The sequence below is a fragment of the Rhyacophila brunnea genome, unplaced genomic scaffold (assembly GCF_057557595.1).
Source record: "Rhyacophila brunnea isolate RB1 unplaced genomic scaffold, BYU_Rbru_1.0 scaffold_4, whole genome shotgun sequence".
Lineage (NCBI taxonomy): Eukaryota > Metazoa > Arthropoda > Insecta > Trichoptera > Rhyacophilidae > Rhyacophila > Rhyacophila brunnea.
The window spans coordinates 6,179,343-7,269,227 of record NW_028233068.1 but is presented as its reverse complement, the minus strand read 5'-3'; the positions used below and the strand labels follow the sequence as shown (position 1 = coordinate 7,269,227).

At 33.7% G+C, this 1,089,885-nt stretch overlaps 10 protein-coding genes and 2 long non-coding RNA genes across 20 annotated transcripts; 7 read left to right on the top strand and 5 right to left on the bottom strand.

Annotated features, from left to right (window-relative positions):
- Nucleotides 1-15,867: 15,867 nt before the first annotated feature.
- ImpL2 (Ecdysone-inducible gene L2) lies at nt 15,868-91,150 on the bottom strand. 5 transcript variants are annotated; one of them, XM_085954204.1, is made up of 7 exons: nt 90,889-91,150; nt 27,530-27,668; nt 21,560-21,723; nt 19,895-20,069; nt 18,062-18,288; nt 17,012-17,134; nt 15,868-16,014 (listed from the first exon to the last, which is right to left on the bottom strand). In XM_085954204.1, exons 1-7 carry the CDS (start codon nt 90,907-90,909, stop codon nt 16,003-16,005), a joined length of 861 nt encoding a protein of 286 aa, XP_085810330.1. In that variant the 5' UTR covers nt 90,910-91,150; the 3' UTR covers nt 15,868-16,002. The 5 variants fall into 5 exon arrangements, with proteins under 5 accessions (XP_085810330.1, XP_085810329.1, XP_085810326.1 ...); XM_085954203.1 differs by having other exon boundaries at nt 27,530-27,699; nt 90,889-91,147; XM_085954200.1 differs by having other exon boundaries at nt 27,530-27,699; nt 90,710-91,120.
- Nucleotides 91,151-119,911: 28,761 nt separating this feature from the next.
- Nucleotides 119,912-148,692, bottom strand: Pu (GTP cyclohydrolase punch). 3 transcript variants are annotated; one of them, XM_085954196.1, is made up of 7 exons: nt 148,405-148,692; nt 137,586-138,026; nt 130,031-130,138; nt 129,389-129,490; nt 125,332-125,497; nt 123,640-123,756; nt 119,912-120,183 (listed from the first exon to the last, which is right to left on the bottom strand). In XM_085954196.1, the coding sequence occupies exons 2-7, from the start codon at nt 137,926-137,928 to the stop codon at nt 120,054-120,056; spliced, it is 966 nt and encodes a 321-aa protein (XP_085810322.1). In that variant the 5' UTR covers nt 137,929-138,026; nt 148,405-148,692; the 3' UTR covers nt 119,912-120,053. The 3 variants fall into 3 exon arrangements, with proteins under 3 accessions (XP_085810322.1, XP_085810325.1, XP_085810324.1); XM_085954199.1 differs by having other exon boundaries at nt 148,470-148,572; XM_085954198.1 differs by having other exon boundaries at nt 148,418-148,551.
- Nucleotides 148,693-221,532: 72,840 nt separating this feature from the next.
- LOC147066764 (uncharacterized) lies at nt 221,533-234,895 on the top strand. The gene is made up of 13 exons (XM_085954969.1): nt 221,533-221,614; nt 221,976-222,074; nt 223,213-223,330; nt 223,423-224,799; nt 225,475-225,516; nt 225,917-226,017; nt 229,540-229,750; nt 230,410-230,560; nt 230,736-230,948; nt 231,606-231,768; nt 233,656-233,827; nt 234,127-234,238; nt 234,359-234,895. Exons 1-13 carry the CDS (start codon nt 221,599-221,601, stop codon nt 234,479-234,481), a joined length of 2,898 nt encoding a protein of 965 aa, XP_085811095.1. The 5' UTR covers nt 221,533-221,598; the 3' UTR covers nt 234,482-234,895.
- Nucleotides 234,896-250,008: 15,113 nt separating this feature from the next.
- On the bottom strand, nt 250,009-901,722 carry LOC147066763 (heterogeneous nuclear ribonucleoprotein L-like). Of its 2 annotated transcripts, XM_085954180.1 has the most exons (14): nt 901,609-901,722; nt 869,186-869,299; nt 387,753-387,838; nt 359,332-359,428; nt 307,099-307,150; nt 279,714-279,803; nt 262,486-262,527; nt 255,240-255,328; nt 254,438-254,650; nt 254,014-254,135; nt 252,697-252,847; nt 252,374-252,492; nt 251,483-251,571; nt 250,009-250,794 (listed from the first exon to the last, which is right to left on the bottom strand). In XM_085954180.1, the coding sequence occupies exons 1-14, from the start codon at nt 901,669-901,671 to the stop codon at nt 250,580-250,582; spliced, it is 1,542 nt and encodes a 513-aa protein (XP_085810306.1). In that variant the 5' UTR covers nt 901,672-901,722; the 3' UTR covers nt 250,009-250,579. The 2 variants fall into 2 exon arrangements, with proteins under 2 accessions (XP_085810306.1, XP_085810307.1); XM_085954181.1 differs by lacking the exon at nt 262,486-262,527.
- Nucleotides 901,723-910,120: 8,398 nt separating this feature from the next.
- LOC147066762 (uncharacterized) lies at nt 910,121-913,928 on the top strand. Its single transcript, XR_015071491.1, has 2 exons — nt 910,121-910,568; nt 911,173-913,928. It is a non-coding gene; the product is annotated as an uncharacterized LOC147066762 (long non-coding RNA).
- A 446-nt stretch (nt 913,929-914,374) lies between these two features.
- LOC147066759 (dynein regulatory complex protein 8-like) lies at nt 914,375-944,811 on the bottom strand. The gene is made up of 6 exons (XM_085954207.1): nt 944,143-944,811; nt 943,911-944,024; nt 923,765-923,888; nt 922,281-922,407; nt 921,011-921,094; nt 914,375-915,032 (listed from the first exon to the last, which is right to left on the bottom strand). Exons 1-6 carry the CDS (start codon nt 944,162-944,164, stop codon nt 914,979-914,981), a joined length of 525 nt encoding a protein of 174 aa, XP_085810333.1. The 5' UTR covers nt 944,165-944,811; the 3' UTR covers nt 914,375-914,978.
- Ada2a (Transcriptional adapter 2A) lies at nt 923,755-933,434 on the bottom strand. Its single transcript, XM_085954184.1, has 2 exons — nt 931,822-933,434; nt 923,755-923,888 (listed from the first exon to the last, which is right to left on the bottom strand). The coding sequence occupies exon 1, from the start codon at nt 933,058-933,060 to the stop codon at nt 931,825-931,827; it is 1,236 nt and encodes a 411-aa protein (XP_085810310.1). The 5' UTR covers nt 933,061-933,434; the 3' UTR covers nt 923,755-923,888; nt 931,822-931,824.
- LOC147066761 (uncharacterized) lies at nt 925,632-927,887 on the top strand. Its single transcript, XR_015071492.1, has 3 exons — nt 925,632-925,897; nt 926,224-926,316; nt 926,429-927,887. It is a non-coding gene; the product is annotated as an uncharacterized LOC147066761 (long non-coding RNA).
- Nucleotides 944,425-1,007,644, top strand: LOC147066758 (uncharacterized). The gene is made up of 26 exons (XM_085954146.1): nt 944,425-944,669; nt 951,618-951,769; nt 952,590-952,756; nt 952,937-953,336; nt 960,823-961,135; nt 963,966-964,186; nt 965,409-965,507; nt 967,291-967,441; nt 970,919-971,055; nt 971,323-971,413; nt 971,559-971,671; nt 971,837-972,074; nt 972,336-972,460; nt 972,776-972,980; nt 974,322-974,475; nt 976,077-976,206; nt 983,293-983,415; nt 983,712-983,840; nt 986,540-986,708; nt 987,559-987,846; nt 988,087-988,291; nt 988,893-989,118; nt 989,340-989,475; nt 993,154-993,374; nt 999,928-1,000,104; nt 1,004,954-1,007,644. Exons 1-26 carry the CDS (start codon nt 944,543-944,545, stop codon nt 1,005,014-1,005,016), a joined length of 4,560 nt encoding a protein of 1,519 aa, XP_085810272.1. The 5' UTR covers nt 944,425-944,542; the 3' UTR covers nt 1,005,017-1,007,644.
- A 24,675-nt stretch (nt 1,007,645-1,032,319) lies between these two features.
- LOC147066757 (RNA polymerase-associated protein CTR9 homolog) lies at nt 1,032,320-1,043,433 on the top strand. The gene is made up of 5 exons (XM_085954458.1): nt 1,032,320-1,032,571; nt 1,041,249-1,041,343; nt 1,041,645-1,041,770; nt 1,042,685-1,042,922; nt 1,043,141-1,043,433. The coding sequence occupies exons 4-5, from the start codon at nt 1,042,785-1,042,787 to the stop codon at nt 1,043,279-1,043,281; spliced, it is 279 nt and encodes a 92-aa protein (XP_085810584.1). The 5' UTR covers nt 1,032,320-1,032,571; nt 1,041,249-1,041,343; nt 1,041,645-1,041,770; nt 1,042,685-1,042,784; the 3' UTR covers nt 1,043,282-1,043,433.
- An 8,238-nt stretch (nt 1,043,434-1,051,671) lies between these two features.
- Nucleotides 1,051,672-1,066,012, top strand: LOC147066756 (cofilin/actin-depolymerizing factor homolog). Its single transcript, XM_085954134.1, has 4 exons — nt 1,051,672-1,051,807; nt 1,063,659-1,063,849; nt 1,064,121-1,064,252; nt 1,064,941-1,066,012. Exons 1-4 carry the CDS (start codon nt 1,051,805-1,051,807, stop codon nt 1,065,059-1,065,061), a joined length of 447 nt encoding a protein of 148 aa, XP_085810260.1. The 5' UTR covers nt 1,051,672-1,051,804; the 3' UTR covers nt 1,065,062-1,066,012.
- A 4,551-nt stretch (nt 1,066,013-1,070,563) lies between these two features.
- Nucleotides 1,070,564-1,089,379, top strand: LOC147066755 (uncharacterized). 2 transcript variants are annotated; one of them, XM_085954176.1, is made up of 13 exons: nt 1,070,564-1,070,589; nt 1,071,020-1,071,465; nt 1,071,612-1,071,895; nt 1,072,027-1,072,126; nt 1,072,832-1,073,018; nt 1,077,751-1,077,993; nt 1,082,936-1,083,020; nt 1,083,234-1,083,351; nt 1,085,998-1,086,172; nt 1,086,780-1,086,902; nt 1,087,396-1,087,579; nt 1,087,933-1,088,227; nt 1,088,480-1,089,378. In XM_085954176.1, exons 2-12 carry the CDS (start codon nt 1,071,246-1,071,248, stop codon nt 1,088,218-1,088,220), a joined length of 2,007 nt encoding a protein of 668 aa, XP_085810302.1. In that variant the 5' UTR covers nt 1,070,564-1,070,589; nt 1,071,020-1,071,245; the 3' UTR covers nt 1,088,221-1,088,227; nt 1,088,480-1,089,378. The 2 variants fall into 2 exon arrangements, with proteins under 2 accessions (XP_085810302.1, XP_085810301.1); XM_085954175.1 differs by lacking the exon at nt 1,087,933-1,088,227 and having other exon boundaries at nt 1,088,480-1,089,379.
- Nucleotides 1,089,380-1,089,885: the final 506 nt, after the last annotated feature.

Here is a 1,089,885-nt window from a genome sequence, read left to right as displayed (position 1 = left end):
GTATTGAGGTATCATAATTGTTACAATAAGTTAGCCGTCTAAACTATCAAAATTATCTATCTTACTCTAAAAGTTGACACAGCTAAGAGGTGCTGTTAAAACATAGCACTTTTTGACAGTTCAGACGGTTAATTTATTGTAGCAATTAACTGCATCAATACATAAATTTGATAAACTACCCTCGATGGCAGCCTTGTATATAGAATAGAAGCGCTGTGAACATTTCTGCTTCCATATTATCAAAGAAACGTATACAACATTTCTCTTCATTACAGGAAACCCCAAACACAAGTTAATTTACATTTAGGACAAGATAGTGTTTTCATGGGATACGTATTGAACTATCTTTTATCTGTTGAAGTCGTTATGCCGCTGTAATATGTTATTTTATGTCCAGAACCATACGTAATTCAGAATCACTGAAAATTGAGATATCTTTCTTTGGCCTAAAGGGCTGATTTATTACTCGCCAATGGTGATTCAAATTTGCAATGGTCCAAGCATAAAAATGAGCTTTGCAGGTAATATTTTATTTAGGGGCGGCAGGTTATATGAAAGTATGGTGAAGCAGGCTGGTATGGTGAAAAAGTATGGTGAGGCGGGCTGGTAATCAAGTTATTTATATCAATTTCCACGTTAACATTATATTATATGGGTACGTTATAATGACCAAAGTAAATCCTCCGTGATATCCTGCATTCTTTTTTTATCGCGTCGCTATTTCTCGTAAGTTGTCGGCTATTGTTGGCCTGCTTCATTCAGTTGTATAAGAAAGTCGATTTCTTGCCCCTCTTTTTATTTAATACCTCTATGTATTTTATACTAAACTTTTAAAATTCATTTCTTTAGTTTCACTTTCTATTAGGTTTCAATGTAGGTATAAAGACAGTAAGTATAAAACAAAAACAACTGCTTCTTACATGGTGTGGGCATGTTCGCCAGTTGCTCCGCACATCTTGCAAACGAGACTCATGAGCACAGGACAAGTAACATTGTTCTTGCCGTCCTTCAGTAAATGAGATTCGTACACTTCCGATCGTTCCCCATTTGTCCTGCAGAATTTACAGCTGCGGCGAACCGTGGACGCTGGTTTGGGCAACTCCAACTCTGAATTAGTTCTGATACCCATCTCCCTCACAGTGATAGTTGGAGGGCATTTTTTCATGTCATACATGTCATACACAGGAACCATATTCTGTCTGATATCATTTGCCTGTAATAAAATTTGTATAGTATAAATCGTCACTGTTCTGGCAGAAGACACTAATTCGAAAAAATGACATATTGAGTTAGTTATACCAAAATGTTCCTTATTTCAAACTTTACCGTCTGGAAACCTTCTTGATAAATAAACAGTCTTTATTTTAAAGCCATAATTTGTACGATTACTTAATAAACTCACATGATAGACCATTTCAAACATTTTAACAACTTCAAAGTCAAATTACTCAAAACTAGTATTCTCCAGTTAGTGCGTTCTGCCAGAACAGAGACGAAATATAAACATGTAATGTAAGTAAATACATAAAATATTACTCTAGGATTTTTTATATTTTCCACTTAACCAAACATTATAATTACTCAAAATTGGCAGGTATAAATGCATAGAATGACACCAATCACTTAACACATCAGCCATTATTCCGGTAATTAGTGTTTAGTGTTCAACTGGATCTATGTCACAAGTACAGTTACGCGCTGTAAAATTCCGTGCGCATGAGGCGAACCGTAGAAAATTAGCGTGTATACACGCTGTCTTTACACTCACTATACTAGCCCCGGTCGATTGTTTAAAATAATTTAATTTATTATACGCACACTGCCATCTCTTGGAATCATGGTAAAATACTTAACCAAAATATAAGTCTTTATGATTAATACCAAAAAAGATAATATCATAATAACATAATATTATGTTTATAAAGCGCGAATCAAATTGAGGTGCATGTCGCCTACTGTCACTCCGTCGTGATGACAAATTTAGTCTATGGTTTCGTCATTTTGCAGAATATTTTGAATGAGCACCATCTCCGTAAATTAACTGAAGAATGATACTGATGAAGAGTGCCAATTATAATGTATTAGTAATTTGAATTATTATTAATTATCCATGCTAATTTCAATTAATTTTAACAGTTTCTACGTGTGCGTACGTTAAAATGACTTCCGACATGAGATCCATAGATAATATTTTGAACAGAACCCTACCTGCAGACCATAGATAATAGACAACATTCTTATGGAAAATACGTAGTGCCGACCGCTAAAAACAAAAAAGCGTGATTTTGACATGACAGTTGAAAAGTGTAGGCATGAAGAAAATGATAAAAATGTTCATTGAGTCATGCAGGTGTCGATGCAGTGCAATTCAACTTGAGGTGACCTCATTGTTGTTCTGATGATTTCGACACTACTGACAATGTTAGTTTAAAGGTTCAAAATGTGCTACGGGATGGGAGCATCACTTTGATAACATTTTAAACACCAAGAAAAATGAAGTTGTACACTTTTTTCCCGTAGCGGCAGCTTACTGTGACGTCACGTGACAGTCCGCGACATGCACCTCAATTTGGTTCGCGCTTTAGGTTTTATTCTTTCTTAGAAATTCGCGGACCACTAGAGGCCTCCCAGCATTAATTTGCAAATTTAACAGCTGTCATTCTTTTAACCAGACATCATCTATGCAGTTTTTAATGTTGGTTAAGTTGTTTTTGACAAAGGAAAAGTATTTTGAATACCAATTAAGTATACAGATACAAGAAACACTAGCAGTATTAAATGTCTTATTACATTATTCACTCTGTTGACATGTGCATAAATACATAAAACAAGAAGATTTAGGCAAAAGCCGGAAGGCGCTGTTGTCGACTAAATGGGAGAAGCTTGTTAGTTTATAATGGAATTGCGGTAAAAATGGGAGGAGCTTGTTAGTTCACAGTTTTAACACGTAGCCAAGAAGATGTTGTTCGAGTATAGACACCATCTTAACAATATACAAATGAGAAGACACTGTTAATTGAATAGAAGGATCACAGATACTATATTGTGTAATATAAGACAGTTGTTGTATTTGCATACGCACCTATATAATTGGTAATCAAAATAGTGTTGCTTTGTTGAAAACAAGTATTTATTTGATGTCTGGTTAAAATATGTACCCAAGGTACAACTATTATGACACCTGTCAGATTCATCTCACTCTTTGACGCTAGTGGTGTTACGGCCCACGTTACCTGTCACGCGCACATCCCATTATACCCAATTTGCATGCGCACTGGTCTATTAAACATTATTTAACCGTATAATGACTGATTAGTATTTAGTTACTCAATGCATCTTGACCCTAGACATTTTTAAATTTGAAAAAATCTCGCATTATTTGCTTTGTATTTTCCTACCTAATCTGGGAAATTTGACAAATCACAAATAAAAAGGCAGGCTATGTACACATCCTCTGAGGGCAAGAAAAGAACCAGACGAAACTGAGATGACTGGTTTACACCGTGTGAGATTTAGGGATGCGAAAGCAACTGGAAAGCATCGGCACTGAATTTTGGAAAAGACCAAGACTCAGCCAAGGATTGTAGTGCCAGAAATGACGATGACAATTGTAATATCGTTGTGCGAAAGGAAAGAAGGCTTTAAGTCTAGAATCGCTACTTTTCAGGAGAGGCAAAAGAAGATTGCTTTTTGGACCATTTTGTATGAGAACTCCAATGTTCCTATATGTAATTCAGATAATATAATATATAGATAATATAATATATAATTCGCCAGTGAAAGACTTATGCGGACCGGAATTTCTATGAATTTGTTTCTACTAACCTGCGTTATATATCCTGATTTATTAGAAAGTTGTTGAAAGACAGAAAGTCTCTCTTTGTGGGGAGGGACGCACAGAACAAACTTGTATATTTCCTCAATATTTAACTCCAGTAGTGCGTTGAATGCCATAGTGATCTGGAAAATAAAAAATATACTTACTTAATTATTAATTAAACAGTAGTTATTTCTAACCTTAGATCTAATTTACAAGAGCGGATAATCGTTAATATATAAGTAAACATATTGAAATAAAGATACAGCAAAACCTCGATTTTGCGGACCTCTATTTAATGATCTTCAGATTTAATGGTCAAAATTTCATGTCTGTATTCTGCTCGTAAACAATGTTCAATGCATGATTATCACAGCATGGATTTACTGGCAGCAATTATGCATATTTTAAACTATCGTGACAATAACTGTTTACATGTAAAGGTGCTGACTATCTCTCCAATCTCATTTTTCAAGAGTAAGCGAGACACGGTACCATTTTATGGTACTATTTGACAGGTCGTAAACATCAGTCACGGTGTAGTTTGTTTTTGCCGGCAGGTTCAGCATTATCGTTCTCTTGCGCAGGCGCAGATCGAAAAATCTGTCGCATGAAAATTTAGAAGCTTACGAACTTTTTTGATTCATGAATTCAATCTTGCAATTGCAGGATAATACATGTTTACAGGTACATTTTCTAGTTATGGCCACGATAATACTTACTTTTCAGCAGTAAATCCATGACCTGTCAAATAGTACTGAACAATGACAACATCGCGTCCCGCTTACTCTTGAAGAATGAGACTGGCGAGACAGTCAACACTTCTACATGTGAACAGTTATTATCGCGATAGTTTAAAATACACACTATTGGTGCAAGCAAATCCTTGCACGTGTACAGGCGCTATTCTATCGAGTACAATAAACTAGAAAAAAAACAACACCAACCCATGAGAACTTCATAAATCCTTGTTATAGAACAATTTAACGGATATGTGCAGTCTAGTGCGCGGTGCAGCAATTATGCAGGGCAGATGTGATTATTGTTACGGTTATCAGTATTACCATCTTTTTCTGTGCTAATTTTAAAACTACTCAATGTCAAATAGCAGAATTAAAAAGAATTGAAGCGAAGTGGAAAATCAATTGAACATACTTATATTGAAGTATGTAGACATAGATAGGTATAGAATAGATATTCAAGAAAACATTTGTCATTTTATATTAATATTATGTCTTACAGAAGAAACCACGAAATTAAAAGTAAGGAATGAAAGCTTTTCCGATAAAAAAAGCAATGAAAATATCAACTCGATTAAGTATCTATATAATTAAAAATTATAAAAATTTCTAGTGAACTGTTCTTACTTATACTATAAATAAAATATGGAGATTTCAAGACATCAAGTTTTGCACTGCCAATTATCCTCCTGACCCCCTCCTGACCCCCCCCCCCCGTTAACCGTTTTTTGGTGTGGTACTTATTGCACCTTATCGAATCTTCACTTACACACTCCAATAGCATGTTATTTCACACATATAGCGGACGAACTCAATGGAAAAGTTTTCACAACATACACACAGGCAGAGGCGATTTTCTTTGACGCAGATGACGCAAATCAATTCGTCAAGAGATATAAAACGGGGCCTCGAAACGGTGCACACCGGCCACACAATTAATAAACTATCACCAAAATCTTAAAGGGATGGGTATTTCTTACAAATTGAGTTATACTAAATATGGGTGGTAGATCATACCCAGGGAACCGATCTCGAGTGTGGAAGAATATGGGATAAACAAACACCTATCAAGAATACGTCATTCTAAACATGTCCTTCGTTCTGACAGCTGCTCTCTGTTTATGCACTCACGCTCATTCAGTATCGGTGTATTCGAAAGTTGCAATACACACTGCACTTGCACGTCTATAATACTATCGTTATCACACATTCAAAACTGCGTCAAAATGTAGTGTATTGGGGATAGCCAATCTATTTTGTGAGCATACCCAATCCCTGAAAATAACATCAAATGGGACCATTACGTAGGTAGCCACTTATAGATACAAACAGCTAGGTAGGTACGTATTTGTACAGAAAAAAAAACAAATAAACCACTGTCTCATCACACTCATCACTGTCATCCCTAATGAAATATTATCAATTATTTTAGTAAAAGCTTGAGATTTGTGTTTTCAATTATTATTCTTCTACATTGGGGGCTCAGGGTGAGTGGGTGTGTCGGGCCTCCACGTCCATAAACTCGCCATAATATTAATGTGACAAACCATGCCCGATGCTAATAAGATCATAATATGGGCCTCCAGAGTGGAGGTTTGTATAAACAGATTTTGTTCGTCAGCCACTTGCTCAACCTATTAGGTCCATATTCTGGCTCTAGACAAATTAAACAGACTACCTATAAAACTTATTCAATATGTAGACACGCTGAGATTAAATCTAAAATCTTGTAATTCACAAGATCACGTGACTCCCACGCGCCCTTGTAGGGCGTAGATGGGTAATTTGCCCAACTGAAAAACATTCAGGTGCCTAAGTACGTACCTAAATGAATTTATCAAGGTATCTACTTACATAGTTTAATAAAATTATGATATGATTCTATTGTAATAGTTGAATGTGTTCAAACTTACCAAATTGTAATGTTCAATAGGTCAATTTATTATATCCAAACAAACTAATCACTAATCAGTGACCCAAACAATGGACGCAGGTAACGAGACTTCACATGTCTAGATGCGATTTGCAACTGTTTTTTTAAGGGAACAACATGGACTAGGGAGAGGGGGTTAAAAAAGTATAGTTACTTTATAATTTAAAAAATATCGATATCGATTCTTATCTTTCGATACGGCATTGGTATTTTGCGATCTTTTTTTGATTAAAAAAAGCTCTCGTGGACAATGGTCATTTGAGCTTAAGTCAATTATTATAAATTATATTACTCAGATATCTACTTTAATATACTCAGATAACTACTTCGATCCTTTGATATCGAAACCAGCACTTTGCCCTTTTTCTTTCTATTGACATCCTAACAAAATTAATCATATCAAAACACGCGCCAAAAACTGATTACCTACTTAACCCTTCCCGGTCAATAATTATTTATCATGTTTATTTTTTAAAATAATTCTAATAAGATTAGAATTGATTACAGAACAGATTAATAAATATAATTCAGATATACTACATTATGAAGAAAGGTTTTAAATATGTGATACTATTATAGACGTGCAAGTGCAGTGTGTATTGCAACCTTCAAATACACCAATATCGGATAAGCGTCATTGCATAAACCGAGAGCAGTTGTCAGAACGAAGGACAAGCGTATTATTAACAGCCAACAGGTATTCAAGTTTATCCCATATTCCCCACAGTCGAGATCGGTTGCCTGTTACTCCACACCCGTTAGATATTTCAGTTCACATTAATTATGTGTTCCTTGGTATTGTGATTATATAGATACAAAATCGTTTGAAAATTGTTTTAAAAAAACCTTGGATTTTGTTTTACGAAGCAGATAGGAAACAAGACTATTCTCCCCTTATTGTCCACTGCTTCTCTTAGGGCACCGTGAAGAATACCGCCATTCCACAGTAATTAATACACCTTCTGTCCGACAACAAGATCTCGTCGATAACCGGAAGTCGCTGTAGTCTTCTGCGGCAATGCGTGTTTAAATAATGTATCTGCTCTCTTTTTAGAAGCAACTCCTTTTCTTCTTCGCAATAAACCAAAAGTTTACTAATAATATTGTTAATATCATTCCTGATCGTTTTATATATAATATCTATGTACTTATTATAAAACGCATCAAATTACGTAAATGGATTGATCCGCACACCACGGAAGCATAAAGTGAAATGATAAATTTAAGGGCGTTCCTCATTTGAAACGGAAGTACGGTAAATTGCATAGGAGGGGCTTGTTAGTTCACAGTTTTAACACGTAGACAAGAAGTTCTTGTCGACAATACACGGTGATTGAAATCTATTTGGATTTTACGCGATATTACGCCATGTCACCGCCATCTTTAGATTAAAAAAGCCTGAGCATAACTTTTTGCACAAGCAACGAGTGGTCTACTGTCATACTATTTATCGATAATGTACTTTCAAGCCGATTTTGGTATTCTATAATGACTGAAGAGTATAAATAAGTTATTAGTTATTGTCGTTTAGAATCGACTGTCACATTGACAAACGTCCTAGTGTATTATGATAATATTATTATATACAGAAGAAGTTTACTTCCTTTGATCGTCACTTCCAATTATTAATAACACTTAACCACTAAATCAGATAAACTCCAAGGTCTCCAAGATACGTTAAAATAATCTGAGAGAAATCTGAAACTAAGAATACTCCGACAAGTGAACACGACAGACGCGTCAGTATGAGCACTCTATAGACAATGGCAGGCAATGACATGTCATCCATAGACAACGGGAGGGGCGTAAAGTAGGACCAGTCGTGTAATGTATGGGCTTCAGTGGGCAATGGCCATGTTCAATGGCCTACCCCTACTTCGCGTCGGGTAGCATAGATAATATCAAAACTCTATATACCTCCTACATTCATACTGGGTACATATCAATTATAATATGTGGCACGACTTTAAGGGTTCAGTAGCCGTGGTCGACGCTTCTTCACCCCGCAGCAGTGCTACAAAAGCGATATAACTAGAAGCTGCAGGTCTCATGTGCGTGCGCGTGCTGATAGGGAGGGTGGCTTGAGACTGAAGAAATTATTTTCCTTTTCAAACAAATCAATTTGAGGGAAAACCTCCCCCGGCCCTCATCAAGAGCCGGCTTAAAATCGCACACATAGTACATTTGATACAAACACACCCAAGTAAATTCCAACAAACCTTTACCACAAGGGGATAAGAGGTTTAAGCTCAGGTGCCCCATAAACGAGGATTATCAAAAGCAAAGCAAGCAGGTCTCACATGACGTGAAACGTGGCGCTGGACCAATGAAAGTGGCGAGATCTCACGCTTGAAGAGTGCGGTAGGTAAGTATTTTATGATTGTTATTGCAATGGGATACATAAAACATGGTTTTGCACTTCCATTTTTTCTCATATGTTTAGAATTTTGACAACTGACATCATACCACCCCACCGTCCATCACCCAGTAAGAATCATGTAACTATTGTCATATTATTTTCGTATTAAATGGAAAAATTACAATTCATATTGGTATCCAATTATAATTATAATAATTATGGAAATGTGGTAATAGGTGAGTATTTATTATAACTCGACTCATAGCGGTTTTCTACGAAGTAGGTGAGATGAGGAAAGAAAGCATCTTAAAAGGTGCGTATTTTCCATAATCTGGATGTAAGAAATCAATCGAAGAGTAAAATTAAAATGAAAATATAACTATAATACATATATGTTAATAGCGCCTGTATGCATGCATGGATTTTCTGGCAACATTAGTGTGTAAATAATAAAACTAACGCGATTATAACTGTTTACACGTCTGTCTCACCAATCTCATTCTTCAAGCGTAAGCGAGACGCGTTGTTGTTATTATATGCGCATCTATTCTATACACAAGACTACTTTCGGTCGCTAAGGCAGCTATATAGGGTAGATTTGTATCGAAGTATTAGGACTTATTCTAAAAATTACATTATGTTTTAACAGCACCTCTCTTGGGTGTGCTAAATTTTAGAGAGAGAGATAGACAGTTTTGACGGTTTAGGTTTAGACGGCTAACTTATTGTAATTGCTACAATAAGTGCTAATACTTCGATACAAAACTACCCTCGATAGCTGTCGATAGCGGCCGATAGCAGTCTTGTGTATATAATAAATGCGCTGGAAATTCAACACCTTTGGTCAAAACCAAAACTAAAATTAATATAATATTTTTTTGACATATAAAGGGTTGATGGAAGATCAGGTGGACACGGCGTGACATAACAACAGTGGTGTAACAGTGTTGCCATGTCTACTGAAATTTCAGTAGATCTACTGATATTTTTTGCCAATATACTGAATTTTTGATTTTTTTTCGAAATTCAAGAAATCTACTGATATTTGTGTTTCTCCATAATTGTAAGTTTACTGATGATTATTTTAATAATAAACTTGAAATGATTTACGCATGATCTTTTTTGATGTGTTACACTTCTAAGTTGACGAAGAAAGCATTGTAACTCTACCCAAGAGCCCCATTTTACCCATTAATATCATCATTGTTCACAATAAATTAATATTATTAGTTATTTTTATCCTTATTAGTCTTAAATTATATCTAATATACTACATTTTCCAAAATCTACTGAAATTTTAAACTTTGACTTGGCAACACTGGTGGTGTATGAGAATACAGTCATAATAAAATGAACAGACGCGTGCTCAAAGAAAATAACATAATATTCTCCCTACAATAATACAAGTATCGTTAATATCTGAATTAACATAAAATAAACGATAAAAATAACTAAGGCATCGAATAACCAGTAGTGCACTAATCGGCAATGCTATTGTATTATTTTATTAGTCCTTGTTGGTTTATCAGCAGTGCTTTTTTTAATCGCGCAGACTATTTTTTTAGTTCTTTGGCGGTGCGCGGGAAATAAACACACCCTGTGGATTGAAATGAGGCACACGTCAATTTGGCGTCATACATATTAAAATCAACGTGTATAAATCGTCGCAAAGATAAAAATAATATCCGATTGCAAATTATTGAAACATGTTATTTGAATCTGTTCGACTTGTTATCGAAAACGAGGTATGTATGAACATTCGGAATACTTAGACCAGGCCCTATTAGATTGGCGCCAAGAAATCTATCTAAATGAGCTGTTATATTTTTTTTTACAAATAATGGTAAAGCTGCTGATTTTTTCAAAATTATACAAATTCAAGATTACAAATGTGAGGCCAGTAACATTTTTAAGAAAAATCTACCTTTTAAGATCTCAATAGCTCGTAGATTAGTCTAGACCAGTGGATTTTGCTGCAGCCACCAACATCATTTTCAGTATCAATTTAAATTAAATAGTTAAGATTAAGGTAAGATTAAATCAAATCGAAGAGTGACTGGCAGTATAATATTAATCAGTGTTGCTTTCTTCATAACTGTATCTACTTTCTTTTTCTTCGTACTAATTGTATTTAACAAACACCTACTAAAAGTCAATTTTTGTCATTCTTGTAAAGTTTTTAAATAAATAATTATCAATAACTGATATGGTTTATATTACTTATTGTTTCGCGTTTGTTTAAGTAGGGCCCGATCCAAATCCTTATTTTATTTTAGATTTGTTTATGTGATTATTTAGGACGAGATATGGTGCAGAAACTTCATTGCCGGCCATTATTGTCACGTGTACGCAACAAAATACATCAGCCTCACCCGACACTGATGACGGATCATACATTGCCCAACAACTGTGCAATAGTTGCATCATTTTTTTGACAATTGTATCGGCAATATGCAATTTTTGATGCTCGTTTACGGGCCCCTTAAGGTGCCATGATTCGCTACCGCAAAGCAGCACCGTCAGACTGCAAGCGTCGAATAGGCTACATTTGATTTTGGCCGAGTACAATCGTGAGTCCCTGACACTCCGCATCGAGTTGAATGTTGCTCGGCCATTTCCATTCGGATAGCGAGCTCTCTCTGCAAAATGCCATGTCCCGTGATGTGTAAGCTATAGACGCTCTAGATGTTTTTAATATATATTTAATATGTAAGTACTTACATATAGCGTACGATTTTTTCACCGATTGATGTCATTTTAAATATTTTAAAGTAGCCAAATAATATGATTGTATACAATATACATATATTTCAAATTTGTTTCTTCACTAGTTGAAGCGATTTGCATCAACCAACTAAAGATTGCAGAAAATTAATATACCTACCTCACATCACCCCTGTGCACACCTGCATGCAATATCACGCACTCTGACCAAGGACACGTGAAAATCAGAAAGGATCAGCCAAATATTGCGTATACTTAAAGAATCACGCGACCCGCGTAATGTCTAGTTAAATTGAAGATATCGACTACTTTATTCTAAATAATATGTTATAATCATGGCCATGGCCCCCACATCATGAAGCGGGCCCCAAGGCTAGGATCTTTGTCAGGCCCCCCTACCTATCCCAAAGGTTAAAGGCAATGTGACGCTTTATAGTAGCGTTTTCCAAATGCCGTTCACGGTAAAATTAAGGGTGTTATTGGAGTTATTAAGTAATGACACAATTAAAAATTACATCACACAATCACATATTCTAAAATATAACCACTGTGAAAGGAAAATAGCGCCGCAGGCGACTTTTTTTACTATTACAGCAAATTTTTCGTGTGTGTGTTTATCTCACTTATTTGGTCGACTCGCCACGCCGGGCCCCCAGGCTAGAGCCCTGTCAGGCCCAGGCTGGGGCCATGATCATGGCCCTCACAAGGGATGGCTGACAGGGCTCTAGCCTAGGGGCCAGGCGTGGCGGCAAGATCAGATATGTGAGATACACACACAACACAAATTTGCTCTAAAAGTTAAAAGAAAAGTCTCTCACTAGAGGGATATTAACAGTTTAAAAATGAAGTTGTAAGATGCAAATTTTTATTATTTTGAGTTGATACTCGACAACTTCATAGATGTATTAAAATTACAAAAAATCCCTAAGAATAAACCGATGGCCCTTACTTTTACCTCTAACACAATAATTTCGGAAACACTTTCCATTGAAGTTGAATTGTGGGGGCCATGGTGATAGTAATCTAAAATCACTTGCACCACCTAAGGTGTTAGTTTAATATACATTAACTCCAATGACCATCTAGTACTTATCTATAACTATACTGGTGGCGGTCATTGAAGTTAATGGCTCCACCAAATCACAGCCGCCCCGCACCACACTGTTTTTTATCGAGCGTATCACGAGACCCTACGTTTGCTGTGAAGCATCAGTATAATGCCCATGGGAGATAGGAGCATGTAGGTAGACTGTAGAGGCAAATAATTGTAATACGAAACATATTATGCTAGTAGAAAACTGATGAACAATCTAAGTGAAGAGATTTTCATATTGACAGTATGACTCTTGAAACATTTTTGATTACTATCACGAGGAATGCTTTCCAATCCTGGTGTCCATCCCGGCGTCCTGGAGAATTTAAATTTATAATCGTCTGTCATACCTACGTGGTGTCTATTCTGGGTCAGACTGTTTCCTCGTGTCAAGCCTACCAGGCACCATTAGCGTCGGGTGTAAGACTTAACTTGTCAATGAGCTACTCAAATGCATATACATTTTCAGTGATGTGCTGTGTATTTTCTTTTTGAAATTTTATTTTACTGCATAATTTTTTTTTTCATCTCTCTGGTGAGGGTAATATTTGTTAAGTATGTCTAATTAAATCTCATGTGAACGTCCTGAATTTTGATTTGTGTTATGTCCACAATGTTTTGTTTTCATAGGTACTCCAATCGGGCTTTGCAGTTCCTAGGGCAGCAATAGTCAGGAATAGTGGTTGAAAAGGGATACTGGTGCTTGTGTAGTAGGAAAATAAAAACATTGAGTAGTTTTATATTCAATTTTATTTATGATTAAATGTATGACATAAAAAATATAACATAAAATACTTCTGACTAGGTAAATGTAAAACTGCACTATGTCGATGAAATATATAGAACGCTGTATGATTTACATAAAATAATTCTTCCTTGGTAAATTGTTGGGCCCAAAGCTTATCTGACGGGTGGGGGGAATTTACACGAAGCTACAGCGTGAAATATAAAAAAAAACTACAGCTTTACGTTAATAAATTAATTTAATTATAGCTTAAATGAAATGGTATCTAAATTTACATCCCTACCTCACTGCTTCAACTGAATAATATGACATAACCTTAAAATATTGTGACGTATGTAAACAAAAACAACTGACAGCAGGGAAATTGTTAACTTGTTAATTTCTTTCATGGTGTTAACTACTAACTGTCAATTTTCATGGTCGAAATGCATTGTATTAACTTATTAAGTAAGGACATTCAAGAACAATACAGTAATGTATAATAATAATTATCATCATTCAAATTCTACATTTCAATTTATACCTTACTATAAAATGTTATATTATATGTACCACGAGAGCTCGGGGTTTTAGTGAATATAAATATTTTTCATACAATCTTTCGTTTGTTTACGGTTATAAAAAGCGCCTTTTACTCGCATTAGGATAAAAAATTAAACCAAAATGTCATTATAATAATTACCACGAAAAGTTTTCTTAATCATAAAACGAAAAATTAGCAGCAGGTGAAATATTTAATATCCCGGTGTGGACATTATTATAAAAATGCAATGAATCTAAATATATATTGGGCCCCTAAAATAATTATAATACTTGCAACATTCATTCGTGTAGGAATTTTCATTCAGGTGGTATCATTACTTCTAATACCATAATTTAAATCCTTTCAATGATAACACAAATCATTATTGTGTTATAATATTGTATTATTTCGTCCATTTACAAGGTGGGTTTCCCTCGAATAATAACTATTAAGTTTCAGGCCGTCGTTCAAGCATGTGTCATGAAAATTTGAAATTCTATTCTAATGTCAAAGGAAAAACTTCATATTAAAAAAATTTATAGTTTCTAATTATGGAGGTTAATAAAATTATTATATTGGCATCAATGGCGAAGGGCGGCAAACACTTTTGGATAAAAAAAAACATAAGAAAATTAAACATTTATAATATAAAATACTTAAAGATATACCACAGACATAAGATGGTTTTAAACAATCTGAAATATTCACCGGAAAATTTTTCTATTAACATTCTTTAATATAAGAATTAAAATCTGTCATTTTTTCTGAAAAATATAGTTATACCAGAAATGTTGAAGTAACCTTTCTTATGGAGATAAACGCTCCCCCTTAGAACAGAACAAGCCTAACTGATTTTTTGACATTTTACAGGAGAGCAATTTTAAACTTTTTATGTTATTAATTAGAAAACTGTAAATATATGAATATTGATTTAAATATATGATAATGCATTAGTTAAAAGCATTATTTATGTGAAAAAAAATTAAAAGTATATTCTGTTACATATTTCGTCAGATAACGTCAGATAGGTTAATTAGTATGTTCCAAAATGTTTTTAAGATTGAAGTTAAGCTTGGAATGATCTTAAGTTTAGAATGATCTAAATTGATAACTTTTTGTTATGTTCATAATTCAGATACCATTGTTCTGACTCCAAATAGAGAACAAAAAAAGGAATTTTTTCGTAAAGTAAAACTATTTTCACAAAAAATCAGTTAGGCTTGTTCGTTCTAAGGGCACAAACGTATGAAAGTGATGACAAAAACGGACCACTGGGAATACTTATTTTCATACAAACCCTGATAAATTATCTTAATTACATTTTTGCATTCAAAAGTGGCAAGTGGTTTTAGATAAAAAAAAAAATACATCTGTATCTGTAAAAAGGTTCAACATCTTGAAATGAAAAAGTGTTACAATGTGGATTCGAATTAATTATTTAGATTTTTTTTAAATTATGTCATCAAAAATAAAAAGATTTTCCATGTTCCAATTTTAAAATAATAATAATTTAAAAATTCAACTAGTGAACATCCATTTTATATCGTATACATACTAGGACACCCAAAATCGATGATATTTCAGAGATACATAATAATTAATATAGGTATTCCTTAATACTTAAACATTCATTTCTATAACATTATATTCTAATTATAAAATATGTTATAATAAATATATATATATTGAGATATATGTATAATAAATGTAGGCAATATATTATCTATTAATTGAACGATAAGCGCCGAACGAAAATGTACAATTATTGTTGTTATTAATGTATTTTTAATATAGTAAATGTATGGTTAATCGTACATAATAATAGTACTTATGTATATTATATTCATACTGATAATATAATATATTATGTTTTATTTTAAGCTAGATGGAAATTAATATACCGAGATATAAACGAATAAATTAGTTTAAGTGGAAACACTTGATCGATTAACAGTAGTTACATCAAAAAGATGTTTTATTCTAAAAAAAATGTTTTTTTTGTCGACCAATAAGAAGTCGGTCTGCTAAAAGGTTGTGATTCGCCTGGGATTGGTGTAGTGTGGAGAAACTAGTTTTCATTCTGTAACAAAAGAAAATTATTCTATTATGAAAAAGAAAAATTTTATATTATATTAAATAAAAAAAATCAAATTTAAGTTCCGTAAAATGAGGGGTGTATTTTCAAAGTGAACTTATTCCACTACTTGACGAAAATCAGTTAGGAATGCCAGAATGTAAAGAATAAAATTTTGAACAAGTATTTTTCGTATAGAATAACCTAATAGCATTCAATCTAGTATAAAAATGAACTTCAATATCGGTGTTAGTTACAAAAGTAACTTGTTCCAATACTAAAAACATATGTAACATCAACACCGTAAACAGTTTCTTGGCTTTTGCCAACAATTTCCTGAAGTGGAATAAGTTCACTTTGAAAATACACATCTCAAATATGGATATCCTAGGACTTTTTCAGTTACCAACCACAGCCTACATTCCTTCATCAGGTAGCCTTCGGCGATGGTAGATATTTGTTGTTAATATTATGTTTCCATCATAATATTATCACCATTGTTGATTTTTAAAAACACTGTCTTTAAATGGGTCTAGGAAAATTTGGCGCTGGGATAACTGGGCGCCACGCAATCGAATGAAATTTGAAAATTAATAAGACGTTCGTGAATTTTATTATAGGTACTTTTAAAATATATATTTAGTATTTTTATTTTTATTTAAATTATTATATTATTATTTAATACTTGGTGAGAATTTAAAAATGTACACGTAAATAATGATTTAATTGTGCATATGTTTAGGTTCCAACGAGAAGTGAATTCTTTTATTTTTATATAAAGGCTTATAAAAACAGTATGTTAAGAGCAAAATGAATTAAAACTACTAAGTAGTAGATAGAAACTGATTAAAATTCCTCGTCTTATTTCTGTGTAACGAACGTAGATTTATTCCATTCGACAGTGCGGCGCCCAATTGTCCTGGCGCCCAGTCGTCCCATTCCTCTTTAAGCAAGGTTTTAAGATTAAATAGTACACGTGGATAGTGAGTTGTAGTATACTAACCAACAGTGGATATACGAATGTTGTGATGGAATCCTTTGCAATGGGATTCCTGGCGACGCAGGTGTAGCCTCCCATGTCAGCCCAACGAAGCCCATGGATGGTCAGCTCTCCGGAAGACATTATCTGTAATAATAATAAATGTGTGATATTTTCAAATTCTACTGGCACCGGCGAATTCAAAGGATGGTTTTATAAAAAAAATACTTGAAAGAAAAACAATAAAGTTAACAGGTAATGATTTGAGGCGCAATTCAATTAATTTGCATGTTTTTTTTTCCTAAGTTCTTGCAGTTAATCAATTTGTTAATTATCATTTTATATTTATTAAGTAATTTCCGACTGTCTGAAGCAGGGCCTAAGTAGATAGTGGAAGTGGAAAAGCTGTCTAGCACCGATGTATTCGTAATAATATTCAAAGCACACCATGTAAGAACTACCACTATTTTTTCAAACAGTTAAAACCACCCTTACAATAATTATTAACGTATTTTTCATTAAGTATAAAATATTGGCCAAAGCATAACAAACATACTTCAACTAACTATCAAACAGATACGTACATGTACCTACACAAAAAAAACAGGCGAAATAATGGTTACTCCGGTTCGTATCCGGAAATTTATACGTATGCAGTTCGCTGTATCCACACTTCACCGTGAAATGTTGTATCGGAAATATATGGTCGTATATTAAAGACCTCTTTGGGTCGTATAATACTAAGATAAAAACATGTCTAAATAAAACACGGTTCTTGTCGGTTTACCGTACAGGAAGCCAGCGGTAAACAATTTTTCAAAATAGCCGATATACTGGATTATTTGTTAGGTTAGGTTTTCATTCTTGAAATCATGAATTTTGCCAAAATCGGCTATCGAAATGCTCCACGATCAACGCTTATTTTTTGATAAGAAAGCTCATGGCGAAATGTACTACGGTGAAATGTAATACGTACAATTTACATGTAACCACTCTGATTACGTATGAGTACATATTAAATAACATAATTATTATGTATGCTACCTATGTGAAGTTGAGAAAAAATGTGTTTACCTTCATCCTAGGATCTCCGTTGTTGTTGATAACATTATCTTCATTGTCCATCCAGATGAGCTCTGGGCGGGGGTTGCCGACGACCTTGCAAGGGATGACCAGAGTGCTTCCGATGGTTTCCATGACGACGCTGTAGTACAGAACTATCCTTGGCTTGGCCGGTGCTGCGAGGACTTCGCGGTTCAGCATCAGGTATTCGGTGAAGTTGGCTGGTTTCCCTAATCCACCTGAAAGAGTCATGAGTATCAATGATTTAGTTAATTAGTTGAATAATATTTATATATTTTCAATTTGGTAGTGATTCGCGCATATAATACTATAATATCTACCTCCTTGGAAATACAAGTGAGTATAGTCCCAGGAAATACAAGTGAGTATAATCCTGGGTCTGGCAAGTACACATATTGTTTTTCAATTTGTGTATGAGTCAGAGTATGGACTTAACTGGTTGAGTAAGTGGCTGACATCCATTTCTCGTAAAAACAAAATCTGTTAATACAAACCTCCACTTGTGGAGGAGGCCCATATGATCTTATTAGGATCGGACATGGTCAAAATAAGAATAGTATTTGAACCTTCTTTCTTTCTTCTTTCGACCATGTCCGATAATGATGTGATAATGATAATGATAATGATGATCCTAATAGGATCATATGGACCTCCACAGAGTAGAGGTTTGTATTGAAAGATTTTGTTTTTTTGCGAGAAATGGATGTCAGCCACTTGCTCAACCTATAAGGTCCATACCCTAACACCTACAAATTGAAAAACAATATGTGTACTTGCCAGACCCAGGATTCGTACCTGGGACCCACGGCGTTATAGTACAACGCTTAATATATATAATTATTTTTGGTCGTGTTCTATGTACGTCAGTGAGTGTACTTGTATGATAAAAGCACTGTAGTAAGCCAGAAGACCTAAAAAGATCCCAACTGTTCAACTGCAGATGCTCATTTTTTTTCGATTGACAGGTCAGTAGACCTAAAAAGGTCTCCAAACCAAAGACATTCAAAACCTCCTTAAATTTAAGCAAAAAAGGACCACTGGTTCACAGATTAAATATGCTACCAATGACTTCGCATTGCAGGTTCATTATATTATGTGTAAATACATTTACTACTGATATGGCATTTATTTGTCGAACTTTCAAGGCGTATAAAAAGGCAATATAATAATACTACACTTCAGAATTATTATTTAGTTAATAAATCCTCTAAAACCGTTTAAATTTAAAAAATAATAAGTTAGTTTATAAAATAAATATATGCATATTATGTAGATAGGTAGGTAAGGCCCAGAGGCCCAATGATAGTAACAGTAGTGTATTTAGTAATTGAAGTGAAACCATCACAAACACCCGGATGAAAGACCAGCGCCTTAAAGTGCGGCCACACCGGCAACAAGTCGCGCGACAACTCGTTAAATTTTACGATAATTATCATAATTGCTTAAGAAATTTTACGATAATTATCATGCTTATCGTAAAATTTAACGAGTTGTCGCGCGACTTGTTTTCGGTGTGGACCCGGCATTACGCACTGCACCTCGAGTTGTTCCTTCACACATTTTACTCATCGTCACATTTCGCTACATAACCTTTTATCCCCTCCTGTATATATCAAGTCACACTTTGTGACGTCATATATTCTCTTATCCTCCCCCCTACAGCGTGACGTCATACGTGGACAGCCCCTTACATTGATATTAAATTTAATTATTATTCTGTGTATTCTGTATTATCTTTATTATTGTACTGTTGTAATTTATTTATTTTCTTTCATAATATATGCATACGCTGTTTAAAAGTAAATATAATTTGACATGTCTTACTATGTGAGGTGTAGACAGTAGTTGTAGCATAGGCAGTCTTTCCGCCCGCTCTTGCCACGCATGTGTATACGGTGGTCTCCGAAGGCAGGATGTTGTTGATGATAAGACGGGAGCGGACGCTGGCCAGCTCACCTTCGGTTCCAGACGGGATATCGTTGTTTTCATAGTCTTCCTCCTGAAAATCACGAAAAAAACCGTCCTTAAAAACCTATTTAATACCTCTATGATTGTCGGCTATTGTCGGCTATTGTCGGCCTGCTTCATTCAGTTGTATAAGAAAGTCAATTGCTTTGATAAAAACTTTTCCTACTACCATTTATTATAATATTACTTTGATTCGGATCCATCCATATCTACAGTAACATACCTGAAACATGGCAGACACTCACGTCCCTAGACAAAATCTCGCCCCATTTTTATACACTATTTTTTATCATGCGTGCACGTGTCGTTTCTGGTCACCATGGACACCGAAAGGCAACGGAAGTGAACTAGACATCGCAAAATCGACAAAAAAATACAGCCCTGTTAAACCTTTTATGTTAATTAATATATTTTGTTTCCAACCACTCAGCTGATTTTTTAATGGAAAGATATTTTCGTCATTACTATGTTTGGGTACCTAGCTCAAATGATTCTACTCGATTTGCCGCCCTCAAGCGACGCTCAATCTGCCTACCTCCACGGGACGTCACTGCAGAAACTTCACGACTATTTTGATCTGGTCAGAGCTATCGGAATGTCTGAAGCTTGCTTAGCCAGTGGCGGTTTTAGTTTGGAAAACCGCCCAGCGAAAATTTACTCTATGGGATAAACTACCATTTAGTAATAATTATTATTGAATGCACAAGGAAGTAACCGAAACTATACGATGTAATTAAGTTTACCATCCAATAAACGGAAAAGGGATGCACAAAAAATCTTGCAGATTAATAATTCAAAAAAACACCACCGATAGGTGAGGTTGGTTTGACTAAATATTAGTAATTTAGGTATTGCAATACCGGAATTTCAAAACCGGTATTCCAGTATTTTTTCGATACCGGTAATACTGGTATTCAATACGAAATACCGGTATTTTCATTGGTGGAATTACATGGCGGCGAAGAACAAGTAATCGATAAAACTGGAGATGGTTTGAGTGCCAGCAGTCGATTGAAACAGGCTATGATAATAATGATGACTCACAGACTATTCGCATCCTGCAATTCAAACGAAAGCAAAAGCTTCTAGCATTCCGTTTCCAGCAGAGCTCGAAATGGACCGGAGCGCACCGGAGCGCCGTTCCGGTTCGTGAAATAAGTAAAGTTTTCGTTCCGTCTCGTGGAAAAAATAATTTGACCGTCTGAGCTAAATAACAAAAATCTAACAAAATTATTTTTATAAAATACACATAAATTTGATCACTATGTTAATATCTTCAGAAAATTGTCGAGCGCTCCAGTTTGTAAACTTTTCCATTTCGAGCGTTGGTTTCCATTTAAACCATTTAAAACATATAATTATTCATTCATCTGCAATAAGCCATGGAAAAATTATTATTCACAACCGGTGTTGATCTAAATTTATTTAAAATTATGACGATTTAAAAAAATGCGAAAGCGGCCATGGGGAATTTTCTCGGTGAAAATGAATGGTTTTGATGTTTATGTAGGTATTACTTACTTGTGTGATGGGTGCATTGTCTCGAAGCCAGACCACAGTGGGCGCGGGTGAGCCGAAGGCGTCGCATTCCAACTCTAAGGTGGTTCCAGGAGTCCGTCTGGCGATGGTGGGAGGAGGCCGAGAGATTCGTACCCAGGTTGGTTTCGCGACCCAATCTGCTTCGCCTAGTAAGTAAAAAAATAAGAAAGGTAAAAAAGTGTTATATTACAAGAAATTGTCGTTGTAAAACGATCGTCGCCCTCCCTTCATCATTGATTCGATTTTATGTTATAGAAAGAGAAGTACAGCTTCAATTTGTTATTGCACAAAAAAAACAGATATTAAAGCAACGAATTTGCCATCATCTGATCATTAGCACGGTGAAATAATAACAATTGGTTGAATAACAATCCTGCCATTCTTGGTAGTATTGACTTGTATGTCCCTGATAACTATCTTAAAAATAGGGAGCATCAGTTGTTTGTACTCCCGAGGAGCAGACTTAACCTGCCATTGGTAATGCCAATTGGGAGAGCAATAACTCTGTTCAACCAAATCGCTTCGGATGTTGATATATTCCACCTACGTGAGAATGAGTATAGATGGACGTTGTTTTATAAACTCTTACAATAGGGTCCACTTAGCTCATTCGGTGTAATTACTTGTATCTAATTTATATTTTTTTGTATTTACACTTTTCTACTGTTTAATAACTTAATACTGATTTATTTTTTTGCTATTATTATTATTATTATTATTCTCTATATTCTCTTCTTCTCTCTTGTGAGGGTAATATTTGTTATAATCTAAAACGTGTACGTCTTGAATTTAGATTTGTTATGTCCACAATGTTTTGTTTCCTTAAATAAATAAAATATTTTTTTTTTTATATAATACTGTTTTAATAATATTTCTTTGTCTCTAAATGCGATGTTGTGGACGTCTTAAATTAATAATTTGTAATATTCACAATATGTTTCAAAAAATATATATAAATACCTATATAGTTAAGTATAGATAAATATTAGCCAGCGAAATCCGTGAAAATTATAATTCAATAACTTCTTACGCCGAGCGTCGAAGAAAAATGAAAAACGCCTAATGTTAATTTGAATTTTTTCACCAAAACGCATTTAAATTTATTTAAATGCATTCACACGTGCAACATTAGTTACTATGTATAGCCTAAAATGGTAATATACGACACGTCTTGTATGTATTCGCATAAAAATCTATGCCATTGATCTGTGCGGACATTCAACAATTATTTAGACGCAAGCCGCGCATGTGAGAACGCAATCAAATTGTCACGCGACAGCCCGCATACAATATATTTTAGTAACTCAACCAAAATCTACATTTTTGTGAGATCACTTGCAATGGATTTATACAATAGTAAACTTCGTAATATATTGTAAGCATATTGTATGTACACCAGTGGCGAAGGATCGAGATATGCTGTTACTATCCGCCATTAAAAGTGCACACTAAACTTTGTTAGTCATACGTATTTATTTTCAATAAACCATTTCTTTTATTCAACGCATAATTCACAAGATTTTGAGAATGTAACATTCTATATATTGAACATACATAACTTGAAAACACCTCAGATATATACCGAATAGATAAAATCACATTTGAAAGGACAAACGGATTCTTTCCTTTATGATAATGAAATAAAAAGAATTTTCCGACTAGTTTTCTTCTGGGTATGCTATCAATGCAATCTTTGTCCACCCAAAGAGTGTGATGTTTCATGATGCTGTGTATCGTGCGATTAACTTATTTGACGGCGCCATAAAGGTTGATTTATTTAAACTATATCATGTTTGTGGACGTGTTAAATATATAATTGTATTATTTATCATTTTACTTTAATATCTACATAACCACATACTATAATACACATGTAATATTGGTTGTTATTTGTAATTAAATCATTTTTATAATTTGTATTTATTATGTATTATGGCGCATTAGCCAATCGCTGTAATGCCATAATACTCTATAATACCATAATACTAATAATAATATTAATATAAATAAATACATAAATAAATTTGAAAAAATACGACGCTCGACGGGCTTTTAACCCGTATAATCACTGGTATCGCGCCAACTGTGCATTAACCAATATTATACTACGCATGTCCCCAACAAGGGGGGGGGGGCTGACAGTGGTCTAGCCTGGGGGCCCGGCGTGGTGAGTCGACCAGATATGTGAGATAAACACACATCACATATTTTCTTTAACAGTGAAAACAGTCGCCTGCGGCGCTATTTTACTTCAATAGTGTTATTATATTAAAATATATGGTTGTGTGATACAATTTTTCATTGTTTGTCAATTACTCGGCAACTCCATTATAATTCAAATGGATGTATTAAAAATACATACTAATTTTACCGAAAACACCATTTAGAAAATACTACTGTGACTTTACCCTTAGCAATCAATAGATAGGGGGTCCGCCAAAGATCCTAGCCTGAGGGCCCGCTTTAGGATGTGGGGGCCATGATGCTACGAGCCTTCTATCTACTTACGACAATTTAAACTGGTAGATCATCCATGAAATGCTTATCAAATGGCGCTATTATTGACTATCGGTTTTTGTGTATTAAATCAAGGTCAATAGTAATAACATATATAATCATAAATATCTGAGGTGTTTTCAAGTTATGTATTCATTTTCATTAAAATAAGACTACAATTATTTACAGATAGTGTTGGTTAGTTTTTAAAATTTAATTATACCCTGCGAAACCAAGCCATAATAGATAATAGTAAAAAAATGCAAAATATTTAAAACTATGCAAATAACTTTGGATAGGTATTTTATAGATATAATGCTATTTTTTATCTATTGTAGTTTGGTTGGGCAGGGATAAATGAATAAAAAATGAACCAACAATATGTAATCTTAATCTTCGAAAAAAATAATTATTAATGAAAAAGTGTTCACAATTTTGTGCACAAAGTGTACCAAAACTAATATGGTTTGGTTTGGCAACGATTTGATTGATTTTTCAAAACTAACCAACATCATCAGCTATAAATAGTAGTTCAATAAAAACAAATACGTTTGACTAAACAATGTTTAATGTGCACTATTTATGACGGATCTTAACAGCCTACCTCCGCCCTTTGCTACTAGCACCTACTATGTACCAAATACACTGTATTAGAATACCACCCTTCGCCACTGGTCGGAACTGACCTTTATACATAATATGCGTGTAGTTTTAATAATTTAATATACTTGCTATTGTCATACGTATTCAATTTGGCATATTAAAAAACTGTTTATAGTACATACCTACTACTACCTACTTACCATAAAATAATTGTATATAATTAGAATGTTACCTACATTCTACTTTGTCAGTCATTTGTTTTCTTTGAAATAAAACTACAATTTACAACTGATGTTGTTGGTTAGTTTTTAAACTTCAATTAAGCCCTGCGAAAATCATGCCATAATAGTCAAAAAATACTCGTCTGTCTATAAAATATCTAAAATTATGCAATTACATCATACAATACTGTGAATATTTTCTAGGTAAAACAATATTTTTTATCTATTATAGTTGAAACTAATAAGTATAGAATAAGTGTGCACAATTTTGTCGTATCGCCCAAAGTATACCAAAACTATTATGGTTTGGCTTAGGCAGGGTTTAATTGATTTAAAAAAAAAACTAACCAACACCATCTGTAGATTGTATTCTTAGGTTAATAAAAACGAATACATACGTATGACTAACAAAGTTGAATGTTCACTATTTATAGCGGGTTAGCTATTTATGGCGGGCTCTGCATGTCGCATGGAGGTCAGGCTGTATTCTGTGAGGACCAAATGTCGTTTGTTTAACGCGTGCGTGCTACCTGTGCTCCTGTATGGCTGTGAGAGATGGCATTTTACTAAGCTTCAAGAGTCTCGGCTTTTGAGCTTTGAGAATCGATGTCTCCGCCGAATCTTAGGGGTACATTGGTACGACCGCGTTACAAACACCCGAGTTCGTGAGCAGACACAACAGCCTTCGGTGATTGAAGTTATCACGAAGAGAAGATTTACGTTACGGGACATGTATTCCGAATGCCGCCAAAGAGTGCGGCACTTCGTACCCTTGTGGCACAGCCTCAAGGTTTCCGTCGCCGTGGCCGGCCCTCCCTCATCCTGCAGCGATACTACAAAACCGACCTACGTGCTGCAGGTCTGACATGGCGGGAGGCGCAGGAGTTGGCGATGGACCGAGGGAAGTGGCGCCAACTTGTGCTTGCCCTATGCCCCAACGTTGGGACGTGACAGGGTGAAAGAAGAAGAAGAAGATTTATAGCGGATCTTCAGCCTACCTCCACCCTTCGCTACTAGCACCTACTATGTACTAAATACACTGTATTACCTACCGTACCTACATATAGCTTTAAAAATATATATAGCTTTAAAAATACATTTATGTTTCCCGTGATTCATTCATTTAGTTATGATATACCCAACCGAGACAAAGGTTTATACTTATTGATTTGTATGGATTTATTCAAAAAGAACTGTCGTTTAAAAATCATGTGACCGATGTTATGTTTGCGGAGATATTTCCGAAATTCCCGAGAAACTATTTCCATACATAATTATTCCGGAAAGAAACTTTATGAAACCAATGTAGTACCATTGACCATTCATAAGGACAGTGACTTATCAGAATTTGAATGAAATCAATAATCTATTTTGAATTTTCAAATTTCAACTCCATATTCTTTATTTTGTAGGTATCTCGTAGGTACCTACTGCATCTTACAGCAGCGAAGGGTGGAGGTAGGCTGCTAAATCCGCCATAAATAGTGCACATTATACTTTGTTAGTCATACGTATTTGTTTTTATTGAACTAATTGGTTAGTTAACTATTTCTATTATTTAACGAATAATTCACAAGATTTTAAGAATGTACCATTATAATATATTTAGAATGGTACATTCTTAAAATCTTGTGAATTATTTGTTGAATAAAAGAAATAGTTAATTATATATTATTAGCAAGTTCAAGTAAGTTACATCATAAAAAATATTGGATAAATACACGACGTCGGTTAGTAATTGAAATAATAGGTATCTACTTTGATTTAATAAACAAAAATCGATTGCCAAAGTAGCTTGACTTTGAAGAGCGCTGATGAGTGGGTATTAAAAGTGGCCAATAGTTAAAATTTGTCGCAATTAGTATGTCACTGCGTAGCATAGAGGTAATGCGCGGATGGGGCAGGGCGTAAACCCGGGAGATGCAGGGTTCGATTCCCTGCCGGGGTGGCTTTTTGAAAGATTTTTTCTATTGGTTATAATATATTTTCTCAGAAAGTGTTTTTCAAAATTATGTATGTTTAATAATTGGTTAGTTTTTAAAAATCAATTAAACCCTGCCTAAACCAAAACATAACAGTTTTGATATATTTTGGGTGATATGACTTTGTGCATTTTTGCACACTTTTTTATTCATACTTATTTGTTTTTGTTGGATTAAGAATGCATATTACACATATTGTTGGTTCATTTTTTCAAAATTCAATTCAAAGCCATGCCTAACCAAACTATAATAGATAAAAAAATATTATTTTATTTATGAAATATTCAAAGTCATGTATGATTTAATTGCATAAATTTAGATATTTTCTAGATATACTAGTATTTTTTTACTATTATCTATTATGGCTTGGTTTCGTAGGGTTTAATTGAATTTTAAAAACCAACTAACACCATCTGTAAATTGTAGTCTTATTTCAATGAAAACAAATACGTTTGTCTGAGAAAACTTAGTGTGCAATATTTATGGTGGATCTTAACAGCATACCTCCACCCTTCGTCACTGGCATCTTATGTGATCAATAAATTAATGCTAAATATTATCAATTTGATAACGTACGTAGTAATAAACATCGCATTCCAACTTCCAACGACTGTCAGTGATAGATAATTAATTTATACAAAACTACTCACTGTTTGGTTCGAGGGAGTTGTCAACCTGTTGGCTCCTATCCCGCGAGAGGCCCAAAGGGTCAATCTTGGATGCGAAGCCGCGCTGTATCGACAGTAGCGCCGCTACGGCAACTGCTACACTTATTGGCACCATCTTGTTCTGTGGTTGGTGATTGAAAGACGAAGGAAATCTGCAACAAGAGAGTAAAAAATATTAATAAACAATTTAGGTACACATTTACTGGACAAAAGACATCTATATTAATATTCATTTATTAAGCTAAATTATCACTTATCAATTAACACTTTTGATTGTCATATTACATACCGTCACCTTACTATTAAAACCTAGTAAATCTGTTTGAGAAGAATGTTAAGGGAAACGTAATAAAACAATATTTTAAACACCTCTCTCTAATCGATGAATCTGCTAACACTAGTTTTGAAATGCGAGGTTTTAATTCCATGTTTGAAACCACGAGTTTTCAAAATTTATCGATAGGTGGACAGCATACAAGTCTAGAGAACCGAGGTTTTGATATGATTTAAAACGTTTTTTTTTTTAAATTTTGTTGAACAAACTTCATTTTTTCATAATATCGGACTTACGAGGTCTTAATAGTAAGGTGACAATACGTCAAATATGTGTAAATGTGTGATGTTACCATTAAAAACGAATTCATTATAGTGATAGGGGTTTTTAATTTACATAAATTCTTTTCGCACGAATTCTTATCACGTTCATTATTATTTAGAAGTTTAAAGTAGGTATTATAATATATTATCGATGAATGTAGATATATGAAGCAATGTATACATAAAAATTGGAGAACTGTTCATTTTATAAGTACTTGTTTTTAAAAAAATACATCCAATAAAAGCAAACATTTTTCAAAAATACCTTCACTTACGACATTGTTAGTAAACTGTCGTTTTCTTAAAAACTTAGAATAGTCAACATGGTGTCGTCTCTAGAGGTAGAAATTATATTAGTTCAAAGTAAAATCCATTTAAATATGTCATATAATATTTTTAATTGTAAGCATACGAACTAGGCGTCTAAATTGTCAAAGCAAAAGTTAATAATTATGTTTTTTGAATAACTTTACTATATATTATAATAACAGATTAATAAATGAAACTCATTTGTTTCATGTTTAGAATAATTACTAAAGTATTATGAAAATATATACTGTGGTTTTTAATTACAATATAAGTATATTTTTTTTATAAATCTTAGAATTGAAAAGTAATTAATATATAATATCAAACTCACAGAAAAATATTCCAAGCGAAAAAATCACTATTACGATATATTCGCGGCACAGACAATGGATGCAAAATAGAGGTCCAATCATCAATGGGGACCCTATAAATAGGCCCCGTGACTATTCATTTGCATGAAGCCTACGTGAAAAGTCATGAATACTGCAGTGGCGTGCATGCGTGCCGGGAAGGGGATTCTCTATTCCGCACTCTCTCGCCAGAGACGTAGGCAATATTTTATCTTGATTTAAAAAAATCTTTCAATAATAATTGAGACTCGAATACATTCAGCGTATGCTTCCAAATGCCACGTAAAAAATATTCATAGCCTCGATAGTCTGCTTATGATTCGTTTGGCACGAGCTGGAGAAGATCATGTCATATCTATACAGATAGTTTCTTTGCGGAGAGACTAAAAAGTTACCTTCATAATGCTTAAATAAAGGCATTTATCCAGTGTAAACTCATAGTTCTATTGCAGTGCGATATATAAGCATAATTCAGAGTTCACAGAATTCACGAGGGAAGTCGATTGTCATTCGACCTCTGCACATTTATCTCATGGAACCTACCGCGAGTGGAATGTATAGCGACGGGGTTATTGATTTGATATTACCTGGGTTACTCTGGGGCTTAAATGATAAGTTTTGGTCTTATTTTAAACATTCATTGCCTTTATCGTTAAACTATTCTCCTATTACGAAAATAGCCTGTCACATTGAAAATATACCTAATCAAAAATAGGTATAGGGATGAGAAATTAGATAAAGACTCAAAATTGATTTTCTTTTTGGGCTTTACATTTTTTTGACTCGGCCACTTTAACCTTGACCTCGCATATGGACGGATCTCTTTGCTGAACAATTAACCTTGACGGTTACCGCTCGGACGGCATCTAACTTTAAATTTAGTATGATGGGTAGCTTCATTTGGATTTTGTATAGAATCAGTGAATATCAAAGAATGTCCATATGAGTATCTATGTGGGTATCCATAATGCTCATAGATCATAGATAACGATACACTTCTAGTCTAGGCAATTACTTAGCGTAACCATGGTAATAACAACTCATTAATCCCGTCCCAATACATTCCACTCGCTCTGAGTACAACGGAATAAAGACAGGTCTGTCAACAAAATATATATTATGTGGGCAGTGTATATCAGGATACAGAAAGGGTAAATATGTCACGATAGATATACTATGAATTATTTTCTCATATGGATGTAGTATGTGAAAAATAAAATGACGTCAAGCTCAAAAAATAAGTATATTATAATCCTCTTATACAAACGTTATTCTTTCGTAATAAACAGATAAATACAGATGAAAGTAACGAAAAAGTGACCTGCATTGTATGTAATCGTAATACATTTCAATTTCCAAACCAAACTAATTTGTATACCTACGTCATTGTCGTTTTTTCGCCAATGTGCATCTTATAAATACATGCATGACAATGTTCTTAAAACACTTTTAGGTATCGAATTTCGTAAGTATTTTTCAAGTATTAAGAAAAAAGCTTTGTTGTAGAGTTTATTAATGTGGATTAAACCTAGTAAAAAGATAAACGTGCAACAAAATGCAAATTTATACTAAAAACACATTTAAATAAAATGATTAGAAATATAATATAGTGGGAATAGCATGGTCTGTGATAAATTCTTTATCTGTTATACACGTGTAATTTATTCTGTAATACATTAATTATTGTAGGATTGGAGAAGGAAAGAAATCAATTATACCAAGGGATTGCAATACCGAATGAATATATCAATACCGGTATTTCGGTATTTCTTAACGAGCACCGGTATTCATCAAACATAATATTATAGAAACAAAGAAGTACTTATCAATAAATATAACTAATAAAATCTATTTCAAACACTATTTTATAGCAACCTGAAGTATCTGCCTACATTAATTATTCTGTTGAAAGTTGTAAATATATAAAAATCATAATATTTTAGATCTGCTAATTTTTACAAAAGTCCGGGTACATAAAAATCTTTCTATATGTTATAGAATAATTGGAAATATTTGCCACGAATGTTTTCTTTTTCTAAATATGTGAATTCACGACAATTCTATAAGTATATATTTTGAGGGATGTTGTTTTAATTTTATTTAATTTTTGTTGATTTCAGTCGATATATTTTGAGTTTTGGCAGCATAAAACTTATAAACTAAATTAATTATACAATATAGCAATAAAAGTAATGAAAAATAACATTAAATTCATTTTTGAAAAACGTATACATGTATGTATGTATTGTGTTTTTGCTAATTACTTTTCAAATGCAAATTAACACGTTAATTACAAAATTAATTAAAAGGGCCCGTAAGCATTGTGTTAATACCGAAAATACCGGTATTTTGAATGTTTTAAACCGGTATTTCGGTATCGATAAATAATTGAATACCGGTTTTGAAATACCGGTATTGCAAGCCCTAATTATACCGATATTGGAGTTATTGATTTACGTGTAATTAATAGGGAGAATAAAAATAAAAGAACTCGAAGGATATCGATTGCTTCCATTTAAAACTTCCAGAAATTTATAATTTCAAAATTCAGGCTTACGCCCAATATGTATGTGAGCAATTAAATTTTGTTTAAATATACCTATGAGGCCCCAATTGGTGGTGCTGATAATGTGATGTGAATAAATAATCAGAATTTCTTTTAATGTTACTTATCTTTGATACTGAAATCAATGATTATTTCCCGATTTTCTGCTTATTCTCTAATAGTATTATTTCAAATATATATATTATAAGACATTGATTATTGATTAATTTTTGCAATGATTAAGTAAACATAATATAGCAAGTAAGGTTACTTAGCTGAATATTTAACATATTAATTAATTTAATCTTTAATGATATCTAGTTATTTCTGGTTTATCACTGCATCCATATTATGTTAAATGCGTGGTGACATACTTGTAACTACATAACATACTGACATAGAATATAATATTTATAATTGAATTTCAACCTAGGCCTCGACTCTAAAGCATGTTTATTTATCATTAAAAAAAAAATAACAAACAGAATTTGAAACGGGAAAAGAAAGCTGCTGACCTTGATCTGAAATGGGAACTTTGAAATTAATTCCCTGACGAAGTGGAACGGATTTTTTTATTTGCCAGTAAAAATGGCAATTTCTATAATTGGGCAAGAAAAACAAAGAAAAGCTCACAGCTTTGAATCCGAACACATTTTTAAAAAAAAATTCACCAGTGGGATTTTTTTCGGTAAGAAAATCTTAAAAAAGATTTTATCTCAAACGTATTCTTAAAATTATTTTTCGAGAACTCTCAAATTTCTTAAGAAATTAATAAACTAATCTAAAATTCGCGAGAAACGAAAAAAATCGAAAAATGACAATCTCTAGAGTTTAGATTAAACAGTGACTGAACCAGAAAAGGATTACTGACGAAATATCATTCCCGTCTGAGACTACCTCTGTTTTCCCACCACCACCCGCCATGTATGTACAGCCGTGGATAAGCACGGCCGCCTTCCATGACGCTATAAACTTGTCTGAAACTTCTTTCAAGTGCTCATTCCATCCCGAAACGGAGCTGCACGGGACTGATGCTACAACCATGCACCGTAGTGCTTAAAGAAGTAAGTTAAGAAAGGAAGTTAAAAAAAAAATCTTTTTAGACTGGCTCTGCTTTACGCTGACGTTAAACCCCCTATGTATCCGCATACTGAGTGTCACGAGTTGAAATGGATGAGTCTACAGAGGAGTCGGGACTATCCCGCTCCCCATACGACGCTGCAAATTTCTCGAATGCCACAAAGTTAACCTCGGTTGCTGTCAAATCTGCGTGGCCAATTATGGTACCCCAACGAACCATTTTAAAATGCTACTATAATATTACATAAAATATAATCATAATAAATAATGAACAATATTTTCTATCCGCGGATGAATACAAAGACATTTGTGTCAAAACAATTAAAAAGTTTTGATATAACTTTCGTACAGTTTCGAACTGTGTTCATTATATACATTTATCTTGATCTAGGCGTATAAAGAATAATGAATTCAGAACAGTGACAATGAACGTCACATTAGCAAAAGAATGCAATTGTAATGGAATGGGAAATTTCCGAAATGTGTACTTATTTAAATTTTTCGTAAGTTAATACACCCAAGGCGTACATTTTCCTCACCGCTCGAGTTAAGTTATTCAGAAATCAGTATGGATCGAACGCGACGTATTATGGCGAAACGAAGCTGCAGCTACAATATCTGGACGTGTACGGAGTCCATCTCCACTCTCCACTCTTCAGGCGCTGCGCCGCGTACGGAAAAAACAAGGAAAAGTTGAGGTCATTATTATCGCGTTCACGGTAACAGGGACGTACTCAGACATAGAACAATATTGACGCTGAAATAGGTAACTTTTAATCAGTGGCGAAGGATGGAGGTAGACTGTTAAGATCAGCCATAAATAATGCACACTAAACTTTGTCAGTCATATGTATTTGTTTTCATTGAAATAAAACTACAATTTACAAATGGTGTTGGTTAGTTTTTAAAATTCAATTAAACCGTGCTAAAACTAAGCCATAGTAGATAATAGTCAAAAATACTCGTCTAAGCATCTATAAAATATCTAAAATTATGCAATTAAATCAAACACCACTTTCGATATTTTATAGATAGAATAATAGTTTTTATCTATTATAGTTTGGTTTAGGCAGAGCTTAAGGAATTTAAAAAAGTGAACTAACAATATGTGTAAAATGTATTCTTAATCCAACGAAAACAAATAAGTATGAATGAAAAAGCGTGCGCAATTTAGTCGTATCGTCCAAACTATACAAAAACTATTATGGTTGTTCGGTTTAGGCAGGGTTTAAACTAGTTTTAAAAACTGACCAACGCCATCTGTAAATTGTAGCCTTGGTTCAATAAAATCGAATACGTATGACTAACAAAGTTTGATGTGCACTATTTACGGCTGATCTTAACACCCTACCTCCACGCTTCGCTACTGCTTTTAATTCACCATAACAATATAATATTTATAAAATACGACATTTACCTAATAAATTACCACAAAAGAATTTGTTCTTTAAATATAAGAAATCTTACATTTTTTATTAGGAATATTGAACGCAGTTCGATTTAAAAATCTAACGATTGAATTTGTGGTTGTATTTTTATTACCACGTTTTTCTTAGCTCGTATTCTTGTTTGTCCGGTGGTTGTTTATTCAGTACAAATCTTGCAATCGATTTTTAGCTAACAAATGGACTAGCTAGACATTTGAAACTTTTAGAATATATTATCAGAACACGATGCCAATGCATTCTTTTAATACTTTTAGCCATCTATCTTTAAGTAGAATTGAATTCATTATCAGTTAACTCTGTTTTGTATGAAAAGTTATTTCGGAAGAAATCCGTAATCCAATCCACTATTATTGGTTGCTAGGGGGGTCTGGGGTCCTAGCAACAAAATTATTAATATATACGTGCGTTACTATGGAAATCAAGATGAAATGTCAAAATGACATTTCAGTATTATTTTCTATTAAGTACAAATTTTTTTGATCGTTTAAGCTAGTCTAGTCAAGTTTATATGATTCAACAGAAAATTTAAAAACGATGTATATAAAAAGTTCTTTTTATCTTGTAATTATGTATACTCAAAACACCTACCAAATATAAATCTTAGGTGAATCAAACTTTATAAGTAAACATTAAGGCGAGAAGAGGCCGAAATTCTTTTGTTCATATGGACTCTCGTCCGATGGATTTAGATCTATATCGCAAATTCTTATCAAATGCAGTAAAGCAGACAAAAAACTCCCCATTGTTGTATTGTATTTCATCGCCTGAGTTCTTTCTTATGCAATTATTATTATTTAAATCTGTATTTTGCGAATAATCACCGATCCGACCGTGTTTAGTCTCTATTCGATTATAAAACTAAGCGAGACTATTTCATTGAAAAGAGAGAAAATTATGCGGGATGGATTGGGTTCAATGTATGAACGGATGGACCGCTATGTAAAAATATTCGAGGCAATCGTAATAATTTATTTGTGGTCACACTATTTCACGACATACTATAATAAGGGTGATGCAAATAATAATTTATTATATTCAATCCGATTTTTATAAGAGGGGTCAGCGAGTATCTTTAGGGTAGGTTGTCACGTTAGGAACTTGCAATTATTCTGCTCGAATTTGGGATTAATAACTTTTATAATAAATGTACGTATCAAAATATTGTCTTATTGTCAACTAAATAAACGGGATTAACAACATTATACTTAACTATGAAACGTCTTATATACTCGTATTATGTTTGTAGCAGGTGTGTGAGGTCTATACATGCCTGTGGCGAGGGGCGGAGGTAGGATGTTAAGATTCGACATACATTGTAAAAAACTGAGAATACAATTTGCAAATGGTGCTGGTTAGTTATTAAAATTAAATTGAACCCTGCCTAAACCAAACCATAATAGTTTAGGTATGATATGAGTGATTTACGTGCTTTACGCTTTACGTGGCTGGGACACGTATTCCGGATGCCGCCAAAGAGTGCGGCACTTCGTACCCTTGTGGCACAGCCTCAAGGGTTCCGTCGCCATGGCAGCCCCTCCCTTACCCTGCAGCGGTGCTACAAGAGCGACCTACGTGCTGCAGGTCTGACATGGCGGGAGGCGCTAGAGTTGGCGATGGGCCGAGGGAAATGGCGCCAACTTGTGCTTGCCCTATGCCCCAATGTTGGGACGTGACAGGGTGGAAGAATAAGAAGAATATGAGTGATCCGACAGAATTGCGCACACTTTTTCATTCATACTTATTTGTTTTTTAAAATTCCTTAAGCTCTACCTAAACCAAAAATATTCTATCTATAAAATATCTAAAGTGGTGTATGATTTAATTGCATAATTTTAAATATTTTATAGATGCTTAGATGAGTATTTTTGACTTTTATCTACTATGGCTTGGTTTTCGCAGGGTTTAATTTATTTAGGAATACATATTATTGCAGATGGTGTTGGTTAGTTTTTTTTAAATTCATTACGAATTTCATTACCTGAAAAAAAATATTCTTCTACTCATACTTATCTAAAATTATGCCGTTAAACCATATTATTTTAGATATTCTATAGATAAACGAATATTTTTTGACTATTATCTACTATGGCTTGGATAAATCAGAGTTTAATTATTGAATTCAATTGTACTCATAGTTTGATGAAAACAAATATGTTTGACCGACAAAGTTTAGTGTGCAGTATTGATGTCGGATATTAACAGCCTTCCTCCACATTTCACCACTGATACATGCTGTAAAATGAAGAGCATGCTCGTAAATAATCAGTAAAGTATTACGCAATAATATTGTGCAAGTCTATAGTTTATTTTACTTAGCGAATACGTACTTTTTTCAATAGAATCCTACAATCAATAATCACCACACGCCAAAGTATTTTGTAGATACCTACTAAAATCAGCGCATTCATTCCTGCCTTCCTACCTATATTCATATTTATTCATTTATTTATTTAAGAAAACAAAACATTGTGGACATAAAAATCTAAATTCAAGACGTGCACAGCATGAGATTTACATTGCGTCTACGTCTTTCGAGAGCTCGTTGACTAGTCTTGCACCCGTCGCTAATAGTGCCTGATAGGCTTGATACGAGGAAACGGTTCCGATCCATAATAAATCATGCCTGTGACCACGTAGATAATTGATAGCCGCATGTAAATTCAAATTCATTAGGACACCAGGATTGGAAACCATCCCTCGTGATGACAGGCAAAAGTGTTTCAAGAGTATAAGGCCTGTTTCAGACGGGACATCGGTGTCGCGCTCGTATATAATAAGGAGGCCTTTGTATTCGGATGTAGGGGCCTTTGTATTATGTTTATGAACGCCCCATAGATAATGAGTCAACGCATGTCCGATACTCTTTTCCGTCGGCCGCTACATTCTCAAGCCGCCAATACACTTGTTTTTATTACCGCAGCCAGTTTTATGTTCTAATTTATAACGCGCAATTATGCGTTGATTCATTAGCTCTGGGGCGTTTATAAACATAATGCAAAGGCCTCCTATATTATATCGAGCGCGACACCGATGTCTCGTCTGAAACGGGTCTAAGAGACCCAGGAGATTCAAGAGAGTGAAAAGTAAGAATGCCTTGTAGAAAGGCAGTCGGAAAATAATCATTTGACGAATTATCGAAAGGAAAATAGTTATGTCTTAAAATAATAATATTATAACGACCAGGGGCGGCTCTACCTCAAGGGTGCGTAGGGACCATCCCGACATCATTATCATGTCATTGTGATTAAGTAATGACTCAGATAATCGTTTCATTTATTCAAAAAAATTACTCATTTCCTCATTAATAAAATCATATTATTATAAATAGCTTCGTAGATAGTGCATAATATGAGAAAGTAAGTAGGTGTGTATATTTAATAATTAATGGATAAACCCCACCACCTAGAAAGTTATTGAGCCGCCACTGATAACGACTTTTTTTGCGAAATTTTACACGATTTTGTCTAATCCTAAGCTTTGTGGACTCCAAAGATTAATAATTTTGAAATTGGGAAGTTGTTGTCACGCCACTATTTCTACATGCCAAAATATGATCATACATTATTGTTAATACATCCCAGGTACGTTAGTATGTAAGTATATTTTGAAGTTACTTCATTCCTGTCGTATTAATCGCTCCAATTATATTTAATTGCCATCTCAACTATCCAGATGGCAGAAGGAGCTTATATTCATACCAATTAATTATAATAAATTACTAACTATCTCAGATATCTCGAGCACGCATCTTCACAATGTAATATTATATCAACTAAACTTTATATTATTTTAACGTTGAATCTATTGGTAGGTCCTACGTAGAAAAAATTGTACACGTATATTTAATAAACGAAGTAAGATTTTTTTTTAGGCGGTATATAGATTCGTACTTTGGCCTTAAAGATCAGCAGTCGCGTAGACTACCGATACGCTATTGCCGCATATTGCGTTACTTTACACATTTAAAATAATAAAAAAGTATTCGTGTTCGATATTATTTTTAAATTATTAGATTGCAGAGACACTATCTATAAAAACTGTTTTTGAAGTTATACTTATTTCGGGGCGTTGGGTAGAGAGTGAAATTGAGAGCTGCGCGCGTACATCGTTACGAAAGTGCGCGACAGTATGAAGTTAGCTGCGAATCAGTCAGCTGTATACAAACGCAAGTTTGATAGTAGAATTGTTTTGAATTTATTAGAGTCGGCCGTTTGCAATTCCTTACGTAAACAAACAATTAAACGTCAGAGTGACAGTTGTTACTTTAAAAATAAAAACAATGATAAATAATCACATAATTTCGTAATATATGTTAAAGTGTATAGAAATAAACCAACGGTGCTCCAATAAGCGGCCCTTTTCCCTTTTCCTATTCTTGAGTGTCTAATTTAACAAGATAATTAAGAGCTAGTCGAAGAATCTAGGTTATCACAAGTTTTTGTTGTTGTTGTTTTGTTACGCCAAAGAAGTATAACTTCTAGTTCTAGTACATGTTAACTACTTCTTTGAGGCTATGATAAAACCATACCGTTTATTTACATACAAAAAAAAACTAGATCAACGTTTGGTATTATGTAATTATGTGATTATATTGTAAATATATCCATGGCCCCCAAAACCTGAAGCGAGCCACCAGGCCAGGATGTTTGATGGACCCCCTTGGATACCCTACAATGTGATGCTCTACAGTAGTGTTACCAAAATGCTATTCCGCGGTAAAATTATGGGCATATTGCGTTGTCGGCATTAAGCATCATATTATGGAGAACTGATCGCGACAATTTTGAGGGAACCAAGTAACATACGACCCTTCGCCATATTGGATAAATGGCAACTTTTATTAGACAGGAAACAATACACTGAAAATAATTCTACGTGTGAATTATCATTTAATTATATCACATCAAATTGCAACACACATTATATATTAATATTCTCCAAGTGAAATAGCGCCGCATGCGATTTTTTTTTACTAGAGTCAATTTGCGGTCTGTCTTTATCTCACTTAACTGATTGACCCACCACACCGGTGCCTTTCCGAAGCCTGGTTCCCCAGGCTAGAGCCCTGTCAACTCCCACCTCTGGTGGGTGCTATGCCTATACCAATTATTGTAATAAGTATTAAAGATTGCTGTTTGTTATTTCTGAGATATAAATTAAGTAAGTAAGTATATTAAAGAACTTTGTTTTTAAATTTTTATCTTATTTATTGAATATAAAAAATCTGAGAATGAAAATATAAATAATATGTTATATTTTAATGCATTAATCGTTTCCGGAAGTGCCTATAATTGATTTGTATGTACAAAAATACTTTTTATTATCTTTACCAAAAATGTTATTATTGCTTTATTTTGCATTCTTAATACACTAGTGTGTAATTAAAATTTTTATACGCAAATTCGAAAAGATGTAGGTATATTCAACATTTTAGTTTTTCCACAGTGAATAATTTATTTGTGTAGACTTATAATATCATATTAAGCTACCTTTAATCTATATCTAAATTTTAAACTCTATAGAAACTTGACAATAATTGCTTTATCTATATTTTAAAAATTTTAAAAATCTAAAAACAAATCCCGAACACCCACGATCTTCGCGCGGTTTAAGCGTCGGCCTATTGCGTCGTGGGTCCTAGGTTCGAATCCTGGGTCTGGCAAGTACCTACACATATTGTTTTACAATCTGTGTATGTAGTGTAGTATGAATGAAAAAGTGTGCACAAATTTGTAGAATTGCTCATAACATACAAAAATGATTACGGTTTAGTTAGGTTTAATTGCTTTTTAAAAACTAACCAACACCATCTGTAAATTGTAGTCTTAGTTCAATAAAAACAATCCCGAATGACTGAGAAAGTATAGTCTGCACTATTTATGTCGGATCTTAACAGCCTACATCCACCCTTTGCCACTAGGCCACTAGTGGGGGGGGGCTAACAGGGCTCTAGCCTGGAGGCCCTGCCTTAAGGTGAGCCCGACCTGGCGAATTAACCACTCAAGTGAGAAAACACACATAACAAAATTGCACTAATTGTAAAAAAAATTACTCCTGCGGCGCTATTTCACTTATACCACAATTAAAATTTTTAATTATGTGGTTGTGCTATGCAATCTTTGATTATTATTTGTCAATATTTGATAACTCCATAATTCAAGTGGGTGCCATTAAAAAATATTAAAATACACTAATTTTTTCTTCGAACACTATTTGGAATATACAACTGTAGATAGTCAACTGCCTTTAACTTTAGCGGTAGGTAGGGGGGCCCTATTCAGGATGTGGGGGCCATGTCACTAGGTTATACATTAGTTTCTCCTTCGAATTGACGGAGTCAGCACTTATAGGAAGCCGAGGCGAGCGTATAATATACCACATCCTCGCGCTCGGCCCCTCTCGATGTGTCTCGGCGAGAGTGCGTTCGGCATAATAATATTATTTATTATATCGCTGTTTATAGAAGGTCCCTTGACAACTATGGACCACCGAGAAGGCATTATAAACATCAGTAAAACAATTGTAATAACGTAATAAAAAATAATCATTAATATTTACTATCGCACAATTATAACTGTAAAGGGGCCGCATTTTGTAATTTATTTATTGACCAATCGGCATGAAGCTGCGATAAGTACGTACGTTGATTTATATTATAATATTGTTAATAAATGCGAAATAGTTGAGTGATACTGATAAAAGACTTGATAAGAATTGATTTATTGGAGGGGTTAAGGAGTTCATGATTGAGACGTTGAGTACATTGGGGCGCGGGCTGTAACAAAATCGTCTTTTACGATAAAAAAAAATATATATGTAAACACTAATTATTACTCAAATGACGGAAGCAAGAGTAAAATAAAATTACATTTATAGATATTTCGATTATAGAATGGAAATATCAGTGGCATACTATGTTATACTATTTCATGGCGAGTAGGGAATCTAATCCCGAGTCAAAATTCTGATCCCGGGATTTCGGGATTACAATTTGACAATCCCGGGATCCCGGGACTAGTCCCGGGATTGGCTTTTTTTTCCATTGTTAATATAAAATTTTTATATTTACAAATAACATTGATAAAATAGGTCAAAAATAAATCTAGTGCAATTTATACTATTTAAGACATATATTGTTAATATTGTATACGTTCAATCTTGGAAATACATAAGTTTAATGGAGTAAATAATATTGTAATATAAATAATAATGTGAATTTAATATGAGTTTCCGTTTCTCAAAGTAAAGACTCAATGAATGGGTTAAAGAGATTTTAAATAGTAAAGCAATTCTACTTCATAAATCTAATTATTAGTCAGCCAAATATGAAACTGCCGTGAAACGTATAAGATCATGGTGGAATTACCTTAAGATGATGTCTCTAGGTAAAGTTGTTATCGAAAAATAGCTAGAAAAGTTTATTAATCGGTAAATATATATTCAAAAGTAATGAGAAAAATAAAATAAAAAATTATAAAGCATCATGGAGTTCTTTATTCCAAAAATACGTGTCAAATTCGGTACATTTATATCGGGTGGCAAGAATGAATGACGTAAGATTTATCATCAAAATTACGATAAAAATGTACGTAAATTTATTACCTAGGAAAACGCTACACGAAAATTGGAATTTATTATATCCTTATATCTTTTTTTTCAAATTTAAAAAACATCGATTTAGAGGTTAGAAAGCATGTAATTAAAATCGAAAAAAATCGGTTTGTACGCAATAAATGAGAAAAAACGTTAAGCGTTTCTATTAAAAATATTATTTATTATTTTTTAGGGTATTTATTTTAATTTAATCTTGTATTTGTGTATATTAACTAATCGATTGTAGTGATAACTGCCCAAATTGGCCCGAAATAACAACAGTTGTTCGTGAGGTGCTGCCAGAGCGGAAATAAATGGAACCCAAAATACACACACACATTGAAAATAAAAACACACTCACACATAGATAAGACGTATGACAAATAACATTTTTTCAAACAATAATAATATTTTCTGTTTGGAGATATCGACGATAGGCAATGGACTATCATATATCAACCTACACTTTTTGACACAGTGTTGTATAATTATTTCAGATATTTATTACTGTTTTGACGTATCTACCTTTTATAAAGCGATTTTAAAATACGTATAGTTTCATAATAATATAAAGAAAGCATACGAGCGAAAATGCCTAAGATACTTCTGACACACATCAAATTTAATCTTTGTCTAGTAACTGTACAATTTATCCCTATTTATGTTTAAGTGTTTAAAATGTTATAAGTAAATAAAATTCGTCTATTCATGCGGTAGTTGCAAAAATTATGAACAATATACAATGTTGAAAATAATAAGAATTGTTAAAATTTCTAGTCACAATATTATTCAAAGACAAATTAACCCGATCAAAACAGTCTCGACAAACTTCCGCTTTACTAACTTTTGTTCTATATGTTTATCCTGGAAACAGCGGCAAACACATTTTGAAAATAGCCGATATACTGGACTATTTGTTAGTTTGGGTTAGTTTAAGTTAGATTAGGTAATCCTAACAAATAATCCAGTATATAGGCTATTTTCAAAATGTGTTTGCCGCTGTATCCAGGATAACCGACTTGTACCCTAACTTTAATTACATACTATTGTACTATATTTGGGCCATCAAACGTTCATTCCTACCTACGATGGCCGCGTGGCTTAAACGCAGGTCTATAGAGTCGAGGGTCCCAGGTTCGAATCCTGGGTCTGGCAAGTACACATATTGTTTTTCAATTTGTGTATGAGTCAGAGTATGGTCCTAATAGGTTGAGCAAGTGGCTGACATCCATTTCTCGTAAAAATAAAATCTGTTAATACAAACCTCCACTTCGTGGAGGCCCATATGATCCTATTAGGATCGGACATGGTCGAAAGAAAAAAGAAAATATAGGGTAAACAATTCAGTGAATGAACACATAAGAGATGAATTTGAAAATAAATTAAATTAAAAACGATTAAATGAACTAAGAAAATTATAACAATAGGTAGGTACAATAAATTGTGTATAACCATGGTATTACTAATTTTATGCCGTGATGCTTTGATAGTTGAACTTTTCATAATATTTGGATCACTATTTAGTTGCTCATTTATCTGCTACATCATAAAGTCGTAAATATTGTTTTTTTTTATGAAGCAATCATAAATACAAAAAATTAAGATCTACTTTTCAATCATAGTAGATACCTAGGAATATGGTATAGGTGTTGATATTTTTTATTATTTATTCGAGATCTTCAGGGAATTACAAAAGTCCACACCTAGAAACCACTGGGCCAAAAAGATTTCTTTTTATATCTCCAAATCCATTTCACTTACACATTTATAGGTAAAATAAATATAACTATCTTTTATTTTATCTTGCACTGTTCGTTAAAATCGACATTAGATTTTTTCAAAGAAATAACGTTCTGTCTTTTTCTTAGAATATTATGTAATCAGTGGTGCACTTACCTCAAATTCTAAATTTTTTTCTTACGTTTTACATTTTTTTTTTAATTTGTCACTTATTTTGTCTTGGGTTTGCTTATCAAGATTTGTTCGCATGTTTATTTACGTTTTTTCTTACCTCCAACTTCTTTTTTATTCAATTCGTTGCGTGTCTTACTTTATTCTCATCTCAGATATAGTTAGTTAGTTAATACAAACCGTCCACTCTGTGGAGGCCCATATGAACCCATTAGGATCGGACATGGTTGAAACGAAATGAATTGGGATGTCTATATAATATCGACTATGTCATAATTATAACTACAGTCGAACTCGGTTATTACAATCTCGGACATAGCGAGATCTCGGATGTAATGAGAAAACAATCGTTGACATTTGGTATATGATTTTCTCCTTACATTTTTTTCACTGTTATAACGAGAAACTTATCGGATATACCGAGCTAAAATACTGTTAATGTGTTGATCGTTTAAAAACATTTCGACCCTAAGCAATAAAATCCGATCGGACAAGATGCCGCCGGGGACGGATTACGTTTATGACACTAGTTAGGTGTCTAATTGTTGTTTTCGCCGACAATAAAAATACCTATTCTCTGATATAACGAGTACCGCTTATAACGAGCAAATTCAGCCGGTATAACCTTCCTCGTAATAACCAAGTACGACTGTATATTCCTTATTTTGTTTAATAATATTTCGAATGGCATTTGTTTTGCTATTCATTTAATATCCTTTTTTTATTCAACATCTAGAAATTCGATGTAAATTGTCAATTGTTCAAGATTAAACTCAATCTTATAAACATTTGAACTTAAATGTTCATTTACTACTATAAATAAACTTTACTGTAGAAAAATATTTATATTAGTATTGACAACGTAAAAAAATCTGGTTCATTGACTGGAGAGGTTACCCTTTATTGCCAGTGTAAAAAAACTACGGTAAACAAAATGAAAAAATCATAAACACTTTAAATCAAATCAAATAGACATGTGAGAATTGTTAATATTTTATGGGGTTAATATTAATTGTAAATATTTTTACATAGGTAAGTAAAAATATAATAAATTTAAATGCATTTTTATCAAGCTTATGATTTTTAATATGTGGCGACACTCAACATTTTATTTTAAATTTTATTGCCATCTGGTTGCGATCGACCAAAGTTTTTAGTAATCATTTTTATAAATTCATGGTAAGACGCCTTTAGATGGCGTTGAAGTCACATTTCATCGTAAATTGAGCCAAAGGATTCACCTTAGTGCTATGCATTGTTTTTTTTCAATCTTTCTCATTTTTATTAATTTATGTGAAAGAATAAAATGAATCGGCAACTTACACATGGGTATAAATATAAATCAAACTTCATTCAAACTCAGTTTGTTTCTAATGTAGTTATTTGTTATTAAAAGTATTTTTTCTGTTATATTTTCATTTTCGGGATTATGTTTATCAATCCCGGGATTCATAGGAATCGAAATTAGCTCGGGATCCCGATATCCCGGGATTGGAATCCCTAATGGCGAGTGTCTATCAAGGGAATTGAAGCAAACAAGATATTAAGGACCTAATTTTGATATAATTTCGGTAATATTTTAATGTTATTAAATCATGAGTGTTCGATCATATTAAATTAGCCCAACCTCCTTTCTACTGATGTGCGAAAACCTAATACCAAATGGTAGTTTTGTATGAAGTAGACATCGTTAGAAATTATGTAAAAATGTGTAAAAAAACTGGAATCAAACCTGTTGTTTTTAAATAGTTTTAATGGTAATAAACCATTTCTTATACTCAAATGAATGATTCACAAGATTTTGAGAATGTAACATTCCATATATTGAACATACATAACTTCAAAATATACCCACTAGAAAAAAATAGTTAGCATGTTCAAGTAGACGTTATAACTAAAAATATTTTGCGAGAGTCGGGCGTCGGTTAGTAATTAAGGTAATTAATACCCCTTGATTTAATACACAAAAACCGATAGTCAATAATAACGCAATTTGATAAGCATTTCATGTATGACCTACTTGTTTAAATGGTCGTCATTAGATAGGAGGCTCGTAGCATAATTGGTTAATGCACGAATTGGCGTGACACCAATCGTTATATGGGTTCAAATCCCGTCGAGTGTCGTATTTTTTCAAATATATTTTTTTCTAGTGGGTAATATATCTGAGGTGTTTTCAAGTTAAGTTTTAATGGTAGTTTATCGCATACGTAAAATGTTCGCAAGGGGGCCTCAAACCTTGTCAGTACCTCGTGCACCGCAATTGTCAATACTGGATATCTATTTTAGAATTCATCTAATATTGTGTAAAATATTTCCCCAAAACTCTGAAAGTTCAAATAATAATAATAATAAAAATACTAATAATAATAAAAGTAAACTGCTCTACATAATATGAAAAATTTCCAATACGTACCTCGATTAATTTTCTTGATATTATTGAAAATAGAAAAATCACTTCTCTTACTAACATCAAGTTTACCAATAATAAATTATGTTTTCTATTAAAATATTACATAGGTACATGTAATACTGTATTAGTAAATTATAATATAATTAAATGTCACAGATATTCGCTTACGTATCATTAATATATTTCTCTATCAATAATGTAAATAAATTCATAATTTAATTTGAAAAAACTGTATTACAGTAGCGTACATTTTGCATTTAAAATTATAAATAAAGAAATAATATAATATGTATATATATATTCTTTTTACCACTATAACAGACCATGAGGCCCAATGAAAGTATTGTAAAGAAACGGTTATGTAGTAGTAAACGTGAAACAATCACAAACACTCAGACTTTGAGAAAATGTCGAGTAAATGTATTGTGACATCGCCGGGATCGAACCCGGAGTCTCTGAATAAAAGGCCAGTGCCTTACCCACTATACTGCGAGGGTTAATAATGATAATTTTATAATTGTGTAACTATTGACGTCAATGTATTTTCGGAGAGCCAAGCAATCCGCGACAGGTACATTTAAGAATCTAAAATATTATGTGGCGTGCCATAAGTAGAGTTGGGTATTTCCCGAGAAAATATTAATAATCTCGAGATTCGGATTTCCAGAAAAGAATTCTCGAGATATCGGGAAATTTTAAAAAAAAACCTGTAAAAATCCTTAAATCAGTGTAAAAAATATGATTTTTTTTAAATTTATGTAAGAAGACAGACAAAATAGAAGTAGGAAAACAAAAATAATTCAAAACATTACTTATTAAAATGGAATTTCAAAAAACACATACTGTCAATCGCTGCGTCTGATAATCGCATACGCTTTTGAGACACAAAATTCCCTGATGTTGCAAAAATTGCGATCATTTCGAGTCGACGTTGGTTTAATTGTGTTAAATGCCCCGATCAGTCTTTGAACGTTTTGTGGTTTCTGTCCACTTTTTTCATATAGAAAATCGTTTTTTCAATTAATATTTGATGAGAAATCCCGAATCCAGAGAAAATATTCTCGAGATTCGGGATTTCCCGAAATGTTAAAAATTTCAATTCTCGAGATTCGGGATGAAAAATCTCGAAAAATTCTCGAGAATTCCCGTCGGGAAATTCCCGAGACCCAACTCTAGCCATAAGGGTCTAGAAGTGAATATAGGGAGGAAAACTTATGACGATGCTTCTTAAAAACCTAATACACAAATGGCCCTAACATTAAATATTTGGTAGTCGCTATCTTGAAGAGGTGCACGATTTGTGTAAATAGGATCGTTAGTAAATTTAATATTGAAAATAAAATCGATAAAATCAATCGAATAGTATTAATTGTCGTTAATGGGAGCTTATAGTTTCTGCCGAAGAAAACCAAGAAGCGGGTGTTCAAAACTCTCGTGAGGATACATAGTCTCGGTACTCCACCGATCATGGCCAGAAGGGGGGTAGAGGCTGACAAGGCTCTAGCTTGGGGTCCCAGGCCAGGAGAGTAGACCAGATAAGTGAGATAAACACACATCACAAATTTGCTATAATAGTAAAAGTAATAGTTATATAAAATGATGTGACTTCGTTTATAGTGTTAACTTTGAAATCATGGTGGAACTGCATTGTATTATTTGTATAATTAAACAAATAATAATCAAATAATAAAATTATGTGGTTAAGTCTACGATTAATTATTAATTGTGTATCGATACTCGACTACTCCATAATTCAAATGGACGAAAAACACTAAATAAATATACACATTAATTTTACCGCGTACACCATTTGGAAAACGCTACTGTAGAGCATCACACTGTCTTTATCCTTAGCGAAGGGGGTCCGCCAAAGATCCTAGCCTGTGGACCCGCTTCAGGACTTGGGGGCCATGCCACCGATTTTCAGAAACTGGTGGTGTTTTAACGCAGGTGATTACAAAATATTCTTGAGTCATAATGTGAAAATGAATTAATCACAACCTGCAACAAACTGGATATCATCAAATTTATCAGATGTATCTAACACACGTCATATTGTATTTTTGTTAGATGCGGGAATGTCTCGCACACACGGTTTCAGAGTCAGATGCTCCGCATTCAAAGAATATGTACGTCTATATTCTATAAGTCTCTAGTAATAATTTTTGTCTTGAGAATTCCCTATTGTGTCCTAACAGACGTAATGATTCCATATTATACTTATAATAAAATTAGTGACACGCCAAGTTAAAATTATTTTTGCAGACATAATAGAATAATTTCGAATTCATATTTTAGATTCAATTTTATTCCTGCCACTGGTATATTTAGGTATAATATATTTTAATATGTAAAGCGAAATTGTATTTGGAGCATAAAATTGTATTTTAAAACAAGCGTGTGACGTCAATAAGTAAGTGACATGGTCACCAAGTGCTTCTAATCGCAATGTACGTATTCGAGTTGATAATGTATTTATGTTGAGAAAAAAAATCACATTCATATATTATGATTAGATTTTCTTACCTATCCACATTATGTTACGTATGTATAATATTAATTTAATAGAAATGACCATCACCGATTTAAATAAATTGAGATGCTTTTCATATTATTATGTAGGTAGGTGCCACATAGAAAAATATTAGTATGTACAGGCTACTAGAATTTTCTAAAGTTGGATAAGCTTCCATCTTGCTTCCATCTGTATCTACAATTAAACATATTGATTTTTTTTAAATTAAATGCCATGGTAAAATTGTGTAAAATGCACAATATGAATTGAATGATTATTAATTAATAGTTATGTGGGGGTCATTGCTGTGGGAGCCATAGTGTGATGGATGAGGAAGTCGTCAGAAGGAGAGATGAGAAATCGAGATTTGGTGGTTGCTCCGATGGATGGAGGAGCAAGTTTTATTTGCAGCTTAAACATTCGGTACAAGAGTATGTTACAATACTTATGATACTGTTCCGAGGTCCGATCTCGGTAGAATGAGATGTTGTGCGGAGCTATTCCCAGACTGAGATACTAACAGACCGGGAACTTATATTCGAGTGACATGTACAATGAATAGTACTATTCTGTTACATAATAATCGAAGACAATGTTTAAAATGGAAAATACGGCATATTGTAATAATGTGACGACATATACGCCACCTGCATGTTGTTTGGTATACTTATATGTATGTATAGGAACATCTCTTGCATGAAAATGATTTTTTGATATTATCACATTGTTAATGTGAACGGAAAATCTGATGCATTATGACGTCGCTGTTTTGATATTCATCTTTACGTTGAAATATGGCATCAGAGATGCGAGTAGAGTTCTCACAATATCAAGATGTTACATCTCGAGAATTCTTGAGAAATAATAAGAAAATATGATTCTCGATTCACTACAAAACAAATAATAATGTTCTTTATTCTAATTTCCCGAAAAATCATCAATGAGAATCTCGACTTTGATTTCAAATGAAATCTTTTAAATTCGCCGCTAATAATTTTATTTTCAAATGTATCATACTTTATTTAAAAAAAAATTACATTAATTAAGCATTTATTATGAAGGTTCGAAATAATGTAAGTAATAAAATGATCTATAGAGTCAGAGACAAAAATTTATATGACGTATAAGAAGCAATGTAACCTATATAGGTACCTACGATGACCATCCGACCTTTATTTGAACGTGGTGACATTTAGATTTTTTTCTGAAAATCCTTCCGTCCTTTGTTTTCAAAATTTTACTTTATTTTTGTCGGGTGCCAGATGAAATTCCTCAAAATAAAATTTGATGTATCCAAATTAAAAAAATAGATAAAATTCATTAAATTACACTGCAAACCGGCTAGACAACTTTTTAATAATACTGATAAAAATTATTATCTTTAAGTATTTTATTATAAAAAGGTTATTCCGGAAAATAAAATCTGTTTATTATTGTTTTTTTATTGTCAGAATTAATCATTGTCTGTAGTATTTTCATGCCAATTATTCCGGATAATTGAGGTTCTACAAGTTACACAAGTCTGCTTCAAGTCTCGGGTTCGAATATCGGGTGAAGTAAATTCATAAATGTCGTTTTTCAATATGTTTTTAGATCCAGAGCGTGAACCTATATGTAGAGCAGGTGGCTAACATTAATCGTAAAAAAATATATGTTACAAGCCCCGTCATAAATTAAGTTAATTGTATTAATTAATATGCATAGAAATCACTGAAATCAGTATGACAATACTCTATCTCTAGATGTTTTTCTTACGCTATGATAAGAACCAAAATTTGCTAATAAAGAAACTCCATATTACAAATACATTAGCATATTTTCTTACAACACTCAGGTGTCTAGCTGTGGTTCTTGAACTAAATACATACCATATCATCAATTGACCTAATTTGAATCGTAGTTTAATATACTGTTTACAGTTGGTTACCTATAAAATATGCCATTGATTATTCTTGTTTCTTAAAAACACATAACCAAGCACCGTAGGTAGAATATAGAAACAATTGTTGAAAAAAAAGTAAATTGTTTTAAGATTATTTTACGCACACAATATTATATTTAGGTAGGTAGGTACTTAACTTAATATAGCTAGGTATATATAAAAATAAATAAATTCTTTGCAATCTTCTATCATAAATATCCATATGTTTTTAATAATATAGGTACGTACTTGTGATAAATAAAATAACTAACCTAATCCTTTCTCACAAGAGTTGAATGACATTAAAGTTAATGGCCCTACCAAACCACATCTGCCCCGCACTACATCCGATCTTAATCGGGCGTATCACGGGACCCTACGCTTGATGTGAAGCATATTTTTTTATTACTAGGAATATCTCAGCAGCAGTAAGCCAAGACTAAGGTCGCCATGCACTCAAGAGATAAGCACGTAGAGGCAATATTAAAAATTGTAGTAAGTAACAAATTAAATCTAATACAAAAATGCAGAAGAAATCTTCACGTTGGCAGTATGACACCGCAAATTTTCTAAATGCAATAAAATTTTCCTTAGTGACGACCAGGTCGGACGGTCTGATGTGCCCAGCTGGTTGAACCGACTTGAGCAGCTCTTCCCTTTCCGTACACATTTTAGGACATTTCCAGAGGATGTGGTTTGCATACAGTTGAATGACAGATTAGTCATAGATTGTCTTAGAGCCCAATGCAGAGATGTCTATACTAAGTAGCCATTCTAATAAGTAAATAATAAGAAACACGTCGGATGTTCTTTCTCACTTCCACCAGAGTGTTCTAATCATCACGTGTATTCGTGTTTACCTTTGGTCAGGACTATGGTTGAAAGTATTTTTAACAAATTTAATTACTTGACTACATAAAACAATATTTCAATGGTAGGTATTAACAGGTTAATGTATTACCTATGTTATAATTATGAATATGTCATTCATTGTTGTTTATTAATTACAATTAATTAAAATTTTAATCTTAGATAATATTATAATGTCTTCAAACATTAACATGATTCCATTAGCTACGATCATTTAATTTGTATAGAATAACCGATCGCTACGTTATTTCGTTGTTCGTAGAAAATTATCAGTCTTTAGATCAAAGTCCAAGAGGGATGTAATCTTTGAGTTTTACAAAAAAAAAAGTGTGATATTTATATTCCTACAATGTGCCCGCTCACTTACTCCTAGATAAGAGAAACCGGTCCTTGACCTATGTCTTAAAATGGCGCCTAGACATCACTTTATTAAGCACCATATAACTTATGAGTGTACAGCCATTAAGGCAAAAAACTATTAGTACAGACCTACAAGTTTATCTAAAGAATGGATGGAGGAGCCACTGACAAAAACTACTCAATCGAGACTCGCAACTGGACAGAATCTGACATTTGAATGACGTTTTCAAAATGGCGTCCATGTGGTAGTTCGTAGTTCCATTTTGACCGCTCTTTAGAAAGTTTGTAGGACTGTAAGTAGGTATAATATGTAAATATTCAAAACTTTAATTTTTGATTTTTCGTAAATTCACGAACAGTAACGGTTGCCTAATAATTCCTTAATTCAATATTCTTTCAAAATCGTTCATCCATGTCCATCGTCCATGTATGACGTCATACTCTAAGGCCATGTTTGAACCTCCGAAGATCATAATATGGGCCTCCACAGAGTGCAGGTTCTATTAACACCTTGACGTGTTGACTTGTTATTGGTTAGTTAGTTAAGTTCAGTGCTATTTTAAATATGATTTTCCATCGAATCTACTGATATTGGTACCACTGTTTTATGGGTGACTGGAAACTGAGAGACCGGGAGATTAGCATGTAGCGTCTCTTCGGTTTCGGTCGCGGACGTTTTGAAACTGAGAGATTCCAGTCTTGCCGTCAGCGAGCCGCCATTGAAATACATTAGCTGGATACCAGTGGCGAAGGGTGTAGATAGGCTGTTAAGATCCGCCATAAATAATAGTCCAAATTAAACGTTGTCAGTCATACGTATTTGTTTTCATTGACATAAGACTACAATAATGTACAGATGGTGTTGGTTAGTTTTTAAAATTCAATGAAACCCTGCGAAAACTAAGCCATTACAGATAATAGTCAAAAAATACTCGTATATCCATAAAATATGTAAAATTATGAAACTAAATCTAACCCAAATTTGGATATTTTATAGATAGACTAATATTTTTTATCTATTATAGTTTGGTGTAGGCAGGGCTTAATGAATTTAAAAAAATGAACCAACAATATGTGTAATATGTATTATTAATCCAACGAAAAAAATAAGTATGAATGAAAAAGTGTGCACAATTTTGTCGTATCGCCGAAAGTGTAAACTCTTTATCACGTAACCTTGCCATTTGGAATAGATGTTTTTGAATGAAAACGTGAATAAACCAATCGAATGCTTTGAATTTACTAATACAATTATACGGCGTACGTGTGTAAACCAATCGAGTGCCCGGCTTTTACTAATACATTTACACGGTTGCGTATACACACAAATCCTTGTCACTGTGTACAATGGCAAGGTTACATGAAGGATAGTCTACCAACACTAGTGTGGTTTGGTTTAGGCAGGGTTTAGCTGATTTTTAAAAACTAACCACACCATCTGTAAATTGTAGTATTCGTTCAATAAAGACAAATACGTGTGACTAACAAAGTTTAATGTGCACCATTTATGGCTGATCTTAACAGCCTACATCCACCTTTCGCTACTGTTGGATACATTGTACAATGTACAATGTACAATGGCAAGGTTACATGAAGGATAGTCTACCAACACTAGTGTGGTTTGGTTTAGGCAGGGTTTAGCTGATTTTTAAAAACTAACCACACCATCTGTAAATTGTGGTATTCGTTCAATAAAGACAAATACGTGTGACTAACAAAGTTTAATGTGCACCATTTATGGCTGATCTTAACAGCCTACCTCCACCCTTCGCTACTGTTAGATACTTGAGTTTCAGTCTTGTCTTTTTCGAGTATTCACGTGAGCGGATGGCCTTACATAATCCAAAATAAATTATGTATTTTTGTAGTATTCATGACGGACCAACACCTTTTTCATCAAAAATTTAAAATAGCTGTGTAAGTCTATAAATAAGTAGTGCAAAGCCTGCATTTGAATACGGTTCAATGTGTATTTATTTGAGCAAGTGCCTCAGATAATCTATAATCTATAATAATAATAATAATAATAATAATAATAATAATAATAATAATAATAATAAGATAATCTCAGATAATCTAATTTAATTCAAAATGAAAGATATTCGAGTCGGCGTGCATTAAAACTGCACCGATTGTGTAACCCAGGGGTAGTCAACCTGGTCCCTACCGCCCACTAGTGGGCGTTCCAGCTTTCATGGTGGGCGGCAGGGGTTTTAAAAACATTTTCATTATGTTGAAACATCGAAGTAGAAGTCTCCATTCATCATCAACTATAATAATTCGACCCGTAAACAAGATTAAATCCAATTTAAAAAAAATGATAGAATGTTTCGACAGCTTTGCCAGGACAATAATGGAGATTTTATTAGGTTACTTTTGCACACAGAAGTTTGGTGGCTGTCAAAGAGTACATCTTTCGCTCGTGTTGTAGCATTATAATTATGATAGTGTTATACAACTTTTAGAAAGTAATAATGAGACCAATCCGTGTCAACAGTTTAAACCAGTAAAGAATGATGCCTTTTATTTGGCAGATATTTTCAATTTTAAAGTGAAGTTACTTCCCTACTTTATAAATCACCATTACTGTGGAACCGGTAGGCGGTTAGAAAATTTTACTACTAATAGAGATACAAAAGTGCGCTGTAGGTATAAAAAGGTTGACTACCCCAGGTGTAACCCATCAGTTATACGGAAAAGGATAGCTGTACTTATGTGAAATAATTTTACATAAAGTGCGAACGACAGGGTTCATTAATAAAATAAGAAATCGGCCTCTTTAATTTATATATTTTTTATTCATGATAACCTGGTGTCGAATAACTGAACCACGATAGAGGTAGGTAGATGACAATCATCTAACAACACGGAAATGGATACAATAATGGCGACATAGCCATGCATATTTTCTGGGTTTTTATTATTGTTTTTACCAATCTATGCGCAAAATTCATGCATAAATGACAGATCGCATTGTATAAAAAGCATTTTTAATTTGACGTTTAGTGTAAGTCAAGTGTAAGGCCCATTTCAGACGGGACACCGGTGTCGCGCTTGATATAATATAGGAGGCCATTGTATTCGAATAAAGGGGCCTTTGTATTATGTTTATGAACGCCCCAGAGCTAATGTAGGTACTTTAAAAATAAAAACAACGAGAAACCATTATATAATTAAAGTTAAAGTGTATAGAAAAACACGCGTACGTAAGTACACACACCGATTTTTTTAAATTAATAAATACGATTTTACTTATTAGATTTAGGTCCACAAAATCTGCGTAGGTAGATACCTAGTATTTATTTTTTATAATATCTTTTGAGCCACTTATACTAATTATCCGAGGCAGGCTGTTTTTATAATATTATAAGAAATTTTATTAATAATGTAAGTACCTACGTTGATATTTCTTGGTATGATTTTTTTTATTACGGATAATGTGTTACTATGTAGGTATATTAATTGTTTCACAGGTTCGGTGCGTGGGACAAACACCCACTCGTAAAAGAAAATCCCAGCCGTATGTAATTCGTGACATTTTTATATATTGTACAATTACTGTGATCTTTCATGTTAATCTCTCACTGTGGCGACGGCGATATATTATATTATAAGCATCTGTACAGCGCTCTAGTTAAACCAGGGTATGGCAAGAAAAATAACTAAAAAAGAATGAAACTACAAGAAAAAAATTGTTTTTTTATTTGAATCAAATAATATTTTATTAAAATTTTAAAACGCGTACTAGAACGTGAGAAAAATTTGACCACAGTATTCATGAATGTGTTTCTAATTAAGATATTCAGGACTATTGACTCAGCGCTAGAAATGGAGTGGAACGCACCGGAGCACAGGTCCGGTTCGTGAAATCCTCGAAACTACTGCTCCGTCTCGTGGGAAAAATAAAAATAGCGCTCGCGTTTGGAAATTATTATATTATTATGTATTTTTTTACAAAGTATAATTTATAAAGCTTAGCACTTGGTGCACACATATTTCTACAAACAATAAAAGTATAAAAGTACTATTTTTTTGCGTTTTATTAAATTAAATTAATAACACAATGCATTTCCACCACAAATTGACAGTTAAAGTACCTACGTTTATTTTGAAATATTTTTTTTTATGATTTACAGGGCTTTAAATGGACCAGCGCGTCGTTTCGGTTCATAAAATCCTCAAAATTATCGCTTTTTCTCGAGGAAATATTAATTTGGCCGTCTGAGCTAGATATGCCATTTAATAAAAATCGACCATACTTATTTTTATAAAATGCACATGCAATTAGATAACTATGTTAATATTTTCATAAAATATCAAGCGGTCCGGTTCGTAACATTTTCCATTTCGAGCGCTATAGAGCTTTCGAGTTTTTAGATACTTATTGATTATTCAGAATGAAAGTTATCAGTAAATGGTATTAAATGGTAATTTACTTGTCCTGTCGCTAGAGGCATTACCTTTAATCAATGTGCAAAAACTGCACACTACAGTCGCAAAGTAGAAAAAAATCAATGCCGCTTTTATTATGCAGGGGTATCTAGGACTATTTCAATTAATTAACACGTATTAAAGAATCCAAAAACGCACAATATAATACTATCTACTATGAGAATATAGTCAGCGTGAGATATAGTTGCCACGATTTAGACAATATTATATAATTATCTACTGGATAGGTGGAAACTCGAAATACCTACATAGTTAAATAAATATATATTAAATGAATTCATATGGTATGTCGGAGTAAATCACCATTTTTACTAAAATATGGACCTAGGGTTATCTTATTAAGAAACTTGTAATAAAGATTGATAGTGAGCCACTCGTTAATAATGGGAGAGAGAAAAGGGAAAATGTCATAAATTCAGAATTCAGATACACATTGATCAGTTACCTAGAAATTTGTAAAATTATCGCTCCGTCTCGTGGAAAAAATATGTTGACCGTCTGAGCTAGATAGGCCATAGAATAGAAAATCTGACACTCTTATTTTTATAAAATACACATACGATTTGATGACTATGTAAATATCTTCAGAAAATTGTCGAGCGCTCCGGTTTGTAAACTTTTTCATTTCGAGGGCTGCATTCAACGTTTTAACGTGGGAAATATTTATTTAAAACTTAGTCTGTTATATTTGTTGAATAACAATTTTATTCAATTTTTTAGGTTCAAAATGCAATTAAAAGTTGCTTCAAACACATTTGTTATGATTTAACAATAATTTAGAATTAATGATCTTAGCTTTTACGATTTTTTTATATTAACTACAGATTAAAATAATCTAACCATGTATAGTTTTACTAAACATTAAAATTTATTGGATTTCTACTAATTTAATAATATACCTACTTTGAATTTAAAAAGATTATTAACTCCATAACAATTTATACCGAATCACACAACACGAACACCATACCATTTGTTGACCATAATGAGGAGAAATTTATAGGTTTATGATAATTCAGCGCCGCCGACTAGACGCCAGGATAACTGGGCGACGGGACAAATGTACGATGGACAACTGGGCGGTGCATGAATTAAATACGCGAATAAATGATAAGTAGACAAAAAAAAATTCAATGTAAAGTAACTACCCACCTATAATAAAGTGATATTTTTAGGGCTATATTAAGAATTACTGACGTCCATAGTGTGCTTTCACATTTTAATATTACACTGAATAGCAACAATATTGCGCAACAATTTATAGAAATACATAAATGTTTTGTCAATTGAGCAATATGTTTCAACGAATTGTCTATTACATAAAACTTTCATGTAGCGAGCAAACCATTAACAGGATTGAGCTCCAGTCGACCATGCCCAATCCTAATAAGATCATATTATGGGCCTCCACAGAGTAGAGGTTTGTTTTAACAGATTTTGTTTTTACGAGAAATAGATGTCAGCCATTTGTTCAACCTATAAGGTCCATACTCTGACTCATATTCAAATTGAAAAACAATATATTGTGTACTTGCTAGACCCAGGATTCGAACCTGGGATCCACAACGTTATAGACCGACGCGGCCATTGTAATTGTAATTAAGTAAAAATATGCAATAGAAAGCATAACGGTATTTAAAACTTCTTGAAACAAATTTTCATATAGTTACGTACATTTTAAAGTAAAACTTACCCAAGTATTATATTCCTTCTTTGACGGATTCTTGGAGACACAAAATATTTTAGTTTAAAGAAATTATTATATTTGAGTTTGTAAAACTATTATGTTTGGTATTAAATATATAAATATATGGAGTTTATTATGTAATATATATTAATGAAATTGGGATTATTCGATATTTATTCATTAATGACTATTATAATTATCAATGTTAACCGAGCGTTATTTTATTGTACAATAATAAATTATATTTCGATTACACGTCGACATTTTGAAAATTAATTGAATTCTCCACCCTTCCTTTTGCTTTAGTACAAAATCTTTTGTTGGTATAGTCACTCAACAAACGACGCCATGTTTAGAAAACATTATTAAATGGTTTTTAAAAGTATTGATTAAATAAAAAAAAACGTAACACGTGAGTGTTATAACAGAAGATGAACTGGCGAATATTTTAATTCAAAATACTCGATTAATAAAATTCGGTGAAAATATTTTTATTTCGAATCTGCGACGTAAAACCGTGTAGATATTTTTAAGTGATGATAGTTTGACCGCGTTTATATTATTTATATAATTATTTTATTGAAGATAGTGTGGTACGTTATGGGTGCTACTCTGTTGATTGTCGTTGGTAAACTGAAAGGTTTGTCACATTTAGATTTAATTTGAGGCTAAAATTATTATTATCTCATATGCTTGAAAGTTGTGTGACAGCAGTTTACACTGGAAATTAATGACATATTTTATTTTATAAAGAATTCAAAGAAACGAGATAAGAAAGGAATTCTCAAAGCGTGAAGCATCGTGTTGCAATTTCGACGTATAACTAATAACATATAGTGGCGAAAGTTAGTACTGATTTCAGCCCTGTATGAACTCATATTACCTTCTCGGCAAGAAAATAATATTTCTTTTTAATTTACTGATCCCACGCGTATATGATTAACATCATACATATATTTATCTACACAGGTAGAGTACATGCTTCATAACTATGCACTCTGGCGCTACGATGAAAATGATGCAATATGTTCTAAAAATATTTGTTTTACATTTAATTATTTAATTTATTTATTACTAGATAATAATATATTACCTAATACAAATGAATATCATTTTGTTCTAATTATATGCGAGGTAATCAGGCAAAGAGGCGTATCGATGTAGTAAAAAGTGCAAAGTTATAAAACGTATATCAATAATGATTATGAAATATAAAGTACAGACATACAAAGTTCTCTGTAGAATGGCCAAAAATTGAACTACAAACTACCATAGGACGTCATTTTGAAAATTCAATTTGAATGTCAGATTTTGTCCAGTTACGAGTCTTGGTTGGGTAGTTTTCGACAGTGGCTCCCCATTACATTCTTCAGATAAGTTTGTAGGTCTGAACGTTTATTTTTTCTTTCCATTTTTAATTTTTTACCCCAAATTAAGAGAATGTTTGCTTATTTTGGATTCAATTTTATTTGGTGTTCTTTTGTTTGACTATTATTGCTGGCAGAATTATTCTTATTTTGACATATCGGATACCTTATTTAAACAGTTACCTACCTATAATATTGATATTGGAAAAATTTATCTAATTATTATTGTTTTGTTAAGAAAGATACATTTTATATTCATCAAGTCGTGCGAAGCTGGGCACTTCAGCCAGTTGCTTATAAATTATTAGACTATATAATTATAGTACGTAATAATAAGCAAAAGCATTTAATCCCCAAAATTTAATATTGATGTGTACATTCGATTACAGCACAAGTTTTTCACCTTTTTCGAACGCCTACGTCAACTAGCAAAGTTCATTATTTTTACATACATGTAGTGAACTTCATCAATTATAAATTCAAAACGTTCTCAATGTGACATGAAATATTACAAAATAAAAAGAACTTTTTAAATACAACGTTTTTAAATTTTCTGTTTAATAAATAATTAAACGATCATAGAATACTGAAATGTCAATATGACATTTCATTTTGATTTCCATAGTAACGCACGTATATATTAATAATTTTGTTGCTAGGACAATCCGCTTAGCAACTAATAATGGTGTCGAAATAACTTTTCATACAAAACAGAATTAACTGAAAATGAATTCAATTCTACTTAAACATGGCTAAAGGTATTAAAAAAATGCATTGGCATCGTGTTCTGATATATTCTAAAAGTTTCAAATGTCTAGCTAGTCAGGAAGTTAGTTAAAAACCGATTGCAAAATTTGTACCGGACAAATAAGAATACGAGCTAAGAAAAACGTTGTAAAAATCAACAGGTAGTAACAATATCAACAATATTTATAATAAAAACCGGCGTAATTAGATGACTAAAAATGAACAATCATTTAAAAGTATATTATATACACCAAATGAGCTAAATAGATCCCTATTTTAAGCTTAACGAAAACTAAAATTCACGCAAGTGGAATATATCAATATTAGAACGGATTTTTGGTTAAGTACAGCTATTGTCCTCCCAATTGGCATTAACAGTGACTGGTAAGTACTGCACTTTAGGATAACAACCATCTATTCATCAGAATCACCGCGCTACAAATAATTTTCCAGGGTTTTTGCATGTCGGTTTCATAGGCCCTGGCCGAATTCCAAAATTCCATTATCCAAAAATTGCAGAACTATTATTTACATTGCGTATAATATCTACCTCGTATATGAAAAAAAAACAATCAACCTGCGGCCCTCTGCTACATTTTCATTAAAACAATGGGTATGTAAAGAAAACATATTATTACCTACATTAAATTATGGCCACCATCTTGATTTATCTGTCAAATCTGCGAAGACATCTCATGCGCATTTCACGTTTCAATTTTAGGATACAAAAATACAAATATAAGTTATCACCTAGAACCGGTTGAGAACCCTCGTGCAACAGATGTTGATAGTGTGTTTTATTCTCTTCACTCGTTTCACTTATATTTGTACTACACACATAGATAGACGCAATACAATACAATACAATTATTTGTAGATTATAAATACGTCTATAATACGAAAGACGGAAAATTGGCGCCATTTAAAATTGAATCGAGGGGTTTTTTGAGAAATATGATGAAATATATTAGCAAATGTTGTAAGGTATATTAATATTCTGAGAATAGTTTTTGAGTACTTTTAAGCAAGAAAAATAACTAGGTGACACAATTATTATATTGAAACAGCTTATCCTTCTTTCTGCCATTGAAATAATTCATTTTCATAACCACAGAACAGATTAATAAATATAAATCAGAAACATATCTACATAGCTTGAAAACACCTCAGATTTATACGTGAAACCAAACTTTGTACCATCGCGCGTCGTAGCGATTCTAATTATGCACAAAACTCCTTTATTCGGCGCTCTTATTTAAATTACAATATGTATTTCTCCACCGTTGATCCTTTTAATAATTCACCGGTTTCATTTAAACGCACTATCTCCAATCTGCCAGAATAGTGACGATATATACTCATATATTTAAAAAAAAATGTTACATTTTTGTCTACATAATATAATTAATTATTCATTATTCTTCCTCATTTTTCTCATGTAATTTTCTTATTTTATTTATTTATATTTATGTTATTCTTACTTTCTGTCTTGTTAGGCTATATTAAATACCTATATTAAAATTTATATATGGAAACTTTGCTGGTTGTAATAACTTTTCATTATTATTAAATCTTTGTAATCAATGTGTAACTGATTGTTTCCTTAATAAATAAAATAAAATACCCACTAGAAAAAAACATATACGAAACTCGACGGGATTTGATCCCGTATAACCATTGGTGTCGCGCCAATCTGTGCATTAACCAATTATGCTACGAGCCTCCTATCTAATTACGACAATTAAAACTAGTAGGTATGCTTATCAAATTGCGTTATTATTGACTATCGGTTTTTGTGTATTAAATCAAGGAATATTAATTACCTTAATTGCTAACCGACGCCCGGCTCTCGCCAAATATTTTAGTTATAATGTATACTTGAACTTGCTAACAATTTTGGTTATACGGGTTCAAATCCCGTCGAGTTTCGTATTGTTTTTCAAATATGATTTTTTATAGTGGGTATATAATATACCTATCTGAGGTGTTTTCATGTTATGTACGTTCAAAATATTATGGAATGTTACATTCTCAAAATCTTGTGAATCTATTCATTAAATAAAAGAAATGGTTTATTAATAATTCAGAGAGGCTATAACCCCAATACTCTACATTTTGAAGCAGGGTTTTGAATGTGTGAGTATTCTACGTAAATGAAACACACATTATAGACATGCAATAGTGTGTGTTGCAACCTTCAAATACAGCAATATTCAATGAGAGTCAGTGCATACACCGAAACCAGTTGTCAGAACGAAGGACAACCTTAGAATGACGTATTCTTGACACGTGTTTAAGTTTATCCCATATTCTTCCACACTCGAGATCGGTTGCCTGTTAATCCACGATTTGGCCTGACGCGACTTGGTATCTACTCGTCGAGGATTGATTGTAATATATTATATCAAAATATGAATCACACACACTCTAGTGCATGCCCAAGGTCTCGGGAAGTAACTCCTGGGACACTCTCGACACAATACTGAAGAAGGTTTAACGTTCGTTACGCCATGGTATACGCCTGCATAATGGATGTGTAGACGTAGCGGAGAGTAAAATGAAAAGCAAGTCTTGCTTGATGGATTCTATGTGCAGCTCACTGTATAAACATAGTTGGATCAACTGCAATGGAAGGTTGAAGAATGTCGCAAAGTCAACATTAAATTGAAATTACACAATATGACCTACAGTGTTTATATTTATTATTTTGTGATTATTATTAATGAATATTTAAAAATAAAATTGGCAGGTATTACTAATTTTGGATTTTTATTTTTGTTTTTGTTTTTGTTTTTGTTTGCTCACCTATTTATATATTATTCAGGTGAAATATTGAACGCAGTAGGTACCAATTTGCCCTAGTTTATTGCACCGTATGGGTAAGGCGGGCCTGAACCCACCACTAGATGGTTGCTCCCGAAACCTATACCTACAATTAATTAACGAAGAAATATTATATTTTTTATATTATTGCTGTTAGAATAATATATCTTGTATATCTCTTATATTCAGTGATCTAAGCAAACCTTCAATTTCTGCTACGATTTCCAATGTAGTTCATATAATAAAGGTGTCCAGCAAGGTAATACAATCTCACCCAAACTATCCACAGCGATTCTGCAAAATTTATTGATGTGACTTGACTGGAGATCCGACATAAATACTGCAGACTAAGCTTTGTCATTCATACAAATTGCAGATAGTGTTAGTTTGTTAGTTTGTATACCAAGCCATACTAGATAGTAGTAAAAAAATATTCGTCTATCTATCTAAGCATACATCATTTTGAATATATTATAGATATAAGAATAGTTTTATTTATTATGCTTCAGTTTTAGGTAGGATCTAATGAAATTTATTTAACTAATAAACACCATTTGTAATATGTATTCTTAAGAGCATACTTCAATGAAACGGCAAATAATTTTCAACCATAGGTGCGACGAAATTTTGGACTCGCTGGCAATCGGAGAGCGAAAGTCGAACTGTGAACAAGTCAATTTGTCTCGTGATGGCGACGGGGGTATTAATTCTTAAATCGTGTAAAGATGACTAAAAAACTTTACCCATTTACTTGAAAAAGAAAACATGTCAATGAATATATTATTATTGTTACTAATAGAACAATAAACAAAACATTAAATGGACGGATGTTGAATTTTTATGACAAATTATGTTTTGTTCTGGAGGCGTCGTTTGCACAAACCTCCGGTCACGTAGTCACGATCATTTTAGACCGTGCCCCAAATAAAAATAAATAAGTAAGTATGACTGAATTTGAACACTACTATTCGGATCGTCCATAGCATACTAAAACTATTATCATTTGGTTGAGGCATGGTTTAATTTATTTTTAAAAACTATCAAACACAATCTACAATTAATTTATGTGTAATATTAGTTCAATGAAAACAAATACGTATGACCGACAAAGTTAAGTGTGTACTATTTATGTCGGATCTTAACAGCCTACCTCTCCATCCTTCGATACTGTTGTCATTGTACAAGTTATGATGGACCTCTAGGACAGGATGCAGGAGTTCTAAACTGATAGACACAGAGTACCTAGTATCACAAATTATCTTTTCGAAAAGTAATGATAAGTTGCTCGGCTGACCTAGAAGCAAATATAATCAATCAAATTTAAATTGAGCAGGTCAACAACTGCGTTTGTACGTAATAATGAATGAGATTGTCCACGCGCATTGATCGATTAAAAAATATTTTCAAAAATAGCCTCTCATTGTTATTAAATCTTCAAGTATTTAGCCAATGTGTGCTACAATTAATAGTGCTCACATATACAAGTAAAACATGAAAGTGTTATGTAGAAGCAATGACATTAATATGGACGAAGCATCTGAAAAAAAAATGACACTCACTTTCTTGTCTGGTCTGCCGAATGGCATAATCTGCTCTAACGCCATTACAATAAAGGTGATATTGCTATAAATTCCCGATGCGTGATATCGCATAATGGAAATTGCATGACGTCTACCTATACATATGCGAATGTCGCTATCCGCTAATTTACTTACTAGCTACTGTACTGAGTGCGTTGTCCATTAATAATGTCATTGTGTAGAAGAGATCCACAAAATGCAGAGTAGTGCAATGTGACATAGAATATCAACTGTGTGGAACTGTTAGCTAACAGAACTCTAGCCTGGGGGCCCGGCGTGGCGGGTTGACCAGATAACTGATATAAACAAACTTCGTACGCTTGCTCTAACATTAAAAGAAGTCGCTTGCGGCGCTATTTTACTTCAAAAATATTACTACTTTAAAATAGATGGCTGTGCGATGCAATTTTAGAATATGTCGATATTCGACAACTGACAACTCCATGATTCAAGCAGGTGTAGGTATTTAAAAATACACTGAATACCTACTTCGAACACCATTTGGAAAACGCTACTGTAGAGCGTCACACTGGCTTTAACTTTACGATAGGTAAGGGGGCCCTCTTCAGGATGTGGGGCCATAGGAATGACCATATAAGCCAATAGATACGTGATATGAAAGATGTCACAAAACTGATTAAATAGTGATGATAGGTACGTGAGATGGTAATAACAGGTGGATCAATTGGTGGTAAGTGTCCAATAAATACTTGTCTATGAAGTAATTCAATCTGGTCTAAATGTGTGACAGTTAAAAAATAAGGACTGATAGGGATGATGGAAGCATGGGAAGATTGTCATCCACCAGCTACCTTTCATACACAATCATTCAGTGACGTCCCTAGACAAAATGCCCCCCCCTAGGCAGTGTCAAAATGCCGCCACATTTTTTTATACAGTACTTTTTATCACCTTTCATGACTCAAATATCTAAGAAATGTGTTGCATGGATACATTACTAACAAGATAGGTATAATTATACCATTAAATCTAATTTAAATGCTATCTCTACGTCAACAGACAATAATGCGAGTCTACAGTTTCAGATACTTAGGTAAATTTAAAAATACACCTGACAACTTCCAAACTCACGAGTGACTGGCAAACATAGGTATTTGGATAGTTTTAAAATTAGGTATGCACGTGTCATTGCTGTTCACCAATAACGTGACGTCCAAGGATAACGGACGTAAACTAGACATCGCGAACCCAAAAAAAATAATGTCCTGTTAAAACTATAGTAGGTACCTAATTAATATATAATTATTTTGTTTCCAACCAGTAAGCTGAATTATTTAATGGAAAGATATTTCCGTTATTACTAAGTTTAGGTGGCTCTCTAATATAATTATATTCAATGATTCTTCTCGATTTGCCGCCCTTTGGATAACTGCCACCCTCAAGCGACGCTCAATCTGCCTACCCCCACGGAACCTCACTGCAATCATTAATTCTAATGAATATCTTATCATATAAATTCGCGTAGGATCGTAATCAAGAACTATTAAAATAAATTTAGTATTATAACGACGTGGTAAAGTCAGCTTTCATTTCGAATACGTTATGTCATATTTATATACCTACTAACTATGTGAGATAGTCTGGCACCACATCCTGTCATTTAAAACTATTGAATAAATAATACTTACCAGATAAGTTGTCAGCGCGTCGATAACTTATATTTCGATAACAGTGTAAATACAAGACTTGGTAATAAAAAAAAATATCAGTTCATATTCCATGCTCTGGTCTGATATCCTTTTTTTGATAACTAATCTTTTTTATATCATATATTTAAAAAGTATTCTAAAAATAAAATAGAATCATAATATTATGCATAACTCATTTTCAGTCTTTCTTGGCATTTGTCATAATTCTATTATAGAGGTTTTGTTACGAAAATTGATTTTCATTCTGCAGAAGGCACTTGTGGGTCATCCCATAGAACGAAAAACAGTCTGACCTCTTTACTAACAATACAACTGAACTGAACCAGTCGCTAAGTGAAAAGAAAGCAACCAACCCCCTTGGTATATTTTTAGAAGCACCGTTTTAAATCACTAGAAATAACCTTAAATAAATACGAAAGGGTGAACCTTTTTTACATAACTTGAGGTAATAATATTATGTAACGTTAAATTACATTTCAAATTTGTTTATTTATTTGACCAAATATTACAAATTACATATACAACAATATTTTCACTTATGGTATGAAAAATATAAAGTATAATTACAAGATAAAAATAACTTTTTAAAACAACGTTTTTAAATTTTCTATTGAATCATATAAACTTGACTTGACTAGCTTAAACGATCAAAAAAAAATTGTACTTGATAGAAATAATACTGAAATGTCATATTGATTTCCATAGTAACGCACGTATATATTAATATTAATAATTTAGTTGCTATGACCCACTTAGCAACCAATAATAGTTTTACTTTTTACGGATTTCTTCCGAAATAACTTTTCATACAAAACAGAATTAACTGAAAATGAAATCAATTCTACTTAAATATGGCTAAAAGTATTAAAAAATGCATTGACATCGTGTTCTGATATATTCTAAAAGATTCAAATGTCTAGCTAGTCGGGAAGTTAGCTAACAATCGATTGCAAGATTTGTACCGGACAAATAATAATACGAGCTAAGAAAAACGTTGTAATAAAAAGAAAGCTCTTTCAATAAATTCTAATGGATTTAAGTTTTTTACTATTCCATTTGAGTCGTTTTTTGCAACCCGGGTTTCGTCTTTCGGCATCTTCAGGCACTGTGTACACTCACCAAAAGGCAAACACACACTAACAAAGAACACTATTAACTCTAACTTATATAACAAATCAATACAATAAAGTAGGTACACATTTTATCACAATAAAAAAAATATAACAAACCAACTATGAATAGTTGTTTGTATTTATAAAAAACCCCTACCTTATCATTTACCAATAATAATACACTCTATAAGCGTATCATAAATCGTCAAAACAAAACCTTGTAATAGATCATTAGTAATAATTATAAACAATGAAAATACTACATACTCTTTCAATAAATTAAGCTACGGGCATCCAACTTAATTACGACGAATTTAACCAGTAGTTATTATATGAAATACTTGTCAAATTGCGTTATAATGTAAGCTATCGGTTTTTGTATATTAAATCAAGGTAGGTATTAGATGTTTTCAAATTATGTATGTTCAATATATAGAATGTCACATTATCAAAATCTCCTAAATTATTCGTTGAATAAAATAAATTGGCTATTAAAAAGGACGCTATAAAAACAAGTATTATAATATGTTTGTACAAGGGAGTACACCGAGTAATCTAAGTAAACAATCTATTTATGGTTATCTAAAGAATTTATGTCCATCTTAACTCACTTCACGCATTCGTCACCAATCAGCGATTACCCTAACATTTGGTTTCACTAATTGCAGGATAGTTCTGCACTTTGGAAGAACAAACTACTGATGCTCCCAATTTCTTAGATAGTTATCATTCAGTTAAAACCGATCTACGTAGCCAAATAAACATCCCTTATAACGTATGTCTGTGTATATGTGTCTAAATTGTGTAGGGCTATTTCTAAAAATGCGTAAATAGTAAATTACCATTTAAGTTTCTGTAATAAATAAATTTAACTTGCAAACATAACAAAAAAAATTGTGTGTGTACTTGTGTACGCGCGTTAGAAGTTATACTTCTTTGGCGTAACAAAGCGAAAACAAAACTTGTGATAAACTGGATTCTTTGACTAGCTCTTAATTATCTTAATTACACACTCAAGAAAAAGGATCGCTTATTGGAACGACGCTGGTTTATTTCTATACACTTTAACTTATATTAATAACTGACGTTTAATCGTTTGTTTACGTAATGGCCGACAATAATAAATTCGCTGCCTAAACAACGGAACAATTCTAAACTATAATATTATACTGTATAATCGTCACGATTGCAGTATCATACTGCGGCGTAAAGGTAGTGCATTCGGCTGATAACCGAACAATCGCTGGTTCTCGAATCCAATCGAGTGCGTTTTTTTTCGTGTGAAAAAATAAATGATATGTAACACGCCAAAAATACACTCTGATCTGATTTCCCACACGTGCCAAAAGAAGTATAACTTCAAAAACGATCATAATGTGATTAACATTTATTTGACAATTCAACAACGAGAAAATACAAAGTAAAAAAGAAAAGATCGACTTATTTTAGGTGCCCTACTAGCTAACTTTGAAATCAAAATATTTTATTACTACGATTATTTTTAATGTACTTATATCAATATAATGATTATTTGTATCCGTACATATTATCATTATTTGACATTTTTATAAACATTCGATGCCTACATTTATTTGATTAGAGATTTTAGATATAAAATTGAATGAATGAATGAATGAATGAAAAAGATAACGAACGATCCATTGAGGAGATTCTTCGTCAATGGGAAATGACTTGACAAAATTAGTCGTTTTTGTACAGTCTGTTTTAATTAAACAATTTTGTTTCAACTTTCAACATAAAATTCGATCTTAACTTTAACAAAATTTAAATATTATTCGAAACAAAAGGAGGTCATGGACCTACCACATTGGCGTATTAAAGATATTTCAAAAGATATCATCAATAATTACAAGATAAAAAGAACTTTTTATATAATACCACGTTTTTAAATTTTTTGTTGAATCATATAAACCTGACAATTCTATGTATTAATAATTTAGAACAAATAAGGCAATTATCAACAAACCATTTTTTTGCTATTTTGTAACAAACAAACAAATATAGAATACTGAAATGTCATTTTGATTTCCATAGTAACGCACATATATTAATAATTAAGTTGCTAGGACCACCCCCTTAGCAACCAATAATAGTGGATTGGATTACAGATTTCTTCCGAAATAACTTTTCATACAAAACAGAATTAACTGAAAATGAATTCAACTCCACTTAAAGATGGCTAAAAGTATTAATAGAATGCATTGGCATCGTGTTCTGATATATTCTAAAAGTTTCAAATGTCAAAAGAAGTTAGTTAAAGATTGATTCCAAGATTTGTACTGGATAAACAACCACCGGACAAACAAGAATACGAGCTAAGAAAAACGTGGTAAAAATAATATTTTTTCAATCATATTATAGTAAGTACATAATATTATTATTGCTATAAACAAGTATACGGCTAAATAATAATACGTTTTTATTTATTTATTTATTTATTTATTTTGATCTAATGTACTACTTCCCTAAGTAGTATTCAAACTGTGCGCCGGGCGCTCTTGGGTGCATCAAACTGTTATGTAATTCCAGATAATCTTAATAAACGACGCGCCGATGCATGACAATGATAGATTCCATTGGTGCACTTCCAGTGCTTCTTATCGCGAATAAAATTGTTTTTGAACATAACCTATCGCACCTTAGCAACTGGTTTCAAAAATACTTTCAGGAAGATAATATTATGGAGAAGTTCATATAAAAAGATAAATGTAAATAGCTGTAGTGACGTCCCGTGTGGCTTGATGGGCATGCGTTGTTTGGGACGGTAAATTAGAAAAATAATACGCTTTTTAAAATAAGGTACGGCCTGTTTTAGTCTTTAATGCCTCTTGTCTAGGTGATGGTGAAATCAGTAATACGAAAGATGATTGTCCGAATGGTTCACACATACTTAACGAACGCCCCGTCGACGTGGCTTCGCCGCCTCAGTCACCCTACTATACTAATACACTACAGTCCTACCTACAGTCACTAATACACAAACAAAGGTCATCAAAGGCTGGAGCAGAGTTTACTCAGATAATATAATTTCAAACAACAAATAATACGGTATATTACTTTTAGTCTCTTAAATTCAGCACTTTGTCTGGGTATTTTATGCTTGAAAAAACTATGTGGAGAGCCCCGCTAATTAGTATTTTAGGGCACCGTGAACAAAATTTTAGACATAAAAGATATGTTACTTTTAGTCTACTTAGATGCGACATTTTGCCTAGGTATTTTATGGTTGAAAAAACTGCGTGGATAACCCCGGGATCACCTATTCCACTAATTAGTATTTTTAGGACGCCGTGAAAAAAAACTTTAGACACAAACGAAATATTTCGAAAACGTTAAAATATGTTAAAGGCTAAAGCAATCTTTTATTTTAATCTTGATGAATGAATCCCTTGTGCATATGTACGGTAATATTGTAAATTAACATAGTACCTACGTTTAATATTGGAATTTAATATTAGTATATTATTAGAAAATAACTGTTAAACAAATGTTGCCATGCGACGATTGAATACGCCACTGACAATCCAGTTTCTCTCAAGATATAATATTAATTATTCGCGGAAATCTATTAAAAACTGCTACAATTTCTTATGGGCAAGATATAATTTCTTAATTAAGAAAAAGCCGTATCGAGTTCTTTATTGCCCTTTTAATTTAACGAATCTTTCGATAAAATGGCCTAATTACATACTCTTTAAATATTTATACTCCCATATTAATTTCCTCTTTTTCCAAAGACTTTCTTACAATTTTATTGTCATTCTATGTATTTTCGCTTTAAATCTGAACTAAATATTACCAATAAGCTTTAAAAATAGATTACTATAATAATATATTTTTCAACGGAATAAGGAAACACTAGAACAGTCCCAAACCTAGAGTCGTGATTCTCAAGGGGTTGCCAACTAACTTTTATTAATGATTCTTTTTATTTAAATGTAATTTTTTCTAGTTTTCTTGCAATCTATTTCATGAGTGATAAAAAATGTAAATAATATATGAAAATATGTAGTAGCATGATAGATTCTTGCTACTTTAAAAAATGTGTGTTGAAATAAGCCACTAATTGTGACTAGAGTTGGGTTTCGGGAATTCTCGAGAAATTTTCGAAATTTTCAAACCCCAATCTCGAGAATTGAAATTTTTTATTTTTATTTTCGGGATTTCTTATCAAATATTAATTGAAAAAAAGATTTTTCATAATCTTCTTTCTGTCAATGGAAATATTTGAATATTGTAGAGCTAACAAAAACTTTGTTTTTAAAAATTGAACATAAAAGGGTATGTGGTGGCGGTTTCATATTTAACATTTTATTCCGAGATTAATGTGATAAATTTAAATTGAGCTGAGATGCCTTTTCTTGATATTGCCCACATCAGTGTGTACTATAATTTATAGAAAATTTGTATTTTTTGACGTTTTAGCCTATCATAATAACTTGGAAAATTATTAATAAGTAAATAATATGTTTCTGTGAACCTTTCGCTCTTTGTGAAGGCAATATTTGTTTAGGCAGGCGTAACATTGATATAAATTAAATTGTGGCTCAATTTGAATACGTATTCAGAAATTCAAACACTTATTTTTTTAAATAAATATTTTTTCACTTTAAAGTCGACAATTATTAGAGACAGCTGCATAAAGTAACGCTAGTAAAATTCTTCGTAAGTTTGTATGACGCAAGTTCTTTTGACAGATTTTTCTCTTGAAGATTGATTATTTCCACATGTGTACAGAGTGGAAATAGAGAATGAAATAATTGATGAATGAATATAGGTACATAATATTAATTAATTAATTACGGTGAATCAATTTAAAAAAAATGCTATCGTAAAATTCGTCACCCTCAAAAAATTTATTTTTATTTATTGAATTTTTACAATGTTAAAAAAGAAATTCATCTTTAAATTGATTAGAATAAATACAGAGAATACCTTTAAACTATTGTTTGAATTTATTTTTATGTAGGGTAGAGAGTTAAGGCGAAGGATGATATCAAATCATCAAACTCACAAAGATTTCACTGCCTCCCAAATCAAAGCGCCTTTCTCTCTTGTAATTAAATAGTAACGGAAAAATGGGAACTCTGACCAGAGAGATTGTAATGATTTAAAATCTTACCAATTATTTTTATCTGTGTATCAAAATTTGTAAAAAAAAAAAAAAACTAACCCTTCCAACGTCACCATACGTGATTTCCGTTTATCAACGTCGATGCCTCCCAACCGCTATTATACCTAGTATGTATACAATATTATTTGTTTGCGTAATATGTAAGATATAAAACTATGAATATAATTCAGTGGCGTGCGGTTCATGTGCTGCGAATGCGGGGCACGCCTTAATTATTCAAAAATATTTAAATAAATTCAATACCGGACATACTAGGTACCGGGTACTGCTATCTATGAGAGAAAATGTGCTGTGGCGTGTGACTAGCTATTAAGTTTGGTAGAATCTTTTTCATGCTTTGCAAGTAGTTCACCATTATTTTGATATAGTATAATTCCTAAGGAACTAATGACAGCACCACTATATTTATTTGTTTTGATAATCTGTCTAATCGAGTATTCGGTAGAAATAGTGTATTTCAAGCAAGTCTGATTTCAAAACGCCATTGGTATAGATATTATTGTATATTATACATAGTACATAAAACTAAAAACTCAAAAAAAACTATGAAATGTTGATTTGAAAGCATTTATTTCGTTTTGTTGACCGGAAACGCTGAAAAAAAGGTCACAAATCGAAATTTGGAAGGCAAAATCTTTGATTGGCCACAAAAATAAATAAAAATGTCTCAAATGTGGTGTCAAAATGACAATTTTCAATTGCCTGCACAAAAGATGGAAAAAAAAATTGGTTGCTGTAGAAAAAAAAAAATTGTAATCCCCTAAGAATTCCACATAAACATGTTCGATCCGAAGAGAATCATATGGGCCTCCAGAGTGATGACTGTTTTAGTCAGTTATGTATACGAGAAATGGATGTTAGCCACTTTCTCAACTTATTAGGTTCTTACTGTGATACTAAACGCAAATTTAAAAAAATATGTCAATTTGCTAAACCCGGGACTCGAACACGTTTCACATAGTGGGCGTACAAATAATGCGTACTCTATTGTTTGCGGAAATATTATAATGTTTGTAAAATGTATTTTGATTGTGTAACAAAGATGATTGATAACACTACCTCCAAATTAGCTCCAAATAGTTTTAATATTGTCATTCGATTTTAAATATGCCAGGCGCGCACAAAAGGTAGGAGGTCCGACCCCCGCCACGAGGAACTAAAAAATACTAATTATGTATGTAGGTGAATTGAATAACACCTTTTATTCGTCAGGACGTCGTGACGACTTCTTTATGGGTTTACCTAACTTCTCACGGCATTCTACGATACGCAAGGCCCGTGTCAGTAGAAGATTCGTGGCACTCATGAATTCTGTGGTTTATGGTAAAAGTGCTAAAGTCAGTTTGGTAGCAACTGAGATAATCGGTTTTTAAATTAATTACAGTTTTCAAAATACTATTGCTTAGAAGTTAATTGGTGTATCTTTTTCTATTTCTTTTACATTATTTATGTACTAATAGTACGTTTTTATATTGTGTAATATTCAAAGTTTTGAATAACTAATTTTACTTAACATACTTGCATAATTTTGAAAAAAACTTCTGAGAAAATATAAATTACAACCAATAGAAAAAATCTTTTTGAAAAAAGTAAGACACCCGGAAGGAATATGTTCAATAATTAGAATGGTACATTCTTAATTCTTGTGAAATATTCGTTAAATAAAAAAAATAGTTAGCAATTAAAATAATAAAAATTATTAGCATTTACGAGTAAGTTACAACATAAAATATTGGAGAAATCCGTGACGTCGGTTAGTAGAAGTAGTAGGTACCTACTTTGATTTAATAAACAAAAACCGATCGCCAACAGTAGCTTGATTTGGAAGAACGCTGATGAGCCAATAGTTAAAGTTTGTCGTCATTAGTATGTCACCTCGTAGCATAGTGGACAATGCGCGGATTGGGGAATAAACACAGGAGATGCAGGCTCGATTCCTATTATTCTATAAATAGTTAATTAATAATTTTAGTTAAAGTTAAAATAATTACAAGATAAAAAGAACTTTTTATATACAACGTTTTTAAATTTTCTGTTAAATCATATAAACTTGACTTGACTAGCTTAAACGATCAAAAAAATTTGTACTTGATAGAAATAATACTGGAATGTCATTTTGAGATGTCATATTGATTTACATAGTAACGCACGTATATATTAATAATAGTGGATTGGATTACGGATTTCTTCAGAAATAACTTTTCATACAAAACAGAATTAACTGAAAATGAATTCAATTCTACTTAAAGATGGCTGAAAGTATCAAAAAAAATGCTTTGGCATCATGTTCTGATATATTCTACAATTCCCTAGTCGGGATGTTAGTTAAAAATCGATTGCAAGATTTGTACCGGACAAAGAATCTCCGGACAAATAAGAATACGAGCCTAGAAAAACGTTGTAAAATAAAATAATAATTTTCTCAATTATTTAAGCTAAATTTATCTAGAAAATAAAATATTGATTTATTTTGTTTTGGTGTGACAAAATCTGTGATACACAAAAAAGAACATACTTATTTACACACATTGGCATTAAAATCTTAAATTCGTAAAAACGCGACAATATAAGAACTTTACCCTGCAACGCAATACAATTTTATCATAAATATATTTCAAAATTAATGGTTAACATTTATATTTTGTTCTTCCTTTCTAATGAGACACTGTGGGGGACGTATTGTGGATTTAATGATGTATTAAAAAGTCGTATTTGAATTCTTTACTGATGGTTAAAAGCTAATTAAGAGATTTCACTTAATTTATTATCCATCAGTTAGCAGTTCGCTCAGACACGCGGTTCTATACACGTGTTTAGACAGTATACCGAGATCTTTGAACAAGATTTGACAAGTTTAAATATATTGCGTCAGACTTTTGAGATAAAAAAATACAAATACATACTGATAAATAGTCAGACCACACGCTGTGAAATTTTTCACGGTATCACGATAAACGTTATCATTATCACCATTCCCTGCTAGGTTCGTCACTCGAATAGACATCCAACCACCATGCCACGGCTTAGTGGACATGTGCACTAAAACACATGCAACGATGTAAAATTATAATCATTTCTATATGTAATATTACATATTTCTATATTTCAGTATTGTACCTACTTGAAATTATGTAACTATATCGGCGTTTAATGGGTTCATTGAAAAACCTGGGTCTCGAGTGCAAAAATTAAATTTATTAGATATAAACAATTACTAAACAATATAGTACGCTCACATATATTATATATCAGTGGATATCACGCTACTGGCCCAACAATTCACCAGACAAATGTAATAAGATACTTCTTCGATAGGTACCTAACTAGTAGGTATAATCCCATGATTACCCTTACAAATTCGGCCTTGCTTCATACCCATAATAACATAACTTACAATATTAAACGTGTAGATACGGTACCTATTTTAATCGTGTGTGTATGGTTATCGTAAGATTTTCCTACGATTCCGATCCTTCTACGATATGACGCTTGAGAAGCTTCTATTACGTAGGTCATTAACATGTTTTTAATCATCACATTTTCCCGTAGATTCTTAATAAAATACAACACGCAAATATAGCAGTCAATTATTGTCATTTATCAAACATTTATGTAACGTCGGGGCCAATGATCGCTGGCGATGACAAATAATATATCAATGCCTACAGAGCTATAATTATGCTAGTCTTCAATGAAAATTCCACAGTTTTATTATTTAGAAGTGAGATAAAATAATGATTAGATTATATTTATAAATGAAATACTTTAAAGATCGCTTTTTAAATGGGGTAAGGAGTAAGGACTGAGGAGAGGTACTGACTGACATCAGCTTACTGTCTATTAATTAATGATGGTAGAATGCATATATTAATTTAAGTGCTTACATTTTAATGTAGTATGTACGTATGATGTAGGTATTGTAATTATTGACGGTACTATTATAACGACAAAGTTATGAATCCTTTTTAGGTGCTAAAAAATGAATAATAGGTACCTAAAATATGTAGATATAATTCGAAAATATGTGCTAAAAAACAAAAATAGGTGCTAAAAATTTAAATTAGTAAGTATTACAATAAATCATATATATTTCAACAGTTTAATATATTATTTATTCACAAACAGAAAACGCTTTATTGCAATAAATAATAAAATAATGCTTCAAATTTTCGAAAGTGAACCTTTGACGATTTGATCTTAGCAAATTTTTATAAATGGACTTCTTTCCACTTCTACAGATGTTATTATTGAGTATCTAAATGAGACTATTTCTGAAGTAGAAAAAATTGAAATATCTGAGGCATGTGATGGATTTTCCAAAAGAGCTTTAATATTCTGCAGCGTTTGAAGTCCAGTATATTTATTTAAAACACTATTTAATTTTGTACGTATTTTTATTCCAATTAGTCCAGGAAAATTTCTTATTTTAGCAGCAGTATTGTTTAAAATATTAATTTGCTCCACTAGTGACTTTGTAGATGATTCTAACATTTAAACTGTGTTCCCTCATTAGAAAAAATAGTTTGAAATCAGCGCATAATTCACCTTCCTAGAATCTCAATGAATCATTCTACTTATATGATTTTTGAAGCAATGACTGCGATAATCAGAAGGCAAGCTTAAATGAATATTGACACAGATTGAACCATGCCAATATTTAGTTAGTTTAGTTTAAAGTGAGTCATTCATTTGATTACTTTTAAACATTGATGAAAATGTATTTAATAACTTATTAGTTATTATTGTATAAACTAATAATATATTATTGCATTTAAAGATGTCATAGTATTCAATTACTTAACATAAATTAATCATGTTATAATAATATTGTAAAATAACCGAGATGATGTATAGATATAATCTCAAGTAGGTACAGTAGGTATTACACAATATTGTCTTTTATTTTAATTAATACAATATCTCTCCACCAAGAATTGAGAACCACCATTAAAGTGAAACATACATACCTAATTACATAAAATTAGGTGATATTAAAATATAATGCCCAATTTGGTTTTTGTGGTTATATTTTTATCATAAAATATTATTATGAAAACCGAAGAAAAATTCGCGCGAAATTTTTGATGTAGAGATTGTACGATAATAATATGACCAGAGGCTGCTAAATATCAGCCTAAATGCTTGTTTACAATTAACATGGTAATTAGTAATAAGTATTAGAATTCGGCCTGTTTACAATTGTCGGTATTAGTGCGAATAGCGAGTACTAATGATTAGTACTAAGACTGAGATGTGTCGATCAACGCCGCACGTAGAATAGCAAAATGTTGCATAGTTGCATTTGCAGATGCTGCTCTGCGGTCAACACAAACATAGACCCCTCCAAACCAACCCACCTCGCACCACACTCGGTCTTAATCAAACGTATCACGAGGCCGAGCGTTTGTATGTGAAGCATCCGTTAACTGAGTTTACAAAGACTTAATCTAATAAAAAGTGCTAATGAGAGAGAGGAGCATGGTGAACTAACAACAAGCGAATGATTTTGATTATTAAATATATTATAGTAAGTATAGAAAAAATAAAGCTAAAACAATACGGGCATACAAAACTATATGAAGAGATCTTCACGTGCGCAATAAGACGACGACTTTTTAAACGTAACATAATTGGCCTCTGTGGCAACCAAGTCGGACGGTAGAGTAAATGTTTTATAACTTTTTTTGCATATTTTACTACACTAATATGCCTCTTTGTTTGATTTCCTCGAATAAAAATAGATAATTTTTTTAATGTTATTCACTTATGTAGTAATATATAAATATAGATAATATATGTAAAAAAAAATTTTTTTTTAAATATTACATCATTTCCTACATCTTAGTGCCGGAGTGCAAAGTTATGAAGCGTGTACTCTACTAGCAACAGCTGGTTAGGCCGTGGTCAGTGATTGGTTTCGGCTAACCACGTGATGTCACTGTCACGTCATAGTCCTGTCTGTGTGCGCGGGAGAGTGTTGCAACAGTGCCAGCAGTTCTGATTTGTGATCATCAGTGGAGACGATTTTTTATGTGTGACCGGGCAAAAGATACTAGCACTATTAATTGTTAAGGGATACATTTCACCGATATACGACACAATGCATAGAGAAATGATAATAAATTCTATGTTAGTTGTACGTTTGAAAAAAGAACAATGTAGATAATACATCACTGTGTATTATATTCGATTTTCATAAATAAAACAACTTACCACTAAATCTATGCATATAAAAATGACTTTAATACGAATTAGTATTAAGAGGCACGCAGCGAAATTGAATTTTGAGGTTTTGATTAAAAACATTTTTTCTGCTTTACACAATTTGTTTGTGAACCTACCAATTATCCTGGAAACAAATTTAAATAAAGCTTCTTTAGTTTACCCGAGTGTGGGGTGAATAAACATAATTATAGTATTATTAATAATCCTTTGAGAGAGTTGTATGTATTTCGGGCCGTGGCTATTTTTTTAGCTGGCGGGGCGAATGAGAATTTAAATAATGCCGCCAAATATACTTTTTGGTAGCCGCAATTTACTACAAGAGCCTACTTAAATACAACGCTTGAAATGGAATATTTTACGAAAATATTAATATAGTTATTTAATTATATGTAGATATTTTTTTTAAATACGTGTTAGGTATTATTATCATTTTTGTTATATGGCCTATTTGGCTCAAACGAACAATATAATTGTTCCACGAGATGGAGCAATAATTTTAGTGATTTCAATAACCGGAACGGCGCTCCGGTACGTTCCAGACCATTTCGAGCCCTGCTTAAATATATAATTATATAGACAACATAAAAAATTTAGACAATCAACACTGATAAAAACAGATCTTATTGAGATGACAGATCACATATTCGTAATTCCATATAGGTAATAATAACTTTCCACAGCGTTGATTTTTTTAGACGCATATGACGTAATCGATTCGTCAGAAGATTTAAAATGGCGCCTTGAAACAGCTCAAACCAGTCAATTATTAAATTATACCACAGGTTCATAGTGAGTATTTCTCAGAAATTGAGTATAAAATATTAATATAACATAATCCTCGCAATAATATAAATAAAATAAAAAAATTGATGGAATTTATAGTTTTTAATTTATTTTTAATCATGTGGGGGGGACTCAAAGACAGTCAGTACGTTGGGCTTCCGCGTCACTGAGTCCACCGTTGCCTACCCATATTTATTTAATTTGTGGTGTAACTTGTTGTGCTACTGAGCTGGATAAAAGGCCTAAAAATGTGTTGCGTGATTTATTAAGTATAGTCAGACCGTGACACGAAACTGTACTCTTCGACGGTAGTGCTAGTTATTACTAACACTTCGAGTGCAATATGGTAAACTGTATGTAAAAAATGATGATTACAGCATATTGAAATAACTAGTAATAATTTGAACGAAATAAGATGCAATCTAAAATCTTTATTTATTGCAGACAAGTTGACGCATTGGATTCTATAATAATCAATAACTAGCACTACCATCGTAATTCGCCATTCGGTGCCATGGCCCGAATATAGCCTTGTATTTATTATCTTAGAGAAACTTATACGAAAATAATACGACCCCTATATTACGTACTTATGTACATAATCCAAGTATGGAATAATTATATAAGCTTTCATTTAAATTAAGCACTGTCTTGATAACATCATATATATTTGATATCATAGATTTGGAGTCCTAATAGGTCCATCCACACAATTAAGTTGGATCGTGTACACAATAGATTTCTTAGATTTCTCTACTTAATAACATACGGGCTCTTTCCTTATGATAATGATAATAAAATGAATTTCCCGACTCGTTTTCTTCTGGATATGCTATCAATGCAATGTCCAACCCGAAGAGTGATTGTTCTTTTAAAGCATTTTTTTTACTTCTTCGTGGGTTCATTTACAATCCGTATATACTGGCAAATATTAATTTTCATGTTCCCACCAATATCACTCGTAACTCTACGGTCTTCAAGATACCTCGTCGCAGGACAGATGTTATGTTTCATGATGCTGTGTATCGTGCAATTAATTTATTTGATGGCACCATAAATGCTGATTTATTTTTTATTAACTATATAATGTTTGTGGACGTGTTAAATACGTTACATTTATAATTGTATATATTAACATGTTTCTTTAATATTTACATATACACATGCTGTCTCCTACTCTTCTACTTTCTTGTTATATTAGTTGCTATTTGTAATTAAGATATTTTTATAATTTTGTATTTATTATGTATTATGGCGCATTGGTCAATCGCTGTAATGCCGTAATACTCTTTTTCTAAATAAATAAATATTCTTTCAAAGATTTCTGATTGTAAAAATATTAATTATTTATTATACGTGATGAATGAAGAAATTCGTCAACGTGTCATTGAACTACCTACTATTTAAATATTTGATTTGAATGAATGAATTTACTTAAAATCAAACGAATGAATTTACGCGTTTCGGAGATAACATAAAATGGTCCAATCTTTAATGTAAAGGGTTTTGAGTAGTGTCAATATCCTTTTATTGTTATTAATAGAAGGTTGTTCGAACCGGAAATGGTATATTTTATGTTTAACTTATTTGTCCTTGTTGGTTTTTGATTTATAGAATTTATTATATAGGTATAAGAATTGTTAAAATATACAGTTTTACCGAAAGTGGATTGATAACTCAAAACAGTTGTTAACATAGATAACTCAAGTATCGTAGAATTTACACAAAACAGCACTCGAAATGGAAAATTTACGAATAATCGATATTTATTTACAAAAATATTTACATATATAAATATATAGGGTACCTACATAGTTTTCTAATTTTATGTGTATTTTATAAAAATAATTGTGTTAGATTCTATATAATATTGTTGTTTAATTTAATAAAACGCATTTTCAGAGAGACATTTTCAAGTTGATAATGTCCCTGTGAGGCGGACGAAACCGGTCCTAATTTATTGATTAAAAGTGGAATAAGTACTACAAAAAAAAATGCGTTTTATTAAATTAAATAACAGTACAATGCAGTTCCACCGTGAATTGACAGTTAGCAAAATAAAAGAAATTCTATATAATGCTTATCTAAATCAGACGGTCTAATTAATTTTTCCACAAAACAGAGCGATAATTTTAAGAATTTTATGAATCGGAACGGTGCTCCGGTCCATTTCGAGCCCTGTTTCAAAATCAATAATATAATTTTAACTTTTTCGCAAAGTAATAATGATAATAATTATTGAGATAGTTATTATATACCTACTATTGAACTAGGAATTTTGAATTAATATTATATGACACGTTTCTTTTTATTGCGGGGAAAATTGCCCCGCCTGAAAATATAATATTATGTAAGCCGTCTCTATTAATGAGGTAGTTTTATAGGTTAGCGATTATAAGTCTATATAAAATTTTTCAAAATAAATATGTAGATAGTTTATAAGTTATAACTATATCCCACCGCGAGATCGTAAGAGAACTGGTCTAAGTGCGAAAACCACATTTCCACTAATTATAACGGGAGAAAATCATATTCAAAAATAATATCATATTGGTTCGAATCCTGGGTCTGGCAAGTACACAAATTGTTTTTCAATTTGTGTATGAGTCAGAATGTGGACCTAATAGGTCGAGCAAGTGGCTAACATCCATTTCCCGTAAAAACCAAATCTGTTAATACACACATCCACCCTGTGGAGGCCAATAATAAATGATCTTATTACGATTGGACATGGTCAAAAAAAATTATAGGTTGTTAAAATTTATTAAAAATCTATCCAAACCTATAATATTAACTAGGGAATACAATACAGCTCTCAATTGAAGCTATGCTAATAATAAACTATAATCGACGAATAGTTCAGAAGATTTATATAATATGGTAACATTCTTTATAGAACATACATAATTTAGAAACACCTCAGAAATATATAGACTGTCTTTGCGTACTCTAATATTCGAGAAAATCTTGAAAATAAAATACAAAATTACAAGATAAAAAGAACTTTTTATATAACGTTTTTAAATTTTCTGTTGAATCGTATAAACTTGAGAATTCTTCGTATTAATAATTTAGGACGAATAAGACAATTGTAAACTAATCTTTTTTTTGCTATTTTGCGACAAACAAACAAATATAGAATACTGAAATGTCATTTTAATTTCCATAGTAACGCACGTATATATTAATAATTTAGTTGCTAGGACCACCCACTTAACAGCCAATAATAGTGGATTGGATTACGGATTTCTTCCGAAATAACTTTTCATACAAAACAAAATTAACTGAAAATGAATTCAATTCTACTTAAAGATGGCTAAAAGTATTAAAAGAATGCATTGGCATCGTGTTCTGATATATTATAAAAGTTTCAAATGTCTAGCTAGTCGGGAAGTAAGTTAAAAATCGATTGCAAGATTTGTACCGGATAAACAACCACCGGACAAATAAGAATACGAGCTAATAAAAACGCTGTAATAAACTATCCTCCAAACCAATATTAACTTGGAAATACAGCTCTCAATTGAAGCTATCCTAATAATTAACTATTTTTTTAATCGAGGAATAGTTCAGAACATTTATATAATATATGGTAACATTCTTTATAGAACATACATAATTTAAAAACACCTCAGAAATATATAGACTGTCTTTGCGTACTCTAATATTTGCCAAAATCTTGAAAATAAAATACAAAAATGATGCAAAGTAAGGTTCTGTCCAGCGCAATATTATTTTTAAAATGTTTTAAAATATGTATGAGATTTTCCAAATTATTATAGACCTTCGTAAGTATTTTTCAAGACTTTGAATGAAACATTAAATTTATTTTTACCTTTGTATTCATATTAAAATTAAAATTAAGAGTATTATCGGTTTGTGTTGGGAAAGCTTGCTCAAAAATCTAACAGCCATTGTTGTTCAATAAATCATTTTATTAATCATGATTAAAAATATTATCGTTGGTGCAAATTGTTATATTGAGACTCGTATAGTATATTAGCCTTGAAGCACAAAAAATAGATGCACTATTAACAGACACGTGCCACGCGTCGATCGCGGAATGGATTTTGATCGATTGCAATTAATGAAAATGTAAAACGTGTACATGCACGTGTACACATTCCGTTGGGATTTTCAAGCGGAAGCATTAACCATTCCTGTATTTATTTCCTTAACCAGTTTGCAAGTCGTTTTCAAAATAATCTAGAGGAAGTCCGCGTGGCCTCGTCGCGACGTATTATTTGAGACCTATTCATACACTCACGACCTGCCAAATAATTGAAAGAAAGAGAATATTATGTAAATATCTGCACATTAAACTAAGTCGACGATTCTTTACATAATAGTAGAATAATTTGACGATTCGTGCAATGAGTGCCCAAAAGAAGATCACAATTTGCACGAATACTAAGAAATTGAATATGTATTTGTTTTGATTTAAGTAGAAGATAACTACCGATTTTTATAATGGATAAAAGATCACAACTGGACATGCCTGCACTATAATAATTATGATAAAGATAACCCACAGAACAGATAATAAATAGAATTCCTATAGGCTATATACCAATACAGTAAATTTTGACGTAGGTTTTTGAATGTGTGAGTGTCCTACGAAAATGAACCACGCATTATAGACGTGCAATAGTGTGTGTAATACACCAATATTAAATGAGCGTCAATGGATAAACCGAGAGCAATTGTCAGTATTCGACGTATGACGTATTCTTGACACTTGTTTAAATGTATGCCATATTCTTCCTTACTTGAGATCGATTGCGTGCTTCTCCTTACCCGTTAGGTATTTTAGTTTATATTATTTCTGAGTTCCATGAGATAAACCAAAAGTTTAAATTTAAATATAAACATCGTTAAAAAACCTGCTTTGAGTAAAAAAAATGCAAATTACTTTTAATTGATATCCGAAACACAGTTCAAGTACCCACTTAGTTCCAAGATATTTTTTGTATAATTTTCATTATAATGCCAAGATGACCAAAAATTGGTGACAGTGAGTACAGGGGCACGCAGGTGCAATATCAGTGCCCCATCATAATTAGACAGGGGACACAAAAAAATGGGATGTAGCTTACCTAATGAGTGTGGGAAACAGATCAACTTAAACACGTGTTGAAGAATATGTTATTTTTTTTATAGTTACTTCTGTCTCATAATATGCATTAAAGATTATCAACTAAACATAATGCACATTCAATATTTCAGGATAGTCGGCGTGCTTTGTATTCATTGGTTTTATGGATTACAGTAATACAGCGAACCTTGCTTCAAAACATTTTGTGATCCCTGTATTTAAACGTTAGATCAGCAATGGATCATAATGGCACCCGCAAAAATTCTGTTGGTGGGTACGCGAAAGAATCGTAGAACCTAAAAATTAAAGGGCATTGACCATTCTTTCTTCTGACCATGTCCAATCCTAATAGGATCATATGGGCCTCCACAAACTGGAGATTTGTATTAACAGATTTGTTTTTACGAGAAATGGATGTTAACCACTTGCCCAACCTACTAGGTCCATACTGACTCAAACACAAATTGAAAACAGTGTGTTATTTGCCAGACGCAGGATTCGAACCTGGAACCCACAACAATGCGTAGCATAAAAGTAGTAAATCTTATGGGATATAAAAAAAGTTTTAGAAAGAGAAACGTAAAACAAGTCCTCGATCTGAATTTCCCACGAAAATTTACATATAGAAACTATTATTTAGACGGAAAATGTTGGAAAATGAAAACTATTTTTTTTACTTTGGACATACAATTTTATTTGTTTAAGAAGCAAAAGGTCTTGACCTAGATTTTGGACAGAATTTTTTATTGTATATATAATACATTGAAACTTGGATAGGAATGCTAAAAAAGGCATCGACATGATTTAAAAAAATCCTTGACACTCACTATTATAAATATTTTTTTAGTTTTCAAACACTAAAATTCACTACCCCTGCCTTAAACGATTGATTGTTATACTTAGTATCTATTTAAATTATATCAGCTTAGTATCTATCTAAATTATATGCTACTACTTTCATATACCTGCTTAATTCATTTATGTACTACCACAGGTATAAAACCATCCAATAATTACTTTCTGTGTTCTGTAATCACTGCAGATTTTAAATCATTATTTAAATCTATGAGTACGTTGGGAAGAATATATAAGTATTATTTAATTACTCAATAAGTACATAGAACTGTTAATTGCAGAATAAATGATAATTATATTAATAATCGGTTCATATTTAATCATTATGTATTAATTTCGGCATGGTAATAATAGCATATTATTATTAAATGGCAATTTATTTAAATTTCATTAGTGATGTACTGAAAACCGACCAAGCCAATTTACTAAAGATATCGTTATGTAGTTACATATAAATCTCTCAAACAATTATAAAGCTATTACAAAGTGACATTCTGGCACGTATAAGCAGTAAGAAATTTAATGTCTCTCTTTGTGGTAAAAGAAATTCTTATAAGTAAAGAATTTTCATCATGTCAAAATTAAATTAATAGTTGACTTAAAAATGTAATATCTCCTGTGAGCAAATGAAGTCATTTCGCCGCCTACTTTCTTTGTCAGCTACGTCAAATTTCAATTTAATGACAATATGTCAAATATTTGCTTTATAAATAGAATAATATTATTTCTTAAGTGTTCTATATTTTTAGTAAAATACGACAAAATAGAACATCACATTATAAAACGTGTGATATATTTTTTAATGTAAATTAATTAGATAATACTGTATGTTTATTATAACAAAAATGATTTTAAGTACTAATGTAATGGCGTTTTAATAAAAAAAATATACTTAAATAACTTATAGCGGTACATTTGTCTAGCTGTATTTGTTTTAAATAATTATTGACAAAAAACATAAAAATATTTTTATAATAAAGTCCTTATCCTCGTCGGAACTTTTATTTAGGTTTATGTTTAATATTTTGACGGGGCGTGTAGAATAATTAAAAAAATATTTAATTTCAATTGATTGTGATTCCAGCTGTTATTAGTTTTCCTGAATACACTTTGATGTTTGTAAAACTTTTACCAACTAACGTGATTCAATAGTATGTACAATTTGTAATCGCCTGACTGTATTATTTATAGTAGGCGTGATTTAGTGCTTGAACCTTGGATCTCTCGATCCCAAAGCAGAAGCTTTCGTAGAACATTATAACTATCTATAAAAATATGTAATTAATTTACCTTAAATTTTCCTCGTGTGTCCTTATTTGACGTGTATGAAAGCAACAGGCAAACTTGTCTAAGTTTTCACTTGTAATTTAACTATCAGCAGTCACTTGTACACAAATGATAACTTTTCCGCTTGTCCGACGCTTATATAGCGACGTCGTTTCCACCCTCGGGCGTCGTTTGATACTGCCTGTGTCAAAAGTAAACGCAATTTTGGGAAAAAAGAATAAAATAAATAACCATCATTTTTATTACCTACTACATTTCCGATTGAATATTATTTAAAAGTAGTCATAAATATTATTAATTATTTTATGTATCTTTATAAGATATTAATTTTTTTTAAGAAATAACAGAATTATTTGTACATTGTTTTTTCACTTTATTTTACCGCTAGTAATACCTGAACCATAGTATTATACTTGTATAACTAATTTAGTACTATTCCAAAACCATTATATTATTATATCTTGACTACACAAACACGCCCTCCAAACCAAACCCGCCCCGCACCACACTCGGTCTTAATCAAGCGTATCAAGAGGCACTACGTTTGATATAAAGAATATGTATAGTTGTTTACACCTGGTAATGTACCAGGAGCAGTTACCAGAGACTGAGGTCGCCAAGCTCTCAAGTGAGATTTGACTGAGTTTACTGATTTTACTCTAATGCAAAATATTGGGGAGAAAAAAAGCATAAGGAAATTAACAGATAATAAATGAATTTAATAAATATAGCAAAACAAACGAACATCTTTACTGCGATTTTATATTATTATAATACTTAGGTTGGGGAAACTATACTTGAAAGTGTAGGATGATTCATAGTTTCGCAGATCGCCACAAAGGCGTCCGCATACATGATAAACTGATCGTTTATTTCAATTGTTTGATTTTTTTTTTAATTATTCATAACTATGTCCTTGGTTTTTCGTACAAGGTGGTTGTAAGTAATTTTGAAGAATTACTAACACCGAGGCTTTGAGAAACCACATAAATATATTGTGTTTTCACCGAGATCGAACCTAGAGCTTCCGGATTGAAGGCAAGCGCCTTACGCAGTGCACCACGAGAACCGCTCAACTGTTTGATTGTAGATATGCGCAAGAAGAAAGTAATGTCAGTGGCGAGGGGTGGAGGCAGGCTGTTAAGATTCAACATAAATAGTGCATACTAAACTTTGTCAGTCAAACGTATTTGTTTTCGTTGAATTAAGAGTATATAATTTATAACAGATAGTGTTAGTGAGTTTTTTTTTAAATTCTGTCTAAACAAAACAACAGTCGATAAAAATATTCTTCTATCTATAAATTATCTAAAATGATGTATGGTTTAATGGCATAATTTTAGATATTTTAAAGATAAACGAATATTTTTTACTATCATCTATTTATTGCTTTCATTGGGCAGGGTTTAATTAAATTTTAAAAACTACCAAACACTACCTACGCATTGCGGTCTTAGTTCAATGAAAACAAATACGTTTGACTGACAAAGTTTAGTATGCATTATTTATGTCGGATCTTAACAGCCTACCTCCACCCTTCACTAGTGGGTAATATTAACCGTGATATTATAAACGTTTTATCGATAATAAAGACATGATATTATAAGGAAGGCAGGCCCGGTCTTAAGGTCAAATCGGGCCTCGCGTTTTGGGTAGGGGAGGGGGTAGTAGATTAAAGTTGGTTTTAAATTTCAATTGATTATTTGAGTAAGTACCTATATATAAAAAACATAAAATGCGAGGCCCCTATGCAATAGAATCACTGAATTTTCGGGACTATTCGAGAATTAAGTAATCTATAATAATATATTGTTAGACGGAAAAAACAGGCATTGTTTTGCCGTCTTGCGGTTTTATCTGTTTATGCTAATTAATCATTAATGAAAATGCTACTAGTTATTTATAAGACAGGAAACAGATAAACTTGATTAGGTAGTAAATGGTTTTGTTATATTATCAAAATATCCGGTAAATTGTTAAAATACAGTTATCAATAATAAGCATTTTTTTTAAGTGGTGTTTATAAGTTATGATTTATCTAATACTATTCCGACCACTCCAACTGTGGTAACATCTTTGGAAAGTCGACGTTCTCTATCTGATCAATATTTTCTTTTCAAAATTATTGGGTGGGTTTCCACTGTCCATCAAGATTTACGCGAAACCAAGCTGTGTACCATGTCAGTCGTAGCGATTCTAATTATGCACAAAACTCTTTTATTCGGCGCTCTTGTTTAAATTACAATATGTATTTCTTCACCGTTGACCCTTTCGATAATTCACTTGTTTCGTTTAAACGCGCTATCTCCAAAATTTTGTATACATATATATTATATATATATACTTATATATTAAAAAAAAATACTCTTTCTTATCATTATTCTTCCTCATTTTTCTTACGTAATTTCTTTATTTATGTTATTCTTACTTTCTATCTCGTTAGGCTAAACTATATTATAATTTATATATGGAAACTTTGCTGGTTGCAATAACTTTTCATTCTATTTACAACATTTTTCTATTTTTACAGCATTTTTATTAGCTCGTATTGTTGTTTGTCCGGTGGTTGTTTATCCAGTACAAATCTTGCAATCGATTTTTAACTAACTTCCCGACTAGTTAGACATTTGAAATTTTTAGAATATATCAGAACATGACGACAATGCATTCTTTTAATACTTTTAGCCATCTTTAAGTAGAATTGAATTCATTTTCAGTCAATTCTGTTTTGTATGAAAAGTTATTTCGGAAGAAATCCGTAATCCAATCCACTATTATTGGTTGCTAAGGGAGTGGTCCTAGCAACTAAATTATTAATATATACGTACGTTACTATGGAAATCAAAATGATATTTCAGTATTCTATATTTGTTTGTTTGTTTGTTTTTTTATTTACTTCATATCAAGCACAAGTTTGAGCATATCGAGCATAATAATTAAACAGAAAATTTAAAAACGTTGTATATAAAAAGTTCTTTTTATCTTGTAATTATTTAAACATATTTTTTTCCCTTAATAAATAAAATAAGTAAAGTTTTTACAGTGATAAGCAACCCTCCACCCGAAAGCAGTTTATGAGGGAAAACTATTATAGATAGGGCCCACGCTTAGATGCTGAAAGGAAACCTTCTTATAGTAATAATTACTTCATAAGAGTGCCTGCGATAAGTGCACAAATATACCACAAAAAATAGATATAATAATATTAAGTGCATTAATTCACCCCACTTGGCAATTTTCCCTTGTAGTCAATAACAGTTAATTTTCAAAAGCTCTAAGGGTCTAAAGCTTCGAAATATATTACGTAATATATTCTAAAATTGTAAAGATTTGCCGAACATTACTTTTTTTATGGGGGAGTTCCGGAATGTAACCTCACATACATACAACACATTATCAAGTACTGCAGTGACATTAAAAGCTGTAACTAAATTCAGAAAACATAATATTATGCAATGAGTATAAAAATTATATAACATTTTATAATTGAGTAGGTTAAAAGCAAAAGAGCTTTTCTTCGTCACTTAAACATTGAGATATGCGCATAAAAATAATGACATCGTTCTGAGAGGTTTTTAGGTACCTAAATACATTATAAATTATGTTATATATTATTATATTGATATTTAATATTGTATTCTGAACTACTTTGACCATGGCCCCACATCCTGAAGCGGGCCCCCAAGCTCGGATCTTTGGTGCCCCCCTACCTATCGCCAAGGATAAAGGCAGTGTGACGCTCTACAGTAGCATTTTTCAAATGGTGTACGCGATAAAATAAATGTGTATATTATTTAGTGTTTTTTTGTACCAATATTTTAATACATCCATTTGAATTATGGAATTGTCGAGTATTAATTAAAAAATGTATCGTACAATCACATAATTTTAAATAATAATATTATCGACTTTTTTTACCCGTGAAGCAATCTATATAATAGTAATCTATCGCCGGGCCCCCAAGATAGGCCCTGTAAGCCCCCCCCCCCTTGTGGGGGCCATGACTTTGACCATTGATTAAATCAAACATGACATTGATATTTAGTTTTATTTGAAAATTTGTTGTGAATTTTACAAATAGAGAGAACCCTTTTAGCTTATAATCAACTCAATTATTTGTACAATGTAGGTATCTCGAGTTTCACTTAAAATAATATTAAGGGGATATTTTGATATATGATCAAATTAGATATGTCATTTAATAATTATTAATTATGTACATATTTAAAATCAGAGAAATATATTATAACAACTAGAAAAAATCTTAAATACGACACCCAGCGGGACTCGATCGCGCGTCCACCGGATTCGTATCAATTTGCCTTTAAATCAAATAAAGAATCTTACATTCTAAATTATTGTGAATTATATGTTAATTTAAAAATAGTTAATTATATTGTATATTCACTTACCCATAATTAAAAATCATCAAAATGTTCAGTTACCGCAATGCCAGAATTAAGACAATAATTAATTACTCTTAAGTATTTTGATTACTGTTATTTTTTTAGTGCAATGTACTACTTAGACTTAACTTGAAAAAATATCATAATAATACATAGATATTACTGATATGTCATATAATACATACGTGTGTAAAGTTACACCGCATAGAGGTTTAAAGTACACCGCGTTCACTTATTCAGACTTTTAATTAATCACACGTCAGCACATGTATAACTGTTTTAATTCCTAAGAAAATTTATTACCATCTGCACTTATTTAAGATATTCATTAGTAATAAATCAAAAAGTTGCTCATTTCCGTTATAACAAATTCGTTAGACAAGACGAACTAGGTCTGTTGAACATTTTTTTACAATCGGCCTTGAAAACGACTAAAGACACAGTGGTATATTTCGTAAAAATGATTCCTTATATAATATGAACAACAAAAATATTATTAATATAGAACGCAATTTCACCTTTAATTCATATATTTTATTTCGAGATTATTTATTTTGCTAGCAATGACCCGTCGCAAGTGAACCCATTCATTTTGGCGGGTCGTGATTAAGTAAATTTGCACTTTTTTAAAAGTTTTATAATAAAATTCAACTCCATAAAGGTTTCTAACCCTTTAATAATTACAAAAAAATCACAAACAGCCGTTAAATGCTATTAATGAGAATCTATTGAAATACAACGGAGTAATTTGCATTACCTATATTTAGAATGCTATATTATAATGTAGAAATCGAGTCTGGGCTTAAAATTAAGATATATATATATATAAGAATATTATGTTTTATTTAAAGTCAATCTATCTAAGAAAATTCTCTTCTCTACGTTACCCTCTACAAATTATCCGACGGTGACAACCGATGATCTTGAAAAGTCGGTTAGTCGGTTTTATCAGTGTAACTAATAACGACTTGCATAAAGTGTTGATGAGGAACAGGAACGGGGTGGATTCCAAGTTGTAGCGTAGAACGGTGCTTATTTGAAAATCAATGGTACACACAGCGTAAGGCCTACCGCGCATGAACGATTTACTATCGTACGGTCAACAATCGAGGAGTTGTAACCATCGTATTGCAATGCAACCCCGCGCATGGACGATCGAGCGAACGGCCGAATGGAAAATCTGTGTTCAGACACAAAATTTTACACCGATTCGAACCGGCCGGGGTCCCATTGGCAATGCTTGTAAATGAGAGCCCGCGCATGACAAGTCATGGCAGGCCGAGAGTACACTCATACATGCACGCACAAGTGACGCGGTCGTATGGAGCCCACGCATACATAGAACCGTTATGAGATCCACATTTGACTTGACAGTTCATCGATGCGTACCTATTGGCTTTGCATGCGCGTACCAGTCCCATTTTTTCAATTTCTTTCTTCATAAATTAATAATATATACACCCACATTTTAAAACAGTTTGATAATCTATACAAAATCTCTATATATTATATAATATAAGCTCTTCAAAATCCATGTTGACGTTTCTTATATTGCGTCCGCCATTTTTCGGTGCGGACGCATATCTTCAGTGCGCGCGTATTGCCTCCGATCTATATATCACGCCATGCGCGCTCAAACATACTGGCCGGTAATAATTTGGATCATGCGCGAGCAAACCAACGATTGTCCGAATGCTACCGGCCGGTTATGTAATCGTCCATGCGCGGTAGGCCTAAGTCTAGAGTTGTGAAGCCGAGCAGGTATGTGTGATAGAATGACGATTTATTTTGGAACGTATTAACCTATTCCAGTACAAGATAGCACGACTTGGTAATTACAGCCTGCCTTCTCGGAATTGAGAACTGACACGCTCTAGACAGGCAATCAAACTAATGCACATAGTTATGTTCATACAACAGATTAAACTTAATACTTATTTCAAATTGCAGTTAACTCATGCTTAAGAGGACGCTCAAAATGCATGTGTCAATATCATATCGATGAGTGGTATATATTTTAGTAATTACTTCTTGGTCTTTCTCTCATGGATGAGGATCTTGACCACCTTGGAATTTTGATTTATTGAGCTACCGAGACTTTCCACCACTCATGATCTACTGCTTTTCTCATGCCAGAGTGAATGCTGACCTTAGTCATCTCCTTTACTTGGTCGCTTCATCGCGCTGACGCTTTTCCTGGATGCCACGAAAAACTACAATATATCCAAAATACTGCACAATGCATTTCGGACATATTGTCGAGAGTCACTAAATGAAGCACCCCGACAAAAAAACCGCCTAGACATTGGCGCTAAACTAAATGCGCTCGTACCTGTGCTCATAAATACCGCCCGGACAAAAAAATATATTTATATATAAAACAAGTGCTTTTTTAGTTTTTTGAATCGCGAATCGATCGAAATTTACATACTGAAGATAATCAGTGTAATATTAGATTTCATCCGTTGCAACTGTTAGTAGAGTAATACCTTAAAATCATCAGCTTTTAACACTTAGTACTAAATACAAATAAACGAAAGATTGCATGAGTTAATGCCTTTGTATGGTAGTATTTTTAATTTATAATATTTAAGAAGGTTAGCACACAATTTAATTTGAAATAATTTAATTTTTTGTATCTTATTTTTAAATATCATTATTGGTGTTTTTTTTGTGCATCTAAAATATAATATTATGTCTCATTTCTAAATTGTTTTGGGCGGTTTTGGTTCTGGCGGTTTTATCGGGACCCCTATTTTAAACAGTGTAATATGCTTATGTTCTTAATTAATTATAAATTTACTCATTGATATTCAATTTCACATAAATTCTGAACCAATAATAAAATTGTATATTTAAATTGCCAAATTTTATGGGTTTCATAGTTTGCATGCGTCGAGTCACAAATTTGGTATTTTAAGTATATTTAAAAACCAATATCAGTTATTTTTAACCAGACGTTATTGCAATTTTATTAACTATTATATTATTTTTTGATTGTTAATTAATTTATTCTTGAGGGAATGGCTGAAAACCGGTTTTGAAGTAAAATTTGTAGAGATGGAACAAAAAATAAAATATATTTAAGTATTTAGGTAAACCTCGCCTACTTTAATGAATTTATAACATCTATTTTATGATTTGGTCATCTGAAAGCTTTCTTCACGGCTTGGCTTCACCCCTCTCTGCATTTAGCAACATACAGGGCATTTGTCAGTGTGAAACCTATAGCATTCTTTATTTGTTCTATACATCGAGAATATTCTTCCTCATCCTAAATTCATCTTCTTTTTTTTTCGACCATGTCCGATCCTGATAGGATCATATGGGTCTCCTGAAATCTGAAAAGTTTTGAAGCAAAGTATTGTTTATTAATTTGTTCTTTATCTGAGTTATGAAATATGTTGACAGCTGTTTACAACTGCTAACAACATAAATAACTCAAATAAAGTACATAGGTAGAATAATTAACACAAACATTAGTTTTATATATAAAATATACATAGTAAAATTCTTAAAATAGTAGGTCCACTTAGCTCATTCGGTGTGCTTCCATGCTTTATAATTTATATTTTTTATAATTTTTGTACCATTTACTTTACTTTTCATACCTACTGTTTTTGTGATACTGCATATATGTATTTCTTCTTTACACTGTCTTTGTTTTTAAATGGCATATTATTAACGTCTTAAATTTATAATTTGTAATGTTTTCTTCTTGGCCGTACACTCGTGACTGAGGATCGTGACCACTTTTAAATTTTGTCATCCTTTGAGCGACCAAGACTTTCCATTGAATAGAATTTGAATTTGAAATCACAATATTCGTATGTATTGATGTCATTGTGTCACTTTTAATATTGCACTACTCTTTCACTACACTACTGTCATTGGTACTCGTGGTCTGTCGTATTAAAATTAGTTTACCTTATGTACATAAAAAATATCACTATTAAACATATTAATATTAATATTGCACATATTTCTTAGATACTCTGTAGGTTTGCGTGCGTTTTCAGTTTAATTTGTCCAAATTAGAGAAGATTAAGTGGAGACGATATTGTTTTGTTGTATAAAAAGTATTCAATTAAGGAGAAAATTACAAGACAATATCACCCATTAGGGGTGACACATTTCAATATTTCCGAAGAAATGTTTTAATGACTTATAATAAACTAACCATTTAAAAACAGTGAAATTCCGTAACCATAATATAATACAATATTCTTCACTGATATCCTCCTGATCCTGCTGCAGAATATTACCATTTGCCATGGCGAAGTTACCATAGAGTATGACCCGCCCCACTCCGAGTCCTGGACCGGTATTTAATATTATGAACCGATCGAATTAATGTTGTTTTTTTGAAATTGTCGATAAAACAATCGAAGTTATTTTGGAATTGTTTTTAATAATCAATTTTGACCTTTACTACTTAACATTATTTTATAAACTGACATATATTTATGTTTAATTGTGTTATTTAAATATATTATATCACAATAAAAAAATATGACAACCTTGACATCAATTTAGGTATATTGCAATATACTTCTAGTGTATAGGTCAGTGGTGACGAACCTATGGCACGCGAGTTGATTTTGCATGGTACGCGTTTGAAGAGAAAAAATACCTACATTAATAATATATGACAGAACGAATTGTATAAAAAATAGTAGGTAAAGAATAAGTATTGGGTTAATGTAAATATATAATTGTATAGGTTGGTCCTTAGGCTTTATGCATCACATACAATACTATCGAACTAACCTCATCAGGTGGCGGGGGATGCCGTGCCGCGAACCTATAATTTTGATCGATTTACAATGCTTGAGACCACTGTACCGAAAAAAATGCTTCATCTGATCGTAGCAATTTGGGCGTAAATAACCAAACTAATTAATATATTAAAAAACAATTTCATTTCTACCCACAAAAAATGACTGCACCAAATAAGAAACAAAAACTTGCTGACCGAGATGTATGGCGTAAGTTATAAAGCTGTATTATGACGTGTGCTATGTTATGTGAGTGGTGTCAAGATTCTAGGACATCATCATTTTTTAAATAGAATTTTAAAAAGATATTGGTTTCCCCATGAAAAACTGCTCGGCACGTCAGCGCATATATTCTAGACACGAGGCTGCTTTCGGCCTTTACGGCAGCTAACTATAGTAGGAAAGTATCGACATATGAACACTTATTGTAACAATAACAATAAGTTGGCCGTCTGAACTTTCAAAACTGTCTATCTCACTCTAAAGTTTAGCACACCCAAGAGAGGTGCTATTAAAACATAGCACTTATCGTAACAATTACATCTAACTTATTATAATTGATACAATAAGTGCTAATACTTGGATACTTTCCTGCCCTAGATTGCGGCCGAAAGCAGTCTTGTGTATAGAATAGATGCGCAGACAGTCGAAAAATAATATTTGGGAAACTTTGGCACGCATACGTAAAAAGGTTCGCTAACCCTGGTATAGATCATAGATATACAGTGTGGCTATTATTAATTAGTTCTCGATTCATGTCTCAGCTCTGTATAGCGACAGTATCGATTCCAAAAGAGCTCTATTTTTAGAGAGAAATGAAACGTGAAGTACTTTAATTCATTAATTTAATAAAATTTATTAGATATTTATATTATGTTTCCAGTTTTAAAAAGTTTTTTCCTGTTTTATGTGTAAAAGTGGAATCAAATGTTAAAAGTTTTTAACATTTTATTCCTTATAGGTATGAGATTGCACTCTATTGTTTTCATATCAATACGTTGCTAAGGAAAAAAAAATCATTTAACAAGCACAATATCTAATTTGAATGTTTTTGTATACCATAATTACCTCTCAAACAATAATAATTACAAGATAAAAAGAACTTGTTATATACCACTTTTTTTTTAAATTTTCTGTTGAATCATATAAACTTGACAATTCTATGTATTAATAAATACTTTTGTTTGTACTTGATAAAAATACTGAATAAATATAGAATACTGAAATGTCATTTTGACATTTCATATTGATTTCCATAGTAACGCACGTATATATTAATAATTTAGTTGCTAGGACCCTTAGCAACCAATAATAGTGTTTTACTTTATACGATTTTTTTCCGAAATAACTTTCCATAAAAGCAGAATTAACTGAAAATGTATTCAATTCTTCTTTAAGATGGTTAAAAGTATTAAAAGAATGCAATGTCGTTGTGTTCTGATATATTCTAAAAGTTTCAAATGTCTAGCTAGTCGGGTAGTTAGTTAAAAATCTTCAATCCTCCAATACAAATCTTGGACAAACAAGAATACGAGCTAATAAAAACGTGGTAAAAATACTAATAAATAAATATAAAGAAATATCAATATTTTCCTTGGAATAGTAATAATAGATCATTTTAGAACAATCATTCATAATTAATTATTAAAGAATGTTAATAGTGATATATCTTGAATTTACAATCGTATATATTTAACACTGAAGTCAATTTATCCTGTTTAAATCCCTATGCATTTGGATAGATATAAATTTTGAAGAAATTACCGTATAATTATTTGTCTAGAATTATCTGTAACGCATGAAAGAAAACATATGAAAATCCGTACTTCCTATATTTGTGAAATGTTTTTCTAAATTTAAAAAATCAGAGAAATCGTATATTTAAATCGGGTCGTGACAAAAAATAAATGATACTCTTAATAGTTCCGCGTTAATAGCATATCGAATGATTAGAGTATTAAGAAATAATTGTGTAAGGTGAACACCCACGGTATCACGCCGTGGGTCTCAGGTTCGAATCCTGGGTCTAGCAAAGTACATATTATTTTTCAATTTGTGTGTGAGTCAGGGTATGGACCTAATAGGTTGAGCAAGTGGCTGACATCCATTTCTCGTAAAAAACAAAATCTGTTAATAAAAACCTCTACTTTGTGGAGGCCCATAGGATCCTATTAGGATCGGACATGGTCGGGGAAAAAAAGGTGGATAGGGAACTTTTTGAAGTTGATAGTCCCCACCAAACAACCCGCCCCGCACCATGCCCGGTCTTAATCGGGCATATCACGGGACCCTACTCTGTAGATATAAAGTTACCCATTACTTCAATCGCCATGCACACAAGTGGATAGAGAACTGTAACTTACCGTAACCTTAGGTAAGATACACAATCAATCAAAAACTAGAAACATGATGGATGAGGATAAACCATCAGCTAAGTGTCGCCGTTTGATAAATGATGAGTTCAGCGATGGCGTACTCGTAAAATTCAGGAGACTCTACAAAGACGAATACAGACAATCGTCAGCTGAATGAAGAACTATTCTAACTATGGCCCCCACATCCCGAAGCGGGCCCCCAGGCTAGGAACTTTGTCAGGCCCTCTACCTATCACTAAGATTAAAGGCAGTGTGACGCTCTACAGTAGCATTTTTACAATAGCGTTTTAAAATTAAGAATATTCAAAGTATTGTAGCGATTTTTTGTGTTTATGAATTCCCTTCAATTATTGAGTTGTCGTGTATCGAGCCAATAATTAAAATTTTATCGTACAAACTCTACTCTTGAAGTAAAATAGCGCCTCAGGAGACTTTTTTTAAAACTATTTTAGTGGAAATCTGTGATGTGTGTTTATTTATCTGGTCGACCCGTCATGCTGGCCCCCCTGGCGTCGGGCCCCCAGGTTAGAGCCCTATCACCCCCTCCTTTCTTGTGGGGGCCATGATTCTAACTCACATTTGAAATATCTTAGAAGGGAGTTCTGCTGAACAATTGAGTCAAAAAAATATAATGGTAAATTTGGTCTAAATGTACCTAAATGTGTGTGGTTAATACTATACGGTCTCCAATTTTATTATATTCAATATGAACATTAATTCAATTTTCATAGTTGATTTTGGCAAAATTCAGAAATTAGAACCTAACCTAACCTAACAAATAATCCAGTATATCGGCTATTTTCAAAATTCGTTTGCTGCTGGATACCTGTAAAGTGTAAACCGACAAGAACCGCGTTTTATTCAGACATGAAATTTATGTCGGTAATATACGACCCAAAGAGGTTGGACGGTCTTTAATATACGGCCATATATTTCCGACACAACATTTCATGGTGAAGTGTGATTCGGCGAACTGCATACGTACAAGTTTCCGGATACGCATCCCGAGGTGCGAGGCCCGATTTGGTTCAATCGGTCCAATTGCCCTAAGACTCGCCCTATATTTATCCGTTATTAGAAAGTACCAAGATTTTGAGTGACTGAGAACATTGGGAAGCAATTATATCAGTATCTTATTAATAGTACTATAACGAAAGTATACTTGTTTATTTTTAAATAAGTATATACTTATTTATAAAAATACTTTAAAAATTATTACGACTTTGATAAAAATGTAATTATTTCTTAAAAATAATATTTAGATTTATGTTTTTTAATTGCCGAAATGTAAAAAAAGCTTTCATTTAGTAAAATTGCGAGATGGTTGTTTATTTTATAGAGAGTAGCATAACTGTCTTTATGTACATCCAAAATGATATCTTAAAACAAAAATACAAAAAAAAATAATTTGTTTCAAAGAGAAATACAATTAATTTTGAAGTATTTTTGGCTTTTCAATTAAAGATTTTTCAACGCAGGCATTGACCATTGACTATACCGAAGTGGGTAAGAACCAAAAAGTTACGCCAACAAGTTCGTAGAATAAAACTTAAAAACAATAATTAAAAGAACAGCTTTTTTTATCTCAACACATTGTTTTAAAATTCGCATATATTTCCCACAATAAGTCAGGAACAGTGGTGGATTGAGGCATGAAGAGGCTCGAGGCACCGACTGATTTTGCCCCACCGTAAAAAAAATATGAAATCCATAAATCACATACTTCAATTAAAAATAATTATTTTTGACGATAACAGTGATGACAAATTATAATATTAGTGGTTTATTTGTGATGTACAAGTAAACATCTATTTGAATGCTTATGTAATAAAACCCTTTGATGATATTTGCGGGGATAATATTTATAGCTTTAAACTTGTATTATACTTTCTAATTCTATGACCGGTTTGGACTGTTTTAAGACACCGTTTTAATCATCTGACGAGTCAATACCGTTATCTGCATAAAAAAACTCCCTTGTACTCGAGTAATTATTGTAAGAAAGGGACATCGTGTGGAAAGAACGGACGCCAACTTTTGAAGTAAACATGTCCAACGCGTTGATCGCACCATAATTTCACAATTTCATAAGACGCAGTGAAATTCTGCACTGATGAATTGGTTCAACTTATTTGTATGAATCTGCATTTTTATATAATAAAAACTACGAAGAGTTAACAATGTTCGAACATGATGTTTGAACACCTTCCAGGGTAGGGCAGGATAGGGCGGTATACGTACTGCACGTTGGTCGCCTTCGATAGAAGACAGCACATAATCATTCTTATTTACTAACTATAATTACACAGTTTTGAAAGCTTCAAACCACAAATACATTCATTTTAATAATATTATTACCTCTAAAAATAATTTAATTCCTAGAACTGTTTGACCTATCCATACATTGAACTTCTTCTATTGAACATTAAATTTTTGATCAGGAATATTTCCGGTTCAAATAGTGTAATATTATACTCTAACATAATATATATATATATATATATAGGTATTGAGTTCATTGACATGCGAAAAACGAAAAATATAAGTTATCCTTCCAATAACCTTGACATGCGTAATATTTTTCCTAGGGTAATAAGCCTTGTTTATCCAAAAACAGAAGATGAAAAGAATATAATAATAATTACTTGGTTATGTATTATTCTGAGAGCTCGCATTTTTCCCCATCACCCTCCATATCTCTACACCCTTTATGCGGGCGTATACTGTGGCATTTTTTTAAATTTTGAAATCATCACACCTATACCGTAAGATAGTAATAATTACTTATATGCCGAATTGTATCTGTTACTTTGTTTAACTAATTTTGATACACATCTTATCAGTTTCTACAGTCCTATTTCTGTTGGATTATGTTGAGGTAGGTAGATACTATAGGTAATTTACTTAGTCATAAACCAGACATTCCAGTTTAGATACACGTACCTACTCTATATTAGGGTTTCCCAAACTTTTTCTGCAATGCAACACTTCGCAAACCCGGAAATTTTAACGGAACACTCAGTTTATTTTGTAAGTTATTTATTAGAGCAGCTAACCGTTCTGCCAATTTTGGCAACTGTCGTTAAACTGACAAGACTTGTCAGCCGGTCAGTTAAAAACAATATACCCCATCTTTTTCATGCGCACGGTGTGAGAAAAGATGGTCCTCCGCCTGCAGCCCTATGTTCTAACTGGTGATATCAAGTCACCCGACGACATGACGTAATTATGACGTCAGCCAATACACGCTCGAGGTAAGCCGCCCAACACACACTGCTCACCATAGATATTATTACGCTGAAACTCCTATTTGTGTATGGGGACAATGAATAACGCCACCATTTGACTAGCGTTATTTTCTCGAATGCTATTATCACTCCGGTAGTACGTCACAGTGATGTCATATGACGTCATGTCGACCGGGCGACTACAACTCGTAAATTCTAACATAAGGCCCCTGAACCTAGATCATGGCCCCCACATCCCGAAACGGGCCCCATGCTAGGATCTTTGGCGGGCCCTCTACTTATCGCTAAGGTCAAAGGCAATGTGACTGTCTACAGTTGCATATTCCAAATGGTGTTCGAGGTAAAATTAAGGGTATTTTTTGTATTTTTAATACACCCACTTTCATGTTGATAAATGCACAATTATGGACATGTCAAATATTGACAATAATCAAAAATTGTAAGTATGGCAAAACCACATACCATTACTTTTATTATTACTTTTACTATTACTATTAGTCCATGTTTGTGATGTGTGTTTATCTCACTTGGCTGGTCGATCTCTCACACCGTTCCCCCCGTAAGCCCAGTCCTCCAGGCTAGAGGACTGTCAGCCCCCTCTTGTGCGAGCCATGACCTATCGAGATACTTGACGTCATAAACATCAGTGGAGATTGATCATCACTCGCCTTTCAATATGAAGTAGATTCTTGAATTGTTTTAGTTTTACTTATTTTACTTCTACTTAGTAGAAGATTTTTAAATGTGTTGCAGTGTATAAAACCTTTCCAAATAGTCCCGGAACACTGGTGTTCCGCGGAACATAGTTTGGGAAACCCTGCTCTATATACACTAATTAATACATAATGCTTGTATTCTTACAATACTATTTAATATGTAAGTATATTAGAGTAATTAGAGATTATTATTAATGCGAATGTCATATTATTTTAATGTGAGCGGCTATTCCAATAAATATTTTAAAATGTGCCTTAGGGAAGATATTCATCATGCTTTCGACAGCTGCTCAATATAAAATGACACGATATCCAGAGAATAATATCAATTCTATTATGACATACACATAATATAGGTACTTTATGCATAATAATAATAGTAATAAATCATTGCGATGTATATTGTAACAGGGGACGTTTTAAGACTTTCGTAGGCCCTACATACTTTTACTTCTAGAGGCCTCGATCGGAAATCAATAATATTATTACTTGACATTGTTGTGTACATTTTATCGTAAATGCTATGCACACGAACATCTCTCAACTTCTTCTGGGTCTGCATTTCATTCGCTGTATTATTTTGTAATCGACGGATTCGATACTAAGTTGATAATAATTACAAGATAAAAAGAACTTTTTATATAGTTACAACGTTTTTAAATTTTCTGTTGAATCATATAAACTTGACTTGACCAGCATAAACGATCAAAAAAATATGTACTGATAGAAATAATACTGAAATGTTATTTTGATTTCCATAGTAACGCACGTATATATTAATAATTTAGTTGCTAGGACCCCAGAGCCCTAGCAACCAATAACGGTGTCAAAATAACTTTTCATACAAAACAGAATTAACTGAAAATGAATTCAATTCTACTTAAAGATAGCTAAAAGTATTAAAAAATGCATTGGCATCGTGTTCTGATATATTCTAAAATGTCTAGCTAGTCGGGAAGTTAATTAAAAATCGATTGCAAGATTTGTACCGGACAAAGAACCACCGGACAAATAAGAATACGAGCTAAGAAGAACGTTGTATACGTGAAAGCTTATAAAATTCTATGCGGAAGCTGTAATTTCCAATGACATTATTAATGGACAACGCACTCGATACAGTAGCTAGCAAGTAATTCGTAATTCGCACATATTATGTAGACGTCAGGTAATTTCCATTATGCGATATCACGCATCGGGAATTTATAATGGCAATACCACCTTTATTGTAATGGCGTTAGAACAGTGTTTCTAGTGTCAATGTTCATTTGAGCGAACCCGTTCGAACCGAACCATTCGGCAGACCGACAAAAAGCATCGAGCATTTATAGCAATCTCACCTTTATTTTAAATGGCGTTAGAACAGATTATGCCATTCGGCTGACCTGACAAAAAAGTGAGTGTCATTTTTTTTCCAGATGCTTCGTCCATATTAATGCCATTGATAATTTCCTACTGGGAAGATACACGTGTACAAATGAAGTCATTCATAAAATAAACAGATAATAAATATCCACCGAATATTGAAGCGTTATTACTATTTTTGAGAATGTATGATGATATAAAATCTACAGCAGATCATTTCTGCTCAAATTGGCGATATGCTTTTAACCATTTTCAACCCCCACCCCGCGGCGGAATTCTTAAAATGAAGTCATGTAAATTCAGTCAAAGCACGTTTGGGTGCATGGCGACCTTAGTCTTGAGTAACAGCTCCTGAGACATTTTTAGTCATAATAAAATGATGCTTCACATCAAGCATAGGGTTCCGTGATATGCCCGATAAAAGATTTTTAAAAAATATATCAAATCAAACAATAATGTAGGTACTAAAGGCGATACCTCTACCTACAAGAGGCACTCAGCGAAAAAATACGAAGCTAGCAATTTGAGACATTTTTTTTGATAATTTACAATTTAAACTGTATTAATTAATAAATAACTAAGATAAAGTTATACAAAACCCTCATCAGACCCATATTAACCTATGGGTCGAATGCTGGGCTTTATCAAAAGAAGATGAGAGGATGCTGGATATCTTTGAAAGACAGATATTAAGAAGAGTCTTCGGAGCTGTATGTGAGGAGGATGGTACATGGCGAGGAAGGTATAACCATGAACTATATGCGTTGTATGAAGATCCCGCTGTAGTCTCACACGCGAAAGTGGGGCGACTTCGTTGGGCAGGCCATGTCTCAAGGATGGAAGACACCCAACCACCAAAGAGGCTTCTCTTCAACAGACCAGAAGGACGGTCGGGAGACCTGGACTGCGGTGGCTGGACTGTATAGAAAGATACACAGCATCCTTGAGACAACGGCGGTGGAGGGAGCTTGCGGCAGACAGATGGGAGTGGAAACGTTTCCTGGAGGCGGCCAAGACCCACAATGGGTTGTAGTGCCGATAATGATGATTAATTAATAAATATGTATATTATGAAAACATTAAAAAGAAAAATATATTTTATTTTAAATCAAAGATAAACTTACAAACTATAAAAAATGTTATAAAATGTGAATTTGTCAAATAACCCCATCTTAATATTACAATTTATCATATTTTATTAAGTTTTCTATGTTTTGTTGTAGAGGTTTTTGACTTATTCATAGCTTTAATATGTTTTATATTTATTTAAAAAAACATCGATTTTTATAAAAATATAAATCTGTATAACTTGAAATCATTTTTATTTATATCAAATTAAGCTTCTATATGGGACCATACCTAAATAAGATTTCATTGATTATGGTGTATAGTGACTTCAGTCTTGGGTAACTGCTCCTGAGACATTCTTAGTCATAATAAAATGATGTTTCACATCAAGCATAGGGTCCAGTGATATGCCCGATAAAAGATTTTTTTTAAATATATCAAATCAAACAATAATATAGGTACTTAAGGCGATACCTCTACCTACCAGAGGCATTTTTTATATTTATTTAAAAAAAACATAGATTTTTATAAAAATATAAATGTGTATAACTTTAAATCTTTTTTATTTATATCAAATTTAGCTTCTATATTGGGACCATACGTAAATAAGACTTATTTGATTTAAACGCATTGATTTTTAAATAAAACTGATGTAATAAATATTCTTGCTTTCATAATAATGTGTCAATAAACTATAGATTTAACGCCATATACTACATGCATATTTTGCAAGCTATCTCATATTATGCCTCCTGAAAAATACTAGATCTGGCAAGAAAAATGCTAATTCGTCAATGTGGGCCAAAATCAACGCAAGGTCAAAGCGCCAAGAAGGAGATAGTCCAGGATCCCATTGACTTTTCGTATACATAATATGCGGAACGCATTCTGACAATTGGAATATGTTCTAGGGGTCACAAAAATATATAATGTCGATGTTGCCAGGCGATATTAGTGGTATTTTTTTTTTATTGAGGTTTAAATTTTATTTCTTATAACCCAACAAAATTTTTTCTGAGTTCTTCAATAAAACCAAGACCGAATCAGGGATTGATTGAAAATGCAATAATTGTACCGTGCCATCGGCATGGTCGTAAAATGGTTCGTCCCATTTGAAAAATAAAAAAGCGGGTAGTGCAATGTGTTCAAAATTATCGATTCTTAGGATCCTCCTTGGCTTAAATTATTTTATTTAGTAGCATTTTTGTATAGAATCACCCAGATTGGTTTCTTTACTATATCTATGCATATAACATTAGTTTTAGTATTATGGTTAATAAACACTAAATATCTCACATTCCAGACACTAATTTTATTATTATTATATTAGTGATCACTTGATCAGTCTAAACATCAATTTATTTAATTATCAACAAGCCTATAAACTGCATTATAAATGACTCAATGCAATTACACTGTGTCGACTTATGCATAATTATAGAAACAATAAAAATACAAACATTCACAGAAGACAGCAATAAAATAAATAACAAATAAATTGTTTTAATTACAATATTGAATGCAGTATAATATAATAGTGAAGTATGCAGTTATGCTTCCTTTCAATTAAACAAGTGTTTTAAATGATTACATTCAACATTCAATGTATTTTAGAAAACTACGATAATATAATAAGTATATTATAATAATATGAGTAATTTCAAAACACATTTGACTAATCAAAATCAAAAACAATAATTTATTATTGTTGACATTTTGAATCATAATTACATGACTATAGATTGTAGAGTATTGCGTCTGCCGTACAGCATGTCCGCCACAAGACGTGCTGACAGTGCTCTAGACCAGTGCTCTTCAACCGTTGGTCCGCGGACCGGCGCCGGTCCGCAACAAGTTATTACCGGTCCGCGAAAGCTTTCACCATGCTATCAACCGACTACCTATATCGCTACACTGGGAGCATTTTTGAATGCTCCTGATGTCAACCAGAAAGTTATATTCAACATAAAAGCGTTAGCTGAAAACTTTAATAAAATATTTCTCTGTATATTAAGATCTAGGTAAAGGCGGACCTCTAACCTCTGGATTAACAATCCCTTTTTGGAAGATATTAAATCATGCGCACTTGTTCCTCGTGAGAAAGAAAAGCTGATCGAGTTATCTTCTGATGTCACTCTGGTGTCCAGACATAAAATGCAATCATTGTCTCAATTTTGGATATCCTTTATGATAGGTAAGTTATTGGTAATTTTTTCAATTTATTTTTTATGTGAAAAGACTTTTTTTTATCTATGTCAGTAATAAAAACCAAACAGAGGAATCGAATGGATGCAGCGCTTTGCTGCAACCACGTATATCAAATTTGCTTACAAAGAAGCAGCAGCAGATGTGATACTAACCAAAAGTTATAATTTTAAAACGTAAGCTTTAATAAATAAAATTCTATCTATAATGGTTATTATTTATGGCTAATACCGGTCCGCGAAATATTTCTCATATGTTCACCGGGCCGCGGATGTTAAATGGTTGAAGAACACTGCTCTAGACTCAGCGTGTCAAATCAGCCAGCTAAGTGAAAATCGTCTCGACTGGCATATAGTCGTAAATAAAAACTGGGCGCAACATTGCAACCTTCTCCCGTGCGCATAGGCCACTCCATGCCGGGACAATGACGTCACTCGGTTAGTCAAAAAGAATTATTACGAAGTGCGACATTTTGGTATTATACCTGCATGTTGGATGAAATTTTTTGCATGTGCAGCAGCTGTTTTTTTTTCAAACTAAAATGTTACAATCATGCGGTGTGCGGCAGTAATGCTCATCTCTCGCATGGGTACCCTTAACTTAAAGTTATGTATATTCAGTGAAAGCACATTAACTGCTCCTAAGACATTCCCAGTCATAAAAATTGCTGCTTCACATCCAAACGTAGGCTTCCGTGATACGTCCGATTAAGACCGGGTGTGGTTTGGTGAGGCCATTAACTTCAAGTACGTTTTTCAGTTACAAGTGTTTTGTGAATGTCAAAAAAATCACATCGAATGTTATATAATTTTGAAAAATACTTCTGAGAAAATATATTATAAGTTCTTTATATAAATATTTTTGAAAAAAGTAAGACACCCGGCAGGGATCGAACCTGCACCTCTTGGGTTCCCCGTCCATTGTCCACTATGCTACTAGGTGATATACTAATCACGACAAATTTTAACTATTGCCCTTTTATAATACCTGCTCATCAGCGCTCTTCCAAATCAAGCTACTATTGGTGTCTTACTTTTTTCAAAAAGATTTTTTCTATTGATTATAATATTATATTTTCTCAGAAATGTTTTTCAAAATTATGTATGTTCAATAATTAGAATGGTACATTCTTAAATCTTGTGAATAATTCGTTAAATAAAAGAAATAGTTAATTAAAAATCACATTCACAAATTCGACTTGTTGCAGTTGTGATAAGTTTGCACATATTATGAAACCTGGCTAACAAAAGGACAAAATGCAACTTTATAAAATATTGACTTTTGTTTCGTTCGTCCAACAATAATTTTATTAGACGCAATCATCCCTTCATCCCTTCATCGTACCGATTTTTTTTCTCTTTGTGATTTATCACCATTCATACATACCCCTATTTTTGACGGGGCAACACGTGCCTGTTTGGATACATTTAAAAGAAAATCAATCGCTTTTGTGGATCGAAATTGATTCAGCCAAGGAAGTTATTTTTAGTTAAAGAGCGTACATAAGTGAAACGGCAAATAATTGTCAACAGTATGTGGGACGTAATTTCCACCGCGTTACCAGTCGGAGAGCGATAGTCGACCTGTGAGCACGTCAATTTGTTTTGTGATGGCGTCGGAGGAAAATATTCTTAAATCGTGTAAAGATTACTAAAAATCGTTCCGCATGTACTTGAAAAAGAAAACATGTCAATGAATATACTATTATTATTACGAATATAATAATAAAAATAACATTAAAAGGACGCATGTTGATTTTTTATGACAAATTATCTTTCGTTCGGCTCGCGTCATTTGCACAATCCGCGCATCGCCTAGTCATGATCTATTTAGACCATGCCTCACCTGGGGCCCTATGTTAGAACTTGCGAGTGCCAGCTGCCCGGTCGACATGACGTCATATGACTACCGGAGTGATAATAGCACTCGAGAAAATCACGCTACTCAGACAGCGGCGCTATTCATTGTCACCATACACATATAGGTGTTTCATCGTAATAATTGTTTACGGTGAGCACTGCGCGCGGGCGGCATGCTTCGAGCTTGTATTGGCTGACGTCACAATTACGTCATGTCGTCCTGGTGCCACACGAGTCGATAGTTAGGAAATCGGGGCCCTGAGGTATAGCCTTAGCGGGTCGCGGGTGTAAATGACGCATGCCGAGCAAAGTATAATTTGTCATATAAATCCAACATGTGTTCATTTAATGTTCTGTTTATTGTTCTATTAGTAACAATAATAATATATTCATTGACATGTTTTCTTTTTCATGTAAATGGGTAACGTTTTTAGTCATCTTTACACGATTTAAGAATTAATACCCCCGTCGCCATCACGAAACATATTGACGTATTGACACCTCGACGTTCGCTCTCCGAATGCCAGCGAGTCCAAAATTTCGTCGCGCCTATAGTTGAAAATTGTTTGCCGGTTCACTGATGTATCGTCTTAAGTTATTAAAAAATGTACGTCAACCAAACCTAGAAGAAAATAATAAGTTCAACTATGTACGATCATGAGAAGATCATATGAGCCTCCATAGGGTGGAGGTTGTATTAACAGTTTTATTTCACGAGAAATGGATGCTAAGCCAAATGCTTAACCTAATAGGTCTATAGCTATACTTTGTCCAAACACACATGGAAAAACAATATGTGAATTTTGCTAGATTCTGATTATGATTTAATTAACTGATGAATAAATTATTGCCAGCTTAATTAATTTTCCGTGAACCCATTCAAGTACGTAGGTATTAAAATATTTAGGAAATATCTAAAAATGCTAATCGTTGTAAAACAAAAATATTCTGTAGTTCTAAACATAATAGAATAATATGCTTATGTAAAAAATAACATAGATAATAGCATAATTGTTGCCCCTTCTGTTATATTAGAATTGTTGGGACCAGTGGAGAGAGGTGGAGGTAGGTATTCAACATAAATAGTGCACACTAAACTTTTTCAGTCATAGCTACTTATTTGTTTACGTTTATCTTAGAATAGAATTTGCAAATGGTTCTGGTTAGTTCTCAAATTCAATTAAACTCTGCCTAAACCAACCCGTAATAGTTTTGGTACGCTCTGGGCGATCGAACAAAATTAATGAACGCTTTTTCAGTCATATTTATTTTATTTTCATTAAATTATTAATATGTACATATTATTACAGATTGTGTTGGTTAGTTTTTTTTTTAAATTTATTAAGCCTTGCCTAACCAAATCATAATCGACAAAAAATATTCTTATATCCATAAAATATTTTAAATTATGTATGGCATAATTCATTGTTGTTCATTCTTCTTCTTCTTTATTTTGGAGTCTTTTAAGCCAAGGTTGGCAGTCATTGTTTCATATTTCTCATCGGAATACGCAGATATGAAATATACAAGGAATGTAACTACTAGCAGACTAGCTCAATAATAATAATGATTTTATTTGTGCGGAGCATCCCCGCGGAGAAATCAACAAGCTCAATGGCAGCAACATCTTAATTCGTTTTCCAATTAATAGATGTCAGTAGGAGGCCAATCAGATCCCCTTCAAGAGAGAGAAAACTCTGGAGGCGAATTCATTTATATCGGTACTTACTGAAAAAAAATATTGTATTCATGTTTCCAGTAGCGTAACATTTGCTAAATAAATATTTTGGTGGTGAATTTGTATCAATAAATACATATTGAAAAATTATAATGCCGTACATACATGAATTTTTAACACTATGTACAACATGTCATGAAGCCCAATAGTGTATTCAGTATACTGTGGAAGAATTACAAATACGACCTGAGAAATGCACATAACTATGTTGTGACCTGACTAGGATTCGAACCTAGAGCCCTCCGAATGAAAGACCAACGCCTTACGTACTGAACTACAAGGGCTGCCAACTTTACTAATCCACTAGGCATGGCAGGATTTATGCTTGCAGGGGCCCTGGGCTATTTTTAACATATGCTTTATTGACATTCTTCTTATTATTGTGCCATCCCCTAACGGAGGTCGACCACCAGCAATGCGATTTTAGCTTTGTCATTAGCTACCCGGGATAGTTCAGTGGAGCTGCACTCGTACCAATCACGGATGTTCTTAAGGGGGAGGCTTGTACCTACCAGTTTAAACACACATAAATTTTCTCTAATGGTAACAAAGTCGACTGCGGCGCTATTTTACTTGAAGGATTGTAATATTCTAAAATATGTAAGTGGTTGTGTGATGCAATTTTTACTATTATGTGTCGATATTCGAGTGTATTTATTAAAAAATACAAAAATCGCTAAAAATACACTGAATGCTAAATATTACAAAAACGATTTCAATCGTTTTTTTGTATGCTTAAATATATTAAGTACGAGTAGGTACATTCACAAACATTTTTGGTCCTACCACTGACCGCGTAGAAATTATATCAATTTGCCAATGACTGACGTCAACGATGGACACACGAATGGCGAACCTTTTTCTACAGATCTGTCTAAGTACGTACATGGTCACGTGCCAACAAATTTGTCAAGAAATAGGATGTTCTATATTTTGATTAAATTTTCACAATATATTAATAATTATTGTTATGTACCTACTAAAGTGTTGCGAATTCATTGATTCTAGATTATAATAACTGGAAAGTTTTAATCCTACCCATGCTGAACTCAAATCATTACAATGGAAATTTCTTTAATTCTACTTGATTATGTTTGATGTAAAGTAAATGCCTTATTAATGAATGTAACATTAGACTTTTTTGAGCACTGCCTAGAAATTTATTTAATATTTAATTTATTTAGCATTTTCCAGATATATTCCGTACATGATTTTATTTCAACTAGCAAACTACGACTTAGTGACCAAACGTTACTTATTATACATGAATATTCCAAAATATTAAGAGCATTTATGAAATTTATAATATCTAACACAACATAACGGAATTTACTCTTTCTCAGAAATCTAACAAAAACTGCTAGCCGCACCCATTCTATAGTATCCGTACACACAAAGACAAAACGAGTACATTTTACTTGTTTAATAATTTTAAAATAGCCTACCTACCACTGGTGAAGGGTGGAGGTAAGCTGTTAAGTTAGTGCACACTAAGCTTGGTCAGTCATACTTATTTGAACTAAGAATATAAATTGCTGATGGTGCTGGTTAATTTTTAAAATTAAGTTAAACCCTGCCTAAACCAAACATTAATGGTTTTAGTATACTTTGAGCTATACATCAAAATTGGGCACACTTTTTCATTCATACTCATTTGTTTTCGTTTGATTAAGAATACATATTACACATATTATTGGTTCATTTTTTTAAATTAATTAAACTCTGCCTAACCAAATAATAAAAAAAGATTATCCTATCTATAAAATATACAAAGTTATGTATAATTTAATCCAATATTTTTAGATAGACAAGTATTTTTTGACTATTAGTTTATTATGCCTTGGTTTTCGCAGGGTTTCATTGAATTTTAAAAATAAAACCAACACAGTCTGTGAATTGTAGTCTTTTTTTAGTGAAAACAAATACGTATGACTGACTAAGTTTAGTGTGCACTATTTATGGCGGATCTTAACATTCTATATCCGCCCTTCGCCACTGATATATAAGTATATAATAATATAAATGTCATATTATAATATGTATTATATTTCATCCATTATCGTTATTTTTAAGTTAATATGAAGATAAAAGAATACTATTAAATAAGATTTAATAACAATAAACAAAAATGCAAAAAAAAGTGTTAAAATTATATTTTTTTTATTATAAACTTGGTCACTACAAAACAATGTTTTCTTGTATGCATTTGATTTTGATGATATTCATTTTAGCTCCATAGTATAGATCCGACCAAACTAGTGTAGGTAAAATTTATCAGTCATAGGTACTTAATTGTTTCCATTGAATTAAGAGGACGATTTGCAGATGGTGTAGACCAGTTTTTTTTAAATTCATATTACGCCTAAACCAAACCACAATATTTTTTGATTAATATGATTTGGTTTACGCAGGGTTTAATTGAATTTTAAAAACTAACCAACACAATCTGCAATGTGTACCTATTCTTAGTTCAATGAAAATAAATACGTATGACAGGCCAATTTTAAAGTGAACTATTTATGTCGGATGCTAACAGCTAACCTCCATCTTTCGCCACTGCAGTACCTACTCAACGTTTGCATAAAAAATTACAAATTGTGTGTCACGCAAATATGGCCAGCGTGCAATGGGTTTGTGACCCCTGCATAAGGCTTTGCTACATTGTGGAAGGAGAATTTTCGAGTAAATAGAGCTTAATTTTTATCAACAACATTGGTCTATCTCTATGACGTATAATATAGAATAGAAATAATTATTGTTGATAGCTATTTTCTTTAAATTATAATGGATACAAGTATTAATAAAATAAGGTATATTTTAAAGAAAACAACACATTTTAAAGTATAAAAATATAAAAATTTATTTTTTAAATCAATAGATATACATAATCGAAAATTACAGGAAAAAATGTAAATAGGTGCCATACTTAGGTGTAATTTAGACGGATATAAAATAATGTTGCTTATTTTAGGAAACAAAATATTGATACGAATGAAATATAGTAAATAGTAGTAGGTATAGTAGATTTATCACATAAAGCTTGACTCCTCTTTGAAATGCAGGGGTGGTTGGTGGAGTAGGGACGTACCTTTGTGAGATAAATACGCTATACCTTATCCGCTTCAAGATTCTAGTTCGTCAATCTTAGAAGTTTATATTGAGCCAAAATATCTACAAAAATGTTGGAAATTGACCAACTTTTATTAAATTTTAGCTCAAAATAAACAGCGGATTCTGTATTAATGTAAAATGTTATTTTTTAACAAATTTCAAATAAAAATTACATATTAAAACATTTTTATATAATGCCCAAAATAGTTGTCTTATAATAATATAAGTCAATAATTCCAACACACATAATTCAAATCTCTTCATTAATTAAGCAAAGTAGAGAATTTAAATCGAACAAAATTTTCCCATGGTTAGAAATAAAATTCTCAAACGTTTGTTCAGGTCATCTATGGCCAAACTACGACATAATAAGTATCCTATGAAGCTCATTTCTGTAATATTTAATTATAATGTTATGTTTTATATTTTCATTAATTTAAATAAAAAATCTGTATTAAAACAAATCAACAGAATTTTATATTCCATTTTATTTCGCATTTTCAATATTCATTACATTTATTTTATTTTTAATAAGTATAATATTTTGTAAACGCATCGAAAAAATATATCATTTTTCAAGTAGGTAAGTACCTAACTGATTTTCAATCATTTATTATTACATAACCAACAATATATTATATTTTAGTTAAATTTCAGATTTTAATACATTTCATACATTAGTGATGTTTCACTATCACTTCGTTTTTAAATTTTCCAATCACCGATCGAATTTATTATATTTTATAATGATTTTAGCACACATTTTACATGCCACATTTTTGAAAAGTAATTGAATTACAATATTTTACATGCGTCTCAATTTATAACTACTAAAAATGTCAAAAAAATGTTACCTTCTCAATAATTTAATATTCGGTTCTTTCCTGTAAAATATGTGGCAAAGACAATGCAGGCGTTATAAAATAATAGATTTTTTAAAATCTAATATGTCAAACAATCAACTATTGGGAGCATTGCAATAACCATATTTTTCTACACCAGAAATTATATACTAAGGAAATATTTTCAGCCATTTTTAAAATACTTCAAAGTATAAAATTTTGTGGTGGTGTTCTTTTAATAGTAAAACTTAGATGGAAAAAAATTCATGAATGGGATTAAAAAAAAACTAACACATTATTACTATATAAAATTTTTCATGTATTATTAATCAGGTGTTTCAAAAATATTGGATTCCACTGAGCTTCACGATTGTGAATGAGAATATAGAATATATACTTTTATGCCTACTGATAACATTATGACATTTTAGGGCTCAGACACACGATACTGCAGTTTCGTGTCGTTTGTCTTTAGTTAGTTTGGCTGTTGCTAAGTTGCTCAGGCTAGCGGTTATGCGTCCAGAATTTCCCGAATTTATGTAGGTACTAATGAACTCAGTTGGCTTATGGAGTTTTAATGTTTAGATTTTTAGATTACTTTTTGTATAGCAGTGATGTCTCGTGGTGGTAGGCAGGTCATGCGTTACTTAGGGGAGGCAAATGAAGGAACGAAAACGATCATTATAACTCTTGAAAGTGGTAGACGATGCGGTCGCTTCGTTAGAAAATAACGAGAAATTAGTTTTAAAAAACCACAAGGGAGCTTCCAAACATGTCAGCGTCGCAGACCTCTATGTACATAAAACCACTGCTGTTTTCCAATAAATTTCGTAGTAATGCTCTAATTTTCAGTACTTGATATGTACCTATGTAATTTTTCCAAGATTCATGGTGGGTATATACCAAACAACTTTGCATACAGTTTGAGATTGATAAAGAAAGTATACGGCTTTCTAATGACACCATTTTGGCTAGGTACATCACTGTTGTGTAGAGTCCAGTGTCTGATACTTTCACCTCCCTATGTATAATAGGATAAATAAGAGATAAGAACGAATAAATTCATCTAAAAAATACTGTATACTTATGTCAAAGAGAAATGGAGGGAATAAACATATTATTTAAAACATATTGAATAAGTTCAAAATACAATATACATATTATATTATTTAAGCAGTGTAAATAAACTAAAAAAATATCATTCATTATAAATATTATGGTAAACATCATAGGTTTCTACCTGTATAACATGTAATATTGCGCATTGAAGTAAATTTTCATGATTTATTTTATTATTTATTGAACTCACATCAGCCATTTTTATGTGAGTCATCAAATATTTTTTTCTATATACATCTGAAATATATATATTACATGGTATGAACAGGTTGACCTATAATCATATAAAGACGAAGTTTTACAGAGGAGAGAAGGAAGAAAGAAAAGAGAAACATAAATTATTAACCAAGAATTGTTTAATTTTCCAAGCTTAACAAAAATAGAATTATTGTTATAATATTAAAATATGCATTATAATAAATAGAGATAATGATTAAAAAACATACATACATTGGTATAATATAATTAAAATATATAATATAATTATGTAAAATAAAATCTCACAAATTCTGATTAATATTATTGAATTAATATCAATAATCAAACCCTGTTATTCAGGTCCGATGTTTATAAATACGCCAATAATACGTGTTTAAATTCTGATATATTCGCAATCCTACACATAGACCAGTCACGCCGTGTATCTCGCAAAGTTATACTTTATAGTCATTTATATTTTCTCGAAATTATATCAAAATCGGATGTTAAATTGCCCTTAAATTCAACAGGATTGAAAATCACTGCTCTACATAATATATTATATTGGCTTAAAAGCCATAGACAAAATATATTTAGATATATAGGATAATAATAATTATTATGTTGATTTTATATTTTATATTATCATCAGAACATTATTTTAAAATTAAATATTTTAGACAGAGGCATCTGTACAATGTTCATAAAAGCTGTAATTTCAATTGGTGAAACTTATAACACACTTTGGTCACATTGTTATTATTGGTCCTCTTAATTAGAACAATAAAATGTAAACCCATCCTTAATAATAATATTACAATGGTTTATTATGAATCGAAGATTTATTCAATATTACTCATTCAATTTGTAAAATACGTGGACGGCAATCTGCTCGTCACAATCATCTGATTATAAATGATTGGATACGAGGGTGATGGTAAAACAAAATAAATATTGCATTTCATCAAAAATATGCATTTACATTATATTCCAATAAATTTCTTTAAATTGTATAAACTTTTCCCTGTTAATCAATTGTAATAATATTTAATAACTCGTAAGCTAGGTAAATGAAATTTTAATCAAAAAATAATTTAATATGAGGATACTTTGAATGAATTAGCCCCGAAGACAGTGCAAAAACGTCATATTTAATATCGTTTTTTTTTAAGAAAATCATTTTCTTACACAATAATTAACTGTCCTAAGTGAACGTTTTCCAGTGTGGCAGATGTAATTATTAGAATATCTCATTAACACAATTTCTAATTATTATTTATAAAAGTTGCCAAGATGTAAAAACCATTTAAACAAATATAGTTAGTTATCTTCAGAGATAAAGTAAAAAAATAACCCTTGAAATTCTCTCTTGAATAATATTTTTTAGCTATCAAAATTTGATTATTAGGGTGGTTCTTCAGTTAATAAATAATCCAGTGAAAACATTTGATATAAGAGATCAGTGGAATTCAATAACATTCATTTTTATCTTAAAAATAAATGAAACTGTCTTCCAGTAATATTTTTGTTTTTGTGGTATTCCAAAAAGTCCTTGATTTATAAAGATAGAGCCTAAATGTACAAAAGTGAAGCAGAAAATGGAGATCAGTGATCTATTTATTTGTTAGCTACTGACCAATCTCACAATTTTCCCAACTGGACTGAATACCCAAATTTCTGTAATTCTAAACGCATTTCAACACAATCACTGATGAAGTTTTAATTAAATTTTAATTACCACATTTAAATAACACTTTCATTATAGGGCTATATAACAAGGCTGTACATATATACACCATGTCAAATTTGAATACTTAAAGTTTGTTATCCATCTATCATTATAGGAAACTGTGAAAGTAATAATATATAATATATTTTTAATGATAATAGAAAGTAATAATATAATATAATATATTTTAATGATAATAAAAAGTCTTGTTAATATAATATATATATTAAAAAAACACGAATTAATTATAAGCTCTGTTTTAATATAAATTAGGTACACACGGAAACTACTTAACAATTAAAATATCACCATTTTATAATGTTTATTTTTTTTTTTGTAAGTAAGTATGTATGTAATAAAAAAGATAAGGTTTTAAAAATAATTTAATTATAATGACCTGTATCATAAAAACGAAAAAATATCTGTAATATTACAATGCGCATAAAATTGAATCTAAATAAATCTTAGTTAGGGTTAGTTAATTAGGGAAGGTTAGAAATTTGATTCATGAAAAATATATTTGATTTTTCATAATCATAGTTATATTGAGTTATACTGATGATGCAGAAAGTCAAAGCCGGGGTGGGGGTGTGTCTATATGTAAATATTTCGTCTGAATAATTAGATCAAACATAAAAATAAATAATATGTATCTAACAGGCATATATTGTATTATTTAATATACCTAGTACATATGTCTTTTTAAGTGTCTTTGAATGTGTGTGTTTCAAGGTGCCATAGACATAGTTTTAATAAAATAAAACATTTAAATTTGCCATGCCAACGAGAATTTTGAACACCATCATAAAATATTCATGGAGATTTTCAATTTTATGATATTTTTATTGAAACTAAGTAAAAATGTTGTTATTCAGTGTGTGTTTGGATCCAGAGTATGGACTTAGTAGGTTAACTAATGGCTAACATCCATTTCTCGTAAAAAAAATCCGTTATTCTAACCTGCAGAGGCCCATATGATCTTCTTAGGATCGAACATGATTACAAAATATATAGTCAAACGAGTAATTCATAAAGATTTAAGAATGTAACATTCTTTATTGGTTATATAACTAAGTACGCGTGGTATATAAAAAAACTTACGACGGCAAAATCTTTTCTTCTTACAAAAAAATCTTTTTATAAAAAGCGGCCTCGTCACTAATTTTCATGGAATAATTGAAACTTCTAATAATATGTGTTTTGACAATGCAATTAATTATTCTCGTTAGTTTTATTACAACTGGCAATTACAACTTGCTGAGACCCGCTTCAGCAATTTTGACAGGGAAAATACTTAGGTTCCACCTTAATTTCAATATCTTTGAGTGTTCCATAATAGACATAAAATGTGTTTTTTCATACCTAATAGAAATACTCTATTACTCTCTGCTCTGGAAAAAAAATCTTTAAAGTTTGTTTCTACATTTTGACATGTGCAAATAACTATATATATACGATTAACTATCAATTTACACAAGATAATGTTAGTTTTATAAAAATGTATTGTGATGGTGGACACAATTTGTTGTTTCCGGGACTATTTAAATAGATTATAACAATCCAATTTTAAATTGGAAAGTCAGATAATATGAAAACAAATTATTTATACGAATGGAAAAACTAAGTTACCAATAAATAATATTCTTGTTTTATTAATAGTGATGTTTATAATAATCGTATACTAGCGATACGATTTTTTTTCAGGAAGAGTAAGGTTTGGTTTTATATATTTTTTTCGCAAAAGAATCTTTCTCTCTAGTATACCAACATATTATTTTATTCAGTTTACTGGTAACCATATTAAATATTTCAATATACATATAATATTATCATGTAAGGTAAGTACTCATATATTAAAAATGTATCTGACATCTACCATATGGATCGATAGTTTTATATTGAATTGTCAAGACTGGGTGTTCATGGTCCTGAATAAAGACATAATATTTTGTTTCTCGTTGTCACAATATCATGATCAATTACATAATTTTAGGATATATTCCTTGATTTAAATTCAGAGAAATGCACTCGAGTGATTTAGTGTAAATAGTACAAAAATATCACCATTCTCAAAATCTCACATACAAAAATAAACATAAAAAGTATTTTTATAATGATTTATTCATTTCAATAAATAAAATTTGTCTAAGCTAAAATAGTAATAAACCTAACTATGCCATATTAAAAGCAGCCATTTCTTAAAATATAGCATAGAATTGTGGTCAGCCTACGAATAATAACAGTTTTATTTTATAGATAATCTCCAAAGTAAGTAACTTAATATATATAAATAAATTATGTTAAAACCTAACATACTTAAACAAAATAATTTTAATTATAAATAATAAACACTCCATATCATTATGATTTGTTGAAATAAAATTTTAAATGTTTCCTTTTATTTTTCAGGATTTTTTTATCACCCATTTTAAAATACACAGTGAATCGTAACACCATGTTAATTATATTTCAACAATTCATAATATGCATACAGTTTGTTCCCGTCACACATCAAACCAATTGTCTCTCGTCAAATACTTGCAATTTTAAATTAATCCTGTGTCCTATAAAGTATCTATAATGGGCATGGTCAAATAAAATGCCTCTTTATCCGAATAAATTCATCATTACGCAAAGCAGATCTCAAGATTATCACAAATTCTTAAAAAACCGTATATAAATTCTGTTACACACATACGATTAAGATTATACATTTTGAGTAAATACATTTTTTTATATTGACCGAAAATATTACATGCAGCTCTTGTATTCATCTTTATATTTGATAGACAGATGTTCTCAGTATTTTATATATATATATACATCAAATATATATATATACGTTATTATTTGATTACAAATACGTAAGATAGCAGTGCGAACGACCTATTAATTAATGAGAATACAATGTGTAATGATGAAGTCATTTCGTGTATAATATAATAATATCGTGTGGGTGTTTAATGTGATATCTCAGCTGTGTTGGTAAAACTGGAAACTGTTCACTTGGAGTGGACCAAATTGAGAAACTCTTCCCTGGTCTTGGGGTCGTCCCGGAAGACTCCCAGCATGGTGGAGGTGACGGTCTTGCTGTTGATCTTCTGGACTCCTCGCATCACCATGCACATGTGCCTGGAAATTCAAATACATCAATTAAAATCATAGGAGAGTTATATGTATAGGGCCCAGTGTTGCCATCTTTTTCTATGTTGATTATAGTACAAAAGGGTAAAAATTATAGTATTTCTGAAAAAACTATAGTATAGGAACATTTTTCGTCTCGAATCCTTCAAAATTATAGTATTTTTGTGCTATTTGCGTAAACTTATAGTATTTTACATTTTTCGCGGATTCAAAATTATAGTATTGTACTATAATTATAGTACGGTTGGCAACACTGATAGGGCCCCATATGGGGGGGGGTCTGATAAGGCCCTATTCTAGGGGCCCGGCGTAGCGGGTCGACTAGCTAAGTGAGATAAACACAGATCACACATATATTCTAACAGTAACCTATATTAACGTTCTGAAAATATGTAGTTGTACCTCGCAATTTGATCTGATATTATGATGTTTGATTTACATGATAATTCACATGTAAATATAATTTTATTTTATAGCTATTAATTTTCAGTGTGTTTCTTAATAACAATAAAAATGGCTATTTATCCAATACGGTGAGGGTTTGCATATTTCTTGGTTACTACAAAAGGAGGTCGCGATAAATGTTTCATAATTATGATGTCAAGTGCCTACAATACAATAATCGAATTGGATTTATTTAAAAATACAAAAAAAACATTCCATTGGGGTCCCACAGAATACCATTCGGGAAATGCTGCTGTAGAGCCACTGCCTTTACCCTTATCGATATGTAGGGGGGCTCGGTAAACATCTCGGCCTGGGAGTCCACTTCAGGGTGTGGGGGCCACGATTGTATGTAATTTACTACCTATCCGAAATGTTTGCAAGAAACGTACATGGTATAGGAAAAAAAATATTAAGTATTATAAAAATATACTTATCCGTTTCTAATCTTTGCAACATCTATTGCCATTGTTTGAAAGCAATTTAAAGCTATATTATTATATTTATTATAATATAATAGTAGATATAGTAATAATTATAAATGAGTTAATGCTCTTGTATATTAGACGCAATGTTAAGTAGGTCCCTACATATATTTTTATTATCACAATGTTGCAAGTTCTTACGCTATCAAATGGAAGAAATCATCTTCAAATCGAAGGATTCACAATCGAAAAGTAAATTAATCTTAATCTTTATTCAAAGATCATACAATTTTTGAAATTTAAATTGGCAGAGTAGCTCAAAGTAGATTTATTAACTTTGCACCTATTTGTGAGTGGTTATGATTACTCAATTTCGTTCGACTGGATATAGTCCTCACACTGACACGAGTGGCGAAGGGTGGAGGTAGGCTGTTAAGATCCGCCATAAACAGTGCACATTAAACTTTTTCAGACATATATATTTGTTTTCATTGAAATAAAACTACAATTTACTGATAGTGTTGGTTAGTTTCAATTAAACCCTGAGAAACCAAGCCATAATAGAAAATAGTCAAAAAATACATGTCTATCTATAAAATATCTAAAATTATGCAATTAAATCATACATAACTTTGAATATTTTATAAATAGAATAATATTTTTTATTTATTATATTTTGGTTTAGGCAGGGCTTAATGAATTTAAAAAAATAACCAACAATATATTGTGTAATATGTATTTTAATCCAATGATAACAAATAACTATGAATGAAAAAGTGTGCACAATTTTGTCGTATTGCCCAAATTAGACCAAAACTATTATGGTTTCGTTTAGGCCGGGTTTAATTGATTTTTAAAAACTAACTAACACCATCTGTAAATTGTAGTCTTAGTTCAATAAAAACAAATACATATGACTAAAAAAGTTTAGCGTGCACTATTTATAGCGAATCTTAACAGCCTACCTCCACCCTTCGACACCTCTTGGGCCATAGTCCCCACATTCAGGGAATCAATCCAATTTAATGTATTATTATTATGACTTATGTAGTTTGTAATATATGCTTTCTCTGGAAGAGTTTCAACACTATACCAGAGTGAAACAGAGGATGTTGCGTGTATTGACGCCATTCCGGTTTTACTGTAACTTTTTATGTGATTGATTTTGTGATTTAATTGTCTGTTGTATTTTCTGTTTTTATCCAATTTTATATCATGTTATCTATACTGAAAAATATACTGAATACCAATTCTCAAGAGATTCATACCATATCAGTTAGCCATCGATTCTCGCCGACAGGAAGGAGTTGAAATTCTTTTGTTCATATCAGTCATTTCACATTATCAATTCTCGCCAGACGGAAGTAATTATGATTATTTAGATCTTTATCGCAAATTCTAATCAGAAGCAGATATGCAAATCTGACCAAACCGGTGGCTCTCTTGTATTGAACGTTAAACCGATAACCGTTATATTGTATTCTTACTTATAAAATTATTATGTGATTATAACCTATGGGATTAAAATACATGAACTTTATTATTCATTAGTATGTATCATTTTTAATATCCGTAAACCCATAAAAGTCAGTATATCATATATTATATATATTTTATATAAATATAATTATATTATGTCAAAAAATTCATTAAAACGTCAATCTGAGGCGAAAGATCTTGCGATAATTTTTGATTCTTCATTATCTTTTCACTCGCATATAACTTCCACGGCTCTACGTGCGAGTAAGCTTCTAGGATTCATCTTGCGACAATCCAAAACATTCAAGAATCCAAATGTATTACGTACACTCTACGGCTCATTAGTGCGTAGCATTCTTGAATATGGGTCGATTATCTGGTGTCCTTATGAGGTTTCCTATAAGCTTATTTTAGAACGCGTCCAGAAGAAATTTCTTCGATGTCTTTATTTTAAAACATTTAACTATTTTCCTTTCGATAATTCGTCAGATGATTACTTTCCGATTGCCTTTCTACAAGGCAGGCTTTCTTTTCACTATCTTGAATCTCGTCGGTCTCTTCTGCTGTTGAAACACTTATGCCTGTTATCGCGAGGGATGGTTTCCAATCCTGGTGTCCTAATGAATTTGAATTTCCATGCGCCTGTCAATTACTTACGTGGTCGCAGCCATGATTTATTCTGGATTGGAACCGTTTTCTCGTGTCAAGCCTATCAGGCACCATTAGCGAGGGGTGCAAGATTAGTAAATGCGCTCCCTAAAGACATATACATTTTCAATGATGTACTTTGCATTTTGTTTTTGAAACTGTATTTTTCTGTATAAAATTGTATGTTTTTCGTTCTCAAAAATCATATTTTTCTGTATTAAATTGTACTTAAGTATGTTTTGATTATTTTTTTTTTTGGTTACTACTATTATTATTATTGTTATTATATATTTTTTTTCTATATTCTCTTCTCTCTTGTGAGGGTAATGTTTGACTTATAATGTAAATCTCATGTTGTGTATGTCTTGAACTTGTTATGTTCACAATGTTTTGTATTCTTAAATAAATAAATAAATATTTTGAGATAACAGAAATGGGGAAAACTTACACTCCCTCTACAACAACGGCGACACCGGCTGGCTGAACTGCTTTTGTCACAGCGATGGCAATCTGCTTCGTCAGCCTCTCTTGGACTTGGAGACGCCTCGAGAATATCTCCACGATCCTAAAATTCAATATAACTCTTATATTAGGTAATGATTCACACAGTTTCTATATTTTATGGGAATTACGATAAATTATTGTCAATCTTTCCACTATGTCGTCACTTATACTGTGATTTATTTTATATCTTATAATATTAATAAATAATACATGCAAATAGTTTTGACAGAGTGAGGGGGATTCATATTTAGATTTTTTTTTTCATCACAACATTTCACAGAAATTCAAGAACAAGAAAAGTTGGCATCTGTAAATAAAATTGGCGACTTTCTGTTGATAGTTCATTTCTGTTACTTGTGCACTATTATTGTCAATTTACGTGATTGGCCATCTAAATAATGATAGCTTTTTTAATAAAACTTGTTTTTACCTTGTAACATTAATTCAAAGTATTAAATTTGCAAATTGAGAAATGAATTTACACGGATACCTACCAGTTTGATTTTAGCTACAACTTATTCTGCTATGTGGAAAGTTTTGCAGCTAGCGTGATCATTAGCCTTAGTATATTTTTTTCATTATCACTGAAAATATTCAGGTTTTATCATGGTATAATATTTTCTTCAAAATCTACATTGGATTTATTTGGATAATAATTGGAAAACTATAATAATAAATAATTACTTACCGAAATACACACGAAGTATGTATGTATCTATTAGTATGTATGTAACTTAGGTTGTGGTCGTGAAATCTCGTCTCGAGAATTATCGAAAATTAATCAGAAAATGTCAATTTGAAATCTCAATAAATATATTTTCCGAATTGTCATTTCTCGAGAAATCATTAATAAGAATACGATAAATTGTTACTAGGCAATAATAAGAAAGAAAGGTTGAAATGGGAAAATAGAGCTCCTGACTGCAATTGGAATTTGAAAAAATCGTCAGTTAAAAAAATGACGCATATAACTTAAAAACCCTCGACTTTGATCCTAAAAATAATATAAGTATTAAATTTCTCAGTTAAAATAAATGGCATGGAGATATTAAAAGAAATTCTCCAGAAAACCAAAACTCTTGACCTTAAATCACAACCTCTACTTTAATTATATAATTATAATTTCCACATTGTCCAGAAACAGCTATTACAACTAAAATTTTATTATATTTAATTTATATTTTATTATATTTCTTTTGTTTCATTTCACCCACATGTTTAATGATTTTTTAAAAAATCATTAAATGCTTAGGAATTTGAGGGAAGTAACTTTAGGGAAAAATCAAGGGGGTGTGACGTAAAATTCTTTGCTTAAAGCCTCAAATATAAATAGTTAGTACCTTATAAGTGCAGGCTCGATGAAATCGACTATCACTAGAAAAATCTAATTATTCACCCGGTATAAATAGTAATAAGTATCCGAAATGCTTGGTAACCCAGCTCACAGGACAAATTTTATCCGATTGGAGAGGTTTGTTCCAGTCTAATTGTGAGAAGTAATGAAAACCTTTTTTCATATTTAAGTAGATAATTAGGCAGGTATTTCATTTGAAATCTTTAGCACAAAGTAGATAATCTTCAGACTGTTCATAAAATGTTCGCCATGCATATTAAATAAGTGAATCTCAAAACACACCTTGCAAGCTTACTCAGTCCCAGGATTTTCTTGCAAGGCAGATAGCCGATGGAAACTTTCCCGTAGAACGGCACGAGATGATGCTCACACATGGAGAACATCTCGATGTCCTTCACCACCACCATCTCGTCGTGGTCTTCGTCGAAGATGGCGTCGTTCAGTACCTCTGAAATATTCATAAAACACTATTCTTTAGAAACTATATTTTTAACATTAAAATACACAAGGTAACTGAATCTCTCAGCCATAATAAAAATGCTTTATTCTAAAGACGATATGGTTGTAGGCACGTAAATTAGTTTTTAGTAAAATAAAAATAACCATATGAATTAATTAAAGTGGAGTGTTTGTACTTTTCCATTTATGTTAGGTTATAACATTGATGAAACTTATAACATTGATTGAAAATTGCACGGCTAATTGATTTTCTAAAACCTTACAAAAAATAACCTTTTTGTTAATATATTATTCTGAAACCTTCACGAATGATGCGTTGTCTATTTATTTTTCGAGCTAATTGATTTTGAATATTTAATTTTTCCATATCTCATAATAAACTATCGATTCTCGATATAATAATATGTTATTAGAAAAGTCAACAACGAAGGATGTAAAAAAAATGATTCGCCTTAAATACTGCCAGTACCTACGTATACTACTTCAAAACCGGTATTTCGGTATTGATAAAAATCTTTAAATTAAAAAAGTTTTAAAAATCCAAAATAGCGGAATTGTCGGTATTAAGAAAGCACACTCGTTTACGTTTATGAAAATGAATTATACGTTATGTGCTGCTAAAATGCAAATATATTGAATGTATCCAACAGAGATGAAAAAATAATAAAACAAATTTCATCAAATATATTTATATAAGTAATTGTCGCGATGAATGATCATAATATTATTTCGAAATAGAAAACATCCATGACAAAAATGTTCAATTATTCTATAATTATTGATGACTGTACAAGCGTTGAACTTAAGAAGCTTTTCCTGCAACCGGACTTATTTGCACTTCATGAACTTTTGAGGGCTTTTGTTAAAATTATGAATATATTCAAATTATTTGTAAAAAATCACTACCTAGTTCTACAATTATTTAAGTGTCAACATAATAAATATAGGTATGTAGGTTTTTGCTATAAAATAATATTTTTAAAAGTTTTTAATAGCTATATTTTTATTGATCAGCACCTACTTCTGTTTTTTTTTAATGTTTAAGAAATATCGGTATTAATGCCGGTATTCAATAAGAAATACCGAAAAACCGGTATTAAGATTTTCATTCGGTATTGCAATCCCTACATAGTACCCTAAGATATAGATAAAGCGACGATTGCATGCATACACCTACACTACACTTCATCATAACACATATCTCTTGATAATGACCTCTGCACCGAGATCGATACGTTGAGAAAAGAAGGAAGAAGTACACGCGGTGAAAACCCAAGAGTCTATTACGATATGGTATTACTACTCTGTGCTAAGTAAAAACCCTGTCGAGATTAGACCCGTCGTAGGAGATAGAACATCTCTGTTACGACCAAAATAATGTTTAATTTGTTTATGAAATCTAAATATAATAATAGTTTTGATTGACTTTATAATAATATTCACTACTTAATTTATAATAATAATATTTACTTGTGTGTCATATATTGTTATCATATCACTCTTTATACGTTTACGTAAAAACTGGTTTTGATTAGTTTGCTCTTCAACGGGTGAGACTAAATAAATCACTACAGTCTATCAGTCAATTCAAACCAATTGTTACGAATCGAATACATAATAATATTTATTATGTAATTTATTTGAATGCGAATAAAATACTTCCAGTCAAGTGATTGTAAGTACACACGTAATAATGTTTCATGATCACACATTTTCTTTACCACTTTTCATATCGATAGGAATAAAGTTGTCTAGCATATCAATTTATCAAACAGCCGTAGTAATAATTTAATTGTAACCCACGTGTATTACCTATGGTTACGTTCTTAATATAAAATGTTAGATAAGAAAAATGAAATGAACACGATTTACGGTTTGACTACATGAGTTTTGAAAGCAATTAAAAAATAAACTAATGTTCTGTCACCAAAGTCACGTATTTTATAAATTATTATTGAAATCGCGTTTACGTGAAATAATGGTTTTAAAATAATGTGTTCTGTATATTCTACGATATTTTAATTATCTATATTGACACATTATTTCTGGCTATAAACTAGAGGTGAGTTGGAAATACTGTCACCAGTTTGTGTACTCTAGTCTCGGATGCAACTACCCATACTCAGTACGTGTGGCCCAATAAACTTGTTCCAAAAAACTTCGAACGCATGCGATGAGATCATCGCGAGTCGCTTACTAGTTGGTGGACTTTCAAATATATTTTAATTTGTTAGTCTATGCACTCGAATGACAATGTATGAACAATAGGTCATACATTTTGCGTAATTGGCAGCACATTCCCTAGGGAATGTAGTGACGGCACAGGCTTGTTATGACAGCTCAAAACATTTTAAAATAAAAAAAAATTATATATTCATTTTATGTTAACAAGAACACTATTAAAAATAACTCTATTTATATTTATATGATATACATACATTTTATAATAAATGGGACATTTCGAAAAGCCAATGGAATCAGTTCAACGTATTTTTAGCGATTCTATTAAAGCCGATATTTCAAATACTAGTAAATATTTTGGAACAAGTTTCGATACTAAGTATTTTTATACTAGTAGTAAGTATACTTGGTCTTCAAAATCGACCAGTATTCCCACCTCTATTATAAACCCATCTTCAGTATGGTTCTAAGATAAGTTAGTTTATTATGAAGACTTTGTTATATAAGTTTGTAGGTTACGTTCAAATCTTAGTTGGAAAAGTAGAACTTTTGTACATAAGCATGCCGTCTTTTTTAATATATTAAACCTCTTCAGAATGTTCTCAAAAACCACTAAATTCCAAAATAGCGGTGATATTTTTTTATAAATACCGTCTGATATTATTGGTTTTCCGTTTAGATATATCGGTACCTCACTTCTATAGGGAAACAACTTAAAATACCTCGCTCGAAGAAAATTTTCCACAAATTCTCATTTCAATATTAAAGCCTTGGTTTTTGAAGTAAATGTGTCTATTTTTTATTTGGTTGAAATTTTACAGTTTAAAAATAATCAACCCAGACATTCCCGTCTATAATTGAATTAATGATTAATCCCATAAAGTATTAGTACTTTTGTCGAATTATAAAGAAAAGACCTTTCTACATCGAATCGCATTATTAACTAAAACCTTGAAATTTTGTGTTGTTTCCCTATAGAAAGAGGGTATCGATATATTGTGTGATGCTGAAAACTGATTTGAAGTTTGACTCGATATTTTCGAATTGGAATCTCATAAAATACCAAGATGGTGCCCGTTTACGACTTTGTTTTTGAATTAAAAGATTTTATAAAAAAAAATCATAGGTCTTTCGATGGGTATAATATTAATTAATTGTCAATATTAGCGGCAAAAATCGGAAAATCTAATGAATATACTTGTATATGAAAGCGTGAACTTTGGCAAACAGTCAAAATACCTTCAAACATCTCCACATCATTGTTCAACTCTTCCAATATTGCATGCATGAAATAAATGGATATAAATCAGTTCAAAGCTCGATTGATTTTCGGTTATAACAAAAATCGATAACATAAATTATATTATAGTATAATATGTCAGTATCATATTTATTTCTATAAACCTAGACAACCTTTATAAAGATTTAAGCTTCGTCAGCAAATATTCTGATAGATACATAATGTTAAGAAATTTTAATATAGTTTTAGTTACAATGAGTTTACAATCAATCATAATATAATTTACCATTTTTTATAACCATATATCTTTCGTGAATATATTATTATTGTAAAGGAGTTTTTTTCCACAAAAAAGTTAATCGAGATTCGAACGTGATGTATTATAGAAGTAGATACAAATGAAAAAGTTACTATATTATTATTATACTATGAAATGGTAAGATATATAATTATATGAACCTTCCAAGCTTTGATCGTATCCTTTGGTGAAGAAGAGCATTGCTTTTGCAGCTCTTTCGGGAGTCTTCAGAAGTCCTTGACGGTCTGGATCTTCCCCAAGTCCTGAAATTTAACATACATGTGTAGGTAATTACAATAATTGCAATGGCTTTTCTAATCCAAAGTTTTTGGTGATGGAACTTAGAGCATGTGTATTTATAAAGAACAAGATAAGTGAATGTTTTAAGGTTACATGTAAATTATCGTACGTATTACATTTTGCCAAAGTACAGTGAATTGTGGAGCTATCTTACCGGGAAAGGTGGCCGTATAGCATTGAGATCAAAATAATACCCATTGTTCGTGGAGCATTGTTGAAATTTTCCAATTTTATTAGATTCATGTAACATTCTTTTTTTATTGCGTTGTTTAGTAAAGTTGCTTTTTTGGATTTACAATATGACGTATTAACACAGGGGCTCCAAGGCTTAACGTAGGTATATTTAAGTTTATATATATCCCACGGAGGCGTCAGTTCCTCGTTTGATTTTGGATGTTTTAGTTTGGGTGGTGGTTAGTTTTGTGAGATACATAAATGTCCATTAGCTATTACTATTCTGAAGTAAAGTTTATTTTTGAAGAAAGTAGTCAAATTTGACTAACCTGACAGCAGGAGCCTGTATGATCGCGTCATGTCGGGAAGAAGTGCTTCTCTGGTCGGAGGCCTGTGGTCCAGCTCCAAATCGTGGTGGAACGTGCATTTTTCATGACCTATAACAAAAAAAAAGAATTCATTTTTAGTAAATATTATGACATAAAGAGGGTATGAATTCCGGGATTTGTGTATTTTCGTGAAACTTATAAAATACACAATAGATATACAATAATAAATAGTGACACACTTTAATATTATGTATGTTTTGTTGTCAAAACAAAACAAACAAAGTGACGGAAGCGATTTCAGCATTTCCTCAATCATAACCTAGATCAATAATTGTGTCCTTTATGATTTGATAATTGCGACAATGTATTTGTATAAATAACAAGGACGATCCGCAACTCGCGACTCACATCGAGTCCATCACTCGGCTCACTACTCATCTCGAGTCCGTTCAACCGTCATTTCACTCGAGTCCAGTCTCTTGGTTATATTAACATATCGGTACATCGCCAGTCAGTTCATTTACGAGTATATAGTCAATCTCATCAGTACATCTGTACCCCCGACTATAACATTACTCTGTCATCTTTATCATTATATTTATTAATAAACTCTCCCCTCGGAAATTCCAAGCAATGATGACTTTATCTCTACACCCTTATCATCCCTAAATAAGTAAACAGCTATGATACCTACTACGATATTAAAATAATTTATTAACTTTATAATTTAACTCATTATAATCTGGCAAAATGGCAAAACTGTTTATTTTCCCGCTTTTATCGCCAAGTTATATAGGACGAATATTAGGGTTCAAAACTAAGATAAAGATGTTCTAGAAAAATAATATTAAGTACGTGGTATCTACTTTTATCAATCCTGGGATCGGGTTCTAGAATAATTATTCCAAAATACTGGGATTGACATTCCACCAAGTCAATAATAATAATATAATTTTGTTAAATTGGCAATAATAATCCATCTCTCACATCTATCTAATCTAGCTTAATTTATTGCAAATTGGCCTGCGTGTATTTTTTTTATTTTGGACACAAAAAAAGGTTTTTTTGAGTTTATTCAATTATCTCAGAATAAACATAAACATTGTTTTAAAACCACATATACGCAATTTAATTTAATATTCAAATAAATTATATTGATATCTAAAACAAATACTAACTAATAATAAAAATAAAGTAGTATAATCACAATACGTACTTTCTTAATTTTCCGTGATTATATTTTAATATGAATAACTCGTGCAAGATTTTTTTAAATGATAAACATGAAAAATGTATTTGTTAGAAATATGTAAGTTTTAACGTCACATTAGTGACAATTATTTTAAAATGTTATTTAAAAACATATTTTTTCTATTTCATTTGAAAAAATATTTTTTATCGCTTATATCATACGTGAAATAGTAAATATTATATTTATACTGAGAAATAAAAAAAAAACACCATACTAATTTACAAATATTTCGGCGTATTTGTTTATTATATTTCTTGTTTATCTTAGATTATTTTTAAAAAAATCGCTCATAGTCATGGTAGTGAAAAGAGATGATTGCATATAAATTGTACGTAATACAATTCGCCGTCGCACAGTTCAGCTATGGTACAATACGAGCTGTCTTACCGAAAAGAGCTGGCAGTATGGCACTGAGATCAAAAAATATCTGAAAATAACGCCATTATCAGGCATTTGACAGGTACAACTTGATATTTAGCAGTAGCTACCAGACTTTTATATTATAAATATATACGATGTTAGTATTGTATTTTTAATTTACTTGCCTACAAATTTTCTTTTGTCTTTTGCTAGTATTCCGATGGTTCATATCACGTTTTTTTAAATGTTTTATTTAGACATAAATTTGATCTCGATACTATACGGCCATCTATTTCTGATACAATAGGTCACGATGAACAATACGATCACCTGTATATATACAAATTTCCAGACACGAAAACAGATATCCGCTGACAAAACAAAAATAAATGTCCAACTGTTTGATTTCATTGCTCTTTATATTTGTATACATTCATACATCAGTAGGTCAATTCTATACACAAGGTGGCTATCGACGGCTAAAAGTGATAAATATTATCACTTTATCATTTTATTTCTATATTGAGGTATTATAATTGTTACAATAAGTTAGCCATCTAAACTGTCAACACTGTCTATCTCGCTATGAAAGTTAACACAGCCAAGAAAGGGGCTGTTAAAACATAGCACTTTTTGACAGTTCAGGCGGTTAACTTATTGTAACAATTAACCGCCTCAATACATAAATATGATAAACTTCCGTCGATAGCAGCGTTGTGTATAGAATAGCTCCACAAAATAATACACAATAATATTATATCCATGGCCCCCACATCCTGAACCGGGCCCCCAGATTTTTGGCGGCCCCCCTACCTATCGCTAAGGATAAAGGCAGTGTGATGCGCTACAGTAACGTTTTCCAAATGGTGTTACCGGTAAAATTAATGTGTGTATTTAGTGTTTTTTTTTTGTATATTTTAATACATCCATTTGAATTATGAAGTTGTCGATTATCGATACACAATTAAAAAATTTATCGTACAACCACATAATTTAAAATAATAACACTAAGGAAGGAAAATAGCGCCGCACGGGACTTTTTTTACTATTAAGGCATATTTGTGATGTATCTCTATTATCTGCTCGACTCGCCTCGCCGGGCCCCTCCTGAGCTCGGCCTCCCAGGCTAAAAGCCCTATCAGCCCCCCTCCCCCTAGTGGGGCCCATAATTATATCCATATTAATCAAAATTGAAAGTAGGTATATAATATTTGCGTACAGTATAAATAAATTGTTGTCAATATGCGGGTTGAATATATTTTAAACCTTCGCCGTTCTTGATAACGCACATTTAATGGGTATTTAGTATAATCAATTTAAAATGAACTCTAGGGTCATTAACAAACTACACACTGATATATTTTTATTATTTTGTTAGCAATCGTTTATAACTGACAAATTTGGTATTCTGATAAATCGAGAATATATTTTCGGTACAAATGATGCTCAATATTATTGTACTGTAGTGAGAAATGGGATTCCAAATTAAGAGTACAAAGAAGAATATATTATATGTTATAAACATATCACACTAGCGTGAAGATCGATAGTTTTGACAGAAAATATAACATAGTTAGAGCGACGCCGAGCGAGAGAAAACGATGCAATAGGTTTCATGTATGAGCAATGACATTATTAATGGACAACGCACTCAGTACAGTAGCTAGAAAGTATATTCGTGCATAGCTACATTCGCACATGTAGACGTCACGTGACAAAATTTTGCAATTTCCATTATGAGATATCACGGATCGGGAATTTATAGCAATATCACCATTATTTTAATGGCGTTAGAACAGTGTTTCTTGTGTCAATGTTCATTTGAGCAAGTGATATTGATATTAAAATATGAATTATGCCATTCGGCAGAACCGACAAAAAGCATCGGGAATTTATAGCAATATCACCTTTATTGTAATGGCGTTAGAGCAGATTATGCCATTCGGCAAACCCGACAAGAAAGTGAGTGTCATTTTTTTTTCCAGATGCTTCGTCCATATTAATGTCATTGTGTAAGAGCAATCGTAAATAATGATGGTAACAATACTTAAATGTACCACCTGCAATTCGTGTGCAGTAGAAGAAATCGCAATCTGCGCAGTTTCAATGTTAAATTGTTCCACAATAGCAGCGATGGTGAACCTTGTTATGCTTACAATGGCTAATATTGGAGGTAAATTATAAGAAAAACCGCATGATGTGATAGTAAACAATAAAAACATAAAAAAACAATTTTAAATGCGATATTTGTTTTTGTGCATTAATATGATACATATTGGTGAAACCTCAATTAAACGCAATATTTCTTCTTATACAAGCAGAAGATATCCTTAGTTATATAATTATTATTAGTTAAACACACATACATATTCATTAGAAAAACCGAGGAAAAACCGCAACAAATACGATATTTCTGACTTTACAAGTAGAAGGTATAACTACCCAAAAACACCATGCTGGTGAGAAAACTGATGATAAACGATTTCAAATTCAAGGTTATTGATTTTTACATACTTACAGTGAACACTACAAATTATAAATTTAAGACGTTCACAACATGACATTTTAAAACAAAAAAATAGTATTAAAACAGTGTAAAAAAGAAATAGGTAGAAAAATTTAAAATATATATATAAACCATGGAAGCACACCGAATGAGCTAAGTGGACCCTATTTTATGAATTTATAAAACAACGCCCACCTATACTCATCCTCACGTAGGTGAAATATATTATCAACATCCGAAGCGATTAGGTGGAACAGAGTTATTGCCCTCCCAATTGGCATCACCAATGGCACGTTAGTTCTGTCTTACCTTGAGAGAATGAACTAGGTACTGATGCTCCCGATTTCTAAGATAGTTATCAGGGACACACAAGCCAATACTACCAAGAATGGCAGAGTTCTCATTTACACCACGTATACGTCGAAAAAAATACGTGGCCAAATATTGATTTTTCAAAACTAACCAACACCATCTTAGTCTTGGTTCAATAAAAACAAATACGTATGACTAACAAAGTTTAATGTGCACTATTTTTGGTGGATCTTAACAGCCTACCTTCACCCTTCACTACTGATAGTGTCAGTCGCGTGGTTACTATTTTATAGCTGCCTCATAATTAAATTCCTACCTGCTGCCTATTAATTATTTATTGTTCGGTATCTTATAGATATATGGATTGATCTCGGCAAATATTTAGAATGGTAAGGTAGTCTCGATAAAACTGACCGACCTTGTGTAAAATTATTTCCGTTCGTGATTACCTATAAGAAATCGAATAAATTGATTCAATTCTGCTACAATACATGACATACGCCACGACAAAGAAAGCAATTTTGATTCAATGGTAACACATTGTATGTAGTGATACCAAATAATATTTATTATATTATCATAATGCCTAATTCCCCCATCAAAAATCCTCCAATTGACAGAGTTGGGAATATAATGATATTATTGTAACTGTAAACGAGTCAAAGCTAGACTGCACGCACAGCTAAACAAAGAAAAAGAAAATTACCGTTATCTGTATCTGGGCGGACGAAGGGTTGAGGGCAGGTACGGCCAGTCGGTTACCACCCTTGAGCCTTGAACGTCGCCTCTAAATACGATTTGCTACCTTTTTCGCGCCAAAGCGTGCGTTTACAAATGTTGTTAGTAATTAATTGTTACTTGTCAAGCGAAATATACTTAATGTCCCTGAATCAGTGTTTTTAATAAGTGAAAAGTATAAATCAACACCCACATAAACCCAGACCTATCAGTAGGTACATATACATTAAACATAATCAATACTACGTATATATCAGTGATGAAGGGTGCCTGTTGAAGGTAGGTAGGCTGTGGTAAATAACTAAAAAAAGTTCTAGGATAGGCATATCTATAGTACTTACCTACTTACTTGAATTTGATTTTTTTCATCTTCAGTATTTTACTGAACAAAAAGTATTATTACTTTCTATTAACATGGAAAAATATACAACAAACACTAAAATAGATATTTGGACTGGAGCGCCTATTAGGCTTAAATACCTACAGCCTCAGATCACGTGGTAATATGACAATGGTTTTGCCATTTTGTGTGTATGTTTTTTTACATCACGTATTTAATCGTATATTGTGTGTGTTGCACCAAATTAGTTGAAACCATTGTTAGTGAATAGCTGCATACGTATTAGTGCCAATAGTACATGTCCGTCTTGTAACTAGCCCGTAGTCAATTTATATTGCATATCTCCAGACAGATGTCGTTGGCAAATTATATCATTTTATAGAATATAAATTTAAGATTATTTACATAGTTAATAGTTAAGTTCATTATTGATCAGATGGTAGGTGTAGCGCCCCTAGTAGACTATATCGGCACTGGATTACCCTAAGAAAAAATAACCTCGTGTTTAGGGCATCACGAGAAAATATCCAATTTTTTAAATGATAAACTTATATTGTGCATTTAATTTTTGAGACCAAATAAAGGTTGAGATCCACCAAGTTTGTGACTTTATGGTGCATTTGTTGCGCTTTAAGCTCCCCTGGGTGTCCATATAACTGTCTTCTTATTAATGTTAATGATGCTATCAATTCCAACATGGACAGTTTTTGGATATAAATAAATGCAAATAAACGTGGGCGTCATCGATTGATTTTTCGAGATAATTGGCATTAAACATAAATAATTTAATGATATATCAAAATAAACTCTCGATTTTAAATATCTCAAAAAGAAAGAAAATAAATTTTAAAAATAAATAAAAAAATAAAACGCACATTAGATAATAAATAACATGTAGTCCAGTCATTACGTGTCAAAAAACGCGTTTACGTAGAAAGTTTCGCGGGAGTTTTTAAACTTTACTATTTTTATGTAATTTGGGGTGATTTTTTGAATTACGACATTATTGGCTTAAAAGTAGGAAAATAAATACGTACTTTAAACAGATTTCTGACTCTAACTCTTTTTTGATGTACGTTATGTAGTAAAACAAACAGGATAAATCCTATAATTTACATCCTAATATATTTTTACGTTAGGTGAATACCACTAGTTGTACATCAGATATTATGTATTTTTTTACCAAATCATAGAACAATCGCACATATTATAGTAATTAATTCCACTCGCCATAATTATTATAAATAATTATGTTTAATTATCTAAATTCTCATTAGTATTTAATATATTTACCAATTTAATAATAAATAATGGAATGGAATAATACCGGCATAACAATTATTAAATTGTTAAATTAAAAACCCCAAGGAGAGAATAATGCCATTTATTTTTATATCTATACGTATATTATGTAACACGTTACTGAAAAATCTAGACGGGTTAATTTACTGGTTATCTGTAAATTACACAGAGCTCGAAATGGTATAAAGTGCACCTTAGCGTAGTTCCGGTTCATGAAATACTCAAGATTATTGCTCCGTCTCGTGGAAAAATTAAAATAAATATTAGTTCACGAATTATTAAATTCACCCACTTTATATAAATACTTTTAAAAGTTCAATATGAAACTTGTCGGATTGATGTTAAAAACAATAATATCGGCATATAATATACAAACCCCGTTTTTTGCCTGCGGCGCTTACAAACTTTCCACAATCTAATCTTACATGCCACAAATACAAATACTGTTATTCCTTTTAACCGTTTGAAGTAGGTTCTGAGGTAGTACAATAAATCTAACACGCTTAATTTTTTATACCTAATAAATTAGAAAATACATACATAAACTGTTATAATATAACATATGTTAATTTTGAAAATTTATAACTTAAAAGCGCTCCGGTTCGTAAATGTTTTCAATTCTAGCGCTGACTAACTTTCAGCAGCAAAATAATATAAATATATATATATATATAAATCCGGTTTATTAGTTAGACATGGTGGGACACTATGCTTAAAAAATTAAGCAAGTGTAATAATTTAATACCTGGCGTGGTGGATGTCCTGGGTGTTTTTGGAGTCCCGGGAACTTCTAAGTCACTTTCCAGAGGCCAGCAATTGGTTCGCAATGATAGTGGTTTCCGACGCCCCTGGCTTCCACCATCATCATCAGTAACCGGTGCTTGGACCTTTCTTACGCAACTGCCCACAGAAGCCTTTCTGGTTGAGCATTCAGAGTTTCCATTGCTTGTCAGAATATCGTCTTGAATGTCGTCATTGGCGTCATCCCCGTTTTTGGTGATGTTTGAGACGGCTTGGGCTCCATTTGCAATTTCCTGTTTGTGATTTGCGACGTCCATTTTCGCAACGGAAATATGTGTCCCGTTCATAACTTTCACTGACTCTGTGTAGGCACTGACAAAGTTCCAGATGAAAATTTCACCGCAAACTTTTCAAATAATTATATACTCAAATTGTACTGATGCACCTATAAATAGGATTTTCTATTGTAATAATTTGCTTTATTTATTAAATTATCTAACAATTATTTCAATGCGAGCTTTTTATCGTGAAATTTAAATGATGTAATTTGTTTAAAAAAATTGAAATTAAGTAAATCTGGATTCGAAGAATTTTAGCAATGTGCCTAATAATCACGTGAAATCTAAAATCATTATATGTGTTGCATTTTGAGACAATAAATAAATTTGATATCTTATTAATTACTTTTTTTTATTCAAATAATAATTCACAACATTTAAGAATGTAACATTCTAATTTTTGAAAACAATTCTGAGAAAGTATATTAAAACCAATATGTAGAAAAAATCTTTTATTTAAAAAGTAAGACACCCCACCCCGCAGGAATCGAACCTGCATCTCTCGGGTTTCGTGCCCACGCACATATACCACTATGCTAAAGGTACTATATTTAATAATGACAAATATTAACTAATGTCTCTTATAATACTCTATGAAGCGTTTTCTAAATTGAGCTACTATTGGCTATCGGGTTTTGAATTTTAAATCAAAGTAGGTATTACTTTAATTACTAACCGACGTCATCTATTTGTCGTAATTATGTATGGTACCGTTAACATAGTGGTCTATGCGCGTGGAGGCAAAACCCGAGACATACAGGTTCGATTCCTGCGGGGGAATGTCTTACTTTTTTCAAAAAAAAATCTATTGGTTTTAATATATTTTATCAGAAGTGTTTTCAAAAATTATGTATGTTCTATAAATTGACGCCCACGGTGGCCGCGCGGCATAAGCGTTGGACTATAAAGCCGTGGGTCCCAGGTTCGAATCCTGGGTCTGGCAAGTACACATATTGTTTTTCAATTTGTGTGTGTCAGGGTATGGACCTAATAGGTTGAGCAAGTGGCTGACATCCATTTCTCGTAAAAAACAAAATCTGTCAATGCAAACCTCCACTCTGTGGAGGCCCATATGATCCTATCAGGATCGGACATGGTCGAACAATAATAAATTGATAATATATTGGAAAAGAATCCAAAATTGTAAAATGGAATTCTATCCTTAGTTTTGCAATTTATTTTGCTAGTTTAGAAGAAATTATGTAATACCATGTACGGTTAAATAATACCAGATAATTTTCAAACAAGGAACATTATTTATTAATGGGTCTAACCAGTCATAATATTGATAAGAGAGTGTTATGATAGTTTTTTTTTTAAATTAAATAACGTGTATTATAGCACGTACGAAATATTCAGAAAATTCGAACAAAAAAATGATAATATAATATGCTTATCATCAAATAAACGATAAATATTGTGAAAAGCACAATATAGATAATAGTTATTTTGAAAATTAGATATTATTCACAATGCGTTAGCTACCTGTATACTAATATTAACGAATGATTAAACATACCAAACGGTTAAATTCAATGCAATTAAATTAATATAACTTACTTTATTATAAATTAAAATTCGGTTGACGACGCAATAGAATAATTAAAAAATATTCAGTTATCTCGCAATATTCCACGGTTCAATTCAAGTGAACACACCCAAATTAATATTTTGCATTTATATAATAATTAAAAAATGTTTATTTATTTAACGAAAGGTCACGGAAAATAACAAACAACTCTTTCCTACATCATACTTAATTGCAATTAAATTTAACGGACCGCAGTGTGTATGTATAAAATTTAGATTTTTAAATTTGTAAACGAAAAACAAAATCTCTAAAGTCTATACCGGATATAAGAATAGATGGATCGCAGTACAGAAAAAAAAAATACTTAATATCTTTGGGAGCTTATGAAGAATACGTCGTAATTAAATTAAAATATATTTGTCTTGATTTATCAGTATGTAACGCCTATAAGTTGTCTCTTTATGATGTACGTAAATTTCCATGCGTATTTGTTGCGCGATCGCAAAAATCTAACAACAATATAGCATCCGTTACGTGCGCGCTGTATTTGATCACTTATTCGCTCACATGCTTCTTAACCTTAATCTATATTGTTATTCAAATCTAAGCGTTCTTTAGCTATGAATATTGATACTCTATTTCTTACTAGCTAAATAGTACTACTAAACGCATCAGCAATAATGTTGACAGGCAGCACTGCCACCTGGTATTTTTTTCTAGTTTGCTAATGATTCATAATTCGCGTTTATTTTTTCTATTTTATTCGGCGACATAAAGTTAGACATCTGTCTAAAATCATGCATATTTCGTGTGTCATTGTACATTATCTCGATTATAATCAACATAAATAAAGAAGGAAATGAATTTAGTAAAACATTATCGCAGAAACAAAATTAATAAACATAAACAAATCACTGTCATGACCGAAAAACTAGTCTTGACCGCATTTAGTCCAAATTTGATTCTAATCAATTGCAACTAACTATCACAATCCGGTAAAGAAACTTGTGTTGTATAATAACATTTATTATATTTATCAATTCACTAATCGCTATAATTATAGATATCATGTTGTGAACGTCTTGAATTTAGATATGTTATGTCCACAATGTTTTGTTTCCTTAAATAAATAAATAGACAAATGATATATTTTAATCAGCACACGACATGATTGGCGATCTACGAATTTTAACAGTTAGATAAAGCTCATTGTCCCCATTAATTGATGAATTATTTATCTATAGCGGGTAGGTATTATAATAGTGATGTAATGAATCGATACAATGTTCAGCGATAGTTATCGGTATTAATTTATCTAGCATTTATGTAGTCTACTCTCTAGACAATTTCAAAGCTTTTTTTAATATTAAACTTTCGTTAATTGAAAACATACTTAATTATACCAATACGGAATTGATAATTATTAGTAAATAATTTAATTATTATTCGTTTTCTGATTGATTATTACATATATAATGAATATTCAATAGTTTTACACTTAGATATAAACATTTCAATAAAAACCCGAAACAGTACATAATGGATAATAAATACCGCGATTATACCTAGACCTACTTATTACTTTTAATCCGACCAGATCAGTTTTATTATTAGTAATAATTGGTAATTAATTGTCTGCTGCAAGGCGCTTTGAAATCAGCTTTTATAATGTTTAAAATCAACTTGGAAAAGTGCATTTTAATGGAATTATTGCGTGAATTGAAAGCGATTTCCGTCTGATAATAGTTAATACAATTAATTCGTAGCAAGTATATAATTAAATATTAAACTGGGTGGAATTTATAAAATACAATGTACAAACGGACCACATTCTTTAGCAGGCGTGTCCAATGTCAGCTAACACAATGTGCACAAAATGACAACAGTTTTCCGCAACGACAAACTGACAAAAATTATTTTCTTTTGAAGTTATACCTAGTTCCTTTGGCGCGTTTAGGAAATCAGATCAGAGTGTATTTTTGGCGTGTGACATGTAACACATAATTTATTTTTTCACACGAAAAAAACCGCACTCGATTGGATTCGAACCACCGATTGTTCGGTTATCAGCCGAACGCACTACCTTTACGCCACAGTTACTCCAATTGTGACGATTATACAGTATAATATTATAGTTTAGAATTGTTCCGTTGTCTATTATTTTTCGGCCATTTGCAATTCCTTAAGCGTCAATTACATTGAGCTTCTTTAAGAGCTGTTTGTTGGCGAATTTATAATCTGCCTGTAAAGTCGCCCGGTGTAATCATCGAAAAAGCTAACAAGCAGGTTGTAAACACTCTACAGAGAAAAGTTGAAAGCCGGTCAACTTTACATGCTACACGCCGGCGTGTGGGCCTACTGCGTCTGCCGGTAAAAAAAACGAACTTTGTTCTGTCAAAATAGTCGCTGGCTTGTGGCTTCTCAACGAATGGAAAATTTTGTGTGTAATCATCAAATCGCAGTAGCTGAATCGCCCGCTTTTAAATTCACCATCAAACAGCTCGTAAAGAAGCTCAATGTAATTGACGCTTTACGTAAACAAACGATTAAACGTCAGTTAGTAATATAAGTTAAAGTGTATAGAAATAAACCAACGGCGTTCCAATAAGCGGTCCTCTTTTCTTGAGTATGTATTTTAACAAGATAATTTAGAGCTAGTCAAAGAATCTAGTTTATCACAAATTTTGTTTTTGTTTTGTTACGCCAAAGTATAACTTCTAACGCGTGTACATAAGTTCACACACCGATTTTTTTTTCTTATAATTTCGCCTCTTTTCCATATTACTTACGAATAATAATGATATTGGTGAAAGATAACATCTTTGACCAACAGCATTTACATAGTTAACATTGCAATTTCCATCAAGCACCCTGATTCGAGTATACTATTTTTAAAAGAATTACGATTGTAATGTACCGGCATTGTAACGAAATAAACGATGTTGACAGCTATTTTAGCAGCAGTCGGTATTTTTAAATCCCCGATGTATATGTGTATGTATGTGTCAGTGGCGAAGGGTGGAGGTAGGCTGTTAAGATTTTACCTACATAATGCACAATAAATTTTGTCAGTTAAAGGTATTTGTTTTCATTGAACTAAGACTACTATAAATTATATATTTATAAAGTGTTGTTGGTTTTTAAAATTCAATTAAACTCTGCCTAATCCAAGCCATAGTAGATAATAGTAAAATAATATTCGTGTATCTATAAAATACATATTATGCCATTAAAACATGCATAATTTTAGATAATTTACAGATAGAAGAATATTTTTTATCGATTATGGTTTGGTTCAGGCAAGGATTAATGAATTTAGAAATACTAACCAACACCATCAGCAAATTTAATAAGTATGACTGAAAAGTGTGCGCTATTTTTGTCAAAATGCCTATAGTATACATAAACTATTATGACTTGGTTTAGCCAGGGTTTAATTTAATTTTAAAAATTAATCAGCACGATTCACGAATTATATTCTTAGTTCATTGAAAACAAATAAGTATGACTGACAAAGTTTAGTGTGCACTATGTATGTCAAATCTAAACAGCCTACCCGAAACCCTTGCCATCGGTATTATGTTCATACATATGCGTACATAATATGTGTATATTAATATAGAATAAATAATGAACAAAATAAAATTGAAAAAATTAATTAGGATAATATTATAAGAGGACTACACCACTATTGTGAACAGGGAGGTTGAAAAAATCGGTATTAAGGTACGTATTGATATAAATATAGGTATCATCTCGCTCTATCAAAATCGTCTGAGATTGGAAACAGGTTGCACGAAACTCCAACTTTTGCCCGAATCAGCTGTCGACGTAAATTACTCATGTAGAATAATTACAACGTTGTTATTAGCTCGTATTCTTGTTTGTCCGGTGGTTGTTTGTCCAGTACAAATCTTGCAATCTAATTTTAACTAACTTTCCGACTAGCTAGACATTTGAAACTTTTAGAATATATCAGAACATGATGCCAATGCATTCTTTTAATACGTTTAGCCATCTTTAAGCAGAATTGAATTCATTTTCAGTTAATTCTATTTTGTATGGAAAGTTATTTCAGAAAAATCCGTAAAAAGTAAAAGACTATTATTGGTTGCTAAGGCGGTGGTCCTGGAAACTAAATTATTAATATATATGTGCGTTACTATGGAAATCAAAATGAAATGTCAAAATGACATTTCAGTATTCTATATTTGTTTGTTTGTTTGTTTTTTTATTTACTTCATATCAAGTATAAGTTTGAGTATATTGAGCATGATAATTCAACAGAAACTTTAAAAACGTTGTACATATATAAACAATTCTTTTTATCTTGTAATTATTTATTAATCGTATTATAGAAACTTCTAATATTTTAGAATAGCTATAGTACCTACACATAATATAGATGGCAGTAATTGTCTGGTTAGAGAGGTATTTTTATGTTAAATAAATTAGTTGTATCAATATGGTATTTACCGATAATTGGTGCACTGGTTTGTAGAGTCTCATTTGAAGAGAAATTAGCTTAAGCTTATACTGAGGCTAAGAACAGGTCACACAATGGGTAAAAGATTTGATCTCCTCGTGAGAAGAAGCGATTTGCAGCTCTGCGATGAATGTGATGTTTTTGAGGGCATTGTACATACAGCAGTACAGTGCCTTAAATATGAAAGACACAGAGTACAGCTGCGAATTGCGAACATCTTTGAGAATGTCGACGAATTGAAAGGTGCCCTTGTGGTGGGCGCTTGGAAAAATTGTAAAGTTCTTTATAACAATTGGAGTGAGGACCTGGTCGGCAGATCCTCTTCTAGATGAGAAGAGGCGATATGACAGCGAGTTGCAGTCAAATCCTCGGTAAAATCATGAAAAAAAATATGGTATTTACGGTGGAAACGTTCATTTTAAATAATGGTCACATTTCTAAAGCAACATAATCATACTAAAATCATAATGTACACGTTAATAATTTGTGATACATACGTGTTAAGATTTAACTATGTTAATACTTAAAAACTTTCTATAGTCCATATAATAAGTACTTTCTAATTAGATTTCTTGTTAATTGTCAATGTTGTATTAATTTTGACAATAATTAGTGAAAACGAATAATACTAATTTCAATAATTTTAATAAAGTATCGAATATCATTGGTAAATATACAAGTGGTCAATAGTTTAAATATTATGATAAATAATTACTATTAATCAAACTGAAATCTGAAATGATTTACCGGACCTGGTCAAACGCAAAGTTTGTTCGTAAGTAGTCAAGAATATTGTTTCGATATTTTATTACAAGGACATGCCAATAATAATTGCGTTCAGTACACTGCCTCAGTGTTATTTTCTTCATCTAAATAATATTATTTAAACGACATTAAGTATTTATTTATAAAATAAAACCAATAGTGATATTTAAGAGCCGGTTAGAGACCGTGACTATTTCACTCGGTGGAAATTGATTTATGATTTTTTTTTTATTTGTAAAATAACATTTACATGAGTTTAAATTTAATAAAATACGAGTAAACATTATAATATTAAATGATTTCAAAATGAAACTTCAAAATGGGAACCTACTTTCCAGTTGCAAGGTCGAAAATAAGCAGTTGTTGTTGCTTTTTTTATTATTTGTTTAAATACAAACAATAATTAGTAGGTACCCGGAACATACCCATACAAGTTGATTTGATTTTTCAAATATACTGTAGACGGTGTTGTCATTATCAAAGTTATGCCAGATAGGATACGAAAATAAAGTAGTGGGCAGAAAAAAATGTTGGATTTTCAGCAATTAAAAACAATATTCAGAAACTAGTATTTAAAAAAAACAGACGCAATTATTAACATTTTTAATGTTTCGTACAACCACACATTATTGCAGTTACGAAATTTGCTCTGTAAGGCCCGTTTCAGACGGGACACCGGTGTCGCGATAGTATTAATAAAGGAGGCATTTGTATTATGCTTATGAATGCCCAGAGCTAATGAGTTAACGCGTGTCCGGTATACTTTTCTGTGGGCCGCTACATTCTCAAGCCGCCGGTACACTTGTTTTTATTATCGCAGCCAGTTTTATATTCTAATTTATAACGCAAAATTATGCGTTCACACATTAGCTCTGGGGCGTTCATAAACATAATACAAAGGCCCTCTTATTCGAATACAAAGGCCTCCTTATTATATACGAGCGCGACACCGGTGTCCCGTCTGAAACGGGCATAAGACACAACATACAAAAGGCCATTGAGTACATTTTCAAGCAGAGTTTATACATTTAAAAAAAATCGCCATATTATGCCAGATGCGTTAAACTAAATAACCATTAAAAATGCTATATCTGTCACAAAACTGACATTCATTGGTTTATCAATTAAATAACATGAATTAATACGAATATATTATTATACTTAGGTGAATATACTAGTGTCGCTATTTTAAGTTTGACTGTGTGACTGAATAAAATAAATATTTGATTCTGGTAAATCTGTTGGTTATTTTAGCATAAGTAAATATCTATTGTAGTGTTCGTTTAATCAACCGGTAAACGACAAACGTAGAGTTGTCAAAAAACAAGAAAGTTTTATATATCTCAAACATTTATTCAATTATGTAGATATCGTAAAATATTATTTAGTAATTACCAGTATGAAATCTTCATTTCTTTGTGACGGTATTGTAAAGAAAGTTAGCACTTTCTCCCGAAACGTATTATCATGTAATTACTATTTTCTATTTAATGAATTCTTCATCAATTTATTGCATGATTAATTGGCATTTATGATTTTGCTGTAAATATTAATAGCTACTTATTAATAATAATCAGTACTATTTAAACGGGGTCGAATTTACCATAAGGCTAAATGCGGCTTATAGCCTAGGGCTCCCAAATTGGTAGGGCCTCCGAAGTCAGAAAAATAAACTGAAATAAATATCTAATACTAGAAATACATCCTGCACTAACAATGGCACATAAAATTACACATAAAATTAAAATGGCACAATGCACATACAATTTATGGGCGAATCAAATAACTGAGGAAGCTGTGCGTTACATTTTAGTAAAGTTTTTATTTTGACAACTTGAACACGCGTAATAAAAAATACTAAAAAATATACTAACAATATTTAAAAAAATATTAAACATGGAACATGCTTTGCCTACTGATTTTCTGAATGCTGGTTGTCTAAGTTTTAAAGTAACCGAATCCAAAGAATTCAAACAATGTAACTTTTCTGAAAATTATGTATTTACAATAATACAACAAAGAAGTAATATTAAACAGAATGTAGGCTAATGAGCGTAAAATGAAAATAATCGGCGCGCGTAAGTAACCAAGGCTGATGCGTAAAATGCAATAAATGGCAATGAGTAAAACATGTTCCATGTTGAAAATATAACGGTTTTATTTTTTGAAAAATTGGCCCGGTGCCCCTTCAAGTACAAATCCGCACCTGTATTCATTTCATTGAAGTGAAATCTGGACATATTAATTATTTTTATTAATAAATCTATCTATAATAACCAGTATAGGTTTAGAGGAACTTTGACTTTAGGGAAAGCAACAAAATATTATATTATGTTGTGTTTATAAAACTATCTACACAATTTTAAATTTAATTTTTAATTATGACAGAAGTGCATAGTTTAATACTAAAAAGCCATTCATCCTAAAAATTCTTATAAATTTACAATATTTCTTACTTATATTATACAATATACCCATGCAGTGGCGTAGCTAAAAATATTCGACCCGAAATATATAGGTACCGTACAACAAGCAAACCCCCCTCCCCCAAAACAATGTTTGTGCCCTCGATGTATGCACCTAACTAAAATTATTATATTTTTGCAAAAAATAGCCGTTTTGTAATCTAAATACAATGAAATATAAATCGATTAGGTCAACTGACAACGAGATACTAAATGTAGTGTTGATATCATAAAAGGACATTTTTATGTCGACGTATTTTCGACTAATAGGTATATTCGATTTAAGTCGCAATATTCACACCACATTTACTTCCGTAGGGAGTAGTACCTGGCAGCTAGTATAACATTATATAAATATTTCTATAAGATAGAGAATAACTAGTTGTATAGCCATTGTTATGAAAAAATAAATTTGACTTGGAACCGATCGATTTTGTAAATGTAAAATAAAGAGTTTACATTGAAACAAAAATAATCTATCCATGGAATTAATTGACGATGCATACTTGAATAGTACGCCACTGAATTGCACTAATAAACTAAACCAAAAATCATCCATAAATGGTATGTTTATATTGTCCAGGCCGAAATGATATGCATACTTTTGCAAAAAAAGTATGTACGCCGATGGTTTTATGATCAAATTGCCACAATTATTACTAAAAACGATCATGTGGTTGTAAAATAATATTGATACGGTATTAAACTGTTATTGTAAAATTAAAATGCTCAGTTGAGGAGATACAAGGTTTTACCGCGAAGCTTTTTGCTACAAAGTATTTATTGTTGTTATCTGGTAGATTTAATAGTGAATAGATATTTACTTTATATTATAGCAATACCACATAATATTATGGGTCAATTATAAACTGTTTAGTTGATATGGAAATTACAATAATATTGTTAATTTTAAGAAACCTCGTGTAAATTAGGCACATACTAATAAATTGTTATTTTGAGTGTATTTATCTATACCTATGTAAATATTTTTTTTATATAAGCATAGTTTGCTATAGTAATTTTACATTTCAATGTTATCAGATTATTTAAGTATCTTTTGATATAAAATACAACCTGTGGATGCGCTTGACATTGTTTTTGTTTTGATTTGAACATTCGATAGAATTGAATCGCTAAAATTGATACATACTTAATAAGATATACATACATACTTAATATAATATTATAAAGCTCAAAAAATAATATATAATTGTCAAATAAAGCAAAATATCACAAACCTAGGACACCTACACATATAATATACCAAATTGCAAGAAAATGCAGTACAGCGTATGACACTCACATAAAACCAAGTGAAATGAAAGAAAAACGTCGAAAAAAATATTGAAACACTGTTAATAATTTAATATATACGTAAAAAATCGAGTAAATCGATGTTTTTGTTCATAAATGCGCGGTGAATAAATAAAAATCATTAACGAAAAACTGGGAAAATTGTGCTGTTAAAAACGTGCAACGAAGAGCGTGCACTCCCCTTTGCGATTGAAAACGTACTGAAGTGAGCCGAGATTTGATCGAATGTTGCCCTATATATACGTACACTTTGTATTGTAAAGTGCGAGAACGAGACATATAACGTATAATATTATACTCAAGTGGTCAGAATACCGAGTAAAAGGAAAAGCTGTGGAAATACTTTGATCCTAGAACGAACGTCATAATATCTTCTCAAGAACATAATACTATGTTAACTTATTTGGTAGGTATTTATTGAAAATTTGACTGATTTTTAAATGTGTAAAACACATTATCCCATTATGCATTCTGGTTGTAAGTAAAAAAAATAGTTAATTCATTGAAATTTAATAAAATATGAATTGTAGCGCTCGAATTATTCAAACTTTAGAACAATACATATAAATATTTTTTCAATACTTCGTAAAAAAAACTTGAAATTAAAAAATAAAGATTTTATAGTGTTTCAATGGATATAATATGAATAATGTATTATAATTCCTTATTCAGAGTCATTAGTCTCCAAATTTACGAGTAAATATAGAAAAATAATAAATAGTAAAATAAAAAATAAATAATAATGAATACAGAAGTTATTATTGATCATACAAATTAATTTAGTTACTTAATAAGTACCAAAGTAAACGTACAAATTAAATCAGCTGATATTAAAAATATCCTTCACATTTTAATTTCAATTTGATTTACTATATTCGATGGAATAATAATAAAATATCTTTAGTTCGTCTGTTTTTAGATTCTAAGTAGTAAATATCTATTTAAAACAATTGATAACGTTTAAATTTATTGTGCTACGTAAGTAATAACATCTAGTTATTGTAGATCTTTTAATATTAAATGTCTAGTTTTATTCACCATAGTCATCTAAAGTCATACGCTGACTCTGATCTAAAGTAGATTATCAAAGTATCATAATAACATATTATTATATTCATAAAATAACTCGATGTACTTTTTTTTAAATCACGTCAATATTTATTTGGAAATCCCATACTTCTCCATATTAGTCATGTTTATTTTTAAAATAACGGATTCGCATACTTACGTATTAGTAAAAAAAATCGATAAAAAATTTAGTCAATATGTCGGTGGTAAACAGCGTCGACAATTTAGTGTTTTTCTTACCAGATCTAGCATTTTTGAGTAGACATCGTTTTTCGATACCGCAAACAGCAATTTACCACAAAAAGCTAGAATATTTCACCAATTTGCTTGAAAATCAACGTACTGACCTCTTGTGCCTAATAATATTTTACCATTTCTCATAAAAAAGCTAGAATGTTTCACCAATTTGCTTGAAAATCAACATGATGATCTCTTGTATAATAATATACTTAATAATATTTTACCATTCATTAAAAAATGTACCATACTATATTTTTAAATTTTGTACCTGATTATTTTTCTTTGTTACAAATCTTGCAATCGATTTTGAACTAACTTCCCGACTAGCTAGACATTTGAATCTTTTATAATATATCAGAACACGATGCCATTGCATTTTTTAAATACTTTTAGCCATCTTTAAGTAGAATTGAATTCATTTTTAGTTAATTCTGTTTTGTATGAAAAGTTATTTCGACACCATTATTGGTTGCTAGCTAGCAACTAAATTATTAATATAGACACGTGCGTTACTATGGAAATCAATATGACATGTCAAGTACAATTTTTTTTGATCGTTTAAGCTAGTCAAGTCAAGTTTATATGGTTCAACAGAATTTAAAAACGTTGTATATAAAAAGTTATTTTTATCTTGTAATTATTTCGTATTATTTATTTAACTTTCTTACATTCTAGAATGATGCCAATTCAAGACATCTAATAATTGAAAAAGATACATCTTCATACATTCAAATTATCCCGCGTTGGGAAACACTATTAGACATTTAATAATTATAAGAAAATCCAACGTTTTATACCCTATCTGGCATATTTTTGTTTATGACAGTTGACAGCACTGGTGGTAAACTTATGATACGTATGTTGGCGCACCCGAAAGCATTGTAGAATCGACGATACGTAGGATTTGATAAAAGTGGTAAATCCACTCGAATTCTGGAGAGGTGAAAAAGAATTCTAAAAAAGCCCTCGATTTTTTATAATTAAATAGAGATTACATTTTTTTTTTGAAAAAGCGCTCGGCCGAAGTTAAAAAAACTGTTAATTAAAAAAATCCCTTGGCACGCCACCCAATATTACATGTTTTTGGACCTACACACGAAGAGGTTTGCCATATCTGTTAAAATAATTCATTAATAATAATTTGTCCTTTTTTATATAAGACAAATTTAATAATCGTGTGACGCCACTGCTTGTAGCATGAAAAACGAATGTTTTATAGTTAATATCGTTACGTTAAAAGGATACTGTACACCATTTACATAAATTATCATTTGTGATCGACCGGATAATAATGTAGGTAGATGGTCATTACAATTATTTACCATTATAAGGAGGTTAAATTTAATATTTTGCGGATAAACATGTTTATGTTAAGAAAATATTTAAAATAAAACAATACTCACCATAAATCGATAAATATTTAGAAACAACATCCTCATCCAATAATAATAATAATAATAATAATAATCAAAAACAATATAGTAATGATTTTCCTTTTTAAGAAAATTTATAATACAAACAGACAATTTCAAAAATGGTTGAGTAGGTGTCACAATAAACTATATGAATTTTACTTTTCAGTAACTCATTAATGCAATTATTCCCAATCAATGTTCCGCGAGAATTGTCGAAATATTGCAACCATAAATTCAATTTTCAACTGTCCCGAACTGTTTCCTCCATGTTTACTATCTTCTCTCTTTATTCTTCAATACCAAGGATTCATTTCCTTTCTAACAGCTCTTATATGACGGGTGTATTTTACTACCTTTTTCTTAGCTCGTATTCTTATTTGTCCGGTACAAATCTTGCAATCAATTTTTAACTACGAGGGTGGGTCAATAATTACTTAGAAAAAAGCATTAAAACAGTTTTTATTTTTGTATTTTTTTTTATTTCTCAACATAATCTCCTTGGAGCTCAATACACTTGGTTAGACGTTTCTCAATATTTTTTAAACCGTCAGAAAAATAAATTTTCGGAAGGTCCTCAAAATAAGCATTTGTCCGATCGATGACTTCTTCATTTGAAAAAAAACGTTGTCCACTTAGCCATTTTTTTAAGTTTGGGAAAAGGAAAAAGTCACTGGGGGCTAAATCTGGCGAATACGGTGGGTGGTCGACCAATTCGAACTTCAATTCTTCAATTTTAGCCATTGATCGTAAACATGTGTGAACACGGGCATTGTCCTGATGAAAGAGGATTTTTTTCCTGTTTAAATGAGGCCGTTTTTCTTCAATTTTGTTTTTTAGCTGGTCCAATATAGATGCATAATAATTCCCTGTTATTTTTTTTCCTTTTTCCAAATAGTCAACGAAAATAATTTCACGTGCATCCCAAAATACAGTAGCCATAACCTTACCAGCTGATTTTACGGTTTTCGCCTTCTTTGGACATGGTTTGCCTTCGCAATCCACTGCTTTGACTGTTCTTTCGTCTCGGGAGTATAGTGGTGTATCCATGTTTCATCTACAGTCACAAAGCGACGAAAAAATTCATCCGGATTGCGTTGCATGAGCGACAACAGGGCTTTAGAGGCCACCACCCTATTGCGTTTATTGTCGACTGTGAGCAAACGCGGCACCCACCTTGCAGAAATATTTTTCATGCCCAATTTGTCATGTAAAATAGAAATGACGCTACCTTTTGAGATCCCTGTAACCTCAATTATCTCACTCAACTTTAATCTTCGGTCACTTAACAGCATATCGTGGATTTTATTGATCATTTCTGGTGTAGTCACCTCTACAGGACGTCCTGAGCGTGGTTCATCCTTTGTTGATGTACGACCACGTTTAAATTCATTTAACCAGTTATAAATAGTTGCAAGTGAAGGAGCAGATATGCCGTGAACTAAATCCAACTCATTTTTTATTTCCTTTGCTGTTAACCCTTTTATATTAAAATGTTTAATAACAGCTCTAAACTCAATTTTCTCCATTTTCCATTTTTCCATTTTCCACAAGCAAATTTTTTTTTTAAATGTACGAGAAACACACAACAACCCGACCAATCTGATTGAAACTTCGCAACATACTGAATCGGTAGTGCCGCTGCATGAAAACAAACCGCTTACAGTACTAGTCGCGCCACCTGTCGGCTTTTCTAAGGACTTATTGACCCACCCTCGTAACTTCCCGACTAGCTAGACATTTGAAACTTTTAGAATACATCAGAACACGATGCCAATGCATTTTTTAAATACTTTTAGCCATCTTTAAGTAGAATTGCATTAATTTTCAGTTAATTCTGTTTTGTATGAAAAGTTATTTCGACACCATTATTGGTTGCTAGGGGTCTGGGGTCCTAACAACTAAATTATTAATATATACGTGCGTTACTATGGAAATCAATATGACATTTCAGTATTATTTCTATCAAGTACAAATTTTTTTGATCGTTTAAGCTAGTCAAGTCAAATTTATATGATTCAACAGAAAATTTAAAAACATTGTATATAAAAAAGTTCTTTTTATCTTGTAATTATTGAAAGTGAACTTATTCCACTACTTGATGAAAATGAGTTATGAATGCCAGAATTTAAAGTATAAAATTTTGAACAAGTATTTTTGAACCTAATAGCTTTCAATCCAGTACAAAATTAAACGTCAAAATCGGTGTTAGTTACGAGTACAAAGGTAACCTATTCCAATACAAAAACAAATGTAAGATCAACATCGTTAATCGTTTTTTGGCTTTCGCTAAAAATTTGTTGAAGTGGAATAAGTTCACTTTGAAAATATACGCCTCATATTGACATGTTCAATACCTTCATTCAGAAATACTTAGTTAAATAATTATAAACTAGAAATTAGTTACACGAGAAAACATAAAATATTTAGATACTTATATCAAACTACTTTACTTAACTCCTTTTGCCTGAAAGTTTATAATTATACATATTATTTAAAATATCTCAATAATTTTATGAAAAATCGGAAATAAACAAAAATATTAAATCTTCTTCCAGATGTAGCCTTTTGTCATTACCATGTTTTTATTAGCTCGCATTCTAGTTTGTCCCGTACAGATTTTTTCTTGTTTGTCCAAGATTTTTAACTAACTTCCCGACTAGCTAGACATTTGAAACTTTTAGAATATATCAGAACACGATGCCAATGCATTTTTTAAATACTTTTGGCCATCTTTAAGCAGAATTGAATTCATGTTCAGTTAATTCTGTTTTGTATGTTTCGGAAAAAAATCGTTAAAAGTAATATTTACTACTCACTATTGTTGGTTGCTAAGTGGGTCCTAGCAACTAAATTATTAATATACGTGCGTTACCATGGAAATCAATATGAAATGTCAAAATGACATTTCAGTATTCTATATTTATTAACACATAGAATTGTCAAGTTTATATTATTCAACAGAATATTTAAAAACGTGGTACACAAAAAGTTCTTTTTATCTTGTAATTATTTTTTCTAAATAAACTGCACTTCACTGCATAAAGACAAGTGCACTTTTGTAAACATAAACAATTGATGTGATATTTTATCAGGGTTTATATAATTATAAATAAATCATCGTACTGACCTTTTCTGGTATTATTTTCATAAGATTTGGTTCCATTTCTATATAACGAGGTGTTTTTTCAACATATTATTTGCATAGTTTTTTTTCTTTTATTATACATCGTGATAACATTACTTTCATCTCACAATATAGACGAAGAATAATTATACTACACGTGAATACAAACACAATTCGATAATGTAACATACTACATTTAAGTAGTTAGAAGAGTGCAGATAGAAAGTTTGATAGAAATAAAAGCGAGAAAGATATATAACTCTCAACTACGCATGTGTGCGAGTAGGTACGCACCGACAGCAAGAGACGGAAAAATTTCCCAAGCGGGTTTTCCTAAAAACAAAACCTCAGAATATTTTTTCATTCATAAATATTTTATGAGAATTTTGCGGTGATTCGGTTATATAAGATACTTTATGAAAAAAACATTTAGAACAGACTAGTGTCTTGTTATTATCACAAAAAAACCTGTTTGTGTTTTTCCCATACACCATTTTTTAATAATTTATACATTTTTTTTATTCAGAAAAAAATCCGACTGGAATCAATTATTATTAGTTTATAATTGGCACATTATACAAACGTAATAATATATACTCGTATTTTAAGCATCACATTTACATACAAATTTTTATTTAATCATTATTACTATAATTTGCAGAAAGTTGACGGATAAACGAGTTTTATTTATTACAATAATACGGTTTAAGATTTTGGGAGACCTTTTTAATTACGTCATCCAAAATAATATATTATTTAAGAATAAACTACGAGGCGACAATCAACAGGTACTTTCATTGTGTTCTCAAAATCTGATTTTTATGATTCGCCAAATCTCTTAACTTTTCGACCCTTTCCTCCGTAAAATAATCATCTACTGAATAAAAAATGTTCTAATTCTTTTAAAATGATTGATACGATCTAATAAATGAGAGCCATATAAAAATTTGAAAATTTATTTATTTACAATAAAAAAAACACGTAGGATAAAGTAATTCACACGAAATATTTGTTTTTGTAGTATTAAATTTTGAAACTGGGGGATCAAAAGCGGCAAGCCATATTGAGAAATATTATGATTTTTTACGTTTATTTTTGATTTTCTTAAACCGTGTTGTCAACCATACTTACTATAATTACTATAGGATTATACTTTACTTCTTCTTCCTCTTCGTCAGAACCTAGTGTCATAGGATCGTGTCTCAGATAATTTAGCTATTGAAAAGCCTTTTCAGGGGATTGGCTCCACTCTTGTTATCATTCTACGACACGTAAGGTATGTGGTTACCAGAAGACTATTGGCCACAGAAGGCATTGATGAATTGGTGCGATCATCTGAGGCATCCAATGGTTGCTTTAATATTCTGATGCCTAAAAGACAAAACAGCGTGGAGGACACCAACGGACACTCACGATCCTAATAATTACGACTGATGGGCTAAACGCATTCGATAACCGCTTGTGAATGTGACAGCTCGGAATAACTCGTAGGTGAGCACCCTTAGTTATACTTGAAGGCAAGATGTTTAACACTAGACACAAACTAGAGAGTCTGGGTATGGAGAATGTACCCGTAAATGCAGGGATATATGATTGAAGCGACGAGAAGCTGTACATAGGAGGCTGAGTAAATGTAGAAGTCAATTGCTCCTGTTAGATTTAGTTTTAAAAATCAATAATAAATTATTATGGATAGTTTTTCGAAGTAGAGCCCCCCCCCGCAGACTAATTTTCTTTGTACGCGCATGTAGTGTAACTATTAGAATTAATTTAGGGGTACTATCTAGGCCTTCCCCATCGCATAACGTTTTCTGTTTTGTTTTTCTAAAAAACATATGTTTGCATTTATCCTGGGGGCTAGGTTTTTCATTCAAGTCATCAAACACCGATATAAAAATGTGGTTTTCGCATAATTTGAAGTACCATACAATATAATATAACATTGTACGTAGTGCAATAGATACTAAGTATATATTTTTCCCACTTTTTGGGATTTCAATTAATTATTGTTAGTGTATAATTAAGATTTTTTTAAAGATTCAGAATAACTGCTAATTGAATGCATAATCGGACTTAAACGAAATAATTGTTTTTACGTTTAATACAGCTGTCGGAAACCCAGACCAAATTATTTGAATATTTTATAATATACTAGGTTTGAGTATTTCACGGTTTTTTATTATTGTAATATATTTTTAGGTTGTCAACGCATGTTAAAAAAAATAATGAACAACGCCTTTGTAACGAGCGTCAAAAGAAGTAGGAAGAACGTAATATGGTGAAAACCCAATTTTTAAACCATATGGGTATGGTTAAAAAACGCTATCCATTTTTTAGTTTTATTAATTTTACAAGTGGTGCGCTGTGATTTCGCTTTAATATTTCTTTTCTCGGAATGCCACTGAACAGCTTTAATGGTAAATAAAACACCACCCCTTTACAGAATCCCGTAAAGAGAGTTAGTAGAATAAAAGAATATATGATATACGTACTGAAGTATCAGTTTCGTTTCTTCCATTCAAACCGTAATAGACGCACTTCGACAAAAGCTTAAAGACATCGGTCAATATACTTGAAATAAAAGCTTTCGCGTGTTTCGTATTGTACCTACTAGTATCCACTAAATTGACCTTCCTTTGGGAATTAGGCCAAAACCGACCGCTGATAGTCTCGCAGCTAGGAGTAGCTTCAATTTAATTAAACATATTAATAAGTTGCATATTTTTAAACATGTACCTGCATTGCCGACCGTTTTCGAAAAAGCAACCGATATTATAAAGAACCTGCATACTATCCTACGTCGCCTGAATTATTAATACGTGGCCGTGCTATTATTCTACGGAGCTCCAGGAATGATGAACACTTATAAAACTCGGATTTTATTCTTCAACCAACTAAAATTTGCGTCAGCTGTATTCTGAATAAAGTTGTACGCTGTCTGTATCCTTAGTAGTTAAAAAAGCTATTTATACTAATTTTAAATGTAAACTATGAAAAATGACGAATTCGACTTTTCAATTCATAGATAGTTTCTGTATTGAATTATTGTTCAATGGAATTAAGTTAAATTCATTAGTTTCTCTTATGTTGAACTTAACTTAACTGGATAATATAAAATTTAGTAGTTTTTATTAGTGGATAAGTATTTTTCAGGCGTACAATAAATTCTACTCGATCGACAATCGCATTAGCAAAGAACTTGATACCGAGAAGAATAGAAGGAGCTGGAAAATGCGTTTATCCAACAGAGTAGTTATAATGGTGACAATCATGAGCCAGCGTTTATTCCCTAGCAACGGTAGCAATTATGAAAGTCTAAGCCGGGACAGGAACGGGGTAAAGGGTAAAGAAACAAATTTAACCATTAAAACTTGTTTTATTACCTATTAAAAGTGGTTACATTTAAGTTTCACGTATGCAGTTGATTGTGGGACACTTGTTCGTGCGCCGCAGTACGTGAAACATGAGTTCGTATAATATTTTATCAAATGACGAGTTCTTCGTTGAACATTTAACCGTGGAATACATTTGTACATATCTTACAAAATGCGGCGATAGTTTCCAAATAGAACAGTTCTGATTAGATTAACCCTAACCTAACTTAACCTAGTAAAGACATCTCCACATGTTGTAGCATACGTACAAATGTATTCCACGGTAAAATGTTCAACGAAGAACTCGTCATTTGATTAAATGTTACACGAACTCATGTTTCACGTACTGCGGCGCACGAATAAGTGTCCTGCGGTGAACTGTTTACGTACAAATTTCCGGATACGATTAAAAATATGTACAAAAAAAGAATGCAGAAGGTCTCCTGTAGCATACATTTAAATTATTTTATATATTTATTGTACCAGTCGTACTTCTCTCTGGAATGAACTTTTCACACCCTTCCCCACTATCCCATCACATATACGTACTACGTATGGATTGCAATACCGGTATTTCAAAACCGGTATTCTAGTATTTATCATTACCGAAATACCGGGTTTAAAAATTTAAAATACCGGAATTTTCGGTATTAAGAAATCACACTCGTTTACGTTTATGATAAGTTGTATGCTGCTAAAATTCAAATATATTGACTGAATCCTACAGAGGTGAAATAATAATAAAACAACATTTATATATAATAGTCTCGATGAATTCTCATAATATTATTTCGAAATAGAAAATATTCGTGAAAAATTTTCAATTATTTTATAATTATCGATGACTGTACGAGCGTTGAATTTAAGACGCTTTTCCTGCATCCGGACTTATTTGCACTTGATGAACTAGGCGTCTTTTTGCGGGTTTTAGTTTAAATTATCAATATATTCAAATTATTTGTAAAAATCACTAGTTCTACAATATTATAATCAATACATATTTTTAGATGTCAACATAATAAATGTAGGTAGGTGGGTTTTGGCGAAAATAATGTTTTAAAGAGATTTTAATAGCTATACTTATTCATTGATAAGTACTTCTGTTTTTAAATGTTTTAACGAATACCGGTATTTACATTTTCATTCGGTATTGTAATCCCTATTACTACGGCCAATCATGACTTATTTATAATTGACAATCATTCATACGCGGAAGAACAGCCGGGACCAATGTGTAAAACCGGGACGTATGGTAAGCCTATTAACACAATGCTTACGGGCCATTTTAATTAATTTCGTAATTAACGTGTTCATTTTCATTTGAAAAGTATAGCAAAAACACAATTTTGTGCGGCCCGTAAGCTATGGGTTAATAGGCGGCTTTTGGCAATAATGTGTAGTTACTATTACTATGAGATAACGCATATTTTCTATTACGTGATAGTCATTTTAAAACAAGAATATTAAGGTAACGTTATAAAATCATAGATTTATTGTATTGTCTGAAAAAATTCCTAAGGAAGTTGGAGCACTCTGTTTATGTAACAGAATGATTACTTCGTATAGAAAGTTTATGTCAGAAATACTTGATAAGCCTCATTGGTTCTGATCTATACAATAAATGACAAGAAAACTATTGTGGATAATTTTCCATAGCATATCTACGCAGCGTAAACTAAGCCTGAGCACAGGGCCGGTCCTAGCAAGTGCAAGGCCCGTTTGGAGCATGGAGTGAGGTCCCCAATTATGGGGTTCGAATATTGTATTTTTCTTCTCACAAGCATACCAACATTATTGTTATTAGGTGTACATTTAAAAAATTCAGGAAAGTGCTTGATCTCTTTTGTTTGCCTTAATATATTGTATCTTTCAAAAAGCTTATTTTCTAAGAATTTAAAATATAGTGGAAAATTTAAATAATATTCAAAATATCTCTGTACCTATACTATTTTAATATACCTAATATAACTTACAATGCATCTAAAAACCTTTTAATACTGTGTCATTATTTTTATGCATATATCTCAATGTGTAAGTGATAGAGAATAGACCTTTTGCTGTTGACCTAATCATTTTCTCGTAATTCAGGGAATCACTCCTCTTCTTATCTTATTATTGATGGTCGATCAGTGAACGTCTTGTCCAGGACTGTGTTAAACTAGCAGCGGCTTTTAAAACAATAGGGAAGCACCTACCCGAGAAGTGAACACATACATATTAATACAGCCTACGGCATGACCTCACGATAATGTCGAAAGTAACAAACTGTCAATGTGTCACATAAACAAGGATCGATAATTAAAATGACAGGCGTCACGCCTGAAAATAACTTCTGTATTATCCATAATCTATTCTGATATTGAAACTATGTAGCAAGTCATGAGAATAATGGTGATCGCTCGCTATAAGATAATATCGATTGGAGTTTTTCTAACAGAGAACAGGGTTGTCAGAAATCAGGATAATATAGTACATGAAGATGATTTATTAACAAATTCATATAATATATTATACAATTTTACATTTACATTTACATGAGCAAGTGATTTTTTAGAGAAAACAATGATTTCTCAGGATTTATGAATCATATTTTTGGCCCTGGATACATTGAATAAGTCATACATTCTCAATTACCTACCATATCTATCTATTTTTTTTTATTTCGGCAGCACGATTACTGTATTTTGTTAATATATTATATGTTTACAAAAAATAATAATAAAAAAATGTCAATGGATACGTGGTTAACCCTGAGTATTGTTTAAATTTGGAAAAGTTTCTGTTTTATTTTTGAAATCTTCGTTTTCACAATAATTAACGTTGTTAATTTATGTGTACCTTTTTATTATTTAGTTTTTAATGTAAAAGGGTAATTATTTTTTTAACAAAATTATTGCGTAAAGGACGAGTGGTATCATTTGTTTAATATGTGATTAAAATTTCAAGAATTTGTCGCAGGCTAATAAAAAAATAATAAAAAAGATCATCAGTTTATCGTTTGTACATATTAATATTAAATGATAATAAAATGCAAAAGGCAAAATTAAAACTGGATAAATGCAGTTTGAATGATTTTAAAAGGGTAAATAAGTACCTACCTTCTACATAACAATTTAACGCTTCGTATCTCTACACGTATTTTAAAGATATGATAAGTAACGCGTAGGCTTTTAATGTCGTGGGTCCCGAGTTTAATTCCCACGACGTTGTGTGTTTGGACCCAGAGTATGGACCTAATAGGTTGAGCAAGTGGCTAATATTTCTCGAAAAAAAGAAAAAACTGTTAATACTATCTCCACTTGTCTTTATGGTTGTCCATAATATTATGATCTTCTTAGCATCGGACATGTTCAAATAAATCTGATTGTGGACGTGTTTATTTCGTCAGTGGTTTACACAATGTATTTTTTTAAACCATGTCCTGCTAAAAGTTGATAAGTCGATAACTTAGGTATTTTGAGTTAACAACGGATTATGTGTCTATATATAAATATGTATGATATAAAAAAATCAAGGTCATCCGATATATAAAACATGCACATAAAGCACAAAGAAATAAGCATTATGCCTGATTTTAAAGGGCATGTCAAACTTTAAAATGCAATTCCTCCATAACATGATTTCGAGATTTACCAAATTTTGGCAGTACCCCACCATATGATCATTTATGGAGGTTTGTATTAAAAAAAATTGTTTTTACGATAAATGGATGTTAGCTAAATGCTTAATCGACTAGGTATATAGGTACTCTGACTCAAACACAAATTTAAAAACAATATGTGTACTTGCCAGAACCAGGATTCAAACTTGGGATCCACGCCGCTATAGGCCGACGCTTAAGCCGCTCGGCCATCGTGGGACACAATAACGTATAGAGTAGACTAATCAAATACCAATAACTACTTACTAAATAAATATATAATAATAACAAGATAAAAAGAACTTTTTATATACCACGTTTTTAAATTTTCTGTTGAATCATATAAGCTTGACAATTCTATGTATAAATATATATTTTTTTTTGTACTTGATAGAAATACTGAATAAATATAGAATGCTGAAATGTCATTTTGACATTTCATATTGATTTCCATAGTAACGCACGTATATATTAATAATTTAGTTGCTAGGACCCCCTTAGCAACCAATAATAGTGTTTTACTTTTTACGAATTTTTTCCGAAATAACTTTCCATACAAAGCAGAATTAACTGAAAATGAATTCAATTCTGCTTATTAAAGATGGCTAAAAGTATTAAAAGAATGCATTGGCATCGTGCTCTGGTATATTCTACAAGTTTCAAATGTCTAGGTAGCTATTCGGGAAGTTAGTTAAAAATCTTCAATCGTCCAATACAAATCATGGACAAACAAAAAAATTTTTTTACTGGACACACAAGAATACGAGCTAATAAAAATGTGGTAATAAAAATGATTTAAATTGTTTCAAATAGTTCTAAGTTAGTTATTAAAGTCAACATAGCATGTTCTTGAGAGGATATTATTGTGTTCGCTCATGGTTTAAAAAAACGTACGTAATTCTTTCTTCACCTAACTTAAAAAATATTGATAAAATTATTTCTTACAAAAAATGTATTTAATTTTATTGTGTGTAAGAATATAAAAAGGTAGTATTTATTGTGTTGACTTTACATACTAATAACAATATTTTAATAAATTATGTGCCATATTATTATAAAAGAATGTTGATAATTATCGTTTTAATTGCGGCTTTTAAAAATGTTTCCATGCTTTGATCCACCAATAAATGCATCTTCCACCTTCCCTTATACTTATTATATTATTTTATATAACAAAATTACTATCAACCTATTATTTATATCAGGTATCTAAGTAGATTTATGATTTGTCATTATTAAATACCTCATCCAAGCATTTTACAAATGTTTTTTTTCTCTCACAAAACAATGATGTGCTCTATTGGTTTCTATAACTACATATACATTACAAATAGTCACTGAAGTGCACAAAATTCCTCGTCTTGTAATTGCCTGCCAACGATCGAACTGAATAATGTTAGGAATATAAAAAATAAAAACAACCGGTTGTCAACCTTGGAAGTGGTGGAACCGCGGTGTGTATGACTTTTTCATAGTCTATATGTCAAGGTTACAATCATGCTGGACAATTGCTTGTCAAACTTATACCTACTCCACATTTTTTTCTATTTTATTTCCACAAATCCACATAAATATATATCTAGACCGAGTTTACGATCACACCCTATTTATTAAGGCTATACAGCAGTTGATGGTCTAAAAAGATCGTGGCTAGGCGATACGCGGATTGTGCAAATGACGCGTGCCGAACGAAACAAAATCTGTCATAAAAATCCAGCATGCGTCCATTTAATGTTATGTTTATTGTTATATTACTAATAATAATAGTATATTCATTGACATGTTTTCTTTTTCAAGTACAAACGTAAAGGTTTTTAGTCATCTTTACACGATTTAAGAATATTTTCATCCAACGCCATTACAAAACAAATCGAGGTGCGGACACCTTGACTGTCTGTCTCCGATTGGCGACTAGTGAGAAATTTTGTTGCACCTACTGTTGAAAATTATTTGCCGTTTCACTGAGGTACGCTTTTAACATTTAATTTTAACTTCTGCTATTTCATTCCACTCGGGTTTAATGATCAAATAATAAAATACTGTTCATACATATTATGTATCCTGTTAATAAAACGGAATTAAAGGGAAACAGTAAATTATATACTTACTCATATCGGAACAGATTATATATATAGGAATAATATACATCTGCTAATAAGGTACTTTTTTTTTAAATGTTGAGAATCGTTGTAAATATTTGCATTTTTTTAATCATTATAAACTAGTGCAATTGTTAATATATTTATCGTCATGTTGCGATCGATCAATGCTTCCGGAAACACTGTACATTATAAATAATAAACAATTGCAACAAACATAATTCAATTAACAAGTCTGTATAATAAAAACGGCAAACAATTATGTTTTACGTACATACCAAGTTTGATAGAAATATTAAATTTCCGTTTAATAATTAATCCACATTACGTATATCCCCATATTCAATCCTAAGCGAAGGTTGGATTCTTGTTTTTACGATAAACGGTATGCTAGCCACTTGCTCAACCTATTAGGTCCATACTCTGACAACAAAAACAAATTTAAAAACAATATGTGAATTTTGTCACACCTATAAATCAAAACCGGGACCCATGACATTATAAGCCGACACGTTACCGGTCGGCAATCGTGAGCGACCATCAATCACATCAATTAAACTATTTTTTTATTGTATTGGCCGATTGTCATTAAAGACAAAATAATGACAAGATTCTTTTTATTTTCAAAAACTCTTTCTTTAAGCACTAAGGTGCTTGGTTGCTACATCAGTCCCGTGCAACATCGCTTCGGGACAAGGAAGTGTGGCATTAAAATCTTTTCATTCTGACACGTTTATAGCGTAATGGAAGGCGGCCGTGCACAAACCGCGGCTGCATATACATGGCGGGTGAAGATGTGGAAACTCAAATCCTATCAACTATGTACCTACTCTATGATAATTTATTTAGGAAATAAATATTTCTGGACGTGTTAAGTAATGTCGGTTAATCAAAAAGCTGTTCTTGCAATCGAGGTATTATCATATTATTTATAACGTAAACGATTTTAAGTGAAATTAGCTGCCTGACACTGGTCTATATGGGGGCAAATGTGGAGTGATGTGGGACTTCCTATTTGGTAGTGTAAGATTAAGTCGGTACTTCAGTGAAACTGCAAATAATTTTTAACTATAGGTGCGACGAAATTTTGGACTGGCTGGCAATCGGAATCGAAAGTCGAGCTGTGAACACGTCAATTTGTTTTGTGATGGCGACGGGGAAATTAATTTTTAAATCGTGTAAAGATGAATAAAAAAAGCGTTACCCATTTACTTGAAAAAGAAAGCATGTTTTTAGTAATAGAACAATAAACATAACATTAAATGGACGCATGTTGACTTTTTATGACAAATTATGTTTTGTTCTGCACGCGTCATTTGCACGATCTTCGCGTCGCGTAGTCACGATCGTTTTAGACCGTGCCCCAGCTGAAGTATAAGTCTTAAGGCATACATAATGGTAATTTTAAATTTTCGTTTTTATATGACCTACGTAAAATATTATTATCATAGTAATTAATGAAATGTACCTTGCCAACTATAAGGGCTAGCACATTATACGGATGATACTAAATCCTTGGTAGGTACTTAAATTTATTCATTTGTTTTTAAAATCTTGTACAAAATGAGTACTTACTTATTTAAATAATATATAAAATTACAAAATAAAATTGGCATTTTCGGCGTAACATCTCTAACTAACCCTTAAAATTTTATTATAATATGATTAATAAATAATGATATACCATAACAATTTATAATGACATTGTTTTCGTATTCCCCTCAACTTAAAAAATAGGTAGTGATGTTATATTAATTAACTTTTATAATGTATTTATACAACGTTTTTCTTAGCTCGTATTCTTATTTGTCCGGTGGTTGTTTGTCCGGTACACATCTTGCAATCAATTTTAACTAACTTCCCGACTAGCTAGACATTTGTAACATTTAGAATATATCAGAACACGATGCCAATGCATTTTTTTAATGCGTTTAGCCATCTTTAAGCAGAATTGAATTCATTTTCAGTTAAATCTGTTTTGTATGTTTCCGATCAAATTCGTTAAAAGTAATATTTACTTCTCACTATTATTGGTTTCTAAGTGGGTCCTAGCAACTAAATTATGAATATATACATGCGTTACTATGTAAATCAATATGACATGTCAATTACAATTTTTTTTTTGATCGTTTAAGCTAGTCAAGTCATGTTTATATGATTCAACAGAAAATTTAAAAACGTTGTATATAAAAAGTTCTTTTTATCTTGTAATTATTTTATAATCATTTGTTATAATATTGTTCTGCCTGTTGTGGTATGAAAAATATTGTCCACAAATATATTTCTACATGATACTCGTAAATTCTACAAAAATATTACACAATACGTTCAGAAAAAGCAACTCTTAATTTAATTAATGTATATGTAATGATATTAATCCGCCTAGACTTAAAATTTAAAATCCCAACCACAAAACCAACTAGCTGGAATATAGTTTCAAATGACATAGCATATAAGAAAATTATCACCATAATTCTCGTGAGAACGTGGAAAGAGGATACTGGGCTGTGGTTAATAAGACATACAATATTAAACAGTTTAATACAATACCTTCAGAAACAGGTTTTAAATTTGTTACTTTTATTGTTCAAATTCAGGAGTGACCAATATAATAAAAAATTCATAAATTATATTTTACAGTCATATCCACTTCAGGCGAAGCATACGGGCGCCCAAAATATTCAGATATGCAAACAAACACTGTGTAAATATAAAAGTGAATTGAAAATAGAGAATTTCGATTTTTCATGCTACAATCTTACATGCTACTTGTAGTTAAAGACTGCTCTTTAATTTGGCCGTCTAAGTTAGATGTGATTATTCTCCCAAGGTGCAGAACCAACCTGCCAATGGTAATGTCAATTGGGAGGGTGATAACGACATGTTCAACCAAATTGCTTCGGGTGTTGATATATTCCACTTGCGTGAGGGTACCTGTTAGCACGTAAATTTGTTTTGTGATGGCGTCGGAGGAATTAATTCTTAAATCGTGCAAAGAATATATTATTATTACTTAAATAACAATAAACATCACATTAAATGGACGCATGTTGAATTTTTTTAACAAATTATGTTTTGTTCGTCACGCGTCGTTTGCACAATCTATGCGTCGCGTAATCACGATCGTTTTAGACCGTGCCTCAGCTGAAGTATAGCCTTAACTTTTTGAATCAATCAACACTGTTGCCATTTTATTTCCTGGTTTTATCGGACCTTATAATTAACCAAGGTTGGATTACCATATTATGTGGATATTTCTATAAAATAGATAAAGATATGTTTGTAAACACAATGCAAATGATTTATTAAATGTTTGACATAACTAAACAACTGGATGATAGAAAAGCGATTTATAATACCTATAGGTATCGATACGATAATTTTAGAATTATTACAAATAATGACCTAAAATCTTATCTAGATAAATATTTTTTTATAATTATTTACCATTTATCATAAATATCAATTTTTGATAGCTATAGAGTCTATATAATACAAGTGGCAGTGGCGAAGTGTGGAGGTAAACTGTTAAGATCTGACATAAATAGTACCTACACATTAAACTTTGTCAGTCATCCGTTCTTTTTTAAACTAAGACAACAATAATTTATAGATGGAGTTCAATTCAGTTCAGTTCAATCAATTAAACCCTGCGTAAGCCTAACCATAGTTTTGGTATGCTTTGAGCGATCCTGCAGAATTGTGCACACTTTTTCATACATTCTTATTTGTTTTCGTTTAAGGCGAAGTCTTCACTGAGCCTTTTTAAAGAGGCACCTAGCGGAAAAATACGAAGCTTGTAATTTGAGACATTTTTTTGATAATTTACAATTTCAACTATATTAATGAATAAATATGTATCTGAAAACATTAAAAAGAAACATATTTTTTATTTTAAGTCAAAGACAAACTTACAATTGTAAAAAATTTAATAAAATGTGAATTTGTTGTATCGGACCGCACCCTATTATTACATATATTTTATGGTCATATTTATTATTAAAAATTAGTTTATTAAGTTTTTTAAGCATCACCTAAGCGATTTTTGACTAATTCATAGTTTTAATATTTTTTCTATCTACATTAAAAAACATCGAAAAAACATCCTTTTTATTTATATCAAATCAATTATTTTTATAAATATAAATAAAATATTAAATAAATATAAATAAAAAAGATTTCAAGTTTTACACATTTATATTTTTTATAAAAATCGATGTTTTTTAAAATAGATATAAAAATATTAAAATTATTAAAAAAATATTCTATCCATAAAATATCCAAAATGATGTATTATTTAATGTCATAACTCTATTAGTTATCTATCTATTTTATAGATAGACATATATTTTTTACTATTATCTGTGATTGATTGGTTTTCGCAGGGTTTAATTGAATTTTAAAAACTAAACAACACCATCGATAAATTTTAGTCTTAGTTAAATGAAAGACTTGCGTTTAATTGACAAAGTTTAGTACGCACTATTTATGTCGGATCTTAACAGCTTACCTCCACCCTTCGCCACAGGCAGGTATATAATATATTATGTTTTATTAAATAAATGAATAACGTTTTTATTACCTATTACTTTTTATTAAAAGGTAAATTTCCATTTATTAATTACGGATACAGTGGAACCCCGATCTACGTTTCTCGCATAAGTCGTTTTCCCGCACGGATCGTTCATTTTTGAAAGTCCCGCCAAACACCCATAAGAACAATGTTAAATAATCCCTCATTAACCGTTCCCGATTTATCGTTTTCATCGATCTATCGTCTAAATATTATGGTCTCGTCACAAATATTATCCCAATTGACCGTTTTTGTTGAATATTTTTCATTTCGCTTTCGTAGAATCGTTTATGATACATATTACATACAGATTATGATAGGCTTGCCTCGCATCTCATATCACGAATTTTTATAATATGCAACTAAAATGCCCTCCATGGAGAAAACTAGAACTCTAGCTGAGAAACTAAAAATAATTTAGGACGTCGAAAAAAATCGAGGAGAAAAACGAGTTTTAAAAAAAAAATGTTTTTATATATCCCGCATTTATCGTTTTTTTCTTTAGGGTCCCTTGAAAACCGTAAAATCGGGGTCTCCCTGTATATTAATTATTTAAAAATAACTTATTCTATATTATGATTATTTTATATTATTATGTACTTATACATTTTGATGTCGCCGTAGGACATGCTGATTTTCGGTTGAAATTGACCGGTTATAGTTATATAACAGTCAAATGAAATAAATTCAAGATGTTGCATCAACTTTTTCAATGAAAAAACTGGATCAAATTATTGGTTTAACCATAGATGAAAAAATAAAAGCGTAGGTTTAAATAAAAATATACAGTGATCGGTCACGTAACATCTTGTTTGTTGTAAAAATACCTGTTTTCAATCATATTCTATTGTTGAATCTACCTATATATATTTTTTTAATTAAACGAAATTACCATGTTAACAAGTATAATATTTTTTTGCTTAAATAATAATTCGATCTATCACTGTATGGCAGTGATCGACAAACTTTTCAGACTAACACGTTCTTAAAAATTCTAGTCACGCTATCGATCGTTTATGAATTTGATTTGTGATATTTTGGTGTAGAAAAGTTTTATAGATTTTTTAAAACAGTTTTTTAATTAAAGAAAAAATATTCGAGTAAACTGACATACAACAAAACTAACAGCGCCTGTACATGTGCATGGATTTACTTGCACCAATAGTGTGTATTTTAAACTACCTTTTACTTAAGGTGACGCATCAGTGAAACGGCAAATATTTTTTAACTGTAGGCGCGACGAAATTTTGGACTCGTCGTCGAGAAGGTCGAGCTAGAAACACGTCACTTTGCTTCGTGATGGCGACGGGCCAATTAATTCTTAAATCGTGTAAAGATGACTAAAAACGTTACCCACTTACTTTAAAAAGAAAACATGTCAATGAATATATTATTATTGTTACTAATAGAACAATAAACAGAACATAAAATGGACGTACGTTGGATTTATATGACAAATAATAATTCGTTTGACAGGCGTCATTTGCACCCGTGACCCGCAATCTGCGCATCGCCTAGCAACGATCTTTTTAGACCGTGCCTCAACTGATGTACTTGCCTTAACACGTGAAAGTGCTGACTGTCTCGCCATCAAGAATAAGCGAGACGCAGTGTTGTCATTGTATGGCACTATTTGACAGGTCGTGAAAATCGGTTAACCTCAAAACAAGTCCCTTTAATTCTGTGTAATTCATTTTTTAACCGGCAGGTACGCCACTATTGTTCTACTGCACAGGTGCAGATATCGCATAGTCCAATTTTCGCGTGAAATTTCAGAAGCTTCTGAACTTTTTTGATCAATGTATGCAATCTTACAATTATTTGTATTTAATTTAATACGTGCTTACACGTGTATTATTTTGTTATGGTCACGATAATAATACGTCTGTCAGCAGTCAAAAAAGTAATTTCTTGTGATATTTTGTCCGAGCTAGGTGGCTAATAATTATTGGTAATAGTGATTTTAAATAGTAAAGTTGTCACAATTGTCAGTAGCAGCGAAAATATTTATATTTTAATGTCTGTTTTCTCGAAGAACACAATGCATCCTCAATGATGTCGGTCTAGTTTCATTAAATCGTGATGTCTTCCTAAAAGTATTCTATATTATCATTTACAGAAGGAAACAAAACAAATATTGCAATAATTGTTACTATATGACACGTGGTCCTCAAACGAAAGAACGACTTAAGAAAATGACGAGTACATAGTTTTAATTGAACGTAGTTATGCAAAATGTAGCCAGTCCACAATAATTTCGAGCTGAGATAATGGCACTTTAGCAACAACGTGATATTAAAAATGTATGTAAATTGTAAATAGTATTTTATTTCAAGAATATTTTTTGCGGCTTGGTTATTTTCAGCAGAACGTAGAGAAAACCTTCTCGCATCTGTTCTATATCATATATCATTTTTTGTGAACTGGCTACTTTTTGCATAACTATGTCCAATCAGCGATTTTTATTTTTGTAATATCTTACGCGATCAACCAAAAAAAGCTTCTGCAGCATGGTATTGTAGAAAAGATTTTTATCAATTAACATGTACCTATTTATCATTCGATATTCACCACATCCAAAAATATTATCATCCGTTACGTGTTTCACTTTGTGAGCTTTATCAAAACTTCCTCATCGTGCGTGAGTAAAAATAGTCGTAAAATATGTTTTATGTGGTGAATACTAAGTGATAAAATGAACATGAGTTACTACTGAGAACCTAAATGCCCTTGAAAATATGATATTAATATAATATGTTAACACTAATTTATTGATTGTATGCTTCCATTTTTTAAATAATCATTACTTATTGCATTGTTTTTCTTGCCACTAGATTGTTAATAATAAATTACTATATTACCGACAACTAAAAGTCAATAATTGTTAGCGAACACTATTTTACAACGTTTTTATTAGCTCGTATTCTTATTTGTCCGGTGGTTGTTTGTCCAGTACACATCTTGCAATCGATTTTTAACTTACTTCCCGACTAGATAGACATTTTAAACTTTTAAAATATGTCAAAATACGATGCCAATGCATTTTTTAAATCCTTTTAGCCATCTTTAAGCATAATTGAATTTATTTTCAGTTAATTCTGTTTTGTATGGAAAGTGATTTCAGAAAAATCCGTAAAAAGTAAAAGACTATTATTGGTTGCTAAGGGGGTGGTCCTAGCAACAAAATTATTAATATATACGTGCGTTACTATGGAAATCAAAATGAAATGTCAAAATGACATTTCAGTATTCTATATTTGTTTGTTTTTTTATTTACTTCATATCAAGTACAATTTTGAGCATATTGAGCATAATAATCCAACAGAAAATTTAAAAACGTTGTATATAAAAAAATCTTTTTATCTTGTAATTATTTTTATATTTGAATAAGTAGCGTTGCCATCTTTTACATAGTAAAAATGTGTCAACATCAAAATGTACATGAAACATCCTGCAAAATAATTATAGTAGATTAAAGTAATTATTTTATATTTTTCGCAGAACAACAATTAATGTATGGAATACACGGTTTAACATAATTATTGACTAGACTAATACCTAATTGAGATAAGTAGTTAGATAGAATGATACATTATTAAAAATAAGTAACAAATCCTATAAAATTGTACTACAACAATACCTAAAAAATGATTAATAATAACTTTACTTTAATTTAACCATTATTTAATGATTCCAAAACGTTTTTATTCTGATCGAATTAGTAACTATAAAAAAAGTGTAGTCTCTATGTTGGAAATATTGTACGCAATGTATTTTAATAAAAATAAAAAATTATGGTCTACCATTGACGTCATGCCTAAATTACTACTTAATGTTATTTGCGATTATAAATGATTAATTTTTTTACCATGTCCATAAATGGGCATGAACTAAAAGTTTTTATTAACAGTTTTTTTACGAGAAATGGATGTTAGCCACTTTGCTTAACCTACCAGGGTATGACAGTGTCACTAGATTTCAAAATCAACTAAGTCCATAATGGATGAATAGGAGAAAAACAGCTTTTTTCTTTTCTCAAGTACACAGCCACAAGGGTGAAAGTTTATATTATTTCGAGTAAGTATAGAATATTTAAAATTAATAAGTTCCACATTTCGATAATGCAAAAATGTTAGAAAGCAGTAGTTCTTCAGCAAATAAAGCAAAAAATCAAACATACCTAAAGATGGACTTTGAATTGATTTTGAAATCTAACGACTCAAAAATGCCTGATCCAGTATTTGAACCTGGAACCGACGACATTATAAGCCGACGCTTAAGCTGCTCGGTCTTCGTGGGAGTAAATTCATTTATGATGTTTTATTGTAAAATCTCACATGAATGCGTCACAGTCTAAATCTTGGGTACCTAGTTGGTCCTGTGACATTCCTAGGCATGAAAATGCAGCATGCATCTTTCTCACCTATTGCGTGATGCATCCCGATTAGACTTGGTGGGGGTGTGGTAACTTCACATTTTTATAATATGTAAAAGCTCAATCTGTCTAAAAAACTCTTTCTTCAACATATTATATTTTGTAAATTTTATCCTTAATTTCCAAACGAGAATATTTTACCATTAAATTCACATAATTTTGGTGTTCCCTGATTAAATCAAACTTTTGCATTTTATGTAGGTAATTGACTATCTTGAGTTTTACAAGTTTAGTTGTTTAACATTTAGCACGTGTAATATTTCAATGTTTTTAATTTGCTTTATGATATTTTGACAAGCCATTTTTAAACGTAACTATCTGTCTAGCTGACATATTGCTAGCTAGCAATATGTCCATAGCAGAAGCAAAGGGTGGAGGTAGTCTGTTAAAATGCGCAAAAAATAATAGTGCACATTAAAATTAAATTTGTTAGTCAAACGTATTTGTTTTTATTGAACTAAGACTACAACTACTACTTACAGATGGTTTGTTAGTTTTTAAAAATCAATTAAACCCTGCCTAAGCCAAAACATAATAGTTTGGGTATACTTTGGGCGATACGACAAAATTGTGCAGACTTTTCATTCATACTTTTATTTATTTTCCTTGAATTAAGAATACATATGACACATATTGTTGGTTATTTTTTTTTTACATTCAGTGAGTCCTGCCTAAACCAAACTTAATAGATAAAAATATTATTCTATCTATAAAATATCTAAAGTTATGTATGATTTAATTGCATAATTTAGATATTTTATAGATATACGAGTATTTTTGACTAGTTTTTTATGGCTTGGGTTTTAATTTAATTGAATTTTAAAAACTAACTAACACCATCTGTAAATTGTAGTCTTATTTCAATGAAAATAAATAGGTACATATAGCCGACAAAGTTTAGTGTGCACTATTTATTGCGGATCTTAACAGCCTACCTCCACCCTTCGCCACTGGTCCATAGCCATTTTGTATTAATTAATTAATATACACAGATAAAATCTTAAATTATCGTAGCAATGTGGGAATTTATTCATTCAATAGATATCACGTTGACAAAATACATTTGTTCTTCATATACCTGGGGCATAATGATGATAATTAAATATATAGGGGTACATTATGCTCTTTCAGTGCCATGTTGTGCTTAGTTTTTTGCTTGATCAACAGACAACTTAAGAATAGAAATTATAATATTATGGAAAGTGACCGGAATTTTATGAGTTATTTAGTTTTTGTACATATTAAAAAAATACTCATTTCCTTGCGTATTACAACGGGCTCATTTATAAATTGTTTATAACTGTCAGATATAACAATTTTTGTTGGTGGTTCAATATTATGCAACGAAATTTCAATTTCTTCCGTATAATAATCATTACATTTATGTTGATCAATTTTAAAAACATGTTAAACAATTTTACTCATAGCATTACATATTCTGTAAATGATCCAACGACAGATATCATCAGAATGTATAATTAAGACAATTGTGGTAATATTTTAACTAAAAACTAACTAACTAAATTAAAAAAAAATACCTAAGGGGAGGCGTAACGCTACTAACGGTATCTAGCGACAGAGTATGCAATACGTATGTACGTATGAAGTACGAAGCGAGAGTGTGCAATTTCATATAATTTTCTGGTAATTCACATTTTAGTATTTTTTAATTATCCAATACAACTTGAAAATATATTTTTTTTTATTACATATTTACATTGAACAGAGTCTAATTATTGTCTTCATACATTCATATATTATGATCGATTAGATATACCTAAATGTAACCCAAACAGATTTCAGGTAACATAACGAAATATGAACTATTCAAAAACCCTCAAAACAATTTATTAAACTACTTTTTAATGTTTTACGGATGTTCAACGAACGCTCATTTTACAACGATTTTTTTAATTGAAAGTTTTTCTTTGAACTGATGAAAAATGTTTTTTAATACCTACGTATTGAATAATTATTAACACAATTCAAATTGTAAATTAACATATAGGTACTTGCATTACATGCATGCTTCGTATTTTGTTGCTAGATATCGCTGTTGGTACTATCGTAGTACTGCATTTCGCTTTCACTATATTAATAATTAAGATAATTAAATTAAAAACTAAAATTTTATAAATTTAATATTGTACATAATAATATGTATTTATTTTCCATACATATCTACATCTTGGTTTTCTTTCTTTCTAGATAAATGATTATTTACAGTACACTGGATATTTTTTCTGATACCCAAGTAGGTACTTATTTTCTAAGAACGGAAAACTATTTATGACTATCCATTGCATTGAAAATATCAATACCAGTTTTTCGGTATTGCATATTGACCGCAGGGACGGCTCTAGTAAAGGAGCAAAGTGTGCACTGCACTCCCATCATCGATTAAATAAAAATATATAATATACAACCTCCATGTATTCCGAAAAATGCGATATCGGAAACTTATACGAAATCAATCATTTTGAATTCCGCGCGTATTCGAACATGTGATTTCGACGCGCCAACGCCACCGTCTACCAATACACACGTAACTACACCAATGAGACGCGACCAATACACACATGCCTCCATCGGTGAGACATGCCAAGGAGCAAAATTCAAAGTGTACCTTAAATTTGCACTATTTTTCACGCATACATTTAAAAATTTAGATCGACAAATGAGGCTAGTAGAATCAAAACCAACAAAGTTCTATAAGACTACATGAATCTTCGTTGGAAATGATGTTTTCCAAGTTAATTCTTCAGGAGGTTGCCTGTACCTAATGCCATAGCACACAAAGCTTAACTCGGCGTTCGGACAATAAGATCATACACTGGCCGATATAAATATTCCAACACAAGCGCTTAGGCCACGCGTCGAGATATAGTTGGAAACCTAATTATTGATGACTAATGTCATGTCGATGCATGCAGTGCAAAAATAGAAACATACCTATTCCCGACTTATTTATCAAACGGTTAGTTTAGTAAGTTTAGTTTAACGTGAGCCGCTCCCGGTTTCACCGATTTCGCCGATATTATTATGCTAACGTTGGTGGATTAATTTTTTTATTTTCATTTTGAGATTGCCCTATTACTATTAGTGTTTCAATAGGTAGGTATCTTAAATTTGATGTACACACAGTTCAGTTCAGCTTGTTAATTTGGTACTTATGTCCATTATGATTTTAATCAGGTGGGTATTCCACAGAAAGGCTGTTATTGAGAATAAATAGGTACTTAGGTGTAGAATTGTAGACGTAGGTGGGTGGGTAGCTTTTAACAATTAATTAGCCTAGTGTTTGCCGCATTGAAGTAGGTACCTAGTTACATAGGACTTATAATATCTATTATTACGTTTATTTTGTACAGATAGGTAGGTAGGTATCTATTCAATAAGAAGGAACGTGGAGCATAGGTACTGTCGTTGAATGAGAATTTTACAAGTGAAATTATTATTGTTCATCGTTATTTTAATTAGCGATTCACATCGAGACGGATGACAGTTTACATTGGCCGACATTATTAGCTCAGCCAAGTATTCATTCATTGAACGGTACCTACCTACCTATTTATAATTTTTCTTATTTGAAACGATAATGGGGCCCTATTTCGTGGTCGATTTGAGATTAGGTGGTACCTATTTTGATAGGTAAGTAAGTACGATAAAAAGGCCCCATTTCTTTTGTGGTCATTTTGAGATTAGGTAGGTATCATTAACCTTATCATTAGGTAGGTAATTGTGTAGGTAGTATGTTGATAACTACCCACTGTCCTATAGTTTAATGGGAATTAATTTTCCGAGTCGAATTCATGAAGCAATTATTATTCACATCGGCGCATCATCTATTCTATAGGTGGGTAAGTATAAAGACTGCTTTTGGATCACAATAAGTGCTAATACTTCGATACAACCCTACCTTGGATAGCTGCCGTAGCGGCAGAATGTCATCAATGGGAATTTAGAGCATAAATTGACGATTCAATTCAATAACGTCATCGTAGGTATCGTGAAAATGCATTCATTAAACGAAGTTGCGATTTTATATAACAGATCACAGCACTGTCGTGTCGCGGGAACGTTCTGCGATTTGAATCTGACATGGGCTGATTTTAAAGAAAATACCGAAGATATTAATTTTTTCACTCAATATCGACGTTTTGGCTTAAATATGTTCAATAAGCATGTCACTCATCATGTTAAATGTGCCGAAATTCCTTCGTTGCAAAGTATATATCATTTTTTGCAGTTCGACGTTTAACATAGGGGCAGATTGGCAATGCGCGGAGGTGACATTTATTTTTTATAACTTTTATTATAACTATCTTATTACTCGATGGACAACGCTAAAACTTTGGAATATGTAAATATGCATCATCTGAAATATATCTACAATGCGGCCGCACGCAATGAATTTTTAAAAATCAGCGGTCACAGTTAGAGTTCCGTAAACAACGCGACCGAATTATGCCAAATTATCAGCTATGTTTCGCATTAATCATTTCAAAATCATATGTATATTTAAAATGTGTACTGAAGAGAGCTAGCCGCCTACCTAGCCGGCTGGCTTTATATTTTAGTAAATGATTTTTTTTAAATCGGGTAATTTAATACTTAATTATAAATAATGAATAATTATTATTAACGTGACAAATTTAAACTTAAAAATGAACTAATAGTCTTATACAGTAGAGAATATTTCTACGTTACTGTTAGAGCATTATTGATACTTCAACTTTTCACTAATAATAATTTACTGGAAGTATTTGGCAAAAGTGTTACCCTATTAAAAATAATTTGTACAATCCCGATGATTTCAGTGGGAAGTGAGCGTTGTTTCTCAACTTTAGAAAAGATTAAGTCATTTTTGAGAAATACAATGACTCAAGACAGGCTAAATGCTCTTGCGATGTTAAGTATAGATGTTCGTCTTATCGACGTGTTTTCAAAATCGATGGAAGATGGACTTCTTGTATAAATAGGTGAGTTTTTTTTGCACTCCCTCATATTCTTGTCACCGGCCGCCACTGATTGACCGGTATTCATTAATAACATATCAAGTCATTTTTTTCACGAGATTCTATTTTTTTTCTCATTGCCTTCAATTCTTTTGCACAGTGAAATAAAATTCCGTCCACAAACCGAAATCGACAGGATTTTTTAAAGGCTATTCATGCTATAAAAAAATATTTCATCCAAAACGAAAGTTGAGAGTTTTTTCCGGCCAAAATAAATATGTGGTGTATTTTTTTTATTACTCAACTTTTATCGGATGATTCAGAGTATTCTTAATTTATATTCTTTTTTAATACTGAAAATACCATTATTTTCCATGAATAGCAAAATCCCGGTTTCCAGAACACCGTTATTCAAATCCATATTCATTGCATACACAATGAGGATTTAATTTATGATCAGTTACCTATTTAAAAATTGTTCATGAATGCACTTACTTTTCTTGCAGACATGTTGCTTAGAATTTCCATTGAACGTGACCACAGCTGATACGTTGTTGGTGTTGCCATTTTGCTCCTTGATCTCTCCGTTTCCATTTTTCTGGAGCTCCTTCATGTTGGCTGCACTTGATATCGAATTCAAAATTATGAAATTTACGGACACGCACTAAACGCCGTATATTTTAATATTGTGAACAGTTCCTTGATTTGAAATTAATCACTAGTTGGATCACTTCGATTTGTGGTGGAGAAAGCACTTGGCGCTTATATCCTTTGATATCTGAAAAAATAAAGACATTTTTTTAAAAACTCGCAATTTTAGTTCCAATCTCCAGTATCCAAATCTCCCTAACATTATTTTACTACATATTTGAAATTATTAGCTTCAATGCTTTATTTTTGACAAAAGTTTTGGATCTATTTAACACGTATTAAGGTACGTCTGGAAGTGTAATATCTGTTTATAATTGGACCAAATTCTGTAATAAAAATTAAGTGACATATCCAAGTAAAATTGTTAGTTAATATTAATATCATCCATCAATAATTATTAAGATACTTAACACTCAAAAATATTGATTAATGCCACTTACACTTCACTACAGAGGAGTTTTCATTGTGTACCATTGTACCAAAGAGTCATGATAAAAAATGAAACCTATTTATATCATTTAGAAAAAAATCGTCACATGATAATATATGAATGTATACTACTATACTACAACTATAAAATTAAAATTCTACAAAAGTTGGATATATATGTGTGTTGATTTATCTGCATGTAACATATAATAATCTGTCTCTCTGTGAAGTACGTTAATTTTCAAACAAAAGGGTTGGCATCTTTGTTGCGCGATCTCGTAAATTGAACACATACGGTGCATATCTATCATGTGCGGTGCATTTAATCGCTTAGCTTATGCATTTAGCTATTAATATTGTCGTCCTATATCGCTTTATTTATTATATAAAAATATAATTATTGAGAGCATCGACAAGAATTTAGACAGGTCGTACTGCAACCTGGTAATTTGTTTTAGTTTTATAATATTATACATTCATACTACAAAATAGCATGGATGGACGAGTGGCAGAATTTCCGCTTTTAAAGCCGTGGGTCGTGTAAGTTCAAATTCAACACCAAGCATTTATATTAAGACATTGGCCAATGGTCTCTTAAGAAACTTATCCGGTCGGCGCCCAGGATCCACAAAAAGTTGTAGTTTTGATAATATATAATATGTAAATATAACTATATGTAGCGGTGGCGAGGGGTAGATGTAGGCTATTAAGATTCTACATAAATAAAGCACACTAAACTTTGCCAGTCATACTTATTTGTTTTCATTGAACTAAAAATATAATTTTCAGATGATGCTGGTTAGTTTTTAAATTTCAATTAAACCCTGCTCAATCTAAATCACAATAGTTTAGGTATGATATGGGCGATATTACAAAAATAGTGCAAACTCTATCAGTCATACTTATTTGTTTTCGTTGAATTTAGAATATATTGTAACAGATGGTGTTGGTAAGTTTTTTTTAAATCCAATAATCTTTGCCTAAACCTAATCACAATCGATACAAATATTCTCCTATCTATAAAATATCTAAAATTATGTTTGGTTTAATGGCATAATTTTAGTTATTTTATAGATAAATTCATATTTTTTACTCTTATCAACTATGGCTTGGATTAGATAGGATTGCATTGCAATTTTAAAAACTAACAAACACTATTGATACATTTCAATAAAAACAAATACGTGTGACTGACAAAGTTCAGTGTACACTGTTCATGTCGGGTCTTGACAGCCTACTTCCACCCTTCGCCACTGATACTTACTCATCGATAATAGTGTTTATACTTATTTATAATACATCGTGCATACGAGGTTTAATAGAATATATTTAATATGTTTTTATTTTACACAAAATAATGTACCCACATTTTTCTACAGTTCCAAAGAAATTCTTCGAGAAAAATACTACAAAATAAGATAAATTATTATGAACGTATAGCGAATATTTTATTCTTACATATTGTTAGCAGAACATATTATGACGATAATTATATTTCCTTACATTGTGTAGGAATAATAATAATAATACTTGAGTCACTGAATTAATTTTCACTGTTACATTCAAAGAAATAACAACATATTTTAGTGTTTACCAAAGCAGAACAAAACACGTAAACAGCCTTAAAAGCCTTATGAAAAAAAAGAAAAACAAACCTCAAACACGAATCGTTCCAGATTTGAATTATTTGTAACAAAATAATTAGGCGCGTGCCAACCTGACGAGTCGCGTTCCCGCCTCTTTTTGACAGGTGATTTGTTAAAATGGCGGCACTTATATAAGAAATCGGCTCACTTTTTAGTTTGATTTTTTTTATATCCTTTATCGGATTGTTTTTATAACAGTTAACACAGTAAATATAGAATAAAGCTGACTGAAACTTGGCCTTATTAGATCGCTTGAGCAAGGTTCTCTCCGCTCAACGGTCAGTTTAATAATGAGACGCTTCCGACAATTGACCTTATATATAATAATGCTTGCGCCGGACATACTATATTATTTTAACGTAACTATTGTGTTTGGGTATACAAATATACCCAAGCATTATTACTTGAGGGAAGATCTTGAAGTGATTATTTGCTCTACATTCATCCGTGCGCCCCTAATTTGATTTCTACGTCAGACAAACGTCTAAGAAAATGAAGGCCTCGAAAAAAATCAGCATCACGACGCGGTGTACTGTTCATTATTCAAAGCGGCTGGTCAAAAAAATAGGCATCGAATTTGGTTAGCTAAAATATAAACTAATTAGCAATTGACTAGTTATTATCATCCAATATTAGTTTGTCAGTAGGAATAGAATAGATTTTTATTCAACGAATAATTCACAAGATTTTAAGAATGTACCATTCTAATTATTGAACATAATTCTGAAAACACTTGTGAGAAAATATAGCCAATTGAAAAAATCTTTTTTGAAGAAAGTAAGACACCCGGCAAGAATCAAACCTGTGTCTATTGGATATCGCATAGTATCTTGGGTGTCGCATAACATATCGGGTAATGCACAGGATGCGATATCCAAGAGACGCAGGTTCGATCCTGCCGGGTGTCTTACTTTTTTCAAAAAAGATTTTTTCTATTGGCTATATTATTTTCTCATGAGTGTTTTCAGAATTATCTATGTAGAATAGACATTGTTTGCTTACGTATGATAACGTATTTATTGTAGTAGGTACCGTTGTAAGTATATAATTGAACAATAGGTCATGGCCCCCACATCATGAAGCGGGCCCCCCTACCTATCGCTTAGGACAAAGGCAGTGTGATGCTCTACAGTAGCGTTTTCCAAATGGTGTAGATGTAGGTATGCGGTAAAATGAATGTGTATAGGTATTTAGTGTTTTTTTGTATATAATACATCCGTTTGAATTATGGAGTTGTCAAATATTGATACAAAATTAAAAATTGTATCGTACAAGCACATAATTTTAAATAGGAGGTAATAACATTAAGTATTGAAGAAGAATCGGGCCGCAGGTGACTTTCTTTTTTACTAGTGAAGCAAATTTGTGATGTGTTTTTATCTCACTTATTTGGTCAACTCGCCTCGCCTGGCCCCCAGGTTAGGGCCCTGTCACCCCCCCCCCCCTTGTGGGGGCCATGCAATAGGTGTAGCGTTTAGGACATTTCTACATACTGACGTAGAAAAAATAATGATTATCTAATTTAATCGAGTGTATTATTATTATAATGCTTACATACTTAGCTACACCTCATTAAAACAAAATAATCATACATATTATAAGTAAATCGAAAATACAAACGAAGATCTGATCGAACTCATACAAGATGGAAGGACAGTGTCGAGTCGAATTGAAAGACACTGAAAGTTCAAAAATGAGGAAATTCAGTTTTGGACAGACTTAAATGGAGGATGCTGAAGGAGGCGAAGACCACAATATAATAATATGGTTCTAGTACATAGTACTCATAATCAAGATTGAGAAAATTGTTTGGAGCAAAAACAGAATGGATTTCAATCATCCATCCATACAGCTCTTTCCAGTTAATAAAATAACAAAACAAAATCCCTGTATCGCATTTTTTTGTTTTTTTTTTTTGTACATAAAATGTTTATTCTGATAAAGCCAATCTTTGTGATATGGTTGCCAACACAAAAAAAGAAGATTTAAATTCAGTACCTATTACAGAATATTATTACAATAATAAATTTTTGGTCTTTTTTGTATTATTTTCTCTGTACCTACTTATGTATTATTATGGTGCTGAACAATCTGAAGGTAACAGCGACGACAATCGAAGCATTTCTATTAAAAATGTGGATGTACTGCCGCACAAATATGGTACACACTGGTGCGCCACGATTATCTTTCTAGCATGTCGTTATTTTTTTTAAACATTTACCAATATATTATAACATCTAACAATCAACACACACAGATGTTGTCATGCCAATGATTAACATAATATAATTATTAATTATGTAACTAGCAAAATGCAATTAAATTTTCATTGATTGGCAGCTCAACTGCACGTATGTTCAGCACGACTATCCATCAGAAAACTGGCTACTCTTAAGATCTGGGTATCGTCAGAATCTTCGCCGTGTCCTGGTCGAGTAGTGTTTATAAGAAACGTTTTGTTTTAACATGGATGTTTGACAGAGGGTAAAATGTACTGCTTCAAAATTCTTTTCGAAATATTGTTAAGGCTGGTTCGGACTGGACGAGTAATTTAGTCGAGTGGCGAGTAATTTAGTAACTAAACGTGTATGAACAGTCAAATTTAGTCGCGTAATTTAGTAAAATCACTTATTCGAGTCGATCCATTTTATTCTATTTTTTCGTTCGAGTAGCAACCCCTGCCACCTCTCACTAAATACTAAACAAACCACGAGACAAGTCTGAACATGTTATGTTTAGTCAAGTTCATTAGTTGCTGTAGAATTTCTTCCTCCAATTCTTCTAATATGAAGTTATCAAAAAAAAAATTTTATTATAAAAATTTCAATAAAAAGAATGTTATATTTTTAAATCTTGTGAATTAACCGTTGAATAAAAAAAATAATTCATTTTTGCTTTGTTACTTTATGCTCTGTTCATGATACGTCACTTACTAATGTACTGTGTTCGGACACCTTTCAGTTACTAAATCACTAAATCACTCGACTAAATCATTCGAGCAGTCCAACCCAGCCTATATTGATGAAAGGTAACCAATTTATTGTCGTTGTTATTGATTAAATTATTCCACTTTTTTATTTAATAAATTTGGACTGGTTTCGTCCGCCTCAAAGGGACGGAATAAGTACAAAAAAAATAACAAAAATGCGTTTTATTCAATTAATCAATAATACAATACAGTTCCACCATGTATTGACAGTTAACACAATAAAAGAAATTAAGTAGGTACCTATATTATCTCATAGTTACCAATATATGTTTTGATAGAAAATTAATTCAGATGATAAACAACAACTGACAAGGAAGTAAATTAAGTTCTAGCTCTCAATTATTACAAATGGAATTTATATTTTAATAAAATAAATAATTAAGTTATGTATTATTTTTAACACTATATTATAGATAGAGGCTTTTTATTACCTACATATAATTGAAACGGCGATAAACCAATTAATTTTTTTCTATAAACAGCAACCAACAAACAACATAAAATGTTTTCTATTGTAATAATATCATTCAATTATTTTCAATAATCACAGTAGGTACTGTATTGTAATAAAAACCTCCAACGATATTAATTTACCCAACACGTTTTTTTATATTATGTAGGTATATAAATATTATCAATATTAAAAAAAATATTGAAATTTACAAAATATAAATTCTAGACGTTCACGTCGTTACATGGCGGAAAAAAACAAAAAAAAATAAGTTTAAAAAACAGCGTGATGTGAAAGAGTAAAATACAATCATTAAAAAACTTCCTAAATATAATTAAATACCAACACAGAATGACCTGAGTAAACCATATTTGTAAAAAATTATATAATTACGTATTACTCATGCTCACGTATGTGGAATATATTATCAATATCCAAAGCGATTTGATTGAATACAGTAGTTATTGTCCGCCCAATTGTCATTACCGATGACAGGTTAGTTATTTCACATTGGGAGAACAAACAACACTGATGTTCCGAGTTTAGTAACCCTTTTTTGTTTTCTGTGGTACTATTTGACAACCCACATAGGTCAATACTACATTCTATCTGATCCATACAGGCATACAATTTCTCCCAATAACGTAATTTCTTAAAATAGGATCAACTCAATTCATTCAGTGTTGGTAGATACTCAGATGTAGTTTTTACTCTTAACTCGTCAGATAACGTACCTACGTGGTTTTTGTACAAATATTTCTTTGTTTTTTGACGACTTCAATTTATAATTACAAATCTAATAAACCTTAAATACCTTATTTATTATCAACTCTTTGTTTTAACTATTACTTTTCGAATTGATCACTTTTCATGTTTAATATTATTATAAACTAACAGTGGCACCTGTGAATAAAAACTATAATTATTTTGTCAACATACTTTGTCAATTGCAGAGAACTGCAAGTTTGTAAATAAAATTTCATTTGCACATGAAAATATAAAAAAATAATATAGTCTTTTGCTAAAAGGTAACACCATGCAATTAAGGGTTAAGTCAATTATCCTTTTCGAGTGACGACCAGAATGCATACACACATAATAGAATAGAGCCTAAAAAATAAAACAGAATACTTATGGAGGCATCAACAGTTTGGTTGTAATAATGATCATACATTTAAATAAATTCTCAGACGGTTAAAAGTCATTGATAACTAACCACCTTGGTTTGATTATTATCAACATGATTTCTGAAATAGTTGGCATCCATTTTTCAATACAATATTGATCCAATATTCCTTTTATCACTGGCAACCTTGTTGAAATGCAATTATTATTAATTTCACTTTTAATGTGGGGTCCTCGACACTATGACATTGGTCGATATATTAAAAAATGATAGACCTTGAATATTTTTATTTCCTCGCAATACGCAACGAGCAAGTTTTATAATCGAATGATGACATTCCTAATGCAGGAGTCGGGGGAAGTATACAATAAAAAATAAAAGATTTCCCTAAAGAAGAATCCGCGAAGCACTTTGAGGAAAATTTGGCCGGGAACCCTCGCGAACTTTACACTGCTGGTTCAAAAATATCGCTTATTAAAAATATGAACAACGGTTCAGATAATTGACGAACACCAAATTTAATATTTATGTTTTTGTTTGATGAAATCTATTGGATAAATTTACTCTAAAAATTAGACCATAACGTATTAACGACCGAAAGACACTAGACGTGGCGACGACTAAGAAAAACGGGTTGAAATTGCCTTTACCTCGAGATAGGCGTATGACAGGGTATTAGTAAATAGTACCTATTTATAAATTTTCTACATTACTCGGCCAGTCATTCTTAATTGACACAATTTATTATATTGGTTGTGAACCATTCGCCTCCTTACTAGTGGTGGGGTTAAAGATTTTGGGCCCGAGGTACTGATTATTTTTGAAAACCCTACGATAAAAAATAAAATAATCATAATTCCAACTACCAACGTAGTAAAAATATCAATCTCTTTCCGATGGATATACTACATATCATAAATCGTCCGGTGTTCGAATTTAGAACTAAGCTTATCACAGTATAAAAAGTATTGAATTTTACGTCAAATGTTACCATGTGGCGCCCTTACTCAGCGGACAACTTATGCTGGTGGAACTTATAGAATTACATCTCGTAGGTAACTAAAAATATTTATTATTGAAGGTGACAATGTTGACACATACGTAATAATATTGGCAGCTTATTTTGTATGTAGGTACTATATATTCTTTTTAACACTATACCCGGCCATTTCTCCAAATTACAAGTAATATAAGTGAAACAAAAACAAACACTCAGAATTTGAGGAAATCACAGATATTGTAGACCTCACCGGAAATCGAAACCGGAGCTCCCGGATAAAAAGGCAGCGAATTACGCACTGAACCACGGCGGCCTGCTCTGTATTTTTTTACTGGTTATTTTATAGGCCTCTTTGATGCAATGAATTTTCTCAAATCATAAAAGTCATATTTTCAACTGTTTCGAGGTCGATTTTTCAAATTTTCTTATGAATCGAATGCGTCTTCAGTGTCAAAAAAATCGCCTTCTATCAAAAATAGATTACATACCAATACGCAAATAATTGTCGGTGTTGCTAATAATTTGCGCAGTGAGTGTACACTAAAGATAAGTAATAATAATTATGATGATACAGTGTGCAATAGGTATTTTATTTAGAATTATTTCAGATCGAATTCTATGCAATAAAATAATTAAATAACACGGCATTATTTATTTTCAAAATACGGGTCGATGAGCACATTTTTTATATTAATATTAAGTACATTTGTTATCACGGGGAATATATTATACACACACTCTTTATCAAGTCAGGATATACCCGATCTACTCATTTTCGATATGTTATTGTTAATAATGATTCATTGTTTATCGTTAATTAATATGCAGTCTCGACACAGTACGTGTCGTTAACACTAACAAGCAATTTGTGGATATATACATCTAATATAATCTAAATATAATCTAATATATTATTCTATGTTAGGTACCTACCCAAGTAGGTACCTGTATGACATATTAAGTGATGATTTGTAATATTAAGACGATACATCAGTGAAACGGCAAATAATTTTCAACTATAGGCGCGACGAAATTTTGGACTCGCTGGCATTCGGAGAGAGAACGTCGAGCTGGAAACACGTCAATTTGTTCTTAATTAATTTTTAAATCGTGTAAAGATGACTAAAAACGTTACCCATTCACTTGAAAAAGAAAACATGTCAATGAATATAGTATTATTGTTACTAATAGAACATACGTTAAAGTGCCCACCACCACCCGTCATATATGCACAACCGTGGATATCATGTGGATATGCACGATGTTACTAATAGAACAATAAACAGAACATTAAATGGACGCATGTTGGATTTATATGACAAATTATATTTCGTTCGGCATGCGTCATTTGCATCCGCAATCCGCGCATCGCCTAGCCACGATCTTTTTAGACCGTGCCTCAACTGAGGTATAGCCTTAAGTACCTACATATTTGAAAAGACATGTACAGTAGAACCTTGATATTATAACGGATTTTGGATAACGAAAAAAATATCCTGTCAAATGTGAAAATTGTTAAAAACATTTTTAACTAATAGATTTTTTTAAATACAAAAGCCGATCACCAATAGTAGCTCAATTTGGAAAACGCTTCAAGAGAGTATTTAAAAAAAGCCGTTAGTTCAAATTTGTCACAATTAAATATGACTCCTTTATCATAGTGGTATATGTGCGTGGGTGCGATACCCGAGAGATGCAGGTTCGATTCCTGCGGTGTCTTACTTTTTTTAGAAAAAGATTTTTTTCTTTTGGTTATAATATATTTTGTGTTTAAGTGTTTTCAAAATTACACATGTTAATGTCATGCAATGCACAAAAACCATAAAAACATATAAAAACACATGCGCAATATAGCGCACAGTCATCAACTGTCACTGTCAACCTTCCAATTCCACACTCTTACGCTGTTTCTGTCTTGCTCATGTGTCTTTTTCTTTTCTAAACGTTTCCCTATTAAACCCATTTACTAAATAATTTTGATGCCCGTTTTAAGTATTTTTCGGTATAAATTACATTCGGATAACGAGCACCCCCTGAACATGTTTAAATCCATGTGTCTAATAATATTTATTGACTATTCGTCAGATAACGAAATTCAACTAAGTATATTACAAAAAAATCGTAATTTTAGAGAGATTATAAAAAAACAGCAGTCTTCAAAAGTACAAACAAAACTTGTAAGTATTTTTCTTTCAAAACGAGTATTACTGAAAGCAAGCGCGTCAACATCGACCATTAACGTCACTGCACAAGTGGTGTGCCTGGATATATCATCCGAAGACGAGTAAACTGTATTTTATTTTTGTTTTTATATAAAGGACTTTCGGCCTTAACGGACAACCCTTCAAGTCCGTTATATCGAGGTTGTACTGTATTGACAGTGGATCTGTCATGAACGTGCTTGACCAAACAAATTTACGTTTATTTAATATTCAGCGGGGATTTTTTGACGCATCAGAAGATTTAAATGGAAATCATGAAACAGTGCAAACCGGTCATGCAAATCAAAAATATAATTTATTATTATACAAAAATTAAAAAAAATGTTTACTTTAATTCAAATTCAATTATTTTTTTTTTAACATATAGTGAACATTACAAATTATAAATGTAAGACGTTCACAACGTGCCATTTAGAAACAAAGAAATATTATTAAAACAGTATCATATATAAAAAAAAGAAATAGATCAGTATTATTATTATTAAACAATAGAAAAGTGTAAATACTCGTACAAGAAAGTACACCGAATGAGCTAAGCAGACCCTATTTTAATAATTTATAAAAACAATGCCCACATATACGCATTCTAACGCAGGTGGAATAATATGTCAATATCCGAAGTGATTTGGTTGAACAGAGTTATTGCCCTCCCAATTTGCATTACCATTAATATAAATATATCCCTTCTACAGGGGGCCATAACATAACCACTCAAATATATAGGCACATAAAACCTACTTATACCTACACAAAAATAAACTACTTACTAATTTATTAAGTGTCGTCAGTGTTGTCCTCAATAATAATTAGGTACCTATTGCTAGTCAATAAATGTGACTTAGTAATAGAATATTCTTTTTAATCTTAGGAGGATCTCAAAATCGGTTTATGCATTGGACCACCACGTCCATAAGCCCAGCCCGCTATTAATATTTTTTATATAATTCGCAATAAAGTAACGGAATATATTTATAAAGCAGCTATTTTGAGCAAGGAATACAGCATTATGACTAGGAAGTGACGTCGATCACGAACACGTGATACACGTGACGATTTCAAGGTACCCGCTTGGATATTCAGAAAATTTTGATTTCTTTTCAATTATAACGAAAATATTAATTAATTGTTCTATTTTTTCCCCGTTGTAATCACATTTGCTTACATTGGCAAAGGGTTGAGGTAGGCTTTTAAGATCTGACATAAATAGTGCACAATAAACTATCTCAGTCATACATACGTTTTGGTTTTTATTGAACTAAAACTACAATAATTTATAGATGGTGTTGGCTAGTTTTTAAAATTCAATAAAACCCTTCGAAAACCAAGCCATAACAGATAATAGTCAAAAAATACTCGTATATCGATAAAATATCTAAAATTATGCAATTAAATCATACATAATTTTGGATATTTTATAAATTGAATAATATTTTTTAACAATATAGTTTGGTTTAGGCAGGGCTTATTGAATTTAAACAAATTAACCAACAACATGACGTGTAATATGATGTATTTTTAACTCAACGAAAAAATTAAAAAGTGTGTACAATTTTGTCGGGTCGCTTAAAGTATACCATAACTATTATGGTTTGGTTTAGGCAAGATTTAATTGAGTTTTGCAAATTACCAATACCATCATGTCAGATCTAGCCTACCTCCACACTTCATCACTGTTTGCTTATATCATGTGTATGTATATAAATTCGTTCTGTTCTGTAATAAGGTAAAAAGTGTACAATGAGATGCATCATAATGAATCTAAATTTGACCCGCGAATTAGGGTTTATTATTATAATTTTAATGCACTGTGGAAAAGGATTAGCAGTATTAACGAAATTGGAAAGCAGGCACACTGGATAGGGACATGTGAAAGGAGCTGTTGGAGGAGGCCAGGACCCACACCTGGTTGTCGTGCCCCTGATGATGATGATGATGGAAAAGGATTAACAATCGCTGGACGAGAGAATCAAAATATGATGGGAACGTAAGCTGATTCAATATTGTGGTCATGGAGGCATGGTCATCCTCTTAGCTTTGACGATTACGTCCCTAATCGCTATTTTTTTGTGATTTGAACAATTCAACGTTTAATCATCTATATTAGGTATATAGGTACTAGAGATAATCATTTAATTTTTTTTTGTACCTCGTATTCTGTAGAGTTCAACAAAAAAAATGTTTTTCTTTCAAATTATTATTTATATTACAATACTTTTTACTCCGTTAAATCTATGTATTTCCAAGATTGAACGTACACAATATTAAGTAGTAAACAAAAATAGTATAATGTATAGGTACTAGACATTTTTGACCGATTTTATCAATGCTTTTTGAATATATAATAATCTAATATATAAAAATCAATATTTCTTTGTTTGTTTGTTTGTTCGTATTTTATGCGCTGCCATACCGTTCATCCGATTGCGATAAAACTTTATCAACTTATTGCTTGCACTTGCGCGAAGAGTATAGGCTATATCTTATATATAAAAATGAATGTCTGTCTGTCCCGTATGCGTTCCTATACCATTCATCCGATTGCGATGAAATTTTGGTAAGTGGTTGTATGCACACCCAACAACCGCCGACAAATAAGAATACGAGCTAAGAAAAACGTTGTAAAAATTAATATCAACTATAGAAAAAGTGCCAATCCCGGGATCTAAATTTTGGCTCGGGAAGAAGTCAGAGATATTTTCACTCCTCTGGAGGACACAGCGAAAAGGTTGAACCTACGAGTAAATGTGGGAAAGACCAAGTATTTGAAAATGACAAGAGGCATTGAACCCTCTGGAAACATTGGAATAAGAAACTCCTCGTTCGAGAGAACCTCTCTCTTCAAGTACTTGGGCTCCAACATTACCTCTAAAAATGAAATGTCCCTAGAGCTCTCTGACCGACTGAGAAGTGGAAATGCAGCGTACTTCGCGCTGAGTCGTCTGTTCAGGTCCAAAATGCTGTCCATCAAAACGAAATTCCGGGTGTATAACGTGGTCATCAAGCCAATCGTCATGTATGGATGTGAAACGTGGGGTTTAACAGAAAAACAAGAAAAGGCGCTCCAAGTGTTTGAAAACCGAATCCTCCGGAGAATACTTGGACCCGTCAATGAGAACCACCGGTGGCGCATCCGCACAAACGCTGAGCTCTTCGACCGATACCAACCTAGAATCACTAATATTCTGAGGTCAAGAAGGCTCAGATGGGCGGGCCACGTTGTACGATCTGAAAGATCTAGAACTCTCTATAGGATTTACAAAGGCACACCAGTTGGCACTCGACCTCTTGGCCGCCCTCGACGGAGATGGGCGGACAACATTCAAAGGGATGCGGAAAGGCTGGGGATAGTCAACTGGGAAGAGAGAGCGCTGGACAGAGATTCCTGGAGAAACGTTGTGCAGTCGGCCATGGACCTGAACGGCCCCTAGCGCCAGTTTAATAATAATAATTAGATTCCCTACTCGTGACTACGAGATACGACATCTCTCCAATAACACAATAAATGAAATATATTTTCCAATAACAAGGGGTTGCAAAAAATTAAAAAAATTAAAAAAATGACAAACAAATAATAAATGTTACGTGGAACTGACGCCATTTCAGTAAACTACGTTACATTATTACGAGTTTATTATCCAATATTATAAAATAATAATCCAATGCCTGTGACGTAAGCCTGTGACGTAAGCCTGTGACGTAAGCCTGTTCTCAAAGGTCCACGTTTTACAGGGCACTTATTAAGTAATAAAATACTAAGTGTTATGCCTTATACCTGTATTTAATAAATTAAAAATTATACAGACGCATTAAGGAGTACGCACCTACCAGTGACGTACGGTAACCTTTGCTTGTAGGGATGCTGTACAAAAAAAAATGCTAATTAGTTATTAAGTATCTTAACATATTTAGATATGACGATGTATATATTGAACGTAAACAGAAGGGTTTTCTTCAAACTAACTGTATCTTGCCGGGTGGCCAATAAAGTGATAGTATACGTCGTATTTTATTACAACGTTTTTCTTAGCTCGTATTCTTATTTGTCCGGTAGTTCTTTGTCCGGTACAAATCTTGAAATCAATTTTTAACTAACTTCCCGACTAGCTAGACATTTGAAACTTTTAGAATATATCAGAACACGATGCCAATGCATTTTTTTATTACTTTTAGCCATCTTTAAGTAGACTTGAATTGATTTTCAGTTAATTCTGTTTTGTATGAAAAGTTATTTCGAAACCATTATTGGTTGCTTGGGATCTGCGGTCCTAGAAACTTAATTATTTATATATACGTGCGTTACTATGGAAATCAATATGACATGTCAAGTACAAATTTTTTTGATCGTTTAAGCTAGTCAAGTTAAGTTTATATGGTTCAACAGAAAATTTAAAAACGTTGTATGTAAAAAGTTCCTTTTATCTTGCCAATTCAAGACATCTAATAATTGAAAAAGATACATCTACATGTAACGCATTTGAGTCGCCTTCAATACGTCATAAAACACAATAATGTGTGAAACAATTGATAGGATAATATACTTAGAACTTGCTTCGTTTGTTTGTAAACATTGTGAATAATAATATATACCTACATATTTGCATTTAAAAATGGGCCCACTTGCACCTTGTAGTTCCGCCACTGCATTGGCGCATCTCAACGAATTGGCCCCTAATTGACGACGAACACATTAAGTTAATTTTACCGTATACACCAGTGTTTCTCAACCGGTGGTCCGCAGATATTTTCTGGTGGTACACGAATTTTAGGCGTCCAAATGCATTTACTGAAAATTCCAATAAAATCTTTAAAACCCGCTGACATGTTGATTTAGTAAGACACAGGAAGACTGGCGGGGCACAGTGATATTCTTGGAGGCGCCGATGAGCGGATATGTTCAAAAACAAACAAAAAGATTTTGTTAGTGAGAAGATAATATAAAAAAAAATCTTTTCTAAGATGTGAGGGTGTTTACAAAATTGCCTCTCCGAAGTAAAAACCTCGCTAGTTAGTTACTTTGACGCGATATCTCTAATCATGTTCAATTATCAAAAGTTGTAAAATACCTATGTCATGGGTCTTTTTTACTGCATTACGAAAAAGTATATGCAAACTCTCACGGAGCTCCAGGATTCTTCGGAACCCGGTTGGGAATCGCTGGACACAGTGGTATAATAATTGTTAATTCGTTGTGCCGATTTATTCAAAGGTTATTATAAGCTATTCTCATATAACACTTGTTTTGGGCATAATTACCAAGCGATTACGAAGGTAGGTCCTACCTTCGCGAGTATACTGACGTTGTTCTTCGTCATAAAGATTGCAACACTGATTCTGAGTAAAAAATAATAAGCTGTTAATGTGATTGATTACTTCACCTACTGAATGAATACAAATCTGATTTGAATGACCCTTGCAAGGCATATTATTAGCATTGGGAGTAAGCATTCTACATGATATTAATAAAACGTGCAGCTCGATCACAAAATATAGCTTTCATTTATCATTTATTTTATTATCGTGAAATTTATTATAATACTTCATTAATATTGCACATACATCCAATATTGTCCTATTTTTGTATTTACAATAATTGTATTTTTTATATGTTATTTGGTTAAGTTTACAATTTGTTTACTCGTATGTAAATAAATTGATAATTAACTATGAATACTAGACATACATAATGTTTGAGGCTTTCGCGGTTGTTTTTGATCGTAGTAGATTTTTGGGTTTCCACCGTGTGTTCTTCTTCCTTCTTTACTCGACGTTTCCGGCTCGTAGCAGAGGCCATTATCAAGAGATGATAATGTAGTGTAGGTATGTGAATGTAAACATTGCTCTAAGAATGTCAAAAAGAATCCGATTAGCTAAGAGCAAACGTTGCTCAGAGTAATCTGTCAATCGTTACGACCAGGGATACCGGCTCAAATATTGGATTTTGCTGATAGTGCCAGAAGCCATGACGTTTTTAACCGTAATCCATCATCCCATATTTTCAGAAAATATTAATAGGGATGATGAGTAAAGAAGGAAGAAGGACACACGGTGGAAACTCAAAAATCTACTACGATACTAGACATACATTTTGATTATTTTTAATTGAATAGTTACATACCGACCGCAGGCTGTGTATCACTGGTTTAAAGGATTCAATCTTATTATTATATGATATTTTATATGGTTATGTTTATATATGTACAAAAAAGAGTTTTGACAAATTCATAGTATAAATGCTTTTTATATTTATTAAAAAAAAAAACAACGTATAATATAGGTACTTGAAATCCTTTTTATTTATATTAAATTTATTTTTTCAAAATATTGCGTTGTGTATTTAGTTTTTGAAATTGTATTAATGTTTTCTTTAAGATTATTTTTTGTTTCATATCTTTATTCTAACTTGATTTATCTGTTATTTTTAAATTAAATATCATATTATGAACGTCTTAAATTAATAATTTGCTTTAAACAGAAAAAGTTTCTGAAATGAGTAAATAGAATATATAATGTGTTTTCTCCTTTAAAAAGTACCTACATAATATGTCATAGACTAGGTGCAATTTTGGAAAATAACCACATAATTATTTATTTTTGAATTATACAACAAACCGGTTACGTATAATAAAGTTCTAATACTTTTTAATACCTATTCAATTCCCGTATAAAAACTATAGCTTCTCGGTGTAGGGTGTTACTTGTTGAAAATGTGTTTAATTTTATTATTAGTTTAATAATAATGTGGTAATTAATTATATAGAAGTGGCGAAGGGTGGAGGTAGGCTGTTAAGATCCGCCGTAAAAAGTGATACATATTAAACGTTGTCAGTCATACATATTAATTGTTTTCATTGAAATAAGACTACAATTATTTACATATAGTATTGGTTAGTTTTTAAAATTCAATTAAACCCTGCAAAACCAAGCCGTAATTGATAATAGAAAAAAAAATACTTGTCTATCTATAAAATATTCAATATTATGCAATTAAATCATACGTAACTTTGGATATTTTTTAGATATAATAATATTTTGTATATATTACCTATAGTTTGGTTTAAACAGGGTTTAATCAATTCAAACAAATGCACCAACAATTAATAGGTATGTATTCTTACTCCGACAAAAATAAATAAGTATGCATGAAAAAGTGTGCACAATTTGGTTGTATCGCTTAAAATATTAATATATTAAGATATAATGGTTTGGTTAGGCAGGGTTTAATTGATTTTTAAAAACTATCCAACACCATCTATAAATAATTTAGTCTTAGTTCAATAAAAACAAATACGTATGACCAACAAAGTTTAATGTGCACTATTTATGGCGGATCTTAACAGCTTGTATCCACCTTTCGCTACTGTTATATAGTTAGGCACCAAAGCGTGTAAAAAATCATAATTGGCAAAAAAAATATCATTGATAGGTACTATAATATGGTTAATTGTACATTGTATAGCTACTCCCTAGCTCTAGAGCATATTTTTTTTTCTTTGCAGCGATAGGTAGAGAAAGGACATATACTTCTAGCATTCGGCCACGACAAAATCACTTTACAATGGTGTTAGTGTCATTCGAAAGTAACGATACCAACACCTAAATGAGTCGCCTGCACTCTGCACTGCCACGAGAATTTGATACCATTATACCTAATAATATTGCATGTATGACGTCACCCTTTAAGAGGAGGAAGGGTCTGATATAATTTGAAAACATCTTATGATTCTTATGTATATTAAATAAAAAATCTTTTTGAAATCTTGTTGGTAGGTATATACCTACATAGCAAGACGTTTTCAAATTATGTATGTTTAATACCTATATAGAATGTTATATTCTCAAATCTTGTGAATTATTCGTTGAATAAAAGAAATAGTTTATAATGTGATACTGGTGATATAAAATGATAAAGAAAATAGGGGTGGTTGTAGAAAATTTGACCTCGCAACCAACAAATTTTTAACTCTTTTCCTGAGAATAAAATATTCCTTATACTGGGTGTGTGGTAGTTTAACTTTTGGAGTAGGTACATACCGAGGAAATAAGAGAGCGAATCGTGAAGCCTCTCATCAAACTGAAAGTGAAGAAAGGACGTTCTAACTGGCTCGACCACCTGCTGTGGACGTCTCAAGAAAATTTCAACCCGGCGTGGCTGTTTTTAAAACCACCGGATTTCGGCATCCTGGAAGGCCGCTAAATACCGTCCAGAATGTACATGACAAGATTACGAGTAGCTGACATGACCTGGAAGGATGTAAGAATACTGTCGAGCTCATGGAATTCGTGGAGACGCCACGAACTAACAAGCGGATATGTTCAAAATAGAAAAGAAGAAGTGATGATTGGCGGAGGTAGGGATTGCATGCTGGTATTTTAAAACCGGTATTCCAGTATTTATAAATACTGAAATACCGGTTTTAAAAACCAGAATACCGGAATTTTCGGTATTAAGAAAACACACTCGTTTACGTTGTTGAAAGTGAATTATAAGTTATGTACTGCTAACATGCAAATATATTGACTGAATATAATAGAGGTGAAATAATAACAAAATACAATTCATCAAATATATTTATATAATTGTAATAGTTTATATAAAATATGAATTATCATAGTATTATTTAGAAATAAAAAATATCCATGACAATTAATGTTCAATTGTTCTATAATAAAATTATTCATGATTGTATAAGCGTTGAATTTATAAAGCTTTTCCTACAGCCGGACTGATTTGCATTTTGAATAAAATTGAATGCTTTAGTTAAAATTATCTATATATTGAAATTATTTTTAAAAATCACCGGTTCTATAATATTATGACCAATACATTTTTTTAAATTTTAACATAATATAATATGTAAGTAGGTAGGTTTCTGCTATAAAATTAAGTTTTAAAGATATTTTAATATTTAAATTTACTGATAAGTACCTACTTCTTTTTTTCGTTAAAATTCGTTAAAATACCGGTATTCAATATTAGAATACCGAAAACCGGTATTGACATTTTCATTCGGTATTGCAATCCCTAGGCGGTAGGATGGATACCGCGTGAAGATCTTGTAACGTGATCCCCTTTATAAACTGTGGATAAAACCAAACATTGTTTCGCCCTTTCGATAATTTATCAAAATATTTTCAAAAGTCACAATTTTAAAATGAATTGAAAGCCGAAAGAATTATAAAACGGTGTAATTTACTTACAAATTGTTCCCGTAGTGGTTGTTATGGTGAAATATATTGTAATTAATATCTAGAATATATGGAAAATAACAGACAGTATTGTAAAAAAAATCTTGTATATTGTAACTGCCTTTTTCGATTTATTAAAAGCATGTACCTATCTAGTGCCGCGGCTATAAGTGGTAAGCTTTACTTTAAAATAAAACATCAGCTGTTACATTTTAACTGCTCGTAAAAAATCAATGTCAATCATTTGTGAAATCGAATATATCCAATAATAATAAAACATATTATATTTATTTTGCAACAGAGTAATATTATTTAGAATATATTATGTGTTACAAATCGTGAAAAATACACATACATTTGGTTCTAATCGGATTCTCGGTCAAGCGAGAATTTTTTTTTTTTTTTACAAATAACATTATTATTTTTTAGTCAGTTATTTTATTACCTATCGTAGTTTAACCTTCAAAATATTCGTGCCACAGTGCTAAGTTTATGTAAGAAACCGAGGTCTAGTTTAAGGTGTAATTGATTTGTATTTTTGTATCTGTCAGAATAAATTAAAGGCGATTATAAATAATCACTGTCAAACAAATATTAAAATACCATAATAATAATATAAGTCACTATCGATTGGAGAGATCATCGACTTCTTATTGAACAAATATTGATACAACATTGAAGTTAATGGCCCCTATAAACCACATCTCCCCGCACCACACCCGGTATTAAGCGAGCATATCACAAGAACCTACATTAAGGCGTATCCGGAAATTTTTACGTAAACAGTTCACCGCAGGACACTTTTATTCGAGCCCCGCAGTACGTGAAATATGAGTTCGTGAAACATTTAATCAAATGACGAGTTCTTCGTTGAATATTTCACCGTGGAGTATATTAAATTTGTACGTATGCTACAACATGTGGCGAATTTTATGAGATGTCTTTACTAGGTTCGGTTATGTTAGATTAGGTTAGGTTAGGCTTTGTAAGATACGTAAAAATGTATTCCACGGTGAAATGTTCGTCATTTGATAAAATGTTATACGAACTCATGTTTCACGTACTGCGGTGCACGAATAAGTGTCCCACGATGAACTGCATACGTACAACTTACATGTAACCACATTAAGGATATGAATCATAAAGTAGTTTGTATGACAGGAGCAGTAGCCTAAGATTTAGGTCACGTGTGCTTTGACTTAATTTTCATGACTTTAAGTTAAGAGTGCCCAAAGGAGAGAGAAACACATTTATTATGTAGAGGCAAATTTAAAAAAGGTAAATAACAAAAGGTAATATAAAACTTATAATAGAGGACTTCGCGTTGACAGACAGTATATATGCAACACAATCGGCCTTTGTGACGGCCAGGTCGGATGGTCCGATGGAAAGAGAACAGCTTGTTGAATCCACTTAAGCAGCTCCTCCGTTTCCGTACACATTTTAGGACATTCCCAGAGGATATGGTGTGCATCAATATGTACAATAACGTCGTGGGTTCCAGGTTCGAGTCCTGGGTCTGGTAAGTACACATATTGTTTTTCAATTTGTGTATGAGTCAGAGTATCGACCTAATAGGTTGATGAAGTGGCTACCATCCATTTCTCGTAAAAACAAAATCTGTAAATACAAACCTTCACTCTTTGGATGCGTATTTGGTCACATTAGGATCGGACATGGTCGAAGCAACGCATGACCTGCTTACGTCCACGGGACGACACCGTATAAATATATACAAGTACCCTTGAACTAATTACACGTATATATAATATTATTTCGCTAATGAATAATAAGATAATAATTAATTAACAAGATACACTGATCAAATATTTATAATTAAGTACCTATCTGCCTATATAATTTAAAAAATATATATTTAATTACCTACATTTTCAGTTGAATTTGTATTGTATCAATTAAGTTGTAAATATTTGTTTAAACGAATTAAACCAAGCACAATCGTTATTGATTTACATAAATTTTGTCCCCACTTGTTACCGAATTTAAAAAATGTTTTATAATATTATCAATTCTATGAATTTTAATTTAAAATTATGATAATTACGAAAAGTTAATATGCGTGGTTATCCATATAATATTATTATCTTATCTTCTAAGAAGTTTTATTTCCATAGATATGACATAGACAGCTGATATTAGTATGTGAAACACTCTTTCCATAAATATTTTCCTGCTCATAATTTTTGGTAGATTAAATTTTTGTATTATTTTTCCTTATGTGTTAGCAATTACCGTAATCATACGTGCCTACAGTAGCAATGTGTATTTCCTTTTTCCTCTCGGGTAATCCCTTTTTAACAAGAAAGCCATTAATAAATTTACTTATAATTTACATTATTCATGCTGCCCTCTAACTTTAATTTGTACACAAGTATTATGTTTATATTATTATTGTAAGCCAACTGTATGCATAGGTATTTTTGTTACGAATACGGAACATCCAGATGATTCCGATGCTTCCCACTAGGCCCTAGGGATTGCAATACCGAATGAATACATCAATACCGGTATTTCTTATTGAATACTGGTATTCATTAAAACAAATTATAGAAAATAGTAGCGTAGGGTGGAGGTAGGCTGTTAAAATCAGCTATAAATAATACACATTTAACTTTGTCAGTCAGACATATTTGTTTTCATTGAAATAAGACTACAATTTACATACGGTGTTGGATAGTTTTTTAAATTCAATCTAACCCTACGAAACCAAGCCATAATAAATAATAGTCAAAAAATACTCGTTTATCTATAATTATGTAATTAAATTATACATAGCCTTGGATATTTTATAGATATAATAATAATAATATGTATTGTCTATTATAATTTGATTTAGGCAGGGCTTAATGAATTTTTAAAAAGTACCAACAATATGTGTAATATGTATTCTTAATCCAACAGAAACAAATAAGTATGAATGAAAAAGTGTGCACAATTTTGTCGTATCGCTCAAAGTATACCAAAACTATTATGATTTGGTTTATGAAGGGTTTAATTGATTTTTAAAAACTAACCAGCACCATCTGTAAATTGTAGTCTTATTTCAATAAAAACAAATATGTATGACTAACAAAATTTAATGTGAACTATTTATGGCGGATCTTAACAGCCTACCTCCACCTTTCGCTACTGATAGAAAATATAAAAATCTATCAATAAATATAACTAGGTATTAAAATATATTTAAAACACTATTTTATAGCAACTTACCAATTATGTTGACCTTTTTAATGTGTATAAATCATAATATTTTAAAACTGCTAATTTTTACAAATACAATAAGTCTGGGTGCAGGAAAATCTTTCCCAAATTTAACATTTGTTGGATCTACTATCATTAGATCAATAGTTATAGAATAATAAAATTGGAAATATTTGCCACGAATGTTTTAGTTTTCGAAATAATATGTTAATTTATCGCGACAATTAAGTATATATGAGAGATTTTGTTTTCATATTATTTAAATTGTGTTGGTTTCAGTCAATATATTTACTTTGCGGTAGCACAGCATTCACACATTAAATGTAATATGCAATATAGTAAGTGATGAAAATAAACATTAAATTCATTTTCTAAAAACATAAACGTGTATGCGTTCTTAATGCAAAAAAAAAACGATAGATATTTTCTATTTTTGAAACCGGTATTTCGGTATCGTTTAATAATTGAATACCGGTATTGCAACCCCTACTTCCCACGCTTCAATGAAACCTCTCTGACTACATAATATAAGCTTTCCATACATTCCGATTTGACCAGGATTGTCCCGTTTTGACGATAGGTTCCGAAGTCTCCGCCGGTTTTTTTTATTTTATCCAGGTTTATAATGTTATAGTAGGTACCTACGTATATCTTTACCAACACACAAGAGGTCGATAATTTGAAACCTAAAACGTCATCTTATGTATTGGGAAAAAAACAATATTGATAGTAGGTATCATGGCCCCCACAGAGGGGGATTGACAGGGCTCTAGCCTCAGGAAGGGCCCGGCGTGGCGAATCGACCATATAAGTGATTTAAACACACATCACATATTCTCTCGAAAAGTAAAAAAAAGTCGCCTGCGGGACTATGTATCTACAATATTAGTATTATTTAAAATTATGTGGTTGTACGATACAATTTTTGATTATGTATCGATACTCGACAACTCCATCATTCAAATAGATGAATTCAAATATACAAAAAAACACTAAATATAGGTAGCCATTAATTTTACCGCGTACACCATTTGGAAAACGCTACTGTAGACTTGTAGAGTGTCACAATGCCTTTATCTTTAGCGATAGGTAGGGGGGGCCTCAATGATCCTAGTCTAGGGGCCCACTTCAGGATGTGGGGGTCATGGTAGGTATACCTTTTATAGATAGCATTACCATATCACAAAAAAAATATATGAATTTTGATATACCTAGTTATGTCAGTCATCGACATTGCAAAAATTAGGTTGTGGAAAATTTTTGTTTAGTCTTTAACATATTATATATTTTAAAATTGAAGAAAATCGTAAAATTTTCCATTTCGAACGCTGCCGCAATCCTAATTTAATGCGGGTTTTTAATCGCTTGGGCATTCTGGGCGAACAGTGTGACCATTTAACCACCGCAATCTTATTAAATCATTTAGAATTATTAGTAATAACCATCGATAAGACGCAAAATTGTTTTACTCAGACCGGCGCCATCTTCAGATTAATAAAGCCTGAGCATAATATCTTTTTGCACAAACAACGAGTGGTCCACTGTTCAGCTGTCAAAATCAGATCCCAGATTGCTTGACATACTGATTCGCCCTTTCTCGTTTCAAATTGAATTATAAAAAATTCTCAAATCAAATATATTTATTATCAATGTTATTAATAAATAATATACATTCCTGTTATCAATCAGCTGTTAAAGTCAGACTCAGTCACACAAAAACCGATGGTAATATCGATTTCCAAAAAATATGTAGCATTGATCTATGCATTACATTTGTAGAAGGTGTGTTAATACTAGTGTATCATTTATCATGTAATTTATCTATCCAAATCAAATCATTCCCTGTGACAGACGCGTCAGTATGACCACTCTATAGAACAATGACAGATCATCCATATACAACAACGGGAGGGGCGGAAAAAGTAGGTCCAGTCTTTGTGAATGTATCGGCTTTCTACTTGAGTCGGCCATGCTCAGATATAATAACAAAAAGTTACTTTTGAAACGCTCTCCTGAACAATTCGCCATTTGTTAGTTAGGCCAGTTCTGCATTATATAGGTTATTATATTACTGAGCGCGTTGATCTCACATAGCATCCTTGGACTCAAGCCGTTGCCGTTGACTACATTGTGGAAAAGGTAGAGACGAAAATCATTAAGCTGCATTCAATGTAAATATCTACTTATTACGAGTAAGACAACTACGATTTTAATCAGCATCGTTCTGAAAAGACCTCATAAACCAGATTTGCGGAGCCGCGTGGTGGCCTTGCGTGTCACAACTCACGAGTTCAGTAGGTACCCAACGTCAAGTCATGAATAATACCGGCTAACATACCGGACATTAACTTCAATTTCATTTTTATTAACAACCTGCAAATACATTAAGTATTTTTATTATAATCTAATTCATACTATGGGTGGTTCACAATAATTATGGATCAAGTCCAACTTTCATAAAATACATTTTTTTGTTTCATTGGCTAGATAAGACAGATTTAATTAATGTGTGTTAATATTACACTCGTAGCTCTACAATTTTCCGTATAAATGGCAATACTAGTATTGATAAGACATCAACAATTGAATGTGAATCATGTCCATTTTGACAGATTCCTTCAGTGGTATAAAGAGGTGCATATTTGCTAATATTAATGAAGCCTGAATATACTGTCTTTCTGTTTCGACTATTTATTGTATTTTATTATTGTATGCCCACGGTGCCCGCGCGGCTTACGCGTTGGACTATAACGCCGTGGGTCCCAGGTTCGAATCCAGGGGCTGGCAAGTACACATATTGTTTTTCAATTTGTGTGTATCAGGGTATGGACCTAATAGGTTGAGCAAGTGGCTGACATCCATTTCTCGTAAAAAACAAAATATGTTAATACAAACCTCTTCTCTGTGGAGGCCCATAATGATCCTATTAGGATCGGACATGGTCGAAAGAAAAGAAGAAGAATTTATTTAAATTGATCCATGTACTATCAAAAAATGGTAAGTATGCAGTGAAAACATTCCTGAATTTTACAAAAGGAGTTTATCTTTAGGTCCAAATATCGCAGGATCCATTTTGATGGACTTGGTCCATAATTATTGTGAACCATCCATGTAAGTAATCATTAATCAAATTATAATATATCTGCCTGTAACGACTGCGTTGTCTCTCTTTGACGCATGCAAATTTGCATGCGAAAGAGTTTGTATCTTTGTTGCGCGATCGCATAAATAGAACACCCAAGTTGCACCCCTCCCGTGCGCGCTGCATTTAATTGCGAAGTCACGTATATGCATTTCGCTTACACCTTTTTTAACTAAACTGAAATAAATAAAATTCATCTAAAATACACCGGCATTGTTGAAATAGATACCTACCAAACTATCGACGCGTTCTTTAGCTATGAATATTGTTATCCTGCATTGCTTTGCTTATGATATTATTGTTAGGTAAATATTCGCATCGACAAGAATGTTGACAGGATGGTACTACAATATAAAATGATAGAAGATAACATAATAGCAATGAAATTTATTTAGGTTATTAAGTATATTATTTTTAAATATGAATATTACAAAAGATGTTGAAAAAACCCTTATTCTATAAAGATGGACCATAAATGTATAAAATTTAAGCAAAAAAGGGCCTCGTCGTCTACTGATTAAGTTAGCAATAGTCGAACAATATCTTCATGGCTACGTGTTAAAACTGTGAACTAACAAGCTCCTCCCATTTAGTCAACAACAGCGCCTTCCGGCTTTTGCCTTAATCTTCTTGCTGGAGAGTACAAGTAAATCTCGCAAATTCTTCAACAGGGGTGGATTCAGACAAAGTTCTGCATGCCCTATTGAAGCATGAAAAATCTAATACCTACATTAAATTATTTTTTCTCAATAATTTTGTTAGTTAAAATAAAATTATTCATCATGGGAAAACCAAGGTTGTAAATACCTACACACTTGTTCTACACTCAAGATACCGTTCACAGGGAATTAGTTTATTGTAAATTAAAAAAAAATCAATCGTAAATATAGTTTTTAAAGATAAAAAATAGTATTTCAACTGCTGATCCCGGCTGTCAGAATTGAATAAAAATTATAAATAATTTATATCTCAGAAATGAGAAACATAATCATACTATTAGAATCTAAATTTTAAAGGTTTGATTAAGAGGTAGGTATGAGATGGAAATTGAATTAGTACCATTGAACCACGTTTCATTTTACGTTATCTATGACCCTTAGGTTAGACCCATGGTAAATAATTTGTAATATGTATTTTTTTTAAGTGCCGATAGTTTTGCCTATTAAAATCATATGAGTTTGTCTCTGCTATTAACTTTCATTGAATATTTCAAATGCCAAAATAACATTGTTTATTTGTTGCATGGCAACTGGGAAATAAATGACAAACTGATTTTATTTTGCTTCAGCTATCCTAATCAAGAAACCAATGAATGCTCTATCTTCTTTAAAGCCTCAATTACATTGAGCTTCTTTACGAGCTGTTTGTTGGCGAATTTATAATCTGCCTGTAAAGTCGCCCAGTGTAATCATCGAACATGTTAGCTTGTTCGATGATTACACTGGGCGACTTTACAGGCAGATTATAAATTCGCCAACACACAGCTCGTAAAGAAGCTCAATGTAATTGAGGCTTAATCTATATGCATTTTTGAATATTACTGTATGTAGGTAATCGAGTACCTACCTAATTATTTAGCTCAATGTTCACAGTTTTGATTGACAACGGAAATGATCAGAATTAACCACAGCGCAAAATGTATATCCTAAATGACAGTAGGCAATACATATTACTGAGGAACCTATACCTAATATAATAGATAGGTACACATACTGCGTACCTTTTACTGATCGTTTCCTCAATCCTTTTGTACATTACTCATTACTGAAGGTCATTATTTGCATGTAACAAGAACATTGTTCATAATGTATGTATATTATGCCATGACATATTGACTGTTAAATAAAAGTACTAATGTATTAGGTACCTACTACCTACATTTAATTTTATTTTACCCCTTTTTTGCGTTTGAAATAAAGAAATTTATATAACTAAATATAAAAGTGTAGATACTTACTCGTTTTTTTTGTTAGATACCTAGCTAACTAACTCATTTGGACGGACAAATAGTACAATAAGCATTGTTTAAGTATGTAAAGTAAATGAATTTTATAATTAATTTTCGATCCAGAACGCAAATTAGTTTTTTGGTGCAACTCGGTTTACGGGAAGCATTTGGAAGATTTTGGCAAAATTCATGAATTCAAAAATGTAAACCTAACCTAACTTAACCTAACCGAACCTAACAAATAATCCAGTATATCGACTATTTTCAAAATTTGTTTGCACCTGGCTTCCCTTAAACCGACAAAAACCGTTTTTTTACTAGACGGAGGGTGATTGTGAGGAGGATTTCATGAACCGGAGAGGCACACTGCACTGGTCCACTCCGTTCCAATTCAAGATCTGCCCCTCTCTAAATGATTTAACTGTATGATCAATGATATGAGATTTTCACCTATGTGGGTATTATCAGACGCCATTTTACTGACCTGACAATATTTCTGAAAAGGAAAAAGTAATCTTTTAATCTAGGGCGTTTACTTGGTAGCAATGGCGAAATGGAGGTAGACTTTTAAGAACCGACATAAATAGTGCACACTAAACTTTGTCAGTCAAGCGTATTTTTCATCATTGAATGAATACTTCAATGTGTAAAATGTAGATAGTCACCAATGACATTATTAATGGACGACTCACTCAATACAGTAGTAAGCAAATAAATTCACGCATAGCGACATTCGCACATGTATGGGTAGACGTCACGCAATTTCCATTATGCGACATCACGCATTGGGAATTTATAGCAATATCACCATTATTGTAATGGCGTTAGAACAGTGTTTCTAGTGACAATCATCATTTGAGCGAACCCGTTCGAACCGAACCATTCGGCAGACCCGACACAATGCATCGGGAATTTATAGCAATATCACCTTTATTGTAATGGCGTTAGAACAGATTATGCCGTTCGGCAGACCCGACAAAAAAGTGAGTGTCATTTTTCTTTCCAGATGCGTCGTCCATATTAATATGTTATTGATAGTCACACATACTTATCATTCTGTTCCTATTTCATATTTTTGAGGGATTTATTTTATTCCAAAAATAGCTGGCCTACAAGTGTCCAGCTAGTAAAAATTAGCTGGCAGTGAAAACTTTGCGTAGGGGCGTCACTGTCGTTCATCATAATATAGAAGTATTAGTAATATATTAAAATTAACCAAGAAATTAGACAGTAAATTAATACAACTTATTGTAATATATTATTTAAGGAGAGTATTTAATATTAATAAATTAAGAATAATATTATGTATGTACATATTTCTTTATTCAAATTAGATTACCATCGGATTTCCTGATTATCTAATAGTTGGTTAAAATTTAACTGCGGATGTGTTCCAAGTGCATCAGATAATATTTAACATTTATGTATTATGTACCTATTTACATTGCTAACTTTAAAATTAGTTATCTCAATAAAATTATGAATTTCTAACTAATAATGTATCATAGAAGTTGGTTAAAATATTATTACCTATTATAGGATATCGCTGATGGTGTAAGTAGGGATTGTAATACCGAATAAAAATATCAATACCGGTTTTTAGGTATTTCTTATTGAACACCGGTATTAATACCGGTATTTCTTAAACATTAAAAAAACAGAAGTAGGTGCTTATCAATAAATATAGCTGTTAATTTTTTTTAAATATTATTTTATAGCAAAAATCTTCTAAATGTATTGATAATAATAAAATTGTAGAACTAGTGATTTTTTACAAATAATTTGAATAATATTCAAATTATTATATTATAATATATTAAGATTAATAATTTTAACTAAAGCCCTCAAAATTTCATCAAGTGCAAATAAGTCCCGGCTGCCGTAAAAGCTTCTTAAATTCAACGCTTGTACAGTCATCAATAATTATAGAATATAACATTTTTGTCACAGATGTTTTCTATTTCGAAATAATATTATGATAATTCATCGCGACAATTACTTACATAAATTATATTTGATGAATTTTTTATTATTATTTTTTCACCTATATTGGATTCACTCAATATATTTGCATTTGAGCAGCACATAACTTATAATTAATTTTCAAAAACTTAAACGAGTATGCTTTCTTAAGGGCGGACATGCTCAGCGTTGGTCAAAATGGAGCTTTTATTGCATTTTCAAAGCATGATCCTGGACATTCTTAACGTTGTAGATAATCTATTTATATAATTTTGACGCCTTATTATCCTTTATATTTATTTTAAACATTTGATGACTGCATAAAGTATTTTTATTACATAAAATAGTATTCTTTTAAACCTCTCGCTCTAATGTATTAGAATATAGTCATATTGCAGTACATGCATATGCAGTGGTGTTAAGATTTTTTACATTTATTAATTTTTAAACGCATTTATAAAACCATTAGTATAATTTATGTCGACATTATTATATTGAAATATTTACGATAAAAAATTATATTGATAATCTCTGTGATCCCAAATTTGACAAGAATTAGGCATTTTATTATTCAAAAAATGGGCAAGATTAACACATTTGAAGATAATTCCAAAGATACTAGATATAAGCTATGCCTTTGACCATTCAATACTACGAATAATGATTGCTTTATAATAATTATTGACCTAAGAATAAGGTAGTGTTTTTTTGAAATACGCCATTTCTTTTGGCATTCCCCAGTGCTTAAGCTACAACATACGGCCGTAGTCATAAATTGACAAACTAAAACTGAAGTAGAGAGTAAGATGATAATAACGCGCGTGTTTGAACATGTACCTTTTAAAAAAAAATCGGTTAGGTTAGTCCCTTCCGGTACTTCGGATTTTTAAAACCGGTATTTCGGTATTGATAAATACTTGAATACCGGTATTGCAATCCCTAGGTGTAAGTAGAGCGGAAGTAAACATTATGAGTTTTGTTGTAAACGGCTGGTTATTAAACTATGTGTAAATTAATATAAGGAGATTTTTTTATTTTTGTAAGTATATACAGGGCTCGATTTTACCTAAAAGGAGACTAGTCTGATACATATCTATTGTGGTCCCAAATATCATATAGAAATATGCCTATTTAATTTTTTACTAATACTTCCCTTCATGAATTGATTTACACTTGAGACTCTGCGATTGACTTATCAGCCTTCGTAGTCCAGTGCGTAAGGTGCTAGACTTTCGTTCGAGGGCTCCGGGTTTGATTCCCAGTGAGGTCACAATAATATAAATATTTATTTAATGTTATCAAAGACCCGGTATTTGTGATTGTTTCATTTTTACAACGTTTTTATTAGCTCGTATTCTTATTTGTCCGGTGTTTGTTTGTACGGTACAAATCTTGCAATCGATTTTTAACTAACTTCCCGACTAGCTAGACATTTGAAACTTTTAGAATATATTATCAGAACATTATAAAAAGAACTTTTTATATACAAAGTTTTTAAATTTTCTGTTGAATTATTATGCTCAATATGCTCAAACTTGTACTTGATATGAAGTAAATAAAAACAAACAAAATATAGAATACTAAAATGTCATTTTAACATTTCATTTTGATTTCCATATTAACGCACATACACATACACGTATATATTAATAATTTAGTTGCTAGGACCACCCCCTTAGCAACCAATAATAGTATTTTACTTTTTACGGATTTCTTCCGAAATAACTTTTCATACAAAACAGAATTAGCTGAAAATGAATTCAATTCTGCTTAAAGATGGCTAAAAGTATTAAAATAATGTATTGGCATCGTGTTCTGATATATTCTAAAAGTTTCAAGTGTCTAGCTAGTCGGGAAGTTAGTTAAAAATCGATTGCAAGATTTGTACCGGACAAGCAAGCATCGGACAAACAAGAATACGAGCTATTAAAAACGTTGTAAAATGTAGATAGGCACCTAATGTAATTTTTTCATTATATGCTTATTAAAATCTTTTATATATGTTATTTTCTTATTTGTAATTTATATACTTACTCAAATTGTAAAATGATTAAGTGAAATGCAATACAAGACTTCGTCAATGTATTTGTTTTGCCTACTAATTGTATGTGTTTGAGCATGTGATTTAAAGATATACGAGCGGCGTCTGATATAGTATTGTCGAGATTATGCACGGAGGCATTTCCTCAGTTTCGAGGTTTCTCATGGATGTTTTTCAATTTATTACTCGGGCTTGGGGCACCTACCTATCGAGGGTCCTGTGCAGGGAACTGAGAACTAAAATACCTAACGGGTGTGGTGAGCAACCGATCTTGAGTGCGGAAGAATACGGGATAAACTTAATTCAATGTTTACGAGGCGCACAAAATTGTGTTTTAGCTAATTGATTTTCAAATGCAAATAACACGTTAATTACAAAATTAATTAAAAGGGCCCATAAACATTGAATTAAATACGTGTCAAGAATACGTCATACGTCGAATACTGACAAATGCTCTCAATTATTTATGCAATGACGCTCATTTAATATTGGTGTATTGAAGGTTGCAACAGACACTATTGCACGTTTATAATGCGCAGTTCATTTTCGTAGGACACTCACACATTCAAAACCCTGCGTCAAAATGTACTGTATTGGGATATAACCTATCGGCCCTCCTCTCTTAGCTTTATGTTAGAAAAATCCCTTCTTATCAATGATCTAACAAATAATTTAACATACATAATTTTGAAAACACTTCTGAAAAAATATATTATAACAAATCGGTTAGTAAGTAAAGTAATACCTACGTTGATTTAAAATACAAAAGCCGATAGCCAATAGTAACTCAATTTGGAAAGCGCTTCAGAGAGTATTAAGAGCAATTAGTTAAAATGTGTCACAATTAAGTATGGCGCTTATAGCATAGTGGTCTATGTGCATGGACGCGAAATCCGAGAGATGCAGGTTCGATTCCAGCTGGGTGTCTTACTTTTTTCAAAAAGATTTTTTCTATTGGCTATTGGCTATTCAATTTGTGTGTTAGTCAGGGTATGGACCTAATAGGTTAAGCAAGTGGCTGACATCCATTTCTCATAAAAAACAAATTTTGTTAATACAAACCTCTACTCTGTGGAGGCCCATATGATCCTATTAGGATCGGACATGGTCAAAAAAGATGCTATAATATATTATTTTGTCAGAAGTGTTTTTAAAATTATGTAGGTATGTTCAATAATTAGAATGTTACATTCTTAAATCTTGTGAATATTATTCGTTTAATAAAAAAAAATAGTTATTGAAAATAATTTAATATTCAGACACTATTATTATTCGATGAAATAAACATGATCGATGTTTACCAATGGTGTTTCTAATTTATAGCAATTTGGAAAAAAACCTATCTTTTCCCTCGAAATATAATTTTCTACCCACTAAGGTTCTGGCCTGGAAAAAGCTCAAAAATTCTGTCCATGCCACAAAACCAGTAAGTACCTACTATCCCTGCATTATCGCAAGCTGTTGAACGTTGAAGTGGGTACTTATTCAAACTTATGAATACCAGGATATCTGTAAATCTAGTCCAGGGTTGGCGAACCTTTTTATGTACGCATGCCAAAATTTCCCAAATATTATTTTTCGACTGTCTGACGTGCCGAGCAGTTTTCATGGAGAAAAAAAGAACAAATATTTTTTTTTTAATTCTATTGATAAAGTTATAATCTATTCGCCACGTTTCTAGCTTTTCTATATTTTTTATTCTATGAATAATTTTTTCCATGTTCAAGGAGATTGTGGAAGCATTTTATCCAAGCTTTCTCCATATTATATTCTTCTTTTCTTCTTCCATTTTTAGCGATTATGTTTGAGGTAAAATAACAATCAGCTGTTTGTATTTGAATGACTGCCTTTAAATTTCATCAGGTTTTTTGATTGAATATTTTAAATTTTAATTGCCTGATTGGTCTCAAGCATTGTAAATCGATCAGGTTAACGACGCGGCTTCTTCCGCCGCCTGATGAGGTCAGTACGATAATATTTAATAGACCGACCTATAAAATTATATATTTACCTTAATTTTACAAACGTAATGCATATTCTCAAATTATTTAATATTTAACTGCTATTTTTTATAAAATGCGATCTCTCATTTTTTATACATTTCGTCGTTTCCGTTTGCGCATCGATTGGTAAATATTTTTCGTAAAAATAATATTAAAAACCCAAGAAAATACGCGTGGCTATGTTGTCATTATTATGTATAAGTACTTATGTTTATTTATAAAACTCTTTTGTATTTTTTAATGAGTATTTTTTTTCTTCAAAATAAAACATTCGCGTGCCATAGGTTCGCCATCCCTGATCTAGTCCATGCGGGATTTAGGAAAATACTGTATTCATACAACCGTCAAAAGATAGCTTTTAACTTGCTACGAATACGTTTATTGTAGTTAAACAATTATTAATACAATGAATATATTACGCCATGTTAAATCGTGACTAACGGCCATGAGTGTGTTAAGACCGTGAATTTTTATAGCAGAGCTCTTTGATAATAATATTTTCCTGTAAAAAAGTACATAACCTTCTGAATATATTTTAAGTACACAATAGTGAATAGTCATACATTTTTTGCTAATTTAAAATTAACCTTAAAATTAGAACGGCTGCTCATGACCCAATTTTAACGGCAAATACCTGTGTCATTATCTTCTTGTAATATTATTTATAACATTATTCAAAATCAAATCAATATTCTTAGAAACTTCCGGAATGATGAAGATCAGGAACCGTTAAGGCTATACCTCAGTTGAGGCATGATCTAAAAAGATCGTGGCTAGGCGATGCGCGGATTGCGGGTCGCGGGTGCAAATGACGCATGCCGACCGAAATATAATTTGTCATATAAATCCAACATGCGTCCATTTACTGTTCTGTTTATTGTTCTAAAAAACAAACATTTTCTTTCTTAACTTTCTTCTTTAAGCACTACGGTGCATGGTTGCAGCATCAGTCCCGTGCGGCTCCGTCTCGGGACGGAATGAGCACTTAAAATCACTTCTTTCAGACACGTTTAAAGCGTCATAGAAAGCGGCCGTGCATATCCACGGTTGTGCATATATGACGGGTGGTGGTGGGCACTTTAACGTATGTTCTATTAGTAACAATAATAATATATTCATTGACATGTTTTCTTTTTAAAGTAAATGGGTAACGTTTTTAGTCATCATTACACGATTTAAGAATTAATACCCCCGTCGCCATCACGAAACAAATTGACGTATTGACACCTCCACGTTTGCTCTCAGACTGCCAGCAAGTCCAAAATTTCGTCGCGCCTTGTGGTTGAAAATTATTTGATGTTTCACTGAAGTATCACCTTAAGGCATTCAGAATATAGTTATACAGCTACAGAGTAATTCAGACAGTAGAACGATCATTTAATCGCTTCCATTCTACGTCTTGCCGTCTACCGTTGTGTAACCGAAGGTTGGCTGTCATTTTTCAATTTATTTTAAACATGTTGTGGACATTACAAATTATAAGTTCAAGACGTTCACAACAGGACTACATTATTATAAAGAAAAACTAATAAAAATGAAAATATAATAATTACAAGATAAAAAGAACTTTCTGTTGAATCATATAAACTTGACTTGACTAGCTTAAACGATCAAAAAAATTTGTACTTGATAGAAATACTGAATAATGAAATGTCATTTCATATTGATTTCCATAGTAACGCACGTATATATTATTTAATAATTTAGTTGCTCGGACCCCCTAGCAACCAATAATGGTATCGAAATAACTTTTCATACAAACCAGAATTACCTGAAAATGAATTCAATTCTGCTTAAAGATGGCTAAAAATATTAAAAAAATGCATTGGCATCGTGTTCTGATATATTCTAAAAGTTTCAAATGTCTAGCTAGTCAGGAAGTTAGTTAAAAATCGATTGCAAGATTTGTACCGGACAAATAAGAATACGACCTAAGAAAAACGTTGTAAAAATAGAACATACAAAGGCAGTGAGTTTTCTAAGGAGACCCTATTTTAAGAATTTATAAAATATCGTCCACCTAAACTCACCTCACGCAAGTGGAATATATCAACACCCGAAGCAATTTGGTTGAACATGGTTATCGCCCTCCCAATTGGCATTACCAGTGGCAGGTTGGTTCTGCACCTTGAGAGAATAAACAACTGATGTTCTCTATTTCTAAGATAGTTATCAGACACACAGGTCAACACTGCCCAGAATGGCTCAGTTCTCATTAATTTATAAGCCGAAAAAAATACGTAGCTAAATAAAGATCTCTTGTTCAACTCTTTCCTATGCATTGCAGTTCCAGAGATTAATTATTATTATTTTTATCGGTTGGACCAGTGATACAGATTTTTCAGTCTAGAGCAGACAAACATATTTGTTCTATCCTAATATCTAATGGCGATTGGAGGTAACCAGTTCGACTTTTAAAAATAGGCCCCACAAGGGGGGGGGGGGCTGACAAGACTCTAGCCTCAAGGCTCAGGCTTATGGGTAACCCGGTGTGGCGGATCGAGCAGTTGAGTATGACAAACGCACACCTAAAATGTGTTGTAATAGTAAAAAATGTGGCTATACGATGCAGTTTGATGTGCTCTGATGATTGATACAATTAAATGATATTTATAATCATTTTTAGTCTGTTTTATGACTAATAAAATGGCTTTTAATCCCAAATGGCGAAGTATCGCATGTTACTTGGCTACCACAAAAGGGGATCGCGATCAGTGCTTCACATGATGTCGTATGCAAACAACTCAATAATTCAAATAGATGTATTTAAAAACACAAAGTACCCCTTGTCAAAAAAATGCATTTTTATATACCTAATACCTATTTTTTTCTTCTTTTAGTACATAAACAAAATAATTGATAAACGAAAAATAAAATTCATTCATAATAAAATATACCTAAATAAAAGTTATATTAATTATAAAGAACATTCGTTATAATCAATGAGAAGATTAGAATTGTTTATGTTGAGACAGATCATCATAATTTGGTTCCCTGGTTGTTAATTTTAATCTATCACATCCAAAAGCCTGTAGTTTTTTTGACGTAATATCTATAAAATGATAAAAAAGCAACTTCACATAGATATGAAGTTGGAAAAGGCAAGACGTATTTCAGGACTTTCTCTGTTAAAACGGGAATGGGACGATTGGCCTCCGGACAATTGGACGCCGCACTGTCGTAGACACGTGTAGACGAGGTATTTTAATCAGTTTCTATCTACTACTTAGTAGTTTGAATTCATTTTACTCTCGACATAATGTATTCTTTATCTCGGATTGAGAATTACCATGCCTAAGGCTTTATATAAAATAAAAAACTCTTTTTTCGTTGGAACTTAAACATATGCACGATTATATCATTGTTTACGTCTGCATATTGACATTCTCACCAACTATTAAATCATAATATAATCATTGAAATATAAATAATAATATTGAATATTTTTTTTAAAATACCTATAAGTACCTAACGTCTATTTATTTTCGAATTCCGTGGCGTCCAGTTGTCCGGTGCCAAATCGTCCTAGACCCGTTAAAACTGGATACTTACACATGTTGCATTTGCAACCAGAATGATGTTAAAGTACCTACACTGCTTATATTTATTTTTCAAGAATCCGTCTGAAGCTAATTCCAACAATTGCTCTTCCTCCGCATGCGATAAACCTAGCATGTCGTATTAATGCTTGTTGCACCAGGCGCAGCCAAAGCTCGGTGCACCAAGTGCCCTCACCAAACTCTTCCCGTACCCGTACGCGTACCACACTTTGGAAAACACTGCTGTAGAGTATAACTCTTCCCTTAACCTTAGCGATAGGTAGGGTGGCCCGCCAAATGCCCTGGCTTGGGGCCCGTTTCAGGATTTCGGGGCCATTCTCATAATCATCACACCAGTCAATTCTTGACTAGGAACGATGGATTCGCTGCCAAGCTCTTTGAGTTTGGACTTGTCACCCGACCAACATGCCCTTGCGGCGGATAACTACACGATGCAAACCACACCCTCTGGGAATACCCGAAAATGTGCTCTGAAAGGGAAGAGATGCTAAAGTTGGTCCACCCAGATGTTGGACCCATCGGGCCGTCCACGCTGGTCGCCACAAAGGCCAACTATAAATGGTCAATTACATAATTACAATCATTTATTTTTGTTAATTCTTCGTGCTCCTCTCTCCCATGGGCATTTTTTATTAAATCAAGCCTCAGTAAACTCAATGCGTGGCGATCTAAGTCTTGGGCATCTGCTCCTGAAACATTCCCAGGCGTAAACAACTGCTTATGTTTCACATCAAATGTAAGGCCTCGTGATACGCTCGATTAAGATCGAATGTGGTGCGGGGCGGTTTGGTTTAGACTCTAGACTTTAGAGGGAACTATTAGTTAGTCAAGAAATGCGTCTTCTTCCTGGTTTTCTTGATCCTCTATCTTCCCCTGGTTGATCAACTGAAGTAGTGTATATGTGGCCAATGAAATCAAATTTCCGTTACAATTATTTTTTTCCGAAATCCTGCGTTTGTGGAAAGTTCATTTAAAATTGTATTTAATTTACAAATAAATAAACGTAATCGATAAACTGAAAAGAAGTCAACCATTTATTGTTACATAATCATCGGCTGGGCTCGATCCACTGCTGGATGAAGTTATTCTCTAGCTCCTTCCACCTCTCTCGGCCCTTAGTTCCTCCTTTGAACTTGTCGAGTTAGTCGATCCAGCAGACATTAATTAACTATATTTGAAACAGTGACGTCTTGTGGGGGTAGGCAGATTGAGCGTCGCTTGGGAGCGGCAGTTAGTCGAAGGGCGGCAAATCGAGGAGAAATAGCTACCTAAATAATAAAAAGTAATAACGAAAATACATTTCCATTACAAATTCAGCACTGGTTGGAAACATAATGTATTAATTAACATAAAAGATTTAACAGGACTTTATTTTTTGTTGGGTTCGCGATGTCTAGTTTACTTCCGTTGCCCTTCGGCGTCCTTGGCGACCAGATATGACACGAGCAGATTTGCGAATAATTATAATCTATATTTTGTTAGTAATGTATCAATACAACACATTTCTTAGATATTGGAGTCATGGAAGGATGATAAAAAATACTGTATAAAGAATGAGGTGGCATTTTGGCGCAGCCTAGGGGCGGGCCTTCTGTCTAGGGACGTCACTGATTGGAAAGCATACTTAAAATAGATTTCACAATTTTCATAAGCGTTGAAAGTATTTTTTATGCTATTAATAAATATATCCTTTGTTTTAGTTTACTTTAAGCCAATAGTAGGAATAGGAAAACTCACTTCAGTTTTATTTTTCTCACTCTCGATAATGCTAAGGTATATTATAATATATATACGTACACCTACATAAATTAATTGTAGGTAGGTACCTATAATATTATTTTAACGGTCAACTATGGGTTCCACCAGAAGCCTTAAGAACGGGAAAGCAATCAAGAGCAGCTTTGATTAATTTGTGATGCTCTGGTGCAGAATACAGAGTTATGTAGGTATCTAGCCTATTGTGCATAATAACTAAAGCCATAAAAAGCAAACAAATGCACTCTATAACCAGATAAAGTAAGACTATCACAATAATTTGCTACCTACATAAATTTAATTGTCTATCTATAACATAGGCTTAGAATCAGCGCTCGAAATGGAAAATTTTACGAACCGGAGCGCTCGATGATTTTACAAAATATCAACTATATTATACAATATTATTATATATTATATACTACATTAATTGTAAATGTGATTTATAAAAATAATTGTTATTTTTTTTATTATATGAAATATCTAGCACAGACGGTCAAATTAATACGATATCCATATATCCTATATCCACGAGACGGAGCGATAATTTTGTGGATTTTATGAACCAGAACGGCGCTCCGGTGCGTTCCGGTCCATTTCGAGCCCTGTTTAGAATATAGACTCTATGTTCTAAGCTTTATAGTTTATATCAAGGGTTCCAAATGTATGGGCAGCGACATTTGTTGTATTTATATTTATCTGACACTTAGACCTTATTAAACATATTAATATAATATTCTGAATTATAACATGAAGCAACGCTCGAAATGCAGTGACGCCCCTAGACAAAATGCCGCCCCTAGGCAGCGCCAAAATGCCGCCCCATATTTTTATCATCCTTTTATGACTCCAATATCTAAGAAATGTGTTGTATCGATACAAAATATATACTACTAAAATATACACAATTATATTTAGACGTAAAAAGCGAATAAATATGATGTTAGACTCCCAAATCAACAGAGTCTGAGGCCTTATTTGGTTGATATTTCTGACACATTTTGTTTGTACCATTTATCACACAGAGTTATTATTTTCATACTTACCATTATATAATATACATATTATTGTACAACGTGAAAAAAATAATTTTAGCTATTTCTATATACGTATCATATTATTTCTACATATTCCAAATGATTCTCCTCGATTTGCCGCCCTTCGAGTAACTGCCGCCCCCAAGCGACGCTCAATCTGCATACCCCCACGGGATGTCACTGTCGAAATGACAGGAGCGCACCGGAACGCAGCCCGGTTCGTGAAATCGCCAAATTATCGCTCCGTCTCGTGAAAAAATTTAATATTGTTTTCCGGTTCGTGAAATATTTAAAAAAGTAATTAAATTGATTTTTTATATATATACATACATAGGTAGGTACCTACATATTTAAAATTTAATACGAAACTTATCGGATTCTTGGTAGAAAAAATAATATTTATGACGTTTCTACGTGTGACGTGAATATACCTACATAAAATTAGATAAAAGTGTTAATATTTTCTGATTTTTTTTGTGTTATTTCGACCGCTGACATGATGTGATTTGAAACGACCAATACTGATGGAGCACAAAAGCACAATGTATGCACAATGAGTAAATTAATAATATTGTATTTTTATGACATGCTATAAAATCACTTTTTTACCGTCTGTGAAACAAACGTATGAGATAATTAATTGTATTGTCATTTTTATAAAAAGAACATTTTTGGCGCCATTTTGTCGTAGGTAAAAAGATCTTTTTTTAGGAACGTTTTATTTATTATTATATTGCACTGACACCTTTTTGTTTACAGCTTAAAATGGCGAATGCATTTAAAATGAATACCTCCTAAATAAGAATATAGGTGCCTAGGTACGTACTTAATAATATGTTTATATTTCGCGTTAATTGCCGCCCTGTGGCGAGTGACACCCTACAAAGTAGGCAACAATTATGTACTTATATACCTTATTGTATTTTATCATAAGATACAATTTTCGTTATTGAATAAAACATATTTTTAATATAATCATTAAACAAATAGATACGTTTTTTGGTGCAATTATATCTCCCTAAATATTAATATTTTTACTAAGATGTTTCAACTATTCTCTACTTAAAAGTATTGATTGTGGTTGTGTATACATTATTTTATGAAAAAATACCATAGTAATTTATAAATCAAATGAAAACAAAATTTGGTATTTGTATCAAAGTGCCACAATGCCGAGACGTGACCTGACCTGACGTGCCGTGACGTCCGTAGACAAGATGCCGTCATATTTTTGTACACAGTATGATTTATCATCAGTGCACGCGTCGTTTCTGGTCACCATGGACGTTGAAGGGCAACGAAAGTAAACTATACATCGCAAACCCGACAAAAAATACAGTCGTGGTTAACCTTTTATGTTAATTAATACATTTGATTCCAACCAGTGAGCTGCATTTTTAATGGAACGATATTTTCATTATTACTAAGTTTAGGTAACTATTTCTATATACAAAATGATCCTTCTTCTCGATTTACCGCCCTTCGAGTAACTGCCGCTCCCACCCAGTGCTCAATCTACCTACCCACACGGGACGTCACTGGATTGATACACCTAGTACTTATAATTTGTTTTTACAAAGTGATAATACTTATAATAATTGTTGGAATCAACGACTAATGTAAGTTGTCAGTGTACCTAAAATGTAAGTGTTAAATGAAACAAATATTTTTACATAAATGAATAAGTAAATACTATACTTATTTTTATACTTTGAAAAACACATTAAGTACATATTTCTACTGAACTGCTCGTATTCCAGGTAGTTACCTACCTAATTCTTCTCATTAATATTCGTTCTCTTGATTTTTTCTATGTACGTACCTATTATTGATATTGACGATATTGGTCCGGGCTTAGTAATACAATAATATTGTATTAATAAATTATATTATTATATGTTATTGGGGTACATTGATAATAACGTACGTACCCCGGCACGTACATCTAATTAAAAAAATATTTATTCACTCTACAAAAATATAATTTTATAAGACCTGTAGGTATCTTAAATATCGGTTACTTAAATAAACGAACTAACCAACAAATTATTGACTTTGGTGGTTTTATAAGTGGAGAGAGTTATTTGAAGGCAGTTAAATTTGAAACTTTTGTAGTAAAATCAATAGGCACCTACCAATATTTGCCTACTGGTAAAAATTTCAACCTCATAGCAATGCCAATACTGGATATTATAATATTACAATATGTGAATCAATGTACCTCGTGTATCAGTGTACTCCGTTTCATCCTATTTTTACTGAATTCTTCGCCCCAGATTTAGGATCAAAACACTGCTGCTGTCAATCCTCGGAAATGGATCAGAATATTGGGTCATCAGCAACAATTAGTCTAAAAACGGTCTTTTGACAACTAAAGATCCTGAGGCGATATTTGGAGCAACTAATAATGAAGGTGGAGCGTGGTGTATACGTCACAACCGCGAAATCTACGGGAAATTTAGGGAACCCAACATTATCAAACTCATCAAACTTTCTCTACTAAAATGGGCTGACCGACCAGTGAGGAAGGTTTTTGATGTGCATCCTTCTGGCCGGAGGAGTATAGGAGGACCCAAGTTGCGGTGGTTGAATTGCGTGGCTCAGGTTGCATGAGCGATTGGAATACCGGATTGGAGGAGGGTTGCGTAAAGAATGATGATGATGATGAGAAATTGTGATGATTCATAGTTTTATTCACATGTATGCTTTTATTTTATCTCTACTTACATAATTTTGTGTGGATGCCAATTTACTATACAATTTTATGCAAACCAAATCCTCTGGTACCTACCTAATGCTCTAGAATGTGTACGGAAAGGGAAGAGCTGCTCAAGTCGATTCAACCAGCTGTTGGGCCCATCGGACCAATTACCTGGTCGCCACAAAGCGTCGCTATAGGATTGGTTTGCCAAATATCCGTTTTTGTCGAAATCGACCTTTTAATGCAGAATGTTTTTTGTATCTAAATGAACCAGAACCATCCTTTTATTGAAATTACTTGGTAATGGTAATGAATACATCATTCATATGCTGTAAAAACAACAATTTAAATATCTCCATGTATTTAAATATAGGATTATGAAATTTGTTTTTCGTCTCCTGAACATTTGGTCTATTCGGGAAACCAATCCTACAGCGACGAAAGGTCAATGGGAGGAGTCCAATATCTTTGGATATATCCGATTAAAATCGGATGTGGTGCGGGGCAAGTGTGATTTGGTAGGGGTCAACAACTGTGCAGTTTTATGGTTAATTTAGAATTTAGGTAGGTAATTAATAATGGAGAATAATTATTATGTCTCTAATAATTCTAAAATAGTAAAAAACTGGATGGGTATAATATAATATTATGATATAGTATACCTAGTATTATTTCTATATATAATATAGTATTATTTCAATAGCATTCCTGCAACCAAAAGTCGCGGCACGCCTTTGGTTGGTACCTTCACCTACCTATGCAAATATTGAATTAATTTTTGTAGGTATACCTATGTACTAAAATATCTATTTAATTTTTTAGTGTATTGTGATTATTATTTACTAATGAGAATTTTTCCATGCCGCAAATAACCACGTAACAAATGGAAAATTCTGTAGATTTAAATTAAGTGCTTTTGTAAGAAGTGGAATGTTTATAACATATATCCCCAATAATAATTAAGTATACATAACAAAAAAATGCACAGCGGATTGTTAATTTTATTAAGTTGAACACTTTCACTTTCAACCATAATGGCAATACCAGTTATTTCTGTGTTTTGTAGCTTCATTCTTGTCTTTTGGTAAATTTCTTTTTCTCCTGGCTTTGAAATTTAGGATATGGACGAAGATGCAGGTTAATATAATTCTTTTGTGTTAATATATCGAATATTTTGTTGTCACCCTTTTCTTTATTCATTCATCTTTTTAATGTCGCCCGATAAACTTGACAGACTAATCGATTGATGTCGGCTATGCAACCTAACCTATTTCGTTGACAAAACGTTAAATCTTTAACAACAGAATCAACATTATTATATTTTTAATTTGCTAATAGTATGTGGCAGAACTTCAGCTTATAAGCGTTTGTGTTGAATTAGTGCACTAAGTCATTGAAGGCATAATATTTTATGTTTGGTTTTTATGGCGTTTAAAATTCGGCGTCAGCATTGATAGATAATATTGTTATAATGTGATTGTTTTTTTTTTTTTTTAAGATTCTGGTAGCGAAATGTTGAATAAATCAGGTTCAACGGGCTCCAGATCTTCAGAGTCCAGGTCCAGATCACGAAGTTCAAATGCAGCGTCCAGAAATGGTTTGTGATATCCAATATTATCTGTTGCACCTTCAAACATTCCAACATATTTACCTGTCATAATACAATTATATGAATAGAGTAATGTTTGACATATATTACCATCACTTCACGTGAGCGACATGAGCCCATGGTAAGCTCGCACCACGGGCAAAGTGTGCCATGTCATTTTACTTGGTATTTACAATCTTATTAGACAGATGCTTTCATCCCATAGCACATTTTGAGCTGAAAACGAATAGTGCCAGCAAAATCTGCAAAACTCTTTCAGAACCACACCAAGGTCAACTCACACATGCCACGCCACATCACCAACCTAATGCGCTGTAAAAAATTTTTTTTATGCAAGTTTACTCAATCTGAGTCACTCATGTATTTTTTATTTTAGTGGTTTGGAAAGGAGCTACAGGTGACAGGAAATGGCCTGAACCAGCACCATCTTTAAATTAATAAAGCCTGAGCATATATTTTTGCACAAGCAAGGAGTGGTCCACTGTTCAGCTTTCAAAACCAGATTGCTTGACATATTGATTCGCCCTTTCTCGTTTCAAATTGAATTATAAAATATTCTCAAATCAAACATATTAATAAATTATACATTCCTGTTATTCATCAGCAAGTCAGACTAGCCCTTCACACCAAAACCGGTGGTAATATCGATTTCCAAAAAATATGTAGCGTTGATCTATGCATTCCATTTTTGTAGAAGGTGTGTTAATGCTAGTGTATTATTTATCATGTAACTTATCTATTCAAATCAAACCATTTCCTGTGTGAACACGACAGACGCGTCAGTATGAGCACTCTATAGAACAATGACAGGTCATCCATAGACAACAACGGGAGGGGCGGAAAAAGTAGGACCAGTCGTTGTGAATGTGTCGGCTTTCTACTTGAGTCGGCAATGCCTGAACATATTACCATTAAATCTATTAAAGCTATCTCAGCATGACAGCACATTACGTGATAGTAATGTGTTGGGGCCATAATTGACACTATGTTTTTGTAGGTTGGCAGCTTTTATTATTGAATGTTCTGATGGATATAGCACATGAGATCACGTAAAGTGATAGTAATATATTTATAACATAACGTAGGTACCTATTAGAATTAGTTCATTAAAATTATTTTTCTCTAGGGTCAGTGTCGCCTGTTAACTCCAATCGCTCCAATAAGAGTGGCTCAAATGGACCGGCATCTCCTGCTAGATCTATATCTGTGTCGAGATCTGCTTCGCCCACTTCCGTTAAATCCAAGTAAACAGACAAAAATTATTTCATATTATATTGACATTCAATGTTCATTCAACTTGTGTATTAACCATTTTCGTTTCACATTTATTTTTCAGATCGAGATCAAGATCCGGTTCTGAACGTTCCCTCAGTCATACTAACAAATCCAGAACTGGTTCTCCAGCATCTGTGAGATCTGGTACTGCGTCTAGACACTCCAGGTCCGGTTCTAGAAAATCGGCATCAGGTTCTAGGCATTCATCGGGATCCAGAAAATCTCGATCAGGATCTAGAAAGTCACGTTCCGGATCGAGGCGTTCCCGTTCCGGATCCAGAAAATCGAATTCCGGCTCCAGGAGATCTCGTTCGGATTCCAGAAAATCTGGTAGCCAAGCTTCTAACGGGTCCAAAAATAGCAATCATTCTGGTTCCCAAAAATCTCCCTCCAAGTCCCCGGTCGCCGATACCCAAAGAACGGTTACTTCTCGATCTAAATCGCGTAGTGTCAGACCAAGTAAGTCTAGAAGCGGATCGAGAAAATCATCGGTCCGATCGCATAAATCTGCTTCACTGAAATCCAGGTCCAAGTCTGGCTCCGCCAAGTCAAGATCTCATTCGGCAAAGTCTAAATCAAAAAGTCGCTCCCCAAAAACTATTTCGGCCGACGCTGCAGCACGAGTGTCCGCAAATAGTGAAGATGTTGACACGGAAAAAATAGAAAATAAAAATGGCAAAACACCTCCTGAAAGATCTCCTAAGAATCGTACGAGAACTTTACGTTCCAAATCGAGGTCCATCGAAAGAGATGAAGATACTGAAAAAAACACTTCCCCCGTAATAAGGTCTAGGAGTGGGTCGAGGAAATCTAATAGTGTTAGAAAATCAAGAAGTGGATCGAAAAAATCACGTAGCGGTTCTAGAGTTTCCAAGGCTGCCTCTAGAAAGTCACGAAGCGGTTCCAGATTATCAATCGCCAGCCCTGTAAAATCACCCAGCCGATCTGTGAAATCAAAAAAAGTGGCAAGAAAATCAAGAAGCGGTTCAAGGAAATCTATAAATGGGTCCAGGAAATCTAGAAGTGGTTCGAGAAAATCCAGAAGCGGTTCCAAAAAATCTAGAAGTGGGTCTAGGAAATCCAGAAGTGGTTCCAGAAAATCTAGAAGTCGTTCCAAAAAATCTAGAAGCGGCTCCAGGAAATCCAGAAGCGGTTCCAGGAAATCCAGAAGCGGTTCCAGAAAATTTAGAAGTCGTTCCAGAAAATCTAGAAGCGGTTCGAGAAAATCCAGAAGCGGTTCTAGAAAGTCCAGAAGCGGTTCCAGAAAATCTAGAAGTGGTTCAAGGAAATCAAGAAGTTGCTCCCGAAAGTCGCGATCTCGTTCCGGTTCAAGAAGGTCGAGATCCGGTTCGAGGCGATCAAGAAGTGGATCTAGATCCCGGTCAAGGTCTGGCTCAAGGTCAAAGAGTCGTTCCAAAAGCGGTTCAGCTCGTAGCAGGTACATTGTTTTTTTGTTTACTTGTATAGACTCTAGAATCTAGAGATATATTTACACTAAAATACAGTTTTTTTGCACAATTGCACCCAATTCTGGATGGATCCCTATACGCATTTTGACCCCCATTCACTGTGCCGCTTTTCTGTATTACAGTAGCGTGCTTAGGATGTCCGGCCAGCAAGGTAAATAACAAAACGGAAAATTCCATCTGCATATTGAGATTTATTTGTTTTTTTTTTTATCCAAATGACAATATTTTCTTTTGAGGTTTGAACATTGGACACGAATTTGACAAATCAATATACTTAAATCATTTCATATGTTGTTTTCACTTGCATTATTGTGATAAAGTCATATGGCTGTCCATTTATTGTGTAATGATCCGTAATACATCGCCAACACAGATTTATGAATGTAAAAATTTATGAAAACATGGCGTGTCAACCTATTTTGGTGGACCAAATGCAATCTAAACATAGTTTCTTATTGTTACTTTCATGCTGAGGCAAATATAGGTTGTAATTTTATTAAGCATAGAGTTAGGACGAGTTTACACTTAAATATATGTATTCTTTGTATGCATATAGCAATAGTTGTTGTTAGCTCAACATCTTCCTATTTTCTAATGTTTTGTTGTTTTGAAAACTTGTTTTCACTTGATTTTTTTTCCTTCAGGTCGGGCTCTCGCTCAAAATCCAGAAGCAGAAGCAAGTCGAGGTGGGATTATAATATAATATTAATTATTATCAACTATCATTTCTCTAAATATCTATATTGTTTTATTTATTTATGTATAATAATACACAAACAAAAAAAAATCTTGTAACTCACAAAGCCTGTCTGAAATTTAATATCTGTGCTGGTATTATTGTATTATTTATTATAAGAATAACTTTTAATATCATATTACGTGTTGTAAATGAAATACTATCTTTCATATCTACATTTTACATTATTATTAATTTTAATTATCGCATTTCATATGACCAATGACTTCTGTGAAAATTTCAATTAGCGAACTGTTACATATTAAATTTATCTATTCTTTAATTGTTAACATTTTAACAGGCACATTGATTATCCAGGTGCATACTAAATAAAATTGCTCCGGTTTCAGATCGCGCAGCGGCTCACGTCGATCCAGCAGGAGTAAGTCGGGATCCATTGGAAGAAAGAAGAAAAGGGTTAGAGAAGTTCTCTCGGACTCAGAAGCTGAAGGTAAAAAAAAATCACAGTCGTCTCCATATATCTTAAGTAGAATAATTTTACAGAGCAATAAAATTATCTTGTTATGTCTATCTATGAGGGCTGTTCAAAATGTATCTGACTTTTGTTATTCCGATGCCTCAAGTCTCCTCCGTGGGATGTGGAGGCTACCTTAATGTGCATATGTGATTTTTTTTCCATAAGACAGTCGCACGTTGGCTGCCTAGGAATGAGGGAGACATGAAACGATTTGAGCAGCGGTATTGCATCAAGTTTGGTAAAACCCAATCGGAAACTATTCAGAAGATTCAGCAGGCTATTCATACATATTAACACTTAACGGTCCGGGAACGCCACATTGGCGTCCTTATCGAGCCGAACGTTACGATCCGGGGACGCCAACGTGGCGTTTTCACTTACGCATATCTTTACTGTGAAAATTAAATATGAAATTTAATATTTGGTTGCAAGATCTATCGACAGATGGTTGAATGACATGTGCAAGAAGTAAAAGCACGATGGAAAAAAAATATTTCGCGGTTTTTACAGAGATGGCGGACGTAATACCATTCAGTATTTTTTTGTACGTATACCATTTTTTTAATTAGTTACAAGCCCGTTTCTAGGCGGGTGAATCACGAGACATAAACAAAAAAGGTAATAAACACTCAATGTTATATTCCAGTGTCGTCACTTCAACTTCGAAATTTTATTGTCGACCCTTTTCAGTGGTAGTCAACCATTTATGAACCTGCATTCTTTTTTTTTTAAATTAACGCGATTTTTATCTATGAAATTGCGTGCTATTTGATATTTTGTCTTTAATGGTTTACTACCCATGAAACGTCCACCATGCTTCATCATCCATGATAGAAATTTTATCTTGAAAATGAGAACAGTTATAAATGTGAACTTGTATCGCGTTGTTATTTTCGTTCGCTTTTTTCGGGAGATTATTGCTTGTGTAACTGCATAAATAATAGCTATTATTATTTATATTTGTTGCACTAATTTCATTGAAAAAATAATTAATCTAAGTATATTTTAGCTAGAATATATATTTTTTATTAGTTTTATCTCCAAAAACACTTTTTAAAATGGAGGACCAATCGTTTTTAGAGGAAAACTATGCGGATTGTATGTCAGATATTCCCAGTGACTGTGAAGATATCGGAGATTTTAGTGATATTGAAACAGATTCATTTGCTCCTTTGAGAACACGCCCACGTACAACATATTTCGCGAGTGATTCTGAGGATCTCCGCCGAGAGAGAACAAGCTATTTGAAGGATTATCAGGAGTAACATTTGACACTGATAATTTAAGTCCTGAAGCTAAATCTAAAAAATGAGTGGACATAACCATGTCGGAGTTAAAAAAGTGGTTCGGGTTGGTGATAATAATGGGAATTGTCAGAAAAGCGACTCCGTCTTATTGGTCGACAAATCCACTTATAGAGACTCCCATATTTTCTAAAACTATGCCACGTAAGCGGTTTTTCAAATATTGCGATATTTACAATTCACTAATAATGAAAAATGAAATTTCACGATTTTTTGTTGAACATAAAGTTTGGATCGAGGATATACAGACATCTGAATCAATTGATGTTGCGGAAACGCATGCACCTTCTATATCTTCTGAGACAGATTCAACCCATAAAACCAGTTCACCTACTTCATTACAAAGTATAGGCAGTATAAAATTACATCAAATATCTCCGCAATTTTCAGTCACAATCAAATATTTCCGCAACTAATAAACGTTTAAGAAGAAAGTGTGAAGTGTGTTCCTCACATAAACTTCGAAAAGAAACTATTTACATGTCCAAAGAGTGTAAAGTACCTCTACATCTACATATTGGTAATTGCTTTTCTTATCATTTAAAAAAGTGTATTAGTTGTTAGTTCATTTTACATTCATAGTTTTATAAACTATTTCAAATAATTACAGCTTTAGTATTTGATTTGTTTTAAATCTACTCGTACACTATATTATTATGTGCCAATAATTATTTCGTGCCTAGCCAGTTATCTAAAGGTATTATCCATAAGATTGAGTGTTCATTCAAATATTTTTGTGGAATATAAGTAGATTTTTGTTTTACAATTTATTGCTCATAGATTTTGTTATATGATTTTTTTACGCACGCCTCTGCACTGTTATTGGATTGTCTCGATTCTTACAAAAATACCAAATTGTAATAAGCTGTGGGAATGTATATGCGTGCATTTTATTTAATTGAATTTACTCGAAAATATGCACGCCACTGCACTGCCTCAGCCATAAAACTCATAAAACCAATAAATCAGTCATTAGTGTTCTTTCGGGAATGAATGTGCATTTATTTTAAACACTTCACAGTTTGTGTGAAGTCTTTGTTATTTTATTATATTTGATAATCAGAGATATGAGTAGCTAGCGCTAAAAATGAATTGATACGTATTCTATAGCCTTGTAAAACATTTTGTATTTGAATATTTTATTACATTTTTTAATTAAAAACTAATATATTGTGATTGCTTTATATATCAATAGGCTGTTTCCTTTACATTATATTTAACAAATTGAACTAATCTAATAACATATAATAAACAATTTACGAAAATTTACAAATTATATACTTTACCTTTATGGAACGCGGGCCAGAGGTTGACAAGTGTTGAATAAATGACACAATTTGATGCATTGATATATTTTAAGTATTTTCTGAAAATTTTATTGAAATATATCAATAGGTTCAAAAGTTATATCATTTTTAACTTCGCGATCGAAATTTGTTGATTTTCATTTAAAAATACCGGATATTGGTGTAGGTACGTCGCGAAAATTCGCGGACCGTATAGTGTTAAGACTTCGTACAGCTGGTTTAAAGAAGACTGCAACCCTACCCGCGGTAGACCCTCAACAAGCTGAAATAACGAGGTCGTTGATTTTGGTCATGCAGGTCGACAACGCACCAACTGATCACATATGATCCAGACTTTCTTGGCCGAATATAGCACTTATATGGTTTGTCAGGGCTCTTCTCCCGACATGGCTTTTTATGATTTCTGGCTGTTCTTTAAGCTGTAAATACCGCTGAAAGAGATCTGAAATAGTCACGAGGAGATACCATGCGGAACACGGTAGCTGAACTGTTCTCCATTCCGATAGAGACGTTCCAGAAATGTTTCCAATGTCTGGGTTTCAGATCACCACGTGTAATTTTATTTTTCTCTGTTAAAGATCCGATACTTTTTGAACAAACTTCTTATCTATATCAACTTATCTATTTCATATCTATCCATTCATGACAAGCCGGTGGGACTTTGACCAGAGAAGAAATGCAGAGGATTTTTAGTCAAAACATTTGGACGAGTCACTGCATCAGTTCTCTCTTTTATTTGTCATGTAACATTACAGTTAGCGAAAATGTGTATCCATGGGCCACAACCCTGAAACACGCAATAACGCTACTTTCGCCACAATGTTAATTTTAATCGGTGATGTAGCATCAAATATATAATATAGCAATTGTTGAAAATGATACAGGTGAAGCGCCAAAAAAGAAGATAGCGACTGGTCTGATAGACTCTGACAATGAGAATGAGAATGAGAAGGAGGAAACAGAAGGGGCAAAGGCGGAGGTGGAGGGAGCGGCCGCTGAGAAAGTTGACGGAGAAGTGGCACCTGAAAATGAAAACAAAGTCGTGGATGATGGAGACTCTGACGACGGTTTGGAGCCAGATAGAGATCTCAATAGGTATATTGAATCGTTTTTATTAAAAAAATATCAATTAGAATTTTCAAATAATATTTGTATTGGAAGGACCCATTAGTAACTTCTTCTTATAAACTCATCACGGACAACTGGACATTTGTAACATGTATAATGACACTTCAAAACAATGTACTGACCATAAAATATATGATTTATCTAATAATGTATATTATATACTAACTGTGATACTGTGCAAACATGAGCCGAACTGGCAAAATAACAATGTAAAGTATATAGCTTTGGTCACCGTAACTGGTTACATGGTAATTTCGGCCTCAAAGGATAAGATTCTTCTCTTACTCATTAAAAAAATGCAAAATGCCAAATAAAAAGCAAAAAAGCACGGTTCGCGGAGATGCGAGTCATTATATAAAAAAAATGTTTAGTTACGCTGAGCATGAGACACCCACGATGGTGGAGCAGTAATTTGTTGGCATATAATATCATAGGTCCTGTAAAAATTATATGTTGTTATTTTTCAATGTGTTTGGACCCGACAGTTTGAGCAAATGACTAACATCAATTTCTTGTAAAATAAAATTCTGTTACGAAAACTCTTCTTGTGGCTGCCAAGGTCCACATTGGATTGTAGAGCTAATTTTTACAAAATTTTTATCCATTCCATCTGTACATTTTTCTAGCCGTGAAGCAGGCATGTCTGACTTCGAGATCATGTTGGCTAGGAAAAGAGAAGAAAAGAGTCGCAGAAAGAAGAGGAGAGACATAGATATCATCAATGACAATGACGATCTCATCGCTCAACTTTTACAAAACATGAAGACAGCGGCGGAGGTTTGTTTTAATTCAATTTGATGTAACTCTTTACTTACATGATTGTATAAACATTTTTCTTTTCTTTTTGTCATATCACCATCCTCCGTTACTTGGATTATTAAGCTTTTTTTTAATCGATCAAATCTGTTTATTATAAGTGAAAACGATGACTATGTCGGATGAATGTTTACAGGACGATAGAGAATTGATAAAACAAAACCAACCGGCTGTGAAGAAGATATCTATGCTGAAGAAGGCCATGTCACAGCTGATCAAGAAGGACCTACAGTTGGCCTTTCTGGAGCATAATGTACTCAACGTCCTCTGCGATTGGTTGGCCCCCATGCCCAACAGAGCTCTGCCGTGCCTGCTCATCAGAGAGAGTATTCTCAAGTTGCTGCAAGATGTAATGATGTCCATTTTTATTTGAAGCCATTTAGCACTTTAATGAACGCCTGCATCTCATTTCATAGTATATTGTAAAAAGATTGGTCTTGTCCTCTTCATATATTGTTTTAATACTCAAAGATATTTAAATCCATTTGAGTATTTAACAAAATAGATGAAGACTTATAGGTAGACCATCATAAATTGTCCGGTATTCAGATTTAGAATAATATATATTTCAGCGTAATGCATCTACCACTTAAACAATCCAAAAATTACATAGTATTTAAAGGTGTCAGTCACTAGGTTCTCACACTGATTTCATTATGAAACAGGTGGAAGAATAAATAAATTCATTTTATTGTTTTTATTATGTTTAGAAAATTCTGAGAAGAGTCGAGGTAAACATTAAATATATAAATATGTATGGTCTTTTCCGCTATTCGTGATATATGTATATATTTTGTAACATAATTATATACGTGTTTTGTTAGTTTGATTGAATGTGCATCAAATGGAAAATAGAATGATTAGCATGATCGTATTTCATCTCATGAATAAATTCAGCCATATTCTAAGTCATCTTCAAAATTAAAACTTTAAGCCACATCATTTTTATGACACAGTAAATAATTGGTGTACATATTGGATATTAATATTTCTTTGATATTTTCAGTTTCCAACAATAGATAAGTCTTACCTGAAACAATCAGGTATCGGTAAAGCAGTCATGTACCTTTACAAACATCCAAAGGAGACGAAACAGAACAGGGAGAGGGCCGGAAGATTGATCTCCGAGTGGGCGAGGCCAATATTCAACTTGAGTGCTGACTATAAAGGTACTGTCCACTAAAGGAAAACCAGAAATTATATTTCCTCTTTGTTACATTAATCTAAATGTGTGATGAATACTGCCGAACATAATATTTGAATTCGTATAATGCCATTACCAGTGTTGTTATTCTGTCCACAGTCAAAATCGAAACGGGGAAATCTATTTTGGTCTACAGCGTACAATTGAGCCCATATAAGGAAAACGAGCGTTATCATGATAATGCTGTTTTTCACTAAATCAGTTCAAATTACGCGGCATACACCTATGCATGCACTCACCAAATATTACTTAAATATTATATATTCTAACAATAGGTGGCAGTAGACAGTCCAAACTGACCACGCGAAGTACGCTGTTTATCCGTACACCATAATATCTATGTCATACGCGACTTATACACAATTCGTACTTGCGGGACGGTCGCGTCATTTCCATTTGTTATTGCGATAAATTTTTTTTACTCTTCAGAGTATAAAATCTCGATCTATTTGTTCTAATAAAGGCGTGTCTAATGAAACTAATTATTACGTCAAAAAGGAATAGTGATCAAAGTTATAAAACTTTTAAAGGAGAGATTATCAAGCTATAAGTGCTGTCAAAAGGTGTGCAATACAATATTTTCAGCCGTTGAACAAATTAATTTAATTAGTTTAATTTTAAGTTTTAATTTAGTTTTGGGAAAAGGGAAATAAAATTCAAAGAGATGCAAAGAAAATGGAAGACATTTAGTCTTGTTTGCCTTATGTGAAGCCAACAGAGTGCTGATAGGTTAAAAAAAATATTGAAATTTATCCCAATAAATGTTGAAAATGGACTACTGATGAAGACATCACTTCAAGTGACTGATTAAAAACTTAGGATAAAGGATGTTACCGTCAAAATCAGTTATACGGTTGTTTTATTAAAAATTTTTTTGTATATTTTTTATAAACAATGGTTTATGCTATAAAGTTTTTTTGATTAATAAACCGTGTTCTCAATTACTCAAACTACTTTATTCATCAGAATTAAATATTTTTGATAATGGGTATCTCTATAACAACCGACTGACATATTTAAGAGCCAATATCTCTGAACAATGTTTTCATGATACTTTCCGCATAAGGGCTAATTAGTATTGTGTAAACTGTCCAGAGTCATAAAAATGTGATCAGTCGAGGGCAACAATTACAATATCATTTTGAAAGGAAAATGGGTAAATAATTCTGAGTACTAATGGAAAAGAGGGATGTCTAAAGTCACTGTTTCAGGAGAGAGGAGATGATTTTATGTGAAATTTACTAGTTCAGTCGTTGCTTCGACTCATACCTTTCCCATCTATGCATATTATGTGCATTATGGTTAATTTCGAATATGCAACTAGTTTTATTCAACAAACGGTCAGATCAGAGGGTCTCCCATGACTTGTCAGAAAAATTTATGTTTGAAATTGTAGCAGTCGTGACGATACCTTCAGTGTCCTGGCATATAAAAATATTCAATAAATCGTAATAAAGTACACTATTTCATGAGCCAGTCATTGAAAATTGTGGCTTTTCTTAAAACATCATAAATTACTTATTTTAAGAACGTAATAAAAATAATCTTGACGTTTTATGACCCATTAACACACACAGAACCCGAAATTTGGTAGGCACAGCGCTGATCGTAAATGATATTAATAGCGCTGATCGTAAATGATATTAATGAAAATCAAAAAAAAAAAATTATGTTTTTCCCCATACATTTCATAATTCGTAATTCAAATTTTTTTTCGATTTTCGGTCCCGTGGAATTCATATTAACGAGGTTTTACTGTATCTTTTTTAATGCTACAGATAACTTATCGCTGTTTATTATTCAGTCGATTTTAATTCCAATATAACATAATCATAATCTTAATTTTGTTCAGCTTTGACTCGTGAGGAGAGACAGGAGAGAGATTTGGCCCAGATGTCGGGAATTGCGAGAAAACGAGTGCGCGGTCAAGATTCTGATGAAGATGATGACGCTCCCACCGGAAGCGGAAGCAGGAACAAGAAAGCAAGCAAGGACCTCATCGGCGGTGGAGGGTCTGACGAAAAGTAAGATAATCTGTATTCTACACTCTGTAGTCTGTTACTTTCACCCAGTGCATAACACGTACATTTTGTAAATAATGTTATCTACCATATGATTTTTTCAAACTCTCTATTTTAATTCATCATACCTACATGAAAAATTAATATTATAAATTATTTAGTATGTAAATATTGTTATATTTTTTGAATATTTCCTCTAAATTGTATGCAACTGTCAATTCCACGGCTTCCAAAATATGATCCAACCATATTTATGTAGACATGTGATCAGGGTTATATTAAAATATTATTGTAACTTGCAGAGCCTTGCGGCCCGGCGACAAGGGTTGGGTAGCGAGAGCCAGGGTGCCGATGCCTTCCAGCAAAGACTACGTCGTCCGACCTAAGTCCACCTGCGAAATTGAGATGTCCAGGGTGAGTGTTCAGTGTTAGGGTGACAAACAAAATTTCTTTAAAACATTACCATTCCTCGCCTTTCAACACTTTCTCCTATTACGAGGATAAGATAACTAAATTGTGATTTTCGACTTGCAGGTGACAAAGAAAAAGATGACGAGATATGAAAAACATATGAAGAGGTTTATTGACCAGAAGAGACTCAAATCATCCCGCAGAGCCGTTGAAATATCCATTGAGGGAAGGAAGATGGCGTTATAAATTATTTCTATTATATCTTTTACATTACGTATTATTATGTTGTACTCATAAGCACTTAAAATAAGTTTAATATTCCTTGAATTGTTTTGAAGCATTTTTCGAACCCTGCTGAAAATATTTTGTCTTATTCGGTGTACATTTCAATTCATATCTCGATTTATGCAATAGGAATATAAATTTTAACGTGTAAATAAAATTTATGTGTTTTACTTATCTTAATTACGTCTTTGCAAAAATCTGCACCAGCCCATTTGTGAAATAGGTGTGTATTTAATTTTAATAAACCTTTCATGCTAATTTGAAACTTTTGTGTAATGAACAAACATCTGGTGCAGTTAGTCTAATAATGAAATGTAATTAATATTTTTAAGTATTTTATAAAGTAGGAATCAATTTAATAAACAATTCAAGACAAATGAGTTTTATTCATTACCTACGTTATAGGTTAGTTAGGAGCTATCTGGAAAGCATGTTTTCACGATTTGCTAAAAATGATCACCCGAACAAAGAGCTTATAAATAATTACAGTAAAACCTCGCTAATACGAATTCCATGGGACCGAAAATCGAAAAAAAATTCGAATTACAAATTTTTTTTTGATTTTCATTAATTTCGTTTCTGATCATAGATGTGCCTACCGAATTGGGTCATAAAATGTCAGGATTATTTTTTTTACCATCATTGCATAAGTAATTTTTGATGTTTTAAAAAAAGTCCGTCATAATTTTCAAAGACTGGCTCATGAAATAGTGTACTTTATTACGATTTATTGAATATTTGTATATGCCAGGGACTCTGAAATCATTTCGAATTGAAGGTATGGTTTCATATGAAAATAATGTTCAAGGGACTTTTTTTTCGGGAAAATTTCGAATTATCAGTGTTCTTACTAATGAGGTTTTACTGTATGCATACAAAGAAATGAAGATAAAGAAAAGTTTTCAATTATTGAAAAAGCTAAATAAACCATAATATCGCCTGTATACGTGCTTGGATATACTTGCACCAATAGTGTGTATTTTAAACCATCGCAATAATAACTGTTTACACGTAAAAGTGCTGACTGCATCACCAATCTCATTCTTCAAAAGTAAGCGAGACACGATGTTGTCATTGTTTGGCACTATTTGACATTCTATTGTGCAGGCGCAGACATTGCACAATTGTCGCGTGAAAATTCAGTAACTTCTGAACATTTTTGATCTCTGCATACAGTAAAACCTCGTTAGTAAGAACACTGATAATTCGAAATTCGCTGTAATTCGAAATTTTCTTCAAATTACATCGTAATAATGTACACTATTTCATGAGTCAGGGGCGTTATGTTGTAACTTGCGAGTTGAAGTTGCCCGGTCGACATGACATCATTGTGACGTACTACCGGAGTGATAATAGCATTCGAGAAATTAACGCTACTCAAATACTGGCGTTATTCATTGTCCCCATACACAAATAGGTGTTTCAGCGTAATAATATCTATGGTGAGCCGTGTGCTTGGGCGGCTCGCCTCGATGCGTGTATTGAAGTTACATCATTTCGTTGGGTGACTTCATGTCACAAGTTATAACATAAGGCCCCTGTCATTGAAAATTATGACAGACTTTTTTTAAAACAAATAATCCTGATATTTTATGACCCAATTTGGTAGGCACATTTATGATCAAAAACGAAATTAATGAAAATCAAAAAAAAAAAATTTATATTTTTCCCCCATACATTTCATAATTTGCAATTCGATTTTTTTTCCATTTTCAGTCCCATGGAATTTGTATTAATGAGGTTTTACTGTATCATTTATAGCCGCAGTCATATATGCCCAATTAGAAAAACCTATGTCAGGTTTTAAGGTGTCTAAAGATAGGCTAATCCTTATACTAAGTGGAAATGCTGTTGCGGATTGCAAAATCAGACCACTTCATTAATCAATAATGTTTTCTTAAATGTGTATAAATGCAGGTCCATTTTATTTTCACCTATCCTTTGAAACCAACACATATTATTTAAAAAATTGCATTATTTTAAGTTTTATTCAACTTACGCGATTTTTCGACTTACACGAAAATATTGGGAACGAATTAACCCATTGCAGACAGAATTAATTTTTTAGGATCACTTAAAAAGGCATACTGATTACTAAAATTGATATAACTCATGTATTATTCATTCAATTCAAATAAATCTTTTAAATATTTATAGGTTTTGAATTTTTCTATTAAATATTTACATTTTAAGTAAACTTTGTGTATAAGTGGAATGAAAAAAACATGTCAAATATAGTTTTTTGGGTTTCTTTAGCCTTTTTTTATACAAAATGACATTGATAAAAAGTCCATGATAGAAGTAAATAATAAAAGGAAGATATACTAAAACTGGAGCCAAATATAATACTCTTCAAGATATTTAGAAGATGGAGGGCCATTTTATGTTTATTACTATCTCCAACACCTCATATCTAGGGAACTGATGATTATTTTGACAAAATTTAAATAAAAATAGATTTTATAAATCAAATATTTCTTCAAAAATATATTGGACTGTATATAACTAACATCATAAAATGATAGCTACATATATTGTTAAGTAATTTCAACTTTTAAAAAAATCAAAATATGATTAATTTTTTTTGATTTTTATCATGTCCTGCATCCTGTAACACCGGCGCCGATAAGGCACGATGGGTTAATCACGTAAGTCAAGGAAGTACTATATTTAGATTACAATTTATAAAATTGTTGAAACAGGAAGGTAGGTATACAGTAAAACAATCGTATAGCACTGTGTCTTTATTTTTTTTCAACTCATTTGGCATACTCTTCAATTAATAACTAATAATTAATATGTATACATATCCGTAATTACATAGCACATTAAATATCTTTTTTTATTATTTATAATTTGTTGCTGTCCTAGTTAAAATATCTACAAAAATTGCTCAAAACACTTAGATTAATTAAAATTTACAATGCAGACAGATCACAAGTAGTTATTATATTACACATATAACATAAAACATTTCCTAGAAGCGAATGTCCACATAAAATGACTAGGTACCGACAGTGAAAATAATGCTTCAAAACCAAATTCTTATTTTCTTCAGCCCGCCCAGACGATGATACCACTCTTACGAAATCCGAAGGACGGTGCAAGTATTTTGTAGTTTTGCCATTGTCCTCGTGAATTAAGGAATCAATTTATATCTGCGCCTTTGAGATATCTGAATAAATAATAACGGAATCTAGAATAAGGTGGTACAGATCGATCAACATAGCGAAGGCGTCCCATGTCATTTTCAGATGATAATCCTTGCAAATAATGTATAGTAAATTTATACTGGAACCATTATATCTTGGCTACGATTTTATAGTGGTATAAGCAGTGTTAAGGACTATTATAGCCCCCAACCTTCACTATAGTAGCGAGGGTTGGGGGCGTAGATTTATACCTGAAAGTGCGAGGGTTCTGTAGTTCCCCATATAACCGTTATGACGTCCATAGCCAAGATATAATGGTAAAGGTATAGGTTCCAAAAGTGGAAGCATTGCTATTTTGATTGATCAGTAAATGAAAATTTTCTTCCATTTGAAAATTACAAATAGCATTAGAGCAAACTTTCTTTGACATTTCCTATGTATCTACCTATAAAAATGTAAGCGGCCATTTTACCAGAGCTATAATTTATTGTCCAAAATATAGAAGTGAATTTAAATTTACCGTGAAAAACACGTGAAATTGGAATAAAAGCGTACTCATTTAATTACTTAGAACCTATGCAGTTTCACTTATGAAGAAATTAGTTGTGAATATTTTGGAATCGGTCTAATACTGAGATCATTTTAATTTGCACCAAACGAGTAATATAAAATTTGTGTTCATCGGGTAATTGTCAAATTGAAAAATGAACATTTCAAAAATTTACCTCTCGATTGAGATGTCATGGCAATCACAGAGCTGTGCCTGTGAGGAAAACGGTATATATGTACACAGGTATGTGCGTATGTAGAGTTGGGTATATCCCGAGAATATCTCAATCTCGAGATTCAGGATTTCATGAAAAAAAGTCTCGAGATATCGGGGAAATTAAAAAAACCTGTAAAAATCCTAAAATCAGTGTAAAAACAGACAAATTCCAAAAAATATGATTTTTTTTAATCATGTAAGAAGACAAACAAAATAGAAGTAAAAAAACAAAAATAATTCTAAACATTACTTATAAAAATGGAATTTCAAAAAACAGAGACTGTCAATCGCGTACGCTTTTGAGACACAAAAATTGCGCTCATTTTGAGTCGACGTTGGGTTAATTGTGTTAAATACCCCGATCAGTCTGAACATTTTGTGTTTTCTGTCTACTTTTTTCACATATAAAATCGTTTTTTCAATTAATATTTGATAATAAAGAAATCCTGAAAAAAGATTCTCGAGATCTGAGATTTTCCGAAATGTTAAAAATTTCAATTCTCGAGATTCGGAATGGAAAATCTTGAGAATTCCTGTCGGGAAATTCCCAAAAGCCAACTCTATGCATATGACATGTGTATATTATATACATCTCCATTCTCAAATTTTGGCTAAATTATTTATTATCAGAGCAACAAAAAAAAATGCTTTCTGTCACGTATTTTATATACTCATTTAGAGCTTAAAACTGATCGAGTAAGGGGTAAGTGCTGTTAATAAGTTAAAAATTAAGATCTTTGTGTTTACGACTGAACAATCTGTAAACTTTGTAGAAAAGATATTTACGTTATTATGACATCCTATCTTTCCATTCCATATGATGCATATCGTCGTTGCGCCTTCAAAATCGGCTGTGTATTTTTCAAAACTTTGCAGGAGAGGCTAAAAACAATGCGATGTACAATGCCTGTCGCCTACAACATCGAAATATTTTTAAAGCAATTCCAGAATACCTTTTTTTTTCCTTAAAATTTTTGGTGCAAAAAACCTGTTATGTGAAATTAAGCACATAGCTGATTTTGACAGTGCAACAATGATATATGTATGCACAATGGTCACACAATATAGTTGTGTATTATAAAACAGTATTATTTAAAACTTATTTTTTGTACAATTTAGCATATAGCCATATTATTTCGGTACAATATCTGCAGTTTTTGAACTTTTTCAAATACGTTTTTTGTGAAACAGCGCATCCTAGATTGAATTTTATTTCAATCTAATGTTGATTTGTCAAATGTCATGCAACTTTTAATTGGAATTTATCAGAGACTTGGAACGTGCCATTTGGTAGGAATTGCAATATCCATATTTTCTGATGAGTTAGCATATTATTCAAGAGATGCTCCAACAATTAAGAGAAATATCATGTCATTTTCAAGTTCCGCCTTGATATTAGTGTTTCCATTAGTCAACAAAATGGCGATGGAACATCACACGTCACTACAAAATTATATCAATCACATACCCCTTAATAATTAATAGGACTATGTACACAAGATATACGAAAACGGTAGAAGTAATTGACAAATTATTAAGATAATTGATCATCCAAATCATATTTTTTTTCCTCATGATTGACTCAACATTTAAGTGGACAATTTTACTATTTTAGTTGCTACTGTATGTTATGCCATAGGTACAAACTTTTGTTGACATGCGATAGTGGCAACTAGTGGCTTTTTGGGACAATGGCCCCATCTAAGGGTACTTACTATCTTGGCCTCGCTCACTCGTTTAGCCTTTAGTTTTTGTAATAAATTTTATCTTTGCACTCATCTTGGGACCCAGGTATTTCATTCAAGCCATCAAACACTGAAATAGGTTCAGTGGTTTTCGTATAATAAGTACATCACAAAATTTATTATATATTGTCATCGAGCGGTTAAAACCTCCGAAATGATAAATTTACGCAAAAATTATCATTTTTGTCTCTGAATAAATTGATGTATCTAATTAATAGGTAGCAAGGACACATCATCATTGAGTGTTTGTAATAATTCCGATGTGATGATATTATTAAAATGAAATATATTACAATTTTGGTGGTACATATATTGAAAATTGAAGATTTTTCTAAAGTACATTTTGCGGTCGGAACGTTCGAAGTTTTAAGTGCTCGATGACAATATACTGATAATCAAGAGTATATTAATTTAATCGAAAACCGAAATATACATTAATTAGATTATTTACAATAAATAGACAATATTATTTATTTTATGAATTGAGATATCCATTGTACGCTGCATGTCGCTTTTATAATAATATACATTTTAGTATAATTTATTGTTTAATTGTAAGGTCCAACAATGTTTTCAAAATTATATAAATATTTTTCTATTCGCTTGGAAACGATACTTAGATTATTATGTAGGCAATTAATCTAGTATTGACTGTTTTTTTTAGTAGAGATAGATGTATTATATGCTTATAATATTTTGATTAAAATGTCATATATAATTTGATATGTCAATTTGCTTCAAGAATTAAACATATATTATATAACTGAATAAACTGTATATAGGTAGTGAATATGGTATTTAAGTACTATGTAATGCGATTACGCTGTGTGGTATGTGTTGATTAAACTATAAATACTTACGTGCCAAAGTTTGCGTTGATATAATGTAGTCAAAAGTAATGCAATATAAAAAAAAAATGCAAGTGGAGTTGAATCTTGATTATCCGAACTAATTTGGGTATTAGGTATTCCGGGTAATCGAAAAAAATAATAACATTTTTCATACCACTGCTTGAAAACTACATCATTATCCATGACATTTTCCGATGACCATACCAAAATCCGGATAATCGAGGTACTACTGTATAAGGGATGGTCGATTTAAATGATTAATTTTGTGAGAATGAGTTTATCATGTTTTCTCCCAACTTAAAATATTTATTTACATGACAATTATTGTTCTAATACCTGCAAATATTTTTATCAGTTTCTTCACTGATATAAATTGTAAGTAACAGGAGCAGTCAAAGACAAAGCAAATAAAAATTATGAGCTCCGAGAATACATTGTTTTGACATTATGGCTTTGATATCGTTAACTGCACAACTTGACTGCGTTGCACTTTCTCTTCTCTGTGACAACTGAGCGATGCTATCATTTTCTTTCGGTCATCATTACATGTGTGCATTTTATTATATGTCAGATTCATATTTATTATTAACAATTTTATTTTGGTCAATAATTTCATTATTCATTCAATTTGATAGATTTAATATGATGGGAAATCATTTTAAAAAATCATTATAAGAGTTAATATTATTGACACTTTAAATACTTCAAATAATCTTCATTATCATACATAGATTGCCTTATTATAAATCTGTATATTGATTTCTGCATAAGAGTGTGTTATAATCAGATCAGTCTTAATATCAGTTAAACCGTGATTTAATCGGTGTATCATTCTGATAATGTCAAAAATACTATCTACTAATAATTCTGTCGTTTCAGGGTAAAAGTGCTTGATTATCTCAGCTTGGTTGCAGATGAGATAATAGGTTTTGAAATAAATCACAGTTTTCAAAATATTCTTTCTTAGAAGTTCACTGGTGTATCTATTTTTATTATTATTATTACAACGTTTTTCTTAGGTCGTATTCTTATTTATCCAGTACAAATCTTGCAATCGATTTTAAACTAACTTCCCGACTAGCTAGACATTTGAAACTTTTAGAATATATCAGGACACGATGCCAATGCATTTTTAAAATACTTTTAGTCATCTTTAAGTAGAATTGAATTCATTTTTAGTTAATTCTGTTTTGCATGAAAAGTTATTTCGATACCATTATCAGTTGCTAAGGGGTCCTAGCAACTAAATTTTTAAATAACATATACATGCGTTACTATGGAAATCAATATGAAATGACATTTCATTATTCAGTATTTCTATCAAGTACAAATTTTTTTGATCGTTTAAGCTAGTCAAGTCAAGTTAATATGATTCAACAGAAAATTTAAAAACGTATATAAAAAGTTCTTTTTGTCTGGTAATTATTTCTTTTACATTATTCATGCAATTTACAATACACAAAAAAGAGCATAATTCTTTACACACATTGGCATTAAAATCTTCATTTTCTTAAAACGCGACATAAGAAATTTTACCCTGTAACTATAGAATTGTAGATAACAGATCATTCTGTCATTCAGAGGATCGACAAATTCATTGAAACGAGAGATTTAGTTTGAAGTAAATATCTGAAGACTGCACAGTATTCTGAATCACTTCTATGTATTGGCTATTCTCTGTTGTGGGTACTGCCTGCAGTGGATGATAGTGGATAAAGTTAATGTAAGGATTGATCGTGGATTGTGGTGAGGTGTTTAAATGAAAGTTTTCAGTTTGTATAGTGTTTCCATGTATTTTATTAATAATTGGATTATAATGTTTGATAATATGTTTTAGTGTGATCATAAACACTCAATAATGTTTTCTAATAGTACTAAACAGACTGCTAGAAGACAATCTTGAAAATACACATAGAGTTACAATGCTATTTAATTGAATTTTCCTTTCAGCTTACTGCTTAACTAACTAAAACAGAATCAATTTACACATATTAATTATTGTATCTAACAGTAAACTCGCATTCTGATTTTTTGCACATTCCACTTATCAGGAATTCGATAAACATGAATACACTTATTAACGGCGATATCTAATTTTGTTTTTGACAATATTAATACGTAGCTGTTTACCTGCCTACAAGAAATACTCAAAGAGATGTACTTTAAGTACCCTTTGTTTAAACAACTGCACGGTATGTTGTCCTTTATTGTATTGTTTCATAAAAACGAGCTTCTGTGATAAGCTTCATTTTTAAAACGACAACAGTTACGTGCGTCAGTAGGTATTCTGTAAATGTTATCATAATATATAAATCGTTTTGAAAGTAATGTTCAGTGAATTTGAAATATTAATTCCCGATTTGTCATTTCAATAATCATCTAATATTCTAACGTAGGTACCTATGTCACATGCTCACACGCACACATTGAAAGCGGTTCCTATTATTACCATATTAACATACACGACATGTAAGTAAAGTGTCATTGTAGCTTTCAATGCAGGAAACATAATAATTAAACAATCCAATTTTTTATTTTTGTCGGATGTGAAATTATTTAAATGCAAGATCGGCAAGCGAAATACTGTCGGGGCATCTCAGAGGAATAATGAAAATTTAGTACATATCTAAAAAGATAAATTACAGGTTGAATATCGAATCATAAATCTATGTATGCATTTCTACACGTCACCTCAACAAACATTCTTTTACCAACATACATGTGAATGCCTTCATTTTCATTTGATCCAGTATGAAGGTATTGGAAAACCTGATCGTCCCGTGTATGAATTATGAAAACCTTTATGAACCAAACTGTTTTCTTATAATAATAATGAAAAAAAAAACTTCTTGCATGTATCAGTACAATTGTTACTTCATTAGTGCCGTTTAATACATAAATATTTCAATTTTATTTTAATATAATATCAAGGGTGATTTATCTAATTTATTATGATAGCCTATAATAATTCTTGGCTCATGATTTTATTCTTCGAATGGGTATTAATATAATATAAGATAATATGTTACAGATGAGGCAATCGTAGCAAATTATTATATGTTTTTATAGTACGATTTGACACTCAGCAATTGCGGCGATTAACCGGTGATGAATCAAACTCAAAACAGATTATTTGGTGTCGACTTTGCAAACTATTTTCAGTATAATTACATATTGGTAAACTGTTAAACTATACATTGAAATGCATACAAAATAGTTGAATTCATTATTCGTACAGGACTATGTAGAGTACAAATTGACTAGAAAACATGAATCCAGAAATATTATTGAAGGCTCGTTACTGTGTTTTTGTTATATTTACGTTTCTTGGTCATTCTTGAGAGCATCCATCCATTTTAACAACTACCAGCACTCCATTCAACACGTTTACAATTAATAATGTTCACAAGACATAGTCAAGAATCCTGTAAACAACATCTTATAAGAGGATCTAAAAATAGTAATATTTTGGAGGAGAACTGTAGAAAATCATAAATTTCATACAAAGACTGCAACGTACTTATCATTATTACAACATTTATAGTTTCTATATACTTCAAATAACACTGTTTTTAAATTCTGACCTCTACAGAGTGTTATCTAATAATGTTTCATTTCAAATATGTGTTAATATGAAAGAAAAGAAAACAAAAATATAGATACATATTATGTAAAAGTATAATGATACAACTTTCTTCTTTTGAATGTCATAGTAAAGAAACATAGTGGACATTTAAAATATTTTATTTACATGAAATTAAATAAATTTCAGATCAGATCAGTAAAACTATTTCAAGTGAAAACATATTGTCCAATGTTTGATTGGAACCGTATGTAATGCTGAGAATTTGTTCAACTAAACTATGAGATTAAACCTATTGAAATAAAAAAGCGAAATTACCATTATCTCCTCTGAGCTAAATGAGTTACCACAGTCAGCTTATGTTAAAGGGATTTTTTAACAAATTCATTCACCCAACCCAATGAATGGGTTCTGGATTAAAAACATGTCAATTTATCAAAACTGGAATTCGAGCCGGCAATCCGTGACATGAGAGGCTCTGTCACTGTTCCACAGCAAGTTATGTTCAATTATCCGTACATTTTTAATCAATTCAGGTAGTTTTAAGTAGTTGCCTACATATTTAGTTTGTTAAATTAATAATAATAAATTTATATTTCATGTGCACACTTCAAGTACAAATTAGCCTCATTAGTTAAATCTTTATTTGTACTGATCGAAACAAATGAGATGTTTATGAGAATATTTTAGGAGAAGTAAACCTTAGTCTTTTCCTAAGTTATTTACAATTCAAAGTATTAGTTAGTGTAATGATTTTAACACATATTTGAAAATGATACTTTGTAAGCGGATTTACTAATAATTTGAAATCGACAATGGTAGCTGCTCACACCTTCGGTTCAAATATTACACTAAACAGTTATAATAAAATTGTATCTTCGTAGAGAAGAAGGGGGGGTATGCCGTAGACAAAAATACTTCCAGTACACTTTACTTCACTAAACAGGGTTAACTCAATTTTTGAGAAACTAGCTAAATACAATGTCCTATCAACGACTCTCTAAACACAGAACACGGCTAGTTTAGTTTGTTTAGAGATAAAGGTTCTTAGATAGTTTTCTTGTTAGTTTATGTTTAGTTATAAGTAATATAATTGACTTTTCCGATCACCTACAGATTTATTTATGTAAGCGAAAACTTATCATACTATTCATCTTTATTTCAATTATTATTCCATTGAAAATAAGATATTTTGTGTATTTCTACAAAGATTGACTCGTATTATTATTGTACCAAAAAAATAGGATTATTTTGATTAATAACCTTTTGATATAATATATTACTTTAAAAATCAGGCTTACATCTTCAACACGGAATTTGTGATGGCAAAAAAATTACCAAACTAATTTGTGAAGCGGTACATTTTTTTTTTGACTGCCTTAGGAAAAAGAAATACATTAATCAAATACCTACGGTAAGCGAAATTTGACCATTAAATAACATTTTCATTAAAGCAAAGATATGTTCTTATTGGATATTGTTACTTATTTTATGATATATATAATGAGAAGTTAACATTTGAGAGATTCCCAAGCAATTCAAAATTAATACAATAGCATACATAACAAAATAAATACATGCAATAAAAATATAGCCGGCAATTTACTTTATATTCCAAGAGATTAATATTATCAGGAACCGAAAGGGGTAAAAACATTTGTATTATTTTTATGTTTAATAAAAAATCAACAATAGAACAATTTACACAATGAGCGCATTAATATCAAAAAGAAAAAATAATTCGATGATTTTAATTGAAAAAATGTGCACTTAAATATACATTGATGACAATTAAATCCTTTGTGATTTATACTTTAGGCAATATGTGTAATTGACGTTCAACAAAATGATAAACCTGTAATCTAAAAATTACAAATAGAAAGTTTTTAAAGAAATATAAAATAAATAAAAATATTCTCATCACTCCATTTTGAAAATGATACTAATATATTCTTCAGTGTTACTTTATATATCTCATAGCAGGGTCTCCGAACCTTTTGAGTCTATTGAAAGTGTTACAGTAAAAATTTGTAACATTGTTTCTGTTTCCGATACAATAATTTCTTTCAGACTAATATGTGGTGACTATAATAATTCATTCTTCGAATTAGTGGAAATCTCTATTATTAATTGTTTTTATGAATTCTGGCAAATATTTAGATTTACAGCAAATTTCGAATTAGCTGTGTTTGTATTAACGAGGTTTTACTATATTTAGGCCAGATTGAAAAACAATCGTACATTATTCTATAATAATTAGTTTTACGTAGTAAAGATAGTTAAAAGTATTTTTTTCACAAAGAAATTAGTTAAATATGTACCGAAATTTAAAAATAAATGTTTTTTGGTTTACTAAACTTTCTTAAGGATTTTTATTTGTAATTAATTTCCCTCGATGACTTTTGAGCTTCTCACTTTGTTTCTCAAATTATTTTTTTGTCAAAGCATCCACAGACTGTAGTTTGGAAGTTTGAGTAATTTTTGAATACATCAGAGCTAGTACTACAGTTGACCCTCGATTTATTGAGGCCGTGTTAAGTGGGCATCATGACAAAAAGGGATATATAAACACATTGATTAAAATCATCATTTTCGCTCTTCGAATGATTAAATATGCTGTACTTTTTATGCATTTGAATTAAATTTTGTGTTTGTGGTAGCTCTACTGAGAAGTGCTAAGTGATACGCCATTATTAGTGTTATATTTATGTCGGTGACTCATTTCATGGGCAGTTTTGAATATTTTCTTTGAGTTTAGGATTAATTGGTAAATTGAGAGTCAACTAACTATCTTTTAGATTACTCGAAAATAAAATATTTTCTTTTTTCTGTATGTACGGTATGGTATATTTTTTTTTCATTATTAGGGGGGGTATAAAATATCTACTTATTAAAATGTGTAGTGGAGTTAAAGTGAATAAAAATAAGAAAATAAAATAAAACAAATCATAATGTATGCTGGACCATAATATTTATTCAATAAACTCAATATGTAATTAAAGAAAATTAAGAATACTGGACATAACAAAATTCGTGTCACAATACTAATTTACAAAAATAATCAAAATAATTAAAGAAATGGAAGTAAATAAACATATTAATATTATGTCTTGGCTAAAACAATTATTGTTATATTTATGATGAAAATAAACCATAATAAAACTGTGAACTTGCAAAGCTATCTTCCCAATAAAATATTTTAGATATTCAATTATCTATAATGAATAAATATGTAACCGCATTTAATAACCTCTAAAGCAAAATTTAATTAATAGCTACTCAAGAAAATTGTATTTAATTTACATACAATGGTTTCCAAGATTTTAATGAAAGAGTTGAAAATTATCTTTAAAATCTGGGATATATTATGTATTTTGCAAGACACAGTTTTAAAAATAATTGATAATACAACTAATATTTAACTACATGCTACACTAAACAATACAATATTCCTACTAATAAAAAAACACTTGTCTTTTAAATAAATGTTTACCTAACAGATATTATCAATATGCTAATATAAGTTTAGTCTAACGTAGGTCTACAGCGGGGGGGGTTCTTAACCTTTTTTGTGCCACAGACACCTTTGACAGTCTATGGTCACATTCTTAGATGTTAAAAAATGCATGCATTAGATACTAATAGAGCACTTTGTCGCGCCCAACATGAGACCGTCAAGTCACTTCATGCAAAAACAAAACACTGCCATTTGAACAGTCATGTTCACATCATCGATAATATCACATTTTTCCAATTATGATAAGTCAGTTGTGCATCAAACTTTTTGTTTTTGTTCAACCAAAATGAAATATCTGAACAAAAATATATATGAATTTGGAGAGCGCGAAGGCAATGGTACATGCACAGCTCAGAAACAATAAAGTGATCTTAAAATAATATAATTACAATATTAACACGAGACATTGCATTCATTATTGTGGTTAACAATAAGCAAAAGGCATATATTACAAAGTATAGTTTTTTTCCCCCATATATCTGCAATTTTCACCAATCTCATAGACCCCCACAGGGTACGTGGTTTATAAAGTTAAGAACACCTACACTGAGGGATCATTTTTCTTTTGTTCGCTACAACAAATTAGTAATTTCGAATTACAATAAAATTATTAAACGAAGATATGTTGAATCTATGGTAGAAAAACACACATACTATAAAGATTTTTTTTCGGATGATACCAAATAAATTCTCATACATCGGTAACAATTAAAACGATATAATTTTATAAAGGCCCCTAAAACGAGTGCAAATAATAAATTGAACATTCAAAATAGACATTATGCACTTCTTATGACACATTAAAATTAAAATTACTATCGACAAATTTAATGCAAATCGAACAGTAATCGATTGACCAGTTTGAAAAATAATGAAATATTTTATTTATTGTTATTCATAATGGCCCTAATATTAATAAAGAACCACTATTAAACAGAGGACAATGTTTATCCATCAAGACAAAATAAATGCCAAAATTTGATTTGCGGAAAAATATGCCTACTGTAAATTTAATATAATGTATGTAGATACTTGATCAATTCATAAATCAATTTAGAAGATGCTGCTATTTATTGAAATTCATTGCTTCGCCGCTGTCTTATAAAACAAATATAATATATACTGAGAGTAATGTCAATTAAAAATTTGTCATCCGATACCCTCTATAAAAATAAAAGAACTAAAATAATCTTTTTGGTACTTACATGTTGCTTTGCATAAAGCATTATAGAGCATGCTTCTGTGATCTAATTCTAAATGGTTCAGAGCAATTTGTATATAAATCGATTATAAATAAAATTCACATAACATTTCGGCAAAAGAAATATCCCAAGCGCGATAATTTAAAATGGACAGTTGGAAAATGTAGCAATCAATATAAGAAACTGTAAAAGTAAAACAAACAAAATCATAGAAAATCTCTCAAACATTTTTAGTGGGTTTTATAAATTTTACATTAGGATATTCATAATCCCCGAATTGTTGCTGAATACAAAATTACAACCTAAGAAAAAATTCTTAAATAAATATTTATACATATAAAATGTATAGATAATTTTTCAAAACGGACTCAGCCAGGAAAGACTGTGACCATCAAAAAATTGGTCAATTTGTGTTAGTTACATTTTTTTTAATTATATATAATAATATAATGTATCAACATACATACATACATGTACACCCATGCATCCATTTTACGCCTTAAATTATTAATATTTTATAATAACATCTTTGTGATTAAACAGAGTCAAACGCAAGGAATTACAATTAAATCAACATTTGGCGGACACATTTTAAAAAAGATTCATCCAATCAATAGTGAGTGTTAGGTTAATTTATTTACACAAAAATAGATTTTTAAATATATTTTTTTTCACTTTGAGTTTAATATAATATTTTTAAGTGGGTGAAAAAAATAAAGAGAAGTTTCAACCGTCTGTAATTGATCGATAATTTATATATCATTATAATCTGAAGAAATCGTCGGCGTAGGGTAAATGATATTATAAATTAATATTGAACACTGATGAGAAAAAAATGCCAAACGCGGAAACATAAGTATACACAAATTGAGATTGAAATGACGCACGCCACACAAAGTGGCTCACTTCACCAAGAATTGAATGAAATTCATTAATATACATTGTAACGAAAAAATATTGGCCAATTTCATTCCTCATACAAAAAATCCTAATTTGGTTTTCAACATACTAAATTACGTTTGCGCCGAATTCAAAATTAAAAGAACACTATAGAATAAGGAAACGACGCCATTCATTAAATCGAACTAATAAAATTTTTCTCCTCAGACAACCGCACAATTATTTTTATTATTACAAATCCACAAAAACAAAAGGGTGGCGGAAAGGAAGTTCCCGTGGCGCGCCCCCACGTCTCTGTTTGCGCTCAACTGACCGCTCGACGCTTCTTATCAACTAGCGCGCCTCAATAGTCGCTGGAGTGGTCCATGTCATCCTTGGCGTTGTCGGACTGAGTGGAATTGTTGGCAGCGCCGTTGTTGTTTGCGCTGTTGGCGGGGGCGTTCCCACCCGACGAGCCGCCGCCTGGCGAACGCCTCCCCGCACCGCTTCCACCACCCAGCGGGCCGATGGCACGCGCGCTCGAAAAGCACAGCTTCATCAAAAACGGGAACTTTGCACCTGAAACCATGACGTTTCAATATTTAGTATTTATTAACCGGATGTATGCCACAAGCGCTTTTACGCGCTCTACAAATCCATGCATGCAAGGCTGGCCATAGAAAATGAGTGTGTATACATGCTGTACAGACCTACAAACTTATCTGAAGAATGAGATGGGGGAGCCACTGTCGAAAACTACCCAATCACGACTCAAAATATGATATTCGAATGACGCTTTTCAAAATGGCGTCCTATAGTAGTTCGTAGTTCCATTTTTGGCCATTCTCCAGATAAGTTTGTACGTCTGTACGTTACACTCACTACACTGGCTCCGGTCGGTTGTTTTAAATAAATTAATATATTGTACACAATATACTGCCATCTTTTGTAATCACGGTGACATTCTTCTGATATATAAGTCTTATGATATACTTTTGATATATTTCTAAATAAGGGTGTTTCTAAGGTTTTATTTTTTCATAGAAAATTCGTGGCCCGCCAGGCCGGGAGGACAGACAAAGAGGACAGTTTCCAATAGAATGACTCGTAATTATAATGTTAATCAAAAACAAGAATCTTTTGACTCATAATTGCCAATTAAATTATCGTAGAAACTCAAGTTTGTTTGTTTCATATTATTTATTTTCCTCATCTTTTCCATTTTACACAATCGTAACATAATAAAAGATAAAAGAAAGGTACGAACCGGGATGCATGATGGTGGCATGATTGCAAGCCATTATTGCCGTCACCGCCTGTGAAATGTTTGAGAACTCCATCAGTCCGGAAGATGACCTAAAAACATAATAATCCTTGTCAAGTTGAATAAAAATTTATTAGTTTTTCAGTTTGTTTATTTATTGTTGTTTATAATAAATTTGTAATCTTAAGTAAATATGCAACCTTTGGGATTTTTTAAATGTTAGGAAGTGTCGTTGATGCCGAATTCTCCTTAAGTTTGAGGGAGATCATGTAAGAGATAGTTATAATATGTATGTTATATAAATATTGGTTTATAAAAATAACAGATGTTATGACCTACATGTCGAGAGCTTCGTAATATGGAAACGTCGGATTTATTAATTTTTTCATTAACAAGCGGATGCTTAGAGATGTGGATAATTATGGATAACTTTAATATCAAATTCAATGATTTAAATAATAACTTAGTTATTTATTCAGTATGTTTTCTTTTGAAACCAGATTTTAGACGTAAATTGCGGAAAATAAAAACGTTAAACGGGAAATTAAATGTACTTCAATGCATCGAGACCGCACAAAGCACGTTCCACTGTTATTAAAAGAGAACCGAGCAAGATAGAGCAATGCAATAAGCTTCATGTAAGTAGGTACAGTCGACAATATCAACCATAACAATAATAACATTAACCTTGTATAATTCCTGCGCACAGAAAGAAATTGCATCTGCGCTTATTCTCAGTTATATGATTCCACTAAAATAAAAAGTTGCAAAATGAAATCGCCTTCACGTTTCATAATTCTTTTGCCATTCAACATGTTTTGATACTTATGATATGTGGTGGTGTGCTATCTATCATCCGTTCAGTGTATTGGATGTAAAATGTATGGTACAAACCTGTCACTCTTGAGCGGAAACTGAGAGATCTGGGTAGGCGGCGTTACATTGTAATCATTAAACACTTGACGCAGCTGCTCCACGGTCACATCAGGGGGTGTGTTAAAGAAGTGAATGATCTGTAACGTCAATAATGGAAAATATTTATTAAACACATCATCAATAATAATTACTATTCTAATCTATCTAAAATTTGTACTATTCCATTTGAAATGTCTTTAGCGAGCTGGGTTCCACCTTTCAGTATCTTCGTAATACAAACATGTTTGAAAAAGGTCTCAAAGTTTTTTGGGGAATATAATACGATGATGAATAGAGCCTACCTTAGATGGTGGCTGTATCCTATTCTTGTGTATGGAGGCAGGGGTGAGGAATCTGTTGTTCTTATTGCCCATGTACTCCTTGAACGATGGACTCTTGTCAGCCAACGGATAAGGGTTGATCACTTCTGACAGGAAAGTCTGCTTAGAGAATCTGTAACAGAAGAAAAAAAATCAATAAATTTCACTAGCCGATGAAGGTCTCTTCTTGTGTAGATGTTTGTGTTGGAATATTCTATTATCTAGTGATATCAGTGAGGAGAATTAATCTTAAACGTACCAATTTAACAAAATGCATTTTTTTTTTAAATATTGATTAATCATAATTAATCACGTTTGGTGAATATTAAAATATGTTATTGTAAGCGTTTATTGCTTTATATTTTGTTTTATGTTAATAATTTAGAATATTTGGTTTAGTGTCCTTAATTGAGGTATTATGAAATATTAATATCCGATTTCATTAATTTTAATTTAATTGGTATTGACATAATATTATTTGATGGATAATTCAATGTGTTGGTAGATTATTTGTGTCACATTTTGAATTTGTTTTAATAAATGCATGTTACATAAAAATTATTTAGTTGAAAATGTCCCTCTGAGACGGATGAAACCGGTCAAGATATAATTAATAAAAGTGGAAAAACTACTATAAAAATTTGCATTTTATTAAATTAAATTAATAGTACAATGCATTTCCACTACATGAAAATTTTATCGCCTCTTTCAAAAGCTGCTACGATTAACTGTCATTTATGAAACAAAATCAATGTGACTATCAAATCCCGCTATAACACTACTGAAACATTCAAAAACCTTTTTAGTTCAAAAAGTTTTTATTGATTTTCTCAACATAATGAAAAAGTGTTATAGCGGGTTTTGAAACTCAGCGACACAATTGGCATTTAACCAATGACATTAATATGGACGAATCATCTGGAAAAGAAAATGACACTCACTTTATTGTCGGGTCTGCCAAATGGCATAATCTACGCCATTAGAATAAAGGTGATATTGCTATAAATTCCTGATGCTTTTTGTTGGGTCTGCCGAATGGTTCGGTTCGAACGGGTTCGCTCAAATGAACATTGACATTAGAAACACTGCTCTAACGCCATTACAATAAAGGTCATATTGCTATATATTCCCGATGCGTGATATCGCATAATAGAAATTGCGTGACGTCTACCTATACATGCGATTGCACGAATTTACTTGCTAGCTACAGTATTGAGTGCGTCGTCCATTAATAATGTCATTGCATTTAACACAAAAAAAATTGAGAATTAAACTGATACATTGAGAAGTGGTACTTACGCAAGGGTCATTGTGTGGTCATTGACAGTAACATTATTAAGGTTCTGTACGCATCGCTCCACCGATAATGAGTCGCCCATTTGAACCATTGCAGTTCCTTCTTTGGTCTTCAAAAACTTCACCTGAAAGAATAATTGAAATGAACTAAGTATAGATAATTTCATTAATTTTGTTGATCATACTGAGATCATTAATTTAATTGTATTATATTCACTGGTTATCAAAAATTACCGGATGAATTCTATATAAATACTGCCCGATAACATCAACGTACAGTGTATTGTAACAAGAGGATAGAGATGTAAATCTGAGTGCAAGGGATTGTATTTATGAGATAGTCAGTCACTGTGATGTGTTGGCCGGAATACAAAAGTAGTAATGTACACATAGATAATAAACTGGGGGGAAACATGATGACACTCACCCTAGCAACGTTCCCGTAGAGACAGACCAAATTGAAGAGCCTGTCGGTATTGGCAGTATTGGGATCTAGTCCATACACCATCATGACCGCACCGTGATGGTGGGGCGGCGGGGGAGGTGGGGGAGCAGCATGATGACCGCCCCCGCCCCCACCGCCTCCACCTCCACCGCCACCGCCGTGGTGACCGCCTCCCCCACCGTGGTGAGGACCGCCCTGGAACAATAAATATATAATGTGTAAAAACCAAAAATATTGATGAAAATCCTGTGCTTTTAATATCAAATGAAAGTGAACCAGAAAATAGTTATTAAGGGTAATGATTAAATTAGCTGCATTGAAGATTTCTTTGTAGTAAAATTTACACTTATCACGTTTTCAGGCTTATTTTCCAGATACTGTAATAAAAATGGGTAGGATTGGTGCTACAAGACTAAAAGGAAGTTTTGTATAATTATAATCAATTGATCACATGCTTTCTTTCTTATTTACAATACTGACAACATATTAATATTAAATTATCAATTTCAACCATACTAGAAATGTTTGAAAACTTGTGGGAGGGAAACAATGAAAATATAAAAATAAATTAAGTGGTTAATTTAATCGTGTAATCGGTACATTATGTCCAATAATAAAAATATACAATGGACTCTATGAACCCCTAAGGTAGAGCCGCCCCTGCAAATGACACAACCCACAGGCAAATGAATTTCCTCCTCTTCTTGTGAAAAAAGTTTCAAACATATACCTACTAATATAATTTTTAATAATTGAGAGATTTTACAAATGCAAGAAAATTTACCTGATGATGGGGTATTCCACGGTGCCCCCCTCTCGGATCCTTGATCAGGCCTGGCCCTTGGTTCATCCCTCCACCGCCGTAGTCCATATCTGAAAATACATCACATTCTTTTAGAAGACACACTACACAAGTCGGTGTAAACAATACGGTTAAGACTACCATTTTTATTGGGAAAAGGCATTCGACACGGTGAATATTATTACCTGATATGTTTACATCGGTCAACGATACAACATGACTTCATATTTCGTAAATATATTAAGTAGTTTAGATAGCCAAATGATACAATCAATACCTTTTCCCAAAAATGAGCATTTTAATTTTACAAAAATGTTAGCACGAATATTATAATACTAATAATATACCCATATATATGCACATTAGTGTTACCAATCAGGATACCCACACCACACTCAGAAAGTTGTTAGTTTTGCGTCAACCAAAAGAAAAAAATCACCACTCAACACACACCACTGAAAAATACAGATAAAATCAATCCTTCGATTGATATTATGGAAGATTTTTATATTATGTTAGAATCGACCACCACAATTATTACATTGATATAACTCGATATTAGTATACTGTTAAGAATAGTATTCGTCTTTGAACATGCTCTAGTATTTTGCCATCGGCATTTAAATTGAATCTTATTTAAACAATTATATTATTTATAACATAATTAGGAAAGTACTTAAAATAACAAAATAATATTATATAATCCTCTCGGCAGAAGACGAAACAACGATATATTCATGCATATCACATTTTGGATATGGTATTTTATCAATTTTATTGATATAGGAATCACAAATCCAAAATCAGTCCTGATTATTTTTGATGTATCTATCTTGCGAGCAACGTTACATGACATAAATTAATAAAATTAGCCTAGCATCATCTAAACCGTAACTACACATGACCAAACATATTAATCTTGCGTGAGATGTACTAATAGGATAACACAATGAGTTTATTGACATACTTATAGTGTTTACATTCATATTCATGGTAGACTATGAAGATTTTCTAGGGAAATTAATTAGTTGTTGGCGTGACAAAACAATCCCCGCAGGACAAAATTAAAATATCAAGGGAACGTTCCGGAAAGTTGTCTCAATAAAACAAACTTAAAATAGGGAACATGAAAAATGAAAAATATTGGTGGGGAGAAGAACTATGTCACATTTGTCACTGAATACTATTGGAACATTGGGGAAAATGGATACTGAAACATTAATCCGGATCCGTACCTATATTTAGTAGGCAATAAAAAGTTCACAAATCCCTTCAATTAACAATTTAGCATCTTAATAGGTGGGTATGGGTAAATCACTTTATAGTGGCGATTCGCAAGTGTATTTGCATTGTTTGGTAATAATGCCTATTTCAATGCTAGCAAACAATACCGTTACAACTGCAAATTGCTTTACCCGTACTCACGGTGGCACTGTAGAATGATGTACCTCCACTTTAAACTGTCTGATTGGTATAATATTCTATTTTGACGCAAGAGACAAATAAATTAATACACTTGGAGGAGTGTCCGGTGTGAAAATATAAGAGGTAGAGTAATTCGTCTTCGGGTGGATCGACAATCGACATGCTGTCGTACATTCCGGCGTTGTCATCTGTCAAAATGTGTCCTATTAATTTTTATCGATGACATTCGGGCCACGTTCCTTTCCACAAACGACAGGATATTAGAGAACTTTAAAAATCCGTGTGAGGTTTCGGGGCAAATTAAAAACTCACCGTCATTTTGCGTGCTACAGTCGTCGCAAGAGGAAGAACCCCCCCCACTTTGGCCTTCCACGCCGCTCTCTGTTTGGTACACACATTCACAACCATTATCATATTATCAATGAACATTGAGAATAATTATTCTCTTGTGATGACCATAGAATAAGTTGCGCATTGTCCCAACAAAATTGATATATAATATATAGTTAAATAAACTGAACCTATCTATCCTTCCAAAAATGTCGTTGAGACCATCGTCAATAAAATTCACAGCTGATAAGTGATTGTGAGTACACACATTAGCCATGTGTTTCATATTGTTTTGTGATATTAAATCTCATCCACGACAATGTTTCTCATAATTGTGTGATTTACATTTAAAGATATATTTTAATAGTCAGTATAGACGTTTATGTTTTGTGTTTAGGCATTAGTAAATTCGTTATAAGTATTTTATAAAGTCAGTTTGTCAGTGTTTTAGTATATTGTTTCAAGATATCATTGGAGATTAGAGCTTGTGATTTTTCAACTTTTTTCAATTCTCGAGAATTCGAGATTGCTTTTCTAATTTCTCTAGATCTCCAAAATTTTCGAGAAAAAATATTTGTTTTATTTAAATTAGATCAATTTCATTTATAATATAAGTCAAAATTTTTCGAATTCTCGAAATTCTCATTATTTCTCAAGAATTTTCGAGACGAAAAATCTCGATCACAACCTCTATTTGAGATGATAAACACAAAGAAGTACCTACTATAAACTCGAATCACATACAACGAGTTATAGTTTATTCAGTATATACAATTTTTTAAAGTCAGTTTAGGCCACCTAAGAATTCTGAAGTATTCGAGAAGATTTCGAGACATGTGATTTAATTGTTATTGCATTGTTTGTGTTACCTTATAATTAATGCTACACTAAAGTACACATAGCGATGCTTTAAGATTGACACCTCGTATCTAACATTCAATATTTTCGATAGGGGGAATTAAAATGTTATTTAAAAAATCAGATAATCCAATTACTATGAGTAATTTTGTTTTTATTTTATTTCATTTAATAATTTTTGTATAACATTTTAACTGCCCCATGTCAAAAATATTGAATGTCAATGTTAGAACAACGATAGTTGGATTGTAGGTAATTTTAAATCATTTCAATTAGTAGTTTTTTTTTATAAGTGTACCGACCTTTTAAAATGTATCATACATTTTTCATCCCTGTTTATAAAAACGACTGTGTGTTAGGGAAAAAAAACAAGATAGGTACAACGTAGTTTCTAAATAGTTGTTCTAGTTATCTCAGAATAACGGTAAGAAAGTTGTTATTTGCAAATGCAGTGATTGAAATTTATATCCCCAAATTTCCCAATTCTCTTCTGATAATTTACTCCACTTCGGTACGAGAATAAATTAACAGGGGTAACGAATTAAAATGAGTCCCACTGCTATTACCACCCTGACCGCAGGGGAAGGTTAACCAATATTTACATAATATTTATTAACGAAACGAATACCGAACTCTAAATTAATTTGGACTACTAGTATACTAATTAATTATACCTAAATGATAGAGCAACTAAGAACGTATATATTTATTTTTTATACTTAACAATTATTGCATTATTATTTTTTCATTAATAATAATATAAATTGATAATTTTGTTATTTTTAGACATTTTTTGATAACCATAGTATATTAATTAAAATAAAATACAATATGTAATAGTAAGCTCACTTTGTTTAATATTAATCATGACCGGTTTCGTCCACTTCAAAAAGACATTGTAACTGGCAAAGAATATGCAAAATTTTATATTAATCGTTTTATGCAGCTTAAGTACATACATACGGTTGTAATATGTTTTAATTGATTTATTTTTGAACAGAGAATTTTATTTATTTATTGTAGGATTCTTTACCAGTTGACAATGTCTTTATGTTTTATTTTGATTGATTCAATGTATTTCCACCAAGAATTTACAGTTAACACCATAAAAGAAGAAGAATGCCTTTTATTTAAGAATTAAAAACCAATGCCTATAAATTAAAAGCGAACTTATAACGGAAATAAAATCAGTATTAATAATAAAATATAGTGAATAAGTATAGCGCTTTATAAAATATAAACAGTTTGTACACGTGATTTACGTTTAACTATTTTCAGATCACAAGTTAAGTGTGTGTGTATGTATGTAAATCAGTGGCGAAGGGTGGAGGTAGGCTAATAAGATCCGCCATAAATAATGCTCAATAAACTTTGTCAGCCATACGTATTAGTTTTCATTAAAATAAGACTATAATTTATAGATGGTATTGGTTAGTTTTTTTAAATTCAATTAAACCCTGCAAACCAAGCCATAATAGATAATAGTCAAAAAAAGTATGATATCTAAAATTATGCAATTAAATCATACATAACTTTTTTATCTATTATGGTTTGGTTTAAGCAGGGCATAATAATTTAAAAATAATGAATCAACAATAGGTATGTGTAATATGTATTTTCAATCCAACGAAAACTAATAAGTATGAATGAAAAAGTGTGCATAATTTTGTCGTATCGCCAAATCGGCAGGGATTATTTGATTTTTAAAAACAAACCAATAAGTACCATCTGTAAATTGTATGTAGTCTTATTTCAATAAAAACAAATACGTGTGACTAACAAAGTTTATTGTGCACTATTTATGGCTGTTGGATGTTAACAGCCTACCTCCACCCTTCGCTACTGATGTAAATAAATAGTTTGGTTCTTATATAATGTACCTACTAATTGTTGAGATTGCATTGCAAAAAAAATCCCAATGTTTGTCACATGATCATTATTAAAAAATAATTTACTTTAAATAATGTGGATATATTTATGCATTTATTATATTATTTCTCGAATATCTACTATATTATCCACACGAGTACAAAATGTTTACAATTGCGGAGGTTGGGGTGTAATGATACCTCTAAATAAAAGCATGCTGAAACAATAATAAATGATAATACTGGCGAGATAAAACCATGATTTTTATAATAAAAAAAAAACCACTAATGTATCTACGGAAAACAATAAACACAACATCCAAAAAACCCACCACCAACACTGTGTATCTTTCGACTGGGAGTTCGTGGCACTACTGTGAAATAAATTTCATAAAATATGTTTTACAAAACAAATAATAGAAAAAAGAGAAGGCCGAATGATAAAATGATGATGATGAATACAATGATAAAAAAAATGCAATTTTAAATTTTTTTAAAAATTATTTTGTCATATTTCAAAAAGTTTTCCTTCAAGATGTATTAGATACATCTTCACTTTAGTACACTCACTGCCCAAAGAGTAATAGCGGATGTACACGTGCATGGATTTACTGGCAGTAAACTATCGTGACAATAACTGTTTACACGTAAAAATGCAGACTGTCTCTCCAATCTCATTCTTCAAAAGTGAGCGAGACGCGATGTTGTCATTTTATGGTACTATTTGACAGGTAGTGTAAAATAGGTTTACCTCGCGCAGGCGCAGATCGAAAAAATCCTCGATGCATGAAAATTAAGAAGCATCCAAACTTTTTTGATCCATGCATGCAAGCTTGTAACTGTATAATAATACATGTTTACCCATACATTTTCTTGTTGTGGCCGCGATAATACTTACTGTCAGCAGTAAATCCATGCACGTGTAAACGAAGTAAGTTAAATAATTAAAATTGAACACGTGTCCTTATTTAATTAACAATAAAAAACTTTAATAGAAAATCGTTTAAAAAAAATCACTCATTCAAATATCAACCCTGTAATATCTACACATTAAATAATATATTATTGTAAACTAGTAATAAAAAAATAAATATCAATTCTTCATGATTTCTCATTACAATTTTTTACCATCTTCGATAATAAGAAGCTATCATATTGGCATCCATACGGTGGGGCTTTGTATAAACAGATTTTTGTTTTTAACGAGTACTATTATAATAATATGTGAATTTACCAGACCGGGGATTCGAGCTCGGATCCCACGACATTATAAGCAGACGCGGTAACCGCTCGGTCATCGTGGGCGTTTAGTAATTAATATAATATCGACAATCTCGCTTCGAAAAATATCTCGGACCTCGGCTAAGTGCGAATTGGTAAACAGATTATTGTGTTACGTTTTCTGTCTGTTTAATCAACTTTATGATCGGCACAATATTACGTATTTTTCTTTTTGCTATCCAAATAATTTAAGGAATGTTCACTATTTTACGATATCAATATCTGTAACGCGTAAACATATTAAGTTTCTTAGTTAAAAGATAAACGCTAAAGGGGATGGAAATCGCTAACGATATTAAGATTCGTATCGAATATTTCATTTATTTAATTATTTTATTTATTCATTCGAATCGCATAATATTCACTAAAATCGGTAGGTAATCCATAAAGTTTAAATAATATTTATCTAACAAAAAAACTATTACCTACATTAACCGTTCCCAATATGTCCGTCCGAGGATAAAGACACGCGCGCCCATCAATACGCGAATAAATTATAAATAAAATGTAGTTAACTTAATTATTACAGTGCATCTATTCCATACACAAGACTGCTATCGGTGCCTATCGAGGGTAGTTTTCATATTTTGGTATTGAAGTGTTATAAGTTTTACAATAAGTTAGTTGTAATTGTTACAATAAGTGCTATGTTTTAACAGCACCTCTCTTGGCTGTTTAGACGGCTAACATATTGTAACAATTGAAGGATTGAAAGTCTATAGGGTCTAAGTGCCAAAAAATGTGAAACTGATATAACAAAAAAAAAAAGAATAAAACCAAACATATATTAAAACTTACAGTTTTATATTTTTACAAAGTTACAGAACAACATCAGTATAATATGATAAGTTTACATAATTTTAAAGATAAAATAAACAAAGGAAGAATAAAATATTTAAACATAGGCAATATTGAAACGTTCTATGTAGGGGCACATAGACCCCGCCCATATTTCAATGTATTTGTGTGACAAAAATAGTAGAGTTAGGAACTTAGACCGTTCAGAATATCGATAGGCTTGGCATATAGATTGTATTGAAGTAAAAAACTTGTTATAGAATTTTTTGGAACTTAGACCATTTATAGACTTTCAACCCTTCAATTATAATATCTCAATACAAACATATGATAAATTACCCCCGCTGGCTATAACCGCCGATAGCAGTCTTGTGTATAGAATAGATGCGCAGGAGTATTTCGTATAGAATAATAGTTTTGTCGTCCAGATTTGATTTCATACATATGGCAATATTAGCGTTTGGGCGAAAAGCAAAATACCTACCTATATACTCAAAATATTTTCCATTTTTATGTATATTATGTTATTATAAATCTGTTCGAATTCCTCACATTCATCTCATATACAGTTCACACACAAATACTTTGTAACGACATTTACATTTAGGGAGGATTTGTAACAAGGAATTGTGGATTAATCGATGATAAGGTGTTATATTGTGACGTACCTCTGAAGAATCGTTCTGGGGGCCGCCGGTGGTCTCCGTCACCTAATCACAAGGGAAAGACACAACACAACATGAGGAAAGGTGCACGGTCCGACTGCCGGCCGTGTAGTCGACATCTTTTAAGGGTCCGGCCACATTAGGGTGATTTAATTATAAATTACGTCACATTAATTTCTCAAGGGTTTCATCATAATATGCTCCGTGAGAGTGGATACAATAAGATATTATATTAGTAGTATGAAGTCACGTCGTCATGGCAACCATGGTAAATAAATCAATTCTAATTCCGTAAAATCGCGGTGATATAAGCTGAAGTAAAACAATCACAATCACTAATGTGGCACCGGGCCCCGAGATGGTCCACTTTTGAAAGTTCCACTACAGGGACGGGAGGTCGGAGTACAGGGAAACACGATCAGAAAATACTTAAAGGAATTACATAAGTATAACAATGAAAATCGTTTATTTGAGTCATAAATAAATTTAAAACCAATACAAATAAATAATGCTTTACACATATTGATAATACAGTATTGACAGTAAACTGAATAAGGTACTTATTATGATTTTCGAGCTAACACACATAAAAAGCTTCTAAAAGCTTTTGAACAAAGAAAACTCTTGTTTCAACAAGACATAATAATGTAACAGTGATAGTTAAAGTTATTCCAGATATTCTCCCGTAAAAAAACTTTCGATTGTACTCGTACAATAAAATTGTACGTATTTTCTGATCAGGGTTCCTCAAACATAAAAATACATATCGTGCAGGGTATTCATAAAACAAAAAACATAAAATATAAATAAACATAAAAAAAATCATAAGAGGCTTGTTTGGTTCTGAGAGACTTTTGCACTTGAAAACTTCGAAAGGTATTAAATAAAAAAATAAATAAAAGGAAAGATTATCGGAGCAAAGTTTTCCATACTCGCATATTATGAGGTGTGAAAAATTGGAGAACGAGAAAAACTGAGCGAAAATATCACAACTAGACGTCAAGTAAATCTATCATATTTCAGGCACCTATCCAGTAAATTGACGGATGTCTTCGTCTTGTAATGTGAATTTTTGTTCTCAAATGTTTTCTTTGAATTTATATTTATTTCGTTACGATTCTTAAATGATGAATGAATATTCCTACAAAAAATATCTAAATAACAATATGATTTATTCAATCATAATTTAGTACCTCAATGCAGCGGCGAAGGGTGGAGGTAGGCTGTTAAGATCTGACATAACCAGTGCACATTAAACTTTGTCAGTCATACGTATTTGTTTTTATTAAACTAAGATATAATCAAAAAAAATGATCAATTAAACCCTGCCTAAACCAAACCATAATAGTTTTGGTATGATTTGGGGGATCCCACAAAATTGTGCACACTTTTTCATTCATACTTATTTGTTTTCGTTGAATTAAGAATACATATTATTACACGTCATGTTGTTGGTCAGTTTTTTAAAATTGCTGCTTAAACCAAGCCATAATATATAAAAAATATTATTATATCTATAAAATATCAATTATGTATGATGTAATGTCATAATTATAGATATTTTATAGATAGACAAGTATTTTTTTACTATTATCTATTATGGCTTGGTTTTCGCAGGGTTTAATTGAATTTTAAAAACTAACCGATATCATCTGTGAATTGTAGTGTTGGTTCAGTGAAAACAAATACGTATAATTGACAAAGTTTAGTATGCACTATTTATATCGGATCTTAACAGCCTACCTCCACCCTTCGCCGCTGTCTCATTGTCATCGTATTAGTGAGATGAGGCAGACGTGGGCGCGCAGATGTTAGATAATTTGACTTGATTGTATCAAATTTCGTAAGAGGTTTTCCATTGCCGGTGTTTATAAATCTAATTAAAAACGCCTGTTATTATTTTAGTGGTAGCAGCTCATTCGGAAGCTAATTAGAAAGCAACCCTAAACCACCGCCCGGGGTCAAAGAACACCAACGCGGCCGACCCTCTTGAATATGAATGATAGCGTCGTACGCCCATACACTTACTTAAATACGAAGGTACCCCCCCACGAGAAGGAACCAACATAATTTGGTATCATGGAGAGAATCTGAGGAGCAAACATACAAAGTTCGCGATGCCAAAGTAGCGACCTTATTCCAATGTTCACGCTATTTCACAGTGATACTGAACTATGAAGTGGAAAGGCACTTTTGTAATAAGAATGTCGTTTCTGAGATTATTGAGTATTTTCTCGCGAGGATCACGGCCAAATTAACTCATAAAATAATTTGATTTCAAAGTCATTTAATAAATAAATAACACCAAAATATTATTTTTATCAAAATTAATCATTAAGATTGCAGACTCTTATCAACATTATGCCGGGTCCACACTGGCAACATGTCGCGCGACAACCTCTTGCTTAAGAAATTTTACGATAATTATCATACTTATCGTAAAATTTAACGAGGTTGTCGCGCGACATGTTGCCAGTGTGGACCCGGCATTAGGGAACGTAAAGTTAATTAATCGATTTTGGCCAGGTTTTGGAAGGTGTTTACTTAGAATTAGGTATATAGTTTCTACAAATTAACGGGAATGGGACAACAGGACGCCAGGACAATTGGACGCCGCACTGTAGTAGACACGTATACAGAATGTAGACGAGGAATTTTAATCAGTTTCTATCTACTACTTAGTAGTTTTAATTCATTCTACTCTTAACATAATGTTTTTTTATTGTGGATTGAGAATTACTATGCATAAGGCTTTGTATACAATAAAAAACTCTTTTTTCGTTGGAACTTAAACATATGCACGATTAAATTATTATTTACGTGTGCATATTTAAATTCTCACCAACTATTAAAGCACAATTATAATATAGTAAATATAAATAATAATATTAAATTTTGTTTTTAAAAGTATGTAAGCAGGTACCGAACGTCCATATAATTTCGAATTGCGTGGCGTCCAGTTGTCCCGGCGCCAAATCGTCCTAAACCCAAATTAACACACCTACGCCATTTTTCAAGTACTATATATATACATAGGTACTTAAATAGAGCTATCGATTCATTGAAATCCATTATTCCTCGTGGATTTTTTTCAATTTATGTTGTGTGCCTGATGCCCCTTTGGCCCTATTATAAATCATTTTATTCATTCGATTCGTAGACACGGTTACATTAAACGCAATTGGGTATATTCGTTCTGAAATTAACAAATTTGATACCTAGCAATGCAAAATATAACTTAATTTATGTCGTATTCGGAAATTTATACGTATGCAATTCGCCGTATCACACTTCACTGTGAAATGTTGTATCGGAAATATATAGCCGTATATTAAAGACCAACCTCTTTGTGTCGTATAGTACTGACATAAAATTCATGTCTACATAAAACACGGACCTTGTCAGTTTACACTGTACAGGAAGCCAGCAGCAAACACATTTTGAAAATAGCCGATATGTTGGATTATTTGTTAGGATAGGTTTTCATTCTTCAATTTTGACAAATGAAAATTGAATTAATGTTCATATTGAATCTAATAAAATTGGAGACCGTATAGTATACGGTCATCTCTTTCCGACAAGAAAGCTCACGGTGAATTATTTTACGTATAATTTACATGTAATCAATTTATGTTATATTCAGAAATATATTATGTTTTGTGTTGATTATATTTTGTTGTGCGCGTGGGCACTAAGCTTCGGCAAAACCAACGCTAATGACGTTATAGTTGACTTATCGAACGCATTTCATTGGTCACTTAATTTGATCACAGCTAACAATGATGTATGACCAGCCGAAATATAATCAAACTCAAAAAATGCATAGTTACTAACACAATACAGTATTTGTATGTCTATAACTCTATATAGTCCCAATAGTGAATAAAGGATAAAGTATGATATCCACGTTTATCGGTGGCACAAAAGTTGTCGATAACTGGCAACTCGAGCAGAGATATCCCGCAAAGCCACCGACGGGCGCGGACTCATTAAATCCGCTCGGAAACGAGTAAATAATTTACAAATTCGACCGAAAATCGATCATTAATTGAATTTCGCATCACGAGATTACGATCTGAAGGGTTAAGGGAAGATGGCATGCTTGCAAAGTTCAACAAGTTTCACTAAGTATTTCCTAAGAAAATATGTTCGATTCGAGCTGCACAAATGCCTTATCTTCAAACCCACCAGAATAAGCAATAGGCACGAGCCACTGGGGGGGGGGGGGATTTTTAATACGAAATTAAATAAGGGCTGGTCTACAGTGGTAACTTACTTACGTGTTTATCTCGGTTGACCTATTATTTACTGCACCTACTCTAATTAGTCGATCTATAGCTCATACCAGTGGCGAAGGGTGGAGGTAGGCTATTAAAATCCGCCATAAATGGTGCAGACTAAACTTTGTCAGTCATACGTAATTGTTTTCATTGAAATAAGACTACAATTTAGATATAGTGTTGTTTAGCTTTTAAAATTCAATTAAACCCTGCGACAACCAAGCCATAATAGATAATAAGTCAAAAAATACTCGTCTATCTATAAAATATCTAAAATTATGCAATTAAATCATATTTAACTTTTTATAGATAGAACAATATTTTTTATCTATTATAGTTTGGTTTAGGCAGGTCTTAATGAATTTCAAAGAATTAACCAAAAATTCGTGTAATATTGTATTCTATCCAACGAAAACAAATAAGTGTGAATGAAAAAGTGTGCACAATTTTGTCGTATTGCCCAAAATATACCAAAACTGTACGTATGACTAACAAAGTGTAATGTGCACTATTTATAGCGGAAATTAACAGCCTAGCCACACTCTTCGCTACTGGCTCATACTAATTGATAAATGTTACGTAATAAACATAATTAGTATGATAAAGCACTACTGACAATATATTCATTAAATTTTGTTCATGTGATTATAATTGACTATTTCTTTTATTCAACGAATAATTCACAAGATTTAAGAATGTACCATTCTAATTATTGAACATACATAATTTTGAAAAACACTTTCTGAGAAAATATATTATAACCAATAGAAAAAATCTTTTTTAAAAAAGTAAGCCACCCCAGCAGGGAATCGAACCCTGCATCTTCCGAGTTTTCCGCGCATTACCTCTATGCTACGCGGTGACATACTAATTGCGACAAATTTTAACTATTGGCCACTTTTAATACCCACTCATCAGCGCTCTTCTAAATCAAGCTACTTTGGCAATCGATTTTTGTTTATTGAATCAAAGTAGATACCTATTACTTCAATTACTAACCGACGTCGTGGATTTCTCCAATATTTTGTTATGATGTAACTTACTTGAACTTGCTAATATTTGATTTAGAAGAGCGCTGATGAGTTTGTCGCAATTAGTATGTCACCGCATAGCATAGAGGTAATGCGCGGATGGGGGGCGTAAACCCGGGAGATGCATGGTTCGATTCCCTGCCGGGGTGGCTTAATTGTTTCAAAAAAGATTTTTTCTATTGGTTATAATATATATTTTTTTTTTTAAAAGTGTTTTTCAAAATTATGTATGTAATGTAATTATGTTGATTCCAATGTAAAAAAAAATATACCAGGTAAATGTACTACTTACTACTGAGGTACTACTTGTGTGCAATGATAAAACTGCTACGAATGCCTTTTTATAAGGCAAGATTTATGGGAAGACGATTAATTTTATTCAAGGGTCGCTTTCCCCTAATTCAATCAATCCTGAAACCCTCCCATAGAATTTTCCTCTGTTTACTGCTATACCATCTACTCTACGTATTGTATGTGCGCAGTGCCGACCTACTTAGACTTCTAATCCACTGTTCCATGAAAGCCCATTAAATTACTTCAAAGAACACTCAGGTAGAGCGACATTGTAAATCTTTATTTTTTACAGGCTTTAACAAAATCATATCTGCCTACAAAGATCATTATTACGTATGTACAATATAATAAAAGAGAATAATAAAAAGAAACGATGAAATTGAGACATCTGGCGCGGAACAAAGGAAGCGTGCGATGCGGCCTCGTAACATTAAATTTGACGATCTCTGACAATTGTTTCTAAGAATAACGTTTATGGCAATGTGAGAGGAAGAGATAACAACAATATGACACAACGCCAGGGGAGAAAAACTCACACAGATACAATGTTATTCAGAAAAAATAACCCGTCATTAATTTCAAATTACTTTTAATATAATATGGGGACCGAATTAGAGACAACAACGCCTAAAAACCGTTCATATTATACACACTTATTGATGAACGAGTTTGAGATAATATATGTAGCGTAATATATTATAGCAAACCCAATTAATTTTTCTGTTCAGGTGATATGCAATAGGAATCACCGACGAAGTAGATACTAAGAATTGCAATTAGTATTCTCGATTTCGATCCTGAGTACAGATTACCATATTGTCACTAAAATACAGAGGTACTAAACAATGTTAATCCATACAATATTCATATGATTTTTTTATTATCATAATTGAGTACCCGTACATACGAAAATTATAGCGCCTATACACGTGCATGGATTTACTTTCACCAATAGTGTAGGTATATTTTAAACTATCGCGATAATAATTGTTTTCACGTAAAAGTGATTACTTTCTCTCCATTCTCATTCTCATTCTTTAAGCGTAAACGCGACGTGACGTTGTCATTGTATGGAGCTATTTGACAGATTCATAAATAATCAGTAAACGTCAAAATATTCTTTGAGGTGTAATTCGTATTTCTTCCGACAGGTTCGCCACCAACGTTCTACTGCGCATGCGCAGCAATTATTGCGGGAAAATTCTGAAGCTTCTTTGCAAGATAATACGTACTGTCAGCAGTAAATCCATACACGTGTAAACGTGGTATTATGCTTATTTGTCTTATTAATGTCTGCTAAATTTTATATAGGTAGGTCGCAAAAATAATATATAACAAATCCTTATTTTGCTATAAATAAGAAGTTAGGAGTTAAACTGCAATATGAACATAATTGTTATTTTTTTTACTTATAAACTTGTCACTCTCTTTCAGTTATATATTTTATAGTTCACGAACATACGCTATTTTTTATTTTACAAAAACAGCGAAATTAGGAAATCGAGCATGATCCCAAAATTACAAAGCTTGATCCTCGTAAGAAATCATGGCACATGAAAATGCGATTGATGTGAGCTTCATAATATCGAAATAATTGCTATCCTACTTGAATAATAGGTATGAAGACACTTTTTGATATAAACAGGTAGCCACTTAAATCAATCTAAACATCGCGGTATGCTGGTACCTACACCTTATCCCAAAAGCATGACAAAATGGTCAAATTTAAAATCTATTTATTGTAATAAGAATCAATAAATAATATGAACAAATAATTTAGGTACCTGTGTAATGTACGAATGTGTAGGGCGTATGCATACGTGGAGAGAATATAAATAAAACGTGGAAATTCATGAAAAAATAAATAAAAAATGAGTTTTTTTTACAGCGCGATCTGATTTAGTCATCTAGTGCATGGCACACATGAGAATAAATTGGTGATTTTGTGTATTATTCAGAAACCGCGAATACAGGCGAACAAGACAGTGGCTTTATTTGCAGTAAATCACGAGAAGATTTCCGACACTGTGTCGGCAGGCACAATGTCATATATCACCCATGACAAAACTCACAATGTGGACATTGCACGCACAATTTCGAATCTAATAATTAATATAATCTCGGCCACAAAATGACTGGAACACGATTATATGGGTAAACCTAAAACAGAGGTATTCAAACTGTGCGGCGCAGCTACCAGTGGCTGTTAGAAAAAAAGAGTTGCTGCAGGATCACAATGTTAGATCCTATTGTTTTGTTGCACGAGTTTTTTACCTCCAATGTTTCATATTCTTACAATAAAAAACCGTGTTTGAAATGCTATTGCAACAGGTCTCAGAAATACAGGAATATAATAATACGGAGAAGTACAAATAATTTCAAGAGAGGGGTGTATGTATTTTGATTCTATGATTTGAGAGCACGTTCACCTATCCCACTATTTGATATTATAGGGCGCCACGAGATGTAAAGTTTGAAAACCACTGAAGCGTTCCATTTCATAAAAAAATATTCACGGCTTATCAATAGGTAGGACCATTTTACAATTGCATAATTCACTTAACGAAAAGCGGATGACATCGAGAAGATAGTAGAATAATTTTAAAAAGAAATCCCCCTGTCATCTTGTGTATTAAGTAGAGGAAGAACTTACTGATTCTTCGGGCATTGTGGCCACGACGAAATCACTTTGAAATGGTATTAGTGGCATTTGAAACTAACGACACCAAAACCTAAATGAGTCACCTGTACTGTCACAAGAATCTGACATCATTCTACCTACCTTACATTCTTTCTATATACCCAGCAGTTTATATTTTCAAGTCTCTTATGTGAGAAAGCAGTTTAATAATGTATATTAATGATAATTTACATTTTCTGAGTTACAGTGTTACTGGATACTCATATTAGTAACTAGTGCGGTGACATTTCCCAGGAAATGTACGGGAAAATGTCCGAAATAATTGCAGGGATGTTGTGACAGTTCTTGGCACATAACAGAAAATATATCATTTATATCTCAACTGAAATAGCAGTAATTGGTTAATAATGAAACTGTTATAAAATAAGACACCAATTTATAATTTCAAGTATTATGGATCTGTAATTTTTTTTTATAAGAACGCAAATTGATATTTCACGCGAGGGTATGTAGATATCGTATGTATATTGTATTTATGTTTATTTTATAGACCAAGTATATCTATTCAAAAAAATAAATAACAAATAAACATTTTTTATGATAGTTACATTATTTGTCTATTAGTATGTAAGAAACCATTGGAAATTCAGATCTATTCACAAATGACAGAAAAGCATTCTAGTTGAATGGAATTTCCATTTGTGTCAGTATTTTATCGAAGCGGCAATCTGTACGAATTTAAAAACAAAAAATGTAAGTAGCATTTATTTGGAAAAACGACAATAATTGAAAATTAACTCGAAATATACACTTGATAATAATTACGATGAGTAGACACTTTTTTATCATTAAATCGTTTTGAATTCTTCCAGAACTTACATTGTAATATGATTTTCTTTATTGAAAATTGCCATAAAATAAGTAAGTAGTATAGTGTTTATTATGTAATTCAAATTAATATCTTTTGTGGTATATTCTAAACGGAACACTGTTTTTAACCAAACTTTTCCTGTGATAGAAACAATCCTGAAATTTTAACGGAACATCTTGTTTATTTTGTGGGGCAGGTAAATACATACGATCAACGATAGATTTAATGATAAAAAATAATACTAACTTAATTGATTATTTCGTAATTATTTTTAAAACATAACGCATAAAAATATGAGTGAATGAAGATCTTAATATCATCGCTGATTTTGGGTCCTTGAATTCTTATATCCTGCTTCGCATAAATATGTCGGACACCTAGTAAACAAAAGTTAAACAATAATACTCGTAGCTTGTTTTAACAAACTGTGGGGTACTCTTCTGATAAATTTGCGGAACACTGCAGTGTTCGGCGGGGCATAGTTTGTAAACCCCTGCTATAGGGCATCAATATTAATTGTTTGCCAATGATTTCGTGAATTTGCCTGATTTCTGCTAATTTTTCTTCGTAGAAGTGCTGTCATGTAACCATATCATTTTCAATACTAGTATACATAATAATTATAATTAGACTAAACAAGAAATTAGGAACTAACAGGAGCGGAAAACTATTTTTCACTTTTTAAAGAGACACGACGTCGGTCGCTTTTGATTACGACAGGAAATGTTGAATTAAAAAAAAACAGGAAAATAAATTCGAAGAGATTACGCATGGCTTAAAATGTTCACAGCGTAAGCGTTTTAAAATAGAAAACATAACATCATTATTATGATTGGTAATTATTATTGCATATTGTGTTGCAAGAGCCGAATAGGTGTTGTATGTAGATAAATTAATAATGGACAATAATTTGGGATTTTCGTCGTAGGCGAGAAACATATGATATTACAAACGTGTATAATTAATTATTATACTTAATCCTTTATTCACTATTGGAATTCATCAGGTTTTACGTTTAATATACAATAGACATATAAATAATACTGTATTGCGTTAGTAACCATCCATTTTTGAGTTTGAGGATATTTGGGTTGGTCATACCTATATCGTTGCTGTGATCAAATTAAGTGACCGATGAAATGCGTTTGATAAGCCAACTATATCGTCACCAGGGAAGGGATGGTTTTGTCGAAGTTTAGGGCACATATTTCTGCATATAACATAATATAAATTGGTTACATGTCGATTGTAAGTAAAACATTTCGCCGTGGCACAGTTCGCCGTGAGCTTTCTTATCGGAAAGAGATGACCGTGTCACCGTATACTATACCGTCCCCAATTTTATTAGATTCAATATGAACATTCAATTTTCATGGCTGATTTTGGCAAAATTCATGAATTCAAGAATGAGATCCTAACCTAATCTAACCTAACAGATAATCCAGTATATCGGCTATTTTAAAAAATTGTTTGCTGCTGGCTTCCTGTAAAGTGTAAACCGACAAGAACCGTGTTTTATTTAGACATAAATTTTATGACAGTACTATACGACCCAAAGAAGTTGGACGGTCTTTAATGTACGGCCATATATTACCGATACAACATTAAACGGTGAAGTATGATACGGCGAACTGCATACGTACAAGTTTCCGGACACGTGTAAAATTACAGTCGTCCAGTGAGAAAACTTACTTATTTTACAACGTTTTCTTAGGTCGTATTCTTATTTGTCCGGTACAAATCTTGCAATCGATTTTTAACCAACTTCCCGACCAGCTAGACATTTGAAACTTTTAGAATATGTCAGAACACGATGCCAATGCATTTTTTAATACTTTTAGCCATTTTTAAGTAGAATTAAATTCATTTTCAGTTAATTCTGTTATGCATGGAAATTATTTCGGAAGAAATCCGTAATCCAATCCACTATTATTGGTTGCTAGGTCCTAACAACTAAATTATTATTACATATGTGCGTTACTATGGAAATCAATATGAGTGTCAAAATGACATTTCAGTATTATTTCTATCAAATACAATTTTTTTTGATCGTTTAAGCTAGTCAAGTCAAGTTTATATGATTCAACAGAAAATTTAAAAACGTTGTATATAAAAAGTTATTTTTATCTTGTAATTATTTTTAATTGTGTTCATCGATGAGAATGTATTTAGAATGCAGTGCCTACTGGTACTTCCAAAATAAATAAAAACGTATCGTTGTCTTCATTTCCTCAGGTTTGTGTAGTTTTCAATTGGCAAGATAATCTAGTATTTAATATGTTGACTTCCTCATAATTATATTTTACATGACACCTACGACATTAAGCAAGCGATGTTGCAACGGCAAGCGGCAGGTGATAGACAACAAAATTTCAGTTTCAGAAAACTCCCTACATGGTTTTATGAAGGTATTTTCACATAGCACTATTTTCTTAGTCACCAAAAATAGGCAAAGTGCCACATGTGGCTCGCGAGGCGCTACCTTCGTATCACTGAGCTAGTGGATGCCAGTCAAAAATGTAGAAAAGCTACAATGTGGCTGGCAAACGCTATATAAATAAATATTTTCAAGGAAATACGAATAATATTGTCAGTCATACTAATTGAAAAACGACACAGCAGAATTGCTATTACATTTATATGCATCTCGAATGCAGTGGCGGACCAAACAATCGTCGGTAAATACCATAACAATTATAATAGATACGTAATTATTATTATATCGTACATCGTACTCTACAATATAAAAAAGATAAGCAAAGAACGGGAACGTTTTTGGAGGCGCCAAGATCCACACCGTATCGATTGTAGATCCTGTGAAGATTTATATAATATAATATATAATGTCTTCTCCGGCAGAGCAATAAACTAAACAGTCCGTTGGTCTGCTACTTTGTGGATTACGAGAAGGCCTCCAACTGTCCGCACTGCTCCTCTCTGAGGATACTGGAAACATACAGGATCAAATCCTGCATGAGAATAGCGAATGCTGTGAAGACACTGTTACGGAATGGTTCGGGATCACAACCGGAGTCAGGCAGGGTCGTATTCTTGCTCCGTTTATTTTCATCACCCTCTTTGACTTCATACTACAAAAGTCAATACCACCTGACCGACGTATAGATGTCACCCCTACGGTGAAGCTGTGCGACATGGTGTACGACGATCACGTTGTCCTATCGAAGAACTCAATCGAGGGTATTAAAGTTACAACCGACATGCTGCATAACAATTCGTCTCGCGTCGGTTTAAAAATCAACGCTATGCAAACTAAATGACGTTTGCATTCTGATGGTGTTGCTTTACGGTAGCGAGTCATGGCAACTTACGAAGGTTCAGAGCATGCGTATACTAAGCTTCGAGATTGTGACAGATATTAGGTGTGCGCTTGTATAACTTTAGGAGCAACGAGGAAATATGAAGGTGAACCGAGCAACCTCACATTATGCTGAGAGTGGACGTCGTTGGAGCTAGCTCTACCACGTGCTCTGGGTGCCTCAAAAGAATTTCAACCTGACTTATTCTTCAAGCCAACGGATCCCAGCGTCCTGGAAGGCCGCTAAATACCAGAGTGTATACGGTTGAGCTACTGGTTGCTAACATTACTTCGTAAGAAGAAATAAGGACATGGACTCTTAGAGAAGCCGTGTGGTGTCTATATGCCCCAAACAAGGGGTTTTTTGCCAACTAAAGTCACATACAAAAACTTTTAGACAACGTTTTCTTTATACCTAAGTAATCCACTTGGTACAAGGCGGCTCTCGTTGTGCAGTGCGTAAGTCGCTGGCCTTCCACCCGATAGTTCTGGGTTTGACACAATATTTATGTGTTTTTCTCAAAGCCTTGTGTTTGTGATTGTTAAAAATGACTAACAACCACCTTGTACGAAAAAGCAAGGACATGGTTATTAATAATTCAAAAAAAAAAAAAAAAAACATTTGGTACTTGCTGCGCCATGGAATGGAGGACGGTATCAAATTTAAATGTATATGAATAAAATTAATAAATTAGTTCATACACTGACATACCATTTATCTTAAATATTAGGACGCCAATGTTATGGCACAAGATTTAAAATAATAAACAGTTTGTTGGAATGCGAGTACGAAGTAGCGAGAGGTGAATGAGAGGTGAGAAGGGAGTCGGGACATTGAGGCATCATCAATCACGGGGCGGAGCGAACCTTGGCAATACCACTTACGACTTGTGACTAGGAGTAGACACTGACATTAGCAATGCAATAACACTTGTGAAATAATGCCAAACTTTTGCTCCAGGGGGCCCGCTCTTGTGCAAACTGGAATAACTCTACAAGTTCTGAGCCTACTAGCCACACCCGGCTTATCGTTTTTTTTAATTCGTGCAAATAACCGCTTTGGCAAAGTATTTCTGCTGATTTTTATTCGATTTGATGAATTCGAGCATTCTAATGCGTACAGGTCATGTTTTTGTAGAAATAACGTATAAATACACCCAATGAAAAACCTTGTTGTCATAACAAGTAATTTAACAAAAACTAACACCCTGTGTAATATCCTACAATAATAATAATTTGCATTTGCATTTCATAATTGTATACGCCTGATTTCCCAGCATAATATCATAACACAACATTCATAAATATTCAAAAAAACATATAAAGTACATTGTATAGTTATATTCAGGGAACTCAGAAATGATGGTAACTGAAATACCTAACGGGTAAGGAGAAGCAGGCAACCGATATCGAGTGAGTATACGGGATAAATTTAAACACGTGTCAAGAATACGTCATACGTCGAATACTGACAACTGCTCTCGGTTTATGCATTGACGCTCAATTAATATTGGTGTTTTACACATAGTATCGCACGTCTATAATTCATTTTCGTTGGACAGTCACACGTTCAAAACCCTGCGTGAAAAATTACTGTATTGGTAGATATATAGCCGTCTATCGGAATTCTATTTATTATCTGTTCTGTGTATACGCCTGATTTTCCAGCACAATATTCATAAATATTCAAAAAAACATATTAAGTACATTGTATATTTATCTTGAATGATCTGTCTATCTGTAATGCAGCGCGCACACTCGCTATGTCTGTCAAATGTAACACAGCTAACAATAAGCTGTCTCTCTCTAACGTACGTAAATTTGCATGCGAAAGAGTTTGCGTGAATGTTGCGCGATCGCATAAATAGAACGAATACCCACATTGCATCCTTCTCATGCGAACTGCACATCAATCGCTTTTTACGTACTTATATGCATTTCGCTCACACGCTTATTAACCAATACCTACCAATCCATATTGAAATTTAGCTATGGAAATTGATTTGTTTATCTTATGATATAAAAATAGTTATTATAATTAACTATTTTTTTTCTATTCAACGAATAATTCACAAGATTTATGAATCTAATTATTGAACATACATCATTTTGAAAACATTTCTGAGAAAAAATATATTATAACCAACAGAAAAAAAACGTTTTTGAAAAGAGTAAGTCACCCAGAAGATATCGAACCTGCATCTCTCGGGTTTCGCGCCGATGCACATATACCACTATGCTATAGGCGCCATACTTAATTGCGACAATTTTTAACTAATGGCTCTTAATACTCTCTGAAGCGCTTTCCAAATTGAGTTACTATTGGTGATCGGCTTTTTTATTTTAAATCAAAGTAGGTATTATTTAAATTACTAACCGACGTCACGGATCACTCCAAGATTTTTTATTGTAACTTACTTGAACTTGCTAATAATTTTTAATTAACTATATTTTTATTCAACGAATAATTCACAAGATTTCAGAAAGTAACATTCTTAAATTGGTTATAATAAATTTTCTCAGAAGTGTTTTCAAAATTATGTATGTTCAAAAATAGTATTATTTAGCGAATCAACAATAATGTTGACAGAAATGTGGCAGTTAATATTTATTACTTGATACATCATGTCAAAAATAAATTAGCGGGTGTAGAAATATTTTCACAATTTACTCGTATATTATATTTATATATTATATCCAAGCGGAATAATAATAAGGTTTTAAGTATATTTTCAGTCGGTTAAAATGATGCCGATGTTGTGTAAATGTAATTAAAATAAATATAGTAGTGAGAAATAGGCCCGTTTCAGACGGGACACCGGTGTCGCGCTCGTATACAATAAGGAGGCCTTTGTATTCGAATAAAGGGATCTTTGTATTATGTTTATGAACGGCCCTAGACTTAATAAGTCAACGCGTGTCCGGTACACTTTTCCGTCGCTACATTCTAAAGCCGCCGATACACTTGTTTTCATAACCGCAGCCAGTTTTATGTTCTAATTTACAACGCGAAATTATGCATTGACTCATTAGGTCTTGTGCGTTCCTATATTGTATCGGGCGCGACACGGTTGTCCCGTCTGAAACGGGCCTAGCTTTGGTGACTGGATACTTAATTTAAACCGGCGGCAACGATCCTTCGTTCTTTTGTTTGTTCGAGCTGATATATTACAGGTGTTGCGACAAAGAAAGCAAATAAATTAAACGAATCTAGAGACCATTTAACATCACGCTGTTAAAATCTGGCGTTTAATAAATTCAAGAAAATATTATTATGATTCAGAGGAGGGGTGCGTGGGAAGCGAATACTTTGGGATGCGTCAATTGGACCGCTCGCATAGATTTGAAACGGGTAATTGACTTAAATATACAAACTGCACATTTTGAATATTCTTTTAATTATTCTCGTCGGTTGCTAAATTTCAATTTTAATTGACGTTAGAGTATTTTGCCTGTGGTTATTTTGAATTGCATGCATCTTTCAGTATATACATAGTCAGCGTTGCCAACTTAGCGTTTTTCTTGCCAGATCTAACGTTTTTGAATAGGCATCTAGCTTGCAAATATTGCATCTGACGTATGGCGTTAAATCTAGCGTTTTTCTATACCGCAAACAGCTTTAAACTTCTCATAATAGAGGCAGAATATTATACCAGATTTGCATAAAAATTATCATGTTGGACTACTGTACCTTATATAATATTATAAATGTGACATACAAAATGGTGACTAAATTTCTTACCTGCATTAATTTTGAATTATATTTTAATATTCAAATAGATTTAAGTTTTGTACTATTCCATTTGAGTTGTTTTTTGCGACCCGGGTTTCGCCTTTCGGCATCTGCAGGCACTGTGTACACTCACCAAAAGGTAAATAAACACTGACCACGAACTACTAACTCTAACTCATACAACCAATCAATACTCAATCCGAAATTATTTTTCGATCTTTATTTTGTTAAAAGAAGATTAATAATTAAAAAATATTAAAAAAAAACAAAATAGTTTCAAGAGACTTTACGAGTTTAGAGAAAATCTAGAATTTTTCTGCCATCTGGCTTATTTTCTTACCCTATCTGGCATATTTTTTGAATGTACATAGTGTCTGTAGTGAGTGTACAGAATATATATATTGAACAGAAAAGATATACGGAATGTAAGTATGTTGTATATATTATTAACGTGAGAATTTTTAGATTCTGACATAAAGCCGTTATAAAAAAAACGCTAAAAAAATGTAACAATAATACAACAAAGTGTCTTTTTTGTTTGGCTTGCAAATCCCAGGAATAACATTTTTTTATTTCGAAAAAATTGCAGATTGGATTCTCCGCGAAAAATGATTTTCCAAAACAGAACCATCAATTTAAAGCTGCAAGGCGATCGTCATAATAATCATATCCAGCAAACGCCAAGCCTGCTAGTGCTAGACGGCGTTACAATTTCAGCCCATCTATTCTATATTTACAAGACTGCTATCGGCCGCTATCGGCGGTTATTGAGGGTAGTTTATCATATGTGTGTATTGGAGTATTATAATTGTTAAAATTAATTAGATGTCTAAACAGTCAAAACTGCCTATCTCGCTCTAAAATTTAGCACATCTAAGAGAGGTGCTGTTAAAACATTACACTTATTGTAAAAATTACAACAAACTTAATGTAAAACTTATAACACTTCGATACAAAAATAAGAAAAACTACCCTTTTAGCGGCCGATAGCAGTCTTGTACATATAATAAATGCGCAGGTGTAATTAATTATACAACTAATACAGATATTTAGCGGGGTACTCACTGTAAGGCTGTGGTCGTCCCCCGCTGAACTGGGGCGACTGCAACAGAGGTGCAGACCTCTGCTGATGCTGGGGCGATGACTCTTCTTCAACTAGAAAATGTCAAATCGACAAAGCGTTGTAGAAAATACTTTGATCCGCGTGCTGAGTATTCACAGGTAGATACGGAATTTTATTTAAAGAGAATAATTATTTATACAAAATTATTAACGTCAATCTTATCACGGAGTGGAGGACCGTGATGTGAGTTTTAAAAAGTTGCGTTCATCGGTTACTTATCATTGTAAGTAATTGTGATTTAGGTGGACGACAAAAATAATATTGTTGGTGATTTATAAAGCTATATCGATTCACAGACCGGACAATTAATATGACCGAATTTGACTTATTCCGAAATGGTACGACCAGTGCAGCTTGCTGGCTTGTGGCGTTTTTACTAGCGTTTTTTGATGCCTACGACAACTTTAAATGTGTTAAAAAAACGCTCGATATTTAGTTTATTTATTTTATTATGCGCATCGAATTTCTGACCATCAGATAGGTCGATAACTATTTTAGTGAGAAATAAAACACGATGAAACAATTCTTGTATATTACTCCGAATTTCCGCGTATATAAAATAATAATTAAACAATAATTATTCATCTAAAAGGTATGTTCTTTAATCCTCTATGTCAGACAGACTAACAAGAAAGAAGCTCTCGTCTTCAAACATAAAACGAAACTTGAATGCCGTTGACACAATATAGTTAAGAATATGTTGTTAATTTTGAAATATATTGCTGTTGAAATATTGTGTGGTTTTTACACGTATCGACAATTTTTTCGATTTTTAACTATTTTTTTCGATATGCGAAAGCAAAGGTATTGACTACGTTCTTGGTAGAATAAGTAAATTTACTTGCAATATTATTTTCACAAAATCTAGCGTTTTTTTATGCCAAATAGCTTTTTTTCATACCCCGTCTGGCATGTTTTTGTCAACCACAGTTGGCAACACTGGATACGACAGATTATTTCTTCGTTGTCTTAGCATAAAATTAAATTCTAATAATAATTTTCAAATGTGTTGTTTCATTATGGTTTCGACGGTAAAGACAAGTTATATGTAAGTATACCTATTATTACATTGTTTTGCAATGTGTAAATACGTAGGCCGCAACTGTGTATGTAAAATTTATGGCGAATTGCGACAACAATCAAATACAAAAAATAACATAATATTCATTCTCGATTAAAACATTGACGAAAACAACCCACATATTAAGACTAATCAGTACAAAAACCTCACTTACCTCGAGGATTTTGTAGATCTTGGATACAAGACACAATGCAACCACTTAATGTTTATAATATGGATGAAAAGGGAAGTGTAACATGTAATATTAAAAAAATCTCCAATAAAAAGACTTATCCTTTCGCAGATTTAATGGTGATCCTTTCTTTCATCGTACGGCGGGTCTGTCGTGTCGTGAGTGGTCTGTGTGTCATGAAGCGAACAAATACACACCTGGAACTCACCTGCAGCGATTGCTTGGCCTCCTCCGCCTCCTCAACCGCCGGCGATTGTGCATCACCATTGGAGATGGCATGGCGCCGGAGGAATCGGCGGTCGTTTTAAGATCATATGGCGCCCCCCTTCTCTCGCTCTCATATTCGCCGCAATGGCGGGACGCCTGCACATACAAAGACAAACACACTCTGATTGAATCGCGATACTTTCCAGCCACCATTTTGACAAAACCCAACAACCACGTCCGGCGGCTCACAATCCGGCCACTTTGCTTTATCAAAGTGAGAATTTTGACGGTCAAGCGAATTTTCCCCGGCAAGTTACTGGCTTATTCATAAAACGTTGCACTCACAACAGCTGATCCACTAGGACTTTTTTCGAGTCATATTCAGTTTTCAAAGCCGACAAATCTTAATGTGCGATGAATTCTAACAGTCAGTTAGAAATTACTTAAATATGTAGTCATTGAAAAAGCTTATGTACATTTTAGCCGCGGTAAGAAGCACTTATAACTCGCCGGGGTTATTCAATGTATCTTCCTAATAATATAGTGCAAGAATCCTATACTTTCAATTATTTTTCCAATACAAGATCAGCAGCAGTAAGAAAACCAAGGCATCATATCATATAAACTACCCACGAGTCATCAACACTCAATACAGAACCAATCAAATATATAAATATATATATTTTATATATAAAGAGAGCTACTATTAATTTGCTTCAGCAGTCCAAAATTTTAATATTAACACAGAAGTCGTGTCGTGTTGTGCAAGTAATAATGTGTTGAAAATCGTTTCGACTGCGATTCATTATCATTTTTCTTTCGTGTGGTATTTGTTCTCCTCTGGGTATAGAAAGCTCTTAGTTGTAAGCAATTATTGTTGTTATTTTGTTCTGTGTGTCGGTTTTCAATGCTTGCATTTTGTTAGTATGATGACCTGAACCGGGCGGTTGATCATTTTGAAATTAGGTTCTCCGGTGTGTTCGCATACATTTTTGTATAATAATATATTGACCGTTCGGCTTGGTCATCTGTTTGTCTGAATGTTGTACGCATGATTTTGGATTAATACTTTGCCACTGGCTGAAAAACTCCATGCAATATTATTGCTTTGCATTTTGATAGTTACTGGTTTTGTTATATATGTCAGAAATTGCGAAGCATTTTGCGTGGTGCGCTGTCGGTTTACGAATCATTCTTTTCAAGTAAGTGATGCACAAACGAATGCTGTTATATTTTCAAACAAGTGATCTTTTGATTGGTTGGCATTATAATAATTTTGTCGTGTTGTGTATGTGATGTTTAAATAATACTCTTCAGAGTAACTACATTTTAGTTGAATTGTACTTTGAGACTCTTTGGTCTATTTTGCTCTTGTGACGTTTTTCACTGACGAATGTCTTGTAATCGCTACATGTTTCTGCTTTAACTAATTTCAGTAAATATAAAACATCTACATCGATTCTTCGTAAATATACGATTCAATTATATAAACGAGAGTGTGTTTGTCTTTGATTTATATATTTTATATGTGCTTGAAGAAATATATATTATTGAGATTATAGAGCGAGAGATATAGAGAGGAGGCGGTATATGAGAGAGTTATAAGGTTAATTAAAATAATACAATACAACAATAAGTTAGGTACGAAGTTTTGAAAATCATTTAGAGCAGTGTTTCTCAATCTTTGGCAATGTCTCATAGCAAACAATAAAATTATATATTGACGCTCAGTCAATCATTTGTTTTCCATTGTCAGTGCTAAACAACAAACAACAATATTTTAGTAAAGCAATTAATAACTGACAAACGGAAAATAGTTTCACGAACTCACAAACTGACGAATATTATGACCGACTCAGTGACAAAAATAAGCTTGCTATAAGTTTGAGATACACTGTCGTAAGAGTAATAATAATATATAATGTAAGTTCATACAACTCTTGACTTCAGAGACGTTGGATTTAGCATTATTTTTTCAATATTGTAAAACGAAAGATATAGTAGATCATATAATATATTTATATAACATAGACAAAGATTAGCGATAAAATTATTTTCCATAATTTCCATTATGTAAAATGAAATTATACCAAGTGAATGTTTACTCAATTAATGAAATAAAATTCTTCTCTGAAATAATTTTTAACCGATTATATATATTAAATATCTAATAAAAGCTTTTATTAAGATTTTTCTTGACAACATGATAAGAGTTAAATGTATGTATAGTAGCTAAGAAACTCAACAGTTTCATATATGTATAGAGTTTTAAAATTTGACGGTCAATGTAAAGACAAATAAATAGTTACTCAGTCAATTCGAGTTGTATGAAATAATTACATAGAACACACATGAGAAATCATCACAAGGTACGTACCCGAGCCCAGACAGTTTGTAGATGGTGGTGATGATGATGTTGTTGTAGTAGTAGTGGTGGTGTATTGTTTCCGCGTAAAAGCGAAATGACATCAACCGGGTGTTCAAGCAGCGATGAGTAATAATTATTACTATAGGTTAATACGAATATACTAGGTGGCGCCCAATGCGTGGGGCCGATTGTTTATTCAAATAAAAAAATGTTACCAAATCTTTATGGCTGATAGTGTGAATGTATAGCTAAGTACAATATATATAATATATATCAATTTGGACGTGAGTGTTCAGAAAATGAATGAATTATATAAAATTTGTTTAGAAAGCTAGTACTAATGGTCTACTGAAGCCTACATAGGTAGATAATATGAACTACTTAATAATAGCAATCAATACCACAATACACGTACCCATAGAATATGAATTATATTATACGATTGTACTAAACCAGTGAGTACACATTGATACTGATGAACAGATTGATATAATACGCTACATCTGATCTTGGTATGTATGTACAAATTATATATATATATATATATATACAAAATACAAATAATTAGACTCCAGGTTAATGTTACATAAGTTTTTGATAATACATACGTAAATAAATATAAAACACAACGAAAATAAAAAAAAAACTTAATAATTAAGCTTTAACAACAAAGCGCATGCATTTTGATTACAATAATATATTATGTCAACTATGAAAATTATTTTTTAATTAATAATATGGCCATTTCGCATTTCAAATCATTAGATAGGAATTACAATAATATATACTTATTAAATAATATTATAGTCATTTCGCATTTTAAATCATTAGGAAGGTAAGCACGTCGAATTTTAAATTATAAAGGTCAACTCAATTTGTATCGTCTTTCTATACATTCAATAGAATTCAAAGAAATGTCAGGGAGTTGAGATTTTACATATTTTATATCTACAATTTTAATAAGCATAAGTCGACGGGCGAAAAACGTCAATTTTAAAAATTGGCAGTCACCAAACTTCTAATGTCTGATAAGAATATGAACGAAAAAACAAAGGGCTTTGTTGCCACAGCGACAGCTGTTACGTGAAATAAATTCAATGAAATAAGTTTACTTTCGCTCCCATAACAAGCGTTGAAAGGGAAAATATAGAATAATAAAAGAGAAATATGACGGAAATGTAAAACAGAAGAATTTCCGAGATGAGGTAATCAAATAAGACAAAACATGAATTGCAAACGAGCGGCATTCGAGACCAACTGACACATAGGGGCCCATCCATGGACTGAAACCGTATGCGGTTTAGATCCGTGTGCCATACTAAACTTATGATTTTTGTCCATGAAAATATATTTTCACTAAATTTGTAAGTGTAAGTGTATGGTATAAACGGATACGATCAGATGCTTATAATATACTTTGTGAAAATATATTTCCATGAACAGAAAAGATAAGCTTTAGTATGGCACACGGTTCGAAACCGCATACGGTTTCAGTCCATGGATGGCCTATTAATTGAAACCGAACTTGTGTTTATTATTGTTAAATGTTTTTGTATACCACCTACCAACAATAAGGACGTATTTTTATGAATTATTGGAAAGTAACGTATTTACTTTGAAAATATACCCTTAATTATCAAATGTGAGAGAAACACAAGTCTTAATAATTTAAGAGCGTACAGTGAAACGGCAAATAATCTTCAACAGTAGGTGCGACGAAATTTCTCATTAATTGCCAATCGGAGACAGACAGTCGAGGTGTCCGCACGTCAATTTGTTTTGTCATGGCGTCGGATGAGAATATTCTTAAATCGTGTAAAGATCGCTAAAAAAAACCTTGCGTATGTACTTTAAAAAGAAAACAAGTCAATGAATATACTACTTATTATTATTAGTAAAACATAACATTAAATGGACGAATGTTGGATTTTCATGACAAATAATATTTCGTTCGGCACGCGTCATTTGCACAATCCGCGCATCGCCTAGTCACGATCTTTTTAGACCATGCCTCAACTGAAGTATAGCCTTAACACATAGGTAACTAAGGAACGTAAGTATTTATTATATTATTAAAAAGAGATTATGTCAAATACCTGGGTAAGAAAACACGGCATATTAAAAAAACATACGAAAAGGGATGTTACTTGATATTGTGAATTTTTAGGGTAAGCCACTTTCTATGTAGTTAAATATGAAATAAAACAGATATAGTGTAAAATATTTTGCCAATAATCACGAGGGAGAAAACTACCGAGAGATTACACCACCTCTGCTGTAGCTGAAAGATAAAGAAGCGACCCCCCCTGAACTCCAGTGAGCCTGTCGCACGCTCTTTTATGAATATAAATAACCCCCCCTTGATATTATATCACAAAAGCACAAGTGGAAGATGACGAGAGAAATCAGAGAGAAAAAGTGAAACGCAAGTAGAAACCTGACGTGGTTTTCGTTAGCGATGACGGCTCAGACATTTTTTTAGTAATGCGATGCGATGAGATACCTACAATGATACAAAAGGAGGTATTATTGCTTTTTTTGCTTTTAATGCTACTTTTGACTTGATAAAGCCGTATTTTTATATATACCTATTTTATTCTTAAAATATACTTACTTAATTTACTTGTGACTGCGCGTACAATGACTAGACCGGCATTATTTAAATAGTTCTTTCCTTAATGGGTAACCCACGCGATTGGTAAAAGAGGAATTTTAAAGAAAACAAAAATACATAATACTCAATACACAAATCATCATCACGGGCTATAACAGTGCTCCTAAACCTGTTTACACCTGCGGGCCGGTAAAAATGTTAGAAATATTTCGCGGATTTAATTGAAATAATCAGAAACCCATCAGTCAATGATTATAGAAATTTTGAGAAAATAATAATATTTTTTTTAATAGAGCGAGATCTGCCTGCTGCATCTTTGCTAGAATAATGTATAGCCATGCCGTGGCCTCAGTGTTGTATCTTAGAGATGAAGCGCAGCATTTCCATCCAACTGATTTGGTCTGTTTCATTTTTATGACTGACAAAACCAAAAAAAGTCTTCTCACATGAATAGGTAGCTGGTAGGTAGTCAAAAATGCCGACAATAATTTGAAAACTTTATAGGTTAGAGATGGATATTCTAATTCAGTGATATCCAAAACTGAGAGACACTTTGTATTCTGAACATCAGAATGACATCAGAAAACAACAAGATGTCATTTATCTCGAATATTAAGTGCGCATGACGTGCGTCCTCCATGAAAGGATTATTAAGCCACAAATTGCATTTTGCGAGGAGCCCTGTTTTCATGCTAATAGTGACGCCCTTAATTTTTGACTTACTATATTCACAATGACTTTCCCCGGTTAATGACAGCTACAATTAAAAATTACTTTATAAAAGTGAAAACATTTCTATATTATCTTCCTTTTGTAGTAGTTTCTTGTTTCCGAAAGATGCAAATTCTATCTTACTATGGCAATACATGGAGGAAAAAAAATATTTTCGGACCAGCACAAAACTTACTAGGGACGGCACCGGTCCGCGAACCGACGATTAGTAACAATGGACTAAACAATATGTCCACGGTGCGACGGTGTAGCACCAGAATGCTCGTCTCATAAACCATGGGGATGGGTTCGAATACAATATCTGGCAGAAACCACACTTATTTTCAAAACTTGAAAATTAGGAATGGCATATTATTGGCGGAACTGTCGTAACGGTATAATTAAGATCAATATATTAATTTAATGAGGACGACCGACACACACCAAACAATCGTTAGATGAGTAAATAAACAATTTGCTTAGGCAAATTGTATCGCAGAAGGCAGGTAGAGTGAACGAGATTGCGCAATTTAATCCCGATATGACCCGTCGTTAGCAACGGGCCGTTACAATCCGTTAGTTAGTTGGGTCGTTACACCATATTTACGATTCGACCTTTCTGTGAGAGCTGGGACAAATAACCATTGGCTAGAAAGTCTATGGAAAATTTAACGGGCGATCAAAACAAAAATATTAATATTCCATGGGTAGGGTAAGTACTATAATACCTGTGTAAATGTAATAGCTACATTTTGATTAAAGATAACGCTTCTAGATTGAACATACATGACCCAGACCCGATGCTTTTGCTTTTTTTGTCACTTGCTTAGGTGAGAGTTGCCATGGAAGATCCATTTTTAAGAAATTAAAAAAAATATGATGAAAATTAAGGAAAAACAAAATAGCTACAATGAAGAAATCTTCATTATTATCTTTTAACATTATAAAATCAATAAACGGAGAAATTTCGATCCGAGTATATTAATTTGTAAGTGAAATAAATTGGACGTCAGCTCATTCATAAACATGGGGTATTGAAAGAGTCAGTTCTCTTTCAACAAACTAAATTTGAGGAATACTTAGAAATATTGAATATTAACAAAATAACACGTGTTTTATTCTTATTACGATAGTTAACGAGATGTCTTCTTGGAATTAATACAAATTGTTACACACACACGGAGATAAAGTCATCAAATCACCGTAACCAACAAACCACCATAATTGGCGCCACTACCAAATAGTGTCAGAGGAAACACGCACGTGGAATCTGTCAACACAGTCAAGCATATCGCGCACATAATTTAAGCATATTATTTATATATCAAGTAGGTACCTATTTCGTTTATTCAAACAAAAGCTAAACGTTACCTGAATTTAGATTAAAATCAAAACGAAGTAATATAATTGCCCTAATTATAAGCTTGATGCATCTGCACGGACATCGACAAGCCACATAAGGGAAGAAAATTTGATGGAATCGTATTGCTCTGCGGCAAGGGGGTCTTTAGATAGAAATAAATTTCAAAATCAAGTCTCCATCGCATTTTAAGTTGTATCATTAAAAAACTTATATTCCAAAAAGAGTCTATCCCATCTCAATGAAAATTATCCGGACCGAGAAGAGCAGCTTTGCTAGTAGTATTTGGCATGATGTGCTATAAGAGCTTATTTTGACGAGAATCTGCCAAACAGACAGATTTGACGGAGAGGTTCATTAGAATAATCTCTGCATTCACGAGACCTCAAACCACTGGATTTGTTATGGTATAAGTACATAAAAGATATGATTTACGGTACAAAATCGGCAAACGTCTAAAAATTGAACGTGGCTAACGCACAAATTCCCAATGAAATGATTCTTGATATTTATTCCATAGTTTCGCGTTGCAAGCAATGTTTGAACTACAGCAGCGATCAGTGTGAAAACCGGTGTAAACAAATAAAATATTAATACCATTATCTATTTGTAATTTTTGAAAATGAGCTAAGTGCACATATCTTAACTAAAACTGACTTCATCATGTTTATTTATTTTTTAGGTCATCGTTATTTTATAAGTGCATGTACGTGTAGTCGTACATAGTACGACTATCCATGTGAAGCAAACCATCGGAAATATGCAAGTAAAATATTCAATTAGCAGCATTTGCATCGTCTTAAGTTTGCGTTGACAGCAGGTCTGTTGCATAATCACAATCCATAATGCAGACGGCGAAACTAGTACACGTGGAAACTACGGCCCCCTGATTCGCCTGATTAGTGTCATGATGTGCACTCTCTCCGTTTGGCGTGGAGCCACTGCACCGTCTCGCTGCATCCAGATGTGCAGTAAGCGCAATGTGCATTATCTCGCGGGATGGTTTACTCGCGCTCAAAGAAACTGCATTCAAAGTGCATCATGCTACAGCATAAGTAGTTATAATTATTATATTCTCCGCTGCAGTGATCGAACATGCAAATTGGAATTGCAGGAAAATAAATAGAACTGTGCATAAAGCAGTCTTAAACGCAATAACCACGTGACGTTTCACTCCTGCAATTAATTATTATCTATTCTAAATCCGAAGGTCGCGTGTTCTAATCGTAGGTCTGTTTACCAATGACGTCTCCGAATTTAGATTCCATGCGTGTAGGTACCTACCTAATAGGCTACAACTAATCCTCGCATTATGTAAACTCGGTTAGGCCTCTTCCTGAGGCGGTCAATATACAGACTATATTGCAAAGTTTCTAAAAAAGATAATAGTATTTGTAGCATTTCAATTACCTTTTCGAGAATGTAAATAAACAAAATATTTGAATATTGAAACTAACAAGCCATCCATAGACTGAAACCGTATGTGGTTTTGAACCGTATGCCATACTAAACTTATGATTTCTGTTCATGGAAATATACTTTCACGAAGTATATTATAAACATCAGATCGTATCCATGTATATTATTTATACCATATGCTTACACTTACAAACTTGAAAGTGAAAATATATTTTCATACGGTTTCAGTCTATGGATGGTCTCTAAGTCGAGAAATGAAGTATAATTTCTAGATACTGAACATCGAAAGGATGTCATTCATTGTGAACAATGTTTGGTTTTAAAAAAACGTCTCCTCTATAAGAATTTGGAAGGACAATAATAAAGCAAAAAAGGTTTTTCTTACACCTTAAACTTGATAAGAAAAAAAAAGTTTAACATTATAATAATATATTGTCCCGGATTAAAAACATAGAATATGGTAAGCTTAATTATAATGCAAAACAATATTACTTATTTCAAATATAATAATTAATAATACATCATATATTTATTTACATGGTCAATTCGTGTTAATGAAAATGCCCGCGTATATTATTTAAATAATGAATTATACCTAGCTATTACATAAAATACGAGTTCATCTTCGTAAAATTATTTATCATAATAAGAAAATGATACTCGTCGTAAAATCGAACAGAAAAAAGCCGCTAGACAAATTAAGACATTTTAAAATGTTTACATTTAAAAGTATGTGATTCACTTAAGCATTACTAATCTTTGGGGAATGAGAGTATACATAGCGATTAGTTCGACAACAGATTGGGAGCATCTTAACGATAATGACCTAATGACTAGAGTCCCGGAAAACCGGCATTTTTAATGAACGAAAATTAATGACTAATGACACACTGATTCTATCTCAGATCATCTTCCAAATACAATCACATCGTAATATAAAGTAACACTGAGAAGATAGGTATATAATATCACGAGCTTACAGATAAATATATCAGTCTATCTATAGTCATATTGCTAATATAATGTTGCAATATCTGTTCGTTAAAGCAACGGTAATAAGTTTGTAAGTTATGGCTCGATACTGCATCGCATTGCAATATTGTGTATATAACATCTTCAAGAACTTTTCAAAGCGATCGGGTTGCTTGATACTGCTCTGTCAACACAAATAACGCAGACGCAAAGCAGTTGCAAATATTATATCCATATATATAGACATTATTGACTGAGATGGCATTTTACTTGTTAGAGTTAGACTAATAATATTATACTGTTGTATTCTATTGCTGACACACATTATAGAGATGTGTGTATAAATATACCTATTTAACCAAGGCCTGAACAAAAATTAAGCATAAGTGCAAGTGAGAAAGCATTAGGCACGCTTATATCTCCGCAATATGCGTTAGACGTTAGAGTAAGATATATTTTCTACAGCTGAATTAAATATTTTTTGTAAACGTCGCCCGCCACTCGCCGGTAAATATTGATTTGAATGCCTACAATCATTTAAAAACTGCGAGCACGTGTTGCTGATTTTTTTTGTTTTAGTGTTAAATATAAAGTTAGTGGTAATTATTTTTAGTTAATTTAGTAGAAAATATGTTTAACTATGTTGTGTTTAAATTTGGTAGCCGCACTGAGAAGCAACATGATGGTGTGGTACCTATAACGTTTCATAGGTAAGTTAATAATAATAAAATTGAGGTTATACGCAAGAAACACGGCTTCATTTTGCCACTATCTTTATATTCAACTATAATACCCAGCAAGCTAAAAGGGTTTGAAAAAATGCAGAGTTCGTGAAAAGTAAAAATACATGAATGTGACAATATAGTGTCCTAACCGCCCCGCCGGTCCGCAGAATTTTTCAACTGGTTCGCAAACAGTCCCCCCATTTAAAAATGCATGGGTATTATGCCAAAAATTCTAAGCAAATCCACATTCAAAAAAAGTAATCCGTTTATGAAGGACGCCAATCCATGCGCAATTAATACTCAAGAATAAAAAAAACCTAATCGTGTTGTCTTTTGATGCCACATTGGTATCCAGACATAAAATACGACAATGTTAATAATTACAAAAATACGTTAAATTATCTTCCATACTTTCGAGTACCTATTCATGTGAAAAGACTTTCCGGCCATGTCAGCAATAGCAACGAAACAGAAACCGAATGGATGTCAATTCGTCTCTTCAAAACAATACTTAAGCCGTGGTTATTAAGGCCATGCATTAGTTGAGGCACGGTCTAAAAAGATCGTTGCTAGGCGATGCGCGGGTGCAAATGACGCTTGACAAACGAAATATTATTTGTCATATAAATCCAACATACGTCCATTTTATGTTCTGTTTATTGTTCTATTAGTAACAATAATAATATATTCATTGACATGTTTTCTTTTTAAAGTAAATGGGTAACGTTTTTAGTCATCTTTACACGATTTTAGAATTAATTGACCCGTCGCCAACACGCAGCAAAGTGACGTGCTTCTGGCTCGACATTCTCTCATTGAATGGCAGCGAGTCCAAAATTTCGTCGCGCGTACAGTTGAAAATTATTTGGCGTTTCACTGATGCGTCACCTTAACTATTCCAGCATAGACGCAGCAGCAGATTTCTCACTATCTTTTAATACTTACTAAATAGGTACAGTAAAAACGAAACAATGATGCGGTTCGTCGATTGTATGCGTACGTATATGTACGAATATGCGGTCATCGGCTGCCAGGTATTTATTACGACTCCCCATACGCACGCACACTATCGACCAACCGCATTGATTCGTTTTTAATGTACATATTACTTTCTAAAATTTACAGAAGTTCTATTATTAACAATTTATTTGCTGATCGGTTTCTGATTATTTTAATTAAGTAACAATAGAATTTTCATGGTATTTTTCTGTATTCGCAATCAAACTGTAATACTTATGTCTTATGTCTGTTAAAACATAAGATTAAAAAACTAATAAACAAGTAATGATAAATTTGTGGTAGTGGTCCCCGAAATATTTTTCATATTTTGCCGGTCTGCATCTGTAAATAGGTTGAGAGCCTCTGAATTCCAACGTGTTCCAAGCTGGTTACAATAATTTATAAAATAATTCGTACGTCACAATATTTATTGAAGTAGTTATTATTAACAATCGAATTGTGCCCAACGTGTGGTTTTGATATTTAAAATAAAATGCTTATTTTCAAGTATTTGCAGGTTTATAAAAAATCCTTTGAGACAATTTGCTCAATTCAAATTCTGAATAGCAATTCACATGAGTGACTTTACACGATACATAAATCAAGATACCTATTTGCTTTTGAAAAGTAAAATACGGCAACAGGTTCATCAATATAATACAATATTATGATGTAACGAATTCCAAACCGTAATATTAAATTTCCACCCCTATTTGCCGAGACAGTTTCAAAGGCTTGTAAATGCCTGCTGAATAGAAACTTTAACGTTTCCACAAATGTTGTCGGTAGTTGGAATAAAGATTCACTATATAACTTTAGATGGTGTAATTTTAACATTCGTGAGTGAACGCAGAACCATTTATTAGTCGTGTATGAATTCAATCAGCAATATGGAGGGTAAGAAATCATATCCATATAGATCTGGCTATATATAAAAAATCGGCTAGTAAAAATACACAATCGTTGAGATATTGTATAAAAAATATCAATATGACACGGAAGTGCTTTGAAAATTTGAAAAAAGCGAGCTTTAACAATGTAAAATTGAAAGAACAGGCTAATATCAAATCATGAAGTCTTTTCTTTAGTTTACAAAACTAATACATTGATTTAGAGAATAATATAATAGACCAACATATTTCTAAATAACCTTTTTGTATCGAAAGAGAATTATTAAAATTTAACTAAAAACTCTGGATATTCGTTGGTTCAATACTGCCGCAACTTCTTACGAAAATAAGAACAAAGAGGTTATTAGGAAAGATATCAAATTACACAAAGAGACATCCAAAGATACAATTAGATGTTATTATATACTGATGATATCGATTCCTTTAGCTATCCTAATTGTTATAGAGTATATAAGAATACAAATGCTGATTCAAAATGAAATCAGTCCGGTAGTGGTGCATAATTTAAAATAGGTACCACTCTATCTTACACGTAATCGATAATTACATTGGATCCAAGATAATTAATAAATAAATATAAAATATATAAATACATATATGACATATAAAAACCCATGTAAAAGTATTTAATAAATTGCGTTCCAACAACATGCTTTCAAAGTGTGATATTAAGATCGGTATCGGAAAGAGTAAAATAAATAATTTTAACAACAAAACAAAATAATCTAATGTAAACATGTCTAACTTCAAGTAGGGTGTGATCTACTATCATATACCAAAACTATCAGTGATCTACGACTTTCTTCATTTGACAAACGTTTTACATTTAGCTGAGAACACTGAAGCCGTAATACATAAAAAAATATTCAATTTCTTATTCGTTGTGAAATGAAAAGTGTTGAGCATTCATTGTACCTACTCTTCGTCAAATTATTATGCTACTGGGCAAAGAACACACTGTGCGACGATAATACAAACTTCACCTCAGTTTAAAGCGCAGGGATTCACATTTTATTTTTGTCACACTCCTGCGACTTTCGGGGAAATAAAACTAGGAATGATTAATATGTCTACTTCAAAATCTCAAAAAATCATTACATTACAACCACGGCACAATGTATAATATGTATCAGTGGCGAAGGGTGACTTTTGGAAAGAGGTAAGCTGTGGAGATCAGAGAAAAAGAGCACACTTGTCAGATAACTTACGGGAAATAAGAAGACAATACTTACGATATTACTACTGATGAATAGGTGCACACTAATGACAACGACACACTGGGCATAGGTTTCACCGCTGAATTTGTCAAATTATTTAAATCACTTATGGCAGTAGAATTCCACGCATACTTTCTTTACCAAACAATACGCATCGCCAACAAAAAAGTTTGTTTAATGTATAACTGCCAGTTAAAAACAAATATTTATCATATAAATTGTTGTGAAAATGTCTAATATAAGTTTTTTTGCTGTATTCAAATCTAAATGAACCCTTGGAAGGTCAAGCTTTGATAATTTTTAAATGCAATCGTTCGCACATTTTCTACCGGGACACTACACAATTTAATAAATACTTATATATTTAAAGCACTGGCGAATGATTTCGGTACAATATGAGATAATTTATCCACATTCAAAACACAGTAACACAATGAATTTTGTATTATAAAATAAACCTTTATCACCGCTTTGAAATGTCAAAATGACATAAACTGTGAATAGCATGCTATGTTTGTCTATGACTGAAGTAACCTAAATAATAATCGCGAATTAATACAATATTTATTTTTAATAACAATTTATAAATTATATGTGATCGAACACAATAGTTATTATTTTTTTTAATCATCCTTATTATTTATTATTTGCTTTTAAAGATAAGCATAGACAATAAACAAATCAACATTTCGAATAAGCTTGTCTGTTTACGCTTCCGAGTCTCGAACAAAAACGCAGACATGCATGAAGTTGGCAACTGAATTGCGGTAGAAAATTCGGCTTGGATTATCGTTGAAATAATTCTAAAAATAGCACTCACGTTGTGACATTCCGTCATTTATTTTTGATTCGAAACTTGACTAAATTAAAAGCTCTACTTATAAATAACGACGATAGATGGCAATCAATATTTTTATTATAATCTACAATGTCCTACAATATAGATATATATTTATATAAATTAAATACTTGAAAATAGAAGGTAAGCTTTAAATAATCGCTTAGTATGGAACCTTCGCCACTGATATGTATCTATAGGTAGAAACGACTAATATTCATGCGATCGATGCGTTGGATATGCCTGGTCTAATATACCTACATATTTAAGAGATTCAGCGATAATTTTATAAAAAAATATTTATGACTAAATATTATTCACCGCATATTACAACAATTACTATTTACGAGACGTCTTGTTTCGTTCGTATAGTAAAACTTATGAAATCGGGCGATTTATGTAGTAATAATTAACAATGCTATGAAACGGGGGACGATCTATATAATGTGAGAAATAGACAACTTGTAAATTTCCGGAAAACAATTGATGAGAGGGCGGGTTAATTAAATATAAGCAATTAGAATTTAAAACACTGTTAATATAATATTTTCATTTATTTCTACGAATTCAAAATTATTAATTATTAAAGCAGGTTTTTTAGCATATTTAGGTAATATGCGGTATTCGGATTTTTCTCAGAAATAATTCTTCGTATATATAGCGAATACCATTTATAGTGTATACTGATATAAAACAATTTAATGTTGATCAACTATGGATACTTTTATGTATAGTTACGTTCTGTAGTAAGTATCTAGTTAGTCCCCTTTTCCAGTGATACTCGTACGTGACGTAAAGCGCAACTAAACAGAGAAGCAAGCGCCTGCAAACGATTTTCCAGAAAGCGTTCGACACAAGATGCAAGTTTTCCGACGTCGGCGTCGCGACGCAACTTGATTTTGCGGTCTAGTTTAGATCGTGCAAAATATCAAGCAAGGCTGTTCTACAAATACGTAATCTATAACTATATTATGTAAATGTAAATCACCAGGTACCTAATTAAAATACATTCCATAAAGTTATTGACAACTAATTTATTTTTTATAATAAATCGGATTAAAACTGAGAATAAAATGCAACGGTTAACACCAATTAAATTAATCCAATAGTGTTATTAACGTTACTTATTCAGGTCAAATAAAAATGTAACCCCAAAATAATGTCACTTTATAATAATCAGCAAAAATCTTACAAATCTGACTACTACTGTATGAAACCTACGGTATCTTAGGAATATATACGTAAAAATTCGGAAAATAACCAGGCAAACTATTACTAGCAAAGGCGAAACTGCACCAAGTCATTGTTCTTTATTAATTCATCAACAAAAAGGTACTATGAATGGTAACAATGTATTAAGGACGAAAAGATAGTAAGGCACACAGAAAAATAATACAATTATTATTGATTGCACTAAAAAATATTCAATAATAGGCGACATAATCTTGTTGGAAGTCTAGAGTTATGTCGCAAAGTTTAAAAACACAACATTGCTACAAACGCCCATCTCATCGTCAACAAGTGTCATGGATCTAATAAAATACAAACTGGTTTTTGTTACAGTTGGAAACCCTTAAGGCGTAGACACACGACGTTGCAGTCGACGCAGGTCTTACTTGAATCCAATTGCATCAGATTAGAATCAACAATTGGGTAAAACAAATCCAACTAGTGCTTATTATAATCGGATGTAATTGGAATCAAATAAGACTGCGTCAACGCACGTCCACTGCAATGCCGTGTGTATGCAGCCTTACTCGTAGTAATTCATTTATTTAGTACTATGTTAACTAATGTTCAACTTCAACCTGAATGTACTTTCGACAAGCTGTGGCTCTAAAGTAAACCTGATAACTATCTTAAAAATCGGGAGCATCAGTTGTTTGTTCTCCTAAGGAGCAGAACTAACCTGCCATTGGTGATGCCAACTGGGAGGGCAATAACTCAACCTAATCGCTTCGGATGAGTACCTATAGGTGGACGTTGTTTTATAAATTCTTAAAATAAGGTTTACTTAGCTCACTCGGTGTAGGTACTTCTTTTTCCTTGTATCTATTTTTTTTTTGTATTTACACTTTTATACTGTTTATTAACTTAATACTGATCTATTTCTGTTTTATATAATACTCTTTTATGTTATGAACGTTTTAAATTAATAACTTGTAAAAAATAAATAAAAGTTTGAAAGAAAAAAAACATGTTCCAGTTGTGGAAAAATAACTATCTCCATTGGCGGACATCGAAATCGTATAGCGTATAGACATCGAAAAGGTTACGGACAAGGGGCGAATTGGAAAAGCATACAGCCCGTTTATAGTTTACATTAGCATTTTCTATTAACAACTATTACGACGGAAAATATAGTATCTATAATAAAAATATTCTAGAAAAGCAACTGTGGAACGTGTCTAAAATTTACACAGTGAATATATTACAAAGAACAAATGATATTGAAAACACTAAAGTTTTCACAAAGTAACAATGCTGAAAGCTATTAAAATCCAGCCATCCAGAGCTTTTATTTTCATTTGACGCGATCAAGCGATACAACAGAGAAACAGCAATATTTTCTTAAGATATTTAAAACGATAAATAAAATAACGGTTGTTATTTTAGATCTTGTTTGACACAATGCCACGGTAGAACCTGACAAAAATAAAATAACAAAATAGCGAAAAGTCTACCGCTACAAGCGACAGACGTCGGTCAATCATTTTAGAAGGTTAATGACAGGTAGTGTGACCATTATTAGGGTCATCTAGCGATCTATTCTGGTGGAAGCATAAAATAAAAATAAAATAATGAGAAAACAATTTCGGAAAATTATTGGGATGAGAAGTTAAAGCAGTCGATGCCCATTGACCTTAATTTGAAAACGATTTGAAAAAATGCCATTTAAAAAGATTTTTTGCCGCACACAACGAAATTAACTGTCAATATTAAATAATGTAGAATTACAAAAGATACGACGGTGAAAACGTATAAAAAGTACCCACGTGTTAGAACGTGTATTTTGTAAAGAAAGGAATGTGTATAGGTTTCTATAATATTTCTTGTTTCACCAAGTCCAACGTGGATCTTGACCGCACCCCGAAAGAGGTTTAATACATCCAAATACGCATTGAAAAACATGAGAGAAAAACACAAAGACATGAAATTGCCAGATGCGGGATCCGATGCTCCGACCCACGGGGTAGGTATTGAAAAGCAAAATACTGCAATTAAGTGGGTGCTACAATACTATAAAATGTAAATTTCATGTTCATTGTAATTCAGTTGCAAGGGAGATGTGTTGAAAACGAATTAGACAAAATATATCCGATAATGAATTCTCTTCAAATGTGCGTAATAATCCAATTTGTCGATACATGCACTCTAGGGAATCCAATCCCGAGCCAAAATTTTGATCCCGGGATTTCGGGGTTACAATCTGACGATCCCGGATTTGGCGTTTCGGTAGTTAATAGGATTTTTTTTTATTTCAAATAGCATTGATAAAATAATAAGTGTAATAATGATAGAAATACAAGGATTTAATGGAGTAAATAATATTGTCATGTAAGTAGATAATAATGTGAAAGTAAAACAGATTTGTTTTTAATTTACGAGGGTGGGTCAATAATTCCTTAGAAAAAAGCATTAAAACAGTTTTTATTTTTGTATTTTTTTTTTATTTCTCAACATAATCTCCTTGGAGCTCAATACACTTGGTTAGACGTTTCTCAATTTTTTTTAAACCGTCAGTAAAATAAGTTTTCGGAAGGTCCTCAAAATAAGCATTTGTCCGATCGATGACTTCTTCATTTGAAAAAAAACGTTGTCCACTTAGCCATTTTTTTAAGTTTGGGAAAAGGAAAAAGTCACTGGGGGCTAAATCTGGCGAATACGGTGGGTGGTCGACCAATTCGAACTTCAATTCTTCAATTTTAGCCATTGATCGTAAACATGTGTGAACACGGGCATTGTCCTGATGAAAGAGGATTTTTTTCCTGTTTAAATGAAGCCGTTTTTCTTCAATTTCGTTTTTTAGCTGGTCCAATAAAGATGCATAATAATCCCCTGTTATTGTTTTTCCTTTTTCCAAATAGTCAACGAAAATAATTCCACGTGCATCCCAAAATACAGTAGCCATAACCTTACCAGCTGATTTTACGGTTTTCGCTTTCTTTGGACATGGTTCGCCTTTCGCAATCCACTGCTTTGACTGTTCTTTCGTCTCGGGAGTATAGTGGTGTATCCATGTTTCATCTACAGTCACAAAGCGACGAAAAAATTCATCCGGATTGCGTTGCATGAGCGACAACAGGGCTTTAGAGGCCACCACCCTATTGCGTTTATTGTCGACTGTGAGCAAACGCGGCACCCATCTTGCAGAAACTTTTTTCATGCCCAATTTGTCATGTAAAATAGAAATGACGCTACCTTTTGAGATCCCTGTAACCTCAATTATCTCACTCAACTTTAATCTTCGGTCACTTAACACCATATCGTGGATTTTATTGATCATTTCTGGTGTAGTCACCTTTACAGGACGTCCTGAGCGTGGTTCATCCTTTGTTGATGTACGACCACGTTTAAATTCATTTAACCAGTTATAAATAGTTGCAAGTGAAGGAGCAGATATGCCGTGAACTAAATCCAACTCATTTTTTATTTCCTTTGCTGTTAACCCTTTTATATTAAAATGTTTAATAACAGCTCTAAACTCAATTTTCTCCATTTTTGTAAACAAGCAAATTTTTTTTTTAAATGTACGAAAATAAAAAACAACAACCCGACCAATCTGATTGAAACTTCGCAGCATACTGAATCGGTAGTGCCGCTGCATGAAAACAAACCGCTTACAATACTAGTCGCGCCACCTGTCGGCTTTTCTAAGGACTTATTGACCCACCCTCGTATCTAAGAAAAGATAACATCCACAAAATTCTGCGAAGAAACAAGTGGCTGCCTGCACGTCCGAGGCACTGGCGGTTAGACGCCGTTCGCGTGCTAGAACGTCAGTGGCGTCTAGCTGGTTAAATGAACGAATTTACTATTTTTCTGATGTTCTCACGATTGCGTATGACAACAAAAAAAGGTTATTTATTATCCGTGAGCATGTGCAGGTACATACATTTCATTAACAATATTTTGTACATATACTAATTGATTGTGATTGATAAAAAAATCAATCCCGAAGGTTTCGGGATTATGTTTACTAATCCCGGGATTCATAGGCATCAAAAATTTTCCGGGATCCCTGGATTATTGTATTAGCTGTCAATTCATGTTGGAAATGCATTGTATTATTAATTTAATTTAATAAAACGCAAACTTTTATAGTCCCTTTTCCACTTTTAATCATTATATCTGGACCGTTTTCGTCCGCCTCGGAGGGATATTTTCAACTAAATAACCTTTATACGACAGGCATTTATCAAAACAAATTCAAAAGATGACACTGCATTGAATTATTAATTTAATTTAATAAAACGGTAATTTTTACAGTACTTATTCCACTTTTATTAATTATATTTGGACCGGTTTTGTCCGCCTCAAAAAGACGTTAAAATGAACGGAAAGTTGAAAATATAACGTAACTAACAGTGACCAAAATAAAAATCTCGATATTTACTGAAAGAATTACTGAGTATGCAATACATACACTATACACTATTCATGTACAAATGTAATCATTCAAAAATTTAGATTTACAAATAACATTTTTTTGTCACAATAGATGCAGATTTTCGTCATACTTCTAGAATATTTACACGTAACATTATTTGAAAATACCGAAGTAATACTGTGATGTGTGAAAACCAAAATATAAATGATGACATCGCATTCCGCGATATTATTGAATGAATTTTTACCCGAATATCTAATAATATAAGAGCAGTAATGCATGTTTACTTTGGCATGAACGGCCAGGGCAGGTAACCAGAGATCCCGGCATGTGGACTATTACACCCATTTCCGGCAGGTCCTGGACACTGTCCAAAGACTGAGGACGATGCATTAACCATTAACGCTGAACGCACGGAGAAGAGAGCTGCCGTATGATTGATGGCGCAACGGACACGTTAGAAGCTGACGACGGAATTATCACTAATAAACGAAATACTTGTACTTTTAGTTAATTGCAAGTGAAATTGGATTCGCCAGAAGTTCGCGGAATAGCTATTGGAAATGTAGAGTAAGCTGACATTTTGGACGCCAAAATAATTAACGTAGTACACAAGCCCGCGCCAAAATTAGATTCAAATGTTATCGAAGAGAACTTCCTGAAATAAAATGGTGTTAAGTAAATTAATTAATTGTGGTAATTAATTATTAAAGCCACGCCTATTTCCCTTGGGATATTAAATACAATTTATCTACATCTAAGTATCACAATGAAATATGAATGAAATATAAACGTGGGTATAATAGAATATTATATTAGTAGTATATTGTATTTGAGTTATTGAGGGTTGAACGAAATATTTAGAATAATAACTGTTTGAATATTATTGGAAAAGCATTAAAATAATATGATTATATCAGTCTATATTCAAAGCTAATAAATACGAAACATGTGAAAACAAAGTTGTTCGAAGCTAAGAGAAATCCTTGTTTATTGAATCGTTAACTAGTAACTACCTATGATTGTCTCATCAGACGCTTAATAAGAAAATACGTATTCAATGTAAAAAGACAAGCTCGTTGTAAATGCGTCATCTGATAGATGAGGATTTTTTGCTGATTGCATCAATGTAGACTAAAAATTGACTACACATAATATGAGGGACGCAGTTTTTTAGGGATTATTCAACAATGAGACATTACTCTAGGAACAGCTGTCGTATGATACACAATAATTATTGGTGAGTGGTCAATCGTGAGTTTCGGAGATTACACCATTCTTCTATATTGCTTTATGCATGTTGTAAATAAGATCAACGAATATTCTATATATGTTATGTTTATGATGTTAATACATATTTAAATATTTAACGGGATCTGCGCATATACTCTATACACAATGCTGATATCGGCGGCTATCGAGGGTGGTTTATTATATTTATGTATTGAGGTAATATAATTGTTACTATAAGTTAGCTGTCCAAGCTGCCAAAACTGTATATCTCGCGCTAAAAGTTAACACAGCCAAGAAAGTTGCTGGTGCTGTTAAAACATAGCACTTTTTGACAGCTCAGACGGTTAACTAATTGTAACAATTAACTGCATCAATACATAAATATGATAAAAAACACTCGATAGCAGCCTTGTGAATAGAACAGATGCACTGGCCAGAAACTGGCTGGCAACATGCATATTCTTGAATCCAATGGTCGTCTGCCTGATTTGCCTGCGCTGAATTCACCAATTTTTTGGTCATATACCTATCACACAGGGAGGGTAACAATTTGGAAAAATTAAAAAAAAATGATATTTTAAAAGGTAGAAGTTGAAAAGGACGAGGAAGAGCCATATGGATTGATCAAATGAGTGCCACGTGGGTTTTCAATTGATACAGGCTCTGAATGCTGCTGTATGTCGAGAGTGGTAGAGCCGAACCGTGGGTAAGGCTTCTGCCCGACGACAAAATCACCCGGGTCATGATCCTGAGCCATTGAGGATTAAGAGTGATGTTATCAAACAACATGTACTCACTAACTAGAATGGCAACTTCGCCGCCAGACTCCATGAGTTTGGCTTGATAGTAAATGGGCCGGGTTGTACCTGCGGGCATGACCACCAAGATGTTGAACACATCCTCTGGGATTGCCCGCTTATGGAACTCGAACGAGCGGAGCTGTTTGCCAGGGTTCGTCCTCACACGGGCCCAATTGGTCTTGGAGATCTGATAGCAACCGAGGCCAACTTTGCGGCATTCGAGAAATTTGCAGCGTCGTATGGGGAGGGGGATAATCCCGACTCTTCTGTAGACTCATCCTTTCAGTTCGTGACACTCAGTATGCGGGTACATAAAGCGCTTAACGTCAGCGGAAAGCAGAGCCAGTCCAAAAAACAAAAAAAAACTTTCTTAACTTTCTTCTTTAAGCACTACGGTGCATGGTTGCAGCATCAGTCCCGTGCGGCTTCGTCTCGGGACGGAATGAGCACTTAAAATCACTTCCTTCAGACACGTTTAAAGCGTCATAGAAAGCGGCCGTGCATATCCACGGCTGTGCGCTTATGAGGGTGGTAGTGGGCACTTTAACGTAACTAGAAGTCAACGTGCGTATACCTACTATCATAATATGACACGTATGAAAGTGATTGCACGCACGCCGAACCTTTCACATATCGAGTTAAAGAGGGTGATAAGTGGATACAAGACCATTTCCGGGCCAATATAGGTATACTATCGACTCGGGTAGACTAACCACAAACGAAGCTGCGTCCTTCAAATTATGACGTAATACTCAGACCCACTGTGCACCTTGGACTAAGTGGGTTGAAATGATATTTTACAACGTTTTTATTAGCTCGTATTCTTGTTTGTCCGGTGGCTGTTTGTCCAGTACAAATCTTGCAATCGATTTTTAACTAACTTCCCGACTAGCTAGACATTTGAAACTTTTAGAATATATCAGAACACGATGCCAATGCATTCTTTTAATACTTTTAGCCATATTTTCAGTTAAATCTGTTTTGTATGGAAAGTTATTTCAGAAAAAACCGTAAAAAGTAAAAGACTATTATTGGTTGCTAAGGAGGTGGTTCTAGCAACTAAATTATTAATATATACGTGCGTTACTATGGAAATCAAAATGAAATGTCAAAATTACATATCAGTATTCTATATTTGTCTGTTTGTTTGTTTTTTTATTTACTTCATATCAAGTACAAGTTTGAGCATAATAATTCAACAGAAAATTTAAAAACGTTGTAAGTATATAAAATGTTCTTTTTATCTTGTAATTATTAATATTTTGAATTTAACAAGTGTAAACGAAAAATAACATATTATACATACATACATAGTCCAAGTAACATGAATATACCGTTAGTAAAAAATCACTGATTTTTGAATTGCAGGCATATATAATATTATTGTATGTGTTCTACGGTTGCATTTTTATTAAGCACGTAATTTTGTATGGCAATACAAAATGTTATCAAATCACGTCGAGCAATGCATACGCTTTCATGTGTCAAAGTATTGGTGCATCGTTCCAAAGTTGCAGCTTTAAACTCGACAGACAGACATAATATGCCGGCTTGAAAATTGTTCACCAGAACGTAATTGGAGGTTGTGTATCTAGCTTTAGCAAATCAAATCAGTGTCATAATTACGACACTCGTGCTAAGTGGATCGGATTGGCTACTTCAACTCGATTTATCACAATACCGTTACTTACCAACCAACAGTTGGAAAGTATGTATGCATGAGTGTAGATTGCTAAAACATCCCGTTGAATTAACAGCAGAAATAAAATCAATACTACACGTTGTTGAGGGAATACTATTAAAATTTGATGAAATAATTGACTCTTCACCATTTATTTTATTGTAACATACACGGTCAATATAAAATGTAGGTAATGTTCTAGTGGCGAAGGGTAGAGGAAGGTTGTTAAGATCCGACATAAATAGTTAACATTTAACTTTGTCAGTCAAGCGTATCTGTTTTCATTGAACTTAGACTACAGTGTGTTGATAGTGTTTGTTAGTTTTTAAAATTCAATCAAACCCTGCATAATCCAAGCCATAATAGGTAGATAATAGTCAGAAATATTCGTTTTTTTATAAAATATATATGTTCCCTTAAACCATGCATAATTTTAGATATTTTATAAATTAGGCTAATAGGTTGAGCAAGTGGCTGACATCCATTTCTCGTAAGAAACAAAATCTGTTAATACAAACCTCTACTCTGTGGAGGCCCATATGATCCCATTAGGATCGGACATGGCCGAAAAGAAAAATCAATTAAAAAAAGACTTAGCAACACCATATTGTAATATGTATTATTAATTCATTGAAAACAAATAAGTATGGCTTAAAAATTGTACAGTATTTTCACCGGATCGCCCATAGCATACATAAACTATTGTGGTTTGGTTTAGGCAGAGTTTAATTAAATTTTAAAAACTAACCAGCCCCATTTGCAAATTGTATTCTTAGTTCAATGATAACAAATACGTATGATTGACAAACGTTTCGTGTACCTACACCATGGGCCCCACATCGGGAAGCGGTCCCCCAGGCTAGGATCTTTGGCGGCCCCCCCTACCTATCGCTAAGGATAAAGGCAGTGTGACGCTCTACAGTAGTATTTTCCAAATGGTGTACGCGGCAAAATTAAAGTGTATGTTTATATTTTAATACATCCATTTGAATTATGGAGATGTCGAGTATTGATACACAATTAAAAATTGTATCGTACAACCATATAACTTAAAATAATATTATTATTGATGGAAAATAGCGCCGCAGGCGACTTTTTTTACTATTAAAACAAATTTTTGATGTGTGTTTATCTCACTATCTGGTCGTCTCGCCTCGCCTGGCCCCTCCTGAGCCCGGGCCCCCAGGCTAGAGTCCTGTCAGCCCCCCCCTTGTGGGGGCCATGACCTACACTGTTTCATGTCGAATCTTAACAGCCTACCACCACCCCTCGCCAATGTAGTGTACCTACTCGTAGACTCATTCGTTACAATAATATCAACTTCGAATGGACAGACATGCCATTTGATATATAATATTTTATTATATATTAGCACATTTTATTGATTTTAATCAATTAGAGTAAGTACCTATATAGTATGTTTAATCATTGAAACCAGGAACGAAATAATAATAATGTATAACATTTCAATAAATGCCTTTTTTCATAGGCGACCGATTTTATTGTATACTATCCCTAAATTACTGGTATTCATTTGTATTTATAGGTAAATCAGTACACAGTGGCACGATGGGCACGGGAAAGCGGCTTGCGGTTGTAGTGGTATTGTTTTCTAGTATTGAAACAGGCATTGCAGCAAACAATTCCAATACACATTAGAATCGCCTATGGTGCCACCATATATCTACTGATTTAACTATACGTACCTAGAATTTTATTGTATATAGCACATGCGTTAGTGAAAACAATTAATTTTTAGCATGAACACAGTTAAATGAATTTTAATTAACGAGAGTTTTGTCCTATTATATGTGTATCCGTTCAGAGATCCGGATTTCGCTTTATCCTCACGTAATCAACCCACGGAATGTATAGAAATGATAAAGAATAAAGTTTGTCATTAGTTGTTTTAATATATTTATTATCTTGATCTTGGTAACTATTCCCGAAAAAAATTCTTGATTGCTAAGTAATTTTATTGTGATATCATAATCGATTTGCTCTGATGACCATAATATATTTTAATTGAATTTCCAGTATCCTCAGTACAGTAATAATTATTAAAACTCATATATATATATATATATATATATAATTAACACAAATAATAATGGATAAAAAAGTATAAATATTAAGTCACGTACATACTGGAGTTGACAACAAAAAACAGCATCCCGGGCTGAAAAGCCCACAAAAGTCGGAGCAAAGCTGTTAGTATTTTATGGTGTTGCCAACCTTTTCTGTGTGTACGCGGCTTTACAGTCTTTTTTATGTTACTCTTGTAAAACAAGACACGAATCATATTCATGCACCTAAAACATGCATTTTATTGCTGGAGCCTTTCTTATAAATTATTGAATTATAATATTGTTTATACGCATATTGTTTTATTCAAATGTTGTACTCACTCGTGTAGTCCCAGCTTTCCTGGTCATTTTTGAATACGTTCAGACGCTCGGGCTGTGGAAAAAAAAACAGAAAAATGATTTACTTTTCAAGATAACCAAAGAAAATAACTTGTTTTATTATATTTCATCCACCCATTTGGGGTCGTGGCGGCCTACAGGTAACGCCTTTAATCCCCCTGCCTGCCATAAGCGCCATAAGATGTAGTAGCTTACGACACGGTCCCCTTTCTTCCGGTACATTAATTAGAGTTAGACTATCGAAGATATTTTATTAAATGGTTTTCTTTTACAATACGAGAGGCCATAATGTAAAATGTTAGTTAAAAAACGGATACGTAACGAATATAATATGTTGGCAAGTACGTACACGTATTCAGTCATTTATTTCTATTTTTGTAATCAGGGTGGCGATTATAACCTATAATATTTGTCGAAGATCTTTATATTTTAAGTCTTTTGACAATCACACATGATAATGATAACAAGGAATCAAATTCGTGGTTCAACCATCCCCTCCTGAACCCTTCCTCTGAGTACTTAAATACTTGCAGATGTATATATCACCATAAGTAATATTATCAACCATTCAACCAAAGATGTGTCTTGCATAGAACAACAACACTGACGATAGAAGAAAATGCAGTCCCAAGAAACTATTTAAACCATTCGAATCTTGTTTACACAAAATAAATCTACGTCCGACTTTAGATGAAAGCTTTGGATATATAATAATATATTGGCTCACTGTACACCCTACTGTATTGTGCAAATACCTACATATTTAGCAGCAGCTGCTAGTGCATACCATTGAATATTCAATTGGAACGTGACGCGTCGTAGCAGGGAGGTGACATCGACCGTCGATTTTCTATTGAGGTGTCCGCACTTCTGATTGCTGCTGCTAATTGCGAGCACCTGGCCGGTTCACATGGACGCCGCAGCACATAACCATACTACATAATATATGAAATCTATCTTTGTTAAATTAAAAGGAAATCCCCCATTATTTAGAACATGTATGCTCTTTTCTCACGTTAGTAATATTAATAATATACTAACTAATAAACTAGAGATAACATTAGTCAACTTAAAAATTTACATTTTGGTAAAGGAAAAAAAAGAAAATTAATCGCAAAATAAACAAATGGCCCCACAAAAAGAACTCGCAGAGATGCTATACCGAGTAGAAGAGGGTTGCAAATTCGGCCTACTTATTAATAGGAATAAGACCAAGTTAACGTTTATCGATCGGGCTAACCGTCTACTCTCAACAAGTACCTACATTCCGTGATATAAAAACAGTGAATGAGTTTTTATACTTATCTGGCAACGACCAATAGTGAAAAAGGCGGATGTGAAGCAGAGATTGCGAAAATTTCTTACCACTGTATGAAAAGAACGAAAAATTTCAATTGCCACGAAAATGATGCTTGTGCAAACAGTAGTGCTCTGCATAGTTTTGTACGGTGTCGAGTTATGAATCCTGAAGGCAAGGGAGCGTAAGGCAATTGAAACCTTCGAAATGTGGTGTTGGCGTGGACCTGGTTTTCTTGGACTTGTGCTCTACAAGTCAATCATTTAGATTCTAGATATTATAGAGACACCAGAAAAATATCTAAAACGCATTCTGCAGTTTTTTGGAGATATTATTCCGCACGGATCAGATAACGTGGAGACAGGTGGTTTTGGATAGCCTCCAAAGAAGATGAGGAAGAATGGTTAACTTTAATTCTTGCAATGACATAAAGATCAACCTCCCACAAGTGATAGAGACGAATGTTGCATGCAGGTAGCTACTAGGTCAGGGTTGAGGGTGATAACAGTTGATAAAGTCAAAGATGTTGAATCTGCTTCCAGAAGAAGCCACCTTTGATTACCATATCATTTAAAGTAATTTCAGTTTGATGTAAGTGCAACCTTTGTATACAAAAAAAAGTACTTATGTTATCAGAGTTTTTATGAACATTAGTTGCCCTAGTGGGCATCAATTTTATTTAATACATTTAGTGTACATCTCTATACAAGAAGAATATCTTCAACATCTCTGGCATGATTAGGTCCATTATTCAGTAAGAGAATCCAACACCTAACAGTTAGTCAATGTAAGTATAAAATATAATATACGAAAAAGGATTAAAACAACAAAGACGCACCAATTATGTTAAGTATAAATTTAACATATTAAACGATATTGCAAACTATCCGTGTATATATCGTTTAAAATATTATATACATCATATTAATAGCGAGCAATAAAATGCAAGAGGATTCTGGCGGCAGTAAAATATTTCAACATTACTTACTAAGCACATTCTCACTCTGACTCTGGCGTCCACGCCGTCATGAATATAATCTACCAATAAAATTGCAAAGGTAATCCAAAACGGTAAAATGTAGCGAATGCCACGATTAAAGTATTTTTATTCGCCGGATTCAAAAACGATTTCAACATACAGGCGGCCCTCGACTTACGAACGTTCTACTTTCGCACAATTCGCTATTTCGTATATTTCTTAAAATTTCGATTTTTGTTGATAATTCAAAAACTGTACGCTTCCATCTCCGCTCCCCGTCACCTTCTCAAATACCTACATAAAATAGTAGTATTTAACTATCTTTTGATAAGTTTATAAAAAAAAAAACACCTGATTACCCTCGTTAACTTTATTAGAACCATTGATAAATAAATATTTTTAACATATATTAATTTAAAGAAAACACTTTCTGAGAGAGTATATTATAACCAATAGAAAAAATCTTTTTTTTTTTTGAAAAAAAGTAAGTCACCCCGACGGGGAATCGAACCCTGTATCTCCCGAGTATAAAAGATATTAGTATATAATATATATAATATATATCCCAAAAAAAAGATTTTTTCTATTGGTTATAATATACTCTCTCAGAAAGTGTTTTCTTCAAGATATATGTTCAATAGTCAGAATGATATATTCTTAAATCTTGTGAATTATTCGTTGAATAAAAGAAATAGTTAATTATAAATATTTTTAAGTTCAATAATTGATTTTTTTTAAATTTCTCTACTTCCGAACATTCAACACATTTTCAGGAACTTACGTGCGAAACTCGAGGGCCGTCTTATATATTTTATGCAGTTACTTACCTTTGCACATTTTTACGCTTTGGGCAAGATTATTACGTAGTTACTTGGAGGCGAATAGAACAACGTACCTAATCAAAACGACGTAAACAAAATAATCGAAAGTATTTTTTGTAAAATTAGATGCCGGAAGCCCGGAAATAAAAGCGAGTACAAATTTTATGAGTGCAGTTTCCAGCCGTAGCGTAACGTATCTCGTATAATGATAAATATATTTAATTCTAATTTTTCATGTTATGGCGACACAATGAGAGCATGGAAACGAAATTGTACAGATGTACTGTCGAGCAACATCTTTTTGGCTACGTGTTGAACCTGTGAACTAACAAGCTCCTCCCATTTAGTCGACGACAGCGCCTTCCGGCTTGTGCCTAAATCTTCTTGTTCACAGTACATATTTAACATAATGTGTGTGTAAATTTTTGTTGTTGTAATAATGTAGGAATTGAATTGTAATGGCGGATCCTTGTAAAGAACTTCGGGGGCCCAGTTTGAGAAGCACCGTTGAGAATCGTAAATAAAAATCAGTTTTCGTTCTCAAGCCAACTGCATTCGATAGTATTATTTACATATATCAATAATTTTATTCCAGAAAGATTCCTCGGCGAGTATTATTTATGCTGCCACATTTTTGACAAAATTTATATTTTATCTATTTCCAAAAAATGATATATCGTTTGGGCAATAACTAAGAAACAACTAGTTCGGTCAATTCGTTGGTTCACGGTTCAAGAAACCCATAGAACAAAAAATCGCCCACTCGCAGTCACCGAGAGAGCTTTTATAATAATATCGTCATTTTATAAGCTGGGTAAAAAAAACATGATAATTTCGATGAAAATTGGCGGTCAAGATCAAGCGATCAAAATTTCTCGCGATTGTTGAAACACATCCGGTAGAATTTTATGTATTATACTTTGTATTTCGGTAATAATTAATTACATGCTTATAATGTTAACATCCACTCTGCTGAGATGTGAATTATTGTGATAAGAATACATTTTCTATTATTCGATTGGCTATTTTTAATATACATACATATGAAGTGATTCTGATCAATTCTAATGTGCAGTATGAAAGCTATTAGGTATATTATGTTTATAATCCTTCAGCAGATTTATGGTACGATTATACATACTTTTCATTAAGTAAATATTATGTAATTAATATCAGAAATTAAAATAAAATATGTAATATGTATTGACGATACATAATTGGATAACTATCACGATTGGTTTCGTCTGCTTAGACTCAACGGGACATTTTACAACTGCTGTTTTACATACCGTTTTAAAGGTTAACCCATATAGATTAATAAGGTACTTTATATCTATCTTGATATATATCATTAGATACACTCTGAATTTCTGTCATGTTGTTATAGATTGTTGAATGTGAAGCGAAAATAGTGGATGTAGAGGAAACACATATTCTTCTGGAATTGCGGCCACGACGAAATCACTTCGCAGCGGTATTATTGTCAATAAACCATTTCTTTTATTCAAATGAATAATTCACAAGATTTTGAGAATGTAACATTCCACATATTGAACATACATAACTTGAAAACACCTCAGATACCTACTAGAAAAAATTATATTTGAAAAAAATACGAAACTGGACGGTATTTGAACCCGTATAACCATTGGTGTCGCGCCAATCTGTGCATTAGCCAATTATCCTACGGGTCTACTATTTAATTACGACAATTTAAACTAGTAGGTCATACATGAAATGCTTGTCGAATTGTGTTATTATTGACTATCGGTTTTCGTATTTTTTTTCTAATATGATTTTTTCTAGTGGGTATATAATATCTGAGGTGTTTTCAAGTTAGCAGTTATTATTGTCATTTATCATCTACATTGCCAGAAAATTGAACACAATTCTACATATGTACCTACCTATATAATACACGACTGATATGGTTACGAAAATTAAAGTCATCAATCAGTATTTCACTGTGCATAGTAAAATAGACAAATTCGCCGGATTGTAGGTACACGACAATGGATGCAAATCTAAATAAAATTGGCATTTCTACAGTATGCCGAGGGGTTATATTTGTAATTGTGACGGGACATGAACCTGTATCTACTGGATTCGCGCCAGTATGATTTCTGTCCCGTTAGGCGTCGTATTTTCTATTAGGTAGGTATATAATAAATATATGAGCTGTATTCTATAAATAATTCTCAATTTTCTAGTTTTTACGTATTGAATATAGATATTATACACACACAGGTACATACTTGTAAAACGGTATGTGCCACATGACAGAATAAAAAAAAATACCCATACTTAGATTACTTACATTCTTGCAGAATAAATATATTTTATCTCAATATTGGTGTTAGTTTATTATTCAGCTGACACAATAACAAGCCAAAATGATAGTACGACATTTTCCTTTCATCGCAGACAGTAAGCTTTTCATCTAAGAAAATCTGCAGATACATTGGGAGGATCCATATCTCCAGCGGAGTGTGACGGCCGATTATATTTCAGGGATCCTTCTCCCCGTCGGCCGGCCGATGTCTTTTTCTCCCAGCTCGCACCGGTTACTTTTGAAATATGGCTGGAAAAATATCCTACGGCTCAGTGTAGTTACGAACTGGACCGACCGAGGGGCTTTCATGTTTAACCGAGCGTAAGACGGTCCCCATAAACAGAAAGTTAGCGGGAATACAGGACGCTGCGAATTTAACCAATCGCGTTGTTAAACAAAATAATACTAAGACGCATATAGTATATAGATACATTTTAATTAAATCATTATTAATACGATATGGCATAATAAAGCAAATCAAACTGAAATAATAAAACCTAAAAGAGACCCATAAATGGCGCTACCCATTGACTGGACGCCGCAATCGCTATGTAGAAGGATGAGGATTTAAGTCTATGTTAACCAGTCAGCTTAGTCTGATTAGCTATGATCCTTTTGATATATATAGGTCCTTTATTTTGAAACTAAGCACCTTACACTATCGACATTCGATTCTAGTGATAAGTGTGGTTTCTAGTTGTCAAATGTGATACTTACGTGAACTGAACTCGAGTGAGTCATCTTATCTTGTTAATTTATTTTCGTGTACTGTTGGAAGTATTCTCTGTTATTGTTGATTAAATATCTGTGAAGTCTGAATAAATACTAAAACCGGGAGTGTTTCTATTTTATAAATAAAACCATCCCATAAACATAAACCGTGATATTTACAATTGTATAATGAAATATTGTTTTGCAGAATCTACAAAAATCCTGCAGAGAAAAAAAAATATAAATCGTTAGAATTCAAAGTGTATGCCACAATAAGTAATATTTCAAGACAATCTTAGTTTAATGAGCTGATGAACGATCATAACTGTGTCGTTACATTTCAAAACCAGCCAATTCCACCTTTAGGTAAAGTTGACATTTTTGTGAATTGCTGAAGAACTACTGCTTTCTAACATTTCTGAATTGTCAAAATGTGGAATTTATTAATTTGAAATATTCTGTACTCGAAATAATATAAACGTTCACCCTTGTGACTGTGTATTTGAGAAAACAAAAAGCTGTTTTTCTCCTATTTCTCTATTATGGACTTGGCTGATTTTGAAATCCAGCGACACAACTATAGATACGTACCTAGTGTGTCTTGTTGGCTAATTTATTCAGGCGACAACAAAATGAAAATACATTTTCCTTATCGCCACTGTGACTTTTTTTCATTATATTAGGGGACAAGCCTTTATTTTAGCGCTGTGTCCTTTATATTTATTGACTTTAAAAAATGTGTATTTCGCCAATACTTTGAAATATTTACATAATTTTATTGGGACTATTTTTTTTAAAGCGGAAAAGTACTCAAAAAATGCTGCGTATAGATCGATACAAAGAAAAACCCCTGTGTACCCAATTCCAATACGGATACCTTCGATTGGCAACTCGTAAAAACGAAAAATAGGATCTGATCCAGAAGACAAAAAATTCAATTTACATTTTAAAATAACTCTCGAATCCGGCTCGAAAGAGAAAATCTTCAATCGGCAGCTTACGCAGTCTAAAGAAATGTCTCTAAGCTGATTGTGAAGGTAAAATTTTCAATTAGCTAGGTACTTTGAAAGGTTTAAAAAAAACTCTAGAATCTGATTAAGGTGGGAAAATGTCCAATTTGCAGTTTAGAAAATCTAAGAGTTCTCTAATCCGATTTTGGAAGGTAATTTTCAATTGGATGCTCATGACATTTTTAGGGCGCCGTAAGATGGAAAAGTTTGAAAATAACTGGTAGGTAGGTATAACCAAATTAACAACAAAATCTATAATATTAATATTTGATAAAATATGGAGCTGAGAAAAATATTGAAATATTATTGTTTCAATCCAATATTTCTACACCTAAATATATAAATGTAAAAATATCTTAGCACAAAGTTGCAATTATTTTTCCGTTAAGTTTTTAATGAACAAAATACGGTAGAACATAATATTATTATAAAAACAGACTTTCGTAATAGACTGTATGATTTGCGGAATAACTATTGCCAAAAGTTTCTGCGAATCTGTTCGTCCGTACAATATTCCGATAAACTAGCGATCTGACAAATTTACGTTCATATAATAATGTGTAGACATGCTCGGGATCATAATACAAGATTGAGAAAAGCCTTGGCAATAGCGACAGAATCGAATATAGATTTAGTTTTGTTATACTTTTTTAATTAATATATCACAAACATTAAATATGACAATTAATATGAAATCATATTATTATTGTAGTCTAATTATTGAAAAAGCTGATAACATTATATTACTACTTGTAAATGAAGGATATGAGCTGATATTAACAGACTTTTACGATGCTGAATTCGGCTTCAGGAACGAAGTTCTACATTATACTACTACTCCACCGTCGATCAAAAATATATTGGTTTATAAGTTGAAAGTCTTGCAAGTAAAGGTGAAGTATACGTAATATATTACTATACATCACAGCTTGAATAGTAGATATCTTTAAAAAAAACCTCCCATTGAGTCTTAAACGCAAAATATTCAACGAGTGTGTGCTACCAGTGCTCACGAATGCAAGTGAAACATGGATCCTTAATGTTAATTAAGTTAAGAGAAATTTAGACATTACCCACTAGAAGCGCGACGTGGCATAGAAAGGTACATGGTGGGTATAACGCGTAAAGAACGTAAAATAACCCAAAGGATAAGGACGCAGACAAGAGTAAGCGATGTGAACGCCATCAAATAGTGTTACCCAAGCAGTAGGTACTAAAAAACCATAAAGACGCCCGTTAGATAGACAAACTCATAAAGTTCGGTGAATGTACGTGGCAGCAAACAACTACAGACTGAGAAGAGTGGAAGGAACTAGGGGAGGCCTACATCCAAAAGTGAATCGACTCCGGCTGATAATGATGACATCACAATATAATGATGATATATTTTAACCACTAAGTATTTTGAAAAAACTTCAAATATATAGATATTAGTAAAAATCATTTTGAAAAAAATACGACGCCCAGTCGGACTGGAACTCGGATCCACTGGATTCGCGCCGGTGTGCTTAATCAATGGGACCATATCAAACTATACAAAAGATTTATTCTAGTAGGTATCTACAAAATTTTTTGTGGTATTTTCAACTTATATAATATAATCTTCAATAAAATAAGAATGGTAGATACCTATCTTAAATCTTTTATTAAATCCGTTATGAATTATTGACTAGTAAGCAATGCTGAATTAGCATAAACTGAAAAATATGTTTTTTTATCTTTTCATTTCCTTATCTATACATGCACCAGTTAGGTACTAGGAAAGTAGGTGAGTAGTAGAATTGGCCAGAGTATTTTCACTGCAGCAACTATGTTTTTCAACGAAATATTGAAAGCGCTTTTCTGCCAAACATGAACGGTTCCATGTTTCGCACAGTGAACTTAACAACTTTAACCCACATAGGGACGGAAATTATTGAAAACGTAAGAGAATATTAAAAACAATTCTAGTGGAACCAAAAAATTTTCAAATACAATGAAACTGCATGCCAAAAATGTTGCACAGACGAATTCGAAATGTGTAATGTAGGAGCGCTTTAACAAAAAGTTACGTTCAATAATTGAATCAAAGGTTTGCATTTGTCAAAAAACTACTTATATACTTATGTTGAGTAAACATATTATTATATGGATTGAAAACCAAGTAAGTAGGTACCTATGTTTGCAGTATGCCAATTGCATTTACTGACATATAACTGTAACAAATTGACCGTTATGAAACAATATCACGATAAACCATCATCGGCACTGAAAAAAGCAGCTGGTGTCGGAAGAAAGAATTTAACTTGACATGGGATGCAGGAATAATTATTCCAAAATGTTGAACTGGCACATGTGCAGAGCGTCTTTTTTATTCGTTTCGTGACGCCACTGTCCCGGCATGGCCTAACCTTTGCGCACGGAAGATTGCGCCCAATTTTGATACCGTATCCCAGACGAGACGATTTTCAATGTGCGATAGTGCTTAGAAAGGCTTTGAAACTCATTACAGATTATTACACGGATGCGCAATTAAAAATAAGCGAATTCTAATTATTTAAATCTAATCGAAAAAATATTATATACAGACTAAAGTGCCTACTAATACGCCTAATAGAATTGATAAAAATGTTTTACGGGAAAATGGAGATTATTCTACCAAAATATACAAGCTCCGCTAGAAAAAATCTCGTAGACACGACGGTCAATAAATCAAAACCACAACAATGTGGCGCGCGAACGATTGAGCGAGCAAGCCGGTTTGTCAGCGAACACAGAGAATTAGGTGCGAACCTCGCGACATGACGCTAATGCCTTTAGCGGGCACTGTCGAGCCAGAACATGACGTCTTTAAAAAAAGATTTGCGACCGACAACTTGTGGGTAACTAACTGCATTACCGTAAATAAGATGGAAATTTTATTGCTATCCAAAGCGTCTGGGATTTGTCAGCAAAGTATTATTTTATTCAAAAATAAGACACTCGTCGCTTCGTCTGAGTTTCACAAAGAATTCCGCTAGTATTTTTCTTATGAAAAACAGACAGTTTACGAAATTACAATAAGAATCGCGGACATGTTTTTATTTGTGATAATATTTCCAAGACCTACCTATATAATTTCAGTTTATAAAGTAACGATATTTGGCTTTTAAGTTAGCATTGAGATACATCATCGATACAATAGTGATAGGTATATAACACACTTCTATCGGATATCACACTTACATTTTTTTGTCTTTTTCATCTAGGCTCTACCCGCTACCGAAACAACGATAGAAATGAAAACATGAATCCTGCACATTTTATAACTAAGATATTAGGAAATTGGTTATAAGTCTGTTTACAGGAAACGAGGCGTGAATCGCGCTAATTTTCATAGCAGATTTTGACAAAATTCATGTATTTAAGAATCAAAACTTAACTTAACCTAACCTAACCAATAATCCAGTATATCGGCCATTTTCAAAATATTTTGTTCGTCGCTGGCTTCCTGTAAAAGTGTAAACCGACAAGAACCGGAAGTTCTTCTCGGTGCAATTGCGTAATGCCATGATATACGCACGAAAGGATTTAGCGACATGGCGGGTGTGGGATGGAAAATGTGCACTTCGTTAAGTTCTCTTGGATAAATCCTCGATTGTGCCGATGTTAAATGGTGATATGTTACAACTATGAGATGAGGTGACTGCTGAAAATCATAACGAGAACGTAAAAAGGTCAGGGAAACAAAGAAAACTCGTGATTATAGAAAGATACGTGATTCAGTTAATGCCGCTTTCTTCGTGTATTTTAACTGCGCTGTGGAAAACAACAAGAAGTGTAAATCCAGTTAGTAAAGACACACTTTTCAAAAATATGGTAAACTCCAGCATCAAGTAACTATACAAGCCGAAGTGTGAAATGGATGAATCATAGTTGACAGCTTTTGACTAGTGACGCCGGAGCTGCTAAATAAATTGATAATGCTGAATTATATGATCGATATTGTGTCATAATGGGTAGTGTAACATAGTAAAGTAAGTTTCACTTTTCCACTCCCAGATAAATGTACTTTAGCGAAAAGCGTGTCTCTTATCTGGGCCTACCTAACAAAGCGTCATATAAAAAGGAAAACGTCAAATCGTGAGTATTTTTAGAATTGAAAACGTGACAATTTTCGACGAGTTTTTCAGGCGTATTTTATTAAAAAAGAAATTTGGTTATGCCTACTTTCATTCTACCTACATACATCTGCGTTTTCACTTCTCGCAATAGACCATGTACAAAATAGTTAGCTTCATCTATACATTATTACTTATTTTTCTTGCTAAATATTTACGTTTTTATCGGTATTAGATTAATTTACTGTGAAAATTTCATACTACACTTTTCTTATCGGTTCAAAAACTATGTAAACCACAAAAATTAAATATATAAAATAACTTCATCATATTTATTCGAATAACAGATAAACAGAAAATGTCAATATATAAAAGAATGCATATTCTAAGTAAATTGATAAAACCTGAAATCCATCTAATGTCTAATAAACACCTGACAGCCAGAATATAATGCTATATTTATTATTATTAATACGTATACTAACTAATATTAGTGAAACAGTGTAAATATAAATAACTATTAGTTGTATAGTTAATATATGAATCAACGTAGTGAATAAGCGCAATTAAATTCTGATTAACAGGTATTTATAATTCTGAAAAACGCTAGAAAAAAAATTGGGCTAAATAGAAATCGAATTGACACCTTTCAATTTTGTAGGGTGAGTGCTCATACCTTTAAGCTACAGGTCTGATATTATTCGCACGAATTATTTCTTAATAACTGTATTTTATCCGAGATACTTCACTACTTTACACTCCCCACATCTTTGTAATCAATTAGGTAAATGACATAGGTACTAACTTAATCGGTACCGATTCTATGTTTTTATTATTGACGATCTTTAATTGCGACTAATGAAATTACTATTTGATTTGTAGGTACACACAGTGCATAGTTTAATGTTAGATTTTTTATTATTATACAAAATACCTACACAACATTGAAAAACCTCAATAACATAAATAGGAAAAAATAATAGAAACAGTTTTTCTTGGATTAGATTAATTAACGATTTCACGCGACAAGGAAAATTTTCAAAGTTTAGTTCGGATATTTAAAAATTGAAGAAATTTACAAAAAAAAACAAATTATGCTACAAATTATAATGTTTTCAACTTTCACGGTTGTTATTTTATCGTAATAGATTTTTGAGTTTACACTGCGTGTACTTATTTCCTCGACGTTTCGGGCTCGTTGCAGAGGCCATTATCAAGAGATATGTACAAACGATGTTTGCATTTATACATCTACACTACACTTCATCATAACACATAATATCTCTTGATGATGGCCTCTGCAACGAGTCTGAAACGTTGAGGAAAGAAGGAAGAAGTACACTCGGTAGAAACCCAAAAATCTATTACGATATGCTACAAAATCATTACGAAATGGGTAAGTATATTATTATACACAATGGCTGTTCTATCTACCAGATGTAAAGGGAAAATATTGGTATTTGTATACCCCTATCAAACCTAATATGTCAGCTACGTAAATACATGCTTTCCAGACATGTGTATGTACTTTAGGAGATCCTCAAAGCTGGGCGTCACTGGTTTGCAACCGTGTATTAAAATATAGGCGCGTTATTTTACAAGTGTACCATTTCCATGTAATTAATTGGCAGCGCTGAGAGTTCCACTTTTAGCCCTATTTCTTCATTAATTTGGTATTTCTCCTTCGCGAATAAGGTCCCAGCCGCGCAGAAATCTGTCAAACGGTCCGATTAATAAATCTAGATGGCGCAATAAATCAGCGCGATGGTGCACAATATGTCTCTGGGCGCTGCAGCGGGGCGTTTAAGAACCGTACAGAATGCGCAATTAATGTCGCTCATGTGACTTTACGCACCAATTAATTGATATGTAAAGCGAAAACATCGCGGACAGGTGTGTAGAAATTTAACAGTTTAAGAAACTCAATAGATCATTGCAGACACGAATATGTGCATACAATCAAACATTACGTACAACGTTACAATAGTAAAAAATCTTTTACTGTCTTAACTGTCAATTCACGGTGGAAATGCATTACATTATTAATTTAATTTAATAAAACGCTCATTTTTATAGTACTTTTTCCACTTTTATTGATTATATCAGCGCATCTATTCTGTACACAAGACTGCTATCGGCAGCTATATGTTTTTATCAAAATATTATAATTGTTACAATAAGTTAGCCGTCCAACAGTCAAAACTGTCTATCTCGCTCTAAAATTTAGCATAGCCAAGAGCGGTGTTGTTAAAACATAGTTAGTGTTAATACTTCGATACAAAAATTTCACAAACTACCCTCGATAGCTGTTGATAGCGCGCGACAGCAGTTTTGTGTATAGAATAGATGTGCCGGACCGGTTTCGTCCGCCCCGAAGAGACGTTTTGAACTAAATAATCTTTATACGACAGGCATTTATCAAAACAAATTCAAAAGGTGACACAAATAATCAACTAATACATTTAATTATCCATCCAACAATATTATGTCAATAACAATTAAATTTTAATTAATGCAATTGGATATTAATATTTTCTATACCTCATTAAGGCCACTAAACCAAATATTCTAAGTTATTAACATAAAACAAAAATATAAAGCAATAAACACAATACATTTGATTAATAATTCTTTCGTTTGTTTGATGATATTAATAAAAGTGGAAAAACTACTATAAAAACTTGTCTTTTATTAAATTAAATTATAATACAATATAAAGTAAGTAAACATAATAAGTAAACCGGAATAGGGGCAATCGTATAAGCAACATTGCGTATATATACTGCTCAAACTGGGGATGGCAAATCCAATAGACAAGATCTAGGTCCCGTTGTCACCGAATTAGATAGTCTGTTATATTTTGTGATTCTTAAAGCTAATCAAATAAATATGTAAATATAAAATAGTATCCATCATAACTTAATTGCAGCCAACTAATGGTTATAAGACTGTCAGAAGGTAGCTTTGGCCTAATCCCCGAAGGGATGTCTGTAAATAGTTAATTGGGTAGATGTCTAGAAGAAAATTGTAAAAAAAAAAATACTGCATTACGAAGTCTACTGAATGATGGACCATAAAGAGGATATATTATTATGCGCGAGGATGTATCAAAATAATGGTTGAAAGAACATAGCGTAAAAGTAAAAAGTTCTCGAGTGATTTGCGGAAGAGTGCATAATATAATGCCTTGCTGGTTTCAATAGCTGCGCACCAATCTTTATCGAGAATATTATAAAAGATTTCCTCAGGAAAACTAACACGATATTTCCAGCTTATATTTTTTTTTATTCAGTGCCTAGTTTATCGTCATACTACATTATTTTAACAAAATTTTACTCAGTTACGATCAGGTCAATTATTAAATAAGATATCATTAATTATAGCACCTACAACTTAACTAGTCACGTCGTGGATACGAATACCATTCTCGCTTTCCTTCCACGGAGTATTTAATAATATAATATGTCATGGGAAAAAATGATTCTACATTATTTAAAATCACCTATAGTATTTTATTATTTATTCTCATCATGAACCAGAGATAGAACATCCGTTTCGACAATAATTGACATGCTATACAATTCCATTTTAAGCTACACATTTTGGTTATACCACCATAATTATCATGATTGATAATCCCTGTGTTTACTATCTAATATCATTGTATTCCTTACTCTTGCGTTGGCAACATAAATAGAGCCCTCTCCTCCGTCATTCCCCTGATCTCCAGAAAATTCTGCACGCTAGACAGCTCCGACGCGTCTCCCCCCTCACTCCATAGACCCATCGGGACCGTTGTCTTTCTACCTGGCGTTAGATAAGGATTATTTCCGGAACCCAGTTATTTGGTATACAGTGGGCATATCCTGCCCACCTGAGCGATTTCATATGGCTGGGATGCTTGGGTTTATTGTATAATGTTCTACAGCTCATTATTGTTTTATTCTATGTGCTTCCGCCTTCTTCAGAACTCTCCTTACAAAAATGAATCCGGAAAGAAAAATCACCAACCGGAATCGATCCGCTACTAGATAAAGGTTCACTTAGCTCATTCCACTCTTCTATTCAGCGGTTTTTATACAGTCTCTGTGGTCATTTAGCGTCCCACGGGTACCATTATATGGCTTGTCATTATTTTGTGATCTTTCCGCGTTGTGCCCAACATGCACGTTTACAAGCAACGTTGCGCAAGTCGTATTTATTTTGATTCTTCTTACATTAGATATTAAATATTATGATTATACAAAATAAATAATGCCATCGCATTTAATGTACTCAATAGACTCATTTATAATAATCGTATTCAGAAAACTATAACGAGATTGTTATGTTATAATCAATAAATTATATAATATTATTTAGTTAGAAAACAAACTGACGAATGACTTGGGGAGTTACTCTCAGTGATTCAAAGTTGAACAGTCAAAGCTGAAAGAAACTCGCACCTAATACATGTAACACCTCCCCAGCGTGAAAAGGAAAGTGGATAGGCCAATGGGGAGAGGCACCTGCAGAAAAAAATCAATTCCCCGAGCGGAAACTTCCCTGGCTTTGCGAAACTAAAGGGGCGGCCAGGAAATGGCGCTTAGAACGCGGCCCCCGTCTAGAAGGCTGGAGCGATTTTTTTCGCAGGCTCGCGTGTTTTATGGCGCGTCTAAAACATTAACCGGCAACACTAATGCCCGCCCGGGGCGCCAACATCATCACTGCCAGAGGCACGCGAGGGTTAATTATTCAATACTATTGAAGAGCCAGCCGCTCGATCGTAATGCTACCCGAATTATTAACAACTTCAACTTTTTAATTTAACCCTCCGATGCCAAAACAGTACCTTATTTCGAAACTGTTTTACATTTTATAAATAAATAGTTAACCCAATAACACCAGGAACGCGACAACCCGAAGGGGGTGTCATGTGTGTCGTGTTTAGCGTAAATTTTTTGCTGTCATTGATTGGCTTTTTTTCATTCATGTTCAGGTCTCGGTCATTTCGTTAGCCAAAATCGTGAAACAATCATTGATCAAATAATAGCCACACTGTATATTATATTTTACTGTAAGTGTGTACAATTCTTTACATTATTATTCATTATTGTGAATATTGTATTTGTTAGGTGGTAAATACAATAATTATTGATGGTCTTACAATAGTGTGAATATTAAAAATAAAATTAAATATTTCTAATTCAAAACGAAGAGTGTATAATTTTAAATCCCTAAATAATACAATATAATATTATAGGTCATCCGAACAACATGTAGGTTCAAATTGAGAATTAATGTACCAACTTGTACGTATTTACCTACCTACGCATTTATATTTGCGGATTCCATCTTCAATATTTGCTAATAATACAGAAACGACAGTGAGTTTTAAATAGAACAGGCTTGAGTATCCATTGGCATTTTCAGATTTATAAATGTAGATAGGTATATAATCTATAGATACCAGTTTAAACGACGCAGGTTTCGCTTTTCGGTAATTTCAGATCGTGTGTATACCTACCACTGGCGAAGGGTGGAGATTAAAATCCAACATAAACAGTGCATACTAAACTTTGTCACTCAAAAGTTTTTGTTTACATTTAACTAAGACTACAATGTTTGAGTAGATAGTGTTTGATAGTATTTACAATTCAATTAAACGCTGCCTAATCCAAGCCATAGTAGATAATAGTCAAAAAATGTTCGTTTATCTAAAAAATATCTTAAGTTATGTCATTAAACAATACAAAAGTTTAGATATTCTATAGATTGAAGAATATTTTTTATCGATTATGGTGTGGTTTGGACAGGGCTTAATAAATTTTAAAAACCTAACTAATGCCATCTGTAATAATACGTATTCTTATTTCAACGAAAACAAATAAGAATGACTAAAAAGGTCTGCACTATTTTTGTCGAATCGCCCATAGCATACCTCAACTATTATGGCTTAGTTTACGCAGGGATTAATTTAATTTTAAAAACTAACCAGCAGCATTTGCAAATTGCATTATTTGTAAATGAAAACAAATAAGTATTACTGACAACATTTTATGTGCACTATTTATGTAAAATTTTAACACCCCTCGCCACTGATACCTACCAACCTGTGTATGTATACAATTATTTTTTGAAAAACAATAATTAAAAAAAAAAACGAATACAAGTAAGTTGTACACTGTTGAGTAAATTTCACGTTAGCGGATATTGAAAATGAACGCCCCATTTGCTATCGCAAACAAATAATGCGGTGACTAATTTAAATAATCAGACGTTAATGTTCAATCAACAACACGGATCATTTAGTTTAGTCGAACGTTCGAGATTATTACATGATGGGTTAGATTTGCGGAATGTAATTCGACAAATAAAACTTCTCGTCAGTCCTCGCATCATCCATCAATCCGGCGCAGCAGCACTCTGCGAGGCAGGCGATAAATCCCAACAATCAAAAGGTTCCAATAGTAGCCGACACAAAAAAATATCTATACACCCCGAGGGCGCCAAGTTCGACTCAAAGAAAACTCAACGAGTCTTCGTTCACATTGAAATACCACGTATGTCTAAATCACCAATATGTCATGTACGTAGACATCAATAGTTATGTATTATTTCTAACTTAACAAGTGCCTACTGAAGATATAACGTTGTAGTTATGTTAAGTACTTAGACAATGCACTATAGGTACATTCGAGGAAGCGAACTGGGTGCGCCGTTGAAGACCTGGTAGATAAAAATGGAATACCTCCTGTCCACCAATGGCAGATACACATGTGTTTTTTTTCTTTCCGAAATATCAAATGTTGAATGGAGATAACCGCTTTGATTACGGACCATTAGACTAGTCATTTCTTGACTGGGCATGGTGGCTTCGATGGCAGGCTTTATAAACTTAGTTTTGTCAGGCGTTCACCACTATCATGTGGCGGAGAAATATAGGATGCAAACCACATCTTTTGGCAGTTTTGTATTAGCTTATGTTACTTATTACAATTTTCTTTTAAGTGCGCCTTTCTACTATTGGCACCCTTCACTTAAAGTCATGTAAATTAAATCAAACACACATGAGTGCACGGTGACCTCAGCCGTGGGTAACTACTCCTGAGACATTTCTTCTTATAAAAAACCATGCTTCCCAATCAAACGTAGGGTCCCGTGAGACGATTAAGACCGAGTGTAATGCGGGGGGGGGGGGAATCTAAGTGTAATCAATCAAAATAATATCGACAAAGCGGTAGGTAAATGATGGATATTGAATTTATAATTAACATATTGAATAACGTCTTGCTTTAATTACTTAAAATAAAATATCAGTCGTATACAAATAGTAATGACTAATGAGCTTAAAAGTTTAGTGCTTTCCGTTGCACACTGGCAGGATGTAAATGGTGGACATAACAAAGATAATATACAGAAGTATAACCGTACCCAACACAAAATCACTTCTTATATAGAAACCCATTTGGTTTATCAGTAGAATGTCCCCTTGAAAAAAGACACACGGTTTGCAGGTCTCAATGATTTGAACAGTGCTTCAGATTTTTCAGTACTACAATTAAAGCTGAGTTCATCTAGGTTATGGGTGATATACACACATTGAAGTGTATACATGTACCGGCAAACTGTATATACGGTGTCTAAAACGAAAAATGCGTTTAATCGATTTAAAAAACGAACACAATTTATCTTTATATAATATACTAAATTTTTTAAGGCGACACTTACACTTTTATGATAAAATTTGCAGATAGGCGGCATTGCCATCGGCACTCAGAATGATAAGGGTATTTTTTGCAAACATCACGTAGACGGCAGTGGCAATACACGACCGCGCAGTTTATGAGCTCAAACCTGCCCCCGGGCGCCCGTTTTCAAAAGGCGCCGATAAACGACGACGCTATTTAGGCGGCTCAAGTAAGATATTTATTTATCGGCGACGAGTGTCAACAACTCTGTAGCAGAAGACAGAGTACCTCTAACCTTCATAGCATTGTATGTGGGCGATTAAGAACGTAGCTGTATTTTTGCAAGCCTCCCCTATCGATTATAATTATAAAGCAGCCGTATTATAGCTACCATTAAGCTAAAGTATATATATATAAGCTAATAGGCCATCCATGGACTGAAACCGTATGCGGTTTCGAACCGTGTGCCATACTAAGCTTATCTTTTCTGTTCATGGAAATATATTTTCACAAAGTATATTATAAGCATCTGATCGTATCCGTTTATACCATACACTTACACTTACAAATTTAGTGAAAATATATTTTCATGAACAAAAATCATAAGTTTAGTATGGCACACGGATCTAAACCGCATACGGTTTCAGTCCATGGATGGCCTCTAAGTAAGTCGAACTTGGTTATTTTATTACGCTCACGGCAATAGCGAGATCTCGGATGTAATGAATCAACATTCGTTGACATTTTAGTTTATGATTTTCTCCATACATTTATTCACTTTTATTATGAGCTCATTCTCGGGTATACCGAGCAAAACTTTTAATGGGTCGATCGTTTAAAAATAATATTTTCGACCCTAAGCAATAAAATCCGGCTGGGCAGTTAACTAAACCGATGCCGCCGGGATCGGATTACGATTATGACACTAGTTAAGTGTATAAGTACCTAATTGGTGTTTTCGCCGACAACATTGAAAAAGTATCCACGCATATGGTGGAAATTGCATGTAACAAATATAAGCTTTGTGAAGTCAGTAGGTACCTACCAGCGACGGCGGCTCAGCACTTCATTACAATAAACAACTTCTTTTGTAGTTTATGAATGCCATTGTTTGGGGGATTTTTACGATGGTTTTCAGATTTTTTATGTTATATGCTTAAATAGAATGTGGCGCGAAAAATGTTATATAACGATATAACGAGTAATGATAACGAGCAGATTCAGTCGGTCCCATCTTCCTCGTAATAACCAAGTTCGACTGTATACAATTTTGAATAAGTAAATGGTACGCAGGAATTAATAATGAATGGTACCTAGTTAAATTTGAGTCTCTGGAAAGATATTTAATCACCCCTTAGACGCCTTAGAGAGGCAGTAGGTAACATAATTATATTAACAACAGTTAACATAGTACAATAATTGAAATGTAGTATATACATATATAGATAAGTAGGTACCTAAGTTATTAATTGCCTTCAAGAGAGCATACTTTTATTATAAAACTTATGAAAACTCGAATTCAGCTAAATTTAGAAATGATGCAAGCGATGATCTTGACGTAGAAAGTAGTTTTAAACAGACAAGTAATAAATGTATCAAAATTAACTGGTACAAATCGGTTACATGCCGGGTGGTCTTGGCATAACATAAAAGAATTGTGAGATATGGAAACACGTGCGCCCGTGAGAATAATTATGTTTACTACTAAGTTGGAATAATTAAGGCTTGTGCATTTGACAGTCACTAAAACAGTTTTGTGAAGTCATTAAAATAATGGTTCTTAAACGTACGCTAATCAAGAAACTTAGATAAAACACCACTTTGAAATAATTGGAATGGTGAAGAATTCTTCTAGATTTTACGTAGTCATGATTCAGCGAAGTTATAACGCACGTAAATCAAACTATTTTTCGATCGGCTTCGTTTTATTGCATATTGGCGTTGCGAACATAACGACCCGAAAGTGGCTAGCAATAAAAAGCGATCCGCAAATAGGAGTATCCAATTTTATTCACCTTTGTTGAGATTTATATTGTTTAGAACTACGTCACTGGTGTATCAAACATTTTCAAAAACAAAACACGGCGATGCCAAAGATTTTGAGAGATCCAAGTACGTGTGCATTCGAAAGGGCAAGTTGAAATAAGAAGTATTATGTTATCAAATTGTTTTCGTGGCATTATGTTTAAATATTATTTGAAATATAATTTACCTTTGTGGAATTATTATTTGAACAAGTCATTATGACGTACGTTATTATACTGGTATTAATTTAAAAGAATTACCAAAGCGAAAAATAAGATTTCGCTCCTTTCTGTAAATAATATTAACGTAAACAAAGTCAAACCGTTTATTATTGTAGTCTTCGACAATCGAAACACTTTTTGATTAATAACACGATAGGTTACCTATAGTTTACTATAACTAATATTACAATATTTCATTTGGGTCGAAGGAAAAAGTTAAGTGGCATATTATAATGACACGGGTTAATTAAAAATACATCGAAATTTATAAAATAATATGCAGTTTCATTAAACGTTGAAATTCTAGGATGAATTGGAAATCAGTACATAGGTTAAGTAAGTAGCTACTGCAATATCTGTGTTATATAAAGTTCTAATCTGCAGAAAAGGAGGAAACCACAGAACAGATAATAAACAGAATTTCGATGGGCTATTATATATCAATACAGTAAATTTCGACGCAGGGTTTTGAATGTGTGAGTGTCCTACGAAAATGAACCACGCATTAGAGACGTGCAATAGTGTGTATAATACACTAATATTAAATGAGCGTCAATGCATAAACCGAGAGCAGTTGTCAGTATTCGACGTATGACGTACTCTTGACACGTATTTAAATTTATTCCGTATCTTTCCTTACTCGAGATCGGTTGTCTGCTTCTCCTTACCCGTTAAGTATTTCAGTTCCCATTATTTCTGAGTTGCCTGGAGAAAACAATTGAAAACTCGGCTTCAATAACCGAAAAAATACATATACCTACCCAATTTACATTACATTACACCACGTTAGAATATAAGATGATCAATTTATAAGGAGTATGTTTTAACAGATAAATGACAAGTGATGACAAATGGATGTTAATCACTTGCTCAATTTATTATGTTCATACATACTATGGATCCAAATACACATTGAAAACCATCAAGTGAAATTCCAGACACAAGATTCGAACACGGGTCTAACGACACTATAAGTCGACACGTTACCTTTCGACTATCGTGGCCAGTAATTATTTACCTACTAAAAAGGCATCGTTCAATATAAATAAAAATACACATGACGTGTGGGTACCTATTTTCAATGACGCTACTGCACAATTAAGATTTTTTGTACTGTTCGGTTATATTACATACAGCAGAAAACACATTTTGAAAATAGCCGATAAACTGGATTATTTGTTAGTTTGGGTTAGTTTAGGTTAGGTTATCTTGGGTTAGGTTAGGTTCGGTTACGTTAGGTTAGGTTTGGTTAGGTTAACATAACAAATAATCCAGTTTATCGGCTATTTTCAAAATGCGTTTTCCGCTGTATGAACAGTACCAGATTTTTTTAAATAACGATATTATCTGAAAATATGTACGAGAAATTCATATGCAAACAGTGTTTCCCAGCGTATCAATAAAAAAAAATGTTCATTTCCGATGCGCTATGAAGAATATAGAGTAAGAATATTTTGATATCGGATGATGAGATAAGCTTTCACAAAAGTTGTGACGCATTCATCATTCGCTGGCACAAAATGTAGGCGGTTACCTAGTGAACTAAAACACGACTTGACGTGTTCCCGACTAGATACACAGCGAGCATTCACTCGAAAGTCTTCAAATAAATCTGCTCCTTTCAGTGGCGAAGTCAGTTCGCGCGCCTCGGGGCGGGGATGGCCCGCTTTCATGCTTTTATGGGACAAGTTTTCCGCGTCGCAGGGTATCTGTTTTTGCTCTCAGAACAGTACACGGCGAGGGAAGGTGCGCCGCGCCTAACACGCCTCACCCTCCCCAAAGTTCACATAACATATTACAATAATTTCCATGTCACAATATATAGGGTTAATGTATATACCTAAATATTGATGTAGTCTATTTGAAATTGGTCATATTATATTTCTGGTTTGATTGATTGAATACACAGTTTCTGTTCTTGTCATTATTTGTTGCTAGATACAAAAATAGTAGGTACATATACGAATCACTTAAAAATTGCATAACACAATAATTATGCTGATACGCATAAGGTATTGGCTATACCTACTTCAGTTGAGGCATGGTTTAAAACAGCGATACTCAACCTGCGGCCCGCGGGCCACATGCGGCCCTTTAAGCTTTTATGTGCGGCCCGAAACACATTTATTATCAGGAACATAATTTTTAATTTTGAAATAAACGCTTGGATACACATTATTTTTGTTTATAATTTTTTAAATCTCAAAAATGTTTTGTAAAAAAGGGGAGGGGTTTCATGATTTTTTTCGTCACACCATTAGTGATGCGGCCCGCGTTACTTTACAAATATATGTATTTGGCCCGAAGAAAAAAAAGGTTGAGTATCATTGGTTTAAAAGGATCATGGCTAGGCAATGCGCGGATTGTGCAAATGACGCGTGTCGAACGAAATATTATAATTTGTCATAAAAATCCAACATGCGACCATTTAATGTTATGTTTATTGTTATATTACTAATAATAATAGTATATTCATTGACTTGTTTTCTTTTTTTAAGTACATACGTAAAGTTTTCTAGTCATCTTTACACGACTTAAGAATATTTTCATCCGACGCCATGACAAAACAAATCGACATGCACACACATCTACCGTCGGTCTCCGATTGGCGGCGAATGAGAAATTTCGTCGCACCTACTGTTGAAAATTATTTGCCATTACACTGAAGTACGCTCTTAAGCAGGGAGAACAGAATCAATGTGAACTGAAATACCTAACGGGTGTGGAATAACAGGAAACCAATCTCGAGTGTGAAAGAATATCGGATAAACTTAAACATGAGTCAAGAATACGCTTGTCGTTCGTTCTAATAACTGCTCTCGGTTTATGCTTATTCAATATTGGTATATTTGAAGGTTGAAACACACTATTGCATGTCTATAAGGCGTGGTTCATTTTCGTAGGACACTTCAAACACATTCAAAACCCTGCGTCAAAATATTATATATATGCTATATTATCTATTTATTAATCTTTTCTGTGATATTAAGTCAAAAAATAGTGTTGATTATAGACGTACCGTATATACCTACGATATTACACACAATATTCTTTAAAAAAATGATTAACAGGTGAGTTGTTGATATGATACATAATTATTGAATTAATATTCTAATTGGCATGAGTTTCAGGTAATATATTATACCTTTGCAATTAATTTAAAAATCAATATTAATTCTGTAAGAATCAGTATAGTTTACCCTGCTTAGTCTGTATATAGTTACGTACTTATTATGTAATATTTACTTACTGTCAAATAATCTGATCGTACGCGCGTGATCCACTCATTTTGACGATTCCCGCACGTGGCGTATTACAAAATAAGTGTAGGAAATTTTCTTTAAATCGATCGCAATACGGCAAATTCGCAGTTGCGGGGAACATCATAAATTAGTACAAATCACTTTAATGCTGCTTCTATAAAGCGTTGGATTCCTTTGTGGACTCTTTTATATGTAGTATTATGAGTATGTTGATAATGTAATTATGTTAGAATAAATAGTACACAACTGAAGAAAAAAAAACGGTGTAAAACAATTGTAACACATATGTTAATCGTAAATAAAACGATAAACAAAACATATGTAAATCACAAAAGACCACTGGAAGAATTAATAGAAGCCTACAACTAAAAAAATATATTTCAAAAGACTTACTTTACATGTATGGGGGAGTATCTATATCAGACAATTATAGGTTTCTGAGCTAAGATACAGCTATATTTGCTCATTAAATCAATAGATACGATTATCGTATCAAAAAAAGTTATGATTAATGTAGGTGGTACCTACATTTTAAATGTAAACTAATGATAATAATCACTACACGTACGGCATCGTCATATGTGAGGAATTTTAATTGTTTATTGCAAGAGTCGATTAAACATATGGAATAAACTCGTGGAATTTACGTAAATTTAATTCTGAATTGGCGATGATTTCTGATCGAGAGCATTAAGTTAGATTTTGAAATGTTGTATGGGGACCACGTGTGTGGAGTCACTGGATCACCTTCAATATTTAATATAATGTAATTATCACAGCATTGGCATGTTACTGAATACCGAGTACCTAGATGGAAAACATGTGAAAAAGCTGTTGATAATTTGAAATTTGATTTATTTATATAGAGCGAAAGTGAAGTTAATATAAAGTGAATAAAGATCACATGATGGCCGAGCGTCGAGGGTCTATCAAAACTCACATGTTGTTTTTCATTATGTGCTTGGACCCAGAGTGTGGGCCCCATAGGTAGAGCAATTGACTAACAATCATTTCTCGTAAAAAAATGAAATTCTGATAATACAATCTCCCCATAAGATTTTCTTATGATCGAACTTGACAAGAAAAAGTAAAATTATCGTACTTAAGATAGTGGATACTGGAAAGTTTAATAATAAAATACTTGCAATAAATATTTCACACTTTCGGAGCTTTCAGAAGCTTTTTTTCCGATAAATATAGGGGCAGAACAAGGGGTTCGCTTTTCATATGTCAGTAGAGAACAGGTACATAACACGTCCTCGCGCGAATGCTTCTTGTAAAGATGGAAACTTTTAAAAGCTTCTCATGTGAAACGGATATATTGTTTAAGTTATTGAATTTTAAAAGGCAAGTTTTGTCAAGTTCAACAGGAAAAAAGAGTATTGCCATTCGATTTATACGACTCCATATATGCACGATCCTGCCTGCAGTAAACGGTTTTATTGGAAATTTAATACACAAAAAAAGAATAGTCATGTTCACAGGTCCCTAGAAAGTGTCAATCTTCGTCTGGTACATAAGTACCCTTCGTAGATGAGATTAATTGATAAGTATCAGCAAGCAATCAGCAGAAATCAAATGTACATTGGTGTATAAACTGTCTCGAAGGAGTATAAAATAGATTTCTAAAGCAAGCCAATTTTGTAGCTTATTGTTATGATTATCTTATCTTACTATTTCAATCACTGCATCTTTCATGTTACCATCTTTCTATCTGACAAGTATGTATGTTATTTTCTAAATTGGCAATGGTTATGTTAACTCGCCAAACTTACTCCAAAGGGTGGGTTTCCATTGCCGATCAAGATTTACGCTAAACCATGATTTGTACCGTGTCAGTCGTAGTGATTATAATTTTACACGAAACTCTTTTATTCGGCGCTCTAGTTTAAATTATGATAATTATTTCTCCATAGTAGATTCATTCAATAGTAATTCACCTGCTTCATTTAAACGCGCTTCTCCAAGTTTGTACAATTGACACTAATCGAATTTCAAATGTACCTACCTATGTATATTCTCTTTTTCTGTTCTATCTTGGACAACGCATATGTTTAAATATGAATAATATTATTCTCAACACGCATAATATACATAATATATATATATATTATAAAAATGTTATCTTTTTATCTATAATTATGAAATATTCTTTATTATTTTTACCTTGTTTTTATTAGCTCGTATTCTTGTTTCGGGTCGGGTACAGATTTTTTCTTGTGTGTCCAGTATAATTTTTTTCTTGTTTGTCCAAGATTTGTATTGGACGATTGAAGATTTTTAACTAACTTCCCGACTAGCTAGTTAAATCAATATGAAATGTCAAAATGACATTTCAGTATTCTATATTTATTCAGTATGTATTTTAAGTACAAAAAAAGTATTTATTAATACATAGAATTGTCAAGTTTATATGATTCAACAAAAAATTTTAAAACGTGGTATATAAAAAGTTCGTTTTATCTTGTAATTATTTTCATATACTATTGTCAATAATTATTGTCATAAAAGCATTCTTCCTAAATTTCTATTGTGTCCATGCGAAAGATATGACAAAAATTTCCAATACTCGTCTTGGCCACTGTTATGGCATATATATGTAAAATAAAACCACACTTTTTAATTCGCTAGACTCACTTCGTGAATACTATAATTATCACCTACAATCAAATAATGTGTGTTAATATGATTAGAATTACTTATAATGTGACCGCGCATCGCTATACCGTCATTTGCGCGATTAAGAAAAGCAACATGTTTCTCTTATTTTAAAGTGGTAATATAAGTTTTATACAGAGATGCTTAAATAAAACCCATTATTTCAATGGTATTAGAGTAAACGGGCAAGTGCATCGCGTTTCTCGTCCAAGTTTAGGAGTCTAGTTAGTATTTTGGCAGATGAAGCGATCCACACACAGCGTAAGTACCCGCAAAAGCAACTTAAAGTAAGCAAGTAGCGAATAGAAGTCAGCTGTGGAAATTATTGTTGTTATTACGGCTCCAGCGGAAGGCGCCTCGAAGAAACAAACTGAAACACATTGCCGCCACTTCAAGTGGAATGAAAATACTCCCGACAGTGGATATAAACTGAATGACTTGCATTTAAAATATTTGTATTATTATTATTTCGTTTCAAGAAGAATAGGCAAGTATGATTTTATTTTCTCTTATAATAATAAACAGGGAACTCAGAAATAATGGGAACTGAAATACCTAACGGGAAAGGCGATAGCAGGTAACTGACTCGAGTAAGGAAGAATCCGGGTTAAACTTACACACGTATCAAGAATACGTTGTACGTCGAATACTGAAAACTGCTCTCGGTTTATGCATTTACGCTAATTTAATGTTGGTGTATTATACACACTATTGCACGTGCATAATGCGTGCTTCATTTTCGTAGGACACTCACACATTCAAAAACCCTGCATCAACATGCGGCGTATTGAAGATAACCTATCGGTATTCTACTTATTATCCGTTCTGTGAATAATAAACGTGTCGGGCAATCCATCTCTGCAATTCACAATAAAGATGGAGTATGCAACAGATACAAACCTCGAAATAACATCATTAGAAAACACAAGTGAAGGTTAAGAGCATACATAAGAAAAACGGCAAATAATTTTAGGTTTTACAGTAGGTGGAACGAAATTTCGCAGTCGTCGCCAATCGGAGACTGACAGTAGAGGTGTGAGCACGTCAATTTGTTTTGTGATGGCGTCGGAGGAATATATTCTTACATCTTGTAAAGATGACTAAAAAACGTTCTGCATGTACTTGAAAAAGAAAACATGTCAATGAATATACTATTATTATTACGAATATAATAATAAACATAACATTAAAAGGACGTATGTTGAATTTTTATTACACATTATATTTCGTTCGGCCCGCGTCATTTGCACAATCCGCGCATCGCCGAGTCACGATATTTTTAGACCATGCCTCAGATGAAGTATAAGCGATGGTGCCCACAGAACGCGTCGAGCGCGCGAAGTCCGCGTATGCAGTGTTTATTCATAACCATAATCACACGTCTCATGCCGCGCATTACCCTTCACCTATGTAATAAGCGGCCCAAGCAGCACAAAATAATTTTTATTACAGCGCCTCTCATAACAAAGCAATAAAAATATTATATTATTTCGGGGCTTGTCATTAATATTTACGACGACATTATTCAACCAGCGATAAACTGAACACGCAATAAAATTAAACAATGACTTCTCTGTAATTAAATAATTGCTTTTCGCCCGTCGATCGACGAGGCCTCAAGCAGCGTAATTTTGGTAGCCGTGTTCAATGAATGGACTTCTTTGTATTTTCATTAAATCGTATCGCCGAGAAGCGAAAAACGGTGACTCATGCGGCACACGGGGCGCAAGGCATTGTGAAGTCCAGTGGGCGCTGGCGTATTTGATTACGTTGTATTTTTGATGATTTACGCGCCACTTGTAGAAATTTTGCGCGAGCGCCGCACTCGCTGCGTCAATGGGCTTTATGCCTAAGCCTTAAGCAAAACAATAATAGCTGGAAGAGTTAATTAAACCATTATTTTGAATCAATCCCTACTCTTCTAACGTCTACGTTAACAATATGTAATACATAAAATACTAATCCATTATTTAAAAGTTTCTAAATTACCCAAATCGTAGAATTGTCATTTATATTAGAACGTCGTAACGAACGAATGACGTAACAAATATGGTACTTAATTTACTATACCTACATCCTAATTTATACGCACTACATATTGTTATGGACCGGCTAGATCATTTTCATATAAACACCTTTTATATTTTAAACGGATTTTATTTGAACCTAATTAATATAATAATAAGATATAAAGAAGATTACATTTTCGACAACTTGTTACAGTATGGTTTGATACAGTGAATGCAGTCGATACTGCGGTTGAATTTAAACTGAATAAAGAAATGTAAAGCTATTTTGATTAAGAATATTATAAAACTAACATTGACATTCTCAGTCAACAATATCCATTGGAAGAAAGTTTGAAAAAATAGGCGATAAATCATTTATTTTACTGCTTATTAACATTTAACACAACATAGGTAAGTGAGTGTAAAACAGAGAGGAAGGATAAAAATGTAGTTAAAATATAGTCATATATAGTAATAATGCGATACATATATGTACCATTGCGTTATATGCAACTGAGATACAGCCTGTAGACAAATATGCGGCCGTATGCATTGCATTATTAATGGCCCTGTCCTCCGTTCAATGGTCTCGGGATTTAAAGCCTGACCCACTTTCCACGTAAACCGACGCCTTTACCACTGCGACCGACGCTGGCGTCCGCCAAACACAAGACGCCGCTGGATTTAAACGGGGAAAATAATCCTCGAATGAAAACACTACAGAATAATTTAAATTCAAGATGTATCTTTGTACACACACTAAAACTACAACAGTGTTATCCAATATTGTGGAAACCGGGCCGACAATTTTATCTTTCAGCATAATAATTGGTAACCTACGATAATTTATTAATGTGTCTTCTACACGTTACATTACAAAGTACTAATTTATATGGCAGAATTTTTTAAAAAGAACAAGATGTGAATTCAATTTCAATAGAATGACTCAGCATTCCCTTTTTGCGATAAAACATGTTTGTTGAATTGAGAGGATTTGGAATGACATCAGCCAAGCCAATAACATCCCAAAGATGCAAGACAACAAAGCGAGTTGTTATTATTATTTGTTCGACATGTGAACCATTACTCTGAAGACGTTCCCCAGAGACAACACGATAGTACAAAAGAAAATACAGAAAATGGAGAGATGGGCCGCATTACGTACAACGTATTGCAATATTGAGCGACAACATTAATCTGAAGAAAGTATTGAGAAATGTTTAATATCTATTTGTATTAAAATTTATTGATCAGCGATTCCAAACCGTTTTATGTACTACACGTCCTAGCTATTTTTATTATAACGTTTTTATTAGCTCGTATTCTTATTTGTCCTGTGGTTGTTTATCCAGCACAAATCTTACAATCGATTTTTAACTAACTTCCCAACTAGCTAGACATTTGAAACTTTTAGAATATATCAGAACACGATGCCAATGCATTATTTTAAGCTTTCTTTAAGTAGAATTCTTTAGCTATCTTTAAGTAGAATTGAATTCATTTTCAGTTAATTCTGTTTTGTATGAAAAGTTATTTCGGAAGAAATACGTAAAAAGTAAGACACTATTATTAGTTGCCAGGGCTGGGGTCCTAGCAACTAAATTATTAATATATATATATATATATATATATATATATATATATATATATGCGTTACTATGGAAATCAATATGAAATGTCAAAATTACATTTCAGTATTCTATATTTATTCAGTATTTCTATCAAGTACAAATTTTTTTCATCGTTTAAGTTCAAGTCAAGTTTATATGATTTAACAGAAAATTTAAAAACGTTGTAGGTATATATAAAGTTCTTTTTATCTTGTAATTATTACCTACTTAGCAGCCTGTTTTTCATTTTGACATGTAACAACGAAAGATCATGTAAATTATAAATCATCATCGGTGGCCCAGCAACCCATAGTCGATCCAAAGCTTTCACAAACACTTATATGTATACAGGTAGTTATGTATATGCTAGATATATAGCAGTGGCGAAGGGTGGAGGTAGGCTGTTATGATCCGCCATAAATAGTGCGCATTAAACTTTGTCAAAAACTAAGTGGACGTATCAATTGTAGTAAATATAAACTACGCGATTGGTACCTACTGTAATAATATCTTAAGCTGTAAAATAATATTATAACTTTAATTTGAAACAAAGCGAATATAATGAGTGAGAAGTCGTAAGTAGGTATGTATCTAAGTAGGTAGAGCGTATACTGATGACGACTAACCACACAATAAGTTTCATACTATTATCGTTTTTGCAATTGAACTAGGTAAACTATTTACCGAGCAAATAGCGTCTAAAATTTTGTCAAAGCATAGTTGAGAAACTTTCGGCTTTATTTTCAAACTGAAGATATTCCAGTCCAATTTGAGAGTTTTATCTACGTGGATTCCAAGCGTCACAATCATTATGAAAAATGAGTTATATTCTGAATACTTCTAAACTTAAAGAAAGTTGGATGCCCGTTCTATTCACTTAAAATCGACTGTCTTCGGCAACTTCCTGGTTTACTTTTTGTCCTCTATTTTTTCTTGTAATTTTTATTATTAAGGCTATACTTTAGTTGAGGCATGGTCAAGAGCCTGTCCATATGGCGCGATTCCCATCGCGATTTACGCTCGAGAACCAGAAATGTCAACCGTCCAGATGCGGCGTAGTTTGCGCGTTTGAAACAATTAGGTGACGTAATTCATTTTTGAATCGGCATACAAAAACAAACGCGAGTGTAACACGATGGTGATAGTCGGTTTCTATGAGATTTTGTATTTCGCGATTACTTCCAATACCTATTTTCAGCACTTTACAACCTAGGTGACGTAATTTATTTGGGAGTAGCATGTGGTCGTATGTCATTTTTTAATAGCTGTAAACGCCGCGATTGTCCAGAGTCTTGCGTCTGCAGGCGATCGTTGCGCGAGAGTCGTCACGCGCGACTGCTTGTGGACTGCTGAATTGGGCCACATGTACCTGGAGAACGCGCGATTTGTCACTTGTGCGTAAAAACGCGCCATGTGGGCAGGCTCTAAAAAGATCGTGGCTAGGCGATGCACGGATTGTGCAAATGACGCGTGCCGAACGAAATATAATTTGTCATAAAAATCCAACATGCGTCCATTTAATGTTATGTTTATTGTTATATTACTACTAATAATATTATATTCATTGACATGCTTTGTTTTTTAAGTACATACGTAAAGTTTTTTAGTCATCTTTACACGATTTAAGAATATTTTAATCCGACGCCATGATAAAACAAATCGACGTGCGGACACCTCGACGATCGATCTCCGATTGGCGACTAGTGAGAAATTTCGTCGCACCTACTGTTGCATTGCATAATTTGCATAATTTGCATAATTTGTCATTTCGCATGATGTGACAAAAGAATTCAAGTTATCCTTTTCAAGCGATGACTAAGATTCATTGTCTTTTTGCGTACTTATTTTGGGAGTAAAACATGACATTATCCACGTGAAAGAGAGAAAAAGAGAACTCTGGCGACAGATTTCTAATCTAAATTATTTGTAGCACAAGCATAGGTAAGTAAATTCTTGCCATATTTGTCAATAAAAATATTCAAACTGGCAAAAACAGTCTGAAAAAAATATACTGCTTGTAAGTACGACAATAAATTATCGGCATATCGTAGGTAATTATTTATTGCTGATCACTTAATAAGAACATTCACTATTTATATAAAATATATAAAATGCCGTGCTTCATCAAATATACCTTCCTAATAGACAACCCCTGCTTAAATTTTCTCAAAAACTGTTGATTCTAGTACAAGTTATACCCTACACAATACGAATATCTTTACATTAAATTAATACAGCTATGTCAAAAAGCTTAATTTAATTTGTGGTTTTTACAGCAAGCACATAATATACAGCGTAGTTGAATCTGACTTTAAATGCTTAATAAAGCATCTCAGGTGCGGAAGACAAATCGTACATTTTTGTTGTTTTCTTCTGATTTTTACGCATAGGTACAATATCTTAGGTTTGATTCATATCAGTAACTTCAATTCCAATCTGTCCAATAATTTATAGGTCAAATCACCACAGTAATACAAAATAATATTTAGTAATTTAACAGGAAGAAGTAACGTGATACAGACTGAAAGTAGTAAAACTAACGTCTATATCTAGCGAAATTTAATGTCTCAAACTACAGAAACTATGGCGGGAAATATGAGATTATTACAATTATTCACGATGGTACCTATGTAAACATATTATGTAGTTTATTATGCTACGATACGTTATAATTTTGCTTGACACATTTACTGTCGCTTATGATAACTGAAAAGGGATGAGAGTATCACTGATTAACAAGTACGTAGTAGTTTTGTTACACTTAGATCAGCATATAGTCATATTAGTTAAATTATGTTTGAATAGATAATTAACGAGAAAAGTTTGCGGGTGAATTCCAGGTACGTATTACTTTCGCTGGGATTCAAGATTAACTTCAGCCACTGAATAATAATATTACCTAAGTCTTAGGTACCTACAGCTTGCGGTTGCGTTATTAAACTTTATACGATCTTTGATATAACTACTAACAAGCTTTCTCGGACAAGCTTATTAAAAAATGAAAGCATTTCATGTTCACGGAATTGAAAACAAACCCGTCCATCTTCTTTTATTAAACCTCTGTTTTGTGGTGGTTTGTTGTAATTAAATTTGATTACATATTGTTGCGTGCGTACGTACTATATTATAAACTATCGGATTAAATATATTATATTGATTAATCGCTAATGTCCCCTGGATTTCGAGACATTTGTGGTTGAGATCGGTTGTCGTTTGACTGATAAAACAGGTGAGTGCCCGAGACAACGAGTAATCATAGAAATACAAATAGATATTGCAGTCCCTGTTTTGGGTAGTGTTGAGGTGTAGGTACCTACAGGGGACTGGATGAGATATTTTATATACCAACTAGGGCACACCTAGGATATTTAAAGTTGTATAAATATAATATTTTATATATCAATGGCCTAATGTTAATATCCCGTATCTGACTGTTAATAATTCACACATGTTGTAAATACATAGAATGCCAATAACCCGTAACGTAAAAAGTGGTAAAGAAAAGCACATAACGCCCAATATAATGATAATATCCAATTAAATGTGATATATTATATATTTTGAAGCTGAATTCAACACACGTCATGCCACACGCTTTACAGCTTAGGCGTAAAACCCACTTAACGCAGTAAGTGGGGCTCTCGCGCAAAATTTCACAAGTGGCGCGTAAATCATCGAAAATACAACGTAATCAAATACGCCAGCGCACACTGGATTTGACGACGCATTATGCGCGCCCGCCCCATGAGTCATCGTTTTTTGGCTTCTCGGCGATACGAATGAACGAAAATACAATTCAGTCCATTCATTGAACGCGGCGAGCAAAATCACGCTCTGGAAGCGTCGTCGATCGACGGGCGAGAAGCCATTATTTAATAACAGAGAACTCATTGTTTAATTTTATTGCGTGTCCGATATTTCGCTGGTAGAATAATGTCATTGTGAATATTAATTACAAGCCCCGAAATAATATAATATTTTTATTGCTTTGTTATGAGAGACGCTGATAATAATAATTATTTTGTGCTTCTTGGGCCCCTTATTACATAGGTGAAGAGTAATGCGCGGGTGGGAGGGGGCCTACTCAGTAGTGAGCGCGTCGAGCGCCGCGTTGGTGGGCTTTATGCCTTAGAGGCAAGATACGGGCTATTACAGGTTTATTCCTGCAATGTCCAGATACGGGAAATTACTAAAATGGCTGTATCATTTTTTGTGAAAATAACTACAGATACGGAAATTTCGCAGGCGATGGGCAGTATTTGTGTTGTTTTAGTTAATTTTAGTACCTACACCAAAGTCATTTTCGTCATATTGGTCAGATACGGAGTATTAACATTACACCATCGATATGCTTAGATAGGTACATTCATTTTACATCATTACTCATAGCAATATTGTGTAACCGATTTTATTGCTCTGTGCAAGCATATTATGCAATACTAAATAATAATACATGTTATATAAAATAATTGTTTTAAAATCGCTATATAAATGCAATCTGAATTGTTTGTTCTTTGCAAATTTACGTCATCTTTTAAAATAAATCGAATGTTAAATTAAGTGCGATACTACCGTCTGTTCTCATCGACAAAAGCGCAATTGAAACGAATCTTAGACAACTACATTTGAATGAATTAACGACGGATTTGTGCCTGTAATTACCTACAAATCTAATTATTATTTGTACTCCAAGTAAACTAGAGTGTACAGGCCATACGAAATTGAGACAATTATAACGGCATAATATGCCGGACGAAGCGGAAGAGTTGAAAGAAGCTGGCTTTTTTGTTGCGAACATTTCCGCGAGATAAGCCCGTACCTTCGAGTTAAGGCGAAAAGTTAAAATTCCTTGTGACTGGCGTGAATAGCAAGTTATAAAGTTAAATTGGCTGCCCGAAGGATGGGAATCGAAAGGTCGGATGCACGCTACACTCTGATAGATGCTCTGACTACTACGCGGCAGTGGCGAAGACTTGCTATTAAACGATTAATATTTAAAGATGTCCTTTGAAAAAATATGTTGAATTACATGGTGATAAACAACTCAAACCATGTCAGCATATTGATCGGTATTAATATATATCGATATTAATAATATCCATTTCCCGGAGTGTCCAATTATTGTAAGCTTACCGCAGATTATTTCCTCGATATCCATTTTTCCACATAGTCAACTATATCCGATGACGCAAACTCCATATTATAGTAGCCGACTCAATTATATTAATTATTTCCTAAATAGTCTTTTCAAGATATTATTTTGATTGTGAGTACGTCGATAAATAGTCGATCATAAATTCATTGGACATATCAATCGAATATAATTTCCCGGTCTGTTAGAATCTCAGTCTCTATATCGCTCCGCACAACATCTCATCCCACCGAGATTCGGACCACGGAACAGTATCATAAGTATTGTAACATAACTACTGTACCATACTCTTGTACTGACTGTTTAAGCTGCAAATAAAACTAGCTCCTCCATCTATCGGAGCAACCACCAAATCTCGACTTCTCATCTCTCCTTCTGACGACCTCATTATCCACAACACCATGACTACCCAACTCGATGACCCCCACACATATCTATAGCTAAAAACCTTAAATAGCGGAAATCGGTTAATTAATTACCTGTGTTTAGTTTTTAAAACACCTAGAACACTGGCGACATCTATAATATATAGCAAGCAAAAAATCGAATCATTCGTCACCATCAATTCTATGTTTTTTATTGAGCAATAATTGTATTTCAATGTTGCATGACAATAATTCCTACCGTAATTCATACGCCCACTATGGCCGAGCGGCTTACGCGTCGGCCTATAATGTCGTGGGTCCCAGGTTCGAATCATGGGTCTGGCAAATACACATATTGTTTGTCAGTTTGTGTTTGAGTCAGAGTATCGACCTAATAGGTTGAGCAAGTGGGTATCATCCATTTCTCGTAAAAACAAATATATTTTTATAAAAACATCCACTCTCTGGAGGCCTATATGATCTTATTAGGGTCGGACATGATAAAAAAATGTATTTCAACGGCATTGTTATGTTCTACGACCTACGTACTGATATTTTTAATGCAGAACAGTTCATGTAAAAAATGATTTTTATGAATTATTTATGAGATTATAACATTTTATTAAAAACTACTTATCGAATTAACATCACGTAGAATAAATAATTGAAAGTCATACATTTGTTTTACTCATTGATTGCCAACCTAAGTTCAATGTTCGCCACTGCTATACAGAGATGGTCAAAGGTAAAAACATTTCTAATTTTCGACTCATAATATTGTGGAGTAAATAATAAGTAGGTAATACAAAGGCACGTTTACATTGATGGCGTGTTTCAAATATTCTTTGATCCAAGTATTAATAACGATTATTTATTCAGAAAGTATGCAAACATCTTAAAATAAGTTACTTTAAAGGGAACAGAGTCCTTTGAGAGTTAATCTAAATTTAATCCGATGGCTATTTTCAGATGGGTAATTGTGAAAGTAAAAAAGTTAAACGATATCCTAGTAAGTATTAATTATTTTAAATAAATAATTTTATTCAAGTCAAATAACACGGTAAACTTGTTCACGAATTATTATGGAAATGTGTATAAATAAATGGATAAGTAATATATAGTAATAATTAATATAAGTAATATAATTAATAAAGTAATATTCTTCAGCTAGGTTAAAAAATCCCATGTATGAGTACTTACATAATTACATAACTTCCCGCGTAGTCGCATTCCTAATTATGTATTTCGATATGTTTCAATAAAATTTGTGAAAAGAAAAGCTCGTTTTATTGTTGAATTTGGCGCGAAATATAACGCAGAGCTTTTTGAAAAATGTCAAATGGCAATTGCATTGCAATCGGCGCGCATTCAAATCGGTCATAAATAACGAATACCACGACAGACGTAATAAACTTTTCGGATTCACGTGGAAATTCAGCTTTTTTAATAAAATAATATTATGTTATTCGAAAAGTTGAATAAGAGAGTAGATTAGACACTTAACCATTGGTGATCAATACTGATGCGGTTTACTCAACTCTACAACCGACTTATTATTGTCTGTGGTCATTTGTATAGCATTGACAATAATACTAAGCGGAACTGAGAGTAAACAAATCAGTTGTATTTTCGGCCTAGACAGTACAGTCAAATATTCACTCGCAACTCAGTGAATATCCAATTCAATCAAAATCATATTGTAAATCTTACGTAACATAACATCAACACCAATGTGTCATCATTCTTTAATGCCGCGCATCAAACATCTATAATTTAAAATGTAGTGCCACAATATAAACCCAAGAAAATACATCAATGTGTGTCATTTCTATAGTGCCCCGAACATATAATATCACACATACGACGCAACCTTCTTCATACAATTAATATATGTTATATCTCACAACCAAACAACTCAAGATCATACATCTATATAACCAATTAAAAGCCTATCTCTACGTGATGTACCTACGTCGGGTTTATTCACTGTGTTAAATTTAAAATGGTTGAAATTAATCTGAATTAATCTTGATTAATCTAATTCGGAGATAAATTTATCTTAGAGTAGAAACTACTTATCAACTTTCTTCATTTATAATATTAGTTTTAAAAAAAAATGACAAAAAGCTATTAAGTAGGTAAAAAAAGTTGAGTTATATTAGTAGAACACAGATTAGATTTTAAGAATATTTAAGAATCCATATAATTTTAGAAGTTCGTCGACCAATGGTTGCACGACCGATACCAACACACTCAGCACTTTGACAAATTATTCGATTACGCGAAATTGAACCCCAGCCTCCCCCACCATCATAATAATCTCCCTAGCCGGAAAAATCGACGACCGGCGGAACACATTTATTATTTAATTGCATTAAAAGCGGCAACGGTCCACACGCCGTATGGACGGCCATTGTTTATTACCACTTATGAATATTATTTAAAATTTAATGATTCATTGGATCATGCAAGTAAATGAGAGCAAGAAAATGCAATAACGTGCATCATCAATTGAAGGGTTGAAAATAGGGTCTAAATGCCAAAATTTTGAAACTGAAATATAACAAAAAAAAAGAATATAGCCATACATATCGCACCGTGAGTGTAAAACCAAGGCATTTGCAAATTTTTCAATTTCAAGATTAAATGCAAAACAACTGCAAAAGTCGTGAACTTGATAATGTAAAAGTGAAGTAACTGAAAGAACATGCAATATAATGTAGATATAAACCAAATATTATGGTTTTTTTTAGAAACTCTATTTCATCTAACAAAACGAAGACTTCAAACCCTAATATATCTAAAATATGTCTTTTGCAGATGCCTTGGTTTTACACTCACAGTGCGATATATGAAAACTTACATTTTTATATTTTTACAAAATTACAGAAAAACATCAGTATAATATGATAAGTTTACATAATTCTAAAGATAAAATAAACAAAGGAAGAATAAAATATTTAAGCTTGGACAATATTGAAACGTTCTATGTAGAGGGGTATGTAGAGGCACATAGACCCCGCCCATATTTCAATGTATTTATGTGACAAAAATGGTAGAGAAAGGAACATAGACCCTTCAGAATATCATTAGGCTAGACGTATAGATTGTATTGAAGCAGAAAACTTCTTATCGACTTTTTTGGCACTTAGACCCAGACTTTCAACCCTTAAATTTGGAAAACAGGAGTATTAATTAAATTTATCCGGCTTGTATAGTTCTATACTTAAACGTCACATGGAGGGCCGTCTAAATATAAAAAAGGTATAAACTGCTATGATATGCAAACTGCATTTGAGTCGTTTTTTGCGACCCGGGTTACGTCTTTCGGCATCTTCAGGCATTACAATACACACTGACAACGAATACAATTAATTCTAACTTCTATAAGAAATTAATACAATAAAGTAGGTAAAAACTTTATCACCTACATATTCAGTCAATGATCACAATACAAATATACTTGAATACACTTGAAGAAGTATACACAAACACTTCATTCATAATTAAAATTTTTACAAAAAACATTCATAATTTGTTGGTTATATTTTTATTGTGATCGTTGACTTAATAGGAAGGTAATGAAAGTTTCTACCTACTTTATTGTATTAATTTCTTATATAGCTAAGTTAGAATTTGTATTCGTTGTCAGTGTGTATTTACCTTTTGTAAAGTGCCTGAAGATGCCGAAAGGCGAAACCGGGTCGCATAAAACTACTCAAATGGAATAGTACAAAACTTAAATCCGTTTGAATTTAAATTCGAATTCCATCAAGTACATTCGGTCTATGGTATTAATATTATTATAAGTTATATAAAAAATGTAATAGTCAATAAATTTAAATGTTAAACATTCAATATCACGATGTTCATTGTTGAAAAAGTAAAACCTTTGCCCACCTGCAGGATCGATCAAAGTATTGCGAAATAATTTTCACAGCAGAGCTTTAAAAAAAGTTTTAATTAGCGTGAGAGCAGTGGCATGAAAAACACAAAAATCAGTATGACAAGGGTTCAGTCGCGATAAAATATTCACCACTTCCCCCAGTTACCAGCGAATCATACCCAAAACTTTTCTAATATATTATAATAACCTGCAAATGATGGACACAGGCGCCAGACCCCTATGACATGACATCACCCGCCATATCAAAACTATAGGGATGATTATTACAAGAAGATTCTTATTAGCGGGGGGTGAAAAAGTTCACAAATTTAAGTAATTGACTACTAACGCAGAGATTTTATTTTTAAATTCGATGATTTTATATGGCCTGTCACACGTTCACCGGTGATCGATTATACAGATTACGATAGCGAAGGGTGGAGGTAGGCTGTTCAGATATGACATAAATAGTGCATGCTAAACTTCAGTCAGTCAGTCAAACATATTTGTTTTCATTGAACGAAGCCTACAATGTGTAGGTATATAGTGTTTATTAGTACATCTATGAAATATCTAAAATTCTGCCATTAAGCCATCATCATTTTAGATATTATATAGATAGAAGAATATTTTTTATTGATTATTGTATGGTTTCGCAGGGCTTAATGAATTAAAAAAACTAACCATCGATCCAAAAATATGCACTATTTTGTCGGAACGCCCATAGTATACCAAAACTATTATGGTTTGGTTCTGGCAGGGTATAATTGAATTTTAAAAACTAGCAAGCACCATCTGCAAATTGCATTCCTAACTCAATGAAAACAAATACTAAACTTTGTCAGTCAACAAAAATAAATAATAATGTAAACAAATAACTATTAAACATATATAATTTAGAAAAACACTTTCTGAGAGAGTATATTATAACCAATAGAAAAAATCTTTTGTGAAAAAAGAAAGCCACCCCGGCCGGGAATCGAACCCTGCATCTCCCGGGTATACGCCCCATCCGTCGCATTTAACCAATATGCTACGGCGTGACATACTAATTGCGACAAATTTTAACTATTGGTCAATTTTAATACCTACTCATCAGCGCTCTTCCAAATCAAGCTATGCGACGGATGGGGCGTATACCCGGGAGATGCAGGGTTCGATTCCCGGCCGGGGTGGCTTACTTTTTTCAAAAAAGATTTTTTCTATTGGTTATAATATACTCTTTCAGAAAGTGTTTTTCTAAATTATATATTCAAATGTTCAAATCTTAAATCTTGTGAATTATTCGTTGAATAAAAGAAATAGTTAATTATAAATAACTATTAGATTCGCATGCACGACAAATTTAAGGTTAAGGTTTAAATTTAAGGTAAAACAAAATGTTACATTCATACAATGCCACTCACGGACTACGGTAATTTCATGTAACAGTTACGGGTAACCTTTATTGTACCCAATTAGGGTAATACGATCATTAAAACGGTGGATTTTAGTTATGGTATGAGCAGAAGGAACCCTTAACACATTAAAACTTTCTCAGATTATGCAAACATACAAACATACTTATATGTCCAATAAACATTACTGTTTCGGTACAGGTAATATAACGTAGGTAGCTTAGGTACAAGGCCACATATCCAACTTGGTGCAGCGCAAGGGTGGCTGAAAAGGTGACAGCACTTCAGGATGCTCGTGTTTCTGATCCATAACGGACAAACCGGGAACAGACAAGATCGATGTTAATAAATGCCTAGTGTAGAGAATCGCACATATTGATGTTATGTCTTTATAATTTTCGCGATACATTTCAACAAAAATGAATACAAACAACAAAACATATAAATAGTATAATATGCTAATGTTCATGATTAGCGATAAGATTAATAATTTAAAAAAATACTTTTGGATATTTCAACATATTAAGTCGTAAATAGACTACAACTAAAAAAAACAATTCTAAACTATAATATTATACTGTATAATCGTCACGATTGCAGTATCATACTGTGGCGTGAAGGTAGTGCGTTCAGATGATAACCGAACAATCGGTGGTTCGATTCCAATCGAGTGCGTTTTTTTTTTCGTCTGGAAAATAAATTATGTGTTACATGTCACACGCCAAAAATACACTCTGATCTTATTTCCCAAACGCGCCAAAAGTATAACTTCAATAAATTGTGTTGTATCGGCGCGCGCCAAATGCGTTACATCGGCGTCGCACGCCAAAAATACACTCTGATTTGTTTTCCCAAACGCGCCAAAAGAACTATAACTTCAAAAATATATTAATCGTATTGTTTCGTTTAAATATAGGTATAAATTAATTGAATGAATGTTTGCAGCGATTTGTTAATAATTATTTCTTTACAGAGTTATTAATTATGTTCATTTATGTATCAGAGTTATAAAATATAATCAAAAATAAATTATTTTTAAAACGATTGGATACAGATTATTCAAAAATAATTAACTCATTCGCTGCTGACTATATAAAGAGATTTTAATTAGCACCTTTAAAATGCACGTTAATTACATCGATCGGCCGCCTGGTCATTACGCGCATGTGCGTCTTCAGCGTCCAAAGTATTTATTGGTTTCTATCTGACCATTACAATATTTATTATTACATTATAATTAAATACGTTAGAATTTTAGTCCTGGCTATAAATTGAGATGAAATCAAACGAAGGCTACTATTTCTCTTGCATTAGTCAAGATCATGAGTCAGGGTTCTAGAAGATTAATCTAGACAATGTAATAAGTCACGCGTATGTCAATGAACAAGCCACTTAGCTCAAAGTTTTGCATGTCAGCATTTTGGAGAGAAACATAATATCATATTTGTTTTTCATTACAGGGTTGAGAACATTCTAAACATTCAAAAACATGCTTCTTCACAGTTGTTCGTTTTGTCAAAGTTATTAGTCATATTGCAAACAATATTATTATTTTTTATATCTCGATTTAGGGTCGAATGCATAGTAAGTATAACGTGTATAATAAATAAATTACAACGGGTGTGATCGTGCGTATGGCAAGTGTAGGTTGCACCGCTGACAGTGAAACATTGATTGAACAAATCTGATAGCTGTCATTTTGCTAGGTACGTATTTTGATTAGAAATAAAATGAAAACTGTTTTTAATATGTCATTTGTTTCCGAAAATGCAAAAATTAATTTGATTACCGATTATCAACGCAAACACGAAAGACCTGCAGTATTATTATATCATATTATGAAAACCAAGGGCGACTATAAACAGGCCGGGGCACTGAATTACGAGTTACGACTATATTCGAATGCAATACGGTAACCTGTTCGAAGTAAATGAAGATTTTCGATTGTATGTGTTTATATTTATGTTTAGCTCAAATCGATCAACGTATTATCATTTATTTCAATATGAAACAATCATCATTTTCAACAAGCAGTTTACCATATTGCACTCTAAATTGTATCACTACGTTCGAAATTTATAGTTCAGTATCATGTCCTTAATATAGTGGGCTAACTCTTGATTGTATCAACTGGCGCCATTATAAATTATAAATAAAATATCATTAGTGTATGAATAAAAAAATAATTACAAGATAAAAAGAACTTTTTATATACCACGTTTTTAAATGTTCTGTTGAATCATATAAACTTGACAAGCAATTGTCTACAAATCATTTTTTTGCTATTTTGAAACAAACAAACAAATATAGAATACTGATATGTCATTTTGATTTCCATATTAACGCACGTATATATTAATAATTTAGTTGCTAGGACCACCCCCTAGCAACCAATAATAGTGGATTGGATTACGGATTTCTTTCGAAATAACTTTTCATACAAAACAGAATTAACCGAAAGTGAATTCAATTCAACTTAAAGATGGTTAAAAGTAATAAAAGAATGCATTGGCATCGTGTTCTGATACATTCTAAAAGTTTCAAATGTCTAGCTAGTCGGGAAGTTAGTTAAAAATCGATTGCAAGATTTGTACTGGATAAACAACCACCGGACAAACAAGAATACGAGCTAAGAAAAACGTGGTAATATATACGACTGATGACGATACTGCACAGTGTATGCTGTGTTTGCGTATATTCGTCAATTTATTCAATCCACCACTATTAAAGCAACCAAGCTGTTAATTAAAGTTTACATTGTGTTAATTTAAAATTATTCAATGCATTATTGTGAGTTTGTATATTAGTTTGTACTTTTACTATTAGGTACATTATTTCATTATTTTTTAAAGACATATTTTCGGGAAATTGAAATTTAAAAAAATACTACAATTTTGATCGCGGAAAGCAACGTTGTCCTGTTCAAGCTTTTGTCGTTACTTACAAAACGTCAAATTCTATATATTCTTTTTTTTCATTTTAATTAACTAAATATATGCATATAGGTATTATATTCTTTTTAACACTACGACAAGCCATGGGGCTCAATGGAAATGGTGTAGGGCAACAGTATTATATTTACTAAATACCATTTAGTAATAGAACAGAAACAATCACAAACACCCAGGCTTTGAGAAAATCACATAAATATATTCTGAACTAACCGAAAACTGAACTTAAGGCTCAGTAGAAAATATGGAAAACCTGTAACACGTTATATAATTTGCCTAGCCAACAGTTAGTACGCCGAGTATACATTTTTGAATTGACCACAGCACCGATTACCAACAACTTATTACTGGATGAATCTCCATCTGCAATAGGTCAAATATGAAGTTTATAAATCAATTGGGATAGGCAATCCTTCAAAGTAAGTTGGATCGAGCCGCAGAGTGATCGGGGGTTAGTTGGCTAGTTACTATAACGACGCCACTCGGCACAGCTTACGTTTACGCTCCCGGCCATCCGACGTAGCGTTAATCGAAGGCTTCGGGTAATTAGTGGAGAGAGCACAGGTATCAGAACGGTATTGATCGCCCAATTATGGATGCCCACCTGCACGCTATTACAGAATTAGAGATACAGATCGGCGTGTGACTGTGATTTGTTCCGCAATTAGATGCTGTCGGAAATCAGCACAGAGTGTTTATAAGGTGTTACGTAGCTACTCATCCAATTATTTTCGGGACAATGAGAATTAAAATTATACTTTAAAATTGAGAACGACAAGAAGCAAGATTTACAATATTGTTCCTAGTGTTGTTCGTCAATATAAAATTATAATCTATATCACAGAAGGTATGCAGGTAGGTATACACAATTTAGAATGACATCCGAAACAATTATATGAATAAAACTTAAAACTTGAACCCGCATTCATCACAATGCAGTGCTGGCGAGAGTACACATATTATATTGTAGTACATACATAATTTTGAAAAACACTTCTGAGAAAATATATTATAACCAATAGAAAAAAAAAGTCAGACAACCGGCAGGAATCGAACCTGCATCTCCTGGGTTTACACCCCAATCCGCGTATTATCTACTATGCTATGAGGTGACATACTAATGACGACAAACTTTAACTATTGACCTTTTAATACCTGCTCATTAGCGTTCTTCCTAATCAAGCAACTATTGGCGATCGGTTTTTGTTTATTAAATCAAAGTAGGTACCTACTACTATGTATGTTCAATAATTAGAATGGTACATTCTTAAATCTTGTGAATTATTCTTTGAATAAAATAAGTAGTTAATTAAATATTATATTGTAGATAATTAACTAATATTTTATTACAAATCTAATTGATTTACTTATTGCTTTGTATTTAAAAGTACAGTAGCAATTCTTCAGAGAGATGTATAATATAGCGTCTTCTTATCGTGACATCCCTTAACGGAGGTCGCCCACCATCAGAGTGATCTCTATTTATCATCAACAGTCCAGTGGAGCTTCGCTCGTACTAGTTACGGAGGTTCTTCACGAAACGCGGTGTTGATCTTTCTTTGGATAATAAGTTGGAGAATGCTGTACTTCTGTCCTCTGATAATGTGGCCGTCGTACTGTACGTTTCTGGTTTTGATACCACGCAGAACTTCTCGGTCCTTTCCAATCCTATTGAAAACGTCAACATGTATTTGTCACGCGGTCAGTCGAAAGAATTTTGACGATACGTTTAAACTGCCACAACTCGAAAGCTTCAATTGTTCGTGACATCTCTTCGATACAATAAAGAAGGATAGAGAGAAAATAACAACGAACACAATACGCAGTCTCAGACTTAGTTTAAGGTATCGATTGCTGAGGTGTCTCATTTTGAGAAAGTGCCTCCTTGTGATCTCAATTCTAGTTTTTATTTTCTAAGACTAATCCTATTTCTCATTGACATTCCTCATTATTTATAGTGGGTCACACGTTCAATCGACTCGCTATTAATAACGTGTCGGTGTTTGGTGTCACTATTTTTGATACTGTTTATAACTTTGTTTTCTAGATGTTCATTTTCTCGAGATAAGATTTCTCGATCACAACTTCTAGTCGTAGACCTAACGGACCTATGTTACTTGTTAACTGTCAATTCATGGTGGAACTGCATTGTATTATTTGATTAATTATTTGTAATTAAATGAAACAGCAAATAATTAATTGCTGTAATTGTATTTTAATGGTTATTGATTATTATGGGCGTTCGTTGCAACGTATTGATAGGTATTTTATCATTTTTATGATTTGTTTGATAAATAGATATTTTAAATTTTTTATTATTTAGTTGATAATGTCCCCTTGAAGAGGACGAAACCGGTACAAAAATTTAATTAAAAATTGGAATAAGTACTAAAAAATTGTGTTTTATTTAATTACAAATAATTAATCACATAATAGGACCTATGTTATACGGGAAACCAATAGTTGGTAAAATTACGAATTAGAACTAAATAGAGGTGGAGTAAATTTTTAATAGGAATAAATAAATGGGGTAAAATTAGGGTTTAAAATGTTGTTATATAATATGTCTGATAGCAATACAATATATTAAATACTGATGTCTGGCTCACGATGTGAGCGAAATATGTGTCATAAAATATTCTTTATTTTTGGTGATTATAAAGTGACAAACTCATTTAATGAAATAACTGGATTTAGGTAGTTGATTATTGTGTGAAACAGTATAATGATAATACGAAACATTTGAAGGAATAACTCGAAATTGTAATTAAAACATTTTGTCCGGGGTCGCACAGATTTGATATAAACAAGCATTCAATAATTTCCAATTATTTGCAACATGCGTGACAGTTATAACGAGCATTGTGTCAAAGCATTTATAAAATATAACCGCTCGCACCGGCGCAATTAAAACAGAGAACGACGGCGCGGCATTATTTCAACGTCGATACTAACTAAACCACAACATTGTTCGGGTTAGATAATACATCTGTCGGTCATTTACGTAGAAAAGTGCCATTCCAAATTGTTCAAAGGGGTGGTGTGCTATGGCCACACTTTTCCGATGCAAAGTAAGAAATCGCGTTATAATACCTATGTCACTTGTTACACAATATCAAATAGGTACCTCGGTTACCATCTACCCCAGTACTTCTCAAACCAGGGGGTGCGGCCCCCTAGCCTGGAGCTCCTGACAGGGAACCCCGAAATATTTCAGTATTTGAAAAAAATTATAAAAATGTGATCACTGACGATACCTGATACAAAACAGTCAAAATCTCGATGTCGAATTTTCGCACTATCACAATACTTTCTCCGATATGGATAAAATAATCTACTATTTATAAATTATTTAGATTTTTTAGTTAAGCAAAATATTATACAAAAATTATATTGACCTAATTGCGACATCGTACCTGTGCGAAACAGCATTTTCATCATTACTGGTAATAAAAAATAAACACAGTCGTGTCTTTCGACGGTGACTTTGGAGCAAACCCTGCGAATTATCATATTATGTAGCTGAGAATTCGTTTAAAGTTAATTTTTGTATTTTATTTTTAATTTTTTGCTTAGTAACTGAAATGTTCTATTATTTTTAATAAAAATGTACTTATAATAATAATGAATGGTAAATAAAGTACTGTTGGTTACTAAAGACTAAAATTTTTAGGGAGAAGAGGATAGGATTTTTAATTTCTGATATCGGGGGCCATGGTCTGAAAAAGTTTGAGAAGCACTGAATTCTACGCTATTCAAAATATGTAAACTACAGCAAAAAAAAAATCATTATTCGGTACCTATAATAACCTACAAACTAACAATGTTACAAAAACTACGAAAAATTACGTTAACCACCTCATGTTAAAAATTTTCTCAATATACGAGGGTGGGTCAATAAGTCCTTAGAAAAGCCGACAGGTGGCGCGACTAGTACTGTAAGCGGTTTGTTTTCATGCAGCGGCACTACCGATTCAGTATGCTGCGAAGTTTCAATCAGATTGGTCGGGTTGTTGTGTGTTTCTCGTACATTTAAAAAAAAAATTGCTTATGGAAAATGGAAAAATGGAAAATGGAGAAAATTGAGTTTAGAGCTGTTATTAAACATTTTAATATAAAAGGGTTAACAGCAAAGGAAATAAAAAATGAGTTGGATTTAGTTCACAGCATATCTGCTCCTTCACTTGCAACTATTTATAACTGGTTAAATGAATTTAAACGTGGTCGTACATCAACAAAGGATGAACCACGCTCAGGACGTCCTGTAGAGGTGACTACACCAGAAATGATCAATAAAATCCACGATATGGTGTTAAGTGACCGAAGATTAAAGTTGAGTGAGATAATTGAGGTTACAGGGATCTCAAAAGGTAGCGTCATTTCTATTTTACATGACAAATTGGGCATGAAAAATATTTCTGCAAGATGGGTGCCGCGTTTGCTCACAGTCGACAATAAACGCAATAGGGTGGTGGCCTCTAAAGCCCTGTTGTCGCTCATGCAACGCAATCCGGATGAATTTTTTCGTCGCTTTGTGACTGTGATGAAACATGGATACACCACTATACTCCCGAGACGAAAGAACAGTCAAAGCAGTGGATTGCGAAAGGCGAACCATGTCCAAAGAAGGCGAAAACCGTAAAATCAGCTGGTAAGGTTATGGCTACTGTATTTTGGGATGCACGTGAAATTATTTTCGTTGACTATTTGGAAAAAGGAAAAACAATAACAGGGGATTATTATGCATCTTTATTGGACCAGCTTAAAAACGAAATTGAAGAAAAACGGCCTCATTTAAACAGGAAAAAAATCCTCTTTCATCAGGACAATGTCCGTGTTCACACATGTTTACGATCAATGGCTAAAATTGAAGAATTGAAGTTCGAATTGGTTGACCACCCACCGTATTCGCCAGATTTAGCCCCCAGTGACTTTTTCCTTTTCCCAAACTTAAAAAAATGGCTAAGTGGACAACGTTTTTTTTCAAATGAAGAAGTCATCGATCGGACAAATGCTTATTTTGAGGACCTTCCGAAAACTTATTTTTCTGACGGTTTAAAAAAATTGAGAAACGTCTAACCAAGTGTATTGAGCTCCAAGGAGATTATGTTGAGAAATAAAAAAAAAAACAAAAAAAAAAACTGTTTTAATGCTTTTTTCTAAGGAATTATTGACCCACCCTCGTACCACATATTTTTGTAAGTCGTTCTAATTACATATTAGAATTAGGCGTTTTATAAATTCTTTGCTGGACGACACGGTCTACTTCTGTAATAAGGTGGATACCTACGAAGTTACTATTAGAAAACTACCCAAATTTTCTTGTTCCTTTTTCATAATATAAAGCTCAATACGAATAAGCGAACACCAATGCGAATGAATATTGTATTAGTTTGGACAGCAGGTATGACAATGTGATTATGGATAAATGCATTAGAAAATATTAATATAGCTATTTGCAGTGCAAGCATTTTAAAGAGAGTTCAAAATATGACAATACAAAATTATAGCATTATCCTCGGGTTCAAGGACATGTAGCCCGAGGCATCGACTGATTTTGAGGCGCTCAACCATAGAAATAAAAACAAGAAATTCAAACTAACAACTTAAATAGTGAAAATATTAATGTAGGTATCCCTTTCTTAAAATCACATCCGGTATGTAACTGTGACTAATTATTAATAAAAATGTCTGTGATATTATTGATTTATTTTATATTAATAAAACGCATTTTTTGTACGTATTCCACTTTTTTATTTAATAAATTTGGACCGGTTTCGTCAGTGATATGACATAATAATATTGGCGGTTCATTTTTTTGTGTATGAGAACGTAGCTGTTTGAGGGATTTTCATATGGTTTTGATAATGTATGAGAAATACACACCTTTTTAAGGTTTTGGTATAATGTAATAAATTGATGACAGGTGTGCACTGTTTCAAGGCCCCCATTTACAATTTCTAAAGAGTCTATTACATTACATGACTCGCTGCATGCATTAGATAAGCGCGTGGGAATTAATATTTTACGTAACAAACAAAATAAAAACGATCGAATTAAAAACAAACCACGGAATAAATTTAAAAAAAATGGATTGCTCGCAATATTGTGGAATCAATTTCACTTAAAAATGTTGATACGGTAAACAAATCACAACGCACTACTAACTACGCCCTTGAGACCAATTGACATTCTGCACTTACCGCTTGACGATATTGGATTAATTTCAACTTCCAATTTAAGTTGAAATGCCAATAAAATGCAACACTGCAGATTGCGTACAAAACTGCAACTAGTAGAACGGAAAACAAATTATAGAAACGACTGCATTAAGTTTAACGATAAAATAGTTTGGACATAACTTCATGTGAGATAGATCATAGCCTATTAATATAATGCAATCGCATCCCATGAAAACATAAACATAAAAAAGCTTCGGTTGTCTTAATGGCGGGTACCTATGTGATTAACCTCAAGAGCTTTTAGCGTATAATTTATGCATCGGACATGAAAATGAACCAAGAATAAACTAAGGCATTACGTGATAAACCTCTTTGGGTCAAATGGAATTATTGCCCGCAATATGAGCCCATCAATTCGTAAATAAACTTTAAAGTGGATACTAAAAACATCGATTCTCTTAATGCGTACGGAAAATGGTTTAGCCAGTAAAAGAAAATGACGTAAGATCGTTCACTGCCAAAGAGATAAGGATCCGACGCTCAGCGGCAACACTACACGCCTTAAATTTTCATTCTAATTGCTAACACAATACGTCTTATCAACAAGTTTTTTTCCTACTTTTTTTGTGGAAACAAAATATTTAACGTAGGTATGTATTAAATCACTCAAAATCCTCAAAATTCCTTGGACTGACCGCGTGACAAATTTTGAAGTAGTCAATCAAATGGGGAAGTACCGAGAAGTTCGGCGTAGTATCAAAACCAGGAAACTACAGTACATCGGCCACATTATGAGAGGACAAAAGTACAGCATTCCCCAACTTGTCATTCAAGGAAAGATCAATGGTAAGCGTAGCAGAGGACGGCGCCGCATTTCGTGGCTTAAGAACCTCCGTGATTGGTACGAGTGCAACTCCACTGAACTGTTCTGGGTAGCAGATGACAAAAATCTAAGATCGCCTTGATGGTGGCCGACCTCCGCTAAGGGATGGCACAATAAGAAGATTAAAATCACTTCTATGAAGTCTGATCTACGCGCATCTCCACTTCGATGACTTCACTCTTTGTATTATGTCATATAAGTACCTGTTTGCTCCCTTACCAAAGTATACATTTTTCGATACCTGTCCATTAGGCCCAGCATACATCGTTACATATCGTGTATATTTTGTTTTACTAAGTGTTTAAAAATCATTTGAATCCAAACTTAATGTTTCGTACCAATACATTAGTAATGGGATAATAAAGTAATTAAACATTAATTAAGCAAATTAGTATTGGAGAATTCATTCGTTGAATTGTTGAAATATCAGTCGTAGTGTCCCTGAGTAGATACTAAGATTTCGAGTTTCGTACAAATTTAATTTATAAAGTTTAATCAAATTAATAAAGGCAACACCGCTCCAACAGACACATAATTTAAATGGCACATATTTTAGAAATGGTTGTCATTATTAAAATTATATATTTTATTGAATTTGTGGTTAAGTATAAAATTTTCACCCCACGAATACACAACGAATGGCGGTAATAAGATAATATATCTGGGGAAATTACCCCGAGTGTATGCATAGCGAAATAGAAGATTGTTTCTTACCTTGGCATATTCAATTTTAAGGGTGCAGCATCCTGAGTAAATGTCGGCTCCTTGCAGGGCATCTTTCGCGCGGGTCGCCGACTCCAGACTCTCGAACGTGCGTCAAATAGTTAAGGGTTTATTGCAAACATTCATAATTACACAAAATAAATCACTAGACAATCAAGTAAAGACAATAATATTTACAATATTTTTCATGGTACTGTAAAACAATTTTGTAATGAGACAAATCATAACATTAAATGAATAATAAATTAACAATTAAAATAATCAAAATCCATAGAAACCTGAAGAGTCCGTAACCATACTCGGGATGACTCATATAAATATCAGCATGGTTGACTACGAGACATAACAATATCTACCACCTAAGCAATTTTACAGTCACCCTTTGATAACTGGCAGCATCAAAATTTAAGGACAACCGTTTTCAGCCCTTAATATATTATAAATTCTTTAATTTCTTATACATTAATATTAGCATCATTACAAGTTATAATTAATCATAAAACAAAGCCAATATCTTATGATTATATCAGGCGTTAGCCAAAAATGATAATATAAAATTAATTATATACGATCAGCAAGCAGTAATTCTATAAGGATGTGAGTCACGAAAGCCTCGGCAAAAGACTTAAGGCCGTGCATTAGTTGAGGCACGGTCTAAAAAGATCGTTGCTAGGCGATGCGCGGATTGCGGGTCGCGGGTGCAAATGACGCCGTCATATAAATCCAACATACGTCCATTTTATGTTCTGTTTATTGTTCTATTGGAAACAATAATAATATATTCATTGATATGTTTTCTTTTTAAAGTAAATGGGTAACGTTTTTAGTCATCTTTACACGATTTTAGAATTAATTGGCCCGTCGCCATCACGCAGCAAAGTGACGTGTTCCTGGCTCGACATTCTCTCACTGAATGGCGAGCGAGTCCAAAATTTCGTCGCGCCTACAGTTAAAAATTATTTGGCGTTTCACTTATGCGTCACCTTAAGTATTATAAAATAAAAATCATGTATAATATTGTGATCCTTATAAAAACCACTAAACGCAATACGAAAATTTTAATTTCGATCGTAGTGCTAATTATTGCTTATACTTCGAATGAAATAGTGTCAAATTGTTAGTAGAAAATAATGATAATTTCATATATAACAAATGACATTACGTTCATTAATATCAATGATATAATATGCAATCGAAAATTTTGATAATCACAATTTATGAACAAATAAAGCAATAACTAGCACTACCATATGAAATAACAATTTAGTGCTGCGACCTGACTATTGACAGCCGTGTAATTTACTCTTTAAGATAATATTCTCTCTGTACATGTATGTCCATTATATGCAGATTATTTCTTTTCACTATGAAGTCTCAGCTGAGGCTAATTTAGCTTATACACTAGGTATATTTGCATAAGTATAAAAACAACAACAAACACATATTATTCATAATGAAAAGGTACATAGTTTTGCATGTTGGCATCAATCATGTGGCATTAAAAGTTATGCTAGCCGTTTATATTCTCTCAGAAACGTTTAAATACAGATACAAGCTTTGATGTTTGGCTGAGCTGTAAGCATCCCAAGATTAAGTGGTAACTGATAATGTTGACTTCTTAAATTTTCAAGGAGCTTTCGTCTTTGGCTATCATAAAGCGTGATTTATATCGTTATTTCCGCATTGACATTTACAATTATTTATTATTCGGAAATCTCTTTAAATTAAGACGTATACTAAAAATAATAGAGGTTATTGCAACGGTAGTCTTATTGAGAGTGCAAATTGCAGCCTATTAGCTACAATATCTAATATAATTATGTGCAGAGTGAAATCATTTTCTCGAAGATCGTGGCAGTTACTTGCACCCAACACGAATTTAATCATAATGCCACTTTTACTGCAAATAGGATAGTTAAGCTCAGAGAAAGCAATTTATTATATTAATGTGCATACTTGTGCAGAAACGCCAGAGCCCTAGCCCTATGGCTAAAAACGTCTTAAGAAGATAAGAGGAAAACGGTTTGAATATCAAATTAATTACGCAACAACAAAAACTACATTTGCTGAAACAATATGTTAAAATACAGTTCTAACTTATTAATTTATTACGATTATGTTCTATAAATCTGAATAAATAAATGCATTGATTATAATTATACGTAATATTTCAAAAAAATCCCAAATAATATCAATCTGTTTTATCTTTTAAACTACTGTAATAAATTATAATAAAGAAAATTAACCAATAGTGGACAGCATGTGCGGTCGCATGCGGCATGTGAGTATAGATACCCACTATTATCAGCAGTAGCGAAGGGTGGAGGTTAAGGCTGTTAAAAAACATCATATATAGTGCACACTAAACTTTGTCAGACATACGTATTTGATTTTATTGAAATAAGACTACAATAATTTACAGATGGTGTTGGATAGTTTTTAAAAATCAATTAATCCCTGCCTATACCAAACCATAATAGTTTTGGTTTAAGATAATGGATGATACGACAAAATTGTGCAAAAATATTCAAAGTTATGTATGATTTAATTGGATAATTTTAGATATTTTATAGATAGACGAGTAAATTGAATTTTAACGCCACCTGGAAATTGTAGTCATATTTCAATGAAAACAAATACGTATGTCTGACAAAGATTAGTGTGCACTATTTATGGCGGATCTTAACAGCCTACCTCCACCCTTCGCCGTTGATTATCAGCAAGAGATAAAAAATGATCTATAACTAAATTTCAATATGTAAACCTTCTAGGTATACTTACGAGTTACCTACATCATCTTTTATACTGACAACACAAGGCTAACCAATAACAGCATGAAAAAAAAACAATCAAATATCTATATGCATGTCTTTATTTTTTGGAAGTGTATTTATAATATTAATGCGAAGTGAAAGATGGACAAACTACGGCTCCGCTGGATCGATGGATACGGGATGGGTTAGAGCTGCTTGGTGTATGGGACTGACAGGATTTTGCTAGAGACCGAGAGGAATAGATGAAGAAAATTGAGTAGGCCGAGGCTCTATTTGGCTTGTGGGCCATTGAAATTACTATTTTGGCTGCTATTAATTGTACCGACAACTTTTGCTCTATATTTATGGCATAATGAATTGCAACTATTTGAAACCAAAGATCAGTTTGTTATTGAGTATGGTTTTAATTTAAAATACGAAATATTGTATCTTCAATCTAACTGTAAAAAATGCCGAAATTATAATAAATAGTTTAATCAAGCAATACAAATTGTTGACGATTCATTATCGACATTTTCATATAGGAAACAAATTAGCGAGATGATAATGTATTAAAATGTGTGTTAATGTCCCAAAGTTTTAAGTTATACACGATTGAATTTGATACACATGTCACATCAAATACTATATTTAAAGACAAAGTAATAATTCATTGTATATGCCCTAGAACGGGTTAGATCAAACTAAATGAAAGATAAAAATAACAAACTAGATACATAATATACAATTAATGCATCGCTGCACGAAATGCACTAGCCGGGGCCAGTACAGCGTGGCCAAAAATAACTTTAATGTGGCCGACATATTTTTAGAAATGCACTTAAAAGAGATTTTTCGCTTTGCTAAATAAAAGATTTTATATAGAGCGACTGCTTTGCAAATGAAGTGATTAAAAGTTGTTTTAAACTGATTTATCACTTTGGTTTCCACCACGTGTTTTGTTCACATATAAAATTATTTTATCAAGTGCTTAAAATATCATTTTTATATTGGTTATAAATTATAACAGTACGAAATTGTGTTGCATATAACTATTTCAATATCATCGCCGTGATAGTCTATGAAAAATGTTGGAAGTTAATAGATGTAATTAATTGTTTGAGATTAATGTGATTTTAATCTAGGATATTTTAACAAGGATTGTTCACATTTTGCGGTGAAGCTCTGTGCTGTGCTATATTAGGATAGTTAAAGTAATAAATGAGACAAGTGCTTTTACAAAAATACCAGGCAGTCTGCACGGAGCCTAATCATAATCCTTGCAATGCATCTAGCTACAAAGTTCAACCTCACAAAGTTAGATTAAACTGAAAAATCCTAGTCTAATCTCTCTGGGCGGCATATAGCTTTTAATCTTTTCACAGAAAGTTCTGAGCGTTGGTAAAAGGAAAAGTCAAACAGCTTATGTTATTATAAAGTAAATTTCAACGCCCTTTTTAAAAACAAATGTTTTACACGTAAATATGAGGCATAATATAAATGAAGTTTCTTAAAATGGTGTTGATACATTAATCTCGTTTCGTTTTCAACAGTCGCGCTCATTACGTCTTTACACTACGGCCATATACTGTGGAGTGACAAACGATACGTGCCGATTTCGATTTGAAAGGCGTATAATAGCGTGCAAGACTCGCATTTAAATATCGTCGGTGTTTTGTAAAAAGGTCGAATCAACCATTTTGGCGAAATCGAGATATTAATGAAAATACAATATGTACCCCACTAGCTTTGTTGTGTAAAAACGGCGAATTTTTATCTTTACAGGAAAGTACTTAAAAACGATAATCGACTAAAATTAAATTAATTAAAATTACGAAATAAAAAGCAAATGTGACATATTAGGCCTTTTAAAATATAATATATAATAATACCTATTATAATGACAGTACTCTTTCTAAGCTTTATTATAAACTTGTTAGATATTTATAATCATCTACAGGTAAAAAAACAAATAAATGTCAAAAGTTAAAAATCCTCCTCCTGCAAAGTAGCATTTTGGTTGATTCGCCCTTTTTACAAAACACCGACGATATGTATTGTTACTTTAGCCAAGCGTATAGTCGCAAATTTACTGAAAGCTCCTTACCGTGAAAATGGAGGTCGTAATAGCCGATCGGGCCAACTGAGTGTAGGACAGCCTTAATAACTATCTTATTATCCCATGTGGAATCTGAGCGTATAATTCGCCACATAAGCATCAATGGGACTCTTTCATTGACGTAGTATGAGTCGGTACCACGTCTGTGAATAATTATTCGTTGAATAAAAAATATAGTTTATTAAATTATTAGCTAGTGCACGTAATTAAATCGAGGGCTTAGTGTCAAACAACACTATCTACAAAAGTGCAACTTTACAGGAGAGCCAAAAATCTTTATTTTAGATTCTTGTAACTCAACAAGGGGAATGTTTATTTAAAACCTAATGTTAATATTTTATAATTTATTGTGTTTTGTACATTTATCTTGCTTATGATGATGTTAAAATTTATAGGGATAGTTTTAAAAAAATATGAAAACAAGGGTAACTTATGTAGTTAGCGTTAAACTTTACTGACGATTTAATAAGAAATTAGAAAAGATTGACATAACGTTGTTTGACTATCATGTAGCCGTAAATGTAAAATAACGATACTTATCTAAAAAAAAAAAACACTATTTTGTAGATAACGTTGTCTGACTTTAAGCATTGCTTTAAGCACTCGAAATATAACTAAAATTTGCAGAGATCCTGACATCGGTTAGTACGAGTATAAATATATATATATATATATGAGGTGTTTTCAAATTACTTACTAGTTAAATTATATACATCACTTTTGGATGAAGGCCTCCTCCCCTAGATCCCTCCACTCTTATCAATCTATAGTTTTTTTACTGCCACGTATATCTGAGATGTTTTCAATTTTTTTTCCACATTTTCGTAGTAAGATTGTATAATTTTATGCGCTGTACGGTGGCAAAACGATCAATTGTGATAATAAGTGGACTTTCAACTAACGATATGTAAAAAATACGCGCGAAATATTTGACAGGTAACAAATGACAGGAGTGTGAAATTCGTAGCACGAGTTGGATTGGATATCCCTGAATAACCAAATATTTGTTGATACAGTAGTTATCGTAACACTCTTAAATTAGAAATATTATGCCGTGTCAAGGACAAAAAGTGTGCAATGTCGTTTCAATTGGCTTTATAACTTTGCACTTTATATACGCCTCTTTGCCTGATTACCTCGTATAAAATTAGATCCAATGATATTCACTTGTATTCATATAACACAAAGTAATGAATAAATAAATACTTAGATAAACTAAGTAAAAAAATATTTTTAGAATAAATTACATAATAAATATTCATCCAAAACTGGATTGCAAAGTTATGAAGTGGCAACTCAATTAAAATGTATCAAAACCACACCGAAGTTACCTCACTTGTATCACGTCGCACCAATACGTCATTGCGTCGCACCACCAAACTCACGCGCGGTAGAACGTTTTTATTTTCTGTAAAAACATGTTCGAGCCACGTGATATAACGCAGTGGTCCCCAACCTTTTTATCGCCGCGGACTGGCCAACGTTTGATAATTTTACCGCGGCCCGCTGAGGGCGAACGTTGATTGTTTATATTTTATATTGTTTTGATTTAATAATTTTAATTTAATTGTATTTAAACATGCCTTCAAAATAAACTACAGTTACACCAAAAAATGAATATAAAGTGCTTTAACATTTTAACCCACTAGAACGCTAAATCAATGAGAACCCTGAGCTTGTTTCTTTGCAACGAGACTGTTCCATCTGGGGGTAATAGGAAACAATGACACTCGAAGTGTGTTGTTTATGTACAGTTTATTCCGTTGTTTTGTTTTGGTTGCAGTCATTGCAGAAATCGCTTCACACAGATTTTTTTTTTCGACCATGTCCGATTTTAATAGGATCATAATATGGCCCTCCACAGAGTAGAGGTTTGTATTAACAGATTTTTTTTACGAGAAATGGATGTCAGCCACTTGCTCAACCTATTAGGTCCATACCCTGACTCACACACATATTGAAAAACAATATTTGTACTTGCCAGACCCAGGATTTGAACCTGGGACCCACGGCATGATAGTCCAACGCTTATGCCGCGCGGCCACCGTGGGTGTATTATATTATCACACAGATAGGATGTCGGAAATGGCAATAGGGATTTAAGTGCTGTGGTGGCAATCTCAGGATATTCCGCCATGACTTTAAACACCGGCAGAGTTGTTGTCTCAAACCTAGTTTTAAGGCCGCCGTCATTTGCAATCTCCAGCAGTTGATCTTCATCTTGCATAGACATGCTAGATTCACCTGGTTTCTTGACAAATGGCTCGCGGATCCATTCCTAAAATGGAAATAATTTAATGTTACCGGTACCGGTCCGCGGACCGGGGGTTGGGAACCACTGATTTAACGTATATTTGTTTTTAGTGGTTTCGATGGGAGCTCTAGCTATGAATAACAAGAAAAACATTTTTTTGTAGGTTGTCAGTTTTTATTATTGAATGTTACGATAGTTCTAGCACATTATAAGTTCACGTGACGTGATAACAATCAATTTATGGCCTTACATTTTCGCCACTACAACGTTTGGAATTTCCTGGGGAAAAATAATAGTGTCGTCGGTGCCAAAAGATAGGTTAGATTTTGGAACGGCAGTTATATTTCATTGTACTTTAGTGATGCACGCATCCCTTCAATATTGATGGTTCGCATCTGCGGTGCGAATTAGGTATGGGACTACCAACCGGCCACTGGGGAATTGAAAATCCATTCGTGCGATGGGGCAAAATTCAGAAAGGCTGATTGCCTCGGTACATGCACACCCACTAGACTACTCCTACCATCTCTTCGAGGCGTTACTCGAATAATGGATAATATTCCATGCATAGTTAAATCATGATCAGAGATATATTCATAGAAATAAATTAATAAGATATAATGTATTTTCTTCCTTATTCTGAAGATAAGCTATACCACGCCGAGACTTATCTGTAAAACTTAAGAGCGTACATAAGTGAAACGGCAAATAATTTTCAACAGTATGTGGGACGTAATTTCGGCCGCGTTGCCAGTCGGAGAGCGATAGTCGACCTGTGAGCACGTCAATTTGTTTTGTGATGCAACTGAGCATGGTCTAAAAATATCGTAACTATGCGACGCGGAGATTGAGCTAATGAGGCGTACCGCACGGACAAGATTTGTCATAAATATTCAACATGCGTCCATTTAGTGTTATGTTTATTGTTATATTAGTAATAATACTAATATATTTATTGACAGTTTTTCTTTTTCGAGTACAGGCATAACGTTTTTTAGTAATCTTTACACGATATAACCATATATCTTTATGCCGCCATCACAAAAAAATAACGATATACTGACGTCCAAAGCGTTTGCGTGACGAACTGCGGTCTGACGAATATCGACTGAGTATGGTATTGTGATGATTTACCGTTTCACTTATGTATGCTCTTAAAGATGATAAAGGAAACGGAGTATAAGAAAATAGTACACACTCCGCACAATCAAAACCTACAATACGATATACGATATATTATCATATTTATAATATTGCTGAACAGCACCGATTGTTGAAATATGAGCGTTACACCACCGAACCGCAAAGGCAAAGCGGTAGGAAAATCAAATTTTCCACGATGGATTATCCACAATAGCGACCCATTTTACCAGACTTTTTACGGGGATTGGTTTTTAAGGTGCGCCGTATAGAAACACAACATTCATCAGCACCACAACCCACCCTGTGACGTTTAACCACAAGGCTAATATTAATATGTACACCTCATACTTGTAGGATGCGTAGCTACCTACGTGTGAACTTTACCCAGCTGGTGAGATTCGGGTCTGCGAGTCAGTTTTCGTTTCATGACGCTTTACAAAGATTTATTTACGGCGCCCCAAAAAAACTAAATAGTTCATAGACTATAGATACATCTAGACGCCACCCGTTGCATTGCTAAATGAAGCTGCGTGCCATGCGTTTGGTTTGTGAGCGAGCGAACGCATTCGTCTACAAATGTTCGAGACCATAGACCATTTCGGTAGTGCTCGCCCAAAGTGCTCGCACTAGACGCTCAGAATTTAAATATAATTTTCTATTTTTTTACGTTATATAGTATTTTTAAGCGGTCAAAATGCAACCATTAGGTAAAGATATCCATAATTTAAGTTATTTTAAAGAAACACTAGGTCACTGATATTAAAATATACAATAATAGACAAATAAATTATCACGAGCATGTATCAACTTACCTATGAAACGTAATACCATCTTCTTGCTTATCAGTACGGCTACCATATTTTAATACAACACACAAAACCATCTTTCCTACTTAATTAACTAAAAATATTTACCACTGACTTTATGTTTAACACAAAAAATAGCAATTTAGCAACACGAGCTACGATGCTACCTGAAGCGATTCACCACGATTTGTCGGCGATATATTTGGAAACAAACGAAAACATATGTAGACCTTTTATCTTACTCTAGCGCGTGTCGCAGAGATTATAAGGGTGCCGAATACTTTCTCAGTCGCACTCATGCATAGTTTTTGTTCAGGCCTTGATACATCATATAGTTGGATGAGTAAGCCCTAGGCAAATTGCCACCCTTACGCAGAATTAAAAGGTTATTTCCTTCCATTTTTAGTTTATACGTTATCAGGTATTTTGCTGAAACAATATTGAGTATTTTTTCAATGATTCTATATATAATCTATGACTATTTATACACTAATTTTAGTATCTAAGAACTGAATAATTATGGGTTGGGCAAGTCTGGTTCTGGGCGACACATATATAATCCTACACAATAATTAAGTTATGCCATTATCGAACTTAAGATTCTGGTTAAAATTAATTAGTCAAAATTATATTATAGGTACGTGTGATTTTCACCACTAAATGATATTGTAAAAAAAAACTTTTATATTTAAATAAAAGGTTTTGATATAATAGCATTAAAACATGACGATTAATGTTGTACCTCACGAAAAGAACAACAAATATTATCCGTAATGCTTACCAATTATTCCTGAGCATTACATGATATAAAGCTCGTTTGAAAGTTTCACACAATAAACGTTAAGACAACAGAAAACTTGCTTCCATGTTTTTCAATTAATTTCCAACGCCGAAATAAACAAGGCAACCTCCGCACGCTTAAGCATGACATGATTACATAACATCGCAAACATGGTCTGTTCCGACGATATTCTATTATAATTTCATTCGAGTGGTTTTTGGTCGGGTGACAAAGGATACATAATACTTATTATATACTAAAAAAAATATGAGGACGAATAAAAAATGATAACATATAGATACAGGACAAATTTCATGATACAATGAACTTATATGTTGATGATTCAATAATGGTTATGCCGGTTATGTGATTTATTAGGGGTCCACGTGCATTGAAGGGGTTAAAAGAAATAATAATAACGGTTATATTTCGGAAGCTTAGTCTGAACAATCTTTGTAAAAAAAATGTAGATATATTATGTCATTATTATGCCTTATATTTTCACATCCCAGAATGGAAGAGAGTGGCTATTGGTCATGAGATGATAATAATATCTATATTACTACTACATAAATCAAAATGTTATAATTTTTCCAAAATTCCGTGTCAATTGCAAACACCAGTGAGAAGTTTACCGAATATATTTTTTAAACAATATGGCTTTATAGTGAAATATAATTATTTAATGAGTGCTTAGGTATGTGACACCAGTTTGACGATTATCGGAATGACACGAAACGAAACTTGAACGCCGTTGACACAATACAGGAATTTGTTGTCAATTTTGAAATATATTTCTGTTAAAATGTGTCGTTGTTAGACATTTTTTTTCGATACGCGAAAAGGAAAGGTAGTGACTTCGTTCTTGGTAGAATAAGTAAATTTACTTGCAACTTTATTTTCACAAAATCTAGCGTTTTTTCCTGCCAACTAGCATGTTTTCTTACCCCGTCAACGACAGTTGGCAATACAATACGGATATTGACTACGCCCAAAGCTTATGGTAATTGGACTTAGCCGCGTATGTCGCAAATACATTAAGTTCATTGAATAAAAATACAGTACCAATGTTAATGCGCGTATAAAATCAACAATATTGGTAAATTCGCAGAAATCATGTTGCAATATTCTTCCTTGTCGCAATCTATAACTACAACAACATGTTGTACGAGAACACATAAACAAACGGGCAGCCAGTAAGCCGAGAGAGATCTGGCAGTGTTTCAGCGTGAAAGGTGTATCCGGGGGTCAGGAGAGAAGGCTTCGGCGGGCGACCGCGACGGAGCCTCCTTCCGCTGCGGCCGGAAGCGGAAACGGTCCGCAAACAAAGTAATCGCCCGCCGTTTCCATTCTACTCGTGTTGGACGTCAACGAGGGCGCGCACATAACATCGTCGCATACGTCATGTTTATGTTTGTTTGGGTTTATATTTTAACGCTTTACGATTCATATTACGCAAACAGAATTTATTATTTCACCTACTATTCTAAGGTTCACCTAAAACCGCATTCAGAAACAATTGACATGTATTATTAATCACAAACCTAGTAAAATTGTAAGATGATAGTTGATCTTTATTATCTATTACATGCTAGCCATTCTACATAGACACAATTGTGAACCCTGCATGATCAAAAGAAGCAGATATGCATAGGCCCAGTAAGGTTCCAGTTTACGTGATGTCTATCAGTTGGTTTCACAGATTAATAAGATTGAAATGCGAAGCCAAGTTACCATACACAAAAATTTTGAAAGCTGTTTTGGTTTAAGACTTCTAGAAATAACTGCCAGAACATAACGCAAGAAATACAAACACCGCTGAAAAATAAAACCAATATTCAATGCGCATTTTGTTTACGGGACAAACTTAAATGCATATTATGATAGAAACTATTTAAAATAGCATATTATTTAACACGTTTCTACACATTCGAGAATTGTACCTTCACTGTACTCAAAAGGTAACCCACTTCCCTTATTTTGTGTTCACTGGTTCGCTTAAATTTTGGTTCAGGCAGTAAATAAGAGGAAAGGGTGTTAAACAATCACTACCTACAACACTTTGATATAATATAAGATTAGGTACAGATAACTTTTGTATGGTGTCAAGCCATAGACCCTGAAAACAAGGGAGCAAAAAGGAATCGCTGCCTTCATATTTATTGGACAGAACACAATATGGGGAATCAGTCAATCATCCAAAGACTCCAGATAAATGAACGACTTTCGACAATATGTCTAAGGCGTAAAACCCACTTAACGCAGCGAGTGGGGCGCTCGCGCAAAATTTCACAAGTGGCGCGTATATCATCGAAAATACAACGTAATCAAATACGCCAGCGCACACTGGATTTGACGACGCATTGTGCCCGCCCGCCCCATGAGTCACCGTTGTGTGGCTTCTCAGCGGTACGAATTAACGAAAATACAACGTAGTCCATTCATTGAACACGGCAAGCAAAATCACGCTTCTGGAAGCGTCGTCGATAGACGGGCGAGAAGGCATTAATTAATAACAGTGAACTCATTGTTTAGTTTTTGCGTGTCCAATATTTCGCTGGTATAATGATGTCATCGTGAATATTAATTACAAGCCCCGAGAAATTTAATAATATTTTTATTGCTTTGTTATGAGAGACGCTGATATTAATAATTATTTTGTGCTTCTTGTGCCCCTTATTACATAGGTGAAGGGTAATGCGCGGGTGGGAGGGGGCCTACTTCGTAGAGAGCGCACCGAGCGCCGCTTTGGTGGGCTTTATGCCTAAGACCTATTCTGCAGTTTTTTCGACATATTATTCGGTACGAACCTGATAATCTGGATATACTGTGATTTTAGGTAGCCTCCAGGATGAGCGTCAGCCCGCTAGAGCGACCAAGGAGCTTACTTGGGGGGCAGTCTGAGAAAATCAGAGGACCGAGAGATAATAATGTTAGGTATATAGTCTACAAATATTCGATGGATAAAAAAACAATTCCACAGCTTGTAATGATCAAAAATGTATTATTCAGGTGAAATCAACAGCGCTGTTACGAGTGTTATTGCGAATCGTAAAAACGAATACGAACAATAAAAATAATATGCACAGGTAATATTATATTTCATCCGGAACATTATATCGTGTGCGAGAGCCAACAAAATCCAACAGGAGTGCGCGAATATCGTGAAACAATAGAACGGGGGCGGGGGATGTTTGTGTATTTAAATGTGTGACGTGACGCTTCCAGAGATGCGTGAAAAAATATTTCACGAAAGGGTTGATTAAATTAACGGTATATGCGTGTAATGTATTACTTTCGGCCGGCGACTCCACAAAAAACGGTTTAATGATAACATCTTATGACATTTATGGTGCTCGTATAATTATTTTATATTGCTCTTTTTGACGTTAGTATGCTTATATTAGTTATCTGTAAATTTTTTTTTTTAACGGTGTCACATTAAATGAACTTTTAGTTAGACGGACGACAGTGCAGTCAGGCTCTGTAACGGCGGTATGTTTATTAACTGTATCTGTAATAATATGTATTCTTAATTTAACGAAAACAAATAAGTATGACTGAAAAAGTGTGCACTATTTTTGTCGGATCGCCCATAGCATACCTAAACTATTATGGTTCGGATAAGGCAGGGTTTGATTTAACTTTAAAAACTAACAAGCACCATCTGAAAAATGTATTTATTCTTGGTTCAATAAAAAAAAAAAAAGTATGATTGACAAAGTTTAGTGTGCACTATTAATGTCGAATCTTAACAGCCTACCTCCACTCCTTGCACTGGAATTTACTACATATTATGAGAAGTGATTAAATGTAAAATCTAACTCATTTTCATATAAAGTATAGTGTGCTCCGTTTATGTAGATTCTCCACAGCCTACCCCAACTTTTCGCCACTGCCATCCACTTCGCATACCTACGGGTCTGAAGACCTTTCTCAATTTCTTCCTTTCGGAGATACAGATACAGTTATCTCCGAAGGCATGCAGAGCAACACCCTAGTTATATAAGGAAACTACTCAAAATTTTAAGGTTTTAAGTTAATAATGCCATGTCTTTTCCTTATAATTCAATAAAAAAATATCTTCAACTTCATGAAATTGAATAACCTTTTTTGGGATTAATCATTAATTTAATTATAAACGGGTATGTATGGGTTGAATATTTGATAAAATGTAACATTTCATTTTGTGGTGCAACTAAACATTGAACTAAATAAAAAATAAACACATTTACTTTAAAAAATCCAATGAGAATCTGAGTAAATATTTCAAACGCCATTATCTTAGAACAGAGTATTTTGAGTTGTTTACGTATATAACTGGGGTAACGATGTATGTAATTCTAAATTGGCGCGTAGATTTTACATATTACTATCTAACATACACAAGGAGTGATCTAACATGTAATATTTACAAAAATCGTTCAACCGTTCAAGTGCCGTAATTTTCGAATCGATGCCGAGGCAAGAGCTTAAAAAGTTTCCAAAAACAGTATCAAAGTTCTAAAAGCTACTCAGACAAAATGGCAAAAAAAGGAAGAGCAAACAACACCGGCAACAGTATTAAGTAGCGGGGAGAGGAGGGGGTAGGCGTTTTCTAAAAAAGGCTGCCCGGCTAGACAAAAGGCGAGGTTGTTATAATGCATTCGCCTGTTCCGTTATTCATTTTAATTAAGGAAATGTATTTGCGGAAAATGGAATTCGGTTATAATTGGCGCCGAGTAGTTGAGGCGGAGAACGTTTCGGGCATAACAATTATTATTGCCTTGAACGATGAAAACTTAATAAACGAAACGGAATTTTCATGTTGTATTTGATTTTCTGAATAATTAACAAGTAAGACATTCCTCCGGTATATATGTTACGCCGAATGTGCGAAATTAACTATTACATGAATTACAAGACCGTTGCCTTATTCATGAATTAGACAAAATATCTGGTGAGTGCATGAATTCCGCAGTAATTTTTCTGCCTTGTTCATGCATTGGACAAATTAGATAGTAGCGCTACGGTGGTATTTTTTGCAACTAAACTAAATGTGTGAAATGCTCGTGGATTGGTCAAAATATACGTATATTATCTATGGTTAAAATAGGTGGTCGCGCTCCGGTGGTATTTTTTGCAACTAATCAAACTAACCAAATGAAATGTGTCAGATGTCATTGATTATAATATAAAAATATACCAATCAATAACTAAAATGACGTTCATATCCATTTACTATGCGCAAAAAAACTAGAGCTATAATATGATAACGGATGAATTTTATTAAAAGGTATTTTCGCGATTTGATTCGTGCTTGGGTATCGTACATGCAATGGTCGATTGTACGTTTTTGATAGTTTGTTGACACTTGTTAGCTAACCTCAAAATGGACATTCAGTTGAATAATTCAGAATTTCAAAACCTAACCTAACCTAACCTAACCCAACCCAACCTAACCTAATAATATTATAACTAATAAAATGATCCGTATTAAATTTACTTTTTCTGCTGTCATGTTGACAGTTTAAGAATTCCATGCCCTGGCGACTTCAAGTACTCGGCAGAAAATTTACCTTATTCATGAATAAGGCAACAGGCTTGACTATTACATGAATTAGCCAAAATTTAGCCCATTTCATGTAATAGTCAATTTCGCACATTTGGCGTAACATATACAAAAAGATACGAAATAAGTTAAACTTTCTATATACTACCAAGTCATTTAAAAACACATTAGCATGTTTTTCAAAGTAATAAAATCAGTGATGTTGATAAAATGAAAGATACCTACAGACTTCGTAAGACAACATATTTTTAATGAGTAAAAATATATTTTCTGAATTAAGTTTCCTACAAGCTGTTTTTAGAGAACGTCGATGTGTTTATTTTAATACGCATAGGTAAGTACATATTTTCCTTTCGATAACTCGTCAAAGGATTATTTTCCGACTGCCTTTCTTCAAAGCATGCTCGTTTATCATTCTATTGAAGTTCGTAGGTAACTTCAGCTCTTACGAGATTAACTAACTCTCATGAGAGTAATTTTCCAATACTGACGTCCTAAAGAATTAGAACTTTTTTTTTAACCATGTCCGATCCTAATAAGATCATTTGAGCCTCCACAGGGTGGAGGTTTATATTAACATATTTTGTTTTAACGAGAAATGTGTGACAGCCACTCGCTCAGCTTATTAGGTCCATATTCTGACGCATACACAAATTGAAAAATAATGTGTGAACTAGCCAGATCCAGGATTCGAAACTAGGACCCACGACACTAAAGCCCAGCGGCTAGCGTGGGCGTAGAACTTAAGGTGACGCATCAGTGAAACGCCAAATAATTTTCAACTGTAGGCGCGACGAAATTTTGGACTCGCTCGCATTCAGTGAGAGAATGTCGAGCCAGAAACACGTCACTTTGCTGCGTGATGTCGACGAGTCAATTAATTCTAAAATCGTGTAAAGATGACTAAAACCTTTACCCATTTACTTTAAAAAGAAAACATGTCAATGAATATATTATTATTGTAACTAATAGAACAATAAACAGAACATAAAATGGACGTATGTTGGATTTATATGACAAATAATATTTCGTTTGACAAGCGTCATTTGCACCCGCGACCCGCAATCCGCGCATCGCCTAGCAACGATATTTTTAGACCGTGCCTCAACTAATGCATGGCCTTAATATCACCCGTCAATTACGTTCGTGGTCGCAGTGACCTCTTATGGATCATGTTTCCTCGAGACAAGCCTATTAGGCGCGACTAATCAATGCAACCCCCAGAAACATACACATGTTCAGTGATGTGCTGCGTATTTTGTTGTTTATGAGTACCTACACATATTTTATTTTATTTTTTTATCTCTTGAGGGTAAAATTAATGTATTTTTATTTTATTTTAATTAGAGCCATTTCTTTTTCAATTTAAATCTCATGAATTAAAAAAAAATAACATACGAGGGTGGGTCAATAATTCCTTAGAAAAAAGCATTAAAACAGTTTTTATTTTTGTATTTTTTTTTTATTTCTCAACATAATCTCCTTGGAGCTCAATACACTTGGTTAGACGTTTCTCAATTTTTTTTAAACCGTCAGAAAAATAAGTTTTCGGAAGGTCCTCAAAATAAGCATTTGTCCGATCGATGACTTCTTCATTTGAAAAAAAACGTTGTCCACTTAGTCATTTTTTTAAGTTTGGGAAAAGGAAAAAGTCACTGGGGGCTAAATCTGGCGAATACGGTAGGTGGTCGACCAATTCGAACTTCAATTCTTCAATTTTAGCCATTGATCGTAAACATGTGTGAACACGGGCATTGTCCTGATGAAAGAGGATTTTTTTCCTGTTTAAATGAGGCCGTTTTTCTTCAATTTCGTTTTTTAGCTGGTCCAATAAAGATGCATAATAATCCCCTGTTATTGTTTTTCCTTTTTCCAAATAGTCAACGAAAATAATTCCACGTGCATCCCAAAATACAGTAGCCATAACCTTACCAGCTGATTTTACGGTTTTCGCCTTCTTTGGACATGGTTCGCCTTTCGCAATCCACTGCTTTGACTGTTCTTTCGTCTCGGGAGTATAGTGGTGTATCCATGTTTCATCTACAGTCACAAAGCGACGAAAAAATTCATCCGGATTGCGTTGCATGAGCGACAACAGGGCTTTAGAGGCCACCACCCTATTGCGTTTATTGTCGACTGTGAGCAAACGCGGCACCCATCTTGCAGAAACTTTTTTCATGCCCAATTTGTCATGTAAAATAGAAATGACGCTACCTTTTGAGATCCCTGTAACCTCAATTATCTCACTCAACTTTAATCTTCGGTCACTTAACACCATATCGTGGATTTTATTGATCATTTCTGGTGTAGTCACCTCTACAGGACGTCCTGAGCGTGGTTCATCCTTTGTTGATGTACGACCACGTTTAAATTCATTTAACCAGTTATAAATAGTTGCAAGTGAAGGAGCAGATATGCCGTGAACTAAATCCAACTCATTTTTTATTTCCTTTGCTGTTAACCCTTTTATATTAAAATGTTTAATAACAGCTCTAAACTCAATTTTCTCCATTTTTGTAAACAAGCAAATTTTTTTTTTAAATGTACGAAAATAAAAAACAACAACCCGACCAATCTGATTGAAACTTCGCAGCATACTGAATCGGTAGTGCCGCTGCATGAAAACAAACCGCTTACAGTACTAGTCGCGCCACCTGTCGGCTTTTCTAAGGACTTATTGACCCACCCTCGTATGTTCATCGATGGTGTTTTATGAACTGGCAAATAAAAAAACGATTGATCTTATTGTGTTTCTAATGTTTTTATCAATTTTTAAAGAATCATAAAGGTACATAGGTATCCAAGATGACCGGACGGTAATACTAACACTAATACCAACAAACGTTGTTTAGCTATTTAACGTTAAATATGTAATTTGTACCAATGATATTTTTGACCAGCGAGAATGCTGAATATAAATGGTAACGAGGTCTTATCAAGCAATGCTCCCTGATGACGTCATTACCGTGTCTGACGTCACAGCTAATGGTCACTAGCAATCGAACTATCCCAAATGGCTTTTAGCGGTAGCGCGTGATTCCAAACATGATTTATGGACGATATTAAAACACGAAACATTCAGAGTGAAATGTAATTTATTGGCAATATTATTTTGATGCTCAGTAGGTGAGGAAGAAATGAAAGCATAAGTTGTTTGCTTTACAAGGGGTGGCTGCAATATTTAAAAGTAAATGATTATAAAAATACATTACTGCCAAAAGTTGTTACTTACGTCTCGAAATCATGTTAAGGAGTAGGAATTGCAATTTGAAAGTTTGACATGCCCTCTAAAACAGGCATACGTGACGCTATTATTTGGCGCTGTGCATGTTCTATAAGAATATATCCGATAACCTTGATTTTTTTTCTAGCATGCATATTTATATATAGATACCTAATTATGTTGTTAACTATAAATACCTAAATTATCGACATAACAACTTTTTGCAGCAACTCACACAATTGAAACGATACTTTGTACAAGTGGTGAAGATTCCAGAATAGGCGCTTATGCAAAGCCTGCTTTCTTAAAAACAGAGTTATCTGTCTCTAAACATGCAATGTAAGATTCACATTTCACATACACAGATGTACTGTATCCAGCAGGGAACTAAGAAATAATGGGAACTGAAATACATAACGGGCAAGGTGATAGCAGGTAACCGACTCGAGTAAGGAAGAATCCGAGTTAAACTTACACACGTGTCAAGAATACGTTTTACGTCGAATACTGAAAACTGCTCTCGGTTTATACATTTACGCTCATTTAATGTTGGTGTATTACACACACTATTGTGCATAATGCGTGCTTCATTTTCGTAGGACACTCACACATTCAAAACCCTGCATCAAGATGCGGCGTATTGAATACAGCCTATCGGTATTCTATTTATTATCTGTTCTGTGGTATCCAGATTTATCGAATACTCAACTAAAACATGCAAACAAAGGCTTGAGATAATCCAAAGTTTTTTTGTGTGTAGTTTTATGCTATTTGTCCTTGAGATCTCCGGACTGTCTATTTCATTCAGTGAAACGACCCATACGTCCAACGATAACTCCGGCCTACCTTTACGCATAATATTGTGCCACAGAAAAGAGTTCTGAGTTCCCTGTATTGTGCATTGGCTGTGGTATTTTACGCACAGTGTTCTCAGTTCGAGTTAAGACGGCCGACTAGAATATAGTCGTAGAATGTTTAGCGCTAGTTTAATTCACTTGTTAAGTAACATATTTATTTTAGTGTATATTATTTTGTTTAAGTAAAGATAAAACAAAATTCAAATTCTAAAGTACTTTGTGTCACATGTAGCGAATATTATGATTAGAATTGACTACATATCGTGGGCATTCTCACAATATGGCCTATCTGACATTTTTACTGAAACTATCTTTATATCTATCTATTCAATGTCAAATAATATTGTGGATCTTTTGGAATTTGTACAATGTGTTTAAAAAATATTTCCAAAGTTATAATGAAAAAACAATTTGTCCTGTCAAAACATTAAATAAAATTGGCGGCAACATGACCTATCTAGCATCATTCCTTTGATATCTGCCTGTGTGCGTTTTTTAAACCATCATAAAACACTAACTAAATAATATGGATAAAAAAAACTAATAGCTCCATATAATTTTTTCGTTCTCCTGAATAGTTAATGATTTTGCAGATTGGACATATTGTCAAAATGTCCACGATATGAAAAGTGACGAAGTGTAAAATCCAACTGAATTTCACCTAAAAAGATGTATAGTAGTAAAGGAGTAAAAGTAAGCAGGTAAGTAAAGTTATACGATACATTTAGAATAGGTCAGTAAATATATCAAAGACCAAAGAAATTCCAGGTGTGCACCATTGGAAACATCACCAGGCTAGGAATCCATCTAGAATTTAAAATGAGAGTAGTTTAGTATTTTTTCTACAAAAATCATTCCAATACGGAATAAGTATGAATAAATTGGCATCCTTGTTTTCCTGTGAAAACAACAAACGCATTCCACCGAGTAAGCCGGACGATAATCGCGTCTGTCGATAAATCGCCAATTTCCACAAACAGCTAGTATGGAAACATCATTATTTTAGAAGATGCTACGCGAATGATCGTTCAGAATCGAATTCGGGATGCGGTCTCCAGCGGATGGTTTCAATTTAATCAATCACCTGATATTTTAGTACAAGACTTTATACGTTAATATCTCCATAAAATATTTTAGATATATTGTGTCTCTTATAAGAGTGAGGTATATACCAGTGGCGAAGGGTGTAGGTAGGCTGTTAAGATCCGCCATAAATTGTGCACACTAAACTAAAAAACTAAAATCAGTCATACGCTAGTTGTCATTGAAATAAGACTACAATTTACAGACGGTGTTTTTACGGTTCCGGCCGGATATTCTGGAGCAAGACACGGGACATGATGCGTACTGAATAGTGAATAGAGAGAAACAACGAAACGAATGAACCTAAATTCAATCACCAATAGCTCACTGGATAATATAGGGACATATTTTAAACAAAATATCACCGTATTACTTACCTTTACCCTATTACACATATTCTTGTTGTTTTTTTTTTAATTCATTAAGTCCTGCCTAAACCAAACTAAGTACCTATAACAGATGAACAATATAATTCTATCTATAAAATATCCAATGTTATGTATGATTTTTGACAATTATTAATTATTATGGCTCGGTTTCGCAGCATTTAATTGATTTTTAAAAACTAACCAACACCATCTGTAAATTGTAGCTTAGTTCAATAAAAACAAATACGTATGACTAAAAAAGTTTAATGTCCAATATTTATGGCGGATCCAGCGAACCTCCACATTTCGCTACTGGTATGTATAATGGGATAACCATTCGAAGAAATAATGAGATACCACGAAAATAATAAAGTAATTAGTACCCAAACTATAAGAATAATGTCGAATAAATATTATACCTTATTATTAGTAATCCTCAATATTCAAAAAGGTGTTTTAATTATGAATAAAGGAAACACTTTCTACTAACTTCGAATTGCAAATTAGAGATCAAATTTTAGACACCTAACTACTACACGACATGGCAATAAATCATGCGTCTAGATAAATTATTATGGTAAGGTTATTTTGCCATGGCAAGATATAGCGGTACCCGTGTTACTTAAACCGTAAATATTTTAAACCTTGAAAGTATAAACTAACATTAGGTACTTACTACTAGGACTAGGTATCAAAAAATGACTAAATTTATTATAAAGTACCTACTTACCTAAATGTTAAAAATTATCTGCAATTTGATATTGATCGTTTTGTGCGACCAGGAATTCTCTTTTGGGTACCTCCAGGCTTTATGTACTCTATAAGTAGGTATACCTACAACTGACGGCCGCCAGACTGTACAAGTTCTTAAAAGGTGACAATAAAAACTGAAGATGCCGAAAGGTGAAACCTGGCCGCATATACGATCAATACAGATGTTCACAAAATACAAATAATGCGCACCTACTTACCTACAAATTTCCCAATCATAATATTTAGATAGATGCCTCATAAGTGGTACATAATATTATTACCTACTAGCCACTGTTCAAAAATGAGCTAAAATAATTGTCACAACAGAAAATAATGTTAAATTGACCCAGCATAAAAAGGGTCACTCTTATTTGTTGAATTTTAGATGTCACTTTTAAACATTGACTGTGATAATAACTACATTCTATTTAGTTCAATAAGTATGTACCGAGGGTTTCCCAAAGTATGTTCCGTGGAACGTGAATAGGTCTTCCGCGAATTTATCAGAATAGTATACAAGCCATTATTTTTTTACTTCCGTTTACTATGACATTTTTATGGGATGCTAAATTTTCTTATTATGCTGCAACGAAGTCAAAGTCCAGGAACAGGTTCGACGCAACTCCTGACTCCTGATATAGGTATTATGAATTCTTTCTAATATTGTGCATGGCATAAAGAGGATTTGCGATTCAAGGACCGTATATTTGTATGGTGATTTAAAAATAATTAGGTACTACTTACATATAAATACTTACATATATTTTTTTTAATTTTAATGATTATTTATGTATTGTTTACATACCTTACAAAATAAACAAGATTAAAATTTAAGGATTTGCGAAGTGTGCCATTGCAGGAAAAGTATGGGAAACCCCTGTCATTTAATTCGATTCCGTGAAACGAAAACAAATTGGTATATAGCTGCAGTCAGTATATGGGTTTGAATTATGTGAAATGTTAATGGTATTTATTACAATATTCGTTTTGACAGTTACCTACTCGTTAATATTTATTATAGAATGATATCAATTCTAATGGTCGTTCGATGATTATTGCACGGAATGAAATTTAATGTTGAAACAGATGTGTAGAATTCTCGCTGGCAATCGGTATCAATTCCAATCATACTTTCATTAAACCGAGAATCTTAACCACAATTAATAGGCAAATATCTATTAGCAGGGGTTGCGAACCTTTTATGCTTAGTTACTAAAAAAAATGTAAAAATAAGCGGCGATCCAAGTTATGTGCACTCGCACAGTATTTAAACTTTGACCGAGCGCGCTTTTCCCTAAAGAAAATTCTATTAAGAATCCAGGTCAGCTTTTTAACTCTTCTCTGCATTTTTTCCTCAATACGATTGTTGGGTCACTACTGTGGTGTTCGATGTGTGGGTTGAGGATGATGATGAAGAAGAAGTCGAAGATGTAGCAGGGGCGAGTTTTATTAGCAGCGGTACATATGATCTACTACGGACAGTACATATAATCTACTGAGATAGTTACGAGCCAGGTACTTGGATTCGAGTGACATTTAGATAAATCATTATTCGTTATTTATACAATCAAAAGTAATACATAAACATTATATTCTAGTATATAATTATATTGGACTACTTATAGAGTCAGCGGTTTAAATCGAGTAGCTTGTGAAATTTTATTTATGTTACAGTCATAAGAAAATATTATACTATGGGAAATAAGTATTCGGCTAATTATCCATTGCGATACCGTATTTAATATCGCCAATCAATCTGCTGATCCAGCTAAAAGTTGTTTACTGGAATATGATTCGCTGGGAATATATTATTGCAGTCGAATAATTTGATACATTAAAAAATAGATATTTGATCGCTAATATACTACAGCTACACGATCAACTTTTCCACAAAAAAAAATCGCTAGTCGGACCTTTTTAAAATTACATCTAAATTGAAATTTACATATAATCTCATCGTCAGATTTTGATAGGTGCTACATTTCGTTCTAACGAACCTATCAGTATTAAATCAGGTAGGTAGCGCCTTCTTGATGTTCTGCCGATATTCAGGGCAATCCCATTAAAAATGTGATAGTTAAAAATCCTACGGGCGATTCGTCTTTCTCGTTCAAAATTCGACATTATTCGCGTGTCAAAGTGGCACACGTGCTATAGGTTCACCACCGCTAATCTAGTGTGTAAATAAAATGTTCTGTTTGAAGTAACATACAATTAAGCAGGATTACTAAATTTATATATACCCAGTTATATTAAATTATCAATGGAAGTTGATTAAATAATCATACTTGACAATGTACGAAGCAAGTTTCCGTATACAAATTAAATAATATCATTGATGGTTAATAATACCAGTATATTTTTTAAACCGTGAATAACCATCAGCAAATACTGTACAATCCGGTATTACCGCGTCCTGAGGAAGTTAATTAATATACTTGTTTTATTTACAAGGAATGATTATTACCTTATTAATTTGCAAGAATCAATTTGGGTACCTACGTGGTTTCATAGAGCATGCATATTAATTTCCGTGTCCGGAAATTTGTACGTATGCAGTTCGCCGTATCACACTTCACCGTGAAATGTTGATCGGAAATATATGGCCGTATATTAAAGACCGTCCAACCTCTTTGGGTCGTATAGTAACAGACATAAAATTTGTGTCTAAATAAAACACGGTTCTTGTCAGTTTACATTTTAGAGGAAGCCATCAGCAAACAAATTTTGAACCAATATAATAAACATAATATTATGTTAGGTTGGGTTTTAATTCTTGAATTCGTGAATTTTGCCAAAATCAGCAATGAAAATTGAATCAATGTTCATATTGAATCTAATAAAATTGGAGATCGTATAGTAGACTATATCTCTTACCGATAGAAAGCTCACGGCGAACTGTGCCACGGTGAAATGTTTTACGTACAATTTACATGTGAAGCGCCTAGTTTCAGAAGACCCTAAAACGGCTTTTGAAAAAAAAATTGAGTTAAATATGTATTTAGATGGATATTTTTGTTACCTATATGATGGCCAAAGATTGAACTTGAAAAAATGCCAAAAACGGTCAATAACTATGATCAAAAATCAGGGTAAATTTCAAAACATGCTAAAATGGTTGGGTGTGCTTTTCAAATACCCCTTAAATGGCCAATAAGCCAAAATACTCTTTAGAATGTAACGAATTAAAAAATAAATACGAGGGTGGGTCAATAATTCCTTAGAAAAAAGCATTAAAACAGTTTTTATTTTTGTATTTTTTTTTTATTTCTCAACATAATCTCCTTGGAGCTCAATTCACTTGGTTAGACGTTTCTCATTTTTTTTAAACCGTCAGAAAAATAAGTTTTCGGAAGGTCCTCAAAATAAGCATTTGTCCGATCGATGACTTCTTCATTTGAAAAAAAACGTTGTCCACTTAGCCATTTTTTTAAGTTTGGGAAAAGGAAAAAGTCACTGGGGGCTAAATCTGGCGAATACGGTGGGTGGTCGACCAATTCGAACTTCAATTCTTCAATTTTAGCCATTGATCGTAAACATGTGTGAACACGGGCATTGTCCTGATGAAAGAGGATTTTTTTCCTGTTTAAATGAGGCCGTTTTTCTTCAATTTCGTTTTTTGGCTGGTCCAATAAAGATGCATATTAATCCCCTGTTATTGTTTTTCCTTTTTCCAAATAGTCAACGAAAATAATTCCACGTGCATCCCAAAATACAGTAGCCATAACCTTACCAGCTGATTTTACGGTTTTCGCCTTCTTTGGACATGGTTCGCCTTTCGCAATCCACTGCTTTGACTGTTCTTTCGTCTCGGGAGTATAGTGGTATATCCATGTTTCATCTACAGTCACAAAGCGACGAAAAAATTCATCCGGATTGCGTTGCATGAGCGACAACAGGGCTTTAGAGGCCACCACCCTATTGCGTTTATTGTCGACTGTGAGCAAACGCGGCACCCATCTTGCAGAAACTTTTTTCATGCCCAATTTGTCATGTAAAATATAAATGACGCTACCTTTTGAGATCCCTGTAACCTCAATTATCTCACTCAACTTTAATCTTCGGTCACTTATTACCATATCGTGGATTTTATTGATCATTTCTGGTGTAGTCACCTCTACAGGACGTCCTGAGCGTGGTTCATCCTTTGTTGATGTACGACCACGTTTAAATTCATTTAACCAGTTATAAATAGTTGCAAGTGAAGGAGCAGATATGCCGTGAACTAAATCCAACTCATTTTTTATTTCCTTTGCTGTTAACCCTTTTATATTAAAATGTTTAATAACAGCTCTAAACTCAATTTTCTCCATTTTTGTAAACAAGCAAATTTTTTTTTTAAATGTACGAAAATAAAAAACAACAACCCGACCAATCTGATTGAAACTTCGCAGCATACTGAATCGGTAGTGCCGCTGCATGAAAACAAACCGCTTACAGTACTAGTCGCGCCACCTGTCGGCTTTTCTAAGGACTTATTGACCCACCCTCGTACATAAAAGTTCACAGATTTCATAGATATGAGTTATTCTCATTTTTCTCAAAACTACCTAAAATCGTGTTTCTCATTTTTCTCAGAACTACCTCAAATCTTTTTAGGGGCTTTTGAAACTAGGCGCGCCATGTAACACATTAATTTCAACTGCAGGATTCCAACCGGTAAGCGATCTACATTCTACAGCTTTAGTGACGGTATTCTATCCACTGCTCCAACATTATTAACTACACATCAGAAGAAGAGAAAGTATTACTGGCAATTCCAATTTACGATGTATTTAATTCGAAAAGTTTAATTTCGATTTTATTGAACGAAAATAATATAATTTTCTGACGGTAGGAAAAACGTCATAATATTTAGATAGTGCGCTACGTAAATTTGATCGTCGCGTAAAACGGCCAATGTTTGTTTTTTGTACATCGTTAATTCATTCGAGAGTAAACACACCGAGCGTGTATGCTAAATATACATACAACGATTCAATCTAGAGCTCGTGTGATGCATAATAATTAATAGTTCTCGATCGATTCGAAATAGTATGAAACGGTTTTCCCATTTATTATATCGATAAAAAAAACAACACAAAGACGATAGCTTTCAAAATATTAGAACTGAAAAGCACGACGTAGTGTGTAATGTAGGTAGGTCTTACGGATTCAATGTAGGTTATGTTTGCTAGATTTGAAATCGTCGCGATTCATTCTAAATCTTGACCAACACGTGTATTGTAAGGAAGACTGAAAGGTACCATTTTAGACAACAGTACGTATAATTACGGTGACCGCTCGTCCTTTGCTATGTGGCGTTGTTCATTAGATTGATTTTGTTTTAAAAGTCCCACTTTTGTCCTTTATTTGGATTATGGTCACTTATACTATTGAAAATCGGTTATAAAAAAACATGAATAAGACATGCGAAAATATAAATATAAATGCTTTTAATTTATTGTGATGTTGAGTTTGTGCAAAATACACATATCGTTTAAATGGATTTTTATGTGTGTTTAAAACCTTCTGCATGTGTAAGAACAAACATCGCAATTAGGGATTCCAATCCCGGGATCCCGAGCTATTTTCGATACATATGAATCCCGATTGATAAACATAATCCCGAAACTTTTGGGATTGATTTTTTTTATCAATTTTTATGGAAAAATAAAATAAAAACGAAAATATAACAAAAAAAAATCTTTTAATAACAAATAACTACATTAGAAATAATCAGTAATGTAATAAATGTGTAAGTTGCCGATTCATTTTATTTTTCACATAAATTAATAAAAATGAGAAAGATTGGAAAAAACAATGCTTCGCACTATTAACAAAGTAATTCCACCATGATCGCATACGTTTTACGGCAGTTTCATATTTGGCTGACTAATTAGATTTATGAAGTGGAAAGGCCATAAGTACACCATGATTTGCTTTATTATTTTAAATCTCGCTAACCCATTCATTAAATTTTTACTATCAGAAACAGCAATCTCATATTACATTCACATTATTATTTATATTACAATATTATTTACTCCATTAAACTTATGTATTTCCAAGATTGAACGTATGCAATATTTACAATAAATGTCTTAAATAGTATAAATTATACTAGATTTATTTTTGACCGATTTTAATATAAAATTAAAATCGTAAAGTAAATATAAAATTTTTATATTAACAATGGAAAAAAATACCAATCCCGGGATTGTCAAATTATAATCCCGAAATCCCGGGATCAGAATTTTGGCTCGGGATTGGATTCCCTAATCGCAATTAAATGGGGTTCACTAATTTGTCTCATTGTATGTGTTTTCCAGCGTTGATACGTTCGACATGGCGAAGAATAGACGTCATATTTATAAGCTTTATACATTAGTGTCTAATTTGGTGTGTTTTTTTAATTTTAATTTAATGAAATTTAAAAAAATAAATTCGTATGAACATTTATTTGATTGTTTACCAGTATGTGTTTTTAAATTTTATTTTAAATTTAAATTTTAAATACAAATTGAGTGTCGATTTACCGGTACTCCTAATTTTATGATATGAACAAACATCGCATTTAGAGTGTGCTAGCAGTAGTTGCTACTGTATGTATTTTGAAGCTATCACGGAAACTGATTAACTAATATTGAAAAAAAATCACTTACCAACAGCTTCATACCTAATATAAAAAATGCTGTAAAAAACGAAACGTGTTTAGTGAAGATGATATTTAAAAGGATATTCAACCATCGCCTGGACCCCGTTTTTCTTGAAAACGACGATTCTTTGGACTTGTCCATGTGGAGTGCTTATCGTGTGAATTACGTCCTGCAACAAAAGAAATACACTTAATTAGAATACTGTAATCATAAACAATAAAACAATTATTACAACACCGAAGTAAAGATTCTTTCCAGATTTGACTCCACTACTTTTATTTTCAAAAATAAAGAACGGTTTTCAAAATAAAGGAAAAGAGGTGTAGGATATTTAAAATAAAACTAAACCCAACGGACGCTCGATTCAACAGTCCTCTAAAATGGATGGAAGGATGGTCACTAAGTATAGGGCTTATAGTACGTGCCTATATACCACTGTTGAAGGGTGGATTTAGGCTGTTAAGATCCGACATAAATAGTGCAAACTAAACTTTGTCAGTCAAACGTATTTGATTGAACTAAGACAAACAGTGTGTAGATAATGTTTATTAGTTTTTAAAATACAATGATACACTGCCCAATTCTAGCCATAGTAAATAGTAAAAAAAATGTTTATCTATAAAATACCTAAAACTATGCCAATAAACTTTAGATATTTTATAGATAGAAGAATATCTTTTATCGATTATGGTTTGGTTTAGGCAGGACTAAATAAATTTTAGGAAACTAACTAACACTATCTGTAATAGTTACTTATGTATTTTAAATTCAACGAAAATAAATAAGTATGATTGAAAAGGTGTGTACTATTGTTGTCAAATTGCCCTTAGCATACTTAAACTATTATGGTTTGGTTTAGGCGTGGTTTAATCGTTTTTTTAAACTAACCCTGCAAATTGTAGTCTTAGTTCAATGAAAACAAAAACGTGTGAGTGACAAAGTTTAGTGTTCACTATTTATATCGTATCTTAAAAGCTTTCCTCCACCCTTCGCCACTACCTGTATACATATAGGTTAGATTAGGAGCTATCCTCGCAGAAAACATTGAAATGTGTTTGTTGTAAACGTCACCTAATTTCGTAACTAGTATGCAGTGTATGTGTGGCAGTAGCAGCTTTCCGTAATGTTTTAATAGAGTTTTAAGCAAGCCAGCAGAGAACAGCACGTCTTTGTATTAGGCACAAAATGACGTTCTCCACTCCCCCTGAAAATGGTTAAGCAACGAAATGTTACATTATGTCAGAAAGGGCGCTTTATAACTCTCCGTTAAGTAAGTACGGTATAAACTTTAATAAGACGAACTGAGGAGATCTGCAGGGCGCGTTACATCCAATGCAACTTAGTAAAAAGAAACTTGCTAAATTTAATAACTATAAAACTGTACAGCGTGCAATAAATAATCATCATCATAATCTCGACCCATCCTCTCCATCCTGTATTCTCGACATTTAGTCTTTCGTTCACATGTATTTACAGGATATTCTTCGTCGTTTAGAGTTTTTTTTTATATTTCACTATCACTGAGTGGTGTGATTTTTCCAGTGATGATCTTATTAATAAAGCGAATAATACTAAGGCTTTATGCTCCATACGTGTATACCTGCCAACTTAACATATTAGGGGATTCAATTGAGGTGTTTTATTTGCCCGACCCATTGATTTAATATTTGATTCTGGAAATAATACAGTACGTAGACAACTATGTTACATATTATATCACCATAAGTTACATGGCAGAATCAGGCGGTTACTAAAAATATTACGTAATATATTATATTATAATCGAATACAATTTAACCAGATAAACATAGCTGCGACAATATTTTTATTATCAGTGCAAGCGGATGAGACTGGTCTTGATCGTTATTAAACGAAAAATAAAATGAGTTGATAACAAATTATTAATTCTAGACGTTTTTAAGATCACATTCAGAATAAAAATAATGGGTAAATGTTATACCTGATAAACTACGTGAAAAATATACAATGAAATAAAATTTCAAAACAAATAATTCAAGAACGGTAAAACAGAATTTTAAAAACAAAATACATAGCGCATCACTAAAGATGTTCACATCTCTAGGAATCACATTGACCTATCATTCTGCCTTCGCTAACGGTGCGTGATAAGCCTGACACGAGGGAACAGTTTTCGTCTAGAAGAGGATGTGGCTGAAACCATAAACTTATGTTACTGACGGCTATAAATCGTACAAATCATTTTATTTCCATATAATAAGGCTTCAAAATTATATAAATAGATTATCTACAACGTTTAAGGAATGTCCAGGGTTATGCTCTGAAAATACCATAAAAGCTCCATTTTGACCATGTGGGCCCTTAAGAGAACGATTATAGATTTAAATCTGCATACTTAACTAAAAAATGATAAAAATGTGACTTCCGCAACTTTTAGCTCTAATGTACAGTTATTATAACAAGTATTATCGCTTATAATGAGTGAAACGACTGGGTTCACAGTGAAATGAGAATAACACAGTAGTGAACAGTGGATGTATCTAGATAGATAAATGTGGCAGATAAACACAGTCGTTGGGGTTAGAATAATCTCCACGTTCATACGTCCAGAATGCTAAATGATGCAAATAGGAACAGAAAAAAAATGTATCCCGCGCAGACCACATCCCATAAGATAAACGTGTCACGCGATATAAAACAAGGGGATCTGTCCGGGTTAAAAAGCGGGGGAGGGTGGGCCGCGATGTACAAAGGGTAACGTAACGCGAAAAGTTTAATGCGAAAATATTATTACGGCCTCGTAAAAATATTAATAAAGCTTCGACAATAATAAAAAAAATTACGTGGGGAAGAACGCCGCGCGTAAACGATAACCGCGGCATTTTATAAATTATTTTTCGAATTCGGCCGACGACTTTCAAAATATTTTTATGATTTTGCGTTTTATTAAAAGTGCGTGTTGGAAATTTACAGCGCGTAAAATTTTAGAGAGTTTATGTTTCGGGAAGCGTATTTATTAATTTGTAACTGCTTACGATGACAGGTAAGATCGTCAGACAAGTCGTACCAAGCTAAATGTCATATTTCTTTACCTGGAAAAGAACTACACCCACTTATACATAAATATAGTCTCTTAAGGCTATACCTCAGTTAAGGCATGGTCTAAAAAGATCGTGGCTAGGCGATGCGTGGATTGCGGGTCGCGGGTGCAAATGACGCATGCCGAACGAAATATAATTTGTCATATAAATCCAACATGCATCCATTTAATATTCTGTTTATACACACAGTATGCGGGTACACAAAGCGCTTAACGTCAGCGGACAGCAGAGCCAGTCCAAAAAACCAAAAAATTTCTTTCTTAACTTTCTTCTTTAAGCACTACGGTGCATGGTTGCAGCATCAGTCCCGTGCGGCTCCGTCTCGGGACGGAATGAGCACTTAAAATCACTTCTTTCAGACACGTTTAAAGCGTCATAGAAAGCGGCCGTACATATCCACGGCTGTGCATATATGACGGGTGGTGGTGGGCACTTTAACGTATGTTCTATTAGTAACAATAATAATATATTCATTGACATGTTTTCTTTTTCAAGTAAATGGGTAACTTTTTTATTTATCTTTACACGATTTAAGAATTAATACCCCCCTCGCCATCGCGAAACAAATTTACGTATTCACTCCTCGACGTTCGCTCACCGATTGCCAGCGAGACCAAAATTTCGTCGCGCCTATAGTTGAAAATTATTTCCCGTTTCACTTATGTACGCTCTTAAGGCAAATAATCCTCATTTCCTACCCCATCTGAATGTCAAGAATGTTAGAGTGGCCGCCACCTAACCTTGCCATTTGGAATATTTATTTTTTAAATTAAAACGTGAGTAAACCAATCAAGTGCTTGGAATTTACTAATACAATTATACGGCGTAGGTGAGTAAACCAATCAAGCGCCTGGCTTTTACTAATACAATTATACGGTTTCGTATACACACAAATCCTTGTCACTGTGTACAATGGCAAGGTTATCTGGAGGATACTCTACTGTGGAAGAGAATAATATAACAACAGAAATTATTTAGATATAAGTAAACCTCAGAGTAATGAATAATTATAGAGAGCGCCTATTTTTCGACAAAATGGCGCCGTGTTTCTTGCGTATAACGCACAGTAGAACCTCGATGTTATTATTACCATCAATTTAACTATGAAACGTTATACCATCGTGTTTCTTCTCAGTCAGGCTACCAAATTTAAACACAACATAGTTAACAATAATAATTATGTTCTACTAAAATAACTAAAAATAATTACCAATTACTTTATATTTAACACAAAATTCAGCAACACGTGCTCACAGTTTTTAAATGAATGTAATCGGTCTAATCTGATCCATTTCACAGGCAACGTTTAGAAAAAAATATTTAATTCAGCCGTATAAATTCTATCTTACTCTAACGCATAGTGCGGAGATATTATAAGCGTGCCGAATGCTTACTCACTCGCAGTTATGGTTCGTTTTTGTTCAGGCCTTGATATATTATACATATTGAATTTTTCCAACGTTTCAAAATCGACGATATTTCAATATTACTCTTATATGGCCAATGTTTTGTGATTAAGTACTGAAAAATAAAATAATCAAGACTATACCGGAACTCGCGAACTTATCTCACAAATAATAATCAATAAATAATAAAGAAACAAAACCGAGACAAAGTCGCTTTTCGAAGAATGGGGAGTAAATAATTAATTAAGTTTAAAGTTAACCGCAACCAGTAACTTTGTGGAAAGTCGATCGATCGGCATTGAAGACTTCGTGGTTACGAGGAAAAAACTTTGTAATTAAATAATACATCACAATTGCTGTATTCGTGAGTTATGTAACTGAAATAACAATAATATTATATAAAATAATACCATATGCAATTTAAAACAATAAATATGTACATTATATTGACCGGTTCAGTTTGTGCCTACAACAAACAGCTTATTTAACACACTGATAGTATAAAACCATAGATAGACATACTAAAAACAAAGAAAAGTATAAATTAAATAACATTATCGCATGATAATGAATTAGTATTATGCCAGTGTTGAACATAAATGTATAAGCGACAACGCACACTGGAAGTGGCCGTGCTATGCGTAAAAAAACAAGTAGCGTTTAGCCCTCTACGCTGTGCGCGCATTTCATGTATTCTTGCAGTGTGCTCCGCCACTAAAATGTAATCTATTACCTAGCTACCAAATACTGTAATCACTTCCTCCTATCATTATTTCTAAAGTAATGGAATATAATACAAAAGGGAGTTTATATGGAGATTATGCAAATTTTATTATTTATCTTACTACTAGGTAGGTAGGTACGTCATAAAAAAAAGTAAACAAATATTTTTTCTAACATAATATAACCAATGCATCATACAATGCAATTATTAGCATTGTATGGTGTTATCAGGGGCAGCTCTACCTACAGGATTCGTAGGTACCATCCCCACATCGGTATCATGTCAAAAATACATAGTTTACCTACGTATTAAGTATATTAAATATATAAGTCATAATATACCTACGTATCTAATTACATGATTAAATGTACTATTTAATTTATTATATCCATCTAAGCCCGTCGCAATTTTACAGATATATTTATTATTATCATACAAATAGATCAAGCAATTATTGTAAATTATGTAATAATATAATGATGATTGCGTGGTAATAAAATAATTAATTTCATAAAATACGCCATATTTCACGGTGACACCTATGTACAAATTAAGAAAGCTGTGGCGTCTATTATTTGATGGCCGGGGTCACTCAGTCCCATCCCGTCGCCGCGGTACAAATCTTGTTCTACAAAGAAAGGATGTGAACGCATTAGCGTTAGTATAAGCATACTGGAGAGCAAATCAAATGACCCCTAGGTGAGTAAAAACGCTCCCTGTATGTCGTTGTTCAAAACTGGTAATGGTAAATCTGTAATAATTATTATTAATAATTAAGTTATTATTTTTAAGCACGGTTTTTAGGTTTGATTAAGTAAGGACTCAGATAATCATATTATTATAAGTAGATTGGAACATAATGTATTATGAGAATATGGCTACACCCCACCACCTAGATAGTCGTCGATCCGCCACTGGGTGTTCATACATGTATTGTGTGATACCGGAAAAAAAGAATATAAACCTTTTTTTCGTTAAACTTTGAGCTAATTTGTTCAGAAGCAACACATTATGACCGTTATGTAAATACTCGGACTTATTATGAAATTATTGTGCATCCGATCTATGAAAATTCGACATAAAAGTCTACATCCACATAAAATAAATCCCGAATGTGAAATGAAATTCTGCATATTAGATTGGCGTGCGGTTGAGGTCACGTGTGCTATCAACTCGCAGGTATTCAACACGTGTCGCGCACGTGTTGCCAGCAACTCTCGTTAAGACGAGGCGGGGGTGGCCGCAGGGCGCGGGCACCGGTTTCGTAACAAACCATTTGAATGCATGCCCACGATGGATAATGGGGGTAATTTTCAGGAAGTTGTACAATGGCTGGTTACTCGCAATGCAAAAAGATGCATGGGTTAGTTTCGAATCTACGCAATTAATACAAAGCATTTAAAATGAACACTCCGTTATTTATGGTAAAAAAATGACAAAAATCAATTAGACTCGATAATTACATCCGATACATGAAATGTCACAAAATTTTTACCCGTTGATCGGCTTAATAAAGAATGTCATAAAAAATGTAAACATCATTTCACAAAATTCAAAATGGTGCAGTCGTCGATGTACAGTCATAGGTTGGAATTCAGCGATTTTGTAAATTTCTCAGAACATTTACGAACTTTAAAAACAGTAATCGTACATTTACGAAATATATACACCAGAGAATTATGCAAGATCCATACTCTCTGAATTTTGATTTACTTTGGGAGGTTCACCAGGCGCGCAGACAAGGGGGGGGGGGGGTTTCGGGTGACGACTCCCCCCACAAACGGAAAAAATACAAATTATTTGGGTAAATGTGATAACATCTTATTCTTCGCCAATACTTCATGACTGAGGATCGTGATCCGGATGATTTGGATATCGAAAAGCCTTCTAAACGGGTTGGCCAAACTCCAATGGGCATTGTAAATAATTCTACGATATTTGCGCTATTCAAGATGTTTGACAAAGCAAATATTTTGTTTGAAGTACTACGTATGACCGATGTAGGTACCTATTTGTGTAAAAATCTCAGGTATTGATTGGTTATGGATGTTGCAACTAGTAATAATCGTTATATTAGTCAATAATTTTTATTTGTCGACAAAAAGGCAATAAAAAGCGGTTAATACATACAGATTTTTTTGAGTTAAATAAGAAAACAACTAAAAACTTAAATAGAAAATACGTTAAATGAACAGGAAATAACACAAGTATTTTCAATCGATTGCAGTAGTAAATCGTTCGTTTTATGATTTGACGGTGATTTTCTATTTGCGTTTCACCAGAAATAGTCCGGTACCTACAAGATATTTTATTTATCATGATAGCTGATGACACAGACCGTCGAAGTCATCGAGGAGTCGGTAGTAAGTTATATGCTACTACGTGGATAATTATTAATATATAAAATCTTTACTTAAGTCTACTAGACACAAAATCTATCGATTTTTTCGAAGTCGTATGACATATTATATGGACGTACTGCCAGTTTTTTGATTAATTCATCATACACTTCAATGTAATGATGAAAGTAATGTCTTTCATAGACGTTAATTACAAAAGAAAGTAATAGTAATCTACCTAGGAATTTGGATCAGAGTGATCAGACATGACGTGTTGGAGTTGGGACGATAGCGTGATGTTGGCATAGAGTGTTTACCAAATAAACAAAGCAGAGGTAAGCGTGCAAGAGTAAAAGGGTTTTTTCGCTTTCACGACTGCCATTAGAGGCCTATTAAAGTAAATGGGGCACGAACAATTGAGTTGTGCACCACTAATGTACTGAAACGCGAACAATACCTACAATATGCGGAACGCGTGGGCTGAAGTGAAAATGCAGTTTTATAAACAACCACAATATGTAGAGACAGGTTGAGAACCTTTTAAGTAGCCGGTTATAATGTCATGAAGAATAAACTGCAAATGTAAAAAAATAAACAACATTTTATATAACAAAGTCGAATAAAGTTTAATTAACCATTAAACGAATAATGCACAAGATTTAAGAATGTGATTTTCGTTTTATTGAACTTTTTTGATTTCAACTTAAATTTTGAAACAATGAAAACACACAAATACAAAAGCATTGCCAATAGTACCCCAATTTGGAAAGCGCTTCAGAGTATTGTAAGAGCCATTAGTTAAAATTTGTCGCAATTAGATAGGATACCTATGGCATTGGGGTTGATGTGCGTGGGCGCGAATTCCGAGATTCCGTGAATATTTTTCGGTTTTTGTTTAGTTCTATAGAATCTTCAGTGGTTTTTTTAAAACCAAATTTCAAACACAAAAGTTTGCGTCAAAATCGCGGTGAAATTAAAAGGCGTGTGTTTTACATCTATAATCATAATGTATTTTTTCCCATTTAAATATCATCAGTCAATAAATAAGGAGGCATGTTAATTCTGAGCAGGCAATTAATTGCATTCCGGTGGCGGTTAGCTTTCAGCCACGACTCTCGCTTAAATTCAGAGTAGGTAATAAAATACCGAGAATATGAATATTTTACGACCGCAAAGAATATCAAATTGTATTAACTGTGAAGCATTTAGCATTCTGGTGATGTCGCAATTGCAATAGGTATTTAAATATAACTGCATAACGATAACATGAGCATAATATGCACAATTATGACAACGCACAGTACCTACCTCATAATATTTTGATAAATCTGTCATTCTGTATTATGTACTCTACAAGGGTAACCGAAAGCAGTTATCCAATATATAGTCGAATCTACTCTATGGTGACATTGTATAAGAAAGATAAAATAAACCTTCATGTAACATTCGGGTTAATAATTTTGCATGTAACGACTGTGATTGGGTCTACATTGGAAAGACGTCACGTATATTAAAATATGATTAAATTATTAAAAGTAAAAAAAAAAAACAATTTCCAACCACTTCGCCGAAAATAAAAATAACTTGAGTAACGATTGCAATATATTTTTTTAAATCCTTCATATGAAGCCCCTCAATAATGATATATGTAACATTTTTGGGGATTTTGAGATAATCAAATAAAACTATTTTGTTGACAAGACATTATTTAGAATTAAAAGACCTCTCCTGAATCCCTTAATCACTTATTTTTTTTCCTCTCCCCATTGTCAATGTGCATTTTTCTCTGTGACGTCTTTTTGCATCCGCAGGGTTTACAAAAACTCTCGTGTAATCCACCATTTTGACAAATGCATAGATCATTATTGTAAAGAGGTCAAACATAACGGATTAAAAACAAGTGACTTAATGTTGCTAGATCAAAATATAAATATGCCAAGACAGAGGCAATGTGATGTAGACCACTGTTGCATATTCAGTTCAAAACTGCCAAAATTTAACACAGATCATTATTGAGGGGGGGGGGGGGCTTCATATGTGGTAAGCACAGAACAGATAATAAATAGAATACCGATTTCGATACCGAAGCGGGATTTTGAATGTGTGAGTGTCCTACGAAAATGAAGCACGCATTATGCACGTCCAATGGTGTGTGTAATACACTAACATTAAATGAGCGTAAATGCATAAACCGAGAGCAGTTATCAGTATTCGACCTAAAACGTATTATTGACACGTGTGTAAGTTTAACCCGGATTCTTCCTTACTCGAGTCGGTTACCTGCTATCGCCTTACCCGTTATGTATTTCAGTTCCCATTATTTCTGAGTTCCCTGGTGGTTATTATATTTAAAGGTTATTACAATTATTTAAACATTTTACATTAAAAAAAAATATAAATTAGGTAACGTAATTTTCCCCACTACTTTGGGATTGTTATTTGAATCAGGTGTCATTTAATATTTATTTTCTCCCCCCACCTCAATATTGCCAATAGGAGTGTACCGGCCCGAGGTGGAAGCTGGCTACTTATCAATGAAATATTGACAAAAGAAACAGTAGGTAAGTTGCGTACAACATCAAAATAATACTGGGCACACGACACCCAAATACAATAAGTTCAGGGGCCCTATGTTAGAACTTGCGAGTCCAAGCCGCCCGGTCGACATGACGTCATATGACATCATTGTGACGTACTACCGGAGTGATAATAGCATTCGAGAAAATAACGCTAGTCAGATAGTAGCGTTATTCATTGTCACCATACACAAATAGGTGTTTCATCATAATAACATCTACGGTGAGCACTGTGTGTTGGGCGGCATGCCTCGAGCGTGTATTGGCTGACGTCACAATTACGTCATGTCGTCTGGTGACACACGAGTCGATGAGTCGATAGTTAGGAAATCGCGGTGCAGTACATGATTCCACGCACGTTATTGAAATGTTCAACGATATATTACATAACATTATCCAATATTCAATTATTAATTTAGCGTAACTTGCCAGCACAAGATCATGTGGGCTAATATGACAGCTAGTTTTGACAAGCAGTGAAGCGCGATCGGCTTGTAATTATCGTCAATGTGTCTGGATACTAAAATAGACAATGAAAGTGATGCAGAACAAGCCATTCCACGGTCATTTAAAACCGTTTTTCAACAGCGAGCAACCGAGCTGATGCCGGACAAGTTGTTTAACTTGCGACTTGCAACGCAATAATTCAAACAAACTACAGACGAACGCGACATCCAATGGGACGGCTTCGGAGAACACGAGGAATAATTTGTTAATGTTAAACCCAAGAACAAATTACGTCAACCATTTTCGACCAATGAGGAATACTCAATACTAGGCATTATTTAACTAAAGCCTATCTTCATTAAAAAAAAATATTCTAATAACTTAAACACATGGCAAGGGTAAAAAACACACCAACAGAGCAACCTGTCGCTAAGTATTGAATTTATAATTCACCTACACATAATATGTACCCACTGTATTCAAGTCTATCGAATCCGCGATATGCATACGCAAACAGCATGGGATAATCTAAAGTTTTTTTATATGTAGTTTGATACGATTGGTGCTTTAAGCTTAGTACCCACATACGATCTTGCTCGCGGTTTTGCTAGATCGAGCATGTTGACTTGGAAGCATGAACGTCGTTGCGGCCACACAGTCGAGCAACTCGACACAAGCCGCTGTGAGGCCCCCGTCGCACCGCCACGACTTCGACCACGAGTGAGAGCGAGGCCACACGAGCCTTGCTGGTGCGTCCACACTCCCTCACTCAAATAACATCGAGCAAGAATTACGGGCCTTCAATCGTTTTCGGATAGCGCAATAATTGTTCGATGTGGAACAAAAACCATCGAGCCAGGATTGGTACACACGTTGAGATACGTTGGAATGAGCGTAAAACCATCGAGCAAGAACGTGCGTGTGTACTTACTATTAGATTTTTGCACTGTCTGTTTCATTATATGACAGGAATTATGCTCCAACAAGACTAGGCCTAAATTTTGGCACATGGTGAAAAAGCTTATGTGATTTTTTGCGCAGTTGATTCAGTCATAGTAAATTCAGCGATCGATTTTTTCCGAAAATATTAACATATCTAATTTAATAAAAAAAAATAATGTCATCTTGCTAAGACGATCAAATATTTTTTTCCAAGAGACGGAGCGACAATTTTGTCGATTTCACGAACCGGAACGACGCACCGGTGCGCTTCTGTCCATTTCGAGCCCTGAGTAGATTTTCGGTTTAAGAAGCTCACCGAATGAGGCTATATAGGTTTTAAGCGTAAGTTCGATCCCGGTTGGAATATATATTGTAAAAACAGTAGAATTTTGTGTTTAGTAAAGTCTATCAGTAAAATACTGTACTTACATGAAACAAAACTCAAATTCAAGTCTCGTATATATGGATGCCCCATGACTTAATTACCTACGACAGTCTACTTTCCTTTAACATGCTCCCTTCGCCACCAGTACTTGCTCCATAAAATAACTAGATCCACTATAACAAAAGTATAATATATATTTATTAAGGCTATACTTCAGTTGAGGCATGGTCTAAAAAGATCGTGGCTAGGCGATGCGCGGATTGTGCAAATGACGCTTGCCGAACGAAATATAATTTGTCATAAAAATCCAACATGCGTCTATTTAATGTTATATTACTAATAATAATAGTATATTCATTGACATGTTTTCGTTTTTAAGTACATGCGTAAAGTTTTTAGTCATCTTTGCACGATTTAAGAATATTTTCATCCGACGCCATGACAAAACAAATCGACGTGCGGACAGCTCGACTATCTCAGAAATTTCATCGCACCTACTGTTGAAAATTATTTACCGTTTCACTTATGTATGCTCTTAACATGCTCTCTTCGCCACTGCTACTTGCTTCATAAAATAACTAGATCCACTATAACAAAAGTATAACATATATTTAATATTTATTAATACAATATTTGAATTTGAAACTCTCAAACAAAGTGAATTGAAGACGAGTGCTTTCTTTATTATTAACGCGGCTTAACGCCTTTCAATTAACAAGAGTCTTTTATAGGGATAATTTAAAATCTAATAAACACGTTTTATGTTTAAAATATTGCTACGATAAAATGATGAGCGGTCTTAAAATTTACGCAAATAACATTATATACAAAACGAATAAACTAATTTATTTTTCAGTATGTATATCGATTTTCCGTAAAAGAAAAAGAAAAAGGGGTTACTATGGCAATTCCGCAATTTGCAAGTACCCATCTGTAAAAATAGACAACGAAGCGATAACCAAAAATCAGTCAAGTGGAAAAAGTAAGAGGCCTATAAACATGGAAAAGTTATCAAGCATGCATTGGATTCGGTATAAATAATTCAATCTAATACCAAAGTACTCTCGAGACGCTAGCTAACAAAAGTACATACGTAATAATCTAGCCAGACATTGTTTGATAAAGTTTTTTATTATTATGATTCTTAAAACAATATTTCAGGACACTGAAAAGAAACTTACGACCTAGTCTTAGTATTTAGGTAACTCAGTAATGTTTTACCGTGCTGATATAAAGTTCACCGCAGCAATATAATATTATCTATGTTTTACATTTTTACAGTATGCATATCGTCACCTCAATACTACAACTAGATAAATTTCATTTGGTCACTGTTGGGAAAATGAAATTTAAACTTTAATTGATTGACATAAATCTAGGCTATAATTATTTAAAATAAAAAATGCAAAATTGTGCTTGTCTAATTGGGAACAATTAAATAATGTTTTTAACATAGTAATTTTCTCGCAAGACACAGAAGACCTCCAAAGCAGAATGCAGGAACTCGCTGAAGTAAGCAACAAGGTAGGTTTGAAAATAAATGTAACAAAGACGAAAGTCATGTTCAACTGCTTTGCGGGCAAAAAAGAGTTCCTCATCAATGGCACTCAGCTCGAACAGGTGAAAAGCTACATCTATCTGGGACAACAAGTGTCTGTAGATGGATGTATATTTTCGCAGGGTAAAGCTAGGCTGGAGTGCTTTTGGCCGCCTGAATAATGTCTTCAAAAGTGACCTTCCACTGTGCGTAAAGCGCAAAGTGTTCAACCAGTGATCACATATGCGTGTGAAACATGGACCCTAAATAAAAGAGAGATCCAGAAACTTATTGTAGCACAACATGGTATGGAGAGGTGCACACTGGGCATAACGCGAAAGGACAAAAAGAGGAATGAGTGGATAAGGAAGCAGATAAGGGTTTGCGATGTAATAGAGTTTATTAAAAGCCTTAAATGGAGATGGGCTGGAGATATAGCTCGAAGAAAAGACAATCGTTGGACAAATCTAGTCATCCAGTGGTATCCAAGAAGTACAAAACGTCCGCAAAGTAGACCTAGAGGCCGATGGATCGGTGAAATGGTAAAGTTCTGCGGAAGTACGTGGCAACGCAATGCACATGACCGAGAGAAGTGGAAGCAGCTTGAAGAAGCCTTCATCCAGCAGTGGATAGATTCAAGCTGATGATGATGATGATGAAATAATGTTCAATTGTATGAAAAAATATTGTAGATAAATATATTATTTTATTTATTTAATGCATTAATGCATACATAGCTAATGTTTACAAACCTCTACTCTGTGGAGGCCCATATGATCCTAATAGGATCAAACATAGTCAAAAAAAAAGTTTTCAATCACAAAATTAATAGACAGTTCCCATTAACTTCTGCCGTACCTAGTTTTATCATTTTGTAGAGAAGGAAATGTAGAATCATATTCGATAGATATCTCAAAAACAGTGAAAATCAAATTATCTAGTTGTAGTATTGAGGTGACGATATGTACAAAAAAAGTAAATACATAACTACAGAAAATACAGGCTATTCAAAACAATCACAAAGAAAATCTAATGAAAGGGGCAATGAACGAAATCATCCAAAAACAATCGGGCAAGAGTCTAATAAAAAGCCACACCCATTTAAGTTTACTGGTCTCCAAAGGTTAAATGCCCATTCCCGCGTCGTCGTACATACCTAGGCTGAACGTTTATTTGTTTTTAACAATGCGGTGATGATTTTGATTTCTCTGCTGCGGTTTCCAAACGAACCTGCGGTCTGCGACGGCAAAGCTGAATAATTTACGCAGTCAATACAAGAGAGAGAAAATCAACGCAGTGATTTTAAACATGTAATATGTACGCTTAAATTAGGTATGTACCTACTACATAATCGAAACGTGAACCACTGCATCACCCAAGGCCTGAACAAAAACTAACCATAACTGCGACTGAAAAAGCATTCGGCACGCATATAATCTCCGCAATATGCATTAGAGTAAGGCCCTTCTCTCACGGAGAAAGTGAAATCCGACAAACTGGTTGCTGATGGAACTCATACACTGGCCAGTAAGAAAATATGATTTTTCATCAAATCTACTGATATTGGGTACCACTGTTTTATGGGTGACTGGAAACTGAGAGACCGGGAGACTAGCATATCGCGTCTCTTCGCGACCGTTTTGCAACAGAGATTTCAGTCTTGCCGTCAGCGAGCCGCCATTGACATACATTACTCTCCAACAAGAAGATTTAGGCAAAAGTCGGAAGGCGCTGTTATCGACTAAATAGGAGGAGCTTTTTAGTTCACAGTTTTAACACGTAGCCAAGAAGATGTTGTTCGAGTATAGCTAGATACTGGCTGGAATTTTAGTTTCAGTCGCGTCTTTTTTGAGTATTTTCGTCAGCGGAAGGCCTAAGAACAGAGACAAATATGAATAAAGGAGTTAGGTTTTAGAAAGTGAAGCCTGTAAATATTAGTTTGGCGGGTGCGCTTAGGGCAAACACTGCGAGTACGTGTTGCTGAAATACATAGGTATAAAGTACGTAGGTATATAGTTTTGTTGCGAAATATAAAGTTAGTGGTAAATATTTGTAGTTTAATATAAAAAAAACTGTGCTGTATTTAAATGTGGTAGCCGTACTATGAAGCAAATTGGTGAGTGCCTATAACGTTTCATATGCAAGTTAATAATAATAAACTTGAGGTTATGTAAAGAAAACGGCTTCATATAGCTGGACAACAATCTTTCTCTTTTAAATTATTGCTCTGAGGTATCAACCCATGTTTTTTTTTAGAATTATTAATAATCATGTCCTTGCTTTTTGGTACAAGGTGGTTGTTAGTAATTTTAAACAATCACAAATACCTAGGCTTTGAGAAAATCACATAAATAATATTGTGTCCACACCGGGTCGAACCCAGAACTCTCGGGTGGAAGGCCAGCGCCTTACGCACTGCACCATGAGAGCCGCCTATCATCCCATGTTATATTTATAAAAGGAAATATATATAAGTAATAGGGCAATAGGCTATTCGATGTACCTATTGTATAAATTAAAAACTTCATACAATTATAATTCCGACAAGTCTTTTCCGAACATTAAACATTCATTTCATCACATGAAAGGCAATAGAAAATATTGATATTGCAGTGTAGAGCTAATCATAAATCTACCGGAAGCAATGTGAGGTATTTTTATAAGAGCGACCACTTGAAATCCTGAGTGGAAAATGCGAACAAAAATTCCAATAAAATACCCAACGACCCGTAACAAATACTCATCAACATGAGTTGTAGGTATTCTTCAAAGGAAATATTCTATTTTTGTTAGATGTTAATATAACATCCTACTGAATAACTGAAAGAAGCGGCGGATAAGACCTATTGGGATGTAACGCTATTGAAATTGATATAATAATTATATTATTATCTTTCATAATAATGATATATATTATGCTTATTCTATCTAGACAATTACTTAATACAATATAAACAAATCAACAATTCATTAAGGGTACCTAATTGAACTACATAATATTCATTTTCCACCATGTTCGAGTGGCAAAATATCAGATTCTCGAGCTGTGAATAGCAAGTTCAAATCCAGCATACGGCAAATTCGCATGTTGGACCAACAGCATAGAACTAAAATATTGAAGAAATACGAAACATTACCAGAATAGATTACGGCAACGACCATGCAGGTAATTGACAGGCGCATGTGAATTCAAATTCTTTGGAACACCTGGATTGGAAGCCATCCCTCGCAATAACAGGCAAAAATGTCTTAAAAGCAGAGGTGACCTACGAGATTTGAGAGAGTGAAAAGTAAGCATGCCTCGTAGAAAGGCCAGTCGGAAAATAATCATTTGACAAATCATCGAAAGGAAAATAGTTATATGCTTAGTGACGGAGCCCACCAGAAGCGGCGCTCGGTGCGCTCACTACGAAGTAGCCCCCCTCCCACCCGCGCATTACCCTTCACCTATGTAATAAGTGGCACAAGAAGCACAAAATAATTGTTATTATCAGCGTCTCTCATAACAAAGCAATAAAAATGGTATTATATTTCTCGGCGGCTTGTAATTCATATTCACAATGACGTAATTCTACCAGCGAAATATCCGACACCCAGCCACTAAACAATGAGTTCACTGTTATTAAATAATGCGTACTCGCCCGTCGATCGACAACGCGTCCAGAAGCGGATAAAATAAAACGGCGCGCGCCCTTTTGCTTGCCGTGTTCAATGAATGGGCTACGTTGTATTTTCATTAATTCGTCCCGCTGAGAAGCCAAACAACTGGTGAATCATGGGGCGGGCGGGCACAATGCTCCGTCAAAACCAATGTGCGCTGCCATATTTTATTACGTTGTATTTTCGATGATTCACATTGAATATGCGCAAGCCCGATTCTATGTGCACGACGCCTTAAAATAAAGACATCGAAGAAATTTCTTCAGGACGCGTTCTAAAATATAGGAAACGTCAAAAATCGTTCCGATAATCCAATTAGATGAAGATTTTCCATTTGGATGTTGTGATTGATTCTCACCATAAAATCTTATTATAAGTACGTATGCCTAATAATTGATCAAATATGTTCAATTGCTGTAATCATGACGTTCTCATCGATTTTGTTCCGTTAAAAATCGGTCGTATTTACACTCATACTAAATAATATCCTTTATTCGAAGGTAACTTGTCTTTGTATCATTTTAAATGTCCTATCGCATGCTTTTGAATAGAAAGCTGTAGCTTATCCAGCGCTGAAATTCAACCCGTTCAGAGCCGGCCGCCAGTTCCTATAACTGCGATAAATCACCCGCGGAATTTAATTAAAAAACATTATTTTCTTTCGTCGGCTGCATCAGAGAGCTGGAACCGCGAGCGGCGAGCACCGCAGCGCCACACGTCCGGGGCATGATTAATACCCGCCGGGGGTGGGCGGAGAGGGTTGGAGAAGAAAAAAGCACAAAGATACTCGCAAGAAAAGAAACAAAGCAAGGAGTAACGAAGATATACGCCAGCGTCTTTCAGGCTGCAACTAAAAAGTTTGGATACAAATCATAAACAATAAATTTTATTAAGATTATTAACACAGTGCTAATGCAGTACCTATAAATCATATTCCAGATAATGCAATCACTAACAATTGCTATCATTAACATCAATAATCGAGTCATTCTAGAGATAAAGGCGTTATCGCGTTAACACTAATTTTAATAATAAAATGAGTTGTCGAATAATAAAACCCGCTCTAGCGACTTGAACTAAAAAAAATTACAAAAACATGTTTTATGCCATATTTTATATACCTACTTATCATATTATTAACTGTCATAAAAGTATGATGACAAATACCTACCCCAAATTGCAAGGAAATATTAGACACACAATTTTAAAACGAGTCTTTTTTTATATATCCAAAGCGGGTTTGTGACTCGACGACTCCAATATACGTGGCAAAAATCATTTATTGATATAATCATAATAATTATCGACTTTGAACTGTTGAAATTAATTGCTATTATCCCAAACGACGATTTCAGGATAACGTTATTTTCACAAAGGGACTCAATAATTGTTATTATGAACACCTACTATTTTTTGCATCCGTTGAGAAACTCCTATTAAACAGACAAAACCTGTCTTTATCGCTATTCAAATTGGTGGAATAAGTAATATCACATGTAAGGTATTATTAATATTGAAATGAAACATTTTCAACTTTGTGTTTGTTCATAATATAATAAACATGTCAATCTTAGTTAAAACGTCATGAAAACTCGATGTTACCAAAGGGAGGGAATTTAAAGATAAAATAATTAGGAACGTCAAAACATGTCCTTTTAATTAGTCATTATCTATCACTAAAAGAATAAGCATGGTAATATTATTATACCGAGAAATGAAGCTGAATTCACAGTTTAGTTGTAGTTTTAATTTGCAGTGTTACTCATCATTATAATGGAGTGGTACTTAACGTATTTAGACAACAATCGACTACAAAATACAAATGAAGATTCATAAACTGACTTGAAATTGCCCTCTCATCTCATATACTATGAAGGAACAAAACACAAGTTATAATGTCGATCGAGGGTCACTTTTGAAACAACTTAAAGCTCTAAAGTTAGTACGTAGCTCGTACATACTTTGCTTTAGTTGAAAAATAATATTAATTATCTTCGGGAGACTGCCAAGAGAAGTAATGTCAATTTACGTCAGTAATGAGAAAGATGTGAATCTGATTCTTCTTTAATTAACTTTGACAGTAATCCTCCGAAACTCATTAAAACATTCAGGATTTATTCAAGCTTCACAGATTTTTACTGTGATTTTTTAATTTTCCGTCGAATTCATTTATATCTACATATTTACTTATAATATTATAAAACTGAAAATCCACCATCATCCTGCCCATTATTCCCTTCTAAAATCACATTGATTACCCACTAGAACTAAACATAAAAAATAGTGCGAAAAATATGACAAATATGTAGGTAAGTAGTGATTATGAATACTATATCATCATCATCATCAGCCGGGCTCAATCCACTGCTGGATGAAGGCCTTCCCAAGCTTTCTCCAACTCTCTCGGTCTTGTGTCGTTCGCTGCCACGTATTTCCGCCGAACTTTACCAATTCGTCAATCCAGCGGCTTTTAGGGCGACCCTGTGGCCGTTTCGTACCCCTTGGGTACCATTAGATGACGGCATTTGTCCAGCGGCCGTCCTTTCGGCGAGCAATGTGCCCCGCCCATCTCCATTTCAGCTGTTTGGCAACGTCTATTACATCGCGTACTCTTGTCTGCTTTCTAACCCATTCGTTTCTCTTACGGTCCTTTCGCGTCATGCCCAACATGCACCTCTCCATGCCTCGCTGTGTGACTCTTAGCCTTTGGACATCTCTCGTGTTGAGGGTCCACGTTTCGCAGCCATACGTGAGCACGGGTAGCACACATTGGTTGAACACCCTACGCTTAAGACATAATGGTAGTTCACTCTTGAAGATACTATTCAGACGTCCGAAAGCACTCCATCCCAGCTTTGTTCTTCGAGCAATTTCATCGTGCATGCTTCCGTCTATGGACACCTGCTGTCCGAGATAGACGTAGCTGCTGACTTGCTCAAGTTGGGTGCCAGAAATACAGATAATCGCAGGGTCCGAAAACAGTTTCTCATCACTTTTGTCTTTGAGACATTTATCTTTAGACCGACCGTTTGACTGACATCCGCGAGTTCTTGCATTCTACCTTGGAGGTCTTTCGGGTCTTGTGAGAGTATAACAATATCATCTGCACAGGTGACTGAGGTGCTCTCCATTGATTGGAACACCTATTTCCTCCCAATCAAGTTTCCTAAATAAGTCCTCAAGAGTAGCGGTGAATAGTTTAGGTGAAATGGTATCACCTTGCCGGAATGAATAATATATAATTGTTGATAAATGTTATTTGCCGATTTGAGTGCAATAACGTATTAGCAGACGATTAACAAAACACGTGTACCTACAAGCTACGCTTATAAAATACTTACGTTCCACCAGATATCTACAAAGCATTAATGCATTAAAGTAAAGCAATTTAATGCAGCAATTTAGTTCGGGTAGGTGGGTTAATTGGTGTGTAAAAATTCATAGTCCAATACCATCCAGAAAAAGTATTTATGTTCATAATCCTCGGGGCTCTGGGCAGAAAGCCGGCATTAAAATCCAAAACAAAACATCATTTCCTGGAGCATCGGGAGGCGTTGCGGCGGGCGTCCTATTTTCACTTTGCAGTTTGCCTTTGTTTTCAGGATGAGATTTTTCTCGCCAACCTTTCCGGGAGTCCCCAAGGAACGGCCGTTATACGCCCAACGTTCTGTTGAGCTCCACTTACCGAATAAGGCGACCAACGGTTATTTCACCACTGTAAATGAATAAAATATGGTGTTAAAAAGCCAAACGGAGCATATGTGGTTAGGAGACTTTTACAAGAAATGTTTGTTAGCCATACGAACCGATTAAAATAGACATGATTTTGAGTAAGACGTGGGTTTTGAATCCGCAACTCACCCACTTGGAGAATAGCGTTCTGCCACAGCGGGCGGATAAATAAATTATCATAAAAATCATCCATTCCTGGAAAAAATAGCTTTGATTGAAATCAACATCGACTCAAACGCCAGCTCCTATAAATGTATTCATTTCTTACGGTAATGGAATGGGGTGAAATAAAACATGTTCTTTTTTTCCAACATGATATTGAAGATTAGCGATAAACCCACCAGATGATTTTCTGCGACCTAGTTGGGACTTCCTTTTATAATAAATAATATGTTAAAAAATGATTTGGATTTTAATGTTTTGTGAAACAATCGAACTAGATAATTAATTATAATATCAATATGTATGTAGGTATTTACTGTATGTATAAATACCCACTGTATTAAAAACATGTTATTTAATTTGGCCTTTGTGAAAAGAAAGGTTGCCCATCTGTCTACACTCTAGCTCTAGCTAGACAGCATTTATACGTATTTAGTTTTCAAGAGATACGGATTTTAATTAAAGCAATACGTAAAATATAAATGGCACATATTGGAGCGGTTCATAATCATTTAACATGATATGGTGAGATTCTAATACAAACAAATCTTCATATTATTTCTTCCCTACATAGAACAACAAAAGAAAGCGAAATAATTAGTTAGGTTAAATACCGTGGTTTAACCATAATATGAGTAGATAAAGAGGTATTATTTTAATAATATACTTCCTGAAACTAACAACGTAAAGTATAAAGCGCTGGTCACCGTAACCGGTTACATAGTAATTTCGACCTCCAAGACTGGGGTGCAAATTAATACAACGCCTTACGAGGCAACAGATAATCCCAATCCTTCATTACACCGGCTTTCCTGAAGAATTTTTTCTTGCTTATTAAAAAAATGCGAAATTTCAAATAAAAAGCAAAAAAGCACGAGTCACGGAAATGCGAGTCATATGTATAAAAAATATTTATCTACGATAAGCGTACACGTGTATTATCTATGGATATAATCACGACGGCAGAGCGGTAACGAATCGGTCTGTAATGTCGTAGGTCCCGTGGGTTCGAAAATCCCGGGTCTGGCGAAAAAAATGACATGTCGTTATTCTTGTAATTATTGGACTCCAAATATGGACCTAATAGTCATAATACATTGAGCAAATGGCTAACATTCGTATCTCGTAAAAATAAAAATACAACCTCCTCTCTGTTGAAGCCTATATCTTAGGATCGATCATATTAAAAACCATGATAATATCAAACTCCTTTATTTTATTCACAATAAACGCGATGATTTTTATTCATTGAAAGGAAATATTTTATATACTATTTTAGTTTTAAAAATAAAACTGAAAGCAACATAAGTTCATACTATACGCACATTTATTTTGCTACATGAACAATAGTCATAACTTACTAATATCATTTGTGTTTTTCGAAATAACTTTGACATACTACTATAAGAATGATCAGCTCACTATTTAGACCAGCGATTTCCAAACTGGGAGGCGCGAAAAGTTTAACACAATTAATGTAGCCACAGATCTGCAGTTTGCAAATGCATTGTTTATAAAACGGCCGCTAGTTATAAACTACATAGAAAACAGTCCTATAAAAGGTTGTTTGAAAACCTGTCTGAAAATATGGAGACTAATTTTATAATACCTCACTTCTATACTATTGTGAAGCGCACTGGCTATCTCGTGAAAAAATAAAATAAAGGGGTCTTATAAAAAAATTGGAGCTTTGGAAATCAAAATTACAAAAAAATAAGTTCGCCATGTCTCCACTTTTAAATGATTTCTACGTCAGATATATTGTAGCAAATAAAAATCTATTTACTGAGTTCTTGGTTAGTTTGCTAATGCACTTTTCACATTATTTTATTAATAGTAGGGAAGATCGCCGGCGGCGCTGCTTTGTTTCAGAGCTATTAAATATTTTAATTATGTGGTTGTGCGTTGCAATTTGATGTGATACCTGTATGATGATTGATATACTTAAATGATAACTCCCGTGTATAAATTCGGAAACATTACATTACAGCACCACACTGCCTTTAACCTCAGCGATAGGTAGGTGGGCCCACCAAAGATCCTGGTCTGGGTGCCCGCTTCAGGATGTGGGACCCATGATAGAATCCATTTGTCAATGAACGATGATGAATTTGGATTGACTACTATTGAAATAATTGATTGTGCTAATAAACAAGCACATTCATCGCATGAAAAAAAATGAAAATGAATATAATATAAGTAGGTAGTAAAACCTTGTTTATCTTTATATATTTTTTTTCATTTTTGTATTTTAGTACATTGTTTTAAAAAGGTGTCCGTATTATTAAAGGATATAAACGGGGGGGGGGAGCCAAGATTAGATTTTTTAAAAGGGATGCGTAGTGACACATAGTTTGTAAACCACTGATTTAGACTATTTAAGCCACCAGCGCATCTATTCTATACACAATACTGCTATAGACCGCTATCGAGGGTAGTTTTTAATTTTTTGTATCGAAGTATTAGCACTTATTGTAACAATTACAATAGGTTAGCCGTCTAAACAGTCAAAACTGACTATCTCGCTCTAAAATTTAACACAGCCAAAAGAGGTGCCGTTAAAGCATAGGACTTATTGTAACTATTTTATTGTAATTGTTACAATAAGTGCTAATACTGCGATAAAAAAAAAAGTAAAACTACCCTCGATAGCTGCCGATAGTGGCCTATAGCAGTCTTTTGTATAGAATAGATGCGCTGATGTATATAACAGTAATCACGTGATTTAATATTAGCAACGCGCTGATTGTGTACTTATAAAATGGTGTAGTATAAATGCAGCAAAAAACATGAAACAGATTAAATTGTAACTTTATATTATTTCGAATGATATGTTATGCTTATGAATGTTATGACGCATGTTTAAGGGGTAATTTGGGAAACTTGTAATTAATAGTAATGTAATTAATCCATAAGAATGTCACAAATGATACAGAGGTGAAAACGATATACGAGTTATCTACTTTAAAAGGCATGCCTTAGCCATGACGCCGAAAGCAAGCGAGGCGTAGGCGTCGTCGTTTTCTAGAAAGGCGTCCGTCCTCAAAGGCTGCGACGCGCCGCCCGGAACTCGTGCACAGATGGAAAGAAGATTGCCGTGGGAAAAACCTGCAGTGAAAAAGTACGCTGTACCGAATATGATATCTGACTTAAAAGCGCACAGCGTGATAGAAATGAAAAATTAGATACACGTACTTTTCACATTAATACTGACACGCTACACTAGAGGGTATACAAATACTAATTTGAATCAGAGTTAGGTACTAACCATAAATCAAATACAAACTATGCATAGACAGTATGATAATTACTTTTTTATTATTAACCAAGTTTTTGATTTTTCGTACAAGGTGGTTTTGTTAGTAATTTTGAACAATCACAAGCACCAAGACTTTGAGAAAATCACAAAGTATTTTGTGTCTTCACCGGGATTGAACCCGGAGCTCGGCGAGTGCCTTACACATTGCACTACGAGCCGCACTAGTCAATTACATATTGAAGACTCACAGTAAAAAAAATACTAATTAAACTGTGCAAACGTGTTAAAATTTGTAGACTAAACTTGTCATACCAATAACTAGAAAATTAATTGTATGAGTTGGAATTTACAAGGAAAAATTCCATTTTACCAAGTAGAAGCCAAATCATTGACAAAATAAATATTATTAGAAAAAATATTGAATAAATGCAGGAATAAAGTTTATATGGGTGGTTCACAATAATTATGGATAAAGTCAAATTTTCATATAATTCGATTTTTTTGTTTCAGTGACTAGATGAAACAGATTTCTAATTGTGTATTAATATCACAACCGTGGCTATAATTTTTCCGCATAAATGGCAATACTAGTATTGATACGACATCAACTTGAATGTGAATCATGTCCATTTTGACACTTCCTTCAGCAGTATAAAGAAGTATTTGCTAACATTAATTTGCTAATACCAATAAAGCCTGAATATACTTTATGTTACGACTATTTATTTAAATTGATCCATAATATACTATCAAAATATGTTAAGTATATACATACAGTGAAGGCGTTCCTGAATTTTATAAAAGGAGTTTAACTTTAGGTCCAAATATCTCAGGATCCATTTTGATGGACTTGATCCATAATTATTGTGAACCACCCAAATATAAACTTAGTTGAAATAAGAATGAATCATACAAAAGAAGGAAGTTAAATAATATTAAATTTCAGATATGTATACGTAAAAACTTTAAATCGGCAAGTACCTATTTAAAGAAGTGGCATTCGAGAAATAAAATTCGTCAAATATTTTTTTTTTTATTGGACACCCCTTACATGTTTGAACTATGTCTAATCTGCATGTTTAAAAAAGTAGAACGGATATTCCTACCTGCTACGAAAGAAGCTTAAAGCGCTCTTTCGTAGCGCATGCTGCGACGTAGCAGTCACTGCTACGCCACGCTGTGCCGTGTGTATATTCAGCGATGCAGCTACTTTTTCGCATACCGAATATTTATGCGTAGGAGTGGTTTTTGCAACAATTTTCTACATCTATACGATTCTAATCAAAATTAATTATAATCAGGGAACTATTATACGTAGTGTGCAAGTCAATAAGCAAATATATATTCAATATCAAGGCTTATTACATACCAATATCTGTATATGAAAGACAGACTACCGTATCTCTAAAAAGAACGCGTTATTAAATTATGAATAAGAGCACGTACGTTGTAACTAAAATTTGGAGTGATCCGGGCGTTGGTTAGTGATTAGGGCACTTAATTGATATATTGATTTAAAACCCAAAAACCGACAGCCAAATTGACGCATTTTGATAAGCATTTCATGTAAAAACAACTACCTAGTTAATTTCGATGTAATTATATAGGATGCCCGTAGCTCAATTGGTAAAGCACATTGGCGCGAATCCAGTGGTTACACGATCAAGCCCCGTCGGGCGGCGTATTTAAAATTAAAAAAAACATAATTTTCTAGTATGTATATGTATAACTGAAGTGTTTTCAAATTACGTGTGTTGAATATAAATAACGTTACATTCTCAAATCTTGTGAATTAATCGCTGAATAAAAGTAATGGTTTATTATATTACTTAATATTAATTATTTACTCAAAAATTGTCTGGGGTAAGTATAATGTATTTCAATAAAAATGTAATATTCATAAATCTTGTGTCTAATAAAAGTATTGAATAAAAAAATAATGAATTTATCTACAAATATTAATCATTTGTGTTAATTGAGTCAAAACCGAATATTTGTATTGCAATTATAAAGTTATTGGAGAACATAAAATAAAAGTTTATACGAGTCATAGAAAACTAGTTGCGTCAAAGATATTTTCTTCTTATCTATTTCATTAACACTCTCAACAGAAATTAAAACATCCGATTACTTCGTGAAAACAATAGGAAAATTTCATACAATGAAAGGGATCTTTTTGTATGTTGAAAGTAAGTTGGCTAGCTGAAAAAGAGCAATTATATAAAGCTAGTATATTCAATACAATCGTTGTAATTAAACAATACATTCATTTTTATACTATGTTTAAATGAGAAGTTTAAAAATGAATTCGAAGCTGTGGTAAAATAAACTATCTTCAATTATAAGGAAAATGGCACATTCAAATATTGGACTAAAACAAAATTAATTACTTCATCCGAAAGAAATATAAAACCAGCAGAGGTTTGTGATGAATAATTAATAATATTTTATATGTAAATAATACGAAGCTGTGGCTTATAGTTTCAAAAATACATCTACATATATAAACTCTTTATTACAACTCATATATTACATAATATCCTCAAAAATCGACCTCGTTCCAATATTTCAGTCTTATATGACGGTGTTGTCGTTTTTCAGCCTCAATAAAGAAGGTATGGATATTGCACCCCACCTGGTTTTCTCAACGAATAACATGTTTTAAAGTTTCACATAAATTTATTTTTCACAATATCGTACGATGATGTTACATATAAGCTATGATATAATATAATATGCTTCAATAATAACAAATTTTGATTATTAGCACTGACATATGATTTTTCAATGAAATTTTTTTTCGTTGTGTTCAGTTAAACTGTAAGTATAATAAGGGAATCCAATCTCGAGCCAAAGTTTTGATTCCGGGATTTCGGGATTACAATTTGACGATCCGGGGATTGGCAATTTTTCGATAGTTAATATATATTTTTTAATTCATACAAATCTTCTCTTCTTCTTTGCCCATATCCGCCCCTTAACTGGAGCATATGGACACCACGCGGCGCCTCCAAGAATCCCTGTCGCTCGCCAGTCTTCTTGCTTCGTTCCAGGTCAAACCAGCATCCCGTAGCTCCGCCGTATACACTCTGTAGATTGTATTTAGCGGCCTTCCAGGACGCCGGAATCCGGTCGGCTTGAAGAACAGGCAAGCCAGGTTAAAGTTCTCTTCTGGCATCCGCAGCACGTGGCCGAGCCAGGTCCAACGTCGCCTCTTCACTTTCAGCGTGATGAGAGGCTGCTTGGTACGTTCTCTTATCTCCTCGTTGCTCCTAAAGTCATACCACCGCACACCCAGTATTCGTCGCAAACATCTGTTTTCGAAGCTCAGTATACGGTTGCTCTGAGCCTTCGTAAGGTGCCATGATTCGCTACCGTAAAGCAGCACCGTCAGAATGCAAGCGTCGAATAGGCGGCATTTGGTTTTGACCGAGTACAATCGTGAGTCCCAGACATTTCGCATCGAGTTGAATGTTGCTCCAGCCATTCCCATTCGGATAGCGAGCTCTTTCTGCAAAATGCCATCTCCCGTGATGTGTACCCCCAGGTACTTGAAGCTGTCGACGCTCTCGATGCTCTGTCCATCGCTAATCAGAGGGAAATCTGGATCAGGACAGGTGCTATTGCACAAGACGTTGGTTTTCTTCGCGTTGATTTTCAAACCAACGCGAGAGGAGTTGTTATGCAACCTGTCGATTGTCTCTTGAATGCCCTCGATTGAGTTGTCGAATAGGACAGCATCATCGGCGTATTCCAGGTCGCATAGCTTCACCGTGGGGGTAACAGGTATGCCTCGGTCGGGTGGTATTGACTTCCGTAGTATGAAGTCAAAGAGAATGATAAAGAGAAACGGTGCAAGGACACAACCCTGTCTGACTCCGGTCGTGACCCCGAACCATTCCGTGACAGTGTCTCCAATTCTGACACAGCATTCGCTATTCTCGTGCAGGCTTTTGATTATGGCAATGATCTTGGGAGGGATCCCGTATGCTCCCAGTATCATCCAGAGGGAGGGGCGGTGCGGACTGTCGAAAGCCTTCTCATAATCCACAAAACAGCAGGCCATCGGACTGTTCAACTCATGGCTCTGCTGGAGAAGACATCGAAGGTTGTGGATTTGGTCTGCACACGCTCGACCAGGTAGAAACCCGGCTTGGTTTTTCCTGAGGACGTGCATTATTGGGTCCCTTATTCTCATCAAAATGATGTTTGCCAAAATCTTTCCCGGAACACTGAGTAGCGTAATGCCTCGGTAATTGTCGCAGCTTACAAACATACAAATAGCATTGATAAAATCGGTCAAAAATGTCTAGTATATTTTATACTATTTAGGAAGACATTTAATGTTAATATTGTGTACGTTCAATCTAGGAAATACATGGATTTAATGAGTAAATAATATTGTAATATAGATAATAATATGAAAGTAAAAAAGTTTTTTTTTTATTTATTTAAGAAAAGATAACATTCACAAAATTCGGCGTAGAAACAAGTGCCTGCCAGTACGCCCGTAGAACTGACGGTTAGACGCTATTCGCGTGGCAGAACGTGAGTGGCGTCTAGCTGGTTAAATGAACGATTTTTTTTCTGAGGTTGTTACGATTGCGTATGACCAAAAAAAGGTTATTTATTATCCGTGAACATTCGGCGATTACCCCCTGTGACATGTGCACGTACATGCACTTCATTAACATAATTTTTCATATGTATCGAAAATTTTCCGGGATCCCGGGATTGGATTCCCTATATATAATATGCACTAACCTTACAGTAATATAATCAAAACGTAACTGTATGTAAACAAATGAAATAAAAAGAAAATACTAACTCAATGTATCCGTAAATAATTTATTTATACAGTTTCCGAAGATAACAAATAGTAACTGCGTAAGAAGTTAGCGAAAGGAAGTACGGCATTCTAACCCTATTTTATATTCTAAAGATAACCGTACATTCGTTGCTCTTCTGTGAAAGAAGTCGGTCAAACAAATGAAATAACTTAACGTCAGCGACACTCGGCGTAATAAATTCCATTTTTTCTCCAGACCATGCACTAGGTACCCCGTACCACTTTTAAAATTATTCTTTGCTAACCCCTTCAAGCCGGAACATCGCCGAACCATTTGCGACTGCTCCCATGCTCTGAACCGGGTGGCATTAGCATTTCATTATTTTAATCTGTGAAAGCTGAGCTCCGACCGGAAGGGGTTGAACGAAAACGACGTTGCTCGAATATAAATTAAACGGCGCCGCAGGGGTTTTCAAAATATTAAATGGTTGAATGACATTTACAGCAAGTCATATTACATTTTTTTAATAGTCACGCAACTAACTATATTATTATTTGTACTAATAATCAATTGCCTACTAATCAATATCAGGTGTGTAGATTGAAAACAGCAAACTTCGATATATACCAATACAAAAACAATTCCATATAAAAGTATCAATTCGTTTACAGTGAAACTACTCGTATCAATAAAGAGATATACTATTAATACTATCGACCGAAGGTACTTGGTGGAATTTAAATTTAAATTATAATAGATTTAAGTTTTGTACTATTCCATTAGAATTTAGAGATATACTATGAAATAAGCTTTCAAATGAATTCGCATTTCGCAAAATATATTCATAATATTTCCAGCTATGTTACAAAGTGTAGATAGATAGATATTCGGAGTTTCCCAACAAATAAATTTACAAAATATAATACCAACGCTAATTTATACACAAAATAACAAAAATAATTTAAGCAACAACATAATATTATAAAAAAATCTTTGTTATGGTAAAATATAACTGTGCTCGTGGCCTGAACGGGTCAATATTATTTTCTCCCGGCATAAATATGTAGATTTAGCTGAGCGACCCATTTGGGCACATTATGTTGCGAAGCTCATTTTAAAGGAGAGGTTTTTTTTTATATCAGAGCCAAAATAAACTCCCAAGTTTTATAAGAAGATCACGTGACAAAAACTCGACGTCTTTTTTACTTAAGCGTGTTACCAATACCAACTGAAACAGATTACTGGAGATTCTAGAAGAATAATATATTTACAAACAAAGCATTATGTATTTAGGACCCTGCCAAAAATATTACAATATTGAGCACATTAACAGACTGCAGACTTATAATATAAACTAGTTTCAACTAAACTGTTTGTTTAACCCATTTATTAAGTTTTTTTGGTTCTCGTCTATTTAATGGAAGCCAGCGGCAAACAATTTTTTTTAAATGCATACACCGAGAGCAGTTGTCAATATTCGACGTATGACGTATTCTTGTCACGTGTTTAAGTTTATCCCGGTTTCTTCCTTACTCGAGATTGGTTACCTGCTACTCCCTACCCGTTAGGTATTTCAGTTCCCATTATTTCTGAGTTCCCTGATCTCGACTTTCTTTATGACTAAGATGTTTCATACGATAAATGGATGATAGCCGCTCAACTTATTATGTCCACGCTCTGGATTCAAACACCCATTAAATGAATTTTGCCAGATCTTAGATTCCAACACACCTTTACCAGTGCCGCTTCGAGATAAAAAAATCTATAGTTAGAAGTTTTTTTATACAATGACCTGTTATTACTAAAATGATTAAATACGTAAAGTAACATTTTCTACTAAATTATTATCTATGTCTGGTGTTTACCTATATTATCTATGATCTGCTGGCTGGGTTCTGTTCAAAATTTTATCAGTGGATGCAATATCGCAAGTAATTTTAACGTACGCCCATGTAGAAACTGTCAAAATTAATTGAAATTACCATGAATGATAATTCAAAATAATAATAAATTAGAGTTGGCACTTTCTATAATTCAATTTATAGAAATATTGATCATTAAAAATAGTTTGCGGAATGACGAAACCTTAGACAAAATTTGTCGCCGTTTCAGCATGTGACGTGATCATAATGTAATCGCAGCATTATATGCAGATGTATTTTCGGGGATTTATGCTCCTGAGAGCTTTACCATTAGGTATATCATCAGATAGGAGTTCCTTAGCCTAGATGTCTGCAAATTCACGATGTCAGATTTATGCAGTCATTCCATTGAATAAGCAGTTTCTAAATTTCTCGGCATATCTTTATTCTGATTTGCTTTCACTGATTTACATATCGTCACCTCAATACTATAACTAGATAACTCTGATTTGGTCACTGTTAGAAAAATGAAATTCAAACTTTACTCGATGAACATAAATCTAGGCTATAATTATTATTTAAAATAAAAATGGAAAATTGTGCTTGTCTAATTGGTGACATGACAATTAAATAATGTTCAATTGTATGAAAAAATATTGTAAATAAATTATTTTATTTATTTAATGCATTTATGGTTTTAAAGTTATCTAATATTTTCAAACACAAAATTAATGCAGTTCCCATTAACTTCTGACGTATCCTAGTTTTATCATTTTGTAGAAAAGGAAATGTAGAACCATTCAATAGCTACCTCAAAAACAGTGAAAATCAAGTTATTTAGTTGTAGTATGTATTGAGGTGGCGATATTAATCTATTCGAAGGCACTTGACGGAATTTGAATTTAAATTCTAATGGATTTAATTAAGTGTTGTACTATTCCATTTGAGTAAATCAAAAGGAATACTACAAAACATCCATTAGAATTTACATATTATTCGTTTGTAAATTGTATATACGCTCACAGTCTGTATAGAGGTGTCATGTCCGACGGCACATTAAGCGTTTTTTATGACATGCATTTTTCTCTATATGAATATGCAATACATACTTCTGCATGTCGAACCTTTTATATATCAAATGCATCATTCGGAGTATTCTCATCAAAATTACACGGCGGCATTGGAAAATTATTCGCAACAAAAATAGACAAAACATAAAACGCCCAAGCGATATCAGAATCTCAAATGTCAAACAGAATATTTGAAAATTATCCCGGGGCGGTAAAGAAAAACCGCGGGGTGTACATATATGGCAGATAAGCCAGTGGGTGAATATGTCAAAAGCAAAACGTAGGCGGGTCGCACCATGGCGGTTTATTCTCTGACTCTGCTTGCATAATCACGTCATGTTACCGGCGTGTTACAACTTACGGCAGTCTGAAGATTTATTTACGGGGTGGTTACAATTGTGTTACACGCCCGCCGACTGTTCGTCAGGCTTTTGTTACTAGTGAATAACTCAACAGAATATTTGAAAATTATCCCGGGGCGGTAAAGAAAAACCGCGGGGTGTACATATATGGCAGATAAGCCAGTGGGTGAATATGTCAAAAGCAAAACGTAGGCGGGTCGCACCATGGCGGTTTATTCTCTGACTCTGCTTGCATAATCACGTCATGTTACCGGCGTGTTACAACTTACGGCAGTCTGAAGATTTATTTACGGGGTGGTTACAATTGTGTTACACGCCCGCCGACTGTTCGTCAGGCTTTTGTTACTAGTGAATAACTCTAAATTTGATCTAATTCTAAAACCGATAAGTTGAAAACGCAGTGGTGTTTGACAGACAAGACTGTATACATTTACCACTACTATTCAGGCGACTTGACTGCGAGAAAAGACGTGAAATCGCCATTAACGGTGAATACTTCATTCACCTGCGTTTTGCAAATGACATAGTCTATGCGAGCGACTCAGATGACCTCCAGAATATAATGCTGGAACTGCCAAATGAAAGCCGTAAAGTAGGTTTAAAGATAAATGTCTCGAATGGAAAAGTAATGATAAACTGCTTTGCTGAACCATAAGCGATCCTCATCAATAGCACTCAAATCGAGCGGATCGCCAATTACGTATATCTCGAATGTCAATAATTGATGGTGGTACCTACTTATGTATGCCGAAATTGCTCGAAGAACCAAACTGGCATATTCTGACGTCTGAATAATATCTTCAAAAGTGACCTACCACCATGTCTTATGCGTAAAGTGTTCAACCAATGTGTGCTACCATTGCTCACGTATGCATCTGAAGCATAGACCTTTAATAGAAGAAAAATCCAAAAAATACGATTGGAGCAACGTGCCATGGAAAGATGCACATCGGGCACAACGCAGAAAGACCACAAAAGAAACCAATGGATAAGGAGGCAGACAAGACTAGGCGATGTGATAAAGGTCGATAAGAAGACGAAATGGCAATGGGCTGGAGACAGAGCTCGGCGAGTTGACAACCCCCGGACAAATGCTGTCATTTACAGTGGTACTCAAGGGACACTAAACTACCACAAGTACACCATATAACCTAGAATCCCTAAAGGTGGAAGCAGCCAGGGGAAGCCTTTAGTGTATTTAGGACAGCAGTGGATCGACCCCGGCTGATGATGATCCATTAAATTTATCGTTAGTTTATTATTCATCCATGTTTTATACATATAATTTGGACCGCTTTCTATTATACCAGTATTTTAATTGCCTATGGACGTGTGTAGGAATGTACGTAAATTTATTATGAAATCGATGCAACAGACGAGTTCAACTGTTGCATACAAGACTCATCTCATAATATCGATGTTATAATATTATCATAATCCAGATAGCTATGCAGTTAATGTTAAATTCAACAAGGCGCAACAACTGCACATCAAAGCGCATATGCGAAACGACGACTCGTATATTTATTTATATATACAGCAATCAGTCAAGTCTCTTGGAAATGTGATTTAACTTGTCATATTTAACCTTAATAAATAATTAACCATTTGTTTATTCAACGAATAATTCACAAGATTTAAGACTGTAACATTCTAATTATAGAACATACATAATTTTGAAAACATATATTACAACCAATAGAAAAAAATCTTTTTTGAAAAAGTAAGACCCCCGCAGGAATCGAACCTTATCGAATAATATGTCGAATAGAAAAATATATCGAATAATAATCGAAATTATTAGCAAGTTCAAGTAAGTTACAACAAAAAATCTTGGAGTGATCCGTGACGTCGGTTAGTAATTAAAGTAATGCCTACTTTGATTTAAAATACAAAAGCCGATCGCCAATAGTAAATCAATTTGGAAAGCGCTTCAGAAAGTATTAAGAGCCATTGGTAGATAATAAAATTTGCCGCAGTTAAGTATGGCGCCTTTTGCATAGTGGTATATGTGCATGGGCGCGAAACCTGAGTGATGCAGGTTCGATTCCTGCGGGTGTCTTTACTTTTTTAAAAAAGATTTTTTCTATTGGTTATAATATATTTTCTCAGAAGTGTTTTCAAAATGATGTATGTTTAATAAATAGGTAAGATTTTAATGGATTTAAGTTTTGTACTATTCCATTTGAGTCGTTTTTTGCGACCCGGGTTTCGCCTTTCGGCATCTTCAGGCACCGTGTACACTCATCACAGGCACACACACACTGACAACGAACACACGTCCCTACGAACAGCGGTCGTAAAAAACGACTCAAATGGAATAGTACAAAACTTAAACCCATTAGAATTTAAATTCAAATTCCATCAAGTACCTTCGGTCGATAGTATTAATATAAAATAAGTAAGAAGTGGGTACCGGACTTGTGATTCAGTAAATAATAATAAACGGTAAACCCTCAATGTAATTCAATAACTCATTCAAACTAGAGCAGTGTAAATAAATAAACCTGTATAAGTGTAAACTTTCGACTGATTTGTGTGAGTACCTAAGTATACATAAGTAATTGCTCGGGAAACTTTTGTCATTCTGGGGGCGTAAAATACTCACAAGTCGGCGTTTCAAATTTCGTGACACGCGCCAAAGTTGCGCTGCGCCTGCGACAGCCAGACGAAACTCGCCAAAGAAAACTTACCTGAAACAAGCAAAGCAATGTCGTTAGGTATGTACGCACAGTTACACAATTAAGTTATGACATACCCACCCAAATACGCATCACCTTCATAGATCTGCTTAAAAATTCCAAAGCAAACTTCAGGACGGGCGTAGTTTTCAATATTTAGTTGCAATCAGAGCATTGGAGCCGGAGCTCGGAGCAGGAACACGGAGCAGTGGAGCAATGGGGTTTTTCCTAGATCACCGAAAATTTTTAGTTTTCCACTGCACCGGATGTTTTTTTTTTATTATGAAATTTTCGTCCTAAAATCTAATGAAAATATTACATTTGAAACTTTGCAACACTGGTCTTGATGAATTGATTGAATTGAATTGACTTTTAAACTTTTGACTTGAATTGAATTGACGAGTGATAAACAACCACAATGTTTGACAGAAGAGGCAGATAATGTTTATTTCTTCAGTTTTACAAAATATATCAGAACCATTTCAATATTAATTACTTCGTATATGTGAAATTGTAAGACTAAATACAATAAATATTAATTACTATAATTAGTACTGTCAACAGAAATCGCATATAGTTTAAATATTTCTTCAGAAACCACGCTTATAGAAGGTAATTACTAACTTTTCATGTTACATACTTCCACGGCCACAGAGAGAGGAAGGCTCCGATTGCAATAGAGCTCAAAGCGGCAGTACAAAAGATTTCAATTAGTGATTCGTATGCGAGTGTGCAGTTCGTGCGAAATACACCACCTACCGAGGCTCTACGAAGTGTTACTTCAAGTCTACACTGCTACGAAGTACTACGTCGCGTAGCAAGTACATTTTATACGATAATTTGAAACCGCGCCCATAAAGAATTGGTATATTATGAAATAGTAATTAAACACAAATGAAACGAATGTGGATATATTATATTAGATACCTACATATAAATAGTTATTTAATCGTCACGCTGAGTCTTTCTCCGACAAGGTTACACTAAAATATAAAATTAGTAGTTTAATTTAAGTTTGTGAATTGACTATAGTATAGATGCAATGGAACACTTTGTTCACACACTAAAATTTTAATGGAACACTTTGTTTATTTTATAGAATTGGTAAATAAAACATAATCAATAATTTTTTTTAAAAAATGAGAAAAAATCAATAATTATATACTTACTTATTTAGTAATTATTTTAAAAACCTAACACATAAAAATATAAGTAAATGAAGTTTTTAATGAACCACGATGATTTAGAGTACTTGAATTATAAATCTTCTTGATACCATATACAATTCGAGTGTTAGGTATACTTACATATTATAACTTAAGTTGTGATACGGCATACATAACACTAGCAAATTAATATTACCAGGTGGTACTGTCATATGTATTTCCCCTGTCTCTCATACGTTTAGGACGTTTAGGCGTATGTTCTGTCCTGTCTTTGTCTGGTGTTTCAGATTGAATTATTTTATTTGTCTGTGACCTGTCGGGAGTCTTTGTAGAATTTCCTGACTGCCGAGCACGCCATCGTTGAATTCGTTTTTCAAGCGGCGACGCTTAGCCGATGGTTCGTCCACACCCTGACTATTTCAAATTACTTGCTTAAGGTTACAGTAGGTTACAAATTACTAAGAATCATTTTATTTTTGTTAATTCTCCGTGCTCCCAGTTTTGCCCAGCAGCATAATCGAGAATATTTCCCATAGCTTCAGAGACGGCGAATATACCAACTAAGCCACTGCGGGTACCAACATTAACTGAATTGAGGACCTTACATGAAAAGAGGGGGTAGATCCAACTTTTAAAAAGTTTAGTGAATTTAAAAAAAAACTGGTTAAATAATTAATCTTTATACAAATGCTTAAAAAATATACACTATAAAATACCTTATTTTCACACGTCATAATATAGTATTCAGGGTAAATAAATAATGTTTAGAATTTTGGCGAATTTTGAAAGTTTGGATCTGCCCCCGTTTTACACCAAAATGTTAAAATTTTACTATAATGTTGAGTGTTATTGATAATAAAACACAAACTATTAATAATGATGTATTGCAGAAACTATTAATCAACACTTAAGTAAGTAGGTACAACAGAGGCATTAAATAGCAAAAATATTTTGTTCGTTGAAATAAGGGGGCAGGTCCGGATCTGCTCCCTTGTTGCACCAAAGTGCACGTAAGTGGAAGATCCGATTTTCCCAATAACACGCTTGTTTTTTGACGGAATTATCTCTGATATACATCAAACGATAGCATTTTTTGGTGATATAGTAGGTAAAAAAGAGTAACGGCCATAAATTGGATCTGCCCACCTTTTAATGGTTGGTCCTCAATTGTGATTATTAAAATTGATGGCTTTGCAGATGCGAAGGATTCCATAGATAGCGAAGTCTTCACTTTCTACAATACGTATTCAAAGAGATCTGATCTGCAGGTCTTTGACACATAGCCAAGATAATTCTTTGGCTATACAGACTAATCCCACTCATGAGGAGGTCGCCTACACGGACCATCGCGAACCGCTACGGGTCTCGCAATGTCCTCCTCATATAACTCCTCTGGCGAAAGTATAGGTACATGTTACACGACTCCATGATGTGCTCCGTGTCTGAATCTCAAGAATCTCGCAAAGTAGACTTTCAAAGAATACGTATGTATGCATCACCATCAGCATACCTGCAATACCCACACTAGACTCGGTACACACAAGCTATATTTCCGTACAAGCCAAAAGCCAAGAAGATCGTTCAGTGGATCCACAGTTACAGCTTGTCCAGATTGCACGTGTCTTGCCGCGATACGCCGCGAGTGCACGTGGACATCTAAATGAGGTCACCTGTACCTCTACCGCGCGTGAGAGGTAACACACGGCGAGTACATGTGAACGGATCAATGAGGTCACATGTATCTGGAATGTGCGCGAGTCAAATCGCGCCATCTGGACAAAGTCTTAGAATCTTAGATGGTTCCTCGCGCCCGATACTAACCAGTCACGTCACCAGTGAAGGAACCATTAAAAGCCTTCCCGTAAAATATCGCATTGCATGCACTTGGACATATCATTTTATATTATATTATTCCTACATTATAGTTTTATGTCCATTCTTCTTAACTCACTGAACCATATTGTGAAAGATAATAAATAAAAAGTAGATTTTTGAAACGTAACATAAAATTGCAGAAGCATATTAAAATAAAAACATTTAAGTACATAAAATATTAGTTTCGAAACGATCCCGGGAAGAGATTTCACGGAAGGTATTTAATAACATCGTAGTAAATTTTCCATCTTACGGAACACAAAAGATATTTTTTTCAAAGCCACGAGAAGAAATACGTAGCAATGGATAAAAAAATCATTCTCCTCACCGGCAATAAAATATTTTCCGGAGTGAGTGGCGGCGCACAGCAGTAGGCGGGAGTGGGCGCACATCGTATATATTTTTTGCTCGCATAAAACAATAGCCGGAGCTTTTGCAGGTGGATGAAAAATTCAGGAGAAGGATGCCGCGCGAAAAGCCAGTCCCGCTAAGAACCGTCCGCCTGGGATTAAATCATTTTTCACGAGGCGCAATTGCAGAGCTTTCCGCCGTTTTAGATTACATTTAAACAATGGATACATTAATACGGATGAAGAAACGAGGGTTTGTTTCACAGAGATATATTGTATTTAGTATTAACGCCAACTTAACTAGTTTCTATTCATTGCTTAAGAGAACAGCGTCGCCAAAATTCGCAAACGACAGGGACGAACAGGCTTTTTATTGAGAAGGATTCACTTAATTTTATAAAATTTCTATTCCACGGTGAAGCCATTATCCATAACATAAAATATAAGACACATTTGTAAGTAAACTTTTACTTTTAAGTAAACGTATTGCCAATGTCATGAGAGGCAGAAGGGATATAAATTTAAGTTGATATTAACATATTATTCATTATCAATTATAAAGAAAAGTCTATTGAAAAGTGGAATCGCTTGGTTAATTTTTTTTTCGGTTAAGTTATAGGTAGGGTGACCAGATTTCTAAAGTAGGAATACGGGATATTTTCGATGGGAAACTTTATGATAATTTTGATTTCTGGCATCCGATATTTTTTTAACGTAACTACCTACTTATGTTTTTCAATATTTTTCCCCCAACAAAATGTTTTTTTTTATCAATAATTGTGAAATCTGAAAGACGATTTTTTTGAATAATTTGTCATTACAATCTGCGCACCGAAATGATTGCTGATGTTTTGAATTTAGTGAATTCAGAAATTATTGTGTAGTTTTCATCAGAAGATTTTTGATTTATGTCACAATATCAATATAAGAAAAGTAATAAAAATTGAATTTGTAGTTGTATTAAGTGCGATATGCACAGATATACACATGTAAGTATTACAAAGGTGGTGAAATGACGATATTATCAAAATATGTTGTTAATGTGTACAGATTTTCACAGAGTACCTACCCACCGTACATGCTAAACATTTAAGCATCCCGACAACATATACGAAAATAGGCATGTGGGACGTCTGGTCACCCTATTTATACTCAGTTAAGTTATAAAATAATGCATAGAAGTATTGCGTACCTGCTTGAAGAGTGGGTACACTGGAATCATGGTTACAGCAAAATACATTAGCAGTTGTATTGGTTTTGTTGGCTAGCAATGAAACAGGCACTGTAGCATACAATACTCATGATCCCACTGTAGAATACGCTCGATTAAGACTGAGTGTGGTGCGGGTCGGGTTTCGGTGGAGGGCGCTTAACTTCAATGTAGAATGATACCAGTATACTCAGTACCTACGAGATTAGTGCGAGAGAGAAAAACTAAGAAGTAGCCACCTACATAAACACATGAAATTAATAATATAAGACGTCTACATTTCTTCAATATTCCAGCACACTGGCATGACATTCAATACGTGAAAATACGACTTCGTTGCCATTTACAAATTCATATTATAAACAAAATAAATGTAAAAGTGAAAATTCATACCGGAAAGTGAATAATGTTAAGACAATATTGTATTAAAACGGTAAAAGCATCCGGATTTCAAACAGAATTAACACACTTAAATATTTACCAAGCCAACGCGTCTCATAAAAGATCGTAAGTACAAATACAAGTAACTGCGTGAAACAAAGAGGGGGAGAATCAAAAACAGCAATTATGTATGACCAGTAGCATAGTGATATATTATGGAGTTTAGTGCGTTGTTTCACATTGTGTGAAGTTCGAATGACACTGGTGTTGCACTGAAGGAATAAGTTATTAGCCATAAAACCGGTTCTTGATTCTCTATTATAGTATAGCTCACGCACTATGCATAATTACACAGGGTAAAGATATAGAGTTAGAATAAACAGCACACCTAAGTATGTTAATAAATCAGTCGACTTAATCTGTCTGGGATTAATTTTTTATCTGTTTCTCTTAGTACCAATTATATTTCATCGTATTGTCTAGATCAGGGGTAGTCAACCTGTCCCTACCGCCCACTAGTGGGCGTTCCAGCTTTCATAGTGGGTGGTAGGGGTTTTAAAAACGTTTTCATTATATTTTCATATATCCAGTATTTAGTTTCGCAGCATCAGCATCAGGGATCTCATTAATAATTGAATTAATTAAAAAAAATATTATTCTATGCTTTAACTTGCTGTAACTTTATAAATCTTATAAAGTAAAGTTATTTCCCTACTACATAAATCACCATTACTGTGGAGCCGGTGGGCGGTTAGAAAATTTTACTAGATACACAAAAGTGGGCGGCAGGTATAAAAAGTTTGACTACCCCTGGTCTATATTGTCCCGGCACGTTAAGAACCTAAGTAGAGAAACACACTAAATGATTGAAAATGATAGTTATGTACATATTGTTTTAAATGATTTAAGCCCAGAGTTACATTGTAAATTGTACGTGTTACATTTCGCGGTATCACACTTCATCGTGAGTTGCTGTAGCGGAAATATATGGGAGTAAGGTATTGACATAAAAAATGACGCGTTGTTCGTGGGGCATTTCAGAGAGCAAATTTTATTAGTTTGATATTTGATAAGTACGACTTGATACTAACGAGCACGTACTTGCTAACCTACTTCTGAATCATTCGAGTTGTATATAAATATATATGATAATATGATAGCATTACTACTTTAGTTATCTACGTATTTTCTTCCGTATTTCCCTTGTATTCCGTGGTTTATGTTATGTATTTTAAGTATATTTTATTTAAAGATGGGGTCGATCTGAATGCTATATGGCCATCGCTTTCCGATACAAAATCTCACAGTAAACTGTGTTACGGCCAACTGCATACATACTATATTCCAAACACGAAACCTAGGCACACTGTTTAGTTTTTCCCGGTTATCTTCTTCCTGTTTCACACACCGTGCGGTCTGTTTTTCTCCAAAATTTCGCGAATCTGTTGTTCGTATGTTTACTGGGACAACGATGGTTAGCAGATTTACCGTGCCAGGATGTCTGGGATCCTAGTGACTACCCATCCCTCCCGATCGAGGTTGTTCGACTTCGCCATTAGCCCACATTCTCAACTTTGCAAATATCTCAGATCTGTTCATTCCTTACATGAATTCTGAAGGATTTGTTCTGCATTGTTCTGCTTGTTATACATCTGAGTGTCCTCGTTTATGGAAAGCTTACGAAAAGTCTTATAGGTAGAAGCGACTCTTTATAAAAAAATATTTCTCTTATACATCTCACCTCATCATAAAGATTTTCTTCACTATCATTTCTTTTTAGCAATCAATAAAAATTTAAAAAAAAACTTACAAATAAAGACTATGTATGTGGATCATAATATACGTGTTCACCAGTGGCGTGCGGTCCATAGATGCTGTAGATGCTCCGCATTCGCATAAATAATCGATATAGAACTATGTAATAATAATATGCAGATATGCTAAATTTTGTTTACCTTTACCTACTTCTAAACTCTAAAGGTTCTAAATCCATTCTAATTTTAAAATAGTTCAAACTTACAGAGCTGCAACACCACAGACCATTCTTCTTAATCGGCTGCCTGCCAAGTATCAATTAGTTACAAAACTCTAAGTAGATAATATGTAGGAAAAAGTATGTAGGTATACCTATGCGTATTTTTTAACAGCATTCCTACAGGCAAAAGTCACCGTACGCTACACCAGTCTGGCGTTCACCTTGATTTACGTTACTCGTTCAACAAAGTTTTAATACTTTTGAACACCGGTGCAATTATTCTTCTGTAGTTAAGGATAATGTAAGTAATTCCAATTTAGCTTTTAATTGGTGTATGTAAACCATAAGCACTATCAGACGTTAATATTTAGTTGCAATGTAGATACTTACACGTCCTACTTACATAGTATATAGCCAAAAAAGTACGAGCCACTAAAACCGATTCGTATTGAATACCTAATACAAAATTCCCATGAATAATATTTGATATATAACCGTTTGTTTATTAACAAATTATAGTAAAATATGTTATTAAGAGTGATGGAATTGGTGTGTTTTGCGTAAGTACCGCCATAATGGGATATTTAAATTATAAAATAATTTACTGAGGAAACTTATGTAGGGCAGAGCGGGGTCATTTGAGCCACGGGGTCACCTGAGCCACCCGTAGTATCACTCTTACGCTGCATTATAGATACAAGCGGTGGATTCCGAACAAAGCAGGAGGGGTAGGCAGCCAATCCGCAATTGCATCAGTCACCGTCCGGTGTTCGATGTGACTGTGAACGTGCGATGTTACTATTTTCACGCCAAAAGTAAAGAAAGCAGTTCCTCATACTTTTTGGTCTCAAGACTCTCAAGCACATGTCTGTGGTGTTACGGCAATCAAGTAAATGTATTTTGATTTAACAATAGTGTGTTTATGCGATGACAGTATCAAAAATAATCTATTTTCAATAGTCTTTGGGTGGCTCAATCCAATTAGTAATAATTTGGGGAAGGGGTCATTTGAGCCATAACAAACGTACACCTGAAAGTAACAGATACATCTGAGAAGGACCAGCTTGCTGCAGAACAAAGTAAACGGAAAAGTGAGGGTAGCAAGAAGATAGTAAAATCGAAGAAACTTTCAGTGAAGAAAGCTATTTTGAAGAGTTCCTCTGAATCTGATGGAAGAGACACGACCTGTTAAGAAAACTAAAAATCTCCAAAAGAAGAAAAAAGTACAGACAAGTATAACTATATGTTCCTATTGTTTTCTAATAACTTGGATTAAAGATTTAAGAAAGATTTTGTTTGTATTTTATATTGCTCTGATAAAAAAAACCTTTCTACGCCCACTGGCTCAACTGACCCCATTGGGTGGCTCAGTTGACCCCACTAGATGGGGTCAACTGAGCCATCTGGCATTTGTGACATTAATGTAAATTTAGTCTTGTAAACATCGTCTTTGTTACAGTTTTTTGATGAAGTTACATGACCAAATAAACAACTTAACTGGTTTAAAAGATATCATTTCTTATTTCTTCATTAATTAGAAGCCATACTGCTTTGAGCAAAATCATGATCAAGTGACCCCGCTCTGCCCTACTCGAAAGACAATTAAATTTGTAAACTACGAACTAGGAATGATATTCTGAATAATTGAGATCACCAAGATTCACGAAACACACAATTTGCAGAATCAACTACATATTCACGCTGCTGTTTGCGCCCGCATGTAAGTAGACGTGATATTTTAATCCTACGGTGTACGAAGGTATTTCCCGGCACAGGATTCACACGTTAAGTTGTTTTAATATTCGCGGCCTAAGCTCAAATCGCAGGGGAGCAAAAGAAGAACCGCCAAATATTACCTACATAGGACGGTAAGTCAATAAATTAATTATTTACGGAGTGTAGTTTTGTATAGAAAGCTGTGTAAGCCGCGGAGGCCGCTTGCCAAGGGATTACGGCCGGGATTTATTTGCCCAGATTATTATCCTGAGTGAATTTCGATATCAGGTATAAACGCTAGCAGAATTTCAATTAAATTTACAATGAAAATTCAACGCAATAATATTGTAATTGCGTTCAACAAGTATGGTTTCGTATAAATACAAAACAAACGAAATTAATACATAATACCTTAATGTTACCGAATTTGAGAAAAATGGATACAGATTCAACAAGTATGCCTTCATATTCACAACGCATAAACCAATCATCATCAAAATTCTCTAGCCAGGAGTTGCTACAATAATTGGTAACACGCGGCACTGCGTCTTACTTGATTCCAAATGCATCAGATTAGAATCTCCAATTATTGTACTTTTTAATCCAATTGAGAGATGCTAATACAATGTCTTTGGGACGTATTTAAATATATGTTGCGGTGTACTCGACGAAATTTGGCAGCTCGTGTAAATTACCAAAACCGATGCATCTCAATATGTAATTGTCGTACCATATCTCGCTCCAAACAGTTAACACGCTCATGAGCGTCCGTGTTAAAAAAATAAATACCACGCGTGACAGTTAACATCCCGAGATAATTAACTGTCTGAATACAGCATGTTAATTGGTTTTTGAGAAGTGATGTGTTAGAATAGCTCTACAGGTGTAATATGTAATAACTTATTATTGATAACACGATACTTTTAAATAAACAAATTAAAATTTCTTAAAATATGCTAACTGATTGATTTGGCGCTTACGTGACAACATAGTACGTACTTAGGTATATGGTAAATAAATATTTACTGGAAAATTGATCGCCAATCGTAAAATCGATATTTAAAGACAATCAAAAATAAATAACGTACGAAACATAATAAATGCTATTGGAAAATACAAGAATCTAATGGACGTGGACTTATAATTAATTATATAAGTAATAATTTCAAATGTAATAGCCATTTCTAAATATATGATAACGGCCGAGGGCTTGTTTTATTACATATGCACGATAAAGCACTAAGGTCAGTAAGTTTATGGAAGCTGAAACTTTGCGTCTAGTTATTTACATGGGACGATCATAAAAGTTAATTAATAAAATGTGGCTGGCCGTTGTCAACGTAGCCCCAACTATAAAATATTATGCCGCTGTCCACTTTTTTTTACAGCAGGGACGTGAAGGGACTTATTAATTTTGATTGGTAATTTTCCAGAGCACCACGTTATGTGAATATGTCATATTATTCGTTTACAGCGAGACTCAATGGGACAGACAAAAAAAATAACAAATAATATAGATTTCTTTTTTTATTAAAGGGGTCCGCGAGCCATCGAACAATTTTTAAAGGGACAGCCAAGCAGGAAATTTTAAAAAGTTTGAGAACTGGTGGTTTAAACCAGTGGTCCGCAACCGGTGTGCCGTGGCACACTGGTGTGCCGCGAGACGATGCTAGGTGTGCCGCGGAGCATTGGTTCCAAAAAAACACAAATAATTTTATATATTGTACAATGCCGAAATTCTATAGAAGCGCTTATGCTATTTTCTGGATATTGGTTAATAAAGAATATCCTCGTATTTCTGACAAGGCTACTAAACTAGGGCTAAAAACTTTTACGTTCATTGAAACAAGCTCAGGTATCATATTAATTAGTTATTTTATTGATAATACAATACATGGGAATATGTACATTTGGTTCTTCGTCGTGTGTTATGTATATTTTTTAAATTATTTATCAAATAAGTATGTAATATAATTTTGGTGCATGTCCCCCAAAAGGTGGGGGACTATAGCCTGGGGGCCCAAGCTCAGGGGGCGGCGTGGTAGGTTAAGCAGATAATTGAATTAAACACAAATTACAAATTTGCTCTAATAGAAAAAAGTCGACTGCGGCGATGATTGACTTCGCTGGCATTTATATATTTTAACACATATGATTGTGGGAAAAAAAATATTATTATTTTGTCAATACTCGACAAAACTTTACCGTCTAAACTTTAGACGGTTACCTTATTGTAAAAATTAACCGCCTCAATACACAAATATGATAAACTACGGTCGATAGCCTCATTGTGTATAGAATAGCCTCGCAGAGACTATTTCGAAATCGTGATATATTTATAAACTAGATGGAAAACTTACCTAGGGATATACGAAAAAATATCTGAATTCCTGAAAACTACATACTTATTATTAAACTTATGCTGGCAGTGGCATCTATAATAGATTAAGGAACGTACCTTATATAGAACAACATAAAAAGATTGCCTCCTCCTATGAAATTGGTACCTACCTAGTCGATCATATTTTTAACCACTTCCAAGAAAAAAGTCGTATGTAAAAGTATCATTTATTCAATTAATAATTAATGAAGTCAATCAAATGGCCTGAATGTTTCCGAAAACCTTGCAATAAATCTTTTTCGTGCAGTGTTCCTCATTATTTTAAGGAACCACCACAATATATTCGCGTATAATTTACGTAATAAATATTTTTTCAGTGACTACTGCGAATGACAGCAACGCCATTACCATTTGTTTTGTTTATCTGGTATCGACTTCTTTTTTTAAATTTATTTAGGTCAACCAACAGGATCAATCACAGAGGATAAGTATAATTATTATAATATAGAAAAAAAATAAGTGATGGCCAAAATAACAGGCCGACACTAAAAGCATAAAAAATCAAATTAATAATAAATAAATAAATTAGGTCAAATATTAGGTACCTATAGGGTACAGCTGTAATGAAAATAATTTAAGAGTTATTGAAATCGTTAAAAAATAAAACACTAGTAATCATAAGAAAAATAGAGAAAAAACAAAACATAAAAAATATATATACATATAGACAAGACGGCAATATAAGAAAAGAAAAATACATTTTACAACGTTTTTATTAGGTCGTATTCTTATTTGTCCGGTACAAATATTGCAATCGATTTTTAACTAACTTCCCGACTAGCTAGACATTTGAAACTTTTAGAATATATCAGAACACGATGCCAATGCATTTTTTAATACTTTTAGCCATTTTTAAGTAGAATTAAATTCATTTTCAGTTAATTCTGTTTTGTATGAAAAGTTATTTCGGAAGAAATCCGTAATCCAATCCACTATTATTGGTTGCTAAGGTCCTAACAACTAAATTATTAATATATACGTGCGTTACTATGGAAATCAATATGAGTGTCAAAATGACATTTTAGTATTATTTCTATCAAATTATCGTTATCGCTTAAGCTACACAAGTCAAGTTCATATGATTCAACAGAAAATTTAAAAACATTGTATATAAAAAGTTCTTTTTATCTTGTAATTATTTAAAAATCCAGATACAATTATTATTAATTATTATTAGTCGTAGATTTTGGAGCAATTTAATTTGAAAGAGGCAAGAAAACAAAACAGATCCACTCGATCACTGTGAAGATTTAAGGTCCTGCAGAGTTAAGCCACCGGACTATTACAAACTAGATTGGTTTTATATGTATGAATGTATAAAAGTGAATTTATTAATGTTTTTTTTTGTTATAAATTGGAACTGCGCAAAAGACCAGTGCGCGTGTCGTGCATTTTTTTGAAGAGAAAAAATATATAAGTAATCTGATGACTGAAAATTACCCGTCCTATTTGTTGAGTGATATGTCTACTGCTCAGATATTGTATCATTTTCATTCAATTATATTGCGTTTATATCACCTTTTCCGTGTCGTCTCCCTCGTGTTTCTAGCTTTGATAACTTTCCGTGACTTTAAATGGAATGTATATAAAAACTAACTTCCAAATATATACGAATAAGTAGGTAGGTATACATAAAATAAACCATGAATATTTCAAAAATTACTTATAGGTATAATAGGTTACGTGACATTATATTATAATCCGGCAATATAACATTTTCTAAAGCATATTATGTATTTATAAAAATAGCTTATTGAATTCTGTAGGTAATACATAATTTAAAAAATAGCCAGTGTTAATATTGAAGGAGCATAGTGGAACATTTTCGGATGGCATTCAGCCACAAAGCATTTTTCCTTTGTGACGAAGTATCGATTTCCTCCGCAGAAATTTAATATCCACCAATAATAATAATTTTAAGGTTCCTCGCAAGACCGCCACAAAAGCGATGACGTCCGTCAAAAATAAATAAATAAAAACGCGATTTAGAAAGGGTCGGCTTTCTTTTCTGGGGGGAACAGATACTACAATGTGACCTAGTAGCACGTCAAATTCATTTTGAAATGTATTTTATCAGTCCACGCATATATTTACATCATCTCGCTTTTCATGAGAAGGTTTCGCGGAAGCGTATAATCATTTTTAGCGCCATATTTTATATTTAACGATAACGCGCCATATCGCGAAAATATTGACTGGTAGTTAGTATCTATCTCGGCATGCATTTAATTAACAGCTTCCTGGTCCGGAAATTTTATCGAGCCTACAGCACGTAGACGTAGAGCCTTTGAAACTCGCATATTATGTATACACACAGCCAATTATTTGAATATATACGAATCAAAAAATTCATACCAGTAGCATAGTCATGATATTCGATAGATAGGTATGTAGATATATTTTGATAAAAGGGCAATGGAAACACGTAGTTAGGTACAAGAATAGAATTGAAGGAAAAATAATAATTTTAATTGATTTAAGTTTTGTACCTATTATTCCACTTGAGTCGTTTTTTGCGATCCGGGTTTCGCCTTTCGGCATCTTCACTGTGTACACTCACCAAAAGGCAAACACGCTGATAACAAACACTATTAACTCTAACTTATATAACAAATCAATACAATAAAGTAGACAAAAACTTAATCACCTACATATTAAGTCAAGGATCCAATAAAAAAAAATGTAACAAACAAATTATGAATAGTGTGTAGTGTTTATAAAAAAACCTCTACCTTATTAATAATATAATAATAATTAATAATTACACTCGATAAGCGTATAATAAATTGTCAAAACCTAATAATATATCATTAGTAATTAAAAAAAAAAAACAATAAATGTGTAAAATCGTCCATTCTGGGAACAATGGTAACGTATTGAGAATTAATGGAGTTTACTAATGAGATATAATATCTATGATATCAGTTTAAAGTTATCTTATATTGTTGGAGAGAAAATAACAATATATGAAGTGGGAACTAGTGGAAACAATTTTGTGACATTGTGTACTTATGGAACGTGCGGATGGCCGATGAATTTTATTATTCTTTCAAACGGGTATCAAAGGACGAGAATGGAAGAATTTTTACAACCTTAAAACAGGCGGCCACAAATCAAAACCGTGACAGCAAAATATTTTTTACTGTACACAACGATGTAACTGAAACCTATGCCTATATTTCAACAGTTTAATTTATTATTTATTCACAAACAGAAAACGCTTAATTACAATAAATAATAAAACAATCGTTCGAAAATTTGAATTTCGAACGTGAATCTTCGACGATTTGATTTTAGCAAATTTTTACATGGATTTTTAGATACATGGAAAAACTTCTTTCCACTTCTACAGATGTTATTATTGCGTATGTAAATGAAACTAGTATTTCTGAAGTAGAAAATTTTGAAACATCTGAGGCATCTGATGGATCTGAGAACAGCTTTAAAATTCTGCAGCATTTGAAGTCCAGTATTCTAATTTAAAACACTATTTAATTTTGTACTTATCTTTATTCCAATTGGTCCAGGAACATTGAAATTTTGTGTTTATGTGAAAACATAATATGTTTAAACCCAGAATATGTAATTATCCAAAAATATTTAAAATAGGTGCCAACAAATAGGGGGCTTAATTATCTCAAAATTGTCTGAAACAGATAGATATTTTGTTGTGGGGACGCTCAAAAAAAATATTTAAATACCTAAGAATCCTAAGCCTAGTTATGAACATAATATAGATTCGTCAATTATCCATGTCGATTAAATAAATGCAAATTTAACCTATGTTTTGATTATATTATTATTCTACAAGCAGCCATGACCCAAATTTATGCAACCTGCACAATTCACATGTCAATAGAGAGATGTGTGTAGTTGAACCGATGCCAATAATTATTATTGATTACAAAACTGTTACAAAAGATTTGGGTTAAAGCCAATCGGAATTTCCAATTAGAATAAATTTCATTAAAAATGTGATGTGAAGTAGTTTTCACTGGGCGATTTCATTTAACGTTCACTTGTGTTAGTAATTTAATTTGAATTAATATTATCTACTTTTTCTAACGAATTTAATGAAAATTTCTGATCTCCGTCACGATAGTTTACCACTCTGCATAATAAGTTATAAAAGTAGATTTATTCATGCATAATCCACCAAATGAGTAGGTACGCCTTTCATCATTCTTAATCAGACATGTTTAGTATATCCCTACCTACCAATTGTCGGATTACGCAAATTCAATTAACTCAAATTAGGCAAAATAACATAATTAATTCATTACCATTACCTGTGTCTGCCATGGAATCTTAATTGATATATCAACATGTGAGACGGTAGGGTGAGATATTTACTCAGACCACATTAAATGCCTGCTTTTAGCACAATCCTACAAACTAGTAAAATAGACAATCAAAATATTATATCATTGATTATTGATATGGTTTACTCAATGTGATGTCATCGCACGCCATTAAATATATTGACATAGGTATAAAGATATTAGAAAATGTGTCAACATACCGATCTAAAAGAATTAAACAAATTTTAAACTAGTAAAGATAACACATACGAATATTTTTAATGTGAATCTGCGGTGTCAGAAAAAAAAACCGTGTCAAATCAGTGGTCCACTGTATAGTATGGCGATTGGTTTTTATTCATCGTATGTAATATTTATTTATTTTAAGAACAAAGCGTGTATTTGTTTGATTTGCGGTTCAACAGTTGCTATTGGAAAAAAGTGCAACGTAGAACGACATTAAAGAAGCAATGCTTGCAGCATCAGAAACACTATTTCAAGAATTTAAAAATAAGGAAATTATGATGAATCAACAGACAACTGCAATTTTTTCAAAAAGAAGGTCATCGTCTTATGTGTGGCTCTCCTAAAATTTTTAAATTCTTAATTTGCTCGAGATAGACTAAAGGTTGGGCACCAATGGCTTAGAGTATGACCGTCTCAAAACGTTTTTTCGGCATGTTGGTTCGTCCCCATTCAATATTCCAAAAATATCCTCATCTTTTAAATAGAGATTTAAAATAAAAACATAACATTAACAAAAGACTAACGTCTGAAACACCGGAAACGCCAGCATTCAAAATATTGACAATATTATAATGTGCGGAAATTGTTTTACAGCTAATATTCTTTGAAGCAACAAGATCCAACACAATTCAAGAGCGCACGCACATACGCTAATATACATCCGTCGATTGGCGATAGAGCATTTGATATCCCTGTCGGTCGATTTCACGCCGTGTCGGCATTTTCCTTTCAATTTGCTTTACCGACTGTTGTATCTGAAAATCCTATTTTCGTTTTCCTCAAACTCAACACATATCTTCGTATCCCCGCTGTTTATTTACGTGCTGCTTCCATTTCATATATTTCAGCGAGTCGATATAAAGATAAAACAATAGCTTTTATCTATTCCAATACATCGCAAATGTCAATGTGTAATCATGCGCGATCACTATTTGAAAGACATCGATGGCTATTCAAACAAAGCATCAACCATAACCATACCGTATTAGCACAGTTAAATTAAAATAAACACAGCTTTGTGATATCTATATTATATTTTCATGAAAATGTATATTATGTTTATTGAGATAAACTTTCGTTGAAAGGTCTGTTATTTTTACCGGACATATAAATATAAAACCAATAATTGCTTAACTTCAAACATGAAATCATACATACTTTTAACATTCAGTGTATTTATTCTGGGAATACTAGAAACAGTGACGTCCCGTGAGAGGTAGACAGATCGAGCACTGCTTAGGGGCGGCAAATAAAAGAAGTAATGAGAATAATACAAATTATAAGTATAAATTTCATATTCTTCTCTAAGTTCTGACACCTCTGCGAAGATATGCTAAAATCAAAACTACCTCCACTATTAAGAGTGCTGATTAGAGCATTGAGATTGTACTACCTAACCTACACATACACATAATTAAACATAGAGAGGGGTGACATTTATAGTAATAATATGCTATCAATAATAAAAGTAATTAACTAAGATATTATTATGTTCACCGTATATCGGTTCCATAAGACATCAGAGACAAACGTAACATTAATGGCATGTGTAATAAATTTAGTTTAAAATTTGGTTAAATACAATTACGTAGATACTCAAAAATTGTTCTTCTAACTAAATCTAACTGAATTTTGACGGAATAAATATTAACATAGTTACAAAGGAAATATGTCGAATTTACGTCTAAAACTAAACGTCAAAGAGTTTTAAATATTTGTGAAGTTTGGAAGCATACACATATTGGAATTCAAAACCAAATTCCCAGCGCCACGGATTTTTCAGCCGTCAGAATCACTTTCGCGAAAGATTCTCGCAGTCACAACACATAAGTGACGATTTTAATTTGGTAGGTGAGATCGACGCGCCGAACCACACTCAGGCGTTTCAATTAAATATTAATCGGATGTGTGTGTACGAGTCTTCACGCTCCCGCACCGACATCATACGTCGCTCGTCGTCGGATCATATTGTGACATCAAACTATTTCGCAGGAGTCCAGCTAGAACAATTAGGTGCCGGGACAACTGGGCGCCACGCAATAGAATGAAATTCAAAAATAAATAGACGTTCGTGAATTATAGGGAAATTTAAAATATATATTTAATATTGTTATTTATTTTTAAAATAAGTATTATAATACTATTTAATACTTGGTGAGAATTTAAATATGCATACGTAGATAATGATTTAATTGTGCATATGTTTATGTTCCAACGAGAAAAGAGTTATTCTATATACCTAATAAGTATTCTCAATCTGCAATAGTAGATAGAAACTGATTAAAATTCCTCGTCTACTTTCTGTATAAAATCGCACAAATGGTAGAAAGTGGTATTTTACCACGTTTTTATTAGCTCGTATTCTTGTTTGTCCGGTACAGATATTTTCTTGTGCAGTACACATTTTTTCTTCTTTGTCCAAGATTTATAACTAACTTTCCGACTAGCTAGACATTTGAATGACTTTTAGAATATACCAGAACACAACGACAATGCATTCTTTTAATACTGTAGGCCGTCTTTAAGCAGAATTGAATTCATTTTCAGTTAATTCTGTTTTGTATGTTTCGAAAAAAATTCGTCAAAAGTAATATTTCTTCTTCTTCCACCCTGTCACGTCCCAACATTGGGGCATAGGGCAAGCACAAGTTGGCGCCACTTCCCTCGGTCCATCGCCAACTCTTGGGCCTCCCGCCATGTCAGACCTGCAGCACACTCACTATTATTGGTAGCTAAGTGGGCCCTAGTAACTAAATATACGTGCGTTACTATGGACATCAATATGAAATGTCAAAATGACACTTCTGTATTCTATAATATTTATTCAGTATTTCTATCAAGTACAATAAAAAGTTTTTATTAATAAATAGAATTGTCAAGTTTATATGATTCAACAGAAAATTTAAAAACGTGGTATATAAAAAGTTCTTTTTGTCTGGTAATTATTTCTAACTACGTTGACAACGTATTCATGTAGATTTTCATGCAAGAGAATAATGTCTACTTCAATTTGCTAACAATATAAAGGTATATAAGTGGTAGGTAGGTCTTCGGCATGTTTTTGGGATTTTTTGGTAGTGACTATAGGTATTTCTTTCATTTTCTGAGTAGCTAATTGAAAATTTTATCTTTGGAACCAAATTCGATACATCTTTTTTGCTTTACCGAAAGGCCAATAAGTATTTTTTTTTTCAAATTCCAGATTCGCATTTCATAGCTTTTAAAACTTAGGTATAGTATTTTGGAGTACTACATTATATGTTTGTATCGCACGTTTGGCAACACTGGCAAGAACCTGTAACCTATATTTAAAAAATGGCGCATTTTAATACATACACAACACAGACAAAGCATAAAGGAAGCTATTATGATACCGGATGTATGATCCGCACAAGCTGGAATTCCCTTTGATCAAAAAAGGTCCACAAAAGGTTGGACGTTATAATTAAGGCAGCGACAACGTCAAAGAATGATTATTATTTGTACAGCAATTTGAATCCGTATACACATTTTGTGATGAGATGACAGCCTAATAACATTTACATCGCCATCTGTTCTGATAATATTATTATCCATATGCGAGATAAAAAAAATACTCTCAGAAAAATAAAAACGGATCACAATATAATCTACATTATAAATAATAGAATCAATGTTTACTTTATCTTTCTTTGAAGATATATTACACATGCATATCAAACTATACCATCCAAGACAGACCAGAAATGCATACCTATGGGTTTAATGTGGCGACAAAATACAGTAGAAACAATTAATACAAACAGTAAACCCATAAGGAGGAAGGAGGAAGCTATTATAGGCGGACGACTGGAGTAGGAGCTAGGAGCGAAGGATCAAGTGTCGTGGAGACTCGATCATCTCTGAAGCCGTAGGTGCTGATTACAAATTGTTTGCCCACGTTTGCCAATATTAGGTACATATTGTTTTTTTAAATACTTATATGTGTTTGATTCAGAGCAAGGACCCAATGGATCGGTAGAATGAGCAACAGCTATAAAAGTCGTTTAATATAAAACTTTCACTCGGTGGAAACTGATGTTGTCAACCGTTCAATGAAGGGAAGGAAAAGAGCCACATCCAGGACGCAAAATTTCCCGAAACGAATTTTAGGAGCTACCAATCAATAACACAAGAATATTGTATATGCCATTTGTTTAATATGCAGCTCTGATTGTGAAAAGAAAATTACTTATTTTGATATTAATTGTCTTTGATGGACAAGAAAAAACTGATGATAATGATTTAGATGGTATAAGAATACATACAGCCAAGGAAAAGTACATAATGTATATTTTATCAGGTTAAATAATTTAAATAATTCTTTGATATTTTCATATTACCTACTAAATATTTTCTAGATTAATTTATCAACCTTTGTTATTTTGGTCTTGGATGTACGTTGAGTGACTAATAAGTTTTACTTTATGTTTATATTACACTTCCTCGCTTCTTTCTGTAAGCGTCCCGATATCGAGCGTTCTTATATTACCAAACTCTCGAACCTGAGATCCGAAAGAAAATTTATATTAGAAATCAGAGTGAACAAAAATATGTTTGTGAAGAAGGTCTAAAAAAGTTCATTACTTCACCCTTCTACGACGCTATATTTTAATACCCGTCCCCGAATCGTCTCAGTGAAGGTTGGCCAACCCTAGTACATAAATAATAACACAATAAATACTCGGTTTGAAAGTTTAAATTTTTTTACTCTTAAAAATAATTATTTTAAAGGCACATTGGAATATTACAATTTAACATGATTATAGGTTTCGTATTATAGTTTTTAAACCGATATTAAGACTACAAAAATGTGTTATTGGTTTATCTACTCAGAAAGAAACAGTAACAAAATCTTCGTAGATACGTAGATATCTTCTTACTTGACGACTCTAATACCCAATTAAATGGTATATTAGTAGAATAAAAGGCACCAGCCTTATTTGTTAATTATTTAACTTTTGTAAATAAGTATCTCCTTAGAAAATTCACGATCAATAAACATAATAAAGGTTATTTTTAATACTGATATCGCACGTTTGAAACGTGAATTTAGCAAAATAAACTTGATAAAGCTCACCCATGAAAGAGAAATACGAGTCAACAAGCAATTTTTATAGGGGTGAATACCAACTTACCAAGTGATAAACCTATTTTATAATTAATTATCACGAGTCACATGAAAATATAAATTGTGCATGTGAAAAGAAAAGGCGGATAGTTTAAAATTACTACTGTTCGAGAGAGCCAAGCCAATAGAAGTTAAGTTTTAGCCTGCTTTATGTGGGATTTAATGATGTTTTGTAAAAGTTACTAAATCCGACATGTTGATTTGATTCATCTCTTTTCTCATTTCATTATGGTTCATTTTGCATATTCAACCATTTTATTTAAATTTTAAAACTTAATCTACTATTTCTTTTTCTATTATCATTGAATATACAATTCTAATGGATTTAAATTCAAATTCCATCAAGTACATTCGGTCGATAGTATTAATATTAGAATATACAATTTATAGATCATAAAATATGCTTGGTTACAAAAGAAAATTATGTACAACTTGAGCAGAATAGACGAAGATTTAAGAACATTCATCCGACATAAGCAATAAACGCACTGATAAATTGAAGCAACACTCCTTTCAAAGTTTTCCGAGGTTCGGCATTATAATCCGGAGTTTATTGTAAAAGGTCTGAGTATTTCAATTAGTAAAGAAAACTCGTCAGCTAAAAGGGATAGCAAACCAAGGGATAAGAGACTAACATAAAATAATTAAATTGGACCAGACAACGATGTTAGAAATCAACCTGAGATTGTTTACACCTAAGTACGTATAGGTACGAGGGTGGGTCAATAAGTCCTTAGAAAAGCCGACAGGTGGCGCGACTAGTACTGTAAGCGGTTTGTTTTCATGCAGCGGCACTACCGATTCAGTATGCTGCGAAGTTTCAATCAGATTGGTCGGGTTGCTGTGTGTTTCTCGTACATTTAAAAAAAAATTGCTTGTGGAAAATGGAAAATGGAGAAAATTGAGTTTAGAGCTGTTATTAAACATTTTAATATAAAAGGGTTAACAGCAAAGGAAATAAAAAATGAGTTGGATTTAGTTCACGGCATATCTGCTCCTTCACTTGCAACTATTTATAACTGGTTAAATGAATTTAAACGTGGTCGTACATCAACAAAGGATGAACCACGCTCAGGACGTCCTGTAGAGGTGACTACACCAGAAATGATCAATAAAATCCACGATATGGTGTTAAGTGACCGAAGATTAAAGTTGAGTGAGATAATTTAGGTTACAGGGATCTCAAAAGGTAGCGTCATTTCTATTTTACATGACAAATTGGGCATGAAAAATATTTCTGCAAGATGGGTGCCGCGTTTGCTCACAGTCGACAATAAACGCAATAGGGTGGTGGCCTCTAAAGCCCTGTTGTCGCTCATGCAACGCAATCCGGATGAATTTTTTCGTCGCTTTGTGACTGTAGATGAAACATGGATACACCACTATACTCCCGAGACGAAAGAACAGTCAAAGCAGTGGATTGCGAAGGCAAACCATGTCCAAAGAAGGCGAAAACCGTAAAATCAGCTGGTAAGGTTATGGCTACTGTATTTTGGGATGCACGTGAAATTATTTTCGTTGACTATTTGGAAAAAGGAAAAACAATAACAGGGGATTATTATGCATCTTTATTGGACCAGCAAAAAAACAAAATTGAAGAAAAACGGCCTCATTTAAACAGGAAAAAAATCATCTTTCATCAGGACAATGCCCGTGTTCACACATGTTTACGATCAATGGCTAAAATTGAAGAATTGAAGTTCGAATTGGTCGACCACCCACCGTATTCGTCAGATTTAGCCGAGTACCTTCCGAAAACTTATTTTTCTGACGGTTTAAAAAAAATTGAGAAACGTCTAACCAAGTGTATTGAGCTCCAAGGAGATTATGTTGAGAAATAAAAACTGTTTTAATGCTTTTTCTAAGGAATTATTGACCCACCCTCGTACCTTAAACTAAGATTAACTAAAATTGATATAAACAGATATATAAAAACAGGTAATGTAACCTATTCTCTTATAAAGGTTTATGAGATGACTTCAATGATCCACTTCAGTACATTTATAAAAGCAACCAAATAAATATAATCTGTTTAGTACTGCCCCGTGATATGCCCAATTAAAATGAGCGCAGCTATTTTTAACAGTTAAAATTTTAGCACGTTTATTTAGCACGTTTTTATTTTCATTGGTCCAAATTAACACGGAAGCAATTCAATGCACAAGGCAGTTATTAGCGGCTATCGGACATGTCGTGTGAAATACGTCTCTTATTCGGGTATGTTCGTGCTGACGAATCTCTGTTTATTCCACACGAACTTCGAAATTCTCAAAAGTTTGTAGTGAAACGTCAAACACAATAACATATCTATGTTTTATTAGTCATGTCATTGCAACATGTAGTAAAACAAATATTAATATGTTACTACTAGCTACTCGATATTTGACAATTTCAATATGTAATTGACGTACTTCATCTGGCTCTAAAAGTTAACACAGTCAAGAGAGGGGTGTTAAAATTGAAACAGTTAACTTATTGTAATAATTAGCTGCCTGAACACAAAAAATGATAAATGTGATATATTTATCACATTTAGCTCTTTTTGGATGTTAAGTGATATGTTAAAATAGCCTTGTTGACGTGGTGCGGAATGGTGTCGTTTAGTAGGGCCATCAACTTCAATGTTTAGTTAGTACATATATGTAAACAAATAAATAAATCAAATAAAACAGATACCTATAAAACATTACATTGGGATATGATTCACAATATTAGGTACAGCACTACAGTCGAATTGACCAGTGTTCGGCACTGTTACGGATAGCAGACATGAGGGCACGGGAGGTAAAAAAAATACCCAAAAGCAGAAGCAAACACAAGTCTAAGTTGTGGATGCTTTTATCTGGAGAGACAAGATCTAACGGGGTAATTAATATAACCACGAGTAGGTTAACTAAGTTTCCGTCAGCAATGTAAGTGGCATCGAAAGCTTTACCCACCATGTTTGCGATCTTTTCGGCTAACGCTACCATGCTTTGCGCTGTATGGAATGGAAAAAAGAAATAGTATATATCGCAATGCTATTTGATACTTCAGATTATGTTATCGACTTAAATGGAATAGTACAGAGCTTGAATCCATTAGAATTCAGATTATTAGTTTTGAGAATTGATTATGCGTATCGAATCGAAACACAAACGTTAGTTTCACAAGGTTTATGTCCCTGTAATTTGACACCATTTAGAAATATATTAAATATGTGAATTATGGATGCGGACGTATCAGAAACCTCAAGGGAGGTGATGCCTGTTGATGTGATCGATATGCGGTGTGAGCAATTTAGTGTAGAAATTTTCTTCCCTAATTCGCCACATTTTATGGGGTCCATAGTACACGACAGTATAAATTATACAGTATTGTTTACACATGCACCGGCCCAGCAAAATATTTAATAATATTAGATAGAATGAGAGGCAGCAATTCAGTTAATGGTGTTTCTAATAATGACGATTTATGAGTTGGCGCAGGACTCTAATAATTATTTTCGTTAACAAAGGTTCCCCATTCCTGGTGATGAAGGGGCTTGGGAGCTTTTTGGGAGCAGGAACGTTGGCAGTAAAACGTTTAAAGGGCAAAAAGCTTTCTCGCAATGTTACGTTGGACTAATGTGGCGGAGATTTTATTCTGTGCCAACGAAACTCGACAAACTGGCAAAACTTTACTGTTTATGAATGGCAATAATGTTTATACTTTTCCAGAGCAATATCGGCGTTGTATATTTCTATAATAGCTGATGAATATCTAGGTAAGGGAAATCTAAGATTATTGTTTCACCCCCACGGCTCGACTTCAAAGTTTTGTAACATACTGCCATTGAGGCAGTGCTTAAATAAGACAGAATTCATCATGAACTTTGTTTATGTGACAAATATAATAGAATTTTGACGGTGCAAAAAAGAAACGTATACAATCAATCAAGTTCCATCTACTTACATTACATACAGTTAACAAAATAAAATAAACATACAGTTAACAAAATAAAAAAAAAATAAAAAAAAGATAAAAGTTTTAATTAAAATAAAGCACAATATGTAGTACTAGTTCCACTTATTATAATATTTGTCATGATCGATTTCGTCCGCATCAAAGGGACATTGTCAAACTGGTCAACTGGTGGTTTCAAAGAGATACTGTCACTATGAACCCCAATTATTGACAATGTCTCTTAAAAATGGACGAAACCGGTCCTGACTAATATTAAACTGAGTGGAACTAGTACCTACTATGATATATTGTGATTTATTTTAATTATTTATTTATTTTGTACTATTTCAAATGCAAAAGCTAATTATATCGTTTGTAATATATATATTACATCATCTACAGAACAATGTCTATTTACCAACATCGGTATTTTTTTCTAAGCGTGTATGCACAGTAACATAATATTCTTTAAATTCAAATTCCATCAAGTACCTTCGGTCGATAGTATTAATATTATAATATCCTTTCTTGTAAATTAGTCACAAAAATATTCTTTGCTTCATTGGTAATTAGTATTATCGCTAACTTTAAATATCTACTCGATGAAAGCTTATATAAGTAATTATAAATTAGAGCACGTCGTCAAAGGCTACCCGGAATTGTGATCAAAACAAGACGAGCTTTTCATAGCCCTCTCGATTTAACACACAACAAGCGGTAATACGCTGAAAGCTTTCGGCTCGAAGTACCGAGAAGCTCTATCGAATTACCATAATTAGGTATCGGTACTCGCTTCAGATTCGCTGAGAGCAAATCTACTGCGAGATGCGTTCCGACAATAATGTGCATTATGTAGGAAAACGGGGAGAGCAAAGGAAATGGGGTGGGTATCTAACTTTATTATGCACCAAGTCAAACTTTTTCATAGTGCAAGATTATGTCGGTGGAATACTACATAATAATGCATTCATTAGGAAATATATTTTGTGCCATAAACCCGCCACTTCACTGAGCTCAATAAAGGCTTGCTTACACGGGCTGAGTACGAATCATTAATAATACCGGCAGGTGTAAACAGATCGAATACTAATAAAAGTAATAAAGCGAGTGAATAGAAACCCAGACTATTTACTGATTGTTAGTACTTATCCCCAAATCCACTTGCAATGTGTCATCCGTCGAACTGTTAGTCGGGTCGCGCATACAAACTCACCTCGACTGCATTTTTAGTTGTAAAAGACGCCTGATGTCGCATGGAACCTTAGACTATAGATACATCTAGACGCCACCCGTTGCATTGGTAAATGAAGCCGCGTGCCTTGCGTTTGGTTTGTGGGCGAGCGAACGCTTTCGTCTACAAATGTTCGAGACCATAGACCATTTCGCTAGTGCTCGCCCAAAGTGCTCGCACTAGACGCTCAGAATTAAAATATAATTTTCTATTTTTTTACGTTATATAGTATTTTTAAGCGGTCAAAATGCAACCATTAGGTAAAGATATCCATAATTTAAGTTATTTTAAAGAAACACTAGGTCACTGATATTAAAATATATAATAAAATACAAATAAATTATCACGAACATGTATCAACTTACCTATGAAACGTAATACCATCTTCTTGCTTATCAGTACGGCTACCACATTTTAAGACAACACACAGAACCATCTTTTCTATTTAATTAACTAAAAATATTTACCATTGACTTTATGTTTAACACAAAAAATATCAATTTTAGCAACTCGAGCTCGCAAGTTATCAACGCCATGTGAAGCGTTTCGCCCCGATTTGATGGCGATACTTTTGGAAACTAGCCAACAGATATGTAGACCTTTTATCTTACTCCAGAGCGTGTCGCAGAGATTGTAAGGGTGCCGAATACTTTCTCACTCGCACTCATGCATCGTTTTTGTTCAGGCCTTGCATGGAACATATTTCGAAGTACACATTCAAAATGTCGCCACAATAACTCATAGAGTCCATATTATTTTACAGCGTACGAGTCCCTTTCCAACCTAGTACAGTAGTACGTACACACGATCGCCGCCTGACTGAGGAGGACCTGTCATTGTCAAATGACGAGAGAGCAAAAATGTGAATGGACGTGACGTGTGATCATAATGAAATTACATTTCAGGTTAAGAAATACCCTTAAACAATTGCAACACTATGCATGCCCAAATTTCTAACTGATAATGAATGTACCCAATATTTCCGCCAATACAAATCACTGTTTCTTTGTCAGATGCACAGTGACATTAATCATCCGTTTTGATAAGAGGTCAAGTCGCATCACTGTCGGAAATGTAAGCTTTACGGGCGGTGACGACTTATCGCCGTAAACGTGTCGAGTTGAATTTCAATGTGCATTGCACCTTAACCATCTAGTCAATCTAGTGTTTAGTGGCATATAAGAATACGAGCAGGAGTTTTTTTTTCTATTTGCTATGGTGCTACTAATAAACTTTTACTTGTAAACGTAGCGCAGTGGTTAGTGCGACTAGAGAGTACTAATTACTAGTACTAAATCCGTCTAAACAAGCCTTAATCCTGACTCGTATAGAGAAAACAGTGACGATACCATCAGATGTTTGTTTAAGGGGGGACATGCTCGTCGAAGGTCAAAATTGAGTTTTTATTGTATATTCAAACCATGATCCTGGACACTCCTTAAACGTTGTAGATGATCTATTTATATACTTTTGAAGCCTTATTATCCTTTATAGTTATTTTAAACATTTGATGACTGCATGAAGTATTTTTGTTACATAAAATAGTATTCTTTTAAACCTCTCGCTCTAATGTTTTAGAATATAGTCATATTTCGGTACATAACTGTGCAGTGGTGTTAAGATTTTTTACATTTATTAATTTTTAAACGCATTTATAAAACCATTAGCATAATTTATTACGAGATAATTTTTGTAAAATATTCACGATAAAAAGTTATATTGATAATCTCTGTGATCCCAAATTTGACAAGAATTAGGCATTTTATTATTCAAAAATCGGCAAGATTAACACATTTCAAGATAATTCTAAAGATATTTATTATAAGCTATGTCTTTGACCATTCAAGTGTGATAAACATCTTATGAATAATGATTGCTTTATAATAATTATTGACCTAAGAATAAGGTAGTGTTTTTTTGAAATACGCCATTTCTTTTGTCATTCCCCAGTGGTTAAGCTACAACATACGGCCGTAGCCATAAATTGACAAACTATAATTAAAGTAAAGAGTAAAATGATATTGACGCGCGTGTTTGAACATGTACCGTTTAAAAAAAATTAAAATAAATTCGGTTAGGTACATGTTCAAACACGCGCGTTAACATAATTTTACTCCCTACTTTAATTATAGTTTGTCATTTTATGGCTACGGCCGTATGTTGTAGCTTAACCACTGGGGAATGACAAAAGAAATGGCGTATTTCAAAAAAACACTACCTTATTCTTAGGTCAATAATTATTATAAAGCAATCATTATTCATAAGATTTTTATCACACTTGAATGGTCAAAGACATAGCTTATAATAAATATATTTAGAATCATCTTCAAATGTGTTAATCTTGCCGATTTTTTGAATAATAAAATGCCTAATTCTTGTCAAATTTGGGATCACAGAGATTATCAAAATAATTTTTTATCGTGAATATTTTACAAAAATTATCTCGTAATAAATTATACTTATGGTTTTATAAATGCGTTTAAAAATTAATAAATGTAAAAAATCTTAACACCACTGCACAGTTCTGTACCGAAATATGACTATATTCTAAAACATTAGAGCGAGAGGTTTAAAAGAATACTATTTTATGTAACAAAAATACTTCATGCAGTCATCAAATGTTTAAAATAACTATAAAGGATAATAAGGCTTCAAAATTATATAAATAGATTATCTACAACGTTTAAGGAGTGTCCAGGATCATGGTTTGAAAATACAATAAAAACTCAATTTTGACCTTCGACGAGCATGTCCCCCCTTAAGGTACCTACATTGTTGTTGCATGGACTGTGCGAGTGGTAGGTACCTATTTATTTTAAAATCCGAATTTATCTCAAGAATTCTAAATATGACATTATGACAAAGAAACTGATGAAATGTAACAATTGTATAGAATATTAAGACGGTACTTCAGTGAAATGGCAAATAATTTTTAACTATATGTGCGACGAAATTTTGACTCGCTGACAATCGGAGAGCGAACGTAAAGCTGTGAACACGTCAATTTGTTGCGTGATGGCGACGGGGTATTAACTCTTAAATCGTGTAAAGATGACTAAAAAACGTTACCCATTTACTTGAAAAAGAAAACATGTCAATGAATATATTATTATTGTTACTAATAGAACAATACACAGAACATTAAATGGACGCATGATGGATTTATATGACAAATTATATTTCGTTCGGCACGCGTCATTTGCACAATCCGCGCATCGCCTAGCCACGATCTTTTTAGACCATGCCTCAACTGAGTAGGTATAGCCTTAAATGAATTAACTGTGAAATGCGTTTAGTTTAATACTATCATACTATCATACTTACCTAGAACCAGGAAAAAAATACTGTACGACCGTGTTTTCATTTTTCTATATCCAATAGATGCAGTAAATCGTTGTAAGAGACTCAAATATGTTTTATTGAGAGATGAGTAAAACGCAGCGTGAACGTAACTATTTGCGAAAAATTTTATTGCGAAAAAAAACTTTTGAAATGCGTTATCTTTGAATGTATTTATTATTTTAAAAATAATGCTAATCTATTGAAAGCCATCGCGGATGTAAGTAAAACGACCATCAACAAACGCGTGCGTACTGTTATAGCCCCGCAATCTGAGCTTATTTATATTATTCCCAATGACATTAATATGGACGAATCATCTGGAAAATAAAATGACACTCACTTTGTGTCGGGTCTGCCGGATGGCGAAATTCATATTTTAATATCGGTATCCTACGCTCAAATGAACATTCTGCTTGCAAGCGGTCTGGCGACACCGCTGGGTCTGCCAATACAAAATTTCTGACTTTCGGATTCGACTCCGCCGTTATTATTGTGTTACAAAATTGCAATGTGCCTAGTTAAAACTGTAAACTACTAAACACTCCAAGAAAGATGGGATATCACTTTTCATGTGTTAGTATTATTTATTATTGATAAAATGCCATTTTAAGATATTGATGAATGTTTATTCAATGCAATTGAATGACAGAAACCAATGGACAGACGCCTGTGATGCGCTGGGCTGCGTCTAATCTCCGAGAAGTCGAAAGTAACCGATAATCTGTTTCTAACGCAATGACACTAATACGCCATTACAATAAGGGTTATATTACTATATATTATCAAAGCTTGTATCGCATAATGGAAATGGTACGTCATATGGTCACGTGACGTCTACCTATACATGTGAATGACTTTCATGCACAATTTCTCGTGCGCGCCGATATGAAGTGAGTTGTCCAATTAATTTGTCATTGATTATTTATACATGTGAATGACTTTCATGCACAATTTCTCGTGCGCGCCGATATGAAGTGAGTTGTCCAATTAATTTGTCATTGATTATTCCTATCAAATGTTAATAAGCAGTACAAGGAATGTCTCGCAATGCGTTTGACATCGATTTGGTGTATCGCTTATTGTTTCAAAATTCCCTTCCAACGGATATTTTTGTCTGAGAATGACAATGATTGTTTTATAATATGATTAATCAAAATAGCTGTACAATTCTTCATTCGGTTTAAATTCAACCTTAGAGAAAGATGCATCGACTGCATTTACTGTATCAAACCATAGTATAACAAGTTGTCTAAAATGTAATCTGCTTTATATATTATATTAATTAGCTTATAAAGTCAAATATAAAAGGTGTTTATATGAAAATGATCCCGCCGTTCCATAACAGTACAATCTTAAAAATAGACAGAACATGGAATAAATTGTGCAACACGACAAAATATTGCAATAAGGGCTCGTAGTTGGCGTAATTTGAAAATTACACTGAGCGAGGGGGCGAAAGATTGACGCCAGACGTGCGCGGCGCAATCACAATCTCCGCGACACGCTTTCGGGTGGGTCTCCAGCGGCGTCGAAGAATAAACTGACATGGCCATGAGCCCCGCGAGACTTGCCTTGACATTTCAGCCAAATAGGGTCGCCGCGGCTAATGCCGAGAACAATGGGTGGATTTGGCTACAAAGCCTTACTTTGAAGACACCACAAATAAAACAAATATGCTGATACACAATAACGCGTAGTATTTGCGACAAAGGCGTTGATATTTGTAGGTGGCTTTATAACCACAATACCTTCTAGTTTTTCAAATAACATTTGAAAGAATTAAAATAGAAAATTTAGACAAGTCCATAATATAACTTTATACATACATAACTTGAAAACAACCAATCACATTTGAAGAAAATACGACGCCCAACGGAATTTGAACCCGTATACCGTACTGGTATCGCGCCAATATGCTAGTCCTATAGCAAAAACCGATAGTCAAAATTAACACAATTTGATTTTTGTTTCTAGTATGTATACTGTGAGTTCGAGGTGTTTTGAGTCGTCAAACTTTTTCATATAAAATATTATTATTTATTACATATTTATTACATATTCTTACATAGATCTACCTACGTAATAAAACATCAGGGAACTTAGAAATACATAACGGGTGTGGAGAAGCAGGCAACCGATCTCGAGTGGGGAAGAATACGGGATAAACGTACACACGTGTCAATAATATGTCATACGTCGAATTCTGGCAATAATTATTGCTGTCGGTTTATTCATTGACGCTCATTTAATATTGGTGTATTACACACTATTGCACATCTATAATGTGTGGTTCATTTTCATGACACTCGCACATTCAACACCTTGCCGTCAAAATGTAAATGTCTATTTATTTATCTGTTCTGTGATCAACATACTAATTTAGCAAGCGTCAGGGGTACCTATATAGGTATCAGTGATGCCAGCCGTACTATAATTAATTATAGTATTTGTACTATAATTTAGGCGCGCGTACTATGTACGATATAAAAGACCGAACATACCTACTATAATTTTGAAAATCCGGAAAAAATTACAATATATGAAAAATAGTGCGAAAGTCGCTCGGGAGAACTAAAATAAATGCTTTCTATGTGAATTTTTATCTAAATAATGACTTAACTACCTTACGCTTGAATCTTGTCGAAAAAAAAGAGCCATTAATTACTTTAAGTCTGAATTTTGTCTAAAGGAAACGAGACGTAAATTACTTAACGCGTTTTTTTTTTTTGAAAATGCAGAAAAACATTGGCCATTCAACGCGTACTATATTTTTTGCCGAAATACTATAATTATTGATTCTCTGTACTATAATCCCAATTTGAAAATATTGCGACACTGATAGGTATATAGTGTAGCGTCGATCAGTCAGAGATCCCTCGCGTCCGTCGCCACAATAACATCCATCCTCCCAAGTGGAGATAACATTGCAAAGCCATCATGACAATGCCGGCCATTATGGTAATAATATGCACAGCATATAGCCGGCCATTATCATTTTGAATTTTGACAATGCGATGCCGGAGTGTGGCAGCATCTGGTTTGCGGTCGCTCGTCCGCCGCGTCGCGTCAAATGCATGTCAATTATTTAGTGCGGCCGGCGGTTAAATGATTACCTCTGTGGTTATTGTATTATACAGATCAGGCTATTCTACTAAGGTGTTTAAATGTACATTTGCAATGTGATGTAATTAGTACGTACAACCTACTGCAATTGTAATAGAAATGGTCTACGAATAATTTAATTAACAAAAGTTAGAAAAAACCATTTGATTATTGACAATTAATCACCAACATGCTAAAATTCAGATAAACAGGTCGGTTATAATTAGACCTACCATAATTATGAAACAGGAGATAGGGCAAAGAAACAAATTTAACCACAAAAAATTGTGTTATCATTAAAAGTACAAATGTACAAAAGAAGAATGCAAAAGGTCTGCTGCAGCAAAAATAATGTCCCTCTGAGGCGGACGATACCAGTCTAGATATTATATAAAAGTGGAATAATTACGATAACAAATTTGCGTTTTATTAAATTAAATTAATAATAATTAATTATTCACAATTATTTATACGCGGAACAGCCGGGACAAAATGCCAAACCGGTCGGGACTAGGGAATCCAATCCCAAGCCAAAATTCTGATCCCGGGATTTCAGAATTACAATTTGACAATCCCGGGATCCCGGGACTGGTCCCGGGATTGGCATTTTTTCCATTGTTAATATAATTTTTTTATATTTACAAAAAACATTGATAAAATCGGTCAAAAATAAATCTAGTACCTATAATTTATACTATTTAAAACATTTATTGTTAATCTTGTACACGTTCAATCTCGGAAATACATAAGTTTAATGGAGTAAATAATATAAATAATAATGTGAATTTAATATGAGATTGCTGTTTCTGATAGTAAAGACTTAATGAATGGGTTAGCGAGATTTAAAATAGTAAAGCAAATCATGGTGTACTTATGGCCTTTCCGCTTCATAAATTTCATTAGTCAGCCAAATATGAAAGTGCCGTAAAACGTATGAGATCATAGTGGAAATACTTTGTTAATAGTGCGAAGCATTGTTTTTTCTCCAATCTTTCTCATTTTGATTAATTTATGTGAAAAAATAAAATGAATCGGCAACTTACACATGGGTATAAATCAAACTTCATTCAAACTCAGTTTATTTGTAATGTAGTTATTTGATATAAAAAGTATTTTTTCTGTTATATTTTCGTTTTGATTTTATTTTCCATAAAAAATGATAAAAAAATCAATCCCGAAAGTTTCGGGATTATGTTTCTCAATCCCGGGATACATAGGTATCGAAAATAGCTCGGGATCCCGGGATCTCGGGATTCGGGATCCCGGGATTGGAATCCCTAGTCGGGACGCCAGGACCAATGTGTGAAACCGGGACGTATGGTAATCCTACTTAACTAATTGAACATTGGTTTCAACCAGTCGTGTGTCCTCCCAGTGTGCACAGCTAACCGCCATTGGTGATACTTATGACAATATTATCTGTGTTCATTCAAATTTCTTCAAAAATCGATAGATTCCAAGTGCGTGTTAGGTGAGTTTTGGGTTTAGAAGCAAGTTCTGACTCTTGAGATGGGATTTATGTTTACCTTATTATCTCAGATTGTACTTACTTACACAACCTTTTATCGGATCATATTATTTAGGTGATATATATTATGTGACATAGGTAAAGGTAAAACCACAGTACAGATTAGTAAATAGTTCCGATAACCTATATTCAATACTTACAATACATTTTGACGCAGGGTTTTGAATGTGTGAGTGTACTACGAAAATGAACCAAGCATTATGGACCTGCAATAGTGTGTGTAATATACCTACCAATATGAGAGCAGTTGTCAGTATTCGACGTATGACGTATTTTGACACGCGTTTAAGTTTTTCCCGCATTCTTCCGCACTCGAGATCGGTTGCCTGCTTTTCCACACCCATTGGGTATTTGAGTTCCCATTATTTCTGAGTTCCCTGGGTAAAATCATTCAAATACACAATCGACGATTGTACGAGGGTGGGTCAATAAGTCCTTAGAAAAGCCGACAGGTGGCGCGACTAGTACTGTAAGCGGTTTGTTTTCATGCAGCGGCACTACCGATTCAGTATGCTGCGAAGTTTCAATCAGATTGGTCGGGTTGTTGTTTTTTATTTTCGTACATTTAAAAAAAAAATTTGCTTGTTTACAAAAATGGAGAAAATTGAGTTTAGAGCTGTTACTAAACATTTTAATATAAAAGGGTTAACAGCAAAGGAAATAAAAAATGAGTTGGATTTAGTTCACGGCATATCTGCTCCTTCACTTGCAACTATTTATAACTGGTTAAATGAATTTAAACGTGGTCGTACATCAACAAAGGATGAACCACGCTCAGGACGTCCTGTAGAGGTGACTACACCAGAAATGATCAATAAAATCCACGATATGGTGTTAAGTGACCGAAGATTAAAGTTGAGTGAGATAATTGAGGTTACAGGGATCTCAAAAGGTAGCGTCATTTCTATTTTACATGACAAATTGGGCATGAAAAAAGTTTCTGCAAGATGGGTGCTGCGTTTGCTCACAGTCGACAATAAACGCAATAGGGTGGTGGCCTCTAAAGCCCTGTTGTCGCTCATGCAACGCAATCCGGATGAATTTTTGCGTCGCTTTGTGACTGTAGATGAAACGTGGATACACCACTATACTCCCGAGACGAAAGAACAGTCAAAGCAGTGGATTGCGAAAGGCGAACCATGTCCAAAGAAGGCGAAAACCGTAAAATCAGCTGGTAAGGTTATGGCTACTGTATTTTGGGATGCACGTGGAATTATTTTCGTTGACTATTTGGAAAAAGGAAAAACAATAACAGGGGATTATTATGCATCTTTATTGGACCAGCTAAAAAACGAAATTGAAGAAAAACGGCCTCATTTAAACAGGAAAAAAATCCTCTTTCATCAGGACAATGCCCGTGTTCACACATGTTTACGATCAATGGCTAAAATTGAAGAATTGAAGTTCGAATTGGTCGACCACCCACCGTATTCGCCAGATTTAGCCCCCAGTGACTTTTTCCTTTTCCCAAACTTAAAAAAATGGCTAAGTGGACAACGTTTTTTTTCAAATGAAGAAGTCATCGATCGGACAAATGCTTATTTTGAGGACCTTCCGAAAACTTATTTTTCTGACGGTTTAAAAAAAATTGAGAAACGTCTAACCAAGTGTATTGAGCTCCAAGGAGATTATGTTGAGAAATAAAAAAAAATACAAAAATAAAAACTGTTTTAATGCTTTTTTCTAAGGAATTATTGACCCACCCTCGTATATCCACATTATTTTGGTACCAATCAACTCCAGGGGCCTTATGTTAGAACTTGCGAGTTGTAGTCGCCCGGTCGACATGACGTCATATGACATCATTGTGACGTACTACCGAGTGATAATAGCATTCGAGAAAATAACGCTACTAAAATAGTGGCGTTATCCATTGTCCCCATACACAAATAGGTGTTTCAGCATAATAATATATATGGTGAGCCGTGTGCGTTGGACGGCTTGCCTCGAGCGTGTATTGGCTGACACAATTACGTCATGTCGTCGGGTGACTTCATATCACTAGTTAGAACATAGGGCTGCAGAACGTGTACGCGCTAGTCGAAAGTTTGTACTAATCACGTAGTAAATTAGTTTAACTATACATAATTGTCATCATAACTGGAAAGGTCATTTCAAGCCAATGATCATAAATCATCTTCATTTGAATTGTATATAATCTCTATTCTCTCCATTCAGCATTAAACGCCCAAGTAAGTGGGCATCAGCGTACAGAAATTGCCGTCGCAAATATTCCTAGAGCAGATGTATTCGCATGCATTATACTAGGAAAGCAGACTTAGACGAAGTCGTAACAATGTTTGAGAGGTCTTTAAGTATGGACGTAAATTATTTGAGACCGCTCAAAGCAATTAAACTCGTACGCGATAATCGTCTCAAACATAGTCAAAATTTCTAAACCAATATCACTCCAAGTGGTAACGTAATTACGGCGAGGAATCTGAAGTATCAATGCTCCGATACGAATTGATTCATCCGCATAGGTACTGTTAACAATATCGATTATAAAAAAGAAATATAATTAATATTATATTATAATAAATGGCCTACCTGATACACTATTTATCGTGGGTTCAACCGAATTCTTGATAATTATTGCATGCAATATTACTCTGTAGCTAGAGTGCTTTTCCTCTGTTTCGTTATAATATGATTATATTATAATACACCGAGAAGGTCGAAACATGAACACAAAGCAGACGGTACGAAGAAAGCTTAAGTAGTAGAACTAGTATCTACCAGTGGCGAAGGGTGGAGGTAGGCTGTTAAGATTCGCTATAAATAGTGCACACTACTAAACTTTTTTAGTCATATGTATTTGTTTTTATTGAACTAAGACTACAATTTACAGATGGTGTTAGTTAGTTTTTAAAAATCAATTAAACCATGCCTAAACGAAACCATAATAGTTTTGGTCTAATTTGGGCAATACGACAAAATTGTGCACACTTTTTCATTCATAGTTATTCGTTTTCGTTGGATTAAAAATACATATTACACATATTGTCGGTTAATTTTTTTAATTCATTAAGCCCTGACTAAACCAAACTATAATAAATAAAAAATATTTATAAAATATTCAAAGTTATGTATGATTTAATTGCATAATTTCAGATATTTTATAGATAGACATGTATTTTTTGACTATTATCTATTATGGCTTGGTTTCTAAGGGTTTAATTGAATTTTAAAAACTAACCAACACTATCTGTAAATTGTAGTCTTAATTCAATGAAAACAAATATGTAGGTATGTCTAAAAAAGTTTAATGTGCACTGTTTATGGCGAATCTTAACAGCCTACCTCCACCCTTCGACACTGGTATCTACTTATATTGGTGTAATAATTTCTTAAATATATTATAATAATATGTAAGTACTGTTGGAGATTGACAACTAGAAAATACTTTATTTTGAAGGTTAATTTATAATGAGATAAGACAAAGGTAATTATGTAGGTACCTAAAGTATAACAATTAACTGAGTGACACTAATATAAGAGCCATGCACATATTTATAAAATAAGTGAATTAAAATCCATCATTCTGAGGTATGTCATGGCGTATATTATTATTACGAATCTAATAAAGTGTTTAGATAAACGGATTTAGACTAAGAGGGAGTTAATTATATCATGTCATGATTATACGATTTCATCTCATGTGACCCTTATTGTAAGTGGTAAATGATGTAATTGGCTACACACAAATGTTGAAGAGACACTTTCAATCAAATCGCATTGAAGTGATGAAACTAAGAATTTAAATTTTCCAGAAGAAAGGAAACAAAATGACAACATACGGTTACTACATACTATTATTACTCTTGACAGCTACGGCAAATATGAACCAGTGCAGTCTTATAAAATTTATAATACGTGCCCAGTAGGTAGTAAAATCAGAGATTTGAATATTTTCGTCGAATTGATGAAGTCTATTAGTTCAAAGCGACAACAAAACCATTTTTCCAACAGCTTGACAGCACGCTGCTGTAAAGTTTTGAGTACCTAGCATTAAAAAGTAGATTTACTTATCAATTTCTATACTTAACTTAATCTAATGGATTCAAGCTCTGTACTATTCCATTTTTACTAATTAGGTTTTTACTAACAATTCAACTATTCATAATTTGTTTGTTCTATTTTTTCTCTCTTTTTTGTAACCTCTGACTAGATAGGTAGGTAATGGAGTTTTTACCTACTCTATTGTATTGATTTACTATATAAGGTAGAGTTAAGAGTTTTCGTTGTCAGTGTGTGTTTGCCTTTGGTGAGTGTACACGACGCCTGAAGATGCCGAAAGGCGAAACCCGGTTCGCGAGAAACGACTTAAATGGAATAGTACAGAGCTTGAATCCATTAGAATTTAAATTCAAATTCCATCAAGTACTTTCGGTCGAAAGTATTAATATTAACTTAATCTAATGATCCCTCTTCACAATAGCCCAAGGCGAATGTTGGCGTCCTTTGATGACTGTTGTAACACTGTCGATAGACGGCAAACATTTTCAAATCGTGGGCCACACCACGCGAATGTCGCCATCTTCACAATGGTGACCACGTGACATTCGCCTTATTTGTATCATTGTGAAGAGGCAGCATTAATATCGAAGGTTAGGTATGTACAAATCGAAATATACGCAAGAAATAAGCGATTATCGTCACTGTATTATTTGAAGACTTTTTTTTATGAAGAAAGATATTTTATAACTTTCATTTAAAGTTATGTTAAATAAACTGTTTTCACCACATTAGTCAGTTCTAGGTTCGGCTCTGATGAACCAAAGCTTCGCCGTAAGAACATCTATCATTTACTTATATTAAACAATACAACACAATCTCATCACAGCAATCTGGCAAACATATAAGTCATTTCCGGCACTTCATATCGAAATAGTAAATCTCTCCTAAATATTGGTTGTCGAGTGGCGGACATGGGGAGCAGTGCTATCCGCAGATCTCACGCCTGCTACAGCCTCCATTTCCGCTTTTGAAACTGGAAAGCGTTCGATTTGGCAGGCTTTGAGGGGGTGAAAACTTAACCCGTTCGCCATATTAATCATCGATTGCGATCAATTTATGCAAGTTTCATAAAACTTCCCTGGAATATATTTATACCTACCGAAAAGTTTGATGTGCCTAAATTTTAGTACATACCTACTTATATTCGACGTTTATAATAAATACCTACCTACGGTCAGATATCTCGTTAATCATGAATAATGGTGCTCCGATAATAGGCGTTATTGTTTGCCGTGATTTTTAAAAAAAATAGATAAATAATAACATTTGAATGCCAGGTTTAAAATATATTGACAAATAAGTAAAAAATTGTTTAATCGATTCATGGAAGATTCCCACGCGTTTTCAGCCCAGACACCGATTAATGTGAATGTGCGAAATAAATAAATGCTTATGAAGAGGATATTAAGATCAAATTTATCATATAATAAATATATTGTATCTATATATGTACATATTATAATATATTATATAAACATAGATACCAAACTAGGGTGTTCGATAGTTTTGGCAAAGCGAGAGAAAGCGATGCAATATTGTATATAAATACAATCAACGATACTAACCGTAATAATAATCACATATCGAGTGTTGTTGCACAATAGTGACATGTCCACAATCGACCCAAAATGTGATTTTGATGCAATTCTTTTACCATATACCTACCATTATTTTAGTATGACAACTCAAAAACGTCCAAGAGACGCTAGCATTCAGTTATATTGAGAAAATAATACTTATTATGTTGAAATGAATTATATATAATTCCAATTCTCAATATTACTCTCATGTAAAATTTACTTTTTTGAACTTGTCACTATTGTGCAGACAACCCTCGATATCACCATCAGCCGGGATCGATCTACTGCTAGATGAAGGCCTCCACTAGCTCCATTCACTCGTCTCGGTCCCCAATTCATTGGTGCCACGTCAATCTACCGAACTTTATGAGTTCGTCTATCAAGCGGATTTTTAGATCATCCCAATGGGCGTTTGGTGCCACTTGGGTACCACTGTATGACGGCATTTGTCCAGCAGTTGTCCACTAGCCAAGCGACATGTCGATTATTATTTCATCTGATTAGCGACCTCTATCACATCGCGTAGGTACTCTTTCATAATCACATATAAACCCTGTCTAATTGCTGCGCGCATATTAAAAGATACCACGTGCGCATGGATGTTCAATGTTCAATATTGTTCCATCGATTACTAAGAATCATAACGAGGATGTTTTCATTATTTAAATCTAAAGATAACCTCAGAAACATAGATACACATAGAAAAATAAATGAATTATGATAATGACAAATAAACTCTAGAACATACAAAGAACTTATGGAAATATACTAGGTTAAAATCCGCTTTTGTTATTCAGCTGATATAACCCAAATGCAAATAAAATTATGCAAATTCCACTAACAAAGTCTTTCTGACTTAATCGAGTCTGATTATCTCCTTTGCATTGCTGAGCTTTCCAAAGTTCAGCTACGTAAAGTGACTAGTCAAATATAACTAACATTACATTACTTATAATATATTTGTCTCGATTCATCTATCTTGCTGTCTGTAACGTAGATGGAGAAAAAAATAATAATTATACACGAAAGTCTGTGGGAGAGAGTGGGAGAAAGAAGAAATATGAAAAGGGGTAAGATAAAATAAAATATACGTAAATGAGTGTGGAAGAGTGAGAAAGAGTATATTAATATAGTGGGAAGCGTATGAGAGAGAAGGAGACAAGGATAAGACGTATTAAAGGGGTTAAAGTGAGAGAAAGGGATATTGAAAGAATTTATTAAAAGTGGTAAGGCGAAAGATAGGGAACGTAAATGTATTGTACCTTGTTGGAAAAACAAAATATATGTAAATGTGTAGGAGAGATCGAGATAAGGAGAAGAAATATTAAAAGGGAGTAAAGTGAGAGAAACGTTGTGATCAGAATGTTTTTCTAGAAATAAAGACGAAATGTGATGTTAATCAAAATATTTTCTGACAATGCAAAAATAATCACATTCAGGATTCAGGAATGTTAACAGGTGGCACTGCCACCCGGTAATTTAGTATTATTATATTATAAACATGGTAGCATTTCAGATCAGAACACTTGAAAGTGGAATCTCGTCAATAATTGAAATAATTATTTAATTAAACTATTATGATTGAATGTTGTACCTACCTATAACTCGTTATTAAATATAATTTATCAAATATAAGCTGACGCTCAGCTTTTCTGTCTACAATAATTTTGCTGGTATATTCAGTGTCTTTAACAACACTATCTGTTTAATATGTGATGTGTTACTGATTGGATGAATGGGATCCTATCAAAGTATTTAATTAAAGGCTATAAGAAGATTGACGGCTGGTTTGCGAGTGAACAAAAGTCAGGTCGGGTAAAGAAAAGATATTGTTCGACACAATCTGATAACTTCCCGGCACATTCGACTATTAGTCAGTGATGCTTAACTTTTTACGGACACATTTTGTCAATTAATGTATCTGCACTATCGATCGGAAATTAACACATTGCACTTCTGCGTATATATTCTATACACAAGACTACTATCTGCAGCTATCGAGGGTAGTTTTTCATATATTTGTATCCGAAGTATTATAATTTAACCGTCTAAACAGTCAAAACTGTCAATCTCGCTCTAAAATTTACGACAGCGAAAAGAGGTGCTGTTAAAACATAGCACTGATTGTAACAATTATAACTACCTTATTGTAATTGTTACAATAAGTGCTAATACTTCGATACAAACATACCCTATATAGCTACCGTAGCGGCCAAAATCAGTCTTGTGTATAGAATAGATGCGCTGGTACGCGAGTCAAAGACTTCAATGAATCTAGCTCACTATAAATAAGTACCTGACTAATTAAACTTCCGCATAATTTTTGAACATGTATTTTGACAGCGTGGTGATAGAATGACTGATATCCCTTTTGTTATACATATCTTTAGAGATACTTTGCACTGTGGGACGTCCATATAAACCGTCTTGGTACGGAGGCGGTGATTTTATATTTTTGCCTGTTATCGCGAATGATTGAGTTGATGGACGCGAGGGATGTCCTAATGAATTTGAAATTACATGCGCCTGTCAATTACCTACGTGGTCGTAGCCCATGATTTATTCTGGATCGGAACCGTTTCCTCGTGTCAGGCCTATCAGGCACCATTAGCGATGGGTGCAAGACAAGTCAATGCGCTCACTAAAGACGTAGACATTTACGGTAACGTGCTATGTATTTTGTATACAAAATTTTATTTTTCTGTGTAAAATTGTATGTTTTTTGTATTCAAAATATTGTTTTTCTGTATAAAATTGTAAGTGGTTACTTAAGTATGTTTTTTTTATTATTATAATTATTATTTTATTTACTTATTCTCTTCTCTCTTGTGAGGGTAATATTTGTTATAATGTAAATCTCATGTTGTGCACGTCTTGAATTTAGATTTGTTATGTCTACAGTGTTTTGTTTTCTTGTATAAATAAAATAATCGTATAACTTAGAATACGTAAATATCAGACTAACCGACCAATATCAATGCATCATTTTTTCTCTTCGTGTGCTTTGATCTATTACCCGAAACAGTTTGACAGACAGAATCACAATGTTCTTAACTCACTAAATGCGACACCGATATCTACTATGTTTAGGTAACGTTGATATTTCGTTGGATGGAAAATTCTGTACTTTTTGTTTCACATAATGAGTTAGTTTTCTGGTTTAAATACTACGCAGAACTTCTCGGTGTTTTCCCATTCGTTTGAGGAAGTCAATATTTGTCACCCTGTTGGTTTAAGGAAGTTTGAAGATATTATGTCTAAGCAGCCACATATATAACTTTGGCATATATCTAGTAATAGTTATAATAAAGCAATTCCGCATAAAATTAAGGTTATTATTATTAATAATTATATGGGTAGGTACCTATTTTAGGCATATAATATTATAAGTACCTACGTAAAAGAGAAAAAAATAAGACGAATCGTGCATAGAACGCATGCTACTAGTTTAAGACTGCCGGGGTGGAAAATCCCATAAAGCGTCGTAACGTAGCCCTGTGGGACAGAGAAGGAGAGAAAGAGATGAGATGAGAATTAAGATACAAAACGAGATAAGCGGAGAAAATGGGCGCCCATGGGCACGATCTGTGTGACGTCGGAAAAACTAAACAATGTACATATACTAAATTTGTATTTGACTTGATTCAATTCATTAGCATCGTGCATTGATGGAAACCTTGTAAATAAAGATGACGTATATTTAGAAACTTTTATAAGGAAATTAGCAAACTGGTGACCACCACAGATTGCTTCGATATTATAAACAATACAAAAGAGTCATAGTCGTACCGATAACTTAAACGGTGTCTCTGAGATTTAAAAAAATATAATATTATATATTATTTAAAACGATTTATCAATAAATTACCTACAAGTGAGTGTTTTTTTAAACACAATAGTATCACGTAAAACTGATGTTGGGACCAAATCTCAAAGGTGACATAATGTAAGTACCTATATTTAATTAATCAAGCCATATCATCCACTAAGTTTTTGTTTAAATTTATTTACCTACTTGTACGCATAAAATAAGAAACCTTTTTTGTTTATCTCGCGAGTATTTAGGTATAAGATTTAAAAGTAAAACGTTCGAGACTACTCCTAAACGAGGTTGTTGCCAGGCAAATCATTAAAAATTTAATTAATTAAGTATGTAAATACCTAGAATAAGTCACATGTGATAAAATAAATGAAACCGCTTAGTAAAAAATAATAATACATGGATAGTAATAACTTCAGATTACAATTACGACATTAAGGACATACAACAGTTGTATGCATCACCTTTTTATGACGGCTCTGGCTCTAAATGCATTCTGTTTGATTAACTCATTTGGTGCCGACACCGCGACTGGCGCATCTGCGTTACCTGGCCATTAGATATAATTAACATGATATTTAAATGTGGTAAATAAAAATTAATTAACAGGTCAGCAGTGATTGTGTTATTAAATCAATTTTATAATACCCCATACCCCAGTATTATTTATCCTGATACCAAGATTTCTCTTGTATTTATAAAGAACCAGAAGGCGGTTTGTAGTACACACGTAGTTTGTTATTCGTAGAACGTCATATAAGCAACTAGGAACTAGGTACTTGCCCACACCGATATGTGGTGATATTTTTCGTGAGGGATTAATTAATGTGCCCATATTTTTCGCAGTATACACAAAAATAGGTGTAATAAATACCGAGAAGCGTAAAATAGCGGACGAAAAAAGCCGCATATTAAAAATAACAATTTCGCGTCACGCTAATCGGCCTCAGCGTATTTCTAATAAAATCTTTTACGGGCATACATTGGGCCCGTAAATATATTTCTGAGTTTAACGAGTTGTATCCTGCCCGTAAATAGATACATAAAATAATTACCCCCTCTCCGACGGACAACAAAAGGAGGGTGGCAGGAAGATATCCAGTAGGGATTTATACGAAAGCAGAACATGTCACAATAAAAACATTACCTACATACTGGAAAGAAACGGAATTAATAAACAAATGAATCAAAGTGGACACGATTTCGATTTCGGTCGAAAGGAATTTAGATGCATTCGTGAGGATTAGAATTTGACCAGTAGGTAGTCTACAGATAATGCCAATAATGGACGATACATCGACAAGAATATTAATACGATTAAAAAACTGTGGTTGGGCCAATTGTGGTCGCATTCATCCTTTCTTCCCACCAAACACAAATCCTTTATTATTGTCACAAGACCAGGCAACCAGCATTTACGGGTCATCAGTCGACCGTGATTGAATAACATTGAGTTAACTCAAGTTACATCCAGAAAGCGGACGCGTGCAGGCTTGTTACAGCTAAGCCGCCGTTAACTGACTAATTCAGAAATGTCCGTGGACCACGGCCGGGTCAGCTTGATATAGTGTGACTGTCGTCCAAGCGATACTACCGAATACCGGGCAAGCCGTGATACCGGCTCTCATCATATATACAAACCTTCCATCATCATTCATAAACACAAGTGAAAACGTGAGAGTGACATTCCAAACCGTCCGTTTACCAGTGCGTGAACACCGAACGGTCTCTAGGGCGCGCCAGCCCTCTCAACATAAAAGGTCAGTTCCTGCCATCCTGTGTAACCCCCCCTAGATCCGTAATCCACCAGCATCTTTAATTTACAGTCCATTGCAAAAGCGCCACCAAACTGCTAAAATACTATACTTACTGCAAGTTTTTCTACTTCATAATACTATACTTACTGCAAATAATATGTACATATACCAGACAATAAAAATCTCACTATTTGATTGTAAATAATTATTGTTGATATGTTTAATCACCATTGGTTCAGTCCAATAAATACAGCTAATAAAATAATACATCAACTGAGCAAGGTAATTTGTGTTCCGATCGGGACTGAATAAATTGCAAAAATTACATCCCATTCTTGACATAATATTCTGATACTTGAAATAAGTAGCACTTGACAGTGGAAGGCGTGAAAAAAATATCTTATAGACGCATGCGAACGAGAGAAAAAAATGTGTAAGATGCTTTATTGACTGTTAGGACACTTTTATTCACACCAAATGTCGGTTAACTCATATTTTTTTATCAATTCACTTTAAAACTATATCTATTTTACTAGACATAACTTTATTACAACACTAACGCGTGTTCATGTTGACTATTAATATTAATCTTTAGATGTGAATAATGATGTATTTTTTTTTAGTCATAATAAAACACCAAATTATTAGTGTTAACATATTATTATTATTATCTCATAGAAAATAATTTAATTTTATCGTAGCAGATTTTCGCCGAACTGATTATTTCGTACTGTGAAACGGTCTAGACAGAAATTTTATTAATTCAAACTAAAGATACGCTGTTTTCACAATATTGACTTTTATATAGTAGAACTAATCGTTTATATTATTAATTATTATATATCCAAGACGTTTTGAAAAACTTATGGACATCACCTGTAAACGCCATTTTTTCTATTAACTGACTCTTTTCACTTCGATTTTTATAGGTACACCTGTGGGATTTTACGACTGAATTGAACATATTTTCGAAAACATGGACATTCAGGCTCGTGTAATGTTAAAAATCGTTATATCTATACATCTCTATACATTTCGACAAATTACTGTTGACTTTGAATATTCTAATATACCATACCAAAAAATATATTTCTGGATAGTGTTTAATGTCTATTTTTTATCACGTAAGTGGTAGGTATATATGGGTGGTTCAAAATAATTATGGATTAAGTCCATCAAAATGGATCCTGAGATATTTGGAATTGAAGTTAAAACTCCTTTTGTAAAAAGTTTGATCTTTTTGATAGTACATGAATCAATTAAAATAAATACTCGAAACATAATGTATATTCAGACATTATTAATATTACCAAATTAATGTTGGCAAATACCCTTTATACTGCTGAAGGAACTGTCAAAATGAACACGATTCACATTCAATTTTATGTCTTATCAATACTAGTATTGCCATTTATGGGGAAAATTGTAGAGCTACGATTGTGATATTAACACACAATATAGAAATCTGTTTTATCTAGCCACTGAAAGAAAAAAATCGAATTTTATGAAAATTGGACTTGATCCATAATTATTGTGAAACACCCATATTTTAATAGAGTTTTCAGCAAACCCCGCACAACTCTCATATTGTCATAATATGTAGGTAGCAGAAAAGCCGGCAACTCGGCTAGTATTTAATAAATCAAAATTAAAAATAACATTATCCATGTTCAGATAAAGCATAAAGTATTGTATTTGCTTGGAAATGTACAGCAACCGACGCGAGGGCAGCAAACATTAACGTCCGACATCAAATTACACGACAAAACGTTATGTGTAAAACTAAATCGGCAATGATTTATTTAGGGGTTACCGTTTAACTGCCTGTGACCCGCCTTTTTTATGGCGTTTAGGGATTTTCGGATATTTTCCCTTTCCCGCCAACAGTGGTGTGCTCACAAATGGGTTAATTGGTAAAGTTTATCATTGAAATTGATCGAAGCATGAAAACCCTTTGATAAGAAGAAACTTAGCATGCTTCAATACAGTACAGTCAAGGGATGGCGAACCTGTGACACGCGTTGCACTATGAATACAAAATAATAATCAACAATTAAATTCCCATAAACCATTTCTTTTATGCAATGAATATAATTAAATAATATAATATATATAATTCACAATATTTTAGCATAATTGGTTAGATTGGCGCGACACCAACGGTTATACGGATTCAAATCCAGTCGAGATTTCGTATTTTTTTCAAATATGATTTTTTCTAGTGGGTATATATGTGTTAGGGTGTTTTAAAGTTATTTATGTTCAATTTAATTCCCATTGGTCAAAATATTTAAATTGGGTTGATATTGAGTTGATTTAATGGAGATAGAAATTACTATGACCTACCGCGTTAACCACCACGTCTTACTACTATACGGAAGGATCGGGGAATTTCGATTGCCACAAAAATGATGCTTGTGCAAATAAATATTAATGATCTCGATATTTCTATACGGAGTCGAGTCGTGGACCCTAACGGCAAGAGAACGGAAGTCAATTGATGCCTTTGAGATGTGGTGTTGGCGCCGAATGCTTCGTATTTCCAGGACGAAGCACAGGACGAATCAGTCAATCATCCAGAGACTGAAGATAAAGGAACGGCTCTCAACAATATGTCTTGAGACGAATTCTGCAGTTTTTTGGACATATTGTCAGGCACGGACCGGACAACCCGGAGAGACTGGTGGTTTTGGGTGGCCTCCAGAGAAAGCGAAGCAGAGGAAGAGCGGCTGCGCGCTGGAGCGACCAAATGAAAGAGCTGACTAGGGGCACCATCCATTCAGCCCTGAGAGAAGCGGAAGATCGAGAAGGATGGAAAGTCTTGGTCGCTCAAAGGATGGCGAAATTCAAATGTGGCCACGATCCTCAGCCATGAGTATACGACCAAGACGAAGACCGCGTTAAAGCAATGATAATACTTTTATATAAAAAAAACAAACTAGAAAGTCGTCTTTTTTTCTGGAAGAACGTCACTGTGTTTAGTTATTTGTTGACAACACTGGGCATTCGGTGGAAAGATACAGTATTTTGAAATATGTTTACGGATAAAATAATGCTACGTGGTTTTCCAGACATTAAAAATGACAAACGAAGCTTTTATGAGCATTACTAGGTGTCCGCCAATGAAATTTCCCATGTGCGCAATAACATTAAATAATGGCAAAGATCGTATCATGGCAATTTTAGTAAAACGAACTATAAATAAGTAGGTTGTATTAAAGGTACCCACTCTTCAGAGAAACGTTGAACTACTAGGTATATTGATTGATACTACTACTAAGGACACTTTAGGGAATTTGAATTTTAATTTTAATTGAGTTGAGCATTCTACTATTATTCCATTCGAATCATTTTTATCAACGCGGGCTTCGACTTACTGCATTTTCACGCACACTCATCGGTGATAAAATATATACCAACAGTTGACACAAAATACAGTTGTTTTCGACTTATATACAATATAATTATTATAAACATGAAAAAGGCATCAACATCTTACTGACTAAGATTCCGAAAGGCGAAACGTTAAAAATGATTCGATCAAGTATTTAACTAACTTAGAAAAAATCTAAAATAACAAAACTAAAAAAAACATAAAAATCCAATACTTAACTTTGGCAATGCATAAGTAAATAATATTATAAAACTATTGTTTATGAGAATGGTGTCTACAATAAATGCATTCATTCATAGCGTGTAATAATAAAAAAAATATGAGAGGTAACCTAACAGAAGTGATATATTATCAAGACCACAGAAGGAACCATGTAGATGTACCTACGTCAAACAACATAATAAAATAAAATAATACACAATTTTGATGATGATCACAATTTGCTACTGTTGTGCAACATAATAAACAAAAATGTTTTCCAGTTAACTTTATAAAATGGTAACAATAGTAAATAAATGTAAATGAAAAGGAATAAAAAAAATACATAACACCGCGGGAATATTTAAAGGCTGTTAAAATATAATGCCAGGCGCACAAACAATAATATATAACAATATTTACTCACAAGATGTCGGGAACAGAATACCGCCTGTCAGATTCATTACTTGTAATAAAAGTTGTAGGTAAATAAATAAAATGTTGGAGCGATCAGAAAGTTGAGTAAACACTTTGTGGAGATTAATTGAAAACGATCTGGCAAACAAGCAAACAAACGAAGATTTCTGATTGGATCGCGAAAGAATTCGTGGAGCAACGTTACGTTCGGTGCATATTAAAAAACATTTTCAACTCATGTAAATATATAAGTAAGTATATGGTATGGGAATACTGACAAATTAAAAACGTTGATAAATGACATTATCGCGATCTTCGCTCCATCTAGATAAGACATGACAATATTGGACATGACCGGGCACCGTATCTATGCGACATTGTGAACATATTTGAGACAAATTCAGGAAATAGAAACACATTTGGTCAAACTGCCACAATAACTAATGTATAAAATAACATTAAGATATAAGAAATGGTTCTTCAGTAAGTAGGCACTTACTATAATAATGTATGTTTTCAATAACTACATATAAGAGAAAAAAAAGGTTTAGTGAAAAATAATATTCACTTGTAAAAAATGATAAGTAATAAAACTCAAAGGAAGAAAGCGAAATATCATGTAATTAATATATTTCTAGACGGCTCAACTTTTGATATTTTTTAAACTCGATATATCCAAAAATATAGCTACGTTGTGTTTACATTCTTCAGATAAATGAAATAATTATTCATAGAGGAATGTTGTAATTATGCTGAGTAGACTCAAGATTCCCAGCCAAGAAAAGTGGGTTAGGCGAAAGCGTTCAGCAAAGACTAAGCGGTCAAAATGTCTGCATCACGTATTTAAACGACCGCTAATCATTTTTTTTCAAGCTAGACCTACTTTTCTTACTAATATATTATTATCTTAATGCAGATCACCATGTTTGAATAATATGAAAAAATCTATAATGTAGGTAGGTTATGTGATTATTTAAAGCTTCTTCTTGTTCTTAAGAAATATAATTTTAAATAACTGAAAGACAAGTCAAAGATTATCGTGTTCCCAAGCCTATCGAATTTTCTACGAATACAAACAAAGGCTTGGTATAATCCTTTTAAAAGGTTTTTGTATGATGTTTGATGGTATTAGTCCTTGAGATCTGAAAACTGTATATTTCATTGTATGAAACGATGAAGGCTTTCACAATAATATTTAATAACATTTTGTGGAATGGCTATGTATTTGAAGGGTGGAGGTAGGCTGTTAAGATTCGCTATAAATAGTGCACACTAAACTTTTTTAGTCATATATATTTGTTTTTATTGAACTAAGACTACAATTTACAGATGGTGTTAGTTAGTTTTTAAAAATCAATTAAACCATGCCTAAACGAAACCATAATAGATTTGGTCTAATTTGGGCAATACGACAACATTGTGCACACTTTTTCATTCATAGTTATTCGTTTTCGTTGGATTAAATATACATATTACACATATTGTTGGTTAATTTTTTTAATTCATTAAGCCCTGACTAAACCAAACTATAATAAATAAAAAATATTATTCTATTTACAAAATATCCAAAGTTATGTATGATTTAATTGCATACTTTTAGATATTTTAGAAATAGACATGTATTTTTTGACTATTATCTATTATGGCTTGGTTTCTAATGGTTTAATTGAATTTTAAAAACTAACCAACACTATCTGTAAATTGTAGTCTTATTTCAATGAAAACAAATATGTATGTCTGAAAAAGTTTAATGTGCACTGTTTATGGCGGATCTTAACAGCCTACCTCCACCCTTCGCCACTGTGTAATATTGACCACAGTAGGTAAACTCCGGGTGGCCTACCTATTTTTAGCGCAAGTTCGATCCCGGTTCGGCAACACCTTGTTTGTTACTTATCTTTAAAAAAAAAAAAAAAAAAGTAAAACGAATATGATATGAATATGATACAAAATTCAACGAGTCCTGTAAATATGGCTGTCCTAGGTAGTGTTTCAGTTACTTAAGATATTGTCAAGTTATTTTCGTCAACATCATCAATATCAAATAATATGAGAAATAAAAGCACATTTATCACTTTAGTATTTATCACAACATAATTATATACTTAAGTATTCTCTAATCTAAGTATATCAGTAAAATGATTCAAATATCTACGTTTACATTTTTAAATGATTTGGATGTGAAATATGCACTAATTGGGTATAATGAAAAATAAGATGGATTTTTAAATTGCCTCTAATGGTGTACTACCCACCCATATCCACAAATTAAACATAGCACGTAGTACTTATTCCACTTAGTTTATTAAAAATCAGGACTGGTTTCGTCTACTTCAATTGAACAACGTGGTTATTAAAATATGCCTACAATATTACACATATTTATAGGTATGTACTAACAAATTTTAAAAGCAAAATTAATTATATAAGATATGTAGAATAATTAAATAAAATTCTAAGAAATTCTCTGTTCAAAAAATAATCAAATTTACTTAGCTTTTCAATAAAACATTAGTATTACAGACGTATTTAGGTAATTAAGCTGATGTAACTATACTAAGTAATACTCCATTTCATAAATAATCATTCGTATCGCCACTAAGGTTCTGATACAACACCAATTAACTAATAGCTAGCTGAGTAACTTGCTTTTTAGTTTTATTACTGTAATGCAATTATGGAATACTAGATTGTCTATAATCGTTAAGGTATATTCAAATAGAATACTTATACAAAAATAAGGCACAATCTATTTGTATAAATCCATCCATTATTAATTCGAAAGCATCGCCTGACGTGTCAATACATCATCAATACTGTGTATCGATGTAAATTGAAAACTATTTTGGGGCGAGGCGAGGGGAGACGACGCACGTGCGTGACAAAGAAGCGTCGCGACGTCCGCAAGCTACCGGCCGGCGTCGAAAATTCTCAAACACTCGTAATTAGTTAGGTCTCCGTCGATAATGTCCGATGGCCGCCGTGACGTCCGACAAACCGAAATAGACGCAGTCGATACGGACAGACAACAAACTAGGTGCACCTATTAAGTATAACAGAAGACAAATTTTCAACGGTTTTAACATGTTCGGTTTACCGTGTTGTTTTCACGTTCACAAGTGTCGGTCGCCTTCGAAATATTTTGCTATACGCTATTTTGTTAGATGATTAAAACAGATATAGACGTCAAAATAGCTTCACGATGAGATGAACTATAATGTTCTGTAGGTACAGTATTATAACAATAATTTGAATATACATATACCTGTCATTGGGTAATTAGCACATGTAATAATGAAGTATTTAATACTAGTATAAAACATTTACACTGATTTGAGTTGACTAGAGTCATAACTCACATCTTTTAATTTTCTCATTTTTTAGTTAATAATAATGCCAAATGATTCAAAATTTATATCTAAAAATCTATAAAAAATCGTTACGATATCAAAAATAAATCTTGGGTAAAGTATATTCTGACCCTAGGGTATTTTTAACCAACCGGGCATCTGTATCTGTACATCTTAAGGAGACATAATGAGGTAATATTTATAAAAAAAAATCAAATCAACAATGGTATTCATTACTATTCATGATATTTCATTACTATTTGGTGATTACGAAAAATAGTGCTCTAGTACTAGATTTATTCAAAATTTTATTTTTGGAGAATGTGAGTTATGACTCTAGGCGACTCAATTAATTGTTGACAAGGATGGGGGGGGGGTAATTAACTATAGAAAAAGAAAACATATAATAAATAATTAGTTGAGATAGCGTTTGATTGATAGAACTAATTCTGGCATATGTTTTGTCTATCCGGGAAATTTCTATATCAAGTCGACTATGTACGTTAAACCAAAATAGTGACATTGCTGTTGATGACCAATACCTCCATTTCCTCGTGATGAAAGTCTTTATTTTCAGTAATGTGACAATACCAATAAATATCGACATTTATTAATATAATATAATATAATATTGAATAATAATTAATATCGAATTGTATTTACCTCCAAAGCAAATTCCATGATGCAAGGACCTCTCTAAATTGTAATTTTCTTTAAACAATATTGACATCTCACAAAAAAAAACAGTTCGGATTTCGTGAAAACTGTGAAAACATTAATACAGTCACCAAAGTAGTTAATTTCCTCACAGAACCAATCTTTTTGAATTGCGAATTGTTTCACCAATGTATCGGAAAGTCTTGCAATCCCGTTCAAATAATTACACTCTACTTTTAATAGGAATATTTGGTAAACTTTAGCAATTTAATAAGCTCGAAGTTCGATCCGATCAAAAGTTTCTCAAAGATAAAATTTAAGCCGATGTAACACTGTATTTAAGAAAATTGAAGGAAATTAAGTTGGGAGAACCCACTGAAATGTGTGCGCGTTGACTTTTCTATTTATAAGCTCAATGGCTCGAGAGAAAGTTTTAATCGATTTTGATCATTTCGGATTCGTAAAACAAATGACATTGAAAAACACAGAGCTGATAATATGCACGGTAAAATAAGATTTATTTAGATTTATTTGTCCGGTACAAATCTTGCAATCGATTTTTAACTAACTTCCCGACTAGCTAGACATTTGAAACTTTTAGAATATATCAGAACACGATGCCAATGCATTCTTTTAATACTTTTAGCTTTTTTATCATTAAGTAGAATTGAATTCTTTTCAGTTAATTCTGTTTTGTATTAAAAGTTATTTCGGAAGAAATCCGTAATCCAATCCACTATTATTGATTACTAAGTGGGTGGTCCTAGCAACTAAATTATTAATATATACGTGCGTTACTATGGAAATCAAAATGACATTTCAGTATTCTATATTTGTTTGTTTCTTTGTTTTTTATTTTCTTCATATCAAGTACAAGTTTGAGCATATTGAGCATAATAATTCAACAGGAAATTTAAAAACGTTGTATATAAAAAGTTCTTTTTATCTTGTAATTATTTCTTAATACAGTATGTTTTACCACACAAAGTTTAAAAGTGACCTACAACTAAAATTATTATAGACACACCGATATTTTTTTAAATATAGAATTCAGAACGATGATTGTACTAGGTACCTACATTGCTACATTGTAAAATGCATACTAAATCATATAACATACTAATACAAAGCGATAAAAATTTACATATTATATTGTGTTTAAGAGACGGAATAGGATAGTAAATTAAATTCGAAATAACATAACATCATAGTCGATTAACTGCGTTAAGATAACCCCTTTTTAAAAATTCATAAGCAGATAACGCCCATCAGCTCGTTCAAAATAGTATACGGACGGGTATTTAAGTAGGTTACATGTAAATACGATAGTACGTACAACATTTCACCGTGGCACAGTTCGCCGTGAGCTTTCTTATCGGAAAGAGATGACCACAGACATGACATTAGAATCAATATGAACATTAATTCAATTTTCATAGCTGATTTTGGCAATGTTCATGAATTCAAGAATGAAAACCTAACCTAACCTAACCTAACGTAACCTAACAAATAATCCAGTATATCGGCTATTTTCAAATCCTGTAAAGTGTATACCAACAATAAACGTGTTTTAAATAGACATTAAATTTTATGTCAGCACTATAATATACTTTATAGTGGTCTTTAATATACGGCCATATATTTCCGATACAACATTTCACGGTAAAGTGTGATACGGCGAACTGCATACGAACAAGTTTCCGGACACGATTTAATTAGTCATCTCAGAAGAATTTAAAAAAAATGTGAATTTGAATAGAAACATAAAAAGAAATTGAACATTCATAAAAATAAACTTGCCTTAATCGAAAAATTAAGAATTCACAGTCGGTAACGTGGACTGCGAAAATGATTATCTTACAAAACCAACGCCAACTTGTATCATTAGCCCTAAAGACGCTAAACTAAACCATAGCTGTAATAAAAGTGCGATTTAAACTGTAAGAGCCAAATCAAATAGCGGGGAGGCTTATTTATGTTCAATAACCAAAAACTTTCACCGAAAATAACCGGAAAAAATGTATTTATAGAAATTTAATAAAATAGTTATGTCGAAAGGGACGATAATTTTCGTCAAGTAACGCAATGTGGAAAGCGTAATTAAATTTCGATACACACAACCGTGCCTATAACTCAAAGATACCAATCGCAGTCGACCATATTAACCGAATCGTATGCCCACAGTATAATTTATGAATTAATGGCGTACAGTTTACATATCGGTACGGGGAAAAGTCGCGTTTACGATACTTAATACATACCTATACAATTTCACAGCAAGTACCCACCGATTTGATGGTGTTTCCCTTTTTATATGACGCGCGGTTCTCAGACGATAAGGAACAAAATACATTTCTCACGAAAGGCGACTTACCTGAAACAACAGAAAAATACAATATCGTTAGTTTTATAACACAAAAATATTGCAACATTCAAACAGTAATTGTGATAAAAGAAAAGCATGTTTTATCGATACACAGAAAGTATCTAAATCGTCTAAATTAAAATTATGGATGTTATGTTTTTTCTATTCATATTCAGTACCTACATAATATCATTTGTAGGTTACGATTGTGAATTCGAATCCGTCAGGGTACTTGATCACGTAAACGAGAGATTCAAAGACTATGCAAAAAACCCAACGTGGTATCCAAATGTGCATGTTGTGCATATATACAGATATAAGTACATTTTGATTAGGGATTCAAATTCCGGGATCCTGAATCCCGGGATCCCGAGCTATTTTCGATACCTATGAATCCCGGGATTGATGAACATAATCCCGGGATTTCGGGATTGATTTTTTTATCAATTTTTATGGAGAATAAAATAAAAGCGAAAATAAAACAGAAAAAATACTTTTAATAAAAAATAACTACATTAGAAATAAACTGAGTTTGAATGAAGTTTGATTTATACCCATGTGTAGGTTGCGGATTCATTTTATTTTTTCACATGAATTAATAAAAATGAAAAAGATTGGAAAAAAACAATGCTTCGCACTTTTAACAAAGTAATTCCACCATGATATCATACGTTTTACGGCAGTTTCATATTTGGCTGACTAATTAGATTTTGCAGGTTGAGCAAGTGGCTGACATCCATTTCTCGTAAAAAAAAAACAAAATCTGTTAATACAAACCTCTACTCTGTGGAGGCCCATATGATCCTATTAGGATCGGACATGGTCGAAAAATTAGATTTATGATGCGGAAAGGCCATAAGTACGCCATGATTATTTGCTTTACTATTTTAAAACTCGCTAATCCATTCATTATGTCTTTACTATCAGAAACAGCAATCTCATATTAAATTCACATTATTATTTATATTACAATATTATTTACTTCATTAAACTTGTGTATTTCCAAGATTGAACGTATACAATATTAACAATAAATGTCTTAAATAGTGTAAATTATACTAGATTTATTTTTGACCGATTTTATCAATGTTATTTGTAAATATAAACATTTTATATTAACAATGGAAAAAATGTCAATCCCGGGATTGTCAAATTGTAATCCCGAAATCCCGGGATCAGAATTTTGGCTCGGCATTGAATTCACTAATTATGATCACGTCACGTACTGTCACATACATGTTCGAATGGCGACAAATTTAGCCTATGGTTTCGTCATTCCGCAGAATATTTTGAATGATCACTATTTCTATAAATTCAATGATGGAGAGTGGGAACTTTAATGCATTAGTATTTTGAATTATTATTCATTGTTTGTGCTAATTTTAAATAATTTTAACAGATTTCAGATGTGCGTACGTTAAAATTACTTGCGATATTGCATCCAGAGATAATATTTTGAACAGAACCCAACCTGCAAACCATAGATAATATATAATAATTTAATAGAAAAGTCACCGAGAAAACCACTAAAAACAAAGAACAAGCGATTTTGACATGAGTCGAAAATATGTAGGCATGAAGAAAATAATAAAAAACTTTCATTAAATCATGCGATTACCGATGTAGCGCGGTACGCGTGAGGTGACCCCGTTGTTGTTCTGGCGATTTCGGTAGATTTTTCTAACTGCCAATGTTCGTTTAAAGATTACTACGGGATGGCAGCATCAGTCTGTCCAAGGAAAACGACATTACACACTTTTTTACCGTAGCGGCAGCTTACTGTGATAGCACATAGCGTGATGATAATGTATTTGAACCATAACTATCACAAAAATGAGAGAATAGCAGACGAAGAGATGTAATAAATATCGGTACACTTATGAAATGACAGGATAGCAGTGGTAGCCAATGGGCACTAAGATGCAACAAAGCCGCCCTAACACCGGATAGATCGACGAACCGATTAAGATCGCTGAAAATATGAGAAAACCTGTTTACTGAGGATTGGTTAGAAAGGTGAGGCCTTCTAGAAATGGATCGAATCGAACACAGCCGATGATAATGAAAATAAAGCACGTCATTTTTATTTGGCATTGTTAAAAATCTAATCTATTTATTATATTACAGTTTTTCAATAATTTAATTAAGAATTAGGTATAAACTTCCAACAAAATATATCAAATGATTAATACTCTCAATAAATTAATTTACATTGTGTTTCCCCATTTTCAATCTGAAGCAATCGCCTATCTAAACAATACTAACAAGATTATTTATTGGATTAAGACTATGTCTAAAGAAAATATTTGGACATGAATAATCACTCAATTTGGCGTTTCAATCCGGCTTGTGTTCAATCATTCGTTCCCTATTATGTTGAGTTATTTCTGGAGATATGTTGTTGAAACCAATTTCAGCAAAAGAACTCGAAATGAAAAATGGATTGATCTATTACCAGTGATTCCCAACAGGGTTCCTCGAGAATTCGGAAAAGCTCACCCAAAATATTGGTGCATCTTGAAACCTTCTTCCTAATATAATAAAAGTAAGAACGTCACATGCATAGGCAATTGAGTGCCTATTTGGAAAGTTGAGCTTATGTTATTATTATAACATTAGATATCGCATCATATTACATATTATTATGATCCGTCATTACAACGAATTCTACCTGGGAAAAGAAATTTTCCAACAGCTATATGAAGGATTATTGAGGAATTAAGTTGTATTAACAACTGATATAATATATTAATATATATTTTAAGACATACCAACCAGGGAGCACAGAATTAATGTGAATTGCAATACATATCGGGTGTGAAGTAACAGACAATCGATCTCGAGTGTGGAAGAATATGGTATAGACTTAAACACGTGTCAAGAATACGTCATTCTAAGCATGTCCTGCATCCTGACAACTGCTTTCGATTTATGCACTGACGCTCATTCAATATTGGTGTATTTAAAGGGTGCAACACACTATTGCTCTTATATAATGTTTTTCATTTTCGTATGATATTCACACATTCAAAACCCTTCCTCAAAGTGTTGTATGTCGGGGTATAGCCTATCGGAATTTTATTTATTAATCTGTTCTGTGATACCAAACACACGGTGCCGGCAGGCAGGCCGTCCGTTGCTTAGGGCAATACATTCTAAGAGAGCGACAGGTTAAAGAAGGAATATGAATAATCCAAATTTTGGTAGTAGATTATGTGGAAAATAAAAAATTTCTAAATGTATTTCATCCAAATAGGGTCCGCGAGATTGTAAAAATGTCTCAAGGGAAAAAGGGTTCAGCAAACATTAAGCATTTCCATTAAAGGTTATGGATTAAACACATTATCCTGGCAAATCTACGGGCAAGATAATTGTATACTAATCTATGCAAGCATGGTAATAACAACGTTGACAATGCGTATAAGTAACAAAAAATATACGAAAAGGTAAAAAGATAAGCATCTATAGTCGAGTATTTTTTTTAAACTCCATTCGAAACGATACTCCCTATGAAAGGGGGTGTGTCAATACATGAGGCCACAAACGTGTTTCCGGTAAATTGAGCAAAATAATAATAACGTCTGAGTGGAATGCTGCCCGAATTTCGAGCAATCAAGTTGACATCGCTATCGCCCAGTCGGCATGGAAATTGCTCCCCGAGAGAGCGCCAAAGCGACGAGGCAAGTGTGCAAGGGACAGTCGCGTAAAATATAATTGAGACAGACCCCTTTAGATTATCCTATTTCAGGGGTACTAAATGGGAACATTATTTGACTAAGATCTGACTGAGCATTAAACAAAATTACAAGATATTATATAAATCTATAAGTATGATTTTTTTTAATAATAACAGTATATACCTACTACAGACTAATGACTGAAAATAAAATATGAAAGACAGTCACCATAAACCAAGACTTTGAAACCAGTTTTGGTTTATGATACCAGGTCATAAAACGCAAGAAATACAAAGCCTGATAAATTTACTTAAATATTACTAATATTAAACACGCGTCGTGTACGTGACAAACTTTAATGCATATGATACAGACTCATATCTCTCCACACTAGAATTGCACATTTCATTTAATTCATTTATGACTAAATAGAAAAGGTCTTGAAAAAACATATGTTTTTTTAAGTTTTTTTTTTATTAGGCGACAGAGTTTAAAAGATTATTGGATCAACGGGTGCAGATGACAATGATAATTGATGCATACTATATAGGTGGCTTTGTCATCCCATATACCTATAGACTACACAGGAAGTAGGGACGCTCGAAGTTCGGTGGAAGTGGCACCGAAGGACTAAGGACAGAGAAGAGTGGAGGGATCGCCCCAGCTGATATGAAATATTTCGTCGGTGTTTTGTAAAAAGGGCGAATTAACCAAAATGCTATTTTACAGGAGGAGGATTTTTAACTTTTGACATTTATTTATTAATTTCCTGTGGAGGATTATAAATGTCTAAGAAGTTTATAATAAAGCTTAGAAAGAATACTGTCTATAATAGGCTTTATAATATAATATTTTAGAAGGCCTAAGTAATATGTCACATTCGCTTTTTATCCGTAACACTGAGTGGATATTCGCCCTTTCGATTATCTTGTTAAGTAGGTACTTTCCTGTGGAGATACAAATTTGCCGTTTTTACACAACAAAGCTTGTGAGACATATTGTTTTTTCATTAAAATCTCAATTTCGCCAAAATGGTTGATTCGCCCTTTTTACAAAACAACGACGATATATTATAAAGGCTAGGAGTATAATATTTATTAGTAACGTGACATAATAAAATATTTCTTTAGGTTTAAAACATCACGGCGAATAGTAATTGAATTACCGTCCACAATTGTCGCCCAAAGGCCCTAAAAGTCCTGGATTGAATGAATTGGCATATGCAAGTACGCAATTAAGGCAAGAAAATAATTTTCATAAAAGCTTTTACAAATCCTGCATTCTGCGTTAATGATGCAGAATGCTGGAATTGAGTAATACTAGAATGTTATAGCATTCGATTAAAAGTAAAAATTGTTGAGCACGGCTCGTTACGTCGAGGGACCGAAAACAGTAAAAACAAATTTGATAATGTTTAAAAACACACAACGTTTTGTCGGGCAGAACTACCTTATTATTATGAAATACGAAAATGATAATTAACATGATGACTTTTTCCTGTACTAATTGTACTATTTATGTCAGCTAGTAATTAAACCAACACCTAGAAGCAACGCTATTAATGATAATGGCTTTACTATTCCCAAAGCGTGGAAGCGACATTAACATATTATTCCGTAATATACAATTAATTGACAAAAATAATTTCCATCCGTGAATGCCCGTGAAAATATACAACATAATTTTACGAACCATATTTTATACACAGGTATATATTTGATTATTAGTATACTTACACATAATTTTCACATCGGAAACATGCCTATTAGAAAAACTCTTAAAAACATATTTACACCTAATTGGGACTAAAAAAACCGTTTCTAAAAAAACGTAAAATATGTTTCTATACCTAATGTCATTACTAGTTTTTCCGTCTTAATTCCGTCATGACTTGAACCTGTAGACACTGGATTCGCGCCAATGTGCTTTACCAATTAAGCTACGGGCGTCCTAATTAATTATCGTTTGTATCTGGGGTTTTTGTTTCCGATGTAAATTCGAAAGTTAGCGGTTTCTTATAGATTTTATTAACCTGCCCCCTCCTGCCGCCTACAAAAATCATTATAGATATTTTTTTCCAAATGGATCCTCCCCCCAAACCATTATTCTGTGTGCGCGCCTGCTACTTATGAATTATGTTTTTTAAAAGGCTTCTCCAAACACCAAAAAACGAAGATTGAATAAATAATTTCCTATGTTATAACGAAAATTACACTGATTTTTTACTGTTCCATGATTGTGTCAAAATGGACATTGCTTTGTGAAAACACTCTCAAAGAGACGCAGGTGATTCTTTGCCCGTAAAGAGTTATTACATAAACTACGATCAATCAATCAATGTGGAAAAGTCTTAAACAAATTATTGACAGATTCGTCAGCGCATTATAATCCAAAACATATACAAAAGAAACAATGGAAAATTATTAAAATATAATATAAAGGGGAGGCATGTAGAAAAAAAAATTAAAAATAAATAATAAATAAATTGCACGGGTTCTTATTAATTTAGCTTAGATTCTGAGAAATAGATTTCGATATAATATTACAAATAAATTGTCATTGTGATTGCATGTCTGTATAGTAGATTCGTTTTGAAGGAAATAGGTAGGTACTGAATCAACATATAATATTTTAAAACTGAATTATACACATCCCAAACATACAAAGCAATTATTTCTTATCGGTGTCTAGTGAGAAACTAGTCTCCATTATGGAGAGTGGAGAGTCGACCAAATGTGTGAGATAACACGCATTAAAAATTTACAAGTGGATGTAGGTATTAAAAATACGAAAAATCGCTACAAATACACTGAATACCTGAATACTGAATACCCATAATTTTACCTCGAGTTAAGAAATTAACATACCTACATTTCCAATGTATTATTTCAGACGAAATTGTCTGTGGTTCTACTAAGCTGGGATACAGTTCATTTGAACGTGACTTTTCATGTAGTTCCTTAGAAGTTGGTACTAGAATCTTTTAGTTATACGTATTTTTTGATTTTATTGAAACACCATTTGAAAAAGCGTCACATCTTTAACCTTAGCGATAGGTAGGGGGCCCGTTTCAGGATGTTGCGGCCATGATTATGCTACCGTTATATAATTATATTAATTTATGAACGCACGGCAATAATTCCTGCGTTTGTTAAAGTGATTTCGATATATTATTGTCAACAGTATTTTATTTTAATTCAACATCATTATCAACTATATTATTTATATGGCCATATATAATACATGAAATACATTGTATTATTTAAAATGAAATACAATAATACGTAGTACCTACTAATTTCAAATAGTTTACTATTAAACAGGACTGTTTTCGCTCCCTTCAAAGGGACATTTCCAACTGGAACAGAATATGACTACAATAATACAGATAGTTATATCTACTTGCCTACATGCTAATAATTTAGAATAACTATGTTTTATTTTAATTAATGATCATGAATAATGACAGACGATGAAAACATAACGAGGTATTTAAGATTATCATTATAATGAAACAACTTGTAAAATATTATTATATGATTAATAGCAAAAACATCAAAGACATATTTTACATTTTTAAAAATGTAAGTCAATAAGTAGTGTTGACATACACAATACCTGCGCCGCACCCAATTAGAGAAGGAGCAACTTTATTACTAAGTATTTCACTGGAGCATTTTGAAATAAGTTAGCAATTTGTTTGAAAAAATATTTACTGCAGATGTGCTTGACACTCATTACGGGCAACACTCAGATCTCAGTTACGGGCAACAATTGGGCGCGAAATAAAAATCACAATACTATCAAGGTTCAAAAACAAAATATTCATTCAAACGTAAAATTTTATAATTGATGAAACTTGGATATAATATGTAGGTTTTGTTATTAAAACAAAACATTAACAGTAAGCGTTTCCTCGATCATAACTACACCAGTAGTTTTTGTTTTGATTGAGAATTACGAAACTATATATGGTAATAATATATGTACAGCACTAATATAAATAAGAATAACAATCTATGAACTAACACTCCACTCATCGAGTCCCTCGCGAGACGTAGGTACTGCTAGTGTCACGAGTTCTTTACTCGACATAGTACATCCGTTATTCCACTCGAATCAAGACTCTCAGTGCATTCTTATAATAATTAATCTCTCTATCATATCGATCTCATCAATACATCAATATCCGCGATAATAGTTCCACGTTCACATCATTATTAAAATATTAATTCATTCTTGTACCAACGTGAAACGGTCATCATACCTCCAAAGAACAAACCCGTTGAAATGACGGGACGAGCTAAGTAGATAATCAATATGTGACATTGTCTTAGATAATAATCTAATTGGCTGACATAAAAACCCCTAATTAGACAGGTTTTTAAGTCGTGATTTCAGAAATATTATTTTATCACGACTCGCCAAAAACATTAGCAGCTCTAGGGATTACTATTTTTATGTGCCAAGTGAAGTTAAACTATGCCACTTAAATAAGTGCCTATACAAATAGTTTTTTTTAACTGTAACGTAATTATTAAGTTATTTTCAGAAGATTAAACTGATGAAACTGAATCAAGTTGCTTAAATCGACTTCAAAGTTAAAAACACGATTGTAAATTCTACATTACTATTTCCAACATGAGGGAAATAAGCGAGGTCTCATGTTTAAACGATCTTTTATGTTTATAGTATACCTCCTATTTCGGGAATAAATATTGATATTTCTTTATGTTTACTAATGATCGATGGAAATCTAGTGAACCATTCAAATAATGTATATGCGGTCGCAATACACCGGCCCTCGTAGTACAATGCGAACGGCGCTGTCCTTTCAGGTGAGGTCACAATATTATATTTACATAAAACGCGATTTTCTCAAAACCTGTGTGTTTGACTGTTTCAATTCTATCATTGGGCATGTTGTGCTAAAAAGAATAGCAACATTTTGAACATCATGTCCATTGTCCATGGGATATACTCAAATGCTAAGATTAAAACGCACACCTATATTTTGTCATACAACGCAGTTATACATTGGTGATGTGAAAATTGTTATTTTTAATTATACTTATGCCTTTTGTATTGCTTTAATCGCCAGAATTTGAATTATAAATAGGTACGTATGTTCCTAAAACCTCTTCGCGAGGCGGCTAAGATTCACTGCGAATATTCTTCTTCTTCTTCGACCATATGCGCCCCTTAGTTGAAGCATATGGACACCACCACTCGACTCCAAGAATCCCTATCGCTCGCCAGTCTTCTTGCATCTTCCAAGTCAAACCAGCATCCCGTAGCTCCGCCGCATACACTCTATAGATAGTATTTAGCGGCCTTCCAGGATGCCGGAATCCAGTTTGCTTGAAGAACAGACAAGACGAGAGGCTGCTTGGTGGGTTCTCTTATCTCATCGTTGCTCCTAAAATCATACCACCACCGCACACCCAGAATCCGTCGCAAACAACGCAAGCTCAGTATATGGTTGCTCTGATCCTTCGTAAGGTGGTGCCATGGTTCGCTACCGTAAAGCAGCACCGTCAGAATGCTAGCGTCAAATATGCGGCATTTACTTTTGACTGAGTACAGGGAGGCGAGTCCCAGAGACTCAGCATGGAGTTGAATGTTGCTCCAGCCATTCCCAATCGGATAGCGAGCTCTCTCTACAAAATGCCATCTCCTGTGATGGTGTACCCTCAGGTATTTGAAGCAGTCGACGCTCTCAATGTTAATATTATATTAGCCAATTAAAAAAAATGTTTCAAATACTTATTATTATTTACTTATATGAAAAATGAAGAAGTCATAAATTAATTATGAAGAAAAATACAATGTTTACAAATTAATGAGAAGTTTAAACCGCATTTTTCACAGGTACGCACGCGTGCAGCAGGTATGCTCTCCTATCAGGGTTCGAAAAATAAGGGTACCATAGCGTAAGGCCTCGCAGTATTCTTTAATCTTCTTTCGCCAATTGTTACCAATCATTAGAGACGTCGCCAATTCAAAAGAAATCTTCGCGACATTAATCCTGCTGCTTTTTAATTGTGACGTTTTGACAAGCGATTTATTTTCAGAAATTAATTAATTCCACTAGGTACGTAACAGAGGAAAATCTCTAATTTAATGAACACTTGTGAAATATTAACATTTATATTTTTCACTGTCAAACGGCGGAATCCATAAGCGACGCTGCCTAATTTATTGCCCATTATATCAATTATAAATAATATAATTTATAGAGGTGGTTCATATTTATTTTAATTAGAGATTGTTGGCTTAATTGCCTACTTATGTTTAAAACCTTATTGTCGTATTTAAATGTCTTTATACATATTGTATTATTTTACTATAGTTGTAGGTACCTAAATTTCAAGACCCCATTGTATACTTTTTTTAATCGATATCTATTATATTCAATTGTTATTTTATTTAATTTTGATTAATTATTCCCTTTGTCTTCTTTTTTATCCCCATGTAACGCATCGTTATAATAACTTACTTAATACCCCCCCCCCCCCCCCCATCAATCCCCATAAACAAACTGTGGCATTTCATATCATCGTCAGCTGCGGTCGATCCATAGCTGGATGAAAGCCTCTCCTAACTCCCTCGATCATTTTTCGTCCATAGTTCTTCGCTGCGACGTACATCAACCGAATTTTGAAATTAGGTACGTCAATTCAGCGGGTTTCAGGGCGTTCCTGTGGCTCTTTGATTGTCACTGTATGAAGTGCATGACGGCATTTATGCAGCGATTGTCTACTTGCTGAGCGACCTCTATCACATCGGGTACCTAATCTTTTCCTTGAATATTTCATTATAAGTACATACCTATATATAAATATCTACTTTATAATATTTTAATATAACATAATAAATAAGCTAAAATCAGTAACGACTTTCTGTCGGGTTTTTGAGTCAAGTTTTTTTTTAATATTTTGCGGCTCGATTATCGTTAACTTCGCATATACCCAGAAACTTGATTGGGGTAGTTTGGTACTCACAAATATGATCCACCATAGAAAGTCTTTCAAAAACACCGACTCTTTTAACAATACTGTCGATCTGAAACCTTCACTAATACATTTCATATACCTTGATGGTTGCCAAATATAAATAGGTAGGTATATATTTAAAAATAAACATTGTGTCGTCGGTTTACTTTCCGAGAAAATGGAATATAGACATTGCATTAGTCCCCGTTGTCGATTTGCGCATATAGCGAACGGCTGGTACTGAAGATGGTCAGATGCACAGAAACCATATATAAAATAATACAGAATGTTGAATGTCATTTGACACAATCATCTATTTTTAATTTATTTGCACGGTGTTTACATTGAATACAATACACCCACCCACATAGGAAGTTAATTGCGTAAATATAATCAATAGTTATTAAGTCAATAAATTACTTAGTAAAATACGTTTTTTAAATGATGGCCTATCACGAACATTTAATAATACGAAGCAAATTGCAGTTATAATATGCATAGGCCAGTAGCGATGAAATAAAAAAAAGTAAAGCAATTTGCAATGAGTACTTAATATCCATTACAGTGATTTTATTGCCAATCTGATTAAACCCCATTCAACTATATTATTGTACAGATTTGCTCGCTGATGAGAAAAAAAACTGCTGAATTTCCCGCCCGAAAATTGGCAAACTATTTCAGTAATCAAAATCCCACATACGTTCAAGTTTTCTCAAGTGATTCACTCTTTTAGTCCAGTGACTCTCATACTCGAATAAGATTATTTAGGTATTTTAATATAAATAATGAACAGAGATCTTTGATAATAGTATAAAGTTCAAACATTATTTAATGCATATAATATAATATAAGTATTGCTTGTAATTAAATAAATATTCACTGTAAGGATGACTTTAATGTACATTAATTTAGACACCTACTATATTAAATAATCAATTTGTTTTAAATAAATTATGGTGTAAATTCATCTTTTTTCTAATGATATCCTCAGACTATCGTTTTGTAAAAAAGATATCTCTAGTCGTTTACACCACAGTTTAAAAACCTGTACAAAAGATAATAATAAAAAACGCTCGCAGAGTTTGTTGATTTTATTTTCTAAATTTTATGATCCAAATAACTGCTTCATTTAATGTGATTTATTTTAACATTCGTGGAGGGGGCACGGTACGGCGAGCTATTTTTTCCGTTTTCGACTGACATTGACGGCCAACGAAAACATAAATATTTTTTTTTTTTTTTTTTGACTGGAATTTGACGTTTTTTTGTCGTCAAAATATGAATAAAAATATTGTTATAATAATTAATAAAATATATTTCGCGAAATCATGAGTAATATACGTTGGATGTCTAAATATAGAAAATCTGGGGTTTCTGGGTACGACGTAACTCATTTCCTTGGTGAGCGTGAATAATTAGTTTCCTCAAAATCCGAGTACCTAATTAATTCCATATTCATGTTTGGTTATCATATAAAATACACTATATAAGTTATTAATATTATTATGTATGTGGAGTATTTGTTAACAATAAATGGAACACAAAGGCCTCCTATATTATATCAAGCGCGACACCGGTGTCCCGTCTGAAACGGGCATTACTTAAAAAGGCACACTGATTACTAAAATTGATATAACTCGTTTATTATTCATTTAATTCAAATAAATCATTGAAAAATTTATAGAATTCTATTATTTATTTATATTTAAAGTTATCTTTGTGTATCAGTGGAATCAAAAAAACATGTCAAATATAGTTTTTTGTGATTTGTCTGTTTTTATACAAAATGACATATCTAAGATAAATACAATCTTTAAGACATTCGTACATACCTACAAATCATCATATTTCATTCACTCTCATAATCATCCATAAACAAGTGCGCGAACAGGGTGACCCAAAACAACCAGTGCGTGTGTGTATGACCTGGGACCAGCAGCCCTAAGTTGTAACTTGTGACATGAAGTCACCCGGCGACATGACGTCATATGACATCATTGTGACGTACTACCGGAGTGAGTCAATAGTCTTCGAGAAATTAACGCTACTCTAATACTGGCGTTATTCGTTGTCCCCATACACAAATAGGTGTTTCAGCATAATAATATATATGGTGAGCCGTGTGCATTGGGCGGCTCGCCTCGATGCGTGTATTGAGCATACGTCACAATTACGTCATGTCGTCGGGTGACTTCATGTCACAAGTTACAACATAGGGCTGCAGTGCCAGTGAGCGCCAGCCCTCATCTCATCAAAAGGTCAGTGCCTCGTATTCGTGTTCATCACCCCCTGCCCCTATATCCGGAATACCGAGCATCACCTTCCAATAATACAGTCCACTTGCGAAAAGCTCAACCAATGTCTATGATAGAAATATATATTAAAATAAAGATATACTAAAACTGGAGCTAAATAATATACTCTTCAAGATATTAAGAACACGGACGACCATTAATTATATGTTTTTTACTGTCTCAAACACCTCATACCTACCAAACTGATCATTATTTTGACAAATTCAAATAAAAATAGATTTTATAAATCAAATAATTCTTAAAAATATATCGGACTGTATATAACTAACATCAAAAAATGATAGCCATAAAAAACACATGTACTTAGGTAAAAGACCGGATAATCATCGATTGAGGTAGATAATTAAGAAATTCCAATTTTCAATTTTATTTATTTTTAACACATTGTGGACATAACAAATTATAAGTTTAAGACGTTCACAGCATGTTTGCGAAGGAGACCCTATTTTAAGAATTTATAAAATAGCCTCCACCTAAACTCACCCTCGCGCAAGTGGAATATATCAACATCCGAAGCAATTTGGTTGAATATAGTTATCGCCGTCCCAATTGGTTTTACCAATGGCAGATTGGTTCTCCACCTTGGGGAATAAACAACTGATGCTCTCTATTTCTAAGATAGTTATCAGGGAGACACAGGTCAACACTGCCCAGAATGGCAGAGTTCTCATTTATCCCTCGTATAAGTCGGAAAAAAATACGTAGCTAAATAAAGATCTCTTCTAAATTGCAGACTGCAATGAATATATAGGTATTACTAAGAAATGTTGCGTGCCTCTGGAAGAAAAAATACGTTCAGCTGTTAATACGGAATTCGTATTTAGTAGTTATAAAACTCGCTTCAGTGGAAGACAAATCGATAAACAACGACAACAATCATATCAAAGGATTTCTAAAATCTCTTGATATTCGCAGTATGAGACAATAGATGGAAAATGAACGAGACATGCCTTTGTGTCTACAACAAGATTTATATTCTAGGCATAATAAAAAAATGTTAATACTTACTTCCATAACAAAATACCACATACATCTTCATACCGAACCGAAGAGAGTTTAATGTTAGTTATATTCGCCTTATACTTATTAATTGACGCACACGACGCAATCGATTCGTCAGAAGATTTATAGGGGGACATCTCTAAACCAGTTACACCATTATTAAATCATACAAAGATATTTTTTTTTAAATAAGTGACATTATACCCAAAACATAATAATATAAGCAGCAAACATCAAGGAGCCTATAATATAACCACAGATGCGTACCCATACCCATGTCATCAGTGTGATCACTCATCACTCATCAATGTTGTCTGCAATATTAATTACATATACCTATTTAGTTACAGGATGTGATTCTAGGAAAGACGTAGATATTTTTACTGGTACGTTGATACTTGAAATTTATAGTTTTTATTTTTTATCGTGGGAGCCTCAAAATTAATCAGTGCCTCGGGCCTCCACGTCCCTAAACCCGCCACAGATTTACACGAATTATTAAAACATTAGATGCAAAATGTAAACAAGCTTTAATAATTCCGTGCACATTGTGAACAAATCATTGGGAAGAAGGAACACTTATAATAAATAACAGATACTTATAAATCAAATCTTTGTGGTTGTAGTATTTATGTCGATTAGGTATTAGATCTCAATATAAACGTAAAAGTAGGAATCTACAAATGCTGCTATTAAATACATTAATGTCATATTCGGTAAAATTTAATCGTAATCTAAAAAACTAAACGAGGGTAATAGAATCACTAAAAAACAAATATAAACATAATATGTCCAACAGATTTATCTATGTATTTAGCATGAAAAAATGTACAAATCCCAGCAATCTTTCAATGGTGTCCCACAAGTATTATTATTGCCCCCAAGGAATAATTTACGGTGTGTTTAAGACATACATTACAGTAAAGTAAGTTATTATTGTAAAAAAAATGTGAATTGAATTGGAAGTGCGGATTATGTCACCTAGTCGCATGATTCAACTGCTTTCTAGATGCAAGATTTAAAAAAAAAATATTTTGATCTCATTCCGCATGACGTTTATGACACACATTTCACAGGGCTACTCCCCACAAAAAAATATTATATTGAACACGGACATAATAATATAATAACAATAGTTAAAAGTGGATCATATTTATATATCTTTTCCAATTCAAGCGGCTCATTTTTTTTCTAATCTTTGTAAATATAATACGTTTTATAATCATTGTTAAAAGACAATTAAGTTTTTTTTTTCTTAAATGAAAATATATGACAATTGGCTGTTGGGCCCATCGGATCGATCACGAAGGCCAATTTTGTACATGTCTTCACTTGCATTTATTAGCAGTTTTCTATAAGCTTTTGCTACATTTAACAATATTTAATTTAGCGTACACATCTGCCCCATGGGCACTATTTAACTTTAAGTCATGTAAATACAGTCAACGCACAATAATTGAGTACTTGTCTTGGGTAACTGATCTTTGTCATAGAAAAAATCGTGTCCGGAAACTTGTATGTATGCAGTTCGCCGTAGCACACTCCACCATGAAATATTTATCGGAAATATATGGCCGTATATTAAATACCGTCCAACCTCTTTGTGTCGTATAGTACCTACCTATCTACTGACATAAAATTCCAGGTCTAAATAAAACACCGTTCTTGTCGGTTTACACTTTACACGAAGCCAGCAGCAAACAAATTTTGAAAATAGCCGATATATACTGGATTATTTGTTTGGTTAGGTTAGGTTTTCATTCTTGAATTCATGAATTTTGCAAAAATCAGCTATGAAAATTGAATTTATGTTCATATTGAATCTAATAAAATTGGAGACCGTATAGTACGGGACAATTGATAAACCTTAGCCCATTGTTATAATATGCATAATAATCACGGTGGGTATATTAAAAGTCATTCACTGCGGACCAGTTAATTAATATTTAATTACCGCATTTAAATAACATGCTAATTACATCTAATGGCAATTTAATGCCGACACGGCAGCCGTGTCGTCAGCGCTGTATGAGTTAATATGTAATTTCAATCAAAATTTCGCCTATAATATGTGTATCATACATAATGAAATATATTTCTGCTATGAAAAAGAAGTTTGGCACCCCAAAAGTGGCGAAACGGCAACATCATTTGACACAGTTTTTAATAATAGATTATACATAATTACAAGATAAAAAGAACTTTTTATATACAACGTTTTTAAATTTTCTGTTGAATCATATAAACTTGACTTGAATAGCTTAAACGATCAAAAAAATTTGTACTTGATAGAAATAATACTGAAATGTCATTTTGACATGTCATATTGATTTCCATAGTAACGCACGTATATATTAATAATTTAGTTGCTAGGACCACCCACTTTGCAACCAATAATAGTGGATTGGATTACGGATTTCTTCCGAAATAACTTTTCATACAAAACAGAATTAACTGAAAATGAATTCAATTCTACTTAAAGATGGCACGATAGATCGATTGCAAGATTTGTACCGGATACAACCACCGGACAAATAAGAATACGACCTAATAAAAACGTTGTAAAATACGATTTATATCACCAACATTAATTAATTTCTATTTTAAGACGAGATGGTGGTGTCAGCCCTGCAAATCACAGATGTTTTTCCGTAATTCTGTCACTGTCAAGCGGTGTCCCAGTGCGGGAGATTTATCGCGCGAATACTTCGTTTCTGTTTCATTAATATTTACTTACACGCCCCTTACAACTGAAATCTCTTTGCGCTAGTGACACCACACCACACCTACGAAACTTCTTTACTTCACCGAATCTGAGTTGCGGTAGGGCGCATGAAATTATTATTCACTAGCTATCCATACGACGAAAGTAAAAGTCGCGGACTAGTTTGTCAACAATTTTACTATTCACGACACTCGTTTTGAATAGTAAAATATAGTTCCATATTCATTGTTTATCATTACTGAGACGTGACGTATTTTATATTGTCATTGACAACCAAAAATCCATCGCGAAAGTATAAACACACAAAAAAACTTTTACATATTATAATAATGTGACAATGCGATGAAAAAATGCTTATTTTCATGAAAATATTCTTCAATGTAGCTCATATCTCTCAACACGTGATGTCCAAAGAAGTTTTTTTCAATTTCAATTTTATTTAACACACTCGGGACATTACAAATTATAAGCTCGATACGATCACGACATATACATTAAGTTATAGGATAAATTGAATAAAGTGAGATAAAAAGAAAGCAAGAATCATGACAAATGCAGTAGAAACAGTAAGAAGCCTACCGAATGAGTTAAACATACCCTATTCTAAGAAATCATAAAACAGCGTCAATCTAAAACAGTGTTTCCCAAAGTAGGTATACGACACGGCCCCGTGGGGGGCGCTGGAGAGATGCAGGGGGCGGTAGTAACCTCAGTACCAATTGGGGGCGTTCCATATAAATAAGTGGACAGTAGAAGCAAAATCAATGTAGTTTTTTCAACTATTTGTGAGTTCATGTATCTCATAGGCATAAAGCCCACCAAAAAAGCGTTCGGTGCGCTCACTACTGAGTAGGCCCCCTCCCACCCGCGCATTACCCTTCACCTATGTAATAAGGGGCTCAAGGAGCACAACATAATTATTATTATCAGCGTCTCTCATAACAAAGCAATAAAAATTAAATTAAATTTCTCGGGGCTTGTAATAAATATCGGACACGCAATAACTAAACAAATAGTTCACTGTTCTTAAATAATGGCTTCTCCCCCGTCTATCGACGACGCTTCGAGGAGCGTGATTTTGCTTGCCGTGTTCAATGAATGGACTACGTTGTATTTTCGTTAATTCGTATCGCTGAGAAGCGAAAAACGGTGACTCATGGGGCAGGCGGGCACAAGGCGTCGTCAAATCCAGTGTGCGCTGGCGTATTTGATTACGTTGTATTTTCGATGATTCACACAGAAAATGCGCGAGCACCCCGCAAGCCTGCTTTAGTGGACTTTATGCCACACAGTTACCTACATTCGTATGTATCACTATATTTTTTTAAATAAACAACGTGAATAAGGGGTTCGTCGTCATATTTAGTTGTAGGTACGTGGGTTCAGCGTGGTGACAAAATGTTTTAACTAAGAAATGAAACTAACTGTAATAACTGTGGTGATTTAAGAATGCCGCTGACTAAAATACAGCCAAACATTAATAAATTGATAGCAGCGCGCCAGGTTCATCGTTGTCATTAGAATTTTATATGTTGTTCTCAATTTTTATTCTAATTATGTTTTGCCTGACAGGCTACTTTGGTTGATTTTGATAAATAATTGTATTATTTATCATTTGCTTACTAAATATAAATAGTATAGATAAGTACTTAAAATAATGCAAATTATTTCTGTTTATTCGCTTAAAGAATGTAGATTTCCATTGGGGGTGTTGAGTATTGTTTTTTTTTTCTGAGAAGGGGACGGTGGGTGAAATATGTTTGGAAAACTCTGATCTGAATTCTCCTCACGTATACGGAATATAATATCGATAACTGAACAAGTTTAGTTGAACGTAGCTATCGCCCTACCAATTATTGTACTACATGACGTCCGGTTAGTGGTCGGTTACTTTAATTCCGTTGTATGTTGACTGTCTAAGAAATAACATATGCGCCTTGTCTTTGCAGCGACAAAGTATCAATATGAAAAAAAATACAAACGATTAGTAAGCGACCATTTTTAATTACAAAATACTTCTCATTTAATAATACCGGAAAATCTTGGCTGAAAAATGTCGTGCGTCATTGTCCAGACGTGATTCGTTCACACGATTCTCAAAATAAAAAAGCTACGAAGACAATGAAAATAATATAATCATTCTGCTGCACGTTCGTCATCGGTCACCTCGTTAAACTCAAAATGCGTAACGTGAACATTAACAATATTTCGGATCCAGGAACCCTTCTCAACCTAATACCTATGTAATTAAAATTATGTATTCATTAACGCGGAATATACAAACAACTACTTACATGGTTATAGAATACAGACAGTCGACTGGAGTCAACGATTAGATTGAAACTAGAAAGGAAATGTAATTATTATGATGTGGTAGACGTATTATTTTATCAGCTTGCATTATTAAGTGGGCACCTAAAATAATAAAAAGCTCGCTTACTTCAGCAAGATCATAGCGTCTGAAATTTCATGAAAAAAAAAACAGATAATACACAAAGCATCAACCAACAATAATAATAATTTACTTGAAATGATATACAATTATTTTTCTTCTATTTAATGCCTTATTGTAGATATGAAAAAAAATGTTTTTAAACTGATAATAATAACAGCTCAGTTATAGATAGCACTAGAAAAAATCTTTCAAAAAAAAATACACTCAAAGGATTCGTTGAATAAAAAAAATAGTTATAGTAACTTATCATCAATATCAATTATTCAATCTTATCTTTTGATTCCCCGCTTATATTTTCTTGACATATAGAAAATAAAATGGAATTACCAGTGTAAAGCCACGGTATATTAAAAGTGAAACGTGTTGTTTGTGTGCATCTTTGTTATTAATTGGAATATTAGCTAAATATATAGGTATCCATATAAAACATGCATACGATAAAAACATAACTAAAAAGAGTGGGAATGAACAAAATAATATCATAACAATTCCTACTTACAGTATTATATAAAATATTATTAGAAAAAATATTATACTACTCGTACTTATTTCGCTGTGATTGGGACCCTGGATTGCTTGCGTTTTCAGTATAACTAAATAAATGAATAAAATCCGTCGTTTATATTTTTGCAAAAAATGCTCTGTCCGCATAAATTCTGCATACTTCTATCGATAACCAGTTCAAGTATAGGACAGTTTTAATATTAAACTAGCCAATAGCTGTTTGGATATATAAAACCACTTGTGATGAAGAACATGGCCGACCTCAAAAGTCAATGCATGCCACTGATTGATATGACATAGATATGTTTCAGGTAAACGAGGGTTAATTAGGTAGGTTTATCATAGTAATAGACTGTGTAAAATATAAGTTTAGAAACCAAAGTGACTTTCCACAGGTCATAATGAATACAACATAGAAGCATGTATTTGTCTACCGCGTGATAAAAAGTGGGATATTATTTTATCAGCCTATCTACTTTCTCAGTTCAAAATATTTCTATTCTTCGACGTCCCTCAAGCAGCAGGTTTCGTTGTGACTTGGCATGAGAAAAATAGCTCAGTCGCGGACGGATTTATTGTTTCTGTGTAGGTGATAGGTTTTCCTGTGAAAACAGGGGCACGAAAATCGATAGGGATATAATATTAGATATTGTATACTTACTTATATTAATAAATATATCAACGTTTACCAACATTACTAAACAAAGCATGTAAAAACGGACATTTATGGTTTAATATGGTCGGCAACTGACGACCCAAAATTTGATTAGTTAATCTTGAATTATTCCTATAACAAATTGTGTGAATAAAATTATTTAAGAAAATATACGTAATTTTACATGGCAAATACCATTTCGGAAAAGTACGTATCGTTGAGAATATTAATGATTTACAAACTGTAATTTCAACAATATTGTAAAATTTGAATGCGGAATGTCTGAAAGGTTCCTGACCCCTGGGGTCGGTTACACTACAACTGGCTATATTGACCGAAAGGCGGGAAGGATATCGTATCATGAACAAAGTATATATATTATATAGGTAATGTTTACAACGGTTAAGTAGGTATTATAACATAAACGTACCTCAATGGGTCGATTTAATCCTAACCCCTAACTTTAAAGTGGATCGTTTACGGCGTAGCTGTAGAGTTGTAGACTCTACATCTATCTATACACGCACATAATCACGAATAAGAAAATGGAAATAGGTACATACACTATGCTAGTACGGGCGAGGTTTGAAGTTAAATGCCATTTTAACAACAAATAACATTTCAAAAATATGCACACAGAAGATTGCATCGCTACCACAGAACAGATAATAAATAGAATTCCGATAGGCTATATACCAATGCAGTAGATTTTGACGCAGGGGTTTGAATGTGAGTGTCCTACGAAAATGAACCACGCGTTGTAGAGTGCAATAGTGTGTGTAATACACCAATACTAAATGAGCGTCAATACATAAGCCGAGAGCAGTTCTCTGCATGACGTATTCTTGACACGTATTTAAATTTATCCCATATTCTTCCTCACTCGAGATCAACCGCCTGCTTCTCCTTACCCGTTAGGTATTTCAGTTCCCATTATTTCTGAGTTCCCTGATCGCTAACTTTGGACATATACAGCTATTTACAAAAACAATGGCTTTTTTCTTTATTCACATCTAACAAGAATGAGCGAAATACTATTGAATAATTCAACACACCAAACGTAATATAAAAATAATATTGTCCATATAAGAAGTCGGTGAAAATTGAGACTATATAGCAGTAAAATGACGAGATAAAAATATCCCCCCAATGAATAATTGGAAGCGAAAAACGCAACGAATAAGAGTATAGTAACATTGGTCGGTATAGTCAGATAGTGCCACTAAAATTACATAATAAAAATTAAGTAGAATGTGAAAATTCAGAATAATATATTCCACAAAATCAAGATTATATATAAGAAAACCCCCTAATTGCGCTATTGTGCATTTATAAATAACGTACAATGTGCCTAATTATTACACAATTTCGTCGCTGCAGTACATAATGTAAATTAAACATGAGAAAACCAAAAGAGCCCCCTTCCGTGATCACATCAAAGAATTTGGACTCTGAATAGAAGGAATCTTGTGGAAATTTCACAATAGTGATTTTGAAGGCAATTCAATTTTAGAATCTAACTATTATAATATACGTATGTTTAGATTGATAGCAAGGTCATTGCTTTCTTCTATTAGCTGTTCCAAAAAAACAAAGTCTTATGCTTTGTTTACATAACCTACGTGCCTACGTATCTCTCAGTATTTTACGCGTTTATTCATGTTAAAAATAATGGACAATGCATTCATTTTCGCTGCCTACATAAAAATGACGATAAAGCATCTATCCATGGTCATTATAGCTAAATTTTATATCCACGTGCATGCTTTGATATTGCATTATCAAATTAGAGTCGAATTTAATTACACACTATCCAATCATATGAAATAAAGTATTTAAGGCATAATTTGACGATATAACTGCATATAATCCATGTATATAGAATATAGATAATAACGTAACTAATCAAAAATAATTCTGGAATGCCATAGTAGACATTTGTGAAATTCTTTTCAAATGAGCCTGCAATGCGATTTAATCTTAAATCAGTATACCTGTTTTCTTTAATTTAATGCATTTAGGCTCCATCCTCACAGGTTTTTTCTGCAACATTATTTAACTACCTCACAATGGTTGCCTTTAGTTAACTAATCTTTATGAATTATAATGACTGGGCAACCCTGCTGCTCGAAATAATGACGTATTTATTTTGTTGGGACATTTTAAATGTGACACACGTTGTTTTACACTGTGTCCATCTGTCATCAGAGGGCAGAAGCGTGACTTATGACTCCCAGAACACAATACTTCTGGCAAAGTTATGAGATATTTCAGTGATTTGCGGCATAAGTAAGGAAACGCAGGAATTTTATAGGAACTATATCATTCTATATGATCTGGATATCACTTTATCACCCAGAAGGCCATTCAAGAACCGATTGCATTTATTATTTAAATGAGCTGTATACATTATGTTGTTACCGAGGGAAACTGGGGGAAATTGAGAAGGCCAAAGGTCGATTTGGGCAGAAAGGAAGATATTGACTATGTGGAAAGAAAACATTTCCAATGTTACAAAAAACCTTATACTATATTTATGGAGGTTACGAATGAAGCAAAAAATGGATCTCTGGCCTACTTATTTTTGGTTAATTTGAAGACAACTTCACATTTTTGTTATCAATTTGCATAGAATACTTCGGCATTTATTATTTAGTTGAAAAAATCTGTAAAACCGTTTCCAACTGCACGTCTTTTATTTACCATTGCTCTAGGGAAGAACTCGGAAATGCCAACTTAGCGGTTATAATATCTGTGATGTTAACCATCTTAACCTTGCTTCATTCGTTCTGCAAATATGTACGGATGTCATAATAGAAATGGTGTAGAAGACTGCTCTTGCATAGTCCAAATTCTTTGTTTTCGAACAATATTCAGCGATCAAAAACACGCACAAGGTTGTTGTGGTATGAGCTGTCACTATTTTACCAAGATTTACGTATTATAATTTGTTATTAAACGTAAATATATTGTGTTTAGATATGATATTATTTAAAATATGTTTCACTCATAAAAAATACGAAAGTTGCAGATAATTAATATTGACGATAAAATATCATGGCCGTGTATTATTAATTTTCCGTGTCTTCTCCGACAGCTGTAGAAATACGTTTGTATACCTGTAAAAACCACGTACAAAATATTTGATGCCCCCTGATATAATTAATTAGCCAGCGAGCGTGCGAAACCCATCATGCATAGTGTCATTTATATATTGTATTGACTACAGTTTTTCTAAGCAGTTACCCGAACGAAGATTATTAAAAATTATACTTTTATTGTGTCATATTTATTCATCGAAAAGTATGCCAACAATCATAACTAGGAAAAAATATATCAATTTGGCATCAAAAGACGTGGTCTGTTGTTTTACGCAGTCCATCTGTCAGCAGAAAAAACACACGTGACTTATGGCCCCCTGAACGCAAAAGTTAAACGACAGTTTTAAGATAGTTTTGACTAATTTATAGCGAAGAGACAAAAGATTAAAAAATATATATATTCGCGAAAGAGATAAAACAATAAAGTAACTATCTATCGTACTATTTTTTCTGGCTTAAAAATTCGAATTTATAAATTTACAAATAGACTTAGTTTAGTACATTCGGTAGGTTGACATATCGTATGTAATTTTCTACAAACACGTATCTCAAAAAACACAACTTTTCAAGAGAGGCAAATAACAACTTTATTCTCTCAATTTTTAAATTAGAAATAAATTTTCTTCTATGAAATATCCATTTAGTATAGTTACACATATTTTAGTGAAAAAAATGTTATGTTTCTTCAATTTATCGCACTATACTTTCGACCGATCAGTCATATTGTCGGAGATACGAGAATGCGTTGCAACTTTACTGTGAATATTACTGCAGCAAACACGTATCTTGACTTACGAGAAAGAGCTTCAGTACAATCATCTGTCGGAGTTCAGTATTCGGTATACTTACAAACACGTAACTCAAGATACGAGTGTATAATATTTATAAAGGTCTTTTATTGTGATACGAGTTTTTGTTATTGCTTAAATATATTATGTTGTAAAGTATGTTTTGAGATACGTGTTAGTGGAATATGTGCGTTTTCAAATTCTGAATTCATTACATCAAACAACTCAAAACTGACAAAAATTGAGATACGTGTTTGTAAAAAATTAACGACGATATGGAATATCGACGACACGAAAAAAATGCGTCGAACAAAAAAAATAGCGCACATTTTACCAAAGAACGATTAGAATAATTCAGAGGTAGTTCATTATAAATTTAGTAGGTAGGTACTAATTACTACTAGTGTTTACAAATTATAAACGTATTTGCATACGTAGAATCTTGAATAGAAGCCAAAAAATAACATCAAATTGGTGGACATTCTACTTTTACTACATAATTATTATTACGTTATCTCGGTAAGAAGTCTCACATGATGGATGTGTTAACTTTTACTACCGCAGAGACATTAGACTTGATTAAAATATATAATAAGTAATACATAATTTAATAACAATCTGGCCAGCATCTTCCGGTTAGAGCTAACGTATAAATTTAATAGTTTAAAGTTGAAAGCACTTAAATACATAACATATTTAGAAAATAATGAATGTAGTTGTCGTCTATGTTTAGTACGAATTCTTCTTAAAATAGAATGCTCCAGAAGTGAAGTCAGAGAACTGAACTAAACTAAACAAGAGAAAACAAGAGCAGACAGTATGAAGTCTTTTCGGCGAGGAAAATCATCATCAATCATCGCTGTCAATCATCAGGAGCGTCAGCCACGTGACCTGATGATAAATGGTTATGCAAGCACATTTTTGTCAGGACCACGTGTGAACAACGTATGGGTATAACAATTTGGGATTTCTCAGAATCGTTACCGTTTAAATTTAACAACAGCTCCGAAATGAATACTTCCACTACTTCTAAAAGTCGACCCAAGTTATCTATCTTACCAATGTGTCTACGGGCAGTGCGTATTTTTTTCAAACTCCATCCTTATGTTGCTACTGTCTATATATTTGATTTACATCTTGAAAACATGCTCAGCGATAGCTTAGTCGTCAGAAACCGACGGGAAAACGAAAAATGTGTTCGAACGCCAGTTAGTCCAGGGGTTTTTTCTAATATGTTTCGAACGCTTTTCCATGTTATTTTTCTCCTCTACGTTAACGGCCCACATGCTCAGCGTAGGTCAAAATAGAGCTTTTATGGTATTTTCAGAGCATAACCCTGGACATTCCTTAAACGTTGTAGATAATCTATTTATATAATTTTGAAGCCTTATTATCCTTTATATTTATTTTAAACATTTTATGACTGCATAAAGTATTTTTATTACATAAAATAGTATTCTTTTAAACCTCTCGCTCCAATGTTTTAGAATATAGTCATATTTCAGTACGTCCATGTGCAGTGGCGTTAAGATTTTTTAGTTTTATTAATTTTTAAACGCATTTACAAAACCATTAGTAAAATGAATGTTAGCATATAGTGAAATATTTACGATAAAAAATATATTTTATAATCTTTTTGATCCCAAATTTGACAAGAATTAGGCATTTTATTATTTAAAAATGGGCACGATTAACACATTTGAAGATAATTGTAAAGATACTAATTATAAGCTATGTCTTTGACCATTCAAATGTGATAAACATCCTACGAATAATGTTTGCTTTATAATAATTATTGACCTAAAAATAAAGTAGTATTTTTTTTAAATACGCATAAATGAAGTAGGGAGTAAGATCACGTTAACGCGCGTGTTTGAACATGTACCTAACTGAATTTTTTTTTAAAACGGTACATGTTCAAACACGCGCGTTACCACGTTTCAACTTTACTAAATCTATTTAAGTAATTTCTTTTGTGAATTTGACTTAAAGGTATACCAATCAACATTATAGTAATGGAATGCTTATCTGTGTAACGTAAAGTATTTTTTCTCTACATTTGTTTGTATCACTCAGATTTTTTCCGAATTCAGGCGACGCAGCTTACAAACTCACTGTGATACAGTAATAAGTAGGGATTACTCTCGCATTACAGTACTCACAACTAGGGAATCCAATCCCGAGCCAAAATTCTCATCCCGGGATTTCGGGATTACAATTTGACAATCCCGGGATTGGCATTTTTTCCATTGTTAATATAAAAAAAATATATTTACAAATAACATTGATAAAATCGGTCAAAAAAAATCTAGTATAATTTATACAATTTAAGACATTTATTGATAATATTGTATACGTTCAATCTTGGAAATACACAAGTTTAACGGAGTAAATAATATTGTAATTTAAATAATAATGTGAATTTAATGGGAGATTGCTGTTTCTGATAGTAAAGGCTTTATGAATGGATTAGCGAGATTTAAAATATTAAAGCAAATAATCATGGCGTACTTATGGCCTTTCCGCTTCATAAATCTAATTAGTCAGCCAAATATGAAACTGCCGTATAACGTATATCATGGTGGAATTACTTTGTTAAAAGTGCGAAGCATTGTTTTTTTACAATCTTTCCATTTTTAATAATTTACGTGAAAAAATAAAATGAATCGGCAACCTACACATGGGTATAAATCAAACTTCATTCAAACTCAGTTTATTTCTAATGTAGTTATTTTTTATTAAAAGTATTTTTTCTGTTATATTTTCGCTTTTATTTTCCATAAAAATTGATAAAAAAATCAATCCCGAAATCCCGGGATTATGTTTATCAATCCCGGGATTCATAGGTATCGAAAATAGCTCAGGATCCCGGGATTGGAATCCCTACTCACAACATTGCCAATCAATACCCCAGCCATTGACAGTTTGTTAGCGGGAAAAAAAAATTACGTTGTCGGATTGTTTGACGTAGACCCCTGCCCTTTCCCGGTAATATCAAAATGAATAGCAGCATTATGAAGTATTAAGTGCAAAGTACCGGATTTAACAGATAATAAGTATAGATGACATTGTATGTTTTATTAAGTATATATTTTCCTAGTGCGCTTCGTGTCAGCAATACTTCAAAGCTCACTTCTGTTGTGGCATAATGGTTATGCATTCATGTGACATATTTTATGCTCTGTTTTATTTTATTGTGCTCGTATTTGCAATATAACTTCAAGTGAAAGCTTTACGATACATAAATTCGTTTATAGATCACAAAGAAACTATTTAGTTATTAAACTTAGGATATTAAACTTTCTACTTCTGATTAGTCGGATATAAATACCTATTTGTCTGAGACAACCATTTTTTTGTATGGTAGGTATGTTGGGTTCAGTTTCGAAAAAAATCCATGATAATTTCGAGTCGGCGGGGTAAGTAGGTGCCACTGATTTACGCCTATTACTTACAACTCATGTTCCTTCAACCACGGACCCCGCATTTTTCCGGGTACATTCCCCATACCCAAATACTAGATACCCAAGCATTTTTAAACCAGCGATAATACCTCGAGTATTATCAAATACGCGTGATTTAAAGATCATAATTATTAAGGTCTTTAGTGTCCGTTTATGTCGTCAGCGCTGTCTTGTCTTTAGGACAAACAGCGACAGAACATTAAAGCACACACGGATGCCTCAGATAGTTCACCAATTCATTATTTATACTGCCTTGCGTGTCGTAGAATGCCGAAATGATAAGTGATTTGCGGCATAAGTAAGGAAACGTAGGATTTTTTTAGGAACTAGGTATATCATTCTATATATGATCTGGATATTATCACCCGGAAGGCCGTTTACGAACCGATTGCATTTATTATTTAAATGGGCTGTATACATTATGTTGTTACCGAGGGAAACTGAGGAAAATTGAGAAGGCCAGTGGTCGATTTGGGTAGTAAGGAATATATTGACTGTGGATAGAAAACGTTTTCAAATGTTACAAAAAACCTTCTACTAGGTATACCTATGGAGGTTACGAATGAAGCAAAAAATGGATCTCTTGCCTATCTACTTATTAAGTTGGCTACAAGTGACAACGCATTAAAGGGTAATTTGAAGACAACTTCATACTTTGATTTTGTTATCAATTTGCGTAGTACATCTTCGGCATTTATAATTATTTAGTTGAAAACATATGTAAGTCTCAGTAATATGATTTCTAAATTATTCTTCATCTAACAATAATTCTGACTGTTAATTTTTTAACATTGGACAATTAAATATGTACAGTGTATGCTAATATGAAAAATAAAATGGATTGGGCACAATAAAAGAGATTATTTGGTACTGTTCGGTTAAAGCGGATACAGCGGAAAACGCATTTTGAAAACGGCTATTTTCAAAATGCGTTTTCCGCTGTATCCGCTTTAACCGAACAGTACCGATTATTTTCTTGACGCAGTGGTATTATAGATATACCATCATAAATCGTCAGGTGTTCTAATTTAGAACTTAACTCATCAGTCATCACAGTATAAAAAGTATTGAATATTATGTCAAATGTTTACATGTAGCGCCCTCACTCGGCGGACAACATATTATACAGGTGGATCTATTTTATATAGCATAAAAATAATCGAAATTAATTATAAGTATTTGAAGTAGGTATTTCACGAGAAAAATGATGATTTACGCTGTTTCTCTGTTGGAACTAAAATTGGACATGAACGATATCAGATCGTAGATTATTGTCTTTTTTATATTATTGCCCAGTTGCCTGTCTCAAATTCCCGCGCGTAGGCCGCGTTGAAATAAAATATGGTTAGCCGGAGGCCATAACAATAATGGGATTGTCTTGTAAGAGATGTGGCATCAATGTCTGCTGTCCTCATAAAAAATGATTTAGGTGTTGTCCTATCTTTCGGTCGCTACTTGTCTTTATGGCAGCTTTCCTAATCTTATCGCCATTTCATATTTACATTTTATAAAGGGAAAAACAATTAATTTACAAGTTTTACTGTTGTGCGATATTAGGATATTTCTTTTTGATTTTATTGTTACTTTGTAAGTCGGGAAGTAAGTGTGTAAACACAGTTTTTTTTTTTGCTAATTCTATATTATTTATGTTGACGGCTGTTTCAGGCTCTGAACCCATGAACCATGAGAACGGACAACAATAACTCAGAAGATGGCTTCATAACCCGAAACAGATGTCGACATAAATAGCTCAAATACAGTAGAATAACCAAAAAAATCTCTTGTTTCAAAACTATTATAATGGAGTTCTACCGCGAAAGCGCCAATTCAATTAATAATTTAGTAGGTAGGTACTAGTTTTACTGGTGCGTAATTTATGTTGATGATACTAATATTATTAAAACTATAATATAAACATTATAAACTAACCGGTGTTCACGTGGTAGAACTCCATTATAATGGCTTAGACAGCTACTTCGGGTTTATAAACCAATATTCGTAACAGTCTACTTACTCTACTATGCTCTACTATAACTGATGTTGGAGATTCGGACAATTCAATTATCTTCCAATTTTGGGTGGAAACGTGTCGGAATCCGTTATTAAAATTTCAATTTCTAATTCAATTTTTTTTTTTACATATATTGAACATTACGAATTATTATTTTATGACGTTCACAACATGACATTAAGAAGAAAAGAATATTAAAAAAATACATAGTATTATATAACAAAAAAAGAAATAGATCCAACATTAAACAGTAGAAAAGTGTAAATACAAAAATATATAAATTAGATAAATACACTTACACGGAAGTACACCGAATGAACTAAGCAGTTAGGTATATGTCAATATCCGAAGTGATTTTGGTTGAACAGAGTTATTCCCCTCCCAATTAGCATTACCAATGGCAGGTTAGTTCTGCACCTTGGGAGAACAAACAACGGATGCCCCCGATTCCTAAGATAATTTTCAGAGACACAAGCCAATACCACCAATAATGGCAGAGTTTCCATTTACGCCGCGTATATGTCGGATAAAATATATAGCTAAATAAAGATCCCTTCTAAGCTTTAAACTACAGTGTGTAAGCATACCTTAGAGAAAATCAGTCAGATTTCGCGACAATAACCCAAGACATCGTAAAATTACCAATATAAAGTTGTTTTAAAACCATTAATAGAATCTAATTTATGAATTACACCAAGCTAAGCGCTAAATATCTTGAAAAGATAGCAGAATCTATTGCGGAAGAAGTATAGTCTCTGTATGTAGGTTAAATTATGACAAAAATACATAAACTAGTCTGGAAAAAAACGAAATAGTAGTAATAATGATAATTAGATACCCACGTGACTGTATTGCCTGCTGACTACAGACTGGATGTCACGACTGATTTTCTGTCTTGTCAATTCGCAGTAAACGTTTGATTACTGATTCCCTTTGAAACATTTCTCGTCCATGTCGAACGGCGATAAAACAACTAACTACATTATCCACCGGACAACAGATCAAAGCAGAGGGTATCATAATATTGAGAAATAGAGAAAATACACACGAACTAAAATATTGAGATAACACATATTATTATATTTTGGAAATATGTAGTCATAACTAAAGACTATATTTTATATTGTATTATAAATAATAAAAGTGCACTATTGTAGGCGAATTTTTAACAAGTACAGTTACACAGTATTGTAACAAAATTAATATGAAAATTTATATTTTAAGGGCCCACATGCCCAACGTAGGTCAAAATGGAGTTTTTATGGTATTTTCAGAGCATAACCCTGAACATTCCTTAAACGTTGTAGATAATCTATTTATATAATTTTGAAGCCTTATTATCCTTTATATTTATTTTAAACATTTGATAACTGCATAAAGTATTTTTATTACATAAAATAGTATTCTTTATTCCATATTTCAGTACATCCATGCGCAGTGGTGTTATTTTTTTTTTTTTTTTGATTTATTAATATGTTTAAACGCATTTAAAAGACCATTAGTAAAATTTTATTAATGTTAACATTATACCTATAGTGAAATATTTACGATAAAAAATTATATTTTATAATCTCTGTGATCCCAAATTGACAAGAATTAGGCATTTTATTATTCAAAAAATTGGCACGCTGAACACATTTGAAGATAATTCTAAAGACACTGATGTAAAGACTAAAGACTATGTATTCGTCCATTCAAATGTGATAAAACATCCTACGAATAATGATTGTTTTATAATAATTATTGACCTAAGAATAAGGTAGTATATTTTTTAAATACGCCATTTCTATTGACATTCCAGAGTGGTTAAGCTACAACATACGGCCGTAGCAATAAATTGACAAAACGATAACTGAAGTAGGGAGTAAGATCATGTTGACGCGCGTGTTTGATCATGTACCTACCCGAAAAAAATGTTTTTTAAAAATGGTACATGTTCAAACACGCGCGTTAACATGATCTTACTCCCTACTTCATTTATCGTTTGTCAATTTATGGCTACGCCTGTATGTTGTAGCTTAACCACTAGGAAATGCCAATAGAAATGGCGTATACTGTCAGCTGAATGCAGAAGTACCTATTATAAACTCATATTTGATTTTTTTTAGAAGTGAGTTCTTTGAAACAAACTACTTCAATTATTATTTATCATTTATATAAAATAAATGCATATATATCATAATTTAGTGGAGCTATTGATGAAAAAAATGTGACATAAATTTATAAATATAAGCAATAAATAACTCGACTATGCTGTTTCAAAAACCACTTTTGTAATGTATAGTGTATCTAGTACAGCAAATCTTTCTAGTCAGTTAAAAAAGCTATTAAGAATGGTCAGTCCTTAAATGTGAAAAATTGTCACGATATAATATGTCAGAAAATAACAAGAGCCGTTTCGTCTCGTCTCATTGTCGAAACGAGTCTCTTTAAAAAACTATAAAGATCTTATCTCGAGTTCTCCGTCATATTCGAGACAGCGTCACAAACACCCAACTCGACATACTAAAAATAGCCCCCTTATAAATAAATCGTACGGAGAAATGTTTTCTTCCGGTACGGTGGTTATTTTGGTGAGATTGTGCACGGACGATTGAAAATTTCAGACCAACTAAGCATCACTCGCAATATTTTCGCGGCGGCAATTCTTTTTAGATTTTCGCCAAAAAGCAACTGCCACGTTTTCGTCGCGGTTGTTTACGCGAGCAGTGGTAATGCCTGAAAAATATTTTACGTTCACACTTAGGGGAGGACGGTGTTCATAAACTGAAGAGAAGAAAACAGTTTTAGTACACCTACTTAAGTTAGGTAGATAGCTGATATACTACGTCAGAGAATTTGATAATGAAAATAAAACTTATGAATTTCAAGATCCTCGTAACAAAAAAAAAAACGTGACCGGTGAATGTCCAAGTAAAGTGATTTTGAAATAGGTATCTGCATTTAAAGGTTTAAAACGGTTGCAAAAAATACACTTGTCGAGAAATAAATGAATGTATTTTTAATTTTGAAGAAAATATACATATAAGAGTTGACATTCTTGTGATCAGAAAAAAATAATAACACAAAAGTTGTCATTCAAGTCAGAAATTATCACTGCAAAAATGATGATTGTCCATAGTAACGCCAAGTTAAGAACGGTGGTTGTCCTTTTTAACTCTGTTATTTTTTGTTTGTTTTTACCTGCATCTCAAAAATTTCCAGCACGAGGAAGATCATAATAATATTCCTTTGTTTCAGGCCGGAAAAATTTCTTCAGGAACTGCAGCTAATTGTATTTTGCAGTCGATATCGGTAGTCTGTTGTTGTATGCTGGGCCCCGGGTAGTTGGAATTCACTTGCATTTAACCTAACCTTACATTAAAGGTGTCCGCAGTTTGATAACTTGACAATACTGGCAGCTAAAATGGCGGGTAAACTTTTTCTATGGGACATGTAGACATGTGGCTGTCGAATGGCATACATAAATGTGACATTCAACGGTCTTGCAGTGGAGCGTTCATACATATATGATTAAGAACACAGAAATATATAAAAGGATAAAGTGGGTAAAAGCAATGGCAGTCGATTTCACAAATTATACCGAAATATAGTAATTTAGTACGGTAATGCTTTTTAACGTTATAATGAAGTATTCCGCACTGCAAGTAATTCAGTGATAAACATGCATAATATGCAGTAAGCAAATTTATTTTGGTAAGTACCTACCTACTGTGACACCCCCGTATGGTCCCCATTTGGAGATGTCTTTGTGTATCTTGAGAGGCCCGAATCGGTATCGAAGCCAACAAATAATAACGGCTGATTGCGAAAATAATTAAATAATGTTGAATATCTGTCTAATAAATATCTGACCGGCGACATTGTCAAAAAAAAATACGTATGGCAACGCCGCATTTTGTGCACAGCTCGCAAGTGTGACGGTTTTTTTTGGCGGGGAGAAGCTTCCTTGACAGCACGCAGAAAACACTGCTCGCGCGCGCTACGCATATTTCGTCATCCAATTATATAACATGTAGTAATCTAGTATATATTATAATCAAATAAACTCGTCGTTTCCGAAACAATTCCGGTGTGTTAATTATCCACCTTCACATCCCGAATCCAGACGAATAAACCAGATACAAAAAAATAAAAGTGACAGTTTGTTTTCACATTCAAAATGGAGGGAAGTGATACTACTCAATGTGGTCCTCGAGAAATAAAACGTTTTTACCACTGTCCTAACTAAATTGGAGAACAGTCACACCGTTGCTCGAGACGATTTAACAAACTGTTCAACAATGAACCAAAAATATCACAAAGATATATGAAATGAAAACAAAAATGTTGATTAATTATGGAACACGCTTTCAAAAGTTCAAGTTTTATGACGAAACACACCAATGCCAGTGGAAAGAAATTTCCGTGGAAGAGACATAGCATAATCATAAGTCATAATCGCGTGTATATACAAACGCATACATACAAAATACAATGACGAACCGTGTCTACGAGACAGGTACAGAGCGTACACAAATATAAACGATCTGTCTTTCATTCTGAGACAGACACGCGCGCTAAATGCAAATGCGACAAGACTTTTCAACCTCTTGTGAATATAATAGCCCGTTTACACGTGGATGGATTTACTGCTCGCAGTACAATAGCCATAGTAATAAAATGCAAGTGTAAACACGTACTATCGTAAGTTATAAGATTGAATGACAGGAATTAACAAAGTTCAGCGACTTCTGAATTTTCACGGTTACAACTTGCGTGATATCTGCGCATGCGTAGCAGAACTTCAGTGGCGAACCTGGTGGAAGAAATATGAACCACATCTTCATGAAACAACAACCAACGCGTCTTGCTGAATGTTTCAAAATGAGATAGGCGCAAAAATTAGCACTTTTATGCAGTGTAAACAGTATTGCTATTATCGCGGTAGTTGAATTTACACGCTATTTCTGATTGTAAATCCATGCACGTGTATAGGCGCTATAATCAATATTATTTAATAGTAATAATAGTATGATTGACCATTGACTTTACATAGTGTGTCACAGTTAAGCAGGTATACTCGTAGATGCTGAAGATTACGAAAATGAAGAGCATAGTATGTGTAAATACTGTATCAGTGGTGAAGACTCCATACTAGGCGATTATAATTCCATGTTTTCATATTTCTAGGGTAAAAAAATAACAACCGAGCCAGCCATCTATCTGTTTCAAATATTGAATTTACAAGATATGCATAGATTTCTTTTGTGTTTACTGTCAATAAATGGTGGAACTGCATTGTATTATTGATTTATATTAATAAAACGCATTTTTTGTACTTATTCCACTTTTTTATTTGATAAATTTGGACCGGTTTCGTCTGCCTCAAGTTCAGTTGAAAATGTCCCTTTGACGCGGACGAAACCGGTCCAAATTTATTAAATAAAAAAGTGGAATAAGTACAAAAAAAATCGTTTTATATTAATCAATAATACGCATAGATAATAATATTATGCTTTATCTAAGTCTATCTAATATTATACTAATAAATGCAAACAAGGCTTTGGATTTGTATGTAGTTTAGCAGAATTTGTCCTCGAGATCTTAGCACTGTCTGCTGCGTTATGTGAAACGACTCATGCTACCAAAGTCTGCGCCTACCGTTGCGCATATTGTGCATACGTAATGTAATGACAACGTTAATTTACGTACAGAGGGCTCTGTTTGAGTGGCCTATTGGATAAGAAGGCCAACTAATGAAGTCGTAGAATTTTTCAGCGTAAGTTCGGTTCCCGAATGGGCACTCTTTAGTAGAATATCTATTTTAGTGCACGTTGTCTTTTTTAGTGGAATATTTATTATAAAAAGGTAAACTAAGTAAATTATATCGAACAAAATTCAAATTCAATTATCTATTTTTAAGCATGGCTCTCTTGGTACTTTCCTTCCTACCATAGCCTATCTTCCTTCAACATATTAAAAATCAAGACAGGTAATCCGCATTCATAGATTTAGTTGTAATTGTAACCACAATTCAATTACTTTTTGTCATAAATGCGTTACCTACCAGACAATCACATAAACATAAAAGAAATAATTCACTTTCACTAATGACATTGTCATCATCAGCCGGGGTCAATCCACTGCTGGATGAAGGCCTCCCCAAGCTTCTTCCAACTCTCGGTCTTGTGTCGTTCGCTGCCACGTATTTCCGCCGAACTTTATTAGTTCGTCAATCCAGCGGCTTTTAGAACGACCCTGTGGCCGTTTCGTGCCCTTTGGGTACCATTGGATGACGGCATTTATCCAGCGGCCGTCCTTTCGGCGAGCAATGTGCCCCGCCCATCTCCATTTCAGCTGTTTGGCAACGTCTATTACATCGCGTACTCCTATCTGCTTCCTAACCCATTCGTTTCTCTTACGGTCCTTTCGCGTGATACCCAACATACACCTCTCCATGCCTCGCTGTGCGACTCTTAGCCTTTGGACATCTCGCGTGTTGAGGGTCCACGTCTCGCAGCCATACGTGAGCACGGGCAGCAGACATTGTATACCATATTTATGTATTAGAAATAATGTTATATTTCCGAATAATTACTTTTGAGTTACGTATCATTTAAGATGGAAAGTAATAAATGTATCATAAAAGTATTTTTCGAATTCATGACAGGGACTATTATAAAGCGGTAAACGTAAAAAATGAGAATATAGAGGAAATTTTAATGTGAACGGTCGATTAATTATATCATTCAGTGACAGCGGCTGTCATTGCTGGAAAATATTATTAAAAATAAAAAATAAACTATCAATTATGACATTCTCGCTATATACTCAAAATAATAAATACCGAAGTTGAAATGTGACAACCACTGTCAGAATACTGGAGAACAATGCCTACAACCTGCTAGGCATTACAATCCCGTACTGAATTTCCATTCGCGGGATTAGTTATGTAAATACCGTTCCCGGGATTGATGAAAACAAAATGTATTGTTTCACAAAAAAAAGTTGTCAGTTATCTGCCAAAATAAAAATCTTTCAAAATTTTGAATGAGAAAAGGTTTATAGCGAAGTTAATGATACCGTAACCATGACAAAATAAATATAATAATAATAAGTACTACGCTTGATCCGAGTACTTATAAAATCTGAAAACGATGACCATCAAGGTCTGAATAAAAACAAAACATAAGTGCGAGTGAGAAAGCACTCGGCACGCTTATATCTCCGCAATATGCGTTAGAGTAAGATAGAATTTATACGGCTGAATTAAATATTTTGTGTACACGTTGCCGGTAAATATTGACTTGGATGACTAGTCATCTGCGAGTACGTGTTGCTGAAATTGGTTGTTTTTGTGTTAAATATAAAGTAAGTTAATTATTTTTAGTTCATTTAGTAGATAATATGATTACTTAACTATGCTGTGTTTAAATTAGGTAGCCGTACTGAGAAGAAAGATGATGGTATAACGTTTTATAGTTAAGTTAATAATAATTAATATACGCAAGGAACACAGTTTTAGTTTGCCGAACAATAACCACTCTCTTTATATTATTACTTTGAGATGACCATGCTAATAATCATCAATAAAATTAACACTTGGAACAAAAACAAACTGTATGAATAATGGAACAAAGTTCTTGTATTATTTTTGACATAACAATAAAGTGGAAGCTACTTTCGCATGCATTTGAATCGCAATTTTAAATTAATTTTAATTTATTAATAAATTGTCACAATATACTTACACACAGTTACATAATGTTATACAGTTATAATAAAATAGTATGCAATTGTCAAAAAGTAAATAAACTGAACCCAAATCCCGGGACTCCCAATATCGGGATCAATAAATCTGACGAGATACCGGGATTGCAAGAACTAATTTAACAATATAATCATATTATGTTAAGAAGTCATTAGGTACATAGTAAGTAGATATATTATAATATTATGGAGGTTCGCGATATTATAATAATTCCTTGGTACGTACCTAGTAATTCGTATTATAGGAATTCGTACAATCAAAATAAGTTTTACGGAACCATGGACCAATGATAAAATTAATATTCAAGTACCTACTTAGGTATCAGAATCTCCGTAAAATTCTTATACAAATGGCAGTGTGTAACTAAAAGTCGTAATCAGTTTTGTCTCGTGTACAATGCCAGTTGTTGTGAAGTGACAGGAGTGCGGCACAGCGCGGGAATAGCCGTACAGACCGCGAACCACACATTATGAAGCCCGACATTTACACGATAAACTGACATGGAACCACTGTCAGTTCATGTTACCGCGAAACCCGTACATTGTGAAACAACTGCTATCATATCGGATCGTGATTAATTGATAATATCCACATAACGTCTGGAACAGCGTTCACAGAACTGCAATTTAAATTGTGATTGTTATTGGCGTAGCAATTATTGTCTGTAAGCAACGTAGCAAAGCTAACTGACAGGCCGGGGCACTGAATTGCTAGTTACGATGATAGTATCAGTTATTGATTATTTTCGAAAGCAATGCGGAAACATGTCCGCAGAAAATGAAGATTTTCGATTTTATATTATAAGGGATGTTCGTTATTAATTACTGAATTCCAACTACATCCGTTATTAGTTTGATATCAGATAGGTTGCATGTGTGTGACATATTGTGTTCGGGACAGAGTTGAAAAATACACACTCGTATTGTATCGTTTATATTGTGGCGCACATTAACGGCAAATAACACAATGTTAAATTATGTTACATCGCTTAGGTTTAACATGAATCTTTTAACTTGATAATTCAGACGAAAGACTGGAGCGTCCTTGTAACCTCTACACAGGAACGAGGTTTCTAGACAACTGTCAGATTGGTGATTCCGCTTCACCAATGTCTATGCCCTAAACATGAGCATAGACAATAGTGTGGCAGTTGTACAGTTGGGTAAATCCTTTACAATTTTTCGTTCGCATCAATTAACTATTATAATTTATTTCAATATGAAGCAATCATCATTAACAGTTTACCGTATTGCAGGTGAAGTATGAACAATAACTAGTACTACGATCCAAATTCAGTTTGATGTCACGGCCCGACTATAGTAGGCCTTCAATTTGAGAATGTTAAAATTAATGGTTTTTAAAACATATTTTTGTCAATTCAACGATTAGGAACGGAATAATTCAAAGGAGTTTATTAGGTTTCAATAGAAATATGTTATTAAACTATACGGAAACCATACCACGGAAACTGCACCAGATCTTACTTACACAATATTGATAATATTTTTCAATTCTTAAAAAAGTACCTATTCCATTTTGAACGATGTACCTAAGTACCAAATCCGAAATTAAAACTCATGAAATAAGTACATGGATTTAAGCCTACTTACCTAAAATCTGTCACTTGCAATACGACGTCAGAAACCCTAGTTATAATGTAATTCCATGTAAATAAGCTTACAAAAATACATCAACAGAAAGGAATATATAAGCCGACTTGATTCAACAGTATTTTTTTGAAATGTATTAAAAAGAAAAGCACAACAATATTTCACAAAAACCATGACTGTAAGCTGAATGGATATTTAATTCGGAAAATACTTAGATAGAATGAAATTTAAAACGATTATACTCGTAATATACAACTGGGTATAATAAAAAAAAAAAACTTGACGTATGACATTTCATTACGCGTAGCATATAATATAAAATGTAGGTTTTTTTTAACAACAATGCTGATACCATTGCAACGTAAAAAAAAATACAATGACCAAACGATATGTGAGAGATTAAAACGCACATTGCAAGCTTACGCTCCTCGTATGGAAAGGCTCGATAATTTTTTAATGGTAAAGGGGAAATAATCAATTGGGTTTGATTACTGGCCCATTCGCTGCGGACCTTTTAATTAATATTTAATTACCACATTTAAATAACATGCTAATTATATATAATGGCCACCTGATGGTCAACGCACCAGTTGAGTTGGACGCAGTAGTGTTCGTTTGAGGGATGTAACATATTTAAAGCGTTCGGCCATCCAATAATAAACAAGTATCACAGCTGACACAAGTTCAGATTTGCATCCCAGATGATGACAAAATGGACGCTATCAATCATTGCGAGCGCGCGGATATGCTGGCAGCACTGCACACTCGATGCTGACGCGCGATAGCATAAAACTCGTACAGAAGCACCGTGTCACCCGTCTGTAATTATTATTAATACGAATAGAGAAACGTACATTCCTAGCATAAATAATAACATTTTTCAAATTTGCAAACATCTCACGCATATCCCTACCAGAACAAAAACAATTATTAGAAGAAAAAAATACGACACCCGACGGAACTTAACCTGTAACCGGAATAATACAATAAAAGTTAAATTGGTACTAAATATGGTGTTTAATACTTATTTCTTATAAACTATTTGACTGTAACTAGACACAAATTTGAGAATGTAACATTCTATATTATAATATAACATCTCAAACATAATATTTATCAAGTTGGGTTATAATGTTGGCTAACGTTTTTTACTACTAGTCAAATTCGCCGTAATTAAGTAGGATGCCCGCAGCTTATTGGAAAAGCACACTGGCGCGAATCCAGCGGTTTCAGGTTCAAATCACGTCGGGAGTCGTATTTCTTTATAAAAAAAATAATTTTGTGGGAATATGTATGAAATGTTTTCAAATTATGTATTTTCAATATATAGAACGTTCCTGCATTATAAATTATTAAATTATTCCATGAATACGAATAAAAATACATACTTTATAAGAAGAAAGGGGTTAAACACCATATTATTTAGTATTAATTCCACTTTTATAATATTATTCTGGACCGGTTTCGTCCGCTTCAGAGGGACATTGTCAACTACGGACGTACGCTTTATCCTACCCTACATATCCATACCATGAAGGCCTTGTATTCCAACTGCCCTTTCATCGCAATATATTTATGGGATATTCTCAAGTCTTTGGTGTTTAATTTCTACTAGGTACTTCCACTACTATATTACTGTTTCACTACGCTACTGTCATTGGGCCTGTTCGAGTATAACCACGATATGATAATCAAACTTTTACTGACGGTACAAATTTCGTACGCCTAGCTAGGTGATCACGGGAAATACTTGCATACTGGTTTCGCAGTTTGCGTTTAATATAGGTACATTTGGGTACTATATACACATGGCCAAAAGCATTCGACCCGAAGTCGTTTCTGCGGACTATTTCCTATTTACTTGTTTTTACTATTTACTGACATTTTTATTATCACAATTGAATGATAAAAATAGGTTAATCTCGCGTCATGAATATTAAAGGTAGATACAAAAATCTTAAGTAAATTCGATACTCGTGAAAATACGTCACGTTTGCTGCCAAGTCTATAGAAGCCCCCAAGATTCATCTGATTCGTGAACTCCCGTCGCTATAGCAACGAAAACCTTCACCTGCCATAACAACATGGTATATTTTTATACTTCTAAAGAATATTTCTTGGAATTCGTACATATTGGGAAACCATTTATGAATCAAGATATGTATTATTACTTATTAGATTAAAAATACTTGCACAAAAAGAACAGTTTTTAACAGACTATGTATGTTAATTAACATCTTAATGAAATATGACGGAATGTAGTGATTTTGAAAACTCATCTCATTAATAGTATTCAATGAATTAAATTCAGTATTATATAGTAATAATTGTATGAGAGTAAATGAACAAAATAAATGTTAGATATTACTGAATAAATAAAACAATAATCATATTGAAAAACAATTGAATTTAAGATATAATTTATTACAGAAATTTATTTCCGGTTTAATTGTACCGTCATCTTCAAAGCAATATTAAAATCGAATTAAAATATTCTCCGTCGTGTAGAGTTAGTTGTAGACCACAGGTTCAAATCAAAAAATCAAATCAAATTTATTTATTTTACATATAATTATAAATTCAAAGCGTTCACGATATGACATAAAATAAGTGTTAATAATTTTAAAAAAAAAATACAGAGAATAAGTAATAAAATAAGAAAATAAATAAAATAAGTAACAAAATAAAAGTAGATGGAAGCACACAGGGTGAACTTTGATAGACCCTATCTTAAAAACTTATAAAACAACGTCCACCTAAATTCACCCTCACGTAAGTGGAATATATCAATATCCGAAGCGATTTCATTAAACATGGTTACTGCCCTCCCAATTGGCTCCCAGTTCTGCACCGTGGGAGAACAAAGACAACGGATGCCCTCGATTCCTAAGGTAATTATCAGAGACACACAAGCCAACACCACCAAGAATGGCAGAGTTCACATTTACGCCGCGTATAAGTCTGAAATAAAATGTAGCTAAATAAAGATCACTTCTAAATTTTAAGCTACAGTATGTAAGCATCCCTAAGAGAAAATCAGTCGGATAGAGCCACGGATAATATCCATAGAGCCGAAAGTAAAGGAGTCTTAAAAATTTCTTTTGGACTCTCTCCACCATAAGGCCGTACTTCAACTGATGCGGGGCCCAAACGATAGACCCACTCTCAAGTCTACTTCTAACTCAGGAGTTATAGAGAATTTTTAGTACCGTAACATCCGAAAAGACCCGGGAAGTACGCAAGACAAAGCCCAACATCTTTAACGGCTTTTTACAAATGGTATATATATGACCACTAAACGTCAATTTACCGTCAGACGTAATTCCAAGATCTCTTACAGATGATATTCGCGAGAGAACTCTGCCATGCATCGAGTACTGGAAAAACAATACTCGTTAGTAAACGATAAAACATTGTTCACAACCTGTGAGTCGCGATACCATTTTATAATAGCCAAATAACATGCGATCCACCCGAATACTAGCATAATAAGTAATATGGTAAAGAAAGCAAGCACATTAAAAATATATATACTTAACACAAAATTTTATAGGTAAGCATATAATTGTTTTAATTACATCTGATTTCGCAATCTTTCACCTTGCTTTTACATAATATAGATTATCAATCATTAGACTTTTTACTAGGTAGGTATACCGATTTTCAGTCGAATTCTCATATTCGTTCGATAATGTAATCAAGTGTCGATTTACCCAATGCGAAATGAATACACATCCATACGCGTGGGTATATCAAGTTTACATTAAATTATGCATCGGTTTCTGTGTAGGTACTATTAAATTTAGTAGTTGGCAATCACCAGCTAAACACCTCGCGACCCCAGGAGATCGCAATCCATGGTTTCGAAGTTTCCCAACGTTAATTGTGCAATGCCCCACTTCAACGCTTCAAATATCTAAATGCCCCTATCAAAATGTTATAGTTACCTAACAAATTCTGATAAAACATGAATTTCTTCAAATAAAAAATGCACATAGGCAATACTATTTAATTTAATTTCCACATGTACATGTATAACATGTATAACAAGGAAGAAAATTCGTGCGGTCATTGTGTTATTCTTAATCTTCAAATGAGTTTCAAGGCAACCTTTTGCCACCTAAAACATTCAAATTGCCGCCCGGTGGAAGGTACGCTCCATGTTGGGAAACACTACATTGTAGACTAATAGGACAAAAGTATAGATACGCTATACATATATTATTTTTGACACATTAACGAGAGTGGATTATGGGGCAAGATAAGGCGACCTTAACATCGCTTTATATACGATGGCATCTATACTTACCGGAAAAAAATATGGCTGCGATTTTCACCGATTAAGTTTATTATTATTATAAGTATTATTATAGACCATGCCAACGTTACCTAGTTACGTCAACTAGTCAAATTCTTATTATTTAACATAGTACGCCTTCGAGGATATAGCAGAGATAGATAGCACAGGGAAAACTGACACTTATAACGTGGAACCAAAGGAATAGAAAGACATGCATCAAACGGTTGCCACTTAAATTGCGCTCCTGCAGAATGGATATATTTCCACGCGACGACGGAGGACGGGAAATCGAATTTAAAAATTGCACAGGGAAATAAGTCCTAAATCAAGTGCACATACGGTTTAATATTCGTCGAATGATGTAAAATATTATACGTAGTATGGCCGTTAACGGGAAGCAGTAATCACCAACATTGAGATATTTAATAAATTAGTTAATTTAAACTTGTACGGTATTTTAATAACACCTACTAATATTATCTAAATTCTAAATAAACGTGTTGTACATTGAAATTAGATTTAAAATTCATATACAAATAATAAAACCTACAATATAATTCGCAGAGTAAAGCTAGGCTGGAGTGCTTTTGGCCGCCTGAATAATGTCTTCAAAAGTGACCTTCCACTGTGCCTAAAGCGCAAAGTGTTCAGCCAGTGTGTGCTTCCCGTGATCACATATGCGTATGAAACATGGACCCTAAGTAAAAGAGAGATCCAGTAACTTAGAGTAGCACAACGTGGTATGGAGCGGTGCATGCTGGGCATAACGCGAAAGGAAAAAAAGAGGAATGAGTGGATAAGGAAGCAGACAAGGGTTTGCGATGTAATAGAGTTTATTAAAAGCATTAAGTGGAGATGGGCTGGACACATAGCTCGAAGAAGAGACAATCGTTGGACAAATCTAGTCATCCAATGGTATCGAAGAAGTACAAATCGTCCGCAAGGTAGACCTAGAGGCCGCTAGATCGATGCAATGATAAAGTTCTGCGGAAGTACGTGGCAACGCAATGCACAGGACCGAGAGATTGAAGAGGCCTTCATCCAGCAGTGGATAGATTCAGGCTGATGATGTAGTACTTAGTATCAAAGACAGAAAGAAATATAGCTGGAACAGCTATAAATTTCAGATATAAATACAGAAAAAGGTATTACCGTACTTATAAATTAAGTGGACTGCGAACAAATGTTTACGTTAGTAGTAACAGTGAGAAGATGATGAACCTCGCTAGGAAAAAAATTGATAACATTATTAATTATCATGAAAAAAATACGAAAAACCAAATTCCCGCTTAATAAAATTGTCTCAGCCTACAAAAAAGAACAAAGGAGCCTTAATTGAAGGGTTGCCAAGGGAAAGCTTTTTGTTCTTTAATATTTAATCGACTAAAATCTTAAAAAGATCCCTTTTAAATGAGAGATCTTTTCACTGCATAAAAACAACACTGAACCTTTCATGGGAAGTATGAAGATTAAATTCATAAAGAAAATCTAAAGTAGGTAGGTATTCATTCATTCATTCATCGCATAATTACATTTCTTACGCTTTTATCAGATAAATTGCCGAATAGGCGCGTAAGGATTTCTTGGCAAATTGCATAATTTTAAAATGAAATATCACTTCACCAATTAATATAATATTTAATAATCCATATAAATAGATACTTACAATTCATGAACCTTCACAAACTTTATCAATCAAGCGATTTAGCAAAAAATTTCACAATTAAATCAATACCTACTTAATGAAAGGAATTTTGGTTCTTGTCGGTTTACAAGAAGCCAGCAACAAAGATATTTTTTAAATAGTCGATATACTGGATTTTTTTTTTGTTAGGTTAGGATTTTATTCTTGAATTCATGAATTTTGTCAAAATTGGCTATAAAAATTAGCGCGGTTCCCGCCTGGCTTCCTGTAAAGTATAAACTAGGGATTGCAATACCGGTATTTCCCAATAGATAAATACCGGTTTTAAAAATACAAAATACCGGAATTTTCAGTATTAAGAAAGCACACTCGTTTACGTTCTTGAAAATGAATTATAAGTTATGTGCTGCTAAAATGAAAATATATTGAGTGAATCCAACAGAGGTTCACCTAACATAATAAAACAAATTTCATCAAATATATTTATATAAGTAATCGTCGCAATGAATTATCATAATATTATTTCGAAATAGAAAACATCCGTGACAAAAATGTTCAATTATTCTATAATTATTGATGACTGTACAAGCGTTGAATTTAAGAAGCTTTTCCTGCAGTCGGGACTTATTTGCACTTGATAAAACATTGAGGGCTTTAGTTAAAATTATCAATTTATTCAAATTATTCGTAAAAAATCGCCAGTTCTACAATTATGATCAATACATATTTTTAAATGTCAACATAATAAATGTAGGTATGTAGGTTTTTGCTATAAAATAATATTTTACCTACTTGTTTTTTTTAATGTCTAAGAAATGCCGGTATTTCAATAAGAAATACCGAAAAACCGGTATTGACATTTTCAATCGGTATTGCAATCCCTAGTATAAACCGACAAGTACCGGAATTTTGAGTGAAAAAAATAAAACATCGTTTTTCAAGGGGGAAAATTCATAACAAAATAAATTTACAAATAAATTGTTATTCAATATAAATCTAACATTAGCGCCCGTTTGAAGTGGTTGTTGACTTGTTGAGTGCCACTGGCTGAAATTGTCACTAGCAGCATGAAATGGTGTAACAAGTGAGAGAATTGTTATGCAAACAACATTTGTCAAAAGGGAAGACGGTTTATCTGCTAGCTGTCACTGGTATTCCAGCTGTATGAACCCAAGTCACATATTCGGAAAGAATGAATACATCTGTTGATCCCATACCCAGTGAGAGGGTATTATAATACTCAGTGAATAAGAAGAAATAAAACTTACAAGCTAAACAACTTCAAGTTGCAGGAAATTGATGCGAGTAAATAATAAAGCTAAGGATTTTTCGTAACGTCAGAATAAACATACTATAGAACAGTAGCGAAGGGTGGAGGTAGACTGTTAAGAACCGATATAGATAGTGCACATTAAACTTTGTTAGACATTCGTATTTGTTTTTATTGAACTAAGACTACAATTTACAGATACAATCAAACCATGCCTAAACCAAACTATATAGTTTTGGTATACTTTGGGCGATACGAAAAAATTATGCACACTTTTTCATTCATACTTATTTGATTTCGTTGAATTAAGAATATTACATTATATTACACATATTATTGGTTCATATTTTAAATCGATTAAGCCAAGCATAAACCAAAATATAATAGATAAAAAATATTATTCTATATATAAAATATCCAAAGTTATGTATGATTTAATTTTTAATTGCATACTTTTAGATATAGAGGGACGAGTATTTTTTGACTATTATTATTATGGTTTGGTTACGCAGGGTTCAATTGAATTAAAAAAAAACTAACCAACACCGTCTTTATATTATTGTAGTATTGGTTCAATGAAAACAAATACGTATGACTTGACAAAGTTTAGTATGCACTATTTATGGCTGATCTTAACAGCCTACCTCCACCCTTCGCAACTGCTATAGACCCCAGTTATATTATATTATTAGAATAATATTATTACACAATTGCAGCCACAGTGGACTATCAGAAGCCGGTTTCAGCCTTATCCCTAAGGGGGTGGATGTTTTTTTTTTTTAAATATTAATAACCATGTCCTTGCTTTTTCGTAAAAGGTGATTGTTAGTAATTTTTGAAAAATCACAAACACCCAGGCTTTGAGAAAAATACATAAATATTGTGTCCTGACTGGGAATCGAACCCAGAACTCTCGGGTGGAAGGCAAGTGCCTTACGCACTGCACCACGAGAGCCGCCAGGGGGGTGGATGTTAATATGTACCTAGTCGCATACAAATGATTTCAAACAATATTACAGAAAGTTTCGAGTGTCTTGTCATTATTTTGATGATGTCATAAACCATTTTTTAATATGTATGTGGTACCTACTATGGTACGTTTCTTTTTATAAAGAATTGAACAAACACACACAACACGTTGATAATTGTATGGTAATAAATTAACATAAAATATATTTTTCAAAGAAAAAAGAAAATTAAGAGGCATTAATTAATTTACTTGTGGCTGAAAATCGGAATAATTTTATAAAAGAAACGCTCATTAGTGGTTAATAAATTTAAAAAATAAATGTCAGGAAAAGTAAAAAATATATGACCGACAGCCGTTTTATCGAAAATTATACAAAAATGATATAATAAAAAAAAAACTCTCGGTCAATACGAATTCTTCGTAACTAGGGAATCCAATCCCAGGATCCCGGACAATTTTCGATACATATGAATCCCGGAATTAGTAAACATAATCCCTAAACTTTCGGAATTCATTTATTTATCAATCACAATCAATTGGTATTGCAGACATAATATTATATGAGTAATACGCATGTAAGACAGTATTTGTCAAAGAAGATCACACACATGAGATTTTTTGATTATAGGTACCACCGACTGTAGGTAGGGATTCATAAAATCTTCTCATAAATATCATGTTAATGGTTTACATTTTTAGTTACAACATGGTGGTCCCAATGAAATTTGCCTCTTCAGTAACACTATAGTGTTTTAATTGTTTAACTGTTTAATTTTCTTATTTTTTTTTCATTTTATTATAATATGTATTGTATTTATTGTCAACACAATATGTTATTTCTAATTTTAATATGAATAAATAAAACTGTTTTACTTTCAGATTATAATTTATATTACAATATTATTTACTTAAGAGCATACATACTTCAGTGAAACGGCAAATAATTTTCAACTATAGGTGCGACGAAATTTCGGACTGGCTACCAATCGGAGAGCGAAGGTCGAGCCGTGAACACGTCAATTTGTTTTGTGATGGCGTCGGGGGAATTAATTCTTCAATCGTGTAAAGATGACTAAAAAACGTTACCCATTTACTTGAAAAAGAAAACATGTCAATGAATATATAATTATTATTACTAATAGAACAATAAACACACCATTAAATGGAGGCTTGTTGAATTTTTATGACAAATTATGTTTTGTTCTGCACGCGTCGTTTACAAAATCTGCGCGTCGCGTAGTTACGATCGTTTTAGACCGTGCCCCAGCTGAAGTATAGCCTAAATTAAACCCATGTATGTCCAAGATTGAAAGAACACAATATTAAACATAAATGTCTTAAATAGTATAAATTATACCTACTAGACATTTTTGACTGACTTTATTCAACGTTAAGTATTTGTATATTAAAAAAAAATATATATTAACTATCGAAAAAATGTCAATCCCGGGACTGTCAAATTGTAATCCCGAAATCCCGGGATCAAAATTGTGGCTCGGGTTTAGATTCCCTATTCGTAACTAGTTGCTTTTACTAATACAGATCTGTCAAATCTTTTACAACCAAGAGACCAGCCAGTAAAAAATAATTGAATGAAATAAATAGGAACGTGACAGTTTTGCCATCTTTTCTATACTGATTATAGGACAAAGGTGTAAAATTACAGTATTATTGGAATACAACATTTCTCGTAGTGTAGGTAATGCTTCAAAATACTATTTTGGAATGTTTGGCGTAAAATTAATACCTATCCGACATTTTTGCGGAATCAACATTATAGTATCGTGGGTTATATTATAGTAAGGTCGGCAATAGACGTTATCACAGTGATCACCTTCAAAATTGTCGAATTTAAACAGAATATGCATAAACGCGAATTCATACTCAAAATAAGCACAGTTTAACGACTCATACGTGTTAATTTATTGCCGTGACATTTATTACATTAAGGTTGATGGCCGTTTATTACTGTTCTGATGCATTATTAAATATACTGAAATACTTCAGAGTATTAATAACAATTTATTTATGAGAAAATACGCGAGTCTAATTGCCTAAACGCTTTTGGCGAATAAGATGATTTAAACACTAACTGTTAGTTTATTATCGAATCACTTCTGGGAGGTTTAAATGGAATCTGAAACAATTGCCAAAGTCAATTCACCAAACTATATTATGAAATCTTCGTCTTTATGTATCCATACCCGCTGCGTAAGTGCACTATATAAATATCTACCATAGGTACCCGCTCGTCAGTTGTATTGCATCTTCTCAGGTGTATAATGAAATAACCATACACATTTTCTCTTTTACTCTAAAAGTCTAAAACTATATAGTGACTATAAAATAAAGACTTTTCAGATTGTAAATTCTTAATTTTGTTTAATTATTACAATTTCTCGCTTAGGTACGTCCTCACTAAAAACCTATTTCACTCAGTTACACTCCAGAGTGGGTTATAGGACAAGGAAAGGGTCGTCCCATTTCCATCACACCTCCAGCCATGTCACCTTTAGATACGTAAGGGACATACTCTGAAGACGGGTGGGTCCCAACCCCAGCTTCGTAAAGCGCCTCTACGTGATAAAAACTATTGTCTCACAAGTGTACAACAAGTGTACCACAAAGATTCAGCGGAGATGTCGATTCTAAGAACCTAGAACGTGAGATCCTTGTGCGTTGGTGAAATGCAACATCTCGCAATTTCCACTCTCTATATTCAATTATAACTAGGAATTTTGACAAATACAATACCCTTTTCTCATATTTCATAGCTCATGTGACAATCACCATACTAAGTCAAATTTGTATAGCATGTCACTTGCCGAAAAGAATGTTCTATTTCTCGTTCACGACGAGAGCATCTATAAATAATAAAATACTATACGTGCTTTCAAATACATAATATAATAAGTATCCTATTTTTTAGGTCTATAAATCATATGTCAAACAATCAGTGGAATGAATGCGACAATGATATTGACAGGCTACATTGTGGGTACTATAATATTAACAACAATTATATTATATAAACTGAAACGTAAATTTCGATTCCTACTCATACTTGATAAAGCTCCAGAGTAATACAATATTTATATGTATACCTTTATACTATTACTATAACAGTGATGGCGAACCTGTGGCACGCGAGATGATTTAGCGCGGCACGCGAATATTGTGTTAAGAAAAAAAAATACCTACAATAATTATAAAAACATACAATAAAGTTTTACAAATACACGACGTCTAGATATTTGCGTACTAGATACCATGCGTATTTTCTTCGGTTTTGAATATTACTTTTAACAATAATATTTAGCAATCGATGCGCTAACGGAAACAACAAAATTCGTGCACAGACAATAGATCGCATTGTATAAAAAAATAACAAGCAAATACTCTGCAAGAATAAGCATTCACATGGTTTCGCACTGACCTCATCAGGCGACGGAGGAAGCCGCGCCGAGAGACTCTGATGTTGATCGATTAAAAAAAATTGAGACCAATCGGCTATTTAAAATTAAAATTAAAAATATACAACTAACAGACCTGGTGAAATCCTATTATTTTGCTTCAAATATAATCGCTAAAAATGGAAAACCATTCAGTGATATATGAAAAAACCGGGTTAAAATGTTTTCACGATCTCTTTGAAAATTTTGTAAACAAGGAAAACGTTATTCAAAGAATGAAAGATATGTCTTTTGCTAGAAACACGGTGAAAAATATAATCTCAAGAACACAATTGTATTTTTTAAACTTTTTTCATAGCATTCCATTTCCACATGAAAAACTGCTCGCCACGTCTGACAGTCTAAAAATAATACTTGGGAAACTTTGGCACGCATACGTAAAAAGGTTCGCGAACCCTGCACTAGAAGTATTAAGTACCTACGTGTCACAGGTGATTTAAAATAATTATTATTTAATTAATTTTAACCTACCTTTAATTAATTATAGTGCGTTCCTAAAACAAAAATAAAAAGACATAGGTACGTCGGTACCTACATTGATAATACAAATTCTGAAATCTAGGTTGAAGGGTTATTCTTCGAAACACTCGAAAAACAAAGCAGAAAAAACTTTATTTCGCTAACGAGAATAAATTTTTAACGACTCATACTTACTAATTTAGTATCGTGACATTTACTACGATCTTTTATTATTATTACATCCTCCTTCTACGAAAAATATTTCAGATTAAATACTATTTCATACGACTACACTGAGCTCAACATTTTCAGTCTCTATAATAAGTAATTACAAGATAAAAAGAACTTTTTATATACGTTTTTTAATTTTCTGTTGAATTATTATGCTCAATATGCTCAAACTTGTACTTGATTAGAAGTAAATAAAAAACAAACAAACAAACAAATATAGAATATTGAAATGTCATTTTGACATTTCATTTTGATTTCCATAGTAACGCACGTATATATTAATAATTTAGTTACTAGGACCACCCCTTAGCAACCAATAATAGTGGATTGGATTACGGATTTCTTTCGAAATAACTTTTCATACAAAACAGAATTAACTGAAAATGAATTCAATTCTGCTTAAAGATGGCTAAAAATATTAAAAGAATGCATTGGCATCGTGTTCTGATATATTCTAAAAGTTTCAAATGTCCTAGCTAGTCGGGAAGTTAATTAGAAATCGATTGCAAGATTTGTACTGGACAAACAACCAGCGGACAAATAAGAATACGAGCTAATAATAACGTTGTAATAAAATGGATATTACTTAATATATTCTTAATAGTATACGCAAAAACAATACACAATATTATTAATATTCCAAAAGCAGCGGATAATGGCTGCAAAATATTGAAAATTTTAGATAGGTTAGATAGATAGGGATAATAATAATGCTAGATATAAAATTTATAGAAAACGTCAGTGCGTTTAATATTATTTATCGGGTATAAAATAAATAAAGATTGCGATAAAGAGATTTAACAAGATACGTTATTTGTATGAAATAGAATGTTGAACATTCGCATGAAACATTATGCGAGTAGGGTAAAAGGTACATACTGAAAGATATTAGTGCGTAATACGAGTATGTTCAGAGAGACTGCAAATAAAATATACAACACATCATAACATTGTGTCTTACAAGCTGTTATTCCATACACGCTTTGTAGTTCATTATGGCAGGATTTCCATTAATATTAGTCATCCAGTTACATGACTGTCTAGAACACACGTGTTTTAAATAATTTAACGCGAAAAATAATAACGTGAAAAAAAAATAACGAAAAACACAGGCATTCTCAACACAAATGGGCAATGTCGACTACTTGGCGCAGGGCCAAAGAACCGCGAGACCGTAATCTATTTGTAAAAATAAATTTACACGCTTGAGTACGAGAATAAATCATTTTTTTTAATCGCGTCGGAAGACAAAGTGGAATTCAAAAATTTTCAAACAAAATTAATCAATCAGGTTCTGTGATACGTGTTTTTTTTATCACCACTGGAAATTCAATATAAAGGAAGGAATCTCGTAAAATGGTGTCTCATAGCACGAGTGTAGGTATAAACTGCTTCCTTGGACATTTTGACTACGAACTATAGTGCCTTACTTCTCCTGAATAGAATAGAATACAAGCTGATGAAAATGTTGTTGCTTTTGTTAACGTCTGGAGCAACAACCTGTCGCCATTGAAACCGCCAGTAGCGTGAAGGCCATACGGGCTGTAGATGCACAGCATACGCAGGAATAATTAATTGATAGTGCTATTAATATATGTATAATTAATATTAGTAATTTAAAACATTTTTTAAAAAATCTATCAGACTTACCATGTTAACACTACACACTATACATACTTCATTGACCTCCCACCAAGATTCAATTATTCACAACACTTTAAGTAGACAGGTACCCGTAGCGAAGGGTGGAGGTAGGCTGTTAAGGTCCACCATAAATAGTGCACATTAAACTTTGTTAGTCAGATGTATTTGTTTTTATTGAACTAAGACCACAATTTACAGATAGTGTTTGTTAGCTTTTAACAATCAATTAAACCTTACCCAACCAAACCATAATAGTTTTGGTATAGGTACTTTGGGCGATACGACAAAATTGTGCACACTTTTTCATCAATCTTATTTATCCATGAATTAAGAATACAGATTACAGAATGTTGTTGGTTATTTTCTAAAATTTATTATTATTAAGCCATGTGCCTAAACCATACTTTAAATAGATAAAAATATTATTATATCTATAAAATAACCAAAGTTATGTATGATTAAATTGCATAATTTTATTTTATCGATATACCTACGAATATTTGTTGACTATTATCTTTTATGGCTTGGTTTTCGCAGGGTTTAATTGAATTTTAAAAACCAACCAACACAATCAGCTGCAAATTGTAGTTTGATTTCATTGAAAATAAATAATGACTCACAAAGTTTAGTGTGCACTATTTATGGCGCATCTTAACAGCCTACCTCCACCCTTCGCCACTTATATGCACAATGAAACTATTATAAAGAAATCGTTGGTATTCAACAGAATCCTTGCAAGCAAAAGTCACTAATATGTATACATGTAAACACAGTTAGTTTATTCTCTTTTAACAATAGTTATTTAAATATCCATATGGAAGTTCCCAGATCTCGACACCTCCTACGTATACTATTGTAACTAACAAAATGACGTTTTTCACTTTTTTTTATTTTTCGAATCCATAGTATGTATTACATATGATGCAATTTACAGAATTTCAAAATTCGTATTATAAGTGCGATTTTCAAGCATTGCATATTATTGTATCTCAAATTTCTTGAAATTTTTCCGACGTGAAGTATGGTAACGTATTTAGCAATACTATACGCGGGAAACGCGCGGAGATCTTGCCGCGCGGGTGTATTGTTACTGCTAATTACGATACTTCACTTCGGACGGGAGGTGACACACCGCTACCACTGTGAACTTTCGGTTATATTGTATTTTTGTATGGTTTGGTAAATATTAAATACCATAATAAAGAGATCTAGACAATTTCAATAAATATTGCGCAATATATCCGCCCCCTACAGGACTTAAGTGTCAAGAATACAAAAATTGATAGAAAATCTATGCGTGCACAAAAATGTGTGATTAGGCCAGATGGGAAAATTAATAGTACATCGTATAATATTATAGAAACGGATAATAATAGTAAAACAACAATGGACGAAATAAATTCTACCCAGGGAAAATGTGACTTTAGGATTCAAGGTAAGTTAATATTTTTAATCTTTTTCTCGTACGACAACAAAAAGTATCGTAAGTTATACTTACCATTGTCTACGTCGTTTCTTTACTTGTAACTATTATTGTATGTAATATTTACCATATTTTACGTCGGAAAAAACTGAAAAAAAATATTGTATCTATCACTTATAATAATTTACGTCGTGCTTATTTTAGTAAAATAAATTGTATGTAGTACTTATCATATTATACGGCGACATACAATTTTAGTTGCAACATTATACGCGTGAAAACTTCTATAAATTCATGTTTATTTAGTTGTTTTGCTTTTTACAGAGTCATCACTGCCTTCAAGTGCTGATTAAAATATGATAATGGAACTTTTAGACATTATTTGTGACGATGATGAGACTAGTGCAAGCGTTGCTGATACAAACAGACTACATTCTCTCGAAAAGATTAACAGTAAAAGTAATTGGATATATTATAAAATATAGAGCTATTTTTGTGAAAAATCACCTCAAGAGGTACTGTTATCATAAACTATGAGATTTATAATGCTTTATAATCATTTTTTTTTTAAACCTCAATTATAATGGTTAAGGTTTCGGGTGACCGAAATAAAAGTGGTAATATGTTGCTAAATTAGCGATAAATGAAAAGCAACGCAGAGTTTTTACTGAAACTCAGTCGCGGCGAAGTTTTACCATTAAATATCATCTGACGAAATATCAAAATGAAAATAACATGGAGCTGGTTAAGGTCTGCAAAAAAAGTTTCTAGCTACATTCTCTATTTGTGACCAATTCGTATTCACAGCTTTGGACAAGGTGGATAATGAAACCGCCGTTTTAACACCTGATCAACGAAGTCAACACAAAAATTGCAATGTTGTATTAACTGAAGATATGAATACCAGTGTTTCCGACCATGTTAAGTCCATCCAACCGGTCGAATCAGATTATGTTCGACAGCGATCAAGCAAACTTTACTTAGATGGCGACCTGAATTTTACCCATTTATTTAAACTATATAATGAATGGTATGAGCCCATAATATACACACATAAAGCTCAAACAGAAAGGCAGTATCAATTATTATTTATAATCAATGAAAATTTTAAATTGTGTTGTGTCACTATGTCCCTAAAAAGGACCAGTGTGACCAATGTCACATTTTCAAAAACTTACAAGTCCGAGTAGCATCCACGGAGCAACTCCCAGTTTATGGCAAGAACCTTGTTCGTCAGTTAAGATTATTTGATAAAAATTATGTTCAATCATTACACGGCAAAATTGTATCTGCGAATTTTGACTTCCAAAAAATTTTGAATGCCCTTCACGGAAATTTGAGTAAGTACATTTTATTATAAACGTAAATTATCAGTTTGAAATTTCACAGTTTTTCAATTTACACAAAAGGTAGCTACATGATACATATAGCAGGAAGCTGAAGGCAAACGAGGTGCAAATGAGGACTCAAGTTGCTTACTTATTGTGGTCTATAAGCAAAAGAATTCAGGTTTTGCTCTAACAATATAGGCCAGAACAGAAATCGCATTGTTTATGACTTTAACATGACTGTATTTGGTCCATAAATACAATGTTAATGTAAAGCACACATTTTTGGAAAGGGGACGTACGCAAAATGAAGAGGACTGCGTTCAAGCCCTGATTGAAAGATGTTCGACAAACAAACAAATTTTTGCACCTCCAGAATGGTACTGTTTAGTTGGATGGACAAAACAAGAAGGAAAACCTGAGGATGTGGTAGAGATCAATCACGTAGTATGTTTGATTTCAGAGCTCCATTAAATTATCATATATGGACTAATACAAATTAATAATGTAAATCACAATGATCCGTTTAAGATTAATAACAAGTGCGACTTGTCCAGCACTGTCTACTCGACCATGGTCGTGAAAAGTAACACATAGCACACGCAACGAGAAACTTCATTTTCGGTAAAGGTTCTTTATTCACAAATATTGCCAATTCCAAAAGCTAAGACAGATGATTTACTGCATATGTGTAGCAATGAAATCATTCCTGAGCGTTATCTTGAGTTTTTCAGTAATTTTATACCTGTTAATACCTACCACTGAAATTCCACCAGCAGTTTCTGAGGAAGATTGATTTTATTATTTGTAAATACGAACACCTATAGCAAATTGTGTTTTTGTAGGATGAAAATAAAATCAGCTTAATAATTAATATGTCAGTGTAAAAAATCTCTTTTCGGTTGTATGTTTTAAATTGTGCATGCTTCTTTTTTCGCATCATATAATTGAAAATTAATTCCAAACTAAAAATATAGTTGCAGAATGATTTCTTTTTCAGTTTCACTTATATTTTAACCTGAAGTGCACCCTTCCACTTAATCACCCATTGTTATTCTCTTGTCTGATTTTCCTTTGATATTTGATATATTATTTAACCAAAAACGTTGGTTTTAAGTGATTGTAATTTTTGTTTTTTGCTTTTGATTTTGATTTTATTTCAATATTTACATACTTCCTTGAATTGGATTTTTGATTGAAATAATTTCTTCTCTGTTTTTTTTTTTTTTTTTTTTTTTTTGTGATTTTACCGAGGCTTTGACTGCGACTCGCTGTCATATCGCCTCTTCTCTTCTAGAAGGGGATCCTTCGATCAGGTCCTCACTCCTATTCTGTTAAATGGCTTTATAATTATTTTGTCTAGCTCTTCCGTCTTTCTTTCTTTCTTCTTTAGACGCCAGTGTTTTATGCACCAGAATCGCTCTCCTCCGTATCCATCCCTTCTGTATCTTCGATACATCGTGTAATCATTGAATTTCAGATAGTCTAATTCAGACCTCAGCCAAGTCTCTGAGATTAATGCTATTGAAATTTTTTGTCTTATTAAGTAGAGTTCTATATCATCCTATTTTTGCTTCATACTTCTGGCATTCCATTGTAAAATCCTAATTTGTTTTTTATTATCCATTTTGCTCCAGAACCTCCCCTAGAATTTCTTTTAAGTGTCCTTCTTTGAATTGTTTGCATACCCAGTCCACTGCTTTAATTATTAGTTGTTTAATGATCTGCTGCCAGTCTCCCCCTTTCAGCAAGACTTTCATAATTTCTCCCATCGCGTTAACCTCTGTCTTCCCCTTTGAATTTTTCTTATTTTTTGTAGGCTTTACGCTACTACCTGTAGATATTATTGTTGAGCCTGAAGCTTCTACCACCGCTTCTTCTTTCTTTTTGTTTTCCTTAGTTTTTTGAATTGTTTCGCTTTCATCTCTTCCTACGATTTTTTTTTGTTTTAATATGTCAGCATAGCTATTATTTAACATATTTTTTTTTGCTTCCTTGAAAGGTATGTTCATTTTTTTCATTGCTTCTTTGCAATTCTTTTCCTCTTGCCACTTTGGGCATTTTTGGCTGTTTGCCGCGTGGTTACCTTTGCAATTGATGCACGTAATTTCCTCATTTTTTTCGCAGGTTTTGTGGTTTTCACCACACTTAGGGCACGTTTCTACTGTACGTCCGCAATTGTTCGCGATATGCCCATATCGCCAGCATTTGTAGCATTGCATAACCCTGAATACATACGGTTCTACAGCAAAAGAGACTCCATATATGTAAATTGTTCTCGGCAATATTTTCTCCCCAAATTTAATACTGACTGACGAGGTCTTTGTCAGCTCTCCTGTATCACCTTTTCTTGTCAACCTCTTAAGGTTGATTACTTTTGCATCACTTTTGATTTCCATTTGCAGTTCTTGGAGGTCCATATCAATATCGACTTTTCTTATTACTCCATAAGAGCAGGAGTCATTCTCTTTGGTCACAAAACCGAGATCTTTGAGTTCTCCAGCTTGTTTCACTTTATCTGCTTCTTTTTCGTCTTCTACTTGGATGTACGTCTTTAAATTTTTATTGTAAATTTTCTGTACTTTTACTCCTGCCTTATGCAGCATCTGCGCTATTTTCAATTTTAATGGAATTTTACTTCCCGTCGCTATCATGACGATGTTTTGGTTTCCCTTTGGAGTGACCCCAGAGTCTCTTCTGGGTTTTTTTCCAGAGGTCACCGTCTGCCATTCTTCTTCTTTTTCTCCAACCACTTCCTCTTCATCATCGTTTCTTTTCTTCTTCGTTTTTTTGGTTTCATTCACTTCCATCGTGGTGTTTTCCATTTTATTGCTTTTGCCGTTCACGCGGTCTTGGAATTCGCGCAACAGTGTGAACAAAAAACAGTGTGGACAACCCCTCGCTTCACAGCGTTTGACGCACTCCCCGCACAAAGTGCACTATCCGTGCAACAATAAATATTTTTCACTTTTTCTCAAGCACTGGCACTGATTGTCAAAATCACATGGGACCACACATGTTGAGATTATTGTCAAATTCATTTACAAACAATATTATTTTTGTTGTATCCCGTATTTATAACCGTTCGCGAGTATCCAGGCGAATAGCGTCCCGAATACGCAAGCGAAGTTGTACAACCTCACTCCACCGCTGTTGGCTTCCGACTGTTCTTCTCTGTTTTTTTTCTGTATGTTTAATTTTTATCATGTCATGAAAGTCTTAAATTTATTTAATGTTTTATTAAATAACAATAAAAGCAATTTTATATAGAGTATTTTTTCCAACCTACCTATCTGACGAACCATACCATAACTTTTAATTATTGTTATTACCGAATTATGATTTTAAATACGCAAAAAATCCTAGGTGAAGGATTGTATCTAACATATACAATATATTTCACCAAAACCATGACGACGTAAATTATGATAAGTATCACATACAACTAAATGCATGTAAGAGGTTCCGCCGTAAACTATTGTATGTGGTTTATACAATATTTGGATCAAATTCTTTTCCGCGCTATAATATTGTAACTGCATTTTCTGATTAACCACAGAAAATATTAGATATCCTTTAATGCAAAACAAATCTATTTATAATTTACAATTGACATCCCAAATTTGGTGCAAAACATTCAAAAGGTCGACTTACACCAAGCTTTTGTATCTTTAAACCGCTCTCCTGTAAAGTTGCGATTTTGAAGTTACAATACTCTACGTAGGAGGTGTCGATCTGTAACTGTGTATGTATATGTATGTAGATTCATAAAGCAACGATTACGGTTAAAATGAAGGGAAAAAATGGAAAAAAGGCTGGCCGTTGTTACGTTGAAAAGCAGTTGAGAGTCGCTGGCCACTGAGCCGATTAAGCCTCTTATTATTACATGCATGAAATAAACGAGCGGAATTCTGTATGAAAAGCGGCCGCCCTCCATGGGACTGTAAACATTTGGCGAAGCGCTACCCCCATAAATTGCACTCACAAACGTGTAAGTCCTCTAACGTTAAGTTTACGACATGCTCCGCTCATATATGAAAAACCGTCGCATAAATAATCTCCGAAATTGATACTAGACTCGCGATAGGAGGAGTCGCCGTTTGGCATCAAATAATGATAATACACACAACGAGAAAATACTTCATAATCCATTACATTATAGAGATTATTTTCATTCATTTATTAAATTGATGGCAAAACAGCGTTTAAAATATCTAAGCCAGCGTTAGCGAACCTATGGCACGCACGGTAAGTTTGCTGGTACGCAAAAGAATCTTGGATAAAATCAATTTTATAAAACAAATTTCCATTATTTATAAGAAAATATGTATAGGCTATTATTTGTCACACGTGTAATATTGCGCTCAACTCTGCCAGACGGTCATAATTGTAATTATGAACAAGCATTTGGTTTAAATGATTTATCCACCAGTAAATGTTTTAGGGTGATGCAATTGAATGCAAATTTTCAATAAAATTAGTATCTAATCGTAAATTGCTTGTCATCAGTTTCTTCAGCAACATAGTATTTTTGGGTAGTTATACCTTCTAATTGTAGATTCAAAAATATCGTGTTAGTTTCGGGTTTTCCAATGAATGTCGTCAAATATTTTGCTTGCATAAGAACAAACATCGCATTTAATTGAGGTTTCATCAATATGTGTCATATTATTGCATAAGAATAGCATTTAAAAATATCACTTTATCGAGATGGCAGGGCCGGTAAACACAAAATATACATTTCCGTAAATTTATAATAATTAATTAAAACTAATAGGCACATAACACGGCACCTAATTTAAAATTTACCCCCAATATTAGCCATTGGCACGCCATTCATTATTATGAATATTTGGGCACGTAAAACGTAAAAAGGTTCGCCATCGCTGGTCTAAGCGAATCTCCGAGAGTATTTGAATCGATCAAATGTCTATTTGCCTCGTCCTTCAGATGGCCATGCACCTGTACAATATTAATGATTAAGGTATATACACTATTGATATTGACATACCCTATTCAGCACGGAAGTTCTCATTTTAAATACGAATGAAGATTTAGTAGCGTGCTTATGGAGCTCCGCACTTACCTGAAAACAAAAGAAAATTCATTAATAAAAATAATAGTAAATTATTTACAATTTATTCTTCGTGCGATTACGATGATATTAAAAAAGTGTAAATGGTCTTATATATTTTTTTAATTCAAAAAGTGGAAGGTCAATCTGATCAATATCATTAAAAAAGCATGAAAATAAATTGTTGTAGAACAGCCATTTACTTGTAGACGACAAGTACCTATAATTCCGCTTATTATATTATAGTCAGGCATATACGGTAACCATTTATAGGTATATAATATACAACGACTAGTTAAGCAACCCATCAGTTGTTATCGCTGCAAGCCAGATGTTAATCGCATGAAACAAGCCGCGGAGTGTTTGGGCAGTGCGAATGTACCCGGAAAATATAAGCGGTCAGCAATGGAAGTGATGAAGCGTGTAAAGATAATAGGCGAGAGGTTCTAAATCGCGTCGGCTATCTGTGGGCTTTTTGATAGCGAGTCACATCCGGTCAACGAGCGCTAGAAGGGTTATGTGAACTTCCCATACTAATAATGTGGGGAATACTGTCCGGAATGTGTGGATATCACATGTTATGACTGTGTCTGCGTGAACTGTAAAACTTAATCCCGGACTGCGTTAAGCAGTCCGTCTACAAACTTATTTTATAGTGCACACACGCAACACTAATATCTTAACATGTTTTGATATCGATGGGCTGACTGGGCAAAAATGATGGTTTATAACATTAATATTATCGACCGAGGGTACTTGATGGAATTTGAATTTAAATTCTAATCGATTTAAGTTGTGTACTAAGTATTCCATTTCAATCGTTTTTTGCGACCCGGGTTTCGGCGCTTTCGCAATCTCTAGGCATTATGCGCAATCATCGATGATAAATACGCACTGACAACAAATAAGGTTAATTCTAACTTATATGTAGGTAATACAATAAAGTACGTAACAACTTTATTCTTTTCTTCTTTCGACCATGTCCGATCCTAATAGGATCATATGGGCGTCCACAGAGTGAAGGTTTGTATTGACAGTTTTTTTTTACGAGAAATGGATGTCAGCCACTTGTTCAACCGATTAGGTCCATACTCTGACTCATACACAAATTGAAATACAATATGTGTACTTGTCAGACCCAGGATTCAAACCTGATACCCACGGCGTTATAGTCCAACGCTTAATCCACCGTGAGTATAAAAACTTTATTGCCTACCTATTAAGTCAAGGATCGAGTAGGTACAACATTTTTAAAAAATATGAATAGTTGAAGTCTTTGAAAAAATCCTACATTATAGATTAGATACCTAATCAACTATCACTAATAATACGTCCAATAGTAGTATATAAATCATCAATACTGGAAAACTACGGTACTGGATAACGTATTGGCAATTTTTGGAGAAACTTTACTGGGAAATGTCAATAATATTAGTACTTACCTACTATTAATAAATAACAATGGGTTTCAATAATCAAAGTGAATGCAATATTCGCTGTATCAAATTATCAGGCTTCAAAAATTTGACATTAGTAAAACAAATATACTCTTACATGCTACGTTTTTTTTATATATATTTTTAATTATTTAATATACTTTACACTACATACTTTTACAAACACTGCAACTATTATATAGATACGAAGGATAGTTTAATAATTATTTTTAATATAAGTTTTATTACAAATGCTAACAATAGGTACATTTTGTTACTGGTATAATTACATACATTACATGAGAAACTGGTGGGTGTGACTACATACTTTCACCTGAGCCGTCACGAATGACGTGAGTTAATGAACATTGATAATAATAATTACTAAAACAAGTGCGAACGGGTAGATATCTCATATCTTGTCATACATAGAACCCACCGCTCTACGTAAGACAGACAATAAAATATCGCCAGCAATTTAAGCTCTACGGCGCGGCGTAGAAAACTTGAATGGCGAAAGTGACGCAACATTACGCGCCGCGTGTGTACGTCACACCACAACAGGTAGTCAGCGTAGCGGGCACTAAATAATAATTTCTGCACCCTTCGTCATTCTTCGCCAGGTGTCAACGCTTATCCGGCAAAGCCCTTAGCGGGGAGCAGGGAGGGCGTGTAATTTGTCAACGTGCGAGAGTAATAATTCGCGGGTGATTTGTGGTAGGGTTAACTAGAGAGGAAATAAATAACGAGGCTAGAAGCTTCGAGGACAATGTACGACAATACACTCCCGTAGACTGACGATATTAGAGTCACGCTAACAAATCGAAGATACTTAACTCATTATGTATTCAAGCTAAGTATTAATATTATAAATGTGGTAAAATTTCGGCAAAACACTCAGATCAGAGACTGTGTACGTTTCGCTGTTATGTTCTTCCAATCATTTTCTATGACACGGCATTATGAATTCTAAACCATAAGTCACGGAGAGTTTAAGTTGTATAGACGCATCCTCAAAATTCCTTGGGAACCAATGGGAATGGACTGAAAAGTTCTGCGAAGTATGAAAACTACACCACGTCCTGCCATATTATGAGAGGACCAAAGTACAGTAATTCCTAACTCTTTATCTGAGGAAAGATTAACATAAAACGTAGCAGAGTACAAAGCCGCATTTCGTTGCTTAATACTCTCCGTGATTGGTGTAATTGGTATTCCACCGAACTGTTCTGGGCAGACAATAAAGCAAGGATTGCCGTGATGGAGGTTGCCTTCCAATAGATGATAGAACGATAAAAAGAAGGTAAAATTTCCATTAATATATCAGGTTAGTGGCAACACTTAAAAGATCTGTTATTTGGCAATATCTACGGATAAATTTTAAACTAACCATTAATTAAATGTAATTTATTTTACTGGTAAACCTATGTATAGAATAAACAATGAACTTTGCTGCCTGTATGATTAGCTTCGTTCTTTGTTATATTAAAATAGTAGCTTCTTTTTCTTTAAAGTAAATTCCATGTGCTTTTTCTCTCCCTGGCACTTTGCATTAGAGTAAACTCAGTAAACTCAGTCAGAGCTCACTTTGAGCGTAGCAACCTAAGTCTTGGGCATCTTCTCCCAGGACACTCCCAGGCCAATTTTTAGATGCTTCACATCACCAATTGATGGGTCCCGTGATACTCTCGATTAAGACCGAGGGTGGTACGGGGCGGGTTTTGGTGGAGGGAATTTAACTTCAATGTAGGTATGTCGTAATATATTGTGTATGCGCGATGTAAGCACATTTGTCTTTGTCCAGAGCTAGTCGATGCAACTGAACACCGTCGCTCTCCGCCTGATACCTTGCCGTGTATCGTCACCTCCACCACCGACTCATGTACATTTCCGGGTACATCCATCATGCCCAAACACTCCGTTAAATTAATTCTAGCGACGAAGACCCAGCCTGCAGTAATAACCACTGGTGAAATACGTAACTACGAGTCGCTACGATGGTTATTGTGTGCGCGTTGCACAAACTATAACATTTCGGTAAGTCAGCGATTCGCCGAGAAATAGAACTAATACCGAATCCGTTTGAAATTGGCAAGGACTACTCCTCTCGTAATGATTTACTAAATAGGTACCAGTTATGCAAATTATCATTTGCCATCAAAACGTTTCTAGCCCCGCAGACAACACGTCATCGTCTGTCTAATATAACTCCGTCCCAAAGGATGGTACCGACTGCCACAAACTGAGATCGGCTTTGAAATCATTACCGCAGTGAATATGTCTCATTCATCTTGTCGACAGACTTGGCTCACCTGTTAGGAACTAATGGATTGTGTGATCTCCATAAATTAAAGATAAATCGTTTGTGATAATGTGATAAATATACTTCAAACAACAAAATAAAGAGGTAGGTGGACGACACTGTGGTTTTCTTACGTTCATTCAAGTTTTTCGCTCGATTCAATGTTGCGATTGAGCAATGCGTTGTTTTCAATTCGAAGCAATATACGACGGGACATTATTTTCTTTACAATACACATTTATTTATAGGCGGAGAAGCTGCCACCGCGGGTAGAGAAATCCTGAATTAAAGATTATCTTTTATGTTGCCTACCTAGATAATACTTCTTCGACCAATTCTGTATTTTATCAATCTAATCATCTAACAATCAAACGAATCTTGTAATTAAATGATAATTTAATTTATAATTTCAATTTAAAACAATATAGCTATTTTTTTAAGCCGATAAACCCTTAAATGCAATATAAATTATACATTAGCATTTTAAATAATCGGTTTTTTGGTAATTGAGGTTTTAAGCAAACAAACTAATGAAAAATAGTAATTTATCCCTTTGCTATTTTACAAAATCATTTCTTAGTACTTATTTGAAATATAATCTTTTCTTCTCTCTTGAAAATATCTTAATAAATGAAAATATTCTTGATAAAAAATATAATATTGTGTCGTACATAAAAAAATGCATTCTTCTGTCGATGCAAACTAGAATAGATGATTTTTTTATTATTATTCGATATTGAATAAGAATGTAATATTAAAAAATCAAATTATTCTTTTACAGTGTGATATTTTTAAATTTCATATCTAATCGTAAAAATCTCTTAAGAAATTTCCAGTTTGACGTAGATATCACTTTGAGATAGAAAAAAATGTATCATTAATTATTGAGGCTAGTCTTGATAATGATGTTACAAGCGAAATAGCTCTGGACTTTATCATTTTGTATCATATCAGGTAGGTATTCATTGTTTTAAATACCTACCAACAATAAACTTGTAATTAACTATAAATGTCGATTTTTTTTTCTTTTTTTCTGTCGTTGTGCAGGTTTGAAATAAATTCAAATCTTTGAGGAGGTATCAAAGCGTAATAAACACATCCAATATGAATGTTCGATAGACGAATAAAATATCGTGGAAACGTATAGAACTGCGATGTCAACGCGATATCGTTAAGACATAACTTATATAATAAATTTCAAATTATGTCTATACCGTTTAAAAATATTTTTTATTACGTATGATAGGGATGTCATGAAAATAATTAATATAATAATCAGTAGGTACAGTTATGTACATATCAATACTGAAAAATTTACATAAAAAATAAAGTAACATTAGCAATAGTATGAAAATAACTAGAAAAACTCCTGATATCAGATTCCGCTGTTTGACAAAAGTAACTAAGTAGGTACGTACCTACCTATCTAACTCATTACCTACTTGATTTCAATAATTAGTAATGTATCAGAACCCGATATACTAAAAGGCGTGTCCGGAAATTTGTCATATGACGTATGTAGTTTGCCGTATCACACGTCACCGTGAAATGTTGTATCGGAAATATATGGTTGTATATTAAAGACCATCCAACCTCTAGTCGTTTTACAGGAAGCCAGCGGCAAACAAATTTAGAAAATAGCCGATATACTGGATAAATTGTTAGGTTAGGTTAGGTAAAATATCAAATTTTATATCTGATAACAATAATGATAGCGTTAGTATTTGAAATCAATCAATATCAAATTAATGTTCATATTGAATGTAATAAAATAACATCATTGTCTGCAATGCTCCACTAACGCGTAATTTTACAACGTTTTTATTAGCTCGTATTCTTGTTTGTCCACTACAAATCTTGCAATCGATTTTTAACTAACTTCCCGACTAGAAACTTTTAGAATATATAAGAACACGATGCCAATGCATTCTTTTAATACTTTTAGCCATCTTTAAGCAGAATTGAATTCATTATCAGTTAATTTTGTTTTGTATGGAAAGTTATTTCAGAAAAATCCGTAAAAAGTAAAAGACTATTATTGGTTACTAAGGGGGTGGTTCTAGCAACTAAATTATTAATATATACATGCGTTACTATGGAAATCAAAATGACATTTCAGTATTCTATATTTGTTTGATCAAGTACAAGTTTGACCATATTGAGCATAATAATTCAACAGAAAATTTAAAAACGTTGTATATAAAAAGTTCTTTTTATCTTGTAATTATTTTCATCTCTTTCCGATAAGAAAGCTCACGGCGATCTGTGCTACGGTGAAATGTAATACGTACAATTTACATGAAACCACTATAAGGCCAGTCGGTCGCAAGACGTAATCGATACAACTAGTGTAATCTACATTGATACCGTTTTGAGATCGTAGATATTATTTTCGTGTAGATCACCTCGGGTTCACGACTTCACGGCATTTTAGATACCGACAACTTGGATTTGTCAGATTTTAAACATGTTTGATATTTTACACGCTAAACCGCCGAAATTCGACATTAAACACCACCGCAAGCTCGGGCTTACCATTAATATGCTGTCATTTGAAGCGAAAACGCGTGTAGCTTTCCAAAGTAGATTGTTTGTTGATTATTCCACGTAAACATTAATAACTCAGAGATTTCAGTTCCAAAGTTTCCTTATGAATTAGATAATGCATTTTTTATCCAATATTTTTGTTATATTGCTTGAGACTTTCGCTGACATTTTGTATTATATTTTTATGGACTGTCCTTGTCTATATCACTGCAGAGGCTGATACGCCGTGGAAATAAAGATAGATACACGGTGACAATCCAAAAACACAGCACCACTTCTGAGAAAATATATTAAACAAATAGAAAATTAAAAAAACAAAAAAGTAAGACACCCCGCAATAATCGAACCTGCATTTCTCGGTTATCGCGCCCATGCACATATACCACTATGCTAAAGGCGTCATACTTAATTGCGACAAATTTTAACAAGTTAACTAAAATATTTATATTATTTTAACTAAATTAAAAATTATTAGCAAGTTCAAGTAAATTACAACAAAAAATCTTGGAATGATCCGTGACGTCGGTTAGTAATTAAAGTAATACTTACTTTGATTTAAAATACAAAAGCCGATTGCCAATAGTAGCTTCGGAGAGTATTAAAAGCCATTAGTTGTCGCAATTAGGTATGACGCCTTTGGTATAGTGGTCTATGTGCATGGGCGCGATACCCGACAGATGCAGGTTCGATTACTGCGGGGTGGGGTGTCTTACTTGTTCCAAAAATATTTTTTCTATTGGTTATATTATAATATATTTTCTCAGAAGTGTTTTCAAAATTATGTATGTTCAATAATTGGAATGTTACATTCTTAAATCTTGTGAATTATCCGTTGAATAAAAAAAATTGTTAATTAAATATTATGTGTTGCCTTCGTTCCTCTATTAATTTATAACAAGCATTATCAGAAGACACTGCGTTATGTTTAACTATAAAATCTATCAAAATCTCGACTTTTGTGTAAATACTGTAAATGTACAACTTAAATAAATATTTTTAAAAATCCGTTGAAAAAATAGATTTCAATATCACATAAGTAAGAGACACGATAGAATTATCGTTAACAAAAAAAAGTACACACATCTTCAAAGAGAATCATAAATAACTGTAGCACCTAAAGAGACAAAAAATAGATTGAGTAAGTTAAACATAGTTGGTGCATTCTGAGCGCGAATCCTCCGCTCGATAAAACGGCAGAGGACATACATCATGCCCGCGTCACATAAATCAGCCACGTCGCTGCAGCCGAAAGCCGCGGCGTTACACGGAACAAAATATCGACGAGGAAACTGAAAACCACTTCTCAGGAAGTTACAGGTAAATAAATATGTCGGCTTCTTTTCCGTTGGGTGCTTACATTTTGGGAATTTCTATTTTATTCGCCAGAAAATAACTTAAAGAAAAATGATATAAGTAGGTACTTCTGTAATCACCAAATGACAGTCTAGTCTCTCTCGGTATAGTTTAAAATCAATAAAATTAAATTATAAATAATAGTTATAACTAGAGGCTTAGGATTCTTAGGTATTTAAATATTTTGAGTGGCCCCACAACAAAACATTAAAAAATATATATCTGTTTCAGACAATTTTGAATCAAGCCCTATTTGTCAACACATCTTTTTAAATATTTTTGGATAATTACATATTTTAACATATTTTCACATAAACACAAAATTAGTTAACACAATAACACTAATAAACACAATTTTAATGTTAGAATCATCTACAAAGTCACTAGTAGAGCAAATTAATATTTTAAACAATACTGTTGCTAAAATAAGAAAATGTTCCTGGACCAATTTGAATAAAAATAAGTACAAAATTAAATAGTGATTTAAATAAAAATGCTTGACTTCAAACGCTGCAGACTATTAAAGGTGTTTTGGATGCCTCAGATGTGTCAATTTTTTCTACTTCAGAAATAGTTTCATTTACTTACGCAATAACATCTGTATAAGTGGCAAGAAGTTTTTCCATGTATACAAATTTGCTAGGATCAAATCGCCAAAGATTCACTTTCGAAAATTTTAAGCATTATTTTATTATTTATTGTAATAAAGCGTTTTCTGTTTGTGAATCATAATAAATTAAACTGTTGAAATATATATTATGATTTATTGTAATACTTACATTTGTAGCACCTATTTTCCAATTATATCTACATATTTTAGGTACCTAGTATTCATTTTTTAGCACCTAGCCAAGTTATAACCAAAGCGGTAAACCGGAAATTTTGGTAAATTATACGTATTGCATTTCACCGTAGCATAATTCGCCGTGAGCTTTCTTATCGGAAAGAACGTATACTATACGGTCATCTCTGATTTTGGCAAAATTCATGAATTCAAGAATGAAAACCTAACCCTAACCTAACCTAATCTAACAAATAATCCAGTATATCGGCTATTTTAGAAATTTGTTTGCCGTTTGGCTTCCTGTAAACCGACAAGGCGGCTCTCGTGGTGCAGTGCGTAAGGCGCTTGCCTTCCACCCGAGAGTTCCTGGGTTCGATTCCCAGTCAGGACACACAATATTTATGTGTTTTTCTCAAACTGATTGTTCAAAATTACTAACAACCACCTTGTACGAAAAACCAAGGATATGGTTATTAATAATTCTAAAAAAAAAACGACAAGAACCGTGTTTTATTTAGACATTAATTTTATCTCCGTACTATACGAACCAAAGAGGTTGGACGGTATTTAATTTACGATCATATATTTCCGATACAACATTTCACGGCGAAGTGTGATACGGCGAACTGCATACGAACAAATTTCACAGATCGGATCAATAGAACAAAATCGTTTATTATACGTCTTTAATATAGAGAATATAACGACTAATGGAACCTGGCAATGATTTCGTAGTGTTGATGTAGTATGATGTATGTAGGTTATGTCTCAAAGAGGTTATACTATTATTTTGCATCACGTTTTCAACTCATCAATAATGACGACATCAAAGGTTGAGAACTCATCTGTGATTAAATGATCTGTCAAGAGTTGGAATCAAATGGATGGATGTGAATCATAGTCGCGTTTTGACTTTTGAAGTGAGCCAAATATTCTTCTGTTTATTCAACTTAATAAATGAACCGAACACGAATAAATGAATTGAAACTTATACTTACGCCACTAGTAATAAATTAAAACTTATATTAGATATACACATGAATTAAATCTTTAAAAAATGTGAAATCTATTAGGTACCTACCGTATTAAAAACCTCACTATTATCATTTCACTAAACTTGGAAGATTCTTAATATATTATGAAGTATAAGTATATTCTAATATTATATTGCATAAAAATTAACACATGCTAGTAATATTTATTTCCATAACTTCGTTGCATAGCTGTGTCTCGCTCACATGATGAGCTTTATCAAATATGAGTTCAGAAATTTACGTGTACGCGTCATATTATAATGTCTATCAATAATTTGTAGTGGGAGTATAAAAGAAACTATGAGAAAGGGGGTTACATGAAATTTGTACGTATGCAGTTCTTCGTGGAACACTTATTCGTGTGCCGCAGTACGTGAAACATGAGTTCGTGCAACATTTAATCAAATGACGAGTTCTTCGTTGAACATTTCACCGTGGAATACATTTCACCGTGGAATACGTATTCTACAACATGTGGCGCTAGTTTGCTCTTCCAATTAGATTCAATACGAATTTTATGAGATGTCTTTATTGGTTTTAAATAATTTAATGTTGAAACTACATAAATAATATACCTATACGATGTGATTGTATTTATAATCTACTTACCTACCTATTTTCTAATGTGTGTTTCTTGTATTACGATGGTTTTATTACGTATTTTTAAGTGTTTTATTTAGACATTAATATTGCAACTTACAGAAATAGCAATATTTTGTTGTTTTGGTGTGGACAATGGACTAGTTGATTTGAAACCTTTTGTAAGTATGCATTATTGAAAATAAAAAGATGGCAATACCTACCTTTTTTAATTTAAAAAATAAATGTATATAGGTACATAGGTACATAGGTATATGTCAGTGGCGAAGGGTGGAGGTAGGCTGTTAAGATCCGCCATAAAAAGAGCACATTAAACTTTGTCAGACATACATATTTGTTTTCATTGAAATAAGACTACAATTTACAGATAGTGTTGGTTAGTTTTTAAAATTCAATTAAACCCTGAGAAACCAAGCCATAATAGATAATAGTCAAAAAATACACGTGTATCTATAAAATATCTAAAATTATGCAATTAAATCATACATAACTTTGAATATTTTATAAATAGAATAATATTTTTTATTTATTATAGTTTGGTTTAGGCAGGGCTTAATGAATTAAAAAAAATAACCAACAATATGTGTAATATGTATTTTTAATCCAACGAAAACAAATAACTATGAATGAAAAAGTGTGCACAATTTTGTCGTATTGCCCAAATTAGACCAAAACTATTATGGTTTCGTTTAGGCAGGGTTTAATTGATTTTTAAAAACTTACTAACACCATCTGTAAATTGTAGTCTTAGTTCAATAAAAACAAATATATATGACTAAAAAAGTTTAGTGTGCACTATTTATAGCGAATCTTAACAGCCTACCTCCACCCTTCGCCACTGGTATATGTAAATGCTGTTGTTTAATTCATTTAGGATATTATTGATTTTTATAGATAAGTACGTAGTACCTACTTTACTTTTAAATAGATGTGCCCGAGTTGGGGGAGCGGTCGTTTATGAAGAGTGGGTTAGTTCGATCCCGCGGATATACAAAAATACACGTTGTTTTTTAAATGTGTCTATTGTGGCTTATTGCGTTTTATTTTAATTAACTACCAAATATGTTGAAAATTTATTATAGTATTATAGAAAATGTGTGTTCTTATTATTATTTAAAATAATATTATGGACAATGTTGATTTGAAACTTTTTGTAAATGGATATTATTGAAAATACGAACGTGTTAATAGCTGCATACTTTAATTTAAAAATAAATATACCTACTTATATAGATGACTGCATTTATTGAATTCATTTTGGATATGATTGATCTTTGCAACTTTAAACATAGGTACTACTACGTAGGTACTTTAACTTTTGCATATCCTGATAATACAGCCATGGTATCCGACTTGGCAGAGCGGTTCCATATAGAAAGTGGGTTCAATCCTGTGACTTAATAAAAAATACATGTTGTTTTTTTAAATGTGTGTTAATCCAACGAGAGACCAAGATTGGCTAACAAGTAACAACCGTTATTCGTAAAAAGTCTGTTAATATAATCTCCATTCTATGGAGCCAATTTATGTTCCGGATTGCAGAAAAAATATTAATTACCTATTCTACACTCGTATAATACACTCCGTTTCATTATAGGTTATTTTTGTTATAGTAAGGTAGATACGTAATAATGTTGACTTTTTATTAATACTTATTAATTTTTAGATTTGATCAGAACTCCGGATATTAGGTATGTTACAGTGGCCAAATGCTTTTTGTGCACTAGAAGCACGTGAAAGTTAAAGGACCTACCTACACAATAAACTGCAAAATACAACGGATTTGTAATTGATTTATTTCAAGATTTTTTAATTATATTTAGGATATGTTGATAGGTACGCGTACTTTATACATATATGTATAAATATAAAAACCTTTTATTTCTTACAAACAAAAAAAGTAAATGACAGTGAATTGACTATATCTAATGTATAACCTATGATTATATCTATGATTGTATTATCTACTTATTATCTAGTTTATATAATATTAATTAAGTATTATTATTTTTATATTTTTTGTATAATATCTACATATATATATTAAGATACTTAAGTACTCACTTTATATATTATAAAGATCAATAATATCCTAAATGAATTAAATATATATACCTAAGTAAAAACATTTATTTTTTAAATAAATTAGGTATTGCCATTTTTGTATTTTCAATAATACCTACTTACAATAAGTTTTAATTCAATTAGTCCACTCAGATTATAATAATCTAATTAAAACATTTGAAACCATTGTGTGTTAATACAGCGTAAAGACCCAATGGGTTTGGCGAATGGCTAACAAGTGACAACATTCTTCGTAAAAAGTTTATTTGGTACTGTTCGGTTATACGGAATACAGCGGAAAACGCATTTTGAAAATAGGCGATAAACTGGATTATTTGTTAGTTTGGGTTAGGTTTGGTTAGGTTAACCTAACAAATAATCCAGTTTATCGGCTATTTTCAAAATGCGTTTTCCGCTGTATTCCGTATAACCGAACAGTGCCGTTTATTTATTAATATAATTTCTATTCAATGCAGCTCAATGTATTGCGCTTTGGAGCAAAAATGTTAATTATTTAGCCAGGTACATACTGTATTCTGTTTACTAAGTATTCACACATACATGATTTATAAATAATATGTAATGTTTAATACGCTTACGTTATAGGTTACTTTTGTTACAGTTGCATAATAGTGCATTTTAAATATCTATAGGTCATACCACAGAACTGATTATTAAGATAGAAATGCTAAAGCCAGTCACCATCGACCCAGAATTTGAAGCCAGCAACGCAAGAAATACTAAGCCCGTTTAGTGTCTTCGAATATTGCCAATATTGAATGCGCGTTTCATTTATGTTAGAAACTTTAATGCATATTATGATATTGTTGTTTTAATTTAATAAAACGCATTTTTTGTAGTAGTTATTCCACTTTTAATTAGGACCTGTTTCGTCCGCCTCAGAGGGACATTTTCAACTGAGTACATTTTTTTAAAACAATATTTATCAAACAAATTCCAAAGCGACAGAAATAATATAACAAAAATGCAGTTCCACCATGAATTGACAGTTAACAAATTAAAACATATTATGATACTTACGTAATGTAAATAACATATTCTTTATCACGTGGTAAATAGCTATAAGAACATTGTAGTCAATTTCAAGAATGTATGTTTTGAAACACACGTTGGTTCCGTAGCCATGACAATCTTTATCTATCTACACTTCTGATGCCTTCTTAATTTCCTGCATTATGATGGAGTACACAAGTTAAGTTATTATAAAAATAATATAAAATGTACGTTCATAGATAAAACGGAAATAGATTTAAATTAGCATTAGGTATATTTGTAATTTCAGTTAACTTATCTGTACATATATATTTATATACCTGTCTAAATTGCGAAATAAACATTAGGTACTTACCTAAATAGTATTGTTGTGTTATAGGTATTTAAATTAATGATATACTTAATATTTTCTCATCAATACTAAACTTGATAGTTAATACCATTAATGTGCATTACGTAGGTATTACCATAGACAAATATACTATGTATATGGTTATTACTTATAAATAGCTCCCATTATCAATACATAATACCAATAAACATAGTAACAAAATATAATATTATTTATTTACAATATATAATGAAATTTTAAATATTCATGTAAAAATATAATACTTACTTAAAAGTACGTAATAAAACCATTATAATACAAGGGACACAGCAGAAAATAGGTAGATAAGTATATTATAATTAAAACCATATCGTACGTAATAATGTTTTTTTTTTTTAAATATTAATTTCTAAAACGGTCTTTTTTGTGCACACAATAATGAACAAGGGAACTCTCGAGAAAGGGCCAACCCAATAAATTGACCATAATACAAAAAAAATCTACCACCTGGACACATTTGTCTTGAATGAATGTATTGTTTAGTTTAAACTTTAGTCAGTGTCACTTACTAGATTCCACCAAAATAAAACGGATTTGTAATTAGGTAATGCATCATTTCAAAACACTTACTACATTTCGTTATTGGTTTTTTAATTATATTTAGGACATGTTTCCCACAGTAAACTGAATGTATTATTAAATAAATACATAGGTATTATAAAAATTATAATAAACCATTTTTTTTCAACCAATAAGACCCTAGATTTGAGAATGTAACATTCTATATATTGATTGACACACTAGAAATAATCACTTGACACGACACCAGTGGCGCACCCAGGATTTAATATTGGGGGGGGGGGGCAAGGAGGAAAATGTAAATTAGTCCCATAGGATCTATTTCTTCTTCACAGCCTAATTTCTCGTTTATCGGTCTTTTGTCTATTGCGCTCGGTATACCTACACCATGGTCCCCACATCCTGAAACGGGCCCTCAGGCTACGATATTAGATTAAAGGCAGTGTGAAACACTACATTAACGTTCTTCAAATTGTGTTTTAGTTCAAATTAAGGGTACTTATACAGTGAATTATTGGCGATTTTTAATACATCTACTTTAATAATGGAGCTGTCGAGTATCGACACATTATAATCAAAAACCATATTGCACAATTATATAAGTAATTGAAAATGTTCATGACCATGAAGTATACTTTTTTTACTATTAAAGTTAATTTATGATGTGTGTTTATCTCACTTATCTGGTCAACCCGACACGCCGGGCCCCCCACAGCCCGGGCCCCCAGGCTAGAGCTCTGTCAGCCCTCCCCAGCCATGACCGACACTACTCCGGAATTCGGGTGGACATCGAGAATTTTTGACATTTCCATTAGGGATTGTGTTTCTAAAAAAACCTGACATTAGTGTTTCGAAATTTTTGTGTTAAAAATTAAAATCTACGAAATTTTTCTAAAAAGGGTGCTGGAGAATTATTACAAATCATTTTTTGTGTCTTTATTTGTCTAAGCCCAAAGGTATAGTTTATTGGCTTTCAATTTAAATGTTTAAAATCATTCTGATAATTTTCATTTTTGGGGGGTGCCAGGGCCCCTTGCCCCCCCCCCCCCCCTGGTTGCGCCACTGCACGACACATTGGGTCTTTACGCTGGATTGATCGATCCCACTTCTTGATAGACGACCACTTTACCAACTCAGCCACCATGGGTGTATTATTAGTTTTACTTATTACTTATAAGTACAATATATAATAAACGGTACTGAAATGATACCAATATCTCAGGATTATAGGTTAACCTATAATATCCATGTGTGAATTGTGGAATAAACACTAACTACTTATTTTTGTGTTTTATTTTAATTAACTACCTAATAAAATGTTTTCCTAATTCCAACCAATAAATAGCTGTTTTTATAGTTACCATTAAGTGCACTTCATAATATTACGTACTTATAAAAATCATCAATTATTAATACTTACACGATAATATCTATATTACACAAGGAATTATAAATCTGGATCTTGGTAAAATAAGTGCCAATATCAAAATTTGCCAATACTAAGTTAAGTGTTGAAAAGTTCCTAAAAATGTTCAAAAATTGCTTTATTTTTTGGTCTTTTCCAAATTATTTACTTGTATTAAAAACAACATAAAAATCTATCGTGCATATTATTATTTATATTATCAATTAATGACTTTGAAAGGCATTAAAGAATCGTTTGTACTGGAAAAAATGACATATCGACATAACCACTTCTTTTACGAAGGTAAAGAAATATAATATTATTTACTTACAATTTTGAAGAAAATAATGCTATTTTGGTAACGTATAATAATCATGTAAAATTATAACACTTAAACCATCGGAGTATATGAAAAAGACGGAAGAAAATAAGTAGGTAACTAAATTAGAAATAGTTTCATATTGTAATTATATGTATGTAGTTTCAACATTAAATTATTTAAAACCAATAAAGACATCTCATAAAATTCGTATTGAATCTAATTGGAACTGCAAACCAGCGCCACATGTTGTAAAATACGCATTCCACGGTGAAATGTTCAACGAAGAACTCGTCATTTGATTAAATGTTGCACGAACTCATGTTTCACATACTGCGGCACACGAATAAGTGTTCTACGTTGAACTGTTTACGTACAAATTTCCGGATACGGAGAAAGGGATAGTTAGTAAAATTCCAAGTAAGAGCTTAATAGTGGGAGAAAATTTTGAATGAGAAAATCGTGAGTAATGGGGAGCAATAGATACTTAGATGATAATAATTGATTACTGTGTTTTTCGGATTAATTAAGGATATCATCCACTATATTTAATAAAAAAAGTTTTAATCATTTTGGATTACGTAGTTTGCATATTCCGATAATAGTTTAGAATTCCTAGAAGAAGAAAAAATATTTATCAGAGGAAATGTAACATTTTCATCTAATAGGTAAACCATTTATACAAAATAGGCACTCGACGCTTTTGTAGCTAATCTCAAAAGACTTTTCCGTGTGATCAATCAAAGCAGTGCATCAATCTAGTGCTAGTCGATAAAAAAGCGCATGAAGAAATAACCAACTGCGCTGATATGGGGAAAATCGAAAGCGCCGATGAAGCTCAAAAGCTCTGCGGAGATTTGGACGAAGGGTGACGTAGCGTGACTGACGAGAACCTACCTACGATATACAGGTTCCAAACTGCAACCGATCCATGCCATCAAAGTATATGGAGGTACAGACCGTATAACACTGAAGATAGTCACATAATAACGTATGCATTGGGTTTATAAATAAGCCTCACTATCTACACAATATATTAACAAAATCATTTAATAGAAAATAACTTTAAACAAGACGAAATAAAAATAATTAAAATACGAAAAAATATAAATAGGTAGGAACGAATATTTTTGTAAGAATATTAAAATAATATTATGTCAATTAATTCATTATTAATATCAATTTATATATTTTGAATTAAACCCTGAATTTCTTGAAAATATAAAGGACCTATTTTTAGCTTCCACAATATTAAAATGAATCGGGCTAACAATACAAGATATCGTCGATAGTGTTTTAAGCAGCTTCCAGCAAGCCGATGTAGAAATTGTGTTGAGTTACGAACCTAGGTATTCGTCATATTGATTTTAAATACACTATTAATGCTATTCACATACACTTATTTTCATCTAAAATTTATTACAAATGTAACTCTCTATAAACGTCAAACAGTCACAACTATTTTCAGATTTGGCATTAAATCTGGCTTTGAAAATTAATAAAACCAGGAATTGAACGTAAATTGAAAAAGTTTTCTGATAAATATGTTTATGTAACCTTTCATTATTTGAGAAAACAATGAAAACATACGAAAACAAATACAAAGTAAATAGATAGATATGTTATATTGCCAAAATATATTTCGTCAGCTGAATGCAGAACATTTGATATTTTTGAGGAGAGAGTTTTTTGAAACAACTTACTGAAATTATTTATTATTTTTTATGGATGAATTTGATATTTTTGAGGAGAGAGTTTTTTGAAACAACTTACTGAAATTATTTATTATTTTTTATGGATGAATTTGATATTTTTGAGGAGAGAGTTTTTTGAAACAACTTACTGAAATTATTTATTATTTTTTATGGATAAATGTATGCATCATATTTTAGTAGGATTATTGATGAAAAAAATGGTGCATACACTTACGTAGACAATACATAAATAATTAATAACTGAAGTAGGCTGTTTCAAAAACCTCGTCTGCAAAATATTTCAAATGTGAGTTAAAATAGTTCTGCATTCGGCCGACGATTTGACGGCATCACGTCTTTAGAAAATTTGACAAAACATTAAAAAAAATATTCAAAATAGAACAATTATTGTTCTTTTTTTCATTAATGTGTCCACGCCAACCAATAATAGTTATTTATGAGATTGGAGCATGTTTGTATAGGAGAAGAGCTATCGAATAAATTGTAGGTTTGAAGATATAATTAAGTTTCCCATATTACTGCCACACGAAATAGCTTATATTTTTAATGTCAAATGTGAAGCTGGGATATTTATAGCTTGTATGATTAATCTTGACATAAGAGCAGAATTCTGCTAATAAAAAATAAATTAGTTTTACGTCAGGTAAGACGTCCTTTCGGCGAAATTAAAATAACGTAGATTGCGCTTTTGAACATTTTGAAATAGAATTAAAAAAGAAAATATTGCAGCGCCGTCAAAAATGTGTCAACTTAAAAATACAATCTCCAACTTTTCGTGGGCGTTTTAATTTTGTCAGGTGGGCAATAGGGCGGAGTAATAATATGAAAAATAAAATAAATGACAAACTCATGTATGCAAATTGTATAAAATAATATTAAGTATTATATCATCAGCCGGGGTCAATCCACTGCTGGATGAAGGCCTCCCCAAGCTTTCTCCAACTCTCTCGGTCCTGTGTTTCCGCCACGTATTTCCGCCGAACTTCACCAGTTCGTCAATGCAGCGGCTTTTAGCCGTTTCGTGCCCCTTGGGTACCACTGGATGACGGCATCTGTCCAGCGGCCGTCCTTTCGGCGAGCAATGTGCCCCGCCCATCTCCATTTCAGCTGTTTGGCAACGTCTATTACATCGCGTACTCTTGTCTGCTTCCTAACCCATTCGTTTCTCTTAGAGTCCTTTCGCGTGATGGCCAACATACACCTCTCCATGCCTCGCTGTGTGACTCTTAGCATTTGGACATCTCTCGTGTTGAGGGTCCACGTCTCGCAGCCATACGTGAGCACGGGTAGCACACATTGGTTGAACACCCTACGCTTAAGACATAATGGTAGGTCACTCTTGAAGATACTATTCAGACGTCCGAAAGCACTCCATCCCAGCTTTGTTCTTCGAGCAATTTCATCGTGCATGCTTCCGTCTATGGACACCTGCTGTCCGAGATAGACGTAGCTGCTATACAGAGCAGTGAAAATAAGCAGTATCATGGTGAGACAGGCAGACGTTTCTCTATCGTATTGAATTAATGAATCTTGTTCTTTTATTTCATTTTAACTATAGTCGAAATGTAAATTATAATAATTAATAATTTAAATCCATAGCGTGTTTGATATTTTGTTTATGAGAAAGTGTATTAAATTTATTTTATTGGCGTTTACGGGGTAGACCTCCATTACAATGGTTTTAAAATCAAAACATTTTGTTAATAATTCTACGATATTTGAGTTACATATTTCGCACCCCAAGACCTACACTGACGTAAGTCTGAATTTTGCTGTTTTGAGTTATGAATGCAGTTGAATTACATTTATTTTTTCTCTATCTCAGGAGAACACTGGCGTATCTCTAAAAAAATATTTAACGAGATATACCCCTAGCTCCAGTGTTATTTTAAATAAATTGAGTCAAATATCAAAAAACACTCCAGTAACTCTGATACTCTTAAATAAATGCCACTAGAAAGATATATTTTTTTCCAATTCTACAAAAAAAATGGACATTGTAAAGCCATTAGACATTAAATCAAGTACCATAAACATCGTTCAAAAAGTTTTTTCCAGCTCTCCTGGAAAATGGCTAATTTTGACTTACGTCAGTGTAGGTCTGGGGGTGCGATTTATTAATAAACTATGTCTTTATTCAACGAATAATTCACAAGATTTTGAGAATGTAACATTCCATATATTGAACATACATAACTTAAAAACACATCAGATACACACTAAAAAAATCATATTTGAAAAAAATACGAACCTCGACGGATTTGAACCCGTGTAACCATTGGTGTCGCGCCAATCTGTGCATTAACCAATTAAACTACGAGTTCCTATCTAATTACGACATTTTATACTAGTAGGTCATACATGACATGCTTATCAAATAGCGTTAATTATGTATTTTTTTCAAATACGAGGTTTACTAGTGGGTAACTATATATTATGTAATTATATTTAACCCTTTATAGGTCATAAGCGAAAAACGGATAGTTTTGAGACCGGCAACATTAAGGTCTATATTTCTATAATTTTACAAGTTATAATCACCCTTATGGGTTTTAATCATTCTCAGATAATGCACAGAGGTCTTGAATCTGACCAATCGCCCTGAAGTTTGTACATATTGAGTAGATTACGAAAAATGTGTCCCGGTCAGTTATCTGACCGGTGTCCATTTAGCGACATGATAGCTGCCAGTTTTTCAACAAGTGTTTTTAAGTTCTTGTTTTTCGAAAATTGTGACTAGTTTACTGAAAACAAAGTATATACATTTATACTATATATAAAAATATATAGTTTTTTGTATTTCACCTATAAATTGTATGTGTTTTAGTAAAATAATATCAAATTATTGAGTGGCATGTCGAGAATCTAACCTCAAATTCTATAATTTGGACCCTTTTTGATTTACATAAAATAGACACTAAAAATAATTTCTAAAATAATTTCATAAATAATTTCATAAAATAGACACTAAAAATAATAATCGAGTTTTTCGATGATATGTGACATTCTTTGAAAAAATGATTTCCATAAAAATCGCAGGTAAAAATAATTGTTTTTGTTTTCATTCAAACTGTAATAATTTTTTGAAATACATATATCAGAATGAAATAAAATAGTTATGGAATGTTATATGTATAAGTAGAAGCCTATATTGCAGAACATTTTTTTTTTTATTGTCTGAGTATGGAAAATGGGAGAAGCGGAGGTTTTAGTGCGAAAGACCTTGAAGACATGGGTGAAGACGCATTCCTGAGATTATTTGAAGGAATCACAGAATACCAAGCTGTGTTGGATAATGTAAGAAAACCTATTACACATCTTCACTTTAGAAACAAGTTGGCTGATCAGCTGATAGGATCTTTTACTTCACGAAAAAGGGTTGGTCGACCTCCATTCCCTGACGATATCAAATCAAATCATTATCCTGAAAAATATAGACTTCATAGATGTGGTTATTGCAGCACTACGCTGAAAGTGATATGAAGCTTAGTAACAAATTGCAAAGTATCCCTTTGCATACTGTGTTTTATGCCGTACCAATTATCTGAACAAAAGAAAAAGCCAACAAGGCCTTAGAAATGTTTATTATTTTGAGAAACATCTATAAAATTAATAAAGTAATTATTATTGTAACAGAAATAAATGAAATTATATTTTTTTCCTAAAAAATCTGTTTTTATTATTAAAAAAAAATCCGAGAACAAATATTTTTTTCACCTAAATGGACACCCGTCAGAAAACTGACCGCTGGGAAATCGATAATTACGAAAAAACTATATATTTTTCAAAAAAAAAATATTTTTTCTGTTCATCAAAATGAATATAAAATACATAAAAAAAATAATTAAGCACATATCTTTGAAAAAAAAAGTTGTCCTATAAAGGGTTAAACCTGTTTCGGACATAACTCGTCCTGAAGATGAGTTTATTACCCACAAGATAAACAAACAAAAACTGTCAACATAAATATCATACATATATAGGTAGGTAGCTAATGCAAGTACCGCAGAATTAACAAAATATTTTGGTAAGAAAGTGTTAAGCATTAAGTTTTTTTTTCGCAGCGTACAGAAACCACATTCAGTTATAATTAAATCTGCACGTGGCCTACAACCGCAAATGTTTAATTTGGGTAAAATAAATACCATCACTATCACCAAACAAATCGTTATCAGTTATCACTATGTATTAAAAAAAAAAAAAAAAAAATATTGTGAATGGAAAATCTTTTTTAGTTTTTTAGAAATCGGGTGTCTTATTAATAAACGTTATCAGTTTAAAGATGTGAAAGTGTAAAAATGTATTATTGTCTGCAATGACGTCCCGTGGGGGTAGGCAGATTGAGCGTCGCTTAGAGGCGGCAGTTACTCGAACGGCGGCAAATCGAATCATTTGGAATATATAGAAATAGCTACCTAAACTTAATAATAACGAAATTATCTTTCCATTAAAAAATTCAGCTCACTGGTTTTGTCAGGTGCGCGATGTTTAGTTTACTTCCGTTGCCCTTCGACGTCCTTGGTGACCAGAAATGACACATGCAGATTTGCAAATAATTACAGTCTGATACTTTGTTAGTAATGTATCCATACAACACATTTCTTAGATATTGGACTCATGAAAGGATGATAAAAATTCTGTATAAAAAAAATGGGGCGGCATTTTATCTAGAGACGTCACTGATTGTCTGAAATATATAATAGCGTCTTACAAACTCCACTCAAAACTGTCATTTCTGCTAATATTAAATTTCACTTGAAGGGCGTAGATATAATTTTAATCATTATTATGTTTCATAAACATCGGCCTCGATAACATAATGCTTACAGTTCGAATATACATAATGTGGTTAACTGATAATCCTTGCTAGAAGAAAGGGAGTATATATACACTTGTGGGAAATTTAATAACTCCGCCCATTACCGAGGATATTAATTCAAGCGCACACAATTCCTCAATTTCTCACTGACGAAACTCAATTAATATCGCGTATGAAACTTAATACAAAATATCGAAAATAGACAAGAAATAGATGAACTGGGATGCATTCCAAGAAAGTGGCACCGATGCACAAAGGCCTGTCAACCACTCAATTTATGCGGTGGAATTAATTTTCATTTTGGCTACAGTCTTCGGTTAGTTTCACGCATGTGTGCATTAGTCATGAGATGTGATTTTTTACACTGCAATGCAAAAACAAAACTGTTACAAATGACATCTTGGGCTATTTTGATTAAAGCTACGTTAATTTTGAATGACAGCGCAATAAAAATTCCCGCTTCTTCACATATAATCAGAGTAATATATACGAACTTACGAAGATCGTGTTGAGATTTATGCTTTTAACTTTTTTGCAACAAAACATCAGACGAACATTTTTATGAGATTGAAATTTAAAAAAAAATTGTGGCATGCAGTGTCCATTACTTACCTACTTATAAAATCTTGTTTCATGATGTGAATAACCACAAGGTGTATTGTCGGAACATCATCGCTACAAACTAAACACAGCAACTGCATTAATCGAATGTCATAATCAGGGGCCGGATTTATACGCTATTGCATGTTTTGTTAGGATGTGTGCACAGCTGTTATGAGGGTTGCACAGAAAATTTTATTGTGCGCATATTTGAAACGTTAGAGCATAATATTTGAGATATTATTGCACCATTTATGGGTTTTTCTATTTATTTATAAAGCATAGTAGATTGCCCAACGATAGCTGTGATCGAGACTCATTTTTTATCCGAAGTATTCACAAAACTAGAGACACGAGGACCTCCCTCAACAAAGTCACTGGAAATAGTAGAAAATATTGTGTTCCATCCTAGGTGTTATGGGAGACATAAACGAAAAAATCGGCGATACTTTATCCAGAAATCTACAAAAAGAAGAAGAATTTACAAAATTGATGCTTAAATAACCGAACGGCTGTCCACTCAGGCACCTTTATTTAAGTCTAGACTTCAGCTGGGGCACGGTCTAAAACGATCGTGACTACGCGACGCGAAGATTGTGCAAATGACACGTGCAGAACAAAACATAATTTGTCATAAAAAGTCAACATGCGTCCATTTAATGTCATGTTTATTGTTCTGTTACTAATAATAATAATATATTCATTGACATGTTTTCTTTTTCAAGTAAATGGGTAACTATTTTTAGTCATCTTTACACGATTTAAGAATTAATTCCTCCGTCGCCAATCACAAAACAAATTTACATATTCACAGCTCGACTTTCGCTCTCCGATTGCCAGCCAGTCCGAAATTTCGTCGCACCTATAGTTGAAAATTATTTGCCGTTTCACTGAAGTGCCGTCGTAATGTTTGCCCAATCTCTTATGTGGACGTTAAACAAATACTGGCAGATATGGGAAAAATTTTAATGCCAAATCACATTGAAAAAAATATATTAGGAACTTAATGTTTAGGACAAAAAATCAGTCATGATACAAATCCTGGTGAGTATCTTTCCGACTAGTAGTAGGCTATATTTATTTTCGGATATTAAGGCTTTATTTCGATATATTTAATAGTGTATGCCTGCTGTCGTTTTGCCCGTATTTTAAGGTAAATAAATACTCTCATTTAATTTAACAACCGAATCGATAAACTGAACGACTCACGAAAATCGACGATTTTAATATTTTCCGCGCCAAATAAAAATCCCTAATGTTATTAGCCCATTAAATAAACCGACCATCTAAATATTAGATCGTTTGGAAAAGCGGTAACGGAAGCTTTTAAAGTATAATCGCCCCGAGATGCATGTTCATTTTTCCAACAAATAGCTTTCGTATATATTTTTATTGTTTCTTTTTTTCGAATAATAATCCTCGCGTGACCAACAACCAACTACATGCACGTAATACAATAACAACTGGAAAGTTTCATTTAAAAACCGTCGACCTCGTATTTCCGGTCATATCGCGAAATATCTCAACAAGAAAACTTATTGGAAAAATATTAATGCGGCGGAGGAAGAGTGGATTAACAAAGACTAACTGCCTTCCACGTCACCCATACCCAGGGGCCCTATGTTAGAACTTGCGAGTGCAAGCCGCCCGGTCGACATGACGTCATATGACATCATTGTGACGTACTACCAGAGTGATAATAGCATTCGAGAAAATAACGCTGGTCAGACAGTGGTGTTATTCATTGTCACCATACACATATAGGTGTTTCATCATAATAATATATATGGTGAGCACTGTGTGCTGGGCGGCATGCCTCGAGCGTGTATTGGCTGACGTCACAATTACGTCATGTCGTCGGCTGACACACGAGTCGATAGTTAGAAAATCGCGGTGCAGACGTTCTGCTTTTTGAGTTAAGCGATGAACAGCTGGCCGGCAGCTATCACTACGGGTGCTAAACTACGAATTATCGCAACCTGTCATATCCACATGTGAATATCGAATGCGTGTGGCCTAGCGGTCATAATTATTAAAATCATTGGTGTCCGTTTGTGTCGTCCGCGCTCTGTTGAGATGCCTCATCCGAATACTAAAGCAAACATTGGATGATTCAGATGGTTTCACCAATTCACGAGTTCCACTGACACATACTTTGTGTATCGTTGAGGGGTTAGCCCGTTGAGAAGGCTATTTTAACAGCCAAATCAACGATCCTCAGGCATGAATGATGAAGAATAAATATTATGCCAGTCACCTAAATAGTTTCCTGCTTGCAATGTATCATAATTTGATAATATTTATTTTCAATGGTATTTCAAATATCAAAAGATATTCCACAATCGATTGAATACCTACGCCAAACAACATAATAATTTATATAAAGCAAAACAGAGCTAGGAAAAACGAGTGGCTTTAAATAAAATATAATAAAACAATGCACAATGCAATCAACTTAAATATATATAAATTGAATATAATTCATTCCCTAGTAGGTACTTAATTAGTGGGGGTATAATAAAAAATCTTCATGAAAGGGGTGAGTAAATATAGTAGATATAAGTAATAGAATTGTACAATTCAAACCCACAAAGTCGACCATTCATAATGAGTACTCCTCGCACAATTTATTTTTTATTTATAAGGTACATAGTTAGTAACTTGCACTATCTCTTTTATTTGTACATTTCGTCTGATTGCAGCGCACTCAAGCGGCGTTTTTCACGACTATTCACTAGTGATTGGAAATTTTCTACTGTTGTTTTGAGCAAACGGTAAATTTAGTATTGTCTCCTGTAAGCACGAAACAAGGACTATTTACTGTTGAAAGGATGCATTGATATTTCCAGATATGTTATTAGACATATTTATAATATAACATAAATAGGTACATGTTACTCTTGATTGATATTATGCTATTAACAGGAAAGTACTTACCTACGCAATCTTAACATTAATAGATATAAATATAAAATGATGGAAGGTTTTGAAAATGGAGTAGGTAATACAAAAAGTAAAAATAATATCATGTATTCAACAAATCATTTCCGCCACTGAACTTCGCTATTTCTCTATGGGAAATTATAACATTTTGCTAACCCTCACTGTACCTACCACCAAAATGTTAAAACGCACCAAATAAATATTTTGGGCCGAACTACTGTAATAGGGGGATATTAAATAAATACATATATTATAATACTTATATTATTGATGCTTATTATTTTTAATTGAAAAGCTGATGACGCCACACGTATTTGAACACAGATTGCAAATTTTTGAACTCGAATTAGTTTTATAAAATTATTGAAACATTAATATTTCTGTATAATATTCACGTTTACTACAACATCATTCTCTTCGTCACTAACATTATTTGTCAGGGAAAATAATATTATACATGTAATGTGTGAAACATGGACCCTAAGTAAAAGCGAGATCCAGAAACTTAGAGTAGCTGGGCATAACGCGAAAGGACAAAATAAGGGCTTGCGCAGACAGAGCGCGGTCAGGCGGTCTGCGTTCCGCGTTCGGAGTTCGACGTTCTTTGTACTGTATGGACTTCATACTGTATGGGTACACAGCCGGCGGTCAGACCGCGCCGGTCAATTGGAACGCTACAGTTCTGGAGTTCTATGCCCGGAATTACAAAGAACGCCGTACCTCCCGTCCAGTCCCGTCATAGGAATTTGAGCAGTCACACAACATAGAGCGAAACCACACGGGGGAGTGAGTACGCAACAGCGGTGCTTTCTCACTTCCACTCGCAGTCGGAATATAGCGGTTTCGCATTATGCAGTGCTTGTGTCAGTACAACGTTTGTAAACAAATGGAACGCTTATTGTTGACCGCCACCTGTCTGCTGTCCCTGAACGTTAGCGGTCAACGGTCGGTTGAACGCAGAACTCCGACCGCTCTCTGTCTGCGCAAGCCCTAAGGAATTAGTGGATAAGGAAGCAGACAAGGGTTTGCAATGTAATAAAGTTCATTAAAAGCCTCAAATGGAGATAGGCTGGACACATAGCTCGTAGAAGAGACAATTGTTGGACAAATTTAGTCATCCAGTGGTATCCTAGAGGTACAAAACGTCCGCAAGGTAGACCTAGAGACCTCTGGATCGATGAAATGATAAAGTTCTGCGGATGTACGTGGCAGCGCAACGCACAGAACCGAGAGAAGTGGAAGCAGCTTGTAGAGGCCATCATCCAGCAGTGGATAGATTCAGGCTGATGGCGATGATGAATAATTATACTCCCCCAATTAGATTGTGACGTCATAATTTGAAGACCTCAATCAATTAAATTGATATCGAAAGTGATTCTAAAGCTTGCCAACATTTTACCTAAATAGTTTAATAATGATATTAAATTACAGATATTTTGTAGAGTTTATAATAATTATTCAATAATTTTAAATCTAATTGTAAACAACACATGCCGTCTCAATAAATCCGGCTTAAATTAATTGTTAATTAATATTGTTGAACAATGAAAATATACAGATATGTATTATTATACATACATACCTACTTCAGTGCGTTCTGAAATCGATACAGTTTATCCAGTGTGTACCGTTTGTTGTTATATAAATCACACTTGATCAGGGGGTATTATTAACATTTTCTTCAGGTGATGAGAGGGTTGAAATAGTTCTGAATAAGTGCGAACGCGAAAAGGGGTGTTGGGGTGTAGCAGGGGGCAACGTTTAGTGGGCGGTCACGCGCCGATTTTCGGCGGACGCTTTCACACGAACAGCGATTCCAATTTGGCGGGACATTTCAATTGAAACATTTCCCGAATAAATTGCAGCCATTTTAACAGCCTTATCGAAATTTAGGAATAAGACGGTGTTGGATGACAGCCATTATACGATTCCTAAAATATTGTATAAACTTCCAATTTCTGGGCACCCATATGCTCCACGTGGATTCCACAATTAAATGAAAATTAGATTTTTTTTTATGCAAAATTAATACTATCGACCGAAGATACTTGAAGTTTTGTACTACTCCATTTGAGTTACTTTTTGCGACCCTTCTAGCACTATGCGCACAGTCAGTGTATATTTGTCATTGGTGAGTGCGCATACTACCCAAAGATGCCGAATTGCGAAACCCGGGTCGTAAAAATTGTTTCAGTTTGAAAAGTGCAAAATTTAAATCAATAATATTTTTTCTTTTTTTATGACAAATATTTTATATTTTTATTTATATTCAAAAAAACAAACCTATCAATAACGAAAAAGCATGAAGTGTGTTTTATTTAATCAATTGGTGAAGGTTGTACAAAAACGTAAATATGTTGATTGTTCACTATCCCTACTGCCTTTTAAAGAAAAAAAAATTTCAATCATATTAATATTTACTTACATTCCTACAATCGTATAGAACAGGGTTGGCGAACCTAATACCTCAAATAATATTTTATGACGGTTTGAATGGCGAAAAAAGATTTTTTTTAAGTTTTCTAATAAAAATAGTTTTTTAGAACTCTATTAAAAATGTTTAAAAATTCTTAATATTATATCTTTCGCCGTATTTCTAGCCGAAGGCATATCTTTTATTCTTTATTTTTTTCCTTGTTTTCAAATTAGTCAAACAGATTAACCACTCTTCTTTCATATTATATTCTCCATCACTGAAGGGTTTTCCATTGTTAGAGATTATGTTTGAGGCAACATAACAAGCAGTTATTTTATTTAAATGACTGTCGATAATTAATTTCATAAGGTTTGTTGATTGAATATTTTTATTTTTAATTCCACGATCCTAAGGACCGACCTATGCAATTGTATATTTATATAAACCTAATGATTATTCTTGAAAAGGATTTGCCTGCAATATTTTTAACAATGCGATTTGTCATATTTATGCATCAATTTCGCCGTTTCCGTTTGCGCATCTATTGGTAAACATAATATGAAAAACCGATGAAAATACGCATGGCTGTCGTCATTATTTTTAAATATTATACAAGTAAGTAAGTAGGTACTCATATATTTATTTGTAAAACTTAAAAAAAACAACATTTTTTAAATATATGTAAAATAGTATGTTTTTCCTCTTCAAAATGAAACATTCGCGTGCCGTAGGTTCGCCATCCCTGGTAGAGAACTGTCAGTTCTATATCTTAGACTTATTAATATGCACTAGTTTGATTATGACGTAAGTTTATTCATGTTCATTTTATATATAACTGAATGAATTAACGGTAGACAATTGATTCAAACAGAATTGGATTTTCTAAACGGTTCTTCTGTATACGTTATATTATTGACCAGACCGCATTGGGTTTTATAAGCCACGTAACCACTACGTTATTTTAATGGTAACAGTTCCACAAGTTGTTTTCTATTTAACGTCAATAAAATATACGGTACAATGTACCAGGACAGATGAAAAGGCAGGGCCTTATAACGGCTAGCCATTCGGAGGTTGTCCGAGGGATGGCGGCCATTAGAAGATAAATAACGAGCCCGATAAATAATGCGGTGACCGCTGAAGCCTTCTTTGTATGGCAACTTGATTTCTATATAGCAATGTGATTGGAAAGTGTGTGCAATTTTCATGAAAAGACCCGTATAATATTTGGCAATAATTGAATTTGGTACACTCGAAATGCTGCGACTATTATAATAGCATAATGCCGTAAAACATTTAGTATAAATATATATCATATTATTATAAAGTCACATATTTTTTTCGTTATCCTTTTTACATAATATAAGTATGGCTAAGTTCAATACCATAATTTCTAAATATAACAGCTAAGTAAGTAACATGTTGTCAATTATAACCAGCGCATCTATTATAACACAAAACTGCTTTTGGCCGCTACGGCAGCTATCTAGGATAGGTTTGTATCGAAGTATCAGCACTTATTGTAACAATTACAATAAGTTAGCCGTCTAAACAGTCAAAACTGTCTATCTCGCTCTAAAATTTATCACAACCACGAGAGGTGCTGTTAAAACATATCACTTATTGTAACAATTACAACTAATTTATTGTAATTGTTACAATAAGTGCTAATATTTCGACACAAACCTACCTTAGTCAGGTACCGTAGCGGCCGAAAGCAGTCTTGTGTAAATAATAGATGCGCAGGAGTTAATAGTTAATTTGGCAGCATTATTAATATATTAGATATTATAGATTTATTATTTTTTTTATTCTTCTGTAGCACATTCGGCCCATATTGATCGTTGTTTCAAACTCATTATTTTCAGGATTTTTTTCGAATAACGAATAGCTACCGAAGTAGTTATGAAGATTTCCAGCATATGTTACAAAAAATACAAATTTTTACGTTTTTCTTATAATTACATCAGCCATACCACTCGTCTTTCCCTATAGGTCTCCACAATCACATAATTCCACCAAACGAATCTATAATCCATCTAACATTATAAGGCGTTCGCCCTATAAACAATATGTACAGTAATTAATGTGTAGACGATATTCAAACTACCCCAATTGAAGACAATAAAGGATTTGCCTCCAATTACTCGAGGGCGGGAGAGAACGGAGAAATTGATGAGGTAGTCAATCAAACCGATTGTAAGGCTACTACGGCCAAGAATAATCAAATCAACGAAATCGAAATCAATCAATCGAAAAAAAATGACAGACTGTCTACGTCGGCAGATGCTTCGCTCCATTCTTGATTGAATGAGACTGAAACAAAAGGTATGTTACATCCATTCCAAAACAATACTTTTTATAGGTACCTACGTAATAATAAAAATATACCCTTGCTATATTAATTTATTATATCATGATAAACCAACAATGAACGTAATAAGTATGCATTTCCGTTTATGATGAATTGGGAATAATAAAATTGTCGTTAGACATACTCCCGTCACGCAACGAGGCGAGGTTGCCAGTTGCCACGAAGTCCTTTATTAGATTTTTCCGAATAGAAGTCGTCACGTGATGAGCTTTAAGGCCATAACGCTAAAGCAATTTGTACACTTGTCGAATTTTCGTTTTGACAAATGGATCGAGCATTCATTATTGATGCGATCCGCCAGCCACTTGAGACGATGGATTGGGCGCATGTGAAGAATGCGGAAAAAATAATTTGATGGATAATGAATATAGTTTTGTACACTGGCATATACTACATGAATCTATGCAAAGTCGATCGCCTTTCAATTGGCGAAATTTGAAGTAGGTCCCTCAGATATAACGTAAGTATTTTAAATAATTCGCATGTACCTATAGTAATAAAGAATTAAGCATTCTTAGAAACCACGTGCATTGAAAGAAATAAGAAATAAATCTAGGCAATGCGGATTTACCTACTGAATGGAAAACGGAATTAAAGACTATTTTCCAAAACTTCGCAAACACGAAAATGCAAGAAATATAAGACGGCAGCTAAATAGGATTAAGCAGAGATGCATTTTTAGTAATATTGCATATTGACGGGTTCGTTAAGATAAATGTCAATTTCAAAATGAACAACTAATACATACAGTTTAAACATAATTTACAGATACCTACTTATAACTTAATCAATAAACCAATATTACCTTTATTTATAAAAGCTACCAATATTTGTGTTAATCTCTGAATTATTTCGGACGACAGTGTACATAATAAATAAAATATAGTGTACACACACAATTAAATAACGATCAGGACCAGTTTCGTCCAGCGGGTTGTTTGGCTAGCGGTTCAACTGATCGGTTGCTAATAGACAAAACCGGTTTTGATTTTACATTTAGGTTGCCAAATATAATGGTAACATAGATAATGAAATTATTAACTACCTCTAGGTATAGGTATACCTATTAATGCATGATTTCATGAACAATACAACGTTTATTTCTAGTGGATTTACGTTTTGTACTATTCCATTTGAGATTCCATTAGAATTTAAATTCAAATTTCATCAAATACCTTCGGTCGATAGTATTAATATTAACGTATATTTCGTTGAGATAATAATAAAATTGTTAATATAATATACCTACCAACGAACGTGGGTATTAAAAAAGTAATGACCGTATCAAATCGCCTTTAATTTTAATCCCACTGATAATGAAAATCTACTTAGCATCGTTGATTACCTTTTATGATAATCTAGGAACATAAATGGGCCCTTAGTTGGATTAGCGCGTCCAGTTTTCTATTATCTCCCGCTCCACATCAGTCTCACGGCAATGTATCAGAAGCGAGAGACACAGACTGGAGTGATAAGGGTGTACCTACCCTAGTTTTTCAACTTAATCGGCCGCATTACGCTTCTGTTCCACATGAATGGCCTGGTACTTCCAACTACTCAGATATATTTCACGAAAGACAACTTTCCAACGGACATGATTGTATTTCATTGGGCACAAAATTTATTCAGATTCAGCGCCGATTTATTTATAATAAAACATATTAAATTCAACAGCAGTGCTACTAATAAAAGCTCATACAAACATGTGCACACTATTTTTATAGACCTAATTACATTTGGACATGAAGTATGCTCGCAATTATAATAAAATTAATAAACTACTTAATTTCGTTTCTCGAGATCTGAGAATTCTCTAAATCAAGAATATTTTTTCTCGAAAATTCTCAAGAAATATCTTTTTTTAACTAACTCATCCAGCCCAAATTTCCTGCCGACCGAATCCGTTTTTTGATCAAATTCAAGATCGTTGAAGATTTAAAAAAAAAAAATCCGTTACTCGACGGCTTTTTCAAGCTTTTCAAATGTCAATTTTTAAAATCCGTTCCTGGTCGGCAGCTTTCTTTTTCCCTGCTCAAATGCCTTCAATTATTTTCGTGTAGACACAATTTCTCGAAATTTCGTAAAAATAATATCTAGAGATCCGAAATTCACCCTTTCTGGTTATTTCTCAAGAATTCTCTAGACAAGATTTTTCGATCACAACCTATATTTATTTAATGTGTCAATTGATAATATCCTTCCAAGCCCGTCCAAGTGGATGAAATCGCTTCCGATAGTAGTTCAATTATATGGATCATGTACCTACCTATTATATGATATGGCTTTACCTAACTTTATGTAATATTTTCCATCACAAAACTGACGGCTATTACCATTAAACTTTAGCTTGAGTATGCAGAGCACGAAGGTTACTTTGATATTGCCATTATAGTATTATGTAAAAACCTTGTATCGTTCACTGAAACGTCAACGCGACAGCAGACCTGTCTTAAGAAAAAGCATTTCCCGGAGCCACTTAACGGCGAATAACTAATTCAGACCACAAAAAAGGTATCGATTTTTAAAATAGACTGCTTTGACAAAAATGCTACCCCAATAAATAAAAATAATGATCACCACGCCACTCAAGAGAGGCCAGGAGGCGCCACCCACCCCTAGTCACGAGAAGGGGACGGTTAATCAGGTTTCGCTTTTACCCGAGCCTCTGCTGCTGGCGACACTCCGGATGTGACGTCATCGGTAGGATGTTGTCATTTCCGTTTCCCGCCTAATGGCGCCCGCACTTTCGCCGCGTGAGATCTCTCCAAGAATGTCTTTGAATAAATATGATCGATTCGATTAGACGGCCGATTGTGCCCGAAGGTTTTGTCTATGGTTAATATTTCACCACTCTATTCACGCGACCTGAGGCATTTCCGTCAAGCATTCAAAACGAATAGTAAACGATGTGTTTCCAAAATATATTTTTTTGAATTCATAACGATGTAATAAACATGAAGTATTTTGAAATCCAGGTGTTTCATCTACTTTCAATATCGTGACGTGACAGTTATATAAGTAGATACCTTCGATATAATTAGTTTAATGGATAAAAAAGCTTCGATAAATTCACCAGAGTTCTACATAAACATTGCCTACGGAAAATATTGAGCATACCAACAACGTGATGGGAAAATTAAATCAACCAATTACTGTCACGGCAGAGCCTGCGTATTCCGCAAGCCCGGATAAGTAGGTACGTAACTGATTTCACTCGACGGTTAAGTGCCCCCGGCTCCAAGTACAGTATACACAAATCGACATCCATCCATCGAGGAAAATCGACGAGATCACAACCCCCGCCGGCCCGCGCCACCCGATCGGCTGTCATTAACGCAGGAAGGACGGGGAGGGTGGCGTATGGACGGAAGTGCTCATTACTGAGGAATACGGTCCTAAAAGGGAGGTGGGGGTGGAGATAAATGGAATTGGCCGATTGCGTTAAGCGCGAAGGGACAAAGTGGTCTTACAAGCCCCACGCCTCCCCGGAGGAAAATAACTACCTGCGCCATAAAGTTTTCGTTTTTTTTTCACAGGTATTATATAAAAGTTTCAATTTATTGATTGTTAATAACAGCTACTTACTTATCTAAATAGCACTTTTTCAAGCAGATAATTTGTAAATCTCGTTAAAATCATTCGTTGCATTAATATATTATGCAAACACGATAATTATTAAAGTAATAAATTGTAAAGGCGGAAGATTTAAAGTCAGGGTGAATCTCCCGAAAAGTTTTCCTTGGCAGACTTCCGGAATAAGGTTGTACCTACAATACATTTAATGAAAACTTCTCAGTGGGATGCCTACACGTTACCGGGTTACGTTATTATAAGCATGCTATTGGGATGATATTATAAACTTCAGCTTAGCAATAATTTGAGTGCTGTAATATCAAAACGGCCACATATGAGATTAGCATATTACCTAATATTATATACGATCTAAGACGAGATATTGCGTAGGTGCTTTACCTATTGTTTCAGTGGAACCACATGATATTCTCAGGAAATTGTATGTAGACAATATGTATCTAATTGGTATTATCAATCAATAAGTGTTGTAGGTGGCAGACTAAAACCGTTCGGTACTGTGATTGTTTTGAAATTAGTCTGACAACTAGTTAGTTTATAAGAAATTTTTTGAAGTATTTTATATCAAAATACGCGGAATTAGCATCCCAACACAAAACTCAAATCATTTCTTTTAAAAAAATACTGTTTTATTTATCTTGCATTTTAAGCAGATACCTATATCTTTTTGTCATATCAACAATTTTTTACATTTGGTCAGATGCAGATATCTTTTAACGTTACTTTGTGACCAATAAAGTTACAGCTCTTGCCACATCAAAGAATGTACAATTTGGAACATATTACGAAAGAAAACCAAAAAAGTGAAAAAACAACAGTTATAAGTTATAACCGTCTACCATCACAGTACCGCGTTGTGATTGTTATTAAATTATGTAGATTAACTAATTAGCACTAGTCATTATCTTCTCGGTCCCCAGTTTTTGCTGCCACGTAGATAAACCGACCTTTGATGGCATTTGTCCAGCCCATAGCGATTTCATCTGCTTAGCGACCTCCATCAGATCGCGTACTCTTTTCTGCGTCCTTATCCACTGGTTTCTTTTGTGATCTTTCCGCGTTATGCCCAACATGCACATGTCCATACCACGTTGCGCTAGTCATAATTTTTTGATATCGATTACATTAAGAGTCCATGTTTCCACATGCAAACGTGAGCACGTCGGTTGAATACTTTTCGCTTACAATGGGAGGTCAGTTTTGAAAATACTTTTTAGGCGCCCAAAAGCAGCACCCCATGCAGTAGGTGTAATTACAATACATTATTATGTACAATAAAATTAAAATCGATTTTGAAGATATATTAAAAAAAAAGTCATAGGTTGTATAGGTATTATGATTCTAATTAGTATTATATTATAATACTATTTACAGTACTCACATTTTATTTAGATATTTCATAACGTCATATGAATCTGATAGTCACAAGTATATATTACATATTTATTTAAAAAATTTCTTGGTGTTTTATAAGACCAATTTCACATACCTACCTAACATTTCACGCGTCTGAGACAGGTTTAAAAGTAGTAAGTACCCACTATAAAAGTAATACCGCACGTAGGATAATTTAACCAGCATTAAAATATAAATAAGATGTCCCTATCTCTAAAATTTACAAAGGATCTGAATAAATTCCGAATGTAACCCTAAAAAACCCTTTTTCATAGCACTGCCTAAAACTAGTTAACCTTTTAACGTCGTTACGTTTAGGCTTACGGCAATATTTGCATTTAATAGAACGAAGCGAAGGTAGGACTAATTTGATACTGTACATTTGGCCCAGGCTGAGGAAGAAACAGCTTTAAGTCAACAAGTAATACACTAAGATAACTGCTTGAACCAAAAGCCACGGTACGTAAGCACAGGTGTGTATTTTATCAATTACCTATGGAGTGTCGGCCAATTTGTAAGGTGTTCGTAATTAAAATGTACAAATAACATATTAATTATACTATCGACCGAGGATACTTGATGGAATTAGAATAAATAAATATTATTATGCCCATTTAATACAAACTATGTACTTATATACAAACCTCTAAATAACCTGGGTACACTTCCAGATAGATCTGGGAGTGCCCGCGAGCTATCGACTGCGAGCTAACGAAAATGTATCCTCTTCCCGAGCAACATGCAAAAGGGATTGTTAACTATGGGTGCATATTATGACAATTTATACCGCAATCACACTAGAGATAGGTACGTCACTGGAATCGTTTCATGGCAGTAACTTGTTATCATTTACAGAAAAAAAAACTTCGGATATGGTCATGCCGTCATGGATGATAGATAGGTAATATGGAAGAAGTTGGTTTATGAATGATTTATTTTGACTGTACCTATAGTAACGCAATTTCAAATAGGTAATTTAATTTGGCTGTAAGCTCAATTATTGTCTTTCATTAAAACCCATAGTTTTTTACAAGGCGGCATTTTGGACCTCATATTTGATATCTCGTCCTATGGATTTCCATCGTTTTTTGAAAAGCTTTTTATTTTATTCAGTATCCCCAAATACACGTAATTTGACAACTAATTTACACATTAAAGTAATTTTAATTATATGGGACGCAATTTGGGAAACATGATCGCAATTTTGTTAGCGAAGATATATTTCAGGTGGCTCCCGTTCCTAAACGTTGTCAATGGGTGTGGATATGTTGAATTCCTAGCTTGGTGCTCTCCTCAAAGAGTGCAGCTTGATAACGGAGCATGGGAGCAAGCCTGGTGGAAGATTTGGCCATGCTTATTAAAAAAACTAGAAGACCCCAAAATTACAGCCGGTATAAGACAATCATGGACCTATAAAATGTTGTAGAGTGGAGAAACTAGAAGAGACAGTTACAACATTTTATATATTATTTACCTAGATGGTAAGCTTTATTCAAGCGTTGGCAAGTACGACCTTGATTGTTTATTACTTACAAGTTACTTTTCATACTTAAACGGGGAGGAGGCAAGGGAACCGAATTTTATCAAAATCTAATTACAAATTTCCTCCCTATTCCAAGATGATAAATAACTTCAGTTAAGATAAATATTTAAAGAACTAAGGGAAACAGGTGGAATTGTCGATATTTTAATTACGATATAATATATACATACGTTATTTCGGCGCTTACCTTTTAATCGGTGCGGAGCGGTTGTTATTAAATATAATTAGCTGACCATAACGGTTTATTCTGATAACATTAGTACGTATTATAATGAATTAATAAAGACGATAAAACAAGGATAGGCCGGGTATACGACTGAAAGATGAATTGTCATTTTATGGAACAGGTAAATTGAGGATAATACTGTTATTTAAATGAATTGATATAGTATTAAAATATATGTAGATATTGTAACATCAGTTTATACCTACATAATAAAAAGTAATATTTACGCCAACTTAGATATTATAATGCAGGGTACGGCGTAGGACAGCAGAAGCGTGGGTAGAAGGAGATTCTCTTTGATACGCAATTTCCGTAATTGGGTTAATGTTCAAGGCGTTGAGGATGCGATACAACTGGCCCAGGATAGGGAGGAGTACTGCAAGTTGTTCGCCAATATTCGATAGAAGATGGCACCAAAAGATGAAGAATACCACAGCACTAATACACCGAGTGGTCAGCGGAGAATTAGAAAATGGATCAATTATTGGACAAACCTACCAACGGAAATAGATGATCACAATACTTTGACAATGAAAATTTTACAAATAATATTATATTAGTCTAACAACTAAGTTAAGAAAAGGTTAATATGTTGAAGTAGTGTTATTCTAATTATCTTCGTCTTACGACTTATATGGAAGGATCGAGGAATTTCAATTGCCACGAAAATAATGCTTGTGGAAACATTAGTGTTCTTCATATTTTTGTACGACGTCGAGTCGTGTATCCTGGGGGAAAACCAATTGATTCCTTTGCAATGTAGTGTTGATGCCGAATGCTTAGTATTTCTTTTACAAAGCACCAGACAAACAAGTCAATCATCCAGTGAATCCAAATAAAGGAACGGCTCTCGACAATATGAACGAGACACATTCTCTAGTTTCTTGATAGCCTGAAGACACTGGTGGTTAAGGGTATACAGAGGGCGAATCAAAGGATGAACGTCGGCGCGCTGGAGCAACTAAGTAAAGAAAACCCAAAGTAAAACCCTGAGAGAAGCAGAGGACCGTGAGGGGTGGGGAGTTTTAGACGCTCAAAAAATACTGTATTTCAGGGTGATAAAGACGCATACGAACCGGAAAAGGCAGAACCAAGGATAAACAAAAAAGTGGGGACACTCTAGTGATTGCGAATATGACGCTGAGAAAACCGCGGTTTATACAACTGCGACAGGTTGAAAGTCAATTACGCAATCATAACAGAGCGGCAAAGACGTGGACTGAAAAAAGTTTAGACGCATTTCTCATACGGAGACGTCAAAAGAAGAAGAAAATTACATTAACTTTTATTGTTATGAACATATTTCTCACTTGTTAAACAATTTAGATTCGCTGTATCTACAGGGTGAGATGGTTGGTACGTTTCGAATAAAAGCTTGTAATGATAGTCGAGCTTTCTCGTTGGCTTGCGGATGCATCAGTATTTGCGGCCGAACTTAAAACTAACAAAAAGCTTCGCAGTATAAAACAAACCGAGACCGAGCGTGAGCCAAGCTAGTTGTACTAGACTGTTTATTTTGTACCAAATGAACTTGTTTATAAAGTCTAACGCTGGCGACCCCGCAACTAGCAACTGTGGCCATCGAGTATTGTTTTTTCTACTATTCTTCAACCACCTCGGCGAAAATGTGAACAATTACAATCATAATAAACTATTTACACGTGCATAGATTTACTGCTGACAGTACGTATATAATAAAAAAATGCATGTGTCAACATGTATTATCGTGCAAATTGCAAGATTTCATGCATGTATCAAAAAAAATCAGTATCTTCTGAATTTTCCCGCGACAATTGGACCAAGCAAAATCTACGCCTGCGCAGTAGAACGATATTAGCAAACCTGGAGGTAAAAAAAACTAAATACACCGAGAGACTCGTTTTGAGGTTAACCGATTTTCATGACCTGTAAAATAGTAGATACCTACCATAAAATGACAACATTGCGCCTCGCTTACTCTTGAATCCATGAACGTGTACAGGCGCTAGAACGATCGTTGGTCAATAATAATTAGTTGCACTAAGTTAAATTACAAGTTTCTTGTCACTTCTAAAATCCTTATAAAAAAATCGCTGAATTACATGTGTGTATTCTGGAATAAAGCTTTTTTGAAAAATATAACTGTTCCTGGTAAGAATTTCTCGAATTCTCGAGATTCTCGAGAAATAAGAATCACGATTAAAAACAAATATCGAAAAATGAGAATCAAGTTTTCAAGATATCATAATAAATTAAATTACTTATATTTATTTACCAAACGACTTGTATTTAATATGCATCGTAAATTTGGTAGGTACCTACCAACTTATATCGTAAACTGAATTGCTTTTCAAGAAATTACTCCGAGAATAACAACTGTATTTGAATAGTGTTTTATTAGTAGGTTTAGGATTCTTAGGTATTGAAATATTTTTTTTATATCAGATAATATATCAAAAAAAATTATACCAATTGGAATAAAAATAAGTACAAAATCAAATAGTGTTTTAAATAAAAATACTGGACTTCAAACGCTGCAGAATATTAAAGCTGTTTTGGAAAATCCATCGGATGCCTCAGATATTTCAATTTTTTCTACTTCAGAAATAGTTTCATTTACATACGCAATAATAATATGTAGAAGTGGAAAGAAGTTTTCCCATGTATAAAAATTTGCTAAGATCAAATCGTCAAAGATTCACTTTCGAAAAATTGAAGCATTATTTTATTATTTATTGTAATAAAGAGTTTTCTGTTAGTGAATAAATAATAAATTAAACTGTTGAAATATATTTATGTTTTATTGTAATACTTATTTAAATTTTTAACACCTATTTTTGTTTTTTAGCACATAATTATGAAAATTTAATAACATATTTTACAATTATATCTACATATTTTCTTCTTCTTCGATGGCGAAGTCGAGCCCTGGCCTCCTCCACAGCCGTCCTCCAGCCGGAATCTACATATTTTAGGTACCTATTATTCATTTTTAGCACCTAAAATTCTAAGCCTAGTTATTACTAATTATTTCCTCGTGTATAAAAATATTGTTATGTGTTCAGTATCATTTGACAATGTCCCCCTGAGCGAATGAAACCGGTCTTGACCATTAATAAATTATGTGGATTAGTACTTACTATATATTTTTTTTATTTTAATTAATTAAATGATACCATACTAACATTAAGATATTTATTATAATAATAGATTGCGCAATAGTTAACAAGCATAAGACTGTATTCCAAATATATTATCCCCCCACTATGATAAAATATATAAAAATAATACCTACGTACGATATAGGTACCTTGATAAAATAATGTAAATTGGTTCATTTCGCACGGCCTATAAACGGCGTTTTTAATGAGTCGTTGAATGGAACAGCAGTAGGCAAAAATTTCGGGTAACCAATTAAGTTCCATTTAATGGACCCTCATCTGGTGTAAAAATGATAAATTTTATAGCACCAAGACTCCCTGCAATATCACCAGAATATAAAATACGTAAAATGCTAACAATTTATAGCTATGAATATAAGAATGTGGAAATATTTTTTGCATTGGCAGTTCAAGAGAGAGCATTGTCATAAAGGAAAATCTGCTGTTAAAAAAAATGTCACCAGTTATCACTTATCACATCGTCGGTGTTTTGTAAAAAGGGCGAATTAACCAAAATGCTACGTTACAGGAGGAGGATTTTTAACTTTTGACATTTATTTGTTTTTTACCTGTAGATGATTATAAATATCTAACAAGTTTATAATAAAGCTTAGAAATAATACTGTCATTATAATAGGTATTATTATGTAATATTTTAAAAGGCCTCATATGTCACATTTGCTTTTTATTTCGTAATTTTAATTAATTTAATTTTAGTCGATTATCGTTTTTAAGTACTTTCCTGTGGAGATAAAAATTCGCCGTTTTTACACAACAAAGCTAGTGGGGTACATATTGTATTGTCATTAAAATCTCGATTTCGCCAAAATGGTTGATTCACCCTTTTTACAAAACACCGACGACATATTAATATGTTAACAATGTAGTGTTGATCTCTTTAAAATATGCGCTGTTATGATAATAATAAATATTGATTCATTGACTTGAGTCCTGACCGGAATTATAATCCGCCTAATGTAGAGATCACATAATAATTATATGTAGGTATTATAAATCGAATAACAGAATCAACGTATACGTATATGGAGGAGTTTATGTAGGACTTTAATTAAAATCACAGATTCGGGCCAACTGAACATTAGGTATAGTTTCCTTTTCACACGATATTATAATATTATGAGGCATATATTATGTTAAATTGACGTAACAAAAAGCCAGAAGTAAGTTTATTTAATTGTTGTCAATAATACGTAACAGGCACTTTGTCATTATTAGGGATAAAACATTGTTTTATTTGTTTATGGAAGTTTATGGTGGCAAGGAAGGTGGCGTATTTTGGATTCGAAGCCTCCTCCTTCTCTTTTTCTGAAAACTACGCATGGGTGGAGAGTAAGGCTGCAGACACATGGCATTGTGCGTAAACGTGCGTCGACGCAGGGTTTTGTTTGATTTCAAATTGTATTCGATTAGAATCACCAATTATATCAAACAAATCCAATTAATGATCTCAATCGGATGCAATTGGAATCAAATAAGACCCTGCGTCGACTGCATTGCCTTGTGTCTGCGCCCTAACTGCAATTATTCTTTTATATTAAAATATATACCTGCGAGTGTCTAAAGTTAAAGTTAAAGTCTAGAGTTGTACCGTTTTAAAGTTACAACTATTATTACAAGTAAAATATTTATCTCAATAATTCTGTCAATTATAGGATTTTTGATCGATGATTTTGGGGATTTAGGTACAAAGTTAATTGGAATCAGTACTTAGTTATAGATATTTCCAAAAAGAAAATAAATTTATTAATATAATCATTTAAATGCATATTTTTTCACATTTAGCACATTTTATATCATCATCATCAACAGCCGGGGTCAATCCACTGCTGGATGAAGGCCTCCTCAAGCTTTCTCCAACTCTCTCGGCCCTGTGTCGTTCGCTGACACGTATTTCCGCCGAACTTTACCAGTTCGTCAATCCAGCGGCTTTTAGGGCGACCCTGTGGCCGTTTCGTACCCCTTGGGTACCATTGGATGACGGCATTTGTCCAGCGGCCGTCCGTTCGGCGAGCAATGTGCCCCGCCCATCTCCATTTCAGCTGTTTGGCAACGTCTATTACATCGCGTAGTCTTGTCTGCTTCCTAACCCATTCGTTTCTCTTACGGTCCGTTCGCGTGATGCCCAACATGCACCTCTCCATGCCTCGCTGTGTGACTCTTTGCCTTTGGTTATCTCTCGTGTTCCAATTAATATTTTATATAGTATTCAATAATTGTTTTAATATTCTTAGATGCGTATTATTGATTATTGCTATAAGTAAAATGTATTAAATTCTCACAATTAATATCGAACATTTTTAGTTATAGTCACTGGATGTACTAACTAGTAATATATTATACAATAAACGAATTATATTGGTGACTTTCGCGGCTGAAATAATTGTGCAAGAGGATCTCCTAAATCCTATTATGAAGACGGACATAAATTTAAATTAAATCTTTTCGAATTTCAGAGGCATCGCAATGCGGATCACGTTTTATGGATTCGGTTAATTTATAGGCAACCCCATAAATTGAGAAGCTAGTTCGAATTTGACTCGCTAGATTTATTCCATACCCGCTAATGGCAACAGAAGATTTATAATCTCGATCTTGCGGTTAGGAGGGACGCTGGCGGAAACTATAGCTACCTATCTGATAGGTCAATGACAAACATCAACAATCGCGATGCCAATGACATATATTGCCGATTAGATAGTAGCTGGATAATGCCTGAAATCAACGCCTGTGGCAAAAGTGCAAATTCTATCTGGAGTTTCACCACCGGATGGATGTGCGCTTTCACGAGTAAAATTATTAACGCCACGCCGCATACAATCAACTGGAGATGAAAAACAAAGCTGTGTTACATGTATTGAAATAATTAGAAGCTTGGAAACCATTTCTGCAATGGTGTAAACCAGCGGTTCCCAACCTGTGGTACGCGTACCACCGGTGGTACGCGAGTGGATAGTTGGTGGTACGCGAAAAATAATCAGTAATGGCGGACATAAAAAGTTTTAAAAAAAATCAGTCATAAAAATAACATTTAAACTATTGTATATTTTCTATAATTCATAATTTTAATTAATAATATACAGTAGATACAGTTGTTAATATGTACAGTCGATGATCGAAAATCCAACAATCAATATCGTATTTTTGGAGTGCACTTTTAAATTTAGCGCGTTGGCTATCAGTAACCTTGGTTGAAAATAAGGTTAGCTTGTCTCAAGATTTCTTCTCTTCTTTCTTCTTTCACCCTGTCACGTCCCAACATTGGGGCATAGGGCAAGCACAAGTTGGCGCCACTTCCCTCGGTCCATCGCCAACTCCTGTGCCTCCCGCCATGTCAGACCTGCAGCACGTAGGTCGCTTTTGTAGCATCGCTGCAGGGTGAGGGAGGGCCGGCCACGGCGACGGAACCCTTGAGGCTGTGCCACAAGGGTACGAAGTGCCGCACTCTTTGGCGGCATCCGGAATACATGTCCCAGCCACGTAATTCGTCTCTTCGTGATAACTTCAATCACCGAAGGCTGTTGTGTCTGCTCACGAACTCGGGTGTTTGTAACGCGGACGTACCAGTGTACCCCTAAGATTCTGCGGAGACATCGATTCTCAAAGCTCAAAAGCCGAGACTCTTGAAGCTTAGTAAGATGCCATGTCTCACAGCCATACAGGAGCACAGGTAGCACGCACGCGTTAAACAAACGACATTTGGTCCTCACAGAATACAGCCTTGACCTCCATGCGACTCCAAGTTGGTTGAACGCAGAGCCCGCCACACCCATGCGGATTCCAAGCTCACTAGAAATACCACCATCATCGGCAACCGTGGCACCCAAGTATTTGAATCTGGACACCAGCTTGACGGGCAGACCAGAAACCCGCAGAGGAGTGTCGGCGTCGATGCAAGCAGCACTGCACATGGATTTGGTCTTAGCGGCATTCAGATGAAGACCCACACGCATCGAGTTCGCGGCTAGCCTGTTCACGGTCACCTCCAACCTTTCGATCGTCGAGTCAAACACGACTGCGTCGTCTGCATACTCCAAGTCGCACAGTCTTTCTTCGCATAGATCGCTTGTGTCATCATGATGTAGGCGCATCCCACTGTCGGGGCAAACCGTCTTACGCATTATGAAATCCATCATGATGATAAAAAGAAAGGGCGCAAGTACACATCCTTGCTTGACTCCTGACGTGATTTCAAAAAGGTCAGAGGATGTTCCGGCTGCTCTCACGCGACACTCTGTATTGTCTCAAGATTTACGAGAACATAATATAATAGTTCATTTAACAGGATTAAAATCGTGAGTATTTTCCAAAACCCGAAAACAATGATAATAATTGGATTTCAAACCCCTTATATGCAGAAAATTTGTAAAAAGCTTCATCGTTATCAATAAAAAATAAAGAAAATTTAATAGACTTATCAAGTGACAAAACTTTACAAGTAAAATTCGAACGAAACGAAAAGCCAAAAAAGGTTGGGAAATGCTGGACTGTAAACTATCAATTTTATTCCTAGTGGAAGACATTGTATTAATAATTAAAATAAAACATAATAAGTATTATGTATCTAATGTTTTCCTTATCCAACATAATTTAATAGTGATCACGGCCGGTTATTATTTCTCATATACAGCAGTGGATAATTACGATTACATGTTTGTTTTCTTATAATCAAACTATGTTTGCAAAGTAGTTCTTAGAACATTTATTTAATCATTATCTATCTATGTCAATACATAACTTTATCTTTAAATTTGTTAGTATAAATAACAGTAAAATTGTATATTGTGAATGGTAGAATGATTTTATTACATATTTTTTATGAGAATGTTCAATTTAAGCGAATGAACTCGGTCTTAGGCATTACTAAATTATGTACAATATATACCAGTAGAGCGAAAGGTGGAGGTAGGCTGGATTCGCCACAAATACTGCAAATTAAACTTTGTTAGCCACACGATTTTATTTTGATTGAACTAAGACTACAATTTACAGATGGTTTTCGCAGAAGAGTGTAATGGTAATGGATCAGAAGATGTAATAGTCAAACCCTGTCCACCTGCACCACAACATCAACATAATGGGAGCCAAAGACGCTGCCATAAATGTTGTTACGGCTTAAGTTTAAGTGTATCTTTAGAACACTTAATAATATCTTTAAGAGATTTAACTTTTTCATGAGATTTGTCTCCATATGGGGACAGGTAATAAAATTATAAATAAATCGAAAAATACTTCCATCTCTGAATAAAAGTAGTCAAACATATTGATTATAGAACTATTGAAGTATCTTATTCAATCAATAGATAGAGGTAATACCAGTAGCGAAGGGTGGAGGTAGGCTATTAAGAGCCTCCATGAATAGTGCACATTAAACTTTGTTAGTCATACATATTTGTTTTTATTGCACTAAAAGGTTACAATTTATAGATGGTGTCGGTTAGTTATTAAAAATCAAATAAACCCTGCCTAAACCAAACCATTATAGTTTTGGTATATTTTGGGCGACAGGTACTACAAAATTGTGCACACTTTTTCATTCATACTTATTTGTTTTAGTTGGATTAAGATTAAAGAATAATACCCATATTGACATAAAACACATATTGTTGGTTCATTTTTTTTAATTCATTAAGCCCTGTCTACCCAAACTATAATATATCTATACAAAATATTATTCTATCTATAAAATATCCAAAGTTAGTTTGTTTTTATTGCATAATTTTAGATATTTTATAGACAGACGAGTATTTTTTGATTATCTATTATGGCTTGGTTTCGCAGGGTTTAATTGAATTTTAAAAACTAACCAATATCCATCATCTGTAAATTGTAGTCTTATTTCAATGAAAACAAATACGTATGACTGACAAAGTTTAGTGTGCACTATGTATGGTGGATATCAACAGCCTACCTCCACCCTTTGCCACTGGGTAATACACTATGGTATTTTTATATTATTACCATTTACATTTAGATTTTTATTTTTATTAAATTTGGCACAGTGCATTTAATTTGATACGAAAATACTGGTTGCCATGCAAAGGGATAACTAAAAATAATATGGAATTAAAACATGACATGGCAAGCATTTATCACACGTTTAACAGTGGCGTCCAAAATTTGGCATTTTTATCGCGTGACATCGCAAAACAAAGCCGTTTTAATGGCGAAGGGGACACAGCAGGTAACCCGAAATGACATAATACAGCGGCCATAGAAAAAAGCGACCCGACCGGAATCGGGAATTTAGCGTAATTCGGATTCGAGTCACGAATCTCGGGAGATTAACTGGATGACAAAATTGATTCGCCAGAGGTTTACGCCAGATTAATCATTTGTACCGGGGTGTATTATTTCGTGGACGGCAGTGTTACTCAATATTTCACACGCTGCGCACACTCTATAGATTTGCGAAACAAGTTACTTTTTTTTTTAAGTAAACCGAAATTACATTTCCCGATAATTAAGGCTGGACATTGATTAGAGCGTTGGGAAGAGCTTATATAGGTATATTATGTACATACATGAGGATATTATATTATGATAGTATTAACTTTGATAACGTGTAACATGATTGACGTGATATCTCCGTATATTTTCACGTTTGCAATTGAACTTAAACAAAAATAATTTTAAAAATAAAAACACTTTTTTATATACCACGTTTTTAAATTTTTTCTTGAATCATAATATAAACTTGACAATTCTATGTATTAATAAATACTTTTTTTGTACTTGATAGAAATACTGAATAAATATGATAGAATACTGAAATGTCATTTTGACATTTCATATTGATTTCCATAGTAACGCACGTATATATCAATAATTTAGTTGCTAGGACCCCTTAGCAACCAATAATAGTAAGTAATAAATATTACTTTTAACATTTTTTTCCGAAACATACAAAACAGAATTAACTGAAAATGAATTCAATTCTACTTAGAGATGACCATAAAAGAATGCATTATCGTCATGTTCTTGATATATTCTAAAAGTTTCAAATGTCTAGCCAGTTGGGAAGTTAGTTACAAACCTTCAATCGTCCAATAAAAATCTTGGACAAACAAGAAAAAATTTGTACTGGACACACAAGAAAAAATCTGTACCGGACAAACCAGAATACAAGCTAATAAAAACGTGGTAATAATGGATATTGACATTCAGATAGGAGATACAACAATCAACCAATGATTTTAAAAGTTATATAAAATAGTCATCTTACTTATAAGTGTCATTTAAAGTTTGTCAAAATTGCATGCCTCAGTATATGTATTATGAATATGCCAAAAATAGCGTGTAGTGTATAACACAATAAGAAACGTGATTTGTTTTTTAATAATATACCTAGTCACATACCTTATTTTGCGAATGACAGGTTCCAAAACGCGCGTTTGTCGTGGGATCCAGATATATAGCGTTGTTCGTAACTTACCTGAAAAGAAAAGAACAAGTAACATTAGTTAAATATTATTAAATATTTATATAACATGTTTAATATTAATATTGCTCAGACCCACTATCATTAATTATATTCACTATCAATTAATTAGCTAATTAAAATATTTGTCACTACATAAGGCATGTCCAACGGGATGGTTATTGGTCGATAGCACCATGGCCCATAGGAATTGTGTATACCTATGTGAACATATATGATTTAAGTATGATAATTAATTGTAATATAGTTTGTTTCCCATCAGGTGGCCATTAGCTATAATTAGCATGTTATTTAAATGTGGTAATTAAACATTAATTAAAAGGTCCGCAGCGAATGGGTTTTAAACAGCTGTAGTGAAAGTCGCTTTCAAATTAAATATGTGGAAGGCCGCGCGACCTATCGTATTGTTTATTTCGTATCCATACACTTATGGTTTGCCGCAAAAGTGAGAGAATGAGAAGATGGAAACCCCTGCGCTTTATAAGTTCTAGAATACTAGAACTATAATTTCCCTTTACCGTCACGTAATAGGCTCCTTGCGCAGTAAAAGAATAGTTTAACGATTAGTGCAATGAGTGCCCAAAAGAAGACCTATGCCGATTTTTGAATATCTAATTCCTTACCTCAATATCATATTCCTCTGAATTTGGAGTGCTTATACGTTAATTTCGCATTACATTACCAAACCATTAGGTTTTTTGTTTCTTCACAAAAAAATAAGATATTGTATAGACGTCTAATTACATCGTTACGATGTACTTGTTTCCACGATATCCTAAATGTCCAGTCTTTTCTCCTATATGGCACAGAGTAGCGGAGTTTTACTCAAGCAACGATTATCTCATAAATAAAGACTCCTAACCACAGCTACTTAGGAATTAATTGTCAATAATTGTTTCAGAAAAAACTCAAGAAAATAAAATTCTAACAACAACAGTTGAAAAACCCGGTTGGGCAGGATGAAATCCAGGTGTACCTAAGATGTATAAATCTTATCTGTCGGGGTGTGGCTTGGATACACTCTCGATTCGATACCGACCCGTCTATGAAGGACTTATGGGCTTAATGAAGTTATGGATAACGCATGACTCGCGTGCGCCGATCTACTTGGTGTAGAATGTCGTCGTGTAGTATTCACAAACCTACACAGATGTAGGGACCTGATATAATTAACTTGTTAATCAACCGACAACAAGTTGTAATATACCTATGTATACTGCCCTACTAAGCAAAAATACAGTGTTTTTACTTAGCAGGGGAGTATATTAGAATGTTATAAAAGTTATAATATTTATTTAGATAGAAATTGAATGTTGATTAAACTCTTACCACAATAAATGCTTTTATGAATGACAATATAAAATTAGTAGGTATAGTTTATTCCACGATATAAAGTTTGGTGCATGGTGCATATGTCATAGCAAACTAAGTTGCAAACACGAGTCAGCGCGTACTAATTTTTCAAAGATTTAAAACGCAATGTATTATTATTGTTGCCATTCGCGGATGTTTGTTAACTTTTGTAGCAGGTAAGGTATTACACCAACGATGGCCGAGGGGCTTAAGCGACGGCCTATTACGTTTGGCAAATGCATAATATTTGTGTTTGAGTCAGAGTATGGACCTAATAGGTTGAGCAAGGGGCTAACCTCCATTTCTCGTAAAAAATAAAAATCTGTTAATACAAATGTCCACGCTGTCGAGGCCAATATGATCTTATTACGATCGAACGTGGTCAAAAGAAAATATGTTGCCATCATGTCTGCTCAGTGGTGACTTGGAGGAAAAAAATGTAATTATTTCATAGGAATTATTACCAATAAATACGTATTGTATGTACCTAAAACAGAGCTCTTACTACATTATATACCTAACTATAAACTTTAAGTAAAGAGTAACCATTTTCCGTTCAGATATTTTATGTAGTGATATATCCTGTAAATATATCACTGGTAAATACTTTTTCACTCGATCTATATTCTATAATATCTCTATAATAAAACTTGACTGCTTCCCGTTATGTTATAACCGCTTTTTACTAGAAATGCTTCACAGTCAATCGGTCAATATATATTACATATTATATACTCTGAAACCAAACAACTATTATTTTTTATTTATGGGCACATGACCCATAGATTTAGAGTTAAGCTTTCATCCACTACGTCGCAGACATAAAATTATTCTAACCTGTCATATTCAGTAAATTAATGATGACTCTATCCACTAGATGTTTTGAGCAGATATTTATTTTTATATTGCATACCAACAACAATCATTAAACGTATTTCACATTGCAGAAGTGCACTTGAGTTTTATTGTGCTCGGTGACTCGTGGGCCGGAGACAACTAAGGATCCTATAGTGCAGAGCCCGTGCATCAGGAAAAGGCTATTTTTGTTTGTCCGGAACATAATATACGAAACAAGGAAATAGAGACGGTTGCCAAACTGAAACAAAATTAGGAAATCCCTGAAAAAATATTATTCGCCTCAAGGCTGACAGGTTACAGTTGTGAAAGTGAAGTCACGTAGAGTTCCAAACTAGAGAACAAAGCGAAGAAGAGATTGTGATTGAAATTGAAATTATAGTTCCGGTATCGACGAAAAGGTTTCAGACAGCTGGTTTAGTGTGCGTAAGGTGGGGAGGAGTATATTTTCGCTAATTAATTGACAACAGCTGAGGTACAAAGGCAACGGCAGACCTCACAGCACAATGGAGAAAGCCTATTCATATCCATTGCGGACACTCTCGCTGTCTATCTATCAATACGTAGTTGGGCAGATTTATTGTGCGGTCTGTTGGATTTACCTGTATCAAGATCACAACTAATGAAAACAAAATAGCTAACCTACTTATAATGATTAGGCGCTGTCCGTTCATGGACATAAAAAGAATCCGACAAATATATTATTTTATCCGGCGTGATTTTATTGCGAAATAAGATTAATTTATCTTCACTTTTGAAATAATAGAAACATACAAGTATAGTGGTTCCGCTGATCTCGATAGTTATTATTATTAAACATGTTGATACATTTGTTTAGTAAGTAGGTACTATATATTATCTAAATGTTCTTTTGAAACAAATTTACTTCAAAATTATTACACGTAATGTAGTGTTCCATGTCGTTTGTTCCACGCGAATGTACTACCTGAACTCCTGTATGGCTGTGAAACACGGTATCTTACCAAGTATCAAATGTCTAGACATTTGAGCCTTTAGAATCGATGTCTCCGTCGATTCTTAGGGGTACATTGGTATGACCGCGTCACAGACACTCGAGTTCGTGAGCGAACACTGCAGTCTTCGATGATGTCACGAAGTGACGCTTTACGTGGATGGGACATGTATTCCGCATGCCGCGAAAGAGTATGACACTCCACTCGCTTGTGGCACAACCTCAAGATTTCCGTCGCCATGGTCGACCCTCCCTCACCCTCAAGCGGGAAGAGCGAGGCGTGGCGATAGACCGAGGGAAATGTCGCGACCATGTGTGCTCTAAGGCCCAACACTGGTGAAGTAATAGTAATAGTTCTACCCCGTGAATGCAAGTTCAATAATTGATAAGTAGGTAGGTACTATGTCTTCCGTTTTGTTGTATATAATAATATTTAATAGCGATTTCTTATAATTATATGATTTTACAAATAATGCGATCATCACACCGTATTTATTCAATGCGACTTAAATTTTTAAAAATGTGTACCTAATAATAATAGAAAAAGAATTTGTAGAATGTAGAATGAGTAGAAAATAAATATTTATACGTAATATCAAAGCATAGCCTTTAACATGATATTATGCTTTCACAAAGAATTTATTGCCGTGTGCTGTGTATGCGCAAAATTGTAAAACGGCCACTATAGATAGACATGAGAATTGTTGGATGAAGCCAGGAAACATTCCATAACGTCGCGCGGCTGATGATGGTGACCAAGAATTGAGAGTGTTGCCACATAAAAAGATATTCTAATTATTCCAAGATTCGATCAATATGAATGGACCCGTAGTTAATAGCACCTAACTGTTAACGCCACTAACCAGGAATATGTATCCCTAGCTCTCTCTGTCTTCAGTCGGTCACACTAACGTCTATGTATGCCTATTCCGCCCATATTCTACGCATCTACGGCGACACCCCATACTACCATCATGGTAACATAATCAGTGGATACATAAAAATCCCTATTTTAAGCATACGCCCAATTAAACTGTAAGCAATGTCCACATTTGTATGTGATCGATCTATGTTTAAATAACTTCTAAATCTATACCATTTTAGATTAAAATCTATTATAGAACATTTTAAATGGTGATATTATTACGATTCTTACCATCGACTATCATTATTTCTTCTTCTTCATGTAACTACATGTAAATTGTACGTATTATATTACAGTATTACACCGTAACCACCATGTCCGCACATGCAGTTCACAGTGAGCTTTCTTATCAGAAAGAGATGAGAAAATTACGCGTTGTTCGTGAAGCATTTTCATATATTTTGGCAAAATTTGTGAATTCAAGATAGAAAAACTAAACCATCGGCTATTTTCAAAATTTGTTTGCCGCTGACTTCCTGTAAATCGACAAGAACCGTGTTTAATTTAGACATGAATTTTATCTTAGTACTATACGACCCACACAGGTTGGACAGTCTTTAATATACGACCATATATTTCCGATAAAACATTTCGTGGTGAAGTGTGATACCTACGGCGAACTGCATACGTACAAATTTCCGGACACGATTTTTTGTTGGGTTCGTTAAAACTTCAGAGTAATAATGGCACGATGTGCCAGAAAATTCACAACAGCTTAAATATTTCCATCAGTTTTAGTAAGGATTAGTCCATTTTTTTTTACAAATTGTGGTATATAATATTATGTAATACAGATTATGTGATACTGGTTTTAATCAGCGCGATTCAATTACTTTTTCAAACACATGGAATTCCTTGTAATATAGAATATAAATTCGAATAAACTTTTTTTTCTTTCCTTGAATTGGCGTTCACGTGGTATAAGTCCATTATACTAGAATTAAAAACAGAAATACAGATTGATATGCTTATTTGTATATGTCAAAATACGACAATTTATTGTATTGATAATAGCGCAATAATTGGCAATGCCTTATAGCCTTGCCATATATGCAAAGTGTCACAAGTGCAGGAAGGGGTCGTGCCAGAGGCATTAATTACTCGTGTCAGATTAATGTGACAGGCATAACATATTATCATGTCCTCAGAGGAATTTGTGCCGCCGAAAGTACATAGACATTTAGGTATCTTAATTTAGGTCTAGGAAAATATCTAATATACGGTAAGACATGATAAGTTTCACCGGTATTTAAAGTAGGTGCAAGATTGGCTACATCTTGTTCGCTTGATAATATGTATTCTCATTTATAATTAGTGATACTGACTACCATACGATGTTCTATTAGTATACCCACCCATATAAGAAAATGAAAAAAACAAGAGGCAACCAACCGGCTATGTTTGATTAACGCTGACGTTGGAGATACCTAACCGGATAGCGTATAGTATAAAATCATATTATGACGATAATAAAAAATCAAATAAGCAAAACAAACAAAAAATCAGAGTAGTCATATAATGGTCACAGTGATAAACAATAAATGCAGTCGAATGATGAAGCCGAAGATATTAAAATCTTCCGGTTTTCATAGTAAATAAGTAATTATGGTAAAATGAAAGTATAAACCAATGGAAAATGAAGCAGCAGACGAATTGTCGAATGCCGTCATAGAGTAGGGATGTTGAACGGACGTAGAAACGCCCTAAATACGCTGGAACTCCGGTGGATTTTTTTTTTTTTATTTAACTTTTTTTATTTATTAAAATTTATTTATTTAATTTATTAAACAAAATATTGTGAACATAACACATATAAATTCAAGACGTACACAGCACAACACGAGATTTACATTATAACAAATATTACTCTCTCAAAAGAGAAGAGAATATAGAAAATAATACTTAATAATAACAATAATAATAATCCAAACATACCTAAGTACAATTTAATATAGAAAAATAAAGTTTCAAAAACAAAATGCAAAGTATATCATTGAAAATGTCTATGTCTATGTATTTAGGGAGCGCATTTACTAACATTGCACCCCTCGCTAATGGTGCCTGAGAGGCTTGACTAAATCATGGCTGCGACCACGTAGGTAATTGACAGGCGCATGTAAATTCAAATCATTAAGACACCAGGATTGGAAACCATCCCTCGTGATAACAGGCAAAAGTGTTTCAAGAGCAGAAGAGACCGACGAGATTCATGAGAGTGAAAAGTAAGCATGCCTTGTAATGACATGCTTTATAAATGACATAGCATTGGTAATTACATACTGTAGTAGCTTAAAATTTAGAAGGGATCCTTATTTAACTACATATTTTTTCAGACTTATACGCGGCGTAAATGTGAACTCTGCCATTCTTGGTGGTGATGGCTTGTGTGTCTCTGATAATTACCATAGGAATCGAGGGCATCCGTTGTTTATTCTCCCACGGTGCAGAACTAACCTGGCATTAGTAATGCCAATTGGGAGGGCAGTAACCATGTTTAATGAAATCGCTTCGGATATTGATATATTTCACTTACGTGAGGTGAATTTAGGTGGACGTTGTTTTTTAAGTTTTTAAGATAGGGTCTATCAAAGTTCACTCTGCGTGCTTCCATCTACTTTAATTTTGTTACTTATTTTCTTATTTTATTTCTTATTTTATGTCATGTTATGAACGCTTTGAATTTATAATTTGTTATGTTTATTATATGTAAAATAAATAAATTTGATTTGATTTCAATATAACAACAAAAGTATTGAATAATGAAAAAAATCATTACAGTAATATCCCGACTTACGTGTAGGTACTCAGAATTACGCGGTTCTTTATCCGACATTTCATACCCAGTTTCGCCAGAAAAGCACATGACAATTGCAAGCTTGTCAGAAGGTCTCAGCTCAATTGAAAAGGGCTTAACATTTTTAGAAAAAAAAACATACATGGCTCCAACGAAGAACGCGTTATAGCTACAAAGCATAAAAAAATGAGCTTGTATATTGGAGATTAAGGGCAAGTACTTGCAACAATTGAAAAAGGAAACATACGCTTGATCTAGAAAAGGCAAAAGGCATAGTCGAATAGTTCTCGAATAAAAAACTTTATATTAACAATCGAAACGTGTAAGCGTTCAAAGCACGACTGCTTTTCAAGAAAGTGCATACAAAATTGCTCACGTACAAGGGATTTAAACGTTTTCCGCAAGCTGACCTACTAAAATGTACATTCTGAAAGCTTTACGACTCATTCCTCAACCAATTTAGATTTTCTTGCCTAGTAGAAATAAATCTAAGCGCCAGAGAGCTTTTCATACAGGATCAGAGTTACGGAATAATAAAGTTAATAAAGTGGAAACATAAATCGACGTTGCTGTGTCTAAACCGTGATACATAATAAAGATAAAGCAGGGCACAGTTGAAGAAAAAAAATCTTTAAAATTCTGGATAAAAGTCCAGACAAAAAGGATTAGTCCCGATATACTCAACAATCAATCTGGGATGTATTAAGAAGTTAGTAATATATGTCTTATTTTGTTTTAATTAATATGAATAATCTATTCATAAATAATGCTTCTCGATAATGTAAGAAGTTTTTCTTGCAAGCCACTAACATTAAAAAAAAACAATATGTGTATTTACCAGATTCAAGATTCGAATTTGAGACCCACTACATTACAAGCTGACACGTAAGCCGCTCGGCCATTGTGGGCGTTTTAGGCACTTTTTAAATTTTGAGAAAATGAACCCTTTTTCTTACCCAATCTCGTATATTTTTGTGAAAGACAGGTTCGCAACACAGAATGTAATGGACCTATGGAATTACTTAAGAAAAGCGAGAAGTGTGGTTGCGGATACATGCACCAACACGAAAAAAACAGAGTTTATTTTATTAATGTAATAAACAAATGAGAGCTATGATGATTATTGTTCATGCACGTATATGAATATAAACCGTTAAAGGAAAGTGAAGTGTTTACGCTTACACGCGTTATTAATCGTTTGGTAATTATTTGTAAACGTGTAAACACACTTTCAAAATAATTCATTCAGAAACTAGCATCAATAAAAGTGAGCATGGATAATTAAAACGCAATTAGATAAAGCAAATTAATGCTTTCCCTATTTTATTTCAATTCAATAAAAATATAATTGAAATGCTTCCAATCAAGAGTAGTCTTGAAACAATATTTATACAAAATTAATACCATCTACTATCCATACTATTAAATTGAATTGAATAAGTATACTTTACGATTCCCTGGGGGTATTCATTCGTAATTATTAATTATAAATAATGAGATTTTACAATCATTAATCAAAATGAAACAATATACCTACCTACGACATGTGGACTGTAGCGTGAGTATTATAATATCGTGGGGTTAGTTATTGTTATTAGTTATTACAAAAGTTGGTAAGTCGATAATTGAGGTATTTAGAGTTAACAACGGATTGTGTGTCTATATATTATATTGTAAATATGTATGCTAGAAAAAAATTCAACGTCATCCGATAAGTATATAGAACATGCACAAAAAGCACAAAGAAATTAGCATTATGCCTGATTTTAGAGGGCATGTCAAACTGCAAATTGCAATTACTCCACAACACGATTTCGAGACATACCAATTTTTGGCAGTAAACAACCCCACGATATGTTATGTTTTGTTTTACCAAGTTACAATGTTTTTTGAACAGTGGTTTTTATTATCGTTCATTTACTATTATACCATAACCACCCAGGAACTATCCATTGCTGGATGAAGGTGTCTCGAAGCTGATCCCATTCCTCGCGCTCCTGCGAGTTGCATTGTTATACATTTATCATGTCGATCCGGGATTGCATTAGTACAGTACTTCTCAAACTGGGAGGCGCGGCCCCCTAAACCGGACGATACCTCAGACTGGACGATACCTCATACAAATCAGTCAAAATCTGAAGGTCAAATTTTCACACAATTACAATACTTTATCCGATATGGATAAATTTTGTATAGGCCTAATCCGTGTTGTTCAAATGATACTATGAAAACAAGAATTGATGTAATGGGAGACAATATTAAGAATCAATTATCTTATCTTCTTTGCAATACAACTATAATAATAATTAATGGTAAATAAAGTACTGTTGGTCACGACAGACTAAAAATTTTGGGAGGGGAGCCTTGGAATTTTTTTCTAATTTCGGGAACGTGATATGAAAAAGTTTGAGAAGCACTGTCTTAGTACGTACACATTAGAATTATTATTGTCAATAATTGTAAACAAGCGTTTTGCAAATATACAAAGTTTGCAAATACCGAAAGCCGAAACCCGGATCGTTAAAACCTAACATTTTATTATATTTTAAAATTTAATATAAGTAACATGACAACCAGGTTTATAAGGTTTTAAAGAGTATGCATGTGGCGTATAAATAATTGTTTGTAGTTATATATTCAACACTTATAGCCGTCGTAGAACAGATCCAGTAGTGAGTAGGTAGAGTACGGCGTAGGTAGGTAAAGGCACGAGTATCCCATGCCAGAAGAGGGATTTTAATCGTAGCTGCCGTAATTAAACGGCATTCAAACCAGGATACCCCACGGGTGTTCATTATTCTCGATGAGGCCCCGCCCTCTTTTCGGCTAAGGGCTATTTGCTATAAATGGTAATTGACAGTAAAGTTACTTTTGGAGTTTGAAACGTGATATTATTACAGTGCACCTGTCAAGTAAGTCTGATCAAGCACATAACTTGTTTAGTATCGATGGGTAAGTAATTTGCTTATTTTTACAGTTCTTGTCATTACAGTAATCACTGCAAATATCAACAATTTTTCACTTAACCGGATTTAGTAAGTAACGATAATGTAAAATAATCGTCCTAACTTATCTATAGAAATACAGATAAGATAAAATTATGCATATTTCATTCCCAATGCAACTTATATAAAACAACACGTTATGTTATAAAAAGTACTGAAATACTATGATGTTGGTTCTAGGTAGGGATTCCAATCCCGGGATCCCGAGCTATTTTCGATACCTATGAATCCCGGGATTGATAAACATAATCCCTAAACTTTCAGGATTGATTTTTTTATCAATTTTTATGGAAAATAAAATAAAAACAAAATATAACGGAAAAAATACTTTTAATAACAAATAACTACATAAGAAATAAACTGAGTTTGAATGAAGCTTGATTTATACCCATGTGTAAGTTGCCGGTTCATTTTATTTTTTCACATAAATTAATAAAAATGAGAAAGATTAGAAAAAACAAAAGTAATTCCACCATGATCTCATACGATTTACGGCAGTTTCATATTTGGCTTACTAATTAGATTTATGAAGCGGAATGGCCAGAAGTACACTATGATTTGCTTTACTATTTTAAATCTCGCTAACCCATTCATTAAGTCTTTACTATCAGAAACAGCAATCTCATATTAAATTCACATTATTATTTATATTACAATATTATTTACTCCATTAAACGTATCTATGTATTTCCAAGATTGGACGTATAAATTAACAAGAAATGTCTTAAATAGTATAAATTATACTAGATTTATGTTTGACCGATTTTATCAATGTTATTTGTAAATATAAAAATTGTATATTAACAATGGAAAAAAATGCCAATCCCGAAAACCCGGGATCAGAATTTTGGCTCGGGATTGGATTCCCTAGTTCTGGGGATATTTTTAATTAAATGACCGAGCGAACAAGAGAAATGAATAATCTCTAAATCTTTATAATGAATAGGTATAACTTTGGGTAATTTTGATATCGATAAAGGAACAAAATAATACAGGTACCTAATCATAAATTATTCCACCAGGAGTTGCAGTGAGTGAACCAATCCTTAATGATGAAATTACTTTATCCCATCTGAGAATTTACATACTGAACTATGACGTATAATGTTATGCAAATAGTTCATATGCAAGAGGTGAATAAATGATTTATAATATATACCTACTCACAGGCCTGATAATATGTTACTTGCTTGTAATTATTGTTTAATGATTATTGTAATACATGTAGGTGAAAATTCTCTACCTAATTATGGATCCATACTATAGCATTATTTAATTCTGTTGTATTTAATAATATAATATTGTCACTTATTATTGAGTTGTCTCGTTATCTATTGTTTATAAAGGTTACAATATTATACTTGATCCATGTAGCTCCGTTGCTTACAAGTAATGACCTTTTAATATGCTTGTATTAACAGAGGTAGGTATGTTATATACGATATTTCCAAACACTTTTGGAGAATTCAAATTGTAATACTTTATTTAGACAACATAATGGTTTCATGATCTTTTAATGTATTTACTTATTTGAGATATAAACCGTCATTAACACCACTGAACATACACATATGTAATTTGAAAATACCTCTCGTATAGCTTTCGTAGTGCAGTGCGTAAGGCACTGTTCTTTCATCTGAGAGCTCCGGGTCGATCCGGTGAGGACACAATATATTTATGTGATTTTCTTAATCCCAATGTGTTTGTGATTGTTTCACTTCTATTACTAAATACACTACTGTCACTGTGCGTCTAGGCATGTCTAGAGATAAAAAGAATATATGTATACCTATGTATACACATATTAGGTACTTACTTATATAATTTTTAAGTTATAAATATATCCTCTAAATTAAAAAAAAATACAACGCCCAACGGTCTAGAAACCTGTATTCACCGGATTCGCGACGTTGTGTATTACAAATTAAGCTACGGGAGTCTCATCTAGTTACGACGAAATTACGACGTTGATAGATAGGTAGTATAATTGTATTGAAAATATTATCGAATTATTTCGTCTATTGTAAAATGATTGATAAATACAGCCATATTTCACCATAAATATGAAATATCTTCCATTGTATGTAGGTCATAGATGTAGCTGTTTTTCGCTCCTTCGCAATTAAAATGTCCTCCGCCATAGCGCGTGAGACTAATTCCGAGGCATTAAAAGTAAATTGCATAGAATCAAAAAGAAAGAGCATTTTTTGTAATTAAATCTTTCAATTAACTACACAGGAAAGTGGTAGGTGTATTGACGCGCGCCGCATCGGGGCCACGAGACCGGAAGCGGGAAAGCCGCGTCACGTGACACGAGTCACGTTTGGGACATGTTTGCATAACGTAAACGACCACCCTATCCTTGCAGCGGTGAAGAGGGGTTGACATCGAAAAAAGGCAATTTACATACCTATACGCTCCATGATCATAATTCAATTGAACGTAAGTATTCAAGAAATTTAGCATTGGGCTCACCTACCACCGGCTCCACATATTATATTTGCGGCTACTCGTATGGCGGCAGTGTGTAGGCGATAAGATGGTAAAAAAAATATCTCACGGTGTCACTGTTAATGTAGATAGATCAGACATTTCCAACTTCAAGTAGGCTGTGATCTACTTACCAAGTATAATATTGGCAGTTATCTACTACTACTACATACACTCTCATTATCGTCCCATCTACAACATATTACATTCGGCTCAGGACACAGGCGTTAAAAAATCTATTACAAAGAAATATTCAATTTCCCGTTCGTAGTGAATAGTCGTGAAGTGTCGGTCTTAACGTGGCATCCATTGCACTCATCGTCAAACTATTAAACTGTGCAAAGAGCCTATTGAGTGACGGTAAAGGGAAGCAAGTGAAACAACGCCATATTTCTCTATCTTTTCCTCCTGCGGCAGGAGTGCAGGACATTAGTTATGCAATAGAATCAAGGAATGCGATGAGGTCCCACGAGCATTCTCACGGTTAATTTGAAACGGCTTTCATGGAACTTGGTTAACCTTTCATAGTACACTTTTTAGTTACATCTTCCCAACCTTGCATTTGCAAATTTTCTAAAAAAAAATCATGGTAAGTAAGTAGATACGTATAGACACCGCTGACCAGGACAATGCGTAGGTATCCCGTGGTATATAAATCTACCATAACATGCCTTTTTTAGATACTATGTACATACCACATATAAATATTATGTATATACCACATAGCAATGGTTTAAGCTAACCCTTTAAAATCTCATGAAATTAAATGATATTAAAATGCTTGTGCGCGCTTTTTACATTTTCACGACTCGATTCTCATGGGCTTATGTGCAATTGACCAAACTTCATTCCGCTATCGACGCGTTGGACATTCCTGGAAATAAGATATTATATATCTATAAACTCATGCGTTATGGATACATTAAACTTCTACAAAAATTAAACGCTGGACAGAGTTTTAGCAATACAAACTCCCAGGACAACGGAATGTACAATTGCCATAGTTAAGTACCTACGTACAACAAAAATAATAATAAAAACAAAAATTTTGCATTCATGACTCAATCGAAGCAGTTTTTTGTTGACAAACATCAGTTTGTATTTATACATAAGTATTATAATACCTACTATCATCGTAATGTATTTTGAAAACTATCTCATTAGCGTAGAAACGAATACAATATACATTTCAACAAGTAATGATATTTTTTTGTATTGTAAAGAATAATTGAAAAACGCGTTTTCTGCACTTACGATGTATGAAGCTTAATATACGTTAGTAAGTATGTATACAATATGACAAGGATTTATAAAGCTTCGCTCTAAAATTGCTTTTGAAATGATGTTTACTGAACAAGTGATACAACTCTGGAAGAGATGCGAAGACGTGTTCTGGTTTAAAAGGGGAATGGCGCAAGATATAACACGTGAATAAAAAAATGAAAACAGGTCATTTTTTCCATCGAATTTCTGATAAAAAAATAAAGTTAGGTGACTTTTCATTTCACCACATGACCATGTTGGCATATTATAAAAGTGAAAACTCCATGACAAATTTTTCATTATACGTACATACCTACATAACATATTTCCACTAAACTATATAAGTACCTACTTACGTACTGAATTGATTTTATTGGAGTTCTGAAAATTTATTCGCAACATAAATGGAATAAGAAATATGAACAATCAATGCATCAATGGAGACTGAATAATTTAATATATATAATGGCATTAAAGAATTTTACTATTGTCTCGATTCGAATGAAGATAATATTATTATGTTAAAGTTTACTAAATCATTTATTTAATCTGGATTACATATAAGTTGTACGTAAAACATTTCACCGTGGCGCAGTTCGCCCTGAGCTTTATTATCGGAAAGCGATGACCGTATCGTATACTATACGGCTCCAATTTTATTAGATTCAATATGAACATTAATTCAATTTTCATAGCTGATTTTGGTAAAATTCATGAATTCAAGAATGAAAACCTAACCTAAACTAACGAATAATCCAGTATATCGGCTATTTTCAAAGTTTTTTTGCTGCTGGCTCCCTATAACGTGTAAACTGAAGAGAACCGTGTTTTATTTAGACATGAATTTTAGTCAGTACTATACGACCCAAAGAGGTTGGACGGTCTTTAATATACGGCCATATTATATTTCCTATACAACATTTTACGGTGAGGTGTGATACGGCGAACTGCATACGTACAAGTTTTCGGACACGATCATTGAAATGTTTTGGACTACTGATATGATTCGGCACCACATAATATTCAACGCGTTCAATACATAATTTAGTCGAAAATATATCGGCATGTTAAAAAAAATTATGTGTGCTGGAAAGAAATTTATCGAAGATCGTGAAATGGAGAAAATCGCCACGATAAAAATTACAATTTATTTCATAACAAAGGAACCTCGAAGAAGTCAAGGATAAACAACGAATAAACTTTCCAGTGTAAAGTTTGATTTAGTTACCTGAGCATCCACAGTTCTATACAGTTATTGAAACATATAAATCGAAGTGTGTTCTTGTAAAAGCGTCAGGATGCGAAAGACGATACCATATTACGGCTTTCAAAGAATTCTCCGTCATAACGTATGTCGTTGGAAACTTTTACCTGTGGATACTTTTCTTTGCCCCCAAAGAAAGGAACAAAATCGCTGGACTTCCACAATTTATTATGCCCGATATATGTACACAAATAGAGAGTCGGCACCGTTGTCGTATACAGAGTTGAATCGGGCATTTCTACGGAGAATTTGAGGATTTAATAAATGGGTGGTTCACAATAATTATGGATCAAGCCCAATTTTCATAAATTTCGATTTTTCAGTGGCTAGATAAAACAGATTTCTATATTTTGTGTTAATATCACAATCGTAGCTCTACAATTTTCCGCATAAATAGCAATACTAGTATTGATAAGACATCAAATTGAATGTGAATCGTGTCCATTTTGACAGTTCCTTCAGCAGTATAAGGAAGTATTTGCTAATATTAATTGGCTAATAATATTAATAAAGCCTGAATATACTTTATGTTTCGACCTATTTATTTTAATTGATCCAGAATCAAATAAGAGATCCAGAAAAATATGGTAAGTATATACAGCGAAAACATTCCAAAAATTCAAAAGGAGTTCTAACTTTAGGTCCAAATATCTCAGGATCCATTTTGATGGACTTGATCCATAATTATTTTGAACCACTCAAATATTTAAAATTAATATTCTTAGGAAAATACAAAATAATGAATGAAATCTAAATATGATTCAAATTCCCGATATATCATCATGAATAGCCTTAAACTATCCACTGACGTACGAAGACGTCTCCAGGCTGATTCTATTTCTCTCGTCCATGTACATTGCGTTACCATAAACCATAAACCTTAACCCGCAGAATTGAAATGTTTCATCAATCCAGTGGCTCCTGGATCTACTTTTCGGACGTTTTTTACTTCTTCGCCCTCTGACCTCATTTGTCCAACTACCTATCCTTCCTTCGCTACATAATATGCAAAATGGCGGAGCGTCTAATGCGATGCAAGTTCCATTATCTCAAAAAGACAAACACATGTTTTACATTTCCACCTGCAAAATCTCAATGAGAATTCTGTTAATTTCAGATTCCATAATGATGTGATCTTTGATTTCTTTGATTGAGTGATTTTCTCAAAACTTGGATGATCATACGATTATATCAATTCTACGACTAAACTACTGTTTCAATACACTACTGTCATTGGGTCTCATGGCCTGCTGCAGTGTTTAATATATACATATATAATATGTAGGATATAGGTACCAAATAGTACCTACGTAAATATTTTTTTTGGATAAATAAAATTAACAAAAAGTTTTGAACATTGTATGACGACCCCCGCCTGACCACGCGTTTATAGAACGTATTTTCGCTTTATTAGTACGTGTGTACCGAATTTCAAGTCTCTGTGTATTCGAGAAAAAGGTGAAAATTTAACTGATTTTTTTATATAATAGAATAGTTGTATTTTAAGGATGTCCGCTGCACGAATGCGATAGTCCAGTGGTATCTGAGGGCTATAAGCCCAAAAGGCCGCACGTCTTACCAAGGCATGGATTGACTAAATATAAAGGTTTGGTGGATATACGTGGCAGCGAAAACATGAAACGAGTGGAGAGATCGTAAGGAGAACATCATCCAGCAGTGGATTGAAATAGACTGATGATGATTACAGAGTAGATATCAATGGCGAAGGGTTGAAGTAGGCTGTTAAGATCCGACATAGATAGGGCACACTAAACTTTCTCAGTAATATTTGTTTCCATTAAACGAAAACTACGATGTGTAGATAGTTAGTAGATAAGTTTTTAAAATTAAATTAAACCATGCGAAAACCTAGTCATAATAGATAAGAGTTAAAAACTATTCATCTATCTAAAAATATATATAAATTATACCTTTAACTCATACATAACTTTGGATATTTTAAAGATAAAATAATATTTTTATCTACTATAGTTTGGCTTAGGCAGTGCCTAATGGATTTTAAAAAAAAACCAATAATATGTGTAATGTGTAATTTTAATCCAACGAAAACAAATAAGTATGACTGAAAAAGTCTACACATTTTAGTCGTATCGCCCAAAGTATCAACTACTTTTGTTTGGTACGGGATTTAATTGGTTTATAAAAACTAACCGACACCATCTGTAAATTGTAGTCCTTAGTTCAGTAAAAACAAATACCTTTGACTAAAAGAGTTTAGTGTTCACGGTGGCCGCGCGGCTCAACTATCGCGCCGTAGGTTTCAGATTCGAATCCTGGGTCTGGCAAGTACACATATTGTTTCTCAATTTGTGTGTAAGTCAGGGTATGGACCTAATAGGTTGAGCAAGTGGCCGACATCCATTTCTCGTAAAAAAAAAAAACAAAAATCTGTTAATACAAACCTCTACTCTGTGGAGGCCCATATGATCGTATTAGGATCGGACATGGTCGGAGATATATGTCGGATCTCTAACAGCTTGCTTCCACTTTTCGCCACTGGTAGATATTATATATTTAACACGTAACGTAATATAGTTAATATATAATAATATTATTATAACGTTAATAATATCCATACACCTATATAATAATTGTAAACAAAAAGCCCATAAAGCGAAAATAGAGTTTAATACCTAACAATAATAAACGGTAATCATTTATATTATTTTTCACGTATTTATTATTCCTAGTGAGGTTATAATAAAAATGGGTAGTGCGTGCGTACGTGCCTGTCATCGATTGCCATTGTATGTGTGCGGATATCTATTGGTATAGGGGTATATGGATCCGAAATACTGCCACTCCGAAATTGATATCGAAGGAAGTTTTTCCATTGAGAACGTAAATATTGTTGGACTTCCAGAAAGCTAAAAGGATACAAAACAGGCATAACTATTTTTTACATTCGTCCATAATATTGTATACAAACGCAGAAAATATAGCAAAGTAAAATATTGGACATATTACATTCTTTACATATTCTACAGGTTGGGGTTTGTCAAGGGCAGAAAGTTCATATGCCATTATTGTATCAAGAGTAACCTCAAGTTATTTTTGCTTTGGCCATATTAAATATCGCTATAATAAATTTCAGCACAAAATAGAGTATAACATAGTCTTAAGTATTTTAACTGTGACATGTAGATAATGTCCAATTAACTGGGAAACATCGCGTGTAAAAGAAAGTTAATCATTTTATAGAATTGTCATGAATTAGCATCACCAATTAAACTCAATTACATATAGGTATGCACATCATTGTTAATAAGCTCAGCAAATTGAGTGTGCCCACCGCGAGATCAATCTACCGAGGTGAGATTAGCGAGTAACTATCACCAGCGCTGCCATCTTGGCGTTTTTCTAATTTTTAAATAGCTTGCAAAATTCTCATCTGGCGTATGGCGTTAAATCTAGCGTTTTTCGACACCGCAAACAGTTTAACACGTATCATCATAAAGCTAGAATATTACATCAGATTTGTTTGAAAATCAACATACTGACCGTTTGTATCTTACATTTTATGAATTTAAAAAATGCTACATTCAAAATGATGACTGAGCTTCTTACCTGTTATTAGTTATTTTATTAGTTGTAAAACACGTAATTTTTCTTGTAAAAAAAATGCCAATAATTATTATCTAGCATATTTTTGTGAATTTCAGTTGGTAACACTGGTATCCACATTGGTTAGTCCGCACCAATGACATTAATATGGACGAATCATCTGGAAAAGAAAATGACACTCACTTTATTGTCGGGTCTGCCGAATGGCATAATCTGTTCGAACGCCATTACAATAAAGGTGATATTGCTATAAATTCCTGATGCTTTTTGTTGGGTCTACCGAATGGTTCGGTTCGAACGTGTTCGCTCAAATGAACATTGACATTAGAAACACTGCTCTAACGCCATTACAATAAAGGTCATATTGCTATAAATTCCCGATGCGTGATATCGCATAATGGAAATTGCGTGACGTCTACCTATACATGCGAATGCGCGAATTTACTTGCTAGCTACTGTATTGAGTGCGTCGTCCATTAATAATGTCATTGGTCCGCGCAACTTGACTCCCAAGGGAATCCACGATTGCGCAACAGGGTAAATAAATTAGTTGCGCAACTTCTCTTCTCTTGACGCGCAATTATTTTTGTCGGTAAGACGTATACGATTTTAATGATTTCGCGACAAAAATCGCGACGCGTCACTCACTATTCGCGTATTCGAACATGAACTGAATACTGAATAGAGATATCATTTACCTATAACGGATACAACCATGTTGTGGAAGACTATTCGCGGTATGTTAGGATAAAGTTGAACCTAGATAATTGAAAATATAAAAGAAACATTCAAGACGAAATGGTGTCATACGTTGATACTTCAAATCAAGATGAATTTTCTAATTTTCTTAAGAATTTTTAACGAATAAACAAAAAAATAATTAATGCAAAATAATCTCATTAACCTAATAAGTAGGTATATGTTTAGTATTATTTAATTTCATTACAAAACTGGTTACATGTAAATTGTACGTAAAACATTTCACTGTGGCACAGTTCGCCGTGAGTTTCGGAAAGAGATATATACGGTCTCCAATTTTATTAGATTCAATATGAACATTAATTCAATTTTCGTAGCTGATTTTTCCAAATTCATGAATTCAAGAATGAAAACCTAACTTAACAAATAATCCAGTATATCGGCTATTTTCAAAATTGGTTTGCTCCTGGCTTCCTGTAAAGTGTAAACCGACAAGAACCGTGTTTTATTTAGACTTGAATGTTATGTCAGTCCTATACGGCCTAAGGAGGTTGGACGGTCTTTAATAATATAACGCGTGAAGATCTCTTCACATAAATATTGCTACCTGTATGATTCGTTTTTTGATTTAATAAACAAGTAGCTTCACTTTCTTTTTAGTAATTTTAATGTGCTTTTTCTCTCCCTGGCACTTTGCATTAGAGTAAACTCAGTAAACTCAGTCAGAGCTCACTTTGAGCGTAGCAACCTAAGTCTTGGGCACTTTCTTCCAGGACACTCTCAGGCCAATTCTTAGATGCTTCACATCACCAATTGACGGGTCCCGTGATACTCTCGATTAAGACCGAGGGTGGTACGGGGCGGGTTCGGTGAGGGAATTTAACTTCAATGGTCTTTAATATACGGCCATAGTATATTTCTGATACAACATTTCACGGTGAATTGTGATACGGCGACCGCACAAGTTTTCGGATACGAAAAAAACTATTTCACATGTAAAAGGTTGAAGAACCCATGTATAGGCTATAAGATATTAATATAACTTATTGTGAATGAAAGTAAAATTGTATTCAATAAATACTCCCAATGATATCATTTAGTAGTCGATGGATGATATACAGCGTGGCATTTATATCGTCGAGGAAGATTTCTCATTCTCCACGAACACCCTGCGGTAATAATAATGTTTGTTTTAAGGGAGAATCGGACCACGGGAGGTTAAGAGGGTATGAATATATATTACACTAAGACTACCCCTGTCGTATCCTGACGGGTCTTCGAAATTAATGCTTCTCAAAGTGTATTTTGTAATTAATTTTGAGTCTGACATTTTTTGTTAACGGCGTGGTTATATTTCCCTAAAATACCGCCATTATCGTTATCTATCAATCCAAGTTTCTTGCAATTTAATGCCCATTGAAAAACATTAAATCCTTTCCTAATGAAGATGGTATTGAACAATGGACAGAATAGGTGAAATATAATTCTATGGTACGTTCATGTATGTTTACATAAGATTGACTGCACATTATTAATTCTGTATTCTGATGAATTCTGTACCTACCTAATGAGTTATAGTTTTACTACAAAACATAGTTGCACTTAAGAGTTGGGTATTTCCCGAGAAAATCCCAATCTCGAGATTCGGGATTTCCCGAAATGATGAAATTTAGAATTCTCGAGATTCGGGATTCTCAGAAAAGAATTCTCGAGAAATCGGGAAATTTTGAAAAACCTGTGAAAATCCTAAAATCATTGTAAAAACAAACAATGTAAGAAGACAAACAAAATAGAAGTAGGAAAACAAAAATATTTCAAAACATTACTTATTAAAATGGGATTTCAAAAAACACAGACTGTCAATTGCTGCGTCTGACAATCGCGTATGATTTTGATACACAAAATTCCCTGATGTTGCAAAAATTGCGCTCATTTTGAGTCGACATTGGTTTCATTGTGTTAAGTGCCCCGATCAGTCTTTGAACGTTTTGTGATTTCTCTCCACTTTTTTCATATAGAAAATCGTTTTTTCAATTAATTTCTCGGGATTCTCGGGATCCGGGATTTCCCGTAATGTTAAAAATTTCAATTCTCGAGATTCGGGATCGAAAATCTCGAAAATTTCTCGAGAATTCCCGTCGGGAAATTCCCGAAACCCAACTCTAGTTGCACTTCAACAGTGGCGAAGGGTGGGGGTAGGCTGTTAAGATCCGACATAAATAGTAATAAACGACACCCTACCATTGTTATTCTTCAGCTTTCTACAATAAAATAATAATGTAATTATCCTACGTAGTTTTCATTTTAATTTCATGTAATATCTAGATGAGCTGTTTCTGCAAAGGGAAATTGTTTTATTGAACATCTTGAGTTGCAGTGGCGAAGAGTGGAAGTAGGCTGTTAAGATCCGCCATAAATAGTGCAGATGAAACTTTGTTAGACATACGTAATTGTTTTTATGAACTAAGACAGCAGTTTACAGATGTTGTTAGTTAGTTTTAAAAACCAATTAATCCCTGCTAACCAAACAATAATAATAGTTTATTTTAGGCGATATGACAAAATTGTGTACACTTTATCATTCATATTTATTTGTTTTCGTTGGATTATTAATACATAATATTAGGTACACACATTGTTGGTTCATTTTTTTAAATTCATTTAGCCCTGCCTAACCAAACTATAATAGATAAAAAATATTATTACATCTACAAAATATCCAAAGTTATGTATGCTTTTCATGCATCATTTTATATATTTTATAGATAGACGAGTATTTTCTGACTATTATCTATTATGGCTTGGTTTCGCAGGGTTTAATTGAATTTTAAAAACTAACTAACACCATCTGTAAATTTTAGTCTTATTTCAATGAAAACAAATACGTACAACTGACAAAGTTTAGTGTGCACTATTTATGTTGGATCTTAACAGCCTACCTCCACCCTTCGCCACTGGTAGGTATACAATAATGAAGATGCATGTACGGAAGAGCTATACCAGGGGTCGTCAACCTGGTCCCTACCTCCCACTAGTGGGCGTTCCAGCTTTCATGGAGGGCGGTAGGGGTTTTAAAAAGATTTTCATGATTATTTTCTTTATAAATCACCATTACTGTGGAATCGGTGGGCGGTTAGAAAATTTTACACTAACATATATACAAAAGTGGGCGGTAAGTGTAAAAAGGTTGACTATCCCTGAGCTATACTATAAGAAGTGTAATATATCATGATGGTATGAGACGCGAGATTGGTACGCCGCTTGTCGAGTAAATTGGTTGACAATCCACTACGTCTGGAAGAGGAGTTCTGCTGCAGCACTGGAGTAAGTGAGTGCTCGCATATTGGGCGTCCGCAACAGATGGGAGTCGATTACCCACTCGCGATATTACCGCAAACGGACGCGTCGACTGCAGCCTATCTATTTATTCTACATGCAAGACGAGCGCAAGACGGGCGGGCGAACAGAAAATTTAAACTGCGGGGACGAGTGCATTAGAACAAAGATAAAAAAAAAATTAAAAAAAAAATGCCGATGGTAAAGTCTCGATCGTAGGTATGTTATGGTAATGAGATTTAATTTTATTTAACGATTTTGTGAATGACGGCCGCTTCTCTCATTCTACAACGGCACTCATGGCCCCCACATCCTGCAGCGGGCCCTCAGGACAGGATCTATGGCGGTCCCCCTACCTATTATCGCTAAGGTTAAGGGCAGTGTGATTTTCTACAGTAGTGGTTTCCACGGAACCCCAGGATTAAGGCCATGCATTAGTTGAGGCACGGTCTAAAAAGATCGTCGCTAGGCGATGCGCGGATTGCGGGTGGCGGGTGAAAATGACGCCTGTCAAACGAAATATTAATTGTCATATAAATCCAACATACGTCCATTTTATGTTCTGTTTATTGTTCTATTAGTAACAATAATAATATATTCATTGACATGTTTTCTTTTTAAAGTAAATGAGTAACGTTTTTAGTCATCTTTACACGATTTTAGAATTAATTGACCCGTCGCCATCACGCAGCAAAGTGACGTGTTCCTGGGTCAACTTTCTCTCAGTGAATGGCAGCGAGTCCAAAATTTCGTCGCCCGTACAGTTGAAAATTATTTGGCGTTTCACTGATGCGTCACCTTAAGGGTATTCAGTGTATTTTTAGCGATTTTCAAATAAATCCAGTTGCTTTATTGAGTTGTCGCGCACATATTATTATGAAGTACTGATCGCGACCTCCTTTTGTGGTAACCAATAGTAACATGCAACCTTTCGCCATTTTGTAAGTCAGGCAACACAATTCTACACGTGAATTATCATTTTATTATATCAATCATCATATCACATAAAATTACATCACACAGTTACATATAATTTTTTTTTACTATTGGAGCAAATTTATGGTGTGTTTTTTTCACTTAACTGGTCGAACCGCCACGCCGGGCCCCCAGGCTAGAGCCCAGTCACCCCCCCCCCCCCCCCCCATGACGACACTACAAGAGGAATCTACTTATGCAGTGATTTCATTAAAAGATAAGTTGCTCTCGACTATAAAAGTAAAATGCTCAAAAGTTTAAAGATGTAAATATACCACAATCAACATATCGATAAATTGCTAGAAAAGTCTTATTCGAAATAAAGTACGATTAATAAAAAATACGTACATTATATACAAAATAAACTATAATATTCTCAAGCAATCCGAACAGAACAATTACGTATTGCATTTAATTAAGTGATGGTTTCCGGTTCTTGTTCATGTTAATTACATTACTATTCAAGATTCAATTCAAATTATAAGTAGGTAAATCAGTATTCAGTGGCATCATGGACACGGTAAAAGCGCCTTGCTATTGTTCTAGCATTGAAACAGGTAATTCAGAAAACAATTCCAATACACCCGCAAATCGACTATGATGCCACTGTAGACTGGTTTACCTTTCATTTATTTTCTTTAATCGTTTAAACTGCCAATTTTGATGGTGGAAGGACATTTTATCAATTAAAAAGACACAAAATGTACATAGTACTTATTTCACAATATTTAATTAACATCAAGACCGTTCAATCAGACATTGATAATTGAAAAAAAAATACAATCATAAAGTTATTTTGTTCCAGTTGTCAATATCTGCTTGAAGCGGACGAAACCAGTATTCAATAATGTAGAATAAATACTAGGTACCTATCTACATAATGTTTGTTTTTTATTTCATTACGTTCAATTATTAATATTTGGATTTGTTTAAAGATCAATTGATATAATATATAGGATTCAAGACATTTGGATCTTGGAAAGTTTCTAATTTGAGGACGGTGGCAGAGATCGATCGTCGATTGGCTGCAGGAGTAGGTGAGTGCCGCTCAGCTGAGTGCCTGAGGCAGCGAATAATAAGCCTAGAAATCTAAAGATGGTAATCTGGTTGCTACTTTGGGCACACTTGAGGTATCCACGGAACAAAGTTATTTTACATAGGTACTATAAGGATACACAGAGTAAATACTTGTTTAGATCTTTAAAAAAACTAATAGGTACCTACCATCTTTTAATTATTTATTTATAATATATATTTTTTAATTCTCTATAAAGAATGTTTCAAACAGACGACCAATATGAAGATACAAAAATGATATAAATATGATATAATATAAAAAAACATTAATCAGAAAGAACACGACAGTTAGAAGTCTACCGAGTGGGTTGAACCGACCTATTTTATTATACTATAAAACAGTATATCTAAATTCAAGTAGAATAATATGTAATATATCGATCTACAAACCAATTTGGTTGGACACAGATATTGCCATCACAATTGGAACACACAAGTGGAAAAAAATACTTAGCCCAATACAGATCTCTTATAATATACTACAGTATTTACGCCCAATAGAAAATTAATCGGGTAAAGTCACTCACATAAAGTTTTAAGAAAAGAAGTCCCAAAATCTTCTAAGTCTACTTCACCGACATACGGCAGTACTTCAACTAATACGAGGCGTAATCAATCAACCCACTCTCAAGCCTCAAACTAATATATAGTTTTAATACTTTAATATCAGAAGAGATTCGGTTACAAAATGCCAACTACGTATATACATATCTACTAAACATCAGCTTATCATTAAAAATAATGCAGACGATGATATAAAAACAGCATATCAAAAACGGTTAATAATCAAAGTATATATAGCCTAGTTTACTGTTCAACAAAATTCATTAAGTCCTCGTATTATTATAGCTATAGAATGGTGATTAAATAATCTATCCTAATCGTTGTTTTATCCTGTTTCAATAAAAATCGATTACGAATACGGTAAACTAGAAAGGAAATACAGCTGATATGGTTTGGGGTAAATCTTTTGCGCATTTGAGCACCGCAGTACCAAATGAAACTTAGGTAAAGGAGGCAAAAAGAAAATTCCTTGTACGTCGATAGCTCATCGAACCGAAGCAATCACCATTAGGTGTGTATGCAAATGACGTATGTGGTTATTGCCTCACCGTTTGCCTCACTTGACGCACGTACCACCTACCTACACACAGTTCACAGGCACATAAAACTTGGAATGAAAATTTATACGATTTATTGACTCCGAGATAAAATTAACTGAGCCAGTAATAGATTTATCCTGTGTAATTTATACCAACGTAGCTGCTGACTGGCAAACATTTTGAAGAATACTGTGAAATTAATATATACTATATCATACTTAAATTGTTTTTTTTTTTTAAATACTTAAGGCCTTGCCTTGTTCAGATGGTGTGATTTGACTAACGCGTAATAAGTCGCGCGTTCTCCAGGTACAAGTGACCTAATTGAGCCGTCCACAAGCACTCATATAATAAGCGCAAGCGATCGCAAGACTCTCGACAACAGCTCTGTTTATAGCCATTCCAAAATGGATTACGACCGCCTCGTTCTCGAGGAAATAGTTTTTATGGCTGTTCCAAAATAAATTACGTCACCTAGCTTGTATACTGCCGAGAATACATCTTGCCAGTTATCGCGAAATGTTAAATCTCAAAGGAAGCGTGTGTCACAACTGAGTTGTCGGTTTTTCTCCTCGCGCTTGCGCTTGTTTTTTATGCCCATTCAAAAATGAATTACGCCACCGAGCTTGTTCACCGCCAGATTAAACCCGTTATATGGGCACAGCACATTTTTGATACTCGCGCTTTACGTGCGAGTGCATGTGGACGGCTCAATGAGGTCACGTGTACCTGGAATGGACAAGGCCTAAAAAGGAACGTTGCGAAAAGTAAAAGCAAAATAATACATATGTTGTCAACTGTCACAATTGTTACATCTATAATTTTTTTTTTTTAAATGGACATTGGGTCTGGTCATTACTAAATTATGTGCATTGAGTAATATATTTCATTTACATTTCGTTGTATTTTTTATTTAATTTTGACACAATAAAAATATACAAACGCTAGTTGTACCTATACATATAATTATTTTAATAAAGAATAATAAGTATCATCTATGCCAGATAAAAAGTTTTACCTTAATCAAATTGATTTATCAACGAAGCTCGTTTTAGTAAAGACACGTGAAAAACATACCTGTAAAAAAGAAAAAAAAATCTATTAACATAAGTAAAGGGTAGCAAGTGAGACGCAGCATTAAATCAATTGAAAAAAGTCATACAAGGCAACTTAAATTGTGTCACGTTGCTATACCGATATTCTACAGACATAATACCATAATAAATAGGGAAACAAGCTTTGAAAAATCTTCCGAGCAAAAAAGCTTATAATAAAGTGCGTGTACAACAACCTGTGCGTACGCCTGAAGCATGAAAGAAGAAAAAAACTAAATAAACATAAAAAACAAGCTTCGATATTGCCGCCGTACGCATTTTTATTTTATTTTATCGAATCCAATCGGGAGATTCGTTTACATGCACCACGCATGCGTATTAAAGTATTTACACAGTCGCGTATCACGGTTTTGGTTAGAGCTTCAACATTATATATTGGATACCCTTTTTGTTATATCACGCAACAAAGATCTATGAAGTCGATTATCATTACTAATACTAAAGAAACAAACACTGTACCCTCACCTACCCTCGCTTCTCTTATTACCACCCACTCCAATCAGGAGTTGTTTCACTCACAAGTTAAGAAAAATCCCACTATCCTGCAAAAATGACATTAAATTCTACAGATTAGTCGACAACTAAGTAGATATTAGACGCCGGTAAATGTGTGCAGTAATAGTTAGTGCGTTACTGACCACCGCCCTTCAGAGAAGCCCTGAAGAGATCATCTCAAGCAGACCGATTTCCAAAAATTTTAAAATTGACACGAAACTACAGTGTAAAGGAATGAACGAAACATAAAATGTATCTCAGAGAATATTATATATTCCTTGATATTTAATATAAAAATGAGTAAACTAATTTCAACCAGAGCGTTGGAGTTCAACCACAGTGGCGCAATGGGGTTTTACCCGGAACACCGAAAATTTGTAGTGCTCCACTGTCCGGATATTTTTTGTTTATTTATATAGAATAAAGGATTTCAAAAAATTGCAGGTGAAATGGCTCGGCATCTCGGTGTTTCGATAGGACACTATGCTGTTCGACATTTTGTAACCAGCTCGCACTGATCTCAAGAAAGTATTGGCGGGAAAATTATGCTGCCTAAAAATGGACGCGACAACTCGCGGAAATAGAATTTTTCTCGCAAAAATCAAAGCTGTTATTTATTTTTTTAACATTTGTATACATATAATACCTATTTACCCGAAGCAACTCAAAAAAGGGTCCGCTCCAACCCTCCTATTTCAACCTTCACTACCCCCCCCCTCGCCATTCCAACCAATGCGTTTATTTTAGGTTATACCTAACTATGTACAGTAAAAATAAAACAATGATTCGGTTGGTCGATGGTGTGCGTGCAGATGTTTAGCCCTACTAGTGCTACTAATTACCTGGCAGCCGATGTACTCGCAGCGCTGACGACGGTATACGTATTCGTACGCATACAATCCACGAACCGAATCATTGTTTTGTTTTTAATGTACATTGTACCGTTAATAATAATAGTCAGATAGTGTATGTATTTTACAAGCATAAAGGTGTGAACTCAAATTATAAATATACATACTAATACTTTCAAGATAAAAAGAACTTTTTATATACAACGTTTTTAAATTTTCCGTTGAATCATATAGACTTGACTAGACTAGACTTGATCAAAAAAATTTGTACTTGATAGAAATAATACTGAAATGTCATGCTGACATGTCATATTGATTTTCATAGTAACGCACGTATATATTAATAATTTAGTTGCTAGGACCCCAGACCCCTAGCAACCAATAATGGTGTCGAAATAACTTTTCATACAAAACAGAATTAACTGAAAATGAATTCAATTCTACTCAAAGATGGCTAAAAGTATTAAAAAATGCATTGGCATCGTGTTCTGATATATTCTAAAAGTTGTCCAGGTAATCGGCAAGTTAGTTAAAAATCGATTGCATCCACCGGACAAATAAGAATACGAGCTAAGAAAAACATTGTAAAAATCGGAGAAAATATCACGGTAATGTCAAAAACGATCTTAAAACATCCTGTGCCTTCACATTTCTACGACGCAACGATAAAAATAAATAGGCAAACATAAGGGTTTCAAATTCAGATTGCTATTTGCTATTTGATACGAAATATTTGGGAACACCATGTCCCTCGGTACAACTCTGCGCAGAGGTGAAACATCAGACGATAATAATATATACCTACAATAAAAAAAATGTATAAAACAAGAAGCAAGAAATAACATATCTTAAACTGGTAAGTGGCAAGGGATGTAACGGGATAACCAGGATGAGAGAGAACCCGGAAAATTACCATGGAAATGTATGAACAAATAACTCTCGAGAGAAACTCATGTGGGGTGACTATTATCTAAAGCACCTATACAAAATCTATCTCAAATTAATAATTTTAATATGGGTATTAACACTATTAACTATTAAGTACGAAATCCCCATATTTTGGTAATTGCATAATAAACGCGTGCATTTTTCTTATAACTAAACTATTTGCCAAACAGTGAGGAGAAACTCTTCTTCTCACCGCACGAGACCCAAATTAAGTATAGTTTTCGGATAAATATCTCGACCAATTATTACTTTCGAACAACGAAGAACGAAACCTTATTCGTATTACAAACATATTATTATTTTTAAAAATTGCTGGGCCGCGGGGAAAATCATCCCGGGGGAATGTATACTAAGAACGCCAAGACGAACTCGGAACAACGTACGGTAACAGGGTTGAAAAGTGAATTGAAGTGGTGAGATTTTTGAAATAATAATTAGTTTTAATTATTGCTTTATATTAATTATCAGTGTGTTTATTAATTATGAATAATGGATAATTATTTAATACGATTTCATCGATTCGATTTTTATGGGTATCACATTATTGAATGAGCTAATTTCCACACCGATTGAAAATTGGACACATTTATGCGAACTTACTACGAAATCCTAAAATATTTAATATATTTTTCGAAATAGTTCACCGTGATACTCTGTCTGTAACGCAGAAACTCTCTCTCACGCACGTCAACGACTTTGTTGGGCGATCGCATACATAGAACACCCACGTAGCATCCACCTCATGTGCGGTGCTCTTAATCGCTCAGTCACGTATATGCATTTCGCTCACACGCATTGGTATTCAAATCAGCGCATTCTTTAGCTACGAATAAAAAATAGTACCTACTATCTATTGATAGCTAAATAGAATTATTGAGCGCATCGACAAGAATATTGACAAGTGGCACTGGCACTTAGTATTTTTTAGTCTTAAGCTAGTTATCCGACAAGCAACTACTTCACTTTTATAACGAGCTACTTATAGGATATATCGAGCAAAAATATCGTTAAAATTTTTCTTAAAACTATTAATGTGTCAATCGTTTAAAAACATTTTCGACACTAAGCAATAAAATCCGACCGTAGACTGATGCCGCCGGGATCGGATTGCGTGTATGACACTAGTTAAGTGTCTAAGTACCTAATTTGTGTTTTCGCCGACAATATTGAAAAAGTATCCACGCATATTGTTGAAATTTCATGTAAAAAATCCAAGCTGAAGTCAGTAGGTAGGTACCTACCAGCGTTCATTACAATAAACAACTTCTTTAGTAATTTATGAATGCCATGCTTGTTTCGGGGAAAAATTCTAATTGTGTATTTTTGTTTGAATTGCGACTTTTTGTGTTATGTGACCGCTCATTTAAAAATACATATTCTCTGATTTAACGAGTAATGCTTATAACGAGCAAATTCAGTCGGTCCCATCTCCATCGTAATAACCAAGTTCGACTGTAGTTGTAACTTAAGAACATTGTATGTAATGCAATAATAGAGAAAGCGCGATAACATATCGTGTTTTTTAAATTAAATTAAATTTTAACTGTATAAATATAACGCATATACCTAAAGCTTAAATACGTAATAGGAAAAAATATGAAATTTAATATAATGTGAATACGTTGTACAGAATGTAATATTGCGCGAACCACCGCCCAACATACGGTTACCCTGAAAGCGTCTCGAAGGATTTTTTTATACACCGCAGAGTAAACACACAGATTAAAATGGAGAATCTTAAGTGAGGCTGAAAGAAAAAATACAGAGCCTGGAAAATTGTAATGGGGTGTTTTGAAAGGCCAATAAAAATTCGTTTACAATACAGGGAATTAGATGGGATGGTACGCAACATAAGTTACGAATATAGAGACGAAGCTAATACCAAATTTTCATATACCTAATAACCTACTATATTATAATTTGTATGATAAATAAAAAAAACGCCAGATAACGAGAAAATAAAAAAGGCAATATGATTGTATTAGTCCAGTCTAAACCGATTATAGCGGGTTATAGCACTTTACAAACGCTCGTAACAAGCGTAATGCTGAGCTTCAAAAGCAGGTGCTTGAGGCGGATAATGGATGACTCTAAAATTAACGAAAAGATAAGAACACAGCAGTGCACGCAGTCTCCCGTCATATCAAAGATGAAGATGCTACGTCGGACCAGGTTCGTCCACGTGCTATGGATTCATTAGGGGGAAAAAATCGGTTTTTTTTTTTTTGTATATGATAGATGCCATGTCGCACAGCTGTGAGACATGGCATCTTACTAAGCTTCAAGAGTCTCGGCTTTTGAGCTTTGAGAATCGATGTCTCCGCCGAATCTTAGGGGTACATTGGTACGACCGCGTTACAAACACCCGAGTTCGTGAGCAGACACAACAGCCTTCGGTGATTGAAGTTATCACGAAGAGACGCCTTACGTGGCAGGGACACGTATTCCGGATGCCGCCAAAGAGTGCGGCACTTCGTACCCTTGTGGTACAGCCTCAAGGGTTCCGTCGCCGTGGCCGGCCCTCCCTCACCCTGCAGCGGTGCTACAAGAGCGACCTACGTGCTGCAGGTTTGACATGGCGGGAGGCGCAAGAGTTGGCGATGGACCGAGGGAAGTGGCGCCAACTTGTGCTTGCCCTATGCCCCAATGTTGGGACGTGACAGGGTGGAAGAAGAAGAATATGATCGGTTTTTTTTTTTTTTTAGAATTATAAATAACCAGTATCAGTAATTTTGAACAATCACTCAGGCTTTGAGAAAAACACATAAATATTGTGTCCTCACTGGGAATCGAACCCAGATCTCTCGGGTGGAAGGCCAGTGCGGGACGTCGGTTAGTAATTAGGACAATTAATGACAACTTAATTTATAGCCGATAGTCAACACGCAATTTGATAAGCATTTCATGTAAGAACTACTACTTAAATTCGTCGTAATTAAGTAGGATGCCCGTAGTTTAATTAGTTAATCACATTGGCGCGAATCCAGTGGTTACAGGTACAAGCCCCAACGGGCGACGTATTTTTTTTCAACTATATATGTAGGTATATATCTGAGGTGTTTTCATATTACGTATACATATTCAATATATAAAATGTTATAATATTAATACTATCGACCGAAGATACTTGATGGAATTTGAATTTAAATTTGAATGGATTTGAGTTTTGTACTATTCCATTTGAGTCGTTTTTTGCGACTCGGGTTTCGCCTTTCGGCATCTTCAGGCACTAAAAGGAAAATACACACTGACAACGAATAGGTACAATTAACTCTAACTTATATAACCAATCAATATAATAAAGTAGGTAAAAACATTATCACCTTCGTATTAAGTCAAGGATCACAATAAAAACAATATATATAACATATAGAATTTTACATTCTCAAATCTTGTGAATTATTAGCTGAATAAAAGGAATGGTTTATTAAATAAATTTCTGGTGTTATTTTAAGCGAAAGTGTGCGCTTCGACGAAATAAAAAAACTAACATCCTCTAACAAACTAACTTTCCTCTTCTAAAACATAAGTAATTGGCAAGCCGCCTCGGGATATGAACCCATGAACCACTGACTATGAGGAGATACAAGAGTTGTAACGCCATTATTATACAAATACATACATTATAATATGACTAAGAAGAGTTGAAATATATCTATTTCTGATAAGGAAAAAAACATTAATATAATATGTAGACAGAAAATATACGGGAAATTGTGAAATGTCGAGGGATATCTAATGTTTTGTTTTATAAGAGAGTAGTAACGCTTTTGACATGTTGCCATAAACAAACTCGGCAAAATATAAGAAAACGTTGATTGAAATATTATTTGGTGTCTAACACTTTCCAACGGCAAGGGGCAAGCAGACACTTCTGATGAACATATCTTTCATTTCTATTTGATATTTACAAGAAAGCTGAATAAACATTTGATATTTTGACAAAACACAATTTTTATATAAAAAAAGATAATACCGTAAAAACACAGTAATGTTGTCGACTACAAAATTTTTACAAAATTTTTAAATTGATCCCAGAAAAAGAAAGCCTCGCTAACGATTGCGTAAGTAGTTAATTATAAGAATAATATTGATAAAAAATATGCAAATTGTGTACACACATAATTTTGATAAAACTTTCGAACAAAAAAAAAATAATATAAACAGTTGCCAGAGAATGCCGGTTTATTGCTGTGAAAAAGCGAATAAATTACGTTATACCTACGTGCAGTATCTTAATTTCTACGTTTGATCTGAAAGTAATAAACCCACTTATCATTGATCCACGGCGGCCGACGAGATTGACTACTAACTAAACTCGAACACTAATAAAAAAGCTCAATAAATTGTGAACGCGGAAGGTGCGTCATTTTGAGAAGTGCCAACAAAAAAGCGTATACAAAAGTCACACGTGCGTAAATACATGTGGATTTAAATGTTATCGTCACACCTCATAGGTTCCAATAGAACATTTTAGTAGATAGATATCAGCTGCGATAATTATTCCATTCGTTGGTTCGCGATAACCATTGCAAAATAATGTGATACCTACTACAAATTTGTGAATCATTTAATTCACGGTAATAATATTCATTAGAAACTCTCGAAAATGTACTACATTTTGTGGTACTGATGCAATATTTTCTACACATACAAATCTATGAATTATCAAAAAATCCGTGTCCGGAAACTTGTACGTATGCAGTTCGCCGTATCATACTTCACCGTGAAATGTTGTATCGGAAATATAAAGCCGTATTAAAGACCGTCCAACCTCTTTCGATCTTATAGTACTGACATAAAAATAATATTTTTTTTCAAACAATTTTTGAAAATAGACGATATACCTACTGGATTATTTGTTAGGTTAGGTTAGGTTTTGATTCAAGAATTACAACAAAGATAACTTTGTAATGTCTTTAGACACGTGTTTTAAAATTCGCATTACAGTTTAAAGCGTCAATTACATTGAGCTTTTTTATGAGCTGATTATTGGCAAATTTAAAAGCGGGCGGTTCAGCTACTGCGATTTCATGATTACACACAAAATTTTCCATTCGCTGATAAGCCACAAGCCAGCGAGCGATTTTGACGGAACGTAGTTCGTTTTTTTGCCGGGAGGTCGCTACGCTCCATAATAATGTTTCCATTAAACGTCAAAAAGGTAAATTTCAAAATGAGTAGTTCGTTTTTCCACCACCACGCTCTACTGCGCAGACGCGATACGCCCACAAGCCGGCGTGTAGCTTATAAAGTTGACCGGCTTTCAACTTTTCTCGGTGGAGTGTTTACAACCTGCTTATTAGCTTGTTCGATGATTACACTGGGCGAATTTACAGGCAGATTATAAATTTGCCAATAATCAGCTCGTAAAAAAGCTCAATGTAATTGACGCTTAAGTGGTGAAATGTTACGCACTCGATCTTCGGAGGTACCTGTAGATTCGACCAAGATCAGTTGAGGCCGAAAGTGAATCGGTCTCGTCTCGCGATGTGTTGGCGACTTATTTATAAACTGATTTATTCGATTCAGTTGCCGAGAGGACAGTTGAGTGAGCGTCGGCCCAACAAAAAAAAACACATGCAAACAGCTTACGAATTCCCGCCACAACACTTTTACATACATTGACGCCCAATGGTAAAAAGTATGCTATAAATTCGGACACTGATGATCGTGGGGCATGTGGAAGTCTGGCAACGGTGGAAACTACTCTATAGTAAAGGGATGGCGAACCAATGGCACGCGTGCCACTAGCGTCACGCGAGATATAAAATGTTTTTTTTAAAGTTTTACAAATAAATATATAAGTACTCACTTATTTATTTATAATATTTAAAAACAATGACGACATAGCCATTCGTATTTTCTTCGGTTTTTCATATTACGTTTACCAATCGATGCGCAAACGGAAACGACGAAATTCTTGCATAAATATTACAAATCGCATTGTATAAAAAATTGCAGGAAAATTCTTTTCAAGAATAATAATTAGGTTTAATGTAAACATATAATTGCATAGCGGTCCTTAGGATCGGGTAATTAAAAATAAAAAATATTTAATCAACAAACCTTATGAAATTAATTATCGGCAGGCATTCAAATATAATAACTGATTGTTATTTTGACTCAAACATAATATCTAAAAATGGAAAACCGTTCAGTGATGGAGCATATGATATGAAAGAAGTGTGGTTTAAATGCTTCTGACCTCTTTGACTAATTTGAAAACAAGGGAAAAAATAAAAGATAAAACTTCGGATAGAAATGAGGTAAATGATAGAATATCAAGAACTCAATTGTATTTTTAAACTTTTTTAGTAGAATTCTTAATAACAATTTTTTTTATAACGTTAAATAACTTTTTTCGCCATGAAAACTGCTTGGCACGTCAGACAATTGAAACATATTATTTTGGGAAATTTTGGCACGCGAACGTAAAAAGGTTCGCCAACCCTGCTATAGTACCTATGTACGCAGCGGTTTCTTTTATAATTATGTTCAATCAAACTCACTATAGCAAGGGTTTGAATACAGCATAGTTTCCTTGTATGTAGACTTACAGAAGGACGCAGTATTTAAATTTTAAAAAGGATACTTATGACAGTGGCGAAGGGTGGAGTTAGGCTGTAAAGATACGCCATAAATAGTGCATATTAAACTTTGTTAGTCATACGTATTTGTTTTTATTGAAATAAGACTAAAATTTACATATGGTAATGGTTAGTTTTAAAAAATCAACTAAACCCTGCCAAACAAAAAACCATAATAATATTGGTATATCTTGGGCGATACGACAAAATTGTACTCACTTCTACATTCATACTTATTTGGTTTCGTTGGCTTAAGAATAAATATTAAACAGGTCTTATTATATGGTTCCTTTATCACACTTGAATGGTCAAAGACATAGCTTATAATGAGTATCTTTAGAATTATCTTCAAATGTGTTAATCTTGCCCATTTTTTGAATTTTAAAATGCCTAATTCTTGTCAAATTTGGGATCACAGAGATTATCAATATAATTTTTTATCGTAAATATTTAACTATAATAATGTCAACATAAATTTTACTAATGGTTTTATAAATGCGTTTAAAAATTAATAAATGTAAAAAATCTTAACACCACTGCACAGTTATGTACCGTAATATGACTATATTCTAAAACATTAGAGCGAGAGGTTTAAAAGAATACTATTTTATGAAATAAAAATACTTTATGCAGTCATCAAATGTTTAAAATAAATATAAAGGATAATAAGGCTTCAAAATTATATATATATAGATTATCTACAACGTTTAAGGTATGTCCAGGATCATGCTTTGAAAATAGAACAAAAGCTCCATTTTGACCTACGCTGAGCATGTCTCCCCTTAAGCCCTGCCTAAACAAAACTTATGTTTAAGTTATGCGCAACAATCACGAGCATATCTACTGGAAAACATTCTTACAACAGTGATGTTTCGAAAAACGGTGAATATGATGTATGTATACCGCATGATTAAAAAACACATAAAAGCATTAATACATTTCACAACGCAGACAATGTCACTAATACATATTTTTTTTTTAATGTGAAACAATAATAGGTAGGTAGTAAGGAAGTCAAAATTCTATTCGCGTTCCTTTTTCCGACGCCGTCTCGGTCCGTCGCCGTCGCGAGGCGTCGCGCGTCGGTATCGCCGCTCCGCTCCACAGATGCGACGCTCCGACAAGCGCTCCCTCCGCGCCGCAAATAGGATAATAATTAATTAATAATAACAACACCGCCACTGGCTCATTTCACATCTCTGGTGATAATCAAAACAACGAAAAGATAATATTTTAGAATGACAAATATGTATAGAGGTTTACTCAACCCTACAACAGACGCATTATTATCTATGCTCAATTATATAGCATGGGCCATAGATGATAATACGAACAGAAATGACAGTCAATCAAATCAGTTGCATTTTCGGTATTCAACGATACAATCACATTATGCGCGCAGCTCCCCCGCATAACGTTCAACTTCAAATCTACATCACAATGTAAATCTTTAAACTTCAACTTAAAAACGAATGTAATAGTCCTGTATCAGTGCTGTGTATATCCTAACTTGTTATCTATAATACAAAACCAATAATATCAACACTTTGTATTATTTCAACTGTGTCCCGAAGCACCATAAAACATACACACAACGCAACCTTCCAGAATATTATAACAATAATATCGGGGACCACCTCAGCATCTTCGTGAAACCCCAGACAGGGAATGAAAAGCTATGAAAATTCTTTTTATACCTATTTCAGAAAACAAACTGGTTTAATTCGGTTTAATTTACACACGGTTAGGTCAATCCCTCAGGGGATAATCCAGTCACTCTTGTCTAAAATCACGGACTTATGGTCTTAAATATGCAATGTAATCATTGAAAAATCCGACGCAGATGAGATGACCATAATTGAAACTATTTATTGCATAGGTCATGGCCCCCACAAGGGAGGGGTTGACAGGGCTCAGGAGGGACCCGGCGAGGCCAGATAAGTGAGATAAACACACATCACAAATTTGCTTAAATAGTAAAAAAAGTCATTTTAAATTATATGGTTATACGATAAAATTATGAATTGTGTATCGATACTCGACAACTCCATAATTTAAATGGATGTATTAAAATACACAGAAAACACTAAATATACACATTAATTTTACCTCGTACGTACACAATTTGAAAAACGCTACTGTGGAGCGTCACACTGTTTTATCCTTAGCGATAGGTAAGGGGGCCCGCCAAAGATCCGAGCCTGGGGGCCCGCTTCAGAATGTGGGGGCCATGATATTGGTATATAGCTGCTTGCACGAAAATATAGATCTAAATAACAATTCGATTGAAAGACAAGAGAATAAATGCGATGACGATAATAAGTATACTCAAGTTGTGCATGCATACTTTCGGAGTGGGTTAAATTTTAATACCATTGGACGTCACCTGGTGATCGCCCGAAATTCTTCGCTTGAATAATGACAAGTGTCCGGCGCTCGAAACGACGGCACTCTCCGTCCACCAACCGACGCTCGTCAAGTTGGGACGGACGTCGACCGCGTGGGCGTCGGTCGGAAAACGCGGGACGCCTCTCGAATATTTCGGACTCCGATGGCCGCCCGGCCCCGGCCTTGGCCGACATTTCACGATCGCATACTTTATAGGAATTTCGACGAAGCTCAGAGTGACAAGTTTGTATCCATCATTTTGCGCAGCGACTGACCTAACATATTTTAACATCATAGCTGATATCCAACGTAATATTTACCTTATTAGTGGGTGGGTACTCTTCGTACGTATTAAAGCTCACGAGGTTGAGCAAAACACGTGAAATAAAGTATTTTTTGAATTTGGTAAATAAACTAATTAAAAAAAATAATAATAACTATGATTTTTATGTAAAATTACTGATACCATTATCGAATGTAAATCACTTCAGACGATTATAGGTACCTGCGTTATATAAACATAATTTATAAAAAAAATAATATCCATTAATACCAAAATTATTAAATATAAGTTTGATTTATATACTATATAATAAATTAAAAATTGAATTATAATTATCATAGTCTGCAGGAATCAATCCAGTGCTAGATGAAGGCCCTCCCTAGCTTATTTCATTCATATTGGTCCACAGTTCTACGTTGCCACGAACATTCACCGATATTCATTATGGCGTCGCTGTAATCGTTTAGTGCGGCTATATGAACCACTGTATGATAGCAGTCCAACTGTTCTCCACTATCGAGCGACATGTTCATCCCATTGCCATTTCAGTTGGTTAGAGACGTTTATCACATCGCGTACTTTTGAAAGCAGCCAATAATTGAATTATAACGAAAAAGAAAGAGACTTACTATGACGAAGCACGCTTACATGGGTAACTGGTAGCGCATTTTTTACATTATAACAGACTACCGTGCATATAACTTCAGAAATGTAGGGTAAATATTTTGTCGAAAAAATATAAAGAATTTGGACGCGATTGGTTCGGATATTATGAATTATTTTTAAAGTAGGCGATGCTGAAAAAATAAGATGAATCGCGTAACAGCCAGCGCCGAGAGCAGACGAGCAACATTGAATATAAAAAAAAGTTACAAGTGTAAAAGATGATATCGCATGACAGATCCGATGTAGAAGTGAGCATCGGTGAGAAATGTTAGATGTGTGTAGGTGGCGGGCCGCGGGAATGCCGGAACTTCTTGCGGGACGCGGCCTTGGCTGAGAGGACCCAACAACTTCGATGTGTCACACTCATCGCGCGCCGTTGGGAAACACATGCATTTCGCGTCGTTTTCCTATTTTTTCCCATTGTAAACGTAACTATAGCTATAAAAAATAACACCAATAATATGCATTGTATGAATTTATAATAATTGAGCTAAAGACTTTCTCTGATATAGGTAAGTAGGTACATATAGTACGAACCTTTGGAGACAGGGTGAATTTTTCAGGATCATTTAAAAAGGTACTCTGTTACTAAAATTGGTATACTTAACTCATTTATTATTAATTTAATTCAAATAAATCTTTTAAATATTTATAGGTATTGGAAAGATATACTTACTAAAACGGGAACTAAATATGTTTAGATTTTTTTTTACAAATATTTAGAAGATGGAGGACAATTTTATGTTTTCTACTGTCTCAAACACCTCATACTTACCGACAAATTGAAATAAAAAATAGATTTTATAAATCAAATAATTATTTAAAAATATATCGGACTGTATATAACTAACATCATGATGATAGCTATATTATGATAACTACATATATTATTAAGTAATTTCAACTTTGAAAAAAATTTAAATATGATTAAAATTGTTTGATTTCCATCATGTCCTGCATCCTGTAACAGCGGAGCCAAATTGGCGCCGATTGGGTCCAATGGAATGATACTATATCTTGAGAACGATCCCGAAACGGCGAGAGAGGAAAAATATGATGATAACCAACACGGCGATAATCCAAAACATGTGCAAACATAATTATTTCATTTTTAATTTAAAAAAAATGATGTATGTAGATCCAGTAATTTTACGCATAGAAATCCCGTAGGTACTTACTTAGGGCGACGTCAAGCGAAAATTAAAAGAAAACAACGTACCATTTTGATGGACTTGTTAGCGTCAGCCAAAATATTCGCAGACTGTTAGTTTTAATTTTAATAAAAAAACAATAAAATGTGAAAAATAGCTTATGTTGCTAACCTTTCTGGCTGAAACGAAAATTTTAAAGAAATGTGTAGCAAGCTATAAAAATAACAAACAAAAAATAGCGATTTTAATTTTGTTTCGAAAAACATTATTAAAACAGTAGACTGAAACAAAGTTGAACAGATAAGTCTATCTTTAATAAATAAAATGTTATATTATATTCGATTGCAGCTTATTAATAAATTAGTAACATACGCAACAAAATAAATAATCGTTAAAAAACGATGATGGCTTGAAGATATTTTTAGAAAAGCTATAAAATTGAGTGCATTAGCCTTTTTAAAACTGAAACAGATAAAATATCTAAATTATATCATGATCAAAACGTGGGCGACTCATTAATGGACTATTTATGATCAGCAAAAGATCAGACGAAATGGAAATGCTGAGTATCTCTTACTATCATACATATATAATTCACGCGAATTACAGTAGGTATATTATATAGTAGTTACTTTTGAGTTAAATCTTATACTAAATCCAAAAACAACATGAAGAAGTCGGGATACTCCGATGATTCTTCAAATGCGTCGCGCCGTGGAAACTGCGGAACACCTGATGGTCTGTCCGTTCGTTGCAAGTGTTGCAACCAGATGCACCATAGATGATATGTTGGAAGCCAATGAATACATACGGCTATCACGGCGGTATGGCTGAGAAGTATCTAAGCGGATCTCTCGCAGGGACACGAAAGCAAAAGTAAAATACATATTATTGGCAAGAAATAAAACGTGCAATCCGTCATGTGTAGATGTTGTGACCAAGAATACTAGACTAATCTCGAGAATAATCAGAAAAAGCTAATCTCATCTCAAGAAATAAATTTCGAGAAATTGTCATTACGCTTAACTGCCGAAAGAAAGCAACCGGAATTAAAAAAAAAAAAAAAAAAAACAACAACGGAATCTCAAAATTTGATTTCTCGGTTAAAAATGGGGGTGGGGCACGATCGGAGTTGCGAACAGTGTTTTTCTTAACAAGTCAAGCGATTTTCGAAACCTAACCATAAACCTCACAAAAAACGCATTCAGGATACGGCGTTCTTCTAGCGTATTTTTATGTTTCGAACAGCTTTGAACGTACATATAAAATTTTCCGGCCGGGAGGGCTAAAAGGGGTTTCAACTTCGATACTGAACGGAATAGTTAAATCGGTAAGTAATATTTAGCAAGAAGAAAGAACTATAAAATGAAAAACCAATCTCGAATTCTCGAGAAAACAAATGTTCTTGATTTTGAGAATTTTCGTTTAGACAGTCAAAAGGTGTCGCAAATATTGAATAGATTGGTTAATTTGCAATGTCAAAATGAATAGCAATTTGTTGTGAGTGTATGATATAATCAGCATCACTCTATTGTCTATGATCGTGTTGGCGATAAAAACATTATAAGTCATACAACAGCGATACAGGATGAGGCATTTTGTGGAAATCTCGCTCGTCCGAGCGCGGCGAGTGTGTTTATGCGCGGCTGTTAAAATCCCCTCAAACAAGTCGTAAATTTAAAAATGTACATATGAGATACGGAAAGAATAAAATACACCGAATAAAAAAACATAAGACAGGTGAATCAATCTGAAACTATTCATCTCTATGATGAATTATGTTTTCTTTAATATAATCTAATAACGTCGTAATAAGCTGTACATACATAATTTGAGAACACTTCTGAGAAATATATAACCAATAGAAAAAATCTTTTTGAATAAAAATACGACACCCAGCAGGTTCAAACGTCCGTCTCTGGGTAATCGTGCCCACGTGCATTGAACGATGAATTTAAAATAATGGTTATTCTTTCTAAATTGAGATACAATTAATTGGCAATCGGCTTTTGTATTTTAAATCAAAGTAGGAATTAAATTACCATAATTACTAACCGACGTCACGGATCACTCTAAGATTTTTGTTGTAATGTACCTACTTGAAAATGCTAATAATTTGATTAACATTATTTTTATTCAACAAATAATTCACAAGATTTAAAAATGTAATATAATTTTTAATGAACATACATAATTTGTTATCGTAAATGTGTTCATAAATGAAAATTGCATGTCTGTTATTCGCATTACAAAATTAATTATATCATATGTGAATATTATCATGGAGGTTCCTTAGAATAATGTGGAATAGACGCATTAACAAGTTGTATTAAAAGGTTTTAAGATAACTGCATTAAGTATTAATCGTGGAAATAAAAATTTTACACAGGAAAATTTTACCTTGGACATGGTAAAAAATTGGCAATTAGAAACCAACTTTAAAGAGAGACTTTGGAATTATTATTTCACATGTGGCATGTTCCTGAATTATAGATGTCAGCATAAAATTCCTAATAATTAATAAGTTAGATATTTCTTCATACATTCTTAGATGAGCTATCCATTTAGTAGGTACTATTATGAATTAATGACAAAATATCCACAAATTAAGACATGGTTATTCCTTAACTAGATAAGACGTGTAATATTCAATATCAACATCAGTAAATATTATAAATACAATTGCAAAACTAATGATATATGTACGAGTATAATAATACATAATATATTATAATATATTTGATATAATGTAGAATTATAAGTAAGCTAAAAGAAATAATAGAAAAATAATGATTCGATGAGGGGATACCCGCCTAACCGTAAATGACGAATAATAAATAATCTGCGATTGATTGAAAAGTGCATAAGAAATAGAGAATGAAAATTTGCACGCGGAAAACATTAGAGATGGCAAATGCCCAAGTGGCAGTTGCCCCACAGGGCGGAAAGTAGTTTTAGAGTTCGGATAAGCGCCCCTCTCTCTCTCTTTGTAGCAAGTGGGCGCCGTTTCTGGAAGAGCTCTCAACTTTGAGTACCTTGGTACTGAACCAAAGGTAAAAGGAATTGTATTGTGACCCAACTTACAGGGGAATGTTTGACTGAGGACGGTATGAAGTCGCTTACTACCACGACAGGAAATGAATCTAGGAATTACGTACTTGTACTTATGTGTATGTAAAATAAATCTTGTATTATTAATTTGCTGAATTGTTTATACCTTTGATATTTAATGAAATTAGTTTTAGGTAGTGTCTACCTCTCGTGTACCTCTCGTGAAAATACTTCAACATCACTATTTTTTTAACATTCTATAGGTGAAGAATTTAAAAGAGGCTTGCGTATTTATGCAAAGAAGACATAAATTCGTCAAGATTCAAAATTTGTTAGTTATAATAATAAAACACTCAAATTAATACTACAGGTTATTGCAATCTGATGAGACTTCTTTCTAAAACTGGAGAGTTTACTCAATTCAAAGTAAGTAAATAGGTATACCAATTTTATGCGAATTACAATATGATAGGATGGAAGATATTTTTTATACAATGTATTTAGACAAAACATTATTAATAATCATGAAAAATGAATTTCAACATAAAAAATAAATGATCTCTAATAGCCAACAATGTAATCAGAAGAATGAAATGGTTTTTAATTTTTTTTTAAATTTCAGGTGTTAATTATTTTGAAGTTCAGATTCTTAAAACTGCTTGTTCATCGGTGATGCTTGATCGTACAGAATTTTTATTGATATTCATAATTGAAAACGTTTGGTTCACATATGTAGGTTGATCCAAAAATAAACAACATTAAAATTTATCACAACAGAATCTTCAAAGTTGTTCGAATTTGTCCGAATTAAGAGTGTAGTACATTTTTCAGATTTCTTCTTAACGGTGCAATAAATTTATGTAAGTATATTCAAATTATATTTAATAAATAAAAAAAAACGTAGATAAATGTAGAAAAGGGTAAATTCAGAAATAAGATTAAGGCTCGCGGGCCGCACATAAATACTTGGCGGGCCTCAGTTTGCCCAAGTTTGGTGTAAAGTTTAAGAAATGAGTAGGTACCTAGTAGTAATTTTAAAATCAGTTTCCATCGAGAGTCGATAGTCTCTACAAATCTTTCATAAATTTACTGAAATATTATCAAAATAACAACAAATTTGGATAACAGTCCCCATTAAATTATGACTAAAGAAAGAATCCAGTTAAATATTTAGTTGTATTTCTTTATATACGAAACTGTAAGGATTGCGAGTGTCGTGATTTCGCTAATAATAAATAACAACCCCCAGCGATCTAGCTTCATGACAATCTTTTTTTATACGATAAGCAATGATATAAAGAAAAATGGAACACAAAAGACCCTTTTATTGCTGGATATGCCATAAAAATAAGTGTATTTAGTCAACACGAACATCTTTCTTGAATGCAATATGACAAAGTGAGAATAGAGCGCCCAAATAACAGAATGTTTTATTATAAAACTTTGACAACAATTTCAAACGATGCAAAGTTTCCGCAAGAACGATTCTCCAAGTTTGTCTTTTTACTTTTTCTTGCGAGGCAATAAATAAAATGTTATTCTGTCTGGAACCTGTTGATTGGAGGAAAACAATAATACTATATGAATTCTGCTGAAGCAAACGCAGCACAGGTTCTCCACGCAAACATTCGTTAATTCATGACCAAATGCAATGAAGTATAAAATTAACCTAAAACACTAACATATTTCCAAAAAAATATTTTTTAAGACCTTGCGTGAAGCCCGTGAAGGTGATTATTTATATTGATGAGTTAATTTTTACAATTTTATTATTCTGCATTATTGTACTCGCAGTAACTACAGTCGAAGGTTAATGTTTTCAAACGGAAATAAATCAGAAAATCTACCTCTACCAGCTCTCAAATAAAGAACTATCTTCTAAAATGGACGCATTTATGCAAACAAGATCCAACCTTATCTGTAATTCTGATAAAATTCATTATTGGAATCTAGAATGATTTAAAATTATGTGATTATATAATTTTATTAAAGTATCCCATCATATGTTTCAATTAAATAATTACACATCAAATTTTGCACATCCACGATGGCCGCGCAGCTTAAGCGTTGGCCTATTCCTATTGCGTCGTGGGTCCCAGGTTCGAATCCTAGGTCTGGCAAGTACAAGAGTATAGACTTAATAGGTTGAGCAAGTGGCTGACATCCATTTCTCGTAAAAACAAAATCTGTTAATACAAACTTCCACTCTGTGGAGGCCCATATGATCCTATTAAGATCGTACATGGTCGAAAGAAAGAATTTTTTTTTTTAATTAATTGTCTCTCCAATATTGAATTTTCTCAGAGGTGCCATACGTGTGGGTTGGATCTTGTTTACAGAAACACGTTCAAATAATGTTTTATATTTTGTATTGTAGGTCTCATAGATTGAATATTTAATGTGGTGAAAATCTGATTTAAAATTTCTCTATAAATAAACGAGTATTACGAAATTTCATAATTGAGAAATAAGAAGCAATTTTTTTCACAATATCTCGAAAATTCTCATTGTGAGATTTCACCTTTTTCTACTTATAAGCTGGTTAGGTTATCGTTAGGTTTAGATAGCTACCAATGTGTCTATTTAATACTCATAGAAATTTCTAATCTATTAATTAATGAATGCCCAAAAGATTGCGATAAAATAATGACCACAAATAAATTACATAGCATCTTTAAACTAGACGAATCGTCCATAACAGAACGAACGGACAAAAACAATTTGTTTCCGCCAAGATCTACGCTGAGATAGTGTCCTTCAGATGGATGGACCAAACCAAAAGTGCCACGGGCTTTCCACTAAGACGGTACTGAATACAGGCTAGCCTAAGGCCAAAAATCCGGATTGTGATTCCCATTTTACAACAAAGAAGAGATCAAGTACCTATGTCGATATAAAACGTGCTGAGTTAACGAATAAAAAAAATAGTGTATTCATTCATTCATTCATTATACGTTTCACAATAAAATATGGTATCTCGTATAATGTAATATTAACTAATTAAACTAGATGCTAATCATCAAAAATTTTATCCTGCTTAATAACACGATAAAAATTATCAAAGATTGTGGGAGAAAATTTCGCAAAATAATTTTGAAGGAGTGTTTTACAACGAGAATTCCCGCCGACTGGTGAAGGCAAATTCTAATAAACACAAATCACACTCTCACTTACACCCACCACCATCCCCTTTCGGAAATCGTCCCCCCACCGCGTACTCTTCTCGTGAAACCAAATTAATTGAGAAACAATAACTGTGATAGGAATTTAATAACATCCAAACATCAAAAACTTCCAGCGGTCAGGGAATGACAACATTGGATAAAATTATCAATGCCTAAGTAAACTGATAATCTTATCTTACCTACCCAATAATAAATACTACCTAAACTATACATTATAATATTATCAAACAAATACATACATAATAAGGAAATACTTACCAATTTATGAAAGCGATTTTTTAATAATACTGATTATTTATGTATTATGTAGAAGTAATTCGCAATAATTTTATTAATTACAGATTTTAGCATCGATCAGATAGGTATATATGTACATAAATTTAATAACACTTCTGAGAAAATATATTATGACCAAGAGAAGTAGTAAGACGAATTGAACATCTCTCGGGTTTCTCGCCCATGCATATAGACGCTATACCTATTGCTATAGTATCTAGATGCTATAATATCAGATATATGTATGCATTATTAATTATGCTTAAAAAGAGACAACCACATCTACTACTGCAAACCAAGCATATTCACCGTGACCCCCTTTATTCGATTCGCACTCGAGTCGCATAAATAATCCTGCTGAATTGTACGTACGTTGTACATCTCTTCATCGTGTGTATCTATTCTCCAAGATTTCGCTTTCTAGTTACGTACAAGAATCAGATGGTCGGTTCAAATGATTTTTAAGTAGTTTATAGTAGAGTAAGTAAAGTATAGTAATTTTAGTTGGTGTGTACCTAGGTATATGTATACACAATTGTACACGAAAGATTGTAGGTATTTATTACTATTGATCTTCTGTGTCAATCTTCCGATAAGAAGGAAAGTGGGAAATAATGGAAAAGCGCCTGTCTAGCATTGCTCTGATGGCCAAACGTTGTGAACAAGGGCCCGCGAAAACCATCAAGCCTGCCATTTCCCGCAGCAAAGACGGCAGGCGGTTTTCCCGGAATAAAGAAGGGGTCGGGGATTTTACGCGGGAAATCACGTCCCGAGTTCAAAATTCAATTTGACGTGCCGGAAGTGGGGCGCGCTCCGGGCGGATGGGGATGGATCGTGACCGGTTTCGCCGTTCGCCGTAGCGTTGTTTCTCGTCACCAAGGACGCCGACCGTAAGGTATCTCTGTTATGTATCAAAAACGTGTCTGACAATACAGCCTTCGCTGTCCTGTAGAATAGAAATATTACTGGAATGGACGACGTTTTCTCTATAAATAAACAAGAAATAAAGTAACCGTAGATAAATAAAAGTATAGCATGCGAAAGCCTTGTAAAGCATTTATATATGCGGTTATGTTTTCTCTAAAAAATACTCGCTAGATCTTTCGCGTAACGCATATTTTTTGGGAAATAAAAACACAACAAAGGATTCATCCATGTTGGAACGATGTATTTAGACATAATCAGATACCACGCAGGTCTTAAATTTAAATAATATTACCGGAAAATGAATCACATCATAAGGAGTACCTATGCTAAATACAGGTAAAGTGAAATAGCAGCAAGCAGTATGACTCTTGGATGTATATATCGATTATTATGTAGGTCATTTGCTACAAAAAATGTATAATTTATTGGATTGTTCACTTGAACCTTTAGGTTGAATCTTGATTTTTTTTAAAGCCCCGAAAACGATTTAACCCATTGAAAGTATTTACATCTTTGTAAAATTTAAGGGAAAAAATAAGAGGTTATACGTAGACGATTTCTTAAAAATCATACAACAACATTTCCTTCTGAAGGATGGCGCAATTTCTCAAAACGATTTGAAATTTATCAGTCTCTCTTTGCGTTTTGTCATGCCTTATGAAAAGCGATCAATCAAGGAAAATTGCGAGGAAAACGGAATGAAAGGTACGAAATAAATGGTGAAGAAAATGTTTTATTTTCAATACGTGACGAAATTGCAATAACAGACAGGTAGATAAATTGAAAGATCGTAATTATTTACCACAAACAAAATATATTTACCCTATACACAAAATACTATACATACATACATCGGAAATAATGCTACAATTTTAAATATTGTGAATTATTCTTCCATAGTACATTATTTGTCATAGAATAGAAAAAAAATGAATAGGTACTTAGGTAAGTACATATTTTATAATAGGTGACTATACATGTTTGAGGTCAGCATTTCAGATCTGGCGACTTATAAACGTTTAGTGCGTTTTGGGAATTAGGGTTATGACGGGAGTTGTTCATCACTTTATATAGTATATATTTGTGGTCTTCGTGGCTACTAGTAAAAGTTTCATTATTAATAAGGACCTACTTACAAGAACATCAATGATCAAAATTTGGCTCGTTACATTTAAGTTAGTGTCATTGACCTTAATTGTTTACAAATTAGATTGCTTCCTGAGAACCAGAGGGATCGATAGCTTAAAAGTGAGAGTGCTCAAAATGAAAAAAATTACCAACCAGAACGCTCGACAGTTTTTTGAAAATATTAAAATATGTTCGAGTTTTTTGTTACATATTAAGTACATAGGTACATACCATGCGTTTTATATTAAAATTTAGTAATAAAAATGTATTGTTGTTTTTATTTAATAAAACGCAATTTTTTTATAGTACTTATTCCACTTTTAATTAATATATTAGGACCGGTTTCGTCCGCTTCAGTGGGACATTTTCGATTTTCAGTCGAAAATGTCCCACTGAAGCGGACGAAACCGGTCCTAATATATTAATTAAAAGTGGAATAAGTACTATAAAAAATTGCGTTTTATTAAATAAAAACAACAATACAATGCAGTTCCACCATGAATTGACAGTTAACAAAATAAAGGTCAATAATTTTAATATTTTATTGGTAATTCAAGAACCAGAACGTAATTTATAATTTTTCACAAAACGGAGCGATAGTCTCGATGATCTGACGAACCGGGGGTCCGCTCCGGTCCATTTCGACAACTGATACTTACCCGGAAAATGAATGATGTGAGTCCCACTCGGTCCGATATATTTTCTAATTTTTAAGTAAATAAATAAATTAGTTGTTGACCACTGATTATCGATGACGTTATTCTGATAAAAAGTCACAATATAATGTTGAAAAGGAAATATTGTATTACCAGTAAAAAATATTGCATCAGTTTCCTTCACACCTATAAATTTCGTAAATTCGCTTTGAGCAGCACCATAACTTATAAACATTGTGTAACCAAAGATATCGATATAAGATAGGATATTACTTGATGATCCCTGTCTAGAGATTCGACAGTAGAAATTTTATTTGGGTACAATCATAATAAGCTTTATGGTATTATTAAATTGTTGAATATGATTTAATTCGGGCAAAAGTTTAGCGAAGAGAGAGGAGATTGTATCGCCCGAAGGCATGGCTGCCGTGGAGGGGCGAGGGGCGGTCGGAAGCGGTATTTATCGCTTCGGATTTATTTCGGATTCGGGTATTGTAATAGGGATTTCCCGGTAAAGTACAAAGACGAGAGGGAAAGGATGGAATTATTAATAATGAAATAATAATTGGTGTGACTTATTCAATTGACAATATTTTCTTGATATGGTTGACTGATGTACCTACTATAATCCAAATTCTCCCCGTAGTAAAATGGAAATAATAACTATAGGTATAACAGACGTGGGCAAATGCGGTGCGGCTCCCAATATCTCTTGATTAAAATATAGCTATTATCTTTCCCCATTATACTACTTGTATTTTCGCGAGTTTTCCTTTCTAAATGTTGTAAGTGACAAGATGCGCGTATATAAATGCAACTGTCAAAGACGCACATATTGGTATATGCGTATGTGCATATTCGAATAAAGCTGCTTGCCGATTTTTTTCCATTTTTCATTTCCATAAATTTTAACGATTATGTGGACAGATTTCGTCGACTTACCATCCAGGGAATGGCCAAAAAAAATATTGGCAAAAATATTTTTCATATTTCCACTCGTATTGATCAATTAAAGTCCTGAAGTCGTGACGAAGAAAAATATTGTGTTTTACTTTAATAAATTAATAATGTCTTTTCGCCAAGAATAGTTGATACCATTCATAATTTTAAACTTTTCAAATAAAATCTTAAAACTTCGTAAACAAAACTCATTCGGTACATACGAACTAACTTTCTGTTATTATAAATCAAGCAAAATATATTACTTATATTAGACATAAATATTATAATATATACATAGAAAACTAAGACGATTATATTTGTACAAAATGCAATTATTAATGTATATTTATATTTGTTAATTAAACCAAGACCACTCTTACACTACGCAGTCTTCTTCTGGTTCATTTAGATTTCATAAAAAAAAAACAATAACAAACTTTTATAATTCCAACCAATCAATCAAATGCTTAAATTGTGTTAAGGCGGCTTACACGGTTGTTATAAAATTGACGTATGGTACAGTTTTCACATTATGTCACACTACACACACTTGTCTTATTTTATTTATGAACCAATTATAGGTTGAGAAATTGTTTTCGGCAGCTTGACACGCACACTTAATTTTGAAAGCCTTATGTGAAACTAATAAAGTAGACATTTTGAAATTTCCGATAATAATACCACTTTATCTTGAAAAATATGAAATAAGTTTATTGTTGTATACAATATATACGCAGACATTTTAAGTGGGAAGGTGTTATAGTTAAATATTTACCTTCCAGAAATTTTATAATTAGCTCTACCAATTAATTAATATAATGAAATACTATATTTCGTAATGCCACCTGAGCCTGACCACAGAAATCAAAAACAGGTGCGGTACAAACAGACAATTTAGCAATTCGTATCATACACGAGAAAGCTCATTCCGTATAAAGATGTCACAGAAATGACATAACATTAAACCCATTGCGAGATAGAGAAACGCCGGCGTTTTAATTTCGCTCGACAATGACAACCGAAACCCACAAAATTTATACAATCATAAAACATTTTAGTTGAGACAACACCCCTTACAAATTATTACTTTTCATCCGAGCGACTGTTATACATAATAGTAAGCACTGAAAATGATTTCCTGCAAAAGTTGAGAAAGGAACGAGAGAGAGACAGACCTATGCGAGTGGACCGCGATCTGGAGCTGGTGAAGCGAGAGGAGGATACATCGAGGCAACTTTCCATGCCAGTTATCCTGCGAGTGGAGTGAACGACGCTCGTTGTAATTAGTGATAAATTCAAAAGGAGATAGGGCGGCGCTGTCTGCATCCACAGAATTTTAATTAAGAAGGAGAGGGTTATGAAATCGGAATACCGCTTATATATGTTATTGTATCATCTGTACGGAAAGAGAGAAGGGAAATTAAGTATGTTTAGTGATTTAACCATTTCCCACGCATTGTGTATCATTCATTGTGCCATGTTTGTAAAAAGGGATTTCCCCGCGTCGCGAAAGATTGAGCATATTATATTAGAGATATTCCATACAAATTAAAATAATTGAAAACATCACATGTGACGGATATACCTATTACAGATTCATTTATGTATTGGCAGTATTTTAAAAAGGACAACTTTGATAACGGACATACAATGTTATCGCCAATATAAAAAATAACCACAAAGTTTACATATTAAGATGTCAACATAAATTTATAAGAATTATTAACTTCCAAATTTGGAATTTCAGTTGGACCTATTTGTCAACAGTAATGTGTTAGGTTGGGTTGGGTTAGGTTAGGTTAGGTTAGCATAGTTAATCTACCCATACTAAAGTCAAGGCACTAAACTAAACTTATCAGCTGCCATTGCCATGTATAAAACTTGTAATTTAATCTGTTTCGAAAAAATGTGACCCAATTCACGTAGATTTATATAAAAATCAAACTTGTCAAATCATAGAAAAAATCATCATTTTTTCGATAAGACGATCTATTGTCATGTTTACTACCTCTGCTGAGACAATCGAGTTATGAATGTTCATTTCAATGTATCTTTTCTGCTTTTTTTTATAAATGATAACTTGTATTATACATTTTATGGAATTGTAATATGTTATTATTATTGTAGAGTTACTTAGGAGTAGCATTCTCATTTATTACTAAACCTATGTAAATCGTTATCCTAAGGTAAAAACAAATATATGATCGAGATTTATAAACTAAAATGCGTTTAAACTTCGAAACTCTCCGCCTTTGCGAAACTCTAGAACTGCAACTGGACACGCCATGTCCATCGCGAGACACGGATATTAAAAATGGCCATAGCTGGGAACCTCAAAAAAATAAGCCGGTGGGAGGATCAGGGGTGCAGGGGTGCAGGGGTGAGACCTTGAATTGCGATGCAAGAGCCCTTCTTAAGAGAAGAATTAATGCAATAACAGTAGTGTATCGAATTGCTTATATTAATTATTCAACATTTACTGCACTTACAGAATTAAAAAAAAATCATTTTAGAAACATACAAACGCAAAATATAAATCTTTTGACATGGTAACATCTCAAGTCTACTGCCATGCAAGTATTTCATCAATTATTCCCACTTCACTTCGCTCTTGGTGCACTACGTAGTCACCTTGTGAATAACTGTAGTATGAAACTCAATCCATGCGAGTGTTTTCCAATCACCCGGTTCGATGCAACTTGTATTTTGAACTAGCGATGCCATGTGTCAACATAGTACAGACCGCACCGCGACATGAATTTATTATACGTTTTATAACTGCACTTTTTTGCACTCTTTAGTAATACTGATATGCCTCTTTGCCTGATTACCTCGCATAAAATTATATCAAATGATATTTACTTGTATTGTGTATTATGTATCTAATAATAAATAAATAGACAGATATATGTATGTAAAAAGAATATTTTTAGAATATATTACATCCTTTTCATCCTAGAGCCGGAGTGCAAAGTTACTAAGCATATACTCTACGTACCAATCAATGCGTTTTGAATAAAAAATATTGTCTAAAATGAAACAATAGGAACTTGAATTCACTTATCCCACATCACTATAATATTATTATTATATTATGTATGTAGGTAAGTTAAATTCCACAAATTAGTTTTGTGCATAATCTTGATATTGACAACCTAAAAGGCTTATGAAAATTACAGAACAAGTCGAGCTTTATTTTAAAATGCATACGTGTATGATGATAATTAATCATAATACGTACTCAAATAGCAGCGCTCAAGTTATTAGTCGAGAAATCTCTTGAGACCCGGCGAGACAAGATTTACTTAAACTTACACTTAAAAAGGCACATTGATTACTAAAATTGATATGTATAACTTATTAATTATTAATTTAATTCAAATAAATGTTTTACTAATCTATAGGTATTGAATTGAGGGGTGTATTTTCAAAGTGAAATTATTCAACTACTTAACGAAAATGCGCGTTCCGAACGCCAGAATTTAAAGGATAAAATTTTGAAGTATTTTTTGTATAGAAAACCCTAATAGCAATACCATTCAATCCAGTATAATAATCAACTTCAGAATCGGTGTAAGTTACGAAAGTAACTTATTCCTATACAAAAAAAAACATAATATTATGTAACATCAACACTGTAAACAGTTTTTTGGCTTTTGCCAAAAATTTGTTAAGTGGAATAAGTTCACTTTGAAAATACACGTCTCAATTATTCTTATTATTTATTTATGTTTTAAGTTATCTTTGTGTATCAGTGGAATCGAAAAAAATGTAAAATATATCCTCTTTTTATACAATATGACAAAGGTAAAAAGTTCATGATAAAAAAAAGATATAAGTACTTACTAAAACTGGAAGTAATAAACTTCAAGATATTTAGAAGATGGAGGACCATTATAAGTTTTTTTATTGTTGTACACCTGATTTCATTTCCATTCCAATTTCAGATTTAAATAGTTTTCTAGAATTATATGAAATTATTTGTGATATCGAGTATATAGAAAGTATTAAAGGACACTACAATTAATTTGTTACAGATTGACGGAAGAATAAAAGAAGTGTGGCAGCGGATAGTAAGCACAATTTTAAAAAGGGAATATCTCCAATTATGTGAATGATTAGTGTCGTTTCAAATTTAAGAGATTTTAGGAGTGCACAAATCCAAGTAAGAATATTAAAAAATCAACAAAGTGGCATTAAAATAAGAGATTCGTGGATTAAGAGTAATTATTACAGGTATTATATTACACTAGAGATGTAAACACTCAAGCGGGCAATGATAAATAACATAGTAAATGTTTTATAGTGAAATTGGACATCATGCAGATCAATTATATTATAACTACTAATCTCATACTTATGTAGATAAATTCTCATACATAACAGTACTCCTTTTATAAAAACCATTATCAAAAGGGAAACTTTATTCCCGTCCAGTTTCATTGTCACGATTGTTGGTCAAATATTTAATTTTAGACGGGCTCCTCACAACACAAAACAACCCTGCAAGCCATTCATACCCCGTGAATTTTATTGCGGACGTTTAGTTTTGTACGGTACGCGAAGCGGCGCGGCGTTGTCTCCGCGACCTGCGTGCACGGTTGGCCGAGTTCGTTAGCACGACGCCATATCCATTTACCGTAGCAACCAGGGACTGAAATCCCGGATCTCGAGTTCCTTCATCATCATCAATTTAATCAATTCTAGATGAGCAATAACACAGAAATGGCGATATATAGTTATATTATATTATGTGCAATGTTTTTCTAAGTAATCGAAACCGGCTACGGTGTGTACACTATATTAGTATATTGTGCTGTTTTATTTTTGGTCAATGTCTTTTTAGATTTGTATAAAACCAAGAATTTTCCGGTCACTATTACGCTATTAATTAAAATTACAAAATTGCATAAGTATAATATTTATAATCATGCAACGAGCTTAAAACCTTTTAAGCGGTAATGCAGATTTCTTACTAGTTAAGCAAGGGTAAAATGACATAATATAATGCAAACTATTCACCACTATTGTCCGGCAACTTCATCTTGGCTACGTGGCAAATCTGTGAACTACGTACAGCTAATCGAACTTCCGGTTTCAAATTAGGAACGCCCCCAAATTTTTCATTACATTTTTGACACTTCGTATTGGACGCATCTATCAATTTACGTAATTTGAAGCTTTTTATATTCAAAAGATGTCTAACACAATACGAAATGATGTTCGAATTATTATCAGTAAACTTTTGATTTATTGCGAAGAAGAAAAAGAGTCGTATTTAAAAGGTGAGCCTATACAATACTTTCAACAAGCCCATTTTACGGGTTCCTGTCATGTCAGGTATGTCAAAATTCAGTGTTGTAATACTAGAAATATTTCCCCAAATACTGGAAATTATGTTTGTATATTATAAAGTTATGTGTATCGTAATCTATTTTATTAATATTTTTAGACGTATAATAATTAAGTATAAATGATCATTAGTTAGTTAATGAATTGTCCTATTTTTTCCTAATTTTTAAACCGATAAGTAGGTACATATTGTTTTAAAATTTATGTAAGGTGGATATAATTTAATTTATAGAAAATTATTTTCACAGTATGTGTTTCTACAACAATTATACTAAAAATACGATATAAAGACATCATTTGTAAATTATAAAACATGTGATTGGGTCATCAATATAATATTGAATATGTTATATCTTTCACTTCTACTTTTTTACTCATAATTTGTGTTCTAGTTATTTAATTAATAAATACCTGCAGCAATATTATCAGTTAATGTGGGTTCAATGATACATTGAACCCACATTAACACATTGATATGAATTAACCTAATATAATAGTAATAATTAAGAGGTGAAATTATTTGAAAAAAAAATTCTATTGATATTTATTGAACAATAATTAGACTTATAAATTAATGTACTTATAAACTTACTGAGAATAGAATTGATATAAACTTAAAACCTAATTTCGCGGGATATGTTTTCTCAAAAAATGACAACACTGTGAAATATTCTATCCGCGATAAGAGCGACTTCCTGTTGTTGCCTAAATAATGTTGTCGTACAGTACTCTCTAATATCTGTTAATAATCCTGTCACCTGTGTTTTAAATACGATATTGAGGTATTCGCGCAAAGGACCCAAAAAACCTCCATGGTAAAATGCAGGAACTTGCAAATGAAAGCCACAAAAATATGAAGCCTCGAAGACAAGAATAATGATAAATTTCTTGACTGACGCAAAAGCGATCCTCATCGACGGCATTCGAATCGACTGGGTAAACAATTACGTTTCTTTTGGACAACAATGTCTTTTTTAATTAGTGAATCTTGCCCGTCTATTGAGAGATTTTTTAGTCAATGAAGATCTCCGAGCATCCAGGGAGATTTCTGAGCCGACTACGGTGGAAAGAATGGCGAGATGGAACGAGATGCGACTAAGCAGCCTTCTCAATGGCGCCCGACGGCATGAAGGACTTCACAGTTTGGAGGACAATGAATCGAATACGAAACGTAGTAACTAGGACCACGGTTAATATGAAGAAGTGTGGATTCTCAGATGATCCTTCAAACTGCGAATGTGGCGCCGAAGAAAGTGTGGAGCATGTGGATGGTCTGTCCGCTAGTTCTATCGATGATATGTTTGAAGGCATGGTTGGGGAGAGTCTAGGCCAATAGTTATCATGTAAAATTTAACTGTGGCCGCACAATTGACAATGACAGTTCTATGGAAACGTCTGGTGGCCGCACCAAATTTCACTTTCGTTGTGATTGAAAAAATTAAAGCTAAATTTTATTTACTAAAAAAATTGATCAATTTATTTATAGACAAGTCCATTTAATAAAAGACATTTGAACATTTTAGTACATAATATCTATTTATTTAAAAATAATGCAAATGGAAATCCCTCAATACTCCTTTGTTCCAATGCGAGCCGCATGGCTGCTTCAAAGTTTACATCTGTCAACTGCCTTCGATATTTGTTATTTATGAAGTGCATTACACTGAATGGTCTTTTACAGTATATAGTAGTCGGAAAAGTCGTCAATATTAACAAACCAATTTATTGTTGCCAATTCTTTGAATTGACTTCTCAAAAACGGACTATTTCACATATGATCTCATTACAAAAACACATTATGGATCATTTGAGCGTGGAAAGAAATTTAAGACAAGTCATGTGTATTCAACCAATTTCATAATTTTATAAATAACTTTTTGAAATATTATTCTGTTAAGCGCTGGTGGCCGCAGCAAGATCCTCTGGTGGCCGCACATGAGAACCACTGTCTAGGCGCATATCTCGCTTGGACACTACAGAAGAAGAATCGACGAGGTTTCTATACAGAGTATTTAAGAGAAATATTCTCTCCGCCTCTTACCCCGGATTCAAACACATTAAAAACAAGATATGGATTTAAGAGGGCGCATTATTTACATTCGAAACAAAAAGTAAAATTCCAAGAGTAAAATTTAATAATTAGAAATTTTAATTTTACAAATTCCGGGATTGTGCATACAAGTCCCGCAATTCCCATGTGAAAATTATTTTTCCTGGATTGGTGTCCCTTGTAGCGACGTTGGGCAAACAATAGACAGTCTATTTGCGTTCGCCATTGTAGTAGCGGCAACGTTCACTTTTCGAGTTAAAAGCGTTCTGTTATTGAAAGACAAAACATTCACGCAACGGATCTTCTACAAAGTAAGTAGTGCGAAGTGTGAAAGGGGCACTAACTAAGCGCTCCCACCAGACTGAATAATGGCCTAATTTTCATATCATTTCGCTCAACACAATGGCCATACACAAATCACTTCTATAAGAGGTACAAATGGCAGGTAATATGAACACATTGCAATTTCATTAACGACATTTCAAGATTTCCATTTCTTTTCAATTTCCTCTACAATCTGACGTGGATCTTGGCCGCCTTATGAGAGCCTTTACCGACAGTTTTGCTTGCTTGTTTACAAGACATGGTTATAAACCATTCTCTCAACCAGTTGATTTCATGTTTTGGGACCAAGCACAGGTTGAAAAAACTATATCATAGGAATTTAAATTAATCATTTTATTTATAATATTTTTAAAAATACGTGTTGATTAATGAAAACACTTCCAAATTTTAATAATCAATATGTAAATTGTCTGAAATTGCAAGCTTCGTATTTTTTCACTGGGTGCTTCTGGTACGCTAAGCATTCCCATAAAGGTCAATCCTGTACACTGTATTGTTCTTTTTCGTTTTGAATATTATGAAAGCAATTCGAAAATTTAAAAATACATACACATCGGATATAACATAGTTGAAGATATTATATACTCTAAAATCGATAACCAGAATAATACTGAAAGTATCCGCACATATTATTATTTTCACTGCTGCATTTGCTCCACGCCTAGGCTTGGCTTGATATGGAGGGGGGGTGGGGGATATGCGCGTGCATAACGTGCATAATTCGCTACTGGCCTATCATAGTATGACTACAGTTGTACATGCCATGATTAACAAATAATACAAGTATAAATTCAGTAGCTGAAATAACAAAAACAATCGTTGTTTCGCAACGATTGCATCAGGATCCAATGACATAACGTATAAATAGTAATTTTTCAGTGTATACCGAAATAGATTTTTGAAGTTATACTTACTTCTTTTGGGGCGAGAGTAAAATTGAGAGCTGCGCGCGCACACCGTTACGACAGTATGAAAATATCTGCGAATCAGTCAGCTGTATGCAAACGCAAGATTGATATTAGAATCGTTCCGTTGCCTAGGCAACGAATTTATTACTGTCGGTCATTTGCAATTCCTTACTTAAACAAACGATTAAACGTCAGAGTGAGTCAGTACCTACATAAGTACACGCACCGATTTTTTTAAAATATTTGTACAATCAGCACTGCCAAGCTCTATTTAATGCTACTGATAGTAATATTTTACCTGAAAATTTAAAGGCACTTTCGTAAGTAGGCACCGATCTATAATTGAATATTTCGAAACGATTCCGCGCGAAAAAGCGATGTGGCATCTGGAAAAAACACTTATTTCCCGATGCAAATCGCGAGCAATTTCCCACAACGACGCTCGCGTTATTTACAAAGAAACCCCTACAAGTTTTCCACTAGCCACGTAGTAGGCACACCGGCAGAGTTGAAATTATGACGGTTTAAAACGCAACGGCGCGATAAGAGAGTATCTTGGCGAGCGAGCGGCGGATGATTTATGGGTAATGACGATCGCTGTTTCCCTTTGTCGCCCGCCCTGGTCACCCACTCCTGGCGGATGATTAAATGGGAAGATATTGCTCCGGCAATTCAGCCACGGACTTTACGCGCTTACTTTAAAAGTGGTTTTCCAAAGTGGTGTTTTGATGCAACGGCAAATCGGGAAGATTGATTTAATTCCATATTGTATTAACACTAAAAAAGAGTAGGTGCGCTAGAAACCATATTATCTTCTAAATAAAAATAATACTAATTTCTGTATGCGAATAGTAAACAACGGTATTTTCATATTGACAACATTGCAAGAGAGCAAAAATAGTGATTTTTCGCGCATTAAACATTTTGGTATTTTTAGTGGTAAGAATTAAAGTAATTCCCTATATTTTTATTTCTAATAATATAGGTACCTAAGTATATTCTTTTTTCTGTATTCATTCTAGTTTTAAAATATTTTACTTATAAGATTGTTTTAATGCTCCAATGGCATTTGTAAAGTTTATCTCCAAAGATATGGTTTATTATTATTATTCAAAACTCGTGTTATAGAATTATAGATTATAGAATATAGAGGATGAAGGGTGAAATTTTAACATTTCGCTCTTACAGTAGTTTACCTCTCGCATACAGATTTATAGAAAGAGGTACGTACACCCATGCAGTATGCATAATTTAAAATTTATATAATATAATATTATTCATACTACATTCTATTGGAACTGAGTAATCGTATTATATTTAAAAAAGATTACAATATTATTGTATCGTAAATAAAACTACGTGAAGTTAGTTAATGTATCGGAGTGGATATAAGCCCCCGGAAGATTTTATGTGGCCAACAAAGATTTGAATGATATTTTATAGTTTGTAAAATAATCGATTTGGATAATTAGGTAAATAGGTATATAATATATAGATATAAATGTACTTAAATGCAACACCCACGATTTTTTTTGTATTACAGAGAGGCATACAAAATCTATTTCACGTCATAATTGATATATTATTGAATTCCATTCCAAAATATTATCGAAACGTTCTTTGATTATGAACTTCAATTAGAAAATATGTTTGTCAAAAGTCGGTACTTACCTAGAATTACCTACTTAAAACGCCATACCATGTTTTGTTCAATTTGTCTCACTATTTTTATTATAGTGAGACGCAAACAACAATACTACAGATAAGGCGAAATCCTAATCCTCTAAATGCGCGCCTTTCTCGAATTGAAAATAATGCGGAAAATCTAGCGACCGCCACTTTTGCGGTGTTTATCATATTTGGGCTTCCGACGAAATGGAGGTGGAAGGAATCCCCAGGTGGCTCTGATAACTTTTATTTATCGCTTTTTTCAGTTATGGGTTTTTAAAGTACGAAGGGTTAAACGTTGGAAAGAGCGTAGCATAAAAATTACCATTATTACCATCATGGGTGCTATACGAACGACATCTTCGGTTGACAAAGTATCTATTTTACTTCTAACTTAAAATTGCGTGAACACGTTAAGTATTTTCTCTAGTCGTATTGTGTGCATTACATTTTATCTTGTAATTGTTGAATGTAGCGCATATTAATGTATCTATATATTACGTATGTGATCACTTCCTTATATTTAAGGAATAACCCGAATTAATATTGTGTGTCCACAATATAATTGGATTATTAACAAATGACAGTGAAATTGCACACGTTAATCTGACAAGTTGTTTTAAAAGCGTTGAAATCCAACACCTTGGAACAGAGTGTTTTAACAGTGTTGAGCTAAGACCCAGATGACGGTAATATGGTTTTCGCGGGCGAAGAAAAGAAAATGAAGGTTTAAATCCGATAGCCGATATTCTACAAAAAAAAATTCAGTGCAATCACATTTTCTGCCTTACCCCAAATTGAAAATTCAGAATCAAAGTAGCGAGCTTTTTTTAGCCTTTTCTTTCAACAACTACCAAAGTTTTTAAAATAAAGAATCGTATCATAGGTATGTCATATAGTATTTTGAAATGTGGATGACGATGAAAATATTTTGAGACCCACTCAATCATGGTACGCGACCCATACCTACGTTAAGAACCAATGCCATTGAATATAGTGTTATACATCACATACGAATCAAAGTTAAGCAAACTGATTAAATAAAACAAAACGAAATAGGTAGATATAATATGAAACGTAATCCACATAATTAAATAACAATCAGAATCGATTTCGTCCGATTAGCGGAACATTGTTTACTGAAAATATCAAGGCAGTGATTTTAAACGAAAGAAACTGACTGAGTGTTACATTAACACAGTATAAAGTTTCTTTCATTTTGTTAACTGTTAATTCATGGTGGAACTGCATTGTATTGTTGTTTAATTTAATAAAACGCAATTTTTCCGCCTCAGAGGGACATTTTGAACTTTGTTGAAAGTTTAAGTTGAAAATGTCCCTCTGAGGCGGACGAAACCGGTCCTAATTTATTGATTAAAAGTGGAATAAATACTACAAAAAAATGCGTTTTTTTTCAATTAAACAACAATACGGTATAAAGTGCTACATAGTATGATTTATTTTGATGAATCCAATGTTTTTCCACCAATAATTAACAACATTAAAATGGATAAGCAAAATAACTACCAAAACACAACAAAAATTCATAATATTAGGCTTATAAATATATTTTTTTCCAGTATTAAACGTATTCTATGTGATTTTGCGATATTTTCAAAGAATTAAATTTTCTCGGTTGAAGAAATCAAAAGAATAAATATTTGAACTGTATGGAAAGTGAAAACCCGCGGGGCAAAGTGAAATGTCTTGTAACTTTACGGACGATTGGGAAATATTATTTCAGTTGAAACGCATAAATTAAGAAAATTGAAGGAAGCGTTTTTTTAAATTTAAGGCAGGGCTAATTTTCTATTGATAAAGTCCAAAGATATTTTGGGCGAATAACAAAATGGAAGACTGAGAGAGGCAACTGCTTTAACGCCGATCTCCATTTCCAGGACGAAGTAAAAATGTTAATGCATTTTTGATATCGGACTTTTACGATAACCGGCAAGAATATGATCTGAAGTCAACGGAATCGTATTACTCGTAAAACACAAAATATAAAAAATGCAATCTATTTTAAAATACCAATATTAATATACTTATCTACATTGCGTAACATTGAATCAAATTGGTATAACATATGTTAAGTATCAAATACATATTTCTCGTACTTTGGTAGTACGTTTTACGTAACTTTTCTTCTTAAACGTAAACGTCTTATATTATAACTATTTTTAGAGCTATGTATCAAAGCCACAATGCTATAATACCACTAACCATAATATTATGTACCTACTACTTTAAGGGTCACCTATTAGGATCGGACATGGTTAAAAAAAGTAGAGTAGCTGCAGGTTACATGTAAATTGTGCGTAAAACATTTCACCGTGGCACAGTTCGCCGTGAGCTTTCTTATCGGAAAGAGATGATTTTCATAGCTGATTTTGACAAAATTCATGAATTTCAATAATGAAAACCTAACCTAACCTAAACTAACAAATAATCCAGTATATAGGCTATTTTCAAAATTTGTCTGCTGCTGGCTTCCTGTAAAAGTAAACCGACAAGAACCCTATTTTATTTAGACATGAATTTTATGTCAGTACTATACGACCCAAAGAAGTTGGACGGTCTTTGGACGGCGAACTGCAGCCCTATGTTCTAACTAGTGATATCAAGTCACTCGACGACATGACGTAATTGTGACGTCAGCCAATACACGCTCGAGGAAAGCCGCCCAACGCACACGGCTCACCATAGATATTATTATGCTGAAACACCTATTTATGTAAGGGGACAATGGATAACGCCACTATTTTAGTAGCGTTATTTTCTCGAATGCTATTATCACTCCGGTAGTACGTTACAATGATGTCATATAACGTCATGTCGACCGGGCGACTACAACTCGCAAGTTCTAACATAAGGCCCCTGTATACGTACAAGTTTCCAGACACGGTATTTTTCGGTCTATAAGTATATCATATGAGAGTCTTTCTTACGGATTCAATGAGAGTGTCTAATAAAAGGATCTCGTTTGCGACATGTAACTGTCATACACGTATATCTATACTCAAGTAGGCATATGAAAATGTATTTAGAATTTAGATCCATTAAGATGACAAGGTATACACATTATAAGTTTAACATAAAAATTTTAACATAGGTTTGTGAATTGATTTCAAAACACTTATTACTAGTTATCAATAATTGTTATGTATGTATATCAAATCTTTAAACTACTTACAGGTTTATTTTGTTTCAGTTACAAAAATCCCGAGATAAGAAACAGGACCAGGGTTGTGTTGGTTAAGTTAAATATTCAAACATTTTATATCGGCAGTGTGAGGGGGAAAACAATGAATGAAGAATTGCCAGCGGAGGAAATTTGATGATAGGCTTAGCTCAGCTTAAATTTTATTACAATAATTAACGGTAAAAGGTATTTCAGTCTCGCTTCGAAGTATTTAATACTTTAAGATGGCAGCCACCGCAATAACTGCACTCCGCCATGCCGAGGGTCTGCGGACGTATCCATCCACTTTTCAGCTGGTTTTATCGAAAGCTATCGGAGTAATAAATTACTTTATAATATGGAGGGTAACCAACCAAAACCCGGCAGTTATCTTTTTATTACAGTACCTACGCTTCGTAGTCATTAAAAAATGCTTTAATTACATAGCTATTAAAATGGATACGGGTTACATAATGTTATAAACATAGCCATGTGGATAGATACCGATAGAAATGATCACTAATAACCATTATCAAGCGAAAGCTTTCGTACTTTAATTAGCAAATACATTCAGATAATACAAACATATGGCATAAAAGGTGATGCTATAAGAGTGGCGAAGGGTGGAGGATCCGTCATAAATAGTGCACACTAAACTTTGTCAGTCGTACGTATTTGTTTTCATTGAAATAAGCCTGCAATCTACAGATGGTGTTGGTTAGTTTATAAAATTCAATTGAACGCTGCGAAACCAAACCATAATAGATAATAGTCGAAAAATACTCCTTTATCTATAAAATATCTAAAATTATGCAATTGAATCATACATAACCTTAATATAGTTTGGTTGAGGCAGGGCCTAATGAATTTAAAAAAAGAACCAACCATATGTGTTAGGTATATGTATTTTTAATCCAACGAAAACAAATAAGTATGAATGAAAAGGTGTGCACAATTTTGTCGTATCGCCCATAGTAGATATACCCAAACTATTATGGTTTGATTTAAGCAGGGTTTAATTGAGTTTTAAAAACTAACCAGCACCATCTAAAAATTGTATTATTAGTGCAATGAAAACAAATAAATATGATTGACAAAGGTTAGTGTGAACTATTTATGACGAATCGTAACAGCCTGCCTCCGCCCCTCGCCACTGTGCTATAATATATATGTTTATCTCGGGCAACAATTAATATTAATTGACAGTGGTATGTATGATGAGACTGCTGGCATATCCAAATTGGCATGGAGCGCATTTAGACTTCTGAATAGTATCTTCAAAGGTGACCTCACATTGTGTCTTAACACAATGCTTACGGGCCCTTTTAATTAATTTTGTAATTAACGTGTTAATTTGCATTTGAAAAGTAATTAGCAAAAACACAATTTTGTGCGGCCCAGTGTTCAAGTGTTCAACTGATGTGTGTTACCAGTGCTCACATATGCATGTGAAACGTGTAGGGGAAATCCAAAAAATACGAGTAGCGCAACGTGGCATGGAAAGGTGCATGTCGTGAAAAGATCACAAAAGAAACCAATGAATCAGATAAAAGTATGCGATAAAGTCTCTAAGCAAATGAAATAGCAATGGGTTGGACATGTTGCTCAGCGGGTAAACAATCGCTGAACAAATGCCGCCATAGCAGTGGCGAAGGGTGACTTTTGGAAAGAGGTAGGCTGTGGAGATATGATAAAAAGAGCACACTTGTCAGGTATACTTACGAGAATAGTACGATATTTACTACTAATGAATAGGCACACACTAATAAATGATAACGACACACTAATTCAATGAAACTTCAAAAACTCATTGACGACATAAAAATGAGCGATGTGTTTAAATTACGTATTTTTCAAAACATGTATACGCATCAAAAATCTTATTTATTAATATTCGATTAAACGCCGTTGAAATTATTATTTTAATTATCTAATTATTAATGATTTTGGACAAAGTGCGCAGTCGTGGCAACAATATTATGCGCGAATGTTTTAGGCTCTGCGAAAGGAGCTTGCCTCATTTCGTACAAATCAGCAGACTTGCTGAGGTTACGAGACGTAAAGTCCATACGAAAAAAACTCAGAATTATTCCAAACATAATCGGAAATTTATTTACCGAGAAGTCGCGGCGCGGCGCGCTGTGGTTTTTTTAATACCTTTGCAGTTGTTTTGTAAACTGTGTAATACTGTAATACATTCCTACATATGCGATCTCGTTGGCAAAATAAATTATTGTTATATAACATAAAATAATGAAGTGATTAAGTATATAAATATGTCAATATGCAATTAAAAAATATTTTTCTTAAGAAGGTAGGCTTTAAATAATCGCCTAGTATGGAGTCTTCGCCACTGCGCCATAGGGTAGTGCCCAAGAGGCCAAGAGGCAATGAACGACCACAGGGACGCCCCAAAACCCGCTAGATAGACAGATAGATAATAAATTATAAATGTATGCACCGGTTTACAAAAAAAAATCGCATTATGTTTAAACGTTATATAATTAAATATAGTTCAGGCATTCACGACCCCCGACCTGGTTTGGAAGAATTTTCTGATTGGAATGGATTTGTTAGAATACGAGTATGTGCATCATGTTTTTTTTAACTCGTTACACACAGCGAGGCATGGAGAGGTGCATGTTGGGCATCACGCGAAAGAACCGTAAGAGAAACGATTGGGTTAGGAAGCAGACAAGAGTACGCGATGTAATAGACGTTGCCAAACAGCTGAAATGGAGATGGGCAGGGCACATTGCTCGCCGAAAGGACGGCCGCTGGACAAATGCCGTCATCCAGTGGCACCCAAGGGGCACGAAACGGCCACAGGGTCGCCCTAAAAGCCGCTACATTGAGGAACTGGTGAAGTTCGGCGGAAATACGTGGCAGCGAACGACACAGGACCGAGAGAGTTGGAGAAAGCTTGGGGAGGCCTTCATCCAGCAGTGGATTGACCCCGGCTGATGATGATGATGAAATTCCTCGTAGCGCACTAGCCGGGGTGGACACAAGTCTCATCGAGTAGTCAGTCGTCCCATGTCTGGCCTATCCTACGCAACCCTCCCTCTGATTCGGAATTATGATCCCTCGCAACTATCGCAATATGGGTCTCCCAACACTTCTTCGCCCAGATGGCTTCGCATAAAAAAACTTCCTCGGCCGGTCGACCGATGTCCATTTGTTGAACATAACCAGTTCATTTAAGGTGACGCATCAGTGAAACGCCAAATAATTTCCAACTGTAGGCGCGACGAAATTTTGGACTCGCTGCCATTCACTGAGAGAATCTCGAGGCAGAAGCACGTCACTTTGCTGCGTGATGGCGACGGGTCAATTAATTCTAAAATCGTGTAAAGATGACTAAAAACGTTACCCATTTACTTTAAAAAGAAAACATGTCAATGAATATATTATTATTGTTACTAATAGAACAATAAACAGAACATAAAATGAACGTATGTTGGATTTATATGAAAATTAATATTTCGTTTGACAGGTGTCATTTGCACCCGCGACCCGCAGTCCGCGCATCGCCTAGCAACGATCTTTTTAGACCGTGCCTCAACTAATGCATGGCCTTAAGTCGGGAAATGTTGATGGTTTGGATTATATTTGGTTCACCAAATTCTTGGTAGACTTCGCGGTTGTTTGGCTCCCAATATGGCTCTCAGGATTTTTCGTTCGAATATCAGATCATTTTCAAACTAGTTACTGAAAACCACATATTATCTGAGTACTGGCTCTAACAGTGTTTATTGAAGTTTATGTAAAAAAAAAACAGGACAAGTTTTCCTGCGAGGATACGAGTCATGAATGAGTCTGTTACATCAAGGTATATTAGGTATATCGACTAACTAGCAAAGGTTGGATTCCTGAATATAAATACGTTGGATTATTATCAATTATAATTGTAAATGACAATGTTTTAACAAGATTACGTTAGCCCGTCTAGCTAAATCTCCCCGGAAGCATGTCATTTATTGGAGGTTTAATTTTGTGTCGAAATGTGTTCGTACAAACACTCTCATTTGGGTAATTGTGACGCCCGGGGGTGGAGCACGGCGTTAATGAGCAAAAGAATCACTTAGTTCGCGAGAAATTTCCGTGCGGTCGGGGCGGCGCGGGTTGGTGGGATTTCAAAATTAGCGAAATATCCATATAATAATAATAACGGTAGAAGGGCCACCGTGCAATCTGTCAGCGGAGACAACCTGAATAAATATACCGGCCGAGGTGTAATATATCACTTTTATGTGATAACAGGGGCGCATTAATGGGTCGCTAGACTTTAAATGGCATTGGATAATGCAGATGAACCGTTAAAGAGGGCTGACCATTCATTTTATAAAAGGATGAATTTTAAATAAACAATGTTGTACCTACATAACATGAAGAGGTATACTCATTTCATTGTATAGATATACTGCTTTAACTTAAAATTATATTAATTCGTCTAAAGCGGAATAAGTAGCTTCGATAGATACGGCATTTTTTTTTTAAACGAAACACCTGTTCAACTGTCAGTCTAAACGACAATTCAGAACGCGCTATGGTAGATAATTTTATTTCTCAACTATATAAATAAAGATACCTAAATAATACTCACCCCTATTTCTCCATTATGATATAACAGCGTGTTTGAGTGACAGTGAAAATATTTATATCGCGGCTGTTCCACTAAACGCCGTAGCCAACATTGACCAAGACATTGTACCTATATGAATAATAATATGTATGTATTACAAAACGTCATAGGTAAGCGCTACGGATTTATGTACAATGGCATCAAAAAAATAACAGCTTAACCGTTATAAACAACCTCGGATGTCTGATAAAATCTCAAACGCTTTAGGTTTGACATTTTTATGGCCCTTTAACTTTAATAAAAATAATAATATGTAAAACTTATCAAAACGTTTTGTACAAAATAACGTAAAATATGTTATACTCTTGAAAGTTATTTTTATAAACCAATCAATAATATCTTTTTAGAACTATGTACCTACCGTCAAAATGAATAGCTACATAGTAGCAGTATGGCGTGGGACAACAATGAAATAGTACCTAATTAGTTTTTTATGAATCAATTCCTCCATTCCATTTTTTCTGAAATCATTCATTAATAATTACAACAGAAAATCATTTTTTATACATGTACGATATAAATTATAGATACGAACTACCATTTCGAATATTACGATATCGTCGCTAATTTTCTATAAACACGTATCTCAATTTTTGTCAGTTTTGAGTTGTTTGATGTAATGAATTGAGAATTTGAATACGCACATATTCCACTAACACGTATCTCAAAACATACTTTACAACATAATATATTATTTAAGCAATAACAAAAACTCGTATCACAATAAAAGACTTTTATAAAGATTATAAACGCGTATCTTGAGTTACGTGTTTGTAAGTATACAGAATACTTAACTCCGACAGATGATTGTACTGAAGCTCTTTATCGTAAGTCAAGATACGTGTTTGCTGCAGTAATGCAACGCATTCTCGTATCTCCCCGACAATATGACTGATCGGTCGAAAGTATAGTGCGATAAATTGAAGAAACAACATTTTTTTTCATGAAAATAATATGTAACTATACTAAATGGATATTTCATATAAGAAAATTTATTGCTTAATTAAAAACTGAGAGAATAAAGTTGTTATTTGCTTCTCCTGAAAAGTTGTGTTCTTTGAGATACGTGTTTGTAAAAAATTATAGACGATATCATGTGTAACGATAAATAAATATAAACATATTTGCAGTAAATTAGGAAAAGTAATTATATTTATTAAGGAATAAACATAATAAGTCGTAGTTTCGTGACTGGATAATATATCTGATAACTATAACACTGCATAGATGTGCGTCCAACAATATAAGTACATGTTTAACAATATTATTACCACAATTGAGATGAGTAATGCATAAATCATGAACACTGTGGTATTATCGATTGTAAGTAGGGGTGTTCAAATTTTGGAAATGTTGATGATAAATTGAATGCTCAGATTAAAATAAATCACGAAGAACCGCATCACTATGCCCCGGGGTCCTTACCCTTCATTCCCGTTTGAATGATAATAATAATCCCTGTTATTCCTTCAGTCTGGCAAAAGTAATAATGAATAATTAACATAATAAATTGCAATTATCAATAATTAATGCAGCTTCACATTACAGAATCGCCCGGCCCAAAGGAGGGGAGAAAAGACAATGATAATTAATTATTAACGAATTCCCATTTCCTTGGATGTTTGAATTACCTAATATAATTTTATTCATAAACTTCAAATTCTCAGACATTGTACGAATCTCCCTCCGATTATTTAGGTAGGTACAATAAGTATACTTTTAACAACAAAAAGAATATTTTCATTTATCATCTAGATTGAATCTAGAAAATGTATTCATAGAACCGATTGTCTTTGCATACTTTTAATTCAATGTCAATCAATATTATGTAGTACACCAATAAGTATCATCAGAGAGTTCATTTAGTTTACATAATTATTGTCATTAAAAATTATAAGTAAAAAAAAGAATTCAAACACTTTCCATACATACTTCCATAGATTCAGAATTTTTCGTTGAATAAAAAAATAGTTAACATAAGATAATTTCATTTTTCAACACACTATAAACATTATTGTAAAATATCCTCAATATTAAAAAAAATTAACCTGCAGATAATGACCTGATTTCATTCAAGTTGGAAAAATGTTCTTTAATTCAGTCATTTTCAAACTATTTCGTGTCACAGCGACCTTCGTGTCAAAATTATTTTGTGGCATGGGTGACCTCACACCCCACCGAGTTTCTCAAATCTTGGAATCAAAGTAGACACAACTACCCAGTGACACGACACACCAAGGCAAAGTGCCACCTTTATGTAGACTCAGAAAGCCGCCCCATAATACTGTTTTTAGTCTCAGATACACACCTGCATAAAAAGGTAGTTAGATTTTAAAAAATCGACTTGTTTATTCGTGTTCCTTCTTTAATTTACCGCCTCATAGTAATCCATAGCTTCATACAAAACCGGAGATTACTGGTTACCTCATTTCATTGAGATCACGAATCCGTGGAACTCCACACTATTTTCCTGAAAGTATTTTTGAAACCAGTTAAGGTCCCAAAATAATGTTATATCGCGAGATGGAGTATTTGGGTCACAAACATGTGCAACAGCGGGTATCATCGTGATCGTGTATCGGCTCACTGTATTAAGATTGTATTAAATACTTAAATTAATATTTTTTTCAAACTGCCTGCAGCGACACACAGTTTGAATACCAATGCAATCAATGCAATGAATATATGAATGTTTCGAATAAACAAAACAAAGATGCTATTGAACTATATGACATAACAAGGCTTTCACAAACACTTGTCAAACACAAAGCAACAGTGAAATATGGCATGGACATAAAAGCATATAGGTATGCCATTAACATATTATTTTAAAAATACGTATTTGTCCGAACCGTAGAGAACCGTAGAGCCGTCTACGACATGTTGATATTGTGATATTGTTTTAATCACATAATAATTACTACATACTATATTACTTTAAAATCTATTAGTACTTACGACCGGGTAACGTGGCGCGAACTGAACAACATAACGTCTATTCAATTCTAAACTATCCTAAACGCCAATTTTTCTAAATACGTTTTTTTACATCAATCGATTTTCTATGAAATTTCCAACATTTCTGTATAAACCTAAATGCATAGAATTATGTTGAATTTAAGAAACAATTATTTTCATGCCACTTCTTAAGTATCCTAAGTGACATTATTTGCCAATGTATTGATTTTTTTATAAATTAGAAATTGGAAAATATTCCCCAAAATTTATTGTAATTTGAAACACAAAAAATGATTTTTTAATATTTCGATATTACAGAACTAAATCGAATTAAGTATAGGTTCATAATTTCTAAATTTCGCTTTCCTGCACATTTTATGATTTGGCGTTTAGGATAGTTTAGAATTGAATATACGATAATATGTAGTACCTACTACCTTTATCACAATTTAATTATAATACAAATCAATATTATGATTGAACTATTTTTTTTATTCAACGAATAATTCTAAAGATTTATGAATGTAACATTATTTTTATTGAACGTACATAATTTTGTGAATGAATTATTCGTTGAATAAAAAATAGTTAATTATATTATTAGCAAGTTCAAGTAAGTTACAACAAAAAATCTTTGGGTGATCCGTGACGTCGGTTAGTAATTAAAGCAATAATACCTACTTTGATTTAAAATAGAAAAGCCGATTGCCAATAGTAACTCAATTTGGAAAGAGCTTCAGAGAGTATTGTAGTAGCCATTGGTTAAAAATTGTCGCAATTAAATAGGATGTCTATAGCATTGTGGTCGATGTGCGTGCGCGCGAATGCCGAGAGACAGGTTCAAACCTGCTGGGTGTCATTTTTTTTCTTTCAAAAAATGTTTTTTCTATTGGTTATATATTAAGTGTTTTCAAAAATTATGTATGTTCAAATCAATATAGATTTTTCGTAAAATTTACATTTTGACATAATAAAGAAAATTGAAGTTATTGAATAAAAACATATATCGTAAAAACAATCATAGCGACATAGTTATTTACAACTGACTCTTATCATAGGCATTTCGTTGTATAAACGGGAAAACCCGCCTTAGCTGTAAGGAGTAGCAGCAGAAGTATGATTTATGTGAGTGTGGAATTTCAATAAGGTTGGTCCTTACAAGAGAACCAGCGTTAAGGGCCATACAGGGCTGTTTAACATATCCCCAAACTCTTCAATATCGGATAATATATAACTTAATCACGAGACGAGGAAAATAGGCACACGTCCATAATTATTGATGTAAAGAACTAGTACCTACAAGTTTGAAAAAAAAATCTAAAAAAATAAGTGATCCCAAGATTACTTTGAAAATTACAAGTATATTTGGGTTAAGCAATTATTGTGATTTCTTTCCGAAGTATACATCTATTTTTTAATCAATAGCGAGCAACCGTATATATTTGAGAGTTTGTGAAAGAGATATGATTTTGGCGCCCTACGTCGAGAGGCGCCGCCACTTCGTGTACAGGGGGGGGGGGCTGTCGCGCAAAATTTTAATAAACCCACTATTAATATCGGCGCGCTGTTTACTTAATATGCGGTCATAATGAATCATCTTGAAACACTGAGCCATTAATGAGAATGTATCAAAGTAAAGAGAAATAATCAATTTTATGCCCACCAACTTGGTTTACTCGAGACAAACAAATTTCGCAGATTGTATTAGCTATACACGAGGAGGTAATTAATTATTGGTATTATATTAAAAGGTATCTTCAAATAAATCTACAGACCGTATACAAAAAACACGTCTGTTCTTCTTCTTTTTCTTCGCGTCTTCAGCGGCCACAAGACGTCACTCCAGGAAAGAGTGTACCAGGTAGGAAAGTGGGCGTGCCTTGCATAAAAACATAATATTATGATATTTAACACTTCGTAACTCGCCGCACATGAAGGCTGGGTCTCTCGGTTCATCTGTTATAGAATTGAGATTAGTTAAATCCATTCTGAAAGGGGCAAATGAAGGCATTATTCCTCAATCGAGGAATACTTTTTAGTATGAATTAAGTCTTGAAAATTTAAAAAGCATGGAGTTATTTTATTTTATGATTTTATTGAGGGCGATGCATTAACCATTTCTATTTATATGTCCGTAGCCTGCTTATGTGGAAGTTAATTTCCAATCATATAACTTGATTCATATTGCATGACATATTGCCTGCTACAGGAGTGAAGAAAGAGAATGTGTCAATCCCCGCGCTTTAAACTAAGGCATAGTTACATCTATTCGCCACGCACCAGGCCCTGGAGTCATGGTTTGACGGCATTTTTTGTGTAATGAAAATGTCAATAAGTTTGAAGTTATTCGTTAAGTAAAAATATTTGTAGACCTTGCGATTTTTCGACTTTTTTCAATTCTCAAGATTTTAGAATTCTCGAAATCAAGAGTATTTGCTTTCTCGAGAATTCTAGATTGGTTTTTTGAGTTCTGAGTAAGAAATTCCGTTGAGAATTCGACGGGGTTTTTTTTAGCTATTTCAGCTAATATAACCGAGATATTAAACTTTCTTGGGCTGCTTAGCCTAGTGACAATTAATATTATGACATTTAACAATAGTTTTATTATATTTAACGTATTTATTTGTGATAGTCAAAACCTAGAGTTTAATTTGTAACGCCTCAGTGTCGTCAGCACTCTATAATACGATTGTTCAAGTTGCACAATAACAATGGGAGTGTAGTAGATCAGTATATTGGATAGTGGATCACATCTTGCTAGAAGTTGGACGCGCCTGCACTACCCCATACCTCACATCACTGCGAGTAGGTACCTATTTAATATGTGAATTTTATATAAGGATTATTGTATTAATCAAATGATCGCGCACCAGTGGTGGAGTATTGTCAGAACGTTCACATTTAATCAGTAAACCGACCGGGTTCGTACATGGACATAAGATATTAATTAAATGATCGACAGCCATTTCATGTTAAAAAAAAAAAAAAAAAAAACTCCTTCGGGAGTCAGACAGCAAGTCAAGATCCATACAGGACTTTAAAGGCGTAGGCCGTAGGAGATCTATCAAATGTTACCGTAGAGTGCGGAGAGTCAAGCAAGCGAGACATTAGCATTAATGATTAAATTGTCGGGGTAATATTACATTAAATATTAGTTATATATTGATTCATGATAAACTAATTTTTAAGGTATGAATTCATTTTAATACTGTATATAATCATTCATAAAATATAATATTACTCTATGGTAAGTAGGCCCTACTAGTGTATACGAAATTTATTTTAATTTGCGTTCAATATACATAGGACAAGCTCGTTTAGTTTATACATATTATACATATTAAGTGCCGTCCAAACGTGTAACAGGTTCGAAATCGGACGCACTAATTGCATTGCGTTTTTCATTTGGGTCGTCTAGTCACGGTAGCACAAAGTGAGGCAACCACGCGTTCAGCTTATACAGCTCTTCATTTATATATTTTTAAAAGACCAAAACTAAATCGTGGTGGCCAGGTGTATAACGTAGTGGATCCCGGGATCGACTTCCGGGACTGGCAATAAATTCACATGATGTTTTTCAATGTGTGTTTGGAGTCAGAATATGGACCTAATGGGTTGATATATGATAAAATAATTCGTCATCATCAATATGTCATTATTGAGCAATAATTGTATTTCAATGTTGCATGAAAATGCCTACCCTAATCCATACGCCCACTATTGCCGAGCGGCTTAAGCGTCGGCCTATAAAGTCGTGGGTCCCAGGTTCGAATCCTGGGTTTGGCAAATACACATAAAATATGTACTGTTTTTCAATTTAAGTTTGAGTCATGTGTATGAGTATGGACCTAATCGTTGAGCAAGTGGGGCTAGCATCCATAACTCGTTAAAAAAATGATCTTAGGATCGGACATGGTAAAAAACGAGGTCAACAATGCATCCCGTATATCTTGATTCGGAAATCTTGGAATTGGAGGTGCCGTAATCCTGAACGAAAATAATAACTCAAAACACGTGACATATTTAAATGTGAATGTAATTGAGTTGACAATATAGTAATTATACTATGAATAGTATAGGTAAATTAAACAAAAGAGAAATGGATGTAATACTAAAATTCTACATTTTTCATATGTAAATATTATTTTTTATTTCGGATAAAAATAATAAACACATCTCATTAGCTCGCCTATTATAGGGGCGCTTTTGTCGACATGTTTATTTATATATTATGTTGTATTTTTCTCAATGAAAATACATGGCAATATCACATTTCAAAAACATATTGAAACACGTGTAACCATTAATTAAATTGTAACTGAATATAGGACGTTTTAATATTGATTTGGTACATTATTTCCAGGGGAAATGTGAATATATATTAATTATTATATATATATCAGGCGACTGCTATTTTTAAATTATACAAAAAACTATTAGAATTGTTGAACGGTTTTAAATGCTCCTATTAATATACGAAGTTTTTTGTAACAAATGACCAACCCATATAAATATTTTCAACCAAATGTCAAACACCTGTGTACATATATTTGAGTACATACATATAGCTATGTATTATATACGTAGTTAATTAATAACTATGAAATACTACGTATTAACTACTTAAGAATAAGTCGATGTTGTAACAAACAGGTGAAAATTCTTCAGTTTCCTATACATTTAATAGGAAAATTAATTGGGTTAAATTGATTGCCAAATATAAAATTATCTTAGAGTCTCCAGATATGTTTATTGGATTTTATATAACACTATTTTTCTTTGTATGAACAGGTTAAGATCTTCATTTGAAAATATTTGTTTGAAGCAACCGGAACCAGTCTAGATGGTTATATTTTATTATTTAGGTAATGAATAACCACATTTATTTGTTTATATTTTATATACTTAACGGTCTTTCGCTATGGATTCACCCGTAAAAAACTGTGATAAATATATTATGAAGAAATAATATATAATAATAGTATAGCACGTTGTTGGTTGTGGTTGATTCCACGTGGTTTTATGAATTCATCGGTGTAAAAAAAATTCACAGCGTTGGTCGCATTGAGTCGCAACGTTTTAGAATGGAGGCTTTTAAATGGGATTATGGCCCGTTCCCGGCGCCGTAATGGCCTTCACAATAGGATATTAATTGAAACAAAAACGGAAATCGAATCGGTGGCTGCGCAATCCCAGACCGGGAAATTCCAATTAATTCGGCAGAGTGGCGTTCGGTCGAAACATTTCTGATCCATGCATTTTTATCGAACATCATCCAAGCGTATGGATAAATTGCATGGAGAAGTTTCAGGTAAGTACCTACAAAAATTAATTATTAATAGTTTCAATGAATTAAGTGCCTACCACATAAACTTTCTTTGCAAAGTCGGCATTTGAGACCATCAACCTGAATTATACAAAAAATTGCTTAGCTTACAGAAAGAGAAGCTGCGAAACATACTCGCTGCTTCATATACCCAATCAATTTAAATTATCTAACTGAAATGAAAGATTTTGTGATTTTTCATACCGTCGTTTGGTATATATAGACGGCAAATCGTTTATTTTTATAATCTTGATTATCTTAATAATAGTCGAAATATTGTATAAGAATACATTTCATATAATTTTTCTTACCTTCTAAACTTTGAAATACAACGATAGGAAAGGCGTGTGAAAAAAAACCACATCGACACTGGTATTTTATTTAATGAAAAGTAACATGTCTAATTTGGTTGTAAATTATCACAACGAGTATGAGACCTTTTTCCTAGGCCGTCAGGTGATATTGAATTTAGAAGTATGAAGTCAAAGAGGATGATAAAACGAAACAGAGCAGAGGGCACAGCCTGTTTGACTCCGGTATTGACCTCGAACCATTCCGTGAGTGTCATCAATTCTGATAAAGCATTCATGTCCTGCAGAGATTTGATAATGCCGACGATCTTGGGAGGGATCCCGTATGCTCCCAGTATCCTACAGAGAAAAGAGCGATGCGGACTTTCGAAAGCCTTGTCCACAATCCACAAAGCAACAGGCTAATATACTGATTATCTCATGGCTCTGTTGGAGATGACATCACAAGTAGTAGATTTGGTTTCCTGGTTTTTCCTGAGCACGTGCATTATGAGATCCTTTATTCTTAGTAAAAAGATGTTTTCCAGAACGCTGATGCATCGGTAATTGTCGCAGCTAAGAGTTTTGTGAAATGTAATAACTTCATCTTTCATACTCATCAAGCGCTCTTCTTCCCACATATTTGAAATCAGATGAAACATCCGGTGCAGGATTGCGCTCAAACTGTACTTGAATAAGTCAGGAGTCAGGATGTATGTCATCTCCTCTGGTGCCTTTCCGTTCTTGGGACTTTTCACAGCCGATTTGATCTCGGTGTGCTTCGGAGATGTCGGTCACTCGGGAGATATCCAAAAGTAACGCTTCCGTAGGTATGTCAAAGGGGTCCAAAGGGGGTGGGCGGTTCAGCACACATGATTCTTCCAAATGATCTTCAAGCAAGTAATATACGTACACTAATAAGTAATAACACATTTGATCGAAGCAACAGACATAATTTCGCAGAATATGAATTAATAATACGTTTCCACCGTCGTGGAATAATATGTCAAACATGAAAGAGTTTATTTATGTGAATAATACATCGAAGTATATAATATGATCTTCATAAATGGATTTCCAAAAGCAATAATATATTAAATACGGAATCAGGTGTAAAAATACGATATACAAAGGGATGTGACGTTCTGAACACGTGTACAGAATTGCTTCGATGTACCTGCCCTTTCATATTTTTTCAATCAACTTTTTACATGGAAGGGTGGATGTAAAATGAAACGAACACTGATAATAGAATATTAAATTAAAATACATAGCTGATAAAATAGAAATACTCGGTCTTTATAACGTCTCCGTAAATTGATACATGTTTTTTTAATTGACTATGTTACTAATTTTAGTAATTTCAGTAGCTAACAATTATTTCGTATGTTCGTTTTCAAACTAAATGATGCAGTCACGGACTTTTCTATAACCGATATGTTATGTGTTTGTATATACTCGTAAGTATTTAAAATGATTGATATTTTTAATAGATTTATATATTCACTAAAAGAATAAGTAAACGAAACAAAAAAGCGAATACCTACTTCCGAAATTTCAACTAGTTTGAGCTGAATTTGAGAAAATAAAAATTCGTTAATGACATGTCACATTGTCAAAAGGCGAAAGCTCCGTTTCGGGCGTGCGTGTTGTTGGGCCGACATAATTGAAAACGCAAAATACCCGGACAAACTTTACATCATTTTTACAAACAACGCACGCGTCAATCAATCCCAAAAAGTTATTTTTCCTGCCACTTTATATCAAAGAAACAATTTAATCGCTTACGGAAACAATAACACGTTCTATAACGATTTTGATAGCATCTAACTAATTTTTACGATAGTTTAAATACAAATATCTAGTATAAATAAATAGTGCACATTAAACTTTGTTATTCATAGGTATTTGTTTTCATTCTAATAATACAACTACAATTTACATATGGTCTTTGTTAGTTTTTAAATATCAATTAAACCCTGCCTAGACCAAAACATATTAGTTTTGGTTTAGTTAGGGTGATACGACAAAATTGTGCACACCTTTCCATTCATACTTATTTCATTTCGTTGGATTAAGAGTACATATTACACATATTGTTGGTTCATTTTTTTTTTGAAATTCATTAAGCCCTGCCTAAACCATACAATAATAGATAATAAATATTATTCTATCTACAAAATATCCAAAGTTATGAATGATTTAATTGCATATTTTTTTATATTTTATAGATAGACGAGTATTTTTGGACTATTATTTAATATGGCTTGGTTTCACGGGGTTTGAGTGAATTTTAAAAACTGACTAACGCCGTCTATTGTAGTCTTATTTCAGTGAAAACAAATACGTATGACTGACAAAGTTTAGTGTGCACTATTTACTGTGGATCTTAACAGCCTACATCCACCCTTCGCCACTGCTTTGAACCACCTTGTATGAAAAAGCCAAGGCATGGTTCGTAATATTTTTTTAATAGGTAATACGTAATTAAGAGCATACAGCATATTTTCATTAAAAATCATAAAATATAAAAAGCTGACAATTAGTTCATCCAATCTGTAAAACATTATTTTTCCGAATCTTCTATTGTAGACAGCAAGCAATTATGTATGCATAGCATTTGAAATATTAATAAATTTATCAATTAAGTAACCAATAAAATGAATATTGGAAAATAAAGCAATAATAAGAACATACAGCCGATTATAACTACTGGTTTTGTAGCTTAAATCAGATTATTAAGGTGACGCATCAGTGAAACGCCAAATAATTTTCAACTGTAGGTGCGACGAAATTTTGCACTCGCTGCCATTCAGTGAGAGAATGTCGAGCAAGAAACACGTCACTTTGCTGCGTGATGGCGACGGTTCAATTAATTCTAAAATCGTGTAAAGATGACTAAAAACGTTACCCATTTGCTTTAAAAAGAAAACATGTCAATGAATATATTATTATTGTTACTAATAGAACAATAAACAGAACATAAAATGGACGTATGTTGGATTTATTTGACAAATAATATTTCGTTTGACAGGCGTCATTTGCACCCGCGACCCGCAATCCGCGCATCGCCTAGCAACGATCTTTTTAGACCGTGCCTCAACTAATGCATGGCCATAAAGGCATCGTATGCTACTATAGAGGACCCAATTTAAATAGAATGTATGTAATTAAGAATAGTATTTGATATAATATGCTATGATATTTTACAAAATATAAATAATAATTAAAAAAAAAAAAAAAAAAGTATGTATTTTCATCCCGGGATAAAAGTGTACCGAACATTTCTAGTTACGTAGCAGGAATACGACCGGGTACCTGGTAACATACACATTTGGAGAATAATATGTATCTAACGCACGTATCAATTAAAATCCATTTTGGCACCGTAGAGATATAATCACCCGATTTTTTTTATTAATAAAATCGTTATACACAAAAGCGTTTGAATAATGTATAGGGAATTTTTTACCTGCAAATTTACATTTAACTAATAATGCTGATGATATGATTGATCTTAACAATTATCGATGTTGTAAAGTAAAACGAAATGTACCTATATAAGGTATTTAATCCACGTAAGTGCCTAATAAATGTTTTGTTTTATTTTGATTAGCAAATTCCACTAAGAATTAATAGCTAACCCCATTAAAGTGATTATCAGATTATCACGTATCTATTGAGAGGGGTAAATAGCAGAAAATTGCGAAATATCGGATACAATTAATCGCACAGCCTTCCAAACAAGAGCGACTGTGTGTCAGCAATCAGATAAATTCAAAAGAACAGGGGGCGCCCGTGTCATCGTAGACGTTCACACGGGTGCCCTTTCGCGAAAATGACTAGACTTTAAGAACACCACCGCGATGTTTCCAGAATGATTAACGACCCAGTTACAAGCTTACCTTTATAATATTGACTGTAGCAAGCTTTGGATGTTGTAGGAGGAAGAATCTAGCAAGTCATGGCTGGAAGTATTTCAGACTCACTTACCTAGAAAAGAAGAAAAACAAGAATTAGATAATAATGGGGAAATCCGATACGAAGTGTATATACATCCTTACAACGTTACCGGAAAGTATTATTCCAGTCGAATATAAAATGTAGAACATGAATAATATTTATGCTGACTGGCCGAGGTTATAACGGAATACAACATAATATTATTGTAATAACTTCTTAATTATATTGCTTTCTTCATGTCTCGCAATCAAAGCTAGATTTTGTTTCTATAAGAAATTCTATTGTACCTACATATTATAGCCGTAACGAAATAATAGGAAAATATGTTTTTTTCCTATTATTAATACATATTAACCTATTAAAATAGGAGAGCAATCATACAAAATTTATGTAAGCTTATTTTTAAACAAATTTGTAAGCAATAATATTATAAACAACATACCCAAAGAAAACGTTTTAAATTCAATTAGTTCCATAGAGCTTTAACTACTTTCCTTCGTATATTCATCATACGATATGCTGAAACTAAGTATATAAAATATCTACCGGTAGTGGATTAGTAGTCTAAATTCGTAGATCGTGGGCCCTACTTCATAGACTGGATCATAATGACATTTCTTTTTGAGTTTTCATCTAGGGCAGGGGAGTCAACCTTTTTATACATACCACCCACTTTTGTATATCAGTTAATAGTACAATTTTCTAACCGCCCACTGGTTCCACAATAATGGCGATTTATATAGTAGGCAAGTAAGTAAGTTAAAGCATATAATAATAATAACTTACCAAATACTTTATGTCAGACTTTCGCTAAGTTTGGCAGAATAAATCTTTATAAAACAACTTACTGTAGTTAAATCTATCTTTTTATTTATACCTACTTTGCATACCTAGAAGCATAAAGTCTGATGAAATTACATTTAATTAATTAAATCATTATACCCCTACCGCCTACCATGAAAGCTGGAACCGCCCACTAGTGGGCTGTACGGACCAGGATGACTACCCCTGATTCTAGAGTAAGGAACGGCCAATGGTTTGAGTTACCCCATCTCCACCCACCATGTATATTGTGCAGCCATGGTTAGATCAAATTGATGAAAACCACTATTCATAAGAAATTTTGTTGGAAATGGTCTGAACTACACCTTGGAGGAAAAATTATAATTATTGTAATAATCAAATCGCCCAGTTTCAGTTGTTAATTTAGCACCTGCAGTAAAATTATTTTTCCAGAACGTAATTAACTACATACACACACAGCAAGAAAAATAATATTCCGTCGTTTTCATTTTCATTCATCGCCTTCATAAATAAGGCAATAAATAAAAATCGCTACAACTGGGCACTTAAGGCCTCAATCAATCAGCCCGTGTCTAGTGGATCGATACGGAAAAGCTTTCGGGGCTTTTGTTTTGTGGAAATTGTTCTGATTTCAAGTAACCGAGCCCTAAAACACATCAGCGATACTGGTGGGGAACTAGGCATAAAAAATACATTTCCGATTTGAAGGGATAAAACGTAAACAATCATTTTTGACGCTATCTATAATTTTGACAATACTTCGAACCGAATAAAAATAGTTATTCATTAAGTTTGTCAGACATTTATTTACGTTAAGTCCAGCAACCTCTAACAAAGTTGTATGCAAAGCTCATTATCAAAATGAGAATAACAATAGCTATAGGTACCTATACGCTCCCAGAACAACGCCCTGTTTTATCTTTATACTATACGGCCATCTATTTCCGGTGATACAGCTCATAGTGAACAGTGCTATAATAGCAAAATGTAACACGCACAACTGACATGTAACTCAGGTTAATTCGAATGTTAAAAGTAAATCCGGGAATAAATGAAAATAATACTAAACTAAACGCATATTAGTGGGTCTATTCTATTGTGTACTTATCGACCGCTAAAGTGATAAAGTGATAGATATTATCAAACTTATGGTAGGTTTGTATCAAAGTATTTGCACTTATTGTAACAATTATAATACGTTGGTTGTAATTGTTGCAATAAACGTTACATTTTAACAGCGCCTATCTTGCTGCTGTTAAAATATAGCACTTATTGCAACAATACAACCAAATTATTGTAATTGTTATAATAAGTGCTAATACGTTGATACAAACCTACCCTAAGTTTGATAATATTTACGAGTACCACTTAATCACTTTAGCGGTCGATAAGTATAGAATAGATCCATAGGTATAGAAGAGAGACTATATGGAAAAATAAATGGAATATTTTTTAATTGTATTACTCTATTTGATAGAATGTGCGTCTGATACACAAAAAACGATATAAAAGTGTCATCTAATGACGACGCTAAAAGAAATATAATTAAGAAGGGAAGTATGTTTCTCTTTTTACAATAATGCTCTGCGGATGTGCCAAGCGGCATACAAAAAAGCTTTTTGCTACACACGAGCTTTCCGAATTTATTGCCATAAATAACAATAATTCCCGGAATTTTGTCATCTTTGTATGACGAACGAAAAATATGGTTTTGCGTTTCGCTTCCGCTTCTTCGCGTAATGATTCGAATATGAATTCGAGAGGTTTCATATAAATTGCATGAAAAAAAGACTATTGTTATGAATATAATGAATTTTTTGCAGAAATGAATTCCAGGAACGGACAAATTAATATAACGGCGCATTGAAGATTACGTTATATTTTATTAATTCAAAAAATATATTATTACAATTACAATTAAAATAAAGCACAGCACATAATATTATAACAGATTCGTTTTTCTCAATTGTTCATCAAAAGATATTGACACAAGCCCACAAGTTATAGATATATTAAAATCAATTCTAATGGATTTCAGTTTTGTAATATTCCATTTGAGTTAGAAATAGAATTCCATTAAAGTACATTAGAATTTAAATTCAAATTCCATTAATTACCTTCGGCCGATAGCATTAATATTAAAATCAATGTTTCGACAGTCAAAACACACCAGTCAATCCTCAACTGGGCACGGTAGATTCTGCCAAGCTCTTTTAGTTTGGACTTGTCACCCCACCCGACCAATATGTCCATGTGGCGGAAAACTACAGTATGCAAACCACATCATCTGGGGATGTCCGAGAATGTGCTCCAAAAGAGAAGAGATGCACATGTCGGTCCAACCAGCGTTTATATTTATTAATTCTCCATGCTCCTCTCTCCCATAGATTTATTAGAAAGTCTCTGTAAACTCAGCCAAAGCACACGTGAGTGCATTGCGACCTCAGTCTTGGGCATCAGCTACCGAGACATTCCCAGGTGTAAACCACTGCTGTTGCTTCACATCCAGACGTAGATCCTCGTGATATGCTCGATTAAGACCGATTGTGTGGGGAGGGTTGGTTTGGAGGGAACTATTAGGTAGTCAAGACTGTTTTTATATTACTGAACGTTTTTTTGTAAATCGGCCTGCCGGAAGTTGAATACTTTGTAGAGAAAATAATACAATATGTGCATAAGTAATACGAGAAACACATTAGCATTAGCATCGACCCATCGTTAGAGGAGTAACAAAAGTGCATGTCATCGTTCTATATTGCCATCTTTAGTACAATGGCCTCTTAAACAGAACTGGAAACGCAAACAAGGACTGGAATATAGCAATGCCTACATTCAACTGACAACAATTATTAAGTAGGCATAGTACTACCAGCGTAGGTTTAGTAGCACTCCTCAATCTAAATTCAATACATACCGATAACATGCAAGATCAAACTTATAAGCCTTGATAACACTATCGGGAAAATATTCTAGTATAATCGGAAAATATTTTAGTCCGCCTTGTTTAATTAATATTAGTTGCGGTATTCTCAAAAAGTTTGGATGGTAGAGCTTTATGAAACCAATGTATTTACAAATTGGCGAATGGAAAATAAAAGAAATGACAAAGTTGTTTCATATCGTTTAGTTTATAGATTCTAGAATTCAGAATACATTCCAATATACATTTATTTGCGTTATAAAGCTCCCTTGCCATATATTATATGACATGAGAGCTTGCACTCTTAGGCATAAAGTCCACTAAAGCAGGCTTGCGGGGCGCTCGCGCATTTTCTATGTGAATAATCGAAAATACAACGTAATCAAATACGCCGGCGCACACTGGATTTGACGACGCATTGTGCCCGCCTGCCCCATGAGTCACCGTTGTGTGGCTTTTCAGCCGGACGAATTAACGAAAATACAACGTAGTCCATTCATTGAACACGGCGAGCAAAATCACGCTCTGGAAGCGTCGTCGATAGACTGGCGAGAAGTCATTATTTAATAACAGAGAACTCATTGTTTAGTTATTGCGTAATTACAAGCCCCGAGAAATAATATAATATTTTTATTGCTTTGTTATGAGGACGCTGATAAAAATAATTATGTTGTGCTTCTTGGGCCCCTTATTACAAAGGTGAAGGGTAATGCGCGGGTGGGAGGGGGCCTACTCAGTAGTGAGCGCACCGAAAGCTTTTTTGGTGGGCTTTATGCCTTACTCTTATCAGTGAATAAAAAATAATATAACACAAATGAAAAAACACACACAAGAGGTCAGCACTCTCTATTGATGACGTGCCGATGAAATTTTGTCAGTCTGGAATAGAGTATGAATAAATATTACGAATGTAATTTCCAGATTCATATAATTCAAATTGCGCATAGCGTCGGGGTTACAATGCAACCAACGTGAGAACAGACAACTTGATTCAAAGCAGAGATAATATACGAATTTCAACAAAAAGGGAATTAAAGAGAGCCCTGCGTATTTTGTTTGTAATTTACTTTGTTTTTGTATTATAAAATTTATTGACTGTTTTCCATTTTCACAGCGTTCATAATATATAGGTACTTATATATCAACATCTAAAGTAAGTTACCAATTTTCAGAATACATACGGAAAGCCTGAATATACTAAAAGACGCATAAATAAATATATATATACATGACTATAATATGTATAGCAGTGGCGAAGGGTGACCTTTTGAACGAGGTAGGCTGTGGGAGTAACCATGCTTGTCAGATATATTTGCGGGAAATAAGAAGATAACCCAATATTCAAGAATTCAACAAGAAATTTCAAAAGCTTGGTTTGTTATAATTAGTTCATAAAAATAAGCAATTAGTTTGAATTACTTATGTATTTTCCTAAACATTTATAAACGTAACACCCGCTCAAAATATATTACCTATATCTATGAAAATATCCGTTGTTGTATATATATTATGTTCCATAACAATTTATAATTTAACCCGTAAAACTAGACATTTAAAAATACTTATATATTTAAAACACAGACTTAGGTAGGTACAATATCAGATATCTTAATTGTCTAATGAGTGAACTAATAAATAAATAAAAATCACGAGATAAATTATTTTATATTTTTAACAACAATCAATACATATTTATGTGATTGAATCCCATAGAAATTATTTTTTAAATTATCTTATTAATTATTTTGCATAAATGTGCTCTCGCGACGTTAGCGCTAACAAAACAGCTTGTACATTTGTATGCGGGACGCCAGACATTTTGAAATAATGAGAAAAAAACTTCATATTGAAAAAACCCGTCGGTTCACGCGAAAATAATCCTATACAATATGTGAAGCGAAACGCGGTGTGTTCTATTTTTTAAAACGTTCGAAAGATGCCATAGATGGTGCGTATTGAAATATGGGAAAAGATCGTAAAATTATGACAATTATACGATAGATGTCTTTGGGCATATTGAATATATTATTATTTGTGATTATATAAATACGTCAACATGACAATAAAAATTATTTTTCTTAAGAAGGTAGGCTTTAAATAATCGCCTAGTATGGGGTCTTCGCCACTGATGCATAGTATATGGGTACATGCCAGTGTACGAAATTCGTATAGGTACATTCGAAGATACTCTACTCAGTTTACTCTACAGTTTACTAATAATCAAAACACTGAGGACATTGCCATTCGGTGAAAATGATACATACCTAAAGCGAATTATATTTCAACAGGCAGTGGCTTTGGCAGTTTATCGATTTACGGCTTTTTAAAAATGTATGTTCCCTAATTGCCAATTATAAATATTTCAGTTTTAATCAGATTCGACGTAGTGTTTGTTGTTAGATTCTCCGAGTTGTCAAATAGGGAAGAGTAAACTAATATAAATAAATTTACATAAAAGACAGTAGGAGATACTTATTTTTAATGATTGGTGTCGTTAACTCAATAATCAATTGAGATTGTCCCATTAGAGGACGAAACAGGTCCTGATCATTAGTAATTTATGTGGAATAAGTAGGTACTAGCAAAGATGGGCAAATGTTGTGTTTTATTTTAATGAATACTATGTCTTTCCACCAAGAATTAATAGTTAAGACCATTAAAGAGCAGTATATATTTTGTAGACGAAAAATACAAAAACATAACTATACGTTACGATCGTGCACCGCCCGCATTGAATTAAGATTATCAGATATATCCGTTAAACATATGGGACGGATTTAACCAATCTGTGTTCTATTCACAGCAACAATTGAATTTCCCGTAGTAAAAAAACAAATTATGAATGAATTTGTAACTACCTACCTAAAATGTCACGAAAACCATTTTTGACCGAACAGTTCTACAATCATATTGTAGAAGCATCAATATTAAATTTGGCTATGTATGGTTATTTTTTAACATTTTAAATTTGGCGCAGGAACTTTTGCTGCGCGCACACAGAGTGCCTACCTACTGGTAAACCGCCCATGTATGTACTTTGAATACCACTGCTATAGAATAATATACAAGTAAAATTCCTGCAATAACTTGGGTTATGATTAATTGAATCCATTAATATAACCAATATTATTTCCCATTGTGTGAAATTCATTTTATAGCACATTGGAAGACGTCAAGATATACATAATGAAAGCCTTGGAGATATTTATGGTGGTGAGTGGATAAGAAGGGCTGTGTGATACCAGAGTGGGCAGGCAGGCATCAAGGGACGAGTGGCCTGAAGTAGTGGCAACCTGTTGTCGGACAAACGCGTCGAGAATATTATTACTGAATTCGGTTTACGTCTGCCACAAGCTACCGGAACATCTAGCTAGAGTTTGGTACGCGGAATGTTTTTATAGTCACACATTTCGAATAATAAGTAAAAGGCAAAACATAAATGAATAAAATATAGTGTGTAATACTGTGTAAGTAAAGTTTCATAAAATTCAGTTAGTTCGTGAAATGTAATTTTTTTAAACATTCAATCGATAAAATTATGTTATGTTTTCATGATTAAAAATAGTAAAGGTACTGACAAAAATTTACAGACATAAATTATAAATAAAATTGTTGTTGTTCGTGTATAGCTTTTCATTCTTCATGATGGAGCACCAGGGCTAGGCCCTATGTATCCTTCTTTTCTAGTGATGATACTTTTTTAAAGCTTGGTAGAGGAATAAATAAAGCTAAGTGGTTGGGCTATTTATATTCGAATTCATCCTTTCTTTACCTTTACACCAACCTCAAATCCCCAATTATTGCCACAAGAATACAAGTCGCGGGTCATAATCGACCGTGATGAAAGTTAAGTTTAGTTATCTCAAGACAACTGGTGCATGTAGTTTTTAACCACAGTTTATTGATTAATTCAATTATACAAACTGATTAAGAAGTTGTGAGCCACGGCCGGGTCGGCTTTATATAGTGTGACCGTCGTCGTCCAAGCGATACTTCTGAATACCTGGCAAGCCGTGATATCGGCCCTCATCATTCATACAACATATCATCATCCATCAACAGTGTACCACCAACTGCCGCGCACCGGATAACCCAACAAACCATACCGCGCGAGTGATAGTGCAACCAGACCACGGAGCCATCATCAACATCATAAACTGTCAATGTTTGGCATCCTGTTAATCCCCCTCTAGATCCGGAATCAACCAGCATCGCCATCAAATTACAGTCCACTGCAAAAAGCGCACCACTATATTTATAAGCATCACAAAACATGCATACCTACGTATTTATAGAATGAAAACAGTTCTGATGTGAGATAAATAATTATATAATATTTTGTTTATTTTAGATTAATATTATATCTTGTCACCAAGAATACACAGTGAACACCCTTAAAGATAATCTACCGTCAACACAAAATCGGATATCAGTGATTTCATCACGCAGGCGTATTGTACATAATATGGGGCATAGAATCTGTAATATTGTATGAATGAAAATAATAAATGTTAGGAATTTAATTACATTGACCATACTAAATGTCGATATCAGTGGCGTGCGGTTCATAGATGCTGCGAATGCGGCGCACCCCTAAAGAATTAAAAGATATTATATACAATATTAATAATAAAAAAGGTTATTAGTATTAAAAAAAATGGAAATACGTAAGCAGATTACTTACTATCAGAATATCAATATATTATTAAAAGCAAAAATATTAAGTACATATCTATACTTATTTAGATATGATCGGTGCGCTGTTTACTTTATTAGTAGGTATTGATGAGACATAGATAAAAGCCGTCGTGATAACGCATTGAATATGTATATATATTTTTTAAAACGCAAAAATAACGCATATTTAGGTTTAGTATAAATAAGGAATATTTTCAGAGGTTAATAATAAATTGCTGTTTTGATAGATGAAACCACTTATAAATAAGAGCATCCCCGATCTCAAAAGCAACCGCACGCTACTAGTCGATATAGTAAGAAAAAAGTGGTACAGAACCTTAGTCACATACCAAAACATAGCGAAACTGACAAAACAGTATTTACTTCATGTGTTTATTTACTGGCAGTTGTATCTATTTATTCGCTTCTAAATTCACTGCATTAAATTCAAATAACATTCAACATTAAAAAATAGCAAAGGAAAGAATGCTGACATTTTTCAATCAAGTAGTAATAAGCAGTCAGATACCTAATTTGCAAATCATTATATGAGTATATAGGTATCCTATTATGTCGAGTAGAATAATTATCCAACTAATCAAAATGCAGATACCTGCCTTCTTACAATTTACAACTCATTTCACCTGTATGACGGCAGTAAGATAATATATCACTACATAGTATTGCAAATGCAACGCGGAAAAATGTCAACACAAATGCAGAAAACAAACATTTTAAGAAAATTTAAGACGATCCGCCACTGGCAAAGGGTGCACTAGGAATTCGAAATAACCATCGCTAGGGAATGAATAAATTAACTGTCCGGTAGGAGGTACAAGAAAGAGAAATGTCTGACAAGTAAACAAGATAAATAAACACCGCGATAAACGAACGCCACGGAGCAAGTACTTGATAATGCGAAAGATGAAAGTTAAATAGATAAGTTTATGACAAAACTATAGAGGTATGTTTCAAGCTGAGGTGGAGTAATAATTTAGCCCGCTTTCCATCTTCCCTGTCCAATCACTTAAGACCGTGTTCTCGGTATGGTTTTGACTTGTATGCACTATTTTTAACAAGGTCTAAATCCGTCTTTAGTGCAAGCATTTCGGAATAAGAAATAATTCAGATGCAATAACTCTCATTGCACTCAGGCCGTCTTGGTTCTCCATCTCGTCCACACAAATCCACCGGTTCCCAAACATAAAAAATAGATAGTCATTAATTATTATAGAAAGTAAAATCGTAAGACCTTATGTGAATATTACTTTAATCAAAAGAACTGCTCGAGTGTCGAGAAATACGATTTCCAGTCGAATACATAATATATTATCATCAAATTAACAACTGCAGTGTTCAATGGTGCGCAATGGTGTTCAAGTGCGCACATCATTAGTTTATGCCGTGGTGAGTAGGGATTCCAATCCCGGGATCCCGAACTATTTTCGATACCTATGAATCCCGGGATTGGTAAACATAATCCCGAAACTTTCGGAATTGATTTTTTTATCAATTTTTATGGAAAATAAAATAAAAACTAAAATATTACAGAAAAAATACTTTTAATAACAAATAACTACATTACAAATAAACTGAGTTTGAATGAAGTTTGATTTATGACCCATGTGTAAGTTGCCAATTCATTTTATTTTTTCACATAAATTAATAAAAATGAGAAAGATTGGAAAAAAGTAATGCTTCGAACTTTTAACAAAGTAATTCCACCACGATCTCATACGTTTAACGGCAGTTTCATATTTGGCTGACTAATTAGATTTATGAAGCAGAAAGGCCATACATCATGATTTGCTTTACTATGTTAAATCTCGCTAACCCATTCATTAAGTCTTTACTATTAGAAAGAGCAATCTCGTATAATATAAACACCATATTAATTTTACGAAATTGTATAAATGAAAATCGTTAAGATTTATTTTTGACCGATTCTATCAATGTTTTTTGTATATATAAAAATTTTATATTAACTATAGGAAAAAATGCTAATCCCGGGACCAGTACCGCGATCACGGGATTGTCAAATTGTAATCCCAAAATCGCGGGATCAGAATTTTGGCTCGGGATTGGATTCCCTAGTGGTGAGTATTTTTAATTTGCTATATGCAATACTCTCTTTTTGTGATATAATATTTCAAGGATTTTATTTAGCAAATGATTATATTATTTCATTATAATGTCGAATTTTATTAGATTAAACGTTAAATAAAATAAAACAAACGTTAAGTAGATGCTTAATCGACAAAAATTAAAAATGAGACACAAAAAGCATAATTTTTCAATTTATAATGCATTGTATTAGTTCAATAATGTCATGTATCATTGAAATTGATGTGTAGGTAGGTACATTGCTGTAAAAATGTATGTTTTATAGAACGCCATTATTTTATTTTCTTTTACGATGGTCGATCCGAAGATCATGGAGCCTCCACATCAAGGCCTGAACAAAAACGATGCATGATTGCGAGTGAGAAAGTATTCAGCACCCTTATAATCTCTGCGACACGCGCTAGAGTAAGATAAAATGTCTACATATGTGTGAGTTAGTTTCCAAAAGTATCGCCGGAAAATCGTGGTGAATCGCTTCACGTAGCGTCGATAGCCTGCGAGCTCGTGTTGCTAAAATTGCTATTTTTGTGTTAAACATAAAGTCAGTGGTAAATATTTTTAGTTAATTAAGTAGGAAAGATGGTTCTGTGTGTTGTATTAAAATATGGTAGCCATACTGATAAGCAAGAAGATGGTATTACGTTTCATAGGTAAGTTGATACATATTCGTGATAATTTATTTGTATATTATTATATATTATAATATCAGTGACCTAGTGTTTCTTTAAAATAACTTAAATTATGGATATCTTTACCTAATGGTTGCATTTTGACCGCTTAAAAATACTATATAACGTAAAAAAAATAGAAAATTTTATTTTAATTCTGAGCGTCTAGTGCGATCACTTTGGGCGAGCACTAGCGAAATGGTCTATGGTCTCGAACATTTGTAGATGAATGCGTTCGCTCGTCCACAAACCAAACGCACGGCACGCAGCTTCATTTAGCAATGCAACGGGTGGCGTCTAGATGTATCTATAGTCTATGCTCCACATGGTGGAGATCGCATAAACGGATTGTTGTACTGAGGAATGGATATTAGCCACTTGGTTAACCTATTATGTCTACACTCTTAAAGAATTGACAGTTTGATAACACAAAATGGTTAGTCTATAGTCATCACTCTTTTCAGTTCCTAGTTCTTCAATGTATGCACAACTCTCATCGATCTGTTGTTATTTAATTACGCCTTGAATACCACTGTATCGTGGCATTTATATATGGGTTATCCACAGAATTATGATGTGATATCACCAAGTAGCAGGCTAGTCAGCATACCTATATAATTGTGATTTTACGAAAGTAAAAAAGGACTAGAGAGCGATCGGTTAGTTATCTCGGGATATACTGTAATAATATATTTTATGAACTTTCTGGTGTAACGGAATAGTTTGAGAAGCGACGCGCTATCAGCCTACAGTCCGAGAAAATGTGAATGCATCAGGGAATGCACTTGGCGAGATTGTTATAGACGGGCGATTAAAATAGAAACAAACATGCATGGCAAATCCGAGAGACGAGCATAATACTCAGTCACTCCGAACAATACAACAGTGAAACTCTCTTAATATACCTGTATGAAAATGAAAAGGTGTACATACTTATCTACGTACTAAACACAAACTCTGTACCAGGACATATAATACGTATACCCATGTATATTCAAGACCCGTGTGTAAAACTTAATAGAAAAGGCGATTTTTGATCATAATAATAATTATTAAAGCTTTGTACCAGCATTGTGCACTTTGATAAATTGTCTTTAGTCAGGAGCGTCAGAGAAAAATAGTTTGACGTTTCATATTAAACGAATTCTAATCGTCAGAAGTGGTCAGATTCTTGCGGAATACAGATACCTAAAAAAACGTACAATCTCAAACCAGTTCCGGTTTACTTACTGCGCATGCACCACTCGTTAGAAATCAGTTGTCAAACCATCAGAAATGTTTGCTGGAACATACCTACTTTAAGGTGTATAGGATTTAACTAGAGACATGTACACCAGAAATCAAAACGAGTAAATCGATTTCAAAGTTACAAATTCTAGTGTTATGTATAACATGAACAGTAGTATAGGACGGTAGTTGTCGTTCTCATAAGATCCTTACTATTCCACGAAAAATATTTATATGTTTTTATGTTTATTGATGCTCTAGTGAATAAATTACGACCAGTCAATCCAAACCATTCAAATTATATAAGGTGGCTAATGAAAACAATAACGTCATTTTATACACCATTTTCGAGAACTATAAATATTGGGACTAAAATGGATATATCTTTTCACACTAAGCAATACCATGCTTGGTAGGTGGTGATGTAAAACTTAATTTTTAATTATTTCACTTGCACCGAATACCTACAAATAAGTTAAGACGATACTTCAGTGAAACGGCAAATAATTTTCAACTATAGGCGCGACGAAATTTTGGACTCGCTGGCAATCGGAGAGCGAACGTTGAGGTGTGAATACGTCAATTTGTTTCGTGATGGCGACGGGGGTATTAATTATTAAATCGTGTAAGGATGACTAAAAACGTTACCCATTTACTTGAAAAAGAAAACATGTCAGTGAATATATTATTATTGTTACTAATAGAACATTAAATGGACGCCTGTTGGATTTATATGACAAATTATATTTCATTCGGCAGGCGTCGTTTGCATAATCTTCGCGTCGCGTAGTCACGATCGTTTTAGACCGTACCCCAGCTGAGGTATAAGCCTTAATAACTACCAAGGTTCAGTACGCTCAGAAGGAGGCTCAACATTGCCTCTGAGCGAACGAAACCAGTCGCAACAGTCAATAAAGTAAAAAAAATAGGTAAGATACATACAAGGTATATTAAGTTGTTTTTTTTTTAATTAATGTAGTACCTAAGTAGTGTATTTTCTCGAAGAATTGGTAGTTGATACCAATAGTTTATTATTTCACATTGAATAATTGAGAAAGGCAACTATTTTTAGTTCGAATTAAACCAAATAAAGTTTGAGGGACGCATATAAGTGACGTCTTCTTTCGGAAGTTACATCACGTTTCCTGCCTTGTAGCCAGTGTTGCCATATTTTTCAACGCTGATTTAGGGTACAAAGGTGCAAAAGAGTATTTCTGAAAAAAACTATCGTACAGGAACATTTTAATCGTCTTGAATTCTTGGAAAAATATTGTATTTATGGCATACATGGTATAAAATTATACTATTTAACATTTTTCGCAGAATCAAAATTATAGTAGATCATCATCATCATCATCATCATCAGCCTGGATCTATCCACTGCTGGATGAAGGCTTCTCCAGGCTGATTCCACTTCTCTCGGTCACTTTCAGAACTTTACCATTTCATCAATCCAGCGGCCTCTAGGTTTACATTTGCGAACTTTTGTACCTCTAGAATACCACTGGATGACATAGTAGATAATGTACTATAAATATACTTAGCACGATTGGCAACACTACTTAGCATAAACATTAACTTTACAATGTCTGGTCGTTGGATCAATTTCTATGGTTGCGCAGCGTAACATCGCAAAATATCATAATAACGTTTCAATATGAAATTTCATAAGCAATACACTGGCGGATTAATGAGTGGTTATACAAGCAGTTTATGGCTACTAAACGAAGGCAATGTTGCGGAAAATCTTCCGATCGATACAATGAAAGGGTTGAATAAGGAATAATGATTGCAGGAAGCGATGCAAGTGCATGACGATACATTGTCGGAGATTGTTCATCTTTATTACTGTGGCAAGTTTACACTCACCGATTTAATCGACTCATAAACGCATCTTCCGCGAGATGGAGATTAACTCTATGCACCCTGGTAATACTTAATATTATTATAGGTACTATGTTTTTTTAGAAAACGTAAATTACCGGGAAAAAATCAGATAAACTCAAAACGGAGAAAACAAATTTTCAAGATGTCGATAAAGGTTTCAATTATAAAAAATAAAATTCATTTATTTACATCTACGTTGAATGTTGTTAGTAAAATAATTAATATGTAGAGTTTCTTTTATGATGTTAACACTGTCAACTTTCAATATTATTGGTATATAATACATTGTATTTATTAAAAAAAAAAAATGTGGTAAGTGATTCCACGTAAGTTAGTTTAATTCAGGACCGATTTCGTCCGCCTTAATGGTACATTGTCAACAGGCAAAGAAAATGCAATAGTACAGATTTGTATAGTAACACAGAGGTTGGGACATGTGTACCGGATGCCGCTAGAGAGCGACACTCCGTTCCCTTGTGGTACAACCTCAAGGGTACCATCGCCGGGGCCGACCCTCTCTCACCCTGCAGCGGTGTTACAAAACCGATCCACGCGCTGCAGGACTCACATAGCGGAGAACGTGGCGATGGACCGAGAGAAGTGGCGCGATTTTGTGCTTGCCCTATGCCCCAACACTGGGGAATGACAGGATGAAGTAAATATACAACGAAGTTGCCTTTTAAAATGTGTTAGTATAAATATCTGTATTATTGTATTTTATTCAGGGAACTCAGAAATAACGGAAACCAAGTGGAATTAGTAGGTACCAACAAAATATTTTTTTTAATTTTAATTACTAAATGTGTATAACAAGATGATGGAATTGAACGTATTTTAAACTGGACTGCGTGTGGTTCCCTCCCCCCCCCCCCCCGCTTCTGCATCTTAACACTGCATTCACTCTCGTTCCCTCCCATTGAAAATTTGCAACAGTCAAACGCGATGACACAATGCTTTCGTGACGTGAACGCCAGCATAAAGAATACGGACTCTAGGTATCAACAATCAGTACGATCGGAAGATGAAACCTGTGTACAGAGTTTATCGATATTCAAAAACTATAATGAATATTTTTGTAAAATGTAATACATAGTACCAGGTTCTGAGTGTTAACACACATTGCATAACGATCATCTCAGTAATACGCGGTAATATAAAATAGCCAGAGGGGCCATAATTAAATCGGCAATAATAATAATTTGTCGATAATGTGGACGAATCGTCGGTCGTCAAACAAATGCATTTAACACATTTAGAGATGGGAGAAAATTGCCGGTTCTTCGCGTTTCAATGGATGACTGAATATTTTATGCAACATTCTTAAAATAGACCATGATAATAATATGTCGGTGCGGTTTTACCGATGACAGCTGTGATTGGCAGGTTTAGCGATGGGGACAGCGGCACTGGCGTATTTATTTTGTTATTATTGGCCTCAATATTATGAAATCAATAATAATACCCACGTACAGTACGTATAATAATACATATAAACTGGAGACATCAAGTTGTGGTTATATCGGCGTACCATGAAGATTTCTTGACCAGATCACATAAAAAGCAGCAAATAAAACAAGCATAAACCAACTACTTATAACTAACTAGTATTAAGCGCAGAAAATATTTATTATTATTTAATTATTATTTACTCCAGCTCATAATGTCGGCAAAGGCGTAGGTAGAAGACAGTGGCGAAGGGTGGTATAGGGTGTTAAGATCCGACATGAATAGTGCACTTCTTCTTTCTTTTCTTCTTTGGCCATATCCGCCCCTTAACTGGAGCATATGGACACCACGCGGCGCCTCCAAGAATCCCTGTCGCTCGCCAGTCTTCTTGCTTCGTTCCAGGTCAAACCAGCATCCGGTAGCTCCGCCGTATACACTCTGTAAATTGTATTTAGCGGCCTTCCAGGACGCCGGAATCCGGTCGGTTTGAAGAACAGGCAAGTGACACACAGATGATTTTCCGCCCCTGTGGGGGGGCGCTCCCATAAGGAGTAGTGCTCCCCAGCCGCTCGGTCTGACCCTGGTAGTCAATGTGCCACCGGTGTAATGATTACGACCCTCGACAAAGCCGAACAAAAACGGACGATATGACACATAGGTATAAGTCCCGCAGTTTGCTCTGGCAGGTCCCACGACTTCTCAGGGTGAACTGCGGATGTATAAGTCGGTCACGGACCATGTATATATAAGGTAAAGTGTTATAGGATTAAATTTGAATTAGATATATATTGGATAAAGGGGTTAATTAAATTAGATTAGATGTAATATAAGATTTGATTTGTTATTATAATAGGTATTGTAAATTGTAAATTAATATGTAATGCAAGGGTTAACGAGGTAATAAAGGGGGACTTATGGATGGGCGTTAGTAGTATATAGTAGTTAAAATAATTAAGATAATTAAGGAATTAATGTAATTTAAGTAATATTAATATTAATCATATTATGTACATCGATATCGCTATATGTTTGGTTGATAGTCTGACATCCGTCAACCTTATATAAATGTGTAGCATATGGCGGTATCGGTTTTGAATTGGTAAGAAATACGACCACCCCTAACAGATAAAAAGGCAAGATTATTAAATCCAAAGGCAGTCTGTTTTGTCACTTGTGGGTTCCGGAGGTCGCTTCGGCGACGCTTGTTTTCCGGGACCCTCACGATCACGTCTGCATAACTAATTAGAAATAATTAAGTCAATGTTAAATAATTAGTTAATAATAATCAAGTTAATTTTTAAATAATTAAATAATAATATTCGAATTAATTTTTAATTAATCAGTAATAAATGTGGTTATTTTTGTGACTTCGGATATTAGTTGACTCTTGTTTATTGAGACTTCGAACTGTGAACTTCGAATATTAATTGATTTGACTTTTTCTTTTTTTTTACTAATTGTGGTGTATGGATAATAACAATAAATCGAGTTTATTTTAATTATTATAACTTTTGGGACTTTCGATACCAATGTGAATGATACTTTTGGACTATAATCCTTGATGAAGGAATGCCATAAGGCCAAACATATTCTAATAACAATAAAATACGAGTTCTGAAGATTTCATCTGGTGTTTAATTGACTTTGTGCCCCGTGACTTCTTGGTTACTCCACGTCCATGAGGTTCCTGCCTGTTCCTCCACATTAATGAACCTCCACTTCCAAGTGCCTGAGCTAGTCAGGAAGTCGGAGGCCTTCACAAGCCAGGTTGAAGTTCTCTTCTGGCATCATCAGCACGTGGCCGAGCCAGGTCCAACGTCGCCTCTTCGCTTTCAGCGTGATGAGAGGCTGCTTGGTGCGTTCTCGTACCTCCTCGTTGCTCCTAAAGTCATACCAACGCACACCCAGTATTCGTCGCAAACATCTGTTTTCGAAGCTCGGTATACGGTCTTCGTAAGGTGCCATGATTCGCTACCGTAAAGCAGCACCGTCAGAATGCAAGCATCGAATAGGCGGCATTTGGTTTTGACCGTGTACAATCGCGAGTCCCAGACATTCCGCATCGAGTTGAATGTTGCTCCATCCATTCCCATTCGGATAGCGAGCTCTTTTTGCAAAATGCCATCTCCCATGATTTGTACCTCCAGGTACTCGAAGCTGTTGCACATTAAACTTTAACAGTCATACATTTGTTTTCATTGAGCTAAGACTACAATATAGATTGTATTGGTTAGTTTTTTTAAATTCATTAAACCCTGCGTAACCAAGCCATAGTTAGATAATAGTCAAAAAATAGTTGTCTATAAAATATCCAAAATTATGGCATTAAATCATACATAGTTTTAAATATTTTATAGATAGAAGAATATTTTGTATCTATTAAGGTTTGGTTTAGGCAGGGCATAATGAATTTTGCAAAAATAACCAACACCATCTGTAACATGTACCTACCTACTAATTCTTAATTCAACGAAAACTAATAATTATGACTGAGAAGAAAGTGTGCACTATTTTTTCAGATGGCCCATAGCATGCCTAAACTATTATGGTTTGATTTAGGCAGGGTTTAATTGATTTTTAAAAACTAACCAACACTATCTGCAAATTGTTGTCCTAGTTTAATGAAAACAAATACATATTTTGATTGAGAAAGTTTAATGTGCACTATTTATATCGGATCTTAACAGCCTACCTCCACCCTTCACCACTGGTAGAAGGAGACTTTCTTGACTATACAGACTCCATAAGAAGCTCAATGTCCAAGTATTGGTGATCTGATACGACTAGCTTGGTGGGTCTATTCTATACTTATCGACCGCTAAAGTGATAAAGTGATACATATTAACAATCTTACGGTAGGCTTGAATCAAAGTATTAGCACCTATTGTAACAATTACAATAATATGTTGAATAAGTGCTAAATTTTAACAGCAAGAGAGGTGCTGTTAAAATATAGCATTTTTAGTTGCTGACCTCATCGTTAGTGTAATAAAATATACCTACATGTAAGAAAAATGCTTTCTTACATTAAAATTAATTACAATGCATTCAATCGAAAACAATATAATATCCAAAGAAAAAATCTCCTAAATTTTAAACCGCTGATATAGTATTGTTGCCTAGACGAGCATTGAAGAAGACAGTCGAAGTTTCTCGCTATGTCGCACCTGTCTAAAACTGAAACGGAGGAAAGTTGGTTTAAGCTCGAGCAGACACTGTGCAAGGCATGTCAGTCATCATTGTAGAATTCACTAACAAGCATACACCGGGAAACTAAGTTAGAACTTTGATAACATTTTGCCAAACTACATTGTTATAAATAACGAGGCGGAATTTCATCGCCAAAGGTAACTAAATTATATTAGCTCACGTGGCAGACTAATGAACTTAGACAAATGCTAAATCGTTGAACACAGAATGCATTTAGTTATATGCACGGATTAAGTCCAGTAGTTGATCGTCACCATTGGGCATTGACAATGCGCTGCTAGTGGAACCGGACCGATAAGAGACTAACCAGAAATAAAATTAGTTTACTACTTTAAACTAGTCACCATCATCATAAAGCCTGAATCTATCCACTGCTGTATGAAGGCCTCTTCAAGCTGAATCCACTTATCTCGGTCCTGTGCGTTGCGTTGCCACGTACTTCCGCAGAACTTAATTATTTCATCGATCCAGCGGCCTCTAGCTAGGTCTACCTTGCGGACGTTTTGTAGCCCTTGGGTACCACTGTATGACTAGATTTGTGCAATTGTCCCTTATTCGAGCTGTGTCCAGCCCATTTCCATTTATGGTTTTTAGCAAACTCTATTACATCGCAAACCCTTGTCTGTTTCTTTATCCATTCATTCCTCTTTTTGTAATTTCGCGTTATCCCCAGCATGCACCTACCTCTACATATCACGTTGTGCTACTGGAGTTTCTGGATCTCTATTTTACTTAGGGTACATGTTTCACACGCATATGTGATTACGGGAATCACACACTGGTTGAACACTTTGCGCTTTAGGCACAGTAGGAGGTCACTTTTGAAGACATTATGCAGACGGTCAAAAGCACTCCAACCCAGCAATTTCATCAAAATATACATCCATCTGTAGACACTCGTTGTCATACGACCTAGATAGGCGGAATTTTTCCCCCCTTTCGAGTTGAATGTCATAGATGAAGATCTCTTTTTAGCCCGCAAAGCAGTTGAACATGACTCTGTGACACATCTGTGTTACATTTGTTTTCAAGCATATTTTGTGCTTACTTCAGTGAGTTCCTGCATTCGGCTTTGGAGGTCTTGCGAGATAATTACTATGTCATCGGCAAAGCGCAAATGACTCAGGTATTTATGACTATTAATGTAATCGCTTTATTTAGAAAATAGGTTCTCGGGTTCGGGTCTAGTAAATTCATGTGCTCTTTTTCAACGTGTGTTTGGACCGAGAACATGAACGTGATAGGTAGAGCCAGTGGTCAACATCTATTATGTCTCGAAACAAATTAAGCTGCCGTAAGCTACTCATCCCATCCATAAAGTCCACGTCATGATATAATCTAAATCATATTTATTGAATATAAAAAAAAATACAATTAAGTACATTAGTAACTATACTGAATATATAAAAAAAATGATTCACACAAAATGAAAGAAAATATAGAAATATAAATAACATTTTTTGTTTGAGGATTTTTGTTTCATGTTATTTGCGAGACTTTTTACATCAGGCTGATATGTTTGAATCTTCCTTTGTAAACCTATTTATAGTCTTTGAATGTTCATGATTCAATATAAAAGAAAAATACTTTCACATGACTTTCATTTGGCGGCTCTCGTTATACAGTGCATAAGGCGCTGGTCTTCCATCTGGGAGCTCCGGGTTCGATCCCCGTGAGGTCAAAGAATATTTACATAATCTAATATGTAAATTCCTCAAGTCTGGAATTGTTGCCACTGTAATTGGGCTTCACGGCCTGTGGTGTTAACGTGTTTGTTTGTGGTGCACAAAGAAACATGGAAGAAAAAAATGTCAACAACGAGATAGCTAGTTTTTTAATAGAAAAGTATCAGGCATGCTTTTCCATGTTTCTCTTTTTTTTCCTATCTTCATATCTTTTCAAACGTTTTGAATATTAAAAAAATAAAAGGAATTAATTTTTTTGGCGTGCCGTCGAAAACTTTTAGCGTGCCAAGTTGGGCACGCGTGCAACGTATTTTCCATCGCTGTCCTAGACATCATCGGGATTCGAAGCCGCGACATACGAATTCAGATTCGGACACTCTACCACTCTTCATATATATGAAGAAAGAGGGGAAGAACAACGAATCTCAGACACTCCGGAAAAAATAATTATTGAAGCAAGCACGATTAAAGCAACCTCTTTCAAACTAAAAAAAACTTTCTAGAGTTATAGTGGCCTCTAGCACAGAATCTGAAAGTGATATTGACTTAGACGTGTCGTTAAAGGGTGCAATTTTTAAAGAAACGGAAACCTTAGAGTCGTCTTTGAAGCAACTGGACAGAGATGACGTTAATAAAGGGGACGATTATGTTCTCGTAAATTTGACAACAAAAAAGTCTTCTAAATATTTTGCTGTTCGAGTTATTCAAATAAAAAATGATGATGATATTGAAGTATTAAAAACAGATTTCAACCAACAGGTTTATTGAATTCGATGAAAAAATTTATTGTGTCGGTAGGACTGACATTTTTTCAAAATTGCCTTTACCTAGAATGGTGGGGAAGTCCGATCGACTTAAAAATCAATTTAAATTTAATACAGACCTCAAAAAATTTAATTGTGGGTGAAAATACAATGGCTGGTAGTATATCGTCTTGTGTGTCCAAAGGTACAAGATTTGCTGTCCACAGGTATAACATAGTGTTCTACCTGTGGTCAAGTTCCCTGTCTTAGATTATTTGTCAATAAATAAAAACCCTTTGCACCGAATAAGTTTTTTTTATTTTGTGGTTATAAGCCCAGATAATCAACTTTACTGATAAAATCAAAAACGTGGCATATGATATATTTGACGATTTAGAAATGAATAACCAAAAATTGTCGACATGTACAACACCTTCACCTATACATAATATTACTTAATAGTGTTAGACATTGTTTTATAATGCGTTTTCATCAATCAGACAGTGAAAACTATTCTGTTTGTGACGACGTCTAGCTATTAAGTACGAACACGCGCGCGCTAACAAAACTAAAACGTGACTTTCGTTTGTTCCGCACATCTCCTTCTGAGAATGTATGCAATGGGAAGCAATTACATTGCAACGGCGACAAATGTCTCCACCCTGATTGATGAAATAAACTGGCAACTGGTAGTCTTATGATTTACTCGCGACAGTTGTCACACAGAAGAGACAATTGTTCGGACCAGACATTAAATCTACTGCTTCAGGAATGCAACATCAAAAATGCCGCGAAGAGCTTTGTTTAAAAGTCACACATAATATTATATTAAAGAAACACATAAAATTAAACGAAACTTGAGTCAATAGAATACTTTTGACGATAATTTATAGTGTGAGAGAAAATGTCAACAAATATAAAATTAGCCAGACATAATTACATTATTTTTGCCAGTCACTGTATGTGTACTTTAAAACCGTGTTGGAGGAAAATGCTTTTGCTTTGCTTCACTCCCATTTCCCCGGAGACGCGACCAGGCCGTACCGATGAAACAAACAATCACTATATTGCTTAAAGTATGACAGTATTACAATATTCATGGATAAATTTAATATTTTATTATATTGTGTATTACGTTGCATGTAATATTCATGCATACGTTTCTGGTCAATTTGAGTACACATCTACGTGGAATATGTTATACGCTACGTGTCGTAATCACTCTGCTTAATTAAATTACAGTATTCAAGTTACAAGACATTTTCAAATGCCACAAAAAATCGAATATTATATGATTCTGGTGTTCCAGTTTTTTAAACGATAGAAAAGGGCCGAAATTATTCTCAGCAGTAGCGTGCAGTGGCTTTTATAAAGCATATATAATTATACACCAATTAACTTGCAGAAACGCCCCATCATATATCCTATAATCGAAAGATTTAGGGAGACAATTCTTAACTTTATCTTATAATATATTTGTAACTTTGAAACGGGACACTCGCAGTTCTAGGCATTCTAGGAATTTTAACATAACGGAATAATTGCAGTTACTTCCACTCTTTCGTAGTTTGGAGAAAAAGATAACACGTCCAGTAGTGGAAAAACCCTTAAAACAGTGTAAAAACTCCCTAAATCGTCGTAGAGGCGCGTTGCCAAACCAAAATAAGCAATCTTTCGCGCCAAAGTGCGCGTACCTACTAGCCAAGTTTTAATAATAATAAAAGAGTCCTGCTTGATTTGAGTCTTGTACTATTCCATTCAAACAGTGTTATTTAATCTATGGTTTCATACCTCATAATGGTTAAGTGTCAGTCAATATTATGTGACAATTAGTACATAAACGTTCACCCCTGTTTTTGTTACTTCCATCAAAATATATGCCATATACAGCAAGTGAAAAAGAAAGCATATCTTATTAATTATTGAACTTGCGTTTACTTGATTTTTACAAAAATAACCTTGTTTCACAATCACGAAAATATATCAAATATTCAATTTCTCCGAATCCGTAGTTTTAATTAATGTCAAAACAAAGCCCTTTCATATCAATAGTCACTGAAATAAATCGACATGGTTTACTGTTTTTCATTGCTTACAAAGTGTGTACCTCCTACCTATGTCCTTTTTCTGACTTCAGTCCACTGTGCCAACGCTACTAACAAAGCAAACATCGATCTCAGCCGATAGTAATGAACATATCAATTAAAGCCGGCTGACTTACACTATAAATAAATAAACAAATAAATGGCGCTTTCCTAGTGATTCATTTCACCAGCGCAACGAAAAGGTTAACGACACGCTCCGGTCATCAATCACAAGTTGTATAATAGGTAAGAAAGTCTGGCTGGATTTTGTCCGCGCCAATTATTTACTTGATAGCACTAACTACTTAGTTAGCTTTGCAGCAACACAATATGAAAGTGGTAATTATTATTTATTATTAGTATTCTCTCACAAAATGATTAATAAATAAATGTTAACGTAATCGTAATGCATCACGTTTACGCGATAAGATAAAACTAACACGCAAATACCATATACAGGAGAAAAGCTACTTTCATTTAATAAAATATAATTTTTAACTGGAACGTTGCCGTGAAATCTCTGAAACTCTCGTTAAACCATCCATCACCACGACTCAATGTATTGGGAATGTAGTGGATTTAGTAATATATGTGAAACACTCACAATCACCCAGACTTTGAGAAAATCACAAATTATATATATATATTGTAACATCACTGAGATCGAACTCGAGGCCCCCGGATAAATAACCAGCACCATACACATTGGACCACGAGGGCCGCCTACCTACAACATTATTTCGCTATGTTAGACGGGATAATATTTTTTTAATACGCAGACCATCAGCGAGGCGAAAATTTTATCGACTACGAAATCTACTGTCAAAACTCAAAAGTCATGTCTGAAGAATTACGTGCATCCATTCTTATTTTGCCGCCCCCAAGCACCACATGAACATATTAGCTCTACTGCTGCTCAGACATTTTTCCCATATTATCTTCATACAATTATTGTTTATAACCAGACCTAATACTTGCTCCGGCTCCGCTCCTGGGTCTGCTCCGCTCCGGGTAAAAAGTATGATAAGTATAATATGTAATTATACAAATGTTAAAATAAAGTTTTAAAATAATCGTCATTTTCATTATTAATTCTATTAAACAAAATGGCTGACAGAAAATCGTCTCTCATTTACGTTTCTGTCAAAAAAGTGAGGTTAAAGGAGGAAAAAAACTAGGCAGTGTTGCCATATTTCAATAAATTTATTCCAGTGTCGCAAAGTGTCAAAATATACTATATTCATTGGATTTTAGGACGAAAATTTAATAATAAAAAAACATCCGGAGCAGTGTAGCCACAGAACAGATAATAAATAGAATACCGATAGGCTATATTCAATACGCCGCATGGTGAAGCAGGCTTTTGAATGTGTGACTGTCCCACAAAAATGAAGCACGCTATATGCACGTACAATAAATAGTGTGTGCAATACACCAACATTAAATGAGCGTAAATGCATAAACCGAGAGCAGTTTTCAGTATTGATTGTGCTTGACACGTGTGTAAGTTTAACCCGGGTTCTTTCTTACTCGAGTCGGTTACCTGATATCGCCTTACCCGTTGTGTATTTCAGTTCCCATTATTTCTGAGTGTAGCACTACAAATGTTTCCTGAGTGTAGCACTACAAATTTTCGGTGCTCCGGGTAAAATCCTATTGCTCCAGTGCTTCGTGCTCCTGCTCCGAGCTCCGCTCCAACGCTCTGCTTAAAACCAGTCGCTAAAGTGAGATAGGCGCGGTTCAAAAACAAAATTGTACACTCGTACTTACCGCGAAAGGAAACAAAAGATATCACAAACTGGTGTAACAATATGATCTATAATTATTATGAACTAGCATCAGACCGCTGTATTAATGTGAATAATAACAATTTTCAAACAATTTGAATACCACCACTATACTCATACTGTCTACTGTCATACTGTCTACTTTTCTACTCATACTGAATTAAATTGATTGATAGAATTTATAACGGTGAGATGCAAATTTCTTTGACGAATCACTTAAATAATAAACACTTACTCTGAGATGCACAAACAAAATGAAGTTTATTTCTCACATAATATACTGATCAGCTTATTAATGTTAATCCAAGGAAAATTATCTAGCATTCATACAGTTTCGATTTTTAAGACTTTACAATAATAAACACCCATTGCGAAGTACTGATGAAAATAGATCGATTTAAGTATGTATTCTAATTCTAATAAATAATAATTCAAATAATCATCCCTATGCACTGTGCTGTATAAATTAATAAACAAAAACGGATGCATTTAATAGTGTCTGACGAGGTAATCGTTTATATTATACTCATTAAGCAATGTATTTGTTTACAGTAGAGTCAACAGCGATTTTCAGATATTAGACAGGCACGGGAAAACAAAAGATTCGAACGAAAAGCCATTGATAGTTTATGGCTGATGAAAAACTTATTATTTTAGTGCGAAAAATAACATTGAGCATGCAAGTTCATATTTTTAATATACCTACCTACCTACACGCTATTTCTCGACATAAACAAACGAATCGGATATTTGGATCAAATAAACGCTTTTTACCACGTTTTTCTTAGCTCGTATTCTTGTTTGTCCGGTGGTCGTTTATCCAGTACAAATATTGCAATCGATTTTTAACTAACTTCCCGAATAGCTAGACATTTGAAACTTTTAGAATATATCAGAACACGATGCCAATGCATTATTTTATTACGTTTAATACGTCAATTCTGTTTTGTATGAAAAGTTATTTCGGAAGAAATCCGTAATCCAATCCACTATTATTGATCACTAAGTGGGTGGTCCTAGCAACTAAATTATTAATATATACGTGCGTTACTATGGAAATCAAAATGACATTTCAGTATTCTATATTTAGTGGTTTGTTGCAAAATAGCAAAATAATGATTTGTTGACAATTGCCTTATTTGTCCTAAATTACTAATACATAGAATTGTCTAGTTTATATGATTCAACAGAAAATTTAAAAACGTGGTAAATAAAAAGTTCTTTTTATCTTGTAATTATTTAATAAAAGGTTATATTAATTCAAATGCTAGTGCTACTTCACAGAAAAATCTAAAAAAAAACTACACATGAATGGAAAATGCACAACTGTATAGATTCAGCGCTCTCCCAAACTCTTTTAATATTTTCAAGTTTTAATTATACTCTTCTGTACGAATATGCGTTTATACAATTTGTTAGTACACGATTATTGAAACGGGACCCATAAAAATGACATCTATGACCGGGGTTAAGTCCACTAATTTAGTAAATTAATAAAACTAATACTATTGACTGATGGTAATGGATGGAATTTAATTTTTAATTGTAATCGAGATAAATATAGTTACAATTCCATTATAATTGGACATATATTTGAAACGATTCAAATGGAATAATTATCAAAACCATCTGACAGAATTGAACCAATATGCTGAATGAAGGCAGCCCATAACATAACACGTGGAATAGTACAAAACTTAAATCAATCAATCAATCAATGCTTGTTTTGTTAATTTGCCTCAAACATAATCGCTAGATATGGAAAGCCGTTCAGTGATGGGGAATATGTGAAATAAGCGATGAATGAAAAAAATATTCAAAGAAGAACACAATTGTAATCATTAAACTTTTTCAATAAAATTCTTAAAAACTCTTTTTTCATTGTTCTCCGTGAAAACAGAACGGCACGTCAAACAGTCAAAAAATAACATGTGAGAAATTTTGACATGCGCACGTAAAACGGTTCGCCAACCGTTATATAATAATATGGTGTAGGTCGCTAAAGAAATCCACGTGCCAGTACGTATTGGTCTCGAAACCACGTGCAGTTCCCGCAACCTGGTGGGTGGGTGACGTAAATCCATCCGCAGTAGCACGATCGCCCACAGTGCAACGTATTTGTCCAGCCAGTGTCGTTGTGTAGCGTCGTTAGGGAGACATCACATAGCGACAAAGAAGCTCGTCGTCGCTTTTATAATTACACCGCAACGCTGTTGTGCCGCCGCAAACAAAAAGGCGTGATCGACTGCGAATGCGGCTCTTAGCATACATCTGTATGCAGCGGAACGAATACACGTTATAAGATCTACCGAAGATTCTCAATTTCTCGGCGACGTTATGCATTTGTATGTCAAGAAACACAAAAGTGTTTTTATATATATATAACTATTTCCTATATAACTATTTTCCTTTTAACAATTCGTGAAACGATTACTTTCCGACTGCCTTTCTACAAGCAGGCCGTCGAAAGGTATCGAGGCATGAATAAAAACGAACCATAAGTGCAAGTGAGTAAGCATTCGGCAATAATTTATAATTAACTATTTCTTTTCAAGGTCTTTGCAAGTTCAAGTAAGTTACATCATAAAAAAATATTGGAGAAATCCACGACGTCGCGACGTCAGTAATTGAAGTAATAGGTATCTACTTTGATTTAAGAAACAAAAATCGATTGCCAAAGTAGCTTGATTTAGAAGAGCGCTGATGAGTGGGTATTAAAAGTGGCGCAAATAGTTCAAATTTGTCGCAATTAGTATGTCACCGCGTTGCATAGAGGTAATGCGCGGATGGGGTAAATCGGGAGATGCAGGGTTCGATTTCCTGCCTGGGGTGGCTTACTTTTTTTTAAAAAGATTTTTTCTATTGGTTATAATATATTTTCTCAGAAAGTGTTTTTCAAAATTATGTATGTTCAATAATTAGAATGGTACATTCTTAAATCTTGTGAATTGTTCGTTAAATAAAAGAAATAGTTAACTAATATGTATTATACAGAATTCTAAATGTCGTATTGAATATAATTGATAAAATAAAAAAATTCTCAGCGTTTGCACTATTTCGTGGCCTCTAATAATTATCAATATGATATCCAACATGAAAAAATAATTAATAAATTCCCAAATTGATAACAGTAATACACTAATTTGATTCGAAACCTTGGTATGTAGATATTATTAAAATTTTAGTGATTTCTAATGAATAATATAATAGATTAAGTAGGGAGATTGTATTAGTAAAATTATTATTTAACTGATAAAGAAATTTGTTAGAACTGGGTAATTAATTACCATGGAGAAATAAAAAAGAAGAAATATGCCACCTTAAAATCATGATTTAAATATTTCAATTTTCAACATGCAAATTTAAAAGTTCGGTCAAATACTGAATTCAGTAAATCATCTTGTAAACTGTAAAGCTCCAGGTTAAAAGAAATATTCAGCGGATAGTCCATTGCATAGAATATTATATTGAGCTATACTGCTTTAGTTAAATCAACACTGGCAATACTTTCGACGAATAATGACGACGGAGCGTTACGCCAAATGGATTGGCACTTATTTTCTACTTTGACTGCAGTCTATAAAATGCATATTCGATCCATCTAGCAGCAGGCGGGTATGATAGTTAGCAAATTTGTAAATCGAATAACCAATTTATATTCCTATAAATTTAAAAATAAGTACCTAGTTATCATCATTATTATCAGTGTCTCTGGTCGATGCACTGCTGGATGAAGAGCTCCCCTAGCTCCTTCTACTTACCCGGTCCTTAGTTCTTCGCTACTGCGTATATTATTTGACCTGGTCGATCCAGCGGATTTTAGACCGAGCCCTTAGTCATTTAATGCCCCTTTGGTACCATGGTATGACGCCATTTGTCCAGCGGCTGTCCACTCGCCGAGTGACATGATCAGTCCATTGCCATTTTATCTGCTTAGTGACTTCTATCACATCGCGTACTCTTGTCTTCATTCTTAAGCATTGGTCTTTTGTGATTTTTCCGCGTTATGCCCAACATGCACCATTGCCACGTTGAGCTACTAGTATTTTTTGCATGTCTCTTACATTAGGAGTCCATGTTTACACGCATACGTGAGCGTTTTGAAGATACTATTCATTCGCCCAAATGCACTCCATGCCAGCTTGGTTCTGCATGCAATCTCGTTATACATACTACCTTCAATTGACATATTGTGTTGTCCGAGATAGACGTAGTTATTAACAAGCTAAATTCGAGTGTCAGGAAAGCGATTTATCATTATAGGTACATAATTAATGATATCGACTGCTTCATCTGCAAACCGGCTATCTCCATTTGGGCAAACTGTTCAGAAACGAGAAAAAAACGTAATAATTTAACAATTCCATAATTTCTTTCCGACCATGTCCGATCCTAATAAGATCATATGGGCCTCCACAGAGTGAAGGTTTTGTATTAACAGATTTTGTTTTTTTTTTATAAATAAGCTGTACTATAAATTAATAAAATATTGTAGCTTCCGTTTTATATAGAAAGAAAATGTATATAAAGGGCGAAGTTGTTCCATTTATGATATTGGAAATTTGTGCGGCTGCAGTTGACTGTTTTGTGTGAGCACAGAAAACATGCAAAAAATCTCATTGTTGGTCAAAAGCGCAGTTAGCTGGTTTGCAAATTAAGCAGTCGATATGTTAAGATGTTCAAAAGCAACTTTCGATTTAATAAAGCTCCCATGAAAATTCCGCCATACTCATAATTTTATCGGAAAATTAAACTTGTAAGACTATCCAAGCTTGAATACTCTCAGCAATAAAGTATTCAAAATTCTCAAACGATAAAATGAAAAATATCAATTCGACCACAGTAGTATCTACCAACGGAATGGAAAGTAAAATCCGATAAAATGTACATGCTAATTTTATTGTTGCAATAATTGTAAAATGCAACAAACGTAATATTATCAAAGAGGCTGACGGGTTGATGAATGGGGAGATTAGCATGAATCGATGAAGCGCGTCGCCCGATCACGAATATGTTCGTTCGCGCTGGATGTTGATTGCACATTTGTGCATTGGGCTTACTGTCATGCATCTATTATAGCTGCATTATGCTGCGCTAGACAAATCTATCCGCCACGACGATTCCCAATAGTCCATAATAATTAATTACACCATAGTGACTCTTATTTTCAGAGAATGGATGAATAAATTGTCACGAATGTGCATCTAATTTCTATATAATTTACATTTTGTACTATTCCGTTTAGAATAATTTTCCCAAACCAGGATTTGCTTTACGGCTATACTTCAGCTGGGGCAAGGTCTAAAACGATCGTGACTACGCGACGCGAAGATTGTGCAAATGACGCGTCCAGAACAAAACATAATTTGTCATAAAAACTCAACATGCGTCCATTTAATGTTATGTTTATTGTTATATTACTAATAATAATAATATGTTCATTGACATGTTTTCTTATTCAATTAAATGGGTAACATTTTTTAGTCATCTTTACACGATTTAAGAATTAATTTCCCCGTCGCCATCACAAAACAAATTGACGTGTTCACAGCTCGCTTCGCTTTCCGATTGCCATTCCGTAATCTCGTCGCACCTATAGTTGAAAATTATTTGCCGTTTCACTGAAGTACCGTCTTAAGCATCATCAGGCACTATGCACACTGACAGAAAATATAGCTAATTCTTGTTTATATACTAAATTAATACTTTAAAACAGAATATATCGCCAATTTGTTTGTTGTTGTGGAAAACGGTTTTCAACAGTGGTGCAGTTGCCTTGAACCTCATCCAACTCGGTTTTTGTCGGCGCGACCATCAACTTCATGTTTTATAACAGCACGGAACTCGCTTATTCATTACTGCCGTAAACGCGAAAGTGCATGATTCAAATGCTTTCCAGCAGTGATTTTACTACCTACATGAATAATTATAGCACCATCTTATAGAAATTTATTATTATTTAATCTTAACCACTGAGCATATAATTAGCACCTGCGTTATCACACCTTTCGACCTTTGGGTAGGTATTTCTATATTGTCTTCTAGACATTTGTTGTGACTATGACATTGTTAATATAAGGTTCCTTGTTTTGTGTTTTCCAATATTCCAATACACTGTTACAAATTAAGGTAGCAACACATTACCATTACGTCACGCGAGCTCATAGACTAGAACCACCAGAACAATAAATAATAAAAACTGACAACCGACGAAAACATTGTTTCAATTACCAGTAATTTTTAGCTCCCTTACAAACTACTAAAATCAACGATACGTGAGATCACGTGACTCCAAGATGTATAAATTTAACTACATAAAAAAAAACGTTATATCACTCTTGAGGCGATTGTAGTGTAATTCTGATATATTTAAATACAGTATAACCTAGATGACCCGGTCAAATGTTAAAATTGTTAAAAAAAAAACATCCTGCTAATGTTTGTTTAAATCCAAGTCTCGCGACTTGTAAACAATGTTCTGCGCATGATAATCTAATAAAACTTATCACTTTCGTCAGATAACGAAATTCAACTATATTACACGCATTTTCGTAATTTTAGATAGTTGATTATAGAAAACAGCAGACTTCAAAAGTGCAAACAAAACTTGATTCTCTTTTCAAAGCAGGATTACCGAAAGCAAGCGCGTCGGCATCGAACATTAACGTCACTCCACAGCGGATGTGTCTGGATATATCATCCGAAGACGGATAAGCAGTATTTTGTTTGTGTTTTTATATAACGGACACCGCCTCTCCCGCAATAGTCCGTTATATCGAGACTCTACTGAACCAAGTAAAATTTTATTGGACACGTTTTTTCCCATGGCGGGAGGTTATCGTGAGATCACGTGACGAGATGGTGATATGTTTATAGGATAATACTCACTATGAGCATCACGTAAGTTAAATTCACCGCGCTTCATATCTCAATCTATTTAGAATCGCGTTAGTCTCTGCCAAGAAAACATTGGTGAGTTTCGGTATTATAAATTAGGTATATTATTATGTTTGTGTAAAGTTAATTAAATCCGAGCAAAACAATAACGAGATTCGTATTTAAAGCTAATATGAGCAGCGTCGGTGTTCCAATCAAGAGCCTGACGGCTAAACCGCAGCGTCGCGCATGGCGAGGCGATGCGAGGTGATAGCGCGTAAATATTCCATGTTTTCCAACACAATTGAAATGTTTATTTAGTCGGGATCACTCCTACGCTACGCCGAGCAGAGAACGGTTCACAGGATGATTCCGAAAACACACACATTCGCCTACGTTTATTATCCATGTAAAATTATAAAGCAATCAACGTAAGGCAACATTATCCTGGCTATCTTGAAAAAACGAAGAAGAAAAACCTAGCGATTAAGTAAGCCCCATGTGTCTAATGATTATCATTAATCTAGAAATCTTCCTAGCCATGTAGTTTATGTACTAGCAAAAATACGGGATATAAGTATTATATTATATGGGTAGGTCAAAAGCAAATGGAATTTCCTCAATCATTTACACATTGAGATAAATGTGTATAAAAATAATGACATAGTTTTGAGGCATATATATTTAGGTGCATTATATTAAGTTGTATTATATTATATCAATATAGTGGACTATTGTTTCAATTAAAAATGATAAATTTATTTGTTTTAATCTGAAAGAGAGAGATGATACCCCCACGATAGCCAAGCAGTTTACACGTTGTCGGCTTATAATGTCGTGGTTCCCAGGTTTGAATCCCGGGTCTGGAAAATCCAAATAAATATTGTTTTTCAATTTGTATTTGGAGTATGGACGTAATAAAACAAATATCTCCGTAAATACAAACATCTACTCGGTGGAGGCCTATAGAATCTGACAATATGGTCAAAAAACTTGAACATTTCAAAGAGCGACTGCTGAGCTGAACATTTAGAAAGTGAAGAGAAACCATTTTACTTCTTCCTTGCCAATATTATGGGGTATGTATTGAAGAAAAAAAACATTGTACGTTAAACATTAAAAATTAAATTTTAAATTAATGAAATCCATCACCTATTCCATGTACATTACATGAGTATTTATCGGTTAGCCTTTTGTGCAAAGGTTCACTTGATAAATTTACAATTTCAAGACTTTTCAAAAAAAAATTAAACATGTTTATATTAAATTATCATAATCACAGATCAATCTGTATAGACATCCTGTACCAGATTGCAATTTGTAAATGCACACATATCAATTATAAATCACATTCATATCTGCAGATGCATTAATACAATGGACAATTTAGGGAAAACGAAAAATTTTCATTTTCATAAGACGCTAGAAGACACAATACGACATGTGAATCATTTATAATCAAAAATATTATTATAGGTGTGATTTCACAGTTCAAATGTTCAAAGATTTTCGTACATATCTGATCATCAGTTTAAATGTGAGATAATTTTATTTAAGTCCAATGTATATTTATAAGCATAACGAAACATACGAGAGTACGCAATGTGATAGAAGTCGCCAAGCAGATGAAATAGCAATGGGCTGGACATATCGTTTGGCAAGTGGACAACCGCTGGACAAATGCCGTCATACAGTGGTATCCAAGGGACACTAAACGCCCACGGGGATGCCCTAAAACTAGCTGACGGTGGACTGTTCGGTGAACGTACGTGGCAGCAAAGAGCTAGGGTCCGAAAAGAGTGGAGGGAGTTAGGAAAGGCCTTACCCAGCAGTGGAACGACACCTGCAGCCGATGATATTATATTTACTATAATGTGAAAGTTACCTTTACTTTATGTGATTTTGGTTAAATTTTATGTGTACTCGTATGTGTAATTGCAACTCCAAAAATAATGTTGAAAAGAGGCTTAATATTTAAAAACGTCGCTAACCTAACCAAAGGAGAAAAAAGATAATAATTTAACTATCGAGCGGAATTTATTAATTCCAAAAATACAAATGTATTTTTTTTATAAATAAGCTGCACTATGAATTAATACACTATTTAAGCTTCCCTTTTATAATGGGTACATAAAGAAAATTTATATAAAGAGCGGATTGTTCCATTTATGATATTGGAAATTAGGCACCTGCAGTTGGCTGTGTGTTTGAAGAACGATAACGCAATTATTTATAGGTTTAGTAGTTTGAAATTTTGTGTTAGCATAGAAAACAAACTTTATAACAAAATGTCATCAAAATCTCATTTTTGGTCAAAAGTGCAGTTGGCTGATTTGCAGATTAAGCTGTCGAATGGAATTACCATCATGCCGGTAAACGGTGTCAGGTACAGATTTGTGAAATGAAAAAGTATTTTCTATTAAATATTAACAGTGCGAATATAATTACACAGACCTTTTTAACATCTCCGGAATCACTCTGCGAATTGAGGTGTAATACGAGATATTGTGAAATGCGCGCACATCTGTAATTCGAGTGGGTGCCTTCAATCATTCATGTGAGCGGAATGTATTCATACATCGTCTGGGGAATGCAAATCGTTTACTTCTGTACGTTGTGTTGTAGCTTATAGGTAACGTAGATTTGAGCGAACCGACAGGATTGACGTATTAGCATCAAATGTTCTCGGTCGATAATATTACGGCAATTTATACTCCATAAATCCATTCATATGATATAATATTACAGAGGGGCTGAGAACACGAAGGGTCCAAGTGCGTGGATGGCTAAGTTGCGTAAATAGTATACAACGTTCAATATTTGTTGGCAAATGTTACAGAATTATTGAAAAAAAAAGAATCTAGTAAATATTGGTAATAGTAGTAGTAATTTTTTAGTAGTTTAGGCTTGCAAAAATTGTTTGGTTTTCTCTAAATTATATAGGAAAACAAGGATACAAGTCAGGTCAACACATTATTTGAGACGTTGTGATACAATAACGTTCAAACACAAACCTTGAAACTTAAATCAATGTTACGATAAAAGTCAACTTCAAATCAAAGTTAATAATCTAATATTGTAATTGTCGCAGTTGTGTCCAAATGCAATTGTTAAGGCAAATTAAGTCGGGACATATTAACATAACACCAAATATACATAGTGGTTGCGCTTTTGCAGTGGACTGTAATTGTTTAAGATGCTTGAGGATTACGGAAGTGGGGCGAGGGGGTGTTAAACAGGATGCCTGGCACTGATCATTTATGTTGAGAAGCTGAGAGCTTTGAGAGCTGGTTCGGTGTTCACGCACTGGTAAACGGACGTTTCGGAATGTCACTCTCACTGTTTCACTTGGATATTGGGATAAATGATGTAAGATTAGGATGAATGATAGACGCGACGTTCGACGTCGAGGTTCAAGGTCGACCAATTGCGTTTTGAATGAGTCACTCCGTGCTTAACGCGGCGTCGGTCGTATCGTATCAGATCACGACGCAATAGAGTCTTAGCTTTAACAAGCCTAGGCGCGTCCGCTGTCTTGAAGTAACTGAATGTAACTCGCTGTTCTTCAATGACGGTCGACTGATGACCCGTAACTGTTGGTCGCCCTGACTTGTAACAATATCTGGGGATGTAAGATAGGTGGGAAAAAGCGACCACAATTGGCCCAACCACATGGAATTTGAAGTAATCACTATGAAAAACGTTTAACTACGCTTAGATGTGCGTCCTAAGTATGTAAAAGCATTCTACCACCAAGAAAGAGTTGATAGTTAAGTACGGTATCCACAACTTGCCTACTCTAAAAAATAACATAGATTAAAATATTTCAAATCTATCCCAGTGGGTCTATTCTATACTTATCGAACACTAAAGTAATAAATAGTATCAAACTTAGGGTAGGTTTGTATCAAAATATTAGCACTTATTGTAACAATTACACGAAGCTGGTTTTTATTGTTGCAATAAGTGCGATATTTTAACAGCAGCAAGATAGGTGCTGTTAAAATATAGCACTTATTGCAACAATAAAAACCAGCTTCGTGTAATTGTTACAATAAGTGCTAATATTTTGATACAAACCTACCTTAAGTTTGATAATATTTATCACTTTATCACTTTAGCGGTCGATAAGTATAGAATAGACCCACTGGACCTTCCGTTTGCACTACTAAAGTTGGCAGGACAGAGTAGATTGTGTTCAGGATGCTAAGGCACTAAGGCTAGTGATTAAATATTATTGAGTGCGGAAATTAAATTCTGTGAGAAATCACATTTTCATATCTAGTGGATTTTCCGCGACTACAGGTAAAAAAAGAATATTATAACGTTTTTAAATAAATTTACAATAATACTGAAGTTAATACTGAATCGCCAATGAAAAGCCCAAAAGCAAACATATGAAAAGGGGTTCGAAGGTTCATGAAGAATGTTACAGATTCACTTGTCGACGATTTACGTTACATGCATAGGGACTGGAAGTGGCATATGTGTAAAACATACTTGATAAAGCTCACCATGTGAGCAATACACTAATTATAAAAATATTGTTCACATGCTGTGAATACGAAACGATAAAACAGCAGCGAAACTCTTGAAAAGATTGAAACGCAGTTAAATAATTAATATAAATAGTTACCACGAGAATTGAACGGTTGGCGTATTTTACGATACTATTTATATCAAAATGTTTACGTACATATTTCAAAAAGATTATTACAATAATTTAAATTGAAAAATATCTGAAGAAATATTGAGAATACTAATGAAGTTCTCATAGTTCAAATATTGATGATTATTTAATTGATAATATCATTAATTGCCTTTTATTCACTCTATCCCAAACGTAATAATTAACTATCAAACTATTAGTAACAGTATACACCATAGTAGATTAATGCTCCTATGTATGTGGCGTATTAGTCAATATATTATTATGTAAAGCTACGTAGAGTACCTATGATACCTACCTATGTGCTTCATAACTTTGCACTCCGGCTCTAGGATGAAAATCATGTAATATATTCTAATAATATTTTGTTTACATATATTATCTATTTATTTATTACTACATATTATTATATTAATACAAATGAATACAATTTGATCTAATTCTATGCGAGGTAATCAGTCGAAGAGGCATATCAGTGTAGTAAAAACTGGATCAAAGTGCAAAGTTATAAAACGTATAATCTACCAGCTACCTAATACAATAAAATGATTAAATAAATAAATGTTTTAGATATGATAAAAAATACACTTAAAACACTATAACTTAAGACTATTACTTAACAAAAGAAAATGAATCATCATTATGAAAACATCGTGTACCTACCTAACTATAAAATGTATCTAGATAGAATATTTATCAAATTTGTGATGAATGTTTTTTTTAAACACTAAAACAATGTCATATCATAAGAGAATCGTTTTTTGGGCCCATAACCTAGATGTTTTTGAAGTGTTGGGAAATGAATAAAAATTTCCGTCACCGGCTAACAAACATTACATACTTATCACATTAATAATATTATTCAAATGTGAAAATAGGAAAGATTCCGGAAATTAAATACGTGTCACGGCCGCCTCACCCTCGCCGTGTTAAATAAAATAAAAAAGCGTGTTTGTGTATTTTAGCGATATTTTCAATACGCCATAAAGGGAAACCTGATGTCTGGCGGAAATAGTATTATACGAAATGGCAGGTCTATAATAATGTAGCACACATAAATTACGTCAACAGCAAAATATCACTTCAAACCGGCGAATGGGAGTTCTGAGATTAATCTGTGATAATATTTTGTCAATTTGAAAAGCATCGAAATTGAATGAGCGATCCTCCACGACACTCGGTCCTTCGCTGCTCGGATGTCCAAATTTAAAACAGAATGCGTTTTATTGAACATTCTAATCTACAGGATCCCAAACTTATTTCGAACACCGCCCCACTTTGAGATTTAAAAAAAAATCTAGTGCCCCCCATATTTTTTAACTTACCTTTTTACATTACCATCTTTTGCGTATCTTAAAAACAGTTATTGCAAATATAATTTTAAACATGCATTATTATATGGATAGGATATATAGTGTGTGACCCATATCCTATTTCTGAGGTCAAAGAATGTTTCATACTTAGAAGTATTTTTATTAACATTAAAATAAGACTTTGAATTTAAAACTTATTTAATGTGAATGATGAATTGATGCATTTCGAAGAGTTTGTTAATATCAGGCTCGATCACATCTCTAGAATTTCGGATAGGGATGGGATCGCCGCGATCGACCGAAAATTTTTATATGAAAAAAAAATATCGGAAATCAGACAATTTTATTTAGTTAACTTAACCATGGACTACGTACATGAAATATAAAGCTGCATCCACAGTATTACATGCGTAAGTGACTCTAATTTAACCGTCTATACGGGACTCGAAGCATTCGAGTAGTAAATCGCATCTCAAGTGGTGTCGTGTCTAGATTCTGTCGGATTTTTATAGATAGAATATGTCTGCGGTCGCCCCTCTAGTTTTCCTTAATGCCCCCTAATTTTCTTTGAGCCTTCTACTGCCCCCCTGAAAGCCTCCAGCGCCCACAGGGGGGCGTTAAAGCCCATTTTGAGACTACACTTCACAACACTACTGTCATTGGGCCTCATGGTATGTTATAGTGTTAAGAATATAAATTTAAATGACATTTAACGACTCGCTGTTAACACGGTCATGACCGGCAGTGTTAAAAAAAACATCACCCTTGACAGCTACTTCCCGAGATAATTAACTGCCTGAATACGACATAATATCATATTTATCACTTTTGTTATTGATTTTGGAGTGATATGTTAAAATAACCCTCTGCTGGAACTTATAATATTCCATTATATTATGCAATCAAAAATACATATACCACGTCAGGGAAAATAAAAATAATGATAAGTGCGTTACCTTCTGGGTGTAGTTGTAAAAAGGTAAGACGCTCGGATGTGGAGAAATATAGGATAAACTTAAACACGCGTTTAGCGAAAGTACGAGTATGTTATTTTCAATATTTTTGCTTGTACCATAATATGTATTGATAAGTTTGTCACATAAACGGAACGGGCTTTTAGTTTCGATAATATTTGAAGACATCTAAAAGGCTTTGTATTTCTTTCATTCAATGACTGCCCTCCATTGCGTTATATACCAAATCTGCAGTCAAAGTCTTGGTATATGGCGACTGGATTTCACCTCTCTGTCTTTCAAATTCAAATTAAATAAAAGACTATAAAATATAATATTTTAAAGTGGTATTATCAGTAGCAGCTGCGCATGGATCATTTTCAAGATTCAGTTTGAAAAATTGGACAATGTCGAGTGATGCAGAAATTGCAGTTTTAACCGTTATCAAAGAATTTATTTATTACTACTTAGTTACATATTTTAACAACAAAACGTGTTCTATTCAATACTGAATACACACAATATTTAAGAATGTTTTGTTCTTTATTAAGTGTAACACCATTTTCAAAAACTTCCGGAAACATACAAAAACGTGGGACGTGAACTTATTAATTACTAAAGACATAATGCCTCTCAGATCGAAAATATGGTGATAATGGATGATTGTAATTATAAACAAGAATAATTTGACATGATCACATTCATTAAGTCAATTTAACGAATCGTATCTTCCTCTACATTTTATATTGAAAACATTTTGTTATACTACATACACTGGTATTCATACTACATAATATACGTTATTAAAAATTCCGTTCGAAAAAATATTCTCTTTCATAGATACGGCAGCGGCAAAATATGTAATAAAATTACTAAGGTAGAGAAATGAGACCGTTTTTATTCCTTCCTCAAATAATACAGTAATACAAGAAAGCTCATAGATCTAGACGTATTTTCAGGGGACGTATGGTTGAACGCCGAATGTGTCAATGTGGAAACTCGAGACGAGAAGTAAGAAAGCATTTGCGGCAGAGAAATCGCCTGTCCGCTCGTTCCTGCCGAATAATGGCCGCCATAAGAGAAACCAGCCGACGACAAAGGATAAAGGGGGACCTTCTCCGGCATATAATAAGGAAATAAGATATTGAGACGAGATCATAATATGTTATCAAATTGGAATAAAGAGACTAGTTTTCGTTACCGCCAACGCGAATGTCCCATTCGACTTTTTTTCATTGGATATTCATACATAATTGAACTCTTATAGATGACATTATCCATTTTTAAAACCTCCATTGTAGATTTCGTATAAACACTTGATTGGCGATTCTAAAAGAATTAAAAAGTAATAATCCGTACGATGGGCGCGTATTAAAATAATATATTGACGGCCTATTGTAATCGATTATTATAAATTATAAATTATAACAAATGACACACTATTTTTTACGTTTTGTGTGACTGTAGGTATATCAAAATATAAAGGTGATAGAAAGCTTTTTTCAACTGAAACATTAATTCAACGCGTTAATACAAGTGTGATGTGATGCTTGCTAAAAACAAATCTACAATTCGAACTGACTTGTAATTAATTGGATGATTAAGATCAGCCTTGGGTCATATCCTTATTCCGGGTTAATTTTTATATTCGTATACCTACTCTGTTTTTGTGGAACAAGATTTCTTTGCTGCGTACCATTTTTTTAGTCTATTGTACAAGATACATGTTAGTGTATGTAAGATAAAAATATAGAGAGTTGATGTAGAAATTGTGAAACGATATCAGTATGAACACAGGAATAAGTGAATTATTATCGTCAGCCGTGGTCGATTCAATTCTGAATGAAGGCCTCCACTAGCTCATTATTATATTACGAGGGTGGGTCAATAATTCCTTAGAAAAAAGCATTAAAACAGTTTTTATTTTTATATTTTTTTTTATTTCTCAACATAATCTCCTTGGAGCTCAATACACTTGGTTAGACGTTTCTCAATTTTTTTTAAACCGTCAGAAAAATAAGTTTTCGGAAGGTCCTCAAAATAAGCATTTGTCCGATCGATGACTTCTTCATTTGAAAAAAAACGTTGTCCACTTAGCCATTTTTTTAAGTTTGGGAAAAGGAAAAAGTCACTGGGGGCTAAATCTGGCGAATACGGTGGGTGGTCGACCAATTCAAACTTCAATTCTTCAATTTTAGCCATTGATCGTAAACATGTGTGAACACGGGCATTGTCCTGATGAAAGAGGATTTTTTTCCTGTTTAAATGAGGCCGTTTTTCTTCAATTTTGTTTTTTAGCTGGTCCAATAAAGATGCATAATAATCCCCTGTTGTTTTTCCTTTTTCCAAATAGTCAACGAAAATAATTCCACGTGCATCCCAAAATACAGTAGCCATAACCTTACCAGCTGATTTTACGGTTTTCGCCTTCTTTGGACATGGTTCGCCTTTCGCAATCCACTGCTTTGACTGTTCTTTCGTCTCGGGAGTATAGTGGTGTATCCATGTTTCATCTACAGTCACAAAGCGACGAAAAAATTCATCCGGATTGCGTTGCATGAGCGACAACAGGGCTTTAGAGGCCACCACCCTATTGCGTTTATTGTCGACTGTGAGCAAATGCGGCACCCATCTTGCAGAAATTTTTTCATGCCCAATTTGTTATGTAAAATAGAAATGACGCTACCTTTTGAGATCCCTCTAACCTCAATTTTCTCACTCAACTTTAATCTTCGGTCACTTAACACCATATCGTGGATTTTAATGATCATTTCTGGTGTAGTCACCTCTACAGGACGTCCTGAGCGTGGTTCATCCTTTGTTGATGTACGACCACGTTTAAATTCATTTAACCAGTTATAAATAGTTGCAAGTGAAGGAGCAGATATGCCGTGAACTAAATCCAACTCATTTTTTATTTCCTTTGCTGTTAACCCTTTTATATTAAAATGTTTAATAACAGCTCTAAACTCAATTTTCTCCATTTTTGTAAACAAGCAATTTTTTTTTTTTAAATGTACGAGAAACACACAACAACCCGACCAATCTGATTGAAACTTCGCAGCATACTGAATCGGTAGTGCCGCTGCATGAAAACAAACCGCTTACATTACTAGTCGCGCCACCTGTCGGCTTTTCTAAGGACTTATTGACCCACCCTCGTAGCTTAGTTATATTCTTCGCTGACACGAAATGTATGACTTCGTCTACCCAGTGGGTTTTAGGGCGTCCTTGTGACACTATACGCATGTGGCACAATGAAAGGTCACTTTTATGAAATACTATTCAGACGCCCGAATGACCTAAGCCAGTTTGGTTCAATACGAGTATCAATATTGTAAAATGGTTACAAAGATTTTTATTAACACATAAACACTGTAAAGTAAATAAAGCGAGCTCGATGGTAGAGCGGCCGTTTATCACGAAGGTATTTAACCTGCAGCCCTATCGCAATAAATAAGACGGTATAAGGCGGTATTTGAGTATACATACCTGCCTACCTATCTGCTCAGTAAGTATGCGATAAAAGGAAACTTTGCAACGGACCGCCGAGTATGCGAACGTGCAAAGGACTTAACGGCAGGGATTCCCAAGACCTCGTATCACATGTGAAAATGTTAACAAGTACTTAAACAACACTGTTGGTTTAATTCAATGGTTTTTTTTAATACAGCAGGCCACGAGGGCACCCAGACCTGATAAAATCATATATTGTGAAATCACCGGCAATCGAACCCGGTGAGAGGTCAGTTGCCTTGCGCATCGGTCTACGACAGCCGCCAATAACGTTATATCCGGAATGTAGGAAAATCCAGACAATTTAACGTTATATTATGTTATATAATGTTATATAAACAGATTTGTTTGATTTGAAAAAAAATACAAAGATGTTAAGTAAGTATATAAAATGACAGTATGTGTAAATGAGTAACCTTTGTGTGTAATGATATCAAAAAATCTAATAAACCTTCATAAACATTCAACTTCATACATACCTACATAATGAAAGTCATGTTGGAAGATTCAAAGTAGTAAATACGTATTTAGTAGGTATAAATAGTATCCTAGCGTAGATCGCAAAATATCTTCGAAATTCTCAGGTTTTAAATATTGTTATTATAACGAAATCAGCAAAACTTTTCATATAATGTACCTACCTACCTAACTATGTTACTTAATATTTACAGAAATTCGGTTGCTCGCTTGCTATTGCTTTACACCACACCGTATATATGGCATTGTAGGCGTGACTAGCATATTTTCCTATGACATTATTAGGTATGAAAAAATAATATAGGAATAAATGAACAACAATGTTGGGTATCCCTGATTGGAAAATAAGGCTTAGGCATAACGTAACAGGTTTACGGATGTGGAAAAAGTCGATAAAAATCATTTCCGATATGGAAAAAGTCAAAGGCTGCGATATCAATTATACGAACGATCGCCCAGTTGATTTCCAGCGGTCAATGAAAATAAATGTGCCGCCAGCCGGCTGCTACGGCGAGGCGTTCTGCTACGTGCGTAGCAGCCAGCGCGCGACGTAGAGCCATCATTCACGTTACGATTTGCGTGACCCGACACAACTGAACTAAATCAAATATTAATTAACATAACTAGTATTTTCATAGTTTTATCTTCTTGCATGTCAAACAACTGAAAAAATCATTCCTTGTATGATATTGTGACATTTATTTCAGGGTAAGTAACATTTACATAAGATATAAGCTCCGTATTCGATTCCAGGTGAGGTCACAACATGGCCCCCACAAGGCGGGGGCTGACAGGGCTCTAGCCTGGGGGCCCGGGCTCAGGAGGGGCCCGGCGAGGCTAGTTGACCAGATAAGTGAGATAAACAGACAACACAAATTTGCTTTAATAGTAAAAAAAAAAAAAGTCGCCTGAGGCGCTATTTTCCTTCAATAATGTTATTACTTAAAATTATACGGTTGTACGATAAAAATTTTGATTGTGTATCGACACTCGAAAACTCCTTAATTGAAATGGATGTATTAAAATATACAACAAAAAACACTAAATATACACATCAATTTTACCGCGTAGACCATTTGGAAAACGCTACTGTAGAGCATCACACTGCCTTTAACCTTAGAGATAGGTAGGGGTGGCCGTCAAAGATCCTAGCATGGGGCCCCGGTTCAGGATGTGGGGTCCATGGGTCATAATATATTTACATTGTCTAATAATTTTAATTCCTCAACCCTGGGAGTTTCCCCACTATAATTGGGCTTCATGGCCAGTTGTGATGTTTAAGAAAGAAGCAAAATGCTGCTGTATGAAGGCCTTCCCTAGCTCATTCCACTCTTCTCGGCCCCTAGTTATTTGCTGCAATCCACCGAACGTTATGTTTACGAGTTGATACAGCAAGTTTTAGAGCGTCTTTAAGGTCGCTTATTAACCCTTGATTACCTGGATGACGTCATTTATTCAGCCCATTGTCAGTTCATCTGCTTAGTCACCTCTATCAAAACGCGTCCTCTTGTCTACCTCCTTATCCATTGGTTTATTTCGTGGTATTATCGCGTTATACCAAACATCCACTATTATATTATGATATAGGTACAGAGTAGAATGATTACAGTATATCACGCGTTGCCTTAATTGAATAACAATAATTGATAATGCCAATAGGTAATTTGATAATGAATTTCGGTTAGAAATTCTCTTAATCAATCAACCAGAAGAGAGAACAATACCTACATTTAGAAATCATTGTGACAAAATGACTTAACAACGATTTGACAGTATTTTTTGTATACAATACAATCTTTGATCTTTCCGTTACACAAAATTTTCCGCACGTTAAGGGGGAATAAAATAAAGCATTAAAAACTTGACGCGTGTCTCTCAAGACGGCGAAAGCTGAAAAATAAGAGAAAAAACTATACGGCTTCGCGAATCGTGACAAGCGAAAGAGAAAGAATCGAGTGAGAGAGGAGAAGAAAATGAATTGAAAGCGGAGAAAGGAATAAAAAGAAAATATTATTATGGCCGTCAGCACAAAAGATGATGATGCGATGCGCCGATATCAAAGAGACATTAAAACAGCCAGAGGGCCTAAGTTTTAATGAAGTTTCTTGGGTGCAGTGGCTTGCGGTTCTCAAGACATATTAATTTTACGTATGCATTTTACACATGCGGCATGCATATTATATTTTAAAACATCACACACAGTATTATACGATCTTTCAATGTCGTCTTCTGGCGGTTCGACTGGTTTTACGATATAAAATGTAAGACTGTAGGAGATAATATACTGATTAGCGCGACGTGGGATAAAAAATGCATAACCATATAAGAAACCGGTGGATAAGGAAACCGACAAGAGTACACGATGTTATTGAAGTCGCTAAGAAGATGAAATGGCTATGGGCTGAACATGTCGCTTGGCGAGTGGACAACCGTTGGACAAATACCGTCGCACAGTACCCAAGGGATACTAAACGTTCCCATGAGCGCTCTAAACCCGGCTGGAGAGACGATCTCATAAAGTTCGTTGGATGTACATCGCAGGCTGCGTCGAAGATATAGGGACCGAGTGGAGGGAACTAGGTGAGGCCTTTATCCAGCAGTGAATCGACTACGGCGGATGATGATGAATAAAACGATTGCATTAGCATTTATTTGGTCCATCAATATTAAAAATAGGTTCTCTGGTAAATTAGCATGATTTTCACCCTGAGCGAGGACCTAGAAGGTTGAGCCAGTGGCCAACATACATTTCTTGTAAAATAGAAAGCTGTTAAGAAACCTTTTCATGAGGTGGATAAGATCCGAATCGGATTGTAAATTTAATTAAAAAAAGAAAAAAAACCAATAGGTATGTAAATGTTTCTAATTACAAGCTTCGTCTTTTTGATTATAAACAAATGCCCACCAACTAAATCTCGTAAAAGGATCTGCTAAAAAACTGGCAGTATAGATCTAGGACAGAGAATAATGAGAAAACGTTTTTTTAATAATTCCACGTTAAAATTGCACCAGGTGAGTAGTTCGAATAAATATAGCAACACAACAAATCTATTTCGTGATATGCAACTTAAGATGAAAAGAATCTTATTTTTCGTGACCAAAATTAACCCTCCCTGGACGCAACCCTTTCCGGACAAGCCACTGATCATCGTATTATTTTTCATCTACAATTCCCACAAGCATAAAACACTTAAGGGGCTGTCTTTTAGCGAGTAAAACGACGCTTTGAATAATAATAATTCCTATAAACAAACAGATTTTATTTAATAACTAACTTTGGCGGGAGCCAAAAAGCCCATAAAGTGGTGCGCGAAGAATAAAATAATGAACAATAATCGGTCGTCACTGTGTTTTATTCATCTGATTCTCTCCATTGTTTACAGAAATTCGCAGTAAGAACATTTTCATTCAATATGAGCGAGCGGTTACAAAAACAGTGAAAAGCTTCAAGAATTAAATGGTTTGACATAATCCATTGTTCATAGTAAAAACTTTATGTTATGTTCAAACACGCGCGTTAACATAATTTTACTCCCTACTTTAATTATAGTTTGCCAATTTGTGGCTACGGCCGTATGTTGTAGCTTAACCACTAGGGAATGACAAAAGAAATGGCGTATTTCAAAAAAACACTACCTTATTCTTAGTTCAATAGTTATTATAAAGCAATCATTATTCATAAGATGTTTATCACACTTGAATGGTCAAAGACATAGCTTATAATAATTATCTTTAGAATCATCTTCAAATGTGTTAATCTTGCCGATTTTTTGAATAATAAAATGCCTAATTCTTGTCAAATTTGGGATCACAGAGATTATCAATATAATTTTTTATCGTGAATATTTTACAAAAATTATCTCGTAATAAGTTATACTAATGGTTTCATAAATGCGTTTAAAAATTAATAAACGTAAAAAATCTTAACACCACTGCACAGTTATGTACCGAAATATGACTATATTCTAAAACATTAGAGCGAGAGGTTTAAAAGAATACTATTTTACGTAACAAAAATACTTTATGCAGTCATCAAATGTTTAAAATAACTATAAAGGATAATAAGGCTTCAAAATTATATAAATAGATTATCTACAGCGTTTAAGGAGTGTCCAGGATCATGGTTTGAAAATACAATAAAAACTCAATTTTGACCTTCGACGAGCATGTCCCCCTTTAAGGGCAAAAACTTCTGAACAAAAATTATTTATTCACAGTTGTGTCAATGTTGGTTTAGTTTAGACGGTATCAACAGCATCAAAAAAATATTGATTAGGAGCAAATTCAAAGATTAAAAATAATATAACAATCACGATCTCCATTGTCGTCTGTTGGTGCTAATTAAAATAAAGATTCGGATTCCTGATGTATTTCAATTTCATTTCAGAATCGGTAATTAATCAGGTGTAAGAGAAAATAGACCCATCGCAGCCGAAAATTACGTTAGTGATGAAAACTCATTTAAAATAGTATAATATTAATATCCTTTGATTTATTTTACAAATCACCCGATGAAATGTCACTTCGAAAAAGATTCGTTATTAGGCGCAACAATCGACAAAGAAAGTGCCAAACAGGACGCAGGTACTCAGCCGTGGAGCCGTTCAGGAAAAGTGAAGGGAAAACCCCGAAAATGATCGCCACGTGTCAATCTTGTACGCGATGTAATCTTTTATCTTATTAATCTTCCCCATTGACGTAAAGGACGCGAGGCGATTGCCGTCGTCCATTTTTAACAAGTGTCCGATTACCCGGATATGTCAAATATAATGTCCGGCGAAGTGGTTTTTTTATAGACGATAGCCAATTTCTTTTTTACCTGGTGTGACAGTAATGAATAATATCATCTTTCTAAGACGGGACAAACGTACATAAAGCGCGTGATTTTAAGAAGTAATAGCGTAATCCAGTGGTACTCAAACGTACTCACATAGGGGCGACGTAGGCTGTCAGGAAAAAATATTTAATTGATATAACCTTAATGCAATGTCCGGATGCTAAAAGAGCTGTCTGTTAATGTTTTTTTTGTGCGATAGCAACATTTACGTACAATTAGTATTTACGACATTACGCACTTCCGACGGAGCAATTACAGACCGACCGCTTTCTGTGAAGCTAAAAAATGCCGATTTTGATTGTAAATTAAAAATAAACAATTGGAAGCTCAGGAAAGCTATAAAAATATCTTGAATCAGATTCCGAAGGTTTGTCGGAACACATATTTTAAGAACCAGTGAAACGATTAAGTTTGAAAACATTGATATTGACATCTTTTTCACGGTTATTACTCGGTAGAACGACATTGTATTAGAGTTAGATTATTATATTATTTTTTGTACGTATGTATTTTCAGAATTTAATTTACTGCAATATCCATTTCATCTTTTCTTTTTTTTAAGTACCTATCGAATATAATACTTAATGTAGTCGTGATAATGATATGACAACCGAAATATATATCGACTAATTAATCAACATGTAGAATCAAAAATAATTTATATTAGTTCATATAAATACATCAAATATAAAAATACACGTCGAGTAAGATACACAACATTGATTATATAATATATTTTGCGGTATCTGGTTGTTGTGGGTGGACGAGACCGCTGTGTTTGGGGATGACCAGGATGTGTAGATGGAGAGTCGTCAGGAGGAGAGATGAGAAGTCGATATTTGGTGGTGGTTGCTCCGATGGATGCAGGACCAAGTTTTATTTGCAAAGTAAACAGTCGGTACAAGAGTATGTTACAAAAGCGTTATTTTACAATACTTATGATATTGTCCCAAGGTCCGAACTCGTGGGACAGAAGCGACTCACACAAAGTTTACTGATCGGGCCGAGATTATGATAGATACTAATACGTATTTACACTGAGAATCACGTGAGAATGGCATTGTAACGAGCCTGAAACGCCGAGAAAAGAAGGAAGTAGACACGGTGAAAACCCAGAAATCTATAAATACGACATTAAGTTATACGTTTTTCTTCCACTACGGTAATATCAAGGACTATCTAGTATTCTAAATGCAAAATATATTGACTCGACAACAGATATTACGTAGAATCATATTCTATTGCAATTTCTGGAAAATAAAATTCTACTAACAAGCACGAAGCGAATATAGATTGAATATAACGCAAGTTTTAGTATGTTGATTTCATTGACGGCCATAGTAGTGTGATGACTGATGAATATAATTGATTATAGTTAGTTTGTGGATAAGCTTGGCCAATTATTCATTACTATAAGATCTATTTCTAACAAATAAATATATTTAAAATAGCTACGACGCCATGTGGTTAATATCGTGTAAGTAAATAATATGTAAAAAAGTATATAAGTAAAGCAATTTACTTCATTCCGCAGCAATAAATAAATATCTATGAATACTTAAATACATTATTTTACCGCATGCAATTCAAAGATAAAGGTTAAAATATTTCATAGCAAGTCACGAGACCCTCTCTCCCTACAAAGAAATATAGAGATAGTTTATTTCCGATCGGTCGGAATATATTTTGCCATCCCCCACTCACCTTGTCATAATATATAGATATTAATAATGCTTCGAAGGCGTGCGAAGCGTTTGTTTGATAAGAAGACTGGTATCTCAATACAAAATATATAATGCCTGTTAAGTCCTCACTTAGTGCGGTCGTTGTAGGACGTAATCGCGAAATTCACTCTCGCAGCAACCCTTTCGGTTGCGAAAAGTATATACGACAAGTAACAAGAAAGAATCCGTTTATTATTATTTTGCCGCACGTACAAGACGACAACCAAGCGCTGAGAACAAACATCTCAACCCCTCGGAAACACTCGCCATCTAGCCAACGTCTTTTTAAATTATTAACATCGTCACAATATAATTTCTCGATATAGAAAATATAATACAAATTTTACATAAAAATCAATAATACCATTACGAGCATAAATTAGATTGTTTTAAATGTTTTAGCATCTTCAGGGTTTGCCTAATTACGTATTCAGAAATTTGTACGTTTGCAGTTCGTTAACTGAGTGTTTCACAAGCATAGTGAACCAAGACCATTCTGGTTATTTTTGACTACCTAAGCTAGTTTCAAGCATAATATTTGAGTATTTATAATTCTGTAAGGGTATGATTGCACTTCAGAAGTGTTAGTTTGTGTACATTTAAGTTATTATGTAAGGGAAAACATACCCTTACAGAATAATAAATACTCAAATATTATATTTGAACCGAGCTTACTCAAAAATAACCAGAATGGACTTGGTTCACTATGCTTGTGAAGCACTCAACTGTGAATTCGTGATTCGAAACCCGTCGTAGGTGCGTAGAGTATACGTTTTATAACTCTGCACATTTCTGCACTGTTTACTACACTGATACGCCGCTTCGCTTGATTACCTCGCATAAAATTAGATCAAATGATATTCACTTGTATTAATATAATATATGTAGTAATAAATAAATAGATAACATATTACCTATGTAAAAAATATTTTTAGAATATATTCCATCATTTTCATCCAAGAGCCGGAGTGCAAAGTACATACCTAAGCAATATTTCGTTGATTGCTAAATTTAACTGTCGTTTAGTGATGATCCCTTAAATCATTTAATCAACCGTTTTGCATCGCAATCTGCGTTTAAAACGTAAGGTAGAGTGCGAAAAGTTTAAGTTGATGTGCGGTGGCTTGAAGAACTAGAATCTCCTCCTCTCGCGTTTCAGTATTCATTCCCCTCACCTTGAAAACATTTGACGTTTATTATAAGTGCGCGGTATTGGCCATTCAGACGTGTTAATAATGATTATAAGTCATCTTATTTCCAACTGTGAAGAAGAAAAACGACAAAATAACCTCATGCGGCCCTCCAACAACGTTATCGAAAGAGTTGCCGCGGTGACAGGTACAAAACACACTTGAAATTGTAATGTTGGCATATAAAACTTATCCTACGTAATCGGGAAAAAATATATATCATTGTATTTAAAATTTGCGAAAATATATAACTATTTAAGGAAGTGGGAAATAATATCTTCTAATCCTGTCAATACTTCAACAATATTTTGAAATCGAAAACAATACGATTGCCGCCGCCAAGCCTTACGTTAAACTTTTCGGTCTCTAAGAAGAATTGTAAGTGCAGTGACGATGGCCGAATACTTGTCTTTTGGCTTGATAGTTAAGTAAGTATGAAAATAAATGAAAGGTCCTGACAACATCATTCTATGGTGAATAAAAGATTGTTACGGGAAGATAAATAGTTTAAGTCACATTTCATAGTATACATTACGAGTAATAAACGAAACGAATATGGAATATAATTTGACTTGAATTGTTCCCGAAGGCGTTAAGACAAGAGGCAAACAAATATAGCAGCATCACTGTCGAGTAGGTACGGAGCGAAGGGAATTTCTGTTACGGCCAAACTATGATAAGTCACGCTAAGAGGCCAGGCTTACACACGATATTCGCTATAATACCCAGTAACAACAAAAATATCACGACTCTGCGACATATTATTCGATAATATAATATTACATCGCAGTCAAAATGTTTTTAGACTCGCGGATGTGTACAATGAAAACACGACACATTCGCCGACAGAGCTCCATCAATCATCGCCGTCAAAGATTACGAGTTTCATATAAATGTATTATAATTTTAAATTAAAAATTTAATGTCGACAAAAAACTTTAAATTAAACTGGGTTGATTGATACATACATGGCGTGATGATAGTTTTTTATTTAAATTCATTTCTAATTCGTTTATAAAATACTAGAGCGTTAAAAGGCCGAAGGCAGGGATTCGAATTAACACACAATTATTACAAACTTACTAACGATTATGTTTAATACGTAATTCAATAAAATACAGAGTATTCGTTTTTTTACTGCTCGCAACATTACATTAAGATGTTTGGCATATAAGTAGCCTTACAAAATAAAAAAAAATCCACTTGATATTGTAAAATTCCATAACTCTACTTTATTATCTCACATATTTCACGATTTGACAAACAAAACTTTACGGTGGATATTCATTGTGATTTGTGATATTATCTCGAGGAAAAACTCTCTGTCTTTGCAGCTACTTCAAAACAATTTCAAGACATTCATTGGACTTGGAGAAACTTACCGATAACAGAGCGAACAATCGTCCGGACTAGAAAGTAAAGATGTGTAGCTACTTACCTGTAAAAAAAGAAAGAAAATATGTTAGATAACGAATTCATTATTTTGTAAGTATGTTCGTACACAAGGGTTTCCATTGCACACATTACAAGCTTACAAAACTTCATTTGAAATAATATTGTACTCGTATTTACCACTGTTCATAACTGATTGATACGAATTGATATATTATGTACGTACTTATATTTTTTTAATTACCTTATGTATTAACAAACGGCAAGTGGACAAAATAAAAACAAATTTTAGTTTTACATGATACATAAACATACACAATCATATAAATGTTTTAACTTACTTTAATTTACTAAGGTAGTATTAATGGCACTTGGGGAAGGACTGGCCTTACGACAACACAATATAAAACAATCATAAAATATAATATTATATCATGGCAAATACTGAACGCAAAATGTTGCAATTTCTCCAAAATTAAAAAAAAAAATTACAAGGTACAAAAATAATTTTATAGTGGACTATTAACCACGGAATCTGACGTAAGTACCAACATATAGCGTTATAGGTAATTAATAAATGAAGCGCCTAGTTTCAAAACCACCTAAAACGGCTTTAGGTAGTTCTGAGAAAAATGAGAAAAACTATTTTAGGTATTTTGATAAAAACGAGAAAAACTCGTTTTTTTCAAGTACACTCTTTGCCACCATATTAGTAACCAAAAATGTCCATATACATAATTGAAGCGCCTAGTTTCAAAAGCCCCTAAAACGATTTTAAGTAGTTCTTAAAAAATGACAAAAACTATTTTAGGTAGTTTTCAGAAAAATGAGAAAAAAACAGATCTATTAAATTTGTGAACTTTATGTATTTATTTTTTAATTCGTTACATTCTAAGGGGTATTTTGGCTTACCATTTTAGGGGTATTTGAAAAGCACACCCAACCATTTTAACGGGTTTTGAAATTTGCCCTAATTTTTGATCATACATATTGACGGTTTTTGGCATTTTTTAAAGTTCAATCTTTGGCCATCATATAGGTAACAAAAATATCCATCTAAATACATATCTAACTCCAAAATTTTCAAAAACCGTTTTAGGGGCTTTTGAAACTAGGCGCTTCATCTAACTCAAAAATTTTCAAACACCGTTTTAGGGGGATTTAAAACTAAGCGCTTCAATTTTATATGATCATGAAATAATGTTGATTTCTAGAATGAAAAATATAACGCTCAATAAATATTTCCTAATCTTTATACATAAGCAAGGGATAAACTCATTTTATAAAGAAACACGAAATTTACTGCACTACTTCACAATAATATATTTTATTTATTCATTTATTATTTTATTCTGTGTAACACTACAACAGGCCATGAGGCCCAATGACAGTAGTGTAGTGAACAGTAGTGTAATTAGTAATATGTAGAAATGAAACAATCAAAAACACGCATGCTTTGAAAAAATCACATAGTGTGACCTGACCGAGTCGAACTAGGAGCCCCCCGGATGAAAGGGCTGCCTTCAATATGTCAGATAAATACCAACTGTAACACATGACAAATATGCACAAAAACTGAGTATTAGGAGTTATAATTCCTTATTTCGAAAAGCAGGCTTGAGAATGAGGTATATTGTCTGGACCACCTATCAGTTGAAGTACATCTTTATGCTGGAGAGGGTCCAAACAAGGCTCCTTACTTGAAGGCTGTATAACTACTATGCGCGGCTCTATCCGACTGACTTTCTCTAAGATATGCTTACACACTTAGCGCAGTCTAGGGGTCTATATTATGTAGCTACACATTTTACTACATTTTTGCTGATATTTACCTGTGTCCCTCATAACTATCTAGACCATTCATTATTTAGTCTTCATCTCCCAATGTGCAGAACTAACATGCCATTGGCAATGGCATTTGGCAGAGTAATAATTGTGTTCAATAGAATCGCTTCGGATACCGATGTATTCCACTTGCGTGAGGGCTAGTTTGGATGGATATATATTTTAAATAGCTTCTACTATTAGCTCACTCGGTTTATGCCCATGTCTTTTTTACTAGTCTTATTATTCTGTGTTTTCTGTAAATATCAAAAATATTTATTTTCGTTGTGAACCTTTTGAATTTGTAATTTGTCATGTTCACTTTATCTATACAAAATAAATAGATTTGAATTTAAAAATAGTTTGCTTCAATTGATACGTTCCAGTATTAATAATTAATTGACAAGTATACCTATTAGTAACGCTATAGTAATTACAAAGCATTAATTAATTTCTAATTGGTAGGTAAGGAGTAGGTTAATATGTACATTTTAATAAATGATAAAGAACACTCGTATAGCCAAATAGTAATACATCGCACCATGCGGAACAAGGCGTATTTGTAGAAATGTAGTAAGCGACATTAACTGTGTCGAAGAAAATTATTGTTATTTATTATATCGTGATATTGGTGTCTCTATCTATCACGTTTCTTCTCTATATAGTCATAGTCACTGTCATTTACGATAATTTGTCTCCACGGGGACCTACACGAAAATGAGGCTTGAACAGGCCAACACCCGAAAGTGGAATAATTGTGGCGATTAAATTAAGGGAGCGACATAGTACACAGCACGAACCTTCTCTCTTCTAGCGCTCCAGTCTTCACGGTTCCGTTATTTATTCTTGTGTGGTGTTTGCATATATCAACTATGTACCTACATACCGACAAGCTTATGTTACAGTAACGTTGAAGTATCCGTTCTGTAAATGCAAAGATCCAGGTGAAATAATGGATAAGTAAATTCTCATGAAAGATTTTTAGTATTGGACCAAAACGACCTAAAAACTAAAACGATTATTTTTAAACAAAACTGGCTAAATTGTATTTCTGAGATCTACCATTAGTATAATAGGTAGATGTGAAATAGAAGAAGAATGAACACACAGTTGCGAAAATCGCGATGACACATCTTACCAATATATGGAAAAATCGTGGAATTTATATATATTTCAATTTATTTATTTTTACATAGATATTGTATACATTTTTTTTTTTTTTTTTATATAGAATTATTAATAACCATGTCCTTGCTTTTTCGTACAAGGTGGTTGTTAGTAATTTTGAACAATCACAAACACCCAGGATTTGAGAAAAACACATAAATGTTTGTATACATTACAAATTATAAGTTCAAGACGTTCACAGCATGACATAAAATATTATTATAAAGAAGAAAGAAAAATAAAAGTAATAAAAGGGATAAAATGAAAATATAAAAGAGAACATAATAATATAAACATACAAATGCAGTGAAAATACAACTATACATATGTATGTCTATATAAATTCAAAGAAGTACCTACACCGAGTTTGTTAAGGTGACCCTATTTTAAGAAATTTTAAATAGCGTCCACCTAAACTCATCCTCAGGCAAGTGGAATATATTATCAACACCCGAAGCAATTTGGTTGAACATAGTTATCGCCCTCCCAATAATTGGCATTACCAGAGGCAGGTTGGTTCTGCACCTTGGGAGAATAAACAACTGATGTTCCCTATTTCTAAGATAGTCATCAGGGACACACAGGTCAACACTGCCCAGAATGGCAGAGTTCTCATTCATACTGGGCATAACGCGAAAGGAATTAGTGGATAAGGAAGCAGACAAGGGTTTGCGATGTAATAAAGTTTATTAAAAGCCTTAAATGGAGATGGGCTGGACTCATAGCTCGAAGAAGAGACAATTGTTGGACAAATCTAGTCATCCAGTGGTATCCAAGAAGTACAAAACGTCCGCAAGGTAGACCTAGAGGCCGCTGGATCGATGAAATGATAAAGTTCTGCGGAAGTACGTGGCAACGCAATGCACAGGACCGAGAAGTGGAAGCAGCTTAAAGAGGCCTTCATCTAGCAGTGGGTAGATGATAAGGCTGATGATGATGATGATGGAGTCGAAAAAAATACGTAGCTAAATAAAGATCTCTAATTATATTATTAGATAGATAGATTATTGTATATTTTCATTTTGTACCAGTAGACGATGTCCCTTTGGATGCTCTCATCATCATCATCAGGGGCGCGACAACCCGGTGTGGGTCCTGGCCTCCTCCAACAGCTCCCTCCACCTGTCCCTATCCAATGTGGCCGCTTTCCAATTTGGTACCCCCAGAATACGGCAGTCACTGGCAGCTCCATCAAACCAGCGAATCTTTGGCCTCCCTCTTCTTCTACGTCCTATTTTTTTTTTTTTTTAGAATTATTAATAACCATATCCTTGCTTTTTCGTACAAGGTGGTTTGTTAGTAATTTTGAACAATCACAAACACCCAGGCTTTGAGAAAAATACATAAATGCTTTTGTCATGACCGGGAATCGAACCCAGAACTCTCGGGTGGAAGGCCAGCGCCTTACCCACTGCACCACGAGAGCCGCCTGGATTGCTGGACATCACTCTCTTTGCCAGTTCATTGTCATTCATACGGTGCACATGACCTAGCCATCGCAGTCTCCCAATCTTAATTGATTGAACTGCGCTGCAGACCGTAGAGCTCAGCATTATATCTTCTCCTCCAATTGGTGCCATCCCTGATCGGTCCATATATACGGCGGAGAATTTTTCTTTCAAAGATGTTCAGGGCTCGTTCATTTCGCAGAGTTAATACTATAATAATAATTAAGGTTTCCGATGCGTAGGTGAGCACTGGCTTTACAAGTGTCTTGTAAAGAGTGCTTTTAGTTCGACGAGATAGTAAGCGGGACTTAAAATGTCTTAACAGACCAAATTAGCATTTATTCGCAGACATGATTCTCTTGTTGATTTCTTCTGTAATATCATTATGTCGAGTTACAAGAGATCCAAGGTATATGAAACTGTCGACCGTATCAAACTTATATGCACCAATATCTAACTTTGGTGCGACTTCTCGTGGTGTGACATAGACAGGCATGTATTTAGTTTTTTGGATGCTCTGGTCACTATTAAATTAAATGGAATTAGTAATACACAATGTGTTTTATTTACCAAAATTTTAAATACTTTTCTCTATTATTCTATTTTTTTTAAGTTGGTTACTTTTCGCAGCACTACAGCGACAACCACACAGGCCAAAAGGCAATAAGTGATGTTTATTTTGGAAATGCTGCAATATCGAGTAGACGGGGAGCTCGCTAACAGCGTCGCCGCAAAAACGTGGCTGTGACGTGCGGTAATGGGCGCTCGGAAGAGGGAGTGTGTGGCGGAGATAAGAAGAAGAAACCGCCAAATGAAAAGTCGCGCGCCGAGAAGAAAAGCGTCGGCGAATATTGAAGACGCGATGCTCTATATTTATAAGTGAACTACTATTTAAAAGTACCTATTATTCTTTTTCAGGTCAAAGCACTATGTATTGACCTGAGTGAAGTCATGTTAACAATTATTTGACTATAATACTACCTACTAGTACAGGGTTGGCGAAACTTTTTATGTACGCATTTTCCCAAATATTATTTGTTAACTGTCTGACGTGCCGAGCTGTTTTTCATCAGGAAAACATGGTATTTAAAAATGTTAAATGATGATGTTCTAGATACTACTCACAGAACATAACACACATATAGCTTTATCACTTTTTTCAATTACGCCATATATTTCGGTCTACCAATTTTACCAACTGTCTGCCAGAATTACTACTACAAGATTTTCTTTTTTATTTGATGCAGTCATTTTTTGTGGGTAGAAATGAAATTGTTTATTAATGTATTAGGTAATTAGATTGGTTATTATCGCACAAATTGACACGAGAATTGCTCTGATCAGTTGAGGCATTCTCTCGCAACAACGGTCTCAAGCACTGCAAATCGATCAAAATTAGAAGTTTGCGGCGCGGCATTCCCCGCCGCCTGATGAGGTTATTGTGGTAATATTATATGTGACGCATAAAGTCTAAGGACCGACCTATTCAGATATATATTTACACTATAACGCAAGAACATTGTCCAGCGATGCCAAACTTGTAGAGTTTCAAGAAGAGCTCCGGAATATCCACTGGGATGTTGTCGGACTCAGCGAAGTAAGGCGTAAAGGTGAGAGTATTATTACTTTACAAAGCGGACATGTGCTGTACTCCAAAGGAACCGATGAAGGACGCACGAGCGGTGTTGGATTTGTTGTCAACAAAGCCTGGAGGGACCGCATAGTCGAGTTCAACTGCATTTCTGACAGGGTCGCAAGCGTGATACTTAAAATCAATGCTAGGTACCGCATTCAGATTTTGCAAGTATATGCTCCGACACAGAGTTATCCTGATGAAAAAGTGGAAGAGTTTTACGAGGAAATAACATCCTTGAAAAATAAAAGTAAATGCCACTTCAACATCATAATGGGAGATTTCAATGCACGTATTGGATCATACCAAAGAGATGACGTAGCGGTCGGACATTTCGGACATGGCTCAAGGGATGGTAGAGGGGACATGCTTGTGGAGTTTGCTGAAACCAACAATCTTCACATCATGAATTCCTTTTTTCAACATAAACCTACACGTAAATGGACGTGGAGAAGCCCGACAGGAAGGACCAGCGAAATCGATTACATCCTCACTGACAGAAAATATACATTTTTAAACTGTAAAGTGATCAATCAGTTTAACACCGGCAGTGATCACCGGATGGTGAGATGTAAGATAAGATTGAACGTCAAATCAGAAAGATCCAAACTGCAGAAGAAGTCAAATGCTCGCGTATACCTGCAGAACAATACTGAATTCCAAAATGAACTCAAAAATGCACTATCGGCTTTCTTAGATGAGAACGAAACCGTTTCCCTATCCAACGCGGAGGATATAACGAATATTATTCTACAATGTGCAGAAAAAATAGGCGTAAAAAACTCAGAAGTTACACTTTCCACCAAGCTTTCGAAGGCAACATTGAATCTTATGGAGCAGAGAAGGAAAACCAAGAGCGATAGACAGGCACAAAACGATATGGAGTTTTCATCACTTTGCAAAACCCTCCGAAGGAAGATTAGAGAAGACCTTCGTAAATTCAATGTAAACCTCATACAAGCAATTGTGAAAGCAGGCAGAAGTCTAAACAAAAACAAGCAATGCTTGTCGATAGGAAAACGTCAAATCACAGCACTAAAAGCAAAAGATGGTTCTATCGTCAGAAATTGGGAACACTTGTTAAGCCGAGTTGAAGAGTTCTACAGCGATCTCTACAGTGATGACACTGACAATACGACTATAGACTTAGATCTTCAGAGAAATGGAAATTCGGAAGACCATACTCCCGAAATTACATCCTGGGAAGTAACCCATGCTTTAAATTACATGAAAAGTGGGAAAGCCCCCGGGGAAGACGGTTTAACGATAGATATCCTCAAAAAAGCAGGAAAGGATGCAAATGAAGTACTTGCACAATTGTTCACAGCCTGCATATGCAAAGAGGATGTCCCAGAGGTATGGAAAAATGCCAGCATTGTCATTCTTCACAAAAAAGGTGACAGAGAAGACCTAGCAAATTATCGTCCAATAAGTCTACTCCCTATTCTCTACAAGACGTTCACAAAAATTCTCTCAAACCGTCTGCAAAATGTACTAGACGAGAACCAACCGAGAGAACAAGCCGGATTTAGAGGAGGATACAGCACTATGGACCATATCCAAGTCGTCAGAGAAATCATAGAGCGGTACCAGGAATACAAACTGCCACTATGCATGGGTTTTATAGACTATGAGAAGGCGTTTGATTCGATAAAGAAATGTTCAATACTCGACGCACTCAGAAAACAAGGAATCCCTGGACGCTATATAAATATTTTCAATAATATATACAGTAGCGCAACAGCATCTGTAAATCTCCATAAACCATCGCGCAGATTTCCTATCAGCAAAGGAGTCCGACAAGGTGATACAATCTCACCTAAACTATTTACAGCTACCCTTGAAGACTTATTCAGGCAACTTGACTGGAATGACAAAGGGATCCCCATAAATGGAGAATACCTGAGTCATCTGCGCTTTGCCGATGACATAGTAATTTTCTCGCAAGACTCAGAAGACCTCCAAAGCAGAATGCAGGAACTCGCTGAAGTAAGCAACAAAGTAGGTTTGAAAATAAATGTAACAAAGACGAAAGTCATGTTCAACTGCTTTGCAGGCCAAAAAGAGATCCTCATCAATGGCACTCAGCTCGAACAGGTGAAAAGCTACATCTATCTGGGACAACAAGTATCTATAGATGGATGTATATTTGATGAAATTGTTCGCAGAGTAAAGCTAGGCTGGAGTGCTTTTGGCCGCCTGAATAATGTCTTCAAAAGTGACCTTCCACTGTGCCTAAAGCGCAAAGTGTTCAACCAGTGTGTGCTTCCCGTGATGACATATGCGTGTGAAACATGGGCCCTAAGTAAAAGAGAGATCCAGAAACTTAGAGTAGCACAACGTGGTATGGAGAGGTGCATGCTGGGCATAACGCGAAAGGACAAAAAGAGGAATGAGTGGATAAGGAAGCAGACAAGGGTTTGCGATGTAATAAAGTTTATTAAAAGCCTTAAATGGAGATGGGCTGGACACATAGCTCGAAGAAGAGACAATCGTTGGACAAATCTAGTCATCCAGTGGTACCCAAGAAGTACAAAACGTCCACAAGGTAGACCTAGAGGCCGCTGGATCGATGAAATGATAAAGTTCTGCGGAAGTACGTGGCAACGCAATGCACAGGACCGAGAGAAGTGGAAGCAACTTGAAGAGGCCTTCATCCAGCAGTGGATAGATTCAGGCTGATGATGATTTACACTAAACGTAATACTTATTCTTGAAGAGTATTTTCCTGTTATTTTTTATACAATGCGATCAGTCATTTCTTATTATTATAGGTATTTTTTCTCTTCAAACGCGTGCCATGCAAAATCACCTCGCGTTCCATTGGTTCGTCACCCCTTTACTAGTAACTAGAGCAGGGTTTGCGAACCTGTTTACGTACCTACGCGTGTCAAAATTTGCCAAATATTATTTTTCAACTGTCTTACGTGCCGAGAAGTTATGTGGAAAAAATAGTTTTTAAAAATTCTAGTAAAAAATGATGATGTTCTAGATACCACTCACAGAACATAGCACATATAGATTTATCACTTTTTACAATTACGCTATACATTTCGGTTCACCAAATTTGAAACTGTTTTTTTGAATTGTTTGTTAATGCTTAGTCAGGATTTTTACGCATAAATTGACACCAGAATTGGGTCGTATAGTACCTATTGACATAAAATTCATGTCTAAATAAACCACGGTTCTTGTCGGTTACACTTTATAGGAAGCCAGCAGCAAACAATTTTTGAAAATAGCCGATATACTTACTGGATTATTTGTTAGGTTAGGTTCGGTTAGGTTAGGTTCATGAATTCATGAATTTTGCCAAATTCAGCTATGAAAATTGAATTAATGTTCATATTGAATCTAATAAAATTGGAGATCGTATAGTATACGGGTATCTCTTTCAGATACGAAAGTTCACGGCAAACTGTGACGGTGAAATGTTTTACGTACAATTTACATGTAACCCCGCCCAACAGACATTCTGTGCCACTGACGAAAGTAACACGGAATCGCAAAAATATGTATTACGAATCATTTAGAGTAAGTATGTGCCTAAGATTTATTCAAACATTTCAAAAGTACTTTTTTTTTTTAAATGAGAGTATTTTCTTTCAAAATAAATATGTATGTCGAAATTCGTTTTTCATGCCATATTCATACGTAGTATATACACACGTGTTATGTAACGTTTAGTATGGTTAATGGCAGGCGTGTGGGCGCACGTGCTGTATTATTTACATCGCATAAACATAAACGATTTATTCCAATTGAGAACGTTATTATTATACATTCACCCGACACAATAATAATCAATAACCTGGTAAGCCAGCCTGCCAAAGTACACCCCACACTCATAATATAATACAATAGATTTAAATGCGAGAAACGATACCGCGAATTTACTTCAAAAGTGCGCAAAAAGGCGAAGCCCGGCAAAGCGAAGATACTTTGGTTTGCTTATTGGTAAATAAATAGGTGAAAGGCAAATACGCGGGCTACAGGAAAGTTGAAAAACGTATTAATTAGATTCGAATAAATCGTTTTACAATACAAAATTACTGAAATAATTAGAGTGCATACCTCTCCATACTACGCTGTGTCACTCTTGAGTTTCTGGGCCGCTTTTTATTGCATGAAGTATATTACGAATAAGCACTAAAAGAAGTGTTTTTTTAATTGATTGCCTGATGAAATAAAGCTGATATTATGTTCAATAAACTTTTATCTTTAATAAATTCTTGTTAGAAAAAACAAGTGCTGCTATTCAAAACTTATATTCCGGCACGGTAAGCCAGTCGTGGCACCTTACGAAAACCCGAAAACAGATGCTTGAAGACCATAAAGTCTCTTCTCACATCCAAGGTGAAAATACGACGTTGGATCCGACACGGCCACGTCCTATGGATGCGTCAAGCGAGTCTTAAGGCAGCAGACACGGCATTACAGTGGACGAGCGTCGACGCAGTCTTATTTGATTGCAATTGCATCCGATTAGAATCACCGTTTGGATTTGTTTTATTTCAATACTATGGTATATATGAACACCTCCATGAGTCGCTCGCCAATCTTTTCACATCTTCCAAGGTCATGCCAGCATCATCCTATACATGATATTCACACCGGAATCCTCACGCACGTATACGCACGACTGCAATGCCGTGTGTCTGCGCCCTAACCTGGCTAGCCCTTTTTCAAGCCAAATAAGACTCTGGTGTGAATACCATGCATAGGATGTACACCGACATGAGTGATGCTGGCTCGACCTTGGAAGACGTGAAAAGACTGGCGAGCGACTCTTGGAGGTGTTCATACATAGCATAGTATTGAAAACATTACTGAAGACAAAATGAACGTGAATAAAATATGAATTAGTAACCAATAATATCAAGTATGAGTAATCACATTAAATTTGTCCCCATAAATTTTAAATTCAAATGGCAGAAAAGAAATTAAAATTTATTATTTATGTGTAATTAAACATCTTTACACGAATAAAAAAGTTAAATGAACGTGGAAATGAAGAAAATTTTCGCGCCAATGTAAGCTGAGAAATGAAATAAGATAAACGTCGACTGCGAGCGAGCTTTGCGTACAAAAACTCGAAAAGGAAATACTAATGACGACTACCCAATTTAATCAAGAGATGTTTCATAAACGCCCTATGAAAGCGAAATAAGAATCGCCGCGGGAGTAGTTGAAAACCGTTATGTAGGGAATTCCAATTGAAATGTTTATTCAATAAATTTCCGTTCAGCCAATGTGGGCCGATACATTATGTATTATTACAGAACCGTTGTTCACGCTAGACGAACGCTTCAGCCAAAAAGATATTAAATTAACAATTAATATTCACATTGCGTTTATCGTAAGAGAGACGGTGCATGAAGTAACATCAGAATTGACAAAACACAACATTTTTTTCTAAAACTATGTATAGTCGAAAATAATGTAATTACCAAAGGAACAACCCTCGCCTCCGACAATGACGTATACACGATGATTGAAATCATGGTCTAATAATTTAAATGAACATAGCTAAACGTTTATTAAACTTATTCAGAAATATTATTCTTAGTACCTACATTATCTATCCAACGATGAAATTTCTCTTATTTGTTATGATATCCTTGTCCCGATATAGCTATTCAAAGTTTATTTTTGAAAAGCTGTTTTTAAGTTAACTTTAGTACAGTTTTCTTTAAAAAAAAAATACAAACTCATTGAAAACAAAACATTTATTATACCATTTTTTTAGAATTCTAGTTTATACTTTATAGTAAAGGTTCACAAAGTGTGTCCCGCGAGATTTATGTTAAATCCATATTATTTTTTATTCTTCATATCGAATATTAAAAATTACATTTTAAATTACATTTAAAATCAAATATCCTCTGGCAAAAATGAATGTTTCCGTAAATATGCAGTTTGAATTAATACGAGTAGATTTGCTAGAGAACGTTGAAGCTAAAGCATCTTATCGTGATAAGAATTTAATTGAATTATACAACGGACTTTCACTTGAGGTATATCCAAATATAGTCAAACATGCTCATCGAATGGCTTCTTTATTTGGAAGTACCTCTATATTTATGGGGAAAAAATCTACAATAAACTAAACGTATGATCAAAATTAACAGAAAACCATATCGTATCTGTTTTGCGTATTCACACCACAAAATTTGAGCCTAGATTGCAGGATTTAGTTTGAAACAAACAATTGCATAAATTAAGTAGTGAAAAAATTAAATATTATTTTTTAGTATATTATATTTAGTATAAGTAATAAAAATGAATGTATATTTAGTTAAAAATATAAGTTTAGACAATGAATTATTTTGTCTGCCTTATGTTTTTTAAAAACAGAAAATAATTACAAATGAAAGGGCGAACCGCCAAATATTTTTGATTTTAAAATTGTCCCTTTGCCGAAAAAGTGTGTGACCCCCTGCTCTATTAGTAATTATTATTGGCAAAACTATTAACATAGTTAAGAACAGCTATATGATAAAAAGTAATAAAATTCCTATATTACAATAATTAACTAGTGGGGATGGGATTTTTATGATTGATCAATATATGCGACGTTTAGTGAACGACGGTTGTGGTTCGCAGTGCGTGGACGCCCAAACACGTGGCAGAGAAAATAATCAATTGATAAGTCTACGAATGAATCCCGAATGCAAAGTAAATATCAATCGTGCCAAAATAAAATGTTTTATAGCTGGCCAGCAAACGATTTGTCCGGAACACGCTATTTGACGAGCACTTTGCTGTACGCAGTAACAGAATGTAGGCACAAAAGTATTATACCTACATGTAGATGTGAATGGCATTGTTACTGCTGCTTGATTTTTGGCGACATGGTATAATATATAGGTTTGCCATTCAATGGCTTTTTTGTATCCTAATATTAAATACATAGTTAAAATTCTTCGTGGGCGATCTTTTGTGTTGCATATAATATTATGTATGTTGCAGTCACGGTGGTAAACAGTGTTGCCTACTGTCATTGAGAAAAATGTGCCAGATAGGGGATGAAAATAAGCTATTTGGCAGGAAAAACGCCAGATTTTCTAATAATTAAAAAAAACGTGTAGAAACTAGAACGTCGTCGAAATAAGTCATATTTTTTAACATTATTTTAAGACAATAACATACATTGAAGGAGAATTAATTTTTGTGCACTCGAGTACGAAATTTTGTCATCACTTTAAAAAAATCCTATGTCACATTTAGTGTATTGATAAGAAGATACAAGCAGCCAACATGTTTATTTTCAAGTAAATTGGTGTAATATTCTTGTTTTTTTTATAGATATTTCAAGCAGTGATGTCGAAAAACGCTAGATTTAACGCCATACGCCAGATGCATAGTTTGCAAGCTAGACCTATACACAAATGATCTGGCAAGAAAAACGCTGGGGGAAAAGTTGGCAATGCTGGTGGTAAAGGGTTGAGGTAAGGCTGTGAAGATTCGACATAAACAGTGGACAGTAAACTTTGTCAGTCATACTTATTCGTTTTTATTGAACTAAGAATATAAATTGCAGATGGTTATTGGTCAGTTTATAAGATTCAATAAAACACTACCAAACATGTTTGGGTAGACGGAGCATAGCAAATTTTGAACAAACTTAAAAGTTGGTCGATTGTTTGGAGCCCGTGTCAGGAGAAACTTTTGAGAGACTTAGCGTGAAGCTACTCAGATACCATCGGTAGTTTTACCTGACTGAATTTTTCGACATAGACGTGATGTACATGATAAACTCTGCAGTTATTTGTATTGATGATCTGTATACGTCCCGAATAGGGATTCCGAATCCCGGGATCCCGGGATCCCGAGCTATTTTCGATACCTATGAATCCCGGGATTGATAAACATAATCCCGAAACTTTCGGGATTGATTTTTTTTTAACAATTTTTATGGAAAATAAAATAAAAACGAAAATATAACAGAAAAAATACTTTTAATAACAAATAACTACATTAGAAATAAACTGAATTTGAATGAAGTTTGATTTATACCCATGTGTAAGTTGCCGATTCATTTTATTTTTTCACATAAATTAATAAAAATGAGAAAGATTGGAAAAAACAATGCTTCACACTATTAACAAAGTAATTCTACCATGATCTCATACGTTTTACGGCAGTTTCATATTTGGCTAACTAATTAGATTTATGAAGCGGAAAGGCCATAAGTACACCATGATTTGCTTTACTATTTTAAATCTCACTAACCCATTCATTAAGTCTTTACTATCAGAAACAGCAATCTCATATTAAATTCACATTATTATTTATATTACAATATTATTTAATCCATTAAACTTATGTATTTCCAAGATTGAACGTATACAATATTAACAATAAATGTCTTAAAAAGTATAAATTATACTACATTTATTTTTGACCGATTTTATCAATGTTATTTGTAAATATAAAATTTTTATATTAACAATGGAAAAAAAATTCCAATCCCGGGACCAGTACCGCGATCACGGGATTGTCAAATTGTAATCCCGAAATCCCGGGATCAGAATTTTGGCTCGGGATTGGATTCCCTAGTCCCGAATAACCACCTAAGAAAACATGAGCATCTTTTGTTCACCAAAGGTGTTAAACTATCCTGCCATTGTTGATACCGATTGATAGATAATTCCTACATATCGCTTCGGTTTTCTATATATTCTACTTGCGTGAGGTGTGTTGGTGGACAATGTTTTAATAAAGTAGATTATATTAATCTGTTTCGATGTAGGGTACTTCCTTGTACTTATGTGTGTACCCATGTACGTGGCGAAGGGTGGAGGTAGGCTGTTAAGATTAGCCATAAATAGTGCACACTAAACTTTGTCAGTCATCCCTACGTATTTCTTTCCATTGAAATAAGACTACAATTTACAGATGATGTTGGTTAGTTTTTAAAATTCAATTTAGCCCTGCGAAACCAAGCCATAATAGATAATAGTCAAAAAATATTTGTCTATATATAAAATATCTAAAATTATCCAATTAAACCATGCATAACTTTGAATATTTTATAGATAGAATAATATTTTTTGTCTATTATAGTTTGGTTTAGGCAAGGCTTAATGAATAAAAAAATGAACCAACAATGTGTAATGTGTATTTTTAATCCAACGAAAACAAATAAGTATCGATGAAAAAGTGTGCACAATTTTGTCGTATCGCCCAAAGTATACCAACACTTTTATGGTTTGGTTTAGGCAGCGTATAATTGATTTTTTAAAACTAACCAACACCATCTGTAAGTTATAGTCTTACTTCAATAAAAACAAATACGTAAGACTAACAAAGTTTAATGTGCACTTTTAATGGCGGATCTTAACAGCCTACCCCCACTCTTCGTCACTAATGTGTGTATATATATATAATTTTGTATGTCTTTTCACCGCATTGCATCTAAAAATATGTATTTGTATTATTTCGCTGCATTCATTGATTGATGTGTTTTTCATGGCATGTTGCTGAACGTTTTAGTATGTTAGTCTGTTTTAGTAGTTGTAGTATCCTCGCATGCAAATAAATGTAATTCGACAGCAAACACTGCAAGTATCGATTATCGAAAATAGCATGAATACAGCTCAACGTCGACAAGAGAGCGAGTAATGAACGAATCGAGTAGACCGTGATCTTACCCAAAAGGCGTTCGCCGATAATTAATCGAACGGAAGTTAACTTTGTCAACTGGAGAGCGTACAGGGAATTCGTTTTATAAACATTACTAGGCAACCACCGGTGGTTTACCGCTTGTTAAAAATATATAGAATATTTTGTTCCCAAAAGCAATAAATAAATACACAAACTTTAATATATAAGAATGTCCATCTTTATAATTGAATGTTAAAAAAATGTAAATTAACTGAATTAATTAATGTTCAAATATTGTGGGCCTCCACGGAGTTGAGTTTATATTAATATACTGTTTACGAGAAATCATTGTTAGCCAAACCCACTGGATAATATCTTGCACTCGACCAAACATCCATCTGACCCGTCTTCAAAACAATTTTTTTTACGTTAACCACACGCAGGATTCGAGCTGCGCTCACGGCTTCAGAGACGAGCACTCCATCAATTATAGCAACGTGCAGGACAACAAAACATAAATATTTAAGTGTGTCACGTCTTATAATGCTGAGTGGTATGATTGCCACTGTCCATTACTGATTGGTCTGTCCATATTATATTCTTTAGAAGGAGCTTTTCTTCGTCCTCTTTTACCAGTTCGCATACAATTGCAGTAATTGCAGGTTGTCGTCATACACTATAATCAAAACATTAACAATAAACCATTTGTTGTTGCGTAAGTATTACAGAAGCATAATATGTTTCGTATTTTCCTTCTCGTTTGGTGTATTAATTTAAAAAAAAAGCAGTAAACAGTTTGTTTTAACTCTGATATATTTCATAAAGTGAATGCTAACTCAATTAAAGATAAAACCTTCAATGCCTGAAATAACCGTATGTATTATTTACAAAAATAATGTACTAAAAAATACATAACCTGGTCGCGCAAGAATCATATTGAAATATTATAACAGTTAACCACCAATGATTCAATTTAACAAATTGAGCGTGGTTGTATAAACATGTAGGGACTTAATTCGCTCGACAAACTCACCTCTACTGACAACCTACCGGTACCCGATCGATTAGGTATCCCAGGGTTAAAATCGAATTTGTAATACCATCATCGAACGCGTAACAGAATACGTAACTACGAATGCGGTTATCCGCAGAAAACAATAATATTTCAACGGAATCATAACTAAGTGAGCAATTTTCTCGTCACGGTAATCGGCAGGTGGAATTTTTATATCGATGCGATAATTGTGCCCGACGTACAGATGAGTTAACTTTGACAGTTGTTGTGACTTACAATTTGCACCACGTCTATAATAAAATGTTATATTACATTATTTTTCTCCGTTTTTTGTCTGGAACCGCGATAATAGCAGATATTTAAAACAATAAATATTGTGATATTTTACAAAAAAAAAATCACATTTAAAATGATTCAATAATTGTAAACGGAGAAGTGTAGGTATATATTGTAACCAAGCTTCCATATTTAGTAGAATAAAATATCGTTCAATAAATCTAAGAATTACGAATTAAAGTGTATGTTGGAGTAACGGCTATCCCTACTTGATCGCTACATACGTTATTTGAACATTATTAAAATTTCAAATGCGAGAAACGCGACAATTGTATTAATTTATTTTACATATTTTTAAATCACTTGATGGTTACTGAAAAATCATGGTAAAAAGGGAATTTGTCAATTAAAGTAAAACACAATATTTAATAACCTAACCTACCTATTTCACACATAATAACGTCCAGGACACGTGTTGTACTCTTCAATATGACATTTTAAACAATCGTGTCGCTAGATTTCAAAATCAGCCAAGTCCATAATAGATGAATAGGAGAAAAACAGCTTTTTGTTTTCTCAAGTACACAGTCACAAGGGTGAAAGTTTATATTATTTCGAGTATAAAATATTTAAAATTAATAAATTCCACATTTTGATAATGCAGAAATGTTAGAAAGCACTAGTTCTTCAGCAGTTCACAAAAAAGTCAAAAATACCTATACTGATACAAAATATACATTCTTAATCAAAATATATATTCATTTATGACCTAGATATACGTAGTTTTTCACCTGATGTGCCATTGATGAGGATCTCTTTTAGGCCCGCAAAGCAGTAAATAGACCGAGCACAAAACATTAACATAATAAAATTAATTCAAGTCAAAGTGCATATACTTACTATTAAATGAAAATCTTAATACCAAGTTGACTATATTAAAAAAAATATACACAAAATCAATAATGATATTATCTACTAATAAAAGAAAAACTTTAAAAAATTGAGTAATACAAACAACACAAGTGGTAGATAATACGAGGGTGGGTCAATAATTCCTTAGAAAAAAGCATTAAAACAGTTTTTATTTTTGTATTTTTTTTTTATTTCTCAACATAATCTCCTTGGAGCTCAATACACTTGGTTAGACGTTTCTCAATTTTTTTTAAACCGTCAGAAAAATAAGTTTTTGGAAGGACTTCAAAATAAGCATTTGTCCGATCGATGACTTCTTCATTTGAAAAAAAACGTTGTCCACTTAGCCATTTTTTTAAGTTTGGGAAAAGGAAAAAGTCACTGGGGGCTAAATCTGGCGAATACGGTGGGTGGTCGACCAATTCGAACTTCAATTCTTCAATTTTAGCCATTGATCGTAAACATGTGCGAACACGGGCATTGTCCTGATGAAAGAGGATTTTTTTCCTGTTTAAATGAGGCCGTTTTTCTTCAATTTCATTTTTTAGCTGAACCAATAAAGATGCATAATAATCCCCTTTTATTGTTTTTCCTTTTTCCAAATATTCAACGAAAATAATTCCACGTGCATCCCAAAATACAGTAGCCATAACCTTACCAGCTGATTTTACGGTTTTCGCCTTCTTTGGACATGGTTCGCCTTTCGCAATCCACTGCTTTGACTGATCTTTCGTCTCGGGAGTATAGTGGTGTATCCATGTTTCATCTACAGTCACAAAGCGACGAAAAAATTCATCCGGATTGCGTTGCATGAGCGACAACAGGGCTTTAGAGGCCACCACCCTATTGCGTTTATTGTCGACTGTGAGCAAACGCGGCACCCATCTTGCAGAAACTTTTTTCATGCCCAATTTGTCATGTAAAATAGAAATGACGCTACCTTTTGAGATCCCTGTAACCTCAATTATCTCACTCAACTTTAATCTTCGGTCACTTAACACCATATCGTGGATTTTATTGATCATTTCTGGTGTAGTCACCTCTACAGGACGTCCTGAGCGTGGTTCATCCTTTGTTGATGTACGACCACGTTTAAATTCATTTAACCAGTTATAAATAGTTGCAAGTGAAGGAGCAGATATGCCGTGAACTAAATCCAACTCATTTTTTATTTCCTTTGCTGTTAACCCTTTTATATTAAAATGTTTAATAACAGCTCTAAACTCAATTTTCTCCATTTTTGTAAACAAGCAATTTTTTTTTTTAAATGTACGAAAATAAAAAACAACAACCCGACCAATCTGATTGAAACTTCGCAGCATACTGAATCGGTAGTGCCGCTGCATGAAAACAAACCGCTTACAGTACTAGTCGCGCCACCTGTCGGCTTTTCTAAGGACTTATTGACCCACCCTCGTATGAGATCAGTTGGCGATGTATTTTAAATGTGGACAAAACTATTCCCGATCGTTATTAAATTATGTCATCATCATCAGCCGGGGTCAATCCACTGCTGGATGAAGGCCTCCCCAAGCTTTCTCCAACTCTCAATTACTACAACTCTAAACTATGTAAAATAAATATTATTACACATTTGTTTTATTTTAATTGATATTTTGAATCTTTAAATCACAATTACATTATGTAGTGCATAATAATAAAGAAAAAAACTAACGATTAACAGGTCGTGTTCGCAATGTTTAATTGTCTGCATTAAGTATGTATGTGTCTAAACGATTGTAGGAAACAGACAATATTGCGTTCAAGTATTTGATCGGTCTTCGACTTCATCTCCACGCAGGAAGCGCCGAGTTGATCTTTTATTCATTCCCCTACAAAATCACGCCGTATATATTCCAATGGGTCTACAAACGGCCGATAAAGTAATGTATCCCAGATTTCCCGTATGGTTAAATAAATATGCAGGCGCCCGCAAGATAAAAACAATACCCCTAACTCAATATGACCAATGAAAATCTTTGTTTAACCGTTTAATCTATGCGAATTGTCACAATAAATCACAACCGAGCTAAGCCCCGAGCGTCCCTTAATATAGTGGGTTTACATAAATTATTTATTGAAAGATTTATGCGCAGGTTTGGCTACCTATATGCTCAAGTTTTTCAACGTAAGCTTAATATAACATGAGGAAATTCGAAGAACACATTGTTATTACCAATACCTACCAGTGGCGAAAGGGTGACTTTTGGAAACAGGTAGGCTGTGGAGAAAGCACACTTGTTAAATGTATTTACGGGAAATAAGAAGATAATCCAACATAACTACTGATGAATAGGTAGGTACACAAAAACCGATGAAATTTCAAAAGCTCACTGATAGTATAAAATTAAGCAATTAATTTGAATTATGTATTTTCCTAAATACAAACGCAAGATACGCTCAAAATATATTGAAAATATCCGTTGTTGTGAATCTGTTCAATAAGAATTTATAATTTAACCCGTAAACTAGACATTTTAAAATATTTCATATTTATAAAACACAGACTTTGATACAATATCAGATTTCAACTTACATAATCGGCTGAATAAATTGTCTTAGTCTATGAATAAACTAACTAACAAATAAAAATCACGAGATAAATTATTTATTATTTTTAACAACAATCAATATTTATATGTGATTGAATCCCATAGAAATTATTGTTTTTAAATTATCTTATAAATTATTTTGAATAAATGTGCACTTACGTAAAATGTAAGCGCTCCTTAAATAGCTTTCCAATTTATATGGGCCGCCGCAGACGTGTTGAAATTATGATAAACAAACTTCATATAAAAAAAGTTTTAGATTCACGCGAACATAATCCATACAATATGTGAAGCGAAACGAGATGTCGCTTCTTTTTTTTAACCCATCGAGACATACCATAAATGATGCTTATTGAAATAGTAGAAAAGATCGTAAAATTTTTATGACAATTATACGAAAGATGTCGTTGGGTATATTGAATATATTATTATGTGATTATATTATTTAATATGTCAATATTAAATTAAAAAATATTTTTCTTAAGAAGGTAGGCTTTAAATAATCGCCTAGTATGGAGTCTTCGCCACTGATACCTACTATACTAAAATCCAAGATTGTGATTACCGAACGCATTGCCCATACGCCATGATTTTTTTTATTTTACAAACATCACTAAGATGTTAGTACTTAGTTGCGTACCTGTAATATTAGTGACAGTTTATAGCGTGTGTTTTAAATTATCGCGATAATAACGGTTTACACGTAAAAGTGCTGACTGTCTCTCCAATCTCATTCTTCAAACGTGAGCGAGACGCTATGTTGTCATCGTATGGTGCTATTTGACAGATTCAGACAGGTTCGGACAAGTTCGTAGATAATCGGTAGACGTCAAAATATGATGTGCGGTGGAGTTCGTATTTCTTCCGGCAGGTTCGACACTATCGTTCTACTGCGCATGCGCACCCACCATTCGAGTACCAATTATTGATGGCCGCGATAATACGTTCAGTCAGCAGAAAATCCATGCACGTGTAAACGGGGTATTAGGTACTGCAAGTAATTCAACGGCACTGCACATAACAGAACATCAGCGGATAGGTATGGTCATATTATTTGATTACTGATTTTAGTATGATTGCGGCAACGCTTACTTTGACAATGGATTGTAAATAATATGATAGCGCAAATTTGTGCTTTTTAGTTCCGATTTCTGTGAGTATTCTACAGTTGAGTACTGTGTAAAACTAGACGTAAATTTAAAAAACAAAAGAAATGTAAGTTTTCTGATAAACTGTAAATTATAGCATCAAAATGTTTAATAATTTAATCTTTCTTTAATGGTGCCAAATGCCAATTCCTGGTGGAAAAATATTGTATTATATACTTACAATTTGTGTTGTATTTTATTAATATATACAATGTATTTTCACCACGAATTGACAGTTAAGAACTTATTACAGATAGTTTAATAATAATCAGGGATATATTCAAGGAGACATTATCAACACAAGTACCTAAAACATCACACGAATGTTTTTTTTAAAGCTAGGTAATTGTATTTATTTATTTTTGGAGGGAGAATTTCGTAGAATTTTATTTATATATTTTTCATATCTTGAATAAATAATTAGTCAGTATAAATAGCTGTTATATTGTATATTTTGTATCAGTTGACTATGTAGTATCGACGAGGACGAAACCCGTCCTGATTATTATTAAGCTATGTCGAATAAGTACGTGATGTACTATATTTTAATTTATAATCAATTTGTTTAACAAGTCGATATATTTAAATCAAATATGTTGTCATTTTATTATCTATACTGAAAAAAATGTAAATCAAAATAGGAGTGAAAGTTGTAGATGAGAAATGTGTAATATTTTTTGGGATCCAATAACTTTTCAAGAATAAATCTTCTGAATAGAGTCCTAATATTTCAACAGCCGAAAACCCAATTTAATAGCAGTAAACTGTCGTAAAATCCCGATCGATATGCTAAATGGCAATAAAAATATCGGAAGTATGGAAACGTTATCAAAAAGTTAAGGCAAATCGACGAGTGACAATATTACGAACGTGGGCCGCCCACCCTTGGAAGAAGGAGCAATTTTCATGGGAGCGGAGTTTTCCGAATTCCGATATTCGGGACGCCTGCCTACAAAGGGTTGTCTCAGGGCGTTGGGTGAATCGGGCACTACCCTCCGAGCGTACTACACCAATATGCGGTTTTACGGTAACATGTAGAGGGAAGACTCACACAGACTCTCAGACAAATAGTGGTTGCAACTTTGTATTGCCATTTCTAGTTATCAGTCAAACGACTACTAACAGAAAATACCTAAACATATACGGTAGGAATATCACAAACGTCTAACATTATCAGAATAATAATACAAGGGTAGAGACACGTTTAAATTTAAACAATAATGGGTAGAATACCTTTTCACAGCGTTAGTTAATATTCCATTAAGACTACGTTTTAATATGAGGGAAAAAGCATTCTAACCGGATTTAACATACGGTATGAGTTGGGAAAATGGGAAACAGGGTTACAGGACAACTTAGAGTGGACAGATGTAAGACAAACACCGTATTATTTAAGTGTACTTCAGTAAATGAAAGGATGGTTTCAAACCGTAAGGAATTTTAAGATGACCGAAGCATCGCACGAAAGGCAAACGGAGCGGGCCTGCCTTCGCTAAACGAGAGGGTCGGCGCGCCTACGAAAGTAAACTATGCGAGGAATCGCCTCTGGGCGCAGTGTATCGTTTACAAAATTGCGACAGGAATGTGCTTCCCATATTTGGGCGTGGGGGGGTTTCGGCATATATTTTTGCACATTTTAGATAATCGAATGAAGAAAAAAAACTCAAATTGATAAGACGCGTCCACATTTTACTTATGTAAATAACTAATTAATTAAATCTACATACAAATGCAATAATTAGTTTGGATAACAATACTCTCTCCATCCCAAAAATGGTAAATCTTTTTCAGGTTTTTGCACTTCCATCACAAATATGTAAGTTGGTACGTAGGTACGAATTGTAATTTCCTAATAATTTTACTATGAACGTGGTTTAAAATATTCTTTTTAAAAATAAGTAGGTTTACATTTATCACTGTTGCTTGGTTGGATTGAATATCATTTAGATTTATTGACTCTGAAACATTCATATAATTTATTAAGTAGGTACCTACTAGGTAGGTATTTTAATGAATTATGTGAGATGATGTTACTTAAATTAAATTATTGTTCGACACACACTATTCTTGAATCAATGATTCATCAATCAATGAATCAACGAATAGTTTCCAATCCCGATATTCTGGAAAATTTGAATTTATATGCACCCGTCAATCACATACGTGTCGCCATGACCTATTTTCGGTGAAGACTGTTTCCTCGTGTCAGGTTCACCAGGCACCAATAGTTAGGTCTATGCGACTGGTCAATGCACTCCCTAGAGATGTAGACATTTTTAGCGATGCATTATGTATTTTGTTTTCAAAAGTAAATTTTTTTTGTTTAATTTCTATTTTTCTTGAATTATTGTTGTTTTTTTTTCTATTTCATTTGCTATGATTTTTTTTTGCTTTATTTTTTCTTTACTAAGTTGATTTACCTGTACTTTTTATTCTAAATGTCATGTTGTGAACGTCTTGAATTAATAATTTGTTATGTGCCCAATGTGTCTTTTTTAATAAATAAAAAATAAAAATAAAACCATCCAATGAGACACTGTGTCTTGATAAATTAATTTAGATATATTGTACATATAAATATCCATACAAATGTATTATTGTATCAGTTGTCAATGCACATCCAAACAGCTCAGATTATTTGGGTTATGTTCGTGTGTTATTTTAGCAAATAAAAAGTAACAGGACATGGTACATTTTTCAACTACAACGACTGACGACTCACTTGAACGTAGACTTTAAAATGCATCACAATCGATACTTTGGTACAATAGCTACTCTGACTACAGCTCAAGTATCCATCGCAATCGAGCTTAGTCGATGGGCCATTCGACTCTAGGAGACTTAAAAATCAGTCACAGACCATTACACCAGAGGTTTTCAAAACTTCCTGTCAATGAAAAAACATTCTTTTCCACCGATTAATATCGTAATTAACGTTATTATTTTTTCCAATTTTTAACACCATTAACTGTGAATTCTGAATTCACAATCTATTACTAGTACGTCAGAAAAGTCTAGAATTATATTAATCGTCGATAATATATAATATATTTAGAGCAATGATAACCGTAAAGTGTATAAATGAAATAAACATAAATAATGAACTAGGCCAGAATCAATAAAATTATTGCAACATCAAAAAATGAAACCAAAATACCTTACAATGCCTAGGTTAGCATCTATTCAATTGGTAATTAGTAATTCAAGATAGTTTTCAAACGTTGATTGTTTCAGTGCATATTGTTTACTTATTCATAAGAAATGAATGTGTACGGAACTGTAGATTTTTTATATAGAAGCTTTATTACCATCAATGAGTTTTGAATGTTTCGCTGCGCTCATGGAGACAGTCTTACAAGCGAATATCATACGTTGCCTTATTTCAGTTTAGGCTCACAACGTCACTCATCAGCCATCCAATCATCATAGTATAAAATATACTTGGACTGAAAACCGCGCCATAATAATCAGTCGACGCCTCATTGGCTGCATACCGTTTAATACGATTACGCTGACCAATAAACGGCCCCGAATGCTTTACTGCCAGAAATTATGTAAGCATCAAATCCATTAGAATTTAGCCAAAAGTCTATACTGTATTGTGAATACTTACATGCTTATTTTACCATGTTTTTATTAGCTCGTATTCTTGCTTGTCCCGTACAGATTTTTTCTTGTTTGTCCAAGATTTTTAACTAACTTCCCGACTAGCTAGACATTTGAAACTTTTAGAATATATCAGAACACGACGGGAATGCATTTTTTTTAAATACTTTTGGCTATCTTTAAGCAGAATTGAATTTCAGTTAATTCTGTTATGTATGTTTCGGAAAAAAATCGTTAAAAGTAATATTACTACTCACTATTGTTGGTTGCTAAGTGGGTCCTAGCAACTAAATTATTATTATATACGTGCGTTACTATGGAAATCAATATGAAATGTCAAAATGACATTTCAATATTCTATAATTTATTAATACATAGAATTGTCAAGTTTATATGATTCAACAGAAAATCTAAAAATGTGGTACATAAAAAGTTCTTTTTATCTTGTAATTATCTTATTATTAAATTAATATGGTAGATGATTGTTATGCAATATCAGGTTTACTATTACTTTCCAGGGGAGAAAGTGCAAACGCATGCAATAATAAATGGAGCGGAATAAAAGATGCAGACCGAAGGCGGTAAAGTGTGTAGAGCGCTCATAAATACAACTTTCAGAATCAAAACTCGAAAAGTACACGTGCAACCATCATTTACATTGCTGGTTTGATTATCTTAAATGTCAAGTTGTAAAATGAAATGCGAAAACTTATATGAGAAGCGGGATTTCAATTTCACTTCTTGTCTAAATTGCTTGGATTTAAGTGAGCTATGTATTTATTGTGTAATCTTTCATGACGGGGCGCTACACTAATAAATATAACCACGAACCTTGCTCTACTAAAGTCCACCACCATATAAACCTAAAATAGATACTGGATGGTTTCTGCAGATATAACGGAAAATTCCAATCTAAATCTCTTGTAAGAGTGCGGACACACAGCAGTTTTTGAGTCCTGCAGTCCTTGTCTGAGAGGGTCACACTGTAACTGTAGACTGTTTTGAATAATTTAATTTTGTGTTAATGTTTTATTTGTCTGTCGGTGTATATCGTTTACATGTACACCCTGCCGCCATAGGAATGAATGCGTCAATGAACCAATAGTTTCAATAAATATTTTAGTTTTAAGAAAGCTAAATGCCATTTGCTTCAACTCTTTTTCAAAAGTCGTCATTAATTTATGCGAAAACATTAAAACTACAGTCGTGATGTGAAAAAAGCATTGTTGGAGTTATAATATCGAATATAAAGTTAATATGGTGGCAAACTGATTTCTTATTATTATTATGTCGTATTCTGCAAGGTAAAAGTTTGATTAAATAACATTAAATTTATTGTACTGATTTATTACTCAATATCTCAACATTGCTAAAAATATATATTTGTACGCTTAGTAGGTACTTTAGTAACTGCATAATATAATGTAAAGATCGTTTGGATACTTTACGTTTGGAAATAATTAAATAAATTGTGGTATTAATATTGTTAACACTGATTAACAATCAGGGAACACAATATTAACTCTACCGTTCTGTGTTAACAATCATTTTAACAATAATTATTGTTGTTGCTTAAATCGAGGAAACTTTATAACTCAGTTCCCTACATAATAGAGAAAAAGTCTTATGAGATACTAGATTCATTATCAAACATTACACAATTGCATGAACTTAAAACGACGTAATATTGTAAAAAGAAACAAAATACACTATGTTGTGTAGTATTCGTTAGCTCTAAGTGTGCGCTGCAATATGCCGTGAAATCGGGTAGAATGATTTTCTACAGTATTATAATGTCAGAGGGATCAAACAAACGCAGCCTAGTCAATACATATCCGATAAGAGTTTAACATTTTTGATTGCACGCGCCTCGTATAAAAGTGAGGATGCGAGATTTATATGGATATTTTATTGGATTATTCATTCAAACGAAACGGGTCCATATTGTAAGGAGACAGCAGAGGGGGGAAAGGAATTGACTGCACTCTACGCCACATAGGTATGTTTACGTCGTAGAATATGTACATGTCTAGATGCATGCAACCTGCCTAGAATACTACCTATGATATTAGGTCGAATAGAATTTATTTTTTCGACGTAAACATCAAATAAATTAATAGTGTAAAAATACATTATTTTCAATCAGTAACAAAAAATAAAAACAGGCGAAGAATGTACGGAAATTTTTATAAAAACCAACGTAACCTCTTAACCTTTGATGTAATGGCAACTTGAAAATATTTTCGCGAAAACTATTAGGCAACAAGTTTGAATAACGAGCTGGAAGGTAAAAGAAGGCGGTAAACGAATGAAAAAATACGTATATGTTTTTTTATTGACGGCAAGAGAGAATCGAAAGAAGTTCCATGGAATTTCACGTATAACTTCCACAAGTGTCCGCCCAATGGCATTATACAAACGAAAAACACTTAGTCGGAAAACACAGTCGAGCCGAAGAAACTTTTTCCTTTCGGAAATTTTTCCTCGCGAAATCCAATTTGGAAAATGCAAATAAGCGAGACGGAAGCCAGCCGGAAATATCGTGAGAAGCAATCCAAAAGGGCGTAGTGATAATTTAGCGACTTTAAATAAGGCATTTATGGTATTATATAGAGACTTCTAACCCTCAGTGGGGATAGCGTTAGTCTAGCTCAACTTTAATGTCAATTTAACTCCTGGAGGATTCAAACATTACACAGCTACTGAATAAATATATGCGCAGCGAAAGACTTATTAGCTTAATACGGAGTATGTATTGAATAACGACTAAACGGTTTATGTAGATGAGCTAGCTACTTAATCGGTTTTTATTTACATAGAAAATTAATTCGAATAATATACTCAAGTTCCAGTAGTTCAGAATTTCGTATAAAAATAACATGATTTTTATTAAAAGTGGGACTCGTGATTTCGTACCGGTGACTATAACCGAATTTAAGAAGTTATATGGGTAGCGCGATCGTCAACATCTTATTTAGTACGCCTGTAATTTTAAATATAGTTATTTTTATTACTACTTACTTAGTTTTATTTTAAACATAAATTTTGAAAAATAATATCGAACAAGAAGCTTGCTGTGAGAAGTTAGATCCTTTTTATGACATTTTTATCACTATCTTTAACATTTCCTATCAATATATATAAAATCCTGATTTCTAAGCAAATAATGTTCTTAAAACTGCTCCAATGTTCGTGGCTTGCTCACGTAAACTTTCCCTTCCAAGTGATCCCATAGATAAAATATGGGGCTGCTAAGAAGTGCATGTCACCAAAATGTGAAATTAATTGGATAGCAAACAACTCCTTCAAAGCTTCTTTTGTATGTCTCGCGGTGTGTGACGTGGCGCCGACCAGTTGCAATCACATATTACTGTGTTTTGTAAGTTCTTCTATTCAGGGTACCATAAAAAGTTTTCAAATACACCTTTGACAATTTCCGTGACACAATTTGTGTGCTAAAATAAATATGAACCGATTACCGTGTTTACACAAATGTCACACCATACTGTATTTTTTTGGATTTTCAGTTTTTGTCATGCACGATCACATTTTCTCGCTACATTAATGCACAACAGATGAATGAATTTTTATTATTATTTTTGAATTTATGTTGTGGTAGAATGGAAATGACGGTACATATTATATTCCAATAATGTGATCACATATACACAACCCAGTACCTATAAATAATAATGAAAAATTATCAATAAGACAGTCAAGACAAGATAAACCAGGTTGGAAGAAGTACCTAGTGTCACTTATGCTCCTTTAACCGTATGGTGTCGATGGTAAATGAAGTCAGCTCGTGGCCGTAGGCCGCTACGCCTACGCTACTGATCTTTTTTTCATGACGTGGTAGAAGTAGACGAAGACGTATGAAAATTAATGTAGCCGTTTAATTATTAAACGGGGAAAGTGGAAATATTGTAATATATATTTTATTGAGTTAAAAAGATTGTAATTATTCATACCTTCCTTTTTGCTTTCGGCAAAGCTTTTCTAAAAACTTTATACTGACTTCGCTTCTATAACGATACCTGAATGTTACCGAGAGATATTTCGATAATTTGCGTTTTTTTAAATGGTGAACTCTTTGTAATATAATATTGATATATTCCTTTTATTGCGTTAACTGTCAATTCGTGATCTAAATGCATTGTATTATTAATTTAATTTAATAAAACGCAATTTTTATAGTACCTACTTATTCTACTTTCATTAATTATATCTGGACCGGTTTCGTCCGCCTCAACTGTTGAGTTGATAATGTCCATCTGTAATATTTTCATTGGCGCGATGCTAAAGTAAATTCGCGGTGAAAATACTATACGTAGGTGTGTTATTGGCGGGAAAAAATAATACGTAGGAATATAGGTAGGTACGAGTACATATCTACTTTAACCACAATCCATGGATTCCGACGTAACCCTATCTATCGTTTCTGTTGTATAAGCTGCTTTGTTAGATCTTTGTCCAACAATTGCGCGGGCTTTTTCGGTGTTGCCATTATTCTCGCTAATTTTTATTCCCTCTTGTAATGGAATCTATTATTATATTATTATTTTTGTTTAGAAACGAAGACGAGGCAGACTTTAGGGAGAAGTGAAAAATACGTGCCTACCTCCAAGTTGAGTGGTAATTTCTGCGAAGACCAGAGGTTAGCAAACATTAATTCAATAAATTATTCAAATATATCTATTAATAATTTTTTTATGAAATTATAATAAATAAAAAATCAGGTGCTGTAAATATATTATATTGGTGCCACAGAAAAAAAAACTATAGCATTGATATACAGAAAAAACTAAAGATTTTTTTAATGAAGCATTATCGCACGTAGACAATAGAAAATATATTATTATGTTACAACTTACAACCTAAAGGTCTTCAAGATATTTTTACAGCATGAGGAATTTTGGCCTAGACAATTAATATGACTACAAGTAGCTTTATTTTATACTATCTTTTTGGTTATAGTGAAATGAGAACCCAAATTTTAAACTACATTTTCTATTATGTTATGTAAAATTATTGGATTGTTTCGACATAATTCTGTCTATACAGAGATCATGTAAAAATAGTCCAATGATGTTACATAATAAGTACATGAGAAAAGATAGTTTAAAACTTGGCTTCTCATATCACTAAAATCAAAAACACAGTCGTTTTACTGAGCAGGACAGTATAATAACGACCTGTTAAATATTTTCGATAATTTTCACATCCTGGAGCCCAACGCACACAAGGCGCGGTGGGTGGTTTCGGGTCCGTACCCCACCCCCAGAAATGGAAAAATACAAACAATTTAGGTAAATGGAATATGAGGAACATCTTATTATTCTTCGTCAGAACCTAATTAATGATTGAGGACCGTGACCCTGATAATTCGGCTGACGAACAGCCTTCTCAACAGGCTGGCCCCTACTCCTCAGCATTCTATGACACATATGGCACGTAAGGGAAGTGGCCACTAGAAGACCCGCAGCACTCATGAATTGGTACGACTATCTGGGTATCGAATGTTAAATTAATTAAATAAATAAAAGAATATTAAAAGCGCGGACGATACAAACAGATACTGTCGATCCTAATAATCATGACCGTTAAAATCACGCGCATTCGATAACCATTTTTAGATGTGACAGCTAAAAATAACTCGTAGACGAATGACTTTAGTTATACCTGCCCAGGTGTTTATCGCTAGACTCAAAGTGTCTGGGTATGAGGAATGTATCCGAAAAAAGTGCAGTAGGTATTCCGCGGTTGAAGCGACATAAGTAGTAGTGTGGAAGTCATTGGAACCTGATAAATTGTCTTAACCCATCCTCCTCCCACCGCCTTAAAACATGCCGTATTATGAGTTGGTAACCACACACCTTTCCCACCATAACATTGTTATGTGTGCGCGCCTGGCCGCATCATTCGTGGGCGTACAGGCAGAAGTCACTAACTCCAAATACACAGTTCTGAGACATGTTTTGTGTTTTTTGGTATTCTTAAAATGGTTGTAAAATCTTTATTTTTCGAGTTATTCATTACTTTTATTTTTTTATATGTTCAATAATCTTAAATCGTGACTTCTGCCAGTCAAGTAGCGCATTACTTTTTCTATATTATAATGACATTAAAATCTTAATTTCGTAAAAACTGGAGTTAGTGACTTCTGCCTGTACGCCCACGATGTATCCAAATCAACTAACAATTTATTCAGTTTTCGTCTCCCGTATTTATGTGTAGATTCGTTAAATTGTTGGTTGGTTTAAAAACCCAAATTAACTAACTATTATAATACAAGTAACAACAATATACCAAAATAACAATATTTATGTAAGTATATTGTTTAAATATTAGGTTATAGTCAACAACTACAAAAAATGAAGATGGAAAATACGAAAAGAATTCATTAAAATTAATATCACGAATAACTATAAAATTTAATCAAATCAGCACGTTTAATAGCCCTTCCCCGGTTGTTGTATTATGTATTGCCTCAGTCTGCGCTAACAAAGAAGCTAAGGAGAATCGTCCCGCAATGAGAATTACTCCGTTCAATCCCGGTTAATGATGATGATAGCCGGGGATGGAATATCCGGCGTCTCCGCATTCTTCTCGCCCGCTCACAACTCCACTTTTCTCCTCCTTTCTTCGTTCTTTCTTTTGACCTCTCCTCGTTTCGTAACTCCGGGCGATGGGTTTTTACCGTTCACTCCGTGTTATGCGCTGTGATCTGATAGGAAACAATGGATCTTTGATCCGATAGCAACGCTCTACTCAACCTTTGTATTACTTTACTGAACATCTAAAAAAAGATCATCGAAGTGAGCTCTTTATTCGACGTTTATTTCAGATACGAATAATATTGACACCGTTTATCCGCGCGCCGTGCTTCTAAATAAATAATACGTACAAACATTAATCTGTATGACAACTGTACGTTGAGTACTATTTATTTATCTTTGATGAAGGTATCTGTCTTGTTTAAACAGATATTTAAGATCATATTATGATAATATTATAAATTATAATCTTTGATTCATTTGGTAATTTAAGTTCAATTGAAAGAAATTGTAAATATTGTGAAAACTTATTATATTAGTTTCTTTCATTTCGAAAGTTTAGTTTCTTACAGGTCTCTTGTAGATTGACATTTTCAGTTAGCAACATACCTACCCATAAAATAGGGTTTCCTTAGCACACTCGGTGTACTTCTTTGAACTTATATATACATAATATGTATAATATGTAATTGTATTTTCACTGCTTTTGTATGTTTATATTATGTTCTTTTTTTATATTTTCATTTTTATCCCCTTTATTACTTTTGTTTTTTCTTTCTTCTTTATAATAATGTTTCAAATTGAATTGAATTGTATATTTGCATTATTGCTAAATTATGTAAGAATTAAAATGGTAAGATACTATAGCAAGATTATGTTTACATACAATTTGTATCATTGTGATCACGATTCGGGATATATCTGCTACAGGATGAAGGCCTTCCGTAGTTCATTCCACTCTTCTCGCTGCGGTACCATTGTATGAGGTATTTGTCCACTCGTCGAGCGACATCTTTAGCCCATTGCAATTTCGCATCTGCTTAGCGACCTCTATCTCATAGTGTACTCCTGTATGCTTCCTTACCCATTAGTTTATTTAAGTCTTTCCGGGGTATAAACAACATTCACTTTTCCATGTTAACTGCTACAAATTTAATGTCAGTTGACGTAATTGTTCGGAGAGCCAAATTGGCATAGATCGTATTTGAAGGCATGAACAGTATCTTCAAAACTGACCTTCCATTTTGCATTAATCGTAAAATGTTTAGCCAATGTATATTAGCAGTGTTCACGTATGTGCATGTGAAACATGGACCCTTAATATAAGATAAATCCAAAAATAACAATAGCTATACCATCAAATAACATTGAAATAAGTAATAATTTTGGTTCGCGACCCAAGATAAAATAAATAAAATAGCACGTACTTGCTTGCAGGCGTATACCTTGGCGTAACGAACGCTAGGCGCTCTTCAAATTTGAACCGAAAGTGTCCCAGGAACAACTTCTCAAGACCTTGGTTGGCGTACATTGGGGTGTGCGCGATTCCTACTTCGATATAATGTATTACGGTCAATTCTAGATGAGAAAAGACCTTCTCGCTCGCCGTAAAATGCCGCAAACTTTTTAAAGGCTAAGAAAGGCTGGAAAGTACCTAATAATAAAATATGAAAAGAATATGTACTATTTTCTAAAATAAAGTTGTTTAGAAACGTGTTATTTTTATCTGAAAATAACTAATAAGATCATCGTAAGACTAAATACTAATAACAAAATAAATTGTCCCAAGTAAATTGCAGGCTAACCGATATCGACTTCCCATTTAGCGAGCGGGTAAACGAATGCCGGAAGAAAGGCGTGTAGGTACTTACTTGCGTTTAGAATGTATAGAATATAGATAGTATAGGGGAGGCACACATTGTGGCGATGTAATGGTCAAGTGCGGGATATTGCGGACACGGAAAGGGCGGGATTGCTGGCGAGGGGCACCGCAGACAACGTAGCGGAGCGTAGCAGTCGACGGAATTTCCCAAAGCGTAGAAGATCTACGACGACAGACAATGGAAGCGGTTAGAAATACTCAGAGACGGCAGAAGAATTCCATATAACAATTAGCGATTGCAATACCGGTATTTCAAAATCGGTAATCCAGTATTTTTCGTTACCGAAATATCTGTTTTAATAATCAGACAATATCGATATATTCGGTATTGACAGTGGAAACAAAATGTATTAACATAAAAGGCTTAAGAGAACTGTATTTTTATCAGGTTACGCGATGTCTGGTTTACTTCCGTGGCCCTGCCCTTGGTGACCAGCAGTGACACATGTTATAAAATATTAATATTTTAAAGAAATTTTTACATAGATATATTAGATATGTTCCAATTATTTAACGAATACCAGTATTCGATAGGAAATACCGAAATACCCGTATTGGTATTTTCATTCGGTATTGCAATCCCTAATAACAATGCCAAAAGTAAAATAAAATGTTTTGTTCTGGCTACTTATGCATTTGTTTCAATTAATATTTGCTGTTTTTTTTTTAATTGGCTCCACAATCATACATGAATTTTGGCCGCTTCACGAAGAAGTTATTACGTAACAGATTTTTGTTTTTACGAGAAATGGATGTTGGTCACTTACCCAAACTATTGGCCCCATACTCTGCCTGGGTCCAAACACGCATTGAAAAACAATAAGTGAATTTGCCAAAACCAGGATTCGAACCCGAAACCAATGACTATATAAGACAACGCGTTACTACTCGGCCATCGAGCATTTGTACACAACCATGAATTTTAAAAAGTATGTAGGTATGTAAATGAGAAGTGACCATCCGTGTGTATTTTGTTTAACCAATGTTTGCTACAAGTGATGAAACACGATCCCTTAACGTAAAAGAAATCCAAAATCAGCTAGTAGCGCAACGTGGCTTGGAAAGATGCATGTTGGACATAACGTATGCACACAAGAGTTCTTTACGCCAAGACTTGTCGCTCGGCGAGCAGATACAGTTATACCATCTGAGTTGTAGCAAATATCGGACCGAGAAGAGTGGCAGGGCCTTCTTTCTGCAGTGGATCAATATCAGCTGATGATGCTATTCTTGACTTCTTTACGAACCAGCGGAACTACACCAACTGAAAGTTTACTAGCGTTACTTTTACTCATGGAAGCATGGAAAAATCCTTCATTTACAATGATATTATGACAAGGATCATTTATAATTCAGATATCCAGTCAGTCCTACGTCAAATGAAACAAGGTAACTAAAAAGAAGTTATTACAGACAGTCGTTTTCGCTTTAATATACGTACACACAGTATCTTACTTTGGAAATTGCATATGTCACGTACATTGAAACATGTTGAGGCATTCTTTGGTGTAAATTCCCGTTACATAGTCGTGCGGTGATTGTATTTTGTGCTCGCAGGGCTTCTGGGATGAAAAAACGGCACCTACCTACACCGTGTTAGCTAACTTACAGAATTATTATTTTAAAAACATTTCTTTTTATTATTAAACATAAATAAACCTGAGCATTGTATTAACATTATAGTTTAAAACTTTGTACTCAAATATTATAAAAGAAATACTGTAGAAAACATGTATATAAGGTTTTACTTTATGTTTTAGGCATAAAGTAAACACACAACAATATTTAAATCATAGTTACCTTTTGATATATCTACCTAGTTAGTTTCTTTTGTTATATAATAACAATAACCATGTACATATCATTGTTTTAATTTGAAATAACACTATATATTATACAGTACATGTTTCGTTCACATAGTATAGCACTATACATAATAATCGATCATCGTCATCATGATGCAGGCGAATCCCGGTCGGAATTTTTACTGTTTTGTAGCCGCATTGAATGTTTAATTTATATTTTTTTAATTAGACCGCATTATTTTTATGGATAAAATAACGATTGATATAATAAATTGGCTAGTAAACAACTGATTAAAAGTTGAGCTAATAAAAAGATGCATCCATATTTGTTTTATATGAGAGAACTGTGAATATCGCTGCTTCAATACTTAAGATAGAACTTTACGACTAATTAATTAGTTTCGCATAGGGGTCGCTTACCTAGTCTACAATCGGATACAGCAGCGGTGGCAAACCTATGACATGCGGATCATTCTTGAGTGACAAACGGGTAAAGTTCAAATAATTTAATAACGTTTGCAAAAGCTTAGTAGTTATTTACATTTAATTTAACTGTAAACCAGGTACTATTTTTTTAATTTATTTCAATTTGAGTTTTTTTATCGACCCTTAGCAATATATATGTGAATAAAAAGTAATACCCCGTTAGTATAAAATGACAACCTCGCGTCTCGCTTACTCTTGAAGAATGAGATTGGAGAGACAGTCAGCACTTTTACGTGTAAACACTTATTGTCATGATAGTTTAAAATACGTACTATTGCGGACAGTAATTCCATGCACGCGTACAGGCACTTTAATATTAAGTAAGTTGAGCAAGTGACTTATCGTCCGTTTCATCTTCTCCGTGGGGCGGTCCAGATCCGCATAATATGATTGTTGAGCCAATAATAATAATAATAATAATATGTCAAAGTGTGAATAGGACTGCAAACCCAATACTTTATTTGAATAAATAAAAATCAAACCGCTATTTTGAACATAATCAACTATTTTCATCGATGAATTTAAAACACCGCCTTCGTAATAGTTTCACTGAACTATGTGTTTAACAACCGTGCCTTCATCTTCGGAAAGTCTTAAACAGCAAATAAATAAATTGACAACAGAAAAACAACAAATATCTCACCAAAGTGTAAATTTTGAATATATGGTTTTAAAATAAATAAGTAGATACTTATCTATGTACTTATATAGTTTTATTTTATTTACACGAGACTATTTTCATTTTTTGCTATCAATCTGACAAACTGTAGAAAAAGATTTGCCATCAATGCCTATACAATATTCTTGAAACGTTAATATGTCATTGTATGTAGGTTTATAATATAAATTATGCTTAATGACAGTACATACTACAATGAAAGAAATAGAAATATGTACTTAAAAACATAGACAATTATTCTGAAATTATACTGTAAAAGTAGTAAATATGTAGTTTAAAGTTAATGACTGATTTAAAAAAAAGTGATAGGATTACGAGGGCACGGTGTATGAAGCAACCTCGCGTTTTCCATAGCTTTTCATTAGTGCCTACTTCTGTGAGCGGAAAGCAATAAAATATTTCACACTTAATAAATCGCTAGGAACGAATGCATGTAACTTTATATTGCATGTGGCAGAAACACGTCAGCAATATCTTCCAATAAAAAACAAACACATTATATGTGGATAATATAAGATTATGTGTGAGAAACAATCTATCTATCTGATACGCGTCAAAATAATTGCAAAACTATTTCTGCCAACAAGATGTTCAAATAGATTAAAAACTAACATTTCTTTTAGTTTAGTCATGTTGTACGTACATATCATTATTAAAACCAACGATGCACAACGCATTAGTAAAAGACACCACAGTAATAATAATTAACAGTAGGTAGTAATCATGGAAAACGAGTCACTTAATCGCGACAATTACATATTTTCATGTCTCAGTCCGATTGATTATTTCGTTCGAGTCACAAACAACAAATTTTCTCCAGTGACGTTCAGAATCGCTACTGTTTTAAAAATGTTTACGAATCACGTCCGCTGGGTGGACGTAGCTTTTTAGCTAAGACGTTATGAGATAGTTACGACGAGTGCGCGTAGAAGATGGTATGTATACGACTGATTAACGGGCTGCATCTGTATCATACAGTTATAATCAGTCGTATATGAACCTCGCACGTCTAGAAGGTAGGCATACGCACAAATCATCATCATCAGCATAAACCCAACGACTACTGGAAGAAGCTTCTCAGAGCTGAATCCATCTCTTTCAACGCATTAGACATTAGATCATGACGTGCTTCCACAATACATAACTATTTCGTCGATCCAGTGTTCTCTAGTTCCGTTTTTCGACAGATCTTCGAAATAACAAGACATATCGACTGCTTAACCTGCAAACCAGCTAACTGCACTTTTGATAAAAAATTAGATTTTAGTTGACATTTTGTTATAAAGCATATTATCTATGCGTACACAAAATTTCAAACTCCAAAACCTATAAATAAATGCGTTATCCTTTTTCACACAAAACAGCCAACTGCAGGTGCGAAATTTACATTATCATAAATAGAATAACTCCGCTATTTATATAAATTTTCTTTATATATAAAAGGGAAGCTAAAATATTGTATTAATTCATAGTGCAGCTTATTTGTAAAAAAAACTACAAGGAATTTTTGGAATTGTGAAATTCCGCTCGATAGTTGAATTATTAAGTTTTTTCTCCTTCCTGAAAAATTTTCCCAAGTGGAGTTAGCCGGTTGGCAGATTAAACAATCGGTAAAGTCGATTCTTATATCACTATTAATAACAGTATCCTTATAATTATTTATTATTCATAAAATAGACATACACTGATAGAAAAATATTTAAATCGTCTTTAAATCCGCTTCATTTAAGTTATTTAAAACGGTTTAACGGTGTGAGAATTGATTGCTCTGAACAAAGAGTCTGGATAAGTAATGCTGCGGGTAAAAGAAATAATCAGGAAGCACCGCATCTAACGGGTTCCAACGATAATCCACACAAATATTTTTCTTTTCTCATTTATTCCGGATAAGCCACCGAATGCTATGTGTACGCAATAACGCCAGAGAGAAAACCCCCTGTTTAAATCCTGCAGCCTAAAATGTATACGAATGTAGAAAAGGCTAACAAGATTGTCCAAGTTGAGCTGAAATAATCGGTTTAGGAATTTCTTCAAACGATATAAAGCCAAGCCGCAAGAGTACTGGACCATCGTCTGTTTTATCAGGCAGTAGACTGTTTCAAAAATATTTAGCTTTTAAAATCGATTTCCTTTAGTGCGGTGTCGGGGCGTGGTTATACATTATCCGGAAAGATGATTACATTACATTTAAATTTCATCATCATGTTCGATCGCAAGAGTTTCACGTATCATGGAAAAAGATAATTACACATTTGAAAACAATTAAAAGAAAACTGTGTACTAGAGTACCTACGTATACTGTATCCGCGATGCGTTCATTTATTCAATTAGCCACTGACAAAGCAACCGTTTAATTATTTAAAGTTTATATTTATTAACTATACATTAATTTTAAATTGTTATTTAATTTATATTGTGCAGTTATCATACTATTTATTACCGATAGCGGTTAAAAAATATCTTATAATTATCAGGAAATCGAGTTTATTTTAAATGGCAACAATTTTTCTAATTTATTAAAACCTTCCCAATTCTAATTCTATTTTTATAGTAGGAATGCGATTTTTTTACGTGGATTTGGACTTAACGTAGGTGGTTATGTATGTTAATCAGCAGTAGGTTCAAGTCCCATCGGGTGCCGTATTTTTTCTAGTGGGTATATATATGCATGAGATGTTTTCAAATTATGTAAGTTAAATAATATGTTTCAAAGTTAAGAATACAATATTTAGTTAGGACTGGTTGCTGAGTAGTCCGAGACAAGAGTAATGCTGATTTGGTCTGATGTGATTCGCTTTTGAGATTGGTAGGGTGAGCAATATGCATAACAGTAACGTCTACAATTTATGCATGTGCGATAATCAATTATCCAATTAAGAATTTGAAAACAAGAAGAAATTTAACCAGACAACAATTCGATACACGTATATTTGTTACAATTTAACAGGGTAAAAATATCTGAGATGAATACATTAAAGCAATAAACTATTTTTTTTATTCAACGAATAAGACACAAGATAATATACTAAAATCGATAGCCAATATTATAAAATAATTCGATAAGCATTCCATGTAACAACTACTAATTAAAATCGTCGTAATTAAGTAAGATGCCCCTAGGTTAATTGAAAAAGCATACTGGCGCGAATCCAGCAGATACGAGTTTCGTCCCTGATATCGGGCATCGTATTTTTTCTACAAAATGATTTTTTCTAGTGTGTATCATGCACGAGATGTTTTCGTATTATGTACATACATACAACAAATTTGGCAGCATTTTTTTTAATCGATTTAATATTATTTTTCAAATAACGTCTTATCTGTTCCAAAACCAAATATTTTGGATGGGCATAACGAGCGCTTAAAAAAGAGTAAAAATGTCGACACACCACATTATCACAAGACAAGGCGAGACGAAACAAGAGTGTGTGGTGAAGAAGCAAGTCCGCTGCGAGTGCACAATCGCTCGGCGAGGAGGCGAGAAGTGCTTCAGTAAGGAGGTCGACGCGGCGAGCGAGTTAAATGTACCAGAAAGGGGCGAGATAAAAATGGCATGGCACCCAGGGCAGGGTAGTTACGGGGTGTGAGGCGACGATCATCGGAGGGGATCAATCATAAGCTGTGTTGATATTTTATACACCTACCTACCTACATTGGACTGTTAAAGTACCATTTTTAATACTTGTAAGTAAAATAGTATGTATAAAACAATTTGTTTTCTGTTTATTTCATGATTTAAAATTCATCTACAATGTAATCAACTATTTCTTTTATTCGTAAAATAAAAGAAATAGTTTATTAAAAATTATTAGCAAGTTCAATAAGACGTTATAACTAAAATAATTGTGCGAGAGCCAGGCGTCGGTTAGTAATTAAGATAATTAATATTCTTTGATTTAATACACAAAAACCGATAGTCAATAATAACGCAATTTGATATTTTTTGATATTTTTTTATTACCCACTAGTAGTATTTATGACCCATTAGTTTAAATTGTCGCAATTATACAGGACGCTCGTAGCATAATAATTGGTAAATGCAACTGTTGGCGCGATACCAGTGGTTATAGGTACGGGTTCAAATCCCGTCGAGCTTCGTATTTTTTTTCAAATATGATTTTTTCTAGTGAGTATATATATATCTGAGATGTTTTCAAGTCATGTATGTAAAATTTAATGATTTTTTTTTATCGAAGACTGATTATTATGTAAAGATTGTAGCAATCTTTTAGTTGAAAATACATAATTTTAAAAAATCTCGGATGCATCATAACTACAAGGAAAATATATATTTTTTTTGAAATGTAGCAATAGTTTTTAGAGATTATTCGTAAAGACCGTGAAGTTATGCAGGTAACTGAGAGAGTACTCGCCCGGAAAATGCGTGTTAAAATTCCAATAGGTCCAAATTTACCAGGATTTTTTTTATAAATAAGTGTTTTTCGAATAATTTATTATTTAATCATTTACATAAGTATATGTATATTATCATTTGCCCCCCTAGGTAAAGTATATTATTAACCTCACCTCAAAAAGGTGGAATCTACGCGAACAGTGTTTTAAGGAGACGAGGTGGTTGGACATTCGCCCAACTTATTGTGGCATAGTTCTGGATCTAACATACACCCAATACTTTGACCGTACGCGTGATTCGATCGCGTGACTTAATTGATAGATAATATGGATGCTATGCCACTAAAACGCTTTTTGTACGGAACCCCAAATTAAAAGCAGGCAGTACAGGGGGTCGATGAAATGTTTTATTTCACTATGAAGTGTCTAATTAAACTTAAAAAATCAACATGACTTTGTTAAGGGGGGAGAGTCGAGTGGGAGAAAAAAAACGCGCGAGAAAATCTTCTTTTGTAAGTCTCTAGCGAACAAAAAAATGAACGTCACATCTCTCGTCGTATAATAGGAATACGGGAGTCTCAAACATTGTAAAAGTTAAAATATCTATTTAAATTATTTAAAAATCTATTGGATTAATGGAATGTGTTTTATCATACTAGTATTTCGTTAGGCACTTAATGATATCAACCAAAAAATAAAAATTTTCTTGTTTTAATTATTTTTTTAAGATATTACTTTGTTTGCTAATCATATATCAACATCTAAGGATTTCAATACCGGTATTTCAAAACCGGTATCCCAGTATTTTTCTATACCAAAATACCGGGTTTAAAAATTAGACAATACCGATATATTCGGTATTGAAAGCGGAAACAAAATGTATTAATTAACATAAATGGCATAACAAGACTGTATTTTTTGTCAGGTTATGCGATGTCTAGTTTAGGCAGGGCAGTTTACTGAGGATCAGAATAACCGTGTATAACCTTCGAATTGCGACGAATATTGAGTATGCGGTGGTATAGCTTTGGGAATAACGAGATAATATGAAAATGGACCAAATATCCGCTCACCACGCTGAGAGTTGAGGCGACGTTGGACCTGGCTCAGTCATATGCTACGGATGCTCTAGAGAATTTTATTTCCACCTGGCTTGCCTATTCTTCTATCCAACCGGATTCCGGCGTCCTGGAAGGCCACTAAAGAGTGTGCACGGCAGAGCTATAAGACCATGGCATGACCTGCAGGACTATTCTAAATAGTTAACACGTTTCCGTTGTTTGTATTTATTCAAAATAACAAGGATAACACTCAGAATAATTCCATAAACAAGACGGTTATCCAAAATAACTTCTAGCACAATTAAGTTTTACTTGATATCAAATAAATCACGAATTAGATTTGAAAAGTCCAACTGGAGATTGTAATGGGATGCATTTGGAATTATGTAAGACGTGTTAACTGTGTTACTGATCGACATTTGACCACGCCCGACAGTTAACATCCCGGAATAATTAACTGCCTGAATACGACATAATCACAGTTATCACTTTTTATTGATTTTGTAGTTAAGTGATATATTAGAATAACCCTGCTGGGAAGAAACAAGACAATTAGCGAGCGACTTGGATTTTTGAGGCGTCGTTTGGTGTCCATATGCTCCAACCAAGAGGCCGACATGATCGAAGACTAATAATATAAATATATGAATTTTAGGTAAATAGTAGAAATTTATATGCTTTTATAAAAGCTGCTATTTTGTTATCTGTAGAAGCTTTCGCTATTAACGAGAATCGCGGAGGGAACGTCAAAAGTGTCAGTTCACAAAAATCCTCTTTGAAAAGGTGTCAATTTTTAAATAAACAAGCATGCTTCACAGCTCTCTTGTCAGGGTACATTGTGGGCGCGCTCTGGAATTCCCACAACATACGGAGAGGTACTCAATTATTATGTTATACCAAAAAGACTGCAAAACGCGTTACGTTCACTAAATTTAATTATACATGACACGACAATCACATACAGAATTGTCTAAAAAGCGTAATCTAGATAAATTGACTTGACAAGATATGAATATACCTAATAATTATTTATTAGATTATAATATTAATTCCGTTGGATCAAATTATTCTCATAATTATTTACTTATAACAATATATTTTAAATCGAAACGAGAATATTGCAATCCTGTTTATAAAAAAAATATACATGTCATCGGCAATATTCACAAAATGTAACATGACAAATATTGATTGCCTGAGGATAACGGTTTCAATTGAGCGTTAACGTCGGAGGAAGCTAGGTGAGACCTAAGAAGATTGAGATGACGAATTTTTACTCTCAAGTATGTCGGGAGACAAATTCAATGTAATAAATAATATTAACTGGAGCCCGACCAACTTCAAATAGCGCCTAAGCGGATTTCAGCGGAAATATCAACTTAAATATAAAAGTGGCCAAATAAATTGGGTAGAGATTCCAAACAAATAAATAGGTCATTTTAATGCAGAAGTAGATTACTTAGTAGATTGAACATACGCTTGCCCTGCCCCGCCCCAATGCTGTGGCGGGACAGGGTGAACACATTTAAATGGAATATGATTGGAGTGATGTCGATTGTCGAGCAATCAAGAGATGCAGAAATAAAGAAAGGCAGGTAGAGATTTTTGAGACTCCTTTATTTGAGGTTATATGGATACTATCCTTGGCTTTATCCAACTAGCTTTCTCTTAGATATGCTTACATACTGTAGTTTAAATGCTAGAAGATTTCAATATTTGGCCACGTATGTTTTTAGACTTATATATGGTGTAAATGAGAACTCTGCCATTCTTGTTAGTATTGACTTGTGTGTTCCTGATAACTATCTCAGAAATCGGGAGCATCAGTTGTTTGTTCTCTTAAGGAGCAGAATTAACCTGCCAATTGTGATACCAATTGGGAGGGCAATAACTCTGTTCAACCAAATCGCTTCGGATGTTGATATATTCCACCTACGTGAGGATGAGTATAGGTGGACGTTGTTTCATAAATTCTTAAAATAGGGTCTGCTTAGCTCATTCGGTGTAGGTACTTCCTTGTATCTAATTTATATTTACTTTTTTACTGTTTAATAACTTAATACTGTACTATTTATTTTTTATATAATACTGTTTTAATATTTCATTGTTTCTAAATATGTTGTGAACGTCTTAAATTAATAATTTGTAATGTTCACTATATGTATAAAAAAAATACGAAATATTCGCTGGCTAAATGGAGTTACCAATGACTGTCGTATATTTGGGATACCGAACTGCAATGTAAAATGTAACCACTGTCGGACGTATTATCGCTGCCCTGCAGCCCTATGTTCTAACTAGTGCTATACAGTCACCCGACGACATGACGTAATTGTGACGTCAGTCAATACACGCTCGAGGCAAGCCGTCCAACGCACACGGCTCACCATAGATAATATTATGCTGAAACACCTATTTGTGTATGGGGACAATGGATAACGCCACTATTTTAATAGCGTTATATTCTCGAATGCTATTATCACTCCGGCAGTACGTCACAATGATGTCATATGACGTCATGTCGACCGGGCGACTACAACTTGCAAGTTCTAACATAAGGCCCCTGGTGATGGCGGTGATACAATACTCGTATTTTTCACTACACATGATGATTCAAAACTTAGTTATACTCGTTATTCTGAAACCCGTTGTGACTATATTTAAAGTATCCGTCAATAATCATATTATTTACATATTACATTAAAATGTAAGCACTGAAAATAACTGCATGCTACCATAATATAATAGACAGTGAATTGTCCGCCAAATAGGTATAGTGACACTATCAAGAATGCGACTGAGTTAACAATAATTGAAGCAATGCATATAATCACCGTACCGTATGAAGCAAAGGATATGAAGAGAAAGATTTTTCACCAAGCGTTGCTGCAGTGGAATGTGGAACTATGTGGCTTTCACATTACACTTAAGCGGGATTTTTCCGACGCTGAAGGCGTTATTCGGCTGCCGCTCTGCCAAGGTTATTGCTCGTCTGCCGCTAGAGTCTTGGCGTAAATCACCTTCACGTCTTCACACATAACGAATATTGTCGCATTTCCAATTGAACCACTTCCCGATTCGTTTATCTTTTGTTTATTTCATAAACCTACTGTGTTTGCTTGTCACCTTGCCAACACTAGTAAAAAATAATACATAGTGATTGATGAAATCGGGCGATAATTCCCAACCTTTTTTTTGGCAGAACCTAGGGGCGGCAGGTTATATGAAAGTATGGTGAAGCAGGCTAGTATGGTGAAAAAGTATGGTGAGGCGGGCTGATAATCAAGTTGCGGCAAAATTTGCACGTTAACATAATATTATATGGGTATGTTATAATGACCAAAGTAAATCCTCCGTGATGCCCTGAATTTTTTTTTATCGCGTCGTTATTTCTCGTAAGTTGTCGGCTATTGTTGGCCTGCTTCATTCGTATGTTGTATGAGAAAACCGATTCTTTGCCCCTCTTTTTATTTAATATCTCTATGGGCAGAACCGTTGAAACTTTTTCTAAAATGTCGAGGAATCCTACATAGCTAATACTAAACTTACTATGGTCCGGAATCCAGATGGGTAAGTTACAGGATAGATGCGTCAAGTAATAGGTAATGACATACCTAGGAAGAGTTCCCGCATTAAGCAGACACACTTTTAACTCCTACTAGCATTTAGCCTCTTATTATCTACTTACTGATAAATAAACGGAAATGCATTGTTGGTGCCGCGGGCGAAAAAAATTCGACGGAATCTACTGTTGAAAGTAGTACCTAGTATTCGCATGGCTTCCCAATTTGCTGCTAGCTTAAATATGGCGATCTTAAGGCCATGCATTAGTTGAGGCACGGTCTAAAAAGATCGTTGCTAGGCGATGTGCGGATTGCGGGTCGCGGGTGAAAATGACGCCTGTCAAACGAAATATTATTTCTCATATAAATCCAACATACGTCCATTTTATGTTCTGTTTATTATTCTATTAGTATCAATAATAATATATTCATTGACATGTTTGCTTTTTAAAGTAAATGGGTAAAGTTTTTAGTCATCTTTACACGATTTTAGAATTAATTGGCCCGTCGCCATCACGCAGCAAAGTGACGTGCGTCCGACTCCACGTTCTCTCAATGAATGCTAAGCAAGTACAAATTTTCGTCGCGCGTACAGTTGAACATTATTTGGCGTTTCACTGATGCGTCACCTTAAGCAAAGCACCCACGGGACGTTACTGCCGGTGATCGTTGAAGGAATCGTGTTTGAAAAATAGTAATAATTATTCTATTCTGACCACGACTCCTGGGAGCGATCCAAAATTACATTTCACGATCAGGGCAGACGATGAGTGCAAGAATCTTGCCAGTGTAGTTTCAGCCCTACTCTATTTTAAAAAAGGTTTCAATCTGTAGTTTTGAGAATCATTTTAGAATTTTCGCGGAACCCGGTTGGGAATCGCTGGCCCTAAACAAACAAATTTCTTTGGACAGTGATCGCATTTGTGCACCTACTCCTAACAGTACATTACCTCTTGATGACCTCAAAATATCGTGGCATAAATTAAAAGGTTAACACACGTTAACCGCCTAAAGAAAAAGATAACAACTATCAGCGAAGTCTGAAAGTACTGAAATTTAAAAAAAAATAAGCTATCCAAAATCATTCGCATTCTTTGTTCGGTCGAGCTCCATATTCATAGATATTTAAAATATAGTGCTGACGCCAGCGAACGGAAACTTTTTGACGGAGAGCACGATATTAACGATGCTATTTCTCTTAAAAATAATTGATGTAGGAAGATGAAATTTCGCATTTATCATTACCTCACCATGCCTAAGATCTTTGCCAGAGTGTAGTATGTTTTTTTTAAGAGAGATATGTTTTACAAATTAAAGCATACGGTCTAATAAAATTTGATGTTCGTTAATTATCGGAGCGCGGGAAATATTAGGTACAGTCAACAGAAAAACAATATATTTGTAACATTTACTGAGGTATTGTTAAGCGATATATAAATTTAAAGATTTCACGGTGACAAACTTAAAAATTACATACGTACTGCATTGCCTAAAATATAGATTGTTGAAAAAAGGTACAAAATACAAAACCGCCCACAGAATAATTCAATAGGAATATCAATTATGGATTGATGTAACACAGTGGCACACACGGAATACAGAATTAATGGGAACTGTGAGTCTATTCTATACACAAGGCTGCTTTCGGTCAGCTACGGCAACTAGATAAAGTAGGAACATATCGAAATTATTAACACTTTACAAACAATAATTTATTTATAATATGTATTTAAATATGTATTTAAATGTATTTAAATACAATAATTTAGTTATAATAGTAACAATAAGTGCTATGTTTTAACAGCACCTCTCTTGGCCGTGATAAATTTTAGAACGACATAGACAGTTTTGACAATTCAGACGGTTAACTTATTGTAATTGTTACAATGAGTGTTAACAATTCGATACTTTCCTACCCTATTTAGCCGCCGTAGCAGACCAAAAGAAGGCTTGTGTATAGAATAGACCCGCTGAAATATCTAATGGGTGTGGAGTAACAGGCAACCGATCTCGAGTGTGAAAGAATATGGAATAAACTTAAACGAGTGTCAAGAATACGTTATTCTAAGCTTATACTTCGTTCTGACAACTGCTCTCGGTTTATGCACTGACGCTCATTCAATAGTGGTGTATTTGAAGATTGCAACACACACTATTGCAAGTCTACAATGTGTGTTTCATTTTCGTATGACCACTCACGCATTGAAAAGCCTGCTTCAAAATGTAGTGTGGTATAACCTATCTGAATTATATTTATTAATCTGTTGTGGTGGCACACAATGTCTGTTGGAGAGAGATAAATAATTGTGCACATTTAGTCAATCGTCAGTAAAAAAAAACCTGTTCTGATTAGTGATAACGATAACTATACCAACTACGACGTAATTAAATACTTTGGCTAGGTAAACGTTGAATAATATTTTAGTAATAATAATAAGTTAGTGGAATGACATTATAATAATTGGAATAAGATAGCATACTAATTTCAATTCGTTGTTATAACGGTACAATAATTGTATGAATGACAAATTTATGATTTCTGATGTTCTCGTATTCACAAACAGCAGGGTGGCAAGCAAAACTTGAATACGTGTTCAAGTATCGACGACCCTGCGTTCGCGTGTTGTGTCTATCGAAACTGTTTGCGAAATCAAAATACTCCTCCAGAGCGCGATTTTAACTCGTACATGAGCCGAATTGAAAAGCAAACAGTGGACTCACTACGGTCACAATTACATGTACAGTTCTAACCCGTATTATGCGACGTGACCCGACTCGCGAAGCGTCTCATTCGGAACCCTACCGCCGCGAGCTTTTGCCGGAATTGAAGCCACTGGAGTGGTGTGGTGGTCCAACTTTAAATTTACCTGAATCTATAAGAGAGGAAAATATGCCATACCCTATTGATGATAGTATTATTTACGAGTTTTCATATCGTATGGGGGTAAGCGGTAAATTACATATTTGGCTGAAAGTAGCATGACCTTCATCAGCGTGTCACATTATAATCAATTAATTTAGGTTCGGTCGTTTGCTAAGAAACACAAAGTAGGTTAGTTTGCAACAAATATAAAAAAGCAAAAATGTAATACTTAATGTGCAATGGCAATGAGCAAGTGCATCTTATAATAAAATTAAGTGTGCCAAATTGAGATACAGTATTTCAGACTAGGTAACAGGAAGGATCCGGTATGCAATGTTAACGCTGATTGTTGAATTAATTGTTGGTCAATCAAATTAGTTCAGCGGTTATAACTCGGAAAATCTAACGAATTTTCACTGAGGTCTAACTGTGGCATGATGAATACGCATATCCCTATGTAAGGGTAATTTTGAAGATAGTGAGTCGCTTCAAAATATACACAAGAGCCCATAAATTCCAATATTGCGCAGAAAAATTAAGTTTTCATTAATTACCGTGTGATTTTTTCGATTTGTGTTTTGTTAGGCGTGTTTCATGGTGCTGAATACATTTTTGAAGTATGTTAAACTTGACATGTTGTACATAAATAATTGCAAGCCTATAAAATTGCCAAGATGGTGCCCAATTTTTTTTTCTTTAATTACCATCTGATTTTATTGATTTTCAGTTTAGATATGTATTTTATAAGCCATGAATAGTAATTAGAAGTTAATTAAAGCTTGGTATTTTTCAGATACTGGAAGTCCATTGAATACCAAGATGGCGGCCAAAAATAATTATTCATTATTTTCCGATTCGATTACTTTTAAACAATCTATTATAACTTTTCCATAACGCGTTAAGGCTGCCTTTATTGTTATCGATGTTTGAGCGTAACATATCGTCGGTGTTTTGTAAAAAGGGCGAATCAACCATTTTGGCGAAATCGAGATTTTAATGAAAATACAATGTGTACCCCACTAGCTTTGTTGTGTAAAAACAGCGAATTTTTATCTCCACAGGAAAGTACTTAAAAACGATAATCGACTAAAATTAAATTAATTAAAATTACGAAATAAAAAACAAATGTGACATATTAGGCCTTTTAAAATATTATATAATAATACCTATTATAATGACAGTATTCTTTCTAAGCTTTATTATAAACTTGTTAGATATTTATAATCATCTACAGGTAAAAAACAAATAAATGTCAAAAGTTAAAAATCTTCCTCCTGTAAAGTAGCATTTTGGTTAATTCGCCCTTTTTACAAAACACCGACGATATTTGTAGCTTATTCTATACACAAAATCTAGAGTTTATAAAATGCAAATATATTTGCAGACAGTGTTCAGTCGATAGAATTAAATATAATCTAAAACTACATACAAGCATCAAGAATCTATCATCGATAAATCACTGCCATGCCATTGGAAATATTGAAACAATACCTAAATTGAAGCATTTATTAAACCGCCTATAAACGGAGCCGGTATGATCAATCGTTAAATATTTGCGTAAGGTACCTACATACATATTATTATAGTATATTTGTTTTTGTTGCCCTAATAAGATGAAATCGCTTGCACGCCACTGGACCGTAATGATATTGTTACGATAACCGATAACGGTCTGTAAGGAAAGTTCCCCTATCGATTTTCCACTCGTAAAATCACACGGTGCAATGGGATTGGATTGCTCGGAACTTTGGAACGGGAAAGCTTACATTTATATGAACTAAATATATCCAGAATAAATAAGTACCTTTGTACTGCTCTACGGATACAATCTAGCCATGCTTATGGGCCAGATAATCGGTTACGATAATAATACTTTTATATTTACCAAATGTCCTAGGTTACGAATACGGAATATTAAATTTTATGGCGGAGTCAGTATTAAGGTTAACTATACAATAAAACCATTTAAATAAATTATGGCTATATGAAATTACGTGGATAAGTTTCGTCAAGAAAACCTAACGATTTGAATTACCGATTAAAATTTACCATGAAAATATGTCAATTTGGATTCCTGTCAATTGATAAACGGCTATATTTACCTTTATATAATATTACGTACAAACCGTAAATGAAGGGAAAAAACAGACGGTGCGTGAATGACGTATAAACTGTCAACAAATAAACGACCCCTCCATTGAATGTCTCGGTTCATTATCACAATAGAGTGGCGAAAATGATTATTTAATATAACGTTGAAGGGAGAAAATGGAAATAAAACTTTCTCACTTTGACGGCTGCGATTGTTGTGTTGATGAAGTTTTCAAAACAAAAGGGGGCGATTCGCAGCGCTTACCTGGAAAGGGAGAAAAAAGCATTTCATTAATTTAAAAATAAATTAACAGGTAATTTTAGAATTCCATCAGGATAGCAAATATTTGAGACTCTGGCAAAATATGGTGTATTGCCCCGCCCCGCTTTAATTAAACATTTTAGTAACGGAATATAAATATTGTGCACAATTTTATTTTAATGCAAATCCTAAAGACACCAGTGAAACGGCAAATAATTTTCAACTATAGGTGCCACGAAATTTTAGACTGGCTGGCAATCGGAGAGCTAAAGTCGAGCTGAGAACACGTCAATTTGTTTTGTGATGGCGACGGGGGAATTAATTCTTAAATCGTGTAAAGATGACTAAAAAACGTTACCCATTTACTTGAAAACAAAACATGTCAATGAATATATTATTATTATTAGTAATATAACAATAAACATAACATTAAATGGACGCATGTTGACTGTTTATGACAAATTATGTTTTGTTCTGCACGCATCATTTGCACAATCGTCGCGTAGTCACGATCGTTTTAGACCATGCCTCAGCTGAAGTATAACCTTAATTAATAAGCGATTATTTTATTTATAGTACGTGATATTTTTTAATATTAAATAATTAATTATATATTTTATCAAACAATAAAATTGAATTTTCATTGGTATTTTTTGAGAAAGAGCAATTATTTTATTTTTTTAAAATACCGTAAAATACATTTGTTTTACGCTATGTAGCAACATTGCAGTTAATCGTCTCACTGATTTTAACTGTCTGAATAACTACAATAATCCGCAAGCTCTTACCGCGACTGAACAGCATCCGTTAATGCTTATCAGAGATAGAGTCCGAAATGTGTGAAAAAGTCATCGAAAATCGGCGTAAGCCTTCTATAGATTTATGATCTTGTGTTGTTGGTTGTAGGATCCAACATTTATTAATTTTGTGTAGAAGATTACGTCGTGTGTGAGATGTTATATGTTCGGGGCACAATAGAAATAAGACACAGTGATGTATTTTCTTGGGTTTATATTGTGGCACTACATTTTAGATTGTACACGACATTACGAATAGAGATACAAAGATATTGAGAGTTGATTACGTAGGATTTTACATTATGAATTTTGATTGAGTTTCGATATTCACGAGTCGCGAGAAAATATCTGACTACAGTTCAATGTCGAGAATGCGACTCATTGTTGACTGTCATTTCCTCTTAGTATTATTGTCTATGTTATACAAATGAACATATACAATAATACTTCGGTTGTAGAGTTGGGTAAACCTCTACACTTCCATGGATAATTACAAAAACCAAATTATCGATTAAAATAAATATATTCGCAAAAAGTAAACGATGTGTGATTTATTTAAAAAAAAATCGTATCAGATACTTCATCAGACTAGATCAGATACTAGATCAGTACTTCGATAATCCTTTACACTGGAACCTTAAATCATAGCAAGACAATATAGTTAGGTACATATACGTAATAATTTTAAATTGGTTTATATTCAATATTGATAATAAATTAATATAATAATTAATTATGAGATTGGTGATCACAGCAGCGCGAATATTATTTTCACAATCACACAGCAAGCGGGAAACCTTTCAAAATGTCAAACAGGATATTCATTCCCCGCCGCAACATTTAATCGTAAGCAGCTTACGATGCATTCCACGAGCAATAAGCAGGCAAAACAGGGATTTATAATAACATATTATAAGTAAGGGCTGGCAATTAGAATACCCACGCACTTAATTATTCATCACAATTACAGCCAGAAGAACCTAATAACTAGCTTACTTCACGTTACCGCACCCATGCCTCTAACCGGAGTGTTTTACAACCAGTGTCTTCCGAATGCTACTGTATAGCTGTAGTCTATCATCGTGACCGGCCATTCCTTAACCTCCAGCGATGTAACAAGAACGATTTACGCGTTGTAGGGAAGACTTAGCGTGTAGACGCATTAACCACATCTATCACACTGCATTTCACATACTATGTACGTGGGACGCGCAGCTAGCGCCGTTCAGTTAGTTCAAAACATGCACAGCTATGTGTTGCCAGGCGTCGTTGCTTCCCGGGTGAATTCCCAATTCTCTCACAGTCCGCGTTTTGATTCTGGTAATGAAACCTTTACCTACACTTGGTACTTGGTGGGATGGTCAACCACAAGGCATTGCTGCATGTTGCACCACAAATAACAAACCAAGTCTGTGTACGTGTCTTTAAATGTAGGATTAGATAAATGCCACGAAACATAATATGAATAAAAGTTTAGTTATATGAATAATAATGAAATAATAAAATAGATATTTATTATATAGGATTTCTAACTAAATGATTCGGTTAAAAAAAAGCTGTCGCCCCATCTCAAATTTAGAATCTCTGCAATTTGCAAGACAAACTACCGACCAAGTGCGCAGCTGTTTTATCCAGGGCCGACAAAAGGAATATATAGATGCAGTGCGCAAAAATAGAGATTAACCGTGTATTTCGAAAACCTGTCAATCATTGTAACGGTTGAGGTAAGCCACATTATAGATATCCCAGCGGTTCAATTTAGCGAGGTCGGCGGCGAAAAGCCTCTCTCCGCCGGAAATAGGCAGTGCCATTCCGACGCCTAACATTCGACGTCATGATCGATCGACGGACGTCCATCGCAGCGCCTATTATCGATACAACGTGCCCTAACACCGATCCAAAAAGGAAAATTTTAAGATTTATTGAAACAGTATTCGATGGTATAGAATTTCAGTGTTGTTTTAATTTTGTAAATCAAATGTCTTAATCGTGCCCATTTTTTAAATAATAAAATGCCTAATTCTTGTCAAATTTGGGATCACAGAGATTATAAAATATATTTTTTTATCCGAAATATTTCACTTTATAATGTTAACATTAATTTTACTAATAGTTTCGTAAATGCGTTTAAAAATTAATAAATCTAAAAAATCTTAACACCACTGCACATGGATGTACTGAAATATGACTATATTTTAAAACATTAGAGCGAGAGGTTTAAAAGAATACTATTTTATGTAATAAAAATAGTTTATGCAGTCATCAAATGTTTAAAATAAATATAAAGGATAATAAGGCTTCAAAATTATATAAATAGATTATCTACAACGTTTAAGGAATGCCCAAGGTTATTCTCTGAAAATACCGTAAAAACTCCATTTTGACCAACGCTGAGCATGTGGGCCCTTACATGCAAACGTTTATTCAAGCAATCGCATTTATTTTATAATTATGTTATATTCAAATTAACAAAAATCACTATACTGTTAGCTCAGATACAATTGTAATGTCTTAAATACCTATATAAATTGCTACGTTAAGATTAGCCGACCAAAAGCAAATCAGATTATAGGGTTGGATTATGGACCATAAAAATTGTAAGCTATGTTTGATTTACTATCTTTATATGTTTCATAACTATCCACTTACATGGATGGAGCAAGAGATAAAGTTCCACTCAACATAATTATGACAGATTTAAAAGCTACGTATGTTTTGAGCGATTCAGACAGGTAACATGAAATTCCCAACACCCTGAGCAGCGATGAGACATACGCCCATAATAGTAATAATAATAATAGTGAGACATCCCCGGGGCTCGAGTTTCCCACACCGGTAATTCACACCCGGCGGGAATCGAACCGAAAGGCTGCCAGAAGAAGGATGGCGCGGCTTTTAGCGACGATGCCATAACCACTTGAGCGTCGAGAAACTCTTTAAGGAACAAACACCCATTCCTCGTTCCCAAATACTACTGATGGTTGAAATTATTTCCAATGTAGGTGATTATTATAAGACAGCGATTCCACACACAATTTGAATAATTTCTATGCAGACGAAATAGTGGCAAATGACATTACCGGTTCGGGTTTCAGTCATAATCCCGAGAAGTCAAAACGACAAAAATGCAGAGACATCTGATTTGATTGATTTAGCTACTAGAATATAATATATAGATTTTATATAAATGGTGTATTAACCCTTTAGGGTAGCTATTGATGGGGGATGAACCTTAACCCAACCAATATTTCGTTCTTTTGATCGGCATCGCCATAGCATTTTTTGTTAGCGATAGTGCGATAGAATATTGTATACTGTATAGGATGAGATATATGAATAATATAATAATCCTACCGTTTTAAAGATATTATTCATTGTTTATTATTTTACCGTCGCACTGGGTGTTTCGCTTTAATTTAAACCTTCTCCGTTAAACGTCAAATTTTAATGTTTAGTGAAAAAATGTGAAAATATTAAATGCTCAAAATAAACCGATCAATCGCCTTTTGTTACACTGACATGTTATTCATATAATTATACAAATGAGTTTAACAATATTTTTTTCATGTGGAATATAACCAGTGATGCGAACTTGACGTTTTTCTTGCCAGATCTTATTTTTCGGTAGGCATCTAGCTTGCAAAAATGCATCCAGCTTACGTTGTTTTAATAGCGTTTTTTGATGCTGTAAATGTGCTGAAAACAAGCTAGATATTTAGTTTATGTATTCAGATATTTAATGAAGATAGGTCGGTACTTGAGAAATAGAACAACACAATGAAACAATAGGAGCATTCTTGGCATTAGACATAAAGTCCACTAAAGCAGGCTTGCTAACGTAATCAAATACGCCAGCGCACACTGGATTTGACGACGCATTGTGCCCGCCTGCCCCATGAGTCACCGTTTTTTGCTTCTCAGCGATACGAATTAACGAAAATACAACGTAGTCCATTCATTGAACACGGCAAGCAAAATCACGCTCCTCGAAGCGTCGTCGATAGACGGGCGAGAAGCCATTATTTAAGAACAGTGAACTCTTTGTTTAGTTATTGCGTGTCCGATATTAATTACAAGCCCCGAGAAATTTAATAATATTGTTATTGCTTTGTTATGAGAGGCGCTGATAATAATAATTATTTTGTGCTCCTTGTGCCCCTTATTACATAGGTGAAGGGTAATGCGCGGGTGGGAGGGGGCCTACTCAGTAGTGAGCGCACCGCACCGAACGGTCTTTATGCCTTAGAGTTATATAATTGTATCTAATAATATAATTTAAAGTGTGCCTAGCCATGTGACATCATCGTATTGACGATTATCGGGGATTCCACTCTCTCGCATTACCTAATTATTACGTCTTATCATAGTTTGTTAAATTAATCAATTATTTTTTGTCATTTTTGAAATGATTTTCTGAGAAAATTTGGTGTGATCTTTTTGCACTCTTTTTCGATAAGCAAAAAAAGGCATTAAAATTTTATTTTCACAAAATCTAGCATTTTCCCGTGCCAAGTAGATTATTTTTGTACCCTGTTTTGCACGTTTTTGTCAACGATAGTTGGCAACACTGAATATAACAATATGTATCTCAATAATAATTAATGTTGCTAAATGCCAATTCTCGGGATAAACCCATTAGATACCATTTTATTTTAATAAGATATTCACTTTAGTAAATAAATATTCGAAAACGCAATTGAGGTGTTAGCGAGAAAATCAAGAAGAAAATTTAATAATTGATTCTGAAGCAGTCAGGCGAGGATATGATTTATACTTCAAGTGTGAAAATATGAAATCGATACTTCAGACTGAAAGCTGTCGCTTGACTTGCTTAGATTGCATCCTTAGCGTCGTGGGATGGACTTTAAATGAGAAAAAGAATCATGGCCTCCATAAAGAATAAATACTTTCAGTAGTAATAATATCACGTTATTAACGAGTATTGCATTTCAAGTCGTAAAAGAAATTCACAATCACATAATATTGTTAGGTGGAAAATAAACTTCACACATTAAAATATGGCTTTAATCGTTTGTCATTACTCAGACTTATTGAAAAATTATATAGTGTGTTATCTCACATAAAGAATTTATAATAAAAAAAATACTAATATAATATGTATCTAATTCTCATAAATATTAATTAAGTCGATAAACAAATATATATGGCATATTAGGTACCCAATAATAATTATATCGAATAAAAATGTGTTTTGATAATAGGTATATATTTAGCATTGATGTATTATTGAAAAAAAAAACACATTGGTGTTAAAATAAATTGTAAACAACAAACTCACTTTTTATTATATAGGCATGGCCCCCACACCCTGAAGCGGGCCCCTAGGCTATGATTTTTGGCGGCCCTGTAAAATTAATGCGTATATTTTGTTTTCTTGTATATTTTAATACAACCATTTAAATAAAAATAAAAATTGTATCGTACAACCACATATTTTTAAATAATAACATTATTGACGGAAAATAGTTTAAAGCAATTACTATTGAAGTAAACTTGTGATGTGTGTTTATCTCACTTGTCTGGATGAATTGCCTCGCCGGGCCCCCAAGCTAGAGCCCTATCAGACCCCCCCCCCCCTTGTGGGGGGCATGTAATATAGGTACATAATATATTAAGTATAGTTCACTTCAACAAAAATATGTGTGATTTAGTACTGTCATTGTGGACTTCAAATAGGTACCATGTTTAATAAACTATTGTGTTGTTATGACCAAACTCATCACCGTTATAAACTGACACTGCTTGTATAATCTGTTTTCTTGCAGTTTTACAGATGACTGGAATTTAAAAAAAAAATAGAATAAATGCCTAAATAAATGTTGCATTACAAATTATAATATGTAGGTACTAAATCCACAACGATCAATATAATCCATAAAGTGAAAGCAAATAAAAAAAATAGTAGGCTGTGGAGGAACTTAGTGACATTTTTTTCCAGTGGAACTGAGCATAAATATATTTATTATCTAGCTACCGGCGCAATTCAATGAGCGGAGAGATTCAAAGAATTTTCCAGCAAGGTATACCCAACCTACCCACACACCTTGATTCATTCATTGTCGCCAATTTTGTTTGTGGGGACGAGATACGAACGGACTGGCGAGTGCCGGGTCAAAGCCATATCCGGTGTGATCCGCGTCGCCGGAAGTGCCGTTTGCATTTCAATCGAGGCGTCTTTCAATTGGGTGGCCATTTGCCGGCAACGCTGGCAACGCATAGACAAAGCCATGCTACGGAAGCCAAGTGCTTCGAATGGTTAATGGGGTAATTTCCATATATAATTATTATGTACTTGGCACTAGTTTAATATTGAGTGGTATCAACAACAATAGACTGGGTCTATTCACAACTGGGTGAAGGTATCTCCAAGCTGATCGCAGGAATCGAACTTAGTGGCGGCATATTGTTATTATTACTATTATTTATATTACATTCTGTAAAAATCATCGTCCGTAATACTATACCTAATTGATACATAATGATTATTAATGAAAAAAGTTTTTTTTCGGTAAAATCTGAATATCACAAATAAAATTAATATTATCAACAATAAATAAAACCTAAACCTACAAATCGAAAGTCGTCGTTAGAACTAAAAAAATGTGTAACTCCATTTCAATCGAAAATTGACTTTGAACGCCATCTTGTGGTCGTTGTTACTATCTACCCTTCTCGCAAATGATGCAATTACAAAAGAATGTAACATTGTTAAACCATGGATGATTTAACTTTAACTCCATAACCATATATTTGTATATAAAACCATGTTTTTGTCTCGCCAGTAAGTGGTGTTTTTGGAGTTAAACAATTTTCTAGTTTCAACGACGAAATGTACATTGCATAGGTAGGTAAGTAGGTACACAATGAATAGATCCCGTAAAAGTTAAGTTTATTCGATAAATTTACTAGGTTAGGTTTTTTTTTTCTAGATGCCTTTATGGATACCTCGCATTTACTATCGAGGTTTCTTAAGGACTTTGGCACGCAAACTACTCTACTTGATGCTAGTCAAATGAAAATTGTGCCGGCTGAGAGAATATGCCTTATTGAAAACTATTTTTCTACCCGCATCGGGTATTGCTAATTTGAATTCGGCCAGGGCCTATGAAACCGCCTTGCAAAAACCCTGGAAAATTCTTTGTAGCGCAAGGCGGTGGTGATTCTGGTGAATATTTTGTCGTATTCATTGGGAACTGAGGACTGCGATTTGTAGCCGAGTTTTTTTTCCCGTGGTAAAAGAATTGTCGCATAGGACTGATATTCTGAGCATATACTTATCCTATCTCATATGGTTGCAGTCACTGGATCTGAAAGGCATGAATCATCGTTACATGTCACCATTTATTATTTTTATCCTTTTTATTACATCAATATAGAAATTAAAAAGTGCATCTTTCCCGGCCTCGTTTGTCATGGTCCCCGGAAGGTCTCGAATGTCCGTTAGGTTACCCTATTTATTATACATATTTGTATTGATAATAACGCGCTCATTCAGTTTCAATTCACGAAAAATCAATAATAATTTTTGAGATAAGGAATTAAGAACATTGTTTAAAAAGAAAACTTATTATATTATCTAGGTTATTCAAATTATTTGTAAAAATAATATAAATTTGATGTCTTGAATGCAATATTAAAATAAGGTTCCGGATCGCGTAGTAGGTACGAGTATTTTAATACTAAATACCTACAGAATGTTGGGATTATACAAAGAAAAAATGTAATTACGAATTAATCCCTGACCCCGTGGCTTAGGAAGGTGCGCAGGCAACCAGGCTTCCATCAACTGAACTGATTTTATTGCCAGCGGAACAAGGCAGATTATCTTTTCTCAAGTTAGTAGATAGGAAAGACTAAATAAAAAAAAATACATAGCAACGCCCGATTAGGAGTTTCGTTACGCTATTTACAGGAGCGTTAAGAAAATAAATAGGCATTCGGGATTATAAGACAGTGAAGATTGACATTTTTATACATGATTTCTAAAGAACTGTGTAAAAATATAAAGTCAAACGAACAAAACACATTTTCGAATTCTCAGAATTTATTACGAATGTTTGAAACACTTGACGAAAAAACGAAGTTAAAACCTCAGAGTAATGATATATAGAGAGCGTCTATTTTTTGGCAAAATAAAGCCGTGTTTCTTACGTATATCGCACAGTAGAACCTAGATCTTATTATTATCAAGTTAACTATGAAACGTTATACCATCGTGTTGCTTCTCAGTGCGGCTACCAAATTTAAACACAATATACATAAATTCTAATGGATTCAAGCTCTGTACTATTCCATTTAAGTCGTTTTTTGCGACCCGGGTTTCGCCTTTCGGCATCTTCAGGCGTCGTGTACACTCACCAAAGGCAAATACACACTGACAACGAACACCCTTAACTCTACCTTATATAGTAAATCGATACAATAAAGTAGGTAAAAACTCCATTACCTACCTATTTAGTCAGAAATTACAACAAAAAATACAATAAACAAATTATGAATAGCTGAAGTAAAAAACCTAATTAGTAAAAACCCTCTCTTATTAATAACAATACACTGGACAGCATATTATTATAATAAATCGTCAAACCTAATAATAGGTCAAAATTCTTTATAACAATAAAAATACTACACTCAAGAGGTGTAAATCGTCAATTCTAAGAAAAAATAATTAATCGAGTTAACAATGAGATATTAGTCTTTAATAATACTCTTACAAGGTACCTACTTTTAAAACATTATTTTTTAACATTATGGTTTTAACCGGGTCGCAAAAAACGACTTAAATGGAATAGTACAGAGCTTGAATCCATTAGAATTTAAATTCAAATTCCATCAAGTACCTTCGGTCGAAAGTATTAATATTACAATATACATAGTAAATAATAATATGTTCTACTAAAATAACTAAAAATTGCCACTAATTTTATATTTAACACAAAAACAATAAATTTCAACAACACGTGCTCGCAGTTTTTATCAGTCTTATCCATTTTTACCCGCGATGTTTTGAAAAAATATTTAATTCAGCCGGAAAATTTCTATCTTACTCTAACGCATAGTGCGGATGTATAAGCGTGCCGAATGCTTCCTTACTCGCACTTATGGTTCGTTTTTGTTCGGGCCTTGGTGAAAACACTCTTTACAAAATTGTATAATTCAGCTCTTTCTAATTAAAAAGGAGGTGCTTAATTTATTATTAGTGCATACGTCCAATTCCGTATCCATAATATAAGCCACAGATCAAGATTAATACAATAAGCATTAAATTAGGTAAAAATGTATGAGTGGGTTTTTCATTACTGCCAAAACACAACTCAAACGGACAAAGATAAACACTCAACATCTTTTCCTGAGCTTTCGTGAAAAAAGAAAGGCACATATACAGTCGACTACGGGCAGACAAGGAGAGAGCACAATCCCACTGATAAGAAGATTACAACTACTTTCGGCAATTCGGAAACTTCCATCTATTTCGGAAGATATTTGTTTGTGTTAGCAGGTCAAACAGAACAGGTGAATTCACGTCATTACCGCAAGTATTTATTTAGGCATTTTTGGACAGTTTTAGGATAAACTTAAAGAGACTTTTCCGGCGTAATCTGAAAGCTAATTAATAACTCTGAACCTCGACTTCTTTAACAACTAGTTTCTTTTCAATCACATAAGCATTTAAGACCTGTTGTAACTCTAATTGGTTCGACAATTTTGTTTACTCTGGTGTATCATATTTACAAGTTCGTTTTATTTACATGGATTTATTAAACCTTACTTATATATATTTTATTATATTGGTGACAACTGATAATATAATAATGATTTAATATTTTTATGATAATGAATTATTTACTAGTTGTTTCAAATTTTTATAGTTTCAAGTGGCTATTGGCATATTCTTCATTCATGTTTGTGCATCAACAATGTGTCGGAAGTAGAGATGAATTTAATATTTAAGACGGTCAATAACACCAACATAATATTTGTTATCCGATAGAATTTGCTTTATATGGCTACCGATTGCCCGATATAAATATTATCAGTTATTTTAATTCAATTATATTGTATTTAATCTTTTAGTTTAAACTATTATTTTTGAGCAAAAAAACTACACAAACCCGTCTTATAAATTTGTACTGAGTCTAACCGTGAACAGATTCGAATCAACATTAATTATTGAAGCACCTATTATTTTTTACGTTATTATTGAGCTGTGTTGTAAATTACACCTGCTTGAAATAGAACAATATGGCACCAAGAAACTGCAGTAATAATATTTTTTTCAATTTATTGAACAACATAAGAAGATACCAACGTAGTTGTACGTACTAAAGACAGAGTTTTAAAAACCAACGTAAACTCAAATAAATTCGTACATAACTTGAAAACACCTCAGATATATATACCCAATAGAAAAAATCACATTTGAAAAAAATACGATGCTCGACGAGATATGATATACCCCATCCACTGGTGGATCTACTGGTATCGCGCCAATATGCTTTAACAAATTAAGCTACGAGCCTCATACATAATTGCGATAGTTCATACTAGTAGGTGCTACATGAAATGATTATCAAATTGCGTTATTATTGACTATCGGTTTTTGTATTTTAAATCAAGGAATATTAAAAACCTTAATTACTAACCGACGTTCGGTAAAATATTTAGTTATAACGTCTACTTGAACTTGCTAACAATTTTTAATAAAACATTTCTTTTATTCAGCAAATAATTCTTATATTGAACATACTATTTTTTCTAGAGGGTATATATCTGAAGTATTTTCAAGTTATGAATGTTCAATATATGGCATGTTACAATCTCAAATCTTGTGGATTATATGTTGAATAAAAGAAATGGTTTATCAAATAAATTCGATGATACATTGCTTTTAATTGGAAGGCTCGGTACAGATATTATAAATGTGATACAAGCCTATGGTGTATCTTTTAAGAAAATAAAGCATACAAGCCTTAAAACTGAAGAGGGCTTTATGAAATTTTAAGTTGGATTATGTTGAGGAGGTTCCCCGAAAATACATCCGGATTGCGAATTTAATATCGAGATGTGTACACCAGATACGGAAGAAAGAAAAAAAAATACACATTAATATGGAAAATGTTTCCCTTCAATCTGCGAGTTATAAATAACCTGGCATACCTGCAAACATTAATAAAAGAGAGTGTAAGTATTGGTAGAGAGTTCCTACTCTCGCAGGATGTTGCGCAAACGACGCCCCGAGATGTTTTTTATGGATTAACATTTTGGCCATTTAACTCGGAAAAGAAATTGCGTAGATTACGCCGCGCCGTGGAATCGTCGTGACAAGTAGACGCAATGAATGTTAGACCGTTACATTATAAACACCGCAGTAGTTTTAAAACCTTCCCTCGAAATGTATACACACATCTCAATACCACACTAGCGAAGGATGGAGGTAGGCTGTTAAGATCCGCCATAAATAGTGAACATTAAACTTTGTCAGTCATACGAATTGGTTTTTATTGAACCAAGACTACAATTTACAGACGGTGTTGGTTAGTTTTTAAAAATCAATGAAACCCTGCCAAAATCAAACAATAATAGTTTTGGTATATTTTGGGCGATACGACAAAATTGTGCACACCTTTTCATTCATACTTATTTGTTTTCGTTGGATTAAAAATACATATTATTATTGGTTAATTTTTTTAATTCATTAAGCCCTGCCTAACCCAAATTATAATATATAAAAAAATATTATTTTATCTATAAAATATCCAATGTTATGTATGATTTAATTGCTAAATTTTAGCTAGTTTATTGATAGACGAGTATTTTTTTGGCTACTATCTATTATGCCATGGTTTTCGCAGAGTTCAATTGTATTTTAAAAACTAACCAACACCATCTGTAAATTATTGTAGTCTTATTTCAGTGAAAAGAAATACTTAAGAGTCTTCTTATGACTGACAAAGTTTAATGAGCACTATTTGTGGCGGATCGTAACGGCCTAAATCCACCCTTCGCCACTGCCATCCCAATATAAGAAAGAATAAGAACGTGAAAAAAAATTACAATGCACAGACATATTGGCCAAAGTAAAAATACCGTTGATTCAATTTAATGAAAAAACAATTCAACAAAATAATCCTTTTGAAGTATTTGCATACTTCTCAATATCTAAAAAGAATACAAATAACAACATAATATTATGTCAGATCGCGTTATGACATTATTTCAAAGTTTTATATCTAAGTACCATGTAAAAAGAACGGAAGTGATTTTGTTGCATGATAGCATAACTATTATCGGTTACATTTTAATTCGATTATTAAATTAAATAAAACACGGTATGTAAGCACATACTATTCCATATAATTTAACAAACAGGGGCGGTTACGGCTAACTCAATGTGACATTATCAACTGGTGTAAAATTAACACAGGTGTAATGTAAATCTAAATTTTATTTTATTGTGTTAACTGTCAATTTATGGTGGAACTGCATTGTATTGCTGATTAATTTAAAACGCATTTTTTTTACTTATTCCACTTTTAATAAATAAACCTGGACCGGTTTCGTCTTATGTTAATAATTTTAGAATATTTTGTTTGGTGTCCTTATCTCAGTGCCAACACCGCGACTGGCGCGGTTTGGAGCAGTTGGCCACTCGATATAATTAACTTGTTATTTAAATGTGATAATCAAAACTTCAGCAATGATTGCGTTAATGATGTAGTATGAAATATCCAATTTCATTAATTTTAATTTAATTGTTATTGACAAAGTATTATTGGACGGATTATTTGTGTCGCCTTTTGAATTTGTTTTGGTAAAAACCTGTTATATAAATATTATTCAGTTGAAAATTTCCTCTCTGAGGCGGACGAAACCGGTCCAGATTGATTCATTAAAAGTGGAATAAGTAGGTGTGTACTAAAAAAAATTATTAAATTTATCAATAATATAAATGAACGTTACCATTTAGCAAATATCTATAAAGAACGTCCGATAGCCGCAAAATGAACCAATAGGTAACAATATGTTCAGCACAGTTGTTCTTTATCAAAGACAGTCAATAATGCATTGTACAATAATTATTTATTATTGATAAGAATAAAAAATATATTCAGAAATATCACGGCCACCCGAGTTGGATAAAATTGCTTCCATATTGTGTACAGGTGAACGAAAGATTCTGTGTGTATTTTGTGGAAAACTTTGACCGTTTTATGGCAATCCGTAGAGTAGAGTGCTCTCAAGGCGGATACACTCACATATAACTCCGGTGGAATATGAACTTTTCCATGGTGATACAATCTATAAAAGCCGACCAACATAATATGGGTCGCAAACTAAAACGAAGTCGCATATGCAAGCGGCTCGCCTGTTTCATATTGGATAAAGATGCGTCGTGCAATATTTTACGAACAAGATGAACATACGTTAGGAAATTTCAAGTGTTGCATGTAAAATTTTAACTCTCTGTGCATTAATTATATCGCGTACGAATTATAATGTGTAGCTTCTAAGCTTATATTACGAATATTGTCAAAGTCAAACCGATCTGTGATACTGCGCGCTCGCTTTTCGACAATGCAACCAAATTATCCAAATTTATTGTGAAAATCAGTCGTATTCGCACACTGTTTTATCGCAAAATTGCGTTCAGCCATGAGGTTGATTTTTGGCTTAACGGGTTTGTTAATAAACAAATTTTCCAGATATAGAGTGAGACCAATCCAAAAGAGACCTTACAAACTCAATTACATCCACAAAAATGCAACGTTATTTCTTGAAAAATGAGGCCGAAGCTCGCATTACGGTCAATGGATATCGTTACTATGACTATGATCAATGATTTCAACAAGAACGGCGACTTATTTAAATCAAAATTTGCCGATGAGTCGATTTCGAGAAATGAGCCTGTGAATTGGCCTGGAATGTCATGCGATTAGACACCTCTTGGTTATTTCCTGTGGAGCTACATGAAGAAATGCTGACAAACCAGTAACAATTAATGCATTAGAAGTCAATATTGTCCGTATTAATCATGATATACGGCCAGAATGTGCTTAGTCAAGAACAGCCCCGCAGTGGCCATATTATGTCCGAAATCATTTTGAAATGTAAACATTAGCAGCCATGTACATAATTATGCGTACTGATCTTTCAAATATTAAAAAATATTTTTTTATGTTAATTTTTACAATTGAACACACATAATTTTGAAAACACTTCTGAGAAAATATATTATAACCAATAGAAAAAAACCATTTTGAAAAAATTTTGACACCCAGTAGGAATCGAAAATGCATCTCTCGGGTTTCGCGCCCATGCACATAGACCACTATGCTATAGGCGCCATACTTAATTGCGACAATTTTTAACTAATAGCTCGTCATACTCTCTGAAGCGCTTTGCAAATTGAGTTACTATTGGAGATCGGCTTTTATATTTTATATCAAAGTAGGTATTACTTTAATTACGAACCGACGTCACGGATCACTCCTAGATTTTTTTGTTGTAACCTACTTGAACTTGCTAGTAATTTTTAATTAAATATTTTTTTTATTGCTTAAAAACACCATTTATTATCAATCGCACATTGTAAAATAAATATAGAACATTAACATGTTAGACATAAACATGCTCACATAATATTATCAGACGACGCACTGTTTATGGAGACCACATCGAATACGGGTGGGCTTCGTCTATAATTGGTCGCAAAGACTGAACTGTGTGGATTGACGTATAATATTATTAATATGAAGTGGGCTTTACGAATACGCATAAAATTTTGTAGGTACCTAAATTGTATTGTTAAATAAATAAAGCAGCGTGGTGAGCCCTTCATCTGGCAGTTTATGTCTAATGGCTATTTGATGCAAAATACAGTAATCAATCACGCCGTAAAAATGACGGAACGAGGGAGAAAGCAAACTGATCAATACGCTATAGTACCTACATTGTTCGAAGAGCTCATAAAATATACATCTCCGAATTTCGAAGGAAGAAAATGCATTATTTGTTTTAGAATAGGCCCCCGACAGAATGCCTAATGAAAAGATAGAGCGGAGTAGAAATGAAATACTGCCTTAAAACGTTCCTACGGCATGGCGGAAGGTAGGGCAACATTCTCTCACTAAATCAGCGATTCGCAAATTGAAAATCAGTGGAGATAAATAGATAAGGGGACATGTTATACTCGTGGAATTGAAAATTTATGTATTTATGATAACATACATGTTCTATAGTACCTACATTATATTCAACGCCTCATTTTTGTAAACATTGGAGAATATTCCAAAAAAGATATTTTAGTATAAATATAATATTACTTTATAAAATAGTTTTCTACTTCGTATATTGAACAATCATACAATAGTTAATTAAAAATTATTAGCAAGTTCAAGTAAGTTACAACAAAAAAATTTTGAGTGAACGTGACGTTAAATTGTAATTAGGTATGGTCCCAATATTGAAGCTCGATTTGATATAAATAAAAAGGATTTCAAGTTATACACATTTATACTTTTAATAAAAATCGATGTTTTTTAAAATATATATAAAAAATATTAAAACTATGAATTTGTAAAAAAATCTCTTAGGCGATGCTTAGAAAACCTAATAAAACTAAATTTTAATAATTAATATGAAATTGTAAATTATCCAAAAAATGTCTCAAATCGCAAGCTTCGCATTTTTCCGCTAGGTGTCTCGTTTTGAAAGGCTGAGTAAAGGCTTCACCTCAAGTCAAAGATAAACTTACAATTGTAAAAAAATGTTATGAAATGTGAATTTGTCACAGGACCACAACTTATTATTACATTATATCTTTTTTTTGCATATTTTTCCCCCTCCTGTAAAATGTGTTCTGTGATGGTTACGCCCTTTTTTATAAGCAAGGTAGATATATTATGGTCATACTTATTATTAAAATTTAGTTTATTGTTAAAACTATGAATTAGTCAAAAATCTCTGCGTCAAAACATAGAAAAATTAATAAACTAAATTTTAATAATAAATATGACCATAAAATATATGTAATAATAACGTAACTGTGGACAGAAATATGTAACAAATTCAGATTTTCAAATTCAGTTTACCTTTGACTTTTTTAAAAATATTTTTCTTTTTAATATTTCCAGATACGTATTTATAAATTAATACAGTTGAAATTATCAAAAAAATGTGTCAAATTGCAAGCTTCGTATTTTTTCGCTAGGTGACTCTGTTGGTATAAGCATCCCCCTTAAAAGCCATTAGTTAAAATTTGTCGTAATTAAGTATGACTTTTCTTAGGATAGTGGACTATGTGCGTGGGCGCCATACCCGAGATATGCAGGTTCGATTCCTGCGGGGTGGGGTGTCTTACTTTTTCAAAAAGATTTTTTCTATTGTTTATAGTATATTTTCTCAGAAGTGTTTTCAAAATTATGTATGTTCAATCATAGATACAAAGCAATGTCGGTAGTCTCTGTTATATATTATCTTATAGTGCATATCGCGGTTTAGTTAGCATAGTTAGTTACATGTGCATGTAACTTAAATGTGATACGGAAAAGCTATAAAGACAAGATAAATGATCTCTATACAGTTCCCAATATACGATTCGTGTGATAAAAGCTACCAGACGTTTTGGCAAAAGATGAGCGATATTCAGGTTTACCTATCAAATAATACACCCACGGAATACAATTAAAATAACGATATATCCAATAACCCTCCCCTTCTACAAACTTGTATTAAAAGAACGGCTGCTGTTGTGTGGTCTCTAACCTCCGAATTCTTGCATAAATCCAGTTAGTAGTGTCTCCTCATTTCTACACTGCATACAGTTTTGGGTCTTGAACTGTTATCCTGACTGGTGGAAGTGAAATATATATGACCTTAAATCTGAGGTAACGTGCGTTTCGTTACATGACAAGCTGCACCATCGTCGACATCACAAAATGAATAAGATAAAAATGCGAAAACATTAGTTAAAGACATTAGTTTTGATATATGACTTATTGAGGGGTAAGCCATTTAAATAAGATCACTGTGAAAGTTCCCAAATATTACCAATATTGAACGCGCATTGCATTTACGTGATAAACTTTAATGCACTATGACGTAAATATTTAAGTTAATATTATATTCTTTAACAGGTAATTAAGTTTATCCCATATTTGTCCACAATCGAGAATCGTGCCTTCGTACAATCACACCCAGAAGGTTACGCAATTCTCATTACTTTGTGTTCTCTAGGGCCTACTTAACATGTTTTTTTATAGGTCAACTAACAAGGATCAATCACGGAGAATAAAGCTCAATGAGAATATAGAATAAAATAATATTTGATGGTCCCAATAAAAGGCATAATAAATCAAATTAAATTAGATCAAATAGTTAATATAAATAATAAAAAAAACGCATTAGCACCGGCATAGCAATGGCCATGCCATTAACCGAAAAAGTTCTGGTACTTACATCTATTGCACAGACATGAGAAGAAGAAAAATGGATGATAAAACTACTTAGAAAACGGGCGCCTCTTAAATGAGAGAGAAGTGTCAATAAGCCTGCAGTCAGCTAAACGTAGCGTCAAAATGCCGGTAAACGGGAATCATCGCCGAGGGCCAGTAATGGATACTGCATCCAATTGAAGAAAGATAACCGATCCTTGTTACCGAGCACAAGTGTTACTTTACCGACAAGCAAGATGTATAAATTGATACAGTGGTTCTTCAAAATAATATTATTTCATATACATGAGGTAGGAGCTAATGTAAATAATATATTATTATACATTTCATTTAAAGGTCACTCACAACTGGTTCACTTTACTTGTGGAAAATCGTATTCCGTAAGTACTTTAAGAGTTTAGGTGAATGTAAATTCAGGTGTGGGTGTATTTACGTGTGTATGTGCGTCGTGAAATGCGAATGGGAAATCCCCCAGCTCTTTGAGTGTGTGTAGTTATTTCATAGCGTTTTCTTTCTTTAGTCAAGTAAACATACAAAATGCATGAAATAGTTCAGATCCTTCGATTCAGACGCTGCAAACTCGTCTCAAACACAATTTGATAAAAAGATTCGAACAACAATAAAAAAAGGTTTTTATTTACAGCAAGTATCAAAATGACATACATAATATATTCAATGGTTGGTAAAAATTGTATAAGTACGTAAAATTATTGACGGTGGACATCTTTTTACACAGAATACGACTAAAGTAGTATAAAGTAAGTAAGATATATCAATACATTATTTATGTGTATCTAAAATGTATCATACCTAATTTTAAAAAATACGAAGATGACAAATTGTGGGATATTTTCCTTTTTTAGGAAAATCTCTAAATAAAATGGAAAAAGATCTATGGGGGTTGCGTGCTCACTTCCAACACATGGAAACAAATCTTCCTAATGGTTCACCATACCCTGAAATATATCATCTAGTAAAATGCAGTTTACCAACGGCGAAATCAAAAGAATTGCAATTTTATTTCTGTTGAGAAAATATTATTTTAAAAACGTGCTTGGGCGATGGCGATGTTCCAAATTTTATAATCTTTGATTATTTTACTGAGAGATGGTGTTTTGACAATTTTGTCAGATTGTGAATGTTTTCTTGTGAAAAACCACTGTTTTTTGTGAAATATGGGACATTTTAGTCTTCACGTAAGCTAGATTGTAAAAATCTTATATGTACGTATATTCATTATGTTCACCAATCACAAAAGAAAAATGAAGTACACGTGCCCCTAACTAAGTAATATAGAATGTTTTTAATAAGCCGGATAGAACTTGAAATAACAAATAACGACAAAATAAAACTTGTAATCATTTTTTTTATTCTAAACATCAATACATTTAGGTACATAGAATTAAAATCTGAAATGATTTCGGGCGTATGGCCACCGCGGTTGACCTTGACGAAGCGCATTCTAGACGTTCAATTTTGGGCCAAATTTTCTACCACTGCTGGCCGTACCTATATCACGAATAACACTAAAAGTGTTGGGTTCTAAAGCGTCAATAATTGTTGCTGGTTTATCAGCATAAACCAGTGACTCCACGTAGCCTCACAAAAATACTCCAGAGTACATAAGGTCGTCCGGTAACCATATCCATTGACCGTGTAAACGATATATTTTAGTGGATGTAATGGAGTTTGCAGCTTCTCTTTTGGATTGGTCGCACACCATATGTGTCAATTTGTCTTATTAAGGCCGTACATCAGTTGAGGCACGGTCTAAAAATATCGTTGCTAGACGATGCGCGGATTGCGGGTCGCGGGTGGAAATGACGCCTGTCAAACGAAATATTATTTGTCATATAAATCCAACATACGTCCATTTTATGTTCTGTTTATTGTTCTATTAGTAACAATAATAATATATTCATTGACATGTTTTCTTTTTAAAGTAAATGGGTAACGTTTCTAGTCATCTTTACACGATTTAAGAATTAATTGGCCCGTCGCCATCACGAAGCAAAGTGACGTGTTTCTAGCTCGACGTTCTCTCACTGAATGCGAGCGAGTCCAAAATTTCGTCGCGCCTACAGTTGAAAATAATTTGCCGTTTCACTGATGCGTCACCTTAACAAACCCGTCAAAAATCAACCTCACCGTTAAATGCGATTTTGAGATTAGGCAACGACTATAAATTGCGCGAATCTACGATTGATTTTCAAAGAAAATTTGGATAATTTGGTTGCGTTGTTCAAGCATAACTCTATTCATGATGATTTGTCAGACTATACTATACTAGTCATAAATGTCAAAAAATGTGCGCATTATCACAGGTCGGTTTGACACTATTAACCTTTTATTTTTAGTTTGTGAGTAAACCCCGCCTGAAAGCTGACGTTTTTGGAGGTGAGCAATTGAAATATAAACCAATAAGATCTTTAAGAAAAAGAGGATACGTGCCTAGTAGTATCTTCTTGAAGTAATTGAAATAAAACTATTAGAATAATTGTCAAATACCTGAGTGTTGTGGAGTGGAATTATGACGGTTTCGCAGTTTACACTCCAGTCAACGTAAAATAATAGGATTCCTCATTCCATAGTTCCTGCTGTCTGCTTTATTCGTATTTATATTTGCGTCAACTCATGCATTCCCGGACTAGTTTACTCTTGTTTAAATAAGCCAGGGGTTTTGACAAATATTTATTCCATAAAATGGTACTATTCACGAAGTGTTCATGATGCGACTAATGCCCAAGAAGATGGCGCTGGTTCCCGCCTTAAAACCAAATTCCAAAAAAATATAGGGCTGTACCTAAAAGTATTTCGAAACGGCCGATACAATAATTTATATGCCAATAATTTCATGCATAAGTTTTTACACGCATTGCGCACACTTTTTGAGCTTGTGGCAAAATATTCTAGCGGCATCGTTAAAAATGTGTGCAGATTTGTATAAAGGCACTCCAGCATGGTGGTGAAGAACCATATAAGACCACTAAGAGTCATTAATATATACCTTATAATGTAAATCTCATGTTGTGTACCTACGTGTCTTGAATTTAGATTTGTTATGCCCACAATGTTTTGTATTCTTTAATAAATAAACATATTCAGCCGCTTCAAAATTTACAAGGATCACAAGTTAGATTCCGAAATGGCGGTGAAAATAAATACTCTCTGATAGATTGATTTTCAGTTTGGACATGTACTTAAAGTATTGGATGCTAATTAGAAGTTAAACATTTTAAGGAAGCACATGTTATAATAATATGATGGCGAAAATATCACTTTTTTTTCTTTTGATTCGATTGGTTATTTGTTTATACATTTACACCTATAGCAAGTGGATAAAAAAAGATGTATACTTTATTTAATTTTGTTTAATTAACAAGTATTACAGAAAGAAGATATTGCTTATTCAATGAATTTATTTAATTGTCAACAGCAGTCATGTATAAATACAAATAAAACAACGCTCAATTAACCTACAAGTAATTTTAAACAGACCCCTCTGCATCTACTGGAGTTCTTTTGCATGCATATTTCGTATTTTGTAAGTTAGAGGTTACCTCTACAAATTACACGATATTTGGCAACTAACACAACAGTATTAAGTCTTTAACCATCAAAGATATGTAGGTACATGTCATATTATGTTAAAACGATGGTAAGAAAACCTGAGCCGAATGGAAACTTTGCCAAACGAAAGATGTGATGCACGAGCCCTATTGTACAGATCTACCAGAAGCATTTCAACCATGCTATTGAATTAATTAATATTTTTGATCCAAAAGTGAAAGTCTGCAAAATTTTAGTTGTTTGCTTTGTTTAGGGCAGGGGTCGGCAAACTCTTGAACCAAAAGAGCCAAATATGAGTGGCACAACGGTTAAAAAAAATTCGAGAGCCATACGTATATTTTTATAAATATGATTTATTTAAATGAATTAATTACATTTTATAGTTGTTTATTTATTAAGTGAAGATGATTTCCCGAATAAAACTAACGTAATTACTTAATATCATATGTTTTTATTGTTGACATTATAAATATAATTTTTACAGAATATGAATTACATACAATTTTTACGCATTCCTTAAAACTAATGTGAACAATGACCTTCCTTGCATTTCTTTGGAGAGTGTGTATGTTTGGTATGTAACTTGTAGTTTTTAATTTCAGGCGCGACTCCAAAAAATTCTCATCGGTTATTTGGCTTCTCTAAATGCTATTTATATTGTTCATATTTGAAAATGATTGTTCACATACATATTATTATGTCGACTCGAATATGAGTTCGGAAACCTATTCCATAATATGAATTAAAAATCGTAGTATCTACTTCATGTAGATCTTTTAGAGCACCCCACATGTGTTGTCAAATTAAATTGCATTTTTCTCTCTCCATATCCTCAGTTTTGGTGGCAAGACCTACAAATTTTTAGCTCCATAACTATTTGCTTTTTAAATCCACCAATAAAATTGTATTTCAAAAGTGCTCGTGTCAATATCAAATGGACAAAATTTTGATTTGTCGACTTTTGTAATGGGCGGATTTAAAAGAACAATCATACCTTTTTGCATCAACCATCACGGAGGAAAAATTAGGCTCGCGATAATGTCATTATATAATATAATACGTGTACAAATCAATGAAAAAAATAAAAATTGTGAATTTTGCAAAAGTTTTTGTAAAAATTGGGAATTACAATAAATTGGGAATTACAGGAACAATACCCAAAGAGCCACATGTGGCTCGCGAGCCGCGGTTTGCCGACCCCTGGTTTAGGGGACCAAAGACATTCATTTACTCGCCTAGATGCGGTGTTATAAATCTGTATAATGTAGTAAATATGTAGTTATACATATTTAATCCTCCGCTGTTCAATTATCAACAAATATGTGTTTTTAAGTTTTTTTTTGTTTTTAGAACATGTTTTTTACAGATTAAAATTGTCATGGAGATATTATGCAACAGTAATAATTTATTAAAATGTATATTACATTTTTTCATAAAATTACAGATTAGATGAGTTCGTAGATTGTGGACAACCCTTAAAATTTCAAACAATACAACTTGTGATCCCTGTTTGTATGAGTAGGTAATACGAACCGAAATGAAAATGAATAATATGCATACGATGTGTGAGTCGACGAACCAAATCGCATGCATAAATACAAAGGAACTAATGCGCCACAGCCCCTCCTGGGACCCGCACACATTTTTATCACCTACGTTTTCCCGGGAGTGAATTTGAACGAAACACACGACGTTTCGGGCGTTCAGATTTACGTTTCTAATTGCGCTGAGTTACGACCGGCGGAATCGCAAAACGAGGATGTACACACAACAACAGATAGGTTTTCATTTTAGTTTCACTTTTCACACCGCCAACATTGCTCGCGCGCAACTTACTAATGCAAGAATGTTTCAACTAACTGAGCGTGTCAAAAAATACGGTGCGGTGAATAATGTCTATATATAAACGCATATTTTCAAGAAAACTTCTCGTATGCATGTCGTTTAAATAAATTAATTAATTAAAGGGAGTTTATTCACACATAAATAATAACATACCTATATCATCATTATTGCAGGTGTGAATTCATTAAAAGATTTATTCAGATATGGATGCACTTTATTATTTATAAAAGATGAATCATTTTTAAATTATGAGCTGCTTACAAATGATAAAAAATAAGTATGTATAAAATAGCGTCGTCAGTATAATATTATTATGATTTCTATATTATATAGCATTCCTTGATAATGAATGGTATGTAAGTACGAATTTGGTTGAAATTAATATGTATCGTTTCGTTTGGAATCATTGATGTATACTTAAATGCATAACGATATTAAAACCCAATGTAGTTCTAATCTAAGCCGTCTCCAGAAAATGTAAAATATTATCATGCTGCAACCTTATTCTAATGTCTGAATTTCAAGGATACTATGGCTCTTTTTATACAGTACAATCACATTAGTTTTGCTCAGATCGTTGTAGGTACACACTTTTTTAGAAAGTGATTCTAAATATAAAATTAAATTCTACGAATTGGTTTATAATTCGATACTAAACCAAAGTGTGGATCTAAGTATATGCGAACTCAATTAATCCGGATACTTGATTTCTTTAAATGTAAATACTGGGTTTGATTTGCACTTTTGATGTTTTTATACATACACGCTATATTGTCCACGTATTGTAAATTGTAAGGTTAGCAAGCGAAAATCCCGAAGGACTTTCTATGGTAAAACTCGAGCGCCATTCTACTTTGGTGGCAAAAACCAATTCTCAATTCTCATAAATGACATAGTAGTGCTCTTACTCAGAAGATAAAGAAAGAAAGTTGCCATAAACTACAATCTCCGAAAAGTGGCTACAAATATCACGGCCAGGTAGCAACGACACCTGAGAGATGAATATTTACCATGTCCCTGAATGGTTACGAAGTGTAATGTAGGGATGTACGCTTTCTCCTAGCGACTTGCTTTGCCTTGTACCCCCGTCGCTGTTCCCTCGACCAGTCTTTATATCCATTATCTACACACCCATCCCCGTGTAGACCGTGGCATATTGAACAAGATTGACACTTCAAAGTTTTGTACGAAACAACACAAAAAACTTCCCATGACCACGGTATGGAAAGACGTACTCTAGTACATTTTTTGAGAGTAAATATAATTACAATTAAAAAATGTACGTTTCTCCTGGAGTGCCATGTTTTTGTCTCAAAATTATTGTAAGTACGTGATCTAAGCAATTATAGTATTTCGGTAAAAGTTATGACACGATGCCTTCAGTTTAAAGAACATATTATGTAGGTTTTTACATATTATTAGGTTTGTAATGAGTCAAAAAAATACATTTTTTTTTAATTTCGTTAAAAAAAATCTCCTCTTCTGGAGCTTTTGAACCTGAATTTTAAATATTACATTTCAAATCGATGTTGAGACTTTGTTTTATTACCGTTTAAGCCAAAAAAAAAATACGGACGAATGTAAGAAATTTCATTCCGGAACAACGGTTTCTTTTTTAAATCTCTTCTGTAGGAAAAATTACGTTTTCGTTTAAGCTTCACGATATTTTTTTATTTTTCTCGACTCGCCATCTTATCGCATATTTCAAAATAATAATATTTCACAACAAATTATAGTAATACACGGAACTGCCGAAATTATTGTACTTTTGCAGTGCTATAACTTTTTCATATCGTACACAGTACCTACGAGGACCAAAATTATAGTACAGATACGAGTACTATAACTATGTATTGCTGTATTGGGAACACTGTGTAGTGATTTCGTTTATATCAGTGTTTCAAAACTGTGCTACTCGAAATATTTGAAGGGGTATGCAGTTGAACTACAGTTTCATAAAAATATGTGCTTGGTCTAAAAGAAAATATCGATTTGCCAGCTGGAAAAAGTTTCGAATCCGACCGACATTGAAAGGATTTTTTTGAAAAAACTGGGAAACGCTGGTAAAGTTTCCATCAATAAAGCCTATTATGGAAATACAGATGTAAATAATATACATTCGTGAAATGAAAAATACTTTAAATAGTTTGCATGTATTTATATACATACATACTTCGTAATAGCTGCTCATAATATCAATTCTACTATATAATTTGATGTTAAGTTAATGGTAATAAATCAATTTAAGTATGGTGTGCTCCGATGCAGATTCAATACTAGCATGTGTTATAATATGCATGTATTGGTATATAATATATGTATCACTGTAAGGGCTAAGACACATGGCGCTGCAAGTTGCCGCGTTTGCACCATAGACAATGCAATGAAAATTTGGCAAGCCAAACCGACCAATCTCACCAACGCGGCACGAATGCGGCAACTCCCTGAGCCATGTCTTGAAAAGAAGCATATTATTTTACTTTGATACCGTATGAGTTGAAAACAAATTATTTTTGGCAAAACAAGCATAAGTGTTTTAAATCGCAATACACATAAGGTAGTTATACTGCGATAAGTTTGCTAGTTATCATTTTTTAAATAATTAAATCGTTAAATCATGTTGGTACATGTATATGAAAAAATGAAACAATCCATTTTCAAGGTATACTGAAAATCTATCGACAATGCAGAAGCAATTAATCTAATATTTCGATCAAAAATGTAAATTTTTAATAAATAATTTATTTATATTCTGCTCGTTCCCGAGATGTCTCCCAGGAAGAGAACCGAGGACAATATTAGGCTCAGAGCTCCATTAAAAATGTAAGCGAAGGGTTGTTGGCTACAGCAACACGGCAACGGGCGCGCCAGGACTGAATGGGGTTAAATTTAGACCGCAGGCCTGATTTATATTTTTCTCAATTTGATACAGGTGCGCCGAATTCAAGGCGGGAAATGTAGGTCACAAAATTAGTTCAAATGAAAAAATACAAGTCATCAGTGTTCTACCCAGAAACTTTATTTAGCACATAGTTACATAAAGCGCTTTTTTAATATTGCAGCAAAACTCCTATTAGTATTCCTTACATGTAATCTTAATAATACTATGCCGCAACCCATTCTACCATATATATAGCCGGTGGAGCATGTCTGACAAAGGTAGATGCGAGCCTAGTAGTATCAAGTAAAATACCAATAACAAAAAATGCTATTTCGAAACTGCAACATATTTGGAAGAGTAAAAAATATTACCAAAACGACTAAAATGCGTCCTTGTCTTCCCGATTTGTATATATGCCTCCGAGACTTAAGACCAGGGAACTCAGAAATAATGGGAACTGAAATACATAACGGGTAAGGCGATAGCAGGTAACTGACTCGAGTAAGGAAGAATCCGGGTTAAACTTACACACGTGTCAAGAATACGTTTTACGTCGAATACTGAAAACCGCTCTCGGTTTATACATTCACGCTCATTTAATGTTGGTGTGACACTCACACATTCAAAACCCTGCATCAAGATGCGGCGTATTGAATATAGCCTATCGGTATTCTATTTATTATCTGTTATGTGCTTAAGACAGTAAACGCAAGAGAAAGACAGCGACTAGACGCTTTTCAAATGGAGTGCTGGAGGCGGATTCTGAGTCTCGTGGATGGCCAAACGAACCGACTATTCCATGAATAGGTAATCAGCGAACTCCAGAGTCGTGACAGACTCTTTTCGGTTTGTCTTTGTCGGACTTATTTGGTCATATAACCCACGGAGATGACAACGTAAAAAAAAACTCGTGATATTATATCAAGTCGAAGGTCGGAGAAAACTTGAAAGATCCCCCGAAATGGAAGGACCAAATTAATTTATTATAATAAAATCATCCAGGTCATGCGATCAGCGTTGCCAACTTTTTCTTGCGAGATATAGCGTTTTCGATACCTATCGATCTATCAAAATGTCGTTTTTTATGCCTCCTACAGTTAGAAATAATCGTTATAAAAAAATAAAACGAAATAAAACGTTAGTAAACACAGAATTCATTGAAAATTAAAAGTAACTTCGAGGTCTTAGTGTCAAACAACACTATCTACAAAAGTGCAACTTTACAGGAGAGCCAAAATCGTTATTTTAGATTCTTGTTACTCAACAAGGGAAATGTTTATTTAAAACCTAATGTTAATATTTTATAATTTATTGTGTATTGTACATTTACCTTGCTTATGATGATGTTAAAATTTATAGGGATAGTTTTTAAAAAATATGAAAACAAGGGTAACTTATGTAGTTAGCGTTAAACTTTACTGACGATTTAATAAGAAATTAGAAAAAATTGACATAACGTTGTTTGACTATCACGTAGCCGTAAATGTAAAATAACGTTATCTCAAAAAAAAAAAAAAAAACACTTTTTTGTAGATAACGTTGTCTGACTCTAAGCACTCGACTTCATGGTTGACTTACACTGTTTAAATCCAAACAAACTATTAATAATAGTATGCTTCTTTCCCTATTATTTTTTTTTTTGATCCGTTTCAGGACCGACCACCCGCCCCTTTCCCAAACAAACAACCCTTGAATGTGAGGTTAAACATTAACACGGAACCATAAAACTATTGTGGCCGTAAAAAAAACCAACATAACCCATGCAGTATCGATAGCTCGTGTCATCCTATAAATTTATTTGAAATCTTGTCGAATATAGGTGGTAAACGCGTAAAATATGGATATACGAACAATTTTATAATACGTTGGGGATGAAAATTATCACACATGGCAGCAGTATAAACAACTCCGGCACCAACGTTATTTATCCCTGGATTTTCTTTACTCCCAGCAGAAATGAGCTAATGACTTTTCTCTTTGACGTTGAAAATCTCGTCCAGCGGTCGGTCGTATTTTTTGGTTTTAAAAAAACTACAAAAACCTTATAAAAAGGTCTTTGGGGCAGATGTGAACAAAAGACACACATTTTAATTAATATTACTGCGGCCGAGACCGAAGTCAGTTAGGTAGGTACCTACCGACTGGTTGAGTAGGTACGACTAGGGATTGAATGCCGGTATTTCAAAACCGGAACCTAGTATTTTTCGATACCGAAATAAATATATTCGGTATTGACAGTGGAAATGTATTAATTAACTAACATAAAAGGCTTAAGAGGACTGTATTTTAAACAGGTTACGCGATGTCTGGTTTACTTCCATGGCCTTTCATTGTCCTTGGTGACCAGCAATGACACATGCCATAACATATTAATATTTTAACGTAATATATAATATTTTTATTTGTAGATACTTCTGTCTTTTTTAATTAATTATTTTAGGAATATCGGTATTAGGTAATACCGCTCTTCAATAAGAAATACTGAAATGCCGGTATTGGTATTTTCATTCGGTATTGCAATCACTAGGTACGACGAGCTTGGTTTCGTTTGAGGTGTCCTGTGCAGTTACGATATTGTATCCGTTATAATTTTCAAGTCAGCTAGGAAAAGGATTAGGTACTTCTAAGGAATTATACAATTTCGAGTTGTTGAATTTTTGCTGAACCGTGTAAAAATACTGAATAAAATCATCACCTGAATATATTTTTTAAATAAATCGATACATACAAACATAGCGTCGGTGAGCTATATCTTCCGCTTATGTTTGCAAGACCACACTAGATTAGACATAGCTTACTCTAGTCTGCAACCAGGGAACTCAGAAATAATGGTAACTGAAAAACCTAACGGGTGTGGAGAAACAGGCAACCAATCACGAGTGTGGAATAATATAGGATAAACTTAAAGACGTGGTAAGAATAGCTTGTCCTTCGTTCTGACAACTGCTCTCTGTTTATGGACTGACGCTCATTCTGCATCAAAATGTAGTTATCGGAATTATATTCATTAATCTCTTCTGTGTCTACAACATACGTTTTATTTTCTTAACAATATATTTATTTGTAATTTGTATAATTGCCTATCAGAAACCGCGTATAATAGTTGAAATAATAGCATGGTAATGTGGACACGAGACAGTTAGTAGTAAGTACCTAAATCAATAAATAAATTTTTGATGTCATTCATTATTTGATAAAATCCCTGAATAATGAATTCATATTACATACATATAGTTGTAAAATTATCCAAGGTGCTGACCGTTAAAATTTTTACTTTTTCATTTATTGGCCGAGTAATAATCTCCAGCAGATTTACGACCATAGCGTTAGCACCGCAAAGCTCAACGGCGGCGAAAACTCTCGCAGGAAACTGCATTTTTCCGAGCAATAACAATCTAGTTAGCGAGGCATTCGAGACGTGAGGGGGCGGGCAGTACACAGAGAGGGTAGGTGACCCTTATCAAACAGGTGTAAACACTGCGTGACAGGGGTCGGTTCGCACGGCTGCCAATTACAAAAAAAAATGTCCTACAAAAATAATAACTCTCAAGATTCAAGAACCTACTTCACATACGATTTGAAAGTGGGTTTAGCATTTTTTTTATCGTCCGATACCTACTATTCAAATACGTACGTTCTAGGACGATCCTGGCATCATTCAACATCCACCTGTGTCGTGCGCGAGGGGATTAAATCTTTTTTTCCGACTATGTATTGTCCGATGTTTTCTCATACATCACTTTATATTATAAGGAAAAGGGTGGCGAGAACTACATCATCGACACGCATGCTCTGAATTCAACTACACACTTCATATATTCACCATGAAAATTGTGAACTATTATACAACGGGGAAACATATGAAATAATCCAAAGATTATCCATTGCAGAACGAAGATCTTGCAAAACTTGATTATCTCGTCGGCTCGGCAGGTTATTGGTCACAGTTAAGATAATTTAATAACTCTTGGATACGTAACCACTGAATGGTGTGATTGATAAAGCGATGTTCTGTTCTGAATGCCAAAATAATAAACTGAAATATAGACACCCACTTTAGGAATGATTTTGCAATTCTATAGTGATAAACTTTACTCTGGTTTTAAAAGGAGTTGTCTATTAAGCTTCTACTTTATTATATTAATACTATCGACCGAGGGTACTTGATGGAATTTGAATTTAATTTATATTGGATTTAAGTTTTGTAGGACTCAAATGGAATAGTAAAAAACTTAAATCCATTAAAATTCTACTTTATTTGTTAATCTGACATTACTTAGTATTCACCAGATATAATTGTTATAATTGTTCGCGAATAATGTACATATTATATACATTATAGTTGTACCTAACACAATAAACTAGCATATACACTACATACATACTTACCAGTGATATAATATAAACAAACTTAAAACAAAAGTGTTATACATACACATACACTAGAATGTTCACAGTCGGTACCTACATATTATTATCTTCTGAAGCATATAAATTCAATACTATAGTTATATTACAAAAACGGATAAAGACAATTTTACGAATTTATACGACAGACAAATCCAGTATTCTAAATAAATCGGAAAGCTAAGATTCTCATTGACACGAAAATAGAAACAAGTCTGGTTATCATTCAAACTTTCAATAAGTCGTTTTGTTATGTTCACAAAACGCGACCTTTAAAGCTTGAAGGGTTGATAGCTCGTTAACTTGAGACTCTCCTTACCCGTGCCCGGGTTAAATGTTAAATGGGGAATAAAAAAATAAATAAAACGAGAAAGCGACGTTAGTGTTATTCAAACTACTCAGCGTCGGTATGGGAATATAAACTTTTGTAGGTGTAGACCAGAGTTTTCTTTTGAGACGACTTAGCGCGACAGTCCGGAAATGAAAGACAGCCCAGTAACCCTCCGCGAGCCTTTGTTACCTACATATTATTTGCAATATTATAGTATTACAAAACTTAGAATCATACTTTGTTCAATAGTATCTTTCTAGTAAAAAAAAAAACTTCCAAGACGTAGCACACGAAACACCACGGTGTGAAAGTGTGATGAGCGCTTTTTTTAATTATAAGTCATTCGCTTAACTCACTGTAGGTACGAGTAGGTTTACGTTTCAAACACACATTACGGTGGTATTCAACCACGCTAACCGTGAAAATAGGCGGCGAGCTTTTTAGTTTTTGCTCCATGCCAGGCGCAATCCTTATAGCACCGATATATGCGTGAATTCTATCGAATATGCATAGCCATTAATAATTGCAATCGAGTGGTGGTTACTTGTCTCCAATAAAATCGATACTTAAGAATCTTCATATATGATCTCAATTCTCAATAACATGATTTTTTAGCAAAATTTAGGTAGATACTTGTGTGTTAGATACAAGTACCCATCTATCTAAATATTGAATAATTACTAAACAAATATTTCGAACGACAAAAAATATAAGAAGGTACCATAATGACGTTTATATGTAAAGAATTATTGCAACTAACATATTATTTTATAAAATATTCTAAATGTGTTTTAGCGAATGCATCTACAAAAGAGAGTTGTTATATAATCAGCGGTATAATTAAATTGAAATCCGTGGAGCGCACTCTTTGTTCGCAGGTTACAAATTGAATTCTTAATGTTATCCTTTACAATTTAAGAATGGTTTATTTTATGAAATAATTCAAAGTAATAAGAATTATAGGGAGACTGTCTAAAATTCTAATATAACGTGGCTTCTAATAAATTAGAAGAAGAATATTTTAATAATTATAAAATTCTAATAAATGCATGTTGTTTTTTTATCTATGGTATGCTCCTTCCCGTTAGGATCGAACATGGTAATTTACTTTTTTTACGTATGCGTCAATGACATTGAGCTACTTTACGAGCTGGCTGTTGGCGAATTTACAATCTACCTGTAAAGTCGCCCAGTGTCATCATCGAACAAGCTAACAAGCAGATTGTAAACACTCTACCGAGAAAAGTTGAAAGCCGGTCAACTTTACACGCTACACGCCGGCGTGTGGGCCTACTGCGTCTGCGCAGTAGAGACCTCACGGTAAAAAAACGAACTACGTTCTGTCAAAATAGTAGCTGGCTTGTGGCTTCTCAGCAAATGGAAAGTTTTGTGTGTCATCATCACAATCGCAGTAACTGAATAGCCCGCTTTGAAATTCGCCAACAAACAGCTCGTAAAGATGCTCAATGTAATTGACGCTTTAGGTACCTACATAACAGATAGTTCATTATTAGATTATGTGGAACTAACTAAAGAGCCAAGGACTTAAAACGTCGTAAATGATAAAATCTTAAATATCCCCGCGATGTTGATAACAAATGTTGTAGTTGTTACATGCACTTATATTTTTTGAGTATGCTTACAATTCAAGTAAACATTTGAAGAAATGCAATTTAAAAGGAATCTATTAATGTTATTAGTACGGCACTCTCTGGTTAAAATGCGAATAAAATAAATAACGTAAAAAGACAGTCATCTGCATAAAAGTTTCCGCATTTTTTTCCAGTCTTTATTATGAGTTGGTACGGTAGGAATTATGTGGAAACGACTTGCCCATTAAACTCGACCACTTCTTATTTTAACTACTAACTACTCCTATTACTAAATGGGGCAGAGGGGGTGAAACCTTTTATTGAGAAGCTTTCAATAGAAGCGCAGGACCGGCGTTGAATCGTTACGATGTTCCTGTCCATTAGAGGAGAAACGAAACGTGACTAGTTGCGCCTCGAACCAGTTGCTTGGAAGATTATTTAATAACATTACAAAACCAATCGTATTTTTATCCTATAATAAAAAATAGCGAAAATTAATACAATGTATTTTTGTGACAACGGAGTAAAGTCTTCAAATTATGCGTTGCGATCCTCCTGGTAGTCGTATGGTGTTATTTAGGCGGTCGCCAAATAAAAATATTTACTATGATGCAAAACTTATTGGTTGGAACAACTATGGTCGCATTCATACTTTCTATTAGTCCTCTCAACATAAAAGGTCAGTGTCTGGCATCCTTCATTCTTCATAATTCCCCAAACAGCATCTTCAAATTACAGTCCACTGCAAAAGCGCCACTACTTATTTTTATTTGGTGTGTCGATTTTGGGATAACCTTTACCGGACGCAATATCATATTTAGTTAATTTAATTACCATTTTCAATCGTAAGTAGAGCATATGGGCCGCGTTCACAGGGTCCACGTTGTATTAACAGATTTGTTACGAGGGATAGTCGTTATCCACTTGCCCAACCCATTGGTTCCTTACACTGGATAAAATCCACATTCACAAATACATATTAGTTTATTTTATCTATGTTGTGTTAAATATATGCACGCCCACGATGGCCGAGCGGGTTAAGCGTCGGTCTATAATGTCGTGAGTCCCAGGTTCGAATCATGGATCTGTCAAATACACATATTGTTTTACAATCCGTGCTTGAGTCAGAGCATGGACCTAATAGGTTGGGCAAGTAGTTAACATCCATTTCTCGTTAAAACAAAAATCTTCACTCTGTGGAGGCCCATATGATCTTACTAGGATCGGACATGGTCAATATATATATATATATACGCATGTGTATGTTGTATGTGACACTCGGGAAATCGATACCTAATTAACGCCGTTAACCGAAAATTTGAGATTTTCTCTGAATATGAGACTAAACAGTTTCAGTATAAAATTCAGAAAACCCCAACGAATATCCACAAACAAAAACAATAAATTTCCACTCCAAGATTTACTGCTATCATTAATTATTAACACTAAGTAGACGCTGAACATCTTGAGATTATAAAATGTTGTCTTTACGAAACTATAAAAAAGTGTTCTTCAATAATAAAGTGAATAAAAAACGTAGTGATTATCAATTTACACGAAGAAATATAGTAACATGTTACTCCAACACTTCACTTAAACTTTTAAAATATATTTTTGTAGGGAATCAAGTTTGACGGCCGACATAATTATTTACAACCAACAATAGATAATTTTATTAATACACAAATTATGGCATTCTGATATTGTATAATGGGACTTTACCACATAAGCGCATGTTCAATCAATATGGCTAAAACAACCGATAACATTTGAAGACAGAGTTAAACCCACGTGCAATATGTGTGTATGTTCAGTGACTTGATTAATCATGTTATATGTTATGTATATTATGTTTGTAGGCATTTGCGGAAAGCTTTGTTTCCTGTGTGAACCACGATAAGCGTATGCAGCCCAACTTTAGTACATTACATAGGTTAGATTTTAGTTCTGGCTGTCGTCTGGCACTTAACCAAAACTTTAAGCGGGAACATCCGGACAGAACGATAACGACTGGATAAGAAAACCGAAGGCTGTGCTGAGTATTTCGGGGAAAACCTTGCATCTCCTATCTGAACAACTAATAGAACCGTCGAATTATATTAACTACATGCAAAAACGATTTAAAAAAAAGAATGCAGAACTATTCTAACTCACATTTGAAATATTTTGCAGAAGAGTTTTTTGAAACAGCCTACTTCAGTTATTTAATGGATATGGGCTGGACACATAGCTCGAAGAAGAGACAATCGTTCGACAAATCTAGTCATCCAGTGGTATCCAAGAAGTACAAAACGTCCGCAAGGTAGACCTAGAAGCCGCTGGATCAATGAAATAATAAAGTTCTGCGGAAGTACGTGGCAACGCAATGCACAGGACCGAGAAGTGGAAGCAGTTTGAAGAGGCCTTCATCTAGCAGTGGATAGATTCAGGCCGATGATGATGATAAATAAGTGTGTACACCATTTTTTCATCAATAATCCTACTAAAATATGATGCAAACATTTATCCATAAAATATTAATAACTTAAGTTGTTTCAAAGAACTCTAGTAAAAAAATCCAAATGCAAGTTAGAATAGTTCTGCATTCAGCTGACGAATTGATTGTTTTTCATCGAATAATTCACATGATTTAAACATGTAGCATTCTTTATTGAATACAGATAATTCGGAAACACTATAGAAATATACATATTAAAAAAATGTAATGGTACAGGGTGGGAATATAACACGCATTCAGCGTTTCCGGTCTTGTGATTAAATTTACCAATTTAGACAGCTGGACCCTACCTAAATACGACAAAATGAACTATGTTAGACCAACTCAACTTGGAACTTCCGCAGATTGCGATTTCTTCTAAAGCGCATAAATTACACAGGGTGTATTTAATTATTGTTACCCATACTATTTTCGACTGCTCTTACATGAACCATATAGCATCGTTTTCTCTCGCTCGGCGCCGCTCTGACTATGTCGCATTTTATATCATAATTATCTAACGTCACGCTTGTGTTGTATGCTTATAACTTATAATAGTCATGCAACTGAAGCAGTGTAGTCACCGTGAATATCTACTGTAAATTTAATAACAGGATTAGAGATTATTACATTAAATATCTATAAGAATGATACAAAAAAAAAACAAAAAAAAACTCGTACATTGTATTGTGCAAATAAAAAATATGAGAAATAAATTATTGTTGATAATAAATTTGATTTCGATGTTTGGAAATTAAACACCGTTATTATTCAAGTATATTATATTATCTAGTTATATACGTAAACTTTTGATGAATATCATGCGGCTTGACAAAAATTGTAATGACATAATATTGTATTTTATTAAGATTGTTTATGAAATTGAATATTTACGTCTGAGATTATTCTTCATAATTACGAACGTGAATTTTTGTTTGAGAATAAAAGGAATCATGACAATGAGAAAATAATTGAGAGAGACGAATATCGGAATAATATAACCAGGGAACTCAGAAATAATGTCAACTGAAATGCCCAACGGGTATGGAGAAGCAGGCAACCGATCCCAAGTACGGAAGAATTCGGGATAAACACGTGTCAAGAATCGTCATACGTCGAATACTGACAACTGCTCTCGGTTTATGCAATGACGCTCATTTAATATTGGTGTATTGAAGGTTGCAATCAATCAATCAATAGTGTGTACTTTGTACACACTATTGCACGTCTATAATGCGTGGTTCATTTTCTTAGGACACTGACACATTCAAGCCCCTGCGTATTGGGATATAGCCTATCGGTATTCTATGTATTAATCTATTCTGAGAATATAACTATCTGATGTATCTCATGTATCCTTACAGGCATACGCCAAAAAAAGAGAGAACTGCAACGACAATAAAAGGAGCTGCTGGAAAATATGGTGAATGTGGCAACTATATTTTACAAATTTGAGAAATTAATAGTCTCGAACTAAAGCTAGTGTGTTTGGCAAAGGAAGTCTCGTAGGCGGGTGTTTTTTTTCAAAAGCTTTCGAAAGCATTTCTTGTATGAGAAAGCTCCGCATAAAAAAGCGATGATTTTTTTACGCCACGTCACGTCATCTCGCCTTCGAAACATAGGTACATCCCGCATGTGAAATATAAACGAATAATGCCCCAACGCTGGAGATAGTCATATCAGACAACAAACGGATGCATAAACATCATATTTTGCGCGTGAAGTAAAGATATTATCGCTTTAGCGCCGGTTCCCGTATCAACATTAAATTTTGGGCGCTTAACTGTTTACGTATCATCATCAGTTATCTAAATCGCTTGAAGTAGACGTTATATAAATACTAAAATAACGATAATCACGCAATATATCTACAAATCAGTGATGTTTTTTTTTTCATTTGCCTTTAACCACCATTCAAGTAGACTTGCAAAAAATATCGCAACGTAATATTTAACAAACTTACCTACTTAAATCGATTAATATTAGTGAACCATATAGAGCCCGGTGGAGGGGTTGGATTTGAAATGAAAAAAACATAATTTTTTTTAAATCTGGACAAATTTATTGTTAACACAACAAATTACTAATTGTATGCCTTGTCATTTACATTAACATTTTATAAAGTATTCGCGATCGTCAATACTAACGATGAAAAATGTTTCGAAGAGTCATTCACAAATTATGAAAGGGACTTTATTATAGCCTATAAGAATTGTGATAAAAAATTAATCCAGATTTGCAAATCTGCTATTATATTTTCATTTAGGTACATAATATATCAATAGTTTTCAATAGGTATCTTCGCATCTATTCTACACACCAGACTGCTATCGGTCGCTATCGGCAGCTATCGAGGGTAGTTTTGTATCGAAGTATTAGCACTTATTGTTACAATGAATAAGTGCTGTTTTAACAGCACCTCTCTTGGGTGTGCTAAATTTTAGAGTGAGAGACAGTTTTGACTGTTTAGACGGCTAACTTATTGTAACAATTATAATACTTCGATACAAACATATAAAATACCCTCGATAGCTGCCGATAGCAGTATTTTGTATAGAATAAATTGGTTTTAAAATTCATAATCTAAAATTACTGCACGTTTTTTGATATTATAAGCAGGTACAGTAAAAACGAAACAATGATGCGGTTCGTCGATTGTATATGTACGTATACGTACGAATACGCGGTCATCTGCTGCCAGGCATTTATCATGGCTCCCCATACGCACGCACACTATCGACCGACCGCATTATTGTTTCGTTTTTACTGTACTTAGCTGTATGTATAAGTACCTACAATGTACCACAACCCATGAGACACAAAGCCACAATAGGGATAAAAAGCCTTAAAATCCGAATTCATTAAATACGTTGAGACGTACACGGATTTAGAGGAAAGGACGAACAATGACGTAAATTATATTATTAACTATTTTAATATGAATCAAATAATAAAGACCGCTATGAATTAAGTTTGTGCATATTGGGGTAATTAGACAAGAAGGCTAAATCGACACTGAAGGGTTTTGAGCCGAAATGGAACTTTGTAAATTCGCAATTTTGACAACAAATGCTAAAAAAAAAGGCTCTCAACTTTGAAACGGAACGAAATTAAGTATGTAGATTCGCCGGTGAAATTTTGTTTGGCAAGAAAACCTAAAAAAACGTCATAAATTTGATCTCAAACGGATTCAGCCAACAGAAAATTTGGGCCGGATGAATTAAAAAAAGAAATCAAGATACTTCTCGAAAAATTAACTGTCAGTGGAAAGTACTTATTAAAAAATATAAGTATATACCTAATATTATATAAAAGTTTTGATCTGTCATCGTTTTCGCGCCGAGATATATAATATAATAAACGACCCATAAATAGTTGCCTAATTACGATTTTATTAAGATATTACGTATTATTGATGAGGTGTTTAATTTAACGCAGAGAACGCACCAAGCAGCCTCTCATTACTTCGAGAGTGAAGAGGCGACGTTCGACCTGGCTCGGCCACATGTTGCGGATGCCAGAACAGAACTTCAACCTGGCTTGCCTGTTCTTCAAGTCAACCGGATTCCGGCGTTCTGGAAGGCCGGCCGCTAAATACTATCCATCTACGACTGTTTTTAGGAAAAAGGGCGTAGCCCTCACAGAAAAAAAAATTACAGGAGGGGCAAAAAACGTTTGAGTGATTTTGGTTGTATATTAAAAAAAAATATGCACAGACATTGGGTGCATGATGATTGATGATTTAGTGTAATATCTTTTCGATCTAATAATAATTAAAGAAGTCATTACAGAAAAATCATTAAAATTGAGGGTAAATGCTTTTTTCCTTAAATTAAAACTGATTTAAAGCTCAATTAAAACCTGAATTTAAATAATAATTCGGCATTTGCGGCTTACTTCTTTTTTACAGAACGTGTATTTAGTTGTATACATTGTTAATATCTAATAAAAGCACTTTTCGAAAAATCGAGGGTTACGCCCTTTTTCCTAAACACAGTCGTAGTGTATACGGCGAAGCTACGGGATGCTGGTTTGACCTGGAACGATGGAAGAAGACGTGCGAGCGACAGGGATTCTTGGAGGCGCCTCGTGGTGTTCATATGCTCCAATTAAGAGGCGGATATGACCGAAGAAGAAGAAGTTTATCGCATATATATAAAAATTTACCTGGGTAATAAAAAGCTAGGTGTAAATGCATAATAACCTTTGTAAAACCCATGAAATCGAAAGGGTGTAACATACTGTAGAGTAGTTTACAATATAAACAGTGGCAGTGAGTGGGTAGTTCATGATATGTTATTGATGAAAAATGTAAAAATATCGCATGAAACATAAAAAAGGTTAAACGTCAGAGAGCATAAAAAGTAACGTTCGTTTGATGGATGTTGTAGCTCCGACAGCGCATCACGTTACAAGAAATGACTCAGCTTTAGTGTTATAATTTAGAGATTATCTTCGTCGGAAGTGAGGGCCGATATATTTAAGCGCCTCCAACCTCCGACCTCCGAGGAGAGGCATCATAAATCGATTTCGCTGCCAGCCCCAAGAATAAAAACTCAACATATAATATAACTCACCGACACTTCCCGGGGGCTATACCATCACCAAGGTCTACCGATTTCCAAGTACGGTGGAAAGATAAAGCTCGCCACTAAACTTCAGGAACAATATTTTTCACAAACACATCGAGGCGTTTAAACATAATTTCGTAACGTTCTATCGTTACTTAAAATACATAATTAAGTAAAACATATCTTTTTTTCTACGAATAATTCACAAGACTTGAGAATGTAACATTCCATATTATATTGAACATACATAACTTGAAAACACCTCAGATATATTATTTTTTTGGCCATGTCCGATCCTAATAAGATCAGATTATGGGCCTCCACAGGGTGGAGGTTTGTATTAACTGATTTAGCTTTTACGAGAAATGGATGTCAGCCACTTGCATACTCTGACTCATACACAAATTGAAAAACAACATGTGTTCTTGCCAGACCCAGGATTCGAACCTGGAACCCACGACGCTATAGGTCGACGCTTAAGCCGCGCGGTCGTCGTAGGTGCAAACCACTATACCCACTACAAAACAACAGATTTGATTCATAGATTCTCAAATCTTGTGAATTATTCGTTAAATAAAAGAAATAGTTTATTAAAAATTGTTAGCAGGTTCAAGTAAACGTTATAACTAAATATTTGGCGAGAGCCGGACGTCAGTTAGTAATGAAGGTAATTAATATTCCTTGATAAGCATTTCTAGTAGGACCTACTAGTTTTAATTATCGCAATTAGGTAGGCAGCTCGCAGCTTAATTGGTTAAAGCATATTATCGCAATACCAGTGGATATACGGGTTCAAATCCCGTCGACCATCGTATTTTTTTTCAATTGAATGTGATTTTTTCTGTGGTGTTTTCAAGTTATGTATGTTCAACATAATTAAGTATTTTTTATATATTTTTTAACATAGTTCTATAGTAGAATAATAAAAGAGGCGATATGATAGTGGGTCGGAGTCAAAGCCGCTGTAGAAATAGATATAACCGAAAAAACGTATTTAGGGTAAATAAACATATTTTCTTAATTTAAATGATTTTCTAAAGGATGTAATAATGAAATGATAATTGATAACTATTAGGATATATGCAGTGATAGTGAAAGTTAAACTTATACAAAATCGGGAAGTGACTTATGTAATTATGTTTATTGTTGACACCATTAGATGTCGTTGAACAAGTCTACGTATTCAGTAGCAGATAACTAACTAAAAGGAGCCGCTAACCAAGATTTTAACGGCCCATTACAAGTGCGATACAAACAGTCGTTATGGAAGGTGTTTAAACTTCCCGTCCCCGAATCTTTGCAAGCGGGCCTACTTACAAGCTAGTCGTGAATAATCATCAGCGATGGATAAATCTGGGCCCATTATCGCTTTTTTAACAATAACATTTGTGAACAATGGTAAAATCACTGAATCGAAATAGGCCACCAGATTACCCTAAGTATATTCTGTATAATATGATGCTCGCCGTAGCACAGAGGAAGTTTCTACTTCTACGGCCGAGAGAAATACAAGTGGTACTTTATCACTAATCACTATCAGTCAATATAATGCAACTCTATTCACGTATATCATGACAGTCTCCCTTTCTTCCGCCCTATTTCCACTCTATGAATATGGATGCATAAAGGGTTTCTAAATATCACTCGCAGTATAGTAGTTGACTGAGCAGTCGTCTATAAAACCGTGTGATGCGTGTTCGAATCCATCGAATGGATCAAAATCTCGTACACATTTTCTAATGAGTTTGGATACAGAGCATTGTCCCAATGTGTTGATTGACAATGCCTTGACCCAAACCGAATGGCTAACAACCTTTTGATACCAAAATGATGCTCCACTTTAGAAATGAGGCGCCTTCTAACCAATCGAAACCTTAGGCTCTGTCCAGCGTAGGCGCTTCCGGCGGAGCGTTGAGCGGCGCGCGCAACTCAAACGTATAACCAAAAAAAGACATTGTCTACGAACATTTTCACACACGGTTATACGTTTGAGTTGCGCACGCCGCTAAAAACTCGCCCGCATTCCAGGTATATGTGACCTTATTGAGCCGTCCACATGCACTCGCGCCGTGACGACTGTCGCGCGACAATCGCAAGCGATCGCCAGACTCTGGAGATCGCGGCGTTTACGGCCATTCCAAAATGAATTACGACCGCCTGGTACTCGAACGCGAAAGTTTTTATAGCTATTCTAAAATAAATAACGTCACCTAGCTTGTAAAGTGCCGAGAATACATAATGCAAGTTATCCCGAAATACAAAATCTCATAGAAACCGAGTAACACAATGAGTTGTCTGGCTTTTTTCTTGCACTCGCGTTTGTTTTTTATGCCGGTTCAAAAATAAATTAGGTCACCTAGCTTGTTCACTGCCAAATGGAACGCGCTATATGGACGGAACACACTTTTGGTAAAACGCGGTGGGACACGCACCATCTGGACGTAGCCTAACCGAAATCTGAGACTACTTATCGTACACACTTCACTGTAATGTTATCACAATCATTTTCTATGGTATACCTATAGAGGATATATAAACCATGTCACAGAGAGTAAATGCTTTCGAGGTGTAGCTGTAGGTACTTAGAGTATATAGACGCATCCTCAAAATTTCTGATGACTGACCGGGTGACAAATATTGACGTTCTCAAACGAATAGGAAAGCACCAAGAAGTTCTTCGTAGTATCAAAACCAGAAAACTACAGTACCTCAGCTACATTATGAGGACAAAATAACAGCATTCCCCAACTTGACATCCAAGGAAAGATCAATGGTAAACGTAAGAGAGGTGGACGCAGCATTTCGACGATTAAGGACCTCTGTCATCAAGTGTCCCGGGTAGAAAACGATTGCGAAAAGATCGCCCTGATGATGGCCGACCTCGATTAGGGGATGGCATTCACGATAAAAAGAAGAGCGAAATTGATAATTTACGTATTATGTATAACTGACAACATGCTATTTGCTGCACAAGACGGAAACAAAAATATTAGTTACCATATTTTTCCTTATTAAAACATATGTAGGTAGATAGGTACTTATGCAGGTTATTTATAAGCTTCATTACTCCGAGCTAAGTCAATCAACACCTCATAACGGTGTATGCGATGTTCCAGTTAATTAAATGTAAGTCTGTAGCATGCATCGCTATATGTGTAGTCTACTAGAACTAGACTAATCTGATCCGTCGTAGCAGGCCGAGTCGCTTGACATATTAGCTGGCGGCGAGAGCATGGGAGTCGATTTCACACCCCTAATGATCGAGTGCATCAACCCCTAATAGCCGCCAGTTACTGCCTGATACTTCGCTCGGATCCCGGGGGCGGGTTTCCTATGTATTTATTATCAACGCAGTATTACATCTAGCCCCCTCCCTCCACATCCGGATCGGTTTAAGCCCACACCCCCACTGTGGACGGGAACCCGAAAATGTTTTCTTCATAGGGTGTTTTGGCTATCTTACGCATTGATCTGACATGCTATTTACGCGATAATATACATTTCTTAAATCAAGGGGTGGGGCGCTACTGCGATATAACATACTTTGCCGGTCTTTGATTATTGAGACTATAAATAAATTGTTAGATTAACGAAATATTCAATTGTATCTCCACATGCATACAAGGATTACAGACAAATTTGGACGTGTATTCCGCGATGTTCTTGAATGGCACGTTTTGCAGGATTGGATTAATTATCATTCTATAAACTCTTATAAGAAAATCATTATAATAAAATAAAACGTCTCCGTGGTGCTTTATCCACATTGTACTTAAAAAAGATTATGGGCGATTCCACCCACTTTAACTGAGGTTCAATACATAAGAATGCCAACAACCAAGATTAAAATATTTTGTCGTATTTACAGATTACTGGGTTTTCACTGACGATTCGGGCTTGTTGTGGAAACCACTCTCAAGAGCTATGAGATAAGAATGGCCTCTGCAACGAGCCCGAAACGCTGAGGAAATAAGTTAAAAGTACGCACGGTGAAAACACAGAAATCTATAAATACGAAAACAATAATTAACCGTGAAAGTCTATATTATATACCTAGTCAATAATATAAAATATTCTGTAATATAAAAAAAAAACTTCTAATATAGTGGAATTAACCACGAATATGCTCAGAAGCGATATTTTTTCATGCGCAGGATTGGATAGGTGTAATGTGATTATTGTTACGATTGTCAATGACGAGTGCATTTACATCGAGCATATTGCAATGGCTTTTAATCGCTCGGCGTCCCTCCGATAACAGTTGTTTCATGCCAAAACTAAACATATATTTTACTTCGTATACTTATGTACATACATAACAAAATATAGCTAAATGGCAAAACAATAAAAAAAATATGGGAGGTATCGTAAAAATTCTGCGTGTACATTTTTAGTTTGGCCCCGATACGTTTAAAGGTGCAAGAACACGCATGAAGAATGTAGCTACTGTTTCTTAATAATATATTACTGTACAGTGTACACAAATCCAATTAACGTCAATACACACGTGCCTGTGCGTTTCATGGCACATAATAAAATAATTGAATATCCCAAAGAATCGATACAAAATACGTACCCCCCCCCCAGCAATAAAGGTATATTGGATAAAGTTGCAAGGCGCAGTAGTTGAAATGAAAGGCTGCGATAAAAACACGTAGCCGTGGGGTTGTCATGACGTCACACAAGTATGGCATCGGCGCCCTGGGTTTCGTTACGACTGCCCTCTGAGGAAATTCCATTATGGACCGAATTGAAGGCATCTTGTCGATAAGGGGACAGAGGAGCTTGAATGAGTGCGGGCCGGCAGGTTACATCCACTTGGGGCTTGCGGACAGAATTCAGAGATGGAAATTATTTACACTTGTGACAAAAAATATAACATTGATATTGTTTCATTTAATAATAAGTTCACGTATTATATTAAGGAATGATGCCAAGGGTGTGGTGTGTGATGTAAGGGTTCATTAAATATCTAACAGTAAGTAAAAACAACCTCGAATCAATGACATCATTAATGGACAGCGCACTCGGTACAGTAGCTAGCAAGTAAATTCGCGCATAGCGACATTCGCACATGTATAGGTAGACGTCACGTGACAAAATTTCGCAATTTCCATTATGCGATATCACGCATCGGGAATTTATAGCAATATCACCTTTATTGTAATGGCGTTAGAATAGATTATGCCATTCGGCAGACCCGACAAAAAAGTGAGTGTCATTTTTTGCAGATGCTTCCGTGCATATTAATGTCATTGCCTCGAATAGGTATAACATGGAGGAGAATGCTGAAAGAAGACAATATTAAATAACAAAAAACGCTTTACTCGTACTTTCTTCGTTCACACAGTAAAATCTACCTAGTTCAAACCTTAATTACTGTACCATTAAGTTTATGGGTACATGTAAATTGTACGTAAAACATTTCACCGTGGGACAGTTTGCCGTGAGCTTTCTTATCGGAAAGACATAACTGTATATTAGATTCAATATGAACATTAATTCAATTTTCATGGCTGATTTTGGCAAAATTCGTGAATTCAAAAATGAAAACATAACCTAACCTAACAAATAATCCAGAGTATCGGCTATTTTCAAAATTTGTTTGCTGCTGGTTTCTTGTAAAGTGTAAACTGACAAGAACCGTGTTTTATTTAGACATGAATTTTATGTCAGTACTATGCGACCCAGAGGTTGGACGGTCTTTATTATACGGCCGTATATTTCCCATACAACATTTCACGGTGAAGTATAAATACGCCGAGCTGCATAACGTACAAGTTTCCATACACGTATGTTTATACATATATATCATGTTGGATCGTTAGAATATATTATGGGTCAAGTGGAGGTTGTATTTTGTATTGTATTACAGAATATTATGCTTTGTTATACTTATAAACAAAAAATTGAATTTCGTTAATGTAGCGTACCTAATTATAAAACTTAACTATACACTAACTACATACAACTATTAGGTATATATTATATTCTACAAAGTACGTACGAATACATATCGACCAAATCGCTGACATCTCAATGAGAACAGAAGCATTGAACGTTTATTTAAAAAAGACTAAACATAATATCTATATTATACTAACTCTAGTCGCCGACTTTACCAAAGATGCATTCAAAAACGAACGAAAGAGGTCAAAGGGTAATAAATTCAAATGTTGGAATATGAAAAAATATCGAGGAATAAATTTCCCAGCTGGGAGAATAATGCAGGGTTGGCAACTCCGGCTTATCCGAACGATTTAGATAAAAAGCCACGTATGAAGTTTGTCGCCGGCGCGATGATAAGCTCACTCGGCACAACGCAGCTAGGCAGCCCAAAGCACATTTATTTTCAGGATTTGTTAAGATTTAGAATTTCGACCTCGGAGGCACGAAGATTGACATTTGGTTGGCAATAAATATTATATGGGTTACTTGTTGCCTGGCCTATCTAAATAGATTTAAATTGAGGGATGATGTCTGCTGTTCATGTGACGGATACACGTTTTGAATAGCTTGACATGTCATTAACGACTGCCCAATATCATAGAAAGAGAGATGAAAACTCAATCACGAAATTGACCTCCAAATACCTCACGAAACAATAAACGACAAAATAACACACAATATCTAAGTATAGCCATTAAGAAGATAAACCTGTAATCTAGCAAATACTTAATATCTTAACCACATAACTTTAAATCACTTTGTATGAAAAAGCAAAGACACGGTTCGTAATAAATACAATATAAAAATCAAATAAACCTAACATTTGGTAAGCAAATTTATTATAACCAGCAGAAATTTCCGCAACTCATAGATTTCCATGCATACATTCAATGAATTGAATAATTTAAATCGATCATACTTAGGTACTTTTCTATCCCTGCTTATTATTTTTTTAATTTAATAATAGCAATTGCAATATCTAACCCAGGGATCGGCAGCGCGCCAATGTGTCAGCTAAAAGCGGAATGCAGAAACGTTTGTCATAACTAAAATTTCCTTAGCAGAAAACACTATGCAGAAACATTGTCCTTAGTTAAGATCATTTCTATTGAAAATAATACCATATTTAAAAATAAAATTCTCTTTCCTATAGTTTAGGTAAATTATTTTATAATTGTTAAACGATGACAAAAATATGACAACTGCATTTTATAAATGCAATAACTATAAATACATATTAATATTTAATTATAATACTCTTATGTTTCCGTTATAAGTCGTGATAAATACGTGATTCCACAGGCACCGCAAGATATTTTTTTAACAAGGTAACACTAGCGTCAAGTGTCATTCTTCACCTGGCATTTTGTATTTCTGCGAGCTGGCGTATAGAAGTAAATTAATATTCTGCAAGTACATGCGAAACGAATTAACACTATCTATATCCATATTGAGATACATTGTTAAATGAATTTGAGTGTATGGACTGTTTTATAGACATGCGAATTTATTTTGACAGCAGCTGTCAGTGGTAAATGGTAATACAGAAGGGGGCGTGTTCATAACAAAAGTAGTCTATGGTTAAGGATTCTTTAACTCTATACTCAGGATTGTTTATAGTTAAGTTATGCTTTTCGGCGACTTATCATTAGGATCGAAATCTTAGAGTGTGCATTCCGCTCTAAGGATATTAAATTTGATATAAACAATTCTGAAGGAATCAAAAGGCAATATAATATTATGAGTGACAACTTATAAACACTATTAGATTACGTACACCATAATATTATCTGCGTGTTAATTAGTGGTGATTTGCGTAAATTTATTTATAGTTAAAAAATGTTGGACGATTCTATGTTTGTTTTTTTAGGTTAGTGAAATAGGTATAACGTTTTAAGCGCCATCAATATGTTTTTTAACAAGACTAGTAAAATGACGTGGAAACCATCGAATTGCATAAAATAGTCGCTTTCAAGACGCAATAGTTGTGGTTTTTTACTTTAAAATGTATTGTTATTTCGCAACGCCCGGGATTTGTGCATAAATAAAAATAAAGTGAACATAATAGGTATGTGGTATTTACGCGTGAATTTCGTACGTTTTTTTTCAAAATCTCCTAGCGTAATAATAATAAAAGCAATGCTTAGGAAAACATCACTAGTAAGTAGTCAGTGTCAATACAAACCTTCTGATAACCTATAGATAGATAACACACATGCATTATTATTATTCAATATCGGTTTTAGCAATATTCTGACATTGACTTCACTATAAAACGTCTCGAACTGCTTCTAATCTAAGCTCCGATTCCTACCGCATAGAGGCATTATAATTTTCCAAGAACCTATCCTACTTGCGGTTTCCGACGTCTTTATTAAATTCAGCGAATGTAAAGAAAATTGTTATGCCCGCGGGTGATATTGATAAGGCGGAGCATTAGTAGAAGACTACCATCAGCCATCGGCGTACGTATCCTACATGATAACGCTAATCTCAAAGCTTAATCTAGGAAATATACTGTTGCAAAATGTGAAGGTGTAATCTTGCAAGATGAATATGGAAGACATTTATTTTCGTTTTCAGGGAGAGATAGGCGCAAATAGGTACATTAATGTTAGCAAGTAAAATACATTACGTATCTACCTACCAACATTTTGTGCGCATTTTTATCGTTGTATCTACGGAGAATATGCTCAACAGGATAACATAACCGCCTGGAGTATTTCGTCTCACGTTTCCATTAGGTATATGAATTTATTATACGTAAACATACATACAATTCACTATATTTAAAAGTATATTATTACTTGTAAGAAGTACATAATACATACTGGCAACAACCATGCATCCATCTACCCTAAAATTAGGGATTTCAATACCGAATGAAAATATTAATACCGGTATTCGTGAAATATATGGAAAAAATTGAATTATATACTAATATAAATATATAAAGCTCTTTGAAATATTAACATTTTATAGCACGTAACATTGCTGATCTCCATGGCCGTTGAAGGGCAACGGAAGTAAACCAGACATCACGTAACCCGACAAAAAATACAGTCACGTTAAACCTGTTATGTTAATTAATACATTTTGATTCCACTTTCAATACCGAAGATATCGGTAGTGTCCGATTTTTAAAACCGGTATTTCGGTAACGAAATATACTGGGATACCGGTATTGCAATCCTCAAGTCACCATTTGGGGGCGGTCCGGTAATCTAATAAAATGTAATAAATATAAATCTCTATAAAATGTTCTTCAAAATTCAACTTTTTGTGAGGTAATGATTTTATCTTCACCAATAGATTCCTTGTGGACGGTTTCTAAAAAGAAATGTAAAAAACATGGGTGTCATCTATATAATTTATAATTTTTGAGATAATGAAACTTAAAGGTTGCATAAAAGCGTGATGCAGGGTCGGGGAGTTAGGCAAGTTGCAAACCGCTCTAATTTGGGGCTTCGACTGCCGAATGTGGTCGGGGTGGGTGCAGAATGATAAAACATATATCAGATATACATCACTAGATCATTTTCATAATTCTTATAAAATTATAATGTTTTCAGCTAAAAACCTTCAACTGACATTCCAAATGCAATAACATTCCATATCCTTATTTCGTACACAAATAGTTGTAACAACAATTGCTATTAATCCTGCATTGAAAACGTCTTTATAACAGACCAGTGTCTTATCTGTAGAAATTTACTTGCACTTTTAAACTCTGTCTGGCAAAACTATATCACTAAAACGACCCGTATTTTTTTACATTCCATACAAACTATCTTCTTCTGCGATTTAAGAGAAAATAAGTATAATAATAATCAACGGTGCGATAAATGTTCAACACTTAATTAAATAAGTTATATTTAGATCTGGTAACAATTATCAAGTAAAACACTTAGAGCTCTTGCGATTCACTGAAATGCCTTGAAAGCGCTTAGTGGAGTATGCCTTATTCTCGCTAAACAAAACACAATATGTATTACTATTATTATTCATCCGACATAAAGGGGCCGTAATAATGTTGTGATGCGGCGCTTCTAGTCTCTGAATTGTCGGATAACACGGTTAGGTTAGGTCTCGAGTGAAATTCACAAACAAACTTTCATAACATAACTACAACCCGTGCACTACTCTACTTCGTCAGAAGAGCCTATATCGTGCACACTAAACCTATTTGTAATTATTTTATTTTTAAAAGTTTTTAATTAAATTTTCACGGTTTGGATCTAGATAGCTTTAGACCAAGACAATATAAGTGGCAATAATGTGTTCCCAACCGCACGTACTAGACTTATAATATTTAAAATTTCGCTATTCTCATACTATAATTTAGCGTAAAATACTATAGTATGCAATGATGTGGGCCAAAAGCGGGCCCCCTACCTATCGCTAAGTTTAATAGCATGTGTGATGCTCAACCGAAGCGTATTCATCTCACATATTATGTGATCTACCCGCTACGCCGGGGCCCCTAGGCTAGAGCCCTGACGTTTGATCGAAAAGAGAATTTTGTGGATGAATTTTCGAATTCGACAATAAATGGATTGTTTTTTTAAATTACCCCGTTAAAAATGAAGGCTGTAAGAGGTAAAATATGTCATCGACTCCGATTCTAAATGTGAATTATATGATTAGAAAAATCGCAGAAAGAGCTAAAGAAAGCTTTCAATTATGATTCTGGGCGGAATTTTCCAAATCTATAAGTATAGTTGTCATTCAAAAACTCTGCGTACTATAATTTGGTGACAAAAAGATGGCAACACTAATCCGCAGTACGTCATAAAGACGTTCATTATAATTCTATGTGATAATCCATGATAGATTTGTCGTTTTACCTTATGTCACGAGGTTTCCTAGGATAGGAATTTATTTTACTGACAGCCTTTACATTACACATACAAGCTACAGCACAGATGCAGACAAATAATGTGTCATTTGATAAATAATACAAGATGTGATAATATTAAATTGTTAAAAATGTATACAATGTCTGCCTATTTTTAGAATATCACTTGATAGTCCATCCGTTTGCCTAATACTTTACAAATAATATAGTAATTACGTTGCTACCTGTCAATCTTTAAAAGCATTCAAAAAGATTCGTATATTATTTTACGTGGTATGACATCTTTTGTTTTATACTGAAACTGTGTGAATTTTACTATAAATGATTTAACTAATTAAACTTAATGAGTTAACTATTTGCTCAACTTATCATGTGTATGCTGTGGACAGTGACTCAGAAGTGGACATGGTCAGTCGCCCATCATAGTCACTCAATTATAGTATACGTTTTAAATTAATCAATAATGTACATATATGTATATATACATTCGTTCACACGGCATAGAAAGTAAGGCCTGTTTCAGACGGGACACCGGTCTCACGCTCGTATATAATAAAGAGGCCTTTGTATTCGAATAAAGGGGCCTTTGTATTATGTTTATGAACTCCCCAGAGCTAATGAGCCAACTCGTGTCCGGTACACTTTTCCGTCGGCCGCTACAAAGGCCTCCTATATTATATCGAGCGCGACACCAGTGTCCCGTCTGAAACGGGCCTATTACATGATTTGCAGCTATCCTCTGCGACGTGACATCCGCGTGTCGACGGTTGGCATCAACGATCCAGCGTTGCGTTACATTACGCCGGAATATTAAAGCATTAATTTGAGAACGACACTCGGCCATCAATTATGCAAAAACATCCATCCACCTAATAAAAGCGCGCTGAATGCGAAGAGAAGCTCAACTCCGACCGTACACAGAATACACAAGCGGCGATAGCGAACCCGACATTTTCAAGGTAACGAGTATCTACCCGAATAGATGTATAAACTTAAATATTTTGAATGACAAATAAAACATGTATGTATCTATTCACTATTTTGAAATATTGTTTTATTTTAATATACATTAACTAAAAAATAGCAATAATTGTAATTGGATTGAACGATATCTGAAAGAAACAAAATTTAAGTAACGAATCGAATGGACGTATAAGATTAAACACATAGGGTCAAAAAATACCACGAAATAAATAGCAATAATTACAAGATAAAAAGAACTTTTTATATACAACAATTTTAAATTTTCTGTTGAATCATGAAAACTTGACTTGACTAGCTTAAACGATCAAAAAATTTGTACTTGATAGAAATAATACTGAAATGTCATTTTGACATTTCATATTGATTTACATAGTAACGCACGTATATATTAATAATTTAGTTGCTAGGACCCCAGACCGCTGCAACCAATGACATTAATATGGACGAAGTATCTGGAAAATAAAATGACACTCACTTTGTGTCGGGTCTGCCGGATGGCGAAATTCATATTTTAATATCGGTATCCTACGCTCAAATGAACATTCTGCTTGCAAGCGGTCTGGCGACACCGGTGGGTCTGCCCATACAAAATTTCTGACTGTCAGGTTTTGACTCCGCCGTTATTGTTGTTTTACAAAATGCCAATGTGCCTAGTTAGAAATTGTAAAAAAAATCTACTAAGCACTCCAAGAAAGATGGGATATGACTTTTTATGTGTTAGTATTATTTATAATTGATAAAATGCCATTTTAAGATATTGATGAATGTTTATTCAATGCAATTGAATGACAGAAACCATTGGATAGACGCCTGTGTCACATGCGTCTAATCTCCGAGAAGTCATAAGTAACCTAGAATCTGTTTCTAACGTAATGAGTAATGACACTAATACGCCATTACAATAAAGGTTATATTACTATAAATTCTCGAAGCTTGTATCGCATAATGGAAATGGATACGTCACATGGTCACGTGACGTCTACCTATACATCTGTGAATGACTTTCATGCACAATTTCTCGTGCGCGCCGATATGAAGTTAGTTGTCCATTTAATATGTCATTGCCTGCAACCAATAATAGAGGATTGGATTACGGATTTCTTCCGAAATAACCTTTCATACAAAACAGAATTAACTAAAAATGAATTCAATTCTACTTAAAGATGGCTAAAAGTATTTACAAAAATGCATTGACACCGTGTTCTGATATATTCTAAAAGTTTCAAATGTCTAGCTAGTCGGGAAGTTAGTTAAAAATCGATTGCAAGATTTGTACTGGATAAACAACCACCGGACAAATAAGAATACGACCTCATAAAAACGTTGTAAAATACCATTAAATATAATTATTCCTTTAAATGATACATATTTTGTTCATTTACTTTAATTAAATACGTAATATTTGACCGGCGGTTTGTACTTTTCTAATTCAATATTGACACACTCGTCGGAAATGGTTTCATATCGCTGCACTAATAGGGTCTGCAATGGAAATATCTTGCTCGATTTTCCATGCGGAAATACCGGGATTGGACATGAAATACCGCATTACCTTGAATATGATAAGACATTTTTGTCATCCTAATAAGTTCAATTCACAGATTAAAAGGCGGAAACGAAAAGTAAGTAAGTACCAAAAAGGTATCAATACTCTTCTGACTAAGGACTGCAATACCGGTATTTAAAAACCGGTATCCCAGTATTTTTCGATACCGAAATACCGGTTTAAAAAATCGGACAATACGGATATATTTGGTATTGAAAATGGGAAAAAATGTATTAATTAATATAAAATATTTAACATTACTGTATTTTTGTCGGGTTACGCGATGTCTAGTTACTTCCGTTGCCCGTCAACGCACTTGGAGACCAACAATGGCACGTGCTATAAAATGTTAATAATTTAAAGAGCTTTATATATATATAAATATATTAGTAGATAATTCTGTTTTTTCCATATATTTCACAAATACAGGTATTCAATAGGAAATACCGAAATACCGGTATCAATATTATCATTCGGTTTTGCAATCGCTACTTTTCTGACTATGGATATCGAATCATATGGGCATATTATTTGATTTGTTGTTCCCTAATCCCGACATTGACAAAATACTGTATTCCTTATATTAAGATTGAGATGCCGGGGTTTGTAATTCATACAGCCGGCAACGAGAGCACAACGAAAGCATGCATACAGCGCCTTTGTGATGCTGTTATTTTACATCGCAGTGTTGTGTTTTATTAGAATTTAACAACGGTTACTCGAGTTTCGGGTAATACTGAACAAGGAAAAGTAGGTACCTGTATTAACATATTTTTATGATACGGTCATACTCGACAGAATTACTGAATTATTTATTTTAAACAGGTTTAACAGCGAGTCACCCATGTTTAGTGTAGATAGAATTTCAGCGAAGAAAAATATATTATTTGAAGGTATGCTATTTCTACATCGATTATTATACATATTGCAATTAACCATGTCTCAATATATAAAAAAATAATTATAATTCTGTATGCTACTTTTGCCAATAATTTATTATAATAAAATTACTCATTTCACGCGAGTTATTACAAATTGATTTAACAACAATTTGCATTCACCTCTTCCAAATGGCCAGCTTACATTTCCTGTATCCAGTATGATAATAGATTGTTATACATACAGGTCTATATAAATGTATATATAATATTTAATAATCAAAGGTTATGTCAGTTGCCAATAATAGTCTAGCTAGATCAAGATTTTTTCTTTACATACCTATTACTTCACATAAAATTATGTAATTACTATAGGGATGCTAGTGTTTATTATATTAAATTGAGGTTGTTTCCTTTCTACAAAATTAAACAATATGTAGGTATTACTTATAGGTTAAACGTAATAATTGTCGTCTCGTTTCTTTCATAACACAGATATATATAAAACTAATATACAGTTCTAAAGTACTATTGGCATAAAGCAATGTTTAACCAATGCGAAAAACATACATGACTGTCCCTCAAAACGACTAAATTGTGAAATATGTAGGAATATACTCTATAATAATGTATAATCAATAACTAAATTAAATACTAAAATACGGGAAATTACAATAAAAATAATATACTTATTGTATTTTTGAATTTTAAAAAGTAAGTTTTCATTGTATTTCAAAAAAAGCTGAATTTCTTTAATATTCACATTTCAGTGATATTTTAGCGAAGTTCGTGATTGCTAAAGGTTGCGGAAACGTACCATCTGTAAATCCGACATTAATTCCTGAGCATTTATTGTTGGCCAGAGTTTGTTTTATCTACTTACGTAACTAGTAGATTAACTTTTAATGCCTAGACATTCAATGAGAACGGAACAATAACTTTTCTCTGAGCATATCCCGAGTATTAAATAAAATAATTATGTTTTAAATTCAATTCGACTCGTAGAGGGATTTGCTGAAGTCGTCTCGACATCATTTTCATTATATTTTACGCCTGTTATAATTAAAATATAGAATTTTAAATACGTTTTTTCGGATTTTTTATTAAAATTGTATCCACATCGGCCATCAAAATTCACATTAAAATATGGAGCAAAAACACAGCTACGGGCGAATAAAATAGCGTGGCAACTGGCCGTATTGGAAAAAAATACCCAACCGGTAATTAGCGAAATGGACATTTGATAATAAATATGGCAGCACATTCATAAATTATTATACTTGACATTTCGCCAATTGTAAGTTGTGACGCAGTGATCAACAAACAGTGATGCTAGAATACACTATTTTAATGTAATTGTGTCTTACCTGAGAGTAATTAATAAACAATACGGTTGGTTATTTTTAACCAATGAATTATTATTATAAACCAAGGAAAAATAATAAAATCCAACATTTAGCTACATACAATTTGGGTCTCCTTACTTGAGGCTAGAGGGATATTCTGTGGCTGCACCCGACTGAGTTTCTCTTTTATCCTTGACATGTAGCCTAAAAGTTAGAACTCTTCTATATTTAGCTACATAATTTTTCGGACTTAAACACGATGTAAATTAGAACTCTGCCATTCTAGGGAGTATTAACATATGCATAACCGTCTGCAGAACTAACCTGCCATTGTTAATGCCAATCGAGAGGGTAATATCTGTATCCAGTCAAATCGCTTCGTATATTGAATATTCCACATGCGTGCGTGTGCGGTGAGTGTGGGTAAAGGTTATTTTATATATTTTTAAGGGTTTACATAAATAATATAATCTACTAACGTCTTAGTCCATTCGACTAGTTATCTAACGTGGCGACCAAAATATCCAACATTTTACTGCATCCTCTCATAAGGAGCCAACTCTTGTATTGAAACTTAAAATTTATAAAAAAACTAGCTGACCCGGCAAACGTTGTTCTGCCATATAAATTATATCTAGTGAATATTTTGGCTGTTAAATAGAAAATAACGAATGTATCGTAAGTGTGTGGGGATGAAAAAACACCAACCATTCATTTTCTCAATTCAAAATGAGTAATGATGTTCATAATGAATGAATTACCTGTGACAGGATCTCGTTGCTTAATGTTTATGCAATATCCGTCTTGTCCCTTCCAGAAAATTAGCGGATATTGGAGAGCGTCGTATGAACGCTGTGTGTCAGCGATGAACTCCAGATTATTGTTTCTTCTTCGAATCACGATTTCTCGCGTCAATGTGCGGTTGCCAACCATGATTCCAGCAATATCGTCAACAACAGGCGCATTGAATCGACGCACGTGCTCTCCAGCTGGTGTTTATCAGGATTTATGACAATAGTGTGATTGCCACTTTGCAATTCGTGCATGTGTGCTTTGAAGAATTTCAATAATTCATTGTGCTCATCCAATAGGGCGTTCAGTTCGCCGACGATGCGCCTGGCATTAGGCGAATTGAGGTTATTATAGCCGCAACCTGCATCCACACGATTGATGTCCTCACTTTGATTTGTAAAATTTATGTGGTTCGTTTGGCATTGGCAGCAATGAGCCTACTTTGTAGTATACTTGGCCTTTGATTTTGAACGTAGAATGGAATTGTTGACCATTTGCCGCAGTTTTGTGAACTATTTCTGTTGCTCCGAACGAAGTCATTTGGAAGCATGAATTGAATGTGCGAATGGACTTCAGGATCAGGTTTGAATCTGGAACCGTGCCGATGAGCAAGCCGTTCAATGGTTCTGGTGGTATCTCAATTTCTAGTAGTTGCACTTTTCCTGATGCGCAACACATCCCGGCTGACTCATGTTTGAATTTGAGCGAATGACAATGGGGATATTCTTTGTCCATAGCACCAATCAGCACTTTCGGATGAGCGGAATAGTCAATATCTGGCTCATACTCGAATGCGAGGCGAAGGAACGAAGCGGATGTAAATGCTCGATGTACTTGTTGGCGTTGTCGGTCATTTGCTCTGCGTGTGTTAACTACGTTCCGTTCCAATTGTCGTTGTTGATTTCGTTCAGCTCGTGCCTCTTGTGATTGAGATGCACGCAATTCCGACATGCTCACACGCACGCTTTTGTTATCTTGTTGGATTTGTTCGTCTGTTCTTTCTGCTCTACTATTTTGCATGTTTGTTGCTCTATTCGTTCGAATATGAATATTCTTGCGTCTTGCTGGCATTGTGCACTGTAATACACGCACACAAAAATAGATAGATTAAAATAAATCGTACAAAATTTTGCACGCACTGCGTTGTGATGTGCCGAATGAATTGTCAAAATGTGAAAATGAGCGACGATTCTCTTGAATTCTTCTCGGATGTAGCGCCATCTGTCATTCAACAACATAAATAATTTCGTTCTGTTTGAAATACGAACGACGGTTAAATTTGTTCATACAAAAATAATAAAATCGCAATTCAAAAATGGGAAGGTGGGGGTAGGAAGGTAAAAATTTGGGGTTATACGTATTTTTTGATGTCAAATAATAAAAAAAATACAAAAAAAAATTGTCAAAAAAATAAAAGAAAATTTTTTTTGGATAGAGATACCCTAATCACCTAGCGGTATGAAATATACTTGTTGACCTATTCTCATACCTAAAAAATATACATAAAAAAAATCATAAAAATCGATCCAGCCATTTCGGAGAAGTGCGACCACAAACATCGTGACACGAGATTTTTATATATATATAGATATATATATTGCTTCTCGTAAAATATGGCAATCGAAAATAATAAATGACCTCTCTTACTCCCATTGGAACTATTCAAGAATATACCTTACTTACGTGAAAACAGTATTAATTTAAAACAATTAATTTACTTTCGTACAGGCGTATATTATTAATATTATGGTTTCCAATTTGGTAGGTTATTGAACAGTCCCAATGTGAGAGAAAGATCATTCCATCTTATTCTATGAGTTTTATACTTAGGCGTGGACAAGTTAGTTATCTTTGTATTCTTGATAATGGTGTTACAACCGAAATAGCAAACTACTTAAAAACAACCCGCAGAATTCAATGTAGGTAGCGTATATAGAAATTAACGTCAATAGCAAACAGCATAATACTTACGCTCGATAATATTGAAACCACAATAATAAACATTGCCTGATCGATACAATAATATATAATATTGTATGAAGTACCTTGTATAAAATGTTAAATTGTACTTTATAATAATATGTATAGGTAATAAAATGGCGATTGGTCAATAATAATTACCTGCCACAGTTGATAACAATGATAACATTTATTATTTATTATAATTTATGTATTTATTTGACCATGCAAACGGAATTGAAACCGATAAAAGCTGTAATAGATAATAGATCACTTACTATCAGTATATTTTACATTTTATAGTATTTGCAGTTTAAAAGTTTTTAGTGCCCTGTTACGTGGTAGGTGAGTTTAAGTGTAATTTACTAATATCACGATACGACACCAATGTGATAGCGTGCAATAGCCGTTAATTAGGTAAATTTACAATGATGTCAGTTCTTTTCGGATAGCAACAAGCCGCGTCTAGGATTTGAGAATTATTCACTCACCGAAGCCCATGTCATTTTCTGCTTGCAGTGTTTCAATTTCCAGAGCAATAACTAATGTTTGCAACTCACCTGGAAAAAAATACCAATGTTAATTAAATACAGAACATAATATGTTATATTATAATATTATACAAACAAAATTTTACAGCTACATAATCTGATCGGAACCTTTAAATAAAATTAAACAATCCAGTAAAGTCTCTACTATAAAATTAAACCTGAATAATGCAAGTATTTTTTTAAGTTCTTTTATAGTGTGGAAAGACATTACATTAATTTAAATAAAATACAATATATAATATCTAATTCCACTTAATTTAATAACAATTAGGTCCGGTTGACAATGTCCTTTTGAAGTGGACGAAACCGGTCCTGACTAATAATAAAATAAGTGGAACTAGTACTACACATTGTGTTTTATTTTAATTAAGTAATACATTGCACTTCCGCCAAGATTAATTGACAGTTGAAATAAAAATATTACAGATATTTTTATACCAACAAATTTTAAAGGCAAAATGTATTATATACATACTTACCTATTAAGTATATAAAATAACATGATATTAAAAAGATAAATCAATTAAATTTACCCAGATTTTCATTACACATTAGTATAATCGTTTGTAGGTACTTAAGAAAGGAATACCTATTAATATTTTAATAATGAAAGGTATGAGGAATTCGTTAAATCATCAGTACCTAATTAGAAGGAAGTGTAGTAGGTAGCTACAAATTGAGTTTTAGTTTAATTAATAGTATTTTTAACATTAGTATGCACATCCAATTCATTTTCAAACACAACATAATATATTTCAGACAATATCGGAAAAAATTTTATTATGGAAATAATAAATCATTAATTGGAGATAAAAAAAACACTATTTAATTTCACATTTAAATAATACTAAAATAAATAAAGTCTTCTATCGGGAGTCTAAAATTCATAAGAAATTATTAAAAAATAAACTATTGGTAAGTGGATAGGTACAAGTAAATATTACTCACAGTTGGGTATTCACACTGTGAGTGTTAATTACATATTTATCCCTGCTGCCGCAAACGAAATAAAAAAATATACATTGGCATAATACAGGGTAGGTACTAGGTATGTGTGTAACGTTGACATGCGCGTCCCCAAATATAAGTACTTGGGTTCGAATCGAAAAAGTCTTCCCTCTCTGAAAGCTATATTTTGACACTACGCCACCCAAAGACTGCTAAGTAAAAACCAAAATCACAGTTTTTGGTTATCGTTCATATATTCTTTTATAAACATAACACATACGAGGTTCGATGGTTTTGACACAAAACAAAACACAGTAGGAGGAGGTGGGCGGAGAACGAGAAAGCGATGCAATGGGTTTGATGTAAGTAAAATCGACAACAGAATCTGTCACAATAAATACATTAGCCCTGGTTAATTAAAGCGTACTAAAAGAAATTGTATTTGCGCACATTTACGATTAGGTACATATAGTTCAACTCGTGTCGGGAAATTTGTATGTATACAGTTTTCCGTAACACAGTTCATCGTGATAGGATTGGTTTGTCGAATAGACCAAATGTTCAGGAGACGAAAAACAAATTTCATAATCCTATATTTAAATACATGGAGATATTTAAATTGTTATTTTTACAGCATATGAATGATGTATTCATTACCATTACAAAGTAATTTACAGAAAAGGATGGTTCTAGTCCATTTAGATACATAAAAAACATTCTGCATTAAAAGGTCGATTTCGACAAAAACGGATATTCCACAAACCAATCCTATAGCGACGATATGTTATAGATGACCGTATAAAATATTGAAATCAATTTCTTACCTAAATAAACCACTTAACAATACGTTATAAAACCACCGGAATGCAAGGGAAAGACAGAAATAATAGACAGGTAAATTAGAAATGCAATCTATAATATCGTGTAATTTATACAAAATTCTGTTAGGTTCTCGTATCATGTCGTACCTATCAATTATCTGATTATAATGACAACATTATTATGAAACATTTGATGGCAATAATGTCAAATAATTAATGTTCTTATTGAATCTAATAAAACTGGAATAGTACTGCCTGCGATCCACGAACGGGTTTTTTTTTATTTATTTTTTTTTGTGCTAAACGGGAATTTCTTTCCGGTAAGACAGCTCGCGGTAAACTGTGCTACGGCGAAATGTAATAGGTACAATTTACATGTAGCAGTTCAACTAATTTGGTGTTTCTTACAACAGGCACTTAATCAAATTACAGATTACTGAATTGATGAATGACATATTATTATTATGGATTATTTTATTCACATTTACAACTATATTTTTTCATAAAATATGGGAGGGGGGTTTATCAAATCCCATAGGAGGCCCCTTTTATCTGACCGAGACCAAATTGAAAACTGCATTATAGAAAGCATAGCGTGGAGCACGAGCGAGTTCGTGATAAGATATCCACAGACTAGTACAGGTGTTTCAAATAGTATTTTGTCGGGTTGAACTTAAAAAAAATGAAATCATTGCAAAGCTACGATAATACTGACATCAGTGGCGAAGACTCCATATTAGGCGATTATTTGAAGCCTACCTTCTTAAGAAAAATATTTTTTAATTGCATATTGACTTATTTATAATATAATCACTTGATTATAATATATTCTATAAAGTAATTTATTTTGCCAACTAGAGATGGCGTATTTGTAGGAATGTATTACACAGATAATTACAAAACAATCTGCAAAGGTTTTTAAAAATATACCACAGCGCGCCATCTGTCTTGACGTAAATAAGGTCGAATTATGTTTCAAATAATTCTCATTTTTTTTCATATGGACTTTACGTCACGTGGGTGTTATTCGAAAGCATGGGAGATATTTTTTATCCATACGCATATAGCTTGTAATTAAATTGAAACACTGTAGAAAAACATATTTGAAATGATCATGTAATAAATACAAATTCTTTGACGAGACATGCATGATTGTATTATGAAGTATTGTACTTTAAGTAATTATATGTCAATAATGTTTAAGTAAATGTATTTTAGTGATACACTCGACTGCGACTGTTAGTAGAACATGAAATGTTTATAAAAATATACTAGATCAATAACTGATAAAAAAAACACTATAAAATAATATTTAATTTTTAGATTTATTTAATCGGTATATAAGATTCTGCCGAGAAATATATCAGTGAACAAAGCTTAATTTTTTTATTCCATAATTTAATATTATCCGTTCAACACACCTGAAGACAATGCAAACAAGTGAAAATGGGGGCTGAGAGGATCGAGTTATTTCCACGACAATGGAACTCAACTACTTGGCGATAGGAAAACAGATATTAAGGTTTTGTACCGACCGGACTATGAAGGGGAGTTTCAAACTTATCGAGACACTTTACCTGCGGCAGAGCCAAGGGAGCTTTTGCCATCAATAAAGAATACATATTACAGGTAAATGAAGTGTATTAAAGCTATACTGTGCATAGCATAGTCGACACTTCGTTTGAAAATTAATATGTAGGTATGTACATCTAAAATTGAGTTTTAATGCATGAACATACTGTCCGACAACAAGAAATCGGCGATAACAGGAAGTCGCTGTAGTCGCATATAGTAGACTTATCAATGCCGCACTTGTCATGGCGGCAACGCGTGCTAGAGGCGTGTTTAAATAGTGCATCGGCTCTCTTGATACAACTCCTTTCCTTCTTCGCAATAAGCCAAAAAATTACTAATAATAATTCTAACATCACTCCTGATCGTTTTAGGCATATTTTTATTATAAAAAGCTTCAAATTACGTATATTGCTAGATCCGTACACTACGGGAGCGTAGTGAAACGATAAATTATGGGGCGTTCCTCATTTGAAAACGGAAGTGCGATTAGTTTTATTGGAGGGGATTGTTAGTTCACAGTTTTAACACGTGAACAAGAAGTTCTTGTTCGACAGTAATAATCAGATTAATGTACATTACCAAAATGTTCTATGGGTGGTGCATACTTTGTTTAATAAAATTGTTACTAAAGGCTATATCTCAGCTGAGACATAGTCTAAAAAGATCGTAACTATGCGACGCGCGGATTTAGCTAATGAGGCGTGCCGCACGGAACATAGTTTGTCATAAACATTCGACATGCGTCCATTTAGTGTTATGTTTGTTGTTATATTAGTACTAATAATAATATATTCATTAAATGTTTTCTTTTTCGAGTACAGGCATAACGTTTTTTAGTCATCTTTACACGATATAAGAATATATTCTTACGACGCCATCACAAAAAAAACGTGCTTCCACCCCGAATGCAGCTCGGCGATTGGCGACGATTGCGAAATTTCGTGCCACCTTTTGTTGGAAATTATTTGCCGTTTCATTTATGTAAGTATGCTCTTATGTGAAAAATTGTCTCTTAACCCAAGTACAAAATTCAATCAGAAAAGCATTTAATTAACGCAAAAAGCACACAGTGCAATGTTACGTTATGACGGTCTATTGGATAAGTACTATGAGCGCATGAAAAAAAGCGGTCAGCGAAAAGTCCCTGAGAGCAGAAAAGGCTTTTTAAGCCCACTGTTGAACCTGCAACCTGCCCGGGCGGCGGGGGAGGGGTGCGAGAGTGTGCTAATAATACAAAGGCCAAAAGCGAAGGAGGGTGGATAAGCCTGCAAAAACTTCTGCCGCCCTTATACTAATAATGTCTAAAGTCGCTTGATGTTACCAGACTCGCCAGTCGAATGCCCATTTTACGCTTTTTATGAAAAGTAGCATTCACTATCCTAAATTGGTTTAATTTAAATAACAATGTGATTAACATAAACATATGCCGCTAAAATGATTTAAAATGTAATGCAGTGGTTCTTAGCCTTTTCGAAGTCACGGTGCACTTTTGATAATAAGAAAAAAGTGCACCAAAATCAAACGATCAGAAAACAAAGAAAAATGTGCGGACATAACTTTTATTACAGATTAAACAGATTACATAAAAGTTAAATAAAAAAAAATATTAAAGAAAAGATAGAAACATATTTATGGAAAAAGTGTAACCAAAATTACCCTTCACAAAATGGAATTTATTTAAAGTGAAAATAAAGTAATATGATACAATTCAATTCTTCGTTTTTTAGTTTGTAGTCCAAATTTAGCAATCAAAATGTAGTCCAAATTTTTACGGATGGAAGCAAAATTACCGATTCACCTTCAGTAGGTGTAGCAGTGTTCTTCCCCCAATCCAACACGTCGGTTACCAAGTGTCCACAGATTCACTTCCATCTATACAGCAGAGTGCTTAGCCTTATGCGAAGCCACTAAAATTGCACTTAATTACAAAAATAAAAATATCAACATTTTCACTGACTCCTTAAGTCTGATTCACTCGCTCGAAAATCCAAATTTCAGCATCAAAACTAATGACTACATTCTTAATATTAGAACCAACATTTCCAAATTTAGCAATAGTAACGAACACGGTACAAATATACAGATATACTGGATTCCAGCACATAAAGGAATTAATGGCAATGAAATTGCTGATCAATTGGCAAAAAAATCTGTAAAATACCCATCAGAAAATATAGCAATTCCATACACAGATTTTAAAGCCCAGTTTAAACAAACAATGAGCGAAAATAACGGCAAATATTTAGAAAATCTTGGGAAAGAAAAAGGAACACACTACTATCAAAACTTTTATAGTAGATCTCCTAAAACTTGGTTTAGTAAACATTGTAAAATAAAGCGAGATGTAATAGTGACAATAGCTAGAAGCAGGACAGGGCATTACAGTCTCAACGAATCATTGTACAAAATTAAAGTGGTAGATAGCCCTCAGTGTCAGTGTGGACATCCCACTCAAGATCTTAACCACATTGTCTGGCAATGTGATGCCTATGACCTGGAGAGAGAAGTGTTATTGAATAAGTTGGGAAAATGCAGGTTATACCATCCTTTTACGATTAATTCGTTCCTGGCAAAACCAAATATTTCAGTTATGAAAATTGTACATGAATTTCTCCAAAAATGTAACGTAAATGTCTAGTGTATAGTGTAACAAAATTGTAATTCTGTATCATTAATAATGTAACTATTTATTCCTGTCATTAAAAAAATGTAAGTATACTTTTGTAAACCATTGTAAAGCAGAATAGCCTTCCATTCAGAGAAGAGCTCAATTGCTTCCAAATAAAGAGGAAAAAAAAATATTAGTAATTGTTGAGAATCCGAGCTCGCACAAATATGATGTTGAAAATTGTAACGTGTCCTCACGTAAATCCAAAATTCCTATTATGGTTATTTCAGAAAATTTTATTTTTAGAGAACGATCCGTTGACAAGGTGACCAATTCTTCTTCTTCTTCGTACGAAAATTTACCACTCGATACATTAATCGTAGCAAATGGATTTCGTATCCAGTCATGATTTTCTATATTTAAGGAAGGAAAGTAATATGCAATCTTTTCTTTCAATCAAGTTAAATGTTCTGTTATAGCGGTAATAATTCCCTCGGCAATGATTTGGCGGGGTATTCTAGGGTCCTTCAAAGTGGTTCCTGTGAGGTCAACGGAAGACGCATGCGGTCGATTAGGCAAAATCGATATCACATTTATTAGATTTTTCGTCGGCTATAATTTTATTTCGCGAAAGACTTTTTCGGTTTTCATTATTTCACGGATTTTTCTGCTTTAATCATTTTTTTCTCGGTTAACTTTCAACAAACTGGTGGTGCACCATTGCACCGCGGTGCATCGGTTAAGAACCACTGATGTAACGTAACGCGTTAGTCAAATATGCGCTTTGGTAGTTCTATGGGGTAGGAATAAGGACGAGGATATTTAGGTTGAAACGAGAAGATCAGACAAGATGCGCGTGATTGAGAAAAAACCAGTTTATTGCTCCATAAATATGAATATTATTACAAAAATGAAATTCACTATAAACTACAACTGCGAATTAAAATTACAATAAATAACAGATATATGATAGTCGTAGTAAAACAATCAGATTCTATTTTATTATGAAATGACGATTAGTGACGTAACACATCGTCGCTGTAGGGTTGTTTTGTCGAATAGACCAAATGTCAAATGTTCAAGAGACGAAAAACAAATTTCATTATCCTATATTAAAATACATGGAGGTATTTAAATTATTGTTTTAACAGAATATGAATGCTGTATTCATTACAAAACAATTTAAAGAAAAGGATGGTTCTGGTCCATTTAGATACAAAAAATCATTCTGCATTAAAAGGTTGATTTCGACACAAACGGATATTCGACAAACTACAAAGCATGTTATATAATATAGATTGAAAAACTACACAGTGTTACTACTTTGAAATGACAATGAAATGCATGTTTGATTACTTAGGTGTGTATTGTTTCGTAAATTGTAAATAAATAATTAATATCACTTTTGCTAAATCAGCTGTGTTTGAAAATTAATTGACCTATATAAATGAGTTGTTTTACCATAAGTATTGTTTTGTGATTATAAACAATATAATGTTCCGTATAAATTATAGTTAAGAAGTAATGGTTCTCTGCCAAGTCATGCTGGATGGTAGGGTATTCAGGGTATTCCATAGTTCTATATAACATCGATGATACGATAATAATTTAAGCACTTCATATTTGCGCGGGGTGTGGCGCTGGACCGAGCGAAATGGTGCACTCTTGCGGTTGCATTGTGTTTCAAGACTGTTGCTTTATGAGTTAAGTAAGAAAATATCGTTTTCCAAATAAAATTTTAATATGTATTATAAAGATGCCATATCCGCTAATTTTTTTAAATATGTACCTGCCTGTATGCCACAGGCCCGTGTGCTGTTAGTGAAATTTAAAATTGAATTATTCAAGAAACATCTGGTAACAAAATCGACTACGTGGCGAGGAGGGATGAGAGGGTTATACAAACGTCTTTCCCGATTAAAGCGAGAAGTTCGTTCCCCATTGTGCCGCGCAGCCCTCCTTTGAGCATGGAAAACATGAGTCGGACACAAAGGAGCCAAATGCAGTGCGATTGGTACATTTTCTTTGCACCATGTCCTTTCTATATTGTTTGATCTGACAACACATTTACGAAACAATATATTATTATGTTTACATCGTGGAATCGAGGCCCTGGTATTTCTAAATAGTACTTATATAGTTATGTTTGTAAAATACACACAAAAGTACCCACTTTCATTTCTTCATTAGAAAATTAAATCATATAATAAGCATTTTATCATCAGCCGCCGGCCTCTCTTAGCTCCCTCACTCTTCTCGGTCCCTAGTTCGTCTATCCAGGGGATTTTAGGGCGTCGCCGTGGGCGTTTAGTGTATCACTATATGATGCGGTTGTCCACTCGCCGAGCAACATTTCCAGGCCATTACCATTTCATCTGCTTAGCTACCTCATTGCGTACTTTATTTTGTGATATTTACGCGTTATGCCAAACATGCACCTCCCCATGCCAGATCGCGCCATCAGCAATAAGCACGTGTCTATCTGTATGTACTGTTATCAGTCAGTTACGCCAATACGTACGCGAGTAATACTGAACTTAAAGCCTCAGTTAATACAGATAAGTAGGCATGTGATATTTATGGTGGAAGATTCCGATCAAACAAATCAATATTGTAAATATTATATATATTTAAGATAATCCAATTTTTTATTTTGAATAAATTGACCTGACTTAAGAATTAAAAGAGAACCCCAGAGATATATTGAGATTGATTGAGATGTGTACTTGTAAAGAACGTCCATGCAAAAAAACGAACTTCACAAAACATTTATTGTAATTTTCATAAATTATTTTAGCAGCGATAAAAATGAACGTCACTTTATTCTTTTAATGAGGTTGCTATAACTTCAGTGTATCTACGACTTCAATGATACTAACTTCTAAAGAGTTGAGGAAAGTAATCCATAAATAATTATTACATTAGATACCTAGTTAGTTGGCAATATTTATTTGTAGTGTACGAAACGAGTTCGGATCATTTTAATTTATGAAACTTCTACTTATGTTGTATAATTAGTCCAAGAGTGAACCACTAATTACTATGGGGCTTCCAACCTAGATACATAATACCTATGTACTGACTTACCTGCTCAGTTAATCAACGTCGAGTCGGTAGAATGACAGTAGAAAAACAAAATAACAATATTTTACAATGTACTTTGACAAGAGAAAAGCGTGGAAAGTATATAGCGGTAATTATTGTGAATATTTCCCAGCAGCGCCACTAGCGTAGGTCGGCGTAAATCGGAATTAATGAATATGATATCATCCCGAGCGGATAAACTTTTCGAAGAATAAAGTAGTTGAAGTAAATTTTTCTCTCGCGACAGACTTGGGGGAGAGGATATTTGAACTCGACCAGCACATGTCGGATATAATGATGCTCTTCTGACATAAGCCCATGCCATGCTCGCTCGCAACGACCAACTTTCGCGCAAAAAACGCTTGCCGTTAGTTTTGTTGACAGATTGAAAATAAAAAGTGTTCCCCAACTACTTGTCGCATTTATAGTAACGTTTCAATAGAAATGATAAAATATTATGATCAGGAATCACACGACCCTAATTACTTCCGCGTTATGTTTTTTTCCGAAAAACTCACGGCGATGTCATGTCGCATTAATTGTTTAATATGTATTTAACTATCTACGCCATGGCCCCCACAAGGGGGAAGGGCTGACAGGGCTCTAGCTCTAAACGCACACACCAAAAATTTGCTACAATAATATAAAACTTTTTTTTTCAATGTGTGTTTGAACCCAGTGTATGGTCTTATTAGGTTGAGCAAGTGGGTAACATCCATTTCTCGTAAAAAAAAAAATCTTTTAATACAACCTCCACAGTGTGGAGATATGATCTTCTTCGGATCGAACAAATGAATTTTAAAAACTAACCAAAACTATCTGCAATTTGTAGGCTTAGGTCAATGAAAACAAATACGTGTGACTGGCTAAGTTTAGTGTGTACCTACTATTTACGTCGAATTTTAACAGCTTACCACCACCCTTCGCCACTGAGATCTACTTGCAATACAAACGTAGACTTTCGACCTGGTTATCTAACGCTGTCTTTAGACTATAGCCGAAATTAGAACTCATATTTAGAATTCAAACAATGTTCACTCATATGTACCTACTGAAAAATAAAATGTTATACTTTTGTAAAAATGCATTACTTGGTAGTTATTTATCATCACCAGGCTAGACTTACTTCGATCTACTATTACTATCTTCAAATATCCCTATAGTGGCCCGCTTTCCAGAGATTTTTTCGTCTGACTCATTTTCTGTATATTATTTTGGCTATTTGCCGTCTCATTGTCATTCATATCACGCTTATGAACTAGCTGACTTTCCCAGTCATTTAGTGTGTGCTACAATATTCGTACATAATATCCAATAACTCAGCATAGTGTCTCCCGGAAAATGTTAGCATTAACCAAAAATACTGAGACAATTTCTTTCGCATAGGACATCGATTGTTTCGAAGAATTAATATTCAAATTTCGCGGTATGGTTTGATGTTTTTAACTTTAATAGACTATATAATACAAAGTAATTATCCAGGAAGATGTTGCTCGCATGTTTTAAATAGGTGTATTGAACAAAAATACAGTGCTCTATTGAAGTTTCTAAAAATTAATATGGGCACCGTTTAAATCACAAATCAATGATAAACTTCATCCGTTTTCAGTTTACCTATGCCCTTTTCAAAGGTTGGGCACCTGAAAGATTTAGATAATATTATTAACACCTCGAAGGAGTGCGAAGATAATCCGAAACAATCAAGGCGACAGTATCGAGGTGTCAGATCTTACAAAGGGTAGACAACGGGTAAGGTAAAGACTAGTGAAAGAGAATGCCTAACGTCTTACACAGTTGGCACCCACCCCTAACTAGTTTTGGGACGATTCTAAAATAATAGTAGACACTGCGAAGACATTCAAGAGGATTGGGGGAAATAAAAAATTGCACTAGGTTAAAACCAGTGAATGCAACACCGGTATTACGAAAACCGGGATCCCGGTATTTATCGATATCCGTATTCCGGTTTCAAAAATACGGTATTTACAGTATTAACAGACTATATACAATACAGGCGGATTGATATTTCAGATGTGCACAGATGTAATATTATGTGCATAGTTCAAAAAACAGACTAACTTTCAGAAATATTTGATCAAATCACATCAAAAAAAAATAATCATTAACCTGTTAGAACAGGGGCGGGCAAACTTTTTGGATGGAGGGCCAAATTCAAGAATTCAAAATGAGCGGCGGGCCGCAAGTAAAACACCATTTTTAGATATACACTATTTATTATCACGACAAATAAACATTACAAAAAAATTAATGAGAAGAATGAAAGTGTTGTACATTTTTTCAAATTCAGGTGTTAATTTTATGGTTGATATTTTCAAAACTGCTTGTAAATGGGCATCGGAGATATTTGATCGTAAAGAATTTTTATTGAGGTTCATGATCGAAAATGTTTGTTCACATATATAGGTTGATCCAAAAACAACGAACATTTTTCTTGCATAATCTTTAAGTTGTTCGAATTTGTCTGAATTAAGGGCATTGTAAAATTTGGATATATCTTCACGACGATGCAATTCTCTTAAATCAGTGTCACAGTGCAGACCAATAATCTCAAGTTGTAGCTCTGTCAGTACACTATCAATATCTATTGAAAATGGATCGCGTACTGTTGCTAAACTTGTCTCAATTTTTCGGAAGTCACCAAATCTTTGTAAAAAATCGTCATTCAGAGCTTTAATAATTTTACCATATTCTTAAAATTTATATTCTGGTATATTCAGCAACTTCAAAGTTGGAAAGTGGTCCACGTTCTCATTCGATATTTTTGTCGAAGGAACAACTTGAGTTTTAATTGAAATCCATTCAAACTCTTCACCATATCGTGGGCATATATTAATTTTCCTTGCAACGCAGAGTTAAAAGTATTTAAATATGTCACGATGTTCAACATAGAAAATAGTGGTTACATAGTGTGAGACGAGACGCAAGGAAGACATACTGAGATAATCCATTAACGAAACAACAAATTCTTCAAATTTTAATCTATTGTCAATATTTTTTAAAAACATATAAAAAAAGTTATTCGTAATCAGAAGTACAATTAATGATGGCGGGCCGCAAAAAAATACTCGGCGGGCCACATGCGGCCCGCGGGCCGCAGTTTGCCCTCCCCTGTGTTAGAACGTCTTTCCAGGATAGGTTATAAAGATATTTCTTCTTCATAGATAGAAGTGCAAAAAACAATATCTAAAATGAAATTGCAAGTCTTTGCGAAATGTTTTCATATTCGGAGTACCTACATAGTAGGTACATAATATCGTCACTGTTCTGGCAGAAGACACTAATTCGAAAAAATGACATATAGAGTCATCCTTTTTACGATTACTTAATAAACTCTCACCCACGGTGGCAGCGCGGTTTAAGCGTTGGACTATCACGCCGTGGGTCTCAGGTTCGAATCCTGGGTCTGGCAAAGTACACATATATTGTTTTTCAATCTGTGTGTGAGTGGTATGGACCTAATATGTTGAGCAAGTGGCTGACATCCATTTCTCGTAAAAAACAAAATCTGTTAATACAAACCTCTACTCTGTGGAGGCCCATATGATGCTATTAGGATCAGACATGGTCGAAAAAAAAACTCACATGATAGACCATGTCAAACATTTTAACAACTTCAAAGTCAAATTACTCAAAACTAGTATTCTCCAGTTAGTGTGTTCTGCCAGAACAGAGACGATATATTGTTAATTCATCCACGATGGCCGAGCGGTTATACGTCAGGCTTATAATGGCCTGGGTCCCATGTTCAAATGTGTGTTTGGGTACATAATATGGACCTAATAGGTTGAGAAAGTGTCGAACATGCTCTTTTACATAATCTTTAAACACAACCTACACTCGGTGTGCACCCTAATGTTTTCTTAGTATTTGGACATTGTTTTTACATATACGTTGGATTTTTTGTTATAAAATATTAATAGTATATAGCTGTATTTATTGATAGATATATATTCCTTTTTTATTTGTAAACGAACACCGGTATTCAATAAAAAAAAATACCGATATTGGTGTATTCACTCAGTAGGTATTGCTAACCCTAGTAGAATGGTGTCATATTCTTCTAGCAGTGCCGGCGACTTTTTCAGGTGTTGGTTTCGTTACTTTCAAATGACACTAACACAATTCCAAAGTAATTTCGTCGTGGCCGCAATGCCAGAAAAATTTGTCCTTCCTCTACCTAGTAACATTTTTTTTTATTTGACAGAGTAAGTAAAATGTTCACACACGTATAATCATGTAAACATTGTAAACTCTACAGGATTATTTTGTACTGTGAAGTTAACATTTATCATACTAAGTAATTTATACAGTTCCAATAAACAGAAAAAAATACTTTACTCGTCCAGCGAACTTTTTTTTGCTTAAATTCAAAAATATGAAATGCAAAAAAGTAACAAAATCATATTACAGAAAATTGTAAATTGAAAATTTTGCTACACATTACTCGGTAATGACCACTCGCTGATTTACTTTTCACAACAACTGGAAACATTTTGCATAAGACAATAATTAGGGAGCACAAAGTTATAGCTCAACTTAATGAAAACGTCAGAGGCCAGCGGTTTTCAAGCACGCAGCATAAGAGAAAATGGATTGATACGTAAAGTTATGTAGCAGGTATGAAAAAATATATTAAAAAGTTTGGTAGTATTGTTTCGAAGTCCATCAATCATTTTGTAACATACAAATGCGTCGTCTTCCACATTGATAAGCATTAACTTGAAGAGCTATATGAATTTACAGAATGATATTTAGTTTATTTATTAAGGCTATACCTCAGCTGAGGCATGGTCTTTAGATCGTAACTAGGCGATGCGCGGATTGTGCACATGACGCGAGCCGAACGAAATATAATTTGTTATAAAAATTCAACATGCGTGCTTTTTATGTTATATGTATATTATTATATTCGTAATAATAATAGTATATTCATTGACATGTTTTCTTTTTCAAGTACATGCGGAACGTTTTTTAGTCATCTTTACATGATTTAAGAATATATTCCTCCGACGCCATCACAAAACAAATTGACGTGCAAACAGGTCGACTATCGCTCTCCGAATGGCAACGCGGCCGAAATTTCAGTTATCAATTACAGTTGAAAATTATTTGCCGTTTCACTTATGTACACTCTTAATTATTATATTATCTACTTCCCGTAAATTTGAATGCGTACGTTTTCTATTAATTTATAAACATTATATTAGCCCCTTGAATAATGTTTGTCGAAAGTGACTCCCCACTGTGCTTAAAGCGCAAAGTGTTCAACCAGTGCGTGCTTCCCATAATCACATATCGCCGATGTATTATAAAAAGGGTGAATTAACCAAAATGCTATTTTACAGTAGGAGGATTTTTAACGTTAGACATTTATTTATTACCTGTGGATGATTATAAATGTCTAACAAGTTTATAATAAAGCTTAGTCTGCGGCAAGTTTAACGTGAAGCGTGGCCGTTTCGAGAACTACAATACTGGCATAGATCGCAGCGCCACGACGGCGGCCATGACACTTCAACATATCATTTTCGCACTGTAGAAAGAATACTGTCCTTATAATAGGCATAATAATATAATATTTTAAAAGGCTTAATATGTCACAATCGCCTTTTATTCGCAACACTAAGTGGATATTCGCACTTACGATTATCGTCTTTAATTACTTTCTTGTGAAGATACAAATTTGCCGTTTTTTACACAAAAAAGCTAGTGAGGTACATATAATTTTTTTTAATTACAATCTCGATTTCGCCAAAATGATTGATTTGATGAGAACCAGAAACTTAGAGTAGCACAACGTGGCATGGAGAGGTGCATGCTGCGCATAACTCGATCGGGCGGCTGGATCGATGAAACGATTAAGTTCTGCGGGAGTACGTGGCAACGCAACTCACAGGACCGAGAGAAGTGGAATCAGCTTGGAGAGGCCTTCGTCCAGCAGTGGATAGATTCAGGATGATGATGATGATATTTGCTACACTCTTACATAATTATTATAAAATGAAAATTGTAATAAACTATTATTAACTTCACCATAAACGTTTGAATATTTTCCTTACTAATTGAAAACCCCTGTAAACAGCCCCCTGTGGTAAAATGGGAAAAAATAAGACCGTCAAATGGCTCAGCGCCAAAGGAAAAACTTTCCCTCTCATCCAAAGTTTTAACACTTTGAGAGCGGCAAAGGCCAGCCTAAGTGTTTCCAGCACACCTGAGACTAATTAAATCTCAGAAAACACTACGATAAAAATTACTGTATATCTGGCGTAAGAAAAGCAGCAGGAAACGCAGACTAATCAACTATCACATAATAATATCATGAAGTACAAGTAATACATACAAGTAATACAATATGAAGTATCCGCATTTTGCTTTGAATATTATAATATATTCGCCACTAATTTTCCACCAGCCGGCAAGGTACTACTTCGGGATTCCAATTCTGACAACACAGAATTCAACACGAATTTGATTTTTTGAAAATTCACGTTATGAACCTACTTTGTACTATGGAGCAGGTATATTTTATAAAATTGGATATCAATCGGCAATCACCACATATAACCTACCCCATTCCAACACACAATTATGGCAATAATTATAAACCCCGAATTATAGATGTAATGTCGGTACTTTTATTACTGGAAAAAGCTCAATACGCAAACGAAACGGGTGTCGTAAAAAGAATAATAATTATATAAGATGGTGAATCGGGATCGCAATTAATAGTGCATCACAGTATTCATCGATACTGAAATACCACTTTTAAAAACCAAAATAATATGTAGCTCGTATGCAATGTTCGCGTTCAATGCGTTCGTATAATCTTTATGGGTTATGTATTACTCGTATGTATTGAAATTGAATAAAAACATTTATATCTAAAACGACGAAACAAATCATCCACATATTGCAGTGGCGAAGGATGGAGGTAGACTGTTAAGATCTGACATAAATAGTGCATAATAAACTTTATCAGTCAAACGTATTTGTTTTCATTGAAACTAAGACTACAATGTGTAGACAGTGTTTATTATTTTTTGAAATCCAAACCCATAGTACCTAGATACTAGTAAATTTTATAGATAGAAGAACTTAGGCAGGGCGTAATGAATTAAAAAAAAACTAACCAACACGATTTCTAATGTTTTCTTAATTCAATGAAAACAAATAAGTATGACTGAAAAAGTGTGCACTATTTTGTCGGGTCGTCCATAGCATACTTAAACTAGTATGGTTTGGTTTAGGCAGGGTTTAATTGAATTTTAAAAACTAACCAGTTCTATCTGCAATTTGTATTCTGAGTTCAATTAAAACAAATAAATATGACTGACAAAGTTTAGTGTGCACTATGTATGTCGAATCTCAACAGCATACTTACACCCCTCGCCACTCACTGGTAGATAGATATACGATATTATAAATAAAGTTCAACGTGTTATTTAATAACATTACCGACTTGTTAATATGAAAAAAGGGATGCAATTTTCCGATAATTATTATAAGAAAGTAAATGTGTAAAAGATAAAATCTTAAATTTGGTCGCATACATGTTCTTATTGAATTGATAAAGGAATTACGTTAATCAAAACAGACTTCTTTGGATCGCAAAAGAAGTTTTTCAGATGAAAGCTGAACCCGAAATTGTAACATATTAAATTTCGGGATCAACAAATCGAGCGGAATTGCAAACGATAAATTCCTTTACCTAAGACTTTCTCGGTCGGTTGTAACCACAGAACAGATTAATAAGATAGAAACGTGAAAGCCAATCGTCATGAGCTTTAAACCAGGATTTTAAAACCAGATTCGCTGTATTACTTAATGACGGCCAGGCCATAAAACCCATGAAATACAAAATGCGCGAGTGTTCTCAAATATTACCAATATTGAATACGCGTTTCGTTTACGTGACAAACTTTAATGCATATTAAGACACAGACACAGAACAGATAATAAATATAATTCCGATAGGTTAATACCAATACAGTAAATTTTGACGCAGTGTTTTGAATGTGTGAGTGTCCTACGAAAATGAACCACGCATTATAGACATGCAATAGTGTGTGTAATACACCAATATTAAATGAGCGTCAATGCATAAACCGAGAGCAGCTGTCAGTATTCGACGTATGACGTTTTCTTGACACGTGTTTAAATTTATCCCCTATTTTTCCTTACTCGAGATCGGTTGCCCGCTTCTCATACACGTTAGGGATTTCAGTTCCCATTATGTCTGAGTTCCCTGGATGTAACTATTGAAAATAACATCTTTAAGGCGTGTTTCAGTTATTCCCAAATTTCTCCACTCAAGATTTAAAACGTGTTACAAACTCGCGCAAAAGGCAAGCCACTTCCCATTATTTCTGTTTTCCCTGATTGTAATAGTAGTGGGTGCTGGGAAAAGCCATATATTAGTGGGCCTTGGTTTTAGGCTGTCATCGTGTATTTTCCCTTCGCTGTCTTTTCACTTCGTTTCGGGCTAGTTGCGGATACAAATCTCAGGGGACAATGTGCTAAAGTTTACTGTCTCTCTCTTCTTGGTCGTTCTTTCATGGCTGAGGAACGTGACCCTGAAATTCAATCATCTTTTGAGCGACCAAGATTCTCCATCCCTTTCGGTAATCTGCTTCTCTCGGGGCAGAGTGAATGCTGTCCCCAGTAAGTTCCTTCATACGCTATTCACTGCTTAACCACCAGTCTCCCCAGGTTATCTGGTCCGCGCTGGAATCAAATGCAGAATAAATCTGAAGACATGTTGATGATGGTGCTATGTCTAAGAAATACAAAGCATTAAGCGCCAACACCACGTTTTGAAGGCAGTAATTGCATTCGCTCCCTTGCCCTGGCTCGACATCGTACAAAAATATGGAGAACTTTAATGTTTTCACAAGCATCATTTTCGTATGAGGTAATTGAAATTCTTCGATCCTTTCATATTTGGATAAGACGTGTCATCGCATTTTACGCAGTCTGTACCTATACATCTTCTAATATCTGCTAAACATCTACTTTGTCCACTAATTGTAGATCCCAGATATACAAACTCGTTTATTGATTTATAGATTTCTGACTGTACCTACTTGCTGCGGGTAGAAGATTAGGCCTATCGATAACCATAACATTGGTCTTATTCCTATGAGCAGCACTGGGAGTTCTCTTTCATCAGCGTCGATTAGCGTACCTAATATCATATACGAATCTTAAATTATTTATTTTCTAGTGAAAAATCATTATTATACCGCCGTACCAATGATCCAGGGTTCTCCGCATTATATACTTTCCATATTATATTATGTATCCGGAAATTTGTACGTCAACAGTTCACCGCAGGACACTTATTCGTGCGCCGCAGTACGTGAAACATGAGTTCGTGTAACATTTAATGAAATGACGAGTTCTTCGTTGAACAGTTCACCGTGGAGTACCTATATTTGTACGTATGCTACAACATGTGGCGAATTTTATGAGATGTCTTTACTAGGTTAGGTTAGGGTTAATCTAAACTATCGCCGCATTTTGTAAGATACGTACAAATGTATTCCACGGTGAAATGTTCAACGAAGAACTCGTCGTTTGATAAAATGTTATACGAACTCTATGTTTCACGTACTCCGACGCACGAAGAAGTGTCCCACGATGAACTGCATACGTACAACTTACATGTAACCATTATAATACATACAATTAATAACTAAGGAGTTTACTATAGCATGTCGAAAATCTTGAGGTATTTTTTTTTTATTTAGAAGAAACTACAACCATCCCCGTGTACATACCTACTGTATGAAATGAACGAAATTTGTACCTGACCCAATCAATATCGAAAAAACATTTATCGTTCGTAACAGCAAGTCAGCTCAGCCCCATTTGGAATTAAAAAAACGGATCGGTAGGATGACTAAATTCACATTTCCTGAAATATTACACAATTAGCTTAATTATTCGGATAGGTAGAACCGATAAATTGCGGTCTAGTAGGTGGCCGCATTCAAGCCGCACGATAACATGCGATAAGCTTACTAAAATAGCAAAAACAAACTAGGAAGTAGTAGTGTTAAATTTAATGCGTGTGAATTTCTTAACGCCCTATCAAATATTATTAACTGCGGCTCACGCGTTTCTGTGAAAATATTTTAACTGCATTCCGACGATTTACGAATGCCGATACATATCGTCAATTAATTTCACTTTTTACATTAAATTTATTACATTTTATTTATGTTATATACGTAAATTATTCTTCATAGAAAATTTTATTCGTATATAACACAATTTGTAGAATCAATTTTTTCTTTGTTCTTATGTCATGTTGTGAACAGCTAAAATTTTTAATTTTTCGTGTTTACTATAATACGAAAAACTAATTAATTTGAACGTGCTGCGGATGTCATAAGATAACCTCCACCTGGCTTGCCTGTTCTTCAAGCTGACCGGATTCCGGCGTCCTGGAAGACCGCTGAATACTATTTATAGAGTGTATACGACAGATAAAAATATCTGCAAAAATATTCTCCGATTAAAAATACAGATGTAGTAGGGATGTCTAAAAGTATCAATATTGTACGTTATCGATATTGTACTTTTTTTTCGAAAAAAAACTCTCACAGATAAGGACAATGTACCAATACTTTTCTGATACATATACCAGTATCGGTTATTGAACCCTGTGTAGGTAAATCTTTTGCATTTCGGATTTACATTCGATGTGGGCCAGAGCTAATAAACCCCTAAAATATCAACTTATTAGTAGGTAGATACGTAATTTAAAAAATATATTTTCACCCTGATTTGATTACTGTACACTATTACTTATATAATATTTGCTCCATCCTAATTTGTATTACGCAAGTTCTAACGAGAACAATTCAACTGCATCACGAGACATCTTCAATAGATATATATTATTTAAATTTACTTTGGGCCTCAGGGCCCCTACCAATACGGGAATCCTGGGCTATAGCCCCTTTAGCCATAAGTAAATCCGGCCCTGTGCTTGAGACTGCAAAAAAATATTAGATTGAATAATTTTACTATTGATACGGACATATTATAGACGAACATGTGGGTAGGTCCGTGACTGTTGTTTAATCCAGTTAACATTTACTAAAACTGACAAAACGTTAAAAAAAAACATGATCTTTAATACGGTGAAAGGCAAAAAACCTGTGGAATAATATAGTTACGTAACGGCCACGGACAGTATTAATTTGGAACATAATGAAAGTTACCCTAGCGGATTCGCCGCCCGAAAAACTTTCCCGGGAGGGGTAACCGGCAGCCGCCCCTTTTTTCATTATCATTCGCAGAGAAAGGGTTGAGAGTGTCATCGCCGTTTAGTCTGAGCGATTTATCCGTCCTTCGCCTGAAGATTTAGAGGATTTTTTTATTTATCTCGAGCCTCGCCAAGAGTTACAAATGCAAAGGATAAATTGACTGGACGGGGGACGAAATCCTTTGACAAACTGCCGTATCAAGTTTTAGTTTGCCGGAGAGGCAACACTTACATACCCGCGAAAAGGACAGAACACTACAGCTATGTATGAGCTATGAATGTGAATCAATCGGCATGAATATTGATATGGTACTATAATACTTTTCGTTCTATAATAGCGATATTCGAAACTGTATACGCAATCACTCCTTGAACTCTGCTCGTCAAAGTTTTTATTATCCTTGCGCATTCGCATAACATAACCACTCTCTCTTCAAGAAAATGGTAAGGAGGATGGCGAAACCATATATATATATACTTACCTAATATTGTAATGAAAGTGAAACGCTTACATTGTAATTTTAACGTCCTTCTATTACTGATATTATATGAATATGGAATCGTTTTAGTTCGAATAAATGTATTAATTTAATATAATATAAGTTATATTATAACTTAATGATGCGTTTTTATGACAGAAATGTGATATGAAGTGTAGCAAAAGAGGGGATATAGTAACGAAAAATAATACTATCAGATAATTCAGTTACCGGGATAAACCTTTTTGAAAATTATACACCGTTGAAAAAGTCGTTTGTTGAAAATTTATCAGCGCATGACGAACGACCGCGCCACCCACGGGAATTACTCCAAATGAATTGTTGCAGAAAGACCAGACAAGAAAATACCAATGGTTTCAGTTTAACATATTATACACTAAGTCAAAATAATTAATTCGTTATGTTATAAACACAGTGATAGCTTTATTTATGTGACTATAAAGATACCACATAAGCATGAAGTTCGATAGTTTCGACAGAAAATACGACGAAGTTAAGACGAAGAGAGGCTGGTGTTGGGGGCTTACGTTAGTGACCACGGTGGAGGACGGACGTCATGGGGGACCGTTAGAATGACGGTCCGCCACAAGAAGAAATGGCGTTCGCGTAACTAAATAGGAGAGATTCCATCGACATTAGCCATCGGACAATAGTAAGCTGTATCGTTCCATGTTTTGTCCTATTATTTATTAGACCTATCGCAAGATTGCCAGGTTTTCTTTGTTCCTTGCCAGTCAGTTTGATCCGTTGCGTAAAGTTCTTTTTGCTAACCTGTAAAATCCAATGTCAAATTCTGGCGATAATATAACTTCTTTAATTGAATTTAACCTTTACTTTTATTTCGCTCCTAGTATCCAAATTCCTTCCTTATTAGATCTAGTAGCTGGCGCCCAGTACAACATCTATTAAATTATGTTCCGTCTTGTGGGAGTAGGTATCGGAGGGGTGAGGCTTTAAGACAGCCGTATGACACTCAAAGCTCCTACGGCCCGGGGGTTTGAGTCCTTCTATCACCTGCTAGCCGGCACCTATACTTAATTCTTAGCTTTTCACTGACTATTAAACCTCGCACATAAAGGTTTGTGACATTTGGCGACGCCGCGCGAGAGAAAACGATGCAATAGGCTCCACGTAAGAGCAGTCGGAAATAATAACGGTAAAGTAATTAAATTTACTCTATGTAATTCGTGCGCAGTAGAAGAAATGGCAATCTGCGAAATTTCAAGGTTAAGTTGTTGCACTATAGTAAGTACATAATGGGCACAAAACAATGACAAACAAAATGCAATACATATTACCTAATACGTATTAGGTACCTGTCCACATACGATCTAACTTTAACAAATTGATTCCGAACTTGTTTGGACCTTTTAAATTAAATCCTTTTGACATGTAAACGCTTACTTGGCCAACACAATATATTAAGATTCAGTCAGATAAGAAAATTGTAAAATATACACATTGTAAAGCAGTAAGCAGTGAAGAGACATACCGGGGGAAAGTGCCTTTCAGCAGCCATAAGTCTAAAAGTGTCGACAGTTACGTACTATTTGTAGATGATTTTCAATCTCAAAGTAGGTATACAGTGAATTAGCGCTGTAGGCTAAATTTTGAAAATACGGTAAAGTTAACCTTTCCCAAGTCTATTAGGCACCCAATAAACACACACATAATAATAAGCTGTAACTATAATGGTATCCGTGCCAATTTTAAACGATCTAACAGAAATAAAATCAGCAGTGCGTAGTAGGCGGTGACATTCATTACTGACGATTGGATTTTTACTTCAACTTAAAAACACTTCATCGTTGAAAAGTAGTCACAATCATTTCAAGTTGTGGGTTTTGCGATTTTTCCAACTCGTGGACGTCGGCCGGGGATCCAACACGTCTTTAGGTACAACACAAACACGCCCTCTAAGCCAAATCCGCCCCGCACCATACTCTGTCTTAATCTAGCGTATCACGAGGCCCCACGTTTGATGTGAAGCATCTGTACAGTTGTTTACACCTATTAATGTCCCAGGAGCAGTTACCCGAGTGAGCTTTGACTGAGTTTACTGATTTTACTTTAAAGAAAATGAACATGGAAAAGAAAGGACATATAACAAAAACGAAGATAATCATACGGACAACAAAAATTATGTGGAGAAATCTTCACGCCCGCAGTAAGAAGCCACAGAAATTTTATATGCAAGATAATTGGCCTTTGTGGCGACCAGGTCGGACAGCCCGATGTGCCCAACAGCTGATTGGACCGACTCGAGTAAGTCTTCCCTCTCGGACCACATTCTCGGACATCCCCAGAGGATGTGGTTTGCATCCTGTTTTTCTCCGCCACATGGACATGCCGGTCGGGTAACAAGTCCAAGCTCAAAGAGCTTGGCAGCGAACCCACCGTGTTTAGGTAGAGGCAGTGGCGGCTCGTCCATATACACTGCGGAACTGCAGCACCCCCAAGTAAATTGAGAAAAATGTAATATTATAATATACATAAATTTATGTGTATTATATGAATATATCAATATTATTTAAGCGTGTATTAAGTTCGCCCGCGCACCGATACATCCAATAATTATCATACACCGCGATACTAATATCAGAAAATGACGCATCGCGTGATTTTGTGCAGTACCATTTTCGATGGAATATGCTCGAGTCGGCGAAGGAGGGGCGCCGGGATCTGGGCTTGCAGCTAGGAGCTTGGCCTGGAAGATCGAGAAGGATGGAAAGTCTTGGTCGCTCAAAGGATGGCGAAATTTAAATGTGGTCACGATCCTCAGCCATGAGTGCACGACCAAGAAGAAGAGAGTAAAATATAAAATAAACATTTTTTTTTTATTTTTAATCAACCGCAGCACCCCCAGATATAATATCCACGAGCTGCCACTGGGTACAGGCAACTGGGTATTTTTTCAGTTGTATCGCTTTGATAAAATTATTCCATAAAGAAAATCCAAAGAACTCACTTGCCAGGCCATTTAAATAAGGTTGTATTAAAATCGAACAACGACTTTCCTGCACAAATCGATGAGACTCTGGCGTGACGGTGTAGTTGTCGTTATTCAGCCAAACCCGGTATCTATTCACGGAGAGACACCACCCATCACCCACCACCCACCGGTCCTCCGGCGCAAAACTTTTACCCTATTGTCGTTAGGGGAGCGTCCGATTATTTTTTTCACGTGACCTTTCGGATGCTAAGATAGGTTAGCCAAAGTTAGTAGGCATACCTCGGCTTTGTTTACCCCATAAACGCAACGTGCTTTATTCTAAAATTTGCATGACGATATCTATACGGTTAATCAAAGTTAAAAAGTTTACGTCATAAATGTATGGACTTGCAATATAAGTATTGTATTCATCGATAAAATGATATTGTACTAAATTATAACTGTATGTATCAGTGGCGAAGGGTGTAGGTAGGCTGTTAAGATCCGCCATAAACAGTGCACTTTAAGCTTTGTTAGTCATACGTATTTGTTTTTATTGACCTAAGACTACAATTTACAGTTGTTGGAGTTGGTTAGTTTTTGAAAAACAAATAAACCCTGCCTAACCAAACCATAATAGTTTTGGTATATTTTGAACGATACGACAAAATTTTGCTCTTTTTCACTTCATTCATACTTATTTGTTTTTGTTGGATTAAAAATACATATTACACATACCTATTGTTGGTTCATTTTTTAAAATTCATTACACCCTGCCTAGCCAAACTATAATGGATAAAAATTATTATTCTATCTATAAATTATCCAAAGTTATGTATGATTTAATTACACAATTTTAGATATTTTATAGATTGATGCATATTTTTGACTATTTATTATGGCTTGGTTTTCGCATGGTTTAATTGAATTTTAAATACTAACCGATACCATCTTTAAATTATTGTAGTCTTATTTCAATGTAAACAAATACGTATGACTGACATAGTATAATGTGTATTATTTATGGCAGATCTTAACTGCTTACCTCCACCTTTCGCCACTGGTATGTACCTATGGTTGTTTCCCTGACAAAAATAACCACCCATACAATTAACTGATTTTGAGCGAAACCCCATTGTGACTGGAGGTTGCTCGACTATACCACTGCTCGCAACTATAAATAATAAAATTGTAATCATGAAACTAATGGCGCATGGACACGTGCATGGATTAACTGGCACCAATAGTGTGTATTTTAAACTATCGCGACAATAACTTCTTACACGTAAAAATGCTGATTGTCTCGTCAATCTCATTCTTCAAGCGTAAGCGAGACGCGACGTTGTTATTGTATGGTGCTATTATTTGACCGGTTGTGACACTTAATAAACGTCAAAAACGTTTTGCGGGGTGTAGTCATTTTTTTCCGGCTGGTTCGCCACTATCGTTCTACTGCGCATACGCATATATCTCACAAATTCGAACTGTCGCGTGAAAATTCAGAAGCTTCTGAACTTTTCAGATCCATATGCATGCAATCTTGCAATTTTCACGATAATACGTATTCACACGTGCATTTTCTTATTATGGCCACGTGTAAACGTGGTACATATTAGGAAGTAAGTATTCAAAAACCGCATTCGTTTCAAACTCACATTACCAATAGGGTGCCACTAATTGTGTCCGGCAAATTGTACGTATGCAGTCCGCCGTTTCGTTCATCGTCAGTTGGTTGTATCGGAAACAGCTGCCTGTATAGCATTGAGATCAAATTCATGTGTAAATAAAACATTAAAAAATATGTAATAAAAACCACCGGAATACAAATGAAAATGGTAGGTAAAGGTAGTAGAATTACAATCGTTCGGTGAAAAATATATTATTTTTATTTATGCAAATGTGTTTTTGTATATGTCGGATGATTCGGATGCTGTGTATTAAATAGGTGTATGTGTAGAGTATTTCTCAGATTATGTAAACAAATTATTTGTGTGAAAGTATCGCATCACTGCCCCTCAACAACAATTATTTGTATTCGGTTATCGCTGGTATTAATATATGCAAAAATAATATCACGTTTCGATTAATATACAAAATACTACAACTGCCATATATTTAAACAAGCAAAAGTCCTAGCAATAGTATACTTAAAAATCTACATAAAACTCAAATACGTAGCATTTGGCATACATTATTTTCGTGTCGAATATACATTTTATTTTACTGTCGCACGGAAAATTTGTCACGGCACGGTTAAGGTAAAAAAAAAAACTCGAAATAAAAACATTTTTTTATTTCGAAAAACGCAAATGCGTGCTCGCTAGAGCTGTAAAAACAGAAAAGACCGTTCTACGGTGTGATTCCGATAACGGAATTAAAATGCAACATAGGTAAATATTTAATTATTATAGTGCATGGCGGTGTTGTCGTCAAATTTAATTCTAAACAAACATAATAAAATCTGTCAGTGCGAATTAATTTGTAAACTGCAAATTATAGTACACTGTAGTAATAATTGTGATTTTTAATAAATCGCTATGAATCTAAAGCATTTAAAAAAATGCTGTTTTCAATTAATAATAAACTTACAATATAATAAGAATGGACGTTAAAAAATTCGATATTTTTAATCTAATAATATAGTTACATAATATGTTCATTTTTTATCACCTTCTAAAACAGTAACCTAAAACCTTTTTATACCTGCAGACCGTTCAATAGAAACTGTTGTATATTATAAAGTCTGCGAATACAATAATTTTGTTAAACATAATTTCTACAAATTAATCAGAAACGGGTTAGTAAATAAATCGTTAAAAATAACTCTTCTGGAATTTACAGAAAGCAATATTTATTCTTTTTAAATAGTGCAAAATTTGCTGCTACATCTTTGCTAGATTATTTATTTTAATACCCGTGGTTTCAGTGTTGTTTCGGAAAGACGTAGCGCTGCATTGATATCCATTCGGTTTCAGTCTTGTTTTTATTCTTCTCCGCGGACCGGCGGTTGGAAAAGACTGTTTTAAAAACTATAGTTTAATTGTAAAAATAGCCATAAAATACAATATAGGTATTAATAAAAATCGGACTATAAACGCACATTGCACCATCTTTTTTGAATTGTCAGTTTATTTGTTACCTGAAAAAATCATTTTAACATTTTACATACGTATTGATTATTAAAAATGCAAGTTTAGTAGGAACAAATTAGTACAATACATTTTATGCTAAACACGCTACTGGCATCCTTATTCGGTTTATATATGCATCGGAATGATGTCAGCGCATGAATAACTGGTATACACGTATGAAACGGTCTCTACAACACAGTAGTTATTCAGAGTACTGACTACAGGGTAATCATGGGACGTAGCGATCGTAGCGCGTAGATGCTACGCGTCTACGCCGAACAACTAAATAACACTGTTTATTAGAGGGGCGTAATGCAAAGGGATCTGATGCTGTTTATTATTATTTCATTTGATTTATACACTGGCATGACATGATTTTTAAGCAGTTATTATCCCTTATATAGCTACCCTTTAGTATTCACTATAATCGGGTTATGTAGCGATGCACATATTGATAAACCAGATATAAGGACTACATCGACGATAACAGATAGGACAGGTAGGACTAGAACTACGAATTAAAGAATTATTAATTTAACTTCTCAATTCAAAATGATACACGTCACAATTTGCAACTTTACAAGAGAGCAGTGTAAATAAGAATTTTATTAATTTCATCTAAACCAGATGGGGCGAAACCTTTTCTACTTAACTAAAACATAGTCGCAGCAATGGGTGGCAAGCTAAGGATTTTTTTCAAAAAGTAGGAACAGCCTTTTTAAGTGCGACCGAACGCTTTTCGTCCAAAAAATACATGTAGAATGCAGATAGAGACTTTTTATAAGTTTCCTTCCCAAAAAGATGTTTCCCGACCGCCATTGTTTCACCGACAAAAATATCCGTGTAGACTCATAGAGGAAGGACAGATTCCTCTGGCATTGCGGCCACGACGAAATGAACTCACTTTAGAACGGCGTTACTGGTGTTAGTGTCATTTGAAAGTAACGAACCAATACCTAAATGCGTCTAATAAATCTGACACCACTCTACGTATCGTTGGTGCTCTCTATATCTCTACAATTCTTTCGTGTATACCACCTTTGGTTTCAACAGAAATTATTTCTTTATGAATATGGCTTACGAGTAGTTGCTATTTCTATTTTTTTTTATTAGGGGAACTGAACTATAGATATAGCTAAGAAAAAATCGCAAGAAGTGAAGTTTATCTTTGTTTATATGTATATACATATTGGACTAACCACAGTAACTGCGATTGAAATATATACAAGGTATGAAAACTGTATGTGCCACCAGCCAATATTTAGAAACGCTTGACAACTAAAATTACTGGTAAATTTTATTCACGCGCTACCCCCAAAAAAATTATCGTTGTATACAAACTGTTCATAAACATTTATAAAACACATTTAAAATCTTATTCTACAAATGGCGATGTTTTTTTGTATTTCATCGCGGAAGACATACGTGTGAAAATCTACAGACAAACAAATTTGACGAATTTGGGAGACTTTTTTACCATCTCAGGAAAGTTGGTTTGATTAAAATTAGCAAAATTTTGACGACTTTACGAGTTACGGACTGTCAAAACTACATCTAGTTTGATTTCAATATTCACAGGTCTGCACGTCCGTTGAATTTCAGACTTGCACTTACATGCAAAATGCGCAACGGCAAGTTTAAAAATCATTGTATGATTTGTATGCGGACATAATACATATTATGTATATCGATCTGGGCGGGGCTTTAGCGTTGATCATGAATGGATAAAATACTTTGGTAGTACACAGATAATACATAAAGGGTAAACCGTTTTGCGTCTACCGTTTTCAAATCAAAATACAGGGTACAGTGTGAACAGCCAGTCTGCGTATATTTATCGACCATCACGTCGCTACGAGATAGGTACCTGTCGATATACAATTACTATGGAAAACCAATAGTTATATAATACACAAACACCGTACTCTGAAGGGGAAGTAACTAAATACAGCCAACGCAAATTACAGGGGCTGCGGATTGGTAACAATAATTATTAAGACATCGATAGTATCGACTAAGGGTGCTTTGTTCAAACTTCAATTTAAATCCAAATCAACTACAAATTGGTTAACTTAAATTGATACTGTCAAATAATAGTATCAGGATATCAGCTTTCAGCATATCAGATCTAAACGCAAATATAGATTCCAAAAACCGAGGGAGATAAATAAACAGTGTACTAGTTAGTGTATGCACGCAAGCCAGCTCTGGGTATCTACGTGATTGAGAAATAATTGTATCTCATCATCGCCCAGGGTCTTCTCAAGCTCAATTCTTGGCTGCCACGCAACTAAATCGGCAGAATTGTACGTATTAAGTATTTCTTTTATTCAACGAATAATTCACAAGATTTAAGAATATATCATTCTGATTATTGAACATATATAATTTTGAAAAACACTTTCTGAGAGAATATAGTATAACCAATAGAAAAAATCTTTTTTGAAAAAAAGTAAGCCAACCCGACGGGGAATCCAACCCCGTATCTCTCAGGTTTTCGCCCTGATCCGTGCATTACCACTATGCTGCGAGGTGACATACTAATTGCGACAAATTTTAACTATTTGATGAGTAGGTATTAAAATGACCAATAGTTAAAATTTGTCGCAATTAGTATGTCACCTCGTAGCATAGTGATAATTAGGGCCCGGATTTGTATGCAACAAAAAGCATGGTTATATGCATGCACGTATGCACTTAAAATCAATAAAATATGCACTAAAACCGAAGAAATATGCAGTTAAAAATTGTCATTTTTTGTGGGAAAAAATTGTAAATACCCACTTTACCCAATATTACTGACAAAAAATCGAATAAATAGTTAATAATTTTTCAACATAATACGATATCAGAACAAAAAACACAAACAAAGAATATAAAGTTAATCAATTACAATTTTCAAAATAGTTTTTTCACAAGTACCTACAAATAATTGAATAATAAATGCAATGTAAACCAAACATAACTTAAAAAACAAAAACGACACACTTAACTATTCCTAAATACTATTTTCTGTTTTTTGTCCGAAAAAAAATTACATTATTTTTTTCAATATTATGCTCTGGCATTAAATTTTTCCGCATCTATATCCGTATTCCGTATCTGTCAGTATTTTGTTTATATGCGGAAAACTACCTCTCAACGTCCACTTGGGCAAACTTTAAATAATAGTGCCCGAGTTGACTTCACTTTTTCCACTGATAAATCTACAGCTCGGAGATGGCATTAAAAATGCAAGTGCATCTAAACTATCTTCCTTCATAACTTAGTTATATTTCGATAAAATAATTAAAAAAAAACTAAAATTATACATTCAAAAGCTCTAAAATATGCAATTATTTACGAAATATACATTTATATGCACAATAAAATTTTATTTTTGGATTCTGTGTCTTTCAAAACAGATTTCTGTGCAACTCTCATAGCTGTGCATACACCCTAACAAAACATGCACTAGCATATAAATCCGGGCCCTAGTGATAATGCACGGATCAGGGCATAAACCTGGGAGATACGGGGTTCGATTCCCCGTCGGGTTGGCTTACTTTTTTTCAAAAAAGATTTTTTCTATTGGTTATAATATATTCTCTCAGAAAGTGTTTTCAAAAATGAGATATGTATATATTAAGTATTATAGATTCAGTGTATGACTTAAATACATATAGGTATTGTGCACTTCCTCTGCATAAGAGTAATTTAATATCGAGTAAACACCGATACATTGAGAAGTAGATAGGATACAAATTATTAGTTCGATTGTTCACATCCAAGAGTATAAAAATATACCGTCTGATGCTTTCCAACGTGTTTCTAACATGTCCTAACCTCCTATACAGCAATCAAAATAAATTCATAGTCCGTTGGTTTCCTTTAGCCTACCGAAATTTTCTCGTTGCATTGGGTAGGTGGTCGGAATATCCCCTAATCTTAATTTATCCCCGCTTCATTAAGCGAAATCATAAATTATTAATTTCGCCTCTACTTGCAACATACCCAGCCAGCACCCTCTGTTTCCAGACGCCCACCCGTATCTTGAACTAAAGTATCGCATAATTATTATACCCCAGGCATTAATAAGGTAATGCAATTTCATAGAGAATAATAAACCATTTTTTAAATATTATGAGCATTCAATTTGAGGGATATAATGCAACGTAGGTCTCGTCTGTTTTAAAATTACTCTGGATTATTAAAAACTATACATATAATTCTACACATTGCTTGTAGAAAGACGGCAGGTATATTTACATTACACCTGAATGTCTATTTTGAGAAACTGTTTGGTTATTTCAACTTTCTTGTGGATAGATTCTTGCACTTAGGTATCTAAATACACCTACTAATGTTAAGACGGTACTTCAGTGAAACGGAAATAATTTTCAACTATAGGTGCGACGAAATTTCGGACTGGCTGGCAATCGGAGAGCGAAAATCGAGCTGTGAACACGTCAATTTGTTTTGTGATGGCGACTGGGGAATTAATTCTTAAATCGTGTAAAGATGACTAAAAACGTTGCCCATTTACTTGAAAAAGAAAACATGTCAATGAATATACTATTATTATTAGTAATAGAACAATAAACATAACATTAAATGAACGCATGTTGACTTTTTATGACAAATTATGTTTTGCTCTGCACGCGTCATTTGCACAATCTTCGCGTCGCGTAGTCACGATCGTTTTAGACCGTGCCCCAGCTGAAGTATATACTTAAACAAAAAATGATTGTTAAAAAATCAGTAATATGCATGGTGCGACTCACTGGAGATTAGAGTCGAATAAAAGTGTTTTAAAAAAGCTGGCTACCAGGATTAAAACCATTAAAATACCTGCACAGCAGTGCACAATGGCACGTCCATTTTATAGTGTAGGTATGTTTATAGAATATAGCCTTTTTAACTGCTTGCAAGCAACGACAACCGAGCTGTACTTTATTAAACACCGAAAGTTTTTTTTAATAAGCATGCTGCAAAAATAATATTTAAAAAAAAAATAAACAAATTGTATGAATAACTGTAGGTATATAATATAATATGTGAAAAATTGTATATACTTATACCTCATTTCTTTAACCAAACTACTCTAATCATATTCATTTAAATAATTTTATCGAGAATAATTTAAAAAAAATATTATTTATCCAAGTAACAAAATTATTCCAAAAAAACTACATTAGACAAACTTCTGACGTTGCGAAATAAATGTACCACACCTAATACTTATGCATAATATTCATCATAAGAGGACTACATTTCCTGTTTGAGGACCGAAAAGGTTATCCCGTTGAATGGTAACGAAAAAACAATGGTGTCCTTGTCATCTCAAGACATTGTGTGTAGTTTTCTATTATAACTTTTCGTCTTTTCTGAATATGATTTCAACATATTATTAAACCTTGGTAAAGGTGTTACCACTGGGTTCCAGACATACAGTGGTACCACTGGGGGTATTAAGAAACCTCTGCGATAGCACAACCAGCTGCTGAATTATGTTCAGCGGGAATACGGTTAAAAGAAAATGAGCCATACAAGCTCATCGTCCATGCTAATGATGATTAAAGGTAGTGGCATCGAAACATTCACATTTAATTGGGTACAAAACTTTAATATTCATTAACATTATTGATTAAAACGATACATTGCTTTCGACGAAATAATTATTATTACAACACTATCACATAGCAAAATATATAAATTTACTGACCTACCAGATGTATTATTTACAATAGAATACACATTTAAGCGGTTTTATTGGAGTTTTTTTTAACGGCATGCGTATTTTTAAACTGCGATGTACAAAAAACACAGTAAAATAGGCTACCCCGTACGCTGTAAAAAATACGACATGTCCAGCGCTTACACAAAACGAAAAAATGTACCTATGTTCTACGCAAATGCAGCTTTCCAGTCGCAGCGGGTGGAATTTTCAACCAGAGATCAACTCACTCGTTCGGATTCCGGAACAAATTCAACTCAATGCGAAATATCTGACACGGTCACCAGTTCAACGCTTACGTTCTGACGATGCTGCTTTACAACAATCATGGCTTCTTACACAGAAGTGCTCGGGACAGATTTTGGGTATTGGATGGTACCTACGGCGTTATTCTCTACGAAAAGTTTGGAGACTGGACCATGAAGTCTAGAAACAAAATGAAGGTGCAACGTTGAATTTGGCTTGATCATGCGATACGGATGGCCCAAGAGAATCTCAACCTGCACTTACTATCCATAGCATCCATAATATGCTGCATCAAATTCGTTGATCCGTTAAGTACACCTAATATTTATATTCATAAATATATCGATGGCCTTAATGCCAATATCCCGTAATATGAGTGACTTTTTTATAAATTGTGCAAGAAGCTAAAAAAACTAAATATTTAATATCCCGTATCTGGCTGTTAATAGTTCACACAATATGTTGTAACTACATAGCATGCCAATAACCCGTAACGTAAAACGTGGTGAAGCAAAGCACAATATAAAGATAAACATCCAAATGTGTTATATTACTTACTATTTTACCTTTTAAATAATTCGAAAGTGACAACTTGAAGCTGAATTCAACACACGTCATGCAACACGCTTGACAGCTTAGAGGCAAGAAAACAGACTATTACAGGTTTATTTCTCCAATGTTCAGATATGGGAAATAACTAAAATGGCTGTATCATTTTTGTTACCTACAGATATGGGAATTTCGCAGTCGATGGGCAGTATTTTTGTTGTTATAGTACTAACCTACATCAAAAAGTCATTTTCGTCATATAGGTCAGATACGGGGTGGGGTATTGACATTAGAACATTGATATGGTAGAATACAAGATATTACGGAGTCTTTAAAACACACAGTCCAAATAACATATGTTTACGTTGTGTCAGAAACACGTATATGATTGGGAAGAAACATAATATAATATGTATACGTATATATAACGAATGTTTTTTTTTTTTTGCTTAGATAGAACTTACGTAAGGGTTAACTGTCAAACCGAGCTGTGATTCTGGGCTCACTATTAGGCATTTATCATCAAGTGTAGTGAATATAATCACTCTTGAACAACGAACATTACAGAAATTATCCAAATTTACGTTGAAAATCAGTCGTAGATTCGCGCAACAGATAGTCGTTGGTTTACAGCAAAATTTCGTTCAGTGATGACACTCATTTTTGGTTTAACGGGTTTATTAATCAGCAAAATTGGCACATATGGAATGAGAACAATCCAGAAAAGACCCTACAGACTCCATTGCATTCACAAAAATGCACGTTTTACATGCTGATGCCATCATCGAACCTTATTTCTTCAAAAATGAGGCTGAAGCTCGCGTTACGGTCAATGGAGATCGTTACCGAACCATGATGTGACATTGATCAGGACAAGAAGTGTTTTACCAGGATGGCTCTACGTGACGTTCGATAACGGCAACCATCAACTTGTTGAAATCAAAATTTGGCTTTATGTCGAGATGTGGACCTCTCAGTTGGCTTCCAAGGTCGTGCGATATAACACCTCTGGATTATTTCCTGTGGGACTACGTGAAGTTACCGGTTGATGCTGATAAACCAGTAACAATTATTAACGGCTTGTTCGTGTTATTCGTCAGAAGTGCTCGAAAAAGTGGCCCAAAATTGGACGTCCATAAAGCGCTTCGCCAAGAACAGCGGCAGTGACCATATGCCCGAGAAATGTTAGGTAACTCAGCCATGTATTGGTCTTTCGAATAAAAACAAACATTTAATGAAAAGTAGTTTTTGTGGTATTTTTTACGATTTCAAGTTCGTAGGGGCTTAAAAAACTTTTAGAAGATAGGTTTTTAGTATCATGATCAACAAAGCTATTGTTTGAATTACGATGTTTTTTTCGCTATTTAGATAATGAAATCCCTAGTATATCTTGAATAATCCATCTAAAGGATTTTCACTTAGTAATCTTTGAATCATTAGAATGCAAATATAAATTCTCAAAACGGGGATTTGCGAATATAGATTCCGTTCGAATCCCTTGAATTAATAATTCTCGCTACGTTTAGTGAACCGATACGCCTTCCCGCGTATAAAATTAAAAGTTTCAAGCTCATAAACGACTGTGGAATATTCAAGACGATATTATTTAGATGAGGGGGTTGGCTTGTGGAAGATCATAAAGATTATAGTATTTTTGGTAAAATAGAATTGTGTCACAGTAGGTATCATATATTCATTTGATGAATTCGGAATCTTTACTTAAAAGAATTTCTTTTTACTATAGAATAAGATGTTAAATTCTACAAATTTTATATATAACAGCCATGACGACGGAACCTTTGACCTTGTGCCACAAGGGTACAGAGTGCGAGAACACGTGATGTCCCAACCAGCGGCGGCTCCTCTAACACCATGCATGTGCGCTGCAATGCTTTTTCCTAAACATCACTCAATGTGCAACAATGCTATTCATAAGTCATCACTCGTTTATCGCAATTTAATCCATGTAAATTTATACCAAAAGCATATACTCAGTAAACAGTCACCGAATTCGTGCGCTTGTCGGAACGCACAAATATGGATCTTAGTTTGCCGTTCATATTACATTGGGTAATAACAGTTCAAGCCGACACGTGAAAACGATAAATAACTCATGAATACACAAAATTTTATGACCATTAGGGACGCAGCTCAAAAGTTACGCGGAAAAATGTAGTAACTGATATTTAGCAGGATTGATAAAAAAATAGATTTTTTTTATTTAAATCTCATATAAATTCATTGAAAATAGGCTGATATTGAATAAAAATTGATTATCAACATAAATATTTTGGATCGATCCTTTATTCCTTCTATATTTGCAAATATTTGAATACAATTTATAAAAAATTAAAATCTTAGTTACCGTGTTCTTTCTCATAGTGAGTGAACATGATGTCATATTTTTAACAATGCAGGCATTTTGCTGGAGTTTTATTGCTTTTTGTAGACGAAGAAACTGACGTCTGACTGAAGTCGAAAAATACGTGCCTACCTATTCAAAACAATCGATAGTTTTGTTTTTTTAATATTTTCTTCAAATATTATTTCTTACATACAATTCAGTATGATTTCTGCGGTCGTCGTTATAGTCGGCTTTTTTAGGTGTTTTGTCACGTTATTTCGATAGTTTTGTTCATAAAAATAAATTCATAACAATATATATACCTACTTATTGTTTAATCAGGGAAGTGTATGTGTTTTAAAATGATAAATTTAGAATAAAAGATTTATAATACTTAATACTTATAATTATAGTTCAATCAGTGAAATGTATGTGTTTTAAAATGATGTCGGTAAACGTAGACTTTATCAATAATAATAATAAGAGTCAGAATAAAAAAGGATGGTCCGATGACATCTGTGGAAATTGAAAAGTGTTTTTCAACCATTAAAAGAATTAAATCGTCTTTCAGAAATACTTACCATGAATCAGGACTGACTTAACATGTCTACCTGTGTTAAGCATTGAGAAAAAACTTTTACAAACAGTTCAAGACTTTAATGAGAAGTGATTGAGGTGTTCGCTAAACAGAAACAACGCTGAATTGATATGCTTTTTAAATAAGGTAAGAAAATTTTGAGTGCACCCCCAATGAAAGCAATTTTGGAAACCACCGGCCGCCACTGGTCCCAACCACGTCTGTCTCTTCGTGATTATTTCAGCCACCGAGGGCTGCCGTGTTCGTTCACGGACTTGAGTGTTTGGGACGCGGTCCTACCAATGTACTCCAAAGATTCAGCGGAAACATCAATTCTCAAAGCTCAAAAGTCGAGCCTTTACGGCTTAGTAATACCATATACAGCCATACATGAGTACAGGTAGCACGCACGCGTTGAACAAACGACATTTAATCCTCGCAGAATACAGTCTTAACCTTCATGCGACTCCAAGTTGGCTGAATGCAGATCGTCGGCAACTGTAGCACTTAAGTATTTGAACCCGATATATAAATTATATTGGTTTGGCTTTTTAAATCGATAGCTATTTAGGCCAAGTCGATAGCTCCCACCCTACCTAATAACCTTATTTGGGTATTATTCTTGAATAGTCACCGGATGATATAGAGACGTCTCCTTCTATGTGTTTTATACATAAGCTTACCTACTTATTCGGTATTCATTTTTGTAGTCTTGATAATGATAATACAACCGAAATGGTTATCGACTTAAAAAAAACACCTACAGAATTTAATATGATCATGATCATTTGTAAAATATAATTCTACCAAGTAAATGCTGACTCAATTAATAATATTTGAACCTGGTCACCAGCTCGACGGGCAAGGAAACCCGCAGAGGAATGTCGGTGTCAATGCATGCAGTACTGCAATACAGTAAAGATAAGTATAAGAGAAAAAGAACTTTTTATATACAACGTTTTTAAATTTTCTGTGAAATCATATAAACTTGATTTGACAAGCTTAAACGATCAAAAAAAAATGTACTTGATAGAAATAATACTGAAATGTCGTTTTGACATTTCATATTGATTTCCATAGTAACGCACGTATATGTTAATAATTTAGTTGCTAGGATCCCAATAATAGTGGATTGGATTACGGATTTCTTCCGAAATAACTTCTCATACAAAACAGAATTAACTGAAAATGAATTCAATTCTGCTTAAAGATGGCTAAAAGTATTTTTAAAATGTACCGGATAAACAACCACCGGACAAATAAGAATACGACCTAATAAAAACGTTGTAAAAAATGGGGTAGATTGAAAATTTTCCAATTTACCTTGCTTGAGATATATTTCTTTCGGCGTCAATAATGGACTAATAATTAACGTTGATGAAAAAATAAATATAATAACATTCAATATTCAGTAATTAGTTGCGCCTCTGCATTAGCGATCCCAGAACAATGAATGGGGTCGGTATTGGTATATGGTGTCCTGAAAAAAGTTTACAGTGGAAAAAGTCTGACTAGACCGCGCTACGTAGAGGCTAATAAACCGTACCTAACGAGTTTCAGCCGATTGCCTGAAATATTGCAGCACATTTTTACTGCTATTATCTGGATTTTCTCGATACACCGATGCACATATTATTACGTTCACCAGTGCAGTTTCATGCATAGGCATTCACGATAGACACGTGATCATTATAGTATGCGTTTTTTTTCTGCATTGTCCTATTATGTTTTTGTAACCAGAATGATTTGACCGTAGAACCTTTCCCAATGACGAGAGGTGCCTGATGAATGAAATAGGCTGTGGTAAGTAACAATAACTCATAGGAGAGCCGTATTTACGCTATTTTAATTTGACTTTCGTTACATCTTCGGTATGTTACTGAACATATAATATTATATTTTACTTTTAATAATACATATTATAAATCTATAAAAAAAGTAATTTTCGCTAAAAAAAATACGGTTTCATTCGTTGAGCTTATTATCCAATAGAAAGTGCATGAAATAATAGATATATTATATTATTATTATATGCGCAAAGGCATGGTCATTAAGCATCTCATATTATTATGAAACAGACAAGACGGATTTCAAGGATGAATCATGCCAAACTACTACTATAAAAACACTTTAGATTATCTTGTTTGCATGTCAAAGTAGAAGATTCTATAGACCCAGATATAGTCTATCTATATGTGGATCAATACTAAATTCAATCATAATATTTAGAGACAATGGTATTTTATACATTTTGAAAGGTTTTTACGAGAATAAAATTTATTTTTCTTTATTCAACTTGAAAAACGTATTATACTAGACTGGGGACACAGAGGTTAGAATTTATATAAGACTTTTTCATCTTCTCTTGTACTTTTGGGTACGTTCGACCCAACACAGTCAATGTCTTGAGGGCGCGAAGACCCAGATCTACTGCTATCCCCGATGGACTAGAGATCTAGACCTCTGCATAATATGAAAGAACCCGCCTCTGAGCCACCCCCGGGGAATATGGGCAGATAACTACAAAAGTGACGCAGAGAAGCTAAATATGACTGGAGAGTGAGAGCTCGGGATAAGGAATCCTGGATGACGATTGTGTAGTCGACCATGGACCTGAATGCTATTCCACCCATCGTCAAACTATTCTCATACTGTACAAAAAGCCTATTACGTGACGGCAAGCGCGGGGATTCACATATTATTCTCTTTCTCTCACTCCTGAGCCAGGATGTGAGTGATGTAATACGAATCAAATTATACGACGAGATCACTCGGGGTTCGTCATGATTCATTCGAAAACAACTTTCCCGTAAGCGAGTTAGGGAAATAAAAATTGGAATGATTAATGTAGTGGTTTCCAAACTTTGTGTCTCCTATTTCAAATGTATAAAATCGACGATTGATGGTCAACGCGTTGGACATGCCAGATCTATATTAACATAACATTAACAATATTATAATGTAGATGACAATGCACAACATGCGGCGTTGCTTGTAGTAGAAGAAAGAAACTTACCACAGTTATAGGATAGGCCGGGTTGATGATGGTGTAGAGAAGTATGTGATTCGGTCTGGCAGGAGGTTCGTGCCGCTTACGTCTTGGTTCACCTCCATATGATCCACCATTACTCTGAAAGTCACAATAAAACGACACAAACGATTAAAAATAATCTATAAAACCATTAATAATGTACGCGCTGACTAGGATTTCAAATCCGTATCTCGCTCGATATTACAAAAATTAAATTTCTGTAATCAGGGAATTCGCTTTCATATGATTGTCGTCAAAGCATCATATTTTGTCATCCAAATGAGTGTAGGTACATACTTTGAAAGATGCTGTACAAACAGGGAACTCAGAAATAATGGGAACTGAAATACCTAACGGATAAGGCAGGTAACCGATCTCGAGTAAGAAAGAACCCGGGATAATTTTTAACACGTGCAAAGAATACGTCATACGTCGAATACTGACAACTGCTCTCGGTTTATGCATTAACGCTAATTTAATATTGGTGTATTACACACACTATTGCACGTGCATAATGCGTGTTTCATTTTCGTAGGACACGCACACATTCAAAATCCTGCATCAAAATGTAGCGTATTGAATATAGGTTATCGGAATTTTATTTATTATCTGTTCTGTGGGTACAAAGGAATATTAAAATTTGTGAAAAATATAATATCATTTTACTTCAATTACAGGATTGCCAAAAATATAATAATAAAAAAAAAACAATAAAGCTTCTTTCACACTAAATCTTAAAACTAAAGTTTTAATAAATGAGTTTTTATTGTAAATATCAATAATTCATATTACGCAGGTAAAATTTATAAAAATATGGACAAAATTCAACTTCATGGTACATATATAATTCCGGGACACATGGATTTAGAAAAATACTAATCCATCCATCCCATGTAAGTACCTACCTACGGACAGTATTAATCTAAATATTAGCAGATCGCTTCTCGCAAACTTGAGCCGCAATACTTCATGTTCAACTTCAAAAAAGATGTGACAGATGAACGTGCAAGATGTTAGTTAAAATATTATTTGTTTTCAAATAATTTTATTGCAAAAGTAGTGAGGTCTGTGAACTGCGGTGTAACCAAAGATGTTGAATCTCCTTCCATAAAAACGCTGAATCAAGTTCCTATTTGATGTGCATACTTTTGTCCTGACAACGGCAATGATAAAGTGATTCGCTGATCCAAAATCGATCCTCATCAATAACACGCAAACCGAGCTGGTCGGCAACTATGACTAGCTTGTTAACCGATGTCAATTGGCGGATGTATGATTGCTCGCAGAACGAAACAGCCATGGAGAGCATTCAAACGCCTCAATAGTATATATCCAAGTTACCTTCCTAAGTGTAAACTATTTACCCAATATGCACAAGCAATGCTCACTTAACTATGCATTATAAACAGGGAGCTTTAATGAAGAAGAAAAAACAAAAAGATTAGAGTAACATGGCATGTAAGCTGGCTCTCACATCTAAGCCTTCCAACAACGGCGATCCGGTGTTGCATATGAAGACCGCGCAGATCTCCCTAACGACAGTCACACGTAACCTTCGAAACGTATATATATTTGGATGCGGCAATCGTCGAGCCTGTGTGGGAATGACCAATTCGTAGGTGTTTGTATGCGTCCTGGAGTCTTTGACTCGGAGCCCGAGAAGCATGCAACCTGTCGATTGCAACAGTAGATGTTTTTTTTCAAACTAAAAAGTCGCATTCGACCAATCTGCGGAGCTCCATTTGGCAACGTGTGTTTTGTGAATAACGATGACGTCACATCAACCTATCGACACGTTGCAGGCGAGACGAGTTTTGATGTGAGAGCCGGCTAATGATGCTTGTTAGACATAGCGCAAAAATACACAATACATCAATGAATAAAGAGGCAAACATCAGTAGGTACGCGATGAGATATCAATAATCCGGAAATATCACTGCTCGAGTGGACAACCGCTGGTCAAATGTAGTCATACAGTAGTACCAGACTATGATCTGGACGCCACTGGTGAGTACACACGATAATAGAAGCACAACGGTAACGCAAAAAAAATACAATTTCATTTTTCTAAGATACTACGAGTATATGGAAATTCTCCGCCAAAAAAGACCATTAATTACCTACTAGTATATGTTACGGAGACAGGTCACGCTGAAGACCAATGGCTACAATAACAGGAAATTCGCCTGTCATTGTGAAATCTGAAACAGGCGTTGTCACCCGTCAAATCGTCAACATAAAATGAGATTTTGTTATTTTAAAAGAAAAATAATCGCTACGCTGCGTTTCGTATAAGAGGAAATCAGATTGTCAAGTTCAAGCGAAGAATTTATCAAATTGGAACATCTACAGACGCTGTGTTGGTCACAGAAATAAACCAAGTAGGCAGCTCGGGCTTTCAGATCGACTGCTAAAACAATCTCTGTTACAAAATATTCAATTAAAAAACGACATCGTTACGTAGCAAACGGGCTTCTTCGAGTAAAAACACAGCCTAGCGCTGACCCTTGAATGATAATGTTAGCGACGCTCGACGTAATCGATAAATTGGGTAGATATGAGATTTTTATACAGTGGAATTTTCTGTACAAATTGTATACCACAAGTCCGATTCATCATACAGAAGTGTTTAATATAAATGATTTTCCTATGTTACTTTTTATTTTATTATTTAAACAGAAGGTTGCATTTGGCGCGTGTGTGTGACATATTGGAAGCGGTAAACATTAATGATACACCTGTTATTGCTTTGGTAAGACTTTATATTGCATTGAAGCTGTAAGGTTTTACATGAAGAACTTTTAACTTGACATTTTTTTGGAAGAACAGTTACCATCGAACTGTCAGATTCGGGCGTATCCGTTTCTACCATTGTCTATGCTCCAGACATGAGCATAGACAATAGTATGACAGTTATTGAGTTTGATAAAACCTTCACATAAGTAATTAGTCCGGTGAATGAAAACCAAATAATATGTCGCATCCGCAGTGTTGCCAATATTGACAAAAATATGCCAGATAGGGTGAGAAAATAAACCAACTAGGTACCTACTTAGATTTTATTATAATTTAAAAAAAATCTAGAAACTACTAATCCAAAAGAGAAGTCATAATTTAGAACATTGTTAACAACTATTGAATTTAATAATCATGTCGTACAACCAAATATTATTCAGGCACGAAAATTGGTAATCTCTTAAATATCGTATGCTACATATTTTAATTTATTGGTAAAATATTATAAGGCGCTCTAGTCCGGCATTTTTTAACGAGAAATGGATGTCAGCCACTTACTCAACTTATTAGGTCCATACTCTGACTCTTAAACAAATTAAAAAACAATATGTGTACTTGCCAGACCCAGGTTTCGAACTTGGGACCTACGACGCTATAGGGCGACGTGAGTAATCATGTGTTAATAATACAAACCTCCACTATGTAGAGGCCCATATGATCTTATTAGAATCGGACATGGTCGGAATTCCGCATTCCGGTGGTGTTTATTACGTATGAATTTGATACCAATATTATACGGCCATCTGCTTCCGATACAACAGCTCACGGTTAACTGTGATACGACCAACTGCATTCGTACAATTTACCGGGCATGATATTTTAAAAGTACCAAAAATAAACTACAGAGTAGACACTCGACCCCTAAGCCACCAAGCAATATGTGAATGAAGCAGTAAGAGTCAATGTGTTATACCGAAGAGAAAAGGCTCAGAATAGAGATATTTAGAGAACCTGGATGGTATTTGGTGCTATTTACGTGCGTACTTTTTTATTAAAACGATCGGTACAGGTTTTACGTGCTTTTAATTAAATAGAGTCCGTATTCTTTATGCTGGCGTGCGGTTTCCGACCCCCCCCCCCTCGCTTCAGCATCTAAACACTGCATTCCCTCTCGTTCCCTCTCATTGAAAACTACAATTGAAAATTGCAACAGTCGAACGCGATGACACAGTGCTTTCCGTCCACGAGCGACGTGACGTGAACGCCATCATAAAGAATACGGACTCTAAAATTGAGAAACTTGTCAAATCAACTTGTATGATATCTACTACTGCTACTACCTGCGTGTACATTTATTTTATTTCAATAGTAGATCTGATTCATATGTCAATGAATACTTTAAATGAAATAAATGGTTATTCTCCACCGTATTCTATAAAACTATTTTGATTAGTCCTTGAATCTCATCGACCATTGACCGAATGTTTATAATACCTACAGACAGAAAACAGCTGTTGTCGAGTATTTTAAAAACAGTAAGATGTTCTCTAACGAAATGATTATGTTATGGGAGATACGTCTAATGCTGTGACTTAAGTGACAAACTTTATTGCCCGCGTGGGCGAAAAATCGGAATCCCCGAATCGACTGTGAACCATTATGACTTCACGAAAGCTTAATAGTGTAAGAATAGTCCAAAAATGTTGTCTGCCAGATTACCACTCTATTATTCATTGAAGTATGACATTTCGATAGTCGGATCAAATTATCTATTCTCTTCACTCTTTAGGGAGATGAATCTTTATCGAAACGTAGTAGGTACAGAAACTCGCTAAACTATTGATGCCGTGTGGCGAAAGGAATAGGGAAATGACTCTAAAAATCAGGAAAACCAATAAAAGATGCCAGAATGAAAAAAGATGAAAGATAAAAGAGCCAAAAAAATTGTATGGGAATTTTAAATTTACTTTCTCCGTTATGAATTATGGTTGTTAATTTAATTTAAAAAAACGTATTTTTTTAAATACTTATTTCATTTATAATAAATTAAAAAGAATGAAACAGGTACAGATTTATTTATTATAAATGGAATAAGTCCTAAAAAACTTGTGTTTTATCAAATTAAATAAATAATTACAAGATAAAAAGAACTTTTTATATACAACGTTTTTAAATTTTCTGTTGAATCATTATGCTCAAACTTGTACTTGATATGACGTAAATAAAAAACAAACAAACAAAAATATAGAATACTGAAATGTCATTTTGACATTTCATTTTGATTTCCATAGTAACGCACGTATATATTAATAATTTAGTTGCTAGGACCACCCCCTTAGCAACCAATAATAGTCTTTTACTTTTTACGGATTTTTCTGAAATAACTTTCCATACAAAACAGAATTAACTGAAAATGAATTCAATTCTGCTTAAAGATGGCTAAAAGTATTAAAAGAATGCATTGGCATCGTGTTCTGATATATTCTAAAAGTTTCAAATGTCTAGCTAGTCGGGAAGTTAGTTAAAAATCGATTGCAAGATTTGTACTGGACAAACAACCACCGGGACAAACAAGAATACGAGCTAATAAAAACGTTGTAATAATACAATGCATTTACACCGTGAATTGGCAGATAACATAATAAAAGAATAGTTAATTATTTTTTTTAATCCCCCTTTCTTTCCGCACACATTATAATTTTCGTGATTCAACGATGATGCAAGTTTGAACATGCATAATTTGAAAACATCTCACGCACTAGAAAAAAATCATTATGACACCCGACGGGACTTGGATCTGTAACCGCATCCTACTTAATTACGACGATTTTAACTTGTAAGGGGAAAGGTGTACAAAATGACATAGAATGACAACGAATAGACATTAAATCAGTGTTTCTCAACCGGTGGTCCGCAGAATTTATCTGGTGGTCCGCAAATTTTTGGCGTTCAAATGCATATGCTAAAAAATCCAATAAAATCTTCAAAACTCGTGCACCTGCAAGTGTTTGTGTATTGTGTTTTTGTGGTTAAAAATACATTAATGGTTTTACGTGACGAAACAACCGCCGTCAGACGTTATTATACGTAACCACATAAATAATATTTTTTTACTTCTGCGTTAGTGGTCCGCAAAAGATTGAGAATGTATGCAACACCGTATTAGATGATTTAAGTATAATCTGATGAAATACGTACGCATACTATCTAACATTTGGAAAATTGTATGAAACGTTTGAAAAGATGTACTTATAAAATTATTCTACGTGGACGAATATTTATCCAATTTTAATTAGGAAATTGTACTGTAGATGTAGTATAGTAGCGATCAAATATCTATTTTTCTATGTATCAAATTATTCTGCAATAATATATTCCCGGCGAATCATATTCCAGTAAACAGCTCTTAGCTGGATCAGCAGATTGATTGGCGATATTAAATACGATATCGCAATGGATAATTTGCCGAATAATCATTTCCCATAGTATCATATTTTCTTATGACTGTAATAATAAATAAAATTTCACAAGCTACTCGATTTAAACCGCTGAGTCTATAATTAGTCCAATATAATTATATACTAGAATATAAGGTGTATGTATTACTCTTGATTGTATAAATAACGAATAATGATTTATCTAAATGTCACTCGAATCCAAGTACCTGGCTCGTAACTATCTCAGTAGATTATATGTACTGTCATTGTATTTATACTATTGTACCAATCGTTACGCTGATAATAAAAACTCGCTCCTGCTACATTCATCATCATCCTCAACCCACACATCGAACACCACAGTAGTGACCCAACAGTACAATCACAATGAAGACTTTTTCGATCAGTTACAAAAATACACTTTTTTTCAATATAAAACTGAGCAGCTCAATTCTACAAATTGAGCAATCCGCAAAGTAGAGGCTAAGTAAAATAATCGCCTTTTTGTTCCATGGGTAATTGATTAGAATCCTGATGTGTATTGAATTGACAAGTTTTAACCAATCAATACGGCCAACAACAAAATCTCATGTCAAAACTGTGTCAAGATACCTCCTACTATATTACGATTTGCTATGGAACTGAAATGGTGATATGCCTTTGAGGATTTATTTTTTATGTCATTATAATAGTATATCATCTAAATGTGTTGAAAATATTTCCCGGGACAAATAAAAATTATCATATTTAGGATAAGCGGCGATATCTTGATACTGAAGTAAAACTACATCATAAAAATAAAACATGATTAGTAGAACTACCCCGGGGGTGCGCAAGTGGCTGGTATTTTATTATTAAAGAAGCAATCGCCGGAATAGTGTCTTGGCGTATATCCAAAAGAAAACACCACCCGTATAATAAAAACTATGTTATGCCCAGCGTTGGTTACAATCATCACCATTATTGGATTATATTATGAAATCATCCATGCATTTACAAATCATTATAACTGAAGAGGACGTTCTACAGAATTGGCCTTGAGAATTGAAAATATGATTTTTTAACATGTGGTCCATAATATCTGGTCTACTAGTTAATATAAAAAGGTCGTGTCAAAGTTGTTTGTGTTAATAAATTTGCTCTGTGACAGATCCGACTCATATTTCACATTTATTTCATCAGGGCTGTCGAAGACATAAATCATAATATATATTTATAATTTTAAATTTTTATTTATAATATATATTATTTAAGTTTTGTGCATCTAATGCCGGGTCCACACTGGCAACAAGTTAATTTGCTGGCAACCTCGTTAGATTTTACGATAATTATTGTAAAATTTCTTAAGCAATTATGGTAAGTATCGTAAAATTTAATGAGGTTGCCAGCAACTTGTTGCCAGTGTGGAAATGGCTTAATATCCACTGTGGTTCACGTAGTGGCATGGACCTGGGGTTAGCTAATTCAGGAAGTCAACACCCATGATAGAATTTTTTTCCAGTTTTGGTTGCATTATATTCCAAAACTCTTCTGTAAAAATCGTTTCCGAGTTTATAAATGGAAATTTCTCGGTGTACATAGTAAACAAACCTACGAATAAAAAAAAAAAAGGAACATACTGATTCATCGCAGTAAAATCTGGTAATCAAATTCGCCATTTTGAAAAGCGACGATTTTGCGTAAACAAATATCACGTGGTCTGTACGTGTGCGGCAAACTTCGAATGTGTTTGTAATTTTGTGCAAAGTGCGAATGTAATGTTTTCAAATAATTGATATGGATTAATTATACCATCGTATTATTTTCTCGAAATCATAAACATACTATAATAGTATGTATTTGAGTATCAACATATGTTCAATTTGAATTGGGTTATAATAATAATATACCCGTATATATATCAATAGTATGTTTGCTACAAAATCCACCCAAGTTATCAGTACGTACTTGCACAGGTTTGATTAAAAACCATGATGAAATTAACATTTAAAAAATATGAATGCTTAATATTATTTTGACAGCCCTGTTTTCTGATCGGCTTCATCTCGCAGGTGTTCATAAAATAATAATAATTCTCCGCGCGGCAGAAATTATCAGTAATAATAATAATATTTCTTGAAATAAAATCTCCGATGATTAGTGATTTTTGCGAAAAGATCGATTTAAATTGACGTAGTTACGACGCCGAGGTCCTTTTTATACTGAATTATATTTGAACGGCGGGCTCTTCAGCGGGCCCTTAAGAGGACGTTCTACAGAATTGGCCTTGAGAATTGAAAATATGATTTTTTAACATGTGGTCCATAATATCTGGTCTACTAGTTAATATAAAAAGGTCGTGTCAAAGTTGTTTGTGTTAATAAATTTGCTCTGTGACTGATCCGACTCATATTTCACATTTATTTCATCAGGGCTGTCGAAGACATAAATCATAATATATATTTATAATTTTAAATTTTTATTTATAATATATATTATTTAAGTTTTGTGCATCTAATGCCGGGTCCACACTGGCAACAAGTTAATTTGCTGGCAACCTCGTTAGATTTTACGATAATTATTGTAAAATTTCTTAAGCAATTATGGTAAGTATCGTAAAATTTAATGAGGTTGCCAGCAACTTGTTGCCAGTGTGGAAATGGCTTAATATCCACTGTGGTTCACGTAGTGGCATGGACCTGGGGTTAGCTAATTCAGGAAGTCAACACCCATGATAGAATTTTTTTCCAGTTTTGGTTGCATTATATTCCAAAACTCTTCTGTAAAAATCGTTTCCGAGTTTATAAATGGAAATTTCTCGGTGTACATAGTAAACAAACCTACGAATAAAAAAAGACAAAAAGGAACATACTGATTCATCGCAGTAAAATCTGGTAATCAAATTCGCCATTTTGAAAAGCGACGATTTTGCGTAAACAAATATCACGTGGTCTGTACGTGTGCGGCAAACTTCGAATGTGTTTGTAATTTTGTGCAAAGTGCGAATGTAATGTTTTCAAATAATTGATATGGATTAATTATACCATCGTATTATTTTCTCGAAATCATAAACATACTATAATAGTTTGTATTTGAGTATCAACCTATGTTCAATTTGAATTGGGTTATAATAATAATATACCCGTATATATATCAATAGTATGTTTGCTACAAAATCCACCCAAGTTATCAGTACGTACTTGCACAGGTTTGATTAAAAACCATGATGAAATTAACATTTAAAAAATATGAATGCTTAATATTATTTTGACAGCCCTGTTTTCTGATCGGCTTCATCTCGCAGGTGTTCATAAAATAATAATAATTCTCCGCGCGGCAGAAATTATCAGTAATAATAATAATATTTCTTGAAATAAAATCTCCGATGATTAGTGATTTTTGCGAAAAGATCGATTTAAATTGACGTAGTTACGACGCCGAGGTCCTTTTTATACTGAATTATATTTGAACGGCGGGCTCTTCAGCGGGCCCTTAAACAAAATGTAATATTTTTCATTATTTATATCTGCATAAATACATAACGGAATTGATGAGATACATGACATCAGTGTCTGTGAAACTGTGTCCCTCGGGCCTCCACTTGCATTAATTCGCCGTTGAACATACGGCGAGTGCAATAACCGCCGCGAACGAAAAATAAACAGCGTTGCATACACGTGTGTTGACAAAAACATGCCAGACGGGGTACGAAAACTAACTATTTGTCATGAAAAAATGCTAGATTTTGTGAAAATAAAATTGCAAGAAAATTTACAATATTGAAAATCGAAATCAATATTCTGTCAACGGCAAACTGATGTCACATACCTAAGCACACATTGAATTACACCTATGACACCATTTCACTATAGGGTCATGAATGCTTGTTTTGTTTCAACATGTTAAATTATGTTGTTTTATTTCTCACGCTACTAAAATAGGTCGAATCTACCTGCATTAAGAAGGTATCTGATAGTCAGAAATTTGATGCGCATGAAAATAAATAAACTAAATATCTAGCGTATTTTCAGCTCTTGGCGTCTTCAAAAATGCAAGTAAAAACGCCACAAGCCTGATGCGTTTTTTCAAGCTACATCATGGTGGAATTACTTTGTTAAAAGTGCGAAGCATTGTTTTTCCAATCTTTCTCATTTTTATTAATTTATGTAAAAAAAATAAAATGAATTGGCAACTTACACATGGGTAATAAAACAAACTTCATTCAAACTCAGTTTATTTCTATTGTAGTTATTTGTTATTAAACGTATTTTTTCTGTTATATTTTCGTTTTTATTTTATTTTCCATAAAAATTGATAAAAAATCAATCCCGAAAGTTTCGGGATTATGTTTACCAATCCCGGGATTCATAGGTATCGAAAATAGTACGGGATCCCGGGATTGGAATCCCTAGTACTAACCTACCTGCATTAAGAAGGTATCTGATAGTCAAAAATTTGATGCGCATGAAAATAAATTAACTAAATATCTAGCGTATTTTCAGCACATTTAAAGCTCTCGGAGGCATCAAAAATGTAAGTAAAAACGCCACAAGCCAGGTGTGTTTTTTGCAAGCTAAATTGCCTTATCGAAAAATGCTAGATCTGCCAAGGAAACGCTAAATTGGCAACGCTGCGCACGAGTATCTCCGTATGAAAATCTCTTTTTGTTTTAATACAGAATCGGTATCGGATACGTGAATCAACCGTGTGAAGCCGCTCTTATAGAACTACAAAAGGAGAACACACGCAGACAAAACTTATGCAACATCTATATTAAAAGTTATTTTGTACTTTTATTTGTATCACTATTAATGATCGCATGTTTCGTGATTACATTAACAAGTAGGAAATAATCATTTCAAAGCATATGCCTGAAAATTAATAATTAATAAGTAATTATGGTCGGAGACAGTTACCGAACTAAAGATTTGTTGTAAATGATAATTGTGTATTGACCACATTGTCACTTGTATTTATTTCACAACAAAAAATAAATTTTGATAATATGTACAGATTGTAGTGTATGATTAATTTTAAATAATGCGAGTTTAAAGTAAATTAAATGAGTCACACAAGCGAATTTTTACAGTTTATCCTTTCCTGAATGACACGGTAACCACAAAGACAATAACAAATATAAAAAAAATATTTTATAATGAACATTGTTTATCATCAGCAATCAATTAATTGTCCAATGTGGTCAATTGACCACACACGGGAAATTTCCCGTGGAGGATTAATCAATATTTCTATTATCGACTCTAACCTTAGTAACGTGCTTGATGTCAAACCCCAACTAGCTATAGACTAAAAAACATTTTAATACGAGGGTGGGTCAATAAGTCCTTAGAAAAGCCGACAGGTGGCGCGACTAGTACTGTAAGCGGTTTGTTTTCATGCAGCGGCACTACCGATTCAGTATGCTGCGAAGTTTCAATCAGATTGGTCGGGTTGTTGTGTGTTTCTCGTACATTTAAAAAAAAAATTTGCTTGTGGAAAATGGAAAAATGGAAAATTGAGTTTAGAGCTGTTATTAAACATTTTAATATAAAAGGGTTAACAGCAAAGGAAATAAAAAATGAGTTGGATTTAGTTCACGGCATATCTGCTCCTTCACTTGCAACTATTTATAACTGGTTAAATGAATTTAAACGTGGTCGTACATCAACAAAGGATGAACTACGCTCAGGACGTCCTGTAGAGGTGACTACACCAGAAATGATCAATAAAATCCACGATATGGTGTTAAGTGACCGAAGATTAAAGTTGAGTGAGATAATTGAGGTTACAGGGATCTCAAAAGGTAGCGTCATTTCTATTTTACATGACAAATTGGGCATGAAAAATATTTCTGCAAGATGGGTGCCGCGTTTGCTCACAGTCGACAATAAACGCAATAGGGTGGTGGCCTCTAAAGCCCTGTTGTCGCTCATGCAACGCAATCCGGATGAATTTTTTCGTCGCTTTGTGACTGTAGATGAAACATGGATACACCACTATACTCCCGAGACGAAAGAACAGTCAAAGCAGTGGATTGCGAAGGCAAACCATGTCCAAAGAAGGCGAAAACCGTAAAATCAGCTGGTAAGGTTATGGCTACTGTATTTTGGGATGGACGTGAAATTATTTTCGTTGACTATTTGGAAAAAGGAAAAACAATAACAGGGGATTATTATGCATCTTTATTGGACCAGCTAAAAAACAAAATTGAAGAAAAACGGCCTCATTTAAACAGGAAAAAAATTTTCTTTCATCAGGACAATGCCCGTGTTCACACATGTTTACGATCAATGGCTAAAATTGAAGAATTGAAGTTCGAATTGGTCGACCACCCACCGTATTCGCCAGATTTAGCCCCCAGTGACTTTTTCCTTATCCCAAACTTAAAAAAATGGCTAAGTGGACAACGTTTTTTTTCAAATGAAGAAGTCATCGATCGGACAAATGCTTATTTTGAGGACCTTCCGAAAACTTATTTTTCTGACGGTTTAAAAAAAATTGAGAAACGTCTAACCAAGTGTATTGAGCTCCAAGGAGATTATGTTGAGAAATAAAAAAAAATACAAAAATAAAAACTGTTTTAATGCTTTTTTCTAAGGAATTATTGACCCACCCTCGTATGTAATGTTCTTTAATCATATTGCGGGATAATGCTAAAAACTTTCAATATTTTCTAGACAAAATGTACAACATATTAATTAAGTATAAGGGGTCAAAACACGAATCTTTAAAAACCTGTTATTGTGATAGAGATAGTGTCAGTGGGTAAAAGTTTGAAATATCCGCCTGGACAAAGCGCCGAGTTTTTTTTCTCTCTTGGTTATATATTTTTCAGAAGTGTTATGAAGAAATTATGTACTTATGTTCAATAAAAAGAATTTTACATTCTTAAACCTTAAATAGTTAAGTAATAAGAAGTTATAATTAGGTAGGCATTTCAATTATATTAATTTATAATATGGTGTTAGCATACTTTTACCATATTTGTTTTAAAATGTCGTGAATTTTTTTTAAATGGCCGCAATAGTGGTGACGGAACGCGATTTGACGCCACTAATTAACAGGAACAACTTACTGTCATTGTATTTTAGTTTATCCGTGTAATATTGACGTTATTTCCATTTAACGTATCTCGATATTATATGCATTGCCGGCGGTTTTATTTTATGACCATGTCTCAGTCGAGACAATTTCCAATGTGCGATCTGGCTAATAGTAGGTACCTAGTCAGATGTATAACAGTCATGGCCCCCACAAGAGGAGGGCTGACAGGGCTCTAGCCTAGGGGCCCGGGCTCAAGAGGTCCCGGCGTGACGGGTCGATCAGATATGTGAGATAAACACACATCACAAATTTGTTTTTATAAATAGTAAAAAAGGTTATTACACAAAAGGGATGTGAACATTTAAAAAATGAGATCGTAAGATGCAATTTGAGTGTTTTTCGTTGATACTAGACAACGCCATAATTCAAGTAGATGTATTAAAACTACATAAAATCGCTGTAGGCCCTTACTTTTACCTCTAACACAATTTTGAAAACGTTTCTATTGTGCGTCACATATGCCATTAAACTTAGAGATAGGTAGGGGGGTCCGCCAAATATCCTGGCCGGGAGTGCCCGTTTTAGGATGTGGGGGCATGATAACAGTATCCATATAAACAAGTCACGGCACGCTAGTGGCGAAGGGTGGAGGTAGGTTGTTAAGATCCTACATAAAAAGTGCACTCTAAACTTTCTTAATCATACGTATTTGTTTTCATTTAACTAATACTAAAATAATTTACAGATTGTGTTGGTTAGTTTTTAAAATTCAATTAAACCCAGCGAAAACCATGCCATAATAGATAATAGTCAAAAAATATTCGACTAAAATATCCAAAATTATGCCATTAAATCATTCATAATTTTGTATAATTTATAGATAGAAGAATATTTTTTATCTATTATATTGTGGTTTAGGCAGGGCTAATGAATTTTAAAACCTACATGTGTAATATTTATTCTTAATTCAACGAACAGAAATAAGTATTAATGAAAAAGTGTGCACTATTTTGACGAATCACCCAGCATACCAAAACTTTTATGGTTTGGTTAGGCAGGGTTTAATTGATTTTTAAAAACTAACCAACACCATCTGCAAATTTTAGTCTTAGTTTAATAAAAACAAATACGTATGACTAACAAAATTTAATTTGCACTATTTGTCGGGTCAGGAACAGGAGTTGGCGATGGACCGAGGGAAGTGGCGCCAACTTGTACTTGCCCTATGCCCCAATATTGGGACGCGACAAAGTGAAAGAAGAAGAAGAAGATTTGTCGGGTCTAAACAGCCTACCCCCACCCTTCGCCACTGCCGCACGCCCCTGTTTCGTAACTAGTATGTACTCCTGGTAGTTCAATCTATTTGAGTATAATAATATTTTATATTTGAAGTATTGGTATAATATGAACATTATAATAATAAATCGCACCCACGTTGTATTAGTGCGGTGTGCAGTAATATATCCCTGCGTGCGGCTGTTGTGTTTATAAAATTCTCGGTACCTTCACGTATCAATTATTTATCGGCAAGTTTCGCCCCACACCCATTTCACACAGAAGGCCAAAAGAACGAAAGCAAAAAATGTAATATGTATTCACACAACAAAACACCACGGAATGGAAAAGAACGACTGGCAGAGAAGTAGGTACTCCATTTTCCCACCTGCGTGCACGGCGAACGGAGTTATAAAATATTCAAGCAAAGATTTGTCAGACTTGATTGTCTTGCCTTACCAACAGCGCTGCAGGAACCGAATTTTACAACAAACAAGAATATGATATTTTACTATTTACAGCCAATAAAAATCTGTTCATTAAAATTCTAACAGCGAAACGTTTGACGGTAACTCAAGATTTATCGCTGTGAAATACACGTAGATAATTCTCTTTGGCTTCAAAGTCAAACCTGTGTTAATTAATTGGTGTAAACTGAGTTCACACTAAAGTTTCATGAAATTTAGCTAAGCATTGCCTTCGGAAAGGGTGTAGGTAGGTAACTGTCCAAAAATCGGTGAGTATTATAAACGGGTATTATCCGTGATAAGTTTTTTCAAAAAGAAAAATTCTATTAGATAATATAATTTATTTTCTCAGAAGTGTTTTCAAAATTATGTATATTCAATATGTAATTAGAATGTTACATTCTTAAATCTTATGAATTATTCGTTGAACAAAAAAAATAGTTAAAAATTATTAGCAAGTTCAAGTAAGCTACAACAAAAAATCTTGAAGAGATCCGTGACGACGGTTAGTAATTAAAGTAATACCTACAATAATTTTAAATACAAAAGCCGATCGCCAATAGTAACTCAATTTGGAAAGCGCTTCAGTGAGTATTAAAAGCCATTAGTTAAAATTTGTCGCAAATACCTAAGTACGACTCCTTTATATAGATATGCAGGTTCGGTTCTTACTTTTTTCAAAAAGATTTTTTCTATTGGTTATAATATATTTTCTCAGAAGGGTTTCAAAATTATGTATGCACAAGATATAATATGTCATTATGAAGCCGTTACATAATTTTGATATAAAAGGAAAAAGTCGTCGAGTACTCGAATGGTTATATTCTAACAAATTTCGCTTTTACGGTCATGTGACTTTAATTATTCACTATGCCATGTTTTCAGTGATTTAATAACCATCGTACTAGGACAATCGCACACACTGACAGATTCACAATCGTATTTGAAGAAAACTAAGAGATTGAATCGATCCCTTTGTTCCACCATAAATAAGTATTGGAGTGCCTTCTTTACAAAATGTAATACTTCAAAGTTAACGGTCAATTAAATGAGTGAGTCCAGTGAATTTTTCGTTTTATCCATTCCAGAATATTGGATGAAGCATAAAACAAACAAAAAATAGAAGTACACTGGAACAAAAATATAACTGAGGCAAAATTATAAGAGATACAGTGTGGCGCATATTATGTCGCCATCTTATTGCAAACATCGTCTTTCATTATTGTGTGGACAAAATGTGCAACAAAGTAGTGCAAAATTCATTATAAACACACAACCACAAAAACGTGCATAAATTGTCATAATTGCCAATTAAACGGATTCGTCTGTTGTGCAAACGCACTGAGAAAAAAATCATCCTAAGTGATGAAACCCACCGTAATCTTAGAAGACATGTCAATAACCAAAACAACTGATATTGGGGAACTGACAATCCAAATTAATGAGATACAGTTACAACCAGGGAACACAGAAATAATGGGAAGTGCGTTACCTCCTGGCTCTGGCAGTAACAGGTTTTAAATTTTGAGTGTAGATGAATAAGGAATAAACTGAAACACGTGTTAAAGAATATGTTTAAATTTGAATTGTATCATAAGATTATCATGTCAACGAAACGCGCATTCAATATTGGTAATATTTTAGGACACTCGGCGCCTTTTATGTTAGTTAAGATTTATAGCCTGAGTCTAGCTTCAAAACCTTGGTCCATGGTGACTGGTTTATACACACAGAACAGATAACAAATATAATTCCGATAGGTTATATTCAATACGCTATATTATTCTTGACACGTGTTTAAGTTTATCCCGGATTATTCCTTACTCGAGATCGGTTACCTGCTACTCCTTAACCGTCAGGTATTTCAATTCCCATTATTTCTGAGTTCCCTGTTTATGCATTTATATCTTATTAATGTTGTTACATCCCACAAACGTCACTGTATAGTGTCGCATTTGCGCAAAAAACAACAGCCATTGGTATATACTTATTTGAGAACCAAAACGATGACACATGGTCAACGATAAATGCTATAGATATATGATTGAACACATCGGTGTCCCAGCTTGGTGCTTCCCCGGTGGAAAAGCTTAAAATAGGTAATATATAATGTGCGGTTTAACTGGATGACGCCACATCACACACCACAAGACAAAAAATAGAAGCTTGGAAAGAGTCATTCACTACTTGTTTGATTTCATGAGTATGCGACGTGTACTTGTCATCAAGATCAACCAATTTAAAGTCCAGATTTGTCTCTGATGAGGGAAGAGGGTACTTTTATGTGAACAGACATCGAAACAAGAAGTTGAGATCAGGGCCGAAATGTTGAAGGTAAGTCCCACAAAAAAAAACTTCGAAAACAAATAATTGATAAAAAAAAATATAAAACAATCAAATTTTAAAATAACCCCCGATTTTAATTATTTATTTCCAAAGATAGGCTTCAGAGTCAGATAACATTAGCGCCACCATATATTACAACATTCCCATTGCGTATTAGATGAAATTAAATTATGAGGTCTTACGACAGTTTTAAGGCAATGAGGTTAAATTTAATGGATGACAATTAATTATTTTTCAGGGTCTCAAAAAACGCAACATGCCTATACGATACCTACCCAAGCGATAAATCCTTTTTAAATATTCATCCTTCAATGTTGTCCACTGTGAATCCTTGGTGGAAAGCCATAAAATGAAATAAATCGCAATTGAGGTGTTCAAGATTAAACGAACACATATTTTGTGACTGTGAAATTGGTGACCAAGTTGAGTAAATCGACGTTAAATATGCGATTGTAAATAACTATGTTCTTTTTTTTTTTTCTTCCGACCATGTCCGATCCTAATAGGATCATATGGGCCTCCACAGAATAGAGGTTTGTTCACCATTCTGTAAATTAGGTATTCTCCTCAAACGATCTATTATTAAGTACTATTCCAAAGAAAATTCCAATGACATTTCCTTATGTTGATTAATTAATAATATGTTTAGTGTTTGAAGGAGGACAAGTCAGGTCAAAATAATCTAATTACGCATATTATGTACGGTGCTATGAAAATAATAACATGATATACCATATCACACATATTCACTGTGAGCTGTCGTATATGAAATATGGTCATATAGAATTAAGATCAAACTCATGTCTACTTTTACTTGATATGAAGTAAATAAAAAACAAACAAACAAACAAATAATATAGAATACTGAAATGTCATTTTGACATTTCATTTTGATTTCCATAGTAACGCACGTATATATTAATAATTTAGTTGCTAGGACCACCCCCTTAGCAACCAATAATGGTCTTTTACTTTTTACGGATTTTTCTGAAATAACTTTCCAGACAAAACAGAATTAACATACAAAGCAGAATTGTATGTATCAAGTGTTATAGATTCAGTGTTTGACTTAAATACATATAGATACTGTGCAGTTCCTCTGCATAAGAGTAATTTAAAGTCGAGTAAACGCCGATAAATTTAGAGTAGATAGGATACAAATTATTAGTTCGATTGCACACATCCAAGAGTATAAATAATTACAATATAAAAAGAACTTTTTATATACCATGTTTTAAATTTTCTGTTAATCATATAAACTTGATATTTCTATGTATTAATAAAAAAAAATTTGTAGGTACTTAGATAGAAATACTGAATAAATATAGAATACTGAAATCATATTGATTTCCATAGTAACGCACGTATATATTAATAATTTAGTTGCTAGGACCCCCTTAGCAACCAACAATTATAACTTTCCATACCAAAACAGAATTAACTGAAAATGAATTCAATTCTGCTTAAAGATGGCTAAAAGTATTAAAAGAATGCATTGGCATCGTGTTCTGATATATTCTAAAAGTTTCAAATGTCTAGCTAGTCGGGAAGTTAGTTAAAAATCGATTGCAAGATTTATACTGGACAAACAACCACCGGACAAACAACAATACGAGCTAATAAAAACGTTGTAAAATGCGTAATAAAAACCACGTGAATTCAAGGGACAAACACAGTAAAATTGGTAAGTAAATTAGATATACATTCATATTACTTACCAAATATTTTTATATAAAATTCTGAATGATTCAAAAGTACGTTGTAGGTAAGTAGGTGATCGTAAGTATCGAATCGTACTTACCAAATATTTGAAAATAATGACAGCATTATTATCAGATGTTTATATTTGATACCAATTAATATTAGATTAGTGTTCTTATTGAATGTAATAAAAATGGATCATTTCTGTCCAGAATGCTCCACGGACAGCATGTAATTTTTTAATCTCAATGATACTGTCACCTTTTTCCGAAATGACAGACCACGGAGAACAGTGTAATCGGCGAAATTCAATACATACAATTATTAACATATTGTAACAATTTTATACATCATGCCCATGGGATATAATCAGCTAATATGCGTAATCAGTATCATGCGTATATAATAGCATTTCATACAAAGCAGTCACGTACCTAGGTACATATTATTGAAACAACAAAAATCACTCGTAAATAAGTATTTGGTCATGTGAATTGCCAGCATCATATTATAAGTTTTAACTTTTTAAAAAAATATGCGTATAATCACTACTTTACAACGGAAATATAATTCAATACTAATACTGCGTTGTAGCCTAACATCAGATCAGGACGTTTATTCAGTTAACTACCATAGGCACATTTCGCCACTATCACACACCATCGAATTTCAATGGTTTGAATTGGTTACATGTAAATTGTACCTACGTATTAAGGCTATACCTCAGTTGAGGCATAGTCTAAAAAGATCGTGGCTAGGCGATGCGCGGATTGCGGGTCGCGGGTGCAAATGACGCATGCCGACCGAAATATAATTTGTCATATAAATCCAACATGCGTCCATTTAATGTTATATTAGTATCTAACAATAATAATATATTCATTGGAATGTTTTCTTTTTAAAGTAAATTGGTAACGTTTTTAGTTATCTTTACACGATTTAAGAATTAATACCCCCGTCGCCATCACGAAACAAATAGACGTATTCACACCTCGATGTTCGCTCTCAGACTGCCAGCGAGTCCAAAATTTCGTCGCGCCTATAATTGAAAATTATTTGCCGTTTCACTGAAGTATCGCCTTAAATTTCACCGTAGCACAGTTCGCCGTGAACTTTCTTATAGGAAAGAGGTAACCGTACACTATACGATCATTTCTATAGCACCAAAATGAAAAAAATACGCGTTGTTCGTGGAGCATTTTCACAGTCGATTTTGGCAAAATTCAAGAATGAAAACCTAACCTAACCTAACAAATAATCCAATATATCGGATATTATCAAAATTTGTCTGCCGCTGGTTTCCTTCAAATAAACCGACAAGAAACGTGTTTTATTTAGACATGAATTTTATTTCAGTACCATACGACCCAAAGAAGTTGGACGGTATTTACTATACGGCCATACATTTCACGGTGAAGTGTGCTGCGGCGAACTGCATACGTACACATTTCCGGACACGGTTTGAATTGACCAAATGAAACAGCTTAGAATACTTGGTGAAACTGTATAATTATCACGAAATTACCAATATTGTATTTATCATAATAAGACTACAGATTTATAATAATGGCAATTTATTATTAACATTAGTGGCATTGAAAGTGTTTTATACACCTGTACATATTGTTCGAACTTGTTCGAACAACTTTACTTTTGTAAGAAATTCATTATTTACCACTCTTTTTCAATAAACTTTTTTGTGACGATAATGGTGTTGTGAATTAGTTTTCGGTATTTTATGAATTCTAGATACTTACGTATAGCTAACGCGAACGTATCAATTATTAGGACCTGTATTTTATGTAATTATATATTTTACTTTTTTATAAGCTCTTGCTTTTTTAGGATGCCAGTATTACGTAAGTATTTATTATTCATGACTAACAGCCAGCTATCTTGGGTTCTCATTTAAGACAAATACGTGACATTACAAGAGTTGAATTTTAAATACGACACTTCATTTTTAATACAATCGTCCGCCACGATATGTATTCTCCAACTGTTGGATACTTAGTATCAGCGAACCCGTACCTAGAGTTGGGTTTCGGAAATTTCCCGACGGGAATTCTCGAGATTTTTTTAAGATTTTCCATCCCGAATCTCGAGAATTGAAATTTTTAACATTTCGGGAAATCCCGGATCTCGAGAATCTTTTCTCGGGATTCGAGATTTCTTTATTATCAAATATTAATTGAAAAAACGATTTTCTATATGAAAAATGTGGACAGGAAACACAAAACGTTCAAAGACTGGTCAGGGCATAGCCAACGTCGACTCAAAATGAGCGCAATTTTTGCAACATCAAGGAATTTTGTGTCTCAAAGACGTAGGTACGCCATTGTCATACGCGGCGATTGACAGTCGGTGTTTTTTTGAAATTCTATTTTAATAAGTAATGTTTTGAATTATTTTTGTTTTCCTACTTCTATTTTGTTTGCCTTCTTACATAAATAAAAAAAATCATATTTTTTTGGAATTTGTCTGTTTTTACACTGATTTTAGAATTTTTACAGGCTTTTTTTAAATTTCCTGATATCTCGAGAATTCTCGAGAATTCCTTTCTGGAAATCCTGAATCTCAAGAATTCAAAATTTCATCATTTCGGGAAACCCCGAATCTCGAGATTGAGATTTTCTCGGGAAATAAACAACTCTACCCGTACCTAACTATGTATATCGAGGCACGAAATGTCAAATATAACATTTTTTTTAAATCGGCCTCACTAACTAAATAGAGGAAACCAATGTTAACTTGAAGTGTGCCGATTTGGAAAATTAATACTCACATTGCAACTTGCATGGACGGTGAAGAAGGTTTGCCAGTTGAATTTTGAACATAGTGTTGTTTTAATGTGATGTTTTCAATCATAGATAATTATAACTATAGGCTGTCAAAGACATCGCGATAGTTTCTTGGAAGATTATATTGATTCTATTAATACATCAATTAAGTACTTACCGCGACATGGCAGACTATAGACAGTCCGGGTCGCTGAATTGCGAGTTACGGTGGTAGTGCAAGTTATTGATTATTTTAGAATGCAATGTGATAATCTGTTCACAATAAGTTTTTTTGATTGTACCTACCTATAATTCGTTCAAATCAATTAACATAATATGTTTTTCAATATGAAACAATCGTCATCTTTTACAAACTGTTTACCATATTGTCCTCGAAGTATGAGTAGTAACTAGCACAACGATCTTAGTTTCGTGGCACGGCCTGCCTATAGTGAGCCTTGTTACCGCGACATACCGTAGGGTTAAAGTGCGGAAAGATTCCCTGGAATGATAGATGCCCCAACTTGAATAACTCGTAAGCTTGCTTCCAGAAGGCTGTGGCATTATTTTTTGTTTATACCTCAGATCAAGACGGCTTACCGTCGCCATGTACATTATTGATTAAAAAATGCCATTGATTTGTTTTATAAAAACAGGTAAACGTGTTGGTTTTTTGGGGGGTTGGATCTGGATTCTTACTCCCATATCAAAGAACATGTATTTTCCATGCTCTGTTAAAAGTACTTGGTGAGTAATATGAACTTAATTTCTTTACCTTTCACTATCAATGACATTAATATGAACGAAGCATCTGGAAAAAAATGACACTCACTTTTTTGTCGGGTCTGTTGCTATAAATTCCCGATGCTTTTTGTCGGGTCTGCCGAAAGGTTCGGTTCGAACGGGTTCGCTCAAATGAACATTGACACTAGAAACACTGTTCTACCGCCATTACAATAAAGGTGATATTGCTATAAATTCCCGATGCGTGATATCGCATAATCGAAATTGCATGACGTCTACCTATACATGTGCGAATGTCGCTATGCGCGATTTTACTTGCTAGCTGCTGTACTGAGTGCGTTGTCCATTAATAATGTCATTGCCTACTATAGTACTCTTTTTCAATTTCAAATTTTAAAATTGCAAGGTCGCAGGTCTTATTTGAATCCAAATGCAACCGATTAGAATATCCAATTGGATAAACAAAATCCTATCTGAGATTCTAATCGGATGCATAAAATATAGATGGTCGGAAATAGGCGTTATTGCTTCAATTGCGTAGTATATTTGGCAAAATAAATATTTTCAAGACAATTCATTTCACTGAGATTTGTCAAGTTTAAATTATTTTTTCTTATTAAATAGTATATACCAGACAACAGAAAATATGTGTGTTCTTTTGGCTCTGCCTATTGTGCCAGACGCGGGATTCGAACCCGCAACTGACGGATTGAGAAAATATTGTCACTCTACCACTCGTCCATCGCGGATAAAGTTCTTTACTAGTCAAATTTAACTGAGAATTTCAAAATCGCACCAAGAAAAATTAAGTAGGTACAGTAAAAACATAACAATGATTCGATTGGTCGATGGTGTGCGTGCCGGGTGGGGAGCCGTTAAATACCTGGCAGCCGATGAGCGCGTATTCGTACGTATTCAATCCACGAACCGAATCATTCTTTTGTTTTTACTGTACCTACTTACTTTTCGATAGCTATTTGGGCATAGTCGATAGAAGGAGTGGAGAATTATTGTGATTATTGTGCGGTATTGTGACCCAATGATTATTGGGTCACAATACCGTGCTACAATGGCGGCTATCAAACATTAAATGGCAATTATGAAAGTTCCCTAAATATTACCATTTCCTTCAACGATGAAAATAACATATTTGAGTTGTCGAGCGTGTCGTGCGAGACTAGTGGAGAAGCATTAAATAAATAGTAAGAGTTTTCCAGAGTGTCGCGATAATGAGATTTGCCGAGCAACAGGGAATCTGGGAACACAAAAAGTCTCTCCTACCCCGCGGGGAGGCTTCAGCCAAATTGTTTTGGGCACTCAGCGTAACGAGTCAGCGGCTGGGCATGTCCTCCACAAGTCAAGGAAATTACACGGACCTATCACACCAGGTTATGGTTGTGTATGGTCCGTATACATATTTCAATTTGCAGAATCGCAGCCATAAGAACCATTTTATAAGAAGTTATGGTAGATATATCTTCTAAATTATAGGTAGGTACACCATTGTTTGTATGTTGAAAGTTGAAACACAACAAAATCTAGATTGAAGGTATTTACTAATGGCATGCGGTGACTTTTGATAGTAGGGATCAGGGGAGGCTCTACGTTAAGGGTTTGTAGGGACCGTCCCCACATCGTTATCATGTAAAAATACACATGTTATAACATACCTACTTAATTACATCATTAATTAATGAACTATTTTATTTATTTTATCCATCTAAACCCGTAGCAATTTTATACGGATATTTATTATTATTACCTATACAAATAAATAAAGCAATGATTGTAAATTATGGATTAACATAATGATGATTACTCGGTATTAAAATAATTAATTAAATTAAATACGCCCCATTTCACGGTATCATCTAGGTAGGTACAAATTAAGAAAGCTATGGCGTCTATTATTCGCTGACCGGGCATCCCCATCATCATTCAGTCACATCCCGTCGCCGTGGTACAAAGTATGTGCATGCAAGCGTTGGTATACGCATACTGGGGAGCGAATCAAATGACCCATAGGTGGGTAAAAATGCTCGCTGTATGTCGTCGTTCAAAACACGCTTTTCAGATGTAATTAAGTGACGATTCAGATAATCATATTATTTATTCTGAAAAATTACTCATCATTAATACAATCATATTTGTATAAGTACATAGCTTTGTACATAATGCATAATATGAGAAAGTAGGTATAAGGTATAGGTTATAGGTATGTATTTTTAATAATTAATGGCTAAACCCCACCACCTAGAAAGTCGTCAAGCCGCCACTGGTAGGGATGCTTTTCAAATCATTTCATTTACACTTACGCATCACCTACTAAGAATGTTGAAACTAATTGAATCTTGAAAGGCGGCTGATGAAATAGTATGGTGTGTGACAGTGGCGAAGGGTGGAGTTAGGCTGTTAAGATCAGCCATAAATTTGATAGCGCACACTAAACTTTGTCAGTCATACGTAGGTATCTGATTTCGTTGAAATAAGACTACAATTTAGACACAGTGTTGGTAAATTTTTAAAATTCAATTAAACCCTGCGAAACCAAGCCAGAATAAATAATAGTCCAAAAATACTCGTCCATCTATAAAATATCTATAATTATGCAATTAAACCATACATAACTTTGGATATTTTATAGACACAATAATATTTTTTATCTTTTATAGTTTGGTTTAGGCAGGGATTTAATGAATTTAAAGAAAAAGAACCAACAATATGACGCGTAAGTACCAAATATGTATTCTTAATTCATAGAAAACCAATAAGTATGAATGAAAAAGTGTACACAATTTTGTCGTATCGCCCAAAGTATACCAAAACTATTATGGTTTGGTTTAGGCAGGGTTTAATTGATTTTTAAAAACTAACCAACATCATCTTTAAATTGTAGTCTAAGTTCAATAAAAACAAATACGTATGACTAACAAAGTTTAATGTGCACTATTTATGGCGGATCTTAACATCCTACCTCCACCCTTCTTTACTGGTGAGTGCTGTGCAACAAAGTACCTAAGCTTTGTTATATTCAAAGAATATTTACGATAAAATCTTCCATGCGATTGCACAATACATGGCTAGGTATCTACATAATATTAATATGTTTAGTATTTATTCGTGAGTCGTGACGGAACAAGACGTTGCAACGCCTCAGTATCAGGAGTTGAAGAAGAAGATTGTGAGACTCTGGTACCTACATCACTGACAGTTTTGAAGCTGGTAGATCGCGGCCTACTTGAAGTCGGACATAACTGATAAAGAATATTAGAGGCAAACACAGCACAAAAAGTACCAAAGTATATAAAATATTATAATATAATCTAAGAAAAATAAATTTAAATGTATAATGATGTTTAAATTATATTTATTTAAGGGGATGTTAGAGAAAAATATTTCTACAATTTTTTATTAGTGAAAGTGAAAACGAATGTTGTTAACGCATAATTTTCATGCTTAGAGCGAAAATGCTGTATATATTATTACTGTATTCTTAAATTTAGAGGAAGCTTAAGGAAACGACCGCGGTAATTACAGTTCAAGCAATTTGGTACATAAGCTCTTTAGCAATTCAAGTTACGTGGTCACCTTAGTTAGGTATGCGAACTTCCAAGTTTAAGTGGAACGATACATAACTATAAGGGCTTAATGGATAGCGGTTATGCGCCCATCTAGATTATTTTCAAGCCTAATCTAACCAAGTATCGAACTATTATTTAGGTATACACGACTATATCGTCATTAAAGCAATATGTACACACGTAGATTGACTGTAAAGAAGTGGAAAAATGGTTAACATACACACATCCGGTGCAATAACGTCATAAGTGCATAACACACTTTTTTCAGAAGCATTAAAAGATTGTGAATGTGATAGTCATATGGTTTCATGATTTACCATATGAGACCTTTGACGGAAACTATATGAACTACACTTGACATTGACGCACCAGTGCGGAGACCGATTGAGCATGTTTTTAGACATTAATCTAATTCTTAGCACTTGTGACGATGTTGCACGGATGTGGGAATGATACAAATTAAGATATGTTTCAATTGTGCATTTTTCAATAGTGTTGCGTTTGGCGCATTAAATTGTACAAATTATAATGAGAACGACGAATAAGACGTGTCCGGAAATTTGTACGTATGCAGTTCGCCGTATCACACTTCAACGTGAAATGTGGTATCGGAAATATATGGTCGTATATTTAAGACCGTCCAACCTCTTTGGGTCGTATAGTACTGAGATAAATACATCTCTAAATAAAACACGATTCTTCTCGGTTTACAGGCAGCGGCAAACAAAATTTGAAAATAGCCGATATAGTGGAGTATTTGTTAGGTTATGTTGGGTTTTCATTCTTGAATTAATGAATTTTGCCAAAATCGGCTATGAAAATATAGATGACCGTATAGTATACGGTCATCTCTTTCCGATAAGAAAGCTCACGGCGAAGTAATCCGAATAAGATACTATATAATATATATGGTGGAAAAGGGTTCTAGAGCGGATACCGACTACAGGAAACCAAGGATCGAGAGAGTACACGCGCCCCAGATGAACGGTATGATTGGCGGAAAAAGTTGGCGTCACAGGAGTTGAATATCAGTTTAAGTAAATAAATGTTTACTTATTTAAGCCGCGTTGACACGGTCCAAATACGATCGAAGTACACTTGGATCGAGTGCCATCCAAGTGACAGCTTCATACTAATTATTCCTATCCAAACTAACTTGGATGAGTAGGACGCGGTCCAAGTAGCTTGGATAGGAATGATTAGTATGAAGATGTCTCATACGAGTGCACTTGGATGGCACTCGGTCCAAGTTGTACTTGGATCGTACATGGACCGTATCAACGCGGCTTTAAGTAAAAAACACATAAAATCATACAGCTTTTCACTATACACCATTTTGCCATATAATGTAATAATTATTATAAAAAAATTAAATTTATATTGGTAGTAAGTACAACTGTGTGAACACAAAAATAATGAAAAGTGGGTTGCCTTCTGGGATAAACTTAAAACATATCTTAAAGAATATGTTATTTTCCAAAGTAACGTCTGTACCATACATAATATGCAAACGTTTGCCACGTAAACGAAACACGCATTCAATATTGTTAATATTTTAGGACACGTCGAGCTTTGTGTTTCATGGGTTTATAACCTGGCCGCCGTAAGGTAATAAAACGAATTCTGCTTCAGATGACTTGCTTTCACATAGGTATATATATCATATTAACATCTCCAGTGATATCAAGCCACAACCAATAATACTCTGTAAGTGAGAGCCAGTGTATCATGTCAAAGAAGAAATTTAGGATTTTTCAGCTGCTTGGTGTCTACGAACAATTATTGATTTTATAAATAGCAGGTTTCTGTTATGAATATGTACTTACTCAAATGTGAATTGAAATATATGATAACTTTTTAGGTGCAAAATCTGGACTCAACCCGTTGAAGGGTTTTAACTGGTGTAAGTGAAAAAATATTATTCTGAAAGCCCATAAATAATTAATCATTATCAAATTATTACATTTTAACATTCCCATAAATGTTTGAATTACAAACATTACCCATCAAAGCATAGAAACAAAAGTCTCCCGAGATTCAATTGACAGAACAACCTTCAAATAATGTGTAGTACTATAAAATTATATATTTTTCATTGGCAATCAGTTTAAAATACATAAGCCAAGTTTCAAACCAATCCTCATTCAAAATACTGAAGTTAGGTACCTAGGTATTCCCTTCATGGAAGACGTAAATCGATGCGCATTTTTTATAAAAACAAATATTGTTTTTTAATCATTTAATACTGACTTCCTACAGTCACAATTATTTTTTTTCATCAAGACGGTACATCTACTAATTTTTATAATAGTAAGCACCTATGTGTATTCAAGAAAACGCATATTTCTTCATAACTTTTATTTAAACATGAATAAACCATGTGAAATTAAATAATTTGTGAAATATTATATTTTTATGAAGATTTGGTTTTGATTTCAAATAAGAATGAAATTCTTGACAGGACTTGTTTTTTCTGTCGATTTTTTGATTTTTCGCGCATTTTTTGAAATTGTTACCGTGAGTTCCTCTCTTTCTGAAAACGGGTCAACATCTCAGCGTCCCGTTCAAAATAGGACGTATGGTCACGTTAAAAGCATACCATTACATATTTTGGTCGAAAAGGAAAAAAAATCTTTTTTTGTTATTGTGTACTGTGCACGGATATTGTTGAAGTAAAATTAGATTGATTAGACTAACTACTACAGAGATATTTTTTTGAAACGTATATCCTTTGCCTCAATACCGAGGACGGTGATCATTGAAAATACAAGCGTTGCCATTTGCCAAACAATCTCCTTCCATCTACAGCGATCCTGCACTGATCTTGTTGCTTCAGATATTGTTGATTCAGTCGCTTTCTTGATCACAACATTTGATGGCGAATTTAATTCGTAATGAGGTTGTATTGTAACTACAGAAAATGTATATTGCAGAGTAGGGATCCAATCCCGAGATCCCGTGTTATTTTAGATACCTATGAATCCCGGGATTGATAAACATAATCCCGAAACTTTCGGGATATTTTTTATGGAAAATAAAAACGAAAATAATATAATAGAACAAATACTTTTAATAACAAATAACTACATTAGAAATAAACTGAGTTTGAATGAAGTTTGATTTATACCCATGTGTAAGTTGCCGATTCATTTTATTTTTTCATATACTCAAATTAATAAAAATGAGAAAGATTGGAAAAAATAATGCTTAGCACTATTAACAAAGTAATTCCACCATGATCTCATATGTTTTACGGCAGTTCCATATTTGGCTGACAAAATAGATTTATGAAGCGGAAAGGCCATAAGTACACCATGATTTGCTTTACTATTTTAAATCTCGCTAACCCATTCATGAAGTCTTTACTATCAGAAACAGCAATCTCATATTAAACTTCACATTATTATTTATATTACAATATTATTTACTCCATAAACTTTTGTATTTCCAAGATTGAACGTATACAATATTAACAATAAATGCCTTAAATAGTATAAATTATACTAGATTTATTTTTGACCGATTTTATCAATGTTATTTGTAAATATAAAAATTTTATATTAACAATGGAAAAAAATGCCAATCCCGGGATTGTCAAATTGTAATCCCGAAATCCCGGGATCAGAATTTGGGCACGGGACTGGATTCCCTATTCCAGAGTGAATTGTTCGTAAATAAACAATACAGTGGACTGTTTTGTTGTTGCGATTCGTCGTTTACTTGGACATACTATTGCAGGCGCTCCATTGTTGAGCCAAAAGTTCGAGGACAATAATAGGTCGTCCGATTTGCCAATGCTCTGCTAAGCTGCTACTAACCAAAGGACACTCAACGAACGAATTTAAAAGTTGATTTTTTACAGTTGTGATTGCAACGTATATTATCGTAATGTCTTCCGATAATCCTGAAATTGTGTTTGTAGACAATTACACAACTTTCTTCAATCCGAATGATCAACGAGTAAAATATCAAACATGTTTGAAATTCATCGAATCTTGTCTGCGAACCTAAAACTTCAAAGACTTGCGAACCAATGGAGCAGTGTCATAGATAGATAATAAGATATTGATGCCAGTAGATTGTATATAAAAAAAACTATTTTATTATTGTAACACGAATCGAAGGTGTCTATATCTCTTAACGCGTATTTTAAAATAAAATATTAGATTTGTATTATAAATACTAGGCACAAATGCATAAGTAGTACGTTTAATTCAAATTTTCAGACGATTGACTAGAAAATTTCCTGGATCGGTCTCAGACCACCAATCCGCCTCTGTAGAGGTAGGTACCCGTGCTGTACATGGAAATACTATCCATATACATACTCGATGTATGGACAATCGGTATTTGGCTAAAATTATAGGTACCTACTGGATTTTGATCGATTAAAAATATGTATGATTACTTATGATTGGTGGAATGACATTCGACAAATGGTTGAGTAAAGATTTTGTCGTATGTATGTATGTAAAACTTGTGTAATAAATAATCATCTTGTTACATTATATTTTGCAATTACCATTGATTGTGGCACATATCACATAGACTAAGAATATGTGATGTGGATTTGTGTGATACGTGAGATGTGGATTGCACTAGGGAAGCTGAATTTATGGGCAGGCCAAAATTTTAATTCCGTGTTGTACCTATTCAAATTTTGAACGATCAGTATTATAGCCTCTTTATACAAAGATATCCTCCTTGCTGACCAAAACCACTAAAAGCTTTCAACATAGGTACAATAGAAAGTAATTAATGCACAATATAAAACGACAGTTTTAGTTTAACCAATTCCTAATAAACACGCATTAGACAATTTATTAAAATGTTATAAGTACCAATGCAAGCTTTTCCACATACCAACGCATGTTTTTCTTTTAATTTGTAACTACACTTCACATTATCATAACACAGTGACGACGGGTGGAGGTAGGCTGTGGAGATCTGACATAAATACAGCACACTAAACTTTATCAGTGATACTTATTTGTTTTCATTGAGCTAAGAATACAATTTGCAGATGGTATTAATTAGTTTTAAAAATCCAATGAAGCCCTGTCTAAAACAAACCATAATAGATAAGAAATATTCTTCAATCTATAAAATATCTAATGTTATGTATCATTTAAATGCGCAATTCTAGATATTTTGTAAATAAAAGAATATTATTTCTCATGTAATATCGATTATGGTTTGCTTTAGGCAGGGTTTAATTGAATTTTTAAAACTAACCAATATCATATGCAATTCGTATTCTTAGTTCAATGAAAACAAATAAGTTTTACTGATAAAGTTTAGTGTGCTCTGTGCATGTCGGATCTCCACGGCCTACATCCACCCTTCGTCACTGTCATAACATACATACATTTATTTTAGCAGGGGGATATTTAGAGTAATAATTTTTATAATATTTGGAAAATTAAATGAATTTCTTGATCTTACTACCTAGTTACTTTTTTCATTGTAGATAATTAAAAATGTATAGATTCCATTTCGTGGGACTGAGTATACATACATACTTACTCAGGTTTACTCTTACTAGGACTTTCATTATGAAATAATAAGTATCAATCATAAAATATGAGTAAAATAACTTATTTGATAAATTAATTTGTCTTCGGGTTTTGTTGGTTTTAGTGTATTATTAAAGTTAAACCTGCGATAACATAACCTTTACGTAGTTTGATTCGCAAAATAAGGTTATCTTGGAGGCATTTGAAATTTCAAGGACTAAGGTTTATAGATTATTATGCACTTCGCGTTGTATGAAAGGTGCAAGAATTCACTGCCACTAACTTATATAAGAAAAAATGTATATTGCACATCACACGTGACCAAAAGCAACATGAACTTTTTGCTAACAGGTGAAAAAAACAAAACGTCGGTTATACTAACAAAACACTATAATTGCACAATTACAAAACAAATTTCTTTACACAATATTATTCCATGTGATATCATTTAAGAATGATAAATAACGTGGCACAGTAAATAGATAAAATCCCCTAAGGTGAGCATAGCTGTCATCTAAACGCTGTAGATTTTGACAAATTTCAAACGAATCCTTTTCATTTACGAAATATCATTTGAAATCACTTTGACATCGCACGAAAACTTGAACATATTTTTGTCAATAAAAAAATAATAAACAATCGGCCGTGTGAATGAGAGCTCGCAGCAAATCTACAAAACATCGCCGAACTACGAGTTTCGATACTCTCTCGGCCATTTTTTCGTTCAGACAGCGTGACAGAAGGTATCGGTTGTGACGGAAATACATCGACCATTATATTTTGGTGATAATCCGATACTTACACGTTCAACATCCATATCGTTACCGGTGCAAAGTCTTTTATTACTACTGCCATTATACGCCATTTTATAGAGAACACTGCACACACCACACGCGACGGTATCTCAGAAATGACTAACAATTTAACAAAATAGCCGGCTATCGCAAATCCCGCGCTGTTCCACTTGGCCTATATTTTTAGTATTGCCAGAAATAAATAAATACCAGCTGTGAATTTCAATATTTAACACGTAATACTCGATTAAATTATATAAAATATTTATTTTTAATCCTAATTAATTCGGAACTTATTAGTAAAAATTGGTGAGAAATGCTAATATATTCTTACAATAAATCATTTGCAAGATTTCACTGAAAATAAATGTATTGTGCTTTTATGTTTTCTTTATGATATGGCTGTGTTTTAATACCCTAGCTCCTTTTATAATGATTTTTTACCACGTTTTTATTAGCTCGTATTCTTGTTTGTCCAGTACATTTTTTCTTGTTTGTCCAAGATTTGTATTGGACGATTGAAGATTTTTAACTAACTTCCGGACTAGCTAGAAATTTGAAACTTTTAGAATATATCAGAACACGACGGCAATGTATTCTTTTAATAGTTTTAGCCAAACTCCGCCTATAGTAATAGGAAACGTCTCTACCTACGCTATAGCCGGTTCCTAGCCCGGATAAAGGAGGAGGGTTCGTCGTAGGTCTAATCACCCAACACGGTAAAAAAAACCCTGATTTTAAACACCAAAACAACTGCCTTGGACCCCGGACTCCCCATAAACCAACGACCCAAGCAAAGAATTAAGGAAAAACGATTATATATACAATGTGTCACATGGAACGTACGTACTATGTTGCAGCCGGGCAAGATAGAGGAGGTTGCAATTGAATTGCATAAGTATAAAATGAGCGTGACTGCATTGCAGGAAATAAGATGGGAGGGCGCAGGTTTCATAAATAAGAGAAACTACACTTTGTATTACAGTGGATCTGCAGGTACGCAGGGTCGCTTTGGAACTGGGTTCTTAATCAGCTCTGATATCCGCAGGGCAGTACTAGGATCTGAGCCAATTAGTGAGAAATAATGTAAACTTAAACTGAAAGGTACACTTTACAATATTACGTTCATCAACGTTTATGCCCCAACTGACGATGCGACCGAGGAAATTAAGGATATATTCTATGAAGATCTGCAGAGAGCATGCGAAAAAGTCTCCCCACATGATGCTCTAATTATCTTGGGAGACTTCAATGCAAAGAGACCGGAGTGAGTGGAGAGCGGTTGTGGAGGAGGCCAAATCCCACCCCGGGATATTGTAGCGCCGTGGAAGAAGAATACTTTTAGCCGTATAAGCAGAATTGAATTCATTTTTAGTTAATTCTGTTTTGTATGGAAAGTTATTTCGGAAATAAATCATAAAAAGTAAAACACTATTATTGGTTGCTAAGAGGGTCCTAGCAACTAAATTATTAATATATACGTGCATTACTATGGAAATCAATATGAAATTTCAAAATGACATTTCAGTATTCTATATTTCTTCAATATTTCTATCAAGTACAAAAAAAAGTATTTATTAATACATAGAATTGTCAAGTTTATATGATTCAACAGAAAATTTAAATACGTCATATATAAAAATTCTTTTATCTTGTAATTATTAATAATGACTTTGAGCTGACGTAGGTAGGTACAACTCACTTAGGTATGTAAAATTTTTGGTAGTATCTACCTATTCCATTTTTAATAAATACAACTTTGGTTATTCTTTATTTTTGTACAATATTGCGAATATTTTTTTCTTTTATATACCTATAATATTTTTTTATATTATACAATGTTGTATACACGCATATACAATGTTTTTTTTTATATTTTGAGATTTTTAATAACAGGTTTATTTTGTTTTTGTTTGCTTATCTACATTAAGTAATTATATTATTTAATAATCTCCTATATATTATTATCTCCTATATATTATTATCCTACAGATTTGCCCGTTTTTGCGAGCGATTGTGTGCCTTATTCGTCACGTCCGATGGGTTAAAACGCCAAACACACTTATGGAATGTTCGAAATTCAAATAGGTCATATAGAGTATGAAAGGAAGGGTTTTCCGAATTTAAGTTATCTTGCGATATAATATTGATGTTTCTCTAAAGCTTTCCGGCACATACGTCACATTATTGACAATATGGGAATTTATTTTTTCACAATGTTTGCAACACTCGAACCGACTAAACAAAGATGGCCGCTTTAAATTTAAAATGCGTTTTAACCGATATATACAATCAATTTTCACAAACTAATCATAATAAGATTGATCGATAAACATATTAGAACTGATTTATTTAAATTTTTATGAATTAAGTTCTCTGTTTAAGTTAAGTTTCTACACCTCTAACGGAAATCAAGTCTTTTGACACTATAAATTTATTACGCTATGTATACTAACATACGGTATTTCAATTGACTGACCACATATTTACTTATGAGATGCATTCGAGTGACTGTAAGTTGAAGTGAGCACAATTTTATATAACTTAACACAGTCACAAAAAAATCACTTTTAAAAACAAGGTAACATACGTCATTATTTGTTGTTTATGTAAAAAACGACAGGTGATATTATTTACGTCTCCTAATGATTTAAAAATGCACAGCACTATATAATAACTCACATTTATAACAAGCACCCATAGATAACTATAAATATTCAAATAAACAATAACATTTATACGAATTCCGATTAAAACTGATCATTTCATTGAAACGCGGGCGTACGACATATCGGCGTTTTACGACACCAAGGAAAATTTTAAAATATGATGTCACTTTTTTTTTTTTTTTGTAAGGCTGTTGAATCAATTTTTATTTTGAACCAATGAAACTTATATACATTTAATTAGCTCATTATAACCCAAAAATATTTAAAAGGTATCAACCAGTGTTGCCAACTAACATTTTCAAAGTTCAGTAGATTTTTTGATTTTTTCTTCAAAATACCATTGATTGACAAAAATGTATGAAATTCAACGATTGTGTTTGGTGAAAGCGTGCATATTGACAAAATCTCACAAGTGTCTTTTAAAAAATCATGTAAAAAGTGACTTTTGTTCATCACAAATATCATTATTTCTTCTTTTTCTGACAACAATTTCAGTAGATCTAATGAAATTCCAGTAGACATGGCAACACTGACTATGCGATCAACCCAGTGTTGCCAAGTCAAAATTTAAAAATTCAGTAGATAGACATGGCAACACTGACTATGCGATCAACCCAGCAGTGTTGCCATGTCTACTGAAATTTGCCAATATACTGAATTTTTGATTTTTTTTCGAAATTCAAGAAATCTACTGATATTTGTGTTTCTCCATAATTGTAAATTAACTGATGATTCTTTCAATAATAAACTTGAAATGATTTACGCATGACCTTTTTTGATGTTATACACTTCTAAATTGACATAAAAAGCATTGTAACTCTACCCAAGAGCGCCATTTTACCCATTAATATCATCATTGTTTACAGTAAATTAATATTATTAGTTATTGTTATTCTTATTAGTTTATATCATATCTAATAAACCACATTTTTCAAAATCTTCTGAAATTTTAAATTTTGACTTGGCAACACTGGGTTGCAGTGTTGCCAAGTCAAAATTTAAAAATTCAGTAGATATACATGGCACCACTGACTTTGCGATCAACCAGTGTTGCAAAGTCAAAATTTAAAAAAAAAATCAGTAGATGGACATGGCAACACTGACTATGCGATCAACCCAGTGTTGCCAAGCCAAAATTTAAAAAATCAGTAGATAGACATGGCGACACTGACTATGCGATCAACCCAGTGTTGCCAAGTCAAAATTTAAACTTTCAGTAGATTTTGACAAAAAATTCAGTAGATTTCATAAAATATCAGTAGATTTTGAAAAATGTGGTTTATTAGATATGATTTAAAACTAATAAGAATAACAATAACTAATAATATTAATTTACTGTAAGCAATGATGATATTAATGGGTAAAATGGCGCTCTTGGGTGAGTTACAATGCTTTTTATGTCAATTTAGAAGTGTATAGCATCAAAAAACGTCATGCGTAAATCATTTCAAGTTTATTATTGAAAGAATCATCAGTTAATTTACAATTATGGAGAAACACAAATATCAGTAGATTTCTTGAATTTCATTTATTATTTTATCTATAATTATCATTATTAATACATTACATACATTACTATAATTATAATTATCATTATTAATAATATATTATCTATATACTATTAATTATATTTATCTACATATTCATATCATCATCATCATCAACTAGGATCAATCCACTGCTGGATGAAGGGTTCCACAACCTGATTCTACTACTAGCAGTTAAACGAATTTGTGATACTATACCTATTTATATCATCCTTATCAACATCGACCTGAACCAATCCACTGCTGGATTAAGGCCTCCCTAGCCTGATTCTATACTTTTCTGCATTTTAATTGCTGTATTTATCAAAATCGGTGATATTATATTTATCTACATATTTATATTGTCATTATCATCATCGACCTGAACCAATCCACTGCTGGATAAAGCCCTCCCTAGCCTGATTCTACTCCTTTCTGTCTTTTGAATTGCTGTATTTATCAAAATCGGTGAAATTATATTTTTCTACATATTCAAATCGTTATAATCATCATCATCATCAACTAGGATCAATCCACTGCTGGATGAAGGGTTCTCTAGCCTGATTCTATTCCTTTCTGTCATTTGAATTGCTGTATTTATCAAAATCGGTGATATTATATTTATCTACATATTAATATCGTCATCGTCACCATCGACCTGATCTAATCCACTGCTGGATGAAGGGTTCTCTAGCCTGATTCTATTCCTTTCTGTCATTTGAATTGCTGTATTTATCAAAATTGGTGATATTATATTTATCTACATACTCATATCGTTATCATCATCATCATCAACTAGGATCAATCCACTGCTGGATGAAGGATTCCGCAACCTCATTCTACTACTATCAGCGAAATGTCAAACTGTCTGACGTGAATAAAAAATCCATCCCGAAGAGAAAACTATGGCGCCATCTATGCATACTTCACAATTATAATAAAATCCAACACCGCCAAGCCGTCTGCAAGACCTAGCGAGACAGACTGGCGAGAGCCAGCTGCAGTGTTGCCAAGTCAAAATTTAAAATTTCAGTAGAATGTGACAAAAAAATTCAGTAGATTTGACAAAATATCAGTAGATTTCAGATTTTGAATACCTACTCATTGAATGACCAATTCTTTTCTGGATTTTCAAAAAATTACACGTAAAGTAATTAACGTCTCGTTTTTTTAGAGTAAAATACCGCGTAAGGTAATTAACGTCTCGTTTTTTTTTAGAAAAAATTCAGAAAGTTCAAAAATAATTAGCGAGGGCTTCAAGAAATATTCCATTGCAAACTTATTTTCCAAATTTTCATTGCATTTCATTTCATTTCAGTGCATTAATCATGTCAAGTTTACTATTAACATAATCATGAATTTACTCACAAATATTATGGAAAACACAAATATTAGTAGATTTTAGAAAATGCAATAAGTATATCAGATAGGTATGATTTAAAAATAAGGAAAGAACTCACCTTGTGCAGATAACAAACGACCTTGATGCTACTTTAGAATATTATGGTCTTGTAATAATAATTATGAAATAAAATAACAATAATAAGACTATTCATCACCATCTATTTATTGTTTGATTTATTGTTTGTTTTCGTTATTATTGTTTTCTACACAAAATAATGTTAGTTTATAATACGATTTATCACTACACTTAAGTAGGCACCTAGTTATTTTTATATCACTGGTTTCACGATTACTACTAAGGACAATTTAAAATGTTTTCTGAATAACAAATGAATCAGGAAAAATATTTTAAGAAGTTCAAAAATAATAGGTACGAGGGTGGGTCAATAATTCCTTAGAAAAAAGCATTAAAACAGTTTTTATTTTTGTATTTTTTTTTATTTCTCAACATAATCTCCTTGGAGCTCAATACACTTGGTTAGACGTTTCTCAATTTTTTTTAAACCGTTAGAAAAATAAGTTTTCGGAAGGTCCTCAAAATAAGCATTTGTCCGATCGATGACTTCTTCATTTGAAAAAAAACGTTGTCCACTTAGCCATTTTTTTAAGTTTGGGAAAAGGAAAAAGTCACTGGGGGCTAAATCTGGCGAATACGGTGGGTGGTCGACCAATTCGAACTTCAATTCTTCAATTTTAGCCATTGATCGTAAACATGTGTGAACACGGGCATTGTCCTGATGAAAGAGGATTTTTTTCCTGTTTAAATGAGGCCGTTTTTCTTCAATTTTGTTTTTTAGCTGGTCCAATAAAGATGCATAATAATCCCCTGTTATTGTTTTTCCTTTTTCCAAATAGTCAACGAAAATAATTTCACGTGCATCCCAAAATACAGTAGCCATAACCTTACCAGCTGATTTTACGGTTTTCGCCTTCTTTGGACATGGTTCGCCTTTCGCAATCCACTGCTTTGACTGTTCTTTCGTCTCGGGAGTATAGTGGTGTATCCATGTTTCATCTACAGTCACAAAGCGACGAAAAAATTCATCCGGATTGCGTTGCATGAGCGACAACAGGGCTTTAGAGGCCACCACCCTATTGCGTTTATTGTCGACTGTGAGCAGACGCGGCACCCATCTTGCAGAAATATTTTTCATGCCCAATTTGTCATGTAAAATAGAAATGACGCTACCTTTTGAGATCCCTGTAACCTCAATTATCTCACTCAACTTTAATCTTTGGTCACTTAACACCATATCGTGGATTTTATTGATCATTTCTGGTGTAGTCACCTCTACAGGACGTCCTGAGCGTGGTTCATCCTTTGTTGATGTACGACCACGTTTATATTCATTTAACCAGTTATAAATAGTTGCAAGTGAAGGAGCAGATATGCCGTAAACTAAATCCAACTCATTTTTTATTTCCTTTGCTGTTAATCCTTTTATATTAAAATGTTTAATAACAGCTCTAAACTCAATTTTCTCCTTTTTTTTGTAAACAAGCAAATTTTTTTTTAAATGTACGAGAAACACACAACAACCCGACCAATCTGATTGAAACTTCGCAGCATACTGAATCGGTAGTGCCGCTGCATGAAAACAAACCGCTTACAGTACTAGTCGCGCCACCTGTCGGCTTTTCTAAGGACTTATTGACCCACCCTCGTATCAATATTAACGAACTTGTATTAATAATTTTAATATTGCTATAACTGCTGCTATCGGAGAATGCTAGAATAAAACTGATGAAAATTAAGGGCACAGTAGAAACCATTTTCGACTGTCTAAACTCTAAACAATCTGATGAAAACAAAACTATAAAAAGTAGGTACTAGGTAGGTACCCAGTTGTTCCTTGTTCGAGTTTCGAGATCCCATTGTTTGGTGTAATTAAAATAATTCCTGATTATAGAAAGGAAATCTCTCCATTCGCGATGTTTTATTCAGTTTTATTTTCATTCTAAATATCATGAGAAAGTTTTAGTTATAGATATGCCACCATAAATTGTCCGGTTTTCGAATTTAGTACTAAGCTCACCACAGTATAAAAAATATTGAATGATATACCTATCAAAATCAGCATGTGGCGCTCTCACTAATCGGAAGACTTATAAATTGTTATATCATATAATTATGTACATTCACCTTTACTTGCTGAAAGGTTCTTGAGAAACCTGACCTAAAATTTAAAATTGCTATTCAGTAATTAATACCTAACCAAATTAAATGTTCAAATTTACTTTATGTACTTGAGCCGGATCCAAAAAGTATCATTCATTCGAACTTACGTGCATAAGAAAAATATTTGAAACCAGAAGAAAAAAGTTTTTTTGCGTTCTAAAAAAAATATTTGTGGACAAAAACCCTTTGTACTAACAATGATTGAAATGTTTGAATAATGTCTCTTGTTCTTCGGTTTCCTTCTTATCAGCTTATCACTTAACAATGATGCAATTGTTCATCCCCATTAAATTTTATTTTTGCTGGTCACACATAGCATAGCATTAAAATATAATGATTATTGAGTCATGTTACGTTATGGTGTGACGTTTTACGTAATAAATAATAATAGGTAGGTATTAATTTATTATTTTCTAAGCAATGATGATGTCAGTGGGTTAAAATGCCGGTATTGGGTAGCGTAACAATGCATCCTTTGTTAATTTAGAAGCGTGTATCCAAATCAACAAAGGCGTGCGTAAATCTTTTCAACTTTACTATTAAATTCACCATCGTTGACTTAAAAATATGGGAAATAGCTAAATATCAGTAGATTTCATGAATTTCGAAAAAAAATCAAAAATTCAGTATATTGGCAAAAAATATCAGTAGATCTACTGAAATTTCAGTAGACATGGCAACGCTGGCCAGCTAGTATATATTATTTTGTCGCTTTTCTTTAAAATTTTTTTGTTATGGCAGTACTTTTTCATCTGTCAAAATAGTCAAAATTAGTTTCTTTTGACATGTTTTTAATTTTGCGTTAGGTATATCTATGTTTTTAACATTGACTGTCCAAAACTAAGCGATATTTGCGGCAGACATTACATTTAAAATTGATAAAAGGTACACAGAAGAATATTATGATGAATAATTCATCATCAGATGGTATTTCAGATATTAAATTTGAAGTAGATTCCCCTTCAAACATAGATAATTTGTATTCCGGTGTCGATATTAAAGAGGAAACGGATTCTGACTTTGAAAACGAACCTCTCGTTTATCTACCGTCACCGAAGTCTGCATATATTCCAATTCAAATAGATCCTTTAAAAGAAGAATCATTAAGCTTTGATATTAAAGCTGAATTGGATGACGAAGAAAACAATCATTTTGTGGAATATGAAAAAGGAAATACAGACGACGATATGGTTAGATACATTTCAAATTGTAATATTTTACATTCACCATTTTATTTGCGGACTACGTACCATTAATATAATTCTTATAAAATATATTAGTAATTTTATACTACATACCTACTCCATATCGTCATTGTGGTTAAAGTGTTTTGAAACTAAAAACCTAACACAACCCACTGAAAAACAACCGAAAACCTAGCTTATGTTTGAGTTACTGTAGGTTGTGTTGGGTTTTTGGTCTCAAAAGACCACATTCACAAAAGTAGATAATAATATGGAGTATGTACATACCTACTACAAAATTTACAAATTATTTAATTCTTCATTAAATACTAGTACTAGGAGTTCAGAGAATCATAAATGTTTGCTGTTTAAATAACTTCATGCATAATTACAGAAATAAACACCATACTGCAAATAGGTATTTTAAATTGACGAACTAACTGATATATAATATTTTTAAAATTGATCATCAATGTACTTTGGTACCAATAAATTTTGAAATTTGTAAAAATTGTTATTTGTTCAAATACTTCTGGTCGCAACATACTTAAATATATTGTGCTTGCATGAAAAAATCGCTTGATACTAATATACATTTAATATATTTTAGTTAAGTCCAAAACTAAATGAAGAATATCAGGATACGATGAAGAGGCTAGATTGTCCAGAACATATAAAGAAAAATCATTCATCGCTATTAATATTTTCTGACACTGAGGTTAAATGTAAAATCGTAAAAGAGGAGCAGATTGTTAATATAGTTACTGCAAGAAAAAAGAAAATTAAAACTAAAATAAAAAACAGACTTTCCAAATTCCATTGTTCTATATGTAACGTTTACCTCACTGATAGCAGTCGTCTCTCTGAACATTATAATTTGAATCATTGGAAAAAAGAAGTCTATGAAAATACACAACGGTGCTCAAAATGTAAAGGTAACTTTGTGAACAAAATCGATTTTGATAATCATATTGATGACTTGGGCATGTGTAAGTTTCTCAATTGCAAAATATGCGGTATGCTTTATGCCGATACCGACAGACTACAGATACATTTGAAAAGAAAGCATAATATCTTAGAAAAGGACTTTAAATACAAATGTAAATATTGCAATTTAGAATATGATAAACATACTAGTTTATACAAACACATAGCACGTAAACATACCGAAACACCTACAAGTATAGATGATATCAATAAAAATACATCATGCCACAATGTAACAGGTATTCAATGCTCTAAATGTAAAGGTCAGTTCGATACAGAATCTCAATATCAGAGTCATCTGGATGACAATAGTATGTGTAAACTTTTGAACTGTAACATTTGTGGGATGATATACACAAATACTAGCAATTTACATATTCATATGAAAAGAAAACACAACATTATTAAGGGAGACTTTAAATTTTGTTGTCAATATTGTGGCTTAGAATTCATGAAGAAAACTACATTACACTCGCACATAAATGTGATTCATATGAGCCGTCCTAATAAACCTTCACTTTACAAATGCATAACATGCAATGCAGAATTTAGTCTGAGAAACAGTTTACAAAAACATATTAAAAGGAAACACAAACTAAAATTGGGCAATGATTCAATTGACATTCATATTTGCCAATTTTGTGGAGAAATGTGTGAGACCTACACAAAACTCTCGATTCATATAGATCAATTTCACAACAGTAAAACGATAAGTAAAAAACACCTTGAAACAGACGTCAATACAAAACTATCGGTCTCACATGAAACTCTATGTAATGATGAAAATAATTTACATTCTAAGACTACTGATTTAGAACAATCTAATACTCTAAATGACTTTGACAATTCTTTAAAATTCAAATGCAAGGCATGTAATCAAAAATGTAAAGATTTAAAAGCACTCAGGTCACACGTAAGAAGGTATCACTGTTTATTAAAAGTTCCCGAGAAGAAAAACCTGTCAGAGAAATTTACTTGCGAATATTGCGGTGTTGCGATGACCAGGCGCAGTCTCAATAAACATATACAGAGAAAGCATATTGAAGAAAATAAATTGGGGAATTTTAACGCTCCCATTGACAGAAAACATAAATGCATGTACTGTGACTATCGATCGGACGCCAAGGGTAATATTAAAATCCATGAAAGAATACATACAAAAGAAAAACCATACATCTGCGGTATCGACGATTGCCAGCATAGAGCGGCACATTCCACATCAATCAAATTGCATAGACTCACCCATGACCCTACAAAAAATATGTTATTCTGCGATCATTGCAATTTCAAGACGGTTAATAAATACTTTTTTAAAATGCATCAAAAAGAACACCAACCTGGAGAAAAAAACACATATATATGCGAGCTATGTCCATATAAGACCCTATTTTTTGGTAGCTATAAACAACACAAATCTAAGCATGCGGATGCTAAAAAATTTAAATGCGACATGTGCTTCTTTTCAACAAATTATATGACTTCCCTGAGAAAGCATGAAAAACTTAAGCACGGTTGTAATGTGTCTGATGACACCGCAAATAAAGTAGCACACATCGATAATAATTTAACAAATTGGCAAGAATGGATTGTTAATCAAAGCAATCCCCACCTATGAGGAAGACTTCTGAATAATTTCAACACAAATAAAAATAGCTATAACTATGAAATGTTTGGCCGGGTGAGATTCAAATTCACGTTAACACCAGATGCCATCTGGAAATCATGTTTGTTCACCTTGATTTATCACAAAGCCGGTTCTTTCCTTGACAAATTGGAAGAACTTCAATAGTATAGTTATTATAATTTTTTTATGTTGGCGCCGAATGCTTCGTATTTCTTGGACAGAGCACAGGACGAACCAGTCAATCATCCAGACTGAAGATAAAGGAACGTCTCACGACAATATGTCTGAGACGAATTCTGCAGTTTTTTGGACATGTTGTCAGGCGCGGACCGGACAACCTGGAGAGACTGGTGGTTTTGGGTGACCTCCAGGGAAGGCGAAGCATAGGAAGAGTGTCTGCGCGTTAAGAGTTGACTGGGGGGGGCACCATCCATTCTGCCCTGAGAGAAGCGGAAGATCGAGAAGGATGGAAAGTCTTGGTCGCTCAAAGGATGACGAAATTCAAATGTGGTCACGCTCCTCAGCCATGAGTGTACGACCAAGAAGAAGATTATGATTAATTTGCATCAGTTGGGTGGATAGATCGCTCAAATGATAAGTGCACTCACTCAAACAGTAAAAAATGCGAGTTTGAATTCCACTCGGTCCAATAGGAATGTTTCTGAGGATTACTAAAATTATGTGTTTTCAATAATATCTAACATTCTGAAATCATGCGTATATTCAATACTGAATAAATTTTTTTTTTTAATTAATACTTATTTTTCTTATTACTCCCAATAATCACCACCACTGCTGTTGGTCTTTCTCATGAACCCCATTGGTCTGTTTCCAATGCCATCTTTGGCCAATTTAACCAAACAATACTCGTGGACTTTGTTTCCTCCTTTGTAATTTCCGCCCACTTCAGAACTTTTCTTTCCTTTTACCAATGTAGCCAGTCTATTTCCACCTGAGATTAATAATGTCATGCATCTACTTATTAAGTTGGTAATGAATATTGATAAATATTTTTCTTAAATTAAGTGAACTGCAAAATGTATTTATCAATACAGCATGTAACCGCTGAGTTGCCATGACAACAATCAACTCCACTCCCGATTATCTAACCGCAAACCGATAGAATTGCGAGGTGGTCGGATAATCCTAAACTGCTGAAAACAATTTAAGTGCTGTAGTATAAAATAAAATACGACTTTTTGTACTGAAACATCTTTATTACATTACATCGAATGCCTATTTTATACATTGTTATTTTATACTTTTCCTGGAATCGTCTCAGATAAAGCCGGAAACCCTAACTTACAAGCAAATCATGATTCACAAGATTTGAACATTAAAATATATTCCATAGGTAATACCAGAAAAACTCTTAATCATTTAAAGGCAATGTAACACTTGCTGTTATGATTATATTATGTGTACCATTCTTTTGTGGTGAAACCCAGCGGTATGGCATTCCAGCACTTATTTTCACTGTCGCAACATGGAAGAAAATTGCAACTTTGCGCCCAGATTTGATTTATGACTATCAGGATCAAGACGATTTTCAATGTGCGAATGGGCAAATGTAAATTTTGATACTAAGTAATACATGAAAAATCTCAAGTGAGCAAAACACCCATCATAGAAACAAGGTTTATATGTGGTGAATACCAAGTGATAATAAATCAGCTACAATAATTAATGGATTTGTATTTTCAAGTCAACACGGTAGATGACTGCGAAGTCTGAAATCTGTAGCTTACTGTAGCCGGCATTTTCTATAATGATGTTGGCATTGGGAGCATAGAAATAAATATAAATTATTTTTCAACTGCAGGTGCTTTCGACGTGTCTTGAAGAAAATCATCCTCAACCTGGAATAGAATAGACAAACATTTTGTTATGTGGATCAAAGCTTAACTGTATGAGCAATGTACACTTTCATCTTTACAGCTGCAGGATCTCATGAATCGTATATATTTCAAAACATTCTGAAATTAAATAGGAGCCATGAGATAATTATTGGCTAACAGAATTAATCAACCTTATTTATTTTATTGTTGTCTTTTGTCAATTTTTAGCGCAGTGCTCAAAACGGAAAATTTTACCAACGGGAGCACTCAATAATTATTCGAAAATATTAATATGTGTTCGAGTTCTCTGTTACATGAGTACATAGGTACCTATATACCAAGCGTTTCGTATTAACATGTAGTAATAAAAATGTAGTGTAAATGATTTTAATATTTTATTGGTAATTCAAGAACCAGAATGTAATTTATAATTTTTCACGAAACGGAGCTACGTTCCATACCGCTCCGGTCCATTTGGACCACTGTCTTAGCGGAAAGACATTATAATAAATAAAATATAACACATTATGTAGAATGGAGTCAGATTCTTCTGGCAGTGTATACAAATCATTTAGGTGTCAGTATTTTTACTTTCAAATGACACTAACACCGTTGCATAGTAGATTCGTCGTGGCCGCAATGCCAAAAGAATATGTCCATCTTCTACATCAGGCATGCCCAACCCGCGGCCCAAATGAAGACTTTTTGCGGTCCAAGGCCCAATTAAAGTTTTCAGCTTTCTATATTTTGCATTTTGGTATTCATACAATAAAAAAAATTGTTCTCGTAAACTTACCACAACTGCGTGCTAGTACCTGTTTTTATGCTTATGCCGGCTCGACACATTCGGCGAGCGTGTGGAGTCGGTAATACAATAGTCAGAGTGAGACGGCTATAATCCGAGCATTGACCAATCAAAAAATCGTTCATTACACTGTTTCAACTGTTTGTATGGCTTACTCGCGTTAGTCAATTTAGATCAATGGCTTCTAGATTTATGTTTTCTGAGAGATATAATAATGAAATTAAATCAGAAGCTACAAGGTGAAAACAAGCTTATTACAGAATATTATCAAAATATAAAATCCTTACTAACAAAACTCAAGCTTTATTTTGATAGTCAAAAATCTTGGTTTCATTTTGTCTGTTGATACTTGTTTTTTAATTGGATGAATATTTTGACAACATATAAAAATAAAACAATCACTATCAATTACTACGTCGCCTTCGGAAACTCCTCGTATATATCCAGACTTTTGGCCAAATCATACGGTTCTTGGGAAGCAGGCTGAGGTTTTGGTTTATATGAAATGGGTATAACAGAGGGATAAGGATAATATGAATAAAATTTAACATAATTACAACATATTTTATATAACAAACGAAAATAACCTACATTAGATTCTGTAATGAAAATCAATGTAAATAAAATATAGTGTATTATTTCTTAAGACAATTATATTATATTAGACTTAGATACCCTTAGACAGGGCTTTTTTTTCCATTTAACGCGGTGGAACGGCGTTCCGGCACCTTTTTTCACGGTTTTATTTCAAAATCAATTAAACGAAAAAATATTTGCGCTTAAGTAATTACAATAATAATTCGTTAAAATGATAAAATAAGGTACAGGTGGAAGCCATTTTGAATGTTGGCGTGTTAGTGTTAGTGAAGTAACCGTATAATTTAAATAGCAAACCTGCGTATGTAACTAGCTTCATACGTATGTCTTTGCGTATTATGATTTTGACAGTTTGACGTTTATCGCATGGCGGCATCTGCGTATATTGTTATTTACGTTTGTTTAGTCAGTTTGTGTTACGATTACGTGTTGTGCAACTATTTTATATATTATTTAGTGCAACCCCAAGTTTAAATATGAAAAAAATTTCCTGTTACTTCTCAACCACCGGCAGCGGCGCCGATTCCGCAAATAAAAAGCTCAAAACATTAACAGAAACGATGACAGAAGATATGGAAATATCGGTACATGTAGATGTTCCTGAATCATCTCGAGCTGATCTCGGGGATCAAGGTCGAACTCAAAACGATTGGCCAGACTGCTGGTCATTAGTTCAAAAAAACGATTTTTGCTCAAAAAACGAATGGTTGAACGTACACAAAATGAAACTTGGCTGCACAATTTGCAGAAACGTTGGAACTCTTGGAACTGAAACGACAATGGGAATGAAAATATCCAAAGAATGGGCCAATAATGAAATCACGTATTCTGGGAAAGAGAGGAAGCTACAATTGGGGTCACTTCGAAAAAAAATTTTCGATCACAGAGGATCTATTGCACACAAAGCAGCGTTAAAAATCATTTCTGAAGCCAAAAAAAAGCAGATTGAAAATACTTTTTTAAAATTGTTATCTCGCGAAAAAGTAATAACAGCAAACATTTTTCGAACTGCATATAAAGTAGCTAAGGAAAATCAATCATTCAATATGTTTGAAAGTGAAATTAATCTCCAAGAACTAAATGGGATCGAAATGGGTCATATTCTCCATTCCACTAACGCATGTATTAACATTGTAAATCATATATGTGATGAAATGAGAAAAAATGTTTTCAAAGTAAGTGTTCAATCGAAAAATATAATTTCTTTGATAATTGATGAGTCTACCACCATAAGCCAAAAAACCACCCTCATTGTGTATGTTCGATGCTGTGTCGAAAGTGTTGGAATGAATTCACCAATTAATTTGTTTTTGGATTTGATTGAACTTAAAGACGTAACGGCAAAAGGAATATTTGAATCATTACTCCAATCTCTTGATTTATATGGGATGACAGAAGAATATTTAAAAAAAATATTTAGTTTCGGTTGCATGCGACGGCGCTGCTGTGATGTTAGGTTCTAAAAATGGAGTGAAAAAATTGCTGACAGAAAAATTTCCTTCAATTATAGTTTGGCATTGTACTAATCACAGATTAGAATTATCAGTAAGTGATGTTGTAAAGAAAATTTCAGGGATCAATAGATACAAATCATTTATTGATAAACTTTATGTTTTATACCACGCGTCGCCGAAAAATAATAGAGAGTTGCATTTATGTGCAGAATCACTAGGCGTTGAGGTACGGAAAATCGGAAGAGTTTTAAGTACCCGATGGGTGGCATCTAGTTTTTGTTCAGTTTCGGCTGTGTGGAATAATTATGAATCCCTTGTGCGTCATTTTGAAGAAGCGATGAATGACCCTACAAGAGATAAAAATGACAAGTGTACTTACAGTGGCTTAAAGAACAAAATAACATCAACAGCATTTTTATTGGATCTAGCATTGATGTGCGACGCTCTCCAAGAATTGTCGGAACTTAGTTTGGACCTACAAAATCGCAATGTGAACCTTTACATTGCAAATCGAAAAATAAATGAACTCGTTCAAGTTTTTGAAGAAAGAAAACAGAATTTTGGACCCTATTATAAATGTGCTGCAGCTGCTATAAGCAATCTGCATTTTCGTGGAGTTTTACTTCACGAAAAAGTTTCTAAAAATGATCCTCCTATTGATCCGAAAATATTTTATTCCACGTTGAAAACGTCAATTGAAAAAAGGCTGCTAGATAATAAAGATGTTGAGTTTGCACTTTGGGCTCGCGTACTTGACCAAAAATATTGGCCTGAAGACATTGATAATCGGTTGACATTTGGAGAGATGGAAATTAGAAACATTTCGATCAGGCTACAACTAGATGAACGAGAAATGATTCGTGGATTTCGCGAATACATTCTCGAAAAGACATATTCTGAAAAACTCTTGCGTTTGGTATATGCTCTGAATTCTATTCCCATTTCTTCAAGTGAATGTGAACGGGGGTTTTCGCAAATGAATCTTATTATTACCCCAACAAGAGCTTCGTTAAACACTAAAACAGTTTCGGCACTCTTGTTCATCAAACTCGTGGAACCACCCTTGACACTTTTCGATCCTTCAAAATATGTTGATAGGTGGTTACTTAAAGGAAGACATTCGGCCTTAGACTCAACACTAAGAAAAGGAATCGCCGAGACTTGGAAAAAACTTTGGAAATCACTCTAAACTTTTATTCAAGTTCATAAATAAATACATTACATATGTATTTACAATTATATTTTAAATTAAGTCTTATTTGTACAATATATTTCAAATATAATGTATGTATTTTATTGTTTCTGTAGCTTTGATTTGACTAAAATAAAAAATTATCGTAAAAATCAACCTTTTTTTGTTCGCTTCGTGGCATAGCTCCTTTAAATTTCATTTAAGTGACATTTGAATATAATTTTATTTAGTAAAAAACTTGACATGAAGTGAGTTCCGGCACCTTTTTTTTTTAAAAAAAAGCCGTGCCCTTAGAATAGAAAATAAATGTAATGTTCACTTCATAAATATTATATAAAATTGGTAGGTACTTAATGAGCTTTGACAATAATTTTATTTATTAGAAAGAATCTATTTTTTTATATAAGAAATACATGTGTATAAGTGGTTCGATGTGATCCGGCACATCCCAAAATTATATAAAATATCCATAAGATAAAATACATTATTTTAATAAAAACTGAAAATACATAAAATCCAATGTTAAATCATTTTCCAGATGGAGCCTTCAAAACTTTTTATATACCTATATAATTGCTTAAAAAATAATCAAATGAGAAAAGGGTAAGCAATGTGATATTTTGGCTGCCATCTTGGTATTATAGTTGCAAAATCAATTATTGAATCAGATGGTGATCACTAATCATAGAAAATTTTAATTTTCACCACCATCTTGGTATTATATAGGTTTCCATTTTGCAAAATGTCAAGAATAACTTAAAACTATTATTCAACACAATAAAATACATGTCCAAACAGAAAATCAATTAAATCAGACAGTAAATATAGAAAATAGAATTTTTGAAAATATGCTATTTTAAAATTTAGGTGTCCAGGGTAAATTTTGATGTGGCTCAAAATCTTAAAAATGACCTTTAGGCGTATAACCCACTTAACGCAGCAAGTGGGGCTCTCGCGCAAAATTTCACAAGTGGCGCGTAAATCATCGAAAATACAACGTAATCAAATACGCCAGCGCATACTGGATTTGACGACGCATTATGCACGCCCGCCCCATGAGTCATCGTTTTTTGGCATCTCGGCGATACGAATGAACGAAAATACAATGCAGTCCATTCATTGAACGCGGCGAGCAAAATCACGCTCTGGAAGCGTCGTCGATCGACGGGCGAGAAGCCATTATTTAATAACAGAGAACTCATTGTTTAATTTTATTGCGTGTCCGATATTTCGCTGGTAGAATAATGTCATCGTGAATATTAATTACAAGCCCCGAAATAATATAATATTTTTATTGCTTTGTTATGAGAGACGCTGATAATAATAATTATTTTGTGTTTCTTGGGCCCCTTATTACATAGGTGAAGGGTAATGCGCGGGTGGGAGGGGGCCTACTCAGTAGTGAGCGCGTCGAGCGCTTTTTTGGTGGGCTTTATGCCTTAGGATATGCCTATTCATTATGTCAGTCCATGCTTTTATACACCAAATTGCACAATTCGTTGAATTTTTATGCCACCCCAGATTAATATGAAAAAAAACTAAATACCTCAGATTACAGGTCCAATAAAAAAAACAACAAAATGAGTGACAAAATTAAAAGGATCTATAGGCACATTGAATCCTCCAGATTATGTACAACACAAACTGCCTACTTAATATTGTTAACATCCGTATTGAGCTTGTGATATTAACTATTACCTACTTATTACACTTACAGACAAGTGCAGCTTGGCTCAGCAGGACACTAGAAGAAATCCCGATAGACCAATGACGCCCGGGTGCAATTTTATATTGCAAACCGTAAAGCACACATCATATACCCACATACATTCCAGTCTTATCATATACATTTGAGACATCACATTTTATTCACCCTGCGAGCTGATTGATAAGATTCATTCAGTGTTCATATATTAAAAATTACGAAAACCACACAACAGTTCAATATTACCATTAGTTGATTGATGTAGTACTCATATGGAATAGTATCAGTGACAGGATCCAACGCTATTTGCATCATTTCGTCATATTCTTCCTGGAAATAATAGCAAGATAAATAAAATATATCTTTCACACATTCGTATTGTCGTTGATACATTCGCTTTTTTGCACATAAAAGCTACATACTTAATAGACAATCTTAAGTTTTTCAAGAATATTTCCAATTTGAATCCATTGGTTAAAATAAACTAAAATCCCTGAGTTTACAAGGCCTGAACAAAAACGATGCATAAGTGCGAGTGAGAAAGTATTCGGCACCCTTATAATCTCTGCGACACGCGCTAGAGTAAGATAAAAGTTTTACAGATGTGTGAGATGGTTTGCTATGGTGTCGTCACCAAATCTAAGTTTGTTGCATAGCTAAGCGTCGATAACCTGCGAACGCGTATTGCTAAAATTGATATTTTTTGTGTTAAACATAAAGTCAGTGGTAAATATTTTTAGTTAATTAAGTAGAAAAGATGGTTCTGTGTGTTGTATTAAAATGTGGTAGCCGTACTGATAAGCAAGAAGATGGTATTACGTTTCATAGGTAAGTTGATACATGTTCGTGATAATTTATTTGTATATTATTATATATTTCAATATCAGTGACCTAGTGTTTCTTTAAAATTACTTAAATTATGGATATCTTTACCTAATGGTTGCATTTTGACCGTTTAAAAATACTATATAACGTATATATACTATTTAATGTAACTAAAAATAGAAAATTATATTTTAATTCTGAGCGTCTAGTGCGAGCACTTTGGGCGAGCACTGGCGAAATGGTCTATAGTCTCAAACATCTGTATACGAATGCGTTCGCTCACCCACAAACCAAACGCATGGCACGCAGCTTCATTTAGCAATGCTATATATACAATCTATAGTCCAAGCCTGAGTAGTACTTTATTTATATTTTCTTTTGATCATGTGGCCAACAAAAGCCACATTAATTAGAATTTAAATTCAATTTTCATCAAATACCATCAGTCAATAGTAGTGATAATTTGAAATATACAATTTCAGATGACAATTTAACTGTCAATTTGGTGTGGGCATGAGTTCATATGAAAAAAGTAAATTTCCATTACAATCATCCTTTCGTAAATCAAATTTTATTTCATTTATAAAAGCAATACACCCACAATAAATTTAAAGTGACATATTAGTATTATTATAATGGTTCTAGTTATAAATCGGTTCGCCAATTGACTATATTATGGAGAATGACCAACTTGCGTAAACTGTTCGCCTTCTTCGAGTATTAGCTTTGTGATTTTTTCTTTGGTGAGGAAGCCTTTGTTTTCTTCGTCTAATAATTTGAAGGCGGCCAATAATGTCTCAGCATCGGCAGGATAAAATCTTTATAAGAAAGAACTCACAGTTTATGGTCCAATAATAAATTTATTGTTTATTAGTTGTGATAGAGCTTATTATATTAAAAAATAAACAAAAATTAATAAGTACTCATTAAAAAAGTATGATTTAATAAAGGCAGAAAATGTTTAATGCAAAGATATTGAATCTTCTTCCAGGTGAAGCCTTCTGTGGTTTCCCTATAAGTTTCAGTTTAACATAAGTACCACTTTTGTATGGAACAAAGAATTAACATGGTGGAGAACATTGAGAGTTTGCATGAGAATTAGAGATCCTTTTATTTCCTCATTCATATTTTTAGGCTCTGTCTCTATAATGCATACAAGAACAATTATTTCTTCAACATCTTTGGTTTAATCGTTTAATGACATAATTTTACCAATTAAATATTCTGAAAAGCTTTGAATAATGTGTGAGTGAAAGTTTATTTAGGAGATGTTTTTCTAGCAGTAATGAATAAAGGAATTGAGGAATTCAGTCATCAATAATGAACGTCTCTACCTACTATGCATAATTCCTATTGTTTATGTCAAAGACAATAAATACCTTTTTAAAATATTCTCTAAGTTTTAGTTAATTATTGTCTACTATTCCATCACCAGCATGTCATGGAAGCGATTTCATAGTGCTGTGTGTAGTTTAATGGACGAAACCGAGAGTCAGGGGCAGGGCCAGATTTATCATAGGGCTGGGCTAAAGGGGCTAGAGCCCAGAGCCTCCGAACTGATAGCCATAAAAATAGATTGAAAAAGTTCATAAAGAAAAGATGCGCACCAGTTTTTTTTTATGTTTTGTTCAGTTATGTTTTCTGGGTCTCCCAATACATTTTAGACTGAGCTCTCTTCAAATGTAAATCTGACCCTGGTCGGGGACATTGATTTATACGTGAAAGAGTGGAAGGGTTTGTACTTCGCGGATCACCACTACTGGCTACTGACATAGACCTATCATGGAAGTACGTAGGTCTTGTGTTGTTTAAGTGTAGCACAAGGGGCAGGTAATTCAGTAAGAAATGGGCATAATACAATTTATGAGAGAAAATGACAAATTTTCTGGGAATGTACCCATTTAAGATAGCCAAGCAGAAATAATACAATATGGTAGATACATAATTAATTTAGATGACAACACTAAAAATAGGTTGTTGCCAAAATGTTTTATATGTAGGAAAATTTTATAATTTATTCCTCTGGACTTAATGTGTCAGCAAGGTTGGGGTTTTCTGAGAATTAATAAAATAATTCAAAGGTTAAGCCAAACGAAAATGTTTAGGAATGATTGACTTCATAAAGAATATTTCAAATAGCCTTTTGACAATAAAAATAAATACATTGTGTCACACCTATGTTCGGAAAGTTTCTGGCATAAGTATGGTAAAAAATTTGAAAGGTGGACACTTCCGGAAGCCTCCTTGTCTTCAGTGGCCAGCAGCACTTCCTGGATTTCTGCTTCTGATGGACAACAACCTAAAACAAATATGTCACTTTAACAATGGTAATAGATTATTGTACATAAGTGAGCTAGTAATATTACAGGTACCTTTCGCTATTTTTGAAAAAACCACAAAAATGAATTTGACTGCCTTTTTACATCAAAAGTGTTATATAAAGGCTTTATCATATAAAATCTATATATATAAAAGTCGGGTTAGTTACACCATTTACAACTCGAGAACGGCCGGACCGATTTTTATGATCTTTGATTTGTTGAATTTGTCTCCGCCCCGAATAGCAGAATAAGTACTAAAACATCGGAAAAAAATATGGAAAAAAAATATGAAGAAAATTCATTTTCTCATACATTTTGTATGGAACGTCTTTTTTGATGATATCTCGAGAACTGATTGACTGATTTCGATGAATTTTTTTTTGTTCATCTCGGCCTCGAGAAGTTTCTTTGGATTGGATTGCGCATTGCGATAAGTAAGAAAAACACAAAAAAAAAATCCGTATACAGTCCAGATCTATTCTATTCTATCCAGTCAGAATGTACCAATGTTGAACCCCCAACAGAAGGAAGTGTACGATACGTTAATGAAGGCAATTGATGATGGAAATGGTGGCTTATTTTTCCTCAATGCGCCCGGTGGAACTGGGAACATATACCTCATGTCATTGATTTTGGCCACTGTTCGTGCGAGATCCGAAATTGCTATAGCAGTTGCTTCTTCTGGGATAGCGGCCATGTTGCTAGAAGGACGCCAAACGGCTCATTTAGCGTTAAAATTGCCGTTAAACCTTCAAACGACTGAAAAACCGACATGCAATAATGCGAAACACTCAGCAATGGCCAAAGTTTTGGTAGCAAGTAAAATCATCACCTGGGATGAATGCACAATAGCGCACAAATGCGCATTGGAAGCACTCAATCGAACTATGAAAGATCTGCGCAATTACTCAAGATGTTTTGGAGGTGCAATGATTCTGCTATCTGGCGATTTCCGCCAAACACTACCAGTCATTCCAAGATCGACCGCTGCCGATGAAATAAACGCTTGCCTCAAATCATAGACTCTGTGGCGCTATGTGAAAAAACTTTAGCTGACGACAAACATGCGAGTTGCATTGCTAAACGATCCATCTGCCGAAGATTTCTCCAAGCAATTGCTGACTATCGGTAACGGCCGTGTTCCTGTCGACGAATCGAACGGATTGATTTAGTTTCAACTGAATTTTTGCAATTTCGTCTCATCGAAGGACGACCTCATCAACAAAGTGTTCATTGCTAACCACAAAAATCACAATTGGTTGAGTGAACGAGCAATTCTTGCGGCGAAGAACAAAGATGTGGATCACTTAAACTTCACAATTCAAAATCAAATCGTTGGTCCACTGCATTCCTTCAAATCTATCGACTGTGTAATAAACGAAGACGAAGCAACCAACTATCCAACAGAATTTTTAAACTCATTGGATCTGCCTGGCTTGCCACCGCACAATTTACAACTGAAGGTTGGCTCGGTAGTCATCATGCTTCGAAATCTGAACCACCAAAACTATGTAATCTACTTATTTCATTTTGATTTGATTTTTGCACATTTATTGAACTTAATTCATTTTTAGTATTCATTTTAACTTAATAAAAAACTGAATTTAATTCAGCTAATAAGTTAACACAAGATTATTGATTCTGAGGCGGTATGAAGTTCGCCGGGTCAGCTAGTATTATAATATAATATACTTGGATGATATCGTCGTGGTAAATGCAATAGGTCGTATGTCAAAAAAATCTCAAAACTGTTTTATTGCGCCATAGTGATCAGCTCAGTCATCTACACGACCTCGAATAGCTCTTATGTCGTTGAACCAATAAGAAGTCGACTATTTCAACACTTGCAAAAAGACGAATCGACACGTCATTGATATTGGTCAAGCCAAACAGTTGTATGTCAAACCTCATCATGACAGTAATGTTTTTGTTTGTTTCTATTCCTCGTTCTTGACGTTATATTCAAGAATTCATCAAATAATTCGATGTAAGTAATTTTCTAACCACTGTTTTATTTAAATCTACTTTATAATTACATTACTGTTGTTAATTTTAGTAAATTTTTCAAGATTCTTTCTAGAGATACTAACCTTACTTTTTGTCTCATTTATTTATTATTGCCAAAGTAATTATTTGTTCAAGATCGACAGTTTTAATAAGACACTGTTTATTTAGAGTAAAAATTAGTTATATAATAATGCAATTATTATTAATTAAATAGAAATTTGGTACACGAATCTTTGACATAGAACCTTTTGCATCAGGGAATTCCGAGCATCGGTTTTGACATACGATCAATTGCATCTGTTCCAGATTACCAAAAAGCTATCAAAATGATTAATGGAAGTCGTGGGCGGTACTTGGTATCTTTAGCAGTCAGCAAAATTACTTCATCTAAGAATAACGGTAAGAATAAATAAGTTTATCTCGTCATAAAACAATACGGTGTGGAGTGGAGATGACATTTTGCTGAGGAGCATGAACGATTATCAAATTTAAAAATCATTATTTTCTTCAGGACCTCAAGTAACCTGTGGAGTCGTAGGAACCACTGACGATGTGGCGTTACAAGTTGAACCTGGGAATGCGGCGGAAATTGAACTCTTAAAGCATCCATTAGAAGAAATTTTTCAAAATATTGGCTCAGAAATAGAACTCGATTTTGCTGAAGTTAATAATACTTTGACTGTTGAAACTCCAATTTTAGAACAAGCAGAATCATTGTTGAAGCAACCTTCGGACATAGAGATAGCAGAGAACACTGTATCAACACAATCAGCCCTGAGACAAAATATAAATTATGATATGACGATGGCTGAACATCTAAGTGGCCCTGAACATTCACTATCTGACAGCAGTAGTGACTCTGAAGATCTGTATCAACCTGAAGCTAATCAATCAAGCTCATCAGAAGATTTAGAGGAGTTTGCTATGCAGTCTGACACCCATGGTGATGAACCTAATGAGCAAGTCAATCAAAGAAAACGAAAAGGGCAAAGCATTAATTGTAAACTGTGGAAGAGGCAAAAAAACTCTCAACTGCGATTGCTAGGCAAGTCTTATGTGGGTTTTGAGAAGAGTGAAGAGTCCGGCAAGTATAGACAAACGTCTAAAAAAAAATCTAAGACCATAGGTCCACGTTGTGGTGGGCATAATGTGCGTCCTCAAAAGGGTGGGCCAAAAACAGCCTTTAAGTGCGATACAATTAGTGATAAACAACGCACCGTGATATTCACAAATTTTTGGAAAAAAACAAGTTGGGATTCCAAAAAAACATTTGTCACCGAAAACGTTTTGCAAACCACCCCAAAATACAGAAGAATCGCCAGTGAAAACTCAAGAAGAAAACAAAGCTTTCGCTTTTATTTTACAGCAAAAAATGAAGAAACTGAAGAAATAACTGAAAATATAATTAAAAAACAAGTTTGCAAAAAATTTTTTTTAAACACTTTAAGTATAGGGGAAAAATGCTTAAAATTATGGACCTCGAAGGTTGAAGAGCCGCAGTCATCTGAAACGAATTTAAATAACCAGAAAGATGCAACACTAACTATTTCAGAAGAGTTAGAGACCTGGTTTAACTCTCTGCCAAAAGTTGAATCGCACTATTGTCGATCCTCTTCAAGTAAGTTATACCTGGAGCCAATTTTTTACAGTTTTCGAGACATGCATCGCTTATATCTAGAAAAATGTGCTTCTGAAAATAAAAGAAAAGTATCATGGGGTACATTTCAAAATACTTATAAAAAATTGAATCTAGACATTTACACGCCAAAAAAAGATCAGTGCAATGAGTGCACTTTGCACAAAAACGGGACACTCGACGAAGAAAGTTTTCAGAAACACATTAAAAAAAAGAACGATGCTAATGCGGAAAAAGAGTCTGATAAATCCTTAGCTCTGAAAAATGAAAACATCAGATGTTACACAGTCGATTTGCAAGCTGTTCTTCTTTCGCCTCGTTTAAATGCTTCAGCAAATTATTATAAAACAAAATTAAAAGTACACAACCAAGTCTATTATAACCAAGCCACGAAGGACGTCTCGTGTTATGTATGGCATGAGGGAGCTGGGGGGCTTGAAAGTGACGTCTTTTGCACTATAGCTACTAAATTTATCTTGAAGGAAATCGGCCATCTGGTACCGCAAAAAGTTATAATATGGAGCGATGGTTGTGCGTATCAAAATAGGAATGTAAAATTATCAAACGCACTACTCGACATCAGTATGAAGAATAATCTTATCATAGAACACAAATATCTGGAAGTAGGGCATACACACATGGAGGTTGACAGCGTCCATTCAACAATCGAAACGAAGCTAAGAAATCGAAAACAAATTTTCGTCCCTGCCGACTACATGGCTATCATTGAAAGTGCAAGAGTAAAGAAACCATACAAAACACTTTATCTCAGCCATGACGATTTTCAACAATTCAGCACAGACTACTACAGCAGTATTCGGCCTGGAAAGAAAACTGGCGACCCATGTGTAAACGATGTCGTTGCATACCAGTATACTCCAGAAGGTTTAATAAACTTTAAATTGGACTTCGGCCATACATGGAAACCACTTCCAACACGAGCGCGAGTTTCAATCGCAAGCAGTGAACGATTAAAATTATACAATGGGCCTTGCCCTATTGAGGAGAGTAAATACCAACACTTGCAGGTACTAAAACTATTAATTCCAGAGGACTACAGAGATTTTTACACCAGACTACCGTTTAAATAAAAAAAATACTTTTTTATAAAAAAAATTAAGTATTCTTTTAAAACTGCTATTTTTACTTTTAAGTAGGTATTTACCTGCTCTGTTTTAATGCTTTTTTAAAAAATATTTTATGTATTGTATTTTAACTTTAATCTTTTCTTTTAAAAATTGTAATTGTTTTTAAAAGTACCTAATTAAACAGATCTCCAATTTATAATAAATCTACTTTTTCATTAGTCTAAGCTTACTTTTTAAGCGTTTATGTACAAGTGTATAACAATATGTATATTAATATAATATAATCTGTATAATATTATATTCGTTTCATTATAAATACCAAATTTTAGTGAATTAAATATAGGTATGTATACATAAAAATTGGACTTATGTCAACAAAAGTGGCCAACATTGATGAGCAAATAGTCGTATGTCAACCTAACTTTCTAAATATTCATCTTACGTAAAAATGTTGATAACCATCTTAACAGGGAACAAATTTAACCAAGAAAATAAATTTGTGAAAAAAATCGGTGAAATGGGGTTAAGATGGGATAGTTTTTTGTCTCTCCTGAAAAGTTTGGTATTTTTGACATACAACCTATTGCATTTACCACGACGATATTCAACAAAAAAACAAAATTTAAATATAGATTTTGCAACTTTTTGGAAATATAACATAATGAAAACAATTTGTGATGTGTTGTAGGAAGTGTAATAAGATATTATGTAGTTAGTATCAGTGTTGCCAACCGTCGTTGACAAAAACATGCGAGACGGTGTACGAAAAAAAGCTATTTGGCAGGAAAAACGCTAGATCTTTTTGAAAGATTAGAAAAGTTGCATTATTAAAATAGATTTAAAACAACTATTTCATCACAATACTACGGGATTCAGAAGGCAAAAGTCGACTCTGGAGAACATAGGCAACCTAGTACTAGACATCAATGCAGCACAGGTCAAAAACGAAGTAACTCTCACAACATTCCTGGACATCCAGGATGCATATAATAATGTGCATGTGAAAGAAGTGTCAAGGGTGTTGAATGAATGGGGAATCGGTGGGAAGATCACTAAATATCTTAAGCAGTATTTAAATGAAAGAAAAATCACCATGTGCATTAATAATGAAAAGAAGAGTACGGTATGCTCAAGAGGCCTTCCGCAAGGAGACCCCCTATCCCCATTACTATTCAACATTCTTACAACTGACATATTAAAGTTAATAACAAGGGTCAACATTGTACAATATGCAGATGATTTCGCACTTTTTTGTTCGGGAAAAAGAGTAGATGAATGTCAAAGGTTAATGCAGAAGAGTCTTGACGAAATAAAATTATTATTGGAAACGCGAGGCCTCAAAGTAGCTCCCAGCAAAACTAAGGTGGTACTTTTTTCCAGAGGCAAGAGACAAAACCAGCTTAACTTAAAAATCGACGGCACTATAATAGAAAGAGTAGACACTTATAAATTTTTAGGTATGAACCTGGACTATAGACTAACGTGGAAGCATCATATTAGTCATTGCGCGAATAGCCTGACACAACCTCTGAACATACTCAAAGTACTGGCGGGAGGTGGGTGGGGCGTACACCCCATTCATATGAGAAGGTTATACACGGCACTCATTAGAAGCCGATTAGATTACGGGAGCATGTTTTACCACTCCGCTGCCGAAACTAATTCGGTGAGGCTAGATCGCATCCAGTCCAAAGCATTAAGAACATGTGGAGGATTTATCAGGACAACGCCCATTCACGTGCTACAAGCGGAACTCAGCGTACCTCCACTGAATGTCAGGAGATGGGCACTGGCTACCAAGACATGGATGAAGTGGAAATCTATAATAGATAACCCCATATTGGCAAAGGTGAAACTCCTATACGAGCTCGTTGAAAGCAATACATACTATGAGAAAAGAAAGCTCCCACTACTGGTAGGAATCCTTAAAGCCACAGAAAATTGGGAGGTATTAAATACAAAATGCCTAGGTATGTATTCGCTGAGGAGGCCAGTTGGTACCTACGACCTCAGCTCTGTTATCCAACTAGAGGTCAAAGGAATAGACAAACCAAAACGGAGCATAGTATCCGATAAAGCAAGAGAGCGTGTCGAAAAAATGCTGACAGAGAGGTACGCAGGATGGAGCCACCTTTATACACATGGATTCAAAGATCAGAATAGAGCAGGAGCAGCTCTTGTGATACCAGAAGTAGGCATAAACAAGAGCTGGAAGCTAAACCCAGCAATACCAATAATGACGGCGGAACTCATCGCGATAAACGAAGCAATTAAATACACTTTAAGCGATGATTTCTCAGCGCAATCCGCTGTCATTTTAACAGACTCCAAAAGCGCTTTACAACATCTTGCCGCAGCAACTCGCTCACATAACAGTAAAACCATAGCATACCACATCCTTGACCAGATCGACGCCAAGAAAAATAGAGGAGGAGATCTATGCCTTCAATGGATCCCATCGCACATGGGCATTGAGGGAAATGAAAGGGCAGATGATCTGGCAAAGGAAGCCGGCCATTCAGGGGTACCACATCAGTGGATACCAGAAAACCTGGACTGGAATGAGGCTATAAAAAAAATGTGCCATAGTATGTGGATAGATTTTCACCATAGGGCATCAATAGAAAAGGGGAAATGGAGTAAGTCAATTCTACCATCACCACGAGAGGTGCCCTGGTTTGTAGAGTCTTCTTTGACGAGGAATGAGCTTAAGTTAATACTGAGGCTAAGAACAGGGCACACCATGGGCAAAAGATTTGATGTCCTCATGGGAAGAAGCGAATCGCAGCTCTGCGATGAATGTCATGTTTTAGAGGACATTGTACATATAGCACTGCAATGCCCCAAATATGAAATTCACAGAGTACAGCTGCGAATTGCAGATATCTATGAGAATGTCGACGAATTGAAGGGTGTCCTGGCGGTGGGTAAGACGGAAGAGCTAGGCAATATTGTAAAGTTATTTAACAGAATAGGAGTGAGGACCTGATCGACGGATCCCCTTCTAGAAGAGAAGAGGCGATATGACAGCGAGTCGCAGTCAAAGCCTCGGTAAAATCACAAAAAAAAAAAAAAAAAGATTTAACGATCTTTCTTGTGATTCCTCATTCATTCAACCTTGAACCGTTGAAACTTATTATAAGCATATCGGGTATTTAAATTAGTAATTTTTATGCTTACTTGCTAACAATATTTGAATCTTCTGTCGGACATAAAATAATCATACAGCTTTCTTGTTTTGTTTACATCAATCCTTACAATTTTTCTGGCATCCAGAAGTTTTAATGTTGATTTTTTAGAATATTCTGACATTAACATGTCCATAATCTCTGTGTATTTGGCGGGAGTCAATCGTAGATCGGAGCATATCTCCTTTTCTTTATCATTCAAGGTTTCGTAGCCCTCCAAACCTGCTATTTCTAATGGAGTCGGTGCTTTTCTCGGAAGTTTCGTTTTAATTATCTCTGGAACTTTAATAGCTGTGTTCCAATCGAAATCTAAGGTTTTAATTTTTTTGAAAATATTATCTTCTCTATCTTTCAATTTTTGATATAAATGAAAACTTTTAAAACTTGTGATTCCTTTTTGCCGTAAATTAGACAGACGATTCAAGTACAACATCATTTCTTTTTCAATTGAAAGATTTTCGATGAAAGCATCAAACTGCATCCCGGACATGAATTGCAAAAACACACTGAGACGTTCGCATGATTGTACACCGAGAGTTTCTTCAAAATTTAATAACCAGAAATAAAACTTATTTGGTAATATTAAACCGTGTCTGCTCAATATAGTCAAACGTCTCTGCCTCTCTCTTAGTTTATTATTATAAGCCCTGATGGATGCGCATTGTAGACTTTGAAGCAGAGCATCTTGATCAACGTCGTCCGATATTACGGCGACCAAAGAATTTTCAATGTCATTATCGAAGCTGACTTCAAAATCTGACCGGAACGCATTGTACCCTGCTAATAAATCACAGTGCAACTTCCTAGGAGGATCTTCTTCATTTGAATTACTATACAAAAAAGGAAGGGATTCACTTATGTTAGGAGAAAAATTGGCCATATCTTGAAATTGTTCATTAAGATAGTGCTTTACGTAATGTTTTTCGCATTCTTGGCTGGAATGTGTTTGCACACATTTTGACACATCATCCCAGTTTCCAAACCCACTTTCAAAAAGTCCTTTCAGTAACAAATACTCCTCGTTTGCTGACCAACTGCTGTCCTCGAAAATTTTTAAATTTGTGGGGATTACAGAATAGTCATGGTCGCTTTTGTGAGAAAATCCTTCTGCGCCTTTCGAGTAACAATTTGGGCAGAGTGATGCAGTACATTCCACACACGAAATATACGTTGTATTTAGTTGTGCCGAACAGAAGTCACATTGTCGATGGAAGTCGCTTTCAGCGTCCATGGCGCCGGACGTTGAAAATCCAAAATACAAACGTAATCTTTATTCGGATAACCTCATCTCCACACCGTGATAGATATTACATAAAAATTAAGCAAAGCAACTTTTTTTTTAAATCATCAATCCTACAATTATGTAGTACAGTGAAACATTATATTATTATAATTTGTGGAATATGTACAACAAAACTGATTTAATTTAAGTAAATGAATAGAATTTACGATTATTTGTCATTTCGATATTATATTCTTCAAGAAGCAATACCGTAGGATTGTAATTCTATTTTATGGTAATATTGTTATTACATCTTATTTAAAATTACTAATAAACACATTGACCGCATACAAAAGTATATCACTAGATTAATTTTAGTCTATGCCAAATACGGGCTGTCACTTCTGTCAGAAAGGAACAGGTTGTAATGGATTATTGGATTCTATTCTATGGTTTTTGCTTTAGTGTTGCCACTCTTTTTTTCAAATGGAGTATTACACCTACAAACTTATCTGGAGAATGATATGGGGAACTACTGTCGAAAACTACGCAATCACGACTCGTAACTGGCATAATATGATGTTCGATTGACGTTTTTCAATATGGCGTCCTATGGTAGTTTGTAGTTCCATTTTTGACCATTCTCCAAACAAGTTCTGTACAAAGTTCTGAACAGTCTTATTAGCTATAGTTTTTGAGGAAAAATATATTAATTAGTATCAGGGCTGGAAATGGTCCGGAGCGCAGTTCCGGTTCGTGAAAACGGTAAAATTACAGCTACGTCTCGTGAAAAAAATAATACGACCGTCTAAGCAGATAGGGCATAATATAGCGAAAAAACCTAACTAATCTTATTTTTATAAAATACACAATATAATTCTGCATAATTATTAGCATTCATGGTTTGCTTTGTACTAGGTTTCCTCATAATATACCTAGTACTTATTCAGTAGCGGAACTCAGCCCAATCCAGAAAAAATAAAATCTAAAACAATACATAATATGAGGCGTGTAGTTTCAAAAACAACTTACTCCACTTCTTGACGAAAATGAGTTATGAATGCCAAAATCTAAAGGAGAAGTTTTTGAAAAAGTATTTTTTGTATTTAACGACCTAATAGCATTCAATCTAGTAGAAAAATCAATTTTAAAATCGCTATTGGTTACAAAAGAAACTTATTCCAGGAGTGTCGCAAACCATTTTTCACTTATTCCAAATTGACCAATAAAAATACTGCATTTTCAATGGCGTCTTTATGTTAAACAGTAAACACGGTACGAAATTTCTCACCAAATTTTAGATGAAAAAACAGTATTACAAGCCAATGAATATAATTATTAGTTGTTTAATATCATCATGAATGTGCAAGCTTCACCTGTAATACCCAAAAATGCCAGAAAACGAATACGTCACACGGAAAAATGAAAAAGAAATATCGTCAAAATTCGACAGTAAGTTCCCTATGTTACTGTCAATGTACTCTAAATGAATAAGTGAGAGAAAACACATAATTTCCAGAAAGTGAACGAATTATTGTTGAATTGGATGGAATATTTTGGGGTTTGATGAAAAGTTTTTATAAAACACGGGTAGGTACAGAACAAAATTATCTACTTTGGAGAATTTTAATGCTGATTTGGCCAAGTTTTCGTGTTATTTTTGGAAGTACATAGATATTATTATAATTATTTAAGTATCATTTTCAAGCGAAAAAACTATCATTGGTACCGTGGCAGTAAATTATTAATGCTTTCAGTTTACTAAGTATATATGATAAGTATTTTTAGTCTATCTATAACTATTTAAATTTGATTAACCACTTATACTTTGTTTTGTTGTGATAATTCCTTATTCTGTAATAATTGGCATTTTTACTATATGTATACGCACAGCGAAGGAAGTCACAATATTTTTATTTAAAGAATCCTTTCATCAGAAATAAATAATATTATCAATGGTACTAACTACTAAGAATTTCGTAATGCGATTTTTAACAATCGTATGTTTGAAAATATTTCGGGCGTCTTCACGAATTCCTATGCATCAACATTAATTGCACGTCGTGTTAATTTATTGATATTTTAATTATTTTTCGTCCGAGGGCCGTAAAATTTATTCTCAAATGAGGATAAATAATCTTGTTTAATATATATTTAAACAAAAAGTCGACAGAAGCTTGCTTCGGTGACAAGTGTCTTAGCAATTTTATGTTATTTCGTAATTTGAGTATCACGGGTTAGGTTTATATCACTACTCATATATTTTTTTTTATAATATTATTATCAATTATTATTTACTTACCTAATTTTCATTGTAAAATTACACTTTCTTTATATTAGTATACTTAATAAAAATATAAGGTATTTTATTGTTTGATTACTATTTTCTAACTAACGTTTGTTGTTTTTGCTATAATAATACAAAATCGGTGCGTGTACTTATATACGCGCGTGCGCGTTAGAAGTTATACTTCTTTGGCGTAACAAAACAAAACGTGGTGACTTAGAATCAGGTTCATAAAATAAATAAAAGTTTTTCTTTGGTTCATCGAACTATCCAAATTGTTTGTTTGTCTTATTGGTAGGAAGTTGAAATGGAACATTTCGAAAGTTTGGAGTAGTTTGTATTCTTTAATAATAAACACATGGTACATTTTATAAATTAAATCTTCCGCTAGTACCCCGATCACGTGATTATGTCGCACTTTCGTAACGGTGTGCGCGCGCAGCTCTCAATTATTGTACCCTCTACTAAACGCGCCAAAAGAAGTATAACTTCAAAAATATTATTTTGTATCACAAAACAGTGAAATAATTTGAATGACCAATTTTATTTACCTAATTTCAAATATTTTAAAATTAGTAACCCAGAATAATTATTTTGAATGGGTACGAATATTCACGACTTTTCCTGCAACATTTAGCATGACAGTTTTTTTTAGTGGTTTTTACAAACGCAATTTATTCCAAATGTGTTAGTTTCAAATATAACTTATTCCAAGTTTCAGAAACAAAAGTAACTTACTCCAAATATAATATTAGAAAAAACCTACTTTTAAGAACATTTTCATAGATTTTAGCATTGAGATATCCATTTCAAAGTGTAAACTACAATTTTCAACAGAAATAACAAAAAAATATGTAAAATCAACACCGTAAACAGTTTTTTGTTGTTTGCCAACAATTTGTAAAAGTGGAATAAGTTGTTTTTGAAACTACACCCCTCATATCTTATAATAATAATAAATAATAATTTTATAAACTAAAATAGACGTGCAATACATATTATTAAAACTAGCGTTTATGACATTTATGTGGTAGAACTTTATTAGTAAGGTACCTAGGTACACCCGCGGTGGCCAAGAGGCTTAAGCGTTGGACTATCACGCCGTGGGTCCCAGATTCAAATCCTGGGTGTAGCAACTACACATAATGTTCAATTTGTGTGTGTCAGGCATGGGCCCTACAGCGTGAAGCGGGCCCCCAAGCTAGGATCTTTGACGGGGGCCCCTACCTATCGCTAAGGATAAAGGCAATATGACGCTCTACAGTAGCGTTTTCCAAATGGTGTGCGCGGTAAAATTAATGTGTATGTTTAGGGTTGAGCACCAGTGCTTGAAATGGAAAATTTCACGAACAGGAATGCTGTATAATTTTCCGAAACTAAGTACTTATGCTAATCCTTTCTTTACGTACGTACGTAGGTACTTTTGATATAAAAATGCAACAATAAACTTTAAACTTCTTACGTGGGTCTATATTGGGCAGGTTGGTAAGGATTGTCAGCGCCGCAGGCGAAATAATCTTGTTTTAACAAAGTATACCGTCAAAAATTGTATTATTCTTTATTCTTACTTTATCTACCACTATAACCTGTGCATGATACCTCTACCACCACTCGTCACTGATTATAACTTATATTACTGTCTCATTTGAGATAGATAAGTTTGTAATTAATTAGTCATAACAAACAACATATCCACATAAGTACCTTATAGATTCAAATTAAAAAATTATTTACGTACTTATGGAAAATTTTACAAATTCCATTTAAATACGAGCACAGAATATCAAACATCAAGAAATAGTATTAAAATAGTGTTTAAAAAATAAAGAAATAGTATTAGAAAAAACAGTAAGTGCCTACCTATACCAAGAATTTATAAAATAACGTTCACATAAACTCGTTCTCACGCAGGTGGAATTTACGATTATCCGAAGCGATTTGGTTGAACATAGTTATTTCCTGCCCAATTATCATTAGCAATTATTGCACCTTGGCAGAACAAAAAACTTAGATTATCAAGAAAGTTATAAAATAATATATAATAAAATCAATACTAAGTACCAATAATGGCAGAGTTCTCATTTGTACTGGGTAGATATAAGTTGGAAAAAGTACGTAGCCTAAATACCTTTAAAAAAATAGAATAAAATAGCTTTAAAGGATTCTCAAAGATTTATTTTGAACCTTCTCCACTATAAGGAAGGCCGTACCTACATCTAATAAAAGTTTCAAGTCATCCAAACAACGTAAACATAGCATTATTTGTAATAAAATTACCAATGGTGTGTCATTTTCATTTATATAAGATAAAACATGTCGGAAGGTGAAACTCAGGTTGCTAAGCGCGATTCTTATAGAATAATATAAAATTGTCATTAGTTAGTACCTACTATATTCAACATTATAAGGACTAATATTGTATTGTATGCATGTTATGTTACAATGGTGATGCTTTGGTTACGATTATTGTAATATACATCTACCACCGTATTTATTTAATAATCTATGACTAACACCATCTAAGATAATTAGATGTCCGCACTGGACACACAGGTACCTAATTTGTTAGTACCTTCTTATTCTAAACGATTCAATCTATGTTGTTTGTCCTTCCCTACTCACATTATTATTGCCATGGAAATGATAATAGGTACCTACATACAATACAGATATTATGATAGTCGTACATTTTTATTGAAGGATATTCCTATATTTTTTTAAACAAATTTACAAACAAAAATTAAGTAAAAGTTCTCTCCACACTACCTACTTATTATTTCTATTATTTTTAAAGTCACAAGCTACAATGCATTTAATAATAATTGTAATACAATAGGAACGTCCCAAATAAATAAACTCTGCAGAAGGCTATTCAATATTTTCTGCCCAAACCATCAATGGCCCAAAAACACATTTTTGTAGAAAAAATCATTCATTATTCATTGTAAAAATTGGGGTTTACGACTTCTCATAAATATTTTTTTAACACGAGTCAAGTTGTTGAGATGATAATACCTAATTATTGAATCACAGAACAGATGTTGCCACTGTATTGTCCACCGGAAAGAATTCCTAATGTTTTAGCAGATTTACACGAAGTACTTACTACGTAATTAAGCCTTCATTATTTTTATAAATATCCACAAAATTATTCAATTCATTTATTTTTTTAACATATTGTGGACATTACAAATTATAAGTTTAAGACGTTCACAACATGACACTTAGAAACAAAGATATAAAAATATAACAGTATTACATAAAAAAGAGATATATCAGTAGATGAATTAGATAGATACAAGGAAGTACACCGGATGAGATAAGCAGACCAAATCGTGCGTCAAATTGTGCGTGTGGCCAGAATTATCTTAAATCAGTTTGGATACCAGCGACAATAGTATATAGGTATATATGTAATAATATAATTATGTAAAAATGGCGAATTTGTATCCCACAGGAAAGTACTTATTAAAAACGATAATTGTAAGGGTGATTATCCACTTAGTGTTACAAATAAAAAGCGAATTTAACATAATAAACTTTTTAAAATATTATATTATAAAGCCTATTATAAGGACAGTATTCATCCACAGGTAATTAATAAATAAATGTCAAAGGTTAAAAATTCACCTCCTGTAAAATAGTATTTTGGTTAATTCGCCCTTTTTACAATACACCGATGATATAAAGGTATTCGTATCGCCTGCTGAGAATTTTAACTAACTTTTAAGAGAAAAAATTGTTATTAAAAAATATGTTCAACACAAAGTTAAAATTAAAACACAAAACTTACCAAAAGCAACAAAATTCACTTACAAAAAAGTATACCTACTCATCATGACCTATGGCAAATAAATGAATGAATGTAGTAGTTATATCACAAGATTTATTGTACTATAGTCGCAATTCAACAATAATGTAAATTACAAAACAAATGTAAACATCGTAAAAATAGGGGTTTACGACACGTCATAAGCTTTTTTTAACAAAAGTCAATTGTTGAGATGAATACCATCTGTTGCCACCTAAATGGTTATTGGAGTGAATTCCTAATGTAATGTAATGTGGTTTTAGCGGATTTACATGAATTATCTACTACTTTATTATACCTTCATTATTTTTATAAATAACCACTCAATATCATTTTTTAAATGATCAAATTGTGTAGGTATGTGGCCAGCGTTACGTTACCTGCGACAAAATATTTTTCAATAGTTTCGGTTAACACGTTTCGCTTGATGACATTTTTGACCAACTTTTAGGACAGGGGATGGCAAACTGCGGCCCGCGGGCCGCATGTGGCCCGCCGGGTATTTTTTTGCGGCCCGCCATCATTAATTGTACTTCTGATTACGAATAACTTTTTTTATATTTTTTTAAAAAATATTGACAATAAATGAAAAATTTGTTATTTCGTAAATGTATTATCTCAGTACGTCTTCCTTGCGTCTCGTCTCACATTATGTAACCACTATTTTCTACGTTGAACATCGATTTCAATAGATATTGATAGTGTACCGACAAAGCTATAACTTGAGATTATTGATCTGCAGTGTGACACTGATTTAAGAGAATTGCATCGTCGTGAAGAAATCTCCAAATTTTACAATGCCCTTAATTCAGACAAATTCGACCAACTTAAAGATTATGCAAGAAAAATGTTCGTTATTTTTGGATCAATTTATATATGTGAACAAATATTTTCGATCATGAACCTCAATAAAAATTCTATACGATCAAATATCGCCGATGCCCATTTAAAAGCAGTTTTAAGAATATCAACCACAAAATTAACACCTTAATTTAAAAAAATAAACAACAGTTTCATTTTTCTCATTATTTTTTTTTTGAAATGTTTAGTTTTCGTGATAATAAATAGTGTATATCTAAAAATGGTATTTTACTTGCGGCCCGCCGGTCATTTTGAATTCTTGAATTTGGCCCTCCATGCAAAAAGTTTGCCCTCCCCTGTTTTAGGAGAACAATTTTTTATTAAAAAATCAAGTTAAACGCACAGTTAAAATTAAAACACAAAACTTACTAGAATGTAGCAAAAAAAAACACCAAACTAATAATATAAACAATTTTGTTTAGAAACGTATTTATATCTTAAATAATACAAAATATTTTAAAAGGCAACTAATAGGAATATTATAGCGGATTGCACGAGTCAAATTATCAAACTTTTTTGTATTAATTTAACCATCGAAAACACAATTCATTCACCCTAATATAAATGGCGAAGCAATAATTTTTGTCACTCCGAATAAAATAATATAATAAATTAGTAGGTAAGTAAATTAACAATGCGTAAGTCAAAGGCAAGATTGTATTGAGATTTGAAATGTTTCATCCTTTAGAAATTATTAAACAATGTATACTTTATTTTTGAAGAGTTTTCAAATAGTGTCAGCAAGGCACATTTTTTTGGATAATAAAGTAATTTACGCTTGCAGCTGGTTGTTTCTTGTTATTTAGACAATGCATTTAGGCATGGACATATCGACACAAAATAAGAAGGTTGTAAGAAATTTAGGGATGTCATAATTTTTATTTTTAACCCTTGCACGCCCGGCATAACATAATTTCGTTAATTTTTAATTTTGAGAAAAACTTTAAAAGATACATTCATATATAATTATCTCAATCTAACGAACCGCAACGCAATTTTAAATGAATTCACGAGCCGGAACGGTATATTTTGGAATTCCACGAACCACAACGGCGCTCCGGTGCGTTCCTGTCCATTCCGAGCGCTGTTGAGCACCCACGGTGGTCGCGCGGCTTAAGCGTTTGACTATCACGCCGTGGGTCCCGGGTTCAAATCTTGGGTCTGGCAAGTACACATATTGTTTTTCTATTTGTGTGTGTCAGGGTATGGACCTAATAGGTTGAGCAAGTGGCCGACATTAATTTCTCGTAAAAAACAAAATCTGTTAATACAAACCTCTACTCTGTGGAGGCCCATATGATCCTATTAGGATCGGACATGGTCCGAAAATGTTTTGTGTTTTATTGTATATTTTAATACATCCATTTGAATTATGGAGATGTCGAGTATTGATACACAATTAAAAATTGTATCGTACAACCACATAACTTTAATAATAATATAAAAAAATCACACCTAAGTACCAATAATAGTTTCGAAATTAATTATATGATATTTGATTTATTTATGTTGACATCTTTTGCTTTAGTGTATAAACTCATCTTCATAACTAGTTACCTACCTATTTAATTATTGTAATATTTTATTATAAGTTCTCACTAGAGATATTTGCATTTTTAGACCTTTTTCTATGTATGTACGAAATTTATAAAAACACAACTATGACGTTTTATAAGAATTTACAGGATTTGAGGGAAGTTGGATAGATATTGAAGGTTATATATAACTATATTACTTATTACAATGATGTGTCGTAACAATAATTATTGTAAACATCTGTTATGACGTGACAACGTATCAGGAACATGCCACGCCATGCGTGTGGAGTGACATAATATTCATAGATAATATAATATTGACACCATTTTCTACTGTTAACCTATTGTAATTATGGGACAGAAACGTACTATATCAGTGGCGCACCCAGGATTTAATATTGGGAGGGGCCAAGGAGGAGAATGTAAATTAGTCTCATAGGATCTTTTTTTTCTTCATATAATTATATTTACATATTTTCACAATACACGGCGGTATATGTGTACAGTTTCTCCTAGTTTTTATTAAATTGGAGGCATAACGGCAGTAACCGTTGAGCCTGTCATCTGCGACTGGCGGATTGGAAGTGACTAACAGCGACCATACTGGACATGTGCGCCTAGTACCTATGCTAAAAAAATACTCAAATATTATCGGCTGTGCTACCCGCTTGGTCTAGAGAGCTACAATATTTATGCCAAATTCCACTGATAAAAAATGTTCTTTTGACTTACACTACCACCGACTAGTGGATGTAGTCGTTCTTTTCGCCGAATGTTTATCGTCGATTTTTGGTTTTTTAATATTGAGGTTCCAAAATTAAATTGAAAATGGACAAAAAAAGTATTGGTGCATAGTACACAAACCTACTCAACACAACACAGCCTAATTTCTCGTTTATCGGTCTTTTGTCTATTGCATTCGGTGTACCTACACCATGGCCCCCACATCCCGAAATGGGCCCGCAGGCTAGGATATTTGGCGGGCCTCCTACCTACCGCTAAGATTAAAGGCAGTGTGAAATACTACATTAACGTTTTTCAAAATGTGTTTTAGTTCAAATTAAGGGCACTAATACAGTGAATTATTGGCGATTTTTAATACATCTACTTTAATAATGGAGCTATCAAGTATCGGCACATAATATTTAGAAAATATATTGCACAATTATATAATCTAAAATGTTCATGATCATGAAGTATAATAGCGCCGCAGGCGACTTTTTTTACTATTAAAGCTTATTTATTATGTGTGTTTATCTCACTTATCTGGTCAACCCGACACGCCAGGCCTCCCACAGCCCGGGCGCCCAGGCTAGAGCCCTGTCAGCCTTCCCCAGCCATGACCTACACCACTCTGGAATTCGGGTGGACACCGAGATTTTTTTGACAGTTCCATTACGGATTGGGTTTCTAAAAAAACCCGACATTTGTGTTTCGATTTTTTTATGTTAGAAATTAAAATCATTTTTTCCGTGTTTTTATTTGTGTAAGCTCAAGGTATAGTTTATTGCTCTCGATTTCAATGTGTAATATCATTCTGATAATTTTTATGTTTGGGGTGCCAGGGCCCCTTCCCCCCCTGGGTGCGCCACTGTACTATATACTTACCTACATAAAACATATTGACAGACAGTGATAATGAAAAATTGTTATTCACTGGATTACAAAGGATTTTGAAAGTATTTCTGTCGGTAATTGACGTCCGTAATATTTGAATGATGAAATAATTTTATATTCAAACCATTCGCACAATCAGTATAATACCAGTAGGTATATAGGTATACGCCTTTTCTAAAATCATGCAAAATCAATGTTTTCGTGGTACCTACCTCATTCTTTTTTTTTACAAAACTATAGGTATTCTAAATTTTGGTAGTAGATGCTATTTTTTTTCGAAAAATGTGTAAATTTATGAAATGCTTTTCGTTCAAACACTATTTTGCGTAGACCGATAAACATATATGCAGATTACATTTTAATTGCTTTTTTGTTTTTTCGACGAAGCTCCTAATAGAAAGACACCAGACCTCGCGTACTGACTATATTGAACATACAAAATTATTGTGTCCAATGAAAAAATTGTTACATTCTCAAATCTTGTTTATTATTCGTTGAATACAAGAAATAGTTTAATGACTAGGTATATGGTATATTACAATCAGGACCAGTGCCTTCGTTTTTTTGAATAGCTGGTCGAAATTATCGTAAAATCTACATTTTCGAAGGAATTTCCTTAAGATGCCGAGAAAAATAAATAATAAAATGGTGATGCACTAATGCCCAATGATAATACAATAAAGAATATGATACCTACCACCATTATTAAAATAAAATTAATATTGTGCGTGTGTGGTTTTCATACCCAAAGACCGCAAGATTGTTCCTATTTCTCTGACATCTACGGTTTGTTTTCCAGAATGATCGAAAACTTCAAAAGCGTCAGCTATCTTTTTTTCTAAATCATTGTTGATGATAACTGAAAGAAACGATGAATCTCAGTGAGGTACAAAAAATGACGTGATATTCATAACATGCAATAGATAGTTTTACTAATTTATTATTATTATATATTATCTAAAACAGTTTTGACGAACCTTTGGCTATTTCTTTAGACATTTCGAAAAACTGTCATCTGTTATTCTAGTTTATTTGGAATATATAAACAGAGCCATTTCTTTATCATGTTGCAGCTGTCAATATCGATTATAATAATTATTAATTTTGTTGTCTTGACACCGAGATATTTAAAGTTTGAATTGGCGGATATTCATAAAGACGCTGTGATTGGCTCAAAAGTCAGGCGTCATTCGTTCGCCTCAACCAATCGAGTGCATGCTCGATAACTTCAGGTTGTTAAATTTACTCAACTTCCTGCCGCCATATTGACAGTACATTTCTCGTAGAGTCGTTTCGTCGGATGGCGCTAGGAATTTGTTGGTGATTTTAAGGAGAAATCATTAGTGTGTACTTTAGTGTTCGGTCCATATTGTGGCGATGGATCCCGCTAAATTAAAAGTTGTCGAGCTTAAGGCAGAACTGAGTGCCTTGGGTTTAGACGTTAAAGGAAATAAGGCTGTACTGGTAGATCGCCTTAAAAAAGCGTTGTCGGATGGCGGGCAAGGTAAATTTCTCATTTTCACATGATAATCTTACTGTTCTGTATACCGGTATGTATCTTAATATTCGTCTCGGATACATTGTTTCCCGATTACTCATTAATGCTTACCGCGCACGACGTAATCGACATTGTGTGTTGTTACTGTGTTTCCCGCTTACAAATTCGCATGTTTTTGCCGGTTGGGGAAGATTCCAAACCTCAAAAATTATTGATGGTTATTCGTTTACGTTTCTGACTATTTTACAAGAAGCCAATTCTGTATAATGTACTTTGTAATGTGAAAAATCTTATCGAAATTATTATTAAAAACAAAATGTACCGATTGATTTTATTATTTCCGTCTAATGCTAAAATGCTATGGCTTTATACTTGGGTAGGTAGAGGCCTTTGCAGGTTAGCTTTAGCTCGATGCTATCGTTGAATCGAATCGTTCGTCATGTCAAATTCGTAGAGTAGAATATTATTGTTTATGAATTTTACACATGACGTTGATAACATTACCTCGTTTACTCGGCGTACGTACGAATGGTCGCATTATTTTTCTAAAATAATACGTGGGTAATGCAAATTATTCTTTTTAATCTACGACATTGATCATTGCATATTTCGTTATCAGCAAACCAGAACATATAATATAATAGGTATGAATAATCTCCTTTATAAAATGTGGATAATGATAATACCTATGTTCATTAAACAATTTTTATTTTTCCTGTTTTGTGTATTTGTACAGGAGGTACTTGCAGATTGTCAATGCTGATGTGGAACATTTTGTTTTCAGATTGTTCTACAAACATAATGTATATACTTACTATGAATAATGGTAAATCTATAATACAACCGATGGGTGTAATTATTAGAATCATTAAACCGCTTAAATTTATATAAACAGATAGGTACCGACAACTATTGTAAAGCGTCAATTACATTGAGCTTTTTTATGAGCTGATTATTGGCAAATTTATAATCTGCCTGTAAATTCGCCCAGTGTAATCATCGAATAAGCTAATAAGCAGGTTGTAAACACTCCACCTAGAAAAGTTGAAAGCCGGTCAACTTTTCACACTACACGCCGGCGTGTTACTGCGTCTGCGCAGTAGAGCGATGGTGGTGGAAAAACGAACTACTCATTTTGAAATTTACATTTTTGACGTTTAATGGAAACATTGTTATGGAGCGTAGCGACCTCCCGGTAAAAAAATGAACTACGTTCCGTCAAAATCGCTCGCTGGCTTGTGGCTTATCAGCGAATGGAAAGTTTTGTGTGTAATCATGAAGTCGCAGTAGCTGAACCACCCGCTTTTAAATTCGCCAATAAGCAGCTCGTAAAAAAGCTCAATGTAATTGACGCTTTAGTAGATGAAAATAGTGAATGAGGTTCCACAATACAATTTAATTAAAGGACTGATGTGACACGGGTCGACATAGAATTTTAATTCCATATATCTAAACCCAACCTAACCAAATCTACCCAACCTAATCTTACCTAACATAACCTTACCTTAGTGTGTGATAATGATACCTACATACGAACAAAACTACGAACTAACTGAACGAAAAGCATCTCCGCCGACAGAAAAAGGTATTTAATATCATTGTCATCATGGGATAAACTGTTTCCGCCAAAAAAAAATGATCAATGGTCATACGGTCATCTGCAGCTCTATAACCAAATCATGAAACAAATTTTTGAAAAGATTGTTAGTAAGTTTGAGGTTCAAGTTCCTCTCAATTATCTGGTTCATCTTAACCTACGTTTGGTCTGAATAATCGATATTCCATTGTATACATAATAATTATGATTCAATTAGAGAGCGGGGCATGAAATGTTTATATTCTCCTTATGTAATTATTATTTTCATCCATCTATCAGGGTATGGGTTACGATGCATGGATATGCAGTGGCAGCTCGTCCATATGCACTGCGGAACTGCAACATCCCCAAGCAAATTGAGAAAAATGTAATATTATAATATACATAAATTTATGTATATTATATGAAAATATCAATATTATTTAAGCGTGTGAAGCTTGCCCACGTACCGGTACACCCAATAATAATTATCATAACTGCGATGAAAGTGATGCATCGCGTGATTTCATGCAGTACAATTTTCGATAGAAAATGCTCGAATTGGTGAAGGGGGGCGCGCGGGTAGCGGGGCTCGCCGCTCAGAGCTAAGTCTGGTACTGCCGCTTAGACAGTAATACCAATACGAAAATACTATTTTCATGTTGCAAACGTTGTCGGGACAGCGACTCTGAGCTAGTAGCTACGTGAGTCGCGACAGCTGTCGAGAGCAACTGAAAGGTGATAGACCTCCTTTCAAGGAAAAAAGACAAGAATGAATTTTATAATGAAATGAAAACACTTATATTTATTTTTAATAATTTTGATGTTAGTTAACACATTTTGCGCGGGCCTCAGTACAAATTCACAGGTACACGCAGCGGGCGAAAACCAGCGGCAATTGAAATAAAATCGAATTTTACAAAAATCGCTGTATCTTCCAAACTATCAGTTATTTTTAAATGAAATTTGGAATTCACACTCACCATATATTGTTCCTCAGTGCTGTGTTTCTTTTTAGAACAAATTGTTTAAAATAACATAAGTATATGGCAGTGGCGAAGGGTGGAGGTAGGCTGTTAAGATTCGCTATAAATAGTGCACACTAAACTTTTTCAATCATATGTATTGGTTTTTATTGAACTAAGACTACAATTTACAGATGGTGTTGGTTAATTTTTAAAAATCAATTAAACCATGCCTAAACGAAACCATAATAGTTTTGGTCTAATTTGGGGAATACGACAAAATTGTGGATACTTTTTCATTCATAGTTATTTGTTTTCGTTGGATTAAAAATACATATTACACATATTGTTGGTTATTTTTTTTAATTCAATAAGCCCCTGACTAAACCAAACTATAATAAATGAAAAATATTATTCTATTTATAAAATATTCAAAGTTATGTATGATTTAATTGCATAATTTTAGATATTTTATAGATAGACAAGTATTTTTTGACTATTATATATTATGGCTTGGTTTCTCAGGATTTAATTGAATTTTAAAAACTAACCAACACTATCTGTAAATTGTAGTCTTATTTCAATGAAAATAAAAATATATGTCTGAAAAAGTTTAATGTGCACTATTTATGGCATATCTTAACAGCCTACCTCCACCCTTCGCCACTGGTATATGGTGCTAATCACATATTTACAGGAAGGTTTTGTAAAAAATATTCCATTCACTATAAATAAATTCCCGCACAAAAATTATTATTCTAATATTTGGATAAAGTATGATATTTATGAAAACACTCACCCCTGTGTAGGGGGACGTCACAAAATGTACACATATAACTAGTCAAACTTTTCTTTTTGTGCACCGAACACACTCGACACTGTCTTTGTGGGTATTTTTTTTTACCATCTGTAACAATTTTTATCATTCGATGCTTCTTCATATCGAGTGATAACCTACCAGGATGATCACTTTTACCCACTCTTCTTGGTAATCGTGATGTAGATGGCCCTGCTTCTTCCAAAATTGGGTCGGTTTCAACAATATGGTCGGCTATCCAAAATTTGCTTATACTACGCAAAAACTGTTTGTAAGTTAGCCTTTTGGTCGGATTTAATACTTTATAAACTTTAAAAGAATTAAAAAAAGCACAATTTAACAAATACATGACAACTCTCTTTGTCCATTTTTTTGTTCTTCGTATGATCGAGTAGTAAGAGAGATACTGATCCGCACGGTCTACCCCTTTCATATATTTATTATATTCGATAACACATAGCGGTTTCCAAATGTGTAGTCTCGTATTCCAATCGGTGTTGTGACTCTCTAAAATGGTAGATGGATGTATTGTTGAAATCATTCGAACATCTCTCTTTGATTTCCAGAGTTGTAACAATACATCCTTTCGCCGACGGAAAATACTCTGTCCTGCACTAAGATTGACGTGTTTAAAACATTCTGGGAAGCCTCGGTTTATTCGCATTGTTCCACACGTCCTAATTTTATTTTCTAAAAGTGCTTCACTGGTTTTTACACTATTATAATAATTGTCCATATAGACATGATGCCACAAATTTAAATACGGACCAAGAAGCAATTGGATGGTGTCTAATAGTGGTCTTCCTTGCCCACTGTAAATGAGCATATTACAGATGTATCCCGTAGTGGCTTCACTGACCATGCGCACTAGGATACCGTATTTTATTATCTTAGATGCATTATATACTTTAAATACAAGTCTTCCCCGCCACGGTATTAATACCTTCATCTAAAGAAAGTTCCCTTTGAGGCTTATAAACCGAAGAAAACTTCGGTATTAGGTATGTCATAATTGGCCTAATCTTTTCAAGGCGATCGCTGGAATCCGTAATGATATCGTTAATTGAAAAGTGCCACGATTGCCAAATTTGTCTAAAACGATCACGACTCATTGTTTTAGAATATATTGGTGTTTCTATACTCGGATCAGTAGACCAATAATCATCTCTTGTGTCTTTTCGAACTTGTCCCATAAGCAAAATGAGTCCGAGGAATTTTTTCATCTCACCAAGATTTACAGGCTTCCATTTGATAGATTTCTTCATTTTCTTGAATCGGGATTCATTTTGTGTGCGGTATCGATTGCTTTCTTCTACCATCATGCTAAGTAAATCATCTCCAATAAATAAACTAACTATATCCATCACATTTTCAGAATTGTTTGGTGCTACGCAAACACCAACGTTGCCTAAAAATGGTTCAATATGCGGTGGGTTGTCTATTTCAGACCATTCCATGACTTCCTCTTCCTCCACTTCACTGTCTTCCGAATCACTGATTTGTAACGGTATCACTGGTACCCTTCTCGTGCGAGGGAACTCTTCACTATCGCTGTCGCTATCACTGTCGCTGCCTAATTCTGGTAAATCTTCACCAGAATAGGCAGACAAATTATCGGCAAATATTTCGTCATCGCTTTCATAATTGTCTGAAGCCATTTTTTAAAGATTAAATAAAATATCGATTACTTAAATATATTTCACTTGTAAAAACACACCCGTTCTATAGCGCCGTATTTCAAGATTGAAAATTCAATACTGATATTCTATATAGATCGTAGTAGATTACAGACATCTAAATAACATTGGTTTCCACTCATGTTATAATTTATTGCTCCGCTCGCATACCAGCGTTATCGCACCGCACAATATCACTTACAACAAGTGCGAAGAATGCATTCCGTCTATCACAAATTGTCGTCTTTACACTCGCTCACAAAGGATAATATTATAGTATGAAAAGGAGGCCTATGTATTTATCACACATCATAAAAATATACATATAATCGCATTCACAGTACAGCGAACAAACCATGCTTAAAGAATACATCGATATTTCACAAAATGTTGTCTTCCTGCTCACCCATCAAAAAATAAACAAGTGTAAAAAGAAGACGCATATAGTTTTAGCATTCTTATCGTCTACAGAAATATAGTTCGCTGATTTAGGACTCTAAACAAATTTCCTGATTACGCACAAGCTCTCATATGGGCTGCGCAAGAGAGTGTGTGTAAGTAAATGAATCGACGGTAAATTATTTTTTTTTGTAGATGTGTGTGTAGTTTGAAACATTTTCAAACCGTTGACATAAAATATTCGTATGCAATAATCGGGTAGAAATACCTTTCCCGCACTTCAAGTGGAGCCGGCGTAAAAGGTATTTCTACCCGTCCCGCCGACGAACACCGGTCCGGCGCGCGGGTAGAAATACCCTTCCCGCTCAAGATGTGTTAAGAAGTAATACTAAAATATAATCCAAATAATTATTTATTTTTATTTTTAATTAACCGCAGCACCCCCAGATATAATATCCACGAGCCGCCACTGTGGATATGTGTAGGTGTCTGCCTACGTAGTTCATTTTTACCAGAATTCTATGTTTCGATGAGTACGGTAAAGCAGTGCCCTCGATTGTAAACTTGTGGTAGTGCTGTGTCAACAAATCCAGTACACGAAAGCATTTGAAAGACACGCCATATGTAGCATATCAGAACATTTAGCTAAGTGTTTCCTAATGTTAATTTTTCAAGTTCATGATATTCAATATATTTACTTCAAATTGTTACACTCTATCGTTGAAGCATAGTGTGGTAAATTCAAGTTTTTCTTCACTTTACTCAGTCCGTCGCTACATTTTGCGCTTTCTGCCATGTGAGACCTGCAGTGTGTAGATCGCTTTTGTTGCACAGCACTGATGCAGAGCGAGGGAGATTCGGTGACAGAATCCTTGTAGTACAGCCTCAAGGTGTCTTCATGACTACTTCAATCATTGAGGGCTGACGTGTTGATTCAAGAATGAAGTGTTCGTAATTCGGTAATACCAATGTACCCCCAACGTTTGGTAGAGACATCAATTCTCAAAAGTTCAAGACCTTTGGACCTTGGTAAGATGCAATGTCTTACAGTATAGGTTGCAATTGCAAACGTCATTTGGTCCTGGTTTGATGACAGATAAAGTGATGTTCTCAGGAGACACCGACTTATTTTGCTTTTATATTATTTACTCAGGTCAATTACATAATTTTAGAACATGGTATGCGGCCAGATTATGAAGATGTGCAAAATACTCGGCAGGTCTTCTTCACCATCATCATCAGCCGGGGTTGATCCACTGCTGGATGAAGGCTTCACGTAGGTCCTTCCACTCTTCTCGGTCCCTTGCTTTCCCTACTACGTAAATCTACTGAACTTAAAGAGTTTGTCTACTCAACCATGTGCCGGGGATCATCTTCTGTTCTATGGATGTGAGGTGTCATAATAGCTCAAATCCATCGCAAGCTCCATTCTCATTTGGTGAGAGGCACGGGAAGAAAGCAGAGGACCGAGTACGCAGTTTTTTGAGACTCACTATAACTATAATTTTGTCAATTTTTTAGTGCTCGGTGATACAACTATTGCTGATACGTCAACTGAAGAAGTGGACGATCAGGGAGGGGATTCTCCTCCGAGAAGCTCGCGGAGGCCGGGACCCGCCAGCCGCACTCGACGCCGACTCTCATCCGCCGAACCACCTTCCACGCCCACCAGAGTATGAAAATTTACTTCCTTCCTTCTCGTTACGGTAGAATTGTTTCAGACCGTCAATAAGACTTATTTATTGACAAAAATAGTAACTGCCGTTCTTGTTTCTCGAGCCTCCAAATATTCCACTTAACGTCAATGTTGAGTTTTCAATATTAGTATTTTTAATGTATGTAATAATATGTACCATCCATTTGCCGATTAAAATAATGACATTGTGAGTCTATAATTATATTGCTTGTCATTTATGTTTTCGAGTTAATTTATTATTTATAGTTGTGAAGTATGGAAAAATGCCATTGTTGTGTCGCCCATCCAATATATTTCACAATTAGTCAATTGGTTTATTGATTTTTTCATATGATAACACGTACTCAACCATGTAAATCATTAACCGAGGTCGGTAGAAGATATATTTAATTATTCCCTCGATTTTTATCTAAATATGGCATATATATTGCAATTTGATAAAGATCACATTAGGTAACCATTACAATTTGAATATAGTTTTTATTGTGTTTTATTATTACAATAATTGTTCTATTGTTACATACATAAAAATGTACATTTTAAATGTACATTTTTTTCCATTTTTTATTTACACAATGACCGAAATGACTTTATTGCATATTTTTTGTCCATTAAATATTTATAAAAATGTTCCGACTCATAGAAATTCATAGATTGAAATCGGATGACAATGCTAAAATAACAGTTTCTTTGAATTTTATGTGGAAGCAACAGTGGTAAAAGATAGATAAAATGTGTTAAAATGAAAACAATTGGATATTGCTAATCGAGAAAGTTACATTTTTAAAATTCAACAGTCTTCAAGGCGTGGTGAACGCGAAGAGCCGAAACCGGCCCCACCCATAGAGGAAGAGGAGGCGGAGCAGGTAATCGGAGTGGACAGTGATTCCAGTGACCCTGACCAAGAATGTATTCTGTCTGATGACACGCCTAAACTCTCAGTGCCGCCTGTCGCCGTCCAGAGGTCAGTGCATTGTAGAGAAAATTATTATTTAAATAAAAAAAAGAAAATATGATAGGCTGCATCCATTTCCACAATATAAATAATACCATAATCCTTTCCATACGATTGGGTCGCGCCTATGGTTAAATGAATAGGATATTTGTGTAGCAGGAATGAATATAATGAAGACATTTATTTCAGCAGTCCTCCAAAGCCACAACCCGTAGCAATCGCAGTGTCTCCTGCAAAGCAAGAAGCACAGTCCGCGTCTCCCGTGCAGCCGTCGCCTGCTAAACCGCCGGCTACACCCCCGGCCCAGCAGGAGGCAGTCAAACCGGTGCCCCCGCAACTTACTCCAGCCAAAACAGTACTGCCTCAACCTGTAGCACAGAGCCCTGTTAAAGTGACTGCGCCGGTGCCGCCGCCCACACCTGCAGCCGCCGTTTCTCCAGTTCAATCTGCCGCCAAACCTCCGGCTGTTGTGACTCCAGTGAAAGCGCCTCTTGTGCAATCTCCCGTGAAGGCGGCCGTGCAGACTCCGCCCACTGCTGTTTCGGCTCCCACTATCAAGACTTCCCCGGTGCCCGCTCCCGCAGCAAAGGTTTATATTGCATTATTTTGTATTCATAATCTGCAATAATTAATGCTCATGACTGGGATGTTATCATTGAAGTCGTTAGAAAAATTGATTTTGTTAGTTGTCAATAGATGTTGGAAATGATAAGGTTCCCAATCTGCAGAGACGCAAGCGCTTTCCTTGTCCAAAAAGCAATGTTTGGTGTGTCACATTTAGCCGAGGTTCTGTGCTTTTATTTTTTACTGTTCTGGTGCAGGCCTGGGCTAATATTTTGGATGAAGGGTCACATTAGGAATATAAAATGAACAACGGGCTGCAAGTTGAATACTATTTTTAGACATACATAATTTATTATCATGAAAGGAGAATTTCAATGTAATTGTTTTACATTTTCAATTTTTTTTTTAAATTTCAGATGTTAATTTTGTAGTTTAAGTTTTTTAGTTTTTAGTTAGTAAAACTGCTTGTAAATGTTCATTGGTGATACTTGATGATATAGGGTAGTCAACCTTTTTATACCTATCGCCCACTTTTGTATCTCTGTTAATAGTAAATTTTTCTAATCGCCCATCGGTTCCACAGTAATGGTGATTTATAAAGTAGGGAAGTAATTTTACTTTATACAATTTATAAAGCAGAGTTACAGCAAACATATGATAATAATTACTTACCAAATGCTTTAGGTCAGACTTTTGCTAAGTTTAGCAGAAGAAATCTTTATAAAAATTTTGCATACATAGAAGCATGAATTCTGATGAAATTGAATTTAATTAATTAACTTATTAATGAGATCCCTGAGGCTGATGCTGCGAAACTAAATACTGGATATCTGGCGCAATTTTTGTGAGGAACAAACAAAGGTCTCCTTTCGATGAAAATGATTTTAAAACCCCTACCGCCCTCCTGAAAGCTGGAACGCCCACTTGTGGGCGGTAGGGACCAAGTCGACTGCCCCTATATAGAGTTCTTATTGATATTCATAATTGAAATTGTTTATTCACATAATATGTAGGTTGATCCAATAAAAACCAAAATTTTTCTAGCAGAATCTTTAAGTTGTCCGGAGTTAAGTGGATTAAGAGAATTTTATTTTTTAAAAGGCGTTAAAATGTAGAAAAAGTAAACTTTTTTCAGAAATACGATTAAAGCTGGGCCTCTCAGAAATACTTAGTCGGCTGCATGCGGCCTGCGGACCATTGTTTGCCCGGGCCTGTCCTAGTGGAAACACATGATCATTACTCGATGACATAATTTGAAAACACCTCAGCACATTGGCGTGAATCCGATGGGTGTGGACTCGAGTTCAGCTCAGCACCACATGTTTACATTTTTTTTTTTTTTTTTAAAATATGTATATGTCTAGGTAGGAATACCTGAGGTGTTTTCAAATTATATGTATGGTTCGATAAAGAATGTTTCATTCTCAAATCTTATGAATTATTATTCGTTAAATACAAAAAAAATAGCTTATTTCAAGATATGTATATTGAAAGAAATTACAACACTAATTTTTTGGTTAAATGTTATATTTTACCCTATGTAATTCATGCGCAGTAGAAGAAATCGTGATCTGTGCAATTTCAAGGTTAAGTTGTTCCACTATACCAGGGATTGCGAACCTTTTAGGTACGCGTGCCAAAATTTACCAAATATTATTTTTCAACTGTCAAAATGAAAAAAATATGTTTTTGAGAATTCTGTTAAGAAAGTTGGGAAATTACAATTGATTTTTTTCATGTTCAAGGAGATCGTGGAAGCATTTTAACCCTTTCGCTGCGAGCCATTTTCGCGGGAATTTATTTTCAGTCAAGTGATCTGTTAAAACGGTCACTACAGCTAAAACAGATCGATTCCAAAATTAAAAAATAGATTACTAGATGAACTATATATGAGGCGCCGAGTCGCTAAACTGGCTCCTGGCGATTTTTCGATAAAATGAGTTTTGAATGTACTTAGATGCTCTATCGATAGATCTATCGACTTTTCCAGTTGAGAGTTTCAAATTCCTTCCAATTTCATCAAAAAATCAAAATGAATATTGACGTGAGTCGCCAAGCGCGCTCTTTGAAAAAATATGGAGTCGCTAAATTGTCTCTTCTTAACCGACCAATCAGACGCCGCCATTCAAATACTGATTTCAAACGTACGGTAAAATCTCTATACAACCGCGTCAAACCGTTCGCGTCTGTGCAGTGAGAAAGTCTTGATTTTGCTTCGTCTATTTGATTGTTTTTACTAATTAATAATGGATGTTTCATTAGTAAGTGTAACGGAATCTCTACCAGGAGAATCAAGGAAGCGTTTAAGAAATCCAGCTGGCTGGAAATGTAACGTGTTACGCCAAGAAAGGTATTTAAAAATTGACATTCCTAACATTACTTTTTGCTATAGATGTTTCAATAATCCAGTGGTGTTTCATAATATTATTTTTTGTTTCGTGCGCTTTTTTTAAATTATGCCGCAGATACATATTGTATATTTAGCGTGATGTAATTATTATGAGATCTCTAAGTACAGATTTTTAACATATTTTGCTTGTGTCAAAAAGTAATATTATTGGGACCTTTAATAATTGGACATTATTTTTTAATCACTTTATGACTTATAATAAATTGATTTAAGATAACCGCCATAAATCTCATTATATATATATTTACATAATATCTAAGTATAGTCATTATTTTATACTTTTGTTTATATATTTTATTAACCTCTATCTTTACTTTTTATTTTCAAAGTTATTAATTATTGTATTTTTCATAATTTGTTGCAGATATTCATCTAAAAAATTGCCCGAGTATCCTCAGTGTAATCATGACACTAAGAACTTCAAGTGCAGTTCATTAAACGGAACTGATATTAGACATTTCCATTCTGCATTTTATGAAAAGTCAGTGAAACTTGCTCAAGATACATTTATAGTGAAGTATTGTAAAGGAGTTTCAGTGATGTCACACAGTGGGGCTGAAAGAAAAAAATCTTTCAATATAAAATATTATGCCCGAAAAAGTCAAACTGGTGCTTTGGTTCCCGTATGCCAAAAAACCTTTTTGGGTATTTTAAACATTAAAAAAGGTAGAATTCAAGGTGTTGTGAAGCGCTTTCAAAATAGCGCGGGAAAACTTCCCATCGAGAGAAGAGGCGGCGATAAGGCACATGCGAGTTTTATAGGGAAAAGAGCAAGTGTTGTTGCATTTATAAAGGAGTTAAAAGGTAGTGAGCCACATTACTGCCGGAATAAGACGCAGAGTCGGGTATATTTATCGGCGGAACTCAATATCACGAAGTTATGGAAGATGTATAATAGCGGAACACAAATAGAATTACAAGTGAAAGCAAAATATTTTCGAGACATTTTTAATAGAACATTTAATTTATCGTTTGGGTCCCCAATGACAGATAAGTGCTCTACATGCAGTGAATATAGAGAGCGACTAAAAAATGCAACGGACGATAAAGAAAAAAAAGACGTCATTATACTGTCCCGTATCCACCGTCTCAAATATAAGGCCTTTTATGCAATTTTGCAAGAGGACGAGACAAATTTATTGACAATGAGCTTTGATTGCCAAAAAAATTTGTCTCTTCCAAAACTGCCTGACCAGATGGCATATTTTAGTCGACAGTGGAGTTTTTACCACTTTTGTATTGTCACCGGTAGTTCCAAAACGTCATTAACACCGGAAAACGTCCACAGTTACGTTTGGAATGAAATCGATAGACCGAAAAGCTCGAACGAAATAGCGAGTGCAGTATTTCACCGTCTCCTAAATACAAATTTTAATAATTGCATCACCAAGTTAAGGCTTGTCGCCGACGGCTGTGGGGGTCAGAATAAAAATACAACGGTAATGTGTATGTTGTCGAAATGGCTTCAGAGTCATGCGCCATCATGTATAAAAACTGTGGAAGTACTGTTTCCAGTTGTGGGCCACTCATTTATTCCTCCGGATAGAGTGTTTGGTATGCTAGAAAAAAATATAAAAAAGAGAGAAGTGATTTCTGACCCTCAACAATATTATTCCATTGTCAAAGATCACGGAACTGTTTTTGATTTGGGTACAGATGTACCTGTGTTTGACTGGCGAAAAGAGGCAGGAAAATATTTAAAGCCACCAGGAAGCTGGCATTTCCAGTTTAACCAGACCAAACGTTTTTATTTGTCGAAAACGTCAACTAATAAAATTAAGATACAAGGGGAAGCTACATATCGAGCCGAACTCTCGACACCACAATTCGTTACCAAAAGAAATTGTTTGACATCCTCAATTAATCCTGCCACTATTTCTCGAGGAAAAGTGTCGATAAACAAAAATAAATTGAAAGATGTAAACAATTTATTAAAAAAACATTACGGAGAGAACTGGAGGCAGTTGGAAGAATTAGCTTTTTATAAAAACATTGAAGACATATCCACGCAGTCTGACGAATTCGAAACCATACCATCGTTACCTTTGTGTGAGGAAGGAGAAAATGACATTGAAACACACATTTAGGTTAATTCTGACTTTTCTTTTTATTCTATGATTTTCAAAATGTTTTTAGACACTTTAGTTCATATTATGGTGACCTTAAAACTTTGGTCATTTGTTATTGTAATATATTATCTATAATTGTCATTGTCTTTGTATAGTTTTTTCTTATAAATGTGTATAAATAATGTGTATGCACTTGTGTTCCTTTTAAACAGGAAACGAAAAGATGATCACATTGAGTGTTTAACAATTTAATAAGTTATGTGCATAGTGAACAATTGACGTATATTAACTGGTTGCAGAGTATTATTTCCATGGAGATGGATTCTTTTTTTTTCCATTTCGAATACCTACTTTGTTCCGAATAACCATCTTACCAAACCTTGTTATTGCTGTCTATCTGTCAATTATTGTTGATATTTGGCTCTATTTTTATCCATTATTGATTGCATTTATCTTGTACCTTTTTATTTGATTTATTTATTATCAGAGCACCACAACCGGTGTGCCACGGAACTTTATTCCTTTTCATTTATACATTATGTAAATTAGATTAAGTACCTATATACCTATAATTTCTGCTATGTTTTCTTGCTTATTCAAGATAAATTTATTGTTTCAAAGCTACATACATATTTACCATGTATAATAATTACTGTATATGTAACCGTATTTAAAATCGTATTCTTTTCTTATACTGCCTGTGCTTTACTTTATTTTATTTATTTTTAATTTTATAGTGACCTACCTACTTTTAATTCCTCTCTCCACCTTGGAACAACTAGATCATCAATGATTATGCTTTCTATGTATGTGTTATTGGGTCCATCACTTATTCACATATTTGGTATACTTGTGTAATTTCTTGCTCGCTTCTCATTAATAAACACGATTCTTTATTCTGAAAAAATGCTTTTTTTCTATGTACATACATACATACCTACCGCTATAAATGCTAAAAAGATGCAATGTAAAAAAGGATTTACGGTGTAGTAGGTAAGTATGGTGAGAAAATATTTGTTTGGCAAAATAAATTCTAAAATATCTATATTAATTGAAATAAATACGGCCCGCTACTGAACAGTCATTTCCGGCCGACCTTATTCCATAAGTGCCAAACTCGACTCTATTGACATGTAACGTCAAAGTGTGAGTCACAAATTTGGCTCCTTGCGACAGCGAGTGATGCAAGTGTGCTCTCCGGACAATTAAAATGCATTTATTTGGAATATTGGCGCATATAAATTGAATTTGACGTTTTAATTTACTATTCCATATAAACCGGAAACTAGAAAACAACTTAAATTACACTTAAAGTTATCACACTGCCCATAACAGTTTTTCGTGATTTACTCAAAACTCAAAAAACCCCCAGGAGCCAGTTTAGCGACTCGGCGCCTCATATCAGTTATTCCAAATGCACCAAGAAATAAACTATATTCGTTACATTCTCACTAAAATAAATCGAAGAAAGTGAAGACGCTAAAAAATATCCAAGCTTTGACCGCGCGTTCAAAATGGTGGCCGTCCACTCTTCACATAGACGGTTTCAACACACACTACCGAGCAATTCGCCGCGTTTGTATTTGTCATACACAGGGCTGTGTTGAGTACATGCTGCCGTAGTTGGTTACGGTCTATGACAGATATATTACTAAATCACTTGTGGAATGATCAGTGGGTTATCGCTTATCGCATTTAGTAAGTCGTAAACTCAAATTTTATTACCGTTTCAAATTCTGAACCTATATTTATTTTCGTCGCCATAAAATAATGTCATCCACTTATTCATTAGGATGTTTTGGAGAATAAAACACTAAAAATAATTACCGCACTGCTAAAATATTAATATAATATAATTTATGAGGCGCCGTTGGCTGTTTCATTGTACAAAGGGCCTGTCGAATAATCGCCAGGCATAATATGAGCATGTGAACAGAGCTAACACAGTTTCGTGGCACATAAAAATAAAAATTATTACCCATTATAATAATGTAAATATCAAATATAGAACAATGAACAAAGCCAAACAAATTTACTGTAGAGCTGTGCATCGATAAAATATTTTCCAGCATTATTTCTTCGATAATATTATGTGGTAGTGACATTTTGGTGGGTGAAATAATTATTTCACTTATATTTATAATGACAAAAAAACTAAAAACAAATCTTCAAAATGTTTCTATCGAGATCACAAATCACTAAGAAAAAATACATAACACTAACGTAATCATAATAATTAATTAAAAGGTAAATAAAAATATTATCGATGCACACTTTTCGATGCATGACCAATGTTTTGTTTTGATAACCCTGGTGGCGCAACTAGTACACCCGTCTTCGCAATGGCGCGCGATTCAAACGACTGAATAACGAGTGTTCTTTTCAAAAATATATTTCCTTGTGTTTTACTTGACATTTTTATGATCTGTTGCCTGATATGTCTACCTAAAGGTTTGAACTAATTTTTAAAGCATATTATCTACAAGTGTCTCTTCTAGTTTGGTCAAAAATACGAGATAAAGTCTATGGCATGTTTACATGCCATACGCAGTCTAAGGGTTAACCATGCCTCTTTAATATATTCTATCATTTTTAGCGATAATGTTTGAGGCAAAATAGCAATCAGCTGTTTGTATTTGAATGACTGTCGATAAATTTTATCAGGTTAGTTGATTGAAAATTTTTATTTTTAATTGCCTGGTTGGTCTCAAGCATTGTAAATCGATCAAAACCAGAGGTTCACAAGACGGCTTATTTTTTCTCTTCATAATAAAACATGTGCGTGCCGTGCCATGCAAATTCATCTCGCGTGCCACTAGTGGCACGCTTGCTATAGGTTCGCCATCCCTGCACTATACAAACTTAAGACTTTGTGACTGGTTTCCTCTTACGACATTATCATATCATATTCTAATATAAATCTATTAAGATTGCAAATACCAACTGGCATAATTTTTATATAACATACCCACTGTTCGCACCCTTCCAATGTGGGGATAGCTTTAATATGAGAAATAATTTATTTAAAATAGGTCGCAGCACCAGCAGTGGTCCCCTCTCCTGTTAAGGTGGCTCCTTTGCCTGTCAAACCTGCACCATCTCCTGTCAAAGTGGTACCATCTCCCGTCAAAGTGGTTCCCTCGCCCGTCAAAGTGGTACCCTCACCCGTCAAAGTGGTACCCTCTCCTGTCAAAGTGGTACCCTCTCCCGTCAAAGCAGTGCCAACCCCCGCTAAACCACCCACTGTCGAGCAGAGCGCCCCCAAGCCAGCCGAGGTCCTCACAGCTGCATCCAAAGAGCCCTCCGGGAAAGAAGCAGCCGTCCAAAAGAAACCTCTTTCTGAAGGTAGTATATTTACTTACTTGAACAGGCGCTACAGACCATTTAGATCCATGGCCGACTGCACAACCGTCCTCCAGAAATGACTATCCCGAGCACTCTCTCCAGTCGATTACACTCAGTCTCCCTGCGTCCCTTTTGACGTTATCCACCAATTTCTTCCGGGACCGCCCAGGAGCTGAGTGTTTATAGGGTTTCCTACGTAAACTTTATGGAGAGCTCTAGATCTATCCAAGCTCTAGTCAATCGTAATTTTATCAGTGGGGTGCCTTATATAATACTATTTTCATTTTACTTCATTTTCATCATATAAAGATTTCGAGCAGGGGTACACAACTTGGCGCCCTAAACGACCTGCGTAACATATATATTTTTTTAATAAGATAATATAGACCGCCACATAGTGAAGGCTGTATCAAAACTTTTTTTTTACATGAAATGGATGTTAGCCACTTGTTCAACCTATTAAATCCATACTCTGGGTCCAAACACACATTATAAGCCCCGACGTGTAACTTGCCTGGCTATCACGAGCGTCTAATAAAGATAGAAATAATTTATGTATGGACATTTACTACATTAACACCTGTTTCTGTCCATGAATCCATTATGAGTAAGAAAACATGCATGTAAGTTTTTAAATTATCAGTTGATAGATTCTATCAACGGAAAGATAATGGTAAAACTTTTGTCTATTGTAAAAATATTAATGCGTTATCATTGGAGGTGAATCCATTGCCTGGTGAAATCATCCACTAGTTATTGTTAACCCTCTCAGTCTTTCAGTGAACATAGTTTGATGATCCAGTGGGTTTTAGGTTGGATATATCATGAAAAAGCTTTTTAACAAGGTTTTAGACAAAGCGTTGACTTTGTGGTAATTCATAAAAATAATTTATAAAACATGTCATTTATAAAAAGGGTTGTCATTTGATATTCACCACATATAGATATTGTTTCTATGACATGTGTTTCGCTCACTTGGTAAGCTTTCTGGAGTTTTAGTGTCCACATGTATCTATATTCATTTATGGTGAATTTTGAATTAACTGTGTTCGTAGTAAGTGGATTTTACTGTATGTGAAATAAAGCATACACGGTTCATTGTACACTATATGATGGTGCATCCCTTAATATTCCACTTTACTCATTACTTAACTACACATTACTTAAGGGGGGACATGCTCGTCGAAGGTCAAAATTGAGTTTTTATTGTATTTTCAAACCATGATCCTGGACACTCCTTAAACGTTGTAGATAATCTATTTATATAATTTTGAAGCCTTATTATCCTTTATAGTTATTTTAAACATTTGATGACTGCATGAAGTATTTTTGTTACATAAAATAGTATTCTTTTAAACCTCTCGCTCTAATGTTTTAGAATATAGTCATATTTCGGTACATAACTGTGCAGCGGTGTTAAGATTTTTTACATTTATTAATTTTTAAACGCATTTATAAAACCATTAGCATAATTTATTACGAGATAATTTTTGTAAAATATTCACGATAAAAAATTATATTGATAATCTCTGTGATCCCAAATTTGACAAGAATTAGGCATTTTATTATTCAAAAAATCGGCAAGATTAACACATTTGAAGATGATTCTAAAGATATTTATTATAAGCTATGTCTTTGATCATTCAAGTGTGATAAACATCTTACGAATAATGATTGCTTTATAATAATTATTGACCTAAGAATAAGGTAGTGTTTTTTTGAAATACGCCATTTCTTTTGTCATTCCCCAGTGGTTAAGCTACAACATACGGCCGTAGCCATAAATTGACAAACTATAATTAAAATAGGGAGTAAAATGATATTAACGCGCGTGTTTGAACATGTACCGTTTAAAAAAAAAATAAAAAAAATTCAGTTAGGTACATGTTCAAACACGCGCGTTAACATAATTTTACTCCCTACTTTAATTAGAGTTTGTCAATTTATGGCTACGGCCGTATGTCGTAGCTTAACCACTGGGGAATGACAAAAGAAATGGCGTATTTCAAAAAAACACTACCTTATTCTTAGGTCAATAATTATTATAAAGCAATCATTATTCATAAGATGTTTATCACACTTAAATGGTCAAAGACATAGCTTATAATGAGTATCTTTAGAATCATCTTCAAATGTGTTAATCTTGCCGATTTTTTGAATAATAAAATGCCTAATTCTTGTCAAATTTGGGATCACAGAGATTATCAATATAATTTTTTATCGTGAATATTTTACAAAAATTATCTCGTAATAAATTATGCTAATGGTTTTATAAATGCGTTTAAAAATTAATAAATGTAAAAAATCTTAACACCGCTGCACAGTTATGTACCGAAATATGACTATATTCTAAAACATCAGAGCGAGAGGTTTAAAAGTATACTATTTTATGTAACAAAAATACTTCATGCAGTCATCAAATGCTTAAAATAACAATAAAGGATAATAAGGCTTCAAAATTATATAAATAGATTATCTACAACGTTTAAGGAGTGTCCAGGATCATGGTTTGAAAATACAATAAAAACTCAATTTTGACCTTCGACGAGCATGTCCCCCCTTAACTCTATGACATAATAGAACATGTAAATCAGTTTAAAAATGGAATAGAATCATTTTCCATTTATTTTGTTTCTTCATTATTGACATTCATTTGTTTTAAAAATTTTCTCTTTAATCTTGTTGATCATGATATTGTGATATATTTTGTCACATGTGCAATTTTTATGTAATTGGAATGTCTCCATTTAATTGTATCATGCTAGGATATGCATTTCTGTTCTATTCTTCATAATTATGGGAAAGACTTTTTCATTCAATGCCTTTGCAGAGGAGTCTATGGAAGTTGTCATTGATGCAAAGAAACCTGTGGACGGAGAGCCCCAAGCTAAAAAGGCAAAGATGGATTCCGCCGATGTCGACAAAGATGATGTGACCCACGGGAAACAACCTAAACTTGACGGTAAAGCCCTTTCGGAAAAGAAGGAAGACGATAAACCCGACGGTGATAAACACAAACAGGGAGATGAAACTGCAGAAAAGAAAGACTTGGTAATAACATGGATGTTAATTAATGTTTATGGCTGAGATGTGTGGAATGATGAGAATCACTGTATGCTGTTAATAAACGGTTAATGGCCAATAATTAATACTGGTCAACAATGTATATGGCTGGGATATATTAAATGCCGGGACGTGTCATGTGTTTATCAAAATAATTAAGAATAGAATCAAGGTATCAATGCAGCTGGTGCAAAATGTCTCTCTGCATAGGACCTTGTTTTGAGATATTACCGCATGTTAGAATACTATTTATTTTTAAAACGTTTTATTTTTATATACTTTTAATATTCAACTTACATAGAGAATTACTTTTCTCACAATCAAGTTTCTGTATTTCCTCTTTGTTATGTGACAACGACGTTTTGTGAAAGGTTTATTTATTTTTTTGATAATGGAGGTGCAAATGACACACTATATTTATTTGGTCAAGTTAGGTCTAATTAGGTCTATTTTAGTCTTTATGATATACTTTTAATGTATTTCCAAAAAAGATGTTTGAGTTTTTTCAGAGGAATTCACGGCTCGCCGGGTACCACCCCGCTTAATACCCCCCCGCATGAAAAAAATAGCGCGAATCAGGCAATATTGCTTCAATATATTGTGACTGCATTTTTTATGTATGCATGTTATTTTGATTTAACGTAACTTGACAATACTATGCATTTTGGACTGTCTCAATTATTATTTTCATTTCTTGTATATGAAAGTTCTACATACGCTTAGGTTACGGTACAGCTCGTAAAAAAAACTTTGTGGCACGACGGAGAGTAAACAAATTAGGATAGAAGTGTTGCAGTTATCGGAGGTCAGGTTATATTAGACTACAAAATCTTTAACGTGAGACCTGGCGGTGGCGCTCGTGTTGTATCTTGTCTGTGGTTTTCGATTTCGAAGTACTGAAACGCGAGAGAAGGCGATGTAGTTCTACAAGCTGCTGCCTATCACCCTAAGCTGACTCGCACATCACAACTCGCCTTGTGTGCCTGACCTGTTTTTTTCAGACGAAACAGTTGCATTTGATCAATATGCGAAGCTCCATTTGGCAACATGTGATTTGTTGTTTCGTTAAATAACGATGACATCACATCGACGTATTCGACACGTTTTTAGGCGAGACGAGTTCTGATATGCGAGCCGGCTTCAGATTTAGCACTGTACATCCATATTTATGAAAATGGAAATTTTGTAAAATCAGATTTTCGAATTGCAGGATACGTCACAGAGGGACCGCGATCGCAGAAGACGAGACAAGCAGAGCAGGTGGGGTTCGCATAATGCCGAAACCAATCAAAACGATCACGATGGACAGGTAAACTTCACTCTTTTCAATCTCCCGCTCCAGTTTTCGGTTTGTCCATTAACACATTTTGCGCGGGCTCCCGTACAAAGGCACAGGTACACGCAGCGGGCGAAAACCAGCGGAAATTGAAATAAAATCGAATTTTACAAAAATCGCTCTATCTTCCAAACTATCAGTTATTTTTTAATGAAATTTCGAATTCACACTCATATATTGCTCCCCAGTGCTGTGTTTCTTTTTAGAACAAATTGTTTAAAATAACGTAAGTACATGGTGCTAATCACATATTTACAGGAAGGTTTCGTAAAAAATATTCCATTCACTATAAATAAATTCCCGCACAAAAATTATTATTCTAATATTTGGATAAAATATGATCACAAAATATACACATATAACTAGTCAAACTTTTCTTTTTGTGCACCGAACACACTCGACACTGTCTTTGTGGGTATTTTTTTCTACCACCGGTAACAATTTTTATCATTCGATGCTTCTTCATATCGAGTGATAACCTCCCAGGATGATCACTTTTAACCACTCTTCTCGGTAATCGTGATGTAGGTGGCCCTGCTTCTTCCAAAATTGCGTAGGTTTCGACGATATGGTTTGCTGTCCAAAATTTGCTTATACTACGCAAAAACTGTTTGTAGTCTTTTTTTTCTTAGTTAGTCTTTTGGTCGGATTTAATACCTTATAAACTTAAAAAGAATTAAAAAATGGACAATTTAACAAACACATGACAACTATCTATTTCCATTTTTTTGTTCTTCGCATGATCGAGTAGTAAGAGAGATACTGATCCTCACGGTCAACCCCTTTCATATATTTATTATATTCTATAACACACAGCGGTTTCCAAATGTGTAGTCACTATCGCTATCACTGTCGCTGCCTAATTCAGGTAAATCTTCGCCAGAATAGGCAGACAATTTATCATCGAATATTTCGTCATCGCTTTCATAATTGTCTGAAGCCATTTTTGAAAGATTAAATAAAATATCGATTACTTAAATATATTTCACTTGTAAAAACATACCCGTTCTATAGCGCCGTATTTGAAAATTAAATTCTGATATTCAATATAGATCGTAGTAGATTACAGACATCTAAATAACATTGGTTTCCACTCATGTAATAATTTATTGCTCCGCTCGCATACCAGCGTTATCTTACCGCACAATATTACAACAAGTGCGAAGAATGCATTCCGTCGATCACGAATTGTCGTCTTTTCATCGCTCACAAAGGATATTATTATAGTTGAGAAAGAGACATATGTATTTATCACACATAAAAATATTCATATAATCGCATTCACAGTACAGCGAACAAACCATGTTTAAAAAATACATCGATATTTCACAAAATGTTGTCTTCCTGCTCACCCATCAAAAAATAAACAAGTGTGAAAAGAAGACAGATATAGTTTTAGCCATCTTATCGTCTACAGAAATATAGTTCGCCGATTTATCGACTCTAAACAAATTTCTTTATCACGCACAAGCTCTCATATGGGCTGCGCAAGAGTATGTGTGTAAGTAAATGAAACGACGGTATATTATTTTTTTTTGTAGATGTGTGTGTAGTTTGAAACATTTTCAAGCCGTTGGCATAAAATATTCGTATGCAATAATCGGGTAGAAATACCTTTCTCGCACTTCAAGTGGAGCCGGCATAAAGGGTATTTCTACCCGTCCCGCCGACAAGCACCGGTACGGCGCGCGGGTAGAAATACCCTTCCCGCTCAAAATGTGTTAATTGACAAATAAATATCGAATTGTGTTCGTAGGGCGAGAGAGAGGAGGAAGATGTCAGGAACAGGAGCCGCGGCAGGAGCTCTTCGGCCAACAAGAGACCCAGGGAGATGTCTCCCAGGAGGAAGAGTCCCGTGAAGATTCCTGAACCGGACTCCCCTGCCGACACCGTTACCCTATCTTGGTGTAAGTGCCCTCATAAATATTAGTTAATACAGATAACCTCAAAAGTTTACAAGGATGACACCCTTCAGTCGATGATGAATGAAAGATAATAATAATATGTAGGTAGTGTAAAAGTTTTAGAAATGATTTAGTACACATTAAATAATTAGAATTGACCACAGTGTATATAACTCTGTTGATTCAAAATCCAAGGAACCTTGAAAGTTTGATTGTGAATTGACAAATACCACTACCATCAAAATTTTCTAGATTTTTTTTCCTGCCGATAATAATGCTAGTGAAACCTCACGTAATTGAACTAAATTGATATTCAAAACAATCGTCCCTCCCGGTTGGTATCACTGATGGCAGTATACTTCTTTATGTGTAGTTATCGGGGACATCCATATTAACACTGGCATTAATAACAATTTTCAATAAATTAGGTATGTAGCCAAATGATAGATGTTTTTAACTCTAAAATTATTTTCAGTGTAAAGTTGAAGATTGGTTTTACCTGCAAGGCCGGAGTTACTTTTATTTTATTAACCCGATCCCCGCGTAGCGTCATCAACAAAAAATAGTTTCGTCTGCGGGCATATTTTCGTAATGTTAATATTACCCGTACCGTAATAAATACATCAGTTAAAAATTATCGGTCTGACTTTTATTACCCCCAAATCCATTAAGTTTGCGTCGAGACACTTAAGAATAACAATAAAGGCCTTGTGGAATCATATAAACTCGAACAAATATCTCTATACAAAAAACTTACCGATACGCAAATCCACCATTTTGTCCGAAGCTAATCGGCCGGGACCACTGCGCCGACCCTCTTTTGGTATCGCGTTACAACTTCACACTCGTAAATCAGTCACTTATTTTAACCTTTGCCATTAGAAAACACATTAATTATTCAATACCGTGACACTTTAAAAATAATACTTAAAACTTAACTGCATTTAAAAAATAAAGGATAACACGAATTTAAAAATGTTTTGAACTATGGTAAATTTTATAACATGGATCTAAACATAACGTGACTTGGCACGTTGAACACATAAAACGGGATAATTTGTATAGTTTTTTTGCCTTTTTTGAATTGCCACAGACATGGCATCTCCTGCGCGGCTTGTCATTTTTGGGTGTTGGAGGAATGTGCACTGGCAAATGGTCTGTAGCGGATTTTGGTAATAAACGTACCGGATTGTCACTACTTGATGCCGTGGGCCTATGGGGTTGTACAGTTTTTACACCAAATTTTTCCACAAGTTGTTTAATCACACATAATTGATATTCGGCCAATGATTTTTTGCTACCTGTTACAAATTTGAATAAATAATAAGCATTTAATAAATATAAGTCAATTATGTGGAAAGCCACCTTCTTGTACCACTTAATAGACTTTCTCATGCACGAAAGACTACTGAGCATCATATCCACTTTGTCCACCGTCCCCATATTTTTGTTGTAGTCCAACACACACTTAGGCTTCATGATGGGGTCCCCTGTCCTAAAATTAGTTTTTCCCGTTGGTCCAAACGAGTCATCATGGAGCGTGGTTAACATATGGACATCCCTCCTATCGTGCCATTTAAGGGCCAATAATGGGCTTTTTGATTTGGCTTCCGTTTCTCCCTTTTTCAAACTTTTAAAGCTTGGCATCTCCTTCCGGTTCTTCCTAACCGTGCCACAAGCATTAGTTTTATTATCGTGGAGGAATTTAAAAAGAGCTGGACTGGAATACCAATTATCACACCATAAGGTGTGGCCTTTTCCGATATAGTCATTTAATAGTGTCGTTACCACTGCACCAGATATACCCAAATTTTGGTCGTCCACTATATCTGTACCATCGCCACAATATATAATGAAATCAATTATATAGCCGGTCATGACATCGCACAATACAAACATTTTTATCCCAAAACGGTGCCGTTTTGACGGGATAAATTGTTTAAATATTAGCCTGCCCTTAAAAACAATGATGCTTTCGTCAATACACAAGTTTTGGTGCGGGAGCATTGTCTCTCTAAAAATTTTGCGGGTGTGCTCCAGAAGTAAACGTATTTTGACCAGCCTATCTGTGGTGGTCACATTCGAATCACAAAAATGAAGCATCTGCAGGATTATTTGGTACCGATCTCTTGGCATAATTTTACCAAAAATATCAGCATGGAGGTACGGATCGGTGCTCCAATGCTCCTCGATAGTAGTATGCTTATTTCTGGTCATCAGCAAAGAGACAGCAAAAAATGTGTAGAGTTCCGGCACTGATGTATCGGTCCAGTTATGTGACCGCGATTTCGGTCCCAGGGCAGATGTAGTGTAAACATGTGAAAAAAAATTGTTCGTTTGAGTCACTATCTCCGACATTATATTATTATTAAGAAAATGTTCAAAAAAATCGCATTCAGAAGAGGTTTCACTGAGAACGTTTGATGTTACGCCGGATTGAAAGTTATCGAATTCATGAACTATTGGAATATGTGGCCCGGTTCTCCAAGTACGTAAAAATGCAATTGGCTCGTCTGAGTCCGTATCCGAGTCATGATCACTTTCGATTTGGTCCAATTCCTCTTCAGACATATCATAGTCAGAGTCCAATTCCTCATTCATGATTTCCGCCGGACCAATATTCACCTCCGCCATTGTAAAGTTTTTCCACAAATATTATTTATAAATTATAACCAAAAAAAGCGTAAACAGTTTTAAAAAGTTTTTATACGGAACATAACAATAAACGCAAGTCAAACACAAATAATTAACGCACACACTATAGTCAGTTTTTAATTTCACAATTTACAATCGTACATAACGATCGTAATACATGTAAAATCGAATCAAAGAAAAGTTTTTGTTTTGCCGATAAACGCTAGACTCAGCCACAAATAATTAAACGCACACAAAATAGTCAGTTTTTAATTTCACAGTTCAAAATCGTAATAGTTGTTATAAGTTTGACTCGAAAAACAGTGTATCAAAACTTGAATCATAAAGATCGAAAAATAAACGCTATCGGCGCAAAGTCCGTTCGTGTTGACGCGGAGTTGGCTACTGCGCTTGCGTAACATAAAGGCGGTCATGTTTAATTGAGTTCAGTCGGGCGATGTTTTGCGATAGTTTGAAGGGGTTCAAAGAAATGGTGTGTATGAACTTAAACAAATTATTTTTGACAAACCTATCGAGATGGCAGTACGAACACGAATCAGAGCATTTTTCAATACAAAAATCAATACTATGCGCGAAGTATTTCCTACTTTATCGACATTTCAATTTTCGATCTCAACTGGTGCGACATCCGCCCAGTATAAGAGCTTATGTAAAAAACAACAGATGTCCCATCCGCGGCGATCGGGTTAACTAGACCGTGTTACAATCGATTCATGTGAGACCATGATTTTTCACCAATACCCACCCCCCTGATCTTCCTTTAAAATGTTAGTGATTTTAACCAAATGCCGCTGCAGGGTTATCTAATATATTTGGTGCGAACAGATGACAGCGATCTGAATCTGCACATTGACCCGTTGGATCTGACGGCGGCGGTTCCACTCACTGAGGACGGCTTCGGCCTGTGTTGGGCGGGCGCCAGAGCGTCTCATGGCGCTGCCAAAGGGAAAGTCTGCTACCAAGTGAGAGCTGCCCTTTGAAATCTTGAAATAACAAGTGCTACTTCAATGCACTATGTAAATTGCAATGAAAAAATATATTACTAGTATGAAAATAAAATAAAAAATATCTTAATGAAGAAAAATGTGTTTGAAATCACTAATCTGTGTCTTCTGTAATGTTGAGAATATGGACTTCTCTATCTATATCTATTGCATACAGATATATTTTATCTATATTCAGTCAATTGTTTATTATTATTGAAGTAATGTGGTGTGTGCGATGAACAGGTGAAAGTGGAGAGCATGCAGAGTCCGTCGGAGGGAGCGTCTCCTGCCATCAGATTCGGTTGGTCTACGCTCGCTTCGTCACTCCATCTCGGTGAGTAATTCTTCACCTACCTTTATTGTATGACTGTGTGTCTTGTTACGGTCTAGAATTAATATGCCGATGTAAAAATCGAACAAACCGCCATGCCCTGAACGTAATCGGAACAGCATGATTGATGTTTATTATTATTACATAGGTGACGGGCCGCACAGCTGGGCGTATGAAAATTCCGGACGCAAAGTGAATAACGGCGAATTCGAAGACTACGCTGTAAAATTTGTCGAGAAGGATGTGATCGGTGTCTATTTGGTAAATATGACTGAATACCCCCCTGTTTATCGCTGGTATGCGAGAAGATGCGATTATATTCTCACAAATGATATGAAACGGAGGCTGAAAAAACTCTTGTCGGGTAAAATGATGTTTAATTTTTTTCATTTGCGTTCGGTTAATTTCCATTTTTTTTCCATTCAGGATCTGGATTCGAATCCCTGCACCATCTCTTACACTGTGAATGGAGCCACTCAGGAAAAAGCGTTTGAATTTGAGAAATCTATTCTGGAAGAGGCAGCACTATTTCCCCATGTTCTGTCTCGCAACTGCACATTTAAAGTTAACTTCGGCCATGACAAGTTCAACCTGCTCACCAAGACCAAGGTCACCCGGCGCCAGGTGGAGGTCCCGCTGGAAGTTTTGCTGGAAGAGAAAAGAGGTTTGCTTCAGTTTATTTTTTCATCTGTTTTCGAACAAGGAGTTCTCGAAAACTGCTTGTCCTCCCCAACATCCGTGTCCAGGTCTTCACCTGCTCACTTTGGCCGGCAAAATTAACAGTATTAGCCCGCTATGTTTCTAAATAGTGTCAATAATTTATTTCTTCTTCATGAAAATGTTATATTTTCAAAAATTCATTTTGTTAGTTTTCCATTCTGACCATTGTTCCCACTATTATACACTAGTATGATTACTGTTTTAGTGAAAGAATTGCAACTTCAGAAAGAAAAGGAAGAAAAAATGCAGAAAGAGAAGGAAGAACAAGAAATACGAAGGGAGCAGCAGAAGGAACGAGATGAAAGAGATCGAATTCGCAAAGAAGCAAGGGTCAGTTTCGTTATTATAAGCATTTTTATTATATACTCGATGTCGCGGACTCGTTGCAGAGGCCATTCTCAAGAGATAAGTTGATTAAGTCTACTGGAGAAACGCCACGGAGAGCACATAAAAAGCCTAAAATCTATCATGATAACAAATAATTATGAAAGTTTTAATACCGCATTGTGTTTTATTTTTTATATGATCGATTTCATTATGATGTTGCGTCGATGGGAAACTGTCTGAACAGTATCCAGACTTTTTTCTGTTGTAAGTTTTCTAGATTCGGATTTCAATTTTAGCAATAAAATGTTTGAATTCCAGGAGAAGAGGAGAAGAGACCGGCCTGAAGAAAAAGATAAGGTAGAGAAGGCCGCAGGTGAATCTAAAGAGAACGGGGAAAAGGAGAAGGAAAAGGAGAAAGATGGCGAACAGGAAGGGGCAGAGAAAACCGACAAAGGAGGTGAGAAATACGACCCCATGGAAAATTCTGATGAAGACGACGACACCAAGAAAGAAATTGAAAAAGGTAATTGGACCGTTTGTCTTTTAATGTACCTATAACACAATTTTCATCTTATGATTTTCCAAAGAAATGTGTGCATTGTTTATTGCTGATTGTGGTTGTTGAGCTCCATTTTAATGTGCTTAGTCACCGCCATCTTTAGATTAATAAAGCCTGAGCATAACTTTTTGCACAAACGACTGGTCCACTGCCATACTATTTATTGATAACGTACTTGCAAGTTGCAATACCGGTATTCCAGTATTTATCAATACCGAAATACCGGTTTTAAAAATCCAAAATACCGGAATTTTCGGTATTAAGAAAGCACAGTTTTTGAAAATGAATTATAAGTTATGTGCTGCTAAAATGCAAATATATTGAGTGAATCCAACGGAGGTGAAAAAATAAAAGAAATTTCATCAAATATATTTATAAGTAATTGTCGCTAAGAATTATCATAATATTATTTCGAAATAGAAAACATCCGTGATAAAAATGTTCAATTATTCTATAAGCGTTGAATTTAAGAAACTTTTCCTGCAGCCGGACTTATTTGCACTTATGAGCTTTTGAGGGCTTTAGTTAAAATTATCAATATATTCAAAATATATGAAAAAAATCACTAGTTCTACGATTATGATCAATACACACATACAATTAAATGTCAACATAATATATGTAGTTATGAAGGTTTTTGCTATAAAATAATATTTTTAAAAGATTTTAATAGCTATATTTATTGATAAGCACCTACATCAGTTTTTTTTAATGTTTAAGAAATACCAGTATTCAATAAGAAATACCGAAAAACCGTTATTGACATTTTCATTCAGTATTGCAATCCCTACTTGTAAGCAGAGTTTGGTATTCATGACTGAAGAGTATAAATAAGTTATTAGTTATTGTTGTTTAGAATCGACTGTCACATTGACAAACATCCTAGTGTATTATGATATTATTATACACAGAAGAAGTTACTTATTTTGATCGTCACTTCCAATTATTAATAACACATAACCACTAAATCAGATGAACTCTAAGGTCTCCAAGATACGTTAAAATAATCTGAAAGAAATCTGAAACTAAAAATACTCCGACAAGTGAACACGACAGATGCATCAGTATGAGCACTCTATAGACAATGACAGGTAATCCATAGACAACGGGAGGGGCGAAAAGTAGGACCAGTAATGTATCGGCTTCCTTCTTCAGTGGGCAATGGCTTAGTTTATTAACCCGGTCACTGTTGGGCGTGTAAAGATACCTGAAATTAAATAAAATCAAATTTTGCTTCAGTTAATTAATAAATTATAGAATAATTGGTGCATGTTTAAAGAATTAATATGTTGTTCCTTTCAATAGACAAAAGCGACAAGAAAGATGAAACAAAAGAAGAGAAGAATGTGGAAGATATTAAAACTTCTATCACCACCGTTGAGGACTCCAACAAGACCGATGAGAAGATGGAAGTGACTCAGCCGGAATCTCAAGATACACCTTTGCAACCCGTCTTCAGGTATACTATCAGTTACTGCAAATCTATAACGGTTTAAAATGGGGATCGAAATTACTTAGTAAATGGGTTAAATTGGGACGTTTAGAAAAGAAAAAGACTGAGCAAAACAGAAAAAGCGTAGGAGTGCGGGATTGAAGTATTGAAAGTGGCAGTTGACAACTGTGAGCTTACGCTTGTGTTCTTTTAATATGTTTTTATAGTTTTTTTTTTGCATTTCATCTGCTTTTAAAATTTCTAACTCCTATAATGAATAAAATAGCCTTGACATAAACTAACATAAAGGATGCCAGTGTCATGGCCTCTAAGTACTAGCAGCATAGTTCGTACAACCAGTTTGAGGAAGAAAAATAATGAGCGCTCGATGAAAACTCAGATACTAACGAAGATCATGCACAAAGATATTGAAAGTGTACTGAGAGGAGCAATTGAAGGCCTTCATCCAGCAGCGGATCAACGCGGATCAACTCAACGACATATTGTTTTTATGTATTCATTATTTTTCAACAGAAAAAACATTAACTCATTAACCTCAATTTTGTACTGTTACACTCCTCTTCATATGAGTACAATAATTATTCTGTTTCTGAAAGAGCAAAGAAAACATTTAAGATTTTCCCCCAATGATAAGAACAATAAATACAAAGGGCACAAACCTCAAATTGTCCATTCTATGGAAGACTATAAAAATAAAGAAGATTCAATTCCACAGTGATAAAGTGTCTTTACAAGGCAGAAGAATGCCTATTTTCAATGACTTTCACACATTTCGGGCTCTATCTCAGTCACAACATTGCGGATGTTGTCCTTAATGTGTGCATCAAGAGTTTGCAGATTGTTGGCATAGACACTTTTGCGTTGCCCCACAAAAAGAAATCCAACAGTGTCAAATTGCACGATCTGGACGGCCAATTAAAATAAAAAAGTAAATAAAATTAAACAGCCATCAAACTTTTCACGCCATAAATCCAGTGTTTCACGATCTGTAAGGGATGTGGCCCCATCCTGTTGGAACCAAACTTTTTCCATATTATAATTTTCTAATTCTGCCCAAAAAAAGCAATTATCATTTGTCGCCATTGACCTTAATTGTCGCTGTTTCATCATTTTTGAAGAAGTACGGCCCTGTGACTCCTTCAACACAAAAACCGCACTAAACACTAATTTTTGCAGCATGTAATGGCCTCTCTTGAATCACCCATGGGTTTTCGTCACTCCAAATGTAGCAGTTTTGTTTATTTACGTATCCATTGAAGTGAAAATGTGCCTTATCACTGAAGATGATTACTCTTGAAAAATCTGCTTTTCCAAGACACAACAGCAAAAAAAATATTTGATTGAAAGTGTTTGTTATTGTCGTTTCATCCTTATAACAATTTTATCACGATTTTGCATGGTTTTGGAGTTGGTTATGTTGGAATAGACATTTATGTTGATGAAACCAAGACTGGTAGTGATGGCATGACAGTTGATATCCATTTATAGTTGTTTTAACTAACGCATGCATTATTTTAATGCTGTTCTGGCGTATGATATTTCATAAAATGAGTAACTGCCTGTCCCTGTCACCTCCCACACCTCTCAAATAAAATTGTTGTTGACAGAATGGAGATAGACATAGAAGTGGACGGAGAGGAGGCGAAGATGTTGGAGGGGTATTGCTTCATCGGGCTGTTGGGTGCGGAGCATTGGATCCTCGGACCTCTGCGACCCTCTTCCAACCAACAGTGTGAGGTAATCCATCCATAACAATATTAAATATATTATTATATATTGAAATCTATTGTCATACATTTCTGTAATTTCTAATTCCATTGCAATTCCTGATGGACATTAATTCATCAACTACTGTTTAAGACTCATTATCGTCGCTGCACGCAAAATACCTCCAATATGCCAATTTTGCGAAAATGAGTTTTTGGTGTCAAAAAATTCCTTGATTTTTTCTTTATTGTTGACAAAAACATCCAATGTGCTATGTCGTTTTGGTTGGAAGTTATAAATCTCCAACGTGATATATTCCTACCTAATTTTATGATGCAACTTAACTAAATAACTCAATTGTGCACACTCGCGGTGTTCAATTGTGGCAAAATATAATATATTATACAGACTAGTGAACCAATCCCAAAAGTTTCGGGATTATGTTTACTAATCCCGGGAATGGATTCCCCATTGAATGATATGGATGTTCCCTAATACAGACTGCCAAATAAACCCCCTATGTAAAAATATCCACTTTTAAAGCAGTAAAACTTGTGGACAAATTGTATAATTTTATTATTCAAAATAGTAAATTGCATTATTAATTTAATTATTATATTCGAGATTTTTTTTAAACAGTTTTTTGTCTTTTTGGTTTTGCCACATTGGAGGTAGGTGGCGTGCAGCGACGATATGAGGTGTCTGGAAACAAAAGCGGAGGAAAAGTCGATAGAAACAAAAACGGCAATATTCTGGTGGCAGCTGGTGAACAATTCCATTTTTGTTTTTATCAATTTTTAAAAAATGCCGTTTTTGTTTCGAAACACATGCATCTTAAAAATGAAATGGAAGCTTGATTTTATTTACTTTACGAATGATAAAAAGCGATATTTACCATTGCTTACTAGTTTTTTTAGTTCTTTAGTTAAATATCACTTTTTGCCAGCACGGAACCGGGGGGAGTCCTAGGGCAATACTTGTGAAGTGGATTGGAATTGAAAAATAAAATTCATATAGTGGAGGTATTCTTCTCAAAAAATACCCCTTTCTCCGCCCATATACTCTGGAATATTATTCGTAATGTCATTGGCAAGGCAAATACCGGGGAATTCAGAAATAATGGGAACTGAAATACATAACGGGTAAGGCGATGGCAGGTAACCGACTGGAGTAAGGAAGAATCCGGGTTTAACTTACACACATGTCAAGAATACATTTTAAGTTGAATACTGAAAACTGCTCTCGGTTTATGCATTTACGTTCATTTAATGTTGGTGTATTACACACACTATTGCACGTGCATAATGCATGCTTCAATTTCATAGGACACTCACGCATTCAAAACCCCGCATCAATATGCGGCGTATTGAATATAGCCTATCTGTATTCTATTTATTATCTGTTCTGTCGCAAATACGCTTTGATTTTGAATGCACGGAAAGGCTGTGATGATCGATAAATTTCTGTGATTCATTTCTAATATAAACACACGAGTAAACTTTACCACAATAATATCTCATAATTAAATGATTTTCAAGGACAATACTGAATGTTTAATAAGGATTTGTTATTATGAAAATTATTCTACAAATCTACCCGTTACCACTGGTGACTGAAAGTTTGACATCCTTTCAACAGGTTAATTGCATATTTCTTATCAGTTTGAATCATCGCATCTCGCCTATGGCGGTGGGGTAGCATACATATTAACATTGTACCAACAGGACTGTATCCAAAAAAATCCACTTTAGTTATATACATATTTATTTTACGGGATCCTTAATTTTGAGTTACATAATATTATATACTATCATGGTAAATATTTTGTGTGTAATAACGTATCTTGTGTGTAAATAATAACTGTACCGTTGATGTGTATAAAATTTTCATAACTATTTCATGTATTGTTTGTGTTTACTGTTCGAACTTGACATTCATTTTAAAATGGTGGAGGAAGATTTCCTTATAGGGAACATCACTGATGCAATTGGGGAGTTGAACCCCAATTACAAAATATCCAAAGAACCATCTGATCTCGGTAGTGAGTTTTGCAGGTTGATTTTTGCTGATGCATTAGATAAATTTGAAATGAAGAAATAATCCTTTTTCACTGTCCAACACCAGTAACAATTTAGCAATTTTTACTGCCAAATAGCTGGTTTTCTCAGCTTGTCTATTTTTGCCAATAAGAATTAGAAGCACTGTCCAGGATTAGTCAAAAACAAATTTGTGTGTTTTATTGACTGAAGAATAAATTTACTGCATCAGAATGACATGGGTTTGTTGAAGCCAACGATGCATGTTTTATGTATGTCTATACATCATTGCCAATTTGTGGTTCCACTACTTTTGTTTTACTTTACTGTTACTTTATTTATAAATTAACCATATTTCTTTAACCCGATTGCCGCGACCGTATTCCAGTAGTATAACAGTCAGATACGAAAACCTTGACCTGTGAATAACACTAGAAATATATTTCATACGGCACTGAAAATTTTATTAAAAAATAGCCCGATCCATCCGCCTATTTCCACCTATATAACTTTGTCAAAAATATTTTGTTTTAATTTCATAACCATCGATCTTTCGAACCCTCTCGATCTATTGAGATATATAACTTTGTCAAAAATATTTTGTTTTAATTTCATAACCATCGATCTTTCGAACCCTCTCGATCTATTGAGATTCGCCGTTACGATTGCATCAGTTCAAATCTACGCGGTATTTTTCAGCGGCTACGCAGTAGGTATACAAAATATTTTCATTTGAATTGAGTGCGCTGAGTCATTTACTGTGTAAAGTTGAATATTCACTGCGATCTTTACAACATCATGTTTGCAGGAATACGAAAAACACAACCAAAAAAACCAAAATGTCTGAAATAAATAAACAGAAATGTGTCTAAATATTTTTAAAAATGTACTTGAACTTGTGTTCTGGATTATGTCATTTATTACTCTTGTGTCACCCCATTTGTTTCAAAGTCATAAAATATTGAAAGTCTTAATATGTAGTAAAGATGTGACCACACTGAATGAAAAAATATATATTATTATATTTTAGTTTCGACGATTGCAAGATTTACCAATAAATTACGAATTACCATGAAGGAATATATAAAACGTATAAATGTTTGATAAAAAAAAACACACACGTACAATATAATATAAAATATAAATCATGGAATATTGACTTTTCAACTATATTACATATTATCTTCGCATGCAATTTAATGCTTATAAATTTTTAAAACCTCATGCAAAAAATGTTTTTATAGCACTTGGGAAAACTACGCAGATTTTACAAAATAAATATTGTTTTTTTTATAATACATAAAACGACAATCACTAACATATCACAATGCTCAATAAATTGAAAAGTTTAATGTATTAAAAATCCTAATTTCACTCATGAAAAGAACGAGAGAAATTATTATAATTTCATCCAGCGTGGACTCAACTTTACGCTTAAATTAGTAGGACCCATAAAACATGTAATATTATGCTGACACAATCATGCCTAGAAAATAAAACTGGTGACTAGACTAGTAATGCAATTTTTATGTATTTGCCATCCATAAAAGTTACACTAATTAACAATAACTCAAGTCACCAATAAAAGCTATTATTTTCACTATTTTTAATGGCTTTTTTAAGTGTTTACATGAGTAAAATAAATTAGTGAGTGATTTATTACTTTTCATAGGCACACTTTGTTTGAACAAGAGTAGTTGTCATCCAATATGTCTACCTACTTTTTCGAGGCAAAGGACTATGGGTGATTTTATGAAAGTAAACACAGCTAAATTCAACACTCCATTCAATTTTTTAGTGTGGCACTTCGATCCTTATGTATCTAGGCGTGATAACGGCTATACCAACTATTTTTAACTGCCGTATTTATTATAATACAGCGAAGAATAACATTTAGAAAAAATGTGCTGCAGATGGGACTTCTTTCGTATTGAAACTTAAGCGGCGGCCGGGTTAATGTGACAATTGTGTGACATGACTCGGTAGTTTTGAAACACTTTCGTGCAGCAAACATTTGTAGGAAATATAATGAATTCTTTATTTAGTCATCAAATACTCTGAAGTTTTTAAATGCTGTGCCAAACCAAACCAAACCACTGAATAAACGTTGAATCTTTTCGAATGGTCAAATATCAAAAGTTTGGGTTGAAATATGGAAGAAACGGAAGTGGTAATATGTTTTTTTATACATACTATAATAGTAATATTATAACTATAGCTATCTATAAAAAAACGTTTTTATGATTCACAATCTGACAGCACTATTTTCAATTGTGTTTGAAGATTTGTCAGTTATAATGAGTCTGAGAAGTGTTTATTTCTTTCATCTGATTGAAAACCTTAATGTAAGAAAAATTACAAAAATATTACTAAAAATGCTTGCTCCAACTCAAAACAGAAATCATTATTTCTCAATATTTCTCCCAGCACAAATGTAACTCTTAGAAACCATGTTTAGTTTGGATTTAGCTTATTAATAATGATTATTTGAGACACCGTGATGATTTTGCAAGATCCTACATTTGCCATGTTGTGGATCATTTTGCGATGACTAACAAAGATATGTATTTTTTTAATAATTCAAAATAAATCTCAACTTCACCATTTTGGAAATTGAGCAGAATCTCTAACTGGACATTCCAATATGCACTGCATAATATACAAATAGATGCTCAAATAAAGCAAAATGTTCTTTTAATCATTCCACATTGCATTGTATGATGTCATAGAAGAGAAGAGGTAAATTGTATGTGATCTCGAGATGGTATTTATAATAGATTATCTTCAGATTTTCCCAGTCCTCTCAGTGGGAAGTTACAGTTTAACACGTTGATCGCCATGGGGGTCACCGGTGACCGGCATTGGATTACGTTCAGGGGGTCACCGGTGACCGGCAAAGAAGACCTGCCTTCGAGTTGTTCTACAGCGCCGGCGGGCACGCTCGCAGTGCATTTTTCGATACGCGGTGACCGGCATGGCCCTTCTGTATATTACTGCCACTTGGCCTGAAAATATGTCTTCCCAGTCACAAAATATAGGCTCACTAATGTAAAGAATGTACATAATGAAAAAAAAAGTTTTCCTTTTAAATTGTAAATGTGTTTTTATTGATATAAAAATAAAAATTAAATAGATTATAAAAATGTAAGTTATAAAAAATATGTAAATAATAAAAAAATAGAATAACAAAAATGATTATAATGTATGTATACGTATATTTCCAGTTTATGTGTATCCAGGTATTATACTACCCAATTTGAAAACTTTTATTCCGTATTTGTGCCTTTTCTGTTTATTATACTATCTAAATATAATTCGACCGCGAAATGGCACCATGCTCTCGTCAACACATATGGACAGGTGACCGGCGAAATGGCCGGCACGGCGCAATAGAATAAATTAACTTGTTGGCGCCGCGACGGACACATCATAAAAACCAATATTTACGTAGAAAAATCATCAAATGAAAAATTTCATAACCTATGTCATGGGATGATTTTTGACTGGGGATAATACCTTAAAATATAATAATACCTTAACCCTTTCCCGGCGACCGTATTCCAGTAGGATACAGCTAGTACGTAACACATGGGCGACCGTATAGCAGTCAGATACGCAAACCTTGACCTGTGGATAACGCAAGAAATATTTTTCATGCGGCATTGAGAATTTTATTAAAAAATAGCCCGATCCATCCGCCTACTTCCACCTATATAACTTTGTCAAAAATATGTTGTTTTAATTTCATAAACATCGATCTTTCGAACCCTCTCGATCTATTGAGATTCGCCGGTACGATTGCATCAGTTCAAATCTACGCGGTATTTTTTAGCGCCTGCGCACTAGGTATACAAAATATTTTCATTCGAGTTTGAGTGTGCGCCGAGTGATTTATCGTGTCAAGTTGAATAATCACCGCGATCTTTACAACACCATGTTTGCAAACGAACCTGTGTCGTCAAAATATTTATAAATATGTACTTGAACTTGTGTTCTGGATTATGTCATTTATTTTTATTACTCATGGTCATGTCGTCATGTGTCACCCCAATTGTTTGAAAGTCATAAATCGAGCTCATTATTGAAAGTCGTAAATATGTCGTAAAGATACGTCCACACGGAATGAAAAAATATAATATATTATTATATTTTAGTTAGGACGATTGCGAGTTTTACCAATAAATTACAGGAAGGAATATATAAAACGTATAAATAAACGTAAGTATAAAAAAAAACACACGGGTATACAACATAATATAAAATGTAAATCATGGAATATTGACTTTTCAACTGTATTACATATTATCTTTGTATGCAATTTAATGTTTATGAAATTTTAAAACCTCACGCAATAAATGTTTTTATAGCACTTTTACAAGCACGCAGCAGATTTTACAAAATAAATATTGTTTTTTTTTATAATGCTCAATAAAACTGAAAAGTTTAATCTAGTAAAAATCCAAATTACACTAAAAAAAGAACATAAGAAATTATTACAATATTTCCACCACTGTGGACTCAACTTTACGCGACCCATAAAACTTGTAATAATATGCGACACAATAAAAGCTATTATTTTCAATATTTTTAACGGCATTTTTAAGTGTTTCTAACATGACTAAAATAAAATTAGTGTCAGTGATTTATTTCTTTTCATAGGCGCACAATCTCAATGACGCGTTTTTACGTCACAAACATGGCTGCGTATTTTTTCGGTACAAGGGACTATGGACGATTTTATTCAAGCATTCACAGCTAAATTCAACAATCGATTCTATTTTTTAGTGTGGCACTTCGAACCTTATGTATCTAGGCATGATAACAGTAATACCAGCTATTTTTAATTGCCGTATTTATCATAATATAGCGAAGCATAGCATTTAGAAAAATGGTACCGCAGAGAGAGCCCCTTTCATATTGAAACTGACGCGGCGCCGGGTTAAAAACAAATAATCATTTTTTAACTATTTTATGTAAAACTAGTTGGCGATCAATGTGTTAAAAATAGTGATTTCTGATAACAATATTTTTCCAATGTCGACATGCTAATATGAAATACTAATAATTGTGATATTTGCAGGTAATAATGATGTGCGGCTTGCCCGGCTCAGGGAAAACTTTTTGGGCGCTGAAGCATGCTTCCGAGCATCCTGAAAAGAGATTCAACATTTTGGGGACAAGCTCTCTCATTGACAAAATGAAGGTAATACATATTGTGTGACATCAGAAGCTGATGATTTTTGTCAGTATATGTCGTGATAATGGTTAAAATGTATTTTCTTTTTTATAGAGATTAAATACAAAAAGTGTCAAATGTGCTGAATGTGATTATCACATCAATCAATTAAGTCTTCCTGCGATGAGAGGTCTACTTCATCGTGAGCTGATGGAATTATTACTACCGGTTTTTGTCTTAGAATAAGTGTTTACCTCAATTAATTCTGTTTGATTACATATAACGAGTGGAATGATGTGAACGAATTGATTTGTGGTGGACAGGTTGACTGCAAGCCGTTCCGAGCACAACACGAAGGTCGCTGGGAGTCCATCATCTCCAAGGTGACCAAATGTGTGGTGAAGCTCATCGAAGTGGCACAGAGCCGCCGGAGGAACTACATCCTCGATCAGGTAATCTCCATCATTTTGCCCCTCATTTTCTCTCCCCTCTCCCGCCTGAGTGAAAGCGAGTGATGAAAGGCTGCGGCACGTTGGTCTCAGTATATTATGACAGTAATGGATCAGTACCCTGTCACTCATCGATGGAGTGGTGCCATTTGAATATTTGGTCCCGGGAAACCTAAAATCTTGCAATTTTGGTTTTGTGTATACATCTGTACACAAGAATAATGTCCAGAAGGAAGAAGCAGTATTTTTATTGCAAGCTTACATTATCGGCCGCTTACCCTGCGCGATCGGGTGACAAAAGTTTCGTATCGACCTAAGAGCTCTCCACTCAGGAAAAACCTTCCGATACCAACTTTAAACAGCCCAATGGGGGGCAATGGCATAACTGTTTAAAAAATTTGAGCAGTCTTATCAGACTGACATTTTTATTTTGGTCAGATACTTTTATTTTATGACTTCATTTTTACTGATCGCAATGTGCACATCTGCATGTGGAATGTGGAATGAGAGAGCTTACAGTTTTCAGTATTTAATTATAAAAATAAAACTCTGACTGTTGAGAAATGTGGAGTATAATAACATTCAAATGTCCGATCATATCCATCGGAGATGTGAAACATATTCGACAGATGTTTGATTTTTATTAGTGTCCATATAATATTGTCCTTTCGATGGTGGAAAGCAAATGAAAAACCTTATTTTATTTATTAAGGGTGTATCTGGTATGCATCAGTGTCTCTAACAGAGTATTCATCAATGAGGTTTTCCACTCGCTTACGCTGTCTTATTGTTATAATGTATGCAAAATAAGTCGATACGCAGTCTCTCGGTCCGGTCGTCTCCGGGGTGAGGTAAGACCGAACGGGTAATGGGTTATAAAAATAAAAAATACACAGTCTGCGCTCCCGGAAGACAAGGTAATGCACATGAATTTTTCTAGTTTGTAATTTGTCAGGTGTAGTTTGGTCATTAGATTTCCTATGGACGTTGGTAAGTATTATTTTTTAAGAGAATTTTAGGGTCGATTTTTGTTTTAATTTAATTAGTGAGAAGTCAAAAATGAATGATTATGTTATTGTTAATGGATGATTGACACCAGGAAAAATTTATGAATAATACATTCTATATTACATACTTCCAGAAATGTGAAAATGGAGCTCCATATTATGAAGATAAAATGACAAATCCCATTAACTGAGTACTTATTGCGTACGATAGATCTCAAACCATTTTTTTCCCAAACAATGGAGAAGCGATAGTCGAGATCTTTCGTCATTCCAGGAAAATAGCTCGAATTCATTTGCGATCTTGAAGGACATTTCGAGATCTCAAATGAATTTTCTTGTTCGTTTCGAATCCGAATTTAACTTTGCACGACCGTTTAATATTCCTTTGAACGTTTCAATTATATTTGAGTTGTGTCGATCGTCGATATTGCATCGGACCGGTGCTTCATGTGCCAATTGCTTTAGATTTATTCTGCGAAACCTTATTTTATAAAACAAAATATTTTAATGCAATATTTTTTAGAACATATTTTACCGTTTCTTCAACTCGACATGTGTAGGGTGACAGGAAATTCTGTTCTTTAATATTTAATGGAACCTTTACCAGTTAAAATGCACAAAAATTCATTATGTAATACTCATATTACAGAAAGAAGAAAGGTCTGATTTCAACTGTATAACATGACTAAATACAATTTTATAAACATAGCTTCATGTTTTGAATTAAAAAATTAAGTTTTTTTTCTAAAATCTTTATCAAAAATCAGTAAATGTCACAATCTCAACTCCATTCTTTGATACTTATTGTGTTTATTTAGATAACCATAATAAATTTGTTAGCTGCGGGTAAACATATTCACCGTGTACGTTAGTAGCATGAATTTGAAAATCATATTGATCTCAAGGATTAATATTAATTTGCAGTACTGGGAGGATTGAAAATTTTACACTGCATTCATTGATGGAACAATTATTCATGCATGCAAAAATTTCCCAATTTCAATATTGGAATATTTTTACATCTCAACTTGCCTCCTTAATGTTGTATCAACAATGTAAGGTTGAATAAAAGAAGTGAGCGTAAATAATAAATATTTTATAATGCATGATTATATTACGTGGGGTACTCTCGTCGGGTGCGACAATTGCCCGAGCCCTCAGTCAATCGACCTATTTGACAGGATGCAGCAATGTACTTATTGTAACAGAAATTCTTCAAAATCAATTGATCGGCCAAATTTGTAAATATTTAATTTTTTCAAAGTAGTTTAAATGGAAGTTTTGTGATTTTTTTTTCTGATATAATAAAATCACAAAGAAGGTTTTGCCGATGTAAAGGCACTGTCGGAAAGCGACTGAAGTAATCTGGTAATTGAAACGTATCATTCGAAATGAGCACGAGCGAGCGAAGGTGAAGTTCTGTTTGTAGTGAACTGGAAAAATCGAGCGGTCCACCGGTGACCTTAATTTTGCTAAAATCATCACAATGGATGGCTGACAGCGGCGTGGCACGAAAGTAATCTAAAGAAATGTATTTTGCTCCTCCGTATATCCTGCTATCGTCGCTGCGGGATGACATCTTCCTTCATCGCTTCGCATCGCTGCATCGTCTGGTATATCATACAAAATAATCGACTCAACCTGAAAACTGCGCATGATAATGTGGCCGCGCTGGACGCCCTTGGAAAACTTTAGACTAATGTCTACCCGTCGGCCCAACGGCGCAAAATGCGTCAGTTCACCGGCAGCAAGCGTTCGGCCGTAGTTATAGTCCCGGATGAGGAGACCTACAGTGAGAGGCAACGCCTCCGCGAAGAGAAAGACGGCAAAGACGTTCCCGATGGAGCCGTGCTGGAGATGAAAGGTACGCCCCCCAACCACTTTCACTACATCTACTGTCCACATTCTCTTCTGTTACATTTTATTTGGCGGTAGGCGGGCGCGCTGCGCTCTCCCCCTTTCTCATTGCTTTTATACTCGAGTCAAAGTATGTAATTATACCGTTTCCCTGTGATATGAAGCTATCTGTATGCGTGCTGTAACATATTGGAGGTAAATTGTTCGCTTTAAATTGTAGACTATTCCATATTATTTACAAAAGGGAATCAAAGTCGATAGTCGGAGTATAATTTTTGCACCCCTGTGCTGTTCCTCAGCAAACAGATTTACCTTTTGACCTGCAGTAAAAAAAATGATTATCTTCATTTAAGGAACTTCAGATGACATGCATTGACTGAGTTCCTGGAGTCATCTTCGGCGCATACAGATCGTTTTAGTGCAGTAACCTATAAAACGGAACTCAGTATATTAAAGAATCTGATAAAATTGCCGTCCTCGGCATGTTCCCTTAGTTTGGCCGCTCGCGTTTAATACATTTATTGCATTTAGAGTTTCAGCTCGCATTTTTTTTTGATTCTCGATCATTATCCTCTGAAGGTTCGGCTCCCGCGTGCCCTGACATCTGACACGCTTTCCGCCTCGCTTTCCGTTGACGATTTCATGTTTTTATTTTTCATTCAATCCTTCGCCATGGCGGAGTTTTGTTTTACGATGGTGTTCTTCGCTCTGAAGACACCTTGAATCATTTACAAGCGTAAATTTTCATTTCAATGTAAACATAGCTACATTGTCATAACGATGCATGGCGGAATGTAGAAATTCAGACGGCAGCGGGAAAACGTGTTACTCGGGCTAAACTTACGTTGTTTTCGCAGCTAACTTCGTGCTGCCAGAGAAGTGCATGTGGCTAGAGGAGGTGACCTTCTCAGAGCAGAACGAAGAGGAGGCCAAGAAGACCCTGGAAAAGTACAACCGGGAGGGCAAGGCCGCGGGGAACAGCCGGGGACCTGCAGGAAGGGGCTCGCAGGGACCCGGCCAGGGCTCTAAGAGACCCCGATTTGACTCTGATCGCGGCCGTCACTTCGGCTCAGATAGAGGAGGTCGCCATGGTGGCGGAGGAGGAGGCGGCGGTCCCCTACGGCATCGGAATGACTCTCGCAGAGGTGAGTTTTTATAGCCAACCTGCTTTTCTACAGAAAATGGTGGTTTTGACGAATCGCCTGACTTGTAAGTGCGATTTATGCAGTAATACTGATATACAAATATTGGAATAACACACTACTTCATTTAATTCAAATGATTCCTCTCATTTGCGGTGAGTGGTGCTTGATGGTGCTGAATGATGCTGAATAGTGCTGCAGATTAGCTGTAATCTTTTCTTATGTTGAAATGATTAATTTCAGACGATCGCCGTGGTGGCGGTGGCGGAGGCGGTGGAGGATGGGGCGATCGCCATTGGGGCAGAGGAGGAGGCGGAGGGGGCGGTGGTGGAGGAGGAGGAGGCTGGGGAGGGGGAGGACGAGAGCCACCCTACATGAGAGAGCGTAGTCGCGATGGAGGAGCGGCACCTTATCGAGGGAACTCCGACAGGTGGGGCGGAAGCAACAGGTAATTTCACCACATATCAATATGTTTTCCCATTTGATAGGTTCGTAAGTTCCATATAAGAGGATGCCCCCTATAATAGGTGCCGTATATTGGTGTGACCGTGTGAACCCCGAAGCCCAAAAAAGTATTCATAATTAAATTGTGGTTTGAATAAATAAAAGTGAATATTTTAAATCAGATACAGTTTATTGCAATGATAATAATATTGACATTATGAACAACATAAATTTATCACTTGCAACAATTCATTATGAGCAGGAGCAGTGCTATGTATTACAAAATCCCAGCGATAAATGCTATCTTTGCATGCTATTGAAAAATGTTGATAAAAAATATTGTATTGTTTTTAAACAATGCTACTTTTCTAATAATCTCTAATCGATTCTGCAAAATCTGAATACAATTGAAGAGTGACATTCCAAACCGGCAATCCAATGAGACAATCATATTTTTTTGCAATTTACCTCCTAATTTTTCGGTACTATAATGTTTGGTATATCATCATGAAACGTAGTCCCAGTATTTGCAATTATTTTAAAGGGATTAAATCAGATTAGGTTGCCGATTCCCAATCATATATTAAACAGATATCTGCCGACAGGGGCGGAGGGCATGGGGGGCGAGAACGTGGCGACTCACATCCGCGTGGCGGCCGTCCACCCATGATGAACCACCGCTCCAACAGCGGCTCGGAGGAAGCGCGCGGTCCCCCACCCCCACACATGAACAAGGGCTGGAGTGGGCCAAGGGGCGGTGCAGTGGGGGGTGCCGGCGTTGAACGTGGCACCAACCGCCCCCAGCACCATCAGAGACCGCAGCAACACCAGGTGTGTTCTCTTTAGTTTTACTTTTCATAGAATTGTGAAGTGATCAGATGACGCATGAAGACTAGCTTCTAAGTGTGACATTCCCTATGGGAATTCGACTTTATGTCCCGAATAGTTTGTTGCGAGTCTCATTCGTACCGATCGTGGCGTTTCTGAAGTTGTAATATACGATATTTCCTCAGCCACCATATCACGGATATTGTAACATGCTCATTTTTCAGGGTGGCGGAAACCAATCAGGAGGTGCGGCGGCGGGCAATGGGAGTGGCTGGACGGGGCAGCAAGCGGGCGGTGGCAGCTGGGGTCAAGGTGGGCAGGGCCAGGCCTGGGGCCAGCAGAACCACTGGAATCAGCAAGGTACCTTCATATGTCTTCTCATGTGACAGTTTTTTCATTCCGCGTTGCTCAAATCTAGTCGACAACTCTTTGTTCCATATTATTTTCCTTCGTTAAATGTTTTTTCTTTCATCCTCGGAACCCAGTATCGACAGGAATGACACACTTTTTCCGGCTCACGGCAGTTAATTATATTTGAGAATATTACCCTCGTAAGCGATCTAGTTTTATAGTCGTGAACTATATGACTTGAGGATCGAAATGCAGATTAGCTTTTTGGACAAATTTGTGAGGACATAAACTTCTCACTGTATTAGATGTGAGAAATAGCCAGAAAACTGTATTCATAAATTTGGCGAAAGTTATGAATTTTGGTAATGATTGGTGTGATTGATTTTATCAATCTGTATGCAAGTGGTCATCTGGTATTTTTAGTGATCAAATTTAAAGTAACTATATTATTTTTCCATTTTATATTATTTGTTTTGTGTTCTTTCCAGTTTAAAATTATATTTTTAGTATTCAGTTTTTTCAATGCCTAGAACGAAGTTTCAGACATTTTCTTTCTTATTTTTTTTATTATTATTAAAGTTACTGCCCTTTATCATATTATAGAGCAGCGCTGTCCAACTTCTTTAGGCCGCAGGCCATTTTTTTTTTTAGCAAACATTTCGGGGCCAAAGAGGATAGGTAAATTAAATGTCAGTTAATGTCAATTTAAAAGTTATTTTTTTATACAAAAAAAAAAATAGAAAATAACACAACTAGAAAAAATAAAAACAATAATATTATTTAGTTATTTAATTTTTTTATTCATCATAAATTAATTACCTACGTTTACAAAACTAAGATTATACGTACTTATAAGTTATTTAATCGTAGCATTGTGGCCTTAGTTGTTGAGCAACAATTTCTTTTATGTCAATATCAACATTTGTTGTGGCAAGTCTAATTATATTTTCAAGCGTGGAGTCCTTCAAGCTGATTCTATATTTTGATTTTATGTATTTCATATTGGAGTATGTAATTCATATTGGATATTCATATTTCATATTAAATATATGTACTTCCGAACATCGAAATGATTTGTGAAGTCCAAAATCTCTCATTTTTTGGTATTTTTCTATATCCAAAGTTTGAACACTTCTATTCCAGTTGCGTTCCACTAGATTAAATAAATGGGTCAGCCTGAAGGTCGCATAATTCCAAATGGTATTTAGGAGATCAACACAGCTAATATCAATATTGAATGGATCACTGAATAAATTAATACTCAACATAAGGTCATCAAATTGAGAAAATCTTGTATTAACCCGGCCGCCGCGTCAGTTTCAATATGAAAGGGGCTCTCTCTGCGGTACCATTTTTCTAAATGCTATGCTTCGCTATATTATGATAAATACGGCAATTAAAAATAGCTGGTATTACTGTTATCATGCCTAGATACATAAGGTTCGAAGTGCCACACTAAAAAATAGAATCGATTGTTGAATTTAGCTGTGAATACTTGAATAAAATCGTCCATAGTCCCTTGTACTGAAAAAATACGCAGCCATGTTTGTGACGTAAAAACGCGTCATTGAGATTGTGCGCCTATGAAAAGAAATAAATCACTGACACTAATTTTATTTTAGTCATGTTAGAAACACTTAAAAATGCCGTTAAAAATATTGAAAATAATAGCTTTTATTGTGTCGCATATTATTACAAGTTTTATGGGTCGCGTAAAGTTGAGTTCACAGTGGTTGAAATATTGTAATAATTTCTTATGATATTTTTTTAGTGTAATTTGGATTTTTACTAGATTAAACTTTTCAGTTTTATTGAGCATTGTGTTATGTTAGTGATTGTCGTTTTATGTTTTATAAAAAAAAACATTTATTGCGTGAGGTTTTAAAATTTTATAAACATTAAATTGCATACAAAGATAATATGTAATATAGTTGAAAAGTCAATATTCCATGATTTACATTTTATATTATGTTGTATACCCGTGTGTTTTTTTTTATACTTACGTTTATTTATACGTTTTATATATTCCTTCATAGTAGTTCGTAATTTATTGGTAAAACTCGCAATCGTCCTAACTAAAATATAATAATATATTATATTTTTTCATTCCGTGTGGACGTATCTTTACGACATATTTACGACTTTCAATAATGAGCTCGATTTATGACTTTCAAACAATTGGGGTGACACATGACGACATGACCATGAGTAATAAAAATAAATGACATAATCCAGAACACAAGTTCAAGTACATATTTATAAATATTTCGACGACACAGGTTCGGTTTTTTGGTTGTATTTTATTCCCGCAAACATGGTGTTGTAAAGATCGCGGTGAATATTCAACTTGACACGATAAATCACTCGGCGCACACTCAACTCGAATGAAAATATTTTGTATACCTAGTGCGCAGGCGCTATAAAATACCGCGTAGATTTGAACTGATGCAATCGTACCGGCGAATCTCAATAGATCGAGAGGGTTCGAAAGATCGATGTTTATGAAATTAAAACAACATATTTTTTACAAAGTTATATAGGTGGAAGTAGGCGGATGGATCGGGCTATTTTTTAATAAAATTCTCAATGCCGCATGAAAAATATTTCTTGCGTTATCCACAGGTCAAGGTTTGCGTATCTGACTGCTATACGGTCGCCCATGTGTTACTTACTAGCTGTATCCTACTGGAATACGGTCGCCGGGAAAGGGTTAAAATCTTCAATCAGGGTATCTAATTTAGGTAAAAAAATTCTAAATTCACATCTATAATTATTACATTCCTTCATAGAACTCTGCAAGATTCAAAATGAAATAAATTATTTTCCTGCAAATTTAACTTCAACAATTTTAGTTTGCTTCTAAATTTATTTATTTGTAACGCAATATTTTAATTCTCATCAACAAATTTATGGTTTTTTCAAGTTGGAAAAATTAAGCAGTGTATTCCTTTGTTTTGAAAAAGGTAAGGTATCTAGTATTATAATGAAATATTTTCATATTTTAATGTATAATCGATAATTCGCTCCCCAATGTTTGATGAAAATTTGCTGTACCTACAGCTCGCGGGCTGCAAAAAAATGTTGGCGGGCCGCCAGTTGGACAGCGCTGTTTCTTTGCGTAATGAATTTGACACATATTTCAAATATTCATATTTATTTAGTATGTATTATGCTTATTGAATTGATGTTTCCATCAATGACTAACGTTGCAGTGCAGCATAACTGGGGAGTAAGATCACGTTAATGCGCGTTTGAATATGTACCGAACCGAAAAAAATCGACATCATTTTTTTGTTCGGTTTCGAAGCCCTGGTTTAATCAGAAAATATAACAGTTTTCTTATTTTTTTCGATTACAATATGAAATTTTTACTATCCCCACACCAGTAGCTGTGTGAACTGTGTGAAAAATTAAAGGCCCATGATGAACTGGTCTGCCAGGGTATACTCATACTAATTATTATATTCTTAAAAAAATAATTATATGCATTGTAATAAAGGTCAATTTTCAAACTACTTACAAATTACTACTAATGTATGTCATTGTCCTATTCTGCTGACGTGTCTGCAATGCTACAGCTATAGAGATATTAGACTATCTTCATTCCCAATTAGTCCGGATAATCAAGGTTATACCGGACTTTATAAAATGCAGTTGAATGACATTTTCATTTATGTGCGGTGGCAGGTACGGGTACGGGTTGGACCAGCTGGAACCAAGCTGGATGGGGCGGACAAGCAGGGGGAGGCTGGAATGCTGGCGGCACGGCAACCGGCGGTTGGAAGTACGGCGGTCAAGGGCAAAATCAGGGACAAGGGGGGCAGCAGAGTGCGCCCGCTCAGCAGCAGTGGGGTCAGTGGCAGCAGCAACAGGGCTACTGGGGGCCGCAGTGGACCGTACAAAATCAGGTCCATCCTTTTTAATAACTATTACTTCAAATTTATATAATATCTAACTTCTCAACAGAAAGTGATAATTGAGTGCTGAGGATTAACAAGGAGGGGTAGTACCAGGGAACTCAGAAATAATGGGAACTGAAACAACTAACGGGTAAGGCGATAGCAGGTAACCGACTCGAGTAAGGAAGAATCCGGGTTAAACTTACACACGTGTCAATAATACATTATACGTTGAATACTGAAAACTGCTCTCGTTTATGCATTTCCGCTCATTTAATGTTGGTGTATTACACACACTATTGCACGTGCATAATGCGTGCTTCAGTTTCGTAGGGACACTCACACATTGAAAACCCTGCTTCAAGATGCGGCGTATTGAATGTAGCCTATCGGTATTCTATTTATTATCTATTCTGTGGGTAGTACCATTGAAATTAGCCCGAGGAATTGAGTCGCGCAGTAGCGATTTAGAGATATTCAAGATTCAAACATGTAACTGGTTTGTATGAACACTTGAAGCATTTTATTCTTAACCAAGTGTGAAGCATAGGTCGATTGAAAAGAATCAGGTAATTAGGATAATGATGTTGGAGAACTGCGCAACAGCGATCGCAAACCAGTCAATTCTAAAATTTGTGTTCTGTCACAGAATTGTAGATGAACGCGATCACCCAATTACGTTATGTCAATGCCTTTAAATGATCGAGCTCGCATTCACTCAGCCAAGTTACATCATTCAGGTGACACGACATGGCCACGGACCGGCGGCTGGGAAACACTGCTGTGAGGTGTTTAAGTAGCAAATTTTGACCGGGCTTAAAACACCTGCAGCCATATAATAGTATAGTTGTAGGCATATTAATACATGTGTGCTGATTTCAAGATCGCAAGTGTACGTAGATAAGTATTAAGATAAGATATGAAACAAATAATATGGTTTATAAAAATGAAAACGAAATCACGGCACCATCGTCTTACTCCATGCTGAATGTGATATCGTTGCTGCTTTTGCATTAGCCAAATTACCCATACATACATATCTACGAGAGCCAGCCCAAGATGCAATTAAAATAGATATTGAAATGCTTGTTCGAACATGTACTATGGTCTTATAACTAACTCCAAAACTTTACTCATTTAGTGCTAACTCCGCGACTGGCGCGTTTGTAGTCGTTGGCCATTAGATATAATTAACGTTATTTAAATGTGGTAATTAAAAAGTTAGCTGTGATTGTGTTAATTATGTATTTAATTTGGTCTGTCATTGATGTTAACATTTAAATTTGAAAAAATTGTAAAAACATTTGTATTTCACTGCGTTTATAGGAAAATTACTTTTTGTAATTTCCATCCTACTACTGATACAGATTTGCAACATATCAAGGGTTAAGGGTTCACATGTTCATGTGTTCACAGTCAAAATAGAGATTTTATGGTATTTTCAGAGTATAAGTCTGGACATTCTTTGTTGTAGAAAATCTATTTATATAATTATGAAGCCTTATTATTTCTTCATATTTATGTTGAACATTAAAATTTTGATGACTGCATAAAGTATTCTTATTACATAAAATATTATTCTTTTAAACCTCTCGATTAATATAGTCATATTTCAGTACATCCACTTTTTAAAATTATTAATTTCTTAACGCATTCATAAAACCTTACTAAAATTGTTCTTATGGTATAAAATTACATTTGTAATCTTTGAACCCAAATCTGACACAGATCTCTCAAGTATTAGGCATTTTGTTACTCATAAAATGGGCACGATTTACACGTTTTAACCATTCAAACTTGATATAATATCCTACTAATTATGATTGTTTTGTAATAATTATAGACCTTTAATACGCCACATCATTCGCTCCTTTCCATTGTCATACTCAACACTCAATCCGCTTCAAACAGACGTGGAATTAGTGCTCATCTGAAATGTCACTTTATTTTGTCAACAAATAAAACAAAACGTTGGAATTGTATTCATATATGTTTATAAAGGCGTTTATTATGAATTCAACTAGAAAAAACACCAACAAAACTAACACATGTCTATATTAGTCCAAATTAAAAATATAACTTCACTCTACGATATCTAAATGCACTGTCAACGAATGTTATCAATAAAGTTAAACCTTTTAATATCTATACTAAAAAAATCATTTAATTACCTATATGTTTTTTAATTCGCGTAAAATTTACGCTGTAAATGATTGTTTTGTTTTTTGTATGCAATCGTTTAAAAACAATTTTTAAAACCATTTTTTCATTGTCTTAATTTTTTTAAATAAAAACAATACACTAATCGGCCATATCGACACCTCCTACATATAAAGCCGTAACTGCAAAATGGTACTTTTTAGTAGTAGGTATGATTTTAATAAATTTGAATGACACCACAACGCTAATTTTTAATGCTGAAATCATAATTTTTTAGTTGATTGATAATTATATTGGTTGAATTTTGTTTTCGATTATCATTGTTGTATTATCTTTAAAATTATTTAATAAAAGACAGTCAAGTCAAAACAGATAATGCAGTTACAGACTTTTACGTAGGTGTCGATATTATAATAATATTACACTGTTAGCAGTGCCAGAGCAACGTTATGTGTATTGTGTATGGCGACATCGCAATTTTCTAAATATAATCAGTAATATTTTTGCGCGATGGTTGGGTACGTACGCTTTGAATCAAAATGTAGGTATACGGTTCTGTGGCGCTCTAATATATTTATTTTTAACCCTTCACTGCATGATTTTTTGTATTTGAAAAAAAAAAACTTGGTGTAAAATGCCTTGTGAATGAAGGAAAAATAATATTTTTTTTTTCGAAAATTTAATTGAATTTTGTATGTTACTGCGTGGTATCACAGATTTACGACATTAGGAAATCTTACATTTCAGTATGACAAAAAACAAAACCAAATGATTACAATCATAAAACTAATATGCACACCTTATTATTTGATATTTTTATCCAATTTCAACATTCTGTATATTTTTTTTATTTATTTACAAATGCGGATTTTGTCAAAACTGTCAAAGCAGAAATGCATAGGCTATAATGCAGAAATGCTTTATTTTTTGAAATGTCAAAACAAAATCTGTAAAGTAAGATGTTTATGGTAATGCGTTAATTACATTGAGCTACTTTACGAGCTGCTTGTTGGCGAATTTACAATCTACCTGCAAAGTCGCCCAGTGTCATCATCGAACAAGCTAACATCAGATTGTAAACAATCTACCGAGAAAAGTTGAAAGCCGGTCAACTTTACAGGCTACACGCCGGCGTGTGGGCCTACTGCGTCTGCGCAGTGGAGCGTAGTAGCGACCTTCCGGTAAAAAACGAACTACGTTCTGTCAAAATAGTCGCTGTCTTGTTGGCTTCTCAGTGAATGGAAAATTTTGTGTGTCATCACAATCGCAGTAGCTGAATCGCCCGCTTTTAAATTCGCCAACAAACAGCTCATAAAGTAGCTTAATGTAATTGACGCATCAAACAGTTATCTAGGCATCGAAAAAGCATATTATTTGATAATATACACAGATGGCATTGGCTATATCGAAATAGTTTGAAATGTCGCAAATTTGTGATACTGTGCAGTGAAGGGTTAATGTTCTATATTTAAAACGATATAGGTATAGATGTATTAACTACAGTTGAGGCGAAGCAATACTCACACAGGCGCATTGTTTACGAACAGAACATCAACGTATACACATGTTGTCCTCTTTTCACTATAAGCGCAATAAGCAGGTGTAAGCAAGACAAATGGCTATTTCTTGTAGACGTTGTGCAATGCACGTTCCCTCAGAAATGCACCAATACACACACAATCTTTCGTATCTGTATTCGATATAGTTTGCCTCAACGCTGGCTGAGAGACCTGTAATTACATCTCTTTCATTTGTTGGTACATCCATCTCCTTGATATTCCCAAGCGCCGGATATATTGAAACCAGATGAAAAAGTATTAGAGAGCATAATATGCGACGAGATGTTCGATTTGACAGAGTTCTAACGGTCTAATGTTAAATGCATTTGCAAATATTGATAATATCTCTTTCACGTTAGAGGTACAAATGGCTTTTTGATATTCTGACCGCCGGATACACTGATACTTTATCAAAAAGTATCCAAGAGGATAATGTGCGAGTTAGTGTTCGATTCGATTGGTGTTGCACTAAATTGGCTAAATAATATTTTCAAATATCTAAAAATTAAATTATTATATAATTTTACATTACCCACAAAAATTAAAGTGACATTTTATTCAAAATACATTTTTTTTTACATTGAATATACTGGTAGTATCGGCATCTACCGACGAAAGCTGAAAGTTCTTAAAAAATTTTGAAACACATCTCGTATCTACTATGTGAACTATTCAACTAATGATAACTTGTAAATGCATAATTTTTTTGCCGCCAACCATTTGTCAGATTCATGTGAGTGATTTTCAACAAACCTCCCGTGAATACTTAACTAGCTAAAAGATAATAAAACTATCGATATAATTGGGAAATGCTGAATATAAGGGTTGTCGGTTGACCAAGATTATGTCTCATTTCAAAACCGAATGTAAATTCTGTAGCTTTACTCCAGAAACACAGGACATACAGATAAATCCATCTAAAAATATCAATGGATTGCTGATGATTAGACGCGAAAGCTGTCACTCGCATGGCCACATCGTAGCGCATGCGTGATAGGACGATTCGGTATATAATTACAGCGGTTTGCTGCAACTCACTTTACCCGTGCGCCAGTCTTTTTAACATGTACCAAAACTGTGCGCTTCCATGCAGTCACTCCTGTCTCCTCCGTTCCTGTCACCTTCTAAAATACGTAAAAGGGCGGTATTCAACAATCTCTTATCAAGTTTATTAAAGAAAACACCTGATTGCTAATACGCCTTGTTAATTTTATTATACCCATTGATAAATAGATATGAAAATCATAGTAAATTAACTATTTACTTGCTGAGAATGCTGGTATTGGAAATAAGTATGATTATGTAATAATAATTTATTATCATGTACTTCACATCTAAATTTGACTACATTATAGCACCCACAGCCCTACTGCCCACTTTTGTATCTCTGTTAGTAGTCAAATTTTCTAACCGCCCCCCGGTTCCACGGTAATGGTGATTTATAAAGTAGGGAAGTAACTTTACTTTATGAAATTTATAAAGCAGAGTTACAGCAAATGAAAGGATATAATATAATACTTTCCAAATACTTTGTCAGACTTTTGCTAAGTTTGGCAGAATAAATCTTTATAAAACAACTTACTATAGTTAAATCTATCTTTTTATTTATACTTTGCATACATATAAGCATGAAGTCTGATGACATTACATTTAACGGGGAATTCTATGAAAACATAATGTAAAGGTTTTTAAAATCCCTACCACCCACTATGAAGGCTGGAACGCCCACTAGTGGGCGGTAGAGATCAGATTGACTACCCCTGGTACATAATCACTCATTTGACATTTCTTCGTCTGACACATTCACTTCACATGTTTTATGTTTTGTCAAATGTAAAATATGTGAAGCGCAGAGCAAATTTACATGTGATGTTTTTGCAGGGAATGCAATTTTACGCATCTGAATAATGATTGTTAAGACGATGAATATTGTTTTCTTTCTAATGGATTCATAAATGTATGTACCCACATCTATAATTGAAATTATAATCAATGTAGTACTTATGCCACATAATTTAATATTGCAGCAGATGAAACTGGTCCTGATGTATGTAGATAAAATAACTACATGTTGTGTTTTATTTTATATAATACACTCTCTCCACACAGAACTTGATACTTACTGCTTTATAAAAATAATAATTTAATGTTGCCATTTATACAGTGTTCTAAATTCTTATAGATAATATTATTATGTACAATTCCAGTGCCATCTGTGCAAACTGAAAAGATATTTTTCTACTTCCCAATAGATTTTCAAACACAATAAACAAAAAAAAGACTTCACTGTTGTCATTGAAAAATAACTTGTACAGACAAGACATTTTTATTAAACAATACTGAATAGAATTTTTTTATTATTATTTTCCAGTCACTGTCAGCAAATGCAGTTTTGTAAACCACAGATTGTCATATCGGGGAGCGGCCATTTCGTTAGAGAGAGGTGTAGCAAGAGATAAAGCCAAGTCAAACTCTGGGTCATCTCATGCCGCCCGCTGATTATGATCTTAAATATATTTAAACTCACGTGAAGAACATATTTTTCCCGAGTCGATTCATGTGGGCCGATATTGAATGAGCATTCGTAAAAAAGTTTTATAGATATGGGATTTACATTTCGACTTAAAAAGATTTTGCATCACCTGTAATGGGCGAGCTCAGGATAATTAAATTAAATCTGACATTGATTAGCATCATTTCACAGTTCTCCGCTTGGGTCGTCGAGCAAAACTAAGTTTTCGATGTGGAAAATCATTTACCAACTTGTGTGCGAGCATTGAATTGTATTTCATAGCCTGCGGACAGGGTAGCGTGACAAAGTAATAAAATGTGAATGCAAACAGCAGGGTCAAGGCCAGAGTCAGGCGGGCGGCAGCGCGGTGGCGGGTGCAGTAACAGCGAGCGACACCCAGGCGGGTACGGCCACTCAGGCCGCCGGCAACCCCACGCAGCAAGCCGCCTCTGCTCAACACCAGCAACAGCAGATGTGGGCGCATTACGCGCAGGCCTACGCCCAACAGGTTGCAAACACTCAACTAACCTAATTAACAAATCCACCATAATGAATCTCGTCACTCTAGCTATTTAACCTTTGGTTCATGTGCTGCTCATAATTTTAACAGGATCATCTTAATCCCATTTCCTCTTTCACAATGTCAAAGGCCAGTTTTCGGCGGCGGTGTGTAGGTATATCAGAGAACCCCTCTAGATAATTCATGTATAATTTACAGTTGACTTTGAGGCTGTCTTTCATCTTCACCCGTTACCGTGATTTGTTCCAATGCTATAATCTCCGTTATATTTTAAGTATTCACTTCAGAAAAATCATCCTTGTAAATAACTCTAGTTGAATCAATTTAGTAATCGAGAGATGATCTATAGGAAGTCCAAATTTGGTGACAATGAGTTATTACATATTTTGAATTACAATTTTTCGTGCACTATTTCATTTAACTTTAACGTGATGTATAGCAGTAACTCATAATGTTTTAATGTTTTTGGAGATAATCAAACATTAGTCGGTTTTGATCGTTATTTTAAATAGGAATAAAATTGTTAATTTACATTCCAGTGTATCCAACAATATTTAGGCGGAATTACCCAACTACTGTTAATTACAAGTGTTACAAGTTATTACAGTGACTGAAGTGAAATTGTCTTCAATACAAATGCTGTAAACCAATAGCAACGTTAAACTCTATATTCATCACTCATTTATGTATATGGATCATCTACATCTGGTAGGCAGTCTTACCTGGCATGTTGCACTGCAGTATTAATTCATTTTGAGAACTGCATCAAGGGTTATATATTTAAATTATTATATATTTAAAAGGCTCCCCTGTACTGATTAGGAAATGTCACTATATATTACTTAGGTAAGAAAATTTAAGATTGCATTGTATTCTTTGCTTTTATTTATGTTTATTATAATTTATAATTAATTTTATAATGAATAACAACAAAAAATGTAATTTGAACCTCTTAGTAAATTATTACTGAAAACCAATGTTTAGCGGAATAACCCCCAAATCTTTTGCGTAGCTTTATGTACATAGATCTCTGGTATATTTATGCTTTTTAACTGGTCCACAGTGAATGAGGTAAACTATTTTTTTTTTTAATATTTCTGAATGCCAACATATAAGGGAAAGGCAAGTAAAATACCCAGGACTTGCCTTTTATATTTTTCAATGTACATAGTTCACGAATTTTCAAATAAATAATATATATACAAAATTATAAATTAATATTTGACCCATTGCGATGTAACGTGTAGCTACTTCAACAAAATAAATAGCCCTAGGCGGAATAACCACATTTGACTTTGACTACCTTTTTTTCACATTAACAGATCCAGATTTCAAACTGTAAAAAATAATTGGCATTATGAATAAACAGTTGACTTCTCTGGCATACAGAATTATTATAATCCAAGCAGATTGAGATGGGAGAGTGAACATGTTTTCTTAAAAAAAATTACAAAATGACCACAAAGAATCTTCTTTGAAATTATTTCTTGGCTATTTCGATCATGAATACTTACTTCATTTTACTAATTGCGAATCTCATTCCATATTTATAAAAAAACAGTCTTCCCATTACTTGTGCATGTGGGCAAATCATCACACATTATGTATAATTGATATAACATTATACAGTAAAACCTTGTTAATACGCAATCCATGGGACCGAAAATCGAAAAAAAATTCGAATTACGAATTATGAAATGTATGGGGGAAAAATATTTTTTTTTTGATTTCCATTAATTTTGTTTCCGATCATAGATGTGCCTACCGAATTGGGTCATAAAATGTCAGGATTATTTTTATTACCTTCATAAAATAAGTAATTTTTGATGTTTTAAGAAAAGTCTGCACAATTTTCAATGACTGGCTCATAAAATAGTGTACTTTATTACGATTTATTGAATATTTTTATATGCCAGGGACTCTGAAATCATTTCGAATTACGAAATTCAAATTAAAGGTATGGTTTTATATGAAAATAATGTTCAAGGGTTTTTTTTTCGGGAAAATTTCGAATTATCAGTGTTCTTACTAACGAGGTTTTACTGTATTAATAATATCCTGATTTTATTGTTAATTTTTGTAAAATATATCCGGTATTGTCATCAATACATTCATATAAATTGTTTTGCTATTCTAACAATGATCACTGAGCTTTCAATTAGACTGCGACAAATTTAACAGGAAGCGCGGCGAGCTATCAGTTGTCCAAAACCGTTGGCCTTCAAGTTAAATTTCTCATAGTCTAGTACAGCGGTCGGCAACCCAAATGCATTGGCGTGCCACTAAACGGGTAATTCAAAGTACTGGACACTAAGCGTGCCACTGAAAAAAACTATTAATAGTAATATAATAATAAACTAGTAAATCTATTGTAATACAATTTTATTTGACTATAATAATACACGCTACATAAAAACATCATAAAAATTACAATTGTTAAACATCAGTGACTCTCTTGAGTTTCAATTTTGGAAGCTAACACCTCAATATTTGGTTCATAGTTCGAAGTTTTTAATTTTATGCACATTTCCGAATTTCCTCCAGATTTCGATACGAGTTTATAATATATTTCATAATTTAGAATGTTTGCTCACAGTAGTACGTTCAATGATATTATTAATGGACGACGCACTCAGTACAGTAGCTAGCAAGTAAATTCGCGCATAGCGACATTCGCACGTGCATAGGTAGACGTCACGCAATATCCATTATGCGATATTACGCACCGGGAATTTATAGCAATATCAATTGTATTGTAATGGCGTTAGAACAGTGTTTCTAGTAGCAATGTTCATTTGAGCGAACCCGTTCGAACCGAACCATTCGGCAGACCCGACAAAAAGCATCGGGAATTTATAGCAATATCACCTTTATTGTAATGGCGTTAGTTATTAATGTCATTGAGCACGTTGTACCGAAAACACTTGAGAGTGATTGTGACTTTTTTCATACAATAAAATCTGTCTGGGGAGTCCACGTTTTGGTTATCATGTCAAGATAATTGTTTGAAGTTTAATTTCCAAATTTCAGAATTGTTAAATTCTAAATCAATATACCTACTCAATGTTAAAAAATTCAAAATATTTATCAATTTTGTAACTGCAAAATATATTTAAACTTGGGTGAGTGTTTTTGTAAATCCTTGAACCCATTTATACTTCTGCAAAATTGATATATAATCCATTATATCCGTTATTACAAAGCCATTCATTACCTACTTGAAGTGTTCACAAACTTTTTTAAATTTGGAAAATATAAAAAACTTTTAAATTACCGAAAAGTATCGAAAATTTTAATAAATCGTCAGTTTCGAGACGTTCCACCCAGTGGAACGCGTGGCATAGGTTGCCGAGCGCTGGTCTAGTAAGTATTGCATGAGGCACAATATTTTCCTATACATACTGATTTTCTGTGGCAGACTGGACAGTTTCCTTACTTATTGTTATCTTAAATCTATAATATTTGCCGAATATTATAACGAAAGTGGTAAGATTAAAAAAATACTTTAAACCAAAAATTAGTTTTGACACAGGTTAGGCCAATCCGTTTTTACAAACTTCACTGAATTACTGTTGGCAATTGTGCTTGACATGACAATAACTGTTGTGCTGACTATCTCTCCTATCTCATTCTTCAAGAGTAAGCGAGACGCGAGGTTGTCATTTTATACTACTATCTGACGGGTCGTATTGAAAATTGGAGCTCAAAATGAGAAGTTAGTTTTTTTTACCCTGGTATGTTCTCTATCGCTCTACTGCGTAGGCGCAAATCGAAAATAATCTTACTTGCGCGCAATGAGTCATCACAATTTGGAATCCTCCAATCTTGCTTGATTTATGCACGCAATCTTGCCAACTGCAGGATAATACATATTTCCCCATACATTTTCTTACTGTGCACAGTACATCCATGCACGTGTAAACGGGGTATAACGCTTATTATCGGTTTATTTTTTTTACATGGAACAGCTGATAAAAACAGACAGTCAATTCCTTCAGTGCAACAAGACCATTTGTTCATGAGAACACTTTTTTTTTTATCTCAAGGTCGATGTTTGATAGAGTTATCTGGGTGACAACTTTTAAAGACGATCTTTGCAAAATCCTGATCGTGTGAGCATCTTTATTGTGAGTTCTCTAATAGATGGTTACTCTTTTTTTTAATATTTATTCAGGATTCGGGCATAAATATATTTGAACTGAACTACTGAGGATTTGAAATTTAGTGGAAAATTTTAATGGCTAGAGCCACACTTCGGCACACCAGGTGAAAAGAATAGATGGCAAAACTTTTATCCTTTAGTGATAATTAATTTTAAGGAAACAATTTCGATTGATCTTCTTTCTGATTAATTCTTGTTTGCAATTGCGGCAGTGCATTCATTTAATTTCATATAATAACAGTTCCAAGAAAAACAATAAATTACACATACCGTATTTTTACTTGTGATATCCTCATTATTGGAGCTTTATTTGACATTGTAGAATGACTTTTAGGATAGCATTTCTTTTTGATGTAGAAGCTCACTTTCCATCCTGAAAGGTTGTCAAATTCACTGACACTTCATGCTTCCGATCTATCGTTTAGTATAATATAGACCAGGTAGTTGATTTGACATTCACAGCTAATAACCGACATTTTTCGGTTTGTGGCGGTGTTCTAGGGGTGCAATATTTCATTGTCCAGTCTTGCTTGATTCAAAATAATAAATTCCACTCATTATCGGCAATTGTTTTTAATGATTTTATCGTCAAACATGAAAACTAATATTTATCGCCCGGTTCTTTCCATGCCGTATCCATAATGTGACTGACAAATTGTTGTTTTTTGTTTCCAGAGTTACGGCACGGGTGCCATGGGTAACACTAATGTTTCCTCGGCAATAGCCGACAAGAAGTAGGTGAGATGAGGCGAACCCGTGATGAATAATTTTAAGTGACCTCTGACAGTGGTAATTTTATCTTGAATTGCTGAAATCTTAAGAGTATTTCCAGTTGACTTTTGTCAATATTGAATTGTTTTTCTATTTTTAGTAATAATTCTGTCTACTTTAAAGAGGATATTTCAGTATTTAGATTAAAATAAAGCTCTTATAGAATAGATGAGCCGTCAATGCTGCACGACCCGCTGACATGTAATCATAGGCAGTCGTGGATCGAATGCTGCCAGGATAGGACTCAAATTCATTCAAATGCAAATTGAATATTCTCTAATTCCGTATTTTCTCATCTGCTAAATTGGTCGCATAAAATGTTTGTGTAGTCATGAACAAATAAAAAGTTTCATGAAGGCATTCATATTTCTAATACGCACCTTGCAGAGTTATGAAAAGAATGCATTGAAAGGGTCAAAGTAATTTATTTGAAGTAGGTTTTTCTATTTTCAACCTAAATTGAGTGTTTAAAAGTATCAAACTGAAGGAATTGGGTGAGATTGAGATGCCACAAGTTAAACCTATGATAGGTTTAGGATTGAGTTTTATTTTAACACCTATCTTGGATTTTAAAATTATGTATCATTAAATTTAAATAATGTAAATAAGAACTAGTTAAGGCCTCCTGTAATAATATTAATTGCCTTTAGTAAATATTGACTGCAACATCATTGTGCTGAAAAACTATCTTTTTTTAATACGTACCATCTGACGAACGAATCCTGATAATTATGTTCCTTTTATGAGAAATCAAATTGTGTACATCCTACTGGACTGTATTATTATTAAAAAAATATTTCACTCAATAGTAAGTAATGTAATTGTCCGTATTTCTCATATAATTTTCCTATTATTGCCGTTCCACTGAACAATGAAGTAAATCGAATATTGTTGTCATATGTGCTTGTTGAAGGAGTAATCCCATTAGGTTATTTGCAACAAGCTCATTTGAATGAAACTCCGGTATTCCTTAGAACTAATTGGAACCAATCTTAACTTTGACAAGCGAATATTGTAATGAAAAATATGATAGACTTGACCCGACCATACAATACATTTAAATATAACAATGATTAATAGGATGACTTGTGACTTTTGGAGCAGGAAAAGTTGAATAATGATGTTTATCTTATACGAGATATTGAATGACAAATTAATTCCTTTATTGATACTCAAAAATTCATGTGTATTTTCAGTCACTTCTATATTTTCAGGGATCCAGTGGATCCCCAGAAATTGTATTTTATCAAGACAAATATGTACAAGTAAAATCGGTATACAAAATTATGTAGTTATGACAGGACCAGCAAGAAATCCAAGGGTATGCTGCAGTTAAATTTCAATAAACATCATTTACCATGTTTAAGTGGATAATATCCTATTATGTCATTGTTATTAAATTGTAATAATGTTTTGTCCCCTTACTTTTTTTACTGGGAGATGGGATGTAATTTAATTACATACAAAACATACTTCATCTTCTAGTAAACCGAATGCAGCAAGAGGTTAAAATCCAAATAATGTTACAATTATCTGCAAAAATCCTGTTTTGTTTGTTGGTTGGGTAACATTTTTAGATGAATTTTTAATTGCAACCAACCAATATCATTTCTGTTTTTTGTGCTTACTATTGATTTATAAGATATTGGATACAGGTAATTTATTGTTAAGATTATTCTGACTGTCTTACATTGTTTTGCTTCTGTAGATAATGTTTGATTTTAAGCTCTCACAAAGCCAACGACAATTAGACAAAAAAATTATTGCGCATTCAACTAAAGGTGTTCGATGCCTTTTCTTGCTGAAGGGAATTACGGATCATACATTATAGTCATTCACACTCATCTAGAACATTATTGATGTTAAAATCCATTTCTGGGACAGATGTCAAAATGGTATGCCTCCTTGTATTATAATCTGCAGCCAGCGGGTATTCTTCCGTGTGAATTTTTAATGCACCACATTTCCAATGAAAATTATTTTGTAATAATTCTGAGTGTTACTAGCATTTTAAAAAGCCATAGCACTACTCGGAAGTAATTTATTTTTATTTGGAGGTAAATAAATACATTTAGTACAAATTTAATGTGTGTAGAATTAAACTACTTTTAAATTTAAGCAGTTCCACCGTAATTGTTGCATTATTTTGTTGGACAATCTGAATTTACGGGAAATGAATAATGAAAATATCTGCTCGGAACCATGAAAAGAGTATTCGTAATACTGGAAGTTTAAAAATATAATTGGTGCTGTGTGAAAATTTTATTCCGATCATAGGTGTTTTGATGTAAAGGCAAATGAAGTGAATTCCAAAAACTGTTCACCTGCACCATTGTCGTTCGTAACTTTTTTGTGTCATTTATTATATATTATAATATACATTCTCTAAATTTAAAATCATATGTATACAAGATTGTTAAAGTGGAAAACTCACTGATTGACAGATACCTTACCTACAATAAATGGTTTCTTTTTTAAGTTTACACGAACATTATTATTGTATAAAAAGTGTTTTCAATTATTCATGTATTTTTATAAGGGAGTGAAATAACTTTGTTACAAATTTTTTTTTAATAAATTGTGATGAGAAATCTTTATTTGTGTTTTTAATTATTTATTATTCAGGTATTGGATTAGAAATTAAAATATAATTGAATAGTCTTCAAATAAATAACCGAATATGGGTCAAGATGCGACCCTGTTCGCAGCACTTGAAATTTTATTCTCACTGACAAATACATCGTCAATCTGACAAAGAGGCGTAAGTTAAAATTTGGTTGTTTTGAGTAAGAATGGAGAAATGTAGCTTATGTGATGCTTGCATACGTGTCAAAACGGCATATCTGAATTCAATCTCCGTCAAAAGATATAGAAAAACATATAGCTGTATATTCAGTTATTTCAATTAAATTTCTGACAAATAGCTGGAATCTAATATACGCCTCTTTGTCTAATAGCTTAGCGACATTTCTTTCGTTCCCGCCTTTAGTTTTGACGTTTCGCGTGTGGTAGTGATGCAATGTCGTATTCTTTATGTTTATATAACTATAAAACCAGTCTTACATCATAATAATAACTGATAGTTTATGTGTGTATATGTATGTTCGGCACAAGTCGGTTATGGGGAAGCCAGGCGGGAACTGCGCTAATTGTCATTGCCGATTTTGGCAAAAATTCATGAATAATTCAAGAATGAAAACCTAACCTAAACTAACCCAACCTAACAAATAATCCAGTATATCGGCTATTTTCAAAATGTGTTTACAGCTGGCTTCTCCATAACCGAATTGTACCATAGATTCAATTTGTATGATGTTTAACCAAGGTGATGCCGCAACACAAGACTGAAGGAAAACTATCTACAGCACAGTAACGAGAATATTATTAGTATTATAAAACCGAATTTGCCAGATATTAAGATACGCATCTTTGGGTAGTATTTGATCTCCAGCAGGTATTATACCTGTCTATTACAAAGAAGGTGCCATTTTTTATAAACGGAGATTGAACAAGTATAATTTTACAATATTGAATGTAGTTTCTAAGCGTTGTCAATGTTTTTCATGGCATGAGGGTATTAGTAAATGAGGATCCTCTGAAATAACTACTCTCTTTCAATAGTAAATCAAAAAATTCAAAGTTAAATGAACGTGATGATAAGGGGACTCAAAAAGTTTATCTTTTTGCCGATGGAAGTACCGGTCAAAATAAAAATTCAATTGTTGCATCTATGCCCGTACATCTTGCGCAAAATCCAAGAACGTTAAGAAATATCCGTTTTTTCGAGGCACTTCATCTCCAAAATGAACGTGATTCGGCACACAGTGCAATTTAAGTGCAGCTATTTCAAAAGCCGGAGAAGTTTTTCTTCAAACAGCTCATTCCAATATACATTCTGGCCAGAAGACAGCAACCATACGTCATCCATGCTATGAGTTTTGACGATTTTTTAGATTTAAAAGTTTTTCCAAAGATACGAGGATCCTTGGAATCCGAGTGGTTGAATTTGATTTAATGAAAATTTATTTTAAAACAAGCCATCTTGATAAAAAATACTGATGCATTTCTTTAAAACAGTTAACTCAATAAATAATAATTATCCAAACGATGTACAAATACATAAACTAAATAAAGTGCCATCGAAAATACCAGTTCAAAAATGTAGGAATTTGATTCACTGTGATGGAGATTATTATAAGAAATCTTATAACCCATTACCTCAGTGGTTCCCAAAGTTGACTGGGCTCCGACCCATCTAACAAAAATTTCCAATCTTGGGACCCACCTCTTAGCTGTCTTAGAGAAAAGAGGGCATTGATCCCCTAGTGGCGATTCGTGGAACTACTTAATGCTGTCTTATTTGTTCTAATTGAAATAAAAAAAAATTTTTTTTATAAGTGTTACCAATATGAATGAAAGACTGTTGAAATAACAAACACAACCTTAAATACCTACACCTGCAAGGTTTTTTTACAAAGTTATTTCAATGGGAAGGATGTATTTGTTTTTTATATTTCTTCATTACAGTTTTAGCATCAACTTTAACTTTAGTTACTTTTAATCGCAGTGAGTTTGATAATATATCCAATTTATTTCGGTATTTAGTTTTAATGTTAACCACAGCCGAAAATCCGACCTCACATAGATATGAGGTAGTAAAGAGGAGGAGGACTTTTATAGCTTCATCGAACAGGCAAGGATAATTATCAGCAACCGAGAGCCAGAATTTCGTTAACTGTTTACGATTGAAACTATTTTTCAGTGACGTATCTTCTGATACTTCTGATGCTTTTGTTGAAATACTAGTTGGTAAGTCGTCTTGAAATGGGTTACAAATCCAACGCAACAAATCAAACTTTTTCATCTCTTCCCCAAAATGTGATAAATGACTGGAAATTTCAGACAGTACGTTCATCTTAGGCTGCACTTGGTTTTCAATAATAAATGTTTCAAAACAATCATACTTGCCATTCTCAATACAACTTTTCCACAACATAAGCTTTTTCATGAACGCTCGAATTTTATCGTGAACTGCAAAAATATATTTTTTAATTCATGTATACAGTGGCGAGGGCCCACTCAATATTCGCTCACGACCCATAGTTTGGGAAACCGTGCATTACCTCATTAAAAGTTTAAGATAAAATTTTGTAAAACGTTGTAAAATCTATAGCTTTATTATTTTTTTTATATCAATTTTATTTAAATTGTTAACCAACTTTCTTCTTGGTCGTACACTCATGGCTGAGGATCGTGACCACTTTTAGCTTAACTTAATTTAACTTTGTTAGCTAATTATCATTTTTATTTTCACTTCCAGTTATTACACATACATGCAAGGGTTATAACGTCGCTTAAGAAACAACACAGCGGAAGTCAATTAATTAAAATTTTCAGGGGAAACAATAAACGTCTCAAAAAATTGAAAATTGATACCTTTTAACTTATTTTTTTTGTGTTTAGTTAAAAAAAATCATTTTTTCATTCAAAAAGAATTTTTCCATAGAAGGAACACAGTGTAGGATTTTTTTACCTACCGAATGTTCAAAACCGCCAAATGGGGACTTACGCGGTGTTGTTTCTTAAAAGACAATAAGTTGATATTATCATGTTGGATTCACGTATTCAATTATAATTATGGAAAAAATTTATCTATCTATTTTTTTATTTTATGTATCATTTTAAGATTTTTCAAATAATTATATATTTTTAATAATTATAATATTAAATATAATTAGGTATTTTTTTGTGTAATTAAACATTTTCCATAATAAAACAGATGTATTTTCTCGACAGATGTATTCGGAAAATGCCTAATGAATAACTTCATCATGAGAAGGCATTTTAATGCTTAACACGTTGATCGCCATGGGGGTCACCGGTGACCGTCAAAGAAGACAACCTTAGAGTTGTTCTACAGCGCCGGCGGGCACGCGCGCAGTGAATTTTTCGATACGCGGTGACCGGCATGGCCCTTCTGTATATTACTGCCACTTGGCCTGAAAATATGTCTTCCCAGTCACAAAATATAGACTCACTAATGTAAAGAATGTACATAATGAAAAAAAAAGTTCTCCTTTTAAATTGTAAATGTGTTTTTATTGATATAAAAATAAAAATTAAATAGATTATAAAAATGTAAGTTATAAAAATTATGTAAATAATAAAAATATAGAATTATAAAAATGATTATAATGTATGTATACGTATATTTCCAGTTTATGTGTAACCAGGTATTATACTACCCAGTTTGAAAACTTTTTTTCCGTATTTGTGCCTTTTCTGTTTATTATACTATCTAAATCTAAATACAATTCGACCTCAAAATGGCACCATGCTCTCGTCAACACATATGGACAGGTGACCGGCGAAATGGCCGGTCCGGCGCAATATAATAAATTAACTTGTTGGCGCCGCGACGGACACATGTGACCGGCACATCATAAAAACCAATATTTACGTAAAAAAATCATCAAAATGAAAAAAAACATATTTTTTCATAACCTATCACATAATACCTTAGAAACAAATAATCATTTTTTAACTATTTTATGTTGGCGATCAATGTGTTAATGATGGCATAAGTTAATGATACAATCCAGTTACTTGCTGACAAAAAGGCGTATATAAGTTTTCTGTTTTAATTGAAAAAAACATGTTAAATTAAGTATATAAATAATTTTGCTCAAATAATTATATAAGTATATCGTCGTTGCGCCTTCAAAACCGGCTACAGTAAAACCTCATTAATACGAATTACAAAGGACCGAAAATAGAAAAAAAATTCGAATTACAAAATATGAAATTGGGGGAAAATATTAAATTTTTTTTTGATTTTCATTCATTTCGGATTTCGAATTGGGTCATAAAATGTCAGGATTATTTTTATTACCTTCATAAAATAAGTAATTTTTGATGTTTTAAGAAAAGTCTGCACAATTTTCAATGACTGGCTCATAAAATAGTGTACTTTATTACGATTTATTGAATATTTTTATATGCCAGGGACTCTGAAATCATTTCGAATTAAAGGTATGGTTTTATACGAAAATAATGTTCAAGGGACTTTTTTTTCGGGACAATTTCGAATTACGGCGAATTTCGAATTATCAGTGTTCTTACTAACGAGGTTTTACTGTATATGCATAAATTTGACAAAGTAGGTTTATTGCACCAAAAATTTTCAAATAATTCACCGCACCGTTCCCCAAAACCGACTGTGTACGTCAACTTCATTTATTGATGGAAGCATTTGAATATAAAAGGCTATGTGGTGTAAATAATTTTTGCGCCTTCAAAATTGGCTGTGTATTTTTCAAAACTTTACAGGGGAGGCTGAAAATAATGCAAATTACAATGCCTGTTGCCTACAACATGGAAATAATTTTTTAAGCTATTTCAGAATACCTTTTTTTGTGTTCATTATATTTTGTGGTGCACAAGCTTTTTGAAAGAAGGGCCAATTTATCCATTTTCTAATTTTTCACATCGCTACTTTTGTATATAGATCTATGTTTTTCTTGACCTCATTGTCAGAAACTTATTAGGTATAATAAAACCACAAAAAGTAGGTTATCAAATCAAATCAAATTTATTTTACATATAATGAACATAACAAATTATAAATTTAAAGCGTTCACGACATGACATAAAATAAGTGTTAATAATTTTTAAAAACAAAAATACAGAGAATAAGTAATAAAATAAGAAAATAAAAGTAGATGGAAGCACACAGAGTGAACTTTGATAGACCCTATCTTAAAAACTTATAAAACAACGTCCACCTAAATTCACCTCACTTAAGTGGAATATATCAATATCCGAAGCGATTTCATTAAACATGGTTACTGCCCTCCCAATTGGCATTACTAATGGCAGGTTAGTTCTGCACCGTGGGAGAACAAACAACGGATGCCCTCGATTCCTAAGGTACTTATCAGAGACACACAAGCCAACACCACCATGAATGGCAGAGTTCACATTTACGCCGCGTATAAGTCTGAAAAAATATGTAGCTAAATAAAGATCCCTTCTAAATTTTAAGCTACAGTATGTAAGCATCCCTAAGAGAAAATCAGTCGGATAGAGCCACGGATAATATCCATACAGCCGAAAGTAAAGGAGTCTTAAAAATTTCTTTTGGACTCCACCATAAGGCCGTACTTCAACTGATGCGGGCCCCAAACGATAGACCCACTCTCAAGTCTGCTTCTAAGGAGTTATAGAGAATTTTTAGTACCGTAACATCCGAAAAGACCCGGGAAGTACTCAAGACAAAGCCCAACATCTTTAGCGCCTTTTTACAAATGGTATCTATATGACTACTAAACGTCAGTCGTAATTTCAAGATCTCTTACAGATGATATTCGCGAGAGAACTCTGCCATGCATCGAGTACTGGAAAAACAATACTCGTGAGGCTTTAGTAAACAATAAAACATTGCATTTATCAATATTGAAGTCCAGTTTGTTACGCCTGCCCCAATCCAATATAATCTGTACCTCAGAGGCAGACGGATGCAACTCCGTTTTTGGGGAAAATGAGTTTTTTTAAGAATCGTCGTGCTAAAGGCTTTATCTATTAGTGACAGAGAGATGAAAGTCCCAGTCCAAGATTTGCATAGCATAAAGATGCAAATGCCATACCTACCTTAGAAGCAGAAGGATGCAAATCCAATAATCCACTAAGATAAAATTCTCTCAAACCGTCTGCAATATGTACTAGACGAGAACCAGCCAGGAGAACGAGCTTTAGAAGAGGATACAGCACTATGGACCATATTATCCAAGTCATCAGAGCGGTAACAGGAATACAAACTGCCGCTATCCATGGGTTTTATAGACTATGAGAAAGCGTTCGATTCCATAAAGAAATTTTCAATACTCGATGCACTCAGAAATCAAGGAATCCCCTAGCGCTATATAAATATTTTCAATAATATATACAGTAGCGCAACAACATCTCCATAAACCATCGCGCATTTCCTATCAGCAAAGGAGTCCGACAAGGTGATACAATCTCACCTAAATTATTTACAGCTACATTTGAAGACTTATTTAGACACCTTGACTGGAATGACACGGGTCCCCATAAATGGAGAATGCGTGAGTCATCTACGCTTTGCCGATAACAATAAATAGTAGTTTGCAAGACTCAGAAGGCCTCCAAAGCAGAATGCAGTAACTCGCTGGAGTAAGCAACAAAGTAGGCTTGAAAATAAATGTATCAAAGAATAAAGTCATGTTCAACTGCTTTGCGGGCCAAAAAGAGATCCTCATCAATGGCATTCAGCTCGAACAGGTGAAAAACTACATCTATCTGGCACAATAAGTGTCTATAGATGGATGTATATTTGATGAAATTGTTCGCAGAGTAAAACTAGGCTGGAGTACTTTTGGCTGCCTGAATAATTTCTTCGAAAATACCTAAAGTGAAAAGTGTTCAACCAGTGTGTACTTCCCGTAACCACATGCGTGTGAAACATTGAGCCTAAGTAAAAGAGAGATCCAGAAACTTAGAGCAGCACAACGTGGTATGGAAAGGTGCATGCTAGGCATAACGCAAAAGGAATGAGTGGATAAGGGAACAGACAAGGATTAATGATGTGAGAGTTTGCTAAAATCTCAAATGGAAATGGGCTGGAACATGACTCGAAGAAAAGACAATCGTTGGACAAATTTAGTCATCCAGTGGTATATCCAAGAGGTAAAAAACATCCGCAAGGTAGACCTAGAGGCCGCTGGATTGATGAAATGATAAAGTTCTGCGGATAAACTTGGCAACGCAACGCACAGGAACTAGTTGAAGAACTAGGAGAAGTGGAATCAGCTTGAAGATTAGCGAAGCCTTCATCCAGCAGTGAATAGATTCAGGCTGGTGATGATGATGATGACATAATAAAAATTTAAATAAAATGTGTTTTGCTTTGTTATATTTATACCTATAAATTTTTTTAACTTATAAATTGTTTTATTTTGGCTTGGTAAATAAGATACAAATCCACATTAACAAAATATCTTTAGAGGCAGAAGGGTGCAAATCCACACTACGTTTTTTATTTAATTTTTTTTTAGATATAAAATTGTATTATATTTATTCCTTTCTTACATATTCCAGAAGTACTTTAATTGAATTAGAATAAAAAAAATAATGATCATTCTATGTATATTTTCTTAGAAGTTATGAGTTTTTGTTTAAAATAAAAATGGTTTTTTGGCTCTCCTGAACAATTGGGTATTTGGATTTGCATCCGTCTGCCTCTGAGGTACGTATATTATCTATATCAAGTTGGAGTTGACGACAATCGTCGAAGGTGACAACTTCCATGAAAAGTTTCAAGTCGTCAGCAAACAACAAAAACATAGCATTTTTAATTACCAATGCTGTCATTTATAAAAATCGTGAACAGCAATGGCCCTAAGTTTGAGCCCTGGGGGACACCAGAAAATGTGTGAAAGGTCTGTGACTGATAAAGGCTGTACGAAACGTGTTGTTGACGGTTCCTAAAATAACTCCCGAATAGCTTCAAAAATGGATCCGACAATCCAATTAATTTATTATTAATTAGTTATTTAACATATTTTAATTGTTTTAAATTTTTCAATACCCACTGAGATACCCGGGGTTCCAGCGGCTAGCTCAGGTGTCCATCGAACCCCGGATTCACAAAAAAAGATATTTTTAAATTGAGGAGAAATTAAATGAAACCACGTCTGTCTCGTGCGTAACTTGGTATTATCTTATATTTTACATTTTCTTTACACGTTTACATATTTTGTTTTAACAATAAGTTTCGCAGGTCCGTACATGTTGGAAAAGGAACGCTCACTACTTTATTTTTCTTTTTCAAACTTCGCGTACCCACGCCGTCCAACAAAAAGGACTCTCGTGATTGGCCAAATTTTATCGCGTGATGCTTTTGATTTGACGAATCACGAGGACCACCCCGGCGCAGGCGCGTGGAAATTTGAACGTTGCCGGCAAGCGCGGCAAAATTTATTATATATGAATAAGTACTTATATTTAATCTTAAAATTATCTCTTTCATCCATCATCATTTATACTTTAAAATCTATCTTAATTACACCTCCGCCCAGTAAGTGATTTTCACGCACCGGACGAAGGCCTTTACTCATGAATAAAAAAAAATAAAATTACGTAGTTGAGCAAGGAATCAGATTAGATGTTTTATGAAGCCGTTTCTAGAGGTCAGGGTTACGTTTCGACTTATGACTACTAAATGATTATTTTACACCGGGAGAAGCCCGCCTGTAACAGGAGTGTATCAATTCGCCCCATCTGGATTCAAGTCGAAAGGTACGCCCTGATCTCATCGGCCACCTATCCAATTCCTTGTTCATCCGTTCAGTACATGGCATGACAAACAGTTTATAAAAAATTCAACTACAATCTAACTATTCTAACGTAAAACTCTACACTTTAGCTCTATTTTTATTATTTTCTATATTTATTTTGGATTATTATTTTCAGCTCAAAGCAATGCTTTCGCGATACTTCTGAATAGGTCAGAGTTCGATTTATTTTCAATGTAGTACATTTATTTTGTGTTACTTTGTTTTCATTATGTTTTCTTGTTAATTTATCCGTTTTTATTAGTCAGCGGAGGGGTCGCGAAGCTGCAGTCTTTGACTCCCGCGCTTTCCAATCTTTCTTTTATTTTCCGAGGGGCTATATTCATAGACATTTGGTCCTCATTCGGAATTATAGTTTCGTGTTACGTTTTACCTTTTTTTTTATTCTTGCTCAATAGGAGCATACCTAACTGGACGTCGTCTGCCTTCGCGACGAGGGCGAGGCTCGTCCCGTGCAGTGGATATCTTTCTATGGAAAGTTTCCCACTCGTCTGCTGGTCTCTGTAGCATCACCTCATGGGTAGATACTGCGCTTGTATCCGTTCCCACCGCTGTGGGCAAAGCGTCATTTAGCGGTACAACGGCCAGGCTCGTTGACGGCATGGCTTTCCCACCGGTAGTAGGATGGTTCTTAGCCGCAAGTATTCTCTTCCACTTCCTCTTCTTTCTTCTCTTCGTGGATGAATGATAGAAGTAAATAATAAAAGGAAGATATACTAAAACTGGAGCTAAATATAATACTCTTCAAGATATTTAGAAGATGGAGGACCATTTTATGTTTATTACTGCCTCAAACACCTCATACCTAGCGAACTGATCATCATTTTGACAAATTTTAATAAAAATACATTTTATAAATCAAATATTTTTTAAAAAGCATATTGGACTGTATATAACTAACATCATAAAATGATAGCTACATCTTTTATTAAGTAATTTCAACTTAAAAAAAAATCAAAATACGATTAAAATTGTTTGATTTTCATCATGTCCTGCATCCTGCAACACCGGCGCGATGGGTTAAATGTAAAGGGGCCCAACGAGCATCAAAAATTGCAGATTGCCGATACAATTGTCTAAAAAATGATTCAACTATTGTCCAGCAACTGGGCAATGTATGACCCGTCATCAGTGTCGGGCAAGTGAGGGTGATGTATTTTGTGCGTACAAATGACAACAACGGCCGGCAATGTAGTTTCTGCACCATATCTCGTCCTAAATAATCACATATTAAACAAATCTAAAATAAAATAAGGATTTGGATCGGGTCCTACTTAAACAAACATGAAACAATAAGTAATATAGGCCAGAAATTAGTTATTAATAATTATTTATTTAAAAACTTTAAAAGAATGACAAGAATTGACTTTTAGTAGGTATAGGCGGACCTCGACTTTCGAACGTTCGACTTTCGCACATTTAAAAAAAATCGTTTTTTTAAAACATCGCTCTGTGGGGTAAAGATATTCCCCTCTCGCTCACTCACAAGCAAGTGCATTTCTTGCATCACTTGCATCCTGCTATCATTTTCTCTTTTCTTCCTGAACAAGGTGCACAAGTCTATCTAAATTATTTGTTTTGTATGCCGTGCATACATCGCATTTATATATTTCTTACACTGAAATAGTTTTCAATTCAGGTATTCAAATTTCTGACTCAAAGTCCCATACCTACTATGTTTAAAATGTTTATTTGTCCCTAAGGTCAAAATCAGTTTTTCTAAACTTTTTTACACTTGTGGACTACTGAAAATATCAGAGACATTTTATGCACCGCTAACTCATAAAGAAAACATTATTTATAATATAATAACATACGATCGATCGCAGTTGATTTTGTCACGTAAACCATTAATATATTTTAAGAACAAAAACACAATGCTCAAACACTTGCAGGTGCACAGGTTTTGAAGGATTTTATTGAAATTTTTAGCGTAGGCATTTGGACGCCAAAAATTCGCGGACCACCAGAAACTTTCTGAGGACCACTGGTTGAGAAACACTGGTGGAAATTATACATTGGCATAATTAAATATACAACCAAACTTACTGCTTTCCACTTTCTTGGGCCATGGTTAATTAAATTTAATGTAAATAATGATCGAGTTTGATACAAGGCAACATGCGTGGACTTTTTTGTATGACTTTCTGGAGTTACAAGGTATGAAAACTGACAAATAACAGAGCCTGAGATACAAGGAATGAACAATGTGCTTTTGCTACAGTATTTATTTTTTTGGAGTTACAATATATGAACAGATCGATAGACAATTAAATTTACTATAACACTGCATACTTAACTCATTTTAGGCCAAAAGTGCAGTTACAAGTTCCGCGCATTTAGGCAACGAAATAATGATCAAAGTATGAAAAGGCCAATTATCAAAGCTGCATGTGGACACAATTAACGAATGTTATTTTTTTTCGAAAAATTAAGATTATGGCAATTATTGTTTATTCATAATGAAATTTTCAGGGACCCCTGGATTTTGAGTTAATAAGATTATACTGTACCTACTAATTTAATCTTCTTATTGTGCCATCCCTTAGCGGAGGTCGGCCACCATCAAGGCGATCTTATATTTGTCGTCTGCTACCCGGAACAGTTCGGTGGAGCTGCACTCGTACCAATCACGGAGGTTCTTAAGCCACGAAATGCGGCGCCGTCCTCTGCTACGCTTCCCATTGATCTTTCCTTGAATGGCAAGTTGGGGAATGCTGTATTTTTGTCCTCTCATAATGTGGCCGAGGTATTGTAGTTTCCTGGTTTTGATACTACGTAGAACTTCTCGGTCCTTCCCCATTCGATTGAGAACTTCAACATTTGTCACCCGGTCAGTCCAAGGAATTTTGAGGATGCGTCTATACAGCCACATCTCGAAAGCTTCAAGTCTCCGTGACAGCTTGGTTTAGCGTCCACACTTCCATACCATAGAAAAGAATTGAGAGCACATAACAACCTACCATACGCAGTCTCAGACCTAGGTTAAGATCTAGATTGCTAAGGAGGCGTCTCATTTTGAGAAAGGCGCTCCTTGCGATCTCAATTCTAGTTTTTATTTCCTGAGACTGGTCCCATTTCTCATTGACCCATGTACCTAAATATTTATAATGGGTCACACGTTTGATTGGTTCGCTGTTGATGACAAAATTTGTGTTGGTGTCTGGTGTCGCTGTTTTTGATACTAGTAATAGTTTTGTTTTCTTGAGGTTCATTTTTAAACCATAAGAATTACTGACCTCATTAACCTTTTCTACCAGTTGATGTAAACTCTTTAAACTATCAGCAATCAGCACAGTATCATCGGCATATCGTATATTGTTAATATGTTTGCCATTAACCATAATACCCACCGATTCACCTTGTGAGGCTTCCTTGAAAATAGCTTCCGAGTACATATTAAATAGCAAAGGTGACAATATACAACCCTGTCTTACACCGCGACGAATTTTTGCCTCTCCACTGATTTCGTTTTGATTCCAATATAAGTTAGCTATCAGTTGAATGTCTCTTGCATCGATGCCTTTCTCCTGTAAGAGTTCGAGAAGTTTAGAATGTCTAACAGTATCGAATGCTTTCTCGTAATCGATGAAACACATATAAACATCAACATTAACATCTAGGCATCTTTGCACTAGAACATTCAAGCTGAAGAGTGCTTCGCGAGTGCTCAAACCACTTCTGAAGCCAAATTTTGTGTCATCCATGTCTTCTTCGCATTTTCGAAAAATCCTATTATGGATGATTTCGAGGGCTTAGTGTCAAACAACACTATCTACAAAAGTGCAACTTTGAGAGCCAAAAATCGTTGTTTTAGATTCTTGTAACTCAACAAGGGAAATGTTTATTTAAAACCTAATGTTAATATTTTATAATTTATTGTGTATTGTACATTTATCTTGCTTATGATGATGTTAAAATTTATAGGGATAGTTTTAAAAAAATATGAAAACAAGGGTAACTTATGTAGTTAGCGTTAAACTTTACTGACGATTTAATAAGAAATTAGAAAAGATTGACATAACGTTGTTTGACTATCATGTAGCCGTAAATGTAAAATAACGTTATCTCAAAAAAAAAAAAAAACACAGTTTTGTAGATAACGTTGTCTGACTTTAAGCACTCGATTTTTAATAAGACTTTTAACATGTGGCTCATCAAACTTATTGTTCTAAACTCGCTGCACTCCTTTGCATTCGCCTTTTTTGGTAGAGTAATGAATGTCGATTTCAACCAATCATCGGGAATTATGCCTATTTCGTAAATTATATTAAACAAATGAACGAGAATTTCTAATTGATCTTCTTCTAATAATTTTATCATTTCGTTGTAAATATTATCAGGGCCGACAGCTTTACCATTTTTAGAATTTCGTATTGCGTTTATTATTTCTGCCCTATTTATGCATGGGGCTTGTTCACATTCATTAAAAGTATAGCCAATAGGTCCCCTATCATCATCAAACAGATTTTCAATATATGTCTTCCAACGAGTCAGCTTCTTTTCTATATCTAATATAATACACCCATCTTCGTCTTTCAAGATAGTTGATGAGGTTCCTTTCGTAATTCCCAATGTTTCCTTTATCATTCTTCTTGTGCATATTAAAGGAATCGTATTTTCGTTGGAGATTTTCAATTTCTTTGCATTGGTCGGACATCCATTCTTCTTTAGCTGTACGAATTTTACTTTTTATGGTATTATGAATTCTCCTATATTGAGTTTCATTTTTATTTTTCCATTTTCTTCTTTCGTCCATTAAAGACAGAATCTCATCTGTCATCCATTTTTGCTTCATAGCTGTTCTTTTATATTCTAATTGATTATTAGATATGGAGGAGAACACATCTTTTATCCTGTCCCACTTGTCTGTTATGTCAGAGGATGTAATGACTGAAGTTTTTATTTGTTCCATTTCTATGTTCAGTGCACTTTTTACTTGTCGTTTGACTTTGGGATCCTTCAGTTGATTAATGTCAACACGTTGGGTTGCGCGTGGTTCCCTCAGTAATCTTTTTAATCTAATTTTTACTGTAGCTACAACAGGATTGTGGTCAGATGAGATGTCAGTACCTGGATAAGTTTTAGTAGATGTTACGCTATTTCTGTAACGATTGCGAATTAATATATAGTCTATTTGATTTCTTACAATGTTATTGCCATCATCTTGTGGGGATTTCCATGTATACAATCGCCTTGCTGGAAGTTTGAATAATGTGTTACAAACAACCATACTCTCTTCCTGGCAAAATTGTAGTAATCTTTCTCCTCGATCATTTCTTGGTCCTAGACCAGGGGTCGGCAAACCGCGGCTCGCGAGCCACATGCGGCTCTTTGTGTATTGGCGTGCGGCTCTTTGCCAAATTCCCAATTCACATTTTTTACAAAAAAGGTATGATTGTTGTCGTTTTAAATCCGCCCATTGCAAAAGTCGACAAATTAAATTTTTCTCCATTTCATATCGACACGAGCACTTTTGAAATAGATTTTTTTGGTGGATTTAACAAGTAAAGAGTTATATAGCTCTAAATTTGTAGGTCTTGCCACTAAAATTGAGGATTTGGAGAGAGAAAAATGCAATTGAATTTCACAGCACAGCGGAGCGCTCTAAAAGATCTACCTACATAATAACGTAGATACTACGATTTTTAATACATGGTATAGCTTTCCGAACTCATATTCGAGTCTACACAATATGTATGTGAACAATCATTTTCAAACATGAACATTATAAATAGAATTTAGAGAATCCAAATAACCGATGAGAATTTGGAGTCGTGCCTAAAATTGAAAACTACAAGTTACATACCAAACATACAGACCCTCTCCAAAGAAATGCAAGGAAGGTCATTGTTCACATTAGTTTTAAGGAATGTGTGAAAATTCTATGTAATTCATTTTCTGTAAAAATTATATTTATAATTTCAACAATAAAAAAACTTATATTTGCATTAGTTTTATTCGCAAAATCTTCTTCACTTGATAAATAAACAATAACATTCACTGAAATAAATCATGTTTATAAAAATATATGCATGGCTCTTGAAAAAAAAATTAACCGTTCTGATACTCATATTTGGCTCTTTTGGTCTAAGAGTTTGCAGACCCCTGTCCTAGACCAAATTCTCCTACTAACTCTCCACTTTTACCTTTACCAATCTTTGCGTTGAAATCTCCTATAATTAAGGTAACTTCATTATCTTTCGTCGATTTTAGAATTTCATTTATCTGTTGATAGAATTCTTCTATAACATCGTCATCTCTGTCGGCAGTTGGAGCGTACACCTGTATTATATTAACATTACCCATCCATGATTTGAGTTGTAATAGCATTATTCTATCAGAGTAGGAAACAAAACTATTGACCGATCTGTTAATTTTATCGGTCACTATGATACCCACTCCATTTCGATGGTGGTTATCATCATTTCCCGAGTAATACAAGGTGCCGTTGTCAGTTTTAAATCTGCCGTTTCCCTTCCTTTTCACTTCGCTGATACCAAGGATGTCTAATTTTAACCGATTCATTTCCATTATAACGTTTTGCAATTTTTCACTTTTAAACATAGTTCGCACATTCCAGGTCGCAATCTTCATAGCCGGCCCGGGGATTCTTAGCACCCTCTGACCATTTAAGGCCTGCCGGGGACTGAGGGCCATGCAATTTGATTTTCCAGCCATGATGATTACTAGGGATATAGTTAATGTGGTAGTTTCCCGTTGCTTTCCACATCACAGTGTCAAAGCCATTAAAGCCGTTGCGACCGTGCCTTCAGTTATATAAATGTAAGCTGTACCGAAGTCCATCCTCTCCACCTTACATCAGTACTGGTAATTGCTAATTTAATAAATCAACTTATTTCCAATCATCTTCAGAAATTGCTCAACGCTATTTTTCAGAACATAAATATTAAAATTTAATTATTTCATTTAATAGTTTTTGGATCTATATACATACATACATACCACTATATAAGACAGGGGGGGGCAAACTTTTTGGATGGAGGGCCAAATTCAAGAATTCAAAATGAGCGGCGGGCCGCAAGTAAAATGCTGTTTTTAGATATACACTATTATCACGAAAAATAAACATTACAAAAAAAAAATGAGAAGAATGAAACTGTTGTACATTTTTTTAAATTCAGGTGTTAATTTTGTAGTTGATATTCTCAAAACTGCTTCTAAATGGGCATCGGAGATATTTGATTGTAAAGAATTTTTATGGAGGTTCATGATCTAAAATGTTTGTTCACATATCGAGGGCTTAATGTCAAACAACACTATCTACAAAAGTGCAACTTTACAGGAGAGCCAAAAATCGTTATTTTAGATTCTTGTAACTCAACAAGGGAAATGTTTATTTAAAACCTAATGTTAATATTTTATAATTTATTGTGTATTGTACATTTATCTTGCTTATGATGATGTTAAAATTTATAGGGATAGTTTTTAAAAAATATGAAAACAAGGGTAACTTATGTAGTTAACGTTAAACTTTACTGACGATTTAATAAGAAATTTCTTTTAAATCAGTGTCACACTGCAGATCAATAATCTCAAGTTGTAGCTCTGTCGGTACACTATCAATATCTATTGATCTACATACAATATCTACATCCAGAGCGAGATTACAATCCGAAATTTCTTTCCATTCATTCCCTATCGATGTTCAACGTAGAAAATAGTGGTTACATAGTGTGAGACGAGACGCAAGGAAGGCGTACTGAGATAATACATTTACGAAACAACAAATTCTGCAAATTTTAATCTATTGTTAATATTTATTAAAAAATTATAAAAAAGTTATTCGTAATCAGAAGTACAATTAGCAATAGCGGGCTGCAAAAAAATACCCGGCGGGCCGCAGTTTGCCCCCCCCCCCCCCCTGATATAAGATAAGAGCTAAGTAGGTGTAATGTAATAAACTAATAAAGGATCTACCAGCTAGTAGGTAAGTATGGCTACAATATATTAAATCTATGATGGCTACAAAATAAATTCTAAGATATCTACATTAATTTATTGAAATAAATACGGGCTGCTACTGAACTGTCCTTTCCACAGGGCTTGAAATGGAACGGAACGCACCGGAGCGCCGTTCCGGCTCGTGAAATTTGTAAAATTATCGCTCCGTCTCGTGGAAAAATATGTTGACCATCTGAGCTAGATAGAAAATCTAACACACTTATTTTTATAAAATACACATACGATTTGATGACTATGTAAATATCTTCAGCAAATTTGTCGAGCGCTCCGGTTCGTAAACTTTTCCATTTCGAGCGCTGCCTTTCCAGCCGACCTTGTTCCAGCAAGTGCCAAGCTCGACTATTGACATGGAATGTCAATATGTGAGTTACAAATTTCGCTCTGTGCGACGTGCAAATGACCAATGTCTGCTCTCCGAACAATTAAAATGCATTTATTTGGAATATTCCCGTATATAAATTAAATTTAAGGTTTTATTTTACTTTTCCTTATAAGCTGGAAGATAGGAAATAACCATAAGTTATCAGTATCACACTGCCCATAACAGTTTTTCGTGATTTACGCAAAACTCAAAAAACCCTCAGGAGCTAGTTAGCGTAGAAATTACTAGTCATTGAAAGTAGGGATTGCAATACCGGTAGGTATCCAAGTATTTTTCGATACTGGTTTTAAAAATCAGATAATACCGATATATTCGGTATGGGAATATGAAAAATTAGAAAATGGATAATTGGCCATTCATTCAAATAGGTTGTGCACCACTGTTTTGAATGAACCTTTATTACATTCTGCAATTCGGGGATAACTCACCACTACAACAGGCCATGAGGCCCAATGACAGTAGTGTAGGTAGTAAGTAATAGAAGTGAAAAATAATCAAACACCTAGGTCCTAAATCACAAATATATTATGAATCGGCACAGAACACATTAATTAATAGAAATGTACATGTTACATTTACGTGATAAACTTTAATGCATATTATCATACAGACGTAACTATTGAAAATAACATTATTTAACACATGTTTAAGTTTATCCCATATTTTTCCACATTCAACAGCCATAGCCTGTTCTACCACACTCAATGGGGTAAGCCAGTTCCTATTGATTACTTGTTTCCTGGGCCAGCGCCTTAGGCACTGGACTTTGGGGGCCACCCCATTTTGACATCAAATAATCCAATGCAAAAATGAGACAGTGTAGGTGTGAGAACATCTCTTAGTGTTGCCAACCATACATAATCATATTATTTGTGCTATAGCTATAGACTGCCCACGACCCTACGATTTTAAAAAGTAATAGCATCGCCAGCTGCCTCGCTAGACCTTGCAGGTCGCTTGGCGTCCTCATCTAATAATAATAAGTATAAGATTTTAATAAAATGATGAAAAAGTTTAATCACCATAAACCCAATGACTTTGTACGCTAATTACTTTATGTAGTAGGTAGTTTGGATGGTCATATTTTATCACAAGAATGGATTTTTGGTCAATTTGACGCGATGCAATCGACAGGATAGTCTTATTTTTCGTACATTTAGAGTATTGCAGTACAAAGAATACGTTTTATTCAATAGAGGAAGATCCCAATAGATTGAAAAAATGAATAAATTTAATAAAAACTATTTCTGGTAAAAGCAAAGAGATTAGACTCAGAGTGAACATATCATCATTTTCGTACGAAGCAATACGAAACAGAAAAAAAAGTCTGTTGGTATTACTTGCTACTTCACAACCGCTTGCTTTTATGTTGTAAAAAAACATGGCGGTTATTGTTGTATGTGTAGTATTGTATTTTACAAAGATTTCAGATGTTATTTGGCTAAAAAAGTGTTTATTAATGGAAGAATACAAAGGAGTAACAGCATTTCAGATCAATATATACATATTATTAATTATACATTGATAGTTTTTCCTAAAACATCTGAGTCGTATAGTTCCTACATACGATAAGTCCACTTTTAGTCAAAATTGAGATAATGATGACATTTTTTTCTACCGGCAGCGCTCCACAATAATAAAATGTTGATCAGTTCTTAACGGCGATAAATTCATGTGAAAATAGAGTTTCAAAATCACGATGAATTCCTATCGGCGATAAGTCCACGGTGCGGCTTGTTTCAAAGGCTGATGAGTCCATGCGACCTTGTAGACAGCCAATTAGCATCGAGCATTTGCAAAAATCATCATGGCCGTTGTAGCAGTTTGCGTTTTCAACAGTGTCTCAAGTTTTTAGTAGAAATAGAACGAAATAATGTCTGATCTTACCCAGAATGTTGCTAAAGTGGAAGGAAATACAGCAATGAAACGAGTCATCAATTAGGAATTGTGGAAAAAGAACGTGGATCATCGGGAAAGGTATTTGAAATACGACTATTTTGCATTAAATGTTGGCAAATACTGGGTGATTCAGAATTTCTCTCGAATTAAACAATTGTTTTTATTTTAGTTATTTCCGTACTTTTTTGTAATTGTTCTACCTGAACAAAATAAAATCTGTGTGATTGTAAACTTCCGTCGTTTTAAATAATAGTTTTTTAATAAAAAAAAATTATAAAAAAATTTTCTGTTAAAAATTACTCGGACTAGGTTGATTTAAAAAAAATATTGTGATTACATTATTGATCGTAAATAAATGTCATTATTATACATAATAGGTACATTGCGTAAAAGTGCATGTTGTTTTTTCAATGTCTGATTGATCCAGTGCAAGGTCCCAATGGGTTGGGCGAATGGATAACAACCATTCCTCGAAAAAAAATATCTGTTAATATAACCTTCACTTTGTGGAGGTTCATATTATGCTCTGCTTAGGAGAAGACGGTAATTAGCTTCTTTTTTACATTTGTGTATCTTTTTCTACTATCACTTACCTAAAAAACCTTTTAAAGTTACCTAACCATGTTAATATTTTTTGATTTAATTTAATAATCACTTGTTCATTAGATGAAGAAAAGACAAAACTTATGTTCGATTTGTTCTAATGTATTATTAGGTTTTATGATAATAAATAAATTTAAAAAAATACGATTTTTATTTTACTGACAATAATTCACACCAACACTCTCAATAATTGACACAAATGATTGAAATCATTCTAACAAATTATTTTTGTATTTATTGAAATAATAATTGTTTTTTATTTACCCTATACTTGTCAACCACTTATCACTAGTGTTGAGAAACAAAGACCGATGAGTCACACCTACTGGGTTCCTAAATACGATAAATTTGACAGTTAGTAATCAGGGCTCGAAATGGACCGGAACGCACCGGAGCGCCGTTCCGGTTTGTGACATCGATAAAATTATCGCTCCGTCTCGTGGAAAAAATATTTTGACCGTCTGAGCTAGATAGGCCATGTAATAGAAAATGTAACACATTTATTTTTATGAAGTACAGATAAAATTTGGTAACTATGTAATATTATCAGAAAATTGTCGAGCGCTCCGGTTCGTGAACTTTTCCATTTCGAGCGCTGAGTTAGTTTCAAATGCCGATAAGTCCATCACTGTTTTGTCAATTTCTCCTTTACTGCTACGAAAATGATACATTTTATTGTGAATAACAAACCACCATAAAATAAATTCAATCATAGGTTTTCATAAAAAGAAGTAGTATTAAATGAAAATATTTAGTTTGCCAACATTTTATCAAAGTGGACTTATCGTATATAGGAACTATACGACTCGTCTGTTACAATAACAATTATGTCAAACATGAAAATGTTTACTCTCCAATGTCATGTGCCAGGGCCATACCCAAAATATAAGATTTGTTTTTCAAACTAAAAAATATTAGTGCTGGTTACTTAATGACATTCATTATTTAGATAAAATTATAATTCATTTCAGAGTTAAATATATTTTTAAGAATACGTACCAAATAAAAAATTGTAAGTAGGTAACTATTTCTATGAAACATGTACTTAATGGAGTATATGTGGCAATTTTGTAATGTTATGTAATAGTTTTTTTTTGTATGAATATATTCATCTAATATATTAAGGGGACGTTCTACAGAATTGGCCTTGAGAATTGAAAATATGATTTTTTAACATGTGGTCCATAATATCTGGTCTACTAGTTAATATAAAAAGGTCGTGTCAAAGTTGTTTGTGTCAATAAATTTGCTCTATGACTCGATCCGACTCATATTTCATCAGGGCTGTCGAAGAAATAAATCATAAATATTTATAATTTGAAATTTTGATTTATAAAATATATTATTTAAGTTTTGTGCATCTAATGCCGGGTCCACACTGGCAACAAGTTAAGTTGCTGGCAACCTCGTTAGATTTTACGATAATTATGATGATTATCGTAAAATTTCTTAAGCAATTATGGTAAGTATCGTAAAATTTAATGAGGTTGCCAGCAACTTGTTGCCAGTGTGGAAATGGCTTAATATCCACTGTGGTTCACGTAGTGGCATGGACCTGGGGATAACTTATTCAGGAAGTCAACACCCATGATAGAATTTTTTCCAGTTTTGGTTGCATTATATTCCAAAACCCTTCTGTAAAAATCGTTTCCGATTTTATAAATGGAAATTTCTCGGTGAACATAGTAAACAAACCTACGAATAGAAAAAGACAAGAAGGAACATACTGATTCATCGCAGTAAAATCTGGCAATCAAATTCGCCATTTTGAAAAGCGACGATTTTGCGTAAACAAATATCACGTGGTCTGTACGTGTGCGGCAAACTTCGAATGTGTTTGTAATTTTGTGTATTTTATGTTTGTGTATCACGCATTGTCGGCCATATTTGCCGGCCTTTCTGATTGCCGTGATTTGTACACACTTCCTTCCTGTTTTTTTTTATTCGTAGAAACAAACAGTATTTTTTATTAGTTATATGAAGTTGGCGTTGAATCTGTAATAAAATAATACACAATTAAAAGATTTTGAAATAGAAAAAAACACATTTCCAAGCTTTCAGCCGTGCTCACTCATGAATGTCATTTGTCATTTAGATAAGTATATACACATTTTGATGTTATCTTGCAAAGTGCGAATGTAATGTTTTCAAATAATTGATATGGATTAATTATACCATCGTATTATTTTCTCGAAATCATAAACATACTATAATAGTATTTGAGTATCAACCTATGTTCAATTTGAATTGGGTTATAATAATAATATACCCGTATATATATCAATAGTATGTTTGCTACAAAATCCACCCAAGTTATCAGTACGTACTTGCACAGGTTTGATTAAAAACTATGATGAAATTAAAATTTTAAAAATATTAATACATAATATTATTTTGACAGCCCTGTTTTCTGATCGGCGTACATCTTGCAGGTGTTTATAAAATAATAATAATGTTCAGCGGCAGACAATATCAATAATAATAATAATGTTTCTTGAAATAAAATATCCGATGATTAGTGATTTTTGCGAAAAGATCGATTTAAATTAACGTACTTACGACGCCGAGGTCCTTTTTATACTAAATTATATTTGAATGTCGGCTCTTCAGCCCCCCCTTAAGCAGGGCTTCTCTGATAATATTATGCGAAAGAGATAAATACTTATTGTAATTAACTATATAATCAAATTTTCAACATATGCCTGTATTTTGTGTGGAATAGTTTTATATAAACAGTAAGTAATTTTATGTATAAACAATGTCGAAAACAAACCCATGTTATATTTTTGTTTCATAAAATATTTTCAAAATACACATAAGTACTGACATGAGTGAATAGTTAATATAATTAACTTTTTTTTGTTAATAATTAACTGTGTAATTATTTTTCAACATATCTGTGTTTTGTATTTAACAGTTTTATTTAAACAACAATAATATGTAATTTTATATACTTATTATGAACAATATATAAAGACAAGATCATATTTTTTTATTCCAAGATTTACCCATTTCTAAACATGGACGTATTATTATTAACCGATTTGTGTTTAATTTTTCAAAATATTATGTGTTTTTTGTTTTGCTATTAAAAATAAAATACCTACCTGCATCCATTTGCATTATACTTTCTTACTCTCAATCCTTATAAAGTTTTTATTACGGGAACTTTTCATAATGAAAATGCGCTCATCATAAATTGGTGCAAGCTAAAGTATTGATAAAAAAAATACTCAATGGGGCATTTTTATGTCCGAGGACGGTCCACTCCATCTGTAGGCAATAGCCTACAAAACGGGCTTCAGTCTAACAGTTACGTGCTCTGTCTGTAAGCTCTTTTGGTAAAAGGTATTATACCATCCAGAAAGGGTGGATCCATATGCTTTGCTTCGGAGCAAGAATGGTATTTTATTTTGCAATTAGTATTTATCTAACACTTATTTTTATAAAATACATAGGTATAAAATTAAATAACTACCTATGTTAATACTTTCGTAAAATTATCAAGCGCTCCGATTCGTAAAATTTTCCATTTCGAGCGCTGCTTGTAGCTGAGTTAATCAGAGGTGGTCCTTTTTTCTCTTAAATTTCAAGGTCCATTTACCTGGATCACCCAATGTTAAAACTCCAATTTTTTTTGGGTGCGTTTGTTTGTGCATCGTTAGTGCACGTTTGTGCACGTTTTTTTTTTGTTTGTGCACCTATAATAACCGAAAAATTCCAATTTCAAATTGGGTGTTCCAGCTAAACGTTGGGTCACCCAATGTTGAAATTTCAACTTTTTTTGAGTGCATTCGTTCGTGCATCGTTAGTGCACGTTTGTGCACGCGTTTATTTCGTTTGTGCACGCACATTAAGGGGGTTATTCGCATTTCAATTTGGGTGACCCAGCTAAATGCTGGATACTTGTGTCACTAAACTTATATTTTTTTCAAAATTTAAATTGTAAGCACTAGTGCGTTGGTAGTAAACGTTAGTGCACGATTCTTTTTTGCCTTTTCACCTGTATTCAGCGCGCTATTTAATTTTTAAGTTTGTATGCAAAACCTGACTGCGTGGGTTTAAAAATATTTTTTTTAGTGAAATCTCTTGTCGCATAGCTAATGCGCAATTATGCATACTTTTTTTATTTTTTTCTCATATAGTGCGTGAGTTATTCGATATGAAATATTCCATCCAACAAACTTTTTTAATTTTTTATTAAATCATCAATTTGCCTATTATTGGCTTACGTTTGTGCATGTACTTTTTTTGATTTCGAGATTATATCTTGAGAGATATTATTTTTTTAAATTTAGTGACTTGATACTTGAACCATTAAATTTACCTTAAAATTGTTTTGTTAGATGCATACGATTACATATATTTTTTTAAACTTTTAACATGATTTTTCAATTTTTTATCTCTTATATTAAGCTATAAATTTGATTTTGAATGGCCGTTAAGTTTTAACATCAAACATTTTTTTTCCACATTTTTTAACACACCTTTGAGTAATTTAATTACATGATTTTTCATGTATTTTGTATTGTTTTTCCATGTAAATTACGCGAAAAATTCCAATTTTTCCATTTTCACTAAGTACCCCGTCAAAATATCCCGAACAAAAACAACCGCATCCGTTTGGAAGATCCAGTCAAAAGAATCTCGCAAAATAGCCAAAACGGTGTATGCTCTCTAAATATTTCGGTTTATAATAGATTACTTAAAAATAAATATTTTGTATACACAAAAGTGTCAAAATTTAAAAAAAATCATTATTAAACTTAAAATTTGTCTTTTTATTTATGATTGTGAATGGATGAATGTTAGTTTCATAAGCAAAAACGCAGTAAATAATAATTATACTTGTAATAAAAAATAAATAAGTTATAATAGAATAATTAGGTTGGTATGCATATTTTTGAAAAATGCAATGTATTTTTATGCAACGATATTTTCTTCAAAAGATAATATTGGAATGACATTTCGTCAACTAAATGCGCGGAACTTGTAACTCCGTTTCACAGAAGGAAGAAAAAACTGTTTTAAAATAAAACGGACTGGTTTAGGAAATTTGAACACTTTTAGTATTTTAATGTTATAAATGAGTAAATCTGGTCATTTTTACAAAATATTTATTAACATAGAATATAGAGGAGTTACATGTTTGCTTTTGTTTTTTTGAGATTTGAGCTGGGAGTTACAATGTTTGAATTAAAATAAACAGCACCAAGTTTTACAGTATCTATTGCTTGTCTACATTATGTTGGAAAATTCAATAAAATCGCATAAATAGGGGTAATAAGCATCACATAAATGAACAAAATAATATTTAATTCATTTTAATTTTCGAGTCAGCTTTGAAATGACAGATTGTTATAAAATTAGTGATAATCAGCCACCATACTTATTTTCAAGAACTGAAGGTATTCTTAGTTATTTTATTTCATGCCTTTCTTGATATAGTTGAGGAAGGCTGCAAAGAATTTTGGTTGCATAATAGTACTTTAATTTATTCGTACAGGGACAAAGAGATTGGAGGGAGCTCTTGCTATTCTTCACCAAAACGCAGTTTGAAATTAATATTTCCATTTATTAGATCCATTATATTGCAGTGCTCGAATATAAGTCATTAGTTTTCCTCCTGGTCGTACCTATGGATTTGTAAAATCTAACACCAATATTTTTTTTATTAAAATGATGGCATAAATATGTAACATGGTATCTTCTTCTTCTTCCACGGTGCTACATCCCGGGGTGGGATTTAGCCTCCTCCACAACCGCTCTCCACTCACTCCGGTCTCTCGCCACACTTCTCCAGGTACCGGATCTTCCTATATGAAGCCAGTCAATTTCTACGGCGTCAGCCCATCTCTTTCTTGGACGGCCTCTGGGTCTCTTCCGTTGGGGTAGCCACTTCGTCATGATCCTTGGCGCTCTAACTTCAGGCATTCTCTCCACATGTCCCGCCCATCGTAGTCTTTGGAACTTACAGTGTCTTATGATTGTTTGCTGTTCAATCAGCTCTTCCAACTCGTGGTTCATTTTAATTCTGTAGTTCCCATTTTCCAACGTGGGTCCAAAGATTTTGCGGAGTATTTCGCTCGAAGACAGCTAATTTGTTTTCCTAGTTTTGAGTCAAGCACCAAGTCTCACAGCCATAAGTGACCACTGGCCTTATAATCGTTTTATAAATTAGAAGTTTACTTCTTCGGCCTAGAATTTTCGACCCCACCAGTCGCTTGCAGGCATGCCAGCATTTATTCCCGGAGATAAGGCGGATTTTTATCTCCTCTGCTGTCTTATTTTGGGTATTTAGGCTGGATCCGAGATACGTGAACTTGTCCACCCCTTCATATGCATGCTGTCCTACAGTGGCGGAGGGTGGAGGTAGGCTGTTAAGATCCGCCATAAATAGTGCACATTAACCTTTTTCAGTCAAATGTACAGGAGGACCTCGACTTTCGCACATAATTGGTTCCTGAAAATGTGTGCGAATATTGAATGTTCGAAAGTAGAGGGAAGTAAATTTTTTTTTAAATTGTCTGTATTTTAAAATATGTATTTATTAAGTAAATATAACATGTTTAAAAGGCGTTTAAGAGACATGTTTAAGTGGGGTTTGCGGGTGTTTCCCTTAAAAAGTTATCAAGAGTTAACTGTTTGCCACTCTTCTTTTTCTTTTCTTCGTATAGTATTTTATAACATGCTACGTCTTTATTGATCGCCCTACGCACTTGAGATATGCGTTCTCCATTGGGATCACAATTTTCCATAATATTTAAAAAATTGTCAAGATGCATGAAGGCTTCATTCATATTTTTCATTGTTAGAGTCTTGATGATTTTATCAGCTTCTTCTTCCTCACTTTCATTATATATTTCATTTTCGTCAGCCAATTCTCCAGTGAATTTAATATTATGAAAAGAATACCTCATTTTAAACTTGTTAAACCAACCGTTACTTGCTTGAAAAATCATGTTAGAATCTTCTTTTAATCTAGCCTTCCAATCTTTGTGCAAACTAAGAGCCTTCGCTTGAATAATTGAAATACTCAGAGAGACATCTTTTTGATGTTGGTCATCGATCCATGATGACAAAGATTTTTCCATTTCATCCATAGCTATGCCGTGTCTTGAAAACGATCTTTAAAGATATATTTCCACAGTTTTGAACGTATTCCTTAATTTTATTTTTATTTTTCAAAATTGAACATATCGCAGACCTGTTAGTATCATACGAACGTCCGATTGAAGCAAAAAATTCGCCGCTATCAGAACGTCTAATAATTTCCATCTTTGCCTTGATCGTGAGAAGTTTATGAGTCCTTGATTTCTTTTTGTTCGTTTCAACACTGCAGTTTTTCCATTTCTCACTCATGTTTATAAATTTTTAGGGTGAAATATTTCAAATCAATAAAATTAGCAAAACGCACAACATGACACGCCCGCACGCGCTCCTGCGCAAGACCATAGACTACGCAAGACTAAGCCCTTAGACTATAGATACATCTAGACGCCACCCGTTGCATTGTTAAATGAAGCCGCTTGCCTTGCGTTTGGTTTGTGAGCGAGCAAACGCATTCGTCTACAAATGTTCGAGACCATAGACCATTTCGCTAGTGCTCGCCCAAAGTGCTCGCACTAGACGCTCAGAATTAAAGTATAATTTTCTATTTTTTTACGTTATATAGTATTTTTAAGCGGTCAAAATGCAACCATTAGATAAAGATATCTATAATTTAAGTTATTTCAAAAAAACACTAGGTCACTGATATTAAAATATATAATAAAATACAAATAAATTATCACGAACATGTATCAACTTACCTATGAAACGTTATACCATCTTCTTGCTTATCAGTACGGCTACCACATTTTAAGACAACACACAGAACCATCTTTTCTACTTAATTAACTAAAAATATTTACCACTGACTTTATGTTTAACACAAAAATATCAATTTTAGCAACACGAGCTCGCAAGTTATCGACGCTGTGTGAAGCGTTTTGCCCCGATTTGATGGCGATATTTTTGGAAACTAGCTTACACAAATGTAGACCTTTTATCTTACTCTAGCGCGTGTCAAAGAGATCGTAAGGGTGCCGAATACTTTCTCACTCGCACTCATGCATCGTTTTTGTTCAGGCCTTGACTAAGCCTATCCTAGCTAGCTCACAAGCAAAGTGACGGGTGCGAGCAGGATGCAAGTGACGCAAGAAATGCACTTGCTTGTGAGCGAACGAGAAGGGGATATCTTAACCCCACGGCCCACAGCGCGACGTTTTAAAAAAACGATTTTTTTGATATGTGCGAAATAGCGAATTGTGCGAAAGTCGAACGTTCGTAAGTCGAGGTCCGCCTGTATATGTTTTTATTGAAATAAGACTACAATTTACAGATGGTATTGGTTGGATTTTAAAAATCAATTAAACCCTGTCTCAACCAAACCATAATAGTATTGGTATATTTTAGGCGATATGACAAAATTGTGCACATTTTTTCATTCTTACTTATTTGTTTTCGTTAGATTAAGAATACGTATGACACATATTGTTGGTTCATTTTTTTAATTCATCAAGCTATGCCTAAACAAAAACTATATTAGATAAAAATTATTATTCTATCTATAAAATATCCAAATTTATGTATGATTTATTTGCATAATTTTAGATATTTTATAGATATACGAGTATTTTTTGAGTATTATCTATTATGGCTTGGTTTTCGCAGGGTTTAATTGAATTTTAAAAACTAACCAACACCATCTGTAAAATTTAGTCTTATTTCAATGAAAACAAGTATGTATGACTGACAAAGTTAAGTGTGTAATATTTATGGCGGATCTTAACAGCCTACCTCCACCCTTCGCCACTGCTGTCCTATGACTATATTCTGCAGCGGTACCTGATCGCGTGTGCTGACCATATACTTAGTTTTTGACTGGTTTATTTCCAGCCCAGCGTTTTCTGCTTTTATTTTCATAGTGCCACCATGGTCGATCATCCTCTGTTTGGATCTGCTTGTAATTAGTATCCGTCAGTATGGTCTTTATAAGCCTTACTAGTTTTAAGGGAATTCCCAGTATTTTAAGGCTTTGCAGCATCTTATCCCTATTCACACTGGCGAAAGCTTGTTTAAAATCAATAAACAGGTGGTGGAGTGTCAGATTGTATTCGTGCGCTTTCTCCATAGTTTGCCTCATGAGATGGATGTGATCTATGGTGGATCTATTTGGTCGGAAGCCGCATTGGTATTCTCCCAGGATTTCCTCACCATAGATCATTAACCTGCTATACAGTACAGATGAGAAAACTTTATAAGCTGTGTTTAGAATTGTGATCCCTCTGTAGTTATCGCAGATTGTTTTGTCTCCCTTTTTCAGAATAGGCACGATTATTATACCCATCTTCCATTCCTCAGGTAGAATTTCTTTTTCCCATATATTGAGAATTATCTTGTGGATATTTGCTTCCAGTGTAGGGCCACCAGTCTTTATCAGCTCGGCTGTTATCCTGTCGGTTCCAGGTGCTTTATTGTTTTTCAGCGTTCTTAATGCTCTTCTTACTTCAGGCAGAGTAGGCTCATCAATAAATTCCTCAGCAGTGTGGTACAATACTTCTTCCGTTTCCTCATGACCATTATTATAAGCCTGATTTAAAAGTGTTGTGAAATAGCCTTTCCATCTTTCCATAATGTCCTTCTTTATGATCAGCATTTGTCCTTCACTATCCTTACAGGAGTTTAATCAGGGTTGATAGTATTTAGTCTTGTAAAATTTTCTGGGATCATTGTTTCTTCTTTGACATTCCATGTCTTGAAGTATTCTCTTGAGCATCAATCGCTTTTTCTCTCGACAGAGCTTTGTTGCAGTTTTTCTCTTTTCTTTATAAGTTTCGTAATTTTGGCGAGTTTCCCTTTGTAGGCATTTCTTCCTTGCTTCATTTTTTTCAAACAGTGCTTGCCTGCAATCAGCATAAAACCATCCTGCATCTATTTTTGCTTTGTTTTCCCCCAGAATTTCTGTGGCACTCGTGATAACACAGTTTTTTGTATTTTCCCAGTCCACATTCACATCATCGGTTATTAAAGTAATTTTTAAGTTTGTTTCTATAGATTCCTGGTATTTATCCAAAATTTCTTCATCCCTCAATTTTTCAGCTCTCCATTTAGTTCTTCTCTGGCCTTCTTTTTTCAGTATTAAGGAGATTTTTTGTTTTAATTTTGCTCTCACCAGGAAGTGATCAGAATCGCAATTGGCTTCTCTGCAGACGCGCACATCCTCCACTGTTGTCGCTCTTCTTTTTGATATAAGAATGTGATCATTCTATTTGGTTGCATGTATTATTTCCAGGTATTTTCCAGGTTCCTTTGTGGATATTTTTATGTTTAAACCATGTACTACTAATTAATAAATTATTTGCAGCCGCTAAAAAGCATAGACGTTCACCATTATCGATTGTCGTTTGATGCAAACTGTGATGCCCAGCTACTTATTTAAATGCTTCATCTTTTCCAACTTTTGCATTGAAGTCTCCCAAGATAATTAGAGCATCATGTGGGAAGACTTTTTCGCAGGCTCTCTGCAGATCTTCATAGAATCTATCCTTAATTTCCTCGGTCGCATCATCAGTTGGGGCATAAACGTTGATGAACGTAATATTGAAAAGTGTACCTTTCAGTTTAAGTTTACATAATCTCTCACTAATTGGCTCAAATCCTAGTACTGCCCTGCGGATATCAGAGCTGATTAAGAACCCAGTTCCATAGCGACCCTGCGTACCTGCAGATCCACTGTAATACAAAGTGTAGTTTCTCTTGTTTATGAAACCTGCGCCCTCCCATCTTATTTCCTGCAATACAGTCACGCTCATTTTATACTTATGCAATTCAATTGCAACCTCCTCCATCTTGCCCGGCTGCAACATAGTGCGTACGTTCCATGTGCCACATTGTATATATAATCGTTTGTCCTTAATTCTTTGCTTGGGTCGTTGGTTTATGGGGAGTCCGGGGTTCGTAATCAGGGTTTTTTTTACCGTGTTGGGTGATTAACCCTACGACGAACCCTCATCCTTTATCCAGGCTTGGGACCGGTCATAGCGTAGGTAGAGTCGTTCCCTATTACTATAGGCGGAGATTGTGACATGGTATGGCTTAGGTTTTTCCAGGCTTCTTTAAACGCAGTTATATAATCAGCATGAACACGTTTTTTTTTATTTCTCAACCTCATTTCAATTACAGAGCGAATCGTTCAACCTCAATTTGAGTGTGGTCCTTCTCCTTTTTTTAATGTACATTGGTGATATTACGTGGCATTGCAATATTAATTTAATAAAGCATTGGTGAGTACTAAATTTTTTCCTGGTTTTTTTCCCTGCTCCATCACTGTACAGAATAGCGGTTTTATAGTCGTCGTCGTCGTCGTCGTAGAAAGAGGCAGAAGAGGAAGAGTAAATTATTGACATATTATTACACTGGAAAGCTAATTTGCAGTAAGCCCACTTTCGACTTCAATCAAAACATTGCAAAGACCATCAATCGTTTTTGGTTGCAGAGAGTAAAATAATGAATGGCAAGTTTTGTTTTAAATTATGCGCTGGACACATTAGATTTTGGATATATCAAAACGCATTGTCTATTGTAAACACATATTTTTCAGTAATTTTGTCAGATTCCTTTTCCCTTCTGGCGTAGGTATTTTTTCTTTTCTTGCTGAACAAGGTATTTTAGTCCATCTAAATTATTTGTTTGACTGAAATAGTTTTCAATTCAGGTATTCAAATTTCTGACAGACTTCTATAAGTACTATGTTTAAAATGTTTATTTGTCCCTTAAAATGGTCGAAATCAGTGTTTCTAAACCTTTTTACAGCTGTGGATTACTGAAATTATTAGAAACGTTTTACGCACCGCTAACGTATAAGAAAAACATATTATATAATATATAATAACGTATGATAGCAGTTAATTTCGTCACTTAAAACCATTAATATATTTAAAGACAAAAACACAATGCTCAAATACTTACAGTTAATGCTGCTCTGGTCTTTTCATTTTCTGATGTTTTAAAATAACTCCACAATATTGAAACAAGTTATAATTTTTGGGGGTGTCTTCACAGCCTTTCTGGTGTTTATCATTTTGAAGTGTTTGTATTTTTCTTCACCAATAACTTTTTTTAAAAATCACAGGGAATAATTTTGGTTCAAGTTTTTCTATATGAAAATGGAGACCAAGCTATACATATCAACAGACGACGTAATAAAATAATGACTGACACCTTATTTTATCAACCAAAAGTTGAAACGGCCAACTACTATGCTATGACCAATTCATAAATAAAAGCACCATATATCTATGTATTAATTAAATACATAGAAATAGGTATGTACCTACATATTATACATATTCGGCGTAAAAACCTCAAAAATGATAATCATGCACGACTATTGCCACTCGATTACTAATGGTAAGTAGGTACCTACCTATCATACATTTTTTTAACTTCAATGTGACCTGTATGGGCATTGGTTAATAATAATCGCTGGCAAGCCATATTATTTCGTCTAGGTATCTTATAGGTTCAAAATGCTTGGGTGACTAGGTACAATGAAAAAATGGCGTTGCGAAAACCTTTATAACATTTTGTAGTCTTGGGACATCTCTCAACAGCAGCCTCAAAATGATTGATTCCTTGCTATAATTAGAAGAGAGGCGATCTTCCTGTTTTTTTATCTTCACAGAATTATTAAACTTATTATTTCGTTCTTCCAGTCAGCTTTGAACGTAATATTAGATTGGTTAAGGGCATTAAGGCGAGATATAGGTACCTAGGTACCTAACTTGCCGACAACACCGAGTTGAGTCTTTATTTTAATTGAGGCTTTTCAGCGATTAGGAATGCAGTATATGTATGAATAGAATAGTTACCTAAATTATAATAATACTTATATTATAAGTACCCACATATAATTTGATTTTTTACGGCGTATTGAAAACCTGTGTTATTAAAAATCTATAAACCTTATACAGATAGGTACCTATCTTCTTCTTATTGTGCCATCCCCTAGCGGAGGTCGACCACCATCAAAGCGATCTTATCTTTGTCGTCTGCTACCCGGAACAGTTCGGTGGAGCTGCACTCGTACCAATCACGGAGGTTCTTAAGCCACGAAATGCGGCGCCGTCCTCTGCTACGCTTCCCATTGATCTTTCCTTGAATGACAAGTTGGGGAATGCTGTATATGTGTCCTCTCATAATGTGGTCGAGGTATTGTAGTTTCCTGGTTTTGATACTACGTAGAATTTCTCGGTCCTTCCCCATTCGATTGAGAACTTCAACATTTGTCACCCGGTCAGTCCAAGGAATTTTGAGGATGCGTCTATACAGCCACATCTCGAAAGCTTTAAGTCTCCGTGACATCTCTTGGTTTAGCGTCCATACTTCCATGCCATAGAAAAGAATTGAGAGCACATAACAACGTACCATACGCAGTCTCAGACCTAGGTTAAGATCTCGATTGCTAAGGAGGCGTCTCATTTTGAGAAAGGCGCTCCTTGCGATCTCAATTGTAGTTTTTATTTCCTGAGACTGGTCCCATTTCTCATTGACCCATAATATCGTTGTTAGGCAAAAAATACAGCAAATCATTAATAATTAATAATTATTATGCTGTGTTATAATATGAATCATTATTTTTTACTGTTTATGTGTTAGCAGATCTAAAAAACTATAACGTAGTGATCGTATACTATTTTAAACCTTTAACTTCCAAGTCGTATTTCTGATATAAATTTTATAAGCCCCACATGCCTATACGCTGAAATGATTCATTATTTTTCTATGTTACTTAGAGAAGCTTCATACATCGATTGGCGTAGGCCGTAGCGTATCGTTATACCGTACAATAGACAAAGGGTTAAGTTGACGATTATTCGTTATAAGAAAATATAATATATTATGAATTTTGCAGCAATGTGAAAATAGATTATGGCAAAGCAATAATTCCTTACGGGGCTTCCCAAGTTTTCTAATGCAGCTCGAAGACGGTGAATTCCCATAACACGGGTAAGTACAGCGCAATTATTTTTTACTCTAGTAGGCTTAAAATGTAATGACGTCATTCTTTAGTTCCTCGTACCTACTGCAGGTGCCTGGTCATGCGACTTCGAAACATTTTGATTTTTGATAATAGTGTAAAGATAAACCATCACTTATTTTATAATAATGTAGTGTTTTGAATGTATAGTTTCGTTATAATTATATTATTACATTGAACTAGCTAAAGTTTTGTGATGTGATTTTACTTCATTTTATGACATGTGATTTACGTAACCAATTTCGTTTGCCTAATCTAAAATGTTTTTAGGTGATCGAAGTTGGATCCTGAACAATAATTATTACCTACCGCATGAGATGAAAAAAAATACTCAGTATTCTTCGCCTAGAGAGATCCCACTTATCATCTGGGTCAATGTCAATGTTGGCGTAAGTAGTAAGTACTTATAAGATTTTACGCATGGAATGTAATGAAGTTAGAATGTCACCATCAATTTCCTAGGGTAAACAGTCTATTGTAGAAAAAAAAACTATCAATTATAATCTGGATGGCGAACCCTTTTGAGTAGGTATATTAATATTTTACTAAATAACTAAATGAATACTTTTTTAATCAATTTTTATGGGTAATGATTACTCTCTGGTGTTTGCTTTTCTCCATCGCCAACCACCACGTCTCAACACACATAGTCGAGCGTATACCATGGTGTACCGAACATTGGGCATTTTTCATAGCTGTGCTAAGAGTGACACCTGTAGAATCTTCCCGATATCTCGATTGGCGTGCAAGAATGCATGATTTCTAGTCCAATTTAATCTATTATGGTCATGCCTCAATGAAAAAAGACCTTGCTCATCATATGACGTTTCAAACTTTTTGAAAGAAATAGTGCCCCATAGAAACCAAGTTACAATAACCGAGCGGGTATTAAAACTTACTCATTTGTATACATTGATATAAGTACCCTGATAATACACCGTTTCATACAAAATCACAATATTAAAGTGGGCAAGTTTTGCAGAATAGGTCAAAGACATCTTTCAAAAATCTCGAATAATCCTTTTTTTGCAATGTGGGTAAAGTTAATATTTAACTACTTGCTACAATATAATATAATATATATATATTAGCGTTTTGGAAAGAAATGTTGTACAACAATAACCCTTATTGCGATGTAGGCAGGGTTAATTTTTCAACCACATTTATCCACATTTTTATGTCCAGAGAGAATGATATTTGAATGAATGGATGGGACCTGTCGGATCTTGATTTCTATTAGCATCGTTTGCGAGGGTCCTTTCAATTTTTCAAATTGCGTATTCTCATATAAATGTTTGTATTCTATACAGGTGCCGTACGTAAACAAAAAGAACTGATGACTTCATTAAAATCTTGGATGCGGGTCGCACCGCGGCCAACGTCGATTATTCTAACTCGGAGAAAGATCAGATGCGGTGCCTGGACATGCTTGCCACATACTGCGTGCAGGAAGCTAACCATGAAAAGAATATAAACATGAAACGGGATCTGTTCACCAAAGCCACAAACCTATACACCACTGCCGACAAAATCATCATGTATGATCATGTAAGACGATACCTACCCACTTTCATTACCTATTTTATTCAACCTAGTCAAATTTCTTTATATATAATAATATGAAGTGAACTTTACAATTTACAAGTTCAATCCATTCACAACATGACTTGGAAAAACAAAATGAAAACAACTGATTTTTCATTATACAACAGCCGAATTTACTTTACCGGCGAAAATGCTGTACATCTGTATTTTTTTTTTTGCAGAATCTTTTGGGCCGAGCATACTTGTGCTTGTTGGAGGGTGATAAAGTGGTGGACGGTGGATGCGCAATTCAATTTTGTGGTGAATCAATCTTCCAACAACATCCCCTCGCTGTTCTGGAAAGTGTGCATCGCTTTCAATAAAAAAGACTACCGCAGCGCTCTCGGCTTCTACAGGGAAACTCTGAGAACCAACCCCAACCGCCTGGCTGTTCTCCGTCTCCGTTTCGGCATGGGCCATTGCTTTATGAAGCTAAATAATCAGGATAAAGCAAGGTTTGGGATACTTACATTGTTTTAAATATTTTTCACAGCAAACGTCAATCTGTGAAATGAGAATATACTCATCTCTCATTTAAAATAGTTTAAATATTCAGTTAAAATGAATATCTAGAATTTTTCAAAATTGAGATTGCATATTTCATCAAAGATCCATTAATTCTCATGTTTTTTTAAGTTTTGTTGATTTACGGATGAATGCCATGTGCCAAGTGCAATTTTGCATTATCTATCTTATATTCAAATTCTAAATAGTCATGACTCATGACTCTGGATCCAATTGGTAATGCAAGTGGCTAAACATCCATTTCTCATAAAAAAATATTTTATATTTAAAATATTTTTTCCAATGAAAAACCATTATAGTGTAACAATAATTTAACCCTGATCATCCACAGATACGATTTCTAGTGCACATGAATTACACAACTGATAAACATTCTACGAATAATGTTTGCTTTATAATAATTATTGACCTAAGAATAAGGTAGTATTATTTTGAAATACGCCATTTCTATTGGCATTTCCCAGTGGCTAAGCCACAACATACGACCGTAGCCATAACCATAATCTAACCTAACCGAAAAAAAATATTTTTTTAAATCGGTACATGTTCAAACACGGGCATTACCATGATCTTACTCCCTACTTCATTTATCATTTGTCAATTTATGGCTACGACCGTATGTTGTAGCTTAACCACTGGGAAATGCCAATAAATATGGCGTATTTCAAAAAATAGTACCTTATTCTTAGGTCAATAATTATTATAAAGCAAACATTATTCGTAGAATGTTTATCACATTTGAATGGTCAAAGACATAGCTTATAATTAGTTTCTTTAGAATTATCTTCAAATGTGTTAATCGTGCCAATTTTTTAATAATAAAATGCCTAATTTTTGTTAAATTTGGGATCACAAAGATTATTAAATATAATTTTTTATCGTAAATATGTCACTATATAATGTTAACATTAATTTTACTAATGGTTTTGTAAATGCGTTTAAAAAATAATGAATCTAAAAAAATATTAATACCACTGCACATGGATGTACCGAAATATGACTATATTCTAAAACATTAGAGCGAAAAGTTTAAAAAAATACTATTTTATGTAATAAAAATACTTTATGCAGTCATCAAATGTTTAAAATAAATATAAAGGGTAATAAGGCTTCAAAATTATATAAATAGATTATCTAAAACGTTTAAGGAATGTCCAGGATTATGCTCTGAATATACCTAATAGGTTGAGCAAATGGCTGACATCCATTTCTCCTAAAAAACAAAATCTGTCAATACAAACCTCTACTCTGTGGAGGCCCAGATGATCCTATTAGGATCGGACATGGTCGAAAGAAAAAAGAAAAAGAATACCATAAAAGCTCCATTTTTACCTACGCTGAGCATGTGGGCCGTTAAGTCTGTAAAAACATGAAGAAATTATATGAACCTATAATTATGTCTGATTAATAAAATTACATACTTAATGTAAAAATTATGATATAAATTTCATATATCACATGAGTATGAAATGAAATTTATGACGAAAAGAATAAAATCCTTACAGAACCAGAAGAGGTCTCATAACAGATATTTTTTACAAGAAATATATGATCGTTTGCTCAACCTATTGGGTCCACAGCTTAACAGTTGATATTCCTAAATAATACACGTGATTTAAGAATGTAAGTCTTCATTGAAAATATTTAACTTGGAACAGCCTCAGTAAAATACCCATTCGAAAAATCTTGGATCTTCTCAAGCTGACTCAGCTGGCATGCGATAAATCTAGGGTTGATTCCCATGTCATGTTCTAACATTTTTATCAATTAGGTTTGTTTCTGAACCTGTTTCGAGTTATGTATGGAAGATTGATGAATGTTTCATTGTTAAATCTTGTGTAACATCTTGAAGAATCTATAATTTAATTTAAACTACTAAAAAGTACTAGTATGTCAGTACGAAAATTCGAAGAGATCCTTATGCTATCTATGAATCAAAATTTGTATATAATAGAATATGACCTGGTATTCACCACTTAAGAAAATTGCTTTACAATAATTGTTTTGTTCACCCATACGCACTTGCGGCAGGCCGCTGCGGCTAGCCGGCATACAAAAAACGATATGCGGCTAGCCGCGATGCGGCCTGCCGCAAGTGCGTATGGGCACTAAGCTTTTTATCAAGTCATCATCATCAGCCGGGGTCGATCTACAGTTGGATGAAGGCCTCCCTTAGCTTCCTCCATTTTTCTCGGTCCATAATTATTTACTGCCACATACATCCTTCTTCTTGGTCGTTCACTCATGGCTGAGGATCGTGACCAATTTTTAATTTTGCCATCCAACTTTATTGCTGAGTTTTTTCTTATTTTTTTATCAAGTATGAGGACTGAAATTTATGTTCTAGTCTATGTTATTATAATGTTGTAATTATTATTGTTAATACTGTATGGTGGGCGAATTTAAATAATTCATGCAAAGCCAATGTATAAATATATTAAGTTGTTTTATTGTATTCAACAATTATTCCTTCACTGGGCCTCCCAATGTTTCAAAAATGTCATAAAGGCTCAACCAAACAACTACGAGATAATAAAAATTCTTGGATCAATATACGCTAAATCTACCTTTCAATCTTAACGAGATGTAGCTCGTGCACATCTCAAGAAAGTCACTGATCAATTCCCAGATGACATCGAAGCTTGGATTTAATTAGAGCAGTCTGATTTGCAGTTATATCATCCCATTTTTTATTAATATACAAGACATAAACTTTCATTTTTAAAGATATAATAATTATGTATAACCATCTTAGTCATTTTGTCATCTGTCTTTGTTTCATCGTTGATACTAGATAGATCAATATACACTTCAGAGAAGAGGTGTTTATTATCTGCATTGTGAAACTTGTAAAACAGTTTAGAGATTCACACAATTCACACAATTCACCAAGCACATCTTTATAGCGAGCAGCAGCCATATTGTAGATCCAATTCATGGTCCGAAATATGTGTATCTATATGACAAGGGTGATCGACTAAATCTCATGGAGCAATTTGGGATAAAAAAGTGTATTCCAAAAAAGTCTATGTGGATGGTAATCTGTAAAAGACTTGTTTTCGCAGGGTTTAATTAAATTTTAAAAACTAACCCAACACCATCTGTAAGTTGTCTTATTTCAATGAAAAAAATATGCATGACTGACAAAGTTTAATGTGCACTATTTATGGCAGTTCTTAACAGCCTACCTCCACCCTTCACCACTGCTATCTATGCCCCAAGGCTTTCTATGCAATGTGCTGCTCACCCATCTAATGGTTAAACAATCAATGAAATGTAAAAACAATAAATTGTTGACTACGTAGTATACGTTTATACAGCAAATACTTTAAGTAATATTCTGTTTATTTCTGTACATGTTTGCTTGATCTTATCAATGCTTTTTTGTTTGCAGTATGAGAATTGTTTGAACAAATTCCACGCTCACCATAATGTGGATGGTTTGATTTACATGGCCCGAGCTGTGTCGTATGCGAATCGACTCCAGGAAGCCAATATAGCTTTGCTACGAGCCAGACGAGTTGGGCCTTGTAACGGCTCTCTACTCTACACCATGGTGCTCATCCTGAGAAGAATGTCCGCCCACGTTTTGATTGGTCACAGAAGTTTATTACTTTCAATACTTACCTATGTAACTACCTACCCACAGAAAATTGATTAATTTTTGTATCATAAATTTCATGATTTTTCCTTTATAACATTGATGATTTATTGTAATATATTTAGACCAAGCAAAGAAATTAAACGTTACACCTCCTTACATTTTTAAGTTTAAGTCGACCACCCAGTTAAGTACCTCTTGGATTGATGATTGTTAATAGAAAGGTAGTTTAAAGTATTTTAATAAATAATTGATGTTTTATGATAAATGTTGAATTTCATTTTTTCACCCTTTCCTTTGCTCAGCTGTTATAAAATATTATTATATTCGCAGAGAGCATAATATTCATAGACTATAGATACATCTAGACGCCACCCGTTGCATTGCTAAATGAAGCTGCGTGCCATGCGTTTGGTTTGTGGGCGAGCGAACGCATTCGTCTACAAATGTTCAAGACCATAGACCATTTCGGTAGTGCTCGCACTAGACGCTCAGAATTAAAATATAATTTTCTATAATAATATACAAATAAATTATCACGAACATGTATCAACTTACCTATGAAGCGTAATACCATCTTTTTGCTTATCAGTACGGCTACCATATTTTAATACAACACATAAAACCATCTTTCCTGCTTAAATAACTAAAAATATTTACCAATGACTATGTTTAACACAAAAAATAGCAATTTAGCAACACGAGCTACGACGCTACGTGAAGCGATTTACCACAATTTGTCGGCGATACTTTTGGAAACTAGCTCAAACATATGTAGACCTTTTATCTTACTCTAGCGCGTGTCGCAGAGATTATAAGGGTGCCGAATACTTTCCCACTCGCACTCATGCATCGTTTTTGTTCAGGCCTTGATAATATTACTAATTGCACTTTTGGAGGAGTCCACACTGCTCTAAAGGGATCTTATAGAATATACTATATCACAATATTTGTGAAGGTGACATTCTTTATGAACATAAAACACAATTTTAAAACATGTCTGCTCGATTAATGGAACCGCTGGAAGCTGAGTCCCATTGTATTCTTACCAAGCCGCAAAGGTCAATAATACTAGCATAATTTGTAAAAAGCTTCAGTCACATTACGGCTAGTTATGCCGTAATTGGATATAATACTGGTGACTAAATTGGTAAAGCGCATCGGCCAGAATTCAATGTATACAGGTTCGAATTCTGTCAGGTGTCATATTTTTTTAAGTACCAATGTTTCTGAGGTGTTTTCAAACAGTGCAAGTAGGTAGGTATATTGTTCTTGTCGGTTTATAGGAAGCCAGCGGCAAACAAATTTTGAAAATAGCTGATATACCCACTGGATTATTTGTTAGGTTAGGTTTTCATTTTTGTATTCATGAATTTTGCCAAAATCAGCAATAAAAATTGGCGCGGTTCCCGCCTGGCTTTCTGTAAACTGACTTGCACCGGTATGTAAATCAGTGCCCCGCAACCTTTTCTCCACGACACACCACAGGTCTTCACAGAAGACAGTGACACACCGCATGTTAAACAATTTGTACACCAAAACATGGGCCCCACATCCTGAAGGGGGACCCCAGACTAGGATATTTGCCCCCCCTACCTATCGCTAAGGTTAAAGACAGTGTGATACTCTAAAATAGAGTTTTTAAAATGGTGTTTGAGGTAAAATTAATGGTATTGAATGTTTGTATTTATTAATACATCCACTTGAATTATGGTTAGTTGTCTGGTTAAGAATATTTGTTTGTCGAATATTGACACAATAATAATAAATAATTATTGTAACCTACAATCGAATGTTTTAAATTATTAATACCAGCGTAATAAAATAGCGCTGCAGTCAATTATTTTTAATATGTGAGCAAATTTGTAATTTGTGTTTATCTTACTCCTTGTCGGAAATCCAAGAATATTCTTTTTTAACCGAAATCCAGAAAATAGCCAATGGAACATCTGCAAAATTTAGTTTTTAGAGTCCCATCGTTTCTCAATTCAACTTCAACGAAAGCGCTTCTATAGAATTTTCGGCATTGGTTGCGAAAGGGTTTCGAATCCAGTCGTATTGATTGTATGAATGTAATGATGAAATTTCTTTTGCTGCAAAGTTTTTTGTTTTTGAGACAGATCCAAAATTAATTGCTTGTTTTTAATGGTGGTCTGGTAGGTCCTTTGATACATTTGTAGAGATCCTCGTCTTAACTCCTAGTTTATCAGAGCACGTCAATATATTATTTTCATTCTGACTTTGCATTGTTTTATTAAGTTCATGCAGGTGAAAATATATTACAGAACATATATTTTTATATGTACGCAAATTTGGTTATTAAGTAATTATCGTATAATATACAAAATTATTTGTTTTTTGCAAGCAATGCACCGCGACACACCTACCGTCTAGCGGCGCACCGGTGTGCTATAGAGCTACAAGTCTCATGACAGTGTTAAACAGAGTATGATTCTCTCAGTTCAGATGGCATCCTAGTTATTTCCGTGGAGCGTATGTGGCATAGGTGCTGGTGCATTATGGCTCATCCATCAATATTGACCACGGCACTGGGTGTGTAGAAAATGATGGGTATTAGGAAATGAAAAAAATATCGACGTTATCGTGACATTGTTACCATAGAATACTTCAATGTAGTTACTAGGTGCTGGGAAAATTCTAGGGAGAACAATAATTATCCACTATAACTGCTTAAGCAGGGATGTGGTAAATAGACGGATAAACTTGTATTAAATAGTATTTCCAGTACCCTAAACCTGAAAGGCGCATCACATGTGACAGAAGATTTTGACGTATGATAGGCAACGACAACAAACTTAGTATACATATAATCATAGACAATATATGACAAAATACAAATATTTAATAATTATTAATTATACATGATTCATACGCTGTCATTCGAAACGATAAGGTGGATAATAACTACTTATAATTTTGTTTATTGGTTGTCTTATTATTAAACGTACTTAAAATTGGGATTTTTAAAGTAACTAGCGTTGGATATAAAGCTTGCTCGTCATAAATTAATGCATAACGAAACATTTATGAACGCACGAGGTCTAAAGATACAGTGAAAGCCATCAATAATTTGTAAGATAAATAACAATAAATAGTATAATATTATTATATTGTGACATTGGAGTGATGAAAACAGTTTTTGGTGACAGCTATAACTGTTGCGAATGCCTTTGCAAAGTATATTTTGACGACGCACCAATAAAAATATATACAGGTGCTTTCCAAATTGAAGCACGAAGATGTTGATTATCATTAATTAGTATAAATGGAAAACAGGTAGATAAGAGCCGTGTTGGCTGTTTTGCGAAACTCTTTTGACCAGACCATCCATGCGGATGCGGTTGTTTTTGTTCGGGATATTTTGACGGGGTACTTAGTGAAAATGGAAAAATGCGAATTTTTCGCGTAATTTACATGGAAAAACAATAAAAAATATATGAAAAATCATATAATTAAATTACTCAAAGGTATGCATTTAAAAATGTGGAAAAAAATGTTTGGTGTTAAAACTTGACGGCCACTCAAAATTAATTTTCTAGGTTAATATAAAAGATAAAAATTTGAAAAATCGTGTTAAAATTTTAAATAAATATACATAATCGTATGCACTTAAGAAAATTTTTTTAACGCAAATTTATTTGTTCAAGTATCAAGTCACTGAATTTAGAGAACTAATATCTCTCACGATATAATCTCGAAAACAAAAAAAGCACGTGCACAAACGTAAGCTAATAATAGGCAAATTGATGACATAATAAAAAATTTAAAAAGTTTGTTGGATGGTTCTACTTAACGTTCATCAAATATTTCATATCGAATAACTCACGCACTATATGAGAAAAAAAATAAAAAAGTATGCAGGATTGCGCATTAGCTATGCGACAAGAGATTTTACTAAAAGAAATATTTTTAAACCCACGCAGTCAGGTTTTGCATACAAACTTAAAAATTTAATAGCGCGCTGAATACAGATGAAAAGACAAAAAAGAATCGTGCACTAACGTTAGCTACCAACGCACTAGTGCTTACAATTTAAATTTTGAAAAAAATATAAGTTTAGTGACACAAGTATCCAGCATTTAGCTGGGTCACCCAAATTGAAATGCGAATAACCCCCTTAATGTGCGTGCACAAACGAAATAAACGCGTGCACAAACGTGCACTAACGATGCACAAATGAATGCACTCAAAAAAAGTTGAAATTTCAACATTGGGTGACCCAACGTTTAGCTGGAACACCCAATTTGAAATTGGAATTTTTCGGTTATTATAGGTGCACAAACGAAAAAAAATCGTGCACAAACGTGCACTAACGATGCACAAACAAATGCACACAAAAAAGTTGGAGTTTTAACATTGGGTGATCCAGGTAAATGGACCTTAAATTTCATACATTTTTAGTTTCTATAGATTATAAAAGGAGTTTTTCACCTATTTTTATTTTAACCGAAAACAACGCTTAGGTACCATATTTTTGCGGAAACACGTCTTTTTAAAATATGTCTGTGAAATTGAACCTCTTTGATAATAATTATAGCATAAAAAATGTACCTACTTTATTTGGGTGATAAAAAGATGGCAACACTATATAACTGAAAAGTGCAAATAAGTGCCACCCGCCAGTAGTATTTATTCGATTTTTGTGTTCTACTCCTATTAATCGATTATTTAGTGTTAATTTAGTGATCAATCACCTAATATGGTAAGTCTAACGAGATACAGTCCTAATATTTTTATTGTTAACAGTCGTCAATTATTTTTGTGTGACGAATATGTCTATCCTCGCAGAGGGACCGGCTCCGCCATATTATTTGGCACAGCTTTCCGGTTTTGCAATGAATTTTACAATCATTACAAACCACAGGGGCCGTCTTTTTCATAAATTTATTCCAACAACTATCTGCATTGTGGAATTTGCTTGAAATTTATTTATTAGGTACAATCTAAATTATTATAAATATGATTTTAATTAGTCACCGGTCGCCTGCCGGTAGCGTTACATTCTCGCTGCAACGCCTTTTTTGACAATCTGTCAAATTTTATCTAACTTTAGATTATGAAATGGTTATACTAACATGACGTATTAATAACTCTTCAATGGATAATAGTTTCATTTGACTCTAATACCACATTAAAAAAAACTATGTAAAGTATTTATAGATGGCATGAACACGTATTGTCTATTTTGAGCATCGTGTGTAATACTTAGGTACATATTCCAAGTTTATTCACAATTTTATAAAACTTGTAGGTATATCATTATATTGGTATTTATAAATACCTATATAAATTAATTCTAATCCGTTATGCGTGGTAGTTATTTTGTTTTATGCCTGGAATAGGTAAACTGTCGAAATTTAATTATGGTAGGTATCTAAGTACTCTAAAATAATAATATAATCTTCATTTTGTATCATGGGCATGGGTATAGGTAGGTAGATAGGTACATAATAGGCACCTATTATATATTTTGTCAATATAATTCGTTATCAATTATCATTCATCATCTGAAGCAGCGATACTCAACCTGCGGGCCTTTAAGCTTTTATGTGCGGCCCGAAACACATTAATTATCATGAATTTCGTATATCTTGATATTCGTTTAGACTTTGACGCACAGAGTGACACCCGAAGAGGATTGTCATTATGGTCCACATCAGATCTGGTATAACAGTGTTGCTATTATTGCACACGATTAATTAAAAAAACACGCATAATTTTTAAAATCTCAAAAATGTTTTGTAAAAAAGGGGGATTTCATGATTTTTTTCGTCACACCAGTAGTGATGCGGCCCGCGTTACTTTACAAATACATAAGTATTATGTATTTGGCCCGAAGAAAAAAAAGGTTGAGTATCATTGATCTAATACAATGATATTGCTATTACTCATAACGTCAATGCCCCCACATCCTGAATCCGTCAAGGCCCCCCTACCTATTGCTAGGGTTAAAAGCAGTGTGACGCTCAACAAAAACGTTTTTCAAATGGTGTTCCAGTTAAAATTTAGGGTATTCAGTGTATTTTTAGCGATTATATGTATTTTTCAATAAATCCACTTGAGTTATGAAGTTTTCTAATATCGACACACAATAATCAAAATTTGCATCACATATTATTTTATGTTATCTAATATTCTTTAAGTAAAATTGCACAGCAAGCGACTTTTTTTACCATTAGAGCAAATTTGAGATGACTGTTTATCTCACTGATAAGGTAGACGCGCCACGCAGGGCCCCCAGGCTAGAGCCCTGTCAGCCCCCCTTGTGGGGGCCATGCATAACGTCATAACATAACCAATGGATCTAGGTATTGAGATATTATGTCAATAATAAAATAAATAATACTAATTATTATCGATAATGACAAAATCTAGTGTAGCAGTCATCCACCGCCAATCTAATAATTAATAATAATGCGATGATCATTCTTATACAAGGACAAATGCCACCATTTAAAAATATTATGTAAAATGACATATAACTAGCTATATAGAACTTACGAAACGGTTAACTATCAAACCGAGCTGTGACACTGCGCTCACTTTTTCAAATGTATGGTCAGTATTAATCTGGCAAATTATCATGAATACGCTTGAACACCGCTACCAAATTATGCAAATTTACTTTGGGCATCTGTCGTCGATTTGCGTAACTTATAGACGACTTCGTCATTTTTATAGCGCACATAATCTTACATCTGACAAAGCCAACCGCCGAACTGTGGATAGATTTCGTGCCTCATACTATAGATGTATCATCATAATTTTATTCGTCCGGTGTTCGAATTTAGAACTAAGCTCATCACGGTATAAAAAGTTATTGAACGATAATGTTAGCATGTGGCGCCCTCATTCAGCGGACAACTTATACTGGTGGATCTATACTCTTAATATAAATGACGTAATAACACTAACTATCGCAGCAATGGCCTCTGTCCGTCCACTACGTGGAAAATTTTGCGCAACGATCTTGGCGTATATCCGTATAAGATCCGGCTGGTGCAGTAATTAAATCATTGGAAATATTGGGCTCTAGAGCAGTTGGACTAAACCCGTTGTTCTATCGCAAAATTGAGTTCGGCAATGAGGCTTATTTTTGACTTAATGGGTTTGATGACAAACCAATGACCAATCCAAAAGAGAACCTACAGGCTACATTACATTTATAATAATTACAAGATAATAGAACTTTTTATATACAACGTTTTTAAATTTTCTGTTGAATCATAAAAACTTGACTTGACTAGATTCAACGATCAAAAAAATTTGTACTTGATAGAAATAATACTGAAATGTCATTTTGAAATTCATATTGATTTCCATAGTGACGCGCGTATATATTAGTAATTTAGTTGCTAGGACCCCAGACCCCTAGCAACCAATAATAGTGAATTGGATTACGGATTTCTTCCGAAATAACTTTTCATACAAAACAGAATTAACTGAAAATGAATTCAATTGTGCATAAAGATGGCTAAAAGTATTTAAAAAATGCATTGGCATCGTGTTCTGATATATTCCAAAAGTTTCAAATGTCTAGCTAGTCGGCAAGTTAGTTAAAAATCGATTGCAAGATTTGTACTGGATATACAACCACCAGACAAATAAGAATACGACCTAATAAAAAGGTTGTAAAAATGCATCGTACGGTGCGGTTTACTCGTCGGTAGCATCATCGAACCTTATTCCTTAATTCATGAGACCTGTGCTCGCGTTACGGTCAATAAAGATCGTTACCGGACCATGCTCAATGATTTTTTTTATGGATGACATCGATCCGGACGAGATGTGGTTTCCACAGGACGGCGACCGCAACCACTGACTTGTTGAAATAAAAATTTGGCGATAAGTTGATTTCGAGAAACGGACCTGTCAATTAATTGACCTCCAAGGTCGTGCGATTTGACGCCTCTGGATTATTCAATGTGGGGCTGCGTGAAACCACTGGTCTACGCTGATAAACTAGTAACAATTATTGACGCCTTGTAATCCTACATTGTTCGTGTTATTCGTCATAGGTATACGACCAGTAGTGTTGGAAAAACTGGAAAAAAATTGAACATCCAGAATGCGCTTCGCGAGAACAGCCCCGGTGGAAATACGCCCGAAATCATTTTCAAATGATGATGCCATGTACTGATCTTTCGAATAAAAAAAATCGTTTTCAAGCAAAAAAAAATATCGATCAGAAAGGCTTAAAATACTTACTCAAAATAATTGTAAGTAGGTACCTACAACTAAAATGGGAAGAACTGATGTTTAAAATGATTCAATTGAATAACAAATCTGAGGAATTTGTTTTGTTTAATATTTGTAATCAGTAATCACATTCGTTTATAGTGTTTTTGCCGCTCTGAACTATGCGCGTGAGTTTTATAATAGACTTTATAATACACAAAACATATTAATATATAATATAAAAAACAAAACGGACACTGCCCTAAAATAAAAGACGTATGGTCATCGTATGTAGAGTATTATAACTTTGCACTTTTTTTGCACTCTTTACTATACTACTTATAATGATAGGCCTCTGCCAGATTACCGCTAATAAACTAGATCAAATGATATTCACTTGCATTACTGATACATTAAATTACTTTACTGTTGCATTACTTGCACTTGTATTATATGTAAAATAAATGTGTTTAGAATATATCCCACCATTTTCATCCTAGAGCCGGAGTGCAAAGTTATGAAATTATACTCTACATTCCTTTTTATTAGTGGGTTTAAAACTATCTCGTTTGACGGTGCCCCAAAAAGTTCGCAAATTTTGGATTCAAAATAGACACCGCTACCTCTGTGCCATATTACTAGAAGTAGGTACTGCCCCTTACCAGTACCAATTGAAAATGTCAACGAAACGGACGAAACCGGCCCCGTTTATTATTAAACGAAGTTAAATTAGTATCTACTACATATTTTGTTTTATTTTAATTTATAGGTACCATTATTATTGTAGTATTTAAATTCTTATCGATGACGTACCTAGTTGATTATTTTCTCGCCCAAAAGATTTGCATGGATCGTCAATAATTTACTGTTGCAGCTATGGGACTGTGTATGCTACATAAAATTAGCATATTTATCTAATTGAAAGATCGGTAGCCTGCCTATAAAGTGTGGGTATATTACATTCAAATCAATCAAATTATAATGAATAGTGAATGCTGTTAATAAATAATATGAATTGAAAAATAGCATTGCACTTCCTTTTCTGTTTCCATCGTCTCTCGGCTGGATTTATATTGTTGTCGGTGGCGTGGTATTAATACAGCACCAATTTAATGCTTGCTAGCTAGCTGTCCCTTCTTTGTCGTCGTTGTACCCCTTTTACACGTGCATGGATTTACTGCTGGCAGTACATATTATCGCGGCTATACCAATAAAATGTACGTGTGAACATGTAAACTGCAGTTGCAAGATTGCATGCATGAATCAAAAAAGTTCGGAAGCTTCTGAATTTTCATGCGACAGTTGGGATATTTTCGATCTGCACCTGCGCAGTAGAACGGTTGTGGCGGACCTGTTGGCAAAAAATCGAACTACACCGCGGAAACTCATTTTGATGTTAACCGATTTTTACGACCTGTCAAATATGTAGTACCATAAAATGACAACATCGCGTCTCGCTTACTTTTGAAGAATGAGATTGGAGAGACAGTCAGCACTTTTACGTGCACACATTTATTGTCACGATAGTTTAAAATACACACTATTGCTGCCAGTAAATCCATGCACGTGTCCGGGCGCTATTATTCCAACTGCTCAGATTCGCGACCTTCACTGACCATAACAGGTTCCTCTACCCTCGGCGGGGTTATGGAGGCGTTTGTGCGCGTGTTTTAAGCACCTTTCTCCGGCGCCACTTCTCAAGTCTCTTTCTCACTCCTAATCCTCCGTGTCCAAGTTTCGACACCGTAAAGGCACACGACGAAGACTACTATCTACTACGATCTTACTATACGTCCCTTAGTGTGTCTAGCTCTAGTAGCTAACTATGTTCTTGCTCTTTCAAATTCTGTTTAGCCTAGCTATAGATGTCATGGGGAATTTTGCCAAAAATATTCGCCTACTCCTACTGCCCGGGTGAATTCAGATTCATAGCCCCAATTTTCAGTTACACACATGGCCCTAGATAAATAGATTCATGGGTGATTTCCAGACCATTCCTATAAAAATATTTAATACGGAACGTGTTTAGCTCATAAAGTACGTTACACGTATCGACGCTTTGAGTAGACGTTGTAATAATTATTTCTTGTATCGAAAATTTTCGAGAAACAATACGAAAGGATTTCGATTTTTTTGAGATTTTCACTTCTCGAGAAATCACCAAATGAGAAACTCGAGATTTTTACCAAAAATACATACTGGCGCGTGTGGCGTTAAATCTAATCGTTTTCGACACCGCAAACAGCTTCAAATTTTGAGAAGCTAAAAAATATAACGAAACGTGAATCCTACATGCTGGATTATTGCAAGAAATCACAAGCTCTGCGTTTGATTTTATATCATAATTATTATTGGAAATGTGTCGAGATGGGGTGAGAAGATTTTATGCCATAAAATAAGTTTTCCAGTATACCTACAAGGGAGAGTGGGAATATGATCAACTGGAAAAGTAAGGTGCAATTTATTATGGTTTAATATGATTTTTATTTATTTCTAGGAATACATTGTGATTATTACATGTTTTTACCTACATCCACCCTCAATCACTACATATTCATTACGATTGTTAAAGTGGTCAAATACACCTTTATTGTTATATACTGTCTATTGTGACATTGTGTATGCATTCTTAGTGTTAGTACTGATTATTAATTATCTCCAATGGCGCAGTAAATTGGTAATGGTTTTTTGAAGACCCACGTGAATCTGCTGCGCGAGCAGCTATAGCTATCCGCGTACGGTACGTTTTTTGCTGTCGGGTTCGTTGACTTTTATGCAGACAGCAAATACCTACAGAAATCAAAAAATGCTCCCGCGTAGCTATCATGTCACCTAAATTTCATTCCCCCCCCTCATGTGGTTGCTGTCATTTTTTGGTGGGTAAAATAGCTTTGCCAAAGAATAATACGATGCGTGTGGCGTCGATAGCATCTTACCTTTAGTTCATTTTAAATTTTCCAAAAATTTAAGGCCGAACGCGTACGGTCTCTGGTTCCAATTCAAAAAATAAAAAAACAGCATTTTGAAGTCGATGACAGATGATGAAAGCATTGCTCTCATTCGCATTATGCATTGAAAAATAATTAATTAAATTATTCGGGGATATTATATCTTAGTGGTCCCTTAAATAATGGGGAACTGTTCTAAAACCATGGAAAAGATTGTAGAAATAATACTTTTACATACGCAATACACCTTCCTTGTTAGTGGTAAACAATGATGGGATTTGGTATCAACTTTATAGGGTACTCCATGCAGCGTTCTCACACGGTGATTTTTATCGTTCAACTGTCTGTTAAGTTGAAAGGAATGTTCTCATTTATTGATGTTGGCTGGATAGTCGTAATCGAGATGTCAAGTGAAACAAGTGAGAATGAGATGCCAATTCGAGTTATAATCAGTCATCACTTTGGTCACTTTAGGCATGATGACTCAAATGATGATTCACTCCTGAGTCGACAAAAGTAGAAAGGATCTCAACGTTCAATTCATCTACTTAGAGATTGATCAACTTGTTAAAATTGACTTACATTTATGTCGTTGAGCAGGGGAGGCTCGTAGCAAAATAATTAACACGAATTTAGACGCGTTATACGTTCTTAGATGGGCTTTCTACCCAGTCTTCGATAATATTTTTTCCATTACGTCAATGCTATTAATTTTCAATATACTTTATTTATAAAATATATGGTACAAACGACCGGCATTTTGATTTTAAGCAAATCTGGTATATATTATTTTTGCTGCTTTATTATGAGAAGTTTTAAGGCGTTGTGTCGAAAAACGTTAGATCTAACGCTACACGCAAGATGCAAATATTGCATGCTAGACGTCTGCCTAGTCATAAATGCTAGATTCTAACAAGAAAAGAGCAGAGTTAGCAACGCTGCGCCTGGTTAGTTACAGTTTCTATTCAGTCCGTTTTACATCACCGGTTGACTGCTTATGCTCGAATGCTAGAGGCCAGCTTTTAGAATAGTACCGCTGATATAATATTTATAACAATTTTATAGTAGCCTATTATAGTATCGCTAGCATTTTCTATTTCGGCTTGATAATTAATATTATTAAGATATAATTTGGGATGAGACGGTTAATTTTCGGTATAATGAATAATATTTTTTTAAACTTCTTCAGCTGGCGCTACAGACCATTCAGGTCCATGACCAACTGCACCTGCACATTAAGGATCTCTATCCCGAGTATCCAGTCGGTCACGACCATCTCCACCGGTGGCTTTAAAAAAAAAATATATAAGTTGACTATACTATACTATAATAGTAAATTAACCTAAACAAATAAATATGATACAAACGAAGACTGAATTGCCAATAGCGTATTTTCGTTTTTCGAGAATTTTTTTTTTCGAAATTTCTAAATTGGTTTCGAGATTTTTTAACACAGAATTCCTACCCAATATTTTGTTTATCGGCGAATAAGATATTTCGTACCGGTCCTGTCAAAGTTAAGCGATTCTTTTCTCGTGGAACTCTACAGTTTCCATTTCAGATCAAAGTCGTCGGCTTTCTTTTTTTCGTTTTAAAATTCCTTTGTTATGTTTTTAAACTTTTTTTCTAATAGCAATTAGTCGAATTATCGATATTCTCATTGATGATTGCTCGACAAATGGAAAATTTATTTCTCAATAATTCTCGAGTCGCGTATTCTCGATCAAAAGCTCTATGTATGCGCAGAATAATAAATAACGCTAGCATTGAATAGTGAATCCGCGAGCCCTACAAAATATTTAAAAAGGAACAGAAATAAACCTTACGATATTTTTTATCCGAGAATACCTAAAGCTCTCAATTTTCATTCTGTACGGGAAAATATCAAATGAAGAATATTTGTAAAAATTGATTTATAAAAAAAATATTCTCGTGTTACATTAATATTTTTTGACATTCTCAATAAATCAATAATCTCGAAATCGCGTTTTATATTCAAACTGCCTTCCTTTCGCTTTCGCGCTGCAATTTTGGGTAAACAGATTTTCTAATGCATTTTTTATATTATTATAGTTTTATGGCAAGCGGTTAGTTGATATGTTTATGTGGAGGACAACGATCATAATTAATATTGAAAATTTAAACGTGACACGGAAACAAATGAAAATAGTACACGACCATCAGTTAAGTTATGTTACTAAAAACAGAATTACAGGAATTACCATTAAATAAAATAAAATCATAGTATGTTTTTTACATTTTTCACGAAATGAAAGTTATACTTTTAGTACAATTAATTGGTTGCCAACACTTAGTAATCATAATATTATCTAACTGTGCGTAATTCCTGCAATAAGTAAAGTTTAATTTTTGTTCTCGGCTGAATAAAATCTATCATTTGATCGCGTTTCAGATTTTCTGGAATGATTATTTTTTCTATCAGCCGCTCATAATCTTTTTGCTCACGGGAGGGGGGGGGGGGGGGATTTGCTGCGCCACGGCGCACGTTTCTTTCGAAGACCACTGAAAAAATCATACTGGTGGCGTGCCTCTGTTATGTGAAAATGACGACAGGTAAAGTGGACCAGTATAATATAATATTCTTATTCATTGAATTTTAATTGCTGGGTGCCACTGAACTCTTTCAAGTTCCGATTCGTTCATTTGCCAAAAAACTATTTTTAATAATATGATGTACATATTAATGTAGATGCTTGTTATAGTATTAATTGAAAGAGTTTATCTGTTTTTGCAACTGACCGATTTATCATGCTTAGCGAGTACATTTAAATATTTTAAATCTGGGTATAGTTTCCTAACGGATTATAATTATTATTCAATTGTCTACATTCTACAAGTTAACACAACACGTCTTTCTTGCGGTTTGTGTAATAACCGCATAGGTAGATTTTTTTTAAATTTACCGATAACAAAATATTTTGTTATATTATTATTATAACCCTAGTTTAAATTTTAAAAGCATCGAGAATTTACTTATTGGAAAAAAATACTGAATTAAGTGGAAGAAAACACGTATTTGAATGTTAGAATAGAAATTTGTACTTTGATACACTAACGCGGGAAACTCGGCGTGGTTACCCGATTGCGGCTATCGGCGCGACTAAAATGGCCCATAATAATATTATTAATATTTTACACTTTGGAGTAGCAAAACAAAATTATATTATAAAAGGAAGAACCGGGGCTTAGTGATTTTGGCCGCCATCTTACATATTAAATAATCTTAATGAAGGTTTTTTCGAAGGTTCAAGAATTCGCTACACATGGCACATGCAATATTTTTACGGTATTCGTATACCTCTTATAATTAACCTATTAACGGTACCTTGTCAAACTCCTCGAAGCGTAGGACAAGCACATAGTCGCGCTACTACCTCGGTTAGCGTCGCATCCTGCGTTTCTTGCTATGTTAGCCTTGCGGCGTGTAGGTTTATCTTGTAGCATCGCGGTGGGTTTTAATAATAATTATACAAATATTTATACATCGGAATAACATTAATCGAAGAATGTTATCTCCCGTTCATGATGAGCATTTAAAGATGGCGGAAGTAGAATAAAATCATTTCGATTTTACCAACCTATTTCACCACACTGATAAATTTATTTAGCAAGAAATCTCGCAACTCTTCTAATTTTAATGCACTTACAGGTTTATCCACCCACTCAATTTTAATTTAGATATTTTTTTTTATCAAAATTTATCATGACCTTGGATTTATATAGTTTTTTTTCATAAATATGTTTTCAGTTATGACACATACTTCCAATATGTTTTTCCTCTATTATTATATGCTGTGACTATACACCCTTTTATTATCGATGACAGAAAAGTTCTTCAGAATTTTTATCTCTTTAAAAACCAACTTTTATCTTGTTTGTTTTGGTTCACTATTTATTTATAGTATAAAAATTCCGTCTTAGAACTCGTGCATTGAAGTTGCTCGCAGAAATGTTTGACAATACTGCATTCTTTGATGATATTGGCTGCTTCTGTGATCGATAAATGGTAAAAGCATCCGCTTACGAAGTCATGGGTCTCGGGTTTCAATGTCCCGGGTCTGGAGAATTTACATGTTATTTTTAAATATGTTTTCGACCCAAAATATGAACCTTATAGGAAGAGCTAATAATAAAATGGCTGCTTTCATACTTCCGAAAAAATGATTATTTCGTAGTTTTGTCTATTTATTTATACTTTTGAAAATTCACTATTTTTCCCATATGAACAGAATACAAAGAGTGCTCTGCTTTTTATACTAAAGTAAATTTTTTACGCATGTCACTTGCCGAAACGAACGTTCTATCACCAGTAAAGTTCATGATGAGAGTATCTATAATTAATAATAAAATACTATACATATATTTTTTTTATCCTTAAGTGAAGCCTTTACTGAGCCGTTTTGAAAGAGACACCTAGCGGAAAAATACGAAGCCTGCAATTTGACATTTTTTTTTTGATAATTTACAATTTCAACTGTATTAATTAATAAATATGTATCTTGAAAACATTAAAAAGAAAAATATTTTTTATTTCAAGTCAAAGATAAACTTACAATTGTAAAAAATGTGAATTTGTTGAATCATACCGCATCTTATTATTACATATATTTTATCGTCATATTTATTATTAAAATTTAGTTTAAGTTTTCTAAGCATCGCCTAAGAGATTTTTGACTAATTCATAGTTTTAATATTTTTTTATATATAATATTTTTTATATATAACTTGAAATCCTTTTTATTTATATCAAATCAAACTTCAATATTGGGACCATACATAAATAAAATTTTATTTATATATATATATTATATAAAACATATTTATTAATTAATACAGTTGAAATTGTAGATTATCAAAAAAAAATCTCAAATTGCAAGCTTCGTATTATTCCGCTAGGTGCCTCTCTAAAAAAAGCTCAGTAAAGGCTTCACCTTAAAGTATTATATTAAATAATCTGTGGAGGGAATGTGACAATGATATTCGTGTTCATGAAGTGACTAGCTAGGCTGTAGGGACTATAAAAATAAAATTGGGGTCTTTGAATGTTGTATTTAGTTTTAGGGGGTATATAAAAAAGAATATATAATAATTATATATCATGAGTTATTATTATTTAATCCATACTATTCAAATTTGTCAAAGGTAACTGATCATTTTTTTTCACACATTTTTTGTTACTGTCCTGGGTGCAAAAACACCTTGCTACGCCCCTGGATACATGTATGAATAACAATGACAAGTTGAGGGATGTCCTAAAAAATGTAGGAAGTGAGTTGCACTCGCATGGTGTTAGACTGTTAGAGGAACCGCCACTGCTTCCACTGTATATCTCCGTTTGGGATTTTTTTTCAAATTTACTCAAAACCTAATTTATTTATTAATCATAAATACAATATATCGTTTCAGGCTTCAGGAGTAACCGTGTCAGACATCTGCAAGACAACTTACGAAGGAATAAAGAAAGACAAAAAGCACCGATATGTCGTCTTTTACATCAAGGATGAGAAGCAGATCGACGTTGAGGTGATCGGAGACCGCAACGCCGAGTATGAGACCTTCCTTGAAGATCTTCAGAAAGGGGGAACCGGAGAATGCAGGTCGGGTTTTATGAGTTCTTTTTTTACCTTTTTTGTATCCTACCAAATTTCCCCCTAAACGGAGCATATGGAGGAGGCTCCACAGAGTGGTGGTTAAATTGGTACAGTTTTTTACGTGTAGTTTTTAGCCATTTGCCCAACCCATTGGAACCCGCCTACCCACGGTTTCTTTATACAAAGGCGGCAACTCTACCAATTTTAGTGGCACTTTAGATGTTTATCATTAAGTTTATAAATGGTACTCGCCACTCACTGTTAATTTTTATTATAGATATGGTCTCTTTGACTTTGAGTATATGCACCAGTGTCAAGGAACATCGGAGAGCACCAAGAAGCAAAAGCTTTTCCTCATGTCATGGTGCCCGGATACTGCCAAAGTCAAGAAGAAGATGTTGTACTCCAGGTACTATTTTATATATCACGCTTTCTTTTTATCCCTTCAATTTTGTTTCCAGCATTAATAAACGTCTTATTTTTGACATTCAAGAAGGTATAGGTGTTATTCTAATATTATCCGAGTTACCGCTGCTCCAAAATTGGTAATCATTTTGAAGGTTACTGACTTTTGGCCCCACAGTGATGTGATATAAAAATTTTCCTATGAAAAAGCATATCTGACATATATTATTAGACTAGAAGAGTAAAAATTAATTAATAATAATAAATATGCAAATCATTTCTAAAGCCTATTCAAGCGGTTAAATGGTGTTGTAATTTACTTTCCGTTTTTGTTTTGAAGAGCATATTTTTTTACCTGCACTTTGGCTGGCTGACACATGTGTTAAAGTTGCAGGGGTGTTCAAATTTGTAGTTACATATTTTTTTTTTATTAGATTGTCCCGAATGGGCTTACATTAGTTTTAAATTATTTAAAACTCATACAAAGTTTTTTTAATGATACTTCGCATACTATAATTTGGTGTCAAAAAGATGGCAACACTGCTTCTAGCTAGTCCTAGTCGAGTGTCACGTGACTAAATAATGCAGTGAACTTCACCTTTTGAACATTTTATGCATGCCGAAGATGTTTGTGAAAAAGTCAAGATGATTATTAGAAAGAAAAATACTTATATGACGCATTTTTATTATAGTTCCTTCGATGCCTTGAAGAAATCATTGGTGGGAGTCCAAAAGTACATCCAAGCCACCGACTTATCAGAGGCTTCGCAAGAATCTGTGGAAGAGAAGCTCAGAGCCACCGATCGCCAATAGGAGCGGAGCTCAACGATATCATCTATAATAACGTAACATCTTCAGTATATCCAATTTCAACCGGCCACACATTATCCGCAGTCCGCTGCAATGTCGGTTATCTCTGTGTCGAATGCTCAAACTTTCATGTGAACATTTTGCAATATCGCAACAACTCTTCACTACTTATTTATGACTATAGACATGATTAAAAATAATTCGATTTTTAAAGCATTTTTACACTTAATTCTGTAACCATATTTCTCTGTTATCTGGCATAGTCTGCAAAGTGTTATTTTTATTATCATTATTGTTACTTATTATACTCTATATCTGTACTGTAATCATAAATGTGATGTTAATTTCTTAACAAGGAATATTAATTGGTTGGTGAATATTGTATTGCAAAAACTGTTTTAAACCGATGTGATGCAGGCAATTGAGTGAATACAGTGTCACTTCCATCTCCGAGTGATTGATTTTATTTTTATTTGAAATTATTCATGATTATATAAGTAAACATTTAATTTGTAATTTGGATCCGCAGGGCGAGAACATTTTGTATACTATGCTGGTAGTATTTTTTACATACTATTATTAAGTTAATCATTTATTACATAATAATATTTATATATAATATTTTAATATATAATAATACGAGTGCTTTCTTCGAGAGGCAGTCCTGTTTGTTGTTTATTCAACAGTAGTTTTTACACTATTTTTTATAACATTGCCTGTAAGAATCTGAGTCATAAGAAAATTTATGGAACATCTTCAGATTGCAGCTCATCTTATTAATATTGTACTTAATATTCACATGCATTGATTGTTTAGAAATCCAAACACCTTAGACTGAAACTAAAGATTTTTTATAAATTTTCATGACTGAAAAATTGCATATGCAATGAATTCGATTGCCCATTTTGTAAGTGATTGACTATTTGTGAAATAAATTTTATTATAAGCCAATAAGATACTTACATTTCAAACACATTTCCATTCCAATTCCTTCGCTTATAAAGTGCCTGCATAAGACTGTTGTCTACCAGAGTACTAGACTACCATTTAGCGGTCTAGCCAAAAGAATGAGATTACCTGTAGCGTACTTTATTTTTTTTACTTTGCAACTTTACTGAGTAAAAAAAACTATAACATAATACACATCCATGTAAATCATAAGTGGAATCGTAAATTTTCATTTATGCAAACTTTATCATTTTTCACCAAAAAATATATGAACCTACTCTCTAAATGCAATTAGACGAAACAATGTTCGCGCTTACATAGTACAGGCGGACCTCGACTTTCGAACGTTTGACTTTCGCACATTTAAAAAATATCGTTTATTAAAACGTCGCGCTGTGGGGTAAAGATGTCCTAGCAAGTGCATTTCTTGCATCACTTGCATCCTGCTCACACCCGTTACCTTGCTTGTGAGCTAGCTAGGATAGGTTTAGTGAGTGAGAAACGGAAAAACTGCAGTGTTAATATGAACAAAAAGAAATCAAGGACTCATAAACTTCACACGATCGAGACAATAATTCGAGGAAATTATTAGACGTTCTGATAGCTGCATAGTTATGGATGACATGGAAAAATCTTTGTCATCATGGATCGATGACCAACATCAAAAAGATGTCCCTCTGAGTATTTCAGTTATTCAAGCGAAGGCTCTTAGTTTGCACAAAGATTGGAAGTCTAGATTAAAAGAAGATTCTAACGCGACTTTTCAAGCAAATAACGGTTGGTTTAACAATTTTAAAATGAGGTTTTCTCATATCATATCATAATATTAAATTCACTGGAGAATCGGCTGATGCAGATAAAGATGCTGCAAACGAATTTATTTCCTCATTATCCAAAATTATTGAAGATGGAGAATATTCCTCTAGCCAAATATTTAATGTAGATGAGACAGGTTTATTTTGGAAAAAAAATGCCTAGTTGTACATTCTTATCTAAGGAAGAATCACTTGCCCCTGGGCATAAACCTTCTAAAAACCCATTGACATTGCTTCTTGGTGGAAACTTAGCTGGTGATTTAAAATTGATGCCAATGTTAATTTATTAACCGGAAAATCCCAGAGCATTGAAAGGGAAAGATAAAGATTTGCTTCCAGTCATTTGGTAATAAAAAAAAAGCCTGGGTTACTGCGTTAATATTTAAAGATTGGTTCACTTTACATTTCGTGCCAGCAGTTAAGCAATATTGTAAAGTTAATAATTTACCATTTAAAATAAGAAAAAGAAGAGTGGCAAACAGTTAACTCAATTTACTTAACTTACTTAAAAATTAACTTAATTTCAATATTATGATTTGACCCTTTTATTTAATTTTTTCATAAGATAGCCAGCGCGCTTCACAATAGTGTAGAAGTGAGGTATTATAAAATTAGTCTCCATATCTTCAGACAGGTTTGCAAACAACCTTTTATAGGATTGTTTTTTTTTATGTAGTTTATAACTAGCGGCCGTTTTATAAACTATGCATTTTCAAACTGCAAACCTGTGGCTACATTGATTATTGTGTTAAACTTTTCGCGCCTCCTTTTGCAACACTACGCGCCTCCCAGTTAGGAAATCACTGGTGTAGAATGTTAGTCTCCAGAAATTTGTTTATAAATATATATTTTTATTACGACACAATTTGGTTATGTTTACAACACGTGCTGTTTACTTGGTTGTAGGTATTGAACTACTATGCGCATGCGCATGTACGCTTGAGACCGAAATGAAAAATGAATAATCATAATAAAAGTTGCAACATTCAGTCTTCACTCAACCGGCCCAAGCCACAGCTGAAAATTACAAACCTCCAGCATTTTAGAATACCCGAACGTCGCCGCGCAAAATAAATTATGTCCCATCGGCAGGCAAAACTTCCGTCCCATGCCAAATTAATGCGTTACATTTGCGCGCGCAAGTTTGTCACACGCCAAAAATACACTCTGATCTGTTTTCCCAAACGCGCCTAAAGAAGTATAACTTCAAAAATCATATTTATTTTTATAAAATACATAAAATTTGATAACTATGTTATGTACTATCTTCAGAAAATTGTAGAGCGCTTCGGTTTGTTAACTTTTCCATTTCAAGTGCTGGTATTATAATTTATAATGGTTGAAGTTTTTGTTTATGTTGGTTTTTGCATTACACACATCGGAGGATGCGAAAAGATTAATCACAGATCGCAAGGAGAGTATTGAAAAGCTACAATAAAATATGGAAAAGCAGTGACATCGTGTTGCCATATTTTTCTATGCTGATTATAGTACAAAGGCGTAAAAATTATAGTATTTCTAAAAAATATATAGTACAGGAACATTTTTTGTCTTGAATCCTTTAAAATTATAGTATTGATATTGTATTTGGCGTAATATTATAGTATTTTACATTTTTCGCAGAATTAAAATTATAGTATTGTACTATAATTATAGTACCGTTGGCATCACTGAGTGACATCAAAATAGACCAAAGTCGCCAAGTCAAATCTACAATATTCTTCATCATTCTTTATGGTGGTTATACTCGCGCCTTATCAAAGATCCCCCACGTCACCATATTACCTCGAGTGCACGAGTGCGAGTGTGGAGTTTGTTGAGGGCTTTCCATATTTTATATCTGAGACTGGCTGTGGGGAGGAAATACCCTGCTCCTTACCCATGTCAAGAGTCAATGTTACGATTATTTTATTTTCAATATGAGAAATTGTTATAATCTCCCACAAATATTGCAACTTGATCAATTCTCCCATATTTAACTAAAGCATCTTTTTGAATATTGAATAATATACACTTAGGAATATTAAATTAAGAACATAGATATTAGAAAAATAGGTTAGACCAAAAGGGATTTGAACCTCATATCTTTCCACTGTCCCGGTGACTTCTATCCACTACGTTATAGGTCTGCTTGTCGTTATTTGGTGCCTTGCTTGAGGTAAATCAATAGACAGTGAAAAGATGTGAGGTCCACTTGGTCTTTCAGGATTTTTTATAATACGTATGTTTTCTAAGACATTATATAAAAATTATATATTAAGAAAACATGATCTATATTGATATAATTGTAACAGAGTAAAAAGTCGAATGTATGAAATTATTTTTCATGAAAATGAAAAAAATGGTGAAATGAGAAAGATTCAGAAAACTCCATATAAAATTTAAAAACGTATATAAAAAGTTCTTTTTATCTTGTAATTATTTTCTAATAGGTGCTGCATATATTTCTTTATTTTTAAGACACTATTTTAATACTCTTTCTTTGATTTTTTTTTAATATTCTTTGCCTGTCTTGAGTCTATAATCTATAAAATTTGCTATATGCAAATTAATTTTTAATTTGAATCCTTATGGTAGGTATGTGGATATGTTGTTTTTTATGTCTAATTAATTAACAAACTGAACTATCCCAAATGCGACAGTAATATAAGTTATAAGCAGTGACGAGTGGTGGTAGAGGTATGTACTGATCATGGATGGTAGATAAAGTAAGAACAAAGAATAATACAATTTTTGACGGTATACTTTGTTGAAATGAGGTTCTTTCGCCTGCGGCGCTGACAATTCTTGCCCACATGCTCAATATACATTCACGTAAGAAGTTCAAAGGTTATTGTTGCATTTGTACATCCAAAGTACGTAGGTATGTAACGAAAAAAAACAAGCATTCTTTTTTTCGGAAAATTATAGAGCATTCCTGTTCGTGAAATTTTCCATTTCAAGCACTGGTTTACGTAAGGAATTGCAAATCCCCGACAATAATAAATTCGCTGCCAAGAGAATAATAATATTGATTTTGAAAGCTTGGAAATAGGACAATATTCATTTTGGGTGCAAAATATTGTCTGCGCAAAAAAGATTGAAGGAAAAATAAAAGCATCGTCCAAACTCTTTGTGACTTCAATTGGAATAATTCGTGCCAGACAAATGGCAACACTAGACTGAATTGACGTTAGTCTATGGTATAGAGTGAGAAACATTACCATAGATAATAGACAAATAAAAATATACTTTGACAGTCGGTCAGTGTTGCCAACCGTACTATAATTATAGTATTTGTACTTTAATTTTCGTCTGCGTACTATGTGCGATATAAAACAGGTATAGTACGCCCAAAATACTATAATTTTGAAAACTCGGAAAAAAGTTGGCAATAGATAAAAAATACCGCTAAAGCAGTTCAGGAGAACTAAAATACTTAACTCTTTTAACTAACAATTTTTGTCTAAAGAAACGAGATGTTAATTACTTTCCAAGCGAGTTTTTGTCTAAAAAAGGAGACGTTCACCACTCTCCATTTGAAGTCGAGCGGCCCGTCGCGAAATCTTTCCTCTAAAAAAACGAGCCGCCTGTGAAAATCGAACAGTCTGCGGTCCACTGTGGAATTTCTCGTTGGTAGTTCGTAGTTCCATTTTTGACCGTTCTTTAGATAACTTAGTAGGATTGTACTATATTTTTGGCCAAAATACTATAATTTTGGTGGCTCTGTACTATAATTCCACTTTGAAAAGGTTGTAACACCGCAGACGGTGCTTGGCACTCTTGGCAGTGCAGTGTTGCCATGTCTACTGAAATTTCAGTAGATCTACTGATATTTTTTGCCAATATACTGAATTTTTGATTTTTTTTCGAAATTCAAGAAATCTACTGATATTTGTGTTTCTCCATAATTGTAAGTTTACTGATGATTATTTTAATAATAAACTTGAAATGATTTACGCACGATCTTTTTTAATGTGTTACACTTCTAAATTGACGAAGAAAGCATTGTAACTCTACCCAAGAGCGCCATTTTACCCATTAATATCATCATTTTTTACAATAAATTAATATTATTAGTTATTTTTATCCTTATTAGTCTTTAATTATATCTAATATACTACATTTTCCAAAATCTACTGATATTTTATGAAATCTACTGATTTTTTTGTCAAAATCTACTGAAATTTTAAATTTTGACTTGGCAACACTGTGGCAGTGTTTGGTTTGTCTTCGTTTTGTTTAGTAATAGCATAATAATATGCTATAATTATCTGTTATTTTAGACTCTCCTTCGGATATCTCAAAAATGACTTGCGTTACTAATTGTAAAATTTATATTTGTCATCCCTACCTAGTAACGGAGAATATTGAACTATAATGCTTATTTGAAATTCAATAGGTTTCTTATTCGGACTTACAGTATTATAGGTATTATATTTATAATGAATTCCGAGGATGTTGGCCGCGACTCAAATACAGGCTCAGATGATGATATTCCATCAGATAATTTAAAGATGAAATCAGAGAATGCCTCCGAATGTAACGACAGCGACAGGCCTGGAGGAGATGGGGTTGATCTCAACATGACAGTAGAAATGGAAGGGGATTTTGAAAACGGCACGATGTACACGCAAAATAAAATAATCATAGGGAAGATGAGAAGTAAGTACACTAATAATTAAAAATCGGTGCATTATAATAATTATATTATATATAATATTGTTCAAACTAGTTTGATAAGCGACGCTCTATCGTTGCTTTAGATTTTTTCACGGCGTCGAATTTAAATTGACTAAATGTATTTGCAGGACGGCTAACAAAGAAGCGAAAGCCAAAAAAGAGAAAGAAGATAAAAGGCACATTACAAAAAAAATCCTCCAACGGTAACACGACTTCCGAAGACGTAAGTTCCAGCGATACTGACGGAGAAATTTTAATAATGGGAGATTCGGGTTCTGGACGCGTCTCTCATCATAATCAGTATTTCAAGTCGTTTAAATTTGGAGCACCAATATTGGAGGATATCAAATTGCCTGACATTTCTATGCCCGATGGTTTTGGTCAGGATATATCTGTTGTTACTATTAAACAGGTGAGATCTCGCTTCTAGGCACCTACTGAAATATTGTCAAGCCTCTCCCTATATCTGACTGACTGTACTGTACCCATAAGTGTGGGGAATGCTTTCCTGCTTATCTAATAAAGAATTTGTTCCAATATTAGGAATACGAAGGTGATGAAGATATTTGTATGGCCGTGCCGGAAATCGTACTGGAAGAATCGGAGATTAAAAAAGAAGAAGAGATCAAAACTAAAAAAAAATGTAAGTCAATAATAATTAGTTTATTTCAAAGTATTGAAGAGAGAAAATTTTTGCGCTGATTATTTGAAGAGTGTAAGGTCTGTTCAAATGGTATCTCTAGCTGGGAAAAATATAACTCATGGCACTCTGAAACCCTGATCCCCCTCAAAATAGCCATTTTGGTAGTTTCTACAATGACTCTTGGGAATGGTGTACAGCTGGGCTGCCACATTCCGCATAATGTATTCTTGTGATTAAAATTGGGTCCCATTTAGCAGCACTTTCAGCTTGAAAAACACCCAAAAGTCACGAGGAGCTCATATCGGGGGAGTAGGAAGCCTGACGAACCACATGATTGCTATATTTTAGATGTTCAAATCAGATGTGATAAATAGATACTCACCCTACAGCAATCAAAGAAAACAGTTAAATCCTGGCAGAATGTGAGTCGTTTTCCAGCAAAGTGAGCTTGTAGTTGAACTGGCTATACTACTCCTTTTGTGTGATGCCACGGGCATGGTCACCAGATGCTTACTGAATCTTCCGAATAGTTTCTGTTTGTGTATAATTCAAGCCAACGATTGATTCTCTCTGCGGTTGGAAAACAACCCATGCATGCGTAGGAAGGTATCTTCCGCCTTCCCAATGGACACTTTTTGAACAGCCCTTGTATGATGTGACTTATTTTTTGTGCATTTCACATAATATGATGTTTCTTATTTGCAGTTAAAAATGAATTTTCGGTTGCCGAATTGGCAGAATTGAATGTTCGATTTGTTTATGCGTGCCAAATGTGTCAATTACCATTTGACAATCCGGATCTACTCAAGGAACATCTTCTGGTCCACAATCAGGTGGGCACTTACATGTGCAAGACTTGCGATCGGGTTTACCAGAACATCGAAGATTTAAGGTTACTGCATCTTTTGTATCAGTTTTATTTAGCAAAGTGTTATATTTTATTATCATTTATTTCATGATTGTAGGTGTGAGTTCTGTTAATTGATATGTATTTCATGTACCATAGATGAAATATATATATAATATATCTATCTAACTATATGTGAATGTGTCTGTCCATTGGTAATTAATTTATTATTTTATTAGACCATGTCCGATCCTAATAAGATCATAATTATAGCTTCTATAGAGTGGAGGTTTGTATTAACAGATTTTTGTTTTTACGAGTAATGGATGTTAGCCACTTGCCCAACCTTGAAAAATAATAATAAAATGTGTATTTGCCAGACCCAGGATTCGAACCCGGGAATTAAATTAACTTTACTGTAAATATTCAAACCTATATTTTAACCTTTTAACAGCCCAGCTGAAAGTACTAGGTATACTCCCCAGGGCCCAGGAATTAATTATATTATAAAAAAATTAAAAGAATAGTGAAAAGTCCAATATAATGCACTTACATATATGAGACCTCAATTGAAGTTCGGCGAAAAAGTTTTTCATACACAATTTCGTGAAAATGTCTGAAAATTTTCAGGTATGGTAGGGTTGTCACAACACTGCACTTACAAGAATTTTGAAAAATAAATTTTATAGTATTTTTGTAAAATGTCACCATAAATACTTATAGCACTAAGAAGTATACTAAACACATTAAAATCACTAAAAACTTTCTTGTGTATGGAAAATTTCGAAGCACGGTTCAAAACACAGAGCAATGTCGCACTGCTTGCACAAATACCTAGTTTCTTTCCGTCTTTTCTGATTTTTTGTATTGGCACATACATAACATCTTCTTGCCGCATTAATTTTATTGTTAGTAGGTGGTATTTTACCCAAAAAATGTCTTTCTGTTAGCCTAGAGGGTAAGGGTGCTTTTCGCTTCAAAAGAGTTTTTGGTTCTAACTTATGTTTTTCGATCAGTTGTCCGATGACTTTCAATTGAAATTCACCCAGCGGTTGTTTTTTTCCAGTTTTTTGTTGGAACAATACATGGGCATTCAACAGAGATAAATCTATCAAATGGAAAAAAAGTTTTTTGTACCATTTGACAGTTTTTCTTGTCGAATTTACAGAAGAAATTATCATATCACTACGATCCACAGCACCCATGTTTTTATTGTAATCAACAATGCATTCCGGCTTGGAAATCGGAATTTTAGTCTTATAGTCTACTTTTCCAGTAGGTTTGAAAGTATTGTTGTGAATTGTGGACAACATTGTAACATCCTTTTTATCCTTCCACGCCAAAGCCATAATTTCGTCAGTATGGAATGTATCGGTTTCCCCTTTTTTCAATTTCTTAGTAAATTTGGGCATCCCAATTCTGTTTCTCCTTACGGTTCCACAGGCATTCGTCCGGTGATCATAAAGATACTTGAATAACGTTGGGCTGCTGTACCAGTTGTCAATGTACAATGTATGCCCTAGTTCCAAGTATGGTCCAAGCATCGTTACCACCACGTTGCCCGATATACCGATGTAATTATTTTTCTCAATTTCAGTTTGTTTTCCGGTATAAATGATTACATCTAAGACAAAACCAGTTTTGCAATCAGCCATTACAAAAAAATTTATTCCGAAACGACTAGCCTTCGTCCTGATGAATTGGCGGAATAAAAGTCTGCCTTTGAAAAGGAGAAGACTCTCATCAATACATATGTTCTGATATGGACACATGTACTGCTTGAAAGAAATTTTCAGTTCCTTCAGGACCTGTCTAATTTTATATAGTCGATCTCCGGGAACCTGCGTTTCATTGTCACAAAAATGCAACATTCGATGCATCAGTTCGAAACGATTCCTGGACATGGTTTCGGAATAACATGGTGAAAATAACAATCTGTGGATAGACCAGTGTTCAGATATTTTATTCCGTGAATTCCTTGACATTAGCATACACAGCCCCAAAAATGTGTACATATCATCAATTGTGCAGTCTACCCATCGCCGTAGACGATCACTCAAAACTGTGATATTTTTTGTGGCAAATACAAATTGTCTGTTGGTCTCTCGGACTAACATTTCAACAAAAGAAATATCGATGAAACATTTGAAATAGTCCATTTCGAGTGCATCCGAAGTCAAATTATCAGCTTTGCATCCCGAAACGTTAGCATCGAAGGAAAATGCGCGTGGCTCAAACATATCCGATTTCCACTCAAATGTCGGTCTTTCAGTGGATTCCGGTGTGATAATTTCACTTTCATCGACTTCCAAAGTTTCCTCAAGTTCGACATCCGAATCATCACTTCCATCGTCTTCAGATTCAACTGTTTCGATAAGGTTATCGATTTCACCAACTTCGTCGATCTCATCCATTTTGAATAATAAAATTTGTAAAACTAAACTCGTAAATAAAACACTTTGTATACGCAAATCGAATCCGAAATACAAATGAAAAATAGTCACAACACTTAGTTCTTTGTCAATTTCTATCTAAAAACATCGAAAATCTTTCTTTTCATTCAAGTTTAGTAGGTAAAATCTAAAACAAAACTCGTAAATATAACACTTTTTTATACGCAAATTGTATATGAAATATAAATAAAAACACTTGGTCACTCAATAGAAATTAAATTTCAATGTAAAAACATTGAAAACATTCCAATTATAACGTAAATCTGAATAAGAAAGCATTCCGAATTAGCATCCCGACTAAATGATATTCCGGCGACAACTGACTCATCACTATCGAATCATACCAACTGCCTATTGTACAAGATATCCCAGTGTGCAGGGGAATTTTGAGCTAACCCTGATTTGGCCTCTCGGGAAATTCCCTTATTCTCGCGATGTATGCGCCGTACAAATGTTTTTTGCTTGCAAGGTCTGATCAGAAATGTAGTTACACGTTTTAAAATTAAATAAATAAATATTTGACTCATACAAGCGCGTAGAACGGCTCGGCGTATATCGTACGGTACGGGCGCCTGAATCGCCGCTGTGCATGACGTAAACGTTACGTTACGGGCAGCTATCAGGTTAATTGACAAAAACCTGTAAAACTCTACTCTGTACTCTGTCAGTAATCTGCCATCCCAAAAATCAGACAAGACATACATAAAAATATGGTAAAAATTAAAACAGGTATTTTGTAAAAATAGTTTTTATTGAGAAATTTGTACTATAGATCTACCATCGTAAGTTGGCGGCCGGTCGAATTTGAAACTAAAATTGTCTATCGAGGATAAATTTGTTACAAATGCCATTTAATTTTACAACATGTTTGGATTGCATAATATTAATTGTACAGAAATCCACTACCAATAAAAAATTATAAATTACCATTTTTTTGTTAGTTATGGTAATATTCTCAATGTCATACTAGCGCCCTCCCTGAAACGCCAATTTATGATGGTAGATCTATAGCAATTTTATTTTTAATCAAAATCAAGTATGTGTTAAGTTAGGTATACATATTTATAAACCAAGTTTATATACATATTAAAATTACACCCACGGTGGTCACGCGGCTTAAGCGTTGGACTATCACGCCGTGGGCCTCAGGTTCGAATCCTGGGTCTGGCAAGTACACATATTGTTTTTAATTTGTGTGTGAGTCAGGGTATGGACCTAATAGGTTGAGCAAGTGGCTGACATCCATTTCTCGTAAAAAAACAAAAATCTGTTAATACAAACCTCTACTCTGTGGAGGCCCATATGATCCTATTAGGATCGGACATGGTCGGAAAAAAAAAAATTAAACAGTAAAACCAGTTGTTCAGTGCTATTTGTTTTTTTCCTGAATATTGTTGGAAGATTATGTCATCTCGTAATTTATACAACATGACGAGTGTGTTGGCGGTTGTATTATTTTCCTCTGCTTACTTAATGGTAACGTCAATCCCAGCTAATGCATCTTCTGATTTGATTTTATGAGCTGCAGTCGGTTGACAATGATTGACTTCATCCTCGGAATCCAAGCCTCTTAATATATTTATGAGCTCGTCCTCAGTTAGAAGTGGCGCATACTCCTCAGAACTTTCTGCTATCCATTCTTTTAAAACATTGTGCGTTGGCTCTGAGTTTTTAGTCGCCCTCTGAATAAATTCTTCCAGTCGAACTGAGTCTTCCGGTTCCCAGTTTTAATCGTCTTGATTCATGGAGGGCCACAGCTTTTTCCACGATGTAATTTTTGTTCGTCCCGGTCCATGCCTCAGCTATGTTAAATACAACGGCGGACAGCTGATATAGGCGCGAGGCGGACTACTGAATTTGACATATGAATACTGGCGAATTATAGAGCTTGATTTTGTGCTTTCAACTAGTAAAAATAACAGTGGATTAGTAGTTGTCGGATAATCGGGTGGCGGATTACTGATTACTGTACTTCATAATGCGTATATTTTTTGTTTGAGTTATACAACCTAGTCAGTTGAATTAATTGTGTAATTTTTGTAATTCTGCTGTACTGCTTACAGTATAAAACCACCAGTATGTATAATATGATATAATATATAAAAAATGGCTTGATAAACTAAATATTTATGCCGTCTATGCGAAAAAGGTTACCAACCCCACACAGTGACACATAAAAAACATTTAACGTATTTCGATTTTAATGTTTGTTTAGGGTTATCCGGTTTTATCACAATTTTATTCTTATTTGCATATTTATATTGTAAAAAATATTTTTGGTGTTTTGCAGTAAATTGCTAAATAAATGATGACAAAAATTTTAGGTCACACATGATTTGTCACATAAAATCAGGCAACTTCAAATGTGAAGATTGCAACAAAATGTATCATCATTCGCAGAGTTTAATGGCGCACCGAAAGCGCTGGCACACAGCGGAACGACCGCACTTCTGCCACATTTGCGGCAGGACGTACAGCCTGAAGAATGACCTCACAGCTCACATGAAAAGTCACAGCGATGACAAGCATCCTTGCGAGTTCTGCGACAAGGCTTTCCGGACTGACAGGTGCACTATTTTTTTTAAGGCTGTTTGGGTGTACATTAGTCGCAAACGTATGGCTGTAAAAAACACGATATTATATTATTTCTAAACGCATTGGTGACAAAACACAAGAAATTCTTGTGTTGGAAGAGATATTTGGCAATGCTTTTTTGTGTGTTTAGAAAGAAATGCTCTACAGATTTAATAAAAATAATAGCAGGGATTCTTACCAACCAGTATAAGATATCGGATTTTTAAAATATCATAAATAATAAAAATAGTAGTGTATTTTAAATATTTTTCAGTTTGTGACATCTGTTGATTAAATCTTTAGTCTAATATGTATTATAACGATTCACTGCACCCAAAAAAATAAACCATCCATGTTTTCATAATAGACCCAAATATAATATGTCACAAAGGTTATTGCCGATCGGCATTACGAACAAACATCTGTTGAAAACTTTAACAAACTTTTGAAGCGATTTTATATACAGGGTAATACAGGGAACAGTTTTATTAAAAATTATCATTTGTATTTTGAAGTATCGGAATAATAAATCGTAACTTCGGAAAAAGTTAAACTATTTGCTAGAAATGCAAAAAGTACAGCATTTGACAATAATTTTCAGATATTTTATGCGTCATACGAAAATAGATTACACTTTATAATACAAGCAGTTTTTTAAATCCTTAGAATTGTTTTTTCATTTAGCGCTAAACTTAAAACTCAAAGACAAAATAAAGAAAAAATTGACGAAAGTTTTTATTCATTGAACTTTGAACTTTCTCGCTTTAAATATTTCTGTCTTTTAAATCATAGTAAAGCATAATTTTTTTATTTATGTTCACAAAATCAAATTATTTAAACACATACTTTTTGAGTTATGTATTAATATTTTGATTGTTGGAAGTCAATTTATAAAAATATAATAAAGTCGGTCACCAATGGGTTAAAACTCAATTTCTCATTGACTAAATAGATTCATATTATGATTTCTATATTTACTTTCGTGCTGGGATAAATATTCATAAGGATGATTTATTTTCCTAGGCGAAGAATGATGTGTTAAAGTCATTTTAGTGATAAATTTTTTTATCCAATACGTGAAAATGCATGTCACAGAATCAATATTGTGCAACTTAGGCATGCGTTGCATGATTGATGAATCTGACACGATTGGACAGACGTCTCACAGAGTAATATTCTAATTGTAGATAGTAAATTAAATTATTGTTACCGTTATTTCATGAAGCCTATTGCATCGCTTTCTCTCGCTCGGCGTCGCTCTAACGATATCATATTTTCTGTCAAAACTATTGAATTTCACACTGATACCAGATGAAGGTCTCCCACAGGAGACCACCTCAAAGGGCGGACCGAACTATCATATTTCCAAAAATACCACAGCCTACGTCCACTCTTCGCGGTTATCGCAACCCTCGGCGGAGCGAAGCCCGCCTCAACCGGAAATTCAAATTTGTCAGAATCCCGCCAAAACAGACGCGGTCTACCGATAGCGCCGCCACCGGTCAATTTGTCGGTAAAACAGGGAGGTTCACGACCGAGAGCGGGATGACGCCGAATCTGACGGTTGAACACGCGCGAAAAGTTTCTTCTTCGATTGGCCGCCGAACAGCGAGCATCGTCTCTGCTCGCCTCGGACGCGAAGCCAAGAGATATCTCCCGCCAAAAAGGACCGCGTCGGCAGACTTCTCAAGCATCTCCAGGAACAAAGGATCACATCGGCAGCACGCCAAGCCGCAAGCCCCGACCCTATCTCCTATCGGACAGCGAGCATCGCCTCGGATGCGAAGCCCCAGCAGCCAAGCCCGCGACACCACGTCTGCAGCCCGCCAAATCACGAATACGATAAAAATAAACCAGCCACAACACAACATACCCCGTGCGTTTCTGTCTCCCACCCCCGCTTTGACCTTGACGTTATCACGACCTGCTATCTCTGCTTCACACGCGGAAGGCCGGTGATAACACTTATGCGATATGTTTATACCATCTATTTTAAAGAAATTTTACTTCTATCCTACGTACCACACTCATTTTTATTTAAGTACTATTTCTACTATTTATATTCATATACCGGTGTCATCTACGATAGTGCTCCACAACTAGATGCTAGGTGTGCCGCGGTGCATTGCTCCCAAAAAAAAACACAAATAATTTTGTATATTATACAATACTTACTTAATCCTTTCCACGCGGACAGTACTCCTGTTGTACACTAATTAATTGGCCATTCGATATTTAAATGCAGTAATTAAATAATAATTAAATGCTCCGCGGCGAACAAGTTAATAGCCAAATTTGGGTACTTGGCTGGTAATATATTTGAGTACCTGCATGAACTTAATAAAACAATGCAAGGTCAGAATGAAAATATATTGACATGCTCTTATAAATTAGAAGGAGTTAAGCAAGGATCTTTACAAATGTACCAAAGGATCTACCAGATGACCACCATTAAAAACAAACAATTAATTTTGGATCAGTCTCAAAAACATTTTATTTTGCTGCAAAAGAAGTTTCATTATTACTTTCATACAATCAATACGACTGGATTCGAAACCCTTTTACAACCAATGCTGAAAATTCTATAGAAGCGCTTTCCCTATAAATTCGAGAGAAATTGGTTGAATTGAGAAACGACGGGACGCTAATGAACTTCGCCGATGTTCCATTGGCTATTTTCTGGATTTCGGTTAACAAAGAATATCCTCGGATTTCCGACAAGGCTATCGCAGTTTAGCTCCCATTTTCTACGACATATCTAGGTGAGCAAAGTTTTTCAACTCAAGTTATAATTAAAAATAATAAGCAGTCTTGCTTGAAGGGTCTTGACCGAGAACTTCGGGTTGCTCTTTCAAATATCAAGTCAAAATATATAAAACTTTTACGTTCATTGAAACAAGCTCAGTTATCACATTCTTCTTCTTGGTCGTGCACTCATGGCTGAGGATCGTGACCACATTTAAATTTCGCCATCCTTTGAGCGACCAAGACTTTCCATCCTTCTCGATCTTCCGCTTCTCTCTGTGCAGAATGGATGGTGCCCCCAGTCAGCTCTTTCACTTGGTCGCTCATCACGCTCTTCCTCTGCTTCGCCTTCCCTGGAGGCTACCCAAAACCACCAGTCTCTCCAGGTTGTCCGGTCCGCGCCTGACAATATGTCAAAAAACTGCAGAATTCTTCTCAGACATATCATCGAGAGCCGTTCGTTTATCTTCAGTCTCTGGATGATTGACTGGTTCATCCTGTCCAAGAAATGCGAAGCATTCGGCGCCAACACCACATCTCAAAGGCATCAATTGCCCTTCCGTTCTCTTGCCTTCAGGGTCCACGACTCGACTCCGTATAGAAATATCGAGAACACTAGTGTTTGCACAAGCATCATTTTTGTGGCAATCGAAATTCCCCGATCCTTCCATATAGTGGTAAGGCGTGTCATCGCATTTTTTGCAATCTGTGTGCGCCTTCTTATTTCCGCTTCGCATCCGCCCTTTCCACTGATGGTCGATCCAAGATGTACAAACTCGTCGACTGTTTCGAGGTTTTGGAGTGTATTTGGTGTTGGTAGAAGGTTGAAGGAGGAAGAACTTGGTCTTATTCCTATTAATAAGGAGGCCGTATTTGCGACTCTCTTCCTCTACCCGGTGTAGCAGCTCTGAGTTCTCTTACATCAGCAGCGATTAGTGTGGTATCATCTGCGAATCTGAGTTGGTTATTTTCTGGCCACCAATTGTTATTCCGCCTTGCCAATGATCTAGGGCTCTTCGCATTATATGCTCTCCATATATATTGAATAACTGGGGAGATAAAACACATCCCTGACGAACTCTCTTCTCGGTTCGGAAACTCTCAGAAAACGCACTATTTACTCTTACCTTTGTGTGGCTATTGTTATATAAGTTTTTGATAAGACAGGTAAGGTGTGATGGAACTCCCATTTCCAGAAGTACCTTCCACATACAGTTCCATCTTACGCAGTCGAATGCCTTCTGATAGTCAATAAAGCATAATTATAATTATATTATATATATTATCACATTAATTAATTAGTTATTATATTGATAATACAAATACATGGAAATATGTACATTTTGTTCTTCGTCATGTGTTCTGTTGTTTGTATATTTAATTATTTATCAAATAATAAATAATATGAAGTTAATGTAATTTTGGTGCATGGTCCCCACAAAGGGGGAGCTGACAGGGCTATAGCCTGGGGGCCCAGGCTCAGGGGGGGGGGGGGTGGCGTGGCAGGTCAACCACATAAGTGAGATAAACACGAATTACAAATTTGCTCTAAGAGCAAAAAAAGTCGCCTGCGCGCTATTTCACTACGCTGGTATTAATATTTTAAAACATGCGATTGTAGGATACAATTTATTATTATTATGTCAATACTCGACAAATAATTATTCTTAATCCGACAACTAACCATAATTCAAGTGGATATATTAATAAATACAAAAAATCTGTAAACATACAATCAATGCCATTAATTTTACCTCGAACACCATTTGAAAAATGCTATTTTAGATTATCACACTGTCTTTAACCTTAGCGATAGGTAGGGGGGGGGGGCGCCAAAGATCGTTACCTGGGGCCCCCCTGCAGAATGTGGGGTCCATGTTTTGGTCTATAAATTGTTTTACGTGTGGTGTGCCGCTGTATTCTGGGAATACCTTTGGTGTGCCGTGGGTGAGAAAAGGTTGCGGAGCACTGATCTATGATACCAATTTTGAAAATTAAGTTGCACGTAATCGTTCATTGAGGTGTAATATAAATTGCAGAGTAGAACCTATAATAAAAAATAATTAGTGTTTATTTCTTTCAATACACATCTCATTGGCATGCATCAGTTCCTGTCCACTGAAAGGATGAGTGGCAACATCTTTTTGTTAATATTGTATTAATTAAAATCGATTATTATTGTGATTTCAGATATTTACGTATCCATACTAAACATGTTCATCTTGGTCACAAATATGCCCGAATCGAATGTAACATCTGCAATAAAAGTTTTCAGGTAACATTCAAATTTTATTCTTATAATCTAATAAGATTTTTTTATATGCCAGTGTTTGGCTATTTTTACGAGAAGTAAATTTTAATGCATAAAACAGTATGCGATTCTATTCTATGACTAAATCAGAATCTTTTAGGTCATTCTGCTTATGTAACGCGCCATGTATGTTTAGATTTACCTAATGCCCGATTTACATAATGCCCTTTTTTGCAGAAGAAAAATCTACTTACACATAAGAAGCTACATGAAGAAAAGGTTCACAAATGTCATTACTGTGGAAAATGTATGACTACTTCTTATAGTCTTGTGGCACACATAAGAAGACATGAAGGTAAAAACAAAATACATAATATGAATACGTGTATTAATTAAGGCGCTAAGTACCAAAATAATAAAAACTGACATTTTTATAAAAAAATGTTCTACATACGAACGCCGATAACTTCAACTATAGTCTAAGTGCCTCAAGCAAGTCAAAAAAATACAGCAAAATAATTAAACCTGTCGACGTTGTAAGTCCGTTGGCGTGTTTTATTTATAATGGTGTAAGTGGCACTGCAGTGGTCAACGGCATTCAATATAAAATAGCTGACGATGGTGTGTTGACAATTGCGAGTTCTTAATACCTAAAATTATAGAAGCTGCCGTGATTGCTTCACACTGTAAAACTACAATTTTCAAAAAGTCTGCTTCATGAAATTTTACTGCAATGACTCGGTATTTTGTAACTACAGGCAATACTACTTTTTGGTACTTAGAGCCTTATTTAATACACGTATTCATATTATAATCATGGATATTGCTCGACTTGTTATATGTTTTTTGGGGAAAATGCTAATATTGCTATTTTTATAAATCCAAAGTCCAAAAACATCAATTCTCAGGGTGGCTATTTGTAAGGTTGATTTTCTGTATTAAATCAGGGATGTTTTTAAATTTTAGTTTGTTGAGAATTTACAAAAATTAAAAAACATAACCTGAATTACCACAGAAATCCAAATGTGCCAAAAGCTGCCTTTCGAATTGATATTTTTTTAGACTTATCAATATATTCACGCCATACAAGGATATATCACTGTCAATAACTATTTTAAATATAGGTTACTACTACTATTTAGCTTGGAAACTTCACATGCAAGCTTGTTAGAAGCACAATTCGTAGATCTATGGTTGGTTTAAAATTGAACGAAAACTTATCATAAATTGACAGAAAAAATACATACAAAAAATTCTGAGGTTTTGCTTAACGTTGATACTACCTACTATCATATGCCTGCGGATATGTCCTACTTGAATACGCTGTGTAGAGCAGATGAATTTGTTTAAATCAGCTTTTCTCGATATGTTGCTAGTAGCTGTGGGCATGTGGTTCGACGACCTAGTGTCTCCTGGCTATGTTACTACTTTTGGGCTGTCGAGATCTGATGTAAATGTATACCTCATGGTTTTAATGTAATCATGTGTCTCCTTTGTTGTGCGGTAGGTTTAGTTTGCCGGTGTTGTTGATAAAATAGACCAAGACTTTGATGGCAGTTTGGTTTATCACTTGATGAGAGCCAAATCATTGCACGCAAGATATACAAAATCCTCTGAATGTCCTAAAACATTTACCAATTTTGAATGCGCGCGCATTGTGTTTACGTGATAAACTTTAATGCATACAGACATAGATATTGAAAATAACATTTATTCTCTTGCACATGTAAAATTTTTTCTAATATTTATCTACATTCGATAATAGGTTTCTTTCGACCATGTCCAATCCTAATAGGATCATATGGGCCTCCACAGAGTGGAGGTTTGTATTGACAGATTTTTGTTTTTACGAGAAATGGATGTCAGCCACTTGCTCAACCTATTAGGTCCATACTCGGACTCATACACAAATTGAAAAACAATATGTTTACTTGCCAGACCCAGGATTCGAACCTGGGACCCTCGACTCTATAGGCCGGCATTTAAGCCACTCAACCATCGTGGGTGTACAACATTCGATAATAGTCCGTTCTTATAATCGCACCCAAAAGATAACATACATCGCATTATTTTTGTGTTCGCTGAAAGCTGTTCTTTTTTGGCGAGTCATTGGTGTGTAGCAGCGGCCAATAATGCTTACTACTGTGAATCCCATGTAAGATAATTATCTGACTACTACTGATTTTATTTTTTAAAACAATAGTAAGTACATGAAAAGGAAACTTGTATTTTAGCTAAATCTGATATAAGGAGCTGAATGAAAATACAAGGATCATAAATTGACACCGAGTGACTGTCATAGAAACAGATAGTATCATTAGATATTATCGTCTCTGTTCTGGCAGAACACACTAACTGGAGAATACTAGTTTTGAGTAATTTGACTTTGAAGTTGTTAAAATGTTTAAAATAATGGTCTATCGTGTGAGTTTATTAAGTAATCGTAAAAAGGATGACTTTAAAATAAAGACTGTTTATTTATTAAGAAGGTTTCCAGACGGTTAAGTTTGAAATAAGGAACATTTTGGTACTAACTCAATATTTAATTTTTTCGAATTAGTGTCTTCTGCCAGAACAGTAACGTTATGTTCTTGGAAGTGATTACAGTAATATATACTAATACTGCATAATTATATGATTGTCTGAAGGTCCATTCTTCCTAATTTGATTTATAAAAATGTTTACCTATCTGTATTTTAGAAAATCAATAATGTGAGTTTAGATTGTTTTTCATATTACTTACTTGTTTTGAACATTCAACCTGTGACTCATTATTTTGAATAATATACATATTGCAATTAAAGTTTATTGTAATCTTCCATCTAAGGAAAGATTGTAATATCATGTAATTTAATGTTGCATTTAGCACCTGATTCTTTTATTTACTCTATTCAAAATTGAAGTCACACAAGATTTAAGAATGTTAGATTCTTTTTATAGAAAATAATATAGTACCAATTTCCTGAAAGTTAATTATGTAATATTCTACTATATTTTTCAGGTGTGAAGCCATTTGTGTGTGAGCTTTGCAACAAGGCGTTTGTGGACAAAGGCAAACTCGTGAGGCACATTCATTCTCATAAAGGAACACGTGATTTTCAGTGTGATATTTGCGAAAAAAGTTTTTCAGAAAGTCAGTACCTCAGGCAGCATAAGAGGACACATGACAATAGCAGGTAATAAACATTTCTATTGTTTGACATCACTTCTACAGTAATATATACAATACACACAAAATATTCACTCATTGTACCTTAGCTTACAAAGATGAATGAATGAAAAATCTTAAGGCACAGATACATGACACTGCAGTTGGCGTGTTGACGGAGGTCTTATTTGATTCCAAATGGATAAAAAAAAATCAATTGGAATCAAGTAAGACATGGGTCGACGCGCTTGAACTGCAGTACCATGTATCGCCCGGAATTGCCTGAGCAATATTCGTGTTATTTTAGATCAAGAAAAATAACGGAAATGTGTTAGAATAGTCCTGCAGATAAGTCTATGATTTGCATATACATTACAAAAATGAGAGAATCTTCAAGTTGCTTTGGCCGAGCATTCTTAAATCTCCCTTGACACGGTCCAGTCATCTCAATTTTGACCATCCAGGTGTTTTCTTACTATTACCCCATGCGGAAATAGCCTGCCTCACTGGTGACTCTTCCAGCATTACACGCACATAGCCAATCCACTCAGCACTCTTTATTTACATGTCTTATGATTTTTTCACCTCAGTAATTAGTGTACAGCCCCTCATTATAAATATCTATTTTTTGTCAGGGAATACCCGTGCAGAGTTTGCGGGACCAAATTCAAGAGCATGAATTCGGTTTGGTCGCACATGAGGAAGCACACGCACACCAATCGATATGAATGCCATTTTTGCGGCAAAACTTGTTACAGGTAATCATTACAAATGAAATATTTGGTTAATTCTTTCTTCTCATCGTGCCATCCTCAACAGAGGGTTTTGACACAACGTCGAACTTTTTGGACCTTTCCCATTTGATTGAGAATGTCAAAATTTGTCACCCAGTCAGTCCAATTAGTATAAAGGGATGCGTCTATACAGCCATATCTCGAAGGTTTTTCAACTCACCATGATATCTATCGGTTCCATACCACCATATCATACAAAAAGATTGAGAGAATATAACAGCGAGCCGTATGCAGTCTCAGAATTGATTAAGGTCTATTTTTATTCAACAAATAGTTTACAAAGATTTCAGAAGGTAACATTCTCTATTGAACATACATAATTAGCTATGTTTTTGAGGTATTTCCAAATTATGTATGTTTGTTTGGTTAATTTGTTACTTTAGACGAAAAATAATATTTAATGAGATGCAATGGGTACGCATATTATAAAAAAAAGCTCATCAATAATTGTGTGCAGACCGGATCACCTACGTTCACATCTCATAAGCCACACGGGAATAAAAGACTTCCAATGCGAGATCTGCTCCAAGCGGTTCGCTAAGGCGTATGATCTGACGGAGCACAGGCGCGGTCACAGCGGTGAGAGGCCCTATAATTGCAAGCTGTGCAACAGAGCTTTCGCCCGCCACGGAGAATTCAGGGTCAGTATTTCATTTAGTATGGTTTCATCCATAGAGTAAGCAATATAAAAGGGTATATTATCATTTTCTTTCTTAGCATGATGATTTTAGAGGCGAATGCTATAACTGCAAATAACAATATAGTTATAAATACACGATTCTGCCAATAGCCATCTGGATGTTAATTTTAATGTGGCTTATCGATTGTGTAAAAAATGATATTGAATATTACCCAATAATGTTGTCATTTTGACTTCTGTTTGATTCGAATTTAGCCTTGAGTTGACCATATTTGGCTTCCCCGCCTCTCTGAACTCTCTCCATTTCGGTAAATATAATTTCGTACTCATCGTATTCAATTCTCTGACTTTTAGAAGCACAAGCTAAGCAAGTACCACCGAGAGAGAGAGCTAGAGGCGGGGACGAGCGAGAAGGCCCCCGACACGCTCACCCAATCCCTCCCAGTCCCCCTCCCTCGCCCCCATCGCTGCTTCCCATGCGACAAGCGCTTCTCAACGCCATCGCGCCTTGCCGTACACTCCAGAAGAAAGTCTCACCTGGCAAAAAGCGGGCAACCGTCCACTGCCAGTTCAGATGCAATCGGCCAACTGAGAACCGTCTGCGCCGACGTGTCATCGGAACACGTTGATGAAAATACATAAATACCGGGTAGGATTATTTTCAGATGTCTCAGTCGATATATTATATCAGTTTAAATTCAATCCGGTGTAATCATCGACATGCTAAAATTTAATTCAATTGAAGAGAACCACCACATTTGTGGTCATCGATTACCCGAACTACCCGAAGGGAACAATTGAACGATGTTAATTGTAGCAAATCGCATATACATCTGTTTTTCAAGGGAATGCCCTATATCAATCAATTATTCACACTATTCTTTTTGTTTCAAATAAACAGAGACACAAAACGCGGAAATACCATCTGGAGAAACTCCGAGAAGCGGAAGCGGCGCAGCAGGTTGCGGAGCAACTCATGCCTCAGAATCACTCCGCATCCGCTGACGCTTGCCACCCAATGTTCCGTGATGTTCCTCTTATGCAAACCCCGCCTCCTGCTGGAACGACCCGCCTCGTGTCTCCCGTCTCATTGCCATTCCGCAATTTTCACTGCACTCCGTGCGCCAAAAGTTTCGTCACGGCCGCCAATTTCACTCTGCACTGCAAAAGGAAATCTCATATGGCCAAGGGACTCACTCCGCTGCTGGCTGGGCCGGTTGTCCCCGGCATTGCGTCTGATTCGCCCGACGATAATAATTGATTCACATTTTCAATAAAGCATGTTACATTCTTAAACTTCGCATAAAAATATTAAATTGACAATTCCTTCAATAAAAATATCTCAACTGGCAAAGGAAGACATCTGTAACTTTCACTGTCATTCAGATTACAGTAAACAGACTCTTTTCACATGCTTGGTTTAATCTGCTGAATGATAGTAAATTTACTGTATAAAACAGCTGTTTTTTGCATTGGCCATTATACTTACGGAGTGATACTTTCGCGAACACGTTTACTTATGATTTGTAATTAATTCATAATTTTATTCGGTCTCCATTGTGCGATGCAGAAAAATAAAAATAAATGAAAGTAATTCACAAAACATACATGATTTTGTTATAATTTTTGTCCTGGAAATGCATTGAAATTTGTTGCGGAAAGTGGATGAAACTTTACACCTATTATTATGATAACTGACACTGTATACTTGCAAAACAAAAATGTGTGCATTTTACATTGGAAGAGACATTCAATGTTGAACTTGCCGATTGGTGAAATAAAGACAACGCAATTATTATGTAATTGTGTATTGTATTAATTCGTCAAAAGTAAATTACAATGATTATTACAGTAAAGTTTAACATTGAACTGCGATTCATCTAGAGTCTAGACAATAATTCAATAACAGTGCGTCGACAAATAACCCCATAGTAGTCCGATCAACTGATAGATACAATATAGAGTTATGACAATAATAATACATTTTAAGGAATACAATTCGGTTTAAAATAAGCTATGAGAGAAACTAGGGCTCGTTACGCGTGCGGAAAAACACGCAATTCATAAAGTGTGCCATGTCAAAATCTTTGATTAAAAACTCTTCATTAAAAATATATTTATATGGTCACCCTGGCAGCACTGTAATGAATCGTGGATAGTTTACTAAATGGCGACTCAATACAGAATGAACAGTTTTACTAATACATCTTCCGCAATATATGTAATAAACAAAGATGATGAAATAACCTACATTACAAAGAAATTCTGACGTTATATAAAAGTTTCACTGAAGATATTTTCCTGATT

What these genes read in the sequence shown, in the direction of transcription:
- ImpL2 (XM_085954200.1), bottom strand. An exon ending in ACAATGCACCCATCACACAA is followed by an intron (nt 20,070 to 21,559) that starts GTAAGTAATACC and finishes CGTGATTTTCAG; the next exon opens with GAGGAAGACTATGAAAACAA. An exon ending in ACGGAGATCCTAGGATGAAG is followed by an intron (nt 17,135 to 18,061) that starts GTAAACACATTT and finishes TTATTATTACAG; the next exon opens with ATAATGTCTTCCGGAGAGCT.
- LOC147066764 (XM_085954969.1), top strand. An exon ending in CTCGGACTCAGAAGCTGAAG is followed by an intron (nt 226,018 to 229,539) that starts GTAAAAAAAAAT and finishes AAAATGATACAG; the next exon opens with GTGAAGCGCCAAAAAAGAAG. An exon ending in ACATGAAGACAGCGGCGGAG is followed by an intron (nt 230,561 to 230,735) that starts GTTTGTTTTAAT and finishes GAATGTTTACAG; the next exon opens with GACGATAGAGAATTGATAAA.
- LOC147066757 (XM_085954458.1), top strand. Translation starts at nt 1,042,785, where the DNA reads ATGCGGTGCCTGGACATGCTTGCCACATACTGCGTGCAGGAAGCTAAC. An exon ending in AAATCATCATGTATGATCAT is followed by an intron (nt 1,042,923 to 1,043,140) that starts GTAAGACGATAC and finishes TTTTTTTTGCAG; the next exon opens with AATCTTTTGGGCCGAGCATA.
- LOC147066763 (XM_085954180.1), bottom strand. Translation starts at nt 901,671, where the DNA reads ATGGCGTATAATGGCAGTAGTAATAAAAGACTTTGCACCGGTAACGAT. An exon ending in GGGGTCCAGGCGATGGTTGA is followed by an intron (nt 359,429 to 387,752) that starts ATATCCTTTTAA and finishes TATTTGACGCAC; the next exon opens with GTTCGAGAGTCTGGAGTCGG. An exon ending in TCTACGGGAACGTTGCTAGG is followed by an intron (nt 254,136 to 254,437) that starts GTGAGTGTCATC and finishes TTATTCTTTCAG; the next exon opens with GTGAAGTTTTTGAAGACCAA.
- LOC147066758 (XM_085954146.1), top strand. Translation starts at nt 944,543, where the DNA reads ATGGATCCCGCTAAATTAAAAGTTGTCGAGCTTAAGGCAGAACTGAGT. An exon ending in CTTCCAACCAACAGTGTGAG is followed by an intron (nt 976,207 to 983,292) that starts GTAATCCATCCA and finishes TGATATTTGCAG; the next exon opens with GTAATAATGATGTGCGGCTT. An exon ending in TCGGAATGACTCTCGCAGAG is followed by an intron (nt 987,847 to 988,086) that starts GTGAGTTTTTAT and finishes GATTAATTTCAG; the next exon opens with ACGATCGCCGTGGTGGCGGT.
- LOC147066756 (XM_085954134.1), top strand. An exon ending in GGGGGAACCGGAGAATGCAG is followed by an intron (nt 1,063,850 to 1,064,120) that starts GTCGGGTTTTAT and finishes TTTTTATTATAG; the next exon opens with ATATGGTCTCTTTGACTTTG. An exon ending in AAGAAGATGTTGTACTCCAG is followed by an intron (nt 1,064,253 to 1,064,940) that starts GTACTATTTTAT and finishes TTTTTATTATAG; the next exon opens with TTCCTTCGATGCCTTGAAGA.
- Ada2a (XM_085954184.1), bottom strand. Translation starts at nt 933,060, where the DNA reads ATGGACGCTGAAAGCGACTTCCATCGACAATGTGACTTCTGTTCGGCA.
- LOC147066755 (XM_085954175.1), top strand. Translation starts at nt 1,071,246, where the DNA reads ATGAATTCCGAGGATGTTGGCCGCGACTCAAATACAGGCTCAGATGAT. An exon ending in AATCATAGGGAAGATGAGAA is followed by an intron (nt 1,071,466 to 1,071,611) that starts GTAAGTACACTA and finishes ATGTATTTGCAG; the next exon opens with GACGGCTAACAAAGAAGCGA. An exon ending in TCTGCAATAAAAGTTTTCAG is followed by an intron (nt 1,083,021 to 1,083,233) that starts GTAACATTCAAA and finishes CCTTTTTTGCAG; the next exon opens with AAGAAAAATCTACTTACACA.
- Pu (XM_085954196.1), bottom strand. Translation starts at nt 137,928, where the DNA reads ATGAACGGGACACATATTTCCGTTGCGAAAATGGACGTCGCAAATCAC. An exon ending in CAGGACATCCACCACGCCAG is followed by an intron (nt 130,139 to 137,585) that starts GTATTAAATTAT and finishes TTTTTGTTATAG; the next exon opens with GTCATGAAAAATGCACGTTC. An exon ending in GCCGTTGTTGTAGAGGGAGT is followed by an intron (nt 120,184 to 123,639) that starts GTAAGTTTTCCC and finishes TTGAATTTCCAG; the next exon opens with GCACATGTGCATGGTGATGC.
- LOC147066759 (XM_085954207.1), bottom strand. Translation starts at nt 944,164, where the DNA reads ATGTCTAAAGAAATAGCCAAAG. An exon ending in GTCTAAAGAAATAGCCAAAG is followed by an intron (nt 944,025 to 944,142) that starts GTTCGTCAAAAC and finishes CGTTTCTTTCAG; the next exon opens with TTATCATCAACAATGATTTA. An exon ending in CAGAAACTTTCCGAACATAG is followed by an intron (nt 922,408 to 923,764) that starts GTGTGACACAAT and finishes TTTCTTATAAAG; the next exon opens with ATTTTATCCTGCCGATGCTG.